The 1,153,433-nt window shown below is 40.4% G+C and overlaps 3 protein-coding genes, 5 long non-coding RNA genes and 1 pseudogene across 18 annotated transcripts; 6 read left to right on the forward strand and 3 right to left on the reverse strand.

Moving 5' to 3' along the window:
* The first annotated feature begins 1,725 nt into the window (after positions 1–1,725).
* Positions 1,726–45,552, forward strand: LOC138748775 (V-set and transmembrane domain-containing protein 2A-like). Its single transcript, XM_069909491.1, has 7 exons — positions 1,726–1,742; positions 2,442–2,607; positions 4,018–4,187; positions 12,153–12,203; positions 13,174–13,537; positions 41,115–41,261; positions 42,844–45,552. Exons 2-6 carry the CDS (start codon positions 2,517–2,519, stop codon positions 41,231–41,233), a joined length of 795 nt encoding a protein of 264 aa, XP_069765592.1. The 5' UTR covers positions 1,726–1,742; positions 2,442–2,516; the 3' UTR covers positions 41,234–41,261; positions 42,844–45,552.
* Positions 45,553–138,599: 93,047 nt separating this feature from the next.
* fhod3b (formin homology 2 domain containing 3b) lies at positions 138,600–808,381 on the forward strand. 8 transcript variants are annotated; one of them, XM_069909515.1, is made up of 30 exons: positions 138,600–138,964; positions 189,146–189,252; positions 209,768–209,832; positions 465,245–465,312; positions 493,588–493,693; positions 545,116–545,210; positions 605,080–605,191; positions 624,669–624,763; positions 630,029–630,172; positions 632,554–632,798; positions 636,880–636,972; positions 661,446–661,550; positions 661,979–662,389; positions 666,561–666,632; positions 691,893–692,018; positions 702,938–703,072; positions 706,617–706,667; positions 709,472–709,680; positions 727,706–727,978; positions 732,881–733,764; positions 758,469–758,627; positions 766,648–766,830; positions 767,238–767,357; positions 778,216–778,377; positions 782,391–782,581; positions 787,438–787,630; positions 800,035–800,058; positions 801,249–801,429; positions 802,621–802,782; positions 807,618–808,381. In XM_069909515.1, exons 1-30 carry the CDS (start codon positions 138,800–138,802, stop codon positions 807,698–807,700), a joined length of 5,019 nt encoding a protein of 1,672 aa, XP_069765616.1. In that variant the 5' UTR covers positions 138,600–138,799; the 3' UTR covers positions 807,701–808,381. The 8 variants fall into 8 exon arrangements, with proteins under 8 accessions (XP_069765616.1, XP_069765636.1, XP_069765645.1 ...); XM_069909535.1 differs by lacking the exon at positions 706,617–706,667; XM_069909544.1 differs by lacking the exon at positions 636,880–636,972.
* Positions 808,382–854,883: 46,502 nt separating this feature from the next.
* On the forward strand, positions 854,884–855,572 carry LOC138752284 (transforming protein RhoA pseudogene; annotated as a pseudogene).
* Positions 855,573–911,852: 56,280 nt separating this feature from the next.
* Positions 911,853–999,399, reverse strand: LOC138748826 (uncharacterized). Of its 3 annotated transcripts, none has more exons than XR_011348268.1 (4): positions 999,268–999,399; positions 926,361–926,462; positions 916,287–916,371; positions 911,853–912,237 (listed from the first exon to the last, which is right to left on the reverse strand). It is a non-coding gene; the product is annotated as an uncharacterized lncRNA (long non-coding RNA). The 3 variants fall into 3 exon arrangements; XR_011348270.1 differs by lacking the exon at positions 999,268–999,399 and adding an exon at positions 981,275–981,409; XR_011348271.1 differs by lacking the exons at positions 926,361–926,462; positions 999,268–999,399 and adding an exon at positions 922,351–922,482.
* Positions 921,897–959,099, forward strand: LOC138748817 (uncharacterized). The gene is made up of 2 exons (XR_011348261.1): positions 921,897–922,374; positions 958,267–959,099. It is a non-coding gene; the product is annotated as an uncharacterized lncRNA (long non-coding RNA).
* On the reverse strand, positions 967,904–972,682 carry LOC138748822 (uncharacterized). The gene is made up of 2 exons (XR_011348267.1): positions 972,596–972,682; positions 967,904–968,082 (listed from the first exon to the last, which is right to left on the reverse strand). It is a non-coding gene; the product is annotated as an uncharacterized lncRNA (long non-coding RNA).
* Positions 972,750–983,537, forward strand: LOC138748834 (uncharacterized). The gene is made up of 4 exons (XR_011348274.1): positions 972,750–972,836; positions 977,289–977,435; positions 977,886–978,009; positions 983,309–983,537. It is a non-coding gene; the product is annotated as an uncharacterized lncRNA (long non-coding RNA).
* Positions 999,400–1,026,825: 27,426 nt separating the features above from the next.
* irf4a (interferon regulatory factor 4a) lies at positions 1,026,826–1,046,721 on the forward strand. 2 transcript variants are annotated; one of them, XM_069909596.1, is made up of 10 exons: positions 1,026,826–1,026,876; positions 1,033,259–1,033,343; positions 1,037,377–1,037,579; positions 1,039,080–1,039,266; positions 1,039,470–1,039,543; positions 1,039,645–1,039,780; positions 1,040,554–1,040,661; positions 1,042,315–1,042,677; positions 1,044,022–1,044,137; positions 1,046,051–1,046,721. In XM_069909596.1, the coding sequence occupies exons 3-10, from the start codon at positions 1,037,385–1,037,387 to the stop codon at positions 1,046,189–1,046,191; spliced, it is 1,320 nt and encodes a 439-aa protein (XP_069765697.1). In that variant the 5' UTR covers positions 1,026,826–1,026,876; positions 1,033,259–1,033,343; positions 1,037,377–1,037,384; the 3' UTR covers positions 1,046,192–1,046,721. The 2 variants fall into 2 exon arrangements, with proteins under 2 accessions (XP_069765697.1, XP_069765687.1); XM_069909586.1 differs by lacking the exons at positions 1,026,826–1,026,876; positions 1,033,259–1,033,343 and adding an exon at positions 1,036,881–1,036,988.
* Positions 1,046,722–1,058,442: 11,721 nt separating this feature from the next.
* Positions 1,058,443–1,063,587, reverse strand: LOC138748819 (uncharacterized). The gene is made up of 3 exons (XR_011348262.1): positions 1,063,545–1,063,587; positions 1,062,025–1,062,176; positions 1,058,443–1,058,633 (listed from the first exon to the last, which is right to left on the reverse strand). It is a non-coding gene; the product is annotated as an uncharacterized lncRNA (long non-coding RNA).
* Positions 1,063,588–1,153,433: the final 89,846 nt, after the last annotated feature.

Raw genomic sequence — 1,153,433 nt, forward strand, 5'->3', positions numbered from 1 at the left:
TTCATAAATGTACATTAACATCACAACTACTAATAAGATCAAGAAAGAAAGGAACAGAATTGGACTATTCGGCCCAATGAGTCTGTTCCAACATTCAAATCGTGGATGATGTATGCTTCCTTTCAATCCCTCCCGTTTCTCCCCCCCACCCCATAACATTTGGCTGCCTTATTAATTAAGAACCTATCAAACCTCAATAACATAGCATATACAGCCATCAGTGGCAATGAATTCCACAGATTCAACAGCCTCTGGCTGATTAAATTTGTCTTCAATGTTTGAGATGAGAAATAAAATAAGGAATGGAAGCTGAAAAAGAAGAAGCAAAGTAGTAAACCAAACAGAGAATGATGTGGACTGAAGGAATTATAAATGCCTCGGGGCCAGAAAAGAAAACAGACAGCAGAAGAGAAAAATGAGGCATATCGAGGCAGTGCACAGAGAGTGGAAAAAAAAATCCTGGGGAAATTTGCAGTCCTTAGAAATCACAATTGTACATAAGGCATCCGTGGAGGTAAGAAACTTCAAGGCAACGTCAGAGCAAACTAGACCCACTTGGTGTGCAGATGGGAAAAGGATCCCTCTGTCCATAAAATGATTCATTATCAGATTTCAGGGTGATGAACGTTGAATTGGAAGAGTGATCTGTGCCATCACTTCCCATCATAGGCATAACATACTTAATCACAACTGATCCTCTTGATTGGGGGGTGGCTAATCCATAAGATTAAATGTGATTGGAAATGTGATTGATTAATGTATGTTAACATAACAAGTGATACTGATTGAAATACGAGGTCAAAAACTGAAAATTAGAAGCTGAAAAGGGAGGTAAAATAGTACAGTGAATCGTCAATGATGTGGAGTGAAGCAATGTGGTCGATGGGTTTCCATCCGAAACGCCTAGAATTCCTGCTGATTTCCTTCGAGCAGATTGTTTTGTTCCATATTCCAGCATCTGCAGTCTCTCGTGTCGTCGGTTGAAAGAACTTAAAAAAGCATTCATCACCCGAGGATGATTATATTCGTCTAAAGGGGAGGCTGATGAATTGGATGGTTCCCAGTGTACCGTGTGTCTTGCAATTGGCCAGCAATCTTTGTGAATGCCGCAGGCACGAAATAATCTTAATCCCCCCCCCCCCCAATCTTCGTAGAGAGTTCCTCGGGATGGAGCATGATTCGGTTTTGCGGATTGTCTGTTGTATTTTGAGATCAAGGTGGGACCTGCAGACTTCCACAAACGCACAGAGCTTTTACTGTAAGAGCAGCCGCGACCAGCGCTGCAGTCGAACACGGCCAGGGATGGGTAAAATAAGGCACACGGGATACGTAGCATTTGGGGCAGCGCCAGATCTCTGATACCCCGGGCGCGCTAAACGCGACTCTGACCTGCAGATACTGGGAATGCTGCCCGTACAAAAAAAAAACTTCATCAGCTGTGGAGCGAGTTATTAAACAGCGAGTGCTCCACCAAACTGGTGTCCAGCGCAGATGATTTACGTTACAAAACTTGCAAGAGCAATCTGTTGCTGCGGGATAGCAATTCTCCCACCTCATTCTGGCATGCGCCCGGGTACTATTTCCCGGCAACAAATGATGACATTCACTTTTCTCACAATAGTAATGAAATGCTGCGCCCTGTCGTTTTGTTTGACATATGAACTATGCGGCTGTACTTATTGGGCGTCCAGAGATAGGTCTGGCACAAGAAACCAGACCGTAGAACCAACTGGGCGTCGGTGGTAAAGATTTTTTTTTCTCTCTCTGCAGATCCTATTTGGTTCAAGCCATCGATCGAATCACATTGTCAAAATCAAATTTGCGTGTGTTCCACTTTTATATTTGACGGTTTCCTTCTTTAATTTTTTTTCCAGTATTTCAAGAGCTTTCTGGGTGTGTATAACATGGGGTCGGGAGTTAAAAATAGTGTCCACGTGTTAGATCACTTAATATTCCAGTCAAATTATAAGCCCAGAATACGGGATCATATGAGGGATAATTGATGGGCCTTCCATTGCCTTGGTTCCACTCTCGCCGTCAGCCAGAGCTCACTGAAATATTTGCACTGAAATAACTTCACAAAATGGAACTGGATTTTAAGACCGTCAATCATGTGCCAGCTCAGTGCTGGGCTGTTGAAGGCAAATGCTTCGGAAGTTGTAGTAGAGCAAAATCAAAAGGCAGGGACCTCATTCGACCTCCGCCCCGGCGCAAACCATCCGCTCTGCGACGGTATCCAGCGGCGGAAGCTGCATTCGTTACAACGCCGGGAGAAAAGTATCTCGAATGCCAAGCAGTAACGCTGATCGTGTGCGTTTTGCGCTTGGATGGGGGGTTGCGACCATTTGTTCATAGCACGTGTGGCGCGATGCAAATCGCGGCTCTCGTTCGCTCTGCCTTGTGCTCAAAAGTGGGTGAATGTTTTATTTTGCATAACGCAGACTGCTCGGTTCGAACCATTCGGAGCAGGGTCCGCGAGCCCCTGGAAGTTGCAGTGTGCAAGGTTGATTGGTCTGATGGGCGGATATTTCCTGGGGCTGCTGCTTTTACAGAATCTGATGAGGGTGAAGACGCAGTGGGGAGAAGTGACTGACGCACTGGAGACAGGTACCCGAGAACAAGCAGCAGCTCTCACGTTATTCTCTGCCAGTGTCTCTCACTCTGGAGCTGGGCTTTGGGTTAACCAGCCGCAATATTGCTCACCTCTAGAAACACTGATCATTCATAACGCGCGAACACACACACCAAGTCAGTCAGACAGAGCGGAATGCAGCAAATATCGCAGTGGCTGCCGAGAAGAAATACTGGCTCGCCTTTATAAATTGCCAGGACCGCTGGATTCTTCGCTGCTGATGTATGTTTGGAATGATGGGGATCTCTCCTCTTTCTCTGGGTTGCCTTGTTGTCTTCTGCGCTCAATTTGGGGTTTCATCCCAAGGTAAGTCCGCGACTGTTAAATAACGTTTCAGTGACTTGGAAAAATAAAACGAGAGGGCTGCGACCGGAGAGTGGCGGGGAAAGGGCGACTTGTTAATTATTGAAATATATTGACAGGTTGAAGCGTGGAATACAGAGAGACCGGAAAATGCCTTGAGGGGTAGGGGCGGGAAGGTACAGAGTTGGGCTGAGGATTGAGTCGATTTGGTAGCTATTCGGACAGAGCCCGAGAGGAGTCTGATGGGTAACAGATTCGCAGATGCACGGGGCAAGCTCCTGTCAATCGCGCACATCCCCTGCCTGTTCCAGCATCTTGAGGTTAAAAGACAATTCCTGTTTGTATCGTATTGCTGCGAAATAAATAAAGGGCGTTTGGGCGTGCCATGCTTACAGGGGGAAAAAAGGCAATTCGTCTGGCAGTTCCGTGGAACTGAAAAATTGGTCAGGATGGGAGAAGGGTTTCATCGTGAAACAGGAGAAGCAAGAAGGGGAGGGAGAGTTGGCTGGCCGAGTGGGGGAGAGAGACGGAGATATAAAGCCGCAGAGTGGCAGAGGGAGTGAAGGAAACGTTATATTGAAAGTGAAAAAAAGACCGATAGGGGCTATTCGGATGGAGCGAAGAGATGAGTCTGATTGGGAACAGACTCGCAGGTGCACGGACCATCGGTTTCTACTGTGGTTCATTAGTTAATTCCCTCGATCTGTCGGAAAATATAGCGGAGGATAATTTCCCGTCACTTACTATTGAAATTCCCCCCCCCCCCCCCCCCCCACCGTAAGAAGGTTGGATTATTTTTAGGGTGACGTATCTCATTGATATGCACTAAATAACTTGTAGTTTTGGATGTATCTTTCTTGCATGGTGGCAGCGCATGGAGAATGCGAAGTGATTTAATAGCTGGATCAACACAGATCTTAACAACAACAGCGGGTGCAGTTGTTGCGCGCCAGAGCGCTGCATGTGGAGAGAATGAATCACAGAGCTTTCTGTGTTAATAATAATGTTTCCAGTAAATATTCGAGGCGGAGAATCGCGCTTCAATCCTTGAGGGTGAAAATCTGAACCCTTGTTAATTTCAGCGCAATTCACTGAATATCCCGGAAGTATAACGGCCAGAGAAGGCGACAATGTGGAAATGGCCTGTGCGTTCAGAGGTAGCGGCTCCCCATCCTACTATCTGGAGATCCAGTGGTGGTTCCTTCGAGTTCCTTTGGAGCCGGAACACGGCCCAGAAAGCAGCAACATTGAGGTACCAGCGACTCCACAGCTCAAAGGATTTCACAGTGTCCCTGAACCAGTTTTCCCTTTCAGCCTCATACACCCTCCTCTCTCTCTCACACACACACACTTCCACGCACCCTCGCCCAACACATGCTCTTTTGCACATCCACACAAGCACTTTATGAAATCCTCTCTCAAACTCATGCAGATCCATCTCATTTAATGTCGCTCCCGATTTAGCACTGATCCTCAAACACGCAGTCATTCCCGTGACGTCCACTTCCTTTCTTTTTTCGCGAACACCCGGGTGGATGCTTTGCCCTCAAACGCAGGTGGGCGCACATTCATTTGCTCGAGCTCTCATGAACACACACACAGGGTGCAACCACAACTATACCCCCTCGTGCACGAGAATAATCACAAACACTTATCCATTCATATTACACAATCCTTATCAAAACTGCTGCAGAATTAGACACAAGAACACCTGAACTATCCTCGACAATGTTACCACCATATTAGCCCTCTGACATGTCAATGCATGCACTCAAAATCTCTTGCTCACGCCTGCAAACACTTCACTCCCCAACACACTCACATACACACTCTCATACCTCTATAGACTACTTCATATCATCCCATATATATTAACACGCTTATCCAGCACTGCTTGACATAGTCCTTACACTCCACCATGTCGGCCCACAGGCACCCCTCCACATTCCATTACAATCTAGAGCACTTCTTTAAACATGCTTACATTTGCATCCTAAAACCCACACCCATGATGTTGCACATATTAGTTCACAATATTACATGGGCTTTCATTTATTCATACAGCCTCACGTAATTCAAAATAAACTTCTCATACAAATTCACACACTCTCTGAATACAACTGGATGCCTCACCTGGCCACTCACACATCCTACATGCATTCCCATCAACTAACACCTCATTATATTCTCTCATATCCTCAATCCTGCAGACACACACTCACTCACACTCCCTCGCACACACTCACACTCCATCACATACAGTCACTAACACACTTTCACACCCTCACACACACTCACACTCCCACACACCCACTAAAATAATCACACTACCTCACACACACTTATTAAAAAACTCACACTCCCTCACACACACTCACATTTGCTCTGACCTACCAATGCTCCAACATTCCCTAACAGTCTAACTCATAGAGATGCACACCCTACACACTCACACTCACTCAGACTTATAATGCCACAGACATAAATTCACCCACTCATATTTTCACTAACACAGTCACTCTCCACACCCATTCAAACTCTCTCTAACACACTCACACTCACACCCATTCAAACTCTCTCGAACACACTCACTCTCTCACACCCATTCAAACTCTCACTAACACACTCATCCTATCATATGCACACATACTCACACGAACACACACCCTCACACACATCTTCATAGTCTGCCAAACATACTGAACATCCCACTCATACACTCACTAACACACTCACCCTCTCACTCCCCATCATACTCTCACTAACACACTCATCCTCTCACTCCCCATCATACACTCACTAACACACTCACCCTCTTACACCTCCACACACTCAATAATACACTCATCCTATCATATGCACACATACTCACACTAACACAAACCCTCACACACACCTTCATAGTCTGCCAAACATACTGAACATCCCACTCATACACTCACTAACACACTCAACCTCTCACTCCCCCTCATAGTCTCACTAATGCACTCACCCCTCACTCCCCTTCATACTTTCACTAACACACTCAACCTCTCACACCCTCTCATACTCTTACTAACACACTCATCCTCTCACACCTCCTCATACTCTCACTCACACACTCACTCTCTCCCACCTCATCATACTCTCTCTAACGCATTCACCCTCTCACACCCCCTCCTACCTACTTTCTCTAACACACTGTCACATACCCTCACACTCTCACTAACACACTCACCCTCCCATACTTCCTATCATTGAATAATATCTCACCCTCTCATATGCATACATAATCACACTAACACCCATTTCCCCTCACACTCAATCACACCAGCCCATAGTCCCACTCACTCTCACTCACTCACCCTCTAACAACCTGTCTAACTCTCACTAACCCACTCACATCACACCCCATAATACCCTCAGTAACGCATTCACCCTCTCATTCCCCCTCATACTCTCACTAACACACCCTCTCACACCTCCTTATAATCTCAGTAACACGCACACCCTCTCACACCTCATACTTTCACTAACACACACACCCTCTCACACTCCCTCATACTATCATGAACACACAATCTCTTACACCTGCTCACACTCACTAACATACTCAATCTCACACCCCTCACATTTCACTTACACACTCAGAGTCTCTCATACATCACTAAACCACTCACTTATACTCTAACACACACATTCATCCACTCACACCCCCTCATACTCTCACTCACCCTCTCATACTTCCATATCCTATCTCTAACACACTCACCCTCTCACACCTCCTCATATTCTTGCTCATACACACACTCCCTCACACAAACCTTTATACACACCATCCCTCATACACAAACACACACCATCATACACACACTCCCTCACTTACACATCTTCATACACAACATCCCTCACACACACACACCCTAATACACACACTTCCACACTTACACACCTTCGCTCTCACACACACCCTTATATACACACTCCCTCACTTACACATCTTCATACACACCGTCTCTCACTCACACAACTTCATTCACACACTCCCTCACACACACATCTTCATACACACCCTCCCTCACTCATGCAGACTCTCTCACACACAAACACACACCCATATACACACACTTTCACACATTCATACACACTCCCTCACTTACACACCTTCATTCACACACTCCCTCACTCACACACCTTCATACAGATACTCCCTCACACACACACACCTTCATACACACACTCCCTCATTCACACACCTTCATTCACACACTCCCTCACTCACACACCTTCATACACACACACATTCATACACACACTCCCTCACTCATACACCTTCATTCACACACTCCTCACACACACATCTTCATACACACCCTCCCTCACTCATACACACTCACACACATACACACACCCTTATACACACACTTTCACACATTCATTCACACACTCCCTCAGTCACACACCTTCATACACACACTCCCTCACACACCTTCATTCACACACTCCCTCACTCACACACTCCCTCACTCACACACCTTCATACACACACTCCCTCACACACACACATTCATACACACACTCCCTCACTCATACACCTTCATTCACACACTCCTCACACACACATCTTCATACACACCCTCCCTCACTCATACACACTCACACACATACACACACCCTTATACACACACTTTCACACATTCATTCACACACTCCCTCAGTCACACACCTTCATACACACACTCCCTCACACACATTCATTCACACACTCCCTCACTCACACACCTTCATACACACACTCCCTCACTCACACACATTCATACACACACTCCCTCACTCATACACCTTCATTCACACACTCCTCACACACACATCTTCATACACACCCTCCCTCACTCATACACACTCACACACATACACACACCCTTATACACACACTTTCACACATTCATTCACACACTCCCTCAGTCACACACCTTCATACACACAGTCACTCACACACACTCACTCACACACACACCTTCATTCACACACTCCCCCACTCACCCTCATTCATATACTCACTTCCTCACTCACACACCTTCATTCACACAGTCCGTCACACACACACATCTTCATACACACCCTCCCTCACTCATGCAGACTCTCTCACACACAAACACACACCCTTATACACATACTTTCACACATTCATACACACTCCCTCACTCACACACCTTCATTCACACACTCCTTCATTCACACACCTTCATACAGATACTCCCTCACACACACACCTTCATACACACACTCCCTCATTCACACACCTTCATTCACACACTCCCTCACTCACACACCTTCATACACACACTCCCTCACACACACACCTTCATTCACACACTCCCTTACTCACACACCTTCATACACGCACTCCCTCACATGCACACATTCATACACACACTCCCTCACTCATACACCTTCATTCACACACTCCTCACACACACATCTTCATACACACCCTCCCTCACTCATACACACTCACACACATACACACACCCTTATACACACACTTTCACACATTCATTCACACACTCCCTCAGTCACACACCTTCATACACACACTCCCTCACACACCTTCATTCACACACTCCCTCACTCACACACCTTCATACAGATACTCCCTCACACACACACCTTCATACACACACACCCTCATTCACACACTCCCTCACTCACACACCTTCATACACACACTCCCTCACACACACACATTCATACACACACTCCCTCACTCATACACCTTCATTCACACACTCCTCACACACACATCTTCATACACACCCTCCCTCACTCATACACACTCACACACATACACACACCCTTATACACACACTTTCACACATTCATTCACACACTCCCTCAGTCACACACCTTCATACACACACTCCCTCACACACATTCATGCACACACTCCCTCACTCACACACCTTCATACACACACTCCCTCACACACACACATTCATACACACACTCCCTCACTCATACACCTTCATTCACACACTCCTCACACACACATCTTCATACACACCCTCCCTCACTCATACACACTCACACACATACACACACCCTTATACACACACTTTCACACATTCATTCACACACTCCCTCAGTCACACACCTTCATACACACAGTCACTCACACACACTCACTCACACACACACCTTCATTCACACACTCCCCCACTCACCCTCATTCATATACTCACTTCCTCACTCACACACCTTCATTCACACAGTCCGTCACACACACACATCTTCATACACACCCTCCCTCACTCATGCAGACTCTCTCACACACAAACACACACCCATATACACATACTTTCACACATTCATACACACTCCCTCACTCACACACCTTCATTCACACACTCCTTCATTCACACACCTTCATACAGATACTCCCTCACACACACACCTTCATACACACACTCCCTCATTCACACACCTTCATTCACACACTCCCTCACTCACACACCTTCATACACACACTCCCTCACACACACACCTTCATTCACACACTCCCTTACTCACACACCTTCATACACGCACTCCCTCACATGCACACATTCATACACACACTCCCTCACTCATACACCTTCATTCACACACTCCTCACACACACATCTTCATACACACCCTCCCTCACTCATACACACTCACACACCCTTATACACACACTTTCACACATTCATTCACACACTCCCTCAGTCACACACCTTCATACACACACTCCCTCACACACCTTCATTCACACACTCCTCACTCACACACCTTCATACACACACTCACTCATACACACTCACTCACACACACACCTTCATTCACACACTCCCTCACTCGCCTTCATTCATATACACACTCCCTCACTCACACACCTTTATTCACACACTCCTATCACTCACACACCTTCATTCACACACTCCTTCACTCACACACCTTCATTCAGACACTCCACACACACACATCTTCATACATACCATCCCACACTCATACACACACTCTCTCACACACAAACACACCCCCTCATACACACACTCCCTTACTTACACACCTTCATACACACTCCCACACACACACCTTCATATACACCATGCCTTACATACAACTTCATACACACTCCCTCACTTACACACCTTCATACACACCAACCCTCATGCACACAACTTCATACACACACTCCCTCACTCACACACCTTCATACACACACTCCCTCACACACACCCTTCCTTATAAGCACAATCACTCCAGATTCACACTTCATCATACATACACACACATGCTTGCTCCTTTTTACACATTTGCACACCTTTGTGCACACTGTCATTTCCTCACACACATTCACCCTCCCTCAAGCACACTCATACTCACCCTCTTATATACTTATGCTCCTCTGTATACACACACATTCACTATGTCATTTACCTTCATACACACTTACGCTCCATCATACACAATCACTCAGCTTCATACACACTCACTTTCACACATGCCCACACCCACCCCATCCTCACTTTCTTTCTTATTTGCGTTCATCTGTAACACTTTCATTCTCCCTCATTTTCAAAAAACACCCTCATTCATTTGTACACTATTTCTCAAAACCTCACACATCTCCATTCTCCTTCACATTTCCTCACACACTCTTACCTCCCTTTGCATAATGTCACACAAATGGTACTCACACAAAGCTCCACACATCCTGGCACCTCATTGTCCTAAACACCCTCATGCATCTCATCACACCCTAATTCTCTCCCTCTCCCCCTCTACCTCATTCATTCTTACACACCCCCTCAGACATTCACACACTCTTTCATACCCTTGTAACCTGTAGTCGCCCTCACACTTGCTCATACCTTGCCCGCTCTCTCCTTCACACTCTTTCATGCCCTCATACCTCCCAATCTCCCTCACCCTTCCACTTCATACTCACCCACCAACACCCGCACTCTTCCTCATACAGCTGAACACTTTCCCCATACCCACTCATTCCCCACACCTCATCCCCCCAGACATTCCCTCGTACATCCACACCCCCATATCCACAACTGTCCTGCGTTTATCCTCTCACTTGCACTACCCCTCGCACACTCACGGGATCCCACACACACCCTCATCCAACCTTCTTCCGCGTCATGAAGCACCTCCTATTTCCTCGCACCCTTTCTCCTAACATCATGTACTCTCACCCCCCCGCCCCCCCCACACACACACAGGTTTACATCGCAGCCTGCATTATTCCAGCCATTCCTTCGCTAATTTGACCTATTTATTTAAACCCGCACCAGGATTCCGCGGAGTTAGCTGGGGTTTATATATATATATATATATATCTCTCTCATCAGAGGCCATCCTTCGATGCAAATCAAACGTTCTGCAGTAACATAAGCTCATTAGCAGAAACACAGACGCGGCGATCAAAACTTACAGCTCACGCTCAAGTTATGTCTGATTTTTTTTCAACGTGAGTCGTTCAAAAGGGCTATTACAAAGACAAATAATTGCCTTCGCAAAATTCGTTCGTTGGGTTTTAATTAGGGTCCCTATTTTAGCCCTTCTTTCCACATTGGAGTTCTTCTCAGCTTGACGACCCCCATCTGTCAAGATCTGTGCGGCTGTCGTTTGAGCAAGACAAGACGGGCAGGTTAAATGAAAGGCGATTGCACGGGGGGAGCGAGCCACGCCAGGGGAAGGCTCTCTCAATCCGCCAGATACGAGGAACGGCGAGAGCCTTGAAGCAAGGGCAGCGGTGATCTGGGTCGAGGCTAATTCAGCCCATGCCGCGTCTGCAGTGCAGCCGAATGGAAGGGCTGGGGTTCGAAGTCCAGCATCTCGCACAAACCCGATGGCTTACTCCCCTCAGATCCCATCACTCGAACCGGTGAACCAAAGCGCAGCATATGGGCGGGCTAGATGTCACTGACTCGTCTCAAACCGGGCAAAAGCTCTCATGTTTGTCCCCAACAACCCCCCAAGCATTTCGTCGGGGGATCTGGACTGCAGCAGGTTCACATGATTCCTTCCTTGCGCCCGGTGAACGCCAGTTAGAGTAAATAACATTTCATTCACAGTGTAGGAAGGGTTGTTTTTTTTAAGTCAGGGGCTGTATCTAAAACGGGTCTCTTTGAATTCTTCTCTCGACATTTAATATATTGTCTGTGTCTCACGATGCCTTCCAACGGTTTTGTCTTTCATGCAGTTGGACACTTTACCACAAAGCGAAATGATCAACGATGAGACGAAAATAAGTGTGAGTAAAGGCGTCGATAAAGGGAGAGGTGGCCCATTAAAACAGACGTGTAGAAGTTGAGTTCGGCGCCGAGGGCGTGGTGGCGGGATTATTCATGTCTTCAGTCTGTTCCCGAGGCTAACGGCATGGGCCATTTGGGAATGTGATCACTGTCTCAGAGGTGTTCAGAAGACGTCGTCCATTGGAAGCACGGGTAGATAGAGGAAGCCATCCGCTAAGACCGGTCAGGCTGGCGGCACAGTTAGTGGCTGTTTTGTGAGAGACCTGTTCTCCAGCAGAACGCAGCATGGTTAAAGGATACTGGTGAATCCGGCGAAGTGGCACAATTTCAATGTGATTATTTAAACGTATTTAAAACAATGAACGATTCCCACTCACACGCGGAAAGTTCATTATCACATGGTGTAAGGAAACACTCAATAGAAATTTATTTTTAAAATGGATCTGTAACCCTATATTGCCCCTTGCATATCATCTGAATCAAAGAATTTCGGGTCCCACGGGTAACCAAACTGGAGATAATACTAAGGGAAGACATATTTTGATCTAACCCCAATCATTTGATATCAAGGAGTTCACACGCTGGAACTGGCCCACCGGTCATTTCCAATCCCCAGTGCCAATGAGGCCACGTTGTTCCCAGTGGGTCTGGCAAAAAAAAAAGTTCATCGGCTCTTTTCCTTTCAAATTTTTACACAGTCGTTGCATCTTCGACCCTTCTAGGATAAAGCTGTAAATAATTCCAAGAGGGAGTTGATATTGTCAGACAGTTGGTGCCTTGGCAAAGCCTTGATCGTTCAACATCCCCTCTGGAAGAGCGCGGATACTGTTTGCAATTTGATGCACTCACATCCTCTTGTGGGTAATGTGTTGGTGCTACAGGGGAATAAGCTGGATGGCGGTGGTGATGGTGATGCATGGTCCATTTATCAGGTGTTTATTTCGTCCCTCCCTTTCCCCGCTTTTGTAGACAGTGAAAGTGATGGGTAGTGACATCTCCCATAAACTTCAGATCTCCAAAGTGCGGAAGGACGACGAAGGGCTCTACGAATGCAGGGTGACCGACGCCAACAACGGAGAGCTACATGAATATAAGGCTCGGGGGCGTCTCTACGTGAACACAAGTTATGCCCGGGCCCTGCAGGCGCTCGAGGCTCCACCCTTGTCCCTGCACGATGGCAAGCGCTTGCGAAGCCCTCCCGCCGCCGCGGGACTCCCCAGTGAGCGTCCTGGCCACCGTTCCTCCAGCAGCAGAGAAGCGAGCGAAGGGCAAGCCGGAGCCACCTCCAGGCCGGCAGCCACAATCCTCAGGCAGAGCGCCACATCCACATCAGGTAGGCGACACAGCCTTCAAGGCTAGAGAACCACCAAGCAGAGCTCGCTTCTGTAAAAACCATGACATGTTGCTTACCCACACGACTAAATGCAAGGCTATGGTTACCTCCCATTGATCGGGGCCATAGGGCATTTCAAAATGTCTCCTCATTAAATATTTCTCTGGCATTCAAACATTGTTGTAGGCAAGTGCATCGGTCAAATCTGTATTCCACAGTAACCGACAGAGCACCTATGTGGTGAATGGCTTGATATTTCAACTCTTTCTTCCTGATGCATGTTGAAGTAAAGATGTGGGCCATTATACAGCTGCTGTGGATGTTGCCTGGCCTGCCGAATTCCTCCAGCAATTCTGTGCTTACCATCATCTCGAATTTATTCCTGTAAACCAAAGAGGAAGCAGGTGGAAATGGCTGATGGGCCCACACAACGTGAAAGGGGCCGAAAAAATATATATTGGAAATGGCTTGAGGTGAAGGGCTTCGGCTACTGGAGAAGTTGAGGCTATGCTCCACGGAGCAAAGAGGTTTACAATAGGATTAGAGGTTTCTTCCATTAATGGATGATTCAATAACCAGGGATACCAAATTTCAAGTAAATGAAATAGGGAGTAGGGGGAATAGGACGGAATTTTATTTAACAGGGGATCGTTCAGACCTGCAATTCACCGCCTTTCAGTATGGTGGAAAGAGGGCTTTCAAATGGGAATGGAGAAAGAGCAGGAGAGTGGGACAGATTGGATTGCTCAACAAAGAGACAACGCGAATTAATGGGCTAAAAGGCTCCTTTTGTGTCATGTGCCATAAATTACATGCAATATCTATATAATTCTTTCAGTCTCCATACGTATAGGTAATTCTCCTCTCAGTGAAACTGCAATGTCATCACAGGCCACAAGAGTTATGCGTGTGCAGGGTGATAAAGAGACCCTCCTTGTTTCATTGTTTTCTTGAACGTGATAACATCTATTGGCAAGCGAAGGGCACTGTTTCGGATTGTGAACAGAAAAGAATAAACCACATGATGCTGGTGTGACGGCTCTAGGGCTGGGTCACATGTGCGCCAACACTGGGAGGGTTTTCTCAACAATGAATTCCTGCGAAATGAAGTCTGTAAACGTGGTGGAAGTGCTAGCTGTTTCCATTGGCTCATTCGGTGCTTTAACCGTCCAATATGGTTGTTATGGACTTAAATCCCATCGTTATTGTGTTAAGGTATATCTTTTCGTGCTAAGGTTAACTTTCATCTTTGTGAAATATATTTGGGCGGCTTTTGTAAGCATTACACTGATCACCCATAATGTTTTAATCCACTACCGTTATCTGCGGCACTCTGTGTTTTGCACGTTGTTATGAGCGCTTAAAGCTTCATTTATCAAAACAAAATTGATGAGCGGATGAAGGCAGGTTGATGTTTTTTTAATTGCAGAATTCTGTCCATTCTGGATATTGATGGTGTACCAAATGTACTGTGTCCATTTTCTTGTCTTCTTTTAATTAATTCGAAGTTTCCACCGAGAATTCTGGGCCCTTAAGACCATGTGCTCCCTTCTTTGCTTTAATCAGGGTAAAATTAATTGCATGAAAATGCTAGCGTTAATTTCAAATACATGTGTTGAATGTCCAACCGTTTCTGTGAAATATCGGGAAACAAAATCTTCCAGGATGAGCGAATGTTTTAACTTCTTCCGCAGGGACGACGATCGTGTCTGCCAGCGATGGACTTGGTGTCCTCCTCCTATTTTGTGGATTGGTGAAGGATGCTTTGCTATAGTCTCAGTGCTGACTTTTCCACTATCACTTTCTCTTAAAGCAAAGAGCGATTGGATGGTAAAAAATCCACCGATTGGACTGCACAGTCGACTTTAAACCCTTCTGCACCCTGTTATTCTGCACTACTGTAATTCTCTAGAAACGAGAGCCCCCCCCCCCCCCCCCTCCCCACCCCCCCGAGAGGAGCCAAGCAGAAAAATAAAGCACCATTTGACGGCATTGCTCAGGAGATTTACTGCAAATGGATTTGTTAACGATAATGAACAACGCTTGGGGCAATCCGTGTCCCAGCTTTCAGTGCAGGGGCGTCCTCTGACGCAACTGTACACTCGGAGATTAGCGGTGCAAAGCAAATCTGTCAACTAACGAATCGCCTCCGAGCCAGACAACTCAACGTGTGTGCAAAATTTTAACTGCACCAGCTCCACTTTAGTGGTATCTTTTTCGACCTTTGAAGATTTAAGCAGTCTTAAATCCATCCTAAGTTCCTCTGTAAATGTGTGCGGGATTCTCATTGCAATAGAGACACCTTCAGGACACGTGCGACTGCACTCACCATCTGGATGTTTCATTCTTTTCCTGTACTCGTTTGATGGAACAATCCGTTGGAATCTCCTGTTCGTGCAGAAGCGACCTAACACAGATAATTTGCTGCTTCTCAGTGTGCTATCGTTATTACCCTTCCCTGAAGAGGACCCAAATTCCTCCCTCTGTCATTCGATGCAGTTGGAACACCAGTCCTTCTTTATTTTTTACAACTGGTTAAATCTAATTTTATTAATGCGACACTGTGCGATCCATTATTTTTTCACTTCTATTAATCAAGGCTCTGGACAATCTTCCTTTACCGAAATGCAAGTTGTGTATCTGAAACAAATTTCGTACGGTCTGTGAGTGAATGACACAAACGGAAGCTTATGGTATATTGTGAGTGTTTTATTTTTTAAAAAAAGAAAATAAGAAAATAATTGAGAATTATCTTACGAATCGCGTTGACGTTGACTGGGTTATGTTTAATTTCTCTGTAAGAAAATGTCATCTTCGTGTAGCCCACCCTCGCCTAATCCCAACATGGTGAAAATTAAAATGAAGAGATAACGACCGGGTATATTATGTAGAGACTAAATCACTTGGAATTAAAAATAAATCAAGGACAATTTTCGATTTTTTTTCATTTCATTCGTCTTTGTCTACATTCACAATTAAAAGGAAACGCCTGTTGGGTTTAAACCTTAAAATTAAAAGTGCAAGTTGCTTGGGCCGCAATCGTCTGTATTAATCACCTCGTCTTTTTATAATGAGGAAGAGATTGTAATGGTTAATAACACATATTTTTTTGTCAAAGTAATTTCTTTGTTAATCATGTAGACTTTGGGAAACTTGGTCAGTGCAGTCCGCTGTTCTCAGAAGAGTCTTGGCTGTAGACCGAAGGTGACCATTGTATTTTTTATTGACAGAGTAATTGTGTATGTCAGTGGACCAAATCTTATTCTCGCGTCGAAGCATGAGTTTGCTTCGCGTCTAGTTTGCATGGAATCGATTATCTAGGTGCTCCTGGGGCGCTGACAGAATCCCCAGGAGCGTCGCCATGTGGATGACCCCCTTTCTCGGACGGAGTTAAAAGAGATCCGACAAAGTTCAGAAGTGTTACATGGGAGTTAATAAAATTGTATTGTTTGTTATTCCATTGCTGTTTGTGGGATCTTGTTGTGAAAAAAATTGGGCACTATTTTCCCTTGCTAACAACCATCCATCGAACTGTCCTCTAGTCACACAACAATGAGTCCTGGACTCAGCCTGGCATGACCACGCTCAGTCGATCTACTTAATCTTTACCTTTCGATTATAACTGCGGTTAAAGATACGATTGCCCAATTTGAAATAAAATCAGCGTTATCTTTAAGTACAATAAAATGGCAGATTATTGTTATTAATTTGTTAATCAACCTGACGCTCTGACCTAAACTGCGCAAATACAGATTTAACCCTTTAGAATCCACCCATTTTAACATTTCAAAATATAAACTACGGACTGGGTCCATGGGTAAACTGCAGTGCGAACACCAGCTTGGTGGTTGAGGATAAAACCAGTCCCGGGAAACGGGGACATGGAGTGAATATATGCGTTTGTTGGTAGTCCTTCAAAATCGAGACACGAAGTATATGCCTTTGTTGGTCGTCCCGTAAAACAGGGACACGGAGTCCAAATGGTTAAAGTTTTTCTCTGTGTCTCTTGACACTCAGAACGCTTCATGAAGATTTTTATCTCTGTCTCGTGGCCATGAAGGATCAATTTAAACAGGTGAGTGACTGTGCAGAAGTGCTGAGAAGTGAAGATTTATCGCCTGCACTCAGCAGTTATCCAGAAGTTTTGAGTCACACCTGCCTTGGGAACTGGTTCAGGAGTGAGAGAGGGGGAGAGTGAACGGGAGTGAGAGACAGAGACCGGGGGGGTAACAGGTTGCTGGACTAAATAAGAGACCTGCAACTTGACAATCTACAAGATGTGTCGGGAACATCAGAAATTAAAGCATGAATAGACCATTTTGCTCGATATTTTAGCGAAATATAAATGCGGCAGATCTTAGTCAACGAGGGTAGAGGACACTGCATCAAGCAGCATCGAGGATGGAAATGATCAGACCGGGGTGCGAGGCTTTACTGAGACTGGCTGATATTTCACTTCAGCACCACTTTCCTGCTCTAATATCATCAATCAATTCTTTAGTATCCAAAACGTTATTTTCATCTTGAATATACTCAATAATTGACCCTCCACGTTTCTCTGGACGCAGAATTCTAAAGATCTCTTAACATCTTCATCCTTATTTTGAGATAGTAACCCTTGTTCCAGGGATATTATCAGTCCTGACCTGAAACACTGACCGACTATAACTGCGAATGGATGCTGCTTGAGCCGTACATTACGCCTGTCAATGAGATCAGCCTTCATTCTTCTAAACTCTAATCTGCTTAATCATTCCCGAAAGCCCAAATCATCAATCCCAGGATTCAATATGCTGAACTTTTGTTGCACTCTCTTTATTTTAAATATACTTTTTGTAGTAAAATAACCAAACCGATATGCAATATTAAGAGAAATTTCGCACCAGGTCCCTGCGTAACTACAGAAAAAAATATTGTAAATGATTCATGTTCAATGATGCACAAGTCCTTTCACCGATACAGTTTAAACATTCATCATTTAAAACAAACCTCAGCTTTTGGATTCTTTTCCTATCAAAGTAGATGCTCTCATATTTTCCATGTAATATTCCACCTGGTTTTCCACATGCATCCATTTAACCAACAGATCGCCATATCCTGGGAATTTATTAGCTTTCGGTACCATACTTTCTAAAAAAAACATACTTCCACAAAGGCAACTTTTGCAAATGTTTAAATATATTTCAGTCTGAGCACTTTTTCTTAAAATCTGTCTCTTTGAACTTTCTGCACGATGCCACGCCGCTGAATTTGCACCATCTTACTCAGGGAGGCAGGCAGAAGTGGCGCAGAACAACGAGGGTATGAACGACGCCATTCGCCTTGCTGAGCTTTTTGCCCACCAATCAGCTTTTATTGATTCCAACATAATTCTGAAATCCCTCTGCTTTCCTTTTCTGGCCATTAGAAAATACTTTGAACTAGTCTTGCTTTATTCTGATGGGTTTGCCCTGCGTCCGTATCGGAGCAGAGAGCAGTCCGGAGATGCAGTGGCCAACTCGAAATGCTACCCTCAGATCAGATCTCGCCCTGTCTCTGCAGATGTCAAAAAAAATTACCATTGTTAGTTTAATAAAAAAACCAATTGGAACACAATATTTAGACATATTACTACGGGGAAAGATCTCAGGGTTGACTATTTAAATGCTGTGAATGCATTGAGTGTTTAAACACAGACATGGAAGAATAATTAACATGAGGACGGTTCATTTCACGTTCGTTACAATAATCTGATATTATTATTATAGCTTCCAAGTCTGGCAGAATATTCAGCAGAACGGTAATGCATTAAAATAACCGAATCGGTGGGTCGCTGCAGAAACCAGCTGGTGTTGCTGCGAACCGGCAACGAGTCTTTTTAATTAATTCTCTCAGAGCCCTGACATGTTGCAATCAGGTGTGTGTGTGTGTGTGGATTTTTGTCCCTACAAAAGGCGAGTTTGATCGAAGTGCTTAAAATAAATAGGCATAAAAAGGACACATCAATTCACCATACATCTTGATTGAATTGATCAGTACTCAAACATGCCGGAGAAACTCAGCAGGTTCCGCAACGTCCAGGGGGAGTAAAAGGCCATCGGGCTTCTCTGGCTGCGCCCTTCGTCTGGGTTATAGGGAAGTCATTCAGACGCCTGAATCTTATTTGAAAATGTCGGGGGTGGAGGGCAAGCACAGGTAAGAGGTCATCCCCGAGCAGGGTCAGCACCTTGCTTTGATTACGTTTTGTTTGGTTCGGCAAGTGGGAATGCTTGCAATTGGAAACAGAATATTGACAGTGAATGTCCATTTTAAAGGTCAAGGATGGGGCGAGGCTACGTTGTTCCAAAGGCGCAGTTAATTGCTTTAACTATTTATTCTCGTGATGTGATGCGTTTGTGACTATCTATTGCAGGGGTGTCAAACTCAAATTCACGGAAGGCCAAAATTAAAAACTTGGACTAAGTCGAGGGCCGAACTAAATGTTTATTGAAAATTTTCAACAACATCTGCATGTTTTCTCTTCTTTCAACATATGTAATGTTAAACTTTTTCTTATTAAAATAAATGTTTAATAATAGTTTTGGATAAACTCTTTCCAGAAGCATTAATAAATGAGAAATAAAATATTCAATAAATAATATTTCTCTATAGAGGATTTGTCAAATGTTGCTTGTGTGCTGTCGAATAGTAAAATCTGAGGGCTATTGAGAATGTGGGAGAATAACATGATTCCTGAAACGATCAAATGGGTGACTGATTGTGGGCATGAACTCCAGCAGGGTTATTTGCCATGCCCTTTTTCCATTGGTACAGATATCCTTTGATTTACACACTTTTCAAGTTTTATGCCTAATAAGCTTGTATCCAGGCGCAGGACCATTTTTAACCAGGAATATATTTATCACTGTGACATGAAACTATTGGAAGATTGTTTTATCCTGAGATTAAAGTTCATAATCCTTACTCAGGCCTGTGTGCTGGAGGGCAGGGTTTGCAGGCGATCGGGTTGGACAACGACAGTGCGGGGGCATCGGCTCTCGCTGCAGGGCGGCATCTCGGCGGATCAGCGGCCCCGTCACCGTGAGTCGCGGGTCGGCCTGCGGCAGGGAGGGGGAGTGGGCATCGGTCCTGGCGAGGTCAGGCCCGAGGCCTCCGGTTCCAGGCGCTGGGAAGCGACCTTGGCTTCCCCTGACACCGGCCAGGCCCCAAAACCAGAGTCCACGGTGAGACCCTGCAACGTAAACAGAGGAGGTGAGGGCGATTAGCGGGCTGATGCCAATGAATTCTGGGATTTGTTGTATTACTGTGCATGCGCTATACTGGCGCGGCGGCCAGCGGGCCACCTCTAATACATTTTTGAAAAGATCTTGCGGGACAAATATAATTATATCGCGGGCCAGAGTTTGATATGTGTGCCCTATGCCATCGGAACTCTGTAATTAGTAAGGGATTGCTTAAGGTGAGATGTGAGTGGGAAGGAAAGGGTGAAAATCACTGCTCTAGACCAAATTGTTACTGAAATATTTTGCTTGAGAAAAATTGTCATTGGCCCATTTCCTTTAGCGTTCTGAAACCGTGCACATGATGAGTCAATGAGGGATGATTAAAGCAGTGGTCTTCAAACTTTTTCTTCCCACCCACAGACCACCTTAAGCAATCCCTTACTAATCACAGAGCACCAATGGCACAGGGACGCGAGTGGAAAGAAAAAGGTTGAGAACTGTCGTATTGTGGTAACTCCACATCTGATTAGGTTAATTGTTAGGCAAGTGGTCAGAGAAGGATCCCCCCCCCACCCCAAGAAAGGCTTAAATCACAGGAACAAAATAAGCTTCCGTCTCATTGCTCCCAATCTTACACACAGTCCTGATGTGGAATGTGGGGTCGCAGCTCCACGTTCACCCAAGTTCAGGTGCTGTCTGTGTGGAGTTTGTACGCTCTCCCCTTGTCTTGGACCAACAGGTCGGTCGCCTGATGAAGGCACCAGAACCCCCCGTTGAAACGCCGGCGTCCGGGGCGGTGGAGGAATTGGCTGAGAAGAGCGCGTTGCTCCCACCCCCCTCCCATGGTTGGAGAGGGATTAAACTGCGATCTCATGGTGCCGGGCTCGTCTCCAACAAAAGGAGCGGGAGGCAGGGTCCGTCGCGCACGGAGCGAGGGGGAAGGCATCGCCAACGAGACGTTCGGTTCGGCATTGCCGCTGAAGCACAGACCCAGCGAGGATGGTCCCCAACTCCAGCCGCGTCTGTGTGTCTGGGAGCCGGGCGGGCTGAGTGCGGCACTCCGATCCCCGGCATTCGGGACTCTGAAATCCCTCCACACCTCCGGCGTCTTCATTTTCACCTTCAGTGTGCATGCGCTATACTGGCGCGGCGGCCAGCGGGCCAACTCTAATTTATATTTAATATGATCTTGCGGGCCAAATATAATTATATGGCCCGCGGGCCAGAGTTTGACATGTGTGATCTATTGTATATTCTAATCAGTAAGGCAGTTGGAGTCATGATCAACTGCTAACTCACGATTCTAAGCATCATGTGCAACGCACACAAGTGCTGGATAAATTCAGGAGGTCAGCAGCCTCCGTTGGAATTAAAGGGTAATCAACGTTTCCCACGTGGAGCCTGTTCAGGTGTGAGGAAGGGCCCAGGCCCAAAACCTGTCTACTTCCTATTGGATGTTGTGTGACCTGCTGAGTTTTTCTGGCACTTTTGCACTCCAACCTGGTGTCTGCAAACCTTTTGAATGGTAAGTCTCAAAAGTCCTTTGGCATTTGTTAGCTACTTCTCTAGGGTGTTTAACAGGATGAGAGCTCATAGAAATACAGGAAAGAACCCGCATAGATAGAGTATTAGCTGATTGGCTTGGCTATCAGTTACCAGTGGTGTTCCACAGGGATTGGTGTTGGAGCTGCTTTTTTTTTGTTGTATGTTAATAATTTGGATTGTGGTATTAATGGCTTTGTAGCTGCATCACAGTCTGATATGGGAACACCAATACCCCTGAGCTTGAGCTCTGCAAAAGGTAGTGGTCACAGCCCAGAACAATGTTGGGAAAAGTCTCCCTGCCATCAAGAACATCTACAGGGAGTTCTTCAGTTGGAGAGTAGCAACAAGATCCACACTGCTCAGGATGTGTTCTATTCTCACTATTACCATCAGGAAAGAGGTAAATGTACCACAAAACTTGCATCCTCAAGTTCAAGAATAGCTGTCACCCCTCCACTATCAGACTCCTCAATGACAAACTCAATCAGGACACTTTATATTTTTCTCTCTTGTACAGTCAGTTGTTTCATTTCTTTATTTGTTTGCATATGTATATTGTGTACAGTTTTCTTCATTCTGCCTCACCTACAGAAAAAAGAATCTCAGGGTTGTATGTAATGTCATGTATGTACTCTGATAATAAATTTGAGATCCAGAATAGAAGGGTTTGATGGCACCAGCTCCATTATTTTAATAGAATAAAACATTGTTCCAGTCATTCACAGGAATTGTAAAATAATACTGAAATAATTGCAATAGCAAATGAAAAAGTGTAGAGAAATCTTACCTTTCATACAGGTCTTTGAATGGGTGCAAGCAAAGTAAGAATTTGCTACTATTGGTTTTGTGAGCTTAACCATTGATTTAAAGTATATCTAATCATGTAAATAAACAATAAATATTTTAAACCTCTAAATCCTGGGGAGAAATTCAATTATAAACTTGAACACTTCTATTCCTCTTTCTGTAGAAGACCTTCACCTTAACCAGCTCATGCCATCTGGTACAAAACTGCATTCAAAACATGTCGAAAGCTACAAAAATAAATGTTATCCATTTAAAATAATTTACAGGCCAAATAGTTTCTTGATTGGCTGCAGCAATTTTGTAGCAACATTTTTTTTGTTTTCTAAGTATGTTTTTAATGCAAATTATTTCACATATGTCAAAATTATTAAACATTACTTGTTACTATTACTGACTTTGCAATTAGCCGATTGCAAAGTAGTTTAATCATTATAGTGGTAACAGTTGAAATAAATACACCTAGGATCTCTCTGTTACATTAGTGTCAATTCCTGGAATTTCATCACATACCTGATGAATTAGTTTTGTTATGAGTCCAGAGGACCGCCAATAGATATGCACCTCGACAAAGGGTTACTTAATTATCTTTGAAAATGAAAATAGAATCAAACTTTAACTTATCTCTTTTAACTTACTTAACCCCTTCTTTTTTTTTGAAATTTATTTATAGTATCTCCATACATTCATTTCAAATTGACTTAGTATAATATTACATAATAGATACTAAATAATTTTCAAATTTTCACCCCCCCCCACCTCCCCTTTCTTCTTTGGCTTGGCTTCGCGGACGAAGATTTATGGAGGGGGTAAAAGTCCACGTCAGCTGCAGGCTCGTTTGTGGCTGACCAGTCCGATGCGGGACAGGCAGACACGGTTGCAGCGGCTGCAGGGGAAAATTGGTTGGTTGGGGTTGGGTGTTGGGTTTTTCCTCCTTTGCCTTTTGTCAGTGAGGTGGGCTCTGCGGTCTTCTTCAAAGGAGGTTGCTGCCCGCCAAATTGTGAGGCGCCAAGATGCACGGTTTGAGGCGATATCAGCCCACTGGTGGTGTTCAATGTGGCAGGCACCAAGAGATATCTTTAGGCAGTCCTTGTACCTTTTCTTTGGTGCACCTCTGTCACGGTGGCCAGTGGAGAGCTCGCCATATAACACGACCTTGGGAAGGCGATGGTCCTCCATTCTGGAGACGTGACCCACCCAGCGCAGCTGGATCTTCAGCAGCGTGGACTCGATGCTGTCGACCTCTGCCATCTCGAGTACTTCGACGTTAGGGATGAAAGCGCTCCAATCGATGTTGAGGATGGAGCGGAGACAACGCTGGTGGAAGCGTTCTAGGAGCCGTAGGTGATGCCGGTAGAGGACCCATGATTCGGAGCCGAATAGGAGTGTGGGTATGACAACGGCTCTGTATATGCTTATCTTTGTGAGGTTTTTCAGTTGGTTGTTTTTCCAGACTCTTTTGTGTAGCCTTCCAAAGGAGCTATTTGCCTTGGCGAGTCTGTTGTCTATCTCATTGTCGATCCTTGCATTTGATGAAATGGTGCAGCCGAGATAGGTAAACTGGTTGACCGTTTTGAGTTTTGTGTGCCCGATGGAGATGTACGCTTGACGTCCTGCTTTGCGGAAACTGCCTAAATGTTTGGCCTGGAAGTCAGCCTGAAGAAAACTGAGGTCCTCCATCAGCCAGCTCCCCACCATGACTACCAGCCCCCCCACATCTCCATCGGGCACACAAAACCACCTCCCCTAACCCCTTAGGAAACCACCTTGTGGTGGTTAATTCCCAAAAACCCAAATGGGTGTGGTATAAACCACAAGTGGCATATGACTTTCGGGAGCAGAAGTACCACTCTCCCCCCCCCCCCCGCCCCCAGGCAGACTAAATACACGTATAAACCGAAAAATCATAATTTCTTATATCCATAAAACCCCGGTCCATCAATTTAACCAATCTTATTCATAAACTCTTTTTTTTTGAAAATCCAAACTTGATATTAAATTTTGCACCCTTTCCACCCTCCCAACACTGAGTTAAACATTGTTTACAATCAATAAAAGCTTTTTTTTAAATGTTTTTTCAAGTCTTCCTGAATTTCATCCACTGAATTAAAACACCTCTGAACATCCCAGTTCAACACCGAATCTTCCATTCTTCTCAGTCTCAAGTTGAATTTGTAGCTTACTTTCAAAAAAAGTTTTTTCAAATCTTTTAAAATTTTCTTGAACATAATTCCTTCGGTCTTGATCTTCTAAAGCATCAATGTTATTCATAAGTTCTTTCTTCTATGTTTCCCAATTTAATATCAAATTTTCCACTTTGTCAATCTTCTCAATGTTAAGTTGAAATTATTGTTTATTTTCAAGAAAAACTTATTCAAAATTTTTAACTCTTCTTGGACATTGTTCCTTCGACTTTAATTTTATAAATCATCAATCTTGTTCATAGTTTCTTTCTACTGAGTTTCCAAATTTAATAAAGTTTCCGTTTTTTCCAATTTTCTCAATATTATACTGATCTTGTTGTTTAGTTTAAAAAAAATCTTTTCAAAACTATTAAAATCTGTTTGCAATGTATGCATACTCACAGATAATAAATTCACTCTTCCAATATTCCATCCAAAAAAAATCACTGATAAACCTTATTGCAGGTCAAGGAGTTCCATATATATGTTTATCTTCAGAAAATATTTCAAATATTTCAAATCAACATTCGTCGCCATCTTTCAAAAAGGAGTCTGAAATCAACTTTAATAAGTTCTGTTCTTGAGAAAATTCCAGCACCAACTCCGGCTCTGTCTGGGCAAATAGGTCAAATTTCTTCTAAAGTCAAAGAATGTAATTTTGTTCTGTATTTATAGATAATAAGTTCATCCTTCCGATATTCCATCCAAAAAAAATCACTAATAAACTTTAATGTTATCTGGATTTTTAAAACTCACGGGCAACCAATGCCAATTACTGCAATTTATCTTCATAAAACATTTCAAATCAATATTCATCACCATCTTTCAGAGGGTTGTCCAAGGCCAGCTTATCCGACAGTCCAATTAATGAGCTCCGTTTTTAAGAAGATTCCAGCCTTGACTCCGTGGTTCTGTCTGGGCAAGTAGGCCGAGTTTCTTCCAAAGTCGGAGAGTGTAGTTTTGTTCTGTATTTGAACTCTATTTTCCTTAATCTTTGTTGCCATTTTAAACTAAAAACAATTGCTAAACAAAACAAAGACTTTTAACAGAAAAGAAATATTCTTAAAATGGGTATTTATATAACTGCCTGGGGGAGACCGGGAAGTCACGTCCGCTCCCTATGCCATCTTGCCACGCCCCCCCACTTAACCCCTTCTAATTCTAAGCGGATGTGTGTGTAAGTTCAGCAAAGTTCTTTGGTTCACACTCCAATCTCACTGGTTGCAGGCAATTCTTGATTTGTGCACAGAAGTTAACATTAATAAAATTCCTCAGGCTTTGGTGCTTAACAGGTAAGTGGTTACTACTTAGAAAGGTTCTTGTTGGTTTTTAGAGAGAGTTTTTCTTGTTCCAGGACATCTACAACTGATTCCTTTTTTTAATCAACCTCTCCAGTGTCTTGCTGATGAAACTTGCCCCCTTCAGGATTTTTGAGAAGATAGCCTCTTTCTTTCAGGCCACCACAGAGTTCCTTTCTGTTTCTCCTATTCCAAGGGAAACACCAGGCCTCCAGTCCTCTCCTTTGACCTGGCCATATCACTCACCCACATACTGAGAGCAAAGCCTGTTTTTTTTTCTCCTCTGTCTGTAAAGATCACATGACCTTCCAGACAGTCAATTCTGTTTTCCAGACAGAGCTGCCATTGCATGTTGTTACAATTGTTGCCTTTTGCAAATAAGTCTGTCATGAGTCTCTAAGCACTCTTGCAAAAAATCTGTGTTTTAGTGTTTGTGTGTGACCTGCTTTAACAAACCTTTCCCAATTTATCTCCCAAACACCTCCATATACTCTGTCACAGTATTATGAAAATGTAAGGTGGATTGAAGCAAGTAGATCAATTGATGAAGGTGTGTGATGGATGTAGTTATGTATAATGAGGGGAAAAGGGGTCACCAAGATGATGATTGCAGGATTCGAGGGTGGGGGGTGGGAGGTTATTGATGAGTTATGAATGTTTTGTCTGTTGCTAGGATGTTGGAATTGATTGAAGTAACTAGTCAACATACAAGGTATCCCAGGAAGAAATGATTTCATTAAATCAATTAACTTAATTAAATACAATTAAAATTAGATAGACATAAATAAATACTTTCAAATGAACCAAATAAAAAAAAACAAAATTAAAAACATTATACCCTCATTCCCCATACAGACTGGACTGCTTCATTTTTTTTATTTTTTTTATTTTTTTTTAAATTTTTTATTTTTCACACCATAAATCACGTTAGCCATGATATACACTTTTTCTTTTTCACACATTTACAGTGACTTTTTCTCCCCCCCTCCCTCCTCCCAAGCCACCCCCCCACCCCCCCCCCCTCTCATCCATTTTAGGTATACAATCTAGGTTGCATTAAGCCAGTCAGACAATGTTGTCATTCAACAAAAATACACCAGAAATTCTACGGAGTCCATTCTTTTCTTTTTTTCTCCTTCCATCAACTTAGGTAATGTTTGTTCCCGGTAGGTTTTCGCTATTGTATTTAATGTAAGGCTCCCATACTTGTTCGAATATTTCAATATTATTTCTTAAACTATATGTTATTTTTTCTAATGGGATACATTTATTCATTTCTATATACCATTGTTGTATTTTCAAGTTATCTTCCAATTTCCAGGTTGACATAATACATTTTTTTGCTACGGCTAGGGCTATCTTAACAAATCTTTTTTGTGCATCCTCCAAGTCAATTCCAAATTCTTTATTTTTTATGTTACTTAGGAGAAAGATCTCTGGATTCTTTGGTATATTGTTTTCTGTTATTTTATTTAATATCTGATTGAGATCATCCCAAAATTTTTCTACTCTCTCACATGTCCAGATTGCATGAATTGTTGTTCCCCTTTCTTTTTTACATCGAAAACATCTATCAGATACTGTTGGGTCCCATTTATTTAACTTTTGCGGTGCAATGTATAGTCTGTGTAACCAATTATATTGTATCATACGCAGCCTCGTATTTATTGTATTTCTCATCGTTCCAGAACATAATTTCTCCCATGTTTCCTTTTTTATCTTTATATTTAAATCTTGTTCCCATTTTTGTTTAGTTTTACCATTTGTTTCCTCATTCTCCTTTTCTTGCAGTTTAATATACATATTTGTTATAAATCTTTTGATTAACATTGTATCTGTAATCACATATTCAAGGTTACTTCCCTCTGGTAAACTCAAATTGCTTCCTAATTTATCTTTCAAGTAGGATCTCAGTTGGTAATATGCCAGCGCTGTATCTCCAGTTATATTGTACTTATCTCTCATTTGTTCAAAGGATAAGAATCTACTTCCTGAAAAACAATTTTCTATTCTTTTAATCCCTTTTTTTTCCCATTTTCTAAAGGAAAGGTTGTCTATTGTAAAAGGGAGTAGCTTATTTTGCGTCAATATTAGTTTTGGTAATTGATAATTTGTTTTATTTCTTTCTACATGAATCTTCTTCCATATATTGAGGAGATGGTGTAATACTGGAGAAGTTCTATGTTGTACCAATTTTTCGTCCCATTTATATAATATGTGTTCAGGTATCTTTTCCCCTAATTTATCTAATTCTAATCTCGTCCAGTCTGGTTTTTCCCTTGTTTGATAAAAATCTGATAGGTATCTTAATTGTGCGGCTCTATAATAATTTTTGAAGTTTGGCAATTGTAAGCCTCCTTGTTTATACCATTCTGTTAATTTATCTAGTGCTATCCTCGGTTTCCCCCCTCTCCATAAAAATTTCCTTATTATTTTCTTTAACTCTTTGAAGAATTTTTCTGTCAGTTGTATTGGCAATGTCTGAAATAAGTATAGTATCCTTGGAAAAATGTTCATTTTAATACAGTTTATCCTTCCTATCAGTGTTAGTGGTAGCTCTTTCCAATGCTCTAAATCGTCCTGTAATTTTTTCATTAGTGGATTGTAATTGAGTTTATATAATTGGCCTAGATTTTTGTTTATTTGTACACCTAGGTATCTTATTGCCTGCATTTGCCATCTGAATGGGGATTCCTTCTTAAATTTTGAGAAATCCGCGTTATTCATAGGCATTGCTTCACTTTTATTTACGTTTATCTTGTAACCCGACACTTCTCCATATTCCTTCAATTTCTTATATAATTCTTTTATTGAAAGTTCTGGTTCTGTTAAGTACACTATCACATCATCCGCAAATAGACTGGTTTTATATTCCCTGTCTTTTATTTTTATTCCTTTTATATTATTATCTATTCTTATCAATTCTGCTAGTGGTTCTATAGCTAGCGCAAACAATAATGGTGATAGTGGGCATCCCTGACGCGTTGACCTGCTTAAGTTAAATTGCTTTGATACATGTCCATTTACTGTCACTTTCGCTAACGGTCCCTTATATAATGCTTTAATCCAATTAATATACTTCTCCAGTAAACTGAATTTTTGCAATACTTTGAACAAATAATTCCATTCTACTCTGTCGAAGGCCTTCTCTGCGTCTAAAGCAACTGCTACTGCAGGTGCTTTATTTCCTTCTACTGCATGAATTAAGTTAATAAATTTACAAACATTGTCTGTTGTGCGTCTTTATTTGATAAATCCAGTTTGGTCTAAATTTACCATTTTCGGTACCTGTTCTGCTAATCTGTTTGCTAATAGTTTAGCTATTATCTTATAATCTGTGTTTAGCAAAGATATTGGTCTATATGACGCTGGTGAGAGTGGATCTTTCCCTTGTTTTAGTATCACTGTAATTATTGCTGTTTTACATGAATCTGGTAAGTTTTGTGTCTCATCAATCTGGTTGATTACATCCAGGAGGGGCGGTATTAATAGGTCTTTAAATGTTTTGTAGAATTCTATTGGGAGTCCATCCTCTCCTGGTGTCTTATTATTTGGTAATTTTTTTATTATCTCTTGTATTTCTACTGTTCCAAATGGTTCTGTTAATTTATTTTGTTCCTCTATTTGTAGTTTTGGTAGTTCAATTTTAGTCAAAAATTCATCTATTTTCCCTTCTTTCCCTTCGTTTTCAGTTCGGTATAATTGTTCATAGAATTCTCTGAAGTTTTCCTTAATTTCTTTTGGATTATATGTAATTTGTTTGTCTTTTTTCCTTGTTGCCAATACCATTTTCTTAGTTTGCTCTGTCTTAAGCTGCCATGCTAAGATTTTGTGTGTTTTTTCACCTAGTTCATAATATTTCTGTTTTGTCTTCATTATATTCTTCTCCACCTTATATGTTTGTAATGTTTCATATTTTATTTTTTTATCCGCCAATTCTCTTCTTTTGGTTGTATCTTCCTTCATTGCTAATTTTTTTTCTATGTTTACTATTTCCCTTTCCAACTGCTCTGTTTCCTGATTATAGTCCTTCTTCATCTTGGTTACATAACTTATTATTTGCCCTCTAATGAATGCTTTCATTGCGTCCCATAGTATAAACTTATCTTCCATTGATTCCGTATTTACTTCAAAATACATTTTTAATTGTTTTTCAATAAATTCTCTAAAATCCTATCTTTTAAGTAGCATGGGATTTAATCTCCATCTATACATTCTTGGAGGGATGTCCTCTAGCTTTACTGTCAGTATTAAGGGTGAATGGTCCGATAGCATTCTCGCTTTATATTCTGTTTTTCTTACTCTATCCTGCATACTAGCTGATAACAAAAATAGGTCTATTCTTGAGTATGTTTTATGTCTAGTCGAGTAGTATGAGTATTCCTTTTCTTTTGGGTTTTGTTTCCTCCATATGTCCATAAGTTTCATTTCTTGCATTGATTTAATTATAAATTTGGTTACTTTGTTCTTCCTGTTAATTTTTTTCCCCGTTTTATCCATATTTGGATCCAAATTCAGATTGAAATCCCCTCCTATTAGTATGTTCCCTTGCGTATTAGCTACCTTCAAAAAGATATCTTGCATAAACTTTTGATCTTCTTCGTTAGGTGAATATATATTAAGTAGATTCCAAAGCTCCGAATATATCTGACATTTTATCATTACATATCTCCCTGCTGGATCTATTATTTCCTCTTCTATTTTAAATGGCACATTTTTGCTAATTAATATAGCCACTCCTCTTGCTTTTGAATTATACGATGCTGCTGTTACATGTCCTACCCAATCTCTCTTTAATTTCTTGTGCTCCAATTCAGTTAAGTGTGTTTCTTGGACAAATGCTATATCTATTTTTTCCTTTTTCAGTAAATTTAGTAGTTTCTTCCTTTTAATTTGGTTATGTATTCCATTAATATTTAGTCATATAGTTCAGCGTAGCCATTTTATATTTTGTTTATCTTCTCTTTCCGTTTTTCCATCATTACCTTTCCTCCTTTTCCATTTCTGTTTTCTTATTTTCAACTCTTTACAAGACAACATTCCTACAACATCCAACATTTTCCTTATTCTCCTATTTCTATCTTCTTTATCCCCAATCTCCCCTTCCCCTCCTGAGTTGTCCTTTATCCCTTGTCGGACAACCACATCTCCCCTCTCCATTTGGATTTGCGAATCCACTCGCAAGCGTCAACTGATTTTGCAGTGACCGCTATTTTCCCCCACCCAGCCCCCCCCCAGAAAAGATTTCACTTTTCATATGTCACAAAGGTCACTCTTTTAATTCCCTCCTTATTCTCTCCATTCCATTACCTTCCCTTATTAATTCTTGTCTATACTATCTATATTTTCCTCTAATTACAGATACATTCACGTATGCACATTGTCTCTATTCACTCTTATACCTCTTTACCCGCATACATATCAATCGTGGTCATTTTTACCCTCATTACCCGTCTTCATCCCTCAGTCCATTTTTGTCTTTACCCACATACATATCAATCGTGATCATTTTTACTCTCATTACCCGTCTTCATCCCTCAGTCTATTTTTGTAATTGTTCTGCAAATTTTCGTGCTTCTTCTGGATCCGAGAATAGTCTGTTTTGTTGTCCTGGAATAAATATTTTCAATACCGCAGGATGCTTCAGTATAAATTTATACCCTTTCTTCCATAAAATCGCCTTTGCTGTATTGAACTCTTTTCTCTTCTTTAGGAGTTCAAAACTTATATCTGGATAAATGAAGATTTTTTGCCCTTTATACTCCAGTGGTTTGTTGCCCTCTCTTACTTTTTCCATTATCTTCTCCAGTACCTTTTCTCTTGTAGTATATCTTAGGAATTTTACTACAATAGATCTTGGTTTTTGTTGTGGTTGTGGTTTAGAGGCCAATGCTCTATGTGCCCTTTCTATTTCCATTTCTTGCTGTAGTTCTGGGCATCCTAGGGTCTTAGGGATCCACTCTTTTATAAACTCCCTCATATTCTTGCCTTCTTCATCTTCCTTAAGGCCCACTATCTTTGTTATTTCTTCTGTTATAATTTTCCATTATATCTATTTTTTGAGCTAGTAGTTCTTGTGTCTCTTTAGTTTTTTTATTAGATTCCTCCAATTTCTTTTTTAAGTCTTCTACCTCCATTTCTGTTGCTACTGCCCATTCTTCCATCTTGTCCATTTTTTTCCCCATTTCTGTTAAGGTCATATCTATTTTATTCACTTTCTCTTCTGTGTTGTTTATTCTTCTTAAATCATTGAATTCCTGTGTTTGCCATTCTTTAAATGACTCCATGTATCCTCTAACAAGAGAAAGTATATCCTTTACCTTGCCTTTCCCTTCATCTATTTCACTGTATTCTTCCTCTTCTTCTTCCTCTGGGTTGGCCATCTGTTGTTTCTTTGTTGCCCTTTCCTTCTCTTCTTTCTTGTTTCTATTGTCTTCTGTTGTCTCTTCTTGCTGCAGGTGTTCTGCAGCTGTCGTTGCCGGCTGTGGAGATCGACTCCCCAGCTGGTCCCCCCTCCCGTCGGTGTGTTTTTTTTCATGCGCATCGCGCACTTTTACTCGGCTCTGTGAGCCATTGTTGTAGTTCTTTTTCTACCGACCTGAGGTAGCGGGCTCCTCTCTCCACAGCGGGCCTCTTCGGACAGGTAAGGCCTTCACCTTTTTCCTCCGTTGTCTTCTCTTCCTCTCTTTTACTGTTGATTTTGATTTTTCTTCTTTTGTCTCCATCTTCTTTCCACCTTTATACTCACTTTTCTTTAACTTTTATTTCTGTGCCTTTGTATTTTCTCTTGTTTTTCCCGACTTTTCTGGAGAGGGCTGGAGTTCTCCGTCCGGCCACTACTCCATCACGTGACTCCTCCGACTGCTTCATCTTCACGATGGATGTCCAATCCCTTTTTACCCCCATCACCCATACAGACTGGATCACCTAATCTTCATGATGGGTCCAAACTCTTTATACCTCCTTCCCCAATAGAGATCTGGACCAGAGACCCAATCCGTCACCATCTACCACCACCCTCTTCTGCTTAGCAAAACTTGTCCTCACTTTAAACATCTTCTCCTTTAACTTGTCTCACTTCCTCCATGGGAGTGGGGGTGGGGGGGGGAACCCTCATGGGTCCCCTCATGGGTCCCAGCTACACCTGCCTGTTTGTGGGCATTGTGAAGCAATCCATGCTATAAGCCTACGCAGCTAAGAACACTCAATTCTTCTCCAGTATATCGATAACTACATTGGGGCTGCCTTATGCACCTGCTATGATTCACTTCGTGGCCAACTTCCATCCCAATCTCAAACTCATCTGGTCCATCTCTGACAACACTCTCCCTTTCCTGGATCTTTCTGTTTGCATCTTGGGAGACCAGCTTTCCACTGACATGTATTACAAACCCACTTACACCCACAACTACCTTCACTACACCTCTGCTCATCCTGTCACCTGCAGGGATTCCATCCCCTTCCCTCATTTTCTCCATCTCCACTGCATTTATTTCCCAAGATGAGGTCTTCCAGTCCAGATCTTCCTAAATGTCTGTCGTCTTGCACAAATGTGGCTTCCCCGCCACCATCATCAGCTCAGTCCTCACCCGCATCTCCTCCATTTCCCACTCATCTTACCTGGCCCACTCTGCCCCCAGATGCAACAAACATAGAATCCCCTTATTTTCATCTACCACCACCAGCCTCTGCATCCAACATGTTTTCCTCTGGAATTTTTGCCACTTACAATAGGATTCCACTATCAGAAACATTTTCCCCTATCCTCCCCTTTCTGCCTTCAGTAGGGACTGCTCCCTCTCTAACTCCCTTGTGCACTTATCCCTCCCCACCAATCACTCCTCCCCCCCACCCCCACCCCAGCACCTTTCCCTGTGGCTGGAAGAGGGGCCACACGTGACCACACCTCTTCCCTCACCACAGTCCAGGGTCCAAGGTAGGCCTTTCAAGTGAAGCAACACTTCATTTGTGTATCCGCAGTACTGGTTTACTGCATCTGGTGCTCCCTTTGTAACTCTACATTGGAGAGACTGGGTACAGTTTGGGAGACCACTTCGCTGAGCACCTTCGCGTCATCTGTTCCAGTGACAAAGACCTCCCAGTAGTCAACCATTTCAGTTCTGTGTCCTACTCCCACACTTGCATGCCTGTCCATGGCCTCACCAACACCACCTGCAAATTAGAGGAACAACACCTGATTTTCCATCTGGGCACTCTCCAGCCACATGGAATTAACATTGATTTTTCTGGTTTCTGCTAATCTGCTCTTCTCTTCCCCCTCCCCCTTCCCTTTTCCTTTCCAGTTCTCCTCCTCCCTTCCCTCTCCCTTCACCTAGCCATCCCTCTTTCCCCTTGATCACTGCTCTGTCTCCTTCCTCCTTTCTTGACCTGTCACCTCCAGCCTTTGAGTCCATGCCTTCAATCGCATTCTTTTGTTCAGATGTCTGCTGACATTTTCCCAGACCTTGATGAAGGGATTAAGCCTGAAATGTTGGCTATATATCTTTACCTTTGCTACATAAGGGACACTGCTTGACCTGCTGAGCTTCTCCAGCATTTTGTGTTTTTAATTTTTCTCCATTAAAACCTTGCTTTAGGTTCTAGCATCAAAACTGAAGATTTTCATTGAACCAGCCAATGTCCCAGTGCAGGGAATGCTGTGTCCTGGATAACGCCCAAGATTTGAACATTCACTCTAACCAATATAAATACGCCATTGTTATAATCTGCATTATGTATAAATTACACAGCAAGGGCTACTTCAATGACATCTTACAAACCTCTCAATCAGAATCACCTGGAATGAAATGTAGGCATGAATGGAAACTTAGAACTCCAATTCCCCCAATAAGTCAAACATCATTCTTAATTGGAAATCTATCACTATTGAACAACAGCAAGAGGCCCAATAGGTGACTAGCCCAGAAGAAGAGGACCAACAGCAAGAAGCCATGCAAGAAGACGGCCAGCAAAGTGAGGCAAGCAACTCAACAAGAATGTCAGAAGAGATACAGATACAAGGAAGAGAAGTAGAAGACACAAATACAGGGGCAGACACAGAAGAAGAGGAAGAAGACCAAGCTCTGCACAGAGAAATAGAAGGTAAAATAGATGGGCAGTATATAAATTTTAAAATTTTCAAGAACAAATGAGAGCATTAAAAGAATGGTTGACACTAAAATTTAGTGAAATGAAAAGTACAGAAGAAAAAGTGAGTTGAATAGAGCTGGTCATGACAAAAATAAGGAAAAGATTAGAAAATGTGGAAGAACGAGAAACGGCTGGAAATGAAGTGAATGAGTTAAGAAGAAAATTGGAAAAAAAGTGACAAAAAAGTGAAGAGTCACAAGTGTTGTTGGTTCAGAAGATTGAAATAATGGAAAACTATAGTAGGCAAAATAACATAAAGGTAGTGGGACGAAAGAAAGATAAAGAAAGCACAAATATGAAATAATTTATAAAAGAATGGATCCCAAAGGTCTTGGGAATGCCAGAAATACAGGAAGGAATGGAAATAGAAAGGGCACACAGAACACTAGCCCCGAAACCACAAACACAACAAAAACCAAGATCCATTTTAGTAAAATTTCTGAGATACACGACAAGAGAAAATATACTGGAGAGAGGAAGGAATAAAATTAGAGAAGACAAAAAAACCATTGGAATACAAGGGTCAAAAAATATTTTTTTTTACCCAGACATAAGTTTTGAACTCCTAAAGAAGAGGAAGGAGTTTAACACAGCAAAATTGATCCTATGGAAAAAAGGCTATAAATTTATGTTAAGATATCCATCTGTGCTTAAAATATTTATCCCAGGGGAGCAAAATAGACTGTTCTTGGATCTGGAGAAAGCACGAGAATTTGCAGAATGCCTGCAGGACTGAAGGAGAGATGAAGAAATGTAACAAGAACAAAGAATGATGACAAACTACATATGAAGATGTAAAAATAATTTATAAATAAGAACTAAAGAAGGGAAAGAAAAGGGAAGAAAGGAAGTAGGGGTGGGAAAGAGGGTGAGCTTTGTTGTATGTGAAGATATGTCTTTTCTGGAGGGGTTTGGGTGGGAGAGAATAACAGTCACTGCGAAATCAGTTGATGCTTGCAAGCGGGTTCACAATCCAAATGGAGAGGGGAGTTGTGGTTGTCCAGCAAGGGACAAGGGGCAACTCAGAGAGGGGGGGGGGGACATTTGGGGTTAAAGGAATTATAGATGTCGGCGTTGTTGAAGTATTTTATGTTTTAAAAGTGTTGTCAAACATTGATTTCAAAAAGGGAAAACTGAAAGATGAAAATGGGGAAAAGGGGGAAGGTGGTGGTGAGGAACCAGAAATGAGGTGTAAACAGAATATGAGATGGCCATGTTGAACTATATGACTATAAATATTAATGGAATACATAACCAAATTAAATGGAAAAGGGCTATTAAATTTCCTGAAAAAAGAAAAAAAAATAGACATAGCATTTGTGCAGGAAATGCATATAACTGAAGTGGAACATAATAAATTAAGGAGAGACTGGATAGGGCACGTAGTGGCAGCATCATATAATTCAAAAGCCAGAGGTGTAGCTATATTAATAAATTAAAATGTACCAATCAAAATAGAGGAGGAAATGATAGATTCAGCAGGAAGGTATGTAATAATAAAGTGTCAGATATATTCAGAATTCTGGAATTTGATCAATATATATGCACCTAATGAAGAGGATCAAAAGTTCATGCAAGATATTTTTTTTTGAAGATTGTAGATATGCAGGGGAATATATTGATAGGAGGGGATTTTAACCTTAATTTGGACCCAAAGTTGGATAAAACTGGAAAAAAACGAGCAAAAAGAATAAAGTGGCCAGATTTATGGTTTAATCAATTAAATTTATGGATATATGGAGGAGGCAGCCCCCAAGGGAGAAGGAATACTCATATTATTTGAGTAGGCAGAAAACATACTGAAGGATTGATATGTCTTTGTTGTTGGCCCATATTCAAGGGAGAGTTAGGAAAACTGAATATAAAGCTAGATTGCTATCTGATTACTCACCCCTGTTATTAGCAATAGAATTGGAGAACATCCCACCAAGAACGTAAGATGAAGATTAAACTCCATGCTACTTAAAAGACAGGAATTTAGAGAATTTCTTGAATGCCAAATTAAAATGTACTTTGAAGTAAATACAGAATCAGTGAAAGACACATTTATATTATGGGATGCAATGAAAGCCTTCATTAGAGGGCTGGTAATAAGTTATGTAACTAAGATGAAAAAAGACTACAATCAGGAAATAGAACAGTTGGAAAGGGAGATAGTAAGTACAGAAAAAGAACTAGCAACAAGAGACAATATAACAAAAATAAGAGAATTGGTGGACCAAAAAATAAAATACGAAACATTACGAACTTATACGGTGGAGAAGAATATAATGAAAATAAAGCAAAAGTATTATTAGCTAGGAGAAAAAACACACAAAATATTAGCCTGGCAACTTAAAACAGAACAAGCTAAAAGAACTGTATTGGCATCAAGGAAAAAGGACAAACAAATTACATATAATCCAATGGAGATTAATGAGAACTTTAAGGAATTTTATGAACAATTATACCAAACTGAGAATGAGGGGAAAGAAGACAAAATAGAAGAGTTTTTAGCTAAAATTGAACTGCCAAAATTGCAAGAAGAGGAGCAAAACAAGCTGAAATTTGAAATGGATGAAATACAGGATTTTTTTTTTAAAAGCTGCTGAACAATACAATGCCTGGAGAGGATGGATTCCCACTAGAATTCTATAAAACATCTAAAGAGTTATTAATTCCTCCACTCCTGGAAGTAATGAACCAGATAGAAGAAACACAAAAGTTGCCAGATTCATGTAAGACAGCAATAATTACAGTAATACCAAAGACGGGTAAGGGTCCACTAACACCAGCATCATATAGACCAATATCTCTACTTAATTCAGATTATAAGATAATAGCAAAATTATTAGAAAACAAATTGGCCGACTGTGTACCAAAAATAGTAAAACAAGATCAAACTGGATTTATTAAGAAAAGACAAACAGCAGATAATGTCTGTAAATTTATTAATTTAATTCATGCAGTTCAAGGAAATAAGATGCCAACAGTGGCAGTAAAAACCTTTGACAGAGTAGAATGGAATTATTTATTCAAAATATTACAGAGGTTCAATCTACCAGAAAAATATATTAATTGGATTAAAGAATTATATAGTGGACCATTGGCGAAGGTGACAGTAAATGGATATGTATTGAACCAATTTAAATCAAGTTGGTCAACTTGGCAGGGATGTCCACTATCTCCCTCACTGTTTGCTTTAGCAATAGAACCATTGGCAGAACAGATAAGAACAGAAAATAAAATAAAAGGGATAAAAATAAAGGAGAAGGAATATAAAATCAGTTTATTTGCAGATTACATCATAGTATACTTAACAGAGCCAGAAATATCAATACCTTTCCTTTAGAGAATGGGAGAGAAAAGGAATTAAAAGAATAGAAAATTGTTTTTTGGGAAATAATTTATTAACATTTGAACAAATTAAGAATAAATATGGAATAACTCGAGGTACAATGTTTGCATACCATCAACTGAAAGCTTACTTAAAGGATAAATTGGGAAACAGGGTGAGATTACCAGAAGCAAGCAGCTTTGAATATGTGATCACAGAAACAATGATAATAAAAAGATTTATAATGAACATGTACATCAAGCTAAGATTAAAAATAATGAAACCTGGGGAAAAGTTATGCTATGAAGAATATAATAAACACAAGATTATGCATGATACAATATAATTGGTTACACAGGTTATTTATCACGCCCCAAAAGTTAAAAAAAAAAATGGGATCCAACATTATCAGATAGATGTTTTTGCTGTAAGAAGGAAATGGGAACAATAGTAAATGCAATTTGGGCATGTGAGAAAGTGAAAAAGTTTTGGGAAGATCTTAATCTAGTATTAAATAAAATCACAAAAACCAATATACCAAAAAATCCAGAGATCTTTCTTCTAAGTAATACAAGAAGTAAAGAATTAGGCCTCAAACTAGATGAAGCACAAAAAAAGATTTATTATGATAGCCTGAGCTGTAGCAAAAAAATGTATAATGTCAACTTGGAAATCAGAAGAGAGCCTGAGAGTACAGCAATGGTACATAGAAATCTCCATTGGAAAAAAAATAACATAATTTAAAAAATGAAGTCACATTATTTCAACAAATTTGGGAACCATACATGGAACATAACAGAGAGGGCTTGTCTTGGACCTCCACCCCTAAAATGATAAGACGACAAAATGACTTGATCCAGTGTGTTTAAAAATAAATAAATAAATAGAATGAAATAAAATAAAAAATAAATAAATAAAATGAAAAAAATAGATGACACAATTTTCTTGTTTATTTTCATTGTGTGATGACATTGTTTAATGGTTTTATTGTATATGTTGAACGTTTAATGTGTTTGGAGGGGGTGGGAAGGGGGGGAAGGAAGGTAAGAGGGAAAAAAAGGGGAGAAAATGCCACTGTATAGTTAAGAGGGAAATATTTGTATGTATTTTGATTGATATGATTCACAGTGTGAAAATATTTTTTAAATTAAAAAAATAAGAAATATATCATTATTCATACGTTACTCTTGTGTTAAAATCTGTGTATTTTCTGCCTCTTGTTACAGGATGAGCCTTCATCATGCAGCAACGAATGGCTTAATCAAAATTTCCAAATCCTACAAATCTTTAAAATAGACAAACCGAATTCTGATAGGAACATGTATTATGCTAATCTTTTTTTAATGTGTGATACAGCTCCTTGGAGTTGTCCTGGACCAGAGTTAACAAGTGGATATCCAACGATCTCCTTGTGATGTAATATTATAAATGAAACCCTTGTGACAAATTTCCTGAGGAGGGAAGGAGGGCTGAATGGGTTATGTTAACTGCCAAGTAAATACTATGACGACAAAAGAAAGTCAGTGATTGAGTGTTCTGTGATAAGTTATTCACCTTCTGACTTCCCAAAGCCTCCTTCAAATGCCTAACAGACATCAGGAGGATATTTGAATATTTTCCATTTGTTTGGATGAATGCAGCTCTAGCAAAACCCATAAAAGGACAAAGCTGTCAAATCATCTTCATCAATGGCCTTTGACATTCACATCCTCCCCCAAGTCATCCCAAATATGCACCATTAATTTCATGCTGGTCGGGGATTAAATTGCTGATTGAAATCAATGAGATAGAATGTAGAACTTGGACGATGGACAGGGTAGGGTTAAAAATCTGTGTGATTGATGAACCAGGGATGTTTCTTTCTTCTTCTTCTTTCTTTGGCTTGGCTTCGCGGACGAAGATTTATGGAGGGGGTAAAAGTCCACGTCAGCTGCAGGCTCGTTTGTGGCTGACAAGTCCGATGCGGGACAGGCAGACACGGTTGCAGCGGCTGCAGGGGAAAATTGGTTGGTTGGGGTTGGGTGTTGGGTTTTTCCTCCTTTGCCTTTTGTCAGTTACACTGGCTTTTCTTCTCCACAGATTTTGAAGAGCTGCTCCAGTACCTGCTGGCCAGAGGTATCGTCATGAGCAGGACCACCAGCTACAACCCCCAAGGGAATGGACAGGTGGAAGGGTGTCCTCCTAGCCCTGCCCTCTAGAGACCTTCCTGTCTCCTGCTGGCATGAGGTAATTCCTGAGGTGCTCCACTCAATAAGGTCACTCCTATGTACTGCCAACAATGCCACACTACATGAATGGAAGTTTTCATTTCCTAGGAAGTCTGCTACAGGGACCTTGCTGCCAGTATAGCTGACATCCCCAGGGCCAGTCCTACTCTGGAAACGTGAGGAGTAATAAGTATGACCCACAGGTCAAAAGGGTCTATCTCCTCCATGCCAAACCCAATATGCCTATGTGGTTTGATGAGCACAAAGACACAGTCTGTGTTAGGGATCTGGCATTCTCGGGTGCTCTGAAACCATTACTGATACCCCATACCCCTTTCTCTCCTTGCCATCCATGATGCACCAAGACTGTGGTATGTCACCCCAGCACCAACAGATGCATGCCAGACTTGACAACATGCACCCACTAAGCCAATGCCGACAATTGCATACAGGCACCCCAGACTGTCCAGGAGCCCATCACTGCACCACAGTCACAGCAAATCAGAGTGGCAAATCAGACTACCTGAGAGAGACTTGGAATTGTACCTAATGCACTTAACCCTGCCGGACCCTTTTTTAAAAACAAGGGGTGAATGTGGTAAACCATATAGTTATCTGTTGGGACACACCCATTGGCCAACTGTACCTGTGGCTCCACCCACAGACTCCTGAATAAAGGTGACTGTTCCACAGCCCCCTCCCCAGCTCAGGATTGTCAACTAGCATGGACTAGTTCCATTCCATTGCAGATAAAAGCCTGTCAGTTTTGCACAACTTCCAGACTTTTGGAGTTATTGATGATGCATCAAGTGCCAAATGTTAGGTCTGATGGCTTCAAAGTGAGTCAAGACTGGACAAATGTTATCAGCAAACAGTGGTCTGTATCAACATACAGGGAAATGCACAAAAGGGCACACACTCGCAGATTAACATGCACTGGACACAGGCATGGTAAACTGAGAAACAAGGGTTTAACTTGTAACAAAGGTTTAACTTGTTCTGCACCCATCACCCACAGGCACTGTATTACTGCATAACAAATAAATGAATTTATACATATAAACCAGGTTTCCAGCATTGCCTGGAGCTCAGCAATGGTCACAACTAACAAGAGCATTGATATAAACCTAGTTTTCAGCATTGATCATGGCTCAGGGCCCATATCTGGCCCATGGCAGACATGCATTTGATATTTCAGTCTGCAGATTTTTTTTTGTGTCTGCCAGCAAATGCTCCAAACCCAGTCCCATCAATAAACCTGGCTTAACCTACAAAGCTCATCATGAATCAGATTCTCAGATTTATTTGAACATCTATGTCTGGTGTCTCTTACCTTTGTGAATAGGTTTTAAAGTGTAATAGGAAATAAAACATTGATCTGAAATGTTAACATTCTCTCTTTCCCTCTTTCTGAATGGTAATGTATTTTCAGCACTTTGTGGGGTTTTTATTTAATTTCAGAAACAAATAATCTTAATTTGTGATTTTTATCATTTTTTAAAAATTGACCAAGTTTCAGACTACATTTTCTATTTTACTTCATTTTCCATGGTGGGTCTGTTGCTCACATTTAAAAAGTTAAAACACTTTCTCATATGCAGGGTCTTTCACATGCTTTTCCCGTCAGCGCTTGACATCCTGCTTTGTGGAAACTGCCAAAATGTTTGGCCTGGAAGTCAGCCTGAAGAAAACTGAGGTCCTCCATCAGCCAGCTCCCCACCATGACTACCAGCCCCCCCACATCTCCATCGGGCACACAAAACTCAAAACGGTCAACCAGTTTACCTATCTCGGATGCACCATTTCATCAGATGCAAGGATCGACAATGAGATAGACAACAGACTCGCCAAGGCAAATAGCGCCTTTGGAAGGCTACACAAAAGAGTCTGGAAAAACAACCAACTGAAAAACCTCACAAAGATAAGCGTATACAGAGCCGTTGTCATACCCACACTCCTGTTCTGCTCCGAATCATGAGTCCTCTACTGGCATCACCTACGGCTCCTAGAACGCTTCCACCAGCGTTGTCTCCGCTCCATCCTCAACATCCATTGGAGCGCTTTCATCCCTAACGTCGAAGTACTCGAGATGGCAGAGGTCAACAGTATCGAGTCCACGCTGCTGAAGATCCAGATGCGCTGGGTGGGTCACGTCTCCAGAATGGAGGACCATCGCCTTCCCAAGATCGTGTTATTTAGCGAGCTCTCCACTGGCCACCGTGACAGAGGTGCACCAAAGAAAAGGTACAAGGACTGCCTAAAGAAATCTCTTGGTGCCTGCCACATTGACCACCGCCAGTGGGCTGATATCGCCTCAAACCGTGCATCTTGGCGCCTCACAGTTCGGCGGGCAGCAACCTCCTTTGAAGAAGACTGCAGAGCCCACCTCACTGACAAAAGGCAAAGGAGGAAAAACCCAACACCCAACCCCAACCAACCAATTTTCCCCTGCAGCCACTGCAACCGTGTCTGCCTGTCCCGCATTGGACTTGTCAGCCACAAACGAGCCTGCAGCTGACGTGGACTTTTACCCCTCCATAAATCTTCGTCCGCGAAGTCAAGCCAAAGAAGAATGAATGATGGTGAAATTAGTTGATGCAATATTGACATTTTCATACTCGAAGAAATATCCTGGTGGGTTTGGCACATCCCATGGTATGCTTAAGTGTTTAGAATGATTTACCCTGGGGGGGCGTGGCAAGATGGCGTAGGGAGCGGACGTGCATTCCCGGTCTCCCCCAGGCAGTTATATAAATACCCGTTTTAAGAATATTTCTTTTCTGTTAAAAGTCTTTGATTTGTTTATCAATTGTTTTTAGTTTAAAATGGCAACAAAGATTAAGGAAAATAGAGTTCAAATACAGAACAAAACTACACTCTCCGACTTTGGAAGAAACTCGGCCTACTTGCCCAGACAGAACCACGGAGTCAAGGCTGGAATTTTCTTAAGAATGGAGCTCATTAATTGGACTGTCGGATAAGCTGGCCTTGGACACCCCTCTGAAAGATGTTTAAAATGCCAATAAAGATTAAGGAAAATAGAGTTCAAATACAGAACAAAACTACACTCTCCGACTTTGGAAGAAACTCGGCCTACTAGCCCAGACAGAACCACGGAGTCAAGGCTGGAATCTTCTTAAGAACGGAGCTCATTAATTGGACTGTCGGATAAGCTGGCCTTGGACACCCCTCTGAAAGATGGTGATGAATATTGATTTGAAATGTTTTATGAAGATAAATTGCAGTAATTGGCATTGGTTGCCTGTGAGTTTTAAAAATCCAGATAACATTAAAGTTTATTAGTGATTTTTTTTGGATGGAATATCGGAAGGATGAACTTATTATTTATAAATACAGAACAAAATTACATTCTTTGACTTTGGAAGAAATTTGACCTTTTTGCCCAGACAGAGCCGGAGTTGGTGCTGGAATTTTCTCAAGAACAGAACTTATTAAAGTTGATTTCGGACTCCTTTTTGAAAGATGGCGACGAATGTTGATTTGAAATATTTGAAATATTTTCTGAAGATAAACATATATATGGAACTCCTTGACCTGCAATAAGGTTTATCAGTGATTTTTTTTGGATGGAATATTGGAAGAGTGAATTTATTATCTGTGAGTATGCATACATTGAAAACAGATTTTAATAGTTTTGAAAAGGTTTTTTTTAAACTAAACAACAAGATGTTTAATATTGAGAAAATTGGAAAAAACGGAAACTATTATTAAATTTGGAAATTCAGTAGAAAGAAACTATGAACAAGATTGATGATTTATAAAATTAAAGTCGAAGGAGCAATGTCCAAGAAGAGTTAAAAATTTTGAATAAGTTTGTCTTGAAAATAAACAATAATTTCAACTTAACATTGAGAAGATTGACAAAGTGGAAAATTTGGTCTTAAATTGGGAAACACAGAAGAAATAACTTATGAATAACATTGATGCTTTAGAAGATCAAGACCGAAGGAATTATGTTCAAGAAAATTTTAAAAGATTTGAAAAAAACTTTTTTTGAAAGTAAGCTACAAATTCAACTTGAGACCGAGAAGAATGGAAGATTCAGTGTTGTACTGGGATGTTCAGAGGTGTTTTAATTCAGTGGATGAAATTCAGGGAGACTTGAAAAAAAATTTTTTTTTAAATTTTATTGATTGTAAACAATGTTTAACTCAGTGTTGGGAGGGTGGACAGGGTGCAAAATTTAATATCAAGTTTGGATTTTCAAAAAAAAAGAGTTTATGAATAAGATTGGTTAAATTGATGGACCGGGGTTTTATGGATATAAGAAATGATGATTCTTCGGTTTATACGTGTATTTTGTCTGCCTGGGGTGGGGGGGGGGGGGGGGGAGGGAGTGGTACTTCTGCTCCCGAAAGTCATATGCCACTTGTGGTTTATACCACACCCATTTGGGTTTTTGGGAATTAACCACCACAAGGTGGTTTCCTAAGGGGTTAGGGGAGGTGGGGGGGGGGTGAAAATTTGAAAATTATTTAGTATCTATTATGTAATATTATACTAAGTTAATTTGAAATGAATGTATGGAGATACTATAAATAAATTTCGGGGAAAAAAAAGAATGATTTACCCTCATTCAGGTTAGGAAGATTCTTAGGCATAAATTGTCTTCATTCTCACAAATACAATGCACTCGTTATCTTTTTTTCTTGATAGTGAAAGCTTGAGACTTTGAAGCATTTTGGACCACATTCTGGCCCATATCAAGACTGCCTTTTTTATATCTTCTTAAGATTACTTAATTGCACTCCTGATTTAGCTTATTTGCTGCCAGAAATTTTAGCTATATCTTTTGATTTAGATTGGACAATTCTAAAGCAAACCCAGGTGTCTGTAGATTTGAGGTCATCTATAAATATATTGTCTGTTCCCTAAGATTCTCCATGCAACGGTATCCATTACCTTTGTGTTCACTTTTGTTTTCAAATCATCTTGTGATCCTGAATCTTCCTCTCGCCGCAGTCATCCATCCCAATAATGGCCCCTCCATCTTTTGTGCCTTCTGTTGCCACATCACTAAGAACTAGAATTATGAAATCATAGAACACTACATTACAAAAATAGGCCCTTTTTAGTCCTTCTAATCTGTGCTAAAGTATTACTCTGTCTAATCCCATTGACCTGAACCCAGACCATATCCCCCATTCCCTTCCTCTCCACATTTTTCGTATATCTCAAAATTGAGCTCTCATTCACCGATACAGCTGGTAGCTTGTTCCATACTCCCACCACCAAGAAAAGTCCCCCCTAATGTTCTCTTTAAACTTTTCCACTTTCACTCACCCACAATTGGGCAGCAAAGCTATTACTGAGCCAAAAACCCAGGTTCAAATCCAACACTGCCTGAAGGAGTTTGGGCATTCTCCTCATTTCTCTGTGGGTTTCTTCAGGGTGTTCCCATTTCCTCCCACCCTTCAAAATGTACAAAGTCTAGAGATTTTTTGGGGTATTTGTGCAGCATGTGTTTGTGGGCTGGAAGGGCCTGTGCCATGCTGTCCTATAGTTTTTCATCTCATCTATTATCAGTGGGAAAACCCTGCTTGCATTTATTCTATCCATACCCATCATAATTTTGTTTACCTTTATCAAATCTCCCCTTATTCTCCCACCTCCCCAGGAAGTCTTATCCTCTTCAATCTTTACCTGTAAACTCAGCTGTTTAAGTCCAAGCAGCATCCTTGTACTCTTTCAGTCTTAGATGACTAAAACTGCACACAATACTCCAAATTTGGCCTCACTGATGTCTTGTACAACTTCATCATAACATTCCAACTCCTATACTCAATATTGTGATTTGTGAAGGCCAATGTGCCAGAAGGTCTCTGTAACCTTATCTATCTGTGACACCACTTTTAGGGAATTGTGTATCTGTATTCCCAGATCCTTCTGTTCAGCCACGCTCCTCAGTGCCATGTATGTCCTACCTTGGTTTGTCTTTCCAAAAGCACAAGACCTCACATTTGACTGCATTAAATTCCATCAGCCAATTTGCAGCCCATTTTTCATGCTCCCTCTGCAAGCTTTGAAAGTTATTCACTGACCACTACACCTCCAATCTTTGTATCATCTGCAAGCTTTCTGATTCAATTTACCACATGGTCATCCTGATCATTGAGACAAACAACAATGGACCCAGAACCTAACACAAGCTTGCACTCAGAGAAGCAATCAACTACCACTCTCAGGCTTCTACAGTAAAGCCAATGCCTAATCCATTTTACCATCTCACCATGAACACCAAATGACTGAATTTTCCTGACTAACCTCCCATGCAAGACCTTGTCAAAGGCCTTACTAAATAAAGTCCCTGCAGACCACCATCCACAGCCTTTAATAAGAACATAAGTCATAAGAAATAGTAGCAGGAGTCAGCCATCTGGCCCTTTGACCCTGCTCTGCCATTCAATTCAATAAATTCAATTATTTTATTGAATGGCGACTCAACCCCACCTACCTCCATTTTCCCCATATCCCTTCATTCCTTTTTTATGTAACAATCTATCAAACTGAACCTTTAAGTTTAATGAAGTAGCCCCAACTGCTTCCCTGGGCAGAGAATTCCATGGAATCACTACTCTCTGGGGGATAAAGTTCTTCCTCATCTCTGTCTTAAATCTATTCCCCCGAATCTTGAGGCTGTGTCCTCTAGTTCTGATCTCACCTACCAGTGAAAACAGTTTTCCTGCCTCTATCATATCTTTGTCTTTTATGTTCTTTATAATTTTATGTTTCCTTCATCTCCAAGAAAACCTCTATCAGGTTGGTTAAGTATGACCTACCACCCACAAAAATATGTTGGCTTTTTCTAAGAAGTCCCTGTCTATCCAAAGACTTGAAAATCTGATCACTTCTTAAACTTCCTAAACCTCTCCAATTCTTTCTTCCATGTCACTCCTTAAAATTTAAGTATTGGGCTCTATTTCAATACTCTTTTATCTGGTAGTATCAAAAGTGCACCTAGTGCTTTTCTTGTGAAGTTTTTGATGATGTTTTGAATCATTTGAGGAATTATGCAAAGGTGTTGTTTAACAGGATATTTACCATAGTTAAAGAATGTATTTTTAAGTTATCTTTTGGTCTACATCTGTAGTGGATTCTCCCAAGCTACATGGTGATGCTGGAACATACCAACATCAACCAACAGAAAAAAAAAAATTCAAGTTCAAAATCAATTGTACAGTACACCCCAACGAAACTGTGTTCTCCAGTCCCTGATGGAGAACGGTGCAAAACATGCTTATAGACAACACACATACAGACAAACAATACATATACACAGTACATATGTACATATATTAAAGTAAATATTGTTAATAAATAGTAGAGTCGTGCAGAGTTACAAAATCTTTCACAAGACTTTACAAGTCTCAGAATTCCCTGCAATATCAATTGATGGACAGTTCAGAAAGAAGTAGCTTTTTCGGTCAGAACCTGCTCCTATTTGTGCTGTGCTTGCTAAAATGTCAGACAGGAAAGCGTGTGTAACCCATATATACTTGGTGGTGAAGAATGTTTTGCATGCAACCCATCATAAGTGATGCGTCCTCAATACTATTTAGTTTGAACATCAAAAGATTTTTTTTTCTTTCACTATGGTAACTGTAAATACTTGTTCATGGCCTGTCTTTGTTTATTATCTATTTTAAATTTAATGTATGCTATTGTGTGGTTTTTTTTTTATGAAGTACATGTTCAGCTGATACAAGGAATATGTTCATTGTACATATACAAAGTGCATAGGTACATTGTACTATGTTTATCTCAACAAACTCATCGTCATTATCATTGTTCTCTGCTTTCGATGAAAAATCCTGAAATAAATAGAAGGGAAACAGAGGTTCTTAATCTGATCCACTTTTGTAATGAGGGTTAAAGGTCTGTGCCAAAGAGCCAGGGTGATTAATCTTCTAATCTGTCAAGTTTCTTGGTGTTGATCAAACTGCACCCAAAACCAATCTGTTATCACAGCATTCAGAGCTGCATGGTCTGAAAGGTTTAGGGAGAAATAGTGGTCAGTGTAATGCAGCTTACCTGCCAAAATCTGGTAGAGCCTAATATAGGGAGATCTTGTGACTGAAGCCATTCATTTTTTTGATGGAAGGGCCACCACTCAAAGCATTAAGGAAAGAAGCAGCAGTCTGTCACCTTCTTGTTCAGTCTCACCTTTGAATCTAATTTGACACTATGGGTTGTGGTAAAAGCTACTGTTTGCATTAAAACATAATCAATAGTTTCAGACTTGGCCGAAACATCCAGAAGTGCATCTTAAGAGTAGGTGTTCATTTATTGTCTCCTGCAGCACAACAAACTTGCTATTTTCTCACTTTGGCCTTTTGCATATCCGACATTGTTCCCATGCACTGCATTCAACATCTCTACCATTCTATATCTCACTTACTTTGCTGTGCTCATTAAAATGCTGGTCTTTGTCCAAACTTTTGGTTAACTAAGTGCTCCATCATTTAAAAAAAACATGATTTTTTTTTCCTAACGTGGCTGTGAATCGACTTGGGATTATTCACCATGTTAAAAGTGTAACATAAATGAAGATTGTGGCTGTCATAGTAAATAAGTATGAATTTGCACCAGACCTGTAACCATTAAAATGACTGGATCCTCAATCATATTTATGACATTGCTAATTATTAATCCATTGATACCATTGTTAGAATCAGTTCATAAAACATCAAAGTGCCCATATGGATTTTAATTATAACACATGGTATTCAAAGGTATAATAGCTATCCTAATATATTTTATTCTGGATTATAAGGATGGAAGGTAGATTTATTTAAAAAAAAATTAGCCACAACCAAATGCATTAACACATTCATTTGATTATTCATCATGAGTTTTTTATTTTTCTGTGGTTTCTATCATTGGTATTGAATAGGCGTTGGATTTTCACAATATTTGTGGTATATCTTCATAAATGGATGCTCAACACATCTAGTCTGACACCTCCAATTTTCAAATATATAGTTAACTTCTAGCTAAGTGTGAAGCATTCCTTTTGTAATTCTGCTGTTGATTTATATTTAATTCAAGTTTGAGTTCATTATTATCATACAATTGTGAAGTACAACTGGATGAAATAGTGTTCTTCGGTCCTCGGTCTTCAAACACAACCCAACTCCTATACTCTTATAGACACATAGTTACAAGCAATTTATATGCAGTACATATATAAAAATAAATGAATATGCTTAAATAATAGTAGATTCTCGGAGGGATTGTATGAGCAGTTCATCAGTCATTCAGCAATCTCACTGCCCATGGAAAGAAGCTGTTTCTCAGCCGGTTGCTTCTGGCTCTGATACTCCTACATCTCCTTCCCGTGAGGGGTAGCTGGAAGATGCTGTGTGCAAGGTGGGAGATACCCTTAATGATTTGTGAACCCACTTCAGACAGCAATCCCGGTTTATCCCATCGAATGGGGTGGGGGGGGGGTGGGGAGAGGGAGACCCTAGTTATCCTCTCTGCCACTCATAGTCCTATGGATTGACTTCTGATTCAATGCTCTACAGCAACTATTACCATGCTGTGATGAAGCCAGCCAGGACACTCTCAATAGAGCTCCTGTAGAAAGTTGACAGGATGACTGCCGGTAGCTTTGACTACCTCAGACTTCTGTGCAATGACTGTTGTGCCTTCCTGACAAGTGAGGCGATGTCACAACTTAAGTGGACTCTAAGGCATTTGGTGCTCCCGACTCTCTCCACTGCAGAGTTATTGATGTGTAGTGCAGCGTGGTCATCCTTGGTGCTCCTGAAATCTACAATCATTTCCTTTGTCGTATCCACTTTGAGACTCAGGTTGTTACTCTCGCAGCATAACATGAGATTTTTCCTCCTCTGCAGTGCCACTCATCATTGTTGCTAATGAGGCCAACCACTGTCATGTCATCTGTAAACTTAATGACTCTGTTGGAGCTGGATCTGGCATTGTAGTCATGGGTCAGCAGGGTGAACAGGAATGGGCTGAACACACAATGTGTTGCATGGGATATGATGGGTCATTTTAGAATTGGTTATCTTAGAAGTTGTGAGTAGCTGACTGTCAGAAATTGTAGTGATAACGTGCCAGTATGATCAGCTGGATTATTCCGATCTTCAACTGCTAAAATCATGGAGCGATACTGGCTAATGGCAGTGCACAGATCCGCATCTCGACAGTGAAATACAGAAGTTGGAGACAAATTGGAAGTAAGGTGCCTTGACATCTAATCTTGCTTTCCACTGATGGGCTCACCACTGAGTCTAACAGTGAAATACAAGCACTCTCTCACCCAGGCAGTTATCAACTTTTTCAGGATGTTCGGTGAAGTAATTGGAATTAATTCATTATAAAGGTTCAAGCAGGCAAATTGATTTTTTTCTCTCTTTTCCTTTCTCCTAATGCTATAACAAATTTCTCAGAGGTATTTTTTAAGCCAAAATATTATTTATTTAATTTCACAGTTAATTTTCAACTTTTACAATAACAAATTTATTTGGAATGTTCTCATATGTCTCTGATTAACCAGAAATATTTGTAAACAATGAACGTACCTGTAACTGGAAGGAAATGGGGAGGCTGTGATGTGCAGCCTAAAGCCATCAAGGCATATGTCAGCAGGGTAATACAATCTATTGTCCACAGCTTTGTGGCTGCACAAGGCCTTCTCCTTGAGAAGGCTAGAGCATTCAGGGTGATTAATCACATGGAACTACTAAAATCTGCATGGTGGGCCAGATCAAGGATGGCCCTGCCAGTGCCCAAGAACAAATTTTCATTTGTACACCTGTAAAGAATGGTTTGCATTTACAGGTCTTTCTAAATTATCAGCTCACCCAAAAGTGCTGCCCAGCCACTTTAGAAATAAAGTGTATCCAAAAGCACATAATGGGGATAAATTAAAATACAATTGATCCTTTGCCTCGCAAGAAGGCTTAGTAAAGGTGACTAAAGAGATTGATTTTAAAAGTTATCTATATGTAAGGGAAAGAGAGTTTGAAAGACAGAAAAGTTGAAAGAAAGACAGCTTCAACTTGTGACATTAACAGTCATCCATGGAGAAGCAAGTGAACTAGGGTGATGCAAGAGCCAGAATTAGAGAAACAGAGGAACCCAATGTCCGCAATATTGTAAAGGATGAAGAGGTGGTGCTGATAAGTCTACAGAGGAATTCGAAAACCATATAACCATTTACGAAGCGGAAACAGGCCATGTTGGCCTTTCGAGTCTGCACCAGTTCACTGATTTTGTCCATTGGAGAGACAAAAATTAAAATTTTTAAATTGTTGTATTGTTAAACCAGGAACCAATGCAAGCATAGGGGCAATGAGTAAACAGGACCTGGTGCAAGTTAATATAAACGGTAAAGAGAGTTTGTCCATACCAACTCGAAGTGCTTCAGATGAACAAAGTAAACTAATCTCAACCGGATGAGATACAGCCTTTTTCCAGGATAGATGGTTGCCATTATCATTTACTTGTGGTAACTTTGGCTCTCATAGATTTATAGAGAGATGATACAACACAGAAATAGGCCCTTCAGCCCATCATTTGAAGTCAACCATCAGACACCAATTATAACACCAAGCTTTTCCTGACCCATTTCATTCTTCCCACATTTCCATTGTCTCCCTCCTGGTTCTGCCATTAATCTACACACAATGAACAATTTACAATGTTGAATTAACCAACCAATTCATGTTTTGGGAATCTTGGAGGAAACCACTGGTTTAAGGATCCTTTTATTGTCAAATAATAATGTAATATACATGATATACTTCAGCTTTTGTCATATGACAAACAAATAGTTGCCATGAAGATTTCCCTCCACCCTGAACAATAGGAGAACAGTGCACCCAAATATACTTGGTCATAGAGAAAATATTCAAAGTTCAGACAGTCAGCAAGGGAGATGAGAATTGAGCCCAAGTTTTATAGCTTTGATACAAAGCCCCTGATAGTGCATCACTGTGGCAGCAGTAATAGTAAGCCTGTTCTATTTCTTTCTTAATCTTCTGTTAAGTGAGTGTCATCCACAAAAGAAAGAATAACTTTCAAATTAGTGGGCCCCAAAGGGTTTAAATAAACAGTCTCAACATTAGAACTTATTTGGCCATTATCTCTCATTCCCACATAAATCTGCCTGCTCAGAAGTACTGCCATCTGTGAAATATTTACTGAGAATTTTGGAAGCTTGTCAATCTCAGGAACAAGGGAATAATTAAACACTTTTCCAGAATTATATCAGTATCATTTTAGAATCCTACAATAAACAAAATAGGTTAAAATGTTGATTATGTATTCGATGGGCAATACTCTCTGAACCTGGGTAAACTTTAATTAAGACATGACTGCGATCCTGATTTAAGAAAGAATATACATTGAACAATGGAGAAGATGATGCAGAAGCATTGTTCCTTTGGAGGCACAAACCATAATTTTGTTAATTTAAATATGCTACACTCTACAAGCACATCTCTGTTAATCTAGTGAATCACAACCTCAGTTTATATCTCCTGAAAATCCTAATTTCTGGTAGAGCATGATGGTACTGCAAATAGCTTGAATGCTTCATTTTATGGAATTGCTGTGAAATAGTTTATTTCTAAAGTGGTTACATGATGTTATATCCTGTTAAAGCTTGGAGAAAATTAGATATAACATTAAAGATACCAAGTTTCATTTTGACAAGATGTGAGGCCCATTCATAGATTACTATCATAATTGTAAGGTTTAAGAAGTTTGGATGCTCCAGAGATTCTCGGTTTGGTGTCTAGAAGTCACTATTCGATCCATATTTTCACAATTTTTGTTATCCTTGATTGGAGAGAGGGGTTAAACTAGTTTGTTTTTAGATTAATTGGTTAAATTTACCCTTTGTTTAGGTAAAAGAATTGTTTAATTTAGTCTAATTAATTTTCTATCCAATTCTATATTGGATTATATGATAAAGAAATTCATGATTAATTACCATATTGATAGAATTTGATGTTTTAATTAAATATTGTTTAAAAAAAACAATTTTGGATAGTTTTTGATTTAAATTTATATTTAATTTGTGAAATGTATATGATATTTGTTATATTAGTAGACTTTATTGTAGGATTTATATGTTAAACTGAAATAAAATATTTTAAAAAGAAAGAACTAGTCATTTCTGAAGAGGTATTTCCGATTTGCAGTCTGATTGTGGAGAGAGAACAATTGCTGTCTGATCTGCTGGACATCTCCAGCCTTGTACTCAAGGCTCCCGAGCTGAAATGTTGATGGACCATTTTTGCCTATGGATGCTGCCTGACCCATTACGTTCCTCTAGCAACACATTGTTTGCTCAAGATTTCAGAATCAGCAATGTCTTGTGCTTCTGCATTTTCCTTTTGGTTTCGGATTTCAGCGACAACTTTGACATGTTTCATGCTCCCCTTTGTGTCTTCCCTCATTCCCAATGTTGCTCATTGATCTATTAACTAAATCAGGGGCATAGCCAGGGTTTAACATCAGGGGAGTAAAAAAAGGTGGCATGACCGCAGCTGTGCGAATGTGTGCACACACACACTCATCCAGTACTTGAAACACCCAGCACCCTTTGCCCAGCTTACCCCAGCCTCTTGGCGCTCTCTTGATCGAAAGGCCTCGAAGTTGGCCAAGTCCTGCCAGAGTTGCTTGGAGAGAGGCTGGCTGCCATACTACAGTGCTGCATGCAAACCTAAAGGAATGCGCCTTTTTTTTAAAAATTAGAACGGAAAGGGGAGGTGTCTTCCTACTCCTGGGCAGTTGCAGTAGTCATTAAGTACCTACAGCTGCTAGAATATGGAACAAAAATAAAGTTGCTGGCAGATCAGTGAGCCAGGCAGCCTATGTGGAGGGAAATAGAAAGCTAACGGTTTGGATCGAGACCTTTCATCAAGAATTATATTCAGTTAATTGGATGGTGCAACATTAGAAGGAACATCTTTCACCTGTGTTCACCCAATACACTTTTCCACTTTTTAGTCCAAGCAGAATTTTCATTTTTTTTCAAAAAGAGATAATTATGCTGGGAGTGTAAATGCTTTTGTTTCCTGCTGCGATTTTCTTTTCTTCTTTGTGTGCACTTTGGGTGATCTGTGGAAAGCACCTATATATCTTGCAGTGAGAGTTTTTCAATGAGGAGTGAGTGAGAATTCTGCTTTTTTTTTAATGGAAAACTTAACTTAGTTCTAAACAGTCCCTTCCCCTTTGGATCTTGAGGGGACATCCTGTTTCAGATGAGGGAAAAACAACCACCAAAAGCTCAATGCTGTAGAGTGCTTTTGAGTAATAAAAGTGCAGGGATGAAATTCTGATTCCAAAGAGGGTATAAAATAAGCTGATAATTTTTTTTAAACTCCAGTGTATAAATGAAAAGAAAGAGTATTGGGAGAGAAAGCGCAGTTTCATTTGATGATGTAAATAAGCATGAAGCTGTAAAATTCTGTTATGAATATTTTGCAACTGCTTGCATGAAGTGATAATGGGAACTGATGTTAATAACATGGTGAGAAAAATGTATTGGTGGATCTGGCTTGTTTAAAAGCAGATGAATGTCTGGATAAAATCTATCCAAGGATCCTGAATACACAATAGCCCAGACTGATTTATTGTTTTCAAGTGCTCTTTAGGAAAGTCATGTCGTTGGGCAAATTGTTGGGTAAAAAAACTGAAAGACAGCATACATCATTACTTATGGAGGCAATGTGTCTGACTGATACAGACTTTTTGAGGAGATAACAAGGTGTGCTGATGAGGCTATTACATTAATAAAGTACAAGTGGATTTTAGAAAGTCACTCTATTGAAGTTCCTCAAAGCAGATTGCTCAAAGGATGTCATGGAATGGATCAAAGGGAATGTGGAAAGATGGATTTTAAAGAAAATTAACCCAATAGTAGAAGGCAAAGTCATATTCAATGGGAAATTTAAAGGCTATTGCGATGCTGCCTTCAGGAGTGGGGGCAGGGCCGCTGCAAAGGGAGGGAGGGGGGAGTGACTATGCAGTGCAAGGGGGAGAGTGAAGGAGCTGGGTGTGCATCGGAAGGAGGAAAATAGCCAATCAAGGAGAGGGTCTTTGGCACTAGGCTGACGGGCTGTAAAGATGCCATTTTTGAAATATTTACTCTGGGGGTTTGGTCTCTCCCCCGCTCCCCCCTAGCTTCGCCAATGAACTAGATAGTTCTGCAAGCATTGGGATCACTCAGACAAATGTAGTATCACCACAACAAAGACATTATCTTTATTCAGTCCACTTATTCCCCCCCCCCCACTTTTCTGAAATTTAAAAATAATTTGTCCTCCATTTTCCCAACTCCAACGTAGGGTCTCTAGTCTGATGCATTAACTCTGCTTGTCTTTCAATGCCTGGCCAGCTGAATATTTGAACATTTTCCTTCCTTTACCTTGAGATTTCCAGTCATAGCTCTCTTCTTTATCATTCATCGAGGGAAGTGCCCACTAACTGCACACATTTGTAAACCTTTAAGGAGCTTATACAAATTAACCTTATTTTGACTCAAGGACATTATTAGACACATTTTAAATGCCTTTTGTTTGTAATTTACCAAGAAACTGACTGCTCTACATCAATAAATGGTGTGGTCCAGAATTTTAATTTAATTTTCATTCACTTAATATGGAATTAGCCATAGGTGATAGACAAGGCTATTGAACTAAAATGTACACCTTTGTGCAATAAACTGCCTACACCATGATCAATCATTCTGCTCTAAAATGATTCTTGGAAATGCATTAAGGATTTCGTTATAAAGCAAAACCATTTCATGTTCATTTTTGGGCAGTATGAATCCACTGCTGTCTGTAAGAAGTTTGCACTAACTCCCTGTGTCCTGTGTTGGGTTTCTTCAGCTATTCTGGCTTCCACCCTCAAAAACATATGTGGTTAGTAGGTTAATTGGATTTAATTGGGTGGACGTGTTTCAATTGCCTGAATGGGCTTCTTCTGTGCTATATCATTTAAAAAATTTAAAATTATTATTTCAAAAAATTATCAAGAATGCCCTGGTTTAGGCCAGACTTTACATGAAGAAAAAATGTTTAACTAGAAACCCATGAAACTATCCGGAACTAGTGTTCCTGTACAACTTGAGTGATAAATGCAACAGCTTCATTGAGGTTATCCAAAGTGAAAAGTTTGCATTCTTTATTCAAAATAACTCTAGACTGTTCTGATGTGACTTTTATTTGTTTGTTTGTCACATCAAACATGCTGCAATGAGAAGGGTCCTTCTGCGACAGGTCAACTCTACCATTTTCACAGTCATGTAAAGTAGTTGGGCAAGAGCACAAGTACGATGGAGTTACAATGAAAGAAAGGATCAATTAGTGCAAAACAAAGTTATCAAGACAACACTATTGTGGGGTTCATTCAGGAGCCCAATGTCTGCTGATTGGTCATTAAACCTATTGGCAATAGTGGATTAACCATTAGGCTGAGAAGACTTAAGCATAGGGGCCTGGAAGGGAGAGAGGACCTTGGGTTCCCAGCAGCAGCAGAGACGTCGGGATCCTAGCAGAAGCACAGACCTTGGGCTTCCGGCAGGGTCTACAATTTAACGTAACTTTAACATAATGTTGTTCTATTCAATGAATGGTGGGGCAGGGGAGCAATGTCGTAGGTGGGGGCTTATTAAAACACAGCCTCGGTGCCTGGGTTGCTGTTAATCCGCCACTGCCTATTGGTATGCAATTTCAACATTCTTGAGCTTTCTCCCTGACAGGAGGAGGATAAAGAAAGTGTGTCCAGGGTGTGATGGGGCATCCGATATGTTGGCTGTCTATCCCAAGGAGTGGAAAGTGAAATTTACCTCATGTTCAGAATCTCATTTTACAGCTTGTTCCAGTCTTGAGCAGAGTGCTCCCATGTACATCCAGCAAGTATGATTTCGATGGTGCACCTGATGGAACATAATGTAAATGCTGGAATAAGTTAGGTGGCCCCAAGAACAGGAAGTAGTATTCAGTGAGTTTGTGGCTTATTCTTGGCTGCAGTTCCAGTTCTCTGCCTATTCCTTACAAGCCTTTACTTCCTGTAGTCCCAAAACTCTGTCCATCTCAACTTGAATAAATTAATCGTTCAACCTCCACATCTCTCCTAATTCCTCCTAATGTCTATTTAAATCGCATCCCATTTTGTTTAAAGCATGACCCCTAGTTTTGGATACCTGACTTAGGGAAAATATTCAAATACATTTCAAAGCCAAACTAAACCTAGGTTGAACCCAAACTTTCAACCTTTCCTTAAAAGGTACCAATCTAATTAACCTACCTCTAATGCAAGCCTATCTCTCTTTAAATAACTCCTTTCACTGCTCCATCTTACCAACATCCTGTCCAGTTATAAAAAGTCTCTCCTACTTTTAAACCCAATGTCATTGGTAATAAAGACCAGTGTTGCATTGCCATCTCAATTACTTACATGACCTAGATACTCACTGCCTGTGTCTTATGTATGACAACACCCAGATTCCTCTGTACAATATCAACTCTGAGGTCTCTCTTCATTTAAACAATGTTCTGCTCTTTTCTTTTCAATTTAAACCTTCAGTGAAAGGCAAAAGCGTGTAGAAGAAAATACGTCTAAATATGCAGAGTCCATTGCATATTGCCAAATGTTTAGAAATGCAATGATAATAACCTACATTTGTGAGGTGCCTTTAATTTGTAAAAATAACCTAAAGCATTTAAAACAACAAAATTATAATGAAACCATTCAGCTATATTTTCAGTGTCTGTCAGTTTTTGGGATGTGACAGTTACTAGCATCTACCTTTGGAATATGAACAATTAACTATTTACAGTTGAGCTGGAGATGTGGGTAATCCAGACCAGATAAGTTTAAGGCTGTTGATTAGCTATTTGGGTTTCTGCAATAAACTGGCAGTTTATTTGTAACAAAGCTTTTGCACATTGGGATAAATAATCCTCTGAAAGAAGCCTGGCCCCACCTGGAGTAAATACTGAAACTGAGAAATAGGAAGGCATTTTATCTGTGCTAGCAGTTCCCTTTTTTTTTCCTAATTGTAATCATACAGTTTTATGTGCAAATAAAGCACAGTCCAGAAGTATGCAGAGGACACAAAATTATGCTACACTGACCACGCCACAATAGACTATTGACTTTGATCCTGAGCTAACAGCAGGAATATCACCAGATCTGTGCCATTAAATGGATCCTTGGTTTCTTGCAGGTTTGCATGGATCTGAGTTGATGAAGAGCCCATTTGATGGAAGCAGCTTTCCTTACAATTCAAGAGAATGCAGGGCAGCACCACTGCTATGTTAAGTTTTAGTCTTTACACATGAAGTCAAAGCTAGCGTGAAATTCTCTGAATGTAGCAATAGCTGTGAAATACTGATGCCTGGCAGCATCTGTAAAGGAAAATTTCCTTATGTCTACTGCACAAGCCCAGTAACATTCTGAGCAATGGTGAAATCCATTTTGGCCACACAGTGATTTAACTCAGAAAGTGGAAATTTTGCCATTACATTTAGATACTTGTATCTCTCTTACCTGCAGAGACTACTTCTTAATTTTAAAGGAAGCTTCATGTAGCACTGGGTGTTTAATTACAGTCATTAAATCATGCAAAGTCTTTGTGCAAACCTTTGATGCATGCTCCGATAAGGAAAGCCTTCTCAGCCTGAGTGTCAATCCTAAAAATCATCCCATGTATCTAGGACTTGAATATGGAGTCCTTATATTCAGCACAAATGCTCATTGGTACACAAATTGTTATGTCTGGCTTCTATGTTTATGAATCAACAACTCAGAAAAGAAACATAGCAACATTTTTCATTTACATGGCATCAGTATCCATTCATTCATCTATGACTAACCATGGAATGCAGCAGCCTGTGCCAAATGCTCTTTGACATTGCTCACAAAGAATAGCTCATATCCCAGTTTAAAGGAACATATGATAATTAATAATGATGTAGCTCTTCTTAGCAACGTTATTACATTATTCTGCAGCTGCTGTCTGACTGTCTAATTGACTTCTGAAAGCCAGAGGCTGAATTGTCTTCTTTAATGAGCCTCCATGATTTATTTGATAACACTTCTTTTAGCCTTGTTCTCTCACTTATACCCATCAAAGTATTAAATGCGGCCACTTACAGTCCATTTGCATGCCACTTTGCCTGGTTCTTGCATTAGATTCCATTTCAGTCTCTCCCACACAATTAATGTTTCCTTCACCTAGAATTAGACACATTTGGATTCCTTCTCTCATCTGGATGTCTATATGAAGTGAACAGAAGGAACTGAAACATAAGTACCCTTGAGGTGAGCAGTTTTGAGGAAACAGGAAAAGATTGATTACGATAGAAAATCTCTTTTTTTTAATTCAAATCAAAAACAAATGTCAACATGAAGAACAAAAACTTTATTGTATGAGGTGAATGATCCATGAGTACATTGAACTCGCAACTGAAATACATTTACGAAAGTTAAAAATCCAAATCAAATAAAACTTTTCAAAGTTATTCCAATCATTTCAGTTAATAGAAATTGATGAAATAGAAAATCAGCTTTCACCTCAATGCAAGCCAAACAAAGAATCGTATCCCATTCTGGAGGGAAAAGTTCTTGAACGGAAAAAAAAAATAAAAGGGGTGTTCAGGAAGATGTGTGAAGAGGGACTTTGTAATATTTATTTAAAATCAATAAATAACTTGTATTTATAAAGTAAATTTAACATTGTTGGGATGTCCCAAAGCAGGATGCAACCATTGAAATAGTTTTGAAGTGTAGTTTACTGATCAAATTAAGGAAGCCCAAGTCAATTTGTGCACAGAATGATCCTGCCAAACATCAGTTTTTTTTAAACTTTATTTATTTGTTCAAAAAAACAAATAGTACATAACATATACAACAATTAACCATAAACATGAACATTATTTTTTACATATAGAAAAAAAGAAAAGAAAAGAACCCCCCCCACCGCCATTCAGCCAACTTTCTTAAGGAGAGCCATAAAGAAAGAAAAGAGAAAAAAATATTAAAGAAAAATTAAACATACATATCAAGATCTAATCAACATAAATTGAAATGTAAATATTCTGAGTATAACAATCACTTATTAATAAAAAAACTATAATTATCATGTGAAACATATGTAATTTTTTTCATTATTAAACAATATTTCATCTCATTATGCCATCTATTAATATCAATCATATTTGTATCTTTCCACGTACTAGCAATACATTTTTTCGCTACAGATAAAGCTAAATATACAAAAGCAAGTTGAAATTTATCTAATCCCAAACCTTTCAGAGGTTGCAAACTACCCAATAAAAATACTGTCGGATCTAAAGGTATTTTAATCTTATACAGGTATTCTAAAAACAATTGAATTTTCTTCCAAAAAGATTGTATATGTAGACATGACCAAACAGCATGAAAAAAAGTTCCAACAGAATTACCACATCTAAAACACAAATCTGATTCATGAAAACCATACTTTTTTAATTTTTCAGGTGTTAAGTATAATTGATGTAGAAAATTATAGTTAATCAATGCATAACATGCATTTATCAATCAAGTTACACTATCATAACAGATAACCAATCATCCTCAGAAAAAATAAAACCAATATCCACTTCCCATTTACTTTTAGATCTATCCAAACCCTTTTTATCCATGCCATTCTGTAATATTTGATACATAGATGAAATATAACCCTTCTCTGGTACCTTCATAAGAAAAGTCTCAAATTTAGTCATTTCAGATAAAATCATATCTCTACCAAACGTACGTTTTACCAAAGATCGAATTTGATAATAAAGAAACAAAGAGTTCTTATCAATACCAAAATTGTCCCTCATCTGATTAAAAGATAAAAATTTACCCTCTTTAAAACAATCCCCCAAGTTTTCCACACCTTTAAATCTCCAATGCAATAAACTTTGATTGTGTATTGAAAAAGAAATAAGTTGATTACTATACAACAGAGTCAAAGCTGATAATTCACCCCAAGAGCCTATCATTTTATTTTTCTTTATCCATAACTTCATTAAATGTTTTAGTATAGGCACATTATGTTGCTGTAACAAATTTATATTCCGTCTAAACAAAAATTCATGTATTTCAAATTTAGAAATATTTGCCATCTCAATTTTGGCCCAACTAGGAGGCCGTTCCAAATCCAACAATGAACTAATAAATTTAAATTGGGCTGCTTCATAATAATTTTGAAAATGTGGTAAATGTAATCCCCCTAACTCATATTTCCAAGTTAATTTATTCAAAACTACTCTCAAAAATTTACCTCTCCATAAAAACTCCCTAACTATTTTATTCAAATCTCAAAAAAAATATATTATCAAGTAAATATGGAATAGATTGAAACAAATATTGCATACGTGGAAAAATAGTCTTCTTAATTGTATTTATCCTACACAATAAATTAATAGGTAAATCTTTCCATTTAATCAAATTAGTTTTAATTTTTTTTAATGGAACATAATTTAATTTATATAAAGACTGATAATTAACGTTCAAAATTATACCCAAATATTTAATTCGATCAGTCCATTTCAAATTAATAATATTCTTATAAACTGAATAATCTCCTTCACTTACCGGTAATATTTCACTTTTTTCTCAATTAACTTTATATCCAGAAAGACATCTATATTGTATTAAACACTCCTTCAAGTGCAAAAGTGACTGAGCTGGGTTTGTTAAATACACCAATACATCATCAGCAAATAAATTAAATTTATACTCCTCATCTAAAACTTTCATACCTTGTATCTGTGCATTTTGTCTTATCAGCTGTGATAAAGGTTCAAGCACTAATGCAAACAAAGCTGGTGATAAAGGACAACCTTGACGAGTTGATCGAGTCAATTTAAAAGGTTCCGAAATCAAGCCATTCATCAATACTCTAGCTATTGGTTTACTATATAAAGCCTTAATCCAACTAATAAAGAAAGGACCAAACTTAAATTTCTCCAGAACTTTAAACAAAAAATTCCACTCAACTCTATCAAATGCTTTTTCTGCATCAAAAGATATTACCATCGGGTGATCTAAAGATTGTCGAAATCTATTAATCAAACTAATCACGCATAGAATATTATCTGAAGCATAACTATTCATTATAAAACCTATTTGATCCATATGAATCAACTTAGGTAAAAATTTAGCCAATCTATTCACTAATATTTTAGCTGATATTTTATAATCTACATTTAACAACGAAATTGGTCTATATAACCATATAACCATATAACCACTTACAGCACAGAACAGGCCAGTTCAGCCCTACTAGTCCATGCCATAGCAAATCCCCACCCTCCTAGTCCCACTGACCAGCACCCGGTCCATACCCCTCTAGTCCCCTCCTACCCATGTAACGATCCAGTCTTTCCTTAAATGTAACCAATGATCCCGCCTTGACCACGTCTGCCGGAAGCTCATTCCACATCCCCACCACCCTCTGCGTAAAGAAATTTCCCCTCATGTTCCCCTTATAATTTTCCCCCTTCAATCTTAAACCATGTCCTCTAGTTTGAATCTCTCCCTTTCTTAATTGAAAAAACCTATCCACATTTACTCTGTCTGCCCCTTTTAAAATCTTAAACACCTCTATCAAGTCCCCTCTCAATCTTCTACGCTCCAGAGAAAAAATCCCTAGTCTGCACAACCTTTCCCTGTAACAGACCCTGAAATCCTGTCAACATTCTCGTGAACCTTCTCTGCACTCTCTCTATTTTGTTTATATCTTTCCTATAATTTGGTGACCAAAACTGTACACAGTACTCCAAATTTGGCCTCACCAATGCCTTGTACAATTTCATCATAACCTCCCTACTCTTGAATTCAATACTCTGATTTATGAAGGCCAACATTCCAAATGCCTTCTTCACCACACCATCTACCTGAGTATCAGCCTTGAGGATATATGAAGATACTTTCAAAGGATCTCTATCTTTTTTGGGGATTACTGTAATGAAAGCACTAGAACAAGACTCAAATTTGAAATACATGAAATGTTCTCCAACTTGATGTAATACATCCCCAAACACTGTAGAGAAATCATCATAAAAATTTTTATAAAATTGAACAGAAAATCCATCATCACCAGGCAATTTACCATTCAGCATTTCCATCATAACCATTTTAATTTCCGAATCAGTAAATGGTTCTTCTAATTCTTGTATATCTGCATCCTCTAATATCGGTAAATTCAACTGTGATTAAAAAAAGATCAATCAATCCTGTTTCTTGTTTTTCTTCAGATGTATATAACTTTTTATAAAATGAACAAAATTCATCATTAATCTCACGAGGTTTATAAGTGATAAGAGAATTCCATCTAACAGCATTAATAGTCCTCGAAACCTGTTCTTTCTTTAATTGCCACGCCAATACCTTATGTGCTTTCTCTCCCCATTCATAATACCATTGTTTAGTCCTTTTAATCACACATTCAAATTGATAAGATTGCAAAGTATTATATTCCAATTTCAACCTAGATAATTCTATTTTCTGATCTTCTGTAGCATCTTTCTGAAATTCCTTTTCTAACTCATCAATCTGTTTCTCTAATTCAAGACTCTGATTTAATCGATTCTTTTTTATTTTAGAAGTATAACTAATTATTTGTCCTCTCAAATAAGCTTTCATAGCATCCCATAATACAAACTTACTTTGAACAGAATTAGAATTTTCTTTCAAAAGAAGTTCATTTGTTTTTTTCAAAAAATCAATAAATTCCGTATTTTTTAACAACATTGTATTAAATTTCCAACGATAGGCCACTTGAATTTTCTCAGAAGTTGCATATGTAAAGTATAACAAAAAATTATCTGAAATCACCCTACTTTTATATTCCGCTTATTGTATTTTCCCTTGTAAATGTGCCGATTCTAAAAAAAAAAATCAATCCTTGAAAATAATTCATGTCTAAATGAATAAAAGGAGAAATGTTTCTCTGTCGGATTAAGACGTCTCCAAATATCTACTAAATTAAGATCTTTCATCAATGCTTGAACCTGAACTGCCATCTTAGATTTCTTAACTTTCTTCGGAGATTTATCGAGTAAAGGTTCCAAAACACAATTAAAATCACCACCAACTAAAATATTATCATCAGCCTGACCCAAATATAAAAATGCATCTGAAATAAATATTTCATCATCTACATTTGGGGCATAAATATTAAGTAAAGTCCAAAATTCAATAAAAATCTTACAATTCAATTTAAGAATACATCCTGCCCTTTCCTCCATTGATTGTAATTCAAAAGATAAATTTTTATGTATCAAAATTGCTACACCTTTAGCCCTGGAATTAAATGAAGAAGAATATACATGCCCAACCCAGTCCCTCTTTAATTTCATACTTTCCTTGAGATTCAAATGTGTTTCTTGTAAAAAAGCAACATCAATTTTCATTTTCTTAATATATGCCAAGACTCGGTTACATTTAATCGGACTGTTTAATCCTCTAACATTAAAAGTAACAAACCTCAACTTTGACATATCTACTATTGTTACTAAATACCAATAATATCTTTATATGAAAACTCAAATCAACGTATATAGGCCCTCCAATAGGAGAAAAAAAAATCACAAATTAAAAACTAACTAGAATGAAAATTTAAAAAATAATTAAAAAAATAAAAAATCCCCCCCCCAAAAAAAAACAACCAAAAGGTAGTAATCCCGAAACAAAAATTGGGTGTGGGTCACCCACCAGTGGCTGATGACTAGTAAAGAACTTAGAGCAAGTCTCTCCTTCCCCAGCCAAACAATGAATAACATCAAAATATCATAATAGCATAAAAAGTAAATTAAGAATAAGAAAATTCTTCTATTCATCCAAGAGATTCCATACTCAGAGAGCCCATTTCAGAAGAAGTTGGACTCTTTCCATTCCTGTGTTACCCATTTCTGCCATTTCTTCCATTTCCAGAACAACCAGATTTTTCTTTAGGAGACAATGGTGGACTACGTCTTTGTCCTCTTATATCTGGCAATGAATCAGCAAAAATCATTGCTTCACGATCATTCTCAAAAAACTGAAATTGATAGTCTCCATAAACACCTTCAACACTGCCGGGTAGCGAAAAGTAGACTTATAACCTTTATGCCACAAAACTTCTTTAACTGGATTAAATCGACGTCGATGTTGAATGACCTCTTGACTCAAATCAGGATTTAAAAAAAACTCTGCTATTCTGAATCAATAACAAAATTTGTCGTTGTCTCGCATTTTGCACTGCTAGTCGAAGTATTGCTTCTCTGTCCAAATAATTCAAACATCGAATTATTACAGGTCTCAGTGGTTGACCAGGTAAAGGTGTTCTTCTTAAAGCTCTATGAGCTCTTTCCAGTACCAAGCCTCCAGAAAAATATTCTTGCCCTAGTACTTGTGGGATCCAGTCTTTAAAAAAATGAAGAGGATCTTGTCCTTCCATACCTTCTGGCAAACCAACGATTTTCACATTATTCCTTCTGCTTTGATTCTCCAAGTAGTCTATTTTCCTCTCTAACTCCTTCTCACGTTCTCCCAATACTATAACTGATTTTTCAATCTTCAACACTTTTTCTGTGTTAGAAACCATTTGCTGTTTACATTCCAAAAAAGCAGACTGAATTTTTTTAAATCTTCACAAGATGCTTCCACACGAGCTTTAACTGTATTCAATTCTGAACTTATACTAGCATTCATATGCGCCATCTCATTCATTAAAGGTTGAATGACAGCATTTAACTGCATACATTGTAACTCAGAAAAGCTCAGTCCTGCTTTCTCTGATGTAGTGGCAGAACCAGGTAACTGCAGCTCCTGCTGCAACTCAGCAAAAGGCATTTGAGAGGTTTTACTGCGGGTCTGGACTCCCAGCGACAGCACCCTGACTTCCTCAGGGGGTCGCTGCTGGTCTCCCCCCACAGCTCATTGTTTTTGCGCAAAATCACGGAGGAAAGCAATATCTTCAGGTTGAAATGCTTCCTAATGCATTTCAAACAATTGAGTCGTCTTCCTGCGTGCTCCCTCTGTTAAAATCGAAAGGCTTCCAGAATCAGGATCCACTTCTTGGTAACACGCACCTTCTTCCAGAGAACAGGTAATTCCAGCGCCATCCTTCACTTGGTGAGTAGTAGACATTTTTTTTTCAGCTCCCACAGGCAGTCTTTGTGGTTTAGACACTGAAGAAATTAAACCTGAAGCTGTTACAAGTCGTTTAGGCCCCAAATCTTCAACACTTCGAAAATGTAACTTCTTCTGCACTTGAGGTTTAATCTTTTTACCATTAATGGGCATAATAGTTCCTCAATACTTTAAGCTAAAATTTAAAGAGTTTAAACTTGAAAACAAAGAGTTAAAAAACGGGTACTTAAAAGTCCGGCCAGAGAGGTCGAAATTACACGTCTAGATTCTGCACCATCTTGCCATGCCCCCCCAGACATCAGTATGATAATATGTTTTAACATTAATGAAGGAATAAATATTGGCAAAGTCCCTAGAAAAAAAAAATCTTTCTTCAAATCAATTCTAACATTTTCCTTTGAGAGCAGACATCTTACCTATCTGAAAGATGGTGCCCTTGGTGCTCATACCATTGTCTGCATTACATGCTTATGCTCAAAATTCTGTCTCAGCATAAGAACCCATGGAATCTGGAGAAGGAAAGATTAAAACACATGGTCCCTCATGTCTGTTCCACCATTCAATAAAACCAATCTGCCCTTTGGATCAGATTCACAAAATCCTCATTCATGAGAAGGTTCTATCTCCTTTATAAATGCTCCTCTCCTCCTGGGTAGTGAACTCCAGAGATTCGCCACCCTCTGTGAGAGGAAATTCCTTTGCATGGTTAGCATAGCAGTTAGCGCAACAGTGTTACAGCGCCAGTGACCCTGGTTTGAATCCTGCAAGGAGTTTATGTTTTCCTCATGTCTGCTTGGGTTTCCTCTCGCCTTCAAAATATTTGGGGTTTGAAGATTAATTGGATGTAACAAGTGCCTATTACTGTTTATTAAATTACTATATTTAAATTAAAAAATGTAAAAAAAATCTCAATGTTAAAGTTAATTGATACTGAGCTCTATTGTATCCTTCTCTCTTTTGCCAGTAGTTTATCTGTGACTTGCATCATTACGACCCTTAACTGCTTTAACTGGGAAACAGATGAGCTGCATTTTATGCTCCACATTATTTTTTTATGCATATGTTTTAAACTTGGCCAAGCCATACCAATGCAATAACAATTTCACACTCATTGATTGAATTACTTTGCAATGTGGCAAATTAAATTTCAAACAACTGTTCTCTTATCTTATAACATCTTCCCCTCATTCAAATCTCTCCCTCAAATGGAAGTATCTCAGTATTAAACCTGTCATGCATGTCCTCTTACTATCATGTATTTCAACGCAATCCTTCAGGGGAATGGCAGGTTAAATGCTCAATGCTATATTATCGTTTGAGAAACCAACAAAGGTTTATATTTAAATATAAAACCAGGTCCTGTCTAATGCCTGTGCATTAACTGCAGCTATCTAGAATTGAGGTCTTGACAGCCATTATATCCCTTGGGTGAAACATTAGTGGGAAATTCATTCTATTCATCATCGAAACAGCAGTATGAAAGAAATCATCAGGACATGCCTTCCTTGCTCCTCTTCAATGACAGTGGCATTCACAAGCTTCAGCTGAATAGATGCAATTTCCCAGTGGTAGTGAGTCAGGGGAACCCATGTATGTGGGACTTGTAGATGTTTAATGCTAGAAATATCAGCAGTGAATGAGTCTAGCACTGAGGTACTGCATTCTCATTCAAGAGGTCAGGTGTAGTTCTCAGCCACACCACTAGATGTAGCAATGGAATCAATAGAACATTCACCATACTGCAAACCCCAGCAATCATTGAATGTGAAATTGATATTTGAAAAAAGGACATAAGAAAGAATGTGGAGCAGCAAAGCCAGTTCACCTACTTCCCAGTTAAAAGAAATAAGTGTAAGAATGGGGCACATGGCAGTTAAAGAGAAAATGATACAATAGAGGAGCTCAATATCAATTAACCATTTTGCTGCACTCCCACTGATGTGGAAAATAACATTATGAAGGGCGGAAGAGGCATTGTCCCTGTATCCATCTGCCTACACTCCATCGCACTTCCTTGACCACTGGTCTCCAAGCCCCAGTCATTGGCACCGGTAGCATCCCAGAAGGCCTTCAGCTGCTGGGTGAAGCCCATCTTATCCAGCACTGCAGTAAAACACAAAAGTCTGCAGACACCATGGTTGAAGTAAAAACACAATGCTGGAGAAACGCGGCAGGTCAAACAGTATACTTTATAGAGCAAAGATAAAGATACATAACCAATGTTTCAGCCCTTCATCAAGGTATGGTCAAAATGTGGGCAAACACCTGAACAAAATGGTGGAGGGAGGGGCAGGGAGAGGAGCACAAGCCCACAAGCAGGAGGTAATAGGTGGATCAGAGAGGGTAGGCACACCAGTAAATAGCTGAGGGGGGATGTCACTGTGAATGGAGAAGGAAAGGTAGAGAGATGGAGGAGAGAGAAAGAATGGAGAGTAGGCTAGCAGAAAGAGGAGAAGTTAATGTTAATGCCATTCTGCTGGAGAGTGCCAAGGTGGACGTTTTGGTGTTGCTCCTCCAATTTACAACTCCTCTTGGTTTGACAGTACATGAGGCCATGGACAGACACATCCGGCACTGCCACCTCTTAACCTCCGGCATAGTCAGAATTGCTTTCTGAGTGCTTCTGAGCATGGCCCCCAGAGAATCACCGTCTCTTGACTTAACCACTGCTACTTCAGACTGTGGCATAGCCAGAGCCGCTTCCCGGCTTAACTAATTCCTACTATTTCTTAGTATCTTTCCCTAATCAAGGTAACGAGGTGCCACTCAGGCTAATATAGGAGCAAGGGAGGAGATTGGAGGGAGTCTGATAAAGTTTTAAAATCTTTTTGGTGGGGTGTCAGATGACTGGAGGACAACAAATGTGGAATCTTTATTTGAGATGGGCAGCAGGGATAAGCTACATGAATCTGGCAGCAATGGTGAGGACATTTTTGGAAACATTTTGAGGGACAACATGCACTTGGAGAGACTCAAAAGATACTCTTCAAGGCAACATAAAGGGGGGGGAAGTGAACAAAGAGAAGCTGGAGGGTTTCAGCAGGTCAGGCAGCATCCCTAGAAAGAAATCATCAGTCACTAGTGTAGGCTGAGACCTATTATTAACTCATAAGCACTCAATTCAAGGGAGATTCATTCTGATGAATTTGATTTATTTTCAAAGAGGTAATTTTATGCATTGATTATAGAAGTGGGATTGGTGTATTCAATTTGACCATTGATGAAGTTCCATGTGGAATACGAAAGAATTCATAGGATCCTTGACAATTTGGCAAATTGGATCCAAAATTTATTTGATGGTAGGAAACAGAGCATAATGGCTGAAGGTTGCTTTTGTGGTTGGAGGCCTGTGACCAGTGGGATAGGTGCTGAGAGCCTTTCTCCTTATTACATAGATTTTGATTGGTAGGTTACTGGATTACACAAAAATTGGTGGTGGAGTTGATACCGAGGAGCATAATCATAGGCTGCAGGATGATATTGATCAGTAAGTAAGATGGAATTGGATTCTGAAAAATGTGAGCTCGTGCATTTTGGAAGTACTTAAGTGGCCAGGACATAAATAATGAATGACAAATTTCCAGAAAGTACTAAAGAAAAGAAGGTTCTGGACAGCAGCAGCAGCACAGGTGATTAGGAAGGTTAATGAAATATTCAGAGACAAAAGAGACTACAGATGTTTGAATCTGGAGCATAAAAATGATCTGCTAGAGGAAATCAGATCAATATTTCCTCTCCCCCCCCCCCTTCATATTGATAGTGGTCAAGCCATAGAATATGTTCTGCACAACATTTGAGTTTTTGTTTTACTTTAACAGGCCATTTAAAACCTGTATGGAGCTGTTGGCTTCAAGACCGGCCAGTAGGACCCTGCAATTCAGTTCTGTGCCTACTCTCCTGGGTCTGCATCAGTAGCAGTACCGCCGTTAGAGCAGCTCTGGGAGGACTGACATTTTATGGTGAACAATTTTAAAAATTAGGTTGGCAACAACTGGATTATTGTGCGCCATTCTGCTCCCTGCACTATAGGAAGTTGTGATTGCATTGCATTGCAGAGGGTGCAGAGCAGGTTCACCCGGGTGTTGCTTGAGATGGAACATTTCATCTATGGGGAGGCACTGTTGTTTTCAGGATGTTTAGAGGTCAGTTTACTGTCATACGAACTGAGATCTAGGGAAACTAGCTTTGTGTGCTATCTAAGCATCGCAGTAGAGTCATAGAGATAGAGCACACATGCAGGCCCTTTGGTTCCCCAACTCTGTGCCAACAGTCAAACACCCATCTTGAATGGGGAAGGGGAGGAGGAGGAAGTGGCCTTTTACATCCTATGGATGCTGTGTGACCTGCTGAGTTTTTCCAGCACTTTTTGTCAAGTGTAATCCCATTTGTCATCCTGCATACCCATCAGCTACACCCACTGCCCAATTTTCCTGCAACCTACCTACAATAATCTCTATTTTATATTTATCAACTCTTTCTGGTAATTTAATGGTAATTAATGTATACTATTTTACAAAATACATATTTGGCTGCAGCAAGTTTGAATTTCCATGCGGATGTACAATGTACTTCTTTCATGATACATCCTGCATCTTCAAAAATACATCTTGAACGCAGAAATGAATTGAAATCTGGAGGTTACAAGAAGAAAGATCTGTTGAGGTTTCAGCTGCAGGATTTGGCCTTCTCACAAATTACTGGGCCATCAATGTGAAGCGAGGGACTTCACAGGGTATGGGGGCAGAGGTGGGATTATGTCTGCAAAATCAGTCATTGGGCTGGGAATTTAACCTCACTTTTTTTTCTTTTGATTAACTGCAACAGTGAATGTTTATGTAGTTATCGTTTTGTGTTTATTATCTATTTTTAAGTGTCATTTCAAATTGTGATAATTTATTTCATTCAATTGACATTAGGATATCTAATGGACCTGTAGCAAGTAAGAATTTTGGTGCATCTGTACCTTCTATTCATGTCGATGACAATGAATAAACTCTCATAACTGGAATGCACTTTATAGAGATCGGAAATTCCTGCAGGATAGGAGAGGTGGACATTTAGCACATATAAATTACTAATTAAAAGCAAATTTAACTGTCAACTTTCAGAGCGGCTTTATGGTGCTTTCTAAAACAGGTCTGTAAAATGCTGGAGGGAGCAATGGACAGAGAATGACAATGTAACTGGTGTCTGCTGCCCAGAGTGAGTCTGTGCAAGACTTTCTCCACATGAATTGTATCTTTCCACATATCAGAGAAAAGTTTGATAGTGGATGTGTTGTGTGTGGAGGAGGCATGGCCTCCCCATCTGAAACTCATTCCGGAAGTCACATCACTTGTCAGTAGGTCGTGCACTTTTTGCTTCATTCAAAGTTACAAATTGTAGATAAATTTATGGTTTACAGGTGGAATGTCAGTTAAGATTGGGCTCCAGCCACTGGTCAATGCATACCTTGCCATTGGCTAGTTCAAATCACCTTGCATCCTTATTGGCTAGAACCCTGCATTTAGCACCAGCACAGAGGACATTTGCTCTCTCTGCCTCGTGGTGATAGCCACAGAACTGCTCCATGCCAGGTCACTACAGTAGACGTTGCTTGGAAGGGTAACATGCACACTGCACTGAAGCTGAGCAGTGGTATTACTATAGCTCAAATTGATATAGATCAATACTGGCAGTAGAGCCTCTTCTCCCAATACTCGGGGGTCCGAGAGCATATGTTTACCCCTACATACAGTGGTACTAGATCCAGCTCCTCTCAAACAGGAGTCCAGAAGGGTGTGTATAATCCCTGCATATAGTGTGGACATGTCTGATTCGCCTACTGTTAAACATTCTTCCCAGTTTGTTTCCTGTTACAATGTTCCAACTTTCCTTTATAAATTTTGCATATATATTTTATTAAATTGTGCGCATATTTTTCCTCGATCTTTTATTTGTGTGTGTTTTATTTCCACTACGATTTTCCCACGCTCCTTCATAAAGTGTGCGTGTATTTTCCCACAGTCTTTTATTAATTGTGTGTGTTATTGCTGCTATGTTTTTCCTTCACTCTTCTATTAATTGTTGTGTTAATAAAAGTTGCATTTGATTGAAAACCCTTGTGTTCAGACTCGTCTCTGTGAACCCACTGAACCTGACACTTTCTCAATAAAACAATTGGGCTGCGAGCAGGGTTTAAAGAGTTACAGCTGGACACTCATTGAGTTCTAACCATGTGGGAGTTGGAGACTGGTTTAACCAAGCAGGAGATTGTATTGATTACTGTGTGTGTGGGTGTCCAGTTGGCTGCATGGTTTATTGTGTAGCTGCTCACTAACAAGGGTAGCAGCAGGTGACCCACAAATAGGAAAGGGACCCTGGGGTTGGAGTATAAAATCCCTGGGTGGACCGATGACCGTCAGGGTTTCAGATGTTTGGCAGCATGGCTGGCAAGCCACGCCAGTACAGTCAATTGGGACAACAGGTTGGACTCCCAAGGGCAGAAGATAGGGCACCTTGAGGTCTCCTAACTGGAGATACTGGAGTTTCTTGAGGCAGGGGGAGTTGTATGGCAGCCCTATGGTTACTGATATCTCTACTCAGGTGCCATTGGCCTATCATGTCCGAGCTAAGTGACCAGCAAGATAGGGAAGTAGAATCCCTGTGAGATGAGTGTTGGGAACTGCAACTTGATTGTTGGGAACTCTAAGAGGCAGTTCAGATTACCCAAGGGCAAGTGACCTGGAAAGATAGGGAGATTGAATCCCTGCAATATGAATGATGAGAACTGCAAGAGGTCATGCAGGTTGCTCAAGGGCAAGTGACCAATTTAATTTTAAAATCAGGGAGGCAGTTTCCACATTGATCAAAACACAGCAGATGCAAGCTCTCTGGTCTGCCTTGCAGCATGACTCAGTTGTCCAACAGGGGGAAAGGATCAATACATGGTAGGGGCTTGTACCCGAGCCTTTACCAGCCTGAGCAGTGACCACATAGTCGAAGGTCTACCACGAATGCACCCTGCTGATTGTCCAAAAGGGAGAGGTAGCTGAAAACGGTGGAGGTGGGGGGGGGGGGGGGTGAACCTCAGGAGGGCATGTAGATGGTCATTGTAGGTTGATGGAGCCTCAGGACTACTCGGGTAAGGGGCTAACCAGATGAGGGGACAAATAGCACCAATGGCCAGGTGAACACTTAGCCATGCTGCTGCTTCAGTTGGGAGATGAGGGAGCTCACAATACCCTTCTTTCTCATTGGGATGCAAGTACCCTAAATGGTCTGACTGATAAGCAGATGATTGCCAATGCCTTGCGGCACTACCAGAAGGGTTCACTGATGCACCAATCTATGGAAATGGGTGGTGATGGTGGTCCAGGCCAAGTTCCCTACCCTCCTAGAATGGAGCCAACATGGCTGGCTGCAGTGGCACACCTCTGCTGTTGAAACATCGATGGTTAGGGAGTGGGCACTGATTGAGGGTACCTTCGGGTGTGCCCTCGAGCACCAGCTCTCAGGGAGCATGAAGGTGACTGGTGCCTTGGTGGGCTATTCAGTCATCACTACACACCCTGTCCTTAGAGGGGTGGCTTTGCCTTCATGTGACTGGCAACAAGGAGGGTGGTCCAGGAGGCCATTGCCCTCCTGGAGGGATTGGATGTATGGAGCAGAGAGACAGAGACATATGTGGTCTCTGGAGAAAGCATTACGGGGTGAGGGGGGAGCTCGGTGGGGGTGGAGCTTTCCATGCACTGCCTACTCCAACCTGGACCAGCCTCCTCTCTGGTATTCCCCAGCTGGAGGTGGCCCCTGACTAATCTATTGTTTGAGCTCTCTTTTCCCCCCTCTCACAGGAGAAGACTACCCTTCAAGCTGTTCCTCTCATCAGTCTGAGGGTCCATCAACAGACTGCTGAGCTCGAATCACTGATTTCAACCACCAACACCACTGATGGCTGTGGCCACCACACCATCTTGTTTGAGCAGTGAAATCAGATTCATATTGCGAGCATGGACCCTCTTGTTTAAGCTGCACCATTGGATATTTGATTGCACCTATTGTGCAGATTTTGTGCTTTTCAGTCACTCCGAGCTGCAGTAATGACTTCTTATAAGTAGTGTCATTGAATGGATGCTTTGTACTCTTCGTTTCCCTTGACAGTAGCAGCGTCGCCCCAGCCCCCAGTTAACAGAAAGTAAACACCTCATGGGGTGGGGGCTTCTGGAGCTTTTATTTAAAAACACCGATTTGGCTAACTTTCAGTCCCACCTCCTCCTGGCTATTGCTGCAGGGATCTAACACAGGCACTTGTTGCGCCCATTTAAAGAAAGCGTGAGCAGGAATGGCATCCTGGTGTCGAATAATAGCCCAGGGAAACTGGGTGGCCCGGGTACATCCTGGTACATGTCTGCTGGCCGGCCCCTGCCTCACCATGGGATAGCACGGCGATGGCCATCTGAGCTACGCTTCAGAAGCGCCCAAGTTTGGAACCACAGCATGGGATGCGCAAACCAAGGGAAGGAACTGCCTGTTCACAGATGTTGGTGGTGAGGATGCTCACATTTTCCAGTCAAGCTGGAGAAGCTAGGCATAAGAGTCGGTGACTAGACAAATTCCTTTCTCTTACCTCCCATCTGACACTGGGGAGCAGCTCCCACAGCACCCTGCTTCATCGGTAACACAGCGACCTGCTTAGTCGGAGGGGAGGGGGGAGGTGAGTTGCTCTCATTGAATTTGATTATGTGCCTTGTGCAGTATAAGTAATGCACTTGTGTGTACATATATATATATATATATATATAGATATCATTGTTTTCAGCACATTGTTTTTAGTTATAATATGTAAGTTGCATCATTGTAATTCCAGAGTGATATGGCTTCCAAGGGGTGGAGTGTTGTGTGGGAAGGAGGCATGGCCTCCCTACCTTATTACTGCTGGTCACATGGCCTCCCCATTTGAAACTCATTCGGAAGTCACATCACCTGTCAGTACTTGGTGCACTTTTCGTTTCATTCAAAGTTACAAGTTGTAGATAAAGTTACGGTTTGCAGGAGGAGTGTCAGTTAAGATTGGGCTCCGGCCACTGGTCAGTGCACACCTTGCCACTGTCTGGTTCAAATCACCTAGCATCCTTATTGGCTAGAGCCTTGTATTTAGCACCAGCACAGAGGGCATTCACTCTCTTTGCCTCGTGTTAATAGCCTTTGACACCGTTCTGTGCCAGGTCACTACTGTAGATGTCACTTGGAAGGGTCATAGGTAAGGTGCACACTCCACTAAAGCTGAGCCATGGTATTACTAAAGTTCAAATTGGTATAGACTGATACTGGAGGTAGAGCTGCCTCTCCTAACAATCAAGGATCCAAGAGCATGTGTATACCCCTCCGTACAGTAGTAATAGATCCACCTCTTCTCAATCAGGAGTCCAGAGGGTGTATATAATCCCTGCTTATAGTGTGTGAATGTCTTATTTGCTTGTATGAATGAATAATTGTGTACTGTTAAACATTCTCCCCTGTTTGCTTCCTATTACAATGTTCCCATGATCCTTTATAAATTATGCATGTAGGTTTTATTGAATTGTGCGTAAATTTTCCCTCATTCTTATTGTTGTTTTATTCCCGCTACAATTTTCCCACGCTCCTTATAAAGTATTTGCCCAGCCTCTTATTAAGTGTGTGTGTGTAATATTCCTGTTACAATTCTCCCACGCTCTTCTATTAATTGTATTAATAAAAGTTACATTTGATTGCAAACTCTTGTATCCAGATTCATCTCTTTGTGAATCCACTGAACCTTACACGTTTTTAACAAAAGAGATTGCCACTGATGTAGTTCAGTATCCTTAGATTTTGATGTGTCCACAATGTTAATGCCAAAAAATAATCACGCCCCTGCAGAAATGCTGTGGATGTGGTAGGAGCCATGTGCTCAGGAACAGTAGTGGCCTGCTGTCGATCCAGTTACAGTGTACAACTGTGAGGGGCTCATGAAAGAGAGGAGATGACAGTCTCTACACAATGATCACAGATGGAGACGCAGATGTAACCAAATGATCTGTTATACAGAACAGAAACAGGCCCTTCATCCCATCTTGTTCATGATGAGCAATTTGACGACTTAAACTTGTTCTATTTGCTTGTCTTTGGGCCATATCCCTCCAAACCATTCCTATCCATCTGACTGTCTTAAAAGTTGTTATTTTACCCACCTCCACCACATCATCTGACAGCTCATTCCACACCCCTCAGGTCTCCTTAAATCTTTCCCCTCTCAACCATGGTATGTCCTCAAATGGAGATGGTGATTGATGTCACATTGTATGTTGGCAAGCCACGATAGCTTTCTTATATAATACTTACTGTTTATTGGAGCTGGTAGATGTGCTTAGGCTGTAACTGTCAAATTAACTTCTGCTTCATCAGTGTGGATCCAGTTTTTACCAGATACATCTTTGGGATTCCACACTTCACTACACACAAATACATCAGGTACATAACAGCTGTTCTGCTTCTAAGGACTGCTCTGGACATCTGGTTTCACCACAGATCAAGATCAACGTTCCTTTTATTGTCATGTAATGAAAAAAAATGTAATATACATGAAATGCTTCAACATTTGCCTACTGTAAAGCAAACAAAGAGTTGCCATTGGCATTGCTCAGTTCCCCCAATAATAAGAGAAAGAGAAGCAAAAGAGTCCCTTCAGAGATCCTGAGTATCCATGGATTTGCCTCCAGTGCTCCTGCAGCCTCATCCATTGGCAACCTGACCTCCAGATCCAAACCTCCAATATGATCAAGATTCAGGAAGCTTTCAGTTCCTGGGACCATTTGGGGGCCCTTTTTGTCCTTAACGCCCTCTCAAATCCCATTTCTGATACATGAGCCAGTCTCCAGCTGCCCACGGCCTGGTGTGAGTCCTTCAACCACAATTCACCTGCAGCTTGTGTGGGCTCTTCAGCTGCTGAGCCCCTTGCTGTTCTACGGCCATGATTACCATGTAGTAGGGTAGTTCTCAGGGTTCTCCTTCTCCACGGGGGTGTTCCCCTGTTTCTGGTGCCCTGCGCCAGTTCACTGCTCCCCCCTGAGTCTGCAACCCCTGCCCAGCAAAGGCACTGTCAACATGGGCACAGACTTCTATAGTTGCAGGATGTTAAACACCATCAGCTCCTCGAGCAGACTGCTTGAAGCATCACAACCAGACAGTAGGACCCTGCGCAGCAACACGTATGTTGTACCTGAATGAGAGGGAGTTCTGATTTGCTGTATGCCTTGGTTTCCACAAGTCCAACCCAGAGGATATGCAAATAGGAAGGATGCTTTCCACCACCTTGCAAATGGCTTCTGTTTCTCTAGATGTGGGTTGGATGCACAGGGCTATGGTTATGATTTCTTCAACTTGCCTCTCTCTTCACTCAACTGATCCATTCAATCCTACAAACCAAATCAGGCTAATTGCTAGGGAACAAAGACTAGTTGTTAAAATCTTGGTACAAAATCAATGTTGAATGAGAAGATATACAGGTCCTGCAGAAGTGCCATCACCAAAGCCATGTAATCACCCAAAATCTTGTCAAGCTTGCCATTGGGCATGGAAAATGTATGGTCAGTTTGCTTGATTGCTATGAATGTGTGCTTCAATAAGCTTCTGTCAGGGCATCAGGAAAAGTGGTGGTTCTTTTGCATACTCAGTAATAAAGCACAGCAGTGAAGATTGGACAATATCTCTGCAAACAAGAACATAGAGGAAGATGCTATGCTGAGCTGTTCTCATTTGAAAAATCCATTGTCAAATATGTTAAAAGTTTGGGATAGTTAAATGTGTAGCATTAAACTCCATACAATTGCCATCCATCCCCCTCTCACCACAATTCCTTTCATCATTAGGAAGTTGAATTTCACCTCCCTTGAACACTGCAAGTCTAAAGTTTGAACAGAAATGCATTAAAATTATATCTAGGGATATTTTTTCTCAGAGAATTGTATGTTTTATCCTTCAACAATCATGGGAAAAAAACTTAAATCTTATTCATGCTACTTTTTAATGCACTTCAACTTTGGTTTCCAATTTTTCTATTATTTGTGCTGCCAACAAATCTTTCACCTGGGCTTCTCAGAGAATAGCCTACCATTGATGCAATACTTCTTCAAAAGATTCTTATTTTTCTATCACAGTTTGTATTGATTTGAAAAGATACAGTTCCCTCCATAATGTTTGGGAAAAAAACACTTTTTTTCCCCTTTATTTACCCCTGAGCTTCAGATTTACATGTATAAACAATTCATATGTAATTAAAGAGCACCTTTCTAGATTTTATTCAAGGCTATTTCTATACATTCTTGTTTTATCATTTAGAAATTACAGCACTTTTTATAAATACCATGTATTTTGGTGTATAAATCGACCTTCAGATTAGACAGGTCCCCATTTTCAGCTTAATTTTCATGGCTTTATCATATATTGAACGTATAAGACAACCCCTCAATTTTCTGATGGAAACTGGTGTCCAGGCCTTCCACTAACAACCCAGACTTTGTTACAACACCCCAATTGCCAAGGAACAAATCTGTAAATTAAGCAAGCAAGTAAAAAAAAGTTTAAAAAAACACTTTTGCTTCTGACCTGGAAGATACCAAGCGGAGCTGGTCCAAGTCTTCTGTTCCTGCTGCAGCCAGAGTCAGGTATGATGACTCTATTCTCAACATCAGGTGCGGTGCCATCCGCATCGAAGAGTGCACCTCGCTGCTTGGTGCTTGGTGCAGGAACCACAGCTATGCCGACTCTATTCTCAACATCGGGTGTGGTGCCGTCTGCATCGAAGAGGGCTCCTCGCTCCCCAAGTGTGCTTGGTGCAGGAACCACACCTACATGTCAGCTCCCACGCAGGAGCGGGGACCCTTGACTTACCGGGCAGGAGCGGAGACCTCAGGCTTTACAATTGTAAAATGTATAGGTGGGTTATGGCAACGGTGGAGAGGTGTCGGTAAGCAGTGCCGCCAGTTGTGTGGAGGTACTTCCAAAGTCATCTTGTATGCTGAATCTACATCAAGCAGTTGAATTTAAGGTCACATTTTTGTATCTGGCATATAAGTCGACCCCTGATTTTTGAGTACTTTGTGAGGGTTTCAAGACACATTAGTCCCCTCATTTCAGGGCTCAATAATGTTTAGGACATTTGGCTTCACTTGTGAGTACACGAGGCAGGTGTGGATATATTATTGACTGTTGTTCTCAGAAGACTTCATGAACAGAAATATAGAAGCTACACTGCAAGATGCAAACCATGGCAAAGGTGTTATGCTTTTGATCTTGGGCAGTTCCTTTACGCATCCACACTTTGCTCTTGCCATCACTCTGATACAGGTTAATCCTGGTCTCATTTGTCAACAAGACCCTTTTCCAGAATTCTACAGGCTCTTTTAAATACTTCTTGGCAAACGGTAATCTGGCCATCTTGCAGTGTATTTCTGTCCATGAAGTCTTCTGAGGACAGCATTCATTGACATATCCACACCTGCCTTGTGAAGAGTCTTTCTGATCTGTTGGGCAGCCTTTTGGGGATTTTTCTTCATTAAGGTGTGAATTCTTCTGCCATCAGCAGTGGAGGTCTTCCTTGGAATACCAGTCCCTTTGTAATTACTGACCTCACCAGTACACTCTTTCTTCTCAGTGATATTCCAAACAGTTGATTTTGATAAATCTAAGGTTTGGGTGATGTCTCTTACTGATTTATTCTTGTTTTCCAGCCTCATAATGGATTCTTTGACTTTCATCGGCACATACCTGACTACTCACAAACACCTGTGAAGCCAAAAGTTCAAAACAGAATGAATGGAGAATGGAAAGAGACCAGGATAGTCTCACACAATCACAGGAAGAAAAGCTTGGACCCTTACCAAATAGAACCCTGCCAGGACTGATTGGAAAAAATTGAAGGAGGAAAAAGAGCTCGTTTGTTTTCATTTCTTTTGATTTCCAAGGTACAGTCACCATTATATGTCAGCGTGCTATCCAGCATGACAATCCGTATATACCTACATACAGAAAATAAAATACGGTACCAGTGCATAGTCACCAAGAGGAATGAATTTGAAGGAGCAAGGACAACATGATTTAACTCTTGTGATGTTTATTAATTCACGATTATAAAAGAACCTATATATTCACTCTTTTGAATCTGATGGTGCATAATTTTAAATTCTTATTTTCTTCCCAAATAGAATAGGGAGAGTTCAGGGACATATGAGTCAATTAATATGTTGGCTGTTTCACTGAGACATCAGGATATGTAGATAGAGTTGATGGCAGAGAAGGAGATTTTTGATTGTTTGAGCTTTATTCATATGTAATTAAAGAGCACAACGCAACTAACGCAAGTCATAGTCTAACGCAAGTATTCACTCCTCCAATCATTGGAGTGACTAACGCAAGTCATAGTCTAATGAGGAGTATGTCCTTTGCTAATGAGTTATTCATCCTGACAGCAGTCTATTAATTTAAATTTGAGGTTTTGGGATGGCACGGTTGGTGTAGTGGTTAGCACCAACGGTTGGGGCCAGAGTTTGAATCCCACACTGTCTCTCCGTGTCCGCGTGGGTTTTCCCCAGGGGCTCCAGTTATCTCCTACCATTTGAAATGTATTGGGATTGTAGGTTAATTGGGCGGCACTGGCTCGTGGGCCGAAATGGCCTGTTACCGTGCTGTATGTCGAAATTTAAAAAATAATTATAGTGCCCTGAAATGAGGGGACGATGTATAAAAAGTGCTGTAATTTGTAGAGGATCAAATCAAAATGTATTCAAATAATCTTGAACAAAATCTGGAATGTGCACTTCAATTACACATGAATTGTTTGATTAAAAATGTAAAATTGTAGAGCACAGGGGCAAATAAAGGAAAAGAGTGTCTTTGTCCCAGACATTATGGAGGGCACTGAAAATAGTGTACACTTCATGTTTTTGAGAGAATAAAACAATAAAACATGAGCACATTAGTATTATTATCTGTCAAGGTGAATTGGAATCAGAGAGAATGTTAATCCTCAATAATAATCATGTTGCTTCAGCTAATATTAAGTGTGTGTGTGTGTGTGTGTGTGTGTGTGTGTGTGTGTGTGTGTGTGTGTGTGTGTGTGTGTGTGTGTGTCTGTGTGTCTGTGTGTGTGTGTGTGTGTGTGTGTGTGTGTGTGTGTGTATACACTCCTATGTGTTTTCTGTTTCAGTTGTACCTGCCAATCATACAGTGCAATCAGGATTCATTGCAAACAAAATTTACAAACTCAGCAAGAGGAACAAAAATTAATCAGAAATTGATTTGCAGTTATGGACTACAGACAGAAACTAGAGAAGTAAACATGAGAGTCCATTTGTTGCAATGTCAGAACAATTCTGACTAATTGATAAAAATCAGGATCAGAAAAAGGGCTGGGGCTATGAAGATCGTATGGATCTTCATACTTCTTCAGTCATAGTCACATTCTCCTATCCCTCTTGAAGGTGGTGAATGCCTCTTGGAAGAAAATGTCCAGGTAGTCCTCACGATAACAAAATCTTAGACTCCAGTTCATCAATTCTGAGAGAAAATTGAGCGTGAATGAAGATGGTTTGTATCAACTCCCATATTCCTCACTTGCAAAACATTATCCATTGTGACCAATCTGTTTTAATTAAATTATTTATTTTAACAGATAGTTAAAACATTGCCCTCATCTCACCAAAATACCTTGCTTACTGGTCTTCTATTTGTAATGTCTATTTTCAGAGAATAGAAGGACATAGTTTACATTTAGGAATAGTTCTTTATTTATTTTCAACTTCTAAATTGAAATTAATATTTGAATTCAGTTATGGTTTATTTGATCAAATGAAAAACATTAGAAATTCTAAACTGACTTGTTTTGTGCCCCTTTTCTTTTTACAAGGCTGTTGTGCACATATAGCAAAACACTACATGAAAGTGGATTTCTCCAGGTCCCCATTCATTCCCTTTATTATGGCTTTACAGATTATGTATTTCCAGAGCTTCCACCAGAATGACCTTCTTCCACTTTAAATTTGAAATCATGTGAAGGCTAAAGACCTTATATGTCTAAAGGTTAAATAAATTGTTCAGTGAACATAAATATTTAGCGTAAAAAGGGGCATATATTCTAAAATAATTTTGCAGATATTTACTTAAATTCTCCTTTGCCTATGTTTCATTCAGCAGCTGTATGTAAACTTCAATTTTGGGAATGCAATGTGTGGTCTGTTTATTGTACCTGCCTGGACAACACAACTCTTTTATTCAATGCTCCTGATTATATTCTTCAACACTGTATAAACTGTACTTCATAACCATGGTTTTCGTTAAAGTACGAGGTCAATATGCAGATTGACAATGTCAGAGAAATTTAGAAGCATAAAACAGAGAAGGGAGCCAATTAGCATGCTGTGTCTCTGCCAATGCTTTGAAAAATATTCAATTAGTCATATCCCTCTGCTTAGTTTGGCACTTTTCTCCTTTTCAAGTTTATATCTAATTTCCCGTTGAGGTTACTGCTTGCCTCGCTTTTTCATATTCCAGATCATAACAATCCACAGTACATAACAAGTATCCTCAAATGCCCATTTAAACCACAGTGCCCAAGAACTCGTGGGAGCTATCACAGTGACCTAGTTGGAGGGCAATGAGGTATAATTTTTTAAAAAATCCTTCTGTCAGCGAAATTAGTTTCTCTAATCTATCGCACAAAAACAATTTGAACCATTTTTTTCTAAATGTTCCTGAAGCTATTCTCCAGTCTTTACAAATAAGGAGTCTTTTACCTCTGGAACAATTCAAGTAAATCTCTGGACTGTTTTTGGGTTGTACAATGGTTAAGCAGGTAATGTTGCTGCCTCACAGTTCCAGCAACCTGGGCTTAATACTGATGTTAGGTTTTGTCTGTGGGGAATTCCTGTGTCTTCCCCATGACACTGTCTTCCTCTTTCACTCTTAAGGGCACAGCAACATACTTTAATACCTCTTTATTTATTTTCACCAAGCATATTTTCAAGAGTTGATAAATTAATGGTACTGTAAATGTGGGTGTTCTGAGAGTCAAAGGTGAGTTGACAGACACATGAGATGGAATCAGTTATAACAAATTAAGTAAGAAATTATAGGTTTGTTCCTATAGCCATCATAAATTCAAATGGCCAATGACTTCCTCAGTCTTATACAGAATATAATACAAAAATGACTTACTTTACCTCCTTCAAGATTAGTTATAAACATATCAAAATATGTAACACTTTTAAATGAAGCGTTGTTCCTATTCCACTCCCTCAACCAAAATAAAGTGCTTTGCCCTCTTCTGTATTAAATTTGATTCAGATTAACTATGTTATTTTAAGTCTGTCTGAAAACTGTTACTTTGCACTATCTGCTGTATGTAAACAATGAGTTCACCTGCTAGACAGCACACAAAACATCGCTTTTCACTACATCTCCATGACAATAAACCATTCAATGCAGTTCAAATGTGATTGCTGTTTATCACATATCTAACCTTTAAAACATTTGCAAATATAAAAATTTATTCTATTTCCAAGTGCGGGTCAAAAATATATTATCAGTAGATATGAATATCAATGGAGAACAACTTTTTTCAAAAGGTTTGCTTCCTAAAAAAAATTGTCGATTTGTAACATGCAACATCAAGCTGAACACAAAGATAATTTCAGAATTTCTGTATCACATAGGAAGTTGGAGAAACATTAAATTCACTTTTATTGAATTTAATTGCACAATGGTACTGACACATTGTGTTAGTTCAACTGACCTAAAAATGTTTTTCTGCTGATTTTCATTTGTACTCAGCATCTGGTGCCTCTCAAGTCAGTGTCCAACAATAGTCAGCCAGCATTGATGATTCCAGTTGCCCGGATACCACTTTTCCAAGGTCACAATGTCCTGGTGAAACCTTTCATTATGTTCGTCACTGACTGCACCAAGATCAGCAGGGAAGAAGTCCAAGTGTGAATGCAGAAAATGAATTTTTAATGACATGTTGCAGTTCATGGTTTTTTGTATGCTTGAAGTAGATTTAAAATATGATGAGAAATTACAAAAATCAGTCATATCTAAAAAGATGGTGTGTGATAGGAAATATTAAGGTGATTTTTGAGATCAGCTGCCCAAATCTATAAAATACATCCAAACTGAGATGCCCAGACCCAGATGACATGCGTAACACAATACACAAGTTGAGTGCAGAGGTTTCATGCAGGCAATGAAAACATACAAGCTCCATATTTAGTTATACTCTATTGCAAGCTTCATATAGCCACATTGAAATGAAATAACTTTAAAAATAACTAGCAACTTTCTTGTAGGGAATAAAACAGTGGAAAATACTTGCCATATTACTCAATTTGCTGTTGTACAAATATTTATTGTTCCTTATTGACAGAACTGAAGAGATTCAAGAACAAGGATTTAGACAGGATGCAGAGATGAGCAGAAAAGTGGCAGGTGTAGTTAAATCTGACTGAAGTGATGCATTTTAGAAGGTCAAACTTGAAATACATGGTTAATGGCAGGATACTTAACAGTGTGGAAGAACAGAGGGATAGGGTCAAAATCCACATATCTCTCAATGTTGACAAGATAGTTAAGACGGCCTATGGCATGTTGGGCTTCATTAATCAGAGATTAAGTTCAGGAGTTGTGAGGTAATGTAGCCACTCTATAAATCTCTGGTGAGCCCACACTTTGAAAAGTGTGTTCAGTTCTGGTCACCTCATTACATGAAGGATGTGAAAGCTATTGAGAGAATGCGGAGGAGATTTACCAGGATCTTTTAAGGATTGGAAAGTATATCTTATGAAGCAAGGTTATCATAGCTTGGGCTTTTCTCTTTGGATTGATGAGCAGTGACTTCCTATAGATCTACAACATTATGAGAGGCATAGATAAGGTAGATAATCAGCACCTTTTTCTCAGGGCATGAGTAGCAAACACGAAGGCATCTGTACAAAGTGAAGGGAGGAAAGTTCAGAGGTAACATCAGAAGTATGTTTTTTAAACACAGAGAGCTCTGGGTGACTTTAATGCATTGCCAAGGTTGGTAATGAAGGCTGGAACAGTAGAGGCATTTAAGAGACTCTTAGACAGGGACATGGAAAAAAACAATAGACGGCAGTAAGGTAGGGAGGGTTTCATTTTTTTGTAGGTATTGATAGGTCAGCACAAGATTTTGCACTGTACTAGGAAAGAGAATATAATTTAAAAAGCAGAAATTCCCTGAGCTGGTGAAAAGATCAGCACTAATACTGAAGTAGAATTTCTGTCTTTCCACAATATTTCAATAAATTCATTGACAGTAGAATTTTAAAACAAGCACACTCTGACTGAAATATATACAGTCTACAAGATGCACATCAGCAACTCACCAAGAATATTCCAGAAGGTCTCCATCCCCAGCCTAGACTGGTTTGAAAAAATGAAAGATGTGCACATTTTCTCTAGTTTTTTTTTTCCCTGAACTGAAAATGTAGCTGTTTGTTCTCTTGTTAATGAATGATGAAAATTCTGCAGGCAAAATCATCATTTAAGAAGAATGTTCATGACCACCTTCTCAAAGAAAGCTGGGCACTGACAGAAAATATTCTCTTTGTGGTAATATACACATCATTAAACAAAAAAAAAGTCTATGAAAGCTTTATTGTAAAACAAAGTGGCAAATAGTGCCTAAATTTTCCAGATATATTTTTCTTTAAATGTGGTCTTCTAAAATTTCCACTCACTTATATCAATAAACCATATGTAATTTATTTATTCATCTATTATGTTTAGGATGAAGAAAATGCAAAATATTAAGTTAATTTAGAAACAAAAAACATTTCTGGAATTTTATGGTCATTTACTAAATAGCAATGCATTCTTTGCTATTTAAAGGAAATGAAATGCTTTTGTTTATTGCAGAGCACAGGATATAGTTGATGTTATTTAATTACAGGATGAGTAATTGAAATCTTTAAAAATGAAATTACATTACCAGAATCATGTCAATTAGTTTATATAATTTTCTCTCCTTAATTAATCAGATCCATCAAATAAATGTGCATTGGACAAAGACATTCATTTTTTTATTCATGGTAATATCACAGAAAAAAACCCTGAAATGTTAAAAAACTTGTTTAGAAAATGCCCGACATCTTCCTGTCAAATATTATATTTTAGATTCTATCAATTTTTATGGTGGGTGGGAAATAGATTAAAAGTGTTTTTAACTCCTTTTATTTTTATTCCTGTGATGCATGTTAATGACAGCCCAAACAGACAAGATTAAAGTTTCATCAATTTTCTAATTCCATACCTCCAGCACTTTAAAGTTTTGATTTTGAATTGGGTGCACAGATGCAGGATTATACTTGCTGTATGGGTTGAGAATGCAGCATAATAATTAAGTTTGATTAAACAAAAGAGAATGGAGCAGTGGGAGAGGGTTTGATTTATGAGGAGACAATGCAGCAGGAGAATTGGTTTTTGGTTTATGGGAGGAGGAGAAAGAGAGAATTATATGTGGATAATGGAGAGAAAGAGAAAAACAGTGGGAATATGTTGGTGTAATGGGGAGAAACAGTTGGAATATTATTGGATTATAGGGAGATATAGGAGATATAGAGAGAGATAGGGATGTTTGGGTTCAGATTTTAGATTTCAGATTTCTTGTCAGAGTTCATACATAACATCACATATAACCCTGAGATTCTTTTTTCTGTGGGTAAGGCAGAATTGCCACTTAATGTTAGTGCAAAGAAAAAACACTATACAGCGTACACATGTAAACAAATAAAGAAATGTGAATAATTCAACTGTGAATAAATAACGTGCAAAAGTAAGCCTTTAAATGACTCTCTGATTGTGTTTGTTGTTGGGATTCTGATGGTGGAGGGGTAGCAGCTTTGCTGAACCTGGTGGTGTGAGCATTCTGGCACCTGTGCATCTTTCATGATGGTGGTAGTGAGAACAGTGCATTGGCTGGGTGGTGTGCATCTTGAATATTGCTGCTGCTCCTTGATGGCAGCGTTCCCTGTAGATATTCTTGACGGTGGGGAGGGATTTGCCTGGGCTATGTCTGCTACCTTTTGCAGGGGCTTTACACTCAGGAGAATTGCTGCGATGTCGTCAGTCAGCACACTTTCCACATTTGTAGAAATTTGCCAGGATTTCCAATGTCATATCAAACTTCCGCAAACTCCTGAGAAAATAGAGGCACTGATGTGCTTTCTTCATGTTGCCACTAGTGTATTGGGTCCAGGAAAGAGCCTCTGAGATAGTGTCTCCCAAGAACTTAAATTTGCTCACCCTCTCCACCTCTGATTCTCCAATGATCATTGGATTTTATGCCTCTGGATATGGGAGAGAGAGAAAAATAGTAGGAATATGTTTGATTTATAGGAAATAAAGAGTGAGAGAGAGAGAATATCTGTGGATTATGGGGTGAGAGGGACCGTAGAATGAAGTTTGGTTTGAGAAAAAAAGGAGAGTGAGATTAATTTTGATTGATGAGTAAAGAGAGACAGAGATTGGGCAGACAAAGTTTATGTTATATGACGAGAGAACAGAGCAGTGAGATTAGTTAAGGTTCTATGGGAAAAAAGGGCGTGAGCTAGTCATGGATGAGAAGACAGAACAGTGAGATTAGTCCTTGATGATTACTGAGCTGGTGTGAAAGTGGAACATTAGCATCAATTGTTGAACATCACGAGGAGTCACGTGATGGAGTAGTGGCCGGACGGTGAACTCCAGCCCTCTCCAGAAAAGTCGGGAAAAACAAGAGAAAATACAAAGGCACAGAAATACAAGTTAAAGAAAAGTGAGTATAAAGGTGGAAAGAAGATGGAGACAAAAGGAGAAAAATCAAAATCAACGGAAAGAAGAGAGGAAGAGAAGACAACGGAGGAAAAAGGTGAAGGCCTTACCTGTCCGAAGAGGCCCGCTGTGGAGAGAAGACCCCACTACCTCAGGTCGGTAGAAAAAGAACTACAACAATGGCTCACAGAGCCGAGTAAAAGTGCGCAACCGCGCATGAAAAAAAAACACACCGACGGGAGGGGGGACCAGCTGGGGAGTCGATCTCCACAGCCGGCAACGACAGCTGCAGAACACCTGCAGCAAGAAGAGACCACAGAAGACAATGGAAACAAGAAAGAAGAGGAGGAAAGGGCAGCAAAGAAACAACAGATGGCCAACCTAGAGGAAGAAGAAGAGGAAGAATACAGTGAAATAGATAAAGGGAAAGGCAAGGTAAAGGATATACTTGCTCTTGTTAGAGGATACATGGAGTCATTTAAAGAATGGCAAACACAGGAATTCAATGATTTAAGAAGAAGAATAAACAACACAGAAAAGAAAATAAATAAAATGGATATGACCTTAACAGAAATGGGGAAAAAAATGGACAAGATGGAAGAGCGGGCAGTAGCAGCAGAAATGGAGGTAGAAGACTTAAAAAAGAAATTGGAGGAATCTAATAAAAAAACTAAAGAGACACAAGAATTACTAGCCCAAAAAATAGATATAATGGAAAATTATAACAGAAGAAATAACATAAAGATAGTGGGCCTTATGGAAGATGAAGAAGGCAAGAATATGAGGGAGTTTATAAAAGAATGGATCCCTAAGGCCCTAGGATGTCCAGAACTACAGCAAGAAATGGAAATAGAAAGGGCACATAGAGCATTGGCCCCTAAACCACAACCACAACAAAAACCAAGATCTATTGTAGTAAAATTCCTAAGATATACTACAAGAGAAAAGGTACTGGAGAAGACAATGGAAAAAGTAAGAGAGGGCAACAAACCACTGGAGTATAAAGGGCAAAAAATCTTCATTTATCCAGATATAAGCTTTGAACTCCTAAAGAAGAGAAAAGAGTTCAATACAGCAAAAGCGATTTTATGGAAGAAAGGATATAAATTTACACTGAAGCATCCTGCGGTATTGAAAATATTTATTCCAGGACAACAAAACAGACTATTCTCGGATCCAGAAGAAGCACGAAAATTTGCAGAACAATTACAAAAATAGACTGAGGGATGAAGACGGGTAATGAGAGCAAAAATGATCACGATTGATATGTATGTGGGTAAAGACAAAAATAGACTGAGGGATGAAGACGGGTAAGGAGGGTAAAAATGACCACGATTGATATGTATGCGGGTAAAGAGGTATAAGAGTGAATAGAGACAATGGGCATATGTGAAAGTATCTGTAATTAGAGGAAAACATAGAGAGTATAGACAAGAATTAATAAGGGAAGGTAATGGAATAGAGAGAATAAGGAGGGAATTAAAAGAGTGACCTTTGTGACATATAAAAAGCGAAATCTTTTCTGGGGGGGGCTGGGTGGGGGAAAAGAGCGGTCACTGCAAAATCAGTTGACGCTTGCGAGTGGATTCGCAAATCCAAATGGAGAGGGGAGATGTGGTTGTCCGACAAGGGATAAAGGGCAACTCAGGAGGGGAAGGGGAGATTGGGGATAAAGAAGATAGAAATAGGAGAATAAGGAAAATGTTGGATGTTGTAGGAATGTTGTCTGGTAAAGAGTTGAAAATAAGAAAACAGAAATGGAAAAGGAGGAAAGGTAATGATGGAAAAATGGAAAGAGAAGATAAACAAAATATAAAATGGCTACGCTGAACTATATGACTCTAAATATTAATGGAATACATAACCAAATTAAAAGGAAGAAACTACTAAATTTACTGAAAAAGGAAAAAATAGATATAGCATTTGTCCAAGAAACACACTTAACTGAATTGGAGCACAAGAAATTAAAGAGAGATTGGGTAGGACATGTAACAGCAGCATCGTATAATTCAAAAGCAAGAGGAGTGGCTATATTAATTAGCAAAAATGTGCCATTTAAAATAGAAGAGGAAATAATAGATCCAGCAGGGAGATATGTTATGATAAAATGTCAGATATATTCAGAGCTTTGGAATCTACTTAATATATATTCACCTAACGAAGAAGATCAAAAGTTTATGCAAGATATCTTTTTGAAGGTAGCTAATACGCAAGGGAACATACTAATAGGAGGGGATTTCAATCTGAATTTGGATCCAAATATGGATAAAACGGGGAAAAAAATTAACAGGAAGAACAAAGTAACCAAATTTATAATTAAATCAATGCAAGAAATGAAACTTGTGGACATATGGAGGAAACAAAACCCAAAAGAAAAGGAATACTCACACTACTCGACTAGACATAAAACATACTCAAGGATAGACCTATTCCTGTTATCAGCCCACATTCAAGGGTGAGTTAGGAAAACGGAATATAAAGCTAGACTATTATCGGACCACTCACCCCTGTTATTGGCAATAGAGCTAGAGGACATCCCTCCAAGAATGTATAGATGGAGATTAAACCCCATGCTACTTAAAAGACAGGATTTTAGAGAATTTATTGAAAAACAATTAAAAATGTACTTTGAAGTAAATACGGAATCAGTGGAAGATAAGTTTATACTATGGGACGCAATGAAAGCATTCATTAGAGGGCAAATAATAAGTTATGCAACCAAGATGAAGAAGGACTATAATCAGGAAACAGAGCAGTTGGAAAGGGAAATAATAAACATAGAAAAAAAAATTAGCAATAAAGGAAGATACAACCAAAAGAAGAGAATTGGCGGATAAAAAAATAAAATATGAAACATTACAAACATATAAGGTGGAGAAGAATATAATGAAGACAAAACAGAAATATTATGAACTAGGTGAAAAAACACACAAAATCTTAGCATGGCAGCTTAAGACAGAGCAAACTAAGAAAATGTTATTGGCAACAAGGAAAAAAGACAAACAAATTACATATAATCCAAAAGAAATTAAGGAAAACTTCAGAGAATTCTATGAACAATTATACCGAACTGAAAACGAAGGGAAAGAAGGGAAAATAGATGAATTTTTGACTAAAATTGAACTACCAAAACTACAAATAGAGGAACAAAATAAATTAACAGAACCATTTGGAACAGTAGAAATACAAGAGATAATAAAAAATTTACCAAATAATAAGACACCAGGAGAGGATGGACTCCCAATAGAATTCTACAAAACATTTAAAGACCTAATAATACCACCCCTCCTGGATGTAATCAACCAGATTGATGAGACACAAAACTTACCAGATTCATGTAAAACAGCAATAATTACAGTGATACTAAAACAAGGGAAAGATCCACTCTCACCAGCGTCATATAGACCAATATCTCTGCTAAACACAGATTATAAGATAATAGCTAAACTATTAGCGAACAGATTAGCAGAACAGGTACCGAAAATGGTAAATTTAGACCAAACTGGATTTATCAAAAAAAGACGCACAACAGACAATATTTGTAAATTTATTAACTTAATTCATGCAGTAGAAGGAAATAAAGCACCGGCAGTAGCAGTTGCTTTAGACGCAGAGAAGGCCTTCGACAGAGTAGAATGGAATTACTTGTTCAAAGTATTGCAAAAATTCAGTTTACCGGAGAAGTATATTAATTGGATTAAAGCATTATATAAGGGACCGTTAGCGAAAGTGACAGTAAATGGACATGTATCAAAGCAATTTAACTTAAGCAGGTCAACGCGGCAGGGATGCCCACTATCACCATTATTGTTTGCGCTAGCTATAGAACCACTAGCAGAATCGATAAGAAGAGATAATAATATAAAAGGAATAAAAATAAAAGACAGGGAATATAAAATCAGTCTGTTTGCGGATGATGTGATAGTGTACTTAACAGAACCAGAACTATCAATAAAAGAACTATATAAGAAATTGAAGGAATATGGAGAAGTGTCGGGATACAAGATAAACGTAAATAAAAGTGAAGCAATGCCTATGAATAACGCGGATTTCTCAAAATTTAAGGAGGAATCCCCATTCAGATGGCAAACGCAGGCAATAAGATACCTAGGTGTGCAAATAAACAAAAATCTAGGCCAATTATATAAACTCAATTACAATCCACTAATGAAAAAATTACAGGACGATTTAGAGCATTGGAAAGAGCTACCACTAACACTGATAGGAAGGATAAACTGTATTAAAATGAACATTTTTCCAAGGATACTATACTTATTTCAGGCATTGCCAATACAACTGACAGAAAAATTCTTCAAAGAGTTAAAGAAAATAATAAGGAGATTTTTATGGAGAGGGGGGAAACCGAGGATAGCACTAGATAAATTAACAGAATGGTATAAACAAGGAGGCTTACAATTGCCAAACTTCAAAAATTATTATAGAGCCGCACAATTAAGGTACCTATCAGATTTTTATCAAACAAGGGAAAAACCAGACTGGACGAGACTAGAATTAGATAAAATAGGGGAAAAGATACCTGAACACATATTATATAAATGGGACGAAAAATTGGTACAACATAGAACTTCTCCAGTATTACACCATCTCCTCAATATATGGAAGAAGATTCATGTAGAAAGAAATAAAATAAATTACCAAATACCAAAACTAATATTGACGCAAAATAAGCTACTCCCTTTTACAATAGACAACCTTGCCTTTAGAAAATGGGAAAAAAAAGGGATTAAAAGAATAGAAAATTGTTTTTCAGGAAGTAGATTCTTATCCTTTGAACAAATGAGAGATAAGTACAATATAACTGGAGATACAGCGCTGGCATATTACCAACTGAGATCCTACTTGAAAGATAAATTAGGAAGCAACTTGAGTTTACCAGAGGGAAGTAACCTTGAATATGTGATTACAGATACAATGTTAATCAAAAGATTTATAACAAATATGTATATTAAACTGCAAGAAAAGGAGAATGAGGAAACAAATGGTAAAACTAAACAAAAATGGGAACAAGATTTAAATATAAAGATAAAAAAGGAAACATGGGAGAAGTTATGCTCTGGAACGATGAGAAATACAATAAATACAAGGCTGCGTATGATACAATATAATTGGTTACACAGACTATACATTACACCGCAAAAGTTAAATAAATGGGACCCAACAGTATCTGATAGATGTTTTCGATGTAAAAAAGAAAGGGGAACAACAATTCATGCAATCTGGACATGTGAGAGAGTAGAAAAATTTTGGGATGATCTCAATCAGATATTAAATAAAATAACAGAAAACAATATACCAAAGAATCCAGAGATCTTTCTCCTAAGTAACATAAAAAATAAAGAATTTGGAATTGACTTGGAAGATGCACAAAAAAGATTTGTCAAGATAGCCCTAGCCGTAGCAAAAAAATGTATTATGTCAACCTGGAAATTGGAAGATAATTTGAAAATACAACAATGGTATATAGAAATGAATAAATGTATTCCATTAGAAAAAATAACATATAGTTTAAGAAATAATATTGAAATATTCGAACAAGTATGGGAGCCTTACATTAAATACAATAGCGAAAACCTACCGGGAACAAACATTACCTAAGTTGATGGAAGGAGAAGAAAAGAAAAGAATGGACTCAGTAGAATTTCTGGTGTATTTTTGTTGAATGACAACATTGTCTAACTGAATTAATGCAACCTAGATTGTATACCTAAAATGGATGAGAGGGGGGGTGGGGGGGTGGCTTGGGAGGAGGGAGGGGGGAGGGAGAAAAAGTCACTGTAAATGTGTGGAAAAGAAAAAGTGTATATCATGGCTATTGTGATTTATGGTGTGAAAAATAAAAAAGTTAAAAAAATTAAAAAAAATAAATTGTTGAACATCACAAACATTATGGGAGAAACTAGGGTAGAAGAATGAAACTCCAGCATCGTTAAAATCAGATAATTGGTTATTTCTGTATTTTAAGCCTCTAATTGTTCACTAGGAGCAAAGATGAAAGTGGTATTCCACAATTCTGAATGTATTTTCCTTCTTATGCACAAATATTTACAAAAGTCTTGTTGCAAGTTGCTGAACCTGAAGAATTAACAATGCTTGAATCTATCTGAGCAATCCAAGGACAACAGAGAAGTCTAATTTTATATTTACAGCTAAATAATTACTTTCTGAACAGATTAGAGAGCATTCCATCATATTCAAACAAATTCAACTTCCTAATATGTATATGAGATATATTTTTCCACTATCTGCATTTAGTGTTGTGAGTGTCCCAAATGATCACCAAAGACCCTTTCTTCAGACAGCTCCACATTGCATTAACCCACGTCTCATTTTCAAAACTCGTGTCACATGGCATGATGGCTTTTTGAAAATTGGTGAAATACCAAAAGGCATGTTATCATATCAATAGATAAATGCAAATTTTAAGTTCAAAATTCAAAGTTCAGGTTTATTTTCAGAGTACATACATGCATTGCATACAACTGTGAGAATTTTTTTTCTTGGAGGTGAGGCAGAATTGCCACTTAACGGTAATTCAAAAAAACTGTACTAAAGAAGATATGTATACATGTAAACAAATAAAGAAATTTAAATAAACTGACTGCAATACAGCAAGGAAAAAAAGCAATAAAGTGCAAAAGTAAGAGTCCTTAAATAAGTCTTTGATTTAGTTCGTTGCTGAGCAGTCAGATGGTGGAGGGGTGCAAATTTTGTGGAACCTCTACCTTTTTCCTGATGTGGATCCTTGAGGATTGGTGCTGCTCTCCAACGGCGGCATTTCCTGGAGATATTCACGATAATGGGGAGGGTTTTGCCAGTGATGTTAATTTACAATCACTTTAAAAGTTAAGGAAAAAAGATGGTTGTCACATGACATTAATTATATGTCACAGGAATAATAACCAAATAAAACCAACAACTGGAGAAACTCGATGTATCAAGCAATGTCAGGTGGGTGGGTAAGTGGGAAAGGCAAGGAATTATCAATTGTTTGGGTCGAGTCTCTGCATCAAGCCTCAGAAGGGAGAAGGAAGGATGGGAATAAGAAGAGGAAAATGGGATGGTGAGTCAGGGACTGGGAGTTGATGGGTGGACTGAGGAGAGGAAAACAATAATGGAGCCAGGTAGAGGGAGACAGAAGCTGGTGTGATTGATGGAAGCGGAAAAAGAGAAAAAAAAGGAGGATTGAGCCAGTCAGGGGATGGAGAGGGTGACACTGGAGACAGCTGTTGGAGGTTGTTAAGACAGAACACAAAGGCCTCCTTTACATAGACCAGACCAAATGCAGACAAGGCTATCAATTTTCAGATTAATATTTTACTCAATGATTTATCCCACAATAATAATATATCTCCACACTATTTAAAGAAAGATCCTTAAGAATAACATTGTGCATGTTCAGTCAGTGAAAAAGTACCATATTAACCTTGACTTTATAGAAGCTCTTTCCTTTTTAGGATCTTCTTTGAACCATATGATGTTAAATAACCAGATGAACCACAAGGAAGTCTGAGTAAATAAACATGAAAGTGAGTTTATAATATAAAGGTGTTTGTACAGGTGCCAAAGAACCTTAACTATTTTCCATCCATTAATGATGGAAACACCTTGCTTTGAACTTTCAGAACACAAGAGCTTTTGAGGTCTTGAGTGGAAATTACCCTCTGAAATGTTAACAGACAATGTTTAACAGAGAACAAAGAGAAAAGCTACATTTAGATGACATATTTCATTTACTCAGAATTGCAAAGCACTTTGTTGCCAATTAAATTCTTGGCATCGGTGGTAAATTATGGGCATTATGTTGGGTAATGCAGCAACTAATTTGTGCACAGCATGGTCTCACAAACCCAACAGAGTTAAATACCCAGGTGCAGATTGAATGAGGGTCAAACAGATTGAAAAAAAAAACATGGATAAAGTTAAAAAGAAGAGGTTATTGAGGTCTCAAGAATAAAAGATGGGACAAAAATTTAGAAAAGGATAAATGTTTAAAACTCAGGCAACATGGAGACAAATGTGAGAAACAGTGATGAACACGAGACTGAGGATATTGTATTTAAATGCATGCAATTTACAAAACAATGTAGGTGAGCTTAAAGCCAGTTAGGAAATGACATTGTGGACAAAATGAATATGTGGCTGAAGAAGGAGCACAGATGGGTGCTAAACATCCAAGGATACACATTCTATTGCAGACAGGAAGGTGGGCAGAGAGGGTAGTGCAGCTCTGCTGGAAAAAAATGAAATCGATTTTTTATCAAGAGGGGACAGGATCAGAGAATGGAAGATCCTTATGGGTAGAATTGGGAAACTGGAATGATAAAAAAAAAACCTGAGGAGAGATGCATGCTGGGCTCCTGTGATAGTATGGATTCTATCATCAATGTGTATATGTACATATGTACAGATGGTAGTATAGAATAATACCTAGAAATAATAATACCTAGTGTCACTGAGAATGTTCGCCCAGAATCACAGTGCGGCTTTCGCGCAGAGGAACTACTGACATGGTCTTTGCCCTCAGACAGCTCCAAGAAAAGTGCAGAGAACAAAACAAAGGACTCTACATCACCTTTGTTGACCTCACCAAAGCCTTCGACACCGTGAGCAGGAAAGGGCTTTGGCAAATACTAGAGCGCCTCGGATGCCCCCCAAATTCCTCAACATGGTTATCCAACTGCACGAAAACCAACAAGGTCGGGTCAGATACAGCAATGAGCTCTCCAAACCCTTCTCCATTAACAATGGCATGAAGCAAGGCTGCGTTCTCGCACCAACCCTCTTTTCAATCTTCTTCAGCATGATGCTGAAACAAGCAATGAAAGACCTCAACAATGAAGACGCTGTTTACATCCGGTATCGCACATATGGCAGTCTCTTCAATCTGAGGCGCCTGCAAGCTCACACCAAGACACAAGAGCAACTTGTCCGTGAACTACTCTTTGCAGACGATGCCGCTTTAGTTGCCCATTCAGAGCCAGCTCTTCAGCGCTTGATGTCCTGTTTTGCGGAAACTGCCAAAATGTTTGGCCTGGAAGTCAGTCTGAAGAAAACTGAGGTCCTCCATCAGCCAGCCCCCAACCATGACTACCAGCCCCCCCATATCTCCATCGGGCACACAAAACTCAAAACGGTCAACCAATTTACCTATCTCGGCTGCACCATTTCATCGGATGCAAGGATTGACAACGAGATAGACAACAGACTCGCCAAGGCAAATAGCGCCTTTGGAAGACTACACAAAAGAGTCTGGAAAAACAACCAACAGAAAAACCTCACAAAGATTAGCGTATACAGAGCCGTTGTCGTACCCACGCTCCTGTTCAGCTCAGAATCATGGGTCCTCTACCGGCATCACCTACGGCTCCTAGAACGCTTCCACCAGCGTTGTCTCCGCTCCATCCGCAACATTCATTGGAGCAACTTCATCCCTAACATCGAAGTACTCGAGATGGCAGAGGCTGACAGCATCGAATCCACACTGCTGAAGATCCAACTGCGCTGGGTAGGTCACGTCTCCAGAATGGAGGACCATCGCCTTCCCAAAATCGTGTTATATGGCGAGCTCTCCACTGGGCACCGTGACAGAGGTGCACCAAAGAAGAGGTACAAGGACTGCCTAAAGAAATTTCTTGGTGCCTGCCACATCGACCACCGCCAGTGGGCTGATATCACCTCAAACCGTGCATCTTGGCACCTCATAGTTCGGCGGGCAGCAACCTCCTTTGAAGAAGACCGCAGAGCCCACCTCACTGACAAAAGACAAAGGAGGAAAAACCCAACACCCAACCCCAACCAACCAATTTTCCCCTGCAACCGCTGCAGCCATGTCTGCCTGTCCCGTATCGGACTTGTCAGCCACAAACAAGCCTGCAGCTGACGTGGACATTACCCCTCCATAAATCTTCGTCCGCGAAGCCAAGCCAAAGAAAGAAGAAAGTGTAGGATGACTGTGATTGGCTGAGAGTGTAGCCACACCTACTGGCAGGTCTTAAAGGATTGCTCCTAACCAGACCAGGTCATTCTGGACTGGTCAACCTACTTGTGATATGCTCCAGTCTTTTAGTTAATAAAATTGTAATGTGCGTCGAAAGAACCAAAGACTTGTTGATCCAAACCAAGGCTTTTATTATACCGGCATGGCTCACGGTTCCCGGTCCAGTCCTTGTACGACGCCACATCCGGTACTTCAAGAATGACTCTTTGGTTGACCGAGTAACTCTGCTCCATGCGAACCTGCATTATGCCTACGTTAAGTACCCAAATGAACAGGAGGACACAGTCTCAGTAAGGGACCTAGCCCAAGCCGGATCAGACGCACCAGTACCTTTAACCCAACCTCCCCTATTCCTTCTCCCCCAGGTCATGTGCTTGAACAGAGGGACCAGCAACACCCCACCAGCTCAGGCCAGATTGTCGACAACGGTGTTGGGGAATTGAGCGAAGCAGTGGCTGCACCCTACAGGCCTGCCAGCGACCCCAATTCTGGCGCCATGGCGGTCACGCCGGATGGTCAGACCCCCTGACTGGTACAGCCCCTAACCGCCATTCACCCTGGGGTCGGTTCTCAAAGAAGGGGTGAATGTGATAGTACAGATTCTATCACCAATGTGTATATGTATATGGGTACAGATGGTAGTGTAGGATGACAGTGATTGGCTGAGAGTGTAGCCACACCTACTGGTAGGTCTTAAAGGATTGCTCCTAGCCAGACCAGGTCATTCTGGACTGGTCGACCTACTTGTGATATGTTCCAGTCTTTTAGTTAATAAAAGCCTTGGTTTGGATCAACAAGTCTTTGGTTCTTTCGACGCGCATTACAGCTCCAAATACCAGCTAGGATGTTGGGTGCAAATTATATTAGAGAAGGTATGTAAAGAAGCCAATGTAAAAGTGGACATGGGGACTTCAATACGCAGGTAGACTGGTAAAATCACAAGAGAAGGTTGTTTCATCTTCTATTTGTACATGCAAGTTCTTAAGATGAATGATAAGGTTCTTTACTTTAAAGTTATTATGAACAGCACATGAGGCTGCAAGTCTCCATTACAGCTCTGCATGCTGTGTATCTCCTGCTCTGTATCAATCCCATCTGGCAGCCAAGTCGAAACAAACAGTAAGGCATTGCTAGTTGCATTGCAACCATGATCACTTTCATTACATTTCCCTTTCTAAAAACAAAAGTAGCTTACTTTTAACTAATGTTTTCTTTGTATAACTCTGCAATTTTAACTATAACACCCAAAACTTACATTTTCATTATTATCAACATTGTTAACATTTTTTAAACATATTTTGTATGTTCATATTTACATACACTAAAAGCTCACACCAAGACACAAGAGCAACTTGTCCGTGAACTACTCTTTGCAGTCGATGCCGCTTTAGTTGCCCATTCTGAGCCAGCTCTCCAGCGCATGACGTCCTATTTTGCGGAAACTGCCAAAATGTTTGGCCTGGAAATCAGCCTGAAGAAAACTGAGGTCCTCCATCAGCCAGCTCCCCACCATGACCACCAGCCCCCCCTCACATCTCCATCGGACACACTAAACTCAAAACGATCAACCAGTTTACCTACCTCGGCTGTACCATTTCATCTGATGCAAGGATCGACAACGAGATAGACAACAGACTCGCCAAGGCAAATAGCGCCTTTGGAAGACTACACAAAAGAGTCTGGAGAAACAACCACCTGAAGAAACACACAAAGATCAGCGTGTGCAGAGCCATTGTCATACCCACGTTCCTGTTTGGCTCCGAATCATGGGTCCTCTACCGGCATCACCTACGACTCCTAGAACAGCGCTGTCTCCGCTCCATCCTCAACATTCATTGGAATGACTTCATCACCAACATCGAAGTACTCGAGCTGGCAGAGTCCACAAGCATCGAATCCATGCTGCTGAAGACCCAACTGCGCTGGGTGGGTCAAGTCTCCAGAATGGAGGACCTTCGCCTTCCCAAGATGGTGTTATATGGCGAGCTTTCCACTGGCCACCGAGACAGAGGTGCATCAAAGAAGAGGTACAAGGACTGCCTAAAGAAATCTCTTGGTGCCTGTCACATTGACCACTGCCAGTGGGCTGATAGCACCTCCAACCATGCATCTTGGCGCCTCACAGTTCGGCGGGCAGCAACCTGCTTTGAAGAAGACCACAGAGCCCACCTCACTGACAAAAGACAAAGGAGGAAACACCCAACCCGAACCAACCAATTTTCCTTTGCAACTGCTGCAACCGTGCCTGCCTGTCCCGCATCGGACTTGTCAGTCACCAACGAGCCTGCAGCAGACGTGGACATACCCCTCCATAAATCTTCGTCCGTGAAGCCAAGCCAAAGAAAAGAAGACATTAAAACTTGAAGAACAACTAAGATAGCACTACTTCATTCTATAACAGCAGTCTTTAAATTTGCTCAATAAGTCTCTTAGGAGGATTCATGTGTTTTGATGATCTCTTGATTGATTTTTCTTGAATCTGAGTTGTTGCCACAGACGATGTCTTCTCGGATGTGTATTCAGGTTGTTCAGCAGTATCTGTCTTTCTATCTAGTGTGGCTGATTCCATTTGAAGATCTCAACGATTTCTTCACAGAACAGCACCTTCATCTGTCTGAATGGTGTATGATCTCATTTGGACTCCACTAAGGATAGTTCCCTTCTGAGTCCGTAAGTTTGTTTTGTCTTTTATACTTACTTGGTCACCAGTGTAGAGTTCCAGTAGGCTTTTTGTTCCTCTGTCAAAGTAATATTTTTTATTCTTTCTGTTGTTCTTCGAAGTTCCTCACCTTCTCCCCTGAATGGGTAGGAGGTGTACTGGTGACATGCCACACATGAGCAGCATTGTGGGATTTACTAGCATGCTCTGATAGAAGTCTGTTCCACTGTCTTTTGCCTTGTACATCAGTCTTTTCATTGTGTCAATGTTTCCATTAGACCATTAGACTGTGGAAAATGAGGACTTGACGTGGTGTGCACAAAGTCCCACTCTTTGGCCAATTTTCCAAACTTTAAATTGCAAAACTGGGGTCCATTGTCAGTGAAGACCTCGCTTGCCAAGCCATGTCTGAAGAATATGGCTTTCATACCTGTTATTACAGCATCTGCGGTGGTGGTGTTCAGTTTACACACCTATGGATACAGGGAGCAATAATCTGTGACTTCCAGGTAGTCCTTCCCTTGACATTCGAATTGGTCAGTGCCTACCTTCTGGTAAGGTCTGTTGGGTGCTAGGTGTGGTTTTAGTGGTTCTGCAGGATTCCCTGCTTGATATTTCCAGCATATTGTACAATTTGACAGTTCATTTGTTATATCATTGTTGATTCTTGGCCAGTACATCACCTCTCATGCTCTTTTCTCACACTTTTCAATTCTGAGATGTCCTCCATGGATCTTTTTTAGCATCTCTTTTCTCAGACTCTTTTGAATAAGGATTTTTGTTCATTTGTAGATGATGTCTTCAACCACTGATAGTTCCGCTTTGCAGTTCCAGTACTCTGAAACGTCAAGTGAGCAGTCCTGCTTCATGTTGGGCCATCTATCCAAGATGTTTTTTCTCAGTTGTCTCAGTGTTTGTCTCTGACTTTATGAGCTCCATTTTTGCATCTGATATGGGCAGTGCACTTGTGATCATGTCCACGAAGGCATTCATGTCTTCATCCATTTGGTGTTTGCGGGCTCTTTGTGTCAACAGCTCGAGACAATGTGTCTGCTGTGTACATTAGCTTACCTGAAGTGTACGCCACCTTCAGTGCATAGCGTTGCAGCATAATCTTCATTTTTTTGTGTTCTAAGAGGACATTCATTTAATGGTTTTTTGGAACAATGCAATCAAGGGCTTATGGTCAGTCTCTGCACTGATTGCTTGTCCTGACACAAACTGACGAAATATTTCACAGGTGTATGTGATGCTGAGCAACCCCTTTCCAATTTGACCGTATCGTGTCTCTGCATCTGTCATTGAGCGTGATGCATACGCAATTGGCTGCCAGTCATTATATTTTTTCAGAAGAACTGCACCGAGCCCAGTATGCAATGTGTCTGATGATATCTTGATGGATCTCGCTGGTTCCTTTCTTTAATTTGCTCCATGAATTTTCATGCTCCTGATTCTACTCCCATTCAATGTTTTTTTCTGTTAGTCTTCTCAATGGAACCATCTTTTCTGAGAGGTTGGATATGAATTTACCCATATAGTTGATGATTCCATTAAACCTCTGTACATCCTTTTTCATTGTGGCCTTGGCATGTTCCCAATGGCGGACGCCTTTCTGGGATCTGGTCTGATGCCCTCACTGCCAATAATATCTCCTACAAATGTTAGTTCTGTCACCTCAAGCTGGTATTTCTCTCTATTCAACCAGGTTTGCTTCTCTTGTTGCTTCCAGCACTTTCCTTCGTTTCTCATCATGCTCCATTCTCGTGGTTCCCCAGCCTATGATGTCATCCATTGAGGCATCAAGTCCATCCAGGTGCTCATTGATAATATGGATAATTTTATGATACACTTCAGGAACTGAGGCAATTCTGAATGGTAACCTTAGAAATCTGTATCTGCCAAATGGATGATTGAATGTGCACCATCTTGAACTTGCTTCATCCAATTTTAACAGCAAAGATCCTGATGATGCATCTAACTTGCTGAAAAACTTTGCATTTTCAAACTGTGACATGATTTCTTCACACATTGGAAGCTGAAAGTATTTTCTCTTTATTGCTCTGTTTAGATCTCTTGGATTCAGACAAATTCTAAGCTTTCCATTCTTTTTCTCCACAACTGCAAGTGAGCTCACCCACTCTGTTGGCTCATCTATCTTTTGAATCATGTTCAGGCTTTGCATTCTGTTCATCTCTGCCTTTAGTTGCTTTTGAAGTGCAAATGGAACTTTTCTGCATGGATGTATTATCGGTGGCAAATGTTTATCCACTCTGATCGTGTGTTCTCCTGGAAGGCAGCCTAGACCCTGAAATAGGTCATTGTACTCTTTCATGAGTTCATCATAGACTGCCTCTCCTTTGCTTTCCACCATGAGGACTCCTTTTACCAGGTTCAGTTACTCACAGGCTGTTAAACCTAGTATGGCCTGTACATCCTTTGGTGCCATAATCAATGCTGGCATGTGCTCTTTGTCCTTGTGTTTCACTTTAACCATGCATTCTCCTTGCACTGGTATATCGGTACCTGAATATCCTGTCACCTTCACTTTTGTTCCATACATCTTTAGTCTGGGTCTAATCATCTAAAAATCAGTCTCTGATATTACATTAATTTGTGCTCCAGTATTCAATTTAACTGAAATGTATATGTCATTCACTTTTAATCTCAACATCCAGTCTGTTTTCTTTCTTGTTTACAATCACAACACCTACATAGAATTCCTCTATCTCCGTTTCATCTACTGCATGAACCTTTCTTTGTTGCATTTCATTCTGACAGCAACAGGCATAATGGTTGCTTTTGTTGCACATGTTTTACCATATGCTAGACACTTTTTTGGTAGGTGTTATGAATCGCAACAACGACATGCCTTTCGATTTTCCCTTTTATTTTTGTTCACTGGCCACGCCTCTCTTTGCACTTTGGTTCACTTTTTGTTAAATGGTTTACGTCTGTTCTCGCTCACTGCATCCATGTTGCAGCTAGTTTCACTGAATAGTTTTTTTATCTGCGTTTTTACAGTGTTTGCAACTCTATAGAGTTCATTGGCTTTTTCCAGGTCTAGATTTTGCTCTCTTAGTAGTCTTTCCCTTAGACTATTATCTGGAATACCACACACAAGACTGTCTTTTATCAGTCCACCAAATTCACACATTTTACTTCTGTTACTCAATTCAGTCACATACTGATCAATACTTTCTTCCATTTTCTGTACATGTGTGAAATATCTGTGCCTCTCAAACATCACATTATGTTTATATATGCACTATGCCTCAAAATGTTCCATCATTTTTTCCAATTTCATTTTGCCTCCTTCAACAGCAAATATGAAGTTATTATACACCTCCAGGGCTTCATCATGCATGACCTGTAAGAAAACTGATACTTTCACTTTATCACTTAAGACAACACATGGATGAAGGAAACGGTTAAGATAAGTTGTTATGAGGTTGCAAGTCTCCATTACAGATACAACACACTGTGTGTCAGCCTCCTGCAGGCAGCCAAGTCTAATCAAACAGTAAGGCATTGCTAGTTCCCATGCGAACCTGATCACTATCATTACAAAGATATTTGTAGAATATCTATAAGATGGCTTTTTAGAGAAGTTTGTGCTCAGGCCCACGAGGAAAGTGGGAATTTGAGAACTGGTGCTGTGCACTGTACTGGATTTGATTAGAGAGCTTATATTAAAACAATCATTTGGATGCAGTGATCAGAATATGATGGAATTAAGTCTGCTATAGTAAGGGGTGGAGCTAAAATTGATGTGTCAATGTCACAATTAAATAAAGGTAATTACAAAGACATAAGAGGAGCTGGTAAAGGTTGGAAGGGGACCTGAGCAAGGAAGACAGTTGTGGTGCTACCACCATCTATATAAATGTATGTATGTACTGTATGGGTTGGCCCACCACCTTGAATCTCTTCTCTCCCTGATGTCCCCATAAAGGCTATTACACCCAAACCCCTCCCTCTGTACCTTCCTTGGAAGTGGGCAAGCTGTGCTGACACTTTAAAGTGATTAAAGCCTATTAATGATTAATGATTCTCTGTCTGATTGTAGTTGATTGGTGATGCAATTTAATCACCTTAATTTTAGGCTATGGACAAGGTGATGAGGGCAGATAGATTAGACACTGACCCTAAGGATCTGGAGGCCTCGACTAAATTCAACTAGGAGGTGCACTGCCTAAACGCGTTCAAGAGGTGCAACAATGTGCAGAGTGAAGAAGACAAAAGGGGAGTGCTCTTCGCTCAAGTCAGCCACCAGATTTTCCAAATGATAAGGGACTTTACTACTTACTCTGAAGCGATGGAGTTCCTGCAGAAGCAGTCAGGCACCGACAAACGTCATAGGCGCATTATTTCTCCTGGGCAGCTAAAAACAAGCCGATTAGTGAGCCAATTGACAAGTATATGTGGACACTGTAGCAGCTTGGGCGAGTCTGCAACTGCCAAGAAGTCTCTACAGCTGCCCATCTCAAAGGCCAAATACGAGATGCATAGATAGGTACAGCACTGACTACATCAGACAGAGACTCCTAGAAAAGGGCGATCAGAGCCTGCAGGAAGTGGTGGACTTGGTTAAATCAATGGAGACAGCACAACGAAGCACCAAAGCATTCACATCGGGCAACGCGGCTGCCGTCTTGGGCACACCATCTTGGACATGGGGTCTTACATCACTGCCGCTGCTATCGAGCAGCAGAAGTACTATTTCTGGAGCACGGGATGGACCCATAAGACCTGCCCAGCCCAAAGTGCTACATGCTCTGCTTGCAGAAAGAAAAGGCACTATACAAAAGTGTGTAGGTCCCCAGCTTCCCCCAGCAGTGCCACGTGCGGCCGACAACTGTTGCCACCTTGGAGAACCCCACTTTTGGCTTCACCTCAAACGTCACTTCTGGTGTCTGGGGATGGATCGATGGGGCCCTGGGGACAATGAGCTGGGGTGGCACCATTTCCAGCTCCACTTCTGATGCCACAGTACAGCACTGCATGCATGACATGGAGGAAGCCATCTTGGCGAGTGCCCCTGAACCAACACAGTAGTGACTCGGACATTCACCTCCATGATCCTCCACCAAGACAGCCCTCACCAATTGGCCAAAGACACAATGCACTCCGAGGTAAATGGCCACCCTACAAACAGTTTATTTAACACAGGAAGCACTGAGAGCTTCATCCACCTGGATACTGTACAGCAATACTTCCTCATTGTAACCCAATGCAATGTAAGGTCTCCTTAGCCTCCCAATCCCACTCAGCTGAGATCAGTGGCTTCTGCACCATGACACTGACTGTGTGGGGCACCGAGTACAGGAACTTTAAACTCCTGATCATGCCGCTCCTCTGCGCGCTGGTCATACTGGGACTGGAATTCCACTGCCAGCTGCAGAGTGTCCACAATCAGTTCAACACCTCCCACCTTCCCCTCACGATCTGCAACACCAACCAGCCGACCTCCCTAAACATGACCTGTTGCCTTTCTACTCTCCAGGTCCCATCGAGAACCTCATCCTCGACTGCAAGCCAGTAGCCACTAAGAACAGGTGATACAGCCTCGGGGACAGAGCATTCATTAAATCAGAGGTTAAATGGCTCCTAGCGGTAGGGGTCATGGATCCCAGCTCCAGCCCATGGTGAGCCCAAGTAGTGATAGTAAAGTGCAGAGAGAAACAACACATGGCCATTGACTACAGTCAGACCCTAAACCATTTCACCCTGCTGGAACCTACCCACTTCCCCACATTCACGACATAGTCAACAAGATCGCCCAGTTCCAGGTTTTCTCAACCATCAACCTCAAGTTGGCTTAACACCAACTACCAATCTGGCCTGAGGACTACCCATACACTGCCTTTGAGGCAGACAGCCTGCTCTACCACTTCCTCCGTGTCCATTTCAAAGTCACCAACAGGGTCTCTCTCTTCCAGGGGAAGATGGGCTGCATAGTCGATGACTATGGACTCAAGGCCACATTTCCCTACCTGGACAATGTGACCATCTGTGATCATGACCAGCAGGACCACGACACCAACCTCCACATTTCTCCAGGTGGCCAAGACCCTCAGAATGACCTATAATCAAAAGAAGTGGATATTTAGCACTTCAAGGCAGGCCATCCTGGGCTGTGTTGTGGAGAATTGAATCACTGGGCCACACACAGACCACATGTGCCCCCCTGTTGGAACTCCCATTACCCAAGTCCTTCAAGGTCCTATTATGTCCAGTGGGTGCTCAATTACGCAGACAAAGTCCGCCCTCTTTGAAATTGGCCACTTTACTCCTGTCATAGAAGCTCAAATGGCATTCACACGCATCAAGGCTGATATAGCTAAGGTGGCGATGCTTGATGTAGATGAATCCATCCACTTTCAGGTGAAAAGAGATGTGTCCGACTTTGCTCTGGCCGCCAGGCAGGCAGGTCCATGGCATTCCTTTCTAGAACCCTCCAGGCCCCGAGCTCTGGCACTCAGCCATCGAGAAAGAGGCCCAAGCCATAGTGGAAGTTATGCACCATTGGATGCACTACCTGGCCAGAAAACCATTAACCCTGCTGACTGATTAACATGCAGCCGCTTTTATGTTTAACAACAAACAGCGGAGGAAAATTAAGAATGACAAAATCCTGAGATGGAGCATTGAGCTATCCACCTACAACCACAAGATCTTGTACCAGCCCAGAAAACTCAATGAGCCTCCCGATGCCCTATCCCAGGGGACATGTGCCAACACACAGCTAGATTGTCTCTAAGTCCTCCACAATAACCTATGCCACTCCGAAGTCACCAGGCTCTACCACTTTGTAAGAGCTCGTGACCTCCCCTACTCAGTTGAAGACATCAGGGAGTTGACACACTACTGCTCGGTCTGTGCCAAATGCAAACCCCAGTTCTATCGGTTAGACAAAATACACCTTATCAAAGCCACCTGCCACTTCGAGCAGCTGAGCATAGATTTTAAGGAACCTCTCCCACACACCAGCATCGTGGATGAATACTCCAGCTTCCCCTTCACCATCTCCTGCCTGGATATGACCATGGCCACAGTCATAAAGGTGCTAAGTGACATCTTCTCTCTGTTCGGATACTCCTGCTGTATCCATAGTGACCAGGAATCCTCCTTAATGAGTGAGGAGATGTGCCTGAACATGTTGGCCAAGGGCATAGCCATGATCAGGACTATGGGGTATAATCCTCAGGGAATGGACAGGTAGAGAGGGAAAATACCACTGTTTGGATGGCAGTTCTCTTAGCCCTTAAATCAAAAGGACTACCCACCTCCTGGTGGGAAGACGCTCTCCCTGAAGTGGCCATCCAGAACCACACTACTGCCCTAGCTGACAAACCCTGTGCTGGTGCTTGTCTGAAGGCACATCAGACACCACAAAACTGACCCTCTAGTCGAGAAAGTCCACATCCCCCATGCCAACCCCCAATATGCCCACGTGGAGTATCAGGATGGTCGACAGTACACCGTCTCCATCCGGGACCTGGCGCATGCAGGTGACCCTTTGACTGACCAGCCAATCCCCTCCCCCAGTAACCTTGAACAACCAGCCCCATTATCGGCGCCCAAATTCATGCCCAAAACTACAACTGACCCGAACAGCACCAAGGCACCAATCCCCCCTCAGCCACCGGATGCACAGTCTGTTGCACAAGACACCACCCAGGGACCGACAGCTGTGCCACAGCAGACCCTGCGGCGATTGCAGCGACAGATGAGACTAGTGGACAAGCTGAATCTGTAAAGGACTTTTAAGTATCGTAAAGTTGCAATGAACACTAAATCACACCACCCCGCTGGACTTTGTTTCAAGAGGTGGGGTGAATATGGTGCTACCACTATGTGTATAAACGTATATCGGTACTGTATGGGCTGGCGCGTTCCCTGAACCTGTGACTCCTCCCTCCCAGATATCCCCATAAAGGCTGTTGTGCCCAAATACCTCACTCAGTACCTGCCTTGGAACCGGGCCAGCAATATGCAAGCTGTGCTGACACTTTAGATGATTAAAGCCTATTAATCATGATTCTCTGACTGATTGTGGTTGATTGGAAGTATAATGGTGGAGCAGCAATGGCAGGAGTTTCTGGGAGAAATTCAAAAGATGCAGGATCGCTTCCTCCCAAAGAAGTATCAGAATCAGAATTTATTGTCATGAACAAGTCACAAAATCCATTGTTTTGTGCCTGCATCGCATTGCAGATACTTAAAAATAAAAAATAAAAATAGTGCTAAAAAGTCAAAGTGAAGCACTGTCTTTGGTTCATTGATCATTCAGGAATTTGATGGCAGCAGGGAAGAAACTGTCCTTGCTCCACTGAGTGCTCATCTTCAGGCTCCTGTACCCTTTTCCTGTTGGTAGCAGAGTGAAGAGGGCATGGCCTGTGTGGTGGGGATCCTTTAGTATAGAGGCTGTTTTCATAAGACACAGCCTCTTGTTGATGTCCTCCCTGAAGTGAAAACTGGTGCCATGACGTGGCAGGCTGAGTTAACAACTCTCTGGAGGTTTCTCTTGCCCTGAGCACTAGCACCTCCATACCAGACAGATGCAACCAGCCAGAATGCTCTCCATGGTACATCTATTGACATTTTCAAGAGTCTTTTGTGACCTACCAAATCTCCTCAAACACCTCACAATGCACCTCATGATGCAGGCTCCAGGATGGATCCTCAGAGATGTTGACACCCAGGAATTGGTTTTTGACCCTTTCCACTACTGAACCCTCAATGAGGACTGGGTTGAGTCCCCCTGACTTCCCCCTTAAGTCCACAATCATCTCTGGTTTTGCTAACGTTGAATGTAAGGTTGTTGGTGTGATACCACTCACAAGCTGATCTATCTCCCTCCTGTACACTTCCTCATTGTCATTTGTAATTCTGCTGACAACTGGCATCAGTGGCAAATTGTAGATAGCATTGGAATTGTGCCTGGCCACACAGTCATGAGTGTATAGAGTAGGGCAGTGGGCTAAGCACACATACTTGAGGTGCTCCTGTGTTGATCATCAATGAAAAGGAGATATTGTTTCCAATTCATACTGAATGTGGACTGCCGGTGAGGAAGTCAAGGATCCAGTTATAGAGGGAGGTCCAGAGCCCAGGGTTTGGAGCTTCTTGACAGCACTGAAGGAATAATAGTGTTGAAGGCTGGTCTGTAGTTGATGAAGAGCAGTTGTATGTATGAGTTGCTGCTTTCTAGGTGATCCAGAGCTGAGTAGAGAGCCAATGATGTTGCATCTGCTGTGGAGGAATTGTGACGATAGCTGAACTGCAGTGGGTGCAATCCTTTGCTTAGGTACATGTAAATTCTGGCCATGACCAGCCTCTCAAAGCATTTCCTCACAGTAGAAGTTAGTGCTACTGGGAAATAGTCATTGAGGCAGCTCAGTCTGCTCTTCTTGGTCACCGGCATGATTGATGCCCTTTTGAAGCGAGTGGATAACTCTGACTACAAGATTGAGAGGTTGAAAATGTCCGTGAACACTCTAGCCAATTGGTTAGCACAGATCTGCAGTACTCTGCTGGGTATGCCGTCAGAGCCTGGTGAATTGTGTGGGTTCACCCTCTTGAGTGACATCGACCTCAGGGACAGAGTCCTCAGCCTTTTCAGGGATTCTCGTAGGCAAGGTTAGGCTCTCCTTCTCAAAATGGGCATAGAAGGTGTTCACCTCATTGGGTAGTGAAGCATCACAACCATTTATGGTGTTTGCCCTTGTTTTGTAGGTTGTAATTGCCTGCACTCTCTACCATAGCTGGCTCTGTCCCTAGCTTCCTTCGGAATTGCCACTTTGTTGCAGAGATAGCCTTCCACAGGATGTATCTGGACTTCTTGTAGAGATCGAGATTCCTGGTTTTAAACACCCTTGATCTCCCCCTCAGCAGGTTGTAAATGTTCTGATTCATCCAAGAATGCAAGCAGCATTTTAAGGAGAAGGACAGACAACCCATGGCTGACGCAGGATATTAATGACAGCATGAACACAAAAGAGTGGGCATACAATATTACAAAAATTAGCAGGAAGCTGGAGGATTGGGTAGCTTTTAAAAACCAAAAAAAGGCAAATAAGAGGCAATATGGGGAGAAATGATGAAATATGAAGGTAAGCTAGCCAATACTGTAACATAAAAGAAGACACCAAAAGATTTTCAGATATATAAATAAAAGAGGTCCAAGAGTGGACATGGTACCATTGGAAAAAGATGCTAGAGAAGTGGGCAACAGATGAACTGAATAATATTTTGCATCAGTTTTCTTAATGAAAGATACCAGGGACACGCCAGATACTTGAGAGGGTCGGGGGCAGAAGTGAATGTAGTTGTTATTACCAGGGAGAAGCTTGGGAAGCTGAAGGGGGATGAAGGTGGATATGTCACCTAGACCAGGCCAACAACAACCCATTATTCTGAAGGAGGGAGCTGAAGGGATTATAAATACACTAATAATAATCTTTTAGGAATTGCTAAAGTTGAGAATGGGACCAGAGGTCTGAAAACTTGTAAATGTTGATCCCTTTAAATTAGAATAGAAATGAGGAGAAATTTCTTCAGTCCAAGGCTGATAAATCTATGGAATTTGTTGGCACAGATGGCTGTGGAGACGAGGTGATTGGATATATTTAAAGCAGAGATTGCTGGGATCTTGATTAATAAAGCTGCCAAAGGTTATGAAGAGAAGAGTGGAGAATGGATTTGAATGGTGGGCAGGCCCAATGGGCTGAATGGCCTAATTCTGCAAGTAAGTCTATTGGCAGAACAACATAAAAAAAGCCCTTCTAGATTTGCTGACTCTAGATTTGCAACTCAGATGCTACTCTTGAACTTCCCCAATGCATCCAGCTCCCAACAAGCTTGAATCACTGACCACTCAGATGTAGAGCTTCATATATCTTCACCACACACACCCTTCTTATCCTCTACTTTCCCTGTCCCAGGGACCTTCTGTCATTTAGTTGTCAAGATATTCTCACGTATAAGAACCTTGAATGAAGGGACATATTTACAGGATTGTGGAAGGGGGGGGGGAGGAGAGGCTTTGAAGAGAGGGATGTGCAGAAACCCCTTGCAGAAACAGAGAGCCTCTCAAATTCTTAAGCCCAGAGGAGGATATTTAAAAAAGAAATAGACATATTTTTTAAAGGTCAGAGGATTGAGGGACACAGCAGGAGATGAAGCCAGGGGTAGAACAACCAAGAACTTATTGAAAAAGAGATGTAGGCTTGAGGGAGCAAGTAGACTATTCTTGCTCTTACTTTCTTATACATTCCCCACCTAGGCCAGATGCCTATCAGGACTTCTGTTATCAGCTGTGTCTCTCCTACCTACCTCCACTCAATTCTACATCTTCTCTATTTTGCTTTTCCTGCTTTGAAGCACATGAAGGAAACTATAACAAGTAATCAACAGAAACTGAGCCTCAGACAACACTGAACTTTCCATCAACAGGCTCAAAGCCAAAATACTCATTGTCCTCAGGCACTATTAAAGATGTTTAATTCCAAAGGAACATGTGCTGAAATCAGAGATTCTGTGGCCATGAATCAGAAGAATTTGAACCAAATGGAGAATGAAGTGAGGGTACTGAAGTGTATGAAAATATATTTTTGTGCAGAATAACAAATGGAATGACAGCACAGGGATCAAAAAAAATATTACACAGGAGGAAACTGAGGGTGAAACTTAAGTGCAGCGATCAATCTTAACACAATGGCAAAAAAAATGAAAAGAATGGTTGAGAGACCATTGGACTTCTAAGTCCAATTGGACCTCTGCTTTCTGAATCCCCATCTCACTTTGAAAATGGTCTAATATAAACTTGAATTATCTATTAGATGCCAAAAATTCATAGCTTTAAATGCAAAGCCAAATATAATTCATAGCCACAGAACTTTTAAAGGGTTAGCAGCTTAAATGAATTTGCAATTAAGGTTTCAGAATGAGCAGCAGGGAACTTATAAAACTAAATTAGGTAATTATTCTAAGCAATGATTATCAGCTGCTTTATTCAAGTGTAAGCTGTACTGGATCGGGTGCATAGTGGATGGTAAAAGTGAGATGGTAAGACAAATGATGTTAAATCATTTAGAATTCTTTGATTTTAAACTAAGTTCTTTGTAATATTTGACCTTTAATGTTAGGGTCACAGGTTTGAATTCATGTATTACAGTGAGCTTTCTGTTTGTTCTTATTTTTATAATTGACCTTGTGGCTTGAGATAATTCTAGACAGTAGTGGAGTGATTTGAATATTGTGTAATTTGATCAGGACTAAATGTTAAATAGCTTGTATGGAATCAGGATCCTAACTGGTTGGTGAAGTTTATAGGATGGGTGGAGGGAAAGGAGAGAGAGTGAATTGTAAGTTGAGATATGAATTTTCTTTTTCTTATTTACTTTTTTTCTTAAGTTGTGATTAGTTTCAAATACAACTGCCTTCTACTTGTCTCAGTGCTAAATGTTACTAGTTTTAGAGATTAAGATGAAAAATTGGAGGGGGAATACATTTCCCAGTAGACAAAACCCATGGTGGTTGTTTAATTTTGAGTATACTTCTGTTTGCACCTCAATGGGGCAAAGTAATTTTGTCTTGTAGACTTAGAAGGGAATGTATAGTTGAAAATCTGGCTTCACCAGAACTATCAATAAAAGAACTATATAAGAAATTGAAGGAATATGGAGAAGTGTCGGGATACAAGATAAACGTAAATAAAAGTGAAGCAATGCCTATGAATAACGCGGATTTCTCAAAATTTAAGGAGGAATCCCCATTCAGATGGCAAACGCAGGCAATAAGATACCTAGGTGTGCAAATAAACAAAAATCTAGGCCAATTATATAAACTCAATTACAATCCACTAATGAAAAAATTACAGGACGATTTAGAGCATTGGAAAGAGCTACCACTAACACTGATAGGAAGGATAAACTGTATTAAAATGAACATTTTTCCAAGGATACTATACTTATTTCAGGCATTGCCAATACAACTGACAGAAAAATTCTTCAAAGAGTTAAAGAAAATAATAAGGAGATTTTTATGGAGAGGGGGGAAACCGAGGATAGCACTAGACAAATTAACAGAATGGTATAAACAAGGAGGCTTACAATTGCCAAACTTCAAAAATTATTATAGAGCCGCACAATTAAGGTACCTATCAGATTTTTATCAAACAAGGGAAAAACCAGACTGGACGAGACTAGAATTAGATAAAATAGGGGAAAAGATACCTGAACACATATTATATAAATGGGACGAAAAATTGGTACAACATAGAACTTCTCCAGTATTACACCATCTCCTCAATATATGGAAGAAGATTCATGTAGAAAGAAATAAAATAAATTACCAAATACCAAAACTAATATTGACGCAAAATAAGCTACTCCCTTTTACAATAGACAACCTTGCCTTTAGAAAATGGGGAAAAAAAAGGGATTAAAAGAATAGAAAATTGTTTTTCAGGAAGTAGATTCTTATCCTTTGAACAAATGAGAGATAAGTACAATATAACGGGAGATACAGCGCTGGCATATTACCAACTGAGATCCTACTTGAAAGATAAATTAGGAAGCAACTTGAGTTTACCAGAGGGAAGTAACCTTGAATATATGATTACAGATACAATGTTAATCAAAAGATTTATAAAAAATATGTATATTAAACTGCAAGAAAAGGAAAATGAGGAAACAAATGGTAAAACTAAACAAAAATGGGAACAAGATTTAAATATAAAGATAAAAAAGGAAACATGGGAGAAGTTATGCTCTGGAACGATGAGAAATACAATAAATACGAGGCTGCGTATGATACAATATAATTGGTTACACAGACTATACATTACACCGCAAAAGTTAAATAAATGGGACCCAACAGTATCTGATAGATGTTTTCGATGTAAAAAAGAAAGGGGAACAACAATTCATGCAATCTGGACATGTGAGAGAGTAGAAAAATTTTGGGATGATCTCAATCAGATATTAAATAAAATAACAGAAAACAATATACCAAAGAATCCAGAGATCTTTCTCCTAAGTAACATAAAAAATAAAGAATTTGGAATTGACTTGGAGGATGCACAAAAAAGATTTGTTAAGATAGCCCTAGCTGTAGCAAAAAAATGTATTATGTCAACCTGGAAATTGGAAGATAATTTGAAAATACAACAATGGTATATAGAAATGAATAAATGTATTCCATTAGAAAAAATAACATATAGTTTAAGAAATAATATTGAAATATTCGAACAAGTATGGGAGCCTTACATTAAATACAATAGCGAAAACCTACCGGGAACAAACATTACCTAAGTTGATGGAAGGAGAAGAGAAGAAAAGAATGGACTCAGTAGAATTTCTGGTGTATTTTTGTTGAATGACAACATTGTCTAACTGAATTAATGCAACCTAGATTGTATAACTAAAATGGATGAGAGGGGGGGGGGGATGGGGGGGGTGGCTTGGGAGGAGGGAGGGGGGAGGGAGAAAAAGTCACTGTAAATGTGTGGAAAAGAAAAAGTGTATATCATGGCTATTGTGATTTATGGTGTGAAAAATAAAAAATTTAAAAAAAAAAAAAAGAAAATCTGGTTTCTATATATTATTCAAATCTATTTGTAATAACTCCAATAATACTTGGCTTGTCCACCTATTGTAGCAGTTTTTCTACACAGTATGTCTTCTGACTTGAACCATTGTGGCTCATCCAGGAATGAGTCAAAATCTTGAAATTTCCTACCCTCACTGTATTGACTGGAGTTACTTGTCCACTGTAACCTTGCATGTAAAGAATGGGCAATCAATTCTGGTCTTGTTTGGCAATGTACATGCTTCCTAAAAATGAAAATGCTGAAAGACTAACCATTGGAACAAGTCCATGCCCCTCCTATACATGTACCTGTCCAAATTCTTTGTGAATGTTAAAATTGAGTCCACATTATCACTTCAGGTGGAAGCTTATTCAATACTCCCACCACTCCCTGTGTGAAATTGTTCTCCCCAAACTTTCTCTTTCACCCTTGTCCATGTCATCTGGTTTGATTCTCACTGACCCTCAATTGTGGGTTGGTGGGGGGGGGGGGGGGGAAATAACATTTATTGATTCTGTCTATAATTTTAAATACTGCTATCAAATCTCACCTCATTCTCCACACTCCAGGGAATAAAGTCATAGTCTGTTTATTCCTTTCCCTATAATTCAGTTCCTGAAGGCCAAACAGTATCCTAGCAAATTTCTCTGGACGCTTTCAATCTTGCTGATATTTTTCCTGCTGTTAGGTGATCAAGACTGCACACAATACTCCAAATTTGACCTCACCTGTTCTTGTACAAGTTAACCACAGCATCCCAACTATATTCAGTGCTTTGATTTATGAAGGCCAATATGCCAAAAGCTCTCCTTACAGACCTATCAATCTGTGATGCCACTTTCAGGGAATATATCTGTATTCCCAGTTCCTTCTATTCTGCCACACTCCTCAGTGCCCTACCATTTATCGTGTATGTCCTTTCTTGATTTGTTCTACTAAAATGCAACATCTTACATTTGTCTACATTAAATTCCATCTGCCATTTTTCAGCTCTTTTTTCCCAGCTGGTTGAGATCCCTCTGCAGCTTTGAAAGCCTTCTTTGCTGACCACAATGTCTCCAATCTTAGTGTCATCTGCAAATGTGCTGATCCAAATTACTGCGTGATCATTTATATAGATGACAAACAATGGACCCAGCACCAATCAAATGGCTTACTAGAAACACTGAGTTATGAGAAGAAAGTAACCAATAGGATAATACTGTATATTACAAGAAGGAAACTCTTGTTCTTTGACAAACTGAAGAAGAACCAATATTTCTGGCGGGCAGGTTTGCTAGAGCTGTTGTGAGAGTTTAAACTGGTTTGAGAACCAGAATGTGAGTAAAGAGAAAAGGACAGAAGCTAGAAAGGATGATGCAATGTTTTGTGGGTTTGGAAGGAAAGACAGGTAGGCAAGGAAGCATAAATGTTGTCAGAAGGTTTGAAATGTCTATTTCAATGAAAGAATTATTAGGAATAAAGGAGATGAACTTGGAGCATGGATCAGTACATGGAAATGCAATATTGTGGTCTTAGCTGGTAGAAGGACAGGATTGGCTGATGCAGGTACCAGGTTTAGCTGTTTTAAAAGATAGCTGTAGAAAGTGAGGAACCTGCACAACGATCTACTGAGTAAGTGTGGGTGGAAGTCAGAAATAGGAGGGGAGCAATCACAGTATTGCCTATAGGCCCCCAAATAACCCTTGGGACACTGAGGAACAGGGACCATATAACCGTTTACAGCACGGAAACAGGCCATGTTGGCCCTTCAAGTCCGTACCGGTTCACTTGAACAACTCCACTAGCTCCTCCGCAAACTCCTGAGGAAGTAGAGGCTTTCTTCATGATGCCATTGGTGTATTAGTTCCAGGAAAGATCTTCCGTCCATCCTCAAGGACCCCCACCACCCAGGCTGTGCCCTCTTCATTTTGCTATCATCGGGAAGGAGGTACAGGAGCCTGAAGACAAGTACCCAGTGGCACAAGCACAGCTTCTCCCCCTCTGCCATTAGATTCCGGAATGATCATTGATCCACTGACACTTCCTCACTGTGACTTTCTGGGCACTATTTTCGTAGGTAGATTTTGGATGGAGCAGAAATAATACATTAATACATTGTTATAGGAGACTTCAACTTCCCTAATTTTGACCAGCACCTCCAGACTGCTAGAGATAGATGAGGAAGAATTTGTCACGTGCGTCTGAAGATTGCTGACCCAGCATGTGGACCAGCTAACTACAGGAGAGGCCATAATGGACTTAGTACAGAATAATGAACCTAGACAGATGACAGGCTTCACAGTGGGGTGGCATTTAGGAAAAAGTGTCCAAACTCCCTGAGCTTTAGCATAGCTATGGACAAGAATAAAAGCAGACAAAATGGAAAAGTTTAATTGGGGAAGCGCAAATTACAATGAGATGAGGCAGGAACTAGGGAGAGTAAATTGGAAACAGATGTTCATGGGAGAAAGCACAGAAGTAATGTGAAGGGTGGCCCGGGACTGCCGGCGGAGGGGGGCGGAAGATGGGTGTGTCTCTCCAAGATGGCATAAAGATGGCTGGGGAGGTGAGAAGGGAACAGGTGAGGCAGCTATTTGAGTGGACATTGGTAGCATATATGAGATTTAGGAAGAAAAAAACAGGAAGGGCTCATGAGAATTATATGGTAGCTAGGAAAGAACTTCAAGGGCTTTGGAAAGCTTGGATATGAGAAGGTATGTTGAGATTAGGAAAGAGGAAGTGGTGGATTGTTTTTAATTTAGAATTCCCCGGGCTGGACATGATATATCCCAGGTTGCTGTGGGAAGGGAGGGAAGAGATGGTGTGGGCATTGCCAATGATCTTTTTATCTTCTTTGGTGCAAAAATATTGGAATGTTAAATGTGGTCCCCTTCTGTTTTTAAAAAAAACAATGTAATTGGTAGAAACCTGGGAATTGTAGACCAGCAAGTCTTGTGTTAGTGGTGCCAAACGATTGGAGAGGATTTGAGCTTTTGGAGAAGTACTATCTTCTCGGGGATAATAAGCGTGGCCTTGTGAAGAGAAGCCCATGCCTTATGAGCCTAGTTGAGCCTTTTGAGGAGGTAACAAAAAATTTGAATGTAGTGTGGCAGATGTATGGATTTTAGAAAGGCATTTGATAAGGTCTCCCACGAGAGACTTGTTCAGAAAGTTGTAGGGCATGGGATCCACGGAACCGTGGCTGCATGGATTAAAATTTGGCTCACCTGTAGAAAGCAGGGAGTAGTAATGGATGGAAAATATTCTGCCTGTTGGTCAGTGATTGGTGGAATTCTGAAGGGATCTGTTCTGCGACCCTTTCTCTCTCTCCCTTCCCCCACTCTTTGTTTTTTAAAAAAAATAATGACCAAGATGAGGAAGCAGAAAGATGGGTCAATAAAACTGGAGGTGTTTTGGATAGTGGGTTACATGAGGATATAGACAAGATGCAGAGTTGGTCAGAAAAGTGGCAGATAGGGTTCAATCCAGATAACTGTGAGGTGATGCATTTTGGTCAGTTCAACCTGAAGGCTAAATGCAGGTTAATGGTCAGTGGCTATACAGTGTGGAGGAACAGAGACCTTGGGATCCAAATCCATATCACTCAAGGTTGTTGCACAGGTTGGTAGGATAGTTAAGAAGGCTTATGAGAGGCTGGGCTTCATGAGCATCAAGTTCCAGTTGAAGGTCATGTTGCAACTCTACAAATCTCTGTGAGACCACACTTAGAATATTGTTTAGTTCTGCTCACATCATTATAACAAGGATGTGGAAGGGTGCAGAGGAGATTTACCAGGATGTTCCCTGAATTGGAAAATGATGCTTGTGAGGCAGAGCTAGGATTGTTCTCTTTGGAGCATAGAGAGGTGTTTGAATAGAAGTCTACAAGGTTCTGAGAGGCATAGACATGGTAGATGGCCAGCACCTTTATCTCAGGCTGTGAGTAACAAACACCAGAGGGCTTCTCTACAAAGTGAAGGGAGGAAAATTTAGGGGAGATATCAGGGGTAAGTTTTTTTTTGCACAGAGTTGTGGGTGCCTGGAATGCCTTCCCAGGGGTGGTGGTGAAGGTTAAAACATTAGGGGCATTAAGAGACTCTTATGCACATGGATAAATGAAAAATGGGGTTACAATGCAGGTATTTGTTTTTTGTTGGAATATATTGGTCAGTGCAACTTTGAGGCCCAAAAGGCCTGAACTGTGCTGTAATGTTCTATGTTAAATCTTCTGAGATACTAGCAGATGTTTTATTCTCCTGCACATTTTTTTTTGGTTGGGTGGCAACTATAGAGTGCAGAAGGTTAGGATTGAGGTACCAGCACTAACTGACTGTTTCATCCTAGTCTAGGAGAAATGCCTGGTTTCTGGTTTGAAATAACTGAATAAGTAGGATGATGGTGACCTCTACTGATGCAATTTAATCATTACAAGTAGCTCTGCAGTACTCCATGTCCTTGCATTTTGTATTTCAAGGATGGAATCTCTTGTGATGTTCCTTGAGACATGGTGGCCTGATTTAACTGTTGCTACAGAGTGGCTGAAATAAAATTCAAAATGAAAAATGCCATTTCATAATTGCGTTTGATTGTTTTAAATGGAATTCAAAGTTTACATTTGTTTAAATAGTTCAATATAAGCTTCATTTTCTGAATGTGCTTTAATTCCTTTTGAGAAAATGATATAGGATTGCTTTACTATCTAAATTTGAACCCTAATTAACTGAGGCAACATGAAAATTTGAATTCTCCAATATTTAAATATGGACAATGGAGCCTTTTAGTGTAGAAAAAGAAGACTGAGGTGCAAGTATGTAGTTCCTGGAAAGTGACAACAGGATGGTGAATTTGTTTAGCATGTTTGCCATCATAGGGTGGAATATTGAGTACCAACGTCAAGATCTTCTAACACAGTTTTATAAGGTATCGAAGATGCACTTAGAGTGTGCCTTTCTGATTGCTCCAACATAGGAAGGATATCAATAAGCCAGAAGCTTTTAAAGTATCCCATAAACTAAACTTACTTTGAACTGCACCTTAATTCATTTCTGAAAAGAACCTAATCTGATCTCTTACAAACTTAATAAATTCAGGTTTTTTAACAACATTAAATCTCCAATGATAACTAATTTCTGCCACCTCAGCAGCACTACATGAAGTTAACAATAGTGAATGATCAGGCAGAATCCTACTCTTGTACTCAGCTTGTCCAATTCGACCCTGCAAATGTGCTGATACCAAAATAAATCTATTCTTGAAAATGAATCATGATGGGCAGAATAAAATGAAAAATCTTTTTCGGTCGGATTCATCTGTCTCCATATTTCTACTAAATTTAAATCCCCATCAACTTGGTTATTTTTGCCATTTTAGTTTTCTTCACAATTTTTGGAGATTTTTCCAACAATGGATCCAAACAACAGTTAAAGTCCCCTCCAACTATAATCTCATTTGATTGATTCAAATACAAAAATGCATCAGTAACAAATTCTACGTTATCTTCATTCGGTGCGTACAAATTCATCAAAGTCCAAAGCTTCCGAAAATAGATTTTTTTTTTTGTTAATGCAGTTAGTGTCTTGAAGGTTAATTGTAAACTAAAATAAAAGGCACCTTTTTTATGTATCAAAATTCCTACTCCTTGAGGTTCGGAATTAAAGGAAGACGCGATCACATTTACAACCAATCCCATTTCAGCTTCAAATGTTCTTTCTCCGTCAGATAAGTCTCTTGCAAAAATACAATGCCCACCTTCATCTTTTTGATGTATTCCAACACACATTTCCTTTTTATCGTATTATTAATCCCTTTAACATTAAATGTCACAAAATTCAATTTACTCATTATTCCCTTTGGAATGGCATTCAACACAACAAACCCTTACACAAAATATAAGTTTCTCTTAAAAAAAAACAAGACCCCTTAAACTACCAATACAGAAAATTGTATAAAAAATCAAGTAGAAAAAAAACTATAAGAGAAAGAAAAAAAAAATGCAAAATATAAACCCTAACCAAAAAAAAACTTGTGATACCCCTTCTATTATCATGGGTGTGGTCAAAACCACTAGTGGTAGACAATTTCGGAAGATGCAGAGTCGCCCACCTCCCCTAGCTGATAATCCAGTCACGAAAAAATGTTGGGTTTGAATTTTGAATATAGGAGTTTAGATGTTAAGTAAAACTCTTGTGATTGAAAAATGTAAATGGAAGGCACACTGTACAACCTGTTTTTAAAATAAAACACTAATATCAAGTTATAAGCTCTGAAAGGGGTAGGGTGAGATAAATGGGGAGGGGTAAAATATTTTATATTTTTTGGTTTTGTAAAATTCTTAAATAAAATTTTCAAAAATAAAAAGTAAGCTAGAAGGTTTATGGAGGGAGACTTGCCAGAATGTTGCAGCAGATGGAGGGCCTGAGATGAAGGGTTAGGCTGGGGCTTTATTCCTTGGAGAGTAATGTGACATTAGAAAGGTTATAAAATCATGAAGTTCATGAATAAAATAAATGCTGAGGGAAGATGATTCTTGAATTAAAGTAAGAGGGAAAAGGTTTAAGAGGGACTAAATGGGCAATGTTTTCACTTGGGATAGTCTGTATCTGGACAAGCTACTAGAGAAAGCTGTACAAGTGATATCCAAAAGACTTTTCCATCGATGAGGATAGGAAGGACTTGCAAGGATATGAACTGAATGTAGGCAAATGGGATGATTCCCAAAATGCCGAACTGGTCTACATGGTCCTGTTCCATGCTGAAGCTGTTGATCTATTTTTTTTCATACTTTAATTAAGGGCTCAAGTCTGAAATGTTGGTTATGTATCTTTGTCTTTGCCTACAAAAACTCCACTGTTTGATCAGTTGAGTTTCTCCAGCATTGTTTTGACTTCAACCACAGTGTCTGCAGACTTTCATGTTTTACTTCAAACACTAATGGCATCAATTTTGGAATAGTTGTTCCCCAAGGTGAGCAGGCAATAAGTATTGATCTTGCTAACAACAGGTTTCCAAATGCTTTTTTTTTTGCAATTGACAGCTTGTAAGAAAATGAGTTGGTCTGTTGATCAACAGATAGTTGTGCTCTTCAAATCTAAGCTGCTATTGAGTCCTTATTCATATCTAGTGGGTGAAGCATTGTAATGTCAGCTATGGGTATTACCCTTTGGGTATTTTACAATCTAATGTTTTTAGCAACTTTCTCTGTTTCTCGAGTGTGAACAATATTGAACTATTTAGGATTTGAAAGTACCTGGATACAGTCCCAATAATTTTCTGACCTACCTTTGCGCTAAATTCCAAATATTTTAGTGTATTTCCAATAGCATTTGGTGCAAGTAGCAATATATTGATGTGTGAACTTAAATAATGGTGGCAGAAGATGGAAAATTAAGTTGTAGATGTGTACTGAATAGTCTTGCTTATTTGATTATTCAAATATTTAAAATCATTTCTTCATAGTATAATTGCATGTGGAAAATGTTTGCAAGTAACATGCCATTGTTTTTTTAAAAAAGGAACTAAATCAGGACTTGGACAACTTTTTATAGCATGGTCAGGCTGGTTAACTCTGCCAAGGTTCAGTGTTTATCTCTGGCAGGGTTTCATGTAGATGGAAGGATTGCTGATTAGTCCATTCATTTCGGTTTAAGATCTTGCTGTTAATAAACTTGATCAAGTCTTTTCAGGATCTGGCATAAGGTACCTTGCCTGAATGCTAGGAGTTAACTATTCTTGGAGCATAGGTTCTTGAGGCTTTTGCTGCTAATATTTTTCCAAATATGTTAAGTTTTGATATGTTTTCCTACCCAAACAGCTGTCATGTGCAAATCACTGCATTTTTCTTTTATAACTCTGGTCTTTGAGGTTGGCTTGTCAGGTGAAAAGCCATGAAGGGCTTTGTGGAATGAGTTGGCTAGTGTCAACATTACCTGCTGGTGGTATCTGAACAATGTGCTTGTGAAATGTATTAACACTAGCTCCACGATTCAACTAAATGCAAGAGTGCATTAACCTTGTTGATCATAGATTGAGGCTTGATCAGTGTGATAACTTTGTAGACTAGTGGAGTGCAATTTGAATGACTTGAGCATGGGACCAATATTAGAAATACCTTGGCAATGTTGTGGAGAAGTAGCAGCAGATTCATCTTTAATTATCCCAATTTCTCTGGAAAATATTGTCTTTAGACAAGTGATCCAACACCAATTTCAGGAAAGATATTTTCTTGCATTTCTTTAAATGAATCCTTTTTTTAAAAAAAAAAGTTTCATGTATAGATTGCTGATGAGAGAAACATGATTGTGTCAAAAAGAAGGATGCTAGGCAGAATTAAATAAACCTCCAAGCAAAGTAAAGCTGCAGGAAGTGAGACATGGGAAGATGACTAACAGTGGAGAGGAGTGAATGTGAGTTTTTGTGTTCATTTGAGATGGTGAACTGGAAACCATCAGTAAGGATATGTTTGGAGACCAAAAATAAGTGTGTGTATGAACACTAATACCCTTTAAAGCATGCCATCAGTATTTAAAACTATTTGTCTAGTAGGGTTGGTGAAAACCTTCATATTTGGAATATTGTCTAGGATGTTCACAGTGGATGTGGCACTTCACTCCAGTGTGCCCTTTGAGTTGAGATGTGTGGCTGTACATCTGTTCAAAGGAACCTGAGGTTTCTCCAAAGTAAACATGAATATAGCTGCAAAAAAATATTTATTTACCATCTGCATCAAAACATCTAGAGTATTTATCCATTACATGAAAAAGATAAAATTATGACAAAAATAATACAATTTTTGGATATTTTATACACCCACCCCCCCAACCCACCCACCTGCTTCCCTCACCAAAAAAGTAGGAAAAAAGAACAGAAAAAGCTTGTCTAACAAACCTATATCTTAATCAATTAATTGCAATTTACATAAGTCTTAAATCATAACTAATTAGGGTGAATTGGATGAGGCATGGTGGATGTTGCAGGTAAAGTCGTAGCAATAAAGTCCATGTAGGATTTCCAAATTTTTCGTGTTGATTTTGAAGAAGCGGGATACTTCTTGTGTAATTATACATTATTATCTTATGATATACAATTTAATAATTCCATTTGCCATCTATTCAATCCCATAATATCACCAGATATCCATGTAACAGCTTCAGATTTCTTTGTCATTGCTATCTTAAAAACTTCTTTTGATAAATATCTAATTTCATTTGGGAAATATCTCCCAATAAAAATACTCTGGGATCCTTCAAAATTTGTATCTTCAAAACTCATCCCAATAAAATACTTGTATCCTTCCAAAACTTTTCACATTGCCAGACTGCATGCAGAAAAGATCCTACTTTATTACATGAAAAACATTGATCAGAACAATTCAAATGAAGTGCATGCAATTTATAAGAAGTATTATATAAATAATGTTTTTAAAAATTGTACCATTTGATATCTAAAATTAATTGTATTACACTTGCATAACATAATTTTGACCATACTTCATCTTGAAACTTTAAATCTTCTATCTATATTTAGATGTAAATAAATCTTTTTTTCTGAGTAGTCTCTTGTAATTTAATATACATATTAGTAATCTTACAATAAACATATCTGTTATTAGATATTCAAATGGACTTTGTTCTTGCAATTTAAAATTCCTCCCTAATTTTTAAAAAATGAGATTTGTTAATAATTAAAAAAATAGTATTACACCTATCATTCAATTGATCGAAAGTAAAAAAAAAAAAAAAAATAATAATAATAATTTTACTCAATCTATTGTGACTTCAACGCTCGCGTCAGCAAAGACTCAGAAACCTGGCCAGGAATCCTTCGCAAGCATGGTGTCAGCAAGTGCAATGACAACGGGCGCCTCCTGTTGGAGCTCTGCGCTGAATAGTGGCTTGTCATTACTAACACCCTTTTCCAGCAGAGAGACAGCCTGAAGACTACCTGGATGCATCCCCGATCCAAACACTGGCACCTCCTGGACTACGTTCTGGTGTGAGAAAGAGACAAACGAGATGTGCTCCACACCAGGGTCATGCCCAGCGCGGAATGCCACACTGACCACTGGCTTGTTTGCTGCAAGCTCAACCTTCACTTCAAGCCAAAGTTCAAGAACAGTGGAGCCCCAAGAAAGAGGTTCAATGTTGGAAACTTGCAGTCAGATGAAGTGAGAGGAAACTTCCAGGCAAACCTCCAAGCAAAGCTCAAGGATGCAAACTGCCTCATGGACACGTCTCCTGAAACCCTCTGAAAACGGCCATACTGCAATCCACTGAAGTGGTACTGGGCTTCTCCTCCAGGAAAAATGAGGACTGGTTTGACAAAAACAACCAGGAAATCCAGGAGCTACTGGCAAAGAAGCGATCTGCCCACCAGGCTCACCTTGCAAAGCCTTCCTCGCCAGAGAAAAAATGAGCCTTCCATCTTGCGTGCAGCCATCTTCAGTGCAAATTCTGGGAGATCTAAAATGAGTGGTGGACTAGCCCAGCTTAGCGCTGACATTGGTGACTTCAGGGGTTTTTATGAGACACTAAAGGCTGTGTACGGCCCCTCACCCCGTCCAAAGCCCTCTGCACAGCTCAGATGGCGAAGTTCTCCTCAGCGACAAGATCGCCATCCTCAATCGATGGTCAGAACACTTCCAATCTCTTTTCAGTGCCAACCGCTCAGTCCAAGAATCTGCCCTGCTCCAGCTCCCTCAACAGTCCTTGAATCTAGAGCTGGATGAGGTCCTTACCCAGGAAGAGACATATAAGGATATTGAACAACTGAAAAGTGGCAAAGCAGCAGGTATGGATGGAATCCCCCCGCCCCCAGAGGTCAGGAAGGCTGGCGGAAAAATTCTGCATACCAAACTGCATGAATTTTTCATGCTCTGCTGGGGCCAAGGAAAGCTGCCTCAGGACCTTCATGATGCCATTATAATCACCCTGTACAAAAACAAATGCGAGAAATCAGACTGCTCAAACTACAGGGGAAATCACGCTGCTCTCCATTGCAGGCAAAATCTTCGCTAGGATTCTCCTTAATAGACTAATACCTAGTGTTGCCAAAAATGTCCTCCCAGAGTCACAGCGTGGCTTTCACGCAAACAGAGGAACTAATGACATGGTCTTTGCCCTCAGACAGCTCCAAGAAAAGTGCAGAGAACAAAACAAAGGACTCTACATCACCTTTGTTGACCTCACCAAAGCCTTCGACACCGTGAGCAGGAAAGGGCTTTGGCAAATACTAGAGCGCCTTGGATGCCCCCCAAATTCCTCAACATGGTTATCCAACTGCACGAAAACCAAAAAGGTCAGGTCAGATACAGCAATGAGCTCTCTGAACCCTTCTCCATTGACAACGGCGTGAAGCAAGGCTGCGTCCTCGCACCAACCCTCTTTATTATCTTCAGCATGATACTGAAACAAGCCATGAAAGACCGCAACAATGAAGACACTGTTTACATCCGGTACCGCATGGATGGCAGTCTCTTCAATCTGAGGCGCCTGCAAGCTCACACCAAGACACAAGAGCAACTTGTCTGTGAACTACTCTTTGCAGACGATGCTGCTCTAGTTGCCCATTCAGAGCCAGCTCTCCAGCGCATGACGTCCTGTTTTGCAGAAACTGCCAAAGTGTTTGGCCTGGAAGTCAGCCTGAAGAAAACTGAGATCCTCCATCAGCCAGCACCCCACCGTGACTACCAGCCCCCCCCCACATCTCCATAAGGCACATAGAACTCAAAATGGTCAACCAGTTTACCTACCTCGGCTGCACCATTTCATCTGATGCAAGGATCGACAACGAGATAGACAACAGACTCGCCAAGGCAAATAGCGCCTTTGGAAGACTACACAAGAGTCTGGAAAAGCAACCACCTGAAGAAACACACAAAGATCAGCGTGTACAGAGCCGTTGTCGTACCCACGCTCCTGTTTGGCTCCAAATCATGGGTCCTCTACCGGCATCACCTATGGCTCCTAGAATGCTTCCATCAGCGCTGTCTCCACTCCATCATTGGAGTGACTTTTTCACTAACATCGAAGTACTCGAGCTGGCAGAGTCCACAAGCATCGAATCCACGCTGCTGAAGACCCAACTGCGCTGGGTGGGTCACATCTCCAGAATGGAGGACCATTGCCTTCCCAAGATCATTTTATATGGCAAGCTCTCCACTGGCCACCAAGACAGAGGTGCACCAAAGAGGTACAAGGACTGCCTAAAGAAATCTCTTGGTGCCTGCCACATTGACCACCACCAGTGGGCTGATATCGTCTCCAACTGTACATCTTGGTGCCTCACAGTTCGGCGGGCAGCAACCTCCTTTGAAGAAGACCACAGAGCCCACCTCACTGACAAAAGACAAAGGAGGAAAAATCCAACACCCAACCCCAACCAACCAATTTTCCCTTGCAACCGTGCCTGCCTGTCCCGCATCAGACTTGTCAGTCACCAACGAGCCTACAGCAGATGTTGACATACCCCTGCATAAATCTTCATCCGCCAAGCCAAAGAAGAAAGAAAGAACAATTGATCGAAAGTATATTTAAAAAAAATTAAAATCCCTAATTTTTTTTTTATTCCACAATTATACCAAACATCAAAATAATGGTTATCAACCATAAAAGGAATTCAAGGATTTTGATTTAATATCATTTTAGCCAACTGATAATTCTTCATTCCCCTTTCTGCATGTACTGCATTCCATATTTTAAGTATATGCTTCAAAATTGGTGTATCTAATTTTCCTTTTAATAACCTCAGAACAAGAGGACAAAAATCTAAGTTGAGTCGCTTTATAATAATTTTTAAAGTTAAGCAATCAAAGTCCCTCTTGATCAAATTTCCAATTTATTTTTTCCAATGCCACCCGAGGCATTTTATCCCTCCAAATAAATCTTCTTACATTTTTGTTTAAATCTTGGAAAAAAATATTGGTTAAAAAATATTTGGTAAAGATTGAAAATGGTATTGTATTCTAGGAAAGATATTCATCTTCACACAATTAACTCTTCCTATTAAAGAAATTGGAAACTCTTTCCATCTTAATAAATCTTCTTTCATTTTCCTCAATAAAGTTATGTAATTTTAATTTAATAAATTATTTACATTTTTATCAATTTTAATTTCCAAATATTTAATTGCACCAGTCTGCCATTAAAATTTTGTTCTTTTCTTAACTTAAAGATGTCTCAATCATTGGCATCACTTCACTTTTATCAATATTTACTTTGTAACCTGTTACTAACCCATACTCTGTCAATTGATCATTTATTTTTTTTAATGAACATTCAGTTTGTAATATACTATTACAACTACAAAAAGACCGATTTTGTGTCCTTTATTATGTTTCTTAAAGCTCTCAATCACATTATCACTTCTAATCACCTCAGCTAAAGGTTCTATAGCTAATGCAAATAAAAAAGGAGATAATAGACATCCTTTTCCAGATCATTTTTTTCACAAAAAAAAAATGATATTTGTCTATTTATAATCACTTTAGCCTTTGGAGAATTATATAATGCTCTTATCCAATTTATAAAACTTGTCGGAATTACAAAAATCTTCAGTACTTTAATCTATCAAATGCCATTTCTGCATCTAAAGCTAAAGCACTGATGGCATTTTTTCTTTTCTGAGCCATATCTATGAGACATAAATCTAACAATATTATCAGCTGATTTTCTATTTTTAATAAAACTTGTTTGGTCCATATTAATCAATTTAGGCAAACATTTAGCTAATCTATTAGCTATTAATTTGGACAAAATTTCATAATCAGTATTCAATAGTGAAATTGGTCTATGAGAAGATGGAAGCAAAGGGTACTCTTTTTCATTATAACTGTTATTAATGCAATTTAAATGACTCTGTTAAGTCCCAAAGATCTTCCATTTGATCTAACAACCCCATAAATATCAGAATTAATAACTCTTTAAATTCTTCGTAAAACTCCACAGAGAAACCATCCTCTCGTGGAGCCTTATTATTTGGTAAGGACATCATTATATCATAATTCCTTAACTGTAAATGGATTTGTTAATTCTGTCTTCTATGCTTAACTGTGGTAAAGTAATTGTATATTCATCTATTTTATCCCCATCTTTCAAAGATTCCAAGTTATATAATTTCTTATAAAATGTCATAAACACATTGTTAATACCTTGTATTTTATAAGTAAGGTGACCCAAATCATCCTTACAGCTAATATTGCTCTTGATATTTGTTCAGTTTTCAATTGTCATGCTAAACTTTTGTGCTCTAGCTCCCAATTGGTAATATTTTTATCAGGTCTGTCTTGTATCCCTCTCTACCCTATATGTTTGTACTGCATTAGGCTTCAATTTATTTAAATCTGACATTTTCCTTTGTTCATCATTCCCTCAGTTTTGTAATTTTTCCATCTTTATTTCCTTTTCCAAAGAATTAACTTCAGACATTTTTTAACCTTGGCCATGTAACTTATTATTTTGTAACCTGTTACTAACCCATACTCTTAGAATCCCATACCACAAACTTATTAGTTACAGAATGTTCATTCAGGTCCATTTATATAAAAAAAAAAAATTTGTTGTCTTAAGTCACAAAAAATCTTTCCTTTTCAACAATGCTGCATTAAATCTCCATCTATAAACTATAATTTGCTCCTCTTCCAGTAAAACTAACATAACTAAAGGTGAATGTCAGATAACATCCTCAACTGATATTCAATACTATGGACTCTTGACTGAAGTTGAAAGGTGATTTAAAAATGTATGTATATGGGAATATGTCTTGTGCCTATAAGAACAAAATTAATAATCCCTAGTATTAGGATGCACCTTCCTCCAACTATCCACAAGTTTCATTCATAAATTTTTTCACATCCTTTGTCATCTTATTTTTAACCAAGATTCCTCCTGATCTATCCAACTTGGAATCAAAGGTAAAATTAAAGTCTCCTCCCATAATTATTTTCCCTTTTGCATTAGCTAACTACATAAAAATGTATAAATTTTCCATCGTCTACATTCGATGCATTTACATTCATCAAAGTCCAACATTCAGAATATATTTTGCAATTTATCATCACTTGATGAGTCATTAAAAGTTTACCAATTGAAATATTGGATGCATTTATTAATATTGCAACTCCTCTAGCTTTAGAATTAAGAAGAGAATACCCCCCACCACCCAGACTCTCTTTAATTTCGTATGTTCTATTTCTGTTAAATGAGTTTCCTGTATAAAAGCCACATCTACTTGTTTTTTTTCACATTATTAATAACCTTTTTCTCTTTGTCACATTCTGAATTCCATTAATTTCAATGCTAATAAATGAAAATTTCCCTGCCATTAGACATCAAAATTAAAACCCATATCTTTCTAGTGTCCCCCTCCATCTTCCCATTCAACCCAACCCTCCCCATAGAATATCTTGCATCTATAAACAGTTCAGGCTAGAAACCAAAAAAAAAGATGAGGAAAAACCCCAGAGGCGTGTGATGTTAAAGTGTCTCTATCACCCTGATTTGTGCGAGATGCAAAACTAGTCTAATTAGTGCCCATGACAGCATAGTGGTCAACATCACATTCTCCACTAACTCACTGGAAACATCTTACTATAAACTTATCAATATACCTTTTAATCCATTAATCTTATCCAGTATATTAGATCCCACACAATATAGGTTAAACCTTCCCTACTCTTTTGAAACAATGCATTTTCAGTTACAGCAAAACTTCTTAGTTATATAATAAATTCATGTGTCTACAACCAGGCAATCATTCGGCATATACCTTTGCTTCATTGGGCTCAGTTAAAAAAATCTATTCCTCCTTCCTGGGACGAATACTTTCAGAACAGCAGGATATCTTAAAACACAGGCATAGTCTTTAATCCACAATACATCTTTAACTGGATTAAACTCCTTTTTCTTTTTTAACAAATCAAAATTTATATCTAGATTTTGAAAAATCTTATTTCCATTATAAATCAAAGGTAATTGTCTCTCTTTAGCTTGTTTCGCAGCCAGCTCCAATACCTTCTCTCTTCATATCGAAGGAATCTGACAAGTATTGGATGGGACCTTTGGTCAAGCTGAGGTTTAGGTCTCAATGCCCTATGGGGTTGTTCTATCTTCAAATCCTTTGAAATTCAGCCTGACCCAAAGATTCTGGTATCCAATGTAGCAGAAATTTCTTCAAGTCTTGACCCTCATCCCCTTCTTTAAGTCCAACAATCTTGATATTGTTCCATCTGCTGAAATTTTCCAAAATGTCTGTCTTTTGTATTAACTGATCACGCTTTGCAGCTGCTTCTGCTTGTACTCTTCATCTTCCAAATTTTGAATCTCAAATTCATTCCCTTTCAAATCTAGTGTCCACTTATTGCATTAATCTTTCCATTTTAATAATCATTCTTCTTTACTTCATCAGTTAACACTTCCATGGATTGTCGAAAAAATATATAACATTTGCTTTAATTTGCTTCTGCCCCTTTTCAGATTTTTTTCCCCTTAATTTAGGTAATTGTTCTTTGCCTTTCCAGGTCACTGCCTTGATCACTGGAGTGTCTGGAATCATTTTTAAAATTTTCTCAATTTTTTTTGTGCTCTTCACATGCGCAGTCATTTCTTCACCCGATATCGGCAGCCGTTGTCAGGGGAGACCTTGTGCAGCAGTGTCCAAGGTCTCCCCGGCTTCCGGCCTCTTTCCTTTGGATATTACCTTGCAGACAGCTCCAGGATCCTTTCTTCAGGCAGGCCTCTCTTCCTTGTTCTTTTTCTTGCTCGGTTTCTTGTATAGTAATAAGTCCTTTGTCCTTTAGTGGAATTGTTAGTGTCTTCTATATGTCTTTAGATAATTTTCATATTTTCTCTAAGTTTTGTATCCTTTTTGTCACTTTTTTGAGGAGAGCAGGGATTATCAGTCTAACCCCAAAAAACAACTTTTTAATCACTTTTCAAAGTGTGGGAACTCAGCTACAGCAAGAAGCACACCACAAGTTGCTAACTTATTGCAAAAGAGACTACCTTAAGGTTTATAAAATCACCTAATTTATAACATCTCAATGAACTGCTTCATATAAGTACATATTTCTTGGGATTTGTATGTTTGTCTCCCACCACTCTACCAAATAAAGAGCTTTTTATCAGTTCCCAAACTGATAACAAGAAAGGAATGCAGCCCCCTTTCCCCTTCCAGTTACCATTTTAAAACTTGCATTATATTCTAACATCTACTTTCTCAAATCCTTGGGTTGAGCTAAGCAGCATGTTAGCAATCTCTAAATCATGATGTATACTGGAGAACAGGCTACAAGCGTAGAGTTGAAAACTCCTGAGAGACATGGCTGTAGGTTTTTTCAGATATTATTAAATAAATTTGATATTCTGTAAAATGTGGCTAGCTGGCTTTATGATCAAAATGAAACATTTAAGGGGAAGCCTTTGCTTGACAAATTGTTTTTAACCTTTTGAACCTCTTGTGAATCTCCAATGTTTCAAAATCAGGGTTTGAGGGGATTGGTGGAGAGATCTGTCATAATCCAGTAGTATTGGGTAAAGGTTTTTATTCTTGATAACTGCACTGTATTTTCAGTTTTCCTGCAATGATGTCAAGAAAACTCTCTTACCTGACAAATAAAATATCAGCTAAGAGCTTTAAATGCCAGATTGAAGCACAAGAGTCAATTTTGGAGTCCAGCACTAACCCATACCAAAACAAATTGGTACATTCACAGCTGAAACAATCAAGTGACTGGGAGTCAACATGGGATGGGTAAATTTTAAATTTCCCAAATTGGAGTGTTTGGTCTAATAAGCAGTTTGGGCCCACTGCAATACAATCATACTTGGGCAGCATAACACTGAGCATATTTAGTCATCCTCTCTGAGGGAGTTGTATTTGTGTTTTTCAACTCTGGCAGAACACTGAGTGAAAGCAAATCTCTGAAAGTAGTAATATTAAATTCACTTCATGCATCAACGGGTAGCTTGTTTTAATGGAAGGCCTTCCATGGAATACTTGCACAGATTATGGAAAGGAAGCAACTTTATCCAAAGCTTGGGAAAGTGAATAGGTCCCGTAGTCAATTATGGGGAAGCATTAAATCAAATTGCAATCTGGTTAAGGAGAACTAATTCCCAAGTTGTAATTTGGTGATTTAAGTTTATTTGCAATAGTTTTAACATTTGGTCCAGAGCATGACTTAAATGCCCAGATGTCCAGGCAGTGATGAGACATGCTGGTTATATCTGGAAAAAGTAACAGTTAATCACTCAGGCTGCATTCTAATTGGGAAAGAGAAAGAATAATGTGGTTTGAGAGGTGAGTGGGATGTACTGAACCTTTTTTTTCCCAACAAGTCATCTTTCCTTTGTCCTTTCCATTATTTCCTTCACAACATTGAATAAATGTCATCTGCACAGGGATAGTGACATTTCCCACATTTGACACTAACTTGCCTCTCCCTTAGCCTGATCATTTCTCCTTGGAGAAAGTTGCATCTTGACATCTGGCCAGACATCCATGCTTCAAAAGCTCTCTGTCCTGATTTCATCCTTTCATAGCTGCTGTACGCACCTTACTCAGACTCTAGGGTAGTATACACATCTTTACAACCCAAGTGTTGACTAGGATTTGGCCACTTAAGTTTTATTTTTTCTTGCATCTTTTGGCAAACCAAATTGTTGGGAAATTAAAACAAGATCTTGCTATCTTGACAAAAAAAATGAAGCAAAGATCATGCATGAAATAAATGGAAGCTAGTCAAAAAAACTGGGGAGATGCGAATAGTTGGGTAAATCACGAATAGTCAAAAGCTGGTCTCTAGCCCCAATGAACATTTGCATACTGATGCGGTTTAGTGATGAGAGGCATGTGATCATTGGACAACTGTGACAAGGAGAATTAACTTCTACAAGTGCAATAAATATGGGTTCACTAATAGAGTAGATCAAGTCAGAGGAGGGAGGGCAACATTAGGGGAAAGAGGGTTGAATAATGGGTAATGATGAGTCAATTTACGATGGAGATGGAGAATCTGGTAATGTGGAGCTTGTGACATCAAGTAGACCAAGAAGCTTATTGTAGATTTTGGGGAGGCGGAGGAACCACACACCTGTTTTCTTTGGTGGAAAGGCAGGGGAGTTGATTTGTAGCTTCGAGTTCCTGGGTGCCTACATGTTGGAGAACATCCTCTGGATGCAAAGAGACCTGGGAATCCTTGCAAAGGATAGCCTGAAGGTAAACTTGTTGAGTTGGTGGTGAAGGCAAAATGCAATGCTGGCATTCATTTCAAGTGGAATAGAATACAAGAGAAGGGATGTGATGTTGAGGCTCTTTAAGCAACCATGAAGAGCTATTGCCTTTGTTTTCTAGAGATTGAGGAGATTTAGCATGCTGTTGGATAATTCTTGTGCATTGTGGAATTTGTACTGATGGATTGCAGAACAAGCTAGTTTCAAAATTGTATTGCATAGGAGTGACATAGGCTTTAGAAAGTTTCAGAGTTGGCCAAATCCATTCTGGGCACCACTCTCTCACTGAAGACGTCTATGTTAGATGTTGTTTCAAGAAGACAGCCAACACCATAATAGCTCCCCATCACTCTGTGCTGCATATGAGGGGACTTGACAAGAAGAAAGCCCATGGAATAATGGGAAATATTCCAGCATGGGTAGAGAAATGGTGGATTGGCAGAAAGTTGGAAGACTGATCATATTCTGATTGGCTGCCAATTGTTAGTAGTGTTTGGGTTGCTTTTCATGTTGTATATTAATGATTTGGATAATGGGATGAATGGCTTTGTGGAAGGGGCTGCGGATAGTAGCAGGGGCTGCATGAAGAGCAAGTAATGTTGAGGAACCGAAGCCTGCAGAAAGACTTGGATTAGGATAATGGGCAGAGAAGTATCAAATTAAATACAATGTCTGAAAATGTACGCTCGTGCACTTTGGTAGAAGACTGACACCCAACCATAAAAACTGCTTATCCTCTCTGCCATCCAATTTCTGAATGGACAATGAACCACAGGCTATCTCACTACTTTCTCTTCTTTACACTAATTTATTCTTTTAAATAGTGTATTTACAGAAATTTAATTTATAGGATTTTGCATCTGTGATGCACAATAACACTGCTGCAAAACAACAAATTTTCTGACATGTTCATGTCAATACATTTTGAAATTGGCAGACTACTTTTAAATGGGGAGAAAATTGAAAATGCCCAGATGCAAAGAGACCTGGGAATCCTTGCAAAGGATAGCCTGAAGGTAAACTTGAGTTGGTGGTGAAGGCAAAATGCAATGCTGGCATTCATTTCAAGTGGAATGGAATACAAGAGAAGGGATGTGATGTTGAGGCTCTTTAAGGCACTAGTGAGACATCACATGGAATATTAAGTAGTTTTGGGCTCCTCATTTAAGAAAGTATCTATTGAACTTGGAGAGGAAGTTCTTCATGCTGATTCTGGGAATGAAAAGGTGATCCTAAGAGAAGTGTTTGACAGTTCTTTGCCTGTACTCATTGGAATTTAGGAGAATGAGGGTGGTGGGAAGAGATGTAATTGAAACTTTTCAAATGTTTAAAGATGTGGGACTAAGTAGATGTAGAAAGGCTGGGAGATTCTAGGTCAAGAGGACATCTTCAGGAGTGAAGGGCGTCCACTTGGTACAGAGATGCAGAGGAATTTCTTGACCAGGAGGATGGTAAATCAGTAGAGTTTGTTGCCACAGACGGGTGTGGAGGTTGTCATTAAGTGTATTCCCCGCAAAGATAGACAAGTTTTTGACGAGACAGGGCATCTGAAAGTTAAGGCTGGGCAGTGGGGCTGAATGGGGGAGGGGTGTGGGTGGTGGGGAGGGGAGGGTGGTGGGGAGGGGAGGGTGGTGGGGAGGGGAGGGTGGTGGGGAGGGGAGGGTGGTGGGGAGGGGAGGGTGGTGGGGAGGGGAGGGTGGTGGGGAGGGGAGGGTGGTGGGGAGGGGAGGGTGGTGGGGAGGGAGGGTGGTGGGGAGGGGAGGGTGGTGGGGAGGGGAGGGTGGTGGGGAGGGGAGGGTGGTGGGGAGGGGAGGGGTGTGGGGAGGGGGAGGGGGTGTGGGTGGTGGGGAGGGGAGGGGTGTGGGTGGTGGGGAGAAATGATTAAACGGCAGGGCAGACTCAGTGGCTGAATAGCCCATTTCTGCTCCTGTATCTTGTGGTCTCTACTTTCAGGCAGAGCAGAAGATGTACAAGCCTTGCATCCAGCACTTTTACACTCAATATTTCTTTGCGCGCAAATGGCGATCAGGCACTATCTGCATCAGTGAAGCAATACCTTTGTTCCACTGCAACTGTGAATATTTAACTGTCCTTTCATATTTTTCTCTGAATTATGTAAATATGATTTGTTCTTATTTTATTCGTGTTTTAACATTTCTGTGCTGATTCGTCGAGCACGCATTTCATTGCACCAGTACGTTCAATAAACTCAGCAAAAACCACAATACTTTCCCACCGGACCGTTCCTTGTCTATTCATACTGCCACTAGATGGTGCAGGCGGTGTGTAGCTGGGCACTTATTTTCATCCTGACTGATTAGGTTCCAACAGGTTAAGGAAAGCCGCAGCAGCTCTTCTGTTCACCCAGCCTCGCTTGTTTCCGCGCCCGAGGTCTATTGACATTCCACGGGACCTGTCACCCACCTCCACACGAACTCGGCTGGTAATAGTAATGTATTGGCAGCTTCGAAAATCTGATCTCCCAGTCACTATCTCATTGGCATAAACTATAAATTCAAAATGCATATGAAACTTTAACTTTTTAAACTTGATTATCTATTATTTCGGTCCAATTTTGCAAAAAGAAACACTTTTCCAATTGATGCTGAATCGAAAATTTATGCGGCTTCCTCTGCAATGTAAAACACTGCAGGTGCTGAAACAGCAACGAGGAAAGACAAACTAACAGTAACTGGGGATTCGGACACGTGTTTATTTCCTGCAGCGTCTCGGAGCATCGCAACGGCCGTGGCGGGTAACCTCTGGGCTGCACCCTCTTGAGGCTCGTCGACTTAACAGCTGGGGGCGCTGGGCGGCTGGTCCTAGCGTTCGGCCTGGCGCTGCGGAAGTCGCTCGCTGTCTGCTCTCCTGCGGAGACGGGCTGATGGATGGATTGATGGAAGGAAGGAGGGGGAGCTCTTCGCCCTTCTCTCTCCAGACTCGGGATTAGCTGAGCTGCTGCGCCAGGAGCCGGTGACCATTCTGCAAAGCCCTCGCCGGGCTAGCTGGCTGATTTTTCTGCCCCCCAGCCCGGAAGCGGACTCATCTCTCCCTTTCTTTCTCTGTTTATGGACAGGCCATGGCCACCTTGGTCTGCAGGGTCCAGTTCCTCGATGACACCGATCCGTTCAACAGCACGAACTTTCCGGAGCCCACCCGCCCCCCGCTCTACACTTTCCGACAGGACATCTCCCTTATCAATCAGATCGCGGGGCTGCACCGACTTCTCCAGGCTCCACACAAGGTGAGGTGCAGGGGGGGGGGGGGGTCTGAGACCGGGGGGCGCGGACGCTGCCGATTACGGCGGTCCAGTTTGGTGGTCGGGGCTACCTGGGTGTGCTGGGGGGGGGGGGGTAAATTGAGTTGGTGGGCAGTTGATCAGTGTGTGGATTAATGTCGAGTGCTGCGCTTGTGGATAGTTGCCCGTGAGAGCGGATTATTGATTAGTGCGTGTCGTGCCACTTGAATTCTTGGGATGGCAACGTAATTTTTTGGTTCCCCCCCCCCCGAGGGTGATGCTGAGTGGGAGACGTACAGTGAACGATCAATCAGTAGCGGGTCATGCTGACAGCTTCCATTGAGAACCGGGGAGGTGGTATGAGGGTTGATGAGCGGAACCTCCGCAGTGCGGGATACGGTCTGCGGCCAGCGTCCGCAGCGCCGAACTCGGCCGATCTCCCGGAGTGTGTGCCGTGTGCTCAAGGTGACACGGAGCTGCTCGCAGTTGGACGGAGGGGCAAACAGTCAGCAACATTGCTTCGATCGCCTGCTTGTGGACTGACTGTGCAGGGCTGCGGTGGGTTCGGCGCACATCTCCCCCGAGTAACATCCCCATTAAAACTCCCCAGATCCACATCTGCATTTCGGAGCACTTCATCTCCCACTCGCATCCGCCTGACTCAGGCTTGAGCCTATCCTATTCAGTTGCCTCTCGTAATGTAAACAGAATAAAAGCTACGTCTCTTTTTTTGGCTGAATTTCTCACCTGGTTCTTCGTTTGCAGGGATAGGGAGTTCGGAGACGCCCCCCAATTTCTCCGGTCCAATAGGTGTCGAGGGCATGGAGCTTTTAAGTAGGTCCTTTCCACCCCCCCCCCCCCCCCCCCCCCCCCGGATTTGACAGTCACCCTGTCTGAATGTTTTATCGGGAAGGTGTGTACTATTGAATAGCCGTCTCCCCCACTAGGTTCCAAACTGCATCTGTCCTGGGACCGGTATCTCGAGAAAAAGGTGTTGACCATTTCTCCCTATTGATCTGCTGAGACCTCCAGCTGTACCTCGTTCCCAATCCGGACATTGCTCTGGAGATTGTGGTTGTCAAACACTTCTTTTCCGTGCGTGAAACGCAAGAGGACTGGATTGCTGTAAATTAATTGTGCAGACAGGCCAAACTTGCCAGTCACTCTCGAGTCGTTTGCACATTGGCGTTGCTCTTCGGATGGGGCTTTTTGAATAGCGCGGATGGCAGGGCCGTATCGCTAAGCAGAATCATGAGTCGCCCTGAAATTCTTGCTGTCAGGCGGCAAACTTTCAGATACAGGTCTCTCCGGCAGGACAGACCGAAATCGGCCAGAATGCCTCCGACTTGATGGGCTGTGAGCATAACTGGAGGAATAGCAGGAACGTGAAGATGGGCCGAAATGATGTGCTTTATTTCTAAATGGCGAATAAATTAGTCAATGTTCGAGTTGTTTTTTAAAGTCTGTATTTTTAATGTCCTGGTTCTTTGCAGAATGTTTGAATGTTTCTAGACTTCAATGAGATCTGGGAAGCCCGTGCAGCTCGTTAGGAATAGTGATGTAATTATGGATAAGTGGGCGCTTAAGTTTCTACCAAGTGCTTTAAATGTACAAAAGAGTACTTGCTGAGTGTATTGCAGGCTTTTGCATTTGAGGGGCGCAATACACATAAATGTGTTGGAGAAACTCATTAAAAGGTGACCAAAAGAGCCTGGGCTCTTGGGAGCCCTTTGTTATGCTGAATATGGTAATGTGTGTTGGGAAATTAAAGCTTTTTCCATTGATGAATGTTAAATGGTAATGTCAGTCTTATCAGCTCTACTTTGAATTTGTACACAAATTCACATTCTGCTATGGTAATAAAAGCATTTTGTTATTTTTTCAGACTGTATAGGATGTGCATCCTTGCTGCTTGCTATACAGTCCAATCTATTGAGTTTTAGGTATAAAGGTAGCTCTTTCTACAAATTACCCATAACTGCATGTTTAAAGGTGGAAGGATTTTTGGCAAAAATACACAAATTCAAGGATCATTAACATTGTTATATTCTTGGATCACTTTTCCATCACTAAACTTTAACCCAGCTTTAATTAAACAAAAACAGTATACATTGGAATCACTTCGGTGAGGCAGCATCTCTGGCATGAGATTGGTTAATGTTTGTTTCTCCTTCCAAATATCACTTTGACATCCATTTCTTTATTCCCCCAGATTATTTATGGAGTGTTGTTTTTAATCATTGAATGAAAATTGTATGGGAAGTCCTGCTACACCTGTAATGTGCCAGATGCATTGAAGTGTGTAATATGGCAGCTTTACTGAGAAGTTGCATGGCTTTGGAAAGGATGGGTACTACCAATAAAATACTAAACCTTTTTTAACACGTAACTTTTTCTGTCACCTATGTGCCTGTGTCCCACTAAATTGGCCATTTAATGTCCCAGGAATGAATGGGGGTTTGGCTTTTCACACTTGACCACGCTTAACTGGGACACTGCACACATTCACACTTGCAAGGAGCTATCCCCAAGGTTAGGACTGTTCTACCTTCTACTGGTGATGTAATGGTGCGTGGAGCGATGGTAGACCTGCCCTAAGTCCTGATCAGTGTATTATAATCTTGTATTTGAACAAAATTAATCCTATCTAATTATAACAATCTTTATGTAGAGCACAGTATGAGCCCTTCAGCTCTTCTTGTTGTGCCAACCTATATAAACCTTTACAAGGGACCGTGAGAAAGTTCTATCAGTAAATAGCAATAGCGGACAATTTTTAAACTGGGTGAGAAAGTTGGTGGCATTATCATGAACAATTTATAAATACTGTGGGGGGGGGGAAGCAATGGTGGACCTGCCCCTCCCAAATTCCCTGTGGCAGAGAAAGGGCTCTATGCATGGAGTAGTTATGTAGGGGTTTCTCTGCTGCTCGAAATTTTGTGAAATCAGGTCGCCATCTCTTTTTCTGACAGTCTTTATAAATTGCACACTATAGCACTACCAACTTTTCCATGTTTAAAAGAAATGTCCGCTATTGCTGTTTATTAATATTTATTCTCTCCCTGGTGCAACTTTCCCATTGCATTTTATAAATTCATTTTAATCTTCTTTCACGTTACTGTGCTTGCACAAAAGCTTGGGTCATTTCTATCCAAGAATGAAATTACCCATTCTACACTTGCCTGGTTGCCATGCTGATGTCTGCACATGCCAGGGATTAAACTGGGTGTCGAAACAGTCTATCCCCAGTGTGAGATGATGCCTCATGCTGGCATCGAGAAGATTTTAGATTCACACTTGACCCTTTTTAGGCCAATTGGCTGTTAATTCCTGGGACCACTTGCAAATATGAAAGGGGCTATAGTCTTTTAAATACCCCTAATGTTTCAGCCGCCTTCTGGCCCATGAAACATGTGAAGCCTAATTACACCCAATGAACTTCTAACCACATCCATTTTTGAAGGTGGAAGGAAGCTGGAGCACCTGGAGAAAATCCACGCAGGTAATGGGGAGAGTGTGCAAACTCATTAGAGACCGTGCTGTATTCTAACCTGGGTCGCTGGTGCTCTCATAACAATGTGCAAACCAATACACCAATTGTGCCACCCAATGATAAAAGAGTTAGATGAAGATTCTTGATTTTGCTGTCCAGCATCTTAGGAAGCATCATAAATGCTCAGTGGCAAATTGTGTCATTCATGACTGCCTTTGCAACCAGGATCAGAAACTATTAATGCAATTTTGGCACCAAAACTTTAACAAAAAGGAAAAGTTTTTTTATAACAAACATTTGGTCTGTTGACATGCATATTTTTAACTGCCTTGCCAGCAAATTCTGAATGACCACAACTGAAAGCCATGGTCTTTCATGTGTGATTTGCAATTCTTGCATGAACTCCTGCTACTTTTCCCTTTTTTCTCTACTCCCACTCTAATCCTCCCATTACCAATACCAAAAGTGAATGTGTGGCTCCTACTAGTATTTTAAGCAAGTGCTACTGTTTTTTTTTAAATGGCATTGTTGCATTGGGCTCAAATGATTTTCTCATTTTACAAAGCGAGAGGGATATTCAGCTTCAGATGCCAATGCTGCTGGTCCAAGGACTAAATTTGATCTCATTATCTGTGTAGTTTGCATCTTCTCCCTGTATGGATTTGCTCTGGGTGATCTGATTTCTGCACACACCCCAAAGATAGGCTAATTGATTAATTAGCCACTCTAAATGACCCATTAGTGCTGATAATTTGCCAAAGTGGAGCTGATGGTCATGTGAGAGAGCGCAAGTTGCAGGGGTTCAGGGAGAAGGGGCAATAGAATTGTTCTGGGAGGTGGTGGAGCCTCAAAGAGCTGATGGGTTGCATAAATAAAGAAAAAGAAAACAAGTTGCTCGATGTGTGGAGGTACAGCTACCCCAGCATCCGTGGATTTGTCAAAAAGTTTTAATTGAAATTAAAGCTATGACATCTTTCAAATTTTCTAAACATCATCTTTCCTGAATCAGTAGTTTTGCTAGGATTCTGTCCAATTGGCCACTCATTATTGATCCCAATTCTAATGAATATGTACTACAAAAGATAAGAAAGCAACATTTCGATGTTTTGTTTCAAGCACAGTCATTGGGATACCAAACAAAACAGCTTCTCTGAATTTCACTCAGTACAAAGGAAATGTGTTTCTTTATGCCCTCATCCCTTTTTGGGTATACGCTATGAATATGGTACAAAATAGATATCCACTCTGGAAAGTTTTGCTACTCTCAGTGAATAATTTAAATTGCTGTAGGATCTAGTGCGTATTAACTGTTTTCAATATGATTATTTGCATTTTATTTAATGATGCAAAGGGTCTGAATGTAATTCTGAAATGAGAGATTGCAATTTCATGGCTTATGGTTATGAATAGTATGAGATGGTTGGTGGAGGAATGGTTAAAATTTTTGGTTTTGGCATTGCTAACACTAGTGTCCTGTTTTTTTTCTTTGGCTTGGCTTCGCGGACGAAGATTTATGGAGGGGGTAAAAAGTCCACGTCAGCTGCAGGCTCGTTTGTGGCTGACAAGTCCGATGCGGGACAGGCAGACACGATTGCAGCGGTTGCAAGGGAAAATTGGTTGGTTGGGGTTGGGTGTTGGGTTTTTCCTCCTTTGCCTTTTGTCAGTGAGGTGGGCTCTGCGGTCTTCTTCAAAGGAGGTTGCTGCCCGCCAAACTGTGAGGCGCCAAGATGCACGGTTTGAGGCGTTATCAGCCCACTGGCGGTGGTCAATGTGGCAGGCACCAAGAGATTTCTTTAGGCAGTCCTTGTACCTTTTCTTTGGTGCACCTCTGTCACGGTGGCCAGTGGAGAGCTCGCCATATAACACGATCTTGGGAAGGCGATGGTCCTCCATTCTGGAGACGTGACCCATCCAGCGCAGCTGGATCTTCAGCAGCGTGGACTCGATGCTGTCGACCTCTGCCATCTCGAGTACTTCGTTAGGGGTGTAAGCGCTCCAATGGATGTTGAGGATGGAGCGGAGACAACGCTGGTGGAAGCGTTCTAGGAGCCGTAGGTGGTGCCGGTAGAGGACCCATGATTCGGAGCCGAACAGGAGTGTGGGTATGACAACGGCTCTGTATACGCTTATCTTTGTGAGGTTTTTCAGTTGGTTGTTTTTCCAGACTCTTTTGTGTAGTCTTCCAAAGGCGCTATTTGCCTTGGCGAGTCTGTTGTCTATCTCATTGTCGATCCTTGCATCTGATGAAATGGTGCAGCCGAGATAGGTAAACTGGTTGACCGTTTTGAGTTTTGTGTGCCCGATGGAGATGTGGGGGGGCTGGTAGTCATGGTGGGGAGCTGGCTGATGGAGGACCTCAGTTTTCTTCAGGCTGACTTCCAGGCCAAACATTTTGGCCTGCTTAGTGTCCTGTAACCAATTAATAAACAACCTATAAATTGGTTGCTTTGGCAAGTGCTAGATTGAAGTACAGAAAGACCAACTGCTTGCTCTGCCCTATCATTTAGGCTGTTTTTTTACTTTTCAGGTTGTATAATAAGTGCTTTCTGTTAACCTACTTTCAGCTTGTCATCTCTTCCAAGTGAGATGACCAATTGGTATTTGTAGTACCTTTTGGTCAAGGACCACAACCCTTAAGAAGCTTAAGGGGTTAGAAAGAAGGGGAGGAATAAAGGACACTCGGTGATTAAAACTTGGCTCCTAAAGGCTGTGGTGAAGCAAGGGTCACAATGGAAGATTGAAGGCAGAGTAATTCCAAAACTGTAACCCAAGGTTTCTGAATTCTGAGTCATTGTTTGGTGAAGGCAAGTTTGGAAATTATGATGACACCTTTATGTTGAGGACTAAAATGAGGAAATTGAGGAATTGTTTTAAATATGGATGTGAGTTTTAAATTTGGGCTGGAAGTGTGGTAGTAGTGGTGGGGAAGAGAATTGAGACCTGTGAATTTTGGAGTGCATGATGTAAATTGTATTGCATGACACAGTATAAGCCTGCAAATCTGAATATGTCTGCCACTGTTTTGTATTTACAATTTCTCCTCCTGTATAGGCAGTTGTGAGGAATTCAGCTTTCATTTCTATATTTGCAGTTTTTTTTTGACACTATAGGGCTGCAAGAACTGTTTAAAGAAATTTGTGATCTGATTGTGTTTTGCAGCTAATCTGTTCAGTTTGACCTGGTTTTCAGAACAAATCATTGGCTATTTGATGTATCATTTTTTTTGTAATTAAACCCTCAAGAGATTGTGTAAACTGTGTACAAGCTGTTAGCACCTTCCATTTTTCAGGACCCCACAACTTCACAATTGATGTCTCAATGAAGTGACTTTCATCTCCCTTTGCTGACGGTAGTTAAATGGTAGAGCAGGCTCAAGAGATTTAGAGGTTTACTCTTGGTACCTTGTGTTGCATTGTTTGATGCTCAACAGAGAATGTATGTGAAAGCCGAGCAGCATGTTATTTGGAGCTTCAGTACATTCACATACTTCTTAACCACCATGTCGGACCAAGATATGAATGTCACAATCTCTTGGATGAAGGGCCAAATGTATTTGCCATGAGCACTTTGAAATTTCGACCCGAGTAGAGCCTCTTGCCTCTCTCAAAGAGGAGCAATGGGTTGGTAGTTGCAGATAATTTTGAGGAGGATGGATGAGGAGCACTTGGTGTAGGATGAAATGTACACAATGCAATTTTGATCCAGGTGAAATAGATGAAGAATGACCAAAGTATTGGGGTTAATACTGGTGCTGCAAATCTATAGTGTATTTGACAACCTTCCCCCTCTTTAATAAAGACAGTAATCCAGAGTATGAACAACTTCAAAGAAAATGACCCCAATATGCTGTCAGTCTTTACTTGGAGGAATGTTTCTGACCATAATTTGCTGGGTCTTTCCTCATTGTCAGTAAGCAAACTCCTTTTGTGTGGATGTTTAATGAAGGAAGCTTGGAGTATTTTTCCTCCAAATGGTAGTTGCTTCCACTCAACATTCTTGCAGACAATGAAAACTACAACCTATGCAATAATAATAAATATAGTAACAGCTTTAACAGTGTTTTGAATTTTTTTTATCATTTGCCTTGTTGGGTCTGTAAATAAATCCTCAATTAAGAGGGCCAATCTTGAATCATAAAAAATATCTAAGACCATTTTGCATTATGGAAGGCGTTGGGGGTAAGTGGTACAATCCTGTTAAAGTCACCATCAGGATTATTTTGATTGGGAGGAGAGACATTTTGGATATTTTACTCACCTTTTCCTTGTTTCTGTCGTAAGGTTGAATACATGACAAAATCTGCAAGACAGCTCAAGACCTTTGAATCAAAGATCTTAAAGGTTGACAGGCCAATGGAATGTTTGTTGAAAGGCAAAGTTCCTTGGATAAGGAGATCTGGAAGAGAGTGACTTTAGTGACAAATATTTCTGTACACTCGACAACATTTTCACTGCTTCTCTAATTCGAGATTTTTCACTCAAAATAATTTGGTTTGTATTCAACACTCCTAATAAAGTTTACATAATGAACCTTATTTAATATTCTGAACTAGTACTACAGAATGTTCATTCAATGGAACAAAAGCATTTGAGTGATTCATACTTCAAGGATTAGAGCCTAATATTTGCTAAGAAGACAAATTTCCATGGCCTTTCCTTGTGATCTTGCTCCATGTCTCTTCATTTGTATACTTCCCCATCATGCTTATTCGAGCCTTTCTTATTGAGAGCAGCAATATTCAGTAGTTGTTCTTCATTGGTCCATTTTGGGACAACTGTCACAGGATGTTGTTCATCATTTTAATCGGGAAACTGAGCAGGTCACTGATGTGACTGCAAATTCTGGAGGCTTTTAAGGAAGCTATTTTTGTGAATGAACTCAGTGAGGCTGCAGATCAATAACCTCTGGTGTGATTTATTCTTGCATTTGTCAACATTGTGGATTATATTGTGCATTTTCCAAAGCCTTTGAGCAACCATTTTTTTTTCCACTCTTGCTTTTTATGACACTTCCTTTTTTTCTCCACACTTTTTGTCTTTTAATCATTGTGTTGGCATGTTGAGCCTTGGATTTTGTCCCTAGAAGCATTTTTCTGATTCATTCTCCTTCACATTGAAACATAATGCCACAAATTCATAACCGGAGGCATTTCAGGCAGATTTCGCCATCACAGAGAACATGGAAGAGTTAAGATTTGATCCACAGAGATTTCTATTCTGCTGTTTCTAATCCTGCTGCCATGACTGTGCTCATTCAGCAATTGAAACATGCGGGAAAAAAAAAACCAGAATGTGCCTAGTGAGGGCCACAGTTTTGTGGGCTTCTTGTGATTTTAAAAAAACTCTCGACAATGGACTCGACTTTAAGTGGTCATACATTAAGTCTCTAATCTAGGGAAACCATTTCATTTTGCACAAAGGCCTATTAACTCTAGTTGAGATTATCACTGATAATTACCTCCCACTATTCGGTGCAATCAAAACATCAACTTGGTGGCATAGACAGTGTTGAGCTCCATTTAACATTTTATCCACACTAACTTGAAATGTTTTTGGTGAAGACATTTTTAAGGTAAGTTGATCTGTATAAAATCTTTTTGAGGCAAATTTATTTGAGTTAAAAATGGATCAATTTTATTGTCATCCTGCATAGATTCTGATTTGTATAATTTCTTATTGCTTAAAACTTGTTTATATCCTGGAGTTTATAGGATATGCGATCTGTCTCATCTCCAGTTGTGATGATAACTTTTACTGTTCTATTTTCAGTTGCCGTGCTAAGACTTTATGCTTGTTCCCCCTGATTCATAACATCTCTGTTTAGTTCTCATAATCAGATCTGTATAAAAACTTGTGTTAACATTTAGGTAACATTGATCTTTTGTGTGGGCACTGATCCAACCTTAAGTCATAAGCCCCTCTTTCAGGATGGAAAACTTGCATGAGTATACTATGTATTTCCTGCCCCTTTTTGGTCCCTGAAAAATGAAAAAGTCATTTTGGGCCTGTGATATTGAGCCATCAAATTACTCTCTATTTGTCAACATTCTGAGATTTAATTTGACTCCTTGAGTTATCATTGCACATGGTGCCACTGTAAACGTGCAGTAAATTGATCTGGCTTAATGTTTATTGTTGGTCTTTAATTCTTTTAATGTTGTTAATTAATATGGACCAGTCTGATCAATCTTGAACTCCTTGCACTCATTACTTAGAATGCTTTAAAGAATTTAAAAAAAAATTAATTACATTGGTCACTTGCTCAGTTTACAGTTTATAATTGGCAGCATGATGTCTGATTAATTGAGAAATACATATAAGCATCTGACCGAGAGATTTCAATGCCATATCTGTCTTTTGCAGGACAAGGTGTCCATTGGTTGATGTCATGCTGCTAAATTTCATGAACCTCATTTCACCCAAATTGAGATGTTGACATTTTATCTCTGTTGCCTTTAGATTGGGATCTTGCATCATTCATGTTATTCTAGCTTGTGATCTGTAACACCAAGACTCTGTGCCAGTTTTGCAGCTGAAGTATTTTTGATCTCCAATACACTAGTGGCAACTTTTCCTGGCATTTTTGTTTATGTTGAACTTGCTCATGTGCCATATCAGAGTTTCTGATCTGTTACAGCTGTTTGGATGTGCACGCTATTTAAGTGAGTTTTTAATCATCACAAAATTTTTAGTTTTGGCAAGCATCACCATCGATTATGGCAGCTTTATTAACAAATTTAAACCCTTGTGCACCAGATTTGAATGTGTTGATCTGTTAAATCACAGAAATATCCTACAGCTCTATTCAAAGAAGTGCTAAAATTAGTGTTGAATTGGATTTCTTCAATAGTCACTAGTGGTTCTGATCTTTTGGTTTCCAGCTTTGAATTTGTTGCTTTCTATGGTCTGAAGATTCGGTCTCGCCGCATCAAATTGCACAATCTGTGTAATACCAGAAATTCTGTCGTATTGGCATAATTATTATTTGCTCTTGCATGGCTTTGTTTGGAGTATTTATTTCCTTTTGAAGAATACTTCCTTCTGTTCTTGTGCTTCATCATCAATAAAGTTACAGGAATGGCTAATTTGGGCTTGAGGTTCCAAATTGTTTAGTTCCTGTTTTTATTTGTTTGATGCCACTGCACATCTGTGCTTGATTTAAAATTTCCAAGACTGCATGATGCCTCAAGTTGTGACTAATTGTGAATTTTCAGACTTTCTCTGCCAATAAGGATGTATGATCATTGTTTGGGCAGTTTCATTTCCAATCTTTTCTCGCCACCAGACTAATATCTGTTATAGTTGTGAAATGGCGTGGACCTCAAAGACACCTTGTTTCTTAAAGAATGTTCTTGCACTGCTTTGAAGTTCAGTAATACACATTTCAACATGCCATTCAGCAATGCCTTTATTTAAATAATTTATTTACTTTATAAAGTGTATTGTCCCTAAGCTAATGAAGTTTTTAATGATTTATTTTGCAATCCTCCCCACATCCTTTTACAGCATTAGAAATAAATTCTGTCCCCTTGGTCACTGCACCCCAATATGTGACCTTGGTACACAAGTAATACCCATGGGGGGGGGAGGGGTGGTGGGAGTCTAATGATGAGGTCTTTGGAGTGATGGAAGAGCATTAAAACTCACTCAAAGCAAATGCCTTGTCATTCAAAAGTGTTTCTTTTCAAAGTCTCTGTTGGCCTTTTGCACTTTTCATTTCGATTTCTGCTGGTTATTGTCTGCACATCCACTTTCTACAGGTGGGCATCAGGCTTATGCTTTCCAATAAAATGGCTTGCAGTTTGAATAGTAATTGGATGTGCAGGAAAAATATAACACAAAAATGATTCAAGATTGGGAGATATTCCTTGATATATATCTATTTAAAGAGCATTACATGAAAGCCCAGAGTTGAAGGGAAAGACAAAAAAAATCCTGGTTGAATGAAGCAGATGATGTTGCAATTTTAGTCCAAATCTGTTAAGTGTTTGTGCTTTGGCACCAAACCAAAGTACCATTTACACATGCTGCAAACTGGGAAGTGGTTTATGTGCAGTGAAGTAAGGTTTGTGAATATGGAATAGAGGTTTAATTGTAGATTTATAGGGCAAATGATAGAACTTTATATTCAAGTTGCCCATTAATTTAACCTGTTTGTCTCTTTTTGTACCAAAAATCCAAGTCTTATCCTCTGAGCTTTGTGTAAGTATGTACATGGTTAATGATCTACCAGCCAAAAGTGAGGCATTCTAATTTAGAAATTCAAGAGTTTAAACTTGCATTCATGTTGGATCAGAATTGGACAATTTGGCCCATTGGGTCTCTGAATCTTGGCTGATGTATTTTCCTTCTCAACACCATTTTCTTGGTTTCTCTCCATCACCTTTGAAAACCTCCTGATCAAGAACCCATCGAATTCTGCTTTAAATGTATCCAATAATTTCATCTGTCGCAACAAATTTCAGAGTCATGACCCTCCTGAATGAAGTCCTCTTATTTCTAAAGGGATGCTCTTTTATTCTAAGTCTGTGCCCTGTGGTTGTAAACTCTCAATACTGGAAACATCTTCTACCCCTACACTTTATCCAGCCCATTTATGACACAGAATGTAATTTATCTTTTGAGCAATACAATCTGGAACCATAGAACATTATAGCACAGAAACAGGCTGCTTTGGCTCTTCTAGTCTGTGCTAAACCATTTTTTCACCTAGTCTATAACCCTCCATACCTCTCTCATCCATGTACCCCAAATTGAGCCCATATTCACCACTTCAGCTGGAACCTCGTTCCACACCCCTACCTCTCTGAAATTCCCCCTAATTTTTTCCCTTTTCACTCTTGACCTCTAAGTGGGGAGTTGGGGGGGGAAGCCTTCTCTGTCTACCCCCCTCATAACTTTAAATTTCTCTATCAAATTTCCCATCATTCTTCTATGCTTCATGGAATAAAGTCCTAAACGGTTTAACCTTTCCCTGTAACTCAGCTCCTGAAGTCTGGGAAACATCCTAGTAAATCTTTGCACTTTTTCCATCTTATTGATATCTTTCCTGAAGTTGGGTGACCGAAACTGCACACAATACTTCAAATTTGGCCTCACTAATTTCTTGTACTTTTCTTAGTTAAGACAGGTGGTGATGGTTTTAAAATATTTGAATTGTATGAAATAAACCAGAAGTAGGATGTTTCCAATTATGATTAGTAATTAATCCCAGAAGCCTTGGATTTAAGAAAAACTAAAGCGCTAATATTTTGGATTATAATTCAAAAGTCTTGGTTTTGAAGCTATAAAACTTGCTTCCAGGGTGAATAGTTAGATTTTTTTTTACCTACAGTTATAGAAGTACCTTTGTTTCCAAATCCTAAGTGAGCCTTAGCCAAGACATTGGATCAACATTGATGCAATTGCTTGAGGTGAGAGATATTGGGTATCCAGAGTACCAGTAGCAGGAACCAAAATCTTGTTATGAACAGGGGGGAAAAGTACTGCAGAAGTTGGAAAGTTGAAATAAAAGCTGGAAATGCTGGATAGTCAGGTAGTGGTCATGGAGAAAAAAAGCTCAAGTTTATTTCCCTGTTTCTAAGTAAAGCTGAATATAAGCATTGCAAGTATAGATTCAGTCCACAAATGGAAATTGGTGTGGCCATCTCAAGTTTAGTTTGTACTTTCCTATATTTTTCTAGAATTTTGCATTTTTATTTGTATGCCTGTGCACCTAGCTGTATGAGTATTCCAGTGGTGTAAACCAACAGTCATTTCACCCTGTTAGAAATCATTCATTGAATTGGCAATATTTAGAAGATTCATCATAGAAAAGACAATAATATATTGCAGGAACAGGACCTTTGGCTAGCTCCACCTATCCTCTTTGCTACCCCCCAACTCTTTCGTTTGGATCCCTGCTAGCATTTTCTCATACCTTGATGAAGGGCTCATGCCCATAACATTGGTCTTGCATCTTGACCTGCTGAGCTTCTCCAACATTTTGTGTGTTTACTTCAATCACGGAGTCTACAGAATTTTCATGATTAACTTCTGCCTACATATTTGCTGAATGTAATGTTAAAATCAAACTAAAAGTATGCTTATACCCGATTCCTCTACATCACCTTCATACTTGTGTATCTAAGTCTCTTAAATGCTACTATAATCTGCATCCATAACTGCTACAGGCATCTGTTTCAGACACTTTCCATTCTCTGTAAAATGCTCCACACATCTCCCCTAAATGCATTCCCTATAACCTTGACTGGTTTTCTCTTAAATTACTCTTTTGGCCTGAGGAAAAGATTCTCTCCACCTATTCAATGCTTCAGGTTCATATACACCTGTATAAGGTTACACTCCAGAAAAAAACACCTAAGTTTGTCAAATATCTTCCCATAACTATCTAAATCGGGCAACATCCTGGTAATCCTCTTCTGTACCCTTTCCAAAAACCCCACTTCCTTCCTATAATGGGGTGACTTGAATGGCAAATAACATTGCTTGCAGCCTGGTCAAAGTTTTATATAGCTGCTGCATGATTTCCTTGCTTTCATCCTCAATGCCCCACCCAATACCATACACCTTTTTTAACCATCCTATCAAAGAGCAATGGACCTAGATGCCCAATATCCTCTGGATGCTGATGTTTTTCTGCCTCTGGAGCACAATGTAGGATTTGATTGGTATGTAACTTATTAGAAGTCATGGTAGATTAATGTAAACAGCGTTTAAGATGATTCTAAGGTGCACCTGGTATGGATTTAGTTACAAGAGCAGAATATGTATTCTGAACTTTAATATGGAATCGACATCCAAAATGAGGGAGAAGCTCATTGACGCACAATTGACATGATTAAACGGCTTGCATATTAATGACCTTGTTTTGTTGGCATCCTGTAGGGTGTCTAGCCACACCCTCTACACCACGCAAGCCTGGTGGGGGAGCCAGTTTAGTCGCTGATCATGCGACAGGCAGTACTGGGGTACATGATACCAGTAGCAATGAGTGACCTGACTGACCTTTTATAGGGTCAGCAGTCATCTAGCAAACATGTGCCATGAAGCATGGAAAGGGCATCCCTTTTATCGAAGCTTGGTCTGGCCATTCACTCCAACAGAACTACCTCCAGCCATCTTGGATCTCACCATGCTGCTGAATCCAGGAGTGGATGTTGAGAGGGTGGGTCTGAACCTGTCCAACCCCCTACTCACCTAAATCCATTCATGTATGTGCTGTTCCTCTGAGGAGTGGGGTGCCCTCATATCAAACCCCATAAACTGACTGAAAGGAACCATCATCCTATGGGATGGATAGCCAGAAGAGAGTGTCAGGAGAAATCTGTTCCTCAAGGATACTGACATTGCCAGAAACCACCTAGTTCAGCTGCCCTAAATCTTTGAGATAACTAGTTCAAGAGCCCTTGCCCTCATGAGGAATAAATCTTCCTTGTCAGCCTTTTACCTGAATGGCTAATCAATAATGATCATATTTGAGCAATAGAAAATAACCATGAAGACACTCAGGAGGATTCTGATATTTGCGCCAGCCGAGCCTTAAAGCCGATCAGTGAGAAAAGTTGAATTTACCTTATGGACAAGGCTTGCAAGGCTGATCCAGTGTCGGTTTCAACTCTGCAGTGTCAGGAGCTGTCTTCTGGAGCTGAGGGAGGTGGGGTGAGTGGTGCAGTAGTGCTACCCATCACTGTGACACCATCCATATGCCCTGGCAAATAAAAAATTAATATTCCCTCCCACCAAAAAGAATAAAATTCTTACTGCAGTCAAACAGGTACTTCGTAAAAATAAATTTACAATAATACACATTAAATTAAGTATGTGAGAACTTTAAAATTCACACTCCTGGGTTGCAGGCTGTTGATATCTTAGCAATGTCATCAGTTTTTCCCTTCGCAGCCACTTTTAGTGGCATTACCTTGACTGAGGAGATGGAGAGAGTCGCTCTATCTCTGAGTGTACCCCCTTGGGTGGATTGGAGTTTACCTTCTGAATCTGCCCTTGGAGCTTTCAACAAGGTAGGTAAAGCGATGTAAAGGCAGAGAATATCAGCTTTTTACATTTTTTACTATAAAAAGGCCTTTAGACACAAGTCTATAAATATAGAAAGGTGGGGGGATATTAACAAACATGAAAATCAGGAACGTCTCCTTGAATTTGATATCAAAGCAGCTGAAGATGGAAAGGTTTTGCAAAAAAAAATCAAAACAATGAAAGTAGTAGATTGATTTCCATTGATATTTGTATCCAAGAAATTCAATAGCAGTGCAAGTATGCTACATTTACCATGGATGAATTAGTGTTTGAGCCCTGCCAAAAATGACATGGGTGCAGCAAGTTGCCACTTACCAACTCAATTGACTTTGGTTTAATCCTGACGTCTGCTGTGAGCATACAGTTTGCATGCTCTCCCTGTGGAGCAATGGACCTGGGTGCCCAGTTTCCTCTGTGTGTCAATACTTTTGGTTTCTTCCTGTATTCCAAAGGGATATGCATGTTAATGGACAGTTGGTCAATACAAGGCCTCTGGGCAAACGAGTGATGGGAATGTGGGTAAATGGGATTGGTGTAAATGCGAGCTTCCTATTTAGTGTGAACTGAAGGTCCAGTTTCTGTGTAATAAATCTCACTAATATCATGATACACATTTGAATACTGGTCATAACTCTGACCTTTACTCAAAACAATTAGACTTCAGTTTTTTGTCCAGGACTGGGAGTCAACAACTGCTGGGTGAAGGTAACACTTAAAAAGGAGAAACTGGAGATTTGATAGTCTTTGAAGAAACTTCTGCCTTGTTTATATGGACACTTGTGCAAAAAGTAAACGACTTGAAGAGGAAGCAAGAAGACACCTGTAAATTGGACGAACAACACCGATCCATCTCCTAGTGCCCATAAAGCTTTGATTGCATATCTTCATAACTTTGCTACATAAGGGACAATACATCACTTGAGACATTACTCTAGCACTTCTGTGTATTGAATTACAATCAGTGTTTGCAGACTTAACTACAAGTAGTTACTTTATATATCACTGGCTTGGATAAATTACTCTGGGAAGCTAGATAACCACACAAAATTGAAAATGGGCCAAGATGAGATGAGTGGAAAGGTAGGCAAGTGCTGAGTGTGAAAACTGGGCAGAAGGGTCTGTGTGCACTTCACCTCGAGATTACATTAAATCTGGGCAGATGAAATGAATTCTAGCAGTTTCTTTAATTTCCTAAAATTTCTCTTGGTGTTTGACAAGAAAATGTGTCGCCCAACATGAGGAATTTGTTCACAAATTAAAGATCGCTGGAGGCCCGTTAGACTTGACACTTTGATCCTGTTTTTCAGATGCTACAAAGTCAGAGGTTAGAATTTTGAAGCCATTCCTGCAACTTGTAACATTTTCAATGGGTATCCCCAACACTGCTGTGTAAATCAGAATTTAAAATGTTTGTTCTGTTGTGTGAACTTGAGCAACCAATTCAGAATTTGCTGTGCTTCCAGCAGTTTGACAGTTTCCTTTGCAGGTGATATCTCTAATACATTAGTGCTTGAAATGTTTTAAAAAAAAATGGAGTCAATGATGCATTTCAGAATGAAGTATGCCTGTTGGTCCCAATAATAGGCACACCCAACCTTGTTTTACAACTTGCTTCGTCAGTCATTTGCTGTAATGCAGGGCCTGGTGTTTGCCTGTTCCTTTTTGTCTCTTTGAATATTTTATTTATAATTTATAATTTTTCAAACTCTGTTTCCATATTCAAATATATAGAAATATAATTACAGCCATATACAAAATCAACTGCTGCATTCAAGGCTGCCTTCACCCCACCCCCTCAACCCTCCACACCTTATAATCATACCTCACATATAGGATATCTATAATGTAGATAAGTATTGGCATTTTCCCTGCCCCTTATTCTTTTCAAGTAGATTCTTTAGCTCCAGGGCTTTTTCTATGCCTACTAATCCTTTGGTGCAGGATCAACCGATACATCTTTGTGTATGATACTGAATGTTAATCAATGTTATCTGTGTAGAATTAGTTTGAGAAGGACATTAATTCTGAGATGATTTTCTGTTATGGAGAGGGGTGTGATGAGAGGATGGAATGGAGGAGTTGATTTTGGGATGTCCACTAGTGTACTTTTTTAAAAGTAGAAATACTTAACAGTTACCAAATGTTTTAGGATTGCTAATACCACTTGGGTGTACTTCGCATTCAATGTCCACTTGTAGTTGGGAATATTTTTTGCAATGTGGATAAACACTTTATGGCTGAATGATGATTTAAAAATTGGGATGGAGATTGAAAATTGTCTGGTCTTGTGGGGTGCACTTAGTTATCACACTACATCTCAAAGTAGTTCTCCTTGAGGAAACTGTCTTTATTATAATGTTGAGCATTCTGAAATTATTTATGTCCCAAAAATTCTGATTCCCCAAATCAGTTACTAATTTTATTGATTTTAATTTAGAGCGGCATGGTTGGCATAGCAATTGGCATAATTCCTTTACAGCACCAGTGATTCAGACCAGGGTTTGCATCCTGTGCTGTCTGTAGGGAGTTGGTACTTTCTCCCCATGTCTGCGTGGGTTTTCCCCTGGGCTCTGGTTTCATCCCACCATTCAAAACGTACTAGGGGTGTGAGTAAATTGAGTGGCACAGACTTGTGGTCTGAAATGGCCTCTTACCGTACTGTATGTCTAAATTTTTAAAAAAACATTTATGGGCAATTGGCCCATAAACCCAAGTACACACATGAGACAAATTGACCTTCTAACACTCGGTTTTGGAAATGAGGGGAATAAAAAAAACTGGAGCCCCCAGAGGAAATCCATGTCGACATGGGGAGAACATACAAAATCCTTTCAGTGCCAGATATTTTTTAAATACTGTAACCTCACTTTTATTTTATTTTGGATATTCAATCACTGCCCATTCTCCCAGCTTGTCATAGATGACCCTGGCTCTCCTTTGGTCTTGAGGTAGCTGCCATCAAACTTGATGGTTCCTCATGCACACTCATCGCTGACCCAACTCAACTAATGGATTTTTAATTTTGGGACTTTCATCTTGGAGTTGGCAAAAGCAAGCCTTCAAGAATTGCTTTCTTGTGCCGTGAGCACACCCTGGGAACACACCCTGCTAGAATCATTAAATCATTCAATGCAATATCATGGCTTGAATAAAGAAATTTTGATTCTCACTTGAAAATCAGGCATCAGATGCAAGAAAGCAGAACAAGATGTATTGTGATTATGATGGTGTAACTTGTAAATAGGTTCTGATTTTTAACTCGCGTCACCAACAGTTCCTTTTCCTGTTTTACTTCTTTAATTCCAAGACCAATGTGAAGTTTTATTTATGAAAAGCAAATTCCTTATTTATCTTGAGGCAATCTCCAAAATGCAAGAGTACTAAGGAGGTGGCAGGAAGCAGAATACTATTAGAGTATGTTTTGTATGCAGATGCTGACCCAGGCTCACAATTAGATTCACTTCTTCTCCAGCTTTGGTTTTGCTCAGTGTTGGCCAGTCCATGCTTTTTGCGGGTCAAATCCAAGTTAAGCCAGGGATCTTTGCTCTTCAAGCCAAAATGCGAGCAGAGCCAAGAAGAAAATGGTGAGTCACACTGTAAACTGAGAACTCTGGGATCTGATGTGTTCAAGGCAGACGGTCATGCAGTCTTGTGAACTTTAAAAACAAGAGAATAGCTAGAATTGTTGTCAACAAGGACACTGAAGTCTAATTCTCTTGTTTTTACCACTAAGGGAATTGACAGCCTAAGAATTGGTCTTTTACTTCATCTGCAACTGAAATAAAAATGATTGCTGGTATACTGAGGTATATTGTTGAAATGTTTAATTTTAATTCAGAGATGCAGCATGGTAACAGGCCTGTCCAGCACGAGTCCATTCCTCCCAAATACAGCCATGTGACCAATTAACCTACTTAACCCTATATGACTTTAGAATGTGGGAAGAAACCATAGGAAACAGTCACGAGAAGAACAAACAAACTTCTTACAGACAGCAGCAGATTTGAACTCTGGTTAATGCTAATCATTGCAATAACTGCAGCTTTCCATCTGCTGAATTATTCTGAGGGAAAGGGTGCACAAGTATACGATTCAGCCAAATGAAGCTTGGAAAGCTACATATTCAGTGAGATTTAAAACAGAAATTAACTTTATCCCACTGTCAATCACCTCATTTAATTCTATGTACTTTAGTAGAATAAGCCATGGAGGATAAGTATCGTGCATGACTTTTTCATTTAAAATTTTTACCAGATGGGTGATACACTATCAAAGACTTGCGTCAGTCGAGATGTCATGATTAATGGGCTTTAATCACCATAAACTGCAGACACATCTCGCATGTTGCTGGCCTGGTTCCAAGGCAGGTACTAAGTGAGGGGTTTGGGTATAACTACCTTTATGGGGATTCTCAGGGGAGGAGTTACAGGGGTGGACCAGCCCATTCAATACATCCGTATTAGACAGCACTCGCAGTTATACAATGGTTCCACCACAATGGTAGAAATATTTTTGACTATTTTTCAAATTGAGATAAACCACTGCAAAAAAAGCTGTAAATGATGAGCATTTGTAGACATTTGGTTTAAATTGAAACAAATTGCATATCACTTGTAAGTATCCACTCTGTAAAAAAAAAAATAAAAAAAAATAAAAAAAAAATTTAAAAAAAATGCACCAACAGCTGTGTAGCAACAGCCTAGAAAAATCCTTCACATGATCCCAAAAGTGGAATTGTGTAATTGAAAATTTGAACTGGGTAAGCTTGTGCACAGGTTTTGGTTTTTGTAGCATAGGTTATGTTAACTTTTAATTTTACTTTCATTTTTCTCATCATTGGTAATGTGTCACAATATTTTTCAATATTGAAAAATCTACCATTCTTGTTCACAAAGTGGGGTCTTGTTGGCATGTTTTTTTTAATGGGAGTGGGGGAAGGAGGGTTGTTAAATGAAGGCCCAGGTCTCAAATTGCTCTCTTTACAGTACTTACTGTGGCATCCAATGCAAGCCCACTTTTTATTCACTGAAATCAAGGCCACTGTTGCTCTCTTCATAGTTTTGGGACATTTCAGGTAGTGAACTGCTGTTCTGGGGGAAGTACCTGAACAAGTAAATATTTCCCTTTAACCCACAAATAGGTAGAGTGGGGGAAAAGATTGACTTGAATTGCAGATTGCCACAAGTGTATACATTAATGGCTTACACTAGTATCCTTGAAGAGAGTTCCCTGGCAACTAAAGTACCCCAAGGTCTCAAAGCCTTTCATTTCCTTCTAACCCAACAATAGACAGTAGGTGCTGGAGTAGACCAATTGGTCCATCGAGCCAGCACCACCATTTTTCAGATCATGGCTGATCTTTCACTATCAGTATCCATTCCCTGCCTGATCCCCATAACCCTTAACTCCCCTGCCTACAAGAACCTTATCTAACTCCCTTTTGAACAAGTCCCTCTCCTCCTTCTGGCAGAAGTTGTACTTGCCATCAACAACTTCATTGGCGCATCCCACTTTCTAAATGTCAGAATAGTTATGGGTACCTGTATGGGTCACAGCTGTACATCCATTTTTATTATCTATGTAGAACAATTCAAGATTCCTTTATCGTCATTTTTTTTAAGTGAAATATTACATGAAATTTAATTTAGTCTGCCCTAAGGCAGATAAAGATTTATCATCAGAAGAAATTGCCTGGCAGAGAAAAATAATCAGGAATCCTTGCAGTCACTGAGTGTCCATGGATTGACCTCCAGAATTCTTGCAGCCTCTGCTGCCACTCAAATTTCCGTCCAAACCATCAGAAATTGGAGCTCCAGATCCAAACCTTTACGATCAGGAGATCTTCAGTGCTCTCGGTACCTTGCATCCTAAATCTGGTATCCATTCAGCCAGTCTGCAGTCCTTTTTTTTAAAGTTTTATTTTTCACACTATGAACCATATTAACCAAAATACAATCATTTCCCTCTTGAATATACACAGTGTCATTTTCTCCCCTTTTATCACTCCCTTCCCTCCCTCCTTCCCACCCCCCTTCCTACCCACTAAATGTTCAACATATACAATACAATAAACCCATTAAACAATGTCATCACACAATGAAAATAAACAAGAAAATTGTGTCCTTTACTCTTACACACTGGGTCAGTTCATTTCATCTTCTCATTCTATCATTTTCTCATTTTAGGGGGTGGAGGTTCGTGGTAGGCCCTCTCTGTGTTCCATGTACGGTTCCCAAATTTGTTCCAATAATGTGACTTTATTTTTTAAATTGTTATTTTTTTCCAATGGAATACATTTATTCATTTCTATGTACCATTGCTGTACTCTCAGGCTCTCTTCTGATTTCCAAGTTGACATTATTCATTTTTTTGCTACAGTTAAGGCTATCATAATAAAAATTTTTTGTGCTTCATCCAGTTTGAGGCCTAATTCTTTACTACTTGTATGCAGTCTGTGGGCATCCTTTGAGTCACCAACAACCTGCCACCTGAGTGTTCATCAGCAGAGCCCTTACTTGTCTGCCACCATGGTCACCTTCCCATAGGGTCACTTCCTCTGCTGCTTTTCAAGTGCCCTGCTCCAGTCCTCTACTTCCCTGGAGTTTGCAACCCCTTGAGTCTGCTGCTGAACACAGGCACTGTCATCTTGAGCCCAGGCCCCATAGTCACAGGCTGTTTCCATCCTGTCTGGCTGCATCATTACTTTACAGCTACCATGCCAAACATTGGACCAGGTGTCGATACAAATGATCATCAAAACTCCTTTGGTACTTACCCCTGTGAATGGAAGAAATGCTACACTTGGGCCCACACCTCCTTCCTCACCATTTTATGGGGTTCCAAACAGTCCTTCCAAGTGAAGCAACAATTTACTTGTGAATCTACAGGGGTCATCTGCTGTATCTGGCTTTCCTGCTATGGCCCCTTCTCATCGGAGAGACTGGATGCAGGCCGGGAGATGGTTTCATTGAGCACCTTCGATCTGTCCACTGCAATAACCGAGCCCTCCCAGAGGGCAACCATTTTAATTCAACATACCATTCCCACACTACGTTTATTCATGGCCTTGTGCATTGCCAAACCAAGGCTACCCACAAATTGGAGGAACAACACACAATATTCTGTCTGGGCACTCCAACCAGATGGCATTAAGATGGACCTCTCAGTTTCTTTTAAATCTCTCTCACCTATGAATGGTTAGCCTGCCCCTGCCTCTTCCACGTCCCCTCCCTCAACCTTTGCATTTTGATGTCTCCTACTTTTTGCTCATTCTTTGGCAAAGAGATCAGGCTTGATACATTGGTTACCCTCGACTTTCTGTAGATGCTGCATGACTTGCTGAGTTTTTCCAGCACTTTTTTTGTATTGCTCTACAATCATAACTGTTGCAGCTTTTCCTGTTTATCTCTAGAGCCATTGAAGGCATCTTGGCTCACTAACATGAAAAGAATTTCTTGCACTCACTCTACTTCATCATTTCACCATGCTTTTGACCCAACCCTTCTCTCCCTCCCCAATCCTCATTCTATCACTGGAGCTTCTATTCATTCTTTAGCCACAGACAGGAGAGGCTGGTAAACTGTAGCTTGTATTGTCTTGTGCCCTTTTAAAAGGTGTCTGCAAAAGTTGCTGGAGAGTATCCATGCACGCAATGGCAAGCAATTATAATTGATCAATAGAGAACACATTGAAATGGAGCAATGTCATTTTTTATCAATATTAATTAAAATTGGCTATTGCTTGTGTGTGGATTAACCATTGCATTTGATAGAAAACCACAATGACTTCTTCAAAAGACCTTCCATGTTTTCAGACATTTTGCTAGAGGAACTTGGGATATTAAGCAACATGAATGGGAGGTAAAAGAATGATGGTCATTTACAGTGAAAACCTTAACCTTGCATCTCCCCACTGAATTCTTCTGTGCTCTCTTCTCCCGTCCACCCTCTGGCTCTTGTCCTCCTTATTCTCACCTCTTATCAAATTGCATAATTGGCAGCTTTTGTCTTCTAAATACCTGTATGACTCTGTCCTCTGCCAGACTTCATTGTTTTTCCTGCCTCTCACCTTCCCCTCCCCCACCTTTGTCTATTGTTTACCAATCCTCTGTCCATCACGCTTCACTGCCATCAAGGTCAGAAATCCCACATGGGGCTCCTAATCCCACCTCTTCCCATCCTGAACTCTCATGTAAAGGTATTTGCTTTGAAATGTTGGCCATTCTTTTTCTCCTACTGATGCCACTTGACCCCACTGAGCATCTCCAGCAGTGCTGGGCTTCAGATCCCACCCGGCATCTGCAGTCTCCTGTGTGTCTTATCCAGCGGCTTGTTAGAGGGCACTCTGGACTTTCTTGAATTGTGAAAGGTGCTGCAGCAATGTTTCCCTGTCTTTCAGCTGGTGGCCCAAATATTTCCCCATTCTAGCTAAGCAGAAAGAGGACAATGTTATTGGAATTGAGATGATATTTTCACTTGCAATGTTCTCCATGGTGGTGTCAGATGAAGACTGATTTGTTGAATAGGTGTAGCCTATTATCATAATGCTGCTGAGTTTGCCATTCCACAACTGATTCAAAAATGCATGGGCGATTCCTGTATATGGTTTCCATGGTAGCCAACTGCCCATTGGCCTTGTGCTATCTTTAGGTGAATAGCTGCCTGGGCAAATACTTCAGCACTGGTGGAGCAGGAATTGGATGAGAGGGAGAAGAGGGTTGAATGGAATTAGGCTTGGTGAAACATAAAACTGATGTGATGGTGGGAGTTGGTGGAAAGGAATTATTCATGATTTGTGGCATTGATACTTTTTGAGTGCAGAGCAGTTGATGTGCAGAACAATGGACGATCTTGCTTTGCAAATGGATATTTTAGTTTGTTTTTGACCAGTGCTTCCTTTACTTTTGAAAGGCAATCCAAAGGTTGTTACTCAACTGGTTTCCAATGACAACTATTGGGTACAAGTAACCACATCTGGAAATTGGTGAGATTTTACCAAGGTATTGGTATGGATGAGGACCAGATGTTAACTTTTCTGGAAAAAGACTATCTGGCACTGGTCATAATGGCCACTTTGGAGGGTAATAAAATGGGTAATTTATATCCACGTGTGTGACTCCGAAAAGTTCAGCCAACACCTAAATCAGAAATGTATTGGAGTATAATTTAAAAGAAATTGTATCACTCATTTGTTGGGATCTGTTGTACAAAGTGATTTTTTCCCTCCCCATGCCCCCCATAGGTGGAAATAAATTATCATATTGTTGGTATAAATGAAGAATCAGCAGTGAAATTTTAGAAAAGGGCTTCTAAAATTTGCTCCATTATTGGAAGTATATTTTGTGGCACATTAATGTTTACAGAAAGAAATATCATTTTGCCGTGTCTTTGTCTTTTTGAACAAAGCAGATTGACAGAATCTAGGGGGAAATGAGCAAGTCCAAAATGGATATTCCAACCAGTTTGTTTATATTTGGACCATGTGTTTTGGGAGTACGTGGCCTGAGGGGAATGGCTGAGACCAAGAAACACCTCCCTTTTGCAGCTGATCTTGTAATCCTCCAGCATTCATTTTGTGTTAATGCTATAGCTATAGAATTCAGTCAGAGTTCTGATGTAGTCATTGACGTAAAATGTCAACTGTTTTCTCGCAGCTACTGCCTCATGGGATTTTAAAGATTAGCATGGTTTTTCTTTTGCGCTTACTTGGTTTTGCAGTTGGAGGCTTTAATGTATGGCATCTGTGATGTCAAGGACAAATTTGTAAAAAAAAAAAAAAAAAAAAAAAAAAATTCTTTTCAGCTGTTTCTCTATCAATGTATACTAAACACTTTAGGAAAAGTACTTTGGAAGCCATAGTAAAAGTAAGGACTTTGGAAGCCATATTTTTTTAGAATGCGGATTAAGTGCTCCATATAATGTAATTTCTTGCCGTAACATTGAGATTGAGTTCAAGTAAAATTCATTCTGATAGGATACAGTTGCACTTTGAATCCTTTTCAGTTGTAAGGGGGCTCTGCACTGTAAATCAAACTTCTGTACATTAGCTATTGTCTCATTTCTTGGAGGAACTGGCAATTGGGCTGTTCCACATTTCTAAAACCAGGTGTGTAAATCTTAATAACAGATGGAACTGAGGTAATTCTACAGTCTGGGTCCAATATTATGTGGCACCCAGTTAAGCCTCAATCAAATATTTGTAAAACTTTTTGTTATTTGCTTGTATCTACTGTTGAAAGGAAGATTATTTGTGAAGGAAGATGGAAAGCATGCTTACATTTCCCCTACCACACCCTTGCTCCAAAGGATATGCTGGACAACAACCAGATGTCCAGATTTTTTGTGGCTTAGGGGTTGCTGATTTAGTTATCTTGGGTTCTTCAGTATGTAGCCCAGGGGAATAAAATATAAATGGAGATTCCTACAGGATAATAAATGGGGGCAATACAATTCCAGTCAGTCCCTCTGGTCTGCTCATCTTGTACTCAGCCAAAGTTGATAAATTTAAGTTTGAACTAAAATTGGATTCTAAGTATTGGTTGGTCTTTATTTTGCGGAGAGGTTTTTGGTGCCATTTTACTCCACTGCTTCTTGACATTATCCCTGAATAGCACAGCTCTAATTTCAGGAGAAATTATGTTTTTTAAAACTTACTAAGATGTTGCAGTTAAGTTGTCTTTTTATCTTCGACCATAAGACTGGAGTGGGATTAGACCATTCAGCCCAGCTAGCTACCCCACCATATAATCATGGCTAACCTTTTCAATCCCATTCTCCCTCCTTCTTCCAAATCCCTGAACCCTTTCCTCATCAAGAATTTATCTCCCATAAATACACCCAACAGCAGCTTTTGCATCCATTTATGGCAATTAATTCCATAGATTCATCACCCTCTGGGTAAAGAAATTCCTCCTAGTCTATGTAAAGGGACGTATTTGTATGCTCAGGCTGTACCCTCTGTTCTTGCACTCCATCACCATGGGAAACATCATCTCTGTAATCACTCAATTCTGGACTTTCAGCTTTCAGTATTCAATAGGTTTCAATGACATTAACCCCACCACCCCCCCCCCCACCCCAAACCTTCATCCTACTAACTTCAGTGAGTATAGTCCTGGAGCCATCAAATACACTTCATATGATCACCCTTTCATTCCAGGGATAATTTTAGTGAATCTCATCTCGACCCACTCTCTTTGGCTTGGCTTCACGGACGAAGATTTATGGAGGGGTAAATGTCCACGTCAGTTGCAGGCTCGTTTGTGGCTGACAAGTCCGATACGGGACAGGCAGACACAGTTGCAGCGGTTGCAGGGGAAAATTGGTGGGTTGGGTGTTGGGTTTTTCCTCCTTTGTCTTTTGTCAGTGAGGTGGGCTCTGCGGTCTTCTTCAAAGGAGGTTGCTGCCCGCCGAACTGTGAGGCGCCAAGATGCACGGTTTGAGGCGATATCAGCCCACTGGCGGTGGTCAATGTGGCAGGCACCAAGAGATTTCTTTAGGCAGTCCTTGTAACAAATGCAACACATTTTGGATAAGTAGCCCAAACCTGCTCAATACTCTAAGTCTCATTTCAACTCTGCTGTTCTATCCTTGTCAATTAATGTTTTCATGTCTTTACTTGAGAGAGACACACCTGGTCTAAGCAACATCTTTAGCATTGTAGCCTTGACATCATTCCAATGAATCAGTACGACATGCTTTTGAAGACAAGTATCCTTGTAAAAGTGTTGGAATTAAAGGCTGTACTCCAGATGGGACTGAACTATGATTTGAAGCATTATAATGGAACTTGCATTCCTTAGTAATCCATACTTCCTGAGAAGGAAGTTTCATCCCATTATTCTTTCATTTGCCCATATACAAAATAATTTGCAAATTGCTTTGCTGGGAATTCCGGTCCTAAGTCACTGAGGTTACTGTCAGTTTATCACAATTCATCAATGCCTCAGGGTCCCACTCTAAACAATTTCCTACATTGAACACCTTGCTTTGTCAATAAAGCTTCAATATTTGACCAGGTATTATTTGCATTACCAATTCCATTTTACTGATTTGATAGTGAGTAGTTTTTCTTTCCTGCTCAAGCCAATACCTTGTCTCCCATTCAGTTGTGGGTAAGGCATCTTTGGTGGAAGTTGAGGTAGAACTCAGAACAGTAGATCTGGTTTAAAGATTGGGGTGGGTGGTCAGCTGATTAAGCACAAAATCCAAAGTATCTGTTCTGGCATGTCTGAAACATTAGCTATATTTCATTCACATGATTATGGAAACCCAAGCAATTCATTAAACAAGGCATTTGAGCTCTTGAAGATTGGTGGAAAAGCCAATACTGTCCAATGTTTATACCCTTTAATGCTTTCTCCTCCAGTTACTAATCAAGAAAAGAAGAATTTATCTCTAGGTGGGAGAAATGAGCTGAAATTCAAAGAGAAGAGATGCACTTTTTAGATGTAATTACTTTGTGCAGAATATAGGAGTGGGAGGTTTTTGTATTTAGAGGGATACAGCATGGTGGCAGACTTTTCCAACCCTTGAGCTTATGCTGCCCAAATACACCCATGTGATCGATTAATCTACTAATCCTGTATGTCTTTGGAATGTGGGAGGAAACTGACTTGTGCTATAAGAGATATAGGTGTATCAAAGCCAACACCACCAGGTTGAGGAACACCTTCTTCCCATGGGCAGTGTGTTTAAAATAAATAAATAAATAGATAAATAAATCGAATTTAAAAATTAATTAAATAAATAAATAGATAGATTTTTTTTTAAAAGATAAAATGCTGGTCCTGCATATGTATTATTCATCTGTATGTGTATTATGTCTGGTTGTGTCTCTGCATGTTTTGCATTGAGGACAGTGGAACGCTATTTAATCAGGTTGTACTTGTACAATCAGATGACAATAAACTTGACAAGAGAATTAGATGTATAGTTTGTTGAATGACCATTTAGGAATAGGTCTGGATCGCAAAGGGACCACTGAAAAAATTCCCTGTGACATTGTTGCCCAGATTCCCAAGACCCATTGGCATTTGAGATTTAGATAATCAAAACTCAGCCCTTAATAAATGTCTCTTGTATCCTTTCTATTGGCTTTTATAGAGATTTTAGTGTGTCCCTTGGTGCCTCTTGTGGCATAGAATGGCTGAATGACAGAAATATCCTCTAAATAATGCTTATCAATATTAACTGTATGCAGGCACAAGTGAAAACTATTTTTGTCACTATTCAAAATGACCCTCCAAAAAGCATTCAGAGTTAATTTGCTGTCCCCTATCTTGGTGCAGTTATTCACTGTTTCATTTGAATTCTGTACAAAAGTTTTCAATCAATTCTGATTTATTTTCAGTACATACATAACATTACATACAACCCTGAGATTCCTTTTTTCTGTGGGTGTGGCAGAATTGCCACTAATTTGTAGTGGGGAAAAAACTACACAACATAAATGTACACAAAGAACTGAAAACAGATAATGAATGTAAACAAATTGTGCAATGCAGAGAGAACAAAAAAAATCAATAAAGTGCACAAGTTAGAGTCCTTAAATGAGTCTGAGTTTGTCATTGAGAAGTCTGATCTTACAGGGGTAGCAGCTGTTCCTGAACCTGGTGGTGTGAGTCTTGAGGCACCTATACCCCTTTCTCGATGGCACGAGTGAGTACAGTGTGTGTTCTGGGTGGTGTGGGTCTTTGATGATTGCTGCTGCTCTCCAATGGCAGCATTCCCTGTAGATGTATCAATAGTAGGGGGAGTTTTGTCTGTGATGTCCTGGGCTGTGTCCACAACCTTTTGGAGGGCTTTACACTCTGGCATATTGGTGTTCCCATACCAGACTGTGATGCAGCCAGTCAGCACACTTTCCACCACACCTCTAGAAATTTTCTAGGGTTTCTGGTGTCATACCAGACCTCTGTAAACTCCTGAGGAAGAAGAGGTGCTAATGATCCCATTAGTGTGTTGGGTCCAGGAAAGATCCTCTGAGATGGGGACTCCCAAGATATTAAATTTGCTAACCCTCTCCACCTTTGATCACTTTATGATCACTGGAGGAAAGGTTCTTACCAATCTTCACTGATTGTGGTCTGGTGGTGAGGAAATCCATGATCCAATTACACAGTGGGTTGTTGGTTCTTGGAGTTTGCTGATCAGTTTTGAGGGGACGATGGTGTTAAATGCTGAACTGTAGTTGATAAAGAGCATCCTGATGTATGCACCATCGCTGGCCAGATGTTCCATAGCTTTGTGTCGAGCCAGTGAGATTGCATCTGCTGTAGACCTGTTAGTATGATAGGCAAACTGGAATGTATCCATGTCCACTGCTCAGACAGGAGCTGATAAGCTTCACCACCAGACTTTCAAAACACTTCATCACTGTTGATATAAGTGCCACTAGTCAATAGTCATTAAGGCAGGTTGCTAACAATTTTCCAAAGTTTATTTAAACACTAATTTATGGAGACACAAGTTTGTGACTTCTAGTGACCACAGCCTGTCCAAATCAAACAACTGCACAAGTCTGACATCAGAGTGAAATGGAGTTGATACTAATAGGGGCTTACTCTCATTGTGAAGGATGAGAGTATGTAATTTTCCATACAAATCTCATAAGAAAACACCAATTGAAGAAAGGTTGGAAAGTATATAATTGTAAACCATTTTCCAATAAGTAGCTTTTGAACAACATTTGGAGTGAGCTTTTTGGGCCAAGGATACTGTGTGGTGAGAGGAAACTGGGACCTGGAAAATTTGGTGCTAATTTCAGTGAGAATCTTTTCCTTAAAAAATGGATTTTTGTTTTGTATAGGCAAGTTCAACAGTTGATTTTGACCCATGATGCCACTGAAGTTTTCAAACTTTCACCAATAAGTTTAAAATGCACTCCTTGGGACGGTCAGAGATGAGCTGGGAGTTGTTTTGGGCTTTCTAAATAAAACTATAAATCGAAATAATGCTTTAAAAAAAAAAAATCAAGTAAATGAAATATTGGATAGAACAATCCTATATATAAAAAGAAATGTCAAGACTGTGATGCATTGTGTAATAAATAAAGTGGCCTTTTTTTAAGACCGCAGTGCTCTTGATTCTAAATGTAAATCTTGCAAATTCTAGATTTCGGAGATCGCTTGCACAGCCTTTTTTCTAAAATGAGAGATTTGCACAAAAACTTTGGCTGGTTTATTTTTTTTTAAATGTGATCTCCTTTTGTGGGGGGGGGGGGGGGAAGAGAAATGTAAAAATATTGACCTGAAAATCAAAGTTGGAGATGTTGTTTTATTCACTTTGAGTTTTGTTATTGATTTAAGACAGAAGATGTAGACTTGGGAGAGGAATTCAGCCTTTGAATCGTCTTGCCATCCCATCATGGCATATTTACAATTCAACCGCACTTTCTTGCCTTCTCCCTACAATCCTTAATTCCACTATCCTATATATACCCTTGACCTCCACAATTGTCTGCAGCAATAAATTCACCAACCTCTTGGTAATGAAATTCCTAAACTCTGTTCGAAAAGGACTCTTGTATTCTGAGACTGTGCCCCATGGTCTGAAAGTTTCCCCACCATAGGAACCATCCACTCTATCCAGTCCTTTCAGTATCGAATAGGTTTCAATTAGATTACACCCCCCCACCCAATTTCTAAACTCCAGCAAATATAGTCCCAAAGACCTCAAATGCTCCTCATATAACAGCCTTTTCTTTCCGGTGATCATTCTAGTGAACCTCCTCTGGACCTTCCCAAATGTTAGCACATCCTTCATTGGTGTCTAGTAGTTTAACCTGGTGTCACAAATAATATTTTGTGGAAAGTGCTTCAGGTTAGCCATTATTAATGCACCATTATATAATGGAGGTTAAAGCTTTTAAATTTGTGGTGATGTGATAATTATTGTAGTGACTTGTAGACAACTTGCAACTTTGTATATTTTTCAAATCATCACACATGCTCTTCAATCTGTTCTGCGTGTCTGGCAGAATGACAATTCCCAAATTTTGGATGCTCTAGACTTGAGGCAGAGTTAACACAGTACAGAAGACCAAGGGAAACAATTATTGCTAGTCAGTTTTTTTGAATGAAAGCTGTTTTGAACTTGTTTGTTCTTGCTCAAATCCAATTGCAGATATAATAGTGTGAAGGGGAAACTAACCCAGGTTGGTGAACACTACTAAATTTCATTGGTTCAGGATTTAATTAATTTGGACAAAACATTTTACAGCAGGGTTTTGCATGTCTTACCTAAATTTGGCTTAAAATGAATGACATTGTGCTTTCTTGTTAACAAAAAGTTACTGAGTTTAATACAAACTAAAAGTGTGATTTGTTTCTGAAGGAGTGAATTATTTGATCAGGAAATAAAGGCAGAATCCAGTTTACAGGGAAATGTAATTGACCTAAATTACATTGCAAGAATTTGTATTTGGCAGTAGTGGATTTGATTATCTTTTCTGTTTTTATCCAGATTTCTTTTGGTGGCCTCCATTGACCATCCATTTAAAGTAAAACCAGAAAAAAAAAGCAATGGAGGTGGTATCTTGAATTAAACAAGGAAATCTGCAGATGCTTAACTGTAGTTTGCAATGCCTGAGAATCTCAGCAAGAAATGTTTTGGGCCTGAGCCCTTCAATGTATGAGCAAAATTAAGACAGGTGCCTGAAGAAAATGAGGGGGTGGTGGTGTGGGTAGTGTACAGACAGCAGAGCACACACATCTGCAAAGCATGTAATGTATACGTCGAATATTTAGTCTCTGACAATGTTACTTGTTCAGGCTCTGCATCATCAGGGGAAAAAGTATGATCTATTCCATATTACTAGCCATCTACCTGCTGACCGCCTACACAAGTACAGCAGTGCCACAGGTTCTGCGGACTCTTCTCCATCCAGCCTCAAGACTTGCATGCTCTTGCCATTCATTTAGGTTTGTGGCATCTTAACGACAGTGAATGACAGAGGTTGGGGGAATGGAGTGCAGTCGGGAAATGGTGTATTGTTGCAGGATTTTCCACATTTGAAGGGCATTTCAAACACCAAGAATTGATTGCAGGATCCATGTAGTCATAATCTGTAAATTCAATGCTACAGGAATTGATGCAAATAGTTAGAGGAAACCTTTTAGAAGAGATGGTTTATTATATTTCCTGTCAGCTATTTGCTGTTTTTTTTTGCCTAAATATTCAACATGAAGCTTTTATTTTCTATAACCCAAACAGCATGGTCTTCCCTCCTTGTGCAACATCTTCTGCTATCTGTAGAAGGTGGTTAGGAAGTTTGTCATTCTGCATCTAGCTTTGAACTTGGAACAGAGATGCATGCTTCTCAACTCAGGAGCCGATTATCAAGGCTTCCGTAGTTTTACAAGTACCACTATGTCCCAAAATGACCTGTTATAAAAAGTCTTTGCTGAAACCACTGTACATGGAGCTATTGCATTTATAACTGCTTTCCTTAATGTTTTAATCTTGTTTTATTTTTCATTCAGCTGCAATGATATTTTCATTTTATTGCCTTGGACCTTTTTTCAACATGAAGTGTTTGGTTCCTTACAGAAACACAGTGTCTGTTTCTGGCTGGCACATTCAACCGTACACCCCTGCCCTCTTGAACTTTCTTAATTTAGTATCCCATTGTAAACACAGGCATGTCTCTACTGTGTTACAATGCCATATTGCCCCAGGCTAACACCAAGCTTCCTTTCTCCTATTATATAGTATCACAGTTGCTTAATTTAATCATGGATTTAATTTCACTGTTGCAGTTTGACCAACATCTATGGAATTCAGCCCACACTAATGACATTCAGTTTGTTTATACTTGACTGCATGCAATATAATCACCTTGTAGAAATGACCAATGTAAAAAAAACATAGTTTATAATGCAGTTTGTTATTTCATGATTTGACACAACCTGGATTTTTTCTTGAAATGGACATGGTATGAGGAGAGAGGAAGGGGATTCCAATTAGATGAGCAAATGACAACCTCACATACCTGCAAGCCAAATCTAGCTTTTACCTATACATTGACATTCTTTTGAATATTTTATCTTAAAAGACTCAAGCAAATATATACAAAGAATATGATATTTTCTTATCACACTATATATCTTCTTTGGCTTGGCTTGGCGGACGAATATTTATGGAGGGGGTAAAAAGTCCACGTCAGCTGCAGGCTCGTTTGTGGCTGACAAGTCCGATGCGGGACAGGCAGACACGGTTGCAGCGGTTGCAGGGGAAAATTGGTTGGTTGGTGTTGGGTTTTTCCTCCTTTGCCTTTTGTCAGTGAGGTGGGCTCTGCGGTCTTCTTCAAAGGAGGCTGCTGCCCGCCAAACTGTGAGGCGCCAAGATGCACGGTTTGAGGCGTTATCAGCCCACTGGCGGTGGTCAATGTGGCAGGCACCAAGAGATTTCTTTAGGCAGTCCTTGTACCTTTTCTTTGGTGCACCTCTGTCACGGTGGCCAGTGGAGAGCTCGCCATATAACACGATCTTGGGAAGGCGATGGTCCTCCATTCTGGAGACGTGACCCATCCAGCGCAGCTGGATCTTCAGCAGCGTGGACTCGATGCTGTTGACCTCTGCCATCTCGAGTACTTCGACGTTAGGGATGTAAGCGCTCCAATGGATGTTGAGGATGGAGCGGAGACAACGCTGGTGGAAGCGTTCTAGGAGCCGTAGGTGGTGCCGGTAGAGGACCCATGATTCGGAGCCGAACAGGAGTGTGGGTATGACAACGGCTCTGTATACGCTTATCTTTGTGAGGTTTTTCAGTTGGTTGTTTTTCCAGACTCTTTTGTGTAGTCTTCCAAAGGCGCTATTTGCCTTGGCGAGTCTGTTGTCTATCTCATTGTCGATCCTTGCATCTGATGAAATGGTGCAGCCGAGATAGGTAAACTGGTTGACCGTTTTGAGTTTTGTGTGCCCGATGGAGATGTGGGGGGGCTGGTAATCATGGTGGGGAGCTGGCTGATGGAGGACCTCAGTTTTCTTCAGGCTGACTTCCAGGCCAAACATTTTGGCAGTTTCCGCAAAGCAGGACGTCAAGCGCTGAAGAGCTGGCTCTGAATGGGCAACTAAAGCGGCATCGTCTGCAAAGAGTAGTTCACGGACAAGTTTCTCTTGTGTCTTGGTGTGAGCTTGCAGGCGCCTCAGATTGAAGAGACTGCCATCCGTGCGGTACCGGATGTAAACAGCGTCTTCATTGTTGGGGTCTTTCATGGCTTGGTTCAGCATCATGCTGAAGAAGATTGAAAAGAGGGTTGGTGCGAGAACACAGCCTTGCTTCACGCCATTGTTAATGGAGAAGGGTTCAGAGAGCTCATTGCTGTATCTGACCCGACCTTGTTGGTTTTCGTGCAGTTGGATAATCATGTTGAGGAACTTTGGGGGACATCCGATGCGCTCTAGTATTTTCAAAGCCCTTTCCTGCTCACGGTGTCGAAGGCTTTGGTGAGGTCAACAAAGGTGATGTAGAGTCCTTTGTTTTGTTCTCTGCATTTTTCTTGGAGCTGTCTGAGGGCAAAGACCATGTCAGTAGTTCCTCTGTTTGCGCGAAAGCCGCACTGTGATTCTGGGAGAATATTCTCGGCGACACTAGGTATTATTCTATTTAGTAGAATCCTAGCGAAGATTTTGCCTGCAATGGAGAGCAACGTGATTCGCAATGTGTGCAGGTCTTGGCCCATTGGCTGACCTGCTTCCGGAGGTTATGCCAGACAAAACTGCTAGCCGCCATCTTGATGCTGGCTCGTATGGCCAGATGTGCCAGGATGTCTAAGGTGTCGAAAACCTGGTGCCTCCATGTGGCCGTGATGATGGGGCGAGGACTGCTGGTGGAGACGTCGCACAGGAGTGTCAGGTTACCTGGGCTGATGGAGACAGCTATCTATCTGAAAAGTGGGGATTTCGGGGTCCTTTTGCTGCGGCCTGGAGAGGCATGAACCGACTTGATCATGGGGTGTGACAGAGCATCGGCTACCACATTGCTTTTCCCTGCAATGTGCTGTATGTTTGGTGAATTCGGACGTAGGACAAGTGTCTCTGCTGCCAGGCTGACCATAGGTCTGTAACCTTATGGAAGGCGAAAGTAAACAGTTTGTGATCGGTGAAAACCTTGAATTGCCAACCTTCCAAAAAAGTAATGGAAGTGTCTGATTGCTAGGGTCAGTGCCAATAGCTCTCAGTCGAAGGTGCTGTATGTGAGCACTGGGGGGTGGAAATAGTTGCTGAAAAAGGCAATGAGCTGTTCCAGTACACTTCCTACCTCTGGTCTCGGGTAATGCACGTCTTTGACGTTCTGGCATGCCCTCAAAGATTTATTGTCCCAGGTAATGTCCTTTGACTTGCCCAACATCAGTGTGAAGAGCGGGTGCATGATGCATGCCACTGCCAGTATGAATCTGTGGTAAAGTTTATCATACTGGCGAATTCCTGTAGCCCCTTTACTATTCGTGGCTTGGTGAAGTGCCAGACCGTCTTGACCTTATCGGGGACGGGTATTGCCCTGTGTTTATTGTGTCCCAGGAAATCAGTAGAGTCCTGACAGAATAAGCATTTCAGAGGGTTAATTGTTAGCCAAATTCGCCCAATTGGTTCACCAACCAGGTGAACAATTGTCTCAGGTGGGCAGTGTGGTCTTTGAGGATGCTGTGGTTAGTGAGAATGTTGAACGCAAATGGGAGATTCCAGTCCACTGTGCCCATCAGCTACTGGAAAGTTTGTTCCGAGTTTTTCAGTCCAAAGAGCATGCGTAGGAATTCAATCAGGCCAAAGGGGGTATAATCGTGGTCTTGGGGACATCCAGGGGGTGAATTGGGATGTGGTGGTAGCCCTGGATAAGGTCCACCTTGGAAAATGGCTGTGACCCATGTAGGTTGGTGGTAGTCTTGGATGTGGGGCATGGGATGTCTGTCTGGCGGAGTGGCCTCGTTGAGGCAGCAATAGTTGTCATATGGCCTATAACCCCTGGCAGTTTACGTCACCTTGTGGAGGGGAAGGCCCTGGGATGTCTGAGTGCTGCACAATCCCCAGCTCCTCAATTTCTTGAACTTCTCCTTAGCGAGGCTCCGTTTCTCGGGAGGGAGCCAGTGCGCCCTGGTGTGGAACGGGGAGCTTTCATTCAGAATGTGGTGCCTTACTCTGTGCTTTGGCTTGGCTGTGTAGAACTGTGGTGCCACTATTGAGGGGAACTCTGCCAGTGTGTCGGTGAACTCAGTGTCAGAAAGTGTTAGTTGGTGGGGGTGGGGGGGGCGGTGGAGGAGATGCACCAAGTGCTGTCCTTTGAGGTCTATGAGCAGGCAGTGGACATGAAGAAAGTCAATCCCCAGAAGCGGTTGCACCACTGCCGATAGGGTGAAAGTCCACGTAAACCGGCTATTGCCAAACTGAAGGGGGATGGTGTGGGTACCAAAGCTCCAGATTCCTGAGCTGTTGGCTGCCCTCTGTGCTGGGCTCTGCTTGCTATTGGGGGTGTCAAGGCCTGCAGGGGGCAGGACGCTTATCTCTGCACCAGTGTCGACGAAGAAACATCTGCCTGACAAGGAGCCACAAACATAGAGGAGGCTATGATGTGGGCCAACTGCCGCAGTCATCAATGACAGTTGGCCAGGGCGTTTTCCAGAAACGCATAAGGTGGGCAGCATCGACAGGTGGCATCAACAGGCGTCTACACCCCATTGCTGGTGATTAATACCAGAATTGGCCCAGGGTATTGACTTGCTTCTCTACTGGTCTTGGCTTAGCAGTTGGCTGTGCATGGTGCTTGCTGACCTGGTCCATGACAATGCTGATATCCCTCTTTGCTCTCCAGAGCATGTCTGTGACCCTCTGGGGGATGCTGAGTCAGATATCCTCGGGCAGAGGCTCCAGAAAGATCTGCTCGAAGAGCAGGCAAGGCTTGAGGCCCTTGGTCAAAGTGAGCATTTCGCTCATTAGGGTGGACAGAATCCTGTCTTCAATCATTCATGTGCAGCAATTGGGCACTGCACTTGTGCCGGGAGAGCCTCTTTGAGGGCCACATATTTGCCTTGCTCTGGAAGCTGCCATAGGAAGTCTATGATCCTTGCTGCTGTGTCTTGATCTAGTGTGCTTACGATGTAGGAATAGCGGGTGTCGGTGGCGATAATATAAAAGCTGGAACTGACTCTTTGTTCGAACCACCCATGTAGCTGTGTGAGATCATGTGGATGGTCACTAGCTTAGCCTGGTCAGTTGGACCTGTCGGGGGTCACCAATGTAGCATTCGCGCTATGCGAGTATGGAGAATAACAAGACTCACCGGTTGAGACTTGTTTATTGGACTGGCCATCACGTTTATGTGGGCCCTAGGCACTGACACCAGGAGCGCCGACCTGGTATTAGCCTGCATTCCCGACACAGCTCACTGTCTTTCGGCTGTGTGGGAGATCACCTGATACAATGGCTGGTGTCGTCCCGAAGTCTGAATGGTTGCCGCATTTGTTGGGCATTTTGTGGGTCAGTCTGCGTCTCTGTGAGTGGCCCACTACAATATAATAATAATAATCAAGTATTTTTCACCCCTTACATGAATATTAAAAAATAAACCATAAGACAAAGGAAAAAAAATTAAAACTAAAATGTTGTCTATATCAAACTTTAATTCTGTCTCCTTTATTTATTTGTCAGGACAGTTTGTATATTGTTTCTTAAGAGGGGGGAAGGGATGGAGGGGGTAGAGATCATATCTATGTGCCTCAGGTACATTTGCCACACTTCAATTAGTGTGTCCTACTTAAGTTATAAGTAATCTTTTCCAGGGGAATTAAACTTTGCATTTTCGTACTCCATCGTGTAATGCTAAGTTGAGTGTTGGGCTTCCATGCAACCTCTTCCTGGCTAACAGCAACCTCTTCCTGGCTAACAGCAAAGCGATCTTCACAAAATGAATTGGTGTTTGGATAATCTAAACTGTACTTCACTAATATCTCCTAGAAGAATCTTGTGGAAACTCCTCTTCTGTAATTGTACTGCACCAGCATGTATCTAGTATTAATAATCTCTGTCATGCTGTATGGACACAAGTCTTTTAATTAATCGTTGTACCCAAGTCTGACTCCCATCTCTCCCTCAACTGATGTAATCCTGGTTAAATTCATTGTTGAACACAGATTATAAAATTATAGCCAAAGCATTGATCAATAGGTTAACAAATATTTGCTGAAATTTATATTTCCAGATCAGGTTGGCTTTGTTCAAAAAAGGCAAACTGTAGATAACATAGCTAGATTGCTTATATATACATCTGGCACAGTCATGGTTGGACCCAGGATTGACTGTGATCTCGGGATGGAAAAGGCATTTGACAGATTGGAATGGTACTGGAAAAATTTGGATTGGAAAAAAATTATAAATTGGGTGAGACATTATATCATAAAACCCAAGCCAAAATGATCACAAATGGACAAATGTCTCCAGTGTTCAAATTGAATAGATCTATTAGACAGGGCTGTCTTTTGTCGCCAGCTTTGTTTATATTAGCCATTGAACCAGTGACAGAAACCATTTGACGGGATCCAAATATAACGGGGAATTAGATGGGCCAGGTGGAATGCAAAATCAATCTACTTGCTGATGGTGTGTGTGACTGACTCTGAGGTGTCATTGGTCAGACAAAAGACTACACTGGAAGATTACAGGAAGTTCTCAGGATTTAAATTTGGACCAAAGTGAAATTATTGCCTTTGACTAAAAGATTGCCAACCATATCAACAAGGAACTCGAGTTGAGTGGCAACAAGAAGTTATCAAATATTTACTGGTAAGAGTAGAAAAAAGATTTTTTTTTACATTTTTTTTATTTTTCACACCATAAACCACATTAACCATGATACATTTTCCTTTTCAAATATATACAGTGCCATTTTCTCCCCCCCCCTCCTCCCATCCCACCCTCCCTACCTCCCCCCTCCCGTCCATTTAAAGTACAAAATCTAGGATACATTAAACCAGTCAAACAATGTTGTCATTCAATAAAAATAAACAAGAAATTCCACTGAGTCAATTCTTTTCATTTCCTTCTCCTTTCGTTAATTTAGGTAGTGAATGTCCCCGGTAGGTTTTCGCTATTGTGTTTCATGTAAGGCTCCCATATTTGTTCAAATATTTCAATATTATTTCTTAAACTTTGTTATTTTTTCTAATGGAATACATTTATTCATTTCTATATACCATTGTTGTATTTTCAAATTATCTTCCGATTTCCAGGTTGACATAATACTTTTTTTTGCTACGGCTAGAGCTATCTTAACAAATCTTTTTTGTGCATCCTCCAAATCAATTCCAAATTCTTTCTTTTTTATGTTACTTAGGAGGAAGATCTCTGGATTCTTTGGTATATTGTTTTCTGTAATTTTATTTAATATTTGGTTTAGATCTTCCCAAAATTTTTCTACTTTCTCACATGTCCAGATTGCATGAATTGTTGTTCCCATTTCTTTTTTACATCGAAAACATCTATCAGATACTGTTGGGTCCCATTTATTTAACTTTTGAGGTGTAATGTATAGCCTGTGTATCCAGTTATATTGTATCATATGTAACCTCGTATATATTGTATTTCTCATTGTTCCAGAACATAACTTCTCCCATGTATCCTTTTTTATCTTTATATTTAAATCTTGTTCCCATTTTTGTTTAGTTTTACCATTTGTTTCCTCATTCTCCTTTTCCTGCAGTTTAATATACATATTTGTTATAAATCTTTTGATTATCATTGTACCTGTAATCACATATTCAATGTTACTTCCCTCTGGTAAACTCAGACTGCTTCCTAATTTGTCCTTCAAGTAGGATCTCAATTGGTAATATGCCAGCGCTGTATCTTGAGTTGTATTGTATTTATCTTTCATTTGTTCAAAGGATAATAATCTATTTCCTGAAAAACAATTTTCTATTCTTTTAATCCCTTTTTTCTCCAGAACATAATTAAAAATTATAAAAAATTAAAAAATTGTATCATTTGCATTATGTTGATATAATGTATTATCTATGTACAATCGAGTTAATGACTGTATTGATACAAATGATAAAATAACATTTTTAAAAAAGGCAGTACCACACGAGGTTGTCAACGGATTGGAGGTCAGACAGAGCCTGTTGATGAACCAAGGGATATTTATCATCTTCTGGATTTCTCAGCAGTTGAGAGTCAAATCAGACTGTGATGCAACCAACCAGTCTACTTTCCACAGTGCATCTGCAGAAGTTTGATCAGAGTGCCTGATGTCACATTTCCTTACACTACTTGGAAACTAGAACATTGCTGTGCTTTCTTAATATTTGCTCCAATATGCTCTCTCCAGGGAAGATCTTCTAAAATACGAATTCCCGGCAACTTGTTGGTTCTAACCCTCTCCACCACAGTCCCATTAATGAAGATAGGAGTATGGTCCTTTGGCCTCTCCTACCTAAAATGAACAATGTGCTCCTTGTTCTTGGTTTCATTGAGAGCACAATTGTTGTTCTAGTACCACCAAATCAGGTTCTCTGCCTCCCTTCTTTATTCCGACACGATATTTTCAATAATTTAACCAATATCAGTGGAGTGTTAGCAAAATTGTGGATAGAGTTGGAGCTAAGCTCGTTTATGTAGTCATTAGTGCACAGGGAACCAAGTAGGGAACGAAGCACGCAGTCTTGAGGTGGCCATATTGATGCCCAGCATGGAGGTAGTGACCTTGCCATCATGCATTAATTGGGGTCTGTCGATGAAGGATCTGTTGTAGAGGGATGAACAGAGTCCAAGATCCTTCGCGCCTGGTCATGGGTTTTACTTCTATGATAGTGAACACTGAACTGCAATGAATTAACAACAGCCTGAGCAGGTGTTCCTGTTCTCAGATGATTGTTAATGGAGGAAAGAAAGCAAGGTGGCATCTTCAGTTGACCTGTTATGGCAAAATGTGAATTGAAGTGGGTCCTGTTCTTCCTGAAAGAGGAGTTAACGCACACCATAACCAAACTCTCAAAGCATTTCATCGGTTTGAAATGTTGAATACCATTGTAAAACAAATACTGGTTACATTGCATTGCGATGAGCTAAATAGCATATCAATCAATGTTCGTCACCAGCAGTTTAACAGATTTTTTTTTTTTAAATTTTTTATTTTTCACACCATAAATCACAATAGCCATGATATACACTTTTTCTTTTCCACACATTTACAGTGACTTTTTCTCCCCCCCCCCCCCCATCCATTTTAGGTATATAATCTAGGTTGCATTAATTCAGTCAGACAATGTTGTCATTCAACAAAAATACACCAGAAATTCTACTGAGTCCATTCTTTTCTTTTCTTCTCCTTCCATCAACTTAGGTAATGTTTGTTCCCGGTAGGTTTTCGCTATTGTATTTAATGTAAGGCTCCCATACTTGTTCGAACATTTCAATATTATTTCTTAAACTATATGTTATTTTTTCTAATGGAATACATTTATTCATTTCTATATACCATTGTTGTATTTTCAAATTATCTTCCAATTTCCAGGTTGACATAATACATTTTTTTGCTACGGCTAGGGCTATCTTGACAAATCTTTTTTGTGCATCTTCCAAGTCAATTCCAAATTCTTTATTTTTTATGTTACTTAGGAGAAAGATCTCTGGATTCTTTGGTATATTGTTTTCTGTTATTTTATTTAATATCTGATTGAGATCATCCCAAAATTTTTCTACTCTCTCACATGTCCAGATTGCATGAATTGTTGTTCCCCTTTCCTTTTTACATCGAAAACATCTATCAGATACTGTTGGGTCCCATTTATTTAACTTTTGCGGTGTAATGTATAGTCTGTGTAACCAATTATATTGTATCATATGCAGCCTCGTATTTATTGTATTTCTCATTATTCCAGAACATAATTTCTCCCATGTTTCCTTTTTTATCTTTATATTTAAATCTTGTTCCCATTTTTGTTTAGTTTTACCATTTGTTTCCTCATTCTCCTTTTCTTGCAGTTTGATATACATATTTGTTATAAATCTTTTGATTAACATTGTATCTGTAATCACATATTCAAGGTTACTTCCCTCTGGTAAACTCAAATTGGTTCCTAATTTATCTTTCAAGTAGGATCTCAGTTGGTAATATGCCAGCGCTGTATCTCCAGTTATTGTACTTATCTCTCATTTGTTCAAAGGATAAGAATCTACTTTCTGAAAAACAATTTTCTATTCTTTTAATTCCTTTTTTTCCCCATTTTCTAAAGGAAAGGTTGTCTATTGTAAAAGGGAGTAGCTTATTTTGCGTCAATATTAGTTTTGGTATTTGATAATTTATTTTATTTCTTTCTACATGAATCTTCTTCCATATATTGAGGAGATGGTGTAATACTGGAGAAGTTCTATGTTGTACCAATTTTTCGTCCCATTTATATAATATGTGTTCAGGTATCTTTTCCCCTATTTTATCTAATTCTAGTCTCGTCCAGTCTGGTTTTTCCCTTGTTTGATAAAAATCTGATAGGTACCTTAATTGTGCGGCTCTATAATAATTTTTGAAGTTTGGCAATTGTAAGCCTCCTTGTTTATACCATTCTGTTAATTTATCCAGTGCTATCCTTGGTTTCCCCCTTTCCATAAAAATTTCCTTATTATTTTCTTTAACTCCTTGAAGAATTTCTCTGTCAGATGTATTGGCAATGCCTGAAATAGGTATAATATCCTTGGAAAAATGTTCATTTTAATACAGTTTATCCTTCCTATTAGTGTTAGTGGTAAATCTTTCCAATGCTCTAAATCGTCCTGTAATTTTTTCATTAGTGGATAATAATTGAGTTTGTATAGTTGGCCGAGATTTTTATTTATTTGTACACCTAGGTATCTTATTGCTTGCATTTGCCATCTAAATGGTGATTCCTTCTTAAATTTTGAGAAATCCGCATTATTCATAGGCATTGCTTCACTTTTATTTATGTTGATCTTGTAACCCGACACTTCTCCATATTCCTTCAATTTCTTATATAATTCTTTTATTGATAGTTCTGGTTCTGTTTTATATTTTAAACTGATTTTATATTCCTTGTCTTTTATTTTTATCCCTTTTATATTATTTTCTGTTCTTATCAATTCTGCTAGTGGTTCTATAGCTAACGCAAACAATAAAGGTGATAGTGGGCATCCCTGCCGTGTTGACCTGCTTAAGTTAAATTGCTTTGCTACATATCCATTTACTGTCACTTTCGCCAATGGTCCCTTATATAATGCTTTAATCCAATTAATATACTTCTCTGGTAAACTGAATTTTTGCAATACTTTGAATAAATTATTCCATTCTACTCTGTCAAAGGCCTTCTCTGCGTCTAAAGCAACTGCTACTGTTGGCGCTTTACTCCCTTCTACTGCATGAATTAAGTTAATAAATTTACAAATATTGTCTGTTGTGCGTCTTTTTTTAATAAATCCAGTTTGGTCTAGATTTACCATTTTTGGTACATACTCTGCTAATCTGTTTGCTAATAGTTTAGCTATTATCTTATAATCTGTGTTAAGTAAAGATATTGGTCTATATGACGCTGGTGCGAGTGGATCTTTCCCTTGCTTTAGTATTACTGTAATTATTGCTGTTTTACATGAATCTGGTAAGCTTTGTGTTTTATCAATCTGGTTAATTACTTCCAGGAGGGGAGGAATTAATAAATCTTTAAATGTTTTATAGAATTCTATTGGGAATCCATCCTCTCCTGGTGTCTTATTATTTGGTAATTTTTTTATTATCTCTTGTATTTCTACTATTCCAAATGGCTCTGTTAATTTATTTTGTTCCTCTATTTGTAGTTTTGGTAGTTCAATTTTAGTTAGAAATTCATCTATTTTCCCTACTTTCCCTTCGTTTTCAGTTTGGTATAATTGTTCATAGAATTCTCTAAAGTTTTCCTTGATCTCCTTTGGATTATATGTGATTTGTTTGTCTTTTTTCCTTGATGCCAATACCATTTTCTTAGCTTGTTCTGTCTTAAGCTCCCATGCTAGAATTTTGTGCGTTTTTTTCACCTAGTTCATAATATTTCTGTTTTGTCTTCATTATATTCTTCTCCATCTTGTATGTTTGTAGTGTTTCATATTTTATTTTTTTATCTGCCAATTCTCTTCTTTTAGTTGTATCTTCCTTCATTGCTAATTCTTTTTCTATATTTACTATTTCCCTTTCCAACTGCACTGTTTCCTGATTATAGTCCTTCTTCATCTTGGTTACATAACTTATTATTTGCCCTCTAATGAATGCTTTCATTGCATCCCATAGTATAAACTTATCTTTCACTGATTCCGTATTTATTTCAAAATACATTTTAATTTGTCTTTCAATTAATTCTCTAAAATCCTGCCTTTTAAGTAACATGGAGTTTAATCTCCATCGATACATTCTTGGAGGGATGTCCTCTAACTTTATTGTCAATATTAAGGGTGAATGGTCCGATAATATTCTAGCTTTATATTCTGTTTTTCTTACTCTATCTTGCATACGAGTTGATAACAAAAATAGGTCTATTCTTGAGTATGTTTTATGTCTAGCCGAGTAATATGAATATTCCTTTTCCTTTGGGTGTTGTTTCCTCCATATATCCAAAATTTGCATTTCTTCCATCAATTTAATTATAAATTTGGTTACTTTGTTCTTTCTGTTAATTTTTTCCCTGTTTTGTCTATATTTGAATCCAAATTCAGGTTGAAATCCCCTCCTATTAATTTGTTCCCTTGTGTATCTGCTATCTTCAAAAAAATATCTTGCATAAACTTTTGATCTTCTTCGTTAGGTGAATATACATTGAGTAGATTCCAAAACTCCAAATATATCTGACATTTTATCATTACATATCTCCCTGCTGGATCTATTATTTCCTCTTCTATTTTAAATGGCACATTTTTACTAATTAATATAGCTACTCCTCTTGCTTTTGAATTATACGATGCTGCTGTTACGTGTCCTACCCAATCTCTCTTTAATTTCTTGTGCTCCAATTCAGTTAAATGTGTTTCTTGCACAAATGCTATATCAATTTTTTCTTTTTTCAGTAAATTTAGCAGTTTCTTCCTTTTAATTTGGTTATGTATTCCGTTAATATTTAAAGTCATATAGTTCAGCGTAGCCATTTTATACTTTGTTTATCTTCCCTTTCCGTTTTATGTGCGTGCGTGCGTGCGTGCGTGCGTGCGTGCGTGCGTGCGTGCGTGCGTGCGTGCGTGCGTGCGTGCGTGCGTGCGTGCGTGCGTGCGTGCGTGCGTGCGTGCGTGCGTGCGTGCGTGCGTGCGTGCGTGCGTGCGTGCGTGCGTGCGTGCGTGCGTTTCAAGCTTTGTTGGGACCAAGGTAAACTGCCTCAGGATCTTCGTGATGCCACCATCATCACCCTGTACAAAAACAAAGGCCAGAAATCAGACTGCTCAAACTACAGGGGAATCACGTTGCTCTCCATTGCAGGCAAAATCTTCGCTAGGATTCTACTAAACAGAATAATACCTAGTGTCGCTGAGAATATTCTCCCAGAATCACAGTGCGGCTTTCGCGCTAACAGAGGAACCACTGACATGGTCTTTGCCCTCAGACAGCTCCAAGAAAAGTGTAGAGAACAAAACAAAGGACTCTACATCACCTTTGTTGACCTCACCAAATCCTTCGACACCGTGAGCAGGAAAGGGCTTTGGCAAATACTAGAGCGCATCGGATGTCCCCCAAAGTTCCTCAACATGATTATCCAACTGCACGAAAACCAACAAGGTCGGGTCAGATACAGCAATGAGCTCTCTGAACCCTTCTCCATTAACAATGGCGTGAAGCAAGGCTGTGTTCTCGCACCAACCCTCTTTTCAATCTTCTTCAGCATGATGCTGAACCAAGCCATGAAAGACCCCAACAATGAAGACGCTGTTTACATCCGGTACCGCACGGATGGCAGTCTCTTCAATCTGAGGCGCCTGCAAGCTCACACCAAGACACAAGAGAAACTTGTCCGTGAACTACTCTTTGCAGATGATGCCGCTTTAGTTGCCCATTCAGAGCCAGCTGTTCAGCGCTTGACGTCCTGCTTTGCGGAAACTGCCAAAATGTTTGGCCTGGAAGTCAGCCTGAAGAAAACTGAGGTCCTCCATCAGCCAGCTCCCCACCATGACTACCAGCCCCCCCACATCTCCATCGGGCACACAAAACTCAAAACGGTCAACCAGTTTACCTATCTCGGCTGCACCATTTCATCAGATGCAAGGATCGACAATGAGATAGACAACAGACTCGCCAAGGCAAATAGCGCCTTTGGAAGACTACACAAAAGAGTCTGGAAAAACAACCAACTGAAAAACCTCACAAAGATAAGCGTATACAGAGCCGTTGTCATACCCACACTCCTGTTCGGCTCCGAATCATGGGTCCTCTACCGGCACCACCTACGGCTCCTAGAACGCTTCCACCAGCGTTGTCTCCGCTCCATCTTCAACATCCATTGGAGCGCTCACACCCCTAACGTCGAGGTACTCGAGATGGCAGAGGTCGACAGCATCGAGTCCACGCTGCTGAAGATCCAGCTGCGCTGGATGGGTCACGTCTCCAGAATGGAGGACCATCGCCTTCCCAAGATCGTATTATATGGCGAGCTCTCCACTGGCCACCGTGACAGAGGTGCACCAAAGAAAAGGTACAAGGACTGCCTAAAGAAATCTCTTGGTGCCTGCCACATTGACCACCACCAGTGGGCTGATAACGCCTCAAACCGTGCATCTTGGCGCCTCACAGTTTGGCGGGCAGCAGCCTCCTTTGAAGAAGACCGCAGAGCCCACCTCACTGACAAAAGGCAAAGGAGGAAAAACCCAACACCCAACCCCAACCAACCAATTTTCCCTTGCAACCGCTGCAATCGTGTCTGCCTGTCCCGCATCGGACTGGTCAGCCACAAACGAGCCTGCAGCTGACGTGGACTTTTTACCCCCTCCATAAATCTTCGTCCGCGAAGCCAAGCCAAAGAAAAAAAAATATGTGTGTGTGTGTGTGTACATATATATCCCTTTACACACATACATATAGATTGTGGTCATTTTTACTCTTATTACATATCTTCATCTCTCTGCTTGTTTTGTAGTTGTTCTGCAAATTTCCTTGCTTCCTCTGGATCCGAGAATAGTCTGTTTTGTTGCCCTGGAATAATTAGTTAAGTGTCGCTGGGTACCTTAACATAAATTTATATCCTTTTTTCCATAAGATCGTTTTCGCTGTATTGAACTCCTTCCTCTTCTTCAGGAGTTCAAAACTTGTGTGTCTTTGTAGTTCGCAGTCTTTTGTACTCTCGTTACACGTCTTCATCTCTCAGTCTATTTTGTAATTGTTCTGCAAATTTTCGTGCTTCCTCTGGATCCGAGAATAGTCTGTTTTGCTCTCCTGGAATAAATATTTTCAATACCGCTGGATGCTTTAGTATAAATTTATACCCTTTCTTCCATAAAATCGCCTTTGCTGTATTGAACTCCTTTCTCTTCTTCAGGAGTTCAAAACTTATATCCGGATAAATAAAGATTTTTTGCCCTTTGTACTCCAGTGGCTTGTTGTCCTCTTTTACTTTCTCCATTGTTTTCTCCAGTACCTTTTCTCTTGTAGTATATCTTAGGAATTTTACTAAAATAGATCTTGGCTTTTGTTGTGGTTGTGGTGTAAAGGCTAATGCTCTATGTGCCCTTTCTATTTCCATTTCTTGCTGTAGTTCTGGACATCCTAAGATCCTGGGGATCCAATCTTTTATAAATTCTCTCATATTCTTGCCTTCTTCATCCTCCTTAAGGCCCACTATCTTTGTTATTTCTTCTGTTATAATTTTCCATTATATCTATTTTCTGAGCTAACAGCTCTTGTGTCTCTTTAACTTTTTTATTAGATTCCTCTAATTTCTTTTTTAAGTCCTCTACCTCCATTTCTACTGCTGCTTCTCGTTCTTCCACTTTGTCCATTCTTTTTCCTATTTCTGTTATGGTCATATCTATTTTATTCACTTTCTCTTCTGTACTGTTTATTCTTCTTCTTAAATCTCTAAATTCTTGTGCTTGCTATTCTTTAAATGAATCCATGTATTCTTTAATAAGAGAAAGTATATCCATTGTCTTGCCTTTCCCTTCTTCTTCCATTTCACTGTACTCTTCCTCTTCTTCTTCCTCTGGGTTGGCCATCTGTTGTTTCTTTGTTGTCTTTTTCTTCTCTTCTTTCTTGTTTTCGTTGTCTTCTATGTTCTCCTCTTGTTGCTGCTGTTCTGTAGCTGTCATTGCCGGCTGTGGAGATCGACTCCCCAGCTGGTCGCCCCTCCAGTCGGTGTGTTTTTTTGCATGCGCATAGCGCATGCGCGGTTGCGCACTTTTACTCGGCTCAGCGAGCCATTTTTGTAGTCCACTTTCTACCGACCTGAGGGAGCGGGTTTCTCTCTCCACCGCGGGCCTCTTCGAACAGGTAAGGCCTTCTTCTTCTTCCATTGTCTTCTCTTCCTCTCTTCTTACCGTTGGTTTCGATTTTTCTTTTTTCGTCGCCATCTTCTTTCCACGTTTATATTCACTTTACTTTAATTTTTATTTTTCTGCCTTTGTGTTTTCCTTTATTTTTTTCGACTTTTCTGGAGAGGGCTGGAGTTTACCGTCCGGCCACTACTCCATCACGTGACTTCCAGTAGAAAAAAGATTGAAGCAATATATACAAGTTAAATTATCTCCCTTTGTTTCAGAAGATAAAGGATGATTTGACTAGATGGAAAGCTCTATCCATAACATTACTGGGTGGAGTAAATAGTATCAAAATGAAGGTGATGCCAAGACTGCAATATATTTTTAAAACACTGCCCATTCCATTGCCCCAGTGCTTCTTCAAAAAGCTCAGTGAACGTGTCAGAAACATTTTGTGGAATGGGACGATGGCTAGAGACTGCATGGAAAAATTAACATGGGAATCTAAATTAGGGAGTCGAAAACTACCAGATTTCAAAAAATATTGGGCCTCACTGTTTGATGGAGAGGGGTCTCCTTCCTGGGCATAAATTAGAGGACACTTGATAGGGGAAAGGACAGTAGGAGAATTTGTAGAATTAATGGAACACCGTTGATTCCCAGAAAAGATAAATAACCCCATATTAAAACATATACCAAATATGACAAAAAATGTATCCATGCATTGGATTGAAAGTGGGGCTGTTTCCTAATACACCCTCGACCCAGAACCATTTGATACTCATGACACTGGACAACTGGATCAGTGATCAGGTGTATCAAGGACTCTTGTGATCAAGAGCAACTAATGTCATCCGAGCAATTCAGAATAAATTTGGGTTATCTAATAGAACATTCTTTTGCTTCCTCCAATTGAGATCTTTCTTAAGAGATAAATTAGGACAAACAATGACTCTGCCGGAGTATAGCGCCACATAGAGTCTAATTCAACAGGGGATTTATTTAAATTTATTTCTAGAATGTCTTTTGAATACATTGACATTCTTGATTCTTATTCCAAAAAAAGTAACAATAAATGTATCATGGGCAGAGAAATGCCATTTCATTAGTAAATCTGAAATTAAGAAATGCTTTAAAATGGATATGATTTGATGTTGGCATGTTCCTGCTTTAGTTGGAGGGTGAATGGCAGGACTAATTACCATACATTGTCCTAAGAATTCATAACTCTACTTTCTTTATTTCAGCTTGATGTTTGTGCTCTGCAACTGTCTCACAATGGAACTTACCTGGATCTGGAATCTAACTTGGCTGAACAGAAAGATGAATTGGAAGGATTCCTGGAAGATCCTGGGTAAGAAAACAAGTTGTGTTCTGTCCAACAATATTGTTGGCTTTCAGGCAATGCCACTCGAGTCCACCCTGAATGTAAAATAGCCAACACTTCACCTTTAATTGTAAAAACACAATGTTGGAGAAACTTAGCAGCTCAAACTGTGGATTTTATAGAGCAAAGATAAAGATACATAACTGATGATTTGGGCTTCAGCCCTTCATCAAGGTGTTAAAAGTGTAGGCAGGCGTGCAAACAAAATGGTAGAGGGGCAGAGGGAGGAGCACAGTCCTAAAGGCAGGAGGTTATGGGTGGATAAGGGAGGGCAGGCCAGGGGAGGAGTGATGGCTCTGTGAATGGAGAGGGAAGGGCTGGAGAGCTGGAGGAAAGAAGACAAAAGGAGGAGGGGGAATGGAGAGTGGCCAGCAGAAACTGGAGAAGTCTATGTTAATGCCATGTGGTTGGAGAGTGCCCAGACAGAAAATAGTGTTGCTCCTCCAATTTATGGGTGGTCTTTGTGGGACAGTACATGAGGCAATGGACGGACATATTAGCATGGGAGTGGGGATTTTGGCCACTGGGAGATCCCTTTCACTGATGTGGATAGAACAAAGGTGCTCAGTGAAGAGATCTCCCAATCTATAGAAAATGCCACAACGGGAGCATTGGATGCAGTAGGGAGCATCTTTGCTATGTCTACATCAGTGAGAGAGATTTCCCAGTGGCCAACCACTTGGGTTTTGCTCCCCACTCCCAAGCTGATGTGTTTGTCTATTGCCTCATGAACTGTCCCACAAAGATCATCCATAAATTAGAAGAGCAACACTTGCTTTTCCATCTGGGCACTGTCCAACTGGATAACATTAACAAACTTCTCCTGTTTCTGCTAGCCTGCTTCTCATTCTTCCTCTCTTCCCCATCCCTCTGTCTTCCTTCTTTCAGCTGTTCACCCCCTTCCCTCTCCATTCATATGACCATCCCTTCTCCCCCTGCCTGCTGGTGTGCCCCCACTCCCTTATCCACTTATTACCTCTTGCCTTTGGGAATGTACCACACCACCAACCCCCAGCACCATTTTGTTCAGGCATATGTTACATTTTTTCAAACCTTGAAGGGCTCGAGCCTGAAACATTTATATATCTTTGCTAAATAACCAACTGAGTTTCTCCTGCTTTGTGTTTTTACTTCAACCATGATGTCTGCAGATTTTAGTGTTTTATTTTGCCTTTAATTGTACTGATCTTGAGGACAATCAGAAAGCAGTCTATGCCCAGCTGATTTAAAGATGAAATTTCAGCAGTGGATTTTTTTTAGAATAAAATAATAGAAATATTTTGGTCTGTTTGTTAATAATGACGTAATAAAGGTAATGCAGATGTATCCAATATGTTTCTGCAGTAGTTGTACCCAAGTTCCCCTCTCTAATTCTCACATGATTGTAGCCTGAAAATGGTTTTTGTACTGAATGATAAACTCCATTTTTTTTTGTTTGGTCCACTAATTTTTTTTAGGAGTTTTGACCTATGTTAATGGAACTTGGTGCACTGTTTTAGGTTGAGTGCATATGCAATTTGAATTCTTCTCAGAGGCAGGTTGAATCTTTAATGCAAGAATAATCTTTGGGATACAGTTGCTGTGTAAAGGTAGCATAACTATGAATTGTGCCTAGTTGCTTGAATAAATCTATATCAAATTTGTCCATTTCTTGTATTATTGTTCTTGGTCACAGACTTGGTGTCTAAACACTTTCAAAATGGCAATTTTTAAAAAAAGTGGAGGTCCTGCAACTTACTAACTTGATTCAGGCAATTAGGTTCAGCATTCAACAAGTTTCGATTCATGCTCTTTCTCTGTCCTTGTTCTTCGATTCCTTGGTTCGATGGTTTTGTGGTGATGCAAGTTTTCTCTTGCCTTGCTCTCTCCCTTAAATGTTGCTCTACTTTAGCCACGTGCATGGTTGATGAAAGCAATTTTTCAGCCTTGCTGTCAAGTTATGAAGTGTACTTGGGTCCCTGAGGCCTTTTTGGTCAGCTGTTGGGAATCTATTTTCATTGTCACTGCTCTATTATTAATGATGGTTAAGACCATTTTTAAAAAAATGGTAATTGTCACTACATCATAGCAAGTGGCGGTATGTAAATAAACTTGTGTCTGAAGTATTGTTTGTTGAGAATTGAAATGGACCACACTGATCCTTTGCCCAGAGTCTGATGCAATTTCATGTAAATGGGATAGATTTGAATGAGTGAGGAACCCTCTTGTATTAATAACACTGCCAGCGCAAGATGAAGATCTCTTAAACCTACTGGTGTTTGAATTATAGAAAGCTTGTGATGCAACTGACTATTTATTCCATTGTATGTGTTCCTGTCAAAATATTTTACCGTACCAATTAGGAGTAGTAGTGGAAGGAAAGTCTTCTGTCCAGAGGTCGATGACTGGTGGAGTGCGACAAGGAACTGTTCTGGGACCCTGCACTTCATGATTTTCATAAATTACCTGGATGAAGGGGTGGATGGATGGGTCAGTAGGTTTGCGGATGACATGAAGGTTGGGGGAGTTGAGGAAGGAGCTGAAGGTTGTCGAAGGTTACAAGTAGATAGAGACAGGATGCAGAGTTTGGCCAAAAAGTGGCAGCTGGATTTCAATCTGAATCATTGAGGTCATGCTTGGTGAAAGAACAAACCAGAAGGCTGAGTGCAGGGTTAATGGTCAGAGGGACTTTGGGGTCCAAATCCATACATCCCTCAAGGTTGCCACACAGGTTGATAGGATAGTTAAGAATGCCTATGGGATGCTGGGGTTCAGTAATGGAGGAATTGAATTTAGGAGTAGAGAGATCATGTTGGAACTCTACAAATCTCTGGCAAGACCACAATTTTTGGTGTTCATTTCTGGTCAGCTCATTATAGGAAGGATGTGGAAGCTATGGAGATGGTGCAGAGGAGATTTACCAGGATGTTGCCTAGATTGGGAAACAGTCTTATAAGACCAGGTTAGCAGTGCTGGGACTTTTCACTTTAGAGCATAGAAGGATGAGAGGAGACTTGATAGAGGTCTAGAAGATTGAGAGGCATAGATAGGGCCGGATCAGCAAACACTAGAGGACGTATATAAATTTAAGGGGGGGGGGAAGTTTAGGAGAGACATGAAAGTTTAATTTATGAGTTGTGGGTGCCTGGATTGCCTTGCTGGGGATGGTGGTAGAAGATGAAACACTGGAGATATTTAGTAGACTCAGACAAGTGGATGAAAGAAAAATGGAACCTTCTGGTGTTGGGAGGATTTAGTACATTTTTAGAAAGGAATATATGGGTCAGCACAACATCGAGGGCCAAAGGGCCTGTACTGTGCTATAGTGTTCTATGTAACCTTCTGTTACCAGTCCTTTCAAATTCTGGCTCAAGTTCTGTTTATTACTGAGCCTTGGGGCAAATGCTAAAATTGTTAGAGCCAGGACAAACCAATTAAACTTGAATCCACATCTTTTGTTTTTCTGCTGAGAGATTCTCTGGTGAAATGTTATTTATTTGCACTGTTACACCCTGGTAAACATATTAAAGTGTTTTGATTTTTACATTGGCACTCCAGACTGCATTTTCACTTTCTCACAAGGTGCAGGATTCTGAGGAAGTAGTCTGTTGATGACCAGTTGCTTTGTTTCGAGAGATGAAGAATTCTACCTCAGCAGCCTGCTGTATTCTGTTTCTACAGTTTTTTTTTTCTATTGACTTTGCACTGCTGCCGCATACCACACTTGCCCCTGGAGAGAGGATGAAATTGTGCTCCTCTGAAGGCAAGCCAGAGAGGTTCATTTTTTTGTGCCTACTGAATTGTCAATGGGTTGAGATCCAGTCAGTTTTGTACTTTTCTGGTTAGAGAGTGCAGCAGTGAATGGAAACACCTGAAGGGAGATTGAGAGAAGTGTGCAGTATAATCACAGCTACCTCCCTAACTCTACATTTTATGGACAAACTATTTTTTCCCAATAGAGAAAAAAGTTAAAATTATATACAACAAATTTATGCCCTAAAATAATGGCTTCTTCCAAGGATGCAGCTTCCAGGGTTCTAATTGCCATCTGTTATTTTGTTCAATCTTTTCCATACATTAAACTTGAGGCTAGGCCAAAAGCTTTGCTGAATTAATTGACCGTCTGTGGAGATGATTTGCAATAAATCCTAATCAGAGTTCACCATTTGCTCTACTTCCAGGAGAGGTCATTGGGAAGTGGGATTTGTCTATTTTTGCTCCTTCAATTATAGTCACCATTCCATGTGTGATTTGGTGCCGAAACAATCCTGGCTCAATGGTGTCGGCACCTTTTGGGAGAAGGGTGAAGTTGACTATTGAGGATTTAAAAGGCAGATATAAATGACGATTGTGGTTGTTTCCCAAGGACATTGAATTACCCTCTTCTGTTCCAATCTCTTGATGCTTTAAAGATGATCTGCCATCTGGATCCACAGGAATGGGATGGAGGCCAAAACCAGCAACAGGTATTGAATTTATGAGGTAGTGAATCTTTATCCAATTAACTTTTTAAGACCACAAGAGTAGGAGATCCATAATATACAGTAAAATTTGGAGTAGATTATTTAAGGGCACTGGGCATGAAGTATCTTGATTTTGTTACTTCAGAGCCTGTTTGGCAGGGGTCCCACTTCCTGCAGCACCTCCTGTGGGAATATGTAAAATAGAAATGTATAACTTTGAAATCAGTGGCTAAATACTTTTTCAGTCAAGTATAAAATCTACAGCAAGTTGTAATTCAGGAGTGAGTTTGTACTTATTGTAATATTTTACAATTGATTAGGTAGCACAGTGACATTGCAAATTACAAACTCTGCTTTCACCTTTTTAATTAAAAATAATCTATTGCCTTGACCTGGAAGCCTTTTAATAGGTTCTTCCATCTATCGAGCATCCCTTGTACAGGGTACACAACTAAGTGAAGTGAGCTAACAAGGAGACTATGTACTTGTATCTCTATGTTCAATAATCTGAAGTGGGTTATTTTTATTGGTGATTCAGTTTCCCTTTTATTTGAGGTGGTAAACTTAATGTGGGTCTTGTAATAGGAGTGCTTTGGGGTGTTCCCATAAATTCTAACCCTTCCGATGACAATTTTATTTTCATGTGTATAAATCACACAAGTATTTCCTCACAAAGAGAAGCAAATTCTGGATGAACAATTAAATCTCGAGCCTGCTGAGATCCCAGTGAAGAGATCTAGAATGCGACACAAGGAGCAGGTATAACCTGCAGAAAGCCATCTTTTGGTCAAAGTGAAGATTCGACAATGGAAATAACAAAAGATACCTGACAGCTGTGGCTAGGCTTAAATGACAACTTGCTGCAAAATCAAATCCAGTGCATTAGGAGACAGCAAACATAAACTGTAAATTTTATATTTAAAAAAAATTGGTCCGAGGGGTACAAGTCACATAGATCACAAGTCAGGGAGTACGTGTACTGCCATTCACAAGGATGCGGACAACTTGGGTATGCTCTGAGGCTGAACATCTGAAATCTTTGGAGCAAATACTTGAAAAAATATCAAATGTATATAAAATATTGTTACTATATTGGACTTTTACAGTTTGGGAAACTTTGAGATGCATTGAAGAAATTTGTGCAAGTAGTGATCTCTCCCATCCAATTTTCTGGCCCACCTTTTTAGCAGTCACTGCTCCATGTATAAATCAGATGCAGAATTCAAACACTGCAGATCAAACAATTGCAGCATGTGCAATGCCTAACCTGTGGCAAATTTAAGCCATGTTAATCTGGAGAAATAATTTCTAGAATCTGAACACTGGAAGGTTTTCATTCTTCTAACATCTGATTTTTGTGGGGTTAACATCAGATGAATTCAATTTAACTTTTTTAAAATCAATTTCCTGGTTTCTTTTTGTGACCTTGACCTGGAGTGGCTGTCGAGATAACAAGGAGGGAAGCCAAGCAGCTGCCAATTGAGAACAAGAGCCAGCAACAATAATTAACTTGTAGCTGACTGCACAATTAATTTTACATTCCTTCTAGTCAGGGGGTATCAGAGGTGATGACTTTTTATAGGCTGACTGGATTGAGCGCTGGTGATTACAGCTGAGACAAAGGTTTTACTGTGTCATTTGGCATGCAAAATCCTTGTCCTATAATTTGGTGCATCTTCTGGATGTGACTATAGGTCAATGTTGAAGATATTTTAAACAAATTTCTGCCAAATTATGAAAAAAATGAGATCTTCTGATGTTTCCATCTCCGCATTACTACATATACTTCGTGCTGTACTTTAATGTCTTGCATTTCATCCAAAGGCTATGTTGGTATTAAAGGTTTGGCAGAAAGATGGAGTGGGGGAATAATTTACAGGATGAACAATTTGAAATATGCATGTATTATAGCTTGTTGGCTTGCCCTTTTGTCTATAAATGTGCAATGATTGGACAGTTTCTCCTGTCCATCAGAGTGCCATTCATGGCACTCGCGGTACCCAAGTAGCATGAGGAGAAATTTCATGGAGCAAAGGATGACAAGGTTACGAAATAGAATGTCAGAGCTGAGATGGAGCAGGAAGAAATCTTTCTGTCAGCTTTGTATTATTTTTTTCAGACCAGATGGGTTTAAAGCATTGTGACAGACAACTTAAAAACTTTTGCACTTCAATTTAGCAGTTTATAATCCACAGCTGCCAGACCAGTTGGATCATGTGTCTATCTTTTATCAAAGCAGTAATCTAACTGAATGTATCCATACTGTTCCCAGATCTTGTATGAGGATTAGGTGTGAGCACAGACAAATCTATTCATTCTTTCTCTATTCAACTTAGAGCATGGGGGATGGGGATGGCAATGGCACTTGCATACAACAGAACAAAATGATCTTTGTGTTGACAATTAAAAGTCAGTCAGTTACCAAATTATTCAAGTGGAATTGTTCATCCTGTACTCAATTATGTCAACATTCAGCTGTTGGCCACACCTCTTTTACTGGTACACCAACTCTCTATTAAATGAAGCTGAAGCACATGACTTGAAGGCTGAAGAACCTATTGGTGAAGTGGAAAGGCGAGGGGTGTTAAGTATGGATCCCTTTCATGTTCAGTAGCACAGAGAGAGAAAAAAATGAATTGTTTTCTCCAGCAAAAATGCAATGTAGTAACATATTTTGAACTTGTGATAGGAGAGAAAGTTAAGGAGACTTGATTGAGTTGATGTCTGAACAAATTCAATGGAACTTGAACAATGTAGGTACTGCGAACTGGTATCCTCTTTGATACAAAGTTGTTTTTGTTGGTTGGTACAGGTGTCTGATTGCTGATGGATGGTTATTAGCTATGGTAAAGATCATATCTTGAGAGATTGTTTCAGGTTCCTGCTTTTTTGAGCTTTGAAGCCATTAAGGTGAGAACAGACCGTTGACAGTGTTTCGGGACAGAGGGGAGTAGAAAAATGTAAAGAATGGCAATGAGTTATCTGGATCTTGAACTTGCTTTTGAAATTGTAACTCATGCTAAGTTCTTTGTAATGGCCCCTAGATATGTTAAGGTATCTGATTATTTCCATGAAACAGCAGTTTGGGGTGGAGTTATTTAGTGATCTTCAGATGATCTTAGTAATAAAATGTTTTGTCAATGCATATATTTTTGGCGAGGGGCAAAATCTCATTGAAATATGTCAGTTTCATGCCAATATCTATTTAATTTTATAATCTGATTTATTCTGTACTGATGGTAAAAATTGATTATCAGGTGCCAAGAGGTACATGTCTCTGACCTTTTATTCGATGAGGTCAATAGTAGTATCCTGGTGTTGCTGATGCAGTAACTCTGGTCTTTGTCACAGAATAAATCTATTCTTGAAGTTTTCCCTCCAATTCTTTTCCAGGTTGTAGCCTGTTTAATGTCTCACCATTGATGGGTTTCTCAAGGTCCTGAAATCATAGGCCAAAAATCATATTGTTTGGAAAAGAGAACATCTGAAACAGGGAAATTCCCTTTGGTTGAAATAAGTCACCTGACCACAAGACTTTGGCACCCTGATTCATGACCACTTGATTTTTTTTAGTTACCATTCTGTTTCCTTGAAATTCTGCCATAATTTCAAAGTATTATTGAGCTCTGCATAATGCTTATTTCAAGCAAGTACTTGAGTGCTTAATTCAGTTTACAAAGCTGTATGTTTTAATATATTAGAATCGCCAAGCTGCTCTTGTAGTCTATTTACTTTCTCCTGAGACTTTTAAAATGCACTTGAATGAGTTAGAATCAGCTGCATTCTGGAAAAAATTTGAGGATTCTTTCAACAGAGCATTTTTAGGCCTACTCTTGACATTTGGCTCTCCTAACTTCAAATGCGTCTTTCACATGTGGTGTGCCCTTCACCTGTTTGACCTTGTGTAGAATGTAGATCAGAACAACACATAAGAGAGCAGAGTGGGGTCTCCCATTAAGACAATGATCGTATTCCATTTTGGATGTAGGGTTCAATGATGTCAGCAATGTAAACTTCCTACTTTTAACTACATGCTTGGTTAGTAGTTTTTCTGAAAATTTACTCAAATATGGGCAACTGAAAACAAAGCTATCTAATATGCATATTTATCAAAATTATTCATAGACTTTCCATTTATTCCACTGTGTTAAATACGGAGTGTATCTGAACTGTATCATTTGCTGGTTGATGATCCATTGTAAATCGTCTCCTGACCTGAAATGTTTATCTGGTCACGTATGTGACAAGACCAGGACCAGTTCTAACTCAACTGCATTGTGAGCCAAGTAGTACTGTACTGGTGATACTTTAATATGTTAAGAGTGGGATGTTAAGTGTCTTGGTCATTTGGAACAACCAAATCTGTATTGATCTGAATGTTTCTGGTAACCGATTAGAACAATAAAATGAGATATGGGAACTATAGTAAAACTGCAGTGGAGAAAAGAGGAGGGCAGTGAATGACATCTGTTATACAGCTGTAGCGTGACTAAGAGTACTCAAGACCAGAGAGAGAGAGGGTACAACACACTTTTATTCAGTAAGAATAACACAATAGTCTTTGGACTGAACTGGGGATTTGGTGGGGATCCAGGGTTTATTTTGGCATATGCGAGGGCAGAGTCAGGACAGGAGCCAGTCCTTAGGACATCACATCAGTAGTGAATTCCCAGTTCACCCCTTCCTTTTGAATGAAGTCTACAGGTGAAACAGAGAGCATAGTATAGTCATAGAAATTTTTTTACACTACTTACAAATTCATCCTGTCAGGAGGTCTGGAGATGCAGGCAGAGCGCTGTAGTGCAGATGGGCGCTGGACTTTCTGATCCTCCAGTGGTTCTGTGACCTCGGGGTGTCCAGCTCTCATTGAGGAGTGGCTGGAACTACTTCCTGAGTCATCTCAGCTGAGTCCCTTGCTGTTCCCCAGGGAACTATGGGTAGGTCCTGGCTTCCTTGAGGTGATGAACCCTCCATTCCAGCAGGTGCCAGGGCCTTGATTGAGATGTTCTCCCTGCCACACAGGCAGAAGTGGGGATGGTGTGGAGTAGGTGCACTCTCTCGACCAGAGGTTGGTTTTGCTCCTCCTTGCGTGCTTTTGAAGCAGAACTGGTCTTGGTGTTGTAAGCCAAGTTGGGAGGGTAGTCCCTGACGTTAACTTTCTCTCAAAAGAAAACACCAGCTCATGAGGAGTTGCATTGGTCGCAGTGCAGAGTAAATGAATTAATGGAGTGGAGCACCATGGGTAGGACATCCTGCCAACATGAGTCTGGAAGTCCTTTGGACCAGAGGGCCAATTTTACGTCCTTCCAAATAGTGGCAGTCTCCTTCTCAACCTTTCTGTTTCCCTAGGGGTTGTAGCTGGTCGTCCTGCTGGATGTGATGCCACTTGCCAGCAGGAACTGAGGCAGCTCCTCTTTCATAAATGATGATCCCCAGATATAGCCAGGATACCTGAACATGGCAAAAATGGAGTTGAGGGCCCTAATGATGGACGGCGTGGATGTGTCCAGGCAGGGAATGATGAACATGAAATGAGAGTACTCATCGATGACCATGAGGAGGTGGATGTTCCCGTTCACAGAGGGGAGGGGACCCTGAAATTGACACTGTCGTTTGAAGGGCTGGGATGCCTTTATCAGGTGCACTTTGTTGGGGTGGCAGAAGTGCAGCTTGCACTCCGTGCAAACCTGGCAGGACCTGGTCATTTCCCTGACATCCTCAATTGAGTAGGGTAAATTGCGTGCCTTGACAAAGTGAGCCATTTGTGTGATGCCTGGGTGGCAGAGCTCATTGAGCAGTGACTGCAAAGTCACAGCTTCCTTGGACAGGGCATCTGGAGGCTCATTGAGGGAACCAGGTCGGTAGACTATATCATAGTTGTTCCTCATCTAAGTGATTTTTAAATTTTTTCCAATTTTGTATTATTGAATATAATGCTACTGATTGCTGGTCTGTGAGGAGTATGACTTTTTTGCCCACCAGATAGTGCCTCCAGTGCCTGATGGCCTCTTTCCCCACTGATGGGTTTCTAAGCTCGTGCCCTTGTAGAGTTCTGGAAAAAAAATGCAACCGGCCTACATACCTAATTAAGTGTCATAGCCAGGACACGTCTGAAGCATTACTTTCCACCTGGAAAGGTCCTCATGTATAGTGGCCTTCACAATGTGTCTTCTGACATAGTTGAAAGTATTTTGAGCTACAGCTGTTAGTGGGAAGAAGGTGGTTTTTAAGGGAGGACAAACCTTGTCTGTATATTGAGGGACATATTGGGTGTAAAATGAGAAGTCCAGGCACCACCTCAAAGCTTTCTTGGTCCTCTGGATTGGGAGTTCCAGCAGGGGGAACATCCTGTCGAAGTTGGGACCAAGGATGCCATGCTCCACCATGTATCCCAAGATGGCTAGCCGTTTAGCCCTGACACTTAATTACAGTTGTTGTAAGTAAGGTTCTGGGCCTCAGCTGCATGGAGAAAATGCTGGAGATTGGCATCATGGTCCTCCAGAGAGTAGCCACAAATGGTAATGTTTTCGAGGTAAGGGAAGGTGGCCTCAACTTAAATTCATCCACCATTTGGTCAATTTGTCTCTGGAAGATTGAGACTCCATTTGTGATACCAAATGGAACCCTCTAGAACTGTTAGTTTGCCATTAGCCTAAAAGGCAGTCCTCAGAACAAATTGGCAACTGGTGGTAAGCAGCTTTAAGGTGAATAGTTGAATAAATCTTGTACTGCGCAATTTCCTTCCATGTCCAAAATATGACAGAGAGGGTATGCGTCCAGGAGTGTAAAACGATTAATGGTTTAGCTATAGTCAATTACTAGCCTGGACTTTTGCCTTTACCACTACTACCTGAGCTGTCCATGGATTGGTTCTGTGCTTGATAATGTTCTCATCCAGCAGTCACTGTGTCTCAGCCTTGATGAATGCCCAGTCCTCTGCATTGTAGAGCCTGAGTTTCATACCAATTGATCTGCAATGGGTGCTTAGATTCAGGAACAGCAGAAGTGGATCTATAATCAGGGTGTGGAGATAACAAGAGGCATCAAAGTTTTGGGGCCTTCTGTTCTGAACCATAATGGGAGGAAGAGGATCAGAATACTTCAGGGTCACATTTTGAAAGTGACACAAGAAGTCAAGACCCAACAAAACTGGTGCACATAAATTCTTAAGTACATTCTGAATTTACAGAATTCCCCCTCCTGCAAAGATGAATGAACCAGACAATGTTCTTGAATACTTACAGACTGCATATGGGACGCTAAAAAAATACGATAATTAGAAGGATACACTTTAAGATTAAGTTTTTGGATTGTCTCTGCGTCTATGAAGCTCTCAGTTGAGCCAGAGTCAATTAAACATTTCAGTTTGTCCATTAACCCTCATCTTGATCATGGAATTGTCAGTTGGTGTGGTATCTCCTGGTTCAGCACCATCAGTGGCAGGACTTCAAAGATGGTGGGGACCATGAGGCATGGCAAGATGACCACCCTCCTGGCAAGATAGTGGAGACCATGTGGTGTGACGACATGGCCGCACCCCCATTTCACCTGATGAGGATGGTGTCAGTTTCTAATGGGCGAGATGGCCACTGGGGTTTTCCCCATTGCTGCCCTCACCATGGGGCCCCATAGGAAGGCCATGGCACACCGCACTGGCATGGGGAGGTCGTGGGTTTGGGCTTTGGACTCGCTTCAGTCAGCCCAGCGGGGGTCACACATACATTGGATCTCTCAGCGCTCCCCTTCACCCTGCAGACCTTCACCCAGTTCCCCTTCTTACCAAACCGGAGCAGATGGAGACTTCAGCAGGGCATAGAGTTCTTGGGTGCTCCTATCGACCACAGAAGAAGCATCCTTTGCTGCCAGAGGCTGTTATCGTTAGGGCCGATGCCGCATGTGGAGCCGCTCTAGGAACCAGATAGCCTTGGAGGGTGCCTTCCAGGTTATTAGCTCCCAGTTGGGCCATTTCCTGTGTCTTGGCTGGTTGCATGTTGTCAGACAGCGTGGCGCTGCCTTGCTACAGCAACCATTGCCTGATATACGTGGACCTCACAGCACTGACAAGAACATCCCGGACCGGATCTGCTAATCTTCCTATTCCCGGGCTGTGCCGTCATCGTACCCGCAGTTCCTCGCGAGTTCTTGTAGAATGAGGACAAAATCATCAATGCACTCACCAGGCTGCTACCTCCATTCCAAGAGCTGATGCCTCAATAGGATGATGTTTTGAGGCCTTGTGTAGCGAGCCTTCAGCCTTTTGAGGCTGACTCATAAGTAGTGCAGTCCCTGATGATCGGGAATCCTTTAGGTCCGACTCATGAGGACCACCGATCTCTGGAGTTCATCTGTAGAGTAGGCAGTTTGTGTGGCTGCCAGGTACATTTGGAAGCACTCCAGCCAATATGTGAATTCCTCTGGGGACAGAAGGTCGATTAGAAGCATCACTGGTTTCAAGAGCTTCCATCCTTTTCTTACTGAATAAAATTGTACTGTGACTGAGAGCACTCAAGACCAGAGAGAGTACAACACACTTTTATTCAGTAAGGATAACACAATAGTCTTTGGACTGAACTGGGGTTTGGCGGGGATCCAGGGTTTAAATCGGGATATGTGGGGGTGGAGTTGGGGGAGGAGCCAGCCCTCAGGACATCACATCAGTTGTGAATTCCCAGTTCACTACAACAGCATTGCTGGCTCATGATCACCAACAATTTGGAAGGGGAGACAATCTCGTGTCTGTAAAGACAATGTTGAATGCCCCTAAGTAAAATATCACTCTGAACACAAGTGTGTTTGACGATTTGAATATTTAATATGTGCTGAAGGAAGGATTGTCTTCAGTTCATACATGCTGGTCTGTTGGCTTTATTCCCTAGTTTACATTGCATTTGGAGGACGGGTTCCTTTCCAGTTCATGAGAAATTATATCTATTTTTCCTAGGGGGTGGTTAAATTACTTTTTTTATTTACTCAATGGAATTGGTGTCAGAGCATATGAATGCTCAAGTTTATTTTTGTTTTTATGCCAGACATCAGCTGCTGTCTGTCAGGGCTTCTAAGAGCTGATTAGTTGAGCATTTTCAGTAATCACCTTATAATATGTGATACATTGCCTGCACTGGAATTCATCCCCATGTTGAAGGGGGCAAGGGTCATTGCCATGAAGATGACCAGATGAAACTCCTAGCAACATCCTTATCTCAGAGCTACAGCCACTTGTAAAATTAAAGCTCAATCTTGTTCTATAATTGATTTACTCACTTTGGGAAGAGCAGAAAAAACAGGAGATTGAAACTGTTGACAAGCTAGTCACTGCAAGCCTTTTGGGTGTATTACTGCATAAAATGCCAGACATTTACATTGCATATGGAAAGACGAATGATTTTGTTGGCTTTTTGAATCCAGCCATCTTGTAGGAAGAAATAATGTAACTGAGTCTTAGCACAATTGTGAGAGGCTGAGTCTGCTCCTAAACTCTACAATTTTTGTCTGCTGAACCAAGGTTTGAACGTAATGGTCTTCAAACTACCTTTCTCTCCATGCCCATATTATAAAACTATTATCGTATGCCTGACTGTTCCAAATTGTAATTCAATTTGGAGTCTAGATTTATCAGTTTTCACTGGGGAAGGAACAATTAAATGGATGTTGTTGGAGTTGAGAAGATTGAGATGTTTTGCAAATTTGCAAGAGTGGTATTACCTGTAAGATTTTGAAGACAAACTCTATTTTACTTTTTGAGATTTTAGAAATGGAATTTTGTAGGAGTGGGAGATTGTCTTCTTAGTTTTATTTAGCTGTTTGAAATAATAAGTAAAACAGCATTCCTTCCCGTTGCATGATTTGGATTCTATAGACTGACAATTTTCTTGAATTGGTCTACATTTGTCTATCTACTGCAATCTTTATCACCTGCTTGGAGGAGGGGGGGGAGAGTGATCAAATTTTATGTTTTAAAATAAAAATTATATTTATTAAATGTTATGGAAGAGGAATTGTAATGATTTCTGCTGTAATTGGAATGTCATGCAAGCTCCAATTTGTTGAATGCTCATTCTACATTTGAGCAGTGAATAAATTGCCTTTTTCTTTGTAACAGCAAGATTCTGCCTAAAATTGTCCAACAGTAATGATTGCAACCAACATTATTTCCCATGTGTATGAGTTGAGAAATGAAAGTGTTGCGGCTGTTCTGGCAACCATCAAACCCTTCCATCAACACTACCTCTGAGCAAAATAACAAAAATGGTGTCATATAACAATCTGAGATCAAATTTCTTTTTGGGGTTAGAGAATAGTGTGACAGATTTGCTCAAATGGCAGTGAGTGTAGAAAAGACCTTTCCCTTTAAAGATTGCACGTCAGAACTGCAAGTCATTTAAAACCTAAATTTCACATACATTAGGGTCGCACTATTTCATTAACTGATAACTGATTCCAGCAAAGGTCAGAATGTATTGGTTCCTAAATGATCCCAGTAGATTATTTAACAATGGTGTTGATGTGGTTCATTGTTACAGGATATTTTGTCGGGGTCTGTTGAAAGTCCTCATTTGTAACCTGGTGTTCTTTTTTGCCTAACCTTTCATGAAGTCTTGAAGAAAATGCACAGTCTATTGCTTAGCTTGCAGCTACTGCTTCAATTGGAACATGGAGGAAAGAAGATGAAGGAACATTGCATCCTGGTTTTAATCATTTTAGAAATGCTATGACAAATTATTGAAAATGTTCATTGAAACAAGCAGCATTTATGGAAAGAGAAACAAAATTAATGTTTCAGATCTGCAACCTTTATTCAGAATGACCAACATTGGGTCTGAAATATTAGTTCTGCTTTCCTTTCCACAGATGCTGCCTGACCTGAGCATTTTGAGCTTGTGTTTTCAAGTTTTGATTTTATTTTTTCTGCATTTGCAGTCTTTTCACCATGAGGTATCGATAAGGTTTGACTACATACCAATACTACACTAGATTAGGTGTAGCAGAAATTTTACAAAAATACTAAATATCGATATTAAAACCACAGAATAATCAGACCGGAAGTGATGATGTATATTGTTTTGATAGGAATTGGGAAACGAGTAAATTTGAATAAAATAATTTCTAAGGTAGAATTCTTAAATTTGCTTTTTTAATATTCCCTCTCTGTGTAATGCACAAATCAATTGCGGGTCTGTTTCTATTTGCTGAATGTACCAATGATCTGGATTTGATTCTAAAGAGTATTTGCAAAGGATTCTGTCATCGGAGGCTTAATAACTAAACCTGATGAAAGAAACCTGGTAGGAAATATTGATAAGATGCTAGAGCGAGCCCAAAGTGGGTACCTGAATGTCTGTAAAATGAGGTGATATTTGCTTTAATATATGGTTACCAATGTAGAAGTACAGAAAATCTAGGTATTCAGATCAATGTGCACTTGAAAAAGCAAATGGAATACAAGAAAGATGTATGACTGCTTGTTCTTGTTCAGACTAAAGTTTTAGTTCCTTGCACCTTTTGAACATCATCCACGAAGAAGGTTACTAAGGCAGTGGTTCATGTAATTTTGGAGCATGTGATCTTCAATGGAAGGAGGCAGCGCAACCATCTCCAGTTGAAACCTAGCAGATAATTTAATAAGGCAGGTATAATTATGGTGAAGGAACTCAGATTTTTTTTAAAAATATTTGAATTTAAATAAAAATTAAAGATCAAGAGGAACACATTCAGATGGAAGAATTTCTCCAATCTCAAGGGATTCAATTTGCTGTGAAGATTTGTCACCAACTTTGATTTAAGTTTGTCAAAGCATTGGTATGAAACTAAATCATAAAGGCTGTTACTTTATGTGAATCCATTCTATTTTGTATTTTAATTTAGTCATAAAATATAGTTCGTATTTCTCAAAGTGGAATATTTGCAATGAATGGTGATTGCAGGAAACCCAAGATTTCCATTTTGCATATATTCAAGAAGTGCTGTTGATGACAATCAACAAGAAGTAATCTCTAATTCTTTTTGGCTCCTGCCCTAGTCAGTATTATTAAAATAAAATCTGACCTTCATACTGCCCACCTGTTCCTGCATGTGAAGTCTGATCTATCATGGATGAATGCTGAACCGATTTACCAGGGTGTGACCTGATACAGTTATCTGGAGAGAATGTATTGGTTGAATTTATTCTAATGTGGAATGTAGGAGGCTGAGGAGTGTTCTACAAGGTTATGCCATGCTATCATTGGAGAATTTGTGCCCAAATGTAATTTCCTTACTGCCATCCCTAAGCCAAAAAATACAAGAGGAATATTAGTAAAGAATAACAAAATCCTGGCCTAGCTCCAATCTTGTGAAGAACTGACCCATGTGGTTGAGGGGAATGGGACAGAATCAATGGGCCTACCATTCCAGCTGAGGAGGAAAGAGGAAATTACAATATTGTCCAAAGGAGGATTTGAAAGAAGTGCGTGATAGCTAATTTGAGTGGTCCTCAACAAATAGATTTTTGGGAAACTGTGTTCACGGCATATGATAATACTAAACATGGTCTGTTCCGTTAAAAGAGATGAGGGAAACTTATTTTAATCCACAATTAGTCACATTTACCCAGATTCCTGCTCTGGACAAAAGGATGTGATTTAACATTGCTCATGTGCAAACATAATGGCACAAATAATTCTGCTTTGGTGTTGGTGATGATTGGACATGTTTTTTTAAGCATTCTGATGTCCTCTTCAGTCACCTTGTCCCTTTTGTTATCTATACCCACTTTCAGGTGGCCACAATACCCGACTGTAAAGCAGCCTATTGTACTCCTATGCGGCTGTTGGGTGGCCACCTGAAAGTGGAAAACCCGACCAGGAAGTTTACCCACCTAACCCTTCTCCTGTAGGTATAATATCGTGCTCAAAGAATCCCCTGTTGCACCTGAAAGCAGCTCAGGCAAAGCTGTTAGCAGCTTTCAGGTGCTTAGCAGTGGGCAGGCTGTTGACAGTCAGCTGGAGACTTGCTCTCAGCTCCGCTGCCAAGACCTATCCTTCCTGCTGCGGACGCCTACCCTCCCCGCTGTCTGACAGTCCACTGCTGTGGGACTATGGGGCTGGGGCGGCCGGCGGGATACTACGAGGCTTACAAAATCCCATTAAATTTAAAAGGTGAGATCTTTCAATGTCAGGATTCTCGGAGATGGCCACTTCAGCCCCGTACTCCAGCTGTCAGACTACTGCCCCTGCCCAGACTCAGGAGCTGGCATTTGCTCTGTGGCCCCTCTCTCCACTTCAGACCTTTCAGATGGCAGAACACCACCTTCAGTGCTGCCACCTGAATGTCTTTTCGCAGACACTTGCAGCCAGCTCCAGAGCCGCATTCTCCAGGTGATTCCACCTGAAAGCGGCTTATGTAAAATTTGCAATTGGGTAAAACTTTCCTTTCACATATCCACGTAAATTGTTGCCAAATTAAAATTTTTAGTTATCACAGATGTGTAAGCATTCTTGACTCCCTTTTGTAATGATGTAAGGCTGTCACTATACTGAAAAGCTGTGGGCTTGTGCAATAATTATAGACTTGGTTGTACAAACACAGGAGGAATTGTTTCTTGAAGGGTGAGCATGAGAAGTGCATATAGTAGGAATTAATTGTAAGGCTGGGACCTAATTGAGAGGTTTGGAGAAGAGCTGGTGCCACTTCAGTATTTATCTCTGAACTTTTAACATCAGATTACACCTATCAATCTGTAGGCTGTACATCTGATCCAATGATTGCAACCAAGTAATTTGCTGCTGCAATATGTGCTTCTCGATTGTCCTCTGACCTGCTAAACCTGGGCTGACCTCGAGACGAAGTTGGTGTTGATCACTTGGGCAGGTGACTGACTCATGCATGGTGACATTGCTTCTTTTTTTAATATCCTGGGTGGCATTTCTCACTTCTGAATTTTCTTGGGTGGGGACTGGCCTTGTACTCACTCCTGTCCCTTGTCCTCCAAAAAAAAATGAGAACATTGGCTAGGTTTCCATTTTGATTATTCAGTGGGAAACAGTGTGAATAATTTAACAGAAATTTAATACAATTTTTGGACCAGCTTCTTATTTGTGTGTTCAAAATGTCAGCAATCAAGGAACAGGTAATTTAGGCTTACAGTTGCAGGAAAAATGTTGCACAATTCACCTGCCTTGGTCTCCTGCTCTGGGAGGCTCTTGCTGATCCAAAGACCCCATGAATGGTTGACATTTAGACTAGTTCAACAAGTTGGGTCAAAATCTCAATCGACTTGGATTCTTTGAGGCCTGGGAGATTCAACCTCCCACTAATGAGCAGAGGACTGACCAAGTTCCCACTCAAAAAAAATGACTAGCTCAACAAGCTACTTGGCCAGTTCAGCTTGCCTCATCATTTCCTCACTGCTCCCTTTGCTACTTATCTGAGAGATGGGCAGTCTGGCTCACTGCGCATTTAAATTAATGTACACTTGCATTGCTAAGAGACAAGTGAAACCTAATTCCAACCTTGAATTATTGTGTGTAGATGAGCAAGTTATTGTTTTTCTGTCTAGCCTTAATCCAAACTAGTCATTTGTGGAATAATGTCATTCCAGTAGACTTAATAAATTGGCTGTTTTGAAAAAAAAATCAGATTGTGTTTGTGCAAAAGGTTCATGTGAGGTTCATGTGACTAAGCACCAAAAATTGCAGTTGTATTTATGGAAAGCATTTACTTTTATTCTGTGGCATGAAACTTGGTTTGTTTAAGTGCATCAAGTTAATCAGTAGTTTAAAATGTGTAAAAGTACATTTTGGGAAATGTAAGTACATGCTTCTTCCCTGAAGAAGAAGCCTCTTGATGTATTCTAACATTTAAACCACATGTCTATTTTTACTTGAGCATAAATCAAATATCTCGACAATGTTTTTAGCATTTTTTCTTTGTAATTATCAAACTTTTAGCATCTGCAGTTGTTTGAATCTGTTCTATTAGTGATCAAATCACCCATAACTGTTACAGTGCTCCCATGTATTACTCGGCATTCCAGTGGATGCAGCCATCTAAAGTGAGCTTCCCGAGGATTAAGTGAGATTATTGCAGATAAAATGTCAATGTTTCTGAAGTATCAGTGCAAGGGATTCCCAATGTAGGCAGTAATACCGTGTGCAAGGCATCTAGTGTTGAAGTTTCCCATGACATCTAAATTGGATTGATTCTTCAAATGCATAGCTGGTGGAGGGACTCCAAGTTATCCAAGAGTACAAGAAAATAGCAGGAGGAGGCCACCTAGCCTCTCACCATTCAGCATGACTATGATTGATCAACCTCCAAATCCAATTTACCAAAGGTTCTAAGTCCTCAATCTATCTGGAATGTGTCTCCATCCAAATAAAGTACTTTCATGACTTGGCCCTCTCAACTTTTTGGGGTAGAGAATTCCAAAGATTTCTTTTGACCAAAAAAAAATCTCTATTCCTCCCTCTTACATGACTGTCCCATTGTCTTGAACATGTGCCCACTTATTTGGGATTCTCCCACCAGTAAAAACCTCTCCAAGGTGACCTTTGCATGGTCCCTCAGCATCTTTCAATATGATCATCCCTCCTTCTGAACATGAAAGAATGTGGAGCTAAGCTCCACCATATTAAAGAAGACAGAATTGAAGAAACTCAGCAGGTCAGATAGCATTAGTTTAAAGAAAAGTATGACGGTGAGCCTGATAACCTTTAGAATAAGAGAAAATAATTAATCCAGGTAAGCAGAAGAGATTGGGAGGGCCATCCAATTGGAGAATATCCCATTGTCCTCACCCATCTTCCCTTCCTCCTGAACCAGCTCCTTTCTTTGATGGAAGGTCTCTAATTAAATTTTTTTTTTCTGCATACAGGTCATGTCTGCCCTCCTGAGCTTTACCCACCTTTTCAGTTTTCAGAGTTTTTATTATCATTGACTTGCATTCTTCAGTTTATCGGAATCTAAATACAGTAGTTGGCTTCTTGAGGTTCTACATTGAACAAAATATTAAACATAATACTTTCTTTCCTTCTATTTACAACCTAATTTTTCTTTGTTTGCAGGAGGGGAAAGAAGCACAGTATGATCCTGCGCACACAGCTCTCGGTGAGAGTTCATGCCTGTATAGGTAAGTAGAATTCTTAGAGTAACGTGGTCAGTGGATTTCTGGCTTGAATGTTGTCACTTCTCTCAGTTTCCATTTCAATACCAGTGGAATGTATCAAGCAGAGTTGACTTGCAAAGTCCAATGCTTGCTGGTGTTATCATATTGGCATCTCCTGACATGGTTCTCATTGCACAATTGTGAGGAGTTGCCTTGTTTTTGAGTTGGAGTTCCAGTCAAAGAACACTTTTGAATGGCTATTATTTGAGGGTGTATTTTCCGTTTATCAGGATGGACTTTGAATATCTGCATCACTTAGCACAGTCTTCTAATATAAAGTATTGCAGAGCAAGCACTGGCATGTACATCTTGCAGTCATTTTTCTATTAATGCATCAAGGAGTGATTGTAATAACATTGCCATGTTGAGATCTTGTGGCACATTAGAATCCAGTCATCAATATTGCTTTCTCTCCTCACTATACCTTTCTGCTCTGCGAGGTTTGTAATTTGCCCTGATCATTACACTTGCATGCTCCACTTTCCGTATAGAACTGACTGGAGGTCTTTTAGAAATGTTTTCTATGGTCTGTGAATTCAGTCCCCTTGCATTTGAAGACTTGGATTACATTTTGGGCAGTATGGTTAATGCAATGTAAAAGACAATGTTAAAGTGTCTACAGTGACTGCACAGTGACAGTGCTGTTTCAAGGTCTAGAGATTTTGATCTGGAAAGTATTTGACTTGCATATTGATCTCAGAGTTGCACTTTTTGCATAGAAGAGTAGTGTTTAAAGGGATGAAGAGTGAGAAAAGAGGTTAACTAAGAGCCTCCTTGGGGTATATAGAAAACTGTAAATTATAGTTGGACAAATTTGACATGTAGGATTTGCAGAAAATAAACTTGGGATGCTGTACTGTTCTCTGTTCTATTTCTTGTTGCCTAGAAATCTTAACTGATGTAACTCCAGGTCCATCTGTGCACAGCACAAGCTATTCACTTGAGTGCATAAACCTGCCAGGCTTTGTGGCTTATTAATGAGTCAAGACCATTCTTAAAATGTGGATACGATTTACATAATGCCCGCTTTGGGAATTTGCAGACATGAGCATGTAAAACAATGCCCATGAGGCAAGGGTGCCTCATTCTGTCGAGCATAACTTTTCTGTTTCGTAGTTGGTTGAATTTCATGTTCTCGTTGGGAATTTCTCTCTTCAAGCCTTGCCAAAGAGAACCCTCCTGTTGCATCCCATTATTGTCATGTTGGAAAATTTCAGGGCTGTTAAACCTATAAATTTCTGTTCAAGGACTCTAATTTGGCTTAACTAGAAGATCATTTGAATAGCAAAGCTATAAGTAATGCTTTCTTTTTCAGACTGTATTGGTAGTGGATTGTTTTGTATCATTGAGATTAACATTAGTCCAAGTTTTTAAAGTTCCAGTTCCCTGATTTTACATTTCTACATGTACCATTGTAACTCAAGTTTGCAGTGCAAGAAGCTTTGCGCTGGGTTGAATTCAGGATCAAGTAAGAATATCTAGAGTTCCTTAATTTGCATGTGTTAGAGCTGACTGTGTCACAGTGCCAAATTTTGGTTATGCAGTATTGGCCTCTTTCAGGTGGCCAGAAAAGCCGCATATTCTACCCGAATGCAGCTGTCGGGAGGCCACCTGAAAGAGTCTGATGCGGCTCGGAGGAGTACTCACCAAACTTCCTCAGGGAGGTATAATCTCCGCATCTGAGCAGTCTCCTGAGCCACCTGAATGCAGCCGCCTGAAAGCGACTGCTGGGAGTGAGCTGATTACAATCAGCCAGTGACCCAAATTCCCACGCCTGACAGGCCCCTCATGTTCCTCGCCGACAGGAGCCGGAGTGCACTTCGAGGCACCTCTCCTGCAGCTGTCCCTTTCAGGTGGACAGCGCAGCGCTTTCAGGGCTGCCACCTGAAAGACTATTCCACAGGTATGCATCGGCTTCTGCAGGCACATTCTTGGCGCATTCTTGGTGGATAATGCATCTGAAAGCAGCTATTGATATTCCCTTGCACTGGGTTTACTGTTGCCTATTTTGAATGCAAACAAGGTAGTGGTTGAATAGGTTACATTTTGATTTCAATGTTTTTTTTAAATCCAAAAATCGACTTTATTCACAATAAATTATTTACAGAAAGAAAACCGTTCAGTTTCTTCCAATCATTATTTTCATATACATTTCCATCACTGTAAATATTACATTCATTTTAATTTGCACCATTACCACTGGGGCACCTCGTTGTTTCTCCTCTTGTTGTTTGACAGGTTTTGTCTTGGTCTCAACCTCTGAATGTCTGGTAACAGAAGGCCTCTAGACTGTGGTGCCCCCACTGTGCCCTTGCATTAGCTGCACCAAGCTTCAGTTAGTTCCTCAGCACATACTCCTGCAGCCTGGAATGTGTCATTCAGCAGCATTCCCTCACCAGCATCTCTGTGTGCTGGAAGTTAGCAGGTTTCTGGCAGACCAAAGTGCGTCTTTAACAGTTGATGATCTTCCAGCCGTTCTGGATGTCTGATTCTCTGTGTCTCTGGGAAAAACCCATAAATCAGATGCTCCTTTCACACTCGTATCTCATTAAATTCAGTGTCCTTTTGTCTTGGGATAGGATTGAGGGTTTGGCTTTTCACACTTGACCACCCTCCTAACTAAGACACTGAACACTTCCACACTTGCAAGGAGCCTTCCTTGGGGCTTAGGACTGTTCTACCTTCTACTTGTGATGTCATGATGCATCGAGTAATGGTGAACCTGCCTTAAATCTTGATCAATATATTATGATCTTGTATGTGAACAAAATTAATCGTACCTAATTATAACATAATCAAGCTTTATGTACAGCTTCAGCCCCTGTTGTTGTGCCAACCTACATAAACCTTTATCAGGGACTGTGGAAAGTGCAAGCAATAAATAATAATTGTGGATAATTTTTTTAAAGTTGGTAGTGAATTAGCGCTCAATTTATACAACGTGGGAAATTTTGTCGTGCTGATAGCTCACAATTTATATAGCATGGGAAAGTTGGTAGCACAATTGCGTACAATTTATAAATACTATTGGGGGGGTGGGAAAAATAATGGTGGACCTTCCCTCCCAGAATTCCATGCAACAGAGAAAGGGCTGTATGCCTGGCTACATGCATGGAGCATTCGCAGACGTTTCTCTGTTGCACGGCATTCTGGGAAGTCAGGTCTGCCATTGCTTTTCTCCCCCTACAGTCTTTATAAATTCTGCGCTATAGCACTACAAACTTTCCCAAACTGTTTTAAAAATGTCTACTATTGCTGTTTATTGCTATTGATTCTCTCCTCCCCCCTCCCCCCCCCGGCAACTTTCCTATGGCAGAGTTTATACCTCCATCTTAATCTTCCTGCGCTTACGGTATAAATGCAGTTGATTTCAATCCAATTACCCCTTTCACACTTGCCTGATTGCAACGCCAGCACCTGCAGATGCCGGAGATTGTACTAGGGACTAAGACTGTCAATCCCAGGCATGAGATGATGTCATCTGATGCTGGCGTGGAGCTGATTTTGCTTTCACACTGGGCATTTTAAAGGCTGATTGGTGGTTAATTCCTGGGATCACATGCAAGTGTTAAAGAGGCTAGAGGGGGGATGAACAGTGACAAGGCCTCTTGCATCTTTCTCCACACCCTCTTGTCATCTGTATTTTGCAAAGAGGTAGACGACCGTCTTCACTCCATTTCCGGGACAATGCGTTATGGGTGATGTTTGAGTTATACAGTAAGGATCTGATTAGGATTGACTCCTCTCACTGCTTGTTTGTGAGCACTGGTGTTGAGGCATTCCACCAGATAGGTTCAAGAAAGGCCCCCATGAATTGTTCTTATGAGGTGACTTGAGGTGCTGAGTAAAGCATGAGATGAATTTTATACATTGAAGTCGCTCATAGCCAGAAAGAACTGAGGCAAGTTTGAAACTACATATGCCTCTTTCTCAACCCTTTATTTAATTCTTCATTCAAAAAGGTAGAAATATTATCTGCTTTCTAGAGCTATCTTCCATCACTGGACAAGTGGTAAGTAATGTATAATCACTGTCCAGGTGGGTCATGAAACCTCAAGGTTTCACGTTATAAATGTCTGCCTTCCCCCCCCTCAACATTGCCAAACGTCATGATCCAGCTTGTGAAAGGGAATTGCAGGTTTCCACCAGAACAAGTGACAGCCATACACAGTCCAAAGGAATTACAAAGATCAGGTTGTAGTTAGAGCATCACTTTTACTACTGTACCTTCAGGCTATAACTTCTAATTCTGTCAGTCAGATTCATCGCGATATTTGATCAGCAGAATTGTGTGTCATTGCTCTGAGCAAGATGCACCTGTTAGAAATTATTAATCTAATGTAATAAAGAATTGTTTTGGCAGATGAAAGTGTAGCTGTTCTTCCTCCATCAAATAAAAGAAAGGATTCCATTAGAAGGTTAAAAGCTACATAATCTGCTTTTGTGAACCAAGTAAAATAAGCCATTGCATTTTTTTTGGCCTGAAGGTCTTGGGGATTTTAATAACTGAGCCTTCCTACTAATGGTTTTGCTTCACCAATGGACATTAGAAGTGGGTAAAATTCGATTATTTAGTAGCTGGGGATAAATATTGAATGGTTAAACCTTGTATTGATACTAATAACCATTAATCCTGAATGTTATGTTATCAGGATTGTAGTTTGAGAGGTCTTGGAGAAAAGGAAACTGAAAAGTTCACAATTGTTCTGTGGAAATATCTGTACAGGAATTATTCAGGGAAGTGGGTGGGGTGAATGATCAATGGAAAGTTTTGGCTTTCTGCAGAAGGATAAACTGAATACTTCTACAGAGAGTGGGCAGGGAGGAGATGCAGTCACTGGGAGAAAGTAAACAACGTATTTGAGAAGTAAATATGCTGTTGAAGTTTGAGATGGCTGCATCAAATTTACTGGATCTGGGTTAGGAAAGATGAGTGCTTTTCAGTACAGCTGGCTTCTGGCAGAAATTGAACATAGTAATCTGCTTGATAGGCAGATAGTTTGTATGTTTATGGAATGGTGAAAAGGACTATAAAATGTATGTAAATTTCTCTCACAAAAGAATTAAATGTTCTCTTCTGATAAGGTTTCTGAGATAATCCTAAAACAACAGTTTAAAATTCAAATGTTGGCCCAAAATAAAGCATACATTAGAAACTTAAATGCATCTGCATTATATTTCTCAGTTGTCTATAGTGTTGCGCTGAAGGTTTTGAATCAAGCCACCAGCAATACTTTACACATTGCACATCAAAAATAATGAATTTTGAATGGAAAATCACTCCAGCATTCAAGTGGGAACATGTGGATGTAGTTAGCAGTCTAGTTCAACGACATTTGACTTTAAAAAAAATCTTTTTGCAAGTACCTGGAGGATTTGAGGATGACGGCTGCTGCTTTTAAGCCTATGCTGGTAAAATGTGAGGGGGCACCTTGGATTATTGTACAGCTTCTGATGTCTGGCAGAAATGATTGGTTGGAAAGACATTGTATGATCAAAACCCTTCCTGCTTTCACTTCACACAACATCAATATCAACCCTCTTAAATGCAAGCCATTGTTCTTGAACGGCCTTTGCCTTTAGGTTTGCTTTGAAGAACCAGATGCAAACCTACACCTCCTGGAAGAATTGGGTACTAGGGATCAGAAAGGTGACTGTTTAACATGCAGTAAATGACTTAACAGAAATGGCAGAGGTTGAGCCATTGGGGAGGGATAATGGCAACCAGCATTGCCCTATTCAGGATTTTTGAGATTGCTTTGATTGTTTGAAATAGCCCACTGTGAAGCATTACAGGAGGAAGTCAGTGTGGGACGTTGTGCCTCATTTATGCTGTAGCAGCTGCTTGTGTCTATGGAATTGCAAATCCTTTGTTCTTTACACATGTATTTTGAAAAAATACCAGAAATAATACAGATGTAACAGATGTGATTTATTGATCATGTTGCTCATGGAAAGAGACCCATACATTCATACTATGTGTGTGTCTATATATCCATTTTTAAAATTGCCAGATTGAATTTATTTTCCCTCTTGGGACCAGTAGCAATGCAAGTGCAGTTCTTGGCAATATGTGTTAATTTTTCTTTGGCTTTTCACCAATTTTAATTTGTTTGTGACTGTAACTAGCCCGGGTGGGAATTCACTGTCTACTGTCTATTTTTCAGTCTTCTGTTTATGGTTTTGTGAAGGCATAAATAGATTAGCACACACACAAGCTTTGTTGGGACCAAGGTAAACTGCCTCAGGATCTTCGTGATGCCACCATCATCACCCTGTACAAAAACAAAGGCGAGAAATCAGACTGCTCAAACTACAGGGGAATCACGTTGCTCTCCATTGCAGGCAAAATCTTCGCTAGGATTCTACTAAATAGAATAATACCTAGTGTCGCTGAGAATATTCTCCCAGAATCACTGTGCGGCTTTCGCGCTAACAGAGGAACCACTGACATGGTCTTTGCCCTCAGACAGCTCCAAGAAAAGTGTAGAGAACAAAACAAAGGACTCTACATCACCTTTGTTGACCTCACCAAAGCCTTCGACACCGTGAGCAGGAAAGGGCTTTGGCAAATACTAGAGCGCATCGGATGTCCCCCAAAGTTCCTCAACATGATTATCCAACTGCACGAAAACCAACAAGGTCGGGTCAGATACAGCAATGAGCTCTCTGAACCCTTCTCCATTAACAATGGCGTGAAGCAAGGCTGTGTTCTCGCACCAACCCTCTTTTCAATCTTCTTCAGCATGATGCTGAACCAAGCCATGAAAGACCCCAACAATGAAGACGCTGTTTACATCCGGTACCGCACGGATGGCAGTCTCTTCAATCTGAGGCGCCTGCAAGCTCACACCAAGACACAAGAGAAACTTGTCCGTGAACTACTCTTTGCAGATGATGCCACTTTAGTTGCCCATTCAGAGCCAGCTCTTCAGCGCTTGACGTCCTGCTTTGCGGAAACTGCCAAAATGTTTGGCCTGGAAGTCAGCCTGAAGAAAACTGAGGTCCTCCATCAGCCAGCTCCCCACCATGACTACCAGCCCCCCCACATCTCCATCGGGCACACAAAACTCAAAACGGTCAACCAGTTTACCTATCTCGGCTGCACCATTTCATCGGATGCAAGGATCGACAATGAGATAGACAACAGACTCGCCAAGGCAAATAGCGCCTTTGGAAGACTACACAAAAGAGTCTGGAAAAACAACCAACTGAAAAACCTCACAAAGATAAGCGTATACAGAGCCGTTGTCATACCCACACTCCTGTTCGGCTCCGAATCATGGATCCTCTACCGGCACCACCTACGGCTCCTAGAACGCTTCCACCAGCGTTGTCTCCGCTCCATCCTCAACATCCATTGGAGCGCTCACACCCCTAACGTCGAGGTACTCGAGATGGCAGAGGTCGACAGCATCGAGTCCACGCTGCTGAAGATCCAGCTGCGCTGGATGGGTCACGTCTCCAGAATGGAGGACCATCGCCTTCCCAAGATCGTATTATATGGCGAGCTCTCCACTGGCCACCGTGACAGAGGTGCACCAAAGAAAAGGTACAAGGACTGCCTAAAGAAATCTCTTGGTGCCTGCCACATTGACCACCGCCAGTGGGCTGATAACGCCTCAAACCGTGCATCTTGGCGCCTCACAGTTTGGCGGGCAGCAGCCTCCTTTGAAGAAGACCGCAGAGCCCACCTCACTGACAAAAGGCAAAGGAGGAAAAACCCAACACCCAACCCCAACCAACCAATTTTCCCTTGCAACCGCTGCAATCGTGTCTGCCTGTCCCGCATCGGACTGGTCAGCCACAAACGAGCCTGCAGCTGACGTGGACTTTTTACCCCCTCCATAAATCTTCGTCCGCGAAGCCAAGCCAAAGAAAGAAATAGATTAGCATTTGGTAACATTAGTTACAGAAAGTAATTATAATGGATGGAAAATTGGGAGACTGGAGGGAATATGGTCCCCTAAATTTTCAACACTTCCTGGGCATAATTTGTGCACTGGGAGATGAAAATGTATAACCTTGCTCTCTGAATTACTCTGCCTTTGAATCTTTTAAAGGCTTAGAATATTTGAAGCACTCAACATGACACCAAATCAGAGAAAATATTCAAGTTTAGAGTGCTATACAGAGTCTTGAAAATGCATACAAGGACTGCCTGCTGTGAGAGAGAGAGAGAGAGCCGGTCAGAGAGACGTTGCTTTCTTGAATATGCTCACAGTTCTGAGGTGTGTAAGTAATGTACTTAAATAGTTACTGGCACTGGAGATGATGAGCATTGGGTTTGGGCATTATGACCAGAAGTTTCTACCTTGCCAACTTTCTTTTCACCCTGCCACGTAGTTTATTAAGAGGGGATAGACGCTATGATGGTCAGGTGGGAGGGAGGGAGGGAAGAGGACTGAAATGGATTGGGGGAGAAAAAAATCAAATCAATGTTAAAAATGTCTAATGCTAACCAAAACCCAACTAATTGGGAAGAGAACATTTAACTTCATGCCCAATTGAAGTTTCAAATTGTATTTTGATCAAGAAACAGGCATGGTGTCCTACTATTGAGCAATGAGAATGCAGAAGCTTCAGCATTTTTATTTGATGAGGCAGGCAGATACTCTGGCTGATCTTTTGAGATATCCAAGATCAACAGAATGACTGGCACAATACTGGCTTTTTGCCTGGTGTTGAGGTCCATGTAGCCATTTTTGTTGTAAATCGTGAAGCATCAAGTCAACTGTGTTAATCCTTTCCTGAATGTCAAATAAACCAATTTGCAGATGAATAAATTGTTCATCTTCCTTTATTTTATATCACAATTTTTCATATTTTGATTGAATTATATTTAATTTGGTCTGATTGAAGGGTTTCATGGTCTTGGGGCACAGGTCCCTAACAAAACTATGTAACAATTGCTGAAGCATTGGGACTATGCAGAACTTTCTCCCTCCAAGACCTTGATTGATGGGTCATTATTTTTCATCACTGTTTCCATCCTTGGATGGCGCCAAGCTTCAAATTCTTGCTTTAGTGTTTGCTTCAAGTCATGCTTTTAATAGTCGATTTATGACTGATGTCATTTATAATAAACAAAATTTGATCAACAATAAATATCTCAATGTTCAAATGTTTATATAATTTTCAATTTATTTGGATTAAGAATTGAGCTTTCTGTGGTGTGTTGTTAGACAGAATCAGACACACACAAGGTAAAGACTGAACAACAGGCTTTAATCCACAAAAACCTCCACAGAGCCAGGCTGGCTGTGGCTGCAGCAACTCAGTGAGAGGCCTCGGGAGGCCAGCAAAAGGCTTATATCCCAGAGGGTGACTGACACCCGACCGGGTGGGGCTTGATACATTCAGGCCAACTGATTGGAAGGCGGCCAGGTGTTGTCCTGTCCCCTTACACTCCTGCAGGTACAGAGGTTGCCCCCTGCAGTAGGCTGGTGGTGTACAACCACATTTACCCTCTTCTTTAAAATTGTTCCCGTGGGGGGGGGGGGGGGCAGTTACAAGGAATCACACCAACTATGTACACACAACATTTACAGGTTGAGACAATTCATACTGGTCAGAGGGGAAGTGAGGCGGCTGGCGGCAGGGGTGTGTGTGGTGTCGCGTGGAGGGGTGGCCAGGGGGGCCGGGGTAGATGTATGTGGGTCGTATTGGATGGGTGGGGGGGGGGGTTTGTCTCCTAAGGCTGAAGTGGGCCCCATAGCTGCATGGGGACGGGGGTGTATGCCCGGTCAACGTCCTCCTGGATTGGAGGGTGGCGTGGTGTGGTGGGTGCTCCTGCTGGTGCCAAGTCCCTGGTTGAGACAATGTCCTCCCGGCCACTGCCGAACCTAATGTAAGCGTAGTTATGATTTGCATGAAGGAGGAGAACTTGCTCTACCAGGGCTTCGGCCTTGTGTGTCCTTACATGCTTACGCAGAAGCACCGGTCCCGGGGAGGTGAGCCCTGCTGGGAATGACATTCCAGTCGTTGACCTCCTGGGGAATGAGAACAGACGTTTGTGAGGGATCTCGTTGGTAGCCATGCACAGCAGTGACCGAATGGCATGGAGCTCCTCGGGCAGAATTCAACGGCCCACCCTTTTGACCTGAGAGCCAGGAAGAGTTCCTTCCAGACTACCCCATTCTCTTGTTCAACTTGCCTGTTGCCTCTTGGGTTATAGATTGTCATGCGACTGGTCGCGATACCCCTCGCTACAGGTACTTGTGCAGCTCGTCGCTCATGAAACTAGACCCCCGGTCACTGTGGATGAAGGCGGCTAGCCAAACATGGTGAAGATCTGCCCCAGGGCCCTGATGACGCTGGCCATGGAGGTGTACGGACCAGGCCTCTCATGTCCCTGATATCCCTGATGGTGTACGGCAGATTTCGGGACTTAACAAAATGGTACAGCTGGGTGACACCCAGATTTCAGAGGGACTCATGCAATGCCTGCAATCTGTCGTAGGTTGCCAGCTCGTCTCTCCAGTGCAGGATCTTGTCATTCCTTATCTTGCTCTTGTGGGAAGTGTTAAACATGAATGCCACGGCTCACTGGTCCATGAGAACCGTGAATCTCCTGCTGGCCAGGTAGTGGTGCCAGTGGCAGACCACTTCCACAATCGCCTGGGCCTCCTTTTCAATGGTGGAGTGCCCTAGCTCGGAGCAGTGGAGGGTCCTGGAAAAGAAGGTGATAGGGCGCGTAATAAGAGAACAGGCCCAAGCACTTGCAGAGGGCCTTTAGCATGGTTGGGGGGGGGGGGGGGGGGAAGAGGTAACTCCATTAATGGGCGCATCCTTTCCAGATCTGGGCCGATGACTCCATGGGCCATGATGTACTCCAGGATGATGAGGCGGGTGGTGCTAAACACACACCTCTCCTTGTTGTAAGTGAGGTTCAGCTCCGCGGCCGTCTGGAGGAATTTTTCCAGGTTAGCATCGTAGTCCTGCTGGTCACGGCCGCAGATAGTGATGTTATTCAGATATGGGAACGTCGCCTTTAGCTTATGCTGGTCTACCATGCGATCCATCTCCCGCTGGAAGACTGAGACACCATTCGTGACCCCAAAAGGAACCCGGCGGAACTGGTACAGATGCCAGTCTGCCTCAAAGGTGGTGTAGGGCTTGTCCTTCAGGTGGATAAGGATTTCGTGAAACGCAGACTTCAGTCAATCGTGGAGAAAACCCGGTAGCGAGCCCTCTCCAGAAAAGTCGGGAAAAACAAAGGAAAACACAAAGGCACAGAAATAAAAGTTACAGAAAAGTGAGTATAAAGGTGGAAAGAAGATGGCGACAAAAAAAGAAAAATCGAAAGCAACGGTAAGAAGAGAGGAAGAGAAGACAAAGGAGGAAAAAAGGTGAAGGCCTTACCTGTCTGAAGAGGCCCGCTGCGGAGAGAGAAACCCGCTCCCTCAGGTCGGTAAATAATGGACTACAAAAATGGCTCGCTGAGCCGAGTAAAAGTGCGCAACCGCGCATGCGCGATGCGAATGAAAAAAAAACACACCGACGTGAGGGGGGACCAGCTGGGGAGTCGATCTCCACAGCCGGCAACGACAGCTGCAGAACACCTGCAGCAAGAAGAGACCACAGAAGACAATAGAAACAAGAAAGAAGAGGAGGAAAGGGCACCAAAGAAACAACAAATGGCCAACCCAGAGGAAGAAGAAGAGGAAGAGTACAGTGAAAAAGAAGAAGAAAAGAAAGGCAAGATAAAGGATATACTTTCTCTTATTAAAGGATACATGGAGTCATTTAAAGAATGGCAAACACAGGAATTTAAGGATTTAAGAAAAAGAATAAACAACACAGAAGAGAAAATGAATAAAATAGAGATGACCTTAACAGAAATGGGAAAGAAAAAGGACAAGATGGAAGAGCGGGCAGTAGCAGCAGAAATGGAGGTAGAAGACTTAAAAAAGAAATTGGAGGAATCTAGTAAAAAAACTAAAGAGACACAAGAACTACTAGCTCAAAAAATAGATACAATGGAAAACCATAACAGAAGAAATAACATAAAGATAGTGGGCCTTAAGGAAGATGAAGAAGGCAAGAATATGAGGGAGTTTATAAAAGAGTGGATCCCTAAGACCCTAGGATGTCCAGAACTACAGCAAGAAATGGAAATAGAAAGGGCACATAGAGTATTGGCCTCTAAACCACAACCACAACAAAAACCAAGATCTATTGTAGTAAAATTCCTAAGATATACTACAAGAGAAAAGGTACTGGAGAAGACAATGGAAAAAGTAAGAGAGGGCAACAAACCACTGGAGTATAAAGGGCAAAAAATCTTCATTTATCCAGATATAAGTTTTGAACTCCTAAAGAAGAGAAAAGAGTTCAATACAGCAAAGGCGATTTTATGGAAGAAAGGGTATAAATTTATACTAAAGCATCCAGCGGTATTGAAAATATTTATTCCAGGACAACAAAACAGACTATTCTCGGATCCAGAAGAAGCACGAAAATTTGCAGAACAATTACAAAAATAGACTGAGGGAGGAAGACGGGTAATGAGAGCTAAAATGATCACGATTGATATGTATGCGGGTAAAGAGGTATAAGAGTGAATAGAGATAATGTGCATACGTGAATGTATCTGTACTTAGAGGAAAATATAGATAGTATAGACAAGAATTAATAAGGGAAGGTAATGGAATAGAGAGAATAAGGAGGGAATTAAAAGAGTGACCTTTGTGACATATGAAAAGTGAAATCTTTTCTGGGGGGGGCGGGGTGGGGGGAAATAGCGGTCACTGCAAAATCAGTTGACGCTTGCGAGTGGATTCGCAAATCCAAATGGAGAGGGGAGATGTGGTTGTCCGACAAGGGATAAAGGACAACTCAGGAGGGGAAGGGGAGATTGGGGATAAATAAGATAGAAATAGGAGAATAAGGAAAATGTTGGATGTTGTAGGAATGTTGTCTTATAAAGAGTTGAAAATAAGAAAACAGAAATGGAAAAGGAGGAAAGGTAATGATGGAAAAACGGAAAGAGAAGATAAACAAAATATAAAAGGGCTACGCTGAACTATATGACTTTAAATAGTAAGGGAATACATAACCAAATTAAAAGGAAGAAACTACTAAATTTAAATGAATAAATGTATTCCATTAGAAAAAATAACATATAGGTTAAGAAATAATATTGAAATATTCGAACAAGTATAGGAGCCTTACATTAAATACAATAGCGAAAACCTACCGGGGACAAACATTACCTAAGTTGATGGAAGGAGAAGGAAAGAAAAGAATGGACTCAGTAGAATTTCTGGTGTATTTTTGTTGAATGACAACTTTGTCTGACTGGCTTAATGCAACCTAGATTGTATACCTAAAATGGATGAGGAGGGGGGGGGGAGAAAAAGTCACTGTATATGTGTGAAAAAGAAATAGTGTATATCATGGCTAATGTGATTTATGGTGTGAAAAATAAAAAATTTAAAAAAAAAAAGAGAAAACCCGGTAGCGTGCAATTTCATTGACCTTGTCGGCGATCCTCAGCAGGGGCTAGGCATCCAGTTGGGTGTACTGATTAATGGTCTGCCTGTAATCCACGACCTTCGTCTGCTTACTTCCCCCTTTGACCACCAGGATTTAAGCTCTCCAAGGGCTGTTACTGGGCTCTAATGCCTTCCGCCAGGAGTCGACATACCTCTGCCTTGATGAAGTCCCTGTCTGCAGCGCAATAGCGCCTACTTCTGGTGGCGATCGGCTTGCAGCCTAATGCAAGATGTGGAAAGAGCGCCGGTGGGATGATGCGCGGTGTGGAGAGGCCGCAGATTGGCTGGGTCTGGTAGGTTGGCATGCTGTGCAATGTGAGTGGAGGATGAAGCCCCACCAAAGGCAAGGGTGACACTCTGCAGGTGGCACTGGAAATCCAGGCCCAGGAGGAGTGGTGCACAGAGTTTGGACATGACCAGGAACCTGAATTCTGTGTAAGTCTCCCCTCCCACTGTTATATCAACCGAGCAGTGCCCGAGGGTACCAACAGTCTTATCCTTGGTGGCGAGGGTGATTGAGTAGGTGGTGGGGTGGATCTTTAACCTTAGGGAGTGGGCCACACTTGGGTGAATGAAACTCTAGGTGCTGTCACTGTCCAACAGGCACTTTGTTACCTGCCCGTTGATTCCCACATCCATCATCGAGCGCCTGAGATCGTGGGGAATGTCCCTAGTCAGCGTGGTGGTGGCCAGGACCATCTTGGAGATGGAGTCATCGCTATCCGGAGGGATGGGGAGTGTCGATAGGGTGGCCTGTGTTCACGACGTCGTTCTCAACATCATCAGGGGCCCTCCGGGTCGGGTGCTGCCTGGCCCAAGATGGCAGTGGCACGTGGGGAGTCACTACGTGGCTGGCCTCCTTCCCCAGCCGTGTCCGCTGCTCCAGGGGAAGTGATGTCATTACATCCGCCGGAGGGTGCTGTCACTGTAGTTCTCAGTGAGCGGCAAGGGCTGGTGCAGATGCTCGGGGCACATGCTGCGACAGTTGCTGCTGGGGCTGGATGTTGCGCGGTTGAAGTCGGGGAAGAAGGAAGTCATCGCGGGGACAATGATGCCATTCGACACGCGCACATGGGGGGGTGGGGTCCACGGGGGAGATAGGGATGTCGTACAAGGCCGCTGAGCTGCCGGCAGGTTTAGAAAGGCACACTTGCAAAGTGGCCTTTCTTGACGCATTGGGAAATACAGGTTCCTAGCTGGGAAGTTTTGGCGTGATCGTTGATCTGAGCCGCACCAGGACCCACAATACTTACAGGGGTGCAGGACACATGCCACAGCGATGTTCTCCTCCCCAGTTCGGCCTGGGGCTGCAGTTGCAGTGTGAGAGGGCCATGAGGGAGCCTGGGAAAAAATGGAATTGAAGGCTTCGACATGCAGGGCTGCTGCTTCCAGGTTTTGGACCACTTCCACAGTCCTGGTTAGGGCGTAGATACTACCTTCCAGCAGCTTCTGCCGGATGGCCCTCGAGTGTAGCCCTCGGACAAAGGCATCCTGGATCAGCCTCACAACCTCCTCTACACCTACCCATGGTTCAGCCAGATATGGTTGGGCCAAATTTTGCAGGTGTCCTAGGTAAGATTCAGCCATCTCCCTGGGTTGCTGGGCTTGGATGTTGAGGAGGTTCCTTGCACAGACCACATTCATGGGGGGCTTGTACAAGTTCTCGAGAGTGTCCATTGCACTCTTGTACATTGTGCAGCCTTTGGTTACCTGCAAGGTTCAGGGACCCAGCTTTGACCGGAGTAGGACCAACCTCTTCCGATCATAGTCCAGGATGTCGCCCTCGTGTGCCTCAATGATTGCCTCGACCGCTTGCTGCCAGATCTCGAAGTGTGTCTGGGCTTCCAGGTGGCGTGGGTCGACCTCGAGACTCCCTGCACACAGGAGTTTTTCCATGGCAGCCGTGGGAAAATTTTGTGGATTAAATTGTGGTGCGCTGTTAGACAGAATCAGACACACACAAGGTAAAGACTGAACAACAAGCTTTAATCCACAAAAACCTCCACAGAGCCAGGCTGGCTGTGGCTGCAGCAACTCAGCGTAAGACCTTGGGAGGCCGGCCCAGGCTTGTATCCCAGAGGGTGATTGACATCTGACCAGGTGGGGCTTGAACCATACATAATTGGCAGGCAGCCAGGTGTTGTCCTGACCCCTTAGACTCCTGAAGGTACAGAGGTTGCCCCCTGCAGTAGGCTGCTGGTGTACCACTACACTTTCATGATTCAAAAGATTTTTGTTTGAATAAATAACAAAACTAATGATCAAATAACTTCATTCTCCATTTTTTTTAAATGTTGACCTCAGTTACGAATGTGATTTTGATTCCTGAGCAATAAATGTGAAGAGTTCATGAACAGTTTTTTGATGTTTTTTTCCCCATTCCATTTAGTCTCATTATGCATTTCCATGCATGCACTTTTTTTGCAAAAGGTTCAAGGTACAAAATACATAGTTTACCTGCTGGAGGATTGTGCAAATCTCCTACTTCAGAATGTTGACTTGTGGTGTGAAAACTCTTCATCAACCACTATGAAAAATGTCTTGAGTTGGAATAGGCTTACAGTCTAGAAATAAAGATGTCAAAATGACATTTGAATTTTGCTTGGCCAACTCTATTTTAGCATTTTTCTGGGTGCAGATTATGACTTCAGTTCTTCTCTTAAGTAAAATGAAAATCAAATTCTAGATCTTGGAAATCTGAAATAGAATTAAATTACTAGAAAGTTGTGGAGGGCAGTGAGCATCTGTTAAGAAAAATTCCATCAAAATTTCAGATTAAAACTCATTCAGCATTTCTTTTTTAATGTATGCTTTTGATCAGATGTGTTTATATCCAAAGTTATTTGGGACCTGTCCAAAAATTATGCATTAATATCATTATATACTTATTCTTTGTAATTAACTAACTTGAACATCAGTGATAGAACTGCTGTCTCTCATCTCCAGCAGCCCTGTTTCGTTTCTGACTTTCTCTGAAGTTTGCAAATTCTTCCAGTGAGTGCATGTTTCTTTTGGATGCTCAGGTTTCCTTTCAAATTCTTAAGACCTTGAGGTGGGTAGGTGAATTTTTTTGATATGTCGGTGAGTGATAGAAATGGGTTGAGTTTTTGGGAATGATTAAAATGAGTTCAGCGTGCATGTGTGCTTGGTGGTTGGCACAAGTTGGAGGAATTCAAGTCTGTTTCTGAGCTGTATGGTTCTACAGAAGTGCTGGGCAAAAGGAAAGCAAAAGCTCCTTTCTGCCATTTATTTTGGAGGCACGGCAATGCTTGGATGACAGCTGGGAGGCCTACGGACAATTGTGTTACCTCTGTGGACTGTATCCTCTGACAATGGGTTGGTACCCGGAGGCCAACACTGTGAATGGAAAGGCGTACTTCTGCTTTCTTGTGAATGCGGGGTTCTCTGGAAAGTTATTCCAAGGAAAACTTTGAGGATAAATCTACCTCAAAACCTGAACACACTGCAACGGAGACCCATTGCAGTGATGAGAATGTGATTGAAATATTTAAGCCAGGTTTTGCCAAAAATAAACAATGCTACTTAATTACATAGCCTTCTATCGATTGAATGTGTAATATTGGAATGTTGATTTTATTTGCTGGGTCAGCAATCACTGTTTAATATTTTCAATTTATCATTGAACGTGATGTATTTAGGTAATGTGACCAAAATGCACATATGGGGAACATAACAACATTTTTGACGCTTTAAGATAACTAATTTTGATGGAGCTGTCTTCACTTTGAGATATACCGGTATACGGATGCTTAAAAAAAAACTTGCTTTTAGCTGGCTCATCATAGTTAAAATTTCATTGGTGCTTATGCTGTGTTATGGTTAGGGTTGCAATGTGACACATAGGCAGCTGTTTTAGATGTAAGCTCACGAGGTGGGGAAATTCATTAGCCTCAAGGTATTGGCCTTGTACTAGTAAAGGTCTTGTGCTACATGTTAAAAGACCTGCTATTTGTTCCTGACTCAAATGCAGCATGAAAGCAACAAAATAATTTGTGATGCAAGTCTTTCTACTGAGCCAATCTTGAGCCACAAAAATGTGGATAAACTATCTGTGCTTCTGGACTTTCCCTTGACCTGTTCATTCCCAAGGGCTGAGCTAGAAATCCTTGTGAATAAGGGATAGTTGAACCTTTTATAATCAGAGGAGGATATGCAGTCTGATAACAGCCAGCTGTCATTCACCTTCTTTGTCTGTCTGAAGATAAGGCTGCGGATATATTTCCCAGACCTGTACTGTTGAGGTTTTCCTCCCCTTAAACATCGACCCCATTACAGGACAGATTGATGTATGACTGCAATTGGAGCTATGCAGCATGTGGATCAATTCACTTTCTTCTCAAATGCCTAAACAGAGTTTCGAGGCACTTCATCCTTTGGAAATCTACCAATGCTGTAAAATTTCAGAGCTGGTAACCTGGGTCCATTTTCAAAGACAGCTACTGTAGGGTAAGGGATTGAAACCGGTGGATTTAGCTCGACAAAGCATAATAAGTTTATTATAATTTCAAGTATGGTGCCACATGGCTCAACCCTTCCTCAGGGAGTTGAGCGTAGTGCTGAGTATTTCCATATGAACCCTCTTGTTTTAATAATGTCCTTGCAGCCCAGTATTTGAAGTTGAAACTTGCATGGGTTCAAAGAATAACCCGGTAGGTGTGGCTTAGAGGAAAGATGCTTGTTTTAGTCCACAAACTGATTATATTTGCTCCAATTACTTGAGAGGCTGCTTTAGGTTCCATTTGTTAAAATTAATAGGTTCATAAACTGATTCTGCGTAGACCACCTATTCATCGAGCTTGTGGTCCATTATGGGATTTGATTTTTAAAAAAATCAAATTGTATAATCCTTTATCTTCAAAGTGACCTTTTTAATCATTTGCTCTCTTCCTGGTACTCAACTTAAGAACCTCTGTGGCCCAGTTTGACTTTCAGATGGTGTTTCGGTCTTGCTGGTTTATCAATTTTTTTAATGCTTAATGTAGAGTTATTCCTTCTCCATGCATGATTGACTTGCTTCCAGTTCACTGTATTTGTGCTTTTTTTTGTTTTAATTAGCTTATTGCAGAAGCAAGTTCCCTATTTTTGCCACCATTTTTGTGTGAAGAATTTTTCCTGAACTCTCTGTGGAATTATTTACCTCTGATAGTGAACAAAGAGAATTTTAGATCATCGACGTATTTCCTCAACTGCAGAGGTCTTCCCCTTCATTGTCCTGTAATATGGGCTGATATCGCCTCAAACCGTGCATCTTGGCGCCTCACAGTTTGGCGGGCAGCAACCTCCTTTGAAGAAGACCGCAGAGCCCACCTCACTGACAAAAGACAAAGGAGGAAAAACCCAACACCCAACCCCAACCAACCAATTTTCCGCTGCAACCGTGTCTGCCTGTCCCACATTGGACTTGTCAGCCACAAACGAGCCTGCAGCTGACGTGGACGTTTACCCCCTCCATAAATCTTCGTACGCGAAGCCAAACCAAATAAATAAATATATATATAAAAATAATATAGACATTTTTGGTTGAGATCCTACATCAGGGCTGAGAGAGAATAGGAAAGAAAGCCAGTATATCGAAGTAGGAGGGAGGTGGGATGGGGGGGGGGAGAATGATGAGCAGGGTGATGGGAGAGGTGGAGGGGAAAGCTATATGGATGCGTGTGATGTCCTGAAATTGGAAGACACGTGATTATGCCATTTGGGTGGTAATCCCCACAAGCTGAATACAGTTGTTTTTCACATTTGCATTTGTCTCTCCAAAGCATGGAAAAAGTAAAGGAAAGAATGGTCAGTGGGAATGTTAAAATACCAGTAATATACTTATGTGGAAGACTCCAGATTCTTGTATTGTCATGTCATAAAATACAACATGTGATATTGCTCACAATTTCTTTTAGTTGACCATAAGGCAGACAAAGATTTCCCATCAGCAGAAATTTCCTGCCACCCCTTCGAGAAAGAGAAGCAAAAGAGAGTTCCCTATGCACCCCTCCCAAACAACAGTGTCAGTCTCCATGAAATCACTTCTAGAGCTCCGACAGCCACACAAACCACAGATTTTAATTCAAGCCCTCAACAACCTGAGCTCCAGATCAAGTTGTCACCTTTATTTATTGCTTGCATGGTAAAGATGAGACAGTGTTTCTCCAGGACCATGGAGCATATTTACATAAATAGAAGTTAGAATGGAAGTTAAACATTGAAATATTAAAATATTAAGACTTATACAGTAAAAGTCCATGATACATTATCCACAAATGTTCTGGGAATTCAGGACTCCTGATGACTTGGGTGGGAGGGAAATACTGTTGCCCAATCTGAATGTAACAACCAGAGTGCTATGGTACCTCCTACCAGATGGCAGAAGAAAGGACTGTTGAGGTGAGGGTTGTGTGGAGACCTTCACAATGTTTATTGCCTTTTGACTGCATCAAGTGTTGTAGATGTCCTTTATGGTAGAAAGAGAGCCCCCAACGATCTTTTCCACTGACTTCAATATCCTCTGCAGAGTCTTCTGGTCTGCTGCGGTACAGCTTCCAAACCAGGTGGTGATGCATTTGCATAGGATGCACTCAGTAAATCCTCTGTAGTATGTAGTGAGGATGGAACTTTCCTCAGCCTGCACAGGAAGTGGAGATGCTGCTGGACTTTCTTAGCTATGGAGCTAGTGTTAAGGGACCAGGTGAGATTCTCTGCCATGCTGCTGGACTTTCTTGGCTATGGAGCTAGTGTTAAGAGATCAGGTAAGATTCTCTGCCAAGTGCACTCCAAGGAATTTGATACTCTTGACAACTTCAATTGTGAAGCCATCAATGGTCAGCGGAGCATGGTCCTCCCGGGCTCTCTTGAGTTCTTCTGTTTTTTTTTAAACAGATCATTGGCTGTGTACCAGGCCATTAGCTGATCTGATCCTCTGATGCAATCAGAATGCCAGCAGCACCCTCTTGCATCTTTTCTCCGATACCCAGTACCCCTTCAGCCAGTTTCCAGCACTCTGCACCTGGGTGCAAGTCACTCGACTGCAGTTGCCCACAGCCTGCATGGGTTCCTTGCCTTGAGTCACCAACCATCTGCTGCCTTGGTGGTGTTCTGCCTCAGGCTCCCCCCCCCCCCCCCTCAGTGGTCCTCCCCAAGGTCACTACCCCATAGGTCATCTGCTCTGCTTCTCAAATGCAGGTGGTGTCCCAGTTATCTGGTGCCCTACACCAGTTCTCTGCTTCCCCAAAGTCTGCAGTCACTCATGACCGCTCCCATCTTGGATTCAGACCCTGCTGTTGCAGGATTTTAAAATAAACCACCATCAGCTCCTTCAACAGGCCATTTTAAAGCCTGTATGGAACTAACAGCAGTAGGACCCTTCAGTGGAGTGCTGTGACTCCTTTCCCCTCTTAGGTCGTTCATCTGGAATACTGACTCTGCTTTTCCTTCCACAAATGCTGTCTGACTGACTGTTTCTACAATTTTCGGTCATAATTTTAGAGTGATAACCTTTTAATCAGTATTGGAGAAAATCACTGGTAAGTCTCTACACAGCTCCTGACTAACCACTGAGTGTTTTCATCACTTATTATCCCATTATCTTTTAAGGTTCTCATTTTGAAGGACAAATTTTATAATGTAAACTGTAATAAAAGCCATACCCACTAGTGCACTTTCCCATTAAATCCATTCTGGAATCAAAGAACAGAATATCAGCATTTTATAATGCCTCCAAATTCAAGACAGGTAATACATTGGCATGATTTAAAAAATAAAGATGACTGCGTTAAGTGATATAAAGGCTGTGCACCTGGTCAATTGTTTGTTCAGTCAAGAGAAGTTCTCAAGTACTTGTAGTCTTGAATAGTCCAAAGTCTGTGTATTGGTTTAATGTTCATCAATATTTCTGGGGTTAAGTGCTCAATGTTATTAAATAAGCATCATAACCTTCCAGACACAGCAAGTGGAGAAGATTTTTTTATTAGATTGAGATCCTGCCGAGGCCACCAGCAATTTATTTGATCCTTTAAATTTTGATTGTGGTTTTATGACACTTTATTATAATCATACTATTCCTGTTTCAAGTCTATCAGAAATGAACAAAAGTTACAGTTTCAATATTTATTTTAAAAATGCAGAGAAATAAGTGATTTGGTTGCAAAGAGACTTCTTTCTGTCAGGTCATTATGACTGATTTTCCCTTCATTGCTTGCATTTATTCTGCAAGTTTCAGAATCTACATCATGTGCTCATTGTTAAAGTATCCAACTCAAATAACTTTGCAATCCAATTCACCCTTCTCACAATTTTGATTCACCCATTGCAAAGTAGCGCTTATTTCCTGAACTGTTCAAATACCCCTGTACCATATCAGGACCTTTTGATCTGAGGGGCACTTCACTATCAGCTCTCTGACATTCCAATATGGATATGCAGCAAATGACCAATGCAATCAACCTCCCTTCAAATGGAATCTGACAAGAGATGATAAGGAAATTATTTTTTGGAATGTTTTAACAATAAAGCGATCATTATGTTGTAAAGAATAGCACTCACTATAATTGCTTACTGTATTTTCATTCGGAAGTTTCTTGATCCTTTTGAGAATGGAATTTAAACCATTTTGGAGCTACTTTCAAAGCGAAGATCTTGTAATGATTGATAAATACAAAGACACTGCCTCCAGGTAATCTATACAAAGAAGTGTTGTCAAAGCACTTGAATGACTGTCTTTCTGTTCTCCAAGAGAGATGGATTGTGCACTTGTTTTAACTTAATAATTTAAAGATTGTTCCATGGCTGGGAGGTTTTTCAACAGCAGGAACTATCCATAAACATTTTTAACTCTAAGGTTGCCTGCTGTTCTCAATAGCTCCAGTTTTTATTATGCTTTCATTGTTATAAATAGCAAGAGATGCATTTTGTTTAAATTCTTATTTAAATGTGATACATTAGGCCAATCTTTTTGTTTCTCATTGCTTTTCTCCTTATTTCTCCTTCTGCCACAATTCTTCCCCAATGGAGTATTTTGCTGAGATTCTGATTCTATGTAATTTTCAAAGCCATTTAATCAGATGCATTGTTTAACTGTCAAAGTTTGTCAGTTTTAGTAAGAATGGGAGAAATTTATTGTAATTAGCAATCAGAATAGATTAAAATTTGCTGTTTTAAAAATGCAAAATTGCTATAATTTTTAAAAATTAGTGCAAAAGAAGAGTGAAGTAGCATCTGTAGTTTATTTGTCCATTCAGAAATCTGATAGCACAGGGGAAGAAGCTGTTTATGATTCACTGGATGTTCATCTTCAGGCTCCTGTACCTCTTTCCTGATAGTAGCTGTGAGAAGAGGGCAGGACCTGGGTAATGAGGGTCCTTGAGTATAGAGGCTGCTTTCTAGACACTCTTGTAGATGACCTTGATGGAGTGAAAATTGATGCCCATGATGGCGTATGCAGAGTTCCCAACTCTGTGTAGCCTTCTTTTCAACCTGTGCATTGACACCTTCATTCCAGACTGTGGTGCAACCAATCAGGATGCTCTAGTAACTACTGTAACAAACAACACTGAAGAACATTTAGATCAGTAAAACTCAGCATATCATAAAGGTGTTTACAATATTAAAATGCTAATTCAGCCATGTACGTCATGACTGGAGTCAGTCTTCCAATGCTGAAATGTATGTATTAATGATGTTTGGTTTATTTTTCTTTCCCCCCCCCCCCCCACCCCTTACAGACATAATGTTGAACTCCTTTACCTTTCTGCTTTTCCATTGCTTTTATTATTTAGTGTTTCTGTTGTTATGTTGCTCATGGGGATATGCATGCATTTGCTGAACACAATGGTGCTGCTTCAGTGCAGAAGTCCTATCTAATCCAGAACCATTAAAAAAAAATGTAAGCACTGCTGATAGGTTAAGTAAGATTGAGATGGTGAATGCAAGAGTCCATGATGAGGAATAATTTAATATCTGTTGCTAACTATCTTGTCATTCTTGCCTCTCTTATAGTTCACATGGGAATTTCAACTTCACAGGTATCAGATGCAACTTGTGGAATTGGTAGACGGAATAGATTGTTGAACTGAACTAAACTCATTGGGTTCTTCCATAAACAGCTTGCTTGTCTATAATCTGTTAAGTGCTTTGGAAAGATATTAAAGGTTGATTCATTCCTTGAACATTGGGTTCTATTGGGCTAAATTCTGCAACACAGTTATTTCATACTGTACTGCGCTTAGTTACAACACACCATATTCTTCCTAGACAGCCATGAACTTAACAGCATTCCCCCATCATAGGTCTCACTGTTTTCATCTTTTCTTGTACATTTTACATTATTTTTGTTCTCTTTAACTCCACCCCATCTTCCTGAACCCTTGAAAGGGTCATCCTCCATCTGTCTCTTAATCTCTCATCGTTCAATGTCCTACCATCTCTGGGCTCCTCCCACAGGTTCTTTCCCCTTGATATTTGTAATATCACCTCTTTTAGTCTCAATAAAGGACCCAGACTCAAAATATTGACAGGCCATCTCTACCTATAGATGTGTCTGACCTTCTGAGTTTCTCCAGCAATTCCTTATTTGCCCAAGATGCCAGCATTTGCAGTCCTTGTGTTCCTCTTCTGTACTGGGAAGCTCAGTTCACCTGAATGTGGAGTAAACTGTGAGATGAAGTAATGATTTCAATGCCCTCCTTCACGTATTTGCCTTTTTATCAGATGTTTTGATTGAGATAGGAACTCGTGCTTAATTACCTATGGTACTTTGCATAAAGTTGCTGCAGATACAAAGATTAGTGGAGCTTATCACCGCAACTGGATTGTGCCTGGACATGTTGCTCTCTTGGAGATTCAAAATACTATCCCTGTGATGCCAATATATCAAATCTGTGTTTTAAAACAGAAAGTGTTGTAAAAATTCAGTTGGTTAGATGGAACTATGATGAGCTGAGAAACACATGTATGTGTTGACAGCATTTTATTGAATTGTTTTGCTTTCCTGTATGTGCAACATTTTGTAATTAAAAAAAAAAATTCTGTTTGCTGGGGGCATAAGTCAACAAAATCGAATGGTGCTGCTTAGAACTTTATTCAATAAAATTAGAAAATTTGTAACTAATGAAAACAATTATGCAAAGTAATGATCTTGTTGAGGCATGTTGGCTCATTGCTGCAATTCATCATCTAGTTCTTCATGAAATTAACCACTGCTCTGCCTTTCAAGGAGGGGACGAGTGTATGGAATACTGTAAAATGTGAAGCATTTTTTTCTTCCAATCCAGACCGATCATTTTGAAACTGGTCTGTTTGTACACAGTTACTAACTAGTTTCAAAGCCAAGTGTGAATTTCACTGAGAAGGTTTCAAAGTTGATCTTGGTTCTTATTCAGGTAAGAGGAAGCAATAATCTGCTCGCACATTGGAATGTAAGGAGGCTGATCTACCACTTGTGTTTGTAATTTTGCCATGTGTGGTAATTAAAAGCTAATTTGACAGGCTGAGAATTAATGATTATTCTCTAAAAAATAATCTGTAAAATCTGAAGGATATTCATCATCTCTAGCCATTAAAAAATACAACCAACACATTTTTGGAAAAAAAGCTGTTGTATGGCGATGGCAGCTAATTGGCATGCTTAACCTTGAGTAAATGTGAGTGGGAAGAATTCTCTTTCCCTTCATTTCTTATCTATTTTCTTTAACTCTTGTGTTATAAAACAATGTTGATTTAAGGGCTACCATCACCATTGAAGTGTACCCAATTAGTTTCTTCGTCAATAATCTGTTAAACTGACATATAAAAAGTGAAATCTTTTCTGGGGGGGGCTGGGTGGGGGAAAAGAGCGGTCACTGCAAAATCAGTTGACGCTTGCGAGTGGATTCGCAAATCCAAATGGAGAGGGGAGATGTGGTTGTCCGACAAGGGATAAAGGACAACTCAGGAGGGGAAGGGGAGATTGGGGATAAAGAAGATAGAAATAGGAGAATAAGGAAAATGTTGGATGTTGTAGGAATGTTGTCTGGTAAAGAGTTGAAAATAAGAAAACAGAAATGGAAAAGGAGGAAAGGTAATGATGGAAAAACGGAAAGAGAAGATAAACAAAATATAAAATGGCTACGCTGAACTATATGACTCTAAATATTAATGGAATACATAACCAAATTAAAAGGAAGAAACTACTAAATTTACTGAAAAAGGAAAAAATAGATATAGCATTTGTCCAAGAAACACACTTAACTGAATTGGAGCACAAGAAATTAAAGAGAGATTGGGTAGGATATGTAACAGCAGCATCGTATAATTCAAAAGCAAGAGGAGTGGCTATATTAATAAGCAAAAATGTGCCATTTAAAATAGAAGAGGAAATAATAGATCCAGCAGGGAGATATGTTATGATAAAATGTCAGATATATTCGGAGCTTTGGAATCTACTTAATATATATTCACCTAACGAAGAAGATCAAAAGTTTATGCAAGATATCTTTTTGAAGGTAGCTAATACGCAAGGGAACATACTAATAGGAGGGGATTTCAATCTGAATTTGGATCCAAATATGGATAAAACGGGGAAAAAAATTAACAGGAAGAACAAAGTAACCAAATTTATAATTAAATCAATGCAAGAAATGAAACTTGTGGACATATGGAGGAAACAAAACCCAAAAGAAAAGGAATACTCATACTACTCGACTAGACATAAAACATACTCAAGGATAGACCTATTCCTGTTATCAGCCCACATTCAAGGGAAAGTTAGGAAAACGGAATATAAAGCTAGACTATTATCGGACCACTCACCCCTGTTATTGGCAATAGAGCGAGAGGACATCCCTCCAAGAATGTATAGATGGAGATTAAACCCCATGCTACTTAAAAGACAGGATTTTAGAGAATTTATTGAAAAACAATTAAAAATGTACTTTGAAGAAAATACGGAATCAGTGGAAGATAAGTTTATACTATGGGACGCAATGAAAGCATTCATTAGAGGACAAATAATAAGTTATGCAACCAAGATGAAGGACTATAATCAGGAAACAGAGCAGTTGGAAAGGGAAATAATAAACATAAAAAAAATTAGCAATAAAGGAAGATACAACCAAAAGAAGAGAATTGGCGGATAAAAAATAAAATATGAAACATTACAAACATATAAGATGGAGAAGAATATAATGAAGACAAAACAGAAATATTATGAACTAGGTGAAAAAACACACAAAATCTTAGCATGGCAGCTTAAGACAGAGCAAACTAAGAAAATGGTATTGGCAACAAGGAAAAAAGACAAACAAATTACATATAATCCAAAAGAAATTAAGGAAAACTTCAGAGAATTCTATGAACAATTATACCGAACTGAAAACGAAGGGAAAGAAGGGAAAATAGATGAATTTTTGACTAAAATTGAACTACCAAAACTACAAATAGAGGAACAAAATAAATTAACAGAACCATTTGGAACAGTAGAAATACAAGAGATAATAAAAAATTTACCAAATAATAAGACACCAGGAGAGGATGGACTCCCAATAGAATTCTACAAAACATTTAAAGATCTAATAATACCGCCCCTCCTGGATGTAATCAACCAAATTGATGAGACACAAAACTTACCAGATTCATGTAAAACAGCAATAATTAGTGATACTAAAACAAGGGAAAGATCCACTCTCACCAGCGTCATATAGACCAATATCTCTGCTAAACACAGATTATAAGATAATAGCTAAACTATTAGCAAACAGATTAGCAGAACAGGTACCGAAAATGGTAAATTTAGACCAAACTGGATTTATCAAAAAAAGACGCACAACAGACAATATTTGTAAATTTATTAACTTAATTCATGCAGTAGAAGGAAATAAAGCACCGGCAGTAGCAGTTGCTTTAGACGCAGAGAAGGCCTTCGACAGAGTAGAATGGAATTATTTGTTCAAAGTATTGCAAAAATTCAGTTTACCGGAGAAGTATATTAATTGGATTAAAGCATTATATAAGGGACCGTTAGCGAAAGTGACAGTAAATGGACATGTATCAAAGCAATTTAACTTAAGCAGGTCAACGCGGCAGGGATGCCCACTATCACCATTATTGTTTGCGCTAGCTATAGAATAATACCTAGTGTCGCCGAGAATATTCTCCCAGAATCACAGTGCGGCTTTCGCGCAAACAGAGGAACTACTGACATGGTCTTTGCCCTCAGACAGCTCCAAGAAAAATGCAGAGAACAAAACAAAGGACTCTACATCACCTTTGTTGACCTCACCAAAGCCTTCGACACCGTGAGCAGGAAAGGGCTTTGGCAAATACTAGAGCGCATCGGATGTCCCCCAAAGTTCCTCAACATGATTATCCAACTGCACGAAAACCAACAAGGTCGGGTCAGATACAGCAATGAGCTCTCTGAACCCTTCTCCATTAACAATGGCGTGAAGCAAGGCTGTGTTCCTGCACCAACCCTCTTTTCAATCTTCTTCAGCATGATGCTGATCCAAGCCATGAAAGACCCCAACAATGAAGATGCTGTTTACATCCGGTACCGCACGGATGGCAGTCTCTTCAATCTGAGGTGCCTGCAAGCTCACACCAAGACACAAGAGAAACTTGTCCGTGAACTACTCTTTGCAGACGATGCCGCTTTAGTTGCCCATTCAGAGCCAGCTCTTCAGCGCTTGACGTCCTGCTTTGCGGAAACTGCCAAAATGTTTGGCCTGGAAGTCAACCTGAAGAAAACTGAGGTCCTCCATCAGCCAGCTCCCCACCATGATTACCAGCCCCCCCACATCTCCATCGGGCACACAAAACTCAAAACGGTCAACCACTTTACCTATCTCGGCTGCACCATTTCATCAGATGCAAGGATCGACAATGAGATAGACAACAGACTCGCCAAGGCAAATAGCGCCTTTGGAAGACTACACAAAAGAGTCTGGAAAAACAACCAACTGAAAAACCTCACAAAGATTAGCGTATACAGAGCCGTTGTCATACCCACACTCCTGTTCGGCTCCGAATCATGGGTCCTCTACCGGCACCACCTACGGCTCCTAGAACGCTTCCACCAGCGTTGTCTCCGCTCCATCCTCAACATCCATTGGAGCGCTTACATCCCTAACATCGAAGTACTCGAGATGGCAGAGGTCGACAGCATCGAGTCCACGCTGCTGAAGATCCAGCTGCGCTGGATGGGTCACGTCTCCAGAATGGAGGACCATCGCCTTCCCAAGATCGTGTTATATGGCGAGCTCTCCACTGGCCACCGTGACAGAGGTGCACCAAAGAAAAGGTACAAGGACTGCCTAAAGAAATCTCTTGGTGCCTGCCACATTGACCACCGCCAGTGGGCTGATAACGCCTCAAACCGTGCATCTTGGCGCCTCACAGTTTGGCGGGCAGCAACCTCCTTTGAAGAAGACCGCAGAGCCCACCTCACTGACAAAAGGCAAAGGAGGAAAAACCCAACACCCAACCCCAACCAACCAATTTTCCCCTGCAACCGCTGCAATCGTGTCTGCCTGTCCCGCATCGGACTTGTCAGCCACAAACGAGCCTGCAGCTGACGTGGACTTTTTTACCCCCTCCATAAATCTTCGTCCGCGAAGCCAAGCCAAAGAAGAAAGAAGAGCTATAGAACCACTAGCAGAATCGATAAGAATAGATAATAATATAAAAGGAATAAAAATAAAAGACAGGGAATATAAAATCAGTCTATTTGCGGATGACGTGATAGTGTACTTAACAGAACCAGAACTATCAATAAAAGAACTATATAAGAAATTGAAGGAATATGGAGAAGTGTCGGGATACAAGATAAACGTAAATAAAAGTGAAGCAATGCCTATGAATAACGCGGATTTCTCAAAATTTAAGGAGGAATCCCCATTCAGATGGCAAATGCAGGCAATAAGATACCTAGGTGTGCAAATAAACAAAAATCTAGACCAATTATATAAACTCAATTACAATCCACTAATGAAAAAATTACAGGACGATTTAGAGCATTGGAAAGAGCTACCACTAACACTGATAGGAAGGATAAACTGTATTAAAATGAACATTTTTCCAAGGATACTATACTTATTTCAGGCATTGCCAATACAACTGACAGAAAAATTCTTCAAAGAGTTAAAGAAAATAATAAGGAGATTTTTATGGAGAGGGGGGAAACCGAGGATAGCACTAGATAAATTAACAGAATGGTATAAACAAGGAGGCTTACAATTGCCAAACTTCAAAAATTATTATAGAGCAGCACAATTAAGGTACCTATCAGATTTTTATCAAACAAGGGAAAAACCAGACTGGACGAGACTAGAATTAGATAAAATAGGGGAAAAGATACCTGAACACATATTATATAAATGGGACGAAAAATTGGTACAACATAGAACTTCTCCAGTATTACACCATCTCCTCAATATATGGAAGAAGATTCATGTAGAAAGAAATAAAATAAATTATCAAATACCAAAACTAATATTGACGCAAAATAAGCTACTCCCTTTTACAATAGACAACCTTTCCTTTAGAAAATGGGAAAAAAAAAGGAATTAAAAGAATAGAAAATTGTTTTTCAGAAAGTAGATTCTTATCCTTTGAACAAATGAGAGATAAGTACAATAACTGGAGATACAGCGCTGGCATATTACCAACTGAGATCCTACTTGAAAGATAAATTAGGAACCAATTTGAGTTTACCAGAGGGAAGTAACCTTGAATATGTGATTACAGATACAATGTTAATCAAAAGATTTATAACAAATATGTATATCAAACTGCAAGAAAAGGAGAATGAGGAAACAAATGGTAAAACTAAACAAAAATGGGAACAAGATTTAAATATAAAGATAAAAAAGGAAACATGGGAGAAATTATGTTCTGGAATAATGAGAAATACAATAAATACGAGGCTGCATATGATACAATATAATTGGTTACACAGACTATACATTACACCGCAAAAGTTAAATAAATGGGACCCAACAGTATCTGATAGATGTTTTCGATGTAAAAAGGAAAGGGGAACAACAATTCATGCAATCTGGACATGTGAGAGAGTAGAAAAATTTTGGGATGATCTCAATCAGATATTAAATAAAATAACAGAAAACAATATACCAAAGAATCCAGAGATCTTTCTCCTAAGTAACATAAAAAATAAAGAATTTGGAATTGACTTGGAAGATGCACAAAAAAGATTTGTCAAGATAGCCCTAGCCGTAGCAAAAAAATGTATTATGTCAACCTGGAAATTGGAAGATAATTTGAAAATACAACAATGGTATATAGAAATGAATAAATGTATTCCATTAGAAAAAATAACATATAGTTTAAGAAATAATATTGAAATGTTCGAACAAGTATGGGAGCCTTACATTAAATACAATAGCGAAAACCTACCGGGAACAAACATTACCTAAGTTGATGGAAGGAGAAGAAAAGAAAAGAATGGACTCAGTAGAATTTCTGGTGTATTTTTGTTGAATGACAACATTGTCTGACTGAATTAATGCAACCTAGATTATTTACCTAAAATGGATGAGGGGGGGGTGGGGGGGTGGCTTGGGAGGAGGGGGGGGGGGAGAAAAAGTCACTGTAAATGTGTGGAAAAGAAAAAGTGTATATCATGGCTATTGTGATTTATGGTGTGAAAAATAAAAAATTAAAAAAAAAAAAAATCTGTTAAACTGCTGGTGACGAACATTGATTGATATGCTATTTAGCTCATCGCAATGCAATGTAACCAGTATTTGTTTTACAATGGTATTCAACATTTCAAACCGATGAAATGCTTTGAGAGTTTGGTTATGGTGTGCGTTAACTCCTCTTTCAGGAAGAACAGGACCCACTTCAATTCACATTTTGCCATAACAGGTCAACTGAAGATGCCACCTTGCTTTCTTTCCTCCATTAACAATCATCTGAGAACAGGAACACCTGCTCAGGCTGTTGTTAATTCATTGCAGTTCAGTGTTCACTATCATAGAAGTAAAACCCATGACCAGGCGCGAAGGATCTTGGACTCTGTTCATCCCTCTACAACAGATCCTTCATCGACAGACCCCAATTAATGCATGATGGCAAGGTCACTACCTCCATGCTGGGCATCAATATGGCCACCTCAAGACTGCGTGCTTCGTTCCCTACTTGGTTCCCTGTGCACTAATGACTACATAAACGAGCTTAGCTCCAACTCTATCCACAATTTTGCTAACACTCCACTGATATTGGTTAAATTATTGAAAATATCGTGTCGGAATAAAGAAAGGAGGCAGAGAACCTGATTTGGTGGTACTAGAACAACAATTGTGCTCTCAATGAAACCAAGAACAAGGAGCACATTGTTCATTTTAGGTAGGAGAGGCCAAAGGACCATACTCCTATCTTCATTAATGGGACTGTGGTGGAGAGGGTTAGAACCAACAAGTTGCCGGGAATTCGTATTTTAGAAGATCTTCCCTGGAGAGAGCATATTGGAGCAAATATTAAGAAAGCACAGCAATGTTCTAGTTTCCAAGTAGTGTAAGGAAATGTGACATCAGGCACTCTGATCAAACTTCTGCAGATGCACTGTGGAAAGTAGACTGGTTGGTTGCATCACAGTCTGATTTGACTCTCAACTGCTGAGAAATCCAGAAGATGATAAATATCCCTTGGTTCATCAACAGGCTCTGTCTGACCTCCAATCCGTTGACAACCTCGTGTGGTACTGCCTTTTTTAAAAATGTTATTTTATCATTTGTATCAATACAGTCATTAACTCGATTGTACATAGATAATACATTATATCAACATAATGCAAATGATACAATTTTTTAATGTTCTCCCCACCCCCTCCCTCCTACCCCCAAAAAGGAAGGAAGGAAAGAGAAAGAAAACACATAAATCTATACATTTATTATTATTCATATATTCTTACCATAATTATTTTCTAAATATTAATTGAGATGAGTGGCTGATGTGGATGGACTTTTACTAACAAAATCCAAATTTTTTTTTTTAATTCCCCATCTGATTCCTTCAACTACAAGTAATCTTTTCTAATGGTATACAATTTTGTATTTCAATGTTCCATCTGTCTATTGTAAAATTCTGTTTTCCACGTTATTGCCACACATTTTCTTGCTACTGCTATTGCTATACTCAGAAATTTTATTTGATACTTAACCAACTTCACTTTTGTATCTGCTTTATATATATTTCCAAGCAAAAATATTTTTAGATCTTTTTGTATTATCTTCATAATTTGTCCTAATAATATTTTCTAGTCTTTCCAAGAATCCTCCACTTTACACTGGACCAAACAGAATGTAAAATGTCCTTATTACATTGAAAACATATACAAGAATAATTTGAATCAACTCCATTTAATTTATAAGGAGTATAGTATAAATGATGTAAAAATAAATATTTTATTGAGCCTTTTGATATCTGGCATTTATTGTATTTGTAACACTCTCCTGGCACAGTCTTAATCATGCTTCCTCTTGCACTTGTATATTTCAGTCTTTTTCCCATTTTTGTTTAGATCATACTGCCTCAAACAAATCCCATCACCCCGGTCACCACCACTTCTCACTACTCCCTTTGAGTTAAAGGTACAGAAGTCTGAAGGCCAGTGCCTCGAAGCTTAAGAGCTCTTTCCTTCCAACAGCTGTCAAGCTGTTGAACTTCCCCTTGACATACTAGTGAGAGAATTGTTCCGACACCACAAAACTGTCTGGTTGATTGCTAAGTCACTTTTTTTAAACACCATGATAGCTATGAATATTTATTGTTTATCTTTTCTTCATTTGTTTCATTTTAATTCTATTAAGTGTACTCTTGTCACTGCTTCTTGCTTATTATTTTTAAACAAAGCACCTGTTCAGTAAGCAAGAATTTTGGTGCATATTTACACTGTTGAATATATGTAACAAATTTATCAAGTTCTTTAGGAATCGCTAAGCATCATAAAGGCAAAAGGATAACACTGTTTCAAAGCGATTTCCACTCTAGGTCTTGTAAGATTTTTTTTCATTAGCCAACTAATTGTTGAGAGGGTTGGGCAAATGGTCTTGATCATATCTGGGTGATGCAATGGTATAATTTAAATGACAAATTTTGTTCATGCTATTGGATAATCAGAGCAATGGAATTGAAGACTCTTAATCTGAATACAGGACTGAATTTAACAGGATTTGGATTGGGGGTTGTATTCCAGCTATGAATTTCAGTTCAAACTTTACTGGGTGAATCAAGCAATGAAAAATGAGTGTTTGAATGATGGATGAATGTGGGGTTGAATGGCAGAGCTGCTCAGTTTGATTTAACTTGGTAAAATCTTGCAAGTTGCAAGTAGCCACACATTTCCATGAAAGTTCAAAGAATAGTTTAATCTGAGAAGAGTGGCTGAGTGTGTGATGTAAAATCCAAATTATGAAGCTTTTTCAAACCAAGAAGTGAAACTCCATGGAGATGAAGTGAAGATAAGTATCAGGAAGGTCACTTGTCTTCAAAGTTCAGATTTATTGTCATTTCACATACATGATGTTACACACAACCCTGAGATTCATTTCCCTGAGAGGGAGGCAGAATTTTGGTGTTGCAAAAAATCTATACTCTGCTTACACGTGAACAAATAAAGAAATATAAACAACTGCAATGCAGAGAGAAAAAAAATCAATAAAGTGCAAAAGTAAGAGTCCTTAAATGAGTCTCTGAATTTGTCGTTGAGGAGTCTGATTGTGGAGGGGTAGCAGTTGTCCTTGAACTTGGTAGTGAAAGTCTTGTAGCACCGATAGCACTTTCCTATGGAAGAGGCAACAACAAAATTTGTGCTGGATACTGTAGATCCTTGATGATTGCTGCTGCTCTCTAATGACAGTATTCCCTGAACATGGGGAGGGATTTGCGTGTGATGTCCTGGGCTGTGTCCAATACCCTCCTGTCACTTCTAGTATCCATTTGGTGGCAAGGCATGCTCGTGGCTGAAAGAATTGCATTATTGAATGTTCATGCTATTGGGATTAAGGTTTTCCAGGAGGAGTACATGTTGGTCATCAAGTTTGTGGACTTGGCAATGGGTGATGCAGAGGACAGACATGTATATGTGGAGAAACTCCAGTACACAGAAATGTTGCAGAAACTCTGGTCACACAACATCCATAGGAAGTAAAAGGCAACTGTTTCTAACATGGAATTAAGAAAAACAAATGACAAGGAACTGGGTGTTCTAGCTTGAACCTATGTCATGGTGTCATGCTGAAGATGGGGCTATCAGATAATGTGTTAAATGTGAAGCCTGGTGAAATGGAAACTGTGGATGAAGGAAACTCTGTCCCTGTTGTGACTGGAGAGAGGTGGGGCAAGAGTAAGAAATGCAGAAGATGTGGGTAAGGTATTTACAGTGACAGCACACAGGAATCTACCTTTCTTCAAGAAAGGAGACATTTGACAAGTGCTAGAGTGTGTCTAAGGTGTCTCTGGAGAAGTTTGACTCTTTAGAATAGTATAAAATTTTAATAGCACAAATAACCCATTTCCCTCTCCTCCCCAAGTGACAAGCAATAGTGCAATATTCAAAATGAATCTTCAGTGATACTTCCTCATTGATGTGAAATATGATAATTCTTGCATACCTCCTTTAAAATGTCACATTTTACAAACCATCTTTTCCCCCAAAACTATAATTTAAATGGATATTCCTCAGTCTGTTATATCCATAAACAATTTTCCCTCCTGTAGTTCCAAATGTAATATGCACTAGATTTGGTATGTTACAAAAAAAACTATTGCAAATTTCTTTAGGTGTACCATGGAGAGAATTCTGACTGGTTGAATCATTTGCCTGGTATGGAGGTGGCAATGTATAGAACAGAAAAAGACTGGTGAACTTGGCCAGTGCCACCATGGGTATCCATCTTCATTCCATTGAGGACATCTACAAGAGGCAGTGTCTTAACACATCGGCCTCCATCATCAAGGATAGATGCCATTTCACTGGCTCTACACAAAACCCTGGAACATCTAGACAGCAAAGATGCATACATCAAAATACTCTTCTCTGTTGACTACAGTTTGGCATTCAGCACCATTATTCCATGAAACTAATCAGCAAACTCCAAGGCCTGGGCATTAATACCCAACTGTGAAATTGGATAATGAATTTCCTCACCACCAGACACCAATCGATGCAGATTGACAAGAACATCTCCTTCACAAACTTCATCAGCACTGGAGCCCTACTTAGCCCCCTGCACCTATAAGTGGCTTGGTATGACAACACCATCATTTAAAAAATTGCCCATGATACCACAGTAGTTGTTATACAAAGGGGGTAATGAGTCAACATACAGGAGGGAGATTTTAAAAATTGGCAGAATGGAGTTTGAACAACAATCTCTTACTCAATGTCACTGAGACCAAGGAGCTAATTGCAGACTTGAGAAATAAACTGATATATATTCAAGTGATCAGTGGAGGATCAGAAATGCAAAGGTGGGAACACTTGAATCCTAGGAATCTACCATCTCGGAGGACCTTACCTGGACCCATTATACCAATGTCATTGTGAAGAAGACACGTCAATGCCTCTACTTCCTCAGAAGTTTGGCGGATGTTTGGTGTGACATCTGAAATCTTGGCAAATATCTCTAGGGGTTTAGTGGAATTGTGTGCTGACTGACTGCATAACAGCCTGGTGTGGGAACACAAATGGCTCTGAACAGAAATCTCTGAAAATGTTGTGGACCCCCAACCAGTACATCACAGGCAAAGCTCTCACCACCATCGAGAAAATCTACATGGAACACTGCTGTCAGAGTTCATCAGCAATCATCAAAGATCTATACCACCCAGGACGTGCACTGTTCTCGCCATTGCCATCAGGGAAGAGGTAATGGTGCCGCAGGACTTGTACCACTAGGTTCAGGATCAGTTGCTAACCCTCAACCATCAGACTCTGAAACAACAGGCTCACTCATTTGAGGTCGCTTGCTTTGCATATTATTTATTAATGAATATTTATTTTATGTATGGTCAGTTGTTTAGATTTCTCTTTTGTATGCATATCTTTTTGAGTAGAGTTTACACTTACAGATAAAATTTAGACATACAGCACGGTAACAAGGTTTTCCTGCCCATGAACCCATACTACCCAATTAACCTACAAGCTCGGTACATTTTTTGAAGGCTGGGAGGAAACCCATTCAAACACGAGGAGAAAATACAAATTCCTTAAGGGTGGTGCTGAACCCAGGTTGAAGGTGCTTTAATAATAACTTCCTAACCATGGTGCCCAGAAATATAAATTTTGCCAAGTCTGCAGGAAAAAGAATCTCGGGGTTGTATGTGATATCATGTATGTATTCTGACAACGTAATTGATCTTTAAACTTTGTATGATGATTCGATTACTGCCTCTCGTCTTGCATCAGTTTGATTAAATGCATCTCCATCTGTTAATTGCCATTTGTAGTTTGCTTCTTCCAGTGGAGAGATCACCCAGATGCCATTTGGGAAGAAATTATTGCATACTTCCTGATGGTTTCCTGCTAGAAGCACTCATCTATTCCTTGGAGCCTTGATTAGGACACCCAGGTTCCTCTAATCCCCTGCCATCATTGCAACAGCATCCAGTAGTCATTCAGGAGGAACACACCATTGTAATTTAAAGTGTTGCTTATGTTAGGCACTTTCAAGTAGGAAAATAATCTGTCTGTAAAGGTGGAGGTTCTTCGCCCTTGTGCCTAAAGGCTACAACTCTGAAAGCGCCATAGGCGGCGCCAATTCCAGCCCTTCTCGGGGAAGGATAATCGGTGGAACGCTGTGCTCCTCTGGCTGACCTGAATATACAGCCACTGCAAGCAGCTGGTTAGGGGTGGGCTGATGATGTCGTCAGTCCCCGACCCATCTCCCTCCACGACCCCTTCAGGACGGGGGCCATGGGCGCCGCTCTCTGCCGCTCAAAACATGGCAGAACGATGGTCATCTTCCCCACTCAGCTGGAACCGTTCTATGTATTTATGACAGGTGGCGCTACGGCACCAGTTGCCCAACCTCCATCAAATCTGGAGGGCGCTATGAGGCACGTCTTGATATGAATGGGACACTGGATCAGGCTGTTGTCTAAAAGGCAAGTTTTAAGTTTTAGATCCGCTCTTGTTGCTGGCCTCCAGGCGGAGGCCTGACATGAAATGGCCTATTCCCTTGTATTCTTTGAGTTGGCAGCAGAAATTGCTCCTCTTGGAGCACGTGCTGAGATCTGCCAGAATCTGCAGGAAATTTGGCAGGAGATGTTGAAATTGACAGTGTCAGTTTTAGTCTAATATCACACGAGTGACCTGAGAATGTTGTTTTGTGAATCACTTCAGGCTGTCAGCAACTACAAACGGCAAAGGAGGAAAAACCCAACACCCAACCCCAACCCACCAATTTTCCCCTGCAGCCGCTGCAACCGTGTCTGCCTGTCCCACATCGGACTTGTCAGCCACAAACGAGCCTGCAGCTGACGTGGACTTTTACCCCCTCCATAAATCTTCGTCCGCGAAGCCAAGCCAAAGAAGAAAAAATATTAGGGTGCCATCTTTAGTATTTGGGGAGGGTATGGATGGACCCAGTTAATACATGGTGGCATAGATGGGAAAGATGGTGTCCTGGGGGTGAAGTGTATAATTATTTGTTTTGTCCATCATTTGGAACAGTAGTTTTCAAATGTTTTCTTTCCACTCGCATGCCACCTTAAGTTATTCCTACCCAAAAGGTGCTCTGTGATTAGTAAGGAATTATTCAAGGTGGTATATGAGTGAGGGAAAAGGTTGGGAACCCATTTGTTACTGAAATATTTTGCTTGAGAAAAATTGTCATTGGCCTATTTCCTTTAGAGTTATGAAACGGTACACATAATGAGTCAATTAGATACAATTAAAACACTGGTTTTCACTTTTTCTTTCCACTCACATACCACTTTAAGTAACCCCTTACTTATCGCAGAGAATCTGTCATAGGGATTACTTAAGGTGGTATGTGAGTGGAAAGAAAAAGTTTGAAGACGAATTAAGAATGTTCAATTCTGAAATTATAACTGAGAAATTAAACACAGTACAGCCAGTCTGCTGATGTTTATCAATGGTTTGAGCTTATCTGAAAACTGCTTCCATTGTGCAATTTCTGTGCCGAGTATAAAATCAGAAGTGAATATGAGGACTGACAAGTGTTTGTTTTTTCACAAACTTCAGGAACCATTAAACTATCAGGGGGTGTTTGAACCAAGTTATTGCTGTGGTTTCAAGACGTCTGTTTGAGAACTTCCTATTATGGTGACTTGCCTCCTTTCTGTTTTAAGGTTGGATGTTTTGAGTTCCCTGTAACTTGTCACGTTACTAACTGCATGGAGGTGGGGAGGGAGGAACATAAACTTAGGTGTGCATTCTAATTCAAATTGTGCCAATTTAGCACATCTTTCCACTGTCGGAATGAATTTGCTGAATATGTCAGGGGTGAAGTGAGTACAGATACACGATCCTTTATCCGGACTAAAATCCGGTAAGTGGGGAGAGAGGTGTCCGGTGCTTGGGGGAGGCGGCCAGGTGGCTGGAAAGGGGTGGAGGTGGATGCAGCAGCACAATTCTGGTGGGCTTTCCGAAATCCGGAAAAATCTGAAATTTGGGACACACTGTCCCCCAAGGGGTTCCGGATAAAGGATCGTGTACTTGTATCAGCACCAATTCCAATTTGTGAATGTATTCTACTTGCATTTAAGATTAAACAAATAGGGCCCCTAATGGATTTGTGATGATTGTGCTTGGCAACTTGAATTTGACCATTTTTGGTTGTGCATTTAAAAATAGATAATAACATATGCCTGTTGACCATTGAATGGTGACTGTTTTTTTTGGGGTATGGAAGATTGACGGGTTATGTGCCTTTGTTGCCCATCCATCCCTTTGTACCCTCACATGGCCAATTTGTCTGCCAGGCTTACTGTGAATTGGCTGCCCGAATAATCGATCTGACACTATTATTAACCTGATGAGGATCAATGCTGGAAGAATTTTTTAAAAAGCATAGTCAAATTGGTGGATGTGAACAATTTTGAGAGCATTTCCCTATTTTTTCTAAACTTTTCCCATGATCAGTGAATTAAGTGGACTTTTGTCCTTTTGAATATACTAAAGAAGTTGAGTGCAAAAAAAAATGTAAACTTCAGTGCATCAGCTCACCCCATTTGTGATTATTTGGCCAAGCTATTATGCAGCTTCTTGCATCTGCAAACTTTTCCTGGAATAATGTAATTTGAATTTATCTTGAGTATAGAATTGTTGGCATTATTGTGCAGTCAGATGAAATTTTCTTTTTGTTAGCATGAAGACAAAAGATATAAAGGTGACTGTTTGATGGCAGTGATTGAGCAATCCACTGATACAAAGTTTGCCTCAGAGTTGAGCCAAGTCAGCAAGTCACTGGTGAAGTGCAATGGTTTGAGGTACCAGACACTTTGTTTAAAACCTGCTGTCAGGAGATAACATTGAAAGTGCTACCAAATAAAATGGCCATATGCTGTTATGGGAAGCTGTTCCATAGGTTCTGAAGAATGTTAGAGTAACTGACATTTGATGTTGAAGTGTTCGAATAAAGCATGGGATTACTTGAGCGTCATTTAAAACTCACCCAAAAAGTTAAGCCAATTATTATGACTCTGGCTCGTTTTTAAATTGCATGTATGTATGTAGAATGATTAATGGTATTTTTAAAATAAACACTCTGGATGACTGTCTGGAGTCACTGAGATCAACTAAAGCTGACTACCAGGTTTGAGGTTTGAATTCGAGACTTGCTTGCATGCAAACTACCAGATGCCTGCAACGAAAAGACAGCAGGGTTTATAAGAGGTCATCAGATGGATGGCAAGAGTACTCGATATTAGTTTTACCATTGCAGCCTGGTGGTTTAAGTGCAGTGATGGTGTATTAAGTGGGGAAATAAACGAGACCAGGACATTCAAACAAAGAACAAAACAAAAATGTAATTTGACCATGAGTGTATTGTGCCATCTGGTCAGCTGACATCAATCTCTTCCATTTCAACCTTTTAATTCCTCAGCTCTGTAATTTTAAAATCTTATCACCCTCTGTCTGGAAATGATTGGGGTGAATGTATTGATGCATCTGCTTTAAGAATGCAAATGGAACCATGTAATTCTGACAACACCTCCAGATTGGAAATGCTCACCAAACATTTTTGAATTAATTTTCAAAGTGGAATATTTACACTGTAGTGTCATAATTTGATTACTGACTAATCTCAACCATACCCTTCTTGCTGCCATTAAAATTCCTGTCAGTGGGAGGGATTCTTTTAGTGCTTGTATAGTTAAAATTGAGAAAATGCACTGAATGCCTCATAATTCTTTATGAAATTAACCAAATAAGATGTATGCAAATAGATCAGTTCTCCTGTTTCAAATGACAATATGACTGACCTTTAAAGTGCAAGGCCAGGAATAACTGCTAAGCATATGGATTCCTGTTTATTCAGGGTGAGCTGCCAGAGACCTTTTTGTCAAATCTAATGGGATATTTCTGCTCTTATGAAACTTTGACTTGTTCATCTATATCAGAAAGTGTTTTTTTTAAAAGCAGATTGATGGGTGTTTTTTAATACCTTGACCAAATGGTCCAAATAAGTGGTTATTTTTAAGGCTTGTAATATCCTTCAAGATCTGGGTTTATTATGGGCTGCTATTAAAGCTCATTAAGTCAGGTTGTCAGTGGAAGCCATTTGGAATGTGACATTTGATGAGTTAGCCAATGTCTTATCTTGTTAGAAGACAAACTGAGTGAGAGGCCCTTGACAAGGAGAGGTGCAAACAGAAAGATTGGAATTTCAAGTCACAAAGCTAAAATGAACTTAAATGACTTTTTGCTTTTTTTTTAATTAATTCCTGTCTGTGATTTAGCTGGAGCACACGGAAGCTTTAAACATTCGTGTTTTCTCAATATTCTTTACGCAAACCTGCCTGCAGTTCTTCCAGCTGGTAATAACCCCTGTAGGTTCAGTACAGAAATCACAAAGTTGTATATTTTATTTCGGTGAACGGTGGTATGCACCTGTGCTAAGAACTTGAAGTTGATCACACCACTTAGTGGATTAATTTAGTTAGTGTAAAGCAAACATGACAGAATTATTTTAAGAGCAGCCTGGTGTTGCTGCTCAGCCTTGTGAACTTGATGGTGGGTGCTGTGCACATAGATTTTGCACATTCTTTCTGTGACCAAGTGACTTTCTGCCAGGTGCTCAGACTCCTCCCACATCTTAGACCTGCTGGTAGGTTAATTGACTAGTATAAATTATTTATAAGTGCTTTTTTTTAAAAAGGGGGTTTATGAGAGCATGAATTGCAGGTATACAAGGAAATAGAAGGGGAATGGAATTGCTCTGCTGGGATTGACCATTGACCTCTGAGGTGATGTGGCCCCCTATGCTGCATGTCAATGAAGAAAAAAATATGATTTACAAATGGATCTGAACTTGAGTTAAGAAAAATGCCTTTAATTGGTAACTGTTAAATTTTCATCCCATGTGGTTTCTTTTCTTTTCTTTGGCTTGGCTTCGCGGACGAAGATTTATGGAGGGGGTAAAAAGTCCACGTCAGCTGCAGGCTCGTTTGTGGCTGACAAGTCCGATGCGGGACAGGCAGACACGATTGCAGCGGTTGCAGGGGAAAATTGGTTGGTTGGGGTTGGGTGTTGGGTTTTTCCTCCTTTGCCTTTTGTCAGTGAGGTGGGCTCTGTGGTCTTCTTCAAAGGAGGTTGCTGCCCGCCAAACTGTGAGGCGCCAAGATGCACGGTTTGAGGCGTTATCAGCCCACTGGCGGTGGTCAATGTGGCAGGCACCAAGAGATTTCTTTAGGCAGTCTTTGTACCTTTTCTTTGGTGCACCTCTGTCACGGTGGCCAGTGGAGAGCTCGCCATATAACACGATCTTGGGAAGGCGATGGTCCTCCATTCTGGAGACGTGACCCATCCAGCGCAGCTGGATCTTCAGCAGCGTGGACTCGATGCTGTCGACCTCTGCCATCTCGAGTACTTCGACGTTAGGGATGTAAGCGCTCCAATGGATGTTGAGGATGGAGCGGAGACAACGCTGGTGGAAGCGTTCTAGGAGCCGTAGGTGGTGCCGGTAGAGGACCCATGATTCGGAGCCGAAAAGGAGTGTGGGTATGACAACGGCTCTGTATACGCTTATCTTTGTGAGGTTTTTCAGTTGGTTGTTTTTCCAGACTCTTTTGTGTAGTCTTCCAAAGGCGCTATTTGCCTTGGCGAGTCTGTTGTCTATCTCATTGTCGATCCTTGCATCTGATGAAATGGTGCAGCCGAGATAGGTAAACTGGTTGACCGTTTTGAGTTTTGTGTGCCCGATGGAGATGTGGGGGGGCTGGTAATCATGGTGGGGAGCTGGCTGATGGAGGACCTCAGTTTTCTTCAGGCTGACTTCCAGGCCAAACATTTTGGCAGTTTCCGCAAAACAGGACGTCAAGCGCTGAAGAGCTGGCTCTGAATGGGCAACTAAAGGGGCATCGTCTGCAAAGAGTAGTTCACGGACAAGTTTCTCTTGTGTCTTGGTGTGAGCTTGCAGGCGCCTCAGACTGAAGAGACTGCCATCCGTGCGGTACCGGATGTAAACAGCGTCTTCATTGTTGGGGTCTTTCATGGCTTGGTTCAGCATCATGCTGAAGAAGATTGAAAAGAGGGTTGGTGCGAGAACACAGCCTTGCTTCACGCCATTGTTAATGGAGAAGGGTTCAGAGAGCTCATTGCTGTATCTGACCCGACCTTGTTGGTTTTCGTGCAGTTGGATAATCATGTTGAGGAACTTTGGGAGACATCCGATGCGCTCTAGTATTTGCCAAAGCCCTTTCCTGCTCACAGTGTCGAAGGCTTTGGTGAGGTCAACAAAGGTGATGTAGAGTCCTTTGTTTTGTTCTCTGCATTTTTCTTGGAGCTGTCTGAGGGCAAAGACCATGTCAGTAGTTCCTCTGTTTGCGCGAAAGCCGCACTGTGATTCTGGGAGAATATTCTTGGCGACACTAGGTATTATTCTATTTAGTAGAATCCTAGCGAAGATTTTGCCTGCAATGGAGAGCAACGTGATTCCCCTGTAGTTTGAGCAGTCTGATTTCTCGCCTTTGTTTTGTACAGGGTGATGATGGTGGCATCACGAAGATCCTGAGGCAGTTTACCTTGGTCCCAACAAAGCTTGAAAAACTCATGCAGTTTGGCATGCAGAGTTTTGCCGCCAGCCTTCCAGACTTCTGGGGGGATTCCATCCATACCTGCTGCTTTGCCACTTTTCAGTTGTTCGATTGCCTTATATGTCTCATCCAGGGTGGGAACCTCATCCAGCTCTAGCCTTAGCGGAATCTTGGACTGAGCGGTTGGCACTGAAAAGGGATTTTTAAAAAAAATGGCGGCTCAGAATTCCTATTAGTTTATAAAGCCTTTTAAAATTGGAGGACATGGCCCGAGAAGTTAGAATTTGTATTTTAGTTTACTTCTAAAAATGTAACTGTCAAATGATACAAAGCAGATGATTTATTTGGCATATGTATAATTTGCTTTCAATTGACAAGGAGAGTTGCAAACGGCATATTATCACCAATAATTTCCTTGCCTCTAAATTTTGTGCAATCCTGAATATTGAAATTCAAAAAAAGTCATTTTTTTTGTCAATGCTTGGCAGAAAAAAATACTGTTCAACAAAGCTTTAAGATGCTCGTTTTGTTTTTTTGGGGGCGGGGAAATAACAAATGAATCGTCCACAATTCTTACTCAGTTTGTGGTGGAATTACTTTAATTTGTACTTTCTCTTTTTGTTCGTATAAATATTAAGAGTTGAGAATTAATTTCCATGTGCAGGATTAATTAGGATTTAAATCACCATTATTTATTTTCTGAAGTGACTAACTACTTTCCCCGATTAGGGGCGTTGGGCAATGTTCATGACAATTCTTTGCTTCACAGCAGACAAAAGTTGAAGTATATCATATTTATTACATTTTTAATGTATTATTACAATTCATTGAAAGGAACCTTTATGGAGACTATGGTATTTTTAAATTATCTTCATGAGGAAGATGGAGCTGAATATGTTTGTGTGATACTCTTGCAAACTATGAAATTGCCATGCTTTTGAGGGAGAGAGGATTTCTTGAGTGGAACTTGTGAAACTCCCTTTATTTGTCCACCAATCAATTTTGAGATTCGTTGAATAGCCCATTCCTATTGAATGTGCAGGCTGGTGGTTCATACCAGGGGACTCCATAGCAACCACAGTAATCACTGGATGTTAGCTTGTTGCTCTTCACATATGCTAATACCAAAATTCCACCACAGCAAACATACAAAGGTCAGTTCTGTGAAACGTCTCAAAAGTTGCCTTCCCACAACCCCACCCCTCCACCACACCTTAAGGCAAGTGAGCAGGCAGAATTGAAGAAATGGTCTTATTTCTGGGAGCAGAGCCCTGATTCCAGATTGCTCTTGCAGTTGGTTCAATTTTGTTTTCCTCAATCTACTTAGTGCATGAGTAAACATATGTTGAGCACTAGTTAATTTTAGTGATGGTGACTTCAGGAAAAAAACACAAGCTTTATGTTGTTCCTCAGGTCTCTGAACACCATGGCAACGTATTGGGGTCACTGCTCTTTTGGGCAGTATATTAATGATTGAGGTATGCAGAATGTGATGTTTGAAGTTTGTCACATGGAGCACAGCACTTGCTGCTTCACAGCTCCAAGGCAATGGTCCTAACCTTGGGTTCTGTCCGTGTAGTTTACACATTCTCCCCATTACTATGGGGGTTTCTGCTGGCATTCTAGTGTCCTCCTCTTTGGCTTGGCTTCGCGGACGAAGATTTATGGAGGGGGTAAAATGTCCACGTCAGCTGCAGGCTCGTTGGTGGCTGACAAGTCCGTTGCGGGACAGGCAGACACGGTTGCAGGGGAAAATTGGTTGGTTGGGGTTGGGTCTTGGGTTTTTTCCTCCTTTGCCTTTTGTCAGTGAGGTGGGCTCTGCGGTCTTCTTCAAAGGAGGTTGTTGCCCGCCGAACTGTGAGGCGCCAAGATGCACGGTTTGAGGCGATATCAGCCCACTGGCGGTGGTCAATGTGGCAGGCACCAAGAGATTTCTTTAGGCAGTCCTTGTACCTCTTCTTTGGTGCACCTCTGTCACGGTGGCCAGTGGAGAGCTTGCCATATAACACGATCTTGGGAAGGCGATGGTCCTCCATTCTGGAGATGTGACCCACCCAGCGCAGCTGGATCTTCAGCAGCGTGGACTCGATACTGTCGACCTCTGCCATCTCGAGTACTTCGATGTTAGGGATGAAAGCGCTCCAATGAATGTTGAGGATGGAGCGGAGACAACGCTGGTGGAAGCGTTCTAGGAGCCGTAGGTGATGCCAGTAGAGGACCCATGATTCGGAGCCGAACAGGAGTGTGGGTATGACAACGGCTCTGTATACGCTTATCTTTGTGAGGTTTTTCAGTTGGTTGTTTTTCCAGACTCTTTTGTGTAGTCTTCCAAAGGCGCTATTTGCCTTGGCGAGTCTGTCGTCTATCTCGTTGTCGATCCTTGCATCTGATGAAATGGTGCAGCCGAGATAGGTAAACTGGTTGACCGTTTTGAGTTTTGTGTTTCCGATGGAGATGTGGGGGGGCTGGTAGTCATGGTGGGGAGCTGGCTGATGGAGGACCTCAGTTTTCTTCAGGCTGACTTCCAGGCCAAACATTTTGGCAGTTTCCGCAAAACAGGACGTCAAGCGCTGAAGAGCTGGCTCTGAATGGGCAACTAAAGGGGCATCATCTGCAAAGAGTAGTTCACGGACAAGTTTCTCTTGTGTCTTGGTGTGAGCTTGCAGATGCCTCAGATTGAAGAGACTGCCATCCGTGCAGTACCGGATGTAAACAGCGTCTTCATTGTTGAGATCTTTCATGGCTTGGTTCAGCATCATGCTGAAGAAGATTGAAAAGAGGGTTGGTGCGAGAACACAGCCTTGCTTCATGCCATTTTTAATGGAGAAGGGTTCAGAGAGCTCATTGCTGTATCTGACCCGACCTTGTTGGTTTTCGTGCAGTTGGATAATCATGTTGAGGAACTTTGGGGGACATCCGATGCGCTCTAGTATTTTCAAAGCCCTTTCCTGCTCACGGTGTCAAAGGCTTTGGTGAGGTCAACAAAGGTGATGTAGAGTCCTTTGTTTTGTTCTCTGCACTTGGAGCTGTCTGAGGGCAAAGACCATGTCAGTGGTTCCTCTGTTTGCACGAAAGCCGCACTGTGATTCTGGGAGAATATTCTCGGCGACACTAGGTATTATTCTATTTAGGAGAATCCTAGCGAAGATTTTGCCTGCAATGGAGGGCAGCGTGATTCCCCTGTAGTTTGAGCAGTCTGATTTCTCGCCTTTGTTTTTGTACAGGGTGATGATGGTGGCATCACGAAGGTCCTGAGGCAGTTTTCCTTGGTCCCAACAAAGCTTGAAAAACTCATGCAGTTTGACATGCAGAGTTTTTCCGCCAGCCTTCCAGACCTCTGGGGGGATTCAATCCATACCTGCTGCTTTGCCACTTTTCAGTTGTTCGATTGCCTTATATGTCTCATCCTGGGTGAGGACCTCATCCAGCTCTAGCCTTAGGGGCTGTTGAGGAAGCTGGAGCAGGACGGAATCTTGGACTGAGCAGTTGGCACTGAAAAGAGATTGGAAGTGTTCTGACCATCGGTTGAGGATGGAGATCTTGTCACTGAGGAGGACTTTGCCGTCTGAGCTGTGCAGCGGGCTTTGGACTTGGGGTGAGGGGCCGTACACAGCCTTTAGAGCCTCGTAGAAACCCCTGAAGTCGCCAATGTCCGCGCTGAGCTGGGTTCGCTTGGCGAGGCTAGTCCACCACTCATTTTGGATCTCCCGGAATTTGCGCTGAAGATGGCTGCATGCGCGACGGAAGGCTTGTTTCTTCTCTGGACAGGACGGCTTTGTATGGTGAGCCTGGTGGGCAGCTCGCTTCTTTGCCAGCAGCTCCTGGATTTCCTGGCTGTTTTCGTCGAACCAGTCCTTGTTTTTCCTGGAGGAGAAGCCCAGTACCTCTTCAGTGGATTGCAGTATGGTAGTCTTCAACTGATCCCAAAGGGTTTCAGGTGACTGGTCCGTGAGGCGGATTGCATCGTCGAGCTTTGCTTTGAGGTTTGCCTGGAAGTTTCCTCTCGCTTCGTCTGACTGCAGGTTTCCAACATTGAACCTCTTTCTAGGGGCTTTACTGTTCCTGGGTTTTGGCTTGAAGTGAAGGTTGAGCTTGCAGCGAACCAGCCGGTGGTCATTGTGGCATTCCGCGCTGGGCATGATCCTGGTGTGGAGCACATCTCGTTTGTCACTTTCTCGCACCAGGATGTAGTCCAGGAGGTGCCAGTGTTTGGATCGGGGATGCATCCAGGTGGTCTTAAGGCTGTCCCTCTGCTGAAAAAGGGTGTTTGTAATGACAAGCCGCTGTTCTGCGCAGAGCTCCAACAGGAGGCACCCATTGTCGTTGCACTTGCCGATGCCAAGCTTGCCCAGGATTCCTGGCCAGGTTTCTGAGTCTTTGCCGATGCGAGCGTTGAAGTCGCCAAGGATGACAACCTTGTCGGCTGTAGGGGTGCGTTGAATGAGGTTGCGCAGATCAGTATAGAACTTGTCCTTTTCTGCTGGTTCCGCCTGGAGGGTTGGAGCATAGACACTGATGAGGGTGATGAGACGCTTGTTTTGAAGGGGGAGTCGCATGGACATGATCCGGTCCGAGTGGCCTGTCGGGAGGTTTTCGAGTTTGGAGCCAACGGAGTTCTTGACCATGAAGCCTACACCAGATAGGCGTCGTTCATCCATAGGCTTGCCAGACCAGTAGAGTGTGTAGCCTGCGCTGCGTTCTTTGAGGCTGCCTACATCTGCAAGGCGGACTTCACTGAGACCGGCTATGTCGATGTCAAGTCTGAGGAGTTCATGTGCGATGAGGGCAGACCGACGCTCAGGTCGGTGGCTGTCAGCCTTGTCTAGCATGGTTCTGATGTTCCAGCATGCTAGCTTGAGTTTGTGAGCATCTTTTGAGGAGGAGGACGTGGAGGGGGAGGACGTGGAGGGGGAGGACGTGGAGGGGGAGGACGTGGAGGGGGAGGACGTGGAGGGGGAGGACGTGGAGGGGGAGGACGTGGAGGGGGAGGACGTGGAGGGGGAGGACGTGGAGGGGGAGGACGTGGAGGGGGAGGACGTGGAGGGGGAGGACGTGGAGGGGGAGGACGTGGAGGGGGAGGACGTGGAGGGGGAGGACGTGGAGGGGGAGGACGTGGAGGGGGAGGACGTGGAGGGGGAGGACGTGGAGGGGGAGGACGTGGAGGGGGAGGACGTGGAGGGGGAGGACGTGGAGGGGGAGGACGTGGAGGGGGAGGACGTGGAGGGGGAGGACGTGGAGGGGGAGGACGTGGAGGGGGAGGACGTGGAGGGGGAGGACGTGGAGGGGGAGGACGTGGAGGGGGAGGACGTGGAGGGGGAGGACGTGGAGGGGGAGGACGTGGAGGGGGAGGACGTGGAGGGGGAGGACGTGGAGGGGGAGGACGTGGAGGGGGAGGACGTGGAGGGGGAGGACGTGGAGGGGGAGGACGTGGAGGGGGAGGACGTGGAGCTGTCCTCGGGCCTGCGCAAAGGAGCTTTTAGGTGGAGTGCAGTGCGCGCAGTACTGGCCCCACCCTTTACACCCATGGTTCGCGTGCCGTGGCCAAGCAAGCTGGGACGTGGCAGCGAGGTCCTTGGGTCGTAGGTTTTATATCGGAGTGACCTTCTCCTATGCAGGTATCTTACCCGGGCTGGAGGGGTCTGCCTCCCCTCTTAGGTCGGTCCATACTGCCCGACCGGGGCCGAGGCCTCCGCTGCTCTCCCTGTGTCCGGACTAGTGTCCTCCTAAATAGTTGGTTAATTGGTGATTTAAAATTATCCCTGTCATGTAGGTAAATTGTAAAAGAATCAAAAGGAAAGTTTAAAGGCATGTGAGAGTAAGAATTGGGTGGACATGGGAGAGGGGTAATGGAAATGAGGGGATTGCTCTGCTAAGAGCTGGAATGGGCCAAGTTGCTGCCTGGTGTGTGATGAAAGGGAAGTAACTTTGTTTTGGAAATGGGGAGGAGAACTCTTGCAATTTCAAAAGACGGGGATGAGTGAGCCAGAGATGGTTTGTTAGAGAAAAGAGTGAAGTCATCCATTTTGGTGGGAGGAATGAGGAGAGGTATTACAAATGCAACCTTCTCAGAGGGAAAGCAGGAAACAAGCTGAGCTTCATGTACACATGAATGTGGCCAGCAGTTGAAAAAGCTGATGAATGCAACTGTTTTCACTCTTTTGTGGAGCAGGAATAGTGGATTGAATGGCTGCCTTCTAAGCTGATCTTTAAACATCTTCACAAAAGGTGTAAAAACACAAATTGTCCATAAACAATGTGGCAGAGTGTTGCTACTTATACCATCTGTGCATATTCTGGGTAGTGCCTTTACTGGGGAAATGCCACCTGCTATTTGCCATTCATTTGCAAAGATGCTGTGAATACTTGGCATCTATTTCTGGTACTTCAGTAAGCTCTTAGCCGCTTGCTAAAATCAGTTAAGTGCTTCCAACCATTAATCTGGGGTACAGAGCCCCTCTATATTTCCAATTTTATAATTTTTACAAACCAAAATTTCATCAGTGAAGTTGTCAAGCAGCTACTGTCAAACTGCCTCCTATAGTTGTTAGCTGCTTTCCCTTGTTCATTGAATGAGCTAAATTTAGGTGATCTGTCTGTCTTAATTTAAATAAATCACTTGATTTTTTAAATTGATTCAGCATCCTACAATTCCCTATCATGTTAAACTAACATTAGGGTCTAAATGTTGACCGTTTCAGCATCAATAGTTTCATAATTTCTTGGGAACCTGATCATGTGATATTTAAATATTGCATGAGTCTGAAGTAATTCAGAGGGTTATGGTTTACAATCCCATTTCATGTCAGCACAATCCAGGCTAGCAGTATGGAAAAGTATAAGGGATGTGCAACACTCAGTGCTGCCATCTTTTTCAGGTGAGATTGTCTGCTCTCTGTTCGAAAATCCAATGACTGCATTTCATAAGGAACAGTGGTATAACTCCGTGTGCTCCAGCCAATACTCAGTATCACCGAAACATATTATCTGTTGTCAGCATCTTGATTCTTTTTTTGGAAGTTTGCAATAAGCAAGTTGGCTGCTGTTTCCAACATGATTAATGACTGCGATTCAATTGTTCTTCATTGATAGAGTTCTAAAGCAAGGAAACAGACGCGCTCTACAGCACTGGAATATGCTTTTCCACGCACATGCCTGTACCAAACATGTCCAAATCAAACTAAAATTCTCCTGCTTGCACTTGATAGATAACCCTCTATCTCCTTCATATTCGTGTTTATCTAGAAGATTTTTAGATGCTACATTCGCATCTGCTTCCACCACAACTTCTGGCAGCCCATTCCAGACACCTATTGCTCTGTGTAAACAATTCGTGCTCATCTCCTTTAAACTTTCTTACCTTAGGCATGTCCTTGATTGTGTGACTTTTGACATGGGGGAAAAGATTCTGACTGTCCACCCATCAATGATTTAAAAATCTCTATCTGTTCTCCATTGGTCTTCTACACTCCAGAGAAAACATTCAAACTTTGTCAAATCTCTCCTCATTACACACATCCTCCAAATCTGGCAACAACCTGGTAAACCTCTTCTGAATCCTATCCAAAGTCTGCATACCATTCCTATAACGGGGTGAGCAGAACAGCATGTAGTATTTCAAATAGGGTGGCTATTCCAAAGGACGACATGGTCATAGGATTTTCATAGAGAGAGAGTGTGTTTGTAATACAGTTTAATTTATAGTGTATTGCAAAAATAAATGCAAACATGCTGTGTGTGTGTGTGTGTGTGTGTGTGTGTGTGGAGAGAGAGTTATATAGACATAGTAACCTATGACCATGTCTTCCTTTTGAATGACTACCCTAACAAGTGCACCGTCACTAAAGTTTTGTGTAGCTGCAACATGTCCCTCTTAGTTTCATCCTCAATGCTCCTACTACTGAATCCAAGCATACATGTGCCTTCTTTACCGCTCAATCTACTTGTGCTACCACTTTCAATGAGCTATTGATCCATCTGCACATCAAGAAATGTCCCCCCCTTTCACCACTTCCTCTGGTAACTCATTCCACATACCCACCTTTGTGGAAAAAGGTGCCCCTCAGGTTCCCTTTTAAATCTTTCCCTTAGCACCTTGAATCTCTGCCTACTGGTTTTAGATATTCCCTTATCTTGGGTTAAAGGCTGATTATTTCCTTTACACGTCCCTCAAGACTTTAAACCTCTTTACCCACCCCCCGGCCCTCTGTACTCCAGCAAGAAAAATGCTGACCTACCTTATCTCTTATAATTCAATCCTACCACTCTTACCAAAATGATACTTCATACCAATTCCAGTCACAGAAACATATTCTACAGTTGTAACATGACATCCCTGCTCTTGCACTCAATGCTTTGCACATTTGAGGGGAAGCTTAACCTCATCCTCTACTTAGCTTTGCATGGAACTATGCTCCTGTATTCCCCCTCCCCCCACCCCCCACCCCCCACCCCCAAAGTTTGTTCTGCAACCCTTCCCATTCACTATCATTGCCCTGCCCTGGTTTAACCTACCAAAGTGGACTTGTCTGAGCTTAATCTGCCACTTCTTGGCCTACTTTCGAAGTTCATTTAGATTCCAAATGAACTTTTGGATAATCTTTTTCACTGACCACCAATTTTGGTGTCATTCACAAACTTGCTACATTGCCACACAAGTTGTATAGACAAGAATACATTTTCACATTCCTTATGGTTGTGTATTTTATTGAACTCGATCTTACTACAGTGGTGTGTACTTGTATGGCATTTGATCAGTGCCTATTGAAATCATCCCTGTATTATTAGGCCTCAAATGCATTCACAATGGACTGAACAACTAAAAATCAAAACATTGAAAAGTGAGGGAACAGTCATTTTCATGTATTAAATGAAAACAAGTCCAGTAATAGCCTCAATGAGCAGAATTTTTACAGACTTGACACATTTATTAAGTGAATTCTGAATTGCCATATTTTATAAAATTCCCATCAAATTGTCTGTTTTTAGAAAACAAAATTGAACCTGATTTGCATCTTCATGCCTGGGGATGAGTATCAGTCCTCATGGAAGAACACTGAATATGGTCATCCTTTTCCCTCACGAACTGGGGCACAGATCAATCAATAGCTGATGTGAAGTCTTCATCTATCCACAACATGTGTAATACACATAAGTGCTGGAGAACTTCAAGACACACAGTGTTAATAGGAAGCAAAGCAATGTTTTAAGTCTGAGCCCTTCATGGGATGAGCAAAAAACAGTTGGGCGTCTGAATAAAAAGGTGAAGAGGAGCACAGAACAGGCAAGATTTTGTTGGGGAATGTGGGTGGGATGGTCAATGAGAAAAATGCTGAGGTTATAGAGAAGAGGGTAGCTCATTGGAGAGGGAAGGGGTGGTGAGGTAAAGGAGACTGGGATAGGGAAAGAGAGCAAGTCGTGGGAAGTGCATAACCGAAACTGGAGAAGTCATTGTTGAAGTCAACTGGTTGGAGGGTCCCCAGACAGAATCATAGATGGTGTTCCTCCAATTTATTGATAGCTTCTCTTTGGCAGTGCATGAGGCCATTATCGACATACTGGTGTGGAAGTTTGGTTTGTGACTAAAATGGTTGGCCTTGGTGAAATCCTTGTTATTTCAATAGACAGTGAAAGTGCTCAGTGAAGTGATCTCCCAGGATTGCTTGCCTTGTTACAAGTGGTAGGGAGCATACTTCACCTTGTGAGCACATTTTCTTTCCTTCCCATCCTGAATTGTGATTCCCTTCAAAAGTATTGTGCTGTTCAGCATGTGTGGAATGGTATTTATACTTGGCATGCATGTGGGGGGTGGGAAAGATTGCCTTAATATGCCTACAAAAATAAAATGGGGTTCCAATTCAACTATTCCACTTGAAATTATTGCTTCACCTTCCTTTCTCCTGCTTATTTGCATTGTTACCCATTGCATTTATCACGAAACAAGGTCAAATCCTTTGAACTGGCATGATTTAAGTGTGAAAAAAATAACTCGCAGCTTTATTCCAAAATTGGCCTTAATTGGTTAATTAGGCAATTCCCTGGTTGTTATATGCTTGTCTTAAAAACCATGAGTGAACTCTCTGAATGACCTAATAAACTCCTCTGAAAGTATGTTGGGATAACAGAATTAGAGCAATTAGTGGCAGCTTTTAGGAGCTGTTTTGGTGTGGGGAAGGGAGAGCAGATGGCATTGCCGGGAGCGGGAGTTGTACTAAGTACATTGGTATTAAATAAAAACAAATAAGAGGATTAGTTTAATTGTTTGGAACTGCTACATGCAGAAAATAAACTAAAACAATATTTAGAATTTGTGTTTAAACTCTGAAATGTTGGTCTTAAAGAAGATTTAATTAAAATAACTTTTTGGCTTGGATGTGCATAATTGCAATTGGTTTGCTATAATTTGGATTAACTGTACCTCCTGTAAGGGTTGTGGAAGGCCAATGAATAATATAGGAATCTATGAAAGTTTATTCAGTTATTCTGTATGCCCGTGGAGCAACGGAATCAAAATGTCGTTTGATCCCTATATTTTATCTGTGCTAATTTGTATTTTTTTGCTTTTTGTTGGGGGTGGGGGGGGGTGGGGTGGTGGATGGTAAAGATTAGCTACATGGAGATTTAAAGTCCACTTGGTACAATGCCTGCTGATACATGAGCTCAAGTGTTGGTGGAAAATGCAAGTAGGTCATCTCTTTATGGTAATGACCGATATGGAAGAGGATGCTGCAGCAGGTTTCACCAGCTACATCTGTTTTCCCAGGCTGATGTTCCTAATGATGTGCTCTGCTGGGATGGGAGTGTGGTCACAATGTGATCAGTAAAGTCAAGTTTATTGTCATTATAAATACATAAGGACAGCTATTCATTTAGACAAATAAATACTGTTTCATAAACATGAGAATCTCAGAAGATTAGTGCAAGCAGTTCCTTTAATCATTCAGCATTCTCACTGTTTATGTGAAGAAGCTGTTCCTCAGCTTGTTGGTGCTGTCTCTGTTAGTCCTGTTTCTGAGCAGCTGAAACGTGCTGTGTGCAGGGCGGAGGGGTCCTCAATGATTATACATTCCCTCTTCAGACAACGATCCTGGAAGATCATTCATGTCGAGGGTTTGGGGGGGCGGGGAGAAGTGAAGAGGAAGGGAGGAGACTCCAATGATCTTCTCTGCCACTCTTATTGTCCTGTGAATTGATCTCCAATCCATTTCTCTACAGCATCTGTACCAAAATGTGATGCAGCCGACATAATGGTTGCTGGTAGCCTTGCCCACTTCAGGCTTCTCAGGAAGTTCAATTGCTGTTGTACCTTCCTGATTAGTGAGGAGATGTTAAGTGTCCACTATTGGTCACTAGTTAGGTGAACTCTGAAGAACTTGGTGCTCTCAACAAGAGTTGCTGATGTGTTGCCGAGGGTGGTAGTTCTTCGTCCTCCTGAAGTCCCCTGTCATTTCCTTTGTCTTGTCTATGTTGAGACTTGGGTTGTTACACTCACACTTTTTTGGGAGGTTTTCCACCTCTCTGCAATGCAACTCATCGTTGATGCTGATGAGGCCATCTACTATTGTGTCATCTGCAAACTTGACCCTGTTGGAGCTACATCTGACGATACAGTCGTGGGTTAGTAACGTGAACAGGAAGTAGGCTGCGCACACAGGTGTTCCAGAACTCAGTGTGACAGTGCTTGATGTATTGTTACCTATCCTGACAGAACGTGGTCTTTCTGTTAGCAAGTCCAGGATCCAGTTACGGAGAGGGGTGTTGAGTCCATGGAAGGACAGCTTCTCTACCAACTTCTGAGGAATGATTGTATTTTCCACCATACCTCTGAAGAAATTTACCAGGGTTTCTGGTGTCATACCAAACCTCCGTAAACTCCTGAGGAAGAAGAGGCACTGATGTGCTCTCTTCATGATGCCATTAGTGTGTTTGTTCCAGGAAAGGTCCTTGAAGATAAATGCTCCCAAGAACCTAAATTTACTTACCCTCCCCACCTCCGATTCCCCCAATGATCACTGGATTGTATATCTCTGGCTTTCCTTTCTTGAAGTTGACAATTAGCTCCTATGTTTTGGTGACATTGAGTGCAAGGTTGTTGTTGGTGCACCATTCAGCCAAGTTTTCAATCTCCCTCTTGTATGCGGACACATCCTCTACCTTGGTATTTATCAGCAAATTTGTAGATGGTGTTATTATTCGTACAAGTCGCACAGTTGTTGTGGTGCTCTGGTACTGATGGAGATTGTGGAGGAGAAAATCTTAACAATCTTCACTGAGGAAAGGTGAGGAAATTCATGATCTAATTACACAGTTTGCTGATCAGTTTTGAGGGGATGATGATAAATTATGGACTGAAGTTGATAAAGAGCTGATGAATGTGTCTTTGCTGTCAGGTGTCAAGGGGTGTGTGTAGAGTCTGTGAGATGGCATCAGCCATAGACCTGTTTTTATGATAGGCGAATTGGAATGGATCCATGTCACCGCTTGGACAGGAGCTGATGTGCTTCGCCACCAGCCTTTCAAAACACTTCATCACTGCTGATGTAAGTGTTACTGGTCAATAGTCATTAAGGCAGGTTACTACTGTACACTTTTAGACACTGGTGTGAATAATGCCTGTTTGAAACAGGTGGGTACTAGGCCCTGCTAGAATGAGATGTTGAAGATATCTGTGAGTACGTTGGTCAGCACTGAACTTTAATACTTTGCCAGATACTCCATCTGGGCGAGATACATTCCTCAGATTCCCTCTCCTGAAGGCAGCACTCATGTCATCAGGGGACATGGGGGTGTGAAGGGGTAGTTCTTCACTATTGCTGTTGTCAAATTGGCATAGAGGCATTGAGTTCCTCTGGGAGAAAAGCTTTGCTGTCTACTACCGGATTTGGTTTTGTAACTGGTTATGGCATTTAGGCCCTGCCACAACTGTCGGTTTTCCCTAATTATTTTCATTTTCATCTGGAATCTCCACTTCACCTCCCAGATAGCTGTCCGCAGGTCATATCTGCTCATGGTGTACTAATCTGGTCCTCTGGACTTAAATATCTGTGATCTGGCTCTCAGCATGTTCCAGATTTCATTGTTCATCCAGGGCTTCTGGTTGGGGAAAATCCTGAATGATTTGGTGGGGACACACTCATCCACAGCTGATTTAATTGTGTGTGACAGCCTCTGTGCACTTGTTCAGATTCACAGCTGAGTCTTTGAACACCGCCCAATCTGCCGTCTCGAGGAAGTCCTGTAACCGTTCTTCAGCCTCTTGTGACAATCTTCTAGCTGTCCTGATCTCCGGAGTCTCTCTTTTTAGACACTGTGAGAGGCAGAAGGAGCACAGCCAGGTGATCCGACTTCCCAAGGTATGATCTTGGGAAAGAACGGTAGGGCTTCCTTATCTTGGTGTAGAGCAGCAATCAAATGTGCAGGTCACTAATACCCTTCTAATCTTGGAAACATTGAGGTAAACCCTCAAATTCCTCAATATCCTTCCTGTAATGTGGCAAACAAAACTGCACACAATACCTCAAATGTGGCCTGACGAAATCCTTGTCCAGCTGCATTTCTACTTCCTGTCATTTCTACTTTTTTTTACATTTTTCACACTATGAACCATATCAATCAAAATACACATAAACATTTCCCTCTTGAATATACACAGTGGCATTTTCTCCCCTTTTATCACTCCCTTCCCTCCCTCCTTCCCACCCCCCTCCAAACCCATTAAACGTTCAACATATACAATACAATAAACCCATTAAACAATGTCATCACACAATGAAAATAAACAAGAAAATTGTGTTATCTACTTTTACACACTGGATCAGGTTATTTTGTCTTCTCATTTTATCATTTTAGGGGTGGAGTTCCGAGGCAAGCCCTCTCTGTTGTGTTCCATGTACAGTTCCCAAATTTGTTCAAATAATGTGACTTTATTTTTTAAATTCTGTTACTTTTTCCAATGGAATACATTTATTCATTTCTATGTACCATGGCTGTACTCTCAGGCTCTCTTCTGATTTCCAAGTTGACATTATACATTTTTTTGCTACAGCTAAGGCTATCATAATAAATCTTTTTTGCGCTTCATCCAGGCCTAATTCTTTACTTATATTACTTCGAAGAAAGATCTCTGGATTTTTTGGTATGTTGCTTTTTGTGATTTTATTTAATACCTGATTTAGATCTTCCCAAAACTTTTCCACTTTCTCACATGCCCAAATTGCATGTACTGTTGTTCCTGTTTCCTTCTTAAAGCAAAAACATCTATCTGATAATGTTGGATCCCATTTATTTAACTTTTGGGGTGTGATATATAGCCTGTGTAACCAATTATATTGTATCATGTAACCTCGTATTTATTATATTTTTCATAGTTCCAGAGCATAACTTTTCCCATATTTCAGTTTTTATCTTTGTTTAAATCCTTTTCCCACTTTTGTTTGGGTTTCCTGTCATTTCTACTTTTAATTTTTTTTATTTTTCACACTATGAACCATACCTGTCATTTCTACTTGAAGGCAAGCATGCTGCATTGAATCTTTACCACCCTATACACTTAAATTATCACTTTCTGGGGCTATTGCTTTGCAGCAGTTCACTCTGCATTTTAAATTTTGCCTTGAAAGATAGTAAATTGGCCAACATGAAGGCAATTTGCGTAACAAGAAGCAAGCAAATCCATCTTTTGACATTGGGTAGGTTCAAATGCAAATCATGGAAGGATTCTCCCCAATAACACATGCAAATTCAAACCTCAGCCTTCAGGCTCCCTGCTGGAGAGAGAGAGAGAAATCTTTTAAATTGCCGTTTGCCAAAAGCTTCAACTAAAACTTTTGCGAAGGCCTATGTAAACATTGAGCTAGCAAACTTTCAGAAAGGTTTCTTTTTTTGAATAACATCTCGATTGTGATGCAAGGACAGCAACTTGAAAAATTGATATGAATTTTGCCCTGGATATGCTTGCGCTGTGTGCAGATATTCTGACAATGAAGCAAGGATGACCGAACTGGAGCTTTGCTCTTTAGCATGACGAAGTATCAGAGGTGACTTAGAGGTATACAAGATTATGGCTGGTATAGAACTAGTGCCTTTTTTCCCCAGAGGGACAATAACAAATACCAGAGGACATCAGTATAAAGTGAGTGAAGGAAATTTTAAGGGAGATGTCAGAGGTAATTTATTCTTTACACATTTGAGTGGTAGGTGTCTGGAATGCAGTGCCGGGGGTGGTGGTGTGTACAATAAGGACATTGAAAAGTCTCTTGGATAGTCGCATGAATGTAAGAAAAATAGGGATGTTTGGATGTGAGATAGGGAAAAAAAATTATACGGTTTTTACACGTAAAAAACAAAATTTTTGCACTAACCTTCGAGTTGTCTTTCTCACAGAATGACCTGTGTATGGATATCGCTGCATGTTTAGACAAAGTACCTTAGGGGCCACGCATGCATAAGCTGAACTTGAGCCTACGTCGCCCGTGAGGTATGACGTACATGCGATGCATGGTGTCACAGCATTGATTTCATCAGTGCCATCATTCACTTGCATCCAAAAAAGCCCCAAGACAGAAGAGCAAAATGGCTGGAGATCCACAGATCCTGTTCATGCCAACATCACTCCAATGATTCAACATTTGGTTGACTGCTGCTGGAAAGTAAATGTCATCTTGCTTCATGTTTAAATCTCCCACGTTGCAATGTTGCGAGGTGAACGTGTCATTGCACGTCATCATTGTTGTATTCATTAGACCATTGTTGTGGATTGCCTGTAATGCAGTGTTAGACTGCAGGCAGTCTACAAAAACATGTCTAGGGGTGCTGCAAGAAAAATTTCAGAACGGGAATGAATCATTCATTTCCGTTTTTAACTTTTTACGCTCTGGCTGTGTAATAACCAATATTAAATTGTTAAGGAGTAGGTCACAACATTGTGGGCTGAAGGGTCTGTACTGTATAGTTCCATTTTATAACTTGGGAGAGTGGCTTCACATGACCTGTAAGAAGCTCAGTACTATACTATAGGTCAAGTGCCCCATATTCAAAATGTATGGGACCAGAAGTGTTTCAGATTTTGGATTATTTTGGAATAATGTGTTAAGGGCACAGTAGCATCATCAGCTGTTAAACAACACAACAGCAAGCCTTCACTCTCCACCTACGATGCTGTTGTGATCCAAAGGTTACAGAATACTGTAAATTTTTCTACACTATAATGTTGCTGGTCATGTTACACTCAAACGTGGTGTTTTAGGTGGAGATGAATTTCAGATTTCACCTGAAAATGTTTCGTACTTATCAAAAAAAAAACTTTATCTCTGCTTACAAAAGAAGATAAAAGCAGCACCAAATACTAGAAATTATGCTGGATGGCTTCTTAAAAAGTTTCCTCCAGAGTCATTACAGTGTGTAATGTACGTAGGTCTGGCGGTGATGATGGTCGTTAACAAACTGGCACTAACAGTGTCAGAGCCCCACGTGAGCAAGTGAGGACAGGCGTGGAATTTTCCACTTGTGGCGTCAATGTTTTGGATTTTGGAGCATTTTGGATAAGTGGTACTCAACCTGCTACTAGCTTTTGGTGATTAGGGAGTGGGATGGAAAGTATCAGTTTGCAGCAGGTAACTTATTTTCTTTTAAAAGGTGTCCAAGCCATTTTTCTTTGACTAATGGTTTTGGTAACCAACAAGACAATTGGCAATCCTCTTGTGCTCTTGTTTGTTTTCCTTGCGTTTTGTCTATTGAAGCTCATCAGCTTTATTTCCTATTGGAGTTGGACAGATTTGAGTTTCAGATTCCATTTGGAAGAGCAGTTGTGGTGAAGATGAAATGAAGGCTTATGATTGCAGACCCTTGTTGGGTTTAAGGCTTGATGTTGGTGTTATAATAAGATTGTGATTCAAGTTTAAAAATGAGAGCTTAGCCAATTGAAAATTACTTTAAGGGTTGTATATTTAAACTATAAAAATGTAGTTATGCAAATATCAGCATGCACATTAAATGGACTTTCACATTGGTTACATGGAGCATCCATGTTGCAAACTTACACTGGCAATGTTCGGCAACTCTTTCTTTGCTACATTGACCACTTTGTTGGTGCTGCATCCTGCACCCTAATGAACTTGTCAGTTATCACTTTTTTCTGCTGATTTCCACAATAACCTTTAATTAGTCCATCTCCAGTACCCCTCTCTCCTTTCTCAGTCTCTCTCTGCCTCCATCTCAGGAGGCCGTCTATCTACTGATATATTTCAAAAATATATTGACTCCCATAGTTGACGATACGCCTTTCCATCCAATCTCCTGTAAGGAGGTTATTCCTTTCCTTCAGTTTCAACGGCTCCACTTTATTTGTTCTCACGGTGAGGCTGTCCATTCCAGAACATGTGTATTGCCTTCCTTTTTCAGTAAAAAGAAAGGGGCTTGGAGGTGATGAGGAGAGAAGAAGATGCACTCTGACAGGAGAAAGGAAGAGGAGTGGAGAGCTGGTGGAAGGTGTGGGTCATGGGCAGGGGAGGGAAAAGGGAGCACGGAGGGAAAAGGGAGCACGGAGGGAAAAGGGAGCACGGAGGGAAAAGGGAGCACGGAGGGAAAAGGGAGCACGGAGGGAAAAGGGAGCACGGAGGGAAAAGGGAGCACGGAGGGAAAAGGGAGCACGGAGGGAAAAGGGAGCACGGAGGGAAAAGGGAGCACGGAGGGAAAAGGGAGCACGGAGGGAAAAGGGAGCACGGAGGGAAAAGGGAGCACGGAGGGAAAAGGGAGCACGGAGGGAAAAGGGAGCACGGAGGGAAAAGGGAGCACGGAGGGAAAAGGGAGCACGGAGGGAAAAGGGAGCACGGAGGGAAAAGGGAGCACGGAGGGAAAAGGGAGCACGGAGGGAAAAGGGAGCACGGAGGGAAAAGGGAGCACGGAGGGAAAAGGGAGCACGGAGGGAAAAGGGAGCACGGAGGGAAAAGGGAGCACGGAGGGAAAAGGGAGCACGGAGGGAAAAGGGAGCACGGAGGGAAAAGGGAGCACGGAGGGAAAAGGGAGCACGGAGGGAAAAGGGAGCACGGAGGGAAAAGGGAGCACGGAGGGAAAAGGGAGCACGGAGGGAAAAGGGAGCACGGAGGGAAAAGGGAGCACGGAGGGAAAAGGGAGCACGGAGGGAAAAGGGAGCACGGAGGGAAAAGGGAGCACGGAGGGAAAAGGGAGCACGGAGGGAAAAGGGAGCACGGAGGGAAAAGGGAGCACGGAGGGAAAAGGGAGCACGGAGGGAAAAGGGAGCACGGAGGGAAAAGGGAGCACGGAGGGAAAAGGGAGCACGGAGGGAAAAGGGAGCACGGAGGGAAAAGGGAGCACGGAGGGAAAAGGGAGCACGGAGGGAAAAGGGAGCACGGAGGGAAAAGGGAGCACGGAGGGAAAAGGGAGCACGGAGGGAAAAGGGAGCACGGAGGGAAAAGGGAGCACGGAGGGAAAAGGGAGCACGGAGGGAAAAGGGAGCACGGAGGGAAAAGGGAGCACGGAGGGAAAAGGGAGCACGGAGGGAAAAGGGAGCACGGAGGGAAAAGGGAGCACGGAGGGAAAAGGGAGCACGGAGGGAAAAGGGAGCACGGAGGGAAAAGGGAGCACGGAGGGAAAAGGGAGCACGGAGGGAAAAGGGAGCACGGAGGGAAAAGGGAGCACGGAGGGAAAAGGGAGCACGGAGGGAAAAGGGAGCACGGAGGGAAAAGGGAGCACGGAGGGAAAAGGGAGCACGGAGGGAAAAGGGAGCACGGAGGGAAAAGGGAGCACGGAGGGAAAAGGGAGCACGGAGGGAAAAGGGAGCACGGAGGGAAAAGGGAGCACGGAGGGAAAAGGGAGCACGGAGGGAAAAGGGAGCACGGAGGGAAAAGGGAGCACGGAGGGAAAAGGGAGCACGGAGGGAAAAGGGAGCACGGAGGGAAAAGGGAGCACGGAGGGAAAAGGGAGCACGGAGGGAAAAGGGAGCACGGAGGGAAAAGGGAGCACGGAGGGAAAAGGGAGCACGGAGGGAAAAGGGAGCACGGAGGGAAAAGGGAGCACGGAGGGAGTTGCCAATCTTCTCACTCTCTTGGCAGGCCATAGAACAAAGCTTGGATATACTAAACAGCAAGCTTTAGGGTTAAATCCGGAATTTTCCTGTGGGTAAGCTGCAAATTGAATGTTTAACTATTCTATAATATTTGCTGAAATTTCTGCAACTTCGTTGCACATGATTGTGCTTCATTATTGAACTAACTTTAGAGATACATAAACCAGACTGAATTGTAACCGAATTGAAGAAGAACCTGGAAATTGATTGATCAGTGAATCTCTTATAAATGTGACTGCCAATCCTTAATTTGCAAAAGAGAAGTACAGGTTAAAGTGCTGAACTCTTTAACCAAATCCTCTTTGGTTATCAACCTGAAAATATAGAAATTAATGTCAGTCAATGGAACATGTGCAGGACTTGCACATCCAGGCAATATAACCTGGACTTCAAATCAGTGTTAGTATTGTCTTGCAATAGCATAGAAGTGGACCTTTTGGTAAACTCCATGCTTACTGTGTCTACGTATACTAATCATATTTTCCTGTATTTGACTCATATCCTCCAAGGTCTTCCTTAAGTACATGCTCAAATATCTTTTGAATGTTGTGAATGTATCTGCCTCCACAGCCTTCTCTGGCATCTCTGTATGAAGAACTTGCCCTCAAGATCTTAGTTTCTCCTCTTGCATCTTAAATCAATGCCCTCTAGCTCCAGACCCCTTCTTTCCCCCCCCCCCCCCTTCCCCAACCCTGAGGGGGGAAAAAAATGAACAGTCTCCTCTGTCTATGTTCCTCATAACTTTCTAAATCTCTACAAGGTTCCTCATCCTCTTGCATTCCAATGGGAAGCAATTCTCAGGCACATCTTGAAGAATTTTTATTGCTACTGCATTCTTTCTGTCATGACTAGAAATGGTTTTCTACAATTGCAACATGGTTTCCCAACTCATGTACTTAATGCCTCACCTGATAAAGGCACATATTCCAAATCTCTTTTTTTCTTTTCATATCCACCTGCATTGCCACTGTTACTGTGCTACGCACATACACCTCAAGTTCTCTTTATACAGAGACAGTACAAATATTTTGGCATTCGATGCAGATTAACTACCTGTACCAGAATTTGAGCTCCCAAAATCCAGTACCTTGAACTTGTTCAGATTAAATTCCCAGTACCACTGCACCAACCAACTTTCCAAATGATCTATGTATCCTCAGACAGCAATTGCTAACTACAGCTCCAACAATTTTCACACTCATTGCAAACTTAACATTCATAACTCTGAGGTGACTTTCGGCTCCTGTATTCTTTTCTGTCGTTCTATGTACATCTTGACCACCATGTTTTATGTGCACCTTCCTGTACCCATATATTTTCATCCCCTCTTCCCCTTGATTCTATTGACCTCTTCCACACATTTCACTCAGGGGATCTCCTCCCCTTTCTTTTTCCATCTGTTCCTGTGTGCACTTCGCCTGTCCCCTGACACATTTTCCATTGCCCCCATTATCATTTCCTTGAAAGATTCCAGCTCTACTAGTCTCTGTATCAATTACCTTCCCCTGGCTCATCTTGCTCTACCTGCCCTTATTTGGTCTCTGGCACCTATCAATCACCAGTCGAAGTCTTCCACCTCCATCCCTCACCCTCCCTATCTTGTCATCATCCATCAACTCTTTCTGGTTGTCCAATTCCCTTGCACTTGACACCGGCTATCTTTCATCCCCATTCTTGGTCCTGATGCAGGATCTTGACTCCCAAAACATTAACAATTCTTTCTCTCATTCTCCAACCCAGCTGAGGCTGGACAGCCTGCTGAAATCAGCTTAATTTTTGCTCCAGATTCTAGAAACTGAAGTCTCTTTGAATTGAATAAATTTTAATTTGGTTCCAAAGTTTGCAAAGAGATCTTTTTTCTTTTCTGTAAAGCGATCAACAGCTGGTTGTCCAGGGAATGACAAAAGTGTGCATTGTTTTCTGAATGTATTGTCTACCTGTTGCTATAACTTGGCAATCTATCTTGAATCTGTTGATTTGATGTGGGTGTTTTTGTTGAGCTCAGGTTTTGTTGCCAACCAACTAAAATGAGTAATTATTTTTGATAAAAAGTGTAAACTGTATATGCTTGGAATGGATTAAAAAAAAACAAAGCAGTTTTTTCCTTAATAACAATGAGAAAAACCTTATGAGCATAAATTTGGTCCTTGGTCCATCCAATTGTTATTGAGCGAGATTTTCTTTCATTGAAAGGGACCATGAAACTGGAACAGTGGAAAACAGTGCGCCATCATTCTGAGTATTAAAATCACATTTTGCTTGAACTCATTCATTTTACCCACTGATGCATTGAGTCCATGGGTTCTGCATTGCTTGAAAGCTTTCAAATTTCAGCATCTGGTTTGATTCCAAAGTTGTTGTGCTGGTAATTGAATCATAGTCCTAGAGAAATACAGTGCAGAAATGGGCCCTTTGGCCCATAGTCTGTGCTGACCACTTAGCACTCCTTTATGCTCATTTTTCATTCATCCCAATTTTATTTTCTGTCTGCAATCTCATCAACTTCCCTCTCCCTCCCCAGATTCTACCAACTTGATCAGAGCTTGTGTACAGTAGCCAATTTGCTTTCTTAGCCACACATCGTTGGGATGCAGGAGGAAGCTGGGGGGAGATCCATGCAGTTACGGAAAATGTCTGAACTTCGCACGCACCACACCTGGAGGTTAGGATTGAACCCAGGCCTCTGGGAATGTGAGGTAGCAACTTGTCCAGTATGACGACTGTGGTGCCTTGCAGTGCCAGAGAGCTTGTCGTATTGTGATTATAGTTGTCCCTTGTATTAAGATGAAGCTCACGTAAAGAAATAATTTGAATTGAGCAGAGAGGTTTAACAAAAAGGAAGTGCTCCAAATCTGCCTATTTTGAACATAAATTTGGGTGTTCACTTACACATGGACATCAAAACAAAACACAATCTATGCATAATGAGAATCAGCTTGCCCTACTTGACGAACTAGCTTTTCTTTCTCCTTTGGCCCACCCCTCCTTCCCAGGAAGGGATGCCATGATACCCCAGTGTTTCATCTTTCTGTCAAAACTCGACTCAAGTGAAGTTCAAAAGCTGCTGTTGAACGACTGAATTGAAAGGTCATCTTTCACGTCTGCTGTCACCTGGACACATGTGGGCTTAATTAACGTAATGAATAATAACTGTGGTTTCACATACTGTTCTACCAGTCGTACATCCAGCAGACCTTAATGCACTTTCCTGTATTACACCAGAGAATATACTTCAACAATAGTCCATTGCCTGTGGAGCCCTTTGGGATGCTCTCAGGCAGTGATAGGTGCTAAATAAATCTTCCATTCTTTTTCTTTCAAAGGGCTACAGGTTGAGAGGAGGAAAAAGAATGATCTGATTGTGGAATTGATTATTTTAGCTGATGTTCGATTTCTCCTTCAGGTCTGAATCCGTCATGACCATTGCTTCCTTCCTCTCCACTAATTCACAAAACGTTACAGCAGCCAGCTTTAACCGTTCAGCCAAGTGCAGGTAAACACAAAATCTGCAGATGCTGGGTTTTAGTGCGGTAAACGAAAGTGCTGGGGAAAAAAAAAAACTCCTGGCATCCATGGAAAGCCAAAGGCAATGGACACTTTTAGGTCTGAGCCCTTCCTCATGTATGGATATACTTGAAGTCAGGCTCAGGTTTGAAACCTCAACCTCCTTTTGCTTTCCACTTGTCTTGGGTGACTCTGAGTTTCTCCAGCATTCTTATGCACTGCATTTCACCCCTGAGTTGACGGTATCGGTGCAAGTGGCAGGCTTTCAACATCCTGCAACCGAAGTTGTTTCTGTGACTGGAGTTTTCTGTTCCTCTGTTTTTTGTTCAAGTGGAACATTACATTGTTTGCTGCAGATCTGATGTCTCAGCATATATTCAGTCTTTCAAAATCCACCTTGTCAACGGAAAAACCGTTTTGGCAACTTGGTCATCCCAGGGAATGGAGGAAGAAAAGGTGTGGGTGGTTACAATATAGCATGTTCATCTTCAAGGAAAGCATTAAACTAACTCATTAACTTAGCCAGATACAATATTTTAAGATGGGATTAGATTTACAACCCATTTTTATAGCCACATATTTCTGCCTGTATTTCAAGTGCACTCATACTTGCTGCATGCTCAGTCATCCCAGAAGTAAAAACAAGGGTGATGTCTCTCTAGCACTCACAGGCTTGCTTGGTTTTATTATAATGATTGGGTCCAATGCTACTATAAGTTTGGGATCAAAAGCCCTTTGATATGTTCGGTTGCTATGTGGTCATAGTGTGCCTATTCTGTGTGACATGTTTTATCAGAGAACCAGACAAGCCTTAAACATTTTCAGTTCAGGATAAAGGTACTGCTGTCAATTAAATCTAATGGGTGCACTCAGATTATAATGACACATGAAGGTGGTAGTTTGGCCCAAAGGGTCTATGATTCCATATCTGTCTTTCTCTAACATCAATTTGCCATTGTCATGCTGCCAACTGGGTAAAGAAATACCTCCCATCTCTAAATGGATGTTTTTATATTCTCAGGCTGTGCCCTCAGGTCCCGCACTCCCATCATAGGAAACCTGCTCTTCATCTCCACTCTCTCCATGCTTTTCAGCATTTAATAAAATCACCCTCCTCCTTCTAAACTCCAGTGAGTACAATCCCAGTGCTGCTAAATGTTCATCATGTGATAACACTTTCATTCCAGAGATCATTCTCGTGAACCTCCTCTGGACCCTCTACAATGCCTACACATCTTTCCTTGGAGTAATGTGCACCGTGTTAGGCTCCTTATCCAAGTGCAGTCTGACCAAAACTTTGTAAAGCCTCAACATCCCTTCTTGTATATGCTATTCCTCTCTAAATAAATTCTAGCAATGGCATTTGCTGCTGATGCTACCTGCCAGTTAACCTTTGGGGAATCTCATGTGGCACCTTGTCAAAAGCCTTTTAAAAAATCCAAATACACAACATTAACGCACTCTCCTTTGTCTGTCCTTCCTATTATTTCCTCAAAGTTCTGGACAGCATATATAAAAACATTAAATCCATTATTCACCCAGTGGCTATGTTGGAGTTGATGATAATTAACTCCTGATCAAACAGTGAAAACTGAAAAATGGATTTTATTTATCCAATGTATCTTGCCTGAATTTCTCTTTTACATCAAGCATTTCCTTCCAACCAACTTCTCAGGATTGCCCGAGTCTCCAAGATTTAACAATGCATCTTCTAGAGAGACAAGGGGATAATTTTGAAATGGTGAATATTTTAACTTGCAAATATGTTGGGGTGAGAGCAATCACTGAAATTTTGATGAATCCATCCAGCTGGAGTTGATGACCATAGAGATGGATGGGTGATATAAAGAGCTCTCTGGCTAATACCCAGAGCCATGGACAAATATTTCACACTCTACCAATCTACTCTTGTATATAAAATTCAGCTGCACACTGAATAATTAAATCTGATTTATTTGTGTTGCATTATGGGTTGAGATTTCTTTTTATTGTTCATAATTTTTAAAATGCTTTTAATTTTAATAAATTGGAGGAATTTTGCAGTTAGCAAAGGGGGTTATGTTCAAAGATATCAAACTTTTTTTAGGCGGCTGCCTGCTTTTTGCTCTTACCTTGACACAGGGCTCAGGCACAAAACATTGGTTATCTTTTCTTTCTCTGGATGCTGCATCGTCTGCTGAATCTTCAGCACATTTGGGTATTGCACTACAATTGAAACATCTGCTGACTTTCCTGCTTTAACTTCATATCAAATGGGGAACAGTGTTTACTCATTTTGACCAACGCTAAACTTGGAGATCACTAGGAAGTCACCTGAAATAATCAAGACACCACCTTCTCTTGTTTGGAATCTTTTGTAAAAAGTGGGTGACTTCGATGCAATTGTCTCCATTATTTTGGTAGCTGACCACTTTGAACCCTTTCAAATATTATTGGACTGTTGGACAATTCTTCCCTTAATGACAAATTAGAATTATTATCCAGTTGGCTTTTATGGGGGGGAAAAATGTGATGAACCTCTGAACATTGAACTCATGGTGAGAATGTTTCTGGAGCCTCAATCTGATGGGGGGTGGGGGATGAGATAAAAGCCTGAATTTTTTGTACACCTTCTATACGGACAAACATGCACAGTCACACAATGTTTTAGTAATATGGGATGGTTATCAGACAAATTCGACAGTGATTCACAAGTGATGTATGACAGATGACCAAAATGTTGTGGGTGATGGGGAAGGGTAAGAGATGGAAGTATTCTGAGAGGAGCTCAAACCATGAGAGCTAAGAGTATGGTTGCAACTGATGGAGGGCAGAGAGATTTGGCTAGATGCCTGTTTTTATTTATTTTTAATGTTGCTTCTTGGCTGCAGGTAGTAAGATGTTCTTCAACTTTCTGTGCCCAACACCAATTGCATTATCTAATTTATTTTAAATGAGCGGATTTGGAATTTAGTCTTCAATTGAGTGAGCAAATTGGTGTTTGAGTAGGATGCACTGATATAAAGTGTAGGAAAGGAGTAAGTTTTTACAGCAGTTATTGTCAATGTAAGATTATTCAAATCTTTGATAACTTGAGCTTTGAAGTTTGTTTGTTGTTGCTTAGATGAGAATTGCAGGCTTTCTGGCTCTAATTTAAAATTGAATCCTGTATTTGAGTTTATATTTCATTTCTTCTTCCTGTGTCCTAGTTTATAGAGGTGTAACTGCACACCTTGGGATTAATGAATACACAAAGTTTAAGCCACAGGCATACCTCAGTTTGGACAATCAAACAAGGTGTATTTTGTTTCCTGTCACTGCTATTTAATCTCTCCTGCAGGAAGTATTAATATTGCAGGTAAATACTTATCCCGCTGATTACTTATTTCCTTTTCTTAACATTTGGAAAGCCTGAGTTCACAGTTTGAAAGCCAATGGTTCACAAAGCTTACTACATGTTGCATTCCATGTTGGAAAGGTGATTTTAATAGGGAATTGGAAAAGTGTTCTTTCACAGAATATCTTTAAATTGATGAATTAAAAAAAAAAAGCAGTTCATTTGCTATGCATTATTTCTCTGAAATGTATCCTAAAGTCTATTTTTCTTTTAATAGGGGTTGGTGGAAGAATTTTTATTACCTTGCAAGAACCTGATGAGTTTTGAGTTTCTTACTGCAGCATATTGTTCTGTCTGTTCTTAAAGAACAGATTTATTTTAGATTTTATGAACTTGCATGGTGTATTAATGTTCAAAAATGGTGATCAAAGTAGAACTTGTTTTCGGTGTTCAAAACTGCCCTTGAACATATTTCAACGACGTTGGTATATCCAAGATGTGCATGTTTAAATTATGGTTTACAGAACGTGAACATCTAAATGAGAATGTGCATTAGCCCTTATGGGGCTCTTTACTGAATTGTGTTTTTAAAAATTTTATTTAAAACCACAAAAAACACATTTTACAGTATTATGAATCCATTTCAAATGCATATATATATATATATATATATAATAAAAAAAGAAAGGGGAGAAAACAAATGAAAGACCCCTTCTCCCCCCCCCCAACCCCCTACAAAGCAAAAAAAGTATAGAACAAGAGATTTTCAACAGGGGCACTCCTTACTATAATGCTTCTGATATACAGAGACCTTTAGGAGAAAAGGAATGTCTGAGTTTTACTTAAATATTAATATCCACAATTTGTAAATATGGGCACCACATTTTCCAAAATATTTGGTATTTCTCTAAATTGTAAGTAATTTTCTCAAGTGGCATACAACTCAGAACTTCCACATGACATTTCTCCATTCCCAAATCTATATTGGACTTCCAAGTTATAGCAATACATTTGAACAAACTTCACCTGATATATATGTTCAATTTAGGTTTAACCCCTCTAATATCACCCAATAAAAATAACAATGGATCTTGATGGATTTTAACCCTATTATTCATTCTAATAAATTACTTATTTCCAATCAAAAGGGACACTGCCAAGAAGAATGCAGAAATGTGCCAACTTCCTGTCCACATTTGAAACATAAATTCAAAAATGTCTGGTTCAATTTATTTAGCTTTTGTGGTGTCAAATATAACTGATTAATAAAATTATATTGTACCAACCTATATTTCAGTTTTATTGTACTTTTCATACTTTCTCTACATATCTCAGTCTCCTTCCCATCTTTGATTTGATTATGAACTACTTTCAGAGCCTTCTCTTGTAAGAACCTATACAATACTGAAAATAAATGTCTGTCACCATTACACAATGGCTCCACCTCTGTCTTGCTGGCATAAGCAAATCTTGACCAAAATTTTCACAAGAATTTCATAACCTGATAAAGTCTGGTGTTCTCCGATACCTCAAAACTTTCCATTCTACTGAAAGTAATAAATTTTGCCCTTCAAAACAATCCTCAATCTTCTTCATACCCTGACGTTGCCAAATCATTAAAAATTGATTTCCCATAGAAAATGGAATAAATCTATTTTGAAATAGGGGTGTTCTTCTTGACATTAAACCTCCTCCTCCAATTTCTTTATCAACCTTATTCCAAAGCCCAATTAAATGTTTCAATATAGGAGTATCTCTTTTTGCTATTTACAATCTTAAATTCCATTCATAAAATCTTGTGGGTTTGTTTCCCCAATTTTACTAAGTTATATATTCACCCAAGCTGGGAAGGGCTGCTTTATAATAATTCATTTTATATTGTTCAAGTTCCCGCTGTTTTTGTCTTTATTCGCTGGTAGAATCTTGGGTCCACCTTCAGACTCCTCTTAATCTGTTCCTTCTTTGTTTTCTTTTTCCTCTTGATCACTATCTGACCAAAATAAATACAGGTGTTTCTGACAGCATTGCTGTCTCAGGTTACAGTTCCTTGGTTCTGACAGTACTACTAGTAGAGGCACTGAGTCTCCATTCATAGTGGTTCATTTTGCACATGTGCGGGAGTAAGTCTGCGCACTACAGCCTGATGCTCTTCAGGATAGATCTACACAGTGCCAGTGCCATGTTCTCCAGTTCCGCAGAGGGGTAGCGCTGTTGCTGGCTTCAAGTAAACAGTCATCACTTGCGTCAATCATGGAGGGCCAGGCTTCAACTTTAAGATGGACTGCATCTTCTCCATTTTCTTCGGGTCTTTACTTACAGTTTGCTTGTTTTTTGTTCTCTTCTTTCCCCTACCAGCCATGCCCAACACAATGCAGGTAGGTTCCAGAGGTCTTCAGTAGGCTTTGTTTTTTTTAAATTTTATATTCGGGTTGTAACTTTATTCCCTGGGAGAATCTTTGGTCCACCTCCTTCCCTCACGTTATTACGCTCCACCTCCCTGAATTGTGGTTTTAAAAAAAGTTGATCATGAGCCAAACAAATGAGATTGGGAGAGATGTTGCAGGTTTTGAGAAAAGTATTGAGGCAAGAAGAGCTGAATTACAAACTTGTTTATTGAAGGCTAAATTACTGCGGCTAGAATAACTTAAAAACCTGTGTGTTGAGGCCAGATTTAGAAGGTCATGGGCATCTCAGAGGGTTGTAAGAATGTGGGAAATTATGCTTAGAGAGGAAAGATGCTATGGAGGGAACTGAAAATGGGTGAGACATCTAATATAAACGTGTAGCTTCACTAGGAGCCAATTTGAATTGGTGCTCAAACCCATGATGAGTTTGAATCAAGACAGGAAACAAGCAACCAAAGGTCTGAAAATACAGGTGCTAGAAAATTATATCTACTGAACTATCAGTTAGAAGAACATTGTGTTTTTAAATATTGTTGCACAAACTGTCTCCATTTCAGTGTACACATTTCATGAAGTTGACCTTAAATTTATATTATGTTACATGTATTGATTTCAAATTTGAACCTTCCTCATTTTCTTTTAAAACAATAAAATGAAGTCAAAAGTTTCCCTATTGTAGTGCTTTTGCCTCTCCAGTTGTTCTGATAATTTGTTTATTGTAGCCACAGTTTGAATCCTAAACGTATATTTGCCCTCTATTAATAAGTGCTTATAGTGTTGGAAAAATTCAAGATGTATATTGCTTGGAGAACAAAAATCACACTTTGCTTTCTGTCATTTGAGACAGGTGCTTTGTTTTCCACAGCCTTTCTGACTGGCAGCTCTTTGATTGTATTTAATGGTAAAATAAGGATTGAAATTGCACAGCTGCTATAAAAGAATCATCAATAAGCTGTGGGGCGGAAGGAAAGAAAGGGTCAGCTTTGTATCACTACGCAGCTAAAAGTGGGAGTCACATCAAAACCTACCCAGCTCAGGGAAACAAAGTTGCATTGTATAATTAATTTTGGCACCCCGTAGTTTACATTTCTATTGGCACATTTTTTAAAAATCTAGCAATTTCTCTCCTGAACTAGTGACTTTTTTGGGTGTTTATTTCTTCCAGCTGTGTCCTACTTCTCTGTAGACATCAAATACTGTTTGATATCATTAAATTCTTCTGCTACACAAGATTGGGATTTATCACCCTTTCAAATAGTTGCCACTTCAAGTTGAAAGTATGATCTTGTAAAACTGCACTCTAGTTTCAAAAATGCGTTCTCTCCTTACTTTGGGTCTGTGGAACTAAGAGAGCTAGGATATTAAATTTGAGAAAATAAAACTTGCAAGTGGGCAAGCCATAAGTTTGAGTTGAGTGTAAAACTTCATTCTCCAAAGAGACCCAGATAATTTAGAAGTTACCAAGCTTTGCTGTTTTACAAATACAGGTACTCCCTGACTTACAACCTATGTGACTTACGTCCATCTGCACATACGACCCAAATTTTAAAAAAATATATAAGAATAAAATAAAATTTACACCGCTTATGTTGCATTTTACAATCTATAATGGGGATACAGGACATGTAAGGTCCAAAAGTGCTTGCGTACTTTGCTAGTCGGCGTCCTGGGGTACATGGACTGGACGCGGACACCTTGATTCCTGTGCACATGTGCATGTTTTCAGTTGGTACATGTGCGGTGGGTTGGCGTATTGGAGATTGGTTGGTAAATGCGCGAGAGTTCAGCAACCTAACGATATTGAATTTGTGCCTTTAACTCTCACACATTCACCAACTGAACTTAATTTTCACTTTGGGCATAAGACATGGTCACAGCCTCTTTCGATCCATGTTCCCATGCTGCCCAATTAATCTGCAATCCCTGTACTTTTTGGAGGGTGGTAGGTAAATGAAGCACCCGGAAGAAACCCACGGAGAACATATAAACTCCTTACAGAAAGTCTGATTTGAACGCAGGTTGCTGACGTTGTAATCTTTCTTTGGCTTGGCTTCGCAGACGAAGATTTATGGAGGGGGTAAAAAGTCCACGTCAGCTGCAGTCTCGTTTGTGGCTGACAAGTCCGATGCGGGACAGGCAGACACGATTGCAGCGGTTTATGACGTTGTAATAGCGTTGCGCTAACCGCTACATTAACTGTGCCACCTGTAATACCCATAATTACAAATCTCTCTCTTCCTTCACAGCATTGGACTATCACAAAATTTTAAGCCACTTCCTCAGAATTTTACAATTTCTTTGTAAAATCAATTATACTTAATTCTACGTGTATTTCAGCATAATCTGAAAACTTCATCATACTCTTGAAGACTGAAGACTGTAAATGCAATGCTTTGCAACATCTAAGCAGGTAATTCTGCTGAAGAATGTTAGGTCCTGCTACAAATATGTGTGGTTTTTTTACCCCTCTGCTTCAGGAGGAGTTCTAGATGAATTTGACATCCTCAGCTGACCAATTATAAAATCAAATGGACTTTTTATTCATTGTTTAACTTTCTCCCCACTTATAACCTACCAAAGTCTTTCACTGGACTCTTTACCAAAATATAGTACCCCTTAAAAGATTTTTAAAAATTGATTTTTTTTACTCTAGAGTTCAATTCAGCATTGCTTCCTCCACTCCTGATCCCAGTGCCAGAATAAAGTCATTAGTTGCATAGGTCTGGCAAGTCTATTGTTTTTGGAATTTTCTTTTTTGTATTTCCTCTTTAACTTTTTCCCTTTTTGATTTTCCCCTTTGTTTTTGACCAATTTCTGTTTCTCAAAATCAGGTGGTGATCTCTCGAGATGATAAAGTTTAAGCCCCAGCCTGGAGTGCTGTAGCAATCCTTTAGTACATGTGTTGAGGTTTGACAATGGAACTGGTCCAGAAATAGTATTGTTATTTTACCCTCTTTGGTATCCTTTGTGCTTCTGCCAGTCTCTGTTCAAGTAAAACCACCATATGTTGAAGGTAAGATGCCAAGTTATTTAAAAGGCCTGCATTTACCCTGTGCACTCCTTCCCGTGGAGTCTCTGCCAGAATGGCTAATGATGAAAGAAAAAATATTTGCACACCATGATTATTGATAACTGCAGCAATGACAACGGTGCATAAATAAAGGTAACAGAAGATGCTAGAATTTTGGTTCTTGGTTCTGTTACCTCTGCTTTTAATTTTCAAAAGGCAAGGAAGGCAGTCAGAGGGAAAAGTGGCAAAATACTTGTTTTATTGATCGCCTTACATTAGAATTTATTTATGACATAGAACATAGAAAGTAAAGCAGTGTGGGCCATTTAACACCATGACATTGTGCAAACTTGTACAAAAAAAATCCATTATCAATCTAATTCTTCCCTCCCTCAGCCCAGGGCCTTACAATTTTGGATCTATGTGCCCATCTAAGAGTTTTTTTATTAAATGTCCCTAATTTGTCTCTCACCACCAATGCATTCCAGCACCCATCACACTCTGTGGGTTAAAAATATATATAAACTACCTCTGACATCTCCCCTCAAATTTTATACACTCACCTAAATAGGTGTACTCTGGTATTGGTTATTGTCATCCTTGGGCGGGGACGGGGTGGAGGGGGGGGTGAGAGAAGGGAGGAAAATGCTGGTTGTCCATCTAACTCTGCCTCTCCTAATCAGGTACACCTCTATCCAAAGAGGAAAGTCCAAGCTCTCTTGAGATGCATTCTATAATCTAGGCAACATTTTCCAACCAACTTGTGACCTGTAAACTTGCTGACCCACCCCTCTACCTTCTCATCTGAGTCATTTATTAAGATTATGAAGAGCAAAGATCCCACAATGTGAGCCCGAGACCTCCAGGCAGAATGAGCTCCATCGACTACTTCTGTGAGCAAGCCAGTTTCTGCGGATCGCATGTCTCATGGCTTTCTAGATGAACCTACCTTTTGGGAATCTTGTCAAATGCCTTACTAAAGTCAAATGGACCAGATCAACAGCTCTAGCTTCAATTTATTTGTTGCCAGCTTGAAAAATTCATTTAAGCTTGTGAAGGATGACTTGTCCATCACAAAATCAAGCTGACCATCCAAAACCTCTCAAAATTCTGGTAAATCCTCTTCTTAAGAATCCTCTTCAATTGTTTGCCCACTACTGACTTAAGATTCCCTGTTATTTAATTCCCAGGATTATCCTTATTACTTTTACAGAACATTGAAACAATATTTGCATCTTCCAATATTCTGGCTCCATTCCTTTGGCCAGCAAACTCTCCCCTAACTGTCCAAAATAACCTGGGGTATTCTATTGTAATGCTTTTAGGAAGCTCCAGTACTGCCTTTTTATTAACTTGACATGCCCTGGTACATTAGACTGTTCCACACTGACCTCCCATTCGTCAAGATCGCTCTCCCCAGTGAATGCTAAAGCAAAGTATTGATTAAAGACCTCACTTGCCTTTTCTGCCTCCAGGCACATGTTTACCCCTCCATTCATGAGTAGTCCGAACTAACTCCAAGTCATCCTCCTCCTGTTCTTCACTAGTGTGAAGAATGCTTTAACTTGCCAAGGCCTTCTTGTGTCCACTTCTAGCCCTCTTAAGTCCTTTCTCAAGTTCCTTCCTGGCTACCTTATTATTCTCAAGAGCCCTGTCTGTTTTTATTTGCATCCAGTTGCTTAAGTATGCTTCCTTCTTCCACTTGTTAACCTGCCATTCTTTCCCTGTCTCAGTGGGACAAACCTAATTCTGCTCAAATTAATTTAGTAAATATAAAAATGAAGATCTAAATGATCTCTGCTTATTATATTTGCATTTGGGACTGATTTTTGCTTTTATGCTAGAGTGAATAAATGACAAATACAAGAAATGCATTGTTTTTACCTAAGGTGTCTTAGTCACAGCTGCTATATATGAGGAACAAAACAAAGATGCACATCAGTAGTTTTAAATCAGTTGGGGGGGGGGGGGGGGTCACCAAAAAGAAATATTAACCATTCCTTCCTTAACAGATGCTGCCTAAGTACAAGATATGGTCAGGAAACATTTTCTGCTGATATTTCAGATTTCCAGCAATTGCATTGTTTGCTTTTTATGCAGTCGATGCATGTGGTCACCGTAAAGGGGTGAGCCATCAAGTCTTTGAGCCTTTTCTTCCATTAGATCATAGCCAATCTATTTCAGTACTGTTAATTAAACAGAAGTAAAACACAAAAATCTGTATTTTGCCATACCTTGATGAGGGGCTCAAGCCTGAAACGTTGGTTAAGGACACTGTTTTACTTGCTGAGTTTCTCCAGCATTATGTTTTTACTATTAATTAGAGCTCCTTTCAGGAGAAAATAGCAGTTAGAGTGGGAAGGGAGGCTTCATCTTTGTTTTTGTTTAAAAAAAATATTGCCGTATCCTTTTCCAACTTAACTACCTCCTTTCTTGTTGACTAAATCCCTTCTCTTTGCTTTTTTTTGTTATGGTTGGACAACTCTGCTGTGACTTTCTGAGGCAGCCCACCTTGAGCTTCTGCACATATTACTCATTCAAAATTTTGCTTTGCTATGAATGAGGAGCACCAAATCACATTTGCTCATTGCCCTTGTGCTCAGTGACCTACATTGCCTCTGGTCTGGTAAGATTTTGCTTCTTAAATTCTTCATCCCTGTTTCCAACTGCAATTTTGTTCTCTTCATTGCAGTATTTGACATATCGTTGAGTGTTTCATCACTGTGGTCATGCCTTTCCAACTGCCTAACACTTGTGTTAGATTCTGTGTCTAAACACCCTATGGCCATGAAAACCCATCCTGCCTTTGATCATTTGTCTTCATCATGTTGCTCTTTGTCACATTTTGTGGTCCTGTAATATTTTCAAAACTGACATGAATAAATACGAGCCATTGGTTTCTTTAGAGAAAAAGATGTTTGTTTTTTCCTGTGGTTCCCAGGGCTGTGTTTAAGGGAGCTCTTAATTTCTACAGCATTGAACATGTACATTCCCAATTTAGTTTTGGCAATCTTATCAGCCGGCTGCATTACACCAGGCAAGATTCCAAAAAGCTCTTATCTTTCAAAAGTGTTGACTTGACAGGAACGCATGAGCCCACATTTTATTCTTAGATTGACGCTGTCAGTTGCCACTGGCATTACATGAAAAGTCAGCGTCCCTCAGGGTCTTGAGAATGTGGCTGTCTTGTTCCATCAGGCAGAGCTAAATGGGGAGACAGTTGTCATCTCAAAGTGGAACCGATAGGGGCAATGCATTTCACTCTTTGAAACCTTGACCTGGAATGGAGTTCTAAAGTACATCCACAAAAATTTATTTTTCTGGTTGTATGTGGCAATTGTGGAGATCCTGAGCAGTATTTCAAATGTCTTGTTTGCAGAAAATACACAAAAATGCTGGAGAAACTCGGTAGGATCCACATGGTCCAACTTCATTGGAGGAAAACCTGTATAGCCAATATTTTGGGTCTTAACCCTCCATCAATCTACGAGCAAAAAAGTGCACAGGCACCTGAATTAAAAAGGTAGGGACAGGAGAGCAGAAGGGAGAGGGAACAACCAATAGCCAAGAGGCCATTGGTAGACATGGATAGGAGGAGGGGCAGGAGCGAAAAGCTGAAAGAGGAAGAGAATGAATTGGGGGATGGGTGAGAGACCCAGGGTGGGAAGCAGGAGGAAAAAGATGAAGTGAAGATTGTATTTAATGTCATAAAATGTGTTATACATGGTGAATTTTTTCTCAAGTGCATATAGTTCAATGCAAAAAGTATTGCAGGGAAGACAGATGAGCATAGAGCATGGATTGGCATGTGGAATCATGACATTATGCCATTAGTGAAACTTGGTTGCAGGAGGGGCAGGACTGGCAGCTCAATGTTCTGGGCTTCTGTTATTTCAGACGCTTTGAATGTCTGTGTGAAAATTGCAACCATTTATAAACTGCATGTGTGTTTTATTCCACTAACATTTTCCCATGCTCTTCTATAATTGTTGTGTTAATAAAAGTTATGTGTGTTTGCAAACCCTTGTGTTCAGACCCACCGAATCTGATTCTTTTCTCAACACAACGTCACACTAGGTGCAGACGCTGCTGTGCTACACATCCCGCCTCTTTTGCTTTGGGAAGTTGGTTTGCTGTGTAAATGGACTCATGGACCCAGGTTTTTTTCTGTTCTGTGTGAACAAGCAAGCCAGCTTCTAAAACAGATCATGTATACAGCAATAACACTGCTTTTCAATGTAAAAGGGGATTTTGTTTTTAAATTAATATCTTTCCAATGTAACAGTAATAGAATAAGTGCGACTATCATTATTGTTCAATTTCCTTTGGACAATGGATGCAATAGTGGAGCAAAGATAATAAAATGACAGGTTACAAAACCTGCAATGCCATGTGATGAGTGATTTTACAGGCATTCTTGCTTGGCAAATTGGGAAATCCAAGTGGAGAATCAATAATTTAGTTTGAAGTAAAGCATGAAAGTCTACAGACACTGGCTGAAGTTTAAAAAAACACACAATGCTGGAGAAACTCAGCATGTCAAACTGCACTTTGCATTGCAAAGATAAAGATAGATGGCTTAAGCCCTTCATCAAGGTATGAACAGTGGTTGAAGGTGGCCATACAAAATGGTTGGGGATGAGGATCCCCTTCCATTTGACCATTTTTGTTTGGTTGTTTGTTTCATTAGTGCATTTGTTTTCACTAATTTAGTTGCTATATCCTGCTTGCTTTCAAATCCTGTTTTCTTTTTAATTTCAAGGAATCTAATTTGACACTTTTTAAAAAAAAAAACTTTGTGGTTCATAATTTCAGAATCTAATTTCTTTTAAATGTATTAAAAATAGGAAATTGAGAAAAAAGTTGCATGTTATTCAGTTTCCGCAATTTAAAAAAAAGCATGCTATCTTGTCATGGATAGCCAAGTTTGTATCCCAAGAATGCACATGCCCATGAAATGTACTTTAACAAAAATGGTGAAGCATCTGAGTCTTAACAAAGAACACCCTTGAACACTTTTCTATCGCCATTACAAACACCTTCATTATAATGGAAACTGATGACCTTGTCTAAATTCAAAACCATCCTTTCATTAGCTCATATAGTAAAAGAAAAGCAGCTTGTTCAGCATTCTCTCAATGAAATCAGGGAATTCGTTGACCTGACAGTAAGATTTGTTGCTGAAGTGGGTGCTAGAATTCACATCTTGTTCCGTTATGAAAGTGTGACAACTTAATCCATCAGCTCTTTTGCATTCGTATCCAAGCCAGGTCTTAGAAACTCAGAAACGCGATCTTTGATTTATTGGAACAAAAAGTTACATTTTAAATGTCAGAAAGTTACTTAAAGATCCATTCCCTTTTTTTGGTGAAAAAGTCAAAATAATCCTGTGTCTGTACATATGTACATATACACATTGGTGATAGAATCTGTACTATCACATGGATGGTGGAGGGGGATGGAGGGATATAGGCAGAGTGCTGGTAAGTGGGATTAAAGGAGGGTACTTGGATCAGTGCGGACGAGAAGGGCCAAATTGGCCTGTTTTCGTGCTGTAATTGTTGTATGGTTCTAGGTCAGCACAAAGTTCAAAAATAACGCTATTTTTGATTGGCATTTTGATCATGAGATTTCTGAAGTATTCTTATAGTTCCCCAAGAATCATCCTTGTTTTCTGCGATCCAGTCAAAATGTTGGCTGTGGAAGATAGTAATGAAGAATTTTAATAGACTTTAGCAAAGTTCAACTCTGCATAGAATGGAAAAGAAAAAGGAAAAATATAGTAGGAAGCTAGTGGGCAACTGACTTGGAATAGATTTAGTTTCTATAAATTGCTTTGGTTTTTCTTTCAAGCATTGAATATGGATAAGCATTTTCAATGAATAGATCTTGTGGGTAAATATTAAACCATTTATATTCTTTGGAATAAATGAGACCTTAAATCGTCTGAATGGTGTTACCATCGTCTGAGAGCCCAAGAATGGCACAGCATAGAAATGGGCCCTTTGCCCCATTGCTTTTATACTCTGCAAATCCCCTCCTCATTCCAATATTTCTCCAGATGCCTCTTAAATACTGTTACTGTTCCTGCCTTTGGCAGCACATTACAGGTACCAGCTACTTTGGGGAAAATCCACACGTCAGAATTACTATAAACTTATCTCTGCTTCTAGACACTCCTACCATTTAAACAGACTATGGTTATCTAACCTATCAATGCACTCATAATTTGATACACTTCTGTCTCTCAGGGTGAGAGAAAGTGTGAAACAGACCAAGCTAGAACAGGAAGACACCAGTTTTGATGGCAGTTTGCCACCTGCTCTGACAATTGAAAGTGATGCCTGGAATTTAAGTGGGAACAGAAGCATAGGGATTGTTACTGGATTCATAATTTGTAATCTGGACCATTGATCTCGTTGATCTTGACACATCCATTCAAACTCCACCATTGCCTATCGAGAACTCTAAATTTGTGTAATTGAATAAACTTGGAATTATACATTTTTAATTTCTCAGCCTACCTCCCTTCAGCAAAATCAGCCTATCCAACCTCTCCTGTTAGGTCAGGCCTTTAAATTCATGCAACATTTTGTGATTTTTTTTGCACCCTTCCTGCAGCATGATGACTTGACCTGTATACAATATTCCAAGTGCAGCCTAAGTAGCATTTTGTATAATTGTAACAAAACATCCCAACATGCACCCTGTCTACGTGTGCTCCTGTCTTCGGGGAGCAATGTACTGTCCTTGTACCACAAGATCACTTTGTTGCAGCACTCCCCAAGGGCCTATCATTTACTGCACATGTCCGACCTGAGTTTAATTTCCCAAAGTTCATAACTTTGCACTTGCCTGAGTTAAGTTGCATCTGCAATTCCATTATCCACTTTTTTAGTTCATCTAATCTTTTTGTAACCTTCTTTACTGACCACAATGCCACAAATTTGCATGTCATTTGGAAACATTAATCATGTCATCTTTCAAATAATTAGTATATATCTCAGAAATTATCTGTGTAGGATACCATTGGTCACCAACCTCAATCTGAAAAACAAATCTCCATTACCACCCTCTGATTCCTACCACTGTCTATTTTGTATCCAATATGCCAACTTTCCCTGGATCCCATGTGTTCTCTCCTTCCAGATCAGCCTGCAGGACCTTGTCAAAGGCCTTGCTGAAGCCAATGGAAACCATTAACCATGTTGCCTTCATCAATCCTCTTAGTCACTTCTTGGCGGGGAGGGGGGGGGAGGGGAGGGGAAGGAACACTTGATTAAATTTGAGACATAATTTAATTTTCCATGCACAGACTTGTGCCTTAACTAGATCTTGAGTTTCTAAATGCAAATAGATCCTGTTACTTTTCTACCATTGATGCAAGGCTCACTGACCTGAGCTCCTCTAGCTTATCCTTGCTGCCCTTAAATAAAGGCACAACATTAGCTATCTTCCAGTCTTCTGATACCTTGCCTGTGGCTAACAAAGGTCCAAAAATCTCTCCTGGGACCCCAAGCAGTCTCTCTTGCTTTCCACAGCATCCTTAGATACACCTGGGTAGATGCCAGAAAAAGTTCCACCTTTGCTTCAAGATCTTCTACATCTCCTAATGCTGATATGTCCAGGATATCCCTCCCCTGAACTCACCAGCTTCTATGTCATTCTCCTCAGTCAAATTTTCTTGCAATTTATTGTATATTGGTATATATAATGATCCACACTCGGTGCACTTGAGCCGGAAGTGAAATGACTTGCTTGCTGATTCCAGAGCCAATTGTGTTTATTTCCCTTAATGTTTAACTAGAGACTTGATTTACTTTGCCAATAGAGTTTGCATTCCTGCGGAGCTTTGATGGATGAGGAGGATGGATTTATTGGCTGACGATGCAGCTCCCTGGCACTAATAGAAACTCATTGTTCTGGGGTGACCTTGGATGAGGGCCTTTAGGTGATTTAAATGCACACTGCACAGATTGAGTAACATAGCTATATGGAAATTTAAAATTTATTGCAAAAATAATACTCAGTCTGAGACAAGAGAGTGAGTGTGGAACAGACCAAATCAGAGCTGGAAGACACCACTTTTGATGGTTATCTTGTTCCTTGACAATTTGAAAGTTATTGGCAGGATTTGAAGTGGGATAGAAGTGGAGTGATTGATACATAGCTTAGAGATTAGTAATTGGTGTTTCAACTATTGATCTTAATGCATCAGTTCAAATTCCACCAAGGCATAAGGGGTTTCCAATTTGTATAAATGAACAATCTTTGGGATTGTAAAAAAGCAATCATTAAAATCTATCCAGTTCTGTGTTCTTCAGGGAAAGCTGTTGTTTTTCTGCTCTATCACTTGTGCTGATTTTGTTGCTTCTTTGGTCTGTGCCTGGTAATGCAGTTCTCTGTCATAAAATGAAGCTCATTGTCCGTAGGCCCTTTTAAACTGCCGCCTAAAATGGGGCTAACCGGGCAATTTGCCCAGTTAGCACCCTAGTTATGCGGCAGTTAGAAACGTTTTGACCCAGTCAACCCTTTCAAAACCAATCCCTGTCCCTGACCTCCCTCAGAGGTGGTCAGGGAACCTAGGTCTCCGCCACAGGCAATTTGAACAGGAAAATGGCTGACCCGGTTATTTTGGTGACGTCAGCGCTTGCCTGCATGTGTCACCGGGCAGCTAGCATCTGAACATCCAGCAGTACTTCCAGTGAGCACGTGATGCATCATTGCAGGGGTGGGATTCACCCTTAAATCGCTAGGTTGGCGATTTAGGGAGTCCATCCCCTTGCAATTTAAAAAGTGCTTTCAGCACCTTTGCCCCAGTAATCACACCTGGGTCCCAGGAGGGCTACCCAGGTGCTGCGATTTAAAAGGGCCCAATGGCAGTTTAAAAAAAAATTCCAGAAGTCAACAATGGTTTAGGATTTAGTGTCAGTTTCCATTCAATTCATTTCATCATTATTTGCAAGCACCTTGCTATTCCATTCACTTTGCAAACCTGTGCTGAACCCTGTCCCACTTATGTGAGTCTCTGGATAGAAGATCTAGCAGCTGCAATCTTAATTTCTTGTCTCTGGGCCACAAACTGCCAGTTTGCATCTGTGTTTTAACAATGATGTTTAGGCCGACGAGTTGAAATCCTTTTTTCAATTAAAAATAAAACTGGACAATTCAGGAGTCAATACTGGAGGTTTTATTTCCCCCTATTGAATTCTGTGAAAGCTGCATTCAGGCAGCTTCACTCCTTATACACTGACCAATTAAAGCAGGCGGATCAAGAAGGGACTTTGGTGCCATTAATTCTGAGCAGCTTTAAATTGCTTTGACTGGCAGCTCAACATGTTTATTTATATTTTAACAAATGCATTATTTCTTGAGAGTTCCTGGATTTGAGCTAGTAAGGTTGATCCTGTGGTATTGACCTATCCCCATGCATCTGTTCTCTGAGCATGAATAGGCAAAAATCTTTCAAACTAAGATTTTCTCATATTTGGGGGTGGGGGAGTGGGTGAATAGACAAAATAATTGTTTGAGTTCACTTTTGACCCACTTACAATTTGGGAATGCACACCCATGAAAGACTGAGATGCCAAGTTGGATTTAAAAATACAAAATTAATGTAGCTGAATGTGACATACCTGTGACAATCCTTTAATGTTTCTCAAGTAGTGAATTAGTTAGTTAATCATATAAATGTTAAAATGTGTTCATACAGTGGTCAAAAATTGAAGGAAGAACATGTTTGTGAAAGGCATGAGGAGAGAAATCTGAAGAAATCTTAATGGAACCAAAAGTGATTTGAAAGCATGAGGTGTGGTTGAACAAACCTGCAATGGCTCTAATGGGACAATGTAACCAAAGCTTTTGTGGGAGATTATGATTTATAATTACATCAAGCCCATTTGAGTTGAATGCTGACAAAGTGCCAGAAAAATTGCATGAGTACTAAATAATATTAGGTTGGAAGTTAATGACTTTGAATGCAGTTTTCCTTCCACTATAATGTTGTAAAAGCTGCCAACATATTTAAGGACACATCCCATCCTGGTCATACTTGTTTATGAGCATTTTCATTCCAGCTGTTATCAGACTTTTAAATGGACCCCTTGGTTGGATGTAGGGAAAAGAATGAATAGCAAAAATAAAAGTTGGAAAGCTGTCTTTAGAAACAACACAGGCTGTGGAATTCACTGTCAAGCATAGTATTGGAGGCAGATTCAATTGTAGCTGTTAAGGGAAGCTACATTGAATGCATTTTTCCTCTTTCTACCATGTTGGAAAAGCTGCCAACACATTAAAGGACACATCCCATCCTGGTCATACTCTCCCCTCTTCTGTCAGAAGAAAATAAGAGTTGGAAAACTTGTTGAAGAGCATTTTCTTTCCAGTTGTTGTCAGAATCTTAAATGGACCCCTCGTTGGTAAAAGTTGATGCCCTTGCACTGTTTTGAGCTACTTTTCTGTGTCTTTGCAGCACTGTACCCTGCAACTTATTGTAATATTACACTCTGTACTTTTGTCATTGTACTACCTACAGAACTTCAGTATGAGCTGACTTGCAAGGAAAGCAAGCTGGATGAAGTTTTTCATTGCATCTTGGTGCACACATGACATTAAACAGGCCAATTAAGTTTGAGCTGCCCATTTACAATGTAGTACAATGCTGGAAGGAATCCTAGTCCCAATCACTTTCTATCTCCTAAATTCTTAGTTAACAAGAAAGTCTGCAGACACTGGAAAAATGTAGCAGGTTACGCAGAGTCTACAGAAGGCAAATATTTAACCAATGGTTTGAGCCTGAGCCCTTTTTCAAGGTTTGAGCAAAAGCAGCAGGTGCCAGAATATAGAGGTGGGGGGAGGAGTGATGAAGTGCTGGGAAGCAGAGGTTCTAAATTCTTAATTATTTTTTCTGCCAAGATTCTTTTATTGAGGACATCTTTGGCATGCAACAAAAGCCATTGCCATATCCCCAAACATCCAATGAAGTTTTGAACATTCCAGATTCTGCCAATAGTTTAGGAAGTTGAAACAATGTACCTTGGACATGTGGACAGAATTATAGCCATTTTTCCTTCATTATCCAAACCAGAATTTCCCTGATATACCATATTGTGAGGAATCTCAGCATGGTCAGAGCCTGGAAGGAGGCTATTGACCCTTTTGAATCTGTATTTGTTCGATGTAGAAGTAATCCAAGATCTAGACCTCATCTTGTGCTGTCATCCTGCAAATTCCTTCTTTTGAAATGTTCATCCAGCTTCCCTTAGCAGCTACAATTGAAGCTGCCTCCAAGAGTATGCTTGACGGTGCATTTCAAAGCCTGTATTCTTTCTAAAGAAAGCTTTCCTCCTGTTATTTTTGCTATTCATTCTTTTCCCCTTGTTCTCAGCCTCTCACAGATCCCCTCGCAGCGTCCTCTGTTCCAAGTATTTTAACCCCAGCTTCCCTCACTATATCCATTACCAGGACCCTCAGCTGTGGAATGGTTTCAGTAAATCTCATCTGCGTGCTCACTGAAGCCTTTTGCATCTTAAATGCAGTCATCAGAATGTGGCACAATACTGGGATTGTGGCTAAATTCATCTCTTTACAAAGATTTGTCAATGTTACTGTGCTCGTGTTCTTTTTGTAAACTCCACAGTGTTATGTGCTTTAACCACATGTTGCCTTGGTATTTTCAATAATTTCTGCATATTGACCTTCCAAATCTGTATCCTTATATTCAAACAAAAAATTAGTGCAGAGCAATTTACACCACTCATCTGCTCAATTTACCATACCTGAGGCCTCGTATGCTATCTCAGATGCCCACAGTGTAAGGAGTAACCCTTGAGGGACTAATGAGGAAAAGAAGATAAAGCAACAAAGAAAAATGGAAAAAAAATAATACACTGGGCATCTTAATTTGGCTGAAATGTGCGATTCTACACCTCTACACCTTTTCTCTTTTTAAATTATTTTTACTTAAAATTTTTAAAACCACAATTACATTTCAATTAATAATGGGCTATATATAAACCTAAACCCTCCCTCTCACCCTCCTCCCTCCCATTTACCTCCTAAAAATAAAGAAAAGATTATCAAAATAGAAATAAAATTCAAATCAACCCCTTGCGAAACCGAAAACCACCACCAGGATGAGTGATTGAGATCTTAAATTTTCAAACCAACTTATCTACCTTTTCTCTATTGAAACAAAGCAGTGCCGTGTGGCCAGGGCCAATGGAAAGATACCTTGCAAAGTAGAAGGAAAATTGGGCAAGAACTGAAGAATGAATTGCAGTGATGAAATGAGCAGTGTATTTTTTTGTAATTTATTTTCACACCTCGTGATGTGGCTGCGAACAAGTCCAGTAGCTTAAAGCTACTGACTTGATAAAATTGACAATATGGTTTCAAATCTTTTGTTGCTGCTTTCTGTGGGAAGGTCTATGTGTGCAGTAATGTAACAGGAACCTATTCATTGAGTCTAGATAGTTGTCAGTATAAGCACTCTTAAGGTGCCAAGTATGATTGAGTGAGGTCTCCACTCAGTCTGCCACATGAACTCTTGCAAATACAGAGATGCTCAGCTGTGAACCAACTGAGCTATCCAGCACTGGCAGCTATTCTTAGCTTCACCACCGAGTGTTTACTTTCTAAATGCGCATAGGCCTCTATTTACACCACACCCTGACCTTACTGTGTTTAGGAATGTGAGGGTCAAAATTTCTATTGTTGCCAAGCATCCAACAATGAGAAGCTGGAGGAACTTAACGAGTCCTGCAGTATATCCATGGGCAGAAATGGTAAATGAACCATTCAGCTTCAGTTCCAGATGAACTCGATGCCTTCTGTGCTTGTTTTGACCACCGAACAAGCAAGAGCCAGTACATCGCACTCCCCACCCTCCCCACCCTGTACCCTCTGATGATCCTCTCCTCACAGTATCTGAAGATGACATATGCCTCCCTTCAAGAAAGTGAATTCAAGGACAGCATCTGGTCGAGACAGAGTACCCAGACTAACACTGAAAACTTGTACTGACCATCTGGTCAATGTACTTGCAATATTCTTCAACATCTCACTGTGACAGGGTATGGTATCCACCTGTTTCAAACAGAATTCAATTGTACTAGTGACTAAGAAGAATATGGTATCCTGCCTCAAAGATGATTGACACATGATACTCATATCTGCAGTGAAGTGTTTTGAGCGACTGGTGGTATAGCATATCAGCTCCAGTCTGTTCCAATTTCCCTACTACAACAATAGGACTATGGCAGATGCTATCTCACTGGCCCTACACAAAACCCTGGAACACTGAGAGCAAAGATGCATCAGGATGCTCCTCATTGATTACAGTTTGGCATTTAACACCATCATTCCCTCAAAACTGATCAGCAAACTCCAAGACCTGGGACTCAACACTCCATTGTAATTGGATCCTGGATTTCCTCACCTCCACATCACAATCAGTGAGGATTGGCAAGAACATCTCTACAATCTCCAGCAGCACCGGAGCACCACAGGGCTGCATACTTGGTCCCCTTGTCTTCTCATTAAACATCTATGACTGTGTGGCTTGGTTTGAAAACACCACATTATGCTGACGATTGCCATTTTTTACATAGCCCACTACTGTGCTATGAATCAGCATACAAGGGAGGGTTTGAAAACTTGGCCGAATGGTGTATGAACCACAATGTCACACTCAAATTTCACCAAAGCTGATTGTCGACTTCCGGAATGGTAAAACAGATGTATGATCCAGGGATCAATGGTGGAGAGGGAGGGCAAATTTAAATTACTGGGAGTCACTGTTTTAGAGGACTGTTCCTGGACTCTACATAACAATGTCGCTGTGAAGAAAGCAAATCGCCACCTCTACTTCCTCAGGATTTGTGGAGGTTCAGTGTGACATCAAAAACCTTGGTGAACTTTTAGATATGTAGTCGAAAAGTGTGCCGGTTGGTTGCCTCCTGTCTGTCGGAGCTGGTGTAGTGTCAGCCCTGGTGCGAGGAATGAGGGAACAGAGATGCAGCGGTCCTGCAGGGTCCAACCGCCCAGTCGACTGCCGTCTGCTCCGCACAGGTTTTGAACAGCTCGTTAAGGCAGTCAATGGTGGTTTTGTTTGGAATCCAGCAACTGTGGGTCTGTGCCCTAGATGGCGGCCCCTATTAATCTGTAGCAGCCACGAGGGGCTGCAGACTCTAGGGAAGTGGAGGACTGGAACAGGGCACCAGAGGACAGGAAAATCAACCCCCACCACCACCACAAGAGGGAAAAGTGGAAGAGATGACTGTGGGGATGGTGACTACAGCAGCAGACCAGTGAGGGGCATCTGTGGCTGAGGGACCAGTGCATGCTGCACGCTGCTGGTGACTCGAGGTGAGGAACCCGTGGTCTGCTGGAGACTGCTGTCAGGAGACTCTCACTGGGCTGCAGACTGCTGGAGGCTAACTTGAACTGGCTGGAGGGGTACCGGGTATGAGAACTGGGATGCTGAGTCACTGAAGGGTTCCTGACTCTGTTGGAGGTTCTGATCTTGAGTTCAGGATACTAATGGTTTGGTCTGCACTGTGACTGTGAAAGTGCTGGAAGCAAATCTAAGGACACTTAGTGATTCTGGAGTGGGAGGGGGAACATCTCTCTCTTTGAATCTCTGTGGAAGAGGTGCTTAGGCACTTCCTGCTCGTGGCAAATTATCTTCCTTGAAGCAAGCAAAAATAAATTTAATGTAATATGACACTTATTATAAATTGAATCTTTATGTATGTGGACACCAATAACCCTGAGCAAAAAGTTCTGAAGAAGGTAGTGGACACCTTGCAAGACTCCCCACCACTGAGAAAATTTGCATGCAAGGCTGCTGTCAGAGAACATGCTCTCAGATTTATTGTCAGAGTACATGCACAACATCACATACAACCCTGAGATCCCTATTTCCTGTGAGAGCTGCAGAATTACCACTAATTGATAGTGCAAAAAAAAACTGTACACAGCAAAAACATGTAAACAAACAATAGAACTGTAAACAGATAATGAATGTAAACAAACCATCTCTCTTCTCACTGCTGGCATCAGGGAAGGTATGTATAGGTGCCACAAGACTCATGCCACCAGATTCAGGGAAGTTGCTCCTCCACCACGGAAACCTAAACAACAAACTCAGAGACTCATTTAAGGATGTTTATTTTGTACATTATTACTGAATATTTATTTTTCTATATTGCATGATCATTTTGTTTACTTTGCTCTCTTTTGCATACATATCTTTTTTATTTCTTGAGTACAGTTTAGTTGCAAATAAGTAGAAATTCTGTCTGGCACACAAGGGGGAAAAAAATCTTTGGTTTGTATGTAATGTCATGTTTGTACCCCGATAACAAATTTGAACTTTGATTGAATGTTTTGGGTGGGGTCCCTTCATTGAGGCTATTATCGTAAATCGAGGTAAAGGGTCCAAACCATTTCTGCCCATGGATGTTGGCTGACCTGCTGAATCCCCCCAGCTTCTCATTGTTTTCCAACATCTGCAGTTTTTGTTTCCTCTCACCTTTCCCTGGTGATGGATATGAGGAATTAATTGACTTGTACAGGAGAGGTAGAAGACTTGACCAGATTGGTTACCTTATGCTGCCAGAATGCAATTGCTACCCAAGATTAATAGGCTGTTCCTGCATGGTAAAACCATATACTAGAGGATATGTGAAAAAGGTGAGGTGAAACAAGTTGAAAGATGTGCAGGGGTACATTTTTACACAAGCCCCTAATCCCAGGAATTAACAGCCAATTAGCCTTTAAAGTGTCTAGTGTGAAAGCAAAATCAGGTCAATGCCAGCATCAGATGACATCATCTCATGATAGGGATTGGCGGCCTCAAATCCCTACATTGAAATCATTCAAGTCTGAAAAGGGCAATTGCATGTAGGATTGAAATGACCCAGGTTTTTTGTGTGAGTGCAGGAACGTGAAGGAAGAAAAGATTAAAATGAAGGTATATACTTTAACGTGGGATAGTCACAGCAGGAGAGAGAGAGAGAGAGAGAAAATAAATAGCAATAGTGGCAATTTTTAAACAGCATGGGAAAGTTGGTAGTGCTATACCGCACAATTTATAAAGACCTTGGGAAAAAGTTACTGACTTTCTCACACTGTATAAATTGACTGCTCTAGTGCTACCAATTTTTCCACTCTTTTCAAAATTGTCTGTTATTGCTTGCACTTTCCAACGGTCCCTTGTAAAGTTTTAAATAGGTTGGCACAACAACAACAGGGGCTGAAGGGCTCATACTGTGCTCTACATAAAGCTTAATTATGTTATAATTAGGCATGATTAATTTTGTTCAAATATACGATCATAATACATTGATCAAGATTTAGGGCAGCGCCACCATCACTCGATGCATCGTGACCTCGCTTGTAGAAGGTAGAACAGTCCTAATCTCAATGATGGCTCCTTGCAAGTGTGAAAGCATTCAGTGTCCCAGTTAGGAATGGTCAAGTGTGAAAAGCCAAACCTCCATTCCTGTCCCGGGACACTGAATGACCAATTTAGTGGGATGCAAGTGTGAAAAGTGCGACAGAATGCTGGGTGACTGAAACAGGAATGGTGGAGAATTCAGACAGTAGTAGGGAATAGTTTTGTGCCTGTGGCTTATGTCTGTTGACAAATATTATTGAAAGGTTGCTATCATCCAGAATCTTAAAAAGATATCTGGTAGGAGAGAGTTTTCTGACACTGGAATTCTTTCAGTCATGTTAAGATGAGAGCTACCAGTAGCATGGGAGTTTTTGTTTAAAAATGTCAATCTCTGTGGAGTCAGGAATGTTTCATTTGCACCTCATGTCCATTCAAAATCACTTCTCCTTCTATCAACCATGCTTTCTAATCTGCATTGTCTTGTTGCGATCGATCCTTGATTACAACTGTTCCCAATGTGTTTTTTTTAAATTTACAACATGGTAGAAGCTGATTCTGGCCATTGAATCATGTCCTGCCAAATTACACCCAATTAACCTACGTGATAGTTGAGGTGTGAGCAACAATATAATGCAGGGATCTATGCTGATTTTGCTTCTCTCTCTCTCTCTCTCTCTCTCTCTCTCACACACACAATGTAGGTGCTATGCATAGCAAGTTTATAGGAAATGCCAAGGTGAGTGGCACATTGGACAGCAAAGCAGGTTATCTAAGATTATAGCAAGATGTAGATCAACTGGGAAAGAGGGCAAAGGAATAGCAGGTGAAGTTATTCTCCCACAAGTGTGACGTGTGCCATTTTATGAACGCAGCTTGAGTTTTAAGAGGAGAATGGTGATGTTTACCCTGGCGTATGTAAGGGAGAAATATAAAACTATGAGGGGCACAAACTTGAAATGAGGGGGCATGGGTTTGAGGTGGGTGGGGGGAAATTTAAAGGGACCTGAGGGATAATTTTGTCACATGGAGATTGAGGAGTCTGTAAATAAGGTGCCAGTTAGCGGTACAAGCGGGTTGAATTATTATGATTAGAAGATATTTCTACTCGTACAGAAAGGGAAAAAAAAACGAGAAGATTTTGGGTCAAACACAGGTAAATATGATTAGTTCAAGGAAGTAGCTTGGTTGGCATAGATAAATAGGCTGATGAACTTGTTTCCACCTTGATAAATTCTGACCCTACTAACAGTTGTTCTTGGAATTAAGGTGTGGTTGCCAAAAGGTTTGAAAGGTGCTTACATGTACCGCACTGATTACCAGTCTGAGTTTGTCCAATGACTTCATTATAAAAGATCATGTTTGCTGTTCCCAAATCCATGCAGTATTTTCTGAAAATGACTATATTTTTGCTAGATATAACTGCCGTGTCTATTTTCCCTGCAGTCTTCTGATCATTTTGTCCTACATATTAACTCACTGTATCAGAGGATAGGCGAGTGAGCCGACAACTCACTCTTAGTCAAGTTCACAGCAACAGGCTAAGAACAGAATGGGAAGCCGTCAAAATTTCACAACTCTGAATTTCAGCTTTAATGTTCAGCCGTGGTTTTGTGACATATTTAGATCAGTTGCCAAAAAAATGCCTGATGAGCTTTTGAAAGACATTTTATTTAAAGAATTTGAAATATATAAAAACAAAAATCTGAGGTGGGGGCATGTATTTTAAACATTCCGTGAGCATCAGACAATCGGTATTGGTATTTTTAGGAGCACTTGAGATTTTGGATGGATTTTCAAAACTTCTAAGTAGCCTGTTGACCAGACTCATTGTCATTTGTGACCCTTTCTAGTCATGTTGAAACAGGGGTTTATCTCACCTTGCTGAACAGCCTGAGCTCTCATTCTCTGTCGCTTTGTGTTTAAAATTGGAAAACGTGAGGAAGGACTACACTTGCCAATTATTCTAAATTCCCCAGTCATGATTTAAAGAGCTATTGTTCATGGAAAAAGCTTTTGCCATACTTTTTGAGGGAGGGAGAGATGGGGTAGAAGAGGGCCCCTTATTTTCATCACAATGGCATCATGGTGCATTGATGTTCTGATTTGATGGCGTCATTACATTCCATTTGTTCATGTGAAAAAAGGTGGCTGATTCCTTTATTCCTTGGGGCAGAAAGAAACCTTCATATGTTTTTTGAACAGATATGGCTTTCACGAGTTTAACTTCCAATTTAAGAACTGATGTGGGGGTGGGGACTGAAAGAAGTGAACATTTGAGTTCTGGGTTCACTGTTCCTTATATCTTTTGGAAAGCTGCATACATCAAGTGCTGCTTCCTTCAGTTTCAGATTTCCTCTTGGAAAAAAAAGTGTTTTCCTTTACAATCTGTCTCCTGAATACCATAGTGTGGGAATTTGTCCAGACCCCTGCATTTGGACCACAACTGATTAGAACACTTAAGAAGCTAGGCACACAGTTATGGCTGATCTCCGCATAATACTCCATGCAAATTTTTCTGCACTATTTTTCCCAAGTTCTTGAATTCCTGGAAATCCATGGAAGGTTACTGATTTATTTTCCATCTCTTTCTGCCCTCTCCACCACCACCCCCGCCCCATCACCCCACACCAATAATCTTTGGTAAGTCTGGCATGAAATAACTGAATAAAGCCGTTCTCTAAACTATTGCTTCATCTCTGGTAACCATTACTCATGACTTTTATACTTCATCCATGCTCTGAGGGATGAAAGTTATTCCAAATTAATTATTGACAGGCTTCTGGTTTTAATTGTCTGCAGATTTTAAAAAGACAGAGCTACATGTTGGTTCCTTTTCTTCTCCGAATCAAGGCAAGCTGGGCTGCTGATCAAATGAAATGTCAAATTGTGTATGGACAATCTTTCTGAAAGAAAGCTGCCTGAAGAAGTCATTGATTTAATGTGTTGTAAAGGTCTCTCGGCACTCTGCTGTGGTTCTACTCCCTTCCTGAAACAATGACAAACTTGGCAAAATCTTGAGGTATAACAGTGAAAGCTACTGTGCTATTCAGTAGTTGAGAGAGAAGCAAAATGGGCTGGTGCTTGTTTGCATGGGCTTAGGGGTGGACAGGTCAGAGTCTCATGTAGTCATTGCACACTGACAGATGCACCTGCCAGGCCCTCTGCTGAAGCTGGGATAGGGAAGGTCATGGCTGCTTGTATAGTACTTTGCAGAATTTAGTTTCAAATCTCAGAACTGACATGAGTTTGAAAGGTCCTGTGATATTCTTTGTTAGTTGCTGAAAATCTTTCTTGATTTGATTTCTCTGGCGCATTGAGAAATGATTTGGCTGTCTATAAACCAGTGGGATAATGCTGCACATTTAAAGTCATGTTCGTGTTGGAACTAAACATGAGCATGGACTTTTCATGGAAGATTTGAAAGGACTCTTTCTAAATTTGTCAAATCCCTTGTATATTGTCAATCCAGTTCCACATGCCTGTGTTGGGGGCGAAAGGAGAGTTTTATGGTACAGAAAGATTCCACGTGTCAATTGTATCCTCTCCAGCCAAGGATGAACCATCTAGGCAAATTTGTCCATATTAGCTCTGTTTCTAGCCAATTTGAGTGCTCACTAATACACTTTTAATGTTTTCTTCTGGTGTGGTTTTGAGGGGCGATGGGTGATCCCAGGACCTGCAGTCTTTGGGTGAACAAAAATATTTCCATAACCTTCCTCCAATAATTTAACCAAATAATCCATGTCTTGTAGTGATTGATCACACTGCTGGGAGAAATAATTCTTTCCTATTTTCCCTTTCTAGGATGTTTATTTTGTTCACATCAATCAGGCAGCATTTCTGATTACTATTCAGAGCCCACTATTAGAACTGTTGACAGCCATGGAAGAGAACAAGATTAGGCTCAACTCTCGTGCTTTCAGGGGTTGAGCAGCTTGCTGACCCACTTCAGACTTCGCCAAGGATAGCAGCAGTTCAACCACAGAATTGATGGTGTAGTTATAATTGAACAAAGAATCAGCAGTTTTCAGAAATGGGAAGAGAAAATTAGCATAGGTATGATAAGCTTTGAGTTTTGAACTGGGTTACACTCCAAAAATTACTCCATAAAAGGAATGCTTGGCAGTCAAATATTTTGGTATTTGTGACTTTAGATGACCATTACCAACTCTGCCAAAGGGGAACAGTCATTCCAAAAGAATAAAAGCTTTCTTGATCCCTTCCAAAGAGAGCTTTCCAGATTCCTCAGTCAAATGAAAACTGAAGGAATCCCTTTCCTGAAGGTCAGTTTCTATAGCGACTTATGTCATTTGAAATCAATCCACTGTCAATCCAATCTGCACAGTCTTTAGTTCACACTTTTATCTGACTTTGAATGCTGAGTTCAAGCTAAACTCTCTGAGTTCTGTTATTACCTTAGGCAGTGAAGTCCTGTGATGGTGTTGGCCACCTGCCACAATGAGACTGATCAAGCTCCTCCACTGTATATAGGAAAAGACACGGACTGGAGTGTGTTACAAGGCAGCGGCATATGGAGAGGGTTGAAAATGTGTCAAATGGCAAGAACAAAATTCAACCTTGCCACTTCAAAGACGTTTAATCTTCTTCACGTGGCATTTCAGAAATCTAGGCTTTCTTGAAGTTAAGAAACTGAGAAAAGATGTGATGTTGTACAGTTCTAGTTTAAAGTTGTATATTTTGTATTTTGTCTGTACTCTTTGATCATTTTAATTAGGTACTATCTATAGTTGAAAAGTATGGGCTTTCTCCAGAGTGGAAGTGCAATAGAGCTAATCCTAGCAATTGCATATGTTCCGGCAAGTAGATTTACATGGATAGTTTTTACTTTTGATATATAATGTGAATGAATATATTTTATGTGGTATTAGTTGCTTAAGAGTTGGCTTTGGATAAAGGTACATTCTTCTACTTTGCAATTCAAAGTGAAGATCATCTTTAAACTGTGTTGATATTTTGTAAAATAAATGAACTAATCTGTGCCCAAAGTGTTCTTTGTGTATTATAAGAATTAAGTAACATATTTATAAACCAAATTAGTAAGCAATGGGGCTGCATTAGGATGAAGGAAGAGTTTTCTAGAATAGATTGGGAAAACAGACAAATGGTGAGATTGTAGAGGAACAGTCAAAGACTTTTTGAGTTTTATTTTTAAAACTGTACTCAACAAAAGTATATTCTGTTAAAGTTGAGAACAGTAATGGTGGGGAGAACCAGGCTTTGATATCAGAGGAAATAAAGGAAGGCATCAAACTAAAAGCTCGTACATATAAGTCACCAAATGTCATGGGAGCTGAAAGATTGCAAAAGCTTTAATAAATCAACAACAAAAAAAAATAAGAATGTAATAAACTGGGAAAGCTAGATTATGAAGGTAAGCACACAAAATATTAAAGCAGATAGTACAAGATTTTATAATTTTTAAAGAGGAACAAGGTGGCTCAATGAAAATGGGTCTCTTGGAAGATGAGAGGGAATTAATATTGGGGAATGTGGAAATGGCCTTGACTGACCATTTTGTGTCAGTCTTCCTAGGGGAAGACATGTCTAACATGCCAAAGGGAGATAGAGAGCTGGTATGGGTTCAATGGGAGGTGATGACCTCGATACTCTTGCTATCACTAAATAAGTAGAGTGTTGACCAAACTATTGGATATAAAGGTGGGTACATCTTCTGAACCTGTTAGATTGCTTCATGGGGATACTGAGAGAAATGGAAGAACTTATAGTTACGATCATGTACCAAAATTCTCTCGACTCTATAGAATGGAAGATAGCAAATGTCACACCACTGTTTACAAAAAAAAAGGATGTAGTTAGCTTAATATCTGTAATCTGGGGTGGGGGGGGGTGGTTGGGGTTGGGGGGTAGAAATGCTTGAAGCTATTCACAAAAAACAAAATTGCGAGTCATTTAGATAGACATTGTTCCATAAGGCAGATTCAACATGGATTTAGTAAAGGCAGATCCTGATTGATAAATTGACTGACATTTTTAAATGATATAATGAGCAGAGTGGATTGAGGGAATAGATGGATTTCCAGAAGGCATTTGATAAGGTGCTGCATAAGAGATGAATCCATAAGAAAGAATGAATGGAGTTGTGAGTCATATATTAGCATGAACAGAGATTGCTTAACCAATAAAAGGTAGAGAGTTGTGATCAATGGGTGTTTCTCAAGAGAGTTGTGATCAATGGGTATTTCTCAAGGGAGCTGTGATCAATGGGTGTTTCTCAAGAGAGCTGTGATCAATGGGTGTTTCTCAAGAGAGCTGTGATCAATGGGTGTTTCTCAAGAGAGCTGTGATCAATGGGTGTTTCTCAAGAGAGCTGTGATCAATGGGTGTTTCTCAAGAGAGCTGTGATCAATGGGTGTTTCTCAAGAGAGCTGTGATCAATGGGTGTTTCTCAAGAGAGTTGTGATCAATCGGTGTTTCTCAAGAGAGCTGTGATCAATGGGTGTTTCTCAAGAGAGCTGTGATCAATGGGTGTTTCTCAAGAGAGCTGTGATCAATGGGTGTGATCAATGGGTGTTTCTCAAGAGAGCTGTGATCAATGGGTGTTTCTCAAGAGAGCTGTGATCAATGGGTGTTTCTCAAGAGAGTTGTGATCAATGGGTGTTTCTCAAGAGAGTTGTGATCAATGGGTGTTTCTCAAGAGAGTTGTGATCAATCGGTGTTTCTCAAGAGAGTTGTGATCAATGGGTATTTCTCAAGAGAGCTGTGATCAATGGGTGTTTCTCAAGAGAGCTGTGATCAATGGGTGTTTCTCAAGAGAGTTGTGATCAATGGGTGTTTCTCAAGAGAGTTGTGATCAATGGGTGTTTCTCAAGAGAGTTGTGATCAATCGGTGTTTCTCAAGAGAGTTGTGATCAATGGGTATTTCTCAAGAGAGTTGTGATCAATGGGTATTTCTCAAGAGAGCTGTGATCAATGGGTGTTTCTCAAGAGAGCTGTGATCAATGGGTGTTTCTCAAGAGAGCTGTGATCAATGGGTGTTTCTCAAGAGAGCTGTGATCAATGGGTGTTTCTCAAGAGAGCTGTGATCAATGGGTGTTTCTCAAGAGAGCTGTGATCAATGGGTGTTTCTCAAGAGAGCTGTGATCAATGGGTGTTTCTCAAGAGAGTTGTGATCAATGGGTGTTTCTCAAGAGAGTTGTGATCAATCGGTGTTTCTCAAGAGAGTTGTGATCAATCGGTGTTTCTCAAGAGAGTTGTGATCAATGGGTGTTTCTCAAGAGAGTTGTGATCAATGGGTGTTTCTCAAGAGAGTTGTGATCAATGGGTGTTTCTCAAGAGAGCTGTGATCAATGGGTGTTTCTCAAGAGAGCTGTGATCAATGGGTGTTTCTCAAGGGAGCTGTGATCAATGGGTGTTTCTCAAGAGAGCTGTGATCAATGGGTGTTTCTCAAGAGAGCTGTGATCAATGGGTGTTTCTCAAGAGAGCTGTGATCAATGGGTGTTTCTCAAGAGAGCTGTGATCAATGGGTGTTTCTCAAGAGAGTTGTGATCAATGGGTGTTTCTCAAGAGAGTTGTGATCAATGGGTGTTTCTCAAGAGAGTTGTGATCAATGGGTGTTTCTCAAGAGAGTTGTGATCAATGAGTGTTTCTCAGGAGAGTTGTGATCAATGAGTGTTTCTCAGGAGAGCTGTGATCAATGGGTGTTTCTCAAGAGAGTTGGTTGCCACAAGGATCTGAACTGGACCTGCAACTGTGTACAATTTACATTAACAATTAGGAAGATTGGTCTGAGTGTAATGATTCTACATTTGTTGATGACACTAAATTGAGTGGAAAAGCAAATTGTGCAGAGGATCGAAAGAATGAGTTAAGTGAGTAGGCACGGTTCTGGTAGATGGAATATAATATTGGGAATAGGATAAAGACTGGAAAGTTATTTCCACTGTTAGGTGAGACTAGAAATAGGATTCATAGCCTCAGGATTGTGGTAAATAGATTTTAGACAGATGAGGAGAAACTGCTTTTCCTGGAGCGTAGTGAAACTGCAGAATGTTCTATCCAGGGAAGTAGTACAGGCTGCCTCATTAAGTAAGTTATCACCCCATAGCACTAACTTCTACTGTGATGAAATGCTTTGAGAGGCTGGTTAACACATAGAGGCCAGAATTAACACATAGCAAAGAACTGGACCCTCTGCAATTCACCTGTTGTCACAATGGCTTCACAGCAGGTGCAATGTTGTTGGCTCTAAACTGCTGTGGACAGCAATTCATGCATACGGCTGCACTTCACCAACTGCAGCTCAGCCTTCAATACCATTATTGCCTCAGTGCTGGTCAATAAACTACAAATTCTGGGCCTTGTGCCCCTCCCTGCAACTGGATCCTTGATTTCTCATCAGAAGGCCACAGTCAGTATGAATTGGAAAAGATGTCACCTCCTCACTGATTATCAACACAGGCACACCCCAAGGATTTGTACTTAGCCCACTGCTCTACTCATTATACACCCATGACTTTGTGGCCAGGCACAATTCCAATGCCATATACAGGTTTTCCAATGATATCAGTTGTTGGCAGAATCACAAATGACAATGAGAAAGCATACAGGAGGGAGATGGATCAGCTTGTTGAGTGATGTCACACCAACAACCTTGTGATCAACGTTAGCAAAACCAAGGAGATGATTTTGGACAGAAGGAAGTCAGAAGAAGACAACCTAGTGTTTATCGAGCGCTCAGTAATGGAGAGAGTCAACAACTTCAGATTCCTGGGTGTCAACATCTCCAAGGATCTGTCCTGGAGCCTCTATGTTGATGCAATCACAAAGGTTCTCTAGTGGCTATACTTTGTGAGGTGTTTGAGGAGGTTTGCTATATTATCAAAGACTTTCAAAAACTTCTGCAGGTATACCGTGGAGAGCTTTCTGACTGCTTGCATCACTGTCTGGTATGGAGGCACCAAATCTCAGGACAAGAAAAAAACTCCAAAATGTTGTTAACTTGGCCTCCAATATCACAGGCACTAGACTTCACTCCATCGAAGACACCTAAGTGAGGCGGTATATTAAGAAAAGCAACCTCTATTCTCAAAGACCCCTTCCACCCAGGCCATACCTTCTTCACTCTGCCACCATTGGGTTACAGTAGCCTAACGATGAGCACTCAGTGGCACAAGGACAGCTTCTTCTCTGCTGCCATTAGATTCCTAAATAATCAATGAACCAAAGACAATGCCTTAGTTTTCATGCACTATTTTGTATAGTAATTGTCATAAGATAGTTTCTAATATGAATGTTTCTACTATGGTGTTGCCACAAAACACAAATCTCCTGACTGGTCATGATGATAAATTCTGAAGCTTAAGACAGAGTTGGATTAATTATGGCATGGTAAGGAAATTAAGGGTTATTTGGTCTAGGCAGGTAGATGGAGCTGATTAGCAATATTCTTTATTGAGAGGTGCAGCCGGCTGGACTCTAATAGTTATAACAGCTGTCAATGTTTTTTGTTTTGATATGAATTTTTGGATTGGCAATAAACCAGTTTTATAATGGATCATATATCCCATAATTGACCAATTTCTCTCCATACTTAATATTTGATTTTGGAGTCTACTGGTGTGTCAGTATGCTTATTTTGACTTTGGATACTTTTGGCGTAATGTATCATCTTTGCTCTGTTAGTGTGGTTCATTTAAAAGATGAAGTGAACAGTTTGTTGTTGCAGATGCTCGCCAAGATTTTTGAGCATATGGCAATTTTTGGTCACGTTTATATGGATCATAAGCTAGTGGCTGCCTTGCCTCCTGTTTTACTGTACATGTCCTTTCTAATCTATTCTGCTGGTTTAGATAAGGTAGGCTCACTGGAATATCCTGGACAAGATTGATCACTTTCCATCCTTTGGGAGCTGCCTCTTGGTGCAGAGAGGGCAGCGACAGTAGAATTTGCCACCACTTCTAATGCACTCTACCTTAAAATATTAGTTTGGATTGAGGTTTATTTTTCTTCCACTTCAGTGACATTGGAACCCTTAAAAGAATGATGCTATTGTGAGATCACAGATTCTTCTCCATATGGGACAGGAGTGTAGTTTATGAAGTAGTGCACACCTTCTGCTGTTTGTGCAGGGGTTCAGTCTGCCCCTTTTGTATGGTGTTCTCAATACCATCCCAAATCCTCTTCCACTTGGAGTAGTCATGAGCCAAAGATACCACCAGTCAGCAGGGATATTTTGCTCTTCAATGAGGCTTTGAAAACATCCTTTGGTCTACCTGGTAATTGCTTCTTATGGCAGCAGGTTGGAACAGAATACAAAGCACATAAATAAGATGGCCTGCTCAGTCTTGTTGAATTAGTGTAACCAGGACTTCATTACTGAAGATATTGGCCCAGGAGTGACAATGACCTTCATTGATTGTGTTAGAGAACTTTGCAGAGCCAGCGTTGATGTTATTTTTTGAGTGCCTTAAGTTTCCTGCTGTAAGTCGTTTAGGCCTTTTTGCAGGTACCTCGTATTAATCGGAAATGAATTTGGTAATTCTGTGGATTGCCGAGAGCATTTCTGTTGTTACTTTTCATTTAGGAACTAAAATTAATTCAGTGGTTGGGCTTTGTGATTGGATATTTGTTCTTTAAATTCTGTATTTTTTTAGTTGATTTTGAAAATTTGCCAGTGTTAAAAGATGAACTGTACAAGTACTCACGGTTACAATACAAGTACCTTGAATCTTGCTATATATTAACAGATGGCATCTCTGTAACATAACCAGTTTCTTTAAATTTAAGTTTGTGAGCACATCATTAATTACAGTAAAAGGTAACAACCTTTGTAACACATTTTATGTAGCAGAGGAGATTAAGAAAAAAAATGTGTGTAGTTCATTTGTCTCCATAATTTCTTGGAGGGGGGGGATAAATTGCCCAATATTTAATGTAAATAGCCTTGGAAACAAATTAGCTATATATCCACTAACAACTCCTGTCCAGTTTATTGATTAAAACCTGGCCCATTGGTCTGTATGCTTGTGGGAGGGTCTCTGAATACAGCAAATTGCTGTGGTGAACTTGGAAGGTATCAAACAAACATGCATTTGTTTCAGAAGGGGAAAAAATAACTAAAGTCTAATGATGTAAAGTTGATTCTGTTTGATTACGTTGTGGACCATGGATTAACAGTATGGCTGTATGTTTTTAAATTATTCATTCAATCTTGAATAAGCAAATTATGGACTACTTCATATTTATAAAGTTAATCTTCATGAAATTGGCATGAGTAAAACTACTGTTGGGGACATGGTAAGTGCACCACTATTACAGTGCCAGTGACCTGGGTTTGAATCTGGCACTGTCTGTGAGGAGTTTGTACGTACTCCCTATGACTGTGTGACTTCTGGGTGCTCCAGTTCCCTTGCACCCTTCAAACAAGTGTGGGGTTTGTAGGCTAATTGGTGTATTTTAGTGGCACGGCTCAAAGGCCAGAAAGGCCTGTTATCCTGCTGTATCTCTAAATTAAATTAAAACAACTGAAATTACCCTTCATTAGTTTCAAGCCAATCTTTTAGATCATCACTGGTGAAAACGACTTTGATCTTTTGTAAGTGGGTATCTGTTATTTTCTCCATGTAGTGGATGTAGTTAAGTTTCTTTTTCTTTCTTGAGATAATAGGTGCTCACAGAATAGTTCTGCTTTGTCTTTTGACCTTGCCCGTTTATTTGAACTATTTCCTGTTTGGAATTATTTGTATGTTGTCAGATTTAAATGCAACTCTCCAACACCTAAAAGCATTGCAGTTGAATTGAGAATGAAATATCTCATTCCTGAGGCTGCAAAAACAATTTTTCAAATGCCAGTATGATTATTGTTATTGATTTTTTTTAAATCCCGCAATTCTACTCTCCTGTTAAAATGAATAAAATTGGGTTTATTTGTATACTTCAAAATGATTTGTTGTCAGTACTGTTTTCTGTTGGAAATCTGGCTTCAAAGTAATGCTTTGCCACAATGCTACAATTTGACTCCAATCTCTGCCAAGAATTCCTGATCATATCACTCTGACATTTACAATTTTGCATTAACTGGCAATTTTGTATTGAAATATTTTTGGGCAATTGCAAACATTTCAGTTTTTTCCTCCTTTTTGGTTGTACAGCTGTTTTTTGCCAGTAGATTGAAACTCGTGGGTCAACCTGAGTAGAAAAGGCAGAAGAATAACTGCAGACACCTTTGCTCTCGACTTGCTTCCACTTGAATTGTATTCCATTCTGTGGCCAACTCTAATCCTTCCGAAAAAGAATCCCAGGCCTCTTTATTGTTGGGATTGTTATGGTCATCTGCACGAGTATTGAAGAGAATGGGGGTTCTTGGTGCACAAGTATAAAGACGAGTACAAGAAGCAGGACTGATGTCAGATTGATAACATTTTGAGGGATGGTTTTGTGGGTTGTGCAGATTTATGAGAAGCATTATGATCAACCAGTGGTGCCCTCTAAAGTGGAGTTGGGAGAGGCAAGACATACCAAGGTTTCCAAAGAGGTTTTCATCTGTATTCTTACTGAATCTGTTCAATATGGACCACAGCTGGAAATAGTGATACTGTCCCTTGGAGGTTGATGAGTGAAATTCACCCAACTGCTGGTTTATTTTCTCAGCATGGAAATGACTAATTGGCCATATAACACATTCCTGAAAATCATATTTCCCTCATAATTACTCATTTTCTTAATTGGCTGAAAGATACTTTGGATCCATCATTAAGTTCTCAACTTTACTTTGAACGTTCGGTATCTTCGTCATTTCCAATATTACTACATTGGCATGGGTTCTCCCTATGCTTTTAAAACTCAAGTGCATAGAACAATGTGTAGCTGCTAACAACTAGCTGAGCAACTACCTGAATCCAGTGGTTCTCCAACTTAGCTTTTTATTGACTGGCCCAATCACTGCTCTCCAATCATTCTGGGGAGAAACACAAATGACTTTTGACAACTAACCTTTGCCCGATCATCGCAGTGTGCCTTAAATTGGAGCTTTTGCTATTTTTGTGTCCCTTCTTCCATCAGTGTACCTTAAGGGTGGTTCTTCCCTTCAAAGTTCATTAATGCTTACTTTTCATTGCTTTACCCATCTCACTTTCATTTCTTGTGTGCATTACTTACCTACAATCTTGTAATTCAGTCTTTCTCATTGTCATGAATTAAAACAACAATAATCAAAATCACAAACCTTGCCCTTTGTGTGTTAGCATTGCACACTGTCCCACCAAGTTCCCATAAAGCACTTGCAATTAACTTATGACTTAGCCAATCTCTGGTACAGGTAACAGAGCCACTGCCTCCCATCATCAGAAACCCAGGGTCAATGCTAACCACTGATTCTCTTTTCATGGAGTTTGCATATTCTCCCCGTGACTGCTTTGACTTTCTCCAGGAATTCCCTTATCCCACTGCAAATTGCCCTTGGTGTGCAGGTAAGTGGTAGAGAGAGAGGGGAAAATTAATAGGAGTGGAGAGAGTATGTTTTTTTTAAAATAAAAGGGGAGAAATTCTTCTTGTGCTCTGCCACCACTAATGCTACCTAGAAGTGTCTGAATCATGAGCCTGACTTGGGGACCTAGATGTTTGTATGTGTCCTATTTCTCATTTTTTAATTATTTCAGTGAAAGTTGGTCAGTGTAGTCTCATTGGGCTGAAGGGCCTATTTCAGTGCTGAATCACTGTGACCTTCACACTCTTCCGTTGTCTTTATTTTCTTCTCTCTTTCTTTGGCTTGGCTTTGCGGATGAAGATTTATGGAGGGGTAATGTCCACGTCAGCTGCAGGCTCGTTTGTGGCTGACAAGTCCGATGCGGGACAGGCAGACACGGTTGCAGCGGTTGCAAGGAAAAATTGGTGGGTTGGGGTTGGGTGTTGGGTTTTTCCTCCTTTGTCTTTTGTCAGTGAGGTGGGCTCTGCGGTCTTCTTCAAAGGAGGTTGCTGCCCGCCGAACTGTGAGGCACCAAGATGCACGGTTTGAGGCGATATCAGCCCACTGGCGGTGGTGAATGTGGCAGGCACCAAGAGATTTCTTTAGGCAGTCCTTGTACCTCTTCTTTGGTGCACCTCTGTCTCGGTGGCCAGTGGAGAGCTTGCCATATAACACGACCTTGGGAAGGCGATGGTCCTCCATTCTGGAGACGTGACCTACCCAGCGCAAGTTCTGTGAATTAACATAACCAGAGACTGTTCTCCTTTCTTCACACCCCCACATTAGGATTACTTATATGAATCCTTGGCTTCCTCTTCCTACTTCCGAGCAAGGTCAGGTTCCACGTGTATGCAGATGGCAGAAAGCTCACTTTGTCTCTTTGCTGGAGATCCTTCTGCCGTGAATAACCTACTGGAAACAGCATGACAATAGCCCTCAAATGAGGAAGCAGAGTGTGACCTCTTTAAAAATAAAAGGGGAGAAATTCTTCTTGTGCTCTGCCACCACTATGCAACTTCAAAATGCCTGAATCGTGAGCCTGACTTGGGGACCTGGATGTTTGTATGTGTCCTATTTCTCATTTTTTAATTATTTCCTCATTTGTTATGATTATTTACAATTTAAAAAAAAAACATTTGGACATGCCAGTTAACAGGCTCTTTCGGTCCATGAACCCATGCCGGCCAATTGGCCAACCCACGATATGCTTCGAATGGTGGAAGGAAACTGGAGCCCCCGGTAAAACCAGTAGTGCTAACTACTGCATTAACTGTGCCACCCTAATGAATTATTCTCACAGCAGACAAGAAAGTGACATCAACACTTTCTCCTGGTAATCATTAGGAGCATTGTGTCCATTGCAAGCCTTGCACCTGATGAAATACAACGATTAGACTGCTGGCTTCTAACATGAGTTGCGTTTACGTGATAGTTGACTGACTTGTTGCTCAATGAGGTACTTGTTCGACTGCTGTGAAGGCTGTAAACTTAATGAGGCAATGTTGTTTCATTAAAGAGGCAACTTGTGAAAAAGGATTGTTCCATGTGGCAATTGTTATTTTGAAACATGCTTCATGATTTCAGAGAATACTTTTACGTTAGTGACTGCATTAAATTTTAAAGGATCTTGTCCTGGCAACAGTGCACAAGCTCTGGTCAGAGATGCCTGGTCTCTCATTGGTCCAGTGATTATGGACACTATCAAAATTTTCATAAATTGACAGGCTGGGAAGTGTTGAAATGTGGGTGATAAATCTATGCATGTTGTTGAAATATTTCTGTTGTGATATTCTGCCAGTGCCATTCTAAATCAGTGAGGTCAGATCTCAATTCTCCCAAAACATCATGTGTAAGCACTCCAATGCAACAGTTTTGTTGTAGCAGAAATATTTTGAAAATATTTTTGCAATTCCTGAAAAGGTACCCTGTTTCAACCAGGCCTCAATCAAGAGGAGTGGCACAACTTGCCTAAATGATTACTGACCAGGGGCATTCTTTCTTTGGCTTGGCTTCGCGGACGAAGATTTATGGAGGGGGTAAAAGTCCACGTCAGCTGCAGGCTCGATTGTGGCTGACAAGTCCGATGCGGGACAGGCAGACACGGTTGCAGCGGTGGCAGGGGAAAATTGGTGGGTTGGGGTTGGGTGTTGGGTTTTTCCTCCTTTGTCTTTTGTCAGTGAGGTGGGCTCTGCTGTCTTCTTCAAAGGAGGTTGCTGCCCGCCAAACTGTGAGGCGCCAAGATGCACGGTTTGAGGCGATATCAGCCCACTGGCGGTGGTCATTCACATCACTGTGATGAAGTGTTTTAAGAGGCTGGAGTTGAAGCATATCATCTCCTGTTTGAGTGGTGACATAATCCATTCCTATTTGCCTACCTCACCAAGAGGTCTACACAAAGCCCTGGAAGACCTGAACAGCAAAGATGCACATATCAGAATGCTCTTCATCAACTGCAATTTGGCATTCAACACCATTATTCCCTAAAACTGATCAGCAAACTCCAAGACCTGGGCCTCCATATTTTACTGTGTAAATGGGTCCTGGATTTCCTCACCACCAGACCCCAATCTCCATCAGCACTGGAGCACTACAGGGCTGGGTACTTAGCCCCCTGGTCTACTTTATTTTCACCTATGACTGTGGCTCAGTATGATAACAACACATTTGCTGCTGATACCATGGTAACAAGATGTGTATAAAGGGGCAATGAGTCAGCAAACAGGAGGGAGATTGAAAATTTGGCTGAGTAGTGTACTAACAACAACCTCACACTCAGTGTCATCAAAACAAAGGAACTATTGTAGACTTTGAGAAGGGAAAACCAGAGGTGTACAACCTAGTGATCATTGTGGGATCAGAGGTAGACAGGGTGAGCAAATTTAAATTCTTGGTAGTCACTATCTCATGACGAAAGCAGGTAAGTGCCTCCACTTATTCAGAAGTTTGTGGTGATTTGGTATGTAATCAGAAACATTGGGAAGTTTCTACAGATGAGTAATGGAAAGTGTGCTGACTAGCTACATCACAACCTGACATGGGGACACCAATACTTTTGAGTGGAAATCCCTGCAAAAGAGGTGGGCACCGCCCAGTACATCACGTGCAAGACCCTCCCCCACCATCGAGACAATCTATATGGAACATTGCTGTTGGGGAACATCAGCAATCATCAAGGATCCACACCACCCAGCACATGCTCTTTTCTCACTGCTGCCATCGGGAAAGAGATATATGTGCCACAAAACATGTAGTACCAGGTTCAGAAACAGTTGCTACGCCTCCACCTTTGGACTCCTAAACAACAAACTCAGAATCATTTAAGAATGCTTTCATTGCACATTATTTATTACTGAATTTTTTTGGTATTGTAGTTTGTTTACATTTCTCTTTCGTATATGTCTTGAGTACATTTATTTGCACTACTGATGAGCAGAAATAATGCTTGGCCAGCAGGAAGAAGATTCTTAGGGTTCTATATGATGTCATATATGTACTCTGACAATAAATCTAGACTTTCAACTGAACAAAGCACCTACATGTTGCAATTAGGTGTTCAGAGCCAATACGCACTTTGAAATTAAGTGTAATTCAACAAATCTTGCATTGTTTTCTCCCTTTCTGTTTCATGTGAAATTTCTCCACCTTGACAGCACAATATCCATCTTTTGCTCTTGCTTTGTATTTTTAAAAGCACGCAGAAATGCTTGAGGACTCAGCCTGTCTACCAATGTCCATAGGAAGTAAAGATACCAACATTTTGGGCCTGAGCCCTTTGAGGGAAAATGTTTCAGGCCTGTGGCTTGCTTCAAGGGTAAGTAAGGTTATTAACTTGAAGGGCTCGGACCTGAAACATCGGTAATATTTCTGTACCTCCGATGGATGCTGCAAGGCAGGCTTAGTTGCTCCAGCATTGTATGAGTATTGCTGCACGAATAATTCTGACGCAAAGTCCACAGACTGTAAAATAGGCTTTAATTAACTTAAACTTGCACACACCAGTTTCTGTATACTGCTGGGTCCACGTGTCTGACTGTCCCTGAAGGGACTGGCTCAAGTCTTTACAAAGGCCAGTGATTGACAGCTGGCAGGTGGGGCTCGCCTCCCAGGTTGCCTACCTGCAGGTACATTGGTTGCCCCCTGCAGTAGGCTGGTAGTGGTTGTATCACCACACAATGCTGTGTTTTGAGCAATCATGGTATCTGTAGACTTACGTGTTTCACTTGCTTTGTAACTTACCAATCTTGTTAGATAAATATGCAGCTCCTTTTCCCCAACCCACCTAATTCCAGTTCCTTCTCTCCTTCCCTTTCTGTCGCGTCAATCTCTTCCTCAAGGTATCTTTATCTGAGTGCAGGACCAAGATGAAGAATTCTCCAATATGTGCACCTCTTTGCAACAACAGTCTAAAAGAGAACCAAGTACATGCTGATTATTTTAAACTCTGCATAATATCCTGCATTGTAATAAGAATATTGCTGCACCACATTAACATCAAAACTAGTAACTGATATATTAACACCATCTTTTTCAGAAGCTGAGAAATTAATGGTATATTTTGAGCACTTTTTTTCTTTCCCTGTGGTAATTAGATCTCTCACAGCTGTGCCAGCCTTGAATAACTACTACTTGACTGCTGCTCTACGTCTGTCGGCATTTTGCGTCCATGATGAGCAGTCTGAAATATAACGGAGATAGTTGGTGCCTCAATGACCTTTGCATTAAACTGGCATTGTTGAGACATGCGATTAGACTTCACAGAATAAACTGGAATGACCTTGCAGTCAGTGAGGCTCAGACACTGGGCCAAAGCACATTCTCTGGTCTGGATGCATTTAAAGACAGAAGCTGGTCTCCATGTTTTAATACCAGGAACCCCTTATCTGACTGTAGGAATGATGCTGGTTCCAATTCAAAACATATTTTCTGTGATCACTAGCAGTATCCAACAAGTTCTGGGATTTTGAACTTCCTGCAGTTATTCTGGCACACAATCCTGCTCCAGGAGTAATAAGCAGGGACTAAAATTGTTGTGAATATTTCTGGGAATACATTCTAGTTCTTTTTCATTTAAATTGAAGAGTAACACCCTGTTGCTGGTATGATATTATGTCTTAATGGCCCTTGAGCGTACTCTGAAGGAATTTGTTATAGAAACTGAACTAAAACCTATCTTTTGAGATGATAATTCTGAAATGTTTTTTTCTCCTTGTCATTAAATGACTAATCAAAACCTGAAATCTTGCATACTGAAACCACTGTTTCCCTCACATTTAATGGCATTGCTACATGCTGAATCTATTTTTTGTGGGGAAACTTGTTTTTCCACACACTGATATCACCTGACTCATTAAAAAAATTGGCTTTGTTAATCCAGAGGGTGAATTATTTGAGAATTTGGATGTGGATAATCCATGTAGACTTGGTGAGATGAAGGGCCTGTTTCAGTGTTTAATTACTATTTCACTTGTGTAGCATTGTCTCCTGGACAGGATTCCAATACTGGTTGGACATCAATCTGGAGATATTGTTGTACAATCTACCAACATAACCTGCCAGCCAAGTGGATTTTATTTACCAAATCCTTTGTGTTGGCAACCAACACACAAAGGCATCAAAAGAAAAAGTGGAAAATAAATGCTCTCCTTAAAGTGCCCTGTTTTCAGTGGCCAGAAGAGATTCCTGAAAATTGGAGAGCTGGAAGCCCTGAAGTTTTGCAAGGTGTTTTGACTATTTTTCAGCTGTATTTCATCTTAATTGTAATTCAGCATGTAACAGGATAGTGGTCAGATGATTATTTAAACAATCCCTTTCCTTGTAAATTTTCAGATGGTAGTTTACAAAGGGAGCTGAGCATGGCACACATGTCCACGCAGATTAATTATGGTCATGAATGCAAGTACAATGTACAAATACACCAAAAAAAAATCTTGCTTTGGCCACTCAGGTCTGTTAACTGCACCAACATCAATAGCATAATCTGTCATCTGACAAAATAAGATAATAAATATAAAACGATGAATTTTCACATTTGCTGTCAGTACAAAAAGAAAGTTTTGTTTTAATAGTGCAGTCAGATTTTTGTGTCGTCTTGAACAGTTTATGGTTAAGAAGGCATGGGGAGATTCATGACCTCGATAGCTGATGGGGAAAATAACTGAATTTTGAACCTAGAGGTGATTAACTTCAAGGTTCTATTCCTTCTGTCAGAAGGTAGCAGTGAGAAGAGATTATGACCAGGGAAGTGGTGATCCTTTTGATGTCATCTACCTTCTTAAGGCAGTGTCTCGCGCAAGTATCATCAATGTACCGGAGGTCGGTGCCTTTAATGGACTTGGCTATATTTTCAACTTCCTTCAGCATTCCTGGGTACTTGAGTTTCCAAACCAGGCTATGAAACCAGTCAGTATACTTGAAACAGTGCACCTGAAGAAGAAACTAAATCTCATGTAATAAGCATCAATTGGAAGTAAATCCCTGACCTTCCTCATTTCTTGCTGAAGTGATTGGGGAGATGAATGTGAAAACTTGTGCTCCTCTTCCAATTGAGAAAGAACTGGGTTATATCTTTGAGTTTATGCACCAGTTTGTTCCATTGCTTATCCAAGTTAGAAGACAAGCCTGTCCCAACTTGTGATTGCCCGAGAGACCGACTGAGGGCGGATAATATGGGCAGAATGCACAGCTGTTGTCTACTATTGGCACTGAACCAAAGAACATAGCAGAAACGGTCAGTCTTAATAAGTAACAATTTCTCAGAATAACTTACTGAGTTGCATTGCAGTCTTTGTGTGACTGATTGTATAGTTTTTGGTGGTGATCACAGCAAAAATTGGCAAAATGTTTATCATTGCCGAGTGAAATTGATTGCAACTGCTGGAGTAAGCTCACTGTATTTTTTTTTAATTAAAAAAAATAAATTCACACTATGAACCATATCAATCAAAATACACACAAACATTTCCCTCTTGAATATTCACAGTGGCATTTTCTCCCCTTTTCCCCTCCCTCCTAAGCTCACTGTATTTAAAGGACCCTGAACTTGCTCTACTTCTCTGCCCCTCCACTGGGTGTGCTGTTTTGTAGCCTTCTCCAGAGTGATGGTCATAAATCAATGATTCTTGAGGCATTTACAAATTGTTCTCACTGATGTCACCAAAAAATGTTTTGCATGGTTGCTTGAAGTAAATGTTAATTTCAGAGACATAAATTGGGAAATAGTGTTTTCACACCATTATTGACCCTTTAAAAAAAAGTTATTTTCACTCGAGGATTGAAATTCCCTCAAATATTTCAAGATAAACTAATAATAGAGATTTTTACATTTTTTTTCTGCATGCAAAAGTTTTTTGTTCTTTGTAAAGTTTTGTGATGCATTTGAAGAAAAAAAATGGCTTATCGTTAGGTCTGTTTCTGAGTATTGCCAGCTCTTGAACTTGCATTGGGAAAAGGGAAATCTGCACCACAGTTGGTTGTATCTATTTGTAATGGTTTCTTTAAGTTCAGCTGGGGTTTCTCGCTGATGGCAAAATTAAGGCCAAGGCATTGCCAAGAGATGCCTGATGTTCACAGTGCTTCTCTGCAAGATGCTACAAAGCAATGCTTGTCATTATTCCAACCAGTACAGGAAATTAGTTATAAAGTTTGTAGCTGCAAGTACCAACCACAAAATAAGATAGTCCTTGTTATAAGATCCAGTGCGTATCTTTAACTGTTATCAATGTCCTGAAATTAAAATAGGATGACAGCACACAACTGTGAATACATATACGCAAAAACTTAGACAAATATCTCTCAACCTGCTGTTTGCGGACCACTAGTAGTCCATGGTGTAATTCTAGGAGATTCATGGGAATGCTGCAAAGATGACTATAACTGATGAAATAGTTGTCGTATGTAAAAGGAGATTGAATGTTTGACGACAAAAAAGAATTAAAACGCCTCAAATGTTGTCACCAAGTCAAAACAAAAATCCAGTTTTCTGTTGGTGGATTGGGAAAGGGTCCAAGCTGAGCAGGCACCCCCTTCCCACACATGCTTCATGTGGATTTTAAAGGTGGTCTCCAGTAAGTGAAGAAATACCCAGGACTTTGGATGACAAAAGTTTGAGAACCTTTGTGGGCAATTTTCAACTTGCTCAAATTTGGGCACACTTTACATTTTTTCAAATGCCATGGTCCAATGGTAATGAAAAATGCTAATGACGTTACTGGTGTTGTTCTTTGGCTTGGCTTCGCGGACGAAGATTTATGGTGGGGGTAAAAGTCCACGTCAGCTGCAGGCTCAATTGTGGCTGACAAGTCCGATGCGGGACAGGCAGACACGGTTGCAGCGATTGCAGGGGAAAATTGGTGGGTTGGGGTTGGGTGTTGGGTTTTTCCTCCTTTGTCTTTTGTCAGTGAGGTAGGCTCTGCAGTCTTCTTCAAAGGAGGTTGCTGCCCGCCGATCTGTGAGGCGCCAAGATGCACGGTTTGAGGCGATATCAGCCCACTGGCGGTGGTCAATGTGGCAGGCAATGAAACAATGAAATCCCCAGCATTGTTCAGTTTTATCAATACTCTTCAACTTTTGTAGAACCGGTATTATTGTTAGGGCTTTGCACAAAATTGAGTGGTTTAGTTGATTGAAATTGTCACTGCTCTGGAAGTTATTCAGTTTTCATCAGCCCTCACCAGCAGAAAGCAAGGGATGCCCGGTCTTGCACATGTGAAATTCTCCTGAAGTAATTTCAATGTTTTGGCTCCAGACCTTATTCAAATCTTTACTTGACTTGAGCAGATGATTAGAGCTTTTTCATGCTTTGCCTGGAGAGTCTGTCCATGTCAATATAGAACCATATAACCGTTTACAGCACGGAAACAGGCCATGTCGGCCCTTCAAGTCCATACCGGTTCACTTGAACAACTCCACTAGCTCCTCCGCAAACTCCTGAGGAAGCAGAACAGCAGAAGAGAATCTCTGTACACTGTCTTACAAAATAGAGCTGTCACACAATAAGATGACATGCAAAGGATGATTCTCCTCAAGTTTCCAGACAAAAAAAGGAGAATTTTTTTTTACCAAAGCAGACTTGAATCAGATCTGGTCCATTTTCTACTGAGTCCTGCTGTGTGTGGTTGTACAACTCCAGCACTGGGCCACGTGCCCACCAGCCTACTGCAGGGGGTGATCTCTGAACCTTCAGGAAGACCACCTGGGAGGCTAACTCCACCTAGCCGGCTGTCAATCACTGACCTGTATATAGACTTGAGCCAGGCCGCTGACTCAAGCTAGCCGGCTGTCGTGTATATAAGACTTGAGCCGGGCCAGTCACACATGGAGCTACTGAAACTACTACTGGTGTACAACAGAGTTTAAGTGGATTAAAGCCTGCAGTGCAGTCTTTTTTTGTGTTTTGTGTCTGCTTGCTCCACCACAGCGCACCACACGGCGGCAGAGAATTTTTTTAGATATGTTTACAATTGTTGCCTTTGGCACAACAGTCTTGGCATTGCTTGTCAGATATTCCTGATGCAGCTTGTCAACTCTTTCTGGTTTTCTTTTTATTGTGTTTGGAATGCTGTTTCTGAATAGGGAAAGTTTTACTTTAAATCAAGAGTTGGCAGACCCTCCTGATATTAGGAAACAATCAAACACATCTATTGGATAGATTGGATACTTCAAGCATTTGCATTAAAATATGAATGTGATTGACAATATCAATTGAATGTTGGAATGAAATTCCATTCTTCACACCACATGTACGTTTGATATCTTCTTTAACGATTTTGTTAAATAAAACCAGCACGTGTGCAAACTAGTTGGAGTGGATCGATTTCACTTGCTCATGGCAAATTAGTGATTCTTGGTCATCTTGGATTACTTGGCACTAAGCTGGGAACCACCTCTTGAAACTCGCACTAGCTTAGAACTCCATTAAGTTCAGCAGCCTCTCAGGCAACAGTAAGCATGCTGGGAGACACTAACCTCAAAAGAATCAGCTTTTAATCAGAAATGGAAGGTTTGAGGCTGTGGTCAGACTGCCTAGGATTTTTATTTCTAAAGTCTTATGAACCAATTGTAAATTGTACTCCTGCCAGAGCATTGTTGTAGAACAAGCTGCTAAGAAGGCCATAACCATTAAAAACACACCGAAATGGGAAAGGTGCACAGGCTGCATTTCAGCATCCATAGTAGACAAAAATATATTGCTGACATTTTGGGCCTGAGCCCTTCTTCAAGAAATAAGCAGAATGAGAGAAAAAAATAACAAAAAATCTCAGAATAGAGACAATGCTGGCTGGGGGAGGAATCCAGACCAACAAAAGATGTTAATTGGATATGATAAGGAGAGAGGTGAGAATTGATCATGGCTGTGTGTAAAGAGACTGGGAAAAGGGAGAGAGAGAGAGAGATCCGTGGGAAGGAAATCTATTAATACATGGGAATTTTTTGGCTTAATTCAATCTGATGACTTGATGAGGGGAAATTATTCAAATACCATAATATCCAGCTCCCTTGAAAGACTTGCAAAGCAATTTGTACAAAACAAGGAAGCAATTGAGTGAGTGAACTGGAAAGGGGCAAAACTTAGTGGGACTGATCCTGAAGTTTTGAGCATTTTGGATCCCTTGTTCTCACTGGAGATATGGTGACTGAACATAGATTGACATGCCATAAAGGTAAACACATGAGTGAATTGTATATTAATGGTCCTGTCAATAAATATACACCTGTGGCAACCCACCATTCAGCAAGCAAACTTTCTCCAAAAATGGCAGATGTGCTGCGGAAAACACGAAAAACTGACCTACATTCAACACAGGTTTTTAATCTGTGCTGATGACATCACTTCCTGTCCATGTGGCTGAAGCAGTAATGTAATGTCCAGCATGCAAGCCTCGAGGTGTCCGTCTTGCACTAAACTCCACAGTGTCTACATTGGCTTCCATGTGTATACATCAACTCGACAATGTGTACAGCAATTCCACAACATGTACACCGGCGTCTATAGTAGCTCAGTAAAAGTATACTTCGCTACACATCTACAGAACTGTCCCAAAACCAAACCATCACATTCTTAAAACAAAACCAGTAATTTTGACAGTTAGGAAAATAAAGTTTTTCATATGCCAAAACTTGTCATAATAATAAACTTTCATCCCATATGATTAATGTTAATTATTGCGATGGAAATATGAATTAAAAGCCAAATTAATATATCCTGTTGTTTGGCGTCTTGCATTGAGATGAAATTTATTTAATAGGTTGTGCTTGTAAGTGTTAATTTCACATGAAAGCCTATTTGCTTTCAGTTGATTGGTGAACTGAATTATTGACATTTGCAAATACATGTTCATCAACATGCAACTTGACCCTTTACTTCAGTTTATTCTTTCCTATTTCATCTTTCCAATGGAAGGCAAGTTATAAGTGTTATATCCATCCTCCAAGTGTGGCTGGGCAAGGAGTGATGATGGGATTGATTCATTGTTCAGAATTCATTGGGAGTGCTGAGCCACCTGTACTTGCTCATTACCTGCCACTTGGATCTCGGTTTGGCTGGAAGAGACCTCCCAGTAGCAATCAAGCCAGCTACGGTATAGTGAGAGAGGACCTGTAAGGGACTTTAAATAACATCATGGCCTGAATGATCTGCTTGTGGGATTGATTTGGCCATCAGGTTAAACCATATCCCCAACACGTAATCTCATCCTGTGAAATATTTTCAATTGGCCAGAAAAAGTATCACAGTCTAGACCTCTAGAATGAAGACAAATTAAAATCTATTTTCATCTAGTATTTACTTAACATTGAATAGACTCGATTTACAAGAGGAAAAGATGCATAATTTTGCACTACCAATTAGTGGTAATTCCAGGAGGAAAAAGGAATCTCGGGGTTGTATGTGACGACAACAAATCTGAAGTTTGAATCCGGGTGTGTTTTGTGCAAACGAGGGCTGATTCAGCGGGAGAAAGTTATTCTGTTTGTGAAAGATCAAGTGCATTTCTTGAATGCACAGGAAAAAAAATCCTGTCTTAACAGCAGGGCCACATGGAACATTTTTTCCTGAATAGAAGAGGCACAGGAGAATCCCCACAGGCAAGCAAGTAGCACCATTGTGGAAGAATCATTTCACAAATTAACCCTGTGCTGCTCCTCTCATCTCATTGCAGGAAGTTGCATATCCCAGGATAATGACCCCATCAACCAAAACTCTTTAAACCAAATATATTCCTCTATTAGGGACCATTTGTGAGAACTTTAAATGCAGAGACAGGACATGGTATTCTTCAAATTAATTTGGGGGTGCTTTTACTGTTTATTTAAACTGATGGCTTGAAAATGGGAGGTGGACTAAAAACAAACGGTAGGTTTAAAAGAAGATCACTGTCTAGAATTTATGGTTTGGAAATCTATTTTTCAATAGATTTGCTTGTCTGCAATGCTGAATGTGTATATTTCTCCTGACCTTTTGCAGCCTTTGATTTGTCAAGGATTCTGCAGAGAATGTGACCAAAGATCTGTGCTTGGTTGCTCAGGGAGTGTTGTTTGAGAGTTAGTGCATTGTTTTGGCTGTTGGTGGGCCAGGTTTGAATCAGTTGGTCCTTTTCATTTACATTTGGAAAGGGATGTTTTAAAATTCACACCATGCCAATTGACTACTAGAAGCATGCTTTCAAAGTTGGTTTTCTTTTCAATCCTTGCCTTGCAAGGTGGAGATGTCAGTGGGTATTTTTCAAATATCATGTATTGACTGATGACTTTGTAAGGTGCATCTCACCTTCCCCCCCCCTTACTCACAAATGCCACATGCATACTGCTACCAATTAAATATAAATGGTGTACTGGAAAACAATCAACACCAAAATTGCTCAGTCCATTTAATTTCCACACCAAATCAAAATTTCACTAAAAATAATTATTTTCATTCATTCATTTGGGTCTGCACCCAAGATGGTGGTGCCTATAAATTAGTAGCAGCCATGAGGAGCTTTAGACTCCGAGGAAGTGGAGGACTGGAGCAGGGCACCAGATGACTGGAAGATCACACACTGTCTGAGAGAGAAGTGCAGGAGGTGACTTTAAGGATGGTGACCGTGATGGTGAGTCAGTAAGGGGGGGGGGGGTGTCTGTGGCTGAGGTACTAGTGCAGGTGGCGGGCTGCTTGCAACTCAAGGTGAGGAACCTGTGGAAGGTGTGGGCTGCTGGAGTCAGCTGTTGGGAGACTAGCTAGGCTGCTAGAGACTGCCTGGAAGGGTACCAGGTATCAGAATTGAGATGCGAGGAGGTGCTGAGGGCCCTGGAGGGTCCTTGACTGTGTCAGAGGTTTAGATTTGGAGCTCAGGTTGCCAGTGATTTGGACAGGACTCTGGACTTGTGGAAGTGCTGGAGGTGAATATACAGACAGTTTGTGACCTGGGGGTACTCGCTTTTTCTTTTCTCACTGTAAGTCCGACTGTAAGAGGCTCTTAGGCAATTTCTGCCAGTGGAGAATCTGTCTGCCTTGCAGCAGGCAAAAAAGATCAAGTAATATTATGCTGTTTTATTACTATGACAATAATTGAATCTTGAATTTCAGAGCAATTTCATTCTTCTCTTTTGAGAAATGAATTGACATCAGTTAAAAATGAGACAGAGAAACTTGAACTGTAGATGCTGGAATTTTGAACGAACAGTGAATTAACGGAGGAACTCTTCAGAGCAGCCAGCGTCCATGGGTAAAATTTTTCACTCAATATTTTGGGCATTTTTCAAGTTCAAGTTTATTTATCATCTGATTGTACAGTACAACCCAGTGAATCCTCAATGCAACACACCTCAAACACAGGGACATAGCACACATGCTACATGTGCACAGTACAGATATAAAAATAAAATTTTTTGTTGATTAAATAGTTGAGTTACAGAGGGTTTGTATGAGTGGTTCTGCATTCTCATTGCTCATGAGAAGAAACTGTTTCTCAGCTTGGTAGCTCCTTTCAGCTCTTTCATGATGGGAGTAGCTAGAAGATGCTGTATGTAGGGTGGTTGGGGTCCTCACTGATTTTGTGAACATTTTTTTCCTCTCTTGTCAATGCTGCTCCATATTTGATGCTGTACTATGCCTTGGCTAATGGCTGTGTTTCCACATTGACAGCAACCACTACCGCACTGTGATGCAGCAGCCAGGATGCTCTGGATCGAGCTCCTGTTGAAAGTTGATAAGATGGTCAGTACCATTGCCTGCCTCAGTCTGAGGAAAAAGCTGCTGTGCTTTCCTGACAAGTGAGATGTGTGACCATGGTAGGTCACTTCTTGTGTTGGCTCTGAGAAATTTTGTGCTCTCTAATCTCGTCCCTACCAGACTATTAATGGGTACTGTAGGGTGGTCATCCTTGGTCCTCCTAAAGTCTACAATCATCTCCTTTGTCTTATCCACTTTGAGACTTGGGTTGTTATTCTCACTCCAATTCACCATTTCTCCTTAGTACATCTGCATTGATGCTGATGAGACCAACTATTGTCCATGTCATCTGAAAACAATGACACTGTTGGATCTGACATTGTAGTCGTGGGTCAATCGTATGAACAGGAGCAGGATGAACACACAACCCTGAGGTGTGTCAGTGTGATGGTGCTCCATGTTGTGCCGCCAACTTCGACAGACTGTGGTCCTTCCATTAGGAAGTCCAGAATCCAGTTAGAGAGGGGTGTTGACTCTCAGTGAGGACTGCTTCTCCACCAGCCTCTGGGGACAATCACATTAAACAATGAGCTTTCTGCTTATGGATCCTATCTGACCTGCTGAATTCCTCCAGCAACTCTTTGTTCGAAGAGGAGATGGTGTGAGACTTGGGTGTATCAATCAAGATTTAGTCTAAATTTGATGGTGCATAATCATATCCCCATCATTCTCCATCCACTCTCTTTTGTGCCCTACTGCTGTCCTCCCACTCAAGTGTACTTGGGGGCTAAAAATCCAACCTTTCAATCCTGGTTCCTTGACTGCATCAACAGGTTATCACACATGTAGGCATTGAGCTGTGTTGAGACGCGATGAGTTATGAGCACTCCAATTAATGATGCAAAGCCCAGTGCTGTATCAGCAGGTTAATACTGTAAAACAACACAATTTTTATTCCAATTTTTAAGCAACTATGTAAAATTGAAGAAAATATAGTTTTTATAAGTATAGAGAAAAGGAGCATTGAAGGTAACAGTAGAATTTGTCAGGGATCAGAAGAAATGTGTGGATGTGGAGGGTGCAGAAAAAGTTCTTCATATAGATTGTGCAATGTGACTTTACAAACTGGGGACCACGTCTGATATTTTAGACAGGATTGGATAAAAATGGTAAGATTGGTTGTATTAAGTAGTTTTGCATAAGTGAATGATGAAATTGAAGTTTGTAACCAAATCATGAAAATTGATAAAACTCATTTTGATGTTGCCTTCATTGGCTCGGCAAAGTTTTTAAATGCTTCCCATGATGGGATCATCAGGAAAGTTATTTGCGGAGCAGGCTAATTCAACTCCCGGGTCTTGTGTTCTTAAAACCAAATGATGGTGGCAGATTACATCAAACGTTGGCTTTGTGAAGAGAATTAAAGTATGTTGGTATGATTTTTGTTACTGGAGGAAGACTTGTTATGGTTTTTCTTGCTGACTGATAGATGCTGGCCTTTTTTTTGCATTTTAATGATTTAAATGGAGGAGGCATTTAAAGACATTTGTAGATGGTGCAAAAGTGGACAGTGAGGGTGAAGGAAAAAAAACCTTAAGACCACAGTAAGATGTAGACAATCTACTTCATTAGATAGTAAGTTGAAAATGGCATTTAACCCTGAGAAATATAAGGTGATCATCTGGAGAACTCCAACTAAGTGAGGAAATGCCCAATAAACAGGAGGCTGTTGAGTGAAAAGATGAGTATCAAAGGAATCTTGGGATGCATGTCTATAGAACATATTTTTTTCCACTTGAGCTTGTCATATTTCTCTAAACCTTTTACATGCATGTACCTGTTCAAATATATTTTAAACATTGCAACTGTACCTGCTACCATCTCTTGTGCAGCTCCTTTCACTTGCCCTTCAGATCGCCTTTAAATCTTTCCTGCTTGCCTTAAACACATGCTGTCTTGTTTTGTACTTCCCCACCCTAAGAGAAAGAGTGCAACTCTCTAGCCTATTGATGCACCTCCAAATTTTATAAACCTCCATATAGTTACCACTCAACCACCTTCATTCTGGTCTAAACATTTGAGTCTCTCCAGTTTCTCCTTACAACTATGTCTTATCATTACCTAAGATCAATTCCATTAGTGTCGTGACTCGTCATGCAGATGGAAAAGCTGATGTATCAGAAGGTGAATTGATTGTTGCAGGAATCAATTCAATTCTGGAGTAGCCAAAATGTACCAGCACACAGTAGGTGAGGCAATGAGATAGACATCCAGAAAGGGGAGTCTGAAGTACGTTCCCAAGGCAGTTAAAAAATCCAGAAGGATATCCAGTTGCCTGAGTTGATCATGAGAGAGTAAAGCCCAAGAACCGGTCATGATCCAAGGACTCAGTGTCCTAATGTGCACATTAGCTAGTCAAGTATATTGTCATCAGATTGTTTTGTCAAGTTCCACTTATTCAATGTTCCCCAACCCTTGGTGAAAATATGCAGACACACAATGGGGCATAACATACATTCAAACAACACATATGCAGGACAGTATTCATTTGTACACTAAATAAATATTGTTTCATGGATATGAGGTTTTCAGTTGGTCATTATGAGCAGTTCCTTTAGTCGTTCAACTTTTTCATCTCCCTTGGCCCTACCCACCTGCAGACACAACTAACACAGGATTCCCCTTGTTCTTATCTGCCACACCACCAGCGTCTACATCTAACACATTATCCTCCATAATTTTAGCCACATACAACATCAACACATTTTCCTCATTACTCGATATATTTTCCAATCACCTCTCTGCCCTCCTTAGGAGTGATTCCCTCATCTACTCATCTCTCCCCACCACTTCCCCCGGCACTCTCACCATCACCCTTGCCACCATTCGGGGACCCAAACAGTCCTTTCAAGTGAAGCAACACCTGTGTATCCGCGAGAGTGATCAACTGCATCTGGTGTTGCCTTTGTGTCCTCCTTGACATTGGAGAGGCTGGGAGATCGCTTCGCTGAGCACCTTTGTCTGCAGCAGTGACAGGTATCTCCCAGTGGCTGACAATTTAAAATCTGCGTCCCACTCCCATACTCGCGTGTCTGTCAAAGGCTTGATGTTCTATCCCACCAAGATCATGGGTAAATTGCAGGAACACCATTTGGTTTTACATCTGAGCTCTCACCAACCAGATGGCATTAACATCAGCATCTCAGTTTTCAGCCAACCTACTCTCCATTTTCCTTCCGATCCCTTTCACTTTGTCTTTTGTCCCTTAGCTCTCTACTCTATTCGGAGGTATCCCTTCTCCCCCTGCTTGCTGTTGTGCCTTCTTTCCCATATCCAACTATTACCTCCTGCCTTTGGGGCAATGCTTCTCCTCCCCCAGTAACATATTGTTCAGGTGCCTGCTGACACTTTTCTGTATCTTGAAGGGCTTAAGCCTGAAACATTGGTTATGTATCTTTATCTTTGCCTTATAAAGTACACCGTTTGATCTGCTGAGTTCCTCCAGCATTGTGTTTATACTTCAGTCACAGTGTCTGGAGGCTTTTGTGTTTTACCTCAGCCTGGTGAAGCTAGCTTTGATACTCCTACATCTCTTTCGCAAAGGGAGCAGCTGAAAGATAGGTATAGTGGAAGGGGGTTCTCAATTTTTTTGTGTGCCTTTCTCAGACAACCAACCCAGTAGATCATATTGATCACAGGAGAGGGACATTCCAGCGATACTCTCTGCCACTCTTATGGCCATGTGGATTGATCTCCAATCCATTTCTCTGCAGTAACCACAACACTCTGTGATGCAGCTGGTCAGGGCGCTCTCGATAGAGCTCCTGTGGAAGGTTGACATCATGATGGCCGGTAGCCTTGCTCACTTCAGTCTTCTCAGGAAATGAATTCATTGTTGCACCTTCCTGATAAGTGAGGAGATGTTGTATGTCCACAATAGTTCATTAGTTAAGTGAACTCCAAGGAACTTGATGCTCTTCACTCTTTCCACTACAAAGTTGTTGATGTATATTGGAGGGTGGTCATTCCTTGTCCTTGTGTAGTCTACGATCATCTTCTTCATCTTGTCCACATTGGATATGGTGGGTCAATATCGTAAACCACAATGGGCTGATTACACAACCCTAAGGTGCCCCATTGCACAGCATGACGGTATTTGATGTTCTGCTACTGACTCTGACGTACTGTGGCCTTTCTGTTAGGAAGTCCAGAATCTAGTTACAAGAGGGGTGTTGAGTCCCAGCATGGACAGCTTCTCCACCAACCTCTGGTGAAAAATTGTATTAAGCATTGAGCTAAAGTCGATGAACAGCAGCATGGGTCAGGGAAAAGTGAAGTGATAAGGCTATAGCATTGTACATGGAAATGTTTCTTCTGTAGGTGATTTGTAATTGGTCTGGCTTCTCTGTGAACTGTGCTTTAATGTATTTCATCACTAGATACTTAAAGCATTTCATAATGACGGGTGTCAGTGCAGTAGTCATTGAGGCCTGTTATTGTCACCCCCTTGCATACTGGGATGAAGGTGGCTGTCTTGAACTCTATGGGAACAATGGACTGCTGCAGTGAGGTGTTGATGTCCATGAAGACCTTTGTCTATTGGTTTGTGCAGTCCATCAGTACACAACCAGGTATGTTGCCTGGTGTTGCTACCTTGTGTGGGTTCACATTGGACAGAGTTCCCCTCACCTCGGCTGTGGCTATGTTGGGGGATACCTAGTTTTCTTCACCATCATTCTGTTCTTCTCGTCAAACCATTCACAGAAGATGTTCAGTTTGTCTGGAACAGAGACATCATTATCCTAAACTTACATGGTTAACTTGTGATCTGTTATAGTCTTGATCCCTTGCCACATGTTCCTCATGTCACCAGTGTCACAAAGCTGTCTGTGGATCTTCTGTGCATATCCCCACTTTGCCTTCTGGATGTCACAAGAGAGTTCAGCCCTGGCTGATGTTATACCCTCTTATCCTCTGTCTTGAAGGCAGCATCGTGAGCTCTGGGAAGGGCCTATACCTCTGCATACAACCATGGTTTCTGGTTAGCCCCGGTTGTGAAGCATTTGATCTTAGTGACAACCTGAATGTGCTTGCTGATATAGCCCATCACTGAGCTTGTGAACTTTCTTTTTATATGAACTTTGTAAGTGGCTGCCTCCCTGAAACAGCTCCAGTTTATGGTCTCAAAGCAGTCTTGTAATGCTGGTGTACCCCAACATCCCCCCCCCCCCCAACACTCCCTGCAAACTGACTGATCTTGTTTTGCTCGTGGTGTGTATTTTGCTTTCCCATTACGTCTGCCATCATGCATATTTTATACCCAATTATACCATGTTTGATGTATCACATTAATGCCAAATGTTAATGAAGCATAAACATTGGCATGACTTGGCTTTCTACTGTGGCGTCAACTCTGAGTGAAAGTAATTCAGAAGTTATCAAGTGTTTTGATGTCAGAATAAATGCAATGCAACATAAATTATTTTCTCTTCATCCAGATTTTATTTATTTTAATTTGGAAATCCAGCATAGTAACAGGCCCTGCCAGTACACAAATGTATCCCACTTAAATATCCCAATTAACCCAAAATCTCTGTACATTTTTGGAGATATTTTCATATTTCCTATTTCTATCCACATCCTTCTGCTTTTAAAAAGGCCTTGGATAATTCTTTATATTTCTGAGCATTTTAATTAACACAAAGTGATGCACTCTGGATGCTGTTGGTTGCCCACTGAATTAACCGTACATGACTGCAAAGAGGCTTTGTGGGCAGAATTAGAACAATACATTTATAGTTTTGTTATACTTGTCAAAAGAACTCCATTATGTGTCCAAGTTTTCTTGTTCCTAAGCAACTGGCGAATGACTGGAAAATAATTTTTAGAATTGAATATGAATAGTTTCTGCCACAATTGGTGCCAACATAGCTCAAGTCTGCTGTTACTTTCAGAGTGTCATTGAGCCATACAGTTCATCAAGTAGGGGTGTTTGCTGATAATTGCACAATGTTTAGCATAGTTTGTGACTTCAAATAATGAAGCAGTCTACAACCAAATGCAGCAAGACCTGGACAACATCCAGGCCTGGGATGAAAGGCACCAAGTAAAATTTGTACCCCACAAGAGCCAAGCAATGACAATAACTGATAAGAGAAAGTCCAGCCATCATCCCCATATATTCAATGGCAGTGTCATCACTGCTTCTCCCACTTTCCATATCCTGGGGTTACCATTGGCCAGAATCTGAATGGAAGTAGCCATCTACACACTGTACCAACAAATACAAGTCAGAGGTTCATTGCAATGAGCAACTTGCTTCCTAACTCCCTAAGATGTCCACCATTTTTGAGACTCAGAGAAATAGTGTGATGGATTACTCTCCACTTGCCTGGATGAGTGCAGGTTTGACAACATTGGAGTAGCTCGACACTATAGAGGACTGAGCAGCCTACTTGATATGCATCCCAAGTGCTCACTGCTCCATTACATACAGTAGCAGCAGTTTGTATCATCTATGGATGCACTGCAACAAATCAGAACACATTCTATCAGTTAGGGCAAGGACATTAAAAGCATGGGAATACAACCACCTGGATTTCCCTCCAAGTACACATTGTTTTGACTGAAATCTATTAGCATTCCTTCACATTCACTCTCTCACCATTCATGAACTTGTTCCCTAACACCAGTGTGGGATAACCCACACTTCATTTTTCAAGAGTGATTCAAGAAGGCAGGTCACTAACACCTTTACATAGACAATTATCGATGGATAGCCTACAAAACACTCATCCCTTGACTGAATATAGCTATTAGGTATGAGATGGATGCTTCAAAATGCAGGCCTCAAATGGAGGAGTTGCACAAGAGGCAACTGGTGATGTAGGCTTCTAAGGCTGAACCATCTCTCATTCCAATGTTCGTAAACACATCTCCATTTCTATCATGAGAAAACTTTTTAAAGGGAGGTAATGTACATTGCTTTATTTCCAAAACAGAGAGAGTCAAATTCAAGGTGAATTTCTGGCTTGTCAAATTGCCCTTGGTCTAAGTTGGCACTGATTGTGTAACAGCTTTCTAGCAATGGTTCACATTCACCCGGTCTTTTTTAAAAAATATTTTTCCTATAAGTATATATAGTAAAATCTTCAATTTCACAATATTCTAAACTTTTTCATATAAAAAGAACCCACTCTACAAAATATAAAACCGCACACCTATGCTATCCATAAAAAAAATAGTTTGGAAATCACATATGCTTATATTGTAACAACATGTTATTATCAATATTATAATTGGGCCTCCGTATGGTCCAAATATGGCTGCCATATCTTGACAAATATATCATACTTATTTTTTAGATTATATATAATTTTATCCATAGGTATACAACTATTCATCTCTGCAGTTTATCGTGTTATGATAAATGGAGAGTCAGACTTTCAAGTAGTTGCAATACACTTAACCACTGCTAAAGCTACTTTGACAAAATAATTTTGGAATTTAGTTAATTTATTACTTATTCCAATAAAATTACACAAAAGATAAAACTCCATGTCACCTGCAAAAACCAATTTACCCCAGTCTTAATATGATAAACCACAGTGTAACCTGTAAAGATAAATTTTAAAAAAGGGCTTGATCAGTCATGTAAAACGTAGCAGCTGTGTGCATTTACTGCAGAGGTATTTATTGACTATGTTCATTTGAAGGATGATATTTTGGCTGTGCTAAGTCCTGGGTGATTCATTGGCAGTATTCAGAGCTAGACAACACTACTGGGGTTATCTACTGGCTGGAAACTTTTCCTGCCTGATATTCAAATTCCAAATCACTATGCATCTACATCTTGAATGTCAAACTTATCAGCTCCACAAACTGTCATAAGCTGCCTGTTGTCATGAGCATGTAGTTATTTCTTACTGTAGTCTTGTCTTCAATCACATTGAGTTTGTCACTTTATGGTGACGTATATCATGGAGCCAGAATATTTTTCTGTTGAGAACTTAACTGTCAATTCTGTGAAATGCTGAATCATTTCAGTCATTTAGGCAAACAAATTCAAGAACTGGTTTTGATATTATACAATATTAATTTCATGTTAATTTCATGTTAATCCTTTATGTACCAACAATTCAATGGTCACCAGCAATTTTTAGCAAGTTGATTGATTTTTTTTTAGGAAGACTTTAGACTCTAAACAAATAAGCAATTTTTCTTTTAACTCATCATGTTAATGTAGATTGGAAACCTAGATAAAGTATAGTAATTAAATATATCTGCCATAGAAAGCTGCTAACATTAATGTAGACAAATTATTGATAATAAGCACAACTTGTTCATCAGTGTCCTTCAGTGGTTGTGATTCAATGAGGCTAGGAAAGTGCTTTTGAGGGGTAAGATATGAACCTGATACAGACAACTCATACAACCAATCCACTGAATAAGAACAAAACTTACTTGCACAAAACTGGGAATACAGGGGCAGAATTCATCATGGCCCCAGTGGAGGAAGTACATGGGGATTAACGGTCAGCATTTAGCTCTATGGCATTTGCTAGCCTGATCTTCCAACACAATCATAGCGTCCATTTCCACTGGGTCCCACTGGAATGAAGCTAAAATTGTATTGTGCTGTACAATGGTATTTAAAAAAAATTATTGATTCTTTCTCAAATGTCAGTGCAATCAGAAAGTAGACCAAATTATTAGTCTAAGTAAGTGCTTGCCAAATATGAGGTGAGAATGCAGGAAGTTGAAAAATTGCAACTGATTTAAGATTGTCAAATGTTCTATTTGCCTTCAGAGTTCAAAGAGCAGAGAAGGATTAATTGGCCTTGAGACTAAGCAGGGAATGAACTTTGAGAACATTCAACTGACCATCTTTGATAAATTTAATCTTGTGATTTGCATGACTATATTTGCTTCAGGTTTTGTGATAGCTTGTGTATAACCAACAAATAGTTTGTCCTTCGAAATGGGCTATCCAGTATGGCTTCACAAAATTGTCTTCCTTTAACTTATCTTGACTCTACTGCAGGAACTGAACAATGATTTGAGATGTTTTTGAAGTAATGGCATTTAGTTGATTAATTTAGAATTTATCAAAATGTATTTGAGTTTGATCTTTTTCATATTTTCATTAAAATGTTAGTTTAAGTTTTTATTTTTGGATATAAGTATTTTATTATACATATGCTTTGGGCTTTAAAGGATGTGGTTTTTAAATGATGGGTAGACTTATGCCCAAATTTGTTTATGGATATCTGACAGAATATGTCCAACTTTAACATGTCTGGATAATATGATGTATGGTGGTGGGAGGGTGAAACCTGGATTGATCAGAAGTCATGGAACCCATTGGAAGCTTTGAGCATTGAAATATTAATAATTTAGATACATATTATAGCAATAATAGCTGGGGGAAAAAGAGTAAATGTAACCCAAAAAAAACCCAAACCCAAGTCCTCATTAAAATGCATTAGTTGCTGCATCAGAGATAAAGGAGGAGACTGAGGCCAATTAACCCAATATCTTCCCCACCTTTCTGATTTATTCTCATTTTTAACCCCATTCTCCTGCTTTCTCCACATAATCCTTGATTCACTTCCTAATCAAGAATTTACAGTGCCCTCTAAAATGTGAGGGACAAAGACCATTTTCTCCTTTATTTGCCCGTGTGCCACAGTTTTGAATTTGCAATTCAACCAAGTCACATGATTAAAGTGCACATTTCTTATGGAAGGTTATTTGTAAATATTTTGGTTTGACTATTTAGAAATTATAGCAGTTTTTAATATATAGACTCCTCATTTCAGGGCATAATAATGTTGGGGACATTTGGCTTCACAGGTGTTTATGATGACTCGTATGTTTAATTGCTTCTTTGGTGCAGGTATAAGGGAGCTAGGCTTGGACCTTTGGAGTCTGGAGGTGCCATTTTTCAAAATGAGGGCTAACGTTTTGCCAATGAAGATCAAAGATGTCATTATAAGGTTGAAAAAGATGAAAACAACAAGAGACATCACTCAAACCTTAGGATTACCAAAATCAACAGCTTGGAATATCATTAAGAAGAAAGAGCATACTGGTATGAACGTGTCAATGACCACTGTCTGCAGTAGCCTTCATAAATAGAATTGCAAAGGTTTCCCTGCAAGACACAAATGACTAGTCAGCCATAGAAATAGGATGGCCTTATTACAGTTTGCCAAGAAGTATTTGAGACTGCAAAATTCTGATTAAAAAGCCTGGTGTACAGATGATACCAAAATTAACTTGTATCAGAGTGATGGCAAGAGTGAAGTGTGGAGGTGCAAAGGAACTGCCCAAGATCAGAAGCATACTACCTCATCTGTGAAGCATGCAAGTGGGGTGTTATCTCTTGGGCATGTATGGCTACCACAGGTATTGGAGCACTTAACTTCATTGATCATGCAACTGCAGATGATACCTGTAGTAGCAAAATTAATTCTGAGGTGTATAGAAACATTTTATCTTTTCAAGTTCAAGCAAATGCTTCCAAACTCATTGTCATGTGTAGGATGAAGTGCTATCCAATGATTCCAACCATACTGCTGAAGCAACAAAGGAGTTTTTCAAATATTTTTTGTCAAACTTTATTTAAAGATAGAAAAATCATAACAGTCCAATAATCGTCAAAAATTAATTTTACAAATATATATAAAAAACTAAAAAATAAATAAGAAACTAAAAAAACCGAAACCCACCCTCCCATCCCTTCAGCTAGCTCCCTGAAGGGAAGCCAAAAATATAAATTATATACAAAAAATTATAAATGTTAAGAACAATTCAAAGTATATCTAGATGCATATATTCCAAATATGGAGACCATTTGTTAAAATAAAAAGAATAATTATCATGTAAATTATAGGTAATTTTTTCCATAACAATACAAGTTTTCAATTCATTGTGCCAACGTAGTATATTAATCTCTGTATTGTCTTTCCAAGTACTCGTAACACATTTACGTGCTACTGATAACACCAAACATACAAAAGCAATTTGAATTTTATCCAAACCTAACCCCCCCTCAATGAAATCAAATTACCCAACAAGAAAATCGTTGGGTTTAATGGTAATGTAAAGTTATACAATTTTTCCAAAACCACTTTAATTCCTTGCCAGAATGGTTGACTTTAACACAAGTCCAAATAGCATGTAAAAAAAGTTCCAATACATGTATCACATCTAAAACACAAGTCTAAATTACTAAATCTATATTTTTTTTTAGTTTCTCCAGAGTCAAATATAATTGATGTAAAAAATCCATATCTTACATTAGTCAACTTAATTACATTTTCTTGACACATATCTGCCCAAACATCTTCAGGATAATTTAAGTTTAGATTTATTCCAATCCGGTTTATCCATATTGTAACAAACTGTACATAACTGAAATATAACCCTTCTTTGGTACAGCGGAAATCAAAGACTAAAATATTAACAAAGTAGGTAAATTCATCTCTCTACCATAATTATCCTTTATCAAGGCTCTGTTGGTGATACACAAAGAATTTACAGATCTATCAAATCTCTCTCTCAATTCATTAAAAGAAAGAAATTGTCCCTCTTCAAAACAATCTTGTATTGTCTTTATTCCTTTAAAATCCCAACTCTTTAAATAATTATTAAAAATTGAAAAAGAAATAAGTTGGTTATTATACAATGGGTTTAAAAGTGATAATTTATCTTTTGATCCCAAAATACTATTTTTTTTTAAATCCAGATCTTTAACAAATGTTTCAATACCAATATATTATATTCCTGTAACAAATTCAAGTTCCAACGAAAAATAAATTTGTGTACCTCGACCTCAGAATTACATGCCATTTCTACCTTAGCCCAGCCAGGAGGTTGATCTAGATCCATCAACCTACTAATAAATTTCAACAGGGCCGCTTCATAATCATTTTGAAAATGTGGTAACTGAAGTCTACCTAATGCATATTTCCATGTAAGTTTATACAATGCCACTCGAGCTAATTTACCTTCCCATAAAAACTCCTGTACTACCTTATTTAACTCCTGGAAAAAACCTTTTGAAATTAAACAAGGTATTGACTGAAATAAATATTGAATTTGAGGAAAAATATTCATTTTAATACAAATGACACAACCAATCAAAGTCAATGGAAGATCTTCCCACTTAATCAAATTGGCTTTAATCCATTTTAATATAGGCACATAACTTAACTGATAATTAACATCTACAAGCACACCTAAATATTTAATTTTATTTGTCCACCTAAATTTTGTAAAAAAAATTAAATTCTGAATAATCTCCTATTCCAACTGGTAAAATTTCACTTTTATCTCAATTAACTTTATATCCTGACAGTTCTCCAAATTTTGACAAACATTCTTGTAACTGCTTCAACAACCCTTCTGGTTCCGTCAAATATATAATCTGCAAATAAATTAATCTTATATTCTTCATTCATAGCCTTCATCCCTCTAATTTTATCATTTTGCCTAATAGTCTAAGCTAATGGTTCAATAGCCAACGCAAATAAGGCTGGTGACTATGGACAACCCTGCCGAGTTGAACGAGTCAACCTAAACGGTAATGAGATTGACTATTTTTCACCACCCTAGCGATCGGGTTCATATATAAAGCTTTAACCCAACCAATAATAAAAGGCCGAATTTAAACTTTTCTAACACTTTAAATAAAAAAAATCCCACTCTACCCTATCAAAAGCCTTTTCTGCATCTAGTGCAACAAATAGGATGGCTAGGCTGCTTTTGATATGCATTGACCAAAGTAATTCATCGAAGAATATTATCTGATGCATTTCTCTTCTTAATAAAACCTGTTAGATCATTATGTATCAACTTGGGTAAGTACGTAGCAAGTCTATTAGCTAATACCTTGGCTATAATTTTATAATCTACATTTAATAAATAAATAGGTCTATATGAAGACACTTTAAAGGGATCTCTTTTTTTGGAATAAAAGTTATTAAAGCACTTGAACAAGATTCTAGCAACTTCTGTTCTTTAGTAACTTGTTTTAACACATCTCCGAATATATTAGATACATCATCATTAAAAAAATGTATAAAATTCTGCAGGAAATCCATCATCCCCTGGGGACTTTCCATTTGGCATTTCCTGTATAGCTTCCTTAATTTCAAAATCTGTAAATGGAGATTCCAATTCCTGAATCTTTCTCATCTAGTACCGGTAACCTTAATTTAGATAAATAAGATCCAGTAGAACCATTAACCTGCTTCCCCCCCAGAAGTATATAATTTTTGATAGAATGAACAATACTGATCATTAATATCCTGAGGCTTATAGGTAATTATTGAATTCATTTTAATGGTATTAATAATCCAAGATGCCTGTTCAGCTTTCAATTGCCAAGCAAGTACATAATGATCTCTTTCTCCCAACTCATAATAACATTGTTTAGTTTGATTAATTAAATGCTCAAACTGATAAGTTTGTAAAGTATTATAATGTAATTTCAATTTCACTAATGCAGCTTTTTTTGTCTTCGGTCACATCCTTCTGAAAATCTTTCTCTAACTCAGCAATCTGGTTTTCCAACTTTAAACTTTCTGCTATATGTTGTTTCTTAACTTCTGTAGAATAACTAATATCCTGTCCCCTCAAATAAGTTTTCAATGCGTCCCACACTACAAAATAACTATCCACAGAATTAATATTCTCAGTCAAAAATAAAGATATATGCTCTTTAACAAAAGTAACAAACTGTTTTTTTATTAAATTTTCTTTCTTTGGCTTGGCTTCGCGGACGAAGATTTATGGAGGGGTAAATGTCCACGTCAGCTGCAGGCTCGTTTGTGGCTGACAAGTCCGATGCGGGACAGGCAGACACGGTTGCAGCGGTTGCAGGGGAAAATTTGTTGGTTGGGGTTGGGTGTTGGGTTTTTCCTCCTTTGTCTTTTGTCAGTGAGGTGGGCTCTGCGGTCTTCTTCAAAGGAGGTTGCTGCCCGCCGAACCGTGAGACGCCAAGATGCACGGTTTGAGGCGATATCAGCCCACTGGTGGTGGTCAATGTGGCAGGCACCAAGAGATTTCTTTAGGCAGTCCTTGTACCTCTTCTTTGGTGCACCTCTGACATGATGGCCAGTGGAGAGCTCGCCATACAACATGACCTTGGGAAGGCGATGGTCCTCCATTCTGGAGACGTGACCTACCCAGCGCAGTTGGATCTTCAACACCATGGATTCGATGCTGTCGGCCTCTGCCATCTCGAGTACTTCGATGTTAGGGATGAAGTAACATTGCATTAAACCTCCATCTATACGACAAACGTACCAATTCTGAACTTTCACAGGAAAAAAGTAATAATGAATGGTCTGATATTCAACTTGCAGTGCTCTACCCTGTAGGTGTGCTGATACAAAAAAAATCAATCCTAGAAAATGAATCATGTCATGATGAATGAAAAGAAAAATCTTTCTCTGTAGGATTAACCTTCCTCCAAACATCTACCAGATTTAAATCTTTCATCAATGCTTTGATCTGTATTGCCATCTTTAATTTCCTTATAGTCTTCGGGTTTCTATCCAGTAAAGGTTCCAAAACGCAATTAAAATCTCCACTAACTAAAATATTTTCATTAGCTTGAGTTGACAATAAAAAAGCTTCTGAAATAAACTGCTCATCTTCTATATTAGGGACATAAAGATTCATCAAAAATTTTACAATTCACCCATAAAACTCTACCTAGATTTCCCTCTGAATATTCCAATTCAAATAATAATTTTTTAATGAATCAAAATTGCCACTCCTCTTGCCTTAGAATTAAAAGAAGAAAGAAAACACGTGTCCAACCCAATCTCTTTTCAATTTCAAATGTACCTTTTCAGTCAAATGTGTTTCTTATAAAAAGGCAATATCAATTTTCATTTTTAAAATATAAGCCAATACCCTCTTTCACTTGATTGGATTATTTAATCCCTGAACATTAAAAGTTGCAAAGTTCAAAGTAGACATTTTTAGTAACTATTAATATATTTACAGTCTATATTGCTCCCCTTCATAATCCTTAAAAAACACAAAAAAACCCACCCCTCAATAAAAAATATTTAAAAAAAATAAATATTTTTTAAAAAAACCACCTAAAGGTAGTAACCCCCTAAAAATCTGGGTGTGGTGAGCCCACTAGTGGTAGATGACAGTCAAAACTTTCAATGTCATCCATCCCCCAGCTAGATACATATTCATTATGTATTTAAAAACAATCAAATATAGTAAATATATTCAATCCAATGATTCCAAGCCCAATGATTGTTCCGTATCTTCAATGTCAAGAAGTCTTCATGTCAGCTCTTCTTTCTTTCCATTCTTACCATTCTTTCCATACCTATTCCCATTTCCATTTCAGTTTACCCTCCTCTTAGGAGACAATGGTGAAGACCGCACATTTCTTCACAATTCTGGCAATAAATTAGCAAAACCAAGACATCGTGATCGTTCTCAAAAAATTGAGAATGAAAGTTTCCGTAAAAAAACCTTCAAAATTGCAGGATAATGAAAAGCAAACTTATAGCCCTTTTGCCATAAGACTTCTTTAGCTGAATTATATTCCCACCATCTTCTAACCTCTTGACTCAAATTGACATAAAAAAACACTATTATTTTGAATCATCAACGGGTATTGACTCTGCCGCGCTTTCTGTACCACCATTTGTAGAATCATTTCTCTATCTTGATATTTCAAACAATAAATCAATACCGCCCTTGGTGTTTGTCCTAGAAGTGGTTTTTTTCTTCAACACTCTATGGTCCCAATCCAGTTCCAAACCTTCAGGAAAAGCTCTTTATCCAATACCTCTGGGATCCAATGCTTAAAATTTTTTATTGGATCAGAACCTTCAAAGTCCTGTGGAAGACCAACTATTTTCACATTATTTTTCTGGCTTTGATTTTCCAATGAATCAATCTTCATCAATAAATCCCTCTTTGAATCCCTCAATCTACAAAAGAACCTTCCACTTTTTCCACTTTTTTTTTTATTGCGTTCCACCTGATTTTCACATTCAGAAAAGGCTGTTTCAATTTTTAAAAAAGTTATCTTGTACAATATCAACAGATTTTATACATCTGTTAATATCTTAACTAGTCATTTCTTGTTTCATAGTTGACATAAATCCTTGGTTCATTTGAGTTGACATTTGTTTTGACATAGTATCCATTTGGAAAGCAATCCCTTCCAAAACAGTGAATACTGAGTCCAATCCAGATTCCATAGCCACTTTTTGAGATCTACCTTCTTGAACTGCATGCTCCTCCTCCTGGGCAAATTCCAATAAGGTAAATTCCTCTTCTCCTTCAGTCACTATGAGTCCTTTGACTGTATGGCTGTGGGTCTGGACACCCAACGCTGGCACCCCGACTTCATCGGGGCACCGGTGCTTGGGCTCCCCCACAGCCCACACTTTTTCCAGAAAATCACAGACCCGGGATGCGGCAGAACTGCTGGACGTGCAGGAGCATCCTCTGATGCTACACTGCATGCTCCTGGGCCACCCAGCAGTGTCACGGGCTCACAGGCCCCTTTGTCGGTCAGCTATGACTGAACTCACCAAAGTGCCAGCGGCATCTTGTGACTGCAGGATCGGCACAGGAAAATCTGCACAAGCAGGGTGTTAGTTGTTGAAATCTGTCTGTTATGTGGATCCAAAACACTGGTCTCATTACAAACATGGAATGTTGCTGCCTCTGGGCTAATTGACAGACAGCTATCATTTGATTATCATGCAGAAAATAGCCTGGATAATTTAAAAAAAAAATTGTAGCACCCCATTATATTCCTCCTATAATGAATCATATTTCTCAGGCACAAGTTTAATCAAATAATTTGATGCATTTTTAATTTTGAATGTAGTGTAAAATCGAATGACAAGAGCTGTAAGTATTGCAGTCATAGAACAGGTGTCTGAAGAAGAAACTGATGACAAGTACTCAATTTTTCACGTATGAATTAGTCAGTGCAAATGGAAATGGAAAGTCAAGAAACAGGAATCCTTGTGTTATGGAATGCATACAGTACTTTTCTCTTGATGTTCTCCTAATCATTGTGGACAAGGGCAGGTATCTTGCACAATAGAATGCAAGTGGTCCATTTTAAATATGGTCTTATGACTTTTAAATGCTTTTGAAACATTTAATTGGTACATTAATTGTTACAAAACAACAAATATTTCAATGAACGATGAAAACATCTTTGGAGCTCTGTTGATAGTTTAAGAATTTGTTAGAGAAAAGTGGCACTGCCATCTGGTTAAGCATCCTTAAATTGAATTTTTAATTTAAATTCATTAAAAAAAAGTAGAGTTCCAACCCATCAGCCCATGTCACCAAAATATACCTGATTAAATTACTAACCCTGTACATCTTTGGAATGTGGGAGGAAGCCAGAGGAAACTCACAAATATATGGATAGAGCATAAAAAGACCTTACAGACGGTAATGGATTCAAACCTGACGTTGTAATAGCAATGCAATAACCACTTCACCAACTGTGCTGTACGCTAATCTTCTAGATTATTAAATCCATTTAAAGTTCTGACATGTATTAATAGATAAACCTCACAGCCAGGAAATAGGATATCATTTTCTGGGTTGGTTGCTAAGCTACTCTCGTCACGGCTTATCTAATACTGCAGTTAATTCTGACTTATTTGAGATAATTATGGAATTTGTACATATAATTTAGAAATGTTTCTAATTGCCCTTGGGATTTGCTTTGCCAAAAACCGACACAATCTGCTTTAAAAAATTGAAAGCTTTCTTTAATGCAGTGTTACATACAGTTCAGCAAAATGAGTGTGATCCAACTGAACAAGATAATAAGGCCCTGTTAAACCCCACCCACAATGCACATTGCTCGAAGTGCAGATGCTGACTTGGCTTCATTCAGAGATGTTTTAAAGTATTTAATTGTTAACTTGTGTGAGGTCTTCAATTAGTGGAAGAATCAATCTGTCCCTAAATGCAGCAAGCACCAATGGCATTGTTATAAAGCACTTAATGTAGCAAAATCAGAGTTGGAGGGTAGTCGAAGCCATTACAATTTATTATTACCATTAATTACAAATGATTTCTATCTTGCATACACTGACCTGCCAGAGGCAGTTTATAATTTTGCATTAGGAATTTAATAATGCGTGGAAGCATTCAACAAGTATGCATTTGTGTTGGAATGTATCGACTCAAGACAGTGACTCACTGTTGCATATGGTGTGAATATGAATCAATCAGCCTGCTAACAGCACAACTGGAAAGCATTTCCCTGTGTAGTTTGGTCCCAATTATTAAATTTATCACCAGAGCACAGCAAACATCTGGTAGTGCTGGACCTGAATATGGGATAGTTTCAGTGCTCTGAGGATTCTCACAGCTATTATCAACTGTATGGGAGGGCTTCACAGATTTCCTTTGTGAGACACTCACATCTGCATAATGTGATCATCCCTCCCTTGATTCACAAAATATGTTCACCAATATTTTCCCCACAAAGGCACACCAAGAGATGCCTCTAATCCAGCACTCCTGCCAAGAACAGGAGAATCCGAGTTCCTTCATAGGCATCAAGAGTCCGTGAATCCCACCACATCCTCTGACATTTCCTCCTTCCCTCCTGTGCCACATGTCCTCCTGTCTCAACCAAGGTTTACTTGCTTGTGAATTATTTTGCTTGATCTGCTTTACAATCTTTCACCATGTATTAATTTTAATTGAATGAAAAATGGCCCACATTTCCACAATTTGTTTACTGATTTGCCCCAGCAGGTCTTTGTCAGTATTCAATTGCACTGTTCAGCTCGCCCATTTGGTGGTCATATACAGTACTGTTGTAGCCTTGAATGAGTATTGAGATGCTGGTAATGCTCCAGTACAGGCAGTCCCTGAGCTACTTAGGGGTTCCATTCCTGATAACTGTCCATAAGCATTTGCTGTGTCAGAAATGTCTGTTTTCAATTGTAATCCATATTGTATCACTCCACATACACTTGGTATCGTTCTTTCATTTAATTGAATAATCACTTTTCATATTCAGAATCAGATTTCAGATTTATTGTCAGAGTACATGAATGACATCACATACAACGGTGAGACTTCTTCCTGTGGATGAGGTAACATTACCACTTGTAGTACAAAAAAAATGTACACTTTTTTAAAAAAGAAATTTAAACTGCAATACAGAGAGGAAAAAAATCAATACAGTGCAAAAGTAGGAGACCTTAAATGAGTCCCTGATTGAGTTTGTTGTTGAGGAGTCTGATGGTAGAGGGGGAACAGCTGTTCCTGAACCTGGTGGTGTGAGTCTTGTGCCTCTTTCCTTTTTTTTAAATTTTTTTTTTTTATTTTTCACACCATAAATCACGTTAGCCATGATATACACTTTTTCTTTTTCATACATATACAGTGACTTTTTCTCCCCCCCCTCCCTCCTCCCAAGCCACCCCCCACCCCCCCCCCCTCTCATCCATTTTAGGTATACAATCTAGGTTGCATTAAACCAGTCAGACAATGTTGTCATTCAACAAAAATACACCAGAAATTCTACTGAGTCCATTCTTTTCTTTCCTTCTCCTTCCATCAACTTAGGTAATGTTTGTCCCCAGTAGGTTTTCGCTATTGTATTTAATGTAAGGCTCCCATATTTGTTCGAATATTTCAATATTATTTCTTAAACTATATGTTATTTTTTCTAATGGAATACATTTATTCATTTCTATATACCATTGTTGTATTTTCAAATTATCTTCCAATTTCCAGGTTGACATAATACATTTTTTTGCTATCTTAACAAATCTTTTTTGTGCATCCTCCAAATCAATTCCAAATTCTTTGTTTTTTATGTTACTTAGGAGAAAGATCTCTGGATTCTTTGGTATATTGTTTTCTGTTATTTTATTTAATATCTGATTGAGATCTTCCCAAAATTTTTCTACTCTCTCACATGTCCAGATTGCATGAATTGTTGTTCCCATTTCTTTTTTACATCGAAAACATCTATCAGATACTGTTGGGTCCCATTTATTTAACTTTTGAGGTGTAATGTATAGTCTGTGTAACCAATTATATTGTATCATACGTAGCCTCGTATTTATTGTATTTCTCATCGTTCCAGAACATAAATTCTCCCATGTTTCTTTTTTTATCTTTATATTTAAATCTTGTTCCCATTTTTGTTTAGTTTTACCATTTGTTTCCTCATTCTCCTTTTCTTGCAGTTTAATATACATATTTGTTATAAATCTTTTGATTAACATTGTATCTGTAATCACATATTCAAGGTTACTTCCCTCTGGCAAACTCAAATTGCTTCCTAATTTATCCTTCAAGTAGGATCTCAGTTGATAATATGCCAGCGCTGTAGCTCCAGTTATATTGTACTTATCTCTCATTTGTTCAAAGGATAAGAATCTACTTCCTGAAAAACAATTTTCTATTCTTTTAATCCCTTTTCTTTCCCATTTTCTAAAGGAAAGGTTATCTATTGTAAAAGGGAGTAGCTTATTTTGCGTCAATATTAGTTTTGGTAATTGGTAATTTGTTTTATTTCTTTCTACATGAATCTTCTTCTAAATATTGAGGAGATGATGTAATACTGGAGAAGTTCTATGTTGTACCAATTTTTCATCCCATTTATATAATATGTGTTCAGGTATCTTTTCCCCTATTTTATCTAATTCTAATCTCGTCCAGTCTGGTTTTTCCCTTGTTTGATAAAAATCTGATAGGTATCTTAATTGTGCGGCTCTATAATAATTTTTAAAGTTTGGCAATTGTAAGCCTCCTTGTTTATACCATTCTGTTAATTTATCTAGTGCTATCCTCGGTTTCCCCCCTCTCCATAAAAATTTCCTTATTATTTTCTTTAACTCTTTGAAGAATTTTTCTGTCAGTTGTATTGGCAATGCCTGGAATAAGTACAATATCCTTGGAAAAGTGTTCATTTTAATACAGTTTATCCTTCCTATTAGTGTTAGTGGTAGATCTTTCCAATGCTCTAAATCGTCCTGTAATTTTATCATTAGTGGATTATAATTGAGTTTATGTAATTGGCCTAGATTTTTGTTTATTTGTACACCTAGGTATCTTATTGCCTGCATTTGCCATCTGAATGGAGATTCCTTCTTAAATTTTGAGAAATCCGCATTATTCATAGGCATTGCTTCACTTTTATTTACGTTTATCTTGTAACCCGACACTTCTCCATATTCCTTCAATTTCTTATATAATTCTTTTATTGATAGTTCTGGTTCTGTTAAGTACACTATAACATCATCCGCAAATAGACTGATTTTATATTCCTTGTCTTTTATTTTTATTCCTTTTATATTATTATATATTCTTATCAATTCTGCTAGTGGTTCTATAGCTAGCGCAAACAATAAAGGTGATAGTGGGCATCCCTGCCGCGTTGACCTGCTTAAGTTAAATTGCTTTGATACATGTCCATTTACTGTCATTTTCGCTAACGGTCCCTTATATAATACTTTAATCCAATTAATATACTTCTCCGGTAAACTGAATTTTTGCAATACTTTGAACAAATAATTCCATTCTACTCTGTCGAAGGCCTTCTCTGCGTCTAAAGCAACTGCTACTGCAGGTGCTTTATTTCCTTGTACTGCATGAATTAAGTTAATAAATTTACAAATATTGTCTGTTGTGCGTCTTTTTTTGATAAATCCAGTTTGGTCTAAATTTACCATTTTCGGTACCTGTTCTGCTAATCTGTTTGCTAGTAGTTTAGCTATTATCTTATAATCTGTGTTTAGCAAAGATATTGGTCTATATGACGCTGGTGAGAGTGGATCTTTCCCTTGTTTTAGTATTACTGTAATTATTGCTGTTTTACATGAATCTGGTAAGCTTTGTGTTTCATCAATCTGGTTGATTACATCCAGGAGGGGCGGAATTAATAAGTCTTTAAATGTTTTGTAGAATTCTATTGGAAATCCATCCTCCCCTGGCGTCGTATTATTTGGTAATTTTTTTATTATCTCTTGTATTTCTACTGTTCCAAATGGTTCTGTTAATTTATTTTGTTCCTCTATTTGTAGTTTTGGTAGTTCAATTTTAGTCAAAAATTCATCTATTTTCCCTTCTTACCCTTCGTTTTCAGTTCGGTATAATTGTTCATAGAATTCTCTAAAGTTTTCCTTAATTTCTTTTGGATTATATGTAATTTGTTTGTCTTTTTTCCTTGATGCCAATACCATTTTCTTAGCTTGTTCTGTCTTAAGCTGCCATGCTAGGATTTTGTGCGTTTTTTCACCTAGTTCATAATATTTCTGTTTTGTCTTCATTATATTCTTCTCTACCTTATATGTTTGTAATCTTTCATATTTTATTTTTTCATCCACCAATTCTCTTCTTTTAGTTGAATCTTCCTTCATTGCTAATTTTTTTTCTATATTTACTATTTCCCTTTCCAACTGTTCTGTTTCCTGATTATAGTCCTTCTTCATCTTGGTTACATAACTTATTATTTGCCCTCTAATGAATGCTTTCATTGCATCCCATAGTATAAACTTATCTTCCACTGATTCCGTATTTACTTCAAAATACATTTTTAATTGTTTTTCAATAAATTCTCTAAAATCCTGTCTTTTTAGTAGCATGGGGTTTAATCTCCATCTATACATTCTTGGAGGGATGTTCTCTAGCTTTACTGTCAATATTAAGGGTGAATGGTCCGATAGTATTCTAGATTTATATTCTGTTTTTCTTACTCTATCCTGCATACTAGCTGATAACAAAAATAGGTCTATTCTTGAGTATGTTTTATGTCTTGCCGAGTAGTATGAGTATTCCTTTTCTTTTGGGTTTTGTTTCCTCCATATATCCAAAAGTTTCATTTCTTGCATTGATTTAATTATAAATTTGGTTACTTTTTTCTTTCTGTTAATTTTTTTCTCCGTTTTATCCATATTTGGATCCAAATTCAGGTTGAAATCCCCTCCTATTAGTATGTTCCCTTGCGTATTAGCTACCTTCAAAAAGATATCTTGCATAAACTTTTGATCTTCTTCGTTAGGTGAATATACATTAAGTAGATTCCAAAACTCCGAATATATCTGACATTTTATCATAACATATCTCCCTGCTGGATCTATTATTTCCTCTTCTATTTTAAATGGCACATTTTTACTAATTAATATAGCCACTCCTCTTGCTTTTGAATTATACGATGCTGCTGTTACATGTCCTACCCAATCTCTCTTTAATTTCTTGTGCTCCAATTCAGTTAAGTGTGTTTCTTGGACAAATGCTATATCAATTTTTTCCTTTTTCAGTAAATTTAGTAGTTTCTTCCTTTTAATTTGGTTATGTATTCCATTAATATTTAAAGTCATATAGTTCAGCGTAGCCATTTTATACTTTGTTTATCTTCTCTTTCCGTTTTTCCATCATTACCTTTCCTCCTTTTCCATTTCTGTTTTCTTATTTTCAACTCTTTATAAGACAACATTCCTACATCATCCAACATTTTCCTTATTCTCCGATTTATATCTTCTTTATCCCCAATCTCCCCTTCCCCTCCTGAGTTGTCCTTTATCCCTTGTCGGACAACCACATCTCCCCTCTCCATTTGGGTTTGCGAATCCACTCGCAAGCGTCAACTGATTTTGCAGTGACCGCTATTTCCCCCCACCCAGCCCCCCCCAGAAAAGATTTCACTTTTCATATGTAACAAAGGTCACTCTTTTAATTCCCTCCTTATTCTCTCTATTCCATTACTTTCCCTTATTAATTCTTGTCTATACTATCTATATTTTCCTCTAAGTACAGATACATTCATGTATGCACATTGTATCTATTCACTCTTATACCTCTTTACCTGCATACATATCAATCGTGATCATTTTTACTCTCATTACCCGTCTTCATCCCTCAGTCTATTTTTGTAATTGTTCTGCAAATTTTCATGCTTCTTCTGGGTCCGAGAATAGTCTGTTTTGTTGTCCTGGAATAAATATTTTCAATACCGCTGGATGCTTTAGTATAAATTTATACCCTTTCTTCCATAAAATCGCCTTTGCTGTATTGAACTCCTTTCTCTTCTTTAGGAGTTCAAAACTTATATCTGGATAAATGAAGATTTTTTGCCCTTTATACTCCAGTGGTTTGTTGCCCTCTCTTACTTTTTCCATTGTCTTCTCCAGTACCTTTTCTCTTGTAGTATATGTTAGGAATTTTACTACAATAGATCTTGGTTTTTGTTGTGGTTGTGGTTTAGAGGCCAATGCTCTATGTGCCCTTTCTATTTCCATTTCTTGCTGTAGTTCTGGACATCCTAGGGTCTTAGGGATCCAATCTTTTATAAACTCCCTCATATTCTTGCCTTCTTCATCTTCCTTCAGGCCCACTATCTTTATGTTATTTCTTCTGTTATAATTTTCCATTATATCTATTTTTTGAGCTAACAGTTCTTGTGTCTCTATCGCTTTTTTATTAGATTCCTCCAATTTCTTTTTTAAGTCTTCTACCTCCATTTCTGCTGCTACTGCCCGCTCTTCCATCTTGTCCATTTTCTTTCCCATTTCTGTTAAGGTCATATCTATTTTATTCATTTTCTCTTCTGTGTTGTTTATTCTTTTTCTTAAATCATTAAATTCCTGTGTTTGCCATTCTTTAAATGACTCCATGTATCCTTTAATAAGAGAAAGTACAATCTTTATCTTGCCTTTCTCCTCTTCTTCTATTTCACTGTACTCTTCCTCTTCCTCTTCTTCTTCCTCTGGGTTGGCCATCTGTTGTTTCTTTGTTGCCCTTTTCTTCTTTTCTTTCTTGTTTCCATTGTCTTCTGTGTTCTCTTCTTGCTGCAGGTGTTCTGCAGCTGTCGTTGCCGGCTGTGGAGATCGACTCCCCAGCTGGTCCCCCCTCCCGTCGGTGTGTTTTTTTTCATGCGCATCGCGGTTGCGCACTTTTACTCAGCTCAGCAAGCCATTTTTGTAGTCCAATTTCTACCGACCTGAGGAAGCGGTCTTCTCTCTCCACAGCGAGCCTCTTCGAACAGGTAAGGCCTTCTCCTTCTTCCTCCGTTGTCTTCTCTTCCTCTCTTCTTACCGTTGATTTTGATTTTTCTTTTTTGTCGCCATCTTCTTTCCACCTTTATACTCACTTTTCTTTAACTTTTATTTCTGTGCCTTTATGTTTTCCCTTGTTTTTCCCGACTTTTCTGGAGAGGGCTGGAGTTCACTGTCTGGCCACTACTCCATCACGTGACTCCCTTGTGCCTCTTTCCTGATGGAGGAAATGAGAATAGAATGTGGGCAGGGTGATGTGGATCCTAGATGATGGTTGCTGTACGATGGCAACCTTCCCTGTAGATGTTCTCAGTGGTGGGAAATTTTGCCTGTGATGTCCTGGGCTGTGTTTGCTGGACTTTGCTGGTCTTTAAGCTCGAGAATTTAAGTGCCACCATACCAGACTGTGATGGAGCCAGTCAGCACACTTTACACCACACGCCTGTAGAAATTTGCCAGAGTTTCCAATGTCATACCAAACCTCCACAAACTCCTGAGGAAGTCGAGGCGCTGACGTGCTTTCTTCACAATGCCATTAGTGAATTAGGTCCAGGAAAGATCCTCCGAGATGGTGACTCCCAAGAACTTAAATCAGCTCACCTTTTCCACCTCTGATCCCCCAATGATCACTAGATCGGATACCTCTTGATTTTTCTTCCTGAAATTCACCGTTAGTTCCTTGGTGTCAGTGACATTGAGTGCGAGGTTGTCGTTGGAGCACCATTCAGGTAAGCTTTCAATCTCCCTCCTATATGCTGGCACATCGCCCCTTTTTATACAACCGATTATCGTGCTAGAGTCAGCAAATTTGTAGGTGACGTTGTCGTCATTGTGTTAAGTGTATAGTGAGTAGAGTAGGAGTCTAAGATCGTAGTCTTATGGTGCTCCAGTACTGATGGAGATTGTGGACCAGATGTTCTTACCAATCCTCACTGATTGAGAGGAAATCCAGGATCAAATCCAGTGTAGTGTTAAGTCCCAGGTTTTGGAGTTTGCTGATCAATTTTAAGAGGATGATGGTGTTGAATGCAGAAATGTAGTCGGTAAGGATCGCATGCATCTTTTACTGACCAGGTGATACAGGGGTTTTTGTAGAGTCAATGAGATGGCATCCACCATAGATTGGTTATTATGATAGACAAATTGGAACAGATCCACGTTGCCACTCAGACGGGAGCTGATTGAATCAACACAAGTCTTTCAAAGCACTTCAACGGTTGATGTGAATGCCACTGGTCAATAGTACTTTAGACAAGTTAGCACTCTTCAAAATATATAAAATATCCAGGCAAATATTTAATGGTATTCATTAATATTGATGTTACAGGTACAGAATTTTTTTATCCGAAATCCTTAGGACCAGAGACTTTTTGGAATTCAGATTTGTTCAGATAATAGTAATGGCAGTACTCTGATTTTGCTACATTAAGTAGTTATGCTAAAGTCAGATTTGTGCAAGACAAAGACACTCCAATCAGAAGGGCCTCTGCACCGGGTTGGGGGATTTCAGCAGTGGCAGGAGGCGCAGGAGTTTGTAGTGGCCGTCTGAGCTACTGACGCCATGACAGTTGACCCTCATCCCAGAAGTCCGCCAACCGTAGCTCTTGACACCCCAGTCACTGGCCTACTGGAGCTCCTGATGCCCCTTCAGAGAACCCTTACCCCAGCCCTCTGTGTACTGGAGCTCCCAACACCCAGCAGCCTGCCCATCTGAGCATCCAGCTATGGATGCTTCCCCCCCCCTCTACCAGATGCTCGCCCATCTGAACCCCTGGTTGCCCACCCATCTGAACTCCCAACTGTGGATCCTTGCCCCAACCTACTGCCCATCTGAACTCCTGATTTGGACGCTGGACGGGGGGTGTTTGCAGTGGTGCAGGACAGATGGGTGGGTGGGGATGTTTGTTCTGTTGCTGGATGGGAGGGGGGGGGTGTCCGTGTGTCGGGCCATCTACAACAAATCAAGCGTCCATGTACAGCGAGTCGGAGGCACTGTTCATGGTTTTTCCTTTGGTATCTATAAAGTAAGAGTTTCCTAGTGTTCTGCTAATTATTGACATGGGAAATTCATGCGCGGGTTGAGCATGGGAGGCGTCGTGTTATGTTTGTCGCCAAATTTGCCCATGGATGTCGTGCAGATCTGGTCTCCTTGACGACATCCATGGGCAAAAATTGTTTGGTTTTTGGATGTTTTCTTTTATCTGAAATTCTGAAAATTCTGAAAACTGATTATGTACCTTTAGTAGTCGTACCACTACTTGGTTGAAAAGTGCTATAAATATGTATGGGAGCATTTGTGTAAAGTCAGATTTTCACTAGGAATTTGTAATCGAGGGAGCCCCTGTATTATGTTTGGATAAATCTTAATCATTCTAGGATTCATGCACAATGTAACTGTAAACGATGATGAAAGCCACTCCATCCATTCCCAATCACTCCATTCTTTATTTTGTCAGAAAATCATCTCTAGCCTCAAGCACTAATTTTAGGAAGGCAAGTTTTGAGTGAATAGTTTGATCACTACACTGGGAAATAATGAACACTGACATGTTCTGTAAATGGCAATAGAGTGATGCAGCTCACTGGTCCAGTCCACTGTCTCCAAGCTCTAGTATCCTGGGTTCAATATTGAACTTCAGTTGACTTTGAGGAGTTTGCATGCATTTTGCCTCCATTCTTTCTGATTTCATGATTTAAGATTATGTGATTGTCATGTAATAAAACAGAAAATGTGATTATGAAATTGACTTTATTCACTATAAGGCAGATAAAGATTTGCTATCCAAAGATTGCCGTCCTCCTTACAGCTAGAGAACGAGAAGTGAGAGTTACCCCACCCCCCCCCAGAGTCGCTGAATGCTCATGGCTTCACCTCCAGTGCTTCCACAGCTACACAGCCTTCAGTCCAAACTGTCAGCGACCTGATCTCCTGATGTACACGATTAGGAAGACTCCAGCCCCCTCTCGTATCCTGGTTCTGATACCTGGTACACCTTCAGCCAGTCTTGACCAGGGTGGTGTGAGTCCCTGACTGCAGTCACCCGCAGCATATGTAGGTTCCTCGCTTTGAGTCACCAACGGTCTGCTGCCTATGTATTCAGCCTCAGAGCCCCTCGCTTGTCTGCCGCCAAGGTCATTGACACATGGGACATCTCCTCTGCTTCTTTTTCTAAAACAGGATGCGTTCTCCCCATTTTCTAGCACCCTGTGCCAGTCCTTTGCTCCCTCAGAGACTGCAACCTCTTAAGGCTGCTGCAATCATAGGTGCTGCCAACTTGGGCCCAGACCCTGCGATCATAGGATTTTAAAATTAACCACTTTTGGCTCCTTTAACAGGTCATTTAAAGCCTGTACGGAGCTGACAGCAGTTAGATTGGGAAGATGGACCCTGTGGGGAGCATTGAGACCAATGGCATCATTGCTGTTATAACAGCTCCGGCAGCACTGCCAATTTTTCTCCCACACATCAATTTAAAGGTGGCCTCTATAAATTGCCCCTATCTGCCTGATGGTAATGACAGGGGAATGAAATGGCATTAATATACAATGGGTGTTGATGGGTCTGATTCGACACTGTATGTTTCAGTGATGTCTAAATCTTCTGCACTGACTAGGTAAATGCATTAGCTTGTCCAACCAGTTATCAATATTAGTTCCTTGGTTATCTCCTGCTGTATAGTATAATAAATTATAAATGGAGGTGTGAAGTAAATTGTTTAGTCATTTTTGCTGAGCTGAGAAGTGGTAATTCCATTTCTGAATCTGTTGACTCTTCGTTTTAATATATCATGATATCTTTGACAATTTTTGGATATATCTGATTAATTTTTGTTTTGAACTAAATGCACAAAGGTGGAGAAACTCAGCAAGTCAAATAGTGAACTTATATATATATATATAAAACCAAGGTGTTGATCTTGAGCCCTTCATCAAGGTATGTAAAAAATGTAGGCACATGCCTGAACAATATGGTTGACGGGGAAGTAAGCTCGTTGTATGAACTATAAACATTCTGCTTGTTTCTCTTTGGCATACAATTGAATGAAGGAGTAGTCAGCCATCAATGAAAAGACATGGCAGGCCATTGTTTCTGTAGGCCCTTTACAGGTGAGCACTTAAGTTGGCTTTTGGTTCATTTTTAAAAATAAATCTGTTAACAATACAGCATAGTAACAGGCCCTTCTGACCCATTGAACCCATGTGGGTCATTTACACCCAATTAGCCTCCCACCCATGATTTCAGAGGGTGGAAGGAAAGTATAGCTCCAAAAGGAATCCCAGGCCGATCATGGGGAGAACGGGCCATGCCAAACCTAGGTCACTGCTAGTGGTTTTATTTTAACCCACTATCTTTGAAATATCCAGGTGTTTTAGATTTGAGACCACACTTGCCCAAATACATTCAAAACCACATACTTGTCAAACATTGTCCATAATGCCCACAGCTCTGGTTGCTTTGGATGCTCTGGAGTGCTTTGCATATAGGGTAAGGGCAGTGGCATTGTACTGGGATTGGTGGGGATGGTAGCAGAAAATGTATTATCTAGTTTATCATGCAAACCATTTCTTGGAGACTTTGAATTCAAACAAAAAAGGAAATGAAAGGATAATTAATAACCCTATAGAAAGAAGATTTTTAAGGAAGAGTGATCATAATATTGAATTTTATATTATTTATTGAAACTAATTTAATTTCAATCCAAAATCAGGTCCTGTATCTAAACAGAAGTATGAAGTGCTAATTGTACATAATAATTTGGGAAACTGCATTATATAGTAGTACAGTAAGTAAGTAAAGGATAATATTTAAATAATACATTTCACAACAAGTTAAGGAAAACAAGCCCATCAGAAAAAAAATAGTCCAGCTGTAACTCATAAGAATAATGTAATATGGGGAAAAATGCATGTGATCCAACAAGAATCATTAAAATGCAAACAAAGTTTCTATCAGTATGCCAAAATTAAAAGATAGGGAAATGTTCAGTTAGGTCTATTTCATGAAAAAAATTATTGGACAAACAAGAGAGAAATTAAATATACATTTTGAGTCTGTCCTCCAAGGAAGATACAACACACCTGGAAATAGTGGAGTGCAATGAGTCAAAAGAGAATGAGTTTAAGGAAGTCTGATCATTTAAAGGAGGAAAATAATGGGACTAAAAGATGATAAATTCTAAGAACCCGATGAACTATTTTTCAAGGTTTTGAAAAAGGTGCCTGTAGAGATGGATTGATTGGTTGTCAGAATTCATTAGGTTTCAGAGTAGCTCTTGTTGATTGGAAATTGACAAATGCAAAATTTTCAGTGGGAAAGGGTTGGGGGGGGGAAAGGAAACAACAAATTAGTTATGTCTCCATCAATGGTAGGGAGGATGTGAGAATCCACAGTGAAATAAATAACAAGAGTACATGGAAGAAATGATAGGGTTGGGCTGGATAAGTGTTAATGTGACATGCAAGTTTCTTGAGGTTGTAACTTGCTAAAAAGATAATGTGCTGCCACAGTTGAAATAGGGTAGCTGCAGAACTGCCTGTTCAGTGTGTCTGGAGTCAGCAGAGAGATGTAGGTTAAGTGAGTGAGCAAAGATCTGGCAGATGGAGTACAATGTTGGTAAATGTGAGGTTATCCACTTTGGAATGAAAAATGTAAGATAATTTTATTATTTAAATGGCAAGTGATTGCAGTGGGCAGCCATTCAGAAGGACTTGGGAGTGCTTGTGCATGAATCATAAAAAGTTGGTTTGCAGGTATAGCTAGTTATCAAGAAGTCAAATGGAATGTTTGTATTCATTGCTCAAGGGATTGAATTTAGGAGCAGGGAAGTTGTGCCATAGCTGAGCAAGGTACTAGTGAGACTGCATCTGGAGTACTGCGTGCAGATCTGGTCTCCTTGAGGAGGATGTACTGGCCTTGGAAGCAGTGCAGAGGAGATTCTCCAGGTTGATTCTGATTCCAGAGATGAGATGGTTAGCCTATGAGGAGAGAATGAATCGTCTGGGGCTGTACTCACTTGAATTTAGAAGAATGCAAAGGGAGCAAATTTGTAAGGAGATAGCATATATGTGTAGTAAACATAAGGTGGTGATTGTAGGAGATTTTAACTTTCCGCACATTAACCAGGATGCCCATAAAGTAAAAGGACTGGATGGATTGGAGTTTGTTAATGTGTACAGGAAAGTTTTCTAAATCAATACATAGAACAACTGACTAGAGAGGGAGCTGTATTGGATCTCCTATTAGGGAACAACATGGGTCAGATGACCGGTTTGTGTTGGGGAACACTTTGGGTCTAGTGATCATAATACTATTAGATTTAGGTTAATTATGGAGAAGGATAGGGCTGGCCCTAAGGTTGAGATTCGTAATTGAACCAAGGTAATTTAGAGGGGATGTGAAAGGATTTAGAAGGTGTGGATTGGGATAATATATTTTCTGGGAAGGATGCGACATAGAAATGGAGGATATTCAATGGGGAAATTTTGAGAGTACAGAGTGAGGATTAAAGGAAAGATTAGAAAATATAGGGAGCCTTGGTTTTCAAGGGAATTTGGCTTGGGAGAAGAGGGATGTGTACTATAGATATAGACAGCAGCAAATAAATGAGGTGATGAGTACAAAGAGTGCAAAAAAAATCTTAAAGAAATTAGAAAGGCTAAAAGGAGATAAGAGTCTGCTTTGGCAGGCAAGGTAAAAATAAATCCATAGGGTTTCTACAGGTACAATAAAAGTAAAAGAATAGTGAGGAATGAAATTGAGCTCCTTGAGGATCAGAGGGTTAGGCTCTGTGAGAAGAGATGGGGGAAATTTTGAATGCTTTTTTTAGTATTCAGTCAGGAAAGGAATAATGAGTCAGATGAAGTCAGGAAATTCAGTCGTGAGGTCATGAATAATATACAGATTAATGAGGAGGTAGTGCTGGTTATTTTAAAGAGAATCAGGTGGATAAATCTCCTGGTTCTTGACAAGATATTCCCAGATCCTTGAGGGAAGTTAGTGTAGAAATAGTGGGGGCTCTGACAGAAATATTTAAAATGTCATTAGCCACAGGTGAGGTGCTGGAGGATTGGAGGGTAGCGCATGTTGTTCCACTGTTTAAAAAAAAAGGCACCAAAAGTAAACCGGGTAATTATAGGCCTGTGATTCTGATATCGGTGGTAGATAACTTAATGGAGGGTGTTCTTAGAGATGGAATATACAATTATTTGGATAGACAGGGACTGATTAGGAGTACTCAACATGATTTTATGTGTGGTAGATCATGTTTAACAAACCTTATAGAATTTTTCGAGGAGGTTGATGAAGGGAAGGGTGTGGTTGTTGACTATATGGACTTTAGTAAGACCTTTGACAAGGTTCTGCATAAAAGGGAAATTGATGTTGAGTAATGAGGAAATGGCTGAGGCATTGAACAGTTATTTTGTGTCAGACTTCATGGTGGAAGACATGTCCAGCATGCCAAAGGTGGTGATAGGAATGCAAAGGGAGGTGAAGGCCTTGTTAAAATAATTGTTACAGACCGCCAAGGCAAATAGCGCCTTTGGAAGACTACACAAAAGAGTCTGGAAAAACAACCAACTGAAAAACCTCACAAAGATTAGCGTATAGAGTGCCGTTGTCATACCCACACTCCTGTTCGGCTCCGAATCATGGGTCCTCTACTGGCATCACCTACGGCTCCTAGAACGCTTCCACCAGCGTTGTCTCTGCTCCATCCTCAACACTCATCGGAGCGACTTCATCCCTAACATCGAAGTACTCGAGATGGCAGAGGCCGACAGCATTGAATCCACGCTGCTGAAGATCCAACTGCGTTGGGTAGGTCATGTCTCCAGAATAGAGGACCATCGCCTTCCCAAGATTGTGTTATATGGCGAGCTCTCCACTGGCCACCGTGTCAGAGGTCCACCAAAGAAGAGGTACAAGGACTGCCTAAAGAAATCTCTTGGTGCCTGCCACATTGACCACCACCAGTGGGCTGATATCGCCTCAAACCGTGCATCTTGGCGCCTCACAATTCGGCGGGCAGCAACCTCCTTTGAAGAAGACTGCAGAGCCCACCTCACTGACAAAAGTCAAAGGAGGAAAAACCCAACACCCAACCCCAACCAACCAATTTTTCCTTGCAACGGCTGCAACCGTGTCTGCCTGTCCCGCATCGGACTTGTCAGCCACAAATGAGCCTGCAGCTGACGTGGACATTACCCCTCCCTAAATCTTTGTCCGCGAAGCCAAGCCAAAGAGAAGAGAGAGTGATGAGCAAACTAATGGGACTGAAATCAGACAAATCCCCTGGTCCTGATGGGATGATCCCAAGGTACTGAAGGAAATGGTGGGAGTTTTAGTCATTTTCCAAAATTCCAGGTCCTGGCAGATTGGAAGACAGTAAATGTCACACCACTTTTTAAAAAGGGATGTAGGCAGAAGACCGGTAACTATTGGCTAGTTAGCTTTACGTCTGCAACTGGGAAAATGCTTAAAGCTGTCATTAAGAGTGAAATAGCGAGACATTTAGAATGAAGAGATTTCATCACACAGCTGCAGCATGGATTCAGATGGGCAGATCTTGCTTGACAAATTTCCTGGAATTCTTTGAGGATATAATGGGTGTGGTTGATAGAGGTGAACATGTTGATGTTGTATATTTGGATTTCCAGAAGTTGTTTGAAAAGGGGCTACCAAGACTTATTGATAAAATACAGAGGAATGGAGTTGGGGGAAATATATTGGCATGATTTGAGGGTTGGTTAACTGACAGAAGACAGAGAGGATAAACATGTGTTTATCTGATTGGCAGACAGTGGTAAGTGGGATGCTGCAGGGGTCAGTGCTGGGCCCGCAGGTGTTCACCATTTTCACTGATGATTTGGAAGAGGGGATGGAATTTAGTATCGTCAAGTTTGCGGATGATACTAAATTGAGTGGAAAAGCAAATTGTACAGAGGACATGGAGAGGCTGCAGAAGGATAGTTAAGATAGGTGAATGGGCAAAGGTCTGGCAGATGGAGTACAACATTAGTAGATGTGAGGTCATCCACTTTGGTAAGAAAAAAATAGAAGAGCAGATTGTTTTTTTAAATGGTGAAAGACTGCAAAATGCTATAGTGCAGAAGGGGAGTGCTTGAGCATGAATAACAACAAGTTGGGTTGCAGGTACAATAGGTTATTAAAAAGGCAAATGAAATGTTGGCCTTCATCGCTAGAGGAATTGAATTCTAAAGTAGGGAGGTCATGCTGCATCTGTACAAGGTACTGGTGAGGCCGCAGCTAGAGTACTGTGTGCGGTTCTGGCCTCCATACTTGAGGAAGGATATACTGGCCTTGGAGACTGGCCAGAGGAGGTTCACCAGGTTGATCTCATCAGAGATGAGGGGGTTGACCTCCAAGGAGAGATCAAATTGCCTGGGATTATACTCACTCCAATTCAGAAGAATGCATATAAAATGATGAAAGGGATAGATAAAATAGGCAGAAAAAAAATGTTTTCACTGGTAGGTGAGACTAGAACTAGGGGACATGACCTCAAGATTCAGGGGAGTAGATTTAAGATGGAGATGAGAAAAAACTGCTTTTCCCAGAGAATAGTGAATCTGGAATTCCTGCCAATTATAACTGTTGAGGATACTTCATTAAACTTATTTAAGGTTCAATTAGGTAGATTTTTACATAAAAAAAAAAGGAATTATGGGGGAAAGGCAGGTAGGTGGTGTTGAGTCAATGATCAGATCAGCCATGATCTTATTGAATGGTGGAGCAGGCTTGATGGGCCGGATGGCCTACTCCTGCTTTTATTTCTAATGTTCTTAGGAAGTATCAACCATTAGGTATAAATGATGAAGTAGAGAAATGGTTGGATGGGAGATGCCGGAGAGTAGTGGTAGAAAATTGTTTGTCAAATTGGAGGCCTGTGACGAGTGGAGTGCCTCAGGGATTGGTACTGGGTCCATTTTTGTTTGTCATATATATTAATTATCTGGATGATTGGGTGGTAAATTGGATTAGTCAGTATACAGATGACACTAAGATTGGTAGTGTTGTGGACAGTGAGGAAGGTTTTCAAAGCCTACAGCGGGATATAGGACAGTTAGAAGAGTAGGGTGAAAGATGGCAGATGGAGTTTAATACTGACAAGTGTGAGGTGCTACATTTTGGTAGGACTAATCACCAAAGGTCATACACATTAAATGGTAGACAATCGAGGAGTGCAGTAGAACAAAGGGATTTAGGAATTCTGGTAAATCTAGATAGGGTGTTGAAGAAAGCTTTTGGCATATTGGCCTTCTTAAATCAGAGTATTGAGTGCACGAGTTGGGATGTCATGTTGAAGTTGTATAGGGCATTGGTGAGGCCAAATTTGGAATATTGTGGGCAGTTTTGGTCACCAAATTATAGGAAAGATATCGACAAAATAGAGTGCGGAGAAGATTTACAGTAATGTTGCCTGGGCTTCAGGGTTTGAGTTACAGGGAAAGGTTAAACAGGCTGGGACTTTATTCCCTGAAGTGTAAAATATTGAGGGGTGATTTAGTAGAGGTATTTAAAATTATGAGGGTAAATGTGGACAGGCTTTTTTCCATTGAGAGTGGGGGAGATTCAAACAAGTAGACATGGATTGAGATTGAAGAGGAAAAAGTATAGGGAGAACATGAGGGGGAAGTTCTTCACTGAGGCTGAGGGGAGTGTGGAATGAGCTTCCAGCCAAAGTGGTAGATGTGAGCACGATTTTAATATTTAAAGAAAAGTTGGTTAAATTTATGGATGAGACACATGGAAGGTTATGGGCTGGGTGTAGGTCAATGGGACTTGATGGGAAAAGGTGTTTGCCATGGACTTGAAGGGCCGAACTGGCCTGTTTGTGCTGTAATTATATGGTTATATGGTCGTGTAGAATGTATAGAATTATGAAAGGCAGAGATAAGATAGAAGGTAGATAAGTTGTTCCCATAGAGGTTGGTGTGGGATACAAAGACTAGGGAATGTAGTCTCAAGATCCAGGGAATTAGATTCAGGATGATGAGGAGGAACTGCTTTTACCAGAATGTGGTGAAACTGTGGAATTCACTGCCCATTGATGCAGTGGAGGTTACCTTAGTGAATATATTTAAGACAAGATTGGATAGATTTTTTACAAAGTAAGGGAATGAAGGGATGTGGGGAAAAGGCCGATAGATGGAGATGAACCTATCATTATTGAATGGCGGAGCAGGGTTGATGGGCTAGATGCCTACTCTTGCTCCTTATTCTTATGGTCTTATGTTTTTATGAATCAAAGAGATTACCTTTCAAATTGAGACGCTGTTCAGGACAGAGAGAAATTTTTCATCAAGATGACAGTGATTCCTTGATTTCTCTGCTCCACATGGCAATGGAGAGTTAGTTGCGAGGTGTTTTTATGAAATGATGCCACATTGAGGAAGGCTCCATTGGAGATGGGGGAAGGGCAGACTTACCTTTTTTTATGGCGAAGGCCTATAAGGCTGCTCTATTGTTGCATTTATAGAGAGCAGCGTCGGGATCCTCTGGAAACTGAGGGAAGTGGGTCAGGTGGTACAGTACTGCCACCTGTTGCCGTGAGGTCTAATATACGTGCCGAGCAATGGCCGTCTTTGTTACCCATAATTCCCCACACAGCTGGAATCCCTCCATTCTGGTTCCAGCTGGATGGGGGTTTTTGGGTAAGGAAGACATCCATTGATCTTCCTTCCAGCTCTTCTGCCCGACGTTGCCCCTCCAACACTCCAAGCGCAGCTCTTTGCTCCCTTCTTGCATCCATTGGGCTCCCAAGCGCTGCTTCTCATCAACATCTTTCCTCCCAGGCCATGGAGCTCAGCATTTGGGTCCCTTTGCCGTCTGGCCCAGGTGGCATGGCGGGATCAGATTCTTATTGCCCCTATAGTGCCTCCACGCTCTTTGTGCCAGACTCTCTCCACTCCAACTAACCTTGCAAGGCCATTCCCTCTCTCCTGCTCCTCAATTTCTGCAACCTTGGTGAAGAAGCGAGGGGCAGAGGACATTTCCGGGTGGCAGGAGAGAGCCCTAACCCCAGCACCAATCACCGTGGGAGCCCTGGTGGTGGCTCCTGCGTGGTGGACTGATGGGATCATTGCAGCATCATTAGCCCGCCCCTAAACAGCTGCTTTCAGCGACATTTCCTTTACAGAGTGAAGTGGAGCGACTTGTTCTACTTGTGAGCTTATTCCTCCCGAAACGCTGTTGGTTTTTTAATCAAGGTCGGTGAATCACGGAGAATACCCGCCTTCATGCTCAGTGTTTTTCCTCTATAAAAAGGCCTGCAGCGTATAAACAAGACATTGGTAGCTTTTTGTTCTATATTAAAGGCATTAAGAGAAAAGGAATAAGTACATGCAAATTTCAAGGTAAAAGATGAGCCATTTTCTTTAAATGCAAAGCAGCGACAAGAGGTGAAAATGGCCCATTGTTTCCAACAGGTACATTCTTCTGATTTTTATTACCATTGTATCCATACTACTTTTGGTTATTTAAAACTACTAATTCCAACTTATTAATTATGTGGCTCAAAAGACGCAGGAAAGCAAACCGATCACGTAAAAGTAATATTTACACTAATCTCAACTCTATTATAATTTATAATGGAAAAGCATTAAGAAATTTGCCAAAGGATTGGCCATTAAACGAATGAAAAATAGCTTACTTTTAAACATTTCGTGTCTTGGCTTAAGTATGATGATAACGATTGCTAAATTAATAAGCTACCAAGAATTGGGGAATTATGCAAGTATGCTGAACTTTTGTCAGTAATGTAAATTAAAATATGTTTATTTGTTTCATGATGCTATCCATTTACCTTCAAGTCTGATCAAACCCATGGATAACCTATGGACCAGGGGCTTCTGCATGTTAGTTTACATTTTTCAATTGTATCCAAAATCAAGTTTCACATAACATCTGGGCTTTTATCTATCCAGCCTGGAAAAGTTGCTGTTGAGCCAATCTTGTGGTATCCTGAATCAATTTCCTCAAATGAGATTGAGATTGCAGTCAGCGCAACACTATTACGCTGTCAATGACTGGTGTTGACTTACTGTGAGGAGTTTGTGCATTCTCCCCATGTCTACCTGGGTCTCCTCTGGGTGCTTCAGTTTTCTCCCACCCTCCAAAAATGGATGGCGTTTGGAGATAATTTGGTGTATTTGGGCAGCATGGGTTCATGGGCCGGTAGGGGTTGTTATACTATGCTGTATTTGCTGCATCTCTTTTTTAGTTGTGACTGTATCACTTAATAATTTGAAGTATGCTTTGCAAGAACTATGTCTAAAAAAATATTTGGAAATAAGCCATATGGCAGCTCTCAATGTTAATAGTTTTGTCTGGGAGCATTTGGCTTGCTGAGGATGATATTTTCAGAGGTAAGTTGAAGCACATTGAAACTAAACTATCCTGAAATATGGCAGGCTACCGAGCCTGTGGAAGATAGATGAGCAGTACATGGCAGTTAGAAGTGAGGCACAACTCCGACCCAGTCAGGTACACACATTGGATAACCTTAATAAAGTATACAGGCTCACATGAGCCAAGATCTTCAAGCTGTCCTGAAGTTTTCAACTTTTTCTTTGTTTATAAGTGGAAGCATTTGTGTAAATAGTATTAAAGCAGTATTTATGACTGTCATGTTTGTATTTTTTTAAATAAATCTATTTTTACTTGTTTCCCAAGAAACAGATCTATTCACTGATGCAGAGAATTACATGATATTTACACCATATGAAAGTGATCATTCAGCTCAGCCATTGAATAACACTAATTATCCTCCATATGAACAGAACATCTAATCATATGTGGCCACCCTATTCCTATATCACTTGTTCTCTATTCTTTCACTGCCCTTTTAACTTAATCTAAATTCCTGACAGCAACTAAATATCTTATTTCGCTGTTTCCTTCATGATCCAGTTGTTTCTCGTATTCCATTGGAATGGCTCCTGAACCATGTGTACAATTGCTCTTGGAACATTTGTGGGAATGCCTTTTCTCTGTCCATAAAACATAATGTGTTTGCTTCAACACTCCATGCTGCTTTATTTTGTCTGATGGACAATGGTCCATTATTAGAGTTCTGACCTTTGGAGTCGTGTGAGTTGATATTTGCATTTTGATCTGTCCTACACTCAATGGAATCTAATTTTAGGGCTGTATGTTGTTCGATGTTGGCACTTCCAATTAGGAGCAAAGATTTAGGCCAGTTTGATACATCAGGGTGCTAAGTTACAGATTTCCTTTCTTGAGCTGGTATCCCAAAAACAATTCAAATGGTGTAATAATCATATTTTCTATGTTTCTCATCTTGTGTCACTTTTTAATTGAGATACCATTCTGATATTAATTTGATTGCTCCAATCTACACCTTCCTGCTCAACCCTTCCCCACCACACCCCCCCCCCCCCCAATCCAAACAACCCAAGGACGAGAAGAAATCCGAACATTTGGTCTGGAAAAAGATGTGCTTTCTGATAAATACAAAAATACAGGTCAACAGATGGGTAAAGAGCTCTGGTCCATTGAGCCATTTCTGAAGAGCTAAAGTTACCCTCCAAAATCTAGCTAACTAATGATCCTATGGAAGAAGCCAAATGTGGACTCTGCTCTACTCACCCGTCTATTTCTCCATGACCCTTAATTCTCCTACAATGTAAAAAAAATCTATCTTTCAATGTCCTAAATAAATTTAATGAGGCAGCCTCAACTGTTAAGGAGTGGAGTAATAAAAAGGTAAAGTTCCATTCTTGTCATAAAATACATCTAGAATGTAACATGCATAAATTTTTAAAATTTTTGTCTACCGTAAGGCAGACAGAGAGCCATCACTTTGTCCAGAGCCCCTCGCAGAAACCTACAGCACCTGGTGTTCCTAGGTGGTCTCCCCTCCAAGTCCTGACCAGTCCTGAGCTTCTGAGATCAGACAATCTCTTGTGTGGAGTATATTGTTCCAAACTGCAGAAAGAGTATTCAGTACAGGTACACCCCGGCTTACAACTAATTTGGACCAAAGGTTTAGCCATATCTCAAAATGGATGCAAGTCTGAGTTTTGCATGCATGTGTGGAGGACCGAAGACTTAAAGCAAACTTTTAAATCAAATGTTAAATTTGACAAACTATAACAGGGATGCGGGGAATGTAAGAGCCAAAATATACGTACTTATTTGTTTGTGTCACGGGGTCCGTAGACTGGGTGCGGCCATTTTGATTCCTCTGTGCATGCGCGAGTCTTCGGTTGGCGCATGCGCAATTTGTGTATTAGAATTTGGTTGGCGCATGTGTGAAGTTAGGGCACTTAACTCGCACATAGACCAACTGTGCTCCAATACAGATACTCATCATACGTGCCGCAACTGAAGACTCACGCATGTGCACAGGAATCAAGATGGCCATGTCCAGCCTATGGAACCCAGGACACCAACAAACAAGGTTAGTGTGCACATTTTGGCTCTTACTTGTCCTATATCCCTGTGGTAGTTTGTCAAATATAACGAAAACGATGTAAATTTTATATAAAAAAAAACTCAGTTCTAACATGCGTCCATTCTGAGCTAAGACTGATCTTTTGGTCTGAATTATGATTGTAGTTTTAGAAAAAGTATTTTGTGTGCTATAGCTGCAACCTGCAAATACTATTGGAAGAAGTTTTGCGAAGATCACAGTGACCAAGAGTTAGCAATCTAATTTGCCACATTAATGATACTGTATTATCTCAGATACTAATTAATCCAGATTGCTTTTTGAATTTGTGCAGCACATTCACACTACTGAAACTTAGGTAAAGGTGGTTCACTTAAATGTGCTGAGTGGTCACATTTGCACCAGCAGAGTTTATGGCTTTGCAAGTTCAGCTCTGATCCTCAATTGAATTATTCTTTGGAAATTCGTGCTGTTGGAATTTAGATTTATTGTCAAAGTACATACATGACATCATGTACATCCCTGAGGTTCTTTTCCTTGTGGACAAAGCTGAATTCCCACTTATTGGTAGTGCAACAAAAAATCTGTACACAATGTAGACGTAAACAAATTGTGCAATACAGGAAGAAAATAAAATCCACAAGTAAAAGTCCTTAAATAAGTCCCTGATTGAGTTTGTTGCTGAGGATTCTAATGGTAGAGGGGTAGCAGCTGTTCCTGAACCTGGTGGTGCAAGTTTTGTGGCACCTCTACCTCTTTCCTGATGGCAGCAGCAGGAATAGAGCATGTGCTGGGTGGTGTGGGTCTTTCATGATTGCTGCTGACCTCCAATGGCAGTATTCCTGTAGATATTCTCAGAGATGGGAAGCATTTTGCCTGTGATATCCGGGGTATTGATGTCTCAATACCAGACCCTGATGCAGCCCAGTCAGCATATTTTCCACCACATATCTGTAGAAATTTATTGGGGTTTTCAATGTCATAACAAACCTGTGCAAACTCCTGAGGAGGTAGAGACATTAATGTGCTTTCTTCACAATGCCATTAACGTGTTGGGTCCAGGAACGATCCTCTGAGATGGTGACTCCCAAGAACTTAAATTTGCTCACCCTCTCCACCTCTGATCCACCAATGATCACTGGATTTTGCATCTCTGGTTTTCCCTTCCTGAACTCAGGGCAGCATGATTAGTGTAGCAGTTAGCACAACGCTGTTACAACGCCAGCGATTGGAACTGGGGTTCAAATTCCACTCTGTCTGCATGAGTTTCCTCTGGGGGCTCAGGTTTCCTCCCACCATTCAAAAGTTACTGGGGTTGTAGATCAATTGGATGAAATTGTGTGCCATGGGCTTGTGAGCCGAAATGGCCTATAACCATGCTGTATGTCTAAATTTAAAAATTAAAATTTAAGTTAACAATATGTTCCTGAGTTTTGGTGACGTTGAGTGCAAGGTTGTTGTTATGGTTGCACCATTCAGTTAAGTTTTCAATTTTGCTCCTGTATGCTGACTCATTGCCCTATTTTGTAGAACTCTGTACCATGATATCAGCAGCAAATTTGTTGATAGAATCATCATGGAGCTGCCAGATTTACCTGTTTTATTTGAATGGGTCATTCTTTTTTGTTCTGCAATGTCCAGATCTGATGCTGTAATGGCCCAGGGTAGATGTATTGATACAAGAATTGTCTTTGTTGCCTCTTTGTACTGTTAAAGCAATATTTTCTCATGTTTACCTTCTCTGATCTGCTTGAGGATTTTACTGGTCAGGTCAGATTCCTTCGCCAGTTATTACTTTGGCAGAACATTCATTTGAACAGATTCCATTCTGACCATTTGGCAGTCTATCTATTAAAGAAAGATTACAATATTTCAGACACTGCTATTAATACTGTAATTGTCTTCAAAAAAAACAAAAAAAGCTCTGTTCTTGCTAAGTAGTGAGGGTATCCATTGCATATTTAACTAAATGCAGTGCATAAGATTTAGGGTTTCAAAAGAAGCATTTATGCTCAATTATTGTAATGTTTACAATTCAGCACTTTCTTACTGTTGTAAAAATTTGGTTGAATGTCATTGGCGATGAGGCATTTCACTGTTTGCTCAACTCCCTGCTATTTGTGCAAGAGTGTGGATTATTAGAATGAGTTAGGATAACTTTGTAACTTTATTATCTAACTTTGTATTCCATGCCCCTTGTTGAATTAAAGGACCAGACTATTTCTACAATATTACTCAAGCCCTTCATTAATAGTTGGATAGTATTTTAAGTATATTCTTCTTGCATGTTAGTAAGCCCTTTAATATCCAGGGGCAGGTAAATGTAAAACATGAATGTCATAAGCATGATGTTGGTGGTTAGTGGGCAACGCATTTTAAAGTCTGTTGTAAAGTATGAGGTTATATCTTCTTTTCAAATAAAATGTGTGGAAATAATAATGTCTCCAATACTTCTCAGCCCTTTAATAAATAGCAATCTTTGATTTTTTTTTCCCAATTATAAAACACAGAATGTATTTTTAGATCCAGGCATTCAGAGTTAGCACAGATATGATCAATGTTAGCACTAATCAGAGAGAGCACATAAGATAATGATTGGGTCGCTAAGTGTGTATCTGAGATCTGTCCCATTTCAAAACAAAGCACACATTAAAAAAACCCTTATTTGTAAAATTCTCACATAATCAAATGTGTTTTCCACAACAAAGATAAGGAGCCATTTGAATTTATTGCTTCCATTGGTGTTACTTTTTACTGCATGTTGGAAGTATTTTCTACAAAGCCTTTTGCCTAGTTGAACTAGGTTGGCAATGGGCTAAAGACAACATTACTATGTGATTTTAAAATATTCAAGCTTTTCAGTGATCCAGGGATGACAGCTATTCCCCTGTTCAATCCCTGTTAAATTGGTAAGGGCATATGTTTCTGCAGCAGGCAGAAATATTTCTGTGTCCCAGTTCCTCATCCGTGTTCAGAGGGTACTGCCAAAAAAATATGTTGTGAAAAGGTAAAGAATCCATTATTGTCACATAATACTAATTTAGAATGTTACATACATGAAATTTAACTTTTGTCAACTGTGAGATAGAGAGTCACAGAACCCAGCGAGGAATGGACTTGTAATTCCTGGTTTACAAGACCAGTGCTCTAATCACTGAACTATCAGAGCCTGGTCTGATAAAGCAGCTGGACTCTGAGATAAAACCCGTAATTAAGTGGCTTTTGCTTGATGATCCAAATCTTACACTTGATTAGACCATCATATGCAGGAGAAAGGGTTGGAGAAGGAAGAGTCTGAACATGTTTTTCAATCATTTCCCCCCCCCCCCCCCCCCAACACACACACACACACACACACACACACATTTGTGGGAATTCTTATCTGGTGAAGTTTAGAGAAGCCTTGGTGAGATGATTCAAGATTAGAAATGGACAGATGTTTGGATATAACTGGTCATTATTCTGCAGCCATTATGCCATTAGACTGGAGGATAAATATGATGGCATCATGAGATTTTCACTCCCAAATATCTTCTCCCATGGTGCCACTGACCAACAATTCAAAAGCATAAATATTGCAGATCAAGATCGTAAGATGGATATCACAGTGTGGGCAACTGAAACTGAGCTTTTATCTTGCTTTTGTTCTTCCCTTTTATTTTCTACTTTAATTTTCCTGCACGTGAGAATGTAAGCAGGGAGAGACCATTCAGTTCCTTGTGACTGCTTCCTATTCTCTCTTTGACCAGAGCATCATTTTATTGCACCAATCCAATATGCCTTGATTTCCCCTTGTATGTACCAATTTCTTGTCATTAATTATCTCAGCAATATTGTCTACCCAAGTCTTGAATAGGGAATTCTAAAGATTCTTTAATCTGCAGGTGATTACATTTAATTTATTTTGTTGAGTCCTGTCAGTTTTGTGTTCCAATGTGATCATCTCAATTTTAAAATGGAGTTGATAGGTTCAGTTTGATTAATTTCTCTTCATAGGGGGAGAAAATGCCCTCTTCACAAATCTCATGAACTTTGGTGCCATTCCCAATATTCTTTGTTTGAGAGATCAGACATGCACACAATGCTCCAGGTACACTTTCACCTGTACCATATGTTTCTAGAAAGTTGTCTTTACTCGTGCACCAAAATCGCCTTGCAATAAAATCCATTTTAATTAATTTGCTGTACCGGCAGAGTAACTTTGATCGCATTCAAGGAGACCAGCACCATTTGAACCGCACCACCTCTCTACTCTTGCCATTTAAAATAAAAAAAATCTATTTTTAATCTGGCACATTTTCCATATTATATTCAATCTGCTGCATTCACTTGTTCTTCAAGGGGTAATTGATTACCTTTCTGTATCCTCACAACATAGAGAATACAGAAATACAAATCTCTACCTTTATGAGCAAATGTGAATATATTATGTGTTTTTTTTAATCCAAATCATTGATAAATTAGAAGCCAATGTGACCTCAGCACCTGATCTCTGAGGAATGTCTGTCATATCATGGGCTCTATTACTTTCTATTCTTTGTTTATTGTTTCTTTGCTAATTCTTTTTACCTCTCCAAAATCTTCCCTGTCCTTTTTCTCTCACAGCCCTCCCAGTTCCTTTTGGTTGGCTTTAAATCTTCCTCTCTTTACCTTTCTCCCATCAGTTCATGCTTTTACATGAACCTGCAGTTTTTTCTGTTTCAACAAAGTGGAAACATCTAAGAGGTTTTACAGAAGGCTTTAAGGCACATTTTATGTGTGCTAACATGAAATTTATTTATCTATCATTAATGTATATTTTGCCTTACTGGAATAATTTAATGTATACTATTGCATTTTCTTTTTACAAGTCGTACCTATGGGCATACGTGCATTGTACTTGTGTGATGACAATAAATGCTTTGTCATTGGTGTTCCCATTTTTTGCACAGCTGATGCCTGACCTGTTGAGCATTTCCATTTTTCTGCTTTTAATTTCCAGGATTTCAGCATCTGCTGATCTTTATTAGTTGATGACTGTTTCAGAAAGTTTCATAAAACCTTAGGGTGCATCTGTATTTTTTAATTGTATTTAAGTACTTTGCACTTTTTAATCCACTGGATGTTCCCATGGGTTCAACAAGGGACAGGACTTGCTAATTTTTTTTTAAAATTGAACTTCAAACACCAGATTCAACAAGGGTCAAAAAGAATGCTTCAGGTTTGAATCCTTTTTTCAAGTGGCGCACAAGTGGAGCTGCTCTGTACCTTCCTGGTGCTCATCCCCCATGTAAAACAGCCATGAATCAATTAGGCTGTTACCATTTATTTTCCTCCTACATGGAATTGTTAATGTTTTTCCTTTTTTGATATGATTTTCATATCTGATCTGGCTACAAGTCCAAAGCACTATCTGTTCACCTAACCTGTTGCTTCTCTTTCCCTTGAAGCTTATTATTGTCATATTGGGGCCAAGATCAGTCAGCCAACCAAAATTGCGGTGATTTAGCCTGTTTGTTTAAATTTTAGTTTGGAGTCCTTTTCTGTGATGTTTTACGTTCGTGTTCTAGTATCCTGATTGTCTTAAAGTTAATGGAACAGCTTGGTAATTAAAAAAAAATTGTTATGTTATTTAAAATTGATGGAACACTTTTTTTCATAGATTTTGTTTGGAAGTCATTTTGTGCGTACCGATTATGTTATTTGTCAATGAAGATCACTAGCAGGAGTTCATTTTTATCTTCTGAGGTGGCTAATAGTTTGTGAGAATTGTAGATTCTGTCAGAGATGCATTAGGTAAGTTTGTTGTCATCTGACTGTCCAAGTAAAACCAATGAAACAGTTCTCCTGTCCTTGGTGCAAAACACACTGACACACAACTGGACACAACACGTATACGGATAAACAGTACATACGCAGGTCAAGTATGCATTTCGTCAAGTAATGAATATTGTTTCTTATTTATGAGAGTCTCGGATGGTTAGTGTGAACTGTTCCATTGATTATTCAACATTCTCACTGCCTGTGGAAAAAAGCTGCTTCTCACCTGGTGGTGTTGATACTGATACTCTTGTATTTTTTTTCCCAATGGGAGCAGCTGGAAGAGGTCCTCAATGATTTTGTATCACTTCTTCAGACAACAATTATAGTTGATCACATCAATAGGGGAAGGAAAATCAAGTTTGGGGGTTGGGGGGGAGGTGGGGGTAAAGGAGGCTCCACTGATCCTCTCTGCCACTCATGGTCTTGTGAATATTCCTTCGATCCATTTCTCTGCAGCAACCGTACCACACTGTGATGCAGAAAAATCAGTTAATGGTTGACTATTGTGCACTACTGCTTACAAAGAATTACTGGATTAACTCAACACATTAGACAGCATCCATGGGTAAAAATAGTCATTCAATGCTTCAGGTTTGAATCCGTTTTTCAAGTGGCGCACAAGTGGAGCTGCTCTGTACCTTACTGGTGCTCATTCCCCCATGTAAAACAGCCATGAATCAGTTAGGCTGTTACCATTTATTTTCCTCCTTCATGGGATTGTTAATGTTTTTCCTTTTTTGAAGATTTCAGTTTTAGGAGATGAGACCATATTCGTTAATTGTGGTGTAATGCAATATGTTATATCATATGAAGTCATACAGTGATATTTTTCCCCTTTTAGATCATGTACTCCTATTCTCCTCATATATTTACCTATAATATGAATAATTTAAAAAGAATGAAAAAGGAACAAAGGGAACGATGATAGGCTTGTATAATGATCGCAATATTCCAATAAAATGTGCACAAGCCTTTCCTAATATATCCAATGAGCCTATCTATTGAACATGCCACAATTTAAATTCAGCAAAGAATTATTTTTTAAGGTGAGCACTGATAGTGAGTGGGATGTTTGAATTGATCTGTATCAAGATCAGAAGTAAAGGACAGTCACTTATTTGTGGAATTTGACATTGAGCATCCAAAAAAAAAGTTAAAAATGAGTTGTTGCAGTGGCCAGTATGAAGAAGCAAAACCATTCAGTTTAAAATATGATGTTGTATTATTTTGTCATTTTATTTTTTGCAGCACGTGCAATAAGTGCAATGTATGAAGTAGGCATATATAAAGTGTGTATGTATATACACACCGTTGGATAATCATGTTGAGGAACTTTGGGGGACATCCGATGCGCTCTAGTATTTGCCAAAGCCCTTTCCTGCTCACGGTGTCGAAGGCTTTGGTGAGGTCAACAAAGGTGATGTAGAGTCCTTTGTTTTGTTCTCTGCACTTTTCTTGGAGCTGTCTGAGGGCAAAGACCATGTCAGTGGTTCCTCTGTTTGCGCGAAAGCCGCACTGTGATTCTGGGAGAATATTCTCAGCGACACTAGGTATTATTCTATTTAGTAGAATCCTAGCGAAGATTTTGCCTGCAATGGAGAGCAACGTGATTCCCCTGTAGTTTGAGCAGTCTGATTTCTCGCCTTTGTTTTTGTACAGGGTGATGATGGTGGCATCACGAAGATCCTGAGGCAGTTTACCTTGGTCCCAACAAAGCTTGAAAAACTCATGCACGAAAACCAACAAGGTCGGGTCAGATACAGCAATGAGCTCTCTGAACCCTTCTCCATTAACAATGGCGTGAAGCAAGGCTGTGTTCTCGCACCAACCCTCTTTTCAATCTTCTTCAGCATGATGCTGAACCAAGCCATGAAAGACCCCAACAATGAAGACGCTGTTTACATCCGGTACCGCACGGATGGCAGTCTCTTCAATCTGAGGCGCCTGCAAGCTCACACCAAGACACAAGAGAAACTTGTCCGTGAACTACTCTTTGCAGATGATGCCGCTTTAGTTGCCCATTCAGAGCCAGCTCTTCAGCGCTTGACGTCCTGCTTTGCGGAAACTGCCAAAATGTTTGGCCTGGAAGTCAGCCTGAAGAAAACTGAGGTCCTCCATCAGCCAGCTCCCCACCATGACTACCAGCCCCCCCACATCTCCATCGGGCACACAAAACTCAAAACGGTCAACCAGTTTACCTATCTCGGCTGCACCATTTCATCAGATGCAAGGATCGACAATGAGATAGACAACAGACTCGCCAAGGCAAATAGCGCCTTTGGAAGACTACACAAAAGAGTCTGGAAAAACAACCAACTGAAAAACCTCACAAAGATAAGCGTATACAGAGCCGTTGTCATACCCACACTCCTGTTCGGCTCCGAATCATGGGTCCTCTACCGGCACCACCTACGGCTCCTAGAACGCTTCCACCAGCGTTGTCTCCGCTCCATCCTCAACATCCATTGGAGCGCTCACACCCCTAACGTCGAGGTACTCGAGATGGCAGAGGTCGACAGCATCGAGTCCACGCTGCTGAAGATCCAGCTGCGCTGGATGGGTCACGTCTCCAGAATGGAGGACCATCGCCTTCCCAAGATCGTATTATATAGCGAGCTCTCCACTGGCCACCGTGACAGAGGTGCACCAAAGAAAAGGTACAAGGATGGCCTAAAGAAATCTCTTGGTGCCTGCCACATTGACCACCGCCAGTGGGCTGATAACGCCTCAAACCGTGCATCTTGGCGCCTCACAGTTTGGCGGGCAGCAGCCTCCTTTGAAGAAGACCGCAGAGCCCACCTCACTGACAAAAGGCAAAGGAGGAAAAACCCAACACCCAACCCCAACCAACCAATTTTCCCTTGCAACCGCTGCAATCGTGTCTGCCTGTCCCGCATCGGACTGGTCAGACACAAACGAGCCTGCAGCTGACGTGGACTTTTTTACCCCCTCCATAAATCTTCGTCCGCGAAGCCAAGCCAAAGAAGAATATACACACCTCACTGACAAAAGGCAAAGGAGGAAAAACCCAACACCCAACCCCAACCAACCAATTTTCCCTTGCAACCGCTGCAATCGTGTCTGCCTGTCCCGCATCGGACTGGTCAGCCACAAACGAGCCTGCAGCTGACGTGGACTTTTTACCCCCTCCATAAATCTTCGTCCGCGAATCCAAGCCAAAGATGTATATATAATGTGTGCAGGTATATATAATGTGTATATAACAATAGACTTAAATAAGAAGAAAATTTACAAATCGTCCTCTTGGGTCAAATTGGAATTTTGCAAGGAGTACAATACCTTGATGGGGTGGCAATGGAGGTGACGGGTGTGCACCAGAATGGTGTGGTGGGGAAAACGGAGAAGGTCATGGTCTCTGAGAAAGCCAAAAGCTCCGAGCATTCCATTCATGAATGGAGGAAAAAGATTCTTGGGGCATTGCCAAAATTGCTCCAGTCCTGATAAACTGAATAAAAAATAAAATTTATCACATTTTAATTTGTGTAATTGGTTCCATCTGATTTGCTTGCAGTGAATTCGTTATTGAAATCTAATAAATATGGTTGATAATGATGTGCATTATGAAACAAATGTTAGAGGAAATGTATGTTTCAATTTAATTTTTAGACATGCAGCACGGTAACAGGCCCTTCTGGCTAATGAGCCTGTGCCACCCATTACACCCAAATGATCTACAACCTTGGTACATTTTGACGGGTGGGAGGAAACCCGCGCAGACATGGGGAGAATGTACAAACTCCTTACAGACAACACCAGGTTGGAGCTCCAATTCCTGGTGCTATAACTGTACCACCCATTGGCCTTCAAATATATTGGAATATGTTGAATTTTCAAAAAAAAAATCTTGAGGCAGATTAATTTGTAATGGAGAACGAGTTTGATGCTGGACCTTGTGTCAGCTCTGAATTTGTTGAGATGATCAAAAATTAAGTCGTCATAGATTTCTACTTCAATCCCTGCATGAATTATAAAATCTTATGTATTTCTGTATTCAATTAGGTTTTCTCCAAATATTAATCAATTTAAAGTTATATGGCTCTGGACTTTCATGAGAATATTTCCAGTAAAATATATTCAAGATTTTAATGGCAATCTTACAAGACTTGATGTGTAATGGATTGATAAACTGATTACCTTTATGTAATTTATCTTCAGAAAAAAAACAGGCAAAAGTTAGAAACAATGGGAGGATAATAGTTATGCAAATTGCCGTTTTGCATTTGCATAAAGGTAGGTGCTGAGGAGTGGTGATGAATGCACATTGTACCTACTAAGATTGCGAAAAAATTTTTTTCCCATTTTCAGTCTTGACTTTTGTTCCTCTGAGTGCACAAGAAGTTCAACAAATGTCAATCAAAAGTATTCCGCATGGTTTGCTATTTTTAAAGATGAGTGTTTTGGATGCAAGGTAACAGTGGCAAAGAGACACAACTGTCTTATCTCATTTTCCTAGTAACGTCTGACTTTTAGCCAGGATGGGAACTTGTCTAATTTTATTTTCCAGCTGGCTGGAGCATAATAGCTATGAGAGGCTTCTGACAAATCAGATCTGTATAATTTAAAAAAATAACTTCCTGGAAAACTTTCCCCAGTAACAGTACTCTGATTAAGAGAAAATGTGGTGTGAGCTGGCAGAGAAAGTTCAAACCTTATAAGTACAGAAATGAATCATATCTCTGACTTTAATCCAGATCTTAGTCTGCTGCAAGTCTGACTGAATGCAGAGAAAATGTGAACCAAGTCTTTGCTTCTTTTAAGCACCAAGTCTTCTGACCTCAAGCTGTCTCAGCTTGATCTGTGCATTTGTAATATTCATGTTTTCTTGGAGAAAGTTTAAAAAGAAATCCGTGTGTAATTTATGCAAAATCATAGAGGTTGAAGAAGGCTTTTGTAGTGAAAGGAGAAAATTCAGAAGTCCAGTGAGGTTTTTGTATTTTTTATTTTCATATTTCTCGTAATAGAGGAGACTATTTAGCCAATCAGACCAAAACCTTGGAGTGATTTCATACATCCAATTCCCCAGTTATTTCCTAGCTACACATTCTCTCTTAAATTCTCATTGTCTCTTTTCCATTTCCCCTCATAACCCCTTATCACCAATTTTCTTGCCACCCCATATGACAGGAGTAATTTACAACATCAGGTTCACCTTGCAACCAATGCATCGTTCAGATGGGAGAGGAAACTGAAACACTCCAGGGAAATGCATATAGTAATGGGTCAAGATGTGCAAGCTCTAAAAGACTGAGGCCAGAACTAATCCCTTGTATCTGCTGCAGTAAGGCAGCAGTGCTAACCATTCTGCTATCTTGCCACTCTGATATTCTGTCCAAATTGAAGATGTGAGACTAAGCTAGTGCTGTCTTCTGCAAGTAAATATGTGGCCAGAAAGCAAATCCAACCGCAAACTACAGGACGACAACTGTAATTTGACTCACAGACACATGAACACAGATCTGTGTGGGCATGGGCATATGTGCACAGTGACACACTAATGCACATTTATAGCAATGAAAAGTCCATTGAAATTCAATTTTCCTAATTTAAGGTGCTGAGAGCAATCACAATGTCTCCACCGTGATTGCAGCTGAGATGAATTTATTCAGCAAAGTCCAAGTTAATTTATACTACCATGTATCATTTCAAAAACTCAAAAAAAAGCCTTGATGAATTTTGTATTTTTGCATTAAACATTTATAGTGACCTTGATCAGGTTTGCATGAAAATTGATTTGTAAGATGTTGGTTTTTTCTAAATGGTGTATCATTGTCAAAATCTCCTGCCAATGCATCCTTCCAGTTCTTGAGTTTCAAGGCTATCATTTTAGCCATGACTTCTTTCCTGCCTTGAACAAAGAAAAATGAGAGGAGACCTCTGTCACAAAACATTCGACGTATAGGAGAGATGTGGGGGATGGAAGGTGGTATTTTTGCACTGTCTCTAAAGTGGAGGGCAGGAAGTCAGAGCTTCACAATAAAGGGTAGTATCTTGAGGACAAAATTAAAGTAAACTAATTTAATCAGAGGTTATAATTCTTCCACCATTATTCCTGATAGCTTGTTCCAGGCACCTACCGCAATCTAGGTAAATATTTGCCCTGCACATCTTATTTATCTTCATCTCCCTCATCTTTTACTATACCAAGTGTATGCTGCTTTGAGCATTCACTAAATCATCTAATTAGAATAGAAAAGTGGTGTAGTGCCAGCCATAATGTTTGGGACAAAGACACGTTCCTTTTATTGGCCCCTGTGCTCCACATTTAAATTTGTAATCAAATAATTCACATGCTTAAAGATTTTATTCAAGGTTATTTGCATACATTTTGGTTTGACCATGTAGAAATTGCACCACTTTTTATATATACATAGTTCCCCCATTTCAGGACACCATAATGTTTGGGACATTTGGCATCACACGTGTTTGTGAGTACTCTGGTACGTTTAATTGCTTCATTGGTACAGGTATAAGCGAGCAAGGCTTTCTTCTGGACTTTTGATCATCTTTGGAGTACGTAGTTGCCATTTTACAACATGAGCACCAGAGTTGTTCCAATGAAAGGCAAATAAACCATTATGAGGCTGAAAAGCAAGATTAAAATAGTAAGAGGCATCTCTCCAAACCTTAAGGTTTCTGAAATCAATTATCAGACAAGATGGCGGTGGATGAGTACATGTTATATGTTAAATTGTGACTCATGCGCAATCAACAAACGAGGATTGGATAATTGGAACATTGAGAAACACCTAGAATTCAACAACAGCACTGGGATATTTCAATGTGAGGTTCCGGAAGCGGGCCCTTCAGTCCTCGATGTCAAGTGGTGTCGGTGGCTGAGGGCATTTATGTGGTGAGTCTGATAGAGTTCAAGAAGCGAGGACAGAATGACCAGTTTTGGAGCTCAGAGGGATGGGAGTCAGGACTTCCATTCAGGTTTTCACAGAGAGCTGCAGGTGTGAGGACTGGAGAAAGCTGTGCGAGGTTGGCTGGGCAGACGATGAGACTAGCGGTCGCAGCAGGCACTTTGGAGAGTGGTGTTGGAGGGAGTTGGCGGCAAGGTTGATAACCTTGGACACAGTGTGGGGGGGGGGGGGTACCCTTCTGAACAATGGCACAAAGTTGCTGAACTTGGTGAAACTCTGGGGTCAATTGAATGAATGCATGTCTGTAATGGAAGTAGAAGTTGTTTAAAATCTTGCCTGCTTCTGTTGTGGTATCAAGTGTGTTGTCTGGCCCTACAACTGATTGTTGTATTGTAGTCACTGGGCAGTAACAAGAGGGGTTGTTACGAGTCCATAGGACCACAAAACCCAGCAGCAGTAGATATTCAGCAAGACAAATGTTTATTTAAACAAAAGTTGCTTTTAATTATCTTTAAACATGAAAGTAGAATCACAATTTAACTTATCACTATTGACTTACTTAACCTAACTTAACCCCCTTCTAATTCTAAGCACATGTGTATGTAATGTGTGTGTAAGTTCAGAAAAGTTAATTGGTTCACAGTCCAATCTCACTTCTCATTCCTCCAAGTTCACTGGTTGTAGGAAATTCTTATACTGTGCACAGAATTTAACATTTGTAAAGTTCACCAGGCTTTGGTGCTCGAAATGTAAATGGTTACTGTTCAGGAAGGTTCTTGTCAGTTTTCAGAGAGAGATGTGCTGTTTCAGGACATCTACAACTGATATTCTTTCATCAGTCACCTCAGTGTCTTGCTGACAAAACTTGCCCCATCAGGGTTCTCCAGATGATAACCTCTTCACTGTCCAATCTTAGTGTTATTTGCAAATTTGCTGATCCACATTATCATCCAGATCATTTGTATAGATGACAAAAAACAATGGTCCCAGCATCGATCCCTGAGGCCTCCAGTTCGAGAAGCAATCAGCCACTACTATTTTCTGACATCCTGTCCAGCCACTGCCACACCAATTCACTACTTCGCCATGGAAACCTATCATCTAAAACTTCCTGACTAAGTTCTCATGTGGGATATTGTCAAAGGCCTTACTAAAGTCTATGTAGTCAACTTTCCTGGTAACCTCCTTGAAAAACTCTAAGATTGGTTAAACAGGACCTACCACGCAAAAAGTCATGTTGACTAACCCTCATCAGTCACTGGCTATCCAAATAATAGTATATCCGATCTTTCAGAAAACCTTCCAATAATTTGCCAACTATTGACGTCTGGCTCCCCATCCTATAATTTCCACGATTATTTTTGAAGCCTTTTTAAACAACTGAACAATGGAACTATCCTCATATCCTCAAGGGGCATTTTAAATATTTCTGCCAGAGCCCCTGCAATTTCTACACTAGCCTCCTTCAAGTTCCAAGGGAACAACACTTGTCAGGTCCTGGGGATTTATCCACCCATCTTTACTTTAGGAGAGCAAGCACTTTCTCCTCTTTAATCTGTTTGGGTTCCATAACCTCACTGCTCTTTTTCCTTACTTTCCAAGACTCTGTGCCCATTTCCTGAGTGAATTCTGATGATGAAAAATAAACATTTAAGATATCCCCATCTCTTTTGGCTCCATGTAAAGCTGAAAATTTTGATCTTCAAGGGGATCAATTTTGTCCCTTACTATCATGTTTCTCTTAATATACCTTAAGATTTTCCTTCACATTGTTTGCCAAAGCAACCTCATGCCTTCTTTTAGCCTTCCTGATTTCTTTCTTGAGGTTTTCTTACATTTTTATACTCCATAAGTACCTCATTTGCTCTATGTTCCCTAAGCCTGTTATATATCTCTCTTCTTCCAAATCAGATCCCCAATATCCCTCGAAACCAAGGTTCCCTATGCCTGATAACCTTGCCTTTAATTTGACAGGAACATACAAACTCAACTCTCAGAAAGTCTTCCCCTTACCTTGCCCGAAAACAACTTATCCCAAACCATGCAGTCTAGATCTTTTCTCATTTCCTCAAAATTGGCCCTTCTCCAATATAAATTTCAAACCAAGGCCCTGACCTATGCTTCCCCATAATTAACTTGAAATTAGTGGCATTATGATCACTGGATCCAAACTATTCCCCTACATAGATTTGTGTCACCTCTCCTGACTCATTCCCTAATAGAAGATCCAATGGTTGCTACGTCTAGTTGGTACCTCTAGATATTGATTTAGAAAACTTTCCTGAACACATTTGACAAACTCTAAGCCACCTAGCTCTTTTACAGTTTGGGAGTCCCAGTCAATATGTGGAAAATTAAAATCTCCTACTATCACAACCTTCTGTTTCCTGCAGCTGACTGCGATCTTTCTACAGATTTGCTCCTCCATTTCTCATTGACTATTGGGCCCTCTATAATACAATCCCATGAATGTGGCCATATACCCATATAGTCTCAGTAGATGAGCCCTCTGGTCTGTCCTGCTAGAGCACAGCTGTGATATTTTCCCTGATGAGCAATGTCACTCCTCCCCCTTTCATCTTTCTCCCCATGCCCTCCACCCCCACCCCGGTCTTTTGTGTCTAGGAAACCTAGAACATTGAGCTTTCCCCCTTGCAATCGAGTTTCACTAATGGCCACAATGTTATAATTCCACATGTCAATCCATGCTCAAGGCTTGTCAGCATTTCCTACAATTCTCCTTGCACTGAAATAGATGCACCTGAGAACATTTCCACCACATGCAGTTTTCACATCATCTTTTCCCTCCTCCACTCCTCTATCTGCTCTGGTTCCCCTCCTCCTGAAAATTGAGCAGCACAAGCAAACCTTCCTGTAGGGATATTAGGCACCTTCCAGTTCAGATTCAAACAGTCCAGTCAGAACAGGTCCCACCTTCCCTGGAAGAGAGCGCAATGATCCAGAAACCTGAAGCCCTCCCTCCTACACCATGTCTTTAGCCATGTGCTAAGCTGCATTATCCCTCCTATTTCTAACCTCACTAGCACGTGGCTGGGGTAGCAATGCTGAGATCACAACTCTGGAGGATCCGTCCTTCAACCTACCACCCAACTCCCTAACCTCCCCTTAGTGGTTCTACTCACATCATGGGCCCCTGCATGGACTACAACATCTCCCTGCTCATTCCTAAATTAAAAAAAAATTTTTCACACTATAAACCATATTGACCAAAATACATACAGACATTTTTCTCTTGAATATATAGTGTCATTTTCTCCCCTTTCTTCCCCCTTCCCATTTATTCAAAGTTCAATCTATAAGATACACTAAACCCATTAAACAATGTTGTCACTTAATAAAAATAAACAAGAAATTTTTGTCTTTTACTTTTATACACTGAGTCAGTTCATTTCGTTGTCTTCTCCTTCTGTCATTTTAGGTGGTGGAGATCCATGGTAGGATTTCTCTATTGTATTTCATGTATGGTTCCCATATTTGTTCGAATATTGTGATGTTATTTCTTAAATTATATGTTATTTTTTCTAATGGAATACATTTATTTATTTCTATGTACCATTGTTGTATTCTCAAGTTGTCTTCTAATTTCCATTATTTCTAATAAAATAAATTATAACAAACATGTACATCAAACTGCAAGAAAAGGAGAATGAGAAAACAAACTGTAAACCTAAACAAAAATGGGAACAAGATCTAAACATAAAGGTAAAGAATGAAACATGGGAAAAGCTATGCTCCGGAACTATGAGAAATACAATAAACACGAGGTTACGCATGATACAATATAATTGGTTACACAGGCTATACATCACACCCCAAAAGTTAAATAAATGAGACCCAACAGTATCAGACAGATGTTTTCGCTGTAAAAAGGAAACGGGAACAACAATACATGCAATTTGGCCATGTGAGAAAGTGAAAAAAATTTTGGGAAGGTCTCAACCAGTTATTAAATAAAATCACAAAAAGCAATATACCAAAAAACCCAGAGATCTTCCTGGGTTTTAAGAAATATAAGAAATAAAGAATTTGGACTCGATTTGGATGGAGCACAAAAAAGATTTATTATGATAGCCCTAGCTGTAGCAAAAAAATGTACTATGTCAACCTCATCCTTCCTCTTGAGAATGTTGTGAATGCGATCTGAGCTATCTCTTACCCTGGCACTAGGGAAGCAACATTACCATCCAGGATACTTGATCTCTTCCACAGAACCACTTACCTGTCTCCTTAACTATGGAATCCTCTACCACTACAGCTCGCTCTTCACAGATGAGGTGATGTGCCTTGGTTGCCTGTGTTGATGGAAGAATTCTCATCATAATGAAAAAAAATCCCCCAAATCATGTCTAACAGATCAGAAACAGTCGTGGATGTACAATGACTACCGTCCACAGAAGACTTCAGGAACGGAAATACAGAGAGTTGAAAATCACTAGTCACCTACACAAACAGGATGGCCAGATTAGTTTGCCAAAAAGTATTTAAAAGAGCCTGAAGAATTCAGGGGAAAGGACTTCTTGACAGATGCAACCAAGATTAACCTGTATCAGTGATGGCAAGATCAGTGTGGAGACATAAAGGAATGGCCCAAGATAAAGCATTCCACCTCATCTGGGCATATATGGCACACTTAATTGATGATGCAACTTCTGATGGCAGTAACCAAATGAATTCTGAGGTGTATCGAAACATCTGCTCAAGGTCAAGCAAATGCCGCAAACTCACTAGATGGCCCTTCATCCAAGAGCAAGACAATGATCCCAAACATATTACAAAGGAGCTTTTCAAAGCTAAAAATTATTGATTGGCCAAGTCAGTCATCTGATTTAAATCGAATTGAGCATGCCTTCCAGATGCTGAAGAGAAAATGTAATGGGACAAGTCCCTGTAAATGGCAGCAGTAGAGGCCTGGCAGAGCATCACCAGAGAAGATACTCAGCACCTGGTGATGTCCATGAATCACAGACTTCAAGCAGGCATTGAATACAAGGGATATGCAATAAAATACTTTACATGACTACTTTAATCTCCATACCATTGCTATGTGCCAAATATTATGGTGCCCTGAAATGAGGGGACTATGTATAAAAAGTGCTGTAATTACAACATGGTCAAATCAAAATGTAAAGAAATAAGCTTGAATAAAATCTGGAATGTGCACTTTAATTATATGTGAATTGTCTGATTACAAATTAAAAACTGTGGAGTACAGGGGCCAATAAAGGGAAAAAAAATGTCTTCATCCCAAACATTATGGAGGACCCTGTATATTTCTGGGTGTACTCATTTTTAAACATTCTACATTAAAACACTTATCTTAAGGGAGGAAAGGGATAGGTTGGTCATGGAGTAAGTTTATGCTGTAAAGATTGCTATAACAATGTGGGCTGAATGCCTGTACTGTATAATTCAGTGTTCTATTGATCTGGCATCTTCTTGATAATATGGCATTTGGCTCACTCATTTGTCTTGAATATCAACCAAAGAAACAAACTGCAAATGAGGTGTGCAGCCAGAACCAGAGTTTGTGTCTGGAATAATAGGTTCAGGAACAAGGGTTTATTTGCAACTGGATCAGGAATCAAGTGTGTTTGTATAGTTCCTGCTCCCTTAAACATTCTGGGTTCAGTGGAAAAAAATATTATATGATGCACAATCACTATGAAAGGATTTGGAAGATTATTAGGGAATTAATAGTATTAACCTCCAATTGTTCAGAAAATATGCCAAGAACACCACATTATCAGAGTCTTACCATAGAAGATTTGATTTTAGAGGATTTGGTCCTGGGAAAATGTCTCCAAATGTATCCACTGCTTCAATGTCATTCAAATCAAGTAGATGCACGATTTCATTTCCTGTTTGGGTTGAGTTGGCGAGGCAGGGTCTAGAAAAGCCATTCTCAAACTTTTATCTGCCTATTGCCCCACCCCCACCCTGTTTAATAATTATGGGCCCCTTCTCTGCAAAGCAGTAATTTTGGTTTCTTTTGCGCTTCTACGGACTCCGCGAAAAATAAAAACAAAATAAGTATTTGTTTGATGAGGTGAAAAGAAAATGTGCCCTTTTCTTCAATGTGCTATTGGGCCCCCGTTCTATTGAATGTTGAATTTAACCTGTAAATTGGGTTATTACCTATTGCACACAATTCCGTAAAACCTTGGACATTGTTATGAACAGATTGTGGGAAATGAGGGGTTTGCACATTCTCAACAGTTCAACATCAGGACGTCCTTTGAGCATTAATAATAGAGGATGGATAACTTGGAGAATTTTGGGAAGCAAATGAATCTTTTTTGCTCAACTGTATACAGTATGTAAAAAGCCAACTTGAAACACTAAAAGGAATGCCTGAGGACAAGAGAAGGGAACATTTTAGAAGGAAAGAAGAAAACATCTTGCAGTCTAGTTTCTACCGTGCGAGAACCGACAATTAGCAATGAGACAGTTTTGGTTAAGGATGAAATATTGGCCTGATACTCAGCAGTAACTGTTCTCTAAATTATATGGGACTCGTTTGAAATCTATGGCAGCTTGGGCTTTATGGAACTCCTGTGAGACCATAGCTTTCTCTAGTTGGTATGCTCTCAATCAAAAAGGTGCAACGTTTACGGATGGATCCTATTGCTATTTTACATTGACTGTTCTTGGAATCACTATACTACCATAACCCAAATTCATCCTGACATGGAGTTAGCAGGATAGAGGGATTGTTCTTAGGGTCATGACCTCCAGAATTACGATGGTAAAGAATGAGAGGGATAATTGGATTTTAATTGTGGTTCCTTAAAAATTAAGTCCTGTCTATTTGAACACTTCTTTGGCATTACAGGTGTGACTTCTACTCTATGGGCTGCAATTTTAAGGAACCTTAAAAAAAAAACAGTATCACATTTTATGTCAGGCTCAGCATTCTGGTTTCTTCAAACAAAACTGCTGGCTAGGAAAAATTCCATTGTGAACAGTGTTGCCAATGCTCAACATGTACCTGGCTCTATGGTTTCCTAAAGAAATGTTTAAAATCCATTAAATCCAAAGTTGTAAATGGTGGGGACAGAGGAGGGGGGTCTTAGGAGGTGGGTGGGAGTGTATATGTGTGTGTGTTCATTATCCTAAAACAAATATGATTTTAAATATTTTTGGCAGTAAAATTAGAATAACAGTTAGCTTGCCAACTATATTGTATTACAGTACCCAGGTGGGTTTTTGAATTAAAAATGCTATCCTTCTCTTGCCTCTTTATTTTGGCTACATTCAGTGTGCCTGTTTACCCTTTGACTACCATATTGATCTCCTGTGAACAGAGTTTAATTGAGCAATGCTAACTCATTGATGCTGAATGATACTGAACATACAGCTTGTGCTTATATTGAATAGTCAGCCATTGCAATCATTACTGCATGAGTGGGTACATGATAAGTGGCACCTAGTTGTTTGTAAACTCAGTTCACTAAATGAGTATTCTCTGCATCTCCTCTTTTAATAAAGACTGATCTCTGACTTGCAAGTAAAAGTCTATTGCAGAGTAAATGAATAATTGCCATATTTTGCAATTCAGCTAAGCATGAAATATGTCTCTTGATGGTTTCATAATTCTAAATTTTAACCTCCTAAAAATTCATAATTTACATTTTGAATGCTATTAATTCAGATTGAATGAGGCAGGAACTGCTTTCTGAAGCTGAAGAATGTCTTCATATCTGGCAAACCAGGGCTTTATGCTCCATTAATGGAGGGTTTTCCAGAATCAGTAATTAAACAATAGAATTCCATATTGGTTTTATTCAGTTTGGCCATTTGTTACACTGGAATTGACATTTGATACTGCTTCAGCAAAATTTTGGAAATGTTGGCTGTCTCCTACCCTTCTGTGCCCAGTGCATTTGCCACCCACACTGTTTAATAACTCAGAAATGTCTGCAGCAGATGAAGAATGCAACGTGATTGCGCTGCTGATCTGAACAGTCTATCACTAACTCAATAAAGAAATTCAGCTTACTCGAAACAAAAAAAAGACTGAAGTAAATGCTTTGCAGCCCCATTTCATTGTTGGTTAATGCAGACCAGTTGCAAGAGTTGAATGGAAGCGTGCTTAATGGGTCTGATGTATTGTGAGTGAACAACCCGAGTCAAATTTGATACTGAAACCTTTTTTTGGCTTTTGATCAACATGACAAAGACCCAGAGCTTCAGACTTGATGCCAGTGTTAAAGCCACGTTTCATTGTGGTTCTGGTTTCCATCTTGGGCTTCAGCCAGCAGTGTTAGATCAGCCATGATCTTATTGAATGGTGGAGCAGGCTCGATGGGCCATTTTTGGCCTACTTCTGTTCTTACTTCCTACGTTCCTATGTAGCTTCTGACTTGGTGCTTGACCTCCTGACCCTATTTTAAATGAATGAGAAAAATTGGCTGAACGGAGAATAGTCATGGCCTTGAATTAACTTTTTTTTAATGCTCTTGCATGTTTTGAGTTTGTAAGAAAGAGGATTTATTTCCAATGTTGAACCCTGGAAAAATTATTTTAAAACCAGGTCCCTAAAGTTATTGAATGTCAAAGACGTTCACAGACATTCAATGATTATGAGAGCTTCTTGATGTGAGAAGCTGTGTCAGTGCAGACAGCCATCTGTGACCCAAGCTGCACTGCGCCATGGCAAAGCACTGGATGTCTGCTCCACGGGCAGGCAGAGAGTGATTTTTGGGGCAAAACAATATCTGTACACATCCTGAGTTTATGTACAGCAAATTACACAGTTCCATAAACTATGCTATTCCACATCCTGGGACATTGAAGTGCCTTATTTGAAATTGTGGATGCATGGTAACTCATGAGAGGAGTATTTTACCTTCGGAATTTGGACTTTCTCATATTGAACATCGAATCGTAGTGTTATAAAACATGGAAACAGCCTCTGGTCAAGCCTGACCATGACAGACAACAAGATAGTTATCTCTGCTAATCTTATTCCACCACATTTGAACTATATTCCTGTAAATCTGTTTAGGAAAATGGTGGTGCCTGCTGTAACAGTAGTTCTTGTGATGTCCAGGGAGAATGGGAAGTGGACGACGCAGCTCTCCTCCACTGCCCGGTTGTAATGCCAACGTCCCAATACAGTTTTTAAATGCTCTGTTAAAGGAACCACCTGTATTTTTTAAACATTTGGGAATGATGGCGGTCAGTGCCCATGCTTGGCAGTGGACCATGAGCTTAGGGTGTGGAACAGCAGACCAGTACAGACACCAGAGCATAAGAACAGTCCCACTGCGAATTAAGAGAGAGGCAGTACATAAAAGGAGACAATGATATCGGATCAGCAAGGGGCTCAGTGGCTAAAGATACACACTTACTGCAGGCTACTGGAGATTGGCTTGAGTATTGAAATTCAAGGGGGCGCCAAAGGCAAGAAGGGCTCCTGAAGGGGTCTCGAGTGCTGATTGTATTGGAGGTTCAGATTTTTGAGCTCGAGTTTGTCAATGGATCGAACAAGAATCTGTGTGGTTGCAAAGACTGTGGGAGTGCTGGCAGTGAATCTAAGGAATCACTGTCTCCGAAGGGACTCTCAATTGCTTCTTATTTTGGTGGGGGGGGGTGGGGGTGGGGGCGGGGGCACCAGACAATTGGTAGTGACGCCCCACAGATAAAATTTGGTGAATTTTGTATATTATTACATTTTGACAATAAAGGGAATTGCAAATCTTAAAATCTTTCCTATCCATGTACATGTTTAATCATGCATGTTACAAATTGCAATTGTATCTGCCTCTACCATGACTGCTGGCAGCTTGTTCCACTGTGGGGAAATCTTGCCCCTCAGATGTCCTTTAATGACTCATTTTAGACTCTTCTACACTGGGACAGTGAGTTTCTGCCCCCTTGATGCCCTATTTAATTTTTCGAACCTTTGTGTGGCCACCTCAGCTTCCTGAGCAAAAATAAAATGCAAAAACTATTCAGAATTTGAACAGTGATCAGAATATTTAGGTGATAAATCACAAGAAGTGTACTGTGCTCCTAACGTTGTAATTAAATCCTAGATTTTTAATGTCACAATACTGAGCTGACCTCTGATTTGCATTTTTGCCAACATTTGCATCTGGTAAAGTGGGAAGTGATAAGTAAAGGAAGACACTTTCATTTATTGTATTTAGTGCCTTTTGTTTGTCTTGATGTTCCTTGTTCCTCGGAGATTTTGTTGTTCATAAAAACCCTATTTTAAAAAGAGTTACAGTATGGTAACAGGCCCTTTTGTCCAACGACCCTTTTGAGCTGCCCAAATGCCCATATAAATTGGAGCACAAACCATTGTTCGATCACTGGAGCTGTTAATAGCCTTGCCCTAACCAAGTCAGCAGATAACTTCAACTGATATCAATGTAGTGAAATGTGTCAGGAAACAGAAAAATGTGTTTGCTTTGGAGGTCCAAACAGCAGAAAGGTTTGTACAGCCATTCCAAGTACTACAGTGCAGTGTATTTATAAAAGGGTACTGAGCTTGTATGTCTTGCTGATGTAAGTCATAAGAGTTGACACTTGGGGCATACATAAGGTAAATTGCAATGGTATTTTTTTTCCCTATCTAAAGAGCCTTAGTCAAGAGGACATAGCTTTAAGATGAGAGGGGAAAGATTTAAAAGGGGCCTGAGGGGAAACTTTTTTTTCCACACACAGGATAGAAGATATGTTAAATGAGCTGCCAGAGGCTGGTCCAACGACAATAGCCAAAAGATATTTGGAGAGGTTTGTGGATGGGAAAGGTTTGGAGGGATATGGGTGAAATGCAGGAAAATAGGATGCGTTTAGGCAGATAACTTGGTCGGCATGGACACATTGGACTAAATAGGTTGTTTCCATGCTGTAAAGCTGTATGATGTGCAATTGGTTAAGTAGTGGATGGAGATATTTTATAATTGATGAGATGTGTATCTTTGGTACAGGTGAGGGAAAATGTGTTGGATGTTGGAAGAATATAGGAAGGGATGTAGAGTGGTGGTCTGAATCCAATTTTAAATGAATAAAATTGAAAGATTTTTCCCAATTGAAAGGACGTGGCAAGGTATGGATTATCAGAGTCCCATTAGTTTAAAAATATAAATTATATGATAATTGAACTATTGATTGTGTTTTAAAAATGCACTATAATATGGAGCTTATGAAATGATTATTTAATGGTTCATAATTGGAATGTTGTGTACATTTTTCAGCATTTTCTTATAGAAAGGGCATTCTCAACACAAAGTACAGGGCACAGATTTACCAAGTTGAAACTCGAGAAGAGAGCTGGAATTATTTGGAGAACCTTCAAATACTTGATTTCTAATGAAGCAACAAATGCTTAAGGCTCACCTTTATTTTCAGAACTAGATCTGTCTCTGAAGTGCAGCAAGCTGCAGATGGATGGCTCGCGTCCCTTGGGATTTGTTTTGGCTGATGCACCTTAGGCCGAATAGCTTCTGTCTGCTGCAAATGCCCATCGTTCAATGAACCCAAGCTAATAAAAGAATAAAGGTGGGGAAAAAGATGGAACAAAAACTCATCTCCATTTTTCTGAATTGACGGTTGAGCAATGGTTCTTCTTACATACAAATGCTAGAATTCTGATTCAATGAAATGCTTCCCATGGTCATCGACCATGGTGCTGAGTTATGTTTTGATTAAAACCTGGATCATATTCTTGTTCTGAGTGTCTTGACCTGAAAGATTGTACCCACTAAGAAATCCTGACAGGTGACTTAAGAGACAGCAGGTGCTGGAAGTTGGAGCAAGAAACAGGGTTGTTGGAGGAACTCGGCAGGTCGAATCCCTTAATCACCTTCCCTTCTAACTTCCACCTTGGCTCTCAGATTTTTACAATGCTGCCCACCCTGCTGAGTTTGTCCAGCAGGTGAGTGGTTTTGCTCCTTGAGTATGCTTGTGGTCTGCAGTAAATTAATACAAGATCTCCACATAAAAGAATAGAATGGAACAGTAAAACATTGTTCTGTTTTGGTGCAATGTGACCACGCTTCAAGTTTGTGGATCAGCTCACTCCGTACTTTTGAGAAAAAGAAGCCTGATTCAGGATTTGTTGGATTGTTTCAACAAGTGGATATAAGAATGCTGAGGATGTAGTCATGTGATAGTAGACGTCTGAGAGCCAAAGAAAGCTGGAAAAGGAAAAAATAACTTGGCTTTTGTGATTCTGTACCCGCCCTATAATTCCAGAAGATGGAATAATACTGCAGCCTTTTGGATTACATTCTCGCTAAAAAGTAGCTGTTTCAAATTGGTATTTATTCACGTGAATACTTGGGTGGCATTTCAATATCGAAGAAAGAGCGGGCAGGAAGGGAGAAGGTAGAGAGAAGGAAATCAAAGCAATTTGAAATTAAAAAACAGCAAAAATTCATGATTATGTTAACCCCCATGGAACACAAAATGTGGGGGTAGGGGGATTTGGTGGTGTAATGATGGCAGTTGATTCTGGCCTCAAAAGTAAATATAGCCCCAGAATGAATTAATCTCCAGGGTGAGTTTTGTGAACCGCACCATTGGCAGGGCTACACATTGAATTCTTTCATTTGGTTTCTTTTCTCTAAAACCCTGAGTTACAAAGCAGCAGATTACTACACAGCAACAGGATCAGCAAGCGGCTCTCTATGTTCCAACTTATTTTCAGTAATCTAACATTGCAGAGGAAGAGACTTTTTGAAACCTATTTTGTGTGATAATTCCAAATTGAGCTGCAACAATAAAGCTCCAGGTTGCCATTCTCAACCACAAAGGATCTAAAGAAAACATTTTGTGCTCAAAATCAAGTCCATCTCGTCCAATTTTGAATCTCATCAACCATTTTACAAATTGTTATGCAACTAATTAGTACAGAGTCTAAAACAGTTGCTTCACAAGCTATTACAATTTTGTTTGCAGCTTGTACACAAACTGGACAAAGTTTCATTTCTGTGAGAATCAGAAAGTCTCTCTTTAGAAGTTACGGTATTTCATTATTGAAACAAAAATGCCTATTCTGTTTTCAAAAAACAAACTATTGAAGGTACTTTATAGGTCAAGCAGCCTCTCTGGAGGCAAAGGAGGTGGTTGATGTTTCAGGTTGGGCCCCCTGCATCAAGACTGAGAATATGACTACTTTAGGAAAACTTAATTAAAGCACCATCATGATTTGAAAGCTCAAATGAAACATGTCTGTCCACCAAATTCAGGAGATTTTCAACTTGCTGTAATTACTGGCAGAAAAATCATCTTAATATGGGAAAGTCTGACTTCCTACATTTTTGTCATGTACTGCTTGCTGTATGGTGGTTAAAGAAACAATGTATGTGAAGGGATCATACCCTTGGATTCTTCAAATGCACCTTCAAGTCCACATGAAATTAGCCTTGTTTTCCTCGGCCTGTTCCTTTCCCTCTGCTCTCTCTTTCTTCCATTTCTATAGTCAAACTGTTGTTGGTTTTTGTTGATATATGGCCATGCTGAGAGTGATGGACAAAATAAACTTCCTCTCTCCTCTTAGCTTCCTGCTTTATGATGACCCAACCAACAAGAAACCAAAATTCCTATCTTAGTTTCACAGCTGTAGTGCAGCAAGTTACCTTGCCCATAATTCACTCTTCCTGCCCTGGTCTGAAACTGCATGTTTCAGTGGTTTCGAATTTTTTTTACTTTAACTTACTGCAGCCCCCTCCTACACCATTCACGCTCCTGCTTTCTTGGTTGTTTGGAATTGTAGAAGATTTGTGACTACTTTTGAGGGAGAGGGAAGATGTTTTTTTCTTACATATATATGTCTAATGAACTTGCGGCAGGTTGAGGTATTGGGAAAGTTCAGAACTGAAGTCAACCAATTCAAACCTGTATGGGTGATTAAGGATTTATACAAGAAGGCATATGGGGAACTAATTGTAATTGACTCATTAATCTTGGACTGTAAAGAGGGTATCGGTGCTGAGGTCCTCTTTGGTACATTTCTCTCTGGTCCATTTGATTAGCACTGCTTCCTATTTCTCTTCATTTGGACTGGATTTTGCTTGAACATTCTTCTTTGGCTTGGCTTCGCGGATGAAGATTTATGGAGGGGGTAAATGTCCACGTCAGCTGCAGGCTCGTTTGTGGCTGACAAGTCCGATGCGGGACAGGCAGACACGGTTGCAGCGGAAAATTGGTTGGTTGGGGTTGGGTGTTGGGTTTTTCCTCCTTTGCCTTTTGTCAGTGAGGTACTGCATTTTTTTGAAAAAGGCTGAAAGATTATCCTTAAATATGAGTGACCCGAAATTTGCCTGCACTTGCTTTTGGCTTATTTAGTTTGTCCAATATTTTGCACTTATGACAAGTGATTTTAAAATTGGAGCATTGTGACAAAAGAACTATCAAGGTTACCTCCTATTAAAACCCAAATCAGTGGGATTAACACATGACCTCTTGTCAGATGGGCAAGCTAATGCAGTTGTTCATTGACCCTTTGATCGAATACATGAGAAGGAAAAGTAAAGTGTCGAGTTTTCTGCTACTGTCTCCACCCTCTCCCACTGAAGATGGAAAGGGCCAAATCCTGTCCCAGAGCAGAGCAGCAACAACATTGGGAACTCGGACCAAGTAATCTGTCCATTGTAAGCATCAAATCACAATCTTTATCTAGGGTTGCTGTGCAAATGATTTTGATGCAAAGTCCATCATAGACTGTCCAACAGGCTTTAATTAGCTTAAGCTTTGTACACCAGTTTTAGTATATTTGCTGGCTCCATGTCTGACTGTTCCCTGAAGGGGACGGATCGAGTCTTGACAGCTGACAGCCGGCAGGTGGGGCCAGCCTCCCAGGTTGCTTACCTGCAGGTATAATGGTTGGCCCCTGCAGGATTCGGTCATGGTCCAGATTCTTTGATGGTGGAGGGGAGGTTCCGGGACTTAATGAAGTGGTGTAGCATGTGACTCACGGGTGGTAAAGGGTGTCATGCAGTGCCTGAAGATGTTCAGACTGCGCACTGGCACGGGTCTGGGACAGTCATTGAGCTTAGCTGGCCTATGCTGGATGTCATAGCTGAATGTGGCCAGCTCGACTCTCCAGCGCAAGATCTTGTCGTTCTTGATCTTGCCCCTGTGGGTGGTGCTGAACATACATGCCACTGTGCTCTGGTCTGTGAGAAGGGTGAACCTTCTGCCTGCTAGGTAGTGGCACCAGTGCTTCCATGATCACCTGGGCCTCCTTTTCAATAGTGGAGTGCCCGAGCTCTGAACCATTTAGGGTCCTGGAGAAAAAGGCCACGGGTCTGCCCCCTTAATTGAGGGTGACAGGTAGGGAAACATCAGAGGCATCGCACTCCACCTAGAATGGGATGGTCTTGTCCATGGCATACATTGTTGCATCAGCGATGTCATGTCTGAATACAGGTGAAGGCTTCTTGCACCTCGGCAGGGAAGGGAAAGGTAGTGGCTTGGGCCAGTGGGTGGACCTTGTCCAAGAAGTGGGGGACCCACTAGAAGTGCCTAAGGCACCTGCGGAGGGCCTTGAGCATGTGGAAGAGGGGCAGTTCCATTGGGGGGCACAAGTGTTTGGGATCAGCACCAATGACACCATGTTCCACGATGCATTCCAGGATGGTGAGGCAGGTTGTGAGGTTCAGCGCCTTAGGCATGCGGAGAAATCTCTCCAGGTTGGCAGCGTGGTCCGGCTGGTCGTGGCCGCAGATGGTGACATTGTCCAGGTACAAGAAGGCCACTCTTAGATTGTGCTGGTCTACCATTCGGTCCATCTCCATTTGTGACCCCAAACAACTGGTAGAGGTGACTGTTTGCCTCAAAACTGTATAAGGTTTATCTTGGGCATGGATGGGAAGCTGATGGTAGGTCAGGTTCAGGTCAATCATGGAGAAAATCCTGTACTAGGCTATCTCGTTGACATGTCGGTAATGTGGGGCAGAGGGTAGGCGTCCAGCTAGGTTTACTATTTGATGGTCTGACTATAGACAATGACCATCCACAGTTTGCTGCCCCCTTTTTTTACAACAAGGACCTGGGCTCTCCAAGGGCTGGTGCTGGGCTTGATAACTCCTTCTGCCAGAAGCTGTCTTACCTCTGCTTTAATATAAAGGCCCTGTTGTCTGTACAGTAGTGCCTGCTCTTGACCACTATAGGCTAACAGTCTAGTGTCAGGTAGTTGAAGAGGGATGGAGAGGGCACCAATAGGGTGGAGAGGCCACAGGTGGACTGGGGCTGGTCGCTGGATTTTGTGCTGTGAATGGTATGGGTCACTGAAGGCAAAGGTGACACTGGAAATCTAGTCCCGGGATAAAAGGGGCACAGAGCTTTGACCAGGAGCCTGAACCCTTGATATGTTTCTCCCCCACTTCACTCCCACTGTCAAGTTCACCGAGCAGCACCCTAGTGCTGTGATGGAGTGGTAGTGGGCCACGAAGCTGAAATAGTGAAATTTGCTGGGTATACTTTGAGTTTTAGCATAGAGACCACATTCGGGTGCAAAAAACTCTTGGTACTACCGTTAACAAACAAGCATTTTATTACCTTCCCATTGACAGTGATGCCCATTATCAAGTGCCTGAGTCAATGGGGAGTGTTCTCCATTAGCGTGATGGATGCGAGGACCACCTCGGGGTCCCAGCCACTGCCCCCTGACAGTTGTGGCGAGTAATGGCTAGTGGGTGCATTTAGGAGCATGGGGTGCAGCGAGTGCGTGGTTTTGCATGTGCGTGTGTTAACCATGTCATACAGTCAGTGAGTTGGGTGAGTTGGAGTGGTTGGGGGGTCAGCTGGCCGATGATGGCAGTGCCCAGGAGACGCACATGGCTTTGGTACAGTTGGAAATGACGTCAGAAGTGCCATCATTTGTGTAGGTGGAAGTTGGATGATGAAAAATGGCGGCACTGGTGGTGAGCACATGGTGGCAGCGTGGTTCGATGGCCGGGCTGGAATTGACGTCGTTGATATGGGCCGAGTAATCATGCTACCCGGCACCCACAGGTGGGGGCATCCAGAGAGTTGGAAGGGGCTCCAGGTTTGTCGTGGAGGACCTCAGCACTCCCAGTGGGTTTGGAGAGGCACACTATAGTGAAATGGCCTTTCTGCCACATCGGGAGCAATGCGAGTTCCTTGCATTTCTGTCGGGAGCGCTGGTCCGACCCACACTGGGACCTTCAGTACCTATAGCAGGGGACTGCGTCGGCGATAGTCTCTTTCACTTGGAGCCCCTCAGTGACTGCTGTCGTCAGCATCAGCCAGACTGGAGGTTGGGGGAGGCCAGCATCAAAGGCCTTGACATGGTGATCTGCAGCTTCTAGGGACCTGACCACCTCCACGATCATGATAAGGGAGGCATTATTCTCCTCCAAAAGTCTCTGTTGAATCGCCCTCGACTGCAACCCACGCACGCACACATCTTGGATGAGTCGCTTCACCTCCCCAGCAGTCACCCCAGCTTCGATCGTGTGTGGGCATGCTAGTTCTCGCAGTTCCCCCAGGTAAATATCTGCCATCTCACCTGGCTGCTGTATCTTGATGCTGAGCAGGTAATGGGCATAGGGAATATTTGTTGAGGGCCAGTACATGCCTTCCAGGACTATCACCGCTGGTTCGAAATCTGTACAGTCTCGGATAGCCTGGAAAGTGCGTGGTCCCAGCTTGGTGTGTAGTACCATGAGTCTCTTCTGGTTAATATTGATGACCTCAGCCTGCGTGTGGATGATTGCCTCGAACACATGCTTCCAGATCTCGAAATATGCTGGAGCGTGCGGATGTTGAGGGTTGATATACAGCCTCTCGATGGTGAAGAACTTCTCCATGGTACTTTTAATGTTAAGCTAATTAAATTGTGAGCACTTCTGTGCAAATGATTCTGACACAAAGTCCACAAATTGTACAACAGGCTTTAATTAGCTTAAACTTGTACACCAGTCTTAGTATCTTTTCTGCGCCACATGTCTGACTGTCCCCGAAGGGGTCAACTTGAGTCTTTATATGGGCCGATGATTGACAGCCAGCAGGTGGGGCCAACCTCCCAAGTTGCCTACCTGCAGGTACTGTGGTTGCCCCCTGCAGTAGGCTGGTAGGAGTGCGGCCAGTGTAATAGTTGTATCACCACCATTGCATACAATGTATTTTTATGAATAAAACATGTAGGTGATTTGTTACAAACACTTTCTTGTGATGGATACTTTAAATTTTGCCACTATCAATAATTTCTGTGAGGTGCATTCTGTATTGAATTGCGAGTTAAGTATAAAGTTTATAAATGACAATCTTTTCCATTTCTGTCTGAAAATTTGAATACCATGCATATTAATTTTATCATGGTCAGGAAAAATAATCTTGGGATAAATTGTGACAAGAAATGCCAAACTGAAAATCCCAACAGCTGAACTTCAGCTTTTCCATACATTACCAAATATTGTCTTATGCATTAATGAATGAAATAGCAAACTGAAGGGAGGCAGTGATGTTTTCACATTGAGCATGTGTGGATTTGTGTGCCACATTGATCCCTGACTTCCATTTGTCCTTGTGGTTGACTGGATTGTATTCCATGACCATTGATGGCCTCGATCAGAATCAAAAACAGCTGGGCATACTTGGCAGATGGAGCAACATCTGCAAAAAGAGAAACAAAGTTAATGTTATAGGTCAAAACCCTTCAGTAGGACTGGTTAAGTGAGAAAGCACGTTCTTTATAAGTTGCAGAGAAGATGCAGAGAGTGAAGAAATTATCTTTGACAGGGCAAGATCAAGGGTGGCATTGTGTTTATGAAACTGTTTGTTGGATTAATAAGTGAGAGGAGATAGCACCATGTACCTGTTGTTAAATGCAGGTCAGAGCTATTGCAAAGAACTGAAACCAAAAGAGTATTCCAATTTTGCAAATGTTGGCAAAATTGTTTACTGTGACAGCCAGGTACTAAGATAATTCAGTTTCAGACCAGATGCATGTTCCAGAGAGAAGGAGCAAAGTTTCTGGTACTTTTCCATCTAGCTCCTATCTGATATGCAATCAAAATCCAGCTGAACAGAAATCAAATTAATCGACATTGATTGAAAATTGTTTCTGTGGCACTTCTGTTGTAACTTAGCACTACCATGCTTCTAGAACTGAAACCAAAAGAGCATTCCAATTTTGCAAATGTTGGCAAAATTTTTTACTGTGACAGCCAGGTACTAAGATAATTCAGTTTCAGACCAGATGCATGTTCCAGTGAGAAGGAGCAAAGTTTCTGGTACTTTTCCATCTAGCTCCTATCTGATGTGCAATCAAAATCCAGCTGAACAGAAATCAAATTAATTGACATTGATTGAAAATTGGTTCTGTGATACTTCTGTTGTAACTTAGCACTACCATGCTTCTAGTGTGAAGATCATTCGTTGTGACAATCCTGTCAGCCAAATGAGAGACAATTCAACTCAGAAAATGGATTTTAAGTTTCTTTTCTCCTTTTATTTCAACTTAGTTTTCTTCCAAAGTGTGTGGACAAGAGTTATTGTCATTGTCTAAAGTCCAAAGTTTCAGATTTTGTTTTGTATAATATCATTTACATCATTGTAGACCTCTGATGAAGTGCTGGAAGACTGAAGGATGATTAATGTTAACCTGGTCCAACCATGTTGCAATGATCAAGAAAGCATACCAATCCCTCCTTTTTTCTTGGAAGACAAAGGGAGTTGGTATGCTCAAAAAGGAATAGTGAGAACAAGCCAATGAATTACAGGCCAATGAGGCTGATATCAGTTGTGAGAAAGTTGCTGGAGGGGATTCTATGGAACTTGATTTTCCAGCATTTGGGGACAGGCGAGGACAGATTTGAAGTAGTCAACACAACTACTCTGTGGACTGTAGGAAACATCTATACGGAACGCTGCTGTCAAACAGCAGCAGCAATCATCAAGGATCATCCCACCCAGCATATGCTCTGTTCTCGCAGCTACCATCAGGAAAGAGGTGTAGGTGCCACAAGACTCGCACCACCTGGTTCATGAACAGCTGCTCCCCCTCCACCATCAGACTCCTCAACGACCAACTCAATCAGGGACTCATTTAAGGAGTCTTATTTGTGCACTTTGATTTTGTATTGTACAAGCAGTTTGTTTACATTAATTATCTGTTTACAGTTCTTTGTTTACATGTATATGCTGTGTACCTTTTTTTGCATTAGCAATAATTTGTAATTCTGCCTCGCTTGCAGAAAAAAGAATGAGTTGTATGTGATGTCATGTATGTACTCTGACAATAAATCTGAAGAGGAGAGCGCAATGAAAATTGAACGTAAGCAATACCTTTGACTGAGGGTTATGGGGTAGGAAGGGCTTAGTACTTTGTTAGGATGTGATATATGGGTCGGCAAACATTGAGGGCCGAAGGGCTTGTACTGTATTGTTCTATGTTCTAAGCTAAATCCCATTGTAAACTTGTATATCCTTCCTGATTTTGATGAAACTCAGACTAGCAAATCATGAGCATGAATTTGGAAAGCAGCTGAGATTCCTTTGGTAGTTTGCAAGGAGTGAAAGGTTTAGGGGTGTTTTAAAGAAACTGATGATCTCTATAATTACAAATGTGGACAATGGAACATGTAAGGAGAATTGTGAAGAATGTCAGCTAACATGTTGAAAATCCATTCAAAAGAATTGCAGATATTGGAAATCTGAAATTAAAGAATGAAAAGGGCCTTAATGTGAAGCATTGTTTCTCTTTTGACAGATGCTGCCTGACTTATAGGTTCCACCTTTATCTATTTTTATTTCAGCTAAATGAGCGGCAGGATGAAAGTTGTATCAGTCTGGCAGAGGCTGAGGGAACAGGACATATTTCTTACATGCTGAAGGGGACTTAGAAACTGGAGAAAGATTCAAACCCTAAACCAGGGCGAACAGAAACATTGAATGTCCTTTCCATGGTAATCTAGGGGGTGGGGGGGAAATAACTGTCAAACTGATCTAACCACGTCAATATCTTCATCATATAACCGTACAACTGTTTACGGCGTGGAAACAGTCGCAATGATAGTTCTAATGTCAAGGCATTTGCACTTAATTGACAAATAGGTGTCCAGCATATCTATTTACTCTTGTGTCACATGGACCTGACTAAGCATAGATGAGAGTGAAATGAAGGGAAGCAACAAGGAGGAACTGAATGGTACTGACATGGGGAGCAGAATAAGGTAAGTGTGTGGTTGGATGGATCAGTAGCTGCTGAAGGATGGGTGATTAAGGTTTTAGTCATAATGGGGAGAGATATTTGCTTATGAACAAAAAGGCAATGTACTTACAATAAAGAAGGGGATGTATGTAAAGTGTGACACATGCATGGAGTGGATTGAGTATTATCAGAATTGATGGGATCAGCAAGGTATCAGAGTTAATTTTGGTGCTGTTGAGTAATATCTGTGACAATGCATTACAGGGAGCTTGAGTTTTCTCAATGCATCACATTAATTTTATTCATTTCACATTTGCAATATAAATCTATCACTAAACCTTGCTCCATCCAATTAATTTTTAGAATGAAAATGTGCCCTAGTACCTCTGACATCCAACAGAAAATGGCTCAGAATGAGGTGCCAGGTCTGTTTTCTGTTGTATCTGCAATCATGTCCCCAGTGAGTTGATGGCAAACTTTTTTCAATAGATAATGAACTTTTGCCTTGCATGCTGTTGTGACAAAGCGCAGCAGTGAATCACACAATATATTGACAATGTAATTTGAAGTTAAAAAATGTAGGAATTGACATTGAGCTTCTTTCCTATCTATCACTGACTGGTTGATGTAGAGTTTTTTTCCCCCAGGTACAGATACATAATCTTTTATCTGAAACCCTAAGGACAAAGACACTTTCAGAATTCAGAATTTTTTGGATAGTATAGTAACAGCAGTACGTTAAGTAATTGCATTGATTTCAGATTTGCGCAAAGCCAAGACACACTCAAACCAGAAAGGTCTCTATACTAGAGTTTGGGGGGGGGGGTTGTGCACTGGATTGGGGGGGGGGGGTGTCGCGTTGGATCATGTTTGGCACTAAACACTAGTGTTGGTGTGCAGATGACATCCATGTTCGGGTTTCAGAGGTTTTGGTTTTCAGAATTTTGGATAAAAGATTATGTACCTGTACTTTAAAACTAGTTCAGTTTTGTCGACTACAGACATTCTTAGTTCAACCGCTCCCTCTTGAAGTTGTGTCAACAATGTCTCATTCACCACAGGTGATGTCATTTGACACTGCCAATAATTCTAGGGCAAAGCTGGTTCTATGCAGGTGCCAGCCTGGTCTTGAAATTATTTTTTTCCTGAAGCAAGCGAAATAACTTATCAATCAGTTATTGCTTTAAAGTAAACACCTTCATTTTACAAAAAAACCTTTTATCATTAAAGTGGGTGCTGGATGCATTGAACAGTGGACAATGAGTGCCCTCAGAACCAAGATTATTGAAGCTCTGTGAGCAATCCAATACCTTTGCATTGGTAGATGGCTTCATATCCACATAATTGAGCAGAACGGACATGGCTATCGTAAAAGCAGCCACATGCCATTGTAAGTTTTTGGTTGGATGCAACTCTTTTTAGAAGTTGAACTAATTTATCAGGAAATGTAATTTGAAAACAACCCTGAAGTACGATTTATCACCATGCAATCATTTTTCAAAGAAATTCTATCATCTATGAAAGATGAATGTTCCCAAAATATAATTGTAATCTCCTCTGGTTTAGTCTTGGTAAAAATTTTCTACCCCTGTCCCCACAACTGGCTGGAAATGATTCACAAGCTTTCGATGGAAAAGATGGTTGAAAATAGTGGTCAAAAATTATTGTGGGATGTGTAAACAAAGGATTGAAAGGAAAATGTAAACTGCTGGTGTGGGGAAAACTTGGCTTAAGCTGCAAGCAAGAACAAGAATCGGGGTGGACACAGCCAAGGGCAGAAAGAATACACACTAGTTCGAGTACACTGGAGACCTTGAGGAAGGAATGGTGTGTCATTTGTAGTTTTATAACTTATTAAAACAAGTGCATCATGTTAATGTAGGACTAAGCTGCTGTTTCTGTAATGTTTAACTAACCTCAGTCATGGCATGGGGATAGGTCAAGAAATACTAAGTAGTTCTGATATTTTCGGTGATTCAGTGCTTAAAGCTGATTTTGTTGAGTGCATCATTTTAATGGAGTTAAAAAGCTCCAAGATTAAATATTGGACATTAGGAACAATTATAATAACACTAATTGTATTTTTTCATCTCTTGAAATGTGCATTGTTAAATAAGAGCGAAGCTGGTTTGATGTTTTACCTTTGCTTCCCTACCTCACTTTCTTTTTAAAAAAATCAATGCTCCCTTAATGGTCAACTACTCTGAGGCAGAGAATTCTGAACATTGATAATTCTTTTGTGAGAAAAAAATTCCTCCTCATTGCTACCTCAAATGGCTATGCCCTTATCCTGAGAGTATGTCTTTCAGCTCTGGAATGAACATAGAACATATAACAATACAGCACAGTTGAGGCCCTTCAATCCATGATGTTATGTTGACTCAACAAAGTTTATGGATTTGCCTAATTTCCAAAGGAGTGGACAAATTTTTGAAGCAAACTTTGTTTTTTTTTTTGCATCCACATGCAGATCTAAGAATTTTTAAAATGTCCCTACTGTACTGCCTGGGGAAGTTTTATCACTGCACCTACACTGTCAACCTCCCTGAATATCTTGTGTTTAGCCAAGGTCACCCGTCATTCTTCCAAACTAAAGTGGATATAGGCCCAAATTTCATTATATAAAACCCTTTCATTCCAGGAATCAATCCAGTGAACCTTCTCTTTCTGACCAGTCATGGGTTTGGTGCTTTGCATGCCACATACACTAGTCGACCAATGGATGAAACTTTTGTTGAAACAGTTCATTTGTCTGTGGTTACTGGTGGCATAGTTGGCCTTTCAAGGAAGAAGTCAAATGGAGTTCATTTGCCCAAACACATGATATCCTGCTAAAAAGATAAGAGTGAGAGTGCATGTGGCTTTATCAATGGCGAATTTGAGCTTTGTTTCAATTGTTTTCCCAAATGAATGTTCTTGGTAGCTATTACATTGGAACTAAAAGTGGAGTAAAGGGAAAATATTGAGATTAAAATCTGGACAGAGGTCCCACAATCACAAAGGGTGATTACACCTTTCATTGTTTTAATGCTCAAATAAAATGCAAGGCTATGTAATACAAAGGTCTATAATGAAAGATTTTGTCCCTTTTAGAAATAATGATGCATTGTGTTTGGTTAAATATGTTAATATTTAGACGAGAGCTCCGTGTTCTTTCCTACTCAAAGAAAACATTAGTGGCATCGAGATTTAATTTATTGTTGTCATAAAACTGCATTTTTCTTGGCCTTCAAGATTATTTATGGATTTGCCTTATTTCTAAAGGAGTGGACAAACCTTTTGAAGCCAGTTTGAGATTTATTTTAAAGTTTGTTTTCGTTTCCAGAATTTATTTTTGAAAAGAAACTTTATTCACAATAAATTATTTACCAAAAAATAAAACCATTTAAGGACTTATCATTTCCTTAGTGTTATATCCATACATTTCTTCAATGTACATTTTTACATAACAAACACTTCATTTTCATTTTCTTTTCTTCATTTTTAATCTTTCATTGCTGCAGTTAGAGGTTCCTACCTGCTTCAAAAGAACATCCATCATACTGGTGTTCAGGAAGAGCAGAGTGAGCTGCTCTATGAATCTCACACAGTAGCAGTCACATCTACAGTGATGAAATGCTTTGACAAGATGGACGTGGCCAGAATTAACTCGTATTCAAGTAAAGATCAAAACCTACTGCAATTTGCCTATTGCCACATTAACTCCACAGCAGGTGCAATCTCACTGGCTCTCCACTCACCCCTGGGTCACCTAGACAACAGCAATGCATACATCAGGCTGCTTTTCTTTCCCTCATTCCCTCAGTACAGATCAATAAACTTCAAAACCTGAGCTTTTGCTCCTCCCTTTGATTTGCTCATTGGAAGACCACAGTCAGTACAAATAGGAAACAGTAGCCCCTTTTCCCACTGGCACCTTGTCCCAGGACTTGATGGGGAATTAAACGATTAAGGGTCCAGTGGAAAAAGAAATCAATCAGAATGCCAGCGTCAAATCATGCCGGAGATTGATGGCCTCTACCCCTACATATATTCCCAGCATCAGCTGATGCCAGCATGCTGATTAAACCAGGGGAGAAAGGACTTCCATCCATTCTACTTGCAGGAAGACTCTCCGATCCCCAGGAATAAGTTGTGTTCAGTGGAAAAGCAGTCAATGTCCTGGTTAAGGGTGGCCCAGTGGAAAGAGCACATTCTGCTTTTTATCCCAGGACACTGAACGACCATTGAACTGGGATGCCAGTGGAAAAAGGGCTATTATGTCCTCCTCACTGAAAATGAACACAGGTGCACCTCAAGGATGAGTGCTTTCCCACTGCTTTACTCGTTCTACATCCATGACTGTGTGGCTAGGCACCAATTCAAATGCCATCTACAAATTTGGCAATGACACCATGGTTGTCAACAGAATCACAGGTGGCAATGAGGAAGTATACAGGAGTGAGATAGATCAGCTGGTTGAGTGGTGTCACAACAACAACCTTGCACTCAACGTTAATAAAACTAATGAACTGATTGTCGACTTTGTAGGGGAGAAATCAGAAGAACACAAACACTCCTCTTCGAAGGGTCAGCAGAGGAAAGTTTTTTTTTAAATCAAATTTCTGGGTGTCATTTGTTATGTCCCCAAATACACTTGCAAATTTCTGCATGAGTACCATGGAAAGCATTCTGACTAGTTGCAACACGATCTGTTAAGCAGGTGCCATTGCACAGGACAGGAAATGACTGCAGAGAGTTGTAAATTTGGCCAGTGCCATCATGGTCATCAGACTTCACTCTATTAAGGACAATTGCAAGAAGCGGTGTCTCAGGAAATCAGCCACTATCATCAAGATCTCTCAACCCCCAGGTCATGCTGTCCCCTCACTGCTACTATCAGGAAGGAGGAAGAGGAGTCTGAAGATGATTACCTAGTGGCTTGAAACCAGCTTCTTCCCTTCTGCCATTGGATTTTTGAATGGACAATGAACTACAGAAGCCACCTCACATTTTTTGCACTTTTTTTATGTACTTTGTAGCAATTTTGCACACATGAGGCTGCTGCAAAACAATGAATTTCATGACATGTTCATGATAATAAATTCTGATTCATTTATTGCTACAACATTACCACCACAGTGGCAATTTGTCGACACTCTCCCCTCTCTTGTTTGAGAGGTTTCCCCTCTGACTCAGCCCCTCAAACCCCAATAATGGAAGGACTGTGGTCCATCTCCACACCACCCTTGCACAAACTGCTCCAAGCCTTGGCGTGTCCCTCCTGCAACCTGTGATGTGCCATTTGGTAGCATTCCCTCACCGATATCTTGGTGTGCTGAAAGTCCAACAAGTTTTGGTCAGACCAAATGGGATCTTTCACCTAGTTGATGATCTTCCAGCAGTTCTGGGTGTCTGTCTCTGTGCGTGTCCCCAGGATCACATTGCTGCTGGGGATGAACCATGACTCTCAGAAAATCTGCAAAGAGTAAAGAGATGGATGACTGTCTCCGCTCCACTCCTGTCATCTCGGGGACATCATGCATTGTGGGTGATGTTTCTATTGTACTGGAAGTATCTGACTGGGTGGGCCCCTCTTACCACCAGCCAGGTCAAGTCCTGTTGCTTGTCCATGAGTACTGACAATGAGGCATACTGCCAGATGACCTGGGTGGTCTGTTCTGGGAACTACCCCATAGTTTCCATCGATCCTCATCTCTGTGTCTGCAGGACATTCCATGTTGACCACTGTCTGATGGACGTGGCCAAAGGTGTTTGTCTGGAAAAACGTTTCCACAAATGATAGATAGTGTGGCAAAATCCAGCTGATTTGGACAATGGGTGGCAAAGGAGCCAGGCCCATCCTTCACAACACTTAGGACAAGTAGAACCACAGCACATATCTTCATTTAGTGCCCTCATACTTTTTAATCACTCCTCCTTGCCCACCCCCTTGAGATGGATAGCCTTCATTGAACCACACTCCAACTTCTCCACATGTATCCCAGTTGGGTGATGAATGAAGAGTGTGTAATTTGGGAATAGTGTCTCACACTGAGAGTAGGAATTGCCATAATCTGCAGGTTCTCCACTCAGCATGGAATGTGAGATGATTTGGAAATGTATCATGATTCCTTCTTGTTTAGATCAAGAAACTCTCTTCTACAGCATTGCGAGGGTAGCTTTACAATTCTAGGATAAATAAGAATGGTCAACCAATACTGGCCTTATCTGTGATTCAAGGATTCGGGGGACAAAAAAGTAAAATTAGTAGTTTGTCATCTACTATTTCAGTGCCTCTTCATTCATTATTAGCTACAACGCACCATGTTCTACTTGTCTGCACCAATTTTCAAGACGTTTAGCACCATGTAGGGCAAAGCATTTTGCTTGATTAACAACTCATTTGCCACCTGAAGAAGAAATTTCTCAATACTGGCTTTCAGGAGTTGTGGCCTGCACCAAATTCAGGAGACACTGGCAACTCTTTGAGATTTGTTTGATTGGACCTGCTAGATCTTGCTTTGAAAGCCACTTCAAGTGCTACAACAGCCTAACTTTTGATCAAATTACATATTTACGCCAGCTACAAATACAGTGGCACTGTATAGTAAAGAAGTGTTTCTTCGTGACAGCTATTTAAAAAATTTTTTTTCCATGCACAGCAAATGTCATAGTCACAAATTTATTATTTCTGAGTTTGGGAATAGGTTGTGGAAGGAAGATTGCACTATTATTTTCAGGTTGAAATTAGGAACTTTAATCTTGTGTGGCATCTTTTGGATCACTTTTCAAATATATTGTCAGTATGGTTTTGTAGGTAAATAGGAAAGTTTGTAAAGATGTATGCTGAAGTCCCACTAATGAGACGTTCACCCATTTTGTTTTAGGGTGGGTGCGAGTTGAGAAGAAGGCTACTCTTCTTTGAGCAACTCGATGCCTTTTAAAATTTACTGAAAGGAAAAATTATGAGAAGGGCGCAGGGGTCTCCATTTGACAACTGCACTGATACTTTTCGACAAATGGTGTGGAAGTTTTACAGGTGTTACTGAGGTAAATTGGTTTTGTCCTGATACTGAAGAAAGGTCATGGTACCATTCAAGGCAACCCAGAAGCGTTCACCTAAATAATTTACATGATGAGTGGATTATTCTGCCAAGAGAGCCTGTACTGGTTGAAGTTTGGTATCAGCAGGGATCTTGTTGAAGCATAAACAATTCTCAGTGGGCATCATAAATGTGCATGATGACATGCTTTTATTTTACTAGTTGTAAAAACTCAAATGAGGGGACATGGTTTCAAAATGACGAGAGGTATCTTCCTAAAGAGGGTGGTGAATCTGGAACTTGATATCCCTAAAAATTATGGAAGCTAGTTCATTACAAGTATTTAATGTGGAGGCATACATTTTAGTAATAACAGCAATTTGAAAAGTTGAAGTCTAGTGTAGATAAGTCAAAGTTTAGTGGAGATAAGTCACCAACATATTGAATGACAGGACAATGATGAGGCTTGAATAGTTACATAACCTACTACTACTGTCTTCTTGCATTCTCATGTGTGACAGGGATTGAACAAACACAATGAAAAATTAAGCAACATATTACCACATCAGGGGTAGCTGTTTAAGCAGTGATTGAAGTACATTCAGTTGTGTCCTTTTTACCTTTTGAACCAATGAAATAAATGTATTAGCCACTTTGCTTTCTTCTTTTTGTTTCTTTTGTTCTGGCATTCTCATGCTTGTGAGTGTGTCCTGGACTTTGGATTTTCCAATATGTCATTCATAATTTTGTTCCTCCTTTAAGACAGTGTTTAAAATTTAGTCCTTGGTTACCTGACAAAATTATTCATTGAAAATTGGTGAAGTGCAGATGTTCTAAAATTTAAAAAAGTGCAGAAAGCAAGCAGTTTACAGGACATGGAGAGAAAAATGGTAAAAGGTTCAGGTTGAAGATCATATTCTGATGAGGTGTCGTCAACATCAAATATTAATATTTTCCCTTTATCCCTGTAGTGTACTACCAGTAACCACAAAGACTAGGCTGAGGGTACGATAGGCTTTAATGTACAGAAGAACCTTGCTGGCCTGGATCTAGGTATAGGGATGGCGGGAAGGGAGAGATGGCTCGACCTTTATGCCCCAGGACTGGGGGAGAGGAATCATAGTCATCAGTGGGTGGGCCAGCTCTATATATACTGTACTCAACCATAACTATATACAATGGAGGAAACATATCACCACAGTCCCAATGTTTGCTGACCATCGCTGGATTTTTTTTTGTTTTCATTTCAAATGTCACATTATTTTCTTGATTAACAAATTTTGATGGTATCCTAAAGCTGACCTTAAATATTTTATTGTGTTGAAACCACTGCATAATTGCAAAATTCTGTCAAATAACTTGGCCTAAATGACCTGTAAATGAGAGAAGGTCATGAGCCAACAGAGTGCCCCAGAATGACTTGCGTTAATCTAGTGTCTTCAATATCAAAAGGCATTGCAGCTAATGAAGCTCTTTTCAGGGGTAATTGTAACACGGGTGCTGTTAATGTGTTCACAGTAATGTCCTAAACAGAGTGATGTGGAAAGGGGCATTTAGTTGGTGAAGAAAAATGTGAGGAAGGGCATTTGGCGTGTTACTTCTTTTCTGCAAAGCAGCTCCTTGAGAAAAGATGGTGCTTGAATTTAAAAGACACTACCTTTCACATTGCTAAGTATTAAAAAAAAACAGTAAAGAAGGCACATCAGTGCCTCTACATAATAATTAAAAAAAGCTGAGGAGTTTTGGCATGTCGTTAGACACTCTATTAAACCTCTACAGATGCACTGTCGAAAGTACACTGGCTGTATGCTGTGGTGAAACCGCTGTGTTAACTGTTAGTAAATTCTAATACGAATGTCGGGGCTGGCCCACCCTGTACCTGTGACTCCTCCCCTCAAAATTCCCATAAAGACAGTTACACCCAAACCCTCCCTCAGTACCTACCTTGGAACCAGGCCGGCAACATATTTTGAATGCTTGCAGTTTATAGGGATTAAGGCCTATTAATCACAACTTCTAGTATGACCTGAGTTATTGAGAGTGTATCAATTTATTCACCATACTTCTGTGCCATGACTAAAGAAATATGGGCAGATAAACTGACCCTAAAGCTCTGGAGGCCTCCATAAAATTTGACCAGTGGCTGCACTGCCTCAACGCATTCATGAGACAAAACGACGTGCAGAGCAAAGAAGATCAACGGGACCTGCTCTTCGCATAGGTCAGCCACCGCGTTTCTCAAATGATTGGAGACTGCAGTACTTCCACAGCTGCTAATGGAGCTCCTGCAGAAACAGTACCGAACCCCGACGAATGTCATCTATGACTGGTATCTTCTAGGCCATTGCAGGCTAGCACCTGGTGAGTCTATGAAAGAGTGTATGTGGGACTTTTGGGCGGTGGGGTGAGCCTTTGGCTGCAGCGGTTTATCACGACTTCTAGTCTGATGTGAGTTATTGATAGTGTATAATAAACATCACAGCCTGGTTTAGTAAATCAAGTGCCCAGGATGCTGAAGAAGTTAGCAAACATAGCCAGGTTCATGACAGGATCTGACTCTCATCCATTGAGGACATTGATTTGAGGTGCTGCCTCAAGAAGATAGCCAACATCATTATGAAACCCCATCCCCCTAGTCACAACCTCTTCTGACCATTACCTTTGAGATAGAGGGCATAGAAGCCTGAAAACCAGCATCACCAGGTTCAAGAACAGTTTCTTTCCAACACCAATCAGACTCTGGAACTTTCCCTTGGTACATACCCCTTTCACACTGCCAAATAATGTAGGTTGAACCAGGCAATTTAGTGGATATTTAGCAGGTCATCTGACAGTGTGAAGGCTCCTAACTGGGCAGGGGGTAAAAATCAGCCGGGCTCTGATACTTGATAAGGGTTTGTATCAGAGCCTGGCCGAGTTGACTCGACTGCAGTGTGAACGGCCAACCTGTTCAACTGGGTATTGTTAGTGCCTGTGTGTGTGCGTCAGTCTGTTAATTTTAATATCAGTGAAGTTACATTTCACAGGGAGGCCAGTGGGGTTATCACTGCATGGCTGATGAAGCAGTCAGCACGTACCTGTGCTTTAAATGATCTCATGATTATTTATAATATCTGATTCAATGTAAATGCTGTGTAAATAGTTGTTATGCTCTATTGTTTAGGAAATAATGACAAGCTGGTCTGTAGGTTTGGCCTAAGATTGAACAGTCTGAAGCCTGCTGCAGTAGATTTTCCCACGGTCTTTTATACATTGAGTGCATATGTGCTTTATTCCCGCTACGATTTCACTGCCCTGCAAATACGTAATACGTCCATCGGGTCGTCACCACTGAAGGCTGGGCCGCCCCCCCTTTGATCCACAATATCCACGTGAACCAGGGAATTCATGGTCCAGTGTAAATTACTTGCCTGGTACGGCAACATGGGTCATTTACTCTCGAATGTAGTGGGTTGCTTGTGTGAAAGGGGCTCATCTCTGGCGGGACAGGAAAGGACTGTCCCCACTATTATAAATCACTTTTTGCACTTGGACTACTGCAACTATTTATTACCTATCATGTGCACTCTTTTAAAATTTAATTCAATTAGTTTACTATTATATTTTTTCTTTGCAAGTACCTGTTCAGCTGAGCCAATGAGGAATTTCAGTGCAAGTGTACGTTGTATAATGAGTATGACAGTAAATTATTAGCATTTTCAGGAAAATAATTTTTGATTTCTTTTTTTTTGAGGCCCAATGTCCTGAAGGCATCAGTTCAAACCACATTAGTTAGATCTTTATATTGCTTTAGTGAAAGTTTCTAGGAATGAAATGGTGAGTGAAGGGTGGTGAGAGGGGGTCAGTACTGATTGGAATGAATCTCAGCACTGAAAGAAACCTGCCATTCTGATTTATTCCATCAATGTACAATGTCCAGCAGCATGGTTGACTCTAACCAATTTTGACTGGTGTAACAAGCTAAGTATTGTTAGGCATAACCAAGAAGAGTTGTGATTTTAAGTGATTCATAATTAAATAAAACAATTGCTAGACCTGAAATTCTGGTGAATGGTAGAGGAGTTTGTAACATCTCTGATTTACCACAGCTTACAAATAAAGAAAGAATACACTCACTCATTTCTTTCAGCACACCGTGAAGTCAGTTTCTTGTTATTCTTCACTAGACACAACATTGCATTCTTCAACTCCCCAAACACCACCCAGCTAAACTCTTCTCAACTTCTCATTGGCTCACTGCCGCATAGGTGATCCTGATCCTCTCACTCTCCTCCTGCATCTGAGATTCATCACCTGAATCCTGACACCACTGCCACAGCCTCATCCCCCACCCCCATCAGACTCCGAGCCATGCAAGGAGGCGACTGATTGGAACTGTCCTGCTACATCATGGTACAGAGGGCTGACAGTTTAGTCCGACCATGTATGATAATGCAAAACAGGTGATGCACGGACTGACTGGCAAGGGTGCGACTGGTCCTCTGCCGATGTACGCTGGCTTCAACCTGTCCATGGAAACCATTTCAGCTTTTCCATTCCTGTCGATCACTAAAGTCTTCAGGTGGCATCATAAGTCTTGAAAAGGACCATTGTAAACGGGCTGAAGTGGTTTGTGAGCAGCATCATGCTGGAGGAACATGAGTACAGCGTTGTAAACCATTCGGTACATACACTGCAGTTGACGCCTGCTGCATAGGAGTAGGTTGGTATAATCTCATGCTTTCCCAAGCACGATCAACACATCTAGTTGAATCATAGAGTGTTGTGCTTGGACTCGGATTCACATACTCGCCTGGCAAGGCTAACGTAGTGCCATATACTAGCTCTACAGATGAACATCCAAGATCTACCTTAACATCAGTATTCATGCCAAGGAGACAGATGCATCCGTGGTAAGAGAGAGCAAGGCATTTGGCTTTTGATATAAAAGCTTTGTGGCATTTGCAAGTGCAGTCTTTGCATCATTCTAATTTCACATCAAGGCTCTCCAGCAGCTATACTTTGTGAGGTGTCTGACGAGATTTAGTGTCGCCAAAGACTCTCATAAACTTCTACAGGAGAGGATTCTGGCTGGTTGCATCACTGCCTAGTATGGAGGCACCAACTCTCAGGACAAGAATAAATTTCAGAGGGTTGTTAACTCGGCCTGCGACATCACAGGCACCAGACCTCACACCATTGAGAATGTTGACATGAGGTGGTGTCTTAAAAAAAGCGGCCTCTATCCTCAGAGACCCCCCCACCACCCAGGCCACGTCCTCTTCACTCTGCTACCGTCGGGGAAAGGTACAGGAGCCAAAAGACGAGCACTCAGCAGCTCAAGGACAGCTTCTTCCCCACTGCCATCAGATACCTGAATAATCAATGAACCCAAGGCACTGCCTTGCGTTTCGTGCACTATTATTTTTATTTATAGTCATGTTGTAAGATAATTATAATATGAATGTTTGCTCTATGATTCTGCTGTAAAACAGAGAATTTCTTGCCTTGTTCATGGCAATAAATTCTGGCGCTGATTTGGACTGTAAGATTCTTACTGTTTTGACATACTGCTGAGTGGTGTAATTTCACATCACTGAAAGCACGCACGGCATCATCTCCCAAAGTCAATGGTCTTTTGGACATGGACTTATCAGATCCTGTTAGTAGTTCAGTAAGGGGTAATGGACATGCTGCAGCTTTTGGCAGGAATTGGCATTATAAATTAATCATCCCTTAAAAACGTCGCAACTGGCCAAACATAACGGGTGTAGGAAATTCTTGAATCTCTCGTACTTTCAATTTAATGGGCAAAATACCATGATGTGTATCTATGTCCCAAAAATATAAGATCAGCATCACCAAGACACATTTACTGGGGTTGATAACAGTGCCAAACTCACCAAGCCTCTGAAACAATGAGATAAGGTGGCACTTGTGCTCCTCTTCATCCACACTCGCGACAAGGATACTGTTGATGGAAAAAAAACACACAAATTCGAGGCAACCGAGTATGTGTTCCATAAACCACCTGCCTGAGCTGCTTTCCGTGGACCGAATGGCATTCACAGAAACTCAAACTTGTTGAAAGGGGTAATTACTGCTGTCTTTGCAACAACAAAAGGCTCAGCTGGAATCTGATAGTAAGCACGTCCTAGATCTAACATAACATAAACATAACAATTACAGCACGGAAACAGGCCATTAGGCCCTTCTAGTCCGCACCGAACCAAACACCCCTTTCTAGTCCCACCTCCCTGCACAATGCCCATAACCCTCCATCTTCTTCTCATCCATATACCTGTCCAACCTTTTCTTAAATAATACAATTGACTCCGCCGCCACTATTTCTCCCGGAAGATCATTCCACACGGCTACCACTCTCTGAGTAAAGAAGTTCCCCCTCATGTTACCTCTAAACCTCTGCCCCTTAATTCTTAACTCATGTCCTCTTGTTTTAATCTTTCCTCCTCTTAACGGAAATAGTCTATCCACATCCATTCTGTCTATCCCTTTCATAATCTTAAATACTTCTATCAAATCCCCTCTCAACCTTCTACGCTCCAAAGAATAAAGACCTAATCTGTCCAATCTCTCCCTATACTCTAGATGCTTAAACCCAGGTAACATTCTGGTAAACCTTCTCTGCACTCTCTCCACTCTGTTTATATCCTTCCTATAATTAGGCGACCAGAACTGCACACAGAACTCCAAATTAGGCCGCACCAACGTCTTATACAATCTCAACATCACCTCCCAACTCCTATATTCCATGCAATGATTGATAAAGGCCAGCATACTAAAAGCCTTCTTCACCACCCTATTCACGTGAGTTTCTACCTTCAGGCCTCTAGTTTCTCAAATGCATGTTTGCCCTGGAGGTTTGCTGAAAAATCCTGTAAATTGGGGATGTTGTATCGGTCAGGCACAGTAGAATTGTCAAAGCACAATAATCACCACAAGGCTTCCAATCCCTGGGAGATTTTTGTGGAACCATATTTAACGGCGAAGCTCAGCAACTGTCAGATCTGTGGACTATGCCAAACTCTTGCACGTGGTCATATTCCAATTTTGTGATTTTTTTCAGACGGTCTGGGGGTAATCTACAAGCCTGTGCTACTTCCAAATTACCCTGTGAGTTCACAGTACCTTCTAATTTAAAATGGATTGTGACGAGGATAAACCCCCTTACAGGAGCAGTTGAGGAGGTCCAACTAAAGATTCCTCCCTTTTTATTAATAATGCCCCAGTGTGGTTCATGATCCTCAATGCATTTCTCTACCCTCAGTGTGACGAGTCAGAAGACAAAATACGGTTTATTGTGGAGTATCTCCCAGAGCAGATTGCCTGTGAAATGGAGGATGTCTTAGTGGATCTGGATGGTAATATGCTTAAGGTGGCAATTCTGTGGTGTATTTAGCCTCTTATTGCTCAATTACTAGGTGATGACAGCCTAAGCGATAGGCAACCATCATAGATGTTGAGGAGATGGCGCAGGTTAGGTGGAACACACCCTGTAGAAGATGATTTTTGGAAACACAGGTTTCTTTGATATTTATATTGTCATGTTCAAGAGCATTTGGTGAGTGTCTTTCGAATGTCCACCCTCGATCATTTGGTTATGTCCATGGCCTATGCATTGAAGATCAAAGGATTGGCTTCTTCCCAAATCAACAGGAGCAAATGGGAACTAGAGCATCTGCTTACTGCACCTTCTGAAGAGCCAGCACCTTCTCAATTGAAGATTATGGAGCTGGAAAAGCAAATAGCAGCACTGACTACACAGGTCCAGCATTTGGGTATGCAATGGAATTCCTTCTGTGACCTGGTTGGAATCTGTTGCGTCAAAGAACCTTTTGGCCCATCTGTCTTATTGTGTTCAGTTCTGGGTGCATCTTTACAGGAAGCGTTGGAGAGGGTGCAGAGAAGATTTACCAGGATGTTGCCTGGATTGGAGCAAGTGTCTTATGAGGCAAGTTTAACAGAGTGAATGTTTTTCTTTTGGAGTGAAGAAGGATAAGAGGTGAATTGATTGAGATTTATTAGATTATGAGCAGCACTTTTGTCTTGAAGCAACAGTAGCAAATACCAGAGGACATATGCATAAGAAGAAGGGAGGAAAGTCTAGCTGAGATATTATGAGCAATTATTTTTAAACACAGTGTGGTGGGTGGCTGGAATACATTGGGTGGTAGAGAAGGGATATTTAAAAGACTCCTAGGCACATGATGCAAGAAAAAATACATTATGGGTGTGAGAAGCAGGTTTACATTGTGGGCCGAAGAGCCTGTACTGTGCTGCAATGTTCTATGGTCCTTGTTGCCTTCAAGAAGCAATCCCATTTGTCCCACTTCTGTGCTCTCATCTCACTGTATCTCTGCAACTAGTTATCTCAAAGACAATCATCAATGTTGATTGATGCAGTCTATGCAGAGCCATTGCTTACTGACCAATATATTTTGGATGTTGAAGGAAGCTGGATCATCCATATAAATCCATATGGTGCAAATGGTCTCTCCATCGCCACAGTAGGGACTTGACACTTCAGGAATCTGGAGCAGAGAGGCAACAACTGTAACTCTTTGTTGAGAAGAGAGCTCTCCTAACCTTGGATGAAAGATCGTTGTTTTAGCAAGGCTACGTTCAGTAATAGAGCTGTAGCCAGCTTAAGTGAAAATAAGTGGGTGTCCTCTGGGACACGCTGTTAAGTGACTGATTTTGTGCACATAGCTTATATTGAACTAGCTTCAATTTACTATATTTCTTAAGTAATTACTCAGCATTTATTGGCAGCTTACCGTTGCTTTTTGAACAGTTGATTGGCATGGTTGTATGTGCGGCTGTTTGCAATGAATCATTTGCCTTGTTCACTTCCAGGTCAGTAACAGGGTTGTCAAATCAATCATGTTTCCACAAATGCTACACCTTCAGAGTGTGAGGAATGAGGCATTATTCGTGGTACTTTGTTTCCTAAATTTAATGGTGAATCGGATCTCATGGATGCAATGAGATTCTAGTCAATCTTGTGCTCTGCAAACAAAATGTTTCATTCTGGGAAGCAAGCTAAAAGTTTTTAAACCCCTCTTCTTTAAACTCTCCTATGTCCTTCTGATTCTCCTCCATCCCCACAATGCACATGTACATTCTTAACGAGATTCAGAGCTCCTATCTTACCAGATGACTTGCATGAGTTCCCTGTTCCTTTAAACAATGAGCGATAATTGTGTCTCAAAATGGTAATTTGGTATGTTTACTGAGGCATACATGTTTGCACTGGCAATAAATACAAATCACATTGCACGAATAATTTGAGAGATTTAATAAGAACACAACGTTTGGATATCAGATAGCACAGTACCTAGTCTATTAATACTCGAGTTTGTTATAGTTAAATGATCTGGTGATCTGCCATACAAGTTCTGAAAGCATGTTCAGATAATTTCTGTTTTTTTTCTTCTTCTTGCCAGTTACTTTCATTTAAATCACAAAACGATTGATTATTTTTTGCATGTGTTACCCAGAGAGAATAGAAGCATTGCAATTTAATCAAAACTTTGAAATGATTTTGGATGACAAGGTGGTCTACTGCTTTTTTTAAAATCTTTCTGAGTGTCAAATATTATCGAATATCAGCTACAATTGTTCATCACTGGATAATAGGGTTCCTGGGGCTGGGTCAGAACCGCTGTCCAATGGACAATAATGTATTACAACAAGCTCCTTCAGTCTTTCTTGTCTCAGTTCATATGACCTTACTGGAGAATTGGACTATTGGACCTTGTAAGCAAAGGTAACTGAATGGCTTAATGATAATTTTCTTAATTGCAGCTTGCATCTCAGTAAGGGCAACCATTGCTGGAAGACAACCATTGTTCCCACATGTTTGTCAACAGACCTACATGGTGTTTCAAACATTGTTTTATTGCCAATGTTGCTACTTCTGTTTACACAGTAGCTTTTAATACTGGTGAACAAGAAAATCTGCAGATGCTGGGGTCAAATGCAGAACACAAGATGGCTGGACAAACTCAGCAGGTCATGCAGCATCCATAGGAAGCCAAAGGCAGTTGATGTTTTGGGCCTTAGTCCTCATTGGAAGAAAAATGTTAGTTTTGGTCCAGCCTCAGGAGAGAAGTCGAATAAATTTTGATACTGAGCCACATAAAATGAGATTAGGGGAAATGATAAAAGTTTGGACTTGGAGAAGAGAGAGGTAGAAGTATTTGGCTGCTGTAATTTGTAATATTTCTATTGATGATTAATCATTTTTTAAGGAAGGACTTTATTTTAAAAACAGCTGAACTGTAGAGTGGTACAGCTGGTAAAGCTCTTGCCTCTCAGTTTCACCAACCCCAAGTTTAGACCTGTGGAGTTTGCATGTATATTCACACATTTCTCAAAGATCTCCTGGTTTATGTGTTACAAACTAATAAAATCTTATTAGTTCTAATGAAGGAACAGCAATGGAAAATTCACCAGATGATGGTAAATTCAAAATAAAAGTTTTTATTCATCTATTAATTACATAAAAATTCTGTACTTAAATATAAATTTAATCCTACTTTGCATAAATCTAAATATATATATATATATATATATGTGTGTGTGTGTGTGTTAAAGTCCCAAACTATTACAATTTAGACTTGATTCTGGAAAAAAAAATCAATTTTAAAGTCCAATTTCAAACATCTTGTTGACTTCGGGATCCTTCTAAATTGCAGTTCAGAAGTAATTATGAAGCTCTTTTAAAGATTATACTTTCAGATTTCTCTAAACTCACAAGTCTCGATGAGCTGCCTTTCAGAGAGAGATTCTTCAAACAGGACTGACCATCTTCTGGGTACAAATGAGGTTGCCTCTCTTAAAAGAGCAGACAGAGTGACTTTTTTTCTTTTAAAATATCACTGGGTGTTCTTTTTGTTAACAGGAAGAACACACCCTTTTCAAAGGATTTGGTAACTTTACTACTTCGAGGCAGTCAGAAGTGGTCTTACTTATTTAAAAGCATCTTATGTTGTGTATCTCCTGTGATAAGGATAAATGCAAGTCCTGTCAAGAGTTTCTTCATTCTCTTCCATCTTCCGCCTTCTGATGCAAAATGTGACCTGCCTTTAGAATATAGTTCTTTGACATCATAGATGAGATCAGTCTCAATTCCAGGAAACCATGTGATAATTTACTGGAATCTTTAACTGTTCCCAGCTCATTTCCTGGAAACCATGTGACCTTCATAACTGGCTTGCAGACATCACAGCTCCAAAAAAATGACCTCACCTCTGAATGTATTGTATGGGTGTGTATAACCCTGTTCCAACTCACTATATTGCCTAAGACATATTTATAGGAAATGTATCTTGACATTAACCTAAACATTAACATTAATACAGATCCATTACAGGTGGGGAATGTGAAGAGAACAAAATAGATTTGGGGGAGAATTAAGGTAAATGGCTGTTTGATGGCTAGCACATACTCAGTGGGCCAAAGGGTCTGTTTCCATGGATCTGCCTAAGACTCTGAGGTGCCTTGTTTTTGAAGCATATTCAAGCAGTATTTTTTCCAATATTTGACATAATGTCAAATAATTTAAAAAAAATAAACATTTCAGATGAAAACTGATTAAATGCATTGTTGTCCATGTGCCTTGAAGCTTTTCCTCTGCATACCTTTGTCAGCCATGGGGTCAATTATTGCAGCCGATTCCTCTGGAGGTTTTCATTGTGTTCCTGTTAACGACAATTTCCCCTTAGCTACAGTATACTATAATTTAAACAGGACACGATGGTTTATAACGCACCTACCAGCCTGGCTATGCTAATAGTTCTAACCGTGGTGAATTCACACCAGACTTGGTAGTTTTGCTGTGTGGCATAAATATTCTGGGAAATAGAATGCCAAAAAAATTGAAGATGATATCCTAGTTTTTGTAGAGTGTGAATTGTATGGTATTCTAGTAATAGACAACTGATGACAAAATCTATTCAGCCACATTAAATGCAGGCATTTTGTGATATAGTATTGAGGCTCTTTCAAAGAACTGCCTTTCTTCTTGCATTTGACAAGGTCCCTCATGGTAGGCCACTTCAAAAGTTTGTCATACTGAAGTCAGATGTATTGGGAAATTGGATCTTAAATAAACTACAGAGGGAGAGTTGGATATGTGCCGTGTGCAAAGATCAGGGTGGGATCTCTGTTGTTTGTAATTTGTAAAAATTATTTGGATGAAAATATAAATAATGAAAGTTTATTGTCATATACATAGGCATAATGTACAGATGCACCAAAATTCTTACTTGCAGCCAAGCAGGTACCTAAGCTATACTAGTCACAATAGTATACATTAAAATTAACACAATATGCTAAGGTCATGATAAATACTCACATTTGCAGTTGGTGCAATCAAAAAATAGTGCAAACAGATGTTTTTGTGACAGCAGATTAGTTCATTATTCAAGAGCCTGATAGCTGTGGGATTATTTACAGCCCAGTTGAAGCTGACTCCAGCCATTTTAAGATGCTGCTCTGTGTAGTAAAGCCCATGGCGGTGGCCTGTGTGTTTACTTCAATGCCAAATAATGTAAGGGCTCTGCATGAATTTGCTGTCACTGCTCAATGCTGTTGGAATTTGTGATGGTCAGATATAGACCATTTTATCTACTGCAGGAATTCACCACAGTCCTCATAGTTGGAGTGCACATCCGCCCCCCCCCCCCTCCCAACACTAACGCTAAGGAGGTGATCTGGGGACTGTATGGGGCTATAAATGAACTGCAGACTGCACACCCTGATGGACTGATTATTATTGCTGGGGATTTCAACCAGGCAAACCTCATCAGGGCTACCTAAATGGGACTTTATGGACTTTGCTATGGGAGGGGTTGAACATATTAGACTTTGTGTATATGAACATTTCTAGTGCATATCAGGTGGAGTCCCATCCCCACCTCAGATACAGAGCACTTGTCAGGCACTCCAGACCAGTTCCGAAGCAGGTTAAAACTTTGTCAATGGGCCATTCATGCACTTCAAGGCTGCTTTGAGTGCACTGACTGGTACATGTTCAATGAAGCAGAAACCAGAGGTGACTGCATCAATCTGGAGGAATATACAGCATCAGTGACCAACTACATCATTAAGTGTTTGAATGACATCACTGTGCCCAAGATTATCATAACTTCAGAATGGATGACAAGATAATCCCAGCTATTGCAAGAGCCAAGCTGGTTAAAGCCATCAGGGAAGCAAAGCATGTGCATGTCCAGAGCATTTATAGTAACTTACTGGACAGCAAGGGCACGCAAAACATGTGGAGGAGCATCCAAGATATTACCAACTACTAGTCTATCCCATCTGCCTGTGCTGGTGATATCTTCCTCACAGAATAACTACTTTGCACATTTTGAGATGAAAAAATTATGTGGCAGTGAAGAAGACCATCTCTCCTCAAAATGACCAGGTGCTGGACATAAGAGAGAGGCTAGGTCAACCCACGGAAAGCTGCTGGACCAGATACCATTCCTGGCAGAGTGTTCAGGGGATGTGTGGCTCAGCTAGCAGATGTTCTCACTGACATATTTAGCAACACTCTGAGAAGCACCATGGTCCCAACATGCTTCAAAACTGCCACCATTGCCCCCATGTCGAGAAGTTGTCTGTGTCCTGCCTCAGTGACTATCGCCCTGTAGCACTCGTGTCCGTCATCGTGAAGTGCTTCGAGAGGCTCATCCAGCTCCTGTTGGCCCTGTCACTGGACCTCCTGCAGTTCACATACAGATCCAACTGCTCTATGGGCAATGCCATCGCCACTACCCTCCATTCTACTCCTGGAAAACAAGGATTTGTGCGTTTGAATGCTGTTTATTGACTTAAGTTTAGTATTCAACACAATCGTACCTCAGTACATGACGAGGAAGTTGAGCTTGCTGGGTCTGAACTCCTCCCTCTACAATTGGATTCTTGATCCTGTCGGGGAGACCTCAGGCAGTCTGGATCAGAAACAGCACTTCCAAGACCATCACACTCAACAGGTGGTCCCCACAGCTCTGTGTACTTAGTCCACTGCTCTTCGCTCTGCTAACTCACGACTGTGCAGCTAAATACAGCTCGAATCACATCATCAAGTTTGCTGACAACACAGCTGTGATGGGCCTGATCAGTAAGAATGATGAGTCAGTGTACAGAGATGATGTGCAGTCATTAATGGACGGTGCTGTAAATAAATGTTAATAAAAGAGATCATTGTCAACTTCAGGAGGGCCTTGGGGGTGGGGGTGGGGTTGCGGTGGTGTATCATGTTCCTTGGAGTGCACTTGGTGGAGAATCTCTTCGGGTCCTCCATTGCTAAGAAGCGCCTCTACTTCCTGCGAAAGCTGAGGAAAGTTCAACCTCGATCCTCATTACATTCTACAGAGGATGTATCGAGAGCATCCTATGCAACTGCATCCCCGCCTGGTTTGGAAGCTGTTCCTCCTCGGACTGCAGCATCCTGCAGAGGATAGTGAAGTCAGCAGAAAGGACCATTGGGGGCTCGCTTCCTAACACGAAGGACATCTACAATACTTGATGCAAGCGGAAGGCAGTAAACATTGTGAAGGTTCCACACACCCCTCACGTAAACTGTTCTTCCTTCAGTCAACTGGTAGAAGGTACCGTAGAACTTAGGCCCTTACATCCAAATTGAGGAACATTTCTTCCCCCCAAGCCAACAGACCCCTGAATTCAGATATGGGTAGTGTATCATGGACTTCTCCTGTATACATCTTAATATTTTAATGCATTTAGCTTCTATTCTAACTTATATTTATGTAAATATGCTCCATGGTCCTGGAGAAACACTATCTCATCTTTATGTTGCAAGCACGGTATGAACGATAAATAAAGGTGACTTGACTAAACCTGTGCTGCCCAATTACACCCAGATTAACCTATAACCCCATACATTTTGGAAGGTGGGCGGAAACCAGTGGACCTGGCAAAAATCTGTGCAGACACAGTGAGAGCATATAAACTCCTTACAGATAGCGCTGGTTTTGAACCCGGGTCACTGGCAGTGTAACAGCATTACACTAGTTGCGCTGCTCAACATGACTGTTCTTGATCCTAGAGGTGTTGAACTTCAGGGTACTTACTGTTCTTCATACTGACAGTAGCAACAAGAAGATGCGGTGACCAGAATTTTAGAAATCCCTTATGATGTATGTCTTCTTCAGGCAGGGTCTCACAGAAATATCTTCAGTGGATGGGAGATCAGAGCTTGTGATGGACTTGGTAAGGTTTGTCACTTCATGCAATCTTCTGTGTTCTTGGGAAGTCGGTAGATTTTCCTTGGTACACCTGCAGAAATTAGATGGACTATTCAATGACAAGCCAATCCTCTTGATAATTCTGAGAAGGTAGAGGTGTGGGTATGCCGTCCTCACAGCTGTGATTAAAAGTTGGCCCTAGGAGATGACGTCTGATATGTGGACTTCTAGGAACATGAAGGAACTAAGCCTTTGCTGCTGTCTCAGGAGATTCCAGGAACAGGTAGAGTAAATTGCAGAATTCTTAAGAACACTAATGTACTGAAGGATTTTGGAGTGTAGGTTCATGGCTCCCTGAAAATGGCAAGATGACTGGATAGGATGGTAAAGAAGGTGTATGCTATGTTTGTCCTCGTCAGTTGGGGTACTGAGTGTAAAAGTTGGTAAGTTGTGCTGTAGCTTTATCAAACTTTGGTTAGGCTACCTTTGAAGTATTTTGTGCATTCCTGGCTGCCGCACTATTAGTAGGGTAAGGTGAAAGCATTCGAGAGAATGCAGAAGAGATTCGCCTGGATGTTACTGAATTGTAGTGTTTTGGCTCCAAGGAGAGGTTGGCCCATCTTCGGTTACTTTATTTGAAGTGTCAGAGGCTGATGAGCAACTTGTTGAAATTCTGAGAGACATAAATAGGTTGGATAGTGAGAGTATTTTTCCTTAGTGTAAGTGTCAATTACTAGGTTTAAGCTGAGAAGGGAAACATTCTTAAAACAAATTTATTAGTGTTTTTTTTAAATCAGTGTGGTAGGTGCTTGAAACATCCTGCCAGAGGAGGGAGTAGAAGCAAGTATGATCACAATGTTTGAGAGGTATTTATATAAACCCTTGAATAGGTAGGGAATAGAGGAATACTGAACATGTACAGGCAAATGGGATCCGTATGATTTGGCATCATAGTCAGTACATACATGGTGGCCTAAAGGGCTTGTTCCTGTGCCGTACTTTGTGTTTATTTGAAATTTAACAAACCATTCAATTCAGCAGTCCAGACAAACAGCTGAGCTTGTAGAATAGGAAGGAAAACTTTGTGTGAGCTTATACCTGTACAGTGTAATGTGCCAGAGGGAACTTGTGTATCAGCTTATCCAAGAATTTACACCTCACTTCTCCTTAGTGAAAGTAAAACTTGAACATGGCATGTACTTTCCAAACTCTTAACAGTTTCCAAATTAGACCTTGCTGAGCTTTAGGGTATTTACGATCGTTAACACTGATACTGTGTATTTAGACAAACTGGATTTTTGTATTTGTCCCATTCTGCCCAGAAGCATGTGTGAGCTAGCACCTGTGATCTCAATCATCAATCAATAAAATGACCAGGAAAATTGAAGTCTCAGCAAAGTCTCTTTTATACTTTTGCTAGAAGTAACTTGATTAGCTTTTGAATTCAGATTAAATTTGTTTAAATTTGGTCAATTTATTAACCTTATCACACATAATCCTTGACCAACTGTCAATCAAAATGAGTGATTGGCCTGTTTCTTAGCTGAAGCAATTAAGTGGAGCTCCATTTCAATTATTTTGTATTCTGATATCTTGACACTATGTCTCAATCACCTAAGCAGCATTGCTTCATTGCCCAGATTCCCAGGCAAGCTTCTGCTGGATTTGTCCAAAAGAACGAAACATTGGACATTGTTTCAGATTGGCAAAATTGTATATGTCCATTCCAATTTTTGAGGAAAGTTTTTTCCCAATTCTTTCTTGACAGGGACCTTTGTCATGTGACCTATTTTGACTAAATAAGAAGGTATAAACTTTTTAAACCTGTGGTTTTTTGCTGGCTTTAGTTGCCTTTTTATTCAGTCGCAAGATAACTCTTGCAATTCCTTTTGACCCAAGGGGTAGAAATGGAATTTGTTGAAATATGTTTCTTTTTCACACATCAGCTGTCTGTGAAGCCATGTTGCTTTTGAGTTTTCCATAAGGTTCTGTGGTTCAGTAATCTTGCTTTGTGGTGTAACTAATCTTGTGAATGTCATAAGTGTTGCTGCATCTCCTGAGCACTGAGTACCTGGATGTGCATGACTTTTCCATGTGATGAGGGCATCAGCTCGCATCTTGCCCAGAAGCAAGAATGAAGTGATCAGAAAATATTTTCTCATTGGCTTTTTCTTCATGTTCCCTAATAGCCATGATGTAGTATCATTTCGCCAATGAGTTTGTTTCATCACAAGAATAATGACCTTTCAAAACAAAACCTGGGCTCAGAGCCAGGATCAAATGTTGCCCATTTAATTGGGGAATTACCAGAGGGGCATGGGCATGAAGACAATTTGCAATAAAGCCATGTGAAATGAAATGTGCTATGTGGGAGGATTTTGTGTAAAAGTTTGCAACATGACTATGGAGAGATTTCTACTGTTGCCCCATGAAGACATATGTGCTACCATGCAATTATAACACCAGTTTTGCAATCCTAGAACAAGTCTTAAAATATTACAAACAGAAAGATAGAAATGCTTTCCTTTTCTCTTTAATTGTAAAGTACTTAATATTTAGAGTTGTCTGAATCAATGTTATCAAATAGGAAACTTCGGTTTCATGTTTCCTATGGAGATGACAGTATCTGAAATAAAGATGCAGGACGTTATTATCAGTTCCATAACAATTGGAGCATTCTTATTTGAAAGGTAAGATTACTGTTGAGCCACTATCATCCAAATGAATGATACAAATATTGGTGAAGGAGCAGGGAGTGTAGAGGAAACACAGAGACTGCAGAAGGACAAAGACAGATTAGGAGTCTGGGGAGAGAAGTGGCAAATGAAATACAGGTGCCTAACCTTTTATTTGAGATTCCGAACACCAGCCACCTCCAAAATCTGGCACATTTTTCGGTATTGAAAATGCCTGACTGCCTTGCTCCTAGTGTATGGTTTGTTGCCACCCTCGGCCAGCTGTTGGTCGCCCCCACCCCCTGGCTTTCCGTTGGTCGTTCCCCCATCTAACTTCTGACATGGCAGCAGGGATGCAGTGGTGCTGAAACTGGAGTTCACTTACGGCGGCGGCTGACAATGGCTCAATGCGGGAGCAATGGTTGTCTTCCTTACCCATAATCCCCCCATGCCGCTGAAACACTGCTGGCAGAGTGGTACCAACTGCATGGTGGATTATGGGTAAGGAAGACTGCCATTGCTCCCGCATTGAGCCATCCACCACCTGCTTCTCTCACACTGGGTGCTCGGGGCTGAGAGTCACCCTTCCAAAGAAGGTAAAAGAGGGCACCCACGGGGATGGGGTCTGTGCCAGTTTTATTTTGAAGTTTTACTTTAAAATATAAAATAAACATGCTAGTGATATTTTGGTCTTTATTTATCTAAATTTATTTAACACCCCACGCCCCCTCTTTTGTGTGATTTTTGCATGATTTTGAAACATCTTAATGGGAGCTCCATTTTAAAATGATTCCAAATTCCAGAAGATTCGAACAATGATGGGTGTCCGGTTCCAACGATCCCAAATAAAAAGGCTAGGCACCTGTATAATGTTGGAATGTGTATGGTCATGCACTTTGGTCAAAAAAAATAAATGAAAACTTTTTTTTAATTGGGGAAAATTGAAAATAGCCAGATGCAAAGGGATATCCTGAAACTGGCAGGTTGCGACGGTGGTGAAGAAGGCAAGTGCAATGCTGGCATTCATTTCAAGAGGAATAGAATACAAGAGCAAGGATGTGATGTTTGGGCTCCATGAGGCACTGCTGAATCTTCACTTTGAGTATTGTGAGAAGTTTTTGGGCTCCTCATTTAAGAAAGGATGTGCTGTTGTTGGAGAGGGTTCAAAGGAGTTTCACCAGGACGATTCCATGAATGAAAGGCTTATCATATGGGGAGTGTTTGACAGCTCTTGGCCTATACTCACTGGAATTTAGGAGAATGAGAAGGGATCTCATTGAAACATTTCAAATGTTGAAAGGCATGGACAGAGTAGATGTAGAAAAGTTGTTTCCTATGGTGGGAGAGTTCAGGACAAGAGGGCACAACTTCAGGATTGAATGGTGTCTGATTTGAAAAGAAAAGTGGAGGAATTTCTTCAGCCAGAGGATGGTAAATCTGTGCCACAGGTGTTGTACAGGCCAAGTCATTGGGTGTATTTAAGGCAGAGATTGAAAGGTTCTTGTTTAGCCAGGGCATCAAATGTTATGGGGAACTGGTCTGTCTGTGAAACTGAGTGGGAAAATGGATCAGTTCATGATTGAATGGCAAGGCAGACTTGAGGCCTATTTCTGCTGCTATGTCTCATAGCCTTATGTTTACAGGATCAAATTTTTTCACCTTATTTGAATGATTTTTTTTTTAGTTTCCTGAATTTGTACAAATCCAGTCCAATAATTAGACATTATTCATGAACATTTCTCACTGTAGATAAGGTTGAGGTAGATAAGGTTGACTTTAACAGGTCAGGAAATTGAAGTACCAGCATTCCATTACATTACACCTGTTGAACCAACAATGTTTCAACATTTTCTGGTTTTTACTTTAGATTTACAACGTCTGAAGTATATTTACAAAGAGAAAATATGGAGAAATAGTAATGCATAAAATGCACCTTATATTTTCCTGTTTGCTTCAGATTCACTCCTGACAAGAGATGGGCCTAATGGATTTCTATCTACACATGCAAGCATATAGCAGCAGACCTACAGAGTATTTGAAGCCAGCTATTTTCATATTTTTGTTGTCATGTTAAGTTCTGTTTTCATAAAGTAATTGTGCAGAAATTAAAAGTGATTGGTTGGATTCTCTTCATCCATCATTTTTAGTTTAAATTATTTAAATCAGTGTTTTATTAAACATGTTGACAGTGGAATTCCACTTCTGGCTTATTAAATGTATGTCCAAAGGTTAAAGGAAAGTACAAATATTTTATAATTTGACAAATCTTTACCAGTTATACTGTTAATGTGAAGATTTTTGTGGACAAATTTTCACCTTGCTGGAAGTTGGTTACTCCTGGAGTATTGGAATATTTTGATATTTCAAATGCTATTGGCAGGTTAATGTAGATTTCACATTGTTTTAAAGTACATTTCAGAAAGCTTGGGTAACAATGAAATTGTGGGACTTAAGAATGTGATCTTCTTCCAAGATTTGTATTCTTCAGTGTTTTAACTGGATAGTTGTTAATAGACATGAATCTTTCACCTTGTATTGAAATATTCTATCTGTTGCATTAGTTATTGCAGAACTGCAGTTGAGAGATTTGTGGTTAACAGACATTCAGCCACGACGTTGGCTCTGAACCAAGTAATTGCACAAGAATATAATCATAAAGTTGTCTGGGAATCTGATAAACATTTTAGTTCTGCACTTGCACTTTCCAGAGTTCTGTTGTGCATAATGTTATGTAAAATAAATATGTTCCTAGTCATGAATAATGAAAGCCCATCATTGCATAAACCATATAGTGTTGGAGGTGGAAATGTCAGGCTATTGCTATTTCCTTGCAGTTGGACACATTTGCTCCTGATCATTATTTGATTCTAAAAATAGTTAAAGGATTAGGTCGAATGGCTCTTTTAACTGATGCTATTGAACTTGAATACAATAGATCCTGTGTTTCCAGATCTCTGTCCAAGACCCATCCCCAATGAGTGCAAAAATTTACCAACTGTGGCCTTGAATATGCAGAATCTGGCCCCTGTGGGGATTGGTAGATGCCAGATAAGTGAGTTTTCCAGTTGCTTGAGACTCACTCTTACAATGCTTCACTAATACACCTGCATTAAGAATAAACAGTTTAAAAGACAAAAATACTAAACTGCACTGAACAACTTTATCTTGAGTGAATATAAAAAGCTTTAAGAATTTTACTTTATTTTCAGTCACATTCTTTGAAAACATTTAACCATTGTTACATCTCCACAGAGATGCCAGAAAGACAAACAGTAATGTTCCTGTTAGGTTAAAAGGAGGGGCAAAAGGTTTGAGAGAGCCGTGGTTTTCAAGGAATATTGGAAACTTGGTTCGAAGAAAAAGGGAGGTGTACATTAGGTATAAGAAGCATGGAATTAAGGAGATGTTTGAAAAATACATTGAATGTAAGAGGAATCTTAAGAGAGGAATTAGGAAAGCTAAAAGAAGGTACGAGGAGACTATAGCAAGCAGGGTGAAAATTAATCCAAAAGGGTTCTACAAATATGTTAATAAAGGAAAGCGAGAGACAAAATTTGTCCCTTAGAGAATCAGAGCGGAAAACTGTGTGTGGAGCCTAGAGAAATGGGGGAGATATTGAACAGTTTCTTTTCTTCGGTATTCACCAAGGAGAAGGATATTGGGATATGTGAGATAAAAAAAGCAAATTGGGTAAATATGGAGAATATAGTGATTACGAAAGATGTAGTGTTAGGGCTTTTGAGGAATATAAAGGTGGATAAGTCTCCGGGACCAGACAGGATCTTCCCCAGGACATTGAGAGAAGTAAAGGAGGAAATAGCAGAGGCTCTGATGGTAATTTTCCAAATGTCATTAGAGATGGGGATAGTGCCGGAGGATTGGCGTATTGCGCATGTGGTTCCGTTATTTAAAAAGGGTTCAAGGAGGAAGCCTGGCAATTATCGGCCTGCAAGTTTGACGTCTGTGGTAGGTAAATTCATGGAGAAAGTTCTTAGAGGTAGTACTTATAAACATCTGGATAGACAGGGTCTGATCAGGAGCACTCAACATGGATTTGTGGGAGGAAGGTCATGTTTGACCAATCTGATTGAATTTTTTGAAGAGGCGACTAGGAATATGGATGAGGGTAGCGCGGTGGATGTTGTCTATATGGACTTCAGTAAGGCCTTCGATAAGGTACCACATGGAAGGTTAGTTAGGAAGGTGCAGTCTTTAGGTGTAAATTTTGAGATAGTCAAATGGATTGAACATTGGCTGAAAGGGAGAGGCCAGAGAGTGGTAGTGGAAAATTATCTGTCAGGTTGGAGGCCGGTGACCAGTGGTGTGCCTCAGGGATCTGTATTGGGCCCATTGTTGTTCATTATATACATTAATGATCCAGATGATGGGGTGGTGAATTGGATTAGTAAATATGCAGACGATACTAAGATAGGTGGAATAGTGGATAATGAAGAAGGTTTTCAAGGATTGCAGAGGGATTTGGGCTGCTTAGAAAAGTGGGCTGAAAAATGGCAGATGGAAATTAATGCTGATAAGTGTGAGGTGCTTCATTTTGGTAAGAAGAATCAGAACAGGACATACGTAGTAAATGGGAGAGCATTGATGAATACAGAAGAGCAGAAGGATTTAGGAGTAACGGTACATCATTCCCTGAAGGTCATGTGAATAGGGTGGTGAAGAAGGCTTTTAGTATGCTGGCCTTTATCAATCATTGCATGGAATATAGGAGTTGGGAAGTGATGTTGAGATTGTATAAGGCATTGGTGCGGCCTAATTTAGAGTTCTGTGTGCAGTTCTGGTCGCCTAATTCTTCTTTGTCTTTGGCTTGGCTTCGCGGACGAAGATTTATGGAGGGGGTAAAAAGTCCACGTCAGCTGCAGGCTCGTTTGTGGCTGACCAGTCCGATGCGGGACAGGCAGACACGATTGCAGCGGTTGCAAGGGAAAATTGGTTGGTTGGGGTTGGGTGTTGGGTTTTTCCTCCTTTGCCTTTTGTCAGTGAGGTAGGCTCTGCGTTATCTTCAAAGGAGGCTGCTGCCCGCCAAACTGTGAGGCGCCAAGATGCACGGTTTGAGGCGTTATCAGCCCACTGGCGGTGGTCAATGTGGCAGGCACCAAGAGATTTCTTTAGGCAGTCCTTGTACCTTTTCTTTGGTGCACCTCTGTCACGGTGGCCAGTGGAGAGCTCGCCATATAATACGATCTTGGGAAGGCGATGGTCCTCCATTCTGGAGATGTGACCCATCCAGCGCAGCTGGATCTTCAGCAGCGTGGACTCGATGCTGTCGACCTCTGCCATCTCGAGTACCTCGACGTTAGGGGTGTGAGCGCTCCAATGGATGTTGAGGATGGAGCGGAGACAACGCTGGTGGAAGCGTTCTAGGAGCCGTAGGTGGTGCCGGTAGAGGACCCATGATTCGGAGCCGAACAGGAGTGTGGGTATGACAACGGCTCTGTATACGCTTATCTTTGTGAGGTTTTTCAGTTGGTTGTTTTTCCAGACTCTTTTGTGTAGTCTTCCAAAGGCGCTATTTGCCTTGGCGAGTCTGTTGTCTATCTCATTGTCGATCCTTGCATCTGATGAAATGGTGCAGCCGAGATAGGTAAACTGGTTGACCGTTTTGAGTTTTGTGTGCCCGATGGAGATGTGGGGGGGCTGGTAGTCATGGTGGGGAGCTGGCTGATGGAGGACCTCAGTTTTCTTCAGGCTGACTTCCAGGCCAAACATTTTGGCAGTTTCCGCAAAGCAGGACGTCAAGCGCTGAAGAGCTGAAGAGCTGGCTCTGAATTCAGGGTCGCCTAATTATAGGAAGGATATAAACAGAGTGGAGAGAGTGCAGAGAAGATTTACCAGAATGTTACCTGGGTTTAAGCATCTAGAGTACAGAAAGAGATTGGGCAGATTAGATCTTTATTCTTTGGAGCGTAGAAGGTTGAGAGGGGATTTGATAGAGGTAATTAAGATTATGAAAGGGATAGACATAGTGGATGTAGATAGACTATTTCCGTTAAGAGTAGGGAGAGATTGAAACAAGAGGACATGAGTTAAGAGTTAAGGGGCAGAGGTTTAGAGGTAACATGAGGGGGAACTTCTTTACTCAGAGAGTGGTAGCGGTGTGGAATGAGCTTCTGGGAGAAATAGTGGCGGCAGAGTCAATTTTATTATTTAAGAAAAAGCTGGACAGGTTTATGGATGAGAAGAAGGTGGAGGGTTATGGTCATTGTGCAGGTAGGTGGGACTAGAGAGGAGTGTTTGGTTCGGTGCGGACTAGAAGGGCCTAATGGCCTGTTTCCGTGCTGTAATTGTTATGTTATATAATAATTATAGATAATTAATCACCCCTCATTCTGGTTTACAGATAAAGCTTTACTAAAATACTTAATAACATACTAATAAAGACTTACTAAGCTGGGGACCAGCTGCTTTCTTATTAAGATTTTGGCTAATCAAGCAGCCAATGGCAAGTGGCATCAACCAGCTCTTTATCCTGGGTGACATCATATTATTCAAATAGCTGCCATGAGCAAAGCTCTTCATCCTGGGTGATTCCATTTTATTCAACAGTTGCTACGAGCAAAACATGACCAAGGCATTTCACTGGCTAAATATTTGCTCCAATCTTCTTCAAATTTTCCTGAACTGGTTTAATTTAAATTGTTCAGTGTGGGGTAACAGTTTAGTTGGTGCTGCAGAATAATTTGTGGAATTTCCTGCCCCCACAAATTCAAATGTTGCATAATTCTGGAAAAGGCATTTTGCATAATGGCCTGAAATAGACTACTTTATTTCAAGTTCTATTTAAATATGTGCGTTAACATATTTAAAGTAACCACTTTGTGATGTGGTACCTCATGAGAACAAACAAGGCACTATTATTTTCTGATGATTGAAATGTGTGGTATTTTCATTCAATCACACAAGTGAACCTTGAATGCTGATCTATTTTATAATTGGACTACAATATTTCACATATTTTGTGGCAAAACATGAAAAATGTGAAAATCTTCATGAACTAAGCTGAACATGATTGTGAACTTTATTTAAGGACTGCCTAAAGAAATCTCTTGGTGCCTGCCACATTGACCACCGCCAGTGGGCTGATAACGCCTCAAACCGTGCATCTTGGCGCCTCACAGTTTGGCGGGCAGCAGCCTCCTTTGAAGAAGACCGCAGAGCCCACCTCACTGACAAAAGGCAAAGGAGGAAAAACCCAACACCCAACCCCAACCAACCAATTTTCCCTTGCAACCGCTGCAATCGTGTCTGCCTGTCCCGCATCGGACTGGTCAGCCACAAACGAGCCTGCAGCTGACGTGGACTTTTTTTACCCCCTCCATAAATCTTCGTCCGCGAAGCCAAGCCAAAGAAAAGAAAAATTGAATGAGCATCATGTTCAAATCCAGAATAATATGATAATTTCCTCAAAACCAAGATCTGAAGCTAGAACATAGGAAAGAATTTTGGGCTATTAATTTACTAAGACATAAGGTTAATTACATTGAGATGAAGGAAGATACGTGACTAAAGGTACATGTCAAAGATTTCCATTATTCTTGCCCTCTACTTTGGAGCACATTTATTTCTGTCAAATTATCTCCTTGAAATCTAGTAGTGGATCAGAGGAAATGACAGATGTTGCTTAAGCATTTAGAGAACATTAAGGAGTGGAAGAGGTCATAGAACCAACTGCTTTTGACTTCTAGGGAGTTTTGCAAATGTGAGCTACTTTTTGTGATAACAATCCAGGATACCAACTGTGGAATTATAGTTGAAAGAGTTGTGTAAAATGGGAGTTTGGACTGAGTCGGAAAACATTGGAGTGTGTTGAGGCAAGAGATGGGAAAGATATAATTGTTGATTTAGTGGCAAGTTGGAGCAGATGCTACAGATGCAGAGATAGGTGATGCAGCTGATGAGTTGTACATGGTGCTATGAAGTTTATAGCCAAACAGAATGGTGGGGCTGTTCACGGTCTAATCTGCCCTGAGCAAAACAACTGCAAAGGCAGATGCCTTTGTGCCAAAGGAACAAATCTTTGGCAGAAACCAGAGTCAAAAAAGAATTTGGTGGCTTTTTTTAAAAAAAAGGCAAAGATTTGTGTGTTTATTTTTTTTTAAGGAGATGTTGCAGTAGCAACATTCTCCCATCTATATGAGGGTTAGAATTTGATGTGGGTCAAACAGGCTGTTTCAATTATCCTCCACACCAACCCAAATTTCTGGACTGGACCCAGCTGCCTGCCCTCTTTCCTCATGATTTGTTATTACAAGAGGTTTAAATTTAAATGTTATAATGCCTTCCATGATGTTTGGGACAAATACATTTTGTTTTCCTTTACTTGCCCTTGAGCTCCACAAATTTAAACTTACAATCAAACAATTCACGTGATTAAAGTGCACATTCCAGAATTTTTTTAAAGTTCTTTGTATACAATTTGGAAAGCATGTGGAAATTACTGCACTTTATATACATAATCTCTCCGTTTTTGGGCACCATGATATTTGGAACATAGCATTAGTATGTATATTAAACTAGTCATGTTTCGTACTTGGTTGCATATCCCTTTATCCAATGACTGCTTGAAGTTTGTGATTCATAGACTTCGCCAGCTGCTGCGTATCTTCTCTGGTCTTCATCTGCCAGACCTCTACTGCAGTCATCTTCAGCACCTGCTCGTTTTGGGGGCTTGTTCCCTTACATTTTCTCTTTGGCATATGGAAGGCATGCTCAATTGGATATAGATCAGGTGACTGACTTACCCACTCAAACACCAAATACTTCCCAGTTTTTAGCTTTGAAAACCTTGGTTTCTTCTGTATGTTTGGGATCATTGTCTTGCTGTAGGATGAAGTGCCATTCAATTAATTTGGAGGCATTTGGCTGAGTTTGAGCAGATGTTTCAATACAACTCGGAATTAATTTGACTACAGCCATCAGCAGTTGCTTCATCAATGAAGATAAATGCACCAGTACCTGTGGCAGCCAGACATGCCCAGGCCAGAACACCCCCACCACCATGTTTCACAGATGAGGTGGTGTGCTTTGGATTAAAAAAAAACACATAATGCAGGAGAATCTCAGCAGGTCAAATAGTGTCCTTTATGCAGCAAAGATAAACAACCAAAGTTTTGGGCTTGAGCCCTTCATCACAGTATGAGAATATGCCGGCAAGTGTCTGAACAAAAGAATGGGGGGGGGGGTGGTGGGAAGGGAGGTGGAAAAGGCAGGAGATGATAGGTGAAGAATGAAGAAAGGGAGGGGACAGCAGCAATGAAGGGGGGAAGGGTTGACTGGATGGGTAGGAGAACTGGAAAGGCAGGAAAAGATGGAGGGGAAAGAAAAGGCAAGCATGTTTAGTGGAAGGCAGTAAGTTGATGTTAATGTCATCTGGATGGTGACTGCCCAGATGGAAAATAAAGTGTTGTTCCTCCATTCTGCAGGGCTTATGTTTTGGATCTCGGGCAGTTTGTTTATGCCTTCGTACTTTGCTCTTGCCATCACAATGGACCTGGTTAATCTTGGTCTCATCTGTCCACAAGTCCCTTTTCCAGAATTCTACAGGCTCATTTAAATGCATCTCAGCAAACTATAATCTCCTTTTCTTTCTTTAAGTCCTATACAGTTGATGATCCAATCCTATCGTACTCACACAAATTATTTACAGAAGTTTCTTTATCTATTTTTTCAGTAACTCCACCTCATCATGCATAGATAATGATCTATGCTTATGAGCAACAGCACCATTTTCTGCACTTCTTGGTCTCTTGGATGACATCCTGAAGGGCTAAACTACAGCTGAATACAAGAAATTAACAGGATTGTACCACCAAACCACTTGGCTGCAGTGTAAATAGATTTTAGTGCACTCGTGCTGCTAACAGCAGCACTGGTGCCAGATCCACAAACTAATGGCGGCAGGTTCAAAACGTGCCAGACCACAAGAGTTGCTGGATTAGAAAGGTACAAACTGTACTAGCATCATTCATTTAAGAGATAATGAGTTTATTGTACAAAGGTACCAATATTCATCCTTTGCACTGACCATAAGGAAGAATCTAATTATGACACTGTGAATGGCACAGGTCTCTATAAATTCATTGTAATACTCTTCAGACCAAGTTAGGTTAAGTGGGAGGAACAAGGGTACAAACACCCATTGTTCATGTATTGGGTGATTTTAACTTTAGTAAACATTTACAGTGGTTAAATGGTACCTCCTTGTCAATTAAAAAAAAATCCATAGGCTCTTTGGCTGGAAAGAGGCAAAGGTTTAATTAGTAATGTTTTTAATATTTCTCTACATCTGAGCACGGCACAAATTAAGCTAATGAGCTAATTGCAGGTTGATAATTGGAGGAAACATTTACATTGTTCTGCAAATGGTTACTCCAATTTTCTGATTTATTATTAAAATTTTATTAAAGATGTTGCTTATTGCAGCAATTTTAAAAATAGCCCCTTTGGTAAACATTGCCACAAGGCGACATTTTTTAGTAAATACTTTCCCATGTTAACTATCTGCAAGTCTGCGGCTCCAATCCGAATGTTAGTGTCGTCACCCATCACAATAAGTGGGCCCAGATTTTTAATATGTGGACAATGTAAGGGAAGTACACATTGTTGCTAGATGTGATACATTAGCTTATCTTTATTTGCAATATATAAGGATTCATTTATTGAACATCTCACCTATTATTAATTAATTGAGCATGCATTTTGCCAGTGAGGATGTAAAACACAAAAATCTGCAGATACCATGATGGAAGTAAAAACATAATGCTGGAGAAACTCAGCAGGTCAAACAGTGTCTTTTATACAGCAAAAATAAAAATACATAACTGGCATTTCAGGCTTCAAGGCAATGTAATGAGCCCAGAGGACCCCAAAATCCAGCAGCAAGAGATATTCACCAAGACAAATGGTTACTTAAACAAAAGTTGCTTTTTATTATCTTTAAACATGATAATAGAATCAGACTTTAACTTATCACTATTAACTTACTTAACCCCCTTCTAATTCTAAGCACAAGTGTATGTAATGTGTGTGTACGTTCAGAAAGTTCTTTAGTTCACATTCCAATCTCACTTCTCATTCCTCCAAGTTCACTGGTTGCAGGCAATTCTTATACTGTGCACAGAATTTAACATTTATAAAGTTCACCAGGCTTTGGTGCTTGAAAGATAAATGGTTACTGCTCAGGAATGTTCTTGCCAGTTTAAAGAGAGATTTGTTGCTCCAAGACATCCAGAACTGATTCCTTTTTAATCAGCCACTCCAGTATCTTGCTGATGTAACTTGCCCCCGTTAGGGTTCTCCAGATGGTGACCTCTTTCTTTCAGGTCACCACAGAGTGCCTTTTTGTTTCCCTTATTCCAAGTGAAACATTAGACTGCCAGTCCTCTCCTCTTGCATGAACCACAAGGGTATTGACCAGGCTGAACAAAGCACGTACAAACCCATTTTCTAAATGGGGCTTTCCACAAGCTTGCCAGCTTGTCCTGTTCCAGTCCCAGCTGCTGTTACTGACTGTTACACTGTAGAAGTGATCTCTCTCCCTCTCTTTCCCTCTCTCCCTCTCTCTCTCTCTCTTTCCCTCCCTCTTTCTCTCTCTTTCCCCCTCTCTTTCTCTTTCCCCCACTCTCCCTCTGTGAGAGAAAGCCAATTTGACTCTCTCTGCTTGCAAAACCACATGACCCTCTTAGAACAGCAAGTTCTCTTCCAGACAATATGCGGCTCTAACAAGCTCTTTCATCTGTTGCCTTTTTGTAAACAAAAATCCATTAGTGAAGTCTCTTGGGAACTGTCCAAAGCTCTTGCAAAGACTGTTGCCCCAGACATATCTAAGATGGGGCAGACCTCCAGTACTTTAAATAAGATCTGTTTTAAAGTGTTTGTATGTGACCTACTCTAACAAACCTTTCTCACTTTATCTCCCAAAAACATATCTATATACTCTGTCACAGCTTGGAAAAATGTCATCAGGCATCCAAACGAAAGAGTAGGGGGGAGGGGTGGTCGCAAAGACTGCTAAGTGAGGATGTTTGGCACTGGACAATTTTTTAGGACAAGGGCCATCATTGAATGCCGCTGGAGTGTCGACCTGGGGAAGAAGAATATAAATTTTAAAACATTTTCTTAGTTTTATGACTTTGTAATTGAATAATTGCAAATACCTCCATAAGAATTCAGCACAATTGTTTTCAGCAATCACATTTGTGCATTCATCTGCAAATTCCAATGCATGATACTTTATTTTTTTTTAAAGTTAGACAACTAAAATTCAGTTTTATCCTAAAGCAAAATATTGAACAAGAAATTTTCTGGGTCATTTTGCATCAATCAATCAAGCATCCAGTGAGTTTCTGACTTTATTCCTGAGTCTAAGGTACATACATTTTTTTTTTCTGGAAGTTGGAGAGAAATTTAGACAACAAATCTAGACCCACCTGTACATTTAAGAGTTAAACTTCATCACTCCATAGTCTGTGTGTTGCCAACATCACAGTTGTATGAATAAATAGTAGGCTGTTTCCATTTATGTAATTTTCCTTGTCTGTTAATTTTTCTTTCAAAATGTAATTTCTCTACTGGTGTATCATAGAGTGAAAAGGCCGTTATATTTAGACAATCATCACCCTTCCACTTCCAGAAGAATGAGATCCCTTGTTAGTTAAGCCTCTAAACACAATCTGTGCAGTTTAGCCAAGTTGCATTTAATTTGGAACTGTGATGTCCTGCTTGCTGGAAATTACAAGTTATTTCAAATGGAAAAGCAGGACTCTCATTGCCAGATAGATGATTGCAGGCTGAAGATCATTTGTCCAGTTTTACTTGTGGATCCAAAATTAGAAAACTGGGCTAGGTATTATCTGCTGCAACATTCAAACTTGAGCGAATTAAGCTTTAAACAGTTTGTTAAAGGAGCTGTAGGGTTTTTTTTTAATCCTGAAACCACAAAGGTCTGCACTCTGCACCCAAGATGACGACACCTGTGCTGGGCAGGATATCACAAGGGGTTGAAGACTCCGGGGGAGCTGTGGACTGGTACGGGGCACCAGAAATGGAGAGAACACCTCCCCTCCCCCACCCCGTCCCAGTTGATAAGATTACCCGATAGATCTGTGACCGCAGCAGTGGGCCAGCAAGGAGCTCAGCAGTTGAAGGGCTCACACAGGCTGTGGGCTGCTGGCTACTTGCGGTCAATGGACTTATAGGTTGTGATCGGCGGAAAAATGGCTCAGAGGAACCAGGTATTGAAACTGGCATTCGAGAGGGTCCGGGGTAACAAGGCTCTCCAAGGGCCTCAGGTGCTGAGGGCATGCTGATCGTATTGGAGATTTAGGCCTGGGGCTTAGACTGCCAATGGATCGAACAGGAATATGTGTAATTTGCAGAGGCTGCGGGAGTACTGGAAGTGAATCCATCGACACTCTGTGTCTCTGAGGGGACTCTCTTTGGCTTCTTATTGTTAGGTATGCAATGCTCTTGGCGACTCTTGGCCTATGGCAGACAAAAGTTAAAGTATATCATATACAATAAAACTCATTATCCAGAATTCAAGCAAACAGCAGTCTCAAGCAATTGGCAAATCCGCGGAAAATAGATGGTTTAAAAAAATAAATGTTTAAAATTGACGCGCTTCATCATGCAACATGCAATCTCAAGTAGCCGGAAAATGCTTATCCAGCATCTACCAATCCTTGAAGGAGGTGGTCACCATGGGTTTTACTGCATATTACATTTTTAATGTATTATTACATGAGAATAAAAAGGAACCTTGATAAATTGAGCACTAAATTATTTGTTCAATGTGTGTTGGATAATTGAAGGTTAAGCTGTAGATTGTACAGATGTCATGGGGGAGCAATGAAACCTGTTTTAACAATAAAACTTTGAACACCACATTTTGATGATGAATCCTGTTTAGTGGATGAAAGATAGAACTATTATTTATCCCATATTTTCTATGAGTGATTACACGATGAAAAACAAAGCCAAGAGTGAGACTTGAGTTAACAACATGTTTAGACTGTAAATGGTTTATTTTAAATGTCATTTATATAATGTGTATATAAAAAAACATATTCTGGGAAAATCCCATTCTCTAGCAGTAATACCTCTGGGATAACTGTTTCTAGCCATTCCACAGCAGCTGTGCTGACAGTATAAATCAGAGGTAGGTGGCTTTTTCCAATTCCCTTGTTTGAGAAAGTGTTGAGATGTAGCCTCTCTGAGCACAGCCCATACATAAATAAAAGGGAATGTCTAATTTAGCAATCCTCTCTCCAGTAAAATGACAGACAAACATTTGACCACTTCGGTTCCAGGTGAATCATTAATTACACACTTTATGTATAGTTTGAAAGGCTGGCACAGTTCTAACCAAGATTTAGGTCCACACACGAGTGTAAACTATTGAAGGGAAAATCATTTGTAAATGTTACACAATTGAAACTTGAAAGAGAATTCTCTCAGTTATTGCACCTGTGAAGGGTTGGTGCTCAAAAGTACTCCTTTATATTTTTCCCATATAACAGGGCTTAGTGAGGATTGGTCTTTATTTTACCCATGTAAATCTTGCCTTAACAAACCTATTGGAATTATTTGAGGAGGTGACAAGCAGGCTGGGTATGGGAGATGCAGTGTAGGTTGTGTATTTGGATTTTCAGAAGGTATTTGACAAGGTGCCACACATGAGACAACTTAACAAGGTAAGAGCCCATGGTACTGGGTGCAGTTCTGGTTACCGATTTATAGGAAGGATATTAACAAGATAGAGAGAGTGCAGAGAAGATTTACAAAAATGTTGCCTGGGTTTCAGCATCTGGAATAAAAGGAAAGATTGAGCAAATTAGCTCTTTATTCCTTGGAACGTAGAAGGCTGAGAGGGGATTTGATAGAGGTGTTTAAGATAATGAGAGGGATAGATAGAGTTGATGTGGAAAGGCTTTTCCCATTGAGAGTAGGAGAGATGGATACAAGAGTCATGGATTGAGAGTTGACGGGCAAAGGGGGAACTTCTTTACTCATAGAGTGGTTACTGTGTGGAATGGGCTTCCAGGAAAGGTGGTGGAGGCAGGGTCAATTTTGTCATTTAAGAAAGAGTTGGATAAGTATAAGGAATGGGAGGGGGATGGAGGGATATGGGCAGAGTGCTGGTAAGTGGGATTAGAGGAGGGTACTTGGATCAGTGTGGACTAGAAGGGCCAAATTGGCCTGTTTCTGTGCTGTAATTGTTATATGGTTATATGGTATAGCAGGAAACACAGGAGTGCGGGGAGAACAATGGCTGGCGGGAAGCAGAGAGTGGGAATACAAGGATCACATTCTGATTGGTTGCCAGTTGATAGTGGTGTCCAAACAGGGATCAGTGTTGGGGGGTCACTTCTTTTTATGTTGCACATTAATGATTTAGATTATGGAATGAACAGCTCTGTGACCAAGTTCAAAGGTAGGTGGAGGAGCAGGAAGTGTGGAAGAAAAACGAAGGCTGCAGAATAACGAAGACCGGTTAGGAAAATAGGCAGAGAAGTGGGAAACAAAATATCATGTCAGAAAGTGTACATGCACTTCGGTAGAAATAAAATAAAGGAGCAGACTATTTTTTTAAATAGGGAGAAAATTGAAAGTACTCCGATGCAAAGGAATCTGGGAGTTTTCGTGCAGAATAGCCTGATGGTATTGAGGGTGATGAAGAAGACAAATGCAATGCTAGCATCCATCTGAAGAGGAACACAAGAGCAGAGGTGTGATGTTGAGGCACTGGAGAAACCTCACTTGAAGTATTGTGAGCAGTTTTGGGCACCTCATTTAAGAAAGGATGTGCTGACATTGGAGAGGGTTCAAAGGAGGTGAAGAATTTTCATACAAAGTGTGTTTGACACTCGGCCGGTATTCATTGGAATTTAAGAGAGTGAGGGGAGATCTCATTGAAACATTTTGAATGTTGAAACGCGTGAACAGAGTAGATGTACAAAGGTTGGTTCCCAAGGTCGGAGATTCCAGGACAAGAGGGCACAACTTCAGGATTGGAAGTGTCTCTGCTTAGAACAGAGATGTGCAGGAATTTCTTCAACCAAAGGGTGGCAAATCTATGGACTATTGCCACCGGTGGTTGTGGAGACCAGGTCATTGGGGGTTTAAGGCAAAAATTGATGTTCTTATTTAGTCAGGGCATCAAATCTTATAGGGAGAAGGCTGGGCAGTGGGGCTGAGTGGGAAAATGAGCAGCTCGTGATTGAGTGGCAGGGCAGTCTTGATGGGTTGAATAGTCTATTTCTGCTCCTCTCTCTTGTGATCTAATGGGGAGAATAGATATTAGTGGGCTTTTCAATGTCATTTACCCTTGGGAGGTGCTCAGAGGCATTTTCATTGTAGACTGATGGAAGGGGGAGGTCCACCTTGATAAGACTACCCCATGATACCTGTTGTGGTAGTGGTGGAAGGTGGGCTACTCAAATGTACTTTTGTTTTATTCTGGAATGGGCTCTGTGAGGTATTCCATTCATTCTCCCAATGGAGGGCTTAACAAGGCATTTGTTTTATTTCATGTATGTGTATGGAGAAATGTAGTTCAGTGAAACATCTCCTTTCTTCTAAACACATGGGAAGAGCGAGACCTTACAATTTTGTCCAAGAGCAACGAATGCTTTCTAACCTTAACATTTCTTTTGACAAGTTACAGCTAATTTTGTGACAGTCAATCCAATGCTCCTCATTCTTTGCCCTCAGAGTAAACCTAATCTTAAGTGCTCCAGGGGATAAAAGGATACTCTCAACTTGAATGAATACCATGACTATCTTGTGAATTAAATACAAGTTGCATGAACTGAGGGTAAATTTCTGGAAGTAGGAATATTTTCATTTTTTATGAAGCTTTGTGGACAATTCCCTTTTGAGTGAGCCTAGAACTTTATTTAAAATGAATGTCTGATTGCATAACATCATTAACCAGCTTCCAGCCCAAGTCACATTTCCCCTCCCCAAATATCCTTTCCCCCTCCGCAAAAGTTTAATCAGGCACAGGTAATGTTAAAATTCAAAACCAGGCAAAATAAAAAAAATATCCAGTTTACAAAAACCTAATTATAATCACTGGGCTCGAGACCCTGACTTTTTAAATTGCTAACTGAGATGATTGTATTAGAATGGATGCCAATGTGTGAGAAAGTACATCTCACATGGCACCAGCTTGATTTTTTTTGTGCTTGAGTTACCATTGAAGCTCCCTGTTCTCGTGCATTAGTTCGTAAATCTCACTAGACAGAGCACCACATCCACAGGCTGCCTGCTTTAAGGTCAAATGAGAAGACCAGAAACAGGTCAGCACAGCCTTCAGCTGTAACAGAATGTATAACTAGTTTATGACTCTGCATGCATATTTGCCTCCATAATCAAGTTTATTATCATTGTGCATGCCTCTGAATTTAATTACTTCCTTTGTGACCACCGACATCCTAATGCCTGACCTGATGTCTGAACAAATTCTGACAATCTTTGATGTTGTGAAGAATTGCCCTCTCCATTACCATATTCTGAATCAGACAAAGAATAGCTGGAAAAAATACACACAGTGCTGGAGAAATTTCATCAGGTCTCTCAGTGTCCAGAGGAGTTAGTTATATAACCAACATTTTGGACCTGAGCCTTTTGCTAAGGCCTAAAATGTTAGTTATCTTTGCTTCCTCTGGACGCTCCAGGACCTGCTGAAATTCTCTAGCATTTTTTGCATATTTACTACAATTACAGTGTCTGCAGACTTTGTTGCTGGAGGAGCTTAGGTCGAATCCATGGGTAGAAACAGTCCATTTATCAAGACAAGAGTGTAGGGGGTGATAAGGAACAAAGCTGTGGAGGGGCCCAGAGGTGGTCAGATAAAAGTATGAAACGGAGAGGCAGGTAGCAGGAGAAAGGGGGTGGCGGAGAGGGAAATATATTTTTACAGAAATAGGTGAAGTGAAGATAGGAGGAGTTGATGGGAAGTGAGCTTATCTAAAATTAGAAAGATCATTGTTCATATCATTAGGTTGAAGAAGGAATAGGATGTGATGTTCCTTAGATTTATGTTTGGCCACACCATGACAATGGAGGAATCACTGGAGGACCTAAAATTTGTTGTCGACAGGATGATCAAGTTCAAACCTGCAAACAAAGCATTGATGTTTGAGAGTGGTCACACAATCTGCATTTGGTCTCACCAACAAAGAGGAAGGCATACTAAATGCAGTAGATTTTGTTGGACAACATGGCATGTACAGCTTTGCCTCACCAGAGAGGTCTGTTTGTGGCCCTGGATGGAGGTGAGAGAGGAGATGCAGGGATATGTTTTGCTCTACAAGTAAAGTTCTGCTTCGCTTGGAAGGGTGTTCCCACCCCCCCATCTGATTCCGTCCTTTCCACCCCCATCTGATTCCGCCCTTTCCACCCCCATCTGATTCCGCCCTTTCCACCCCCATCTGATTCCGCCCTTTCCACCCCCTTCTGATTCCGCCCTTTCTACCCCCAGCTGTTTCCGCCCATTCCACCCCAGCTGTTTCCGCCCTTTCCACCCCCATCTGTTTCCGTTCTTTCCACCCCCATCTGTTTCCGTTCTTTCCACCCCCATCTGTTTCCGCTCTTTCCAACCCCATCTGATTCCACTCTCCCCCCCATCTGATTCCTCCATTTCCACCCCCATCTGTTTCTGCTCTTTCCACCCCCATCTGATTCCGTTCTTTCCATCTTTTTTTGCCAGGATAGATCAAAAATCTGTAAACCACCTCATATTTAAATCCATGGGAATTCCATTTGGCAGATGTTTCAAATTTTTGTCAAATTGCTATAAGATTCTATTTTCAAGCTCTGTCAGTCTCCACATGCCTATAGGCTATGCTCTTTTATAGTCCTGTTTCACAGTATTCTCATTTAATTTAATGAAGTATTTGCCAACAGCATGAGGTTCTTCAGTTGTCTGTCCAAATGGAAATCATTACTTTGCCTCCAGCCTCAATTTTGCTACCGTTCTAGTTAGCTATTGTGAGTCAGTCTCCCCACAAACCTGTGGAGTTGACCATTCCTAGGTTGGAAGTTTAAGAGAGCAACTGCTTCTCCAAGGGTGTTGTGAATCTGTGGGATTTTCTCTCCAAGGAAGCATTAGAGGTTGTCTCATTGAATCTATTTAAGATGGCGATAAATTATTTTTTTTAAGATTATGAGGAAGGGGAAGGTAAATAGAGCTGAGTCTACAGCCAGATCAACTATGGTCTTATTGAATAGCAGAGCTGGCTTGATGGGCCAGATGGCCTCCTTCTGTTCGCATTTCCTTTGTTCTTATTTCAATTTCACTTATTGCTATGATTTGTTTTCAAACACTAAGGCAAACATTTGAAACTGTGGTTATTAAATGGTTGCCAGAATCTTTTAAACCTTTGTCCAAATATCTTTTCAACCAATTTTATAGCTAAGGTCCAAGTCTACTGTAGAAACATGAACCAACTAAAGATCATTCACCAGCCAGCACAGAAGTTTGCAAAAGTATAATGTCAATCCTGTCAATGATTTGGATGGAAGAACTGTGATCTGGATGGGAGGGTGGATTGCACAGGAGGATGCAAGGAAAAAAAACACTGAACAGAATTTGAAGTTCCATTGTAATACAGTTCCAGCCATAGACTCTTCATCTGAAAACCTTAGTCCAATTTCCCCGGCAACAAGAATTATAATTGGCGTGGAGATTCACAGAAATCCTCTCTGATTTATGTCAGAATGATTCCAGATTGATGCAAAATCGATCACAAAACTGTATTTTCCTCTGGGGAAAAGTCCATTTTCAAATGTACAGGAAGATCGATTTCCCATCCTTGGGCTCTTTCTGAACAAAGCTCAGAATTTCTTCTTGGAAACAGATAATTTTGTTTGTGATTTATCATTCCAGAACTCAGTAATGTCAACTTGTAGAATTTTGCAACCACTGGCAAAGCCCATCTATATATATCTACTTCAGTTATCATTTATTTTGGGGGATCTGGCCATTGCTTGAAAGATCAATATTTATAGCCCCTCTCTAATTTGCCTTGAAAAGATGGTGACACAATACCACCTTGGATTGCTGCAGACCTTTGTGCAGATACTTGAACTGATTAATTTGGTCAGTGATCTACAGGATCCAGGAATAATGAGTGTACGTCATAGGATGGTCAAGTAACTTGGAGGGAAGCCTGCAGCTAGGTGGTTTTGCTAAACACCTGCTTTCTTCACTGGTAGATGCAGCAAGAGGTGCTGCAAGAGTAGAAAAGGCAAATAATGAACTTTGATCATCTCCTGTTGCACCTGGTTTTGTAGAGAAGCAGAGGCTGAAATAAAGGAATTGACATAGTTGGAGCAATTGTGGTTTATTAATATAAGATTAAAGTCAAAGTTTGGGAGGTGCAGCTGTGAATGAAAAGAATTACTTTCCCTAATGGCCTCAACTTAAAAGGACCTGAACCAGCAAATGTTACCATGGGTGGTATCCAGGATACTGCATCTCTACTGTGATCATAGGGTGTGTTTCTTGCACATTGCCCCCTCATCCAACCCCATCCTGTATGATGCCTCATTTTTTTAAGACCAGACACAAACTGGATAAATGCACTGCAATCAAACTACATAACTATACTGCTATCAAACTTCCTTTACGTATTTACCTTAAACAGAAAATTAGTTTAAGTTGAGCAGACTTTTTTTTGACTAATGAATGCAACTAATGGTGATTAGATACAGATAACAGGAAAGTTCTCAAGTCTTGCATGATAAATATAATTAGATTGGTGTCATTACTCTGACTTTCTTGCTCAGCTTGTTCATGAGTTATACAGGGTGTTTTGTAGTTGCTTTAAAATGAAAACATTCTTCAGTGCCTTGGCACCACTAACACCCTATGGAATCCAAACATTATTTTGGAGAGATGTCTGATACAATTTTTATTCTCTACATTCACAACATCAATGTTTTGTGCAATCCAAGTTGAAGGCACTGGGCAGAAGCCCAAAGCCAAATTAAGAGAAAAACACCCAACTGATTTGACATACACAATTCAAAATTGCCTGAAGGCTAAGACATGCAGTCATGAATCAAGTGAGGAGAATTTGCCTCATTGCCAGCAAGCCTTGTTTTGATGTCTCATTGGCAGCAGCAATTCATTGATATTTACTTCTACCTTTCTAATAGAAAGTCAAATAAAGAAGTTCTTTTTCATGACAGAGTGGCCTTCAATTTCCAGGAGACTTGGAAGGTCCCGGCAGTCCAGGGTGGATTAAATATTTGCTCAAATACTTCATGATGACTGCTCGTGGTGTTGCTATGGCGAAGATCCATGTTTGCAGAAATGTTTGACGACTCTATTTGATCCATTTACTTGAGGCAAAGTTAAAACTCCTCTCTCCAGAGATGAAGCTTGCACTCTCGCCCTTGTTTAAGAAGTTGAATATATCACCATAATCATATTTTAGCAAAATAAACCACTTTCAATATGTGGTGTTGGCCAAGTGCTTGCTTAAACATCGGTCATCCTTTATTGTGTAATGCCGAATCCTCAGAGAAGTATTGAAGTACATTCACAGAATTTCTTTTTAGCTTTTCAGCAGGAATATGGCAGCTGAGATCACTTTAAAGAACTTGATTTCAGCTCATGAAGTTGAAGGTCAGACTTGATTACATTTTAAGTTGAACAGTTCCTTTTTAGATGGAACTGCCTCCCACAAACTACCATTAGTTTTGTATTTAGTCGACTTGCTTAAATGGAATAAGTAATGTACGAGTATGATTTGTTGCTTTTCTGACAGTAACCATCTGCCCCAATGTTCAAATAATTTTATCAGTGTTAATAGATTATGATAAATGCTTTCGGTGAGCAACTTGAAGATAGAAACTTTCACTCGTGTGCGGACAACAATTCTTAGTTAGATTTTACTGCCAGCAAATGCCGAACAAAGTTACCTAAAATGCTCAAAATAAAGTTTTAGTGACATAAGGAGCTCTCCCTCCTTGTACCAGAAGCCACTCAGATAGATGTAACAGTAAAGTTCCAAAATATAAGTTGTGGGCTAAAATTGGAATACTGAATTTTGCATCAGTCCAATGATATTGACCAGTGGGCGTGCCACAAAGATTGGTGCTGTGTCCCCTGCTATTTGTCATCTATATTAACAATTTATCTGGCACGATAATGAGTTTGTCATAAATGTGCACAAACTATATCTGCATCAAAAGTCTCCCTTTTTCCCAAACAGAATGGGTATTTCAGCAAATAAACCACAACAGCATGCTTTAAATTAATTTAAAAGGAAATAATAAAGATACATAATTAACAAATATTAACAGCAAGAAATAAAAGTGAGGTTACAGTAGTGCAGACAGACTTTTAGTGGTTTTGCAGCAGTTTATGATTAGTGTTACAAGGGAGGTTCAGGAACCTGATAGCTGTTTAAAAATTGTTCCTTAACTTAGAAGTGCTGGTCTTCAGGCATCTGTACCTTCAGCCTCAAGGTAGATGAGAGATTTTGACCAGGATGATTGGTGCCCTTTATAACGTTGCTCCCTTGAAGCAGCACCGCACATAGCTGTCTTCAGTGGATAGGAGTTTGGAGCTTTTGTAGAACCTGACAGTACTTGTTACCTTTTGCAGCTTTTGCCTCCTTGAGCATTTGAATGACCAAGCCAGGCTGTGATGCAACCAGTTAGTATATTTTCCACAATATAACTGTAGAATTTGACAAGAGTATTTGACAACACCAAAATCTCCTCACACTGGAAAGTGTTGGCACTAGTATGTTTAGTAGACTTGCAGATTACACCAAAAGTGAGATTGCAACATCAACCAGATGATCCTCAAAAGTGGAGTTTAACTTGGAGTGGTATGAAATGTTGTACTTTACGTTAAACCAGGGAAAGACTTGCATAGTAAATGGTCAATGGAGAATGTTGCAGAACAGGGAGACCTAGGGGTACCGGTACATAGTTCCCTGAAAATGGTGAATGGTGGAAAGGCCTGTGAAGAAGTCATTTGGCACACATGTCATTTTCTGTCAGGGCACTGAGTACATGACCTGGGACATCATGCTACAACTGTATAAGAAGTTGGTGAGACCGGCCTTGGAATATTATGTGCAGTTTTGATTGCTTCCTATAGGAAAGGTATCATTAAATAAGAAAGGATGCAGTAAAGATTCATGAGAATGTTACTGGATATGGCAGGCTTAAGTTATGTGAAAAGGCTGAGATTTTTTCTCCCTGAAGTATTGGGGGTGGGGGGGGGGGAAGGGTGGGGGAAGTGGATGTAAATTCACGATGGACATTGAAAAGGTAAATATTTGTCCTTTTCCCAGGTTAGGGAAGTTTAAAACCAGAGGCATAAATTTAATGTTAGAAGGGAACATTTTAAAAGGGATCTATGGGGCACAAACAGAGGGTAGGTATGTAGAATGAACTGGTGGAAGCAGGTACAATAGCAGTATTTAAATTGTATTCTGACAGTGGCTTTGGGTAGGAAAGGTTTATTGTCATATGGGCCAAACACAGACAAATGGGACTCGCTTAGGTAGACAACTTGATCAGCTAGGAGAAGTTGAGCCTGTTTCCATGTTGTAAAACTCTGACTTTTAAATTTCTCAATGACACATTTGTGCTACTCGAGTGAAGACAATATCCCTCTACTTAAATTTTAACATCATTTTGGGATCACAATTAACCAGTCACTGAAGTGACCCAACCACACTATGGTGCAAGGGTAGTCCAGAAATGGGTGCTTGGTGATTAGTGAATCACCACTTCACTCCACAGGCGAAGACTCTATTCCCCAGAAACATTTTCTGTTTGTTTTTTTTTAAACCAGTAAAGTTCCTTCTGTTCTGAGAACACAAACCCCTGTGAGGTTTTAAGGGTAACATGTTTTAAGCTGGCTGAAGCTTTGTATCTTAAGGTTCTCTCGTTGCTGCATGTGTGTCAGCAGTTACCCCAATGGTTTGTCTTTGAAGCAGTAGTCTGACATTCTCAACTCTGCAACACCTGTTGTAGCAAACAAATCCATCTGTGCAATTGTATCATTTCCATTAATCAAAACCTGACTTCTAGTAAACACAATACAGATAGTCCCTGGGTTACGAACAGCTCGTACTTATGAATGAGCTATTCCCCAATGCACATCATGTTACCTCTCAAATACTAAATAAGAACCGTAAGTACCTGCTCAGTGTTGCGTACAAAGTTGGCTTACAGACAGACCCAGGTAGTGGAACTCGTTTGTTATGCCTGTAATATATTAAATAGCATATTATTTTTTAGGCTAACAGTCTCCCTATCATTGATAAGACCACACATTTTTTTCTTCATAAAATCTCAAATTTACACTCTGAAATCTAAATAGTTTGAAAATTTTTATTTTCAAAATGAAGGTGAATGTTTCTCCAATGTTATTCTATGGTCACCAGTTTTCTTTGAGGAATGGGGAAATTTCACAAATGAAGGAGGGGTGCTTTTGTGGTGCGATGGACCAATGGGGAGGTCTGATAGAGGCTGTGATAGCTCAGTGGTTAGAACATTGGTCTTGTAAACCAGGGGTGTGAGTTTGTTCCTCGCTGGGGCCTCATTTCAGTGAGGGGCGTTGGACAAAGTAGCAACTCTGTCTTCTCTATGGTAGACAAAAGTTAAAGAATTTCATATATGTTACATTCTAAATGTAGTATTACTTGACAATAGTGGAACCTTTACCTTTACTGCATTGTTTTAGTGATAAAGTGACATTTGTTAATGTTAAGCTGGCTGGAGACCTGAATCACAAAGCTATCAACTGGACCCCAGTCCAGGCCGGAGAAAAATCTAATGTAACCCTATTCACATGTAAAAGCAGAGGCAGCTGGTAACATCAGGGAAAAAAAACTAATTTGGATTGTTTAAAGTAAAACAAGTGGAGGAGAGATTTTTCAATTGGACTTCAAGAATCAATAGGATCTGCTGACACTTGTCCATGTTCTGTAACACAAAAACTCTGATAATCCTGGTCATCAACCTAACCTTCTTGTGCCAACACTAAAATTTTCCCCAGCTGTTTGTGGTCTTGTATTTCAATTTGACCATTCTTTTTTATATGATTGCAATTACTTTAAAAGTTTCCATCTGCATCAGGTGCAGTTAATTCAGAGAGTGCTGCAAAAAGATCTAATTGCAAAAAGGAAGCATTAGTATATTACCTCTGGGCTTTTAGTTGCCAACTTGGCAAAGACTTGTACAAATATATTAACCAGCCTAGTAACAACCTGCACATTGTTGGCTCTTGACTTGTCATCGAAGGAAGAGGCAATTTTTCAAATCGTTCAGGATTTTCTGAGCTCCCAATACTTAAATGCAACACAATACTTGCGCCAACAGGCAGCTCATCGTTCCTGCAAATGTGAGATTGTAATTTTGATAATTAGAGGGAAGCAGACAGGAAGAATGGATGCAATGAGGCAAAGCAATCCCTGATGCCAGATCATCTGAGGAAACCAATGGTTTTTGATGCACCTCCTGCCTGCTTAAAAGTGAGCCTGGGTGTAGGTTGGGGCATGCAAAGGAGAGATCTGCTCAACGATAAAATTAAACATGCACCTAACTCTGATCAGACAATGATGATTCCAAGCCCAGAGGACGTGTAATTTTATCCAGATTCAATGAAGCCAGGGTGGGGGTATTTGCAGCAAAATAAAGAATTACTTTAGTGCGGCATAAACATTGACCAAGGAATGATGACACATCATAAAACTAAGCAAATCATCTGGACTTGAGTAAAGTTTTGAACTGGCAAATGTGGCTTAAAAGAACTAAGCCTAATGTTTTCTCAGAACACGCAATCAAGTCTGTACTTACAAGGTATGCAAGGCCCATTGCACTTGGGGATCCCAGGAGTTGCTCTGCAATTGAAGTGAGATGCTTAAATGCTTTAATTGACCATCTCTTGTATCACTTTCTTTATAGCCAGAATGATTTGGAAATTCCAGAGAGAGTGTAGTGGTCTTCATTTTTCAACTTCCACGAAAAGCAATGTTTCCCACCCCAATTTAGTTTTATTGATTGGAATTTCATGGTGATAGATCATGGTGCAATGAATCACTAACCAATTTTGGTCTGCCTGCTGTAAACATCATTGATTATAGGGACTTGGGACATCAGATGTTCCTCAATTGCCATTGCGCAGGATCCTTGACTTGATTGGGAGTATCTCCTTGGGAAGTGATGTAATTTAATGCATATTTGACATGAAAGCCAAGTTGAATTCTGTAGTGAAGTGGAATTCACTGTCTATGTATTGTTCAGATGGTTGGCTCCACCCTCACCTACCCCAATATAAATCCTGGGTTTCCCGTCTTACCTCAGATTCACTTGAGGACGATTGTGTCACCCGGCCATTGAGAGTGAGCTATTAAAAGTGTGGTTGTACTCCTCACTTTTTTCTGAGTGCAATCTGTCACGTTACAATTTTAATAGCTTAATATTGAAACAGAATGGAAGCCTTGTTGAAGCCAGGCATGCTCCAGGTTAATCCTCTGTTCCCTGAGACCCCGGAGGAATTTGCCTACTGGCTGGAGTGCTTCCAGTCCTACCTGACAGCCCCACAAGACATCTTCAGCTCCAATAGTCTTCTGAGATCTGTACTTCTCTCTCAAGTCGGTCCAAGAGATTCACTCTCATCAGAGACTGTGCTACATACAAGTTGGCCATAGAAGGCTTGAAGGGCCTCTACGAGGCACCAGAATGACATGCTGGTGAGGCACTGGCTCTCTCAATATCGGCAGTGACTGAGTGAGTCACTAGATGATTAAGTCCTTGAACTGTGGGCCCTGACCAGAAAATGCCACTATGAAGTGGTCACTGCCCGGGTGAGAGAGGAGGAACAAATCTGGGAGACTCTCCTGGCAGAAGTGAGGCCGAGGTATGTGAGGCAGCGACTGCTAGAGTTGGGGAAGAAAGAATTGATCAGCACCCTGGAGCTGGGGAAAGCACTTGAACAGGCCCAACTGGGAGCTGACTACTTCATGGGCAAAAGCGGCGCCTTTTCTGAGGACCAGGTCATTGTGGTGCTGGTGACCCTGCAGCTCCATTACTGACCAGGGATGCTACTTGCGTAGACAGGCACATAACCCCGTTGCCTGATGACCCGCGAAGGACTCCATGTGCTCAGGATGTGGTAAGTGAGGGCAATGGATGAAAATCTGCTGGCCTAAAGGGAACACAAAAGAGGGCGACCACGTGTGCAATCCCTGAATTGTCCTTCGACCCGTGCCCGAGTCCCGAAGTGCTGGCCTCAGCCTCTCCATGCTGCTCGCTGCCAGCACCTTGCAGTGCCTTGTGGCAGGACTCGCCACAGGAAGTAAAGCATCGCAGAAAGCTATGGTGGCCATCTTGCTGCATCTCGAGGTCGACGCCACCTAGTCCTTCTTCAGAATAAGATGCAGGGTGGCCATCTTGCCGCGCCTTGTGGTCGACGCCATCTTGACACCATCTCCTAAGAGGAGAGAGTCGACATCAGAATGGGGAGCGAAGGGGTTTCTGGAGCATGGCATTGGTCGTCCTGGATCAGACAATACCTCACCAATTGAATAATTTGACAATGGAGGTGAGGGTAAACGGACATTTGACTGATTGTTTGGTAGACAGGGGCTCCACTGAGAGCTTTATAAACTCTGTGATGGCTCTGTGGTACAATTTAAAAGTGTATCTGATGGACTATCTTATTTTCCTAGCATCACACTCGCACTCTGCGACGATCCAGCACATCTCAATGTAAAAGGTTGGGTGGGGGGGGGTGGATTTTGTAAGTTTCGATTGTATGTACTGAGGATTTGTGTGCTCCTGTGTTGCTGGGCCTGGACTTCCTGTGTCACCTTAGAAGTGGGACCATGGAGTACTGAGGCCTACCTCCTCCAATCACAGTGCAGAAGAGAGAGTCCCAAAAGTTGGATGCCACATGCGGTCTCTTCACCCTGAATAGCGATCCTCCCCCCCACCCCAAACACCACCGTTTCTGAACCTGACTCCCGATTGAAAATCATAGTTGCAAAGAGCAGGTGATACATTGCGGGGGATCAGGAATTTATCAGAACCAAGACACAGCGGCTGCTCAAAGAAAATATCATTGAGCCAAGCAACAGCCTGTGGTCATCATGAAAAGGGAAGAAAAATCCAGGCTAGTGATTGACTAGAGCCAAACAATTAATCACTTAACACTCCTGGACGCATACCCCCTTCCTTGATTTTCGGATATGGTAAATAAAATTGTGCAGTATCGGGTCTATTCAACCATTGAACTGAAAGCTACATATCACCAGTTATTCATCTGTTCTGAGGACTGACCCTATACAGCATTTGAGACAGATGGATGGCTCTATCAGTTCCGGAAGGTCCCTTTTGGCATCACTAATGAGGTCTGTCTTCCAGAGACAAATGGAGAAAATGGTGGAAATGTATGGGTTGAAGGCCACCTTCCCTTATCTCGGCAATGTCAGCATTTGTGGACACTCTCTGGAAGACCAAGATGTCAATCTCCAGAGGTTTTTCCACACGGCCAAGGTCCTGAACCTTGCACACAACTCCAGTAAATGCATGTTCCTGATGAAACGTCTGACAATCTTGGGCTATGTGGAGGAGAATAGTGCCATTGACCCTGATCCTGATCGAATGCATCCCTGTTAGACCTTCCGATCCCAAAGGTCATGAAGGCCTTAAAGTGTCTAGGCATCTTCTCCTATTATGCCTAGTGGGTCTCTCACTACGCAGATAAGTTCTACCCCCTCTCAAGATCCACCTCCATCCCATTATCGGCCGAAGCCCAGGCGGCTTTCGACTATGTTCGGAGTTACATCGCAAAGGCCACCATGCATGTGATGAACGAGAATCAACCACTCCAGGTGTAAAGCCATGCTTCTGACCACTACTCTTAACCAGGTGGGCAGGCCAGTTGCCTTTTTCTCCTGCACCCTACAAGGTGACGAGCTTCAGAACCCATCAGTGGAGAAAGAGGTTCAAGCCATAGTAGAGGCCATCAGGCTGACTGGCAGAATATTTACACTGCTGACAAACCAGTGATCTGCGGCACTTATTTTTAATGATGCAAAAGGGGGCAAAATAAAGAATGATAAGATGTCTAGGTGGCGGATCGAACTCTCCATCTATAATTATAACATAGCATACAGGCCAGGTGCTCTCAATGAACCTCAAGATGCCCTGTCAAGAGGAAGCTGTGCCTCTGCACACACCAGCCAGTTGCAGTCACTGCATGATTAGCTTTGCCACCCGGGCATCACTCACATGGCTCATTTCATCAAGGCCCACAACCTGCCGTACTTCATTGAGGACATCAGGGAAATGACCAGGTCCTGACAGGTCTGTGTGGAGTGCAAGCCACACTTCTACCGCCCCAACAAAATGAACCAAATAAAGGCATCCCGCACCTTCGAATGACTCAAAATTTAATTTCACAGGTCCCCTCCTTTCCACCAACAGAAATGTGTACTTTCTCAACGTCATCAAATACTCATGTTTTCCGTTCGCCATCCCCTGCCCATACATGGCCACCATCACGGTTATCAGGGTCTTGCACTCTATTTTCACCCTGTTTGGGTATCACAGCTATATCCATAACGACCAGAGCTCATCGTTTATGAGTGAAGAGCTATGCCAGTACCTGCTAGTCAGAGGAATTGCTTCAAGCAGGATGACTAGCTACAATCCCCAGGGGAGTGGACAAGTTGAAAGAACACAACTGTATGGAAGGCCGTGAAATTGGCCCTCTGGTCCAAAGGCCTTCCAGACTCACTGGCAAAAAGTCCTACCCACACTGCTTCATTCCATAAGGTCGCTCCTCTGCACGGTGACCAATACAACTCTTCACAAGCTTATGTTTACATTCCAGGTGAAATCCATGTCCTGGACTACTCTCCCAGCTTGGCTAATGGCACTGGGCCAGTCCTGCTGAGAAAACACATGAGGAGGAGTAAGACAGTCCCCCTGATCGAGAGGGTGCACCTGCTGCACACCAATCCAATGTTTGCCTACGTGACGTACCCTGACCGCAGAGAGGACACTGTTTCGATCAGAGACCTGGCACCCGCCGGAACCCGCCGCAAACGAGCCAAAAAATACCGTGTTCCCCACCCAGTGTTCCAGAGGACACTGCTTGGGAAGTGATCCATTCCACTCCATGACCAGAGCCAAAGCCCTCGAGACCCACTGACCCTGAACCACAGGAAGTTCAGGAAGCCCAAAGTCCTCCAGTACTGCGGTGCTCGACTAGACTTACCAGACCCCCTGATAGACTCACCTTGTAAATATTTGTAAACTATTAGTTTTTTTTTGAATGAATGGTCTGTTTTTCACTCACAGGCTCAATTCTGAAGGAAGGGGTGAATGCAGTGAACTGGGATTCACTGTCTATGTATTGTTCAGATGGCTGGCTCCTCCCTTGGCTCCACCCTGACTTACCCCAATATAAACCCTGATTTTCTCACCTTATCTCAGATTCACCTGAGGACTATTGTGTCTACTGGCTATTGAGTGCAAGCTATTAAAAGCGTGTTTGTATTCCTCTCAAGTCTCTGAAGGCAATCAGTCGCGTTACAAATACAAAAAGGGTGATTCACAACCAAAAGAACCTATTGGGATTTCCAGAGTGGCACAGTTGTTGGTGTGCTTGCAGCAAGCGAAAGGAAAAAAAAAACACACGGATGCTGTGTGTGAGCTGAACCAACCAACTTATTTTACGGGAACTCTCTGAGAGCTTATCAGCACGACCCACATGATCCTTTGTGGGCCACCCTCTCCCCCACCAGGATCATTGTGACGTCAGCAAGTGCGAGCCTGCACCTCTGTGACCTGGTTTGCTTGTGGATCAGAGCAGCCCGCTACAGCATAATATTATCCAGAAATGTTGCAACAATGATCCTACAAAGGAAATAGATTTTCAAGGGAAAAAAACTGCTACAATCCAAATTTTCTGGTCATGATTCTTGAGCATTGCATTGTTTAAGCAGCTCCATTTTAGTGGCTTATTTGTTTTAACGTGTCTGAAAGGGGGTTTTAATTGATAAATATACTTTACAATTGATCAATTTAAGCTATGGTATTATGTGTCAAAATTAACCATGAGAGAACATAAAGCTGAGGTTAATTTTCTAAATTATTAAACTGTTTCTTATTGTAGTCTTTGGTGGTGTCAATCTCATCGAAGATCAAATTGATTTTTCATGTAAATCTTGCCACATGGGTTCAAATAGAGTGGCCATTGGATACTTTTCTCTGTGTGTGGATGTGTTGGTGAATAAGCAAGGATGTGCAAGGAAATAGGAGCAGAAGTGGACTACTTGCCCTTTCAAGCCTGCTCCTCTATTTGCTATCATCACAGATTTGGAAGTAGGATGGGCACAAAATCCAGGAAAATTGAATGCTAGTGTAATTAATGCAGGGACATGTATATTCTTGTATTATGTTGGATGGACTGAGAAGGTGCAATCCATATTTAAATTAGTTGAAGAAAGACATCTAAGTCAATTGCTTGAATTTTCCAAGGTGGACAGAAATGTTGATTTTAATTTCCCAAAGTGTAATGTTGAGACTCTATAATGCACTGGTGAGCCCTCACTTAGAATAGTTTTGGGCATCTTATTTGAGAAATGACATGCTGGCATTGGAGAAGGTTCAGAGAAGATTTATTGGAATGATGTCTGGACTGAAAGAGTTAGCATTAGAGGAATGATTGTCCGCTCTTGGACTGTACTCATTAGAGTACTGAAGGATGAGGGAGGGACCTCATGAAGACATTTCAAATGCTGAAAGGCCTGGACAGAGTAGATGTGGTAAGGATGTTTCCCATGGTAGGGATTGTCGGACAAGAGGACATAACTACAGGATAAAAGGGGGTCAATTTAAAACAGATGCAGAAAAAAATTCTTTAGTCAGAAGGTAGTGAGTCTGTGGAACTTGTTACCATAGGCAATTGTGGAAGCGAGATTGTTGGGTGTATTTAAGGCAGAGATTGACAGATATTTGATTAGTGAGGGCATCAAGGATTATGGGGAGTAAGCCAGGGAATGGGAGGATAAATCAGCTCATGATTAGAATGGCAGAGCTGACTCAGTGGGCCAATGGACCTACTCCTGATCCTTTTTATTTTGTAAATGTTTTAAAATGTGAGAAAGAAAGTGGGAAAATAATTGAGCAACTTGTGTCAGATCTTTGGTCAATGCTCAAGACCTAGCTTGGTTCGAACTCTTGAACATTTTGTGCCCTGGAATGGCACGTCCTTTCAGAAATTCCACAGAATAGATTTATTAGAAATGTACAAGGTTTATGAGAATAAGCTGATATGGTTCTTTGGGAAATTGAAAAGGAAGGGTGAAATCAGGAAGGATTTTACTGGAGTGCAAGGGTGAAACTGTTTACCAAAAATTTGGTCAGCAGCTGGAGGACACAGGTTTCTGGAGTGTGTGAGAAACATTCTTATTGTGTCTCAAGTTTATTTATAGACTTTAATATCTGGAATGCTTTATCTGAAGGAGTGGTAGAAACAGAGCTGATGATAACTTGGAAAGCAAATTGGATAAAGACATAATGGAACAGAATTAAATGCAATACTCTTTTTGAAGGAGCATGTACAATATATTGACCATGGTCCTTGTGCTGTAATGTTCTAGATTTCCTGTAATCTTGTATCATGAGCCTGTTATTTATTACCAAAGCATTGAAAACATTTCAAATGTACCTTGTCTACATTGCTTCTCTAATATTGATTGACATGTAGGTCATGGGTGTCTTATGAGTGGTAAATATTGAAGATTATTGCTCAGATCAATTGTATGTCATGCGTGGGTGAGGTTGGCATATCCACAGTGCGTAATTTGTTCTGGGCCACGATGGGCTTGAAATCACCTTTGTTGGTTCACGTGGTTGCTGTTGAGATGGTTAGGGAACAGTCAGAGTAAAGTTATAGGCCCAGATATGAACTCCTAAACTGCTGTAATGAATGTAGGTCATCTGATCCATCAACCTGCAGGAGAGGCTAAATTTCGAGCCTTAAATGAAAAGAGTTTCCCAGTAGGTGAATGAGTGAGGTTGGGGAGATGACTCTCCTCTGACCCAAGAATAAATTTAGAGGATCTAAATTTCTCTTTCCTTATTGTGCCGAAGGTGGGGTGATCTGATGCAAGTTGAAGCGTTCTTGCTCCATATGCCCAGTCAGCAAAGCAGTGCAGTAACTTTTTTCAATCTGTGATGGTGCTCTGGCCTCTGTTCAGCTTGTGGGTTTTCCAAAGCTTGGAACTCCATCCAATTTGCCAGAGGTAGGCTTGCAAAGTGGGGTTGTGTTTAAATGGCTCACTATTCTCCTTGGAGCTTGTTGTCTTCTGGTATCATGTCAGTGCGATGGAGTTGGATTTCACGCTTTTTAAGTATAGCATCACACTAAATTCAAGCCCCCCCCCCTCCAACCATTTACATTCTGAAACTTTGCTTCTCCCTCAAGAAAAACATGCCCATTCTGTTAAAACATCACCTCCAAAATTGTGTGATTGTTAAAGAGACTGAAGGAATGTTCAGTGTTGCAAGTTGCAAAGTTAGTTTGAGTTTTTTCTTCACATTTCCTGCTTTCAAGTAGATGTCCATTTCATAACTGCTTCCAAAATTCCAAATATCTCCAAAATTATTGAAGTACAATGAATGGAAGGTATGAAATTCAGTAACACCATGATGCATGGATTTAAAAGGTCACACCTGTTGAAACGTACAACAGCACCCAATAGCCTGAATGCTCCTGGGATTGTCTGATCCCAGAAGCTAAGCAAGAATAGGACTGGTCAGTACTTGGAGGGGAGCCCACCTAGGAAGACCAGGTGCTGTAGGGGCGCTGGACAAAGTGGCGACTCTCTGTCTGCCTTGCGGTAGACAAAGTCAAAGAATTTCATGTATGTTACATTCGAAATGATGTTTTACAGGAAAATAAAGGAACCTTTATCATTTCTGTTTCAAGTTTCTAGTATTATTGTTTGGTACTACTATCCCGCCCTGACCACATGCACATTGGAGGAACAACGCTTTATTTTCCATCTGGGCACGACCATTGACTTCACTGCTTTCCATTAAACCTGCTTTCCTTTTCTTCTCCCTCTGCTATTTCCTGCCTTTCCAATTCTTTCACCTATGTAGTCCTGCATTTCCACCCCCCTCCCCCTCAGTGCTGCTGTCCCCGCCTTCCCTTCTCCATCTATCATTCCCTGCCCTGCCACCCACCCCCCTTCCTCCATCCCACTCTTTCATTTTGACCCTCACCAACATTTGCTCACACTTTGATGAAGGGCTCAAGATACGTCTGCCTTTGCAACGTAAATGACGCTGTTGACCTGCGGAGCTCTCCAGCATTGTGTGTGTTTTTACTTCAACCATGGTGTCCACAGAATTCTGTGCTTTACATCTGGTATTATTGATGGTGAATAGTGCAATGAATTCAACGTTTTTCATGTGATTGTCGAAGAATGCTGAATTCATTCTGTTGATTATAAATAGAATTTGAGGATATAATTCTAATTTTTTTATCAGACTGGCAAGTGCTTTTTTAATCTGGAATTTTCTGTCTGCCCTTATGTCCTTTATTGGAAACCCAAGATGAAGCCTTCCCTTCTATTGTTTCTGACTGTTCAAATGTTCTGTTAACTTTAACAGTTGAAAGCTGATCTGTGGTCAGCCATCATTGTGGAATGTCATTTTAAAGATTTCCATTGCAGTATATTTCCTTGCATTACAACGGTATGGCTGGACTTTTTTTAAGGGCATTTAAAGCTCTACAGTAATTCAAATGTTTTGTAGTATACACTATGCACAGGTTTCTCTGAAGATACTGAAGTTGCATTTAAGTTAGAGTTACTTGGTGTTCTTCACATTTGACCCTTTGGAATGGTCTTTTTCCCCCCTCATTTTGCAAGGTCTGGGCATTGCTGTGAGGCGAGCATTTATTCTTCACCCCTAATTGCCTTAAAGATTGTGGTTAGTTATTATGCCTTTTTAAAAAAGTTTGGTCATGCATTGCAAACTTAAAAGTGCATTCTGGATTGGGTATTCATGCCTGGTTCATGACAACCTGTCATTTCAGTTTTCCCAGATCATGCTGTCTCTCAAAGGTTCACTGGAGTTCACTATTGTGGTATGTGAAAGGATTATGAGAAGATGAATCACAGGGACTTAATAGTGAAATCCCTTGAAGTCGCAGCAGTAGACCTGATCATTGATAACAGCAATTGCGTTTATGTAAAAAGATGTAGGAGGTTAACAAACCACCAAGTCATTAGAGAGTCAAACCTTCAGCTCTTTGGCCCCACTGTACACCTTCTGCTTACAGTTTCTCTAAGTTGTAATAAGCTGTAGATTGGTGGGTGCCAGCTGTAGCTTGATGGTAAAACCTAGCAATAGCTTTCCTACTTGTAAGGAGGTCCTTCTTTGGTGGTCTAATGGTACACCCTACATTCATCATTGTCATAGATCAGCTGATAGGTTTTAATTTTGGAGGGTTTGGGTCTTGTGCCAGATTCCCTGCAGTGTAAATACGAGTATCTACAATTTTATTTCAACTGAAAAGTGAAACTCTCAAAGATTTCCAACAATGAGGTCATCTGCCTTATTTGATGAAGTAAGTAATGGAGTGGCAGACAGGAACGGGTTGAATTGAAAGTTACAACTGCTTGCTTCAATTAGCATCATTGGTTTTCATTACTTGGAGTCTCTCGGCTCTAATACGATTACTACAAGATTGCAAATACCTTTAGGCAATGTATTTAATGTTACAGAATCTAAGGTAACTTGAGCTGAGTTTTTTATATACAGTGAGTACATTACATTAACTGCATGAAATCAGATTTTAATTCGATAGTAAATTACATAATTCCACATCGAGGCCAAATCAAGTGGCTTAAGATCTCTTTTAAAAAACAATTTGTTTGTACAGAGAGGGAAACAAATGTAAGTCAGACTATGTGAGGGAATATCCCCCAAATTATAATTAATAGAAGTAGTAAATTTCTCTGAGGCAAATTATGACATTAATAGAGGAAATAGTATTCCTGGAAATTTGCCTTGAACTAAATTGTGTTTGGAAAGAATTGTTGTGAGCAATTTGAGGTATTTTCCAAACATCGCCACTATTCTCTCGTTGGGAAAAAGAGCCATGTTGATAGTAACTCAGCACAAGATGTAAACGCTGAGGAGAGATGGAGTTACCCTTTCATGCCAATTGTCCTTTACCAGAGCTAGCATGTTTCCTTCCCTGCAGATTCTGTCTGATCCCTTGAGTAATTCAGTCATTTTCTAATTTCAGGTATCTGCAATATTTGACTTTTGCCACAGCTCAAATAATGTGAATTGGCACAAGTCTTGTCAAAGTAGGCAAGCAATGACTGTGTATTGATAAGTATATCTTAGCTTTTAGTTCCCTTGGATTGTCATGTGCATATTTGAATTAAACATTTAAGGTTTTTAACCTGAGAGATTGTATCTTTGGCTTCGGTTTGTGGCAGTCCGTTTAAAAATGTTTATAGACTAATATCAGTGGAATGAAAGAGGGTTTTGAAAAATGCCACGTGTGTGATAGATTTATAAAACAAATGACAGCTGAAAAATTCCAAAGATAAGGGATATTGGGTTTCAGTTAATATGCAGTCATCTAGTTATCACAGACAAGGACAAATATTTTTGTACAAGACAATGCCAGTTTGCTGTGCTGAGCTTTGCGTTGATACCATAAAGAAGAATGTAGTCTTTAAGAACTTTGCATCTGGGGAAATATCAATCAGACAAACTGAACTGTACTGTGGAGAAACACAAAAGCTTCAACTGCTGGAATCTAAGTAGATAAAGAATTGCTGGAGGAACTCAGCAGGTCAGACAGCATCCATATGTAGAAATGCTCAGTTAACATTTTGCATCTTTGTCAAGACTTCATCAAGAAATTTTCTAGTCTTTGATTTGTCATCTCCACTCACTTTATTAAATTGTTATTTATTAAGTATTAATTTCCAGCCCATAATAATAAAAATAAATGTATTTTTTTCTTTCTTGTGTTTTGCAGAAAAACTTTACAATTCCAGTGGCCGGGAACTCAGAAGAGCTCTTTTTTCTCTCAAGCAGATATTCCAGGTGAGTGTGGATCCAGACCTCACTGAGGTACAGGGTAGTACCAATCAATGCCATGCTCAGAGGAAAACTGGACAGGCTAGAGCTGATCAAAATCCTGCTTAGGCAGGTAATCTAAGTTGGTGCTGGTCAACAGCTCAGAGTTCATGTTGATATATTATAAAGCCCTGTATCTCTTGAACAATTCAAAAATGTAGGTGCTTTGATATTAACATTGGAGTCCTGGATGAGATGTTATAAAGCAGCTCAAAGAAGGAAGGCAAATCAAAAAGAATCGTAAAAATAATGCTGGAGAAAATCAGCAGGTCAAACAGTGTACTTTAAATAGGCACCATAAAGATAAATAACCAATATTTTGGGTCTGAGCCCTCATCAAGTTAGGATTTGCCCGTTTGTAGCCACTGCAAACTCATTGGTGGCTGATGAATGCAAAATAATTACATACACAGTTGCAGGTAAATCAGAACTAATTTTATCGAATCACACCTGGTGATATCTGTGCACCAAGTCTTTTCAAAAGATTTTCATCGCATGCAGATTCACAGAAACATTTTGAATATGGGGAATTGGGTAGCAATCCGGTACAATGGCATAATTGAGCTGTCCATAATCCACTCTCCAGTGCATTTTTAGACTAAATGTAATGGAGGTGCCCATGGGCTGTCGGACCTACGAATTATCCCCAGCTCTTCTATTTTGTGGAGTTCTTGTTTAGCTAATAGCAGTTTCTCTGGAGGCAAGTGACACGCCTTAGCGTGAATGGGAGGACCCTTGGTAGAAATATGGTGAGTTTCACGATAGGGTTCGAAAATTACAGAGTTGTAATTTCAGAAAACTCTTCTAAAAGTCTGGAGAACTTATCAACTGTCTTATGCAGGGCTTGAAGGCATAGTACAGGAACATGTGATTCTGCCAGGTGAATAGCTTGAGAGATGGTAGAATCCACCAGCCAACACCCTTTTAAATCCACTATAAATGAATGAACTCAAAGGAAATTGACCCCAAGTAGCAGTCATGACAGTGCCATTATAATGAATGACCATATGTAAATGTTCCCCTCAAACTGAACATTCATTTTTTTGGTACCATATGTAGATATGTTGGAACACTATTGACTGCTGTGATTTGGAGATTAGCGGTAGGATAACGTGTATCAAAACCAGTTGGTGGAAAAACACTAACCTCTGATCCCGTGTCCACTGAAAATTTACACTGGGATAGCTGATCTCAAACATATAGAAGGCTCATAGATTTTCAGCCAATTGTTGCATCCATTAATGACGGTCAGCCAGGGTGTTTCCCGAGAACTCACAGGGTGGCAAGCACCTATGTGCATTGACTCCCCAACACCAGTGGTAAAAACACCAGGTGGAAGTGTTGACAAGCTATATGCCTGACTTGAGACGTTGCCTCGTTATAGGAGATGGTGTGGTGAGAGCATTGGCTTGGGAAGTAGTGTCAACAACGGAGGTGCTGGGTGTGGACAGCTGTGATGCAGTGACCAAAGATCTTTTGGTGTGTTTTTTTATTTTGTCAGCCATAGGATGTCTGCCTCTGTAGCTAGTGCCCTGGGATCTTTGAAAGAACTCTGCGATAATAGTGCATATTGTCTTCTGGCATCCTCTTCAGAAAGAGCTGTTTCAATTACATATCTGGCCATTGGCCGGATGCCAGGCACAGCATGCTGTCCATTAGTTCGGACGAGGCGCAGTCATCCAATTCCTCCATGTGTAACAGTCTGGCAGCCCTCTGTCTGTGTAAATGCCATAAATTCATAGCAGGAGTGATTTTAGAGTGTTATATTTGCACTCTCCAAGCTCCAGTGGATCACCCAGGACATCACCGACTCATTTAGCAGTGGCTTAGTTCAGGGCTCTGATGAGGTGATAATAGCGAGTTGCGTCCACCTTTATCTTCCTGAGGTGAAATTGTGCCTCAGCCTGTTGAAACCACAGCTCTGGTTCTATCGTCCAGAAGGGCAACAGCTTAACAGCAACAGCTACAGTAACCATATGGTCTAAAAGCTCATTTTGGACCTGTCAGGGTCACCAATTGTAGCCACTGAAAATGCAGTTGTGGCTGATGAATGCAAAATAACACACACAGTTGCAAGGAAATCAGAACTCGTTTACTCTAGTCACACGTGTATTCTTTTAAACTCTGAACCTCGTGCACCACATCATGATGTTATGACATCCTGTGCCGGTTCGCTAGACTTCTGGGAGTTGTAGTCTATCTATAGTCTATACACTTTAGCAGAAAATAACTTGGCATCTTTGGCAACTCCACCTGTGAGATGTATGAATATCTCAGCTTCCTATGACTTTGTCTGGTATAGAATTACAACAGTATTGAATTCATATGTTCAGAAACTAAACAGAAGTACAGCAAGCTTGAAAATCCCTGGCTTGTACCCCTATAGAATACAACAGACCTCCCTCCCCCCCCACCCCACCCCAGTCCCATGATGCCAATAACAGCATCAAAAATGGACAATTCTCTTTCCGTAGAGAGGAAGGAAAGCAAACAACAATGGAGCTTTTCAGAAAAGGGCTTTGTGTATCCTAACCAATGCAAGGCCTCAGATACAGCCCATTTGAACCACTGACATCCATGAGATTATGCCATCATCTGAACAAAAGACCATAAGGATATCACCTGCATTGTAACAGATATGAATTGAATATCAGTTAATTTGGTGTTACCTCTTGCAGCATGCTTCACAAAATAGTGACTCCAGCTGCAATGTTGGAAGATTCAAGGACCATCACCCACACCCCATCCCCAAAAGAAAGTTCACAGATTGTGTTTTGCTGCACAACTAATGATCTCTAGCCATGGAGAACTGCAGATTTTCTCCTGCTCTGGGGTACTCCATTTTCAGCACCTTTGACGTGACTCTTGGCTTCTCTTGCCAGAAACACCAACACATGTTTGATCTGAGTGACCAGGTGTTATTCTGATCAAGCAAAAGAAATGTAATTTATTAACCTCAACCCCTTCCCATAGTGCACCTTGTCACTGAGAATAGTCATCCATGATGAACAAAAAACATGCACAGTTTCCTGTATCTAGAATACCAATCATAGCAAAACCAGATATCAGTGATGAATGTCCTCAATCTTTCAGAGTACCATATCAGCCCTTGGTCATCTGAGGGGCAAAATAAATCAAGATGATGTCCTCAATGTTTAGGTATTAAAATTGATAAAAATTTAGATACTCTATAAAATTTAAATTATTTATAATTATTTATTAAAATTAAAGATAACAAGTAGGTGCAATGATTTACCTATAACTTTAATAGGTAGAGTGATTTGTATTAAAATGAATATTTTTCAAAGAATTCAATATTTTTTTCAGTCTATTCTTCGTCCAGTACCTCATCTTTTGCTTTCCAAAACAATAATTCATTACTCCACAGCATGTCCAATTAACACCTACTTGTGAAGTCCTTATAGACATCCTTCAAAGTTTTTGCAAAGGCACCCAGAGCCTGAACACTCGAGCTTGAGCAGTGCTCTGGTATTTTAAATGAGATCTGTTTTGAAGTGTTTGTATGTGACCTACACTTAAAAAAAACAGCCACAAGTTATCCTCTTTAAAACATAATATATATACAATATAAAATATAACATAATCTGTCACAGGAATTATTACTTACTAAGGGAGAAACAAATAAATTTATTTCCAAAATGTATCAGTTATTACAAAATTAAATGTCTAAGCTAAATATTCCTAAAACAAGATTAAAATGGGAAACTGATTTGAATTGAAGGTAGATGAAAATGTTTGGAGAAATGTATGCAGTGATAGTATGTAATATGCAGATTAGTAAAATATATTTTTATATCAATTATATTTAACTCCTCAAAAGTTAGAGATTCAATTTAATTTCTTCAGATTTATGTTTTAGATGTGGTGAAGAGATAGGCACTTTTTTTTCCACATTTGACTTGGACTTGTTCTAAGGTTAAGACCTTTTGGATACAAGTTAAATTATTTTTGAAAAAAGTATTAAAAGTTCAATTTCTGTTTGATCCAGTGTTGTTTTTATTAGGAGATATTAAGATGATTGTTTTAAGATTAAGATTGACTATGTATCAAATTGAATTTCTACATTTAGCTTTGGCTGTATCTAAGAAATGTTTGGCTATTACTTGGAAATCTGATTTAGCTCTAGGAATGCAAAGATGGCATTCTGAAATGAAACCTTGTATCCCTCTTGAAAAGATAATGTATAATTTGAGGGATAAATACCTTTTTTGGGTATGGAGTTATGGAGAAACTTATGGAGTTTGGGGTTATGGAACCCAGATTTAAAAATTCTTGGTGTGATGATTTAATCTATCAATCTATTCTGGTGTGGCACCTTCACAGCTGAATAGTTGAATATTTGTATATGATGGTCTCCTTTCTTCTTTCCCTTTAGTTGGTAGATATAGGGGGAGAAGGGTGCGTATTAGTGAGGAGGGAGAGGGAAGTTGGGTGGGATTTTTACTTATACATCTTCTGTATATGAATGTTTTGTTATCAATGTTGTTATAGTTTAAAAAAAATAAATAAAATATTTTTTAAAAAGATGAAGTCCTCAACCCAGCAGAAAACTCATGGTCTAATATGCAGCATTCAGTGATGACCAGAAAACAATGAGCAATTGATGCTCCCAAAGCCTCACCAACACTTTCGTCTAAATGGAAATGGAGAATTTGGAGTAGCATTAATAACCTCCAGTCATTTGCCAGGAACACACACCAGCATAAATGGCAGAAGGGGAGCACCATCTGCCAAACTGCTGACCTCTCCTGCCTTAACCTGTGGCAAGATTAACTCACGCAAGTTATGGTTTCTGCTTCTTGTTAATTCCTTGTGGCCTCTAAATGCACAAAAGCTGATGGCAGATGAGACTAGTTTTAGATGAACTTGGAACCTGAAGTGCTGACATACTCAGCAAGTTACGCAACATCCGTGGAAAGAAACAAATATTTCAGGTTGAGGAGCTTTCCTCACAACCATTCTAATGATTAGGGCAATACCCAGCTGTGATAGTACAGATCTATCACCAATGTACATAGTGTATATAGTTACTGTATCTAGACTGTGCTTACAGCGATTGGCTGAGAGCTAAGCCATGCCTATTGTCTGGGCCTTAAAGGGTTGTGTCCCTAGCCAGGTCGGATCATTGCTGACTGGTCGGCCACCTGTGAAGAGCTCCGGTCTTTTGCTAATAAAAGCCTTGGTTTGGATCAACAAGTCTTTGGTTCTTTCGACGAGCTCTACACCAGCGACCTTGGTTTGAATCCAGCACTGACTGTAATGAGTTTGTTGGTTCTCCCCATGTCTGCAAGGGTTTCCTCCAGGAGCTCCAGTTTCCTACCTCCATTCAAAACTTGTGGTTGGTAGGTAAATTGGTTTATTTTGGTGGCATGGGTTCATGGGCTGGAAGGGCCTGTTGCCATGCTGTATGTCTTTAAAAAAAAGTTATTAATGTGAAATATTAACTCTTCCTTGATCCCAGAGTATTTGTAACATTTCCTTTGTTAATTTCAGTCAAAACTGTGATGTTTTCATGTTGAAATATTCTGTTAGTGTTCCATGCTTTTAGTTAAATGTGATTGTTCTTTAGATGAAGCATGCAAAAATGATTACTGTATCTTGAAATTGTGCCCCAGAGAGGGTTGCTGCTTTCATGACAGGAAGGAATCTATTTGGAGAAAAGTTCTGAACATCTGTGATTAAGATATAAAGACCAGACAAATAAAGCAAGGAAGAATGGAGAAATTCCATTAAAATGTATTTCCTGGACCCAGTAATGTCTGCCGCATGACAGTGGAATGAAAGTTGATCTTAAATGAAGGTAGCTATTATACAGGAAGTATCAGTGAAATGTAATTAGCAGTTGAGTGCGATGTGAGGAAGGAACAGGTGAGGAACTTTGTAAAGATAAAATGAAAGGCAGCCTTGAAAAAATTATGCACCAAATGTGAGTGTCTGATTTCTTCCCCAATTCAAATAGTTATCTTACACTCTATAATATGAATCAAAATTAGAAATTTATTGTCATGAACATGTGATAAAATTTGTTTTTTACTGCAGCATCATAGCGTAAACATTCATATTATAACCATCTTACAACATTACTATATATATATATATATATATATATATAAAATGCATGAAAAGTAAGGCAGTGTCTTTAGTTCATTGATTATTCGGGGATCTGATGGCAAAGGAGAAGAAGCTGTTCTTGTACCTTGTGCTCATCTTAAAGCTCCTGTACCTTTTTCCTGATGGTAGCAGAATGAAGAGAGCATGCCCTGGGTGGTGGGGGTCTTTGAGGATAGAGCCTGTTTTTTTGTAAGACAACACCTCATGTAGATGTCCTTGATGGAGTGAACTCTGGTGTCTGTCATGTCGCAGGCCAAGTTAACAACCCTTTGGAGTTTATTCTTGTCCTGAGAATTGGTGCCTCCGTACCAGGCAGTGATACAACCAGCTAGAATGCTCTCCACAGTACATCTTCAGAAGTTTTCTAGGGTTTTCGGTGACATACCAAATCTCCTCAGGTACCTAAAAAAGTATAGCCTCTGGTGAGCCTTCTTTGTGATTCTATCAACATGGAGATTCCAGTACAGATCCTTGGGGATGTTGACACCCAGTAATTTGATCCTCTCCACTACTGAGCCCTTGATAATGTGCATAATAGATAGTGGGCATCATGTCATGTACTGTGCAGTCCATTGTGCATTAGGTATGGAAGTTCTACATCTAGCTGCCAATTAGATGATGATAATTAGAGATGAGGAAGTCCATTCAGCCCATATATTCACTGCTTTCCAAACCTATCAATAATAACAGTGGGGCACTTGTTTAAAGATAATAGTAATGCTGTTCTTGTTAAAGGTAACATCACGTGGAATCAACTATTTGGCACCTTGTGTGTTGCTCTGCCATTCAAAAACATCATGACTGTCCTTTTATCTTACCATTGCTTTTTGCTCAATCTCCACGTCCTTAACTAACAAGGGATTAATGCAATGCAATTTGATAAATTCACCTATTGCTTCAGTCTATTTATTTTTTTTTAATTAAAGGCTTTTTAAAGTACCTTGAACAACCTTACCACTTTTACATGACTGCCTGTGCTGCAAACTCGCTGAAGTGTATTTGTGCCAGTGGAATATTCTTGACATAAATGTTTAACAGTTGCTGTCTTTATTCATTTACTACCAATTTGAATTATAAATTATGTAAGTTTCCCAAGGCCCTTTGCATGGTCTGTGCTGAAGGTGATGAGAGATTTAGGAAACAATCCTCATGTAATATTCTGAGAGCAACATTTTCAGTGCATTATTTTTCCACTGCATCAGACAATAATAAAAGAAGCCAAGTTGAAGGAATCAGAATTTTTTTCTAGGTTCTTGTGTTGGGTCATGAGGTGTACAAGGGCAGCGCAGTTGGTGTAGCGGTTCGAATTCTGCTCTCTGTAAGGAGTTTGTTTGTTCTTCCCGTGTCTGCATAGGTTTTCTCTGGGGGCTCTGATTTCCTCCCACTCATCAAAACGTATTGGGGGTGTAGGTTAAATCGGTGTAAATTGGGCCAGAAGGGCCGGTTACTGTGCTGTATGTCTAAATTTAATTTTAAAAAAAATCTAATTGAAAAAAATAAAATAAACTGTTAACCAGCAGGCTTCAGCAATGCATTAGAACTTATTGCTTGACCTGTAAATCACGATGGAATGTCTGTCATTCATCTGCTGTGGGACTATTTATCTGGAAGGAATACTTGCTGTAATATCTCATTTGATGACAATTTGTGCATGAAAGCTGTTCCAAGTCTGGTTTTCAAAAATAAATCATGTTCTGCTTTGAATGTCCCCAGACTTGTTCAACTTACCAAGTTAGACATAATCAGTCATTAAAAACGTCTGTGTATACATCCCATGAATTTTACCCAGGCCACAAACTGCTGTGTTCTTTGCTAGTGCCACAAAACTGTTCCCCTTTCAAGCATGATGGTCCCTGTAGCTGATATAGGGAACTCATCACATACAGTTTCTGTTTTTTTGTTTATGACTCCAGTGTTTCCAAATGCTGCACAAAACACGGTTTCTAGAGGCCGCAGAGAAAGATGGGTTTTTGGTTGGGGATGGGAGAACTTTAGAGAGAGATGGGATGTGGACAGCATTGGGACTAGTGGAGAGGAAAAAGGGGGATGTATAATGAGGGAAAACAGCTGGAGATGGGACAGTCTAATTTATTAGATGTAGAAATTTGGGTTAATGACAGGGAAGATCAATAGGGGAGATAGGATTGACTGAGTCAGCAGAGAAAATTCAATTTTGGAATCAAAGATTCATGTTGAAGATCCCGATGGGGTAAAGTAAATTGGATTCTAGATGGTGGTAATTGTTATACAGATTCCTGTTCCAACTAAGAGTGAGGACAAAAAACAAAATCCTGTTTTTTTTTACAAATAATATCCCAAAATTCTTTGTATTCATTTAAATGCTTCGAAGTTACCACAATATAGATGATAATTGTAAACATTTTCAGACAGCAGAGGTAATGCCCAGGCAATCATTTTCTTATTTTACATCTGATTAGCAATAATTTTTGACTAGAACATGGGCAAAAATACTTCTGCAATCTCTGGATTGGTACTTAAACCCCAGGCCATCTGATTCTGAGATGAGAACTTGAGCTGAGAAGGGAGTCCATGGAGGCTGCTGGTCTGGTGCCATCATAAATAGGGACCATTCTTGAGACTTTGGGGCAAGTTCAGGGAAAAAGCAAATCTTCACTCTAGGGATGTTGGAAGGGCTTATGGTAGTGAATATGGGCAAGAGTAAGGATGTGTCTCATTATTGAAAGAAGTAGAAGGATTATTTTGAACCAATTAAAGAAGCCCAAAAGAAGGAAGAAAATATTATTGAAGAAGCAAGTGATGTCATTGCAATAGAATGAGAGGTGGCATTTGGAAAAATTACAGCTCAGACCAATTATGTTTGTGAATGTGGAAGTTATTTCAACAAAAATGGAGAGATCAAAGTGTCAATGTTGTTCAGGGAGAAATGAATGATATTGGAGTTGGAGGCCAGAGTTGTGAGAAATGACACCTAGTTAAATTAGCAATTGCAATTAAACAATGGAATGCAAAAGTGCCCTGTGAGGTTACTGCTAGGAACAATTAATATCCATAAGGGAAGGAATTGGTATGCTTCTGATAGAAGCAGATATATTTTTAAATTTTAAATTTAGACATACAGCACGGATACAGGCCATTTTGGCCCACGGGTCCATGCCACCCAATGTGCACCCAATTAACCTGCACCACTTGGTACGTTTCAAACAATGGGAGGAAACCAGAGGCCCCAGGGAAAACCCACACAGACATGGGGAGAATATATAAACTCCTTACAGACAGCGCGGGATTTGAACCCCGGTCCCAATTGTTGGCGCTGTAAAGGTGTTGCGCTAACCACTATGCCAATCTAGAGTAGATTCATAAAGATGTAAAAACAACAGGGCAATGAAACTAAGCAAACATTCCCAAAATTAACTGAGTAATAGTATTGCTTGTCCTCAAAATCCAAATTGTTTTGAATTGAATGTGGATTGTTTTCTTGATTTCTTAACACAAAAGGAGAGAATGGAAGGTGAAATCTCAATGCAAACTCTAGTGACAGATTTCTATTACCAGGAGGAGTCGAAGATGGAGTGTGTAGCATCTGGCGAATGTTGCACCTTGGGTAGATGCCTCCACATGAGGACTGGCATGTGTATGTTCTGTTTTTCGTACTGGACTGTTTAGTGAATAAATGTTAAAAAAAAAAACGAGTTTCTTTATTCTGATAAACATGAGACAAAAAAAAAGTAATGATGGAGGGGAGGATGTGTAATATCTAAATGTGAAAGTGAAATTAAATAAATTCATTCTGTTTTGAAATTACAATGAATATGAGAGAGTGGTCATATTGTTAAGGTGGATAATTTGGGGTTGAACTTTGACATCATGACTTGTTTACAGGTCTTGTTACAGCCTTTGGAATAGAACTGAATGCAGGTTCCAGCTTGTTCAATGCACAGGATAACTTGGTGGTTCGTAGAGGCAGATTATTTTGTTTTGGGGCAGTCCCATCTTCAGCTGGTTCATTAATGATCTGCCTTTGAAGATGAGTCTGAAGTAAAGATAGACATTGAAGATTCATAAAGAGCAAAACTCTGAAATTGTATTTCATGCCAGCAACGTTGGACTTCTGCAGTTAAATAATCTGTTACATTTAATCACCTATTCTTGACTTTAAGCAGTATTACCATTGTGAAATGTCTGATATTAGCATTGCTGGGGATCACACTCAGAAATGTAAGCTGTACAGGCAACAAAAATAATGTGAGCAGGTCAGAGTAATAGCAATCCGACAGAGAGTAGGCTCACTATCTGAGTTTCTAAAGTCTTTCCTCCTGGTCAGGTACAAGGGAAGGGCATGATTCAATATTATCTAATTACGAGTGTAATTTTAGTAACGTGGAGGAAATTCAACACTGCCCACATCCTTGCAGTCATTCGATTGAAATCCCATGGATAACCCATAGCTGTATTCTGTGCCATCCACAAGAAAGGTAGCAGCCTCCTACCAAGGCACAGACAGCCCCTTCCCTCCCCATGCCTATGTTTGAGACCTACAAATTCCTCCCAAGTTTGCACATTCAGCTGATTTGGAAATCTATTGAAGTCTACTGTCTTTGTATCAAAGTCATGTAGCATCACATTTAACAACACTTTTACAGCTGCATCTTTGTTCCATGGGCTTGATCAGGGTTGGATGCTTTTGCAGGATTATAGGATTTTGTAGGGTTCTGTATTTTGCAGTATTACATCCACGGTGCATTTAAAGCAGCCTGTTGATTTTATAACCATATAACCATATGCAGCACAGAACAGGCCAGTTTGGCCCTACTAGTCCATGCTGGAACAAATCCCCACCCTCCTAGTCCCACTGACCAGCACCTGGTCCATACCCCTCCAATCCTCTCCCCTCCATGTAATTATCCAGTCTTTCCTTAAATGTAAATAATGTCCTTGCTTCAACCACCTCTGCCGGAAGCTTATTCCACATCCCAACCACCCTTTGCGTGAAGAAATTTCCCCTCATGTTCCCCTTATAATTTTTCCCCTGCAATCTCAAACCATGGCCTCTGGTTTGAATATCCCCCACTCTTAACTGAAAAAGCCTATCCACGTTGACTCTCTCTGTCCCTTTTAAAATCTTGAACACCTCCATCAAATCCTCCCTCAATCTTCTATGCTCCAGACAAAAAAAGCCCCAGGCTGCTCAACCTTTCTCTGTAACTCAAACCCTGACATCCTGTCAACATTCTCATGAACCTTCTCTGCACTCTCTCTATTTTGTTTATATCCTTCCTATAATTTGCTGTCCAAAACTGCACACAGTATTCCAAACTTGGCCTCACCAATGCTTTGTACAATTTCATCATAACATCCCAACTCTTGAATTCAATACTCCGATTTATGAAGGCCAACATTCCAAATGTCTTCTTCACCACTCTATCTACCTGAGTATCAACTTTGAAGGTACTATTTCCCATAACTCCTAAATCCCTTTGTTGCTCTGCACTCCTCAATTGTCTACCATTCAATGTATATGACCTATTTAGATTTGCCTTTCCAAAATGCAACACTTCACACTTATCCTTATTAAATTCCATCAGCCATTTTTCAGCCCACTCTTCTAGCTTTCCTATATTTCTTTTTAAGCTACGGTAATCTTCCTCACTGTCCACAATACCACCAATCTTTGTATCATCTGAAAACTTACTTATCCAATTCACCACCCCTTCTTCCAGATCATTAATATATATAACAAACAATAGTGGACCCAGGACTATTGAACTTTCTTGAACTATCTGGATATCATCAGGACGTGGCCGCCTTCATTTGCTAAACTCCCCTGTTTAAATCTGCCCCAATGAAACAGTATGTAATACAAATTCTAATTGAATAGTGAATCATGGGAAAGATGATCAAACATTTGCCACATGAGTTTTGAAGAATGGCTTGAAACGTTGAGAGGTTTAATGGAGAGATTTTCACTGTTTAAAAATGAGTTGGTAATGCTATGAAAATTGGGGTGCAGAATAACCCAGATTTAGAGGAGCTCTGAAATCTCACGACACTGGTGGAAGATCAAAGCTCTATCAAACTTAGTGATTAACTTTGGCCAGGGTGTGCAGCATTTTGACTATCTTTGGCTTGGCTTCGCGGACGAAGATTTATGGAGGGGGTATGCAAAAAAAAACAACTTAGAATTTCATCAGGACAGTGCTAGAGTTTTCCTCTATTCAAATCCACAAATAAAAAGAAGTGAAAGACTGTGAATTTCCATTGACACAGCAGATATGTGTATACTGTACATTGGTCACTTTCTCCAGTGTAATGCACCGTCACGCTGAGCACTGACACACCTCAGGGCTGTGTGCTCAGCCTGCTCCTGTTCACGCTACTGACCCGTGACTGCATCGCCAGATCCAGTCATCAGCAATAACCATGAATTGCACTACGGAGTAAAGGTGGAAAATTTTGTGAACTGGTGATAGAGCAGCATCCTTAGTCTCAATGTGGACAAGACAAAGGAGATGATCATGGATTTCAAGAGGACCAGGAATACCCACCCTCCACTACCCATCAACAACTATATAATAGAGAGAGTGGAAAGCACCAAGCTCCTCAAGTTCCTTGGAGTTCACTTAACTCGCAGCATATCATGGACACTCCTCGCTTAACAGGAAGGCTCAACAGTGACTGTACTTCCTGAGGAGAATGAAGAGGGCAAGGCTTCTGATCACCTTTATGTTAACCTTCTATTGGAGCTTTATCATGAACATCCTGGCCAGGTGCATCACAATGTGGTACGGGGGTTTCTGCAGAGAAATGGATCAGAGGTCAATCTTAAAGACCATTAAGGTGACAGAGAGCATCACTGGAGCCTCCCTCCCCGCCCACATCGACATGATCTACAAGGATCGTTGTCTAAAGAGGGCACACTAAATCATTGAGGACCATTTCCACCCTGCACACAGCATCTTTCAGCTTCTCCCATTGGGGAAGAAATAGGGGAGCATCAGAGTCAGCCCCACCTGGCTGAAGAACAGATTCTTCCCATGGCTAATGAGAATGCTGAATCAAAGGAACTGCTCACGTTCATCATTCAAGGCTCTCGTATTCACAAAACTTTATTTATTTGTATAGATGAAATGCTTGTCCTGCTTATGTTTTGTTTGTCTGTGTGTGTTGTGTCTGCATATTTTGCACCGAGGACCAGAGAATACTTGTACAATAAGATGACAATGACTTGATTGGACTTGGCCCAACATAACCTGACTGATTTGTAATGAATACTGTTGTCCACTTTTCATTCAAAAGTGTAAGCTATTCTGTCTAATGGGAAATAATATAATTTTATTGTCTTAAGATTAGTTGTTTTCTAAAAATAGATAAGCCACTTTGAAAAATACCTTAACAACTTTACTGAGCTGATATTGCAATGAATGGAAGTTGTTTGTGTGGGTATGCACACCCTTTGTGATCCTTTCCAGTGCTATGGACAAAAAAAGGATATGTCATTAAACAATGTGGTGGATGGCGTCCAAGACTTGTAAGCTCAGGGATTCTGCATCCTAATTGATCAATGCTCATCCATGTGTAAAATAGGGCATCTGCACTGGTCACAGCTTGAAACTTAGCAGCTTTGCAGTATCTGACCACTAACATTTGACCTTCATGCAGATGTTCCATGCACTTAAACAAAAAAATGTTTTGAACTCTTACTGATGACACCTCAGTCCCTGTTTCATACCTGGTGGATTTTTCCAAATAATATACAGGCAGTCACTGAGTCAAAAATGAGTTCCGTTACCTAGGTCTGTCTTTAATTTGGATTTGTATGAAAGTTGGAACATGTACATACGGTCCTTATTTAGCGTCAATCAAATGTTTATCTTCATATATATAGTATACTTTGCTTTAATATGCATATAAAACACTTCTTAATACACTAAAACATCTTAAACATAAAGGAGTGCATAATAATAAGAGTAATGACATACGGTCATAAAATCATGATTAAAAGTTAACACTCACAGGAGATGATAGCGAGATGGCTACTCTCTCACGATGCTGAGCGATGGCAGTGAACCCGACTCCACGGCCCTACCACAGCTTTGTTCCTTCCGATCCACGCTCGGCTCCTTCGCTTGAACTCCCCTCCCCCTCGCTTGCTCACCCCCTCCCTCCCTGCTGGACAATGGCAGCATTACACAAGAGTATCCTACAGCAGAATCATGGTCAAAGCAGAAGTTCAGGGCATTCTACTTCCAGTCGACTTCTCGGTACATAAGTATGAGTTGTTCAACCTGGGGAATGCCTGTACTCAACCTCTTTGTCTGGTTCTATGGATCTGTGAAATTCTCTGCCCAAGGAAGCTTTAGCAGCTTCCTCATTAAATATATTTAAGACTGGTTGAGATCATTTTATCCATATTAAGTGAATTGAGGATAATGGGGAAAAGACAGGTAGGTGGGGCTGAATCCATGGCCAGAACAGCCATTATCATTGAGTGGCAGAGTAGGCCCGATGGGGTAATTGCTGATGTCTTCTGCACCCATTTCTTGTGCTCTCATGTACTGTTACATCCAAAATGCATTTTGCAGAAAGCAAAGTTGGCCTAATGTGACTACACTCCAAAGCAAGATTTGATGAGTTATTTATTACACAAACCATTAAATTGTCAAGTGTTGGTTGATTTAGTTTATACAACTATCCTTTGAGTTTACAACCATTGAAAATTTCATTTTCTTTGCTCATTTTTTTGTTTCAAGACCCAACCATGGAAAGGCATATTTTAAGTTCCCTTGGAGCACATGGCATTCTGTCAGGACAGGTTGAGCCAAGAGTTGAATGAAAGATAAGCTAAAGTTATGATTAAGATAAAAATGCCTGTTCTTTTTGTTGGCTATAATTGCAATGGGTTGCAAAGATTATCATTTTCCATCAAAATGATTTGCGTGATACATGATGTTGTCAAAAAATAATATGAAGAGAAATTTGAGAAGTTATCAAGCAAGGAGCAGCTATAATCTTAAACTGAAGCACTCAGGATTGAGTGTGCATTTTGTTTTTAAAGTTGCACCATTCCATTCCAAACTTGCTGCATGGGTGCAAAGAAGGCTGACACTGAGTTATGAGTTATTTGGCGTAAAGGTTGAACAAAGGTTGGTATATTTGCATAGGATTTGCTCTGTTTGAGGGAAACCAGCTAGGCAGGGATGCGGTGGAATAGTGAACTCTTGAGAAACAAAGGTAAGGTTGAAATTTTCAGCCACAATTGAGATGAGAATGTGGAAGAGTAAAATGAGATTGGAGGAGGGTCAGTATAAATATATATTTAATGGTTGATGCAAGTTTGATGGGCTAATTCCTCCATACTGCCTGATCTTTTGACTCTAATTGTATTTTATATATTGATCGATAGACTATTTGTATATGATGGTGGGTTCTTTTATTTTGCATTGGACTTGGTAAGCTGCTTACAATGAAGTGTATGGCATGGTGGCACCACAGTCAACGCTGCTGCCTCACAACTCCCAGGATTCATATGTAGTCCTGATCTTTCTTGCCATGACTGCAAATGCTTCATTTGGGTTTCCCCACATTCCAAAGAAATGTTGGTAGATTAACTGATGCATGAAGACTCCTTTGTGTACGTGGCAAAAAAAACCCAAAAAACATAGGGAATAGATAGACACGTGAGAAAGTACAGGTTTCAGGAAAAGATGAACAAGACCAATGGGATTCTTCTGCTCAGAACCAATAGGGTCCTGATGAACTGAATGGTGTCCTTCTATCTCATAATAAGTGAGCGTAGACTAAATGGTCAGTTTCCAGTTGTCTCCTATCCATGTGGCAGATGGATTGAAGTAACAGATTTGTCACCTTTGAAAACTTGCTTGTTCTTGTAATTGACTGCTTTTGATTCTCAAGGATTATAGAAGTATCTTGAAAACCAACTCGATATTGGGAACTCTGAGATCTGAGAAAGTTTACTAGGTACCCCTCGATTCATCATACAGAAGAGTGATGGGGCCAGTCAATGTTTCTTTACAAAACAAAACCTGGAAATTGTTGACAATAGTGATGGGCAAATGCTTGGAGCCTCTCTTATTAATAAGGCAATGCGAGACCATTTTATTTTTCTCATCAGATATGAATCCTAGGCTCAGTTTGAAGAAGCTCTTCTGGGAGCTTGATTAATCCAAGCAAGCCTGGCAGATGTTTAAAAGCTTAAAATCATGTTTAGAAAAAAGGCAGATGGATCATTACAGTCAAAGGTCAAAGGAGGCAATAAACCACCCGCCCTTCCGCAACTCATGGGACTGAAAGGGGTTGATGCCATTATCTGGATTAACAATCTAGCCACTGCATTTCCAGGAGGAGTTTTAAATTCCCCCTGAGTGAAAATTAACATTGACATCTGCCAGTTTTATTTACCCACTGAGTAGTTCCCTTTGTTATACAAAACATCAAACACCAACACTTAATAAACATCAAACTGTTGCATTATTTATTAAAAAAGTCTAATTAACTCGGTGAATGTCTCTGTTTCAGATGTTTGAGAGAATTTTATTACAATAAAGTACATGAAAATTGTGGGGAAAGACTCCTCTCCCACATTTTCTCTGTGACTCAGCTTTCCACTCTCACCCCCACTCTCTCCAATCTGCAGAGAGGAAGTTTCCCTAATCCTCACCTTCCACCGCATAAGCTTCCACATCCTTGGTCATTTTTGCCAGGTGCCAAGAGGCCCCACAGCCAGATTTGTCTACCTTCCACTGCCCTATTTATCTCCTTCATGGACCAGTCCCTCTATGACATCCTTGTCCAGTCATCCTTTCCCTTGTAACTCCTGGCACTTCCCCTGAAACCACAGGAAGTTCATCACTTACTCTTACATCAACACTCTCACCATTATCCAGGAATCTGAACAATCCTTCCACATTAGGCAAAGATTCATGGGCACCCCCTCAAAACTCATTAAGTGCATTTAATACCCCAGAAGTAGCCTCATCTATGTCAGGGGCACCAAGCTCAGACTTGGTGACCATTTTGCAGAACCCTGGGCTCTGTCCAAAATAGTAAGCCCAAGCTCCCAGTTACAGTGCCCCCAATAATCTTTGGGACAAAGGCACTTTTTTTCCTTTATTTACTCCTATGCTCCACAATTTTATATTTGTAATCAAACAAGTCACATATAATTAAAGTGGACATTCCAGATTTTATTCAAGGTTATTTGTATATATTTTGGTTTGACCATATAGAAATTACAGCACATTTTATACATAGTTCCCCCATTTCAGGGCACCATAATGTTTGGGATATTTTTCTTCGTACATGTTTGTGACTACCCAGGGATGTTTAATTGCTTCATTGGTACAGGTATAAAAGGGCTAGGATTACTTTGAAGCTTTTCATCACCTTTGGAGTCTCTAGTTGCCATTTTTCAACATGACGACCAGAGTTGTGCCAATGAAAGTTAATGAAGTCATTAAAAGTCTAAAACAGTAAGAGACATCATCCAAACATTAGGATTACCAAAACCAACTGTTTGGAACATCACTAATCACCAAGGGACTGGTAGGCCAAGGAAGACTTCCACTGCTGATTCTCATCATCATGAAGAAAAATCCACAAATCTGTCCGACAGATCAGAAGCATTCTTCAGAAGGCAGGTGTGGATGTGTTACTGATTACTGTCCAAAGAAGACTTCATGATCAGAAATACAAAGGCTACACTGCAAGATGCAAACCACTAGTTAACGACAGAAACAGGATGGCCAGATTGTAGTTTGCTAAGAGGTATTTAAATTAGCCTGGAGAATTCTGGAAAAAGGTCTTGTGGACAGATGAGACCAAGATTATCCTATAACAGAGTGATGGCAAGAAATGGAGGCATAAAGGAACTGCCTGAGACCCAAAGCATCTGTGAAACATGGTGGTGGGAGTGTTAGGGCCTGGGCATGCATGGCTGCCACAGGTACTGACACACTTATCTTTATTGATGATGTAACTGCTGATGGTAGTAGCAAAATGAAATATCTGCATAAGTTCGAGCAGATGTCTCCAAACTTCTTGGGTGACGCTTCATCCTACAGCAAGACAATTTGCTAAAGAAACAAAGGAGTTTTTCAAAGCTAAAAACTGGAAAATTCTTGAGTGGACAAGTCTGTCACCCCTTCTAAATCTAATTGAATATACCTTTTATATGCTGAAAGGAAAACTTCAGGGGACAAGCCCTTGAAACAATGGCTCATCACCAGAGAAGATGCTCAGATCTGGTGATTTCTATGAATCACAGACTTCAAGCAGTCATTGCATGCAAGAAATATGCAACAAAGTATTAAACATGGCTATTTCAATTAAACATACCATTGCTATGTCCCAAGTATTATGGAGCCCTGAAATGAGGAGACTACGTACAAAAAGTGCTGTGATTTCTACATGGTCAAACCTAAATATATACCTTGCATAATATCTGGAATGTACGCTTTAATCTTGCGAATTGTTTGATTACAAATTTGAAATTGTGGAGCACACAGAAAAAAATAAATTTTAAAAAGCGTTTTTGTCCCAAACGTTATGGAGGGCACTGTACTTGCCATTCTAGATCCACTTCCGAATCCCATACCTCCCTGGGCATTTTTGGCATTTTGCTAGGGTGAGGCCCAAGTTCAAATTAAAGCAACATCTCACATTCTGCTTAGATAGTCTGCAGTTTTATTTTGGATCTTTGAAACTCTCAGCAATTAGTTTAATAGTTTAGGTGAGCCCAATGTTTTATAAACGTTTTAAGTGTAACCACTAGGAGCCATTAAAACATTAGTGTATGCATGGAGATCACCAGAGCAGGAGAATTAATGTTTCAGCATGCTGGGACTCTGACTGAAGATGTTTGCTCCAGCTATAACAGTTTATTTCTGATTGCATCCAACTAGTAATGAAAGCTTCCAAAATTAGTACATGTGGTTTCTGATGCAGTGATTGTGGGGACAGTTTTTATCCTTGAAAATATTTATTTTGTACTAAAAGCTTGCTCTAAAACTGATTTGAAGTGAATGTTTGTCCTTGAACATATCTAATAATCTAGTGTCACCGCATTTTCCCTTAGTAATTAATTATATGAATGTGAGAACTTGCAGTGAAACATAAATGGAGGTAAATGTGAGATGAGTAAGGATGGTCTCTAGTTATGTACGTTAATGAGTTATAATATTGAGGGTCCGCAATTGAAATACTGTTCATTGATGCTAAGACATTAAATATATAGACTGTGCAAGTATCATCAGAAAAGCAAAGCTTGAGTTCTATCTTTAGTCAGATGACTACAGCATATAGAAGTGGTTTCCTTTATTCAAGCTCGTTCGAAGATTTGGGTGCATTTGAAATTGAAAGGATTCCTGTTAGCAAAAATAAACATCATCTGGATTGAAAGGCAAATAATTGGAAGAGTTATTTAGTCACCCATCCTTGTGGCTGGATTAATGTGCAGTGTATAAATCAATTTTAAAAAACACTTTCAGACACTTCTTCTCCAAGAAGGTTGTGCTCCCTGAAGTTAAAAAAAATACAATGGCCATTGATTTCTGAACAGCTAACTTGCAAACATATGGTAATTAATTAAAATCTATTTTGGGTGGTTAACATACATTTAATAAACAGCAAACTGGTGTGCAAATCTTTCAACCTGCTTATAACTATTTTAATATGATTGAGAAGGACAAATTATTTAATCTGATTGGGGAGGAAATGTGCACAGTTTGTCTCTGGCCTCATTGTGCAGCTAACTCAGGGGACAAGGCCATGTTGACCGACTAACATAGATAATCAAAAATGAGCAATGCACAGGGCTTGCTATTGAAGCAAAAAATGACAAGAAATTAAGATTTTCAAATATCTTTCAAAAGTATATGGTTGGTGCAATTTGTCATTATGGAGTTTATCATTGGTTTCATATCAGGTCCGTGGTTATGGGGTTTATTTAGTTGACAGTTTGAGACCATATAGAGTTCACAGTAGGTTGAAACACTTCAACATCAAAATATGATCACTTTTGGGCACTATCTGTAGCCTCAATAATGAAATAGACAAACTGCTGAGGGGAACAATAGGCTTTATTGTACTAGAGACTGCTGGCCTGGGTCCAGGGTAGGAAAATGAGCAGGGAGGATAGGGGAATTGTCCTTTATGACCCGGAGTCACATGGGCAGGATCAGGGAGGAGTCAAGGACAGGAAGACACCCAGAGGGCGGGCCAGCCAGTGCACATATTCATATCACCACCTTCACCCCCTCTTATTTAAAAAATGGAAACCACCGGAAAAACAAACAGCAAACCGGGGGTAATAACACTAAGAACAATGATAATAACAGTGGCAATATCAATAATTATCACCAAAGGGGGCGGGAGAAGCGGATGCCCCCAAATGGCTAGAGGTTTAGCCGCACAGGTGACCTCTTTCTGCCGGACTGCTGTGGAACCGGTGTGTCTTTGCGGTGCTCCGACAGGGGAGAGTCCACTACAGGAACCATCGGGGTGCTGGCGGGGGACTCCCAGAGTGATGGGAGGTCTCCGCTGCTTCACCGGGGGGTAGAAGACTGGATGTCCGGCGGCAAGGCAGGCAGGGTCATGCTCTGATACGGCATAATCGGATCCGCGGCATGGTCGGCAGCCGACAAGGCAATCTCAGGGTCTCTGGACCTTGCCAGGTCTCATATTGGCACAGTATCCTCATAACAATCCAGGTACCTCACAAATGCATATTGAGGATTTTCATGTATGAGGTGCACCGCTTCAACCAATAGGTCTGTCTTATGGCCCCTGACGTGCTTCCAAAGCAGAACCAGTCCTGAGGTTGTCAGCCAGGGAGGGATGGATAACCCATTCACCGATCTCCTAGGGAAAGCAAAGAGGTGTTCATGCAGGGTGGTGTTAGTGGTGGTGCACAGTAATGACCGGATGGCGTGGAGGGATTCGGTAAGACGACCTGCCAGTGGGACACTGTCATATTTTTTGACCTAAGGGCCAGGAGCACCGCCTTCCAGTCAGTGCCATTCTCCCTTTCCATCTGGCCATTACTTCTGGGGTTATAGCTGGTGGTCCTGTTGGTGGCTATGCCTCTGGCCAGAAAGTACTATCGCAGCTCCTCACTCATGAACTAGGTCACCCATCACTATGAATATAGTTGGGGTACCCAAACAGGGTGAAGATACTGCGCAGGGCCTTAATAACCATAGCTGAGGTCATATCTGGGCAGGGAATTGCAAAGGGGAACCTGAAGAATTTGTCCACCATCGTCAGGAAGTAGGTGTTCCTATTTGTGGTTGGGAGGGGGCCCTTGAAGTTGACACTGAGTCGTTTGAAATGGTGGGTGGCCTTGATGATGTGTGCCTTCTCTACTCGGTGCAGATTTGGCAGCGTTCAATCGTGGACCGGACATCCTCAATGGAGTACAGGAGGTTCCGAGTCTTAACGAAGTGGTACAGCCTCATGACTCTGGGGTGGCACAGATTGTCATGAAGGATCCGGAGACAGTCGAGATGCGTACTGATGCACGTCCAGCGGGATAGGGCATTCAGAGGATCATTGAGTTTATCCGGCCGGTACAAGATATCATAGTTGTAGGTGGATAATTCAATCCTCCACCTCAGAATCTTGTCATTCTTGATCTTACCTCGTTGTTTGGCACTGAACATGAAGGCCACTGCCCTCTGGTCAGTCAGTAGGGAAAATATTTTACCAGCCAAGTAGTGCCGCCAGTGCGCACTGCCTCAATTATTGCTTGTGCCTCCTTCTCGATGGAGGAGTGCTGGAGTTCAGGATTGTGCAGGGTGCGGGAAAAAAATACTACCAGCCTGCCTACCTAGCTTAAGTGTGGTGGCCAGTACAAAATCTGAGGCATTGCTTTCCACCTGAAAGGGGATGGATTCATCCATGGGATGCATCGTGGCCTTAGCGATGTCTCCTTGAATTTGGTTAAAAGCAGCCTGGGCTTCCGCTGATAATGGGAAGGTAGTTGATTGAATTATGGGATGGGCTTTATTGTGCATAATAGGAAAACAACCCCAGCCACCTCTTTAGTGCCTTCAGGGTGTTTGGGACAGGGAGCTCCATGAGGGGCCGCATGCGGTCAGGGTCGGAGGAAATTACATCATGTACCACGATGCATCCAAGAAGGGCCAGGCACTCTGTGTTGAACACACACTTGTCCTTGTTGTATGTCAAGTTGAGGGACTTGGCCCTATGCAAGAAATTTGTGAGATTTGCGTCATGGTCCTGCTGGTCATGGCCGCAGATGGTGACATTGTTGAGGTAGGGGAACGTCGCCGTCAGTTTGTGCTCCTCCACCTTCTGGTCCATTACTCTCTGAAAGGCAGAAACACCGTTAGTAACACCAAAGTGTACCCGCAGGAAGTGGAAATGTTTTCCATTGGCCTCGAATCCCGTGTAGATTCGATTCCTTGGACGGAAGCGAAGTTGATGGTAAGCCTACTTGAGGTAATTGGTTGAAAAAACACTGTACTTTACGACCTTATTACCAAGTCGGCTATACGGGGTAGCAGGTACGAGTCCAACTGGGTGAAGCGGTTGATGGTCTGACTGTAATCATTTACTATCCGGGGCTTGCCCGCCCCTCTGACCATGAGGACCTGCGCCCTCCAGGGACTGGTGCTAGGGGCTTTGATCTCCTCCACCAGGAGTCACTGAACCTCAGCCCGGATGAATTGCATGTCCTCTGTACTATAGCACCTACTCTTGGTGGCGATCGGTTTGCAATCCAGGGTGAGGCTCACGAACAGGGACGGGGGTGAACCTGTAAGGTGATGAGACCACAGGACAGTGCTGGAAACGGAGTGATTTTTAGACCACAGGACGGTACCGGGGATTGGGCATTCGGTTGGGGATGGGCATCCGAAAGCTGGGGGTTGTGTACGATCAATGGTGGGTGGAGGCCTCCGAACACCATCGTCACACTCCTGAACTGACTCTGAAAGTCGAGGCCCAGGAGGATAAGAGTGCAGAGGTGAGGCATAATCCGCAATACAAAGTCATTATAACATTCTCCCTCCTGCCCACCCATCCCCCCCCCCACCATCAGCAACGTTACACAATACCCAAGATACTAGTCTGTTGGTCCCTCGCTGCTATTGATACCATCCCTGTCATCGGTCTAACCGGGAGGGAGAGTCTCTGGTCCACGTCAGGGTGCACGAAACTTTCCATGCTCCTATCAAAAATAAAGTTTGTTTTATGCCCATTCACCTCGATCTCCATAATGGAGTTCGAGATCGGGTGAGGGCTGACTTGGTTCAGCATCACGATGCTAGGAAAGGCATTTCTTCATCGTCGTTGGTGGGGAGGTGATGGTGACCTCCATGTTGGCCACGTAGCATTCGATGGGGAAGAAGGCGGAGGTGGATTCGTGGTGGTCAGAAGTGACATAATCAGAGTGGTAGTCTGAGTTGCTGAGGTTGTGAGCAGTGGCCGGTAAGATGGCACTCCCCTCACCGCACACGCTGTCAGCGCTGTAAGCATGCCGCGCTGCTCCCGGACTGCGATCAGGACCTGCAGACTTTTTGGTAATGTCCCTTCTTCCCGCAGCCTGAGCACATGGCTCCCCTCACGGGGCAGAGGCGTCTCGTGTGCCTGGCCTGCGCACAGAAGTTGCATCACAATTATGCAGATGGTGTTATTGCAGCAGCGATCGTGTCGGTAACACCCGACGCTGAGTCCCAGGCCGATAGCCCTCATGGTGGAACACACGTAGATGGCCCGCTTCTGCCCGCGATCGACACCGCGTGGCACTGGGCCAAGTCCAAAGTCCTGATCAAGTCGATAGCCCTTTTGAGTGGGAGCGGGTCCTCCTCGAGGAGTCATTGTTGGATATAATCCGATCTCAACCCCGACACGCAGGCGTCTCTGATCAGCTCTTCAATGCACTGGGTTAGCGATATCGTGGACGTGGGATTCCCCCAGACAGTCTTTTCCAAATGTGATCAGGGACCGGACGAACTCTTCAGTGGACTCACCAAGCTGTTGTTTTCGGGACGCCGGCAGGTAACGAGAGTAGACCACGTTCACACACAGCACCCGCAGCTCAGCCATCGCCTCGTTGTAGGTCGCACTGCCTTGGATGGCCAGGTAGGCCCTCTGGCTGACTTGTGCCTGAAGGATCTTTAGTTTCTTTTCATCAGAGTTGACCACCTTAGCAGCAGCATCGAGGAAGTTGTTAAAGCAGTTCACCCACTGTTCGAAGAGCATTGATGCATCTGGGACTTGGGGGTCTACTTCCAGCCATTCTGGGCGCAGCAATTTCTCCATTACTGGAGAACTCCAAAATCTAGTACATTATTGTTGCCCCAATAATGACACAGACAAATGGCTGTTTTAAATTATAGTCTTTATTGTACTAGAGACTGCTGGCTCGGGTCCAGGCTGGGAAAATGAGCGGGAAGGAGAGGGGACTCAACCTTTATGGCCCGGGGTTACATGGGCAGGACTAGGGAGGAGCCAAGGACAGGAAGACACCCAGAGGGCGGGCCAGCCAGTGCATATAATCATCTCACCACAATCCTAAAGGAAAATATTGAGTATGTGTGTTGGAATGTTATGATTAGGTTGTATAAGATGATGGTGAGGCCAAATTTGGAGTATTGTGTGCTGCTCTGGTCACCAAACTACAGGAAGGATATCAGTAAGATTGAAAGAATGCAGAGAAGATGTACGAGGATGTTGCTGGGTGTTCAGAAGTAGAGTTACAGGGAAAGATTAAGCAGGTTAGGACTGTATTCCTTAGAGTGTAGATGTATGAGTGAAATTTGATAAAGGTTTACAAATTTTGAGGGGGAGAGACAACAAATGCAAGTAGGCTCTTTCCACTTAGAGATAAATACAAGAGGGCATGGCTTTAGGATGAAAGATTTAGGGGAACATTAGGGGAAACTTCTTCACTCAGAGAGTGGTGGGAGTTTGGAATGAGCTGCCATTTGATGTGCTAAGTGTGGGCTCACTCTTAAGAATAAATTGGACAGATACATGGATGGGAGACGTCTTGAGGGTTATGGAATGAGTGGAGGTCAGTGGGATAAGAGGAATAATGTTTTGGCCCAGACTAGGAGGCCTGTTTTTCTGTGCTCTATTTTTCATGGCTTGGCAATTATCATTGAATATTATGGCACAGATGATCAATTCTGCTTTTAGACCCCAAATGAAGTTTAAGCAAAAATTGTTAAACTGGGATATACAGTACATTATTTGTCAGAAATAATATGAATAAAGGCTGATTTTAAATCTGAATTGTTAACATTCTGGTAGTTTTATAGTGGCTAATGTTGATTTTTCTAGATGTTCATAATCCTCTGGCATCTCTTTGCCATCTTTATTATTTTTATGCCATTTAAAAATTGTCCAGTGAGGTAGGAATTACTCACTTAAAATAAAGTTTCAAGTTTGTTGTGTGGTCCGTATGGAACTTGAGGGTATTTAGTCTGGTTGTATTTGCTTCCTCCGAGACACATTAGTGGGGTGCATCTGACATGTATGCATATAAGTGTGTGACGAAGACCAGAAAGATGGATCTGGGAGTCGAAAATGCAATACATCAGAGCAAATTTTAGAGCAAGTTTACCAAATACAAGAACACTACAGATTAATGTACGGATGCTAATTTTCTGGATTGAAATGCTATTTTTAAATCGCTGCAGCCTAAATTGCTACTATGACAGGAAATATTATTGGAGCTGGAATCAATTGGCAAATCTTGTCAATCAACTGTAGTTATTGCTAATTCTGAATTCATTAAGTGTGTAGGAATTTGGATATGCTTAGCTCATTTGGCCAAAGTAGTTGTATTCTCTTTTTATATTAGAATTTTGTCCTTCAATTTTCAAAATTTTAAAGAAGATGCAATAAAATTTAGATTGAATGATAGTGAATTGCGCACTTAAATTTGAACAGTAAGGCCGAGTTTGAATGTTGCTCAATTCTACAGGAGAGAAATTTTTTTAAATTTTAAAAAAAAATTTCACACTATGAACCATATTAATCAAAATACACACAAACATTTCCCTCTTGAATATACACAGTGTCATTTTCTCCCCTTTTTCCCCCTCCCTCCCACCCCCCTCCAAACCCATTAAACGTTCAACATATACAATACAATAAACCCATTAAACAATGTCATCACACAATGAAAATAAACAAGAAAATTGTGTCATCTACTTTTACACACTGGGTCAGTTCATTTCATCGTCTTCTCATTCTATCATTTTAGGGGGTGGAGGTTCACAGTAGGCCCTCTCTGTTGTGTTTCCATGTACGGTTCCCAAATTTGTTCAAATAATGTGACTTTCTTTTTAAATTATGTTATTTTTTTCCAATGGAATACATTTATTCATTTCCATGTACCATTGCTGTACTCTCAGGCTCTCTTCTGATTTCCAAGTTGATATTGTACATTTTTTTGCTACAGCTAAGGCTATCATCATAAATCTTTTTTGCGCTTCATCCAGTTTGAGGCCTAATTCTTTACTTCTTATATTACTTAGAAGGAAGATCTCTGGATTTTTGGTATGTTGCTTTTTGTGATTTTATTTAATATCTGATTTACATAGGAACATAGGAAGTAGGAACAGGAGTAGGCCAAAAATGGCCCATCGAGCCTGCTCCACCATTCAATACAATCTAATTCAATGACTGATCTAATTTATGACCTAACTCCACCTACCTGCCTTCTCCCCATATCCCCTAATTCCTCTATCATGTAAAAATTTATCTAACCGAATTTTAAATATGTTTAATGAGGCAGCCTCAGCCACTTCCCTGGTTAGAGAATTCCAAACATTCACTACTCTCTGGGAAAAACTATTTTTCCTCATCTCTGTCCTAAATCTACTCCCCCGAATCTTGAGACTGTGTCCTCTCGTTTTAGTTTCCCCGGCCAGCTCAAAAAACCTTCCTACATCTATCCTATCCATACCCTTCATAATCCTATATGTTTCTATAAGATCTCCTCTCATTCTTCTGAACTCGAGCGACTACAATCCTAGATGATTTAATCTTTCATCATAAGTCAACCCCTTCATCCCAGGGATCAACCTCGTAAACGTCCTCTGGACCGTCTCCAAAGCCAGTATATCCTTCCTCAAATATGGAGACCAGAACTGGACACAGTACTCCAGATGAGGTCTCACCAGTACCTTATACAGTTGCAACATTACTCCCTACTCCTGAATTCAATTCCTCTAGCGATGAAGGCCAACATTCCATTTGCCTTCTTAATAGCCTGCTGCACCTGCATCCTAACTTTTTGCGATTCATGCACAAGCACTCCCAAGTCCCTCTGCACAACAGCATGCTGTAGTTTTTCACCCTTTAAATAATATTCAGCTCTTTTATTTTTCTTGCCAAAGTGGATAACCTCACACTTACTAACATTGTACCCCATCTGCCAGACCTTTGCCCACTCATCCAGCTTAACTATATCCCTCTGCAGACTCTCCACATCCTCATTACAATTTGCTCTTCCACTCAATTTGGTGTCATCCGCAAACTTGGCGACACCACATTTTGTCCCCTCCTCCAAGTCATCAATGTAAATGATGAACAGTTGTGGGTTTAGTTGTGGATTTAGATCTTGGGAGAGAACATTTTCTTGATAAAATGCATGGGCAGCCCCACACTTTGAAGAGGTGCGCTCATACTACATTGTAGATGAGAGTGGAAAATTGAAGTCAAAGACTGGAAGAGTAACTGGTTCTTACTGCAGAGTAAACAGTACTCGCTTCACTGGGCAGATATTCTTGAACACAGGTCTTGTTCACTCTTTTGTATCATTTCATTTTGTTCTCGCACTCTCTAATGTTCATGTTCTCCAAATATCAGAGTTACAAAATAATAAGTTCTCATTGTCGCAGTTTTTTTTTTAAATGAGCAAGTTTAAAAGGAAATTGGGGAGCATGAGACAAAGGTGAGGCTGTGACTAAAATCTAGTTGCTGGGGCAATGAAGGGAGAATTCTCGTTACTTCTGTTACAGCAAGTGGCTTTCCCACTTTGAAAAAAAATACAGTTAATCTGTTTGTGTCTATGCACACATTATATCAACTTTTCGCCACTATTTTGAACCCAGTTTTTTGCTCTAATTTCATTAGGATGACAAGGATTTGGTTCACGAGTTTGTCATTGCTGAGGGTCTGACATGTTTGATAAAAGTGGGAGCAGAAGCAGACCAGAACTACCAGAATTACATCCTGAGAGGTAAGCAATACACTTCCCACTCTTCAGTGTTATTTTTAGAGGGAAAACATGGTTTATTTCTATCTACATCTTGTGTCAGAGCTTAAGCAGACACAGTTGAGTAGTACCTTAAGGTGATGGTCTGATCCAGTGGTTTTGGCAGGAGGCCTTTGCAATAGGAGTTCATATTCTTTAAAAGAGCTTTACTTGTGAGCTTATTTATTTTTCCCTCTTTTATCTTCATAGAAGCCTTGCAGGAAGAGTGTTTATATGTCTGTTGACATCATGCTTCAATAAAATAGTTTTAAGCACATCTGTATTTTGTTCTTACAAAAAGTAGTCAAATCTGGTAAAAATATTCGATAAAATTATTTCAGTGTCATTCTTTGAAGCTGTTATAGCCGCTCCACCATCAGCACTGTACTATTGTTAGCCAGCATATGGTACAGTTAAAAAATGAGGCAATGTCCCAGAGTAAGTTGTCTTCCACCTGCCTTGTATAAATTTCCAGCAGCTGTTTGTCATTTCTATTTAAGCAGAATCAAAGAAACTGCAGATTGTGTTAGCTGAAATTCGCTTAATAGGTCTTGTTTGTTCTTTTGTAATATTTCTACTCCTTGCGCTCTCTTTACAATGCTATCTTGCATGCATGCACAAAGTGTAAGAAAGTAATGAGTTCTGATAATCTTTGTTCAAATATGGAGCAAGTTTAACACAGTAAGGCTACATTTCCAATAAAAAGATTTTATATTAAAAAAATGTTGGAAACAAGAAGTCAGGTAGCATTGCTTGAATGAAATGTACTTAAAGCTTCAAGTCACAGATTCTTTGTCAGAACTGAGAGACAGCATATTAGTTTTAATTTGTATTGCTATATTATTGGATGGTATCACTTTTTAAAATTGTTTCAGTAAAAGGAAAACATGGAGATTGTCCAGACATTTTCTTCACTCTTGGATGTTCAAGTTAATCTAATAGATGTCTTGAGGCAATACAGAAAATATTTCTTGTTCTGATGTTATGGCAAATTGTGGGAGCTTGGACCTTGGCTCAGCTTCACAAATGGAAAAGCAACATTATACAGTTTTTTTTTAAAGACTTATCTGCTCAAGATTTAATTACTATTCAATAGTATCTAAAATACGTTTCCATCAGTTGTTACATTCCTCATCTATGAAGGAATGTGGACATCTATACATTTCTCCATATATTTGAGCAAATTTGTGTATAATTTATGTCCATTGAGAATTCTAGATTTTTCCTGTACAAACATTGCCACTGAGTAAAAATCTCCTCTAAATAAGCAAGTGAAGACTGAAATTAAAATCTTTACTTCCCATTGCGAACTCTGCTCCTTTGCACACAGTTCAGTCATGACTGTGGTTTTTTTTTTAACTGAGCCAAGCTGTTCACCACCCTCATTTTATGTCAGATCCTAGGATGCAGTTGGGACTATAAACCACAGCATCTTCAAGACTAATCATCTTCATGCCTTTTTTTTAAATCTTTACAGTTGATGATTCCATCATTAGTTTGCTATTTTTATTCTGTTTAAACTTGAAGTCACTCAAAAGTTATTGTGTTCTAACTCTCATTATTCATTTCACATCTCCGTCTAATGCTACTGAACCCCCAATCATCTTTTTTGAATGGAGCATCCAATTGGCTGCTACTTGATTCTCTTCTCTAATTGAATGCTTGTGATCTGGAGAGTTGTTCCTTAGAAGTATTAAGTATGCATCTATCCATCTGCTGAAGGAACTTGGAACATTGCTTTCATTATGTAACTTTTGCATGCCAACTACATGTTGATGGCTAACTAATCCACCTAATGAAATTGAAGAAATGTCTGCCATCTCTGATGCTCATAATGAAACAATCTTTAATATCGTAGTTTTTCCCCCAGAACTCCAATCAATAAAGTAAATTTACTTTAAAAGTGTATTCTTTATTAGAGTTTCCATTGTATCTCAAATAATATGCCTTTACCCCACAACATCAATTATGAAGCCAGCGAGACACCAGAATATTAATTTTGCATTTATAGATTGTTTTTATGTCTGAGACACTTTACAGGTATTCCTACCTTGAAGACCAGGTGAAGCTTCAGCACGACCAATTTATCTCTCATCTACACAGTTTAATATTAAAGGTTTTCCATATTCAATAAAAACACATACAGCTCTAATTTCAGTAAATCTATGGTTTTGTGGCAACAACAAATGTTTGGAATGTTAGAAACACAGGCATGTTATAGTTGCCATATTAGTAACTCAGATAAGACATCATTATCGAGCATCTGATTATATAAAAGTATGTAGAACGCTAAAGATGCTGGTACATTGAAGTAGTGTGCCAGCCTGCTGTTCATTCTCGATTGCAAATTGAGCAACTTTGATTACAATTATGTAGGCCAGCATCTGGCATGTTGGGGAAGAAAAAAAAATCTAATCCTTTCATCTCTGAATGTCAAAAGAACTTGCGCAAAGTCACAGGTGAAATATCAAGTAGTAATTGATCTCCATGGTAACTTGATCCCATTTCATGCTGTGTATCCTGTAAACTGGGTCAGGAAATGAGGAAATTGAGAGGCATGCCTTCATTAAGAAGTAATATGTCACTGAAAAGAAGAAAGAACTCCATGAAGGAAATGTACATAAGTTTATTTCTAGAATGTACTTTTTGTTGGTGAGTGAGAGCCCAAAGCCAGGTTTGCATAAATCTAGGGTGAGATGGGAGTCAGACTTAGACACAACAATTGACAAACAGCTCTGGTCATATCTGTTTCAAGGAAGTATGTTGGCTACTATCAATGACAGGTCCATTATATTGGTCCATTTATAATTTTCTCCATCAATTGTACCTCACCCCACAGAAATTACACCAATATGAAGCTGAGTTATCAGAGATGTGGTTTATGCGTGGTGTGGAGGTTAGTTCATTTTTTACATTCTGCCTGGGTTTCACGAAGATGAGGCCTTTCTGTTATGATCTCTGTGACACATGAACCAAGATCACAGGAGGTACCTTCCCAGTAGACCTAGAGCTTTCTCTTCTCGGAATCTACACAGTTGGTAGATCACTAACTAATTCTCAAATTAAACTCACATAAATTGCCTTATGTGTGGCCAGGAAGTGCATAGTGGTAACTTGGAAGTCTGACTCCCATCTACTCATGGATAGGTGGTCTTCAGAGATGAATAGCTGCATCTCACTTGAAAAGATCACATACAATCTCAGGAAGGGATATAACACCTTCCTAAAAATCTGACAGCCTTTTTTAGAACATATAGTTACCTCACTACTACAATATATGGTTACACTCGCTACTGGCTAGCCAGTAGACTTCTGTAAAGATTTTAACTCTGTGGTATTATAGTGTATCCATATTTTTCACTGTCCACACTGACAATGGGATGCTTTTTTGTGTTCCTTTTTCTTCGTTCTTTCTCTTTTTAATAGGACATGTATAGAGGTGGAGGGAGGGGTTCCCTTGATGTTTTGAATTTGATGTGATTGTTGATTGTTAAATAAATTTAAAATAATCAATAAAATATTACAAAAAAAAAGTAATTCTCCATTAATTTTAATGTTATTTTAAATGTTATTTTTTGGGGAAGTGCCATGTGTTGATGTGGGGGTTAGACTGATAATCCCTGCTTTCCTCGAAAAAGTTGAGAAAAAGTGACAAAAAAGGTTATAAAAGTTACAGAAAATATATGAAAGAGTGCATAGAAGACATTAACGATGCCACCGAAGAAGGATAAAGGATTTACTTCTGTACAAGAAACTGAGCAAGAAAGGGCCTATCTTAAGAAAGGATCCTGGAGTTGTCCGTAAGATAGGATCCAAGGGAGAGAGGCCAGAAGCCAGGGAGATCTTGGACACTGCCACTGACATCGAGTGAAGAAGTGATTCTGCACATGCATGACTCCTCGCGCATGCACAGAGTACAAAAAAAAGGAGGAAATTTTAAAAAAAGATTCCAGACACTCACAGCTCTAATGATCAAGAAGATGAACTGGAAAAGCAAAGGAAAGAACAAGAACACCTACAATCAAAATAAAATGTAGATAAAGGTGCAGAAGCTTTTTTATCTTCTGGTGAATTAAAGCAAATGCTAGATTTTTTTTTCCGACAATCCATGGAAGTGTTAACTGATGAAATAAGGAAGAAAGGTAATAAAATTGAAAGATTAATACAACAGGTGGACACTAGATTTGAAATAGTGGATGAAAAAATTAAAGGGAATGAATTCAAGATTCAAAATCTTAAAGATCAATGAAGAAAGCAGAAGCAGCTGCTAAGCACGATCGGTTAATGTAAAAAAAATAGACGTTTTGGAAAATTTTAATAGATGGAATAATATCAAGATTGTTGGACTTGAAGAAGGGGACAAGGGTCAAGATTTGGAGAAATTTCTGCAACGGTGGATACCAGAATCTTTGGGTCAGGCTGCATTTCAAGATGATTTGGAGATAGAACGAGCCCATAGGGCACTGATACTTAAACCTCAGCTTGACCAAAGGTCCCATCCAATACTTGTCAGATTCCTTCAATATGAAGTAAGAGAAAAGATATTGGAATTGGCAGAAAACAAGCTAAAGAAAGATAATCACCTTTGATTTAAAATGGAAATAAGAGTTTTTAAAATCCAGATATAAGTTTTGATTTGTTGAAAATGAGAAAGGAGTTTAATCTGGTTAAAGATAAATGCCTTTGTTTTGAGATATCCAGCTGTTTTGAAAGTATTAGTCCTGGGAGGGAGAAATAGATGTTTTTTACTGAACCTAATGAAGGTATATGCCGATTCATTGCCTGTTAAAGATGAACAGATGATTGTAGGAATTTGAATTCTTTATACAACTCAGAGGTTTTGCTGTAACTGAAAATACATTGAGTTTTGAGAGAGTTTAAAAGGGGAAGAAGGTTTAAACTATATTGTGTGTGATTTAATAAACTGGATAAGATTAATGGATTAAAAGATCTATTGATAAGCTTATCATAAAGGATGGTATGATGTTTCGAGTGAGTTTGTGGGGAATGTGATGGTATCATGCTATCACTGCGCTATCATGGGCACTAATATGACAAGTTTTTCCATCCTATATAGGTCAGGGTGATAGAGATGCTTTAACATCATGTGCCTCTGGGGTTTTACCATATCCTTTTTTTGGTTCTTCGCCTGGATTGTTTATAGATGTAGAGTATATGGGGAGGGCTGGGCTGTATGGGGGGATGCTGGAGGGATATAGGTTTTAATTTTGATGTCTAATGGAAATTATCATTTATTAGTATTAACGTTAATGGCATTCAGAATCTGATAAAGAGAAAAAGGTTATTGAATTATATGGAGAAAAAAACAAGGTAGATATGGCTTTTATACAAGAAACTAATTTAACAGAAATGGAGCATATGAAATTAAAGAGAAATTGAGTAGGAGGTATATTCTCTTCATTTAATTCTAAAACTAGAGGAGTAGCAATGTTAATAAATAAAAGCTTACCAATTGAAATACTGAATATAATGACTGATAAAGTGGGAAGGTATGTGATGATAAATTGCAAAATATATTCTGAATATTGGGCCTTGAATATATATGCACTGAATGTAGGTTAGAATGTAGGGAGTATTTATTTAAAGTACTTAAGGTTTATGGAATTTCAACAAGTTTTATAATCTGGATAAGAGCATTATATAATTCTCCAAAGGCTAAGATGATTACAAATAGACAAATATCAAAATCTTTTTTGTTAGAAAGATCATCTAAACAAGGATGTCCATTGTCTTTTTTTTAAATTTGCATTAGATATGGAACCTTTAGCTGAATAATTAGAAGTGCTAATGAGATTGAGGGCTTTAAGATGCATGATAAAGAACACAAAATTAGTCTTTTTGCAGATAATGTAATATTGTATCTTACAAACCCTTAAAGCTCATTACAAAAAATAAATGATTGGCAGAGGATGGGTTAGTATCAGGTTACAAAGTAAATATTGATAAAAGTGAAGTGATGCCCATGATCAAGACAAGCTATGTTTAAGTTAAGAAAAGGACAAAATTTAAATGGTAGAAAGGTGCAATTAAATATTTAGGAATTAATGCTGATAAGAATTTAAATAATTTATTTAAATTAAACTATATGCCTTTATTGAAAAATTAAAGAAGATTTATTAAGATGGAAAGATTTGCCAATTTCTTTAATAGGAAGGATTAATTGTGAGAAGATTATTATCTTTCCTAGAATACAATACCTTTTTCAAACTTTACCAAATTTTTGTACGAATAATGTTTTTTTTTCAGGATTTAAATAAAAGGGTAAGAAGATTTATTTGGAGGGATAAAATTTCTCAGATGGCATTGAAAAAGTTAACATCGAAATTTGATCAAGGAGGACTTTGATTGGCTAATTTTAAAAATTATTATAAAGCAGCTCAACTTATTTTTTTGTCTTCTTGTTATCAATCTGTCGAAAAGATTGCATGGGTGCAAATTGAAATGAGTAAAATAGGAGAAAATAATTCTGAACACATTTTATATAAATGGCATGAGGGATTATTAAAAGGAAAATCAGATACACTAATTTTGAAGCATATACTTAAAGTATGGAATGGAGTACATGTAGAAAAAGGAATGAAGAATTATCAGTTGGCTAAAATTATATTAAAATTAAAATTTTTTAATTCCTTTTACTGTTAATAATCATTATTTTGATGTTTGGTATAATTGTGGAATAAGAAAAATAAGGGATTATATTTTAGGATCCTTTTGACCAATTTAAAAATAAGTATAATATATCACATAATACTATTTTCCTTATTATCAAGTTAAATCATATTTAAAAAGAAAATTAGGAAGGAATATTAAATTACCAGAACAAAGTCAATTTGAATATCTAATAACATATACATTTATTGAAAGATTTATTACTAATATGTATATCAAATTACAAGAGACTATTCTGAAAAAGGATTTATTCAAATCTAAATCCTGATGGGAAAACGATTTAAATATACAACTTCAAGAAGTATGGTCAAAATTATGTTATGAAAGTGTAACTAATACAACTAATGTTAGATATCAAATGGTACAATTTAAATTTTTTCATCAATTATATCATACTCCATACAAACTTCATGGACTTCATTTGAATTGTTCTGATCAATGTTTTAGATGTAATAAAGAAGTAAGATCTTTCCTGCATGCAGTCTTGCAATGTGAAAAGAGAGATAGGTTTTGGAAGGATGTAAGTATTTTATTGGAACAAGTTTTGAAGATGTAAATTTTGAAGGATCCCAGAGAATTTTTATTGGGAGATATTTCCCAGTTGAAGTTAAATATTTATCAAAAGAAGTTTTTAAGTGTAGCAATAGCAAGAAATCTATAGCTGTAACATGAAAATCTGGTGATATTGTGCATTTGAATAGATGGTGAATGGAATTATTAAATTGTATATATTAGAGAGAATATCGTAAAATTTACAAAATCAACCAGAAAAAATTGATAAGATTTGGAAAAGCTACATGGATTTTATTGCTACGACTTAACTTGGACCATCCAACCTGCCCTAATTAACTATGGTTTAAGATTATTACATAAACTGCAATTAATTAATTAAAAGATAGGTTTATTAGACAGGCTTTTCTTTTTTCATTTTTTCTACTTTTTTGGGGAGGTGGGGGAGGAGAAAATATATAAAAACTGTATTACTTTGTTGTAATTTTTATTATTCTTATGTTATGGATAAATACTGAATGTGTTTTGATGCAAATAGAAAATTAAAAGTTATTTGTTTTTTTCAATAACATTTCTAATGAGATTTAGAATGGGCCAAAATGAAAGTTTCGTAGAGTTCTTCAGATTATACTAGACAATGGAGATGTTGCTTCCTGAACACTTTTGGGTGTATTTTATGTACTTTGGGGTGCTGATCATGAAAATCACCTTAAAAATTTCCTATCAAATTCCATTTTTTAGATATACCTTTATTTGGTGATTTCCTGTAAATTTGAATGCTACTAGTATATTGCCCACAAAGCGAGCAATTTTGATCACTCCAAGCACTCAGTGCAGGAGATATGCAAATATTATCTGAGGCCTGGTCATGTTTAGTCAGGATAGATACAGATAGGCTGTAAAAGCAGTTCACATATACAGATGCTGTACATTACATTGATATAGATTGAATGGAAGTTAATGCACATGTTCTTCAAACAATAGTATACTTAACAATAGAATTTACTGTCTTGAGGAAGATTCAATAAAACAGAAATATCTTGTTAATGTCACAACAACTGTGATACATTCTGTTACATTTGTGGTGAATGTGCACTTAAGGCTCAAAGACACAGCATGACTGCACTTATTTAGAAAGCCTATGAGCTCATTACATTTGTCATGCAACATATACAGTCAACCTGAGAGCTTTGCTCAGCATCATAATGCGATTCATCATCACTCAGGTGTCTTGCCATTTGGCATGGGCAATAATGTGTCTCCATCTATCACGATCTCTGACCCTCCGAATTGTAGTTTTTGCCTCCCCTGTTTTTGTTTGGTGAAGTCTCCATCTTTGAGCTGAGACCGTTGTTACGGAGTCCAGAGGACCCCAAAAACCAGCAGCAATAGATATGCACCACAACACAGGGTTACTTAAACAAAAGTAGTTTTTAATTATATTTGAACAAGAAAACAGAATTAAACTTTAACTTATTATTTAACCTTCCAATCTACTTAATCCTCCCTCTCATACTAAGCGCAGGTGTGTGTAGTGTATAATTCAGATTAGATAAGTTCTTTGGATCACAATCCAATCTTACTGGTTGTAGGCAATTCTTGTACTGTGCACAGAAGTTAGCATTAATAAAGTTCACCAGTCTTTGGTGCTTTAACAGGCAGATGGTTACCACTCAGGAGGGTTCTTGCTGGTTTTCAGAGAGAGAAATGCCTTTTCCAGGACATCCGCATCTGATTCCTTCAGGGTTCTCCAGATGATCCTCTTTCTTTCAGGTCACCTTTCACACCGCCAGTCTTCTCCTTTGACCAGACAGCCTTCCAAAGTTTGCCAGCTTTGACGTACTGGAAATAATTTCTGTGACTCTTCTCTCTGTTTCACACCCTCCCTCTCTGAGAGCAAAGCTGTTCTCCTCTTGCCTGCAAAGATCACATGTTCCCAGGCAAGCTGCTGTCAATACTTTATTGCCTCCTGCAAAAAGAATTCTGCAAAAGTCCTGCAAATATTCAGTCATTTAAAATGTGTGTGTGCAATTCCTAACAATTCCTCCCAAACCACCTCTAAATATTCTGTCACACCATAATCGATGCTGAGTTCATGATTAAACAAGGGAAAGTACTGAAGTCATTTCCCATTGCTTTCTTCATTTGCAGTGACCATACTGGATGGATAACCCTGGCCATTGATCAGACGATTCATCTGACCAGCATTTTTTAGTTTTACAACCATTTCAATTTGTAGAATTTTCTTGTAAAAACCATCTACCATCTGCAATTCATGGCCTCACATGACCCTGGTTGGGAGGCTAAACAGGTACTATACCTTGCCCAAGGGTGGCCTGTAGGCTATTGAACAAAAGGAGTGCCTTACCCTTTCTTTTGCTGAGCAATTGCACAGCATCAACACTGAAATTATGCAATTAAACATGTTAAATTCATAAAAAGTTAATTTAATATTTGTCCAATTTTCTACATGATATAGCATATCTGAAATCATCTTTGTATTCATCTTGAAGTTTTCTATCATAATCCCCAATTTTTTTCAGGATGCAAACCTTTTGAATAAATTTGTTGTTTAGTGCAAGCAGAAAGAAGATAGGGTGAATGTATTGGAGTAAGGGTTTGGAAAAAGATAGTGAATGGAATGGTTTACATGGCAACAGGTCCTTATGCCCCATGAGCTCCTGTCACCCAATTAGACCTAATTGACCAATAACCCTGGAACAATTTTTGAAGGGTGGGAGGAAACCCACGCAGACACGGAGAGAACATACACAGTTTTTTACAGGTAGTGCCGGATTTGAACTCCGGTCACTGGCACTGTAACAACATTGCGCTAACCATTTCCTGTTTTTCAAGTGTAAAAAGCTAACAGGCAGTCATTATTGAATGGCATGACTTCAATCGTAACAGTGTAAATTAGGCAGTGTTTGCTCGTGAGCATTTGATTAATGCAAACTCTGTGATCAAAGTTTATTTGTGAAATCAGTTTCTTGATCCTGAAACAGTCTTGTCTGGTTTCTCCACCTATGAGCAAAGGAATTCTGAGCTCACAGATTGATGCACCATCAATAACTTCAAAAGAATGAAGTTAAGTAAAACTGATAGGCTTTTATTCACAAAAGAATAGAGTCATGTTCATGATAGTCGATTATCCTGAACTGGGACTGGGGAGGGGGGCTGTGAAACAGTTACCATTATTCAGGAATCTGTGGGAGGGGACACAGGTACAATCAGCCAATGGTCATGCCCAGACAGATATATATATATACATATATATACAAACATTGGTTTTTCCACACAGATGCTGCTCTTCATACCAGAGAAAACAAGTGCTTTCTACAAAGCACTTTCTACTGGATACGAATCATAGCAAGGCTTCGTCGTACATCACAGCCCTCATTTTAGTATCTGTGTATTTAAAATCTTCCATGTTTTCAGTCACTTACTAAAATTCTATCAACAATGACAGTTTTAATTCAAAATGTATAATCTTTTGTAACTTTGTCTATATTAAAAATAATGGCCCCATCCCCCAGGTTTAATTTATGGGTGGATTTAGAATGTGATCCTCAGTCCGTTTACAGCACTGAGATTACACTTCAAAATAGAACTGCCACGTCAGTGAAACTCAAACATGCAAATAGTGCATCAAGAAATATCAGCAGATGGCCAGGCAGACAGATCTAGTGAGCTATCTCTGGCCCCCAGTCCACTATTTGAACAACTAGATTAATATAACGGCAGTTATTTATAGTTCCCTTATGAATCAGATCAGCTTAAATTTATTGATTAAGACTGTGCCTCAATCTCAAAGTAATTTAGCAGTCTCTTTTAGGTTCAAACTTGTCCAACGTCAGCCAGTTGTGCTGTCTCCTGCATGTAACCTCCTATATTGTAACATTGCAAGGAATAGAGTGACCACACATTTTGGTGGGTTTGTGCTTCAGAGGCAGGCCTTTCTGCTCAAGAATCAGCACATGACAGCTGGCCAGATATTGCTCATCTGTCAGATCTGAACGAAGGGCAGCCCAAAAACTCTGAGCACACTCATCCTTCCCCGAACCCTCTCTCTTATTCCAGGCGTCCTGTCCTGCTGCTGTTTTGGTGAGGCTATCTTTTCCAAAAAAAAAAGGAGCATAGAGCAACTGATGCGGACCCATTGAACAGTGGCAGCTGGTTTTGGACCCAATCCTTAAAAAAAAAGTGTTCCATTGGTGATAGCACATGGCTTATAGGACACTGATCCACAGTAAACCTTATAGCAGGAGATGTTTAGTCTTGAATCAGAGTGTAGCAATATTTAATAGTTTTAAATGCATGGAAACAAGAGAGGCAGATAAAGCGCAGGTTATTTTTCCTTCTCAACAGAATGCCTTAGATATTTTGCTTATATCCAGTATTTAGAATGTTGGGTCTGGGCGAACAGTATTTCCAAAGAATTGTGGATCAATATAGCACAGGGAGACAATCTAGTCTCTTTTGTCCCTGCTGGCTCTTTGAAAGAGCTATACTCACTCTAGTTCATTCCCCACAATCTAGGTTTTTTTTTTCCTTTCCAGGTTCTTGTCAATACAATTTTGAAATTGATTACCAAATCCACTTCCACCACCCTTTCAGAGACTGTTTATGATTAGATGTTTATTTTTTTTAATAACCAAGATGAAATAACATATGACACTGACACTTGCAGCTCATAGAATCATAATGCAAATTTAAAAACTTCTAAATAAGAACAAGAGAAATAGGATAGGGAATAGGCCATCTGGCCTGTCAAGCCTGTTCCCCTATTCAATAAGATTGTGGCTGATTTAGCTATGGACTCAGCTCCACCTAGCTGCCTTTTTCCCCATAACCCTTAATTCCCCTACTATGCCAAAATATCGAAGTGTCTTGAGTATATTTAATGAGGCAGCCTCCATTACTTCCACAGATTGACTTCTCTCTAGGAAAAACAGTTCTTTCTCTCTCCATCCTAAATCTACACCCCTTAAACTTGAGACTTTGTCCCCTAGATTCTCATGGTCATCATTATCTCAAATAGAGTTCCCATCCGGGTTTACCCAATGATAAGTAAACTAATTGAGTTAATGCACTTCTAGAAATAGTTTAACGTGTGTCTGGTTTGCTTGATGTAACCATTTTTTTTAGACTCTTCATTTCTAGTAATTGCAATGGTAATTTATCTTCAAATCTGCCCTCAATCCAATGCTACCAATTAATGCTTTGCTTTGCCACAAAACGTCTGTTCTAATCTAAGTATTAATCAGAATAAATGGAGGAAGCTTGTCAACCATGAATTTTAAATCTGCTTCTGACTCGAAAAACTCTATAACTTCCCTGTTGAGCATTTGCATTTTTTTTCCTGGAATAAATAAACCCTTTGGCATGAGCCAACTATGGCAGTGGAATGATATTAAATGCTAGTAATCCACAGTAAAATTTATCACTCTATTTTTGCCAAGGTGCAGTTCCATAAGCATTGGGAGCTCTCCACATCCTTGGCTGATTGTGAGGTGGGTTGGGGAATCAGCATTATGGATGACAGGAAACCAAAGTTGCCTGCCATGATGACTTTCTCATGGAGTCTCACGGACAACAATCAAGATTAGGAGCAATCTGTTAATGTTCTCTTAAATACAGTTTAATTCAGCTGCAACTGTTAATCAAGCTGTGGGTCTTTCAGATCTATAAGACTTTTATTCCTTATTGTCAACCAAATTCTTTGTAAGTCTTGGAAATTAGGGGCGTAATGCTGTTTATTTTGAAGTACTATGCACATGAAAGTCAATTATGACTTCTAGACCAAATCGAACCTTGTTGATTTGACATGATTGCTGCATCAATGTGTTAGAGAATGGTAACAAATTAATTTGTATTTGCCAACAATACATTTGCCTTGTTCACCACCAATTCAATCTGGAGGTTAACCTTAAGGGTATCCTGCACGAGGACTGCCAAGTACTTTTGCAGCTCTGAAGTTTGAATATTCTCCCCATTCACAGAATAATCTGGTCGTTTATCCCTTCTACCAAAGTGCATGATCATTCACTTTCTAACATTGTATTTCATTTGCCATTTTGTTCATTCTCCTAATGGTATCTATCTCTCTGTACCCTCTCCATTCTCTTCTGATTGCCTGCCCATCAACCTATCTTTGTATAATCTGTAAACTTAGCCACAAGTCCACTTATTCTGCAATTTAAATTATTAACATACGACATAAAAAGAGGTAACCCCCAACACCGATCCCTGAGGTACACCACTGGAACAGCATCCATTTATTTCCACTCTCTTCTTCCTGCCGATCAGCCAATGCTCCAGCCACGCAAATATCTTTCTTGTAATTCCATGGGCTTTCATCTTGTTAAGAAGCATCATGTGCAGCACCTTGTTAAAGGCCTTTTGAAAGTCCAGATGTACAAAATCCACAATATGTTCTTTGATGGTCCTGCTTGTGATCACCTCAAGGAAAATTGTCAGACAAGATTTTCCCTTGGGGAAACCATGAATATTTTTGAATATTTTATTTAAATGCATGTATTCATTTATTTATCATGCATGTATTCATGTCAAAGTAGAAAATATAATAGTCATATCAATTTCATTATACATGATGGATTTATATAACCCTCAAAAAAAAAGAAAAAAAGAAAAATCCCATCAATCCCCTCACCCCCAAACAATAACCCCAATAAGGATAGAAAAGGAAGAAAAAAGGAAAAATACAAATTGTAAAGAAATAAAAAAAAGGGCAGACCTGGTTGTCAAGGGATCACTGCCTTCTCCTGATTCCACCCTTTTTTTTCAGTTTTATTTGTTTGTTTATTACAAAGGAGTTAACGAGGTTTAGGGAAAGCCATTTATAAATTTATACCTACAATATGTAAATATGGGCACCAAATTTTCAAAAATGTATCATGCAGAATTTCTTGTACATAATTTTCTCGAGGTATCCAGTCATGTGCCATCTTTCCAAACATAAATGAGAATCCAATTTCCATGTCACTCCTATAAAATTTTCTTGCAACTGCTAATGCAATTTTTACAAATTATTTTTGATATAAATTTAGTTTAAACTTTGGTCTTATCCCTGGAATATTACCCAGTAAAAATAACATTGGATCTTGTGGAAATTTATCTCTGGTGACTTGTTCCAAAAGAAGTTCCTCATTTTATCCAAAATGGTCTCAATTTTGGACATGACCATGTAGAATGTAAAAAAGTACCAATCTCTTGGCTACATCTAAAAAACATTGATCCAAAAGATCTGATGTCAATCTATTTAATTTTTGCAGGGAAAGACCTAGTTGATGTAAAAAAAATTAAATGGAACCGATCTGTAGCTAGCATTTATTGTATTTGTCATACTAAACCATGCTGTCTTTGGCCTATCTTGTCATGAACCTCCCAGGTACTCCATAACCTCATCATTGACAATTGACTCCAACTTTCTAACCACAAATATCAGGCTAACAGGCCTATAATTTCCTTTCTGCTCCTTCCCTCCCTTTTTAAATCATGGAGAGACCTTTTCAATGTTTCAGTCCTTTGGAACCATTCTTGGATCAATATTCAGGCCTCCACTATTTATATTACAACTTCTTTTAGAACCTAAGGGTGCATTCCATCCAGTCTGGGAGACTTATCTACTCTTAGACCATTCAGCATTCCAAATACCTTCTCACTGGTGATTGTGACTGCACTCACCTATCTTCTCTAGCACTCCTGAAAGTCTGGTATTGTGCTAATGTCTTCCACAGTGAAGGCTGATGCAAAATACTCATTCACTTCCTCTGCCATCTCTCCCATTACAATTTCTCCAGAGTCATTTTCTATAGTTCTTTATCTACTTTTTTTTTAAAAGCAAAATATACTTCAATAAGCTTTTAATATGGATTTTGTTGGTTTCCTTTCAAAATTCATCTTTTCCTACCTAATTACCTTCTTAGTTGACTTCTGTGCACTTTTAAAAGCTTCTCAATCCTTTATCTTCCCACTAATATTTGTTTCCTTTTGCCTTGACCTATAGCCAGTCATAATTGTTATTTTTCCATTCAAACATGTCTTCTTTGGAATATACCTGTCCTGCACCTTCCTTATTTCGAGCAGAAGCTCCAGTCATTGCAGCTCTGCCATTCTCCATGCTAGTGTGCCTTTACAATGATCTTTTGGCAGTTCTTCTCTCATACCTCTGTGGTCCCCCTTTATTCCACAAGTACACTGACACTTCTGATTTTAGTTTCTCCCCCTCTAACTGCAGGATGAATTCTCTCATATTATGATCACTGCCTTGTAAGTGTTCTCTTACCATCAATTCTGCTTCATTTCACAACATCCAATTCAGAATTTCCATTTCCTTGGTCAGCTCATCCACAAGCTGTTCTAAGAAGCCATCTTGAAGGGGATTCAATAAATTCCCTATCTTGGGATCCATTACCAAGCTGGTTTTCCCAATCAACTTGAATATTGAAATCACCCATGACAATTCTAACATTGCCCTTCTTTGTAAGCCTTTTCTATCTCCCTCTGTAGTTTGTACACCATATCCCTGCTACTGTTTGGAGGCCTGTGTACAACTTCCATCAGGATCTTTTTACCTTTACAGTTTCTTAATTCTACCCATAAGGCTTTTAAATCTTCGATCCAAAGTCTCCTCTCATCAATGATTGAATTCTATTTTTTTAACCAGCAGAACCACCCCATTCTCTCTGCCTTCCATCCTGTCCTTCTGATGCACAGTGTACCCATAGATAGAGTAAAACCCCGATTTAATGTGATCCAATTTAATGTGAATCCAGATATAATGTGATGAGTCATTGGACTCAGGTGATAGGCTGGCACTGGGAGTGGGAACCTCGGGTGGCACTGGGACCAGGGACCTGGGGTGGCACTGGGAGTGGGAATGGTCGGTTTACTAAAAATAATTTTTTGTTTTTTAATTTCAACTTTAACTACAACCATTTACTGAAACCAAGATTTATCATGACCCTGCTTTTATCATGATGCAATTTTTTTTGGACCAAAACTATCGCGTTATAACGGGATTCCACTGAATTTAGTTCCCAGCCATGATCGTCTTTCAGCCATGACTCAGTGATGAGCACAATGTCATATCTACCAACTTCCAGTTGCACTACAAGATTATCAACCTGAGTTCTTATACTGCATGCATTTAAATACAAGACCGCAAATGTTCTTAGAACTTGTCCAGAATAATTTGATGGACACTTCTATACCAGCTGGTCTTGCACAAGACAAATTGTCCCTGAAACAGCAGACATTTTCCTGGAGTTTCAGACTGATAGACTTTTATTTTGCTCTGCTTGCATTAATTGAAGGTGATCTGCAGTTAATAAGTTTGTTGAATTATCACGAGATCTAGAAATAACTGGAAAGGTTATACTTAGGAGCATGTCTCATGAGTGCCATGGAGTATTTGCCTTGGCGTATTTCTTTATAAAAGATGTGAAATCTAGGAAATGAAAGCAGCCTCTTGTAAGTCTGGTTTATTTGCCTTTGGATTCTAAGTGTCGCTCATCTCCAGTAGAGAGTGTCTGCTAGCTGTGGATGTTTTCTCAAAGGAGTGAAATCGAGCCATGTTAGACTAGCCATAACAAATAGACTGCTGCCTTTCCTGAGCAAGGCATCACCCGGGTGTAAGGGTGGCAAGTTGTTAAGGTTTGGGTTAATGAGATCTAGTTTCTAAAATCAGTTATTTCTAGTACCTTTGTACAAACACTGACCAATAAGATTGCTCCAATCTTGTGAAACTGATAGAATGTGAATTGTTGCCTGCAGGGCACAGTTGGTCTTGTTTTTGTTGAGCTGTAATTGAGGTCATTGTTTATTTGGCTGCAGTTGTGGATTGATGTATATTTGTGAAACATAAATTATTTGAGGGAAATATTTATGGGATTAATGTCTTAATGGAGAGGGATTTATTTAACAGAGCCATTCATTAAGGAGGTTGATGCCTTAACCTGTAATGTTTGCTACTGATCTCTGCTCCTCTAATCAAATGTAACCCTGCTGCAAAAATTCTGCTGAGTTCCTCAGCAGATCGAGCTGCATCAGTGGGAGAAAAAGGATGGTTGATGTTTCAGGCCAGAACCCATGATGAAGTTTCCAGCGACAACATTCTTTTCCTCCTATTGATGCTGCATAACCTGCTAAGTTTCTCATCCAGATTGGGTTTGTTTTGATCCAGATTCCAGAATCTGCAAGTGCTTGGCCTATGCCCTTTTCACCCTGTAGCCATTTGTCTCTGCTTTCAGCTTGAGGTTTCAGATTTGCAACACTTCATTGGAAATTTGGCCCAAAGCATCATCTCTCTATTGCTTTCATGAGTGTTGCCTGAATCACTGATTTCATCCAGAACTTTGTGTGACTTCTTGTTTGCCACCTGAAGAAAAAGCCAGAGGTCAGTGTGATTACAATTTTCACCGGTTGTGTTTATTGTTCATTGCTAACAAAAAACATGTGTTGGTTTCATAAGCACGAGATCAATTGCCAATGAGTTGCTAAGCAAAATAAATGTGCTAATTGTAGGAAATTGTCAGTGTGGTAAGGCTTTGGAGAGAACAGGTAAGATGGCAGGAGGTGACATAAGAAAGGACCATCCCATTTCAAGGAACAGAAAGGATTCAGCAGGCAGGAACAGGTAACGGCAGGTTTTAGATTCTTTTTTTTACCATCTCATCATAAACGGTGGGAATGGCAGCAAAAGTTGGGGAATGCTGTTCTTATGTGGGTCATCAGGGAAGCCAGCAGTATCCCTGTTGTAAGAAGTTCATCCAGCTGCAGCTCCTGATAAATCGAGTTAAGGAATGGGAGCTGGAGTTGAATGAACTCTGGATCATTCAGGAGGTGGAGGGGGTGATTGGTAGGAGTTACTAACACATCTAAGATGCAGGAGGAGAGAAAATGGGTGGCAGTCAGGAGAGGGAAAAGGAACAGGAAGGCAACGCAAGGCAACACTGTGGCCATTTCCCTGAATAACAAGTATACCATTTTGTTTACTGCTTGTGGGGATGACCTTCTACAGTCAAGCCACAGACATCAGGTCTGTGGCATGGAGTCTGGTCCTGCAGCTAAGAAGGGAAGGGAGGAGAAGAGGCAAACTGCCGTGATAGGGGATTCCATATATAGGGAAACAGATAAGAGGTCCTGTGGAAGAAATTGAGTATCCCAGATGATATGTTGCCTCCCTGGTGCCCGGGTCAGAGATATCTCAGATAGAGTTCATGGCATTCTCAGGAGAGAGGGTTAGCAGCCAGATGTCATGAGATCAATGACGTAGGTAGGAAGGGTGAGGAGGTCCTGCAAAGAGAGTTCAGGGAATTAGGCATGAGGTTGAAGGACAGGACCTTCAGGGTGTGATCGCAGGATTGCTACCTGTGCCACATGCTAGTGAAATTAGAAATAAGAAGAATGCAGCTTAACATATGGCCCAAGACATGGTGTAGGACTCTCTTCCAGGGAAGGTTGGACCTATTCCAATGGTTTTCATCTGAACTGGAGGGTGACTAATAAACATTCAGGAAGGTTTGCTAGTGCTGCTCTGGTCTGCTTAAATGAGATTTGCGGAGGGATGGGAGCCAAAGTGCTACAGCAGATAGAGGAGTGGAAGAGAGAAAAGATGATGTGAAAATTGTTTGCACCGTTAGAAATTGTTGGGTTTCATGACGGGAGGCCATTTCCAAATTTCCACAAAGGAGGACGTGCAGGGTTGGCGTCAGAACAAGTCTAATATGGGGGGGGGGGGTAACTGTGTGGGGGAGGGGGGAATGAACTGATGTTCGAAGACTCTCTTGGTTGGGGGGGGACTGCTTGTATCATATGGTGACACTAGTGATGCTAGTGCTGCGAGTGGGAGATGATGACCTCAAATTCCTCCCCCCCCCCCCCCCAAAAACATTTGGTGCTGGCCCTGAGGACATGATAATAGGCACCACAGTGTGTTTCCAATAAAAATGATAACATTTAAACTGTAGTGTAAAAACAACAAATGTAAACAGGTGATCACTTTGGTTATTTTATTAAATCAAAATTCTAACATGAAACTTTTTTTTGCCAGCAAAAACCTAGCTATTTCAACATAAAGCAGTGATTTTCTGCTCGTGCCCTTTTTCCTATTCAATGATTTATCATTCTGTATATTACATACAACACATGCATTCATACAGTATAAATAAATAACTGAGAGAAATTAATATGGAGTCTCACTCACCCTCCTTCAAAGCCCACTCCACTAAACAACAAAGCACTGCTGATTGCGCCAAAACTATGCATTTCGACGGGCCCACCGTGCATGCACCAACCAGCTCCAGTAAATTAACCCACCCCCAAATTCAGGACAAATTAACGATTGGTTTGAGGTAGAACTGGATGGAGGACAGAGGGCTCAAAAACCTGACAGTCAAGCCTAAAACCAGATAACTGGCCACCCTAGTTGAACCTGAGGTCAAAATGATTTCAGGTGCATCTATTTAGATGCAAGGAATATTGTATGAAAGCAAACTAGCTTAGAGCGTGGATTGGCTCATGTAATTATGACATTGTGGCCATTAGTGAAACTTGGTTGCAGGAGGGGCAGGAGTGGGAGCTCAGTTTTCCAGGCTTCTGTTGTTTTAGACACAATTGAACAGGGGGAGGAGGAGAAATGACATTACGCAACAGGGAAAATATCACAGCTGTGCTCAGGCAGGACAGACCAGAGATCTCGGCTACTGAGGCGATATGGATGGAGCTGATGAACATGAAAGATACTCAAGGAGTTGTGTTATAGACTACCCAATTGTAAATGAGAATTGGAGGATCAAATCTATAGAGAGATAGCAGATAGCTGCAAAAAGCACAAGGTTTTGATAGTAGGAGTTTTTAATGTTCCACAGAGTCACCAGGTCACCCATACTGTAAAAGGGCTGGATGGCTTGGAGTTTGTCAAGTGTGTTTAGGAAAGTTTTCTAAATCAATATATAGAGGTACCAACTGGAGAGAGTGCAATACTGGACGTCCTATTAGGGAACGAGACAGGACAGCTGACAGATTTATATGTAGGGCAGTGATTCTCAACCTTTTTCTTTCCACACATGAACCACTTTAAGTAATCCCAATGCCATCAGTGCTCTGAGCTTAGTAAGAAATTACTTAAGGTGGGATGTGAGTGAGAAGGGAAGGTTGAGAATCACTGCTCTAGACCCAATTGTTACTGAAATATTTTGGTGGATAAAAATTGTCATTGGTCCATTTCTTTTGGAGTTATGAAACCATGCACATAACAAGTAATGAGGTACGATTAAAACAGTGATTTTCTAACTTTTTCTTTCCACCCACATATAATCCTGATCTCTTATCTTTATTAATCAGAGACTTAATAAGAAGATTGAAAAAGAAAGAAAGAGCCTGATGTCAGTAGTAGGTAAATTATTGGAAGGATTTATGAGAGATAGGATATATAGATATTTCAACAGCCACGGGGTGATTAAGGACAGTGAGCATGGCTTTGTGCGTGGTAGGTTATTTTTGACGAAGCTTATAGAGTTTTACGAGGAAGTTACCAAGAAGGAAGATGAAGGAAAAGCTGTATAAGTTGTCTAAGTGGAGTTTAGTAAAGCCTTTGACGAGGTCCCACATGGGAGGTTGTGTCAGAAGATTAATGTATTAGGTATTCACGGAGAGGTTGTAAACTGGATTCGTAATTGGCTGTGTGGGAGATAACAGAGTTGTAGTGGATGGTTGCTTCTCAGACTGGAGGCCTGTGACTAATTGTGTGCTTCAGGGATCTGTGTTGGGACCATTGTTGTTTGTTGTATACATCAATGATCTGGATGATAATGTAGTGAATTGGATCAGCAAATTTGCTGATGACATAAAGATAGGGGGCATTGTGGACAGAGGAAAATTTTCAAGGCTTGCAGAGGGATCTGGACCACCTGGGAGAATGGGTCAAAAAATGGCAGATGGAGTTTAGTGCAAACAAGTGTGAAGTGATGCAGTTTGGAAGGGCAAACCAGGGTAGGACGTGCACAGTAAATGGTAGGGCACTGAGGACTGCGGAGGAGCAGAGAGATTTGGGAATACATTGTCCCCTGAAGATGGCATCACAATTTGACAGGATTGTAAAGAAAGCTTTTGGGATCTTAGCCTTTATATTATCAAAGTATTGATTATAGAAGTCGGGTTGTTACATTGAAGTTTTTTAAGACATTATTGGGGCCAAATTTTAGAATATTGTGTATAGCTATGGTTGCTTAAAAACAGGAAGGATTATCAATAAGATTGAAAGCGTGCAGAGAAGATTTACCACAATGTTGCCAGGTATTCAGGAGTTGATTTACAGGAAAAGATTAAATAGGTTAGTACGTTGTTCCTTGGAGTGAAGAAGAATGATAGAGCTTTATATGATTATGAGAGGTATAGACAGAGTGGATGCGAATAGGCCTTCCCACTTAGTTTGAGGGAGGTAAATATGCGAGGTTATAGTTTTAAGCTGAAAAAGGAAAGGTTTGGGGGGAATATTAGGGGAAAGTTCTTCACTCAGAGAGTGGTAGGACTGTGGAATGAGCTTCCATCTGGTGTGGTGAATGCAGGCTCCATCTTGAGTTTTAAATATAAATTGGATCGATACATGAATGGGAGAGATCTGGGATGTTATGGAATGGGAACAGGTCAGTGGGACTAGGGAGATGATGAACAGCACAGACTAGAAGGGCTGAATGGCCTGTTTTCTATGCTGTAGCATTCTCTGGTTTTAAAATTGGACCCTTTGAATATCAGAATAGTTAGTTTCATTTGGAGTCAACGAAGGGGGAGATTTTTTTTTCTTTTTCATCAGTATTCATGCAGGAAATGAGTACAGAGTGTGGGAAGTAAGGAAAACAAGCAGTGAGGTCATGGAACCTATACAGATTAAAGAGGAAAAAATGCTTGCTGTCTTAAAGCAAATGAGGGTGGGTAAATCTCCAGGGCCTGATGGTTATTCCTTGGACCTTGAGGGAGGCTATTGCAGAAATTGGAGCGGCTCTGGCAGAAATATTTAAAATGTCCTTAGCCATCTATGTGGTGCCAGAGGATTGGAGGGTGGCTCACCTTGTTCCATTGTTTATAAAGGCTCTAAAAGTAATCCTGGAAATTATAGAATGGTGAGCCTGACATCAGTTGTAGGTAAGTTATTGGAAGGTTTTTTTGAGAGATCAGTTATACAATACAAAGCCAGAAACTGATCAGGGATAGTCAACATGGTTGTGTGTGGTCGGTTGTGTTTAAACAATCTTAGAAGTTTTCTGGGGGTTACCAGGAATGTTGATGAGTGAAAGGCTGAGGATGTTGTTTACATGGACTTTAGTAAGGCCTTTGAAAGGTCCCACATGGGAGGTTAGTCAGGAAGGTTCACACGCCAGGTATTCATGGTGAAGCAGTGAACTGGATTCAACAATGGCGAGACAGGATAAGCCAGAGAGCAGTGGTGGATGATTGCTTCTCAGACAGGAGGGGGAAGAGAGATGCTGTTCACTTGTGTTTGAGTTGAGTTATGATGTAGGTCATCATACATCAGATTTGTTTGAAGGAGCTTCTTTACTCAGAGATATTCAGAAATTAAAATGTGGCTACCTCACTGACTGGTTGAAGCAGATAACATTGATGATTTGAAGGTGAGGCTGATGCTTGGATGAGTGAGTGGTAAGTATTGGCCAATAGGGGAATGTGAAGGCTTGTGTGTAGGTATTAAGCATTTGCAGTGATCAGCCATTTATGTGGAGATGCTTCCTATCTAATCTGATTTCTCAAAGCTACCTCTCCTTTCTCACTTGCAGCCCAATAAAGATATAGAAATGGTCACATTATGTGTTATCTTCCCTTTTTCCTTGTGTAAAGATGTAAAGGATGGTCCTTTTCTCTTCTACTATTTCCCCATCAGCAATCATTCAATGTGTTCTTAGCTCCCTGCTCTACTCACATCTGCAACTGTGTGGCTCGGTACAATAACTTCATCTACATATTTGCCAATGATACCATTGTAGTGGGTTGTATAAAGGAAGGTGATAGGTCAGCATACAAGAGGGAGAATGAAAATTTGGCTGAATGGTGCACTCAATGTCACCAAGACTAAGGAGCTGATTGTTGACGTCAGGAAAAGAATGCCAGAATTGTACAGTCCAGTGATCATTAGGGGATCAGAGGTGGAGAGGGTGAGCAAATTTAAGTTCTTGGGAGTCACTTTCTTGGAGGATCTTTCCTGGACCCAACATACAAATGGCATCATGAACTCAGAGACTCATTTAAGGACTTTTACTTGTGCACGTTATTGATTTTCTTTTTGTTCTCTGTTTGTTTACATTTGTTATCTGTTTACAGTTTGTTTGTTTATATGCTTACACTGTGTGCAGTTTATTTTTACACTACCAATTAGCGGTAATTCTGCTGCGCCTTCAGGGAAAAGAAATCTCAAGGTTGTATGTGATGTCATGTATGTACTCTGCAATGAATCTGACATCTGAAACAACTTGCATCAATAATAAACTTTGTACAACTTTGTGATGGGTTTGCTCAAAGGGTCTAGAATGGAGGGAGACACACCGAAGAGGGAAAATTAGTACTCCAATTTCAATTTACACCATTTATTAAATATTATAAACTCTCCTTCCAAGGAGGTTTTGGAATGTGTGATATCCCTAGATGAGGAGAATTTTGGAAAATGTTACTATATTTATCCCCTTCTGCCTGCGTTGTTGCTAATTTTCAGATGTCTAAACCATTTAGACTTTAATGTGGAACCAGACAAGGATGCTGCTTTTTGACCTGGCTTTAGAACCATTAGCTATTGCTTTCCAAGAATCTAATGATGTTACTGGCATTTTAAGGAAGGGCAGAGCCCACAAAGTTTTGATATAGAGAGTTTTTAAATAGAGAGAGTGCAGAGAAGTTTCACGAGAATGTTGACAGGATTTCAGGGTCTGAGTTCCAGGGAAAGGTTGTGCAGACTGGTGCTTTTTTCTCTGGAGTGTAGAAGATTGAGAGGGGACTTGATAGAGGTGTTTAAGATTTTAAAAGGGACAGACAGAGTAAATGTGGATAGGCTTTTTCAATTAAGAAAGGGGGAGATTCAAATTAGAGGACATGGTTTAAGATTGAAGGGGGAAAATTATAAGGGAAACATGAGGGGAAATTTCTTTACGCAGAGGGTGGTAGGGATGTGGAATGAGCTTCCGGCAGACGTGGTCGAGGCGGGATCATTGGTTACATTTAAGGAAAGACTGGATCGTTACATGGATAGGAGGGGACTAGAGGGATATGGACCGGGTGCTGGTCAGTTGGACTAGGAGGGTGGGGATTTGCTACGGCATGGACTAGTAGGGCCGAACTGGCCTGTTCTGTGCTGTAAGTGGTTATATGGTTATATATGCTGATGTTATTGCTTTATATTTCTAATCTTTAGACTTTATTGCCTTCAATGCTTTATTTAATTTCTCATTTCAGTCAATTTTCAGGTTACAAGTTAAATTTTCATAAGTGTAAAATTTTTTTTTCTTTTGAATAATTTGGCACCAATAAATATTAACATTCCTTTTAAAATTGTAAGAAATCAACTTACCTATTTAAGTGTAACAATTACTAAAAACCATAAAAACTTATTCAGGTAATTTTTTTTAACTTTAATCACATGAAAGGGGCGCTATCAATTCAGTCGCCCCTTTATCATTGGTTGGTTGAATCAACTCTATTAAAATGAATATATTATGTAATTTTTTTATACCTTTTTCAGGCTTTGCCTGTTTTTATTCCTGTTTGTTTTAAAATTTCCTTGACTCAATCTTGTATATTGAAGAATAAACGTCCTTGCCTAAGAAAAGGTCCATTCACAAAAAAATTTCAAATGAATAGAGGTTTAGCTTTAGAAAACTTTAGGTTATATTATAACCATGAAGACTGTCCAATATGGATATCTCTGGAATTTAATTCTGTTACAAAATGTCTATTATTTATGTTCTTGGATCTTCATTTCCTAAGACTCTAAATAAATTAACTAATAATCTGGGGTTAAACATACTTTGAGGATATGATACAATTTTTTTTTAATTATGAGATTTTCTCTTTCTAGCCCTATTTTTTCTAATTATTTATTTAAACCTTCTATGATTGATGTAACTTTTAAAGAATGGTATAGATTGGGCATTAAAGATTTATTTGTTGAGGGGAGTTTTTCTGCCTTTGAACAATTCAGTTAAATACGGTCTACAGCACACTTTTTTTGTTATCTACAGATTAGAGATTGTTTACAATCTCAATTACATACATTTACTAAGAGGACAGATAAGAATTTAATTAATGTAATTTTTAATTTACAACTTTTATATAGTGTTTCAATGTTTAACCTTTATGATATGTTGTTGGGAATAAGAAAGGCTCTCTCAGATAAAATTTTAAAAATGACCTACAGCTTTTAATTCCTGAAGAAACTTGGAATTTTCAATTTGGTTAATATCTCTTCTTTATGTGCCCACAACTCCCTCCTACAATTTAAACTTGTCCATAGGGCTCACATGTCCAAAGTCAAATGATCTCATTTTTATGTGGATGTATCTCCTTGTTGTGATAAATGCAACAATGGAGATGCTTCACTAATTAATATGTTCTGGATATGCCAGAGTTTTGAAAAATATTGGATTGAAGTATTTCAAACATTCTCTGCTCTTTCGAAAGTTAATTTTAAATCATATCCCTTAACTGTTTTATTTGGTATTGTTGGAGAGAGTGACATCATGTTAACAACATCTGAGCTATGTGTTAGCTTTTATTTCTCTTATGACTAGGTGGACAGTGCTGCTCAGATGGAGGGACATTACCTGCCTAATCATGCCTAATGGCTCCGTGATGTCACGTCATTTTTAAACCTAGAGAAAATTTGATGCTCAATTTACAATTTGAATGTAAATTTTCTCTTCAATATTTTTATTAAGTTTCAGGTTAATAAATATAACAATAATACAAAGAGATCAGGATTGCAATAATAACTATTAATACAATCACAGACACCCAGTAACATATGTAAACAGAACCTCCCAACCCCTTAAAAGCCAAACATGAAAAGAATCAAATTTTATTACAAAAATTATTCCCCTAACTTAAAAAAAAGTGAAAACAAATGTTGGGCTATCATATTTCACCCGTAAAACAATTATTTTGTTAATTCCGCTCCTTTACACTCAAATAAAAGTTAAGAAAATTGGGAAAGGATCAACTTGCATTGTATGAAAATGTTGATTAAATGGTCTCCGTGTTTCTTCAAATTTAACCAAAGAGTCAATAGTACCACGTCTGATTTTTTTTCTATGTTTAAACATGCTATAGTTTGGGAAAACTATTGAAAGGTTGTAGGTGGTTTAGGATCTTTCAATTTAAGTAAAATAGATATCATGGCTATTAAAATAACAAATGCAATCATACTCCACTGAAGATGTGAAGTGGCTCAATTTAAAATTCAAGACTTGGTCATTGGGCATTACCCTACACTCATCAGATCAAACTCTATCTGTCATTCCTGTAGCCAATTATCAGATCTGCAATTGTTCTGCAATCTAAAACCATCTTTCTCACTATCAGCGACAGCAATTTTATGTAATTTGCAAGCTTACTAATTATACCGCTTACACCTATGTCTAAGCTATCAATATACATAAAAAATGGAAAGGATCCCATCAATGACCCCTGCAGTACATCACTGATCATTCTTCCAATCACAACACTATAAATCCCCCTGTTTCCTATTACCAAATCACCTTTGGATCCAATTTGTGAACTTGCTTTGGATCCCATTGTCTTTAATGTTTTGAGCAGCTTTTTTCATACTTTAATTGAAGCCTTTTATTTCTAATATAGCTTGAGCAAAATTTAATGACACCTTTTGTAAGCCTTGACCTCTTTCCATTGGTGTGGATCCAGAAATGGGCACAGTCCTGTGGGCACCAAGCCAACAGATATGAATGTTTAATGAGATTGCCTGCCTTTGCGCATTATCGATCTACTTGCAAAGTTTAGGATCTCGTTTGCTTTTTTTGTTGTTGAAGTCATCTGAATTACAAGGGCATTTAAAGGATTTTTGCAGGTAAATCCCAAAGTGCCTTGGTTGCTGCATTTCCATTTAAAATTACACCACTCAATTTGTGTTGGCCAATAATTTTCTTTCTCTGAAAATGCATTACTTCACTCAACTACTTCTTTTTCAATCTGTCTCATTATTTCTTTGTTTGGTGGATATTTTTCCTTTTAGTTTGGATTGGAGTTGTGGGATAGGAAAGGTCTTCATAATGTTCACACATGAAATTTCTGATTGTGTTACAAGCTCTAATTTTTTTATGATTTTAAATTGAAAGTAATTTGCTGGAGACACAAAGTACCATTTTAGTTGGCTTTGTGAGTTTTCATCTTTCTTTCTGAATAAGGAAATTCTCTGGAAGATCTCCCACCAGCATGTCATATGAAATAAACCAAATTTCCAAGGTGTAGTGTCTGACTGATTGCTGGTGTAATGGGATTATTGCTGTTGTTTCTGTTTTTAACCTCAGTGACAAGATGGTACAATTGTCTGGAATAAAGTGTCTGGTACGTCCTGACCTCTGTCTGGTTTCTGGATTTGATTTTATCAGAACAGTCACATGGTTTCAGCTCAGTAAATGCATCAGATTGAGTTCACTGGGTGAACTTTCCAACATGAAAAGTTGTCACTGAAAGTGAGCACAAGGGGCAAAGAGATCGTGGTCAAGGCTGCTGAAGGTAATAAGCCATTCAGCAGAGAATCAGTGGTTGCTTTACAAAATCGTATTCTCAATGGTGGAGGCTCTTGCATTAATTATGCTCATCATTTGTTCTGTCATTCTGATAAATTGGTTTTTCGATGATAATGCAAGGATTCTTTCAGAGCACCCTTTCTGATAATTGCACGCACAGCTTCCTCCCACTCCTCCATCCGCTTTGTGGCATTTGGTTTTGAAGGAATATAATTGGTAGAAATAAAAATCCTTCCACTGGGTTCACATGAAAAGTTGCTTTTCTCTCTCTGTAGATTTTCCATGAGTATTTTTAGCATTTATGATTTTATTTTTCACCCTTGAGGCTGATGTAACAACCTCGTATTTGCTATCTGATCATGCACAACTCACTAAAACATTGAGAATATTTTTTAGTCATCTATCTTGATATGGAATGTCTCTACAATCTCCTTTGTGGATTTGTGCTCATTTTGCAGCTTATTTTGATGATAAGGAAATGGGCACCAAGCATTTTTGTTTCCAGTGTAAATTTAGATATTGCAGAAGACCAATTTCACATTTCTGTTTCACTCGACAACTGAGTTGCTGGGACATTTCATCACTGGGATTTTATTTTCTTCATGAAAATTAAAGTAACGCAGCTTAACTCATCACTGCAGCATTGGTTCTTGCCTTGGTAACTAATGCTGAATGGGATCCCTGTGAAACATTGCTCGGGCGAATTGTGCACCCTGAACTTCAGTGTGGAAGCAGAGGTCTCCCCATCTGCAACCTTGCAGAATTTTTAGCAGTTTAAAATTGACAAAGGATAGGGATTGGAGAGTTGGTGGAGTGATGATAAGAGTTAATGGAGTAGATTTACTCACTCAGGGAATTCGAGAGCACAGTCTGCTCTCTTTTCCAAAATATTGTCAACAACTACAATTCTGCTTTTCAAAATTTCACCTTGAGGAATTGCAAATCATTTTAATATGGAAGAATTTTAGGGACTTCACAACAATTGTGCAGGATCAATTCCTTTCAATGGGAATATAACTCCAGGAACATCTTGTTAATTTATGAACTGAACTCTTTCACAGCATGTACATACAATAACCTCAGCAACCTAAACATTCCACATTAACAAGCCAAACTTAATTTACTATTGTAATTTTTACTATCCTATCATGGGCAGTATTTAGGTTATTCTGACTGAGAGAATGTTGATAAAATTACTTAATTAGAATCGTCTAATTCACAAATAGTTTCAGGAGGGATATGGCTGATTGTGTGAATACCATTTAAGACCCACGCATTTACCTGTAATCTTTTTTCTTCAGAATACCAATCATCCTGCTGTGCATTTTAAAACCCAAACACATGCAGGACTAATACAGGGTAGATGGTAACTCTTGAGTTTATTGCATTTTTGTGTTTGCTTTGTTAGCAGGCTTGCATTCCGGTCTCTCTTTTAAATTCCTCAGTTCTGGAAATTTAAATCATGTTGTTCAGAATTTTCAAAAAATTTGTTGCCGTCACACCAAAGAACATCTGGCATCTCTCAATAAATAGCACTTTTAAAATGATATTGAATGAAATAACGACATGTAAACAATGAAATCCCAATTAGTATCTGATTATTAATTTGTGCTGATACATTTTGGTAGCATCTAACCTCTCTGGTGCCTATCATGTCATCTTGTTTTGCATGTGGTTGGTCCACCGAAATTATCACCTCAACTTTGAATAAATCATATTAATGTCCTAAGTGCAAAATGTCAGATATAACTTTACACGGGGATAATTGTTCTCATCAACCACAACAGTAATTGCAATCTCTGATCTTCACGGCTGTCAGAAGAACTACAAAGTTTTTCAGTTTGTCTTGTTGCTTTGTAGCTTGTGTCTATTGGCCTGTTATTGGTAAGTCCGTACCATCAGTCACGTCACTCATTGTCACTTCAGAGGGATTGAACTGCTGCAGTGTAGTCCTCTCGAAAGGGATCTAATTCAGGATATTTAACAATTCTGTAAAATGCAATGAGCTATTTTCAAAAACCTGCGCTGACTTCATCGGTCACGTCGCTCATTGTCACTTCAGAGGGTTTGAACTGCTGCAGTGTAGTCCTCTCGAAAGGGATCTAATTCAGGATATTTAACAATTCTGTAAAATGCAATGAGCTTTTTTCAAAAACCTGTGCTGACTTCATCAGTCATGTCGCTTATTGTCACTTCAGAGGGTTTGAACTGCTGCAGTGTAGTCCTCTCGAAAGGGATCTAATTCAGGATATTTAACAATTCTGTAAAATGCAATGAGCTCTTTTCAAAAACCTGTGCTGACTTCATCGGTCTCGTCGCTCATTGTCACTTCAGAGGGTTTGAACTGCTGCAGTGTAGTCCTCTCGAAAGGGATCTAATTCAGGATATTTAAGGATCGACAACGAGATAGACAACAGACTCGCCAAGGCAAATAGCGCCTTTGGAAGACTACACAAAAGAGTCTGGAAAAACAACCAACTGAAAAACCTCACAAAGATAAGTGTATACAGAGCCGTTGTCATACCCACACTCCTATTCGGCTCCGAATCATGGGTCCTCTACCGGCATCACCTACGGCTCCTAGAACGCTTCCACCAGCATTGTCTCCGCTCCATCCTCAACATCCATTGGAGCGACTTCATCCCTAACATCGAAGTACTCGAGATGGCAGAGGCCGACAGCATCGAATCCACACTGTTGAAGATCCAACTGCGCTGGGTAAGTCACGTCTCCAGAATGGAGGACCATCGCCTTCCCAAGATCATGTTATATGGCGAGCTCTCCACTGGCCATCGTGTCAGAGGTGCACCAAAGAAGAGGTACAAGGACTGCCTAAAGAAATCTCTTGGTGCCTGCACATTGACCACCGCCAGTGGGCTGATATCACCTTAAACCGTGCATCTTGGCGCCTCACAGTTCGGCGGGCAGCAACCTCCTTACCGCAGAGCCCACCTCACTGACAAAAGACAAAGGAGGAAAAACCCAACACCCAACCCCAACCCACCAATTTTCCCCTGCAACCGCTGCAACCGTGTCTGTCTGTCCCGCATCGGACTTGTCAGCCACAAACGAGCCTGCAGCTGACGTGGACATTTACCCCTCCATAAATCTTCGTCCACGAAGCCAAGCCAAAGAAAGAAAATGCAATGAGCTCTTTTCAAAAACCTGTGCTGACTTCTCTTCTCAATGTCTCTCTTGGATTTGAAAGATATTACCTCACTGGAGGACCTCGTATGGCTTGAAACACAAGGAACGAGCTCCCTCCAAGAATATTGTATAATTGAAAATTACTGTCATTATTAAATTTACTGTTGGCAGTTTGGTTTTTGAATATGTAATATTGATGGCTTCAGTTTGTTTTTGAATGATATTGGACATTTCCTCTGTTGCACCAATTTTTTTTGTTGTTTACTCAAGATTCCAGCATTTGGTGTTTTCCCTTTTCCTCTGAAATATCAACAATTGTCAATAGTTCCATTGTTCTGTGACCTTGTAACCTCTGCTTCTCCTTGTCCAATTGGCTGCTTTTATAATGAACATAGTTTTTCTTGCCCTTTAGTGCCAGTGATGTAGTTTGGGCTTCACTTCTTTACCTGCAGTGATACAGCACTGTGTCCCACGCCAGCTGACATATTTCTGAAAAGCCAGCGCTGCAAATCAAAGATACTTTAAGTTCAAGAGTAAATATATGCATTTAGAAATAGTCTCAAATAAATACCTTGAAATTATTTACACAATTACAGGATACTGTTCATAAATCTATAGCCTGTGTAATAAGCTATTTCCCAGCCTGGCAGTCCTGACTTTGATGGCAATAGGTCAAAGCTATTGTTTTCTGGGTGGAAAAAATCCTCAAGATCATGTTATATGGCCCTATAGGGCCTATAGGGCCTTGAGGCCCTATTTAAGCAAAGATTCTGATAAATGTTATCAATAGAGAAAAGAGAGACCCAGTGATCTTGGGTGGTTTATGGTCATCTGTATTGACTTCCATTCTGATGCTTTGCAGCTACCATAATCCAGCCAGACAGTATATTCTCAGTTGTGCTCCTGGAAAATGTTGGCAAGATGGGGACCGGTCACTTGCCCTCCTCAACCCCAGGCAGTGCACCTACCAGACTAATGAGGAGGTGTTGTGGGTCCAGGTTAGGTCAATCTTCACATGCGCACCAAAGAACTTTATGCTTTCCACTTTCTCCAAGACTGAGCCATTTATATCTAATGGCTGCCATTCATCCTCCTGGCAACCACAATCATCTCCTATCTCTTGTCCAGGTTGAGACTTGGGTTACTATTCTTGCCCTATTTTACTAGCCTCCCAGCTTCCTCTCTGTCTCAACTCATCATTGTTGCCAACTATAGTGGTTGCATTATCTGCAAACGTGATTCTTCTATTTGACCTGAATCTGACAGTACAGTCCTGAGTCAGCAATGTGAAAAGTAGTGGGCTGAGCACACAGCCCTGAGGTGTGTCAGTGCTCAGCCTGAATGGACTTGAGATTTTGCTGCCAACTGGACAGACTGTAGTCTTTCTATCAAGAAATCCAGAATCCAGTTGAAGAGAAGGTTGCTGAGTCTAAGCAAGGTCAGTTTATTCATCATCAGCCTCTGAAGTATGATTGTGTTGACGATTGGAGAGATAGCTGCACTGACTGTCAGCTCTTTAGTGTGGCAATTTCTGACAGTTGCGCCTTAACAGCGCCAGCAATCAGGTGCAGGGTTCGAATCCCGTGCTGACTGTAAGGGGTTTGTTGTCCCATATCTGCGTGGGTTTTTACCTGCGGGCTCTGGTTTCCTCCCACCCTACAAAAGATACCAGGGGTGTAGATTAATTGGGTGGCACAGACACATGGGCCGAAATGGCCTCTTATCATGTAGTATGTCTAAATTTTTTTAAAAATTAAGAAGCAAGGCTGGTCATTAAACTTAGAGCTATTTAGGACATATTAACATAATCACAGTCATATCATCTGTTATATTCATGCTAAAGACAGAAGTTCACTGTTCAATTCTCCACCACCATTTTAAAGAAGCAGAACTAAAATTCTCTGAACAATATTTTGTGTGTAACTAATTTGAATTTTTTTCACTTTGGGTGAGCACAATATTTAAGAAAGGATACCAGACTTTCAAACCTTGCATAATGTTTAATCTCACTGTGTCATCTGAAAAGCTCATTGATTTCTGTTGAGTTGAAAGCAATTGGAAGAACAAGTGGCCAGATTTTGCCCATGATATCACCGTGTCCCTCTGCCGCACATTGCTCCGTCCATCATTGTCCATTAGTCTGAAAACGGTGTTAGGTTAAAATCCATTTACTGCAGTATTTTGCAGGTGATTTATGAGGGGATCATAGAACAGATCTTCACTGACAGATCAAAGAAATGTGCAACAAAATCAAGGTAAGAGCAGCAAGAAGTTGTCTCAACTTGCCCTGTGCTGATGATGAGAAGGTTGTTTGATGTGAGTCAGTCGACAGTTTTAAAAAAGCTTGTGATCAAATGCACTCATGCATTCTAATCCTCTTGCACAGCCTGACCAGATTACTGCCACTTTTTGATAAAAATGGTCAATAAAAACTTTTAGGTTTTAATCCTGATGTGCACAGTCAAAGCCACTGAAAGGATTTGTTTTTTTTTTTGCTTACTGGCTTGTTTGAAGAGTGACCCAGTGGATATCTGAGTTGTGCTCCCTTTGCAAATTGCAGGCTGATTGCTTGACAGACAGATGAGAATGTTCTTTTCTTTTCTTTGGCTTGGCTTCGCGGACGAAGATTTATGGAGGGGGTAAAAGTCCACGTCAGCTGCAGGCTCGTTTGTGGCTGACAAGTCCGATGCGGGACAGGCAGACACGGTTGCAGCGGCTGCAGGGGAAAATTGGTTGGTTGGGGTTGGGTGTTGGGTTTTTCCTCCTTTGCCTTTTGTCAGTGAGGTGGGCTCTGCGGTCTTCTTCAAAGGAGGTTGCTGCCCGCCAAACTGTGAGGCGCCAAGATGCACGGTTTGAGGCGATATCAGCCCACTGGCGGTGGTCAATGTGGCAGGCACCAAGAGATTTCTTTAGGCAGTCTTTGTACCTTTTCTTTGGTGCACCTCTGTCACGGTGGCCAGTGGAGAGCTCGCCATATAACACGATCTTGGGAAGGCGATGGTCCTCCATTCTGGAGACGTGATACTGGTGGATTAAAGCACGGAGATGGCTAATTGTGCATAGTTATGACCAAGGTTCCCATTTCAAATCTGCTTGATGGTTGTTGGAACAGCACCTTATATATAAATAATTTTTCTTTTGGAAAAACAAGGAAAAATTGAAATAGATAAATCTCCATTTCTCCTGATGGTGTTTTATGGCTTGTCGACAATTTTCTCCCACCCATCAGATAGGATATCACAATTCTGTAGGGGTTTAAATACCAGAGAAAAATGATACTGCAGCCTCACACTCTGAACCTAATGTAAAAGTTTCAGGTAAATATGAAAAGGTGATGCTTAGATGATTGTTTTGCTCTCGGGCTCCACAAATTTATCTTTTTTTTTACTAATTTCACACAGTCATTGAAGTTTCAACTTACTTCATTGAAGTTAGTGTTGAAATAATGCTGGTGGGCGATTTTATTTTTAAAAGAAATGTAACTTTATTTTTTGGAATAGGGCTGATCATTGAGGATTTTGTCAACTTTTGTTTGAATGAAGAGAAATATTTGTACCAGAGCCCTATAGGTTGAGTTACTATAAGTCCCTTTCACACTTGCCTCCCAAGTAAATTGGCCATTCAGTGTCCTGGGATAGGAATGGGTGTTTGGCCTTTCACAATAGATTACTCCTAACCAGGACACTGAACACTTTCACACTTGCAAAGGTTTATCCCCGGCATTTGTCTGTTCTACCTTTAATTGGAAATGCCTGCAACGTAATTGCCTGTTTCACACTTGCCTGATCTCAACACTGGAGTCTGGGATTGTACTAGGGATCAAGGCCGGCAATCCCCAGCGTGAGATGATGTCATTCGATGCCGGCGTTGAGCAGATTTTGCTTTTGTACTTGCCACTTTAAAGGCTGATTGGCGTTTGATTCCTGGGATCTCTGTGAAAGGAGCTATAGATTGTCCCCGAGTCTCTCCTTAACACTTCCTTGTGGTCCTATATCCTGACATTAGTCAGATTGACCTGCGCAATTTTCTTGCACAATGAATTTGTAACAATGATACAAGAGAATCCAAGAAAAATTGAAACACTACCAAAGTTATTCAAAGAGGAGAAAATAATAGTAGGTCAGTCCTTTTCAAATGTTTCAAATAATCCAAATCTTTCTTCCTTCAATTCATCCAAATATTAATAGCCAAACGATAGTCAAGAAAATAAGGTGGGTTTGAAAATTAAATAATGCTATCAGTGAACTGAAGGCTATTGGTTAATATTACAGTGATTGCAAGTGAGAGAAGAGGAGTTGCATATTTGGGGCTGATGATCATTAAATACAGCCAAATACAACATTATAACCAGGCCATTTGCCCTCAGCTACCCCTGTTCATGTTTGCTCTTCACAAATATTTTCATCCCACAATAGTGTACCTTTTCAGCTACTTAACCAATTTAACCTGGAATATTCACATATTTTTCTGTCAGCCAATAAGCATAGGAGTGCTTAATGTATGTTTTATTCTCCCAATAAATTTTCCCAATCAATTCCTTCTGCCCTCAAAGAGCGTTTTCATTTCTCTTTTTGTCATTTGTCAGGAACCACTGGAAACAATGTGCTTCAGGTCTTTTTTTTTTGCTGGTTTAGCAATGAGTTGTGTTTATTATTAGAGTGCTTAGGCAAAAATCTCCAGTGAAATTTTGTATCCTCTCTCTCAATCTGAGATCTATTTCCAATAGTCCAGTTGGTTGCATTACAAGGTGGGAATATGAAAGCTTCAAACCTTTGGCACTGAAATTTATGCTGCCACACCTGGTAAATAGACTGAGGTTGTGGGTGACTGGGCCGGTTGGGAGGATGGTCTGGAATTTTATGCTGAGCAGAAAGACATGGAGAGATTAGAACTCACTACCAAAGATACAAGTCAAGTCAAGTTTATTGTCATCTGATTGTACAAATACAACCTGACAAAACAGGGCTCTTAGGTCTTTGGTGTAGAACACGCAGACACATAACCAGACATATTACACAGACAAACAAAACATGTAGGACACGTATTTCATTTATACAAATAAATAAATATTGTTTTGTATAAATGAGAGGCCCAGATGGTTAGTGTGAGCAGTTCCTTTGGTCGTTCATCATTCTCACTGCCTGTAAGAAGAAGCTGTTCCTCAACCTGGTGGTGCTAGTACTGATACTCCTGTATGCCTTCCCCTACGGGAGCAGCTGAAAGATGCTGTGTGCAGGGTGGAAAGGATCCTCAATGATTTTTACATGTCCTCTTCAGACAGCGATCCCACTCGATCACGTCGATGGAAGGAGGAAGACTCCAGTGATCCTCTCTGCCACTCGTATCATCCTGTCGATTGACCTCTGACCTGCTTATCTACACCACACTGTGATGCAGCTAGCCAGGGTGCTCTTGATAGAGCTCCTGTGGAAGGTTGACGTAATGGTGGCTGCTAGCCTTGCCCACTTCAGTCTTCTCAGGAAGTGCACCTTCCTGATAAGTGAGGAGATGTTGATTGTCCATGATGGATCACTAGTTAAGTGAATTCCAAGGAACTTGATGCTCTCCACTCTCTCTCTATTATAGATTTGTTGATGTGAAGTAGAGGGTGGTCATTCCTGCTCCTCCTGATGTCCACGATCATCTCTTTCACCTTGACAACATTGAGGCTCACATTGCTACTCTCACACCATTTCACAAGATATTCCACCTCCTCTCTGAAGTTCAACTCATCATTGTTGCTGATGAGGCCAACTACTGTTGTGTCATCTGCAAACATGATGACCCTGCTGGAGCTGGATCTAGTGATGCAGTCATGGGTCAGTAACCCAATCAGGAGCACACGACCCTGAGATGCACCAGCGCTGAGCATGACGATGCTCGATGTTCTCCGACCGACCCAGCCAGACTGTGGTCTTACCATTAGGAAGCCCAGGATCCAGTTATAGAGAGGGGTGTTGAGTCCCAGTGAGGAGAACTTCTCTACCAGCCTTTAGGGAATGATCATATTAAACACTGAGCTGAAGTCAATGAACAGCAGCCTGCCATACAAGGTGTCGTTCTCCAGGTGGGCTACCGCGGAGTGAAGTGGCAAGGCTAGAGTATTGTCTGTGGAATGGTTTCTTCTATAGACAAATTGAAATGGGTCCAGGGCCTCTGGGAGGTGTGATTTGATGTGTTTCATCACCATACACTCGAAGCATTTCATAATGGTGGAGGTCTGTGTCACAGGGCAGCAGTCATTGAGGCCTGCTATTGTCACCCTCGTGAATATGGGGATAATGGTGGTTGTCTTGAACCAATAGGAAAGATGGACTGCTGTAGTGATGTGTTTAAGATGACCTCCTTCAGTACCTGAACAGGTATAATGTCTGGTCCCGTTGTCTTCAAAAGCCAAATTGGTTGTGAATGTCTTATGAATATTATTGCATTTGCATGCAGATTATTGAAAAAAAATTGTCATAAGTTGCAAAGGTAATTCTGGAGCTATTTATCACAGACATCTTGACCCTGAAATACACTTGCTGTTACAGAGCAGGATGCAGGGCATATTTATTCCTTATTACTTTAATCACATTTAATTAATCCTGTTCCATTATTTCCTGAAGTTTTAGTTGGTAAAACAAAAGCGATTACTTTGTGTTGGTCAATCCACATTCCTTGCAAATAAGTGGCATTGAACCCTGTGATCGGATGAGACTTGACATTCTGATTCATTTCGCTGCATGTGACAAAGCAGTATCCGGGCTACAGCGTGTCAACAGCTTTATGGAGACTCCTGTTCACTGAGCCTTTTTCTTCTGTTTAAGATCTAAAAAGTTAAATAGCTTATTAGAACATTACACCACAGAAACAGGCCTGTCATAATTTTGTATGCCTCCTTCAAATCTCCCCTCATTCTTCTACGCTCCAGGGAATAAAGTCCTAACCTGTTTAACCTTTCCCTGTAGCTCAGTTCCTGAAGTCCCAGCAATATATTTGTAAATCTTCTCTGTACTCTTTCAAACTTACTGATATCTTTCCTGTTAGATGACTAAAACTGCGCACAATACTCTAAATTTGGTCTCACCAATATCTTATACAACTTCACAATAACACCCCCTACTCCTGTACTCAATACTTTGATTTATGAAAGCCATTGTGCCAAAAGCTCTCTTCATGATCCTATCTACTTGTGACACCATTTTCAGGAAATTATGTGTCTGTATTCCCAGATCCCTCTGTTTTACTTCACTCCTTAGTGCCCTATGATTTACCATGCATACCCTGCCTTGGTTTGTCCTTCCAAAGTGCAACACCTCACACTAATCTATATTAAATTCCAACTGGTCCAGATCTGCTCAAAGTTTTGAAAGCCTTCCTCGCTGTTCATTACACATCCAATTGTTGTATCATCTGCTAATTTGCTGATTTAATTTGCCACATTATCATCCAAATCCTTAATGTAGCTGACAAACAATAATGGACCCAGCACTGCACTCCAAGGCACATCACTAGTCCTAGGCCTCCATTCAGAGAGGCAATCATCCACCACCATGCTCTGTATTCTCCCGTAAAGCCAATGTTTAATCCAAATTACAATGTCACCATGAGCACCAAGCGACTGAACATTCCTGACTAACCTCCTTTTTTCATGGCCATAACCACATCACCAAGGGTCACCAGGGTACCTGGTGGATGAGAAAAGGTTCCTTTTATTGTCACATAATAGATGAAAATGTAATGTACATGATATACTTCAGCCTTCAATTGCCGTAAGACCAAGTGTGCCTGGCACCTGCCAATAGGAGAAAAAGAAGCAAAAAATAAAATTGTTTTAGAGACACTATGCACATGGATTTGCCTCCAGTGATCCTGCAGCCTCTGCCACTGCACAGACTCCAGTTCAAACCATTGGCAACCCAATATCCAGATCCAAAACTTTGCAATGATGAGGAAGTGTCAATGTCCGAAACCCTTCAGGAGTCCTCTTGCTCTCAACAATCTCTCAAATCCCAGTTCTGATGCTTACTTCCCATGAACCATTCTCCAGCAGTCCAGCCTGTGTTGGTCCTTCCACCACAAGTCACCAGCAGCACGCAGCCTGTGTGAGCCCTTTGACTGCTCGCGTTGGAGAACACCACCACCTAGAGATTTCTCTACAAAATTATCACCATCCTAATTTAATTCCATTTGAAAGTTTCCATCGAGATAGATTTGCCTATTGCAAACAATTTGTTCCCGAATTTGACTGTGAGATAACTTCTGGATTGAAGTGCTGTTGCAGAGAGTGAAAAAATTGGAACTCTATTTCGCCTGTTAAGGCGAGTATTGACGATTGCAAGATGTTAGGGTGCCAGATACTGCAAGTGTCTGACCCAGGATCATTCTCTCACAAACAAAAAAAAACAAATCACAAATTGTGGTTTTAAGGTCATCGATCTGCCTTTGAACATTAAAAATGTATTTTGTCTATAGATGAAGGTTAATGATGCATTGAATAAGAGAAGTGTTCCATTGAACATAAACAATTCATGTAACTCGTATGTTGCTGGGCTTGATGTCCATTGCAAGATGGCAATGAATTTTTTTTAAAGTTTCTATATTGTGCACTTGGAGAATTCCATTGTACAGCTTTCCCAATTTTGAAGTAGTAATTGATTTTTTTTCTGTTTCCCATGATATGTACCTTTTCTGGATGGTTTCCAGTAATGGATTACTAAATGCTGCAAGTTTGTAATTGTCCAGCATTTCCTCGCTGTATATTAATGGCAGGGGCATTCTGCATGGTTGGTTACCTGTTTAACATTTTACCGATGAGTCAATGCCTTTTAACTTATCTCTCCAAGATTAAGTAAACACCACTTCATTTGTTTAAGTGGGCTTGCATGGTTTCACTCTTCCTTATCATGAACACTTCTGATATTTGCTCAGTATTGATAATTCTGACCATGGGGTGGGGTGCAAAGAGGGGCGAAGGGAATGGACTTGTTTCCCGACTTTTTGGTGTGAGATGCTCTTTCAGCATTATGTTCTGGAATGCACAATGCTAGCAATTCTTGCTGTACACTCAGTATCTGTCAAACTCTTGAGATTTTACATGTTGCCTGCTCGCACAACTCTTCATCATTCAATTCTTTCAAGATGAGTTACTGCTGAATTTAAATTTTTAAAGAATACCCAAATACTCTCCCAAAGAAGCAGGGACATCCATATGAAGACTGCCTCAGGAAGGTAGCCCAGATCATAAAGTACCTCCGTCATCCCAACCATAATCACTTCTCAGTGTTACCTTCAGGCAGAAGCCTGATGTCCAGTGCTCTCAATTTAAGAACAGTTTTATTTTCCCTTAACAGCTGTCAGACTTTTGATCATGTCCCTACTATCCTAACAATAAATGATCAGGGACCATCAAAAGGAAGTTTTGAAGCATCAACGTTTTTTACACTAAATGCAACTAAGTAAATAATTTATCCTTTTAAGTGAATAATCTATCCTTTTAAATTTATCTTTTTTTCTGTTTCATAGGGTTTTATGGTAACTTATACTATTGTTGATGTACCTTCCTGTTTGGTCTTGTAGTGAATAAATTATTTCAAATTTCAGATTTATTGTCTGAGTACATACATGACTTCACATACAACCCTGATTTTCTTTCATCCTGCGGGCATGGCAGAATTACCACTAATTGGTAGTGCAATCTTTTTAAAAACTACACGGTGTAAATAAAGAACTGTAAACATAATAACAAACGGCAATACATAGGGAACAATAAAGAAGATCAATAAAGTGCACAACTAAGAGTCTAAGTGAGTCCCTGATTGAGTTTGTTGTTGAGGAGCTGATGGTGGAGGGGGAGCAGCTGTTCCTGAACCTGGTGGTGCAAGTTATGTGGCATCCATACCTCTTTCCTGATGGCAACAATGAGAACAGAGCATGGCATTTCTCATGTACCATTCAAATTATTAACTATTTTGTAGACTGTGAAATAGTTTGGCATATTCTTAGGAATGTGTGTTGCATGAATCCAAGTTCCTCATTCCTTGGCTTAAATTTGGTCAGTAATTGATTCAGAAGGGAATAAGTAGGAAAAATCAATCAAATGCTAAAAAACAGCATAACAAGTTATTGAATGTGGCTACAAAAGGAAATCTTACAGGTGTTGAAAAATCAGAAATGAAAGCAAGCTTCTGTGAGATGTGCTACAAATCAATCACCCTCTCTGCAGAGAGAAATGTTTTAAAATTTCAGGTTGACAGCCTTTCCTCAGATTGAATCAGTGGAAGAGACGAGTACTTGTGATGGAGTATAATGTATCATTATGCATCATTGAATGATAAACTAGCCTGTTAAAAATAATGATGTTAATGTTTGTTACATATTATTCCTTCGAAGAATGGTCACTGGCTGCAAATGTTAAGTCAAAACTCCAGAGTACAACATATTTACAAGCAAAAAACACAAGGGCATGAAATAGTTAATGAGAATTAATAATATGTCCAAGGATTGGTAACTTTAGCATCCTTTTAAAGCCTAAAATGCATTTGACATTCTGTTCAAACTTGGTTCAAAGAGCTTTTAATTAAATGTGCTGATGAAAAGCAAGACCCGCTGCCAATTCGAAAGGATGTGTTAACATTTCAGTATGTATTCCCCGTTTGTGGCATGCTTGTTTGAGCTGCACCAGGCGACTACTTTCAGGAGCCTTGAAAATGTTGCTCAAGATCAAGTGAAAATGAGGGTAGTGGAGAAACAAAAAATTATTTTTATCCAGCAAGAAAAGAGAGTTAATGGGATTTGCAAGTAAGGGATTCAGTGCAGTCCTAGAACTGGCAGGGGCTGTGGCTGCTTTGTCCTAACATCCGTCATTCTGGTACATTCAGTGGTAAAGAACGCCGAGGTGTCAATAGATGGATACAAATTCTTGTGTTGACTATATGTTGGAGAGAAAACATTGAATGTTAAAATGTCTTGAGTAATGCCTGAATCAGTATTTATTGTCATGAACATGTGACAAAATGTGTTGTTTTGCAAGAGCATTGCAGTGCAAATATTGAGATAAATGAGATTTCAAAAATAAATAAATAATGTAAGAGAAGAGGAGGAAGTGAGATAGTGTCTGTGGCTCATTGTCCATTCAGAAATATGATTGCAGAGGGGATTAAGCTGTCCTTGGGCAGATGGATGCTCGCCTTCAGGCTCTGTACCTTTACCTGATGGTAGTAATGTGAGGGTCACTACCCCTATAACTGGGTAGTGAGGGTCCTTGAGGATAGACGCTGCTTTCTTATGACACCGCCTCTTCTAGATGTCTTCAATGAAGTGAAGATTGGTGCCCATGACGTTGTTGGCCAAGTTAACAACTCTCTGGAGTTTTTTTTTCCTGTCTTGTGCATTAGCACCTCCACATCAGACAGTGATGCAACCAGACAGAATGCTTTCCACTTTACACTGGTAGAAGTTTTCTAGCATTTCCGGTGACATCTCCCCAATTGCCTCACAAAGTATAGGCGCTGGCATCGACATGGAAGCTCCAGGACAGATCTTCAGAAATGTTGACACCAGGAATTTAAAGTTCTTGACTCTGTTCACTGCTGAACAACCCCCCCCCCCACCCCACCCCTCCACCCCAAACCAAACGAGGACTGGTTCGTGTTCTCCTGATTTCTTTCTGAAGTTCACAATCAGCTCTTTGGTTTTGCTAACATTAAGTGCAAGGTTGTTGTTGTGACACCACTCAATGAGCTGATCTGACTCCCTCATTGCCCTATCATTCCTCATTGTCGAAAGTAATGAAGACTAGGAAAGATTTCAGGGGAGCTATCTGGACAACTGGGAATTATGTAAATGCTAGTTTTCTACCATAATCAACATTTTGTTTTGTGACCTATGTTACAAGATCAAACCAGCAACCACAAAGAAGGCATATCACACAGGGGTAAAGATGAACAACTACATTATTAACCAAAATTCACCTTCAAACTTTAATTCAAAATCCCCCCCCCCTTTTATAACTATGCCCACTGGTTACTATGCAAATTTCTATAACTGGGTAAAACTAATAAATTCCCCAGCCTAAATATAACATATGTAATTAAAGTCTAAGTTATATTTCCAACCAGTCCACAGAAAAATTTAGACACAAATCACACAAGACTCACAAAACTTCGATCTCAACCAAAGGAAAGATCAGAAACAAAATTCGGTTTGAGAGAGAGAGGGCACAAAATTCGAAGTTGTCTTCTTGTGTTGCTTGCAGAGAAGAACAAAGGCTTGGCCCAGATCCTTCTGGCTGCCTTCGGAATGTTCATCCCTTTTAAAATGCCCAAAATTATAAACTGCCTCCCAGACAATGACTCTGCTTGGGCCTCCTTCCACTTCACAGCAACACCCAGTGGTGATTTGTCTTCCAAGTCCAGAAATTTCTGGATCATCTTCTGTACATGCCAAGTCCGTCTCCCACTCTCTCAGCAGTCCACTTTCACCTTGGCTCTTAAAGGCAAACTGTCACTTTCCAACACAAAACACATAGGCCAATACACAACACAGAACTCTGTAACACCTAGACTTGCTGTAATTCTTTAATTTTATTAAATAATTATTCATAATTAAACTAAGGGAATACATATTATATCTAGTCATTAACATATGAAGCATGATTTTATCATTATTACTGGCTTAAAAATCTTTAAGAAGGATATGGAAGGATATTTGTCCTTGCTGGGACTCACCATCCCTCTCTATAACTGTATCCTGGATTTCAAAACAGAAAGAAAACAGTCTGACCGGGTTGGTAGCAGAACGCTGAGCACTGGCGCACCTCAGGGCTGTGTGGTCAGGCGCTCCTGTTCACACTGCTGACCCACGACTGCATCGCTAAATCCAGCTACAAAAATGTCATCAAGTAGAGTGGGGAAGAGGTTGAATCTCCTGCTTGATCTATTCCCACTTACATTAGGTGAAAATATTCAATGGAAGTATTGCCACATATTCCATTTGACTGACCTAATATAGGGCCAGAGCAGCAAGCACAGTAGCACTGCATGCTGAGTGAACACTTCAAAATTCCTTTTTTAATTTAAAAAAAATTTTCACACTATGAACCATCTTAACCAAAATACACACAAACATTTCCCTCTTGAATATACACAGTGTCATTTTCTCCCCTTTTCCCCCCTCCCTTCCCTCCCTCCTTCCCACCCCCCTCCCTACCCACTAAACGTTCAACATATACAATACAATGAACCCATTAAACAATGTCATCACACAATGAAAATAAACAAGAAAATTGTGTCATCTACTTTTACACACTGGGTCAGTTCATTTTGTCGTCTTCTCATTCTGTCATTTTAGGGGGTGCAGGTCCACGGTAGGTCCTCTCTGTTATGTTCCATGTACGGTTCCCAAATTTGTTCGATTACTGTGACGTTATTTTTTTAAATTATATGTTATTTTTTTCCAATGGAATACATTTATTCATTTCTATGTACCATTGCTGTACTCTCAGGGTGTCTTCTGATTTCGAGGTTGACATGATATTTTTTTTTGCTACAGCTAAGGCTATCATAATAAATCTTTTTTGTGCTTCATCCATATTGAGGCCTAGTTCTTTACTACTTATATTACTTAGAAGAAATATCTCTGGATTTTTTGGTATGTTGCTTTTTGTGATTTTATTTAATACCTGATTTAGATCTTCCCAAAACTTTTTCACTTTCTCACATGTCCAAATTGCATGTACTGTTGTTCCCGTTTCTTTCTTACAGTGAAAACATCTATCTGATACTGTTGGGTCCCATTTATTTAACTTTTGGGGCGTGGTATATAGCCTGTGTAACCAATTATATTGTATCATGCGTAACCTCGTGTTTATTGTATTTCTCATAGTTCCGGAGCATAGCTTTTCCCATTTTTCATTTTTTATCTGCAAAGTTTGACCCAGTCCCTATTTCCATCTTCCCTCCATCACATCCAATCCAGCCTCAGGATCTTCTTACAATAAACTGTAATATAATAAATATCAAGACAATCTTCTGACACAAGGTTATCACCAATCCTTGGAGTTGGACATAACCTGCATTCCCCAAGTTGATGAATTTAGCTATTTAGTTAGAGAGTGGTTAATATGACTCAGATTTCAAATAATATCATTTGTACATGAACAATGAGAATTTGCATTGTTAAAATTAACCTCTTTTTGCAAATGTAATATTTCCTGGGGAAAGATAAGTGATATTCATGATTGATGAAAAGAAATGGTGTACAATTAAATATAATCAGTACCAAACAAAAATGTCATCAAGTTTGTAAATAGCACACCAGTAATTGGTCTCATCAGCTATAACCATGAGTCAAGCTACAGAGAAGAGGTGGAAAATCTTGTGAAATGGTGTGAGAGGAACAACCTGAGTTTCACTGTAGACAACACAAAGGAGATGATCCTGGACTTAAAAAGAACCAGGAATGACCCCCTTCCACTGCACATCAATAATTCTGTAGTAGAGAGAGTGGAGAGCACCAAGTTCCTTAGAGTTCACTTAACTAGTGACCTATTGTGGACACTCAACATCTCTTCACTGTGCAACAGTGACTGCACTTCCTGAGAAGACTGAAGGGAGCAAGGCTACCGGCCACCATGATGTCAACTTTCCATAGTGTGGATATGGTTGTTGCAGAGAAATAAATCAGAGGTCAATCCACAAGACCATCAGAGTGGCAGAGATTACTGGAGTCTCCCCCATCCTGATCGACATTATCTACCAGGATCATTGTCTGAAGATGATGTGCAAAATCAATGAGGACCCATCTCAGCCCACTCACAGCACCTTTCAGCTGCTCCTGTTGGGAAAATGAATACAGGAGGATCAGAGCCAGCACCACTAGGCTGAGGAACAGCTTATTCCCACGGGCACTGAGTATGCTGAAAGACCCAAGGAACTGCTCACACTGGTCATCCGAGACTCCAATGTTCAAAACACTTTTTATTTGTATAGATGAAATACTTGTCCTGCATGTGTGCTGCTTGTCTATATGTGTGTTATGTCTGGTTGTGTGTATGCAGGCTTTTCACTGAGGACCAGAGAATGCTGTTTTGTTGGGTTGTACTTATACAATCTGATTACAATAAACTTGACTTGTAAAGCCTAATTCATTCATGAAGTGGGGAGCCTTTGTACTTTAGGAGGGTAAGTCTCAGAATGGTTATATGGTTTAATATCAGCCAGCATATAACATGTACAGGGAAGGAAACTGGGTAGGCTCAAATTGTGATTGTGTTTCATGGGTAGGATGATTTTGCACGTGACCTAAGGAGATGGGAATAGGTACCTACCTCTTTACCACATCTAAAACATAAATCTGAAGACATTAATTTAAATCTCTTTAATTTTACATCTCAGAAATAAATTTATTTATATCTCCTTTAGTAAGTAATAACTCTAAAGCAGATTGTCTAGGAAATTTTAATGTTTTAGATGTGGTAAAGAGATAGGTACCTTTGTTCATTCGATTTGGATCTGTTCGAAAGTTAAGATTTTTTTGGATACAAGTTAAATTATTTTTGGAAAAAGTATTAAAAGTTAAACTTCCGTTTGATCCATTGTTATTTTTATTAGGAGATATTAAGATGATTGCTATAAGATTAAGATTGTGTATCAAATTGAATTTTTATATTTAGCCTTGGCTGTATCTAAGAAATGTTTGGCTTTTACTTGGAAATTTGATTTAGCTCTAGGAATGCAAAGATGGCATTCTGAAATGAAACCTTGTATCCCTCTTGAAAAGATAATATATAATTTGAGGACAAATATCTTTTTTTTTATATAAGTATGGAGCCCATATTTGAAAATTCTTGGTTTGAAGATTTGAGCTCTCAATCTGTTCCAGTGAGACGTCTTGGTTGAGTAGTTGAATATATATTGATAATCTCCTTCTTTCTTTCTTTAGTGGGTAGATAAACAGGGAGGGGAAGGAGGGTGGGTATTAGTGGGGAGGGAGAGAGAGGTTGGGGGGTTGTTATTATCCAAATATATTTTCTGTACATTAATTTTATTATAATTGATGCTATTGTGGTTTTAAGATTTTAAAATGAAGTATTCAAAAAAAAATGATGGGAATAGAAGTGGAGAAACATGCAAAATTGGACTTGAGTCTTGGAAAGACTGAGACTCTGGAATTCAAGGGAATTTTTATTCTGAAGCATTTCATAATTTATTTTTCATATATGTTTTCTTGGGGTGGAAAAAAGCATTTACAGACTAAATGGAGGAAAGTACAAAGGCCCAGTTAGTTCAATGAATGTTCATTCCTTGTTTTGACAAATTAAACTTTGTGGTGGTTGTTCATTACACTTAGTTTCTGTGAGGAAGTTAAAAATAAATCTCTTCATCTGCAGTGAAGGCCTGTTGTTCTGAAGCCTGTTGGTAGGCTGGAATCTGGTAATGATTGTGCCCTCATTTTCTTCAGTGGTGCAATACAATATAAATACTGTATTTTAACTCATTTATTAACTGCTACCCATAGATGTCACAGTCTGACATGAACACAGCTGATGGATTGTTATTGTTTTCCAGCCTACAGCAGTAATAATCACAGCAGATTTAATATTGAGGTGAAGGATACATGGCTTGTTCAAACTGGGAGGTTTTATTTGAGCTAAGAAATGAAGCCATATTATGTCCAACCTGCCAGGCACATTGTGCATATATTCATCATTATTTTATGAGCTGTCAAACCTTCTTAGTGGGGTCTGGTAGATCTCATACTGTTCCTATAGTGATGGTGTTAAGAGCAGGATGAGAAATATACTGAAGCACACCACCAATGATGCACATTTCTTATCAGATAAGAGTAAGAACAGATATGGAATAGAATGAAACACGTAACTCTGCAGACGCTGTAATTGTAGCAAAAACACACGGCGCAACTCAGCAGGTCTCGCAGCGTCCATAGGAGGTAAAGGTAAATTAATGATATTTCAGGCCTGAGCCCTTTTTCTTCCTTAGAGAAAGGCTCGGATCTGAAACGGTGGTAATGTATCTTTACCTCCTGTGGATGTTCCGAGACTGGCTGAGATCTTTCAGCATTTTTGTTTGCTTTAATTTTATGGAATAGAATTAACAAAAGTGTGAAGATGCTTAACAAAATCCTGCTCCTTTCAGAGCAAATCCCACCTTGCATTAACCTAGAGAATGTGCAGAAAAAGAGAGGAGCTGTGGTCTTTATATATTGGTGGGGTTGGGGGGGGGGGGAGGTTGAGGGGAGAGAAGGAATTGTCTGTGAGCAGATGGAATGGATAGCTTGAAAGATGGTTAACCAGGAAAGATCAACAGCTTTGTTTCATCAGATGTGGCTGAATGATTATTTCCCATTCCATTGATAAAACTGTGAGTACCATTGGTGGCAATGACAATTGTGTCATTCAGTAGCATAAAATAACTGATGGATACTTGTGTAGGAATGGCATTGAAGAGAGGCAGTAAAAAAAGAGAACATGAATTGTCAGCAGCAGAAAAGAAGATAAATTCTAAAATGAGTGAAACTGTGATAGAGGGGAAAAGAAATGGGAAAATTAGTGAGAGAAAATGAGATAAAACAAACATGCTTGCTATAATTATTTTTCTGAAACTCCTTTCTTCTTTGGCTTGGCTTCGCGGACGAAGATTTATGGAGAGGTATGTCCACGTCTGCTGCAGGCTTGTTGGTGACTGACAAGTCCGATGAGGGACAGGCAGGCACGGTTGCAGTGGTTACAAGGGAAAATTGGTTGGTTGGGGTTGGGTGTTGGGTTTTTCCTCCTTTGTCTTTTGTCAGTGAGGTGGGCTCTGTGGTCTTCTTCAAAGGAGGTTGCTGCTCGCCGAACTGTGAGGCATCAAGATGCACGGTTGGAGGCGATATCAGTCCACTGGCGGTGGTCAATGTGGCAGGCACCAAGAGATTTCTTTAAGCAGTCCTTGTACCTCTTTGGTGCACCTCTGTCTCGGTGGCCAGTGGAGAGCTCGCCATAGAACACGATCTTGGGAAAGCGATGGTCCTCCATTTTGGAGACGTGACCCACCCGGCGCAGTTGGATCTTCAGCAGCGTGGTTTCGATGCTGTCGGCCTCTGCCATCTCGAGTACTTCGATATTGGTGATGAAGTCGCTCCAATGAATGTTGAGGATGGAGCGGAGACAACGCTGGTGGAAGCGTTCTAGGAGCCGTAGGTGGTGCCGGTAGAGGACCCATGATTCGGAGCCGAACAGGAGTGTGGGTATGACAATGGCTCTGTATACGCTAATCTTTGTGAGGTTTTTCAGTTGGTTGTTTTTCCAGACTCTTTTGTGTAGACTTCCAAAGGTGCTATTTGCCTTGGTGAGTCTGTTGTCTATCTCGTTGTCAATCCTTGCATCCGATGAAATGGTGCAGCCGAGGTAGGTAAACTGGTTGACCATTTTGAGTTTTGTGTGCCCGATGGAGATGTGGGGGGGGCTGGTAGTCATGGTGGGGAGCTGGCTGATGGAGGACCTCAGTTTTCTTCAGGCTGACTTCCAGGCCAAACATTTTGGCAGTTTCCGCAAAACAGGACATCAAGCTCTGAAGAGCTGGCTCTGAGTGGCCAACTAAAGCGGCATCGTCTGCAAAGAGTAATTCACGGACAAGTTGCTCTTGTGTCTTGGTGTGAGCTTGCAGGCGCCTCAGATTGAAGAGACTGCCATCCGTGCGGTACCAGATGTAAACAGCGTCTTCATTGCTGAGGTCTTTCATGGCTGAGGTCTTTCATGTCTTGTTTCAGCATCATGCTGAAGAAAATAGTAAAGAGGGTTGGTGCGAGGACGCAGTCTCGCTTCACGACGTTGTCAATGGAGAAAGGTTCGGAGAGCTCATTGCTGTATCTGACCCGACCTTGTTGGTTTTCGTGCAGTTGGATAACCATGTTGAGGAACTTGGGGGGGCATCCGAGGCGCTCTAGTATTTGCCAAAGCCCTTTCCTGCTCACGGTGTCAAAGCCTTTGGTGAGGTCAACAAAGGTGATGTAGAGTCCTTTGTTTTGTCCTCTGCACTTTTCTTGGAGTTGTCTGAGGGCAAAGATCATGTCAGTAGTTCCTCTGCGCGAAAGCCCCACTGTGATTCTGCGAGGACATTTTCGGCGACACTAGGTATTAGTCTATTAAGGAGAATCCTCGCGAAGATTTTGCCTGCAATGGAGAGCAGCGTGATTCCCCTGTAGTGTGAGCAGTCTGATTTCTCGCCTTTGCACCAAAAAGGTTAAAATAAAATATTACCCATTCAAGATTCACACCAACTCCCACTAAGGTGTCAGAAGCTACAGGAACTACTAAGATTGGATTTATTTTAAAAACTTTGCACTTTAGTTGCTACAATGTGACTATAATTACAAGTGGTTTGATTAAAGACATTCGCAATGGGCCTAAAACCAATTTCTTATGTGTATTACAAGGGCAAAGAAATCTTTTAGGTTATTTTTTTCACATATTTCAATACTTTTTTTTCCCCCCAGTTTTGTGGCCCATTATATAATTCAATTTGCTGGCCTTTAGTCTTAAATATTGTCAAAAATTGCCACCTGTAGGTTTGAATGCAGAATTACTGGGTGCATTAAACTCATGGCCATGCATTCCTCTACACTGCAGTGGTTCCCAACCTTTTACTTTCCACTCACATACCACTTTAAGTATTCCCTATGCCATAAGTGTTCTGTGATTAGTAAGTGATTGCTTAAGGTGGTATGTGAGTAGGAAGGGAAGGTTAAGTATCATTGCTCTAGACCCAATTATTTCTGAAATATTTTGCTTGAGAAAAATTGTCATTGGCCCATTTCCTTTGGAGTTATGAAACTGTGCACATAACGAATCAATTTGGAATGATTAAAGGAGGGGTTTTCAAACTTTTTCTTTCCACCCACATACCACCTTAAGCAATCGCTTATTAATCACAGAACACTTATGGCATAGGGAATCCTTAAAGTGGTATGTGAGTGGAAAGGAAAAGGTTGGGAACCACTGTTACAGCAGTGGAAGTACTTTATGTACTACATTCCCTCTTTCAAAATTTATGGCTGAAACACGAAATTTAACATTTTGATGTTAAATCTTTGCAGTTATTATTGAATGGCAAATGATAATACAAGCCAAACGTCCAAGGAATTATTGTCTTTCTGAAAATATGTTTCTTTTGTTTAAATTGTTGATTAAAAATAAAGTTTTTTTTCTGGGATACTAATATTTGTGCTCTGCTTTGATTGCCCCAAGATATTTAATAGGTGTAGCGCTTCAATGCTTTTGTTGTGTTTTTGCAGCTCTTGGCCAGATCATGCTCTACGTGGATGGAATGAATGGCGTGATCGACCATAATGAAAGTATCCAATGGCTCTACACACTTATTGGGTCAAAGGTAAGAAAAAAAAGAGAGAAAAATAAAAAGAACAGATATCCAATAATACTATTGTGTATTTGCTTTTAAACTATACTCTGAAAGTCACAATATTTGGAGGGTATCTGGACAGCAGCTGCCAACTTGAATGGTAAGGGATCATTTTATTTGATGAAGATTTGCAGCTAGTGTTAGCATTCTAACCAGGTAACGTGATGGGAAAGCAGTGAATGATAAAACAACAGGGATTGTCTTGCACACCAAACAGCAAATCTCAGCGATGCCCAAGGACAGTCATCTCAGCCTTCTCTCATTTGAGGAGGAGTTAGTCGGGGGTAAGAATGGCACAGAGATGCGCACATTAGAACTGCTATTTTACAGCTCCCATTCATGCAGCCAGATGTGATCAAAGATTATACAATCAAAGGTTGTTGTATATAAAACTACAAGAGCAATTCCAGCAAGGCAAAGGATTTCAATTGAATAACATTTATTGTGGGTTAAAAATGCTATGGCCAATCCTCAATCCCAGCCAGAATCAACAGCAGGGTCCATCTTCTACAGAAGTGTAGGGGAAAGTGTGCTGATCGGCTGCATCAGGCTTGGTATTAGAGCACCTATACTTCTGAGTCCAAAGGCCTACAAAAGGTAGTGAACACAGCCCAGTACATCACAGGCAAAATTCTCCCCACTGTCAACAATATCTACATGGAATGCTGGGATCATTGAGCCCCATCACCCAGCACAAGCTCTGTTGCCACTGCTGTGGTCAGGAAAGATGTCTAGGTGCTACAAGACTCACATCACCAGGTTCAGGAACAGTTGCTACCCCTCCACCATCAGACTCTGAAACAACAAACTCCATCAAGACATTTAAAGATTTAATTTGCACATTAATGATTATTGATTTTTTTTGTATTGCACGGTTTGTTTCTATTTCTTTCTTTGTTTACATTTCCCTTTTTTATATATGTATCTATGTACTACAGTTAAGCAGAATTCTGCCTGGCCTGCAGGAAAAAGAAGCTCAGCTTTGTATGTGATATCTTGTATGCACTTTGACAATAAATTTGAACTTGGACAGAATCAGAAAAATCTTGGAGAAAATTATTGGATACAGGGATGATTCTGTTGTATGGAACATAGCCAGACCTACTGCACTTTGTTGTTAAATACTTTCAATCGTCATTGTAATTCTTCCCTTAAAACCAGAGGTATGTGAGAACTGATTATTTAAGAGATTGGTTATTGTCCTTTATTGGCCAGGGACCCTTCTGTATGAAATGGTGATTTATTTTATATTTTAAAGAAGCTGTCCCATAGAAATAAATGCTTGAAGACTGTGGTTTTATAAAGAAGATCTAACTGTGTGTGGCATTGTAGCCAGAGTGATGTGATGCTTTCCTGGAAATGAACAGATGATTCTTTTATTGCTGAAGTCGAGATGACCTTGGGAAGGGTCTAAAGCCACACTAATGTTTACATGGATTAAATTCCAGATGATGTGGGTGTATGAGTTGGCACCTCATATTTATACTTGTAAATTCAGTTCCTTTTTCCCAACACCAAACCAAAAAAACTAAAGCAACCAATCTACTATTGGGATAAATGAAGGTGGTTTTAACTCGGAAAATAGTGGCCCACTGGAATTTGTGCCAGATAAGTACTAAATATAAAATCAACATTGGGGTTGAGAAAACTTGTATTAAATCAGGTTTAAGAATCTACTTAGATCTCTCATAGAGTGGTAACAGAGACCATATGAAATGTTTACATTGCTCAGGTTTCACTCCATGAATGGATCAAGAAAAAAACATGCGTTTATGGTGCATTCATTGAATAAAAGAAGTTAGTTGAAATTTTGACAGCAGGAATAGAAATTAGCCCAGATGGTGTTGTGTTTAAAATAGTATTTTAATTATTAATTAACAATGATATATAACACCTTACCTAACTTATATACACTTACCTAAACTTATCTAACTTAACCTCCAACTATATGCAAATATACTGTGTGTGTGTGTGTGTGTGTGTGTGTGTGTGTGTGTGTGTGTGTGTGTGTGTGTGTGTGAAAACCCTAAGACATTACAGGTCATGGCCCAATTCTTGAAAGGCAGTTCAAAGTTCAGTTTTGGAAATTCAGTGTTGACACGTAGACTTAACATTGATGTGACACGCAGGCTTTAGATGAAACATGCAGTTCATGAAGTGGGTGAAAGAGACCAGGGGTGACAAAAAGTTTATAACTCACGAAACCTTATTGAGGTGCTTCCTGTGAAATGACCTTTTCAGAGGACGGCCAGCCAAAACTCCCCCTTCTTTGGTGTAGGGGACATGAAGCAAGTGATGCCCACAAAGCTTCCAGAACCATTTCCCTGGGTCAGTCGAACAAAAAGTGACCTTCACTCTTTTGGTCGCAAAGTGGTATTTCTCATTCCTCTATAACAAACAGGATGAAATCAGGCTGATTCCCTATAGCCACATATGAGGCCAACTACCATAGTATTTTGTTACAGACTCCAAAGGACCCCAAAAACTAGCAGCACAGCACAGGGTTACTTAAACAAAAGTAGTTTTTAATTATATTTGAGCAAGAAAACAGAATCAAATGTTAACTTATTACTTAACCTACTTACTTAACCTTAAACCCCCCTCTGATACTGTGTGTAATGTGTATTTAAGATGAGAAAAGTTCTTTGGGTCACAGTCCAATCTCACTGGTTGCAGGCAATTCTTGTACTGTGCACAGAAGTTAGCATTAACAAACTTCACCAGTCTTTGGTGCTTAACAGGCAAATGGTTACCATTCAGGAGGGTTCTTGCTGGTTTTCAGAGAGAGAGATTCCTTTTCCAGGACATCCGCAACGGATTCCTTCTCAATCAGTCTTGCTGACGAAACTTACCCCCTTCAGGTTTCTCCAGATGATCCTCTTTCTTTCAGGTCACTTTTCAGACTGTCAGTCTTCTCCTTTGACCAGGCAGTCTTCCAAACGTTTGCCAGCTTTGTCCTTCTCGATTTTTGACTCCTCTCTCTCTGTTTCACACCTTCCCTCTCTGAGAGCCAAAACTGTTCTGTCTGCCTGCAAAAATCACATACTCTCCCAGGCAAGCTGTATGCTGCAACTTTGTTGTTCTTTTTGCAAAGAGCGCTTTGCAAAAGTCCTGCAGATATTCTGTGTTTTCAAATGTTTGTGTGCAACCTGCTCTAATAATCTTCCCAAACCACCTTTAAATCTTCTGTCACAGTTTCTTTTTAAGAGAGCTGTCTCCTTATAATGGCTCCTGAGCAAAACTGTGCACTGCTTCTTCAATATACTGGTCACATTGTCTCTGCACCTGGGATTTCCTGGGCTTCTCTCCTCACTCTTCAAATGTATCCAATTTAGGAATATGCTCTTCAAAGCCAGTTCACAGTCACTTTCCAAAGCTTGCAGGCTTTTGTTAAATCTGTTCTCTTAAAATGGCAGGCAATGAACTGAAAAATGGGAGCACATCACATGATTACATTTTGTTCTAAATGTTGCAACTCCAGAAAGACTTGGCTTGAATAAAGAGCGCATTAAAATTGACCAGTCAGGACAGATTACATGACCTTGAGTGTAATTAGGGGTGACAGAATCATAGGGTTCTACAGCACAGAAACAGACCATTTGTCCTATCAAGTCTATCCTGTCCATCAGCTACCCATCTATATCAACCTCACTTAGTAGCACTTGATAAAAGCATTCTTAGTTTTGATCTAAAAGTAGTAAAATGTGATTTTAAAAATTCATAGATATACAAGAAGAAATTAGTTTCCATTTTTGGGGAATCCAAGGCAAGGGGGGTTAATTAAATGAGAGCTGTGCCATTGAGAAAGGTGATGGACATCTCGAGCATGGTCCACAGAAGAGTGTGTGGAATAGTTTCAGGACTTATAGTCTAGACTGTAGAGGCAAAAGTATGGATCAGTGGCATATAATTGAATGGCAAACACTCTCATGAAGCTGAATGTCTATCCTTATTTCATGCACTATAAAGAATTACAAAATAATTTATTTCCAAGTATTTAGAAACAAGCATACATTTAACATAATAGATGTGAAACTCCAAACAAAGGTTTGGAATCAAAAGCTTGTCCATGCTCAAAACTGCATTTTGCAAACTGTGATAAATGTACAAAATGTTCAAAGAATAGTTTGAGCAAAATAAATGCAATGATACACATAGGAGATAATCTTCTGAAATGAAGTCTATGTGATTAGAGTAAATTCTTGATTTACAAAATGTGGTCTTTCATTACCAAATCATGAAGGGGATGTTTAAACAAAAAAAATCTTTGGGGAGTTGGATAAACAGATTAATTATATATTAATTTATGCTGTGTGTCTGTAAGCATGCTGTTTTATGATTCTTCGATGTTGGTAAAAAGGAACAAAATACACTGCATTCTGAAGCCAGTGCCTAAGGTAATGACATTTCCTGTGATCTCAATCATTTTGATTGTAGAAATAATCAAAAGGGATGTCAAACATTGAAGGCATGTGTTTTTAACTGCTGAAAAATGCAAAGAAATAAAAGGACGTCAGAAATTGGAATCTTCTTACAGACATGACTTTGGTTAATCTCCAGTTCTTACTGCATTAAACTCCATCCCCAATAGCAATGTAATTATATGAAATGAAACATTGCACCAAACATATTTCACTTAATGAGCCCTTGCTAATTCACCATTTTCAGTCAAAAATTGTTCAGTTAAAATTGAAGTTTATAAAGTGATAGCTTCAGACTGATTTGTAGCAGATAGAATGAATGTGCTTTGATATCAATCGAACATCACTTTGAAACAAATTTTGCTCTGGTCAGTTATATATCACATCCACAAGAAAGAAAAATAATGGCATTGCTTGTTCTGCCAATTAAACTCACTGCAACAGGTCATGGCATCCACTTGACAGCATAAGTACCTTATTTAATGAGGAGATTTGTGTTCCAGCAATGTTGCTAAACTTTAGTGCAGAACAGGGACATTTGAAACTAAATTCGCATTCCAAGAGTTAATAAATTATTTTCTTTCTTCCTGTCTACTTTTTTCTTCATTGAATCTTTCTTTCCCTCCCTTGATCCTTAATCTGCTCTTCCAGGTTTGAGCTGCAGAAGAGTAATGAGTTTCTTAGGGCATTCCACTATTCTGTTGAGTCATTCCCACACAATGTTACACAGAGGGTTACATTGATAACGAAAGACTCCTCACACAGAAGCAGAAGTCACAAATTTCCTCAGAGATCTTTGCTACTATTATTCAAATCATTCTTGGAAGATGAATGTGAAATGGAGTCAACTGATGGAGCATTAGTCTCTTGCAATTTTCCAGCAGGTTTTCTGAGCATAGAACCAGTTGCTGAGGGAAATCAACACAAATTTAAATTTAGATTTCGACATAAAGGACAATAACATGCCTTTCGGCCTATGGGCCATTGCTATCCAATTACACCCAATTAACCTTCAACCTTCAGAACGTTTCTAATACTGGGAATAAACCAGAGCCTTAAAGGAAACTCATGCCGACATGGGAAGAATGCACAAACTTTGAACTCCAATCCTGATCACTGGCGTTGTAACAGTGTTGCGCTAACCACTACACTAACTGTGCGCCCCTACCTTGGATGATGTTTTGACCGACTTGTGTTAATTTAAATAATTTAACTGTTTTAAGTCAAAGCATTTTATATTTTTTCAGTTAGAATAACTTTGGCAATCAGGCAGCTGCCAGGAGATAATGGGCAAAGAGAATTTTAATGCTGAAAGAATCGAAGTTTTTCAAGCCCATTCAGAATCCATTCTTCATCTTTAAGTGAACTGGATGGATCAGCTTGGATTGTATGTTGGGCACCACTGAATTACTTTGGTCTTGAATTCTTATTCCGTGTATCTGACCAACATTCATTCACCTATCTTTGTTTACATTTTGTTCAGTTTGAGGCTACACAGGGTTTCTGAGAGTTTCCATGTTTATGCTACCCTTTGAGAAGGAGAATTGAGCACTTGGACAGCAAAGGTCCATCTTTAGAATTTCTGGTCCAGTGTCTGTCAGAGGAAGTGGTTTCTCTTTCTCTCTCTTCAATATGAAATTCTTTGTTCATCTTGAACTGAGCCAGGTCATTTTATTCTGGACAAGAACCTAACTCTGAAAGCTGTGACAGTGGTGTGGTAGAGCAGTTCAGCCCTTTTCCACAGCTGGTACATTCCTTCTGAGGTGCAGTGCCGGAAATTGCAAAATGTAAAATTGCAACTAGAGATCTAAGCAAAAGTTCATTGCAGTGTCCACTCCTTTACCTCTTTGGAACACAAGTTTCCTTAGCAAGGCTTTGAGCCCGCATCTCAGCCTGAGGACAGGTAGCATAATGAGTTCTTCAATGATGTGATTCAAGTTGAATGGCTAGGGATCGAGGATATGGTTGTTGACTTGGGACCAAAGTTTATTCCAGGATTAATTTATGTAATGCAGATGCACATATTACCATTCAAGGAAATACATTCTTGGCAATGATATTTATTTTACTCTTGTTACTTTTAGCCTTACTTCTCCACTGAAATGCTGTAATTCTAATGTAAAAAATAAATCCCTTGAGGTGGTGAAAATGTCAGCTTGTTAGCAGTCTGAATGATAAATTATTTCCCCCAGATCATGATGTGCTCCACGGTGTTATTACTAATGATACGTAGGATGTGTATTTGTCTACATTGTTTCCTAACAGTCAGGGAATTCCGCTGCTCCCGACATTCTGTTTCATATGCCTTTATGTGACATAAATTATTCCTGGAATAAACTGCTTTAAAAGAAAAAGCTGAGCAGGACATTTCGTCTCTTGTTTCATGCACGGAAAATGGAAAGAAAGCTTATTCATGATATTTTTGCTTTCCATTAAAAAGTTGCAATGCCACATAAAAATCTGTTGCATGCCCTTTATCTGAGTGGAAAGTTAATAACGGGAAACCATTATACTGTGAGCACTGATCTCACCTGCTGAGAGGAATGCTGTTATACTGTCAACTCTGCAGAGTTTGCAGATGTGCCAAGCTTATTCCTCCACGTCCACTGCAGCTGCAGCTTTACTGTTGGGAAAGAGGCATCAGTAGAACCTGAACTTAAATGCAAAAATATCTTCGATATTTGTTGCCGAGGAATTTTTTTTAAAGCTGCAATGATGATGCAAATTTGTGAAACAAATGGTTGTCAGATTATTTCATTGTGTTTCCACATTCTTGTTATTTAGTGTGGCTTGGACATCATTTCCCAAATTACCTGCAGTCATAGATGGATATGTGGTGAAACCATGAAACTCTGATACTCGTCTTGAAGTCCAACCGAGTTGAAAGACCAATAAGTGAACAAAATATTTTCGATAGGAGTTGAAAAGAAAATCAATGATGGTTATTTAAAAAAATTGGGGTCTTGGAGTCAAAGGACAGAGCAGAATTTGTGATTGGGGAAAAATAATCTTAGCCTTCCCTCTGGCTTGTATTGTGACATTTTTCTTTCTTTGATGCTCATCTTCGCAGGCTCTCCGCTTCCTTCCACTTTCAATCATCCCATCACATCATCTTCAATTTCTTCCAATTTACATGCTTCATGGCACCCCTGTGCACTCTCCCTTTGCATACAAGTCCGGCACTCACTCATTAATGTCCATCTGTTGTCACACTCTTAGGGTTGCAAACATTTAATCTGCATCTGGGGAAAACATTCAGCTTCCGGCCACATTCATTGCAGCAACTGTCGATATTTCCCTTGCTGGAGGGTTCCCCGGATGGTGATGTTCCAATGTACTACAGCACCTAATAGCCTGAATACATCTGATCTCAGAAGCTAAGCTTCTAAGTACTTGGAGGGGAAACTGCCTCGGAACACCAGGTGCTGTAGGTGTCTGTGAGGGGTGATGGACTTTGTCTTCCTTGGTGGTTGAGATCACATGAAGAGGAGGCTCTATGCGAGTATCCGTTCCAAGTAACTTCCATACATTCTGTACTGGAAGGAATAAAACATATGGGAGAAAATGTGGGTTCGTCTACTGCATTAAGCTCCTAAAGTATGCGAGTTGTTGAGTTTTTAAATTTCATTTGCATATTTAACAAACTCTGGTGTCTTGTGCATCATGTTTGAGAGCTCTTTGTTGGCCTTTCAACGTATGTTGAATGCACAATTCCAGCCAGCTTGCAGTTGGGTTCACTGCCAGCCATTGCTTTGAGATGTCTGCCTGCAGTTAGTCTGTCATTATGCAGGAAATTACTTGAGAAACTTAAAATGCTTTTCAGCAACTGTTCAGCAGCCAGGACTTCGACAGCTTGATGTGCACCCCTCCTCCCGCACTCAGTAAACCAGAGACCTTTGTGGAGGAGAAGTCATTCTTAAGTTAGTCTGCACAGCTTCAGTGGCAAGTATCTGTCAGTGGGGCCTTTTACATTACTGTACAGTTGCTGCTGTTTGTTTTCTGATGGGATTAGTAACTGTGATTGAAATACACAGAGTCAATATAAGTTCGGCCAAAAACTATAAAGTAGCAAGACCAAGGTCCCTGTATTTCTATGTCTATAATCTTTTGCTCACTGTAAAACTTTCTCCTCTGAGACCTTAACCTGCTTTTGGTTCCCAAAAGGCAGCACTTTTAGAGGAAAGTAATCCATTTTCAAAGTGCTGTTGACTAATCTCCAAAGACTGAGTGGAATGTCAGGATGAGGTTGATACAACAAGGTTGATTAAAGATTTATATCGCACATATTGTTTTAATTTCAATTTCTTAGCCCCTGTCTGAGTCTAGCACTACAGGGATAAGCGTGGAGCCTGCCCTCCTGACCTTCTGTACTTGCAGGCTCGAGGTTCACATCTTGCTGGAAGCTGTTGCACAACATCATTGATGTCAAAGTCAGAGATCAAGCAAAATCCTGCAATCTAGTGATGCTGAGTCCGTAGAGGTGCATCTCATAATTAAACAATAAGAATTGATGTTTATCAGTTTAATCCACATCATTCAATCTACCTGAACGTCAGGGGAAAATATGGGAATAGGTTTATGAGATATGCTCTTCTTCGAAAATTTAATGTACATTGAGATGCATGTTAAATATTTGTAAAATCTGATTGAAACCTCTTTAGGTTCATTGTGCAATCTTAAGTCTCAACAAAGACTTTCCATTTTGGAGCTTGCTTCTGCCCTAAGCCACATAGCTGAGGAAGAAAGAATATCCATCTGATTGTGCTGAGTGGCTCTACATATTTCTGCAGTTTAAAAGCAGCCCAGAGTTTTATTTGGATCCCAGGACCTTGGGGAATTTTTTTTTGTATTTCTCGGATTCTCTCTGCCAAATAATGTACAGCATGGTATTAGTGGTATTAATTCAACAAAGAACAGGCCCATATTTACAGACAGGTACTTAGAATCTCTGTTAAGGAGTTCTACATGCTGTGATCTCAGTGCGAACTAATGCCATCTAATTTTACCCCGCATATAACAGGAACTTGCAAATGATTGGTGGGGGCGTGGGGGGGGGGGGGGGGCAACTGGCTGAAGTAAAGGGTATCCGGCAAGTGGGTGGCTCAAAGGGAAAGTTTAGGGAAAACATGTTGAAGGGCAAGACTGACAAGATTAGGGATCTTGAGGTTCTGGTCAAGATAAAGGAGACATATGTAAGTTATAGATAATTGAAATCAAACAGCCTTTAAGCAGAAGAACAGATGTAGATGTAAAAACACAATGCTGAACAAACTCAGCAGGTCAAGTAGTCTCCTTTATATAGCAAAGGTTTAAAAAAAGCACATAATCAATATTTCGAGCTTGAGTCCTTCATAAAGGTATGGAAAAATGTTGGCAGATGTCCGATCAAAAGAGAAGGAGGGAGAGGTGGTTGCAAAGGCTGGAGGTAAAAGGTGGAGAAGGGAGAGAGGACAGCAGTGATCAAGGGGAGGAGGGTTGGTGAGGTGTAGGGAGGAGGAAGGGAGGGAGGAGAACTAAATAGGAGAAGAGGGGTAAGAGAACAGGTTAACAGAATCTGGAGAAGTTGATGTCAATGCGATCTGGGTGGAGAGTGCACAGACAGAAAATTTGTGGGTGGTCTTGGTGAGACAGTACATAAGGGTATGGACAGACAGATACATGAGTGTGGGAGTTTGGCATAGAACTAAAATGATTGGTTACTTGAAGGTTTCTGTCACTGATACGGATGGAGCAAAGGTGCTCGGCAAAGTGATCTCACAATCTGCGCCCAGGCTCTCCAATGTAGAGAAGGCCACAAAGGGAGCATTGAATGCAGTAAATCAGTTCTGTGGTTATACAAATAAAATATTCCTTCATTTGAAAGGCCTGTTTGGGACCCAGGACCATAGTGAGGGAGGAGGTATGGGTGCAAGTATGGCACCTCCTGTGGCCACAGGAGAAGGTGCCCAGGGTGGGGGTGATTAGTGGGGAAGGATGAGTGCACAAGGGAGTCTTGGACAGAGCGGTCCCTACAGAAGGCAGATAGGGGAGGAGAGGGTAAGATGTGTCTGAATGCAGGAAATTCCAGAAGATGCAGAGGCTGGTGAGGTGATAGGTTGGGATAAGGAGGGGATTCTAAATTTGTTGCATTTGGGGGCAGAGTTGGCCAGGATAGATGAGTGGGAAATTGAGGAGATGCAGGTGAGGGCTAAGATGATTGTGGTTTGTGGAAGAAGGCAGACATTTTGGAAGATCTGGTCCGGAAGACCTCATCTTGGGAACAGATGCGGTGGAGATTGAGAAATTGAGAGAAGAGGATAGAATCTTTGCACTGGACAGGGTGTGAGGAGGTGTAGTCCAGGTAGTTATGGGAGTTTGTGGGTTAGTAATGTATGTCAATGGAAAGCTCGTCTGCCGAGATGGAGACAGAGATCCAGGAAGGGAAGAATGTTGCTGGAGATGGACCGATGAGTTTGACATCGGAGTGGATGTTGACTGCAAAATGAATGATGTTGATAAGCTCATTGCAGGTTCATGAGGCAGCCCCGATGTAGTTGTCGATATACTGGAGGAAGGGTTGAGCAATCTTACCTGTGTAGGCTTGCAGTATAGATTGCTCCACAAAGCCCACAAACAGGCAGGCATAGTTGGAACCCATGCGAGTACCCATGGCTACTCCTTTAATTTGGAGGAAGTGAGATGAGTTAAAGGAGAAGTTGTTTAAAGTGAGGGCAAGTTCTGCCAGGCAGAGAAGGGTGGTGGTAGAGGGTGACTGTTCGGGTTTTTGGTCCAGAAAGAAGCGAATTGTTTCAAGACCTGTGTTGGGGATTGAAGTATAGAGGGATTGGACATCCATTGTGAAGATGAGGTGGTCCATTCAGGGAATCTGAAGTCATTGAGGAGATGGAGGATATGTGAGTTGTTGCTAATGTAGATGGGTAGGGATTAGACTGCGGAGAAAAGATAAGATGTCAAGGTAAGATGAAACTAGTTCGGTGGGACAAGAGCAATCAGAAACAGTAGGTCTATCTGGGTGGTTGGGTTTGTGTATCTTAGGTAGAAGCTAGAAACGTGCAGTGTGGGGGGAAGTGACCAGAGGTGATGAGCTTGGAGATGGTGTTGGAGGCAGTGGCTTGATGTGCCATGATGGGCTCCTGTAGAAAGGGTAGATAGGAGGAGGTGTCTGAGAGCTGTATCTGGACTCAGCAAGGTAGTGTGCCAGACCATATCAGCACCACCCTTGTCTGCAGGTTTGATGGTAAGGTTGGGATTGTGGTGGAGAGATGGAGTGCAGAGCGTTCTGAGAAGGTGAGGTTGGAATATGAGAGGGGGATGTTAAATTTGAGATGGTTGATATCTCAGCGGCAGTTAGAAGAAAAATTTTGTTGCAGGCAGTTGGCCAGGATGAGGTATCCAGCAGGAGGGAGAAGTCTTAAAGTGGGAGAAAGTGTCTTGGATGGAGGTTTGAGAGTCACGGTCATGGAATTGAGCCCAGAGGTGGAGGTGACAAAGAAATTTGGCATCATGTCGTGCATGGAAGTCATTAAGGTGTATGCAGAGTGGGACGAAGGTAAGGCCTCTGTTGAGGACTAAGCACTCTGTCTCAGAGAGAAGGTTAAAGAGGATAGTAAAGACCAAGTAGGGGTCAGAGTGGGGATCGACGTTGTGGAGGATGAAGGGGGGATTTGGAGAGTTGAGGAGGTCAGAGGAAGGAGGTGGAGGGTTGGGGGGTTGGTGGAAGTTTTGGGGCTTGGCGGGGAGGGTGGGGGGGATTACGGGGAGAAGGAGGAGGGTGCGGGAGATCAGATGGAGGAGGAGCAGGGTAGAGGGATACCAGAGAGAGGGGGTGAAATGAGGTTTGAGGGTGAGAGGGTTGGGGAGAAGAGATGGCAGAGAGGATGAGATGGAGGTGGAGTAGTAAGAGGTGTAGGGGATAGGAAGGGTACGTAGTAGTAAGGGGGATGAGTGGGTGCGATCCAGCAGTGAGATCAGGATTACAGTTAGAGTCTATGTGAGAGTCACTAAGATGGAGGCAGCATAGGAAGCTCCGCCCAAAGGATGGCCAGGGCTCAGGTGGGATCAGAGGCATCAGTGTTGGGATCTCCTGCAGGGAGACGGACTGTGTCACTCCTGAAGTTGGTGGTCGAAGCGTCGGGAACTCTGGTGAGTAGGTGGTTCGGACCAGTGTTAAGGTCGATGGCCGTGGCGTCAGAGCTTCGGTGGGTGGGACTAGTGTTCAGGTTGGCAGCCAGGGCATTAGGAGCTCTGCTGTGTTGGTGGCTGGGGCCAGGGCTGGAGTTGGCAGCCTTGGTGATTTATTTATTTCCGATTGCTGCCAAGACATTAATTGTCTTAACTTCACCACCCGCCCCCACCCTGTATTCTAATTTTACTTCCTCCAAACGCTCTGCTCTCCACTCTCTCCGCAACAATCTCAGCCTAAGATCTAACAATCTTACCCGAAGATAAGGGTGGTGCTGTTATGGTCTGGCATACTGATATCTACCTCAGTGAGGCCAGACAACACCTTCTCCTATTTACCTCTCCCATAGGACCCACCATGCCACAGCAAGCCACTGTCTCCAACCTCATCACCTCTGGTCACATTCTCCCCCATGGCCACCACCCTCATTTTCTCCCATCCCCACTCTGCTCATTTCTTCCTTTTACCCGAGAAACACAAATCCAACCATTTGGATAGACCCATTGTTTATACTTCCTCTTGTCCCACATCCCTTGACTCTATATTTTCTCCACTGGTCTAATCCCTCCCCATCTACATCTGAGATACCTCTCACACCTTCCATCTCTTCAATGACCTCAGATTCCCTGAACTGGACCACCTCATCTTCACGATGGATGTCCAATCCCTTTATACTTCAATCCCCAACACAGAAGGCCTTGAAGCAATTTGCTTCTTTCTGGACCAAAGACCCGAACAGTCACCCTCTACCACCACCCTTCTCTGCCTGACAGAACTTGTCCTCACTTTAAACAACTTCTCCATTAACTCATCTCACTTCCTCGAAATCAGGAGTAGCCATGGGTACCTGCATGGGTCCCAGTTACCCCTGCCTGTTTGTGGACTTTGTGGAGCAATCCATGCTGCAAGCCTACACATGTAAGACCCCCTCAACTCTTCCTCCAGAATATCGATGACTATATTGCGGCTGCCTCATGTACCCATGATGAGCTTCTCAACTTTATCCACTTCACGGCCAACTTCCACTTCGACCTCAAATTCTCCTGGTTGATCTCTGACAACACTCTCACCTTCCTTGATCTCTATTTTCTCCATCTTGGCAGACAAACTTTCCACTGAAGTATTACAAACCCTCTAACTTCTACAACTACACTTCTTCACACCATGTCTCCTGCCAGAATTCTATCCTCTTCTTTCAATTTCTCCATCTCCACCGCATCTGTTCCCAAGATGAGGTCTTCCAGTCCAGGTCTTCCGAAATGTCTGCCTTCTTCGACAAATGTGCCTTCCCCTCCATCACCATCAACTCAGCCCTTAACCCGATTTCCTCCATTTCCCACACTTCTACTGTGGCCCCCTCTGCCTCCAGACGCAACAAATTTAGAATCCCCCTTATTCCCACATACCACCCCACCAGCCTCCGCATCCAACACATTATCTTTCAGAATTTCCAGCATTTACAACAGGATCCTACTACCACACACATCTTTCCCTCTCCTTCCCTCTCTGCCTTCCATAAGGACCTCCCTCTGTGATTCCCTCGTGCACTCATTCTTCCCCACTGATCAACACCCCCCCCCCCCCCACTGGCCCCTTCTCCTGTGGCTGCAGGAAGTGCCACATTTGCACCCACACTTCCCCTTTCATCATGGTCCAGGGCCACAAACAGGACTTTCAAGTGAAACAACACTTTACTTGTGTGTCCGCAGGACTGATTTACTACATCCAGTACTCCCTTTGTGGCCTTCTCTACATCGGAGAGACTGGGTGCAGATTGGGCGATTGCTTTGCTGAGCACCTTCACTCCATCTGCACTAGTGACAGACACCTCCCAGTAGTCAACCATTCAGCTCTGTGTCCCACTCCCATACTCATATCTGTCCATGGTCTTATGTACTCTCCCACCAAGACCACACATAATTTGGAGGAACAACAACTGATTATCCATCTGGGCACTCTCCAGCCAGATGTCATTGACATCAAATTTTCCTGTTTCTTCTAACCCCCTCTCCTCTTTCCCCTCTCCCTTCTCTTCCCCTTTCCAGTTCTCCCTCCCTTCCCCCAGCCATCACTCCTCCCCTTGATTGTTGCTGTCCCCTCCATCCCTTCTCCACCTATCACCACTCTCTTCCCTCCCCACTCTTTTATTCGGATGCCATGCGACATTTTCCCATATCTTGATGAAGGCCTCAAGCCCGAAACGTTAGGTATATATTTTTACCTTTGCTATCTAAGTCCATGGAGTTGCACTTTGACAGGTTGAACCATGGTGAGTGGTAGGGCCCTGGAGTGATGTAGAATGGGGGTACAGTTGCAAAGTTCCATTAAAGTGGTGATGCAGATAGACGGAGTGATGAAGAGGCATTTAGAACATTCCATCGATTGGGATATAGAATTAAGTACAGGTGCATGGGTGTCATGTTTGAACTGCAAATAAATTATTGGAGAATATTGTATGCAGTTTACCACCCAGCTATAGGAAAGATATCATTAAGCTGAAAAGGGTGCAGAAAAGATTGACAAGAATGCTACCTAGATCCAGTGGGCTTGAATGACAAGAAGAAACAGGATAGACAGGGGCTTTGCTCCCTGGAACATGAGCCTAAAGGACGACTTTATAAAATCATGAGGGACAGGGAGAACATGGTCTTTTTTCCCTGGGTAGGTAAACTTAAAACAAAGGGCAAAGAGGGAGAGGGAAACATTTAAAAGGGACTTGAGGAACACCTTCACACAGAGGGTAGTGGATATCTAAACAAGCGGTCAGAAGTGATAGGAAAAATTGTAGCATTCAGACAGGTACATGGATAGCAAAGGTTCAGATGGAGATGTGCTAATGCAGGCAAATAGATTAACTTGGTCGACATGGACAAGTTGGGCCAAAAGGGCCTGTTTTCGTGTTGTGGAACTCTGAAACCATGACTCGTGCATCAAAGCCAAAAGCTATGTCAATGATAAGAGCAGAAAACAGTTGGGTAAACTGTTACAACATGAGTGAATGCAAGTGGTTGCAAATGAATGAGAACTCTCTAGGGATGCTTTGAGATATTGTCAACCACTTTTTTTTACTGTATGCAATGAATCCTGACAAAATCTTTTCAATTTTATGATAGCACTTCTCATTCCTCCAAGTTCACTGGTTGCAGAAAATTCTTATACTGTGCACAGAATTTAACATTTGTAAAGTTCACCAGGCTTTGGTGCTTGAAAGGTAAATGGTTACCATTCAGGAAGGGTCTTGTCAGGTTTCAGAGAGAGATTTGTTGTTCCAGAACATCCACAACTGATTCCTTTTTAATCAACCACTCCATTGTCTTGCTGATGAAACTTGCCCCTTCAGGGTTCTCCAGTTTATAGCCTCTTTCTTTCAGGTCACCACAGAGTTTCTTTTTGTTTCACTTATTCCAAGTGAAACATTAGACAGCCAGTCCTATCCTCTTGCATGAACCACAAGGGTTTTGACCATGGGCTTTTCATAAGCTTGCCAGCTTCTCCTGAGCTAGTCCCAGCTGCTGTTACTGGCTGTAACACTGCAGAAGTGATCTCTGTGTGTGTTTCTCTCTTCCTCTCACTGAGAAAGCCTGTTTGACACTTTCAACTTGCAAAACCACATGATCCTCTTAGAACAACAAGTTCTCTTCCATACAATCTGTGGCTCCAACAAGATCTTTCATCTGTTGCTTTTTGTAAACAACAATCCATTAGTGAAGTATCTTGAGCACTCTCCAAAGCTCTTTCAAAAGCTGTGAAGCTGATATGTCTAGAGGTGCCAGAGCTCCAGTATTTTAAATAATATCTGTTTTAAAGTGTTTGCATGTAACCTACTCTAACAAACCTTTCCCAATTTATCTCCCCAAAATATATCAAAATATATCTATATACTCTTTCATACTTGTCGGGCCATTTAACAGGGAAATTTTATATATATATGTATATATATATATATAACACTTTCCTTATTCTAATAAATCCTAATTTCAGAGTATTATATTCCTAAGCATGAGCTGCGATATCCCAAATTTAGATCTCTTTCATTCAACTCTGTGGCAGTTATTCTACGTAGTTTTAATTCATTAATAAAATGGATAAACATTTGGCATAGCTTTACATTAAGACTTTCATAATGATAAATAATCAAGCATTTACTGTATGATAGAGATACAAAAGATATATAGAGATTTAAAACATATATAAAGAAACAAAAGCTTTTAAAGAGATCACAATCTTAAAGAGATACAAAAGCTTTTAAAGAAATACAAAATTCAACAAAAAATTTCTCATGCTCATGCTTCCTTCACATCTTGTGGAATGAAAGAGCAAGGCATTAGCCTGGATGGAGGATTACAACATATTACATTGTTATCACTATGGTAACACTACAAACATTAGTTGTCTTAAAGGGACAGGAACAAAATTAAAAGTACAAGGTTTTAACCTTTACAGTATAGATTAGGCACATTACTATATTTGGACCTGGATACAAGCAATACCAGATAAGTTTGCAAAAATCTCTTTCTTGAGGGATGTTGCTGCAGCAGATGACAACTGTTATATTCTGAGCTGTTCTGAAAGTGAGGCTGGTTATGGAGTAAGGGAGGGGTTTTACTTCATGCCTTTTCTACTTCTGATGTGCCTTGTATATTGCTTTGAGACCATTCTGAGTGTTGCAGAGGAAAAACAATAGAGGAAGAAAGTAAGCCTCTGCTTTTGCTGTCCCAAATAAAGCTGTTCTTTTGAGTTTGACGTTGCCAAGTGGTCCTTTTGTTAAAAAACAAGATATTATGACAACAACAATTTGATTCATAATAGCGCAGGACTATAAAGATTGGAATTTTTAATTCCAGATTTATTGAATTCAAGTTCTTCATTTGAAATTCTTGGGATTCATACTTTATCTCCAAATCTATACCATCAAGCTCCCATATACACTGATCCTACATTAACCCTAAGTTTTATTCTCCCACATTCTTAACTGACCCCCCCCCCCCACCCACCAACACCAGAAAGACTCTCTTAAGGGCAACCAATTAACCTACCAACCTCCATTTGGACTGTGGGAGGACATGGAGGATATCAGAGCACCCTGGAACGAAGCCCATTCACAGTCACAGGGAAAATGCACAGACTCCATGCATACAGCACTCGAGGTGAGGATTGAACACAGGTCTGTGGCACTATGGACAGAGGGTTTACTAGTTATGCCACTGTGTTTCCTGCTACAAAATGCATTCATGCTGAAACACACAAGCCATCTGGAACCAATTTGTTGTGAATGTCTGTGACAGTGTGTTGTCTGTAAAAGTGATAGGTTATAACAAGTGGAGAAAATTTGAAGAATGGAGCTGAAAGACAGAATTGTACTATTTGAGAAACTGAAAATCCTTTGAGCCAACACCAAAAGCAGCCTCAACTTTAACATGAAATGATAAGACGCATATTCAGCATCCTTTCAGTAGCAATTTTGTCCTCAAAAGTGCTGATTTCACTGATTACTAGATATGCCTTATTTTTGTTTTCTCATGTCCATCTGACAATGCAAAGCTCATAAATTATGTGGGTATTAAGAGGAGTGACATATAAGAAAATCTAATGGTGCACTATCAGAGTCCAAGCATGTCCGACCATCGGAATCTTTGCAGATGACTTTCACTAGTTCCGTTTTTATAGTCTGCTTGATCTTGGCTAGTTCCCCTGCTACAAGATAGCAATGTTACGAGTTCAGATGGATGTTTGTGTAAATCTTGAAGTGTCAGTGCCTATGCCACCACCTTGCAGGAAGCATATGTATTGAATCATTTTTTTTCCCCTCCACTGGGCTCAATAGGAAAGCAACAGGTTTCCTCGAGATAATTTGCAATTGAGGATAAATTTTAATGAATATGCACCCCATGGCTGGGAGGTTCATCTATGTCTGCAAATGCCATTGCAAAGGATAGTGAGTCCTGCTCTATTACTCATCTGCAAAATGAATAAAAGGAAGGCCCTGCAGGGCCCATGATCTTTGAACCTGAATTGATAGGCTGCAGTCGCAGGGTTTGGAGATCAGAGAAAATGGTGTGGTTTGTAAAAGCTGCCCTCTGGTCTTTTAACTTGGACATTCCTTTGAATGCCAGGTCAGTCATCTGGAACAGTCATTTCTAATAAGCACCGCCCCCCCCCCCCAACCCCCACCTACAAATCAGTCATCACATATTTTGTACACTGATGGAATATATGTGGCAGTGGCAGCAGGAAGGAGAACTGGTTAAAAATCCACAATCATCTAGTTCTCAGTCTTTGTCACTGCAGTCAGTGCTTTGAGACTATCTATTCATTTGAAAATGTCTGACTTCTGTATAGAGCTGATGACTTCAAAGACTAAATTGATTGTGGAACATTTAACACATGATATTTAGCAAATGAAGGATAATATTTTGGGTATTCTCACACCATTAAAATGTTTGTTAAAAGGAAGACTTATTTCCCCCACATTACCCCACTCAAATAAATAGATTGGAGATTGCATGCAGAAATTAAAATAGCCCTAAAACAAATCAGCTCCCAAGTTGATGGATAATATTAAAATTTAAATTTGGCTTGTGAAATAATTTAAAATTACTACTTCTCCTTGCCTTTTCCAGGATGTCTCTAGGCTATTTTTTTTTAAATTTATGGGAGATAAAGCCAACATTTATTGCCCATTCTAAGTGACCTTCTAGAAAAAGTGATGGTGAGCTTCCTCCTCACCTGATGAAGAGTCCAGGCCTAAGGCCCAAAATGTTAGTTGCCCATTAATTCCTATGGCTGCTGTGTTACCTGCTAAGTCTCTCCAGCCCTATTGTGTATTGCGTTTGTCTTTAAACAGCTGCAGTCCAAGTGCTATATTGTCCCCTCATGTTGTGTGGCATCCCTCTATTTAAAATAACAATGATGAAAGAGCAACAGGATATTTTAAAGTCAAAGTGATGTGTTACTCAAAGCAAACTTGTGTTCCCATAAATTCCTCCTTGCTGGTGGAAGTCATAGGCTCCAGGAGAGCTGAAAAAGAGGTGACATTTTGCAGCTAGCAAACACTGTAGCCATATAAGAAAGGCTGGGAAGCTGAAGTAACGGATAAAATGCTGGAGGGTGTCAGTCAGGCAACATCCATGGAAGGCAATTGGCAGCCAAAGTCTTTGCCAAAACACTGCAGCCACAGTTCATTGCTGGTGAAGGGAGTTAGCGTTAAAACTGGAAGCACCAGTGTTGAGCCTCACACATCCAGATAATTTAAATAAATTCCATCATACTTTCCATCCGAATCTTTTAGATAGTGATTCCTGCTTTCTTTCAGTTAATCTCTCCTTTCAGATTAAAATTCGGAGCATTCTTCAGCAACCCTAGAGTGGCTGTATTTTTTTCTCTCACATTCTCAAATCACACCTGATAATAGTCCTTTATTTCCCTTTCTTCATCTGTATATTTCTGACCATAACACCTGCTGATACTGCTCTGTTGCTCAATGACCATTCAGCTATTCAGACAGGAATGTTCTTGATGTGATACCCAGCCTGTGTCAGGTTGATTGTGGCCTGTTGCTGTGCCACTGTCTCCAAGCTGAGGCCTGCAAGGTGACAAAGGGCAGTGACTCTGCACGCCTTGATATGCTGCTCAGAATGTTTCTAGTTCTATGTCGTAATTGCATTGGAATTCCATCTGACTGAATTGAAGTGCACCTGGAGGCTTTATTCTGCCGCTGATTATGGATAAAATGCCATGCCTGGTCTTTAATCAGATATTTACGGAGAATTCCTTCCTTTGAACTTGTGGTTTAAGGACTGTATGTTTTGACTAGTCTGCTCATAACACGGTTATTTTGCTTGGTCACTTTTGAGCAAGGCAGCGTACAGCATGTAAATCCAGGCAAAGTTTCTTTTGTTGTTCATGCATGTAACATGATAGGATCTGAGGAAGCAAACCAAGGGTACTCAGAGCATGTGTTTATCTGGCTGTTCAGCACAGAAATTGCAGCAAGTAAACAGATAACTGCCAAAAGAGAGACGATCACATTCTTGCCATGCAAAAGTCACTTGAAATTGGAAGACAGATGCTGAAAATGGGAGATAAAAACAGAAAATGCTGGAAAAACTCAGCAGGTTGGGCAGCATCTGTGGTAAAAGGCTCCTCCAGATGTTGGCATTTGCAAGCCTTTATCTCAGCCTTTTGTTTTCAGTTTTTGATCAACTTTGCACTGACTGCTCTTGATTTGAAATACATTGCCTGTTGATTTTGAAGATGTCCATTCTCTTCTTCTTCTTCTTTGGCTTGGCTTCACGGATGAAGATTTATGGAGGGGTATGTCCACATCTGCTGCAGGTTCATTGGTGACTGACAAGTCCGATGCGGGACAGGCAGGCACGGTTGCAGTGGTTGCAAGGGAAAATTGGTTGGTTGGGGTTGGGTGTTGGGTTTTTCCTCCTTTGTCTTTTGTCAGTGAGGTGGGCTCTGCGGTCTTCTTCAAAGGAGGTTGCTGCCCGCTGAACTGTGAGGGGCCAAGATGCACGGTTGGAGGCGATATCAGCCCACTGGAGGTGGTCAATGGGGCAGGCAGCAAGAGCTTTCTTTAGGCAGTCCTTGTACCTCTTCTTTGGTGCACCTCTGTCTTGATGGCCAGTGGAGAGCTCGCCATAGAACACGATCTTGGGAAGGCGATGGTCCTCCATTCTGGAGACGTGACCCACCCAGCGCAGTTTGGTCTTCAGCAGAATCAATTTGATGCTTGCGGATTATGCCAGCTCGAGTACTTCAATGTTGGTGATGAAGTCATTCCAATGAATGTTGAGGATGGAGCGGAGACAGCGCTGATGGAAGCGTTCTAGGAGCCGTAGGTGATGCCGGTAGAGGACCCATGATTCGGAACCAAACAGGAGCATGGGTATGTCCATTCAATAATTACTTAAATTACATACATATTTGAAGCAACAGGAAGAAATTGCAGAGCTTTGGGAAAAGAGCTTATAAAATTGCTCAGCCAAAGAGCTGGCAACAATACGATGGGCCAAATGGCTTTCTGATTAAGTTGTGATCATTGATTATTTTGAGTCAATGCACAAAGGCAAACTTCTGCCTCAATATATGTTAACACAGAATCTGTTTGAGGGAGTTCCATTAACTGCCCATAAGATGGCTACCTTCTACTGATGTTTAACTTAAAAATATTTTTTTATTGAAAGAAATAAAGAGTGAGCAATTTTAATTCCCGCAGTATATAAATATTTGTATATGTGTTGCCTTAAATTACCTGCACCATGACTTTTCAATTATAGATCCATGCCCTCCCTTTTTAGCTACTTTTTAAATAGATTGTTAATATTTAATTGGTGTCTGCATTCTTGAAACGTCTTTAAATTTGTGTGTGTTCCACACAGAGACTGATGGATTTTAGGATATTAAAGATAAAGTAGGTTATGTGGCTTGTATAGGAGGCAACCATGAATAGAAACAATTATCTGAATGAATGGCAGTGTAGGCAGGCAGGCCCAGTGATGTTGTTCAACACTGGGTATTTATCAGACATGAGAATGAAATGATGCAATGGATCATCCCTCCGAGAATTGCTGCATTAATGCAGTTACAGTCACTGGATGAACAATATTTACAAATTTTTTTCTCCATTTGCTTGTGCTTTTTTAAAAAATGGTTGAATATTTTATGGACAAATATTTCAGCAAGGTATACCAGAAAAGAAAATATGTTGTTGAAGCCATCTGGCATGTGGACCTATTTTCATTTTGAGGGAGTTGGTTCCTCACAGCTAAGGTACTTTTCCTGCACCATTGCCAAGCTCCAGTGGCAGAATTCTTTGCCACGTCTTCAGGTATCTGTCTTATGCCTGATTTCCTTCTCCCTTCCTGTTCACAGGCTCACTTAGAGGCAAACTTTGCTGCCAAACATAGCTTGAATAATATTTTTGAACTATTTGACTTTAAGGTCTCAATTAGTTATGCAATGGTACATTGTGTGTCAGCATCTTTGCTATTGATCATATTTTAATATTTAATTGAGAAATATTATAATTTATGCAAAAAAACAATGAGACCTTGTGTCTTTGTACACTTCCTGTTCATGACCAAGACTTTTCCAGGCTCAGTTGGTCATCTTCTCATCTCAGTCAGAAAATGAAAGATTTAAGTCCTTTAGTAGAGATTTTACATAAAACCTAGTCAGTCATCCTCAGTCATGAAGATAATGTATTTATTACCAGTCATTAAATAGAAGCCACTGGCACTTCCTCTGCCCTGGAAAGAAACTGTAGCTTGCAATTTTGATAGAAAGCAAATTCTTAAAATATCATGGAAATAAACATCACAGAAGGAGCTCAATGGTGTTGGTTGTAGGAGTACTAAAACTATTATTGACTTCACATCAGTGCTATTGCAAGTTTGTGTGATCATATGAAAGTGCCCACACTTCATTGTCTCTGAAGGTGTTTATGATGTCTTTAGCTTAGAAGTTCAAAAGGAAAACAAACATTTTTCTTTCCTCTCATCCACATCTATTGCAATACTTGATTTTTATCAGCAGATAGCACTTTCCTTGTTACTGCTGACCACTGTTCATCTATTTGCTGCACTCTTTACTGTTATCAATGAGCAAACAAGGTTTTCCTTGATCATATTATGAAGTGTGACATCCTAACCAGAGAGCATCAGTGCTGCAAGTCACCAAGCAAATTCGTGTTACCCATCTTCGGTGACTTCATGGATCTATAAACAGTACAGATAATAAACTAGCCATTTGTGGCCTGATTATGTATCACATAATGTTAATGGAGAAGGGTTCATCCTCAACATTCATTGCTGTATCTGACCCGACCTTGTTGGTTTTCATGCAGTTGGATAACCATGTTGAGGAACTTTGGGGGGCATCCGCGTTCTCGCACCAACCCTCTTTTCAATCTTCTTCAGCATGATGCTGAAACAAGCCATGAAAGACCTCAACAATGAAGACGCTGTTTACATCCAGTACTGCACGGATGGCAGTCTCTTCAATCTGAGGCGCCTGCAAGCTCACACCAAGACACAAAAGCAACTTGTCCGTGAACTACTCTTTGCAGACGATGCCGCTTTAGTTGCCCATTCAGAGCCAGCTGTTCAGCGCTTGACGTCCTATTTTGCGGAAACTGCCAAATGTTTGGCCTGGAAGTCAGCCTGAAGAAAACTGAGGTCCTCTATCAGCCAGCTCCCCACTATGAGTACCAGCCCCCCCAAATCTCCATCGGGCACACAAAACTCAAAACGGTCAACTAGTTTACCTACCTCGGCTGCACCATTTCATCGGATGCAAGGATTGACAACGAGATAGACAACAGACTCACCAAGGCAAATAGCACCTTTGGAAGTCTACACAAAAGAGTCTGGAAAAACAACCAACTGAAAAACCTCACAAAGATTAGCGTATACAGAGCCATTGTCGTACCCACACTCCTGTTCGGCTCCGAATCATGGGTCCTCTACCGGCATCACCTACGGCTCCTAGAACGCTTCCACCAGCGTTGTCTCCGCTCCATCCTCAACATTCATTGGAGCGACTTCATCACCAATATCGAAGTACTTGAGATGGCAGAGGCTGACAGCATCGAATCCACGCTACTGAAGATCCAACTGCGCTGAGTAGGTCATGACTCCAGAATGGAAGACCATCGCCTTCCCAAGATCGTGTTATGTGGCGAGCTCTCCACTGGCCACTGAGACAGAGGTGCACCAAAGAAGAGGTACAAGGACTGCCTAAAGAAATCTCTTGGTGCCTGCCACATTGACCACCGCCAGTGGGCTGATATCGCCTCAAACCGTGCATCTTGGCACCTCACAGTTCGGCGGGCAACAACCTCCTTTGAAGAAGACCTCAGAGCCCACCTCACTGACAAAAGACAAAGGAGGAAAAACCCAACACCCAACCCCAACCAATCAATTTTCCCTTGCAACCACTGCAACCGTGTCTGCCTGTCCCGCATCGGTCTTGTCAGCCACAAACGAGCCTGCAGCTGACGTGGACATTACCCCTTCATAAATCTTCATCCGCGAAGCCAAGCCAAAGAGAAAGAAGATGTATCACATAGCTATATTGTTTGGGCTGAGATATTTTGGATCTCACAAATAACTTTAATTGCAATCTCACATCCTTGTAATATAACTATTTAAGACAGTACTTAAGACATTTATAAGCACATAACTTGTGATGAAAGCAATAGATTATTATAAGTCTAAGTTAGTATGCCTGATTTTATTATTGAGATGCACATCATTCTTATGTTTTCCACATTGATTGTTTCACCACTTATTTTATCTGAACCCAATGAGTGGAGCAGTAATGCTCTGACCTTTTCACTTCTTGAACCAAGGGTCCAGATCTATTATGAGCTGGCAAAATCAAAAAATTGAGATCTGAAAATCAGGATCTGTCTGATGGTTGTACGTGTAAATGAAAGGAGTTTCAATCTTGTTCCAAGAGAGTGTGGCCCTAATCTAGCACCAGAGTGACATATTCAACATGAGAAAGGGGATCCCATGTCAAATTTATATTGTGAGAGGTTAAGTTAAAACATTTGAACACTTTTGTGGAGGGTAGATTCAAAATATAGAAGTTAATGCACAACAGTTAATGCACTACTCTCCCCATCTGATTCATGCTATATAATCCCTTGTGTACATCAATTTCAACCCCCCTTCAACTAACTCAGCATAACTCTCTTGTCTTTTTGTCATGGTATGCTTTTCTGCTTTAATGTATCAATCCTATTAACCTTCAAATGCTCCTAAGATCTCATTTCAAATTCTAATCAATTTCAACAAAGGTGTCTTTCTATAATCACCTTCTCTTAGCCTTCCTAATTTGTTGAAAAAGCATATTAGACAAGATCTTCTCATGAATATGACTAGAAATTGACCTGACAGTCTATTCTAATGAAAACAATTCTATGTCAATTAGAAGATAAAAGATTAATGAAGCTTTTGACTTTTTTTAACCACCTATTATGAGTAATGATTATGGGAATATAAGAAAAAAGTTAGAAAGGGATTAAGATGGGAATATTGCAGCTGTCAGGATCATGATTGAACCCCACTATAGTGTTATCGTGCTGCATTTGTGTGGGACAAATTTCTTTCCTTTTCTTCAAAATTATACTCTTTTAAATTCTGCTCTTTACATGGCTGTATGAGTGTTAGAGATTACCTGTTTGTCATCTTGCAGAAGAACCTTTGCCACCGTACTAGGTATAATGTGACAATCGAAAGAGCAATAGAATCCATTTCCATTTTTAATCCATCAAACTTGCAAGTGATATTTCACTATTGAAAATGTCCTTGAACTGTAGGTGTAATAGAATGTGACTCACTTTACACAATCTTTCATCGAAGATTGAAAATAGAAGGATCAGCAAGAATGTTGCAGAAACAACTATTGCCTGTGCTCTTATGTTTACACGAGCTCAGATTCTCTGTTTAGTTTGTTAAAAAGATAATTGAGTAGTCCCAACAAGAATGTAACATTTCCTTTCGCCTGATTTCCCACCCCTTCACTTCATTGCTACATACTAACCAGCAGGTAATGTTGACATTGACTTCCTGATTGGAATAAAATGTAATGAGTTTGAGCAGTTTAGTTATGGCACACAAATTACATGCTGCTCTTGCGGTGCTAATTCTTGACAAAGGAACTTACAGAAAGCTTTACTTGTGAGAGATTAATGTAAATCTGGAAAATGCTCAACTTTTCCAGTCTTTGCTGCGTTACATCTGCCTTGAATATTATGTAGGGGTTGCTACCTATCTGGCCAAGCGATGAAATCTAGTCATATTTCCTGTCTCTGTGCATCGCTGACCATTGGGATTGGGTATTTGGCAAAAGATCAAATGTTAGTTTTCAGCTTCATGCATCCCAGTTCTTCATTCTCCACACTTGGGGCCAAGATGTATGTCCTCACCACACAATGTTTAAAAAAAAAGTGTGCATGCTATTGACAATAAGTTTAACCAAGCAAAAGCAATATTTCTAGGCCTCTTAGCTGCAGCGGGACATGTGAGATTTGATTTTAAGTTGCAAATTTAATTTTGAAATTTTCCTTTATACTAGATACTTAATCCTATCAGGAAACCAACTCCAATAGCTCGAGTGCAATGCATCTTGTCAGTTTTCCATCATGACTTTCAACGTTGCTGATCCAAAAATCAGTAGTTATTGGTTATTCACTGAGCTGTCAGCTTTCATTGATGCTATTATAGCTGAAACCATGCCATTTAACGGATCAGTCACATTCACACTACATACCCTGTCAGGAAGCTCCACAACATTCTGAAGCCTCACTGCTCACACTTGATGCAGAGCCTTCCTTGCATCTTCAGTAAACTCTCTAAATTAAATGGCCATTGGATAGGGTAGGTAGGTTGAGACAACTAATTGTCCTCTTGCAAGATGACCTGGATATAGGGTACATTTATCAGACAGCCTAAGGAACCAAGTTGAAAAAGGCTAAATGACTCGCCAACCAAGAACTCATCCACCTAGGCAGGGGTGGCCAATTTTTTAATTTTTAATTTAGACATACACCATTTCAGCCCACAAGGGAATGTCACACAATAAACCTACTCCCCTGATATGTACTTGTGGGCTGAAATGGCCTGTTACCATGCTGTAATATCTAAATTAAAAGGTTGGCCACCCCTAACCTAGAGGCATCTCAGAGAGCCACCCTTAAAGTAAACCTCTCTGAAGAGTATTCCTTATGCAAGCTATATGCACAAAATCATCAGGTTCTCAAAAGAAGGGGTTCAATCTCACTTTGAATTGCCTCTTTTCAACAGAATGTTGATTTATGCCAGATCTCACAGTTTATTGCTAACTGTTCCATTCCTTCCATTCAAGGCCTATATTTAATCTTCATCTAGGTTTTCCCCTCCAACCCACAAAATCAAGCACCCTGGGGATGAGAATGTATAGGCACTCTGCAAGTGGTCCCAGGAATTAATGGGCAATCGGCCTTTAAGGGGTCCAGTGTGCGAGGAAAATCTTTTCAATGCCAGTGTTGCAATCAGTAAAGTGTAGAATGGGCAATTGCATAATGGGTTTGAAATGACCCAAGTTTTTGTGTGAGTGCAGGAACGTGAAGGAAGAAAATATTGAAATGAAGGTATAAACTTTGCTGTTGGAAAGTAACAGTGGGGGAGAGAAAAGAGAGAGAGGGAGGAAATAAAATAACAATAAATAGCAATAGTGGATAATTTTAAAACAGCATGGGAAAGTTGGTAGCACTATAGCACACAATTTATAAAGACCATGGGAAAAAGCAATGGCGTGCGGCAGAGAAGTCCCTCCATGCATGCAGCCTTGCACACAGCCCTTTCTTTGCTGCACAAAATTCTGGGCTGCCGGGTCCGCCATCGCTTTTTCCCATGGTATTTATAAATTTTACGCAATAGCGCTACCAACTTCTCCACCCTGTTTAAAAATTGTCCACTATTGCTATTTATTGCTCACACTTTCCCATGGTCCGTTATCAAGGTTTATATAGGTCAGCACAACAACAGCAGGGGCTGAAAGGCTTGTACTGTGCTGTACATAAAGCTTAATTATGTTATATTTAGACATGATTAATTTTGTTCAAATAAAGATCATAATACATTGATCAGGATTTAGGGCAGGTCCACCATAGCTCGATGCATCATGACGTCACCTGTAGAAGATAGAACAGTCCTAAACCCGGGGATAGCTCTTTGCAAGTGTGAAAGTGCTCAGAGTCCCAGTGGCCAAGTGTGAAAAACCATGCACCCCATTCCTATCCCAGGACAATGGCCAATTTAGTGGGTGGCAAGTGTGAAAGGAGCTATAATCATGCAAAAAAATTGGAAGAGGTATCTGGTGAGGTACATCTTCCATCAACTTCTCTAATTCCATTCCATTTCAATCTTAGAACACACAGCCTCCCCCTCCGAATGCTACTGCAGGCATTCTCTGCACACACTATTCAGTCCAGTAGGTAAATGCGCTACTTTTAAGGGAGGATCTTGAGATTACAAATAAATTGCTAACTGTTGGTAACCATATGAATTTGAAGCATTTTAAACCAATAATATTCAGACTCAAATTTATGATTAATTGTCAGACTATATACATGACATAAGATAAAACCCTGAAATTCATTTTCCTGCAAGGCATAATTACCATACATAAGTCTTCTTTTCTTTGGCTTGGCTTCGTGGACGAAGACTTATGGAGGAGGTAAATGTCCACGTCAGCTGCAGGCTCGTTTGTGGCTGTCAAGTCCGATGCGGAACAGGCAGACACGGTTGCAGCGGTTGGAGGGGAAAATTGGTTGGTTGGGGTTGGGTGTTGGGTTTTTCCTTCTTTGCCTTTTGTCAGTGAGGTGGGCTCTGAGGTCTTCTTCAAAGGAGTTTGCTGCCCGCCAAACTGTGAGGCGCCAAGATGCACGGTTTGAGGCGATATCAGCCCACTGGTGGTGGTCAATGTGGCAGGCACCAAGAGATTTCTTTAGGCAGTCCTTGTACCTTTTCTTTGGTGCACCGCTGTCACGGTGGCCAGTGGAGAGCTCGCCATATAACACGATCTTGGGAAGGCGATGGTCCTCCATTCTGGAGACGTGACCCACCCAGCGCAGCTGGATCTTCAGCAGCGTGGACTCGATGCTGTCGACCTCTGCCATCTCGAGTACTTCGGCGTTAGGGATGAAAGCGCTCCAATGAATGTTGAGGATGGAGCGGAGACAACACTGGTGGAAGCGTTCTAGGAGTCGTAGGTGATGCCGGTAGAGGACCCATGATTCAGAGCCGAACAGGAGTGTGGGTATGACAACGGCTCTGTATACGCTTATCTTTGTGAGGTTTTTCAGTTGGTTGTTTTTCCAGACTCTTTTGTGTAGTCTTCCAAAGGCGCTATTTGCCTTGGCGAGTCTATTGTCTATCTCGTTGTCAATCCTTGCATCTGATGAAATGGTGCAGCCGAGATAGGTAAACTGGTTGACCGTTTTGAGTTTTGTGTGCCCGATGGAGATGTGGGGGGGCTGGTAGTCATGGTGGGGAGCTGGCTGATGGAGGACATCCGTTTTCTTCAGGCTGACTTCCAGGCCAAACATTTTGGCAGTTTCCGCAAAGCAGGACGTCAAGCGCTGAACAGCTGGCTCTGAATGGGCAACTAAAGCGGCATCGTCTGCAAAGAGTAGTTCACGGACAAGTTTCTCTTGTGTCTTGGTGTGTGCTTGCAGGCGCCTCAGATTGAAGAGACTGCCATCCGTACAGTACCGGATGTAAACAGCGTCTTCATTGTTGAGGTCTTTCATGGCTTGGTTCAGCATCATGCTGAAGAAGATTGAAAAGAGGGTTGGTGTGAGAACACAGCCTTGCTTCACGCCATTTAACTACAAAATGTATACATGTAAACAAATTTTAAAATGTAAACTGTATACAGGAAGGGAAAATACACCCATAAAGTGCAAAAGTAAGAGTTCTTAAATGAGTCCCTGACTGAGTTTATTGTTGAGGAGTCAGATAGTGCAGGATTAGCAGCTCTTCCTGAACCTGCTGGTGTGAATCTTGTGGCACCTGTACCTCTTTCCTGATGGTAGCAGTGAGAACAGAGCATGTGCTGTTTGGTGTGCATTCTTGATGATTGCTGCTGCTCTCCGATGGCAGCATTCCCTGTAGATGTTCTCGATGCTGGGCAGGGTTTTGCCTGTGATGTCCTTGGCTGTGTCCACAAACATTTTCAGAGCCTTGTGCACAGAGGTATAGGTGTCACATACCAGACCATAATGCAGGTTGTCAGCACACATTCCACCACACATCTGTAGAAATTTGCAGGACTTCTGATATCCCAAACCTCTGCAAACCACTGAGGAAGTAGAGGTGATGACATAGTTTCTTCATGATGGCTCCAGGAAAGATCCCCTGTGACGAAAACTTAAATTTTCTCACCTTCTCTACCTCTGATTCCCCGGTGATTATTTCATTGTATACCTCTGGTTTTCCCTTCCTGAAGTCAACAATCAGCTCCTTGGTTTTGGTGACGTTGAGTGTGAAGTTGTCATTGGCACACCTCTCAGCCAGGTTTTCAATCTCCCTCCTGAACGCTGACTCATCACCCCTTTTTGTACAACCCACTACTGTGGTATCAACAGCACATTTGTAAATGGTCTGACCAAGCCACACAGTCATAGGTGTAAAGCGAGTAGAGCAGGGAGCTAAAGAATGGAGCCCTGGTGGAGATTTTGGAGGAGATATCCTTACCACTGATTGACCTGGCAGTGAGGATATCAAGATCCAATTACACAGTGGGGTGTTGAGTCCCAGGTCTTGGTGTTTCCTGATCAATTTTGAGGTGATGATGGTGTTAAATAGTGAACTGTAGTCAATGAATCAAGTGATAAATATGTGCATGCCCTCGTTAGCCCATTTTTACATAGAGATCCCACAATACTGTCATAAAGTAGACCCGTCATTAAACCAGGTTTGCTTTTTGACACTGAACCAAACAATGCCAGAAAAAAATGTGATTTGGTGCTGTGACTACCTTCGCTGCCAGCTTAAAGGTGGGACTACAATGACCCCCCAACCCCCCCATTCCACGATCTTACCTTTTGTACAAAATGACAAGGCACAATATTCTTTAAGAGGTTGTGTAAACCAGGCTATTGATTAGACTATAAATGCTGGCAAGTTACGAGGCAGTTGTATAAAAATTTGATATGTGCCGTTCCGGTTGCCACACTATCAAAAGAATATGGAGGCATTGAAGAGGGTGCAGAAGAGATTCAGCAGGATGCTGCTTGGATTGCAGTGCACTGGCTCAAAGGAGAGGTTGGCCAAATTTGGATCGTTTTCTCTGGACCATTGGAGTATGCGAAGAGACATCATGCAAGTCTATAAAATTATGACAGAGTAGACTGTCAGATTTTTTTAATTATAGAGGCACATGTTTAAGTTGCTTGAGAAAAAGTTTGAAGAAGATTTGAGAGACAATTTAAAAAAACACAAAATGTAGGTATTTGAAACAAATTTGCCAGGGGAGGAAGTAGAAACAGAGACCACAGAAACATTTAAATACATGCATTAACTGGCTTGGATAGAGAGATGTGGACCATTTGCAGGCAGGTGGGATTAATTTAAATTGACATCATGGACGGTATCGAGGTGGTGGGCCAAAGAGCGTGTTCTTCTGCCATGCTGTTTGATGTGATGTATTTTGGGATATCATAGCAAAACATTTGCAGTGAATGGCATGGATCTTTGAAGTGTTTGTGTACGGAGACACCTTAGGATGTTTGCGTCATTTCAATAGTTCTATGAAAATTATTGCAGAATTCACACAGAACTACCAAAATATCCAAGCGTGGAATTAAATTTGCTTTTACAAAAACAATTTTGAAAAAATAAGTAATCACAAAATTGGAAAAGAAATAAATTTTGTGAATTCATTTTTTTGACCCATGCGCATGCAATGTGATTTTTGTAAGCTTGGTAGGTTCAATTTGCTGCCTATCACTTTTTATTCCCCCCCCCCAAAAACATTACTCTCAATATGTCGGAAACAGGGCCAAGTCTAACTGTTATTTCTTGTGAATTATACCTGTAAATGATCTTAATACAGTGGTCACCTGTGGAAAGAATTTCAGTCTTGTCGAAGACTGGAAAAGGTAAGGTTGCCTACTTAGAGCAATGCAAGTTGAGAGGGAATCTGTGATTAATTTTAAAATAAAATATGTGAAGAGGCCAGGAGTGTCAATGGACTCTTTTCCCACAGGGTTATTAAATGTGTTTTTTTGTTGTAACTAAACTCAAAAAGAATCCTTGCATTTATTGCTATGTACTCATTCATTTCCCATATAATAGCATGCTTTCTATTGGATTATCACAGTAAATGATGAGAATAAGATGGCTTCCATGCAAAGTACTTTCTTCTTCAGCTTTTTTTTTGAGCTTTACTTAGTAACCAGTGGTAATATGTGCATACAAAAAAAAAATACATGGATGTAGACATCAGGGCAGTAATCCAGTTCTGAATGATATCCTTAGATTAAAATAATAACAAAGGAAATCAGTCATTGGAAATTGTTTCCAGAAACCATTTGTGGTAGCTCATATTGCCTTGGGAGGGAATACTGTTATAAAGGGTTTTCAGTGATCTTACAAGCAGTAGTCTGGTTTGGCATTGTCTCCATAATGCTGTATTAATCTTCCACCAAGAAGCATATGTTTGGTATTCAATTTGTTAAACTGTAAACCAATGAAGAAGTATCTAACATAGGAAATAAGAGCAAGAGTAGGCAATCTGCTCCATCAAGCCTGCTCCACCATTCAATCATGGGTGATTGGGCTGTGGACTCAGCTCCACCTGCCTGTCTTTCCCCATAACTGCATTGCAATTAGTTCTCACTGAATAAGTGGCCAACTGAAGCCGAGAGGTGTGCGGTTGTTGCACGTGTGTATTCAAGTACCCAAATCCTCATCCCATTTTGAGAAACAAAAGCTGCAGATGTTGAAATCTTGGGCAGACAAAGAATTACTGGAGCTACTCAGCAGGTCAGATGGCATCCATGTGTAGAAATGGTCAGTCAACTCTCGTCATCCCATTGTAGCTGTTCAGTTCAGAGATCCATGAACACTAATGTATTCTTCGAAAATCATCCCTGTCAGGAACATTAAATTAATTGGAGTGAATAGAAATCTAGTTAGCACTACTAAAAAAGTCATAGAGACATGTAGCATGTAAACAGGTCCCTTGCCCCACCAAGCCTGCACCATCAAACAGGCTCCTAGTCCCACCAACCATCAAGTACACAATCACCACCCATTTCCCATTCTCACCCATTCCTTTTTAATGTCTTGCCTACAGTCAGTTCTTATGATCCTTATCACCTGATCTGTCTCAAGCTACCTCTGTTGTCTTTTGTCTGGTACCTCATTCATCCCCCCACCACCCCTCCCCCGCCCCACCCCCAAACCTTCCCTAGTTTTGGGGAAGTGTCACTGACATCATTTGGTTCTCTCTCTACAGATGCCTAACTGGCTGAATTCCTCCAGCCTTTGTTTTTGTTTCAAGTTTCAGCATCTGCAGTTTTATTTATTTTTTCAAAGTGCTTACATTTATTCTATTTTTGTTTCATTTTCCCCATCAGCTCTTTCCAAACTCTACCATTCACTTATGCACTGGAAGTAAATTACAGTGGCTAACAGACCACACATTTTTTGGAGGAAAGCTGAACACCTACTGGAAACGTGCAGTCATGGAGAACGAGCAAACTTGAAATGGGCAACCAGTTCTTTGGTGCCGTGAGGCAGTTGCCTTACAAGGGGAATTTCTAAACAGTGGTTCTACATTTTTAGAAAGAGGGTAGAATGTTACTCAAATTAATTGGAGATATAATTGGAAGGGTCATTCTGGTTCAATATAGAATTATATAACAACACAGCATAAAAAGAAGCCCTTCAGCCCTTTTGTTCCCCCTAGTCAGACTGACCTGCATCCCAACCAATAGCCGTCTATACCCCTCCAATCCATGATCCTATCCAAATTATTCTTAAAAGTTCAGTAGTGAATTTGGGCTCAATATCTGCTCCCTGTTTCTCTCCTTGGAGGTAATGAACACACACAGATTAAGAAGTGCACAAATTTATTTTTGTTCACGCCATAAAACTGGCATGGTGATTTCCTAATTAGTGCAAAGGAGGAAAAGTTGACTAAAGTAGAGAAATGAAAAAGGAAACAAGGACAAAATATGTACAGGAATAAATGAGTGGGCCACATAAAAAGAGAATGTTTTTTTTTAACTTGCAAGTAATAAAAGTTTTGTCAAAGGCTGAGACCAATGAGAAACCAGAAGGAGCTTTTCTTTTGGAAGCAGAGGAAATGGTTAGGGTAATAAATGAGTACTTTACATTTGTCTTCAAAAGCAAAGGAAAATGCCAAGGTCTCATTAAATGTGGATGTATTGCAGAAATAAAAATCACAGAAATAAATGGACAAAGAAAAGTTATTTCAAAGATTGAATGAGTTCAATTTATAGTGGTAACCAGGCTCGGCTGCAATGAACAAATGAAGGGTGAAAGGGTCATTCAATAGTCTTGATAATAAAATAATAATGGGAAAATTACAAGTGATGCAACTCTCTTGCTGAACAAATGGACAGCTAAACATAGTACTCACCAGCACATCTGTCTAATATGTCTGATGAGGATGCTTCAAGATAAGAGAAAATATTGAGAAGTTTAACATGGTTTATTTTCACAGCATTTGCCATTGTTAATGATAAATCATGTTGGAATATTTGTTTTTTTTTACGTTGCTGAAGATTAGAAAGGGTTGATGATTCAGTTCATCTGAATTTTCATAAAGCTTTTAGTAAAATACCTTGTAATAAATTATTTGCAAATAAATGAGATGAGAGGGAAGGTGCAACTTGAATCTGTAATTGGTTAAGGGTCAAAAAAAAAGAGGTAGAAAATATTTTCCACACAAAGTGAAAGTATATGATTAAACAACATCACAATCAAGGCTTTGAAATATTGTGCCCAAGTCCATGTGTTACATAGTCACTGGACAGAGACCCAATGAAGATTTGTTGGATGACTCCAGTTAAGTGGAACCATTGAAAAAGCTGGGATTGTACTCTTTGAAAGAAGAAAGCTAAAAGCAAATTGTAATAGAATTCAAAATTCGAAGAGCTCGGCAGAGCATGTGTTCCCACTGTCAGTCAAGTAGAGAACCTGGATTGTGGGTTCAACATAATAGGCAAAACTACAGCAGATATAAGATTTTTTTTTGTGTAACAAGTGGACTGAATAAATTTTCAGTTTTTTCTTGCAGTTCCAAAAGGGAATATCAAAATCAATAACTGAGTCCCACCAGCCATTTCTTAACTGGGCTTAATCAATATAATGTTTAATTTATCAATCAATTTACTTTTAAAAAATTAATAACTAATAAAAAGTTAATGCTTCTAAACTTGACAGCTTTAATAGATGACAACATTATATGTCTATTCATGAGATGTTTAGAGGAACATTTTGGATGGAACATTTTCTGACTGAACCTTGTAATCCAGTCTCATCATACAAGGCATTTTGGGACATCCAGCTGTCTGCTCCAGAGCAGATTCAGCCATTGAAATTCACTATGCAATCCTGGTACATTGGAGACAGGGGAATTAGAAGTTGAGGGCTTCTGGCAGTAACATACTAGGTCTTATGATCTGACGTTCATTGGTTCTGCAAGCATATTCATTCATTTTCAAAAATAAATTGAATATACTCTTGCAGGGGGAAGGGAAGAGAAAGGGATCTATGCACCAATGAGGTGACACTTCAAAATTTCTGAATTATGCTGAAAGATTTTCTCTGCTAGTTTAAGATTCTTTCAGAAGGCAAGAGACTGAAATATTAGGATATGAAGCTCATATAAATCATTCCTGCAATTATCTAGATTATAATTACACTGTATGGCATTATTGTAATATTGACACATGAACTAATCTGATGCTCCTCTCATGCTCAAGAAATCCCTGATTGCTTGGATTTCTATCAATTTATTGAACTTGTTCTCAAAAGCTTTCTACAGCTGAGCCATGGAGAATTTTTAAAAAATTGCAATCTTTCTGAAGAAGTCCCAAAGAATCCTAAAATCGTCACTTTAAACACTCTAGTCAAGACAAGTAGTACTTGGCACCAACCATGCTGAGCTTCATAAATTTTAATGAAATCGCTTCTTATTTTCCTAAATTCTAGCAACAATTAAATCTCCCAACAAATTATCTTGTATGTCAGCCAAAATAATAATAATAGAAGTGATTTTTTTTTCCTGAGAAAATTGCCATCTTAGAACTCCATATTGAAATAATATATGTTCCTTTTGGCCATAAAGCAAAGAAGAGCTTGCTGCAGGGAATAATGTAGTTGGCTTAATCTGGGTGAATTGCATAATAACCAGGCTTGCAAGATGAAGGTCAGTAATTTTACCAATCTGAAAACAGTTACCAAGGGGGAATTTGTTTCATAGTTTTTTTTTTCTGATGGAGTTAAAGCAAACCAAGTATGAAGTGTGGAGAACCTCAGCAGAGGAGAGCTTTGCATATTACAAGTAAGACACTTTTCCTGCATGAAGTATGCCTCCTTTCAATTTACCCTTGTGCTGTAAAATGTTTTTTGGATCCTGCAGGGGATATAGTCTAGGCAGATATGCAGTCAATTGTGACAGAGGTTTGGCCATTTACTGGATTTTAACTTAACTAGTCTCAATCCACTGTTTGTGATTTTATGCCAGTTATACACCAGTGCCAGTATGAGTCTGTGGATCTATGGCAGAGTAGCTTAGTAGTGTTGTTCTTAATTAAGAAGGTTTGACGCCAATAGCCTGCAAGGAGAAAAATTAAAGTTTCTATAATTGATGTGCCTTGCCAGTGAATTCAAAGCATCATTCTTTATTAGATTGGAGTGGATTAAGTAATATAAACATTAATATCTAAAGGTAGATATGCATCCCATCATACTGAGCTAAATTGATATTACGGTATATGTCTTAGGATTGGTTTCCATGCGTGGCGCAAACATCAATCATCAACTCAATGAACGCCCACTTTAATGCTAGAATTGGTTTTTAAGAGTCTCTTGTAAAATGTACTCGTGTTGAAAAAAATAGTTTCTGCTGAAATTATGATTAATTGGATTTGGAAGATCCTTCATATTGTGCTGTAATCACTAGCTTCCTCATGGTGGCCTCATGCTGTTTTAGTGTTATCATTTTCCCACAAGGGCCTGGATAACATTCGTGCAGATAGGTGGTTTTAAAAAATGTGAGGAAAGTTGTAACAACTCGTGTAGAACAGACAATGCGTATGGATTCACAGCTGTCCTTGGCACTGCTGTATTGTGTCTCCATGTGAGGTCCCACAGCTTCCTTCCTCAGGTCCCAGAGCTCCTTGCTGCCAGACACCGTGACAGTGGGAATGCATCAGTGGTGAAGTGTCTCTGCTTTAACACCAGCGCTTCATGATTCAGCTGGGACCTAGAGTTAATAACGCTCTCTACACCATCCCATAAATCTGCTACACTTTTTACTGGTCTCCTCTGCATTGAGGAGGAAAGTAGTGTGTGTGTGTGACCTGACATTTGGATGGAAAAAAATGGAAAATATATCAAGCCTAAAGTTTGCAAAATGTGTGTGAATATAATGCAGAAAATTCATGCAGTTTTAATTTAGTGTATTAATTGGTGATGTAATAATTCCACCAAGACACAAGACACAAGAGAAACTTGTCCGTGAACTACTCTTTGCAGACGATGTCGCTTTAGTTGCCCATTCAGAGCCAGCTCTTCAGCGCTTGACGTCCTGCTTTGCGGAAACTGCCAAAATGTTTGGCCTGGAAGTCAGCCTGAAGAAAACTGAGGTCCTCCATCAGCCAGCTCCCCACCATGACTACCAGCCCCCCCACATCTCCATCGGGCACACATAACTCAAAACGGTCAACCAGTTTACCTATCTCGGCTGCACCATTTCATCAGATGCAAGGATCGACAATGAGATAGACAACAGACTCGCCAAGGCAAATAGCGCCTTTGGAAGACTACACAAAAGAGTCTGGAAAAACAACCAACTGAAAAACCTCACAAAGATAAGCGTATACAGAGCCGTTGTCATACCCACACTCCTGTTCGGCTCCGAATCATGGGTCCTCTACCGGCATCACCTACGGCTCCTAGAACGCTTCCACCAGCGTTGTCTCTGCTCCATCCTCAACATCCATTGGAGCGCTTTCATCCCTAATGTCGAAGTACTCGAGATGGCAGAGGTCGACAGCATCGAGTCCACGCTGCTGAAGATCCAGCTGCGCTGGGTGGGTCACGTCTCCAGAATGGAGGACCATCGCCTTCCCAAGATCGTGTTATATGGCGAGCTCTCCACTGGCCACCGTGACAGAGGTGCACCAAAGAAAAGGTACAAGGACTGCCTAAAGAAATCTCTTGGTGCCTGCCACATTGACCACCGCCAGTTGGCTGATATCGCCTCAAACCGTGCATCTTGGCGCCTCACAGTTTGGCGGGCAGCAACCTCCTTTGAAGAAGACCGCAGAGCCCACCTCACTGACAAAAGGCAAAGGAGGAAAAACCCAACACCCAACCCCAACCAACCAATTTTCCCCTGCAACCGCTGCAACCGTGTCTGCTTGTCCCGCATCGGACTTGTCAGCCACAAACGAGCCTGCAGCTGACGTGGACTTTTATCCCCTCCATAAATCTTCGTCCGCGAAGCCAAGCCAAAGATGAAGAATAATTGCTTGATTTCACTAAAAGGCCGATTTGGGAAAAAAAAGTCGAATAAGATCAGTTCACAAAAGTCAGCAGGTCATGCAACATCCATGAAAAGCAACAGACAGTCAATGTTTCAGGCCTGAGCACTTCAAATATGCTGAAAATCAGGCAGTTGCCTGAATCAATAGGTAGATGGGGAAGGGAGAGGAGCACAGTTTCACAGGTGATAGTTGGATACAGATGGGAGGGCGGAGAAGAGAAAGGAACTGGACGGTGACAGGGAGAGGGGGCTGAAGACTGAGAAATTTGACTCTTTGATAGGAGAAGGAATGGTCAGGGAGATGGAGAGATTCAGAGGAATGAATTAAATCAAGTGACTTGGGTGGGGGGGGTGGAATTCATGGACATTTGATAAGTTGACTGACGCAGTACTGCCTGCATGTGGTACTCTTGATGCAGCCTCCTCTGCATTGAGAGTCTGGATACAGACTAGGAGATAGCTTCATTGAGCATTGGCACACTGTCTATGACAACAGAAATGTACACTCATTGCAATATTGACCTGTCTGTCAAAGAAGCTGAAAAGAGCAGCCTCTTCCCACAGGCAGTGAGAATGCGGAAAGACCAAAAGTGTTGCTCACGCTAACCATCTGAGACTCTCATTTGTATAAAACAATATTTATTTTTATAGATATTATACTTGCCCTACATATGTATTATGTCTGGTTGAGCATCCGCAGGCTTTGCATGGAGGACTGTAGAACATTGTTTCATGGGGTTGTACTTCTACAATCAGATGATAGTAAATTTGACTGTCCATGCCTCATGTTCAGCCAGTTTTAGGCCATTCATAAGGTGAAGGAACACACCTTTCCTTCCACCTCAGCAGTCTCCAACCATATAACGTCCAGTTTCTGTCGGTCCCCCTCCTCAGTCTCTCTTTCCCTTATCCTCGTCCTCCCTCTCTGCTAGCTTCCCGAGCCTTCTCTGAACAGAGAGCATCATTCTCAGCCCTTTGCCTCCTCCCCCATAATCTTTCAGCTCCCTTCCATTATACCCCTCCTACCTGTGTCTTGTGCTCCTTCCTTCCCCCACCCCACCTTCTTATTTGGGTGACCACCTGATTGCTGGCATACCTGGAGAAGCTGCACAGGCCCAAACTGTTTACTTCCTTTTGCTTTCCATTGATGTTGCCCGACCTGCTGTGTTTCCTCAGCACCTTTGTATACTGCACTGGACCCAGCATCTACTGATTTAATGCTGGCCTCTACTTGTATAAGAGCCCCCATGTGCAAAATTAAGCAGGCTGCATTTGCTTAAAGCCCCCATCTATTCTCACACTTGCCTGCTATTAGACCAATTACCCCTCACCACCAACATCTTGCTCAACTTTTCCTGGATGCTGTGTTTACCTGTCCCCTTTTTTCCTGAACTATCACTTTGTCTTGGGTGCATAAGGGGAGCAATATAATTCCATCCATTCCTCTTGCAGGATAAATCAAGGCTGCCATAATCCTGTGGTGTAGCAGCACACCTGTGTCTGATGCTTTGCACCATCTTAACTGAATCGTTCAGCAATGCAATTAAATCAATAATTTATTTTTTGTCAATTGATAATCCTGGTAAGAAACAATAAGCTGTTTTATCAATTATTATTTTTAACTAGCTTTGGTTTTATTCTATCAATGTATTTCTTGTTATTTCTGTCCATTGGGTCTTCATTCCAGCTTGTGCATGTTTCTAACATTCATGGACATTGCTCCTGAGCTGATCAAATTGAGTGTCTTCTTGAAGTTCATATTAAACTTGCAGTTTCTGTCGGACTTTTCACCAGTAATTTCAACCAATGATCAGTGTACTAAAGTTAAACAAAACAAGTGGGTCATTTTCGCTCAGTGAGAGAAAACGATCTCGGGCTGGAGACTCATCAGTATCACTTGACCTGCTTAACATCAGATTCCAGCATCTGCCTCACCTGTGTGTAGGTGGTGTATGAACAAATATGCCAGCTTGGAGAGTTCTTTAAAGGGAATTGAACTTGGCATTAACAGTCATTTGGATTTGCTCATCAGGAGTTGGATTAAAGTTTGACAGAATTTTATAAATGACCTGGTTGAATAAGTGGAAGGATATATCAGCAAGTTTGCAGATGATCCAAAGATTGGAGATGTTGTGGATAGTGTAGAAGATTGTCATGGGTTACAATAATATATAGACAGCATACAGAGTTGGACGGAGATGTGGCAGGTGGTGTTCAGTCCAGATAAGTGTAAGGTGATGCATTTTGGAAGGTTAAACTTCAAGATGGTGTACATGGGTAATGGCAGCATATTTAACAAAGTGGAGGAACAAAGGGAATTGGGATTCAAAACCATAGATCTCTCAAGGTTCCTGTGCAGTTTGGATGTGGAAACTTTGGAGAGGGTGCAGAGGAGATTCACTAGGATGTTGCCTGGGTTGAAGGATGTTTCTGATGAGGCAAGGTTCTCTTTGGAACAAAGAAGGAAAAGAGAGGAGACGAGCAAGATTATGAGGGGAATAGATAGAGTGGTGATGCACTGTTACCACAAAAGACTAAGGATGTGAATCTGAGGGGTTTTATTGATTAGAGGCTGGAGCAACAACCAACCTCATTGACTGTTCATGGCAGGAAGACTGGGGATCATGCAAAGGGGTAATGGGTGGGATTGGTCTCGGAGGCGTGTCCAGCTGACAGTAGCCAATAACAGTGGTTTACCACATTCTACCCCTCCTTTTTAATAAGAATCCTGAGGGGTGAGAGAAACAAACAAAGCAAATATAAACACATAAACATATTTTAAAGGTCAAGTCTGTCAGGGGATTTCCTCTGCCACAGCGATGGATGTGGTAACAGTTTGGACACCGCTGTGGTGCCATGGGCAGGTTATGTGGTTGGTCTGTCATCACCTGTTACAGTTCGCTGGGGGGAAGGGAAAGGTGAAGGGAGGAGGGAGTGTGGTGCTGGTGTATCGTGGGTGACAACAGTGGTCGGGGTGGAGTCTGGTCAGCAGCAGGTTCAAGGACCTCCAAGATGGCAGTGGGGGTGAGTGTCTGGTGGTGGTCAATCATGGTCAGAAGGATGGCCAAAGATGCCAAATCCTGGATGGAGACTGTGTCCTTGGGCCATAGAGGAAGACTATGTAGCCATACTGAGGATTTGCATGGAGGAGGTGGACCCTCTCAACCAGTGGGTCAGTCTTAGATGGCCAGGGAGGTCAGCCAGGCAGGCAGTATAGTCACTGATGTAGACTTCAAGGCAAACAAACGTTTGTGAGATGTTTTGTTAGTGGTTGTACGTAAGACCGACTGTATTGAGTGGAGTGTGTCTGGAAGGACCTCTTGCCAGTGGGAGATGGGGAGACCCCATGATTTCAGGGACAGGAGGATGGTTTTCCAGACCATGGCATTCTCCCTTTCCATCTGCCCATTCCCTCTGGGATTGCAGCTGGTGGTCCTGCTCGTGATAATACACCTGGCCAGCAGGTACTGCCGCAGATTGTCGCTCATTAATGAGGTTCCCCAGTCACTGTGGATGAAGCTGGGGTACAAAAAGAGCTTGAAGACATTGCAGAGGGCCTTAATGACTGTAGTCATGGTCACGTTCAGGCAGGTGATGGAGAAAGGGAAGTGGGAATACTCATCGACGATGGTAAGGAAGTATGCATTTTGAATCGAGGAAGGGTGGCCCCCATGACTCACATGTGGCATCACTAGTCAGCAGACAGGATGGCACCGATCGTACTGCCCATGGTAGCGGCTGTGCACAGATGGCACTTCTAGGTTCTGTGGGGCATTTAGACTGGCAGACTTTTACCTAATGTCCTTTTTCCTGCACCTGGAGCATACCGCCTCCTTGGCAGGGCAACACTTCCTCGGGTGCTTGCCCTGCATGCAGAAGTAGCACTTGGTTCGATCACCTGCCACTGTGGCTGAGGTCAAGTCACTAGAGGATTGCAATGATGCCTGCGACCATTTGCTCACGGGCGAGACGGTCCTCTGTCCCAAGATAGTGGCACCCATGGCAGCCAAGAGGTGGCTGGGTAGTCATCTGAACTTTGGAGGGCCACCCCCATCCTCTCTGTTAATTCAACCACCCCTTGTGGGTTGAGTACCTTCTGCTCCAGGAGTTGCTGACTTATGTATGTGGACCGAATGCTATTCACCCTTCCACGATACGGGACCTTCAGTGTACCCATGGCCTTCGCATATTATTTGGCATTATCGATCATTGGGAAGACCAGGAGTCTGACTTATGAGAAGAGGAGCTATAGTCTGTCCTAGTCCATGTTAACAATGTTCACAGTCATCATCAGGAAGTCCTCAAAGCAACGTAACCAGAGTTCGAACACGTTTGGGGCATCAGATAATCGAGGGTCTACGTTGAGTCTCTCTGGTTTCAGGTATTGCTCCATTTTCTTTGAAAAATATAGTCAATTAAATTGATGCATCATCATTTACCACAAAAGACTGAGGTTGTAAAACTGATTGGTCTTTTATTGACTAGAGACTAGAGCAGCAATCATCCTCATCGACTGATCATGGCAGGAAGACTGGGGAGAATGCAAAGGGTAATGGGTAGGATTGGTCTCGGGAAGCGTGTCCTGCCGCCAGTATCCAATCACAGTATTACAGTGTTTACCACAGTGACGAACCCATAAATTCAATCCATTGCAGGAGATGCATAAACTTTCAACTGTGATTTAATTAGCATGTCTTCTGGAATTCACCGCTGCTAAACATTCAGATTTTTGCCATGAAGCACATGCCATGGTCCTAATTTCAGGAGTTCTGAACTCAAGATAAGGCCAGAGAATGATAAAGCCAATCTGAATTTTGTAAAGCAGAGGTACTTCATACCTCCTCACGTTAAACAAGAAAGTCTACACAATATTACACAAAATTGCCTTGACCACAAGGCAGACAAAGAGTTGCCATTAGTGTCGCCCACTATCCCTTACACTAAGCGATAAAGGGACGTAAAAGAGAGTCTCTTCAGAGTCATTCAGTGTCTGTGAATTCACCTCCAGTGCCCTTGCGGCCTCTGCAGCCGCACACACTTCTGTTCGATTCATCGGCAACCTGTGCTCTGCATCCAAACATTCCAATATGATAAGGAATGTTCAAGACCTGGGGCCCTCCTTGCCCTCAAAACCCCAGTTTTGATGAGTCAATCTCCAGCAGCCTGCAGCCCTTATGAGTCCTCCAACCTTGTCGCCTGCAGCCTGTCTGGGTCCTTCAGCTGCTGAGCCCCTTGGTGGTTCACTGCTGTGGTCACCTTCCCCGTTTGCTGATGTGATTATCTTCCCTTCTCAATGTGGACTGTGCTCCCAGTTTCTTCAGCCCTGTGCTGGGCTACTGCTCCCTGGAGTCTGCAACCCCTCAAGAACCCTGGCGAGCATAGGTGTCACTATCTTGGGCACAGATTGTGGTAGCAGGATTTTACTCATAAACACCGTCAGCTCCTTTAACTGGCCATTTAAACCCTGTACAGAGTCATCAGCATTTGGACTAGTCAGTTGAAATCTTTGTTGAAAGTAAAGGGCCTGGGCCCTTTGTCAGATTTTTTTTCCAGCACATTTGTGTGCTACTTCTTAACTCCAACAGGTATATATGTTATCCCACTTGTGCCAGAAACTTGCTTGAAGACCTGACCAAATATAGGCAACAACAGTAACCCAAATCATGCAATATGACACTTAAGGCCTTGGAGACAAGAAGTGTAGGAAAGTCCTCAAAACAACGTAGCCAGAGTTCAAACATGTTCAGGGCATCAGATGATCAAGGGTCTTCATTGATTCTCTCTGGTTTCAGGTATTGCTCCATTTTCTTTAAAAGTATAGTCAATAAAATGGATGCACCATCAATTACCACAAAGACTGAGGTTGTGAAACTGATGGGCTTTTATTGACTTGAGACTGGAGCAGCAACCAACCTCATTGACTGATCACGGCTGGAAGGCTGGGGAGCATGCAAGGGGCAATGGGTAGGATCAGTCTCGGGAGGCATGTCCACCTGGCAGTAGCCAATCATGGTTGACCACAGGTGGACAGCTAGGGGAACAGTAGGACATATCAGAGGACATCTGTTTAAGGTAAAGGGAGGAAAGTTTAGGGAAGATGTCAAGGTTAGATTTTTTTTAAAAACAATGAGTAGAGTGTGTCTGGAATGTAATAGGAGTGGTGGTGGAGACTGGTGCAATCGAAACATTTAAAAAAAAAAGGATTATGGATGCAAGAAAAATAGACAGTTATGTGTATGAGGTAGGGAAGATTGTTAAGTAGGTTTATGTAGGTCAGCACAACATCATAGGCCGGTGGGCCTGTACTGTGCTGTAATCTTCATGTTCTAACCAGGTCTCTTCAGGGCATGGACAATGTTGTAATTGCTACTTTTCTGTGGATGTGAAGATCAGTTTGTTAATTATTATGTTTGGGAGCTTTGGTAGTAACTATATTTGGAAGGAACTTTAATTCAAAGATCTAATTTACAATGAAAATGTTGTAATCCCTGACATAACATGCAGAATTTTAGACAAGATTGATTGTGCTGTGCTGCAAGTTTCAGAAACTTGGTGGATTGGGTTACTCCGAAATGCCCTGTAATGTCTGGGTGCAGGCTTCTGTTAAATTTTTAGCTGGGTTCCTTGTAATGCTTTTTTTTGGCCTTGTTTAAACTCAACTCAGTCAATTTAAGATTCGTTTGACCATTTTTCTAAACTGTACATTTTAATTTCTGGCTATATCCTTAGCAGTCCAATATAGTCAGTGAAAGTTCCAGACAGGAACCATAACAAAAGCACAGAAACTGCTAAAGGAACTTGATGGACCATTTGATGACTTGCTCCTTTGTTTGATGAGCACATGAGGACAGTAAAACAGTAATGCACATTTTGTGCAATCTATGCTTTAAGAGGAGTTTCAGAAAAGATTTATGTTCCAAGCAGCAGCCCAGTTCTAACTTTATTTCCAAACATCAATAAAATGTAAATATAAAATGCACAATAATTAGATCTTGGCTGAGAGTGGACATTCCACGTGGAATAAACCTAACTTTGTGGTGTTCATTCGTCACTGGAGGAAAAATCCCCAAGATTAATTGTGGTGTTTTTATGCCTCATTTTCGATATTAATCTGACATTAATAAAAATATCTGGTTTCACATTCCATATTATCAAATGCATTAAATATTTCCCATTCTCAATTCAAACCAGACAGAAACTGTGCTTTTTAGGGTAACTACCTCAAATATTTAGAAACCTATACCAAATTGACCCAAAGGAAACAACACAGAAAAACAGAGCCCTTGCTATGATGGTTATGGCCAGCATGGGCAATATTTTATTAGAATGAAAGGGATGAGGTGGGCATGTTTTTCATATTTTTTTTACATTATGTTATACTGCCTTAGGCACACAAGACAAAGTATGTCGACTGCAATCCCGTTGACTGTGTTTCTTCTGGCTTTTTAAGAGAAGGTTGTATTAATTGTAGGAAGCAAATCCATTATTAGCCTTTTCTGCAGTGTTCTAACTCAGTCCTTGGTGAGATTTATTGTGATAGTTGTATTTTGAGATGACCTTCATGTGGGATAAATTGATGACAGTATATCCATGTAATACATTTCATGCAGTAGTTTGCCGAGGGCTATCTCTTCTGTTGACCCAGGTGTTTCCAAGCAGTGAGGTGGGAGGTAGGCTGGGGGTGGGGAGAATTCGCACTCACCAGATTGGAAGATTCAGAACTAAAGAATGTCTTGTTCATATATCATTGCTAGCTGCATGACACCATGCTTGAGGGCTACAGCCTTTTGGCCTGGATGTGAGTTACACAAAATGTGTGTGATTGTTATCCAGACTTGAAAGATTTTGCTCAGCTACTTAAACCTTGACACACACATTTCATATCTTGACTCTTTTCATCTTCTATCTGTTGGTCAATGCTTAACCAATTCCAGAATGTTCATATTTGCTGGTATGTATCACTGTTTGAAACAATGTGGTATCCATTTGTGAAACTGTTTAGTTCTTAAGGTGCAAGAAGATTTTATTGTAATGAATGTCTTGTGCAGTGCTAATGGCAGAATGTGATCTGGTGATGATTTTGTACTAGGCCTTGTCTCATAGTGAACTTAGGCAGTTAGTGTTTACTAGCTCTTCACCTGTGACCTCTCCAAAGGTTCCCTATTCTAAGCTACAAAATAGGAGTGGGAAAGCAAGTTGATTCTCCACATTTCCACAATAAGCAGAATCGATTTTTGTTTCTCTTTGATCATCCCAATAATTCCCCACAGATCCTCCAATAGTAATTGAAAGTGAAAATTATAAACTGCCATAGCAAAATAGACCACACAGGTCCTTCAGCCCACAGAGTCTTTGGCAACCATCAAGCACCACCTTGCTTTATTCCTCTCACTTTATCCTCTCCACATTCCCACCAACTACCCCCTTCCCTCCAGATTCTCACCCGTACACCAGGGACAATTTACAATAGCCATTTAACCTACCAGCCCACACATCTGCCTTGTGACAGAATAGTGGAGCACATAGAAAAATCATGTTATCATGGGAACAATGTGCGAATTCCACAGTGAGCGCCGGATTTCAGGATTGATGCTGGATCACTGTGGTTCGGAGGCAGCAGCTTTACCAGCAACGCAACTGTGCCTTCCCAGATCATATCCATGAAGCCTTCAGATAATTAATCTTAAATCTCCGGAACACTTCATAAAGGTAAATGCATAAATCCTTGATTATTTAAAATATTATGGATTGCCCCATAAAGCTCTGATCAAAAGTCCCCCAAGCTATAATCGCCACTGAATTCTTGCTCACTAGAAATTGTGTTTTCACTTTCCAGACTAAAAGCTCCCAAAATGACCACCGTGCCTCTCCAATATGTTAATGAGGGGTATAATACTGATGTAGCCAATGACAAGGGATGGCTGAATATATCCTGAATGAAATGAAGATGGATGCCTATGTGGCATATTTGTGTCATGACCTGACTCACAGGGAAATGGAAACATTTCCCCTTTTGGAAAAAGAGGACAATATATGGTCCATTGTTTGCTCCAAATAATTTTCCAAATATTCAACCTCGATCAGCAATGCTTTAACTTGAAAAATGTTCACATTATCGCACTAAACTTTATAGTTCAGTATGAGAAGTTTTATTTTAAATTGGCCTTTGTGAGATATGCCCGAGAAACTCTGTTGCTATTGTTTTTTTAATGCACATGTTCATTTTTGTCTGTCCAGTGTAAGATTCTATTGGTGCACCCCAGGTCATAGTTCATTGCCGAATGAGCCAAATTCCCCTATCACAGTTTTATTCAGGGCCATTCTTGTAGCTTTTACCACTGAATATTAATGCCCAGACTTGCATTCAATAAACCAAGTGAAACCAGCAATTTTTAAGAAATACTACTCCATTCCAAATGGAAGCAGCAATTACTTTTGATGCAAAAGGCTAGAGTCTTTTATTAATAGTCTGAGAATTTAAAATTATGAAGCCTTGAATATTGGCAAGCAGAGGTTAAAAAAAAGGGAGGACAAGGCAAGTAAAACAATGAACTATTGAACTTGGTTAGCTATATTTATTCTTTAGTTCCATGCATCATTTCAATTGAGACCAACAAAATGTTCTGACTTCAGAATGAGCAGAATCAGCATGAAAATATTAATGCTCCCTTTGAAACCCCGCACTTGCACATTATAAACTTGAACTAGCCCACATTTATTCCATTCACACTTTATAAACTGATTCTGGCCCACATTCATCCCGTTGCACATTTTATACATCATCCAGCCACTGTGGAGCCACAGTGAGAAAGGGGAAATGAAAAACTGTGAATTCAGGGTGGGATAAGGCAGACCAATCACCATGGATCCATTGAGGTGGAGGGCTGAGGTTTTGGAGAGCTCAGGGAGTATAGGGCCTTGGTGATCAAGATTACTTGTGCGTGGAGGGGATGAGGGAGCAAGTTACTGAGCCAAATCATTGAAGTACTTCAACCAAATCCTGAAGCAATGTACAGGTACAAATAGGGAGGAAGGTAAGCTGTGAGGAAGATACCAGCCGAGATATTGATGAGTAGAACAAGTAGACTGAAGGACAAAATGAAAACGGCTAATTATATAAATAAAGACTGCAGAAGGTTGCAGAAAACTACGATGTGGTTTCTTCATAAATAAAGCAAAAAGCTAATGTTATGGGGTGCTGGTAATTGGAAAAGCTAATGGAATACAGGCATTCATTTCAAGGGATGAGAATTTAAAAGTAGTGAGAGTGAGCTCAATCGCTGATGATTGTTAGAGATGTGGGCAGAGGTCTGTTTCCCTTATACCAGCAGGAGAATTGTTGCTGGGAGGGAATTGGATTTATTTGCCGTGGAGTTAAGGAGCAAAGTCATTTATCCCTTGAGAAATGCATGGTATAGGGGCAGCAAAGCAAACTGTTCTCGGATCCGGAAAAAGCACGAAAATTTGCAGAACACCTACAAAACAGACAGATAGATGAAGAGATATAACAAGAACAAAAATGACAACAAACTATATATGAAGAAGAAGAATAAAGTAGAAGTCAGAACTAAGAAGAGAAAGAAAGGGAAGAAAGGAAGTAAGGAGGGAATTAAGAGAGTGAGCTTTGTTCTATATGAAGGTTAAAATCTTTTCTGGGGGGGCTGGGTGGGGAAGAACAACAGTCACTGCGAAATCAGTTGACGCTTGTGAGCGGGCTTGCAAATCCAAATGAAGAGGGGAGATTTGGTTGCCCGACAAGGGACAAAGGGCAACTCAGAGAGGGGAGGGACTATTGGGGTTAAAGGAATTTTAGATATTGGAATAGTGGAAATATTTTATGTTTTAGAAATGTCTTACAATGTGTTTAAAAAAAAACAGAAATGGATAAGAAGGGAAGCTGGTGATGAGGAAACGGAAAGGAAAGATAAACAAAGTATGAAATGGCCATCTTCAGGCTCTCCCTCTGCTGAAAAAGGATGTTTGTAATGACAAGCCGCTGTTCAGCGTAGAGCTCCAACAGGAGGCGCCCGTTGTCATTGCACTTGCTGACACCATGCTTGCCCAGGATTCCTGGCCAGGTTTCTGAGTCTTTGCCGACGCGAGCATTGAAGTCGCCAAGGATGACAACCTTGTCGGCTGTAGGGGTGCGTTGAATGAGGTTGTGCAGATGAGTGTAGAACTTGTCCTTTTCTGCTGGTTCCACCTGGAGGGTTGGAGCATAGACACTGATGAGGGTGATGCGACACTTGCTTAGAAAGGGGAGTCGCATGGACATGATCCGGTCCGAGTGGCCTGTTGGGAGGTTTTCGAGTTTGGAGGCAATGGAGTTCATGACCATGAGGCCTACACCAGATAAGCGTCGTTCATCCATAGGCTTGCCAGACCATTAGAGTGGGTAGCCCACGCCGCGTTCTTGGAGGCTGCCTACATCTGCAAGGCGGACTTCACTGAGAGCGGCTATGTCGATGTCAAGTCTGAGGAGTTCATGTGCGATGAGGGCAGACCGACGTTGAGGTCGGTGGCTGTCAGCCTTGTCTAGCATGGTTCTGATGTTCCAGCATGCTAGCTTGAGTTTGTGAGCATCTTTTGAGGGGGAGGATGTGGAGGGGGAGGACGTGGACATGTCCTCGGGCCTGCGCAAAGGAGCATCCCTGGATGCATCCCCGATCCAAACTCTGGCACGTCCTGGACTACGTCCTGGTGCGAGAAAGAGACAAACGAGATGTGCTCCACACCAGGGTCATGACCAGCGCGGAATGCCACACTGACCACCGGCTTGTTCGCTGCAAGCTCAACCTTCACTTCAAGCCAAAGTCCAGGAACAGTAAAGCCCCCAGAAAGAGGTTCAATGTTGGAAACTTGCAGTCAGACGAAGTGAGAGGAAACTTCCAGGCAAACCTCAAAGCAAAGCACGAGGATGCAATCTACCTCATGGACTCGTCCCCTGAAACCCTCTGTGATCAGCTGAAGACTGCCATACTCCAGTCCACTGAAGAGATACTGGGCTTCTCCTCCAGGAAAAACAAGGACTAGTTCGACGCAAACAACCAGGAAATCCAGGAGCTGCTGGCAAAGAGCGAGCTGCCCACCAGGCTCACCTTGCAAATCCGTCCTGGCCAGAGAAGAAACGAGCCTTCCGTCGCGCATGCAGCCATCTTCAGGGCAAACTCCGGGAGATCCAAAATGAGTGGTGGACTAGCCTCGCCAAACGAACCCAGCTCAGCACGGACATTGATGACTTCAGGGGTTTTTACAAGGCTCTAAAGGCTGTGTATGGCCCCTCACCCTAAGTCCAAATCCCGCTGCACAGCTCAGACGGCAAAGTCCTCCTCAGCGACAAGATCTCCATCCTCAACCGATGGTCAGAACACTTCCACTCTCTTTTCAGTGCCAACCGCTCAGTCCAAGAATCCGCCCTGCTCCAGCTCCCTCAAAAGCCCTTAAGGCTAGAGCTGGATGAGGTCCTCACCCGGGAAGAAACGTATAAGGCAATTGAACAACTGAAAAGTGGCAAAGCAGCAGGTATGGATGGAATCCCCCCAGAGGTCTGGAAGGCTGGCGGCAAAATTCTGCATGCCAAACTGCATGAGATCTTCAAGCTCTGCTGGGACCAAGGAAAGCTGCCTCAGGACCTTCGTGATGCCATCATCATCAACCTGTACAAAAACAAAAGCGAGAAATCAGACTGCTTAAACTACAGGGGAATCACGCTGCTCTCCATTGCAGGCAAAATATTCGCTAGGATTCTCCTAAATAGAATAATACCTAGTGTCGCCGAAAATGTTCTCCCAGAATCACAGTGCGGCTTTCGCGCAAACAGAGGAACTACTGACATGGTCTTTGCCCTCAGACAGCTGCAAGAAAAGTGCAGAGAACAAAACAAAAAACTCTACATCACCTTTGTGGACCTCACCAAAGCCTTCGACACCGTGAGTAGGAAAGGGTTTTGGCAAATACTAGAGTGCCTCGGATGCCCCCCAAAGTTCCTCAACATGGTTATCCAACTGCACGAAAACCAACAAGGTCAGGTCAGATACAGCAATGAGTTCTCTGAACCCTTCTCCATTAACAATGGCGTGAAGCAAGGCTGCGTTCTCGCACCAACACTCTTTTCAATCTTCTTCAGCATGATGCTGAAACAAGCCACGAAAGACCTCAACAATGAAGATGCTGTTTACATCCGGTACCGCACGGATGGCAGTCTCTTCAATCTGAGGCGCCTGCAAGCTCACACCAAGACACAACAGCAAATCGTCCGTGAACTACTCTTTGCAGACGATGCCGCTTTAGTTGCCCATTCTGAGCCAGCTGTTCAGCGCTTGATGTCCTGTTTTGTGGAAACTGCCAAAATGTTTGGCCTGGAAGTCAGCCTGAAGAAAACTGATGTCCTCCATCAGCCAGCTCCCCACCATGACTACTAGCCCCCCCACATCTCCATCGGGCACACAAAACTCAAAATGGTCAACCAGTTTACCTATCTCAGCTGCACCATTTCATCGGATGCAAGGATCGACAACGAGGTAGACAACAGACTCGCCAAGGCAAATAGCGCCTTTGGAAGACTACACAAAAGAGTCTGGAAAAACAACCAACTGAAAAACCTCACAAAGATTAGCGTATACAGAGCCGTTGTCATACCCACACTCCTGTTCGACTCCGAATCATGGTTCCTCTACTGGCATCACCTATGGCTCCTAGAATGCTTCCACCAGCGTTGTCTCAGCTCCATCCTCAACATTCATTGGAGCGACTTCATCACCAACATCGAAGTACTCGAGATGGCAGAGGCGGACAGCATTGAATCCATGCTGCTGAAGACCCAACTGCGCTGGGTAGGTCACGTCTCCAGAATGGAGGACCATCACCTTCCCAAGATCGTGTTATATGGCGAACTCTCCACTGGCCACCGAGACAGAGGTGCACCAAAGAAGAGGTACAAGGACTTCCTAAAGAAATCCCTTGGTCCCTGCCACATTGACCTCCGCCAGTGGGCTGATATCGCCTCAAACCGTGCATCTTGACACCTCACAGTTCGGCAGGCAGCAACCTCTTTTGAAGAAGACCGCAGAGCCCACCTCACTGACAAAAGACAAAGGAAGAAAAACCCAACACCCAACCCCAACCAACCAATTTTCTCTTGCAACCACTGCAACCGTGTCTGCCTGTCCCGCATAGGACTTGTCAGCCACAAACGAACTTGCAGCTGACGTGGACATTACCCCTCCATAAATCTTTGTCTGCGAAGCCAAGCCAAAAAGGAAATGGCCATGTTGAACTATATGACTTTAAATATTAATGGAATACATAACCAAATCAAAAGGAAGAAGCTGTTAAATTTACTGAAGAAAGAAAAAATTGATATAGCGTTCGTGCAAGAAACACATTTAACTGAAGTGGAACTCAAGAAATTAAAGATAGATTGGATAAGACATGTAACAGCAGCATCATATAATTCAAAAGCCAGAGGAGTAGCTATATTCATCAGTAAAAATGTACCAATCAAAATAGAAGAGGAAATAAAAGATCCAGCAGGGAGGTATGTAATGATAAAATGTCAGATATATTCAGAATTTTGGAATTTAGTCAATGTATACGCACCTAATGAAAAAGATCAAAAATTTATGCAAGATATCTTTTTGAAGATTGCAGATACGCAAGGAAATATACTAATAGGAGGGGATTTTAACCTTAAGTTGGACTCAAACATGGATAAAATTGGAAAAAAGACTAACAGAAAGAACAAGTAATCAAATTTATAATTAAATTGATGCAGGAAATGCAACTTTTGGATATATGGAGGAAACAACAGCCAAAGGAAAAGGAATATTCATATTATTCGAGAAGACATAAAACATACTCAAGGATAGACCTATTCCTGTTATCAGCCCACATTCAAGGAAGAGTTAAGAAAACGGAATATAAAGCTAGATTGTTATCAGATCACTCACCCCTGTTATTGGCAATAGAGCTAGAGGACATCCCACCAAGAATGTATAGATGGAGATTAAACTCCAAGCTACTTCAAAGAGAGGATTTTAGAGAATTCATTGAGCAACAAATTAAAATGTACTTTGAAATAAATATGGAATCAGTGAAAAATGAATTTAAATGAAAGCATTCATCAGAGGACGGATCATAAGTTATGTAACTAAGATGAAGAAGGACTACAATAGAGAAATAGAACAGTTGGAAGGGGAAATAACAAATACAGAAAAATAATTAGCAATAAAGGAAGATACAACTATAAGAAGAGAATTGACAGACAAGAAAATAAAATATGAAACACTACAAACATATAAGGTGGAGAAGAACAAAATGAAGACAAAACAAAAATATTATGAGCTAGGAGGTAAAACGCACAAAATACTAGCGTGGCAGCTTAAGACAGAACAAACTAAAAGAACGGTATTGGCATCAAGGAAAAAGGACAAACAAATTACATATAACCCAACGGAGATTAACGAAAATTTCAGGGAATTCTACAAACAATTATATCAAACTGAAAACGAAGGGAAAGAAGACAAAATAGATGAATTTCTAACTAAAATTGAACTACCGAAATTACAAACAGAGGAGCAAAATAAATTAATAAAACCATTTGAAATAAAAGAAATACAGGAGATATTAAAAAAACTACCGAACAATAAAATACCAGGAGAGGATGGACTCCCAATAAAATACTATAAAACATTCAAAGGCTTATTAATTCCTCCTCTCCTGGAAGTAATGAACCAAACTGAAAAAACACAAAACATACCAGATTCATGCAAAACAGCAATAATTACAGTAATACCAAAGACGGGGAAAGATCCACTAACACCAGCATCGTATAGACCAATATCTCTACTTAACACAGATTATAAGATAATAGCTAAACTATTAGCAAACAGATTGGCCGACTGTGTTCCAAAAATAGTAAAACTAGACAAAACTAGATTTATTAAAAAAAGATGAACAACGGACAATATCTGTAAATTCATTAACTTAATCCATGCAGTACATGGAAACAAATCTCCAACAGATTGCTTTAGACGCAGAGAAAGCCTTTGACAGAGTAGAATGGAATTATTTATTCAAAGTACTACAAAAATTCAACCTACCAGAGAAATATATTAATTGGATTAAAGCATTATATAAGGGACGATTGGCGAAAGTGACAGTAAATGGATATATATCAAACCAATTTAAATTAACCAGATCAACAAGGCAGGGATGTCCACTATCACCCTTATTGTTCGCGTTAGCTATAGAACCACTAGCAGAACTGATAAGAACACAAAATAAAATACGAGGGATAAAAATAAAAGAGAAGGAATATAAAATCAGTCTATTTGCAGATGACGTTATAATATACTTAACAGAACCAGAAATATCAATAAAAGAATTACATAAGAAATTGAAGGAATATGGAGAAGTATTGGGGTACAAGATCAACGCAAATAAAAGTGAGGCAATGCCAATGAATAATGCGGATTTCACAAAGTTTAAGGAAGAATCGCCATTTAGATGGCAAACACAAGCAATTCGATACCTAGTTATACAACTAAATAATAATCTCGGCCATCTATATAAACTAAATTATCAGCCATTAATGAAAAAATTACAAGACGACTTAGAGCACTGGAAAGACTTACCACTAACACTGATAGGAAGGATAAACTGTATTAAAATGAACATCTTCCCAAGGATACAATATCTATTTCAATCATTACCAATTCACCTAACAGAGAAATTCTTCAAGGAGCTAAAGAAAATAAGAAGGAAATTCTTATGGAAAGGGGGGAAACCGAGGATAGCACTAGATAAATTAACGGAATGGTACAAACAAGGAGGCTTACAACTACCAAACTTTAAGAATTATTATAGAGCAGCACAATTAATATACCTATCAGATTTTTATCAAACAAGGGAAAAACCAGATTGGACTAGATTAGAGCTAAATAAAATAGGGGAGAAGATACCTGAGCACATACTATACAAGTGGGATGAAAAATTGGTGCAACATAGGAATTCACCAGTATTACACCATCTGCTCAACATTTGGAAGAAGATTCACATAGAAAGGAATAAAATAAATTATCAACTACCAAAATTAATATTGACACAAAATCAACTAATCCTTTTCACAATAAATAACCTTTCCTTCTTAGAATGGGAGAGAAAAGGAATCAAAGGAATAGAAAATTGTTTTTTGGGAAATAAATTATTATCTTTTGAACAAATGAAGGACAAATATAATATAACTCACGATACAAGGTTTGCATACCACCAACTGAAAACCTACTTGAAGGACAAATTGGGAAACAGTCTGAGGTTACCAGAAGGAAGCAATTTTGAATATGTGATTACAGACACAATGATAATTTAAAAATTTATAACAAACATGTACATCAAACTGCAAGAAAAGGAGAAAGAGGAAACAAACTGTAAACCTAAACAAAAATGGGAACAAGATCTAAACATAAAGATAAAGAATGAAACATGGGAAAAGCTATGCTCCGGAACCATGAGAAATACAATAAACACGAGGTTACGCATGATACAATATAATTGGTTACACAGGCTATACATCACACCCCAAAAGTTAAATAAATGGGACCCAACAGTATCAGACAGATGTTTTCGCTGTAAAAAGGAAACAGGAACAAACTTGGACATGTGAGAAAGTGGAAAAATTTGGGGAAGATCTAAACCAGATATTAAATAAAATCACAAAAAGCAATATACCAAAAAACCCAGAGATCTTCCTTCTAAGTAATAGAAGAAATAAAGAATTTGGACTCGATTTGGATGGAGCACAGAAAAGATTTATTATGATAGCCCCAGCTGTAGCAAAAAAATGTATTATGTCAACTGGGAAATTAGAAGACAACTTGAGAATACAACAATGGTACATAGAAATAAATAAATGTATTCAATTAGAAAAAATAACATATAATTTAAGAAATAACATCACAATATTTGAACAAATATGAGAACCATACATGAAATATAATAGAGAAATCCTACCAAGAACCTCCACCACCTAAAATGATAGAAGGAGAAGACAACAAAATGAACTGACTCAGTATATAAAAGTAAAAGATAAAAATTTCTTGTTTATTTTATTAAGTGACAACATTGTTTAACGGATTTAATGTATCTTATAGATTGAACTTTGAATAAATGGGAAGGGGGAGAGGGAGGGAAGGGAGGGGAGAAAAGAGGGAGAAAATGACACTATATATTCAAGAGAAAAATGTGTGTATGTATTTTGGTCAATATGGTTTATTGTGTAAAAAATAAAAAATGTAAAAAAAAAAAGAAATGCATGGTATAGTTCTCCAGGCCAAGGGTGTTGCACTACTTCAAACGGTGACCGGAAATACAAGGGTCTTTCCCATCTTTTATCCCCAGCACTTTCCGATGCTGTGCTCAAAGATGCACATTGAAATAAAGATGCATAGAGTGTCAATGGAAATCTGTTGTCTAAATAACATTGCTGTCTTCATCGTTATATGTTTCAATCTTTATTGTCTTGTTCTTTTGGTAATATCATAATTTTTCCATTTTTTTCCATTCAACCGTAATAAAGCAACTTATTTTGTTGATCTTTCCATTCTTATCCCTTCACACACTTAATGTAAGGTAGGATTAGTGACTGTTTATTTGATGAAGGGAAGTTCACACCAAAAGTTCACACCTATGAGCACATCAGTGTACTCACACAGGTTAGTAGTCACCTGTGTGTGGATCCATGGGAATGTGGAAATTGTTGTTAATGTTTACTTTTTTTTAACTTTTAAGTTTTCCTACAACTGTGCCTTACAATACACTAAAATGAGGATCTGAAGGGAGATGGTGATAAACTAGGAAGGATCCAAGTATTACTCCCATACATACTCGGCCAATGTATATTGATCGGACACAATCTGTAAGTGATTGCCATCTGCTGTTGCAACCCACTCATCACAGGCAAAGAGATGAAGATCTTGAAATGTTAAAATAGTCCCAGTCATGAATTTCAGGATCCATGTTTTGAGGTAACTTGGCCACATTTCATATCCTGCACAGCACAAGAAAAAAGTATGTGTGTTGCTTTTTGAGGCTTCATTTTTTTCTCCTCTCTGCAGGTATATTAACATGGCAGAGGTCAAAACACATATACGCTCTGGTCAGATTACTAGGCTTGTGTCGACTCGACCCATTTAATGCTCAGTGCACAATATCCCCAAGGAAACTTGACAATAAGAATGTGTGCAACTCCAGTTACATTAATAGCTTTGATTACTTGGGGAAATACATAGTCACACTTCTTAGCCATGGTTCCCCTCTTGATGAGATCAGTGGGATAAAGGAATGTTTGTTTTTCCTGCAAGTGCCATTCTTTGTTAAAAGTTCCTGTCAGCAAGTGATTCCTAATGAATAGGGAGCACATTTTCCAAGCCTGTTAACGTGTGCACTGGGCTTGAAATTGTTGAATTCTCCATTCGAGGTATGCAATTTGGATTCTTGCTTGAACCATTATTTATACTTTGGGTAAATACAATGCTTCCCTGAATGATCTTCATCAATCTGTAAAGTGAACAGTGGTAAAGATGTGGAACGTGATGAAAATGGAATGGAGGTCAACAAAGAAAAACATTTGATGAAAGTTGTACAGAAGCTTTTCTCTACAGGGCCCAGCCTTGGCTCTAGCTGTTGATCATTTTAGAAACACTAGTAGAAGAGATGGTGACAAATCCTTGACGAAGTATTTTGGTGGGGGTGGGGGATGAAAGAGCCAGACCCTGCCTAAATTGTTGGAGGATTTTGTTTTAGATGCACTGTCTTAATTTACAGGAACTACTACTTCATCGAGCGCTCAATATACCGTGAAGAACAGAAAACGAAACTAAGTCCACAATTACTTTTTTTGCAGCTCTTCTGTTGAGAATTAGGATACTTATTAAGAAATAATGCAAATTGAAGCCTACCTTTGTCTGAAGAGGTTGCACTGCTCATCAACATAGAGCACAAATGATATAATGTAGCTTTGATTGCTGCTTCCAAATGAAAAATGCAACAATGGTTAAATACGAATGACAAACTGACTCCATAATTTCTGTGGAGACTCGTAATGTGTATCTATATCTCAGGGGATGTATAAACCTAAATGTCCAATTATGTCCAATCAGAACTGACATGGAGTGCCAGGATAGTAAAACTCATTTTCATGACTAATGGATGGGATTATTGCCCCAACATGTTTATAATTCAATTTTTTAAAGATATTATGTAGTATTACAATAAAATGTGCAGCACATCAAGTTTAAAGGGAGTGCAGGAAGAAAGACCCTGGTCAGTGGAGGGAAGTAGGGGATAGGGGGCCGCAGTGAGTTGGAAGAGACCCCCATCAGATCAGAAGGAAGTATGGCATACATTTCAGGTGAACAATACAGCAAACTAATGGGACTTCCAATTGGTTGTATAGCAGATTATTGAAATGTAGATCGTAGTTCTATTTGTGGTGGTACAATAGATTTCAAATGATCCTGTTTGGAGATTTTCAATCTCACCAGGAAGTGGAGCACATTCATTAAGTCCTCTCCTCTGTATATAATCCAATATCCATATCACTCCATTTAATCCAACATCAATGCAGATAATCTGTCCTCTTGGTAAAGAAAGACTCTTAATAGCTTCAACATTTAGAACACTGATGTGCTTGGAGAAAAGGGAAGGAACGTTTGCATTTGCTTAATTTATGAATTTGAAGTTGTACTTTAGAATAAAATTGTCCCTACTCTTGATCACCCCCATACTGCCTGCTTATCTGATTTTGCCAACTTCTCTTGGCAAACTAGCCTCTCCTTGAGTGGAACAGCTTTGCCAACATAATTTCTGATGTGAATTGTCGTCATTTCTCCCATCAAGTTTGGACTGACATTTTGTGCTCTTTGTTGTGCAGTTCCGTCTGGTGGTGAAGACAGCCCTGAAGTTGCTGCTGGTATTTGTGGAGTACACAGAATCAAATGCACCACTCTTCATCCAGGCTGCCACCACTGTGGATCAGAAAAGGGGTGAGTCTTGTAATGCTCAAGGTTTCACTTTCTGCACCAGGACTAGAGGGATTAGATACAGGGGAGTTTTGAATTTTGTCATATATCATCAACAGATCACCCTTGGAGCCTCTTTTTATTCAGTAAGCATCTGTTGAAGTCTCTTAAGCATTGCACTATGAGAAGTGATCTATAAAGTCCATTTAGAGTTTTTGCAAAATAACAGAACTCATTACTAAACTTAATCACATCAGAAGCATAATCTTCAGGCGTGATTGCTGAGAGAATTAAACTCTTGAAATATTATGGTAGCATTAAATGCATCTGTTCTGTCAAAAGAAGTTGGGGCCATGTTTAAAGGTTTTGTCATGTGCAGGAGAGCAGCAGCATATAAACTAAGATGGAAGCGAAGGTTGTCAAACTTGTTCATAGGTCAAACTGTTCCTATCAATTAGCAGTGTCCTTTTAAGGAAGTTACAAAATGTTACATTTTAAATGGAAAGAGAATTGCTGACTTACCAAAACAATTCTTCCCTTCCCCTCCCCAGCCAAAAAAAAGGTAGCATGGTAAGTACAGTGTCAAGTGCAACACCAGTGGCCCAGGTTGGAATCTGTTGCTGATTCTGAGGAGTCTGTACATTCTCCTTGTGTCCACGTGGGTTTACTCTGGGTGCTCTGGTTTCCTCCCATGTCCCAAAGACGTAAGGGGTTAATTGGGAATGTGGGTGTATTTTGACAGCACAGGCCTCATGAGCTGGAAGGGTGTGTTACCGTGCTGTGTCCCTAAATTAAGTTTAAAATCTGATCCTATATTTTGTATCTAGAAGTCACTAGTCAGGATTCATTTTCACTCACTATCTGCTCTCGGGAAGAATCTGCACAACACAGGTCATGCGTCGCTACACAGCTCAAGTTTCCTCTGTTTTTTTTATTTGTTATGAATGAAGAGAGAAGTAGATTCCAATAGTTCTTGGTATTCGGGTCATTTTTGATCTGGGCTACATGCACTGAAAGTCCTGTCCATAATTTGCTGTCAGCTTTGCAACTGGATAGGACATAGAATCCATAAAGAGAGGGTCATCAAACTCTGTTCTGTGTTCTCATTTACATCATCTTATTTACTAATTAGCTTTGTGCTCAGAGTGTTGCAACATATTTTTTAGTTTATCCACTTTTCAGGATCTGACATTGATGTCAATAGCAAGCTTTGAGGTATAGAGGGATTTGGATATCTTCATACATGATTCATTAAAGGTCAGTGGGGAGGTAATTAGAAAGCCTGCTGAAATGCATTTTTTTTTAGTGCTAAGAAAATGGATTACAAAAGTGGCAAAATTATGCTACATTTATATGGAGCATTGATGAGGCCATAGTGTTAATGTATAGGAAGCAGTTCAGAGCTTTACCAGATAATTACTATATGAAATGGGTTTAATTTTTTTTCTGAAGGTGCCTGATACCATTTTCAAGCGAGTCCACAGCCTGGTGCGAGTCCCTTGACTGCAGTCTCCAGCAGCCCACAGCCTCTTGTCGGTTCCTCACCTCGGGTCACCAGCAGTCCATAGCCTGTGCGATTCCTCCAACCGCAGAGCTCCTCAGTGGTCTTATGGATTGTCTCCTCTGCTTTTTCTTACCAGACAGGGATGGTCTCCCTGTTTTCTGGTGCCCTACACCAGTCCTCTGCTTCCTTGGAGTCTGTAACCCCTCGAGGCTGCTCCCAGTGATAGGCCATCTAGGGCGCAGACCCCGCAGTCATGGGATTTTAAATAAAACTACTGTTGGCTCCTTTAAAGGGCTGTTCAAAGCCTGTGCTGAGCTGACAGCAGTCAGACTGAGTGGTTGGACCCCATGGGAGCGCTGTGTCTTCCGTCTTCACTCTCCACATTTACAGCAGCTCCGGCAGTGCAATTATTTTTAAAAATATATTTAAGATCCTGAATGGGGCCTTGACATAATGGATGTGACAGAATCTTAAAACAAGTCAACACCTATTAAAGACTGAGATGAGACTTTTTCTCTATGACAGTAAAGTCTTTTATTGGTCAAAAATAGATTGATTGTAGGTAAGCAAAGAGGTGAAATTTTACAGCGAGGTGATACAAATTCAAAGCTGCGGTTACAATCAATCAGCTATGATATTATGAGATAGCTGTGTAGGCATGAAAGGGTAGGTGCCCTAGTCCTGATCCTAGTTGATATGTTTGTATGCAGCTTTTATTGACCATCCCTAATTCCTGATGAGAAAGAGGTTGTGAGCTTCCATCTGAAAATGTCTTAGTTCACCAAGTGAAGTTGGGAGATTTGTCAGGTAGGGAGTTATACCCAATTATTAATATGAACTGGCTGCCACAATGGGAGCACTGCCACTGGCATGGCGAGCAGGTAGCAGAGGCACAATGATCCTGTGCAGGGTCCTACTACTTTTTCAAAATGCTGGCGGCCCTATGCATGTTCTAAACAGCATGTCGAAGGCATCGGCAATGGTTTTTAATGCTGATGAAGCCACGAAGGTCTGTACCCAAGATGGTGGCATCCCATGCTTGGCAGCGGACCATGTAGGATCTGAACACCAGAGCAGGAGAATGTTGCCCTGCTGACAAGGAGAAACCTGGGGGAGCAGCATACAGGGAAGGTGACTGGAGCTGGGAGTCCTAACAACTCCCAACAGGCTGTTGGCTGTTCCAGACTGGCTCACATGAACCAGGTATCGGGACCAGGATGCATAAGAGATCCAATGGGACCAGAGCCCCAATGGGCCCCGGGTGTTAACAGCTGCCTAATCATATCAGAGGCTTGGAACTTTAGCAAGAGGCTGAGAGACTGTGAGATCACAGGAGGGGAATGCACAGACATTCAGTGTCTGAAGGGACTCGATTTGCTTCTCTCTTTTATTGGTGGGGATGCTGGACCAGTGCTGCCTAATGTGTGCCCTTATGGCAAACAAACCTTAACAAAATATATGTATTATCATGATAAAGGAATATTGATGAAGGACCAGTGATGTATTTCTAAGACAAGTGGTGTGTTACTTAGAGGAAAATGTGTACTTGTTAGTATTCATGTGCATCTGAAGTTCATAAAATATTTGGGAAGTAAATTTGGTGTAACCATGGGGAATTAAATATATTGTTTCTTTTTTGGTAATGGTGCATCAATGGTGGAGGGAACTAATTTTTAACTTGGTATATGTGATAGGCTGCATTGTCTTGGATGATGTTGAACTAGTGAATGCTGTTGAAGTTAACTCAGACAAATGGGCTGATTGCACTGATTTTTCAGTCAAATAAGTTTCAATAGTAAATTTCTCATCTTTTGCAAGTTTCTTCATCCTTTGCCTTCTACTTGTAATTATCTACATTACAAATCGCCAACTTATTTGAAATCCTCCAGAGTTTTAACTGTTTTGACTACTCCACTACTGAAAGTTTGTGTCCCACTCTCTCTAATCTGGAATTTCATCTTTGAACCTCGCCCGAGATGTTCTGAAAATATGGCGGCCAATCCTTTGTTAATCTGGTCTCATGTGGCTGTCAAATTTCATTTGCAACTTCTCCTATGAAGCATGGGATATTTCACTCCGACTAAAAGTTGTTGTTGGTGGAGAAGCCCATCAAAACTTTGCAGCTCGCTGCCACTGGTGCCAGCTGTGCTTTAATTGGTAGCACACTAGTCTCTGAACCTAATGCTTTCAGGTTCAAATCCCAACCTAGAGACTTGGCAGCAAAGAGATGGTCTTTGTCTCTGAAGTACTGACTTTTTGATCTGTTTAATCTCTGCCAAGTGGATGTAAAAATAGTGCAACGTTGAAAAATGGAATACAGGATTTGTTTCTGTAATCTTGATAAATCTTGATAAATTCTGATTACCATGACAACATTTTCAGACAGATTTTCTAGTCATTACCACTTTGCCATTTGCGGGAAATCTTTGTGCTGAGATTGGATGTGAGGTTTCCTGAAACCATCAATGTGCACCTAGCGGCACTTGATTGGATTAAGATATTTTGGGACCATAAAAGGGACGTCAATTATTGCAACTACTATGTTCAGTAACAATAAGCAAGAACATGACAATCAGGCTTATATTCATGAAGAGGTGCCAGGAAAATTGTTGTGGTGGTGCAGCTGTGTATTGCTATAAATTGCAATTCCTAAATACACACATTTAAAAAAAAAATAATAATTAGTGCAAAAAAGCAAAAGCTTAGGTCGAGTCCATAGGTTCATTGTCCATTCAGAAATCTGATGGGTGTGGGGAAAAAGCTGTTTTTGTCATGTTGAGTGTTGCCGCCAAAGAGAAGCTCCTGTACCTCCTTCCTGATGGTAGCAGTGTGAAGAGGGCATGCCCTGGGTGGTGAACATCACTGATGATAGAAGCTGATTGCTTGAGATACTGCCCTTTGTTGATCTCCTTAATGGAGTGAAAACTAATGCCCATTATGTCTCTGGCTGAGTATATAGCCCTCTGTAACCTTTTCCTATCCTGTGCATTGGCAGCTCTAGACCAGAGAGTAATGCAACCAGTCAGAATGCTCTGAACAGTACACCTGTATAAATTTGCAAGAGTTTTTGGTGACAATACAAATGTCCTCAAACTCCTGACAAAATATAGCCACTGGTGTGCCTTCTTCATTATTACATCGACATGATATCCCCAGGTTAGGTCTTCAGAGATGTTGACAGGGAATTTGAAGTCCACACTACTGACCCCTCAATGAGGACTGGTTTGTGTTATCCTGTGTAGCATGAATGAAAGCTCTCACGATTGGAGGGAGAATAAATGGTTTTATTAGCTGATAACTATGGGTTAGGGTCTCAAAGTAGTCTTCGAAAGGGTTCTGTGTTTAGGCAGGAAACCAAGGTTATATGTGAAGAGATGGGGGAAGAGCCAGCCATTAGCACAACACATTACCAGTGAATCCCAGTTCACTGCATCCTGGTTCCCCTTCCTGAAGTCCACAATTAATTCCATCGTTTTGCTAACGCTGAGTGAAAAGTCGTCGTTGTGACATCATTCAACTAGCTGATCTATCTCACTCCATTGCTGTCTGTGATTCTGCTGATAACTTTGGTGTCATCAGCAAATTCATAGATGGTACTTGAATTGTTCCTAGACACACAATTGTGGGTGTTGAGAGAGTGGAGCAGTGGGGTAAGCACACATCGTTGAGATGCGCCTGTGTTGATTGTCAGTGAGGAGGTGTTGTTACCGATCCACACTGACAGTGGTTTTCCAGTGAGGAAATCAGAGGGAGATGCAGAGGCCCAGATTTTGAATCTAACCTACTAGTACTGAGGGGGATGATGGTGCTGAAAGCTGAGCTGTATCACTGGACAAGGATGGTTTTGCCTCCTGGGCATTTTTGGGGTGGATGTTTATGGATTTTGGACTGCTGATCATGAAAATCACCTCAAATTTCCTATTGCATTCTTTTCTTTATATGTTGTAATGATAGAGATCATTGTTGCAATGCCTTACTGTTCGATTAGACTTGGCTGCCACAGAGCAAGACACACACAGTATGCAAGAGCTGTAATGGAGAGTTGCAGCCTCATGGCCTGCTTCATGGTACTGTTTACATCAATTTTAAAGTAAAGAACCTTTTCCTTCTTCCATGTTTTATCTTAAGAACTCACACATACAAATACAAGATGAAACATATGTGGCCTATTTTTTTTCCTGTCATATTTTAAGTCTTCTAGTTCATTGCCCATAAAGCAAGCTGTTTTGGTCAGTCCAGTGAAATCATTGCAGGTGCTATGCAAATGTTGTCTTAGGCCTGGACATACTTCATCAGGGTAAATGCAGTCCGGCTATACAAGTGGCTAACATATACAGATGTTGTGCATGACAATGATAAAGATTGAACACATTTTGATACACATGTTCTTCAGGCTATAGCATGGTTAAAATAGCATACTTAAAATAGCATTTATTGTCTTCAGAAGATTCAATGCAGCAGAAATGTCTCATCAATGTTATTCTGTTACATTTGTGGCGAGTACACACTTAAAGTTTCAAAGACGCAACATGGCTACACTTATTAAGAAAGCCTATGAGCTCTATTTTGGTTGTAAAGTTGGTGAACAAGACAAATCCTGTGCTCCTCACATTTGTTTTGCAACTGGAGAGCATCATTATGCAATTAAACAAACCCAGTTCAATAAAAATTAATGTAATGTTTTTTTTCCAACATCCTACACGATACAGCAAATCTGGAGTTATCTTTGTGTTTAGTGTTACGGAGTCCAGAGGACCCCAAAAACCAGCAGCAATAGATATGCACCACAACACAAAGGGGTTGAAATAATGAAACATTTGGAACGTAAGGGTTCAATCAGACAAACGAGGATGGTTTTAGAAAGGGAAAACCTTGTTTGACAAACTTGTTAGGATTCTTTGAGGATATGATGGGTGTGGTGGATAGAGGGGAACAGGTTGATGTTGTATATTTGGATTTCCAGAAAGCGTTTGATAAGGTGCCACACAAGAGACTTATCAGTAAGTTACAGGAAAGTGGAGTCCGGGGAAGTCTGTTGGTCTGGATTGAAAATTGATTGTCTGACAGGAGGCAGAGAGTCGGGATAAATGGGAGTTTTTCAGGTTGGCAGAGAGTGGTAAGTGGGGTACCGCAGGGGTCAGTGTTAGGCCCACAACTGTTCATCATTTACATTGATGACTTGGAGGAGGGGACAAAATGTGGTGTAGCCAAGTTTGTGGATGACACCAAATTGAGTGAAAGAGCAAATTGTAATGAGGATGTGGAGAGTCTGCAGAGGGATATAGTTAAGCTGGATGAGTGGGCAAAGGTCTGGCAGATGGGGTACAATGTTAGTAAGTGTGAGATTATCCACTTTGGCAAGAAAAAATAAAAGAGCTGAATATTATTTAAAGGGTGAAAAACTACAGCATGCTGTTGTGCAGAGGGACTTGGGAGTGCTTGTGCATGAATCGCAAAAAGTTAGGTTGCAGGTGCAGCAGGTTATTAAGAAGGCAAATGGAATGTTGGCCTTCATCGCTAGAGAAATTGAATTCAGGAGTAGGGAGGTAATGTTGCAACTGTATAAGGTACTGGTGAGATCGCACCTGGAGTACTGTGTCCAGATCTGGTCTCCATATTTGAGGAAGGATATATTGGCTTTCGAGACGGTCCAGAGGTTTACGAGGTTGATCCCTGGGATGAAGGGGTTGACTTATGATGAAAGATTAAATAATCTAGGATTGTATTCGCTCGAGTTCAGAAGAATGAGAGGAGATCTTATAGAAACATATAGGATTATGAAGGGTATGGATAGGATAGATGTCGGAAGGTTTTTTGAGCTGGCCGGCGAAACTAAAACGAGAGGACACAGTCTCAAGATTCAGGGGAGTAGATTTAGGACAGAGATGAGGAAAAATAGTTTTTCCCAGAGAGTAGTGAATGTTTGGAATTCTCTAACCAGGGAAGTGGTTGAGGCTGCCTCATTAAACATATTTAAAATTCGGTTAGATAAATTTTTACATGATAGAGGAATTAGGGGATATGGGGAGAAGGCAGGTAGGTGGAGTTAGGTCATAAATTAGATCAGCCATTGAATTAGATTGTATTGAATGGTGGAGCAGGCTCGATGGGCCATTTTTGGCCTACTCCTGTTCCTACTTCCTATGTTCCTACTTAAACCAAAAGTAGTTTTTAATTATATTTGAAAAAGAAAACAAAATTAAACTTTAACTTATTACTATCAACTTACTTAACCTACTTAATCCCCCCCTCTAATACTAAGTGCAGGTGTGTGTAATGTGTATATAAGCTTAGAAAAGTTATTTGGATCACAGTCCATTCTTGTACTGAGCACAGAAGTTAGCATTAATAAAGTGCATCAGGCTTTAATGCTTAACAGGTAAATGGTTACCACTTAGGAGGGTTGTTGGTTTTCTGAGAGAGATTAATTTTGTTCCAGGACATCTGCATCTGATTCCTTTCCAATCAGTCTTGCTGATGAAACTTGCCCTCTTCAGCATTATCCAGATGATCCTCTTTTTTTCAGGTTACCTTTCAGACAGCTAGTCTTCTCCTTCGAGCAGGCAGTCTTCCAAAGTTTGCCAGCTTGTCCTTCTAGAACCGAAGTCTGTGTCACTTATTCTCTCTCAGTTCCCTCCCTTTCTGAAAGCAAAGCTGTTCTCCTCTGCCTGCAAAGATCACATGCTCTCCCAGGCAAGCTGATGAATGTTGCTATTTTGTTGCTTTCTGCAAAATAGCATTCTGCAAAAGACCTTTAAAAATTCTGTGTTTTAAAATGTTTGTGGGCAACCTGCTCTAACAATTCCTGTCACATTAGCGTGAACTTGTCTATCAAGATCCGCAAATATTTTCAGGAAGAAATCTTTTTTTGGGGGGGGGGAAGGGGAAATTGTTGTCCAGTGTACTTGATTAAAAGCAGCCTAATGTATGTATTACTGCTGTCACTTTGGCTATAGGCTGAGCACATTTGCTAATAGTTCAAAAAGATCCAACAGATATATGCACGTTTATGTATAAGTCATCTTAGTTTTTTTGCAAAATGGTCTTAAACTTTGCAGCCTGTAATTTAGTCTTGGCTACATTCCCAATGATGGCAGAGGTCGACAGCATCGAGTCCACGCTGCTGAAGATCCAGCTGCGCTGGATGGGTCACGTCTCCAGAATGGAGGACCATCGCCTTCCCAAGATCGTGTTATATGGCGAGCTCTCCACTGGCCACCGTGACAGAGGTGCACCAAAGAAAAGGTACAAGGACTGCCTAAAGAAATCTCTTGGTGCCTGCCACATTGACCACCGCCAGTGGGCTGATATCGCCTCAAACCGTGCATCTTGGCGCCTCACAGTTTGGCGGGCAGCAACCTCCTTTGAAGAAGACCGCAGAGCCCACCTCACTGACAAAAGGCAAAGGAGGAAAAACCCAACACCCAACCCCAACCCACCAATTTTCCCCTGCAACCGCTGCAATCGTGTCTGCCTGTCCCGCATCGGACTTGTCAGTCACTAACGAGCCTGCAGCTGACGTGGACTTTTTACCCCCTCCATAAATCTTCGTCCGCGAAGCCAAGCCAAAGAAAATTCCCAATGAGAGAAGATTTGCTTATTTCACTGAAAGCTTTTAGTGCTGTTTTTTGTATGCTGCCAAACCACGACAGAGAATACATGTTTTGTGAGTGATGTTTTTTTTTATTGTGGAATAATTTATAAAAAAAAAACAGTCGGTTCGAGGAGCAGCATTGGTGGGTAGAGAATGCATTGCAACGTCTTGCATGTTGCAACATTGGAGGGAATTTAAATGGATTAGGCATAGTAGTGTAGCTAACTGCTACAAGCTATGGCTCTGCAAAGCCGAAAACCCAGGAGAGGTTATAGCTATATGCAGGTTAGCTCAGCAAGAACATGCTGTTCCCAGAAAGAATGGCACGAACCCCAGTTGAGCTTTATTGGGCTCACAGTCTTGCTTTTATTCTCAAGCTGAGGGTCATAGTCAAAGCCCCCTCAGTGCTGATTGGTGCATTTGCGATCTGCTTTCCTTGATAGGCCAGTTAGGCTCCTTTAGTTGTGGCCTATTGGAGGGCAGCGCTGTGGGTCTCGTGCAGCCTGCTGGATCATCGTTTTTGTTCTTTGTTTTGTGAGGCACCCCGAAGGGGCACCACAGTAGATCATATTATTTCCCATGCTCATCTTTATGACTCCAGCCAGTGGTACAGGTGTGTTATGCTGGGAAGATTATCAGGTTCGGTGGGTTCACAGAGATGCAAGTCTGGACATGAGTGTTACAATTATGCGTAACTTTCATTAACAGCTGGGAAACAAACAGGGGAGAACGTTGAATGCTATTCGATTACTAATACACGTAAGTGGTACCGACATTCACCTCGGACATCAGTTAGACTCTGACAATGGTAAACCTATATTTGACCTGCTCACACACTATCTACACACTGTTGCACTTAAGCAACACTATAGATATTGACCTGAGACAGCGGTACCTATATTCGATCCCGCTCACACTCTATAAATGAGGATTCTTAAACACGCTCCTGGTTCCCTGATCAATGCAGCTCTACTGCAATACTACGTGTAATGCACACCTTACCCGTGACCCTTCCAGCGATGTCCACAGTAGCGGCCTGGTAGAGAGCTGTGTCCGGGGCTTGGACCACAAGGCAGAGAGAGAGAATGTGCTGGTACAGGTACACAAACCTTTATTCGGACATCTAAAATCTGGAAACCTCCAAAATCTGACAAGTGGGGAGAGAGACGGCAGTGCGAGTCAGGTGAGCGAAGGGGGGGGTGGGGGAGACCGACAGAGTAAGTCGGGTGGGCAAACTGGGGGGGGAGGGTACGAGTCGTGCGGGAGAGGGGGGGAGACCGGCAGTGCAAGTTGGGTGGTCGAGAGACCAGCAGCGTCAGTCGGGCGGGTGAAGGGGGGGAGGAGACCGGCAGCACAATTGGAAGGGGGTTGGGTGGATATGGCAGGCCAATTCGGGAGGCATTAAATCTGGCTTTCCAAAATCCGGAAAAATCCAAAATTCGGAACACACTGTCCCGCAAGGTTTCCGGATAAAGGATTGTGTACTTGTACTATATACAGTGCTAATCTGTGCTTCAAGCCAGTAATGATCCTAGGTGATTTAAAGTAGCCAATAGCAAGGTGTGCACGAATGGGTGGCTGGAGTCCAACCTTGATTGACAGATGATGTGACTTCCGAATAAGTTCCAGATGGGGAGGACACGTGACCACCTGCAATACACACATTCCAGACAGGCAGAGAGGGCTACATTTCCTCCACACACACAAGGTGAGAATCCATCAAGTCTATTTTTAGAAAGAGATCATAACTTGTTCCTTCATTGGTAAGAAACCAAAGGGCAAAATACTGTATCTGAGGGACAATACCTAGAGGTGTTTCTGTGGAGTGATGCCACATTGAGGTCAGCTCCATTGGGGGAATAAAAAGTGGACTGACCTTTTATGGAGAAGGCTTATCAAGCTGTTCCAGCATTGTTTTATTGAAGGCAGCGTCAGGAGCCATCTTCCAGATATAAGAGAGGTGAGGCGAGTTGTACAGTACCGCCACCTGTCACCGTGAGGTCAAACATATGAGCCAAGCAATGGCCGTCTTCATTACCTGTAATCCCCCACACAGATGGATCTGCTCTGGAAACTCATTAAAACAAAAAAAAGTTTCTCGTTTATAAAACCTGAGGCTCCTTCTTCCAGCTCTTCTGCCCAATGCTGTTGCTCTGACATGCTCAGCTCTTTGCTCCCCTCCTTCATCGATTGGACTCTCCCAGCTCTGCTTCTCCATGTCCACTCTTCAGCATCTCTCCTCCTTCCTCCCAGACTGTGGAGTTCAGCACTAGGTCCCTTCACCCTCTGGCCCTGGCGGCTCAGTGGGCTTTCACTCTCCTTGTCCCCACTGGGCCTCCACACTCTTCAAGCCCCTCTACTCCCCCTCACCTTGCATGTCTTCAGCGCCTTGCTGCCCTGCAGCTCCTCTGACTTGGCGGCCTTGGCGAAGGAGTGAGGTGTGGAGGGGGAATGGATGGAGGATATTTCTGGGTGGCAGGAGGGAGGTCTAACCCCAGCACCAATCACCATGGGAGCCCTGGTGGTGGCATCATCAGCTTGCCCCTAAGGAGCTGCATTCAGTGGCATTGCCTTTGTGGAACAAGATGGAGCGACTCGCTCTACCTGTGAGATTACCGCCCCCTCCCCCGGAATGATCTGAGTCCACATCCAGCATCCACCATTGGCATTTTTTATAAAGGTAGGTGAATCAATGTAAAGATAGAAAATATCTGCTTAACATTCACTTTATTTTTCCCCACTATAAAAAGGCCTTAGGTTGCATGTCTGCTATCACTCCATTCTGTCTAACGCAAGTGGCCTTAAAACTGGCATCTTCTAAAGGGAGTTCTGTGACATAAATTGTTTCTAGAGTAAGCAAATCAAACATGCTTGAGGCCGATAATGGCTTCATTTCAAGAATATTGAACATAAGAGCACAGCACAGACCCTTCAGCCTATGATGTTGGGCTGACCTGTATAAACCTTTATAACCCTCTATTATTTTTATCCATTTGCCTGTCTAAGAGTCTCTTAAATGCCCCTATTGTTCCAGCCTCCACCACCACCTCTGGCAATACATTCCAGGCACCACAACTCTTTGGAGGTGGGGGGGGGGTCAGGGGAGGGAAGAACCTACCCCTGATGTCTCACCTAAACTTTCCTCCTTTCACTTTGCACAGATGTTCTCTGGTGTTTGTTACTTCCGCGCTGCGATAAAAGGTGCTGACCATCTACCTGATCCATGACTCTCATACTCGTATAGAACTTTATTAAGTCACCACTCTTTTTTATTTGCTCCAAAGAGAAAAGTCCCAGCTTTGCTAACCTTGCATCATTAGACAAATTTTCCATTCCAGTTAATATCCTGGTAAATACCCTCTGCATCTTCTCCATAGCTTTCACATTTTTACTGTAATGAGGTGAATACAATATCTAGCTGTGGTCTCACTAGAGATTTCCAGAGCTGCAACATTACCTCATGAATCCTGAAATTAATCCCTTGATTAATGAAGCCCAGCATATTATTAGGGCTTCTTAACTGTCCGATCAACCTGTGCGGAGACCTTAAGAGATCTATGGATTTGGACCCCAAAGTCCTTCTGTTGTTCCACATTTTTAAGTATCCTACCATTAACCATCTACTCTGCATTCAAGTTTGACCTAAAAAAAAATGCAGGACCTCACAATTATCTGGATTGAACTCCATTTGCCACTTTTCCATCCAAGTCTGCATTCTGTCTGTATACTATTGTAACTTAACACAGCCTTCATCACTATCCGCAACATTCCAATCTTCATATCATCTCGAAACTTACTGACCCATCCTTCTACTTCTTTGTCCAGGTCATGAATAAAAATCACAAAGAGCAGGGGTGCCAGAACATAAATCCTGTGGAAATTCACGAATCACTAACCTCCAGGCAGAATATTTTCCATCCACTATGTCTCTCTGCAGGTTTATTCTGTATTCACATAGCCAAGGTTTCATGGATCCCATGCTCATGACTTTCTGAATGTCTCACATTCAGAGGCCTTGTACACCAAATCTACCACCCTGCCTTCATCAATTTATTTTACTTCCTGAAAAAACACTCAATTAGGCTTTTCCTTCTCTAAATTCAAATAAATCCTGTTCCTAAGAATCTTCTCCAATAGTTTACACATCACTGATGTAAGGCTCACTGGTCTATAGTTCCCTGCATTCTCCCTATTACCTTTTTTAAACAAGGGAACCACATTTGCCTTTCTCCAATCCTCTGGCCCCTCCCCTGTGGCCAAGGGGGATGTAAAGATCTTTGTCAATGCCCCAGCTATCTCTTCCCTCCCTTTGCATCATAACCTGGCCTATATCTTGACTGGTCCTGGGTATAGATGACACTTTCCTTATTTTAATATATTCAAATTTCAAAGTATCATCTTCCAAAGTGTGAGCTGCGATATCCCAAACTTCAATCTCTTTAATCCAACAAATCAAACTCTCTGGCCGTTACTTTATGTAGTTTTAATTTGTTGATAAAACAGATAAACATTTTGCATAGCTTTGCATTAAGACTTTTATAATGATGAATAATAAAGTATTTACTGTATGATAGAGATACCAAAAATATTAAAAAGCTTTTAAAGAGATACACAAACTTTAAAAAGATACAAAACTTCAAAGAAGAATTTCTCGTGCACACACATCTTTCACATCGTATAGAATGAAAAAGGCAATTAGTCTGGGCAGATACTATGACATATATCGTAATCACTATGGTAACACTCTAGTTCTCTTTAAGAGACAGGCACAAAATTAACTAAGAATTAAAAAAACACAAAGTTTTAATCTTTATACTGGGGACTTAATAATCCTGATGTTTTTAAGAGGATCCAGCAGTTCCTGTTTCTACATATCAACATTGTCCAGCACATAATTTTTTTTCTATTTTGATCTAACTTTAACCAAGATCCTTTTCTTTGGTGAATGCTGAAGCAAAGTATTCATTTAGGGCCTCCCAACCTCCTCCATCCCCAGTTCTCCTTTATCCTTAAGTGGCCCTATCTTCAAGTAAACCTTTAGAACACCTTAGGATTTTCTTTAATCCTACTTACCCCGGCCTTCTCATACCTCCTTCTCACTCTCCTAAGTCCTTCCTTAAGTTCCTCCTGTCTATGATGTAATTCTCATGAGCTCTTCCTGTATTTTTTCTTCTTAAATCTAATACATGCTTTCTTCTTTCCTTTACCTTCCTGTCTCACCTGTTTTGTTAAGTATGGCTCCCTTTTCCTACGATCTTTTCCCTGTCCCAGTGGGACAAACTTATTCTGAACTCCACACAAATGTGGAAAAACTAATAATTGTGAAAAGCAACAGATGATTTCTGAGTTCAAATACTCTCTGCTGGTTTGTGTGTCTTGTTGGATAAAAGATAATTCATTCAAGAGCACATAATATGGTGATGCCTGGAAAAAAAAAACTCAACTCTAGTTAGGCTAACCATTGAATTACTGGGTACATTTCCAATAGAATCAAGAAAGTCAATAGGAAGTTACATGGAAGTTTGCAAACACAGGATAATTTCAGTTATCAGAGAAAAGGCATATTTTTTGACTGAAGGGAAGGTTTTTTTTAACTGAAAAAAAGCCCATCAAATTGTAATGGAAAAGGGCAAGCCAATATTTATTCAGGTTACATATGTATATAGACAGTAGAATCATTTGACAGAAGGGGCAAATGATAGGGAAAGAAATTGTGCAAAGTCGATGATGGCTTTTTCCATGTTGTATAACAGCATGGCTATAACTATAACGGAGAGTATAGAAAGAGGAGAGTAGGAGACGGGGTGAGCAGAATATCCAGGAGCTGTTTCCAAAGATCTATTCACATTAGAAGAAAGGGAATACATAGTCAAAAGTTGTTTGTAACTTGGAAGAAAACTTCTAAGTTTGGGCAGCATGGTTAATGTAATGGTTAGCGCAACACTATTGCAGCACCAGCAACCCAGGTTCGAATCTGTCACTCTCTAAGGAGTTTGTATGTTCTCCATGGGACAGTGTGGCTTTTCTCCGGTGCCCCAGTTTCCTCCCCTTCGAAAGATGCAAGGGGTCAGTAAATTCATTGGTCCTGTGTTTATTTCATCAGCGCACTCTTGTGGCTTGTTACTGTGCTGTATCTCAAAATTAAAACGTGTGGGGGACATTTTAATAAGAAGTCCTGTACTTCTTGCTAACTTATCTGAGGAACTCAATTACACATCCTTCTCTGAAGGATTATATAGTTGTCAGTCAAAGCCCCAGTTCAACCATTGTTTATTTCTTTTCGGGAAATGTGTGCCACCCAAACTATGCTCAGCTGCTATCCCTCCTCCTCCCCCCCCCCCCCACCACCACCCCCAATCACCCATCACATGGCTTGCTCAGTACCTCTTGCTCACCTATCACTTCAGCTACTTCTCCTGGTTGAAATTCACAGGTATTAGAAATATTGTTCCTTCTACTTCATTTTAAATGACCTTCTATTGGGATGTGCGAACAACTACCTGTATCCTCAGAAAATTCTCATTTTATTCCTCTGTGGAGTATTTTTATCTGTTCTGAATGAGGGAGGAAAGGAAATAGTTATGTGGTTTGCCAGTAAAATGATTGCTATCTTTGCATGAAGAAGCCATTAGTGGAAATTGCATGCGGTAAATCTGATACAAGATTATCCTTGAATACTGCAGGAAAATTGCATGGCAGGACTAGCTTCTGGTTGCTTCATTACAGAAAACACTCCTCATCAATGTCCACTGCTTAATTTTGTGTTAGGCAGCTTTTGCTCAGAGCATGATATTGTTTTTTGCAGTCTAACTTCAGGAAGAAATCCCACCATGATGCAATATTTCCAAATCCTGCTTTGGACCTGAAGAATCTGTTCCACGTGTCCATTCAATCCATAACTTGCTTGTGATCTGTGATTAAGTGCTTGAATCTCTTTTTTTAATGCAGAAATCCATGAATTTTGAAATATTTGCCAACTTTTCTGTAATAATAAACATTCATTTTGAAAGGAATGTGGGATGAGAATCCTGAAAGTTTTGATACTGAGATTTCTGTCTGTAAGTTGGTCTTTCTAAATGTTGTTTTCTTCACTGTTTCACCTGAAGCTTCAACAATGGTTTGTGGTCATAGCAAATTGGCAAGAGGATCATTGATGACCTAATTTTTCATTCAGTGGAATATTGTATGTAATTCGATCCAAAGGCATGGATTTTGTCTTTGATAATTAACAAATGCCTCCTGTCCTTTTCAGTCTGGAACTTTCTCTTTCTAAGTACATCCACTTTCTTTTGTGTGCAACACCAGTTAAACAAATGAAGATCATATAGGTTCTAATAATAGGTCTGGAGCCTTTTTACAGACATGGAATCTTACAACACAGAAGCAGGTCCTTTGGCCCAAATTGTTGTGAATATTTCTTCAATTCCTGATTTTTTTTTCTTAAACCATGCTACTGCCTACTCAGACTTTCCCTTGCAGCCTCCTCCCATCACTGTTCACCTACCCCTATGGCTGCCCCCTTTACAATCCCACCCCCACAACCCACTTCACATCTGCACAATCGTTGGCAAGTGTCTGCAGATGACTCCTTCCATCCCCCTTTCACCACCTTGTACGTTCAGTTATTAGAAAAGGAGGAGGACTAAACGTGCTAAGTGAATACTATGCACGTAGATTTGGATAACAAACAAAAGTTTATTTGCAAAGTTTGAAGTTTTATCAATTGTACATAGTTTTATTCTTCAGATGTTAGCAGTTTAAAAAGTTTGTTTTACATACCTTTCGAAGTTCATTCGAAGACATTTAAAAAAAAAAAATTTCGATGCACTACTTTCTTGGATGTGTAATAAACACTGTTGACATTTCAGTGAAATGTCTCAATTGTCTGTCTCCAGCCCACTCAAAATGGACATGATTATTTCATGTTTAATTTCTCGGTGCTGCTGGTAATGCAAGCATTTATTGCCCACACCTTCTGAAGCCGTTGGGAGTTGCAAGAAGCTTCAGAGCATTTTGTGGATGCAACCCACTGCAGCCACTGCACCCACTGTGAGCCACAATGAAGAGTTGTCTGGTGATGCAGACCCTGTTAAATGCAGACCCACTTAAATGTCAGAAATAAGCTGTTATTGTAATTGTACTCAAACTGCTTAACGAGGGATATGCCCTGTTCTGAAGAGCAGGTCTTCACTATGGCAGCTGGGATTTGTCTGTTCTCCCAACTGTTTCTTCATATCATGAGGAATTAATAGAATTATATTACGTGCTCCTGTGTCATTTAGTGTGCGTATCATTTTAAAGGCTAGTAGAGGCTGCAATCAGTCACTGCTTTGGAGAGAATGGGTAGCAACAGCTAGTACAGGCTGTACCGAATTCCACTACTTTGTAGAGGAGAAAGAAGATTGGGTACTTTTTCCAGGGACACAGGTAGTGAGAGAGTCACTGAAGAAACACCACTTTATGACCAGCGACCAGAGCAGGAATGACTCTGTGTGATAATGGACAATTCAGCTGATTGTCCCTGTCAGGAACAGGAGAATGGCTGCGTTGGATTGTGCCCAAAGTAATGGTCATTTTGATTGACCCGTACCTGGGTTTGGAAACATCGTGAAAGTTGTGCATTTTATTTCCCCTACACAAGGAACAGGGGTGTTATGACAACAATTCGTACGCAAGGATATTTCTCTGGAAGAAACTTGACAAGGATTTGTGAGATTTCAGTGGTCTGGCCACTCAATCTCTCCCATCTCCTTTGTGATTACTTCTGTGCATCAGTTTAAAAGCCTGAGTTTCAATACAGGATTTCTAAACCTGAACTTTGGAATGACTTTCCAAAACTGTGCCTAAGCTGTAATGATTTGGGTATCGCACACAGCTGGGTTTGATTTGACTATTGTGTTATATTATTAGTAGTTACTAATGAAAATAGTGTTTTAAAAGAAAAAATATAACTGCCTTGGTGAATTTCCATGGCTGCTGGTCTATTGTTGTTGTTGGTGAGAATCTTAGGAGGAAGCTGCATTGGATTATCCATTTGGCACCTCTAGCTAGAGGCTATTACAATGCTTCAACCTTGATTTTGCAGCTATAGCTGGACCCCATCTTCATTAAGAATAGAGATATTCTTAGAACTGCCTCCTCCTTCATTGAGATGGATTAAGCGTTTTGCAAGGTCGTGGGATGACCAACATGCTTGGCATTGTCTGGACTGGAACTGATTTGGAATGATCATTCTCAACCTCTTTGATAAGGATTGGTACAGAATATCCCTACACTCAGCCAGAACCCAATCTTTACCTTTGATTGCTAGACAACAAGAGCCAACTTGGACTTTGATGTCTGCTTCTTACTCTCCAGCCAAAGGAAGCATCCTCTCTTCATCTTGTTTCTCCGGTCCTGACTGAATTTTGAATGTTACAATGTCATCTCTCTTTTTAATTCCAGGGATTAGAGATACCCATGATTCTGCAGATGCTAGAATTTGAAGCTAATCACAATGTGCTTTAGGAATTCGTCAGGTTCAGCAGCAGCAGTGGGAGAATAAGAATTCTCAATATTTCAGTCCAAAATGAACATGCTTTTCATCCACTGATACTACCTGTCCTCTGAGTTCTTCCAGCAAATTGTAATTTCATGGCTTGTTCTACCATTACACCTTCTTGTGCTAAATACACCCTTTCTTAGGTCAGTGGTGAATGTGGCCTCAATTTTCACATTCAAGAAAAATTTGGACAGGTACATGGATGGGAGAGGTAAGGAGGGCTATGGATTGGGTTCAGGTCAGTGGGACCAGATGGAATAATAGGTTGGCACAGTCTAGAGGGGATGAGGGCCTGTTTTCTGTGCTATAGTGTTCTGCGATGCTAGGAGACCAAAACTCTAGGCGTGGTCTCACCAAGGTGCTGTATCCTTGCTCCTACACGTGAATACATTTTGCAGTGAAGACCAACACACCGTTCATTGACTTTATTGTGTTTAATGACTGATGTTTAGTGTCACTTAGGTCCCTTTAATACATTGTCATTTCCCAATATATCAACATTTAAACAATATTGCTTCCCTAAAATGGAAAATTTAACAATTATCATTATTATATTTCAGCAGGTAAGTGCCAAAATCTGCTTTGTGAATATTTCACTCCCATGTATTATGTCACAAAAGCACTGGGCTATAGATGGATTCAGTTTTCCTAAACAAGTCATTAGTTATGACAGAAATAGAAATTGCTGAAGGTGATATTCCAACTCTAAATGACTAAATCATGGACAGCCTGTATCATGGACAGCAAAAACTAAATTTTCCGTGTGGTACTTTGTGTCCTTATAACTGGTGGGTCTCCAGCTTGTGTGGAATTCAGAGGTCAGTTATTAATAGGTGTTTGAAAATTTTTTTCTCCAATTTAGGCACGAGGCCATGGTCAAATATAATGGAAATACTGGATGAAAAGGATGGGATTGACACCGAGCTTCTCGTTTACACAATGACCTTAACAAATAAGGTGTGTACAATATCCAGTTGAAGTCTGTGTGGAGCAAATGCTAGCTGTCAGCAAGTGACAAGTTGGTGCTTGGCAGAATTGCTTTAAAATAGATGCATTCTCAGGATTCTTATCACAATGGTGACATTCAGCTGGCCATTTAATTGTTAACACAAAGGGCAGATCTTACAAAGCAGCCTCTGGCCTCTTTTAAGTTTGAAGGACATTGCAAATGCCATTATTATTGGCCTTCATGATCACAGCAGGTGACAGTCAGTTCTGACTGTGTTAGATCCTCAGCTCTAGCTTAATGTTTATGCCAATTAATGGAAAGATGATGTTTAACATGATTATGCAATTGCAATACTTTCCACATTTGTTAATTGCAATAATGAATTTAAATTTGTGACAACCACCAGACTTTTTATTTCCTGCTCATGTTTAATAAATGTTGGTAGTTAAGCTTGAAATTTGAAAATTAATCAGCAAATTCAAAGGGATTTAATCATTGACTTGTGCACCATCCAGAGGTGAGATCGTAACCTGAGCACAATCTGTGCAGACTTTTGGGTTGGAAGGAGTGGGAGGTGTTGACTGGCAGCAAGCAGTGTTTGATCTAGTGGTCAAAGAAATTCAATGGAGTTAAGGGAACAGCTGTCTGCTTGTGAGCAGCTGGATATAGAGAAGCCAGGATGAATTAAGAGCAGACTTCTACAAAGTAATTAATAGCCAAGTAGAAAAGTTGTCAACCTCCAGGTTGGAATTCCTTAATCATTATTCTTCAATGAATATTAAGATTGTATAGTACACATCAAGTTGAGAATGTTAATCAATGAAATGTTTTGAAGTTAATTCTATGCCTATTAGAATTTATAACTTGTTTATATTCTATGGTTTTATTTTCATTGAGCAGTTTATATTGTCAATTTTTTTTCTTATGACTTAGAAGGAAGTTCTTTGACCCACTGGCTCTCCGAAAAGTCCCAATTTCTCTCTTTCAGTCCTGATTCTCCTATACCCTCCAGTGATCATGGGAGAACCTGCAAATATTACACAGACAACAGATGAGATCAGGATTGGACCCATTTTTTAAAGAGATGTGATCTGTGGTGCATAGACTCAAAATTAAAATTAACTGCTCCAACTACAGATGGCCTTTAATGTTCATTAAAATATTTTCAAGAACCATTGCTGATATCCTTTCAGTTTTCACAACTATGATGGCAGAATATAAGTGTCTGACTCTAAGCTGATTATTTACACTGCAGAATTGAATTAGGTCTTGAATTACTTGGACTGGTTAGGCCTGACCCATAAACATTGGCTGTGATACAGTGCTATCTTTCACAAGTAGTATGAGTGGCTGGTGACTCTCAACTTTTCCCCACCTTCAGTTAACTGTTATTCCGTTGCAAGGCTAACCTATTTTAGCATTTAAATTATTGTATTTGTTTATGAGCATAAATGGGTGGCATAGGTTTGTGTAGCGGTTAGTGCAATGCTATTACAATGCCAGTGACCCCTGTTCGAATCTGCCATTATCAATAAGGAGCTTATACATTCTCCTTGTGTCTGCATCGGGTTTTCTCCAGGTGCTCCAGTTTTCTCCCACTCTCCCAAATACGGTATAATTGTTGTATTTGGCATGAGACTGTGTACGGAACTGCCTGTTACTGTGTTATATGTCTGAATTTAAAAATGTTTTTGTGTGTGTGTGTCTGTGTATGTGTGTATATATATATATATATATATATATATATTTGGCTTGGCTTCGCGGACGAAGATTTATGGAGGGGATAAATGTCCACGTCAGCTGCAGGCTCGTTTGTGGCTGACAAGTCCGATGCGGGACAGGCAGACATGGTTGCAGCGGCTGCAGGGGAAAATTGGTTGGTTGGGTGTTGGGTTTTTCCTCCTTTGTCGTTTGTCAGTGAGGTGGGCTCTGCGGTCTTCTTCAAAGCAGGTTGCTGCACACCGAACTGTGAGGCGCCAAGATGCACGGTTTGAGGCGATATCAGCCCACTGGCGGTGGTCAATGTGGCAGGCACCAAGAGATTTCTTTAGGCAGTCCTTGTACCTCTTCTTTGGTGCACCTCTGTCACGGTGGCCAGTGGAGAGCTCGCCATATAACACGATCTTGGGAAGGCGATGGTCCTCCATTCTGGAGACGTGACCCACCCAGCGCAGCTGGATCTTCAGCAGCGTGGACTCGATGCTGTCGGCCTCTGCCATCTCGAGTACTTCGATGTTAGGGATGAAGGCGCTCCAATGAATGTTGAGGATGGAGCGGAGACAATGCTGGTGGAAGCGTTCTAGGAGCCGTAGGTGATGCCAGTAGAGGACCCATGATTCGGAGCCGAACAGGAGTGTGGGTATGACAACGGCTCTGTATACACTTATCTTTGTGAGGTTTTTCAGTTGGTTGTTTTTCCAGACTCTTTTGTGTAGTCTTCCAAAGGCGCTATTTGCCTTGGCGAGTCTGTTGTCTATCTCGTTGTCGATCCTTGCATCAGATGAAATGGTGCAGCCGAGATAGGTAAACTGGTTGACCGTTTTGAGTTTTGTGTGCCCAATGGAGATGTGGGGGGGCTGGTAGTCATGGTGGGGAGCTGGCTGATGGAGGACCTCCAGGCTGACTTCCAGGCCAAACATTTTGGCAGTTTCCGCAAAACAGGACATCAAGCGCTGAAGAGCTGGCTCTGAATGGGCAACTAAAGCGGCATCGTCTGCAAAGAGTAGTTCACGGACAAGTTTCTCTTGTGTCTTGGTGTGAGCTTGCAGGCTCCTCAGATTGAAGAGACTGCCATCCGTGCGGTACCGGATGTAAACAGCGTCTTCACCCAGGATGAGACATATAAGGCAATTGAACAACTGAAAAGTGGCAAAGCAGCAGGTATGGATGGTATCCCCCCAGAGGTCTGGATGGCTGGCGGCAAAACTCTGCATGTCAAACTGCATGAGTTTTTCAAGCTTTGTTGGGACCAAGGAAAACTGCCTCAGGACCTTCGTGATGCCATCATCATCACCCTGTACAAAAGCAAAGGCGAGAAATCAGACTGCTCAAACTACAGGGGAATGAAGCTGCTCTCCATTGCAGGCAAAATCTTCGCTAGGATTCTCCTAAATAGAATAATACCTAGTGTCGCCGAGAATATTCTCCCTGAATCACAGTGCGGCTTTCGCGCAAACAGAGGAACTACTGACATGGTCTTTGCCTTCAGACAGCTCCAAGAAAAGTGCAGAGAACAAAACAAAGGACTCTACATCACCTTTGTTGACCTCACCAAAGCCTTCGACGCCGTGAGCAGGTAAGGGCTTTGGCAAATACTAGAGCCCATCGGATGCCCCCCAAAGTTCCTCAACATGGTTATCCAACTGCACGAAAACCAACAAGATCGGGTCAGATACAGCAATGAGCTCTCTGAACCCTTCTCCATTAACAATGGCGTGAAGCAAGGCTGTGTTCTCGCACCAACCCTCTTTTCAATCTTCTTCAGCATGATGCTGAACCAAGCCATGAAAGACCTCAACAAATATATAGGTATATACAGGTATATACAGGTACACAATCCTTTATCCGGACATCTAAAATCCAGAAAGCTCCAAAATCCGGCAAATGTGGAGAGAGCCGGCGGCGCAAGTTGGGCGGCCTATTTATATATATATTTATGTGTGTATAGAGGTGTCTAACCTTTTATCCGGAGTTCCAAAAACTGGCCACCTCTTTGGTAGATGACATCTGTTCATCAAAGATGGAGTTTGTCGCCAAACATAACTTAACGCGAACCTCGCTCAATTCCCATGTATCCTGTCACATTCCAGATTGCTAATTAGTGGTATCATAACTTTCTCAGTACCTTACCCGTTGAGTATGACGCTTGCTCAACTTATGTTGGAATATCCAGTTTTGTTCTGCTACTTTATAATCACCTCCATTGTATACTGATACCCGCCCAGCATCGCAGCCTTTCAGTTCGCCTGGTAGCAGCTCAATGCAGTAGCAATGGCCATCATTACTCTCCATATTCCCCCAAGCAGTTGAAACCACTATACCAGCGCAAGGGAACTGAGAAGGGAGTCGTTCCCTAGCGCTGGTACAATGGTGGCAGTGAGGGAAAGAGAGAGAGCAGCGTGACTCAGGCAGGCATGGCAGGGTGGAGACATGGCAGCGCGGCTCAGCTGGGCAAGAGTGGAGAGATGGCAGTGTGACTCAGGCAGGTGGGGGAGGGGGAGACGGCAGCGCAACTCAGGCGGGTGAGGGGGGAGAGACAGCAGCGCATCTCGGGTAGGCAAGAGGGGGAGAGCTGGCAGCGCATCTTGGGTGGGTGGTTCTATCCTGCTTTAACCCATCAAAGTGCAGAACCTCACATTTGGCAGGGTTAAATTCCACCTGGAATCCCTTGGCCAACTTTCCCAGTTTATAGATCTTGTTGTAATATTATGTAAACTTTTTTCACAGTCCATTATATCTCTAATTTTGCTGACATACACAAACTTGCTAATTATACTAGCTATATCATCATCTTCATTGTCAATATAGATCACAAAACAACAGTGGACCCAGCACTGATCCCTGTGCCACACCATGAGCCACAGGCCTTAAATCTGAGTATCAACTTTCCCAACTTTCCAGCTCACCCTGATTCCCATGCATTCTGTCCTTCTGGACTATCCTACCATACGGGACCTTGTCAAAGGACTTACCAAAGTCCATGTGTGGTGACCTCCTTAGTAAACTCAATCAAAAGAGGTGGTAGTGATCAAAAGATTATGTTTAATGGGCAAGTTCTGGTGCCCTAAGGCATGGCAGGTGAGAAGATTGCCTTTTACAAGCAGAGTGAAAGTTTGCCAATATGTACATTTAATTTTAAAATTGATTCTTTCCTCGAAAATAATCACATTTGGCATCAAAGTAATTGAATTCATTTTCTTTATTTTAGATGGACACTCAGACTCACTGAGTATGAGGAGAGAATTACCATGTTAAATAACAAAAAAGTAATTGTATTTAACTGCAGCATGTGAACATTGAATATTGGAGCTGATTTTCACTGTTGTTTTACTACTTGGTATAAACTTTGAAGTAAACAGCTAATAATTTATTTAATTAACAACTTTTCATTTTATGAATGTTGTTGAAGCTGCGATTTCTGGCAGAGAGATGTTGGCAGTGAAGCTCCTTTTACAAACAGTTTTGCAGATGCATTTTTTGTGGTTTTTTTTTAAATCACAGTTTCTCTTTCCTAATGGAATGATTATGTTCATGTGCTTTGTTGGAATTCCCAGACATTGGCAGGATTGCCTGATCAAGATTCCTTCTATGATGTAGTGGACTGTCTGGAAGAACAAGGGATGGAAGCTATTTCACAGAGACACTTGAACAAAAAAGGAACTGACTTGGATTTGGTGGAACAATTCAATATTTATGAGGTAATATTTCACACTCCCACATTAATGTGAGCACACTGACATTGTTTTGAAAAAAGAAGAGTTGATGGAGAGAAAGAATTTTGCATCTGTGTGTCATTATGAAAGAAAGCCTGAGGCATGGCCCATGCCAGTCAGGGCAAAGCCAGCAGAAAGCATTAGAATTAAGCTGCAGATGCTGCAATAAAGCACTTGCTTCAGAAGAAAATTGATGAGTTGTAGAATTACCAACACCTTGGGGGAGTTCAGATTGGGGTGTAATCATCGGTAGCCTCCAAAAGGCAATTTAATTGGTTAGCTTTCCTTTAGGAATGGGACAGTTTACAAGCATTCTTGTCCAGTGCTGATGTATGTTGGTAATTTTAGCTTTTAATATAACACTTGATGGATTTGGACAAATGACCTGGTGTTTAACACAGGCCTGGATGCGTGCACATCAGAGGCATGAAAGTAAACAGGGCAAGAAACATGCATACAAGATATACTGCAACTGGAAATACACACATTGACAGTTACTCGCCCGAGGATCCATTCTTGAAGAATCAAAAGAATGCACAGAGCGCCAGTTAGAAGCAACAAGGCTGATGTAACAATATCTTGGAGTTTTCACTTGACAGTCATCAAGTGAAGGATTCTTGGGTGGTTTCCTCACTTTTCTGATAATGTGGTAGCTCAGGCCCTTCATCCTTGTCACTTGGGACTGTAATGTAACACATGAAGTTAGAACAAGACGCATTCAAGTGTGAAAGCACATTTGATATGCAGCTGGTGGATAATGTTTATCACTGAACCTGACCTTAATCTTCCTATCATCACAGAACCTGACAGGAAGTTTGCAACCAGTTGTGGATCAAACATTCCTTTTTTTGCAAAGTAAACCAGAATAAACACATTCCAAAGGGAATGTGATTTCAATAATAGTGGCAGTTAAGGGAGGGGGGGGGGGTTGTGAGGGGGGAATCAAATAAAATGTACAGATGCTTAATAGGCATCCTTTTAAAGGTGGAAAGACCTGTGTTTCAAAGGGTACACATTCAAAATCTTAATTTTCTTCATTTTGGCTAATAACGTATCAAGTATCTTCTTATGCTAATCATGATAATTATTGTTTAATTGATGTAGTTTCTTCCTTTTGCTTTCTAGTAAAATGGAATGTTCCAGAATATTTATTTCCATTATTTAAAAATATTCATACCTCTCATAATCAGATCACCCCCTCGGTCACCTTCATTCCAGGAAAAACAAGCCCAGAATATTCAATCTCTCCCCTTAACTGGTATCCTCCAATCCATGCAATGTCCCACTGTATCTCCCAAACACTCTCTCCAGTGTAATTGAACAATAAATGGAAGAAGCACAGAGGGTAGAGAGTAAGAGTACAGACTCTGTTTGAGTTGGAGACAATAACTTCCATCACTCAAAATAAGTACATCATCTGACTAAACTCTCAAGATCACGGCTGACAGATTGTCACAAATGGCAGGTGTTGGAAAACCAACTTATTCACAGCCATTTCTCACCAATATTGTTTACTCCTTATGCTGTTGGAAGTGCCCAACCAAGTTAAGGTTATGTTCTTTCTTCTTTGGCTTGGCTTCGCGGACGAAGATTTATGGAGGGGGTAAAAAGTCCACGTCAGCTGCAGGCTCGTTTGTGGCTGACAAGTCCGATGCGGGACAGGCAGACACGATTGCAGCGGTTGCAAGGGAAAATTGGTTGGTTGGGGTTGGGTGTTGGGTTTTTCCTCCTTTGCCTTTTGTCAGTGAGGTGGGCTCTGCGGTCTTCTTCAAAGGAGGTTGCTGCCCGCCAAACTGTGAGGCGCCAAGATGCACGGTTTGAGGTGTTATCAGCCCACTGGCGGTGGTAATGTGGCAGGCACCAAGAGATTTCTTTAGGCAGTCCTTGAACCTTTTCTTTGGTGCACCTCTGTCACGGTGGCCAGTGGAGAGCTCGCCATATAACACGATCTTGGGAAGGCGATGGTCCTCCATTCTGGAGACGTGACCCACCCAGCGCAGCTGGATCTTCAGCAGCGTGGACTCGATGCTGTCGACCTCTGCCATCTCGAGTACTTCGACGTTAGGGATGAAAGCGCTCCAATGGATGTTGAGGATGGAGCGGAGACAACGCTGGTGGAAGCGTTCTAGGAGCCGTAGGTGGTGCCGGTAGAGGACCCATGATTCGGAGCCGAACAGGAGTGTGGGTATAGCAAGGTGGGAATAGCTGCACTGTACCTCATTCAGTGGCTGAGGAGGCAACTTGCAAATACCACCGCTAACAATTGGGTATAGGGAATAAATGTCAGTTAAATGCAAAAATAACAAGGCTTTTGAATATTTGTAAAGTAGCCTAAATGATTTTTTTTGTGACTGGATATTTTGCAGATGAGCCTGAAACACGAAGATGGAGATGATGATGTTAGTGTGAGAGGTCGCAAAGACAGGCGGAGATCAAGCCTTGGCGGGAATGAACGACGAGGCTTAGAACGACGGAGAAGTCGAAGGCATTCTATCCAGAATATTAAGAGCTCACTGTCTCTCCCTGCTAGTCCAAGCAGTCCATTGCCTGGTCATCCAAGACTGAACTTCCTGTCACCCAATGGTCAGAGGCTTGAAGACCTCAATGAAAAGTAAGTTTTCATCAAGTATATTGAGATGTAGTCCTACGACTTCGGGTTTAATTGTGAATATGTCTTTGCCCTCTGCTCCCCTACATCATTCATTCTTATCCATATTATCGAATGCTGGTTTTCATCTTGTCATTACTTGCCGTTATTATAGATAACTGGGGATTTGAGGGATTTATTTGTAATGAGTTTTAAGAAAGGCATTTAGCAGTACTAAATGTTATTTGCTCACATTCAGTCCCATTCCGCTGTTAAATTTGCATGGATTCTAACGTATCTAGTTAAATCACAGTAAAAGTCCAAAATTCTGGATGACAGAAATGTGGATCAACTGAGAATCTGGACCTCTTGAAAACTCAGCTTTTGTGTGTGCATTGCAGGCATATATTGTGTGTGTGCATTGTGTACGTGTTTGCGTAAGAGCCCGAAAATCCAGACCAACCCAATCGCAGAGCAGTCCAGATTTTAAGACTTTTACTGTATGGAGAATTGTGCTCTTCTATAGAATTGTCTAATGGGAGACTTTGCTTCACAAGAAAATTTTCAGGTTAAAAGTATTGAAAGAATGTTACCAATTTGGAAATGAGATGCTAAAACACACTGATGGATTCACAAGTATGAATCCAGAGGGGGTGTGAATTGTTTGCTTTGCTAAGTAATTGAGAAGTAATCTTTTGTGGAAGAAACCCTTGAAACTGTAGATGAAATCTTAAATAATATCAACTGTTTTTTTTCTTTTCAATCTTTTAATTGAGTTTTGTAGAATAATAACACATTGTCTGGAAAACACAAGGTTACCAGATATGAAAAACACTTCCAAAAATAAAACAATAGCCATTCCCCATACAATGTTGTCAGAATGACAAAAAAAAGAAAAAAAAAACACAAAAAGAACTCTAACCCTCTACTGAAAAAATACTGGCAAGTTTTGACATAAAATTAAATGTGGTATATTTCTGCTAAATCTATAAACATTACTAACTGAAGGAAAAACGTACATAAATAAATACATTCAATGATGAAGGCAAATAGATTTAATGAGCACGAAACTAGTCCATAAATGAACTCCAAAATTTATGATAATTAGGCTTAGCACACAATGCGGAACACCTAATCTTTTGTAACTGAAGACAAAACATGACATAATTATTGAGTACTAGTGTGTGGAATGGGATCTTTCCATCTAAATAGGATAACCTTTCATGCTATAAGAGTTGTAAATAGTATGATGATGATTAGATGAAGAAAGTAGCTTATTAATATCATCTGACTCTCTAAACAAAGCCATTAAAGGATTGGGTTCAAGATTAACACATAATATTATTGACAATACACAAAAAATCTCCTTCCAATAAGGTTCAAGAGCTTGACAAGTCCAGAATATATGTATCAATGTTTCTTTCTCATCGTTACATCTGTCACATCAGGAAATATATATTTAGACATGCAAGTTTGATGTACAACCTTGAACTGAATAAGAGAATGTCGAGCACATAGTGAAGAAGTGTTAACTAATTTAAAAATCAAATCCCAATTTTTGTCTGAGATAGAGAACTGTAGATCATGCTCCTATGCTCTTTTTATCTTATCGAGAGAAACATGATGAGATTTTGAAAACATATCATATATAAAGGTTATTAAACCTTTCTGGGAGGGTTGTAATTTGAAAATTACATCCAGCATGTCGATTCACAAGCCATGAGAAAATATGGTAATTAAACCTGTAAAAAGAAAGTTTCTGATCTACAAGTATCTAAAAAAAAAAGTGAACTTGGTAAATTAAACCGCTGATAGTTGTTCAAAAGACATGGGACAACTGTCAATCAACAAGTCTCAAAAATACTAAATACAATTATCATACTAAATGACTAATGTCAAATCATATAAAGAAGGAGGATATACGTAATAAGATGATATAAAACTTAATAAGGAAAATCCTTTTAAATAAAAAAAAAAATTCCTGAATTGAAACTAAATACAGATAGATGTTATACTACAGGGCTGTATATCATTCTGTTAACTTTAGCTAAAGAAAAAGAAAATGCTACTCCTACATAGGATAAAATGGAAATGCCGACCTCAATTCCAAAAAGACCTAGACTAGGCGGTCCAATCTATTTAAAATATTAAATCCAAAATGAGATAAAACCTATATTGATTGCCCTGTAATAGAATCTAAAATTCGGCAATGTCAAGCCTCCAGTCCTTTTAGATCTCTGCAAGTGAAGCTTATTCAGCCAAGGTTGTTTGTTTTGTCAAAATATAGGAAGGTAGAGTCAAGGGAAATAAAAAACTGACTTGGGGATGAAGACCACATTTAAAATAGGTATAAAAATTTGGGTAAAATAATCATTTTAATAGAGTTAATATGACCAATTAATGAAATCAAGAACAATGACTATCTGGACAATGCCTGCTTAACTTGTTTTAACAAATTAAGAAAATTTTCCTTAAATAAATGTTTGTAGTTCTTGGTGACGATAATTCCTAGGTAAGTAAATGGATTCTTATCAATCTTACAAGGGATATTGGCATAGCTCCAGAAATCCTGGAAATGTCCTTGGAATCATTAAAAGCAATAGTTAATGGTTCTAAAGCTAAATCAAACAAGAGTGGACTCTTGTAAGTTGAATAAAGTAAATTGTTGATTATTCGTAACAACAGGCACCGAAGGTGAATGGTATAATAATTTAATTCATAAGATGAAACCAGTTCTAAAATTAAATTTTCGTAAGATTTCAAAAATGTTTTGCCATTCAACCCTGTTGAAGTCTTTTTCCGCATCCAGAAGTATAACATATTCTGGAATTTTAGGAGAAGGTGACTATATTATATTTAATAATGTTAAAATGTGAGTGATTTTTCATGAAACTGGTCTGATTTTTGTGAAACAATCGAAGGTAAAATATTCTCTAGTCTGTTATTTAACACCTTAGCGAGAATCTTAACATCCACATTCAATAATGAAATAGGTCTGTAGGAGGCACATTCAGTCTGATCTTTGATCTTTTTTTTAAATCAGGGATATTGAAGCCTCATAGAAAGTTTTGGGTGCAGTGCCCTTTGCAAAGGATTCAGAAAAGACAGCACTTAATCGGGAGGACAATAAGTGAGAAAAGGATTTTTTTTTAAACTGTCCAGGAAAGCCATCTGAATTGGGTGCCTTCCTAGAATAGATAGATAAAATGGCTTTAGAGATTTCCTCCTTAGAGAAGGGTTCCTCCAATCTTATACGATGCTGTAAGGATATGGAGGAAAATTAAGTTGATCAAGAAAATTTATCAATGAGCCATTATTATCTGCAAACTCTGAAACATATTACCTAGAGTAAAAATCATTAAAACATTATTAATTTCTATATGTTCAATTGTGAGAATCCCATTCTTTTTCCACACTTCTATTATCTGTCTCCTAATGGAAGCTACTTTTAATTGATTAGCCACAAGTTTTCCAGATTTATCGCCATGACTTTCAGTTCTTAAGAGTTGAATTTCAATTGGGTCGGTTAAAAGAAGATTGTTCCTTGTTTGTAATTTAACTCTTTCCTTATATAAATCCGGACTAGAAATTGAGTAATATCAACTCTTTGATTGAACATCTGGAAGAGAAGAGGACAAATTCATGTCCAGCTGGAATTCCTGGTTGTCCAGCCACCACAATAATGATGAAAGAGGAATACATAAAGAATAGTCACAAACTCCTTTGAGTAATACATAGTTTTTCCATGAAGGCAACATTTTTATCATGATTGCTAATTATACCACATGGCTGTCAAATTGAAGCCTCTCACTTCACTGAGATACCTTTTAAATGTGATTGGAATATGGTGTGTAGTTTGTTGAAAATACTTTCATTACATTTGCATCCATTTTTTCTTCCACCCTTTAAGGCTGTTGGGAAAGTCTTGTCCATTACATTTAAAAATTTACAACAACCTAAATATCTGCAGACAAGATGCAGAAGAATTGCAGTGATTGTTTGCTTTAATTCTGGCCCATCCAAATGCAGAATCCCAAATTATGGTGTTGTGTTCATGTCTGATTTAGCCTATTCTTTTTTTTTACATCATCATCTCTGTGCCCAGCAACAATAGAGTTCAGCAACACAAGACCAGCCTGGCCAAAGAAGCAAGCACCCCTGATGATGTATTTGAGGCAATTCACACACCACCTATTGTGTGAGTACAGCATTGAGTTGCATGGCTGCTGTTGGGCCAGGCTCTCTTCTGCTTCAGCAATCTGGGGGAAGCAAGCTGTGGTGAAAGGCTTTTATCTCTGGGCATGCTGCAAGCAATATACTTTTGGACATTTTCTACATTGGACTTGAATTTTCATAGATTATAATAAGGGCAAGATCTCCAAAAAGTGGGCTTACTCTTAATGTCAGCTGCTTTTATCATTGCACCACTCTGCACTCTGTGGCTGCAAGGAGGTGACTTTCAAATGGCTCAGAGAAATGACTCACTCATTAGAGGTGCACTTTTGCTTGGATCTTCTGTTCTTGTACCCATCTTGACCCTCACTTTATTGGCCCATACCCACTTCCTCCCATTATTGCTTGACCTTACACCCACACCAAACACACACCTTTCATCCTTCCCTTCTTTTTCCTTCTATCCCCTTCTTTTCTCCACACCTTTCTACCCTTAGTCCCTCCACCCTCCAAACTGCTTTCATTCTGTCTACTCTCTATACTGGGATGCGACATTGTAAATATCCTTGTTGATGCCTTCAAGCAACAGTGACCACCAACTCTAGACTTTACACCGAATGCTTTAAAACTTCACGAATGTAAGGGAACAGTACTGAGGGTAACTTTTATTTCCCCACCTTTTTCTCCTTCCAAGTTATAGAATGCTAGTTTGAAACTTGACGTGGGATCAGTTCCTGGTGGTGCAAGTTTTGAGGCAAATTTTTGTTTCATAAGCTTATAAATGGATCCGGTTTGAAATATGTTTTGCTAAGTGTGCATAATAATTGAGAAAGTGTGAGCAGCTATGATGAAATATTCAATAGAGGATCCTGGATGATTCATGATGTGCCTACAAGAATATCAATCGCTTTATAATGATTGTTGTCATGGTGAAGAAGCAGAAATCTACATAAATATAAGATTTTAAAGTTTGTAGCTGGACAAACATTGCTTAGTTGAAATAGTCTCTTTCCACTGAAATGTTTCTGATTTAAACACTGATGGTCTAGATCCATTGATTATTGCTGGATATTTGTCATTTGCTTCCTTATACAGTACAGCTCTAATTATCCGAAATGGTTTGGACATGGCCAATTTCGGATAATTTTTTTTTTCCGGAGAACCTATAGTGAGGTATCTATGGCAACAGCTAGCTTATAGCCCTCCGTTATAGCCCTAAGGCTGTAGCTCGAGTCTGCAGGAGAAGAAAAACAGACACACCAGTAGAGTGTATTCAACACATAATTTATTCAGTGGCAGCTCTACCTTTTATAGTCAGCTCAGTTGTGTCACCACCAGGGTGTAGTTTGAGCGGGCCAATTGCTGATTGGCTACCTCCGATGCCCAGGCCCTGATTGGGCCTCCTGCAATCCACTGGCGGTGATTGACCAGCTTCACCCCTCTGCTGACGACCTATGGAAATGGGTGTTTCAGCCCGTACAATGCTTTGCCAGTTGCTGTATTCGATGGCCATTTCCTGTGTTGCCACAGGCCCTATGCGACCCCCCCCCCATCCCAGAACTGGCAATCGGGCACTGTTTTTAGGAGACTGAGTGACGGTTGGTCAAAGACCAAGTAGGTTGGTTTCAACTGGTCGAGTATGAAATTCTCTTCCCTGCCAACAATGTCCAAAACATAGGTGGAGCCATTGTGTCTGATGACACGGTGTGGCCCTTCATAAGGCTGCGATAGAAGCGGCCGGTGAGCTCCGCGATGAACAAACACATATTTACAGTCAGTGAAGTTCTTTGGGATGAAAGTGCAGGGTTGGGCGTGGGGTCTAGGTTTAGTGGGGGCCAGGATGCCTAGGCGCTCACATAGTGGGACAATGTGGTCACCGGTGGTTCACCTAAGTCTACAGGGGCCATCACAAATTCGCCCAGTATAACTAGGGGTGCGTTGTAGGCTAACTCGGCAGAGGATGCCTCAAGATCATTCTTGGGTCCTAACAGGACCAATGGGAGTTTGTTCACCATGCCATTAAGGCTGGCTTAAGGTGTCTGTGGAACCTCTCCACCAACCTATTTACCTTTGGGTGATACGCCGTGGTGTGGTGGAGTTGGGTCTCCAGGGCTTGGGCTAAGGTTGTCCACAGACTAGAAGTGAATTTGGCCCCCTGTCCGATGTAAGGTATTCGGGGACCCCAAAACGCACTATCCAATTGTTGAGTAAAGCCTGTGTTCATGCTTCTGTGATAACCTCTGATAGTGGCACCACCTCTGGTCATCTGGTCGACCATTGTGAGGTAACATGGCCTCTGGATATGAGTAGGGGCCCCAAAATGTCAATGTGCATGTGGCTGAAGCAGCGACATGCTGGCTCGAATGTCTGTTGTGAAGCTTTGATGAATCTGGATTTTGCATGACTGCCACTGTACAAGTCCTGGCCCACAGGGCTACCTCGTTGCGGAAGCTGTGCCAGGTATACCTGTTGACCATCATTTTAACTGTAGGCAGGGTGAGCCAAGTTGTGGACCATCAAAAACCCACCTCTTCCATGCAGCTGGAATGACAGGGCGAGGTTTACCTGTCAAGGTGTCACAGAGCACATGCGATTGGCAGGGGCGATCTGGATGTCCTCCAGTTGTAGGCTGGTGAGCACTGTACACCAGAATGTCAGGGTTGTGTAGTTGATGCCAGGGGTAGAGTCGTGCACAGTCAAGAGAGCCGGACGGTATAGGGCATAAGCCACCAGTTTGGATTTGCCGGCTATGTGTTCAATGTCCATTGTAAATTCTGAAATGTAGGACAGGTGTCGCTATTGCCTGGCTGACCGTGAATCTGAACTTCCTGCCCTTCAGGAACTAATGAAAGTGCCAAACTGCTAGATATAAGGCTAACAATTCTCTATCAAAGGCACTGTACTTGAGCTCTGGTGGTCTGAGGTGATTACTGAAAAAGGTCAGCAATTGCCATTCCAATTAACCAGTTGCTCGAGTACACCCGTTGCTTGAGTACACACTGGCTGAAGGTGTCTGTCGTAAAGGCGGTTGGGACGGCTGCAGGTGCACAAGGAGGGTAGCATTGGTGACCTGGAAAGCCTCAGTCACCTTCTGGATCTATTGCATGTTTTTACTGGGTCCTACCATGAGGGGAAAGAATGGGCTCATGATGCGGGCCGCTGCAGGTGTGAAGCGGTGATAAAAGTTGACCATACCTGCAAACTTTTGTAGTCCCTTCACCATCGATGGCATGGGAAAAGAGCGAATAGCATCCACCTTAGTGGGTAACAGACTGGCTCCATGTTGGTCGATATGATGGCCTAGGAAGTCAATAGTATCTCAGCCAAACTGGCCGAGCTGATGGTTAGCCCAAAATCGCTCAGTCTGGAGAATAATTGTGTTTAGTGGGCAGCGTGCTCGGTGTGGGTGTGGCTGGGGATTAAAATGTCGTCGAGTTAGAAAAAATAAAAATGCAGATCCTGGTCCACTGCGTCCATCAACCTCTGGAAAGTCTGAGCCACTTTTTTTTTTTAACCTGAAGGGAATGTGGAGAAATTCAAACAATCCACAGATGGCAGTTTTTGGGATATCTTCATGGTGTACTGGGATTTGGTGATGGCCCCTGATGGGATCCACCTTTGAGAATATCCATGCCCATTGCAGGTTAGCGGTAAAGTCTTGGATATGGGGCATGGGATATCTGTCCAGTATGGTGGCCTCATTGAGGCAGCAGTAGTCTCCGCAAGGCATCCAACCACCCGCTTGGGGACCATGTGGAGAGGGGAGGCCCAAGGACTCTCAGAGTGCCGCACAATGCTGAGTTCCTTCAACTTTTTGAATTCGTCCCTGGCTAGGTTGAGTTTCTCAGGGAGGTGATGCTATGCCTTGCCCTGGAGGGGAGGGCCCTCTGTACCGATTTGGTGGCTCACCCCATATTTGGGCTCTGCCGAATGGAAGTGAGGCGTGGTGATGGAGGGGAATTCTGCTAGGTCCCGAGCAAATTCGTTGTTGGCAGTGCTCACTAAGTGCAGGTGGGGGCTGGGAAGTTCAGTGCCTAGAGTGAGAGTAACTGAAATGTCTGGGCATGCATCAGAAGGTGTCCCTTGATATCCACCAGGAGTGAGTTGGAGCACAGGAAATCTGCACCCAGTAATGGTTGTTGCATGGCTGCCACTGTAAACTTTCAAGAGAATTGTCTGTCCCTGAAGTGTAGTGGAATGGTGCTGGTGCTGAATGTTTGGATGTTGGAGCCATTTGCTGCTCAGAGCCCACCCCACTTTGCCACAGCAGGCCTCCATGCTGGTCAGGGGAATGATGATGCATTGTGCCCCAGTGTCCACCAAGAAATGTTTGCCCAACAGGGAGTATTGAATGTGTAGCAGGGTATGCAGTTGGCCAGTCATCACAGCCATTAATGATGGCCGGCTTGGGCAATTCCCTGGAACGCGCAGGGGGTGCAGCATTGATGGGCCTTGGAACTCCTCAGTTGGTGATAGAAATGGTACTGCTCACCGTTGGGGCATGGCGTTCAGGTTGTCAGTTGGTCAGTGATCTTCCTGGCTGGGAGCTAATGATGCGATGTTGTCACCTGCTTGAGCAAAGCGCAGGTGTCCCTCTTTGCACCCCATAGCAGGTCTGGTCCTGCAGCCACCTTCCTGGGGTCATCGAAGTCTTCCTCCACGATGAGCAGCCGGATGTTCTTGGGCAGCCTCTCCAGGAAGATCTGCTGGAAAAGCGGGCAGAAGGTATGGCCATCGTTGAGAGCAAGCATGTCGCTCATGAGGCAGGAAAGTGTGAGTTAACAGCTCTTTGATGCCCATATACCTTCCTTTTACCAGGGGCTGCTGGAGGAAGTTGTTGATGTGAGCTGTGGTGTCCTGATTGAGGGCATTGATCATGTGGTAGTCACACACGTCATCGGCGGAGATCTGTTGAATTGCAAACTGCGCCTCGGCTTGCTGAAAGCACACCCATGATTGCGATGTCCAGAAGCCGGGCAGCTTCAATGCTATGGCGTTGATCGCAGGTTGCTCTTCCATCTTCAGGTCCAAAGCGATGTTTGGACCTGTCAGGGTTACCACTGTAACGAGGTCACTGTGGCTTCAGCTAGGTTATAGCTCTCAGTTATAGCCCTAAGGCTGTAGCACAAATTCTACGATTCTACTTTTTGGAGTGTATTTGACACTGAGTTTATTCAGTGGCAGCTCTGCCTTTTATAGTCAACTCGGCCACATCACCGCTGGGGCGCGGCTTGAGCGGGCCAGCTGCCAATTGGTTTCCGCAGATGCCCAGGCCCCAATTTGGGCTCCCTGCGATCCACCGGCGGGGATTGGCCAGTTTTACCATTCTGCCAGTGGCCTATGGAAACAGGCATTTCAGCCCGCTGGATGCTTTGCCGGTTGCCACATTCAACAGCCATTTCCTGTGTCGGCCCAAGGCGTGGGTCACTACAAACAGGTCATTTTTTAAAAACAGCCTAGTAGCAACAACAAATCATTTGTAACAGTTTTAAACAACAAACAACAAGGGAAGGATTTTTAAGCATGAAGTAATATTTAATTCTCACCAAAAACAACCTGAATAAATCTATAACCAAAAACTCGAAATTCTACTCAGAGGCTTTTCCAAAATTCCAAAGTTTTTTTCAAACGGTGACATCAGTTCAGCTCCAAAAACATTTCATATAACTGAGGATATTGGATTGTTTTGGATATTTTCATTCATCCAAAATTTTTTTGGAGTTGAAATTATGTCATTTCGGCTTCAAAATTTTTCATACAAATGAGGATTTCTGATTTTCCTGCCTTATCCCATCATAATTAGTGCTTTCCCAATTTAACACTTTCCCATTTTGTCTGCTTTTATCCTTATCTATAACTAATCTAAAGCTCAGCGAGCTGTGGTCACTATCCCCAAAATGTTCCCCTTCTGAGAGGTCTTCCACCTGTCCAGTACTAGATCATGTATGGCCCCCCTCTAGTCGGCTGGTCCAGATACTGTGTCAGGAATCCTTCTTGGACACACCTGACAAATTCTGCCCCATCTATCCCTCTTGCAGACAGGAGGTCGCAGTCAGCATTAGGGAAGTTAAAATCTCCCATCACAACAGCCCTGTAATTTCTGGAGCCCATATGTTTGAATAATCGGATTAAAATAATAATTACTTTTTTCGAGTCCTTCAGACCGGTGAAGTCTTCCCTTAAAAATTAGTAATTTTTTTAAGAAAAAAATTTGGGGGGATCTTTGAGCGTCTCCTGAGCAATCCAATTCAACTATGCTATATATTGGGGCAGAGGGATTCGTTCGGGATTATATGGGTTTTTATATATATATATATATATATATATTAATTAGCATATATTTGTGAGTTCTGTAATACACTGACTTAGTAGACACTACCTCTACAGCCAAAGGCCCTGTACTGTCCTGCTACATTGTATGTTCTAACAAGCAAAGGTTTATATGTGTTCTGAGCAAGTTTGCTTTACAGCAAAAGCAGGGACCAGTTTTATTTAGCTGTCTGTCTCACACAGAGAAGTGCAAATGATGGAATCTATAGCAACAAACCATCTGCTAAAGGAACTAATTAATGGGTTGAACACATGAGTAGAAGAAAGAGAATAGTCAATGTTTTGGACCAGAATCCTTCACCATGTCTGGTCAACACTGAATCTTGCTAAACGTTCCCAAACCCAAACATTCTGTCCCACTGATAGTACTCAACCTGCTGAGTTCCTCCAGCAGGTTGCCCATCGGACGTGTTTATTTTCTGAAATGTACCAACATGGATATAGGCCATGCCCCTTTGTGGGCAGTCATGAATCTTCTATGATCCCTGTATTTTCCATGAGGGAGTAGATTTCTTGCATTTTGCACTCATGGAAAAGAAGAGGGGATCAATCCTGTTTTGTGGCCTGGTTATTATTATTTACATGGAGCCTGCCTGGAGACCTACAACTGCCCTTTTCTTTGGATTGAAGAGCACATGTGGCTTGGGAGAGGCAAAAATAACCAAACAGCCTGCAGGGATGAGCCCATTCTTGTATTCTGCATTCCCAATGGATCTTATGTAGCTTTCGGTAGTAGCCTGTAACATTTTCCTGCAGGGATTTCAACAAAAATTGATGTCCATCCCTGAATTTCACCTGTGCTCTTCCAGTTGGATGTCCAGATAATCTGTGATGCATTACTTAGGAAATGATACTTTTGGTTACATTGAGCTCGACACCAAACCCAAGTGAACCCTACAGAGGCCATAAAACATTGACTCAAAGTTCACTTTGAGTGTTCACACAATGATGTATTCTGGAGCTTCAGCTTCAGCTTCAGCTCAATGTAATGTATAATTTCAAACTCCATTGTAAAATGCATGAGACTCCCAAGAAGAACCTCTGCTTTAACCTTGCTTAGGCTGTTCGAGGGTGTTGTGCATTGTTTATCTTTGCACCAACTGGAGGAATATATAAGGCCAGAGAAGGGCACACATACACTTCAATGACTCACAATAATAATATCCAAGTCATCAGTGGAGCTTGTGGGATAGAATGTTTTAAATATTTGGGACACTCTTTGCTTTCCATAGCAACACATTGGATTGTAATGAAAACACAAGTTAGATTTGTCATTTTGACTTCTCTGTCCTTCTTGTCATCAAGTCTGGAATAATGGTTGTAAAATTTGGCTTCAGTTATCTTAACCACAGTCATTAGAATCCATCACCTTTCATAACCATATAACCATTTCGGTTTCCTTCTGTTGTCAGCTGGCTATTGGCGCAGAAAGAGGATTTGAGGGCAGGGTTAGAGCATCAGCTGAGTACCCAGAACTTGTCGAATCAGACAACACTGCTGAGGAAGAATTGATGTGATACTTTCCCCAATTATTCTCAACTGCCCATTGCTCGGCTTGTGGATCAGTGTTTAAACTTCAGCAAAGTGGAGATGCAAAATGGCTGTGCAAACAGAAATCTAGCAGTGACTGAGCACTTTAACACTTGTTCTATTAAATAGATTTTAATGCATATGAAACTTATCTATTCATTTTTATTTTTCAGGGAGATGAAATATTAGATATTAACTAGAAAATAATTGGATACAATTATGATCAAATAAAAGATTAACAAAAATATAATGTACTTATTATTAACACTGTTATAATTTGTAATGTTCAAAACAACTTTATTTTTTTGTTTTTAAAACATTGTGATTTCAGGAGAAAACCATTTCCAATAGTAGCAGTTCTAAAGTTTGATGTTAAGTCTTTGATTAATAAGAAATATAATCAAGTTTTAAAATAAATCATTCAAATTTAGAGTTGTTTAGCAACTTAGTGTGAAATACCAGTAATTTGCAGCTTAAATTAAGAATGAATGCCTGATATATAAGTGTAACCAGTGAAGTGAATATAAGTGAAGGCCAGTATAGTTTAAATTACATTCACAATTATAGCAACTTGTCAATTTACTCCACAACTGTATGGTATAGTGAATTAATATTCATCATTTGTGGGGTTTTTTTGTGTTCTTAAACTCTAATCACAAAATATGAAGGGAAAAAATAGAAAGATGTGTCCAATACTTGTTTATATATAAATATTTAGAATATAAAGATGGCATATCAGTTGAAGTTACCAGATATTGTCAATACACTCATAACTGCTGGATTGTCACAGAAGCCCACCTCATTCATTAATGTCCTTCAGGGCAGGTAATCTGTTGACCTCGCCAACTCCAGGCTTTATTTGTGCCTTCTGAGCAAACCACTTATTCAAAGGCAATTAGGAATGGGCAAAAAGTGATGGCTCTTTTGATAATGTACAGATTCTATAGTTAAATCAGTAATATATTATAATCTCCTTCAATAACTAACATTGAGCCATGTGAAAAGTTAAAGAAATCCAAAACAAAGTCATGTAATGTGAATCTTGAAGGAACAAGCAAAGCACTGATTTTTTTTTCTCTAACTTTGATATTGGTAGGAATTAACAAATGACCCCAGGCTTTCCTGAGTATTAGCTGTCATCTCCACTCTCATCACTCACTATCCCAGCCTCAACGTAGTTGATCAGTTAGAGCCAACCTTACAAGATGAGATGGTTCGGGAGTTGAGCAGCCAGTGCTTGAATACAGATGGAGCCTCTTAGCTGACATGGGTGTATCAGAGCAAGCCTTTTCCAGACAATTCCCCTGGATGTTTTGACAGTCAACAGTCCTGCTTTCAGCTTCTATATCTTAATTGTTGTCACAGGTTTGAAATTAGTCTTATTATCCTGGAAATTCAGAAGCAGTTAAAAAAAAAATAGATTTTTTATAAAAAGAAACAAACTTGGAAAGTTGATTAAAACCCCAATCAAACCCCAATTAACATGGTTTGCATAGTGGTTAGCACAACATGATTACAGTGCTAGTGACCTGGATTTGAATCTAGTGCTGCCTATAAGAAGTTGTCTGCGTGGCTTTATGTCTGGTTTTCTCCCATATTCCAAAGATATACAGGGTTAATAGTTTGTTTGTCACATGGGTGTATTTGTGCAGCATGGACTTGTGTGTCGGAAGGACCTGTAACTGTGCTGCATCTCTATATTTTTTTAAAGTTAAAAAATAAAAATCAGATACATTATTTGAAACAAAAAAGTTCTCTTTCCTTGCATTTCTTCCCACAACCATGGAATATCTTTTTTAACAATTAGAGTTGTTGAGCCTGTGCCAGGACTAATCTCGTGATGATTTGAAGAAGTGCTGAAATTCTCCAATCTCCAATGAGTGCCACATAGAGTTCAGCATCTGGGAAATAGCAATGGAGGGCAACCATCAGGTTTAGGACTTTAGGACTTCAGCAGTCACAAAGTGAGGATTGGAACATGCAAAATTAAATGCCAGCAAATGCCTTGGACACCTTAGTGCAGAAGTAGCATTGTCTGGTCCAAGTATCCAAGGTGGTTGGAATGGAGCAAGAAGCAGTAATTATAATCATAATTTTGGGGGGCAATGTGAATAAATAGGATAATAATATGAAAAGAAGATTGACAGTTTAAACTGTGATTCCATACCAGATCAATCATTTCTCTTTCCTACACCCACCTCTTAATCTATGCAATGAGAGTAAAAAAAAATGTAATCATCTTGAAGCATAGTTGTACTTGCTCTCTTTTCACTCAGTTACTCAGAGGAACGTAGAAAGTTACACACATGGAGAACCATGTTTTTTAGACATGCAGCTCAGCAACAGGCCCTTCTGGCCCACGAGCCTGAGCTGCCCAAAATACCCTAATTAACCTACAACCCCATACGTTTTGAAGCGTGGGAGGAAACTGAAATGCCTGGAGAAAACCCACGCAGATATAGGGAGAACATACAAAATTCCTTATGGACAGCGCCAGATTCAAATCTGAGTCACTGGTGCTGTAATACTGGTGCACTAACCACTACCAGGTCCAAGCAAGTCCAAGGATAATTCTGTGGTCTGACAAATCAAATTAACTACATTCTGGTTAGCATAGATTTCTGGCATGGATCTGGCCTAAAGGAAGGAAAGATTTAGATTTTGCATTTTGATGAGAATATCTTCCAGATACGATCCTAGGCAAGTGATTCCATGGCTCTCATTTGACTTCCTGTAAAATTCTCTCTCTTCCCAGCCCCCTTCAAACTATCGCCATTTTTCTCTCACTTTTATCGGCTTCATACCTCCATTTTCCATTCTCCCTGCCTCCTGCCAAAATTTGCTTCCATCCACATACCCCCTCCCCCACCAAAGCCCCTACATCCTTTCCTTCCTGAATTGATGAAAGGTGTGGTTTGTGACAGTTTAATTGAAAGGTTTGCAGATTTTCTAATCTTTGGTTAAAAGGATTGAGGCAAGCAATGTTAATTCAATCTACATTATGGATAATATACTATGGAGAGCCCATTGTTCAATTCAGAGATTTCCATTGTTCAGGTCTTTTTCTTAGATTCTTACTAATCTGGCCCCAAAGCTCCACTTCAGAGACTTCCATTAACCAGGTTATAAGAACAGCAAAAATAGGGTCAGGATCTGGGTAGGTGATCTGGCTAGTTGAGCATGATTCACCATTCAATCAGATCAGTGGGTTCGGCTCTACTTTCCCTCCTTTTCCCCTTAACCCTTGAGCCATGATTGAGTAATTTTGCTTTGGTGCAAAAGAAATCCCATTATTAATATTACGTGGGTCTAATTCCATTCTGTAATATTTCTGTGTTAATTGTAATATGAATAAATAATCTAAATTGGTGTTTCTTTTATCTTGGGAATGTCATGGCTGCCTTTTCAGACCTGACCATCTATGTCCATTTCTGTATAGGGTTCCCCATTCTTTATGCAGAAGGCATAAATCTTATTTATTGAGTCATAGAGACAGCATGGAAACAGTTCATTTTGCCAACCATAAATATCCTATTTGCATCAAATTTAAATTTTAAATTTAGATATCTAGCACTGTAACAAGCCATTTCAGTCCACAAGTCCGTGCCGACCAACTTACACCCAATTAACCTACAGCCTCGGTATGTTTTGATTGGTGGAAGTAAACTGGAGCAAACCCATGCAGACACAGGGAGAACGTACAAACTCCTTCCAGGCAGTGTGGGATTTTAACCACAATTCCAATCTCTGGCACAGTAAAGGCATTGTGCTAACCGCATTACTCCTTCATTAATCCCAATTTTTAAATTCTCCCCTCATTCTCATCAATTCCTCTGAGGATCTACCACCCACTGGAAGCAATCTGTACTGACCAATTAGCCGACCAGCCTGCACGTCTTTGGCATATAGAAGGAACTGGAAGTCGCTAAGGAAACCTACGTGTACAAATTCCATGCAGATGCCAACTGAGGTTAGAATTAAACCCAGGTCTCTGGCATTATGAGACAGCAAATTCACCAGCTGCATCACTGTGTGTTGGTGCCAAGCCACTGTAGCTGATGCTGTTATTCTTAACATTTAGTCAAAGCTATTGTTAGTGAAGGGTTCACCTCACATTATGGATACAGCGCAAAAACATTTGGAAAACTATGATTGTTGATAGACTTGTTCGAATCTTGTTGGAAGAAAAGGGTTTGGAAAACCCATTCCCCATTATGTTTGATCCATTTCTTTTTCAAAATCAGATTTAGCAGACCATTGTGCCATTTTACTTCAATTTCTGACTTGCATCCATGATGTAATAAATAAATTGGATAGATATGGATTCTTAAATTGTTTGCAACAATGCTTTGGAAGATGGGCTGAGTGTTGACATTGGACAATAGAATCAATGAAACAAAACTGACAGTGGTTTTGTTAATGGTGAATACCACTGGACAATCGACCAGTGGCAATCACATCAGCAGTGATAGTGTTTTGAAAGGCTGGTGTTGAAACGTATCAGCTCCTGTCTGAATGGGACATGGTCCCATTCCAATTCTCCTATTGTAGCAACAGGTCTATGACAGATGCCTTCTCACTGGCTCGACACAAAGCCCAGGAACATCTGGACAGCAAAGATGCACACTTCTGGATGCTCTTTATTGACTACAGTGCGGCATTTAACACTATCATCCCCTCAAAATTGATCTGCAAACTCCAAGATCTGGGCCTCAACACCCCACTGTGTAATTCAATCCTGGATGTCCTCAGCTCCAGACCACTATCAATGAAGATTGGGAAGAACATCTCCACAATCTCCTTCACTACTGGAACACCACAGGGCTATGTTCTTATCCCTCTGCTCTATACACTCTGCATCTATGGCTGTATGGCTTGGTATGACAAGAACATCATCCACAAATTCACTGACAATACCAAGGTAGTGGGATGTAGATAAAGGGGTGATGAGTCAGCATACAGGAGCAAGACGGAAATCTTAGTTGAATGTGTACCAAACAACTCTGCACTCAATGCCACCGAAACCAATGAGCTGATTGTTGACTTCACAAAGGGAAAACCAGAAGTATGTGATCCATATAACCATATAACCATTTACGGAGCGGAAACACCAGTGATCATTGGGGGAATTAGAGGTGGAGAGGGTGAGCAAATTTAAGTTCTTGGGAGTCACTATCTCAGAGGATCTTTACCGGTCCTAACACACTAATGGCATTGTGGAAAAATAAAAGCACGTCAGCTCCTCTACATCCTCAGGAGTTTGCAGAGGGTTGGTATTCTACAGATATGTGGTGTAAGTGTGCTAACCGGCTGCATCACATTCTGGTTTGGGAACATCCCTGAGCAGAAAGCTCTGTAAAATATGCTGGACACAGGCCAGGATCTCACAGGAAAACATCGAGAACATCTATAGGATACACTACCGTCAGAGAGCAACAGGATCCACACCACCCAGCCCATGCACTATTTTTTGTTACTACCATCAGAAAATAGGTATTGGTGCCACAAAACTCTGACCACCAGGTTTAGGAACAGCTGCTACCCCTCTACCACCATACTCCTCAACAACAAACTCAATCAGGAACTCATTTGAGCACTCTTTCTTTTGCACTTCATTGATGTTGTTTTTCTCTCTGCATTGCACTGTTGGTTTGTTTACATCTCTTTATTCGTTCATGTGTGCATTGAGTACTTTTTTTGCACTAGCAATAAGTGGTAATTTTGTCTCACCCACTGAAAAAGAATTGGAGGGTTCTATGTAATATGTAGATATTCTCGGATATTAAATCTGAAATCTTGTTCGAATGTCTTGGGAAACTAGTAAGATTAATTAGGGATAAGTGGATTTCTTAAGTAATATGTCACCTGCCTGGTCCCACTCATTTTTTTAAGTGCTTAATGCCAAATTTAGAAACAAGATTCACAATGATCGTCTATAGAATATTGCTCCTGGAAACAAGAAAAGTCATGCATATAGCCTGAAGTTGTCATGGTTTTTGATTGGAGTAGCAAAGAACTGGCACAGGCACAATGCACCAATTGAATTACAAAATTCTATAGTTCACATAGAACACTGTAAATCTGTCATCACAGCTGCTAAATACAGCATTATTGAAAACTTCTTTCAATAGCTGCCGCTATCTCTCTGAGTTTCTGGAAGTACATTTCTGTAGCATCCTTCTGCTTCTATTTCTTAGCTCTCCAAACAAAAAAAGCTCACAGTGTATTTTTCTAATTCTTGACTTTGACCATGGGTGCCCTTATTACAAAGATGTATCATTGTAAGGATCAGGCATTTTCACTTCCAGGATCTCTGGTCTCCAAAACTTGTGGCCTTAACCGGCCTTAATGCTTTATTTGCCAAGATTCCAGGAAGTTCTGTATAAACTGTGCAAAATTTTGCTTGATTCAACCTGTGTCAAAGAGGATAATACTTGTCTACTCAATTGCAATGCAACCAATTCTTAATAGGGCATCTTTCAAATGTTCACCTTTTAAGCATGTTAGCTCAATTCATTGTTATCTGTATGTCTTTCAGGATGGTTGCTAGATTTGATGAAAGTGTTTTAAAGAACACAAAGTGATGCTCTTGTGCCACACACCAAACTAACTTGCTTATTTATGTCTCTGCTTCCATTAAAATGCACTGTTATGTATTCACAAAAGTTCAGTGCCACTTCCAATTAGCCAAACTTGACAGCAATGTTGAACATGTAGCAGACACGGTCGTATTTACTTTCGTAATTACGGTCGGATTAATTTCTACCCCATGTTTCAAAATTAATTCATCGATAGGCTGCTGCTTAAGCTTCAAGAAGAAACGAGGGAAAGCCTGGGTATGATTATGTTCAGTAGGAGCAGCCAAAAAACTTTCAAAACTGTTTTAAGAAATATTGAGAAGCAAATCAACTTTTGGCGGTCTCAAGTGAAAATAGATAATGTGCAGCCAGATAATAGTTTCACTTTAGGATTTTATTTTTTTGCACAAAATCTCTCAGGTGATATTGGATGAGCCGAAAGTGAAATAACAAAACAGCCTTTTCAAAAGCTTGGTGAAAGATGTGTGCTTTAATGAAGTGATTAATAAAAGAAGACAATGAGGAGCAGCCTGCATGTTGAACTGACTAAGTAAGCATTGTCGAAATAGATGCCAGCTATTAGTAGATCTGGCAAACACTGCAGGGCAGCAGTCAGCAATGCAAATGGAATGTTGAAACATATAACCAAAACAGGAGAGTACACGTCTGAGGATGTTGTTTTAATACTTCTGATGAGATGCCACTTTGATTACAAAATCTCATTTTGTCTAACACAAATGAGACAATTCAATTCATGGAAGTTTTGCTGGAAAGAATCTCGAGTTTGTTCTCCAATGCGAAATTTATGTGAGAGTTCCGGGAGAAAGAGATGACAAAACTATAATCAGTGTTGAGCTGGAAATGAAGAATACCAAACACTGTAGAGACATAGAGTTATACAGCACAGAAACTGACCATTTGGCCAACAGTCAATGTTGACCTTTATGCCCATGTACACATCCTATGCTTCACATGCTAAATGTTAGTCTGTCTGTGAAGAGTAATAATTATATCTGATTCTACCACTATCTCTAGCAGTTATCAACCACTTGTTGATAAAGTCAGATCCCCTTTTTAAAACTCTTACCTCTCATCTTTCACCTAAGCCTTCTTGTTTATGACACTCCTAACTGCTACTTTGGTCCCTAAAAGCAGTGTAAGTGAACACTGGTTTAAGCAAGAAAGGCAAAATGTTAGAAGGTTTAGCAGCAAAATGTAGCCAGTGCCATGATGTGTGAATGCTGGAATACGGGGTTATTGTTATTCTGGATGGATGAACTAATAAGCGTGAAATTGTATTACTCAATCCACATTGATCTTGGATGTTAATCGAGTTGTTTGGAATATAGTTATGAGAGGATCTGTGATAAGTTTCATAAGAAAAAGGTCATCTTTCCTACATTATGCTTGTTTGCTCTTCTCCCTCCCATTTTTCTCTTACCCACCTGTCAACTCCACCTCCCCTGCTTGCTGCCCCCTTTCTCCCATAATTTGTTTATCCACAATTAATCAACATTGCTACTTTAAGCTTTCCTGCCGTGCCATTGAACTCGAAACACTGTGTCTGTCACTGGACTGGCTCCATTCACTCTTACTAGTTATGTCTACAGCTACTTCATCTTTGCAGAGTTATGATACTGTAGAGGTCCCTAATTCCTTCCAACATTTTTCCTCTTATGGTATTTCAAGCTTTTAAAAGGCAAGGATGTTATCATTGAATGTCTATTTGAATTAATTCTCTCCATTCCATTGTTTTCAGCCCCGGCAATTTTATTCTGCAGTCTTAATCCTTCATTTTGGTTTCTCTCCCACAAAAACAAGAGTCACTTTGTTATAAATGTGTTGATTTGTTGTCAATAGCATATCACAAAAATGACAGCAAATCATGTTTCCTGTGAATCCACCACTTCCGGGCTTGCCTTATGTCTTCTCCCTGAGGTGCTGTCCCCTCTCCTTGCTTTCAATTTCTTAAAGAGGAAACTTCTCCTGATTTGAACTTGGAAAGATTGCATCATCTTCCATCCTTCCTCTTCTCTCCGAATTCTTGAAATGTGTTGTAACGTCCTAAAATCACGTCTGTCTTGTCCAGAATCCCTCCAGTCAGCTTGCCATTCTACTCATAATGCCGAAGAGTCTTTAATCAAATTCTTCTGTATTATTTTATGTGGTGGTTGTGATTCTTTAACTTCTCAGCCTGTTCAAGCTGATTTAATTCTGTTGTATTTGACTATATCATCTTCTTACTTTTATGCAATGGATACAACAGCTCCGGCCGAGTTCATTTCTTATTTATCCACTTGTTGTCAGTGACTCACAGGGATTGTTTTCCCTTCCTGTGTCTCAGGTTCTGTACTGGGGGCTCTCTTATTTTTCATCTGCGTACTGCCCTTTGGCTTCAACATCTGTGCTCAGAGTGTCAGTTTCCACATGTCAGCTGATGACATTTTGTTTTCAGGTTCAGATTTCAGATTTATTGTCAGAATATAAACATGACATCATATACAAACGTAAGATTGCATTTCTTGCGGGCGAGGCAGAATTACCACTTTTTAGTGGTGCAAAAATAAACGATGCACAAGGTACACATAAACAAATAAAGAAGTGTAAGCAGATAATGAATGTAAACAAACTGCAATACAGAAAGAATTTTTTTTTAAATTAATAAAGTGCACAAATAAAAGTCCTTAAATGAGTCCCTGATTGAGTTTGTTGCTCAGAGACTGACAGTTGAAGGGTAGCGGCTGTTCCTGAACCTGGTGGTGCGAGTCTTGTGGCACCCAAACTTCTTTCCTGATGGCAGCAGTGAGCACAGAGATTGTGCTGGGTGGTGTGCATCCTTGACGATTGCAGCTGCTCTCTTCCCTGAAGATGTTTCCGATAGTGAGGAAGGCTTTGCCTGTGATGTTCCGAGCTATGTCCACAATGTCTTGGAGGGCTTTATGCTCAGGGGTATTTGTGTCCCCATAGCAGACCATGATGCAGCTAGTCAGCATATATTCCACCACACATCTGCAGAAATTTGCTAGGGTTTCTGGTGTCATACCAAACCTCTGCAAACTCCTGAGGAAGTAGAGGTCTTGATGTGATTTGTTCATGATGTGTGTTGGGTCCAAGAAAGATCCTTCAAGATGGTGAATCCCAAGAACTTAAATGATCTCACCCTCTCCACCTGATTCCCTTAATGATTGTATATCTGGTTTTCCCTTTCTGAAGTCAACAAACAGCTCCTTGGATTTGGTGACACTGAGAGCGAGTTTGCTGTTGGTTCACTGTTCACTAGTTTTCAATCTCCCTCCTGTTTGCTGACTTATCACCTTTCTTGAAAAAACTCACTTACCGTGGTATCTTTGGCAAATTTGTGGATGGTGTAATTCTCATACCGAGGTGCACAATCGTAGATGTAAAATGATTAGAGGAGAGAGGTAAGAACACTCTCCTGTGATGCTCCAGTACTGATGGAGATTTTCTTACCAATCCTCAGTGATTGTGGACTGGATGTGAGAAAATCTAGAATCATATTACACAGAGGGATGTTGAGTCTTAAGACTTGGAGTTTGCTGATCAGTTTTAAGGGGATGATGGTGTTAAATGCCAAACTGTCTTCGATAAAGAGCATCCTGATGAATGTATCTTTGTGTTTTGCCTATCCATCATGAATCAACCATTCCCATACATGCTTGCCTGACCTCAAATGGATGTAGAATTTTAACTATGCAGTCAGTTTCAAGGCCATCTCCTTTGTCTTCAATGACAATCTCCATCTCATTGGTTCTGTGGTTTCTCTGGAAATCCTGCCGCTTGAACCAAACTGACCTTTGAAGAGAGACTTGATGCTACATTGGGCTTCAGGTGCTTGATCGATGTCATTGCTGATCCAGAACATTAGTTGATGCAGACGTGGATTCAGACCACCTGTAGCTGAAATCTTGTAAAAATTTAGCCCTTCATCCCCACCCCACACAGTTCTGTTCAGGCATCTGTCTTCATTTTGTTCGTACCTTGATGAAGGGCTCAAGCCCGAAACGTTGGTTATGTATCTTTATCTTTGCTGTACAAATACACTGTTTGACCTGCTGAGTTTCTCCAACATTGTATTATTACTTCAATCACAGTGTCTGCAGAATTGCATGTTTTGCTCCTGCAGCTGAAATCGATGTGTGCTGCAGTTTCCACAGCCGTTTCTTGTCCTCATTCTCCTCTCTTTTAACCCTTTCATCCAATGTTTTGCCACATTCTAGTTGGCCACTCTGTGTTGGCTCTTACACGACCAAAGCATTTGTTATAAAACTCTCATTATTGCCTTCAAATGAGTTTCTCGCTTCTTATTTCTGCAATTACCTGCAGTCCTGTAAGACAGAATTTCAATAGCTGCAGCCATCTAATTTTAGGCTCTTGCTCTACTATGGGCCAGGGCTTGAGCTTGTGATGACTCTAGGTTCTGCACTTCCATTATAAACCAATGGAGGGGAGAAGTAGCACAGTCTTTTACGGAGAGCTCTGAAACCTCATTGTCTTAATTTTTTAATTAGCTCTTTATGGCTCAGGGTCAGTTAGGTTCTATTGCTGTGCCTCATGTCATTTTTCTGATAGAAACTAAATGTTATTGTTGATATCCTGGGGTGTTGTAATGTCTGGCATGTGCAGATAATGGTTAATTACATTTGGTGGGATTGTTAATTATTCTGGGTTTTTTCTCCTTGGATAATTGAAGTAAATATATGACCAGAAAAATGAAAAAGTTATGTACATGTTCTGGCTGCATGTTTGGTCAGTGGTTCCAGTACATCATTACACATGCCCTGGCAGCACTTCAGCATTTTTACTTGCACAAGTACTTTTCTCATTCAAGCAAACTCAATTCCCATCTGCACAGGTTACATTGCACACTCTAGCTTGAATTTGTTTTAATTTCGTTAGTGAAAACCTGTGCAGGTCATTCTATTTTTAAGTTTAAAATAATCAGTTCAGCACCCACATGATGCGGACTCCATGCTGCTGCCGTGATGTGAGGCACTGGAGACCACCAGCCACCCCGACCCACCCACACTTGGCAGTTGCAATTGATGAAAGCCAAAGTCCACACTGAAACATTTCTAATTTCAGAGAAGCTAAAGGTCTGAGTTGCTGAAGCCTGGACTCAGTCAGACCAGCACATTTTGGGTTAGTGCCTTCATTCTTTGTGTCGTGTATCCTCTTGGGAAATGGTCTTGGATACTGTGCTTCCAGTGATGACCTGTATTTTGGCACTTTGCAGATGATCAAAAATAGTGGACTTATCAAGTTTCATTGGCCAAACACATAATTGAGCCCAGTTTGGCATAATTTAGTACACCACATACCACTGGCTGGTTGCAAACTGGAAACTATCATCATTTAGAAATATACATTTTCCTGATATCATTTTTACACTGAAAAATGTGTACAATCTCTGAATTTGTCTGTTTAAAATTTATTAACTAAGCCGCCTTTGCCCAAATGGCTGATTAAGAAAATATTATTTTGAAATTGTGAGCACTGATTTTCAGAATAAGAATCAGAATTTATTGTCATGAACAAGTCACAAAATTTGGTGTTTTGCAGCAGAACACAGTGCAAACCCACTTCCACAACAATAAAAAAATAAATAGTAAATAAGATAGTGCATGGAAAGTAAAGTAGTGTCTTTGGGTCATTTATTATTCAGGAATCTGATGGCAGTGGGGAAAGAAGCTGTCCTTGTGCTGCTGAGAGTTTGTCTTTAGGCTCCTGTACATTTTTCTTGGTGGTAACAGAGTGAAAAGGGCAAGGCCTGGGTGGTGAGGGTCTTTTGATGATAGAGGCTGCTTTATTAAGACGCTGCCTCTTGTGGATGTCATGCAATTAACAGTGCCCTTGTCCCTTGTGTCTTCCACATACTAACCTGGCATGTTTAGAAAGATGAAAAAGACAAGATCATGGGTCATCCAAGCACAACTGTCTCAATCAGCATTTTCTGGCTCCTTTTCTTTTTTAACCAATGCTAAATTTTCCAAACAACCCTTCCAAAATAGTCCTCTTTCCTTCAAATTTTGTATGACATTGCCAGCAGAGGATTATCCAGAAGATTAATCTGAGCAGAGCCTTGGTGGAAGGAATAGGTAACTTCTTGCTGGAGAGTTGGTGCAGCTTGACCCATGGTATTAAGAGCCACTGATGTTCCCTGCTTATTATCTATGAGAGTTGAATGGATATTTGTTATATTTCCTTCATGGCAACACTAGCACCTGATACCCTGAATATGCCAGAGATGGATCTTGGAAGATAAGCAGACTCAGGATGCTCTAGGTTTCTATGAGGGGCGCTGGGCAAATTACGGTAGACAAAAGTTGGAAGAATTTCATGTATGTTACATTCTAAATTTGACAATAATGGAACCTTTACCTTCTAACATGAAATTAATTTGGTGGAAAGATGAAGAATTTGTCATGTAATTTTCAACTTTTTGGCTGGCTTTTCGTTTTTGGACACCTTTGCAATGAGAAGAGTTGTGAATTGTGCTGGCTTTACATGAACACAAGCATAGTAACATTCTCTGTTCAGTTGAGACATTGGCATTCCTGCTTATGTGGACTTGGATGATTAATCACAAATAATGCATAAAAGCAGATGATGCTGGTTGTCAGGCAGTACCTATGGTAAGAAAAACGATAGTTAATAGACCATTAAGATATAGAAGCAGAAGTCAACCACTCAGCCCATCGTCTTCGCTACCATTCCATCATGAGCTGATCCATTCTGCCACTCAGCCCCACTCCCCTGCCTTCTCCCCATAACCTTTGATACCCTGACTATTTAGATCAGCTTCGGGTCCATGACCCTTTCTCAGGAGTTCAGATACAATTTTGAGTAGAGTCTCTAACTTGAAATGTTAACCCCGTTTCTCATCCCCCAGATGCTACCTGACTTATTGAGAGGTTCCAGCATTTTCAGTTTTTTATTTTAGATATGGGTAACACTCTTAAAGTACCAGTGATCTGTACCGGGATCGAATCCGACGCTGACTGTAAGGAATTCGTATGTTCTCCCTATGAACGCGCGAGTTTCCTCTGGGTGGTCCGGTTTACTCCCACGCTTCAAAAACATATGGGTTTGTAGGTGAACTGGCATAGCTCATGACCTGGAAGACACAGGTTCCTTTCTTGAAAGCAAATGGTGGTTTCCTTGCTTATAATCCAGTTGTACATGTAGAATTTTCTGAAAAAGAAATAATGTTTGTTAAAATTATAAATAAAAATGTCCATGCCATTTAGTCTGAGCCAAATAGCAAAGAAAATAAGATCTGGAAATAGTTCTGCGCTGGATATTATTGCGGTATAGACAACAGAATCGCCAAGGCAAATAGCGCCTTTGGAAGACTACACAAAAGAGTCTGGAAAAACAACCAACTGAAAAACCTCACAAAGATTAGCGTATACAGAGCCGTTGTCATACCCACACTCCTGTTCGGCTCCGAATCATGGGTCCTCTACCGGCATCACCTACGGCTCCTAGAACGCTTCCACCAGCGTTGTCTCCGCTCCATCCTCAACATTCATTGGAGCGAATTCATCTCCAACATCGAAGTACTCGAGATGGCAGAGGCCGACAGCATCGAATCCACGCTCCTGAAGATCCAACTGCGCTGGGTAGGTCACGTCTCCAGAATGGAAGACCATCTCCTTCCCAAGATTGTGTTATATGGCAAGCTCTCCACTGGCCACCGAGACAGAGGTGCACCAAAGAAGAGGTACAAGGACTGCCTAAAGAAATCTCTTGGTGCCTGCCACATTGACCACCGCCAGTGGGCTGATATCGCCTCAAACCGTGCATCTTGGCGCCTCACAGTTCGGCGGGCAGCAACCTCCTTTGAAGAAGACCGCAGAGCCCACCTCACTGACAAACGACAAAGGAGGAAAAACCCAATACCCAACACCAACCCACCAATTTTCCCTTGCAACCGCTGCAACTGTGTCTGCCTGTCCCGCATCGGACTTGTCAGCCACAAACGAGCCTGCAGCTGACGTGGACATTTACCCCCTCCACAAATCTTCGTCCGCGAAGCCAAGCCAAAGAAAGAAGGATATTATTGTGATTATCACTCAAAGAGCTCATCAGTATTATCACATTTTCTCCTGCTGCCCCCCTCCCCCCCCCCACCACCACTCCATATCTTTCTTCTATGCCCAAATGCTACTGAAGTTTATTGACATCTGATTATACAAGTACAACCTGACAAAACAGTGTTCCCTGGTCCTTGGTGCAAAACAGGCAGACTTGCAACCAGACATACATACAGACAAACAATAAACAATACATATGCAGGACAAAGTATATAAACACACACACACACACACACACACACACACACACACACACGTACTGACTACATATATACATGTATATGCATACACGTACACAAATTCATGAATATGAGAGTCTTGGAAAGTTAGTGTGAGCAGTTCCTTTGGTCGCTCAGCATTCTCACTGCCTGTGGGAAGAAGTTATTCCTCAGCCTGGAGGTGCTGGCTCTGATATTCCTGTATCTCTTCCCCATTCAGAATCTGAATTTATTGTCATGAACAAGTCACAAAATTCTGTGTTTTGTGGCAGCGTCATAGCGCAAACATTCATGTAATAACCATCTTACAAACATTAAAATAATAGTGTACAAAAATAAAGCAGTGGCTTTGGTTAATTGATCATTCAGGAATCTGATGGCAGCTGTCCTTGTGCTTTTTTCCCGATGGTAGCAGAGTGAAGAGGGCATGGTCTGGGTGGTGGGGGTCTTGGGAGGATAGAGGCTGCTTTCTTAAGACACCACCTCAGGTAGATGTCCTCAATGGAGTGAAGTCTATTGCCTGTGATGTCGCAGGCTGAGTTAACAACCCTCAGGGGTTATGTAGGAGCAGTTGAAAGATGCACTTTGCAGGGTGTAAGGGGTTCTCAATGATTTTGCACACTCTCTTCAGACAATGATCCTGGTAGATCACTTCGATAGGGGCGGGGGGGGAGGGGCGACAACTCCCATGATCCTCTCAGCCACTCTTATGGTCCTGTGGATTGACCTATGATGCATGGAAATGAGGGATTCAAAGTTGAGCTGGTCATTGGAAATCTCATGTTTATCCAGTGACCACATCATTGAGATTGGCTGAGGATTGACTTTTGCCGCCCAGGATTGAACAGACTGTTGAATATTCTCAGCCTGGGCAAAGAAACCAGTTGGAGAGCTTCCACTCAGGTGCTACAATCCCAGAAAGAGATGTAAGAACATTTTTAGTTGGAATATGCTGGGAATGCACACTCTGACAGAGCTTGCAGCTGGAAAGATTTTTTTTTAAAGTGGATGTTCTTCCACAATCTGTCGTCACAACAGATGGATCTTTCCTGGTCAAAATTGCAGGCAGCTTTGATGTAGTAACAAGAAATTTTAAAATATAATGAAAAGAGGTAATTCAGGTAATATAACTCCCCTTTCATTTTATTAAAAAATAAGTGATTTTCAGCCCACAGTACTCGATTTATTTAAATAAATTTTGATATCTGTGCATAGAAAGACTGCAACTTCCTTGCCATGAGAAAATTGATGCTTTGATCAAAATGATGCAGAAGAGATGAAAATAGTAATATGTAATGTAAATGGAAAAATTGTGATGTAATCCTGATTTCCAAAGTCAAATATTCACTATACATTTTAGAACATCATATAGTTTCCTCAGTTGGGATAGTCCTGTTTCATGTGTATAATGAAAAATAAATCATATTAAGTATCAAAGTGTTAGAAGAAAGGTTGTATTTGCTCCATGTTAAATAAAGAGGAACGATAATAGTTGTCAACTTCCCTACCATGGGGCATTCAGACTTGGAAGCTCTGTCATCTTCTCTTTAGCCTTTCACTGTTCTCAGTTAAACTTGGATGAAGCTGGCATTTCACCTGAGTTGTCAGTATTTATTTTCAATCATTGTTGTATATATGTGTTTCTTTCATTCTCTTCATTAATCTTTGCTTATTCATTCCCATTATTGCTTTACATCATTTTCCTTCATCACATTGCACAAGCAGAGATGAGGAACACGAGGAGGAAGACACTGAAGAAGAACAGCCAATTACTGAACCCAATACCGAGGATGAGGGGGAACAAGACCCCTCTTGTCAGGTTCAGGAAAGGTACTAGGATTACACTTGATGATCTATATCAGATTTAACCCTTGGAATGTAGCATGTGTTTTGTAATCAATAATTATAACCACCTGGAGTATAGATTGATTCACTTTACCACTACTTAAACAGCACTTGGATGATATTTCTTACTATGATAGCCTTCTGTAAAAACAAAGTACACAGACTTGAGGCATTCTCTTAGTGAAAGAACGTTAACCTCTGGTATGAAATAAACTAATATTGACAGTGTTTCAAATTACAAATCAAATAAGATTAATTATGAAGTAATGAAGATCATACTTTCAGAAATATGCATCTTCAAAGGATCGCTTAATGTTTGGAGTTAAATTTAATTCAATTTTAAAATGTCTTTTATTTTGGTCCTGCTCCAATCTTCCCGTGTTCCCTGCCCTTTCATCCCTTTCTCCCGCCAGTGAGTTGAAGCCAGATGCAGCAATTGAGCAAGCAGAGAATAGCCCCCAGAGTACAAAGTATGTAGCCAGCTTTATTCCTGCGCCTGAAGACAGAGGATCTTCCAGTCAGTTCCAGACTTCTGAAACAAATATCCCTTCAGTTATCTCTCCTCCTCAGTCACCCAATTGTCCTGGTGGTTTCCAGCATTCTTTGCAGCTGTCATCTTTATCATCATCCATTGTCATCCCTCTTTCACCAGTGGCTTTGTCAAACAGCCCTCAAGACTCATCTGCAAATATTAACCAAGCTGTCTCTCCCACGGTTGAGAAGTTGCCATATCTTCCTCATTCACCTTTCCATCTATTCTCATATGATCTGAGTGAAATTCCTTCAAGAGCCAAAGAAAAGGAAGCTGAAATGAGGCAAAACAGGTACACTGAAGTCTTTGTGTAAATCGTCCAGATTTTTATTTTTCTCTGTGCTTTTGAATTCTGCTGGTATTTAATTGATTCTCTATGATTGTAGTTGTGTCTTTCTAATAAAGCTATGCTTATTGCTTTGCTTTAGCATCTTTCATTTAAACAACTCAATCTATAATCAGACCCTCCTCACAGCTTCCAAAGTTAGGGCTCTGAAAAGGTAGGAGATGTTCAGATGTTCACATGGCATTGAATATTGTTAAAGTTTCTGCTTTGGCAGTCTCTGAACAATAGCTGAGGCATGGATATGCAAGGAGGATAAACTTTGGGCACTTCAAGTTTATAAGCTTGTGTTTGTATACCCAAGTAGAGTTCAGAAGGAAAAGTGATGTGACTATATGAATGTACTATAATATTACTTGGAAACTATAAAGATGGCTTTCAGTTTTCTATGTAGTTTTTATCATTCCTCGTTGATTATTTATGTTGAATTGTGTAATCCACTTATAAGGGAAGAAATAGTATTTTTAATAATATGTGCCTTTTTTCTGAAAGTTTATGAGTTCAATTACCAGGTTGTTATCGATGATTCCATGAAACTGAAGTCCCTGGTGATGTGATATTTTGGCTTGTTTTAAGATTTCAAGAAACTATTCCAAAGTTTATCACCTGTGTAGGTGAAGGTTATGCATGCCAGCTCTGGAACAGTAGTCGGAATGCTCAAGGGGCCAGAAGTGAAGGAATGAAGAATTGAGGGAAGATTGAAGAGTTTGGAGGTGATTATGGCAGTAGAGGCATGAGAGAAAGGGAATTGAGATTATATAAAGATGAGATTTCTAATGTCAAAGCATTAACTGCCCTTGTAGATCAGTGAACTTAGAGCAGATGTTGGATGGAAATTGGTGCAGTCAAATATTTGATGAACAGGTTTATATGGAGTAGAAAGAGGAAGGCCATTCAAGAAAGCATCAGGATTTATAAAGAGTTGAAAGTAAGAAAACAGAAATGGAAAAGGAGGAAAGGTAATGATGGAAAAACGGAAAGAGAAGATAAACAAAATATAAAAGGGCTACGCTGAACTATATGTCTTTAAATATTAATGGAATACATAACCAAATTAAAAAGGAAGAAACTACTAAATTTAAATGAATAAATGTATTCCATTAGAAAAAATAACATATAGGTTAAGAAATAATATTGAAATATTCGAACAAGTATAGGAGCCTTACATTAAATACAATAGCGAAAACCTACCGGGGACAAACATTACCTAAGTTGATGGAAGGAGAAAGAAAGAAAAGAATGGACTCAGTAGAATTTCTGGTGTAATTTTGTTGAATGACAACATTGTCTGACTGGCTTAATGCAACCTAGATTGTATACCTAAAATGGATGAGAGGGGGGGGGTGGGGGGGGTGGCTTGGGAGGAGGGGGGGGAGAAAAAGTCACTGTATATGTGTGAAAAAGAAATAGTGTATATCATGGCTAATGTGATTTATGGTGTGAAAAATAAAAAAATTTAAAAAAAAAAAGAAAGCATCAGGATTGTCAAACCTAATGATGATAAAGACATAGATAGAGGTTTGATGAGCTGAGACAGTTTAGAAACAGCTGATGTGCTGGAGATGTAAGTATTTTTTTTTTGGTGATGTTGATATGTGCTCCAAATATCACAGCAGTGTTGAAAAAGGCTTGGTTGACCCTTGGATCATTGCTGGAGAGAGGGATGGACTCAATGGATCAGGAATACTAGTTGCTAAATACTGCTAATGAATACAACAATTTTGTCCCTTATCAACTTCTAGAGTTTCTGATACTGCAAAGACTTCCAGAAGTGTTTGAAGATAAAACTATGATTACATGCGAGGCAAGCTGTCTTGCCAAAATATTGAAGTGATGGCACCACTTCTGAAGAACCATCATTCCTTTCTCTTCACTCTCCCTGCCCTATACTGTTAACATTATGCTTCCTAGTTTGATTTTAAAGAAACTCTGCTATCCTCCTTGCATATCCATGCTTGAAGTTAACATTAATCCTCTGCTGTTAATTCTGTTTCTCAGTTATTGCCCAGGACTTTTAACTTTTTATCTCTTCACTAATTGTTTCCAACATGTTCTCTTTTTCTTCATTTCAAATTTCTAGTTTTCCTTTTGACTTGGTATATTTAAAAAAATTGTGTTTAAAAATTCTTGCACTCCTTCAAAAGTTAAGTTAACTTAGACAAACACAGGTCTCCTTCAGTTCTGTGATTGAGCTGTTGCGATAACTAAAATGCTACATTGATCTGTCCACAGATTTTTTTCTTTTTGCCTGTTTTGAACGTTAATAACAAATTCAAAACCAGTCTCAGACAAAGAAGCAGATCATCGTGATCCAAATGTGAGCATTGTGCATTAATTTTTTCACTCGTGGCTCTTACCAGAGAGAGCTACAGTATAACATTTCAGCTTTTGTAATGAAGTTGGCGAGGCTGAGTAAAGGCTTTCCATGATCTCTGGTATTGTACTTAATTTGAAGAGGGAGGAATGAAAACAAAACAAAGAACCGTGGCTACATATTTGGTCACACTCTGTCCAAGCAGAGCTGTCTCTATGATTGTGAAAACCTGCAATTTTTTTTTTCTGTTCAAGTAAATATTTAAGGTGCCTATGATGGAACATTTTCCAGATGCATCTTAACATTGTGCAGCCATGCCATGGTGTATAAATCCGTGGTCTTGATGCATTCGAGTATAGATGAAGGACTTGTCTACACAGGCTGTCTCAAATGGAAATGAGATTTTGAAGCCTGCCTTGCCAAGTAGTTTTAATATTACACTGTGTAAGTGTCATTTGATGGGTTCAAGCTGGATCTGATACTCATTATAAACTCCTGTTAACTGTAGCATATCTTTGCCTATACCAATACCAAAAAAAAACCAAATCACCAGATTATTTATGAAGCTAATTCATGGGTTGCAATCTTATTGAATCGCCTTTCATTAATGAAGCTCATCTTTGTCCAATCTTTATACATTTTCAGACTCTTTGATATGCATCATGTTGAAGTGGAAATATGCATCAACTATTTACTAAAGCCAGTGAAAATGGTTAATGTGTCAGGAAATATAGTAGACCATCTCAACAATAATATTATCAATATAAATGAGAACCAGCCTTGGAGCATTCCAAACATTTTATTTGTGATGGCTGATAACAATTTAGGTCAGACAGAATGAAGTTAAAAATGGGTTATGCTCTGAAGCCTTTCAATTATAATGATCATGTTGAAAGTTAAACTTGAAAACTCAATATCATTATTATGTTGAAAGCTTAGACATTTGTGTATTATATCAATGGTAATCTAGAGAGTTATCACAAACAGAAGAGATCAGGTAATGATACATTTTAACTCCATATACGTCTGTGACTGACATATCTGCTCGAGACATGTTCACTTTGGCTTTTATTCATATTTTCCATTGATGGAAAGATGGGGTCCACTTCTGCAAAACTGGCTTTCATTGAATTTGGAAAGTAAGCTGTACTGAAGCAGAAGTGAAATAAAGACAACTTCACAGCCAAGAAACATCTTTGTTTTTTTTAAATTATACTATGTTATGTGCTCGAAATGGTGGTTTGATGATATGTGAACTTTGAACGCAGCTTCTAATTTTGCTTCCAATCTAGACAATAGAATCAATTTTTCAGATTCAATTTCATAAATTGGCTAGTGAGCACCAAGAAGTAAAGGTGAAATTCTATCTCCATAAGCCCATCTGAATCACCTTCATTTTTATTTGTATAGTTTTATGCAGTGATGCATTTCTTGAAGAGTGCTGTCTAATTTTCCATTGAAGTTATTCCAAGCTACATTATCTTTCTGTATGATAAAAATTTATTTTCAAAGCTGATCACCTTTACATTTTGCTAGTATCTATCCTCCCAACACTTTGTACGTGCTCTTTATTGCACCAAATTATATATCCCCAAATAGACTTCTATATTTCTGAACATTATTAAATTTTATTCTTTGGATCAAAACTTTTATACGGAGATCATGCTAATTATATTGCCAAAGCAGGCTAAAAGCAAAGTGAAACAAATTATTTCAGTATTCTATTCCCTAATTTTATATTTATTTTCTTTTTTAAATTTCTCTTGGCTTTATTCACTGTCACTTTCTCTGTATTTCTATTTGCAGTCAGACGGAATCTTTCTACACGACCAAATGTACTGATTCTTATGAACCTTATACATCCAGGTCTTCTCATAGGTGGGTCATCAAAGTAACTATTTCAATGATCATTCCGGCATGTATATGTCCATTATTACTGTGTGCTTCTGTTTAAAATTAAACTGTGCTTAATTACTCAGAGGAGTGTAGGTAAATCATGGAAACAATGGGGAATGAATCAGAATTTAATGTGAACACTAATACCAAGATTTACTCAACATCAGGCTAACCATTTTATTTTCTTCTATGCTGTAGGTAACCAGGTATACTGTGCACATTAAGAGCTTGCATTAAAAGAGCTCCATGAGAAAATGTTCTTTGCATTTTTATGGAAGGAGGGAATTATTAATAATATTATTCCTGACAATCCACGTGGAAATTTACCACATTGTATGAGAAATTGAATCCATTCACATCTTTATTTTGTTTACAATTTGCAAAAAAAAAATTGATTGAGTTATTTGTACTAATTTTTTGGCAACATTTCCATTAGTATATTGGACTGAGCACTTCATGTGATGATTCTTCCTGATGTTGATTGAATTAGCCTGTTATGTTTCCCACATATCATGAAGTCATCCCATGTGCAGTGTTTTTGTTGTTAATGACAGGTATTGGATGAAAGATTTGGGTCCTGCAGCCATTGTAATTTCTTGAAAATATAATATGTCATATCAAAAATAATGAATTCTTTGACTTAACAAGGCATCACTAGGGTATCAGTGTTCTATATTAGAAATTGTTCCTGATCTTTGCTGAATTTTATTGCTTTAAAGGTGTCTTCAACCACAGCATGATGTGTGATCATGTCCACTAACATGTACCAGCTCAATCATGCCTCCCCCAACTGCATGCACCCCTACTTTATCCTGGCCCCATTAGGCTATTCCATAACTCTTTTAAACTCTCTTTTTACCACTATCCCCGACAACCACTCCCCAATGACAACTGATTTCCCATCTCCCGCTTCCAATATCCCTTAGTCTGACCTCTTCTCCAGGAAATTTCAGGCTAACATAATTTCCCCTTTGAAGAGCACTGGGGCATTTTCGATGACAATGCCCAAACGCAATCCCCACTGAAGGTCCAGCAGGCAGCAGGTTTTAACACGTATTAAAGAGATTAAACCTGTCTTCTTACAAGGAAAGCCCCCAAAATGGGGGTGCATAAATCGAGATTAAGATGGGAAGTGGATTTAAACAGACAAATAAATGAGAAAGATTGGATGGAACTATTTAAGAATAATATGACAAAAATTATAAACATTAGGTACAGGTTAGTTCAATATAATTTTTTGCTTCAGTTGTATTTGACTCACAAAAACTAAATAGACGAACCCTGCTAAATCAAGGTTTGGGTATGGACGTGAGATTGGATTTTTTTTTTGCATACTGCTTGGCAGTGTCCTAAAGTTAAATATTTTTGGTTGGATGTCGATAACTTTTTGGAATGGATTATGGGGGTCAAGTTCCCACAGGATCTGATGTTATTTTTATTGAGTAATATTAAGGTTATAAGACCTAAATTAAAATTTACTATGTATCAAGATGAATTTGTGTTAATTGCCTCAGCAGTTTCTATGAAATGTATAGCAGTATCATGGAAATCAGATACAGATTTAGGTATGGACTTGTGTGAGAGAAATGTAGGTTTTGCCATTTGAATAGCAATCTGCCATTCTACTGTCACTATCAAGTTGAACAACTTCACATTTATCTATTTTCAACTGCGCTTGCCATTTACTCATGCAGGTCATCTCTTTTCATCCTCATCCCACCCAATTTTGTGTTAGGGTTAAGAATATGAGAAATATTGCACACTTCTAGTTGATCGATAAATAGCTTGGGCCCAAGACCTTGAACATAGTTACCAGATACTGCCTCAGAGGGTCTTGTGTTTCTGTATTTCATATGTATTAATCAATACATGCCAATATATTATTCTTAATTCCATATGCCTTAGTTATTCAAAAGTTCTGTGGTTTCTCCATTACCAGCTTTATTTGTTGTGTCCTCCAATTTTTAAAAAAAATCAAATATGATTTCCTTTCACAAGTCTATGTTGACTTGGCCCAATCCTGTTGCTCTTTTCTCAGTATCCTATTATCCATCGTTGATAATAGATGTCAGTATTTTGCTTGCTACATATGCTGGGCTGTCTGGTCTAGTTTTCTTGCTTCCTCTATCCTTTAAAGCGATAGGGTTAATTTGCCACTCAACAGTCTGCAGGAACCATTCATAATCTGTACAATTTTGGAAGATGATGACAAATGCATCCACTATTTGCAACGATATCCCCAGGATGCAGGTTATCAGGCCTTGCCTTTCTGTCCTATTTTCCAGCACAATTTTTGTTTAACTAATACTAATTTCATTAGAATTTGCTAAAACTCCAGGCTCCCTAACATTTCTGGAAAGATACCTGTGTCCTTTTCCATATTTAGTTTTTCTGCTGTTATTTTTTTCCCATGATGAATTTCTGATGATGAAAGACCTGTGTTTGCTTTAACTAATCTCTTTTATTGTGCTTTCTTTTTAATTGCCCTTGATTGGAGAGGTATATGAATTCATTTGTGAACCAGACTGGATAGAGGATTTCTTAATCCGAAAATCATTAGGCAAACACAAAAATGCATCTTTTTCTGATTGTTTTGTGATCACCCTTGCAGAGAACTGTTCATCTACTATAATTAGATTCAACCTCTTGCCTCAGTGGTCCATATTTCTGGATGATAATCTATGAAAATAACCTCAATATCATCATGCTCAAAATCACCAACATTTGCAAAGCTAAACTTAAATTTGATGGTCAGAAGTAAAAGATTTTGCACAAACAGTATCAAAATCAGGTTAATAAAATTAGATCCACATTGCCACACTCTGTTCTCGCTACTGCCATCAGGAAGAAGGTGTAGGTGCTACAAGACTCGCACCACCAGGTTCAGGACCAGTTACTTCCCCTCCACCAACAGACTCCTAAACAACAGACTCTTATGGACTCTGACTTTGCACATTATTTATGACTGAATATGTATTTGTTTCTGCATTTGCACAGTTTGTTTGAGTTCACTTTTCTTCCTTTGTGTACATTTCTCTTCTTGGTATACATTTATTTTTCTTTGAGTACAGTTTACAGATACCAATAAGTAGAAATTCTGCCTGGCCAGCAGGGGAAAAAAAAACTTGGTTGTATGTGAGGCTATGTATATACTCTGTCTCTAAAAATGATCTCTGGAATGAAGCCTGCTCTGCCATTTAAATCATGGCTAATGTATTTTCTTCTTTTGACTCCATTCTCCTTTGATGCCCTTACTAATCATGAACCTATCAACCTCCTCTTTAACTATGCCCAGGGATTTGGACTCTACAGGCATTTGTGGCAAATTCCACTGATTAACAATACTCTGAAAGAGAAAACAAATTCTCCTCCTCTCTTAAGGGATGTCCTTTTATTCTCAGGTGTTCGACTCTCCCACTATTGGAAGCATCTACACTTCCCCTCTATTCCAACCCTTTCAATATTTGAAATGTTTGGATGAGCTTCCCCTCTCATCCTTCTAAACTCCAGCGAGTATAAGGCCAGAGCTATCGATCGCTCCTCATACATTGACCCTCTCATCCCTAGGATAATTCTTGTAAACCTCCACTGGACACTTTCCTTGGATATGGGGCCCAAAAATACTCACAGTCAGATGTGGTCTGACAAAAACCTTGTAAAGTGAAACACAAAAGTCTGCAGATACTGTGATTGTAATAAAAACTCAAAAATGCTGGAGGAACTCAGCAGGTCTCACAGCGTCCATGGGAGGTAAAGATATACAACCAACATTCGGGGCTTGAGCATGAAACGGTTATATATCTGTACAGGCCAAAAACGTTGGTTCTATATTGATATAAAGCCTGAATTGTTGCCTCCTATGGCTGCTGTGAGACTTGTTGAGCTCCTCAAACTGTTTTGTGTTCTTATTAAAGTTGTAAAGCCTCAGCATATCATTTTTACCTTTATAATCTAGACCTGTCAAAAAGAATGCTAAAATTTCATTTGCATATCTTACTACAGGTAAGATAACCTGCAAGTTAATCTTTAGGGAATCCTGTGCTAGGTCTTTTAAGTTCCTGTGGACCTCTGCTTTCTGAACTCTCTTCTCAATTGGAAAATAGTCTGCTTCTTTATTCCTTCTGCCAAAGTGCATGACCATACACCTCCACATGGAGTCACTCCCCAACACCTCCACATGGAGTGACTCCCCAACACCTCCACATGGAGTAACTCCCATCACATGGAGTGACTCCCCAACACCTCCACATGGAGTAACTCCCATCACATGGAGTGACTCCCCAACACCTCCACATGGAGTAACTCCCATCACATGGAGTGACTCCCCAACACCTCCACATTGGATTGACTCTATCTGCCACTTCTTTGCCTATTCTCCCAATTTATCCAAGTCCTTCTGCACACTCCTTTCTTTCTCAATACTACGTCTTGCCTCCAATCATTGTATTATCTACATACTTGTCCACAAAACCATTAATTTGATCATTTAAATCATTTATAATAAACATGTAAAGTAGCAGATCCAACATCACCCTATGCAGAACATGACTAGTCACTGGCAGCCAGCCAGATTAGGTCACATTTATTCCCACTCTTTGCCTTCCATCCATGCTAGTACCATTTCCATAGTACCATGGGCTCTTATCTTGTTCAGTAGCCTCATGTATGCCCTTTCAAAGATCTTGTGGAAAACCAAGTGAACAACTTCCTTTGTCTGCACTCCTCATTACTTCCTCAAAGTACTCCACCAGAATTGTCAGGCAAAATCTTGCCTGAAGGAAGCCATGCTAACTTCAGCCTATTTAATTTTGAATTTTCAAGAGCTTCAAAATCCCATCCTTAATCACGGACTGTTGAATCTTGACAACCACTAAGGTTAGATTGACTGGCCTCTAATTTCCTGTCTTTTGCCTCCCTCCCTTCTTGAAGAGTGGAATGATATTGGCAGTTTTCCTCTGGAAAACTTTCTCAACTACAATGATTATTGAAAGATCACAATTAATGCATTCACAATCTCTTCTGCTATCTCTTTAGAACCATGGGTTTTAGTGCATCTGGTCCAGGTGACTTAGCTGCCTTTCACCCCCATCAGCTTCCCAGGAACCTTCTCCTTTGTAATAGCAACTATTCTCACTTCTGGCCCCTTACTCTCTTAAAAATCCCATTCAGATAATACAAAAAGACAACATTCAGAATTAAATTGGAGTAAAATGGTGTTAGAATTTTTTTTTAATTAAAAAACACAAAGTATTAGAATGTATCTGTGGAATACAGTTTTGTCAATATTTCCACTGATGTGCCAAAGCAGCTAAAAACTTCAGAAATCCTTGAGTCTGTCAGAACACAATTGTTTCAATACATGTAAAACATTAAACTTAAAATGGTGGTCTTATCACTAATGAATGTTACTTCTCTGAAGTTATTCCTGTGCTCTCTGATTTTCATTTTGAAGAATCTTTGTTTGTTTCTCTTGATTCCAGCATTTGGAGTCTCTCATGTCTACTTGAATGCAGCATTGCATGAGATATTAGGAGACGATGCAAAAAAAACCTGCGTAAAAAATAACATGTAAAGAAGCTTCTTAAAAGAAGAAAGGGAGAAATTCACAGGGGTTCAGGGACACCTGCCTAGTGAAGACATTGAGGAAGAGGTGAAAATTAGATCGCAACAAGAATTGGAGGACTATAGAGATGTTAGAGAATGGTAGAATAGGAGAGGCCATCATGGTTGGGAATAAAATGGGAGAACCACACAAAATTTAAACCACTATTCCTTCTATGATTTATGGGTTTGAAAATATTTGTTTTCAGTGATGAGCTTAGAAAGCTATTTAGAAATTTTCTTGCAGATTAGGTTGCAATTGTTAAAACAATGCAAACTAATGTTGAGTTTTCAGTGTTTGGTTTAGTTTATTTTGAGCAATTATTTCTGTCAAGCCATTCAATTCAAAGTGGTACTTATTGTGGTAAAAATAACAGTCATCTCTCATCAAGGCTGAAATTCAATTTGCAGAGACGCTGGAGAATACAGTTGTTCAAAATTATCACGTGAAATGAGAAAGTGATTCAAGTGAGAGGAGAGTTGGCAACCAAATACTGTAATTTGGATTTAAATTGCTTGACAAATGTACAGGTTGAGATTAGACTTACCAGTAATCTCCTGTGTTTTTGAAAGCACTTTCTGAAAAACAGTAGAAGCAGATTTGTTGGCAACTTTTAAAAAGTGAACAGGATATATACCTGAACAGGAAATAGTTGTGGAACTACATGAAAGGGAGTAGAGGAGTGAAGCTAATCGGATTTTACTTTGAATATTAGGACAAGTGTGTCAAGTGATATCTTTCACTGGGAAAAAAAAGTAGGCCTGATCTGAAACCTCCCTACATGCAACCAACCAAACTCGACAGCATCTGTTACAAATCTTCAATTGTCTGCCTTTCTTCCCCCACCCCTCCGCCCCCACACTTAGTTATCCAGCTAGAAATTCAACCAAAGCAAAGATATTGTTCTTCACTCTAGTATCAATGTTTTTTTTTCTGAATGATAATTCATGGACATTGCAGGCAATATGCTATGTAAATCTCATAAGTGGAATGATACCTGGATTCATTCACTTTTGTAGTGAGCTGCAATGTATTTTCAATTGAAATTAAGTACATAGCAAAGCCAAATATGAATGCACAATAACCTCTTTGAAAACTGGGTAATGTGTATGTGGTAAACCACTGTTATACTTTGATTGTCCACTGCCAGCTGGACACACCTCCCGAGACTGATCCTACCCATTATCCCTTGCATGCTCCACACTCTTCCTCCCATGATCATATGGTTGGTTGCTGCTTCAGTCTATAATCAATAAAAGCCCATCAGTTTCACAACCTCAGTCTTTTGTGGTTAATGATGGTGCATCACTTTTATTGACTATATTTTTTTAAAGAAAACAGAGAGATCCAGCATAGACCTTCGATCCTCTGATGCCCTGAACATGTTCAAACTCTGGCTACGTTGCTGTGAGGACTTCCTGATGGCGACCATTAAAATTGTTAACAGGATGAGGAAGAACTGAAACTCCTCTTCTCACGAGTCGGACCCCAGGTCTTCCCAATGATCAACGACGCCAAATCATATGTGGTGGCCATGGGTACATTGAAGGTCCACTATCGCAGAAGGGTGAATAAGTTCTATGCACACCATCTCCTGGCCACCAAGAAGCAGCGACCCAGTGACTCGAGTACCGAGCACCTCCGGGCCCACTGCAGGGCGTGCAACTGTAAAGTCATGGTGGCCGGCCTGAACATGGAAAACCACGAGCAGGATACCTATGTGACCAGCATCCAGTCCCAATAAATAAGACAGCGACTCCTGGAGCAGAAGGTACTTGACCTCGTGGTTGAATTAACAGGGTCACAGGAGGAAGCCATCCAAATTTTGGATGACTACTCAGCCGCCTCTTGGCCACTGCAGTTGCTGCTATCTTGGGATTGGGGACCATCTTGCACCATGAGCGAATGGTCGCAGGCATCATTGCAATCCTCTAGCAACCTGACCGTGGCTGTTGTGGCAGGTGATCACCCCAAATGTTACTTCAGTGGGCAGGACAAGCACCTGAGGAAACACTGCCCTGTCAAGGAGGCCATATGCAGGGAAAAGAGGACATTACTCAAAAGTCTGCCAGTCTAAACCACCCACGGAACCTAGCAGTGCTGTGTAAGCACAGCTGCCTCCCCGGGCAGCATGATCAGTACCATCCTCTCTGCGGACCAGCGATGCCACGTGTGAGTCATGGGGGCTGGCATTTTGGACCATGCTGCTGGCACCATCTTCTAAGGCCTGCAGAACTGTGGGGGAACAGCAAAGGTGGCCATCTTGGGAACTTGGGCCCTCATCGAACTCAGACAGTGAGTGCATACTAGCCGCCATCACCCTGAACCAAGAGATGCCACATGAACTTGCTAGGACCATGATGGATGTCATGTAAACATGTGCATAATGAACTGTTTGTTTGATAGCGGGACTACAGAAAGCATTATCCACCCTAATACTGCTACACACCTATCACTCGAAGTGTGGCCAGTCAGCCATAAGATATCACTCGAGTCCAAATCCCATACGACCGATGCCCACGGGTCCTGTATGGTGCCTTTGACCATTGGAGGCACAGTTTACAAACACTTCAGGCTCCATGTCATTCCGCAATTCTGCGCCCCTTATACTGGTGCTAGACTTCCAGTGCCAACTAAAAAGCTTTACTTTGGAATTCGATGGGCCCCATTCCACCTTCACCATTTGAAATGAACAGTTTCTAGATGCCATCTGCGCACAACCTGTGAGCTCTAGACTCTCAAGGTCACCCCCGGCCACCATCACTATTCGCGAACTCACCCCAAACTACAAACTGGTGGCCACCAGTAGTAGACGATACTGTGCCCCACAAAGAGCATTGATCAAGTCAGAGGGACAGCATTTGTTGGATGAGGGCATCATCGAGGCTAGCAATAGTCCCTGGAGGGCCCAGTTGGTTATAGTAAAGAATAGGGTGAAGAACAGGATGGTCATAGACAACAGACGTTAACCGGTACATGCAGCTCAATGCATACCCTCTCCTCCACATATCCAATATGGTTAACCAGATTGCACAATATTGGGTGTTCTCCACATCAACCTTGTCAGCATATTGCCAGCTCCCGATCCACCCGGAGGATCGCCAATATACTGCATTTGAGTCAAATGGCCATCTCTTCCACTTCCTTCAGGTCCCCTTCAGCATCACCAACAGGGTCTCCGTTCTTCAGCAGGAGATAGACCACATGGTGGACCACTATAAACTGCACGCCATTTTTTGATATCTTGACATTGTGACCATCTGCAGCCATGACCTGCAGGACCATGATGTCAACCGTCAAAAATTCCTCTGGACTGGAAAGCTCCTGAACCTAACTAAGAACAGGGAGAAATGTGTATTCTGGATAACTTGACTTAGCCATTCTTGGTTGCGTGGTTGAAAATTATGTCATTGGCCTTGACCCTGACTGTATGCACCCCCTTCAGGTGTTATACCTTCTCCACACCCTCAAAGCCCTGAAGAGACCCCAGAATTTTTTCTTGCACTATACTTAATGGGTCCTCAACTATGCGGATAAGGCTCGCCCATTGGTCAGCAAAGACCCACACAGCCTCCAACTATATCAAGGACGACAATACCATGGTTGTGATGCATGCAATAGACGAGTCCACACCTTTCCAGGTGGAGAGTGCTGCGTCTAACTTTGCCCTGTCTGCCACAATCAACAAAGTGGGTCAACCGGTCGCCTCCTCACTCACACTCCAAGGCCCTGAATCACCTACTCTTCAGTCAAAAAGGAAGCCCAGCCCATCGTGGAGGTGGTACGACACTTCATCCTCCTCACAGACCAGCGGGTGGTCGCCTATGTGTTCAATAATAAGCAGAGGGGCAAAATCAAGAATGATGAAGTCCTCAGATAAACAATCGACCTGTTCATTTATAACAGCAAAATCCTGTAACAGGCCTGGCAAGCTTAATGAGCCCCTGGATGCCCTCTCCTGCGGGACTTGTGCCGGTATCCAAATGGACAAATTGCAGACCCTCTACAACAACCTCTGTCACCCCAGAGTGACTAGGTTCTTCCATTTCATTAAAGCACAGAACCTACCATACTCCATTGAGGAAGTCAGAACAAGCACCAAAATCTCCCAGGTCTGTACCGAGTGCCAACCGCACTTCTACTGTTAGGACAAGGTGCATCTGATCAAAGCTACTCACCCTTTAGTGCACCTGAGCATCAACTTCAAGGGGTCTCTCCCTTCCTTGAAATGGAATGTACACTTCCTCAGTGTCGTTGATGAGTATTTCCACTTCTCTTTTGCCATCCCCTGTCCGGACATAATGATGGCTACAGTCATTAGGGCCCTCTACAATATGTTGATGCTCTTTGGGTATCCCTGCTTCATCCACAGAAATTAGGGGACCTCATTCATGAGCGATAAGCTGCAACAGTACTTGCTAGCAAGGGCCATCGCTTAAAGCAGGACCACCAGCTACAATCCCAAAGGAAATTGGCAGGTGGAAAGGGAAAATGCCATTGTCTGGAAAACTATCCTCCTGACCCTGAGGTCACTGGGCTTCCCCATCTCCCACTGGAAAGAGGTTTTCCCAGACGCACTCCTCTTCATATGGTCATTTTTACATACAGTCGCTCTTATGCATGGCCACTAACAATATGCCTCATGAACGACTGTTTGCCTTCCCTAGGAAGTCTATGTCAGTGACTATGCTGCCTGCCTGGCTGACCTCCCTTAGACCAGTCCTGCTTTGGAAGCACACCATGCAATCTAATACTGACCCACTGGTCGAGAGTGTCCACCTCCTCCATGCAAATCCCCAGTACACCTACATAGCCTTCCCTGATGGGTGTGAGGACACAGACTCCATCCAGGATTTGGCACCATTGGGCAGTCCTCCATCTGCGATCGATGACCAACAGACACCGGCTGGATAGCACACATAATGAAGCTTTTTACTCTATTTCAGTGCCCATGACCACACTCAACCCCGGCAACTGTTGTCACCCATGATACACCAGCACCACACTTACTCCTCCCTTCACCTGTCCCTTCCCCCTGTCGAACTGTAACCGGTGACGACAGACCAATCACACAAGCTGCCCAGGGCACCATGGTGGCGTCCCAACCATAACCACATTGTTCGCTGCAGCAGAGGGGACCACCTGACAGACTTGACCTGTAAAATATGTACATGTGAATATATTTGCTTCTATTTTTTTCTATCACCCCCACAGGATTCTTCTTAAAAAGGAGGAGTGAATGTGCTACAGCACTTTTATACTGTGACTGGATGTTGGTGCCAGGAAATGCCTCCCGAGGCTGATCCTACCCATTACTGCTTTGCATGCTCCCCAGTCTTGCTGCCATGATCAGTCAATGAGGTTGGTTGGTGCTCCAGTCTCTAGTCAATAAAAGCCCATCTGTTTCACAACCCCAGTCTTTTGTGGTAATTGATGGTGCATCAAAGTAAGACTGTGAAGTCCATAAAGCAGCATTGTTTTATTTCCCTGCATAATAGCAAGCTGAAACTCACATCATCATTTCAACTCGACATTCCTGGGTAATATTAATTCTTCTCGTTGTTGCTGTTCACATAGCAGATGAGATTTGTGCTATCACCTCTTAAAGAGACATATCTCAATACAAGCAATACCCTTCAGGAAGACATCTGTACTCATTCTACCTAGGCCTAAGGTCTGAAGGAAAAGTAAATAATTTGATGACTTCTCTAATCCAGCAACGTATCAGAAATTGAGAGAAACCAAAGATCAAGAGCAGTAACCTGAAATGATCCTGAGACTGTGAAACTGAGAGATGTAGCTTTGACCTCCATGGACAAAGTGGTCACAGCTTGTGTAAGACAGTTCTTGACACTGCAGGAAGTTGCATTTATCTGACCATAGGAAAGACAGTTTCCTGTTAACCCTTCAATGAGATTAGTCTCCAGGGAAACAAGGTTTATAAATCTTGGTGGTTGACTGAATAAGTTAGAATTAAGATGTTTTCATGTGCACTGAAATAGAGTAAAAGGCTTCATTATGTGTGCTATCCAGGCAATCCAATTCATATAGCTGGTAATGCAATACAAACAAATAAACACACAAGAAAGTAGTGTAAAAGTAATAAATGGTGCAAAAACGCTGTGCAGAGAATAGAGAAAAATACAGATATAAAAGACAGAGCAAGGACAACATCTTTTGCCAGTGTGAGATCCATTCAAATAGGAAAAAAACTGTCCTTGAATCAGAAAGTTTGTCTTCTCAAACACATATACTGCCCGATGGAAGTGAGGGGAAGAGAGTATGAATGGGGCTGAAGTGATGTTATTTTTCAGGTTAGTGATGTTGAATATTTCTTTTCAAGTGAACTTAGTATTGCACATGAAAGATATCACACTAGATAATGAGGCAGGGGCACAAAATATGATCCAGATATTCTACTGACAGACAAGAAAGCGGCCAGAATGTTGAAGAACCCAAAGGACATATTTCGAGTTTATGGTATGTACTGCATTGTTTGTACAGGATTGCCTTGGTGACATACTGCTGTGAAACTTATGCATCACTAGTGTGTTGGGGTGAATGAGGATGAAATCTATTTAAGAAGTTTTTTTTTTCTTTTTTGGAAAATTTTATTTATTAATTGCAAAACCATACAATAAAAGATACAGCTTAAGAAAAAATACAATACATACATGATATTTTTATGTAAGTAGTACCCCCTACAACCCCTCCACCCCCTACCCTAACCTACCCATCCCTCCCCACCCCCTCTAAACTTTCCCCATAAAGAAGAAAGGAAGAGTACATCACATAACATAAAACTCATCAATCAGTTGCCATGGTTCAGAACAACATCACTAATGTGTGGAGGGGAGATTAATAATTCAACCCCATATAATCCAAATATGGGCTCCAAGTTTTAACAAAAAAGAATAATTATTATGTAAATTATTTCTTTTCCAATGAAATGCAAGATATTATTTCCAAATGCTATCACTGAATACTCAAATTAGTCTCATTTTTCCAAGTAATTGCCAAACATTTTCTAGCCACAGCTAAGGCCAATCTCAAAAAAGCAATTTGAAATGTATTTAGTTTTAACTCCAAACTCAATTTCTTAATTTAACCCAACAAAAAGACTAAAGGATTAAGTGGAACCTTCAATTTAAAAATAACTTCAAAAAGATCCTTAATTCTATTCGAAAAAGGTTTCACCATCTCACATAGCCAAGTAGAATGTAAAAAGGAGCCAACTTCCTTATGACATCTAAAATATAAATCTGAGGAAATAAACTTATATTTCCTTAATTTCTCTGGAGTTAAATATAATTGATGAAGAAAATTATAATGAACCAATCGATTTACAATTTTAGTCATACTATCCTCACATAGATTCTTCCAATCATCCTGAGAAATAAGTACAGCCAAATCTTTTTCACATTTTAATCTAGATTTATGGACATCCGTCTTAAGCATACATGTCAGATATAAATCCTTTCATGCCACCTTCAGTTAGTAAAATTTCAAATTTAGACTGTCTAGGTAACCATAATGTACACCCAAAATTATCCAACAATAGGGCTTTAATTTGATAATAAGAAAAAAGAGTATTTGAAGATATTTAATATTTATCTTTCATTCTTTGAAATGAAATAAAATATCCTGCTTTATAATAATCTTCTACTAATTTAATATCTTTTAGATCCCACAACTTCAAAAGTTGATTATTAAGTGTAAAAGGAAAAGGCTTATTTTGAAACAACGGGGGTATACCTGAAATTTTACCTTGAGTACCTATAGCTTCATTTTTTAAACTATTAACTGTTTCAACACAGGTGAATTATAATTACTTAATAATTGAGGATTCCATCTGTAAATAAACTGATGCACTTTCTTCTCACCAATCTAAGACAACTCAATATTAGCCCATATCAAAGGTTTCACTTCAAACATCCTATTAATGGATTTCAACAGTGCTGATTCATAATAATTTTAAAAATTAAGAAGTTGTAAACCTTCTAGTACTTCCAAGTTAATTTCTGTAATGACACCCTTACCATTTTATTTTTCAATTAAAAACTTCCTCACCAAAGCATTTAAGTCTTTAAAAAATTCCTTTATTGATGGATATATTGAATCAGGTGACTGAGGTTTGTTCCTTTCCAGATTCCTTTTCTAAAGCAATTATGACAATTATTCTTAAGAAAGACAGGAACCCATTAAATGCAGGGTCTTATTTCTTTATTGAATATAGATTATAAAATTGTGGAAAAGGTTCTAGCAAATAGGTTGGCTAAATATTTACCAGGTTTAATTCATGTAGATCAAGTGGGTTTTATTAAAAATCGATATTCAGCAGATAATATTGTAAAGTTGATTTTTTTTAAATTAATTCTTCTTGGGAGCAATCTAACCAACCAATGGCTATTTCTCTCGATGCAGAGAAGGCCTTTGATAGAGTAGAATGGAGTTTATTTTTTAATTTAAAGTTTTGGAGAAATTCAACTTTGGGCCTTTTTTAATTGGTTGGATTAAGGCCTTGTATAGAAGTTCGACTGCTAGAATTGTGACAAATGGACAGGTATCTTTACCTTTTACATTAACTAAATTGACGAGGCAAGGCTTCCCTTTGTCACCAGTTCTATTTGTATTGGTTATTGAACCTTTGGCTCAGATGATTAGACAAGATAGTAATATTGAATGAAAAATCTGATAAATTTAAAATAAATTTGTTTGCAGATCATATTTTGATATGTTTAACACAACCTTTGAAATCTTTGAGGAGACTGCATGATAGATTGGAGCAGTATGGTGAAGTATCAGATTATAAAATTAATTGGGAAAGTAGTGAGATTATGCCTCTATATGAAATGGATTATTCTCTGTGTAGGCATATTGTGAAATTTAAATGGTCGGATCGGATGAAGTATTTAGGTATTAAGATAGAAGGTAATTATAATCATTTATATGAATTGAATTACCTGCCTTTATTGTCTAAAATTAAATATGATTTGAATCAGTGGAAAGATTTACCTATTACAATAATAGGATGTGTTAATTGTATTAAAATGAATATTTTTCCTCGAATTTAATATCTTTTTCAATCTATTACTTGTAAGGTTCCTCAACTTTTTTTTTCTATGCAGGATTGACAAACAGTAGCCTAATTATTTATTCCCAACACTCTCACCTAAACCATTCCATGATAAAAGTAATGAGGACTAAAAATAGGGAGGAAGGTCAATCTCAATTGAATAAATAGTTTAGCTCCTTCTCTTACATTCCTGTATCTTTCATCTGCAACAGCACTATTGATAATTTGCCTGTTAGGATGATACATAACAAGAATATCAGCTCCATGGAAAATCAACATACTTTGAATTAAGTCTCTTTACCATTCAACATCAGTTTGAAATATTTTAGCAAATAATTTGTTGTGGTTCTGGATATATTTCAGCAATGTTTCAATGACAAAACAGTTGAACAATACAATCTTTCAGATTAAAATTCTAATCGACCAAAGCCTGCTGCTTACTTGAGTCCCTAGCTAAATAGCTAAAGTGGAAAACCATATGCATGTTTTATGGATCTCTCCATTGACTTGCCAATGAGTAATATCCATATCCTATATGTATGCATTCAAACTGGTTGCAGAGGTTTTGACAGCTTGTAAAGCCACCGCCTGGCCTTATCCAGTTCTCAAAGGTTTTAAATGCTCTGAATGTTCTTGACATTTGAATGAGTAAAAATTAAAACAAAACTTTAAATCACTCAAGCACTTTACTACTTAACTAATGGAAAGCAATAAAACAGGTTCAGTTGGGAGATAATTAATGGTTAACTTGAAGTCCCTTCTCTTGCTACTCATTGCTATTTCTAGCTATCCTGGTAACTGTAGATGATGTCTACAGAGGTTTCTAATGAGAAACACATTTGCATTCTGAAAGTTGACAGGGAAGCCCAAAGGAGAGAAATGCATAAACTTTGGTCTCAAATGTTTTAGAGTCATTCTCTTGCCATTCCTTGCTAGTAAATTAGTCATGAAGGAAATACTGTAATATACTGTCTTATTGCAGGGGAAACAATGAACAGTTAAGATTTACATGGACAGAGGAGTAATTACATGCATATCAGGAGAGTCTAAGAAATGAGCTTTCAAATCAAATAATCGGGGAATGCAAAGCATCATCTTTTTTTATGATTGTCAATTACAATGAAACAATGGCCATTGCATCATTAACAACAATTGTATACACAGCTGTTTGAATTACAATGGTGTTCTTAGTCCAAAAATTAAATTCATAAATTTTCTAGAAAACTGATCCTGTCCTTGGACGAAGGGCTTAAGATGTCAGTGTACAATAATTTGCTTTTTCTGCTGACTAATTTGTCCAATGGGGCTTAAAAATCACCAGTTTAGGTTCAATCAAATCAAGTCAAGTCACTTTTATTTGTTGTTCAACTATGTATTGCACGGTAAAGACGAGAGCGTTTCTCCTGGACCACCAAGCAGATTTACATCAATACAAGTTAAAATATTAAGACGTATACAAAAGTCCACGGTACACTATCCAGAAATATTCAGGAGTCTGATGGCTTGGGAAAAAAAAAAATGTTCCCCAATCTAGATGTAAGAGCACGAGTGCTATGGTACGCCCTACCAGATGGTAGAATGGAGAAAAGTTTACATGAGGGGTGGGTGAAGTCCTTCACAATGTTTATTGCTTTCTGCATGCATCAAGTGTTGTAGATGTCCGTTATGGAAGGAAGAGAACCCCAGTGATCTTTTCTGCTGACTTCACAATCCTCTGCAGGGTCTTACGGTCCAAGGTGGTACAGTTTCCAAACCAAGCTGTGATGCAATTGCACAGGATGTTCTCAAAACATCCTCTGAAGAATGTAGTGAGGATGGAGGGTGGGAGATGAACTTTGCTCAGTCATCGCAGGAAGCGGAGGCTCTGCTGGGCTTTATTGGCTATTGAGCTGGTGTTAAGGGACCAGGTGAGATTCTCTGCCAAGTCCACACCAAGGAACATGATACCCTTGACAACATCTGGGCCCTCCTGAAGTTGACAACCATTTCTTTTGTTTGATTAATGTTCAGTTACAGGTTGTTGGCCCTGCACCAGTCCATTAGCAACTGGACCTCATCTCTATGCTGAATTTTGCTGCATAGTCATGAGTCAACAGAATAAACAGCAGTGAACCAAGCACACATCCCTGGGGGGGCCCCGTGCTCAGTGTGAAGTCTTGGAAGTGCTGTTTCCAATCCAGACTGCCTGAAGTTTCCCTGACAGGAAGCCAAGAATCCAATTGCAGAGGGACATGCTTAGACCCTGCAGCGCAACTTCCCTATCAGGTACTAAGGTATGATTGTGTTGAATGCCAAACTGAAGTCCATGGACAGTATTCAAACAGACGTGTCCTTATTTTCCAGGTGGCTGAGGCCTAAATGGAGGGTGATGATAATGGCATCATCCATAGAGCGGTTGCATCTAAATGCAAACAGCAGGGGGTCGGTGACAGGGGCAGCAGGAGCTTGATGTGCCCCATGACAGGATTCTTGAAGCACTTCATCACAATGGGCATGAGTGTGACATGATCATAGTCATTGAGCCAGAACAATGGTGACAATGGGGATGGGGACAATGGTGGCAGCTTTGAAGCACTTTAGGAGATGTTAAAGATGTCGGTGAGAACTTCTGCTCGCTGAGCGACACATTCCCTGAGCACTCTGCCAGAAGTGTTATCCGGTCCAGCAGCTTTTCGTGGGTTGACCTTGCCTAACATTCTCCTCACATCAGCCACTGTAAAATACAGCATCCAATCATTTGGAGGAGAGTTGGACTTCTTCACTGCCACATTTTGTTTTGCCTCAAGACACGCGTTGAAGTTGTTCAGTGCGTCTGGGAGGGAGGCATTATGAGCACAGGCAGATGGTGTGGTCTTGTGGTTGGTGATATCTTCTATGCCCTTTCACTGCATCATGTGTCCTTGGTGTCCAGGAAGTTATTATGAATGTGTTGGGGGTGTGCATGCTTTGCTTCCCTGATGGCCTTGACAGCTTGGCTCTTGCAATATCTAGGGCAGTGGTTCTCAACCTTTTTTCTTTCCACTCACATACCACTTTAAATAATCCTGATACCATTGGTGCTCTGTAATTAGTAAGGGATTGTCTAAGGTGGTATTTGGGTTGGAAGGAAAGGTTGAGAATCACTGCTCTAAACCCAATTGTTACTGAAATGTTTTGCTTGAAAAAAATTGTAATTGGCCCATTTCCTTTGGAGTTCCCTTGACATAACGAGTCAATTAGATATGATTAAAACAATGGTTTTCAAACTTTTTCTTTCCACCCACAAACCATGTTAAGCAATCCCTTACTAATCACCGAGCACCTCTGGCATAAGGATACATGAGTGGAAAGAAAAAGGTTAAGAATCACTGAGCTAAGGCTACCTTGTTGTCTGTTCTGAAGGCAGAGTGTCAGTTCCTTAGCAACACATGCTCCTCTGCAGTCATCTTTGCCTTCTGATTAGAATGAGTAATGATGGTCTTGGGCAAAATGAATTTTGATAAATCGGGAATGAGCGAATACCATTGGTATAAAACCGAAATATGTTGGCCTAAGCTATGGCTGACCCTCCTTAACCCTTTCCATTTGTCCCTCCTACTTTGAATCTCTCTACCTATGCCCCGTGAACTTGGAGTCAAATTTTGTTAAACACTGGTGTGCGAAGCCTTGAATAATATTGCACATCAAAAAGAACACCTCATAAAAAGTGCAAATTATTGATATGAGGATGAATAGATCGCAACCCCAATGAATCTGGAAATCTCTGTGTGATGTTACGAGCCCAAAGGACGCCAGAACCCAGCAGCAATAGACATTCACCAAGTTAAGTTGTTTGCTTAAACAAAAGTTGTTTTTAATTATCTTTAAACATGAAAACAGGATCAAACTTTACCTTATCTCTATACTTTAACTCACCCAAATTAACCCCCTTCTAATTCTAAGTGCATGCGCATATAATGTGTGTGTAAATTTTAGAAAAGTTCTTTGGTTCACAGTTCAATCTCACTTCTCCTTCTTCCAAGTTCTCTGGTTGCAGGCAGTTCTTATACTGTGCACAGAATTTAACATTTGTAAAGTTCACCAGGCTTTGGTGCTCGAAAGGTAAATGGTTACCACTCAGGAAGGTTCTTGTAGGGTTTGCAGAGAGAGATTTGTTGTTCAAGGATTTCCACAACTGAGATACCACCATTAGTCACCTCAATATCTTGCTGATGAAACTTGCCCTATCAGGGTTCTCCAGATGGTAACCTTTTTCTTCAGGCTACCACAGAGTTCCTTGCTGTTCTTCTGTTCCTCTTATTCCAAGAGAAACATCGGACAGATAGCACTTTCAGCCATCCACTGCTCTGGAACTTTCTGTTTCCAACTAGCTTTTCCTGGTTTATTTCATCCATGACAGTTCAGTCTCTTTCAGTGTCACACACACACTAGCTGAGAGATCTTGTTGAACTTGTCTTCTCTCTCTCTCTCCAACTGCCAGAAAGCCCATGTGACTCTCTTACTTGCAAAAACCCCCACCTTCTTCAGCAAGCCACAGGAGTTCTCTTCTCTTGTTCAAGCTGTTGTCTTAGATAAACCAAATCCAGGAGTGACCTTTCTGTGAGCACACTGTAGGTACTTGCTGCCAGTTTGTCTCCTCCAAAACAATGACTATTCATTTCATGATGTCATTTCAATTAGCACCTACTTGTGAAATTCTCCAAAGATCCTGCAATATTACTGAATTTGAATTCTTCAGTCTTTCAAATAAGGTCTGTTTTAAAATGTGTGTATGTATGTAACCTTCTCTAATTTTACCAAATTCTCCCAAATATATATACATTACAGTGAAAAGGTATAATCTGTGGCATTGACTTTGCCCAAAATCCTACCTGTATTATAACTTATATTGGTTCCTTTTCCTTTTACCCCCTCTTCCAATACTCATTGGATCCCTGTTAAGAAATACTTTGGTCTTAAAAGTTTCTACAATATTTTTTACATTCCACTATGTCCTTGCCACTCTGTAACTCTATAATTTCCTCCAGTCCATGAATTCATTCCAAATATGCACAGTTTTGGCCTCTTGACCCTTCCTGCATTTAATAGCTCCACGATTGATGGTTATACCTGCAGCTGTCTAGAACCTAAGCTCTCCTCCTCAACCAGCTGTATGACCAAGAGCCCGTCCACCTGCTCCAATAATTCAAAATGTGACATGTCATCAAATTGTGATTGATAGCACTCCAATGAAGCATCAAGGGACATTTCACTAGATTAAAATAACTAATTGAAAAGTTCCTTTTGGATGTTGATAGTGCAATGTTGATATGTCACAGAAACAATCAAAGGACAAGTTATCTTCTCTTTGTTTCAATCTTTCAGTGGTCCTGAGATTAAACAAGGGTGTCTGGCTGTCACTCCATATTGCTGAATGCCATTTCCTCTTGATTTGCATGGTGCGAACTCAGACATGTGCAGGGAATTATCAACACCCCAAAAGGTGGAATTTTGCTGCTCCCCACACAAGAGATGGTCTTCCCAACCCAGGTGCAGAAGATTTTGTCAGTGTGGGCACAAAAGTAATAAAATAAAATAGATATAGTACAGTCCAGGTTACCATCTCATTTCCTCAGAAAGGATTTTCAGGTAAACTGTTAACACAAAGGTTCTTTAAAAAGAAAGATGCCCAAACTTATGATCTAAGTCTATACATTGCATCCAGGGCTGTGAGAGATTACTGGAACGCTGCACCAGCCCCTCATTGTTGTTTTTGGTGAGCTCCAGCACCTAAAAAAAATTAGCACTGCACTGCACCCTGATTGTATTCATATCTGAATGATTTCATTGGAGAGATTAGTTGGAAGCATAAAATATATTTATGACACTAAATTATTTCTGGTCAACACACACACACACACACACACACACACACACACACACACACACACACACACACACACACACACACACACACACACACACACACACACACACAATGTATGTGTGAGTGCATATATATTAGTGTTAGTTTTTAGTTTTTACATTGAATCCATGCATCACATTCATGACTATAAGTTTAAAACTTATATTATGATTGTTGGGATAAAGCATTCTCAAACTTTTTATGTTACTCATCCTCTTCCAAATTTGCCAACAACATGGAAATCTATCTGGTCAATCTCTTCATATTTTAATTCCCAAAATACCAATTACATATTAATCCAGTTCTTTACATCTTCCACTCTTGAAAGAATGTATCACTTTATCTTTCAACTACTGAATTTTTAATCTAATTTGGTGCAAGGTTTGCGATTCTGAGTTGCTTGAGAGTTGACTTTCTGCAAACTTGGCCTCTATTCTTTCATACACACATTTGGACACACACCCCAAAGCCTTAGGTTAATCATCTCACTAATGGTAAATGCCAATATGATAGGAAAGAAACTGATTATCACATAATTTACCTGCCAGAGACCCATTGTGCATCTCTCGAGGTACATATACCACATTGTGGGAGTGTCTGTTTTGTATCACACTAATTGGAGGTGAAGTGTATCCAAGTCTGGAACATGCTGTTAATTTTACTTGTTAATCTCTCTGTGTAATAGCCAGAAACAAAATCACATAGTATCAGGCTTTTGTGTGCTGCTGGATCCAATTTCAATTTTGAATATCAAAACTTCCATGTAGGTTGCTCAAACAGAGTATGTTGGGCATGTGCACTGAGCTATTCCTGCACAGGTGGCTCATGCTGTCTGGTGGCCAGGTCACACACAGCAACAAGCTTTCAGAGTGCCTATTTAGCCTGCATGACTTGAATAACACTTGTCTGAGCATCTGCCAAGCTAGGATCTGACTATCAATCCTCCACATTATTATTTCTTAACTTCATTGCCAACTAGCAATCAAAGTCCTTGACTATCTCAGCTACCAAGTCTACCCCTGATCCTCCTTCCCCATTACTGATGTGGCCCACCCATCTAACAAATTTATCTTCTCCACTCCGCCCCCCCCCCCCCCACTTAACTGCTAAGTTTGCTTTTCACTGCTCTAACCCTAATACAGACCATGAATCCCTGACAGCTGAACTTCATTGTGTCTATGAACCTAACCTTACAATCTCTCTCTCATCCATAATAATGGATGCATGTGAAGGAAAACCTTGAGTATAAAAATATTGTTCGGTAAAACCTTAGCACTGCATTTCCCAACGGCAAGCCCATGGTCGATAGATTCCTGAGGTTGCTGCCGAATGTTTGACAAAACTTTTGGAGAAGATGACCAATTTTTGATAGAAGTTTTTACATTTTGAGTGTGCGTGGGTGTATGCATCTTATTGCCCAGTTGCATTGGGAGCTGACTGGTTGGACTAGAGTCAATGTTGGCATGAGCCTCATCTTTATTTGATTTGTTTCACTATTATCTTTTGCATCTGATCATTGCCTGCTTTTCAGACAAAATAAATACTAATTATCAGAGTTCTACCAGTATTTATTTTCATGGTCTCACCAGAAAACTAAATAAAGGATGTTTCTATTTAGTTCAGGAATACTTGGGCTTGGAGACCCCAGAACTCAGCTGAATTCTCGGCTGTGAAAATCTGTTGCCTTGAATAATTCCACAGTATTCAATGTGTGATTGTGTTGAGCAATGCAAGACTGTTAAGATCTGTGCTTTCTTGTCTTTTATGTTTGTAGATCTTAAATGTTGCTTATATTGTCGTAATCTTTGCCGTTCCTGCAGTGCAGTACCTTCAATATGATTTCTCTATTGGCCCTTATAATTTTAAGGAATTGTGTATGGTGGTATACTATATTGACATTCAATCAATGTTAAACTTTCTTTTTCTGAGGCACTGTCATTATTTTAGACAGAAATGCAATTATGTAATTCTGGCCCAGGCTGCTTGTTACTAATTATTTCCATTTCAACACTAATCTTTGTGTTGACGGTGTAGAAAGGGTTAATAACACACAGCCATAAGTCCAGGACCTGAGGGTGAAATCCTAATATTTGGAAGTTAACTACCATCATTATACCTTTGCGGCTTTCTGCATGTCACCATTGAAATGATCCATGACATTTTCCTGCATGTTCCACTCCTCTAAAGCTGAAAAGATTGTATGTTGCATGCACAGTTATGCAAGTACTTTACATATAATAACACAAATCAGGGAAAATAAAAGCTCAACTGTTATATACAATGATCACTCTTTGGTTGGCATAGGTTCATATCCAGCATTTCTGGATGTAAGGGTCTAATGGTGTTGGGATCTTTAATTTCCAGTAAAAGGGAATGCTATTCTGAAATGCCATGAGGATAGTTGTGATGGGAAACAAAAATGATTTTGCAGTGCAGGAATGGAACCTTATAAAATAGTCAAAAGATTATTACATTATTTAAAGAAACAGATTCAATTGTTATTAAATAATTAATTCAGCATTTGGTACTTGAGATCAGAAGTATTTGGGCTGTTTGCATCTCTCACTTTCACTTCAGTACCTTGTGACATAAGTATCCAAGTTTCAACAAAGCCAATACAAGGAGCATAACAAATGCCCCAACGTTTATAAGGAAGGTGTGACAATTATTCATTGTTCATTTTAGCATCAGATAGTTCCAAGTTTTAATTCAATATTGTGTTGATGTAAACCATTTCAAAGCAGAGATGGTTTGCGATAGTAGGTTTGGGGGGGGGGGGGGTGTGTGTGTGTGCAGCGCACTTGGCTAAAGAGCCAAAGGTGTGAAGCAAAATGCCTCCAAGTCAGAATCCTGCCTAAAATTTAAGGGATAGAGCTCCTTTAAACAATTTTTTATTTTTATTCTCCCCCCCCCCCCACGTTAAGATCTGAAGGGATAATGGAAGCATTCAACTGCCAATTAAAACAGTTGAACTGAATTGAAAATTCCAATTTCGTGTAATATTACATTTCACTTTTATTACCTGACAATAAATAGTATTCAAACTTTTCTGATCTGATCGATATGATGCATTCATCTTCCGAGCCTCTCCTGCAAAAGCTGAATTAAAAATTAAAAATTGAATTGTGTCCTTTATAGAAATAATATGGTATTTGCTTTTCAGTAGTTGAATTCAGAAGAGGTGATCCTGTAGAGGAATGCCAAGCACTCTGATTATCTGCTGGCTTTAGATTTCCAATTGTTTCAGTAATTGCAATCTTAACCTGTCTCAGTCTATGGGAATGTCACATTTTACCCTTGAAATATTTTCACAGGACAGTGATACCACAATAGCACCTTCTTTCTATATAAGTGTGGTTTAAGGCACATGAAGAACAAGTAAAGGGAATTATTGGGAGATGCATGGTCCAAGAAATCTCCATCAGTGATCCTAAATGATCACTTGTGTTGTTTGCATTTTTGCATTATGTTTTCAGTCTAATCCATGTACCTACAAATGTAATATGGAAATCAAAATAACAATTTTAATTTAAACCCATGGTTTTCTCTCGCTCTCTCTCGCGCACGCACACACACATGCACACACACACACACACACACACACACACACACACACACACACACACACACACACACACACACACACACACACACACACACACACACACACACACACACACACACGCACACACCCCATGATGACGATGTTTCATGACCTTTGAATTTAAAATAAATCCATGATGGAAATATGACTACTCTAATATCCATGATGATCACACTGTCATGAGAAGTTAAATCAAGCAGGTCAGACACATCTTAGTTAAACAACTGACATAGTACGACCACACAGGGGTTGGAAAATTTTGGATCATATTGTGATGAACTGGTGTGTCAAAATTCAGCTCTGGTTACTAGCAGAAAATAGGTGTGTAACGGCGGCAGTGGATTGGACTCTGCCAACAACATTTAAAGTTTGGAGAAAATGTGCTGTATTGAGTCACTAGCAGGATTTCAAGTGACTTGAAACTTACAGTCAACAATCAGTTAAAGGCTACTGTTAGAAAACAAAATAAAAGAACATTGATGGGAATTTAATACAGTGCATTCTGCAGAAATATCCTGTACATTATTTATCTGGCTGATTTAGTAGTAACTGGCTATGAGGTCTGTTTTTAGTTGCAATATATACTACCAAATGAGGGAGTTGTGTTGAATAGTTGCTGGCTAACACTTTTTTCTTTCTCTTTTTCTCCTCATTTTGATTCTTTTCCTTTCATTTTCTATTCTTTCTTGCTTTATCCTTATGTTCTCTCCTTCATTCCTTACTTTCTCACACCCTCTCTCACTGCACCGCTGCTCTCCACCTCCCTCTCTCTTCACTCACTGGCTCCCACTCACTTTTTTGTTCTTCCTTCCCTCTCTCTGAATCTCTTTCTTCCTCTGCCCACTCTCTGTCTGTTTGTCTTCATTCTCTCTTGCTCTGCCCCCCATTCCTCCTCTCTCGCTCTCTCTGAATCTCTTTCTTCCTCTGCCCACTCTCTGTCTGTTTGTCTTCATTCTCTCTTGCTCTGCCCCCCATTCCTCCTCTCTCGCTCTCTCTGAATCTCTTTCTGGCTCTGCCCCTCTCTGTCCTACTCCACCCCCTCCAACTCTTTCTCGCTCACTCTGCCTCCTCTGCAGATACAGCAGCTATGGCAGCAGTGCCTACTCAGGATCTCGACTGTACTCGGGGCTAAATACACCCAGCAGTTCCAGCTTTCACTCCAACCCTTCCAAGTCACCTGTTCCTGAGGCAAAATCTGAAAGGTTTGTGTGTGTGTTTTTCTCCCCCATCTTTAAATTCTTTGACACACTCATGTAAATGTACACAGTTTGTGCCAATCAGAGATACTATTCTGCTTTGCTTTGTCACTTTGCCGAATGTCTGAAATGAACTGTTAACCTGTCTTTTCTCCTCACCTGCCAATTTTTAGAGGGTTCCGCATTTATTTAATTTTGTGTAGAATTCACTGATCCCTTTTTATTTTAAACCTCAACTACTTTTATTATTTGAGAATGTACTCTTGTGTTGGGTTTGCTTTAAAAACACCGATCCCATTATGTTGAATATTATTGGAGTTACAATAAAAATAATGACCTTGGGATATGAGCAAACAAATGTTTGAATATGTGATGTCTTCAGTTCTCTCATCTATTTGAATGTAATTAAGCTTATTTGATGAAATGTGTACACCACACTTTATATGATCATACTTATTTCCTCCTTTTTTCATGTTATTTCAAAAAAAACTATATTGCCACATAATTCACAATCAATATCATATTTTTACACATATAGGCAAGCTTGGATACAGCATCAAAGAGGGCCAAGCATAATGTGCAGTAGTTAGTACTGGTCATCAAGGATTACTGGGAGAAGGCTGGAGAACATGGCTCATGATTAAATGGCAGAGCAGACCCGACGGGCCGATTGGCCTACTTCTGCTCATATCATGACCTTGTGATCGTATAGCTCCAATGACTAGTTTCAATTCTGACCTTGACTGATGTCCATGAGAAGTTTGCATGCTCTCCTTTTAACAGTGTGATTTTCTCCAGTGGCTTCAGTTTACATAAAAAGATTAGGAATAAGAGCAGGATATCTGCCATTCAAAAAGATCATGGCTAATATGAGCATGGACTCAGTTCCACCAACCTGCCTTTCTTCCATAACACATAATTCCCCTATGATGCAAAAATCTATCTGACTGTGTTTTAAGTACATTCAATGAGTTATCTCCTGCTGCTTTCTTGGGCAGAGAATTCTATAAGTTCACTACTCTCTGGAAAAAGCAGTCCCCCCTCCTCATCTCCACCCTAAATCTACTCCCCCAAATCTTGAGCCTAGTTTCCTTTAGTTCTCGTCTCACATACCAGTGAAAATTAATTTCCTGTCTCAATCTTATCTATTCATTTCATAATTTTATTTGTATCCATTGCATCCCCTCCCCTCTCCTGAATTTCAATTTCAATCTCACCTAATAGGCAAATCACTTATCTCTGGAATCAACCTGGTGAACTCCTCTGCACTGCCTCCAAGCCAGTATATCTTTTCCCGAGAAAAGAGAGTAGAACTACACACAGTACTGAAGGTGGACCCTCACCATTTCCTCGTACCCCTCTCCTCTTAAATTCAATCCTTTAACAATTATGGCCAACATTGCTTTTGCATTCTTGATTGCAAACCAAACTTTTGCAATCCATGCACAAGCACTTCCCAGTCCCTCTACAGTATGCTGTAATTTTTCATCAATTAAATAATAATTTGATCTTCCATTTTGCCTTTCAAAGTGGGTGGCCTTGCATTTACCAATATTGTTCTCCATCTGCCAGACCCATGCCCACTCACAACCTATCTATCTCAGATGTGATCAGGAATCCTTCAGAACCCAGGGCCCTTCCTGCCCTCAGCACCCTCTTGAATCTTGATTCTGATACCAATACCTGGCTCCCATGAGCCAATCTCAAGCAACCCACAGCCTGGTCGAGTCCATCGACTGCAAGTTGCTGACTGCCTAGAGCTTGTGTGGGTCATTAAGCCACTGTGTCGCTGGCTGTTCCATTGCTGGGATTAGCATTCTCTGATTATTCTTTTCAACAAGAGGTGGTCTCCCCGTTTCTGGTGCCCTACACGGGATCGCTATTTCCCTGGAGTCTGTAACCCCTTGTGGCCACTGCTGAGCATAGGCACTGCCAACTTGGACACAGCCACCATAGTTGTAGGATTTTAATTAAAATCTCTGTTGGCTCCTTTAACAGGCTGTTTAAAGCCTGTACGGAGCAATCAACCTTAGAACAGGCTGTTGGACCCTGTGGAGCAGTGCTGTGTCTCTGCTCCCCGCTCTGCAGCATGGGCTTTTCTTTGCAACCTTTCCTTAATCTGTGCTATGTCAGCCTGATGGATCAATGACTATCCAGATGTCTTACTATGCTTCAAGCATTTTCCAGATCGCAGATATTAAGCTCACTGACATATGGTTACCTGCCTTTTGACAGCATCTTTTTAAAAAAATGTTGGCGTGGCATTCATTTATTTCCAAGAGGCAGAACCTGTCCAGAGAAATTTGGTAAATTATCACAAATGCCTCAACTGTAACATCCACCATTTCTTTCAATAGCCTGGGATGCCTTCTATCAGAACATTTGGAAAAGGCAGGTTTGCTGATAGGTTAATTAGCTACTGGTAATGTGCCCTTTGTACGTGGATGGCAGGAGAATTGGGAGTGCAGGAAGGGGAAAGTTGATGAGGATGCAAAAAGAACAATGTAATTAGTACCAATGGGTACTTGGTGATCACCATGGATATCATGGCAGACAGACTTGTTTCCTTGGTTTGTTGTTGCACAACAGAAAGAAAAAGACCACAATTATATAAGCTGTTAGAGCAGTTGGTAATCTCGTGGAGTGCCCACTTGATCAAGGGGCGTGATCAACAGAAAGGTATTTTACAGTGATGAAGTGTTTCATTTTGACATTGTGAGAGTTCTAAGAACTTTAGAAAGTAAATAGGCAATCTCAATGACATATTTGTGTAATTTACTCATGCATATTTATCTTCTCAACTTATAATGGAATCCCCTTTCCTGATCAACTAATGCCGAGTAATTGGATCCATGTGCAGATTTTTTGTGCATAAATAGTGCTCAGCAAGTACCAATCACGTGGTTTGCAAAGAATGTGCCCATGTCTGGAGTTGCGGGAATCTCTCATCCACCAGTAAATTAAATTGGATATTTCTAGAAGTCAATATCTCAAAATCAAATTTTATTTGCGTATAAAATCGTTTGTGTCATTGTGTGCAGCTTATTTTAATTGAATAAGCACAGAAAATGGATGGAAAAGGTTGCATCTTATTTTTCAGAATTAGAATTTATTACCGTGAACATGTCATGAAAGTTGTTATTTTGCTGAAGAATTAGAGGTGAAAAGTTGCTATAAATTACATTTTTTAAAAATTAGTAACAGTACAAAGGAATAGAAAAAGTGAGGTAGTGTCTGTGGTTGATTTTCCATTCAGAAATCAGAGGGGAAGACGTTATTTTTGTCCCATTGGATGTTTGTCTTCGGGCGAAGAGAGCATGGACTGGCTAGTGAAGTTCCTGATTTCTTAAGACACAGCCTCTTGTACATGTCCTTAAATGGAGTGAAGACTAATGCCCATGATGGCACTAGCCAAGTTCACAACTCTTAGCATTTTCCTGTCCTGGGCATTGGCACCTCCATACCAGATCAAGAGACAACCAGTCAGAATGCTCTCCACAGGGGGCAATTGCAGAAATTTGCAAGTCTTTGCAGGCATACCAAATCTCCTCAAACTCCTCATGCAGTATAGCAATTGGTGATTGCATTGACATGAAAGCCCCAGGATAGATCTTCAGAGATGCTGACACCCAGAAATTTGAATTTTTTTAACCCTTTCTGCTGGTGACTCCTTCATGAGGACTGGTTTGTGTCATCATTAACTACTGTAGTTAATGATGCAAATGCATGGGATGGCTGTCTTTTTTAATTTCTCAGGCATCGAATGTTAGATAAATAGATACTGCTTCAATGCTAAGATACATTAACAAATGTGAATAACAAATGTGGGTCAATTAGGAGTTGACTCTTTTGCACTTCAAGGATTTAACTCTGGACTTAAATGCCTTTGATCTGAGTCTCAGCAGGTTCCGGATTTCATTGTTCATCCAGGGCTTCTGGTTGGGGAAAACGCTGAATGATTTGGTGCAGAGTCACTCATCTAATTAAAATAGAATGAAAGATTTTAAAAATTATTAGAAATGAATTAACAAATTAAGTGAAAATAATTAAGAATACAGAGACATTTGAAGTGTCAATTTATTGGATCACATTGATTCATTTGCTGCTCTTTCTTGAGTTCATGCTGATGCAGAGGGTAACTTGAATTGTTTTAGATATCTGAGGAAGCCAGAGATGGGCGACATGGAAATGTAGAAAAGTTGTAGCACAATACAGGCCTTTCTTGTGCCAAACATGTCCCTACTGTAGAAATCACTAGGCTTTCCCACAGCCCTCTATTCTTCTAGCCTCTATGTATCTATCCAAAAGTCTCTTAAAGAACCCTAATGTATTCTCCGCTACCATTGCCAGTAGCCCATTCCATGCACCCACCATTCTCATCATTTAAAAAAGATGTATCCCTGACATCTCCTCTGTACCTACTCCCCAGCACCTTAAACCCATGTTCTCTTGTGGCAACTGTTTCAGCCCTGTGAAAAAGCCTCTAACTATCTACACGATCGATGCCTCTCATCATCTTAAACACCTCTTCAACGCATCTTCAAGATTTCAACTCAGAGTTCCTCTAATCAATGTTCCATTACTTGCCAGGGAATGTTTGTTATTGGGATTACTAACAGATTGTTTTAAACTCCAGCAAACTTCCAAATTTCATCTTATATTCTATTCCATAGGAAAATGGAGAAATTGATGCTTAAACTGGAGACTGACGCATTGTAAAATCAACATGGTGAGGGGAACTACCAAAATGGTAGTGTTTACTGGTGCTGTCACAGCGATAAAATTAAAATCATTTCACTGCTATATTATCTTTCCTTACGCAATATAAATTAAGTTGCAGATTCTTTCGAATTCAATTGCTACTGAATATATTACTGGCTTTGTTGCCAGTGTAAATTTTAGTTTGTGAAAGACCAAAGGATCATTTATGATAACTGTGGATTGGATACAGATTGCAATAAGTGATGGTACAATAGCATTGTGTAACAAACTATTCTTAATTGGGCTCGAATTGAATGCAAGCACAGAATACTTATCCAGTGACATTCACATATGCATTTGACTGTGAGGAGACTTTACAATTCTTTGGTTTCCATCTCTTCTCACCATCTTCCCCGAATTTCCTTCATCAGCCCCAGCCTCTTCAAGTCCTCCCTTCTATCCTTCTGTCATCAACGCTCCCACTCCTCCATCAACCTGGATATTGTATGGGGGAAAAGTGCTGGATCCATCCAGTTGAAATGTACCTAAGTCCTGGATGCAACAGCCTTTGTCATCATTTAAAGTCTAAAGTTTAACCAAGTATTTCCTGGTGAGGCAAGAGAAACAAAAAAAAAATGGTGTTTCGGATTTAAATTCATAAATCAAAATTTCCATGAATCCCAGTTCTTCTCAAACCTTACCCTGGCTCTTCAATTCTTGGAAATCTTCTTCATTTTTCCATCTTTTCCATCGAACCGGCTCAAGTTCTTCTCTTCTGCCATTGCGTCTCCAACAAATATCTCAATTTCTTTTCTTCCTCTTATTGTGATCTCTCTTGTCTGTTTCCTGACTCCAAGGATGTCTCCTTGCATCTTTACAACAGTAAGCACCTTCCTCCTTCATTTGAATAGCTTTAAGTGGGAAATAGAAAACAATTAAATTTGGTAGGGTCAGCAGAAACCCCTTTCTTCAGGGTGTTTCTACCTCCAACCAGCCAGATCTTCTTGCATTCAGATTAAGGAGCATCTCTAATCAGGGGAGGAGTCATTCGAGCTTCAGTGATTTGAGTGATTGCAAGGACAAAATCTTTGTGAGCTAGTTAAAATAAAAATCTGCCAAATCCTAGCCAAGGCTTTTTCTTGTCTACACTCTTCAAGGGGTCTAAATTATCAATTCATATAATTCTTTGGCGAGTGAAGGGCCTGCAAAGCAAGGTAAATAGTTACAAGATAAGGGAGTGGTTATATAAAACTGAAGTGCACAGGAATTTCTTCTGATAGCTCCTGTTGGATTTCTGGATTTCTCCACTGGGGAGGTTTGTGATGGCAGCAGGGTAGAAAGGAGGGCTTGAAGAAGCTATGGGTATTAAAGGAAAATCAGAGACTGACGATGATGGTAAGAAGAGATGGAAGCCAGAAGTTTGCAATAAATTGGCAGAAACAGACAGAAATCCAAAGATTAAATCTGGATGAGATTTTTTGGTTGTGGGAAGATAAGCCTAGGGAAATTAAGTAGGTTTGAGGTGGGAAGGTCCCAAGATGTGGTCAGAGGTCTTGTGAAAGGCCTTGAGTGGGAGATTGACTGAGTCAATTTGATGAGCAAGTGAAGGCCAAATATTGTATAGGAAAAATGCTGGATTGATCCAGTAGAAATGTACCTGTGTCCTGGATCCATCAACCTTTACCATCCTTTAGACCAGTGATTTTCAAAATTTTCTTTCCACTCACATACCACCTTAAGTAATCCCTATGCCATTGGTGCTCTGTGATTAGTAAGGGATTGGTTAAGGTGATATGTGAGTGGGGAAAAAAAGTTTGAAAGCCATTGTTTTAATCAAACCTAACTGACTCGCTATGTTCACAGTTTCATAACTCCAAAGGAAATGGGCCAATGACAATCTTTCTCAAGCAAAATATTTCAGTAACAATTGGGTCCAGAGCAGTGGTTCTCAACCTTTTTTTAACTCCACCTTAAGTAATCCTTTACTAATCACAGAGAACCTCTTGCATAAGGATTAGTTAAAATGGTATGTAATTGGAAAGAAAAAGGTTGAAAATCACTGCTTTCCATCAAATATTTCCTGGTGAGGCAACAAAAACAAACTGGTGTTTGGGATTAAAATCCATAAATCAATATTGCCATGAACCCCAATTCCTCTCAAGCTTTACCCTGGCACTTTAATCCTTGGAAACCTTCTTCACACTTTCATCTTTTCCATCAAATCTGCACAAGTTCTGCTCTTCTTCCATTGAACCTTCAACAAATATCTCAACTTAAATAAAAACACAATGCTGGAGAAACTCAGGAGGTCAAACAGTGTCCTTCATATAGAAAAGATAAAGATGCATAGCCAATGTTTCGGGCTTGAATCCCTCAACGAGGTATGTTTGTGTGAAATCTATTGACTATAGCGTGTTGTGCTTGAGTGCAGTGAACGAACTGAGACAGCAAGCTGTGAGCTTATTTAGCACAACTGATTTGCTTTGAAGTTCACACTGCAGCCTTTAAGGCCGTCTTCAGCCTTCTGGACAAGTGCTCTTCTGGTCTGCAATTAGAAGAGAAGGACCCACGATGCCATCTTTTCCGCAGCTGTCCCGCTGACCACTCATGACAAGAGGGGCCAGTCCACCACTACAATCGGGGATCTCCGCAGCACGTACAGTTTCCACCAATTAAACACCAGGAATCCAAGCCTAATGTTTTCATTCCAAACCCTCTAAACTTTCCTTCAATTATAATCTCTCTTCAATCATGGCACTGAGCAGAAACAAAGTTTATAATCTGAGATATATTCAGTCCTGATCTGAGATACCAGACTATAAAGAACAGGTCTGTGACTTTCTCGTTTCTTCCCTCCACCCTCCATCTGCTTAGATCTTCACCCATACCTTTTATTATATGCATGCTCCACTATCCAGGATCCAACTGATGTTTTATCTTTCTCATCACTTCAATCAAGAATCATATTATGCTCTTTCCCCCTCACTACATTTTTCCAAGTTTCCACTACATGAATCCCAATTGCTATACCTCAATTAAAAACACAAAATGCTGGAGAAATTCAGCAGGTCAAACAGTGTCCTTTATGACGAAGAGGAAAAATATATAACTGACGTTTCGGGATTGAGCCCTTCATCAAGGTATGGAAGAATGTCGGCAAGTGTCTCAACAAAAGGGTGGGTGGGGGCAAATGCAGGAGGTGATAGGTGGAGAAGGGAGGGAGTGGACAGCAGTGATCAAGGGGTGGAGGAATGGCTGGATGAAGGGAGGGAGGAGAACTGGAAAAACTAGAGAGGGGGAGAGGAAAAATGACGAGCAGGTTAGCAGAAACCAGAGAAGTCAATGTTAATGCCATCTGGCTGGACGGTGCCCAGACAGAAAATAAGGTGGTGTTCTTCCAATTTAAGGGTATTCTGGGTAGGATAGCACACAAGGCCATGGACAGACATGTGAGCATGGGAGTGTGGTGAATATCTGCCAAGCTGCCTGTCTCCCCTCTGGTGAGCCTTGCTGTACTAACGTTGGCTGTGCATTATCTCTACTGTTAAGGACACTCCCCTTGGATATAACTGTATATGCACCTATTGTCTTTCATTATTGTACCATGAGTTTCTGCTAATAAAAGCCATGATTATAGTTTGAACACATCATCTTTGTCTACTTCATCAACTGGCACTTCAGGGAGTGTGACTCAGAATTAAAATTGTTGGCTACTGGGAGGTGACTTTTTCTATAGCGGAAGGAGTGGAGGTGCTCAGTGAAGCAATCTCCCAATCTGCAACCAGTCTCTCTGATGTAGAGAAGGCCACAAAGGGAGCACCAGATGCAGTAAATCAGTCCTGTGGATATACAAGTGAAGTGTTGCTTCACGTGAGAGGCCTGTTTGGAGCCCCGGACCATGGTGAGGGAAGAGATGTGGGCGCAAATGTTGCACCTCCTGAGGCCACAGGGGAAGGTAATTGGAGGTGAGCAGTAGGTGAGGAGGGATGAGTGCACAAGGAAATCACAGAGGGAGCGATCCCTGCAGAAGGAAGAGAGGGGAAGTGAAGGGAAAATGTGTCAGGTGGTAGGATCCTGTAGTAAGTGCTGGAAATTCCAGAGGATAATGTGTTGAATGTGGTGGCTGGTGGGTTGGTAGGTGAGGACGAGGGGGGATTCTATGTTTATTGTGTCTGGGGACAGAGCGAGCCAGGGCAGATGAGCAGGAAATGGAAGAGATGTGGGTGAAGGTTGAGTTGATGATTTTGGAGGAGAAGCCACGTTTGTGGAAGAAGGCAGACATTTTGGAAGATCTGGACTGGAAGACCTCATCTTGGGAACAGATGTAATGGAGATGGAGAAATTAAGCGAAGGGGATGGAATTCTTGTGGGATCAGGGCGTGAGGAGGTATAGTCCAGGTAGTTAGTGGGAGTTAATGGGTTTGTAAAATATGTCGGTGGGCAGCTTGTCTTCTGAGATACAGACTGAGTGATCCAGGAAGAGGAGAGTATTGTTGGAGATGGACCAGGTGAGTTTGAGATCAGGGTGGAAGTTGGCCACAAAGTGGATGAAGTTAACAAGCTTATCACAGGTCCATGAAGCAGCCTCAATGCAGTCTTCAATATACTGGAAGTTGAGGGGCCTTTCCTGTGTAGGCTTGCAGCAAGGATTGCTCCACAAAGCCCACAAACAGGTAGGGGTAGCTTGGACCCATACGGGTCCTTTAATTTGGAGGAAGTGAGATGAGTTGAAGTAGAGGTTATTTAAAGTGAGGGCAAATTCAGCCAGGTGGAGAAGGGTGACGGTACAGGGTGACTGGTCGGGTCTTTGGTCCAGAAAGAAGCCAAGTGCTTTCAACCTGTGTGGGGGATGAAGATGAGGCAATCTGGTTCGGGTTTCATTGATCATGAAATGAGGCAGTCCAATTTAGGCTATACCTCAAGCTTTTTAAGTTCTTTGTTCCACCACCACCATCCTCTACCCGATATCATTATTCTTCCAATGCTTTCAGCCTTACAGTTTGTAATTACTTCTTGAAAATCCTCCATCTTCCTCTTTGGTGCACTTCCTTGATTAAACTGTCCATTGCTCATCTTATTTTCTCCCTAGAATTACAATCTTCTGTGCAGCACCTTTGGACATTTTGTTGTGGGTCATGGAGTCATACAACAAAGTTGTTTTTAAATGTTTTAAATTTAAGGATAGAGCATGGTTACAGGCCCTTCCAGACCATAAGCCCATGCCCCCCAAAAACATGAATTAACCTACAATCTTTGATGGTAATAGGGTTTTTGATGGGTGAGAGGAAACCAGAGTACCCAGAGGAAATTTGCATAGACATGGGGAGAAAGTTCAAACAAACAGTGCTGGATTCGAACCCAGGATGCTGGCACCGCAATAATGTTGCACTCACCAATATGCTCTGCTAACCGTGCCACCCTTCAGCTCATCTTGTCTTTCTGACCTTGTTGGTCTTCTGGGTGGGCTAGTCCCATTTTGCAGCACTTTATCAGTTGAAGCGCCAGTTTGAATACTGAACATATTTATCAAAGGATGGCTGTTTCTTGATGGAAAATTTCACGGATTCAACAAAAATTGTGGATGTGATTATTTTAAGCACCCCCAACGCCAACCCTCATTTCCAAACAAGAAGTTTACCCCTTGTTAATCTTCTACCATTTTGAGGAGAGGGGTAGAGTTTAGTGAGCTCAATAGAAATCTACTCCATCATGGATTATTTGACATGAAAGCAGCAACATTAGTTATATTTATCCTGTAATTATTGTTTCATCGTGCATGGTTTGTGAGATAAAGTAATCCAGAAGTGGTCATTTAATATAAACTGGTTATTGCTGCATTGAAAGCAAGCAACACTTTGTGCATGAAATGACTAGAGTTGTTTCTGGTTCTGATGGTAATAATTACAGAACAAGCATTCATGGAGATTAGGAGAGAAAGCCACCTCATATTGAATTGTTTTGAATTATCGAGATACAGAGAAAAATGTCATTTTTGGCGACTAAAAGACAGCTCACAAAATGTCACCACACTCCGGTACCATATTGGAGTTACTAAATAAAAAAATGTTGACAAAACCCACAAGAAACAAGGTTATTCACGACAATGGTAAAGGGGTTTTTCTTTCCAGGGGCACTGGAACTTGGTAATTTTAGGGACTGATAACCTCAAAAGCTAAAGTGGTTGAGACTTCTTGTAGACATGCATATATTTGGTTGGTCCACAGGCCAGCGCTGGGAGGTCTTTTGTCCTCATCGTACCGACAACACCAGGAATCATTGACAGTGGAGCGAGAGAAACGACGCCAGGAGAGAGAAGAAAGATTGCAGCGGATAGAGCGAGAAGAGCGGAGCCGGTTCAAGTAAGAATCCCATCATAAGAACCAATAAAAAGAAATCAGTAAGGTAGACAAAGGGTCGTGAACACTGTCTCAAAGTTCCAATAGTTGCAAATTTATGGTTGGTTTGAATTAAGTTGGCATCATGGCACCATTCTTCTAGATTTGAAATCATATTCTTCTTCAGGGCTTTTGTTGACTTTGCTCCAAGTGGTAAGTTTCTGGGTGCAACTAGGTTTTGAACTGAGATAAATTGATAGGATGTATGGGAAGGTTGGCTGGAATTCTATGTTAAGAATGCACTTAACACAGATGAAAAGCAAATTTCACTGGACTGGGAAAGCTATAAAAAGCAACAAAGACACAAGGAAAATATTAAGAGCTACAAAAAGAGAAAATGGAAAATAGCTTGCAAGTCCATTGTTAGAACTTTTTGTAAATATTTGAAGGTGAAGAGGGTAGTGAGGGGAAATATGGGTCCATTTTGAAATCAACAATATCAGCTTAGTTAAATGAATTCATTGCATATATATTTTCTTAGAGTTTAGAATATTATATAATCAATGGTATAATTAAAACCATCAAAGGAAAATCCATTAGATTTAATGTGTTAACAAAAGGGAATGAAAACAATAACAAGACTGTGATGGGTTTCTTGAACCAGTAAATGTTCACACAAAAAATATTAAAAGTAGTACGTAAAAATCGTGTTGATATTTCAGCAATAATTTTTCAAGACATGATTGAGATGGAAATTTTCAAAACTGTCTCCTTCATTCAAGAAGGGTAGGAGAGTAAATGTAATCAAAAATTATGAGACTAGAAGACAAAGAGATAATACAATCAGAATAATTAAAATAAAGTTTCAACAGGCTGAAGAGGTAAAAGATCATTTCTAAAACAAGTGGGAGATCCTCAACAAGGTGACTGTAAATCCTTTGACAAAAGCTTTCATGACAGGGAATTTTGTCCTTGCATCTTGCCCATGTACTAGCTAGGATTCCTGCTCATCAGTCTGTCCCAAATTTTTCATTTCTATAAAAGGGGCAGGTGCTTGGACCACTTACAGCCCTGCCTGGACATTCTCTTTGGAAGATTGACATGAGAAAATTTGCAACAGTGCAGTGGAAGTGTTGCAGGTTTGATTGAAGGAAATGATTCTCACTTCCATAAAGAGTTGACAGTGCCTTTTTTGTTAATTCCCAAAGTAATCAATTCTCATTCGAAGCAGTAATTAAGGTCTTGCACTTTTATGCAAGAACAGTCTAATGGTTGAAACACCCAATTTCTCCAAGAAATAAATGTGTTTCTAAACCTTCCTTCCCTCCCCTGACGAGATTGTGTGATTTCTCTACTCAACGTACTGTGGAATATCAAGGGCAAATTTTATACCTTCTTAAAAATCTACTGCAATGATCAACCAGCCTGAACTGTAACTACTTTCCATTCCCCTGTCCCACTAAACTCTGACTCCATGCAGAGCAATATCCTTAGACTTGATAGTTCCAACCTTCATTGCATTGTGAATTTGCAGTAAATAATTGACCCATTTCTAACCCTCTGGAATTTGCTGCAGGAATTGTCAAATCAGTTTGAAAGCCTGTGGACATTTTGAAACTAGTGGAATCTGGGTGCTTGGGTAATAACAATGTCTGGAGGTTTCTTCTACTTGCTAGAATGCCATAAGAAACTAGTCATTCTGAACTTCAATCTGCTCTTCAAGCTCATCAAAAGGTGCAAGCCCATATATTGTTGACTCCTTACGTTATTGGAACATGGCTGAAACTTTGGTGCATTAAATCCTCCAGATGAAGTCTATGGATCTAATGAGTTTATTTTTAATGCAACTATTTTGGGGAAAAAGACCAAATGTATTCTTTAAAGCTCCTCAGAGCCTGCATGGACAAGCCAGCAACATGAGCATGAGATTCCACAACATGGACCACAGCTGAGCAGTATGGAGTCATTGAGCCACACAGGGGCCCTGTGAGTTTTGGCTGCTTCCTATCAGTTGCACTTGGTTTTGAGTAAGACCGAAGTTAAAATTTCTAAATTTTTTTCTGACCATTAATGAGCCTGCCTGTGGATTTAAAAAAAAGGATGCAACAAATAAAACAGCATGAGCAAATATGTTATTGAGGTTTGAGCATTCATTTAGTATAATACCAATTTTTCAGTTACCCTGAATCTTCATGCCCCTCCCCCTCCATCCAACCCACTTCAGGTTCAAATGATCCCATCCGTCCTTCATCTCTCCCTTTACAGCTTCCGTTATATCATCAAATGTCACCTTCTTTAATATGATATTCTAGCATTGGTTGCATTTGTCTCTAATTTCATCCCCCTCCAACCATCTCCTAACCCATTTTATTTCTTGCCTCTATTCCCAAAATTACTGCCTCTTCCTCCCCAACTGCCTATCATTCTTCACTCCTCCCCTGTTCATCAATCTCCCACTGGCCCCTGATTCAACCTCTCCCTCCACTTCCTCATTATACTGGCTATTTCCCCTCTGCAGGCTCAGTCGTGATGAAGAGTTCTGACCCAAAATATTGATGATTCTTTTTCACCCACTAATGCTGCACAACCCACAAAGTTCCTAATGCAGATCATTTATTAATGCAGATCATTTATTCATCCTTCATGTGCTCTTGAACTGCGAGTTCAGACTGTTTATTCCTTGCAGTCCATGACCAGGGAAACTTCCATTCATCTGTATGATGCTTCCCACTTTCCACATAGATTTCACTGAAAGCGATATCCTAATTGGCAAATTCATTTGATATTTATGATATGCTCTCCTTGTTTCTATTCTTCAGCTCAAAGATTTACTCTTGTTTTGCATGCTCACCAATATGCTGGGGCCAAGCCTGTTTGGCTGTCCTCCCCAATTAAATCATCCAAAATGCTGGTCTTCCAATCTGGCCAGAGTTGTACTGTGCCATAAATAAGTGTGTTTCCCCAGCCATGCAAATCTGTATATTTGCACACACACACACACACTATTCTGATCCTCTGCTTCAAGAATAGTTCATTCTATCATGCGGTGCTGATCAACAGATGAAATTTGTGGAATGCTTTATAAAGCCTCAGTGGAGTTGGGCTAAAAAAAAACCTCACATTAATATTTTTTTCTCTATTTCACGTCCATTTTCTGCCTTGTTAATCCACGTTAAGCGTTTTACTCGAGAAACGTTTGTGAATTCAACAAATATAAGATTTAGCCGATTCCTTGCTTCAATTTGGATACAGTTGTGTTGGGGGGTATAAATGGTTTCTGCAAACATCATCAATTGTCTAGAATTCGGTAGGTAAATGTAATCATCTCCACAGAAGTCAATTTAAAAAAAAACTTATTTTTCATTCAATTAACATAAAGGAAGTGGATTTGAAAATGCTTATTTTGCTGTTAAGTAGGTGCATAAAGGTCCCATCATCTTTTTAGACTCTCTGCCTGATATTTGCTTCTACTTAAATTGAAAACAAGGCAGTAGTACCTCAGTATTTGCTAATCTCGTCTTCCCATCTCTATGATCTTTCACTTTTCCTCATCTGTTCTGTCTTTTAGTCGTGGGTACATAGAAAAGAGAGAAGAGCAGAGGCTGGCAAGAGAAGAAAGGTTTGCTTATTCTGTAGATGTGCACACTAATACTTTAAATTAAGTTGTGTTTTGTTTTACTGAATTTTATCAATGGAAGATATTCAGCAAATTCTGAATGTGAAGCTCTTACAGGTCAAGTCTTGTTTGAGAACTGGCCTCTTGGGTTGCCTTCAGATAGCCTGAAACATTAAGGATACTCAATTTAGGATGATCACCTTTTTGGAATTCAAGTATTAGCAAATATATACATGTATGTATATTTTCACTTCACAAAAAGTCACTGTGAGAGCTGCTTAAATTTGTCGTCCAAAGTAATGGGCTGATTCTCACCACAATTCTGTTAAAATGCTGTCACTTTTCCAGGATCAGGTTAATGGTAATTGCCAGTTGGCCTATTTCTTTTCATTTATATTGATATTTCTTTTTGCAACAGCAGGATTAGGCAGAACAGTGTAAAATGACCATAAACTACAAATCCGTAAATACAAGTTTTTAAAAAATAACTAGTACAAAGAGAAGTAAAAGGAAGGTAGTGTCCAAAGGTTCATTGCCAATTCAGAAATCTCTATTTCTGGAGTTGTGTAAATTCCTTTCAGAAATAAATGCAAAGAACAGCTGCAGGAATCTAAGAGAATTATCTGCAAACTTTGACGCTCTCAGAATAGAAATTGTCCTCTTCTACCTCAAACCAATAACCTCTTTAATCCCCCACCAAACAATCCCAATGGCCTCTCATTCACACCACGCACACTTTCCCCACTGCCCCATTCATCTGTCCAATTTAGTCATGTCAACGCGTCCTTTTCAAACTCGGGGTAAATCTTTTTGTTGTCTCTTCAAATATTCTCTCCCTTGAGGTTAGAAATATTGACAGAGCTAAAACAACATGTTATGTAGTTTTAGATACTTAGGAGAAATGCCACTAATGTTTCAAACTCTGCTCCCTATGCCACAGAGCCTTTACAACATTTCCTTTTGCATTATCTTGCATAACTGAAAGCCTGAATTAAGTCAATTCAACTGCTGAATGTGTTAATGTGCTCTGATCTACTTAGAACTTTGAGTCAGTATACTGCCCATTATTTGCTATCGCCAGTGGCATGAGTTTAATTTTTGAATGAAATTGGTGCTTTGACGTTGATTGAGTCAAAATCAAATCAAACATAGCAAGCAACCTGAGAATCAGCCTGCTGAAATCAATTTCCAGTCTTCATCCTGAGCACCAACACCACAGATGTAATATTCAGCTGTAAATGCAGAATCAAACGATTTATTTTTCCCTAAACTGATGAGTCCACCACATTTCTGTTTTAGTGGCCATAATTCCAGAACCTTTTTAAATTATATTTTAAAGTCGGGCAAAGATAATCTTGAAATAATATGCTATCCTAGGTAAAAATGTACTGAAATTTAAGGATTTGGTTTGCTCACCAACTTCACAATTGATGGCTTGAAAATTAGACTACTTTGCTTTGGCTCCAGTAATAAGCACTCTGGCACAGACAAAAAAGCTCCCTCTTCTTGTCCTTGCATAGGTATTTACTGGGCCTTGTTGACATTTCTGTTTCCCACTCAACTATCATCTTGCAAAATTAGTGTTGTGCAATTTAACATGTTGATAAGCTGAATTTAGTTTTTGGCACAAGTTCACAACATGTCTAATTCTGTTCTTCCCCTAATATTTTGGGTGATGTTATGTGATGAAGAATTTTATCTCCCATGACCATCCAAACACTGGAATTTTGCAACTGCCTAGGCAGCAATTCATTTTTACCCCATCCTATCTCCACTAAATTTAAACTTTTGACATTTTTACACAAAAACTTAGGAATTATTCGGGAAAAAAAAGATTATATTTACCTCCCGTGTATTCTGACACAGTCATTTACACAGGGGAACTTTTAGGACACTTTTACACAGTCTTCCTGCATTGCGGAGTTTGTCGGAGGAGGAACGTTGTATTCACTAGGCCCGCTTCTTACGGAGTGGCTGCAGTCAATTTACACTGCAGCCACTCAGTAAAAATGTGTAGGAGTATGAGTGGAAAAATTACAGGATTGAATTTGCATTAAAAAATTCTGTTCCAACACCGGAGCAGAAATTTAAACTACCACCGGAACAGAAATTTTCTGCTCTTCAATAGCTGTGTAAAACTGCCTTTTGTTCAGTGCAAAATGCTATCTAGGTGGACCTTTACTTTCTTTGACATCCACTCGCTGGTTAACCTTTTACCATCCTGTTTTCAAAAATGTTAAATATTCATCCCATACAAATAGTTTTTGGTGAAAAGAATCTCGATTGAAAGAAATTAAATAATGTTAACTGGAAGCAGTGAGAACTGTTTTTCCTTTCGTGCCAGTGTATTTAAATGTTAAGTGTATGATTGGTAGCACACAGCAATAAACAGTTCAGAAGCACTGTCCATACAAATGCAAAACAGATGTACTTTCTCTTCCTCAGCAGCTTTTGATGACTAAACCCAACGTGACGTAAAATTCCACACTGTTGGAATAGATACAGGTTCAGGCAAGAGGAACAACATTTAGAAGGTGGTGAAAGCTCCTGTGTCACTTTGCATCAAGGATCTGTAAGGAATGGAAAATACCCCATTGATAAATATCTCACGGAGACCATTAATGTGTCTTAAACTTTCTTGCAGTCTGTCTGCAGGTAAAACTTAAGCGGCAGCCAGTTTATATTTCATTTAGATTCAAGCCGTTTATTTTGGCAGTGCTGCTAGCTTAGGATGCAAGGATGAAAGACTCTGCAGTATAATGCATGCAATATGCTACATGTTGAAGCTTTTGTGGACTTCTTTTCAGATACAAGTACTTGGAAAAATTAGCAGCTGAAGAATATGAGAAGGAGGCCAGGAATCGGGTGCCCCGGGCACGAAGTGACCTTTCCCTCAGCCTGAATTCATCTGCAACTCAATCATCTCCCATCCCAAGTTGTGGGACTCCCCCTCCAGAGTCTTGGCAAGAGCAGAAATCTCCGTCCACCCAGAGCGAATTGCCTCAGCCTCTTGAATGTGAGTATGAAGATGAAAGTGGTAGCGTTGGTTTCTGTGGGCATGTGTGAATCTATTTGCTGGAATTTGTCAGTCACCCAGATAAAGGCAATTGTGAATGTGGAAGTTATACAGTCATGCGAATACTACATCAGGCAGAGGTGCACAGTACGCAAGTAATATATTTACTGATTGAATTCTGAGCTCTAATTTCCACATTGTGAAGGGTTTGGGGTACTGCCAATTTTTTTCTCCAGTATTTTAACAGGTTCATTCACTGCTTATTGTAAACCAGTAGACTACTGCAGTAAACATGCAAATAAAATTTTGAGAAAGCTTCCAAAGAAGTCCTTAATCTGTAGAGAGTTATGCAATATGTAAAACTTTGTCCATTTAAAAATTCCAGACTGGAATCACAGCTCTATCATATTCTCACACTGTTGTTTTTATGCTGAATCACATTTACCTCTTGAAATGAATATATGGGGTGGGCACAGTGAGTGTAATTGGTGCTGTTGCAACTAGGCACTGGGACCTAAATTCAATCCTGACTTTGCAAATCTGCATATTCACTCCATGACTGTGAGTTTTTGTCTCATTCTTCTGGTGCTCTAGTTTCCTCCCATATTCTAAAGATGTGTGAGAGAGGATAAGTTGCAAAGGTATAAATAAGTGAGGAGAAGGGAAATGGGGCTAATGGGATTGTTCCCCAGGAGCCAGCATGGATCCAATGGGCTGATTGACCTTGCAACATTGCAATTGTAATATTAACCAATGCAATGTGTTTACATTAACTCAACAGAGTTTGTTACTGGTTATTATATTGTGAAGAGCCTCACAGTTCAATCTGACATTCAGTTTCCATTGTGTACTCTCCAGGGTTTCTGCAGTGATTACAATACATTTTTTATTCTGATAGAACCTTGTATTATTTTGTCTTGCTCTAAATCAGACCAATAGTTCAACGATATTGCATCCAGCACAATATATGTACAATTGCATTACATGAATCAATGCATCTATCAAGTCATCTGTTTAGGTAGACTATTTAAAGTTATTTAAATGGAACAACATTCTTTTTTTTTAACCCCCTTTGCTTTTTGAGATTCCCCTTTACAGCAGTATTGACATCAAATGCCAGTTGGATAGATGCTCAGCATTTGATGGAAGGGTGAATTTGATTAAGAAATAAAATCCTAATGATCTTATTTATCCAAGTACTTTCAAAGTAGAGTGAACTCTATTTAAAGTGATGGTTCTCTGGTTGTATATTTTTTACCAGAGTCAGAAAATCACAGGTTCAAGATTTAGACCAGGATTTTGAGAATGTACAGTGACTGCTAAGGGAATTCTGTAACAACACTGTGCCCTTCTAACAAAATCAACATTATAAATAAAGACTGGTGATCTCTGACACTACTAAAAAAATGGGGAATCGTAAGTCACTTTTACACAGCCACTTCAAAGCGGGAATATTGCACTTTTATTGTGCCACACCTTCTTTGTAAAAGTACAAGCTCGAAGGGGGGGGGGGGGGGGGAGGTTCATTGTAGCTGGCAGTGGAGATCTTCACAGTGCCAAATCAAGGCCGAGCTGGGACCAGGACATGAATGGATGTGCCTGTTATACGTCACACTTGACGCCATCAGTCCCGCCTCTTTTGCTCCTGGAATGCCGGCTTGCTGTGTAAAATGGCACACTGGCCCAGTATTATGCCAGTGTTGTTGGGTTCAGTGTAAACAAGCAAAGCTGACTTAATGACGGGTCTTCTTTACTGCACTATTGCAGGATCACTGTGTAAAAAGGGCTTTAGATTTTTTTTTTCTCTCCATCAACTTTATTGAACCAGTTTGTTTATAGTTTCTGGCAGCTGATCATACACAACTTGGTTACTCCTATACATCAAATGCACTTGGAACATATTGATGTCACAGAAGATGTCAAGTGAATGTAGCTTCTTTCTTTCAATATAATACAATGCTTCCCTTAACTATATTCTTTTCGACTTTGGAATCAGTGGAACATAGGTTCTGCTGTAGGTTTGTAGTAGAGTCAGAATAATCTATTAAACATAACAGGCCAATAATAATACTTGAAACATTGTGCCCAACAAAATCAATATACCAGATACCACAAAACTTGCAAATGTGTTCGAGATAGCCATAATTTCCACAAATTAAGCTCCTCACTTGCACTTCTAGAGCACATCAAACCACTGTAACAGAGAAACAATAGATAATTTATTTGCAGGGTTATGACAGATGGTCCCCTTGCCGTAGTCCTTCAACAATTGCAATGACTTTGAAAATAAAAAAAAAGCAATCAATAAATAATACTGGTGATTGTGTCATTTCCAAAAATGTAAATAGAACTATTTCATAGGCTGTGTATTTAAATTTAAATTTGGAGATACAGCATGGTAACAGATCATTTCGGCCCATGAATCCGTGCCGCCCAATTTACACTGAATTAACCTACATGCCTGGTTCGTTTTGAAGGGTGGGAAGAAACAGGATCCCCTGGGGGAAGCCCACACTGACACAGGGAGAATGTTCAAACTCCTTATAGACAGCATGGTCCTGATCGCTGGCAAGGTAAAGGCATTGCGCTAACCGCTACATCAACTGTGCCACCATTGTTAGCAATTTGTTTACAGAAAATACATATTTAGCAGATTAATATACTGAAGAGTTAAATAAACTGCAAACTAAAAGAGTATTTCACTATTCAACAATTCCATAAAATGCCAGATGGTTGTAGCTGTTGGAAGCTGGAGGAGTTTCCTTGGAAAATATACTGGATTCCTCTTCAGAGGCTTCATCAATGACTTGGTATTTTACCAAAAAAATGTAGCTGATTGCTGAGTTCTGAATATTTAGTTATTCCTTAGAAAACAAACTAGTATCTGCTCGCCTGCAACAGGTCCTAGATGATATCCAGACATACATTAGTGTATGGTCAGTTATGATTTGTGCCATATAAGAACCTGGTAATGAATTTGATGTTCAGTGATGACAATGTTGACAACAATTAGTCTCCTTTGTTCTCAACAGTTCTTGGCAGAGTATACACAAAATATCTATGCCTTTTAAGTGAGAGAGAAAGTTAATGGGAACAGTTTGCCCAAAGTGAGGGAGAGTTAGTATCAGCCAAAGAAAGTGCTGTTCTTCTTAGACAATGGAAAAAAATGAACATAGAACATTACAGCACAGTAGAGGCCCTTCAGCCCTCGATATTGTGCAACCCATAAAATGTACTAAACCCTCCCTACCCTGTAACCCTTTATTTTTCTTTCATCCATGTGACTGTCTAAGAATCTCTTAAATGCCCCCAATGCTTCAGCCTCCACCACCATCCCCGGCAAGACATTCCAGACACTCACAACATACTATGTAAATAAAAAAAACCACCCTAATGTCTTCCCTAAACTACCCTCCCTTCACTTTGTTTGCTGATCCTGCCCTGGGAAACAGGTGCTGGCTGCCGACCCTATCTATACCTCTTATAATCTTGTAGACTTCTATCAAGTCTCCTCTCATCCTTCTACTCTCCAAAGAGAGAAGTCCCAACTCTGCTAACCTTGCCTCATGACTTGTTTCCCAAACCAGGCAACATCCTGGGAAATCTCCTCTGCATTCTCTCCATAGTTTCCACGTCTTTCCTATAATGAGGTGACCAGAACTGAACACGATCCTCTAAGTGAGGATTTACCAAAGATTTGTAGAGTTGTAGCATGGCCTCTCTACTCCTGAATTCCCCTTTAATGAATCCCAGCATCCCATAGGCCTTCTTAACTATCTTATCACCCTGTGTGGTGACCTTGAGGGATGTATGGATTTGAACCCCCAAGGTCCTTCTGTTCATCCACACTCTTGAGTAACCGACCATTAACTCTGTACTCAGCCTTCTAGTGAAATAAATGTGTTATTTTGTAACCCAAAATTGAAAGATATTTTAGGTCCAACCCCTGACTGTGGTTGGGTGGTGGTGAAGGTTCAAATGTTGAAAACCATGTCATGGGTAGTTCTGCCCTTGGATTTGTACTATTCATTAGTGGGTTAAGCTTGTTCAAGTGCAGTTTACCCCTTCTGCACAACAAAACTGTTAGTCTTCCATCCCATCAGGATAGAGTTCAAATTGGTAACTGATTGGAATTAATCTTTGAATTCTATTCACTACTGAACTCCAGTCAGGAGTTGGCTCTATATTAAGTTGTTAGGCCATACAAAATGTCACATTGATGTTGGATTTGATCAACACTACTCTGAATACTTTCTCATCCCAAAAATTTCCAACAATCACAATAGTCTTGTTTTATTTAGATGCTCATGTAGAGGAAATTAAGACAATAAAAATCAAGGAAAAGCCATTTAAGTTCAAGTTCATGGTCATTTGATTATAAATGAAACATTGCATCTCCGAACCATAGTACATACAGTACATCCTACATACAAGGGGCATGTATACACAGCAATCCAAAATAAATGTATATAAAATTAATTTGTGAGTTTCTACAATTTTTCAACAGTCTCATTGCCTGTGGGAAGAAGCTGTTTCCCAAACTGGCAGTCCTGATTTTTATTCTCCTGTATCTCTTCCTTGAAGATACTGTGGGTTGGATAGGAAAGGCCCATAATATTTCTCTGCACCCTATTCAGGCACTGCTCCCTGTAGATGAGAAAAGCCACTTTTAGGTGGTCCAAGGAAGATTATGCACCACGGAATGGACAGCTTTCTGGCACTTAAACGTGCCAGCTGATTGCTAGCCGTCTAGCAGCGAAAGCCGGCTACTCTGGACAGTGGCCTAGTCCCACCCACACTGCCTCGAGGTTATTTACAGCACGTCAAGGCATGCCTGACAAACAACCCAGACATGACTTGATTCCCATTGCCGGTATCTCCAACCCCACTCTTGCTCAACTCCCGCCGCTCTCTCCCTATCGCTTGCCCAACTCCCACTGCCGCGCTCCCCCCCGCTCGCCCGCTGTCGCTCTCTTACCCCCCGCTTGCCTGATTCCCGCTGCCGCTCTCTCCCCCCCTCCCCACCCGCTCGCCTGATTCCTGTTGCTGGTCTCTCCCCCTCGTTCACCCAACTAGCCATTCGAACCAGGAGTTGATGGCTGACGACATCACCGCAACGTCATCAGCCCATCCCCTGGCAGCCCGGCCGCTTTCATCTGCAACAGACGTTACTCAAAGCAGGATATTATACCTCCTGGAGAAGGGTTAGGTAAGTAGACCTCCTGGCCAGCTTTTCCAGTTTCAGATGACCACCCAACAGCTGCACAGGTGTATAATGTGCGGCTTTACAGTTGGGTATTGTGGCCATCTGAAAGCGGCTAAAGATAGAGGGAAGGGAGACCACAGTGATCTTCTCAGCTGTATTAATTACCCTTTGTACTGATCTCTGATCTGATGGTTTACACCTACCACACCATGCTATGATGCAGCCAGCCAGCATGCTCTCTATTGTGCTCCTGTAGAATGTTGTTAGTGTGGTGGGATGATTCATCAATGATAAAAAAAGACTGATATTATAAGGTGGTAGGGGAGTGTGGACCTGGTACATTGTTGGCAACAACAGTGGCTGTGGTAAGCTGCAGGCTATGGTACCCCCAAGTTTGAAGTGGGGGGGATTGTCTGTTGAAAGTCAATGGTGGTAGGGGAGGCCCCGGATAGAGAAAGGTCTGGATCGAGCGTTTCGCAGGGAAAGCAACATAGGCATACTGGGGTTTGTATGGAGAAGGTGGACCATCTCGATCAGCGGGTCAGTCTTAGCTTGCCTGACGTGCTTCCATAGCAGGATTGGTCCGGGGAGGTGAACCAGATGGGCAGCGTAGTCCCTGATGCAGACTTCCTAGGGAAAGCAAACATCGTTTTGTGTCGAACGTTATCGGTGACCGTACGTAAAAGTGTCGGAATGAAGTGAAGTGCGACTGGGAGGATTTCCTGCCATTGGGAGACAGGGAGACCCCATTACCTCAGTGACAAGAGGATAGTCTTCCATATTGAGGCATTTTGCCTTTCTATTTGCCCGTTGGCCCGAGGATTGTAGCTGGTAGTCCTGCTTGTATTACAAGCGACACCCCGGGCCAGTATGTACTGCCACAACTCATGACTCATGAATGAGGCACCATGGTCACTGTGGATGAAGCTAGGGTACTGAAAGAAAGTGAAGATATTCCAGAGGGCCTTGATAACTGTGGCTGTGGTCATGTCTGGGCATGGTATGGCAAAGGGGAAACGGGCATATTCATCGATGATGGTAGGGAAGGAGACATTCCAGTTGGAGGAGGGGAGGGGTCCCTTGAAATCAATGCTGAGGCACTTGAAGGGGCAGGTAGCCTTGATCAGATGTGTTTTGTCCAGCCAGTACAACTAGGGTTTGCATTTGGTACAGACCTGACGGTTCTTAGTCATAATCTGGACTTCCTCAATGGGGTATAGTAAATTCCAAGATTTGATAAAATGGAAAAAAAAAGAGTAACTCCAGGGTGGCAAAATTATTGTGGAGAGTCAGTAATCTGTCCAATTGAACACTAGCATAACTACCTCTGGAAAGAGCATCCAGGGGTTCGTTAATTTTTACTGGTTCGTAGAGAATGTCATAATTGTAAGTGGACAGTTCAATTCTCCACCTGAGGATCTTATCATTCTTGATTTTGTTCCTTTGGTTGTCATTAAACATGAATGTGACTCCTCACTGATCTGTGAGGAGGGTGAACCGTTTCCCAGCGAGATAGTGCCTCCAGTGGTGTACAGCCTCCACGATGGCCTGGGCCGCCTCCTCGATGGAGGAGTGGTGAATTTCAGGGCCTTGGAAGGTTCATAAGAAAAAGGTGACAAATCTGCCCACTTGGTTAAGTGTGGCAACCAAGGCAAAGTCAGACGCATCACTCTCCACTTGAAAAAGTGTGGATTTGTCAATCGCATGCATGGTCACCTTCATGTTGTCATCTTTGATGCTGTTGAAGGCTGCTTGGGATTTTGCTGACAGGGGAAACATGGTAATTTTGACTAAAGGGCTAATCTTGTCAGCGTAGTTGGAGACCCATTGAGCATAGTATGAGAAAATCTGAGAACTTTGAGGGCATGTGGGTGGGGAAGCTCCATCAGCGGATGCATGCAGTTTGGGTCAGGGCCAATGACGCTCTTCTCGACCATGCAGCCAAGCATGGCTAGCCGTGCTGTCCGGAACACATTTATCCTCATTATAAGTGAGGTTCATGCATTTTGCTGCCCAGAGGAACATGCGGAGGTTTGCATCATGATCCTGCAGGTCGTAGCCGCATATAATAACATTATCTAGATATGAGAATGTGGCCTATAGATCATAGCGGTCTACCATGTAGACCATCTCCCACTGGAAAACGGAGACCTCATTTGTGACGCCGAAAGGGACCCAGAAGAAGTGGTAGAGGTGGCCATTCTCCTCAAACGCCATACACTGGCTGTCCTCTGGGTGGATTGGGAGCTGGTGATATGCCGACTTCAGGTCAATAGTGGAGAACATCTGGTTGACCATATCGGAAGGGAGTAAGTGTCAAGCTGCATATACTGGCTGATGGTCTGGATGTAGTCTATGACCATCCTATTCATATCCCCACTCTTCACCATGAACACCTGGGCCCTCCAAGGGCTATTACTGCCCTCGATGATGCCCTTGCCCAATAAGCGCTGAACCTCCATCTTAATAAATGCCCTGCCCGCTGCACAGTACCGTCTACTCCAGATTGCTACCGGCTTGAAATTGAGGGTAAGGTTGGTGAACAGTGGAGGAGGGTTGACCTTGAGGGTTGAGAGACCTTGTGTCACCAGCAGGGTGCCGTCTGTGAACTGTTCATTGCAGATGGTGAAGGGGGGGGCAGGACTCATTGAATCACAGAGTGACTTTCTGAGGTTGGCACTGGAAATCCAGCCCCAGTAGCAAGGGAGCAGAGAGATGTGGCATAACAAGAAGTCTGAAATGTTTGTATGCTACACCTCCAATAGTGAGGGTCACTAAGCAGGATCGCAGGGCATCTCCCACGTACAATTTGATTGCGAGTGTTATCCTGTGTTTGGTGGGTCATACTTTAAGGGACAGTCATTTAGCAGTATCAGGGTGGATAAAGCTGCCTGTACTCCCTCTTTCAAATAAACAATTGATATTCGCACCCATTTACCTGGACTTCCATTGTGGTCCTAGCAAGTTCATGCGTGGCCCCCTGGAGACCAGTATGGATATCTTGTCCGAGTCTGATGGGTGCTTCCTGCGATACTGGGCCTTGAGGGTCTCCATAGCTGGTACGAGCTGGCGTCACTGATCAACAGGAACACTTGAGGCCCGACATGCAAGAAAAGTAGTCTCAGTCATTTGGCGTTTGCGGTGATGGCATCTGTGGCTGCTGCCCAGAAATTTTCAAAACAGCGTAACCACAGTTTGAATATGTTTGGGGTGTCTGGAGACCAGGGGTTGATGTTAAGCTTCTCAGGTTTCAGGTACTGTTCCATGATTTATTTTTTGAAATTTTAGTTAATAGAATTGATGAACCATCAATAATCACAAAAGCTGATGTGAAGCCATCGGGCTTTTATTAACTAAAGGCAGGAACTACCTACAAACTCATCAACTGATGGAAGCAAAGAGAAAGGGGAAAGTTGAAGGGGCAATCAGTTTTGGGAGGCGTGTCCAGCCGGCAGTAGTCAATCATGGCACAACAGTGGTCAACCACATCGTGGGCAGTAGCCTTGCCCTCTTCAATCTCCATAGGGAAGCTACAATCTAGAAAACACTGTTTTAAAAGGAGGTGGAGGGGGGTACTCTCATGACATTCACAATTCACCAATTGAATAGAGAAGAAATGGAGAAGTGTATGGATCACGTACTGGTAAATGGTGTAGATGAGTATCTGATCATCAGGCAGTGAATGATGCCACATTTCCAAGATAAATAACTAATATTGGCTACTTTACTTTGGCCATCTCAGCATTCTCAGATTTTTCTGCCCTTCTCTGCTATCAGTCCTAACTGCCCATACTCTATCCACCATGCACTAAAGTACCAGAGGAACTCATCCACTCATCAGTATCCATTGGAAAGGATAGATGTCGACTACCTATTACTTTCCACGGATGCTGATGACCTGCTGAGTTTTTCAGCATCTACAGAGTTCTTGATTAACCTCCATGCATCCACCCCAGTCTGTGATACATGTCAGACTGCCCTTCTTCCCCCAGCAGCAGAAACGGCTGGACGAGCTCAGCCAGGTCAGGCAAGATCTCTCTGATCTGACGAGGGATCTCTGACCACAAGAGTCATCTCAGTTCTCTCTTCCCGCACATGCTGTGTTTCTCCAGCATTTTCTGCTGTCGCTTCAGATTTCTGCAATTTAAATGATCATTTCTGCCCTTCCTTCTCCTCATTCCAGTAATCAGCAAGATCTGCTCTCGTTTGAGATGGTGGAACAGGCAGACTTACAATGTCAATACAAGGAGTAATCCGTCTTCAGACTCTTAAAATGTCCAAGGTATTTGAGGAAATATGAAATAACTTGATGAAATACAAAGCCACCTCCCTCTTTCAGAAAATTTCCTTCAAGTTAATCGCTTTACCTTTTTTTTTCTGCCCTGGTTTCAGAAAGATTGCTGACTCTGTTCCAATGTGTCCACATTTATTTTGAAGAACGGTCATCTACAGCAGAGCCAAACTGAAGCCAAAGCCTCTGGGAAAAAATAAATAAGCCATCTCTCCTAAAAACATCAATAATATTTGAAATCTGAGATGCAAATGCTGTTTATCCAAAAATTATAATTATACAAACTTGATTATTGAGGGTGAGAGGTATTTTTTTACTTTTAGATAGGTAAGTTTTTAAAAATGTCTGTGCAAAGTACAGCTCATTTTGGGTGAGGTTAGGAAGTGAGGTAAAATGCTCCCCGAATTGTGTGGAAGCACTGTAAGAAATAGCTGTAGTCACTGGTTTGTTAGTTTGGACCAGGGTCTAAATCTGGTTCAGACAGCTCCATATGAAAGAGTTGGATCGCCTCAGTTTGGCTCTGCTGTAGATGACCGTTCTTCAAAATAAATGTGGACACATTGGAACAGAGTCAGTAATCTTTCTGAAACCAGGGCAGAAAAAAAAAGGTAAACTTGAAGGAAATTTTCTGAAAGAGGGAGGTGGCTTTGTATTTCATCATGTACTGTGTGCGATCCAAGGTTAAAGTGGGCTGTCATTGGTTTGTCGCATAGATAATTTCCTCGTCCTGAGTGCAGGATATTACTGTTCTCAAAGGCAACCACAAAATGGTTTATCAAATAATTTAGATAACCATGGGATAAAAATGTAGTCCTTGTCAATGTAGTCTTAGATTGGGTTAAGATTATCAGGTCCAGGAAAATGACTCAGGGATACTACTCCTGTTGGCTATGATCTTATGTGCAGATGAAGACAAGATCACTTTCAGCTCTGAAGTCCAGATCTAACTTTCACTGCCTGGTCAGACACACTGAAAGATATTAAAAACCATACCCTTACACGAGATTCTGGATTGCAAAAAGAAGAAATAAGAGAAAATTGGCAAGGATATTAGAACTGTGGAAAATTACAGCAGAGAAAGAGACCATTCAGCCCTTCTATTATGTGCCAATATTATTTTATTTAGTTCCACTGACCTGCACCCAGTCCACAGTGCTCCATCTATACACCTGACCAAATTTTTCTTAAATGTTAAAATTGCCCTTGCATTCACTTCAGCTGCAGCTCATTTCACACTCCCTTCACCCTCTGTGTAAAAAATTTCCCCCAAATGTTCCCACTAAACTATTCCCCTTTTACTCTGAACCCATGTCCTCTGGTTTGTTTCTCACCTACTCTCAGTGGAAAAAGCCTACCTACATTTATTCTGTCTTTACTTTTTATAATTTTAAATGCCTCTTTCAAATCTCCCTTCATTCTTCTACGCTCTAGGGAATAAAGGCCTAACCTTTCTCTGTAACTCAATTCCTGAAATCCAGGCAATGTCTTGGTAAATCTTCTCTGCATTCTTTCAATCTTATTGATATCTTTCTTGTAGTTAGGTGACCAAAACTGCACACAATACTCCAAATTTGTCCTTGGCAATGTCTTAAAAAACTTTACCATAGCATCTCGTCTCCTATACTCACTCTATTGATTTATGAAGGCCAATATGCCAAAAGCTCACTTTTCAACCCTATCTACCTCTGATGCCACATGCATGTATCTGTTTTCCCAGATCCATCTGTTCTTCTGCACTCATCATTGCCGTACCATTTATCCTGTATGTCCTTGCTTGGTGTGTCCTTCCAAAATGTAAAACTTCACACTTGTCTGCATTAAATTTCATATGCCATTTTTCCAGTTGGTCCAGATCCCTCTACAAGCATTGAAGACCTTCTTCACTGTCCACAACACCTCCAATCTTTGTGTCATCTGCAAATTTGCTGATCCAATTTACCACGTTATCATCCAGATCATTGATATAAATGACAAACAATAATGTTCCCAGCACTGATCCCTGAGGCACTCCACTAATCACAGACCTCTCAGCAGAGAAGCAATTATCCACTACCACACTCTGGCTTCTCCTGTATAGCCAATATCAAATATAATTTAAAACCTCACCATAAATACCGAGTGTCTGAACATTCTTGACTAACGTCTTGGGACGTTTTGAATGGCCTTACAAAAGTCCACGTAGACAACATCCACAGTCTTTCTTTCATTGACATTCCTGGTAACCAACTTTTAAAAAATCTATCACATTGGTTAAACGCAATACACCACACTCAAAGCCATGTTGACTATCCCTAATCAATCCTTAGCTATCCAAATACTTGCATATCTGATCTCTTAGGACACCTTCCAAAAATTTACCAACTAATGATATCAGGTTCACCAGCCTCTAATTTCCAGGGATTCTTTTGGAGTCTTTTTTAAACAATGGAACAACATGTACTACCCTCCAGCACCACACCCGTGGCTAAAGGCATTTTAAATATTTCTGTCAAAGACACTACAATTTCTACACTAGCCTCCCTCAAGGTCCGAGGGAATATCTTGTCAGGCCTGGGGATTTATCCACCCTTATTTGCTTTAAGGCAGCAAGCATTTCCTTCTCTTTAACCTGTATAGGTTCATGACCTCATCACTTGTTTTCCTCTCTCCACTCTGTGCCAGTTTTGTGAGTAAATACCGAAGCAAAAAACACAATTACGATCTCCCCCATTTCTTCTGGATCTATAGATAGCTGACTATTCAAAGCTTCAATGACACCAATTTTAACCCTTACTATCATTTTGTTCTTCATATTCCTGCAGAAACCCTTAGGATTTTCCTTTACACTGCTAAAGCAACTCCATGTCTTCTTTCAGCCTTCCATTTTTGTTCTTCCATTTTTTATAGTCCTCAAGTATCTCATTTGCTCCATCTTACCTATACATCTCGTGCTCTTCTTGTGAAGAAAATCCCCAAAATCCCTTGAAAGTCAAACTTGTCTGGCTCATTAACTTTGCCTTTAATCCTGACAAGAACATACAAACTCTATACTCTCGAACTTTCACCTTTGAAAGTCCTCCACATACCTCACACACCCTTGCCAGAAAACAACTTATCCCAATCATGCATTCTAGGTCCTTTCTCATTTCCTCTAAATTAGCCTTACTCCTATTTAGAATCTCAGCCCGAGGCCCAGACTTATCCTTATCCACAATTAACTTGAAACTAATGGCATTATGATCACTGAACTCAAAATGTTACCCTTCACATACTGCTATCACCTGTCTTGTTCCCTAATAGGAGATCCAGTATTGCATTCTCTCTAGCTGGTACTTCTAAATATTGATTTAGAAAACTTTCCTGAACACATTTGACAAACTCCAATCCATCCAGCCCTTTTATGGGTGTCCTAGTCAATATGTGGAAAATTAAAATCTCCTACTCTCACAACTTTGTTTCCCTCAGCAATCTGCTATCTCCCTAAAGATTTGTTCCTCTAATTCTCGCTGATGATTGGGCAGTCTATTATACAACCCCATGAGTGTGGTCATACCATTCCTGTTTATCAGCTCCATCTATATAGCCTCAGTGGATGATCCCTCTGATCTCTCCTGTATAAGCACAGCTGTGATATTTTCCCTGATGGTCAATCCCTCCCATCTCCCCTGCTCTTTCGGATCTGAAACCACAGAAGCCCTAAACATTGAGCTGCCAGTCCATCCTCTCCTGCAACCAAGATTCACTAATGGCCACAATGTCATAATTCCATGTGCCAATCCACACTTTAAGCTCATCTGCCTTTTCTACAACTTGCATTAAAATAGATGCACCTGAAAAAAAAATCCACCATGTACAACCCTTTGACTTCTTGCATTACAAGATAACCATCTTTTTCCTCCTCCACTCCCCTTTCTACTCTGGCAGTCTGGTTCCCATCCCTTTATACCCTCTGACACAGTGCTAGCATATCTTTCTGCAAGGATATTAGTCTGCTTCAGATGCAACTGTCTGATTAAAACAGGTCTCACCTTCCCTGAAGAGAGCTCAATGATCCAGAAATGTGAAGCCATCCATTATGCACCATCTGTTTAGCCATGTGTTGAGCAGCATTATCCTCCTATTTCTATCCTCACTAACATGTGGCATGGGTAGGAATCCTGAGATCACCACCCTAGAGGTCCTGTCCTTCAACATAGCGCCTAACTCCCTGAACTGTCTTTGCAGGATGTCATCATGTGATTGTTCTCAACATGGAGCGCGACATCTAGCTGCTCACCCTGCCTCCTGAGAATGCCATGAACTCGATCTGAATTATCTTGGACTCTGGCACCAAGGAGGCATGGAACCTACCATTCAGGACTCTCGATCTCTTCCACAGAACCTCTTATCTGTTCGACTAACTACAGCTCACCTCTTCCCTTCCCTTCTGAGCCACAAGGCCAAACTCTGTGTCAGAGACCTGATGGCTGTGGCTTGTCCCGGATATTAAGGAGATCATTTCTACAAATGATCTGTGGATCTTCCTTTAATCGGGGCAGGACATTTAGTAGATCTGCCTTGGTCCAGATCTGTTCTTGGCCTCATTGAAGTGCGGGATACCATGGGAAATGTATAACTTTCCATTAATGGTGTTCAGAATCTGTATCCTTCAGCACATTGTGCATCTTCCATAAACCAGAAGAAGAGTTTATATGATATGCTATGAATAGAAATGGCAAACATCATAACTCAGTGCTGAATACATTAATCTTTTTTTTTCATTTTAATGCTGATGTTCAACTGCAAAAGAAGGACAGATCTGTGAATATAGAACAATACAATAAGCATTCCTACCCCGTGATCTAACATTTAGGATGTGTATAAAAATCAAGTTGCCTTAATGAACTCCAGATTGCAGTACAGAATTGATAGTTACCCTCAGAAGTGACTTAAAAATTCATCACCACTCCACAGTCTGCTGCAGCACTGCAATGAGGTTGTGAGAACTGGTTACAATAGCTGGGGGTCAACAGTTACCAGGTGGGTAAATGAAATGAGTTTGAAGGCTTGTTAAATACCATTGAGCTAAAGATTGATGGTGCAGCAGCATATCTGAGCACAGCTTTTCTACAGGTTACAAGTGTGCCAGACAATGGAGCTTCGCATGCTTTTCGCATGCAGCACTTTGGAATGGTGTGTGCTTTTTTTTCCCCCCTTAAAGCACCGGCTGTATATGAGGCAGACTTCACGTCTGCACCAGCTCAAAGAAAGAATCTGTTTTCACTTATGTCTGAAATTAATGCAAGCAATTTAATACGTGTATGGGTCAGCTTAAAAAATAGATCAAGCTGAACATCGGCCATCAGACGTAATTACTTGATGAAGTGATTAATAAATTCTGCCGCAGGGCATTCGGGCTTTCATGACAGAAACTCTTTTTTTTTGTAAATGTACAAAAGGATAGCAAGAGTTGGAGTCTGCTGGGGGCAGGTGTCCTGGTGGCACATTTCCTGTATTCTTGTTGCAGTCTGTACCGAACAACGCAAACCTCTGTGATCAGTTCCCTTGTGGTTTACAAAAGTCCACTTGCTTGTATGGTAAAGGTCATTAACCTCTTGCTCTACAAACTCTCCTTAACTGAGCTCAAACTTATTTGCTTAACCATTTTTTGATGACTTACGAATGTTTTGAAGAAATCAATTTGCTTTCTGCTTCCCATCTCCACTGCTGAAGGCGGCAGCATTTTATGAAAACTAATAAATTATTCTGACACTTTTTGTATTTTACATCCTTGATTTCATATTGAATTCAGTATTTTCAACTCAATGGTGTGTTGAATACATTCTGGTTTGCCCTGGTCGCACAGGTCCTGGCTCACCTTTGGCAGGTGTGCATTGACTTAGCCCTCGACTTGCCTGAGTTTCTGCACCAAAGTCCTTGAAAAGTTAGTGGACAGTTGTCAGCGTGATCTTTGGTGATTACAGTTCATTTACCCTAACTGTTAAGTTTAGGCTATTGTAAGCTGATAATGTGATTAATTTCCTTTTTATCCCCAATGCTATTCAAATGGCATGTTACTGTAATATATTTGATGTTCTGTTAATATGATCATGTTTTTTATACAGCAACAACTGATAATCAGTTATCTGTAAGGTTGAAATAGGTCAGCCTTTGTCAACTTATATTCATATCAAAGTAAACATGCTTATATACAAAACTACTGAAAAATACAGATTAGAAATTCAAGAAATATTTTATCACTTATTTAATTCAGCTGGAGTTTTCAAAACCTTTTCACATCAAAACCAAAATTTAAACTTAATTGTAGAATGTGACATTTTGGCTGCAATGCAAAGATTCAGTATAGATCCTTCACTCACTAGTCAATAGGATCCCATCACAGTTAAACCACAACAAGGTTTGGTAAAATGATTGGCCAACCCTGCTGCAAGTTGTCATGAGCAAAGAAGCTTCTACATCATGGTTCATCTCATTTTTTTTTGCAATACATTGACTCGACATAGCCCCTCTGTGATAGGGTAAATTTGCTCACTATAGAAATGGCAGGAAATTGGACAGGTACCCGCGGCCTCCCTGCTGATGTAATCAGTGGTTTGCATGGCTCTGTTGAAGATTACTCATATTGATCATATTTTCCCCAGCAAACAAGCAATCCACAGAGACTGTAGTAGGCCATGGTTTGTTTTATTGATCTTTGCACAGCCATTTCAGTCAATGTAGAAATTGTAGATTTTGTTAACACCTGAGAAAGACAAAATGATTCAAGGATGCTTTTGTTAAAAAAAAACATCTCCGTGGATTTGTGGGAATTCCCTGGTCCATAACGACTCAAAATAGACAACAAGCATTCAGGATGATAATGAGTACCACAAGTCAAATCATTAGGAGTGCTCCAAACTGACTTTACAACAAAAGATCCACATCAATTCCCAAATGACCCTCCAGTTACCTATCTCTTCCATCAGGCATTACCAGCCCACCTGTGGTACAAACTGTGGGTCACATTCCCACATTGACCTGAGCATCTGCATCAGAACAAAGAACCAGAGTGAAGAAAATCAACTTCACTCCTATGGAAACTGGCTTAGGAAATTGCCAGAAATGGCTTCAATGTTTCTGCGCTAAGTGTGGAAAAGCCAGGTCCAGTTTTTACCCTTGATTGAATTCCTGTGGGATTGTTGATGTTCAGAGAAAGAGGTTTCTGTACGATACTGCTCCAAGTCGAGCATCCCCTCCTGTTCAAGAGTGAGTGATCGGCCCTGGTCATCAGATGGCTTGTCTTTGTGCAATTGTACCCTAGCCTGGCAGCAGCATCTTCAGGATAAGGAGGAAGACAGGTTTGGTGGTGAAGAAGTAGAAAGTTTTTGAGGTGAAGCCTTTGAGCTGTTTTTGTGGAAAATAAGTGATGCAGTCTATTTTTGATGCAATTTAACAAAGTTGATGGCAGTGGAAGCGGTTACTTGTTATAGACAAAACAAGAGAGGACGGTATGAGCTCAGCCCTCCGCATAATATTCAAATTAAAATTAGAATAGTCTACAGGATCCTCACACCCTATTGGGTGAAACAATAGAGCAATAGGCTATGGACCATACACTCGGCAGTTCTGCAGATATCCAGAGACCTGCTTACACAACCAATCTCATCCTTCCATGGCCTTATTAAAATCTCCAGTTAAGAAGAATGTTTTTAAATGTGACTGATCCTTTGACTCGTGTGTACATTTAATCTGTGAGTAATCATTAGCGACCATAATTTGACCTGCTGTCTGTGCTCTGAAACTCTTGAAACATTCTACAAAATTTATCAGATGCCACAAAAATAAAATTGGCCTTCCATCCTCCATTAGAACAAAACAGTTTCTGGTGTCCTTGATAAGAATCTTCTCCATGCCAGCTATGCCAGCATGCTTTAGAAACTTACATCCATTAGATTCAGCATCCATCCGGTGTTATAGGAGCTGCAAGTTGCTGAAGATCAGATGACACCACTGTCTCCTTGCACGCTGCACAGAGAGCAGGATCAAAAATCTGCATTCATGAGCCCATTGGCAGAAATGAAAACTGAGCTACCCATTGGGAACAAAAAGTTAAGGGGCCTCCAATGGTTATATAACAGCAAATAAGATCTGCCACTAAACCCTAAACTTGAATACCTCTGGGAAACACGAGTCTTAAAAGGGATAAAAACCCAATTCACAGCAGCAAAGTCCCAAAACCAATGTACAAACCAGCCACTCCCAATATAAGATATGAGATATAGCATGCAAGAATGGGACAGGAGGAAAATCCACTTGGATCTAACTTGCACATTGATGTAAAACACTTTTTAAAAATAATTTTGAATTAAGTTGAGATCTCCTCAATCCCAAAACAATTTCTTAATATATTTTAAAACAGCTTTAAGGGGTTCAGAGAAAGCCAGGAACAATTTTTCAAATGGTAATCCAGACACTGTATGTATGTATGCTGACACTGTACAAAGCTAACACAATGCAGTGCTGTGACTTTAACAGCATCTAAGATCCCCTCCTCCTTCTCTTTCTGTTAGTTCCTGCAAGTCAGCCAAAGCACGCAGAAGCTGATCAAGAAACCAAACTGGCCAGTGAGGGAAGACCTGCAGAACTGGGACTGGAACCGGAGCTGGAGAGAGACCCCAGACCCGATCGGGAGCCAGAAGAAAATGTGACACTGAGTGAGAAGGAGAGGCAGAATGAAGAGCTGAATGAGAAAGATAACTGTTCAGCATCCAGCATCTCCTCAGCTAGCAGCACTTTAGAAAGAGAAGAAAGGGAAGACAAAGTAACCAGTGACAATGAAACTGGTAACAATCATAATTTCACTGATTATGTCAAAACACTGCACCGGGTTAAACAGTTGAGTAACTCACTGAGAACTAATTAGTAATTACAGGTTGCATTGATTCACGGAATTGCACCACAGGGAGTAGACGAGCATAATTATGTATTCACTTTCATTGGTTCAGCTTAATTAATGTGAGTAACATTCAAGGTTTCAGTGGGAATTTTCTGAAGGTATCATTTTGCAATGTTGAGTTGTTTTGCTATGCTTTGTTAATTTCTGATTTTTTTCAGTTTATGTTAATTAAGTTTGAACTAATTGTGACAAATGAACAGGATAAATTCACTCGATGTCTTTTAATCCACACTGCTTTGCACTTCAATGGCATGGCAACCAAATAACAGAATGCACCAAGAATAACAAAGGGAAACATATAGGACTAATGACGAAGCACCAAGTTTACAAAGTTGTTTAAAAATGTGTGCATGATATATGAGTTCCTGGGCTTTATCAATGCAGACAGATTACAAAATCTAAACATTGTACTATCAGATAATAAAACTGGTTGGCCATAGCTTGAATATCGTTTATCACGTGCACCACATTTTTGGAAGCATATCAAGGCTTCAGAAGTTGTTCCCAGAAGCACGAGTCCTCAGTATTGAGGAATTGGGGAGGTCTGAGTTGTTCTCCTTGGAGCATAGGTTAAGATGAGGTATGAAGGAAATGCTCATAAACATGATTGGTTTTGAGAGAGTCAATGAGGAGAAACTCTTTCCAAAGGCAAATAACTCAAATTGGTGAAAAAATATCTTGAGGTGATATGCTGCCCAGAAAGATGACAGTTGTTCAATTAAAAGTTTCAAAAGAGAATACTAATTACATTTGAAATGGGAAACTTTGACAAGCTACTGGAGAACAGGCAGGAAGCATGACAACCATGAACTCTGTTAAAGGGCTACCACGGGTCCAGAAGCCAGAATGGTATTCTCCATAGATCAGTAGCACAGGAACAGCTCTTCTGCCCATATGTCAGCACCAATCATTAAACCATGATCTAAAATGGTGGTGCTGGCCCGACGGGCCAAATGGCCTACTCCAGCTCCTATTGTCTATTGTCTATTGTCAAATCTCTGCTACTTGCAAATGGGACATGTCCCTTTATTCCATGCACATCCATGTGTTGACCTGGAAGATATTAAATGCTACAATCATATCTGCTTCTAACATTACCTCTGGCAACCCATTCCAGAGAATTACTACTCTCTAGGTTTAAAAAAATAACATACTAGTCAATTTCTTTAAATTACAACACCACCACCCTCCCCCCACCAACCCCACCTTAAATGCATGTCCTCTAGTATTTGACATTTTATTTGGGGAAAAAAAAATCTTCTGTTTACCAACATGTACCTCTTAGAATATTATAAAATTCTATAAATTTATTGAAGCTTCAGAGAAAATAGCCCAAGTTTGTTCAACCTTTCCTTATAGCTTATCCACTCTAATTTCAGTAGCATCCTGGTAAATGTCTTCTGCATCATTTCCCAAGCGTCCACATCCCAGAGCGTGTTACACAATTGCACTGCAAGTGCTCCCAGCAATCCTGTTGAGTCCTGCCATTAACTGTATACAATCCACTTAAAAACCAGACTTCTCAAAGTAAAATGCTTCACACATGTTCCAATTAAATTTGATCTGCCTTTTCTCTGCCTAAATCTGCACCTGACCAAAATTCTACTGGATCCTTTGATAACCCTCTGCACTACCTATTGTAGTGTCACATGCAAACCTATGGTTCCACACACTTTTTTCCATCCAAATCATTCATATACATCACATGTAACAGGGGACTCCACACGGATCCCTGCAGAAAACCATCAAACTTGGTCCTCCAGCCAGAATAGCACCCTTCCACCACTATCTGTCTTATATGGGATAGTCAATTCTGAATCCAAGTTATCAGTTCACTGTGGATCCCGATGTATCTTTAACTTCTGGGTTCACCTACCATGAGGGACCTTGTCCAATGCCTTTGTGCTACTTTAAGCAATAACATAATTCCTGTAGTTTGACTCCAAGCAATGTCTTCATGGCACTAAATTTTGCAAGTGAAATGTATGTACTAATGCAAGTGTCTTGCATGTACAGGGCAGCTGGCCAGAGGATGAATGTCTAGGGAAATTCATCTTATGTGCAATTCAGTTTCACAACAACTTACAGTGCCTGCTATAAGGTTTAAGACATAATGCACAGAAAGTCAAAGAGTCTTTAGTTCATTGATCATTCAGAAATCTGATGGCAGTGAGGAAGGAGCTGTTCTTGTCCCACTGAGTGCTTGCCTTTGGCTTCTGTACCTTTTTTCCCGATGGCCGCAGAGTGAAGAGGGCATGACCTGGGTGGTGGTGGTCCTTGAGGATAGAGGCTGCTTTCTTAAGACACTGTCTCTTGTAGATGCCCACTTAGCAGTCCATCTCCACCTATGCATGACCATTTCCAATCCTTGTGTCAATTAACTCCCAACTACCTACTTTGCTCTCTGACATAACTTTCAACCTCCAGTCCTTAATCTACTGCCAGTTAGAGTGTCGTTATGTACCTGGGGGAAGCTGCAGCAAGTAAGACTTACATTGCATCTGTTCATTGTACTTGTGAATATTCAATGTCGTCCATAATATTTGAGACTAAAACACTTTTTGTCCTTTATTTGCCCCGTGATCCTCAGTTTTCAATTTCTTATCAAACAATTAATATGTAATTAAAGTGCACATTCCAGATTTTATTCAAGGTTATTTGTATACATTATGGTTTGACCATGTAGAAATTACAGTATATATATATAGTCCCCTCATTTCAGGGCCCCATAATGTTGGGGACATTTGGCTTCACAGATGTTTGTGAGTACTCAGGTATGTTTAATTGCTTAATTGGTGCAGGTATAAGAAAGTGAGGATTATTTCTAAGCTTTTTAATCAGCTTTGGAGTCTGTTGTTGCCACCTTTCAACATGACGACCAGAGTTGTGCCAGTGAAGGTTGCCACCTTTCAACATGACGACCAGAGTTGTGCCAGTGAAGGTTGCCACCTTTCAACATGATGACCAGAGTTGTGCCAGTGAAGGTTGCCACCTTTCAACATGATGACCAGAGTTGTGCCAGTGAAGGTTGCCACCTTTCAACATGATGACCAGAGTTGTGCCAGTGAAGGTCAAAGAAGCCAGTATGAGTCAATAAAATGATAAAAGACATTGCCCAAATGTTTGGAACATCATTAGGAAGAAAGAGCACACTGGTGACTCAGTAATCACAAAGGGACTGGTAGGCCAAGAAAGACACCCACTTCTAATGACAGAAGAATTCTCTTCATATTGAAGAAAAATCCCCAAATGCCTGTCTAGCAGATGAGAAACATTCCTAAGGAGGCCGGTGTGGCAATAACTACTGTCCGTAGAACACTTCATGGACAGAAATTCAGAGGCTATAGTGCAAGACCCAAACCTCTATTTAGCTACAGGAAAAAGTGCCAGGGTTTCAAGACAGAAGGGATGGAGCAGACCAGGGAATCAAAGGGAATGGCCAAGAATTATTTAAAAGAGCCTGCAGAATTCTGGAAAAAAAGGCCTGTGGACCGATGAGACCAAGGTTAACCTGTATCAGAGTGAGGGCAGGAGCAAAGTGTGGAGGCGTAAAGGAAGTGCCCAAGATCCAAAGCATACCACCTCATCTATGAAACATGGGGGTGGGGGTGTTACAGCCTGGGTATGGAGGACTGACGCACTGATCTTCATTGATGATGTAACTGCTGATGACAGAAGCAAAATGAATTCTGAGATGTATGGAAAAATCTTATACTGCTCATTTAGAGCACACTTCATCCTACAGCAAGACAATGACACCAAACGTTGCTAAAGCAACAGAAGAGTCTGTCAAAGCTAGAACTGTAAAATTATTGAATGACCACGTGTATTGAATTGAGCATGTATTCCATATGCTGAAAAGATAACCTAAGGGGCAAGTCCCCAAAACAAGCTGAAAGTGGCAGTCGTGGAGGCCTGGCAGAGCTTCATCAGAGAAGGTACTCAGCATCTGGTGATGTCTGTGAATCAGAGACTTCAAGCAGTCATTCAATGCATAGCAATGAATATTAGCCATGTTTAGTACTTTGTATGCAACAAAGTACTAAACATGACTAATATACATACCGTTGCTATGTCCCAAATATTATGGTGCTCTGAAATGAGGGGACTATGTATAAAAAATGCTGCAATTGCTACATAGTCAAACCAAAATGTACAAAAATACCCTTTAATAAAACCTGGAATGTGCATTTTAATCACACGTGAATAGTTTGATTACAAATTTAAAACTGTGGAGCACAGGGGCAAAGAATGGGGGGATAAAAAGTGCTTTTGTCCCAAACATTATGGAGGGCATTTATATGGATATGTAAATCAAACTCAATCCTTGCACCAGCGTGAGGCCACATTGACGGAAGGAGCTAAATGCTAAACTCAAAGATAAAAATGTATTGTCACTCAGACTACAGATTGCTGTGAGGAGATATTTTAACCTGCTCTAGATAATCCTGATGCTTCTCCAACAATACCTTTTGGATGATGTAACTGAAGTACCTCACTATCTAGCTGCTATGATAGTGCCATAGAGAATCAAGTTGTTTTCTTCCCCCGATTTAGACTTTCCTCCAAAAAATGGATTGCCCTCTAGAAAGTGATAAGGATAAGCATTCCAATAATTTCTTCAATTATGTTATGCCATGTTTGCTTTGCATGCCCCAAACTACAATTAGCCTCATAAGAAGAATAGCCAGAAGTGAGATTTGTGGTACAGACTTAAATCAAAGTCACTTGTGCTGAACTCTCATTTGCCAAATTCTAATTCTTGGTGTCTGCTCTTTTTGGAAAACAGGTAAATGGATGCAAAGTGTTAAGAACGTCAGTGTAAATGACCAGTGCAGCAACATTCTCAATAATAAACGGTTCATGCTGGACATGTTGTATGCGCAGAACAAAAGTGGGGATGACGATGAAGAAGAGGCGCAGCTTGGGAAGCAAGAGGAGGAGAAGCAAGAATCCCTTACAAGTCTGGCCAGTCGAATCTCCACTCTGCAGGCCAGCAAGCAGGCCTTTGAGGCCAATATGAAGAAAATGGAGATTGACCACTTAGAGAACCAAGGCAATGTGAAAGCTTTCACTGAGAAGTTTAACAGCGGGGAGCTGGGCAAAGGACCCACACTATCTGAATGTGAAACAGCCACGAAGCCTGTGGATAAAGTCACCGCACAACCCAAAAAGGAGTCTGATTATATCTGGGATCAATTATTGGCCAATCCACGGGAACTAAAAATCAAAGACATAGACTTCACAGACTTAGAAGAGGAGGATGACGTGGATGTGTTGGACCTCGACAACTTGCTTGGTTCTGGAGACTCGATACTTCCTCCACCCCCTCCCCCACCTTCTTTCATGGGCTTGCCTCCCCCTCCTCCACCTCTTTTGTTGCATTGCCCACCTCCCCTACCTGTACCCGGCATGTCAGTGCCCCCGCCTCCACCCACAGGCCTCCATCAACTGGTCGGGTCACTGCACTCATCCAGGGGCGAGCCAATGTTCATTAAAAAAAAGAAAACAATCAGACTGTTCTGGAATGAAATCCGGACACTTGACTGGCAGTTCAAAAATCACAAACGATGCAAGGAACCACTTTGGACTCTACTGGAACCTGTGAAAGTGGATGTATCTAAACTGGAACATCTCTTTGAATCTAAATCCAAAGAGCTGCCAGTCACCAAGGTAATAGTCCTGAATAATTAAGGATGATTCAGAGGAGATACAAGTACTTGCAGATGCCGGAATTTCAGAGAGAGAGAGAGAGAGAGAGAGAGAGAGGAAATGCAGATGTTTGAGTCAAGATTCTGCTTCATGACTGGGAGAGAAGAGGGAAGATAGCCAGTATAAAGAGAGAGGGGGGTTGGATGAAAGTTGCCAGTAGGTGAAGAATGAACCAGGAAGGGGTAAGGGATGACAGGCCTGAGGAGGAGGAGGGATGAACCTGGAAGACACAGGCAGGATGGAACCAAACAAAGAAATAAATGTAGAAAGATCCAGGTTTTGGGGGGGAGGGGAGGAGAGGGCGAAGATGGAAATGGCTGCAGCAGGATGATAAGCAAGAACACAAAACCCACCAGTGCTGGAATTTGATAGGTAAGAAAGGCAATGATGGGAGCCATTAGGGGTGAGCCAGATTGGGGGTGGGAGGGGGGGTGGGGAGGATCCAACAGATGAAAGATGTATGTGGATGGAACCAGGAGCAGTGAATGAACTGGGTTATGGGAGCTACAGCAAGAGCTTTGGAAAGAAGATGTAAGTAGGAGGGCCAGAGGGTGCCTCGGAAGTGAAGAAAGAGGAGGACACAGAGGATATCTAGAATCAGGAAAATCAGTGTTCATAGGTTCTGGATTGTAGATTACAAGTAGAATATGATCTACTGCTCAGTTAATTTGCTTTGGCCCACATCCTGGAAGTGGAGAACACCAAAAGCATAGGATGATATGGGAATAGGAGGAGGGGTGGAAAAAGCATTTAACCAGGAGCTTGGCATGGTCATTTGTGGAAGGAGAGCAGGAGCTCTGCAAATCTGCCACCCATTGTACACTTGGGGCTCACCGATATCTCGGAAGCCATATTGGGAGTGCCCAATGCAGGGAATGAGGCTGGAGAAGATGCCTCCGAATCCTGACCTAATGTGAAATGATTGCTCAACTCCCTAGATCGTGGTGAGGGAGGAGGTGCAAGAACAAGTGTTGCACCTCCTGCCCTGCAGGAAAAAGTGCCAGGGTTTCAAGACAGAAGGGATGGAGCAGACCAGGGAATCAAAGGGAATGGATGCTACAGAAGGCAGAAAGGGGTGGGGAGTGGTAGATACCTCTTGATCACCTGAGTTCTTCCAGCACTGTGTATTTTGATATGAAAAAAATGAATTGCATGTTAACTAATTTTAAGAATGTTGATAAATGTCATGTTGCATTTTAGTGGAAGAGATATTTCTCGAAAAGTAAAGCTTCATCTCAGTTAAAGCCTGAAAAGAGATCTAGGGCTACTGTGTAATAAAGTTTTCTAAATGTAACAGGACAGTTGAACAAGGCTTTGAAGTGCAGACTGTAATAGTTTTGGGTCAATTTGTAGACAAATAGGACACAAAGGCAAAAATTTTCAAACTTCTCTCTGCATTACTAAATGATGTCTTGTCTGAGGTTTCTCTCCCAATGGTGAAAGTTATTTACAATCTCTTCTCTCATGTTATTTCAAGTTTATAAATGTTGGCTCAGATCACCTCTTCATCTTCCACATTCTAACAATCTCTTCTAATAATCTCAGCCTCAAGGCCTTGTTAGTCTGCTGAATTTGCACAGGGTTTCACGGTTGGAATAGCAGTTAGCACAATGCCTTTACGATACCAGTGTTCGGGACTGAACCTAGGGTCGAATCTTGTGCTGTCTGTAAGGAGTTTGTACACTCTCCCTGTGTCCGCATGGGTTTTCCAGAGGGGCTCCAGTTTCCTCCCAACATTCAAAAAAACATACCGGAGGTGTAGGTTAATGGGGTGTAAATTTGGCAGCACAGACTCACAGGTCAAAGTGGTCTGTTACCGTGCTATATGTATGTCTAAATTTAAAATATATATATATTTAAAATTCTTTTCAACTCCAAATAACAAGTTTTGTGCACTCACAAGCATTACTTGTTTTAAGAAAACTACCTTGAATGCACTGACATGAGAATTTTAGGAACTAAATCTCCGAGCTCTTATGGTGCAGCAACAAGATATGTTCTGATCTCAGGCAAGTCAGCGCTGGTTTGTGAATTTATCCATTTGCATTTAAAGAAAACTCTGAAAGGAAAATTGGATGACAGATTCATCCCATTTCTGGGCTGGATTTAAATCCAGAACACTACTGTGAAAGGAAGTTTTTCTTTCTTTTTAAAATATTTTTATTTAAGTTTAAGATAATAATACATGTTCCACTTATATAACAAAGGAATATGATAAGATATAGATAATGCCCTTCACAACAAATTTCATCCATAATTGTTAATTTGAGCTTATTTGTTAAAATAATTATGAATGTAAAGCACTTAAGTTACATTATACCAGCACTCATCATTATCTTAGTATAATATCTAAATAATTGTTATGATCTAGGTCAATCATACTTAAACCATATATGGAAAGGAAGTTTTTTTTTCCAAACAGCTGCATCAGATGGTGCCCAGACAAATATATAATCTTGTCAAAGAAATATTTTGAGAGAATAAGGATGTCACAATTTACACAATGTAATTGCTCTTTTATAAAGTGCACTGTAGACAGTGGGTATATATTTGTATGAGACCCTATTCCCTGTACAGGGAAAGAATGCTGCAATAATTCATACTGAATCCCATAATAATTTCATACAGGAGCATGCTATTCTAACATTTATAAATCACTGTTTATGTCTCAGACAATATTAAGTCCAATTTTGGGCATCCTGCATTTGAAAGGATATCTTGGGCCTGGGAAAGGAGCAGAGAGATTTACCAACACAATACCAAGGAGGTCGAGCTTTAATGATGTGGATGAATTAGAGAAATTGAGACTAATCCCTTGAGAACAATTTAGGCTAAGAAGAGATTTGATGGACGTTATCAAGAAGCATGTTGGATGATGATGGATAACCAGAGGACACAAATTTAAGGTCAAAGGGGAAAAAAAAAATCCCACAGGTGAGAAGTAGAAAACATTGAGACAGTGGGTTATAATCCAGAGTGTGTTGTATAAAAGAATGAAGGAAGAAGATTCAAGAGTAATTCCCAAAATGGAAATGGGAGATTTTGCACAGAGCAAGCGAGAGGGATTTGGTGGATAAATTTCAATGTCTAGGGCAGGAAAAATGGGTTGAATTATCTCCTGTGCTGAGTGTTTGAACAACTGAAAGAGAGTAGTTGCTTCACAGCACCTGCACTGGGAAATTATTTTGTTAATGCAATGTACAGGCACCAGACGAGTTGTATTGCCAAGTAGTCATTGTTCAGATGTTGATTTAAAAATAGAGAACTGCAAAGCATATTTGGAGCTCTGTGCCTGAAATATGTGCACACCTCTTTCAGCTGAGCAAAACTTTGATTTCTGTAGTACCTTTTGTGCCCATTTCAAAAGCACTTTGCAGATGCTAAACATTTTTGTAGTTATTACACTGCCAGAAATGCAGAGGCCAATTTGCACACAGCAAGCTCCCAAAACAGCAACAGATTAAAAACATGCTCATCTCTTAAGCAGTCAATGGCAGATAAATATAGAGAATAAATGCATTGGGTTTGTTTATGATCATCTGAAAGAACAAACCTGACTTTGTTTTAACAAATCTATTTGTAAGCTATGCTATATTGTTGGAGATTTTTTTTAATGCAATTGGATGTAAAAAATAGTTTAAATTTAGACATACAGCATGGTAACAGGCTATTTCAGCCCAGGAGTCTGTGCCAATTTACACCAAATTAACCTACACCCCTAGTAAGGTTCAAACAGTTGGAGGAAACTGAAGTCCCCGGGGAAAACCCACGCAGACACGGGGAGAACGTACCCTTTTACAGACCGGAATTCGAACCCCGGTCCCGATCACTGCCCAGGTGTTGCGCTAATGGCTGTGCCAACCACGCCACCCATTTTGTATATTGGCTTCTCCATTCTACAATTTCCATAAGTCCCTTCCCCTTGAACCACTGCAAAGCTTCAGTGAAATTCCCCTGATGTGACCATAACAGGACAATTGAAGGGTAATTAGATTTAAACCCATTGCTTAGATTGGAATTCCTGTAGCATATCCCTATGGATCCTTACTCAGATGTACTCTTATTCCTGCTATTAATCCCTTTCATGAGATGAACCGTCACCTGGTTCTCTTGTTTCTGGTACTCTTACAACACCTCACCAAAGCAAAGCCCTTAAGACCTCCATTCACTTGTCACTACCTCATCCCCTATTTATCTCCAGCAAGCTTGAATCAGAATTTAATGTCCTGAAATATGTTGTTTTGTGGCAGCGTCCAAGTGCAGATATTCATATAAACCACCTTACAAAAACAAATAAAAATAGTGCACATAAAGTCAAAATGTCCTTGGTTTATTTAATATTCAGGAATTTGATGGCAGCGGGGAAGAAACTTTTTTCCCAATGGCATCAGAGTGAAGAGGACATGGCCTGGGTGGTGGGAGTCCTTGAGGATAGAGACTGCTTTCTTAAGACACTCTCTTGTGGATGTCCATTTAGCACTCCATTTTTACCTATGCATGACCACTTCCAATCCTTGTGTCAATTAACTCCCAACTACCTACTTTGCTCTCTGACACAACTCTCAACCTACATAAAGGCACTGTTTGACCTGTTGAGTTTCTCCAGCAAAATTTATGTGTTTTTTCACTTAACCACAGTGTCAACAGAATCTTGTGTTTTACCTAACTCTCAACCTCCAGTTCTTAATCTACCGCCAGTTAGTGTGTTATGTTCTTGCTACAGCAAGTAAGGTTTTCATTGCATCTTTACATTGAACTTGTACATGTACAATGCTGTCCATAATGTTTGGGACAAAGACTTTTTTTTTTCCTTTATTTGCCCCTGTAATCCTCAGTTTTCAATTTCTTATCAAACAATTAATATGCAATTAAAGTGCACATTCCAGATTTTATTCAAGGTTACTTGTATATATTCTGGTTTGACTATGTAGAGGGCCCCATAATGTTTGCAACATTTGGCTTCACAGGTGTTTGTGAGTACTCAGGCATGTTTAATTGCTTCATTTGTTGTATGTATAAGAGAGCTAGGGTTACTTCTAAGCTTTTGATCACCTTTGGAGTCTGTGGTTGCCATTTTTAAACACGAGGATCTGAGTTGTGCTAATGAAGAAGTTAAAGAAGCCATTATGAGGCTGAAAACCAAAAGATATCACCCAAACCTTAGGATTACCAAAATCAACAGTTTGGAACATCATTAAGAAGATCCCTTAACTGCTTTATTTTGTATTGTTGTACAAAACATTAATGGCATCTGAGCATCTGAGCATACATGCATTAGCTTCTATTTCTCATATGGCTAGGTGGGCAGGGTTGCTCAGATGGAGGGATGTTACCCCACCTAATCATGCTCAATGGTAACGTGATGCCATGTCATGTTTAAACTTAGAGAAGATTAGATGCTCCATTTCCAATTTGAATATAAATTTTCAAACACTGTGGGGACCCTTTTTGAATTACATTTTTTAATCTTTGATTTGTTATGAAGGTAGAAATGTTGATTAATGAGGTAATTTATCACTCTGTTTAGAATTCAGTCTTTCTTTTCTTTTGGCCAAACAGCTTCTTTTTTGGAAGTGGGTTTAGATTTTCATTTGCGATTACTGAGCTCGCCAGTACGCTCTTTCTTCTTAACGCCTGATGTGCATCTTTTGGCTACCAAACCCCTCACTGGGCCACTCCTGTCATTTCCTATTCTGTAGGGTCTTCTCTCAGGCTTCTCCCTCTCAATGGAGCGGTGTCCTCCTGCTCTGTTGTTCCCTTGGCTCCCGCAACCCTCGTGATCTGGGCTGCCAAGTATGGGTACCCCTACAGGCAGTTTACAGGGCTAGAGGAGTAACGAATGAGTCTTAGAACCTTGGAGAGCAGTGTATGAGGATTTGTCTCTGCTCCCTGCAGTTCCCCACCAGAGACAGCATTACCACAGATGAAGCAGCTCCACTGCCTCCTATGGAGTTGCAAATGCACAATAAATATGCAAATCCATGAAAATAAATAAAAAGTAAACAAGGGATTGTTGTTTTTAAGTTAACAATGAAGAAGCATAAATTGGCCAACAATTTGTGCTAATTGACAATCAGCTGCTAACTCTTCATCACAACCTGGTGGCCTTTTATGCATGATCTATTATGACTTTATTCTTGGTGCCTGCCACATTGACCACCGCCAGTGGTTGATATCGCCTCAAACCGTGCATCTTGGCGCCTCACAGTTTGGCGGGCAGCAACCTCCTTTGAAGAAGACCGCAGAGCCCACCTCACTGACAAAAGACAAAGGAGGAAAAACCCAACACCCAACCCCAACCCACCAATTTTCCCCTGCAACCGCTGCAACCGTGCCTGCCTGTCCCGCATCGGACTTGTCAGCCACCAACGAGCCTGCAGCTGACGTGGATATTTACCCCCTCCATAAATCTTCGTCCGCGAAGCCAAGCCAAAGAATTATGACTTTCACTTTCCATGTAAGTGCCCTTGATCCACAGTTACTTTTTTATAGTAAGACTTGAGGCATTATATCACAAACAATTTGTGAGTTTTTCTGTCTTGGGTTTTGTAATCAATTGACTTTTCAAAAAGTTCATTTAACTGTGTTAATCAATTTCAAATGTTATTATTAAATCTACAGCAATGTCTTTTTTAAAATATCATTCCTTTTGCATGAATGAACAAAACAAATTTTACCTGGAAACTGGATGGAATAGTCCTGTAAATAAGAATAACTTCTATTTGTGACCATGGCTGGGTCAAATTACGTCAGTTTGGACTCTGACCAGACATGTACTGTTTGTATGTACTCTTTGTGATTTCATATCAGAGGCTCTGGGATGATTCAATGTCTTGTGCAGGGCTATTTCATTAAGCAGTTCTAGAATAATATGGTTTTAAAAAAAAACTTTCATCCCATATCCCTGCAAGTGGACATCAAATGCAATACTACTGCCAATATCAGTAAATTAACATACCAAGGCTCGTGTCTCTGTCACAGGCCCAATTTGACTTGAGGACAACCTCTTAGGACTGGCCTTGCAAGAGGAGGTTTGGCTGGATCTTTCAGAACAACACCTCTTGCAATTAAGACTTTGAACCTCAGTTACAGCTGAATGTTTATGTAGTGAGAAAAAACTGTGAGGCCCCATGATTTCTGTGGCCTTATAGTATACATCTCTTCAGTGGAACATTCACTCCAGTGTTAAGACTAAGATATTAATAGAACAATATCACTTTAATCTTAGGATAAAAATGACATGTTCAGTTCAGAATCAGATTTTATTGTTATGAATAAATCATGAAATTTGTTGTTTTGCAGCAGCGTCACAGAGCAATTATTCATATTATAACCATCTTACAACATGACGATAAAAAAATTGAAATTAAAGTGCGTGAAAAGTAAGGCAGTGCCTTTGGTTCATTGTTCATTCAGGAATCTGATGACAGCGGGGAAGAAGCTGTCCTTGTGCCGTTTAGTGCTCGTCTTTAAGCTCCTGTACCTTTTTCCCGATGGTAGCAGAGTGAAAAGGGGATGGCCTGGATAATGGGGATCCTTGAGGAGAGAGGCTGCTTTTTTAAATCACCTCCGCATGTAGATGTCCTCGATAGAGTGAAATCTGGTGCCTGTGTGTCGCAGGCCGAGTTAATAACCCTCTCCAGTTTATTCTTGTCCTGGAGAGTTGGTGCCTCCATACCAGTCAGTGATGCAACCAGCCAGAATGCTCTCCATGCTACACCTGTAGATGTTTGTGAGAGTCTTCGGTGACATACTGAATATCCTCAGACTCCTCACAAAGTATAGCCGCTGGTGAGCCTTCTTTGTGATTGCATCAACATAGAGGCTTCAGGACAGATCCTCGGAGGTGTTGACACCCAGATATTTGAATTTCTTGGCCCTCTCTATTACTGAGCCCTCAACGAGGACTGGGTCGTGTTCCCCTGGCTTCCTCTGAAGTCCACAATCATCTCCTTGGTTTTGCTGATGTTGAGCGCAAGGTTGTTGTCGTTACACCATTCAACAAGCCGATCAATCATCCTCCTGTACACCTCATTGCCGTTTGTGATTCTTGTTCTAAAACTTTATTCTGTGACTTTCCAGGGTAGAGCGTCATAAGTACATTAAATTTCAAATCCAGATTATTTCTCATTAATAATTTGCCATTTTGTTACATGGTATATTCTGATTTCTGCTAAAGAATGGGTGCTATATTTCTTTAAAATAGATATTGAAAGATTTTGTTTTCTTTAAGATTCTTTCATTGTCATGTAATATTACATGAAATAGCATTTAGTTTGCCATAAGGCAGATAAAGATTCACCATTAGCAGAAATTGCCCTGCATTCCTAACAGTCAGAGAAAGAGAAGCAAAAGAGAGGCTGTGAGTTTCCATGGATTCACCTCCCATAGCCTCTATAGCCACACAGACCTCAGTCCAAACCATCAGCAACTTGAGCTCCAGATCCAAACCTCCGATGCAATCGGGAAGCTTTCAGTGCCCTAGGCCCTTTGGGAGCCCCTAAAACCCTCGGCACCCTCGCACATCCTGCATCCAATACGTGGTACCCTTCAGCCAGTCACAAGCCAGTCTACTGCAGTCCACTGCCCGATGTGAGTCCTTTGAACATCTTCAGCAGCAGCCTGTAGCCTTCATGCGTTCCTCGCCTCGAGTTGCTGACAGCCCGCCGCCTGGGTGTTCTTCAGCCGCTGAGCTCCTCCCCTCACTGGCCTGCCACCGTGGTCACTGTTCTGCAGGGTTGTCTCCTCTGCTTCTCCTTCTCAAACAGGGGCTGTTCTCCGTTTTCTGGTGCCCTTCTTCAGTCCTCTGCTTCCCTAGAGTTTCCAACCCCTGGAAGCTGCTGCCAGCACATCTTGGGCCCAGACCATGCGTTCACAAGATTTTAAAATAAAACACAGTTGGCTCCATTTTATCAGGCTGTTTAAAGCCTGAAAAGAGCCATTGGTAATAGAACTGAATGGTAGGACATTCCCCCCCACCCCCCTTCTTTGTTTGCTGGTGTGCCTTCCCTCTCTGATCAACCTATTCCCTCCTGGCTTGTGGGACTGTGATCTCCCCCCACCACACCATTTTGTTTGGGCTCCTGACCAGATTTTGTCCTTACCTTGATTAAGGGCTCAAGCACAAAATGTTGATTATGTATCTTTACCTTTGCTCTATAAAATTTCCCCTGCAGCCGCTGCAACCGTGTCTGCAACCGTGTCTGCCTGTCCCGCATCGGACTTGTCAGCCACAAACGAGCCTGCAGCTGACGTAGACTTTTACCCCCTCCATAAATCTTCGTCCGCGAAGCCAAGCCAAAGAGAGGGATAAAATACACTGTTTGACCTGCTGAGTTTCTCCAGTAATTGTGTTTTTACTTCAACCATGGTGTCTGCAGGCTTTTGTGTTTTACTTCTGTTACAGAAATATTTTTTTTTGTGGTAAGCATAAGTCAATGGTCTTATTTTTGTTTAACTCTCCTATTTTAAGCTTTAAAATATTGTCATTAAATTGGGAATTTTTACTGTTTTCTGCCTTAATCTTTGATTGCTTGACTGTATGGTCTTGGTCCCCACACTGACCAAGCAGCAGGAATCAGTTAACCTTTTCCATGCTAAACCCTTGGCAATGAGCAGAGCCTGAATTCTTCAATCATCATCTATAGCCCTTGCCAGTGATGCCACATCCCATGAATAAATTGGAAAAAGATTGGATTTTTTTAAAATGAAAAGAATGGGCAATAAAGGGAAGCAAGTCTTTTATAGGGGGAAAAATAACTGGAATTTCATAGAAGCAAATTTAATTATTTACGAACAATCCACTTGAAGATCTGATTTTCAAGTTTTCTATGGACAACTGGAAACAATTTTGTATCAGCCTTTAACAATGAGATGTACAAATTATAGTTATAAAAATGTTTACTGATAACTTACTCCGCATTGAAAATAAAACGTGAACACCAATAAGCAAAAAAAAAATCCAATGCTTTCTTCTTTGCATGGGGATTGTTTCTTTTTTCTCTCTCTCTCATTCATTTTGTACAATTTTGAATGATTCAACATCTGTATTTTAATTATAGGAATCAGAGATTCCTTAGCTCTGAGAGAGGAAGAATTTATCCAAAAACCTTGCCAACAAAAGAAATGAAGGAGTTTCATTAAGATCCCCTCAGCAAGATGTGTTGTAAAAACAAATGATAAACTGGTTCCACATGCAACAAACAATTTTTGTTGGTAAACTTAGACCATTGTTAGCACAAATGTGCAATAATCACATCTGACTCACAGAAATGCTGGCAGCATTTTCAAAGGTGCCTCCATTAAATCTAACACAGATGGCAAAATTCCTGTGACTTTTTGTCCTTGAGTAAGAATTGAAGTATATAAAGTGACTTAACAAATAACAATTTCATTGTTTTCTATTTTTCATAATATTAGTAACAAAAAGTGTTGTAATTAAGTTAATAAATGTCAAATTAAATTATTGATACAAGTTCAAATCCATCCTTACTTAAATTACCATTTTGTTTGCATTAGATGTTAACCCAATCACTAAGTCTGGCAAAGATTCATTTTCTGAATTTCTTGTAATCAAACTCCTCTTTAGGCTTGCCCTTCCTTTCTCTATCGGCTTTAAAGACTCCAGAATCTCTAATTTCCCAAAATTATGAAACATCATACATCCTTTGTATTTTTTTCTAGAATTGATGCCTACATTTTTAATTTCCTTTTCACTGACCCCCTACTCACTCTTTTGATCTATTCTATTTTTTAAACTCCACTTTCCTTCTAAAGTTGCTCACTGTCAAATGGTAATTGTCAGCATAGTTTAGCGCAACATTATTGCAGCTAAACTAGGTTTGAATCCAGTGCTGTCTGTGAGGAGTGTTTGTACATTCTCCTGATTGCTTTGTGGAATTCTTTTGGGTGCTCTGGTTTCCTCCCACTCTTCTAAAAAACCATAATTGTAGGTTATTTGGTGTATTTTGGGGATTACATGGGCTAGAACAGCCTGCTAACATGCTGTCCATCAAATTTAAAATTAAAAGTATCACTCTTCAGAAACACCTACAGTCATTTAGTATGTAAAAGGTCCAATATGGGTGAATGGAGAGAGAATTGCTATCCTTAGTAAACACTAAGATCTGTGCTTAACTGTTCTCACCTCCGTTGCAACGTAGAGCACTGTTGTCTGAGACAATGATGTTTAACCTTATAAATTGTAGTCTTATACACTGTAGGTATCAGCCTTTTTATCATATTTAAAATACGTTCCTGGCACATTTTGAATCCATATTACGGAATTAATGCAGTATATCTGTGGAAAGGTGATTGTGAATGTCTATCAGGAGTACACAAGAACAGAACTCAATCATTAACCAATCCTTAAATATACTTCCTCACCAGCTTCACTGCCTAATGGTATTTGGTAACTTTGCTCCCATTCAATCTCCCCCACTCCATGAGTAAAGAATGCCGTATTCAGTTCATCAGTTGTTTCACGTTTGACCAAGCCAACTCCTTCCATCTAATTATGCAATAATTATCAAGCTGTTCACCACAACTCTGTCTAACATTTTGAAAGATTATCTTTATTAGCCCACAAAAACCCAACACCCAACCCCAACCCACCAATTTTCCCCTGCAACCGCTGCAACTGTGTCTGCCTGTCCCGCATCGGACTTGTCAGCCACAATCGAGCCTGCAGCTGACGTGGACTTTTACCCCCTCCATAAATCTTCGTCCGCGAAGCCAAGCCAAAGAAGATTAGTTGGCAAAATCCAAACCATTGTCTCATTAATAATATCAAAACTTGTTCGGTAACAGTAAGTTGGTGGCCCAAAGGCAATGAATAGTACTGCTTTAAAACATCTCTGTTCTGAAATATCACAGGTCCAGTACTGTCTACTTGGTGAACACTGATGTAATGCCATGAACATGTGTCATGAAATTTGTTGTTTTGCAACAGCAGTATTGAGCATTACAGGTGCAAGATAGCAATTCGGTAAATACAAGATTGAAAAAATAATTATTATGAAAAAGAAAGATAATGAGGTAGTGTCTATAGGTTCCTTGTCTGTTCACAAATCAAATGATGAGGGGAAGAAGCTGTGTTTGTAATGATGAGCGTGTGTCTTCAGGCTCCTCTACCTTCTTCCTGATGATAGCAGTGAGAAAAGGACATGGCCTGGGTGGTGAGGCCCCTTGATGATATTGGCTGTTTTCTTTTTTTTAGGATTTAAATCATTGATTTATTTTTTAAAAAGTTTCCCCAAACCCTTGAGTCAGTGTTAAAGTTATGTAAATCATAAGTTGCAAAACATAAACTTATCCATAAATTAGAAACAAACATGGAAGCAAAAAATATCAATATAATAACCTTGTGTGTCTATTTAGACCTCTGATAACAGAAAAAAGTGCCGTTCATTAATATGCTTCTCCACAACATCCAGCACTATTTTTCCCCCAGGGAACCTAGATATTTGCCCCATTTCTGTGGAGAGACGTCCAATTGATCAAACTGTTTGTAAAATGTGCGATCAAAAACTACCACTTTGGCCATTTCTGAAGCCCACTCCTGAAAAGATGGTCCCCCCAAATTCTTCCAACCTCTAAATATAATTTGTCTTCCTACCATTGTACCTGAATCCAATTTTGAGAGTATTTATCCCCAAATAACCCAAGTGTGTCTCTCAAGACAGAGTCTCGGGCAAAAAGGAATTTGAAGACTTGAAACTTCACCAATATACTTATGTATCATAATCCCAAATTCTTGAAATCTGGGACAAGACCAAAGTGCATGCACTAAGCCCCCTTTATCTACCTCACAGTGCCAGCTTTCAGGGGTATTTTTCAACCCTAATCTATATAACTTTGCTGGAGTCCAATAAAAATGATGCAGAGTCTTAAACTGAATTAGGCACACCCTCAGGTCTTTAGATGTTACTTTGATATCATTTGTAAATTTTGTCCCATTCTTCCATCTCAAAACCACACTCAGGTCTATTTCCCATGCTCTTTTAAAACCCAGCAGAAGTTTCTCCCCTGAGATTGGTGTTAAGGCTGAATAATAAAATTAGGCTTCATGACCTTTACCATATGCAGCCAGTACATTAGACAGTATCGTGGCAACTTGTGGGGGTTGCTGTGCAGAACAAAAAATTTTATATGAAGCAGTTGAAGGTACAGTACAACTCCGATTACCTGAAATGGTTGGGACTGGGCCTGTGTCAGATAAATGTTTTTTTTTGAGAACTGGTAATTTAAAAAAACCCAGCCCAGTAGCAAATCACTTGTATCAAAGTTTAAACAACAACAATCAATAAGGGAATGCCTTTAAGCACTAAAGTAATGTTTAATTCTCACCAAAAAAAAAATTGGTTGTGGTCCATCCCCAACATGTCTCTTCCGCCCATCACCAACGCAAATACACAGCTGCCGCTGATCCCTTGGGAGGCTTCCCAGGCCAGTGGAACACTCACTGGTGAGACAGTGAGGTCTTGTTTTTGGGTCACCAGAGCTCCCAACCCTGATGCCCGAGTCCTGTCTCCAAATCCTCCCCTAGGCCTATCGCATCCCAGGAAGTCCAGTGTGAGTGTGCGGTAGTAAGCCAAGGGGATGGTTTGGAGTCAGTGTCAGGAGCTCCGCTGCACTGAGGAGGGAGGGAAAGGGAGGGGAGTAAGGGAAGGAAGGGGGGAGGGGAGGGCGTGCCACTGACCCCAAGGCCCCGTTCCTGCCTGGGAGACCACTATCCTTGATGACACCAGGATAAGAGATTCTTCTGACTGGGAGACAGTGGCATGCAGTTTGAGAGGGAGAGATAGAGGGAAAATTCAATAGGGGAAGGTAAAGAAGAAATGGAAAAAAAGAGGAGAGGGAGTTACCTGAAACCATTGTCGTCGTAATTTCATGTTGAGCGAATCTTTTTCAGCATGTGAGGTCAGTTCAGCTCTGAAAAAAATTCCCATAAATGAGGATTTCGGAAATCCTCATTTATCCAAAATTTCTTCTAAAAAAAATTGGATAGAGGATGACAGAAAATCCGATTTTGGATAATCGGAATTTTACTGTATCTCCAAAATTGTGGCCTAGAGATATCATTCTGTTGAATTAGTTGATTAAAAGATTTAAAATTATCACCATTGTAAAGGCCTCCCATAAAGACTGCATTCTTGACACACCGCCTCTTAAAGATGTCCTTAATGGAGTGCTGCCATAGCCCTCCATATCCCTCCCATCCATGTAGCTATCCAAATGTTTCTTAACTGTCAAAATTGATTCCACATTCAACACTTCAGCTCATTTCCCATAGTCTGTCTGAAGAACATCCTTTAAATATATCCTTTAAATATTTCTGCTTTCACCCTTAATCTATGTCCTCAAGTAATTATCTAAAGGTCTCTTAAATATAGTCCTGGTATCTGCTTCTACTACTTCCCCAGATGTCAACCACTCCATGCAAGCAAATGAAAACTTTCCCTCCACTTGCATTTAAAATTAATCCCTCACATCTTAACTGTCTGCCCTTTTGCTTCTGATGATACAATGGGGAAAAATATTCTTATTATCTCTCCTATCTATGTTTCTTGTAATTTTCATCTTACAAAATGTTATTCTAATCTTATAAAATCTTGCAATTTTATCATCATTACTCAACCTCCACCATCTCTGGAAAATCAAGCCCAGTCTGTCCAATCTCTCCCACAACTAAGATCCTCTAATCTGGTGAATTTCTCTGAAAATTCTCCAGGACAACAATATCTTTCCTGTGGTTTGATCATCTATCAATTGTTTGTACTTATTGTCTCTTTTTTAATGTAATTTTACTACTGTAGTTGTCTTTGTAGGTTTTGTTTAAACCATCTGCATGTTCAGCTTCACTGAGTAGAAATTTTGGTGAATACATTGTGCTAGTGAACGTTGTGGCTAGAACTACACACAATTATCCAAGAGGGGAGTAACCAGTATTTTGTGAAGTATTCTGTGCCTGAAGCAGGTCATAGTCCTTCTTCACTACCCCATCTGCATGTGTTGCCACTCTCAGAGAGCTACAAACAGTGAACCCCACGGCATCTCTGTTCATCATTGCACAGTCCCTTTCAGATTGCCATCTCCTCTCTCTATCCAACTCACCAGAATGCAACACCTCCCCTTTTACCTCTTGTCTATTACCCACGGACCTAAATCTTCTTCGAGGTGAAGCAGCAGTTAACTTGCGCTGCTTCCAGCTTTATCTTGCACATTCTGTCTTCACAATATCATATCCCCGAAGTTGGAAAACCCAGTGTAAAACTCTTTAATGTCACAGTTCTGGTCATTTTGTCTTCTCCATTCCCATTCTTTGGCCTCCTTCACTATTCAAATAATGCTTAACTTAAAACTAAGGGATGGAACTTGGCCTTCCCACATGCCAATCTCAGCCTTTGTTACTTGCTAATGAATCCAACAAATTTAGTTTGACAACCTCACACCTGTATCTCTCAATTCCAACATTCAAGATAGAAAAATAGTGTACTTCAGATTGCAACAACTTTCCACTTCTTCTTCTCCCTTCTCCACCTTCTTTCAGCGGCCACCCCCACAGCTTCCATTACTCAATCTCTCTTTCAGTTTTAACCATTTCCAGTTCTTTGAAAGACTTGATTTCTCTAAATTTTGAATTGAAATTAAAACAAGCCCTTCTGGCCTACAAGCCCATGTCAGCCAATTATACCCAATTGACCTAAAACCCCTGTATGTTTTGAAGGGTGGGAGGAAACCAGAGCATGTGGAGGAAACCCACACCGACATGGAGAGAACATATGAACTCCTTATAGACAGCCCTAGATTCGAACCCCAATCACTGGTGCTGTAACAACATTGCATAAACTGCTGTGCTAACCATTCCGCCCTCTTCATTCTCATATCACAAATGCTGCCAGAATCATTGAGTATTTCCAGTGTTTTCTAATTTTATTGAAAGATCCCACCAGCCATGTTTTAAAAAAAAAATGTACTCTGTTCTCTATGGGCTCCTTTTATGTGCCCTGTTCCCTTTAACAGGATATATTGAGCTCAATGGATCTGTGCCAGTATTTGAACACATAGCCTCTTTCATCTTTTTTTTCTATCTATTATACATGCTTCACTATTTTGTTTTAGTTTTTAAATCTATTGCTGACGCCAGATCAATCCACTTCTATGTATTGTAGCTATTGCTCTGCATTCCGTGATAACATTGGCGTAAAACTGCCTGAATCGTAAGATGATGAGCGTATCCTGGAAGGAACTCTGTTTGTATTGTGTTTAAGCAAAGGACCTGTCCTGTCTATTGTAAGTTTTAAACATTTAGACAGTCGTAGCAGCAGTGTATGCATTGATTAAGTGCTTAGGTCAACTGCAGCTTGGAATAAACACTCTTGAAGGCGGATAATGGAGGACCATGTTGATCTTGCATTAAATAAAATATCGTGAAACACGAGAGTCTGCAGACGTTATGATTGTCGTAAAAACACACAGAAATATTGGAGGAACTCATCTGGTCTCACAGTGTCCATAGGAGGTAAAGATATATTAGATCTTTAAGGCCTGAGCTCTTCAAGATATAAGCAAAGAACTGATGCCTTCTCATTCTTTGCTTATTTCTTGAAGAAGGGCTCAGGCGCCCGAATTATCAGTAATATATCTTTACCACCTGTGGACACTGAGTTCCTTCAGCATTTGTGTATTCAATAAAATAGTGGGCAAAGATATGAAAGTGCGTGCTCCTTTTAATTTGCGTCATTTTAGACCTGGGTAGTGACCTGGCTCTGTCTTTATGATGTAACTCTTGCACTGGAGGGGAGCAGTTAAATGAAGTGTCATATAACCAGCCACTAAAGTTCATCCTAATTTTTGTAAATGTACAATAATTGCCACTCCCTCTAAGTAAATCCAGACATGGGCCTTGGCAGCACATTTACCAAAATACGACAGATATTTACTGCTGAATATGTTTATGCCTCAAGGGCATATAGAATCAGAATTTATTGCCATGACCATGTCACAAAATTCGTCGTCATGCAGCACCATCACAGGAACAAAAATTGCTATAAAATATACTTTTAAAAAATAAATAAATTGATGCAAATAAGAGAAAAAGTGAGATAGTGTCTATGGTTCATTGTCCATTTATAAATCTGATCATGGAGGGGAAGAAGTTGTTTTTGTACCATTGTGTGTTCATCTTCAGGCTCCTGTACCTCCTTCCTGATGAAGGCATGGCCTGGGTGGTGAGGTTCCTTGATGATAGAGACTGCTTTCTTGAGACGTCACCTCTTGTAGATGTCCTTAAAGGAGTGAAAACTGATGCCCAAGATTGCACTGGCTGAGTCACAACTCTCTGTTGCCTGTTCATGTCCTGTACATTGGTACCTCCATACCAGATAGTGATGCAATCAGTCAGAATATTGTCAACAGTACACCTGTAGAAATATGCAAGAATTTTTAGTTGCATTACCAAATCTCCTCAAATTCCCAATGATATATAGTTGCTGGTGAGCCTTCTTCAGTTTGAATGCCCTAGGATAGATCTTCAGAGATGTTGATACCCAAGAATTTGAAGCTTTTTACACCTTCCACTGCTGACCCTTGATGAGGACTGGTTTGTGTTCTCCTGGTTTCCCCTTGCTGAAGTCCACAATCAGTTCCTTAGTAAAAAGTTGTTCTTGTTTTAAGTAGCTGATCTATCTGTGATTTTGCCAACCACAATGGTGTCATCAGCAAATTTCTAGATGACAAATTGGGCTTAGCCACACACTCATGGATGTAGGGAGTAGAGCAGTGGGTTATTTATGCATAATTGAGGTGCACCTGTGTTGATTGACATTGAAGAGGAGATGTTGTTACTGATTAGCACTGACTGTGGTTTTCCATTAAGGAAGTCAAGGATGCAGTTGAGAAGAGTAATTTGGTGCAAACTAAAAGCAGTGACTGGACAGTGGTCTTTGTCAAGCAGGTTAATATTGACTTGGGAGTTTATGGACAATGATTGACCAAGTTGGGATTATCACTTCCCCCAATCTCCTTCTCTCCTCTCCTCCTTCCCCCCCCCACCAACCCCCCTCAACTCTAGTTCAGGTTTCTGTAGAGGTGCTCCCCAAATGGGAGAGTTCAGAATTGTGGATAATCTGAAGGTTAAGGATGATTCCTTAAGCAAATGATGAGTTGACATTTTTATTTCCTCTGTAAGCTTTTAAAATTTGGTGCCCCAGTGACTGCAAATAGTGAGTCAGTAGTTACATTGTGTAAATATAAAACTATTAAAGAAGAATCATTATGAATAATGCTTTTCTTCCAATTACCCATGTATGTGTTTGCGTGTGATTGCTTTATGTGGTATATATTTATATAGATATATAGTTTATATACACTAATGTATACATAGGATTTTATATATGTGTGTATCAAAATGTATATATTTCAATCATTGTGGCAAATTAACAGATTTGAACTGCAGCATGTTTAGGATTATATCAATTATATCAATTAACAGATTTGAACTGCAGCATGTTTAGGATTATATCAATTATATCAATTAACAGATTTGAACTGCAGCATGTTTAGGATTATATCAATTATATCAATTAACAGATTTGAACTGCAGCATGTTTAGGATTATATCAATTATATCAATTAACAGATTTGAACTGCAGCATGTTTAGGATTATATCAATTATATCAATTAACAGATTTGAACTGCAGCATGTTTAGGATTATATCAATTATATCAATTAACAGATTTGAACTGCAGCATGTTTAGGATTATATCAATTATATCAATTAACAGATTTGAACTGCAGCATGTTTAGGATTATATCAATTATATCAATTAACAGATTTGAACTGCAGCATGTTTAGGATTATATCAATTATATCAATTAACAGATTTGAACTGCAGCATGTTTAGGATTATATCAATTATATCAATTAACAGATTTGAACTGCAGCATGTTTAGGATTATATCAATTATATCAATTAACAGATTTGAACTGCAGCATGTTTAGGATTATATCAATTATATCAATTAACAGATTTGAACTGCAGCATGTTTAGGATTATATCAATTATATCAATTAACAGATTTGAACTGCAGCATGTTTAGGATTATATCAATGATATCAATTAACAGATTTGAACTGCAGCATGTTTAGGATTATATCAATTATATCAATTAACAGATTTGAACTGCAGCATGTTTAGGATTATATCAATTATATCAATTAACAGATTTGAACTGCAGCATGTTTAGGATTATATCAATTATATCAATTAACAGATTTGAACTGCAGCATGTTTAGGATTATATCAATTATATCAATTAACAGATTTGAACTGCAGCATGTTTAGGATTATATCAATTATATCAATTAACAGATTTGAACTGCAGCATGTTTAGGATTATATCAATTATATCAATTAACAGATTTGAACTGCAGCATGTTTAGGATTATATCAATTATATCAATTAACAGATTTGAACTGCAGCATGTTTAGGATTATATCAATTATATCAATTAACAGATTTGAACTGCAGCATGTTTAGGATTATATCAATTATATCAATTAACAGATTTGAACTGCAGCATGTTTAGGATTATATCAATTATATCAATTAACAGATTTGAACTGCAGCATGTTTAGGATTATATCAATTATATCAATTAACAGATTTGAACTGCAGCATGTTTAGGATTATATCAATTATATCAATTAACAGATTTGAACTGCAGCATGTTTAGGATTATATCAATTATATCAATTAACAGATTTGAACTGCAGCATGTTTAGGATTATATCAATTATATCAATTAACAGATTTGAACTGCAGCATGTTTAGGATTATATCAATTATATCAATTAACAGATTTGAACTGCAGCATGTTTAGGATTATATCAATTATATCAATTAACAGATTTGAACTGCAGCATGTTTAGGATTATATCAATTATATCAATTAACAGATTTGAACTGCAGCATGTTTAGGATTATATCAATTATATCAATTAACAGATTTGAACTGCAGCATGTTTAGGATTATATCAATTATATCAATTAACAGATTTGAACTGCAGCATGTTTAGGATTATATCAATTATATCAATTAACAGATTTGAACTGCAGCATGTTTAGGATTATATCAATTATATCAATTAACAGATTTGAACTGCAGCATGTTTAGGATTATATCAATTATATCAATTAACAGATTTGAACTGCAGCATGTTTAGGATTATATCAATTATATCAATTAACAGATTTGAACTGCAGCATGTTTAGGATTATATCAATTATATCAATTAACAGATTTGAACTGCAGCATGTTTAGGATTATATCAATTATATCAATTAACAGATTTGAACTGCAGCATGTTTAGGATTATATCAATTATATCAATTAACAGATTTGAACTGCAGCATGTTTAGGATTATATCAATTATATCAATTAACAGATTTGAACTGCAGCATGTTTAGGATTATATCAATTATATCAATTAACAGATTTGAACTGCAGCATGTTTAGGATTATATCAATTATATCAATTAACAGATTTGAACTGCAGCATGTTTAGGATTATATCAATTATATCAATTAACAGATTTGAACTGCAGCATGTTTAGGATTATATCAATTATATCAATTAACAGATTTGAACTGCAGCATGTTTAGGATTATATCAATTATATCAATTAACAGATTTGAACTGCAGCATGTTTAGGATTATATCAATTATATCAATTAACAGATTTGAACTGCAGCATGTTTAGGATTATATCAATTATATCAATTAACAGATTTGAACTGCAGCATGTTTAGGATTATATCAATTATATCAATTAACAGATTTGAACTGCAGCATGTTTAGGATTATATCAATTATATCAATTAACAGATTTGAACTGCAGCATGTTTAGGATTATATCAATTATATCAATTAACAGATTTGAACTGCAGCATGTTTAGGATTATATCAATTATATCAATTAACAGATTTGAACTGCAGCATGTTTAGGATTATATCAATTATATCAATTAACAGATTTGAACTGCAGCATGTTTAGGATTATATCAATTATATCAATTAACAGATTTGAACTGCAGCATGTTTAGGATTATATCAATGATCCTTGGTATCTTAGATGAAAATTAATTTGGAGCTCCCAAGTTCATCTAGACTCACTTGACTGCAGAACTAGCCCTCTTGTGAAATCCACTGATGAAAAAATCCACTGATGAAAAAATCCCACTGATTTGAGTTTTCTATTTTTTGCAAGTACGTAGTTGGGTGGTGATTGGGACCATGTAACACATATGGCAATAGAATTCCATCCTTTAGCAAGGGAGAAAGTTTGGTCATGACACAAAAAAAACTGGTTTCAATCGTACAGTGATTTATGACTATTGACGTAAACTTGTTTCCCAAAATTCATCTCAATTTGTAATTTCTATTGGATCTTTTGAAATGAAACTCTCGTTTTTGTATGTGTAAGTATCTAATTCAAGTAACCCAAGAAAGGAAAGGAAATTGGCTAACCACCTGTTTCATTCAACCGCAAAAATAATCTTTCAGTTTTTCACATTGGTCTTAAGACTCTTGTAACCCTCAAAAAGGAAGTCTATCCTTGGACTGGAATTCTTTCCACTAAATACTGTCTCAGAAGAATAAGCTGCAAAGTTATTTTCTTTCATTCTACTTTATAATATTGTTCACATGGAATAATCAGAAATTATTTAATTGTAAAACCTGTGAGCATTTTCATTTTTGAAAGTTGCTTTTTGAACAAGTGAATGGTTTCTGTAAGAAGCCATTCAGTCAGTTTATGTTAATCCATCTGTCTTCATTCGTCATGAAAAAGTGCAGGCTATAAATGTTCCTGGATACATTTTGAACAATCTCGCTGGCTGGTGACTGAAAGCACTGAAAGTTGACTGAAAGGATGTTCAGACAAACCCCATTATTTAATTTTGGTGAGCATGACCACAACTCCCTGAGCTTCACCATAGTTATGGAAATGGATAAAAACAGACAAAATGGGAATGTGCTCAACTGGGGAAGGGTTAATTATGAAGAGATGAGGCAGGAACTAGCGAGAGTACATTGGAAACAGATGTTCAAGGGTGAAAAGGACTGAAGTAATGTGGAGGAAATTTAGGGACCACTTGTGCTGAGTTCAGGATAGATTTGTCTCAATGGGACAAGGGAACGATGGTAAGAAAAGGGAACCGTGGTTGATGAAACAGGTAAGGCAACTAGTCACGAGGAAGAAGCAAGCATCTGTTAGATATAGGAAGCATAAAACAGGAAGGGCTCGTGAAAAATATATGGTAGCCAGGAAGGAGCTTAAGAAAGGATTTAGGAGAACTCAAAGGGGGAATGAGAAGGCCTTGGCACATAGGATTAAGGAGAACCCCAAGGCATTCTATGTGTATGTGAAGAACAGAAGGATGATGAGAATGAAGGTGGGGTCACTAAAGGTTAAAGAAGACAACATGCGCCTTGAGGCAGAGGAGGTTGGGGAGGTCCTACATTGCTTCAGTGTTCACAAGACAAAGGGACCTTGATCAGGGTGATGTCAAAATAAAATGGGACTGTGTGCTGGACAATGTGGAATGTTGGATCTTCTAAAAAACATCAAGATTGATAAGTCCCCAGGGCCAGACGTGTTATACCCCAGGTTGCTGTGGGAAGTGAGAGAAGATATAGCTGGGGTGGTAGCTATGATCTTTGAACCCTCTTTGGCTGGAGAGGTGGTGTTGGAGGATTGGGTAATGGCAAATGTAGTCCCCTTGCTTAAAAAAGGTAATAGGGAAAATCCTGGGAATTATAGACTGGTGAGTCTTGCATCAGTTTAGGGGAGACATCAGGGGTAAATTTTTTGTCCAGAGCACTGTGGGTGTCTGAAATGCCTTGCCAGGGATGGCGGTGGAGGCTGAAACATTAGGGGCATTCAAGAGTTTTTTAGGCAGGCACACAGATGAAAGAAAAATAGAGGATTATGCGGTAGGGAGGGTTTAGTACTTTTTAAAAAAGGAATATATGGATCAGCACAACATCGAGGGCTGAAGGTCCTGTACTGGGCTGTAATGCTCTATATTCACTTAAGGAACACACCTTTGATTGTTTCACAATTTAACAATATCTTTTACTAGTTCTTCCTCTAATCTTGAAGCATTGTGTAAACGATTGTAGAGGAGATGGCATAAACTGATTGGAAGTATGTTAAGTTGACCCCATGTTAACAAAACTACAGTTGCCCAATCTCTCCAAAATGTAGTCGTAAAAAAAGACAGGAAATGTGAAAATCTCAACAGGTCAGGCAGCATCTACAGAAAGACAGAGGTAACCTTTCAGATCTCCTGCCTTCGTCCTGTTGCTAGGTTGCAAAAATGTGAAGATTTCAGTCTGGTTGTGGCCTTCCCTATGATTTTTGCCTTTTATTTTTTAATTCAGAGAATCTTTGCATTAAGCTGCCAATATCCATGTAATTAAAGCATTTTCTTCAACTATATTTTTGAAAAGATAACAGTAATTGAGATAGTTATATATCAACACCAGAAATATTTATTTTGAGAAAGTGAAATTGAAGTTAAGTTGTAGCTGCACTGAAAACTATTTTGCAATGGCTGGTTACATTGCAACGTAAGTAAAGGTTAGGACATGGAGGATTGTGCTCATTGCTCATTTGCAGTGATTTTTGAGACATGGGTAGCTGAAGCGATGAGGGTTTATGCATATAAAAAAAAAACAGTACCTTATGAGAAAAGTACCGATAAGCTACATTTCATTTTCCAAAGACCATTTTAGGAATTTGAATTTAAGGTCAGTTTGAAACATTTGTGCATTTTGATATTAATGATGTTGAGATGCATTTGAAGTCTGAGGTTAAATGGTGTGTTTAGTCCCACACATTCAACTCTTTGTGTATTCAATTTTAAGAGGAATTTGGCTGACTTTATTGGATAAAGCATACAATTTGATTTAGCACCCATAGAAACCTTTTTTCTGTGAAAAGTAATAATACAAAATGTCCAATCAGAAATCTGAATTGTGTTGATTTTCATTATGTTGCTGAGAAAATGGGTTTTAATGTAAATAAATAAATATTTTGTAGGTATTTCCAGATAATAAACAGTGGTGCTGTCAGCACAGATTGTTACCCGTAGTTTTCAATGGTGGTTGGGGGAATTGATGAATTTGTATTCCCTGCAATAAACAGAGATTTATCACTCTTGGATGCTCATTTTGAGCTCAAACCTATCCATTCAAAACCAACCACCTTGCTCTCTGGAGGGTTCCATTCCATTTCATATCAATGACAGTTATATGAGATGATTTATTTTTAAAAATCCCACCTGGAACCCTGGGATGATGTATTTGTGGAGCAGTATGTTTCAATTCATTCAGCATTCTGACTCCTGATATTCCCAAAATCCTAACTGAACAGGTACTCCCACGAAAATTTGACATTGCCCTTAATTTGGATTCCCTTCTCTGACCTGCCCCATGGAATAAGGAGGAAGTGGGTATTTTCCACCTGAGGTGGAATATTGGCATGATGTTGTTACTCGAAGACCTACAATTACTGTTCTATAAACTTAGTTATTTGGTACACATTTGTTAAGTTCTATGTGGGTGTAATTCCAGTATCTGTTTTTATCTTAGAAAACTGCTACAGATGGGAAAAGACAGGAAGTCATTGTGCTAGACTCAAGGCGGAGTAATGCCATTAACATTGGACTAACTGTATTACCACCTCCAAGAACAATCAAGTCTGCAATCCTTAACTTTGATGAATATGCCTTGAACAAAGAAGGAATAGAGGTAAGAATGTGTTTGTTAAATGAACTGTATTTTTATGTAAAATAAATAAAGGTCAGGATCATTCAAATGTTGAACCAATCTAGCAACCTGTTATAGTTGATGTTTTATTAAACTAAGATAAAGTTTTAAACTAAATGGTATAACACTGATGTGAAACAAATTGTAATATCAGCATGTTGATTTCTCTCACATTCTCCACATCACAGTCTTGATGAGTGTTAAAAGTTCAAAGTTGTGGGCATCCAAGTGAGATTTAGAAACTGAGTTCTCCAGATCCAGGAGAGAATATTCATCCTGCACCCTTGATTTGATGCAGGCACTGATAGAGTTATCTTAAGTGCAAATGTAGAAGCACCTTCACCAGTAGGATTTCAGAATTTGAGGATCAGAATTTATTGACATGAATGTCATGAAACTCATTGTTTGTGGCAGCGTCACAGTGCAAACATTTCTATAAACTATGTTTCAAAACAAATAAAAAGACAATGTAAGGTAGTGTCTGTGGTTCATTGTACATTCAGGAATCTAATAGCAGATAGGAAGAAGCTGTCCTTGTGCCACTGAGTGCTCATCTTCAGGCTCCTGTACCTTTTTTCCAATGGCAGCAGAGTGAAGACAGCATGGGCTGGGTCGCGGGGGGTCATTGAAGATAGAGGCTGCTTTGTTAAGGGAACGCCTCTTGTAGATGTCCTTGATTGAGTGAAGACTAATGCCGTTGATGTTGCAGGCGGAGTTAACAACTGTCTGGAGGTTTTTCCTGTCCTGTGTGTTGGCACCTCTGTACCAGGCAGTGATGCAACCAGTCAGAATGCTCTTCCTGGTACATATAGAAGTTTCTGAGAGTCTTCAGTGACATACCAAATCTCCTCAAACTCTTCATAAGCTATAGCTGCTGACAAGCCTTTTTCATAATTGTATTCACATGGACGCTCCAGGACAGATCCTCAGAGATTTTGTCACCCAGGAATTTGAATTTTTTTGACCCTCTCCACTGTTGCCCCTCAATGAGGACTGGTTCATGTTCTGATTTCCTCTTGTAGTCCACTATCATCTCCTTGGTTTTACTAACGTAAAGAGCAAGGTTGTTGTTGTGACATCGCTCAATGAGCTGATCTACCTCTCTCCTGTACACTTCCTCATTGCTGTCTGTGATTTGCAGATAATATTCAGTAGTTCGCAAAAGAAGTTCACCTTCATCTTCTACAGGCAAATTAAGGGTAAAGAGTTTGTACATTCTCCCTGAGTCTGTGTGGGTTTCATCCCACCATTCAAAATGTACTGGGGACTGTAGGTCATTTGGGTGTAATTGAGTGACAAGGGCACTTGAGCCAAATGGCCTGTCACTGTGCTGTATGTCTACATCTTTTTTTAAAGTCATAAGCTCCTTTCACATTTGCATCCCACTAAATTGGTCGTTCAGTGTCCTAGGATAGGAATGGGGGTTTGGCTTTTGACACTTGATCACTCCGAAATGGGACACTGAATGCTTTCACACTTGCAAAGAGCCATCCTCAGTGTTAGGTCTGTTCTACCTTCAACTGGTGACGTCATGACACATCAAGTGATGGTGGACCTGCCATAAATCCTAATCAATGTATTATGATCTTATATTTGAACAAAATTAATCATGCCTAATTATAACATAATTAAGCTTTATGTACAGCACATTATGAGACCCTTCAGCCCATGTTGTTGTTATGTCAACCTATATAAACCTTTATAACGGACCAAGGGAAAGAGCAAGCAATAAATGACAATAATGGACAATTTTTAAACGGTGGGAAAGTTGTTAGCACTATAGTGTTCAATTTATTTAGTGTGTGAAAGTATGTAGCACTAATGCGCAGAATTTATATAGCGTGGAAAAGTTGGTAGCACTATCGCATACAATTTATAAATACCATGGGGAAAAAGCGATGGTGCATCTGCCCTCCCAGAATGCTATGCAGCATAGAAAGCCGTGCATGCATGGAGCATTCATGGAGGGGTTACTCTGCTGCACAGCATTCTGGTAATTCAGGTCCGCCATTGCTTTTTCCCACAGTCTTTATAAACTGCACTATAGCGGTACCAATTTTCCTCCACTGTTTATTGCTGTTCATTGCTATTTATTTCCTTTCTCTCTCCTGTTGCGACTTTCCCACGATAAGGTTTATACTTTCATTTTAATATTTTCTTCCTTCATGCTCCTGCACTCACGCAAAAACTTGGGTCATTTCAATCCAATAATGCCATTACCCATTTCACTTTTGCCTGATTACAACGTTGGTGTCTGCAGACACCAGGGATTGTACTGGGGTTGAGGCTATCAATCCCCAGCATGAGATGATGTCATCTGATGCTGGCATTGACCTGATTTTGCTTTGACACTAGATACTTCAAAGGCCGATTGGCGGTTAATTCCTGGGATCACTTGCAAGTGTGAAAAGGGCTATTGATGTTGACCTTACCAATGGTACCCACATCTTTTGGAATGACCAAAGCCAATGTTATATTCAACTTGATGATAAATTGCAAAGCCAGTAAATAGAACAATGTAACCCTTTCAACTATTTATCAACATGTTTCACATGCAACCAATATTCCATTGTTTTTATTGAAGTTCCCAAGCAGAGTTGACTACAGTAGGTGTGTAAGAATCATTTGTGGGGGATGGGAGTTCTGAGGGATGGCTGTTTATATTTTTTAATGTAGTTAAGAGCTTTAGCTTTAATTTGTTGTTTTTGTTTTGCATTTTGGACTTGACTATAATTCTGAGTGTGAAACAGTTTAACTGACTAAAAGGCTTCTCTCTTCTAACCTTAGTTCATCACTTTAACTTCTGACAGTTATAACTCCTCTTGTGGAGTGGGAGGAATCCTCAAGTGAATTGTAAGATATTAACTTCCTGGAACCTTCACCTTATCTCAAGCAACAGTTGCAGTTAGTAGGAAGAAAATAAATCTTTGTGTAGGATGGCAGTTGGGTTTGTTTTGAAAACTCTTTTCAGCTACTTAGTTTATTATGAAAGAGGGTCAGACATACGCCAGATAAATGTAGCTATAATTGTGGCTCTCACAAGCCAACAACTTGGTAAATATTTCAGATTTTCCAAGAAGTAAAGCAATGCAAGATTTGTTCCAATCTCAAGCAGCCTGTTTGTAACATACTGATGTTTTACCGTAGAGTTATAGAGCCATATGGGTGGAAGCAGGCCCTTCAGCTCACTGAATCTATGCTGTCCATTTAAACTCATTTTTATTCTCCACACATTGCCACCAACTCCCCTTCAGAATTTTAGCACTCACCCGCTCACACCTTAGGGCCAATTTTGTAGTGGTTTATTAGATGACCAACCTGCAAGTCAATGGGATTCAGAGGAAACCAGAGCAACAGCTGTAGGAAATGTGCATGGCCACAGGGGGAATGTGCAAACTCCATACAGCACAGGAAGTGAGGAATGGACCCAGGCCACTGGAGCCGTGAGATGGTGGCAGTATGAGTACTTCCACTCTGTCATCCTCATGTTCTGATTGGTTAGCCTCAGACCAACCAAGGCTGGAGTCAATAAGAAAATATTTTACTTGAACATAAATGTTAAAAAGGTATTTTAAAACAATCAGCAATCAACTAGTCAGAGGATTATTTTTCCCCTGTCCACCAGTCCATATTGTAAATCTGTTTAGAAAGTGTGGTTTCCTCAATCTGTTACCCACTTTAGCACAGTTTCATAGGAACAAGTTTCTCAAAATTAGAGCACTTTGGTTCTCCTCTGTCTCAAGAACTTACATTATAATTATACCCAGCCAACTTGTTTCCCCATGACCTTTCTTCCATCCTTCTCCAGGGTGGATGTGTAAATTAAAGGCAACTATATCATCCTGTTGGATATAATCTGGTCAATGCTGAGACACAAATCACAGGTATTTAAGTCCAGAGATCCAGATCACTACAGAAAGAGAAGGTATGACCTGCAAAAAAGCCATCTCCAGGGCAAAGTGGAGTTTCCAGACAGTGACTGAACTCAATGACTTCTACTCTCAATTCGACCATAAGAACAAGAAAGAAACACCGCTGTGCACCCCCATGTCCACAGATGATCCTCTCCTGCCTGTATCCTAGGATGAAATGCAGGCTACCTTCAGGAGAGTGAATCCAACGTAAGTATCTGGTCTGGCCAAATATTAAAACTCAGTGCTGGCCACCTTACCAAGCTTTTCACGATATCTTCAACATCTTACACTAGCAGGGCATGGTACCCACCTGCTTCAAATAGGCATCAATCACAGTGCCCAAGAAGAGTGTGGTAACCTGCATAAATGACCAGCAGCACTCATATCAATAGTGATGAATCGTTTTGAAAGGCTAGTGTTGTTGTATAGCAGCTCCTGTCTGAGTGGAGACATGGATCCATTCTAATTCACCTATCATAGTAACAGGCCTATTGTGAATGCCATATCACTGGTTCTACACAAACCCTACAAATGCACACATCTGAATGCTCTTTATTGACTGCAGTTTGGCATTTAATACCATTATCCCCTCAAAACTGATCAGCAAACTTCAAGGCCTGGGCATCAACACCCCACTGTGTAATTAGATCCTCGATTTCCTCACTTCCAGACTACAATTGTTAAGGATTGTTAGGAACATCTCCATCAGAACTGGAGCACCACAGGACTGTGTTCTTAGCTCCCTGCTCTTCTTGCTTTACACCTATGACTGTGTGGCTCAGAATGAAAACACAATCGACGTATATGTTTGTGATTCCACAGTAGTGGGTTGAATAAAAATATTCAATAAGTCAGCCTACAGGAGGGAGGTTGAAAACTTGACCAAATGGTGCACCATCAACAGCCTTGGACTCAATATCACCAAAATCAAGGAGCTGATTATTCACTTAAGGAAGGGAAAACCAGTTTTGTATGATGCATTGATCATTGGTGGATCAGAGGTGGAGAGGGTGAGCAAATTTATGTTCTTGGGAATCACTATTTTGGAGATTCTTTCCTGGAGCCAACACACAAATGGCATTGTGAAGAAAGCACATCAGTGCTTCTACTTCCTCAGGAGTGTGGAAGTATCCTGCGGAGGATTGTGACATCGGAAACCCTGGCAAATTTCTACAGATGTGTGGTGGAAAGTGTGCTGACCGCGTGGTCTGGTATGGGGACACCAATACTCCCAAGCATAAAGCCCTGCAAAAAGTAGTGGACATCGCAGGCAACCCCCATCCCACCATCAAAAATAGTTACGGGGAACGCTGCTATCAGAGAGCAGCAGCAATCATCGAGGATCCACACCACCCAGCACATGCTCTATTCTCACTGCTGCCATCAGGAAAAAGGTATAGGTGCCACAAGACTCACACCACCAGGATCAGAAACAGCTGCTACCCCTCCACCATCAGTCTCCTCAATAACAAAGTCGATCAGAAACTCATTTAAAGACTTTCTTTTGGACTTCATTTTTAAAAAATATTTTATTTTCATTTTGAAACTTATTTAAACAATTATACAGAACATAAAAACTCAAAGAAACCACACTTCCCTACCCTTCCTAAATAAACCCAATTAAGGAAAAAAATGTCAGTGCATACAGTGAAACACCTAGAGAGGGACACTAGTAACACAGTATTATATCCTTTAAGAGGCCTTCTGGCTAATGAGAAATGATTGCATTGCGATGGTGGCCTCAGTGAAGTGCTTATATATTCTAGGTAAGGCTGCCAAATTTTCAGAAAGTTGTATCCTTTTCTAAGACTATATGTGTTCATTCATTTCCAAAGACCGACTGTCTTTGCATGTTATTTTTTTCTCCTCTCTGTATTGCACAGTCAGTTGTTTACATGTGTACATTGTGTACATTTTATTTGCACTACAAATAAGTGGTAATTCTGACTGAAAGAATCTTAGGGTTTTATGTGATGTGATGTGTGTCCTCTGACAATAAACCTGAAATCTATTACGTCTGGATGCTTCCTTGTAACTGTCCAACCAATTCTGTAAAGACTCTTCTGAAGAGTAGAAACTGGTTTAAATCTATTTGGTTACTGTCATCATTCTGCTAACATCCCCATTGATCTGTCCTGGCCAAGCTATTGATGTGCATCAGGTCATTGACTTCCTTAGAAGCCTGAGGAAATTTGGCATGGTCACCTACGTCCCTGAACAACTTCTTTAGATGCACCATTGGAAGTATTCTGTTAGGATGCATAACTGTATGGTTTGGGAAAACTCCATCCAAGACCGGAAGAACCTGCTAAAAGTTGAGAACGTAGGTTGGACCTTCATACAAATCATCCTCCATCTAGTCTATTAATATTCTCATTTCTTTATGGGCTTTACTCAGCTGTACCACAAACATTGAAAATTTCTCTTTCTTTTGATCTTTCACAACCTCAGGATGCTTTGAAGCACTTTACAACTGAAGTTACAGTTTTATGGTAGAAAATGAAGCAGCCAATTCACTGCCAGTAAAATCTATATTAATAGATGGACACAAGGAGATTGAAAGGGAAATACAGATCAGAATTAAGCAGGAAGATTCTGCTACTGCTCTGAGGAAAGGTTTCCTTAACTCTCTTTTCAATTTATTCCCTCAAATGTTACATCAGGATTCAAGACGACCTGTTTCCATAAGTCTAATCCAGGAATTGTTGGCTTTGACCCAGATGGGGCAATTTGTGTTTGGCACAAGGCGGGTTAGACTATGGTATATGCCTTCCATTGTTTACCCTAAACTTTCATGTATGCTGTAGTTCTCCGTGCTGTTTCCCAATGCTCCTTGAAATCTTTTGCATGCGCTGAGGAAGCAGTTTCAACATTTCAGATAAATAATGGCACCTTACTGGGTGCTGTAAAAGAGCATCAACTTGAATTAGATGGTCTGGACTGGAAAGTCAGGTAAACCCTCAGCCTTCTGACTTGGGGATGAATCCTGAGTGACAAAGGAAATGTTGGAGCTAAGAAAAGGGCCACTGATACTTTGGTCCAAGGATCCCCCTTAAAACCTAACTCCTAATGGAACATCTGGTTAAGTTTTGAATGTTCTTAATACTGTCTCTAATGCAGGTATTTTTCCCAAAAATTGCATCATTAGTGAAAACAGTATTCTTTACCTTTTATAAAATGCATGAGGTACAGATAGCAAAATTTTGAGACCATCATTCCCATTTTAAAATAAAGATCTGAAGAGTTCTTATCAGAGTAAAATTTAAAATTGTAAAATATCACATTATTTTTAACGATATATTCCTCCTATTTAACCCTCAGATTTGGGACATTCTTTTTTTTTTTTTTTTCACACCATAAATCACATTAGCCATGATATACACTTTTTCTTTTTCACACATATACAGTGACTTTTTCTCCCCCCCCCCCACTCCTCCCAAGCCACCCCCCCACCCCCTCCTCTCATCCATTTTAGGTATACAATCTAGGTTGCATTAAACCAGTCAGACAATGTTGTCATTCAACAAAAATACACCAGAAATTCTACTGAGTCCATTCTTTTCTTTCCTTCTCCTTCCATCAACTTAGGTAATGTTTGTCCCCGGTAGGTTTTCGCTATTGTATTTAATGTAAGGCTCCCATACTTGTTCGAATATTTCAATATTATTTCTTAAACTATATGTTATTTTTTCTAATGGAATACATTTATTCATTTCTATATACCATTGTTGTATTTTCAAATTATCTTCCAATTTCCAGGTTGACATAATACATTTTTTTGCTACGGCTAGGGCTATCTTAACAAATCTTTTTTGTGCATCCTCCAAGATTTGGGACATTCAATGTGAAAAGTATTAGCCAATTATCCAAAACCTTTGCATATCAACATTTTAAACATCTAAAACTCAGCTACACTTAAAGTTGAGATCAACACTATATCAGGTGACTTGAAATTATGAAATTTGCACAAATACACAGTGACTCATCTCTTAACCTATATTGTGGAAGAACAATAGACCATGAAGAAAATGAAACTTCCTCCAAATTTTGACAAGTAAATGGCTGTTGTAAATCTGATTTTGTTTTAGAAAATCTTGACGATGATTCCCAGTGAGGAAGAAAAGCAGAAGATCCAAGAAGCCCAGCTGCTAAATCCTGATATCCCTTTGGGTTCTGCAGAACAGTTTCTTCTGACATTATCTTCTATCAGTGAACTCTCAGCCAGACTCCAGCTCTGGGCTTTCAAACTAGACCATGAAACAGTCGAGAAGGTAATTCAGACTAATAATAAATTGATGTGTGGTGTATTTATTAATAACATGCATTTTATGGGGTTTAGTGGACAATTATCTGTTTATTTTTGTTATCAGCAAGAAAGGCTAATAAAAATGACATTAGAATAAAAATACCTGATGTAATTAGGATTTTTCAATTTAGCTGCTTTATCATTTATCTTGGATATGCAGCAAATGTACTTTGAAATATTTATGGCATGCAAGTTGAAAATTTCTACATCAAATTTCATTTCCCCAGCTGCCTTTTTCAATAAACATCCATTTTTGTTGTTGTTGTATGCAGTTTCTCTGGCTCCATGTTACGTTAGCTCCATGGTGAGATTGTAAATATATGTACAATCTTCTGACCTTGAAGAAGTAACTTGTCTTTGTTCTGGTTACAGGAAGTTGCAGAGCCTCTCCAGGACTTGAAAGAAGGAATGGATCAGTTAGAGAATAATAAAACTTTAAGATATATCCTGGCAACATTACTGGCAATAGGGAACTTCTTAAATGCCTCAACTGTGAGTTAAAGTGCCTAATTCTTCCTGTTTTCTCATTGTTTATATGAAGTACATCTGCTTTGGGCATCTTATGAGAATTCTTTTGAGAAATGTGCTAAGTTAATGCAAGCTAATTTTGTCACATAGCACTGGAAGGATATGTTCAGGCTCCTTGCTTAAACAATGACCTTGCATTCTCTCTCTCCTCATGGATCTGACTCTTCCTGTGTTTTATTTCTATCACTTTCCTGTGAACGATAATGGGTCAGATTTTACTATGAGTGATGATCAAATATCAGGCACGCTGCATTAAATCTGCAGACCTTCCAGAGTTTTCCAAGGTGTATTGTTGACCAAACTGCACCACATCCTTCAAGGGAGCTGAGATCTGGGACCTTTACAAACAGCAAAGGATCTGTGCCTTGTGTATGTGAATATGAATTTATCATCCAAAGCTGATCGTCCACCTTGCTGCAGTCCCTTCCCACTTTCACCTGAGATACCTCACATGTTCTCCATCATTTCAACAATTTTCAATTCCCTGGGCTGCACCACCTCATTTTCACCTTGGACATCCAGTCCTCATGCACTTCCATTCCCCATTAAGAAATTCTCAAGGCACTCCACTTCCCTTAATTACAGACTCAAACAGTTCCCCGTCCTCCACCCGGCAGAACTTGTACTCAATAACTTCTCCTTTAGCTCGTCCCACTTCCTCTAAGTTAAAGGTGTTGCCATGGGTAACACATTGGCCTCACCTATGCCGTTCTTTTCATTTTATATGTGGAGCAAACCATTTTACAACCCTATACAGATAAGGCTCTTCAACTCTTCCTCCTTACATTGACAACTACATTGGAGTTGCTTCCAACTTCCACCCTGACTTCACATTCACTTGGTCTATGTCTGGCAACTCTCTCACCTTTCTTGAACTGTCTGTTCCATTTTGGGAGAGCTACTATCTATAGACATCTATATAACCTCTAACTCCCATAGTTCCCTTAACCACAATCTTTCCCACCCTGTTAGCTGTAAGGATTCTATTCCTTTTAATACCTCCATTTCTGTTTCATCTGCTCCAAGGATGAGGCTTTAAAATCCAGGACATCTGAGATAAATGTGGCTTCAGGAAATGTGGTTTCGCCTCTACTGCCATTATCTCAGACATCACCTGCATTTCCTCTCTTTGTCAAACATCTGCCCTGACCCTTACTCCAACCCTCTCTGCTGCCTCCAGAAGCAACAAGGATAGTGCTCCTTTGGTCCCCACCTACCACACCATGACCCTCTGCATCCAACCTATCATTCTCTGCAATTTCCACCACCTAAACAGGATCCCACCACCAGACACATCTTCCCCTCCTTTCTCCAATTTCCATAGCGATTGCTTCCTTCACAACTCCCTCATCCAGTCATCCCTTCCAATGAAGCGTCTCCTCATTGCTCACCCCTGTGACTACTAGAAATGTTACACCCACATCAACACTTCATCCCTCACCACCATTCCGGGCCCCAAACAATTCTTCCAAGAGAATCTGTAGGGGTCATTTACTACATCCAGTCCTCCTGATGCAGACTCCTCCATATTGGGGAAACTGGATGTAGATTTGGTGATCATATCATTGAGCATCTTCTCTCTGTCCTCTGTTCGCTCTGTGGCCAATCATTTTGATTCCACACATCATTGCCACACTGGTATGTCTGTCCATGGCTTCATTTACTGCCAAATCCAAAGCCATCCACAAATTTGAAGATCGACACCCTGTATTCCATCTGGGCCCTTTCCAAGCAGATGGCATCAAGATCGACGTCTCCAATTTCTATTAATCCCGAGATTCAAGGCTCCTTTTATTGTCACACAATAAACATGTAATATGCATAATATATTTAAACTTTGTCTACCGCAAGGCAAATGGAGAGATGCCATGATCATTGCCCATGTCCTTCACTATAAAAGAAAGAGAAACAAAATAGAGTCCCTTCAGGCGCAGTGAGTGTCTTTGAACTCACCTCCAGCGAACTCGTAGCATTTACAGCCACATGGACCCCAGTTCAAACCGACTTCCTGATCCAAACCTCTGATACAATCTGGAAGCCTTCAGCATCCAGGCTCTTTGGGAGCCTTTTCTTGTCATCAGGCAGCCTTTTAAATCTGGGTTCCAATACCTGGTTCACATGGGACAGTCTCCAGCAGCCTGTGTGAGTCCTTCATTAGCTGCCACTGAAGCCCACAGCCTATGTTGAGTCCCTCAATCTCATCGCCTTCCCAATTTTCTCTCTCCCTATCCCTCTGACTCCTTTCCTTCAGCTTCCTATACCATTCCCTTCATTCTCCTATCTGACAGTTACCATTCTCTTCCCCTCATAGAAGCCTCTCTCCCCATTTCACTTCTCAGCATTTTTCTTTACTACCCTTCCATCTCTATCCATCTATTACCTGTTAGCCTGTGTTCATTTTTCTTTACTACCCTTCCATCTCTATCCATCTATTATTACCTGTTAGCCTGTTTTCCTCCCCATTCTCACACTTCTCCTGCCCCCACATTTTTATTCAGACATCCATCTGTTTTTTCTACATTCCCAATGAAGGGCTCAGGCCCAAAATGTTGACTGCCTTTTACTTCCTATGGATGCTCGTGACCCAATGTTTCTTCACCATTTTGATTGCACTGACCCCAGAATCTGGCTGGTTTTCTTGTTGAACTGATTGTACTGTAAGTTATGATCTTTGGTTTATTCTTTTAACAGCCACTGCTGTTGGCAATAAGTTGATGGCTGTTTGTAAACAATGTTTGGTTGGTAGATCTATCTCTGCTATTAACTTTGTTAATGGAACACCAAAGGGACTGTGGAGATGACATGTAACTTAAGCAATCAGATTGATAAAATATTGATGAACAGTACTGAGTCTTAACAAGGAAGTGTAAATTGGAAAAGTCAATTTGATGTCAAATCAGATGCAACATACGTAATGAAGAGATGAAAAAGAGATAATGGATTACAAGAGAGATGGACAGGCAGTTGAATTCTCACAGGCAGAGAGATTACTCTGTAATGTAAAGTTTAAAATATCAGATAGAGGCACAATGTTCTCTGCATTGACCAATACACAAAAGCTACAGAGAACATATAGTGTTGATGTATCAGGATAATGCCAATGAAATAAAGTTAACATATTTCAAAGAAAATAAAATATTAGAAAACTACTTTCACTGCACCTCCAAAAAAATTTCAAGTCTTGCAAAAAATGTCAATTGTTTTGAATGAATGAACAGCAGTACACTGTTTTGTCAATATGGTGACGTGTGGTGGTTCTTCTTACTGTAAATGATAATTTGGCAGATTAAACGTACTATTGGTTTGTGTTTTTTTTTTAAAAAACACTCTCCACTGCCATCATGCTATTTAGGAAGTAAATACTCCTAAAAGTGCCTCGCCTTTGGTTTCTCCACAAATAATTGTAAACCTTTTCCAGTTGCCAACTCTCTTGCATCTCCTGGTTTACTCTGTCAAACTGATCATAATTTAACTTTTATATGCCAAAGGGGTTTAATCCTAGTATCTCTATTCTTCGCACAAATCCAACTTTCCACATTCCTGCTTCTTCTTCCTAAACCCACTCTGTAATCCTTTCTTCGTCCTGGATTCCTGGTACTCAACTGTTTGACATGGAAGGTAAAATTAACAATTCAAAATATTCCTGAGGACTACTCTCATGAACAGGGAAGCCACAAGATTCTAGAAAAATTAGTTTGCATTAAATTGTTTGTTTTAATTGTATAATTTTGAAATATTTTAATGTGTGGAAAATAAATTAGAATGCTTTGCCTGAATTGAAGGTTTTGGAACTTGCTGCTCTTTAAAGGATGCTTCTCGGGTCTGGAGAGTCAGTTCCTGTGGCCCATTGCATCCAGAAAGAGTGTGGTAGGTAGGTGCTGATCCTAGCTAGCATGAACCTGATGTCATAGGATCTGAATTGGACCATCGAGTCCCATAAACATGTTTTCTCATTCTTTTTGGATCTTGCTTGACCTGTTAACCATCTTCCTGCTGAACAATGTCAGGACAGAAAAATTAGGAAAAAAATGGAAAATACATTGAGGACATAATCAGCAATTAAGACTTCAAAGGGTCATTGAAAACTTAGTAGAGAACAAATAAACTGGTTTCAAAACACTCAGAAGCAAGGTAAAAATGAATTTTGAAAATGCTGATCAACTATTAAAGACAAATAATTGCCTAGTTTCACTTTATTTTGTGCTTGATTTACACACAAGATCAAGTGTAACAACAGCCCTTGATAATACAATTTCCTTTAGATAAACCTTTAATATATTTTGGTTTGTCAAACCTATAAAAATGGTGCTTTATGTAATGTACCTTGCTGTTTGATATTTTTTTCCATTCAGATTACAACTATGAATGAATGACCAAAATTTCTGTGATTATATATTGGTCAGGATTGGTCAGATTTTATCTGAAACAGTTGGACCCAGTCACAACTGGTCAAAACCAGATGGATCTTGTCACGACCAGTCAGAATCAGTGGGAATGTTACAACAGGTTGGAAACAAGGGACCAAATGTCTCTTTCACCATCCTGTGTCTCTGTGTCACCACGTTCAGGGAGCTGTATACCTGTGCCCCTGGGTCACTTTACATTTTCCAGGGCCTTACCATTTACGATGTGTTCCATCTGGAGCCGAATGATCATTATAGTGGATTAATAATGCTTGTATCTTTGGCCATGGATAGCTTTACTGCATGTCCATAAATCAAGATTGTAAGAGTGATCTTAAGTTTTTATGATGGGCCATATAAAAACTGGAACCGATTATTTTATCTTAAAAACTAAGATAATCCATTGATGGAAAAAATAAAGGAAGAATCATTTTATTTTAAGATCGTTTAGATTTATTAAGAATATTCAGTTGCTCCTCATAAAGCAATTCAACGTGTTGAGATTTTTTTTGCAGTGAAAAAAATTAAGTACTTGGCCTGGTTTGTAGCTTATTCAGATCACTGATTGCTTAAGTGTTTTTTTCTGGAGACGTTTGAAAAACAGAACTCCCTGTGGATGAGCAAGGAATTGATGTCAACAGCTTCTGGATTTCCATAATTCCAGAAGTTACTGTTGTCCTTTCAATGTTGAGACAGCAGATTCTTCCCAAGTTTTGAGCCTCCAAATCTAAGGCTATAAAAATCATGAAATAACCTTGGAATATGAAAAATAAGCAAAAAATATTTGATTTGAATTGATCAGGGTATACATATAGAGAGTTAACACTTTAGAGGAAGATCTTTCATCAGAACCCAAATCTAGGCTTTTGGGAGATAACAAGGCAGAACGAATTTTGGAGCCCAGTTTCAGAAAGATGGGGTTTAAAATAAGTCAGTTTGTAGAGTTGGACTAAAAACCAAAGAGAAGATTTATTGAGAATCACTGTCTCTGCCATGGCGATTTGATGTAACCTATTTCTAAAAGGATAATTGAGGGTTTCCGAGGCATATTACCTGGTTTGGAAAAAGAGAGAGGTATATAGCAGGTATAGATAACGTGGGGAAAATGAGGTATTTGAGGAGTATTAAAAAAAAAGCAAGATAAACCTCAAGAGAGAAATAAGGAATGGAAAAAAAAGACATGAGGTATCTTTGGCCGACAATGTGAAGGAAAATCTGAACAGGTATATTAAAAAAAGGATAGCAAGGGACAAAATTGATCCCCTTGAAGATCAGAGTGGTCGGCTTTGTATGGAGTCAAAAGAGATGGGGAAGGTCTTAAATTGTTTTTGGTTTTTCATCAATATTCACTCAGGAAACAGGCACAGAGTTGTGGGAAGTAAGAAAAACAAGTAGTGAAGTCATGGAGCTTATACAGATTAAAGAGGAAGAGTGCTTGCTATTTAAAGTAAATGGGATCTGGTTTCCTCTCACCATTCAAAACATACCATGGATGTAGGTTAATGGGGTATAAGTTGGGTGGTACAGACATGTGGGTCAAAATGGCCTGTACTGTGCTGTATGTCAAAGTTTAGCAAAAAATAAGGGTGGATAAATCCCCAGGGCCTGACAAGATATTCTGTTGGACCTTGAGGGAGGCTAGAGTAGAAATTGCAGGGGCTCTGGGTGAAATATTTAGAATGTCCTTAGCTACGGGTGTTGTGTCGGAGGATTGGAGGGTAGCTCACATTCTTCTGTTTTTAAAAAAAATCTCCAAAAGTAATCCTGGAAATTGTAGGCTAGTAAGTCTGATGTCAGTAGTAGGTAAATTATTGTAAGTTGTTCTAAGAGATCGAATATACAAATATTTGGATAGCCAGAAACTGGTTATGGATAATCAGTATTGTGCATGGTAGGTCATGTTTAACAAATCTTACAGAGTTTTTTGAGGAGGTTATGAGGAAACTTGATGAAGAAAGACTGTGGATGTTGTCTACATGGACTTTAGTAAGGCCGTTGCCAAGGTCCCACAAAAGAGTTAGTGAGGAAAGTTCAGATGTTAGGTATTCATGGTGAAGTAGTGAACTGGATTTGATAATGGCTGGATGGGAGAAGTCAGAGAGTAGTGGTGGATGATTGCTTTTCAGAATGAAGGCCTGTGACTAGTGGTGTGCCTCAGGGATCAGTACTGAGACTAGGGTGGCCATTCCAAAGGAGGACATGGTCAAAGGTTACAATGTTCAAAAAAAAAACATTTTTATAGGATTTAAACAGTATTGCTAAAACAACAAATGCATATGACATATTCATATATACAGGTACACGATCCTTTATCCAGAACTCTAGGGGGACTATGTGTTCCTAATTTTGGATTTTTCTGGATTTCGGAAAGCCCACCTGAATTATGCTGCCATATCCACCCCATCCCCTTCCAGTTACCCAGCCACCTCCCCCAAGCACTGGTCCCTCAGCCGCCTGGCTGCCTCCTCCAAGTGCCAGCCGCCTGGCCGCCTCCCGCACTTGCCGGTCCCTCGACCGCCTCTCCCAAGCGCCAGTCCCTCGCTATTTCCCCTAAGCACCGACTGGTTCTCTCCCCACTTAGCGGATTTTGGAGCTTTCCAGATGTTAGATGTCCAAATAAAGGATCGTGTACCTCTATATATATATATGTGTGTGTGTGTGTGTGTGTGTGTGTGTGTGTGTGTGTGTGTGTGTCTATAAATATATATATATATATATATATATATTATAGTGTGTGTGTGTGGTAACCTATGACCATGTCCTCCACCGTAGCTTGGACCATTGTTGTTTGTCATCTATATCAATGATCTGGCTGATAATGTGGTAAATTGGATCCACAAGTTTACAGATAACACGAAGATTGAGTTGTTGTGGACAGTAAAAGTTTTCAAAGTTTGCAGAGGGATCTGAGCCTGCTGGAAAAATGTGCTGAAAAATGGCAGATGGAATTTAATACGTACAAGTGTGTGGTGTATTTTGGAAGGATAAAGCAAGAAAGGACGTGCATGCTGAATGGAAGGGCACTGCAGAGTGCAGTAGAACGGAGGGATCTGGGAATATAGATACATAATTCCCTGAAAATGGATTCACAGCTGGATAAGATTGTAAAGAGAGTTTTTGGCATATTGGCCTTCATAAATTGAAGTATTGAGTACATGAATTGGAATGTTATAGTAAAGTTGTATAAGATATTGATGAGGCCAAATTTGGAGTATTGTGTACAGTTTTGGTAAGATATCAATACGATTGAAAGAGTGCAGAGAATATTTACTAGGATGTTGCCTGGACTTTCACGAACAGGTTAGGACTTTATTCCCTGGAGCGTAGAAGAATGAAGGAAGATTTGACAGAGATATTTAAAATTATGAAGGGGAAAGAAAGAGTAAATGTATATAGGCTTTTTTCCACTGAGGGTAGGTGAGATACAAACCAGACGACAAGGGTGCAGTGCTCATCAAAATGGTGGCAAGGAGGTGCCAGAGACACCCCATGCTCCGGTTAAGAAAGAAAGTGGAAAAGTTTATGGGGAACGTGAGGGGAAATTTCTTCACACAGAGAGTGGTGGGAGTGTGGAATGCACTGCCAGCTGGGGTGGTGAATGTGGGCTCAATTTTAACGTTTAAGAAACAATTTGGACAGGTATGTGAATGGGAGAGGTATGGAGGGCTATGGACTGGGTGCAGGTCAGTGGGACAAGCAAAAATGGTTTGACACAGAATAAAAGGACCAAAGAGGCCTGTTTCTATGCTGTAATATTCTATCGTTCCTTTGTGTTCTATTCTCCAAGTTGGTTCTAAATAACTTGGAGAGTAAAACACAAAAGTCTGCAAATACCATAATTGAAAAATTCAGATCGAAAAGTAAATCAAGATTATTTGCTTCAGGAATGTGAGGAAAATTGTAAAGCTTAGACTGAATGAAGTGTCCGATTTGTAGATATCTAAACAAATGTCTATTAGAAAATTTAAATTTGACAGTCAGTTGTTCAAAAGAGGCAAAATTAACATGAATAAAAAAAATCTTTAAAACTTTTGATACCTAATCTATCCCACTCCTTAATTCCTGTATCTAGTAAATAAGGTTGAAAAAGGTGGTTATCTATAATAGGCCTGACAAAGGCAAACTTTGAAATCCAGAGAATTTACTAAATTGTGCCCATATTCTCAACCTCTGTCTCAATTTCAGATTATCTGTAATTTAGCAAATGAAAAAGGTAAAAAGGAACCTAAAATTGCCAAAATTGAAGATTTTTTTTAGAAAGGTTCAATTTCCTTACTCCCCATGAAGGCCGGTCTCTTCATTTGTCAAAATGAAGAGGGAAAATAAGAGAAGATTATGTATATTGACTCCGCAATAATTTTCTCGTATAGGATCAATATCAATTATTTATAACAACTTAATGAGCACAAGAACAGTTTCAATGATTAGGAATGATTGGGAGCAAGATTTGAATATATCATTTTCAGACGAGGTTTGGAACACCATTCTTTATTTGATTAATAATCCTCATTTTGTGCCTAACAATGTTTGCTTCAATTTAAGGAGGTGCATAGAATGCACGTCTAAAGTCAAACTACCTCATTTCTATTCTGATATGTGGTAAGTGTAAAATTTCTGAAGCCTCATTGATTCATATGTTTTGGGAGTGCCCTGATTTAGAAAGATTTTGGAAAAATGTTCTCCCAACTTCATCAGTAGTTTTTAAAGATTAAATTAGGACCATGTCCTTTAATTACCTTATTTGGTTACTTTCTGGAAGAGGTTATATCTCTGACCTTAACCTAAAAGTGAATCCTAGCTTTTTCCTTTTTAATAGCCAGACAAGCAATTTTGATGAAATGAAAGGATAATGCTGCACCTACGTATATTCAATGATTACATGAAACATAAAATAGGTGCAGGAGTAGGCCATGTGGCCCTTAAACCTACACCACCATTCAATATGATCATGGCTGATCAGTTCCCGGTTCCTGCCTTCTCCCTTGATCCCTTTAGCCACAAGGGCCAAATCTAACCTACTCTTAAATATTGACAAGGAACTGGCCTCAACTACTTCCTGTGGCAAAGAATTCCACAGATCCACCACCCTCTGAGAGAAATTTTTCCTCATCTCAGTCCTAAAAATCTTCCCCCTTATCCTTAAATGCTTTTTTTTATTTGGGAAAAATAAACAGATACCATCTTAAAGATAGAAGGTTTGAATTTGATAAGATATGGAGCCCGTTCATGGATTACTATTACAATTTGAAGTTCTCGGTGGTGTGCATGCTACCAGGTCTCATGTCCGGCGCCTGAGGGTCACCATTTAATTCATATGCTCATTAAGTAGATAGGAACACCTTGTTTAGAGGTAGGGGGTAGATTAATTATATTAGTAGAGTTTTTAATTAATTGAGATATCTGGATCAATGGAGATTAATATTGTTTTTTTTCCTTCAGAACAAGAATCCTACTTTTTTTTCTTCCTCTATATATGTAATGACATTTTAGTTGTACTTAATATATGTTCAACTTAATATTAATGTTTAACTTAAACTTTTCTGATTGTTTAACTTACATTGGATATGTGTGCATATGATTTATGCCATGCTATTAATAAGATTATATGTACTTTAGATTTTATTATTATTGAAAAAAAATTTAAAAGAAAATATACCATAATTGAAGGAAAAATACAATGCTGGTGAAACTCATCAGTTCAGGATTCTTTCTTGATATAGCAAAGATAAAAATATATAACCAACGTTTCAGGCTTGAGCCCTGCATGAAGGTATGAAAGCCACTTCACTGAAAATGGAAAGAAATTAAACAAAGATGTTACAAGGACAATTCACAGTTTAGGAAATGAAGTAATTTAAAAATACTTAGGAAGTCAACAATTGTAGAGGGCAGAACAGTTAACTTTGCAGGTGGACTATAATGCTATTATGTCAGTAATTTTACTCTTTTTGACTAGCTATGGAGGCAAATAAATAGATAAGGAAAGAGGTCTATGGGGATGTGATGTCCTGCTCCTCTAGACATCTGTTAAGCTTAACTCTATTTGAAATCATTGTTTGGTGAGCTGTGATATTATCCCAATGGTCATATTGTCTCTGCTACATAATTCAGAGGATAGTCTTTTGCGGCAAATATCCATATTGTTCATAATGATATTTTGTGTATATTTTATTTTTAAAAACTTGAATGAAATATTATGAGTGAGATCAATGTTGACTCCAAGCTATGCCTTTACCTGTTTAAATAGGACTGGACTCGTGCTATGCGTGACAGAGCCTCTTCAATGTTTACATGGTCTCAGCTATAATTTATCAGATTTGAAGTTCCACTTTTAGAAGCAAAAGAATGCTGGCTTCAAGCACTCTGCATTTTTGTTGTTGTTGTCGTTGATTGAGCATCTTTTCTGCCTTTCCTTGTAGGCCAAAGGCTTTGAACTGGGGTACTTGGAGAAAGTTCCAGAGGTGAAAGACACAGTACACAAGCAATCCCTTCTGCATCACATTGCAACCATTGTGGTGGAAAATTTTCCAGAGAGTTCAGACCTATACTCTGAGATTGGGGCCATCACGAGGTCAGCCAAGGTATGTCAGCGGGAAAAAAAAAATCTGTCTGAGTATTATCCAGATGGCAAAGCTGTATTTTCCAGCCAGAGTTGAAGGTAACAAAAATATTGTTCTGCCTTTTACTCTAGAACTTTTAAAGTAAAGAAGGTTGGCATTTTGGAATTCTTCATTAAACCAGCATTTCAGGAATTAACCATCTTTAACCAGGTTTTTAGTTCTGACACAAATATATTTTTCTAGGTTGGGGGAAACATTGAAGAGTATATGCATCAGTCAAAAGACAAAGAAGGCTCTGAAGTAACATTCGGAAATTATGCACTCCTATCATAAAGACTGTTCTTATTTCCACGCAGTGGGAGTACAAAGCCAGCAACATTTCAGAACAAAGGTGGGGCATGTGGGGCCCAAAGCCCTGCTCGGCCTGTGATGGTGTTGGTGGTTAGCTCTCTCCTGCTGCTTCCAAAGCATTGCCTCATCCTCTGAATCAGCTGCTCAGCTTCAGTTCTTGCATTGGGTGGCAGTATCATTGGATTTTCACTGCAGTATATGGTGCAACACTACTTAGGCCCCAGAAGATGGTGATCCATCCGGGCGACAGGAAAAGACACACTTCAAACAAAAATTAGTTCTCAAGGAACATTTATCATTTCCTAACCTAGAAAAAAAATATAGCTGTGAGTTTGAGCACCCATTTCTGTTACATTTTAATCAAGTTGGGAATCAAAGCTACTGAACCATATCCTCTACCTGGCAGAACTCACATAAACTTTCTTTCTAGCCAGAATCACTGGCTGACGAGATCTCACAGTCTGTAAGGTGAATATTATATGTTTTTTTTCCCCTTCTCCCAGTGTTATCTTTAAAGGATAAATAAATACTATAAACATGGAGAAATTCTCTCCCCTTCAGGATCATCTGTGCCCACATAAGAGGGCAGATGGAATAGGTTTGATATTCCCACACCACACTGAAATCCCATAGACGTGAGTCTCAGGAGTAAGATTTGAACCAACAATTTTCCGCCATACAAGTGACCATTGAGCCTTGGTCAAAACCATGAGAGGGAGAGATGAAAAGATTTGCTGAGAGGCACAAATCTACATTGTGTCATGCCATTCAATATAAAAGGGATGCGAAAAGAATAACGTATGGGACCATCTGAAGGAGCTTCTGGCATTACTTGCCAGCCAGTATTAGTTGCCTGGCACCATGAGTGAATGAATTTGTAAAGTTGCTTTAACAGATTTGACTTAACTGTAGTCATATTCATTCAGACTCTGGATTTACTTCAAATCATCTCCTGACTCCCTGGCATTGTAACCGTCAAAAACAAAAAATAAAACAGGCTGGGAAAGTGTAAATGAATATTAAAGCCATGTGCAAATTTTTTAAAAAAATTCCTTGACAATGAGAGCATTTCTGTAAAGCTAGACATGTTAACTTCTGTTTTATTTTAAACCCACACTTGTATTTTATTTGCATCTCTATTAATCCACATAAATAAGTTTTATGTTACAGGGTGTCATAATATATAATCTTTCAATCTCAAAATGGCCTGGTGTGGATTGCTGTAACTATCATGCAATCCAAAGTATGACATTTAACACAAATTTGTTTATGTTTAAATGTTCTACGTAAACCAGAGCTGGTCTCCCAATATTGGATTTCATTTAAGTTAGAAGGAAAATAACAGTGGTAATGATATTTCTTTTTATTCTATCAGCTTGTTCTTGTTCTTCAGTTGTACAACACCACTCTATCCATTTTTCCATATTCTTAAAACAGATTAATTAAAAAAAAAACAGCATTGCCAGGAACAATGTGATTCTGGTGGCCTAATCGACGGATGTATAGCTGGTATGGCATCAAACTGCTTGACAATGTTGTTGTCAGCCTCATTAAGGACAAGATTACAGTCCAGTGGCACATTGGGATCTGTGCCCCTGCAGCCTCTTCCTCATGGGAGTAACCATTTACCATTAATCAAATGTGCCAAAGCACTAGGAACTGACATTTGCGAACTTAAGCACTCCACTGAGCATTGGCGCTTCTCTGGATGTCTTGTGTACCTTGATCAATGAAGGTTAACTATTTTACAAACTGAAAAGAGATTTTTTTGAAATGTTAATTGCCTGTTTACTCTAAAAAAAATAATATCAATCTTTCATTGGGTTCTATGGGAAACCAATGATTCCACCGAGGACCTTGATTAATTTAAGACAGTGGTTCTCAACCATTTTATTTCCACTCACATACCACTTTAAGTAATCCCTATGTCATTGGCGTTCTGTGATTAGTAAGGGATTGCTTAAGGTAGTATGTGAGTGGGGGAAAGGTCAAGAACCACTGCTCTAGACCCAATTGTTCCTGAAATATTTTACTTGAGAAAAATTGTCATTGGCCCATTTCCTTTGGAGTTATGAAACTGTGCACGTAACGAGTCAATTAGGTAAGATTAAAACAGTGGTTTTCGAACTTTTTCTTCCCGTCCACATATCACCTTAAGCAATCCCTTAATAATCACAGAGCATCTATGGCATAGGAAATACTTAAAATGGTATGTGATTTAAGGGAATAAATCCTCTATAACACAGGTGAACAGAGAATGGCTGGTTAAACCATGGGTGGTGTGAATATCCTGCTCATTTAACCTTTTCCCATCAAATGCCAGCATGTTAGAGGCTTAATAACAACCATACTTTAGTATAACCATCAATACAAGTGAAATTAATTCAGGCAAGTTCCTTCAATTTTAGAAAGTGCACTCAAGAGAATGAAGATGTCTTATATACCTAATTATCTCTGTCTCGGTGCTACATTATGATCTCTTTCTACATGCTGTTTCTTCTAGCAACCTTCTCTACCCTTCTGCTCATATGGGCTGCCACAGTTACTTTCAACTTGGGAAATTTAACAAAAGTACATTGTGGGCCTTTACATTCTGACAAACTTAGTCTTGCACATGCCTTGCAAGAGATTGCAAAACAAATCATTATTATTTGAGTTGATGGCTTTTGTCCTTGCATAGTTGAAATGTACTTCTACAGAGATAATGAATGGAACATTTCAATAATCAGAGATATTGTCATCAGTTTCGAAGCAGGGAAATGCAAGATTTTGAATTTGTCAGATTTTGGAGGGATGAAATGAAGTATCTTAATATTGAAGCGTAAATGTGTGCACAAATGTTTATTAGTTGACATATATATTTTAAACAGAAACAAATGGATTAGAAAAAGACCACTTGAGCCTTATTCATCACTGAAACAAGGTATTGTCTGATTTCATTGAAACATCAACTCTATTTTCTCTCCTATGACCTCATCGCCCCCCTACTCAAAATGCCTTTCCCCCTTTGCTTCCCAAGAATCCCATCTACTCTACACTTGTGGTCTTTTAAGCAGAGTTCTAAAGATAAGAGAGGATGATTCATTCCTGTGTGAATTTTATAAATGACCCCAAATTTTTAAAACCTTGATCTCTAGTTCTACATTCTATACAAGAAGAAACATCCTCACCACTTCCACCTTATTGTGATCTTACTTTTTGGGGGGATTTAATTTGAGGTGAGGAATGCAATGTGATGCCCTCTATTGTTCCCCCATTTGGTTATGCCCCTGCTCTCAAACTCTACCTCCTTCGCTCAGCTCCAAACATACATTTATCCATGGCTTGCTACCCTAGCATGCTATGGTCTTCTCCACTGCACCAATGGTTCTTAAAACCTTTAATACGGTCACTACCAGAAAGAGTATGCTAACTATCTTTCTAAACAGTAAGGAGAAGAAAACCATCTTACCTGTGAACAAATTAAGATCCTTGAAGCTAAATATTACTCTATCCATTAGCAAAAAATGTCTGCATGACATCTAGATTTGCTTTTTGGCTCCAGATGATCAAACATACTTTTTCTACGTTTGGTTCTTGTAATCTTAGTTTAGTTTAATTCATGAAATCAAAGGGAACAAAGTTACAATTAGTAAAATGATTGAGCAGGAAATTTTATTTTTTTATTAATCTGTCATTCTCAGGTTGATTTTGATCAGCTTCAGGAAAACCTTTGTCAGTTGGAAAGGAGATGCAAGGCCTCATGGGATCACTTGAAGGCAATTGCTAAATATGAAATGAAGCCCTCCCTGAAGCAGAAAATGTCTGAATCCTTGAAGGATTGTGCTGAGAGGATCATCATTTTAAAAATTGTTCACAGAAGAATAATAAACAGGTACAATTTGTTGATCTCTGATGTAAGTTAAATATGTTCTCGGGATCATTTTCTTCAGGCTTTTTATTTGGTTACAAACCATAGAAGTGGCCAAGTTCTCTCTTACAGATGCATCCGGTATTGAGGAAAAAAAAAGTAGAAAATGAAGCTGAGTCAAAAGTTAGTGATGAAATGTAAGTGAGAGATTAAACCTGAATTCAGGCACCTGCCTGATTTTGCTTATAGCTGTCAAAAGTATAAATATGTTCATTTTTAAAAAATGATATTGAGGAAAGGATGAACTATGGATTTGCTGAAGATCAAAGAGCAAGGTTTAACAGGAACCAAGATGATACGGTCCATTGGGCTCAAGAATACCAGCAGAATGTGTTGTTCAAAAGTAGCATGCCCACAATTAATGAAATCTTGTAATTCCAAGTTTCTCTGTCTTAAATGTTTGTTAGATTGCTGACCATGGTTGGATTCTCCTAAGGTTTCATCTGCCCACAGGTAGTCATGGAAATATCAGAAGTAAACCAAATGTTTAAACAGTTCACTGAAATAAGAGTTGGGAACCTGATTGAAAGAGATTATCCACCTGATAGCTTGACAAATAGATCAGTATTATGGCACCATGTGTTCAAAATTAATGTGCTGCCAGTGGCAGTCTAATCTGTCAGTTGTAAAATTTGGAAATTCAGGTGTGCACATTTTACAGTTTTCCGGTCGTGTATCATTCAATTATAGGCACTGCACGTCTGGATTTACAATTTGCACAAGAAATGTAAGGTTGTAAAATTTCTTCCCACTCTGCTCCCTCCAACAAGATGAAGATTGCTCCTGTGCACCAGATGTATTTATTTGTAGATAGTTTTCTTCTAAATAAGTTCTGTTGTATCTTGTATGTCATCCAAAAGCACCTTGCAGCTGATTGAACATTGATTTTGCTGTTGTTATGTTGGGAACATGACTGGTGATTAGCACACAGCAAGGTTGCACAAACAGTAATGAAATAATTGTCCAGATCATCATCTGTTTGACATTTTGTTTATGAGATGGGGAATTAGCACCCATGCCCTACTCTTCAAAGTAGTGCCATTGGATTTTCAGTTAAAAGGAAACTCTGATAAATACCTCAACCAACAGAACGGACCTGGCATTCTCTCAGTACAGCAGTCTCTGGTTAGTGCTTCAGCTCACAACTTGAGTGCTTGGAATTGATAGTACCATGCTGAGCTAAAGGTCATGAAGTGATCAATTTTTGGAGAACACCTAGTACTTGAGGAGTTTTCCTCCAATAACAGGGTTCACCAATAAAGATGCTGTTACTCACATCTTTATTCATTCAATAAAATATAAAGAACGGGCAGACAAATACAAAATCATGTTGGAAGTTATTTTTAATGTGATTTAATTCAATTTTATTTAAATCTTAATGTAGACTTGCACCCAGTTACAGGTCCTTCCAGCCCAAAAGCCTGGCCCATTGGCTCACAAATACTCACAACCCCCATACATTTTGAAAGGTGGGAGGAAACCAGACATCCGAAGTACCCCATGCAGACACTGGGAAAACTCCTTGCAGGCAGCGCCAAATTCGAACCAGTGTTGCTGGGACTTTCATTACATTGCGCTAATTCTGCCACCCAAAAACTATATGTCATAGTTTATTTTTGTTAATTTCTTTCATTATCTTATAAACTTGTTTGAAAAGCATAGATGTGAGATTTACATTAATTTCTCCTTAAAGGACAAGTCAATAGATGGCTAAAAAGGCACACGTGATATTTAAGTTGAAGCAGAGAATGTGATAACAGTGTGGTTGTGCTGGACCAATACACAACCCTAGTTGGACCATAACTTATAGACATTTGTTTTCACTGCATTTTGGGAAAAATCTGGCAAAAGTGGAGAGATTTATCAGGCTGTGCCAAAGACTGGAAATTTGTAGCCACATAGGAGGATTTGATAAGCTAGAGCTGCTTTCTTCAGAACTTAATTGAGATGTGTAAAGCTAAGAGGGGCACAATTGCTTAAATAGGAAGGATCAATTTTTTTCTGAGCAGACAAATCAAAAAGAAAGGGGCATTGGTTTAAAGTCCTTGTTAGAAAGATGAGCAACAGAATGAAGACATTTTTTCACCTGAGTTAGAGGTCAGGAATTCACTACTGAAAAATGGTAGAGGCAATAAACTACTCAAATGTATTCTCAAACAGCAGTGACTAGAGGGCTGCAGACCTCATGCTACCAAGCTCTCTCATGTCCAGCACCTCCACAATGGGCTGAATGGCCACAAAATTTCCACCCACCCTGATTCCAAAGTAGCGCTGTGCACCTGCAACTAATCAGGCAGGAAGTAATGAGGTCTGGATTCAATAATAGGTCTGGCTTCTCTATCCTAAGAGTGGATGGACCAGCCCCAAATGCTGGTTTCCTGGATAAGTGGTAAAAATTCAGTGAAATTGATTTCCCCCACCAACTACATGTATGAATCCATTAGTTTGTCTAATTAATTTGCAAGCATCTCAAGGAGAGGGTCAAGAACTTCAAATTCCTGGGTGTTAACATCTCCGAGAATCTGTCCTGGAGCCTCCATGTCGATGCAATCACAAAGAAGGCTTGCCAGCGGCTATATTTTGTATGGTGCCTGAGGAGATTCGGTATGCCACTGAAGATTCTCAAACACTTGTACAGGTGTACGTAGAGAGCATTCTGGCTGGTTGCATCACTGCCTGCATCACTCTCAGGACAAGAAAAAACTCCAGAGGGTTGTTAACTCTGCCTGCAACATCACAGGCACCAGACTTCACTCCATCGAGGAAATCTACATGAGGCAGTGTCTTAAAAAAGTAACCTCTATCCTCAAAGACCCCCACCACCCAAGTCATGCCCTCTTCACTCTGCTACCAACGGGAAAAAGGTACAGGAGCCTAAAGATGAGCACTCAGCGGCACAAGAACAGCTTCTTCCCCACTGCCATCAGATTCCTGAATAATCAATGAACCAAAGATACCACCTTACTTTTTGTGCATTATTTTTAAAAAATTATTATTGTAAAAGTGGTGTACAGGAATGTTTGCACTAAGATGCTGCCACAAATCGTTGAATTTCGTGACTTGTTATTGACAATAAATTCTGGTTCTCGGGTTCTGAAGTGTATTATTTATTACTCCTTTTATTTTCTCTTCATGGCTTAATTGCTCCTAATGTGCTTTTAACTGGGGAAAATGCAGCAAGTAAGACTTTCACTGCATCTTTACATCCTACTGGCATATTTCACAATAAATCCTTTCATTCATTCAATAATCCAATAAGGTGTAAAATTATTTGGTTCTGAACTCAGAGAAAAAGGAAGAGCATAAAGTGAGACTTTTAAGCAGAGAGAGACAAACAAGTTGGAAGGATCAACTTTGGAAATTTTTAGGCGTGTTCAGGTAATTTTTTTTTTAAGCCAGTAAACCTTTAGATAATGAAGATGCTTTCTATTTTTACAAACAGAAAGATAAAATACTTACTATATGGAATTTAATCGTAATCCTAACTCCATTTGAAATTGTGTCTTCAAAACTGCACCTCGAACAAAATCTTTAAGAAGTTGAAAGAATGACATGAAAGCCAGTCAAATCCCCCTGGTTGCACTATCAAGCAGGTAGAAAAAGGAAAGTGCAATCCTTGATGTGGAGACGAAATGTGTTCAGGGTGGTGCATGGGAACACTGCTGATGTTTGTACCAGATCAAAACATGAAATATAAATGCTGAGGGAATAGCTTTTCATTACCATTTTTCCAGTTCAGCACTTCTGTTACTTAAGATGAGTTTGGAGAAAGGGAATAATGATTCCTAAAGTTATGGGCTTGAATGCGTGATGTTCATAAAAGCTTGCTGAATATAAATTGACTGCTATGCTTCCTACATTATGATGTTAGCCACAGCTCATAATTGCTTTATTCATGTAAAGCATTAAGAGGTATTCTGAGGAACTGAAAGATCTATAAAAAGACCTTCATTGAATGAAAAATGAATGGGAAATTCCCTGAGATTAACCATTTATCGGGGAAAGCTATTCTGCTTTGCACTCTTGAAAATTGTGGAGTTATGCTTTCCAATGGCCTGTCTTTTGGGGACATATGATTATTTTGTCTAAATATCTAAAATTTCCCCAAGTATCTGTATAAGGCTTTCCTGGTACCAGTTTGAATCATCTAATAGTTTTATCTTGAATAATCCAGCAGGATGCAGACGTTATAGAATCTTCTGATGTGTGCCCAAAAAGCACTGTGCAAACTTGGACCAAAACATTTATCGTAGGTGCAGTTGACCATTTACTTTTCCAAAATCATCCCCTAAGTTTTGTTGTTCATGTTTGAAGTTTCCATTTATTATTTGACTGAGTATTTCAAGTGACTATGTCAAACTATTTGGCCCTGTACCTGTTCCATCTGTTGTTCATTTCAACAATGATTGATATTTGATATTTGCTTTGTTCTACCAAAAGGTAACAACCATGTAAATGACAATTCAATACTAATGGGCACGTGCATGGACTGGAGTATCAAGTTCAGAATAAGCAAGACAAGGAATTGTAGCTAAAAAAAAGTGTCAATAAGTTAGATTGGCTCTGTTATATCTGAAACCTGTCCGATCAGAACTAATCTCTATAACTTTGTATGTTGGGAAACTGTAGAAATGATTGTTAGGAAAGCTATTCTCAACAACATCCCATTAAGTGTTTGCAACACTATCATTATTCATCCTGTTAAAATGTGCAATTAACTGTCAAGCATGCACAATTGATCCAATGATCATGTGTTCACAAGTTCAAAGACTGGACAGATTATGAACTTTATAGGCCTGAGCATCCTCTTTGTCTTCTAGATTCCATGCATTTCTGCTGTTCATGGGACATCCCCCACATGCAATCAGAGATGTGAATATTCACAAGTTCTGTAAGATTATCAGCGAGTTTGCTCTTGAATATCGAACTACCAGGGAGCGAGTGTTGCAACAAAAACAGAAAAGAGCCAATCACCGAGAAAGAAACAAGACAAGAGGCAAAATGATTACAGATGTAAGTAAAATCATTATTGTTGATGCTGGTAGTTGGCGGTATCCATGAAATTCTGCTTTAAGAGCTTCAGATTTTCCTCACTAAGTTGTATGCAAACTGCTGGAATCCATGAACGTAATGCACTGCTGTACAAAGTTTCTCCACATTCGAACAAAGGCATAGTTTAACATTGTGGGAAGGATCTGTGACTCTGAGGATCTTTAACCAAAATGTTGCCCCGGGAAGAATTACTTTCTCTTATTGTGGGGCTGGTTAGAGTGACATTTGCTAGTCTTGCCTTATGCATTGCTGTGAGAGGCTTGTGATCAGCCCAATTCAGACCAATCTTCAATGCAGAGGAGTAAAAACAAAAGGCTGCTTTCAATTCTTTTTGGGGAAGAACGATGACCCGGATTGAAATGACTAACAATTAATTCCCCCATCCTTTGACTTGTTCTCTTCTGGAATGTGTTTAATCACGTGGAGTATTCTAGTGCAATCTCTCTAATGATTTAGAAAATGGTAGGATGAGCTCAACTCTGACCTTCAAAAATTTCCCAAATCAAATTTGTTTAATTACTGCCATTGTGAATTGCAATAATATCTATCCTCTTTGGTACAAGATTAGAGATAATTACTCATTCAAATAGAACAGTTAATCCTCTTGTGAACAGCCTGTGGTAGAGTGTTATCTACATCCATTTAGTAGAATATTAATTTCACAGTTAAATTAACATTTAATAAAATTGCCATTTTTTTTAGTTCATTATTGTCCTCTTAAAGGATGAAGGTGATGTGCCCAACTTATTTCTCAATGCACATTATATCTTAAAAACCAGATGTTCACAAGTTATGAATCACAGCTAGATAACATAGTACTCTTCTCAAAACAGACTTCGGGGATTAACTTGGTCATAAAGGCAGTGTTTCCGATCCTCTGAGATGTACTGGAGCATTGCCTGTTCATAAGTAACTGCATCTTTTCAATGATATTGGACATTTAACCATTGTCTTTCAAGGCGAAGAGTGTATGGTCCCATGTACGGCGGAAGAAAATGAGACAATTAATAATGTTCTTTATATGTAGTTGGCTTCTAATTATACAAGACATCAGCAGTCATTAAATTAAGTTGCTTAGGAATTTTTTTTTTGTAAATGGGAGCTGTCAGGTTGCACTTAAGGTGTGCCGATGAGCAAGACGGTATTATAAATTCCTTATGGCTTTCAAAAAAAACCAATAATTTTAACACAGTTACATGATAATAAAGTACTAGACATCAGTTGTACTTCCTTTCAACTCATTTTTTATTTCACTGAAGAACTCATTCAAATTCTCACACACACTTAATAGCCTACAAAATTATCCCCACCGCAAATATTAAAATGTCCACCTTCCTTTCTTGACAAGATATCTGTCAACCATTGACTCACATCATTTAACTGCAGATCAAATAATTGTTGGCATTTTGTTTGTGTGCTCAAACCAATAGGACTTTTTCATTAATGTATATCTAATGCTCTTCAGCTCAAGAAGAAAATAGGTACAGGCCATTCTTGGATTACAAATGGGTTCCTTTTTAACAGACATCCATAGAATTAAATTTATGGTAACCATACTTCCCCTGTTCAGTAATGAATGGTATCAAGAGCACAGGATTGATTAGAAAGAATTATTAAAAGTGAAATGAGGAAACAAGTAGTAGGAGTAAACCAAAGTGCTGATTTTTTTTTAAATCAGGAAGGGAAAACCAGAGGTATACAATCCAGTGATCATTGTGGGATCAGTGGGGGAGAGGGTGAGAAAAATTAAGTTTTTATCTCAGAGGATCTTTTTTGGACCCAACACAATAATGGCATCATGAAGAAAGCATGTCAGCCCCTCAGGAGTTTGGAAATCCTGGCAAATTTCTACAGATGTGTGGTGTAAAATATGCTGACCGGCTGCATTGTGGTTTGGAATGGGGACACTAATATACATGAGTGGAAAGCCCTGAAAAAAAACTAGTGGACATCATAGGCAAAACATCTTAAGGGAACGCTGGCTTTGCACAGTAGCAGTAATCATTAATAATTTACACCACTCAGCACCCGCTCTGTTCTCATTGCACCATTAGACTCCTCAACAACAAACTCAATCGAGGAGTCACGTGATGGAGTAGTGGCCATTCAGGAAAACCAGCCCTCTCCAGGAAAATAGGAAAAAGCAAAGCATAACAAAAATAAAATATAAGAAATAAAAGATAAAGATACAGAGAAGATGATGGCTCCCAAGAAGGAGAAAGTAAAAGCAACTGGATAAAAAGAAGTAGAAAAGTCGCCGGAGAAGAGAAAAGAAGGCCTTACTTGCACGAAGGAACAGGATGCTGTGGTGGCGAGGAGCCCCCGACCCTCAAGGTCAGTACCTGCCCTGCGAAGTCGCGACCCACCAGCCGGTGCACTACAAAAATAGCTCTCGGAGCCAAACAAAAGTGCGCAATCAAAGGAGAAAGAGGACACCTGCAGGAGGGGGGCTCAGCAGAGGAGCGGGCTATCACAGAGCGAACAGCTGAGGGACGAGGAAGCCAACAGAAGAGGGAGTGATGAAACAGACGAAGGAGACAGACGGAAGGATGACCGACAAGAAGATCAATGTCAGGAACCATAACAGACGAGCAGTCCAGGAGAGGAGGACCAGCAACAAGAGGCTCGAAAAAGAGATACAAGCAGCTCATCAGGAAAAACAGAAGAGACACAAACATAGATACAGACACAGAAGAAGAAGACCAAGATCTTCACAGAGAAATAAAAGGTAAAATGATGAACAGAATATAGATAAAGTCTTTTTGAAGAACAAATGAGATAATTAAAAGAATGGTTATCATTACAGTTTAATGCAATTAAAAGGAAAATGAAAAGAACAGAAGATAAAATGCAAAGGTTAAAACTGGTAATGACAGAAATAGGGAAAAGAGTAGAGAATGTGGAAGAGGGGGAAACGGCTGTAGAAATGGAAGTGAATGACTTAAGAGAAAAATTGGAAGAAAGTGACAAAAAAAATTAAAGAGACACAAGAGTTGTTACCTCAGAAAATTGATGTGTTGGAAAATTATAGTAGGCGAAACAATATAAAAATAGTGGGCCTGAAGGAGGGTAAAGAAGGCACAGACATGAAGGAATTTATAAAAGGATGGATCCCAAAGGTCCTGGGAATTACAGAAATTCAGGAAGAAATGGAAATAGAAAGGGCACACAGAGCATTAGCTCTGAAACCACACACACATCAAAAACCAAGATCCATCTTAGTAAAATTTTTGAGAAACACGACAAGAGAAAATATACTGGAACAGGCAAGGAATAAAGTTAGAGAAGATAATAAACCATTGGAATACAAGGGTCACATTTTTTATTTTACCCAGACATAAGTTTTGAACTCTTAAAGAGGAGGAAGGAGTTTAATACAGCGAAATTGATTTTATGGAAACAAGGTTACAAATTCATATTAAAACATCGAGCCGTACTTAAAATATTTACACCCAGGGATCAAAACAGACTGTTCTTGGATCCAGAGAAAGCTCAAGAATTGGCAGAACATTTGCAGGAAAGGAGAAAAGATGAAGAATTGCAATAAAGTATATGTAAAGGGCAAAAGAGGGAAAAGAGAAGGGAAGGAAGGGAGTAAGGGGGGGGGGGAAGAGAGAGAGCTTTGTTATATGTGTTTAAAAAAAACTTTTCTGGAGAGGGGGAATAACTGTCACTGCAAAATCAGTTGACGCTGTGAACAAGATCGCAATCCAAATGAAAAGGGGAGCTGTGGTTGCCCAGCAAGGGATAAGGGGAAACTCAGAGAGGGGGGTGGGCTTTTGGGGTTAAGGTATTAGTGGATGTGGGAATTGCGGGGATACTTTATGTTTTAAATGTGTTGTCGTACATTAAGTGTAATAAGAGAAAACTAAGAGATGAAAATGGGGAAAAGGGGGATGGAAGTGGCGAAGAGGTATATGCAAGATATAAGATAGTCATGTTGAACTATATGACTATAAAGATTAGTGGAATACATAACTAAATTTATTGAAGAAAGAAAAAATAGATATAGCATTTGTGCAGGAAATGCATCTAACATAACAAATTAAAGAGAGAATGGGTAGGACACGTAATGGCAGCATCCTATAATTCAAAAGCTAGAAGTGTAGCCATACTAGTTAACAAAAATGTACCAATCAAAATAGAGGAGGAAATAATAGATCCGGCAGGGAGGTATGCAATGATAAAGTGTCAGATATACTCAGAATTTTGGAATTTGCTCAATATATATGCACCTAACAAGAAGGATCAAAAGTTTATGCAGGATTTTTTTTGAAGATTGCAGACACAAAAGGAAATATATTGATAGGAGGGGATTTTAACCTTAATTTGGACCCAATGTTGGATAAAACTGGACAAAAGATGTAAAAAGAATAAAGTAGCCAAATTTATGGTTAAATCAATGCAGGAAATGAAATCTATGGATATATGGAGGAGGCAACACCTAAGAGAGAAGGAATTTTCATATTATTCAAGTAGACACAAAACTTACTCAAGGATTGATATGTTTTTGTTGTCAGCCCATATTCAAGGTAGAGTCAGGAAAACTGAGTATAAAGCTAGACTACTATCAGATCATTCACCCATATTATTAGCAATAGAACTGGAGGACATCCTACCAAGAACATATAGATGGAGGAAAAACTCCATGCTACTTAAAAGACAGGAATTTAGGGAGTTTATTGAATGCCAAATTAAAATATATTTTGAAATAAACACAGGATCAGTGAAAGACAAATTTATATTATGAGATGCAATGAAACCTTCATTAGAGGGCAGATAATAAGTTATGTGACTAAGATGAAAAAGGACTACAATCGAGAAATAGAGCAGTCGGAAAGGGAGATAGTAAATACAGAAAAGGAATTAGTAAAAAGGGATGATATAACGAAAAGGATAGAATTGGCAGACAAAAAAAATTAAATACGAAACATTACAAACGTACAAGGTGGAGAAGAACATAATGAAAACAAAGCATTACAAACTGGGAGAAAAAACACATAAAATATTAGCCTGGCAACTTAAAACAGAACAAGCTAAAAGAACAATACTGGCGTCAAGGAAAAAGGACAAACAAATTATGCATAATCCAACAGAGATTAATGAAAATTTTAAGGAATTTTATGAACAATTGTTTCAAATTGAGAACGAGGGGAAAGATGGCAAAATAGAGGAATTTTTAGCTAAAATTGAATTGCCGAAATTGTAAGAAGAGGAACAAAACAAACTAATAAAACCATTTAAAATAGAGGAAATACAGGATATATTAAAAAAGATGCCAAACAATAAAACACCAGGAGAGGATGGATTTCCAACAGAATTCTATAAAACATATAAAAAGTTTTATAATTCCTCCTCTCCTGGAAGTAATGAACCAGATAGAAGAAACACAAAACTTGCCAGATTCATGTAAGACAGCAATAATTACAGTAATACCAAAGACAGGGAAGGATCCATTAACATCAGCATCATATAGACCAATATCTCAACTTAATTCAGACTATAAGATAATAGCAACATTTTTAGCAAACAGATTGGCCGATTGTGTACCAAAAATAGGAAAACAAGATCAAACTGGATTTATTAAAAGACGAACAGCGCACAATGTCTGCAAATTTATTAATCTAATCCACGTAGTTCAAGGAAATAAGAAACCAACAGTGGCTGTTGCTCTAGACGCAGAAAAAGCCTTTGACAGAGTAGAGTGGAATTACTTATTTAAAATATTACAGAAGTTCAATCTACCAGAAAAATATATAAATTGGATTAAAGCATTGTATAATGGACCGTTGGTTAAGGTAACAGTATATGGATATGTATCGAGTCACTTTAAATTAAGTTGGTCAACTAGACAGGGATGTCCACTATCACCCTCATTGATCACCTTTGGCAGAACTGATAAGAATAGAAAATAAAATAAAAAGGATAAAAATAAAGGAGAAGGAGTATAAAATCAGCTTATTTGCAGATGACATCATAATATACCTAAGAGAACCAAAGGTATCAGTAAAGGAATTACATAAGATATTGAAGGAATATGGAGAAATATTGGGGTACAAGATCAACGCAAATATAAGTGAAGTGATGCCAATGAGTAATGCAGACTATACAGAATTTTAAAAAGAATCACCATTTAAATGGCAAGTACAAGCAATCCGATACCTCAGAATCAGGTTAGATAATAACTAAGCCATTTGTACAAACTAAATTATCAGCCACTAATAAAGAAATTGCAGGAAGATTTAGAACATTGGAAAGAATTACCGCTAACGTTGATAGGGAGGGTAAACTACATTAAAATGAATGTGTTCCCAAGGATACAATACTTATTTCAAATGTTACCAATTCCTTTAACAGAAAAATTATTTAAGGAACTAAAGAGAATAATAAGGAAATTCTTGTGGAAAGGGAGGAATCCAAGGGTAGCATTAGATAAATTAGCAGAGAGGTATAATCAAGGTGGTTTGCAGTTACCAAATTTTAGAAATTATTATAGAGCTGCACAATTAAGGTATTTATCAGATTTTTACCAGACAAGGGAAAAACCAGATTGGACTAAGATAGAGCTAGATAAAATAGGGGAGAAGTTACCAGAACATATACTTTATAAGTGGGATGAAAAGCTGGTGCAATATAAAAACTCACCAGTATTGCATCATTTACTTAATACATGGAAGAAGATCCACTTAGAAAGGAAAAAAATGAATTATCAAATACCAAAATTACTATTGACACAAAATCCACTAATCCCTTTTACAATAGACAACCTTTCCTTTAGAGAATGGGAGAGAAAAGGAATCAAAAGAATAGAAATTTTTTTTTTTTGGGAAATAATTTATTAACATTTGAACAGTTGAAGTATAAATATGGAATAACTCATGGTACAATGTTTGCATATCATCAATTGAAAGCTTATTTAAAGGATAAATTGGGAAACAGCTTGAGATTACCTGAAGGAAGCAGCTATGAATACATGATTACAGACACAATGATAATCAAAAGATTTATAACCAACATGTACATTAAGCTGCAAGATAAGGAAAATGAAATAAACTATAAACCTAAGCAGAAGTGGGAAAAGGATCTAAACATAAAGATAAAAAATGAAGTTTGGCAAAAGTTATGTTCTGGAACTATGAAGAATACAATAAGCACAAGGTTATGCATGATACAGTATAATTGGTTACACAGGGTATATATTACTCCTCAAATATTAAAAAATGGGACTCAACATTATCGGATAGATGTTTTCGCTGTAAGAAGGAAATGGGAACAACATTACATGCAACTTGGGCATGTACAAAAGTAAATACATTTTGGGAAGAATTAAATCAGATACTAAATAAAATTACAAAATCTTCTTTTTTCTTTGGCTTGGCTTCGCGGACAAAGATTTATGGAGGGGGTAAAAAGTCCACGTCAGCTGCAGGCTCGTTTGTGGCTGACAAGTCCGATGCGGGACAGGCAGACACGATTGCAGCGGTTGCAAGGGAAAATTGGTTGGTTGGGGTTGGGTGTTGGGTTTTTCCTCCTTTGCCTTTTGTCAGTGAGGTGGGCTCTGCGGTCTTCTTCAAAGGAGGTTGCTGCCCGCCAAACTGTGAGGCGCCAAGATGCACGGTTTGAGGCGTTATCAGCCCACTGGCGGTGGTCAATGTGGCAGGCACCAAGAGATTTCTTTAGGCAGTCCTTGTACCTTTTCTTTGGTGCACCTCTGTCACGGTGGCCAGTGGAGAGCTCGCCATATAACACGATCTTGGGAAGGCGATGGTCCTCCATTCTGGAGACGTGACCCATCCAGCGCAGCTGGATCTTCAGCAGCGTGGACTCGATGCTGTCGACCTCTGCCATCTCGAGTACTTCGACGTTAGGGGTGTAAGCGCTCCAATGGATGTTGAGGATGGAGCGGAGACAACGCTGGTGGAAGCGTTCTAGGAGCCGTAGGTGGTGCCGGTAGAGGACCCATGATTCGGAGCCGAACAGGAGTGTGGGTATGACAACGGCTCTGTATACGCTTATCTTTGTGAGGTTTTTCAGTTGGTTGTTATTCCAGACTTTTTTGTGTAGTTGACAAAATATAACATACCAAAAAAAACAGAGATATTTATTTTAAGTAACATAAGAAGTAGAGAATTAGGCCTCAAATTGAATAAAGTGCAAAAAAAATTCATTATGATAGCCTTAGCGATAGCAAAAAAATGTATAATGTCAACTTGGAAAATGAAAGAGCCTGAGTATACAGCAATGGTACATGGAAATGAATAAATGTATTCCATTGGAAAAAATAACATATAATTTAAAAAATAAAGTCACAATGTTTGAACAAATTTGGAAACCATACATGGAACATGTCAGAGACCTCCATCCCCTAAAATGAGAATGAAAATGATAAGAAGACAAAATGACTAGATTCAGTGTGTAATAAATAGATGATGCATTTTTCTTGTTTATTTTACTTTGTGTGAAGATATTGTTTTATGGTCTTATTGTATTGTAAATGTTGAATATTTATGGGTTTTGGAGGGGAGGGAGGGAAAGGGGAAAAAAGACCACTGTGTAAATTTAATGAGAAACATTTGTACATATTTTGGTTGATATGGTTCATAGTGTGAAAAATTTAAAAATTATAAAAATAAACTCAAACTTGTGCACTTTATTGTTTTATTTCTTTCCACATTGCTCAGTCAGTTTGTTTACATTTCTTTGTGTTAAATGTGTACACTGAGTACAGTTTTTTTACACTACCAATATGTGGTGACTCTGCTTCTCTTGCAGATAAAAGAATCTCAGAATTGTGTGATGCTGTGTATGTACTCTGACAATAAATCTGAACTTTGAATGAACATACATACTTGTACAAACGTTTGAATTTAATAATATGATGGGAGCTTTTTAATATGTAGGGTTGTCCATAAGTCAGGTACAGGTACTCATAAAATAGAGGCAGCCTGTTTTTGTGGTATTCAATACCACACTTTCACTTAATTAAAAAAAAATCTGTTTTAGTCAACAGCTATCAGAATTAAGAGAGCTGAGTGAGATAAATCAATACAATCCTATCCTAACCACTGTTCAAACCGTTTCTGAAAGTGAAATTGACTTTGGAGAATGAAATAAAAGTATGTATTGGAGAGTAACAATTCCTCAAATTCAAACGTCTATGAACATCTCCAAATGGTCACAAATAGCTGTTTTTACTGAGGGAACATGCGATTTGATGCAGCTTTAAAGAAAATTATGCACATCAATGGGTACACTGTTAATAGAACTATTTCATCGAAAGGAAGAATTGCTTAGATGTTAATTTATGTCTCATTCAACTAAATATTCCCACTATGTTTTAAACAAAGAATTACATCTTGGCTTTCACATCCCCAGGACGTCTCAAATGGTTTGGCTGAACAATAGAACACGATAGCATAGAAACAAAATAAATTGTTTTAAAATACATATTTATATAACACCAAGGCAAAATGCTGCAAAAAAATTAAATAAATTACCAGTTAATTTTGTATAGTTTGGTGTGGTTTGATGAAATGTTCTCCTGTAGCATGTTTTCTCTAAAACAGCTATTCTCAATTTTTTTTTAATATGGCCCTCTTGGGGCTCTACCCAGAGTTTATGGGCCCACTTCCCTGTGAAGTAGCCAAGTTTAGTTGGTTTCTTCCATACTTCTCTCCTACTGACTACATTAAAAAAAACACCAAAAAAAATATTTTATGATTTCAATCCCTAGCCCCTCGTAAATTTGTTGTGGCCCACATTGAGAACAGCTACTCTGGAGCCCTTTACATTATCTGAAGAGGCACTTGGATTACTATCTCACCTAAAGACAGATAAATAAAAGAGAAATAAGTTGCACACTTATAATTTTCATTTATTACCTTAGATCTCGAAGTGTTTAAAAGTCGATGAACTTGTTTGAAGTACATTTAGTCTTCTGATCCAGCTGCCAATTTGCACACATCAAAGGTCCCACAAAAAGCAATGAGTAAATGACCAGATAATCTGCTTCATTTCTCAGTTGAACGATAAATATTGGTTAGCACAGCAGGAGCCCTCCCCATCTCTTTAAATTGTGCCTTGGGACCTTTTACATCTGTATATAAATTAAATCCTCACCTAAGAGAGGTCAATTTCCACAGTGAAGCACTCCTTTATTTGTCCAGAGGACAATCTGTAAGTGCCAATTTTTAATGAAGTACAACTGGAACCCATAACTACTTGATTGAAATAAAAGTACTATTACTGGACCAAGTGCGGGCCAGAATGATCTAGATTTCAGTAAACTGTTTCTTTCAGGCACTATCTGGTTGACTTAACATAGCACCTTTGATTTAACATTAAGACCTAAAAAAAATATCTACACTTGGTGATAATAAAGCAAACATCCACTGAAAAGTGTTTGAAATCATTACATGCAATGCTCAAAAAATTATTAGGTAAGGCACCCATAGAAAGAGAAGCGTTAATGCTTCATGTTGATAGTTTTTCATTGCAGCTTCATACTACAGATTTGAAGCTTTGTTAAAATTAACACTGTAGATAGTGTCCAGGTAGGTTTCGTGGATTGGCCCTGAGTATTCCTTTCCATTATTTAGGATGCACAGTAGTTTGTGGTAATATAATTTGTTAATTTTGTTCACCATCACTCTGAGCATTTCCTGTTTACGGTTAAAAAAAATGCCTTCATGAAGAAGATGGACTTGTCAAATGCCAACATGCAGAATTCTAAATAACATTGATTTTTTTTTGCCTCATTTACATCTGGGTTGGAATTTACAGGTGGATTTATTTATAAAAAAATATTTATTCGCAAAATAGCCATAATCTTAGCTGAACTGCCAGAGGGTTCGACCTTCAAACTATTTGAGATGTAAAGCGTTTTGGATATTATGAAGTTGTGAAATTAATATTTGTTACATTAACATTATGTTGTTCATAATGATTTAGTTCATCCCATCACACATATATCAACCCAACTTAACTTGTATTACACATTCTCAATTATTGAGATTAAGAATTATGTTTATCAAGTAGAATATATAACAATACTGTGCTATTTATTTGTTGAATTGTCTCTCTCATCCATAAAATTTATTTTACTGCTGTTTTAAACATTGTAATAGCTAGAATTAATAGCATTGCCATCACAGTCAGATGGATAGTTATTTAAACTTGGTGGTCTCTTCTCTTATTACAATCTCTAATATGGAAGTTGTGAAGTAGCAATTTGTTTGCTGTATTGGTGGTGGAAGGTATATAATTCAGTTGTGCTTTGGTGCAAATTCCACAAGTTACTGGGCTGGGGAAAAATTCAGGAGTTTAGGGATTAATAGTTGCTTGATTGAACGTATTATGAATTTTATTTCATCAATTACCATGACTGCCTTCTGTCTTCTCAGGGAGAACTGGTAATGTTTAAGTTTTATATCATTCTCATTGAAGTCCTAATAGAATGCTTCCACCCCAAGAACTTTGGGACTTAAGCTTAACCCTCTACTGACGATGCCATCATTCCAGTTTGATCACATCCTTTAAGATTTGTTTTGAGGGCCTGTTTGATGCTGATTTTCCAGTTCTTCAGTACCTGGATGCAGCCACGCAAACACTGTAGATGCCAAAGCAAACCTGAATCTGGAATTTATGTTGGAACTTGCCTGATTTCAAGTTTTTCCATTACCTGCAAGTTTATCTCTTGCCTGGATGAGTGCAGATCCAACAACATTCAAGAAGTTTGACACCACACATAACAAAGTATCTACTCACTCCCTGCACCACGGCAGACCTTGCACAACACAGGAGGCACTGGAATTATTTGCCAAGATTTCTTAATGACAACTTCCAAATTCACAGTTACTACTATTTGGCAGCAGCTGCAAAGGTTTGTCACAGCATCGAGTTCCGTCCCAACTGTAAATTTCCCCACTTTCACCATTCCCTCATCACTATTGGACTACACTCTCGAGTTTCTTCCCATCACTACCTTCAGCACGTGAGGAAGTAGGTGGCCCACATCAAATATTGCAGTGGCATTTTGGGAGAAGCAATAACTCTTGGCCTTCTCAACAGTGCTTGCAAATGATGAGTAGAACCATCTGAGTGATCTGCATTGTTGAATTCTATTTCTGATCTTGAAACATTAATAAAATGATCAATGATAATAAATCACTAAATCCAAGGACTTACACAGGATAAGATCAGGTTACCTGCTATTATTCATTATATCTTCACTGTAAGCTAGATGTTGGCTATTTTCATTTGATTTATTTGCCATTTTTCAAATGTCCTGTGTTACTTTCTAATTTTCCATTTATATTTCTGTACCTTATGCTATTTCCTCTTTACGTTCTTCTATTTTCCTTCAGACTGATGAAGACGATGATGGTGAGGTATGGTTGTTGTCCCAGATTGTGGTGACTATTGTTTTACAGAAATATCATTCCTATATTCATTTTGGTGCTTTTTTCTGTCTTGCTAATGCTGCGCATGACTAACAAATGATAATGAGGCCCTGTGTTTAATTGCACCTTTCAAACAGTATTAACCTGCTGGGTTTGTTTCTGAGTATTTTGACAGCTTTAATTTTTCATGTATGCTAATCTCTGGAGAATTTGTCGCACACTCATTTGTTGGTTGAGGATTGTGATGGTTTTTGATTTTTTCTAGATGCAGATGTCACAGATTTTCATTGAAATCCTTTTAATGCTGGCTGCAGATATCAAACATTACATGTCAGCATTAAATCTGACAATGTGTATACCGACATCTTTATTTGGAATTGTTTTTCCTGATGGTTCCATGCTTATTATAACTTCTAGATTTTGCTTAGTTGTAGAGTTGGTTCACTGCACTTGGGCCTTGCATCAGCATTGTATATCCACAAAAATTCCCAGCTTAGGAATTTCCCACTGCACTGCTTTTCCATACTGTTAGGCAATTCTCAATGCTGAACAGATCAAGAAAAATAATGCATCCTTTGGCTATCTGATACATGTTACAAATTCAGAGCAGGTTTGTTCAGAGGTAGCCTGCCACCAATGCACAGAGACTGCCATTTTCTTAATTGGTTGCATTATGGATGCTTGGAAATTTGATCGTTTTATCATCCAGTTGAAAATACCATTCAAAGTTGACACTTATTTGTCACAAAACATCCCGTACAGTGAGAAGGGTTCCACTGCAAATAGACAAACAAGTTATCTCTAATCACTTGCTTGTCGAGGGTCAGCCTGTTCAGCCATTCCAGGACATATCATCAAACCCCACAAACTGACTGAAATGGACCATCATCATCTGATGCGAAGGATAGTCAGAACAAATACCTCATATTACACACAGCCGTATATAGACACCAGTTTGCCTCTAAGTGTTACTTGCATTTATTCACATTTTCTAAGGAACTCAATCTGCAAACTGAGATTGCTGCAAAATTTAATACTGTGGATAAATATTATTGATTAAAATTATTCATAGAGGTGGAGACGATTCAGCTTTTGCAGCACATTCACCTCTGCCAATATTTTTACTGATTTCCACTATGCATTGAAATAATGGCAATCTATGCCTGATTTATCCATAGACAGGAAAATTCTCCAGCAACACTGTAACTGCCTCGAGTGAGATCCAGCCCCAGGGACTACAATATACTGAAGAAGCAGCAGAGCATGAAAATATGAAAGCAGTTCTTAAAACATCAGTATCGAGTGGAGAAGTTACTGCTGGAGTACCAGGTGTTCGAATCCGAACAAGAGCAAGCAGAGGTAAAAGCCCCCATTTAACCTGACTTCTTATCCAGCTTTCAGTATTGTGGCATAGGGTTGTCAGTGCAACGGCTGCCTGTCAGTCTCCCAACTCTTCTTGTTGCGGTTAGCACAAAATATTACAATGCCAATGACTAGGGTTACAATCCAGCGCTGATTGTAAGTAGTTTGTATGTTCTCCCTGTGGGTTTCCTCTGGTTTCTTCTCACTCTTCAGAACATAGAGGGGTTGGAGGTCATTTTGGTGTAATTGAGCAGCATGGGCCAGAAGGGCCTGTTACCATACTGTATGTCTAAATTTAAAATTTGAATTTATTATAAAGTTTGTCCTAATTAAAGCCTGAGAAAGGAAAAGCTTAGTGATGGAGAATACAATCACTCTCCTACATAAACATGTCAAATGCTTGTGTTAAATTAAGTCAAAGCTCAAGATGAACCTGAACTGCAAAAACATTAATTCCTTGACCTCCATATTAAATGATTTAACAAATAGTGCAACTGCAACAACCTTATTGATTCAACAACTCAATGATCTGGCACAGAGAAGGTGTGCCTGGGAATGGTGGGGGTCTCTCTCAGCCAGAAGCCTCTCATTGTTCAGCTATCCAGTTATGCTGAAAAATGTGGATGGAGGTGCACCATTTAAAACATCCTCCTAGGGTATATCCCTGTATGTGAACTGCTCTCAAGACTGTAATAAACTGCAGAGAGCTGTGAATGTGACTCACCACACACACACCTCCCCTTGATCCACTCTAACTACCACTGCTTTGGAAAGCTTCTGATATATTAAAAGACTCGATCCACTCCAGCTACACTCCCTCCAATCTCTTCCCAAGAGAATAAGATCACACACCACCAGATTAAAGGACAGTTTCTTTCCTCCTGTTATCAGACTCTTGAATGATTCCCAAAAGAGTTAACTATTTTGCTGCCTTTGCTCTGTGTTTTATACTTGGTATGGAATGTCGATTGGACTGCACACAAAACAACCTCTATCCTTGCTTCTTGCAATGAGTAACAAGAAACTTGAATGGCCTAAACCTCTTCCTGATGTACTGTTTTTCCCATGATTGCACAAGCCAGATGATCACACCCAGTATTGGAACATGGCACCCTGCATCCTGAAGCTTAACCACAAGGTTGTGAAATATAAATCCCTGACTGTATTACGTGGTTTTGCTGATTACAGGCCGTGTTGGCTCATGGACGCCAGCTAATGATGACTCCCCAAATGCCACAGATGATGCTGCGGATGAAATCATGGATCGGATTGTAAAGTCTGCAACTCAAGTGCCAAACCAGCGAGCTGTACCGAGAGAGCGGAAGCGCTCTCGTGCAAACAGGAAGTCTTGTAAGTAACTTCAGTAAGGCATCTCATTGGAGGAGATTCACTATCAGAGATTCGGAGGATGAGTCCCATTCTCGAAGCCAAGCTTTGTCTTCTCCTGCTACTGGGCCAGAGGTGTTGGCGTGCATCTTGCCTTGAGGCCACTCACTACACAGGCTCCCTCTGCCCATCTCCAAGAACCTCTGACTGCATAGCAGGTTTCCAACTCTCACTAATCGTCAGAAAACATTTGGAAGGGGGACTGGAATAAAGCATTATTTAAAAATGCAAACCAATCATATGTTAATTTATTACAAAGGCCACTGTGAGATTTAAAAAATGTTCGAAAGGCCCACATAAATTAATGACTTTTATTGAAGTAAACCCAAGGGCCAGATATGCCCCTTGGTTTGACCATCTTTTGGATGGTCTCTGATTGCAATGGGAAGTATCAGAAGACAGTATTCCTCCCCACAGAACAATGTGTCAGATGGAAACTAAGGTTTTTATTCAGCATCAATAGTGTCAACATCTGACTCATTTTTAATGCAGTTATGAGTAACTCAATAAAAATACCAGGGCCTAGAAATTATGCATCCCATGAAGAACATAAAGCTGACAATAGGCCAATGAATGCTGAGTGCAAGGGCCTCCTGCAGCAAGATTTTATTGCACTGCAAGAGCAAAGCATTTTACACCAAGGTATACAAGATAATTTTTGATGAAATTCATCCTTGCAGAATACAAATAAACATGAAAGATTCGAGGCTAAAGCAATCACTTGTAACTGAATATCACACTTTAATGAATCAAAACCTCAGAGCTCAGATACAGACCTTGAGCGTCATGGCTTGGTTCTTGCTGCCTCACAACTCAGCACATAGTCCAAATCTCCTGCTCTTTCCTCTCCCTGCCCATTTTCTCTCAAGATAGTTATTTCCTAAGTGTGATCACAATAATATGCCCCATTGAAAACAGAGTTCTTATTATCTTTCCACTGATTCTTGTGCCAATGACTTTAGTTTGTTTTCTTTGTCTACTGCATCTTGTGCCTCAGTAAATGGTTTCTCCGTAATATCATCTATCAAGGCCATTTGCACATTTAATGTTTCTCGTACAATCCCAGCTTTTCCAGTCTCTCCATTAACCAACGTTTCTGCATCCCTGCAATGCACCAAACTCAGGATCCAAAGGAAGTAAAAAGTCCTTCATTCGAAACCTGGGTTACCTTTTACTTCCAATAGATGCTGAAGGCCTGCTGAGTTTCTCCACCATGTTTATGCATTATTCTCAATGCCTGCATGTTCTCTTAGGTCTTGACATTCTTCTTAAAGTTGAATTTCTAAAAGTTTAATATAAACTCCCTGTATTTTGATTGGCCATTTCATTTCAAAGGGCACGACTTCATAAAACAATGTTAAATGTTCTCTGCCAATTTCAATAATCTGATCTTGTTTATCTATTAAAGTTCTGCTGTCTACCATAATACCTATCCAGTTTTTGAAAAATGCCAGTGGTCCTATCACTGTTCCAGAGAATGATTCCAGGGCATAGTTCCCACCAGTCAGTTAACAGTATTCCTAATTCTTTAATTGATTATTCTTCATCAAAAATATTTTGCAAATTGATAAACATGTCAACTGCAGTACTTCCTTCAATAAAGCTCTTTAATGAAATACAACTTGTATTTAATAAATGCAGGCTGGCTGTTTAAGGCACAGAAATTCTAATTAATTTTGCTTCAGTTAATCATTTCTAATTGTTTCCTTGCCACCAATGTTAGACTGATTTCCCTGGAGACACTTAGTTTAGTACCTTCAAACTTCTGGGAGGAAAAAGTGATTTAATACTTCAGTCCCCTGGTATCACATTAAAGCAGATTAAACAATCACATCTCCATTATTTTCCCCCATACTTCCCTGTGACATATTGCACCTTATTGGTTGATATGCAAATTTAAAAATCTAGCAGTAGATTAATCCCCTGTCTGTCTCCAAGATGTGTTTTTTTGGATTCCTCACCGGCTTCATACAACTCTTGCTTATTTTGTTTAGATGTTGCCATTCCTATTAAATGATAATCTATTCTCTGACCTCCTCTTTCTCTATATTTCCCATTCTTTTTTTTTAAACAGTGTACTTACTTTTAAGATAAATTCTCAGTTAGCTTGTGGACCTCGAATTAAGCCACATTTCCTGTTTCTTTTTGGTCGTCTCATCTTCAGTCATCTTGGGAACTCTGGTTTTGAATTTTCTCTTTGCCTGTTCACATGAACGTGTCCAGCTTGATTCTGAATAATTTAATCTTTGAAGATACCTTATTTACCCTTTTGATTATAATTCTTTGATTCACTCCACCAATGCACCCTTTTCAATTTACTTAAAAAAGCCCTTGCCTTGAGATTTCCTGTCTTCATCATTGTATGCCATGTGCTCCTCCAGAGAAACATTCAATTTCCCCTCTTTTGGAAAGTAGACATAAAAATTAAGAATTTTTAAAAAAATGTAGCCATATATCACAATAACAGGCCCTTTTGGCCCCATGAGCTTGTACTGCCCAATTACACCCAATTGACCAGTATGATTTTTTTTAATCTGCATTTCAAAAATTCTCTCCTCACTTTAAATATTTGTAATTTAAGAGTTTCCATGTCTTACATTGGAACAAAGTAAGAATTTGTCAAACAACTTTTTGTTTATCCTATTTTACTTATCTGTGCATACCAACCAATGTTCAAATCTATTGACTTGGGCTTAAACCAATGGTTCTCAACCTTTTTCTTTCCACTCACATACCACTTTAAGTAAAACCTATGCCATCAGTGCTCTCTGATTGCTTAAGGTATTATGTGGGTGGAAAGAAAAAGTTTGAAAAACACTGTTTAAAATGTACATAACTGACTCGTTATGACCACGGTTCCATAACTCCAAAAGAAATGGGCAAATGTCAATTTCTCTCAAGCAAAATATTTTGGTAACAATTGGGTCTAGAGCAGTGATTCCCAACCTTCCCTTCCCACTCACATCCCACCTTAAGCAATTCCTTACTAATCACAGAGCGCTGATTGCATAGGGATTACTTAAAGTGGGATGGGAGTGGAAAGAAAAAGGCTGTGAACCACTGGCTTCAACCCATAGAGAGATGTGTTGTGAGCAACAGTGAGTTCAACCAGTTTTCAGCTGAGCCATTAGGTGGCAGTCTTTCCTGCATTGGCAAGAAAAACACAATTAACTCAAATGGTTAAATTAGTAATAAACTTTGAGTCATTGCCCAAGCTTGAAGTCATGATGGACAACAAGAATCAAGAGCATTTTTTTCTCAGAAGTATGAGATTCAGAACAGCAAATATTACCCTTTTGTAAATTATGCCAGCCATTGATCATTACATTTTTAGACACGTCTTAATTTTGTTATCTTGAATTTTCTGACCATAATTCTTCTGTATTTTATTGGATTTATTGTGGAAAATAAAAATAAAAGTTGATCCTAATACATGTGACAATGTGTAATAAATTAAATATTCAATTTTAAACTGTTTGAGAATACAGTTCTAAATATTTAAGAAATATCTTACCTGGCATGTCTCTGGTCCCAACTTCTCCACATTTAAGTACTTTTAACTATTAATGTATTCCACCCTTTGAAGGGAATGTAGGCTTCCAGGAATTTTGAAGAGAATATATACATGGGCGGAGGAGTTCAGGATGATACAATAGTTAAAGATGGAGGCAGGTATTTCGGGAGTGCAGTGTTGTTTAAAAACAATAAACGGAATTCTTTTTCACATATGGAGATTGATATTGGGTGAATTTTTGCTAGCCAAGAGAGATCACACTAGGTTCTATTATTAAATACTGGAATAAATTTGAAGATCTGAAGCTATCCGTTCTCCAAAATTTCCATGTAACATTTTGCTTTAAATAAGTCTCACTATATGAGTAGGCCTGATCTTAATAACTCTTTTTGCCTCTTCTCCCAAGATTATACTTTCTTAATAGTAATTCCTTGCATATTTATTTGAGCTGCAAGCCTCTATTCAGTAAATCCTAAGCAGATTTGAATCATTTTAGAATGTCCCAGTCTTGTATAGATAATTAAGTAGTTTTGAAGTGTAGGCACTGTTGCAAATGCACAAGCAGTCGTGCAATATTGACCAAATATCACCTTTATAGAAAAATGGAATCAGGGCATCCAAGATAACAGTTCTTTAAAATAGCACCAATGATTTTACATTCAGCTTCAGATTTGAGGGAGGATATTCTGGAAGGCCACTCAAGAAAGGGCCTATGGATTAGCAGAGATAGATTAGACCCAATAAAGGTGTGTTACTTTGTTGAGATTATATTACAGATGTAGGTACCTACAAATAGGTTTAGCACATTTTGGGATGCCAATTTCCAAGTATTAATTTGGATTGCATAAAGGAGAGCAGGAAAAAGATTGCTAGGATTCTGGCTGTGATTTTTTTTTAAATCTTTGCTCGACAAAAATGAGGTACCAGATGATTCAAGGATGGGAAACCTAGTAGAAAATCAGCAAGGGATATGCAAACCTAAAATAAGTGGGCGGGAAGGTAATGGAAAAAGATCAAAGGGAGTGTATTAACGATCAGTTGGAAAAACAGGGGCTAATCAGAAAGAGCCATCATGGCTTCTTCAAATAGACAATTCTGCTTAACATTTACTTTGATTCATACTAGTTTATGTTGTTTTCTCCCTTTACTAGTTTGCTTCCACATTGCTTTATAAGCAACGCATGATTGCTCAATTTTGTATCTTAAAGTTGGAAGGAATTTTTAAACCAATATTTTTAGAGTTGATCTTTCTTCATGTACCTGTATTTTTACCTCTTTGTTATAGTAAGAAGAACATTAAAGAATGGCTTAACACCAGAAGAGGCCAAAGCTCTCGGTTTGGTCAGCACTTCTGAGATGCAAGTGTGAAGTGAGTTGACCATGAACTGTGACAGAAAACATCGCAAGGCACAGCTAGAAACATCCAACTCTCCACTATTCGCTGCTCATGGTACCCAGTCATCATCCAGCTCCATAATTTAATGCACATGAGAAGCAAGAGCTCGAAAGAAATGGCACATTTGGCACTAAAGTTCTGACAAAAAATAAAGAGGATTGTTCAGAAATATTTATACTTCGGTAAAAGTATTGCTTTTTTATCTAACTGAACTGATTAGAAGACTTTAATGGGTAATCTGTGGTTTGTGATATGTTTACATTTGCTTTACTTGTAACTGAGTAGCAGTAAAATGCACCATCTCAGTGCAAAGTCCAGGCTTTAAGGAGACAGTGTGCTGATGTTGTCTGGCCACAAGCCCAGCTGTCTGTCAGGATCTTCCGAGAAATTGTTCATTTCTGAAGAAATAGTATTTTTATGGGCCTCTTTGGTAATGGAATTATTTTCTGAGGAGTATCATTGGTTTTGTTGATGTTCATTAATTTTAAGTGTCAACTGACTATTAGAGAATGGTAGATAAGTTGGGATTCATTAAAGGTTCCCATGTAAGCAACAAACATCACAGTATTCATGCAATTTATTTAATTATTAAAGGGATGTTATTTGTAAAGGTGGAATTTCCCCTTTTTTAAACAATAAATAGTGTAATAGTTTATACAGTTATGATTGCAGTTAAACTTTGTTGACAATTTTGATCGAAAGTGGGATGGTCACTTTTATTCTAATGCAGGGTGATAGATTAAGAGCATCTTGATGGCAATGGATAAACTCGTGTCACAAGAGATAAAGGGATATCTGCATAGATCTTTTGCTGATCATAGCTTATGCTAAATTTCATCTACTAACTCTCATCTCTTGGATAAAAGTGTGTCACGCACAACATGTAGAACTATATTACTGCATATAAAGCAGTTTTACCATCACTCTAGGCAACCACGGCTTTCACCATTTTGGTGTGATTAAGCCAGAACTCCAAAACCTTGAATCAAACCACAGTCAACGAAAGGGAGCAGTTGTGAGCAAAGGAGTATGTTTGATGATTAATGACAGCAGAACTTCAAAAAAGGCACCACTCTTGTATAAGAAGTAGCTTTTACTTTATCTGAAGCAGTTTATGACTACTTTTGTAACAACGTACATAAAATGTATGCAAGAGTGATTATATTGATCATTGGACTGAAAAACAAGCCATTCAGTTGAATCCTGATGATGGTCCTTAATTCCAGGGGTAGAATGAGACTCAAAACACATTTAATTAGTTCATAAGAGCATCTTTTTAAAAGGCTAAGATATAAACACACATGTCTAAACTTAGCTGTCTCACTAGATGAGGCTTTCATTAATCAATTGGTTCAGAAATTTAGCCACTATAACCTTAAAGCACCTGGGCCAGTGCTAAGTAAGAGATTTTGTTTAAATGTCCTGAGCTAAAACTTAACAATCAGCAAACAAACCAATTTTTTTTTTTGAAAAATTGGCAACAAATTGTTGTTTGAATGTCTATGGAAAGAAAGATCATTTTAATATCGTATGGGAAGTGTAATAAATATCAAAAATAAGTCAGATAGCATTTGTGGCTACAGAAACAAAGTTATGGTTTTTAGTCAATAACCTGTGCAACAGGAGAGGATAATATTTGTTTATTTTGAAACCAGCCTTGTCCCACCTAACATTGATGGGACAATAATGAGCATAGATAGACACAATGTAAAGGTGACCAGCCAAGAATTTTTTTAAATTTTTTTTTTTTTTACACACACACCTGTGCCATGAGCTTGTTTTAGTTCCATCAAGTCAATAAAGGTTTTTTTTGTTGCTTAGAACAGAAGTTTTTAAATCTCCACATTGTGTTCCTTATTTGTGTTTTGTTCTGTGAAGCTTCCAATTTAAAACCTAATTTCCCCTTGCAGTGGAAGAAAGTTTATTTCTAACTGTAGCTAAAACTTTAGCTTCTATAATTCCGGTAACTGAATCATTTATTTCTTTAGTAAAAGATTTTTTTTTACTATTGTGAGTAAATGTATAATTTGATTGAGCAAGGGGAGGTGTGGGAGTAAATCACGAGGTGTAAAGGACTTTAAACAGGGACCAAGCCTCAAAGCATAATTTTGGAGAGCGATGGCTAGTTTCTGTTCAATGTACTGCTATCTGTTTATCTCTTGTTTGAATTAAATTATTTTCCTACCTCAGCCTCCAGAACAACTTAAGGGCATGTGTTCTCTCAAATATCACTAAATCCTTTCATTCATTTTAATGTGGCTTTGATGAACTCAGAAAATTCACTGTAACAGATTGGTATTGCCCGATTTGTATGATTGAGGCTCAGTCAGTTGTAAATTGGCTCCCAGGCTGGTACAAACCAATGATCACTGAAACAGTTCAATAAGTACGCAGCTCTTCCTGCTAATTGATTTATTATTAGTCAACCTCATGAACAAGGTCAACAAAATAGCATGTTACTTTCAAAATATAGATTACTTTAACTCAAATAAAGGACTTGTTTGTATATTTGTAAAATGAAAAATGGAGAGTTGCATTGAATAGGGTAGCCTAAAATGCATTTATCTCTACTTTTAATTAATAAATTTAATGTTCACACAGCAAAAAAATATATAATTAGTTGACATTTGATGTAGAATATTGTGGAACTAAATTTGTAAATATAGTAGAGTTAATTGTGCCTTAATCTAGAAAATATGCCAATTTAGTATTAAAAGCACATGGAGGCCAAAGAATTGCCAGTTGCCTTTATTGTAATACGAGGATTGCACCTTTACCTCCAGACACCCCAAGCCTCATTTATTACTAGGTTTTAAACTAGATGGGACAAGTCAAAATTAGATTATTTTATTAAATTTTATTTGGGGGGAGTGTCACTGGCAAGTCTGCCATTTATTCCCATTCCTTACTTGAGGAATAAATGGGAGACACAGTTAGCATAGCGGTTATGTAATACTGTTACAGCACTAGCGATCCAGGTTCAAATCTAGCACTGTCTGTAAAGAGTTTGTATGTTCTCCCTGGGTGCTCCCATTTTCTCCTACCCTCCAAAATGTACAGGGTTTAAGATTAATTTGGGTGAACCACTCCAGTCACCTCATGGGGCGGCTCCAGCATCTCCTCCTCACTGTTTTTGTTGAGCTCCAGCACCTTAAAAAAAATTAGCACTGCACCCCTTGGCGCCAAGGGTTTAAATAGTCGGATGGAATCAGCTGCCACAGTGTTGCGTTTTTGTTTAATTTAAAAGGTGCTGGTGAGCTATTACTTTGAACCAGTTCTTCTGGTGAAAACCAGTTTGAATGCTGCTGAGAGGGGTTCTATGATGTAGAATCATGAAGGATAGCAAGGGCTTATGACTTGGATGAAAGCTAAATTATGGTGGTCTTATTATGAGTTTATTTGTCACATTATATTGAGTATAGTGAGACCGTTCCTTCCATGAGCAGTCTAAAAGGTAATCTCTTTCATTTATCTAATTGTGTAAAAATCACAATTCACGGAGTATAGTCCTTCTTGGTGGCAGAGATGACATGTTAGGTATGTGCTGATAGAGAAGCCAAATAACTACAGCTGTGGAGTAAATTAATATTTAGAATGACAGATGAGTGGACTGCTTTTTTTCTTCTGGATGAGGTTGAGTTGTTTATATTGTGGAAGCTGGATATGCAGGAAAATTGAGCTTTTCAGTAAAGTTGTGGAAAGCATAACAGATGCCCAGTCTGTGGGCATTTTTGCACAGAAACTTCAGAATTATTCTGATAGAAAATTAGCATACTTACCTTCGGTGCGACCCGAAGTAGTCATTTACACAGGGGCACTTTTACACAACCTTCCTGTGTTGCGGAGTTTGTCAGAGGGGGAACGTCGCATTCATTAGGCCTGTTTCCTATGGAGTGGCTGTGATCAATTTACACTGCAGCTACTCGGTTTAAAAATGTGCAGGGATACAAGTGGAACATTTACGGGATAGAATTTGCATTTTAAAAAATCCGTCCTGACATTTTTACACTGCCACCAGGGCAGAAATTTTCCGCTGTTCATTGGTGGTGTAAAAGTGACTTACGACTTGCTCTTTGATGTCAAAAGTTTAAAGTGGTGGAAATGGTCATTACTAATGTAATGAACCAGAAGGTGCCTGCATGTAAATAAAACTACAGTCTGTATAGGTGCATAATTAATGAGACCTTTGGGGAAATACATTCTTATTCATTGATGTGTGAGATTAAAATCTGCAGATGTGAATTAGATTCAACTACTTAGACAATTACAACAGTAAATATCAACCCAAAGTCAACAGGAAACATGGTGAATTTCAAGCTTCCCTAAATATATATATATCTATATATATTTCTCAGCTAAAGCTGCTTTCAGGTGCTCAGATGCAGATAATGCGCCAGCAGACTAGGGGAGTGCAGCTGAGACGTTCAAGTGGCTGTGGAGAAGACGCCTTTCTGTCACCTGAAGGAGAGCCAGATCTGAGTGAACACTGGCAGTCTCACTGCTGCTTTCAGATGCAAAGGGGGATTCTCGAGCCGGAGAATATGCCTACAGTAGGAGGGTTAGGTAAGTGCTCCCCCTGGCCAGGTTCTCCACTTTCAGGTGGCCACCCGACAACCATATTGGGGTACAATAGGCAGCTTTGCAGTCAGATATTCTGGCCACTTGAAAGAGGCTTAAGTTTCAGTTTAACAGCAATAGTGGTCATAATGCAAGGAATGAAATGGCAAAAAGGTATTGGCAACCAAGAACAGGAGATAGCTGGGTTCAGGATTACAAAATGATATCTGGGATGGAATTTTAATTTCCCAAAGTAGAAAAAATCTGAAACAGGAATTCGCTAACCAGTCTCAAGTTTCATTTTGAATGAAGGTGTGACAAAGATGGGGAACCAACAAACTACAAACCAAAGATTCTATGTTTAACCATAACCAGTGAGGTTGCTCTGGACAGGTGATTAGAGGGAGAGCCATAGTGTGGTCTATAAACTGTTGTAATGACAAAGGATTGTGAGCCACTCAGTCGTAACTCTCCCCTCATCAAACTCCAAGGCCCAACTGATCTCAGCAATTACTTATCTACAAGTCCATCATGCAACGAGCTTACTGTCAGTTCAATTGGCTACAAGCAATGAAAGACAAATTTTAAAAAGCACTATGTTCAGGAAAACTCTACTTCCCACAATTACCTAGCTCATGGAATTAGAATAGCTGAAGAAAGGAAAAATTCTACTTTTTTTTTCTAATGGAATACAATAATCTACATACTTTCAGTGATCAAAAGGGTATTCTGCATTGCTTTTACAATAGTTTTCATAAAATATGACTTCTAATTTTCTTTAAACTTCAAATTTTTGTCTGAAGTGTGTATTTTGAAAGAGATATTTTTCATTTTGGCATGTACAAATAATTCTAAAAAGGTCAACTATTGGGTTTATTTTGAAAGCCTACATAGGTTTGGAAAAACATATTTGATATTTTATTATTAGTCATTATATTGCTGAAGCTTTTCCTTTTCTACTTTGGCATCCAATTTTAATATTTTTTTGAAAATTAATGCAGGATAATTCATCATGCAATTTTAGTTTTTTCCAGATTACTTGGCCTCAGCATAATGATTGTTCCAGTTTTGGTGAAACTTGCGTTCAAACAATCAAAGTCAATTTGTGTTTTCCAAACCTCCATATCTTAATTGGCTTGCTCAACATGTTAGTATTTAAATAGCACATGTGATAATACCTAAAATGTTGGGTATAGGCATAATAATTTCCCTTCAGTAGATTCATCTGGTCTTGGCCTGCAACATAGAACTGTCTCTTTAACTTGGAGTGCATAAGGTGACTGCATTTCATTGGCAAACATGAGCATTAGATTCTTCTAAGGTTACGTACTATGTAATGAAACTTACTAGTGTGTGGAAAAAGCTGATATTTTTTTCCAGGATGTGAGCATATATTTTGAAAAAGAAGTTCTCAAAATGTAATCCTTTACAATCTGAAGCCAGGATTCCTCACAATCTCTGCACTTTTACTAATATAGACTGATTATATGCTTCACTATACAGTTTATCGGCCCATTCCGAAGATCTGGTGGTACAAGGTCCATTCCTTGTGAGGCGCTGGCCAGAACATACTCAAACCTTTAAACACTGAAACTACACCACAAGTAGTCATACCCACTTGTTAAAAGGAGAAAGAAAATGTTTCACCAACTTTCACTCAATTTGAAAATATCAATACAATTTTATATTGAGAAGGGAGGAACTGTAAAGAAAATAGCAATTTTTAAAGTAGATGGGGCAAGTTTCTAAGAACAAAGAAAATAAAGGATAATGGTGTACAGTTGTGTAAATGTCACTTCATGGTGTTTCTGTGTAGTATAGTGTAAGATAAATCAGACACTGTTTGCAGTGTTATTCTGTGAAATGTAATTTAAAATGCATGGTCAATTATTTACTTCATGAATTGGTCATAATGGAGAAGGGAGTTTGTTACATTTGTGTGTGAAATTGCATTTGTCATGTGTTTTTACTTAAAGAACTTGAAACTACTGTTATAGAACTCTTCACTGCACCAACAACAATTATTCAACTTTTTTTTGTTGCCACATTAATTAATACTAGTCGGTAGGAGCATCAGTCCACCTGATTCTCCCTCTCTAACCATGCAGCTTTTTCTATTAGTACTGCAAAGTCCTCCGGGGTCATTCAAAGTAATGATATGAAACTGGCTACAAAATCCCATATTTTAATTCTCACCATAAATCTAGCAAGTCAACAGCTTACAAGCAACTGTACCATGTACAAAGGTTATGCAATAAAGCTTTATTAACCATGTATTTTTCCTGTTTTATTTGTAATGGTTGTTCAAGATTAGTAAATGGAACACAGATTTTCCCAGAGAGAAGATTTCAAAAAAATACTATTTCTCAGGATTTGAGAATTCCCACATTTCATCTCTGACAAGTGCCATGGCTGTAAGTGTGGCTTTTGGAGCTAGATTGTAGAATCAATCAAATGAAAATGTCATTATTTTAGGCTCCTGCCCCAATGCCAGTGTTAAGGCATTGACCTAGCTATGCTTTGGAAGTCTGGTTACCAGAGTTCCAGTGACATTATCTGCCATGCTAGCTGCCTGTGTGTTGCTCAAACTCCATATCATCAGTCAAAACTTCCACAGGCAGTCAAACACAAATGTTTTGTATGTCCTATTTTACTCATCTGTGCATACCAATCAATGTTGAAACCTATTAATTTGGGCTTAAACCATTGGTTCTCAACCTTTTTCTTTCCATTCACATACCATTTTAAGTAATACCTATGCCATCAGTGCTCTGTGATTAGTAGGGGATTGCTTAAGGTGTTCTGTGAGTGGGAGGGAAGGTTGAAAACCATTGTTTTAATTGTACCTAATTGACTCGTTATGTGCATGGTTTCATAACTCCAAAGGAAATGGGCCAATGACAATTTACCTTCCTTTCCCACTCACAAACCACTTTATGCAATCCCTTATTAACCACAAAGCAACAATGGCATAGGGATTACTTAAAGTGGTATGCGAGTGGAAAGAAAAACATTGAGAACCACTGGAGGTGTGTGAGGATGCATGCAATGTTTGTGTGAGTATGTGTGCATTTAAATGTATGTATGTGTACTGTATGTACCTGTAGTGCGTGTGTTTGTATGTTTATTTCTGTAGTGTGTATATGTGCTCTGTTCATGTAGTGTGAGTGAATTGTGTATTTTTCTGGGTATACACATAAGTGATGTGGGCCACTTCTCATTATTAAGGGAGTTAGCGCCGACCTAATCGATGCTTTGGATTTTTTTTTTTATTTGGGGTTTCTTGCTTTCTGTCTTGGAGATGGCATGTTTTGAAAATTGGCCATGGAGCTGGGATGACCCAGGGTGGAGAGGAGAGTTTTATACTGTCTAAAATTAAAATATGGCAATACAAGGTTTGAATTACATGATGTTAAATGTGAACAGGCTCAATAATACAATTAAAAGGAAGGAATTTTAGCTCATATCAAAACATTAAAAGTATATATTGCTTTTTCTACAGGAAACAACATCAAAAGTTGAAAAGGGAATGGATTGGACAAATTATTTAAATTTGGGTCTTTTAATTCTAAAACGTGAGGTATAGCTATTTTAATTAACAAAAATTTTCCATTTAAATTGCAATCAACAGTTATTGACCCTTTTGGTAGATTTGTATTAGTAAATTGTCAAATTTATTTCAGAATCTTGGATTTTTATAAATATTTATGCTCTTAATGTGTTTGATGAAAAATTTATTCTAGATGCCTTTTTTAATTTGACACAAGTAGATAAAAATATAATAATTGATGTAGAGTTAAATTTGGTAGATCTTTGGAGAAAATTGAATCCTCAAGTGAGAGATTATTCATTATGTTCTTATTGATTTGATTCTTATTCTAAAATTTATTTTTTTTTCTAATTTTGGCTCATTTACAAAGAAGGATTGAATATGTACAATATAAACTTAGAATTGTGTCAGATCATTCGCCATGAGTGATGTCATGTCTAAAGTTTGATAGAATTGAAACAGTTTATAGATGGTGGTTTAATTCATCATTATTAAGGAATGTAGAGTTTTGTGATTTCATAAGAAATCAAATACAGATATATTTTGATACAAATGCCAATTCAGTTGATAATAAATTTGTTTAATGGAATGCACTAAAAGCTTATTTCTTTTTTTTTTTTTTTTTTTTTTAAATTTTTTTTTATTTTTCACACCATAAATCACATTAGCCATGATATACACTATTTCTTTTCACACATATACAGTGACTTTTTCTCCCCCCCCCCCCCTTTCCTCCCAAACCACCCCCCCACCCCCCCCTCTCATCCATTTTAGGTATACAATCTAGGTTGCATTAAGCCAGTCAGACAATGTTGTCATTCAACAAAATTACACCAGAAATTCTACTGAGTCCATTCTTTTCTTTCCTTCTCCTTCCATCAACTTAGGTAATGTTTGTCCCCGGTAGGTTTTCGCTATTGTATTTAATGTAAGGCTCCTATACTTGTTCGAATATTTCAATGTTATTTCTTAACCAATATGTTATTTTTTCTAATGGAATACATTTATTCATTTAAATTTGGTAGTTTCTTCCTTTTAATTTGGTTATGTATTCCATTAATATTTAAAGACATATAGTTCAGCGTAGCCCTTTTATATTTTGTTTATCTTCTCTTTCCGTTTTTCCATCATTACCTTTCCTCCTTTTCCATTTCTGTTTTCTTATTTTCAACTCTTTATAAGACAACATTCCTACAACATCTAACATTTTCCTTATTCTCCTATTTCTATCTTATTTATCCCCAATCTCCCCTTCACCTCCTGAGTTGTCCTTTATCCCTTGTCGGACAACCACATCTCCCCTCTCCATTTGGATTTGCGAATCCACTCGCAAGCGTCAACTGATTTTGCAGTGACCGCTATTTCCCCCCACCCCGCCTCCCCCAGAAAAGATTTCACTTTTCATATGTCACAAAGGTCCCTCTTTTAATTCCCTCCTTATTCTCTCTATTCCATTACCTTCCCTTATTAATTCTTGTCTATACTATCCATATTTTCCTCTAAGTACAGATACATTCATGTATGCTCATTGTCTCTATTCACTCTTATACCTCTTTACCTGCATACATATCAATCGTGATCATTTTTACTCTCATTACCCGTCTTCATCCCTCAGTCTATTTTTGTCTTTACCCACATACATATCAGTCGTGATCATTTTAACTCTCATTACCCGTCTTCCTCCCTCAGTCTGTTTTTGTAATTGTTCTGCAAATTTTCGTGCTTCTTCTGGATCCGCGAATAGTCTGTTTTGTTGTCCTGGAATAAATATTTTCAATACCGCTGGATGCTTTAGTATAAATTTATACCCTTTCTTCCATAAAATCGCCTTTGCTGTATTGAACTCTTTTCTCTTCTTTAGGAGTTCAAAACTTATATCTGGATAAATGAAGATTTTTTGCCCTTTATACTCCAGTGGTTTGTTGCCCTCTCTTACTTTTTCCATTGTCTTCTCCAGTACCTTTTCTCTTGTAGTATATCTTAGGAATTTTACTACAATAGATCTTGGTTTTTGTTGTGGTTGTGGTTTAGAGGCCAATACTCTATGTGCCCTTTCTATTTCCATTTCATGCTGTAGTTCTGGACATCCTAGGGTCTTAGGTATCCACTCTTTTATAAACTCCCTCATATTCTTGCCTTCTTCATCTTCCTTAAGGCCCACTATCTTTATGTTATTTCTTCTGTTATGGTTTTCCATTGTATCTATTTTTTGAGCTAGTAGTTCTTGTGTCTCTTTAGTTTTTTTATTAGATTTCTCCAATTTCTTTTTTAAGTCTTCTACCTCCATTTCTGCTGCTACTGCCCGCTCTTCCATCTTGTCCATTTTTTTTCCCATTTCTGTTAAGGTCATCTCCATTTTAATTATTTTCTCCTCTGTGTTGTTTATTCTTTTTCTTAAATCCTTAAATTCCTGTGTTTGCCATTCTTTAAATGATTCCATGTATCCTCTAATAAGAGCAAGTATATCCTTTACCTTGCCTCTCTTTTCTTCTTCTATTTCACCATACTCTTCCTCTTCTTCTTCCTCTGGGTTGACCATCTGTTGTTTCTTTGGTGCCCTTTCCTCCTCTTCTATCTTGTTTCTATTGTCTTCTGTGGTCTCTTCTTGCTGCAGGTGTTCTGCAGCTGTCGTTGCCGGCTGTGGAGATCGACTCCCCAGCTGGTCCCCCCTCCCGTCGGTGTGTTTTTTTTCATTCGCATCGCGCATGCGCGAAACTTCGCGCATGCGCGGTTGCGCACTTTTGTTCGGCTCTGCGAGCCATTTTTGTAGTCCATTATTTACCGACCTGAGGGAACGGGTTTCTCTCTCCGCAGCGGGCCTCTTCGGACAGGTAAGGCCTTCACCTTTTCCCTCCTTTGTCTTCTCTTCCTCTCTTCTTACCGTTGCTTTCGACTTTTCTTTTTTTGTCGCCATCTTCTTTCCACCTTTATACTCACTTTTCTGTAACTTTTATTTCTGTGCCTTTGTGTTTTCTCTTGTTTTTCCCGACTTTTCTGGAGAGGGCTGGAGTTCACCGTCCGGCCACTACTCCATCGCGTGACTCCTCCAAAAGCTTATTTCTGAGGACAAATAATAAGTTACTTGACTAAGATTAAGAAAAATTATGATTTTAGAAAAAAAAAATTAAAAATACATCAGGGTAAAAAAGGTTAGAATTGGAAAATAGGAAAATGCATTATAATAAATTCAGACTTATAGGATGGAGAGATTAATTGATAGAAATAAACAAAAATATTATGAGTTGGTGGAACGAGCACATAATGTTTTGGCTTGGTAATTGAAAATGGAGCAAGTATCAATAGATATTAATGCCATTAAAAAGAATTTGAAGATTACTTATAAACCACAGGATATAAATGATTAATATCAAACTGTATTCATCTCAATCATTGAATAATGAAGAAGAGATCAATGATATTTTACAAAAGCTTCAGTTACCATCTTTGAATTGCCAAGCTTGGAAAGATTTAGATTCCTAATTTACGCTGAAAGAAGTAATTGAAGCTTTAAATTCTATGCAAAATGGGGAATCTACTGGAGAAGATGGATTTACATCTGAATTTTATTACAAACAACTGTAACTTGTTCTTTGCCTGAATCTTTTTTTCAAATGCTGTAATAACAGCAACCTCTTAAAAAGACAAAGATTTATTAAAACCTGAATCTTACAGACATATATTATTAAAAGTTGATTATAAAATTGTGGTTAGTTTTGGCAAATAGAGTAGATGAATATTTACCTGAGTTGGTCCATTTAGACCAGTCAGAATTTATTAAGATATTCTACTAACAATGTAGCTAAATTAATTATTTTAATACACAGTTCTCAGAGACAATTGGATCTAGCATTAGTTTTGTTATTAGATTAGAATGGAATAATTTATTTAAAATTTTACAAAAATTTAAATTTGGTTCAAATGTATTCATTGGATTAAAGAATAATATAGAAACCCTATGGCTAAAGTACTTACTGATGGACAACTTTCTTCATCTTTCCCATTAACATGATTGGCTAAGCAAGGCTGTCCTTTATCTCTTGAATTGTTTGTTTTAGCAATTGAACCACTGGCACAATCAATAAGACAAGTTGTTGATATTAAAGGAATTAAAGTGAATAAAGAGGAATATAAGCTTAGTTTGCTTGCGGCTGACGTATTAATTTATATAACAGATCCAGACAATTCTTTAGTTTAATTACATAAATTGATATATACACATATGTAAATGTAATGGGTGGATTTTGGGTTTGTGTGAGTATGGTGTGTGCATGTGGGTGAGCATGTATATTTAAATGTATGCGTGTGTGTGTGTGTGTGTGTGTGTGTATGTGTATATATATATATATTTAGTGTGTACATTTCTGGGCTTGTAAGTAGGCGAGAATATAAATGTGTGCACGTTTATGTAAATGCATTATATATCTATGTGTGGGTGGTTGTGTGAGTATACATGTCCACACATATGTATACATAATTAAATGTGTGTGTATGTATATATAATATATATATATATATATATATATATATACACACCTGTATATGTGTTTTTATATATACACACCCACACACATATATATATATATATATATATATATATAAAAACACATGTACAATGAGTGGTCATTTCTTTAAGGGAAAAAAATGTTGAACCAGTTGAAGTAAAGAAAAATAGTGGGGAGGTCATGAAGCATACAAGGATAACCGAGGAGGTAGTGATGGCTGTGTTAAAAAAAAATAAAGGTGGATAAATCTCCCGGACCGGACAAAATATTCCCTAGGACACTCAGGGAGGCTAGTGGACATTTAGTGGGGCCATTAACAGAGATATTTAGGATGTCACTGGCCACGGGGGTGGTGCCAAAGGATTGGAGGGTGGCGCATGTGGTTCCTCTGTTTAAGAAAGGATCCAAATGCAAACCTGGGAATCATAGCCTGTAAGTCTGACGTCTGTGGTGGGAAAGTTGATGGAAAGTGTTCTGAGGGATGCTATTTACAAATTTTTGGAGGTACGGGGATTGATAGGGAGTAATCAGCATGGTTTTGTCAGGGGTAGATCATGCTTGACAAACCTGAATGAGTTCTTCGAGGGGGTTACAAAAAAGGTTGATGAAGGGAAAGCTGTGGATGTTGTCTATTTGGACTTTAGTAAAGCTTTTGACAAAGTTCCCCACAGGAGGTTAGGAAAAAAGGTGGAGGCGTTAGGTATAAATAAAGAGGTAGTGAAATGGATTCAGCAGTGGTTGGATGGGAGGTGTCAGAGAGTAGTGGTAGAAAATTGTTTGTCCAATTGGGGGCCGGTGTCTATTGGAGTTCCTCAGGGTTCAGTCCTGGGTCCACTATGATTTGTTATATATATTAACGATCTGGATGTAGGGGTGGAGAATTGGATAAGCAAGTTTGCGGATGACACAAAGATTGGTGGTGTTGTGGACAGTGAGGAAGATTACCGTAGATTAAAAGGTGATTTAGGAAGGCTGGAGGTGTGGGCTGAGAAATGGCTGATGGAATTTAATACAGATAAATGTGAGGTGCTACATTTTGGAAAGGCAAATTTAAATAGGTCATATACATTGAATGGTAGACAATTGAGGAGTGCAGAGCAACAAAGGGATTTAGGAGTTATGGTAAATAGTACCCTCAAGGGTGATACTCAGGTAGATGGTGTGGTGAAGAAGGCATTTGGAATGTTGGCCTTCATAAATCGGAGTATTGAATTCAAGAGTAGGGAGGTTATGATGAAATTGTACAAGGCATTGGTGAGGCCAAATTTGGAGTACTGTGTACAGTTTTGGTCACCAAATTATAGGAAAGATATAAACAAAATAGAGACAGTGCAGAGAAGGTTCACAAGAATGTTGACAGGATTTCAGGGTCTGAGTTACAGGGAAAGGTTGTGCAGACTGGGGCTTTTTTCTCCGGAGCGTAGAAGATTGAGAGGGGACTTGATAGAGGTGTTTAAGATTTTAAAAGGGACAGTCAGAGTAAATGTTGATAGGCTTTTTCAATTAAGAAAGGGGGAGATTCAAACTAGAGGACATTTGTTTAAGATTGAAGGGGGAAAATTATAAGGGGAACATGAGGGGAAATTTCTTTACGCAGAGGGTGGTGGGGATGTGGAATGAGCTTCCGGCAGACGTGGTCGAGGTGGGATCATTGGTTACATTTAAGGAAAGACTGGATCGTTACATGGATAGGAGAGGACTAGAGAGGTATGGACCGGGTGCTGGTCAATGGGACTAGGAGGGTGGGGATTTGCTACGGCATGGACTAGTAGGGCCGAACTGGCCTGTTCTGTGCTGTAAGTGGTTATATGGTTTATATGGTTCTGTAAATATAAAACAAGTGCACATCTACGCCCACCCCACCACTCCACCCCTACACAAGCCCCTTACATACACACAACTACATACAGCTTCACATACAAGCACCTCCTCACACCCCTGATGTACTCAAACACCCTATGCACATCCCTTCATGCAAGCACACACCTACCCATATACACCCCGTCACACCTATATACATCCCCCTACACACACACAAAACACACTTACCTGCACACATCCACCCCTACACCCTATATACGCCTTCACATGCCCCTGCAATAGATAGAGAGAGAGCGCAATTAACAATTTGGTTCAGACCAAGAGAAGGAGTACAGCTCTTTAAATAGGAAATAGGCACTGATAGTCTGAACTTTCTTGTGCAACCTACTGAGTAAACCTCTTCTTGAAGGATAGAAATGTTAATTTCTTACACAACACACATTCTTAAATATTGGGCAAATGTGACCCAGTGACCAAAATTCTTTAAAATCATGAGCAAAGTTATTACTGCTTAAGTCAGAACGTTATAATTTAAGGTTAGAACCATCAACACAATTGAACTTTTAAGTAATATTAGGCTTTGAGACTATTTTGCTAAATTTTACAATTTAGAAATGCAAGAGAAAAATAGCAGAATGAAGTGCTATTGATTACAAATTGAGGTTGACAAGCTGAAATGGTGATAAGGTGACACAGCATGCAATGGCTGACATCACACCGATTCAGACCGCAGAGTGATGGTAAGCCTGTGGAAATTTTCTGGGTCCACAGACCAACATTTTCACACTGCCAGTTCACAGTAAAATCTCCCAGGAATCCCCATTTTACATGGCGGAGTGAAAATCCCTAGAGAGTGTTCTCATCTTGTCTGTACTACAACAAGTGGTCTACTACCTGCCCTGCATCACACATCCCTACACATGTGCTGAGAGTCTTGACCTGCCTTTTCTTTGGAGTGTAACCTGGGGCAGACAGCCAGTGACATTGGATGAACTATTTGCACATTAACTCACAGGCTTTTAACGAAAGTGCTTCCTTTAAATCAAAAAAAAATACTTACAAGTTGATGAGTTATTCTACAAAAGACAGGTCAAGTTTTCAAGGGGTAATTTCAGGAAAATGAAACACTATCATCTTAAAGAGAATTCATACCACATTTTCTGCTGAAATTCCAATTCCTCCCCCCGCCCCCCCATGAGTAATGCTTGGTTCATTATTTAGTTAAAATTAGTCTCCCTCTTACACTGCAATGTTTCCAATGCAACCCACAAATAAGCCTTTTATTGTACCCAGCATCTATTTAATGGTTCTTTGCGCTACCATACTAGAATGCTTCCAATGAAACTGAGCACAAGATGAACCATGTTCAACAGGGTGGGTGGGCAAACACTGAAATCATTTTTTTTTTTTTGGAGTGTTTTATGTATTCAGTAGGTGAGAAGTATGGAAGAAACAACTAAATGACTGCTTCACAGGAGAGGGGGCCCATAAACTTTGACCAGATTCCAAAGGAGGCCATTGCTGGAAAAAAAAAGGTTGAGAACGGCAGGACTAGATGAACACATTTGGAGAACATTTCCATCAAGTCTAGAGAAGCCTTTGATTCTTCACGCCCATTCAAAGTAATTGTGGGTGATATGGTCCAGGCCTCATCACCTCCTCCATACAAGTCAATTCCCTAATCTTTCACAAATGTATCTACTTCCTCTTGAAACACCCAAAATGAACCAACCTCTCCACAATCCTCTAGGGGCTCTCTGTGAGAAGTCCCTGTGCACCTGGGTTTTAAATGACCGTCCCCTAATCTTGAAATATGTCCCCTTGTTTGAAATTTGCCAATTAGTGGAAACATTCTATATATATATATATATATATTTATATTTTTTTTTAAACTTGAGTTCTTGAGGGGTCATGACAACAAGATCACAGCTCATTCTTGTAAACTAGAAAGAATAAATATTTCTTTTCTCTATCCTCCATTGCCACTTGCACTCTGATCTCCATTTTACAATTTCTGCATCTTTCCATTAAAACTCCAGTGAAATCCAGGAATAGCATTTAATTTTCAACCCAGACCCTATTCGGCCTGAGCTGCAGGGTATTTCCAGGATTCTTTTATTTCAAATATGTGGCAACTGGTGCGCTCGTTACCTTTCAGAGCCAGTTTTGCTTCCCTGCCACTTTTTTCTCACTTCCATTTATGTCTCCTTCAGCAAGATCAGAATCAGTTACAGTGCCTGCACCTGCACCATTTGCATCATCACCATCTCACTTGATCTTCACCCCACTCCCTTCTCTGAAATTTCTAATATTCTTGTTTTCCAAAATGATCCTGTCCTGGCCAGTCTGCCCCTTGAAACAGGCAACTCAAGAGTTGCTTGATGCACTGAGAATTTTTTTTTTGCATTTCTGCATCCTCTGGAAGCCTGGACTTTGGCAGGACAGTGGTGCAAGGGCAATTCCTGACAAGGCAACAGGAAAGGGTCAACACAAAGGTGGAAAGAAGAAAATAACTGCAAGCTCTGAAGCATTGCATTGCTCTATAATTCTTTTAACAATTCCAGCAGTTCACAATTAACATGCTACATAAACAATGCCTTAAATCATGGAGATGTTAATTGTGCCCGTTGCCAATCTTATTTCTGCGTATTCGCTTTAAGTGATTCATCTTCTGGAACTCTTCAATCTCTTCCCCTTCTGCAGGTCCCTGTTTGTGTAAACTCTAGATTTATCTAACCTTGGATCCAAACTGGATGATATCATGTTTGGCTCAATTGAGTTCTTTCTGTCTCACTGAGTAAAGACAGAGAGAACTCAAAGTAAAGTTTACTTAACCTGGCTGTGGACATTTGCAATTTCCTGTTCTCATCTGGTTTAATACTATCTCTTTTAATTTAGATTTGACTGTCAACTCATTAACTACCGATCTAGTCCTTCATTGGACACCACAACATTCAATGCTTGGAGAACAGATTTTTTTTACATTATTTCATTGAATTCCTTCATCTAGATTGTATATCTCTAAGTTTGTAGATGACCCCAAGTTGAGTGGCAGTGCGAACTTTGAGGAAGATTCCAAAAGTCTGCAGTGTGACTTGGTCAGGTTAGGGGAGTGATAAAATGCATTGCAGATGCAGTATAATGTAGATCAATTTGAGGTTATTCATTTTGGTAGCAATAACAGGCAGGCAGATTATCTGAGTAGTGACAAATAGGGAAAAAGGAGGTGTAATGAGACCTGGGTGACATGGTACAGCAATGGAAGCAAAAGGAAAGTAATGAAAGCAAAAGGCATGTTGGCCTTTATTGGAAGACATTTTGAATATAGAAGCAGGGATGTCTTACTGCAGTTGGTGAGGTCACTCTTGAGAATTGTATACAGTTTCGGTCTCCTAACCTGAAGAAGGGCATGTTTCAATTGAGGAAGTGCAGTGGAGATTCATCAAACTGATTCCTTGATGGCAGGAATGATGAAGATTAACAAAAATATGACACAGGAACAAGCCCTTCAAACTTGCTCCGCCATTCAACAGAATCATGACTAATCTTTCTGTGGATTTACCTTAACTAATTGCCTTTTCCCCACCCTTAATCTGAACTGTTTGCCTTCTATTGGTTAACTCATCCACTCACCATGCTAATCTTTTACCCCCACCCCATTCCATGCATATGTTTTTATGTGCACTTTATCAGACATGTTCTGGAAATCCAAGTACATAACATCTATTTGTTCTCTCTATCCACCGTGTTCATTATATCCTCAAAAACTCCAGTAAAAATTTGTTAAACAATGCCATTCCTGGTTCCATGCTGAGACTGTCTGATGAAATGATTTCTGTTGAGATGTCTTGGTATTTTTTTCAAACATTTTCCCGACTACAGATGTTAATCAAACTGGCCTATAGTTATCTGCCTTTTTTTCTACGTCCTTTGACATTTACTGCATTCCAATCCACCAAGTCCTGCCTAGAGTGTTTTGGTAAATTACCAGAAACACATTGACTATAAGTTACATCATTTTTTTTCAGCACCAGGGGACTCATCAACCTTTAGCCCAATTAGTTTGCCAAGTATTACCTTATTTGTGATAGCAATTGTGTTGATCTCACCTCCCACATCATTAACACCACTCTTTGGCATGGAAACCACATCTTCCAGTCTGAAGGCTGACATAAAATATTTGTTCAAGGTCTTGACCATTTCTGCATCTGCTACTTTCAGTTGAGCATAACTAGGGTTACACTCACTGGAATTTAAAAGAATAAGAATGCATTTCATAATTAATTTTAGATTTCTGAGAGGACAAAATAAATTAGAAACAGGAAGTATGTTCCTGATGCTGGAAACATCCAGAAGAAGGGGTGAGATATTTCAGACTGAGTTGAAGAGAAACTTCTTCATTCAGAGCTCAGTGGAACCCCCTACTGCAAAAAGTTATCGAGGCCAATTCATTAAATACTGTGTATTCAAAAGGAGCTGGGTGGTATTAATGGGTATGGAGAGAAAGCAAAAATATACTGAAGTTGAATGATTAGCCTTGAAGGGCTGAATGGCCTGCACTTGTTCTTACTTTTTATGATTCCAAGAGGCTGCTACCAAATTTTCTCTTATCCTATAATGTTTGTGGAAATAATACCAATTGACTTTCTAGTTTGTCTAACTAAAAACAACAGAATTTTCTTTCATCTTGTTAATGATGATAAACTAAATGCTGTTTTGTTTACAATTTGCCTTCAATAGACATACAAGTCAATGCATTTTTCTTGTGTGCTCAACCTTTGCTTGATGACTGATTCTTGTACTATAGGGCTATCCTGGCTTGAGGATTGGCCGGCAGACAAAACACAATGGAAATAAATTATCATTTGAGCTTAATCTTACTTGAAAGTATTAAATGTTTTAAAAAGTCCTTCACCCAACCTGCACAGTCTAGTTTCAGAATGGACCATTGCACATTGAGACAAGGAGAAATGTACACAGGACTCAAATAGCACCCTTGAATTGTTTAATGCAGTAGTGTTACTCAATTCCTTTGCTTTGTGGATCACACAAGACAAAGCAAGCACATTATCCATTTTTTGAATATTTCATAGATATCAGAGCTCTTTTCAACACTCTCTATACAGCACTAACTAGGCATATGATGTCAGGCTGTGCTAAGTGTCAACTATGCCAACAAATTAAGGTCAATATCCAGGGGAGAATTTATAGAGTAAGGAAAGCTGAATGAAAGAATCTTCATCTTACAAGAACAAAGGACTTAAAAGAGAAACCTACATTTCCAAAAGCTTCTTTGTCTTTCCTTACTAATAGAAAGTATACAGCCTTCAAACTGGTCATTTCATACATTTAGCTACATACAACCCAAAACATATGGAATGGCATCTGCAGAACCAACCTTCTGTGTCCATTGCAAATGAATCCAAGAACTCTGAACACTTCCATTGCCAGTACATCCTACCACTCTCTGGAAAGTTCAAGTGAGGGAACAGTGATATCCTGGTGCATTTCAACATTGCATAGAGGAGGTCTTTAAATGCACAAAGTAGGATAAATCCACCCCCACCCCCCAGAAATTAATGCTATGAATGATATAAGAAGCAAGAGAGGAGGATTGCTGGAGACTTGACAGAGATCTTTGTATCTTTGCTATCAATAAATAAGATCCTCCAGTCTTTTTGTAACTTATCTATTCTTAGCAAAGATACAAAAATGTCTGCCAAGACTCCAGCAATCCTCCTCTCTTGCTAGTATTGAGCCATCTCTTTAGAAGGGCAGAATGGATATACCTACTTAAAAACACAATTCTGGAGAAACTCAGCGGTCAAGTAATGTACTTTAAATAGCAAAGATAAAAATAAAAATACACAACTAATATTTTGGGGCTTTATCGCTTAAAACTAAGCATGTCAAACAGTGTACTTTAAGTTGAAGTTCAAATCAACTTTATTGTCACCTGAGAGCACAAGTACAACCCAACAAAACAGCGTTCTCCGGTTCTCCATGCAAAACACGCAGAAACAAAGCCAGATTAACATGCATGCAGGACAAGTATTTCACCTATACAAATACATAAATAAATATTGAATCAAAAATATGAGAATCCCAGGGAGTTAGTGTGACCAGTTCCTTTGGTCATTGAACATTCTCATTGCTCATGGGAATAAGCTGTTCCTCAATGGTGCTGGCTCTGATACTCCCGTATCTCTTCCCTGGTGGGAGCAGCTGAAGGATGCTGTGTGCAGGGTGGAAGGGTTCTCAATATTTTTTTACACCTCTTCAGACAATGATACTGGTAGATAATGTTGATGGGTGAAAGGGGTTGGGGGGAGGGGGTGGGATTTGAAACTCCAATGATCCTCTTATGTTCCTGTGGATTGACCTCCAATCCATTTCTCTGCAGCAACCACACCACACTATGATGGAGCCAGCCAGAATGCTCTGGATAGAGCTCCTATAGAAGGTTGAAATAGTGGAGACCCATAGCCTTGCCTGCTTCAGTCTTCTCAGGAAGTACAATCTATAGAGCAAAGGTAAAGATACAAAACCAACGTTTCGGGCCAGGATGGTGAGCCTCATTCAGTGATGAATAAGTTACTGGAAGGGACTCTGAAGAACAAGATTTATTTGCATTTGGAAAGGCAAGGACTAATTAGAAATAGTTTTATGCATAGGATCTGGCTTCAAGAATTTGATTGTTTTTTTTAAACATGTGATCAAGATGATTGACAAAGTTGGATGGAAGATTTTGTCTACACGGAGCAGCATAATTTTGACAAGGGGTTACATTGGCAAGCTGGTCTGGAGAGTGAGAACACATGGGATCCAGATTAAGCTTGGAAATTGGAGTCATTAGAGAGGGGCATAGGGCCTGAGGATTGGAGTATCGCACATGTGATTCCTTTGTTTAAAAAGGGTTCGAGGAGTAAGCCTAGCAATTATAGGCCTGTAAGTTTGATGTTGGTGGTTGGTAAGCTAATGGAAAGTATTCTTAAAGATAATCTATATAAGTATCTCTTTGGCTTGGCTTCGCGGACGAAGATTTATGGAGGGGGTAAAGGTCCACGTCAGCTGCAGGCTCGTTTGTGGCTGACAAGTCCGATGCGGGACAGGCAGACACGGTTGCAGCGGCTGCAGGGGAAAATTGGTTGGTTGGGGTTGGGTGTTGGGTTTTTCCTCCTTTGCCTTTTGTCAGTGAGGTGGGCTCTGCGGTCTTCTTCAAAGGAGGTTGCTGCCCGCCAAACTGTGAGGCGCCAAGATGCACGGTTTGAGGCGATATCAGCCCACTGGCGGTGGTCAATGTGGCAGGCACCAAGAGATTTCTTTAGGCAGTCCTTGTACCTCTTCTTTGGTGCACCTCTGTCTCGGTGGCCAGTGGAGAGCTCGCCAAATAACACGATCTTGGGAAGGCGATGGTCCTCCATTCTGGAGACGTGACCCACCCAGCGCAGCTGGATCTTCAGCAGCGTGGACTCGATGCTGTCGACCTCTGCCATCTCGAGTACTTCGACGTTAGGGATGAAAGCGCTCCAATGGATGTTGAGGATGGAGCGGAGACAACGCTGGTGGAAGCGTTCTAGGAGCCGTAAGTGATGCCGGTAGAGGACCCATGATTCGGAGCCTAACAGGAGTGTGGGTATGACAACGGCTCTGTATACGCTTATCTTTGTGAGGTTTTTCAGTTGGTTGTTTTTCCAGACTCTTTTGTGTAGTCTTCCAAAGGCGCTATTTGCCTTGGCGAGTCTGTTGTCTATCTCATTGTCGATCCTTGCATCTGATGAAATGGTGCAGCCGAGATAGGTAAACTGTTTGACCGTTTTGAGTTTTGTGTGCCCGATGGAGATGTGGGGGGGCTGGTAGTCATGGTGGGGAGCTGGCTGATGGAGGACCTCAGTTTTCTTCAGGCTGACTTCCAGGCCAAACATTTTGGCAGTTTCCGCAAAGCAGGACGTCAAGCGCTGAAGAGCTGGCTCTGAATGGGCAACTAAAGCGGCATCGTCTGCAAAGAGTAGTTCACGGACAAGTTTCTCTTGTGTCTTGGTGTGAGCTTGCAGGCGCCTCAGATTGAAGAGACTGCCATCCGTGCGGTACCGGATGTAAACAGCGTCTTCATTGTTGAGGTCTTTCATGGCTTGGTTCAGCATCATGCTGAAGAAGATTGAAAAGAGGGTTGGTGCGAGAACACAGCCTTGCTTCACGCCATTGTTAATGGAGAAGGGTTCAGAGAGTTCATTGCTGTATCTGACCCGACCTTGTTGGTTTTCGTGCAGTTGGATAATCATGTTGAGGAACTTTGGGGGACATCCGATGCGCTCTAGTATTTGCCAAAGCCCTTTCCTACTCACGGTGTCGAAGGCTTTGGTGAGGTCAACAAAGGTGATGTAGAGTCCTTTGTTTTGTTCTCTGCACTTTTCTTGGAGCTGTCTGAGGGCAAAGACCATGTTTGCGCGAAAGCCGCACTGTAATTCTGGGAGAATATTCTCGGCGACACTAGGTATTATTCTATTTAGTAGAATCCTAGCAAAGATTTTGCCTGCAATGGAGAGCAGCGTGATTCCCCTGTAGTTTGAGCAGTCTGATTTCTCGCCTTTGTTTTTGTACAGGGTGATGATGGTGGCATCACGAAGATCCTGAGGCAGTTTTCATTGGTCCCAACAAAGCTTGAAAAACATGCAGTTTGGCATGCAGAGTTTTGCCGCCAGCCTTCCAGACCTCTGGGGGGATTCCATCCATACCTGCTGCTTTGCCACTTTTCAGTATCTAGAGAGACAGGAACACTCAACATGGGTTTGTGCATAGAAAGTCATGTTTAACAAATCTTGTTGAATTTTTTGAAGAGGAGACTAGGAATGTTGATGAGGGGAGAGCAGTGGATGCTGTCTATATGGATTTCAGTAAGGTCTTCAATAACGCTCTGCATGGAAGGTTGGTAAGGAAGGTTCAGGCACTAGGAATTAATTTTGAGATAGTTAAAGGAGTTCAACAGTGGCTAGAAGGTAGATGCCAGAGAGTCATGGTGGATAACTGTCTATCAGGATGGAGACTAATAACAAGCAGGGTGCCTCAGAGATCAGTATCGGGTCCCTTGTAATTTGTCATTTACGTTAATGATTTAGATGATGGAGTGGTAAACTGGATTAGTAAATATGCAGATGATACAAAGATGGGTGGAGTTGTGGATAGTGAAGAAGGTTTTCAAAGATTGCAGAGGGATTTGGACTGCCTAGAAGAGTGGGCTGAAAGTTGGCAGATGGAGTTTAATGCTGAGAAGTGTGAAGTGCTTCATTTTGAAGAAATAATCAAAACAGGACATACATAGTAAATGGGAGGGTGTGGAAGAATGCAGTGGAGCAGAAAGATCTAGAAATAACAGTTCATTGCTCTTTGTAGGTGGAATCTCATGTGGATAGAGTGGTGAAGTAAGCTTTTGGCATGCTTAATGAATCAAAGCATAGAATATAGGAGTTGGGAAGTGATGATGAGACTGTTCAAGGCATTGGTGAGGCCAAATTTAGCTTTTGGCATGTTTAATGAATCAAAGCATAGAATATAGGAGTTGGGAAGTGATGATGAGACTGATCAAGGCATTGGTAAGGCCAAATTTAGAATAGTATGTGTGGTTCTGGTCACCAAATTATAGGAAAGATATCAATAAGGTAGAGAGAGTGCAGAGGAGATTTACTAAAATGTTGCCTGGATTTCAGAATCTAGATTTCAAAGAAAGATTGAGTAAATTAGGTCTTTATTCATTGGAGCGTAGAAGGTTGAGGGGGGATTTGATAGAGGTATTTAAGATTATAAGGGAGATAGATGTGAATAGGCTCTTTTCCTTGAGGGTAGGTGAGATTCAAACAAGAGGTCACGAGTTAAGAGTTAGGGGCCAAATGTTTAGAAGTAACATGAGAGTGGTGGCTGAGTGGAATGACCTTCCAGAAGAGCTGATTGCAGCAAAGTCAATTTTGTCATTTAAGGAAAAGTTGGATGAGAGACGATTGGAGGGTTATGGGCAAAATGCAGGAAGGTGGGATTGGAGGAGATCACTTAGATCAGTACAGACTATAGGGACCGATATGGCCTGTTTACATACTTTAATTGTTATATGGTTATAAAATTGGTTTGGTGGTAGGAACAGTCAATGATAGTGTCAGGTTGTTTATCAGCTTGAAGGCTTGTGACCGATGTTGTTTCATAAAGAATGGTGCTGAGTCTTTTGGAAGTAAAACATGGAAGTCTGCAGACACCATGGTTCAAGTAAAAACACAATGCTGGAGAAACTCAGCAGGTCAAACAGTGTACTTTATATCGCAAAGATAAAGAGACATAACCAATGTTTCAGGCTTGAGCTTCAGGTATGGAAAAATGTAGGCAGGCATTCAAAGGCACGGTCCCAAAGGTGGAAGGTAAAAGGTGGATAAGGGAGGGAGGGCACAGCAGGAAGCAGGGGGAGAAGGGTTGGCTCTTCTCTCTGAATAGAGGGAAAGGGGTGGAGAGCTGAGGAAAAGAAGACAAGGGAAAGGGTGGGGGGGGGGGGGGGTGGGGGAGAAAGGAGCAAAGATTAGCAGAAACCAGAGAAATAAATGCCATCCAGTTGGAGAGTGCCCAGATGGAAAATCAAGTATTGTTCCTCCAATTTACAGGTTGTCTTGGACAGATATTACATGGGGCTACAGACAAACATGTAAGTATGGGAGTTTGGGGACGGAATTGGTGGTTGGTCACTGGGAGATCTCTATCACTGATGCCAGACAGAGCAAAGGTGCTCTGCAAAGCAATCTCCCAGTCTGGGTCTAGTCTCTCCAACATAGAGAAGGCCAGAAAGGGAGCACCGGATGGAGTAGATGCCACAGATACACAAGCAAAGTGTTGCTTCACTTGAAAGGCCTATTTGGGAGCCCAAATTGTGGTGAGGGAGGAGGTGTTGGCCCAACAGCCACAGGGGAAGGTGCCAGGGGGTGGGATAAGTGGATGAGGGAGTAATGGAGGGAGCAGTTTCTATGATAGGCAGAGATGAGAGGAGAGATGAAGATGTGTCTAGTTCAGGGATCATATTGTAGACGAAGAAAATTATGGAGGATAATGTGCTGGAAGTGGAGGCTGGTGGGGTGGTAGGTGAGGACATGGTGAATCCTGTTTCTGTTTCATCTGGGGGCCAAGATGATGAGTGTGAAATGGAGGAGATGCGGGTAAGGGCTGAATCTTTTATTTGTCTGGATGATTTGGATGAGACTTGGTGGCAAGATTTGTAAATTTGCAGATGATACTAAAATTGGACAGTGGAGAGTGAAGGAGATTGCCTAAGTTTAGAACAGAATCTAGAAAACTGCAAAAATAGACAAAGTAAATGGCAGATAAAATTTAACTCTAATAAGTGTCGTTATACTTTTGGGAAAGTTAAATCAGGACAGGACATAAACAGTGACTGGTCAGAGCCTGGAAAGTGTTGTTGAACTGAGTGATCGTGGGGTACAAATACATAGTTCCATATAAACAGTTTGGTGAGTGAGTAAAGAATATGATATGCTTGACTTTATAAGTCAAGGCACGGAGTACAAAGAATGGAGATGTTATTTGTATAAAATGTTAGTTAGACCGCACTTGGAGTGTAGTGTGTAGTTCTCGTCACCACACTATAGGAAGGATATGATAAAGCTTAAAAGGTTGGAGTGGAGATTCACAAGAGTGTTGTCTAAATAAAAGTACTTGAGGTTATTAGGAAAGAATAGAATGATGTATGCTTTCCCCCAAAGTGAGGGAGTTTGAAAGGTACATATCTGAAATTTGTACATATAGCCGTTTACAGCGCGGAAACAGGCCATGTCGGCCCTTCAAGTCCGCACCGGTTCACTTATACAACTCCACTAGCTCAACTCTCCCCCTCTCCGCCATAACCCTCCAACCCCCTCACCTCCATTTACCTTCTCTTAAATGACAGAAGGACCCTGCCACAACTACCTCTTTTGGAAGATCAATCCAACATGATAGAAGTAAGTAAAATTATGAGAAGCATAGATAGGGTAGAAATCCATTGTTTGCTTCCCATCGTTTATCAACTAAAACGGGAAGGCAGAGGTTTAAGATGAGAGGGAGGAGGGAGGAATCTCAGAGGTAAACTTTTCACAGAGTTGTTGATATCTGGAATGAGTTCCCGAGGAGAGACTTGGCAACAAAGGGTATTGAATTAATTAATGTAGGCAAGTGGGATTAGTATGGTTGGCATAGTGGGCTGAAGGGCAAGTGCTGTACAAGTCCATGACCACAATTAATCCTTACAAATCCTAATATACCCGAGTTACCCTACTGGTTATTCTCATTGAATTACTTTGGGCTGGGCACTGAAGCAAAAAAAAATTGCTAATTTTGATTGTGTGCTAGAACTAAAAAAAATGAATCTCAAATGATATTCCTAATCTGCAATTGAAGAAGGTCTGCAGATATTTCAGCCGTTAGTCATAGACGTAATATCATGGAAAGGATTGCCTTTAGTTACTAACCTCGAAGTTGCATGCTTTATTGAGCTAACCATGCTTTTTGAATTATTGTGATTCATTTTATCAACTATGCCAAAAGATATGTGCTAATAACTATTTTTGCTAATGTTGGCTCCCTGATAAGATTCCAAAGCCAGAAGGTAATACCCTTTCTTGAAAGAAACATTTATCAGAATGAATGATTGCAAAACTAGATTAGGACTACTTCTATTGAAATTGCTCCAGCTAACCCCTGCATCAAAAAATCAAGAGTTGATATGAAGCAATTGAAATGCACACTGGAAAATATTAGAAGTTGCCACAAATATTTTAATGTCTCATGAAAGCTAATACATGCCAGGAATCTTTTATTCTGTCATGGAAAGCAACATAATGGCATAACCTTTCTAGCTGGTATATTTCACTTTTGGAGTGAAACACTTTTGGACTTGATATATTATTTTACTTTAACTCAAAAGTATTTCCAAACATTTATAATTCTATTTGCTTACATTATAGGAGCTGGATATTATAACTGTGTCATGTAAAGATACTGTAATGCAATCCTTGCTTTAAAGCATCTCTTAAAACACATTGCAAAAAAAGTAATTTTTAAAATCCAGGTTGGATCCTGCTGGATAAATTGGGTGCAGGCATAGGTGTGCTATTCATCTGAGCATATCTTTTTTCTGGTGTTGGTGTTGGTATGACCGATTTCTCTCTGCAACTCTTCATTTTACTTCTTGTACTATATATAGGGTCTCTAGCTAGACTGCTTCGAAAACAAACTTTATACCTCTGTACATTTTTGACAATTAACTAAATTGAAGTATAACTACAATGTGTCATATTTCCTTGTCAATCTTTGAGTGCAACCAATGTACATTGTTGAATAGTGGCAAGTATATCAGGAGTATACACTATGATGGCCAACAAGTCATCAATTGAAGGATCTGCATTCAGGCATCAGTATCAACATTGTTATCTCTGGTCTATTCTGCATTTCTTGGTGGCCCAGATCTACTCACAACATAGGACTCTGAGGGTAGATGATTGTGTTTATACAGAAGATCACTATGTTTTCACCTTCCCTTCCATGACAGCCTTTTACATAACAATTCGTGATTAACATGATTTAAGCTCCTACATACTTCCCAGTGATCAGTGTGGCAAAGATGTGGAAGCTGAAAGTTTCTCACATCGATTCCTCTATGAAAAGCAATCACATTTCAGCATTCATGCTGTGCATAAATGACCTTTGCAGGAGTCATCTACTGCATCAAGTGCTCCGGTTGCAGCCACCTCTACATTGAAGAAACTGGGCACATATTGGGAGATTGTGTCATTGAACATCTTTGCTTAATTTTCTGCAATAACAGGAACCCATTTTAAATTCTGCACACCATTCCCACACCAACATGTGTATCTATCACCTCCTGCACTGCCAAATTGAGGCTACCCACAAATTGGAGAAACAACACCTTATATTCAGTCTGGATTAGTTTATATTAGAGTCCTCCCCCGAGTCACTCTCTCTCCTTCTATTTCCCTTTGTCTCCTTTCATCCAGCTTCCCACCCCCTTCCCTTGCTTCTCAATTCAGAGAGCTACCCCTCCCCCTATCACTTCTCAGCTTTTTCACTTCAACTCTGCCACCTTTTAGTTGTTTGCCTGTACTCCTCCCCGCCTTGAGCTTTTTGCTCATGTCTTGACAAAAGGCTCAGGCCTGGAACGTTGGTACCTTTTACATCCTATATCGTGAGCTGCTATGTTTCTCCAGCCTATTGTGTTTTGCACTACAATCACAGTGTCTGCAAAAAATAAATTGTTTAACAGCATAAACGACCCTCACACTGTTTTAAAGATTTTTAAGGCCAAGTTTGTGATTTCTTTTGTGGGTGATCAGCTGACGTGGACTTTTACCCCCTCCATAAATCTTCGTCCGCGAAGCCAAGCCAAAGATCCAATTCAGCATTACTTCTACATGCACTACAGGCTTGACCCTGTAAAATCTATTTCCTCGGTACCTTTTCTTTCACTGAACCCAAAATATTTAATTGAAGATGGAAAGTATTTTCACTTCTTAGCTAATGAACTGCAACTGAAGGCTACTGGTGTGATTGAATGAAACAGAAGTTTTTGTCTGACTTGCTTTCAGGTTTCCAAATACAACAGTCAATATGGACTTCATCCAGGAAAACTGCAGGAATAGAAAATCTTGTCAAACTTTAAGGTCTCATTTTGAATCAGGTGCTAATTAAATTGGAAGTATTTTAAAAAGAGCTTGCAGACATAATGAAATGCATACTGTAACTACAATACACAAAGGTGGCAGAGAAACTCAGCAGGCATCCATAGGAAGTAAAGGGTAACAAACGTTTCAAGCCTGGGTCCTCCATGCCCTTTCCTTCCTATGGATTCACATTTGTGTAATGCACTTAAACAAGTATCTGCAGTTTTTCTTGCCTAACTTCATATTTTAATGATGTGGGGTTCAAACTGCTGGGAAATTCAACATTTTTCAGTGCAAGTGGCACCAAGATCAGGATATGTCAGTTAAAAAAGAAGCCCCAAATATGTTGGGTGCATTTTTCCAGAAATTACCCTACTTCACTCTGACTCTGGACTCATGTCCCTGCATCGAAGCATCAATTTGCCAGACGAGTGAATCTCCCTACTGAAGCTGATCCTAGTTTGGTCTGGCACAAGAATAGCAAGTCATGATTCGAATAGCAGAGCGCACCTAGATGACTACATTACATCATAAGAATCTGTCATTGTTTTGGGCCTCATTCTTTTGGATCAGATTACTCTGAACAGCATCACGACAAGCAGTTCATTTGAAGGTCACTTGTGAGCACCGCCCATTGACAGCAAGTTCTGCCTATAGTTTCTTTATTTTTATATCTTATTGTGATATCAATTGTTTCATTATCAGCTCCCATCCTGAAATGCAGCTTTTATTTACATTCTCAATTTGCTCACCAATTCTTATCCATACACTGATACATCTTATCCCCATTACCATGTTCAACAAGATAATGGCATTAAATGAATGACTTCTGGGACTTCTGGGAATTTCCCCTCATCAAACTTGCAAGCATCAGCTTAAAAACAAAACTAAAAATGTTTCCAAAAAAAGCTAGATTTTCCATTCATATATCAATGTTTATTCTGCCCCATGCCAGTGGCCCAGATTTTTAGGTCAGTTGTGACATCGCAATGCCCAGAAGATTAATTTTCAGACATGCAGTGTTTAAATGCACTCAAAAATATTTAGAAGTTATTTAAAAACTTTTATAATACTTTTAAAACATTTTGGGAAATACTTTTTAGAAGCTGTCAAATTAAAAAGCCATTTCAGCTCAAATCTACAGGTTGTACAGAATGCTATTCTTGAATATCTGCTTCATCAAATAGGAAAACTTTGCATTAGAATCTTTTGATTCCTTACTGTAGAGCAGTGGTTTTCAAACTAAGCTCTGTGATTAGTAAGGGATTGCTTAAGGTGGTATGTGAGAGGGAAGGGAAGGTTGAGACCCACTGTTCTAAACCCAATTGTTATTGAAACATTTTGCTTGAGAAAAATTGTAATTGACCTATTTCCTTTGGAGTTATGAAACCATGCATATTACGAGTCAATTAGATGTAGTTAAAATGAGGGTTTTCAAACTTTTTCTTTCCAACCACATACCACCTTAAGCAATCCCTTGCTAAACACAAAGCACTGATTTACAGAAAATTAGCACAAGTTCACACTGCCTTATTCATTTCCATGCTAATTTCAATGTCAGAGACTTCCTCAGGAACCTGGAGTCAATACCAATTCACCTACATCATTTATTGGATTTCTGTATGGTGAATTATTCATAAGAAACATGCATATACCTGTTTATAATCACACATCTTTTACAGAGATTAAAGACCATTTTACCTATCTTGGAGTTAAAATTAGAGATCTATATAAATTTAACTTTCTTCGTTTGAAAGGTTATGTGAAACAATCTTTCTAAATGGTCTCCTTTGGGTTTATCTTTAATAGGTCACATTAATGCTGTTAAGATGATAATCTTACCTTCATTCTTGTATTTAACAGGTATTTCAAGCAGTCCTAGTTTTTATTCCAAAATCCTTTTTTGATAATATTGACTCTAGAATAAAAAGAATACCAGATTGAGTAAATTGATCAAGCCTTCTATTTTTGGAAAGTTAAACGATTATCCAATAAACATAATATACATAAGTCACATTTTTAGATATTTCATTATAAATTTTCTGAATACTTTACATCCTAACTTCCAACATTATACCAACCAGATTTAATTGATGCTTTTTTTTTTCCATTTGAACCATTCTCATAAGGGTTTAATAGGTAACATTAATAATTTATTGAGATTACAATCAAATTCTAATGACAAAATTAAAAGGGCTGGGAAGAGGAACTTAAGATACATCTTCCAGAGAAATCATGGGAGAAGATTTTTGGATGGATTAATAACTCTTCAATGTATGGTCATCATTCTTTGATTCCATTTAAAGTGGTACATCAGATTTTTGTGTCGAAAGACAATTTGGCCTGTATTCTTTTTCTAACTTTAGTCCTATTTGTGAGAGAGGTAAATCAGAAGTGGCTTCGCTACCTTGTATGTTTTGGTCATGCCCTATGTGGGCAAGTTTTAAGACTTTGTCAGCTAGACTGGATATCAATTTGCAACCTAGCCCATTGACTTCTCTTCTTGGAATTATACTTCCAGAAGTGGGACAAACTCCCATTTCCACACATCAGGTTGTAGCCTTTACTACATTGTTGGCTAGAAGAGCTATTTTATTTAAATGTGAAGTTTCTAATCCACCTACCTCAAATTACATCATGTTTAAGTTTAGAGAAAGTTAGGAGTCATATTTTGATACTTCTGTTAAATTTTAAAAGACTTGGTGACCTTTTATAAATTATTTCCACATGAATTATTTTTCCCTTCTGGACTATATTTAATTTTATTTCTTTTCTCTTTGTTGGTGAAGACCAGATGATTATTTTTTATTAATAAATTCTCAGGATAGGCTGCCAGTCTTTTTTTTAATTTATTGGGTTTTTTTTTTAATCTTAGATTAGGTGGGGTTTCATATAATAACATTTTTCTTTATTTTGAAGATTTCAGTTTTAGGGGATGAGAACATACTTGTTAATTGTGGCGTAATGTAATATGATAATACCATATGTAATACCATATGATGTCATACAGATTTTTTTCCCTTTTAGATTATGTACTCCTATTCCCCTCATGCATTGTTTACCTATACTATGATTAATTAAAAAATTAAAAAAGAAAGAAAAGGATTTCTGTATGAGCAAAAATTCTAAAGATGCTATTAATTTCATAACATACTGATGAAGAATGGCAACAATTTTTTCTGCTTTTATTGCCATTAAACCTGAGCCAATAAAACAAAAAAAATATATACAGTAACCATACTATTAAAGTAATTTCAGCATTGTCCCAACTTGGTAATAAAACCAGGACTTCCTAATGTTTATCCCACTTTTCTTTTCCTAAAGAGCGGTGTTACATTTGCTAAATTCCATTCCACAAATGTAGTTCTTCAATTGTAGAATTCCGGAAGATCAAAATCAACAAATTCACCACATCTGCTTCAGCTCAGCTTCATTACTTGGATGTAGGAATCTAGTTCAGGGAATTTACTGTCATGTGGCTTCAATAGTTTCTCCACTATTCATTTTATATTAATGTTATTTATTTTAAATTCTTCCTGTCCTAATTGTGCAGGACAATTGGTGGGCTTCTTAATCCATCAGATCGATTGTGCAGAGCCCTAAGGAAAAGCAAGAGGTGGAAGTGTCTGCTTTCTCATCAACACCACGTGGTGCAGAGTGGCCCTAGTGAGTTCCTTGTAACTAATGATGATGTGCTGCCCCTTCTACCTGCTGTGAGAATTCCATAAGACATGGGATCAGAAATAGGCCATTCAGCCCAATGAGTCTGCTGCACCATTCAATGATGAACTGATACATTTTCCCACTGCTTGGCTTTCTCCCCACAATCTTTGATGCCCTGGCTAATCAAGAACCTATCAATCTCTCCCTTAAATACACCCAACAACTTGGCCTCCCCAATCACCTTTGGCAACAAATTTCAGAGATTAATTACTCTCTGACTAAAGAAATCCCTCAGCATCTCTATTTGAAATGGACACACTTCAATCCTGCTCTTTTGTCCTAGAGTCAGACTCTGCTACCATGGGAAACAACCTTTCTACATCTAATCTCCATGCCTTTCAATATTCAAAATGTTTCAGTGAGATTCCCCCCTCTTTCCAAATTCTAATGAGTATAGGCCAAGAGCTGTCAAATGTTTTTCATTATGATAACCCTTTCATTCCATGAATTGTCCTTGAGAACCCTCTTCAGAGTCAGCATATCCTTTCTTATAAAGTGTCAACATCTTATCCCTGCTCTTGTATTCTACCCCTTTTGAAATGAATGCCAGCATTGTTTTTGCTTTCTCCACTCCTGTTCAACAAGCACACTTACCTTCAGGGTATCCTGCATGAGGACTCCCAGGTCCCTTTGCATCTGGAAATTTGCAATGTTCTCCCCACTAGAAAATACACTGCCCATTTATTTCTTCTACCAAAGTGCACTTTCCAATATTGTGTTTCATTTGCCACCTTTCTGTCCATTCTCCCTTCTGCAGCCCCCCTCCTTCCTCAACACTACCTGTCCCTCCACCTACCTTCGTATCAAACTTGGCCATAAAAGCCATTTATTCCATAATCTAAATTTGCATCCATTATACTGACTGTGGTCTAGATAAAGGTGAAGCCAGCACTAAATGAGCTATTCATGTTCAGCATCAAAAAGTATTCCAAGGGAGGAGTCACGTGATGGAGTAGTGGCCGGACGGTGAACTCCAGCCCTCTCCAGAAAAGTCGGGAAAAACTAGAGAAAACACAAAGGCACAGAAATAAAAGTTACAGAAAAGTGAGTATAAAGGTGGAAAGAAGATGGCGACAAAAAAAGAAAAATCGAAAGCAACGGTAAGAAGAGAGGAAGAGAAGACAAAGGAGGAAAAAGGTGAAGGCCTTACCTGTCCGAAGAGGCCCACTGCGGAGAGAGAAACCCGCTCCCTCAGGTCGGTAAATAATGGACTACAAAAATGGCTCGCAGAGCCGAGTAAAAGTGCGCAACCGCGCATGCGCGATGCGAATGAAAAAAAACACACCGACGGGAGGGGGGACCAGCTGGGGAGTCGATCTCCACAGCCGGCAACGACAGCTGCAGAACACCTGCAGCAAGAAGAGACCACAGAAGACAATAGAAACAAGAAAGAAGAGGAGGAAAGGGCACCAAAGAAACAACAGATGGCCAACCCAGAGGAAGAAGAAGAGAAAGAGGAAGAGTACAGAGAAATAGAAGAAGAAAAGAAAGGCAAGGTAAAGGATAAACTTGCTCTTATTAAAGGATACATGGAGTCATTTAAAGAATGGCAAACACAGGAATTTAAGGATTTAAGAAAAAGAATAAACAACACAGAAGAGAAAATAAATAAAATGGAGATGACCTTAACAGAAATGGGAAAGAAAATGGACAAGATGGAAGAGCGGGCAGTAGCAGCAGAAATGGAGGTAGAAGACTTAAAAAAGAAATTGGAGAAATCTAATAAAAAAACTAAAGAGACACAAGAACTACTAGCTCAAAAAATAGATACAATGGAAAACCATAACAGAAGAAATAACATAAAGATAGTGGGCCTTAAGGAAGATGAAGAAGGCAAGAATATGAGGGAGTTTATAAAAGAGTGGATCCCTAAGACCCTAGGATGTCCAGAACTACAGCAAGAATTGGAAATAGAAAGGGCACATAGAGTATTGGCCTCTAAACCACAACCACAACAAAAACCAAGATCTATTGTAGTAAAATTCCTAAGATATACTACAAGAGAAAAGGTACTGGAGAAGACAATGGAAAAAGTAAGAGAGGGCAACAAACCACTGGAGTATAAAGGGCAAAAAATCTTCATTTATCCAGATATAAGTTTTGAACTCCTAAAGAAGAGAAAAGAGTTCAATACAGCAAAGGCGATTTTATGGAAGAAAGGGTATAAATTTATACTAAAGCATCCAGCGGTATTGAAAATATTTATTCCAGGACAACAAACAGACTATTCTCGGATCCAGAAGAAGCACGAAAATTTGCAGAACAATTACAAAAATAGACTGAGGGAGGAAGACGGGTAATGAGAGTTAAAATGATCACGATTGATATGTATGTGGGTAAAGACAAAAATAGACTGAGGGATGAAGACGGGTAATGAGAGTAAAAATGATCACGATTGATATGTATGCGGGTAAAGAGGTATAAGAGTGAATAGAGACAATGAGCATACATGAATGTATCTGTACTTAGAGGAAAATATAGATAGTATAGACAAGAATTAATAAGGGAAGGTAATGGAATAGAGAGAATAAGGAGGGAATTAAAAGAGTGACCTTTGTGACATATGAAAAGTGAAATCTTTTCTGGGGGAGGCGGGGTGGGTGGAAATAGCGGTCACTGCAAAATCAGTTGACGCTTGCGAGTGGATTCGCAAATCCAAATGGAGAGGGGAGATGTGGTTGTCCGACAAGGGATAAAGGACAACTCAGGAGGTGAAGGGGAGATTGGGGATAAATAAGATAGAAATAGGAGAATAAGGAAAATGTTGGATGTTGTAGGAATGTTGTCTTATAAAGAGTTGAAAATAAGAAAGCAGAAATGGAAAAGGAGGAAAGGTAATGATGGAAAAACGGAAAGAGAAGATAAACAAAATATAAAAGGGCTACGCTGAACTATATGTCTTTAAATATTAATGGAATACATAACCAAATTAAAAGGAAGAAACTACCAAATTTAAATGAATAAATGTATTCCATTAGAAAAAATAACATATTGGTTAAGAAATAATATTGAAATATTCGAACAAGTATAGGAGCCTTACATTAAATACAATAGCGAAAACCTACCGGGGACAAACATTACCTAAGTTGATGGAAGGAGAAGGAAAGAAAAGAATGGAGTAGAATTTCTGGTGTAATTTTGTTGAATGACAACATTGTCTGACTGGCTTAATGCAACCTAGATTGTATACCTAAAATGGATGAGAGGGGGGGGTGGGGGGGTGGTTTGGGAGGAAAGGGGGGGGGAGAAAAAGTCACTGTATATGTGTGAAAAAGAAATAGTGTATATCATGACTAATGTGATTTATGGTGTGAAAAATAAAAAAATTTAAAAAAAAAAAAAAAAAAAGTTTTCCAAGGCTGTATTCATAACTACTGGGGACTTCAACCAAGCTATCCTCAAGATCGAGCTACCTAATTTCCATCAGCTTGTTTCCTACTCCTCCAGAGGTCCCAACACCCTTGACAACTGTCACACAAATATAAAGAATGCCTAGAACCATAGAACTATAGAAAGTGACAGCATAGAAAACAGGCCATTCAGCCCTTCTAGTCTGTGCCAAAACATCATCCCTCTGACCTGCACCCATTCCATAAGCCTCAGACCACTCCCATCCATGTATCTATCCAATTTAGTCTTAAAACTTAAGAGTAAGCCACGTCAGATGGCAGCTCGTTCCAAAATCCCACCACTCTCTGAGGGAAGAAGTTCCCCCTAAACCTTTCACCTTTCACTCTAAAGCCATGTCCTCACGTATTTATCTCCCCCAGTCTAAGTGGAAAGAGCCTACTCACATTTATTCTCAAAATCATTCTCCTCATAATTTTGTAAACTTCCCTTCATTCTTCTAAGCTCTAAGGAATAAAGTTCCAATCTACTTAATCTTTCCCTGTAACTCAGCTGCTGAAGACCCGGCAACATCCTACTAAATCTTCTCTGCCCTCTTTCAATCTTACTGATATCCTTACTGTTTGATCACTGTCGGACTCTAGCTTTACCTTACTCTTAATTTAGTCTATGTGTGGTCTGAGTCCAGCGTGTTCTTTGAATGAAGTGATAGGCGAAGGTATTTGGTTCAACAGTCAGTTTATTACACAGCACAAGAATAAAACTTAACAGAGCTCTGGGTCAGTCGTTAGTTCATAGGTCACCTGCACAGTGAGCTATTCCCCAAGACTGACCCCTATTGTCCAGTTGGTTCAGTTTATATAGGTCAACCTTATCATACAGAACAAAAGTTGGCTTCCTTTGCCTGATTTCATTATCATACAGAACAAAAGTTGTCTTCCTTTGCTAGATCTTTTTGCATAAGGGTTATCACAAGTCTTCTCCTGTTTTGCAGATATCTGGGGTGTAGCACTCCCATCTTAATCCTCCAGGCCAGACTATCCTGTTGTGTTGATCAGAAATTAATTCATCCCCAGATATTTCTAATCACCATTCTGTTCTTGTCTGGCCAATTTCTGCTGTTCTCTTTAACACCTCCTCCTGCCTTAATCTTCCTCCTAGACTGGTTTTCCATTCCCTTTGTTTCTTGCAGGCCATTCTTTGTTCTGATCTGGCCTGTGTCTCCTGTGCTACTCACCACCTCCTTTAGTTTGAGCATTCCTCCTAAATCGTTTTATGCATTTCTTCTCCCTGTATTTTGGAGCAGATAATTTTGCTCAGCCAACTTTGCTCCATGCTGTGATTGCCACTTAATCACATTCCTTTTTCCCTGAACCATGCAGTAAATATACACTTATTAATTAATCATTTATTTCATACTGTTTTAACCCCTAGATTCCAACATCACCAGAACTGCGCACAAAACCCCAAATTTGGCCTCACCAATATCTTATACAACCTCACCATAACATCCCAACTCCTGTACTCAATACTTTGATTTATGAAGGTGAAGATACCAAAAGCTTTTTTTATAGCCCTAACTGCATGTGACACCTCTTTCAGTGAATTATTCCAGATCCCTTTATTCCTCCGCACTCCTTATTGCACTACCATTTACTGTGCATGCCCAACCTTGGTTAGTCCTTCCAAAACGCGACACCTCACACTTGTCTGCATTAAATTCCATCTGTCATTTTCTAGCCTATTTTTCCAGTTGGTACAGATCCCTCTGCAAGCTTTGAAAGCCTTCCTCGTTGTCTAAAACACCTCCAATCTTACCGTCATTAGCAAACTTGCTGATCAAATTTCCCATATTATCATCCAGATCATTGATATCTTTGGCTTGGCTTCGCGGACGAAGATTTATGGAGGGGGTAAAAAGTCCACGTCAGCTGCAGGCTCGTTTGTGGCTGACAAGTCCGATGCGGGACAGGCAGACACGATTGCAGCGGTTGCAAGGGAAAATTGGTTGGTTGGGGTTGGGTGTTTCCTCCTTTGCCTTTTGTCAGTGAGGTGGGCTCTGCGGTCTTCTTCAAAGGAGGTTGCTGCCCGCCAAACTGTGAGGCGCCAAGATGCACGGTTTGAGGCGTTATCAGCCCACTGGCGGTGGTCAATGTGGCAGGCACCAAGAGATTTCTTTAGGCAGTCCTTGTACCTTTTCTTTGGTGCACCTCTGTCACGGTGGCCAGTGGAGAGCTCGCCATATAACACGATCTTGGGAAGGCGATGGTCCTCCATTCTGGAGACGTGACCCATCCAGCGCAGCTGGATCTTCAGCAGCGTGGACTCGATGCTGTCGACCTCTGCCATCTCGAGTACTTCGACGTTAGGGGTGTAAGCGCTCCAATGGATGTTGAGGATGGAGCGGAGACAACGCTGGTGGAAGCGTCCTAGGAGCCGTAGGTGGTGCCGGTAGAGGACCCATGATTCGGAGCCGAACAGGAGCCCAACAATGAAGACGCTGTTTACATCCGGTACCGCATGGATGGCAGTCTCTTCAATCTGAGGCGCCTGGAAGCTCACACCAAGACACAAGAGAAACTTGTCCGTGAACTACTCTTTGCAGATGATGCCGCTTTAGTTGCCCATTCAGAGCCAGCTCTTCAGCGCTTGACGTCCTGCTTTGCGGAAACTGCCAAAATGTTTGGCCTGGAAGTCAGCCTGAAGAAAACTGAGGTCCTCCATCAGCCAGCTCCCCACCATGACTACCAGCCCCCCCACATCTCCATCGGGCACACAAAACTCAAAACGGTCAACCAGTTTACCTATCTCGGCTGCACCATTTCATCAGATGCAAGGATCAACAATGAGATAGACAACAGACTCGCCAAGGCAAATAGCGCCTTTGGAAGACTACACAAAAGAGTCTGGAAAAACAACCAACTGAAAAACCTCACAAAGATAAGCGTATACAGAGCCGTTGTCATACCCACATTGATATAGTCAACAAACAATTGTCCCAACACTGATCCCTCAGGCCTCCAGTCTGAGAAGCAATCATCCATACCACTATCTGTCTTCTCCCATTCAATCATTTGAATCAATTTTACAACCTCTCCATGGATACCTAGTGTCTGAACCTTCTGAATTAACCTCCATGTGAGACCTTATCAAATCCTTCATCTACTTTCTTAATAACCTCCTCAGAAAACTCGATAAGATTCATTAAACATGACCTGCCATACACAAAGCCATGCTGACTGTCCTTAATCAGCCCTTGGCTGTCCAAATCTTTATATATCCTATCTCTCAGAATACTCTCCAATAATTTACCCACTATTGACATCAGGCTCTCTGGCCTGTAATTTCCTGGTTTACATTTGGAGCCTTTTTTAAAACAATAGAACAACATGAGCTACCCTCCAAACTTTTGGCACCTCACTCATGACTAAAGACATTTTAAATATTTCTGCCAGGACCCTTGAAATTTCTGCACTAGTCTTCCTCAAGGTCTGAGGGAATATTATGTCAGGTCCAGGGGATTTATCTACTTTTATTCACTGTAAGGCAGCAAGCACCTCCTCCTTTTTAATCTCTATATGTTCCATGCCACTACTGCTTGTTTCCTTTCCTTCCTATACACCATGCCATTTTCCTGAGTAAATACTAATGCAAAAAAAAACTGTTTAAGATCTTCCCTATCTTGTTAGGCTCCACACATAGATAACCACTCTGATATTCTAGCACTCCAACTGTCCATCCATGCCTGCATATTGGCAAATTAGACCCTCAGGCTTCACTGATCCTTCCTGCATACAAACACAAGATGAGAAGAAAGGACCCAGTGGTGAAACTCATTCAACTAGGGTCTGAGGATACAAATGATATCCTACATGACTGCTTCAAGGTTGATTTGTATTCAAGGATTTGACCATCAACCTCTATCAATACATTACTGTCTTCTCTGACATCATCACTCAGCGTGTCAAAGAATGTGTGACCAAGATGATGATAAAGGTATTCCACATTGAGAAACCGTAGATGAACTAGTAAGTCAATGCACTGCTTAAGCCCAGGTCAGAGGCATTCACATCAGGAGTCATGGTCTTCTACAAAATATTCAAGCATGATCTCTGCAAGGTCATTAAGGAAGCAGAGATACAGTACTGCATCAAGCTCCAAAACATCAAGAGAGCATTCCGGACACACGGCAACCACAGAGGGAAATACCTGCTACTGTGGAGTAGAAACCAAAGCCATTCAATATCACATGCCATAATGAACTAAACATATGCTATGCTTGCTTCAAATAGGGAGTCAGCAGTGAGGTAATGCTGCTATCCAACCCTCTTTTCAATCTTCTTCAGCATGATGCTGAACCAAGCCATGAAAGACCCCAACAATGAAGACGCTGTTTACATCCGGTACCGCACGGATGGCAGTCTCTTCAATCTGAGGTGCCTGCAAGCTCACACCAAGACACAAGAGAAACTTGTCCGTGAACTACTCTTTGCAGATGATGCCGCTTTAGTTGCCCATTCAGAGCCAGCTCTTCAGCGCTTGACGTCCTGCTTTGCGGAAACTGCCAAAATGTTTGGCCTGGAAGTCAGCCTGAAGAAAACTGAGGTCCTCCATCAGCCAGCTCCCCACCATGACTACCAGCCCCCCCACATCTCCATCGGGCACACAAAACTCAAAACGGTCAACCAGTTTACCTATCTCGGCTGCACCATTTCATCAGATGCAAGGATCGACAATGAGATAGACAACAGACTCGCCAAGGCAAATAGCGCCTTTGGAAGACTACACAAAAGAGTCTGGAAAAACAACCAACTGAAAAACCTCACAAAGATAAGCGTATACAGAGCCGTTGTCATACCCACACTCCTGTTCGGCTCCGAATCATGGGTCCTCTACCGGCACCACCTACGGCTCCTAGAACGCTTCCACCAGCGTTGTCTCCGCTCCATCCTCAACATCCATTGGAGCGCTCACACCCCTAACGTCGAGGTACTCGAGATGGCAGAGGTCGACAGCATCGAGTCCACGCTGCTGAAGATCCAGCTGCGCTGGATGGGTCACGTCTCCAGAATGGAGGACCATCGCCTTCCCAAGATCGTATTATATGGCGAGCTCTCCACTGGCCACCGTGACAGAGGTGCACCAAAGAAAAGGTACAAGGACTGCCTAAAGAAATCTCTTAGTGCCTGCCACATTGACCACCGCCAGTGGGCTGATAACGCCTCAAACCGTGCATCTTGGCGCCTCACAGTTTGGCGGGCAGCAGCCTCCTTTGAAGAAGACCGCAGAGCCCACCTCACTGACAAAAGGCAAAGGAGGAAAAACCCAACACCCAACCCCAACCAACCAATTTTCCCTTGCAACCGCTGCAATCGTGTCTGCCTGTCCCGCATCGGACTGGTCAGCCACAAACGAGCCTGCAGCTGACGTGGACTTTTTACCCCCTCCATAAATCTTCGTCCGCGAAGCCAAGCCAAAGAAAGAAGAAGTCATAGAAAGCAACTGATCCAGACACAGTCCCAAGACATGTCCTGACAGCCCGTGGATATATGCAAAGTTATTTCAAAGTCTTGCCCAAACAAGTTGCAAACTTCAATTACTTCAGGACAGCCACCATATACTAACAGTGAATAATGGGGATAAATGATTTCCAACCATTGCTCTAACATTTGCCCTCATGAAGTGCTTTGAGAGCCTGGTCAAGGCTCACATCAACTTTAGGCTCCGAGGCAGCCCAGTCCCACTTCAATTTGTCTACAGTTCAAAGAGATCGCAGCACTCAGGTTCAAATACTGAAATTCTATGTCATACTGCTGTTCATAGACAACAGCTCCACCTTCAGAACTACAGTCCTTATAGTTAGCACATTCCTAAATTTCAGCCACCCCCCCTCACTTCTGCAATTGGATCCTCGACGTCCTGTCTAACAGACTTAAAACAGTGAAGGTGGTTGACACCATCTCCTCCACAATCACTCTCAACACAAGTACTCCTCAAGAATGTCCAATTAGTTCCCAACTACATTCCCTCTACATCATAACTGTACAGACATAATCTATTCTAACTCCACCCTCAAATTCAATAATATGATGGATATCAAATAACAATGAGAAGGAGATTAAAAGACAAAGTTCAGATCTGCAAACAAATTTACTTTATATTCATCAGCTTTCACCTTAATACCCTTAATATTATCTTCTTTTCTAATCATCTAAGCCAAGGGTTCAATAACCAATGCAAACAGAGCTGGTGATAAAGGACAGCATGCCTAGACAATCTAGATAAAATAAAAGGTGACCTGTCCATTTGTCATAACCTGAGTAGTAGGATTTCTACATAAAGCCTTAATCCAGCCAATAAAAAGAGGCCCAAAATTAAACTTCTCCAAAACTTGAAACAAAAAAACTCCACTCCACTCTATCAAAGGCCTTTTCTGCATCGAGAGAAATTACCATTGGTAATTAACTATTAGTTAGATTAATTATGGCGAAGGATAGGGCTGGGCCTAAGGTTAAGATTCTTGATTGGAACAAGGCCAATTTTGAGGAGATGCGAAAAGATTTGAAAGGTGTGGATTGGGATCATTTATTTTCTGGGAAGGATGCAAAGATGAATGGAAGATATCCAAAGGGGAAATTGTGAGACTCGGTATGTTCCTGTGAGAATGAAAGGTTAGAAAATATAGGTAGCCTTGGTTTTCAAGGGATATTGGGAATTTGGTTCAGGGGAAGAGGAATGTGTGTAACAGGCATATACAGGAGGGAATAAATGAGGTGCTTGAGAAATTAGGAAGGCTAAAAGGAGATATGAGGCTGCTTTAGCAGGAGGTAAAAATAAATCCAAAGGGTTTCTACAGGTACATTAAAAGTAAAAGAATAGTAAGGGATAAAATAGGGTCCTTTGAGGATCAGAGGGGTAGGCGATGTGAGGAGTCAGAAGAGATGGGGGAAATTTTAAATGATTTTTTTTCTTCAGTATTCACTCAGGAAAGGAATATTGAGCCAGGTGAAGTGAGGAAAACTGATAGTTGAGGTCCTGGATACTGTACAGATTAATGAGGAGGTAGTATTGGCTATTTTAAAGAAAATAAATGTGGATAAATATCCAGGTCCTGCTAAGATATTCCCTAGGACCTTGATGGAGGTTAGTGTAGAAATAACGGGGGTTCTGACATAAATATTTAAAACATTGTTTCACTGTTTCCAAAAAAAAGTTCTAAAAGTAAATCTGGTAATTATAGGCCTGTAAGTCTGATGTCGATGGGAGGTAAATTAATGAAGAATTTTCTTCGAGGTGGAATATACAATTATTTGAGTGGACAGGGACTGATTTGGAGTAAGCAACATGGTTTCTGTATGGTAGATTATGTTTAACAAATCTTATAGAATTTTTCAACGAGGTTACTAAGAAGGTTGACAAAGGGAAGGCTGTGGATGATGTCTATGTGAACTTTAGTAAGGCCTTTGTCAAGGTTCCGCAAAAGAGGTTAGTCATGAAAATCCAATCATTAGGTATTAATGTTGAAGTAATGAAATTGATTCAATAATGGTTGGATGGGAGATGCCACTTGTTTGTCCTATATATTAATGATCTGATGATAGAGTGGTAAATTGGATTAGTAAGTATGCAGATAATACTAAGATTGGAGGTGTTGTGGACAGTGACGAAGACTTTCAGTACTTGCAGTGGGATATAGCCCAGTTAGAAGAGTGGGCTGAAAGATGGCAGGTGGAGTTTAATACTGAGAAGTGTGAGGTGAAACATTTGGTAGGACTAATCACCAAAGGTCATACATGTTAAATGGTAGACAATTGAGGAGGTCAGTAGAACAAAGGGATTTAGGAATTCTGGTACATAATTCTCTGAACAACAAGCATAGACAGGAGGAAATAAATGAGGTGCTTGAGGAATATAAAGGGTGCCAAAAAATATCTTAAAGATATTTTAAAGGCTAAAAGGAGATATGAGGCTGTTTTGGCAGGAGGTAAAAAATAAATCCAAAGGGTTTCTACAGGTACATTAAAAGTAAAAGAATAATAAAGGATAAAATAGGGTCCCTTGAGGATCCCTTGAGGATCTGTGAGGAGTCAGATAGGGTGGTGAAGGAAGCTTTTGGTATGTTGGCCTTCATAAATCAAAGTATTGAATACAGGAGTCGGGATATCATGCTGAAGTTGTATAGGGCATTGGTGAGGCCAAATTTGGAATATTGTGGGCAGTTTTGGTCACCAAATTATAGAAAAGATATCGACAAAATAGAGTGCAGAGAAGATTTATAAGAATGTTGCCTGGGCTTCAGGGTTTGAGTTACAGGGAAAGGTTAAACAGGCTAGGACTTTATTCCCTGGAGTGTTGAAGATTGAAGAGTGACTTAATAGAGCTATTTAATATTATGAGGGGGACAGATAGAGTCAATGTGGACAGGCTTTTTTCCATTGAGAGTGGGGGAGATTCAAAAAAGAGGACATGGATTGAGATTGAAGAGGGAAAAGTTTAGGGGAAACATAAGGGGGAATTTCTTCACTGGGAGTGTGGAATGAGCTTCCTGCCAAAGTGGTAGATGCAGGCTCGATTTTAATATTTAAGGAAAAGTTGGATAGGTATATGGATAAGAGAGGCATAGAGGGTTATGGGCTGGGTGCAGGTCAATGGGACTAGGTGGGAAAAGGTGTTTGGCATGAACTGGCCTGTTTCTATGCTAAATTGTTATATGGTTATATAGGAGCTGCTCTGCTCAAGATCAGAAGAAGCTAGAAGATAATGAATGCAACTCAGAAAAACATCACACAAACCTTCCTCCCTTCCATGGTCTCCATCTACATCTCCAGAAAAGACAGACAACACACTGAATGACAATCACCCCCCCCCCCCACTACGCAAGATACTCCCTTCTCCCTTCGTGGAGAAGGCTCAAATGTGTGAATGGCACATCAACAGGCTTAGGTCAGTTTTGACACTGCAGCTATCAGCCTCCTGAATGAATCCAGCATTATCATATTGCACTTGCAAATCAAACAGATCCACAAGACAAACTTCAATCCCACACCATAACATAGTCTGGACCCTGCACTCCATCCTGACCCACCTGGAGAATGTTCAGCTCAGATTTTAATACAAACATATTCCAGAGACTGGTGGAGAAGCTGTCCTCACTGAGACTCAATAGCCCTCTCTGTAACTGGATTCTGGACTTCTTAACGGAAAGGCCACACTCTGGCCGGGTTAGCACCATATCATTGAACACAGTCGCCCTCAGCAATGGCGCACCTCAGGCCTATGTGCTCAGGCTGCTCTTGTTCATGCTACTGACCCATAACAGCATCACCAAATCCAGCTCCAACAGTGTCGTCAATTTGGCCTCATCAACAACAACAATGTGTCACACTACAGGTAAAATGTTTTAAAAAATCAACCTCATGAAATGGTGCATGAACAAGAAGCTGAGTCTGAACACAGACAAGACAAAGAAGGACCATGAATAGCCAGCCACCATTACACATTAATAGCTCAGTATTGAAAAAAATGGAGACCACAAAGTTCCTCGGAATCCACCCAAGAAGTAACCTATCCTGGACATATAACATCTCCTCACCTGTCAGGAAGGTGCAACAGCAACTGCACTTTCTTAGAAGGCTGAGGTATGTAAGGCTACCAGTCACCAATCTGCCAACCTTTTACAGGCGTTCTATCGAGAATGTCCTGGATGGCTGCATATCAGTGTAGAGCATTGGTTTGGAGGTCAATCCACAAGACCATTAAAGTGGCAGAGAGATCACTAGGGACTCTCTCCCCCTTGTCACCCCTCCCCCCCACCATCAATGTGATTTTCTGGGATTGTTGTTCAACAAGGGCTCATAAAATCTGTTAGGATCCCTACCCTACACAGCATCTTCCAGCTATTCCCTTCAGGAAAGAGATATTAGAGCCAAAATTACCAGACTGAGTGACGGCTTCTTTCAGCAGGTGGTGAGACTGATGAATGACTGTTGAACTGCTAAAATAACTCCCTGTGACTCTACGATTTATAAAAAATGTATTTTAATATATGTATATAGGTACTATGTATACGTCTGCATGTTTTGTACTGTGGACCAGAAAATGCTGTTTCGTCGGGTTTACTGATACAATCAGATGATAAATGAACTTGAACTTGAAATGAAATTAAATGAAATGACATCCAGCAATCGTCCAAATCCTATCCAAGCCAAAGCACAGGTCCAGTATGAATCCAATCATATTACATTATCCAGTCCAGCAAATCAAGTAAAATTAAATCAAGTCCACTGGTTGAAAGCATAAAATCAATTGAGATCATATAACCTAATCAAAATATCAGACATCATAGAACATAGATCAAATAAAATAACAATCTTAAACTCAGTTCCTACCTGAATCAAAATTAATTTAATTCTACCTTCTCTTCCCGTCATAGCAAATTAAATAAATCTGAGTACCTGTAATACCCAAAACTCATTAAAATGTCTAGTCCAAATACAATCTTGTCCAATCCAATCACATCACTAAGCCAAATCACTTCAAAATATGTTATTTAAAACAATCCTAAGAACACAGACCCATCCATACAACATCCAAACCACGTTCCCTGAAATCCAATCAGCATACCTTAATTGAAATTCAATCCAAACTTGCTAGTTCATCCATTTGTTTCATTGTAAATCCAATCTAACCATTAAACAATATTCTGATTGGCATTTTATTTAACATAAAACATCCATATGTTTTGGAACTGCCCTAGTTTAGAAAAACTTTGGAAGGAAGTTTTTCAAACATTAGCGATGATTTTTGGAACCTAGCCCTTTACTTGCTCTTTCTGGAACATTTCGAGAAGCTAATGTGCAAACCCGTCTGTATTGAATGTGAAACGGGGTTGTTTCTCTTTGCTTGGGGGCTTTTCAAACAGCAGGCAGCCTCATCTGATGGGCTATTTGGGTGTGATGATGCCAGCCATACGCAAAAAACTCATTATAGTTGGTGACAGTGCTTGTGGGAAGACGTGCCTATTACTTGCCTTCAGTAAAGATCAGTTCCCCAAGGTGTATGTTCCAACAGTTTGTGAAAATTATGTAGCAGATATTGAAGTCGACGGAAAGCAGGTTGAACTAGCTCTTTGGGACACAGTAGGACAAGAAGATTATGAGTGACTTCGACTTCTCTCCTCTCCAGATACCGATGTCATTGTAATGTGTTTTTTCAATTGATGGCCCTGACAGTTTAGAAAATATTCCAGAAAAGTGGACCCCAGAAGTGAAATATTTTTGCCCAAGTTTACCCATGATCCTTGTTGGGAACAAAAAAAAGACCTGAGGAATGATGAGCATACATGAAGAGAACTGGCAAAGATGAAGCAGGAGCCTGTGAAACCTGAAGAAGGCAAAGAGATGGTCACCAAGATTTGTGCATATGGTTACATGGAATGCTCAGCAAAAACTAAAGAGGGCGTGAGAGAAGTCCTTGAAATGGCCACACGGGCTCCCCTGCAAGCTAAGCGCCCAAGGCATAGGCATTTTGCGGTGTTCTATAAAGCTCAAATGCAAGACAAGTGCACCCTACCATATATTTACAGTCACTTGATTTTAAAAAGATCTTGAATTGATTTTAAACCTAATACAATATTGTCTTGATTATTCTGGTCTCTCATTTATATACTGTTGCTATCATCTCTTGTTTGCTAGCAATATTTAAAAGCCAACAAATATATTTTCTTCTCTAGTTCATTGGTGGACTGATGTATAGCTATGGTCATTTTTACAATATGCATATATCCACCTAAATTTCGGTTAAATGTTACTATAACTTTTTTTAAACCTCCATCTACATTACATGATCAACCGGTGCAGCCTTAGTGGTAGGAAAAGGTACTGTCAGCTTGTATTTCTCGACACAAAACCAAACTTAAGAAGTTATTGTGCCATCACTGTAGCTTGATTCAACTTTTGTATAATTGGATTTCTTAATGCTAATACTGAAGCCACGATTGAAAATTTTACACATTTCGGGGGAGGGGATCAAATTAATGGAAATTGAATTCCTTCATGTAAAAGTTTGGTGAGTTCTGAAACATAATTGATGTAAACCAAATCAAGCTTGTGTATAATGTGGAAATTTTAATGGTGGGCCATGTGGGTGGGAGGGTGAGGTCGGAAGTTGGGGTTGGAGGTTGAGAGACGAGAATACTGTCTCTACTCTTAGGCACAGTTGTTTCCTTACATATTAAATACGAAGCCCTGTTCAGCTTGTAAGACAAATAAATGGATGTGTGGTCATCAGCACCATGCATTCAATGCCTTCTATTTATCACATGTTGGGAAATGTAATGCCTGCCTTTCATGTTTTTGTTTTAACATTTGAAGATGTATGTGAGGTCCTGAATGCACCTCTCTTGCAGTTTCCTAGGTATTTTTTTTGGCTGTGTCAGTAAATAGTTACCAGCAATACTAATAGCAGAATAAAAACCAGTTTTTTTTTTAAATAAAACTGTTTGAGCCTATTCTTTACACTTGTTTAAGTATGGAGAGCATGTTCCAATATGTCAATTTCAGAAAAAGAGAAGCTAATAGGAAAGTAACTTCAATTCAATGCCGCATTTTATCTTTTCTCTCATTAATGGCCAAACGTACAATTTTGATTAAATGGAAAGATAATACTCCACCTACAATTCCACAATGGCTAAGGGATATTGTGTCCTGTTTAAACTGTGGAAAAAAATAGATATGTGGCTAATAACTCAAATGTTAAATTTCAAATGATATGGGATTTGCTCTTAGACGACTACCATAATCTTAAGATTTAGTGTTAAACAGGAATCCTGGCATTGTGCCGTCCCTCTCTAAGACTGCCACCTGGATTTATGAATGCACATCTTCAACCTTGCTTAAGGGAAGGGATTTTGAAATTTCTTTCTTTCTTTGTTATGTACTATTTTAGTGTCTTGAGTGTGCTTTGGAACTTGTACTTTGATTATTGTAACTATTTTTCTGATCTTGTAGCACAATTCATAATTGTGCTGTTCAAATTTTTTTATTGTAAAATATCAATAAAAATATTTTAAAAAGAAAAATATCATTTTCTAACTTGAATATACTGATTACACAATTCCCTTATTTCTGCACAGGTAAATAGAGGAAAATGACAAGGTCCAAGTACTGAATGCTGGAAAAGGCAACATGTATTTCCATGGGACTAATCTTACTAAAATCCAGATGTCTAATCATATTTTCTTGCTCTTTGACAGGGATATGTACAACGTTGAAATTACCAGGGCATGGTTGAAAGGGCAATTTGAAAAGAATGTGTGATCCTGGGCCTTGTGAGGAGACACATTGAGTTCAAAGTGGAAAGTTGTGTTGAACATGGATAAAACACTGGCTGGGCTTCAAATTGAATAGTGTGTCCAGTTTCGGTCACGATTTTTTAGGAAGGTCCTAAAAGGTGCAGAAAAGATTGAACAGAATGATCTGGGGATATGACATTTCAGCTTCAACATTAGACTGCAGAACTAGAACTGCTAGAAACAAAGAAGTTGAAGGCAAGACTTGGAGCTGAACAAAATTAGTTGAGATAGGATTGTGGAATAAATTGAGTATCTTAAGGGTTCAAATGTATCCTTATGTGCTCTGCAAGAATATGGGAACTGCTACCAACTAACCATGAGTGTGAGGAGATCATTGATACCTGAAGGGTATGGAACAATGAAGTTGGTTTATACTTTCCTGAATGATACGGGTAGAAAATAGATGGGAATTGTGCTTGCAAAATCTTCACTGTGCAGCTCTGCTAATCTTTAAGAACAAAGAGTATCTTGTCACGTGCATCTATGTGCAAGAAGTCACATATGTGCTACCTCTTCAAGATTCTTTTATTGTCATGTAATAAAACAGAAAAGTTAATATTACATTGAATTTCCTTTACTTTAAGGCAGACAAAGATTTGTCATTAGATTCAAGTTATTTATGGAAAAGGATAAGTCTGGTTCTTGTGTTGGGATTCTAAGTTGGAGGAAGGCAAATTTTGAGGAAATGAGAAAAGATCTAGGAAGAGTGGATGGGGATATGTTGTTTTATGGTTTTGTGTTAAGTAAGTGGATGGACTTCAAAGAAATAAATCTTGAGAGTGCAGAGTTTGCATGTTTCTAACATTGCATGTTAGGATTAAATGCAAAGTTAAATTCTGAGGGAACCCTAGATTTCAAGGGATATTGGCAATCTGATTAAGAAAAAAGAGGGAGATTTATAGTAACTAAAGGCAGCAAAGAGTTAATGAGGTAATTGAAGAGTACAAAATAAATGCAAGAAAATACTCAAGACGGAAATCAGGAAGGCAAAAACATGAGTTTGCTCTGACAGATAATATGAAGGTAAACCAGAAGAGTTTCTATAAGTATATTAAGAGTAAAAGGATAGTAAGGGACAAAATTGGACCCCTAGAGGATCAGAGTGGTCAACTATGTGTGGAGCCTCATGCAAGGGGGGAGATCTTGAATGGATTTTTTGCATCAGTATTCACTCAGAAAACTGGCATAGTACATAAGGAAGGAAGGGAAACAAACAGAATGGTCGTGGAACATATGAGAATTAAGGAGGAAGAGGTGTTTGTTGCCTTTCAGCAAATAAATGTAGATAAATCACCTGGGTCAGATATGATATTTCTTCGGACCTGGAGGGAGACTAGTGTAGAAATTGCTGGGGTCCTGGCTGATAGATACAAAATGTCCTCGGCCATCAGTGAGGTGCTAGAGAATTGGAGGGCAGCTCATGTTGTCTCATTGTTTAAAAATGACTCCAAAAATAAATCAGGTAATTATAGACCAGTGAGCATGATGTCAGTGGTGGGTAAATTGTTGAAGAGAGTTCTGAGGGATAGGTTATATATGTATTTGGACAGCCATGGGCCTATTAAGGATCGTCAGAATGGCTTTGTGTAGAGTAGGTCATGTTTAATGAATGTTGTAAGTTTTTCAAGGCAGTTATTAGGAAGATAGATGAGGGAAGGGTTGTTGATGTTGTCTACATGGACTTTAGTAAAGCCTTTGACAAGGTCCAACATGGGAGGTTTGTTCAGAAGGTTCAGAAACTGGGTATTCAAGGAGAGGTTGTAAACTGGATTCAAAATTGGCTCTGTGGGAGATAACAGAGAGTGGTAGCAGATGGTTGCTTCTCAGATTGTGACTAGTGGTGTGCCTCAGGGATCTGTGTTGGGATCATTGGTTTTTTTTTGTTGTATATACCAATGATCTGTATAATGTGAATAATGTGGTGAATTGGATCAGCAAGTTTACAGATGACACTAAGATTGGAGGCATTATGGACAGTGAGGAATATTTTCAAAGCTTGCAGAGGGATCTAGACCAGTTAAGAGAATGGGTAAAAAAATGACAGATGGAGTTTAATGCAGACAAGTGTAGGGGGGGTGATGCATTTTGAAAGAGAAAACTAAGGTAGGAGACATATATATATATATATATATATAGTACATGATAGGGCACTGAGGAGTGCAGAGGAGCAGAGAGATCTGGGAATACAAATACATTATTCCCTGAAGGTGGTGTCACATGTAGACAGTGCTGTAAAGAAAGTTTCTGGCATCTTGGCCTTCATAAATCAAAGTATTGAATATAGGAGTTGGATATTATGGTGAAGTTGTATAAGACATGACATTGGTGAACCTGAATTTGGGGTATTGTGTGCAGTTCTGGTCACCAAACAGGAAGAATATCAGTAAGATTGAAAGAGTGCAGAGAAGATTTACTAAGATATTGCTGGGTCTTCAGGAGTTCAGTTACAGGAAATGATTAAAAAGGTTTGGACTATTTCTTGGAGCAATTGGGGAGATTTGAAAGAGGTTTACAAGATTTTGAGAGGTGTAGACAGAGTGGAGCAATTAGGCTTTTTTCACTTAGATTGGGGGAGATAAATACGAGAGGTCATAGTTTTAAACTGAAGGGGGAAGTTCTTCACTCAGAGTGGTGGGAATGTGGAATGAGCTGGCATCTGATGTGGTGAATGGAAACTCGATCATGTGTTTTAATAATAAATTGGACAGGTACATAGATGGGAGAGTCCTGGAGGGTTATGGAATGGGAGCAAGTCAGTGGGACTAGGAAGGGGCCAAATGACCTATTTTCTGTGCTGTAATGTTCTATAGTTCTCTCTCTCATAATATAGACACACACACATGAATTCATTACTATAGGGTTTATTTATGTAGATGGATATATAGATAGATATCTAACAATTATATATCTATATATCTGTATCTGTCTATCTATCTATATACATATGCAGGTATACCCCGTGTTACAAAACTAGAGCATTCCTACGAAACATTTTGTGCACCAAAATGGCATAAAGCGAAGACCCATTTACTGTTATTGAAGGCTATTTTCATAAAGGTGAACACCCATTCAAATCTTTACATCAAAGCAAGTTTTCATAAAGTGGATATTCATAAAATGGGTTGTACTTGTACATAGATAGATAGACAGATTATAGATATCGATATACATAGAGAGAGAGAGAGAGAGACACACACACACGGAAATTAAGTACCATAGGGTATGACCATTTAATCAAATTATCCTTTGAAATTGTGAGATAAATTTTAATTTATTTTATTATCAAATGTCATTCTTGGCACAGTAAACTAATGCTGAATGTATGAGATCTCAATCCTTCAGCTTTGAGTTGTTATCAGAAACTTTTACTTCTTATAAATGAAATCAGAAAATGCTACAAACATCAGCAGATCAGGCGGCATCAATACAAAGAGAAACAGAGTTAATGTTTCAAGTCAGAGTCTTTTCCTCTGAAATTACATCAAAATCCAGTTCTGATGAAAGGTCTCTGCGATTTCTCTTTTCACAGACCTACCCAGTGTTTCCTGTCATTTCTATATCAGATTTCCAGCCAGCATATGAAGGTGTTTCTGAATTCATTCACATTCTCTTTCTGCTCTTTTCACTCCCTCGTTCACAATGAATCTGTCTTTGTGTTCCTGATCTGTTGTTGAATTCACTTTTCAGGCTTGCATTTCCTGCTTCAAACCTTAGACCGTTCTTGAATAACCCAGCAATGTGTCTTTTCAAGGAAATATAATTCCCTTCATCTGTCACAAAGGGTGCTGATAACCTATAGAAGGCACTACAATGTTTTCACCTCCAACTTCCAGTTAATTTCAATGCAGAGATATAGCAGATTAATGAAGAAAGGGGAAAATTACAAATTCTAGCTCCTGTTCAATTTGGTCTTGGACAAAATTATGGCCCATAGTTACAGTGATACACCAACAAAGCCAGAGTCAAAATTGAGCAGAGAGAATAAAAATATATGAAGGAATAAAGAGAACACAGGAATATCATGGGGACATAAACTAAGAATATGTTTATTAATTTTGCCAAGGAATGATGTAAAATATGGAAGGGAATAGATGGAAAAGACTAGTAGGGAGCCATATATGAGGACAGCATTTTAAAATATGTATTAGTATATCAAAAACATAAAGCATAGATTTGAACAGAACCTTATCATTACCAAAATGTACAAATTTCAGTCGAAGATGGATAATATTTCAATACCCACTGAACCTTGGACTTCAACACATATAACACCATCACCGTGGCAAAGATCATAGTGTGTGCACATAAATGATTACATTTGGAAAACAAGTTAAACCAAAGAGTCATAGAGCTGTACAGCATGGAAACTGGTCCTTTGGCCCAACTTGCCCATGCCAGCCAGGATGTCAACTAAGATTGTCCCATCGGTTTACATTTGTCCCATATCCCTCCAAATCGTTCAGTCCAAATATATTTTAAATATCACAACTATATCAGCCTCTGCAGCTTATTCCAGCAGTTCATTCTATATATCCACTGCTCTCTGTGTGAATAGTTTGCCCCTCAGGTTCTTTTTCAGTCTTTCTCCTCTCACTCTGAACTTATGCTTCCAAGTTTTGGACTCCCCTGCACCAGAAATAAGACAGTAATCTCACCTGTGCCCTCATTGCTTAGCTCCTGCACTCCAGAGTAAAAGGCCTAGCTGATCCAATGTTTTCATGCATCTCAAGCACTCTAGTCCCAGAGACTTACCCTTTCCATCTCAATGACATCTGTCCTATAACTGTGCAACCAGTACTGCATACAAAACTCTAAATGTGGCCTCGCCAACATCATCATACAGTGGTAACACGACACCCAATACCTATATTCTATGACCTAATGGATGAAGGAAGTGTACAAAATGCCTTCTTCACTACCCTGTGTCATTACGTTTAGGGAACTATGCTGTAGAGCTCGTCGAAAGAATCAAAGACTTGTTGACCCAAACCAAGGCTTTTATTAGCAAAAGACAGGAGCTCTTCACAGGTGGCCGACCAGTCCGGAATGATCCGACCTGGCTAGGGACACAACCCTTTAACAGTAGGCGTGGCTAAGCTCTCAGCTAATCGCTGTAAGCACAGTCTAGATACTGTAACTATATACATTGGTGATAGATCTGTACTATCACATATGCATTTGTTTTCTTTGGTCTCCCTTTCCTATAACACTCTCCAGTACTCCACCGTTCATTGTACAAGTTTTCACTTACCAATATGTACCACTTCACACTTACCTAACTATACACCCCAGCTGATGGAGATCCTAACTGACATCTTCAATGTCTCCCTGCAGCAGTCCACTCTTCTGGTAAGCTTCAAGGCAGCCACCATCATCTCGGGGTCCAAAAGGAGTGATGGTAACTCAACTAAATGACGATCGCCCAGTGGGACTAACCTCTACAATCATGAAGGGCGTTGAGTGACTGGTAATGGAATGCGTCAAATCACATCTTCCAGCAACATTGGACCCATTCCAGTAATCCTACTGTCCAAACTGGTTCACAGACGATGTAATAGCCTTGACCTTCCACTCTGTCCTGATCCATCTGGAGAAAAGCACATCATGCACTAGGCTGATGTCATCGACCACCGTTCAACATAATCATACCTGAGAGGTTGGTGGATAATCTGTCCTCACTGACACTCAACACACCACTTTGCAATTGGATTCTAGACCAAAAGATCAATCATTCTAGGTTGGTAGTAAAACCTTGTCCCATCACACTGAGCACTGGTGCGCCTCAGAACTGTGTAAAAACTCACAGAAATGCTGAAGAAACTCAGCTAATCTCTTAGTGTCCATAATAGGTAAAGATATTTTACCAACATTTTGTGCCTGAGGCCTTCACACCTCAGACCTGAGTGCTCAGTTGTCTATAGAGTTCATGCTGTTAACTCACAACTACACTCCCAGAATCAGTTTAAATGGAATCATCACTTGGAGATGATACAATCCATATCAGCAATAATGATGTGTTGGCTTACAGAGTGGAGGTTGGAAACCATAGAAAACTACAGCACAGAAAACAGGTTATTTAGCCCTTCTCGTCTGTGCCAAAACATCATTCTTATAGTCCCACTGACCTGCACCCATTCCATAACCCTTCAGACCTCTCTGATGTATCTATCCAATTTATTCTTAAATCTTAAGATTAAGCCTGCATTTACTATGGCAGGTAGCAGCTCATTCCAAACTCCCACCACTCTCTGAGTGAAGATGTTCCCTTTAATGTACCTCCTAAACTTTCACCCTAAAGCCATGTCCTCTTGTGTTTATCTCTCCCAATCTAAGTGGAAATAGCATTTACTCTGTCTATTTCACTCATAATTTTGTAAACCTCTATCAAATCTCCCCTCATTCTTCTATGCTTTAAGGAATAAACTCTCAATTTGTTTAATCTTTTCCTGTAACTCAACTCCTGAAGACCCAGCAAGATCCTAGTAAATGTGATGCCACTTTCAGGGAATTATGTATCTATATTCCCAGATTCCTTTGTTTCTCCACACTCCTCAGTGTCCTACCATTTACTATGTATATCCTACCTTAGTTAGTCCTTCCAAAATGCAACACCTCACACGTCTGCATTAAATTCCATCTTCCATTTCTGACCCATTTTTCCAGTTGGTCCAGATCCCTCTGTAAGCTTTGAAATCCTTCCACATTGTCTACAATGCATCCAATCTTAGTGTCATCAGCAAACTTGCTGACCCAGTTTCCTACATTGTCATCCAGATCATTGATATAGACAACAAACAATGGTCCCAGCACAGATCCCTGAGGCACACCACTAGTCACAGGCTCATAAAATTGTGCAAAAACAACAAACTGAGTTTCAATATGGACAAGAAAAAGGAGATGATTGTGGACTTCAGGAGGATGAAATTTGATAATTCTCCATTACACATCAATGGTCCCATCATAGAGAGGTTAATGGGTACAAAATTCCTTGGTGTGCATATAAAGGATGACCTATCCAAACCCACACCACCTACTCATTATTCAGGAAGGCACAGCAGTGCCTATACTTCCTCGGGAGATAGAGGAGAATAAGGCGACCAGACCACATCTTGACAACTTTTACAGGAGCATAATAGAGTGCGTCCTATTTGGTTGCATCATTGCATGTTATGGTAGCTGCAAAGGATCAGACCAGAAGTCAATACAGAGGATCACAAAAATATCTGAGAAGATCCCTGGGATCTCCCTTTCCTCAATTGCTAAATGGGGCTCAAAGAATTATAGAAGAGCCTTTCCATCCAGCACATAGTGTCTTTGAGCATCAAATCAGGACTGCCAGGCTGGGAAATAATTTCTCCCCTCAGGCTGTGAGATTGATTAACTTTATCCTGTAAATAGTAAATCATCCCAAAATATTTAAATATATTGATATTAAATTATGCCTTATGATTATCAGGTACTGTGTACTATATGTGTAATGCGTGTGCACCATGTTCCAGAGAAACACTTTTTCATCAGATTGTATATGTGCAGTCAGATAATAATAAACTTGAATTGAACTTCCCTCTCATTCCTTGGCCCACTTCCCCAGGTGTTCTGGATCCTGTTGTAATCTAAGATAGCCTTCCTTACTATCCACTATATCAGTATCATCTGCAAATTTACTGTAAGCAACTTTCTCATCCAAATTCTTGATATAGATGACAAAAACAGTAGATCCAGCAGTGATTCCCACAGCATAGCACTGGGCAAAAGCCTCCAACCTGAATAACTTACCCTCCACCAACACCCTCTAATGCCTTCCATCAAAATTTTGTATCCAATTGGCTAGTTCAGCCAAATCCATCAAATCCTATGTTTCAAACTCTCCTACCAATGGAGACCTTGTCAAAAGCTTTGCTAAGATCTATGGAGACAATGTCTATCAATTTTTGACTGCTCATCAAGCTTTTTGACTGCTCTTGAAAAAAATTTATGAGACATGATTTATAATGCATAAAGCCATGAATAAAGTCAGTCTTTGCGTATCCAAATGTTGGGAGATTTTGTCCCTGAGAATCCTGTCCAGTAATCCTTTGCATTATTTATGTTAAGGTCACCAACCTACAATTCCCTGGCTTGTTAATGCACCCCTTCTTAAATTGAGGCATTACAGTAGCCATCATCTAGTCTTCTAGAACAGTGATTCTCAACCTTTATCTTTCCACTCATATACCATTTTAAGTGTTCCCTATGCTATAGGAGCTCTGATTAGTAAGGAATTGCTTAAGGTGGTATGTGGGTGTAAAGAAAAAGTTTGAAAACCACAGTTTTAACTGTACCTGATTGACTCATTATGTGCACAGTTTCATAACTCCAAAGACAATTTTTCTCAAGCAAAATATTTCAGTAACAATCGGGTCTAGAGCAGTGGTTCTCAACCTTCGCCTCCCACTCACATACCACCTTAAGCAATCCCTTATTAATCACAGAGAACCGATAGCAAAGGGATTACTTAAAGTCGTATGTGAGTGGAAAGAAAAAGGTTGAGAACCATCGTTCTAGAGTCTGACCCATGTCTAAATATATGGAAATATCTCTGCCCTGCAATTTCATCCCTTGCTTCCCTTATGTCACAGAATACACTTAATTGGCCCCAGAAGATTTATCTAACTAAATCATTTTGGGTTTCCTTTTTTTTTGAAAAATAATGGAAGAAGTGAAATATACACAATATGGGGTGTGAATAATGATTGTTAATTTAAGCCTGTCACCTTTAAAAGGTTGTGTCAAATGACGAATCTGGGCTGCAACCCTGTTTTGTGGGAGGTTCCAGAGACAGGCTGTGGTGAAAGGTTCAGGAAACTAGATGTACGTTGAGCTGCTCGTGCTATGTAGATGGAAATTTATACATTCCACAATAGACGTGGTTAGACATTATGAACTCAGTGAGTGCAAAATCTTTTCAGTGATGAAGGAGGTGCACTGAATATCGTCCTTTATTGGCCAAGACATTGAGAACATGAAGAAATAACATGGCAGCAATGAAGAGTTGAGAGGAGAGGTTAAAAAGTCATCATATAATAAACTATAGTTATAAATTGAGGCTCTCTTTGCTAGAGTTTCCCTGGAACAAAGAGGATAGGAGAATTATTTGATAAAATATAAAATAAATATGTATATTTATAAAATTATGAATAGGTGCACGATTTCCCTCAGTTACAAGATCTGTAAGCAGTAAATATAAAATTAACTTAATTGGTGGAAGGGTTGGATGTGAATTTAAAATAATTATTTGCCCTCAATGAACGATGGACATCTGGCACTCAGTCCAAATGGATGGTGGAGGCAGATGTCCTCACCACCTCAATTAAAACTTCAAGTACTATAACTTAAAAGATTATGATTGTGGGAAGATGGAAACATCCAAAAACAAAATTTCAGTCAGCATGGCCACAATGAATGGAATGGTTTCCTATTCATTAAATGTCTTTGCCATCGGTGCTCTGAGATTAGTAAGGGATTGCTTTATGTGGTATGGGAAGGGAAGGTTGAGAACCACTGCTCTAGACCCAATTGTTACTGAAATAATTTGCTTGAAAAAAATTGCCATTGGCCCATTTTCTTTGGAGTTATGAAACCATGCACATAATGAGTCAATTAGGTACAATTAAAACAAAGATTTTCAAACATTTTCTTTCCACCCACATACCACCTTAAGCAATTCCTTACTAATCAGAGCTCCTATAGCAAGGGGAATACTTAAAGTGGTATCTGAGTGGAAAGAAACAGGTTGAGAACCACTGTTATGGATCCTTACAAGGACTTAATCCAGACTTTCATAAGTTTGCATATACTCCAAAACATTAATATTGAAACATAAGATTTACAAGCCATTAGATCTTTAAAAATCAAGTGTGGTGGAGCTGTAGATACCTACAAAATGGACCAATTAGCCCAATGCAGGATTATTGGTGCATGTGAGCAGCCTGTGTTTTAAAAATCCATCCTCAGTCTTTTGAGGTTTATTTGTTTTAACATACCAAAATTTCACATCTGGTAGAGCCCAGTCACCAACACTTTACTGCTATTTGAAAAGTGCCAGATGGCAACACTCAAGCTTTATGACAAATTGCCTTTAGACTGGCAAAATGCCATTCCAATTTCCTATACTTCCTTTGGTACTGATACTCACATGGTATAGTAAACAGGATGGCCTTGGCCCTAGGATTTGTGAAGGAGTTAGTGTCAGGCAAAAGACCAGACCAACATTAGGGTACAACACAAGTTTCTAGACTACTGCATGATAACATCAGTATAAGGAGCAAAATGTGGCTATTCAGTCCTCCAAGACTAATCCCCATCTCAAGGACTCCATACTTTTATCACCAAACTTGTTTTTCCACTGTTCCAGTTGCACTGTTCTCAACTGAGCTAACTTTGTCACGTTATTTATGACAGCTTTATTCCTTCCACATTTACTCCATCATTAAATTATAACATTTTCATAATATATCCCTTAAAAAATCTGAAGATGTTTCACTTTGGATTGATGACATTGACAATGCAGAAGTTAGGTTTTGTGCTTTTTCAGAGCCCTCATTAGCTCCAGATCTAAGAATCAATAAAAGACCAGCTTTACACAAACTACCTTCCTCCCTTCTCACAAGCAGAACGTGTTATAGTTTACATTTACTACATTTGACTGCACGTTTCACAGCCATTTCCTGATGTGGGCAAATGAACAGCTGCACTTTCTGTGATTCCACTCCCACCCCCTCCATTTCCTGCACTTCGCCCACAACTGCCACTGCTTTTATCCAATTTGCAACCGGACTCTACATTTTTCTCCAATCCATTCTTCAGTAATAAACCGACGGTAATTCCCCTGTTACCTTCAGATGACCTTTACACTGCCTGATGTTACTGGAAAAGGACTATGCCACAGATACGTCAATTCAAGCCACACAAACTGATAACATTTGGACTGCATTATTTGCAATCTTGTAACAGTAAATATAATTGTTCACAGCAAGCTAAAGATATATTAGAAAAAGAACAACTCTAAATAGCATTGGTATTTACCACAGAAAATAAACTTCGACTTGTTGACTTCATGGGTGTATTTAAGAGGTGATTATTTTTCCATTGTTAATGCTCATGATTAAAGGTGTTATGTTTCAAATGCACCCAAATATATTCACTCTCGTAAACCAGCCAGGTTTGATTTGAATGAGAAGAAAATAATCTCAGGGCTGTAGCCAGTAAAATGAGAAGAAAGGAGGCCTGAACTTTATTATTGCTACATGAATGATGATTGTAAATAGGCTACATCGATGCTCTGCCCTCAACTCACCCATGGTACAATGACACAAATCCTAAACCTGGGAAGGAATCTAGAATCTATTTTTGGTTCTGGAATCAATATGGACATTTGCAATCAGCTGGCAAAGATGTGCGGATAATATTAAAATCAGGGTCATACAATTCCATATGATAGCAATTACATTTTAAATAAAGATCTAAGAGAGCTTGTCTGCTGTGCTTCTAATATATAAACTTTCCAGAAAAATAGATAAATAGGTAATTTAGCTCAAGAGATCCCCCAGAAACATGGCAAATACCATCCTTCCCCAGTGCAATAAAGCTAATAACCATATAACAATTACAGCACGGAAACAGGCCATCTCGGTCCTTCTAGTCCGCACCGAACCAAATATTTTCCTCTAGTCCCACCTACCTGCACCTTTCCCATAACCCTTCATTCCCATCCCATCCATATACCTATCCAGTTTTTCCTTAAATGACAAAATGGACCCTGCCACCACTACTTCTCCTGGAAGCTCATTTCATACAGCCACCACTCTCTGAGTAAAGAAGTTCCCCCTCATGTTACTTCTAAACTTTCCCCCCTTAACTCTTAATTCATGACCTCTTGTTTCAATCTCTCCTACCCTCAAGGGAAAAAGCCTATCCACATCAACTCTATCTATCCCCCTCATAATCTTAAATACCTCTATCAAATCCCCTCTCAACCTTCTACGCTCCAAGGAATAAAGACCAAATCTGTTCAATCTTTCTTTGTAACCTAGATTCTGAAACCCAGATTACATTTTTGTAAATCTTCTCTGCATTCTGTCTGCCTTGTTCATATCCTTCCTATAATTTGGTGACCAGAACTGCACACAGTATTCCAAATTTGACCTCACCAATGCCTTGAACAGTCTTAACATCACCTCCTGACTCTTTTATTCTATGCTTTGATTTATAAAGGTCAGCATACTAAAAGCCTTCTTCACCACCCTATCCACATGAGCTTCTAACTTAAGGGAATGATAAACCATTATTCCTAGATCTTTCTGCTCCACTGTATTCTTCAATGCCCTCCCATTTACTACATATGTCCAGTTTTGATTATTCCTTCCAAAATGAAGCACTTCGCACTTCTCAGCATTAAACTCCATCTGCCATCTTTCAGCCCACTCTTTGAAGCAGTCCAAATTCCTCTGCAATCTTTTGAAAACCTTCTTCATTATCCACAATTCCACCTATTTTAGTACCATCAGCATATTTATTAATCCAATTTATCACCCCATCAACTAGATCATTGATGTAAATGTCAAACAGCAAGGGACCCAATACAGAACCCTGAGGCACACCGCGGGAGATTTTCAAGACACTGGCCAACACGGGGAACAAAGCTGATTATAACAGGGCTGTTGACGCCTTGTAAAAGCATTTTGTTGTGGAATCAAATGCCACATTCCAACACCATATATTTCAACAGGTCAAAGAGAGGGACATGAAAAGCATTGCTCAATTAGTCACACGACTCAGGAAGGTGGATGAAGGTTGCAATTATGGAGCAGATTTGGAAAACCAGATTCGAAATAAGGTGGTACAAAGTTGTACATCAAACCATCTGAGATGCAAGTTGTTGGAGAAAGGTGCAACACTTACACTGGCAGAAACATTGACAATAGCAGCATCATTTGACGCAGCGGAAATTCAGTTTCAGACTATGAAATTGGATGATCCCCCCACTGCACGTGATGGCACATATTCTTGTCAAGTTCATAAGATATTTACTGTCGCAAGCAAAGGATAGGATCATGGTCAGCACATTATTTATTCAGAACATAATTGTGAACGTTATCGATGTGGCAATATCGGTTTATTTTGGAAAGGATTTGTGCTGTCCAGCCAGGGGTCAAGTGTGCAGAAGCTGTGGTAGAAAGGGCCATTTTGCCAAGACATACAGAGCCCCACCCCAGGCAAGATGTGAACCTGGACCTACAAATAATTGTGGAGGAAGAAGGGGGATGAGAGGCGGATGTAAGCCGAGGGGTGAACAAAATGCACGTCATGTTGAAAATGGCTCATGTGAATTACATGTGATGATGAACAGGAAAAAGAAATTGAGACAAGATATGCTTTTGTCATTAACAATAAACATGCAAATGCAAAGTTGCCAGTAGTGATTGGACGTGTGAAGGTTGACATCATGGTGGACAGTGGGAGTGACATCAACATCAGAGACAGAGTATTGTGGGAAATAGATAAAATGTACAACCAGAAGATGGGAGAAAAAGTTGTTTCCATACACCTCATTGAAGTCACTTCAAACATTTGAATGCTTTACAGCAGAGGTGCAGGTGGTTGTCCAGAGTAATCTTACACCACCTACCACAATGGCAGAGTTTGTTGTCATAGAAGAATGAGGGGAACCTCTACTGAGTAGGGAGATGCTGCAGGTAATGGGTGCATTATGTATAGGTCTGAAATGTGAACTCAGTGCAATCCTATATTGGTCTGAAGGAGGAATTCCAGTCAGTTTTTGAAGGATTTGGAAAACTAAGCAACAGGCAGATCAAACTGAAAATAGATCAAGAGGTCAGGCCAGTTGCACAACCCATGAGAAGGACACCGTTTGGGCTGAGGGAGAAAGTAGAAGCAAAAATACATGAACTTGTCCAAGACATGATTGAACCAATGGAGGAACTGTCACCTTGGGTCAGCCCAGTCATTGTAGTCCCAAAATCCAATGGAGAGATCAGACTATGTATTGATATGAGGAGAGGAAATGAAGCAGTAGCGAGGGAAATGCACCCCATTCCTACAGTGGATGAAATCCTACAGGAACATTTGACAAACAAAGTCTTCTCAGTAGGATTTGAAATGGAGTTTCCACCAGCTAGATCTAGAGCCAGAGTTACGAAAAATCATTACATTCGTCACACATTGTGGATTGTTTAGATACAAGAGGTTACTATTTGGTGTAAACGCTGCTCCAAAGATCTATCAACACAAAATCCACAAAGTGATCCAAGGAGTTCCAGGCACAGCTAACATCTCAAATGATATCATTGTCCATGGTGCTACACATGAGGAACATGATGAGATACTTAGACAGACATTAGCCCAGTTGAGAGATCCTGGATTGATAGTGAATGCAGACAAATGTTTGCTGGGTGCATCCAAGATGGTGTTCATGGGTCATAAGCTGACTAGTGAAGGTATCAATCCAACTGAAGGTAAAATCAAGGCAGTTGCAGAGGTTCAAGAACCAAGGAATGCAACAAAGTTTCCTGGGCCCAGTGAACTTTTGTGCAAATTTCATACTAAATCTAGCAACTATTGCAGAACCACTGAGGAGGCCAACAAGGAAAAATGCTCACTTTGTGTTCAGACCCAACCAAAGGAAGGCATTTCAGAAATTGAAAAGAAGCCTGATGAGTCCACATACATTGGGATATTTTGATCCAAAAGCTTAGGCACAAGTCATAGGTGATGCTAGCCCAGTGGGACTAAAAGCAGTCCTAGTTCAGAAGCAAGAGGAACAATGGAGGGTGATTGCATATGTGAAGAAGTCACTTACTGATGTTGAAAGATGTTATTCACAGACAGAGAAGGAAGCCCTTGGACTCGTATAGGTCTGCGAACATTTCCATGCTTATCTATGTGGCATAGAGTTCTAGCTCTTAATGAATCACGGACCACTGGAAGCCATTCATTCTCTGAGATCAAAGCTGTGTGCTAGAATTGAAAGATGGACCCTGAGACTATAACAATATCACTACAGGATAATTTAAATAGCAGGGAAAAACAATATTGCTGATTCACTATCAAGGTTGCTGAATGACGATGAGGTAAAGCACTCAACACACGAGATGGAGGATGAATCATTCATGAGATTCGCTGCAGTGAATACTACACCATGGGCAGCACAAACCAGGAAGATCAAGAAGGAATCATGTATGGACCCAGAACTGATGGACATTGGGGATCGGATCAACAGCAGTGACTGGAACAGCTGACTAAAAAAAACATATGTGGCCATCAGAGATGAACTGTGCACAGTTGGAAGATGTGTACTCGGGAAACCGATTTGTCATTCCACAGAAATTAAAAGGGAGGATGGTAGCACTGGCTCACGAGGGACATTTGGGAGTTATTGGGACAAAATAAAACCTCCACACAAAAGTCTGGTGGTCAGGAATGTTAAAAGATGTGGAAAAATATATGAGATCATGTCATGGATGTCAGGTGACAAGCAGACCTAACCCACCTGAACCGATACGAAGCACACTGCTACCAGCAGGACCATGGGAGGATATTGCAGTCGACATCTTGGGCCTGTTCGCAACTGGAGAGTCGATTATGGTGGTTGTTGACTATTACAGCAGATATTATGAGTATGTCATAATGAAATCAACAACAGCAGGAAAGACTATTGCAGCACAGAGGGAGATCTTCACCAGACATGGCTTACCAATGACTTTACATTCAGACAATGGACCTCAATTCATATCAGAGATATTCTGAGAATTCACAAGAATGATTGGTGTACACCACTACAAGGTTACACCAAAGTGGGCACAGGCCAATGGAGAAGTCGAACATCAGAATCAGTCACTGGAGAAAAGAATGAGAATCACTCAAGCAGAATGCAAGGATTGGAAAGAATCTTTTTGACCTATGTAGCAGCATACAGAGCGACACCACAGAGCACCACAGGAAAAAGTCCAGCAGAACTTCTCTTCGGAAGAAAGATCAGAACCAAAATACCACTGGTTGTTGACATAGTAAATGACGATGAAGTTGAAGAACATGATGCTAAAAGAAAAGGGGCATCAAACTGTATGTGGACATCAAAAGGAATGCCAGACATTCAGATGTAATACCAGGGGTTGAGGTACTGATGAGGAAAGAAAGTCAGAATAAAATGGACACACCGTTTATTCTCCAACCATATATTGTAGAGTCCAGAGAGGGAAATCAGGTGATGAGTCTCGTCACAAGAAGGTGTTATTATAACAGAAACACATCACGTGAAAAAGTATTATCATCGCAACGTTCCAGTAATGTTGATGCCAGACGAAACTGCAAGAGAGCAGAGCCGAGATGAACAGCTTGATGGACCTGGAATGCACCAGCTGGAAGGAGAAACTACTAGCAACCAGCATCAAGGCAGCAGACAAACTGAGCAGGACATCGGGGTCAGCAGTCCAGACACAGGCCAGACAATACCAGGAGATAGACTGCAATGTCAGCGATGACCACCTAGGAGATTTCAATATTTCATCATGGAGAACTTTGTATTTTATGGTTTGGAAATCTGTGTTTTGTAAATCATCCAGGAAAATATATGATTTGGAAATTGAAGTTGATGTTGGCATTGAAAATCATCTGTACCAAAAGTTGACTGTTTTAACAGTAGTTTAAGCATCATTCATTTATTTGATGACCTTTTTATTTGATAATGGAAGGATGTCATAGTAATAAATAATATAGTTTGGTTATCAACTATAATGCCTTGCACGATGATATAGATTGATTATCGACTGTGATAGCTGGCATGTTGCACAGGACTAATAATGAGTAAAAAACAGTAGTGGTAGAGAGTGTTGACTTTGCTTGACCTCAGGATTTGACAATAACATCCACTGCTTTTCCCTCATCATCTCTTCAAAAAATTCAACAAGATTGGTCAAACATGACCTTCCATGCACAAACCTGTGTTGAGTGACCCTGATCAGACCGTCTCTCAAGATACTTACACACACACATATATATATATATACATATAATTTCTAAGAACACTTTCCATTAACTTACCTACCACAGACTTTAAATTTACAGGCCTACAATTACTAGGCTTGCTCCTTGAACCCTTTTTAAACAAAGGAACCATATTAGCAATCTCTAATGAGATTTGAAAAATCACTGTCAGAGCTTCTGCTATTTCCTCACCAACTTCTCTCAAGGTCCTGGAGAAAATCTCATTGGGACCTGGAGACTTATCCACCTTTATAGGCTTCAAAAGCTCCAGTACTTCCTCTTTCTTAATCACTATAGTTTCCATAATTACCCTCTCTGCTTCCTTTACCCCGTACAATTCGATATCCTTCTCCTGAGTGAATACCGAAGAAAATAACTTGTTCAAAATCTCTCCCATCTCATTTGGCTCCACACACAGTTGTTCACTCTGATTCTCTAATGGACCAATTTTATCCCTCACTCTCTTTTTGCTATTAACATTTATTTGGGTCCTTTTGGATTTATTTTCACCCTGTTTGCTAAAGCCACCTCGTACCTTCTTTTAGCTTTTCTTATTTCTTTCTTGATTCTTTTTCATTCAATGTATTCTTCATGCATCTCCTTTATTCCTTGTTTCTTATATTTATTGTGTCTCCTTTTTTCGAACAAAGTTTCTAATATCCCTTGAAATTCATAGTTCTCTCAAACTTTTGACCCTACCTTTCAACCTAACAGGAACATAGAGATTTTGTACCCTCAAAATCTCACCTTTAAAAGACCTCCATTTCTCTACTGCATTCTTCCCATAAAACAAATTGTCCAAATCCACTCCTTGTAAATCCTTTCTCATCTCCTCAAATCTAGCTTTGACCCGCTTGAAAACCTTAAACTTATGTCCTGACCTATCCCTTTCCATAATTACATTGGCACTATGATCACTTGATCCAAAGTGCTCCCCAACACATACATCCGTCTCATCCAACACTGCTCCTTCTCCAGTCAGTACCTCTACATATTGCTGTAAAAAACTATCCTGTACACATTTTACAAATTCAAAACCCATCCAGCCCTTTAACAGAATGGATTTCCCAATCTATATTTGGAAAATTAAAATGTCCCACTATCACAAACCTGTGCTTATTACAAATATCTGCGATTTCCCTACAAATTTGTTCCTCTAGGTCTCGCTTCACATTAGGTGGTCTACAATACACCCCTAAGTGTGACTACCCCTTTCCCATTCCTCAATTCCACCCATACAGCCTTCCTGGATGAGCCCTTCAATCTATCCTGTAATATTTTCACTGGCAAGCAATGCTACACCACCCCCTCTTGCACCTCCAATTCTATCACACCTAAAGCAACAAAATCCAGGAATATTTAGCTGCCAATTACATCCCTCCTGCAACCATGTTTCACTAATCGCTACCACATCATACTGCCAAGTGTCTATCCATACCTTCAGCTCATCCACCTTCCTTACAATGCTCCTAGCATTAAAGGATATGCATTTCAGAGATTTCCCACTACTTATTCTGTTTGCCACAATCTTTGCAAACAACTCTATTTATTCTTTTTCTATCATCTCCCCTCTATCTTCATATAGAGCATCTTCCTTCTCTATCACCTGCCTATCCACCCCAAACTTTGTCTACAAGCTTTCTCTGTTTGCAATCTAACCTTCTCCTTGCTGTTCTCCTTCGCATAGTTCCCTCCCCCCAACCATTCTAGCTTAAAGTCTCCTGAGTAGCCTTAGCAAATGTCTGTGCCAGGATCCTGGTCCCCCGAGGATTCATGTGCAACCCACCCATTCTGTACAGGTCTCATCTCCCCCAAGAAAGGTCTCAGTGATCCAGAAACTTGAATCCTGCCCCTTGCTCCAGTCCTTCAGCCACACATTCATCCTCCACCTCTTTCTGTTCCTGCTCTCACTGTCGCATGGCACAGGCAGTAATCCCGAGATTACTCCCTTCGCTGTCCTTTTCAGTTCTCTACCTAACTCCCAGTACTCACTTTTCAGGACCTCTTCAGTCTTCCTCTCTATGTTGTTGTTACCTACATGTACCACGACCTCTGGTTCATCTCCCTCCCACTTTAGGATATCTTGGACACGAGCAGCAACATCCCAGACCCTGGCACAAGGGAGGGAAACCACCATGCAGTTCTCCTTACTGTGTCCACAGAATCCCCCATCTGTCCTCCTAACTATTGAGTCCCCTATGACTATTGCCCTCCTCTTCTTTTCCCTACCCTTCTGAGCCACAGGGGCCAACCCTGTGCCAGAGGTACAGCCACTGTTGCATTGGCCAGCTAGGCTGTTCTGCCCCCCGCCCCCATAGAGTACTCAAAGGGGTGTACTTATTGTTGAGGGTTAAAGCCACAGCGGTCCTCTCTATCACCTTACTCTTTCCCTTCCCTCTCCTAACTGTGACCCACTTATCCTCCTCCCATGGCCCTGGTATGACTACATGGCTGTAACTCTTATTCTTGACTTCCTCATTGTCCCTGACCAGGGCAAGGTCATTGAGCTGCAGCTCCAGTTCCCTAATACGGTCCCTGAGAAGCCGTAGCTCAGCAGACATGTATGTCCAGGAGGCTAGAAGACTCCACATTCTTTCTCTCTCCCCTTTCTCAAATGCAAAAGACACAAATAAACAACTAACCAGCCTTACTTTAATGTGAACAAGCTCAACCTCAGCCTCTGCTCGCCAAAGCCTCTAAGTCCCACTCCATCGCTGTGCTATTCGCTCACTGGGCCACTCCTTGCCGGCTGCTCCTTTACCTTATCCTCCTTTTATTGGCCCACTATCAATTAACCCCATCACTCTCTCCTCGCCCCTCCTCCACTGGATTCCTCGCCCAAGCTACTAGGCCTGAGCCAGAGTCCCAATATCAAAGTAAAATCAAAGCCCAGGAACCACCAAGAACATCATTCACCTCACCATAGAAATGCTGACAATCAGGGTTTCATGAGATGCCTCCTCATAGACAGCACCAGATTAGAATGTGATTTACTGGTGCTGTAATAAGTTTGTGCTAACCATTACACTGACCCCATGCTGCCTATCCTTGTCATCTTGGCCCTTTTCCTTGTAGGAGGTGCTGGTCTTCATTGATGGCATATAAAATGAAAATAATCATCATATGAAAAGTTAATTTGCAAATAATGCAAGAAATAGGAGTAGAGGCAGGCCACTGGCCTGTCGAACCTGCTCCAACATTCAAAAAGAGCATGGCTGACCTGGACAAGGACACAGCTCCACCTACCTGCCTTTTCCCATAACCTTTCATTCCCCTACTATGCAAAAATCTATTCAATTGTATAAAATAAATTTAATGAGGCAACCTCTACTGCTTCTTTGGTCAGAGAATTCCATAGATTGACATCTATCTAGAAAGGACACTGACCTGCTAAGTTTCTCCAGCATTATATTTTTACTTCAATCATGTTGTCTGCAACATTGAATTAATGTCAGCTTCTCTGGTTTCTGCTAGCCTACTCCATGTTCCTCTTCTCCATCCCTCTTTCCTCTCACTCACCATCCCTTTCCCTTTTCATTCACAGAGCAATCCCCCTCCCCTCCCCTTGTTTGCTGGTGTGCCTCCCTCCCTTATTAACCTATTACCTCCAGCCTGTGAGACTGTGCTTCTCCCCCTGCCCCTTCCCCCCACCATTTTGTTAGGGTGCCTGCCAACATTTTGTCCATACCTTGATGAAGGACTCAAGCCTGAAACGTTCGTTATTTGTCTTTATCTTTGCTATATAATGGACACGGTTTGACCTGCTGAGTTTCTCCAGCATTGTGTTTTTACTTCAACTACGGTGTCTGCAACTCTCTGGAAAAGGAAGCTCCTCCTCATCTCCATAAATCTAGTCCCCCAAATCTTCAGGCTATTTTCCCTAGGTCTACTCTCACCTACCACTGTTAAGGTGGCCATTCCAAAAGGAGGACATGGTCATAGGTTACTCTATGTGTGTGTGTAATTTTTTTTGCAATATGGTTTAAATTTTATCAATTTTTTTTGAAACACACTGTATATAATTTGGTAATCTATGACCATGCTGTCTTTTTTTGGAAATTTGGAATTAGCCACCCTACCTACCAGTGGAAACAACTTTCTTGCCTTGATCTTATCCATTGGATTCATAATTTTATATTTTTTTTTAAAATCAGATAGCCTCTCATTCTTCTGAATTTCAATGAGCATAGTAACAGGTGACTTGATCTCTCATCTCTGGAATCAACCTGGTGAACCTCCTCTGCAAACCCAGTATATCCTTTCTCTAATAAGAATAGCAGAGCTGCACACAGTACTCCAAAAGGCCTTACCAAGCACCCTGTACAGGTGCAGCAGAACAAACTGCTTTTAAATGCAATCCAAGCAATGAAGGCAACATGACACTTGCCCCTTCTGTTGCACCTGAACGCCAACCCTTTGTGATTCATGCACAAGCATTCCCAAATCTATCTGCACTCAGCATGTTGTAATTTTTTACCCATTAAGTAACAATCCAATCTTCTACTTTTCCTTCCAAAGTGGATGATATCACTTTACTCACATTATTCTCTGTCTGCCAAGCCCTTCTCAACTCAGTTAACCTCTCTCCATCTCTCTGCAGGTTCTGTGTCCTCTGCACAATTTACTTTTCCACTTAATTTAGTATCATCAATAAACTTGATCTCCTTTTACAAATTGTGAATTTTATTGTGAACAGTTGCTGGCTTTGCACCAACACCTGTGGCATTCCACTCACCACTGATTGCAAACCCAGGAAGCACCCATTTATCCCCTCTTTGCCTTCTATTGGATAATGCATCTTCTATCCATCTTAATACCTTACCCCAATTTCAAGCATCATATGCAGTTTTTTTTTCAATAGATGTGGTACCTGATTGAATGCCTTCCAGAAATCCAAGTATGCAACATCCATTTGTTACCATTGCAGTCATTGTCATTATATCATTAAAGAACACCAAACAGGACCTGCTCTTCCTGGATCCATGCTGAGTTTGCCTATTGGAGCAATTTCTACCCAGATGTGTTGTTATTTCTTCTTTAATGATAATTAAGTATTTTTTCCCATGATGAGATGTCAAGAAGGAAGGCAAAGGAAGCAGTAAAGGAAGGTGATTAATGTAATAGCAACAAAGGAGTTTTTGAGTGATGCACTCCTGTTTTAAAGATAGAAGTAAATCACAAACATCTGTAGACACCCTGTGTTAAAGTAAAAACACAAAATGCTGGAGAAGCTCAACAGGTCAAAGTGTCCTTTATGTAGCAAAGGTAATCAACGTTTCGGGCTTAAGCCCCAATTTAATTCCATTCCTTTTACAGTGAATCCAATGGTTGCTGAACAAATCAGCAAGCATTATATTCATTGTAAAAGGGAATAGAATTACATTTGCAGCAGGAAACAAATCGACCAGCTACAGTTCTACACCCCAATTTGAAGTCGAAAATAATCCTCTTTTCTGACTCATGAAAAAGTGGAGTTCAATTTTGCAACGTACCATTCAGCAATGAGATCAATTCTGTTCCATAAATCACTCACCCATAATCCTAGTGGTGTAGGAGAAAGCTTTGGGAAATACAGATTAATGTAGCAGGGGAGCATTAATTATAGATAATATAGTTATGAATTGTATCCCAAGACTCCAAACTGCATTTTCTCACAAACTGCCCTGGTTCACATTTCTCTATTAACCAGAGATACCAAAATGGAAAATACAGTAAAACCTCTGGTATCTGGCACTTATGGAGTTTGGTAGGTTTCAGATTAGTGTATTTTCCGGTTGCTTGAGACTTACTCTGACAATGCCTAACTAACAAACCTTATTAAGAATAAAATATTTAAAAGACAAAAGACAAAATACTACACTATACTTACACAGAACAAACTTCACTTGCATTAATATATAACTTTAAAGCATTTTACTTTATTTTCAGTCACATTCTTTGAAAAGATTTAACTGTCACTGCATCTGCAGTTTCCACCCCATCCACAGTGCCGCACAAGCACAAAAATAACATTATAGATCATTAACCCCCACCCCCCACAAAGTTTTACAGATAAAGCATCTGACTTTGGCGACTCTTACTACGCATGGATAAAGAGACACTTTAAGGGAGTCACCCCAATGGTGAGCAGCATCAACTAGCTCTTCTCCCTGGATGGTGCGATTTTATTCAAACACAACTTTATTCAAATTTTATTCAAACAACTGCTACAAGCAATGCACAACAAAAGCATTCCACTGGCTGAATATTGCTCCCATTTTCACCAAAGGTTTGTGTTACCTGAGAGAACATTTACTTTCACAATTTTAAAACTTGTATATTTTAACCTATTATTTTATTCTTTTTTTAAAATTTATTTTCCTTGATTTTTGTTACCTGAGGCTGCCACTTGCTAAAATTCTGGATATCAGGGGTTTTACTGCATTGAACAGTACGTCAAGGGAGATCCATGGAAGACAATATTTCAAATGTAGACTTTGTCAAAACTAAAAATCTGCTTAACTGATCATTTGTTTCCTTGATGCTTAACGAAACTTATCTTGAGTAATGCTTCTTCAAAAGTATTACATTATCTGCAAATCACTTTAAGGCCCTGATGATATGTAAAATCCCATAATAATCTAAGTGATTTCTCTGTTGAATGGTGTGACTCAACGGAGCATTAACCATTTCTATCCTTATTATCCAGCATAAAATCTTAGAATAGGGTACCCACTTAAACAATGGTACTTGCAGATTTTCCTGGAGAAGCCAGGCCCTTTTTCTGCTTCTCCTTCATAATCTTGAAATTTACTGACTTCAATTTCATAGAGTCTTAGGCATGTACAGGTACACGATCCTTTATCTGGACATCTAAAATCCATAAAGCTCCAAAATCCGGCAGGTGGGGACCAGCGGTTGAGGGAGGTGGCCAGGCGGACAAGGGACCAGTGGATGGGGAGGTGGCCGAGGGACCAGCGGTTGGGGGAGGCGGCTGGGCGGCCGAGGGACCGTGGTTGGGGGAGATGGCCGAGGGACCAATAGTTGGGGAAGATGGCCGGGTGGCCAAGGGACCACGGTTGGGGGAGATGGCTGATGGACCGTGGTTGGGGGAGACTTTTGGGTGATTGGAATGGGGTGGGGGTGGATATGGCAGCACAATTTGGGTGGGCTTCCCGAAATTCGGAATACACCAAGGGTTCCAGATAAAGGATTGTGTACCTGTACAGCACAGAAACTGACCCTTTAGTCCACTTTGTCCATGATACTATCTATACCAGTGGTTTTCCACCTTTTTTTCCACTCACATACTACCTGAAGGAATCCCTATGCAATGGGTGCTCTGTGATTAATAAGGGATTCCTTCAGGTTTCAAAAAGTTTGAAAACCACTGTTTTAATCGTACCTAATTGACTCATTATATGGAAAATTCCAAAGGAAATTAGCTGACATTTTTTCTCAAGCAAAATATTTCAGTAACAAATTCTCACTAACGATGGTCCTCAGGCAGTGATTTTCAACCTTCTTTCCCCACTCACATACCACCTTAAGACATTTACTAATCACAGGGCACTTATGGCATAGGGATTACTAAAGGTGGTATGTGAGTGGAAAGAAAAAGTTTGGAAACTACCAATCCCATTTTCCATGAGCCCCACATTTCCTTGTCTATCCAAGAGCCTTTTAAACAAGTGTCAAATCATGTGTCTCCTTTCGTACTGAACACGATTACTATTGCACCAACACATATCGTCAGTAGGGTGTTGTATATTTGAACAAGATCACCTCTAATTTTTCTAAACCTCAAGGAATACAGACCAAAACCCAGTCTACAAAATATTTTTTCAATACTCTTGCACTACTAAACAGCCCTTTTAATTCTGCAGGCTTTAAGCTTTATTTATCTATTTTCTGGCACTTATTAAAATTCCATTTCAAATTCCCTGTAAAATTCCTTACCACCATGCATTATTACCTTAAATGAACTCAGTCAAATAACTCAAAACCAGTTTTTTTTTAAAAAAGCTGCTTGTTTTTATTTAACTCTTACTTTTCAACCGACGATTTATGATTTTCTAAATTATTCTTTCTAAAATCTTCTTAGTTAACATTATAGATCGATTGTCCTACATTTGCAATGTTTAGACCTCTCACCTTTTGTTAGTAGTTGTTTATGATTTGCAGTCTTTTAGCTTCCTCACTTATCTAGTTTTTTTTTCCTTGTCTCATGTAACTTTTCACTTTGATCATTTTCAGCTTTCCGCATTCTGTATTTTTTAAATTTAATTTAAATTTAGAAATACATGATAATGACAATGATTTCTAGTCCAAATAAGAGGCATCCAAAGCCCCACCAGCACTCTGATTACAGTGGGCCAAGTTCCAGGCCATCGTTGACAGCTGCCTTTACTGTTGCCCTCTTCCAAATCATTCATGAACAGAGAAGTTTGCAACATTATTTTTGATAATTAACTTCATTTTCCTGGTTAAACAGCCTTCGGCCCAGATGTTTTCTTCATTTTCATAATTCACTCCTGATTGGACACAGGAATTAAATGGAAGATCATTGCATACATTGCTGGTAGTGTTTCATGATGCTCTCCACTGGCCACCGAGACAGAGGTGCACCAAAGAAGAGGTACAAGGACTGCCTAAAGAAATCTCTTGGTGCCTGCCACATTGACCACCGCCAGTGGGCTGATATCGCCTCAAACCGTGCATCTTGGCGCCTCACAGTTCGGCGGGCAGTAACCTCCTTTGAAGAAGACCGCAGAGCCCACCTCACTGACAAAAGACAAAGGAGGAAAAACCCAACACCCAACCCCAACCCACCAATTTCCCTTGCAACCGCTGCAACCGGGTCTGCCTGTCCCCCATCGGATTTGTCAGCCACAAATGAGCCTGCAGCTGATGTAGACATTACCCCTCCATAAATCTTCGTCCGCGAAGCCAAGCCAAAGAAAAAGAGACATTGAATGTTAAATGCCTACCTGTAAAACTGACCATGTTTTAGAAAATAATGATATTTGTTATATTATTGCTTTTGGTAATTTTGTTCCTTAAATTGCTATCTTTCCAGAAATGTTAATAAATTTAGTGAAGATTTAAGAGTAGGATGTAAGGATAGATAAGAATGTGTATGTGTGATGGATGTGATTACTAATTATGTATTTCTTATTTATTGGAAGGGCATGTATTGAAAATAAATTTCCAGTTTCTCAGATGGGGTGCTGCATAACTAGATGCATAAATGACCTTTGGATTGTCATCTAGGTGTAAGAATTACTTACAAATTTTTCCAGTGAAACACAAAAGTATACCTACACTGTGATTGTAGTAAAAAGACAAAAATGCTGGGGGAACTCATCAGGTTTCGCAGCGTCCATGGGAGGTAGGAGGTTCTAGTGATATATCTTTAACTCCTATGGAGTTAATGCTGAGTTCTTCCAGCATTTTTGTACCAATTTATCCAGCTCTTTGGTAACCATAATACTCAAGACTCTAAAGTGTAATTTCAAATTTATTTGAATTTTGAATAATCTCAACTAACTTGTTTATGATTGATTCTTATCCATGATTCAGGATTTGGGGAGTGAGGAAACAAAAAAAAATGAATAGAGTAACATTTTGGTGGAAGGACACATTGGTGCAGTTCAGCATTAGCAAAAAGATTCCTGGATTTGAACACCACATTCCTACCTACCCTCAGACTAGATGAATATAAGCTGTTTACCAAGCAGTTTACAACTCCATAAAAGCAATGGTCTGGACCTCAAAGGCCACAGATCACCTTTAGCTTCCCATTCCTCTATATCCCACTAAATATAGTGTTGCAGAACACTCAAAAGGGAAGATACCATATATACCATTGTACAGGTAATAGGCTGACTCAGGTATAGGATGACCCCAAATTTCCACCTTAAATGTTGATTTTGACCTATATCCTTCTTGTAAGACAACCCCAAACATGGCACTTACCTCTGACCAGTGGATGCTATTAAAAGCAAATCACAATATTTCAATAACAAATGATTGTTTAAAGGTTTAAATTTTATTTTGATAATATGGATAATTCCACAATATGGTGGAATTCTTCAGTAAGATGGAGAGTGACATAGTTAATTCAAATACAAAGGTTCTGAACTTAAAGAAGGGTAACTTTGATGATATGAGATGTGAATTGGCTAAGATAGATTCGCAAATGATACTTAAAGAACTAACGGTGGAAATGCAATAGCAATCGTTTAAAGATAGCTTGGATGAAATACAACAATTGTACATCCCAGTTTGGAAAAATAATCATGGAAGGTAGTGCATCCATGGCTAACGAGGGAAATCAGGGAAAGTATCAAATACAAAGAAGCAGCATATAAACTAGCCAGAAGAAACAAAAACAGTATTCCTAAGGAAATTCAGAGTTCAACAGAGGAGGACAAAGGGATTAATTAGGAAAGGTAAAAGTGATTATGAGAGAAAGCTGGCAGGGAACATAAAAAAATGACTAAAAGCTTTTATAGATATGTAAATAGAAAGAGATTAGTTAAGACAAATGTGGGTCCATTACAGTCAGAAACAGGTGAATTGATCATGGGGAACAAGGACATGACAAACCAATTGAATAATTATTTTAGTTCTGTCTTTACTAAGGAAAACATAAATAATCTTTAGGAAATAGTAGGGGACTGAGGATCTAATGTGAGGGAAGGACTAAAGGAAATAAATGCAAGTCAAGAGATAAATTGAAGGGATTAAAGGCAGATAAAGGCAGGGCTGGAGAGTCTTGATCCCAGAGTGCTTAAGGAAGCAGCCCAAGAAATAATGGATGTATGAGTGATAACTTTTCAAAACCATTTAGATTCTGGATTAGTTCCTGAGGATTGGAGGGTGGCAAATGTAACCCACTTTTTAGGGAGAGGAAGAGAGCGAGAGAGAGAGCGAGAGAGAGAGCGAGAGAGAGAGCGAGAGAGAGAGCGAGAGAGAGAGCGAGAGAGAGAGCGAGAGAGAGAGCGAGAGAGAGAGCGAGAGAGAGAGCGAGAGAGAGAGCGAGAGAGAGAGCGAGAGAGAGAGCGAGAGAGAGCGAGAGAGAGCGAGAGAGAGCGAGAGAGAGCGAGAGAGAGCGAGAGAGAGCGAGAGAGAGAGGAATTATAGACCTGTTAGCTTAACATTGGTAGTGGGGAAAATGCTAGAGTCAGTTATTAAAGATGCGATTGCAGCACATTTGGAAAGTAGTGATATCATCGGACAGAGTCAGCATGGTTTTATAAAGGGAAAAACTTGTCTGACAAATCTTAGAGAATTTTTTTGAGGATGTAACTAGTGGAATGGATAAAGGAAATATCAGTGGATGTGGTATATCTGGACTTTCAGAAGGATTTTGATAAGGTCCCATACAAGAGATTAGTGTAAAAACTTAAAGCACAGTATAGGAGGTATGGTATTGAGGTGGATAGAGAATTAGTTGACAGACAGGAAATGAAGAGTAGGAATAAATGGGTTCTTTTGAGAATGAAAGCCAGTGACTAGTGGGGAACTGCAAGGCTCAGTGCTAGGACCACAGTTATTTACAATATGTATCAATGACTTAGATGAGGAAATAGAAAGAAGCATCTCCAAGTTTGGAGATGATTCAAAGCTGGGTGGCAGGGTTAGCTGTGTAGAGGATGCAGGATGACTTGGACAATTTAGGTGAGGGGGCCAAGGCATGGCAGATGCAATATAATGTGGATAAATGTGAGGATATCCACTTTGGAGGCAAGAACAGGAGAGGATTATTACCCAAATGGTGTCCAATTAGGAAAAGGAATTAATAATAGCAAACAAAGAAATGGCAGATTTCAAATATATTGTCCGAGCACATACACAACATTACATATAACGCTGAGATTCAATTTTTTTCCTGGCAGCAAGGCCGAATTGTTAGTGCAAAAAAAAACTGTACACAGCATATACACGCAAACAAATAAAGAACTGAAAACAGAAAATGAATGTAAACAAACTGACTGTGCAACACAGAGATAATTTTTTTTTAATCAATAAAGTTCATAAGAGTCCTTAAATGAGTCCCTGGTTGAGTTTGTTGTTGAGGAGTCTGATGGTAGTGAGGTGGAACCGCTGTATTACTGTTTGTAGATATATGGCTGCCCTGCCCCTTCCTGATTGTACCTGTGGTTCCTCCCCCTAGATTGCCCTAATAAAGGCATGTAGTACGCGTCAAAAGAACCAAAGACTTGTTGATCCAAAACAAGGCTTTTATTAACTAAAAGACTGGAGCATATCACAAGTAGGTCAACCAGTCCAGAATGACCTGGTCTGGCTAGGAGCAATCCTTTAAGACCTGCCAGCAAGTGTGGCTACACTCTCAGCCAATCACAGTCATCCTACACTACCATTTGTACATATGTACATATACACATTGGTGATAGAATCTGTACTATCACAAGGCAGCAATGCCATAAGCCCTTCCCCAGAACAAGCTTGGGTCTCGGGTCACCAACATGAGATGCACCTAAAGTTTATGGTAATGAAAGCCCATTAGTCAGGTAACTTCTAATCTTTGGAATTATTGATAGAGTATCAATTTTATTATGAATTTTTTTTGGAATGGACAAGTTGGTGTGACCAAAGAGGATGGAAATCAACCTGCAATCACCAGAACCATTTGGTAAGTTTGTACTCTGGCTACACTATTTCTGCAAGCCTCCACCGCGATCGTCCAATCCGATGCAGACAAGTTGCACTTAACTGTTCTCACGGGTCAGGCATCACGTTTACGCAATGGTCAGAGACTGCAAGACATTCACCGAAGCAATGGACATTCTGAAAGGCCAGTACCTGGCCCAGGTGAATGAAGTCTACACCAAGCACATCTTAGCCACACGTAAGCAGCAAACCCAGAGAGTCGATCAATGATTATCTTCAGGTCCTCCAAGACGTCATGTGGAAGAAATTTGCAAAATGGAAGGATACTGTAGATGGCAGAGTAACTCTTAAGGGGTTAGTGGCATGATATAAAAGTTGTTTGTGAGAATGGATTGAGTCAGCAAGGGGGAAACCACAAAGTCCTCTGGTCCCGGGTGCCACTTGCAAAAGAATAACTCCAGATAACATTTAAGTCTGCTAAAGAATATCTCTAGATAACTTTCTTTGTTTTCTAATAAATACTTTAACCACACTATGTTCTTTGAACAACCTTCACTTCCCGGGATGTGATAAACTCCTTATTATCATTGGAACCCATTCTGATGACTTTACAAACTAGGTTGTTTACTTCACAGTATAAATTCGAGCTGTGCAACTGTGTAGTTCAGAGCTGTGCCCTGGCTGTTAGAGGGACTGCTCTCTGAGGATCTCTCTCTAATAAATTCTTCTGAAGCATTACCCTGGTGTTAGTAGTGAAATTCTTTCTCCTCAACTCCTCAGATGGGCCTGTGGCTGCAAAGCCATATCAGCAGAAGTGTACACAGTAGAGCTGATCCAAGGTGCGTGTGTAGCAGGCATCAGATCAGATTACATTCACCAGCAACTGCTAGAACAGGTGAGCTCAAGCTGCAGAAGCCATCGAACTGGCTAAATAAAACCTGGAAGTTGTCCTCCTCAATGTGGACTCTTTCTCAACTGATAAAGTGATCTGACTATGGCCGCCGGTGAGCACCCAAAGTGCTACTTCTGCAGCTAGCAGAAACAGCCCAGGAAGCCTTCCTGGCAAAGAATGTGCTCTGTTCTGACTGAGGGAAGAAGGGACACTACGTGAAGGTATGCAAACCCAAGCAATCTTTTAACCCAGGCAGCACTTCATGTGCACTTTGGGGACCACCATCTTGCTTGACATTACTTCCGATGAACAACAACATCATATGTGCACCATGGGAGCTACCATCTTGGATGCTGCCATCTTATCAGTACACGAGCACGTACAGCAGATCAGATAGCGACGTTACTTGGCTTCAGTCATGCTCGACCAAAGCAGCTCTCATGAGCTCGCCAGGTCAATGATGGACATAGAAATAAATAGGCGCAAGACGAGCTTCATCTCCTCTGACAAGATGCAGCGTTACTCCCTCGCAGCGAGTCCAATGAGTTACAGAGTCTCCATGGTTTTTAAGATCCACTCGGCAGAGATCTGCGGCAGCTGCATAATGACACAGACCGCGTGTGGCACAGTGTACAAAATTTTTTAACTCCTTTTGATGCCCCCTTCGGGGTCACCAATGGAGTCTCCAGCTTCCAGAGGGAGATGGACAAATGGTGAACGAGCACAGACTGCTGGCCACATTCCCCTATTTCAACAATGTCACTATTCAAAGCCATGATCTGCAGGACCATTACGCCAACCTTCAGAAATTCTTCCAGACAGCTAAAATCCTTAACTTCACCTACAACAAAGATAAATGTGTATTCCACACATCACACCTGGTTATACCTGACTGCATCGTGAAGAACAGAGTTATTGGGCCTGATCCCGACTGCATGCGCCCCCTGTAGGAATCCCACTTACCCTCAAGATCCTGAAAAAGTGCCTGAGTTTTTTCTCCTATTATGCCCAGTGGGTCCTCAACTATGCAGATAAAGCCTGCCCCCTTGAAAATGACTCCTTCCTTTCCCTTGTTGACAGAAGCCTGTGAGGCCTTCAGCCACATCAAAGGCAATATTGTCAAGACCGCGATACATGCTGTGGATGAATCCACCCTATTCCAGGTGGAAAACAATGTGTCTGACTTTGCCCAGGCCGCCACACTTAACCAGGCAGGCAGACCCATAGCATTTTTCTCCCCCACCCTCCAATGCCCCGAGGTCCAGCACTCCTCCATAGAGGCCCAGGCCATTGTTGTGGCAGTATAGCACTTGAGGGACCATCTTGCCAGCAAATGATTTACCCTACTAACTGACCAACCTGCAGTCACTTTCATGTTCAATAACAAGCAGTGGGGTAAAATCAAGAATGACAAGGTTCAAATGTGGACAATCAAACTCTCCACCTACAACTATGATATCTTCTACTGCCTCGGAAAGCTCAATGACTCTTCGGATGCCCTGTCTGGAGGGGCTTGTACCAGTGTGCAGATAGACCATTTACAAGACCTCCACGATGACCTCTGCCACCCCGGGGTCAGCAGGTTCTTCCATTTTGTCAAAGCCTGCAACCTCCCCATTCAGTTGAGGACATCAGGATGATGACCAAAAACTGCCAGATCTGTGCAGAGGGCAAACAACACTTCTACCAGCCAGATAGCTCACACCTGAATAAGGCCACCCACCCCTTTGAATGTCTGAGCATAGATTTTAAGGGGCCCCACCCTCTTCGAACTGCAATGTGTACTTCCTCAACATCATTGATGAGTTCTCACATTTCCTATTTGCCATTCCCTGCCTGAATAGGACCACTTCCACCATCATTAAAGCATTGCACAACCTCTTCACCCTGTTTGGATACCTCTACTATATTCATAGCAACTGGGGACCCTTCTTCATGAGTGATGAGTTACATCAATATCTGCTGGCCAGAGGTATCACCACAAGCAGGACCACCAGCTATAACCTCTGAGGGAACAGCCAGGTAGAAAGAATGTCACCATCTGGAAGGCCATCCTCCTATCCCTGAGGTCAAAAGGCCTGGTTGTATCCCACTGGCAAGAGGTCCTCTCTGAAGTGCACCATACAATTAGATCCCTGCTGTACATTGCCACCTCACATGAAAGGATGATTCCCTTCCTCAGGAAGTCTGCATTGGGGACCATGCTGCCATCCTGGTTGACGTCCCCAGGACCACTCCTGCTCTGGAAGCATGCGAGAAGACATGTCCGACCCAATGGTTGAGAGGGTCCACCTCTGCCACACAACCTCCAAAACACCCACATGGCATACCCTGATGGGCATGAGTAAGCTGTATCAGTCTGGGTCCTGGCATGTGCAGGAGACTCCAACCGATCAACTAATACATCCACCCTCCACCCCCACAAACATCCACCACGTACCATGTCACCCTACCCCAGACCCCAGACACCCCACCCACTGACAACAACCAGACAGTCCAGGAGTCAACAGCTGAGCCACAGCCAGTAGTATGACAGTCACAACACCGGACAAGACCACTGGACAGACCGAATCTGTGATGGACATGGAACTCACTTAACCCCATCAGACAACTTTTAAAAGAGGGGGTGAATGTGGTGGAACCAGTTAATACAGTTTGCATGTGTATGGCTGGTCTACCCCTTGCTGATTGTACCTATGGCTCCTCCCCCTTGATCCTCTAATAAAGGTGGCAATGCCATAACCCCTCCCTCAGAACAAGCTTGGGTCTTGTGTCAGCAACACGAGACATGCCTTCTGTTTATGGTAATAAAAGCCCATCAATCAGGTAACTTCTAGTCTTTGGAGTTATTGTTAGTGCATCAGGTAGCAGCTGGTCTTAATCCTGGTGGTGCAAATCTTATGGCTCCTATACCTCTTTCCTGATGGCTGCAGTGAGAACAGAGCATGTGCTGAGTGATATGGATCCTTGATGATGGCTGCTGCTCTCTCTCACAGCTGCGCTCCCTGTAGATGTTCTCGATGGTGTGGAGGGTTTTGCCTGTGATGTCCTTTATTCTTTATTGAATACATTTTTTTTTGCACAACCATGGAAGACATTGTTAATTGCTCTGAGATATCGGATAGGCTAATTTGAAATAACATGGTAGAACCCACATCACAAGGGATAAAGTATTGGAGAAACTTTGGGAGAGAAGTGGCCAGGATCCAATAGGACAGACACTAAAGTTTTAAAAAGAAGTGACAATAGAGATAGTGGAGCCATTAGTTGAAAATTGTAATGACCAGGAACATTGGAAAACAGCGAACATCACTCCCTTGTTCAAAAATGAGCCAGAAGGCAGGGAGTATAGGCCAATAATTCATCAGCTATTATTGGCACAATACCAAAACCAATAATCAAAGATGAAATTGCTAATTTAGTGAACATGATTTCATGTAGAGAACATAATGTTTGACAAATTTGCTCAAGTTCGTTGAGGATGTCATGGGAAGAGGAAAATCTTTTGCTGTAAGGCATTTAGATTTTCAAAAGGAATATAACAGGTGTATTTTAAAAGGCTAATGTATAAATTAAACGAAATGTGTTAGAATGGTTTGAAAACTGGTCATCTCATTAAAAAAGAAAAAGTTTAAATAAATCGGTCTTTGTCAGACTAAAGGAAGGCAACTAGTGGAGTTCTGCAAGGATCAATTCTTACCCATATCTGTTCAGTATTTACATTAATGATGGAGGGAGTAACAGTCAACATACATCAATGATAGGAAAGCAGGTAAAAGAACATGCTGTAATAAGGATATGGTGAGTCTGCTGCAGGAAAGATTGAGTGAGTGGGTACCAGGCAAATCAAATTTAATGTGAGGAAGTGAGAGAGGAACAGAAATCAAAAGATAGATTATCTACATGGAGACTGGAAGTGAGTGAAGTACAGAGATCTTGGAGTTATCATGCATGAATTACAAAAGTGAGCAGGGAGGTTCCACAGGTAATCAAGAAGTCAAACAGCATTCTGGACTTCATTCCAAAGGACTGGAGTTTAAAAATTGGGAAACTTTTTTGCAATTGTATAGTTTTGGCAAGACTTCACCTCAAATACTGTGTACAGTTTTGTGCACTTACCCAAATAAGCATATGGTAACATTTGACACAGTACAAAGAGATTCACCTCACCAATTTCAGTAGTGAAATGCATGGCTTGCCAAGGGAGACCAAGTAGTTTGGGCCTATATTCCTTTGTGTGGAGCAGAATGAAGAGTAACCTTCATCAAATACAAGATTCTAGGGAGATTTAGAAAGACCTTAGGATCTTTTCATTAATGAGATCATTTCAAACAAGGGTACACAACTGCAAGATGGTCATTTAAAACTAAGGTTTTTTTGTAAACCTTTTTGTTTGGAGTGTGGTGAATCTCTGGAATTCTCTGCCCCAGTGGAAATTGAATCAATTGGATGTATTTAAAGTGGAGGTGGATACATATTTGATAGATCCCAGAATGGAGGGATAAGATAAATGGCACAAAACAGAAGTTGAGATATTATCATATTAGATGATAGGGTAGGTTAGGAGAGGCTACTCTTGTGATTTTACTTTGCTGTGCAAGGGATCTTGTTATTGGTAACTGGCTATGGCCAGTAAAGGGCAGTACAATTAGCATATCTTTGGCTTGGCTTCGCGGACGAAGATTTATGGAGGGGGGTAAATGTCCACGTCAGCTGCAGGCTCGTTTGAGGCTGACAAGTCCGATGCGGGACAGGCAGACACGGTTGCAGCGGTTGCAGGGGAAAATTGGTTGGTTGGGGTTGGGTGTTGGGTTTTTCCTCCTTTGTCTTTTGTCAGTGAGGTGGACTCTGCGGTCTTCTTCAAAGGAGGTTGCTGCCCGCCGAACTGTGAGGCGCCAAGATGCATGGTTTGAGGTGATATCAGCCCACTGGCGGTGGTCAATGTGGCAGGCACCAAGAGATTTCTTTAGGCAGTCCTTGTACCTCTTCTTTGGTGCACCTCTGTCACAGTGGCCAGTGGAGAGCTCGCCATAGAACACGATCTTGGGAAGGCGATGGTCCTCCATTCTGGAGACGTGACCTACCCAGCGCAGTTGGATCTTCAGCAGCGTGGTTTCGATGCTGTCAGCCTCTGCCATCTCAAGTACTTCGATGTTAGGGATGAAGTCGCTCCAATGAATGTTGAGGATGGAGCGGAGACAACGCTGGTGGAAGCGTTCTAGGAGCCGTAGGTGATGCCGGTAGAGGACCCATGATTCAGAGCCGAACAGGATTATGGGTATACAGCTCTGTATACGCTTATCTTTGTGAGGTTTTTCAGTTGGTTGTTTTTCCAGACTCTTGTGTAGTCTTCCAAAGGCGCTATTTGCCTTGGCGAGTCTGTTGTCTATCTCGTTGTCGATCCTTGCATCTGATGAAATGGTGCAGCCGAGATGGGTAAACTGGTTGACCGTTTTGAGTTTTGTGTGCCCGATGGAGATGTAGGGGGACTGCATATAGCACATAGCACAACACTATTGCAGCCCCAGTGTCCCGGCATGCTTACGTGGGTTTTTGCTGTGCTCCAGTTTCCTTTCTTCCTTCAACAATGTTACGAGTTGGTTGTAATTGGGCAGCACAGGTTTCATTGGCCAGAAAGGCCTTCGAGCATACTGCAATGCTTAAAAAATATCGAATGAACTGATTCTTCTGCAATGAGAGACCATGTTACAATCACATTTAATTGCTTCACAGAGTGCGTCACGATGAGCAGTGCACATAATCGAATGTTTAAATGGCTTCTTATAATCATTAATTTACAAGTGATTTGTCCCTCAGCATAATTTCCTTTTGTTGTTTTGGTGCAATGTTGATGAGAGGTCCTTCATGGAAATATTGGTCCATTTTGCTCATCAGTATTTGCTTTCTCATTTAAAATTTCCACCTGAGTGAGGAATTACCCGCTTATTTGCAGGTCTCTGCTCTTTCTAACAAAATTTCCTTGCTGAATTTGCACTTTTTAAATTCACCAAGTAGTCTAGCACCATACATCTTTTCACTCACTCACTAGAGGGCACATGTGAGTTATTCTTGTGGGAGATTGGGTTGATTTCTCGTGGAGATGAAGGTTTCTGAAATATAACTCAGTCCTGCTGTGTGCAAGTTAAATCTAGCTCCAGTGACAAAATTTAAAATACACTTGCTTGCTATCCTAAAGTTTTTGATTGTTCATTGGCCAGTCAAAGCCATGCACTTACCACCCTAACTTTGAAATATATTTAGTGCATGGTATCAATGTCTGGATTTCTCATCCCAGCAACTCTGTAGAGTACCTGCGCTACAAGGTCTGTTGTGGTTCTTAGCAGAAGCCGCTCCCCACTCTCTAAGGGTGATCTTTAAATGTTGGCTTTAGTGATGCAATCGTATGCACAAAGAATCTTAAAAAGGAACTTCAGCTCATTTTAAATAAAACAATAAGGTGGGGAAAAAATGATTTTTGCCACATGTTGAACATCTGTTCGTCAAATGAAAAGTGTAATGACAGATTAACTACTTACAGCTTTGGCAGAACTGTTATCTTTTGCAACGTGGACAGATTTCAGACGATTCAAATGTTTTGTTACTTCACAAGTTTCCTAATCAGAATCAGTGGCCTGCTGCTACAATACCATCTGTTAACTTGAGCAATTTGCATTGCTTGAGAATCTAAGTAATTAACAAAATTATTGACGATTCAGTCTTGGTTCTAAGTCTTTCTGGAGCCCAACATAATTTTGTCATGTATTATTCTTTATTAAAGCTTTAAAATACACAGATTGCAATCAATTAGTTTATTCCAAAATAGCACCCACAAAAATGCGATGCAAAACATAACGACATCACACAGACATGTGTGTTCACATAATACTCTTCCCCCACTGTGGTGGAACACTGTATATATTGCATTCATTGTACTGGTTAGCACGCCCCAATATTGTAAATTCTCCCCTTCCAGGATCCCTATTAAAGGTCATATTGCCCAATCCCCTCCCTCAGTACTGCCTCAAAATCAAGCCAACAGCATGTAAGATATGACTGTTTATAGTTATTAAAGACTATTAATCTTGACTTCTGGTCTGTCAGGTCTAATTGATAGCACTACACCCACAAATTTAATTTGTGCTTACTTTATAATTTTAAGTACAAATTGCTTCATACAATGACTGCATATTACTAAATGACTATAAAGCTCAACTTAAATTTGTTAACATTTGTGGGCACTACAGTGAATGTTAAACACAACTTCAACTAGTAGCATTAAGTTATGGATTCAAAGCAATCTAACTTGAAAACGCACTAAACGGGAAAAAAAACACCAAGTCTTTACATCACTGCACATTGTCTTTGAGATATGCTGGAGGGTGTTTTTCTCTTTTGTATCTTCATGGGGATGAAGAACACAGGAGCAGGAGCGTGAACTTGCAACTTTTTTTGAGCAGATTACATCTCATCACTGCCTGACCCTATTGGCTGTGTATCCAGTGCTCGGCAAGAATATTTCCTCTCCTCACCAAAGATGGTGTCTCAGCAATCAATAATTGGGTTATCAGAGAAATGTCAGGGGGAATATCTGCAGGAAGACCAGCAGGAGGACTGGGGGAGCACCACAAATGGGCACTGAAATGGGGTCCTTGATTGCTCTTAACTATTTGATGTGTCGATTCCATATCATGGCACCAACTAACAGAATGTGAACATGGACTTAATTTCTTGAAAAGTATGCCTCTTATCCATGTTTCTTTACTCTTCCTCTAGTCTCATACCACTATTTGTTCTCCAATCTCCAGAGATTTTGTTGGCTTACTTAGGGATGTTGACAATTGAATACGAAGTCAGATGTTTGGGTGCACTGCAGTAAGCTGTGTTCTCATTTTGGATTCCAACATCAGTTCTGCAGTATGTTTTGTAGTTGAGCACGGTATTGTTCTGTAAGATAACAAAGATTCTATAATCTTGTGGTTCCATTATGGTTTTGATGAACTTTTTCCTTCCATCACATACTTAAAGGTCTGAATGAAGTGCTCCACTTCCCCATTGGTACACAGAGAGTAGGGTGCAGAAAATAGGTGGTGCACATTGTTGTTTCGCAGGAACTGGTTAAAGGCGCCTGATACAAATTGAGGTCCTTTGTCAGAAACCAGTTCTATGGGTAATCCATGGTCAGTGAACACACAACATAGTCCCTCAATTGTCTTTTCATCTCTCTTTGATTGCATTCGCCACACAATAGGCTATTTGGAGTTGAGATGGCCATTTCCATGGGTTAGCTTCAGCTTGTGTCACTTTTGATTGCATTTCTTAGCAGAAGTGACATTTTCAAAGCAAGTCTATGTCAATTGATGGCCACCAGAGATGTGGGCCAGAGGCTTCATCTGGACCATTCCTGGATAATTAGTGTGGAGCTCTTTCAGAATGGCCTCATCCCATTTCTTGGGGATGCTAGTTCTTGTCTCCCACAACCTTCTTTCTCCAGTTGCTCACAGTTTAATTCACAAGCTGTCAAGGAGAGGGAATAATATGCAACTTTTCTGTGATAATACTGCATCCAAAACAAAAGCAAGGGTCACTTCTTTGTCTAGCTCGTAATGAACAAAAACATTGTCACTTAAGGTCAGTAGTTTCTTTAGGCGAATAAATGTTTTGTCAGTCTCAGCATCCCAACACCATTTCTGGTCTCATCTAAGCAGTTTGTTCAGTGGGTTGCACAGAATTGAGATTTGATGGACTTGAATGATTGCCAATATGATGGACAGGGTGCACTGCAAACAGCTTTGGTGCCAGCTACATCCATCCCGACTCCTTCACGATCAATCGTAATTCCCAAATAGGTCACAGAGTACTATAAACACACTTGTCTTGATGCAGTTGGACTTTAGTTTGTTCTAACCTGGCTAGGACCTTTTACAAGCTTGCTAGATACTCTGTGTCATCGCGATCCATAATGTTGATGTCATCAACATTCAGCCCGTGCAATAAAATTATCCATAACAGCTTGCAATATCGCTGGGGCTGATGATATTCCATAAAACATCCTGGCGTAGGTGAACAATTGCAGATGATTGTTAATGGCAACAAACTTTCTTGATTCAGGATCCAATTTGACTTGTTGAGAAAATTGTGATAAGTCCAGTTTTATGAATCTTTTTAACCACCATTCAGAGCTTGAAATAATTCCTCTGCTCTTGGAATTGGCTGTCCAGGGACTTGCAAAGCTTAATTAATTGTCACTTTGTAGTCATCACTGAATTTTTTGACTGGTACCAGTCACTGTACTTAAGTTTCTTGATTATTCCTTCACTTTCTAATCTGTTGAGTTCTGTCTCGATTCTTTTCTTGATGGCAAAAGGTACTGTCCTTGGCTTAAGGGACTTGGGTTCAGCTTCTGATTTCAACTGTAATTTGGCGTGGACTCTCTGAATTTTACCCAGATTCTTCCCAGTGGTATTGCTGAATCTCCTGTTGGTTTAGTTTGAAGTTTATAATCATTAACAGTCAATACCTTCCTCACTGCACCAATGGCCTTCAAGCCAAGTTGGATGTACGACAACCAATTCCTTCCAAACAAGGTGGGACCTTTTCATAATCAATGTCCACTTTACATTTTCCTTTCACTTTAACTCTCTCTCCTGTGACATTCTTTAACACAATGTCAAGACTGTTCCATTTTGAGGAGGAAGTGGAGAAGGCACAGGAGGGGGAGGGGGGGGGGGTTTGGGGGGTCCATCTCATTCTAGCCAAGAAAAGAAAATCAGCCTGAACTCAGGCTGCCATGTCATGAAAAACCTGTAACTCCCTGATATGATTACTCCTTTGTTGCAAGTGCTTTTAATGTCCTGTGTGTTTTACGATTGGTTAAGTGTTATGTGTCAGGGGAACGGAATAAACTTGGACTCGGCAGAGGAATCTGTATAGAATAGATATGGATAAGCTGTAGTCGGTGCTGATTTGTAATCACTGACAATGACAATGTTGAAAACTGTTTGAGTTCAAGTGTGGAAAATCATAAATAAAAATATTCAAGAAGACTGTTCCATTCAGTGTATGGACAATAATTTGTCCTTCAGATCTTTCAGCATTCATGACAGTAGCCCCTGTGTCAAGTTCCACCTGGACAAGTTTGTTGTTAACTTTTATCCGAACAAGAATCTCAATGCACTGTCATCCTTGGAGTCACTTTTGTACTCTTGACTCACTGCCAGAAATTTCATGATTTTCAATGATTTTTTTAAAACTTTGGAAGATTTTTTTTTAAATACTTAAATTTCTGATGTTTCTTCCTCCTGTGTCCCTCTTTCTCTCTTTTCTTTTTGCCTTGTGTTCGGTCTCGGACACTAGGACTTGATGTGTCCCCTATTGTCACATGAATAATCCTTACTCTTCCAGTAATAAGTCATCAGGTCTGTGGTTACTTCACCCACAGAAGAAACATTCTCATCAGTCTAGTTTGTTCACTGTGTGATCTCCATGCATGAACTCAATATGACAGTCAGCCATTTCAATGCCCAATGTCTCTCATAAGAGGACTTCGTGTCCACATTTTTTTGAGCTCAACAAGTATGGTTATTTTACTGAATACCTGCAGTTGAGATTGTGATTGCAGGATATCTCTCAAGGACTTATCCAAAAAGCTACCAAAAACAACTTATGCAATTGGCTCATGGTTTCTCCAGTCTTTATGTTTCTGGCATAGAAGTTGCATCTTTCTGCCATTACTATGGGCTTTGGGGATAGATGGTCTCCAACCAGGTAACATAACTGTTTATAAGTCTTGGTATATGTTTTTGTAGGTGCCAATAGAGTCTTGATAAGACTGTATGTTCTGCTTCCCACCTTGATCAAAAACAATGCCTGTTTTTTTTTTGTAGCAAGTGTCAGCCAGAACACAAGTTAGAAGGAGGTAGGATTTGACCTGTCACTCAGGCAGGGGGTGGGGAGGGGGAAGGGTACTAGCAGAGGCACACCTGTCATTGAGGCCATCCTTCTAATGTGGGACAGGAGGGTGCTCTGACCCAACACATGCTAGTGACATAGCCAGGGGCAGGTGGAGAGTTGCTAGTCTGTGTCAATTGACGTGGGAGTGGAACGGGTCTGATGGCCAGGGATGACCACAACTGTATGGAGGGGGGTGGGGGGGGGGTGCAATGCACATGAATGGCCCTCTTGACTCCAACCCCGTGTCAGAATCTTTTACGTCATGGGCAATGCAATACATATCAAACCTTTCGATGTAATCAGACCAATCCTCAGTCTCTTTATATTCACCAAAATATCCTTTTGCTATTTTCACTACTTAATATTCACTCAAAGTAAGTCTATTATCCAAGAATAGTTCACCTTTACTGGTTCGTTGACTTCATCACAAATTTTCAATACTAGCGAAAATGTGCTATTGTCCAGCTGCTGCTCCATGGCATGCCAACTGCCATTTTCACAATGAAATTCCAGCCTCCTCTTTATGCAAAATATCATGGGATTCCATTTTCTGGAATGTAGACTTGTCTGTTTTAATCCTCGTCACCAGTTCTGTCGTGTATTACTCCTCATTAAAACTTTAACATACATGAATTACAGTCACTTCATTCATTGCAAAATGGCATCCACCAAAACAATGTAAAACATAACATGACATCATGCAGACATGCATGTTCACATTACAAATTTCCCTTAATATTTTCTCTCTTTCATTCAGTTTGTTATCAATTTAAAATATTTACCTCTAATATAATGAACTGAACTTTATCAAGCACAACTTAGTTACCAGTTAGTAAAATAACCTTGAATTAATTTACATAAAGAGTACCAATGAATTTGACTGAAAATGTCTTCAGCTTTGGCAGGATACACAAAATCAATTTTGTGTAATTTTAAATTTATTTTATTCCATGAAAATAAAGTAATCTTGAATAATGTATGAAGAATATTTGAAGTTTTGTGAAATGAATTCTATCAATCAATCAATTTGCTGCAAAGCAAATCCAAAAAAGGCATAAAAACACACGTAATAGATGAAGGCTTTTGACCTTGTGCCTGTTCCAATACCATAACATCAAGTAGCAGAATAATATACAATACAATCTTCAATGTGGCAGGCTCATAATTTTGAACATTATCATCACTGACAAAGAGTCATCTAAAGATCAGTGAGTGATATTAACACAACAGTTATCAGGTGATATGCAGCCATATTACAGATTAGCACTGCATTACACACATGGGGTGGCATGGTTGGCAAGGCAGTTACAACGCCTTTACAGAGCCAGCAATCTGGACTGTGGTTTGAATCCTCTGCTGTCTGTAAAAAGTTTGTACATTCGCCCTATGTGTGTGGGTTTTCTCCAGGGGCTCTGGTTTCCTCCCACTGTTTGAAACGTACTGGGGGGTGTACGTTAATTGGGTGGCACGGACTCATGGGCCGAAAGGGCCTGTTACCATGCTGTGTGTCTAAATTTAAATTAAAAAAAAAAGACTGAATGAGATTCATTTGATCAGCATTTCATTTAGAGTTGAAAAGAATAAAATTGCTTGGGAAATTATCTGAAATCAGAAATAATGGGTAGATTGAAAAATAGGTTTGTAATTTTATACATTACCAATATTGCTGCTGTACCCATGTTAGTTTACTGCAACTAATATAATCGAAATTAAATTAAAATTTTGTTGGCTATTTTACTGAATAGCTGCAGTCAAGACAGTGATCACAAGTCAAATAAAACCATGTGAACTTGCTACCATTTGGAGAAGAGCAACCTTTTGATTGAAAGTAGGATAACAGAGAGGGGCAAAAAAAACTAACTTCAAAGTTATTCTCCACTGCAGAAGAGCAAATCCAAGGAAAGCCTCCAATCTAGATGGAGTACCTGGCCAAATTTTAAAAATCTGTGCTGACCAACTTATCAATCTATTCACCAATATCTTCAACGTCTCCTTCCAGCAGGGTGTAGTCCCCTCCTGTTGCAAACAGGCATCAATATTACTAGTGCCCAAGAAAAATCATGACCAGCCTTAATGACTATTGACCAGTTGCATTTATGTCAACAGTGATGAATGTTTTGAAAGGCTGGTATATAAGCTCCTGTCTGAATGGCAACTTTCCAATTGGTCTATCATATCAAAAGATCTATGGCGGATGCCATCTCACTAGCTCTGCACAAAGCCCTGGTACACCTGGCCAGCAAAGATGCTCTTTATTGACTACCATTAGGCATTTAACTCCATCATCCAGTCAAATCTGATTAGCAAACTCCAAGACCTGGCACTCAACATCCTACTGTGTAATTGTATCTTGATTGTGATGCCCACAAGAGCACAGTGAGAATTGGTATGAAAATCTTCATCAGTACCGGACTATGTTCTTAGCTTCCTGTTCTACACTTTACACTTGCGACTGTGTCGCTCAGTTTGACGATAATATCATCTACAAATTCACTGATAATGTCACAGTAGTGAGTTGAATGAAGAAAGGGGATGAGTCCGCATACAGGAGGGAGATTGAAAACTTGGCTATTGGTGCACCAACAACAACCTTGCACTCAATATCACCAAAACTAAGGAGCTGAATGTTGACTTCAGGAAGGGAAAACCAGAGGTATACAATCTATTGATCATTGGGGGATAAGAGGGTGACCAAATTTAAATTCTTGGGAGTCACTGTCTTGGGGGATCTTTCCTGGACCCAACACACATGGGATCATGAAAAATAAGCACAACAGCACCTCTACTTAGGAGTTTGCGGAGGTTTTGTGCAACATCATAAACCCTGGTAAATTTCAACAGATGAGTGGTGGAAAATGTGCTGACCAGCTGCATCACATCTGGTATGGAGACACCATTACCCCTGAATCCCTCCAAAATGTTGCGGACACAGCCCAGGACATCACAGGCAAAACCCTACCAACTATCAAGAACAGCTACAGGGAGCGTTGCTGTCGGAGAACAGTAGCAATCATCAAGGATTCACTCCACCCAGCAAATGCTCTGTTCTCGCTGCTGCCCTCAGGAAAGAGGTTTTAGGTGCCGCAAGACTTTCACCACCAGATTTAGGAAGAACTTCTCCCCCTTTGCCATTAGAATCCTCAACGACAAACTCAGACTCATTTAAGCTTGTGCTTTTTATTGATTTTATTTTTGTTCTCTCGGTATTGCCGTTTGTTTACATTTGTTATCGGTTTACAGTTCTTACATGTATAGTTTTTTGGCACTATCAATAAATGGTAATTCTGTCTCACCTGTAGAAAAAGAATCTCAGGGTTGTATGTGATGTCATGTATGTACTCTGACAAATAAATCTAAATCTGAAAAATTCTTGGACTAGGCACTTCCTAACCACATCTCCCAATGCATTTTGTTCTAAATTCTGCTGAAGAGCTAGGAGCTGTGCAAATATCATTTCATGTCACCATATAAGAGTTCCAACAGGCAATTAAGTGATAAATTGCCATGATTAGGAAGATTTATAATGGAAATGAACACATACATTTCTTATGATTCCTGCAACTCATGTACCTGTTGTGAAAATAGTGAGCACTTATATTATAATGGATGGTCATTCAAATGTAACAATATTGGTGATTAAAATAAATTCAAATTACATTTATTTATTTCCAGTAGAAGCCAATTCACAATGAAATCTATGCCACCCAATTGCATTCAATTAACCTACAAACCCCATACACTTCTGAAGTTTGGGGGGGGGGGGGGGGGGAAGAGAGAAGGGAAGAGAACTAGTGCACCAGGAGAAAACCCAGGTCACATGGAGAACATACAAACTCCATACAGATAGTGGCAGATATGAACCCAGGTTGTTGATTGTGGTAATCTGCACACTGACTGCTACCCTATAAAATGTGTTTACTATATGTAAGTGACTGCAAGACTCTCAAATCTGCACATAGTTGATAAACCAACACTATCCAGTCATCTTTTAAGAACTCTACCTTATCAACATGTGCCTGTACTACTATAACCATTCTTTGCCTTGTAAAGATCCATATTGCCTTCCAGTTTGATAGTCCATGCTGGAATCTCCAAAATGATCTTCATTTGAAGCGCAGGCCTCTTGATGCGCGTAAATTGCGTGAAAAGAAGTGGAAAAACAGAAAGCTGTGGCAGTGGAAGGGGCAAACGGACTGGGAGATCAGAAGCTGACAAAACAATCAGGGAAATTAGGGTTAAAGAAGAAAGTCTGTAATTGCTCAGGTCAAATGGAAAAACTCAACAACAACTCAAACCTGATGAAGGACCCAGGCCTGAAATGTTGGTTACCTTTTATTTCTTATGGATGCTGCATGACGTGCTGAATTTCTCCATATATGTGTATTGCAGGAAAATACAGCACAGTTGCACACCATGATAGAAGAGGGAGAGCAGCATATAGATGAGTAACTAACTCAGTTTTGCACAAGAAACTGTGTGGTGGATTAGAAAACTTGCAACTTATCCTAAGAGTGCCTAATGCAGCCACTGAAGGGAATTTGGTCAATTCCTCAAAAAGTTAGCAAATGCATTCCACAGTGAAGAACAATGTAGAAAGGTCATGTTGAAGGTATTATGCAATCGACTTCCAAGAAAATACAAGTTTCAGGAGAATTTTTGCAGTGCCTTAAGTAACAAGCAATTTATCTTACAAGACCAAGATTAACAACCATTAGAAGTCCAATAATTATGGAAAATTGGACATGTTATATTCACTCTTTAATTTTCTGAATTTAAGAAACATGGCTGTAATGGTGGAAGAATCATCTTCCTAATCTCTCCAGGGGCATAGTGAAAAATCTGGCCTTTTATGTTTGGACTGTAATGATTTTCAAACAGCCACAAAATGATCTCATCCCATTCTCATGACATATTTAAACATACAATTCATTATCAGTTGAATGTAATTGTAAAAACTAATAGTCATATTTACCCATTTGCAGCAGAATGTTAGTACTACTATTCACATTGTATTTATCAAGTTGATCAGTGGTGTTTTTCTGAATCAGTATTGTCGTTAACAAGCCATGAAATTCATTGTTTTGCAACAGCATCACAGAGCAAACACTTATGTAAGCCACCTTATAAAATAAAACAATAGTGCCTGTAATGTGTGTCGAAAGAACCAAAGACTTGTTGATCCAAACCAAGGCTTTTATTAACTAAAAGACTGGAGCATATCACAAGTAGGTCGACCAGTCCAGAATGACCTGGCTAGGAGCAATCCTTTAAGACCTGCCAGTAGCTCTCAGCCAATCACAGTCATCCTGCACTACCATCTGTACATATACACATTGGTGATAGAATCTGTCCCATCACAGTGCCTTACTTTGACTTTTTCTTGCAATGTCTCTGGCTCATTGTTCATTCAGAAATCTAATGGCAGAGGGGAAGAAGCTCTCCTTGTGCCCCCTAGTGCTCATCTTCAGGCTCCTATACCTTTTCCCCACCCTGATGGTAGCAGAGTGAAGGGGGTATGGTCTGGGTGATGGGGGTCTTTGAGGAAAGAGGCTGCTTTCTTTAGACACCATCTCTTGTAGATGTCTTTAATGGAGTGAAGACGTGATGTCACAGCCCAAGTTAACAACACACTGGAATTTTTTCCAGTCGTGAGCACTGGCACCTCCCTGCCAAACAGTGATGTAACCAGCAGAATGCTCTCCATGCAGAAGTTTTCCAGAATCTTCAGTGACATACCAAATCTCCTCAAACTCCTCACATAGTTGCTGGTAAGCCTTCTTCATGATTGTATCAACGCGGAAGCTCCAGGACCAATCCGCGGAGATGTTGACACCCAGGAATCTGAAGTTCTTAACCCTCTCCACTGCTGAACTCTCAATGAGGACTGGTTCGTGTTCGCCTAACTTCCTTCTGAAGATCACAATCATCTCCTTGGTTTTGCTAACATTGAGTGCCAGGTTGTTGGTGTGACACCATTCAACTACGTGACCTATCTCCCTCCTGTACACTTCATCATTGCCATTTGTGATTCTGCAGACAAGCATGATGTCAGCATCAAATTTGTAGATTTATAGCATTGGAATTGTGCCTGGCCACACAGTTATGGGTGTATAGTAAGTAGAGCAGAGGGCTAAGCACTTGTGGTGCACCTTTATTGATCGTCAATGAGGAGGAAACATTGCTTCCAATTTGGAAAACTGTGGTCTTCTGATGGGGATGTCAAGGATCTGGGGTTTTTTTCTGGTATGATAAACATTACCTTTCAAATTTTATAAGAATTGCAAGCTAGCGGATGTGGATACAATCATAAGTCCCTCATTTAGTTGTTATTCTGGCAAATTCACTTGTTGATATCTTGACTGCCAGTAAATGCGCCTGACATCTTTGATTTTGAGGGGGAACAAACATTTTAAAAATAGTAACTGGAGGAGGAGCTGCAACTCTCTGATGACTAAATACCTCCAGATCTACAACAAAGCAGTTCTGGTTTGATGCTTCTTTCAGCACTAGAAATTTCTACATGACCACAATTGAAGATGCTTCAGTAGCAGAACTCAAACAGACAATTACAAACACAATTTAAAAATTGCAATGGTCACTAAATTTAAGTTGCACATTTTGTTTGCCAAAATGAAAGCAAATTATCAAAACAACAGTCCACTAAATGATAAAAAATAAAGTTTATCGTGCATCGACTTTTCATTTCCTGTATGCCTGTGTTTGAAAATTACAGTGATAAATCTCTCCTGCTACTGCACATGCAAGCGAAGAGATTAAGAAGACTGTACTAACAGCACCATTAGCATAGCAGTTAGCAAACACTACAACTACGCCAGCGACCGGGGTTCAAATCTGGTGCTTCCTATAAGGAGTTTATACATTCTCTCCATGACTGTGTGGGTTTCGTCCGAGTGCTCCGGCTTCCTTCCATCCTCCAACAATAACATATGGGGGTATGTAGGTTAGTTGGTGCATTTGGGAAAACATGGGTTCCTATAACCATGCTATATGTCTAAAGTTTATTAAAAAAAAGTATGAATTTACCAAAATTTATCACAAATGCTGGTGGTTCCAAAATACTCATTTCTTTTGCCTCGAGATCTGGCTGAACGCTAAAAATAAAACAAATAGTAGTGTTCTACTAAAGCACAGTGCACAAAAGTGCAGAAGTCAAGTTTATTGCTATCCTATTGCACAAGTGCAGTCTGATGAAACAGCGTTCTCAGTGCAAAATATTCAGACACACAACACCTAGAGATAAATATTACATATGCATGACAAGTTTCATATACAAAAATAAATATTATTTCGTAAATATGAAAAGCTTAGGTGGTTAGTGAGAGCCGTGTTTTGGTCATTTGAGAAGCTGCTTCTCAAGCCCCTTTTACACAGCCACTTCAAGGCAGGAATATTGTGCCAAGCTATTCTGTTTAAAGGGTGTGAACGTGGAATGGGGTGGGGGGCATTGCAGTCACAGTGCCAAAAATCGCAGTATGCTGGCTTTGTTTGGTTCAGTGTAAAAAATAAAAGCAAAGCCAGCTTGATGATGTCACTATTGCAGGATCGGTGTTAAAAAAAAGGCATCAAACTGGCTCTGATAACTCCTGTATTTCTTCCCAATGGGAGTCCCAGAAAGATGCTGTGAGCAGGGTGGAAGGGGTCCTCAATAATTTTGCACACCCTCTTCATACAACGATCCAGGTAGATCGCATTGATTGGGTGGGGGAAGAGGGGAAAGGGAGGAGACTCCAGTGATCCTCATTGCCACCCTTATGGTGCTGTGGATTGACCTCCAATCCATTTCTCTGCAGCAACTGTGAAGAGAAACTCAGCAGATCAACAAGGTTTCTTTCCGCACCCCCTCCTCCCCCCATGGCTATTAGGCTCTTAAACCTCCCATTGCTACACTAATTATGGTTTGCTCCAACATCGCACGACTCAGCATTTTTTTCCTTTTACTCTGGTAGCTGAGTATATTATTCTCCTTTTAATTTCATGTACACAATTGCATTATTTTTTTCTTAAAGTTCTTATTTGCAGCAAGAATCTCAGTGCACATGTACATTATACAAGGTATGTGACAAATTTATTGCCATCATCATTAATCCCATTTTTCAAAAAAATTATCCCTACATTTCCATCCCTCCCTACCTCAACCCCTCTATTGATCCCAGTGTTCACAATGGAAATTATAGTGGCCAATTCACCTGCAAACCTACACCTTTACGATGCAGGAACAAACTAGAGCACCCAAAAGAATACGATCACGGTCACATGGAGAGTGAAAACTCAACGCAGACAGTGGCAGAGGTCAGGATTGAACCCAGTCTGCGAGTTAGCAGCTCGATAAGCTATGCTGCACTGCACAACAGGCCTTGGACAATTCAGCTAATTTCTTGAATACTCAAAAAAAAATGCTGATATTCCATTTCTCATTCACCCGAGACCATTTTTTCTCCCCTTCAGCAAGGCTTACTTTATCTCCCTTGGGGGGGGGGGGGGGGGTGAAGCACAAAGCATTATTTAATTTCACTGCATTTTTAAACTTTCTCCAACTTTTACTGATTTTTTAAAATTCCAAAATAAATTCAGTGACACATAAAATATCTTCAACATATTTATCAAGGATTATCATCAGTCATCTTAAATTTAGCGGGTCTTGTTTGTGGACTGAAACCTGGCTAACAGCCACAAGAACACATTCACATGAATAAATCACCCACTCTGAACAGTAGGGTTAATTAAAATATTTTTGCAGATTTATCCTTGAATTTTTCATTCATCATTCACATTTACACGAAAATGGCTGGTTCGGTTACAAGCAATGTTCTATTTTTGTCTGCATTCATAAAAGGGAAATTACACAAGAGGGGATAACACCTAGAAGCTCAAAAACAGCAGCTATTTTTATAAGCAGGATGTCACTATGCAGTTGATCATAGAATTATTCCTCTTTAATATTCCTTCTTGTTTCTGGTATCACCCCCTCTGTTTACAATGATGGTTGCAAGTGAAACTACGAAATGAAACTGGTAACGTAAAAGTTGACCACCAACAGATCACACAAATCTGAACCTTTCCAAAACTTGGTCAGAATTTGAAGAGGTGAAATGGGTCAAATAAAAAGTACACAAGTCTGAAATAGAAACTGGGAAAGTTGCAAATAAAAACGACAATAATAAAGAATGATTCAGAAAAAAAATGTTGCAAGAATCTCAGTTTGAAAACCAAATGTTCATTCAAGTTCATCCTCCTAATATTTTTTTTAAATCTTGTGTCTATTGTCTCTTAATTTAATTAGTTTATTATAGTTTTTCTTTACAAATACATGCTTGGCTGCAACAATTAAGAATTTTGGTGCTTATGTACAATCTGTATGACAATCAATTGATCATCATTAACCGCACACTTAAACAGGATTCTCATTGAGTCTGTTTGGATCTTATTGCTTTGAGTTACATCAAGAGTCTTAGAGACGTGCAGATTGTAAACAGATTTTTCAGTCCAGAGTCTAAGCTGACCACTGACACTAATCCTACATTAATACAATATTTCATTCTCTCCACATTTACAACAACTCTGCACAGATTCTACCACTCATCGCCAGAGAAGCAGCAATTTACATTGACCAAGTATCCAACCCAGCCTCTTGTCTCTGAATGTGGGAGGAAACCCACATGATGACAAGGGGACTGCCTGAAATCTCAATAGACAGTAAGCAAGTATGGATTGAACCCAGGTCTCTGGCACAGAGTGAGGCAATGGCTCCATTAGCTGCATCATTATCAGTCCTATTGTACGCCCAGTTTAGTTTTAATATTCCTGCCATTTATTCAACTTCCTATTTAATTCTAAATGTTATTGTGCCTATTGAGACCTCCCAAATGCCAACTCCACTTTACCTTTTGTTTTACATTCCTTGTAGCCACGGTCTTTTTTGAATTCCAGTAATAGAAAAAGCTTCAACAAGAAAAACATATTTATACAGTGCCTTTAGTTCAGTAAAAGTGCCCCTATCCACATCAAAGGTTACCCTTTGTTTGATGTTCTTAAGAATTAAGGCAGGCAACATTTTGATAAAGCTTTCAGTCAAGTTTTAAAGAGCATCCAAAAAAAGAGAGAAAAGGTTGGCGGGAGTGAAGAAACAGAGGGAATTCAAATGTTTCGTATAAGACAGTTAAAAGCCATAAAAGGAGGACGACTGGGGGATGTTCAAAAGGTCCTAACTGCAGAAGTAAATCAGAACAAAATTTGTGGACAAAAAAATCTTCAGACTTCCCAATGTTTAGTTGATGGAAATTACTAATCATTTAGAGCTAAATCTCAGTGAAGTAGATTGACAACTCAGAGAGAGGGTGGTGTGGCCATAATGAAGTGGACCTTCGTGCCATTATAAAACAATATAATTTTATGGGGTAGTATGGTTAGCGTCGTGGTAGGTGCAATGCTGTTCCAATGCCAGCATCAAGGACCGGGGTTCAAATCCTGTGCTGCAAGGAGTTTGTGCATTTGCCGTGTCTGCGTGGATTTCCTCTGGGTACTCCAGTTTCATTTCACCCTTCAAAACCTATTGGGGTCCATTGGGCAGCACAGACTTGCGGGCTGAAAGAGCTGTAACCATGCTGCAATGTCTAAATTTGAAAATTTGAAAAGGAAATTGTGGCCAAGATACAGTATGTACGCACAAATATGAGCAGCCAGACTAATCCTTTGCAAGAGTTAATAAAAGCAATACAATAAGGGCATAAAGAAACCACTGTGTGTGATTCTGTGGCCAAGACCATAGTTAAGCATGACAGCAGTGCCCTAACTAGATCATAATGGAGAATGGTATGGTCAACATTAGTTGGTACTTGATCAAAATTTTTTATGATCAAAATTTTTTTTATGATATATTTTTATTCTGTAATATTATTGTTTAATATCTCTGTATTAATTCATTACTTACTATGTATTTTTTTATCTCTTTGAACTGTATGTGTTTATAAATTATAATAATAATAAAAAGATTGAAAAAAAAACATTAGTTGGTACTAGATTAACAGAGAGAGATAGTAAGCAGTACTATCAACAATGCGGATCAAAAGCAAGACGGGAAGCTTGCTGGATTTGTGCAGGTTTAAAATAGTTCAGATGCTATTGTTCAGGATTGTCAAAAGACAGCGAGCATTATTGGAGAGGAGGTTTCGAGTTATCACTAACTTTAAAAACTATAAACAAAATAATTAAAATGTTTGAGAAATCAATACACTATACAACAGTCAAATGACAACCATCATGGATTCAGGAAAGGGATGTCATGGCTGACTGACATACTGGAGATTTTGAGACATAACCAACATGATGGACAGGGAAACTGTGGTCAATATTATTCAGAATGCATTTTCAAAATACTGTGTTGCTAATTGAGGAATTATCAAGCATAGGAAAAAAAAAGCAGAAAAATCCCAAGTCAAATTGAATGGTGGACACGGACTGACTTCTGTAAAATCCATAAGAGTTTCTTGTACCCTTCCTTTAGAATTCATATCCGCATCGGTAATATTGATATATTTTTTTACATCATTTATTAACATTAATAAGAGAATCCTTTATATTTGGATGGAGATCCAAATGGGATTTTTAAGTGTACTAGTTTATTTTTACACTTGGACTTCCCCTCAGGTTAAGTTCTTAAAAACTTTTCCAGGCATCTCAAGGGGAACATGATACTGGAAAAATGTCCTTTCCATCCTACCAAAACCAACCACTTTGGAACAGTGTGTGCAAGTTCTCACAGGCACATTGCCTTCCCAAGAGAGAGCAATGTGAAAATAAGAATTCCAAATGGAGTAAGTAAAGCAGCAGAAACAAATCATCCTCCATCAGTACTGCTTTCTGTCTTTGTATTTGTAAAGGTTTGAAATTGGCAAGTTACATTTGCAGTCAGGAGGGTTGTCAGAAACGCAAACTCAATGATGATATGATCTTCTGCTGGAGTGCCTTGAGATTATAAGTAAATCAGGAGATGAAGTCTATAGAGAAAGTCCCATTTTCTCATGGAGGCCGAAGTCTACCATTCTTACGTAGAACTGTGTTCTGATTTAAATGCAAGAATTTCAACACCCCATTTGGTCAAATGAAATTTTACTTCAGTGGAATGAAAGCTTACATGATCCTGGTTTTAGCATTAAAGATATAGACCTCAAGAGAAAAGAACACAATGAAATTTTATAAAACTCTGGTTCATCCTCAATTGTGTGGGTACTTCTGGACACTATTCTCAAAAACATCCAAAAATGTTGGATGACTAGAATTACTCTGAAGATGATGAACTTAAGGTTGATTGGAGAATCAGTGGTTATTCTCCCTGAAACCGGAAAGGGCAGAATGCATACAATCAAAGGCAATTAAAATCATGAAAATCTATGCAGAGCATATAGTGTTCATATTGGAGGAAGAATAAGAGAATGGTGACTGTAAAAATAATCCAAAGAGAGCTGGAATGTATTGTCAGAGGCAGTAGTGCAGCATGAAAGTGGAGGCAGATTCAACTATGTGTCTTCAAAATGGAATTAGATCTACTTGAACAAAAAAAGAATTTGGAGGGCAATGAGAAAGGAGATTATCTGGACAGTTCCTCTATAGAGCTGACACAGGTGCCTCGGTCCAAATGGCCTCCTTCCATGCTGGAACTTTCAAAGCAATTCAGTCAATGGAAAAACTGAGACAAGTTTTCACAAGCTACAAATTAACTTTGACAAAACATTGTTATTATTCACAGAAAGATAGATTTTTGGAGATTGCTGCGATTTAGCTGATAAGTCGTTCATCTCTAAACCAGAAATAGTGGGTTTACTATCTTATGGTTGAGGGATCATATTAGATGAATATTGATTATGTAAATGATACATTTCAAAATCAATTAACTCATTTTGGTGTTGCTTCATAACGTTTCAGGATATGAAATGTACTGAATGAATACAATCCCAAGGCAAAATACTATGGATGGATTCTGGAAATCTGATGCAAATATAATCTGTGGAGAGAGAATAACAGTTCCAGTACAGAAGAACCAAATAACAAAACACTGGTCGTTGTCAATGAAAATTTATTTCGACAAAAAGACTAACCTGTTGAATATTTCTCACATTTTGTAATTTTATGATTTAGCACAAAAAAACTTCCCTCCATAAACATTAGCACAAGTTTATCTGTTATTGACCCAAGATCTTTCATAGAGTTATGATCTTGCCAGCAATAGATTCTGTAGATATCAGCTTGCAGTGGTAAGCTGGTCGGCAGGTGCAGTGGTAAGCTGGTCGGCAGGTGCAGTGGTAAGCTGGTCGGCAGGTGCAGTGGTAAGCTGGTCGGCAGATGGCTCAGCATAGCAGGACCTTTCCAACACTGAGTGTCATGTCCCAGTCACAGAAATGTTCTGACATCCAGGTAGGTTAGGTTTATCAACAGTCAAAACTGCTAAACATTGAAAAACAATTACAGATAATATTAATTTACATTAAAATTGTAAAGTCCAATTATTTTTCCCTTTAGTCTTGTAACAATATTTTGTCCATTTAAGTTAATAAGGTTGCTGGACCTGTGCCAGATCTAACAAGTTCAGCAATCTACGATTGGTCCCAGAATAAATAAAGGGAGTCCGTGGAAGTCTGCACCTTTGAACTCAATCTCACAATTTGTCAAATCAGCAGCGTACAAAATTTGAGACTTGGTGTGGGAATCCTAAACTCCTTTGGACTTTGAGGTAAATACCAGAACTTACATATCTGTACAGAAGCTTCAGTATATGTTTAGCCACATCAAATTTGCTTGCTAACTTTTGGCTTGCACTTCAGGTATATTCTTTATATATTAAAAAAAAAAGGTTCAGTATTCCAATGAAGTCACTGTAAACTCAAGGACCACTCCTTCTGTGTTGGCCTGTTACAACTCCCTAGATGCCATATTGTATTCAGGAAATTTCAAATAAACAGCCTTTCCATAGTTTTGCACATGCCACGATGCCAAACTCTTCTTCCGTCGCATCAGTCTCTCGGCCTACTTCCAAGACTGACACTTCATCCCCTTCCCCCCCCCCCCCACCAGAGACCCTTTTCCCTCTAAGCTGCCTTCCTCCTATTGGACACCATCTTGGCCAGCTGCCAATTATCTTTATTTTTAATTGCCACTGAGACATCAACCTTCTTAACTTCACCACTCCACTCTCTTATTCTAATCTCATCTCCTCGGAACACTCTGCCCTCCATTCTTTATGCAACAATCCCAACCTCACCATCAAACCTGCAGACAAGGGTGGTGCTGTTATGGACTAGCGCCTCTACCTTGCTGAGGCCAGACAAAAGCTCTCAGACACCTCCTCCTACTTACCCCTTCGGCCATAGCTCATCCAGCCACCATTTCCAACACCAGCTCCAGCCTTATCACCTCTGGTCACTTTCCCTCCCCCCCTCCCCATGGCCTCCAACCTCTGACTCCCTTCCCCACACTGCTCATTTTTTTTTCCTTTTACCAAGATACATAAACCTAACCATCCGAGTAGACCCATTGTTTCAGCTTGCTCTTGCCCTTCTTACCTTAATCATCTTTTCTCCCCTGGTCTAATCCTTCCCCATGTACATCCGAGATACTTTTCATGTCCATCATCTCCTCAATTACTTCAGATTCCCTGAACAGGAGCACCTCATCTTCACAATGGATGTCCAATGTCTTTATACCTCTATCCTGCCCCCACACACACAGAAGGTCTGAAAGCACTTTGCTTCTTTCTCAACCAGGGAACTGACCAGTCACACTCTACCACCACTCTCCACCACATGAAAGAACTTGTCCTCACTTTTACAACTTCTCCTTTAACTCATATCACTTCCTCCAAATCAAAGGAGCAGCCATCGGTACCCGCATGGGTCCCAGCTATACCTGGCTGCTTGTGGGCTTTGTGTAACAATCCATGCTGCAAGTCTACACAGGCAATGCCTCTTAACTCTTTCCTCCATAATATTGAGGACCACGATGAACTCAAATACATTCAATTGATGACCAACTTCCAACTCAATTTCAAAGTCACCAGGTCCATCTCCAACACTTCCCTTTCTAGATATCTGTCTCCATCTTGGGAGACAAGCTTTCCACCAACATATACTACAAACCCACCAATTCCCACAACTACCTGGACTACACTTCCTCACATCCTGTCCCCTGAAAGGATTCTATTACTTTCTCTCAATTTCTCAATTTCTGCTGCAGCTATTCCCAAGATGAGGTCTTCTAGACCAGATCTCCTGAAATGTCCACCTTCTTCCACATATATGGCTTCCCCTCCATTACTATCAACTTAGCCCTCACCCATATCTCTTCCATTTTCTACTCATCTGCCCTGGCCCCAGAAGCCACAAACACAGGATTTCCCTTATCCTCACCTACCACTCTATCAGCCTCCAAATTTAACACAATATCCTCCAGAATTTCTGGCACTTACAACAGGATCCCACTATCAGGCACATTTTTCCTTCTCTTCCACTCTCAACCTTCCATAAGGACCACTCTCTGTAATTTCATCATGCACTCACCCCTCCCCACCTATTGCCTCACCACCCACCCACCCCCACCCCCCAGCATCTTCTTTCATGGCTGCAGTAGGTGTCACACTTGCACCCACACCTCCTCCCTCACCACAGTCCGGAGCCCAAGTGAAGCAACACTTCACTTGGCCATCAGCAGGATTGATTTACTGCATCCAATATTCCCTTTGTGGTCTTCTCCTCAGAGAGATTTGATGCAGACTGGAGTTTGCTTCGCTGACCACCTTCACTCTCTGCACCAGTGACAGAGACCTCCGAGTGGCCAGCCAACCATTTCAGTTCTGCGTCACACTACCATATTTGCCTGTCTATCCACGGCCTTGTATACTATTCCACCAAGATCACCCATAAATTGGAGAAGGAACAACTGTTTTCCATCTGGACACTCTCCAGCCGCATGGACATCTCCTGTTTCTAACCTGCTCTCCTTTCCCCCTCCCTACCCTTCTGCCTGTTTTTCCTTCAGCTCTCCACCCTTTCCCTCTCTATTCACCCAGAATCCCTCCTCCCCTTGCTTGCTGCTCCCTTCTCCATCTATTACCTCCTGTCTTTGCGACCACACCTCCCCCCTTAATCAAAGAATAGTAAAATTAGGTTGCATTTTCTCCGTACCAACTAATCTCTCTCTGTAACTCTGCGTTTTTGTCCTGCATCTTACCCATCGTACAAAATGTGACATGTTCAACTAATATGTTCACAAAACAACCTCTCTCTGCTCCTTGGTATATCTGACAATATACTTTAAATCTGTACTCTTCTCCAGATAGAACAACTTTGGTCACAACTTTGTCACAGACATACCCTTACCTTTTGCCATAACTTAAAATATACATGTATTATTCATATTTCAAGTTCTAGTAAAAGTAGAGATGAGAAAATCTCGCCCTTACTCTTCATGAGTGCTTCTTGACCTGGTGTGTGATTTTTTTTTCTCCCCTTCATGGCTCTTGATGCCAGCTGTACAGGTGAGACTCAAAGTCCATTTTGAAATCAATGGCGCTGGTCTCTGCCCCTCTGAAGTGTTTCTCAAGGTTCAGCAGTACCTCTCTCCGAGTTGCAAGTCCAACCCCCACAACAGGAACAAAATCTAGATCAAGAGTCAGAACCTAAACAGCAGCCGCCACTTTGTTACCTCCACTTGGTCGGAAAATGCAATCTCCCCAAGATGCTAAATGCACCATACAATAATTGAACAAGATAGGAACACGTATATTCCTCTGTAAAGCATAAATGTTTCCTGATGTTCTGATCCTTAAAAAACCCAACACGATTGCACCACTTCAAATCTAAAGCAACTTGCTTGCAACACACCCATCAAATAACAAAGCTGAACCATAGTTGGGGCGGTTTCTACATTTAAGGCCTAAAGGAACCACACACAACTCAAGAGCCATAGGTTGTTGACATTAAATCAAGCCATACATCACACCCATCGAATAACAAAGCTGAACCATAATTGGGGCGGTTTCTACATTTAAGGCCTAAAGGAACCACACACAACTCAAGAGCCATAGGTTGTTGACATTAAATCAAGATTAGCAGTCCTCTGCCACACTGCTCAGTGTCTTCTTTCAGATCAGACTTTAAAGTGAAAGCTTTACCTTTTCTCAAAGTAAATGATAGCAGAGAATTACATTAAAAAAAGCAGTAATTTTCCCTCAGTAACCTGACAAATATTTGTCTTCCATCAACAGCAGTTAAACATTGCCATCATGACTCGAAATTTCAGCCAATGAAACTACTATATTGTGGTTTGCTATCCTTAAAACCAACCAAATTTGATATTTCTAGATTTTATAAATTCAGTGATGGAAATCAAGAAGTTACTGTCAGTAATTCCAAGCAACGCTGGAAACTGGGTTTCATTGCCAAATTCCACAAGGGCTTCAACAAGGAGCGAGAACTTTGGGTTAGTAGTCTATTACTTACCAAGAGATCCCAGATTGAGCTTCCGCACCTTGCTTGAGGAGGAACAAGAAATCCTTTCCCATGGATTTTAAATAGAAGAGAACAGCTACAAGAGACCCAGGTAACTTATTAGATGTTAAGACTTTCTAAGTCATTTGAATGTCCTAACAGTCTTCTTAAATCGTGGTTTAAATAGGTTTTAAATCATTAAAATTTTTTATGCACATCGAGCCAAGCCTAGGGGTGTATCAGACAACCCTTCAGATTCTGTGGGTGGGGCTTCACAGTAGCCCCATATGATGTCACTTTCATACCCGAATGATTTTGTGTTGAAGCATGCTCACACACACAAAAATTAGCCTTTTGCCAAATTGACAGAGGATGAATTACTGAAGACAACTGTATACTTTTTGCTAAGATTTATGCCAAAGTGCCAGCAAAAAAATCACTTCTTGCAAAGCAACATTACAAGGACGTCTATTCCAAAATATTTCATCGAAATTCATTTGTCAAAAACGGAAGTTGTGAAAGGCATCATAAAAATACAACTGTTCTTTTCCCAAAATTTTAAAGCTATTTGCAGCGTTATCTTGATCTTCAGCACCAAAATGGTGAAGACACTTCACTGACAAGCAAGGAATTCCTATTCTCCATTAGCAGTGATTAGATGATTAGAAATTAGTCAAACAAACAAAAAAAAAAATCAGGAGACACACAAAACTGATGGTTGATATAGAATCACTCAATTTACACTGGATCATAACATCAGCTGTACAGGTTTCTTTCTACAGAGTTTAGAATCAGATCAGTGCTGAGTGACACTGAATCAAAGATAGGTTTGTAACTGATCGTTTCAGTTGGAGAAACTTCAGTTAAATGCAACAGGAAACTTGAATGCAGAAGATGGCCAAGATACAAAATTACATTGATATTTTCAGTTCAATGGAAAAAGAGTCAGTTAATAAGGAAAGCAGTTTGTTTTTTTTTTAATGATGTTTCTCCTTTTCCAAAGTTCTTTTCTATCTTTGCAATCTGGACTGCATTCCAAAACCAGGAAAAAAGCATAAAATGTGGACAAGATATAAAGAGAATTTCAACTTATACATTTAATCACAATAATGAATTCTTAATTGTTATGTCAGGTTCAAATACCAAATTTAAGTAAAATATGAAATGTATTTTTGTTATTAGATTTATATACCATAAATTTATGATATATAGATACTTTAACACTTTAATTAGCTTTTGTATAATTCTGAATAATTGATTGAATTTGTCAATAAGGTGACAGGCACAGAAACAAGTCGGCCACTGAAGCTCTTGAACTGGCCGCATCTATCAGCTTTTATGGTTCATCTTTGTACTTGGCAACATTTTCTCAGCATTGCCCACATATCCCTCGATTCCCTTAATATCCAGAAAGATATCAATCCCTGTTTTAAACAAACTCCATGTGCAAGCCTCCACAATCGTTGGGATAAAGATTCACCATCTGCTGCATGATGAATTTCCCTGCATCCAACCCCTTAACAGGCCTACCTTTTATTCAGAGACTGAGCAGCATTTCTAAATTCCCAGTCACAAGCCGTGCAAGAATTTGTATATTTCATTGAGATCTCTTCCAGGATATATAGGTCCAGTATACTCAATCTCTCCTGACATAGCAAACATGCCAGTCATGGAAATATATGATTGTCACTGCACTACCTCCATAACAAGTGGATTTTTAAAAAATATATATATGTATCTGAAACTATACACAATACTCCAGGTGTGGTCTTGCAAAGATTCCCCATAATAGAAATAATAAGAGCATACATTCCTTAGTGTGCATATAAAGAATGATGCATTGTGGACCCACAACATCTCATGAGTCAGGAATGTGCATCAGTTCCTACACTTCCTAGGAGGTTGAAAAAGGCAATGCTACTGGCTCGCATCTTGACAACTTTTTACTGGTGCACAATTGAGAGAGTCCTGTCTGGCTGAGGTGTGATGGCTGCACCAGATGAAGTCATACAGGGGGACTGTCAAAATAGCCAAGAAGATCACTGGGTTCTCCCTTTCCTCTATTGCCAACATTTACTGGGAGAGACGCTAGAATAGATCTAAAGAATTAGAAGACCTTTTCTATCCAGCACACAGTATATTTGACCCTCTACTATCAAGAAGGTGGCACAAGAGCATCAGAATTAGGACAGCCAGGCTGGGAAATAGCTTCTTCCTACAAGCTGCGAGATTGATGAACAGTTACCAAGTAAATTATCCCAAAATATTTATATTATACCTTTATGTATAAATATGATGATTATGTGCTGTGCTTTGTGTATGCATACATTTTTCCAGACAATAATAAACTGGATCTTGAAATCCTCTCATGATAAAGGCCTATTTACCCTTTGGCTTCATTATCCCTGACAGTTCTTTCTGGAAAATGCTTGTTTAGGCAGACTCAGCTGTGATCTCTTCCACGGTTGCTGTGTGGACTATCACATTTGATAGTTCCCAGGTGAAGGAGCTAGTGATTGAAGGCCATTCACTAATCATACTGTTTTCTTACTATGCCCCAATAGAATACTAATGATTCTCATTTGAGCAGGCAAGCACATCAGTTGCAAGAATAAACTGGGGTCAAAATTTAATTATGAAGATAATCTTTAATAATGTAATTAAAAGACAAAGTTCAGATGCAGCAGATAAATGAGCAGGATCATTTTTCGTATCAACTATGAAAACGGTTTCATGTGGTAGAGAATAAAAAGTTATACTCAATATTTTAGGTTCCTCATGATTCAGGAGAAGCTGACAAAACCATCAAGGTCTTATTCCATGATAGATAACAAGAAATCTGTAGGGTTTCGTGTTATGTTCAAAGGTGCTGAGAAACTTAGCAGGTCACACAGAATCCTTGGAAAGGAAAAACAAATTGACACTTCAGGCCTAAACTTGAAGGGCTCAGGTAAAAATAATCAACTGCCTTTTGCTTTCCATTGGTGCTACGGGATCTGCTGAGTTCTACCAAAATTTTGTTTTTCTTTTTCTCTTCATCAGAGCCAGCCAGGTTTTCTCTCTCTCCATAATGTTTCTGGCACTTCCCCTCTTCATTTATATAATTTCTTTACACTCAGCTTCAGCTCCTCAATGACTATCTGGGATGAAGGAATCCATTTGTTATTATTTGCTGTTAGAGAGGCAACTCAGGAGTCTCTTGGTTTTAGTCCATTTGAGTTGGTGTTTGGTCATGAAGTCAGGAGTCCATTACTATTATTGAAGGAACAGTGGATACATAAATTATATACAATCAAATCTGTTGGATTATGTTTTCAAATTTAAAAACAGATTACATCAGGCTTGTGAGATGGCAAGGAAAATTTTTAAAACTGCTCAGGGAAAAATGAAAATTCGGTATGATCAAAAAGCAAAAATGAGGGACATTTTTCTCCAGGCTCGCTTTCTCCTTCCACCAATTAAATCTCAACTATAGCTACACACAAGGACCTGGATGGGATACTCTACACCAGAAGCCCATTCTCGCCCATCAGACATATAGCTTCATTACCTGGTGAAAAGGACCAGCAAAATTTCATTACATATAAGCACAGTTGAAAGTCAATGAAATTGTACTCTGATGCAAATCAGCATTCAGTGTGAATAAAGGGAAAAGCTAGGAGAAATAAAAACTAGAGGACATAGGTTAAGGTTGAAAGTGGAAAAGTTTAAAAGGAAAATTAGTGGGAACTTCACACAGAGAGTGGGAGTGGGAGTGTTGAACAAGCTGCCAGCTGAATTGGTAAATGGAAGCTCAATTTTGACATTTAAGAAAAAATCTGGACAGGTATATGGATGGAAGAGGTATGCTGGGATATCGTCAGGCTGCAGTTCAGTGTGACTAGGGAGTAAAATAGTTCAGCACAGGCTAGAAAGGCCAAGATAACTTGTCTCTGTAGTGTACTAAATCTGTAAACAAAAATGATCAACAGAAATCTTTGCATATGCTAACTCGAATAAAATGTTATTCAGGTGATGGATTTGGGTTGCAACTCCCAGTGAAAACAAAAGTAGGAGGGAGTGATATCAAGACTATGAATGGAGAAATAAAAACAGAAGACAGAAGCTGGGACGAGGCCAAGAGGACATAGGGTTTTGGACAGAAAGTAGGACAATGGAGGGAGAAACCACTAGGAAAGGGAAAGTTTCAAGCAAAAGTAGGAATGGGAGTAGGTAAAGAGATGGCAACAGTGCAACCAGAAGGAGGTGGGGATGGAGGGAGGGTGGATTTCCTAAAATTAGAAACATTGATAATGAAAATTGTGTTTCCTGGACACTCCTGGGTGTATTTTATGTATTTTGGGCTACTGATCAAGAAAAATCAACTTAAGGCTTTCCTGTCACATACTGTTATTTAGATAGTTAGCTATAATTTTTTTTTCCTGATTTCCTGTCATATTTTTAAATATGCTTCAAGCATATAGAACCATGAGGTGCAACGTGTCATTGAAAATTCATTTTGTGCAATCATACATGGACTTCTTCCCTGCTGATCTTGGTGTAGTCCATGACTAGTGACAAACATGGAAAAGCGACCATGGAAAAGCAGTATCTGGGCAACTGGAATCGATCAATGCTTGCCAACTATTGTTGGATGCTGACATCAGATGCTGAGAACAAATGAAAATCAGACGAAAAATGCCATTAAACTTACTAAATTTAAGTTGATTTAATGTTTCTCCAGCTTCCTGCAGCAAATCTGAAATGATCTTTGTGCTCAACTTGAAGTTGTCCATCAAGATTCCCAATTTTTTTTCAGGAAGCAAACCTTTTTTTTTGGGGGGGGGGGGGGAGTTGTCCAGGTTTAAGGTTGTCCAGGTGCAATACAATGCATTGTTCCTCAAATTTTCATTCAGTCCCAGCCATCCTTGAGCAATTTCCACTATAAAAGTAGAAAATTAAAAACTTGCCTTGCATCTCCTCCCTCACCCCCATCTAGGCTCATAAATGGACCTTTCTGGTGAGGCACAACTTTATATCCATGTTATCCAACTGAATCTGCTGATCCACTGCATTCAGTGTATTCGTATCGGCATAGACTGGCGAGACCAAGGGCAGATGAGGTGACCACTTGACAGAGCATCTACAGTCGGAGAGACCAAGCTAGAATGTCTGGTTACCAACCATTTTAATGCCACACACCATTCCCACACAGAGTTGTCCTCATCGGTCACCAGGATCCACAGAGCAGGAAATCAACTGCCTATGCATTTAAATGAGTAAATAAAACAGTGATCACCACAGATGAGACCAGAAAAGTGGAAATTGGGCGCTATCATTTTTCCATCGACTGAGAGAGTTAAAGAAAAACTGTGCATCAAAAGCAAAGAGTTGCCACTTTGCAAAAACTTTAAAAGTTCCTTCAGAAACGACACCAGTTTGATTGTTGATATTAAATTCAACGTGTAAGAAAGCAAAAGAGAAGGAAAGAGTTAGAAAGTAGTAAAACAAGTAATAAGCCATTTGACAGTACAACACACAGCTGCATTTTCTGGTATGCTTAGGAAATTACATCCACAGACATTGCCTGGCTTGTCAAGAGAGGGGTGGGGGGGGGGTCACAAGTACAATGCATCGAAATTCTTGCTTTTTGCAGCCAAACTCATGCATGCCATTCGCCCATCATTGCGTCGAGTGATGCTGAACAGAGGAGATCGTGGCAAATAAAAGGCTAAACCAAGCCTTCTGCGGGCGAGGATACGACAAGCATTGTCCAGTCCAGGGTTGGGAACTTTGCCCTTGGACTGAATGGGGACGGAGCAGCGCACACCGGTGGCAACTGCTGGGAGGTGCGTGGGCCTCCCTCCCCGCGAGGAGAAGCTGCCGGTCAACTGGCGGTGACTGGGCGAAGCGGCGGGGGCGGGAGGAAGGAGACAGCGCGGCTCGGGCGCGGAGACCTGCGAGCGGAAAAAGAGAGAGGGAGCCTGCTCATTGCAGAGCCAAGAGAGAGAAAACAACAAGAGCGGGTCTGAAGCCCAGAAATGATGAACAAAACAAAAATCCCCTTGCTTGGTCTCCAATACTGACGCACTCTTACCACTGAGAGAAATGGAGAGACGAGGTGAGGAGTCCGTTTTGTTTTTGCACGTTTAAGGGATTCGTGCGGCCGCGTCAAGACGCCGGGGCGGGAGGGAGAGGAAAAGAGTGTTGGCTCCAAACCATCCCTATGTTTTACCGGTTCTTTAAATTGCTGGACATCATTTCAATTTTTTTTTTGAAGAAACAATTTTCTGGGCGACGGTTGAACTTCCTGCAATGGTGGGAAAACCTCCCAAACACAAGGTCTTGTTGGTGTTGTCTGCCATTTCGGAGCTGCAGGCAGTTCTATAAGCGATTGAGAGTTACTTCGTCGTCCATTGCCCATCATTTCCGCACTGCCTGGCGATCTGCCAAGCCCATCAGTCTCCTAGCGCTTGGGTCAGAAACTGCTCGAAATGACAGTGCTGGGACAGTTGAGGCAATGCTACCCCCCCCCCCCCCCCACCGGACATTCGTTTCCTTTCATAAAATAGTTGCCCCTCCGCCAGAATTGATGGTTCCCCAGTACAGTGCATCATAAAGTGGTGTAGGTCTTCGCCCCTGGGTCCTCCAGGGTCAGCAAAGGTGCTAAGGAGATCGAATGGTTTGCTGCCCATTGTACTGAGGAAGCGGGCCTGATTTCGGTTGACCGGGGCTTCATTGATATTATGGGCTACGCAGTAGGGGTTAAAACGTTCCTTGAATTCTATGAACTTTCACTCCACCATCTTGGCGTGCTTTCGCTTTGATCTTTTGGCAGGAAGCTTATCAAGCAGCCACCTTTTACCTTTTGTTTCCTTCCCCTGGATGGTCCATAGTGTTTGATGCATTCCGCGTCGACACGGTTGTGTATGCACCGACAACTAGGATTCTGAGAAATGGGCTTTCTCGTTCTATACGGCTACTGACAGATTTTGTGAGGGGGGTGACATGATGTGGGTGTTATGCTGTACAGCAGGGCAGGTGTATACCCAACAAATATCTTTAGTTTCAATTAGACCATGGCTTTTTGGCATCTATTTCTCTTCTACAAATGGTGATTTGTACTTTTAGTTGTTAGATGGAAAAATGTATTAATCAAGCACATTTAATGCATAAAATTGGGGTAAATACACATAATAGAAATCACCCATTGCCTTGTTCATTGATCACGATGCTGAGGGTGCAGGCAAGAATAATTCATTGCATTCTTTCCAATAATGTAGATTACTTTTTTTTTTAATATATAAATCACTTGACATCCATCTTCTCATCACTTGCAAACTGAAGGTACTGGCCACTGCAGAAATGCACAAAATGGTTGTTGTATGGCCTGCCAACAGCTGTTCTCCATACATCATACAACTTGGAAATTAATTGGGCCAAATGTTTCTGAAACAACCTCTCACACACTAAAAATACAGAGGCCACAGTCAAGACCAGGATTCATAGGAAGAGACCAGTAGCAAAGGGGTGAAGAGAGCCAGATATCTAGAGCATCAAGATTTTAGAATGGGCCAAGCAAGTGGAGATGACTAGTCACAAGAAAGGAGGACATCTCAGGCAGATGCTGCTGGGAATAGAAGGGGGAAGGGTGGAAATAGTATTGGTTACTTTCCAAGTGGTGAGCACATTTAAAAGTTTAATCAGGTGAACAAAGGACAGGGGCAAGAAAGAAGCCCTTTTTACACAGAAATCCTGCAATACTGCTGTAAATAAGGCCCATCATTAAGCCAGCTTTGGCCTTTTACACTGAGCCAAACAACTCTGGCATAATGTTATTTGGTGCTGTAACTACCTCTCTTCATCTTTGGCTTGGCTTCGCGGACGAAGATTTATGGAGGGGGTAAAAAGTCCACGTCAGCTGCAGGCTCGTTTGTGGCTGACAAGTCCGATGCGGGACAGGCAGCGGCTGCAGGGGAAAATTGGTTGGTTGGGGTTGGGTGTTGGGTTTTTCCTCCTTTGCCTTTTGTCAGTGAGGTGGGCTCTGCGGTCTTCTTCAAAGGAGGTTGCTGCCCGACAAACTGTGAGGCGCCAAGATGCACGGTTTGAGGCGTTATCAGCCCACTGGCGGTGGTCAATGTGGCAAGCACCAAGAGATTTCTTTAGGCAGTCCTTGTACCTTTTCTTTGGTGCACCTCTGTCACGGTGGCCAGTGGAGAGCTCGCCATATAACACGATCTTGGGAAGGCGATGGTCCTCCATTCTGGAGACGTGACCCATCCAGCGCAGCTGGATCTTCAGCAGCGTGGACTCGATGCTGTCGACCTCTGCCATCTCGAGTACTTCGACGTTAGGGATGAAAGCGCTCCAATGGATGTTGAGGATGGAGCGGAGACAACGCTGGTGAAGCGTTCTAGGAGCCATAGGTGGTGCCGGTAGAGGACCCATGATTCGGAGCCGAACAGGAGTGTGGGTATGACAATGGCTCTGTATACACTTTGTGAGGTTTTTCAGTTGGTTGTTTTTCCAGACTCTTGTGTAGTCTTCCAAAGGCGCTATTTGCCTTGGCGAGTCTGTTGTCTATCTCATTGTCGATCCTTGCATCTGATGAAATGGTGCAGCCGAGATAGGTAAACTGGTTGACCGTTTTGAGTTTTGTGTGCCCGATGGAGATGTGGGGGGGCTGGTAGTCATGGTGGGGAGCTGGCTGATGGCTTAAAGGAGGGACTACAATGACACCTCCCCCACCCATTCCAGGTTCGTACCTTTTGCACAAATGGTATGGTGCAATAAAGACGCAATATTCCTGCCTTGGATGCTGTGTAAAAGGGGATAATACCTCAAATCAAATTAGGGTTATGGAACTTAATTTCATAAGCAAATAATAAGGGAACCATGAAGTGGCTGTGGCTTTCTGCCTCGTATTGAAGCCTTGTAACTCAGGCATGGCTTTAAAAAAAGTCTATTTGGACCACCAAGAATGAAATAATGACAAAGTTGCTTTAGACAAGAACATTTACAGTTGCATTGCCAAAGATATTTATATATATATATATATATAAAAAAGTTGAATGATTGAATGTGTGCACAATTTTGATTCCAGGGTAAAACACTTCTAACTTTTCTTTACTATGAAAAGAATCAGTAAAGCTGACCAGCATACTTTTTTTTTCCCCATTAAAAAAAAAAATTCTTCTTTGCAGATAAACTCAGGAAACAAGAGATTCAGGTTCCATCGCTGGAAAAATGGGTTTATTAAGGAAAAGATTTTCCTTCTGCTCTGGTGTCACTAGCATTACCCACTGATCACACAAGCATAAAGAGGAAGTTGCCATGAGCGGTGGATTGCACAAATACTTTGATAATTTGACAACACCCAAGTGTTACATTTCCTGTCAACACTGCAAATATGCGCATGATACCCAAAAATTCTTGGAATATAATTTTCAATTAAAGAATTTATATTGAACCAATAGTTCAACAAATGTTCCTGATAAAATCTTCCATGAACTATTGTAATCAGGCAGCATAACACCATAAATGTACACCTTTAGAAAATAATGAAGGGTAACTAGCTACAATTTTATTAACAGTTAAATGTCAGTCATCAGAAATGAGCATTTTCAATCATGTGCTCCAATTTAGAAATTATTGAAAATTAAAACCATGCTGAATCATTTAATAGTTTCAGTGGTGTATACCAGTCACTTAATACATTAAATTGCTCAGATTTTGCTGAATGTTAAAATCTTTCGACCATTACAAAATAAATGGTTTAATGTAGAAATCCATTGGGTGTTAATTTTAACTCTGCAGGCTTAAGCATTTGCTGTCCTTCCCAGCATATCAGGGAAACTGTGATATCTCTAATATTTACAAACTCCAGGTCTAAAATACTTGCTAAGATTGTGTTGAATGAAAATATGAAATGTTGAATCTCTGATCCCAAAATAGTGTGTAGATCAGTCATTATTCCCTTGAAATTTTTCAAATTGATGTGATTTTTCTTTTAAAACTTGTTGCATAATCCCTGCTCATGATATTTCAACTTAACACCATGTTTCGAGATATTAATGATCCCCGAGCTGATACCCATTAGAAACTGACCTTGGGGGAAAGTAGTCATCCACAGCATTCTCTGGATCTTACTGGTTAATATTCCTTTTTGTCTCTCATCCCACTGTCATCACAAACTGCTCTCTTCAGTAACTGGAAAAAAAAAACAAGGCCAATGTTATTGGAAGGAAAAGGTTTTTAAAATAAAAAAAATGCTGACTAGTGCCTTTGTGAAATGAAAGGAGTGCATCTGAAGAAATTGGAGAGAAAAATCTTGATTTTACACCTGGCAATTGTGCCAGGTTTGTAACTGCAGTCTGATTTGGATGGTGAATTTAAACTAGTATACAAAAAAAGTACATTTTAAAAAAATATTAAATCATTTTCTCTCTTTACTGATTTGGCCATTTGTGCTAGAATTTGGGTTAAAAATTCAGATGCAAGTACTCAGTATTTCATCCTTGCTTTTAAATCTACTTTAATCTGCAAGTCAAAATATAGTATTAGGTTTCTATGTAACCCTGGTCAGAAACAAATGTTATAATGTGTGGAATTTTAAAAACTCCAATAAAAGATATTTTTGCCATGTTTCAAGTTAGAAATTATGAAGTTTGAAATTCCAGCAATTTTTCACAGAGGGAACATAGCTATCCATAATGGTTTTTCAAGAGATGAGCAAGTAATTATCAAAAGATGGAATAGATAATGTTTATAGATTAATCCAATCTATAAAGGGCCAAAATGATTCTGTCATGATTCCTGCTGGGAGTTGAACACTATTGTGTATCCAACAAAGGCATTTGCTTTGCTGGGGTCAAGTATTACCCTGTCATTTAATGCTTAAATTTTATTTTGAATATGAAATGGGCTTTTGCTCCCAGCTTATAAACAAAATGATCAAAGTTGCATGATGCATCCATCATTTATTCTTCTTTTAATACACCTTTGTATTTATAGGGTTGTCTGATTGTAATACCACCAAGAGACTTATAATAATTAAGATTTAATGATTCAAAGGCTTTAGGTACTTTTCATATCTTCACTGATTGCTAAAATGTGATTTATTGCAGATTTTGCAGTGGAGGTGTTAGAAGCTTTAAAAGATACATAACACTGATTTTATAACTGTAGATCATTAGTAAATCTTGGACAGTACATTTGTTACTTGCTTAATGCAGTGCTCCAAGTTCAAGCCAATATATATATCTATAGATATATAAATTGCCCGCCCGCCCGCCCGCCCTCCCTCCCTCCCTCCCTCCCTCCCTCCCTCCCTCATTTGGATTGGTCAGTACAATGATTAATAATATTAAGCAACACATTCTTTTCCAGCCCACTGCATTCTAATTTCCTTGGACTCTAACAACATTCAGATGGGAATCACAAATCCATGTAATCTAGCCCCAATCCTGAAGCCTATTATCAAAAAGTTATGCATTTCTCATTGTCAACTTTGACAGCTATTTCTCTACAAGAGTTATTTGATTAGTGTAGATATGTAGTTTTGGGCATTGACCAATGATAACTAATAATTGATTCAAAAATCACTTTCAGAAATAATATTGGACTGTACTTGTTTTTTTTCTGAAGTAAAAGTGAACTTGGACTTTAAAATGTTGAAGTTAATCTCAAACATTGTGGCATGTGTTTTCATCTTCTGAACAAGATATGCCAGCATTCTGCCGAATATTCATATTTAAAAAGACAGACAAAATAAAATCAAACATTTCCATCTCCTGGCACAGGACATTTTGGGTCATCAGTTTTAAGAAAATATAGGTATCATCTTGAAGCAAGGGTGACATTATGAAATTATAAATATATTTTAGGCAGTTATTGAGAGGGTAGCTGCAGAAGTTTAGGAGCCACAGGGAAAAAAAAGAAAATATTCAAAAAAGTACTCCCATGGAAAAGAAGCTCCCTGTTAGAAGGCACTTGTAGAAATGTTAATCAAAGGAAGTTCTTAGAGGGATACTTTCCTTCTTAATGTTCTTGTAACCTCTAACATATGAATTAGTCTTTTGCTTTTGAAATTTGTGTCCTGATAATATGTAGTAAACAATATTTTATAAAGGCTTTTCCTTCTTTAAAGATTGGGTCATGTAACCAACAGCACAATGAGGTGCAATAGCATTAATTCAAAATTCCAAAGGCTATGAACAGCCTTTGAATACCAACACAGGTCCCTGCATTTTGTGCACATTTGTTGGATATTAGGAGTCCTGGGACATCAAGAATGCCATTCATCCACAGACTTTTTTGGCTCATGTTTTCATTACAGAGAAATTATCAAGACCAAATATACAAATTTACCAGTCCACATCACTATCTTGTGAAAATCCCTGGCAGTGGAAGGGGAGGTGGATGGAGCACATGCCAATGGGAGTGGGAAAGCAAGAAGCTTAGAGGTGGGGGGGGGGGGGGGAGGAGAAGAGAAAGAGGGCAGAGGCCTGAGAAAGGTGCTCTCTGATAGGAGGAAGGAACAGGTTGAGGAGCTGGAGGGAGGATGGTATTGGTGACAGGCAGAGCAAAGGAGTCAGAGATGAGGGAAAGGGGAGGAGAAAAAAGGGGGAGGGATTATTGGAAATTGGAGATCTATATTGATGCTGTCTGGTTGGAGGCTTTAAAAGATAGAATGCAAGGTTTTAGTCATTCAATTTATATGTGACCTCAACCTGGCAATAGATGAAACTATGGCCAGACATGTCAGTGTGGGGACAAAATATGGAATTGAAGTAGCAGGCCACTAGGCAATCCTGGCTATTGCAGTAGACTGCAAGGGTGCTCAATGAAGTGATCATCAATTGGCATCAATCATCTTTGATGTAGGGGAAGTCACAACAGGATCTCCTTTGCTCAAAAGCCCAGAGCTTAGAGTCCAATGTTTGTCCATTAATTTCTTTACCAATTCTAACATTTCCATGGGTTTGTGTCTGGCAAGGTGCCAGATGCATTCCCAAAGATGGTCAGCAGGCACACACTTGAAAAGTGGCTGCAAAAGCTCGATTTGGACATCTATTTTTTTTTTTTAAGGATTTAAATATGTTTTTTCAATGCTGACATGCTTGCATAAATGGAAGCACACCGCAGCTTTCAAAGTTATACCCAACAAAATTTCCTGATGCACATTAGCCCAAAATGCATTTAACCACCTTTCAAACAATTTTGTGCATCAGTGTTGCTCAAGTCAGTTTCCAGCTCTGATTAGTGTAGTATTGCTTCCTTCCTACTGAAAGATACTTGGTAATGAGCCAACACAAACTCATCTGAAATCATCTTTAAGCACAGCGAATGCCAAATAGGAAACAGAAGAGGAAAATATTTTCCACACTGGCTGGAGAAGGGTCAGCGATCTGGAAGTTCAATAGCCTTCTCTGAAGAATTGGTTACACAAGTCTTGATGTGATGAACAAATTAAAAAAGAAAAAAAAAATCAAGAAAAGCTTCAGAAATCCATTTCTTGAAAATAAACTTGGGATGGGAGAGCCAATAATGACCATTTCCAGATTTTCTTGTACAATTCCATTTCCATGTTTTTTGGTGAGTCCAGAAATTTTACCTGGCACTTCTCAATTAGTCACACTCGTGGTTCTGTTTAAGCGCTGAACTTGCATAGTAATGTCATTTCACTTACAAGCCTACTAATGGAGCATTGATTTTTTTTTTGGGGGGGGGGAAAGAAAGCATGAGAAATTGAACCATATAATCTGGAGATTTATTCTAATAAAATAAAATTATTTTGATGGAGCACCATGCTGCCCAAATACCCCAATTAATCTCTGTATGTTTTGAAGGGTGGAATGAAACTGGAGTACCCAGAGAAATCCACACAGACATGGGAAGAAAAACTTTACAGACAGCACAGTATTCAAACCCTGGTTCCTGGTGCTGTAATAGGTTGAAGTTTGAAGGATCCAAACTCTTTTCTTTTTCAATCTTTTTATTATTATTATAATTTATAAACACATACAGTTCAAAGAGATATAAAAAATACATAGTAAGTAATGAATTAATACAGAGATATTAAAAAAATATTACAGAATAAAAATATCATTAAAAAAATTTTAGATCAGTTTAGGGTGTGAACTATCTCTAAAAAAGATATAATTAATAACAATATATGAAAAAAGAGAAAAAAAAACCCAAAAAAGAAAAAAACAAATCTGAATTAAAAAAACTTTAAAAAAACCTACAGATATAGCTAAACCACGCCGATCACTCCGATCTCATCTTACAGCCCAATTATCATACATAATCATAGAAAGAAAACAGAGCCAGATCAACTCACCACAAATGAAAATATTGAATAAATGGTCGCCAGGTTAACTCAAACTTAGAAGGGGATTCATAGACAGAGTTTCTAATTTTCTCTAAATTTAAACATAGTATAGTTTGGGTAAACCATTGGAAAACAGTGGGAGGATCCAAACTCAATCACACTTTGGAAATGGTGCTAATAATCAAAGACTTGGTTCTTTCTCCCTTTCTATGCTTGAAATCTGATAAAAGCAGCTATACAAAAAGCACCAAGCTCCTCATCTAGCATTACACTATTGATTTCATTCCAACATGTACCAGTTCAGCAAGAATCAAAGAGGATCCAACTGGGGATCATCAGGAACACAGGTAGTACAAGCAGGAACAAGTGGAATAAACAGGATTGTCAGTTAGAAGAGCATTTTAAAAGATACAGCAAGATTAGACTCAAATGTCCCAAGACAATGGTAGACACCATAAATAATTGTCAGCCAACATCTAACACTGAATTACACTGAACAGTGCAGTAATCCTTGGAACAGTTTCAATACCAGCTATCTGAAACATCAGAAACCTCCACTTAGTAACATCAATAACCATCAGCAAACAGTTGAATTTTGGCCAGATTTGAGAGGCCTTTTGTGCAGACCTGGGAAACACAAGAAATAGGTACAGCGCTTTTGATGAAGGCAAGTCCATGGATGTGGTCTACATAGACTTTAGCAAGGCATTGACAAGGTCCGTCTGAAAGGTTAGTCAGGACGATTCGGTCACTGTGTTCATGGTGAGATAGTAAATCTGATCAGACATTGGCTTTTCGGGAGAAACCATTGAGCTAGTGCATGATTGCCTCTCTGACTGGAGGTCTGATACATTGTGTGCCTCAAGGATTACTGGTGGGTTTACACAAAAATTGGAGATATAGTGGACAGTGGGGAAGGTTTTCAAAGCTTGCAGAGGGATATTAACCAGCTGTAAAAAGGAACTACAAAATGGCAGATAGAATTTAATGCCGACAAATGTGAGGTATTGCACTTTGGAAGGACAAACCAAGGTAGGATTTGTACAGAAAACAGTAGAATAAAGAGATCTGGGAATACAGATACATATTTCTCTAAAAGTGGCATCACAGGTAGAGTCATAAAGTGAGCTTTTGGCACATTGGCCTACACAAAATATGGAGTAAAGGAGTAGGGATAATATTGTACAGTTAATCAAGACATTGGGGAGGCCAAATTTGTGGGTATTGTGTGTTGTTTTGGTCCCTGAACAAGGTGGAGAGTGCAGAGATGATTTATAAGGATGTTGCCAGGACTAGAAGAAACAAGTTACAGTGAAAGGTTAAACATGTTAAGAATTTATTTTCAGATGTGTAGAGAATGAGGGGAGATTTGATTAGATGATTAGATTAAGCAAGATAAAACTAGAAGGCATAGGTTAAAGATAAGAGGGGAGAAGTTTAAAGAGAACATGAGGGGGGAAACTTCTTCATGCAGAGAGTGGTGGGGTGTGAATTGAACTGCTAGCGGAATTGGTAAATGCAGGCTCAGTTTTGACATTGAAGAAAAATTTAGACATCCTTAGATTCCTCAATGCCCAAAAGGTAATAACCAAGGATAGAGAATCCCAAAAGGATTCAACACCCACTGCATGAACTAATTAATCTTCACCAATCCCAAATGGCCAATCCTTAATTCTGAGACAATAACCCCTTGTTCTAGGCTCTTTAAGGAAATATTCTCCATGCAATTGAGCCTGCAAGCCCTTTTAGAATGTTGTGTTTCAACGAGAATCTCCAATTCTAAACTCTGGAGAAACAGGTTAAACCAACTCAATTACAGTAAAACCTCTGATATCTGGACCCAATGGAGTTTGGTAGATGTCAGATAAATGAGTTTACTGGGTGCTTGAGATTCATTCTTAATATACCTGCATTAAGAAAAAAAGGTTTAAAAGACAAAAATATTATACCATATTTGTACTGAACAAAAATCGCTTGCATTAATACATGAATCTCAAAGCATTTTACTTCATTTTTGGTCATATTCTTTGAACCATCACTATATCTGCAGGTTCCTCCCACTTGATGGAACTACCCAAAAGATTAATAACAACATTATAGATAATTAACCCCCTGAAGTGCCAGTTAATGAAGACGAAGGCAGTGTATTCAAGCAGTAAACATGGCTTTTATTAGCAGAAACCAGTGGCACAATAATGAAAGACAATGGGTGCATACACAGTTACACCCAAGGGGAGTGTCTCAAGTGGTAGAGATAATACAAGTCCAATGTCAGTAAAGCAGGGTTAAGCACAGAGAGCGCGAGAGAGAGAGAGAGAGCCTCAACTTACTTAATATACTAACTCTTACTCTTTCTTTCTTTGGCTTGGCTTCGCGGACGAAGATTTATGGAGGGGTAATGTCCACGAGAGCAGAAAGTAAATCACAAAAATCTGTAGACACCGTGGTTGAAGAAAAAAAACAATGCAGGAGAAACTCAGCTGGTCAAACAGTGTAGCAAATATCAAAATAATCACGAACATTTTGGGCTTGAGACATTCAAGTTACGGAAAAATGTCAGCAAGCATCTGAATAAAAGGGTAAAGCAGGAGGGAGGCGAGGTCGCAAAGGTGGAGACTGGAGGGAGGGCTAGGTGAATAGAGAGGGAAAGGGGTGAAGAACTGACAGGGGCAAGGGAGGAGGAAAGGAGAGCAGGTTATCAGAAACGTCGATGTTAATGCCAACCAGCTAGAGTGCCCAGACAGAAAAATCAGGTATTGTTCCTTCAAATTTCGGGTGGTCTTGGTGGGATAGTACACAAGGCCATGGACAGACAGATTATCCAAGAGTCACATATCTGTTCATGGCCTTGTGCACCATCCCAGTTTACTACTGCCCTATGTGCAAAAGAGATTCTTTAAATCAGTTTTAAATTCCTTGGTTTCATTTCAAAGGCGGTTCTTCTTTCTGGTTGCAGCTTCTTTGCATTTACCTTGTCAATTATTCAATTAACCACTTAAATCTGATCAAAAGGAAAACAAGCCAAGTTTCTGTTCCCTGTTCTCGTGTTTGAATTTGTTACACCTGATTAATTTAAAAGGCATCCATGTACCCAGTTGGTTAATTGAAATATTTACCATTTTGTTACTGCTGTTTCTGTATCCTTTCAGTATTCTTTTCATGGTTTCAAATTGTATCTCCTGAAAGTTTCTTTGAGTTGGCAAATAGATGCGCCATTCCAGCAAAGCTGTTAGCCTCACACATTGACTTGATGAACACACAGTGGGCTGACATGAGCTCTTCTGGGAATAAGGTATAACTAGAATAAGGGAAGTCATGGTGAAAAGAGAGCAAGAAGAGATAAAGGCAGCAATGAATACAAAATTGATTCTGCAGAAACGTCCTCAGTAATGATCGCTCCAACAACATATCACTTCTTTGATGCATATTTGAACATCATGATTGTGGAGGTGGGAATGTTGACCAAACTGCAGAATACAACAGGATTTGCATTTGTTCAAGCAGATCTTCATGGTCAAGTCCTTTGATATGGCAGTAAGATCACACATTTGTTCTCTACCAATTGACATCACTGCTGTATCCCGTGGGGTAGAATATCACCCACATGGAAATAGGTAGCACAAATAACCTTTGTTTGCTGCAGGTATTCAAAGATCTGATGGATTTTTGCACCCAAATAAATAGCCAGTATCATGTGATTAAATTCCTCCTCTACTGACAAGATAGAGTTTATTTTGCCCATGTTTTGGGGTTCTTCCTGGAGAAAAGCACAAGTGATTGCCTGCACATTGGCACCATTAGCAAAGCAGTTCAATGAAAGAAATGGCCATCCTGCAACTTAAAATACACATACGTTCCTCCTTGTGCTTGAGCTTCAACACAACTGCAGAGTGAAAAACTCTGGGATGCAGCTAAACTATGTATCTGCAAACACCCAGGTAAAACAGGATTGCATTCAACTTCTTGGTTAGGCTTTACTCAGACTCACTGCATCACTTTACGGCAACCTCACTTTAACACCACCAATTGGGTCTTTGTCAAAGAGAGTAATACTGTTAAGAGCATAACAATGCTGGTATTGGATCAGTATTTATATTAGGTATAGACTCAGAGGCACCAAAAGCATAACAATGAATACAAAATTGATTCTGCAGATACCTCCTCAGTAAAGATCCCTCCAATAACACATCACTTCTTTGAACATCATGATTGTGGAAGTGGGAATGTATGGTCCAAAATGAAAAGGCCAAAACAGCCTTATTTTATACATGCAGAAACTTTTAGCATCAGGATAAAACATAGAAACGTTGTTAGTCTTATCGACAATGATCACTTTATTTTAGCAGACTATATAATCAAGGACATTAATATATAGAAGCCAATAATGATCAAAACAAATCAGACCAACAATAGAAAAATATCACATTTTACTCATAATTGTGAAGTCCATTCTGCTCTATTTTGAATTCATTAATATGGCCCAGAAAGACAATCTAGGCAGACAGTCTCATTTCTAATAACACCTTTAGTGCATTTGGAACCCAAATTTCCACTTCCGGTACTTGTTCAGAGCAGAATTCTATGCTTCAAGTTTGCATTTTATTGTCAGATCCGAGATCTATTTTTAAAGTGAAAATTTTGAAGCAGACAAGGTTATTCAGTTTTGCTGATTAGGTTTGCCATTGAATAAAGTACAAATCCTAACCTTTGACAGAAACCTGGGATATAGCTTTCAACTGGTTGAAGGAATCCTTCTCCCTATTAGCATTGTAACAACCCAGACTCAAAACCAAGGAGGGGTAACTCTCCCTGGTAAGCATTTCACTCATCACCCTGTCTTAATACATCACAAAAGAAAGCAACCTGGTCAGTTTCAGAATACTTATAGAAACAAAAATCTTTCACTAAAACAAACTCCAATAAGCATTAGAGTTAAACTTTGAAGGAGGATGAGAAGTGGATTATTTAGATTTAACTACACTTTAGACAAGCTATTAATTAGAAGAGTTGTCCATTTCACCAGCTTATTTTTAACCCTTTTTAAAAGTCATCTTTGCAAGTCATTCCAAGGTGTCACATTTTCTTGCATTGCCAACACAAGGGGAAGAGAGGTGGAGCAGGGACAGGTGGAAGAGGACAAAAAGTGGAAGGATAAAAACATCAGATCAATCTATCTGATACTTAAGCACCACCTCCAGAGCATAAGGAAATAGATGAGAGGGGTACATAATGCAAGGAAGATACACAACACTAGAGGGCTACAGGGAGTCAACCAAGGGAAGCTTCTCTAATAACTCATTAGAGCAGGTCTACATGATAATAGTGTCCTGAAGGACTCCCCCAGGTTCATACAAGTGAGGTATTTACAAGGAGGTTCATTTTAATGCCAACCAGCCACAAGAGATGGTTAATGAGGAAAGGAAAAAAAAACATGGTTCCACCCATTTCAAGAGGTCACATAAAGTTATACATGTTTCTAGATTATGACAATGTACATGTTGTCTTGGTCAGATCAGATTTCAGTTATTTGCCAAAGAAACTGAGAAGCAGTCAAATAAACATGACCAGACAATTGATTGGACATCAAATTTCACAAGCTTGGAAAATGTAAACACAAAATACACTTAACAATGAACATTGACTGCTTACATACCTGAGATTGAAAGATTGATCCATGTTTCCACTCAAGTTTGTTCTCATCTACCAAATATATCTCTCTGAAAGTAACATAATCCTTAGACAATTATACTGACATTTTTTGTATATTACAAGAATTGCAGTAGTCACAGAATCTTGATAAGTACTGCTGTTCATCTGCCATTACACATTGACACAAGAACTGAGTTCAATCATTAGAATGGGGATCAGTTTAACAAGGCTCATTGCACATCATGTGATTCCTGGGAGAAAAACTGATCAATGCTCAGGGGGGGGGTTGTTAAATTAGATAAATTGCTCTCAATTGTGATAGCAAAATGTGTTAACAAGAATCATTTAAACGACTCTCAGGATTTGCCTTATAATGAAAACATAATGAACATTATTTGTCTGGAGGTGGTCATCTTTTGGGGAAAGAGCTCACCTTGCTGAATAAATAACAATTGTGATACAGTTGATTAAGATTATGAGAAAACAATACTGTGATCTAAAAGAAAAGTGAGGATTGTGAGAGATGAGTAAAACTGATATAAAAATATGAAGATGAGGAAACTAATATAGATATATGGGTAAATGAATAAAGCCAGTATGAACAGGATAAGAAATGGATATTAGAATGTAGGAAGTAGAGTTAGTCTGAATAAGATAAGGGTCTTCTAGCCCTAGATAGAATTAGCAGGTTTTGCATATGTAATTAGTAAGCCCTAGACAGTATTAGCAAGTTCTACATATCAAGAGGTTGTACCCCTGAGAGTTGGGAAGGTGTAAATTCGAACAAAGACAGGTTTGTGAATAAGGACAATGAGGATAATGACATGATGAGACACCGACAGGATACCCCCTGGTCCTCCAAGTTCACAGAAACAGCACGTAGGCAGGCAGGATTGCCTAATGCCAAACCTCTCCAGGAGGCAGAAGAATGTAAGGGGGAGGGTATTCCTATACTGAAATCAACTGTATAAAAGTTGGGTGAGCCCCAGTGTGTGTGTGTATTCCCAGGGTAAGGGGAAGCACCCAACTTTGCCTTGTTGTAGAATAAATGTTCTTTGTTCTCAATTTTTGTGTAGCAATTTACTTCTGTTTCTAACAATACCTATCTTAGGGAGCCCTCATGGATACAAGTTATCCTTGATCACAGCTGTTATGAGTATATGATGATTAACCCTGAGAGGATTAAAAAAACATTTCAACCACTAATCATATCATCAATGATGCTTTGAATCAACGAACAGAGAGTTCAGACATTAAAAATCATGAAAAATGAAGTACAAACTATTAAACATATGATACACAACTTTGTGAGGACCCATCACTTGACTTTTATATTGAATGTTTTTGAAGCTGACACTGGCTTGCTCTTGATGTTATTTTCATCCTTATCTGTTGGCCATTGCAAGTTATTGATTTATCACCTGGCTACATGGAGTGCGAATACAGTTCATTCCCTGAAGTGCATTTTGGGATTATGGCACCCAGATCAGTCTGGGATTTAATATGTCCCTGGTCCCTTAAAATACACCTTTTCCGACCAGCAACACCACATGACCTGATTCACCTCGTTTCTTTTCTTCTTGAGGACCATGATTATTTCTGTCCTGATGCTGTGATTCCTCTCTCAAATACCAAATATGTTTGTTTGTTATGTTGTGTTGGATGCAGCAGACCACAACAGACTCCTAACCCAATACCTTGAGAAGACTGAAGCCATTCTCCAGTGGAGACCCAGTGATATTTCAGCTTTCATTGTTAGGATGTTTGTAGGATTGTTGGAGCATAGATAGATAAAAGGGAAGGATGGAATAGCCCCTCAGTATGAAAACCTAGCCTGAAATGCAGTGATGTCTGACAAAACTGCAGATGTCGGAACCTTGAGCGAACAAAAATAAGCTGGAATGACTCGGGTCAGTTTGTGTCCATGGATAGATGTGGTCAGTCAACTATTTGAGTCACCCTTTTTCAGACTAAAGTAGAAAGGGAATTGTGTTTGGAAGAAGATCAGGTTTGGTGAATTCACAGAGAGATGATCACAGAGATGATGACATCGGTGAACTTCACCTCAGCCCTGCAAATTTTGCAAATTTGAGCAGGTGCTTCCTGTTCCATGTACTGCATTCCGGTTGCCAGTCCCATGAGGTTCAAGACCACCCCTCTAAGGTTGGGGTGTGTGGTGGTGACTAAATTGCTTGACAAGACACCAGTCACCTTCCTGATCCCTGGGAAGTGATGCTTTCGAGCCCCCGTAGATACCCATGATCAGTGCGCACTCTCTTACGACCCATGTCCCCGCATCAATGGTGTGCCACTGCAGTCGGCTGTGTAGGCCTCATTCTGGCAGGGCAGATAATCTAGCCAGGACCACAGTTACCACCTGTTCCCGTAGGGTGGTGCTGTTATTGACCCCTTCTGGCAGTGCCTGCAAGGCAATGCCAATTGTCTGTTGTTAAGACAGAACACACAGGGTGCTCACTTCCCAATGAGAGAGGCGGTCATGGGGGCAGGGGGGAGGGGAGAGCCCTCGTCCCACAGCTATAACAGTGGCATGGCTAGGTGTTTGCCCGGCCACTGGTGGCATTAGTTCCCTCGTCCAGTTAGCTGCTTGGTGGAGTAGTCTAAAATCTCCATTATCTCATAGTGACCACATACGTGCTCACCCAAGGTCCCGCTGTTTTCAGCTACCTTCTTGTTTTGGAGGGTCAGCAGGGTGCCATCATGGCAGGTCTGCGTCCGTGTGGTCACTAGTTGGGCTTGCAATGGCTCAGGCACACAGAAGGAAGTACTTGTTTCATAGGATTCAGTTTCCTCATGGTTATCACCATCTGTCCACACATCCCCATCCCCCACCATGTATCAATTCCCCCCCCCCCCCCCCAGACAATGGCTTGGACTTTGCCTGGGTCAAGCTGCCAGCCAGACCAGTGAGCAGCTTGCAGTTGCTACATTTCATTCAGCTTGGAAGCTGGCTCCATGACTTTCATTTCTATGTTGTTTTTAGCAATCTGCACTGCCTCCTGTAGAGCACAAGAGTGATGCTGCAGGGAATCAATCTCTGGGTGCCCTGATTACTTAAATCAGATGTAATACCCCACTGGCATCTAAGTAGGGATATCAGTAACCATAGGGCTCCCCTTAGTCCTGTAAACCCTAATTCCACCATGTGGTGCTTTATCTTCTCTCTGTGGGGGTCTAGCCTGTCAATCTAGATGACCAGCATTGTGTGGCTTGCCAGCCATGTCGCCAAATGGCTGAATCCCTGATGACTGTCGGTTCACCCAGGGATTATATATTCCGATCACTGAGTTCCTTTACTAGCTGTGGGTCACCTCCTGGTGCCCCGTTGATGAGCATGTACACAAAAATGCATGCACCCAACAGGACACCCACACTTATTGGTACAATCTTGCACATGGTCAGTACTCTGTGTGTATCCAGCCAAAGCTCTTTGAACCTTGCTCACAGCACCAATTGTTGTGTTGGGAATGCTTCGGAGCATTCACAGAGAGACGAGTCTGGACACAAATGTTACAATCACAGATAACTTTAATGAACATACAGGAGACAAACAGGGGAGAACATCCATCAAATGATAATTATTATATTGCTAAACAACTATATAAACATTCACATCAGACCTAGTTGGACTCCGATACCAGTGGCCACCTATACTCTACACACTTACATACTCTACAGACAAGGTCTTTTACACACATTCCCAGTTCCCTGTACCAATGGGGGTGCAGCTCTCTGCAAGCACTGTTCTATCGTAGTACTGCAGTTCAGCTTTAGAGTAGTACACACCTTACCCACGCCACTTCCAGCGATTCCACAGTAGTGATCTGGACCAAAGTCTGGGGCTTGGACCATGAGGCAGAGAGAAAGAATGTGCTATGCATTGATTTTACATACAGTTCTGATCTAGACACCCAGCCAATAGTAACCTTGGGTAATTTAAACAAGCCAAAGGGAGCAAATGTGATCACACGCAATCCACAATATTCCAGACAGGCAGGGAGGTCATGTACTTCCCCACAATCCACATATAACAGGAAAATATCAAGCATATAACAGAGGTGGGGTAGAGAAAGAGATCACTGGATGGGGGGGGGGGGGGGTGGGGGTGGGCTCTGTGAGAGAATGTAAAGAGAACCATGAGAACAGGAGTAGATAAAGAAGAGTTAGAAACAGTGGAACCAAATAGAGGTAGTAGGTAATCTAAACTCGAAATAACGATCTTTGTGATGTGGGGTTTATGGTGCGAAAAACAATCTGGTGGAGGAGCTCAGCTGGCCGAGTAGCATCAGCAGAGGAAAAAGAATGATCAACGATTTGGGGCAAAACCCTTTATTGAGGCTGAGGATATGGAGAAGAGAAGCTAGTGTAAAAGGGAGAGTGTGGTGCAGGGGACTTATGTGGGATTGGTGAACCAGATGAGGCAGTAGATTGGCAGAGGCTGCAAAAAGGGCGAGAGAGGCAAGAAAAACAAAAAAAAAAGAAGACTGGAGCAAGATGAGTTATATCAGGTGGAATATGGTATGTATCTCCAGTTTACATTTGGCCACATCCTTTCTTCCTGTTGAGCTGTCTTGGTCAATGATTCTCAAGACATAGTGGGAAACTTATACCTTTTTTTCATGGAGGTTTTGTACTGTGTATCTTTCTTCATTTCCTCTATTACATCTGTTAACCTTTTCCTATGACAGAGCTTGGAATTGAGTGTGTTTCAGGAGTCTGGTGATAGGGATGTGATCAATGGTAGAAGCAGGTACAATTTTGACAATCGAAAGATATTGGGATAGAAAAGAAGGGTTTAGGATATGGACAACTGCAGGCAATTGAGTCCAACCAAGGATCCAACTTGTTCGGTTTGGATGAGTTGGGCTGAATATTTGATTCATTTCCTTCCAATGAACATGGAATGGTATAGCATTGAACATCCCCTTTGACCCATGATGTCAGATATAAACCTGGTCTGCATCAATCTAACCCTTCTATCCCTTACACTCCTTAACCTTTCATTTTACATGTCCATGTGCCTATCCGAGAGTCTTTTAAATGTCCACATTGTACCTACTTCCACCACCAACCCTGGCAATGTAATCCAGACACCCATCACTTTGGGTGAAAAACCTACATTGCCCCTAAATGTTTCTCCACTCACTTTAAATGTATATCCATTGACAGCCCGGTAAAACAGTGTTGTCTGTCCACCCTATCTTGGCCACTCATCTTTTGAACCTCTATTAAACTATCTCTTATCTTCCAACACCACAAAGTAAAAAGCATAAGCTTGCTTAATCTTTCTGAATTGAGAAGTTTTTGCAGTGACACAGTTAATAGTACTATTCTCATGCTTTGAGATGTTGGTCGACCAGCTCAGTGCATCCCTTAGGGCAGGGGTGTCAAACTCAAATTCACGGAGGGCCAAAATTAAAAACTTAGACTAAGTCGAGGGCCGAACTAAATATTTATTGAAAATTTTCAACAACATCTTAATGTTTTCTCTTCTTTCAACATATGTAATGTTTAACTTTAGGAGGATAATGTTACAGGTCAGGAGTAGGTAGCTCAAGTTCACCCTTTGCTTGACCTGAGGGAAACATATTTGGTCCCTGTGGAGATGTAGTCAGCATTCACAGGCTGTGTCCATTTTGGCCTGCATCAGGACTCAGCATTTCCTGCTCACTCCTCAGGCTCTAGGCCTCTATTCACCCTCGACCCACCATCCCTCTACCTGACCAGTCCTTTACCCAACCTCTACTCACCCCTCACTCCACTCGCTCTGCCTCTACCCACCCCATCCTATACACGCCCCTCTACTGCCTCTCCCCTCAACCTGTTCCTCCCTCTACCCATCTCTCACCCTCTAATCACCCCTCCCCTACTCACCCTGCCCCTCCCCTTTTACCTCTTCCCTATCCACCCCTCCTTCTACTCATCCCTCCCTCTAACTGCCCCTCGCACCACCATAACTTCCCCTGCCCATTACTCCTCACCTACACCCTCTGCCCACCCCTGCTTACCCACCCACTCAGGCCCAGCGCACTGCCGATCAGCCTTTGCGGACAGCCACCATCTCTCTCTTCACGTGCAGGGCCGAACCAGCCGTCCCTGGGGGCTCGCGCTGCCCGGGGGCCGTGCGCAGCCTGCCATGCCCGTCGCGCCGACAGGCAATCACAGGCGCTCGCCCATCCGCCGCACTGCTCGACAGGTGGGAGAAATGACTGGTTGTGCGGGGAGCCTTCCAACTGGCTTGCCGGCTGATGACATCGACAGACTTCTCGTGTTACAATTTCTCGTGTTACAATGGGGAAGGATGTGCAATGAAGGGGGAGGATGGTGGGGGTGACATGACCAAAAAACAGCATCGGCTCTTGCTGCAGGGCGGGCCACCTCTAATACATTTTTGAAATGATCTTGCGGGCCAAATATAATTATATCGTGGGCCAAATTTGGCCCGCGGGCCAGAGTTTGACATGTGTGCCTTAGGGCATTGTTGACAGCATGTTGTTCGGACAGCACGCCCAGGTGTTTGCCTTCTCATGGGACAGGCTCACCCTGGCACTACCATGATCCCACAATCAGAACAGCCACATGAACAGGTGCTCTCCAGGCCTTTGCCTGTAGTACTCCCCAGCTCTTTGGCCAAAAATTTTGGGATTTTGATGGGGACCGCAGGAGTGACTACTCTTCACTTCCTGACCCTCCTCAGCACTGTTGTTGGACAGGGCTGGTGTGCAAACCTCCCCTCACACATGGTCTGGGACCATGTGATCAGCCTGGCCTGCACGGAACTGAATGTGTCGGTGGGGAGGACGTGCACAAAGGGTTTCAGCATCGGTACAGTCGTCGCTGTCCATCCAAACATCCCCCTCTCCCAGACCAAAGCCCAGCTCCCTCAGCTCCCTGCCTTATCGTGGTTTTGTCCTATTGCCATTTGGTCTGGCAGTTGAACAAGATGGCACGTTGCCTCCATTTCCTTCTGCTCCAACTCAGACACCCGAGTCAGCGCTGTGTGGGCTGCTTCCCCCAATGAGGTATTGCAGAAGTTGAGCGCATTTACCTCACTCCTTAGGCAGATGATCTCCTGTTTATGCTACAGGTACGATTAGTGCTGGTGGCGCATGAGGGCTGCTAGCAGCCAAAAAGTGCTCCCCTGTTTCACCTTACATGCTGGGAACCCTAGCTCTCCAAGGAGGGAGATCATGTGCTGCCTCACTTTTTCCCCCCCGAACATGCATTCAAATCTGCTTTGTTTAGGTCACCAGTGCTTGATGGTCCATGTGAAGAGATTTCCTCTGCTTTTTCCTAAGTGAGGAGGATGTGATTTCATGAAAACTTTGATTTGCTTCCATTGCCAACTCCTCCAAAGTTCAGGCCATGACAGATGGCACTCATGCCACTTAGACCTCGCTTGAGCTCTCCATGAATCACAGAGGATTCTTTTACCTCAATGTGCAAGTCATCATTGACTATTAAAGAATGATTTATCATCTCTGGTCCCTCACTAGGACAGAAGACCAAAACGTCTCAACACTAGAACGTATAGGGCTATCTAACCTTGTTCCTGACTCCACCTGCAAATCAAATCATAGCAGTGCCCTGATCCCTAAATTACAACTACATACCTCACTATGCCCCCTGTTTCAGATTGCTAGTTCCACACATCAAACCAAAATGATTGCTGACATCCATTTGCAACCATCCACCTGATCGCATTCCTGGGCCTTGAACCCTAGTTTCACCTGCACATCTAACCATATGGTTTTGAGACTGTCAGTCCTGACCACACCTCACAATGTTCCTGGCATTAGCAAACCGTGATTAAAAACAGAAAATTCAAGAAGCGCTCATGAGGTCCAGTAGCATCTGTAGACAGAGAATCAAAATTAGTTTTTCAGATATAAAAGTAAGAAATCAAGCCGAGGTAAGAGCAGAGTGGAGAGAGTATGTGGAATGTTGATGATAGAATGGAGACCAACAGAGACCAACTGATGCAAGTGGTGTAGGTGCCAGTGAACGCTTGTTAAATACAGATGATACATGTACTGAATGTATAAAGTAATAAATTAGTACAGAGACTGGGAAGAAAAAAATGTTGTTTCCCTTGGTGGGAGAATCCAGGACAAGAGGGCATAGTCTTAGAATTAGAAGGTACCCATTTAAAACAGAGATGAGGAGACATTTCTTTAGACAGAGGGTCGTTAATTTGTGGAATTCATTGCCACATACAGCCCAATCATTGGGGGAGTTTAAGGGGGAGATTGATAGGTATCTAATTAATCAGGATATCAAGGGTTTTGGGGAAAAGGCCAGAACTTTGAACAGATGTGAGAACAGTGTAGCTCAGGATGGATTTGTGGAGCAGACTCGATGGGTCAAATGTGATCTTGTGAAAATTGCATTTGTTTCTGCAATGTAGTACATTCAGTTGGAAGAACAGGTAAATTACTGCTCCATGAATGAGTCTTTGGGTTCCTGGGTGACAGCGTAAGAAAAGGTGTTGGTTGAGATCGGAGAGTGAGGAAGGAAGGCGCAGAGGCAACTGACATTCCAGATTGCTGAAAAGGGAAGAGCAACGCATGAAGGTGATGAAACACGAGTCCTATTCCAAGGCATGAATATTGATGGAGTGGAAATGTTTCTGATCTGTCCATCCTTGAGTAGCTGCTTCTTATTACTGAGTACAGTTTTCATTGTCGATTTTAGGATGAAGAAACAGGGCACTGGGTGAGTTAGAGAGATGGGGTTAGGGGTTAGTTTATTGAAAATATCATGTATGTACTTTTTTGAACTGATTTTAGGTTCTATTCATTAACTGTATGTTTCAATATATGCTTTATGATTTAATAAATAAAATATTCCAAAAAAAAGAAGCAGTGCACTGGTATGTGTGAAAATGTGGGTGATGGTGGAGAGGGAGGGAAAGAAGTCATTGATAATTATTGAGAGGGATTAAGTGACAAAATAATAGTGGAACACAAAAAGGATGGTTAAAGGATAATCAGAGAAACAAAGGATGTTTTAAAGAAGCTAGAAATAACAAAGCAGAATCCTGATCAGCTTAATGAATGGGCAATGGATATAGATATAGGTATAGGCCTGGGTGCAAAAGAATTGAATCCCTTTGCATCTTGAATCATTTATTGAAGTTGCAGTAGAGAACCACTTGACTGCAGGGACATGAGGGGGAAAGGCACAGACTTGTACTTCAAGGAGCATATCTTCTTCTCTCTCTCTTCTTTTCAAGGGACAGATATGGTAGTTTGTCTCATTTGTGGCCTCTCTGCACCTTCCTTGGTTACTCTTCCATCCCAATAACATTTTCACGGTGCCCTGTCCTCATCTTATGTTAATTCACAATATGTTGATGTATGTTATGAAAGCATAGAACACAAAACCTACCATCAATCCTGTAAGCTTAAGATCTTGCACAGCAAATCATCAAGGAAACTTCAACTCAGGGCCTCCATTTCTTTCTTGACCAAATGGCTAACCAATCGCCAACTGTCATGACACTCTTCTGACTGGATCAAGTGGCTTTTTTTTGCACAACTTCACTTCCTCCAAATAAAGAGACATTTCTATGGAAACCCAAATGGGTTCCTTGCTGTGCTTGCAGTTTCAATATCTACTCTATATTCACTGGTTCTGCCACATACCATAATACCACTTCCTCTGATTTTGTTCCTTGTTGAGTACTTTATTTCAATTACATTTACTTTAATAATGCTACCTTCAATATAATGTTTTTTCACTTGAACCTCTAACATTTTAGTACACAAAAGTGCTGGAGAAACTAAGCAGGTCCCATAGCCTTGAAAGGAAACAAAGGGATATAACCAACATTTGAGGGCTGAGCCTATTGCCAAGGTGTGATCCCAAATAAAATGGTGAAGGAAGGAGAGGAGAGGAGGAAAGAAGGGCCAGGGCCAGGTGCACAGGCCAACAAGAAAGAGGTCATAGATGGATACAGATGGGAGGTCAGAAGAGGAAGGGGTAAAGAAAAAATGGCGGCGTTGCCAGAGATGCTGTAATGGCAGTGCTACCACTGATGTGGAGCCAGAGATGGAGAGTGGAGACATAGTGCTGTGCCGAATGCCTAATGCTGGCATCTCCATACAGACTGAGTGAATGGTATCTAGGGGGTGAGCCCAGGACGCTGGGATTCACTGCTGAACCCTCCAGAGATGTTGTGGGTCTATCAGTGAAACACTGAGGAAGGAGGGTACCCACTTGATAACCCAGAAGACCCTAGGCAGCAAGTCTCAGGAGTGCAATAAGAGAAATTAACATCTAGTCCTACTTTCTTCTTTGGCTTGGCTTCGCGGACGAAGATTTATGGAGGGGGTAAAAGTCCACGTCAGCTGCAGGCTCGTTTGTGGCTGACAAGTCTGATGCGGGACAGGCAGACACGGTTGCAGCGGCTGCAGGGGAAAATTGGTTGGTTGGGGTTGGGTGTTGGGTTTTTCCTCCTTTGCCTTTTGACAGTGAGGTGGGCTCTGCGGTCTTCTTCAAAGGAGGTTGCTGCCCGCCAAACTGTGAGGCGCCAAGATGCACGGTTTGAGGCGATATCAGCCCATTGGCGGTGGTCAATGTGGCAGGCACCAAGAGATTTCTTTAGGCAGTCCTTGTACCTTTTCTTTGGTGCACCTCTGTCACGGTGGCCAGTGGAGAGCTCACCATATAACACGATCTTGGGAAGGCGATGGTCCTCCATTGGAGACGTGACCCATCCAGCGCAGCTGGATCTTCAGCAGCGTGGACTCGATGCTGTCGACCTCTGCCATCTCGAGTACTTCGACGTTAGGGATGAAAGCGCTCCAATGGATGTTGAGGATGGAGCGGAGACAACGCTGGTGGAAGCGGTCTAGGAGCTGTAGGTGATGCCGGTAGAGGACCCATGATTCGGAGCCGAACAGGAGTGTGGGTATGACAACGGCTCTGTATACGCTTATCTTTGTGAGGTTTTTCAGTTGGTTGTTTTTCCAGACTCTTTTGTGTAGTCTTCCAAAGGCGCTATTTGCCTTGGCGAGTCTGTTGTCTATCTCATTGTCGATCCTTGCATCTGATGAAATGGTGCAGCCGAGATAGGTAAATCTAGTCCTACATAACATACCTAAATGGCCTGCTAAATGAGCTGATGGTGTTTGTAAGTAAAATCCTACAACCAGGGGTATGCACCCAAGGTGATGGCTCCCGATTTGGCAGCAGCCACAATGGATTGCATACACTGGGAAAAAGTAGCATGGTGCAAGCCACCAAAAATATGAAGAAATCCCCCTGTGGAGAAGGAGAAGCAGAATAGATGATGCACCAGGATGGTTACTGAGGTAAAATCCTATTTATCTGTCTCAACCCTGCTCTGTGTCTGTATCCATGGCTCCTCCCTCTTCACCCTTTATCAAGCCTTCCAACACCATAACCTGTCCCCAGAAAGCCTGGGTTATAGCACAGGATGACCTTCAAGCTTATTACAAATAAAAACCTATTGTTCTGTAACTCCAGTCTTTAGAGTTATTGGTAGCGCATCAATATTATTTACAATATTTATTTCCAACAATGGAACAACTCTTGAAGCCTGATAAGCCTGAAAATCAACCCACAGTTACCAGAAATCTTAGTCTGCTTTGAACACTGGCTACGCTGCTTTGAGGTCTTTCTGCAAAATTCCTCCAGAATCATGGCCAGGAAGGCAAACAAGCTGCACCTACTCTTCTCCCAGGTCAGACATCGCGTGTTCCCAATAATCAGGGACATCTCAATGTACAAGGAGGCAATGAATATACTCAAGGACCAGTGCAGGGAGTATATGCTGGCTACCTGCAGACAGCGACTGGATGAATTGAGCTATGAGTTCCTCCAGGCCCTGTGGGGACTCACATGAGCGTGCAACTTTCAGTCGGTGTCGGCCACCCAAAACATGGAGGTGATAATCCGGCAAATCTATGTCCCAGGCGTCAGGTTTGTCTATGTGCGCCAGAGGCTACTCGAGCAGAGTGAGTTGGACTTAAAAGGGGTGATCGACCACGTGAAATCGCTGGAGATCGCCCTCCGTAAGATGGAAGCTTACTTGGCAAATGGCGTGGGGTGCACATGAGGGCCGCTATATTGGGATGCGGGTTTACAGGCCAGCAATCCACAACTGTGTCCAATAAGCGAGCCCACCACAGCTGCGGTCTCCCAGACGCACCTGAAATGCAACTTTTATGGCCAACCAAAGCACCCCCAAATACGTTTCCCAGCAAAAGATGCAAATGCTTGAAGTGCAGAAGGAAGGGACACTACATGAAGGTATGTCAATCACAGCCACCTTCCAGTCCCAGCACTGCTGTGTGCACAACATGGGGGCCACAATCTTGGCCTCCATCATCTTCCAGAAATGACTACACCGTGACATGGGGGCCGCCACCTTCCGGGGATGACAATTCTGCCACATGGGCACCGCCATTATGCTCTCAGACTGAGTCAGCACAGTCCAAACCATGAACTGACATTGGCCTCTGTTGTACTGGATCAAAGCAGCCTGCATCCTCTCTCCAGGTCTACAATGGACATCTTGATCAACAGTCAGGTGACAAGATGCCCTTTCAATAGCAGGAGTGCTGAGAGTTTTATCCATCCCAATACAGTGCAGAGTTACTCCTTTAAAGCAAGGCCAGTTAGCAATAAGGTCACCCTGGCCTCAAAGTCCCACGTGGCTGAGATCCTCAGCTACACCACCGTGACACTGCCGTGCGGGGCACGACTTACATGGACTTTAAACTCTTCATCATGCCGCAGCTCTGTGTGCCTATATTCTGGGGTTGGACTTTCAGTGCATCCTCAAGTATGTTACGATGCAATTTGAAGGTCCTCCTCCACCCCCCCCCACCCCCCCACACACAGACGGCAATCTGCAGTTCGTCAGGCTACCTGCAATTCGTCAGCCGGCTGCTCTGATTCCACCCCCCACCGGCCCAAATGACACGCGGTCTCTCTACTCTCCGTATTGTTCTCCTACCACTGTTCACAAGCCTCACCCCCAACTATAAACTAGGCGATACAGTGAAGGGGACAGGACATTAATTAAAATGGAAGTACGGCGACTCTTGAATGAGGGGATCATCGAGGGCTATACCAGCCCATGGAGAGCTGAAAAAGTGGTGGTCAAGGGTGGGGGTAAACACAGAATGGGGATTGATTATAGCCAGACTATTAATGGCTATACACAGCTGGATGCGTATCCCCTCCCTTGCATTGTGGATATGGCCAATCAAATTTCCCAATATCATGTGCTCTCCACGATCGACCGGAAATCCGCATAACATCACCTCCCCATCCACCCAGAGAACTGCCAGTACACTGCCTTTGAGGCAAATAGACATCTCTACCATTTCCTCAGGGTCCACTTCAGTGTTACCAGTGGTGTCTCTGTTTTCCAGTGGGAGATAGACTGGATGGTGGACCAAAATGACCTGCGCGTCACCTTCCATTATTTGGATAACATCATGATTAGTGGCCACAGCCTGCAAGATCATGACGCCAACTTCCAGAAATTCCTTATAACTGCCAAACACCTAAAACTAGCCTACATCTGGGATAAATGTATTTTCTGCACTACCCGCCTGGCGATCCTTTGCTGTGTTGTAGAGTATGCAGTATTTACCTTGACAAGACCCCTTCTAGAACTCCCCCTCCCCCACAGCCGCAAGCCCCTGAAGAGGTACCTGGGGTTCTTTTCCAACTACGCCAAATGGGTCCCTAATTATGCAGACAAAGCTCCCCCCCTTATCAAGTCCATACCCCCCCTGACAAGAGAAACCTGAGCAGCTTTCTGTTGCATAAAAGAAGACATCGATAAGCCGCAACGTATGTGGTGGATGAATCTGCCCCTTTTCAGGTGGAGAGCGACGTGCTCGATTTCACCCTGGCTGCCATCCTTAATCAGGCAGGTCGTCCTGTAACCTTCTTCTCCTGTACACTTCAAGGCCTTGAAGTCTGACACTCCTCCACTGAGAAGAAGGCTCAGGCAATAGTTGAGGCGGTGTGGTGCAATAGTTGAGGCGGTGTGGTACTGGAGGCATTACTTGGGCGGCAGACGTTTTACCCTGCTCATGGACCAATGGGCCGTGGCATTCATGTTTAACAACAGCGGGATAAGATAAAGAATGATAAAATTTTCACGTGGAGGATCGAACTCTTCACTTACAACTACGATATCCTGTATTGGCCGGGGAAGCTCAACGAGCCCCCGATGCTCTATCCTGAGGGATATGTGCAGTGAACAGATAGATCACCTCAAACCCCTCCATAATGACATCCACCACTCGAGTGTCACGAGAATTTTCCACTTCATCAAATCTCATAATCTGCCGTACTCCATCGAGGATGTCAGAGACATGGCTGGGGATTGCTAGTTCTGCACAGCGGGCAAACTGCATTTCTACCAACCAGATAGGGCACATCTGGTAAAAGCTACACAGTCTTTCGAACGCCTGAGTATGGACTTAAAGAGCCCCCCTTCCCTCCACTAATTGCAATGTGTATTACCTCACAGTCATCAATGAGTATTCACATTTCCCCTTTGCCATCCTCTGCTCGGACATGATCACCTCCACATTCATCAGGGCACATTGCAACTTGTTCTATCTGTTTGGGTACCCATCATATGTCCAGAGCGACCAGGGGCTCTCATTCATGAGCAATGAGCTACACCAATACCTGCTAGCCAGAGGTAATGCCACTAGCAGGAACACCAGTTATTACCCCCAAGGGAATGGCCAAGTAGAGAGGGAAAATGCCACCCTGTGGAAGGCCATCATCCTTGCCCTTGTCCAGGGGGCTGCCAGTCTCTCACTGGCAGGAGGTCCTTCCCGATGCTCCCCCTCATGAATGAATTTTCTCCATCCCCAGGAAGTCCACGTTGGGAACCACCCTCCAATGCTGGTTGACACCCCATGGCAGGTTCTGCTACAGAACCACGTGAAGGGCCATAAAACTTACTGGTCGAAAGGGTATAGCTCCTCTATGCAACCCCCAATATGCGTATGTGGGAACCTCTCTCTATCCAGGACCTCATGTGCGTGGAGGCACCCGAGGAGCATATCCACCAAATCACCACCCCCCTCCACTTTCATGGATACACATACCATTGCACTTCAATCCCATCCCCGTCCCATTTATTCAGGCCAATTCAGCAAACCCCCAGCAGGTCAACACATACCTGGAGGGGCAGGACTCACCAACGACCCCAGCTACAGCAGAGCAACCAACTCTCCGCTGGTCACAGCGGAAGACCAGACCACTGGACAGACTTAACCTGTAAGACTTTGTGATGCACATCATCCCATTGGACAAAATAGAAAATAAACAAGTGGTGAATGTGATGAGCTGCTGTACACTCATTCATTTGGCTCCATTCCATTCTGTGACTGTACCCATGGTTCCTCCCTCTTGACCCAGTTAAAGGCTCCAACACCATAACCCCTCCCAGAAAGCCTGGATCACAGCACAGGATTGTCTAAAGTTTATTGTAAATAAAAGCCTATCATTCCGTAACTCCAGTCTTTCGAGTATATCAGTTACCACAACAGCGAGTCGGGCACAGCAGCTGAGGGACCAACGCAGGCTGGGGACGATTTGCCATCAGGGGGCCTGCATGGGTTATGGGTTACTGGAGACTGGCTCATGGGAACCAGGTATCAGAACTGGGATTTAAGGGGATGCTGAAGGTTTTCTGATCATGTCGGAGGTTTGGAGCTCAGGCTGTCAATGAATCGAGTAGGAGGCGATGTGGCTGGAGAAGCTGCGGAAGCACTGGAAGCAAATCCACGGACATTCAGTGACTCTGAAGGGACTCTCTTTTGCTTCTCTTTCTCTCTTACTGTAAGTGGGACTGGGTGGGCGATATAATGGAGATTCTTTGTTGCTTTAAGGCCGGCAATAGGCAATTTCATGTAACATTACATGTTCGGTACTAGTAAATGACAATAAAAGACTCTTGAATGTGGATGGAAGCCGTGTGTATCTTGAGGAAAGAAAACAGAAGGAGAGAGAAAGAGAGTGAAATGGCCATTTTATATGGTAAGTTATTTTTCACTGCTCATGGTGTGATCTCCTCAAACCTTGGGAATCCATGTTATTTTGTTGAACATCTTTGTTCAGTCTACATCCATGACATCAAGCCTTTGGCCACTTATCCAATTAGTTAGTATTCCAGCATGCACTGTTCAGAGTCCTATTCTGTTATAATGGAAGTTTAAGGGTGGTATTTAATCTTTGTAAATTATGTAATGTTGACTCTTGGAGTAAAGTATAACACTCCCCATATTAGTACAGTCTAATCCATTCCAAGTTCCATTTGCACATGTCCAGCATGTACAGTGTTCTACAAAGGCTCTCAGCAATGGTAATTTTTTTCTTCAGGTGCAGTCCCTCAGGATTGAGGTGATTTGGTTTCATTCCAGTTGCGAGGGTTCTTAGATGGCTGATGTGGAAACTGCAGACACTTCCACAGATGGGAGAGGATGTGCTCAACAGGATGGGCATGGTGGTGGTTTGTGCAGTGGCGCTCTCCTTCCACCACTTGGACAAGTGCCCACCAATAAATAGTGTTAAGATTCTCCACACCATCCCAAATGTTCCTTCGTTTTACTTTCAGTGGTCATGGCCAGAAATCCCCAGGAAACACTTGGGATGTGATCATCTCTTCCTGCAACTAAGTTAAAATAGGATAACTCTTTCGGGTAAAAGCACAATGCTAGAGAAACTCAGCAGGTCAAACAGCTTCATTTATATAGAAAAAATAAAGATACATAACTGATGGCTCAGGCTTGATGAAGGGCTCGCCCAAAACATTGGTAATGCATCTTTATCTTTGCTGTATAAATGGCACTGTTTGACCTGCTGAGTTTCACCAGCATTGTGCTTTTACTTCAACCATGGTGTCTGCAGACTTTAATGTTTTACTTATGTCTGTTTAGGGTGTTTGGTGTTGGGCAAGCCAACAATATGACAACTGGAATATTGGCCTGAGATAGAATGATGACAGTGAATTTTGATGAGGTAGTATTGGTGTATTTTTACAGTAAGGTGCTTTTAGTGGGTAGTTCAGGTTCAGAACCATTTAAGAGGACAGGTATTAATGCTACCTGGTACACTGTGAGTTTTTTTACCAAGATTATAATCTTGGTTTTCAAATGGTACAAAGATAGAAAAGGTTCAGAGGGATATGGTTCAAAAGTAAGCAAATCAGACCAGCTTAGGTAGACAAATTGGTTGACATGGAAGAATTAGCCAAAGGGTCTGTTTCTATGCTGTGAAACTCTTAAGACTCTAAATATTCTTCTCTTCATCTTTCCAAAGTCTGCATTGGTGCAGTGAAGCCATTTCCCTGAGTTGCAGTTGTAAATTTTTAATGATTGCACCCAAGCTCTTACAAGACCTGGCTGTGGCCAAACTATAAGAAGGATGTAATTAGGCTGGAGAGGGTATGGAAAACAAAAAAAAACATATGGATGTTTTCAGGATTGGAGGGTTTAAATTACAAGGAGAGATGGGATAACATGGGACTGATCCACCAGCCTCTTAAAGTTGCTATCAAAACTTGCCCTCTGGCCAATTAGTTAAGGTTGCAGTAAAGAGTTAATCTCTCAAAACTGAAAGCTGGCTGGTGCATTTGTGTGTCTGCATTCAAGTTAAGCTTGCAGTGCTTGCAGCAGCGAGAAATTTGATTAGAGCTTTTCAGTAGCACCGTTTTCTTTATTTAAAAAAAGGTGCCAATGAACAAGGGTGCTTGACAATGCTATTCTTCAGCTGTCATTATTTGAATATAATAATCTCCAGACATTTTGAATATACTTAAAGAGACACCATGCAGCAAAGTTTTCTTTCTTTGGCTTGGCTTCGTGGACGAAGATTTATGGAGGGGGTAAAAAGTCCACGTCAGCTGCAGGCTCGTTTGTGGCTGACAAGTCCGATGCGGGACAGGCAGACACGGTTGCAGCGGTTGCAGGGGAAAATTGGTTGGTTGGGTTTGGGTGTTGGGTTTTTCCTCCTTTGCCTTTTGTCAGTGAGGTGGGCTCTGCGGTCTTCTTCAAAGGAGGTTGCTGTCCGCCAAACTATGAGGCGCCAAGATGCACGGTTTGAGGCGTTATCAGCCCACTGGCGGTGGTCAATGTGGCAGGCACCAAGAGATTTCTTTAGGCAGTCCTTTGTACCTTTTCTTTGGTGCACCTCTGTCACGGTGGCCAGTGGAGAGCTCGCCATATAACACGATCTTGGGAAGGCGATGGTCCTCCATTCTGGAGCTGGATCTTCAGCAGCGTGGACTCGATGCTGTCGACCTCTGCCATCTCGAGTACTTCGACGATAGGGATGAAAGCGCTCCAATGGATGTTGAGGATGGAGCGGAGACAACGCTGGTGGAAGCGTTCTAGGAGCCATAGGTGGTGCCGGTAGAGGACCCATGATTCGGAGCTGAACAGGAGTGTGGGTATGACAACGGCTCTGTATACGCTTATCTTTGTGAGGTTTTTCAGTTGGTTGTTTTTCCAGACTCTTTTGTGTAGTCTTCCAAAGGCGCTATTTGCCTTGGCGAGTCTGTTGTCTATCTCATTGTCGATCCTTGCATCTGATGAAATGGTGCAGCCGAGATAGGTAAACTGGTTGACCGTTTTGAGTTTTGTGTGCCCGATGGAGATGTGGGGGGGCTGGTAGTCATGGTGGGGAGCTGGCTGATGGAGGACCTCAGTTTTCTTCAGGCTGACTTCCAGGCCAAACATTTTGGCAGTTTCCGCAAAGCAGGACGTCAAGCGCTGAAGAGCTGGCTCTGAATGGGCAACTAAAGCGGCATCGTCTGCAAAGAGTAGTTCACGGACAAGTTGCTCTTGTGTCTTGGTGTGAGCTTGCAGGCGCCTCAGATTGAAGAGACTGCCATCCGTGCGGTACCGGATGTAAACAGCGTCTTCATTGTTGGGGTCTTTCATGGCTTGGTTCAGCATCATGCTGAAGAAGATTGAAAGGGCTTTGGCAAATACTAGAGCGCATCGGATGTCCCCCAAAGTTCCTGAACATGATTATCCAACTGCACGAAAACCAACAAAGTCAGGTCAGATACAGCAATGAGTTCTCTGAACCCTTCTCCATTAACAATGGCGTGAAGCAAGGCTGTGTTCTCGCACCAGCAAAGTTTTAACATACAATAAACAACATTCAAGCCTCAGGCCTCAAGTCTCTGCAAGATTTGCACTATTGGATGCAAGCTCTAAAGTATTGGGATGAAAATATAATTGATCTTAGAAAAACTAAAGCCATGAAAATCCTGCATTAATTGAAATTACATCAGATAATGCTGATGCCAAGTTACTGAAATAATTAAATAGCTCAAATATTAACTTTTAGATGGTTGATGATCTGAAAGGAAATGATTCAGTATGTTGGAAATGCTTTTGTAAATTATTCACACTTGCTTTTTAAATGTTCCCTGTAGAATTATAGTATGGATACATAAAAATAAATTTCCTATTTATGGTAAATAAAAATAAATCTGCAAAGGCTAAGTGTTTTCAACATTTTCTGCTTTTATTTTGTATTTATGGGAGTATCTTGCAAGCTGTACCCTGTTTACAAAGGCATAGTTTGCACATCATACTGAGTCAGTGCCCCCAGGGGAGATTAAATGTGGGTTCGACCTGAATATTCAGAAATGAAATAGCTATATCATTGACAATTATAACTATTACCGTAACCATTAACGATTTCTGTAAAAGGAATACAGAATAAATCGGAGTTAAACAAGAAAGTCTGCAGATTCTGGAGTTGAGTGCAATACACAAATATACTGGAAAACTCAGAAGGTCATGCAGCCACCATTGGAAGTAAAGGGTATCTAATATAGCCACCATTGGAAGTAAAGGGTATCTAATATTTTAGGCCTAGGCCCCATGACAAATTTCTCCAGCTCATTTATGTATTGGGCAGAATCTTTGGCTTGGCTTCACGGACGAAGATTTATGGAGGGGGTAAAAGTCCACGTCAGCTGCAGGCTCGTTTGTGGCTGACAAGTCCGATGCAGGACAGGCAGGCACGGTTGCAGCAGTTGCAGGGGAAAATTGGTGGGTTGGGGTTGGGTGTTGGGTTTTTCCTCCTTTGCCTTTTGTCAGTGAGGTGGGCTCTGCGGTCTTCTTCAAAGGAGGTTGCTGCCCGCCGAACTGTGAGGCTATCAGCCTACCAGATCCAGGCTAGTGTTTTTGCTCTTACTTGCCTTCTCCCATTGATCTAAATCAGATGTTTATCAATATTTGATTTAGTTTCTTTCTTCCTGCTGTATATAACTTCATCTTTAACAATCACTGCTTCACCTTAAATCACAGATAATGATGGTGAGTTCTACTATCTTTGGAATGAAAAGTTTTTTCTTGAATTTATTTTTTATAATCTTGTACTACCTGTACTATGTACGAATTGTTAGTCTTCACACTTCACCATACATCACTCCCTACCACTTTGTCTGTCCAACCCATAAAAGCATAGAATTATAGCATAGCCAAACAAAATGGATTTGCTGAAAGCACGCCATTGTAGGTGAATCAGATACACCTTTTATAATTCATCTGTGAGAAGAGAAACAGATTTAGCACTTCAGGTCGAAGATTTTTTTATTAGAACACACATCATTAAGTTAGGATCTTTAGATGACCAAGTCCCATTCCTCCTTCCGGACACAATTCATGAGAAATGTTGAGCCTGGCGTGACCTGAAATTAATCATATTTCAAATCATCTGCAGGAGATTATCTGGCGGTTGGATCAGGTCTTTTGAGTATTAGAGACCCTTAACCCATAAAAGTATCAAAAAAATCTTCTGATACTTCAGAAACCTTGTGGTTTGCTTCTTTTTCTTGGTCCTCTAACCAAAAAGGAAGAGAAAAAAAATGGGTGAAAGAGCTGAAGCCAGCTTCTTATGGTTGCCACATTGTTTAGACCTGTACTAAGTGAAGGTCAAGGAATATGAGACAGACGTTATGGCATTGACACTCTTTCCTCATTTACATGCTTGCTCCAGACAGAACAAACATTTCAGCCGAGAATACAACACTTATTTTAACGGAGGTGTGACCTTTCATCAAGAGTTGTACCAGTTCTTATCTGTTTTGTGGGTTGTGAATAAATCATTTCCAGGCCCAATAAAACTGAAAAGTGTCTATGGAGTTTGCCTGGAAATTATCTGACAAAGTTATGGAAAATTTTCAGGATTTGATTTGGCAATTCTTTGGCCTTGAAAATTATTTAAATTTAGTATACTTAGTAACTGCCACTAGCTTACTCAGTTCCAAACACCCAAATAAATGAACATTCCTATATCTGAAGACACTTGTGATCTCATTAGATTACTCCATGCTTGAGGACTGTAAGAGCTTTTGTATTATGTGATGGTCACGTGATAGTTGGTAGTCATGCGCTCAAACAGGCTATTTGGTGTAGACTGCATGAAATGGCATAAAACTGGAGGATCTAACGCATTGCCAAAACATTTCAAAAACATATTAAAATGAATAAGAGTCAGTTGCAACTGGACTGAACAGAAAACATCTGAAGCACCAATGATTAGCTGAGTTTCAAAACAGATAATTTTCTTTTAATTCTACCCTCTTTAACTTCCATCCAGGAGTTACTGAATGGGGGAGGGGGGACGATCTGTGTAGTTTTGTGTGTATATAGACTGATCCATTTTCATTGTTTTACAGTAGCACTGCTTGAGATTCAGGTTTGTGTTAGATTTGAATTTTATTTCAGATTTAAAAGAATAGATTGTATGTGATAGAAGCATTGAATGAATCTGCTAGTTATTCTTGTGTTGGTGTCCTTATATTTACATAACTTAATTGTCATATTCATTTTATTTCATTTTATATTGGTTATGTTTTGTGTGATTTGTTTTGTGATGGGTACAAGTAGCTTTATGATAGATATGTGATTATATTTATTTAAATATGTTGGATTTTAAATCCTATTTGACCTTAAATTCAGAATTTTCTGTTCTCAGTGCACAGAATCAAAGATGACAATGGGGAAGCGTACAGGAGGGAGATAGATCAGCTCGTTGAATGATGTTACAGCAACAACTTTGCACTCAATGTTGGTAAAACCAAGATGATAGTGAACTTCAGGAGGAAATCAGGAGAACACGATCCAGTCTTCATCGGGGGTTCAGCAGTGGAAAAGGTGCTGAAGCTGGGTGTCCACATCTCTGAGGATCTGTCCTGGGTCCTCCATATTGAATGCAATCACGAAGAAGGCTCGCCAACATCTATACTTTGTAAAAAGTTTGAGGAGATTTGGATTGTCACCAAAGACTCTCGTAAACCTCTACAGGTGTACTATGGAGAGCATTCTGACTGGTTTCATCATTGTCTGGTATAGAGGTGCCGAAGTACATGACAGCAAAAAAAAACCTCCAGAGTTAACTCGGCCTGCGATATCACAGACACCAGACTTCACTCCATTGAGGAGATCTAGGACATCTACATGAGGCAGTGTCTTAAAAAGCAGCCTCTATTCTTAAAGATCCCCAACACCCAGGCCATGCCCTCTTCACTCCTTGACCATCGGGGAAAAGGTACAGGAGTCTGGAGATTAGCACTCAGTGGCACAAGGACAGCTTATTCCCCTCAGCCATCAAATTCCTGAATGAACAATGAACCATAGACACTGCTTTACTTTGTCTGTTATTTTTCTTGAACTATTTTTATTTATTTTGAAATGTAGTGTATATAAATGTTTTGCATTGTGAGGCTGCTGCAAAACCACGAATTTTGTGACATGTTCATGACAATATATTCTGATTATGATTCATTAAAACTTTGACTAACCCTGTGATTGATAGTTTTCTATGATGTGGCTGAGGTCTCTTTGTAATGTGTTGGTCTATAAATGCATGTTACTTATGTGGTCAAGTTCTTCTTCATTGCTATTTGATAATATTTTTGCTCTTAAAATATGAATTGTTTGTGTCATGCATAGTGGAATAATTTGTACTTCACCTGAATTGCTACAGCAGTTAATGAGTTTTCTTGTCAATGAACCCATATCTGAAAAGATAATGGCTTCCTGTTACTGACTCCATCTGCATTGAATTCGTCCATCGTTATTGAATGAAGATCTACCGGGACCAATGCCTGAAAAGGGCGCACAAAATCAGTGAACCGGTGCGGACTCGAAAGGCCAACATGGCCTGTTTCCGCTCCATAAATGGTTATATGGTTATGGTTATATGATTTGTCTATAAGATAAAGGCCACTTAATTGTATTCATAGATCAGTAGGAAGTTCATTGATGCTCTTGGCTGCATTCAATTAATGTTCACTTTAAAAAATAAACAGATAATTCACAAGTTGATAAATCAGGAATATTGATGGTCCACAATGTGTGTCACGTTAACAGTTCTTAGAAAGTTTCCTATCCATCATTGAATACAACCAGTAGATCTTCATCTTTTATCCGCAGACTCCAATAAGCATAAATTCAGACAAAACTTGGCAATAGTTTCTGTAGAAATAGTGAACATCATATGTATTTTAATACACTAAGGTGCTATTCAAATAGGGTGCATGACAATGGTGACTGTCTTCCCTATGGTAGGCAAAGTTAAAGAATTTCATATGTGTTACACTCTAAATATGTATTACATGGCAATAATGGAACCGTTCCCTTACTTATGAATCATCTTTCATGAGGCAAAGTATTTGCAAGTGTTTGGTCAATGTAGCAGAGTTTTTTGTTTTTGTTTAGACAACCAATATTGAAGCTGTTGCCTAGATTTTCCAGTGAAAGCCGTTGGTTTGGCCCTGGAAAGTTTCAGTATTCTAGCCATAGGAGTTGGTGGAAGATTATAGCTCATCCACTTGGACATTTCATGTGATTGCCCAGATGATAACGTCGCAAAGGTGATGTTTCAAAAGTGGATGCCATAAGAACACCATCCTTAAATTATTTCCATATCAAGATAATAACTGTAGAAAGAATGATACTTCACTCTACATCTTAGAATGGCTACTGATGCAGATGCTCCAATAACCAGTATAAATCTACAACAGAGTCTGGAAGCTTCTTGCAAATGACCAATATTTGCTAATAAAATAATCAACAGCTGTGCTTTTTTGGGGAGTGAGGGGGGAGGCACCATTAAAAAAATTAGAACTAATACTGTGGTCATTTACCCACTGAAACTTACTCTATATGGATTGTAATACTACTAGCCATCTTATATATGAATGTGCCCCTTCACTATGGACTAATAATAAGTCTTAGTTGTTCAATTTTGTTGCCTTTTTTAGGATGATATGAACATATGGGTTTCAATAGTATAATTCTTTGTAAATATGTTCATGAATTTAGTTTATTGGAGCAAAGACCATCCGGTTGTTTTTTCCGGTGATATTTTCAGTGAAGGTTTCAGGTTATTTGAGCAGGTGCTTGAATACGAAATTTAAGGCAACTAAACATTTAATTCTCTGATTGTATATTTAGATAAAAATGGATTTTACCATTTGTTATTAGTTATGGCCCAAGGAAACAAATGATTTTGCAAATATAACAGTTTCCAATGGCTCATGGAAGTCCGAAAACTTCGTTTTCAATAGAAGGTAAATCTGATGGAATAAATTTAACGTTATCATTTTCACTTGCAAGAAAGTAAATCAAGTCAAAATTCTTATTCTTATCTCACTGGCTAACATTAGGAAACCCTTCAAAAAAATGTTGGAATCTAAATCAATTTTGCAAAGGAAAATATTCCTCATTTGATGTCTGATGTAATATTAAGTACTTTTACTGAAAATATTGGAGAGTACATGTTGCGTTTTTGTGGTCCATAAAATAATAAAGTCATTCTTGATACTTTCTTTTCTTTATTAGGTATCACTCAGTAAAGCTGATTTTGCGTAAAGTGAGAGCTATTCTGGTATAGCTATGTGGCTGCTGAGTTGGAGTTTTGTAACTGGCTGTAAACGAAATCTAAAACAAGCACAATTTGCAAGATTGGCTGCTGGAAATGATTATTTGTTTGTGTGTTAGCATGACTACAATGTAAATGAAGCTTGTAAATCTTTATCTTTATACGTACATTCACATCTGTGTGCAAATTTGAACAGGACGTTGTCCCTTTCCTTAAACCTGTATTTCCGTTCCATTTCTTATGACAACCTGCTTCTGAGCTTATTTACCTTTTTGCACATTTTTCTTTTTAATCAATCAAGCATTGAACATACTTTTCTCAGTCACACAGAAAATATTGTTTGATACCTGTACTTTAATTGGTTCTTTTAGAAATTTGCTATCTGAATATATTACAATAAAATCTTTTGAAACAAAAAATTGAAAAGAAAAAAAAATGAAGAATTGACGGAGGAACTCTGCAGATCAGACAGTGTCCCATTGGTAGAAATGGTCAATCTTCTAGCAGTTCTTTGTATGCTCGAGATTCCAGCAACTGCAGCTTTTATGTTTCTTTATTGAAAAGAAAATGTTGTGCTATAAAATACTAATAGAAGTGTTGTTCAATGTTAGTAGAAAATAAACAGTAAAATTACATTGAGTTACCTCTTATCTACATATTAAACTTACTAAGGACAAAGGAGATTTTCAATGACCATATTTGAAGAACTTAAGGTAAACAAATTAGTTTACTTGGACATTGTCACTCAAAATCAGGCCATGACAGCTCTTATTCCTCTCTGCTTATTTCCCTGCCACCTTGTAACTTATTCTTTCTCACATGCCTAGTAACACCCCTTTGATCCTCTGCTACTTACTAAACAGTAATTTACAGCAGCCAATTAACCTTATGCTCTAATTTTAGTCACTGGAACATCCGATGGATGATGGACCCACGGAGAGAACATACAAACTCTGAGATCAAGATCAAACTGAGACCCCTGAAACTATTAGGCGGTGCTGGAACACGAGGTGATCAAGGATTCTAACAACATACAAGTTCGTGAAGTAATCTAATGTTTCTACTGTTGTTAAATTATCAAACTGCTTGTCCAATAGGTAATAGTGGAAGGCAGAACTTCCCTCAAACTACATATCAGTAAGACGAAAGCCACTTTTGTGTTTTTACCAGCTGAGTTTCTCCAGGATTGTGTTTTTATTTATTTTCAATGCCTCTCACCAATTCCAATCCCCAGGAACGAATTCCATTTGTCTCCTGCTGCCAAAAGATTTCATATTTCCCTAATAATTGAGAATAATTGAATTATTTTGCAAAATTCATTTTTGTTTTCTTTATTAAAAATTAGAAGAGATGTTAGATTCTTATAGGTTAAATGTTCAATTTTGTACTAGAATGGCACATGAAAAGACAATATCCTTACATTTGTCAAATTGCTGAACAATAGGTTTCAAGTACAATGCAACTGGTTTGTAAGAACTGTTTCCTTAGAACTGTCAGAGTTTGAAATCTGAATTGATAATGTTCATCAGCATTTTACAAACTACCTTTTCTTTCTAGATTAATTGCATTAGGTATTAAGTTTTAAAATCCAATTTAAAATACATAAAGTTAGAGGCTTCATTTTTAAAAGGAATCATAAAGCCATCTACAAATCTAGCAATAGGAGCTCAATCAAGAGCATCACAGTGTGATCTGGTTGTTGCAGTGATCAGAGGTCAATCCACAGCACCTTAAGAGTGGCAGAGAGGATCACTGGAGTCTCCCTTGCCCCACCAACATGATCTACCGAGATCGTTGACTGAAGAGGGCGTGTAAAATCATCGAGACTTCCTTCCTTCCTTCCACCCTGCTCCCGTTGGGAAAGAAATATAGGAATATCAGAACCAATGCAACCAGGCTGAGAATCAGCTTTTTCCCACGGGCAGTGAGAATGCAGAAGAACTCAAGGAACTGCTCACACTAACTATCCAAGACCTTCATTTGTACAAAGCAATGTTTATTTGTTTATTTTTATAGATAAACTATTTGTCCTGCATATGTATTATTTGTCTGTATGTGTGTTTTGTCTGGTTGTTTTGCACTGAGGACCAGAGAATGCTGTTTTGTTGACTGTACTTAGATGACAATAAACTTGACTTGTCGTGACTTAAATGTGGCTAATCTGTACTTCCTGGCTGGCTTGATGTTGTGCAATGCATCTGCACCTGGTCAATTAACCTGTTCTGAGAGTAAAGAAATGCAAAGATGATGAAAGATAACAAAATGAACTACTCAGTTAGAATGACAGTTTATTAATAATAGATATTTTGAACATATTTACTGCAGTTTAATCTTCAAAATTGTAAATGAGGCAATGCTATCCTGAGTTTAAATTGTTTAAACAGCTCATTAAATTAATTGCTTGAATATGATTGCTTTAACCAATGTACTTTCTAGGTATTTCCCAGAATAAAGATGTACTTTACGACAGATAAAAGACACTGTAAATCATTTGAATTATTGCATTTATTTTCCCTAGTATGAATGGACATTAACAGAGGAAGAACAAGTGTTGATGTTCCCCTTGCTCTGACCCCCACATTTCTTTATATATACTTTATGTTTCATGTAGAATTGATAATTTAGCCTTTCCTATAGAATACGTTTAAGATCTTTCTCCATTCTAACTGTACTGTCCTTAACATATTCATATGGATATTAATAGTTTAAGTGAATAGTGGAACATGTGTACAAATAATTATATTCACCCTCTCATTTAACATACATATCAATAATTCAAAAGTAGCCACACTGCATGGAACTACTAGTCACAAGTATACCCAAAACTCATATGATAGATTTAACACATTCTCCAATTCTAACATATTTTCCTGTACATGGGTAGAATTCCAGTCAAGAGGCATGCAGCAGATGATATGAAAAAGACACAGTTGTGCACAAGAAACCTCCTACTGTCAATATCTAAAACTGAATATACCTATTTGCAAATCTTAGTTATCAGTGGTGCAATTGAAACATGCATTTTCAAAATTAATATTTGACATGTTAGTACTCTAATTAAAAGTTTGTATTTTCTTTATTTCATCCTTCTCTTCAACCACATTGCACTTTAAACCCTTGCTTAGTTTGTTACTTGTGTGTTTGATTTTGAATGAGAAAAAAGTACAAAATCTAGTTTAAAAATTAAGTAAACTGCAAGCGTGAAATTAGTCTGTGTTGTAATGCCAGCCAAGTAGCTGCTAAGCTGAAAGCTAAAGAGGAAGGATTTTCTTTTGTGGGCAGATAGAGGTATTAGCTGCATGCAGGCTCACACTAAACTGTCCATTCGAGTATCCTCACCCAGCCAAGTTATGAAAAACTTCGTGCAACAGCTCCCATTTATAGATTTCCACTGAAAACTCCCTTGAACTAAAAAAGTACTTTGTAAACCATAGATTGAATAGGACAGTCAAACCAAATGTGGTTCGTTTAAACACTGTTAAACTTTTATGAGATTTTGACAGATGTCCAATTATTTGTTATTTGCATTCTGCTCAGTAAATTTGACATGAGGGTTAACCCCAAGTTTAAAAATAATTCCATCCTCAAAAGTTGCTTGCGACAGTCATTACATAAATTAGTAGGATTCAGTTAGGATGACGAAAGCTTGCATGATGTTGAAAGTACAAGGAGACAAGGTCAATAAAACGGTGGTTTGGCATCATACCTTCAGTTGACACAATATATAGAATATTTATAAATTACGATAAAATAATGATACTCAATTGATAGCACTTCTTGATGCAAAAACCATCAATGTTCAATATACATGCAGATATCTGTAAAAAGCCTATTCAATATTTTGCCACATATTGTGTAAATAGTTCTTTTTATTAAATCCGAATAATAATAATGCATCATAAATTGAAATAGACCTTATTTTTTAAATGCCTAAAAGTTTTCCAAAATTTGTAATAATATTGTGGAGAGAAAAAGAAAACTTCAAATAGTCCCCTAACTAATAGTGCATTACATTTGAAAGCTTGTTTTTCTGGGAAGCTTTCATAGAAATAATGACTCAACTCTTACTTTTTCTCCAAATATATTAGATTCAGTTAGTCAAAGTTTTTTTTTAGGCTTCTACGATCTGTTTCAGTAGAAATTATTATAGGCAGAGTTTCATATCGGAGAGAAAATTCATTTATTTTGTGGTCACTCTTTCTGTTTCTGAACTGCTGCATTTGCTGTAAACATTGACCATAGTTATTACCCCATATCTTTATTGTAGATTTGATAGGTACCTATCAATTAAGAAAGGATTCACGAGAAACTTCATTACCCAGAAAGAGTAACAACAAGTAAATCACTGCTGAGAATTGCCAAGGTAACAAGCATGGAGTGCTTCAAGGAAAAACCAGCCATGGGTTCACCATCTGGAAGGATGATGTGACTGAGCAAAATGACCATGGGTGAAAAAGTTTGAGCTTTTACCATGTTGATAGCCAGACAAGCAATCTTACTGAAATGGAAAGATGATTCATCTCCAACACATACACGGTGGTTATATGATTTAATTTAATTTAAGTTTGGAGAAAGTTAGATATAATATTAAAAGTATAAAGTTTCAATTTATAAAGTTGTGGGGCCCATTCTTTAAATTTAATTATAATTGGAAAAATTAAGAATTATCGTATGCACTGGAGATTCATTCTCTGATGTCTGAGGCACACCCTTGGATCCACAATTTCATTTATTAAATAAGGTAACCTTGAATAGAGGGAGAGGGTAGATTAGATGTAGTTGTTAGGGTTTTTTTTTTAAACCTTTTTTTGGTTTAACTCAGCAAGCGTTATATTGAACAATTCAAATTATTTTTTCTTATATTTATGAAGGAATTAAGTTTAGTCTTGTGATAGTACAGATCTATCACCAATGTACATAGTGTATATAGTTACTGTATCTAGACTGTGCTTACAGCGATTGGCTGAGAGCTAAGCCATGCCTATTGTCTGGGCCTTAAAAGGTTGTGTCCCTAGCCAGGTCGGATCATTCCGGACTGGTCGGCCACCTGTGAAGAGCTCGTGTCTTTTGCTAATAAAAGCCTTGGTTTGGATCAACAAGTCTTTGGTTCTTTCGACGAGCTCTACAAGTCTTTCTTTTTTGTGTCAACCAATTTTCCCCTGCAACCGCTGCAACCGTGTCTGCCTGTCCCGCATCGGACTTGTCAGCCACAAACGAGCCTGCAGCTGACGTGGACATTTACCCCCTCCATAAATCTTCGTCCGCGAAGCCAAGCCAAAGAAGATATGTATTCAAATAATTTGTTATGTTCTTTTCTAAAACTCTGTGACATGAGCTTATATGAGTTTAACATATAAGCTTAATAAAAATATTTTGAAAAGAAAGAAGATGACCATAGGTGTAACATCACATAGTAGTTGATGTAGATGTCACCTCCCTGTTGAATCTCTGTTCAAAATGAGTGAGCGCAGAACTCACTTTAACTCACCTGGGGCTGTTGTGCTGTTGCATTCTGTGCTGCTGGGCTTTCTATTTGATGATTGCATGCGTACCCTGCCATCATCTCCACGTACCTGTGATGTTCTCTTGGAAGTTAAATTTCATACAGTTCTGTCCCTTGGCTTCTCCAATGGCCTTGTTTAATTTGTACCTGGATTTCTTATGAAGGACCAGCTCTCCAGTAGCAAGTTGATTTCCCATTTCATCCATTGATTCTTATTGGGGAATACTTTTATCATCTCTGTGGTAAACCACTGTTTGTATATTTGACTGTCTGGGCATGTCTATTGTCTGACTGTACCTGTGACTCCTCCCATAGACTCCTGAATAAAGTCCACAGTCTTCTTGGACACACAGTTTTCCACACACTTGCTAATGAAGGCAATGAGGATGTTGACTCATTGTTGATGTTTCAACGATGATAAATTTCAGTTGGTTTGACCATAAGTAGTGATTACAAGGTTAATAATAGTCAGTGATGCATGATCTTTTATTGGGCCTTGCAGGCAAATCACACTAGTCCCATATGCTTGAAACCATTCTGATTCCATAAATGCCAAGTCTACCTTCATCCAGGGAAGCTGCTGGGCAGACAGTTCTATTTATCAGGGTGAAAAGACTGTATCTCTTATAAGAAATTTAGATGGCAATTGTAGTTAACACATTAATTGTAGTTATTAACATGCTGTTTCGCTGGGTTGTACTTCTGCAATCACATAACAATAAACTTGACTAATGATAAAATTTACCTTAAGCAGCATTTTCTTGTAGCTTTCTAATTAATGTTTTCATAGAAGAGTTAAAATATGTTTTGGAACATTTTGTAATTACAGCACAAAGTGATTTAATGGAAATATAAATTAAGATAAATATAAAACAAATTATCCTATTATCCTTCATTTTCCATTAATAAACAAGAAACAAAATTTGCCTCAGTTTACTTTGAATGTAACCGATATAATTTTATGGTGTAAACTTGGCTGAATGGTGCACCAACAACAACCTCATGCTCAATGTCACCAAAACTAAGGAACTGATTGTTAACTTCAGGAAGGGAAAACTAGAGGTGTAAAATCCAGTGATCACTGGGGAATCAGAGGTGGAGAGGGTGAGGACATTTAAGTTCCTGGGAGTCACTATCTCGGAGGATATTTCCATGACCCAATACTAATGACATCATGAAGAAAACATGCCAGTGCCTCTACTTGCTCAGGAATTTGTGGAGGTGTAATATTACAAAGTTATTCTTAATTGTTAATGAGCTTGCATTTCATATTTCGTTGATCATGGCTGCCACTGCTCCTCAGGTCACCTGACCTCTCTTGCTCCAATCAGCTTCTTCCTCCAATCAGCTTCTTGCTGCTATCTCTCTTTTAAATTCTAATTGCGGCCATTTTCAGTCTGTAACTATACAATTAAATTGAGTAAAGCTTGGAAAGCAACCAGCAAGATTTTATTCTCATAACAGGAAGTTTGGTACATCATCGAGAATCTTAGCAAATTTCTACAGATGTGTGGTGGAAAGTGTGTTGACTGGATGCATTACGGTCTGGTATAGGGTCACCAATACACCTGAGCAGAAAGCCCTACAAAAGCTTTTGGACACAACCCAGGAGATCATAGGCAAAACCCTCCTCACCACTGAGAGGATCTACAGGGAATACTGCTGTCAGAGAGCAGCAGCAATCATCCAAGATATGCACCACCCAGCATCCACTGTTCTCTTTGCTACTATCAGGAAGGAGGTATAGGTGTCACAAGATTTACACCACCAGGTTCAGGAACAACTGCTACCCCTCCACCATCAGACTCCTCAACAACACACTCAATCAGGGACTCATTTAAGGGCTCTTATTTTTGCACTTCAGTTTTTCTTCTCTCTACATGGTATAGTCAGTTGGTTTATTTTTTTGTTTGTTTATAGATTATTTAGTTTTTTTTGCACTACAAATTGGTGGTAATTCTGCTGCATCCGCAGGGAAAAAGAATCTCAGGGTTGTATGTGATGTCATGTATGTACTCTGACAATATATCTGAAATCTGAACACTTTTATCTTTCAAATAGCTTAAATAGAGCAGCAACGTTATGCTGCATTACTCATTCGGGATGACAGAGTAAAGCAGAGTGTAATTTTTGTCATATTGCCTTCATATTTATGATTGTTTTTGTGTTCAACTGTGAATGTAACAATCTGTTTCTGCATCAGTCATGGTTTACATAAGAGTGATTTGAAAGACCAAGTGTTGCTGAAGTTCAAAGCCAATAGCCCTCTGTGTTAAGCATACAATTGAAATCTTTAACTTAAATGAATCATAAAAACAGCTGATAATCACCTCAGAAAGCGCAGACTTCCACTCTCATTCCAGCTTTAAGCTCAATCCCCAGATTTAGATACACAGTGACAACTTGGAATTGCAATAATCTACTGCTGAACATTTTTCTTTCTCCTTTTCCCTGGGTTTCTCCAGGAATAATCCTCAGTCACTTGTTTGCCACCATGGAAACCAATCTTTTGTAATTTTATCCGAAGAAAACTTTGTAACTTTAAGCCACTCATTTCGTGACTGTTCCTTTCTGCCATTTCCCAGTGCCCATTGTCCTGATACTGTTGTTCCCGGCTCAGCAAGACATGCTGCCCAGTGTCATCTCATTCCCCATTTCCCTATCTTTTGTCCAATCCATGATCCTCAGTTTCCATCTTTCCCTCCATCTTTTGTCTAAACAGTAAAACACCTGGTATCTAGCAGCCTCAAACAACCAGCAAAAGATATCTAATATTAGACTTGTCTGGTGACCAGAAATCAGAGGCCTTATAAGGCAGTAGAGAAATTTTAGTGAGGCATTGCTAGAATAAGTCTCAAGCAACTAGAAAACATAAGTCTCCGGCATCTACCATAGGTGCCAGACACCAGGGGTTTTACTGCAATTCAAAAGTCTTCTTCCTCATTCAGTTTCTTCTCCTGTGATCCCACTCATCCATTATTCAACACTCCATCACTCCCATCCCCTAAGCCCATTCATCTAAATCAAATACATCTTTCTACCCTGCCCAATGGATTCTAGTGTACACAGATCTTTTTTTTTGTCCTTCATTGCAAATTGCATTAGGACTTGAGGAATAATGATTTGGGCACAAAAATATGCCAGACAAAGGCCAGCTTCAGGATGGTCACTGGCAAAAGGGTCAACTATGGTCTTTACTATTGTTTGAAGGAGGTCCGTGTGCCTTAAGTTAATGAGGGAAAAATGCCGGCCCTATGCTGAGGTCAGATGAAAGGGAAGAATGAATGATTGAAGACTGGGGATAGTGTAACATCCATGCAGCCAAGTGGATACAAGGATTAGTGGAACATGTGGTGGGTGAGAGTGTTGGGAATTCAATTTAAGATTAGTGGGGAGTTAGGAAGCATCAGTCAGCACCAGGCCTTTCTTTTCCAAGATCATGGTAATTCAATCAGATAGACAATCAATTTTAAAGAATTCTGGTGAATATAATCCCACAAAAACTCAAGCTTTCAGAAAACTCTGAAATCACATGGTAATCAGATGCAAAATAGAGTATTTTAATTTTTTTAAATTTTCATAAACCTCTTCTTGAATTTTGAAAACTTGACAATCTCAACATAAATTATGCTACGTAATCTGATTAACTAATAAACATTATTTGGCTATCACTGTAGCTTGTTTGTCAAATACAATTCTTAACAGGGGAGGCAATAGCATTACACGTTAGCCAGGAGATGGCCAACACTTATTTCTACTGAGCCGACTCCATAATCATCTTTGCTGTTCAGCACCACCTATAGAATGCTAAGGCTGGCTCTGATTTGCAGAGGGTAAACAGGTATTTTGACGTGTACTGCTAAACATGGACCTAACATGCTTTGGTTCCCCAAACACTGGAATTGTTCCATAAAGATCAACACTCACTCCCCAGACAGTTACCACATTACACTGAAGAGAAATTGACCTTTTATCGAATCTCATTACATTTAATAAACTCAAAGATAAAGGAAGAGTAGAAAGTTGGCTCATGGGAGAAGTAAGTCTGCATTTAACAATTTTTTAAATTAAGATATTGCATGATTTCATTTTGGAGGGTCTTCAGAACTTCTGTTAATTGTTTTTCTTTGCTCCAAGATTTAATTGTGAAAGGCATTAAGCTTGATGCCTGGACTTTACTCTTTCTAGTTCAGACTCTCAAAGCTTTATTTTAAAGTTCTCAATTGCTTCGTGAATGCATCTCAAATCTGGTGAAAATAATTGGTATTCATTGCTAAAAAGCATTTTCTCATACATTTTGAAAATAACAAAACTGTAAGTGGCAAGAGAAAATGCTCTCCAAAAACACTAAGTAACATGTGGTTCTCACTTGATACCTATGTTAGTTTATTTCAATAATTAAAGAACTTCTTACATTTGATGTGTTAAATACTCCTTTCATTCCTATTTTCCAAAGTTATACAAATGAGGAGATTATTTTTTAAATAGAGCATTTTTATAAAGTAAGATTAACATCATCTTGTTAAACTTAAATAACCCGATCATATGAGGCCATATGATGCGTTCTTTATTTATATTGTTACACAAAGATAAGTTTCACTGATTTAAGTAAATAATCTCAACATAAAGTATGTTGGCTCATGAGAAATAAAACAGATTTAGCATAAAACACTATTTCAACAAATGTCGAAGCCTTCAGAGGATTTGAAGATTTACAAAAAGCAACCTGGATTGAACTAACACAAAAAGAGAGGGCAATGTGAAAAGATGCACCACTTAATCTAAGAAGATGTATGCAGACAATCTAACTGTGTCACAACATATAATATGCATGTATTTATTTAAAAGTAACATTCAAATTGCTGGAGTTCCATTACTTTGCTCTGGTGATTTCAGTCATATTGCATGGTGGAAACAAATTATTTAGACTAACTCTATGATTGTATTTCTGCTCCCTATGAGTTATCCCAGTGGTTCTCAACCTTTTTCTTCCCACTCACATACCACTTTAAGTAATCCCTATGCCATCGGAGTGGGAAGGGACGGTTGAGAATCACTGCTCTAGACCCAAATTGTTACTGAAATATTTTGCTTGAGAAAAGTTGTAATTGGCCCATTTCCTTTGGAGTCACGAAACCGTGTGCATAACAAGTCAATTAGTACAATCAAAACAGTGGTTTTCAAACTTATTCTTTCCAGCCACATCCCACCTTAAGCAATCCCTTACTAATCACAGAGCACCTATGGCATAGGGAATATTTAAAATGGTATGTGAGTGGGAAGGAAAAGGTTGAGAAGTACTGAGCTAGATCTAGATCCTTGCTTAATATGAAGCTCTGTAGATATCCAAAAGTCACATGTAATCTGAATGAAGTGTTTTTTGTTATTAAACTGAACATGAAATGAACTCTCAGCACTGTTCAAAACATGTTTGCAAATTTACTTCAACATATGCTGACAAAATCATTAATGACTAAATAATTCATCACTAAATATTTATAGTTATGACACCAGCAAAACATCACACAGCTGTAAGGAAAAGAAAGTCGGCTGAAGCAAGCCATGAATTTCTGTTTAAACAAATAGAAAGGCAGTGAAATTCAATTAGCTTGATTCTGAAGAAATATTTCATAGTCATTTTTTCCCTAATGGCTCTTCTTCCCCTACCCTCCACCCCCCTCCCCCAGCCCAATGAAATCCTTAGCCAGTTCAAAGGTTGAGCAAAATCTAACAAAATCTTAGGCCTCTCTGAATCATTCAGTCAAGTGAACTGCTGAATAATGCCAAATGCTTCTTAGAGGTGAGATGAATATATTAAAGTACATTCCACTTGGCAAAATTTGTGCAATTCAAAGTGTACCTACATAATTACTAAAAGCTAGTGAGCCAATCAATTATAAACAAACAGCTCATTACAATGCAAAATTCACCATCCATTCTTCTGTGTCAGCACAGCCTTTGACTGTGACGTGCATGCAGTAAATAACTCGAGGGGCTGAGACAGTCCCTGATTTACATGTTTTTATTCACAATGGACAGTGACCTCATCCTATGTCATGACCCGGGCTTTCTGGGGAAGGGTCAAGGTGTTAGAGGCTTTATACAAGGTCAAAAGAGGGAGGGGCCACAAGTACAGTCACAGGACAGGCAGAGCCAGGTAATCAGGAATACAACAGTTCAGCAGTTCACCACAGACTGTAAAAAATGTTTAGTAGTTAAGACCTTCCACCTATATCCACCTGTGATCTTTGAAACACTGGTGATGTATCTTCACCTTTGCTACATAAAGGCACTGTTTAACCTGCTGAGTTTCTCCAGCATTTGTGTTCTTTTCACAACCACAGTGTCAACAGAATCCTGTGTTTTACCGCTTAATAATAAAGGATGGAATTTAAAATTGATCATATTGTGCATTTCCTTTAATTTTGTTATGTATATGTTATTATTTTCCTTGCTTTATTAATATCTTGTATATGGATTATCATGTTAAAATCAATAAAAAAAATATATTTAAAATAAAAGGTTATAACCTGGCATCTATATTTGATAGCAAGCAACATTCAACAATGGCTGATGCAACGATATTTCAGAGGTAATATCATGAGGTAATCATCATTCCTGACATCAAATACAATAAAGTAAGCAGGTTTTGAAAATTTTAACCTCTGGAAACATTTTATTCAGATGTGGAGATTGAAGCATTGCTCAGAGACTTGGGATTAGGCACTTCTGGCCAGATCACTTCCTTTCCTCCTCCAGCCTTCCTGGCAAAGGAGCTTGGTCTTCAATCTATCTCTCCTATTCTTAATTAGACAAGGCCTAGCAGGACCACTATTAATTGAGCAGTATTTTACCAAAATAGAATAGCCTTCATCTCAATGGCAGCTATTAAAACCTCCAGTCCTGAGAGCTCTAATGTTTAGCTCTGTTAATCAAAGTGAAGTCATCCAATTAAGTACCCAACAAACCTAAAATTAATTTATGATACCTTTAAATAGCATGGTTCTGGATCTTCTTCCCTCTTCATACCCATTGCTCCGTTCAGTCCATAATATATACATTCTTTTCTTTCTTTGGCTTGGCTTCGCGGACGAAGATTTATGGAGGGGTAATGTCCACGTCAGCTGCATTCTTCTTTCTTTTTCTTTTTCTTTGGCTTGGCTTCGTGGACGAAGATTTATGGAGGGGGTAAATGTCCACGTCAACTGCAGGCTCGTTTGTGGCTGACATGTCCGATGCAGGACAGGCAGACACGGTTGCAGCGGTTGCAGGGGAAAATTGGTTGGTTGGGGTTGGGTGTTGGGTTTTTCCTCCTTTGCCTTTTGTCAGTGAGGTGGGCTCTGCGGTCTTCTTCAAAGGAGGTTGCTGCCCGCCAAACTGTGAGGCGCCAAGATGCACAGTTTGAGGCGATATCAGCCCACTGGCAGTGGTCAATGTGGCAGGCACCAAGAGATTTCTTTAGGCAGTCCTTGTACCTTTTCTTTGGTGCACCTCTGTCACGGTGGCCAGTGGAGAGCTCGCCATATATAACACGACCTTGGGAAGGCGATGGTCATCCATTCTGGAGACGTGACCCACCCAGCGCAGCTGGATCTTCAGCAGCGTGGACTCGATGCTGTCGGCCTCTGCCATCTCGAGTACTTCGACGTTAGGGATGAAAGCGCTCCAATTAATGTTGAGGATGGAGCGGAGACAACGCTGGTGGAAGCGTTCTAGGAGCCGTAGGTGATGCCGATAGAGGACCCATGATTCGGAGCCGAACAGGAGTGTGGGTATGATAACGGCTCTGTATATGCTTATCTTTGTGAGGTTTTTCAGTTGGTTGTTTTTCCAGACTCTTTTGTGTAGTCTTCCAAAGGCGCTATTTGCCTTGGCGAGTCTGTTGTCTATCTCGTTGTCGATCCTTGCATCTGATGAAATGGTGCAGCTGAGATAGGTAAACTGGTTGACCGTTTTGAGTTTTGTGTGCCCGATGGAGATGTGGGGGGGCTGGTAGTCATGGTGGGGAGCTGGCTGATGGAGGACCTCAGTTTTCTTCAGGCTGACTTCCAGGCCAAACATTTTGGCAGTTTCCGCAAAACAGGACGTCAAGCGCTGAAGAGCTGGCTCTGAATGGGCAACTAAAGCGGCATCGTCTGCAAAGTGTAGTTCACGGACAAGTTTCTCTTGTGTCTTGGTGTGAGCTTGCAGGCGCCTCAGATTGAAGAGACTGCCATCCGTGCGGTACCGGATGTAAACAGCATTAAGTGCATATAAAATAGCCAATTGTAGGGTAAAATGAGTATTGCGTGCTAATTGATATCTCCCTTGAACACTTTGTGTAGTAAGAGTCATAATAATCTACAGCACAAACCAGACCCTTTGGTCCACCTTGGCTATGCTAATTCCATTTGCCTGCATTCAGCCAAAATCGACCTTCACCTTTTCTATCTATGTACCTACCCAAATGTCTTCTGAACATAGCAATTGTCCTTCCTGCTCCCACATCCTCTGGCAGCTTGTATCATACACCCACCAGCCTCTTGTGTCAATAAGATGCCCTTCAAGTCTCTTCAAAATCTTTCACTTTCATCTTAAACCTATGCTCATATCATGCAATGGTCACAATTCACATGATTCAATATTACAAGTTGCACGAGATGAAGTTTGAAATAGTGATTGTGATTCACAATTCAAATAGTGTACAAGTAGAGTTCTGTGGGTGCATGGACTGTGTTATTGAATTTTGGAGCCATTGTTCCAGGAGCAAACTTCACAGTTAGAAAAGATGATATGTAGAGAAGAAAAAAAAATCCTTCAAAAATACAGTAAAAGAATTCTATCTTCCCAATAGATAATGTGACTACTGGGGTTGAGTTCATCACATCATTTGGTTGAAGAGTTCTAAAGAACAAACAAGCTTATTGTTTTTGGAATTACATGCACATTATTGAAATGTGCCCTTATGTATTTTCATTGAATTTGCTGGAAGATTATGGCAGGTGAATAGCATTTCCAATGCTGCATTTGTCTGCTGTTTGCTGGCCTTTGCTGTTGTCCTCAGAACAATCAATTACATTGTCCCACAGAATGGTGAAATTTAGTTTTAAAAAATGTCAATTGTTGGGCCAAATGGATACTGCTCACATCCTAGTCTTTTCCTTAAATCCAGGCTTTAATCAATTCACTGGGATTAACTTACTTGGATGCTCTGCTATTTATGCATGTACGTCCTAATGATGGAAAGGCAGAAACTCTTCAACACAGGGTGCAATAAAGTACAAATAAAAGAAAGATGACGTAATCTATTGTCACTAAGAAAAGAGATGAGCGATCAACAGTATTATTTAATAAATTCACTGAATGTTGGTTGAAATAACATTCATGTTCAAAATGTGAATACACTCCAGTTCATCATTCACATGCAAATAGAGATCCTGAGAGTGATTTTAAAAATTCAAATTTTAGAGATGGGTCAGTGGTACTTCTGTCATTATGATTATCTGGAACTAGCTTTCATTTCTTCATGCTTCTGAAATTAATTTCCCAGGTTGTTTTTTTCAACCGTACTATGTGCAGAAAATTCAATGGACCAGCTAGTATTTTCTTGGGCTTTTTTGGGGGTAATAGCAATGTCTTGAAGGATGAAGTGATTCAAATCTGCTTCTTTCAATTATAATTGATCTTCCAAATGAATTTAATGATTCATTGCAGCTCTGTAAATTTTAAAGGGGCAGTATTTTTATGTAAAATATTTGGCAAAGCTTACATTACTTTCAAATGCATGATAATGGTAAAACATGCTCTGTTCTCGCTGCTGCCATCAGGAAAGAGGTATAGGTGCCTCAAGACTCACACCACCAGGTTCAGGAAGAGCTAGAACCCTGCCACCATCAGACTCCTCAATGACAAACTCAATCAGGGACTTATTATTGATTTTCTTTTGTTCTCTCTGTACAGTCAGTTTGTTTACATTTGTTCTCTGTTTATAGTTCTTTTGTTTGTTTACATGTTTTATACTGCATACAGTTTATTTTTTGCACTACCAATTAATAGTAATTCTCCCGTGCCTGCAGGTAAAAGGAATCTCGGGGTCATATGTGATGCCACATATATACTCTGACAATAAATCTGAATAATGTTGCAGAAATTGTGTAAAAAGGCATTTTCTTGTCATTTTTACTTCCTAATACAGCAATAAAACCAACAAAGATCTTCCTTTCCTCTGACAAAAATGTCACCAAATGCATTTTCATGGAAACAGTGCCCCTTAACAAAGTTGAACAAGTATAGCTGACAAGAATGTGGTTGTGATATTCATGAGTACACTACCTTTTTTATATAATACAAAAGGGTACTGTACTTAGATGTTATCTGTGTTAAGCAGATCAAACATTTGTCAATGTCCCTTGGGCATTTTGCATCATTTTTCACATAAGAATACAATTAATAGGAAACATGACATTTAAAATGTGCCTTTTTAACGTTTAATCCCAATGTGCTTCTCACACTTTGCTTTATTAATATTTAAAAATAAAGAAAAAAAAGAATATTTGCACCACAACTTTCTTCAACTCAAACTCACACATGAAATATGCTTCCTTTCTGTTTCCTCATACCATCCACTTAGGTCTCCCAAGGGACTTGGGGAAGGTTGAAGCCTTGAGAGCACAGCAGCTGAGGAGGGTGACCACCATAAGCAAATTATTGTGGAAAACCCATTTGTGAGGGTGGGGAAATCGTCCACCAAATGGAAGTCCAGAATCTCTTGGAGGAAGTGAGTACCAGTTTCATTGAAGCAGAGAAATGGGGACTCTCACAGTTTTCTTATTTTTAGAAAGTTTGACCCACCCTGATCTTTAATGACATCATGAATTCAGTGTACTTGTAAAGCTTTCAAGATTCGAAATTAAACTCTGCCTGAAATAGGAGCTCAGGTGATAAGGGGGGGCCTGTACATATCTGCGCACATGGTTTGCAGGGAGATGGTGTAGTTTTTATTGAGGCCCAGTGGCAAGCTCCTGAATGTCTCCCACCACAATCAGCTAAAATGCCCTCAAAAGAGACTCAACTAACTTCCATTTTCTTAGCTTTATTTATTGGAGAAACACTTTGCAGTAGGATAATTTAACAGACACCGAAGACAGGCATTTGAAACTTGAAAAAGAGTGATTCATAATCGTACATTGGTTATTTCAAAAAGTGATTTTTAAAGAATTTTTTTCAGATATTATGCAGAGTGAAAACAAGATCTTTGAAATTATGCAATAAAAGAAAACTTCAAAGATCATTGAGGCGGACGCAGAAATTATGGTGTATCGGAAAGGAGAAGATGTGTGGCTTAAATAGTGGTAAGCGAATTATAGGAGTCCCTATCTATCCAGCACATGGTATTTTTGTCTTTCTGCGCGTGCGCACACACACACACACACACACACACACACACACACACACACACACACACACACACACACACACACACACACACACACACACACACACACACACACACAATATATATTATAGATTTACAATTTTATCTTTATATGTATATGTGATTATTATGTGCTGTGTACTGTGTGTAAACTGGTTGACCGTTTTGAGTTTTGTGTGCCCGATGGAGATGTGGGGGGGCTGGTAGTCATGGTGGGGAGCTGGCTGATGGAGGACCTCAGTTTTCTTCAGGCTGACTTCCAGGCCAAACATTTTGGCAGTTTCCGCAAAGCAGGACGTCAAGCGCTGAAGAGCTGGCTCTGAATGGGCAACTAAAGCGGCATCATCTGCAAAGAGTAGTTCACGGACAAGTTTCTCTTGTGTCTTGGTGTGAGCTTGCAGGCGCCTCAGATTGAAGAGACTGCCATCCGTGCGGTACCGGATGTAAACAGCGTCTTCATTGTTGGGGTCTTTCATGGCTTGGTTCAGCATCATGCTGAAGAAGATTGAAAAGAGGGTTGGTGCGAGAACACAGCCTTGCTTCACGCCATTGTTAATGGAGAAGGGTTCAGAGAGCTCATTGCTGTATCTGACCCGACCTTGTTGGTTTTCGTGCAGTTGGATAATCATGTTGAGGAACTTTGGGGGACATCCGATGCGCTCTAGTATTTGCCAAAGCCCTTTCCTGCTCACGGTGTCGAAGGCTTTGGTGAGGTCAACAAAGGTGATGTAGAGTCCTTTGTTTTGTTCTCTGCACTTTTCTTGGAGCTCCACATCTCCATCGGGCACACAAAACTCAAAACGGTCAACCAGTTTACCTATCTCGGCTGCACCATTTCATCAGATGCAAGGATCGACAATGAGATAGACAACAGACTCGCCAAGGCAAATAGCGCCTTTGGAAGACTACACAAAAGAGTCTGGAAAAACAACCAACTGAAAAACCTCACAAAGATAAGCGTATACAGAGCCGTTGTCATACCCACACTCCTGTTCGGCTCCGAATCATGGGTCCTCTACCGGCACCACCTACGGCTCCTAGAACGCTTCCACCAGCGTTGTCTCCTCTCCATCCTCAACATCCATTGGAGCGCTTTCATCCCTAACGTCGAAGTACTCGAGATGGCAGAGGTCGACAGCATCGAGTCCACGCTGCTGAAGATCCAGCTGCGCTGGGTGGGTCACGTCTCCAGAATGGAGGACCATCGCCTTCCCAAGATCGTGTTATATGGCGAGCTCTCCACTGGCCACCGTGACAGAGGTGCACCAAAGAAAAGGTACAAGGACTGCCTAAAGAAATCTCTTGGTGCCTGCCACATTGACCACCGCCAGTGGGCTGATAACGCCTCAAACCGTGCATCTTGGCGCCTCACAGTTTGGCGGGCAGCAACCTCCTTTGAAGAAGACCGCAGAGCCCACCTCACTGACAAAAGGCAAAGGAGGAAAAACCCAACACCCAACCCCAACCAACCAATTTTCCCTTGCAACCGCTGCAATCGTGTCTGCCTGTCCCGCATCGGACTTGTCAGCCACAAACGAGCCTGCAGCTGACGTGGACTTTTTACCCCCTCCATAAATCTTCGTCCGCGAAGCCAAGCCAAAGAAGAAGACTGTGAGTATCTATGTGTGTGCACTGTGGTCCAAAGAAATGTTGTTTCATCTGGTTCTATATGCACCATGTTGGTTTTCGAGCAGTTGGATAACCATGTTGAGGAACTTGGGGGGGCATACGAGGCGCTCTAGTATTTGCCAAAGCCCTTTCCTGCTCATGGTGTCAAAGGCTTTGGTGAGGTCAACAAAGGTGATGTAGAGTCCTTTGTTTTGTTCTCTGCACTTTTCTTGGAGCTGTCTAAGGGCAAAGACCATGTCAGTAGTTCCTCTGTTTGCGCGAAAGCCACACTATGATTCTGGGAGGACATTTTCGGCGACACTAGGTATTAGTCTATTAAGGAGAATCCTAGTGAAGATTTTGCCTGCAATGGAGAGCAGCGTGATTCCCCTTTAGTTTCAGCAGTCTGATTTGTACAGGGTGATGATGATGGCATCACGAAGGTCCTGAGGCAGATTTCCTTGGTCCCAGCAGAGCATGAAAAACTCATGCAGTTTGGTATGCAGAGCTTTGCCGCCAGCCTTCCAGACCTCTGGGGGAATTCCATCCATACCTGCTGCTTTGCTATTTTTCAGTTGTTCAATTGCCTTATATGTCTCTTCCCGGGTAAGGACCTCATCCAGCTCTCTAGCCTCAAGGGTTGTTGAGGGAGCTGGAGCAGGGTGGATTCTTGGACTGAGCGGTTGGCACTGAAAAGGGATTGGAAGTGTTCTGACCATCGATTGAGGATGGAGATCTTGTCGTTGAGGAGGACCGCCGTCTGAGCTGTGCAGAGGGCTTTGGGCTTGGGGTGAGGGGCTGTACACTGGCTTTAATGTCTCATAAAAACCCTTGAAGTCACCAATGTTGGCGCTAAGCTGGGTTCATTTGGTGAGGCTAGTCCACCACTCATTTTGGATCTCCTGGAGTTTTTGCTGAAGATGGTTGCATGCGAGACAGAAGGCTCGTTTTTTTCTCTGGCCAGGAAAGCTTTGCGAGGTGAGCCTGGTGGGCAGATCGCTTCTTTGCCAGCAGCTCCTGGATTTCCTGGTTGTTTTTGTCTAACCAGTCCTTGTTTTTCCTGGAGGAGAAGCCCAGTACCTCTCCATGCTGCTGAAGACCCAATTGCGCTGGGTGGGTCACGTCTCCAGAATGGAGGACCATTCCCAAGATTGTGTTATATGGCGAGCTCTCCACTGGCCACCGAGAGAGAGGTGCACCAAAGAAGATGTACAAGGACTGCGTAAAGAAATCTCTTGGTGCCTGCCACATTGACCACCACCAGTGGGCTGATATCGCCTCCAACCATGCATCTTGGCACCTCACATTTCGGCGAGCAGCAACCTCCTTTGAATAAGACCGCAGAGCCCACCTCACTGACAAATGACAAAGAAGGAAAAACCTAACACCTAACCCCAACCAACCAATTTTCCCTTGCAACCGCTGCAACCGTGCCTGCCTGTCCTGCATCGGTCTTGTCAGTCACCAACGAGCCTGCAGCAGACGTGGACATACCCCTCCATAAATCTTCATCCGCGAAGCCAAGCCAAAGAAAAGATATGCACCATCAAATAGTAATAAACTTGAATTTGAACCTGAAGCACTCGAATGATTTATTTCTGAGAACTTCTGCATTCAGGAGAGTGATGGGCGATGCTGCTCCTCCTCCACCTCTTCCTGCCCTGGGCCAGGTGGTACAGAGAGTTGGTCCTTCTGGGTTATAACATTTCACAGTACCCTGTAAAAGGGGAGGTCACTGGAACATTACTTGAATAGAGAAAATGTGAAATAGCTTTAGCTGGAGCTAAGAGCATGTCATATACAACTCTAATTCAGTCTAATCAATATATTGGTTGCTATCTACCCAGTGCATTGATAACTCACACCCCCTCCAGGCATTTCCCTTGCAAACGGTGTCCATACAAATACCTGTAAATCATGTATAAAATGGTGAGCTGTTCGGAACTGCACCAGGTACTAACAAAATGTTTTCACAATCACCTTTTCTATCTCGGGAAAATGGAATTTGTGCTGCAGGAGCTTGCAGCAAGATGAAGACACAACGGAATTTAAAAGCATTAATGACCATCCTAGATTGACACTTTGATTTAGCAAACAACATTTCAAGCCAATAATTACAGAGTTCATGAACAGCAGAGATTCAAGGAAGTTACTTTTAGAAAAGAAAAGAGGTAATTTGAGCTAATCAATTATGGAGTGATTGAATGAGGAAACAACATGAGCTGGTTGAGAATTGGAAGTTGATGGGTGTTTAAATGGTAGCAGAGGAGGAAAGGTCCCAAGGGTTACAAGGATCTTGAACAAGAGAGTCTCCAAACGCTATAGCATTTCCTGTGGTCACAGGAGTAGGTACCAAGAGGGAAATTAGTGGGAAGGGATGAGTGGATCAGGGAGTCATGGAGGGATCAGTCTCTTACAGTGGTCTGTTACATCTTCAGGTAATGGATCTTAGAACTGAGGTTCGTGGCAAGAGAATAAAATTTGCAAATCGTGCACCAGGGTTGAACCTCCTGATCTCACAGAACTGTTCAAAACCAGCAATGGTCACTGCAACACATTGAAATTATTACGTGCTTTTCAGAACATAGTTATGGATTGGGAAAGCCATTTAATCCATCTTGATTTATCCATCTAGAAAGAGCGAAATCATTGCAAGGCACAGTATTGCTGGATTGGATCAAGGAAATTGGAAAGATAAAAATTCATAAAACTATACAATAATTAGAATGGAAGGATTCCAGTGAGGCCTTTGGATAGAATATACAGTGCCTTCCATAATGTTAAGGCAAAGACACGTTTTCCTTTCATTGCCCCTGTGCACACAGTTTTAAATTTGTATTCAAACAATTCACATGTAGTTAAAGTATAAATTCCAGGTTTTATTTAAGGTTATTTGTATACATTTTGGTTTGACCATATAGAAATTACAGCACTTTTTATACATAGTTCCCTCATTTCAGAGCTGTTTGGGATATTTGGCTTCACATGTGTTTGTGATTACTTAGGAATGTTTAATTGCTTCATTGGTGCATGTATAAGAGAGCAAGGGTTGCTTCTAAGCTTTAGATCACTTTTGGAGTGTGTAACCACTTGTTAGCCACAGTAAGGATGGCCAGATTAGAGTTTGTCAAGAAGTATTTAAAAGAGCTTGCAGAATTTGCCAACAAGTATTTAAAAGAGCTTGCAGAATTCTGGAAATAGATCTTAAGGACAGATGAGACCAGGATTAACCTGTAACAGAGTGATAGCAAGAGCCAAGTGTTGAGGCGTAAAAGAACTGCCCAAGATTCAAAGCAGACCATGGTTTTCATCTTGTAGTGCAGTCGCTGTATTTCTGTTCATTGAAGACTTCTGCAGACAGTGGTAATTGGGATGTCCACTCCTGTCTCCTGAAGAGTGTTTCTGATCTGTTGGATGTACATTTTGTGATTTTTCTTCATTATGATGAGAATTCTTCAGCAGTGGAGGTCTTCTTTGGAATACCAGTCACTTTGCGATTACTGAGCTCCCTCAATACGCTCTTTCTTTTAATGATGTACCAAACTGTTGATTTTTGGTAATTCTAAGGTTTGGCCAATGTCTCTTACTGTTTTATTCTTGTTTTTCAGCCTCATAGTGAAATCATTGAGTTTCATTGAGTTTCTAGTCCTCATATTGAAAAATGGCAACTACAGTCTCCAAAGGTGATCTAAAGCTTAGAAGCAAGCCTAGCTCTCTTATACCTGCACCAATTGCTTTTAATGAAGCAATTAAACATATCTGAGTACCCACAAACACCTGTGAAACCAAATGTCCCGAACCTTATGGTGCCCTGAAATGAGGGGACTGTTTATAAAAAGTGCTGTAATTTCTACATGGTAAAACCAAAATATCTACAAATCACCTTGAATAAAATCTGGAATGTGTACTTTAATTACATGTGAATTGTTTGATTGAAAATTTAGAAGTGTGGAGCACAAGGGCAAATAAAGGAAAAATGTGTTTGCCCCAAACATTATGGAGGGCACTCTATAATGTGGGGATAACATATTTCCAATTCTTTCTGATAGTTGGAAAAACAAACCCAATATTTATTGACCATCTCTAGCTACCCTGAGGATGATGACAGTGAGCTAGCATCCTAAAAGCTAATGTCTTTGCAATGAAGATACTTCTACTGAGCAGTACATATTACTACAATTAGATTTTTTTTAATATCTAAAATTGAAAGACTTTGATCATTGGAATTAACAGAAACAGAGAGAGAGTTATTTTGGAGTTATATCACAGGCATGTCCTAAGTTAATGACACTGTCACTTTTTATGCACCAGTACAGCTTTTGGTCAATGGACAAAAAATGTAAAAGACATTGTCCTGACAGGCATGCAATCACTATCCATCTGACATAGCTGGATAAAGCAGTGTGAGCACCTGGCACACCAGACTTCACTCTGCATGTGCAAGTGAGCAAGCTAACAAGTCAATATGGTGACAACACTAAGTGTAACGATCTTAGAACATAAGGTGAAATCCAAATTTTAAGCAATAATAGATTTGTTACAATAGGCCAGGTGGTAAAGGAAGATGAAGGATAAAGGATCTATCTTGTGATAAAAGTGAAAACTGTTATATACAGTCCAAGCCATAAATCCTTAGAAGGAAACAAGGTCCACAGTAGTGCAGTGGTTAATATAGCCACCTCACAACACAAGTGACTTGGGTTCAAGCTGTCAGTGTGGAGTTTGAATGTTCTCACATGGGTGACTGGTTGTGTGGTTTTTTTCCTGGGACTCTGGTTCAGTCCCACATTTTAAGGATATTCTGGTTGGCAGATTGATTGGGCACTATAAATTGCCCACTGATGTGTGTTCGAATGCTAGAATATGGGGAGTTGATGGGTATATGAGGGATGGATTAGCAAGTATCTGGTCCAAATGATCTGCTTTCATGTTGTATGAATCTCTAAATGAGTCTATGAAGATCAAGGCCTCAGGTCTGACACAATATTGCTGGTTCGCAGGCTAACATTCCCAATGTTGTGGCCCTCAGACACTATTACTCTTGAAGTACGTAGATATGTTATTCTGAGTGGTTGTAGGAAGATATTACTAGGTGGAAAGAGGGATTCTAGGATGTATTGAGATCAACCCGGAAGAAACATTCCATTCCATGATGACCTAAAGGAAAGAGAAGGCTTCATCTGGAGAAGGCTGAAGGGGCAAGTTTCGTTAGCAAGACCCTGGAGTGACTGATGGAAGTACATCAGTTGACGATGTCCTGGAACAACAATCCCTCTCTGAAAACTGACAAGAACCTTCCTGAGTGGTAACCATTTACCTTTCAAGCACCAAAGCCTGGTGAACTTTACAAACGTTATATTCTGTGCACAGTATTGCCTGCCACCAGTGAACTTGGAGGAATGAGAAGTGAAATTGGACTGCGACCAAAAAACTTTTCTGAACTTACACACACATTACATACACATGAGCTTTGAATTAGAAGGGGGTTAAGTTAGGTTAAGTAAGTCAATATAGTTAAGTTAAAGTGTGATTCTATTTTCATGTTTAAAAATAATTAAAAGCAACTTCTGCAGACAGAAGCCCTATGGAAGTGGCAGAAAGAGTGAAGCACCTCACCATCTATCTGCTTGCCCATCCCATCAGGCACCACTTACCCCAACTGTAGAAAAGTGAGCAGTTCCCACATTGGTCACAGCAGAAAACAAAGAATCCACGCCAAAAAAAATGTGGAAATGAATTCTTGATCCCTAAAGAATGCTTAAGAACATGAATAAATCCAAAACACATTAAAGAGGCTAAATAGGTTGCTCCTGTGATCATGTGTTTGTGTGTGACCATGAACTGAAAGCTGATGCACAGGTGTAAATGCTAAATGGAAAATTGGATATTATCACTTGGGCATTAAGTACAAAGTGGAGGAAGTATGTCAACGAAGGGAAACTGGCTGTGGGAGAATTGCTCAATAAATTTGCCAAAATGGTTTCAGGTCTTAATGAGTTAAACTGTCAAAGAGAGTATGGAAATTTAATTTCTGTTTCATTGCTCTTAATGAAATTACTTAAAAGGGAATGCTTTGATTTCAAAACTTCAAATAATTTACAGTCAAAAAGTTAAATTATGGTTGATGTTACCATATATACAGTAAGCGTGTAGTAGTAGTCAATCCCTGATAAAAGAGCCCCCCCCCCCCCATTTTTAGCCCTGGCCGTCTGCCCACCAGAGCTCCCGACACCCTAACTGCAGATTCTTTGGAACTCCCCAATGCCCTGGTTTCCCTCCCATCCAAGTTCCCGACACTCTGGCCGCCCTCCCTTCCAAACTCCTGATGTCCTGGCTGCCCTCCGGAGCGCCGGATGCCCCAAGCGTGGACTCTCACTTAGGCCCTGCCTGCCCACCCATCTGAGTTCCCGACGCCCCAAACGACGCTGGTACCTACTGCTGTCAAAGGTAGTATGTATGCAATAGTTCACCCCCCACAGTTTTACCCTAAAAATTGGTTCAAATAAATTCAATAATTACACACTTATATACAGTAAATTGATTACTAATATTAGGTAGTTTAAATTAGGGCAACAATGTGGAGGGACATTGAAGAGGTTCTCTTGATTTAATATTCTCAAGATTTTCTATATTTATTTCATGCATCATCCGATTATAACTTTCGCTTCTTTGATACCAATGTCATTCCTGATGTGTTGATCATTTATTTATTATTTGAAAAATTACTCTGAACTTGTATTAACTTGTTCTAATAATACAGTTAAAACAAAGCAATGTTATGGATTCACTTTTTGCAAAAACAACTGTTGTATATAGCCTGATTAGATGATGAGGAGCACTCTTTCTGAATTGAATTACTTATTTTCTTCATGTGTTCATAAATCAATCATGTTTGATGGGGGATCAGATTTTTGATAATAATTCATGACGCTTCCAATTCTTGAAGGTCTCTATTCCTTAGAAATTTTCACATGGTGATCTAACCAATTGATTACAAAATTGTATGACACAGTGCTGTAACTATATGGTTCAACTTCTGCTCTATATTCATGTAACATAATTTAGCTTTGAATTAAAAAAAATATTCTATATCATCATTAATTTTTATTCAAGGATTGCATGATCTGTTTTCCCTTCTGTTTAATTAAAAACAGGTGGCACATTTTGCAGAGCAATTAGCACAACACCTTGACAGCGCCAGTGATCGGGACTATGCTTCAAATCCCACACTGTCCGTAAGAAGTTAGTACGTTGTCCCCGTGCCTGAGTGGAATTTCCCCAGGAACTTTGGTTTTCTCCCACCATTCAAAACATATAGGGGATGTAGGTTAATTAGTGTGAATTGGGCAGCACAGAACCGTGAGCCAAAATGACCTGTTACCATGCTATATGTCTAAATTTAAATTTAAGTCTAAATTTAACTTCCCCTCCCATTCTGGTTTCAACTAGCACCTAGCAAACTCTGCCCAATAGATTCCTCCATATGGCTGTTGTTACGAGCCCAGAGGACCCCAAAACCCAGCAGCAATAGATATTCACCAAGACAAATGGTTACTTAAACAAAAGTTGCTTTTAATGATCTTTAAACATGAAAATAGAATCACACTTTAACTTAACTATATTGACTTACTTAACCTAACTTAACCCCCTTCTAATTCAAAGCGCACGTGTATGTAATGTGTGTGTAAGTTCAGAAAAGGTTTTTGGTCACAGTCCAATTTCACTTCTCATTCCTCCAAGTTCACTGGTGGCAGGCAATACTGTGCACAGAATATAACGTTTGTAAAGTTCACCAGGCTTTGGTGCTTGAAAGGTAAATGGTTACCACTCAGGAAGGTTCTTGTTTTCAGAGAGAGATTTGTTGTTCCAGGCCATCGACAACTGCTGTACTTCCATCAGCCACTCCAGGGTCTTGCTGACGAAACTTGCCCCATCAGCCTTCTCCAGATGATAACATCTTTCCTTCAGGTCATCACAGAGTTCCTTTATGTTTCTCTTATTCCAAGTGAAACATTAGACAGCCTGTCCTCTCCTCTTGCATGAACCACAAGTGCTTTGACCAGGCCATTTTCCAAATGGGCTTGCCAACTTGTCCTGTTCCAGTCCCAGCTACTTCTGCTGCTGTAACACTGTTAATTGATCTCTCTCTCTCTCTCTCTCTGTCTCTCTCTCTCTCTCTCTCTCTCTCTCTCTCTGAGAGAAAGCCTGTTTGACTCTCTCTGTTTGAAAAACCACATGACCCTCTTACAACAGCAAGCTCTCCTCCAGACAGCAGCAGCTGTGAGGTGACTGGAGCACTCTTAAAAGCTCCTGCAAAAGCTGTTAAGGCCCTGAAATGCCTAGCATTAGCAGAGCTCCAGTATTTCAAATAAGATCTATTTTTAAATGTTTGTATGTGACCTACTCTAACAAACTTTTCCCAAATTATCTCCCAAAAACATATCTATATATATCTATATACTCTGTCACATTGTCTTCTTTTTCTTTGGCTTGGCTTCGCGGACGAAGATTTATGGAGGGGGTAAATGTCCACGTCAACTGCAGGCTCGTTTGTGGCTGACAAGTCCGATGCGGGACAGGCAGACATGGTTGCAGCGGTTGCAGGGGAAAATTGGTTGGTTGGGGTTGGGTGTTGGGTTTTTCCTCCTTTGTCTTTTGTCAGTGAGGTGGGCTCTGCGGTCTTCTTCCAAGGAGGTTGCTGCCCGCCGAACTGTGAGGCGCCAAGATGTACGGTTTGAGGCGATATCAACCCACTGGCGGTGGTCAATGTGGCAGGCACCAAGAGATTTCTTTAGGCAGTCCTTGTACCTCTTCTTTGGTGCACCTCTGTCACGGTGGCCAGTGGAGAGCTCGCCATATAACACGATCTTGGGAAGGTGATGGTCCTCCATTCTGGAGACGTGACCCACCCAGCGCAGCTGGATCTTCAGCAGCGTGGACTCGATGCTGTCGGCCTCTGCCATCTCGAGTACTTCAATGTTAGGGATGAAGGCGCTCCAATAAATGTTGAGGATGGAGCGGAGACAACGCTGGTGGAAGCGTTCTAGGAGCCGTAGGTGATGCCGGTAGAGGACCCATGATTCAGAGCCGAACAGGAGTGTGGGTATGTCAACGGCTCTGTATACACTTATCTTTGTGAGGTTTTTCAGTTGGTTGTTTTTCCAGACTCTTTTGTGTAGTCTTCCAAAGGCGCTATTTGCCTTGGCGAATCTGTTGTCTATCTCGTTGTCGATCCTTACATCTGATGAAATGGTGCAGCCAAGATAGGTAAACTGGTTGACCGTTTTGAGTTTTGTGTGCCCGATGGAGATGTGGGGGGGCTGGTAGTCATGGTGGGGAGCTGGCTGATGGAAGACCTCCGTTTTCTTCAGGCTGACTTCCAGGCCAAACATTTTTGGCAGTTTCCGCAAAACAGGACGTCAAGCGCTGAAGAGCTGGCTCTGAATGGGCAACTAAAGAGGCATTGTCTGCAAAGAGTAGTTCACGGACAAGTTTCTCTTGTGTCTTGGTGTGAGCTTGCAGGCGCCTCAGACTGAAGAGACTGCCATCCGTGCGGTACCGGATGTAAACAGTGTCTGTCACATTGTAGACTGGCAATTATTCCCTTTCCTCTTAGTCCTGATGTAAGGTCTCCATTTGAAATATCAACTTACACTCTTTGCCACCACAGATGTTCCCTGACCTGCTGAGTGTTTCTAGAGTTCAGCTTTCTAAAGTTGATTTTTTTTAGTCATCACTTCTTCAAAATGTTAAATAAGTTTATTTATGTATGAACTCAATTAACATACTTCAAGTGTTAGAGTTCAGGATTCACGTGCTATTAGCTTTTTCTTGCCCTATTCCCTCAGGCAGTTACATACGTGCTTCTCTTGATTCATCCTAAAAGGTTTTTCAAAAGAAATGTTTCCCCACTAAATTTTAAAAAATTATATATATATTTATGACAGGTTTTTAATGGTCAGTTGTTGTGGTTAAGAGCTTTAAGAAATAATAATTGATTAAATAAAATAATACATCATTGCAGAAATTATTAATAAACAAAGGGGAACCAGTGTAATAGATTTTTGATTTTGAGTTTTTGTCAGTCTCATATTGTAAAATGCCAAGCAAAATAAACCTCACAAGTGCTAAGAATTTAAAATGATTTATTTCTGTTTCTGTTGCAGTACTCACTCGAGTATGTAAAACATGATGTCATTGGAAGATCAAAAATAACTTCCTTTTTTAAAATCAAATACAGGCATGCATCTTAAGTATGTGAAATGGTTTGTGTGGGCAGAGCAAAGGATCTGTCAAAAGACCTTGGGTTCAACAAAAATAAAGAATTGGTTTAATATTTAAATGAGGAAATAAATGTTGAGATATAAAAATAAAATTTTTGTTTCAATTACCAAATCCTTCTTCAAAATAAGGTAACCTATTGAAATAGATTGTTGTGCATGGATTTTCATGGAATTATATGAAGCATAACTGTGGGCAAAGAATTAGGTTAAAAACAGACTTCAAATGGACAGTGACAGGTTGATGGAATGGACAAACAATGGTCTGAACCCATTTATTTTCATCAGATTAATAAATTTGTAATTTTATGTTATTTTGCTCATTATTAAATGGAGGACCATCGCCTTCCCAAAATCGTGTTATATGGCGAGCTCTCCACTGGCCACCGTGACAGAGGTGCACCAAAGAAAAGGTACAAGGACTGCCTAAAGAAATCTCTTGGTGCCTGCCACATTGACCACCGCCAGTGGGCTGATAACGCCTCAAACCGTGCATCTTGGCGCCTAACAGTTTGGCGCGCAGCAACCTCCTTTGAAGAAGACCGCAGAGCCCACCTCACTGACAAAAGGCAAAGGAGGAAAAACCCAACACCCAACCAACAAATTTTCCCCTGCAACCGCTGCAACCGTGTCTGCCTGTCCCGCATCGGACTTGTCAGCCACAAACGAGCCTGCAGCTGACGTGGAGTTTTTACCCCCTCCATAAATCTTCGTCCGCGAAGCCAAGCCAAAGAACTTCAAACAGGGAAGTTAAAATGGGTAACTACTTCCTTGTTAATGTTGCCCATTTTTACAAAAAAAGCTATCAGTAAATAATGTTCTTGTTACCAGGATGTTGATTGGAGTAAATGGATGGCAACAATCTCTTGGAGGTGATCTGACAACTTACATCTTAAATCATTTTCACAATGAGACAAGAGCACAATCCAAGCCCTAATTCCACAGGTTCTACAGGTTGTCATTGATCATCAATTACCACAGCTGAAGATTTTGAAGATCTTAAGCTTCAATTTCAGAAAAAAAAGTGCAGCAAAATCTGTACTGAGCTGATGACTCTCCAAAGGTGTATCCCAATAAGTTTGAGCCAGCTCTTTGTATAGAGATCCAGTTTTTGTAGTTTTGGTCATATTCTTCTTTGGCTTGGCTTCGCGGACGAAGATTTATGGAGGGGGTAAAAAGTCCACGTCAGCTGCAGGCTCGTTTGTGGCTGACAAGTCCGATGCGGGACAGGCAGACACGATTGCAGCAGTTGCAGGGGAAAATTGGTTGGTTGGGGTTGGGTGTTGGGTTTTTCCTCCTTTGCCTTTTGTCAGTGAGGTGGGCTCTGCGGTCTTCTTCAAAGGAGGTTGCTGCCCGCCAAACTGTGAGGCGCCAAGATGCACGGTTTGAGGCGTTATCAGCCCAGTGGCGGTGGTCAATGTGGCAGGCACCAAGAGATTTCTTTAGGCAGTCCTTGTACCTTTTCTTTGGTGCACCTCTGTCACGGTGGCCAGTGGAGAGCTCGCCATATAACACGATCTTGGGAAGGTGATGGTCCTCCATTCTGGAGACGTGACCCACCCAGCGCAGCTGGATCTTCAGCAGCGTGGACTCGATGCTGTCGACCTCTGCCATCTCGAGTATTTCGACGTTAGGGATGAAAGCGCTCCAATGAATGTTGAGGATGGAGCGGAGACAACGCTGGTGGAAGCGTTCTAGGAGCCGTAGGTGGTGCCGGTAGAGGACCCATGATTCGGAGCCGAACAGGAGTGTGGGTATAACAACGGCTCTGTATACGCTTATCTTTGTGAGGTTTTTCAGTTGGTTGTTTTTCCAGACTCTTTTGTGTAGTCTTCCAAAGGCGCTATTTGCCTTGGCGAGTCTGTTGTCTATCTCATTGTCGATCCTTGCATCTGATGAAATGGTGCAGCCGAGATAGGTAAACTGGTTGACCGTTTTGAGTTTTGTGTGCCCGATGGAGATGTGGGGGGGCTGGTAATCATGGTGGGGAGCTGGCTGATGGAGGACCTCAGTTTTCTTCAGGCTGACTTCCAGGCCGAACATTTTGGCAGTTTCCGCAAAGCAGGACGTCAAGCGCTGAAGAGCTGGCTCTGAATGGGCAACTAAAGCGGCATCGTCTGCAAAGAGTAGTTCACGGATTTTTTTCAAATATACCAAATTCTCTTTTTTAATGAATCCTCCATCCTTTCCAGCAGTGAGCTCTGTACCATAATTGTTCGCTTTAAAGAAAAGTTCTTCTTTGAGTCATGCTGGGAACTTTTGGAAAATCAATTTAATTCCTGCTAATGCAGACAGTTTCTTCCAATTTACTGATTCTTAGCCTCTTGTCAAATACAACATAAACACGTAAATTTTATATATTTTTAAAAAGATTTTCGGTCACAAGTTGGGGAGCACCTACACTGTACTAACGCCATCCCACTGGGATAAAACAGAACCCACCCCCCACAGCAGTAACATGAGCAGACTGAATCCGCACACCCACTCCCCCAACCAGGAATAAAGCAAGAGTTCCAAATACACTGTGGCATAAAACAGGGCTGCGAACTCGCTCCAGTTCTGTTTGGCATTTTCTTCTCTACTCTTCTGCATCGTGCCTTTCCAGAGGCTTCAGGCCTAGCCCTGCACACAAGGAGCTCCAGAAAACTTATTAATCTGTCACGGCTCTGGGTCAAGACCAAAACCAAAAGAGTTATGATTTGAGAACTGCTCTATGCAGATGATGCTGCCTTCATGGCTCACTCCCAGCCAGAGCTCCGAGCGTTGAGCGATGCATTTGCATCTGCATGCACTGAATTTGGTCTGAAAATCAGCCTGGGCAAGACAGTTGTCTTTAGCCAACAAACCCACGACACTCCATCAATTACCATCAATGGGTCAGTGCTCGCCAATGTAGAAAAATTCTATTACTTGGGCTCCACCATGACAACAAAAAACTCACTCGACACAGAACTGGACACATGCTTGGGAAAGGCATCCTCTACCTTCGGACATCTCCGTGCCCACGTGTGGGATGACTGCCACTTCTCCACCAAGTTGAAGATCTGAATGTACGAGGCCTGCATGCTGAGTATTCTTTCCACGGCTGTGAATCCTGGGTCACTTACAAAAAGCAAGAACACAGCCTTAACGCATTCCATTTCCGCTGCCTCAGATCCATCCAAGGCTACTCATGGCGCGACAGAGTCACAAACATCCAAGTCTTGAAGAAGACTGGGAGTACGGACCTCTACTCAATCATCCGCACTCGTCGCCTGTGGTGGGCCGGCCACATTGTCCGTATGGAGGGCGGCCGATTGCCCGAAGATGTCCTCTACTGTGGGCTACCAGATGCTGCCCACCCTGTTCGCTGCCCATGTCTTCACTACAAAGACATAATCAAGTGCGATCTCCAGTCATCCCATGTCAACCATACTGACTGGGAGGGCCTCGCAAAAAATCGCACTGCATGACGTTCTGCGATTCACAATGGCACATCACAATGTGCCAACAACTACAAAAAGTTCTGTGAGGGCAGAAGAGCTACAAGGCACCGCGTTCATCTTCGCTCATGAAGGGATGGGTCATGATGATGATGAGTCTCTTGTGGTGATTTTCTCCAACTTGCCCTAAAATTTCTCTGCTCTAAGCTCCAAGAGAGTAATACTAGAATCTTTAGTTTGTCCTTGCAACTCATTACCCTCATCCCTGGAATCATTCCAATACATCTTCTCTGCATCTTTTCCAGGATCTTAATTTTTCTCATCAAGTACCATGATGAGAATCGGATGAAATCCCTCAATTGTGACTAAAGCAAACAAATATTTTCCAAAATTTAATCTATTATTTTATTAAAAATTTATTCAAGTTGGTCAAATGTGTGCCTTTAATAAATCAGTGCTGACTTAAAAAATTCTACCTGGCTTATTTTTCACATCATCATTTCTAAAAGTTTGCTCATTATCAAGATTAAATAATCTGTATTGGCTAGGCTTGACCTCATTCTCCCTCTGTACAATGTTATTATATTTGCCAATATCTAATTACTTAGCACCATACCTCTGTCCAGAGAAAATTGGAAGCTATAAACAACCTTTCTGCAACTTCCACCTCCTTTTCTCACCAATATGCCATGCGGGTCAGATGACCAATCTACTTTAGGTCTTCTGCCTCCTTCACCACCTCCCATTCAACAAGGTCTCAACCTAAACATCAGTTGTCCATTTCCCTCGCTGGATACTGCCTGACCTGCTGAGTTCCACCTGTGGTTTATTTTTGCTCCAGATTCAAGAACCTGCAGTCTCTTCTGTGTCACATCTAATAAGATTTTGGCAGAATCCTCTTCTTTGGTGAAGGAAGATGTTAATTTCATATTTTATTTATGCTCTTTTCTTCAGGGGATAGATCAAGTTTCTGGTCCTTCAGAAGCCACACCACTCCTCTTATTAGATAATTAATATTTCTTGCCCAGTTATATGCTTTCTGAAATTCCATTTACTTTGACAATCCATTTATTCTTAGTTTCTTTCTTCAACCTTTAACTTAATTTTCACAAGTCTTCTCGACTTTCTACATTCAGTACAATTCTCACGTATTGTTAATCTCACCCCTCTTTCAGCAATGTCTTTCTGTTATTATCCACTGATGTGAATTCATACATGGGTAGACAAGTTTAGGATAAATAGAGTGCAAACAGTAGAACCTGTGAAGCTGCCCAAGAGGACACAAAACTAGACAAGTTCAGAGATAATGGAGTTGCAGATGAAAGCTTCAGCAGAATGTAAACTGAGGCAGAGTCAGGTTATAAGATGAGGTTACACATTATTAGTGATGGTATGTACTTGTGCCCCCAGAGACTACCTTATATGAATTACGTTATAAAGACTGCAACGGTCATTTCGTCATAATCACAAAATTGCATGATAATTGATGTTTGTAATTAAAGGGTTAAGTAAATGGAGATGGATGTATGTAATAGCTTTTATTACATCAATTTGATTTTACTTTTGACAACTGCCTGGTTTTCTATCATTATGTCTTGTTCCAAATGGTCACCATATGAATATCTGTATAAATTCAGCAGGTGCAAACATCTTTCTCTCTCTGTTATTGTGCATTAGAATTGTGCATGCATTAGAAAATTACTAATATGCATGATATTTTTCAGAAATGTAATTTCTGAGGTGGAAAAGCAAACATTAATTATATGCTTATGAACCAACAAGCCTGAAAATCCAATGGAAAAATATTTCAGGATGTGTCTTAAAGAATATCGATGAATTATCATGGCATGGTGATCATTCACCAATGAATTGTTTTTCATATCTTATATGTTTTTCTTATTCCTTGGTGGCTCCTCTTCCAGTTCCCAATCAGATGGCCACCATTTATCCCATCAAAAAACATGGGAATTGTAGACCAACATATATCTGAATCTTATTATTTTAGCTACAACACTGAGCTTTCTGCAATGTCACATACAACAGGTCACATACATCAGATTATTAATATCACAAGGAATTTCAACAATGAGATATTGTTATAAGGAGGCAAATAGACCATTGATAACTCACAGAGCATCTTTTACTTGGCACAAATCGCTGGATTATTTAAAATTACCAACAGGGTGTATCTCACTGTTATGTTTCCACAGATTGTAAGCCGTGGCAAAATGTTGACAGGAAATACATACAGATCTTTGATACAGATATCTATATAGCATCAACAGATTATACAAATACTTCCTGTCAGTGACACTCAAATTCCTATTTCTACATATTATTAATTTTGTCAAGTAAATATTATTTTAGTACATGATAATAAAATATTAGCAAACCACACAAAATATTAACAATGGTGATAAGGCCTATGTTACATTGAAAAAAAACACTTTTCTAATTTTCAACCACCTCCACTACCTAATAATAAAAGGGAAGGTAATCAATGGGGTCAAAAACCAGAAACTAATTAATCTTACAAATTTTGAAAATAATTAATAAAGGAACCCCCATAAAGAAACAAAATTAAGGTTTATTTCAGTAGTGGAGCATCTAATTTTTTTCTAAAGCCAGACATGCCTTCTTATCAGACAACCATTGAGTGTGAGTGGGAGGGGCAGCATCTTCCCATCTCATTAATATGGCCCTTCTAGCAATAAGGGAGGTGAGGGCAACTACATGGGATTGTGAAGCAGTGAATCTCTAACCTGTTGGCCCACTTATTCCAAAGAGATCAAAAGAAGGATATGGAGTCAAAGTAATGTTAAGAACTAAAGACAAGGTACGAAATACCCCTTCCCAAAAATTGGAAAGACAGGGACATAACCAAAACATATGATACAGTGAACCTTCTTCAGTTACACATTTATCATATTTAGAAGAGAGATTAAAATAGAATTCAGCCAACTGGACTTTGGAATAGTGGGCTCAGTGTATTACCTTAAATTGTATTAATGAGTGTGTGACACTCAAATTCCTGATGTTACAATTTGTCATAAAGTTTTGGCAAATTTAAATTTGTCTGGTGCTGTTAGTGAAATGCTATTATAGCACCAGTGACATGGTTTGAATCTGGTCCTGTCTGTAAGGTGTTTGTGTGTTGTCCCCATGACTTTATGGGTTTTCTCTGGGTGCTCTGGTTTCTTCCAACATTCCAAAGATGCGCAGAGCTATTGTTAATTGGTCATGTGGGTGTATTTGGGTGGCGCGGGCTCATGGACTGAAAGCCCTGTTGCTGTGCTATAACTCTAAATTCAATTATGCTGGCATAATGGAATGGATCCATTTCCTGCCAGTTCCTATTGATTCCTGATTTTAGATTTCATATGTTTTGGCAGTGAGTTGGTTACACACCTGATGCAGTAAGGAGCTTCAGGTAGTACAGCTAAATTGACTCTGAAAACATGTTGAGCAAAGCCTAACTGGACAACCCATTCAGTCCCATTCAATTGAGCTGAAGTAGATTGCAAACTGGTAAAGACAAAGTCAACCTTCAAGTAATTTTTTTTTTAAAAGAACACTTCCAGGTAGCCCACAGTGCCAATAAGATCCGTTTAACAAGCTTAGTGGAAAATATAATGATTAACATGTTAATATTTAAATACTAGTTAAATGGCACAAAAAAATCTTATGACAAACTTTTTTCTCTGGGGCTATCTGAAGGAAGAATAGTTATCATTCAAAGATTATTCTAAATTTAAACTTAAAATTTTAAAATTATATTTAAATTTTAAATGTAGTCAGAAAGCATGGTAATAGGCCCTGTGGGCCCACAGGCCCATGTCGCCCAATTACACACAATTAACCTGCAACCCCTGGTACATTTTTTTTGAAAGGTGGGAGTAAACCAGAGCCACCAGGGAAAATGCATGCAGACACCGGGAGAACATAAAAACTCCTTACAGACAGCACGGGATTCGAATCCCGGTCCCAGTCGCTGCTGTTGTAACAGTTTTGCACTAACCACTATGCTAACTGTTGTGAGAGATTAAATGGAAAAATGTTTTCCTGAATTGGTTTATTTTATGCAGTTTTAATCCAAGAGAACCTTCTGAAAAGATGATGTCTAGCATCCCTAACGTTCTTCCATTTTGACACTTGTTTGCTCTTTCACCCCTTTAAATAGTGAATAATGCCATAAACCAAACAAAAATTGATTCTGAAAATCAGATTTTGCCAGCAGAAGGAAGAAATCTGATAGATACAGCACTTGTGTGAAAAAGTGAGAAACTAGAAATACAATAGAAAACGTACATGTCATGTTACTTTTTCTCCTTGGTTATAATGAAATCAACCAAATCAAAACTGAATCTACTGTTAACCACAGTAAATTACTCCTACATAGTGACTACTGAGAATTAGCTAATTTAGTAGTCACAATTGAAAACTAACAAAAGATGTTCATTTGGGCAATCAGCTGTTTTATTGTTTCACACATTCCACTTGTCACTTTAATTGGTCATTTCTTTTGTAGGGCATAGACCACCACTTACATGCTACAAACTGGCCCACAAACAATGATGGATTTCAGAATTCAAAGGAGTTAACAATAGTGCGTTAAAAATCTAATTGATTATCTCAGTCATTTTGTCAAAGATATTCAAGATCTATCTTCTTCAGCATGATGCTGAAACAAGCCATGAAAGACCTCAACAATGAAGACGCTGTTTACATCCGGTATCGCACGGTTGGCAGTCTCTTCAATCTGAGGCGCCTGCAAGCTCACACCAAGACACAAGAGCAACTTGTCCGTGAACTACTCTTTGCAGACGATGCCGCTTTAGTTGCCCATTCAGAGCCAGCTCTCCTGGCCAAAATGTTTGGCCAGGAAGTCAGCCTGAGATCCTCCATCAGCCAGCTCCCCACCATGACTACCAGCACCCCCACATCTCCATCGGGCACACAGAACTCAAAACGGTCAACCAGTTGACCTACCTCGGCTGCACCATTTCATCTGATGCAAGGATCGACAAAGAAATAGACAACAGACTCGCCAAGGCAAATAGTGTCTTTGGAAGACTACACAAAAGAGTCTGGAAAAACAACCACCTGAAGAAACACACAAAGATCAGCGTGTACAGAGCTGTTGTCATACCCACACTCCTGTTCGCCTCAGAATCATGGGTCCTTTACCGGCATCACCTACGGCTCCGAGAATGCTTTCATCAGCGCTGTCTTCGCTCCATCCTCAACATTCATTGGAATGACTTCATCACCAACATCGAAGTACTCAAGATGGCAGAGTCCGCAAGTATCGAATCCACGCTGCTGAAGACCCAACTGCGCTGGGTGGGTCACGTCTCCAGAATGGAGGACCATCGCCTTCCCAAGATCGTGTTATATGGCGAGCTCTCCACTGCCCACCAAGACAGAGGTGCACCAAAGAAGAAGCACAAGGACTGCTTAAGGAAATCTCTTGGTGCCTGCCACATTCACCACCGCCAATGGGCTGATATTGCCTCCAACCGTGCATCTTGGCGCCTCACAGATCGGCGGGCAGCAACGTCCTTTGAAGAAGACCCCACAGAGCCCACTGACAAAAGGCAAAGGAGGAAAAACCCAACACCCAACCCCAACCAACCAATTTTCCCTTGCAACCGCTGCAACCGTGCCTGCCTGTCCCGCATCGGACTTGTCAGTCACCAATGAGCCTGCAGCAGACGTGGACATACGCCTCCATAAATCTTCGTCTGCGAAGCCAAGCCAAAGAAGAAAGAAAGAAAGAATTGCATATAAATATAAGCAATGCTATTCTCCTTGTTACTGTCACTGATATTAAAATGCAAAATAAACAAAAGATGCAAGTTTTACCAGTGGATGTTTTTGTTTGCCTCTCCCAATTATGATTCTTTATGTTTCAGAGTGTTCACATGAAGGAAGAGCCTTGCAGTATTTCATGAGGTTCCTTTGTTTACCAAATCACATGATTATCTGGTGGATTAATATTCTGAACAGGAACCAGAGAAGAGTGGAAGGCAGTGATATAGAACTACTGCAAATCTTGATGCTGCATTAATCACAAATGCAGAATGCAAACAAATCAACTTCTCCAGTAACAATAGATTGAAGAAATAGAATGAAATGCATTTTCCGTTCATTGATTAATAACTCTTAATATTAGTTTAAAGTGTAATGTTTTCCTTTCAACATAAGCACAGATTTTTTTTTTAGGGAAAAAGTTTGTGCAACTTTTACCAAATAAATAGCTGCTACTGGACTGTGCACGAGTAAATTATGAATTAATAAAACCAAAAGTATTTGCAATACTAGCAAAACATTTAGAAGATAACATATCAGTTCATAATGCATAGTTTGGTGATCATTGTCTAGCAACCTTCCTGTCAACTAGCTAAAAAAAAACAGAAGTGGTTCTGAGACACTTGCGGAAGGAAGTGTACCACCAGTTTTTTTCAGGCCATGCATTTATACTGGCTGTTTTGAATAGTTATATTTAGAACCATAGAGCATTTGAGTTTTATTATTTTCTTTTAAACACCAATACTTTATTCTTAATATTACCAACTTAAGATACAAATATTTTTGCTATATCTGAAGCCTTCGGTTTGTTCATAAAATATTGGCAGCATGTGTCTTTAGTTTTTTTTTAGTGTATTATTGCAGCATTGCTCAATAACCATAGTTCTCTGCAGCATCAAGCCTAATGAACAAACATTACCAGGCCTCTAAAATGTAAAAAGGCATTCAAATAAGAAAATCTGGCAAAACCATGCAATTGGGATGAGGCACCTCCATACATTTATAATACTTCACCACACAATCAAGTTATATGAAAATGAATAAGAGGAACTAAAGCCAATGGCCAAGTAGCAAGAGCAGGTCAAGCCCATCAGAAGTACTAGAATGGAATTTTGCTCAACAGTCTAAATTTGTAGTTATTTTGAATTTGAAGGTTGCAAGGATTATCTTTTCCAATAATGGGGGTGGCATGGTTAACATAAAGGCAGCATGGTTAGTGTAGGGCAGCACAGTTAGCCCAAGGGCGCCTTGGTTAGTGCAAGATTGCCACAGTTAGTGTAAGGGCAGCATAGTTATTGTAGTGGTTAGTACAATGCTGTCACAGTGCCAGTGATCCAGGTTCAAATCCAGGGCTGTCTGTAAGCCTAAACCTAATGCTAATTATTTAATGTTTAAAGATTATTTTGTGGGTAATAACAAAATCACAGTATGTATACTTGTGGTTAGGAATATTAATTAGTTCTTTTGCAAGCTTAAAAGCACAACACACTCTTTTGTTGATGATTTTTGACTCAGCTTCTGATCAGTACAATACATGGGATTTTTACTTCTTTTCATGGAGATTTATGGAGTTTGATTGGGAATGAGCGCTAATCCAAGGAATAAAGCTTTCCAGCAATGCAGTACCACTCAGAAGGCAATTCAAGACTTTGATCCTGGACTAATGAAAGAATGACAACATATAGCACAGTCAGAATAAATTGTGACCTAAAGGAAAGTTTAGAAAGAGTGGAATTGCAATCAGTATGCCACCCTTTCCCTTTGTGGCAGTCAAAGTTGTGAATCTAATAAATCATGTTGAAGAAGCATTGGTAAATTGTCACAGCTTATATTGTTCATTCAATCCTCTTCATATTGGTGCAGGCAATGGTCTAATTGAGATGTTTAAGATTATTAGAAGTATAACTAGTGGATTATGGGACATTGAAACATTGAGGTTAAGTTAAAGATTCAGCGGTTCAAAATGAGATGTAAGGATTCATATCTCACCTTGGCAGCCAACAGAATTTAAATTAATTGAATTAAATATAAAGTAGAATTTAAATATTAAGCTAGTTTGTAGCATAGTTGCTACAAAACTAATAGATAATTGGAAGGCCCATTTATTTTTGAGAAACAATTCTGCTGTCCAAACATAACTTCCCTGTTTTTTTTAATACCTTATTTTAATTTTGAGGACAACATGCATCAAGAAATAACCAATACTTAAATACATAAATTGAAATGAAAAAAAAAATCAATGGTACATGTTGTGCATATCTTCAAAGAGTCCCATCCCCCTCCCTCTAACAAAATTTAAAAAAATAGAAAGTAAAAGAAAATAGATAAGAAAAAAAAAGAGAAAAGCAGGAAAGAAGAAAAAGAGAAGGAACTGTCAGGGTGCAGTATTCAGATCAGAGGATCTAATTCCTTTTCTTACCTTGATCTCAAATAGGGGAAAGAACCAGGACCTAGAACTCAGGAACAGAACAAGTGTTCAATCCTATGTTCTGGAATATGGCTGCCATACCTGCAAAAACATAGTGTACTTAATCAGTGATTTTCTCCAGGGGAACACAACTATGCATTTCCGCATTGCATCGGAATCAGACTACCAAGTAACCACAATACATTTTCTGGCCACCGCCATTGCAATTTTAAGAAATTCTAATTGGAATGCGGACAGCCTCATTTTGGATCTTATGTCCTGTAATGGAAGATTTAAACCATGTTTTTTACTTTTGCAGCCTTTGCTTCTGCAAGGCTGAGAACCTGCTTGTTTTTTAGAATCAGCAGACATAAGCTAAATTTCACCGAGGGGCCAGAGATGCAGTTATCTGATGAAAGGACATCTGTGTAGCAAGAACATTTAATCTCCCTGCTTGTTTTGGTCACAGACAGTCAGAGGCCTAACCTTGATGCAAAACAAACCATTGTATTCAAAGTGATAAGCTGAAAATTACATTATTCGATAGAAGCCTAGGCATGCTAGCTTGCTCGCTTATCTTTATTACTGTGTTGGGAATAGGTGCTTGGGTAAACAGTTTTTGGGTAATATAAGCCATGGTCCCGCTGCTGAAGTTTGAGACTCTCCGAGAGGAGGCAACATCTCTCAGCAAGAAGAAGAACTTCTAGAGTCCAGCCAACGTCACGGTCGAGGGAGGTGGAGAAGCTGCTACCGGCGCCCTGACAACCTACTACAAGTGTGCGGTCATTGCCCCGCTTCGGCAGTTGGGACCAGTCCAGGCATTGAAAAGTATAATTGGGAAGGGCTTGCATGTTGAGGTTTGAAATCAGCTTTTGAATTTGTAATAAACATTTGAATAAACTGAACTGCTCTCGGTGAGTATGTCTATTTTCTTTCGGTAGCTCAAACACTGTGACCAATCTAAAACGAACAAAGTGAGAGGTACAAGTTTACCCAGGACATGTCCTAGGAGAAACAGTTCTGGACTTTGTGGCAATTGTTTCCCAATAATCTGGGCTAATAACCTTTTAAATTTTCCCAAGAAGGTTTCACTTTAAAGCTTGACCAGGTGGAATGTAAAAAATTCCCATTTCTTCACTGCATCTAAAACATTTATCAAGTATATTAGAATTTATGTAATTTCTGCAAGGTAAGATATAGCTGTTGCAAAAAAAATCATATTGCACCAGTCTATGTCTTATGACAAAACTTTCCTGTTGAATAATGAATTATAAATTTTGGAATGCTGAGATCCAAGGAATAGCATTTTTCAAAAAACTTATATTTTGCACTTAAATGTAAAGATAATGGTTCCATTATTGTCACGTAATGCTACATTTAGAATGTAGCATATATGAAATTCTTTGCCTTTTGTCTATCGTAAGGCAGACAGAGTTGCCACTTTTTATCAGCACTTAGGTAAAATTAGGTAACTGTGACATTAGTATAAAAATTCCAGGAATAGAATTAAATTTACGGGATTATCATTGCAATGTAATCCAACTTAAATACAACAAACTCCTGATAATGAAAATTTACATCAAAAGGGAGATTATGATGTGGAGGTGCACTGCTATTTATCTTTGCAGGTGAAACCCTTTACCTAACATCTGGATGTTCATACTTACAACTTGCTATTACACAGGGAACTAAAACCTCAATTTCTTTCACGCTTTATTCTATTTTCATTCTCAAAGTATTTGTTCCATGCTTCCTCATATTAAGACAAAATATTACAAAGTCAGGTATTAACTTGACAATTACACCAGATATCACAGTAAAAATAACAGGTATTATTGTACAATTAAATATTGCTTTGTTTCAATTTCCAGTATTCAAGGTTCCTTTATTGTTAGGCATGTGAATCCCCAAAATTTGTGCACTTTTACTTTCAAGTAAAAGCACAAAAGTGAGTCCCCTCAGAGATAGGGTGGCTGTGAATCCCGCCACCTTCTCCTATGATCCCAGCTCCTGCACTCCCATAATCTCTGCAGCTACATGGCTTCCCATCCATCCCAGCAGTGAACCCATTCAAACCACCCTCATCAGCCCTTGGTTCTAAATCATTTGTAGTATTATGAAACTGTCAACACTCAAGCAGTCTAAATAGGGCCCAAATAATTGCAGTAGGATGTCTTTATTCTCATAATCAAGTCCTCTTGTAATTTAAAAAAAAAACTACTATTTTCCTTCCCAATTGCTTAATTTACCTGTTTCCTAACATTCAGTAATTCATGGACAAAAATCTTTCAATCTCTCATCATTCAAAATATTGTCTGCTTTTCTATTTTCTTCCTACCAAAGTGGATATTCTTACATCCTTTAATACATTATCATGCATCTGCCATGCCCTTACCCCTTCACTTTGCCTGTTTCTATCCTACTGAACTCTTTAATATCATCACTGCTGTCCAGCATCAACAGCAAGCTTGGATATATTACAATCAGTTCACTCATCCAAATCATTGATACTGATTGTTGGAACTCTATCACCAACCTTGGGGTTCACAAGTCACATCCTTCGAACAATCCATTTATTCCTATTATGTTTTGTCTGCAAAACAATTCACAATTCATGTCAATAGTCCTCTATTCCACATATTCTGTTTTTGTATAATAACCACTCGTACGTCAACTCATCAAAGGTATACTGTGAGAATGTTAGTCTTCAAGTAGAGGGAAAAGTTGAAGAGCAAAGAACGTTCCATTGTATATGTTGATGATTCAGGAAGAAGAACAACAACTTCATATTTGACAAAGACAGTAAAAGACTATTAACCATTGGGTAAGGGACACGACTTAGTACAATAAAACCAAAGAAACATCCTCAGAAGCATTTACTTTTATGGAAAAGTCTGTTTGAATGTTCTGAAAAGACGGAAGTTTGTCGGTATAAATATGCAACTAGTGAGTCACGCGGCAGACTCCCTTGTGGTAAGACTAGCTGCATTTGGCAGTGCTTCTTGCTGTAACAGAGTTCTCACACTTTTCAAAGCAACAGTAAAGTATGGTAGTGACATTTGTAACCATACTTACATTCGTTTGTCAAGAAATCTCAGGTCCACTTTCACAACAGAACACCCATATACACCTCATCCACTTTCAAAATTTTGCAAGTTACAACTTCAAAACACTCACAGACATGTTAAACTTTATGTTCACGTCATAATCCTCATTGCCCTTGGTCTATTCTTTGAGAATGTTCTTTCAATCTCTGTTCTCTTCCTTAATAACTGAGGTATTTCCCAACTATTGTTTTCAAGCTAATTGGTCTGTAGTATTTTTTTATTCTTTACTGCCTTTTCTAAATTACAGCATTACATTAGCTACCTTCCAATATGTGAAACCATTCTAAATTCTATAGAATTTTGAAAGACAACAACCAGCGCACACATTGTCCCCACGACCTTCTCTTTCAAGACCTTGGGTTTCAGGTAGGATATTTTGGCTTTCAGTCCCATTGATTTCTCCATTTTTTTTAATACTGGTATGTTTTCTTTCAGTTCTTCATTCACTTTAGGTCTCTGTCAGGAAGAAGGCAGAGAATATCTGTTGAACTTCTCTGCCATTTCTTTATTCCCTAATTAATTAATGCACTCTCAGTCTGTTAGGAAACCATATACATTTTGCTCCTCCTTTCCTTTTTACTTGGGTCAATCATTTGGTCTTGCAAGGTCCTAATCTGCGATTGTCATTCAGGACTCAAAATTGCACTGTTGGCTTTGCCAGATTTCTGTTTGAATTAAATCACTTTCAATCTTTACATAAACTTCCAACACATTAACAACCAGATTATTCATTCCCTTTGTCACACCAAAATACTAACACTTGGTCCTTCTGCATACTGCTTAAGAAAACAACCTTTGGCTCATGCTATAAATTAATTAGAAGCATAGACTTCTATAGAACATTACAGCACAGAAACAGGCCCTTTGGCCCTTCTAGTCTGAAGGAGATTATTATTCTGCCTAGTCCCACTGACCTGCACCCAGTCCATAGCCCTCCATACCTATATACCTGTCCAAATGTTTCTTAAATGTTAAAATTGAGCCCACATTCACTACACCCTCACTGCTCTCTGCGTGAAGAAGTTCCTTCCCATGTTCCCTCTGGATTTTTCTGCTTTCAGCCTTTACCCATGTCCTCTAGTTTGTATCTTAGCTGACCTCAGTGGAAAAGTCTACTTGCATTTTCTCTATCTATACACCTCGTAATTTTGTACACCTCAATCGAATCTCCCCTTATCCTTCTGCATTCCGAGGTTTAAAATCTCATCTTTTAACCTTTCCCTGTAACTCAGTTTTTTTAAATCATGGCATCATCTGATTAAATCTGCTCTGCACACTTTTTAAATCTTATTGAAAATCTTAGTTACGCATCCAAAATGGCATACAATTTTTGAAACATCACTGCTAATTTGTTTTGTCCAGTCTTTCTGTAAAATCCATCAAAATTATTTAATTACTCTTTTTACATGGGCCTCTTTGTAATTTATACAATTCCCTACATTAGGACTATTGTATAGGGCCCTCCATTGATTTGTTTCTTGGCTTCATCCAAATTGATTCTTCTGAATAATTGAAAACTGATTCATTCTTTATGAAAAAGACTACCTGTCCTCCTTTTCTGTTTTCCTACTCTGAAATTTAAATATCCTGAAATAATATTTCTAAATATCAGCCTTTCTCCATTGTCCTCACCAAAGCCTTCGTCTAGGTCCTTTACAGCAGTTCTCGTGTGCCATCGTGCCTCCAGGAAACTGGCATCCGAAGTACCCCTTTCACTCACCCTGACTGCAGGCTACTCATGCCCTGCCTCTTACCACATTTGGATTCAATTTCTAAAGATGCTCTCCAGACAATATTCCAGCAATTGGGCTGAAGGGCAAGATTACCAAACTGAGTATTTCATTAATTTCTTCCCTGACTACGTATGCAAGGAGTTCTTAAATTAAAATAGAAAATGCTGGAAATATGCCACCAGTCAAGTTGCATTTTGGGGAATGGAAACACAGTTAATGTTTCAGAGCAAATATCTTTCAACAGAACCATTTGAAAACCTGAAATATTTACTCTGTTTATCACTCCACAGATGCAGCCTGACATCTTGAGTATTTCTGACAATTTATCTTTTTATGTTTGATTTTCATCATCTGCAGTTTTTTTAGGTGTTTTTATCTCTCTGCAAGAAGGAAGATGTGAGGGTAGCATATCGAGGAAGAGGAGAATATAAGCATATCCAGCTTATTGTGAAGGTTGTGAAGAAAAAATTGTGGGATGAGGAACAACTGAAGTACAGTGATGTACTGTATCAAGAATGAATCTATAGAATGTGCTAGAGGTAGCTTTCAAGTTCAATTATTTCAGTACTACCAGTGGTGTGAATTCAATGGAAACACACAAATAATTGCCAACATTCCTCTTCTACACCAGTGAACTAATAGGCTTGGACCTGTCCTAGATCTGTCTGTTCCCAGTAGCTCTAGTTATGCCATGCATCTAGGTGATATGCATGCCAAGGTTGAATAGTTAGCAACGTGTGGATGATGTGACATGTGGCTGTGAAGGTTGGAGTAACAGTAAGAATGCCAGGGAGTGATGATGTAGATGTTTGATCAGAATCCAAATTGATAAATATTGTTGTTAGTCCAGGGTGATAGCTGTGGTAAGGGAGATGAGTAGGAGTTAATTAGACAGAAAATATTTCAGGCTAGGATATCAGTGTATTTTGTGATGTAGTAGGGTGGCAATCCCAAAAGACCCATGTATACACACACACACACACACACACACACACACACACACACACACACACACACACACACACACACACACACACACACACACACACACACACACACACACACACACACACACACACACACACACACTTGTTGTTTTTTGCAATATCTTTTAAATGTTCTAAACTATTTTTTTTAAAACACAATATGTGTGTATGAGTGCATAATATGGTAATATATAGTAACCTATGACCCTCCTTCAGAATGGCCGCACTATCGCACACTCATGGAAGTGATAGTGGAAATAGTAGTATTCACTACCTGAGGATAGAAAGTGAGCATGCAGAATTGAAGGAAAAGTCAGGTTACACAGAACTGAATTCTGACTGCTGTACCATGGTCTGTTCTGGTAAGACCCAATGTGAGATATCAATGTTGGCATGGCAGGCTGCAGAATCTGCTAAGTCAGATGCAATTAAGAAAACTATAGAAGCAGCATTTAGCGATGTGTCATACATTAATGGATGGCACTGTTTGGATTCCCCCTCACTCGATCAGAAGGAAAGTTGAAGACTTGTAAATCTAGGCCCTAATCTCCTGATTCCCATCTGTGTTTTGTTTATTTTCAGGAACTAGATCAACTAACTGGCAAAAATATGTCAATTCCTGAGGTGGATGGTGTAACTGAAATTCAAAACACTGCAGGTCCTAAATATATGAAATAAGAATCGCTAGATATATGCAGTGAGCTCGGCAACATCTGTCCAGAGGAAAATCTGCATTCTCAAATTCAAATTTGAAAACATTTTTTTTCCTCCCATTAATAGATAGCACGTTTAGAATACGTATGCTTCTTGCATAAAAAGCCACCTCGAACTACACGATGCACACATACAGTACAGGCAGTCCCTCTGCTAATTAACATCATTAAAACTATGCATTGTGACTGCAATATCTAAAATAATATCCTATCCGGATGCACTTGCCTTATTTACAACTTCAGTGACAGTACTAAATGCTGAAATTAATAAGTTAATACTTGTGCTAAAATAATATGCAAGAGTTTAATTTTCATGAATGGGTCCTAAATAGATATAATTTGCAATTTGTATTATTTTAACAGAGTGAACAACACTTCAGAGTCTACCTGGTTGTTAAACAGCAAGAACTAATATGTTCTAAATTTACACCTTCCTGTGACTGAACTGTATCCAAAACGAATTCACATCAGTGGGAATTCTTTTCAATTTGATTTATGACTTATTCTCAAAAAGCACATTGAGTTAACGAATGAAACAGAAGTCTACAGACGTTGTGATTGTAGTAAATAAACAAAGTTGCTGGAGAGACTCAGCAGGTCCTGCAGCACTCATAGGAGGCAATGATATAGAACCAACATTTAGGGTCTGAGCCCTTCGTCAAGGTATGAGCAAAAAGCAGCTCTGCATTCACTCAGCTACCCACCACCTCCCCCCCCCCCATCCCACACCCCACCAACCTATTCTCTCCTGCTCTCCTATCCAGGTCCACTTAAGGCCTCTGTAATGCAGGAGGTGACCTCATTACACAGTACAGGCTGACTCGCCTCTGACCCTGTAACCCTCCCTGCAAGATTCCCAATAAAGCCTGATAGCCCTAGTCTCCTCCCTCCATAACAGCCTTGGATCTGGACCAACAGCATGTAAAGACATGCCGAAGTTTCAGGTTATTAAAGCCTTTAATCAGTCACTTTGAGTCTGCTGGTGGTTATTGATCATGCTACAGCCTCTTCGCTGTTCGCCTTTGCTCCTCTCCCTACCTTTTTGTTCAAGCGTCTCCTTGCTCTTTGCCAATTCTGGATGGAGGGTTTGGGCCTGAATCCTACCTTTGCCTTTTTTGGACGCTGCAGGACCTGTTGAGTTTCCCCAGCACTTTTGCGTTTTTATTCAGAGGGAAGGTGAGTGTTGACAGCCAGTATATTATTTAGTAAAAAGGTTTTATTTCTTGCTGCTAGGGACCAGCCACTGCTTATTGGAATGTTAAAAGTACACCAAATAACCTGAGAGACCTTTTATTTTGTGCAGGTGCAGAAAAGACTGAAGGAAGATGTGGCGTGGAACTTTTTTCGCAGATGAAGAGATATCTTCGTGATCTGATAAATACAGCAGAAACAGGAGGCAAATACAACAACACTGTATTACCATAAAAATCTTTAAACTGATCAACGCTGCAAAAATGTTGCAGTGATGATCTATTAATATTTAAAATGTACCTATTTAAAAGCAGATAAAATGCAGGAGCTAGAACCTTGGAGGGATTCAGTGGGTCAGGTGAAGGACAAATGGAAACAATGGGACTTTGGGGGTGTGGGATGATCTGATATCCATCTTGGAAATCAATATCTGATATCACGGTTATGAGACTCCAAGGCTGTCATCACTAGAAATGGAAAGTTTAAGGATTTTCACTATTTTATATGCCAAAAATAATCATTATTTAAAATGAAATACAGGTATCCTTTATCTGGACATCTAAAATCCAGAAAACTCCAAAAATCGGCATTTTTTTCCTTGTGCTGGTATAGTGGAGGGAGAGAGAAAGAGAGAGACCAGGTTGGGGGGGGGAGGGGGGGGAGAGACGGCAGTGCAACTCGAGCAGACGGGGGTGGGGAGAGAGACGGCAGTGCGACTCAGGCAGGCGATGGGGGTAGAGAGACGGTAGCGCGACTCTGGTGGGCTGGGGGAGAGAGATGGCAGCACGACTCGGCGGGTGGAGGGGATGGAGATGGCAGCGCGACTCTGGCAGGTTGGGGAGAGAGATGGCAGCGCTACTCAAGTGGGCGGGGGGGAGGAGAGAGAGAGACAGCAGTGCGACTCGGATGGGCGGGTGAGAGAGAGACAGCAGTGTGACTGGAAGAGGGTGGATACAACAGCACAATTTGGGTGGGCTTAAATCTGGGGAAGCTGGCTTTTGTTCTGAGATGCGGAAAAATCCAAAATTCGGAACACACTGTCCCCCAAGGGTTCTGGATAAAGGATTGCATATCTATATTGGTCATCATATTTTCATCAGGAACATTTAACAAAAAAGTAATAACTTAAGTATCGGCTGAAACTTTTAATGCAAGGTGATTTTATTTCTGAATACTCTTGATCCCAAGATAAATACACAAAATGTTTAAACTTGAAACAAAATTTCTTGTACTGTACACTGACATCTGAAGGTAGAACATTAAATATATTGCCCAATGTGTCTTCTTAAATTAAATTACATTTTAAATTAAACGTACAGCACTGTAACAGGCCAATTTGGTCCTACAAGTCCGTACCGCACAAATTACACTTCATTAACCTACAGCCCAGTATGGTTTTTTTTGAAGGGTGAGAGGAAACTGGAGCCCACGGAGAAAACCCCACAGACACAGGGAGAATGTACAACTGCTTACAGGCAGCATGTGATTTGAACCCAGGTCCAGTCCTGATCATTAGCTCTGTAAAGGCGTTGCACTAACTGCTACGCCAAAGGTGCCATCAATCTGTAGTCTGAGCAGACCTTGCTGTATCTCATATCAATAAAGGTTTTCATTATTGTCAATGAGATTTCAGAGTAATTTCACAAAATAATTGCAAAAACATTATTAGAAATATTACTCAATTTTTTTTGCCTAAATGATGTGGACCTCCAAGTAAAACAAAAGGGAAAATTGTGTTGAACACATTTTTCTGATTTTTAATATTTTATCTTTATGGATTCATTGTAAAGCAGATGTTATCATGAAAGTTGGCCAAATAAAGATCAATTATAATATACCCCTGACGTGTGTAACCTGGTTTATTATATAAAGGGTTTGAACAGTGGTTAAATTCATCTGAACCTTGCGTATCTAAAGCAATAAATAGAGTTATTATGCTATGCAAACAGTTAAGGTGTTTCAATCATATATTAGACAGAAACAAATGAAGAGAAAAACCACATTAAAAATATTACCATGAATCTTCAACCAGCAAAGCACTCAAGAAAAACATAGTTTCACTTCACTGATCTTTGACTTTGGAGATGAGCAAAGTGAAATTATAAAGAGTAAAAAGCAATTCTTTAAAAAAAAGTTTAACATTAGTACAAATTAACATAAAGATATACCAACAAATAAGATTTTATCGTCTATCATTTAAAAGAAATGATAATGCACAAATAAATATAATTTCACAAAAAATTGATCAAAAACTACAATTGAGGGTACATTCAGTACAAATGAAAATTGTCTCTCTGCAGCCTAGAACAATTTGAAATTGTCTTAATCACTTTTTTTTATTAGTTGTGAGCTCACAGCAAAAAAGCTAGGCTCAAATCAGAACACATAGGCAATCTTCCTCAAACTATAAAAGATGCATATGCAAAAAGATGGGATGAGTAAATAGTGATACATGTTGGATGTTACATTTGGTTTGTCTGTACTTGATGTTGGAGTGATTTGAAACGGACAAGATAAGCAGAAATATGCTTCTCATCTTGATGGACATAAAACTGAAGGAAATTAAGTTAAACAAGAAGGCCTGTAAATTCTGGAGTTGAGTGCAATACACAAATGTGCTGGAGAAGCTAAGCAAGTCATGCATAATTCTTAAGAAGCAAAGGGTAACTAATATTTCAGGCCTGAGAACTTCATCCTGGTATGAAAAAAGTTTAATCTTTTACAATAGGGCCTATATAGTATTTGATTTGATATTAGAGACAGACTCAAGTGAAAGCTACTTTCCTCTTCTCATTTCTCTTTCCAGCATGTTATTGATTAATGATTATAAGAAGATGGCATTGTTTATATTTTTTCCAGGGGGTACTGAGAACAGTAATTGTAGTGACATATTATACTGACCTAGATAAGCTATTCTAGAATATAAAATAACTGATTCAGCACTTTATTAAATGATCCACAGCAGTTAGAGAAAATTCCACCTTTTAGATAAAGTGGGTCATTATCACAAATCACAAGATATAGGAGCAGAAGTAGGCCAATCATCATGAACTGATCCATTCACCCATTCAACCCCACTTGCTGGCCTTAACCCCATAACTCTAGATGCCCTGACTAATCAAATACATGACAATCTCTGCCTTAAATAATCCAATTGACATCACTTCCACAGCCGCTTGTGGCAACAAGTTCCATAGACTCATGACCTTCTATCTAAAGAAATTTTTCCTCATCTCTGATTTAAATTGATGCCCTTTTATCCTGAAGTTGTGCTCTCTTGTCCTAGACTCCCTTACTATGGAAAACAACCTTGTCACATAGAATCATAGAACATTACATTACAGTACAGAAACAGGCCCCTTTGGCCCTTCTAGTCTGTGCAAATCATTTTTTTGCCTTGTCCCACTGACCTCTATAGCCCTACATACCTCTCCCATCCATGTATCTGTCCAAATTATTTTTAAATGTTAAAATTGAATCCACATTCACCACCTCAGCTGGCAGCTCATTCCACACTCCCACCACTCTCTGTGTGAAGATGTTTCCTCTCATGTTTCCCCTAAACTTTCCCCCTTCTACTCTTAACCCATGGCCTCTGGTTTGTATCTTACCTAACCTCAGTGGGAAAAAAAAACCCTATATACATTTACTCTGTCTATCCTTCTCTTAATTTAAATCTCGCCTCATTGTTCTACACTCCAGGGAATAAAGTCCAAAACTGTTTAACCCTTCCCTGTAACTTAGTTCATGAAGTATGGCCAACATCCTAGTAAATCTTCTATTTCTATCTTATTGATATATTTCCTACAGTTAGGTGACCAAAACTGCACACAATACTCCAAATTTGGCCTCATCAGTGTTTTATACTTTACCATTACATGCCAAATAATACATTCAATAATTTGATTTACAGTATGAAGGCCAATATGCCAAAAGCTCTCTTTACATCCCTATCTACCTGTGATGCTAATTTCAGGGAATTATGTACCTGTATTCCCAGATCCCTCTGTTCTACAGCACTCCTCAGTGCCCTACCATTTATCATGAATATCCTTTCTTGGTTTGTCCTTCCAAAATGCAACATCTTACACTTGTCTGCATTAAATTGCATCTGTCATTTTTCAGCCCATTTTTCCAGCTTTTCCAGATTCCTCTGCAAGATTAGAAAATCTTCATCGGTCTCCACAATGTCTCCAATCTCAGTGTCATCTGAAAATTTGCTGATCCAATTTATCACATTATCATCTCGATCATTGATATAGATGACAAACATCAATGGTCCCAATACCGATCCCTGAGGCACACCACTAATGACAGGCCTCCAGTCTGAGAGGACAATCATCTCCCACTCCTCTCTGGCTTCTCCTGTCCAGTCATTGTCGCACCCAGTTCACTACTTCACCATGAAAACCTATCATTTGAACCTTCCTGACTAAGATCCCATCTGGGATATTGTCAAAGGCCTTACAAAAGTCCATGTAGACAACATCCACAGCCTTTCTTTCATCAACTTTCCTGTTAACCTCCTCAAAAAAACTCTCTAAGATTGGTTAAACACGGCCTACCATGCACAAAGCCATCTACTCTGTCCAGATATTTCAGCATTCAAAATGTCTCTACGATATCCTCATCATGCTTCTGTACTCCAATGAGTACAGTCCAAGACCCAGCAAACATTCCTCATTTGCTAACCCTTTCATTACTGGTATCATTCTGGTAAATTAATGAACAATGTTTGAATTGATACTAGGCTAGGGATCAGAATTCCTCTCATTCCATGTTCATTTAACACTATATCCAATTATGCAAGCAAGGATTTTTAAACCATAAATATTCACAAAGGTGTACATTGATCGTAATATTCAACCAGCAGAGTGCCATGGCTGTGCTTTGCTCATAGTAGCTGTTTGAATAAATTGTGTTTGAATAAAATCACCCAGAATGAAGGGCTACTTGATGCCATTTGTCATTGGCTGCCTGCTTAGCAAGCCTCTTAGCAGGTCAAGTCTATTGTCATCTAATTGCACAAGTACAACTTGCCAAAACAGCGTTCTCCAGTCCTCAGTCCAAATCATGCAGACATTCAACCAGACATAACGCACGTACACAGACAAATAATACATTGGCAAGATAAAGATTATAGCTATAAAAATAAATAAATAAATGTTGCTTTGTACAAATGAGTCTCAGATGTTTTGTGTGAGCTGTTCTTTGGTCGTTCAGCAGTCTCACTGCCATGAGAAGAAGTTGTTCCTCAGCCTGGTGGTGCTGGCTCTGATACTCCTGTATCTCTTCCCTGACGGGAGCAGCTGAAAGATGCTATGTGCAGGGTGGAAGGGGTCCTCAAAGAATTTGCACACCCTATTCAGACAATGATCCCAATAGATCATGTTGATGGAGACTCCAGTGATCCTCTCTGCTACTCTTATGGTGTCCAGTAGTCTTGCTCACTTCAGTATTCTCAAGAAAGGCAGTCACTGTTATGCCTTCCTGACCTTAGAGGAGATGTAGAGTGACAACAATAAGTCACTAGTTAAGTGAACTCCAAGGAAATTGTTGATCTCCACTCTCTCTATTACAAGTTGTTGAGGTATAGTAGTAGATGGTCGTTTCTGGTCCTCCTGAAGTCCACGATCCTCTTCTTTGTCTTGTCCATGTTGAGACTCAGGTTGTTCCTCTCGCATCATTTCACAAGATTTTCCACCTTTTCTCTGTAATGCGACTCATTGTTGTAACTGATGAGACCAACTACTGTTGTATCATCTGCAAACCTGATGACGCTGCTGTGGCTGGATCTGATAATGCAGTCACGGGTCATTTGCATGACCAGGAGTGAGCTGGGCATACAGCTCTGAGGTGCACCAGTTCTCAGTGTGATGGTGCTCAACATTTTGCAATCGACCTAGAAAGACTGTGGTCTTTCCATTAGGAAGTCCACACTCTAGTTACAGAGAGGGTATTGAGTAAGGGGCTCACTCCTTGCTGAGTAAGTGTCTTTATCTTTATTAGGATATTATTAAATATATTATTAATTCTTTAGATGTAAACCTGGGAGGGTGTTAATTATTGATAATGTTATTAATCATCTTTCAGGCAGCTCTGTGGAGATCCAGCAATGCTTAAATGTTTTCAAAGAATATGATTGAAAATAAATTTAAATTCTTTAAGGTTTATATATTCACGCAAGTTAAGTTTGTCCAGTGTAAGTACCAATCATAGTATTTTTGTCTTTTAAACTGTTCATTTGTTCATTATTAATGCAGGCTTTGTAAGAGTTAGTCTCAAGCAGCCAGAAAATTTGGATATCTGACATCTACCAATTCTTATATATATCAGATATCAGTGGTTTTACTGTATAATAATCTAGTCCACGCTGCTGAAGATCCAGCTGCGCTGGGTGGGTCACGTCTCCAGAATGGAGGACCATCGCCTTCCCAAGATCGTGTTATATGGCGAGCTCTCCACTGGCCACCGTGACAGAGGTGCACCAAAGAAAAGGTACAAGGACTGCCTAAAGAAATCTCTTGGTGCCTGCCACATTGACCACCCCCAGTGGGCTGATATCGCCTCAAACCGTGCATCTTGGTGCCTCACAGTTTGGCGGGCAGCAACCTCCTTTGAAGAAGACCGCAGAGCCCACCTCACTGACAAAAGGCAAAGGAGGAAAAACCCAATACCCAACCCCAACCCACCAATTTTCCCCTGCAGCCGCTGCAACCGTGTCTGCCTGTCCCGCATCGGACTTGTCAGCCACAAACGAGCCTGCAGCTGACGTGGACTTTTACCCCCTCCATAAATCTTCGTCCGCGAAGCCAAGCCAAAGAAGAAAAGAAAGAAAGAATCTACCTGTACTTACACTCCAGAAATGATTAAAAGTATTGGCTTTGCCTCATAGATTTTTTTGTTAAAGTTAGTTCCAAAGATGATCATGTCAGGCCAAAGTTATATAGGAAGATATTGATATAGGTATTCAAGTTAGTAAAAATATCTATAGAATAGTAAGTGTTTTGACATTGTATGACATTTTCTAATAATTTTAAGAAACAGAGAAATATGCACTGAAAAAGGTCATCAAGATCCAAACTAGTGTCTGAATATTCGGCCAGAATGAATCGTTTGTATCTGCAAAGGAGATGATGATGACATTTAGATATTATACGCTGGCTTCTCTGCTTCCTGTGTCACTGCAGGTTGCAGGTGTTTTGTGGAAAAGGTACAGTAAATCATTATCTCAATAACAAGATCATATTTTCCAGAGTTAGAGGTGAGAGGACACCCAAGTAATACAATGTTACATGGTAGCCACTTAAGACAGGTGATGGAAAATTGTATTTAAATACAACACCAGTTATTTTGCTTGAAATGAAGTGGTTCGCAATGCAGTATTTTAATTTAAAAGGAGCCACTGCTGTCATGTTATGCTCATCTGGATCCAGAAGACATAGTTTGGTTTTGTTTTATGGCATGGTTGGAGGAGACAAGTTCAGAAGAGATCATGGAAGAGAACTGAGTAAAAGAGAACTGCTCTCCATGACTTTAGTAGCCAAGTTAATGATTTGAAAATAAAGTGATTATCATAAATGTTAATGATAAAGGGAATAAATGTGGTTCTTCATTTATATTCAGTTTTAACATCTTGATTAATAATACATAGTTTATTTTCTGTTTTTTTCTTTTAACTTATCTCTATTGAAATGGTTTATTTTGAAATGAGGCATTCAGAAGGATTGTGGTAACAACGAAGAACAGTTTGGAACGTTTTCTCACTGAAATATTTTAAACTGTTACAATTTACTACTGATCTGAATGTAAGAAACTCTATTCAGCAATGAAATGTTCGTTTAGTCCCCTTAAAATAGAAAAAAAATCATGTCTATGCATGTCTGTAACATCTGGTGGTTCAGGGTTAACATTTAAATTTGTTCGGTTTATGCAAATTACAGCTTGCAAAGGGTTAATGCCACATGTTTGCAAAATCCCACACCAAAAACAGCTTGTGAGTCTGCAAATTTTTTAATGTCCATGTACCACAGAAATGCTTTGTGGTATGTTAATAGTAATCATCAAACATAACTCAACACTTATTTATACTTCCTAGAATAAACAATTATTGTAAATGGCATTTTTAGTGAGTACCGATACCCTAATTTATTTACATGATCAAGATAGATTAACTGCAGAATCTTCCCATGCTTCCAGTAAATAACTGCTTTGTCTTTTCAAGATTTTTTCTTCATTTTTTTAATCGACCCATTCTCCCAGCATACCAAGTAATGTCCTTCAACTGTGACATGTTGGTCTTCTACATTTTTCTACATTACAATGGGAGACCATTGGAAAGAACAACAGAATAAAATCCTCAGCTAGATCCGCTTAGCTCTTTCCCCATAGTGATTCATGAAGACAATTGTCTCAGAAAAGCACATTCACATATGGTAGGTAATCATTCTTTGCACTAGCTGACATCAAGACATAAACAAGTGCTTCTAAATCTTGGGCCACTCAAGAGTAACTTGACTGTAATTGCTGCCTTTTTGCTAAGTCTCGTGTCATAATACACCCCTTGTTAATCTTTATTTCTGAATAGCATAAATGAGAAATAATCCACTGGCAAGGATCTTCTAAATGTGATGGAGTTTGCCCATAACATTATGATGAGAATAAGCATCCTACCTTCAGATTCCTCCTGAAACAAAGCTTCAAATTGAGGGAAAGAAGCAGACAAACTCTCATTACAATCATCCAACCTGGGATTCATTTAGTTCAAGCCTAAAAAAAAACATTTTTAAAAGTGTAGGTCTTAGTTAGTCAATAATCCAATATTAGAAAAATTACCATCCAGTTTATTTTAGATTTTAATTAAAAACAATTGTGATTTTTGAATATTATTTTGTTTTGTTCAATATAATACAGAAGCACAAAATGTCATTCACTTTTGATCACTGCAACTGAACTGAGTGTCAAGAGGGCCACACAACCCATTTACTATTACGCTGTAAACGGATCTTTTCTTCCCCATCCAAATCAGAAAGCCAGAGCATCACTAATGACCAAGCTCAACATACAGGGTCACAGAGGAAATGTGTGCGAAGACAGCGCACTACAGCGCAGGAGGCTTATTAACACGATCAGAGTTGAGCAAGGACAGTAAATGACTCCACATGTGGGACGACCTTGATGAATTTGAACTTAGAATTTATTGGACATAGGCAGTGAGGGATAGAAAGAGAAAAAAAAGAGACAGGGAGAGAAACTGAGAGAAGAGAAGGTCTGCTTTTTTTTCTTTGGCTTGGCTTCGCGGACGAAGATTTATGGAGGGGTAAAATGTCCACGTCAGCTGCAGGCTCGTTTGTGGCTGACAAGTCCGATGCGGGACAGGCAGACACGGTTGCAGCGGCTGCAGGGGAAAATTGGTGGGTTGGGGTTGGGTGTTGGGTTTTTCCTCCTTTGCCTTTTGTTAGTGAGGTGGGCTCTGCGGTCTTCTTCAAAGGAGGTTGCCGCCCGCCGAACTGTGAGGCGCCAAGATGCACGGTTTGAGGCGATATCAGCCCACTGGCGGTGGTCAATGTGGCAGGCACCAAGAGATTTCTTTAGGCAGTCCTTGTACCTCTTCTTTGGTGCACCTCTGTCACGGTGGCCAGTGGAGAGCTTGCCATATAACACGATCTTGGGAAGGCGATGGTCCTCCATTCTGGAGACGTGACCTACCCAGCGCAGTTGGTACAATGTAGCTTATAGGGCGAAGTAATGCAAGTGCAAGGCACAAAAGGGCCGAAGTGAGATAGACGTGCTGTGGAGAGGTGAAAATGAAAAGAACACCTTTTATTCGATATAACAAAAGGAAAACACTGCTGGTACCGTGGAATAAAAAACAAAATGTTGGAAATGCTTAATATGAGTAAACGCAGTAAATGAGAGGAATCTGGGGATTTACTGCACAGCATAGTGATTTAGGAGTACAGGTACATAGTACTTGGAAAGTGGTGTGGCAGGTAGATAAGGCAAGTCAAAAAGGCTTCTGGCACATTGGCCATCATCAATCAGAGTCTTGAGGGCAGAAGTTTAGAGATCATGTTCCAGTTTTGCAAGGACATTGCCAGGACTCAGGGGCTGAGCTTTCAGGAAAGGTTGAGGAGGCTAGGGCTTTGTTCCTTGGACTGCAGGAGGATGAGGGGTGATTTCATGTTTTTTTGTATACTTCTGTCATAAGAGCAATAGATTGGATGAACTCAGTCTTTTGCCAAGAGTAGGGGGATATCAGTATACAGAAGACATAGGTTTATGCTGAGGGGGGAGAAATTTAGCAGGAACCTGAGATATAACTTTCTGTTTTACAAAGAGAGTGGTGGGTGCATGGAATGTGCAGTCAGAGAAGGTGGTGAAGGCAGCTACTATTGAAATGTTTAAGAAAAAATTGGATGGATACATGAATCGGATAGTTTTAGAGCAGTCATTATCAATGAGGGCCATTTGGACCTGTGGGATGGGAGCCACAGCACATTTAATGGGGGGGGGGGGGGGCAACTGACAGAATCTTATTATGTAGTCATTCTGACAAAAGTGCGGAAGAAACCAACTAACCTTGAGCGTTTATAAGTGAAAGGGGCCCATAAACTTTGAGCAGTCCTAAGGGGGCCATATCAAAAAAAAGATTGAGAATAGCTGGTTTAGAGGGATATGGGCCAAATGCAAGCAGGTGGGACAAGTGTAGGTGGGACATTATGAATGGCATGGGAAAGTTGGATGAAAGAGCGTGTCTCCATACTGATTTACTCTAACGAATTTCTGAAATTGTTAAATGCACTAGGCTAGATCATCTAAACTTGTGACAAGAAGTTCTGGGAGTAAGGGCTGGTAATTAAAATATACAAATATGCTGAAGAAATTCAGCAAGTCACGCACTATCCATAAGAGGTAAAGAGTTTGTCAGGCTGAAGAAAAATTGGCAGGTGGGGGGGGGGGTGAGGAGCACAGGCTAACAGGTAAGTGATAATAGGTAAATACAGGTGGGAGGGTAGAAAAGAAAAAAGCTAAGACATGATAGGAGGAGAAGGCAGAAAGCCAAAAAGGGGTGGTTCTCTAACAGGAGAAGGAAGGAAAAGCAGTATAGATACTGCGTGACCTGCTGAATTTCACCAGCACATTTGAGTATTGCACTTGATCCTAGCATCGGCAGATTTTCTTGTTTAACTGTAGAAATTACCTTTGTTTATGTTCAGAAGGTGACCATGTCACAGTCACGTACTTAGCTTCATCAGGAGGAGAGTGACAGTGTCAGGATCACCTGTTTAGCAGTGAGCCAATGAGAAGGTCAGAAAAGGTTAGCTGGGTGGTGTTTGGGGAGTTGAAGAATGCAATGTTGTGTCTAGTGAATAATAAAAGCAAGTCGACTTCAAGGTGCACTGAAAGAAATGAGTGAGTATATCCTTTATTTATTTGTAAGGTGTGTTAAATCAGTACCATTACAAGTGGTGACCCTGTGAGTTCACAACACCTTCTATATTAAAATGGATTGTGACAAGGATAAACCCCTTACACGAGCAGTTGAGGAGGTCAAACTAAAGATTCCTCCCTTTTTAATAATAATGCCCCAGTGTGGTTCATGATCCTTGAAGTGTGTTTCTCTGCCCTCAGTGTGACAAGTCAGAAGACAAAATATGGTTTACTTGTGGAGCGTCTCCCAGAGCAGATTGCCTGTGAAGTGGAGGATGTCTGAGTGGATCTGGATGGTAAACTCTCATACAACATGCTTAAGGTGGCAATTCAGCCATCAAGGGAGACTTGTATTGCCCGATTACGAGGTGATAACAGCCAAGGCAATAGGCAACTATCATAGATGTTGAGGAGGTGGCGCAGGTTAGCTGGAACACACCCTGTAGAAGGCGATTTTTGGAAACAATGTGTGCCTCATCATGTCCAAGAGCATTTGGTGAGTGTCTTTCAAATGTCCATCCTCAATCAGTTGATGGATCATGCCAACCTCATCATGTCTGTATTGAAGATAGAAGGATTGGCTTCCTCCCAAGTCAACAGGAGCAAATGGAACTGGAACAACTGCTCACTGCACCTTTGAAGCACCAGTGCCTTCTCCATTGAAGATAACTAAGTTGGAGCAGCAAATGGCAGCACTGACCACTCAGGTCCAGGATTTGGGCATGCAGTGGAATTCCTTCCGTCAACCTGGTTGAAATCATGGTGATTGAGGACGTAGTAGAAGCAACGGACAATGTATTTGTTGGAAGCATCGGAGATTTGATGCTGCTGCCTGGTCTTGTCAGCCACTTTGCAACTTCTACAAATGGCAGCCAGGAAATGACCAGGCCTGGCAGTAGAGGCAACAGCTGCCCCTGGGCATGCCAGCCACCATATTTTCCTCAAAGACTGTCTCTCGTGTGTTTAATTTCTTGTTGATTCCAGTGCAGGGATTTCAGTGGCTCCTCCAGCCATGAAGGAATGAAGACACCCCTAATATGTCATGTGTTCTTTCAGCTTCCAATGAATCTCATATTCAAACATAGGGTCAGAGATCGCTCATGTTGAATTTCGGTCTCAAGAAACCTTTAGGTGGCTTTTCATGGTTGCAAACGTGGAAAATTCCTTTCTGGGAGTGGATTTCTTGTAACGTTTTTCTTTGTTGGTGGATTTGAAAAAAAAATCACTGAGCGCGGACCACAGCTCTTGTTTGCAAGTGAGCTGCATCTGTCGTCCCTCCAAGGTTGTCAGTAGCCTGATGAGCCTTCAGCCTGCCTCCTGCCCTTTCTGAGCCTTGCTCATGTTTCCCTCATCTCATGATCCCATCGTCTCATCACATAGACGATAAGCCCACCATAAAGGACCCTCCAGTGGTAGCACCGGCTCGTAAATTACCCCCACACCATCTTAAAATTTCTAAAACAGAATTCCGCCACGTGCAAGAGTTGGGCATAGTCCGCAGATCTGACCACCATAACATATGGTTCCAAAACAATCTCTTGGGGACTGGAGGCCTTGTGGTGATTATTGTGCCCTGAGCAATTCTACTGTCCCTGAACGATACAACATTCCCAAATTCACAAGACTTCTCAGTAAACCTCCATGACAAACATGTATTTGTGGAAATGGATCTAGTACGTGCTTACTATCAGATCCCTGTTGAGCCTTCTGATATCACGAAGTCGGCAGTAATTACCCCCTTTCAGCATGCTTGAATTTCTGCGAATGCCATTCGATCTGCAGAGTGCGTCTCAGACATTCCAGCGGTTTATGGACCATGTACTCACCGGCCTCAATTTGTGCTTGTTTACATCAACGTGAGCGTGGATGAAGAGAAGCACAGGCACCACCTTGTCTCATTGTTTCGGAGACACCGTGAGTTTGGCATTGTGATCAACCCCAGTAAATGTGTTTTGGCGCTGCTGATCTCATATTTTTGAGACATAGAGATACACATCATGGTATTTTTCCTGATGAATTGCAAGTATGAGAGATTAGGGATTATGAATTTTTTTTATTGCCAATTACTGCCAAATGCTACAGCATCTCTATTAACCCTTACAGAACTACTAACAGGATCCGATAAGTCCGGATCCAAAAGACCATTGAATTTGAGAAATTATGCCATTTGTGCTTTCAATAATGTGAAGACTGTACTTGTGAATGCCACAAAATGCTTGTATATCATGAGTCCAATGCCTTGCTCTCTCTTACCACACATATATCTGTCAGTGCTGTGGGAGCATGTTAGAAGAACGAGTCCATGGGCAATTGGAACCTCTGCTGCATTTTTTTCAGCCAAGCTGTTAATGGCTCAGGCAATGTATAGTATTTTTGGTCGAGAGCTCTTGGCCATTGGTCTCACAGTGAAGCATTTCCGCTTTTTATTCGAAGGTCATCCTTTCACCATTTATACAGACCTCCAGCTTCTTACGCATACTGCGATTCCAAGTACACATCCCTATACACATCCCTACTCTCCCAGAGAGATTCTGCACTTGAACTTCATCCTACAATTTTCAGCAGACAAACAGCCCATCCGAGAAAAAGCAAATGCCATGACCAACTCCTTGTCTAGGTGTGACATTGATACAACTACTGCCAGTGATTTCACTACCATGGCTCATGCACGGAACACGTGTGAAGAGTGGACTACGAAGTGGCAGGAGGCCATTTCTATCACTGACATCTCTGTGGAGATGGTCGCTAAGGCTTTTGTGGATCATTGGATTCCATCTTATGGTGTTCCAGTCACTATTACTCAGTTCAAGTCGGCATTGTTGTGAGCTCTCACCGATCTTCTGGATGCTACCTGTATTTGCACTATGACTTACCATCTGCAGGCCAATGGCTTCATTGAACATTTCCCTCGACAATTGAAGGCAGCATTAGCAACTGATGGTGATGCATCTATGTGGAGCAAACGTTTGACCATGATTCTCCTTGGCATGAATGCTGCTGTTAAGGCAGATCTTGAATGCTCAGCTGTAGAGCTAGAATATGGCACTACCTTAACCTGGCCAGGCAAGTTTGTGAATCTAAGTCCAAGCACAACACTCCATGATCCAGTTAATTATGTTAATCATGTTCAGGAAAATATGAAATTATTCCAACCTACTCCTACGTGCAGGCAACACCTTCAGTGTATGTACCGAATGGTTTACAACGCTGTACTCGTGTTCCTCCAGCATGGTGCTGCTCACAAACCACTTTAGCCCGTTTACGATGGTCCTTTTCAAATCTTACAATGCCACCCAAAGACTTTTGCGATCGACAGGAATGGAAAAGCTGACTCGGTTTCCACCGACAGGCTGAAGCCGGCGTATTATCGATGGTCTGTGTTCTATGTCAGAGCACCAGTCGCACTCTTGCCAGTTGGTCTGTGCATCACCTGTCTTGCACAATTGTATGAGGTTGGGCCAAATTGCCTGCCCTCCAGACCATTACGTAGCAGGACAATTCCAATCAGTCACCTCCTTGCATGGCTCGGAGGCAGGGGGGGTGGAAGGAGCGTGGAGGGGAGGCTTTCGGAGTTACGGAGGAGGAGAGTGAGTGCGTCAGGATTACATGCGGCAGTGAGCCATTAAGTGGTGTTTGGGAGTTGAAGAATGTAATGTTGTGACCAGTGAATAATAAAAGGAAGTCGACTTCGTGGTGGGCTGAAAGAGACGAGTGAGTGTATTCTTTATTTGTTTGTAGGCTGTAGCAAATCAGTGTCATTACAACCTGATCAGCAGATTGTCATCACTCAACATTCACTCAGAGGGACTGGCTCCATCAGCACATGCTTATTACACTGCTCATCACCAAACACCCCTTCACCACCCCTTCCCCATGCCCCATCATGTAACCACTCAGCCACATTCAATGTTCCAGTTTCAACAAGGCATTTTTGATAGAAGTGAATCACAGAATGGAAGAATATTCCTGGATGCATGAGACTCTGAGAAAGATCAGTTTCTGGTTCAGTCAGGGAATCCGATGGGGAGCAGGGAGGTTTACGTGCATAGCAGCCCTAGAAAATTGCTTAAAATGCCAGACATTGAGTCAATGGTACTTTGGACAAGTCATATGTTTTTCTTGAAATTGAATTGCTTTCAAATTTCCACTTCTCTCCCAAGTAATTAACATGAGAGTGCTGGCAGGTTCTCAGTTGTGACCTTTTTTATGAATGGCCACAGGAGGCACTCACTCCAAAAAAGGGGCATAGTGGAAAACTAACATGAACAGTTGCCATGTCAACCCACATCCAATGCAAGCAGTATGACATAATGCTTGCCTCAGATTCAGTCAGGAGAAATTGTCAGGAGTTCCCAAGATCACTGATGTACACGCAAGGAGACTTGGAGACAGAAGGTTAGGATGTGTCCTTTCGTTCTACCATTCACCTTTTCTCGGGATTTTAAAGGCCTAGCTTAAAGGTACAATGCTGTCCCTTAATCTTGTGCTGAATTTATTTGGGGCAATGTAGGAGGCTTTGAAGAAATAGATCAGAGTGGGCAGATAGATCAGAGTAGGAGAGGGACAAAGGTAACGGGGTGATCAAAGTGACATTTGCAAACTTAATGCAGCTGTTGTGCAAAGGAGTCACTCAATCTGTGATCTCTCCAATGTTGAGGAGACAAAGAGGGATGGGAAGTTGGACCATTTCAGAAATCTGCTGGGTGCATTTTTCATGATGAGTCAAGTACATCAGGATGGCATTAATGTTATCAAAATGGAAGCAGGTTCCGCAATATAAACTGCCCTCCCCCCATCATAGTAGCACCATTTCTCCTAAATTTGGTTTTAGTTGGCAGTGATCATAATTAGAAGACCTTCGGTGTTGGTCTTCGTCACATGAAAACATCTTCTCCACATCTACCCATCAATTTTTTAAAAAATCATCTCCATTCTCTTCAGATACTCCTCACCCTTTTTTCTCCAACGTCTTTATCATTGAAATGTGGCTACACTGAACAATTCCAAAAAAGGCAAGGCACAAATAATTGTTTAATTGTGGTTTTACAGTGGTCTGTCCGATCAGGGAAGGAATGGTCAATGCTTACTGAAGGGAGGCTCTCTCTCTTATGGATAAGCCCTAAATCTTAATATTCCATCTTCTAATTACCAGACCGATTTGGAGAAATTGCTAAGGAAAGTGAAACTTACTTTCTATATAATATATCAGATTAAAGCATTGTCTTGATCATACCACTTGCAAGAAAGGCACATTTGTAGTGAAACAGTAAATGGTATTCAGAAAGTAGAGTCTACTTTCCCTGACATGGTTTAGTGTTTCATTCCACTGTGATTGCTCGCAGTTCTATTAAAAGTAGTATCTCAGACTGTGATTATTGTTTAATTTTGATATTTTGATCAAAAGCATATCTCAAAATTTCGTATACTTTAAACACAGTTACTTGGAAACTTAATCATGTGTTCCTAAATATATATGAATATAATCATTGCCTGATTAAATAATAAAATTATTAACAGCTCAAACATTTAAAACTATTTGACTCAGCGTTTTCTACAAGCCTTCAGCAACAGTGGGCAATAGAATATTTACGGGAAAGGGAACGAGGGAATGCAGAAACTTTTAAAGATGTTCGTCATGACTTGCTAGTTTATGCAAAATATCAGATCCTTATGTATAGAAATTGAGACTCATTGAGGAGGTGAGGGAAATTCTGGGTGTTTTCTATCACACTGTGATTTACCCCAACCAAGCATCAGTGAATTTACTTAATTAGGACTGAAGAACTCTACTTGTATCAAAAAGTACAATATTTGCCTCAAGCCTTGATTCTGGCCCACAGAATATCCTTCCTGTTAATATGTCAGACAAGAGTAACCATGCATACTAAACAGATTATATTTTACCAAGTAAACATACGTGTGAAATATAAGATGAAATTGTTCCTTTTATTATATCAGCTGCCAACAGATTCTATAGCTGCTTGAGTGAGCAGATTAAAAACTATAAAAGCTAAAGCATACTTCAACACTTTTCAATGTGGAGTCTGGATCGCAGCCATACACGCACACACTTTGTGTGATTGTCTTGCAAAAGTAAGTTTGCAGCTTCTCAGTATTTCTAGTTGCTTGTTACAGATAAATATTGCTGCAGAAGAAAGGGAACAATAATGGTGAAACTAAAAGTCCCAGAGCAAGTACGTTGGGGCACTAAAATGTTGTTAGTATTTCACTTCACTTGGATCCATCTTTGTTTTAAAGTACAAAATGATGTTTATGCTTTTTATCAAGACTCTTACAGATTACTGTCAGTTATGCAGTATACTGTGTTTTAGAGGACCATGGGGAAAGAGTAATATTGTTAGCAATTGCGTTCAAGTCTAACATACACATTTATCAAATGACATTGAAATGCTCAATTTTGTACCAGTTCTATTCATGGAAAGTACAACACCATAACACCTTTTGGAACTTGACTTCCAACTACAAAACTACTGAAATTATTTTGTTCTTGTTGTCGCAGATTATATATATTTTGTTTTGGAGGGCAATAGAGCAATATAAAATCACTTTATCTTGTGTACAGTATTATTTAATTTAAGACTAAAAAAAAATCAGTTAAAGGTTGCACACAATCTGTTGGAGAAACACAGCAGGTTAAACAGAATCAGTGAGAGAATAAAGAAAGGCCAACCAATGATGAAGGGGTCTGGCTCACACTGTTGATTATTCTTTCTTCTCCCACTGATGGTGCTCAAACCACTGAGTTCCTCTTGTGCTACTCTAGCTTCTGCAGTCCCTTGTGCGTCTTCGGCTAAATGTTGTTAATCTTAAATGATAGCCTGTGAGTTGTGATGATTGGGGTGAGGTGTGGTGAGAAAAATAATGGCAGTGCTGCCAGAGCTGCTGCACCAGACTGGTGCGGAACCGTGGAGAGCTACGAGAAAGACACAGCACTCTTTTCCTGGGTCCTACCATCTAGTCTAACTATTGACAGCTCTGTACAGGCTTTAAATGACCTGTTAAAGGAGCTGATGGTAGTTTATTTTAAAATCCTACCACTGCAAGATCTGGGCCCATGATGGTGGCACCTATGTTTGGCAGCAGCCTCAAGGGGTTGGAGACTTCAGGGGAGCAGTGAACTAGTGCAGTGCACCTTAAAACAAGGAGAAGTAGAGGAGACAACCCTATGGAATGTTGTCCATGGTGAAAGACCAGTGATGGACTCTGCAGCTTAAGAACATGCAGGCAGTGTCTTTTGATGACTCGTCAAGGAACCCTTGCAGGCTGCGGGCTGTTGACGACTACGGTCAAGGAATACACACTAAGCTATGGGCCGCTAGAAACTGGCTCAAGACTACCTGAAAAGGTACCAGCTATCAGAACCAGGATGCGAGAAGGTACCGAGGGTGCTGAGGGCTTCCTTATCATGTTGGAGATTTGGACCTGGAGCTTTGGTTGCCGATGGTCGGAACTGGCATCTGTGTGGCTTCGGAGACCCCACGGACACTCAGCGACTCTGGGGGACTCTCTTTTGCTTCTCTTTCTCTGACTCTAAGAGACGCCAAGCAATTTCTGCTGATTGCAAAATGGTCTGTCTTCAAATTTTGTGTAATAATACACGTTTTACTACATGACAATAAAGGAATCTTGAAATCTGTACTGCCTGTGTGACCAATATTTGCAAATGACTGTAACTGTGAGCATACATCACCTACAAAACTTGTCATGAAGATCTTAAATGAACTCAAATATAAATACATGTTCCAACACAGAAGGTATCTTATCTCAAATGTATTTGAATTGCTGAGTAATTTGTGGTTTTTAATTGACTATTAATGATTATTTTTCTTAATTAAATAAATCAGCGCAAAGCCACAGACATAGGATTTAGGATCACACGGAACAGGAGGAGCTACCACAATGCCTTAAATTTTGTTTGTCCTTTCAAATATATATTACCAATGAATTTGTATGCCTTGTCCTGTTTATGCCAACTTTAACTGGTAAAAAAAAGTCATTCCCCTTCTGACGTAAATGAAATGGATAAGAATATAAAATCTGTTTGAAAATCAAAACTTCTGAGAGCACTGTTGAAGATGCTGAATTGCCATCAGGTGCCATCCCTCTCCTCTCTCAAAAGCATTGAATCATGGCAGTACATCAAGTGCAGTACACATCAGTATTCATTATCTGGTATGTGTCCGAAGTGAAAAATATGTGTGTAGTGTGACATTATGTATAAACCTTAATGTCAAAGATAAATAAAATTAGTTTATTCACATCTTAACACAAACTCTTGCTCATTCTTCAGCACTTGGAGAACCAGTAGCCAATTAATCAATAGTACTCATTTCATTCTTTTTCACTTGCTTCGAATTCTTTTCTTGAAGATATAATTAATGTTACCACTTGCAGATCAGAATAAAATAACGTTTTTACTGCCTGTATGTAGAAACTTAAGGAACACTCTTCTTGTCACCAAAGCTCCTGGTGAAAACAAGTCAAACAGTTGGCCACTTAAATAATATGAAGGTATCATTTATCATGAATGACTCCCTGAGGTGATCTTGTACAGTATTCACAATGACACAAAAAGATTATTGCCTTTAATCACAGTACGAATAAGGAAGAGAAAATGCTGGTACAAATATTTACTACCTACACTAGGAAAATAAATCTATATGGGTTTTTTTCTTACCCTTCCATTTTTGAATTCAGTTTACACGCCTACATTATGCTAACAAGTTATTTAGCAATTATTTATTGTGCCTTACAAAGGAGTCACCTAGAAATGGATGTGATATTCAGTCACTTTCTGTGTATCTCCATGATACCTGACACTGGCTTTGGCTAATATTGATATCATACAATGAAAACTTAAAATTCAATAAATCCAAGTCTTCAAGGCAATTAATGAGCCAACTTAACGATAAACTTTGTTTTTAAAAAGGTTGTTCTGGAAGCTTAAAGAAATGTAAATACACTGACCACCTGATTAGTGATCTGAATGTCACTTTATGTTATATTATCAACAATCATATCGATGTACTGCATTCTATTAAGCAGCCTGCAGCTGACGTCGACATTTACCCCTCCATAAATCTTCATCCGCGAAGCCAAGCCAAAGAAGAAGAAAAAAGAAGATATATAGTATATTTTGCTAATGCTAAAATCATTTTAAAAAAACTATACGGCATGCAACTATAATATTTGCACTAGTGTTAACTCATCAATATGAACATAAAACAGAGATTAGGAAGAACTTCTTTAGCCAGAGCGTCGTGGATCTGTGGAACTCACTGCAGCATACAGCAGTGGAAGCCAGATCACTGGGAGTATTTAAACAAGAAATAGACAAGTATCTCATTTGTGAGGGCATCAAGGGATATGGAGAGGAAGGCCGGAGATTGGAATTAGTGTAGAGTACCTTAGTGTAGATTAATGGAACGGACTCGATGGGCCTAGTGGCTTGCTTCGTTCGGTTCCTTTGTCTTGTGATCTTGTAATAATTCAGTTAATATAGCAGTGCCATTTTGTTGTTGTTGTTGCTGCAATCAGTCACAGTTAGTGCTTAATGTAACCAGATTGGGTGTCAAATGAATTTTGACTTCTAAGTGAATGATAGAAAAAACTAACATTTTTACCTTACACCTCATATTAACATTTAACCAATTTTCATGTCACTCAATTTCAACTTGCAAAAGCAAGAGGAGTCTTTAGAAATAATATGGCTGGAAGTGAGAAATAAACTTGGAGAATTATGATATTTTGATTTTTACATTCTTTCTTTCTTCTTTTCTTTGGCTTGGCTTCGCGGACGAAGATTTATGGAGGGGGTAAAAAGTCCACGTCAGCTGCAGGCTCGTTTGTGGCTGACAAGTCCGATGCGGGACAGGCAGACACGATTGCAGCGGTTGCAGGGGAAAATTGGTTGGTTGGGGTTGGGTGTTGGGTTTTTCCTCCTTTGCCTTTTGTCAGTGAGGTGGGCTCTGCGGTCTTCTTCAAAGGAGGTTTTTACATTAATATTTATCTAATTGGGACACTGATATTTTAATGATGAATCTGTGATTATATTCATGGCATTAATAAACTGTATTAAATGTAATCAAATTAGGTAGGGTGAATGATGAAAACAAAATTTCTAAAATCCACCTCCACCCCATGGTAAAAGAATGAACGCCTTGAGGCCTTCTGCAACTAATTGGGTTGGGGTTCATGGCAAGCATGAAAAAAATAACCTTAATTCTTATTTATAACATGGAATTTATTTTTAACTTGTGTTAAAAAGCAGGAACTGAATTGAAATGCGTGACATTAAATACCATTGAATGTTCATGAAACAGTCACAATTTTTGCCTTACTGCAGTGAATAGCTGACGCGCTGTTCGCCCATCACCATCTCCCGGGTGCGTCGCTTAACAGCGACAGCGATCAATCAGTTGACGTTAATTGGACAATAACGTTGCGACTCCTGACCCGCTCCTCGAGTCGCTATTGGAACGTGTGCCAGAAGCGTGTTCCTACTGGTGCGTTTGGAGCCAGCTGGTGCATGCTGCTGTGGGGTTTCCCTCCAAAATAAGTGGTCATCACGAAGGCGTGGTTGCCAATCCCCGGAGCTTCTGGGCTCAATTTGGCTTGACTTCATACCAGTGTGGTTTCTTTATATGCCGCCCAAATCTCCGAGGACCTCGAAATCAAGGCTGCTGGTAGACGCTGTGTGCGGAGCAGCCCCTACTCTCTTGTTGGACTCGTAGTCACAACGCGCTATCTCATTCAGCTCGATGCGTGGTTGTATCAAAAGCACATTAACGGTTTAATGATCTTGAAATAAAATCCAAGTTATTTCGTTTTAATGTTATTTCTGTATCGCGGGAATATAAGATATAAACAGATTATTTGTAAAACTCAGCATGCGAAGTATGTGGTCGTCTTGTGAGGGTTCCGATGTTTGACTGCTTCCCTGCTCTTTACTGTGTATTTATTTGCCAGTCAGTACTGGACGCAGGGTTGTTAATGAGATTAGAGCTCAGGATTCCAGGTCCAGATTTAGTCCTTTCCCTGAGGAGTGACAATTCTCCCTGAGAAGTTGCATTTACGCAATCTTATTATCAATTTGCTGTTTTATTATTTTTCTAAGAATGTTACTACAATTATTCATTTGACCCGTTTACACTCTTAATTTTCAAAAATTATGGGCTTCTTCCAATCATTCCTTCTACTAAAATACACCAGGTCACGCCTCCCTCTATTAAAATACAGCTATCATTTCAATACCAATTTTGTAAGTATATTGGAACGTATTTGTCACAGTCTTTCTCAGAAATAGCTGCACTCCCTAATTCTAAGCAGACTTCATGCGTTGAAAATATACTTCAAATTTATGAATGCAGTAGTTCAAAAATACAGTGGACAGAAGTCCCAGCCCTGATCCCCATCACCATTCTTTGTGTTCTGCCTGTCTGAATATAATCACGACATTAAATATATACGATTTCCCTGTTTTTTTTCTTTACTGCCACCTTGTTATTTTGCTGCTTCTCCCCGACTTCATTTGTTGTGAACTCTGTTAACAATTTAAATGTATATATTAATTACTAAAATATAAAAAAAAACGAGAATATTGTATTGAATTATTTTCAAAAGATATCAAAATATTTTATAATTTCTGGTAACTACTATTATTTACACTTACTTTAAGAAAATCTTTGACCATTAATTTCATTCCCGCTTCTGTCATTGACAATGTCTAGTTTGGGGATGTGCCTTATCTCTTTATGTCGTTGCCACCTTGACATTTAATATTTTATTTTATAGATCAGCAACAATGTTTCCACTATGTCTTCCTTAGCTTATTAAATACATGTCATGGTTTTCCCTTTGCACATGGGTGTGGTAACCCATTCAATATTGAAAATATTGCATAAACATTTTAATACAAAAGAATGCGTAACATGGGTTAACATGCGTGCCAATTGATTCTTAATGAATTTTGGAATACACAAATAATGAATTCTGTAAGATACACCCCGATCAAATGGTAGCCACCTGCATACATCCAAGTCCAATATGATAAACCTCTGGTTAGATTCCATTCATCTACATCAGTAGATATTACTAGGTATTAAAATGCGAAGATATTGCAGACCGTACAAGTTCCAAGTGTTAAAGTCTTAAACACACACACACACATACACATGCATGCATGCATGAGATACTTTAACTACAGTTTTAATTTGTATGGGTAAACTTCTGAAAAGGACAAACGCGGTGGCGATTTATGAGAACGGTGACTAACGTGACCATAAATTCAAAGAACGATGAGCAATGTTTTTTTTAAGAAATACCCTTTTCGATGAGACAAGTATAACCTTTAAAAATTAACATTTTGCACACTGATAGTCATTCACCCGCAAATGTAGATCTAATGCGAAGATTTAATTCTTATGCATTCCTGATTTTAAAAATTCTTGTACAGCTAATCCCGCCAGAAGAAACTGTGACAAGAAAGACGCCGGGGAGTTTGTCTGCAATGACAATATGAAGCAACACTGCTGCCAGTGGTAAGTTTTTTTTTAAAAAAACGATCTCACCTGTTTTAATAGTGATGGGTTATTTACAAAATCATCCACCGCGTCCAATGTTACATTATATGGTTTTGGTTTATGCAAGGATTAATGCCTGGCAATTAATCCAAGATGCAGTGAAAGACCCCAAGGGAAATAATCTAATATTTGTTGTCAGGTTGTTTTGAAGCGTTTTCCTCTTTTCTAAATTCTAATTTGACCTGAGCAAACTGAACTAGAAAAAAATACGTGTTAGAAGTAATTAATATACTTAAAAACTAGAACAAACACGGACACGCGCATGTATTTTTTAATCTCAGATTTTAATGCAACTCTCCAGCATTCTATGCAAACTTCATAAAAGCGGTTAAACAATCTAAATATTTTGAGAAATTAACCCCTGGAAGCCTTTTCCTGCCTTCCATTGATCTAACGCGAGAAATAGCCTCGGTGGCTTGTGGAGCCCAGCGACAAAACCCAGAACACCAAAGCAAAAGCGAGGTTACGGGACTGGAAAAAAAAATGATGCTTAAAATAGGCCACCCGTGTTATTTTAGAGAGAAATGCCAGGTGTGTTTATTTGCACGGCATTATCTTTTCCTGTTTTTGTCTGTACTTTTTTGTGATGTCACTTCGGGAATTATTGTTACAAAGGTGGGCGCCCAAACCTTCGCTCTTGTTCGCAATAACAATGGAAAATAATTATTTATAAAATGCCGTTAACATTCAGCAGGTCAGCAGTACCTGTGAAAAGAAAAACACAGTTAACGTCGTGGGTCGAAGACCCTTCGACAGAACTGTTCTAATGAAGGGTCTTGGACCTGAAACCTAACCCTTGTTTCTCTTTTCTCCACCCCTCCCCACCCCCCCGTAGATCCTTCTCCAGCATTCTTAATTTTCCAGCATCCGCATTTTTAAAAAAAAATTCAGTCAGAACTTAAAAAACAAGGTAAACAGGTATCTTCCAGATTATTCTCCTCTTGTATCTATTTTAATGTTCCTATCAGGAAAATGTCTGTTCTGTACAACAATCCTCCTATTCACCCACTACCAGTTCTGTCACCCTCTGCAATCAGACCATTGCACTTTATCAATGGGTGCAAAAGTGTTCTCATTTTATCAGAATACAAGTAAATTCGGACAGCAGAGAGAGAGAGAGTGAGAGAGAGAGAGAGAGAGAGAGAGAGTGAGAGAGAGAGTGCCTCACATATTTACAGTGATTTTTTTTATGAATGGAAAGATGTCGAACAATAATAATTTTGTAATGTTTTGCCTCTTGTGGATTTATCATGTTATCTGTCAATCTGTACCGAGAAACAGATTAGCATTTTGAAAGGCTGATATGTTTCTAAGTACCATTTAGTGACATTCAATGGAACCATGAGAAAGTGAGGGCTTTTTCAGAACTCCCACTCTAACCACTTTTGATAACCAATTCGTCTCTTTATGTAACTTGGATCCCTTAGTCACTTAGGATTTTGGAAGTTGCGTATATAATAGCGCTATTAGGAGATTTTGGAGGTGTATATCGTGCTCACCAGTCTCAACAAGTGTAAGTGTACTCATAGGAATCTAAGGAGTAATTATAATTAATTAAGGAAGACGTGCTGATTTCGATTGGTTTTTGTATTCCCAATTGAATGCCTAAAGGTAATAACATGGACGATGTGCATTCTCAGGCTGCATTCTTCACCCATCTTAAATAGGTCACATTTTTTTAACGTTCATTTTATTTTTTAAAACATGCAATATTTTTGCATATTTAATATATAATTAAGGAATCCATATCCATATATAATCTATATCTGGAACAAATAAAGTGATATTATCCGTTGGGACAACTTGTCAATTCAATGTAGTCCATGATTTCAAACAAAATGCCACGTTTCCCAAAAGTGTACCATCTCATAACCTACTCTCCAAATTTTGCATGGGGAATGAATGGACGGGCGACATTCCATTGAAACCCAGGCCATCCAACATATTAGTTGAACCTGTGAATGAGACGCCCAGATAACCAGAGCGGAGGAAATGACATAGATATTGTGGAATTTGTATCTCTCCTTACCTTCCAATCCCGCTCGCCACCCACTCCATACTTAAATAAGGAAACACGTCTCCCACCCCCCCCCCTCCCACCCCTACAATAAAATGGTAAGCATGTGGCAGACGAAAAGTAACCTGCAAACATCTAAAACCAGCAATACATAAAACGATGATGGAAACAAAACATTTATTAAAAATCCATGCTTGGAATTTCTAACGTTAAATACGTTATTCCCTGTAATTCATTTGAGAAACCAACATTCGTGTTAATTCTATATGCCCAGCTTGTATTCTTCCAAAGACCAACTGGAGATTGAATGGAAATGATACAGTATGGCCATTCCGGACGTTTTGTTCAGTTTTGGGGGGGGGGGGGGGGGGGGTGCAAATGATTTTGTCTACGTTTTGCGGAGTGTGACATTAATAAATGCATTCTTGAAGAGGTGCCCAGGAGATGGCGGTACTAAATTAGTAATATGCGATTGAAAACCAATAGACAAATTATTCACGGTCATTGCGTCGTTCTTTCATGTAAATGGACGTCTTGAATGCCAAGCAGAAGCAATTTATATATTGGCTTGAAACTATTAAACTTCACACTCAAGTGCCAAAAGAACTCCGTGGGTAAATAGGGGCTGATTAAAATATTTTTCCACAATTTTCTTCTCATATATTTTCTCGCCCGCTTTCCACCCCTTTTCCTGCCGGGACATGGATGCATGTCCAGGTATATTTCGCTTTAAGTGACCACCATTGACACCATCATTGGAACATAGCTTGAGGTGGGGACCATTACAGGTGAATCTGTCAAGAGATCCATCCTGAGACAGGAATGTCCCTGTCTAATTTCCCTCTCCAAATCCTTACGGCATCATTATTATACCCTGACTGACAGTTGCTAACTTCAGGCTCGGGAACCGACCTAGTGTCATCCAAACTCTCGCGTTCAGCTAAACCATCCATAACTACATCAGCAATAATTGATATTGAGCTGAAGAAAATGATTTGCAGATTCTATCCTACACGAGCGAAGTAAGAAATGTGCAATGACGGAGGAGATAAATAACTTTGAGAAAATAAAATCAGAAAGATTTCAGAATTGTTGAAGGCACTGACTGATTGTTTTCAATCGTTTCCCTTCGATGGAGGGGGGGGGGGGAATGAATGAAATCACGTTTTGTCTGAATGTCAGGCAAACAAAATTCAAAGTCTGTGCGACGCCGCCTCCCTCCAGCTTTGCGTCCCAAGGAAGTGTTTTCACCAGTTGATTTTCCATTCTCCGTTCAGATTAATTTACCATTTATCATCTGCTCTGATCTACATGTCTCGACGCTAATTTGTCAAGTCTTCTGATAAACAAGCACGTTTGGTAAAAGTTTCGTACTTTGAATTGGGGTCCGTCGCTGGGTTTTTTCCCCCCTTCCGACACTTCTGCAAAAACAGAGGTCAGGGTGTGATTGACACTCAGCGACAGCCCCGCCTTCCGGGCTTTGCATATAAGGGAACGTTCCTTTCACATCAAGTGCCCAGTGGATCTGTTACATCGTAACTTCTCATTAAACGTGAAACATTTAGAAGTTAGACATCACGCGTAAGGTAAGAGGGCCGGTACTTGAGCTTGTCACTTTGCTGGCAACTTGATTTGAATCATTATAGACTTTCATTATCAGACATTAGATGACTCAGTCACCAACTGTAAACGCTGATTGTTTGTTAAACATCTCAGTGAGATGGTATTTGTGTGTAATAGCTGCATATTTCAATTATGATTCAACTTTTAGTGCAGGATTGGTGTGAAAATGCTTCTTGTTGGTGAATGCTTCCCACAGCCCAAGTGATTTGCGAAGCTCTGCACACCGGAGACAAATTGTCCCACAGCCGGACCCCCCATCCCGGAGCCCCGAATCTTTATCCCATCCTTTCGGTCGCGGGCATCTTTTCTTTGCTCTCCCTTTCACACACGCACACACATTGCTTTCAACAGAAATTAACATGGATTCAGACTGCAACATGGCTCCAGTAACTTCCGGAAACGGCAAACTTCGCCAATGGTTGATCGACCAGATTGACAGTGGTAAATATCCCGGGCTGGTCTGGGAGAACGAAGACAAGACCATTTTCCGGATTCCCTGGAAACACGCCGGCAAACAGGATTACAACCGCGACGAGGACGCTGCGCTGTTCAAGGTAGGGGCATGAAGTCTCACCTCACTGGGACTCGTGGTTCTTCGATTGCTGAGCTGGTGACGAGTGTTCGGTCCTGGGGCGGGGGAGGTGTTAATTTCCTCTTTCGTTTCATTTAGATTCCGAATTGCCTTGTCGTATATTTTGGCTTCAGAACCTTTCCCCTTTTCAATTCATGATCGCTTTGCGGGATCCAAATCCCAACAACCGCAGGCTGGAGTGTTTCCCGTCCGCTCCCTCACCGCTTGGGAGATGCTGACAGGACCTGTGTCCTCCCGAGCTCGCCTGGTTGTTGGTATTGCCTGCATTTAAAAAAAAAGTTTTATCCTTGGGGAACTTGCACATTGCAGTATCACACATCTCGGAATGATTTGAGGACGAGAGGTTCACAGGCACTAAAGATGTTGAAATTCTCGTAAATGAGTTTTTCCCATCGAGCCTGTCACTCGCGTGGTGCACCGCATGAGGCGATGGAGATGTTGGGCAGTGGGACAGTCTCCCGCATGTGATCACCACCTACACTCTAGAGCTACCAACGCTAGAGGACATGCATGACAGCTCCACCACCCGTTGCTTTCTATTACGCTGCGACATGCACCGCGGTGTCTGTATTTCAGGAAAACTAATTTTCGTGTAGGAGTGCATGAATAATTGTGGTCCTGTTGTGGTACATTTGAACAGCAACACCGTTAGCGTTTGCTTTGTTTCAGGGAAATTGCATCATTGATTGCCAAGAAATTGTTTAATTTCTTGTTGCTAGCCAGTCAATATAAAGGATCTCACTGATTTGACTCACTGTACATACCCATAACTCATGATGAGTTTCTTGTAAAGAGGATGGCAGGAGAGATAGTTAGTTTTCAGAGAAGTATCTAAGATATCATGGTGAAAAATGTGCATTCATGCATGCATGGTACATATGAATAGAGTTTTATTATTATAATAATCAGATGATTTTTTTGGGAAATGTTTGCTTTCAGTAAAATAGTTATGCTTCACTGTGATTTTGCTCGAAGTACACTGATAGTTTGACTCATGTTAAATGACATATGATAGTGAATCAGAATATGTACTTTCCCTCAGTCGTTTTCTGTGTGGTGATTTTGGGTAGATTCATTTCATGTTGAAAGCAACAATGTTGTTTTAAAAATAACAATGCCCTTTTAATCTCACGTAATATTGTAGACAAAAATAATATAACCGATTATTTAATTTGGAGCGATTAACTGGTAGTGTTTAAATATAAATATTTTCTTGTAGAAAATAGGACAGTGAAAGGAATCATTTTCAATGAGCATTTACATTGTACAACTTTAAAAAAAAAACATATTCATGGTCCTTATGGGTTTGGGATCCTACATTAAATGTTCTAATGGGAATAAAATGTATAAGATTTGACTTGCTTCTTATTTTTTGTGTACATCTACATTCACATGTTACATAGAGTCTGGAATAAATATTGGGGATTTGCTGAACTTGTTGCGAAATGCTTTTTTCCCCTAGGCCTGGGCACTTTTCAAAGGCAAATTTCGTGAAGGAATTGACAAACCAGATCCACCAACATGGAAGACAAGATTACGATGTGCCTTGAATAAGAGCAACGATTTTGACGAATTAGTTGACCGTAGTCAACTTGATATTTCAGACCCATATAAAGTGTACAAAATTATACCAGAGGGGGCCAAAAAAGGTATACAATCACTCTAACTGATTAATTCATTTGTAAACCATTTAATTGGGGTAGAACAGGGAGGGTAACAATTAAATGGAGAATGAATCATAATAACTACTGATGAGATGGCATCCATGATCATGGTAGATTAAAGTAATCTTTAAATGGATACACATTCAACAAATCACACTCACAATATCATCACATCTTTTTATTGTAAGGAGGATCAAAGCAAGTAAGCATGGAAGATCAACAGATATTAGTTAACCATCATTCTTACCCAACATATCCTCCGGTAAGTTAGACCCCAGAGTTGCTGCATTTTAGCTGGCAGTGAATGTCACAATTCCCAATGTATTGAAGTGAAAAACAATTAGTATTTTCTTTTTGCTTCAGCTGTCAAACTACATAGTTCCACATGAACGCAGCTGGAGAGAATTTGAACAGCCACATCCAGAACTCTCCTATCAATGCTCACCAGTGCCATTTGCTCCACGAAATCACCACTGGCAGGGACCTGGTTGTGAAAATGGTAAGATTTCTCACATAATGGTGTGCGTAGTGAAAGACAGTCAATTCCATGAAGCATTCGTTGAAAGAAAAAACTGTGTCTTCCCTTATGGAATAACCTGGATATTACTAATCCTAAACGCAGAAGATAGTTGCAGTCTAAGAGCAATACCATTCATTCAACACCACAAAGGAAAGTTCATACTGGGACAATCTAATGAAACTTTGCTTCTAAATTATTTTCTAAAGATATACTTCACTGAATTCATGCAATATTCCAGTCTCAGTTTTATTTTTAATATGCACAAAGAAGAAAAGGAGAGGGGAAGTAAGGCTTAGGTTTGGGGATAACCTGTGATTTAAGTATCTAACAATGGTTCTGCAGCCTGCAAAAAGTTGCCATGGGTTGCCGGTACCATCTTGTTTGCCTGTTGACCACCTGTTATAAATTATTAATTGATGTAAATATGGTCAAATTAGGATCAAAGTTTGTGAAAATACTTCAGTAATAAAATTACACAATACTCAAAAGAACTGTGCTAAAGTATTTCAAACATTAAAACAAATAAGGATCTAATCTTGAGGTCAATTGTATTGTTAACAAATCAAAGGCCTGTCAAAACATTGCAGTCTGATCATTTCCATCCAGGTGCTCTTACCAGATATCATTTTTAAATATGTGCATATATGGGTTTTGCATTTTCTTAACAAATTATTAAGGGTGATCATGTCATGCTCTAAATATGTAACATTAGTTTTAAACCAGCACATCATTTCACTTTGTTCTCTTTGCAGGTTATCAGGTAACTGGGTCATTTTATGCTTGTGCAGCTGCTGAGTCACAAGCACCTGGTATTCCCATTGAAGCTAGTATGAGATCTGGCGAGGCACTGGCCCTGACAGGTAAGTCAACACTATGGCATTTGCAAATTAACAGTACTTCTCTATGCCTTTGTATCTTTTCAGACTCTTTATTTAACACTTTTCTAGTAACACTCTTCCAATCTCCATAAATAATCTTACCTTAACTCCTATTCAATATTGAACCAAATATTTTACTTACCATTGCAGAGCAAGTTGTTTCACATTGGATCTCAGAGTGGCCACCACACAGTTCTAACATTTTCATTATGGTTTACAAATCTATTCATCAAACTCCAAGATCAGCATTCCCGCACTTCTAGCCACTGGCTCCACCATTGGTGTTTGAGTCTTTAAATTCATTGCTTCCAACCTCTGCAATTTCATTTCTCACCTGGTCAATTTCCGTTACTCTTTCTTTTCCTCGCAGTGACATTTTAAAAAATCTTGTGTCAATATATTTGCCTTTCCGGCTCAATGGGTTACTCTCCCATAACACACCTTGGAAGTTTTACCGTATTTTCAAAGAAACAATATCTAGATTCAAATATATTTCGGTGGAATTTGATATTTAAGTAATTTAACTCATTTCTTCAGCTGTCTGTTTTACTAGTTTGGGTTGTTGATTGAAAACACTGGGATGATGTTTTCATCACCCGGGGACATTCCTTTCATATCGTATTGAATTTTGAGGGAGTTTAACTGTATATGTAGCATGCTTAATCCCACACAACTAAACACTTCTAATAGATATCTGACTGGCTTCTTGCTTTTCTTCTTATTACATAGATTCCTTAATTCTCTATTATGATTCACATGTAATTAATTGCATTTAATTTTGGCCATTGTTAATTTTAAATATGGATCAGCATTGTCAGACAAATGACAACATAGCCACTGACCTTATGTCCACTGTTAAATCTAGCCATGCGTCCAACCATACAGTGGATGGCAGACTCTTCAGTTGGGTGCAGAAAAAGGGATGAAGGATTTCTAAATTGGACAACTGTGGCCCCTGATCCTGCCTGGTATTTCTAAGACTACATTTCAGCCATCTCCAGTCCCCTGACTACCCCTCCCTTCCCCAACCTTGGCCATATATTTGGCCTGAAGAACAAAAACATAGAAGATAAAAGAAGGGAACAATAACTTAATTCCTGAATGAAGACAAGAAATTGAAAATTCAATAAAAGCATCAAGATGTTATTAAACTCGTGCTGTGAATAAACAGCTCATTTAAAAATGAGGGGAAAGAAGAAAAAGGAAGAATGAAAATTTAAAGAGCAAAATACAAGATGAACATAAGGAAGACAAAATGATGTCTGAACCTGCCAAATATAACTACGGAATTGGAAGTCCAAATTTGGACTCCTTGAATCACAACTGTAGTCTTAACCCTGCTCATCTCCAAGATTGACTATGCTGGTATATTACATGTTACCAAGACATTCTCAATTCCAGAACGTGAGTTCAATGTTATGAACTCAGAAAATCTACTTGCCACCACCTGACCTTAAAGAAGCTGCATATTTATGTTTACTGATTGATTCAGTAAGTTTGTGTGGAAAGAATATTTGGACCTGACAATGGAATAGCCCAAACATCTTGCAATTCCATTTTTATTTACTGAGAATTATGTCAATGACTTTTAGCTTGCTGATATACTGAAAACGACAATTTGATTTGCTTTTACAGACTGTCGACTACAAATTTGTTTGTATTATCGAGATACCCTGGTGAGAGATGTGACAACTACAAGCCCTGAAGGTTGTAGAATAGCTCATGTCCATGATGATAAGCCATTTGCAGCTAACAACATAGATCAGGTGCTGTTTCCTTATCCAGACAGCAATGCACAGCGCAAGGGCATTGAGAAGCTTCTCAGCCACTTGGAAAAGGGAGTCCTGTTGTGGATGACACCTGATGGTCTCTATGCCAAACGATTGTGCCAGAGCAGAATTTACTGGGAAGGACCTTTAGCACCAAACAGTGACAAGCCCAACAAGCTGGAGAGAGACCAAATAACAAAACTGTTTGACACACAACAGTTTCTCATAGGTATTTTAAAAAAAATTTTTGTTAATCTTGTATATATTTTCATTATATGCCTTAAAATACAGACAGTATTTTAAAAATTGGTTTATTTTTGAAGCTCATTCAAAAAGCTTAGTTAACTGAGGCCATGTTGACACCACCAAGTGAGGCACATTTAGTGTTGCAGTTAGCGCAATGCTGTTACAGTGCGGGTGACCAGGGTTCTAATCTGGCATTGTCTGTAAGGAGTTTGTACATTCTCTCTGTATCTGCATGGGTTTCCTCTGCATGCTCTGGTTTCCTGCCACCCTTCAAAAGATATGGGGGTTGTAGGTTGATTGAGGTATTTGGGCTGCACAAATTCATGGGACTGCCTGTTACCATGCTGTGTGTCGAAATTAAATTAAAAATTAATGATATCATTATCGAATCTCTCTAACCTGAAATGCAAGGTATTCAATTTGCATTTAGAATAAAATAATTGACGATTACTTTCTGAGATTGGTTATTGACTGGATTATATTTAAGTGTTAAAAAAAAAAAGCCAAAATGCTGGAGGAACTCAGCTGCTTTATTCTGCATCTAGGATCTTTTTGACAAAGATATATTGCCAACATTTTGAGCCTGAGTCCTTTTTCAAGGAAAAAATGAGAAAAGGCAGAAGCAGGATATATCAGAAAGTCTCAGAATTCAAACAATTGGGGAGGAATCCAGACTAACAAAAGGTGTTAATTGGAATTGTTAAGGAACTAGGTGGAATTTATCATTTCTGAGAAAAATGAGACAGGGAATGGAGAGGCGACAGGGGAAGCAAGGGGGTGGGGGCGGTGGGAGTGGGGGAGAGAGGAATTTTAAACCAAAGCCTGAGAAGTCAGTATTAATGCCATCCAACTTGAGGGTGCTCAGTCAGAAGATGAGGTTGTGTTCCTCTAATCTGGCAGTACATTAAACCATGGACAGACATGATGGCAAGGGAGAGGGATGGAGAATTGAAATGGATGGCCACTGGGAGATCCACATTATTGTGGCAGACAGAGTGGAGGTGCTCAACAAGGCGATCTCCCAGTCTGCATCTAGTCTCTCCAAAGTAGAGAAGACTACAGCAGGAGCACCGGATACACCGGATCCATGCAGATTCACAAGTGAAATGTTGCTTCACTTGGAAGGACTGTTTGAGGCCCTGAATGTTGCTTGAGGGAAGAGGTGTGGGTGCAAGTGGAGCATCCCCTGTGATGTACTATTTTGGGGAAAAAAGCATAGAGATATTTCAGAATTATTATTTGAACAGCCAGGTTTTTTTTTTAATTATAAGTTTGAATCAAATTGGATGAATTGTAAATACATCTTTTGTTTTAATGTTGCCTTCAGAGCTGCAAAGCTGTGCACATCATGGGCGTACATTTATGCCAAGATACCAAATTGTGCTTTGTTTTGGAGAGGAATTTCCAGATCCACAAAGATCACGAAAACTTATCACAGCACATGTAAGTTCACAATAACTGTATAGTGTGAGAAAAGAACATGCATTTAAACTTCTATATCCTGAATGATTGTGGGATGAGAAGCAAAATGCAAATAAACTGTATGTACTCCATTCTCAATGAGAGTTTGTAACTGATAAGCAGTTAATTTGCAATCATTATTTTTTATTTTTCTTTTAATTTATTTAAAATGAGTTTGTTCTTTTTACTATGTGGCTGCTCATCACATTGTGGTCATCCTGCCTCCCAGAAGAATAGTCCCTCAGTTCCATTCTCCTTCTCTTTATTTCTCAATTGTGTTGAAATTATTTTTGCATTCCCATTGACCCAGACAAAAGGATACTTTACAGTAGGCAACAAACCCACCAGAGTAGGTTAGGAAAACTGAAACAGCTGGTAGAAACCCACACATCACATGGAGATCATAGAAGTTGCATCTGGACAACATCTGAGGTCAGGATCAATCCCAAGTCCCTGAAGCTGTCATGCAACAATACTAAATGTCACCTAATATTTTGATTATGTCACCGAGTTCCAACAGAGTTTGCAAATGAAAATGCAAAGTAATGTAAGCAATATCAATGTCAGATAATCAATCATGGATGGAATTTCCATGGTTATCACCATAGATGAAAGATGCAAGTCAAAGCTTCAAATGGGAGCAGGGATAAATTGATGCAGCTGTGGGGAACCTTATCCACTAGCAAAGCACATTGAAAATTGGTGCTTGAAATGCTCATTGATCGAAAAATAATGGGCAAATTTCTGTTTTGATCATCACAGTTTTCTAACATGTGCTGCTAGTTAATAAAACTTCCCACTGAGAGACTTGCAAGATTACTCTTTGTAGAAGATATTGATATTCAAATATTGATGCATCCATGTGGTATTAATTTCTCCATTACTTTAATGGAAATCTTAAGTCATTCCTATTACTAAAAATGGTTGCATATTTTGTGGAAGTATAAATAGAAAATTCTGGAAATACTCAGCAGGTCAAGATGTATTTTTATGTCATAGCATAAGATGTGGCATGCTCCTCCAGCCCAACAATTCTGCTCTGCAAAATTACATCCCTGTGACCAATTAACCTACTAACCCTGTATATCTTTGGAACATGGGATGCACCTGAAAGAAACCCACACAGTCATGGGAAGAACATTTAAGGTCCTTACAGGTGGCTCCGGATTTGAATCCGGGTTGCTGTCGCGATAGAGTTTTGGACTAACTGCTGTACCTCTGTGCCGCCCCACAATTACCTGCCACATGGTGAGAACTACCTTGCAGTTTGGCCCTCTTTTGGTTTCTATTTCTTTTTTTTTAAGTATTTTTATTGTTTAAATTTTTTTTTATACAAAAAGATACAAATCAGTAAATTATATCAACCATTACATAAATAAAATAAATTGTTCCATTTAGCATAACATTCATAAGAGTACATCATAACCATTTTTCTTAATAAAGAAAGGAAATAGATATTCACATTTTATATTATAATCAATGTTTTACAATTCTCAATTGTAGAATTTAAAAAAAGGAGAAAGTAAAATAAGAAAAACAAAAATAGAGGAAAATTTAAAAAAAAACCTTAATCAAACCCCTACCTCTATACAAGGTTAACTGAAATAAGAAAAATATACATGGAATTGAGTGACGACAACCAGAGACCAGAATTTTCTGTTTCTTAGAGTAGTTCAAGATAAAGAGAAATACCTGGGCACGCAACCGAAAGGATGGGATAAAGATTCGGGGCTCGGGTGGTGGGCGGGGTGGGAGGGGGTAAGGGTTGCGGTTGTGGGAATTTCATTTAGACTTGCGATTAAAAACGTCAGTGATTGTCATGCAGTTTTGATTCAGAAGAAAATTAAAATATAGCTCCTTTAAGTAACATAAATGTACTATTTACTTCTCCCTAGATCGAGCCAGTGTTTGCCAAGCAGTTTTATTACTTCACTCAGCAGAACAGTGGGCATCTCCTTCGAGGGTTTGATATGCCCGATCACATGAATAGTGCGGAGGATTATCATAGATCTATTCGGCATTCAATCCAAGACTGAAAGTTTACAGACTAGTTGATTTTATTGTGAAATTTGAAATGACTAAGGAAACCCACAAGCCCAGCAACTTCTGCAGTTTCAATGAAGAGAATTGCCCCTTTTGCTTTCTATCACTGAAAGCATGGATACTTGGAATAACTCAGTCAGCTGTTGAAGAATACCAATGCTCTGTCCTGTCAACAACACATTGTGAGTGATGATACACTGTGACATAGACTCACAAGAGATGATTTCTGTGATAATTTTACTGTTTAGGAAGGAAAACCAATCAATTTGGCTAGTTTTTTTTTGTAGCACTTTTGTGCCAACCAATGCTGTTTTTGAAGGTAAATGTATTTATTTTGGAGCTGTGATTCTCAGGGAAGTTCATATGTTTTCATTTTTACATCTGAGATGTGGAAGACACTTCTGGGATATAATATCCCAATTTAGCATGCAATTTAAATTTCTCAGAAATGTTTCAATATATGTTTAATTTTCTAAGCTGTTAAACAGATTTTTTCTAATAAAAATAATGTTTTTAAAAAGTATATTATGAGAAGAGAATTTAACAGTTGTATATGTGTTATTCATTTAAACTCCAAGTGAGTTAAACACAATTATGGGAAAGCTTCTTAAAAAGCCAAAGAAATGGACAGTAACTCACAATTCTGATATCTGTCGCAAGAGTTCATAATAGTATATAATTAGTGGCTGGACAGTAATTAAAATTTTAACACTGGACAACTACTCCAAGACTTCCTGTTTTCATCTTAGTCAAATGACTGTTAAATCTCATGTTTACCAGCTGTCATTTAGTCACTGGGGCAATTCCAGACATGATATATATACATTTTTTTCCTTCCTGGTACACACTAGGTATTGGCAAAGTATCATATTGGAGCAGGAACCACTCTGCAACTGCATTATGCTCTGCTTATTAAATAAGCATTAAGGTGATATATACAAAATTGCATTTATTTAAGTCATAGTGTCCCAGGGCTCTTTTATTTTCATCCGCATGGATGGATTAGAATAGGTAATTCAATTCAATTAACTATGTGATCAGTCTTGTGGAGATGCATTCATTGTTGATCTTGAATTTGATGCCACAGGAGTTGATATTTCATTGCAGTACATAGGTAATCTTCACTAAACACTAGTTGATAATTCTAAAGTCAATGCTCCATTTATTACTGAACTGGTTCTGTGCAATCAGAAGATTTGTGTTTTTTTGGTTTGCTTTGATGCCAAACCTGTGATTTCAGATGGATACACTATTGGATCACTGGTAAATGATGATTATAAAATTAATTGAGAAAGAACTCCAATCAAAAGAGAAAATGAAAAATAGATAAAGGAAACTGATGCTCCAAACATTTCATGGTTAATTTTTAATTCAGGAGGGTTTATGTTAAAAGGGTATATGGTCTGGAATGGGAAAAGATATGGCTTTCTTTAGCTTATATTTACAATGCAAAGCAGTTTTACTCTATTCAAAGTAAAGAAAATGCTGTTTTCACAAAGCAATACAATTGACTACCTTTTCTTCACTTGAAGTTGTGCCTAAGTAACTAGAGTGATGGACTAATTGACTCCACCATTATTTTGAAAGGAACCCTTTTGCCATCAGAACTAACTCTGAACTTACCACAAAAATAAAACAGTGGTCGTCAAAAAGTGTAGTTGAAAAGATGAAGCTGTTCTTTTCCAAAAGGAACCCAAAATTGTCTTCAAGCTTTTTCATATTATTTAGCTGAGCCAGCCAAACGAATCAGTTTGATTGCTAAATATTACTACAATCACTTGAACAGAAGTGATAGTGATGTTCTCAACATTCAGTGAATTTTAAAAACTTAGTCTGTCTACCAAATTAGCACAAAACACTGCATCTTGAATAGGCCACCTATTTAAATATTATCACTCATGCTCAGTTCTATTTTAGGCAACAGAATGATATCTTAAGCTTCCATTAAATAAGGTTCCATTACACAAGTTAATCTGAGTGATTCATTGATTAAAAGCAATGCAAATTGTCTTTTATCATAAATTTACGCTAATATGTAAGTGATAGATTAAGATAAATGGCATGTGGATCTCTGCACTTATTTGCAGTTTAATATTTAAATTGGAAGTTAAAGAAAATAAAATTTGTGTTATAATAAAGTAATCTGACCTAATATATATGTACTGAATTTTTCAGATCTATTGGCAAGACCATATTTTTTTAAGAGAAGGTTAAGTTGCTAATGGTTGGACAAATCAATGGTGTAGTGGTTTTATATATAAATCAGAATGGTCTTTAGAAACATCACTATTTCATTATCCTTTTCACTTGAGATGTTTTTTTTTCTCTTATTATGTCACCTTCCTGATAACAAAATATGTTTAAAAAAAGCCTAAATCCTTTCCATTTATGGATGATATTTCACAAAATGGTACCTCAATTTCAACTGAAGACAAGGTCCATAGTCAATTGTGTTGCTTTATGAAAACTGTATCTTCTTTGCATTGATTGGAGTGAAATTGGTTTGCATTGTAAATATAAGAAAAATTCACATACACCGCATTAAAATCTAATTCTTTACTCTTAAAGTTGTGGTTTCTGAAAATTTAGATTTTATTTGAAATACAGAAATTGATGCGTGTAATTTTGCAACTAATTGCAGGGATTATCAAATTTAATAGAATTTCATCTAAAGATGACTTATAGGAAAAATACACATTTTCTGGAGAAGATTAATCATTTGCAAATTTTTGCCAACATTCATGTAAATATTGTCTACCCAATTGGCAGTAGAGACACATAGGCATTAATCCCCTCCCACTCCTTCATGCATCATTGCCCATTGTTCAAAAAATATGAATTAACTGTTTCCCTACCTGAAATGTTCTAATTTTTAGTAACATTATCACTTTAAAGCTAACAATATATATGCCCATTGTATATAGACACACACACACACTCACATACATCGTACAGTGACACAGATTCGAATCCGTCACTGTTTGCATGTTCTCCCTGTGTGTGCGTGGGCTTTATCCGGGGGCTCCAGTTTCTTCCCGTCCTCCAAAAAGTCCAGGGTTGTTGGTTAATTTGGGGTAATTGGACAGCATGGGTTTAAATGGCTGAATTCAACCATGCTTTAAATAAAATAATATAAAATAAACCTGTTATTTTCAAGGAATTTTTCAAAAGGGAGTGGGAAATCCTTGCTTCAAAATGGAGCAAATTTAAGAACAAAATAAAAATGAACACAGCTGGATATGGCAGATAACTAAATTAATTTGTTTTTGTCATTTTTGGTGCTGCCATTTTTTAGTGCTACTGCAAGTTAAGTTCAATGCAAGAAGCTTTGATTTAGCAAGGATGGCATAGCATATCCCACCGCACATTTAACATATCCCCCTTGTAGAGGGACTCCTAGAAATATTGATTAATGACATCAGCAAACTAGCAAGCCAAGATCATCACTTAGGTAAATCAGTACACAGTAATTCAAAGTTCAAATTTATGGTAAGAGTGCAAACTTGACATCGCCTGCAAACTTGAGATTTTTCTTTCCCTGCAGAATTAATTAATCACTTAATTAAGACTACTTAATTAGCAACAGTTGGCATAACGGTTAGTGCAGTACTGTTACAGTGCCAGTGTTCGAATCCCACACTCCCTATAAGGAGTTTGTACGTTCTCTCTGTGTCTGTGTGGGTTTTCCCCAGGGGCTCTGGTTTCCTCCCAACATTCAAAATGTACTGGGGATGGAGACTAATTGGGTGTAAATTGGTTGGCACTGACTCATGGGCTGAAATCGCCTGTTACTATTCTGTATGTAGATCTAAATTTAATTTAAATTACATACCAGCCACTAGATGCCACAGAACATTTTTGACTGAAATCATAACTTCTTTTTAATGTTTTTTTTTAATGTAGTCGCTAGGAGAAAAGTACGGAAAAGAAAAAAACAACTAAACTTGTCTGCTTCTTAGGGATGTGGAACCATAAACTTTGAGCAGAGTCCTTAGGGGGCAATAGCCAAAGTAAAAAATAATGAGAATGGCTGATGTAAACTGTTTAGTCTTCTCTGCAGTTAAACTATTTAAGTAAACTATATTTTCTAATATCTAATGAGTTGATTATTTGAAGTTCTTCAATAATATAATTTTAATAATAGTATGTTTTTAAAAAAAATTAGGACATTGGCCATTAAGAATGTTAAGATCTTCAAATACTTAATCTGCACTGAAAGATGTTACATCCAGTGTTTTTTTTAATAATTTTGTTCCATCTATCCAATTCTACAGGTGGATAATTTTGATATGATGGAAATGAAAGGATGAATTAATTTTAATGATACTATTGATCCATTGGACTAGCATTTTAAAAATACTCATCCTATAAGAAAATAGAGATGGCAATAAGTGTGTATTTATATGTGCTGCATAATTTTACAAGTGGAATCATTGGGAATTAACAAAGCTTATTATTTTCTCCAAATGTTTCCTTTTCAAAATGGAAATTTGATTGAGTCCCTGAACAAACTGAACCAATGCAATTTACGATAAAAGGTCAACCACAAATGTTATTGCAATATAGGTTACGTTTTAGCATATAGGAAAACAGGATAGAGGTTTTTGTGCCCTTTGATTACTTGCTTCTCAGAGACGATGTTTACATCATTACATGTAGGAGCCAGTGGAGGTGGGGAAACACCATCCACATCCTGTACGTACAATGCAGAGAACAGGAAGCTTCCACCATTCACAAAATTAACAGTAGTACCATCACTTTTATACCATTCTCCACATCCGACATTGACTGTAATATTTTGTAGCAGTGGTTTCTAATTTTTTTTTGATGTAGGGACTTACTTGGTTACTTTTAAAGTTTTTTTTCTTTCCCTTTACTGAGCTATAACCATTCTGCATCCTTTTAGAAACAAGTCAGCAGGGTGTTTGCTTAGGCCTGAGTACTTCTGAGTGACAACACAAATGTTAAAGACACTAAACTGAAAGGAAGAAGCTGAGTGTTTCAGAGCTTTGGAGTAACTGTTTTGAAATTGTATGCTTAAAGAGGTCCGCCTGGTCCCAGAGTCCTTAGTACCCCAGCAGGGCAGAAGTAACATCAATTTCCTGGCCTCAGTTTTGCCCCATGCTGAGCGTCTCCATGGATGCCGCTGGCTGCGGACTTTCCCACGGCTGCTAGCGCTGGTATGCTTGCTGTATGGGTGAGCTGCGACATGATTTCTCCCCCTCCCCCCCCAGAATCAGCAATAGGAGGCATGGGAAACGTAACCTGCATACTGTCCGTTTTGTGTGGTTGGCCTCATCTCATGTAATGAGTGTAATGACTCACATTCAAGGTCCAGGTATGCCAATTTGAGACGGTCGATGGTAGGCATCTCCTCCCAGCCCCCAACCTCCAAAATACAGGTTGTCTCATTGTGTTGCATTACCCTGAAAGCTCCTTTGTACGGCCATTGTTGGGTGGTTTGTGTGCTCCTCTGCAGATGAACATGCACCCACCCTGCTGCAGGTTGTCAGGTTCAAAGGAGGGTGCTGCTCTGGGTTGGGATGGTGGAACTGGAGCCAGTATCCCTAGTCTTTCCTGGAGCTTGGTCAACACCTCTGTTGGTGCGCCTCCTTGGTCGCAGGGTGCAGGCATGAACTCACCGGGCAGTTTAAGCTGTGAACTGTAAACCAGCTCAGCCGATGACACTGTTAGGTCTTCTTTGGGTGCTCTGTGGATCCCAAGCAGCACCCAGGGGAGCTCGTCTATCCACTCGGGTCCTCAGAGTCGTGCCTTCATGGCCGATTTTAGGTGCCTATGGAAACACTCCACCAGTCTGTTCGATTGGGAGAGGAACGTAATTGTTCAGTGTAGCTGGTTTTGCAGGAGCTGTGCCATCGCAGACCACATGTTTGAGGTGAAATACGCACCTCTGTCTGAAATGATATGGTTGGGGAGGCCAAACTTCGCCACCCAAGTTGTGATCAGGGTCCTGAAACATGTCTCTGTTGTCCTGTCAATGACTGGAACAGCTTCTGGCCACCTTGTAAATCTGTCTACCATCATAAATAGGTATCTCAACCCTCTTGAAACTGGTAGTGGGCCAGTGATGTCCACGTGCACATGTTCGAATCTCCTGTGCATTGGCTGTAAGGGTTGCAGCAGTGCCTGCACATGTTTCTAGACTTTGGAGGTTTGGCATTGTGTGCACATTCTGACACAGTGTCCGACCTGTGTTGCCTGTATCGAACACTTGGCGCCTCCAGGCGGACGGCACGAGGGGCTATGGTTGCCCTGTGGAGGTGTTGCAGAGGAGTTTGTTACCTCTAGGCACGATACAAATTTATTTGAGGTGGAGGCAGGTGAGTGTGGTTCGGTATGTCGATATTTTGCGATCCTCCTCTGTACCTTTGCTAGGGCTGCATAATCCACTCCTGGGGCTGGAGCTTGCATCAACTGGATGGATGTTCTTTACAGTGCATCTGCCACCATGTTGTTTTTCCATGAGACATGTTTGATCGTGGTGGTGAATTTGGATACGTAGGACAAGTGGCACCATTGATGGCTGACGAAGGGTCAGACAGTTTGGCGAACGTGAATGTGAGGGGCCTGTGATCTGTGAAGATCTTGAACTCTCCCCCTTCAAGGAAATACCTGAAGTACCAAATGGCCAGGTAGTGGGCTAGTAGCTCCCTGTTGAATATGCTGTACCTGACTTCTGGGGGCTTCAGGTGTCGGCTGAAGAAGGCGAGTGGGTTCAATTATCCTTCTGTTAATTGTTCGAGGACGTCGCTAACTGCCATTCAGAGGCGTCCACAGTAAGAGCCATGGTGTTGACCCAGGAATGTGGCATTATCCAGTGCGTCCCTGGCTTGGTCGATCACTGCCATTGCCTTTTCTGTCCAGGAAACTTCTTTGGCTTTGCTGGACATCAATCTGAAAAGTGGGCACATAATTCGGGCCGCTAAGGGAATGAACTAGAAGTTAACTATCCTGACAAATTCTTGCAGATCTCTGACCGTTTTGCGTCTGGTAAATTGCGAATGGTCTCCACTTTCCCCGGCAGAGTATCAGCTCCAGTGACAGTTAATCGGTAAGTCGATGCTGTGGTGCGCTGTCGGTCAGAAGCAAACACACAAAACCAAAGACTGTACCACAGACTTTATTCGACGTAAAACTCCACAGAGCCAGCTGGGAGATTGTGCTGCTGTGAGCTCTGAGAGTGACTTCGAAAGGACTGGCTCAGGCTTATATCCCGGAGGGTGATTGACACCCGACTGGATGGGGCTTGGTCCATTCATGTCGGCTGATTGACAGCCGGCCAGGTGTTGTCCTGTCTCCATGCTCTTCTGCAGGTACAGAGGTTTCCCCCTGCAGTAGGCCAGTGGTCTACCATCACATTTAACCCCTTCTTTAAAATTGACCCGGTGGGGGGAGAGTTGCAGTAAAGCCCCAAACATATATATACATAATATTTACAGATTAAGACAGTCCGGCAGCTGGCAGAATCTCTGCGACCGTCGCAGGATTGGCTTCAGGTCACTGGTCGGTGAGGGTGTGGGGGAGCTGGGGGCAGGGGCTGGATTGGCTGGTGTGGTGCAGCACGGAGAGGTGGCTGGGGGGTTGCTGGGGTTAAGTCATGTGTATTGCATCCGATGGGCAGTGGGGCAGGTTGTTCCCCACGGTTGTAGCAAGTACTTTGTGCCCAAGAAGGTCTTGAGTGCCCCATAGATGTTCGGGATCAGGAATGTGTATCAGGCCGGCGGGGTCCTGGGCTGAAGGATGCTGTGTTGTGGTGGTTGCTCCTGCTGGTGCCAGGTCCCTGATTGAGACGGTGTCCTCCCTGCCACTGCCGAACCTAGCGTAAGCATAGTTGTGGTTCGTGTGTAGGAGGAATACCTGCTCAATCAGGGGTTCAGCCTTGGGCGCCCACACGTGTCGACGCAGGAGCACCGGTCCCAGGACATGCCAGGAGGGACGTTCCCATCGCCGATCTCCTGGGGAACAAAAACAGGCATTTGTGAGGGGTCACGTTGGTAGCCATGCACAGAAGTGACCAAATGGCATGGAGCGCCTCAGGAAGAGCATCCTGCCAGTATTCTACAGACCACCCTTTTGACTTAAGGGACAGAAGAACTGCCTTCTAGATCACCGCGTTCTCGTGTTCCACTTGTCCATTACCTCTTGGGTTGTAACTAGTCATGTGACTAGTCGCGATGCCCCTTGCTGTCAGTTACTGGTGTAGCTCCTCACTCATGAAGCTAGACCCCTGGTCGCTGTGGATAAATGCGGGGTAGCAAAACATGGTGAAGATATCTGTCAGTGCCCTGATGACGGTGGCTGTGGAGGTGTCTGGGCAAGAGATGACAAACAGGAAGTGGGAGTACTCGTCTATAACCGTGAGGAAATGGATGTTGCGATTTGTGGAAGGCAGGGGCCCCTTGAAGTCCATGCTGAGGCACTTGAAGGGCCGAATGGCCTTCATGACATGAGCCTGGGGTGGGTGGAAAAAGTGGGGATGGCATTCCACGCAGACCCGGCATGTCTTGGTCATGGTCCTAACGTCCCTGATGGTGTACAAGCAGTTCCGGGACTTGATAAAATGGTATAAATGGGTGACACCCGGGTGGCAGAGGGACTCGTGCAACACGCAGCTCCGGGGAGAGTGTCAGGAGAGTCGTTAAACTTCCCAGGGCGATACTGGATGTCGTAGCTGTATGTTGCTAGCTCAACTCTCCAGCGCAAGACCTTGTCGTTCTTAATCTTGCCCCTGTGTGTGGTGTTGAACATGAATGCCACTGCCCGCTGGTCAGTGAGGAGGGTGAACCTCCTGCCAGCCAGGTAGTGGCGCCAGTGACGGACCGCTTCCACAATTACCTGGGCCTCCTTTTTAATGGCAGAGTGACCTAGCTTGGAGCCATGGTGGGTCCTAGAAAAGAAGGCGACAGGGTAGTGGTGAGGGCCACATCGGAGGCATTGCTGCCGCCTGGACCTCAGGTGGGAGTGGAAATGTTGTAGCCTGGGAGTAATAAGAGAATAAGCCAAGGCACCTGCGGAGAGCTTTGAGCGTGGGGGGGGGGGGGGGGGGGGAGGGCAGCTCCATTAACGGGCGCATCCATTCAGGATCTGGGCCGATGACACCATATACCATGATGTACCCTAGGATGGCAAGGCGGGTGGTGCTGAACGTGCAGTTCTCTTTGTTGCATGTTAGGTTCAGCTCCTTGGCCATCCAGAGAAATTTCTCTAGGTGGGCATCATGGTCCTGCTGGTTGTGGGCACAGATAGTGACATTATCCAGGTACAGAAAATCCGCCTTCAGTTTGTGTTAGTCTACCATTCAATCCATCTCCCGCTAGAAGACGGAGATACCATTCGTGATACAGGTGCCCATCCACCTCAAAGGCGGAATAGGGCTTGACCTGTAGCTGGATGGGGAGCTGGTGATTGGCCGACTTCAGGTCAATTGTGGAGAAGACCTGGTAACGGGCTATCTTGTTGACCATGTCAGCTATCCTTGGTAGGAGGTTGGTGTCCAGCTGGGTGTACCAGTTGATGGTCTGGCTGTAATCCATGACAATCCTCGGCTTGCTTCCCCTTTTGACCACGAGGACTTGGGCTCTCCATGGGGTGTTGTTGGGCTCTATGATGCCTTCCACCAGAAGCCACCGTGCCTCTGCCCTGATGAAGTCTCTGTCTGCGGCACAAAAGCACCTACTTCTGGCGGCTATCGGCTTGCAGTCTGGTGTGAGGAGTGAGAAGAGCATGGGAGGGTGATGCGCAGCATGGAGAGGCTGCGGGTTGGCCAGGGCTGGTTGGACAGTGCACTGTGGAGCGTGAGTGGAGGTAGGAGCCCCCAAAGGAGAGGGTGATGCTCTGCAGGTGGCATTGGAAGTCTAAGCCAAGGAGGACTGGGGTGTAGTGTTTGGGCATGACCAGGAGCCTGAACCCAGTGTATATCTTCCCTCCCCATTGTCAGATCGGCCGAGCAGCGCCCGAGGGTATTGATAGTCGGTTCCTTGGCGGTGAAGGTGATAGTAAAAGTGGTGGGGTGGATTTTTAGTTTTAGGGAGTGGGCCACGCTCGGGTGAAAAAAACTCTCAGTGCTGCCACTGTCGATTAGGCACTTTGTTACCTGTCCATTGATTTTAATGTCCATTATGGAATGCCCGAGGTCGTGAGGAATGTTCCTGGTCAGTGTGGTGGCTGCTAGGACCATCTTGGGGTCTGAGTCGTCGTTTCCCGACAGTGGAGGTGAGGTGTGGTCATCAGAGTCTACTGCAGACATCGTGAGAGTGTCGACCGGTGGTGCTCTCCGTAGTCGTGGGGTGCAGTGTGTGGCAGTCAGTGTCATCCAGAGGTGTGGTGTGCATCAGTAGGGTGGCCTGGTCATCACCTGTGTTGACCATATCATCATTACTGGAGGCCTGGGGGGGGCCTTGATGATGGCGGTGTCCATGCCTGTCTGAACCAAGATGGGGGAGCCGTGTGGGAGGGTGAGGCATGGCTAGGCTTCTTCCCCAGCTGCGTTCGGTGTGTTGGAGGAAGTGATGTCACGGCATTGGCTGTTGGGGAGGGCGACGTCATTACGGCAGGTGGAAGTGACGTTGTTGTAGTCTTTGGTGGTGGCGTTGGCGAGAGCGATGGCTGGGCTGGGCGCATGGCGTACATGTGGGGATCATTGCCGTCGAGGCCAGAAGTTGGGTTGGCAGGGCTGGGGAGGTAGTAAGTGCCTGCATGGGCAATGGCGCTGCCCGGCATCGTATGTTGCAAGGGTTGTGAGGGAGGTGGGGGAAGATCGTAGAGCTGCCGGCTGTCTTTGAGAGTCATACCTTCATGAAGTGGCCTTTCTTGTCACATCTCAGGCAAAACTGGGTTTTGGCTGGGAAGTCTGGGTGCAATCGACGATCAGACCTACACCAGGATCCACAGTACTTACAGGGGCACTGGATGCCCGCAGCATCGATGTTTTCTTCCCCAGCTTGATCCAGGATCACAGCAGCTGAATGTGCTGACCACGCAGAGGCCTGAGGAAGCCTGGAATCGAAGGCTTCAGTGTGCAGGGCTGCTGCCTCCAGGGTTCGGACTACCTCCATTGTTTTGGCCATGGAGTAGATATTGTCCTCCAGCAACTTCTGCTTGGTGGCCCTTGCATGTAGCCCTTTGATGTAAGCATCCCTGATCAGCCTCTCAACCTCCCTTTTGCTTACCCCAGGTTCAGCCAGATAAGGTCAGGCCAACTCACGTAGGGCTCCCAGGTGAGTTGGGCTCGGAGGTACCTTGCAAAGACCACATTTGTGGGAGGTTTATTCATGGCCTCAAGGGTGTTCATTGGTTCTGAGTGTCTGGTGCAGTCTTTGAGATCCTGGCAGGCTCGGGGACCCAGCTTTGATCGGAGTCCAGGATGTCATTGGCGTGAGCTTCAATTATTGCTTTGACCATGAGCTTCCAGTTCTCGAAGCGTGTTTGTGCTTCCGGGTGGCGTGGGTCGATTTCGAAGCTCCTGGTGCTCAGGAGCTTTTCCATAGCAGCTTGTAAGTTTACATCGAATAAATTGTGGTGCTTTGTTGGTCAGAAGCAAACACACAAAACCAAAAGACTGTACAACAGGCTTTATTCATTGTAAGCTCTGAGAGTGACCTTGAAAGGGCCGGCTCAGGCTTATATCCTAGAGGGTGATTGACACCCAATCGGATGGGGCTTGTTCCATACAGGTCGACTGATTGACAGCTGGCCAGGTGTTGTCTTGTCTCCATGCTCTTCTGCAGTTACAGAGGTTGCCCCCTGCAGTAGACCAGTGGTGTACAATCACAATGATGGACAGGCCAAACTAGCACTTGGCGACTTTGACCGCCAGTCAATAATCACTGAGGCTGTGGGAGAGTAGGTGCAGATGTGTCAGATGTTCTTAGCTACCTACCAGGATATCAACCAGATAGATGAACAGGAAGTCAAAGTCATACCCCACCATGTCCATGAGGTTGCACTGCGGTTTTAAGGTTGATGGCATCCTCAGGAATTCAAACAGGCTGAACGGGGTTATGATGACCCAGAACTGGGCCTCTGCCTGCTGGAATCAGGCAAGGGGCTGAGTAGTACAGAAAGTCGCAGTTTCAGTGAAACTGCATTTTGAAAAGTTGAGTGGTTCATGTTGTCCATACTGCTGGAGTTGTTTGCATTAGGTTCAAATGCTGTTGGGTGGTCGGGGTCAACAATGTGGCTGCTAAGCCACTAAACCAAAAGGAACATGCTGAAACTTGCAGAGTTCTGGAGTAACTGCTTTATTGGTTTGAAATCGCACGCTTAAAGAGGCCCACCCAGTTCCAGAGTCCTTAGCGCCCCAGCAGGGTGGAATGATGTCAATTTCCAGGCCATGGCTTTGCCCTGCATGGAGCGTCTCCGTGGATGCCGCTGGCTGTGGAGTTACCCGTGGCTGCTTGTTCTGTGGGTGAGCTGCTACAACATATTCAAATTTTTATATTTTCAGTGAAATATATTTGACTTTTACACAGGTTGAACTGTAACAGAGTCAGCTGTATATACAAGCCCTCATCGAAATCAGATACACAGTATTTTTCCTCTGTATTCAGAAATCAAAGGCTTGAGTTTCTTACACCACCTAAAGGAAAAAACCTGACCACCATCTGAAAGCAGTTCAATGAAGCAATTTTACAGACAAAATTATTGGAGGGAAATGTTTTCTAGATCTTAGCATTTTTTTTCACTTGAGGAAAATTCATTTAGAGTTCTGAGTTCAGATCAATTCACACTGATTTTTCTTTGAACGCCCACATTCGAGGACAGGATCAGGTACAGTTTGATGGAACGACCAGACAGTCATCATAGAGTTTAGCCTCATGTGGACAATGGCCACTTGATCAAGGTACTGTTGATCAAATGACCATTGCCCAAGTGAGCCTACCCATCAGAGGTAGGAAAGCAGAGAGCAGATTTCAAGTGAACCAACGTCCATTTTTTGTTTACAGTTTCAAAGAGGGATACTTTACACTCGTACAATTCTGTCTCCTGATGTCTGTCAGAATGGCTAATCCTGCACCACTCCCGAAACCGATTCCAGCCCCAAGCTGTCTGCCTTGAATTCACCCAACCCACTTGCTGTGCTACACGCCGATAGAGGGTGGCAGAGAGGAAAAGGCGTGAAAAGGCTCAGCGACCAACTTGCCGCAACCCAAATTCAAACTCGGCACCATCATCGTCAGAGGAGGAAGGAGGGTGACCATCTTGCCATGAGGTCGACGCCATCTTACCCATGCAAGGTAACCCAGGATGGTGAGGGCCACTCGAGCAAGGAGTATGGAGTCTCGGGATCAGGGCAGACCTCACTAGCTCAGCAACTCCATAGTGACTGTGAAGATAAATGGACATTCCACTAAATGCCTAATCGACAAAGGCTCTACTGAAAGCTTCATAGACTCACGGACTGTACAAGAATACAACCTGAAGATGTATCGTTCCAATTACCGCATATTCCTTGCATCCCATTCACATTCTACGCATGTTCAATAACATTGTATTGTACATCTGTCATTCGAAGGGGAGGATTTCTGTAAATTTTGCCAGTATATACTTCATGAATTGTGTGCTCCAGTGTTGTTGGGTCTGGACTTCCTGTATCGCCTTAAAAACGTGACCTTGGAGTATTCTGGTCCTCTCCCCCCCTGTAACAGTTTGGAATGGAGGGCCTCTAAAATCAGAACCCACATGCACCCTCTCCACACTGAATATTGATCCCCCACTTCTCTTCCCGAATCTGTCCTCTGACTGCAAACCCATTGCTACCAAGAGGAAGGAGGTACAGTACAACAGACCGAGATTTCATAAAGTCTGAGACACAACGTCTGCTCGACCAAGGTATCATCAAACCTTGCACCAGCCCATAGAGAGCACAAGTGGTAGTGGTAAAAGGGGAAAACAAGTCCAGGCTAGTAATTGACTATAGCCAAACTATTAATCAGTACACACTCCTGGATGCATACCCCCTCCCTCGAATTTCGGACATGGTGAATGATATTGTGCAGTATCAGGTCTATTCGACCATCTACCTGAAAGCTGATTATCATCAGCTGCCAATCCATTCCGAAGACCATCCATATATGGAATTTGAGGCTAACGGTCATCATTCAATTCTGGAGGGTCCCTTTCAGTATCACTAAAGGGGTTTCTATCTTCCAGAGGCAGATGGACAGAATGGTGAACGAGTATGGGTTGAAGACTACCTTCCCCTTCCTCAGTAATGTCACCATCTGTGGTCACACCTTGGAAGACCATGACGCCAACTTCCAGAGTTTTCTCCACTCGGCGAAGGCCCTGAACCTCACATAACTCTGACAAGTATGTGTTCAGGACCAAACGTCTGGCTATCATTGGTTATATGGTAGAGAATGGCATCATTGGCCCTGATCCCGATGGATGCACCTCATTAGAGCTTCCTGTTCCCAGGACCACAAAGACTTTGAGGAGATGCCTGGGGTTTTTCTCATATTACGCCCAGTGGATCCCTCAAAACGTTGATAAGGTTCGCCCTCTCATAAAAGCCACTAATTTCCCCTTCTCAGCTGAAGCCCAAATGGCTTTTAACTACCTCTGGAACCACATTGTGAAAGCCGTCATGCACACGGTGGATGAGAATGTACCCTTCCAAGTGGAAAGCAATGCTTCAGATGTAGCCCTGGCCACTACCCTCAACCAGGCAGGCAGGCCGGTTGCGTTTTTTCACGGACATTACAAGGCCATGTGCTCTGGAACATCTCTGTGGCAAAGGAGGCTCAAAGCTTTGGAGAAGCCGTGAGGCATCGGAGACCACTACCTGGCTGGTAGGAAATTTACACTACTCTCTGACCAGCACTCGGTCGCTTTCATGTTCAGTAATGTCAAGAGGGGAAAAAATCAAGAATGACAAGATTGCGAGGTCGAGGATCGAGCTCTCCACCTACAATTATGATGTTGCCTATTGGCCGGGAGCACTTAATGACCCTCCAGATGCCTTGACCAGAGGAAGCTGTGACTCTGCACATACCAGCCGACTGCGGTCTTTGCATAATTAGCTCTTCCATCCAGGGGTTACTCGCATGGCTCATTTTGTCAAGGAGAAATCTTCCCTACTCCATGGAAGACATCAGGGAAATGACCAGTCTTGCCAGGTCTGCACGGAGTGCAAGCCGCACTTCTACTGCCACACAAAGCCCCACCTGATCAAGACATCCATGCCCTTCAAATGGCTCAGTGTCGATTTTAAGGGACCTCTCCCCTCCACGAACATGAACGCTTCCTTCCTCTCCATCATTGATGAGTACTCCCTCTTCTCATTCGCCATCTCATGTATCCCGGTTATATTCATAGCGACCGGGTCTCATCCTTTATGAGTGATGAGCTATGTCAGTACCTGCTGGCGAGAGGCATCGCACTCAGCAGAACTACTAGCTACAACCCCCGGGGGAACGGGCAGGCCTTCCAGACTCATGCTGGCAGGAAATCCTCCCTATGGCACTCCAATCCATCTGTTCACTAAATCTGGGGTCAGTAACTCAATTTGCTTGGTCACAATGGGTGCCATTGTGAGGCTAAAATGCCTGTGATGTGCATATCCATGTTCTGCTTGAATGTGGCTTGGTGCCAAACCCAGCAAAGACAGGTAATTTCCACCTTTTAGCATGCAGAACATGCAGATAATATAATCAAACACGAAACAAAATTGATTTGATGTCAATACTAAGTTCAATATCAGGGTTCAATGGTCCAATCTCCTTTATCCAAAGAACCAAACAAATTAAAGTGATCGATTAAAGTGCAGAAAAGATCCACTACCATTTCTGCTGAAACTACTTACAGCTTGCTCCTGGGTTTCTAATTCACTCTTGGTACAATTATACCAGGGTATGGTAATTTCCACTGGAATATGTGACAGATGTTTGCGGGACTTTTTGTTGACCAAATCTTTTGCAGAAACCAATTGTTCCCAGACGTACATGCAGTTTTGCTCTGGAAAATAGCGTGAAAAGAAGGATAAGCAGGGGCACATCAGATACAATGAGCTGCCCCAGGCTGGTGAGGTACTAACTCTCCAGCACAAGGTTCTGCAAGGAACAATGGGTAAAACATCTACACTTTGTTAATTCCTCACTGAAAGCTGGTAGCTGATGCAGCCAAACACACCAACATTGAACATTATTGCACTGCTCTATCCACTATGACATTCAACACAGGCTTTCGGCTGGGCTTACATTGCACCAAGTATTTTCTTACACATTGCCCATCAATTTGCTTCGCTAAGATTGACATTTAAAGGCTTCATCAGAATTTTCTGTTAGGAAAGCCTGTGAACAACTGTCCCTCAGAATATCAATCTAGAACATATCAAACAGAAACAGGCCCCATGGCCCATATTACCTTTCACGCAATATTTCTCCCCAGAATTTGACTTCCCAATGTGCAAGACTTCATAATAGTTTGGAATAAATTCAACCTTGGATCAGCTGGAGCAATGTCCTGCTGTATTCTTAGACAAACTTCTTTACCATATAGGACTCCATAAATTTAAATTAAACTAAATCTCTTCAGTACATGATCCATATCCCTTCATCCTGCATATAGGACACATATGTTACCCTTAGCCACTTGTACTGGTGTCTCTATTCTACCCTCTAATCAGTGGTTTTCAAATTGCCCTTCAAACTCACATTCCACTTTAATTAATCCTTATGCCATCGGTGCTCTGTGATCAGTAAGGGATTGTAATGCGCGTCGAAAGAACCAAAGACTTGTTGATCCAAACCAAGGCTTTTATTAACTAAAGGAGTGGAGCATATCACAAGTAGGTTGACCAGTCCAGAATGACCTGGTCTGGCTAGGAGCAATCCTTTAAGACCTTCCAGTAGGAGTGGCTACACTCTCAGCCAATCACAGTCACCCTACACTACCATCTGTACATATGTACATATACACATTGGTGATAGAATCTGTACTATCAGGGATTGCTTAAGGTGGAATGTGAGTGGGAAGGAAAGATTGAGAATTACTGCTCTAGACCCAATTGTTACTGAAATATTTTGCTTGAGAAAAATTGTTACTGGCCCATTTCCTTTGGAGTTATGAAACCGTGCACATAATGAATTAATTAGATACGATTAAAACAGTGGTTTTCAAACTTTTTCTTTCCACCCACATACAATCTTAAGCAATCCCTTACTAATCATAGAGCCCCTATGGCATAGGGACTGCTTAAGGTGGAAACTGAATTTGGGGGCAGTTTGAAAACCACTGTTCGAAATCAAACTGTTGGGAATCAGGTAATGATATACTTTCATTATAAAGTTATTTCATGAAAATCTGGTCAGTGTAGTGGCTCACCGGAGGCATAATCGAACCGGCTCAGGAGGTTACAAGCGATATCATGATGTCACAATATGAGGATGTCATTTGGAACGTGCAGGGGTTTTAAAAGTTCTGCATGAATGAGTAACGACTTTTACTAAACTTTGACTCAACTATGTCTGATCATTTTCTCGTTCTTCATTTCACAATGCGACACAATTGCTACATCAAATTACATTTGTTGGATATGTAAAGAAAAATTGAAGAGCTCAAAGTAAGTGATGCACACTTATATTTACCTGCAGCTTGTTGGCATACTGTTTGCATTGCATTAACCAGAGTAAATTAATCAAGTATCACAATTCTATTACTTAGTTTTGTGGCTCTTACAATTTAGACATTAATATTTTCTTTGGCCTTTACAGGCAGGTAGATAAATACATAAATCTCTTCCTGTTATTTAGATGACTTTCTGCATGTAAAACTTATCATCCTTAGTTGGCAGTAAAGAAAGTAGGAGCACCAGTAGGTTAATTGGTCCTTCCAGACTGCTCTGTCAATCAACATGATCGTGACAGATCATCCAATGTCAGAGCAGGCTCTTGCTCTTTGCTCCCTATATCTCTTGATCTCTCCAGTTCCAAGAACAATATCTAACTCTATAGTAACTCTATTTATTGCATTATATGAAGTATCAGACAATTTAAAGAGATGAGAAAGAATAAGCATTTATAAATGACCCATTCATAAAATTTTCCATTTTTAAAAAAATCAAATTTCTATGAAAAATATTCATGGTGATTACAATATATTCTATTTAAATTTTTTTTACTTATGCAAAAATGTCACATGTGCAGAGAAAATGGGAAATAAATGAATGCACCATTTCAATTTAAGCTGAGAGTGGGAGCGGTGAGAATGAGTACCTGGAACAGAGTGGTAGGAAGAGTTTAACAAGAGCACCAGGCTCAACCATGTATGAGGCTGCTTAACAAGATGAGAACTCATGGAATTACAGAAAAGATACTAGCATGGGTAGAACATTGGTTAATAGGCAGGAAAGAACGAATGGGAATAAAGGGATCCTATTTGGGTTGTTGCCTGATACTATTGGTGTACTGAAGGGTCAGTGTTGGGGCTGCTTCTTTTTACATTGTATATGAATGGTTTGGATTATGGAACAGATAGCTTGTGGCTTAATTTTCAGATGACACCAAAATAGGTGGTAGAACTGGTGGTGCTGAGGACACAGAAAGGCTGCAGACAGAGTTGGATAGATGAGGAGACTGGGCAAAGAGCTGGCAGATGAAATACAATGTTGAGAAGTGTACAGTCATACACTTTGGTACAAGAAATAGATGGCCAGACTATGATTTAGAGGATTGACTGGCTTTGTTTCATTGTAACACAGAAGTGGAGGGGGGATCTTGTTGAGCTTTACAAAAATATCAGGAACATCAAAAGGATAAATAGAATTCAAAATTTAGAGGTGCAAAGGGACTTGGGAGTCCTTGTGTAGGATTCTCTAAAGGTTAACTTTTAGGTTGTGTAGGGAGTGAAGAAAGATAATGCAATGTTGGCATTCATTTCTACCAGCTATAAGGTGCTGCTGAGAGCTCACTTGAAGACTGTGTACAGTTTTTGGTGCTGTATTTGAGAAATGATGCACTAGCATTGGAGAGGGTTCAGAGAAGATTTACTTGAATGATACCAGGAATGAAAGGGTTAGCACATGAGGAACATTTGTCAGCTCTTGGACTGTACTCAATGGAGTTCAGAGGGTGAAGGAGGACCTCACAGAGATATTTTCAATGCTGAAAGGCCTGGACAGAGTAGATGTGACGAAGTTGTTTCCCACGGTAGGGGAGTTTAGGAGAAAAGGACACAATTTCAGGATTAAAGGGTGTCAATTTAAAATAGAAATGAGGAGAAATTTCCTTAGCCAGAGGGCCGCAAGTCTGTGGAACTTCTTACCACAGGAGGCTGTGGAAGCGAGGTCATTGGGTATATTTAAGGCAGAAAGTGACGGGTATTTGATTAATCAGGGAATCAAGGTTATGAGGAAAAGGCCTGGGAGTGGGACTGAATGACAAGGATCAGCTCATGCAGAGCCGATGGGCTGATTGGTCTACTTGTGCTGTTTTGTGATCTTGTGAGCTGCCTCTAGTGAGCAGGAGTGGTGAAGGAACAAGTTCAAGCATTTCAACACTCACCTTTCAACAACACCTATGGACCAGTCAGAAAGACACTATGGCATCGGGATGTTGTGGATCAATCATGGCAGTTTCCTCAATCTCATTCAGGGATTTCTGGTGCAGTTGATAGAGTTTAAATGTGACAAAGGTTAGTAAAGTATGTTTAGTTTATCAGCATAGTTCTCTGAATATAAGAGGCAACTTAATGGAGATCCAAAGGGATGGCAGGGAAAGTTGGGGCCATGGTGTGTCCCTTCTGCAAAATGAGGAAAATCAGATGCACTTCCAGTGTTCCTGGTGACAATGTGTGCAGGAAGAAACAGAGTTCACCTCACCAGTTCACCTCACCAGTTCACCTCACCAGTTCACCTCACCAGTTCACCTCACCAGTTCACCTCACCAGTTTCACCTCACCAATTCACCTCACCAGTTCACCTCTTGATTGACTTCATTTTATAGCTGGAGTTGCTGATGAATCCCAGTGGAGCATCTGCAATGCTAAGAACATAGTGGGTAACATATTTAATGAGTGGTCACATCACAATCATCGACACAAAGATGATGGGTGACCATCAGGAAGAACAATAGTAGAATGATAGAATAAAAATATAGGAATAGGCCCTTTTAGTTCATTTTGTTCATGATGCCTATCGATATTAATCCCATTCACTTGCATTAGGCCTTGAATCTCTCTGTCTTTTCTATCCAAGTACCTATCCAATTGCCATTGAGGTCTTTAATTTTACCTGCCTCTGCCACTTCTTCTATCAGCTTGTTCCAGCTGAGGGACTAACCTCTTTGAAAACACCTATCAGATCTCACCTGAACCCTAAAACTAAATAGTGTGCCTGGCTCTGGGAAAGTCTATTTATCCTTTCGATGTTCCTGATATTTTTGTAAAGCTCAACAAGATTCCCCCCCCCCTCCACTTCTGTGTTACAATGAAACAAAGCCAGCCAATCCAATCTCTCCTTCTCCCTACAGCCTCCATCCTGGTGAATCTCTTTTGCATTCTCTCTGTAACTACCACATCCTTCCTGCAGTGTGGCAACCAGAACTATACCCAATGCTCCAAGTAGAGCCGAACCAATGTTTTATATAGCTGCAATGTAACTCATACTCAACGCCTCAGCCTATGAAGGCAAGCAAACCAAATGCCTTCTCCGCTAACCTATCCACAATGCTGCCATTATCAGTGGCATAAGACTTGCACCTTGAGGTCGCTCTGCACATCAATGCTCTGAAAGTCATAGTTTTCGCACAATATTTCTCACCAGAATTTGACTTCCCAAAGTGCAAGACTACATAATAGTCTGGATTAAATTCCACCTCAGATCAGCTGGAGCAACGTCTTGCTGTATTCTTAGTCAACCTTCCTTACTACATAGGACTCCACAAATTTTTAGGGTTTTTATTCCCCCAAGCATACATGAATCTAAAAGTAGAGGGCATAGATGTGAGATGAAAGATTTAAAAGGGACCTGAGAGGCACCTTTTTCACACAGAGGGAGGTGGGCACATGAAACAAGCTGCCAGAGGAAGTGGTAGAGCTAAGTACAATGGTGATGCGTATTAAACATTTAGACAGGGACATGGATGATAAAAGAATTTCAGGCAAATGGGTCAAACACAGGAAGACAACATGGTCAGCATGAAGAGTCTGATTTCATACAGTAAAACTCCATGACTCAATGTCAGGAAAATGTAGGTAGTTAGTGTGGAATTAAAAAGACATGTTGTTTTGGATATTATTGAAGCACGACCTCTCAGAACAAAGCTGCAAAAGCCAAAATTTGTTGCATCATAGTTGGGTATACTGAATGTAGAATGCTACAGCACAGAAAACATGCCATTGGGTCCTTCTAGTCTGTGCCAACCATTATTTCATTCGTCTCATTGACCTGCTCCCATTCCATAATTCTCCAGACCTCTCCCGTTCATGTATCTATCCAATTTATTCTTAAACTTCAAGATCAAGCCTGCATTCATCAAACTAAATGGCAGCCCATTCCACACTCCAACTATTCTGAGTGAAGAACTTTCCCCTAATGTTCTCCTTAAACCTCTCCCCTTTCAGTTTAAAACTATGGCCTCTCATATTTATCTCCCCCAACCTAAGTGGAAAATGCCTACTGGGATCCACTTTGTCTATATCTCGCATAATCTTGTAAACTTCAATAAAATCCCCCCTCATTCTTCTTTGCTCCAAGGAATAAAGTCCTAACCTGTTTAATTTTTTTCCCCTGTAACTTAACTCCTGAAGTCCCGGTAACATCCTAGTAAATCTTCTCTGCATTCCTTCAATCTTATTGATACCCTTCCTGTCGCTAGGTGACCAGAACTGCACATAATATTCCAAATTTAACCTCACCAATGTCTTAAATAACTTCATCATAACATCCCAACTCATGTACTCAGTACCTTGATTTATAAAGGCTAAGATTCCAAAAGCTTTCTTTATAAACCTGTCCACCTGTGATGCCACCTTCAGGAAACAATCTATCTGTATTCCTAGATCTCTCTGCTCCTCTGCACTCCTCAGCACCCTACCATTTATTGCATATGTCCTCCTTTGGTTTGCTCTTCCAAAATGCATCACCTCATACTTGTCTACATTTAACATCATTCTCCATTTTTGGCCCATTCTCCAGTTGGTCCAGATCCCTCTGCAAGCTTTGAAAATCTTCCGCGCTGTCTCACAACACCTCCTATCTTTGTGTCATCGGCAAACTTGCTGACCCAATTTACCACATTATCATCCAGATTATTGAAATAGACAACAATCAACAATGGTCCCAACACAGATCACTGAGGCGCACCACTAGTCACAGGGCTCCAGTCTGAGAAGCTCTACCACTCTCTGTTTTCTTCCACACAGCCAATTACAAATCCAGTTTACAACATCTCCATGGATACCTTGTGTCATAACTCACCTCCCACAAGGGGCCTTCTCAAAGGCTTTACTAAATTCCATGTAAACAAGATCCAAAGGCTTTCCTTCATCTACCTTCATGGTAACCTCCTCGAAAAATTCTACAAGTTTCATTAAACATCAGAGGAGAAAATGACTGGATTAAATAGGGTGGGAAGAAATTCAAAATTAGGGGAACAGAGAGGCATTTCTATGGCTGTGATTGAAGCTTCAAGATAGCATGTTGCCTCCCTGCTGTTAGGGTGAGGAATATCTCAGGCTAGTATTATGAGTCCAGAGGACCCAAAAACCCAGCAGCAATAGAAATTCACCAAGACAAATGGTTACTTGAACAAAAATTGCCTTTAATTTTCTTTAAACATAAAAACAGGATCAACCTTTAACTTATTACCATTAATTTAACTTAACCTCCTTTTAATTCTAAGTGCATGTGTATGTAATGTACATAGGTTCAGGAAAGTTCTTTGATTCACAGACCAATCTCACTTCTCACTCCTCCAAGTTCACCGGTCGGTATCAGGAAATTCTTATACTGTTATAATTATGTAATGGGGGAGGGGGCCATATTATTCTGATCGCTTGCTATTAGTTATGTCTGTAGAGATACTCTACCATACTGGTGTAACAGATGGAGATGCTTTCCCACTAGCCAGTTTAGAGGTGGTTCGAGTCTGTTAATAAAAGCCCAGTATTAGTATAATACTTGACTGGTCCATGTCTATGGCATATCAATTGTGCACAGAATTTAACATTTATGAATTTTCACCAGGCTCTGGTGAATCATTACTGCTCAGGAAGGTTTTAGTTGATTTCAAAGAGAGATGTGTTGCTTGTTGGACACCCACTCAAACTGATTCCATCCGATCAGCCACTTCAGTGTCTTGCTGAAGAAACTTGCCCCATCATGGGTTTTCCAAATGATAACCTCTTCTTCCAAGTCATCACAGAGTTCCTCTTCTTTCCCTTATTTCAGGAGAAATGCTCGAGCCAGCCATTTCCTTTTGTAAGGAATACAAGGGTTTTCAACAGTCTGAATTCACAACCCATCTTCAAAATGGGGTTTTAACAAGTCTGACACCTTGTTGCAGCCTCCCAAAGGCACTGCAGAACTGCTCTCTCTTTCTCTCTCTCTCTCTCTCTCTCTCTCTCTCTCTCTCTCTCTCTCTCTCTCTCTCTCTCTCTTTTAGAGAAATCCTTCTGGTTCTTTCCTCTCTCTCTCTGTTTGTAAAATCTTCTTGCAGGGCTAACCCAGTCCTTGAACGATCTTCATCAGCACTTTGAGCCTGAACTCTACCATTTGCACCTGCTTTTTAAAATTCCTTCCAAAACAATTTCATTGTATTTTTCAAAGCCACGGGTGCCTGCATGTCTGGCTTCAGCCAAGCTCTTGCATTTTAAATGAGATGTGAAGTGTTACTCTGTATGTGTACAGTAAACCCCCCACAATCTATCTCTTTTAAAGCCATATTAATATATAATATAAAATATAATACACCCTGTAACACTAGAACATAATGGAAGGAAGGATTATTAGCCAGAAGTCATGATTCATTTTGGTATTAATGACACAAGGAGAAGGATGAGCAAGGTCCTGAAACATGAATTTAGGTAGAAAGTTAAAAAGCAGGACCTCCATTGTTATAATCTGGATATTGTTTCAGGTTCCACATACTCTTGAGTTTAGAACTAGCACAGGTCAAATGAATGTGTGGCTAAAGGGATGGTGCAGGAGGGACAGCTTTAATACTTGAATCACTGAAACTGCTTCTTGTGCAGTTGGGGTATGTGAAAGCACCTGAACTGGAAGAGAAGCACTATCCATGCAGGGAGGTTTACTTGTAGTGTTGAGGAAATTTCAATGAATGCGGCAGGGGGATGGGATGCAGAAGAGCAGTAGAAGCAGATGAGGAGATGGAGTCAAACATAGAAGATAATCTAAATCCAGTGGACAGAGCAGATGAGGCATGATAAGGTGGTAGATGCAAATTCATTAACTTTACCAAGAAGATTAACATGTAAAACAGATGAGATTCAAGCATCAATCGTGACACAGAAATGTAATGCTATTGCAATCAGAAAAAAAAAAAGTAACAATTGAAAGGCAGCAGAATTGGCAGCTTAGTGTTCCAAACAATAAAGGTTTCAGGTTTGATATGAGGTGAAGAAGAGAAAGGGACATTGTTATGATAATTGGCTGCTCAGGGAGAATCTCCTCTTCAAACGAGACCATGGAACCAAAGGTTAGAAATAAGATCACTTTGCTGGGGTTATACAATGGACAACCCAACAGTCACTGGGAGATAAAGGAACAGATAGAGTGTATAGACAAATCACAAAAATGCGAGTGAGTATTTGAGTCATCGTATTGAAGGATTTTAATTTCCCCAATATTGACTGGATTGACTTAGAGCAAGGCACTTAAGGGATGAAATTGTAAAGTTCATCCAAGAGAGCATTACATGTCAATAACCATATCATCGAATGAGTAACAAACCTAATTTTGGAAAAAGTCTGAGAAAATGGTGGATTATTAATGGAAGCACTTTGGAATTACTCATCACAATTCTATGTTTCAAGATAGTTATGGATTAGGAAAAGGATGGTCTGGAAGTTAAGGTTCTAAATTGGGGGAAGGCTGATTTCAGTAAAACAGGACAGGATCTGGGTAACACAGATCAGAGTAGCAGCTTACTGGTAAGACAACATCCAACAGATGAGAGTTGTTTAATAGTGGCACCATGAGATTTCTGGGCCAACATGTTCCTATGAATGTGAATGATAAGGTTGGTAAGATTAGAGCAGTGGTTCTCAACCTTTATCTTTCCACTCACATACCACTTTAAGTATTCCATATGCCATAGGTGCTCTGTGATTAAAGGGATTGCTTAATGTGGTATATGGGTGGAAAGAAAAAAGGTTGAAAACCACTGCTTTAATTTTACCTAATTGACTCGTTATGTGCACGGTTTCATATCTCCCAAGGAAATGGGCCAATTATGATTTTTCTCAAGCAAAATATTTCAGTAACAATTGGGTCTAGAGCAGTGGTTCTCAACCTTCCCTTCCCACTCACATATCACCTTAAGCAATTGCTTAGTAATCAGAGCACCGATGGCATAGGGATTACTTAAAGTTGTATGTGAGTGGAAAGAAAAAGATTGTGAACCACTGGATTAAAGGATGACAGCAGATGCTGAAGGATTGATGAAAAAGAAAATATATAGCAGGATATCTTCTTGATATGTGGGAAACAAAGAAGGACCATGAAATATCTCTGGCAATCAAGATAAAGCAGAATTCCAATAAATGTTATATTGGGAGCAACCACATAATCAGGGAAAGAAATGAGATCCTCAGGGACCAAAGTGGTAATTCTATGTGCAGAGCTAGAAGATAAAGGTGAGGTTTAAAATGCATATTTCTCATTTGTACTCACCAAGATATGATAAATGGAATGTTCAGGGAGATGGATAATGATTTTCTTAGTACCTTAACATTAAGCAGGATGAGATGGTAAATGTCCTGAAACAAATAAATGTGGATAAATCCCCAAAGCAAAACACAATGGATCTCGAGAACGATCAATGCGGTTAAAATGGAAACAGACAGAATTTCTTATAAACCGCAGGAGATATGAGTTGTGATAACTTCAATTACCAAATTTTCAGAATTAATATGAAGCAGCACCATTAAAATTTATTAATAGGATGTTTGATATTGACCAACTTCCAACATGGGCTAAAGTTGAATTAGCTCAAATTTCTGAATTTAATGTACATAAATTTATATATAAATGGAATCCTTATCTTTTACAAAAGTATAAATTGTCAGTATTGAGACATTTAATGGAGATCTGGCATAAAAGGGATCAAAATATAGGAACTAAAGGTAAAATTTCAAATAAGAGTCCGTTATATCAGAATAAAATAATTCCTTTTTCGATGAACTGAAGGGTATTAAATTGGTAGAGGATTGTTTTGAAGCTGGTATGTTTCTTTCTTTCGCTAGATGCAGAGAAAAATTTTGGTTATTACCAAGTTCTTTATTTGCTTATTATCAAGTATGTGCATTATTGATGGAAAATTTTGGACGGGATTTGGTATTACCCAGGCAATCTAAATTTGAGATTTTAATTGTTGATAGAGGGAAAAAGGGTTTATTTCTGAAATGTACACTTTGTAACAAATTTTCAATTTACATATAGTGGGAAGGTGATTAAAGTTGTCTTATATAAAATGAAGAATAAGTGGGAGAAGGATTGATCTATTTTACTATCTCAGGAGGAATGGATGACTATGTGCGTAGATAGTGTTACAAAATTAATTAATATGAGATATAGTTTAGTTAATTATAACTTTTTGCATCAGTTGAGAAGTTGAAAAAATACAGTTTTAGTTCTTCAGATTTGTGTTTTCATTGTGGAACACAGACAGGTACTTTTTTACATTCAGTATAGATTTGTGAAAAAGTTAAACCTTTTTGGGAAAGAATTATGAAGCTTTGGGAAGATTTATTTAAGATTGAATTAACACTGGATACATTACTTTTTTAATGGGTTACAACTGGTTTATGATTGGATAAATTTCAAATTGCATTTATTCATTTAACATTAGCTGTAGCTAGAAAATGTATTGGTGTTACATGGAAAAATCATGTTGAATTGAATATACAAAGATGTCATAATGAACTAAAATTGTGTCTTTATTAAGAGAAGATAACATTTAATCTACGGAATGACTATTCTGTTTTAATTAAAACGTGGACTCCATATTTGAAATGTATGGGTTTGGATATACTGTGTGTGTTTTTTTTTAAGATGTAAAGGGTTAGCACACTCCACAGCAACTGATAATTACCTGAAATATGTATTTGGCTCCTGCATGGGGGGAGGGATGTAGGGTTAGGGTTAGTAGGGGTATAGTTTTTAGTAAGTTTGCAAAAAAGTGCAGGATATAAATAAGGCTTTTAAGCAATTTTATGCTAAATTATATAAATCAGAGTCACAAAGAGACATTAATAAAATAGAAGAATTCTTGTCAAAATTAGAGCTTCCAGATTTAGAGTTTGAGGAACAGAGAGGACTTAATGCTTCATTTACTGAAGTAGAAATAAGGGAAGCAGTAGGTTCATTACAAGTCAACAAATCTCCCGGGGAGGATGGGAAGCAGTAGGTTCATTACAAGTCAACAAATCTCCCGGGGAGGATGGGTTTCCTCATGAATTTTATAAAGAGTTTAAGGATCTCTTGATACCCCTCTTTATGGAGGTGATAGAACAGGTGATTGAGACACATACTCTCCCAAAATCTTTTTCAATGGCAATAATTATGGTGATACTTAAAAAGGACAGAGATCCATTGAAACCATAATCTGATAGGCTTATTTCATTATTGAATGCTGACTACCAGATAATTGCCAAAGCATTGGCAAATAGATTGGCAAAGTTTTTGCCAAATTTAATAAATATTGATCAAACAGTCTTTGTGCAAAATAGAAGGTCTGCAGACAATGTAAGCAGACTCCTCACAATAATACAATTGGCACAATCAAGAGGTAATCTAAGTGTTGGTGTGGCCCTGGATGCCAAAGTGCTTTTGACAGACTGAAATGGGACCTTTTGTTTAAAGTGCTGGAATGATTTGGGATAGGGCAATGGTTCTCAACCTTTTTCTTTCCACTCACATACCACTTTAAACATTCCCTATGCCATGGGTGTTCTGTGATTAGTAAGGGATTACTTAAGGTGGTATGTGGGTGGAAAGAAAATGGTTGAAAATCACTGTTTTAATCGTACCTAATTGACTCATTATGTGCACAGTTTCATAGCTCCAACGGAAATGGGCCAATGACAATTTTTCTCAAGCAAAATATTTCAGTAACAATTGGGTCTAGAGCAGTAATTCTCAACCTTCCCTTCCCACTCACATCCCACCTTAAGCAATCCCTTAGTAATGACAGAGCACCGATGGCATAGGGATTACTTAAAGTGGTATGTGAGTAGAAAGAAAAGGGTTGAGAACCACTGGGCTAAGCCTAACTTTTATAAATTGGATCAGGGATTTATATTATGATCCCAAAGCCAGGGTTGTAACTAATGGACAAATTTCCACAGCATTCCCATTAACCAGATCTTGTAGGCAGGGTTGTCCATTATCTCTGGCTCTCTTCTTTTGGCTGTAGAACCATTGGCAGAAGATATTCCAGACATTAAGGGATTCGGGATAAATCAGTAAGAACATATTAATCTATTTGCAGATTATGTGTTGATACATTTGACAGACCCGGCAATTTCATTGGTAGCACTGCACCCTAAACTGGAAGATTATGAGAAGATCTAGGATATAAGATAAATAAGTGAACTTATGCCACTTATAGGAGGGAATTATCAAATAAATAATTTAAGTGATGCAAAATGGAATAAAACATTTAGGGATAAGAATATTTAATAATTTACAGAATTTATATAAATTAAATTATCTCCCTTTGCTTAGGAAAATTGAAGAAGATTTAAACAGATGGATGATTATACCAATGACATTAGTAGGCAGAGTTAACTATTAAAAAAATGAACGTGATGCAAGATTTCAATCTTTTTTCAAACTTTGCCTATATCATTGCCTCAGAGGTTTTTTTTCCCCCCCCCAAGATATAAATAAATATATCAGAATGTTTCTTTGGAATGGTAAGGTGATTAGATTCTCCATTGAAAAACTAACCTGGGATTAAGCTCTGGAAGGATTGCGGCTCCCAGGCTTTAAAAAGTATTATTGGGCAGCCCAGATGAAATTCATCCCCTCTCTCTTTGAGGAAGGATTTAAACCTTCCAAGGCAAAAATTGAATGCATAAGGTAGGGGAAGGGATAATGGGGATTTTATATATAAATGGGATATTAAAGTGATATCTGGAGTAAAATACACCCTCCTATTAAAACATGTAATTATTGTTTGGCGTAAAATAAATCAACAGATTGGATTTAAGGTGGAGTTATCAGCAAGAACACACCTAGCTCAAAATAGGTTAATATCATCAATAATGGATAATGAGACCCTGGATGCCTGGTCTCAGAAAGGGATCAGTTGCATCAAGGATTGTTATGAGCAGGAAGAGTTTATGTCATTTGACCAGTTAACAATTAAATATAGTTTTTTAAATAATTAGTTTCTCTGCTATCTTCAATTAAGGTCTATTTAAGGGTCAAATTAGGACCACTAATGGCCTTACCGAAATGTAGTGACATAGAGACTCTGATTCGAAAGGGGAACATAAAAAATTTTTTATTTCAGCAAAGTATTTCTTACTTCAAATGGAAGCCCCTAAACAAGGGCTACATAAATCCAAACAGAGATGAGGATCAGACTTGGATATAATAATTGGTGATCAAAGCTAGACTGATTTATGCCAAGATAGCATGACAAATACAATAAATCTAAGATTTAGACTGGCACAATATAATTTTTTGCATCAGTTACAAATTATGCTGCATAAATTAAAATCAGAAATATCAGATCAATATTTTAGGTATAGTTCGGAGATAGGAACCTTTCTACATTCAACCTTGTCATGTCCCAAAGTGAGACCCTTCTGGGTAGATTGAAGAAATTTCCTAGAACAAATTACAGGAATTCAATTTCCACAAAACCCAGAACTGTGTTTACTGGGAAATATTTTGGAAATAAGATCCACAGTTTGTAAATATTGCACTGGCAGTGGCCTGGAAATGTATAGTGGTTACCTGGAAGACTGATTCCCATCCAGGATGATATACGGGAACGCATAAATGTGTAGTTGTGTTCCCCTTGAGAAAACTACTTATAATCTGAAGAAAAAAAAAATTTTTTAGAAATTTGGCAACCATATTTGCAGCATACAGATGCATCTCTTTAGTTATACCCCTTGCCTTTGAACTGTTCATCCGCACTTCTCTCTTACAGATCCAGGGAAGTTAAGTATTAAAGCCTGTGCAGTAGGTAGTGATCTCAACACAAAACTTTCTCTTTTTCTAATCTAGTTTTCCATTTTTTCTGTTCTTTTCTTTTGGGAGGGTGGGGGAGGGTGATGTTTGATAATAGTCAAACATGTAATATGTGATTAATTGACTAATATGAATCTTTGAGGTTACTGTATACTTTTATTGTTTGACTTTAGAAACTATAAATAAAATATACCAAATAAAATTCCCAAAAGCCTAATGATATATATTAAGACTGATTATGTTGATTGCTGGGGTTCTAATGGATCCAAATTGGCTTGTTAATAGGATCGAGAGGATGGTAGTGGAGGAGTGTGGATTGTGGAGGGTCACGTAGCCTCTCCGCCTGGAATCTAACTAGAAGTCACCTCACCTGCCAATCAAGGGCTACCCACCTGTGAGGCCCTGGATGAATGGCCCTGGCAGCTGACATGTGATTTGTCCTACAGGTGCCAATCAATGGTTAGATTTGCACACAGGTGAGGCTGGGACACAATTATTCCTCACAGGCCATGTGGACAGATCTTGCATTGAAAAAGCCGAGCATGTTCATTCATTTTTTTCCTTTCTCTCCCTCCTTCCCCTCTCTTCCTCCCTCCATCCCTCTACCCTTGAAGACCAGGCTGCAGGCAGCTTCAGAGAGCCAACTCTGCAAATTCTGACTGTCCTGGATCCCAAGATGTGGTCGATGTTGGAAACCAGGTTTATATGTATGTACTTATCAGTTGCAACTATTGCTAATGGCGCTGTCCTGGATTCCAATCAGGGGGTTGTACTGGAGACTAGGTTTATGAGTATGTACTTGTTTACTTGTTATGGATTAAACATTTTTTGATAATATCATGCCTGTGGGTGGTGAATGCTGAATAAGCTAAACCCTCATTTCTTGGTATACTCTGCCTGCATGCTGTGTATGTTAGTCCATCAGTGTGTCCCCTTTTTTGAATTCCCCTATGTGTAAATAAAGACCATTGTTTGTTCATTACACATGTCCAGCCTGGATTCTCTTTGATCCTGTCGAACCTATTCTGAACACAACAGGTGGCTAATATATTTGAAGTCTATAACCAGTGGTATATCACAAAGATTTGTACCAGGACCTTTAATGTTTATGATAGCCATTAAATGACTGTATAATTTGCAAGTTATCAGAGGATATAAACATTTGTGGTCTTGTAAATGGTGAGAATGATTGTCCAATATTGAAATGTACAACCAGATGCTGATCAGCTAAAAAGTTGGGTGGAGCAAAATGTGGAAGAAATGTAATCCTACTAAAACCATAGAGATGCATTTTGGAAGGTCAAAAAGTGCAGGATGTACACATTAAATGGTAGAGCCCTGAGGAGTGTTGATGAGCAGAGAGACCATGAAGTGTAAGCCCGCAGATCTCTGAAAGTGATAACATTGGTGGATATGATGCTCAAGGCAGCCTGTTGTATGTTTGCCTTTATCAACAACAGCAAGAAGTACAAAGAGAGACTTGATGTTACCACTTCACTAAAGATATGTTTGGCCAAATTTGGAGTGCAGTATGCATTTCTGATGACCATACTACAAGGAGGAGAAGATGCAAGGGAGATCGCCTGGAGAGGAATATCTAAAGCAGATATGTTGCCTGTACATGATTGTGTTTGGGAAGAGACTAATTACGTGAAAGCAACTTTGGCAATTTTGTGTTTTATTCACATTGTCCACTGATAGTCTACACCCCTAAAATTTAGTTTAGGAAAATGTTCATTGACACAGCAAGGTTTTATTGAACAGACAAGGGACCACATTACTAACCTCCCACTGCCATTGTTCCCTCTGTTCAAGTCACACATAAAGCCCCAGTCAGTAAGGATGATTAAAGTGTGCCAGAGCCAAAATGGCATTTCTCTATATCTTTCTGATATACAACATCAACTTCCTATATTCAGCTTCATCGTGTTCACTTTGGGTGTAAAAATGTGCAAAATTGTTTATAATGAGCATTACAGATGGCGATGGCCACAATATTTTTACTTTAGCAAAGTTGATCTGGAAAGTGCAAAAGAAAATAAATAATAAAAAAGGACAATCCCACTGCATAGGGGATTTTGAGCAGGACATTTCCTGGTACAATATTGTCAAAAAATTCCATTTTAATGTTATTTCCCTCGTTGTCTGGGGAAGTTAGAACTGGCATTTCAGTGGAGCTGAAATTTTGAAACCAAAATTTTAATTAAGATATCAGGAAATTTCACTGACAGGATATGGCACCAGTTTTTAAATAATATTCCTTATATAATATTCCTTTTATTCTTAAACTAAAAAAAGTCATCCTAATTGCCATGATAGACCATGGTAATTTTTAATAATTTAGACATACACCATGGTAACAGTCCATTTCGGCCCATGAGTCCATATCGCCTAATTTACACCCAATTGACATACACCCCAGTAGGTTTTGAAAGGTGGGTGAAAACTGGAGCCCCTGGGGAAAGGCCACACAGACAAGGAGAGAACATACAAATTCCTTGTGGATGGTATTCAAACCCTGATTCTGATCACTGGTATTGTAAAGGTGTTGCGCTAACCGTTATACCAATCGTGCCACCCCCCCTTCGTCAACCATACCATTCCATGAAAGGCATGGGGCAAGTATTGTAGGTTAAACTAGCTGCCTCACCAAACTGATGCTTTCCCTTTGTACCATCACCACATGTGATCCCGTACTCAAAAGGCAACAGTGCGACATATTGCTGTAAAAACGAACGATGTTAGAAGTACCTTGTTATAGAAACCATTGAAATCCTAGTACCCCATAACGTAGCAAGAGATTGTTACATTGTGTATCACAGTGCAGCAGAGAGAAGCACAGATCCAGGACTATTCTGGCCTGGTCCAAGATCACACCACTGATTTTATTAATTTAATTTATAACCATGGGTTAAATTTGTAGATATTATTCTCGGTAAAAGATCAAAAAGTAAGACAAAGATGTAATTGGGGCAACCCTGCTGAAGTAGATGCAGACAAATATTCTCATGGGAAGGAAAAGTAAGAAATTTATACAGTCCTTGAATTGTTTTGAAATGATCTGGGAGTATAGTTGATCTTGATACTCAAAGAGACTGTTAGATTTAGGATGTAGTAGCAGTACATTTTGTAGATAAATCTCACTTCATTTCATGTTTATATACACATGTATTGAGATACAATGAGAAAGATGGTTTGTAAGAAGTACAATTGGTCAACATAGTACAGTAGTTAAATCCACAAAAAAATCGGGGTGGCGAAAGGTCTGATCTCAATCTTCCAAGAGGTGGACCACAAATCTTGCACACTGTACCACAATAAGCATCCCATCATTGAAAAATGATCTGGATTATTTTCTTAATCTTGGGTATATTCAACAACTTATTCTCCAGTGCTCTGAGGCAGAGAATTCTGAAGCCTCACAAACTTATTGAGATGTTGCTTCTCATCTTCATCCTAAATGGGCAAATCCTTTTCCTGAAACTACACCTCAAATTCCACATCATGGCATGAGGGGAAATCCCTTCTTGGCATCTGTATTGTCAAGCCCTCTCAGAAAGTTGTTTCATTAACATAATCTATCATGCTTCTAAACACCATTGCCCATAGTCCCAACCAGCCCAGGAATCAATTGTGATTTTTTTTTATTAACAACCTCCTGTTCACGTACACTCCACCTTATTTAAGGATACCAAAACAGAACACAGTACTCCAGGTGTTTTGTCATTTATGATTTGTATAGCTGCAGACTGACTTCCCTCCTTTTATGCTCATATCCTTTGCAAGGGAGCAAATATTCCTTTAGGCTTCATAATTACTTGTTATTCTGCAAATCTTTATTTGTTTCACATACAAGGGCACACTGACCCCTCTCTACTCTCGGGTTCAGTAGATTCGCTCAATTTAAAAAGAACTTTCTGCTTTTCTATTTTGATTAACAAAAGAGATGAATTCACATTTCCACACATTATACTCCATCTACCATTTCCTTTTGGCTACACAGTTAACTATTTTATCTTAGCCTGAATGCTCCTGAGATTGTCTGATCTCAGAAGCTAAGCGGGCTCAGGACTGGTCAGTAATTGGAGGCACTGAGAAACCCCAGGTGCTGTAGGGTGCTGTGAGGGGGCGCTGGACAAAGTCACACTCTCTGTCTGCCTTATGGTAGACAAAAGTTAAAGAATTTCATGTATGTTACATTCTAAATGTAGTATTATGTGGCAATAATGGAAACTTTACCATGGCAATTATTTTGTCCTTCAAACTATGAGCACTCCAAACTATCTTTGCGTCATCTGTGAATTTCCCTATGGTACATCTGGCCTCATCATTTAAACCATTAATGTCAATTGTAATCAGCACAGGACAGCACTGATTCCATCACTCTTCCTTTCCTTGAAGGAGATTATGGAGTTACATTATCTCAACCTGAACATCCATGACCCCAACTTACTTATTCATGACCAAATGTTTTGGTTGGCTTGAGAATATACTTTCTCATGAGTCACTCCAGCAACTCCTCCTCCAGGTTACCTTTCCCAATTTGATTTGTCCACATGAAGTTTAAAAGTTTTTTAGAACTATTTACCACAGCATCCTTCTTGATTTTTGAGTCTTATTGTATTGATGGACCACACGAACATTTGAGAAAAAAATATCATGGACTTGAAACATTAACTCTCTTACTTTTTCACAGATGTTGCCTGACCTGAGAGTGCTGGTTTATTACACACTTGTGACATCTTTTTCTTATTATTTCTTATCTCTAGCCCAGTGGTTCTCATCCTTTTTCTTTCCACTCACATACCACTTCAAGTAATCCTTATACCTTCAGTGCTCTGTGATTACTAAGAGGATTGCTTAAGGTGGTATATGAATGGGAAGGGAAGGTTGAGAATCACTGCTCTAGACCCAATTGTGATAAAAATTGTCATTGGCCCATTTCCTTTGGAGTTATGAAACCGTGCACATAATGAGTCAATGAGCTACAATTAAAATAATAGTTTTCAAACTTTTTCTTTCTACCCCATACCACCTTAAGCAATCCCTTACTAATCACAGAGTTCCTATGGCATAGGGAATACTAAAAGTGGTATGTGAGTGGAAAGAGAAAGGTTGAGAACCACTGCTCTACACAAACTGATTCAGAACGTCAATCTTCTGAGACAATATTATTTCTCACAACAATATTAAACTCATATTTTATTAACAGACCTCCTCTTGTCTTTGGTGAACAGCTCAAGCCCAAAACAAGTTGAGCTCCAAAGATCTTTATCTTTGTTATTTAAAGTACACAGTTTGACCTGCTGAGTTTCTCCAGCACTGGGATTTTACTTCAACCAGTGTCTGCAGACTTTTCTGTTTTACTCCTCATGTCTTTATCTTTCTGCAGTTCTTCCACAAATCCAAATTTCCCGTGAATATTTTGGTTACGTTGTGACTACATCTCTGTAACATCAGTTAGATCAACCCATTTATTTATTTTAATGACTTCAATTTGTATATCTTGTTGAAAATTCTACTTCCACTCACATAAAGTATTTTCATTTTTGCATTTTTCCTCTTTGATGGAATTTTCAGGTCTACTTAGATATTTGCATGTCCTGTTCTTTCATAAGAGATGGAAGCAGAAATAGGCTATTCAACACATCAAGTCTGCCCCACCATTTAATCATGAGTTGATCCATTTTCCAAAACAGACCCACTGCCTGATCTCTCCATAATCTTTGATGCCCCGGCTAATCAAGAACCTATCAAACTGTGCCTTAATGACATGGCCTCCACAACCATGTGTGGCAAAAAAAATCCACTGATGTAGAATTCTTTGAGTGAAGAAATTCCTTCGCATCGCTGTTCTAAGCGGATGCCCTTCATTCCTGAAGTTGTGCTCTCTTGTTCTAGGCCAGAGGTGGCCAAATTTACATAAGAGCCACATACAATAAACTTTAGATGTTTGAGAGATGTAAGATATGAAAAAAATATTACATTTACACATTTTCAATCTTACACACATTTTGATACAAAATTTTATATAATTTTTTAAGAAATACATGTATGTAATAATATTAATTCATTTATGTGGTTTTTAAACTATTAATTTGTATTGGCTTCAATAATCAAAATATACACAACATACATTTGTGTAATAGTCAAATTTTGTGGACCAATTTTTAGGGTAAAATTTAGGGGGTTGATTATTGCACATGTACAACTTTTGACTATTGCAAGTACCGGAGTTGTTCAAGGCAGCAAGAGATCGCATGGGTGCCAGACAGGGATTGGTCGGTAAGCCAACATTCAAGTCATAGGGAGTCCTGATAGATGTGTGGGCAGCCGAGGCTGAATCGAGAGTCGGCCATCAGGATGTCGGGAGTTATTGGTGGGCGGGTGGACAAGACATCGGGAGCTTCAGTGGGTGGTGGAGGCTGGGGCATCGTGAGCTCAAATGGGAGGGCTGCCGGTGCATCTGGAGCTCGGGTGGGAGGGAGGCTGGTGCGTTGGGAGCTCAGATGGTTGGATGGCTGGGGTGTCAGGAGCTCCACAGGGCAAGCAGCCAGAGCACTGGAGGCTCAGGTAGGAGGACAGCCTGGGCATCAGGAGGCCAGAGCATATGGAGCTCCAGAGGGCAAGTGGCCTGGATCACTTGTGCTCCATTAATTCTTCTGCACGCAACACAGCCACATGCCACAATCACACGATCGCAAGTCATGCCCACTAACACGACATAGCCAACATGCTTCAGTCAGCCGCACATTCATGTCAAAGAGCTGCATGTGACTTGTGAACCATGGTTTGGCCATCCCTGTCCAAGGCTCTCCCATCATGAGAAACAAACTTTCTAAATCTCTGATTACTGTTTTATTACCCTTTAATATTGATTTTTCCTTCCTTTTTAACTTTTCTCTCAACATTAACACCCTTTACCACTATTTAGTCACAGCCTTAGCTTTAAGAAATTGATGCATCTGATTTGAGTGAAACCCAGTATAGAAGTTCCCTCTTTTCTTAAGTGCTGGTCCCCATGCATTGAACCCCACTTCTCCCAGTTCAGTCTTTGAACCATGGTATTAATTCTTTGATCTGGCTGATATGATGCCAACGTGCTGGCAGTAATCCTTTACCTTTGTTGTTCTTTTTAATTTAGATGTTGGCTGTTTAAACTTTTTTAGCAGAAACTTTTTCTTCAAAGACTGGTGGAGAAACTGTCCTTACTAGGACTCAACACCCCTCTCTGTAACTGGATCCTGAAATTTCTAACAGAAAGACCACAGTCTGTCCGGGTTGGTAGCAGAATATCGAGCACCATCACGCTGAGGACTGGTGCACCTCAGGACTGTGTGCTCAACCTGCTTCTGTTCACACGACTGCATCACTAGATCCAGCTCCAACAGAGTCATCAAGTTTGTAGATGACACAACAGTTGTTGGCCTCATCAGCAACCACAAGTACTATAGAGACAAGGTGGAAAATCTCAGGAAATGGTGAAAGAATAACAACCTGGGCCTCAACATGGACAAGACGAAGGAGATGATCGTGGACTTGAGGGGGACCAGAAATGACCATCCTCCACTACACATCATCAACTCTGTAGTGGAAAGAGTGGAGAGTACCAAATTCCTTGGAGTTCACTAAACTAGTGGCCTATTATATACACTCAGCATCTCCTCACTTGTCAGGAAGGCACAACAATGACTGCATTTCATGAGAAGACAGAAGCAGTGTGGTATAGTTACTGAAGAGAAATGGATCGGACATCAATCCACAGGACTATAAGAGTGGCAGAGAAGATCACTGGAGTCTCCTTCCCCCTCATTGAAGTGACTGTTGTCTGAAGAGGGCATGCAAAATCATTGATGACCACTTCCACCCAGCACACAGTATATTTCAGCTGCTCCCATTAGGAAAGCAATACAGGAGTATTAGAGCCAGCACCACCAAGCTGAGAAACAGCTTCATCCCATGGGTCATGAGAATGCTGAACACGAACTGCTCACACAAAATATCCAAGACTCTCGTTTGTACAAAGCAACATCAATCTATTCATTTATTTAGCTATAATACTTGTCCTGCACATGTATTATTTGTCTGTATGTGTGTTATGTCTGGTTGTGTGTTATGTCTGGTTGTGTGTTATGTCTGGTTGTGTGTTATGTCTGGTTGTGTGTTATGTCTGGTTGTGTGTCTACACGTTTTTGCACCAAGGACCAGAGAACGTTGTTTTGTTTGGTTGTACTTGTACAATCAGATGACTTGACTTGGCCCTTTTTTATTCCTACATGATTTGCTACTGCCTAGATGGATCAGGACAACTGGATATTTCCCCTTACCCTCTAAATTGCTCTATGTCCCTGAATCGACATCTTTAATCCAGGCAACAGGCAGGTAAATCCACTTTCAGTATTCCAAGTAACTATTGGAAAATAACCATGCTATCTTCCATCACAACTTCATCCTTTATCAGCACCAATCCCTTTTCTCCAATCTGACAAGACATTGCTGTGGTGAGCTTGCCTCCTCTATGCACAGTATCTGCTCTTGTACATGCTGCAAGAACATTGATTTCATTGGTGAGATACAAGGGCTTGGATTTCTTTAATTCTACATTCTGGATTCCCAGATCTACCTCTGTCAGTCACACTCTCCTTCTCTTAACTACCTCATGAAATAAAGTTACAGGCAGTTATCTCCCTCTCTGATGCATCACTGTGTTCAGAGGGCACATTACCTCTTAGCAAAAATCCCTACTGTAAATCATTAGCTCTCACGTTGCAAACTACAGAATATCACCTGCCCTACAAAGTTTTATTTAATTAGAGATTCGATTTTCCAACTGGCCACTTAGAACTTTTTATTATATTGTAAGCTCTTTATAACCTAGTTTTAAGTAATCTATGATATTTGTACTTTCTACAGTGTTACAATTTAATACAAATCCTTTGAAGAACTGTAATTCCCACCAGCTGAAGCCACATTGTGGCTTCTTCATCCTGTTTCTCAAACTCTCAACTTAGAGAGGCAACCACAAGGTACTCCTTGTTAATTCAACCATGATGCTCAAAATACAATGCCTCCTTTCCCCTCCACCAAACTCCCCACTTACTAACATTCCAAGATTTGTTTTCTTTCTAATTTGCAATCCATGGAACGGAATGTATATATCAGGAAAGCCATCTGTAAAAGTAGAAGCTAAAATTCCTTAGATTTGTGTGAACTCCTGCTGACAGTATTTATCAAATACATTTTTCTAACTGGTCATTTCATTAACTCTGCACTGTCATTGGAAGAACACTTCTTATTGACCATTGACTGACACTATGAAAGAAATCACATTAACTTTAAAGTTAGGGTAAATATTAAATGCAAAGCGTAATTAAATCTCAGATCACCATGAGACCTTTAAAGTTCTCCAATTCACTAAAGCTCTGAGCTTTGTATTCTGTACTTTATTGACCTGGATTCCTTGCTATTTACATTCTATTAACATAACAATATGGACAAAGAAGATAATGTTTGATTCAGTGTCTTCACTTGCCATATATCTAAAAATAATAATTAGGAGTAGGAAGGGGCCATTCAGTCACTCAAGTGTGTTCTGCCCTTTGATAAGGTCATGACTGCAACTTCAGCTTCATATTTCCACGGATCCATGATGACTTTTTGCCTCCTTGCTTTTCTTTTCTCTGCCTTAAAATAGTCAAATACTTTTTCACTGTCCTTTGAAGAAGAGGGTTCCAAAGACTCAGAACAAAGAGGTCAACATAATAATTTCAAATGATTTTCAAACAAGATGAAATGTCATCATCGCATAAAGTCTTGTATATTCTAAGTTATTTTTTACTCCATTAAACTCCAACAACTTTGATTCATAAGACTATTCATCCATTCCAGACAACAGGTCAGTAAACTCTATGATTCAAGTTGTATGTGCTTTGTTTCTGCAACAAACTGTGTGAATGATATCCTTAGTGCAGTGCTTTCAAAATGTGACATGTGATGTTTAAGGAACTGAGGATTGTGATAGCTACAAGTAGTGAAGCCAAAACCCACATTCAGCTAAATTTACATCACCACACGTTGTTGGAAGGCAGGATCGCGGGGAAGAACTTAAGATGTCAGAGTTTGTTGCCCTTTGATCTTTCCAAGCCCAGGAACAGTCAGACCAATTTGAATGGCAACAACTGGACAGTTTTCATCACTTTCCAGCATTTGCTCATGAATTTACAATAGCTTTTGTGCAGTCAAAGGCATCATGATCTAAGTTGGTCCTTCTTTGGTTTTATTGCACCTTTTAAAGTTTCAAAATCTTTTGTCAAAAAATGCACTATTTTTAAGCAAATAATTTTTAACATTTTATTTTCAGGATATGGGCTCACTGCCCTATGATAGGTCATCAATAACACCAAAAAGACTGAAGTTGAACAAACTGATAGGCTTTTATTAGCTTTAGAACAAAAGCACATCCATGCTGTTTGAATGTTCTACACTAGGCATGGAGCTGTGGAACATTCTGGAGACTGTGGGAGGAGCCACAGGCATAGTTAGCCAATGGTTGTGCCCAGACAGACAAACATAGACATACAATGGCTTACCACATTCACCCCTTGTTATTTTTAACAAGGTGAAGAGGTAATGATACAGTTACAAATTAAGTCTACTGGTCTGGTTTTACTCTGTGACCATCATAATTTGGGCTGTGATTGCAGGCAGTCTGGAGCCCCTATGCACACTTGTTGGTATTGGGCTGGTGGGTATTCAATGATGAGTCTGACATGTCCTCTGTTGGGGTGAGGTAATATACCATGTCCCTGGTGCATAGACAGCGGGTAAGGGTGAGGGGGTATGGAGTGATCAGTGAAGGTCTCCAGGGCCCCTGAGGGCACAAAATCCCAAACATAAACAGTATCCTCATGCCTATCAAGGTACGCAATGTAGGCGCATTGGGGGTTGGCATTGAGGAGGTGGACCCTTTCAACCATAGTGTCGGACTTATGGCTCCTTGCATGTTTCTGGAGTAGGACTGGCCCTGGGGACATCATCAGTGCTGGCAGTATGATCCCAGTCTCAGATTTCCTGGGAAAGGAAAACATATGTTCATGTGGTGTGGCATTCATGGCAGTACATAGGAGAGACCTGATGGAGTGGAGCACTTCTGGGAGGACCTCTTGCCAATGGGAGACTAGAAAGCCCTTAGACCATAGGGCTAGGAGGATGACCTTCCAGACCATTGCATTCTCCCTTTCCACTGCCTGTTCCCCTGGGGGTTGTAGCTGGTGGTCCTGCTCATGGCAATGCCTCTGGCCAGCAGTTATTGGTGCACAAGGTCAGCACCAAGGGGGGCATCCATGGGCATTACACCCCCAAGTGAGGTGCTGTGCCCCCCCCCCCCCATATGGTCGCAGCCATTACCAGCTATCAGACCCACCCCCATCACCTCTGATATTGCTAGAGTGTGTCAAGAGTCATTAAGGGCTAATGATGCTTGATGCCATAAACGCAGTGATCTTGGCATCTATATTGGAGGGAGGGATGGTGGTTACAGCACTCCCCACCCCCCTCCTCTCGCTGAGCGAGTTTATGAGCATTTCAATGTGCCCCCTCTAACACACTAATGCCTCCCACTATCATTCGCTCTGGCACTGACACTGCTGGTGCAGCTCTTTGCTCATGAAATAGGATCCCTGGTCACTATGAATATAGGTGGGGAAGCCGAATAGAGTGAAAAGATTGTGCAGGCCCTTAATCACTGGGCAGCTGTCATGTCAGAGCAAACAGCAAACAGGAGTTCTCATCAATAACATTGAGGAAGTACACATTGTGGTCCATGGTGGGCAGAGGTCCTTTGAAATCAACACTCAAGCGTTCAAAGGGATAGGTGGCCTTTATCAACTGCATTCTGTCTGATCGGTAGAAGTGTGGTTTGCACTCCGCGCAGACCTGGCAGCTTTTGATCTCTTCAATGGAGTATGGCAGATTGGGCTTTGACAAAGTGGAAGAACCTCGTAACTCCAGGGTTGCAGAAATCATTGTGAAGGGTTTGTAAGCAGTCAATCTGTGCACTGGCACATGTTCCGTTGCTCATTGAGGTTCTTGAGCCAGTACAGGATATCGTAGTTGTAGGTGGACAGTTTCATTCTCCACCCCAATATCTTGATGTTCTTGATTTTACCTCGCTTCTCATTATTGAACATGAACGCAACAGCCCATTGGTCAGTTAGCAGCGTGAATCACTTACTGCCCAGTTAGTGTCTCCAGTGCCACATTGCCTCAACAATGGCTTTGGCCTCCTTCTCAACAGAGGAGTGTCAAATGTTGGGTCCCTGGAGGTTACAGGAAAAGAATGCAACAGGTCTGCCCGCCTGGTTAAGGGTAGCAGCCAGAGTAATGTCTGATTCATCAGTTTCCACCTGGAATGGGGTTCATTCATTCACCACATGCATTGTGGTCTTGGCAATATCTCCTTGATACGGCTGAAGGCTGCATGGGCCTCTGGTGTCAGAGGGAAAAAGGTGGATTTGATGAGGGATTGGGCCTTGTCTGCATAGTTAGGGACCCACTGGGAAAATAAAAGAAAAAGCCCAGGCACCTTATTAGGGCCTTTAGGGTTTGGGGTAGGGAAGTTCCAGTAGCAGCCACATGAGGTCAGGGTCAGGACCAATAAGTCTGTTCTCAACAACACAGTCAAGGATGACAAGGAGGGCTGTGGAAATACGCACTTAGCCTTATTGAATGTGGCATTAAGGGGCTTGGTGGTTTCCAGGAATTTTTGAAGGTTGGCATCATGATCCTGCAGATGATGGCATTGTCGAGATATGGGAATGTGGTGTGCAGCTCATACTGATCTACTATGCGGTCCATCTCCTGCTAGAAGACTGAGGCTCCATTGGTGATGCCGAAGGGGACCCACAAGAAGTGGTAGGGATGGCCATCTGCCTCGAACCCAGTGTATTTGCTGTTCTCTGGGCAGATAGGGAATTGATGATATGAAGATTTCAGGTCAATGGTAAAATAGATCTGATACTGTGATTTGATTCACCATATCGGATATATGGGGGAGGGGATATGCATCTAGTTGTGTGTACCTATTAATTGTCTGACTGTAGTTGATGACCATCCTGTTCTTCTCCCCATTCCTCACTACCACCTCTTGTTCTCTCCCAGGACTGGTGCTGGGCTCAATGATGAAATAATTAAATCACTCCAGCACCTCCGTCCAAATTAAGGCTCTGTCTCCAGTACTGTATCTCCTACTTTTGATGGCGATGGTTTTACAGTCAGGGGTGAGATTGGTGAAAAATGATGGAATCGTGAGTTTGAGCATGGAGAGTCTGCAGATCATGCACAATGAGTATCTGGGTTGCAGGCTGGATGCAATGGTGGGGAAAGGGGTGCTGAAGGGTAGGTGGAGCGCAGTGGGTGATTCAAGAACTGCTGGTTACAGACAGTGAGGGGTGGATGGGGCCCATCGAACTCCATCATCATGCTGTTAAGGTCTTGTTGAAAATCAAGTCCCAGTAGCATGGCAGCACAGAGCTGCAGTATCCCCCAAAGTTTAAAGTCTTTATAGTCTGTACCCTGCATGGTCAGTAGCGCTGCACCTTGTCGAGCTGAATGAAGCCCTCCGTGATCCCACTATCAGATAGGCAACTCGTCGCGTGATAATTTACCTGAATGTCCTTCATTGACCTGGCAACCTGAAGAGGGCTGTCCTGGTCAAGTGTGATGGAGGCCACTACTGGAGCATTGCTTGTTGATTTGGAGGCGAGGTCATGTGCTGATTCGGAAGATGGCGGTGTCCAAGATGGCGGCCCCGAAGGTGTTAAACATGACCTACCACGCACAAAGCTATGTTGTCTATTCCTAATCAATCCCTGGCTATCCAAACAATTTGATTTCTTCAAATACCTTTCAATAATTTACCTATATGATTGACATCAGGCTCACCAGCTTATAATTTTCAGGGTTACTTTTGGAGTCTTATTTAAACATTGGACAACATGAGCTACCCTCCAATCCTTTGGCATCATATTAAGGGCATTTTAATTATTTCTGCCAGAGTCTCTGAAGTTTCTACTCTAGCCTCCTTTAGTTCCAAAGGAATATCTTGTCAGGCCCTGGGGATTTATCAAAACTTATTTGTTTTAAGACAGCAAGCATCTCCTCCTCTTTAATCTATGGCCTCATTGCTTGTTTTCCTTACTTCCCATGACTCTATGCCAGTTTTCTGAGTGAATAACCTACTGGAATTCTTTGAAGAAATGACAAGCAGGCTGGATAAGGGAGGTGCAAAGGATGTTGTGAATTTGGATTATTTTTCTTTTTAAAATGGATTTTCTGAAGTTCTTTGTCAAGATACATAAATTAAGCTGCTTAACATGATATTACAGGAACCACACAAGTGTGGTAAAGCATTGGTAAGAAGAAGAGAGTTGGAATACAGGGATCATATTCTGGTTGGCAGCCAGTTGCTAGTGGTGGTGCACAGGGGTCAGTATTGATGCCTCTTCTTTTTTTATGTTATATATTAATGATTTGGATAATGGAATGAATGGCTTTGTGGTTAAGTTTGTGGATGATATGAAGGAAAGTGGTGGAGCTGGTAGTGTTGGGGATATAGGGAGGCTACAGAAAGGAGAATGGGCAGAAAAGTAGCAAAGGAAACATAATGTTGGAAAGTTTACAATCTTGCACTTTGGTAGAAGAAAGAAATGGGATGATTTTTTTTTTAATGGGGGAAAAAAAATTCAAAATACCCAAATGCAAAGGGTCCTGCAAGTCCTCATGCAGGATAGCCTGAAGGTAAACTTGCATGTTGAGTAGCTGATGAAGAAGGCAAATGCAATGCTGGCATTCATTTCAAGAGGTATAGATTAAAAGAATAGGGATGTGATATTGAGACTTTATAAGGCACTGGTGAGATCTCACTTGTAGTATTGTGAGCACTTTTGGGATCCTCCTTAAGGAAAGGATGTGCTGAATTTGGAGAGGGTTCAAAGGAGGTTCACAAGGATGATTCCAGGAATGAAAGAAATTTGATGGCTCTTGACCTGTATTCACTGGAAATTAGGAGAATGAGGGGGGATCTCATTGAAACATTTTGAATGTTGAAAGGTATAAACCCAGTTGATGCTAGAAAGTCTGTTTCCTATGATGGGAGAGTCTAGGAGAAGAGGGCACAAATTCAGGATTGAAGGGTGTCCGCTTAGAACAGAGATAAGGAGGAATTTCTTCAGCCAGAGGATGGTAAAACTGTGGAATTTATTGTCACAGGCAGTTGTGGAGGCCAGGTCATTAGGTGTATTTAAGACAGAGATTGATAGGTTCTTGATTAGTCAGGCATCAAAGGTTATGGGGGAAGGCCAGGCAATTGGGCTGAGTGGGGAAATGGATCTGCTCATGATTAAATGATAGGACAGACTCGATGAGTGAACAGTGTTTTCCTGCTCCCATGTATTATAGTATTATTAACTGAGGCTAGAACATCAGATTATGACTTTACAAAACATTGGTTAGACTGCACTTGGAACATGATGTACAGTTTTAGTCAACACACATTCTAGTAGGGTGTGGTTTTGCTGTAGAAAGTGCAGAGGAGATTCAAAAGGATGTTCCCTACAATGGAAGATCTAGTTATGTGATGAGATTTAATTGGCTAGGTCTGTTTTCCCATGGAGTGAAAGAGGTTGAAAGAAGCAGGACTGATGACACAATACTTTGTATCATCATCTTGAAATGGGTTATCAGTCCAACTAAGATCCCATTGTTCCAAATGTATCCAGTTATTTCAATTATATAATTTTATTCATTGAGCTTTCACAGTATTCCAGCCTCAATAAGAAAAACACCTTGTCATGAATCATAATTGTAAATCATTTAGCATATATTAGAAAAAGTTGCAAAAAATAGGGTGGGAAGATTAGTGGGTGGGCAAAATGGTACTGGAATAAATGTTCTATTTTAATGAAAACATAAACAAAATTCTTATTTCTGAAACTTTGAAAAGTTATTATGGCAATAATATCAAATTAACTTCTTTGAAAACCCCATAAACACAAAATAGACTGTCTAATAATTCCAAGAATACACCCAAGAACCAGAGTAAACAGTAAGCAAAATAGTATTAGTGATACATGATGAAATGTTGTCAAGGAATTAGTGGAGATTGAAAAAGATTTGTTTGAAATAACTGGAAGTTCATGCAAGGTTAGTCAATTACTGCAGGAAAGTTGAACTAATCTGCCAAAAAGAACACATTTGGAAATAAGGAACTATTTTGCATCAAATGGATTGAAGTAGAAGGTAACAGAAGGGAATTTTACTGCAGAAATGAATGGATAATACTCTTTTGTTTGCAAAGATCTGTATATCAAGGGAGGATATTATTGTTCAGGAGTGTGGGGACTATGTGAAGAGCAACGAGGATGAAGAAATGTGATGCAATTGGGCTTGGTCAGGTTGGAATAAGGGGGATTTTAACATTATGAATGGGATCATTGATTGTATTTACTATCCAGCTGCTTAAAGTAAACTGCGGAATTCTAGATGTGATGTAAGGAGAGTTTTGTACAACTGAATCCTAATTTCCAACCCCAGATAGTAAATATGCAGCTACCCCAGCATCATTTGCCATGGTTGAAACACATTTGTCGGCAAGAATATTCTATTCAAAATTGTTGATCTGGTTATGTGCGCTTTAATATCCAAATATTGGCCATGATGGAAGTAGTGAAATTTTGCTGATAAAACTGGACAACAATTTTTTTTTCAAAAGGTTTACTTCCTGAAATAAAATTGGGGATTATCTTATACATCTTCAACATGAACACAAAGATAATTTCAGATTTGGTGTATCACATAGAAAGTTGGAGAACCATTAAATTAACTTTTATTGAATTTAGGATGTTAAATCACATAATAATGCTTGACCCATTGCATTGGTTCAACTGTTTTGCCACTGATTTCCATTTGTATTCAGCTTCTGATGCATCTCATGTTAGTGTCCAACAATAATTGGCTGGCATTGATGGACTCCAATTGCCCAGATTTTTCATGATCATAATGTCCTGGTGAAGCCTTTCATCATATTTGTCACTGACTGCACCAAGATCAGCAGGGAAGATGTACAAGTGCAAATACAGAAAATTAATTTTCATTGTCATATTGCATTTCATGGGTTTGTATGCTTGAAGTAGACAAAATATGACAGGAAGTAACAAAAATGTTATATCTAAAAAATAAAGCAGCATGTGATAGGAATATTTTTAGGTGATTTTTATGATCAGTAGCCAAAATACATAAAATGCATCCAAAAGTTTTCAGGAAGCAAAATCTTCATTGTCCAGTGCAAATGATCAGAAAAGACAAAAGATGTTAACAAGATTAATTTTCCGTGACACATTATCAGTGGCACTACAACTTTGGCATTACCATCAATTAAGGCAATGCGTTCCTTTTAGTATTTGAAAAAGTACAATAAAGAAAATTTTATTTTTAGAGCTGCAAACACATTTCAGTACTTGAAGGGTTAATTCCAGTTTGCAAGGTTATTTTCAGAGCATCCCACTTGTTGGCCTCAAGTGAACCATGAGTCTAATTTCCTTCTGTGTTCCTGTGTCAGATGTTTAACCTTAGATTGAGTGAGCTTAAGATGGGACAAGACAATGGGGACAATCCGAGAAGGAGGTGTTGCCTGTTTGCACATTATTTTTTTCAGTCTTTATTGTCTCCAAAGTGGCAATAATATAAAATCAAAACAAATTAATAAAAAAGTAATGTTTCCACTGAGTCATATATTTGAGGCTCACAGTTTTGTTTCTCAATTAAAAAAAAAAGTAGTTCCATTCAATTGTAAATGTTAAAAGCAACCGTTCATAACTATGGCATTCCCCCTGCCTTTAGAAAATAACAAAGTGAAATATAATTATTTTACCATTCAATGGCATTACTATCACTTAGATTTCATCAATAACATTCTCAACTTTCCAAAGCTCACACAAATAATCTACTTAAATATCCTAGGCCTGAGGGGCAAGTCATACCTGCTCTGAGTGACTTACCTGATAGTTCAAAGCCTTTCCATATTTTCTACAAGATACAAAGCAGGAACCCTGATGAACTGCTCAAAATCTGCCTCAATAAGAGTCGTGCAAACAACTTTCAAAACACTTGACAGACATCTGATCAAAGCTACTCACAAAACCAGTACTCCACGCTTCACGTTCATTCCCTCCATCATCATGCTGTGCATATAATGAGAAATGCATGTCTCACTTGGCTATTCTATCCGTACCTATCAAACACACAAGATTTACCAACAGGAAGGTCAAAGGGTTCAGGCACAATGAAACATCAAAACCTGTAAGATCCCCTCTAAGATGCATACAATCCTGACTTAGAAACATATTGGCATTGTTTATAGTTTTCATTATGGAAATCTCCATTCTAAAGCAATGACAGTACCTTTGAACGAGGGATGATACTGAAGTTTAAAAAAAATGGAGTCACCACCTCTTTCATAAGAGCATTTAGAATGGCAGTAAATATAACCTTTGCTGGTAATGTCCCCAAAATAACACTCTTGTTACATTTTATGTTGTTATTTACAATATCCTGATTAATAAAGCAATCTTTTATATCTTTATAACGGTCTCATTGACTATGCCATGACCTTGAGGAATCTCTGATCAAAGATTCCAATGTTCCTCCGCACAACCCAAGGTGCATTCTTTTTGTAGGCACCCCTGCCTGTTTACACTTCCTCAAATGCATTACCTCAGATACCTGTAAGTTAAATTCCATTTGCCAATTTTCTATCCAATTGACTGGTATGTCAAATCTTGCGGCAGACTTTTACGTCATCTGTGATTTTATTTATCATATCCCCGACATTCAAGTGTAAATTATTCATGTTCATTAAAGAAAACAAGCAACTGAGCGTTGAATCTTTTGGAACCGCACTGGTAATAGCTTTCAGCATCTATCATTACCCTTTGCTTCCTGCTACTAAGTCAATTTTAGATTAGTTTTTTTCCATTTTCCTTTGGATATTGTGACTATTTACTTTTTATGACCAATCACCTATAGTGGGCAGACTTGGTAAAATACATGTATAACCGCATGATCAGATCAATCTCAATGACACTTTCTGTTACCTTCTCCAAAAACTATATATCAGTACTTCCAGAAATTACTTTCTCTTTACAACTCAATGCTAACAAATTCAATTAAACAGATTAATTAGGATGAATCCACACCATTCTCAGTTAATGTATATGCTCTCCTTTTAAATGGATTCCAATAATTTGCTCACCACTAAATTGAAATTAACTAGTTCTGTACATACTTGATTTAGTCTTTTAAAAATAGTACAACATTAACAGGCCTTTGTTCTTCTGGCACAAGTTCTTAGCAAGCTGAAAAGGATAGCATTCTGATCCACTGCAGTTTCCTCCTCTGCTTCTTGTAATAGCATGGAATATATTTCATGTTTGGACTCAGAATTAATCCATGTTCTTATAATACATGATGAGCAAAAAGATAATCTAGGAATAGTCAATTTGGAATCAAAAAGATAATTGAGTGTTGAGGCAGACCTCTGAGAAAGGGGTGTTCATTTAGATCCTTGTGCATGCTCCACCATTCAATAAGATAATGGCTGATTCAACTTTCTTCATATCTACTTTGCTACCCTATCCCCATAATAATTTTACAAATATATCTATATAGCTTTGAAAATTTGTAGATTCAAGTCTCCACAGCTAATTCCATAATCCTGTTAAATAAGATATTCTTTCTCACCAATGTCTCACATGGTACCCCTCTGGATCTAGACTCGCCCATGAGTGCAAACTATCTCCCAAAATTTACCCTGTCAAGATGGCTGAGAAACTTGGATGCTTTAGCAAGATGTCTTTCATTCTGCTGAATTCTAATGAGTATGAGCAACTGCGGCAGGGCTTGCCTGCCATCACATCCTATCAGGCTAAATAAAGTAGTGTTATTACCTGCGAAGCATCTCTCTGGATGATCCCAATACCAATGCTCACTTTCAATGAGAAAACAATGATGCCCCCTCATGAGCCTTCAAAGCCCCCAGTGACCCTGTGCTCCCAGTTTCTGAGCCTGACATGAGAAAAATAGTTGGAATGTTTCCAGCTCAGATGGTGTACTTGGTCACATCCTTAAAATTGGTACAGACCCTCTGTCTTGTGATTCTTGCAGACATTTTCAACCCCTTGCTACTAAGGTTTAAGGCCCCCCACCTGCTTCCAAAGGACATATCTCATAATGGTGTACACAATGATTAAGGTGACTGTCTCAACTACTATTGGTTCGTGGCTCTTACTTCTACCGTGATTAAGTGTTTTGAGAGGTTGGTTGTAGAGAAAATCAATTCCTGTCTCAGGAAGAAACTGAATCCACTTCACTTCATCTCTCATCACAACAGTTCAACAGCAAATGCCCACGGTGCTGTCCTTCCACTCTGTATTTGATCACTTGGACCACAAGAACATCTATGTCAGGCTGCTGTTCGTTGACTACAGCTTAACTTTTAACACCATCAGATCAGCAAAACTAATAATCAGACTCTGGGATCTTGGACTCCATTCATCCCTCTCCAATTGGATCCTTGATTTCCATATTGGCAGATACCAATCAGTGAGGACCCTCGATATCATCTCCTGACTATCAACACAGGGGCACCTCCAGGTAGCATGCTTACTTACCTGCTCTATTCCCTATACACTCACAGTTTAGCTACAATGCAATCTATAATTTTGCTGATGACACTACCATCATTGGTTGAATAACTAGAAATAATGAGTCAGAAAATAGGATAGAGATCGAGAATCTGGTTGGTGCTGGAACAACAATTTTGCTTTCAATGTTAGCAAGACCAAGGAGACCTTGGGCTAAAAGTTATCTTACATCCAGCATTGCTAACATTAACAAATTATAATTTATAGTCAGAACACAAGCCTGGAGAAACTCAGCAGGTCCGACAAGGTACTTTATGTAGCAAAGGTAAAGATAAATGACCAACATTTTGCGCTTGGGCTCTTCATCAAGGTATAAATCCTATTTGATGAAGGGCTCAAATCCAAAACAAAGAACACTATTTGACCCATTGAGTTTCTCCATCATTAATTATGCTTTTACTTCAATCAAGGTGCCTGCAGACTTTGTGTTTTACTATAATTTATAAGATCTTGTTTTATATAATTTAGTTGCCTTATTTCCTACATTATAACAGTGACTAGGCTTCAAAAGTACTCACTGGCTTCAAACTGCAGTGAGTTAGCCAAAAAAGTGTGCAAACAGCATAATATAAATGTACAGCCTCCATTCATTTTGGTTGTATTTGCTTTTCATTCTCAATCGTTCATGAGCAAGGCTCCAGATTCCACCTAGAAATTTAATCCTCAAGGAAGAGCTGGTAATAAGAATTCCTTTGGAGGGCGAGCCCAGGCAATGAACTCCATAAAGGCAACATAGAAGATTTTAAAAACTACTTGCTGCCAATACAATTGCCCAGTCTTAAAATTACATTGTGCTATTTCTTACAGCATCATGACAAAGACTCAAGTTCATCTCATTTCATTGGGAATCTTGAAATGTGGACTTCTAATCATTGGGATTCAGATTAAAGCATCCATTCATTTGAGAATCCCAACAACCATCAGTGATATTTGGCGTACTCAAGGTTGCTTTTACATTTGTTGCCTGGGCAGATTATTCATTGATTGCAGCTACGATTTAATCAGGGAAACCATTCTTCTAACATCATCATCATCTGCCATGTCATCATTTAATCATTTGGTCTAAGTTTGAAGGGGATAATAAGAAGCAATAAGTTCCCACAAATAAAGTGGCTCTGCAAATCATCTTTATTCACAAGTTCAGACACAGCCAATCATGAAGCTTCTCTGCACTTAGGTCGGAGGAGTCACGTGATGGAGTAGTGGCCGGACGGTGAACTCCAGCCCTCTCCAGAAAAGTCGGGAAAAACGAGAGAAAATACAAAGGCACAGAAATACAAGTTAAAGAAAAGTGAATATAAAGGTGGAAAGAAGATGGAGACAAAAGGAGAAAAATCAAAATCAACGGAAAGAAGAGAGGAAGAGAAGACAACGGAGGAAAAAGGTGAAGGCCTTACCTGTCCGAAGAGGCCCGCTGTGGAGAGAAGACCCCACTACCTCAGGTCGGTAGAAAGAGAACTACAACAATGGCTCACAGAGCCGAGTAAAAGTGCGCAACCGCGCATGCGCGACTCCTCGCGCATGCGCGATGCGCATACAAAAAAACACACCGACGGGAGGGGGGACCAGCTGGGGAGTCGATCTCCACAGCCGGCAACGACAGCTGCAGAACACCTGCAGCAAGAAGACACCACAGAAGACAATGGAAACAAGAAAGAAGAGGAGGAAAGGGCAGCAAAGAAACAACAGATGGTCAACCTAGAGGAAGAAGAAGAGGAAGAGGAAGAGTACAGGGAAATAGAAGAAGAAAAGATAGGCAAGGTAAAGGAGGTACTTGCTCTTGTTAGAGGATACATGGAGTCATTTAAAGAATGGCAAACACAGGAATTCAATGATTTAAGAAGAAGAATAAACAACACAGAAAAGAAAATAAATAAAATGGATATGACCTTAACAGAAATGGGGAAAAAAATGGACAAGATGGAAGAACGGGCAATAGCAGCAGAAATGGAGGTAGAAGACTTAAAAAAGAAATTGGAGGAATCTAATAAAAAAACTAAAGAGACACAAGAATTACTAGCCCAAAAAATAGATATAATGGAAAATTATAACAGAAGAAATAACATAAAGATAGTGGGCCTTAAGGAAGATGTAGAAGGCAAGAATATGAGGGAGTTTATAAAAGAATGGATCCCTAAGGCCCTAGGATGTCCAGAACTACAGCAAGAAATGGAAATAGAAAGGGCACATAGAGCATTGGCCCCTAAACCACAACCACAACAAAAACCAAGATCTATTGTAGTAAAATTCCTAAGATATACTACAAGAGAAAAGGTGCTGGAGAAGACAATGGAAAAAGTAAGAGAGGGCAACAAACCACTGGAGTATAAAGGGCAAAAAATCTTCATTTATCCAGATATAAGCTTTGAACTCCTAAAGAAGAGAAAAGAGTTCAATGCAGCAAAAGCGATTTTATGGAAGAAAGGATATAAATTTACACTGAAGCATCCTGCGGTATTGAAAATATTTATTCCAGGACAACAAAACAGACTATTCTCGGATCCAGAAGAAGCACGAAAATTTGCAGAACAATTACAAAAATAGACTGAGGGATGAAGACGGGTAATGAGAGCAAAAATTATCACGATTGATATGTATGTGGGTAAAGACAAAAATAGACTGAGGGATGAAGACGGGTAAGGAGGGTAAAAATGACCACGATTGATATGTATGCGGGTAAAGAGGTATAAGAGTGAATAGAGACAACGGGCATATGTGAAAGTATCTGTAATTAGAGGAAAACATAGAAAGTATAGACAAGAATTAATAAGGGAAGGTAAGGGAATAGAGAGAATAAGGAGGGAACTAAAAGAGTGACCTTTGTGACATATAAAAAACGAAATCTTTTCTGGGGGGGGCTGGGTGGGGGGAAAAGAGCGGTCACTGCAAAATCAGTTGACGCTTGCGAGTGGATTCGCAAATCCAAATGGAGAGGGGAGATGTGGTTGTCCGACAAGGGATAAAGGGCAACTCAGGAGGGGAAGGGGAGATTGGGGATAAAGAAGATAGAAATAGGAGAATAAGGAAAATGTTGGATGTTGTAGGAATGTTGTCTGGTAAAGAGTTGAAAATAAGAAAACAGAAATGGAAAAGGAGGAAAGGTAATGATGGAAAAACGGAAAGAGAAGATAAACAAAATATAAAATGGCTACGCTGAACTATATGACTCTAAATATTAATGGAATACATAACCAAATTAAAAGGAAGAAACTACTAAATTTACTGAAAAAGGAAAAAATAGATATAGCATTTGTCCAAGAAACACATTTAACTGAATTGGAGCACAAGAAATTAAAGAGAGATTGGGTAGGACATGTAACAGCAGCATCGTATAATTCAAAAGCAAGAGGAGTGGCTATATTAATTAGCAAAAATGTGCCATTTAAAATAGAAGAGGAAATAATAGATCCAGCAGGGAGATATGTTATGATAAAATGTCAGATATATTCAGAGCTTTGGAATCTACTTAATATATATTCACCTAACGAAGAAGATCAAAAGTTTATGCAAGATATCTTTTTGAAGGTAGCTAATACGCAAGGGAACATACTAATAGGAGGGGATTTCAATCTGAATTTGGATCCAAATATGGATAAAACGGGGAAAAAAATTAACAGGAAGAACAAAGTAACCAAATTTATAATTAAATCAATGCAAGAAATGAAACTTGTGGACATATGGAGGAAACAAAACCCAAAAGAAAAGGAATACTCATACTACTCGACTAGACATAAAACATACTCAAGGATAGACCTATTCCTGTTATCAGCCCACATACAAGGGAGAGTTAGGAAAACGGAATATAAAGCTAGACTATTATCGGACCACTCACCCCTGTTATTGGCAATAGAGCTAGAAGACATCCCTCCAAGAATGTATAGATGGAGATTAAACCCCATGCTACTTAAAAGACAGGATTTTAGAGAATTTATTGAAAAACAATTAAAAATGTACTTTGAAGTAAATACGGAATCAGTGGAAGATAAGTTTATACTATGGGACGCAATGAAAGCATTCATTAGAGGGCAAATAATAAGTTATGCAACCAAGATGAAGAAGGACTATAATCAGGAAACAGAGCAGTTGGAAAGGGAAATAATAAACATAGAAAAAAAATTAGCAATAAAGGAAGATACAACCAAAAGAAGAGAATTGGCGGATAAAAAAATAAAATATGAAACATTACAAACATATAAGGTGGAGAAGAATATAATGAAGACAAAACAGAAATATTATGAACTAGGGGAAAAAACACACAAAATCCTAGCATGGCAGCTTAAGACAGAGCAAACTAAGAAAACGGTATTGGCAACAAGGAAAAAAGACAAACAAATTACATATAATCCAAAAGAAATTAAGGAAAACTTCAGAGAATTCTATGAACAATTATACCGAACCGAAAACGAAGGGAAAGAAGGGAAAATAGATGAATTTTTGACTAAAATTGAACTACCAAAACTACAAATAGAGGAACAAAATAAATTAACAGAACCATTTGGAACAGTAGAAATACAAGAGATAATAAAAAATTTACCAAATAATAAGACACCAGGAGAGGATGGACTCCCAATAGAATTCTACAAAACATTTAAAGACCTAATAATACCGCCCCTCCTGGATGTAATCAACCAGATTGATGAGACACAAAACTTACCAGATTCATGTAAAACAGCAATAATTACAGTGATACTAAAACAAGGGAAAGATCCACTCTCACCAGCGTCATATAGACCAATATCTTTGCTAAACACAGATTATAAGATAATAGCTAAACTATTAGCGAACAGATTAGCAGAACAGGTACCGAAAATGGTAAATTTAGACCAAACTGGATTTATCAAAAAAAGACGCACAACAGACAATATTTGTAAATTTATTAACTTAATTCATGCAGTAGAAGGAAATAAAGCACCGGCAGTAGCAGTTGCTTTAGACGCAGAGAAGGCCTTCGACAGAGTAGAATGGAATTACTTGTTCAAAGTATTGCAAAAATTCAGTTTACCGGAGAAGTATATTAATTGGATTAAAGCATTATATAAGGGACCGTTAGCGAAAGTGACAGTAAATGGACATGTATCAAAGCAATTTAACTTAAGCAGGTCAACGCGGCAGGGATGCCCACTATCACCATTATTGTTTGCGCTAGCTATAGAACCACTAGCAGAATCGATAAGAAGAGATAATAATATAAAAGGAATAAAAATAAAAGACAGGGAATATAAAATCAGTCTGTTTGCGGATGATGTGATAGTGTACTTAACAGAACCAGAACTATCAATAAAAGAACTATATAAGAAATTGAAGGAATATGGAGAAGTGTCGGGATACAAGATAAACGTAAATAAAAGTGAAGCAATGCCTATGAATAACGCGGATTTCGCAAAATTTAAGGAGGAATCCCCATTCAGATGGCAAACGCAGGCAATAAGATACCTAGGTGTGCAAATAAACAAAAATCTAGGCCAATTATATAAACTCAATTACAATCCACTAATGAAAAAACTACAGGACGATTTAGAGCATTGGAAAGAGCTACCACTAACACTGATAGGAAGGATAAACTGTATTAAAATGAACATTTTTCCAAGGATACTATACTTATTTCAGGCATTGCCAATACAACTGACAGAAAAATTCTTCAAAGAGTTAAAGAAAATAATAAGGAGATTTTTATGGAGAGGGGGGAAACCGAGGATAGCACTAGACAAATTAACAGAATGGTATAAACAAGGAGGCTTACAATTGCCAAACTTCAAAAATTATTATAGAGCCGCACAATTAAGGTACCTATCAGATTTTTATCAAACAAGGGAAAAACCAGACTGGACGAGACTAGAATTAGATAAAATAGGGGAAAAGATACCTGAACACATATTATATAAATGGGACGAAAAATTGGTACAACATAGAACTTCTCCAGTATTACACCATCTCCTCAATATATGGAAGAAGATACATGTAGAAAGAAATAAAATAAATTACCAAATACCAAAACTAATATTGACGCAAAATAAGCTACTCCCTTTTACAATAGACAACCTTGCCTTTAGAAAATGGGAAAAAAAAGGGATTAAAAGAATAGAAAATTGTTTTTCAGGAAGTAGATTCTTATCCTTTGAACAAATGAGAGATAAGTACAATATAACGGGAGATACAGCGCTGGCATATTACCAACTGAGATCCTACTTGAAAGATAAATTAGGAAGCAACTTGAGTTTACCAGAGGGAAGTAACCTTGAATATGTGATTACAGATACAATGTTAATCAAAAGATTTATAAAAAATATGTATATTAAACTGCAAGAAAAGGAAAATGAGGAAACAAATGGTAAAACTAAACAAAAATGGGAACAAGATTTAAATATAAAGATAAAAAAGGAAACATGGGAGAAGTTATGCTCTGGAACGATGAGAAATACAATAAATACGAGGCTGCGTATGATACAATATAATTGGTTACACAGACTATACATTACACCGCAAAAGTTAAATAAATGGGACCCAACAGTATCTGATAGATGTTTTCGATGTAAAAAAGAAAGGGGAACAACAATTCATGCAATCTGGACATGTGAGAGAGTAGAAAAATTTTGGGATGATCTCAATCAGATATTAAATAAAATAACAGAAAACAATATACCAAAGAATCCAGAGATCTTTCTCCTAAGTAACATAAAAAATAAAGAATTTGGAATTGACTTGGAGGATGCACAAAAAAGATTTGTTAAGATAGCCCTAGCTGTAGCAAAAAAATGTATTATGTCAACCTGGAAATTGGAAGATAATTTGAAAATACAACAATGGTATATAGAAATGAATAAATGTATTCCATTAGAAAAAATAACATATAGTTTAAGAAATAATATTGAAATATTCGAACAAGTATGGGAGCCTTACATTAAATACAATAGCGAAAACCTACCGGGAACAAACATTACCTAAGTTGATGGAAGGAGAAGAGAAGAAAAAAATGGACTCAGTAGAATTTCTGGTGTATTTTTGTTGAATGACAACATTGTCTAACTGAATTAATGCAACCTAGATTGTATAACTAAAATGGATGAGAGGGGGGAGGGATGGGGGGGTGGCTTGGGAGGAGGGAGGGGGGAGGGAGAAAAAGTCACTGTAAATGTGTGGAAAAGAAAAAGTGTATATCATGGCTATTGTGATTTATGGTGTGAAAAATAAAAAAAAAAAAAAAAAAAAAAAAAAAAAAAAAAAAAAAAAAAAAAAAAAAAAAAAAAGCTTCTCTGCACTTTCACTTATTTTTTTTAATATAATTAGGCCCATCAGACCAAATATTTTATTTTCAAATTTGGTACAAATCAAATATCAATTTGAACAGAAAGCTGTGGTTTTGAAATTTTAGTTAGGTTATTGTTTGATCACCAATGGTGTTTGTTAACACTGAGTCTGGAAACTGGTGAAGTTTATTCCATGTTCCATTCACTGCAGAGATGTTATGTGTGGGGAAAATGATAGCTGCTCTCCTTGAGAAAAATCTAAGTTACTACAAATTTATAAAAGTCAACAGGAAATGACAAATTTCCCATGGTAGGGGAGTCTTGGACATGAAGGTACAACTTTAGGATAAAAGGGTGTCAATTTAAAACAGATGTGGAAAAATGTATTTCGCCAGAGGGTCGTGAGTCCTGTAGAATTTGTTGCCACATGTGGCTGTGGAAGCGAGGTCATTGGGTGTACTTAATGCAGGGATAGGCAGGCATTTGATTGATTAGGGCATCAAGGGTTACAGGGAGAAAGCTGGGGAATGTGGCTGAGTGGGAGGAAGGATCAGCTTATGATAGAATGGCAGAGCAGACTTAATGGGCCAATTGGCCAACTTCTGCTCATATACCTTGTGATTTCTTTTGGCAATAAAGTGAAACATGGAAGTCTGCAGATGCTGTGATTGTAGTAAAAACACAAAAATGCTGGAAGAACTCAGCAGGTCTCGCTGTGCCTATAGGAGGTAAAGATACATAACCAAATTTTGGGCCTGACCCTTCTTCATAGTATGAGCAAAAAGCAGGCAGGGATTGGAATTAAAAGGCTGGGGGAGAAGGCATTTCATTTTATGAATGAGGAAATCTCAGGTGACTGGCTGCAGATCCATTCTCTGCATTGTTTGTCACCATAGTATGAAATTCCAGAATTAATCCTAAGATCTGTCCTTGGATTTCATTATGTAAGTTCTTGAGCGCCAAAAAAAGATCTTCCAGTTAACAGCACCAGTTATTGATTGTGTGAGTGAATATTTACATGGATTAAAATCTGAAATTTACCCAAGGATCTAACTTCGTCAAGTCAAGAATATTGCCATCTGATTGGCCAAGTGCAATCATCGTTCTCCAATCCTCAGTGCAAAACATGCAGACACACAATCAAACATAAGATGTGTATGGACAAACAATCCACATGCAGGACAAGTATTCACACATACAAATAAGTGTTGTTTCATGAATATGAGCAATTCCTTTAGTCAATCAGCATTTTCACTGCCCTTGGGAAGAAGCTGTTCCTCAGGCTAGTGGTGTTGGCTCTGATGCTCCTGAAGCAGCTGAAAGATACTATGTGTTGGTTGAAAGTTGTTCTCAATGATTTTGTGTCCCCTCTTCAGACAATTATTCCAGTAGATTACATCGATGGGGGTGGGGGGATGGAACGAAACTCCAGTGATCCTCTCTGTTGTTCTTATGTTCCTATGGATTGATTGCCGATCCATTTCTCTACAGCAACCACACTATACTGTGATGCAGACGGCCAGGACATTCTTGATAAAGCTCCTGCAGATAGTTGATATAATGATAGCCGGTAGCCTTGCCTGCTTCAGTCTTCTCAGGAAGTGCAGTCACCTTTGTGCCTTCCTGATAAGTGAGGAGAGATTTGTTCTAGCTACCGTGGATCAATGTGGTATTTTGTGTCCAATCCACAACCAGTAGCTCTGATCTGGGATCACAGCATATGGTCCCTTGTGGGACTCGTATCCCATTTGTCATACATTTGCTGTCATTGGTCTTCATGCATGCATTTGTCAGTGCCTCATATTTAAATATTAATTGGGGACCATTAATAAGACAATAATTGCTTACACAAGAATAAAGCATTTTCTTGTTCTGGTATGTGGAGCCCTTCCATGTCAGTACGAAATTCTCCTTTGTGAGGCGAGAAAGTCATTTCATGATTTATCTAAATTGGCAAACCCTCTCGTAGCAGGAAATGATGTGGCATCTCTGTGAAATTCACTCTGTAATATGCTGTTGGGCAGATAGCTGGTGTTATATAGAACATTCCCGGGGGTTAAAATACTGAGGTTTTCCCATCCAATACATGCTTATTGTTAATATTCATTGTGTGCCAATGGACCACAGGCAATTTTCAGTTAGTGAGATGATGTTGAGGGGGTACATTAAACAGTCTACAAGTAAACACTGTGCCAGGGAAAACAATATACCTTCCCAACATTGTCAATAGATTTCAATCTCAAGTGTGAGTTATGGATCATAATTTTTTTTAAACTTTAATTTGACTCTGTAGAAATGAAAATAACAAAAATGTGGGTTACCTGGTCAACCTGAGAGATATCCTGAACTTTTCCTTCCCTCAGAATCAAAATCAGAATTTATTGTTGTGAACACGTCACAAACTTTGTTGCTTTGCTGCAGCATCACAGGTCAAATATTGCTATAAAATTACTATTCCTTGTTAAGGAAGGCATTGGAGGTTGAGAAAGTTCAAAAGAGAAGAAATATTTTTAATCAATGGATATAATTGCAATTCAAGTGCAGGGAATAGAAATTTTACTTCTCAGCCATTTTTAAAAATTCAATGCAATTCATCAAGGATTATGATAAACAGAGTGCAAATTCTTCCCCATGTTAAAATATTTCAAGATCCACACCACTGTATGTCTAGTTGATAGACTTAGTAGCAGGTCTAAAATGCAGAGCCTAAGATGTCTGTAAAACTGAATGTGTTTGATTATTTTCCACTAATTAGGCAGTGTCTGTTCTGGCTCAGTTGGTAGCACTCCTATCTTTGAATGAAAACCTTCTGTATTGAAGACTCCTTTCAGAGGTTAGCACAAAAATTTCAGCTGGCACTTCAGTACAAAGACATTGAAGTTCTGCAGTGCTAGAGGTTTGGTTATTTTCATGAAATTTAAAACAAAGCTGTTGTCTGTTCTCCAAGGAGAATACAAATGATTTCACAGCACAATTCCAGAATGGAAAAGAAAGTTGTCCTTGGTGTCTTCACAAATATTTATCCTGCTGCTCTTCATGTGAGCTTTGTGTGTGCAGATTGACCGTAATCACCCTGGAAAGCAACATCCTATAGGAAGTGAAAACCATGATATAAATGGAAGTCTTGAAATACAATGCCAATATAGGTCAACCAAAGGGCAGAAATAAATTGTGAGATGTATAAAAATATATGCTTCAATCTGAAGTAAACATTAGAAACACCCAAGATTTCAGGCAGCATCAGGGGATGGGGAAACAACGTTAACATTTCAGAATGATGAGCCTTCACCAGAACTAGGTCACATAACAAAACATTTAAAAAAAAATGTAGATAGTGGAGCGTAAATGGAAGCATGAGAAAGAGAGAGAGAAAAAAACACAAGCTCAGGTCTATGGTAAGTCAAAGGGACGAAAGACGAAATGACAAACAAACTGATTGTGCATCCACCCATGAATTCAAATTGCTTGGAAAAATGAGAAGTTATTAAGTGGAATTGATGAAAAGGGCACTAGGTTGAATCAAACCACTTTGAGGAAATCCCCCTGCATTAATCTGATTTCTAAAAATTTACCTGACTTGAATAAAAATGAACTTGCTGTTCTCATTAAGTAAAATCGTCAGATATTTTGCAAAGGACCTTAACTTTTGAACTGTAGATTGTCCTGCCTTTAGATAATGCATGCTGGAACATTTTTTTGTAGCTTTCATTCAATGCTGGACTTCATTTTAAGTGTCTTGTTAACCATATTCAGTATCACAGCAATGTGGAGAAAATTAGTCAGTCTTTTCTTCACAATGATTCACATTTTGGCAGAAAGCTTATTCAAAATATTTCAGATGTTAATTTCCCTCATATCTAATCAATAAGTGGAAAAATTATGAGAAGATGTAAATGAAGTGATGGAAAAAATAGCCTTCAAATATGAAGTGGATTTTTAAAAAAAGAACAGTAATCTCAATTCATCAAAACAAAAAGGCCAAAGTACAACTAATACATTTCCCACTATCCCACTTTGTACCATTCTCCTGTTTTACTTTAAATCTATTCTACATTACCGATCATTTCACTTGTTGCAATACGTTCATTAGTGCTGTTTATGCCAACTGTTTAATGCTAGATGATAATAAAAAAAACACCTGTAGATCTTAGAATGCTAACATTAAAACAGATAATGCTAGAAACACTCAACAGGTCAGGAAGAATCTGTGGAAAGAGAGACAGGGCTTATATTTCGAGTCAAATAGTCTTGCTCAAATTTGCACTGGGCATTTGAACACATGATATATCTCTGAAAAGTTGCAATTGCCAAGGAAGTAGTCAGGAAACCAAAGCTCCTCCTGACAAGATGTGTGTAAGATGATGTGCTCATAACCAGAGAAACAAGAACCAGACCCTCAACTAACCTATGAGATTATGCTATAATTCACAAGAATATCTATGTCACCCAAATGCATGGCTGCTGAATTGAATGCCACCTCACCTACTTGGTTAACTTAACCTCAAAACAAATGATGAGAGCAGAAAATTAGCCATGCTGAAAAGAAAGTGTAACAAATCTTGACGATCGCATAAAGTGGCTCTTCTCACTTGGCCTCTCACAAATAAGTCCCACTGAAAGAAACCACAGAGCGCCACAGTGTCGGGACTGCTCTGATTATGTCCGCTATTATCATCAAGGAAGAAACTCTTGGCTCCTCTGTGATGACTCATTTCATGAACATGACCAGAAGATCTAGGAAGTAATTAACTACAAACATTTAGGTTTGAAACCCTCTCTCAGGAGAAAAATATTATTGGTTTATGGTTGATGGGGGGCGGGGGGGGGATTGCTGTTAGGGGCCAAGAAGCCTAGAGGTAAGGATCACAGCTTTAAAAAAGGGGATTGATCTTTTGGGCTGCATATGTTTTTCATTTAAAAAGTGGACTACCTTTGGGACTTTATAAAGGAAAGCTACGCAGATTCATTCATTCCAAATAGATCAACAGATTTTTGATACTACAGGAATCAAGGAAAATGAAGAGAGGCAGTAAAATCTAGTTTGAACTAATGACAGAATATGTTTGAGAGATGAATGATTTACTCATCTTCCCAGTGTTTTTTTTAATCATCTTCTCTAAGGCCAATATTCCTAATGTTTGAGCCAGCCAGCTCCAGTAGGTCGGCCACATCATTCCCATACTTCACACCAGATGCCTGAACCAAGCATTCTCTTAAAAGCTCTGCCATGTTAGCAGAACAGAGAAAACAGATCAAGGATGGTTTTAAATTCTCCTTGAAAAATATGACATCCTCACTGGCTCATGACAATGCTTAGCCCATGCCTGATCAGAATGTAGAAGAAACATTTTGGAAGGCACTGTCTACACACAAACCCTTACCAAAGTGATACTACACTACAAACAAAACAATGGCCAGCAACTCCTGCTCCACTAGTGCCAGAATCAATTTTGATGTTTTGCCTATAATTCTTAATGTGACAGAACTCTACACTTATATGACTGTGCTCATGAGCAGAATGCTTCCTCTAGCAATTCCCTTTCAATTGCATTAGATAGGAAGAAGGATAATTCCCAGATCATAAAATGATTCCATTTTGTTTAAACAATTCCCAAGTTTTTGACACGGTTAACTTGAATATTAAATCTTGGCTTTGCAGAAAACTAATATTATGCAATGCACATAAAACCTGGACTACCCAGCTATCTATCTTTTTTGGCTTGGCTTCGCGGACGAAGATTTATGGAGGGGTATGTCCACGTCTGCTGCAGTCTCCTTGGTGAATGACAAGTCCGATGCGGGACAGGCAGGCATGGTTGCAGCGGTTGCAAGGGAAAATTGGTTGGTTGGGGTTGGGTGTTGGGTTTTTCCTCCTTTGTCTTTTGTCAGTAAGGTGGGCTCTGCGGTCTTCTTCAAAGGAGGTTGCTGCCCGCCAAACTATGAGGCGCCAAGATGCACGGTTGGAGGCGATATCAGCCCACTGGCGGTGGTCAATGTGGCAGGCACCAAGAGATTTCTTTAAGCAGTCCTTGTACCTCTTCTTTGGTGCACCTCTGTCTCGGTGGCCAGTGGAGAGCTCGCCATAGAAAACGATCTTGGTAAGGCGATGGTCCTCCATTCTGGAGATGTGACCCACCCAGCGCAGTTGGGTCTTCAGCAGTATGGATTTGATGCTTGCGGACTCTGCCAGCTCGAGTACTTCGATGTTGGTGATGAAGTCATTCCAATGAATGTTGAGGATGGAGCGGAGACAGCGCTGATGGAAGCATTCTAGGAGCCGTAGGTGATGCTGGTAGAGGACCCATGATTCGGAGCCGAACAGGAGCGTGGGTATGACAACGGCTCTGTACACACTGATCTTTGTGTGTTTCTTCAGGTGGTTGCTTTTCCAGGCTCTTTTGTGTAGTCTTCCAAAGGAGCTATTTGCCTTGGCGAGTCTGTTGTCTATCTCTTTGTTGATCCTTGCATCCGATGAAATGGTGCAGCCGAGGTAGGTAAACTGGTTGACCGTTTTGAATTCAGTGTGCCCGATGGAGATGTGGGGGGGCTGGTGGTCATGGTGGGGAACTGGCTGATGGAGGACATCAGTTTTCTTCAGGCTGACTTCCAGGCCAAACATTTTGGCAGTTTCCGCAAAACAGGGCGGCATGCGCTGGAGAGCTGGCTCTGAATGGGCAATTAAAGCGGCATCATCTGCAAAGAGTAGTTCATGGACAAGTTGCTCTTGTGTCTTGGTGTGTCAGACTGCTCAAACTACAGGGGAATGACGCTGCTCTCCATTGCAGGCAAAATCTTTGCAAAGGATTCTCCTTAATAGACTAATACCTAGTGTCGCCGAAAATGTCCTCCCAGAATCACAGTGTGGCTTTCGTGCAAACAGAGGAACTACTGACATGGTCTTTGCCCTCAGACAGCTCCAAGAAAAATGCAGAGAACAAAACAAAGGACTCTACATCAACTTTGTTGACCTCACCAAAGCCTTTGATATCGTGAGCAGGAAAGGGCTTTGGCAAATACTAGAGCGCCTCGGATGCCCCCACAAGTTCCTCAACATGGTTATCCAACTGCACGAAAACCAACAAGGTCGGGTCAGATACAGCAATGAGCTCTCTGAACCCTTCTCCATTAACAATGGCGTGAAGCAAGGCTGCGTTCTCGCACCAACCCTCTTTTCAATCTTCTTCAGCATGATGCTGAACCAAGCCATGAAAGACCCCAACAATGAAGACGCTGTTTACATCCGGTACCGCACGGATGGCAGTCTCTTCAATCTGAGGCGCCTGCAAGCTCACACCAAGACACAAGAGCAACTTGTCCGTGAACTACTCTTTGCAGACGATGCCGCTTTAGTTGCCCATTCAGAGCCAGCTCTCCTGCTATCTATCTATATCTGATATTAAGACAATTGTATAAAGAATCAATCACAAAATGTATCATTTTACGGCAGCATTAAAGTGAAAGCACTTTACAAATATAAATAAAAATAGTGCATGAAACGTCAAAGTAAGGCAGTATCTTTGGTTCATTGATCATTCAGGAATCTGATGGCAGAGAGGAAGAAGCAGTCTTTGTGCTACTGAGTGCTCATCTTCAGGCTCCTGTACCTTTTTCCTGATGTTAGCAGAGAGAAGAGGGCATGGCCTAGATGATGATGATGAGGGGGGGATATCCTTGAGGATAGAAGCTGCTTTCTTTAGACACCACCTCTTATAGAGGTCCTCGATGGAGTGAACTCTGGCGCCCAGGATGTCGCAGGCTGAGTTAAGAACCCTCTGGAGTTTTTTTCCTGTACTGAACATTGGCACTTCCATACCAGACAGTGATGAAACCAGCAGAATGCGCTTCATGGTACACCTTTAGAAGCTTTTCAAGAGACTTTGGTGATATATGGAATCTCCTCAAATACCTCATAAAGTATAACTGCTGGTGAGCCTTCTTCATGATTGCATCAACATGGAGACTCCAGGACAGATCCTCAGAGATATTGATACTCAGGAATTTGAAGTTATTGACCCTCTCCACTATTGAGCCCTTGATGAGGACTTGCTCCTGATTTCCTCCTGAAGTCCACTAATTATCTCCTTGGTTTTAATAATGTTGAGAGTAAAGTTGTTGTGGTGTAACACTACTCAACAAGCTCATCCATCTCCCTCCTGTACGCTTCCTTATTGCCGTTTGTGATTCGGCCGAAAGTCATGGTGTCATCAGCAAATTTGTAAATAGAAATGGAATTGTGCCAATGCTCTCAATGCAATGCCAAGGGAACTTTAGAAGGAAGTTCTGATCAGTGTAGACAAACATCCAAAAGACTATAATTCAGAAAGCTGTTTGTCTGTGCTCTGTGACATTTTTCTATCAAGCATTCATGCTCCAAGGCCTCCAAAAGAAATAATTTTCCTCTTCTTTGAATGAGACCAGTGGTGAAGCATCAACATTTTCCCTCAGGCTTTGGGGGAAGATTACCAATCTCAGATAATTGTAAGAGCGGCTCATATGAACTTGTAATATCAAATATCCTGTGATCCAGCATTGAACTCTCATGAAATGCAATGTTGGAACTTCACTATGAAGTTTAGTATAGGTCCAACATTTAAATTTCATGATGTGTGCGTGCGTGCGTGCGAGTGCATTTTGAGCCCTTCACATACATACATTCCTTGATGAAGGACTTAAGCCTGAAATGTTGGTTATGTTCTTTTACCTTTGCTATATAAAAGACACTGTTTGAGCTGTTGTGTTTCTCCACTATTGTGTTTTTACTTTACTAAACTTGTTGCAGGTTAAATCTAGCTCTGGTTCAGGGAATCGATTTAAGACAATTTAAATTGTCTTAAATGTTTAAAATAAATATAATGGCATATGAGTTATTTTGCCTTTCAATATTTCAAAGTATTTTAACATTTAAACATTTTCATAACTTTTATGCTTTCCTTAAAGTTGAATCTTTCAAGTAGCTTGCAATATTTTTTTAATGTTTATGAATATGAGATGAATTCAAAATCAATACACCAAAGGTTATGCTGAGGGATAAAAGGAGGGATGTGCTGTTCAGTGGATGGTGAAAATGTTCTCCAATATTAGGTATACAGCGTCTGACGCTGCTGTACTAACTATATCTACTATTTGCATGCAAATTAGAGAAGTGTGAAGGCAGAACAGACATTAAACAATACAAGCTGGTTGGTCTGTGGATTCCTATTCACCAAACCTTGCAGTGACAATAAGAGTTGTGATTGTTATTGAGGTTTTATTTTTAATCTTAGATACAAATTCAATACAAATTACTAGTTGGGACTCAGCTAGAATATTTTGTAAAGTATACTGCCTTTAAAAAAGGATGTCAAAGTCTTGGTGAAAATACAGAGGTGGCTTACCATAATGATGCTAGGATTAATAGAGTTTACTTTTTTAAAGTAATGGACCACATCCTGAAGCCAGAAAAGCTGGACCTCGACCCACAATCACCTGATGCATCCAACAGCTTCAAACTCTGGCTGCGTTGCTTTGAATCAGAGAATGACAGGCTACAAGTACTGTATTCCTGGGTCGAGCCCCTGGTATACTCGATGATCAGGGCTTCGAGTCATACCCAGCAGCATAGACATACTGAAAAAGCCAGTACCGAGGTAAACGAGGCCTACGCTAGACACCTCCTGGCTACCCACAAAACAACAACCCAGGGAAATCAACTACTGAGGACTTTCAGGCCCTGTGAGCTTTTGGACAGGCCTGTGAATGCAAAGCCATGACACCCCCAGTGCAAAGAAAGGACTTAATCAGAGATGCCTATGTCACGGACATATGATCCAGCTACAACTGGCAGACACTGTTGGAGCAGGGTGAGATCAGCCTATAGAAGGCAGTGGAGCTAGCAGTCATACTAGACGTATTCAGCCAACGTCACGGTCACCTCGTGGTTACCATGGGAACCACCAACTTGGAAAGTGGGAGGGCCACAGGCCAATGGAACACTGGCAAGTCCCACCAGTGATCCAGCCATGGCCACGGAACTCCATGAGCACCTGAAGTGCTACTTCTGTGACCTGCACAAACACCTGAGGAAACGTTGCCTGGTGAAAGATGCAGTCTGCGCTAGCTGTGGGAAGAAAGGACATTACACAAAGGTGTGTAAATCCGAATCACATTCCAAACCCAGCAGCGCCATGTACAGGCCATGGGGGCTGCCATCTTGGACACCACCATCTTCTCAACCCAGCAGTTCTGCATGTGGGCTGCCATCTGGGATGCCACTATCTTCCCTAACCAGCAGTGCAGTGTGTGGGCCATTGGAGCCGCCATCTTGGAACCGAACACTCCATTGTTCCTATGGAACCTATCAATGACTCAACACTGGCCGGCATTATGCTAGATCAAGAGAGCCCTCATCAACTTGCCAGATCAGTGATGGATTTCGAGGTAGATGGTCATGTGACAAGCTGCCTGTTCAACATTGGGAGCAATTCATCCAGCCTGGCTCGGTGCAGCGTAACTCACTTGCAGTAAGGCCAGTAAACCACCGAGTCTCGTCAGTGTCAAAGTCCCAATGGCAGATGTCCGCAGCTACTGTGTAGTGTCTCTGACTATACGGGGCACAGACTACAAAAACTTTAAACTCCTCATAATATCGCCGTTTTGGGCTGGGGCTGGACTTTCAATGCCACCTTAAGAATGTCATGGAGTACAATGGGCCCCATCCCCTCTCACTATCTGTAACCAGCAGTTTTTAAACCACCCACTGCACTTCACCTGCGGAAACCCCCCCTTAGCCTCTCCTCCCATCATTTCCAACTAGCAACCTACAATTTGCCCACCACGCACAACCTGTAGCCTTTCAACCCAGAAGATCGCCCCTCCACCGCTGTTCACTAACCTCACCCCTGACTGTAAACCCATTGCCACTAAAATTAGGTGATACAGTGCCGGGGACAGGGTCTTTATTAGGTTGGAGATACATCAGCTACTGAATGAGGGGATAATTGAAGCCAGCACGAGTCTCTGGAGAGCCCAACTGGTGGTAGTAAAGAATGGGGCCAAACACAGAATGGTCATCGACTACAGTCAGACCATTAATACATATATTCAATAGTAAAAATCCTCTTCCCCGCATATCTGACATGGTAAATCAAAATTGATCAATATCGGGTATTTTCCACTATCGATTTAAATTTGACAAACCACCAGCTTCCTATCCACCAGGAGGACTGCCAATACACTACCTTTGAGGCTGATGGCCACCTCTATCATTTCCTGAGGGTTCCCTTCAATGTCACCAATGGGATCTCAGACTTCCAGCGGGAGATGGACCACATGGTAGACCAATATGAGGTGCAAGCCACATTCCCGTATCTGGACAATGTCACCATTTGTGGCTATGACAAGCAGGATCACGACACCAATCTCCAAAAATGTCTCCAGACCACCAAACTCCTTAACCTTGCATACAATAAGGATAAGTGTGTGTTTTGCACAACTTGCCTCATTATCCTTGGCTGCATCATAGAGAATGGAGTCATTAGCTTTGATACCAACTGCATGTGCCCTCTTTTGGAACTCTCCCTTCCCCACCACTGCAAGGCTCTGAAAAGGTGCCCGGGCTGCTTCTCCTACTATGCTCTGTGGGTCCCAATTATGCAGACAAGACCCTACGCAATCTCTTTAACCTGTTCGAGCCAGAGGCATCGCCACAAGCAGGATCACCAGCTACAACCCCCAAGGGAACAGGAAGATGGAAAGGGAGAATGCTATCGCATGGAAAGCCATCTTCCTTGGCCCAAGGTCTAGAGGCCTACCAGTCTCCCAAAATGTGCTCCACTCAATCAGATCACTCCTATGTACCTCCACCAATGCCATTCCACATGAAAGGATGTTTTCCTTCCCCAGGAAACCCACTTCGGGGACCATGCTGCTGTCCTGGTTGACGTCCCCAGGGCCGGCCCAACTCAGGAGCACGTGATGACCCATAAGTCTGACCACTGGTTGAAAGGGTCCATCACCTCCACACCAACCCCCAATATGTCTATGTGGCATACCCCAATGGCATGAGGACACTGTCTCAATTCAGGAACTGGCACCCTCAGGAATCTCTGAGACCATTGCCAATCACCTGCATCCCCTTCAACTATTACCACTCACAATGCACCAAGGCCATGGCATGTTACTCCTGCCCCAGTGGATCCAGTGCCACACATCCACCAAGCCAACACCAGTGTCCAGGAATCCCAGACCAACCAAGATTCAACACCTGCACTGCAGCAGGTACTACAGCGGCAGACCAGACCACCTGAAAGACTCAACTTGTAAGAACATTTAATTCATTTCACACTGTGGACACTTTATAAAAAAGGGTGAATGTGGAAAACAACTGTATGTATACTAACCCCTGAATAAAGATGACTGTGCCACAGCCCTCTCCTCAGTCCAGGACAGTTGACCAGCATGGACGTGTGTGTGTGAATTCAGTTTCTGCAGTGCTACAGTCAGCAGCTGGGACTAGAATAGGACAAGCTGGCAGGCTTGTGGAAAAACCCCATTTGGAAGACGGGTTGTAAGTGCTAAGTTCAGCCTGGTCAAAGCCCCCGTGGTTCATGCAAGAGGAGAGGACTGGCTGCCTAAAGTTTCACTTGAAATAAGAGAAACAAAAAGGAACTTTGTGGTGACCTGAAATAAAGAGGTTATCATCTGGAAAACCCTGATGGGGCAAGTTTCTTTGGCAAGACACTGCACTGGCAGGTTACAAGGAATCAGTTGTGGGTGTGCAGCGAAAAACAAATCTCTCTCTGCCAACTAACAAGAACCTTCCTAAGTGGTAACCATTTACCTTTCAAGCACCAAAACCTGGTGAACTTCTTAAATGTTAAATTCTGTGCACAGTCTAAGAATTGCCTGCAACCAGTGAACTTGGAGGAATGAGGAGAGATTGGACTGTGAACCAAATAAATTTTCTGAAATTACATACATGTGCGATAGAATTAGAAGGGATTTAAGTTAGGCTAGTTAAGTTAATAGTAATAAGTTAAAGTTTGATCTTGTTTTCATGTGTAAAGATAATTAAAAGCAACTTTTGTTTAAGTAACCATTTGTCTTGGTGAATACCTATTGCTGCTGAGTTTTGGGGTCCTCTGGGCTTGTTACACAACGGTGATTCCAACACACTGATGCTAGATGTAGAAACAATACACCTTTGTGAGATGTCAAAGAGTGAAAATGAAGAGAGAAATGAATTGTACACTACGATCCAAGTAAAGAGAATAATCAAAAACATGCCTACAACATTCAACATGAAAGTAAAGCTGGACACTGGAATGCAAAGCAACGTCCTTCCACTCAGACACTACCACCAGAGGTTCCCTGAAAATATAATGCATAGATACCCAAAGGAAGGCAGCCTATGGTGGACCTGTGATCAAACAACTAGGAAAAATTTAAGTAAAGGCTTTCATAAAGGAAAGAACATCCTTTATGATTCTTCATGGCAGGCATTAATGGACCGGCAATTCTAGGTCTGAATAACTGTCAGGTGTTACAATTAAACTCGGTAAACCATGAGATCCATAAGAAGAAAATGTCCAAGAGAATCAATAGAGACACCCGATTTGAGCACCCTTCCTCCCCCCCCCCCCCCTCCCCACTGTACAAACAGATACAAGGCCAAGCTAATGAAAATGTACTCTTAATGATTGGGAGACTTCGTGTACCACATCAGAGCAGGGGATTCCTGAGCAAGTGATATGTGATAATGGGACCCAATTTACATCTCATGAATTCAGAGAGCTGGTTGCAGCATCATCCCACCCTACCCCAAGGGCCATGGATTCATCAAGAGACACATGCAGACAGTCAAATGCACACTCACCAAGGGTCAAGAGAAGAAGAAGGACCCTTACATTTCTTTTCTGTCACTATGGGCAACACCCTTGAGGGCCCGACATGAAATCCCTGGCAGAGATTTTGAATGGTAGGAAATACAAAACAACCCTGCCATGCAAAATCCATCTTCCAGATGATCAGGAGAAAACCTGATATATAGGGGGGTGGGGTTGGGGGGTTGGGTGGGGTGGGGGGCACGTCTGTACTACAATGGGCATGCACAATCCTTACCAGAGCTCTTCAGGGGGAAGCATGTTCAAGAGCCAGTGATGAAAAGCTGGTGCTCAGCAAAGGTTGTCAGATGCCAAGGTCCTACATCAGAGACCAAATCTGGCAGACAGCTGAGACCTAACAGGGTCCACATCCACCCGACTCCAGATCTGGCAAAGCAGAGAGCTGAAAATCCAACAACATGAGCCACAACACCAGAAACACCAGCAACCTCTGGATACATCAACAACTAGTATGGCAATGTGTGGTGAAAATGCAGTCACGAGCACTGCAACATCAGCACAGCAAGCAGCAGGTGCATACATTTTTATATAATTGTTTATGGTTACTGTCCTGTCTCTTTTGTAAGTGGGAGGACAAAATAAAGAACTTGGGAGACGTGATTTACAACTAACTTTCTTGTTGTAATTACGCCATGTTTACTGCCGTGCATAACAATACATTAATGCGTCTGAGCATGTGCTCCACTCATGAGTGTGATTATGGCCATTGTAGCATTCATGCTCCTAGCAACAAAATACCTTGAGTATACAACATTCCTCCTTCTCAAAAAAAGTTAGTGCTTCTTTACCTCTTTACTTAAAATGTAAATTAAACATTTTAACTCTAGTGAAATCCAGCAAGCAACCCCACCACCTACAGGTGAACCAGCATCGCAGAGTTCAACAGTCGTAACAAGATCTACGAAGTGGAGAAGCAACATACTGCCACCAGTGCAATTTCACTGAAAATGTGAGAAATTATGTGTAGACTACATGGCGCTCCACCAAAGCTCAGCACGAGGATGACAAACTCCTGGTTTATAGAACTGCTGTCACAAGACTGCAACTTGAGGACGTAGTCTTTGGGCCACAAGGAACCACTCTCCTGTGTGACGTTTCCACAGGTCAGCCTTGCCCTATCGTCCCTGGTGCATGGTGTTAGGTCTGCTTTGTTCATGAATGAGTGAGACAAACACCAGACTGAGTCGAAATCAGGGTTCTTTGTTCTTTATTACCGGATTGTAACACTTGCGACTAACAAAGTTAGTCGGAGAATGCATTCTGCCGTTATCAGCAAAATGGTGATTTTTTATACCCTTGGATACATGCTTAGAACATCATCATATCATTACTTGTCCAATGACTAAAACTGTTGCTATCCTTTCCCTGCTAGCTTCCTGCCTCTCAATCCATCAATGTCTCTCTTATCTTGTAAGTACAAGGATGCATTCTGTTACTCCTTAGTACTGGGTGACTCCTTCTCCGGTCCCATCTCATGATGTTTTACCTAACAGGAGTACAAGGACACCTCCCCTTCTTGTTACTGCCCTGTACAGGGTAACTCCCTACACATTCCCATCTCATGATGTTTTACCTTACAATCCCTCCTTTGTCCTCTTTAGAGGACAATCTCGCCCTGACTATGCTACCACCGCGTTACATTAGTTCGCCTATTATTGCCAAGCTCTATACGGGTTCTGTTCACAGGGCAGTTCGGCTGGTGGGCGAGGGCTCCCCCAACCCTCCTTTGCGTACACCCCCCATCCGTCACCCCGATCCCATTGCCCGTTTACAAGTTTCATCCCATTTGCCCCCAAGCAAAAAACTAGCTAACCCCCCGTACATTAGTAAATTCCCAAGTTAACATATGGTCTACAATCTAATTCATAATACTTGTTCTACAATCTGATTAATAATGTTTGTGTTACAATCAATGTTATAATATTTGTTCTACAATCAAGGTTATAATATTTTGGTTACAAGCAAGGTTAAAATTATATGTGTAACAATCTAATTCACAATCCCTCCTTTCCATCACATTCCCCATCAGACTCCAGATCGATCTCAGCAACTTTCTCCGCCTCCTGTAATGTGAGATAGTCTTGCTCCACAGCCTGCACAGCTTGATATTTCGGAGGCAGTTCATCACGGTCAGCAAAGGCTTTCTCTATGGTCCTCGTGACCAGCGTTCGAATGCATGGAATACAACAACAGCCACAAGTGATAAAAATTGATACAGAAATGAACAAACCCAGCAAAAGTTGTCCTAACAATGTGCTCCATCTCCCAAACACTCCCTGTAATCAGGATAAAACAGGATTGGAGACTCCAGACTGGGCTTTTAATTCTTTCGCCAATGCCCTAAGTTTCGTTAACCCCTTAGTGAGTGATCCATCTGGCCCTGTGTTATTAGAGATAGAAGTGCAGCATAGATCTCCAAACATAGCACACACTCCACCTTTCTCTGCCAGGACCATATCAATCGCTGTCCTATTCTGAAGTGTCATAAGGGAAGTTTCTGACAGTTGTTGATGTATTGCCTCAACAACGTCCCTGGTCAAATTTGCAAGGCGCTGGACATTATAGTGAATAAGGTTGATCCTATTAACATTCTTATTTACAGTGATGGGAAATATTGCACTAAAAACAGGAAAGCTTTCAAACCCAGCTGCAATCTCATCGGCTAATTTAAATTCGTCCGGAATATTCCGGGCTTGGCCAATGGCATCAATCCATACCCCATCAGGGTTCCTTCCTCCCGGCCCCAAGAGTCCAACACTCCTCCTTTTTCTCCACAGCCAACTCTCTGTGTGGCGCAATTCTAGGGAATCCTCGTCTCCCTCCTGCCTTTTGACAATCAGCACTGGCGCATTAAGGGTTACTAGAGCACACTGACCATCCCAGTTAGCGGGGAGCCAGTTGTACAGCACTCTTCCTCCACAAAACTCATCTGTGTAGTCATTCAATCTGCTACAAGTCTCCTTAGTTTCAGATTCATTTTTTTTTGTTATGGGACCTCAAAATCATCCCCTGTATATGTTCATGATAACCAGTAACCTGTTTGGCTGCCCTGTCAGGCACCCATGTGGCGTTTTCCCTGCTAATAGTAGGTCGTCTACATACTGAATCAGTGTAACATCTTCCGGGAGCTTTAATTTCATTAGGATTTCGCTAAGGGCCTGATTGAACAGTCCTGGACTGTCCTTATAACCCTGAGGTAATCTAGTGTATGTGTACCGATGTGCTTGGTAAGTGAAAGTGAACCAGTCTTGGCATTCCTCAGCTAATTTCAAGCAGAAGAATGCGTTTGCCAGATCAATGACAGTATAGTATTCGTGCTCCGGACTCAGAGCCCTAAGTGCTACATATGGGTCTGGGACTGGTCTCCCGATGGTCTTGGTAGCCAAGTTAATCTCCCGGAGGTCGTGTACCATCCTCCAGTCTTTTCTACCCGGTTTGGGAACAGGCATGATGGGCGTGTTCCACATACTGTCAGGTGCCGCCCTTAAAACCCCTGACTCCATTAACCCTTCTATCGTTCCTTTAATACCCTCCTCCTGACTGGGCGACAAGCGGTATTGTTTTCTCCATATTGGTTTCTGCCCGGGGTTGGCCAATTCTAGAAATACCTCTCCTTTTATTACTCCCACATCATAGGGCCCCGTTGTCCATATATGTGGACTCAGATTAGAAAGATATTTGTCTGAGTCTCTGTGATCAATATTTTCTCCTTCTATGGCTCGGTCTCTTTCTACTTTCTCATTCACTACCTGGTCCCATGCTTCAATATTCAGTCTGACAAATTTTCCTCCCTCCGGGGTGGAATATCCCGGGATTTCTGTCTGCCTGTATTCACACCCTATCGCTTCCTTTACCATCGGACCCAGCTGTCGAGCGTGATGATCTTTGTCAATACCCAAGGTCACATGAGGCACACTTTCTACTCCTAAGCAGAACCACTCCATTTGTTCTTCTGTCATGACAACCATAGCAGCTATTCCCTCCTTACCTACAAAGATAAATGGACAATGTATCGTTTCTGTCTTCCCTTCTTTTAGAGAGTCCCACCTCTCCTCATATTCCTGGTCCGCGTGGATGGTGTAGTTTAATGTAACATGCATAGGATCTAGTGGATAATGGTAATCCCCATACCGAGGAATACTGGCCCTCCACTCAAAAAACTGTTTAATCAGCCCTGGGCCTGGTTCATCATACAGTAGCCGACTCCAGAAAATACTAACCTCCACAGAGTCTTCTGAAGCGTTAGATGGGGTCATTACTATAAACTGTCCTTCCCTTCTTATTGTATCCCCTGGGTATGTTAACCGAAGGCCCTTCTCAGAACATTGTATGGTTATTCCTAGTTTGGTAAGAATGTCCCTTGCTAATAAATTAATGGGGCAACTTGGCACAACCAGGACAGGCGTTTTAACCCTTTGTCGTCCAAATATCATGTCGATGTTATCTGTATAGGGCTGTGTTTCCCTTATCCCGGAGAATCCTATTGTAGATAATGTTTTGCCCGAAAATGTGCTGCCTGGGGGTTTTTTAATCACTGTCGTAACTGCTGCCCCTGTGTCAACCATAAATTCAATTTTTTCTCCATTTACCGTCCCCCAAATTTTTGGTGGCTCCCAGGGAGGCGTGATTTTTGATTCTCCTGGGCACCGTCAATAATCAAATTCAGCACCTTCCTCAATATAGTCATTACACTGAGGTGCCTGGACTTGTTGATCACTCTGCCACCCCCCGATTCTCTGGGGCCCATCAATGTGTCCACCCCTACCCCTTGCTTGTCCTCTTAAGTTTCCTCCTCTTCCCCGATAGCCTCTCATAGAGGGTAATCTTTTTCCCCTTGCTCTCCCAGCCTCCGGACAGTTCCGCTGGTAGTGTCCAGGATTTTGGCAGTACCAGCATACTGCATGTTCCCCTCTATACATTGTACCTAGCTGTCTTTCCCAACCATTTCTTACTTGGGGTCCCGGATTTATCACTGGCCCCATGACCTGTGGGACTATCTGTTGGGCCGCAAATTTAACCCCTATATGTTCTATGGCTCTCACCAATTTATCGGTTGTTTTGTCCACCTCCTTCTGGGACGCACTTTCTGACTTAGCATGCTCTGATTGACGATGTCGTTTGATTGCATGTGTCAGGTGTCTTTTCCACAAATCCTCTGACATTGTCTCTACTCCCACAATGTCCCTTAATTTTGCTTGAACCGTAGCAGGTAGTCCGTTTATTATCCCATTACGAAAGTGAGCCCTTCCTAAGGGGCTGTGGTCGGGTCTTTCTCCAGTCCCTGTTTCCCATAAGTCCCATGCTCGAGTGAAATACTCGTGTGCAGTCTCTCCTTCCTTTAGTTGAAGGGTTACCAAGGCATCCAAACTATAGGGTGTAGGAAATGTTTCTCTAAGTGCTTCCCAAAATTTATTCCGAAGTGGGTTAAATTCTATTTCATCCCCCAATTTACTTCTTCTTACAATTCTCTCTATTTGCTTCAGGGCCCCTTCTGCCTTTAATTTTATCATGATAGTTCTGACATCTGCGAGTGCTAATTGTTCTTGGCAGGTTTCTCGCTCAAAACAAGAAATCCATGGACTAGCCCCATTACTCAACGGAGGTAGTTTTTTCATTAAACTCTCTAAGTCCATTCGTGACCAGGGTACATATTTTTGAGTTCCCCGTCCCGTGATCAGTAATGGGCATTGATATCTCAATTTTGGGGATTTCTGCTCCTTCTTTACTCTTGGCATGCATTTATTTATCCCACCTTGTTCTGACTCTTCTTCGTCACTGTCACTGTCCCTATCAGCTTCCAATGTCTCAGGGTCAAAGGTATATTGGTCACGTTCATCTCTAAGATAATCTTTTCGGCCATAGTTTAGTTGTTTCACATCTTTCTCTTTTGTTCTAACTATGTCCAGGTAGGCATGTCTATTTTTTCTCCCTCCCGAGTCTTTTCCTTCTACTTTCCTCCCATGGTGGATCGTATCTCGTTTCCTCATCTGTACTACACTTTTCGTCCTTTACTCCTATTACCATTCCTTCAGCTTTAATTTCTCCTGACAGTGTTGTAGTTATCTTTTCCACTTCCTTAAATACACCTACCATTAATTCTTTTTGATCCTCACTGATCTGCCCCAGCACATTAATATCTCTGTTTAAGTTTTTAATGTTCCATTTCTGTATCTCTAACTCCTTTTCTATTTTCTTGGACTCCAGAGGGGTCTCTACATCTATTACTCCCCCTTCTATTTTTATTAAAGGGGCCTGTACCTCGTCTGATGTATCCCTATTCCCGAGGTTCTTGTCACACCCCAGTGTCTCAATATCTGGATATAAGGGACGTGACTCCAGGATCCCATCTGGGGTGCCAGGGGCACCTTGTGACTCCACATATGTATAGGGCGGGGGTCTACAAGCTATTTCTACAGGGGCAGTAACAGGTGGGTTACCAGGGAGACCAAATTCTTCGAATATAGCTAGGACATCGCGGTACTGCATCTCCTTGTCTCTCACCCTCTTTTTTGCTGACTCGCGATTAAAGATTTTGTTTTCTGTGTCCCGTTTTGTTTAATTGTATAAGACTCACTTATAAATGATTTATTGTCAGAGTACATACATGACATCACATACATCCAGAGACTATGAGAGAGAGAGAGAGAGAGAGCATAGCGAGAGAAAGAGATAGAGAGGCAGATACACAGAGCACAAGAGATAGAGAGAGAAAATGCCTTGCACTGGCCCCACTGGGAGAAAAGTCTTCAGATTAACACTTTCGTTTCAAAGGTTTTAAAAGGTTCTCATCCTGTGATCACTGGTCTGGATCAGATTGGGTCTCCCACCACTGGGAACTATCACTCCTTCCTTCCCTCCCACCTCGAGTGAGCTACACGTCAGCCCACAATGTCTGCCCTGATCCCGCAATGGTGGGGGTGCGGGAAAGAGGGAGGGAGAGAGGATAAAACAGGATCCCATTTGATGCGGAGCTGGAATTGTGGGCACAAAATTAAAACCAAATTGTATTTCTCTGCCCTGCCCAACCTGGGGATTTCAGGGCAGCACCGCCACAGATTGGGATTGGGAGGGGGAGTGGGTGAGAGAGGAGGGGGGGAGAAGAGAGAGAGGGGGAGAGAAGAGAGAGGGGGGGAGAGAAGAGAGAGGGGGGAGGGTGAAAGGAGGGAGGGAGAGAGCAAACCCGGACACTTCGTGGCTGGAAACTGGAAACAGGCACTTTTCCTTTCCCTTCTGTGTTTTGTTTCTTCCAGCTTATCTAAGCCTCTACGTTTTAAAATTTTTTTTTTCACCTGTCAGGAACATCTCAGTGCCCCCGGGTAACTAACCCCTCTTCCTCCAGCGGTCTACACATTTTCGGAGCATTTTTTGTTTTTCCAATGCCGCATTACTGGTATTTCGCTCCTCTAATTCCTGATTAATTTCCTTAATAACTTGGTCAAAAGTCTTAGCAGGCAACTGTACAGCCATAGCTGCGGGACCGCTTTCTAATGCCTGTTTTAATTTAGGTTTTTGTCCGTTTAGGGGATCTATGTCAACGAAAATTGCTTTTAAAAATGTCTCCTTGCAAGCTGGATGACTAATATCTTTTAAAAGAACAGTCTCTAAGTCTTGTCCTCCAATTGACTTCAGACTGTCCTGTATACTCTGATTGCTCGTTATCCACTCTCTGTTTTCCCAAAGGGGTCTGAAAGTTCAATTACAACTAGAAAACCAAATATTTGGGCTATACTTTTGTCCTGTTTCCCTGTACCAATCTATGAATTTACGTAACTTTATCTCCTTGGTGATGTTGGGAATACCCTCATTTAACTTATCAAAAGTATTTCGAATAAACTGGGTGTCTCTTAGGAGTTTGTCAACTTTTTCATTAATATCTCCTACCTGATCCGGACACAGCTGTCGCAGCCTTCTGTCGTCGTTCTTGTTCACCAGGCAGGCGTCCCTGAGAACTTTTTTTGTTGTCTCAAGGTCTCTAGTGTCTGCTGTGGTATTCCACCACGGCGAATTGGGGAAAATAAATTCTTAACTTCTCAAGTGTACAGACATTATCATACCTACCGGACATTTATAAGTCAGTCTCTCAGATACAATTGAGGCCAATAAGCCTGAACATTTGTTTTCTTTCAAAGCCCAACCTTCACGTGGGAGATTTCTCCTCTTAATAACCAGTTTAGGGCAGAAAACTCAGGTCCTCAATTGTTTATAGACCACCTTCTCACTCTATTGGACTTTGCAACGACACAATAAAGACTTTTAAACTCTAGTAGTTTCTTGCGAAGCACTTAATAAATGTCATTCAAACACCTTAAGGACTTTTATCTTGTCTGTAATCACTTACGTGTTACAATCCTGGCATGCGACCTTCAATTGTGGTCGTCTAATTTGTCCGATCTCCAGTTCTTACTGACAATCATAAAGATTTAAAAAAAAAAAAAAGAATTTTGTTAAAACAGGCTTCTCTGGACCTTTTTATCAGCCGGCTGAGATGATTGTCAGAAAAAACAGAAACCGTCGTCCAGTGTTCACTCACCCATCACGTCGGGGTCACCAAATTGTTAGGTCTGCTTTGTTCATGAATGAGTGAGACAAACACCAGACTGAGTCGAAATCAGGGTTCTTTGTTCTTTATTACCGGATTGTAACACTTGCGACTAACAAAGTTAGTCGGAGAATGCATTCTGCCGTTATCAGCAAAATGGTGATTTTTTATACCCTTGGATACATGCTTAGAACATCATCATATCATTACTTGTCCAATGACTAAAACTGTTGCTATCCTTTCCCTGCTAGCTTCCTGCCTCTCAATCCATCAATGTCTCTCTTATCTTGTAAGTACAAGGATGCATTCTGTTACTCCTTAGTACTGGGTGACTCCTTCTCCGGTCCCATCTCATGATGTTTTACCTAACAGGAGTACAAGGACACCTCCCCTTCTTGTTACTGCCCTGTACAGGGTAACTCCCTACACATTCCCATCTCATGATGTTTTACCTTACAATGGAGACATTGTACTTTCAATCCCAATCATGGACTGTCCTACCCCTCCATTCAAGCAAAGGTCAGCCTGATAGCCAACATGTTTGTATGGCACGGACTCAAAGAGCAGGTCATGTTCTGGCAAAGACATGCATGGACGGCCAATCTGCAAAAGTGTGAAGGCACATGAAGGTGCTGCTTCAGCCTTTTCAGCCATTGCAGTGCAGATTCAACCATGTTAATATCGACATTGTCGGCCCGCTTGCCTTGTCACAAGGTTTTAGTTACTTGTTAACGGTCATTGACAGAATCACTAGGTGGCCAGAGGCTGTTCCTTTGATGGACTCATCGACTGATTCAAGCGCCAGAAATTTTATTTCTTGCTGGGTATTTTGGTTCGGCCTTCCCACACACGTCACCTCCCACAGAGGCCCGCAGTTTACCTTTGAACTCTGGGATGCTTTGTAATGACTGCTGGGAATGAAGCTCCACTACACAACACCCTACCACCCACAGTCTAATAGCCTGGTGGAGTGGTTCCATAGGCACATGAAAACTGCACTGATGGCCTGACTTCAGGGACCTGATTGGGTGGACGAGCTGCCCTGGATCCTCCTGGGAATAAGAATGGCTCCCAAGGAGAATCTCAACTCCTCATCGGCCAAGTTGGTTTATGGAGCCCCATTCATTGTACCTGGGGAGCTCGTGCCTGCAGCTTTCAGACAGGAGGTTCCACCAACTGAAGCCTTAGGCAGACTACAAGAGCAGTTTGAAAAATTGGCCCAGTTCCCACATCAAGGCATGCAACCACGAACCCTTCATCCTTAAGGATCTCCAGGACTGTGAGTTTGTGTTTATGCATAGAGAGGCCGAATGAGAACCCTTCAGAGTGTTACAAAACAATCGTACAACTTGTGTACTGGTCATTGGGGCATCCAGAGATATTTACAATTGACTGACTAAAGACCGCTCATCTCAACCTTTATCGGCCCTTGCCATGACCCCCAATATGAAGGCATGGGAGACCTTCCAAGAGCAGTGGACAGTAATGGCACCAGTGATTTAGCCTCCTATCACCGGTTCTGGGGGAGGGGCATGTAACGACTCACCAGAAGCTTAATCGAACTGGGTCGGGAGGTTCAGAGTGACGTCACGATGTGATGATGTCTCCATGTGATGATGTCACAATGAGATGACATCATTTGGGTTGTGCGGGAGCGGGGGTTAAAAAGCTGCGTGGTATGATGGTGAAGGGGGAAGATGTGGAAAATACCTCTCCTGGCAGAATTAAAACCCAACTTTCAAAATATTTTCTAAAATAATTGATAACTTTAAAGTTCTTCTAAAGGTCTCAAGAAATGGCTGCAAGAAAATCTCAATCTCAATCTGTTTAAAAATGGCTGCAACAGAAATAACTGTAATGGAAGAAACTGGGCCTACCTTGAAAGTTCACCTTTTGGTCTTGATTCTTCTCCAGTCACGTTTGGTGCGACCTCCTTGGGTAAGAATCCGATCTCCAGTCCCACCTTCTCGGGGAGCATGGAATAAAGACAACTGTGCATTCACGCATCTTTGCGCATGCGCACAATGGAAGCGACCAGAATGGAGCCTGCAGGCCTGACAGCAAGTAGTATTGCAAGTCAGATGAGAGCTAGACTTAGAGCCCGTACACAGTTTCAACCGCTGGCAACATCTACTGAAGAAGAAGAGGAGGTCAGAATGGAAGAAGAAAGTTATGCGGCATAGTCATAGGGAGGGGAGTCAGAAGAAGGAGGAGGTCAATATACTCAAGGTAAAGTGGGAGCATGTTATATCATTCCTGAACCTTTTCATCCACAGATTTTTAATCAAATTTCTGAACAAATTGATTCAATTAGTGAAAAAATGTATACAAAGTTTACAGAAGTAAGAATAGATCCTTCTGCACAATTGGGGGCTATTAAGGAAGAAATAACTGTAATGAAGACAGATATGGAAAAATGTATCAAAACTGTTGATAAAAGTTAAGGTTCAAGAGTTTGAAGAAGATTTTCAAGACAGTAATATGGAAGTAGAAGAATGTGAAGATGCAGTTAATAAGATAGAAGAATCTTCAGAAAAAAAAAATTATATGCTGGAAAATCAGAGTAGAAGAAATAATGTTAAAATTGTTGGTCTTCCTGAAGATTTTGAGGGTACCAATCCAGTATATTTTTTCAAAATTGGCTGCCTGAAATTTTGGGGGATGAAAATTATATGAATGGATTGGAACTTGACAGAGCACATAGAGCTCTTAGAAAAAAAAACCATACCCAGGATAGCATCCACGCTCTATTCTGATTAAATGTTTACATTATCAAGAGAGAGACATTATATTGAAAATGGCAGTTCAAAAAGCCAAGGAACAACAAAGTCCCTTAATGATCTGGAATAATAGAGTATTTTTAATGCAGATTTGAGTAATTCTGTTGTTAAGAGAAGAAGTCTATCTCTGTCCGCATTTGCTGCCATGTGATGTGCCGGCCCGATCTCCGCAATTGCGGGCCACCACATGACCCTCCCCCCAGAACCGGTGTTACAGTCTATAGTGTCCGTAGGTATAGTCCCCAAAGTCTTTTGTGGTCTGCCTCTGTGTCGAGGTGTTGGTGTCTCCACAGGCTCTGCTGGGTTTGTGTGGGCAGGCCTGAGTCTATCTGTAGTGAAGTCCTTTGGTTTACCACCAGTGATAGTATGGGATCCTATCACCTCTGTATATATTTGTATATAGTGTTAATGATTGGCTGAGAGCCATAGCCACATCTACATCATAAGGTGCTGCACCTAACCAGATCCAGGTCAGTCTGGACTAGTCGACCTTGATGTACTACGCTCCAGTTTTTTGGTAATAAAAGCCTTGGTTTGAATCTACAAGTCTTTGAGTCATGCGATACGTTACAATTTTATTACCAAAACTTTCAACGAATGGAGCAAATGCTGCGACCAGAATGCTTCAGCATTGACCAGCGGTCAGCTACTGCTCAGAGTAATTTCAGGCACTGGGTGAGGTGTTTTGAGGCATTCCTGCAGTGTTCAGACCCCATTGTGGAGGAAGACACCAGTAAACAATTGGTTCTAATGTCGATGGTGTCCACGAGGATCTATGAAAACATTCCTATACAACAGCCATGAATATCCTAAAAGGACTCTACGAATGACCTGTGAATAAGGTATATGCCAGACACATGCTGGCGACCAGGAGACAGCAACAAGGTGAGTCCTACAGAGCCTACCTACATGCACTAAGGTTACTGAGCAGAGCATGTGCATGCACCTATAAAACTACAGCCAGGATCATTGATGACCTCCTACGAGATGCTTACTTGGCTGGGATTCGGTCTAATGAAATGAGGCAACGACTGTTGGAGCACGGGAGAGACAGCCTCGTGGAGACTATACAGGTTGCAGAAATGATGGAGGCTGCAGCCCTAAGCATGGATGCTGACACACAGGGCTGGCCCCCCCCATTATGATGTGAGTAGAACACCTGCTTTTAAATCAGTCTCCCCACGCCCTGTGATGGCCTCGCCACCGTCACACTACCCTACGCAGCCCCAAAGTGTTACTTCTGTGGGATGGAGAAACACAGTCGATCCCTGTGCCCTGTGAGGAAAGCCCGGTATCAGAAGTGCAAAACGAACGGCTATTTCGCAAAAATCTGACGGTCCAAGATGGCCATCGCCAAGCACAGTGCCTCGTGTGAGGCCCAACCACCTTCCCCAGATTCAAACTGTTCAACCTCAGAATTCTCATCCAAAGAGAGCAAAGAACTGATCGCATGGCCACGCTTGACGTCATGACGCAAGCACCGCATGCAGAAGGCGCCGCCCTCACAGTGCTCCATTCTCTCTGCCATGACACTGCACCCTGACGAACACCTGCACCACATGTGCCGCCACCACCACTGTTTGAAATGACTTATTGGCACCACGGCTCTCCACTTCAGCCCCCTCGTTCGCTGCTGACTTACCAGCACCACAGCTCTCCACATTAGCCCCTCCAACCAGGTCTCTGCGTCGGCAGACCGTGACGGACTGCCCACTCCGATGACATTACTGCTCAAGTGTAGTGCGCAACAGGTCGAGGCACTACGATGCTCCGCCCCTGTTGCAGTGACATGAGGCTCCAATGGACGGCCGTCCCAGCAACACGTGACGTCATCACGCCAGCCTCTGGAGACACCAACACAGGTGGTTCTGCTCCCTGCATCGTTCGCTGCATCTGTGACACTGAATCAAAGCCAACCACATCCCTTAGCTAGGGCCATGGAAATCATCAAGGTGAACAATCAATATGCTGTCTCTTTGATTCAGGTTCGACGGAGAGCTTCATTCATCCAGACCTGGTCCAACGATGTGCACTTGCAATCTATCCGACTGACCAGAAAATTTCACTGGCCACAAGAGCCCACTCAACGGATATCAAGGGGTATTGTGTGGTGACTTTGAAAGTTCAGAGCATTAGATTTACTGATTTTAAGATACCAGTCCTGTCTCATCTGTGTGCTCCTGTATTGTTGGGGTTGGATTTTCATTGCCATTTTAAATTGGTGTCACTGCATTACGGGGGTCCCCACACCCGGCTCTCTGTCTGGTACCATCACTCCACTCCAGATAGCTCCTGTCAGCACCAGCCCATGCCAGTCCCCACACCCTGAATCAGGCGCTCCACTTGTAGTCTCTCCACTCTCCGAGTCAATACTCCAGCACTCTTTGCCAACCTCACTCCCGGCTGGAAACCGATTGCGACCAAAAGCTAGCAGTACAGCTTTGGGAACAGAAAATTCATTAAAAGTGAGGTGCACAGACTGTTGGACGAGGGCATCATTGAGCCCAGCACAAGTCCCTGGAGGGCACAGGTAGTGGTTATGAAGAACGGGGAGAAGCTCCAGATGGTGATTGGCTACAGCCAAATGGTCAACCGCTTCTCACTCTTAGACACTTACCCACTCCTGCGAATCACGGATGTGGTGAATCGGATCGCCCAATACCATGTGTTTTCCACCATCGACCTTTGATCAGCCTACCACCAGATCCTGATCCGTCCAGAGGACCATCCCTTCATGGCCTTCGAAGCAGATGGGTGCTTGCACCAATTCCTCAGGGTCCCCTTTGGTGTCACTAATGGAGTCGCGGTCTTCCAGTGGGAAATGGACCAGATGGTAGACCAGAATGGGCTAACAGCTACATTTCTGTATCTGGATAATGTCACCATCTATGGCCATGACCTGCAAGAACATGACGCCAACCTTGAGAGATTCTTCCAAACTGCAAAATGGCTGAACCTAACCTATAATGTTGAGAAGTGTGTGTTCCTGTCCACTCGCCTCACAATTCTAAGTTGCATGGTGGAAAACAGGATGGTAAGGACAGATCTTGACCACATGCGCCCTCTCATGGACCTCCCACCACCTCAAACTCAGAAGGCACTCAAACACTGTCTGTGGTTTTATTCTTATTACACCCAATGTGTCCCCCAGTACACTGACAAGGCACGGCCACTCATTATGTCCACCACTTTCCCCTTGTCAGTGGAAGCCAGAGTGGCCTTCGACCGCATCAAGTCAGACATCGCTGCAGCCACCCTGCATGCTGTAGATGGATTGATATCTTTCCAGATAGAGAGCAATACTTCCGACTTTGCACTGGCAGCCACTCTAAAGCAGGCTGGCAGGCCTGTCGCCTTCTTTTCCAGAACCCTCCAGGGCCCAGAAAGCCAACACTCCCCTGTTGAGAAAGAGGCCCAGGCCACTGTGGAAGCTGTACGTCGTTGGAAACACTACCTCGCTGGCAGAAGCTTTACACTGCTGACCGACCAATGCGTGGTCTCATTCATGTTTAGCAACAACCAGAGGATAAGATCAAAAACGACAAAATTGCCAGGTGGTGAATCAAGCTCTCTACCTTTAACTATGACATCCTGTACAGGCCTGGCAAACTCAATGACCCACCCGATGCCCTTTCCCGTGGGACATGTGCCAGTGTACAACTGGACAGGCTACAGAGACTCCATGAGGAGCTTTGTCACCCGGGGGTCACCAGGTTCGCACATTTCGTAAAGGCCTGCAACCTGCCCTATATGGTCGAGGAGATCCACTCCATGACCCGAGCCTGCCCCATCTGCACTGAGTGTAAGCCCAATTTCTTCCAGCCCGAGAAGACCCATATCATAAAAGCCACCTGGCCCTCTGAATGTCTCAGTGTGGACATCAAGGGGCCCTACCTTCGACAAACTGTAACACCTATATTCTCACGGTTGTCGATGAGTACTCCCGTTTCCTGTTTGCTATTCCCTGCCTGCATATGACCGCCTCCACAGTTATAAAAGCACTGCACAGCAACTTCACCATTGTCGGGTACCCCAGTTATATCTGCAGTGACCAGGGGTTCTTGTTTATGAGTGGTGAGCTGAGGCAGTATCTTTTGGAGCGTGGTATTGCTTCGAGCAGGACCACTAGGTACAACCCGTGCAGTAACGGAAAGGTCAAAAGGGAGAATGCCACCGTCTAGAAAGCGATCACGCTTTCCCTCCAATCTAAAGGCCTCCCCACCACTCGCTGGCAGGACGTTCTCCCAAATGCCTGACAGTCCATCAGGTCCTTGTTATGCACTACCACCAATGCTACCCTACATGAACGCATTTTATCATTCCCACAGAAGTTGGATTTGGGGATGACCACACTGGCTTGGCTGACAGTTCCTGGATCTGTCCTGCTGAGACACCATGTCCAGTACTCAAAAAAATGACCCTCTAGTGGTCCTTGTAACGCTGCTACACATGAACCTGAACTATGCTTATATCGAGTACCTGGACGAATGGGAGGATACGGTCTCACCGAAGTCCAGCTCGAAGGTGGCTCCGTTGTTCCGGATGACTTGAAAGGGACCTTTGTGTGGCTTCTGTAGTGGTGAATGGTGGGATCCTCTGCATACAAACATATACTCACAGTACTTGAGTTCGTTGTCGATGTTGGACTTGGCTTGTCCATCTGGAGGGTGGGATCAGAGCCAGGTTACCAACCTTTTCACGCAGCCTATCTAGGAAGGTGGTTGTCTCCCCCTGCTGTCCTTTGGCCTGTGGACAAAATCCCCGGGAACCGTGAGTGGGGCTCCGTAAATGAGTTCAGTGGAGGATGTGTGGAGGTCTTCTTTTGGTGCTGTTTGGATGCCCAGTAGTGCCCATGGTAACCTGTCCACCCAGTTGGTGCCCTTGAGTCTGGTCATGAAGGCGGTCTTGAGGTGCCTGTGGAAGCGCTCGACCATGCCATTGGCTTGCGGGTGGTATGCCGTTGTGTGGTGTAGCTGAGTGCCTCACAGGTTGGCAATGTTGGTCCACAAATTAGACGTGAACTGTGTGCCTCGGTCAGAAGTGATATGCTGCGGCAATCCAAATCTTGCAATCCAGGACGAGAGGTGTGCTTTGGCACAGGACCTGGTGGATGTGTCAGCTAGGGAGTTTGCTTCTGGCCATCGGGTGAAGTGGTTGACCACTGTGAACAGGTAGCAGAAACCCTGAGAGACTGTCAAGTGTCCCATTATGTCCATGAGTATGTGGTCAAACTTGCGTTCCATTGGATCAAAAGGCTGTGGGAGGACATTGGTGTATCATTGCACTTTGGCTGTTTGGCACTGAGTACATGCCTTGGCCCACCCCCAGACTTGTTTCTTCAATCCATGCCACATGTTCTTGCTGACCACCAGCTGGACCGTTGTCCTTATGGATGGGTGTGTCAGCCCATGGATGGAGTCAAAAACTCATTGCCTCCATGCTGTAGGGACAATAGGTCGAACCTGCCCGGTGGCCATGTCACACAGGAGGGTGGTAGTACCTGTACTGACTGGAATGTCCTGAAGCCGAAGATCCGTGACAGCGTTCCTGTACAGCGGGATCTCGTCGTCCTGCTGTTGTGTCTCTGCCAGTGCTGTGAAGTCCAGACCATTGACCAGGGAGTGGATACTATGTCTTTACAAGGCATCCGCATCCAAGTTGTCTTTGCCCGAGATGTGCTTGACGTCGGTGGTGTACTCCGAGATGTAAGACAAGTGTCTCTGTCAGCAGGCTGACCAAGGATCAGAGATTTTAGCCAGGGTGAAAGTCAGTGGTTTTTGTCCATGAAAGCCCTTCCCTCAAGAAAGTACTGGAAGAGGCGGATGGCTTAGTTCAGCGCTGGCAGCTCTCTATCGAAAGCACTGGACTTTAGTTCAGGGGGCGACAGATGTTTGCTGAAGAAAGCAAGCGGGTACCAAATACCTTCTATCTGCTGCTCCAGGACTGTTCTTGAGGCATCAACTGTGAGGGCCGTGGGTGCGTCTGGTCTAGAGTGGGTCAGGAGTGCAGCTTTGGCCAGGGCTTCTTTGGAGTCCACAAACACATGTACAGTCCCAGGTCAGGTCTTTCTCTTTGCCAGAGAGGAGCAGACGGCACATCACTCGAGCAGCTGCTGGAATAAACCTGTGGTAAAAGTTTAGATTTTAGTTTTCTCACATTTCTTCTCCCTCTTTTTAAAAGGACTCCTTTCATTTATAAATATCCCTGCAGAATGTTTTTCAATGAAATACATTTCCTGAAATATAATTTGCCTGGAAATTTCTTGGGAATTCTCCAGGAAAAAAAAAACGTTCAAGCCATTTTTCTCATGATTTCCAACAATCTCCACCTAAGGCCATGGCAGGAGATGAGACAAGCAATATTTAATTTCAAAGCTATGGTTAGACATCAGCACTGATTTGTCATTGGAAAATTCCAACTTATAATTAATTTGTTGCAAGAGAAACATTAGAAAACCCAGTTTAATAAGTCATATCACAGGAAATCTAGATTCTTTAGCAATACATAACTTCCACAATATTTAATAGCTACATAAATCTGTGTCAATGGTAACAATGATAGAATGTTTGCAAAATTATGATGGATACAGATAGAGTAAATGCAAACAGGCTTTTCCACTGAGGTTAAATGAGATAAAAACTGGAGGATATGGGTTAAGGGTGAAAATGGAAAAGTTTATAGGAAACATTAGGGGAACTTTTTCATGTAGAGAGGTGGGAGTGTGAAATGAGCTGCCAGTTGAATTGGTAAATGCAGACTTAATGTTGACATTTAAGAAAAATTTGGACATGTACATGGATAGGAAAGGAATGGAGGGATTTATTCCAGGTGTAGGTCAGTAGAACTAGGCAGAAAAACTTCAGCACAGACTAGAAGGGCTGAAAGGCTAGTGTTCTGTGGTTATATGGTTCCAATGTTACAGAATATATGCAAAAGGGTGTTCAGAATTGCAGGTAAATTTTCAAACTGTCCTCAAAAAAATACCATTGTAACTCAGTCATTGCTTGTTTTGGGTAATATATGGGCTTGCTTGAATTAGGTGAAAAACTAATATCCTTTCAAGAGCAACCTGGAATTTTTGTTGGGAAAAAGAGAAAAAAAAAGAAAATTTTCATCCAGCTGAGGAGTGCCTAATAAGAGAATACAAATAGGATGAGTTGAGATGTTAAAAAGCAAAGTGTAAATATAATATTTTGCTACTAGGGGAAATGTTATAATGAACCACCTTAATACATCAAAAATATTCTGTTGAACATTCTTGAACAGAAATGTCAATTCTTCTTTTACTTTCCACAGATGTTCGCTAACCTATTTGCATCAGATAATGATGCTTGGCAGCATTGTTTGTTTATATTTCAGGTTTCCAGTGTTTGCAATTTTTTTTAACTTAACGGTATCCTGTAAAGTTTTGTTAGTGATAGACCCACTGGTAATGACTGAAATATGAGACCTGTATTTCACTTTGCTATTTACCTGAAAAATTGATGGACCTCCTGATTATGTGAGTAAGAAATGTGTGCATTTGGAATGTATATTGAATAAAATAATCAAAGAAGCAAAAGATATTCCTTGTCCCAATAGATTGCATTCAAGTAATATTCCAGAGAACTGAGGGAAAGGAAGCTGCAAGCATGCAATATTTACTTATTACAAAAAGATGCAATGCCTGACAATTGGTGTATAGCTTCATGTAAAATGTATGCTAAGAGAGGGATAAAAATTATGTCTAAGATCAGTCATCTTCCTTTTAGTTGTGGGAACATAATGAAATTACCACCAAATGGGAACATAAAAGAACAACTTGGAACAATATGTAATAATTCATCTGAATCAGAAATTATTGTCATAACAAGGGGCAGCTCAGTTGGCATAGCAGTTAGAGCCACGCCTTTACAGCGCCAACGATCGGAACTGGACTGGGGTTCGAATCCCACGCTGTCTGTAAGGAGTTTGTACATTCTCCCCGTGTCTACGTGGGTTTTCTCTGGAGGCTCTGGTTTCCTCCCACCATTCAAAACATACCAAGGGTATAAATTACTGTTACTGTGCTGTGTAAATTTAAAATTTAAAAAGTCATGAAATTTGGTGTTTTGCAGCAGCATGGCAGGGCAAACCTTCATATAAACCACCTTGCAACAATCAATGTTTAAAAATAGTACACAAAATGTAAGGCAGTACCTTTGGCAGTGGGGAAGAAGCTGTCCTTGTGCCGCTGAGTGCTCGTCTTTAGGCTCCTGTACTTTTTTCCCCTGATGGTAGCAGAGTGAGGGGTGGGGGGGGGGGGATCTTTGAGGATAGAGACTGCTTTTTTAAGACACTGCTTCATGTAGACGTGCTTGATGGAGTGAACTCTGGTGCCTGTGATGTTGAGGCCAAATTAACAACCCTCTGGAGTTTATTTTCTTGTTCTAAGAGTTGGAGTCTCCATACCAGGCAGTGATGCAGCCAACCAGAATGCTCTTCACAGTACACCTGCAGAAGTTCGAGAGTCTTCAGTGACATACCGAATCTCCTCAAACACCTCAGAAAGTACTGCTGCTTGTGAGCCTTCTTTGTGATTGTATCAACCTGGAGGCTCCAGGACAGAGCTCCAGGGATGCTGACACTATCCATTAATGAGCCCTCGATGAGGACTGGTTCATGTTTCCCTGACTTCCTCCTGAAGTCCATGATCAACTTCTTGGTTTTACTAATGTTGAGCACAAGGATTTTGGCATGGCACCACTCAAAGAGTTGATCTATCTCCCTCCTGTATGCTTCCTCATCAGTATGGATTTCAAAAAAGAAATGCTTGAGGTGATAACAGAAAGACTAGATAATGTTGATGTCCGAGCTGATGTGTTTCCCTACAATTTTCGACAGGCTTTTTTCGTAGGTCTCTATGATAGACTGATGAATGTTAGAGAATGCAGAATCAGAGGCAAACAGAATAGAGATTGGTGGTTTCAGGATGGAAGGCAAAAATATAGGTGTACAGGGCATCCGCAGGAGTGCCCAGAAATCGATGGTCAGTAAGTCAGAAAGCAGACACAAATCACTTAATATGGTCAACATGTCTCCACATTTTTGTAATGATGACACGGAAAAGACATATAACTGATGGGAAGGAACAATTACTAAATTAGCACTGAGGAAGTGACTCAGGGATGGGCTATTATGGGGCGGGAATCATGCAATATCAAAGGATTCATTTACATCTTGCAGCAGAGCTCATGGGAAAGAGCAATTATGAAATGACAGAATTTTGCAATACTCCTGAGAGTGAGGTCACTCAATCTGAAACCAGGATTTTCACTCACAGGTTGGCTATCAGAGGGCTTGAAAATGATACGAAAGGATACGACAGTGGACAAGCAATAATTAATGTTTAAAGAAATAATATGCGTTTGGCTTCTAGCCTCTCAGATGTAATGTGGTCAAAATGTGGACTATAGGAGAAACTGTGATGGTATTGCATCTGCCAAAGTTACCAGAAAGAATAGTCTAAAAGTTTAGGCTTATTTCGGAATTTAGCAAAAAAGAGAAAGTGAAGGAGAAAGGGAGACAAAATGTGAGAGTAAGCGAGCAGAAAACATTAAAACAAGACTGCAAGATCATCCAAAGAAATGTAACCCTCTGGACATGGCTAGCTGGGACAAAGGTGAATCCCTTTCAGACTGAGACAGAAGACTTTATCATGGGGATTTAAAAATAGAATTGCCAAATTGCTCGTCTTCACAGAAGAAATCACAAAAACATGCCAGAAATAATGGAGAAATAGGATTCAGTACCAATAGGAAGCTGGAATAGCACAGTGGCATATTTGGTACAGCAATTGCCTCATTGTTTTATTCAGCTAGTTTAACCTTAAACTCGGGTGCAGTTTGAAATTTGTATATTCTCGATCAGACTGTGTATACTTCTTCTGGGTGTTCTGCTTTCCTCCACCATCTCAAGATGTGCAGGTTAATCAATTACCCCAAGTGGTGTAGGTAGCTGGGGGAGTTGATGGGAAAATGGACAGAATAATATGTCATTGGAGTTGTGTTAGTAGAAATGGGTGGGTGAAGGTCAGTGCAGACTATGTGCTGAAGGATCTGTTTCTATGCTCTATGAATCCCCCCCCAAAAAATCAAACATTGGACTCATAAAATGGTTAATGATAAATCCCAAAGATCTGTTGATCTGCATCCTGTAGATTTAAAAGAGATGATTGAAGAGATAGTGGATCATGTGAAAATTGTCGGTGATGTAGATAGTGTGGAAAGATTCCTTAAGAGTGATGAAGGTATGGGAGGCTCGCATCTATGAGCTGTGACATAGAATACAAGAACTGGGATCTCACATTACAACTTTATAAAATACAGGTTAGGCCATACATGGACCATTGTGCAGAGTTTCTGGTCACCACACTTTTGGAAAAGATGATGCTGAAGAGGATGTAGAGGAGATGCACCTGGATCTTGCCTAAATAAAGGCATTTCAGTTATAAGGAGAGGCTGGATAAAATGGGTTTGTTTTTCCTTGACAGGAAGAGAGTAAAGACAACCTGACAAAGATGTAGAAATTCTGAGGAGTATAGATAGGGCAGATGGTTAAAGAATCTTATTCCTATGGTGGGGGATGTCAAAGTCAAGAGGTAGCAAATTTAAACTGAGTGGGTGAATGTTTAGACAGGATCTGATGGTAAATCTGATGAGGAATCAGAATGGAGAAGATGAAGAAATATAAGTTATTTGGAGTTACCAACATGGAAGATCCTTCCTGGAACCAACACACTAATGTCACCATGAAGAAAAGCACATCAGTGCCTCTACTTCCTCAGCAGTTTGTGACATTGGAAATCCTGGCAAATTTCTACAGATGTGCGGTGGAAAGTGTGCTACACAGCTGTATCATGATGTGGTATGGGAACACCAAGAGCCCTGAGCAGAAAGTTGTGCAAAAGATAACAGACACAGACCAGAACATCACAGGCAAAACCCTCCCCAACAATGAGAACATCTACATGGAATGCTGCTGTGAGAGAGCAAAAGCAGTCAACAAGGACTCACACCTCCCAGGACATGTTCTGTTCTTGCTGCTAAAATCAATAAAGAGCTATTGGTGCCACAAGACTCACACCACCAGGTTCAGGAACACTCACCACCCCTCCACCATCAGTCTCCTCAACGACAAACTCAGAGACTCATTTAAGGACTCTTAATTTTGAACTTTATTGTTTTTTTCCTTCCTGTATTCCACAGTTTGTTTACATTTCTTTGTTTACAGATCTTGCATACAGTTTTTTGCATTACAAATATATGGGAATAATTAGAATCTCAGGGTTGTAACTAATGTCATGTTTGTACTCTAACAATAAATCTGAACTTCCAACATTTTCTCAAAGAGGGTGGTTATTCTCACTGCCTGAGAATAAGGTGGAGGGAAATACTCTCATCACATTTAAGAAGGATGTAGATAGGTAATAGAATCCCTAAGGCATAAAAGGCTATGGATGTAATGCAGGTAAGTAGGAATAGTGTAAATACATTCAATGGCCAAGCTGGGCTGTAGGGTCTATTTATGTGTTGCTAAGCTTCATGAGTCAGAGACTCAAAGTATAACACAATGTAACTCCCTCAGTGGCCACCTATTTCAATTCCCCACCCCATTCCCTCACTGACATATCTCTTGCACTACCAGATTGAGACCACCTGCAAATTGGAGGAACAATACCTCATCTTTCGAATGGACAACCTCCAACCATTTGGCATTAATATCAACTTCCATAGATTTCATTATCCCCCCACCCCACCAACTTTTTTCTCCGTCACCTTTCCCCTAGCTCTGTCTTTCCCTTCTCTGTCTCCTTTAGCACAGACCTGATAAAATCTTATCTCTCCCCTTATCATATCCAATTAACACCTTCTGTTGGTCTGGATTCCCCCCCCCGCCCCCCAGCCAGCATTGCCTGAATTCTGAGATTTCCTGCTTCTGGCTCATCTGCTTATTCTTTGAAGAAGGGCTCAGGCCCGAAACATCAACAATATATCTCTTTTTCAAAAGGATGCTGAAAGACCGGCTGAGTTCCTCCAGCATTTCGGTGTGCATTTGCTATAATCATAGCTTCTGCAGACTTTTGTGTCTCACACAATGGTCCGAGGGCCTCAAAAATATCTTACACACTGCAACATCATAGCCTCCCAACATCTATACTCATGATTCTGTGGATGCATTGGTCATGATCTTCCAAAGCTCGATGGATTCCAGAAAGACATGCAGGTAGCAATTGCAATCCCAATATTTAAGAAAAAAACATGAGTGAGACAAAAAGGGCTGATTCTTTTGGTTGATAATAATAGCAGGGAAAATGCTAGAAACTATGATGAAAGATGCAATAACAAGACACAAGAAACAAAGATCAGAAAGAATAGTGTCAACATTCATTTATGAAAGATATCTAGAAGAATGGATTCTTTGAGAATGCCTTTTCTTCAATCTTTTTATTGGTTTTAACATATGCAGAAAGGTAGATATGGTATTAATAATAAAGTTATATATCGTTAGAAGTATCAAGTAATGATAAACAAGGTATATATGAACCAATGTTATTAAATGGAAAAAAGCAAAAGAAAAGACATTATAAACTAATAAACCTCACCTTATGAGTGTTGCTGGCCAATTTAATGAGTCCACTACTAATAATAATAACAAAAGCACAGATGAATAATCTACAAATTTTGAAAGTAATTGAGTACAGGACCCCAAAGAAAAGAAACTTTAAGTCCATTACAGTTGTAGAACACCTATTTTTTTTTCTGGAGATAGACAGGTCATCTCGTCCGACAACCACTGAGTAGGAGTGGGAGGGTCAGCATCTTTCTACCTCAGTAAAATGACCCTTCTAGCAATGAGGGAAGCAAAAGCCACCATGTGGGATTTAACAGAAATCAATGTTAAATCCATTGGCCCACTCACTCCAAAGGTAGCTAAGAAAGGGCTAGGAGTCCAATTTGTATTAAGAACTAATGATAAGGTGCAAAATGCCCCTTTCCAGAAATTAAAGAGAGAAAGTCATAACCAAAACATATGATACAATGTACCATCCTCAGTTATGCATTTTTCACAGGATAAAATTTAGATCACTGAACCCTAGAAAAGTGGACTACTTTAAATAAATTAATAAATGCCTAGCCCAAAGAGAAGATGCATGAACACATTTCTAAATAGAATCCCATGTAGTTTCGGCAAATGGTTGTTGAAAGTCTTGTTTAGAGAATGCCTTTTCTAATCAAGATGAAGACGGATGAGTTGTTGTTCTGTATTTCAATAAAGTTTCATGCAAGGGACTAGGAACAATTATTAGAGTGTATGTAACTGGAGGTAATGTGCATGTGTGAATTGAGACTCAAATTAAGTTAAAATAAATGGTGGCACTGCCAGAGCTGCTGTAATAACAGCGCTGCCATGGTGCAGGATGAGCAGGGAGCAGAGACACACCACTCCCCCGCGGGGTCCTACCACCCAGTCCTACTACCAACTGCTCTGTACAGGCTTTAAACAGCTTGTAAAAAACAGCAGATGTTTTATTTTAAATCCTGCTACTGCGGGGTCTGGGTCCAAGATGGCAGTGGCTGCGTTTGACAGTGGACTCAAGGGGTGGCAGACTCCAGCAGAGCAGCAGGCGGAGGAGGGCATCAGTAACAGGGAGAGCAACCCCGTTGAGAAGGAGAAGCAGAGGAAACAATCTTAAGGGTGGTGACCATGGTAGTGGACTAGTGAAGAGCTCTGTGGCTGAAGGATATACACAGGTGGTGAGCTGTTGGCGACTTGTGGGTGAGGAATCCACACAGGCTGCAGGCTGCTGACAACTTGAGGTCAAATTATTCACACTAGGCTGCAGGCTACTGGAAGCTGGCTCGGGAGAACTAGCTATCGGAAGAGGGATTCAAGAGGATGCTGAGGTTAAGGAAGGTTCTTGAAGGGCCCTGGGTACTGAAGGCTTCCTCATCACATCAGAGGATTGGATCTGGGCTCATGTTGTTGATGGTTTGAACTGAAGCCTTGCGCCCTGTAGGATTGCTGGAGGAGAATCCACGGACACCCAGTGACTCTGGGGGTACTCTTTTTTTCTTCTCTTTCTCTAACTGTAAGGGGCACCAGGCAATGTTAATGGTGAATCTTTGTCTGTCTTAAGGCAGAATGAAGCCAATTTTGTGTAATATTACATTTATGATTTATTACCTGACAGTAAATAGTATCTGATCTGATTTGGTTTATTTGTCAACAGAATGTACAAGTACTGTACAACCCGACAAAAGTGTTCTCCGGTCCTCCGTGCAACAAACAGCAAACACACATATTTGAGGGGATGATGGTGTTGAAAGTCAAATTGTAGTTGATAAAGAGCATCTTGATATGCGTCTTTGGTTTCCAGGTTTTCCAGAGCTTTGAATTGAGCCAATGAGATCACACCTGTTGTAGAAGTGTTACTGCAGTAAAATTGCAACGGATCCATGTCATCACTCAGACCGGAGCTGGCATGCTTCAACACCAGCCTTTCAAAAGAAGACTTTTTCACTGCGGAATTGTGTGCCACTGTGTGGTGATATGTATCATCCGATCGCCCACTCAATGATGGAGATCAAGGTAAATGGGAAAAAGAATGAACTGCCTATTTGACAGTGGGAGCACACAGAGTATTATTCACCCCGATACTGCCCAGAAACACTCTCTCTCAGATCCATGAGCGGCACCAACTCATTGGCCGCAAAGGACCAATCCGCTGAGTTCCAGGTGTACTGTGTAGCGTTGTTAATGGTGGGGGGTGAATGTTATGGTAACTTTCATTTGCTTGTAATGCCACTGCTCTATGCACTGATACTCCTGAGCCTTGGCTTCCAGAGCCAGTTCAGGAGCGTGACAATGGCGTTTGAAGGACCACAACCACCCATAATGGTACTCAGCCCCAGACTCACAGACCCCTCCCACCAGCAGCTGGCCTCTCCATCCTCCTCATATCCCCTCCATCATTATTTGAGAACCTGACCCCTGACTGCAGGGCCATCACAACAAAAAGCAGGTGCAAAAGTGCCAAGGTGCAGTGACTCTTGGCAGAGGGGATCATAGCTCCCAGGTTGAGCCCGTGGAGAGCTCAAGTCTTGGTGGTCAGGAGTGGGAGCAAACCCCATATGGTGATCAATTACAGCCAGATGGTCAACCATTTTCCTCAGCTAAGTGCTTCCCCACTTCCCCAGATAGTCGATATGGTCAATAAAATAGCCCAGCACAAAGTGTACTCCACGATTGACCTGAAGTCTGCATACCATCAACTCCTCCTTCACCGGGGGAACCACAAATGTACGCCTTCGAAGAGGATGGCAGACTTTATCACTTCCTCAGCGTGCCCTTCAGAGTCACCAACGGGGTCTCAGTGTTCCAAAGGGAGATGGATTGGATGGTAGACAGGCATAAACTGACGGCGATATTCCCTTACCTTGACAATGTCACCATCTGCGGCCATGACCAGCTGGACCACGACGCCAACCTGGCGAAATTTCTCAGCACAGCCAACTCCCTTAATTTGACTTATTACGTGTGTTTAGTACAACTTTCCTGGCCCTGCTTGTATGCATTGTGGCACATGGTGTTATTGCCCCCAACCCTGACAACATGCATTCCCTTATGGAGCTCCTAATATCACATAACCTCAAAGTGCTGAAATGGTGCCTGGGGTTCTTTTCTTACTACACCCAATGGGTGCTGAATTATGCTGATGAGACCTACCCCTTAGTAAGGTCCACAAGCTTCCCCTTATTGGCAGAAGCCTGGCGGTATTCAACCAAATCAAAGGAGATATCACTAAAGCCATGATGCGTGCCATGGATGAATCCATCCCATCCCAGGTGGAGAGCGATGCCTCTGACTTAGTGCTGGCCACCACTCTCAACCAAGCGAGCAGACCAGTAGTATTTTTTTCCCAGACTCTCCACGGCCCCGAAACATGGCACTCCTCAGTTGAGAAGGAGGCATAGGCGATCGTCGAGGCAATGCACCACTGGCGGCAGTACACCACTTGCGTCACTACCTGGCTGGGAAAAGATTTACCCTGCTGATAGACCAAAGATCCATCGCTTTCATGTTCAACACAAAACTGCAGGGTAAAATCAAGAACGATAAAATCCTGAGGAGGAGATTTGAGCTCTCCACCTATATCTCCGATATCTTGTACCAGCCAGGCAAATTAAACGACCCTCCCAGATGGCCTATCCCGGGAGACATGCAACAGTGCTCATCTTGACTGCCTCCAATCCCTCCATAATGACCTCTGCCATCCTGGAGGTTGTTCCACTTCATAAAAGCCTGGAACCTTCCGTACTCCATTGAGGACGTCAGGTCTCTGACCAGACACTGTCAGGTCTGCGCGGAATGTAAACTGCAGTTATTTAGACCCGACAAGGCACACCTCATCAAGGCCACATGCCCTTTAAAATGGCTGTGTCGATTTCTAGGGACCCCTGCCCTCAACCAATAGGAATGTCTATTTCCTTAATGTCATAGATGAGATCTCCAGATTCTTGTTTGCCATCCCCAGTCCCGACATGACCTCTGTCATGGTTATCATGGCACTCCACAGCATGTTCACCCTGTTTGGGTGCCCGGATTATATCCATAGTGTGATAAGGGTCCTCCTTCATGAGCAACGAGCTGTGGCAGTACCTATTGGCTAGAGGCATAGCCACTAGTAGGACCACAAGTTATAACCCCAGGGGAAATGGCGAGGTGGAGTGAGAAAATGCCACCGTTTGGAAGGTGATCCTCCTGGTCCTTAACTCAAAAGGCCTGGCAGTGTCTCACTGGCAGGAAGTCCTGCCAGAAGCACTCCATGCTATCCAATCTCTCCTATGTACTGCCACAAATATGACCCCACAAAAATGCATGTTTTCCTTCCTCAGGAGGCTGGCGACCAGAACCACACTACTGCCCTGGTTCTCAACTCTGGGACCCATCCTGCTGAGGAAACACGTGAGGGGCCATGACTGACCCATTGGTGGAAGAGGTGCTAACCCGCAATATGCTTATATCCAGTACCCCAATGCCCATGAGGACACAGTCCTTGTCCGGGACCTGGCACGTGCCAGAAACACCTACCCACCCTGTCTCTGACCACCACATACACACACATTAGCCCCTACAGGGACTTGGTGCAGGTCAGCAACACCCCCCCCACCACCCCACGGGACCCTCACCCAGCTGAACCGACCACCACAACCACCCCCACAGACAAGCAAACTCCACTCCCTATGGTGGCAGACTTGCCCCCCCTCCCCCCCACCCGCCGCCTCAAGACACCTGACCAGCAATGGAGCCGACTCGTACACCCTCGGCGGAGCTTTGCAGGTCAAAGGCAGAGGAAGCCACCTGACCAGCTGAACCTCGAGGACTGGGTTTTGTTTTTTTTTTAAAGAGGGGATGAATGTGGTGATATGTATATGCTGTTCTGTGCTGTCTTGCGTATAAATGGCTGGCCCGTTCACTGATAATTCAATCCCCTGTAACTCATCCCCCTGTGACCTGGTCATAAAGGTTGATGTCACTGACCCCTCCATTCATTCGAGCACATGGAGTTGAGCTAGCTGAAATCTAATGTGTATTAAAGCCTATCGTTCCTCACTCAGTCTTTGGAGACATTGATAGTGTGTATCACATTGGTCAGTATATTTACATTAATTTAATTCTCTTGTGTTATGCAATCTTCATACTGCTAATTCATTAGTGGAATTTTGAGGTAAGATATTGCTATTTAGATGCTGCTTCCTTGAAATGATGTTATGATATATCATATTTTGGAATGAAAAACAATTTCCTGATATTCATTTTTCTCCATATTACTGATACCCTAATTGTTTCCAAAAATTATATATATTTACACCAATGCTGGCCTTTGTGAAGGCACTTCACAAATGTGGAAAAAGAATGGTGACCTGGTATGAGTTTAAAATGTCCCCATCATAATAAACCTTCATATTTACAGTAAATAGTTGAGTACTTGATTAGTCAAGTGTTGCCAGTCAATGCTCAACTCCCCACCCCACCACCCAATCCCCCAGCCCACTCTTAATATTAATTCATAGACCTTGATAACATTTGGGGAAAATAAGAAGAAATGTGAGAAAAATGTGATTCGATGCCTTTGAACTAACAATTGAAATATCAGGTTGTGTAACATTATAATATAGAAGTCTTTTTTCATCATTTCCCAAACCACCGAACTGACTTTCATTTTAACTTGTTTGATGACTTAATTATATATCTAAAACAGTGGCTTTCAAACATTTTCTTTCCACTCACATTCCACCTTAAGTATTCCCTCTGCCATTGGTTCTCTTTGATTAGTAAGGGATTGCTAAAGGTGGTATGTGGGTGGAAAGAAAAAAAGTTTGAACACCACTGTTTTAATCGTCCCTAATGGGCCAATGACAATTTTTCTCAAAAATATTTCAGTAACATTTGGGTCCAGAACAGTGATTCTCAACCCTCCCCTTCCCACTCACATCCCTTACTAATCAGAGAGCATCTATGGCATACTTAAGGTGGTATGTGAGTAGAAAGAAAAATGTTTTAAAAACACTGATCTAAAATAATAACATCAAATTCTGGAAATGCTCAGCAGGTCAGCATGAAGAGAGAAAAATATTTAACAGCTCATGTCAATGACCTTTCATCAGATGATAGATTATTGACTTGAAGCATTAACTCCTTCTTTTTCTCTCCGCAACCGCTGCCTGACCTGATAAGTTTTCAGTATTCTCCATTTCAAATTCAGTTTCCCACCATATGCAATATTGTATTTTTATGACTACATACATAGGCTCTAAAGGCTGTGTACGGCCCCTCACCCCAAGTCCAAAGCCCGCTGCGCAGCTCAGACGGCAAAGTCCTCCTCAGCGACAAGATCTCCATCCTCAACCGATGGTCAGAACACTTCCAATCTCTTTTCAGTACCAACCGCTCAGTCCAAGATTCCGCCCTGCTCCAGCTCCCTCAACAGCCCCTAAGGCTAGAGCTGGATGAGGTTCCCACCCTGGATGAGACATATAAGGCAATCGATCAACTGAAAAGTGGCAAAGCAGCAGGTATGGATGGAATCCCCCCAGAAGTCTGGAAGGCTGGCGGCAAAACTCTGCATGCCAAACTGCATGAGTTTTTCAAGCTTTGTTGGGACCAAGGTAAACTGCCTCAGGATCTTCGTGATGCCACCATCATCACCCTGTACAAAAACAAAGGCGAGAAATCAGACTGCTCAAACTACAGGGGAATCACGTTGCTCTCCATTGCAGGCAAAATCTTCGCTAGGATTCTACTAAATAGAATAATACCTAGTGTCGCCGAGAATACTCTCCCAGAATCACAGTGCGGCTTTCGCGCAAACAGAGGAACCACTGACATGGTCTTTGCCCTCAGACAGCTCCAAGAAAAGTGCAGAGAACAAAACAAAGGACTCTACATCACCTTTGTTGACCTCACCAAAGCCTTCGACACCGTGAGCAGGAAAGGGCTTTGGCAAATACTAGAGCGCATCGGATGTCCCCCAAAGTTCCTCAACATGATTATCCAACTGCACGAAAACCAACAAGGTCGGGTCAGATACAGCAATGAGCTCTCTGAACCCTTCCCCATTAACAATGGCGTGAAGCAAGGCTGTGTTCTCGCACCAACCCTCTTTTCAATCTTCTTCAGCATGATGCTGAACCAAGCCATGAAAGACCCCAACAATGAAGACGCTGTTTACATCCGGTACCGCACGGATGGCAGTCTCTTCAATCTGAGGCGCCTGCAAGCTCACACCAAGACACAAGAGAAACTTGTCCGTGAACTACTCTTTGCAGATGATGCCGCTTTAGTTGCCCATTCAGAGCCAGCTCTTCAGCGCTTGACGTCCTGCTTTGCGGAAACTGCCAAAATGTTTGGCCTGGAAGTCAGCCTGAAGAAAACTGAGGTCCTCCATCAGCCAGCTCCCCACCATGACTACCAGCCCCCCCACATCTCCATCGGGCACACAAAACTCAAAACGGTCAACCAGTTTACCTATCTCGGCTGCACCATTTCATCAGATGCAAGGATCGACAATGAGATAGACAACAGACTCGCCAAGGCAAATAGCGCCTTTGGAAGACTACACAAAAGAGTCTGGAAAAATAACCAACTGAAAAACCTCACAAAGATAAGCGTATACAGAGCCGTTGTCATACCCACACTCCTGTTCGGCTCCGAATCATGGGTCCTCTACCGGCACCACCTACGGCTCCTAGAACGCCTCCACCAGCGTTGTCTCCGCTCCATCCTCAACATCCATTGGAGCGCTCACACCCCTAACGTCGAGGTACTCGAGATGGCAGAGGTCGACAGCATCGAGTCCACGCTGCTGAAGATCCAGCTGCGCTGGATGGGTCACGTCTCCAGAATGGAGGACCATCGCCTTCCCAAGATCGTATTATATGGCGAGCTCTCCACTGGCCACCGTGACAGAGGTGCACCAAAGAAAAGGTACAAGGACTGCCTAAAGAAATCTCTTGGTGCCTGCCACATTGACCACCGCCAGTGGGCTGATAACGCCTCAAACCGTGCATCTTGGCGCCTCACAGTTTGGCGGGCAGCAGCCTCCTTTGAAGAAGACCGCAGAGCCCACCTCACTGACAAAAGGCAAAGGAGGAAAAACCCAACACCCAACCCCAACCAACCAATTTTCCCTTGCAACCGCTGCAATCGTGTCTGCCTGTCCCGCATCGGACTGGTCAGCCACAAACGAGCCTGCAGCTGACGTGGACTTTTTACCCCCTCCATAAATCTTCGTCCGCGAAGCCAAGCCAAAGAAGAAGACCTCTTCAAAGAAAGAGGACGGAGTTCATGTTAGAATAAATCAAATGCAGATTCACCCCATCCCTGTCTTTTCTTTCACAAACTTCTTTCACCACTGTAAACTGGCTTAGTAATACAGCATGAATATTCAGCACATTTCGATGTGCTCACAATAAGTTTTGTTTGTTGAATGAAAGGTGGTGTCTTCTGATACTCACATCCCTTCCATATCAGTCAATGTAGAGGAGAAAGGCCTCTTTAGGATTTTATAACATAGGTGGAAGCTGTTTTGCACATGGTAACCTTGCTATTCTCTGAAATGATTTCTCTTAAAAATCTTATTTTCTGACATTTCCCCAATCAACGTAATATTTGATTTTTCAAATATCTTGTTTTCTGGTTCTCTTCATATTTTATGTGCTGTTAAGGTTTTCTCTTTCAGAAAACCATAAGACATGGAAGTGAAAATAGGCCATTTAGTCCATTGAGTTATCCACACCATTCCATTATTGCTGATTTACTATTCCTTTCAACCCCATCTCCCCATAACCCTTGATTCTCTTTCTAATCAAGATCCCATCTAGCTTTGTCTTAATATACCCATTGACGAACTCAACAGTCATCTATGGCCATGAATTCCAAAGATTCACCACCCTCCAGGCAAAGGAATTCCTCCTCATCTCTGTTCTAAAGGAATGTTTTTGTATTGTGAGGTTGACCTCTCTAGTCCCAGATTTCCCCCACTGTAGTGAACTGCTGTAAACTCATTTCTCTGGCTCCATCCCACTCCCTGTTTGTTCCCATCACTCCTCCCTCTTGACCCTGTATAAAAGCTCCAACACCATAACCCCTCCCCAGAAAGCCTGGGTCACAGCATAGGATGACCTTCAAGTTTATTGTAAATAAAAGCCTATTGTTCTATAGCTCCAGTCTTTTGAGTTATTGAGAGCACATCTTTATTTACAATAATTTTTTTTTCCAATGATGGAACACCCCTGAAGCCAGATAAGCTGGAGATCGACTCACAATCGCCAGAAGCCTCAGACTACTTTTAACTGGCTATGCTGCTTTGAGGTCTTTCTGCAAAATTCCTCTGGAATTGTGGCCACGGAGGCGAACAAGCTGCCCTTTCTCTTCTCCCAGGTTGCACATAAAGTGTTCCCGATGATCAGGGATACCTCAACATACAGGGAGGCAATGGACATACTCAAGGACCAGTACAGGGAGAAAGTCATTGAGGTATACACCAGGCACATGCTGGCTACCCGCAGACAGTGATCAGGTGAGTTGAGCAACAAGTTCCTCTGGGCCCCGTGGGGACTCGCAGAAGCGTGGAACTTCCAGTTGGTGTCAACCGCCCAAAGCATGGAGGACATGATCTGGGAAGCCTATGTCACAGATATCAGGTCAGATTATGTGCACCAGAGGCAGAGTAAGTTGGACTTAATCTTGTGAAATTGCTGGAGATTGCCCTCTATAACATGGAAGCTTCCTCAACAAATGGCAGAATCCAGACATCTTGGGACGTGGGTTTACAGGCCAGTAGACCTCTACCACTTCCAATGACTAAGCCCACCACAGCACCCAAAATGCAACTTTTGCAGCCAACCAAAGCACTTCTGAAAACGCTGCCCAGCAAAAGATGCAACGTGCTCGAAGGGACACTACATGAAGGTATGTCAATCACAGCCACCTTCCAGAGTCAGTGCCACTGTGTGTGCAGGATGGGGCTGGCATCTACCAGAGACAACCATGCTGTGACTTAGAGGATGCCATCTTGGATACCGCCAATTTCCAGGGATAACCTCGCCGCCACATGTGTGCCTCCATTATGATCCCAAACTGTGAGTCAGCATGGGCCAGACTACAAACTGACACTGGCCTCCATGGTACTGGATCAAAGCAGATATACAATTATTTGGATAGCATGACTGATTAGGGATAGTCAACATGGCTTTGTTGTTGGTAGGTCATGTTTAACCAATCTTATAGAGTTTTTTTAAGGAGATTATCAGGAATGTTGATGAAGGGAAGGCTGTGAAGTTTGTCTACACAGACTTTAATAAGGGCTTTGACAAAGTCCCATATGGGAAGTGTCAACACAGAATTCTGTGGACGCAGTGGATTAAGTAAAAACACACAATGCTCGAGAGACTCAGCAGGTCAAACAATGTCATTTATGTAGCAAAGACGGAGATACAAAATTGACATTTCAGGCTTGAGTCCTTCATCAACGTATGAAGGTTAGTCAGGTATGTTCAGATGCTTGGTATTCATGAAGCAGTGAACTGGATTCAGCAATGGCTGGACACAGGAGAAGCCAGAGAGAAGTGTTGGATAATTGCTTCTCCAACTGGAGGCCTATGACTAATGGTTGCCTCAGGGATCAGTGTTGTTTATCATCTATATCAATGATCTTGATGATAATGTGGTAAATTCGATCAGCAAGCTTGCAGATGACACCAAGATTGGAGGTGTTGTGGACAGTGAAAAAGATTTTCAAAGCTTGCAGAGGGTTCTGGATCAGCTGGCAAAATGGGATAAAAAATGGCAGTTGAAATTAAATCCAGACAGTTGTGAGGATTTGCAGTTTGGAAGGACAAACCAAGAAAGGACATGCACAGTAAATGATAGGGTGTGGCGGCGCACATTCCCATGGCGAACCAGCCCCGTATGTAACGCCACGTGGCAGGGCAACCATGGAAAGATGGCACCGTCAGGGTTTGTCCCTGCCTTCCCTGCTTCAAGTCTCCTGCCCAGCGTGCACCTGGGGCAATGATTATGATTTCACCACACATGCGGTGACT

Source organism: Narcine bancroftii, chromosome 1 (genome assembly GCF_036971445.1).
Source record: "Narcine bancroftii isolate sNarBan1 chromosome 1, sNarBan1.hap1, whole genome shotgun sequence".
NCBI classification, from domain to species: domain Eukaryota; kingdom Metazoa; phylum Chordata; class Chondrichthyes; order Torpediniformes; family Narcinidae; genus Narcine; species Narcine bancroftii.

Coding starts and splice junctions, on each gene's coding strand:
- LOC138748775 (XM_069909491.1), top strand. CDS start 2,517: ATGGGCGGATATTTCCTGGGGCTGCTGCTTTTACAGAATCTGATGAGG. Junction 2,608..4,017: donor GACTGACGCACTGGAGACAG/GTACCCGAGAAC, acceptor TGTTAATTTCAG/CGCAATTCACTGAATATCCC. Junction 12,204..13,173: donor ACGATGAGACGAAAATAAGT/GTGAGTAAAGGC, acceptor CCGCTTTTGTAG/ACAGTGAAAGTGATGGGTAG.
- fhod3b (XM_069909515.1), top strand. CDS start 138,800: ATGGCCACCTTGGTCTGCAGGGTCCAGTTCCTCGATGACACCGATCCG. Junction 624,764..630,028: donor CAATGACCTTAACAAATAAG/GTGTGTACAATA, acceptor TGGAATTCCCAG/ACATTGGCAGGATTGCCTGA. Junction 709,681..727,705: donor ATTGCCTCAGCCTCTTGAAT/GTGAGTATGAAG, acceptor TCTTTCTGTTAG/TTCCTGCAAGTCAGCCAAAG.
- irf4a (XM_069909596.1), top strand. CDS start 1,037,385: ATGGATTCAGACTGCAACATGGCTCCAGTAACTTCCGGAAACGGCAAA. Junction 1,039,544..1,039,644: donor CTTACCCAACATATCCTCCG/GTAAGTTAGACC, acceptor TTTTTGCTTCAG/CTGTCAAACTACATAGTTCC. Junction 1,042,678..1,044,021: donor CACACAACAGTTTCTCATAG/GTATTTTAAAAA, acceptor TGTTGCCTTCAG/AGCTGCAAAGCTGTGCACAT.